The sequence below is a fragment of the Homo sapiens genome, chromosome 1 (assembly GCF_000001405.40).
Source record: "Homo sapiens chromosome 1, GRCh38.p14 Primary Assembly".
Classification (NCBI taxonomy): Eukaryota; Metazoa; Chordata; class Mammalia; order Primates; family Hominidae; genus Homo; species Homo sapiens.
In genome coordinates this window covers 231,294,676-232,395,745 of record NC_000001.11, presented here as the reverse complement: position 1 = coordinate 232,395,745, position 1,101,070 = coordinate 231,294,676, and the positions used below count along the sequence as shown (strand labels likewise).

Here is a 1,101,070-nt window from a genome sequence, read left to right as displayed (position 1 = left end):
CTGAATGGAAAGCCATTCCATCTTCCGAAGGCATGACGACAAAACCAGAAGACATTTCTTGAAAACACAGTTCTCAGTCTATACTAGCAAAGGAATGAATAGTCTCTCTCAAGTCCATCTCCAAAGGGCCATGTCAAAAAACAGGGCCAAAATGATTTGGGTCTGTTAAGCTCTTTCAAACATGTTTCCAGTCAACAACCAACCAACTACGTGCTCCCATAGTACATGTAGTTTTGAACAACTTGGTGTCCTGGTGAACACTGTTACAAAATGTACCCCTTAAAAACTAAACATATTGACTTGCTATGACTTACTGGATACAAACCAAATATTTTGTGGAATATATCTGCTAAAAAAATTATTTTAGAATAAGCAGGTTTTTCTAACCATATGGAGTGAACTATTATGTATTAAGGCCATTTTAGTATGTGACAAAGTTATTTAGGCTTTTATCCTGCTATTCTCTATAGCTAGGAGAAGGCTTATGATTAGAAACCTAAGTTACAGTTGAGGGGACTGATAGTACAGTTTTGCCTTTGCTGCTGACAATTATCTTTTGAGTCTGTTCTGGGAGTCCACTAAACTGCAGAATTTGATCACCTATTATTTTTAGCCTTCAAAGTCATGAAGCCATAAAACATAGCTTCTTATTGGCACATCCAAAAATAAAAAAGATAACTATAAAAACATTAATAATAAAGACCTGTAATGATGATAATAGACGAGTGCTTGAATAGGAAAATCACCTGCTCCTTGTATAAAATAATTGGCCTGAGAAACCTAGATCTGTGGTTTAGAGAAAGAATTGGCATACAATTTAGACTGATCAACAAATGAATTCTCTAGTTGTGGAGAAGCTGTGAACATAACCTCTTTAAGAGTTAATTCTACTGTTTTCTACTGGATGGAACGATTGTGTCACAAGAAACAAGCCACCATCTGAGGCAGAGCCACCCTCTTGACCATGACAATCACTGCCCCACCAAGAAATACATTTGTGTGAATCTTTCTAAGAGACAAAGGCCCACTACTTTCAGGTCAAACTCTGGGGATCATTAAATAGCCTCAGATTCCCTGAAATCACACCAGTGTTTATTCTTTAGAATTTCCAAGTTGAGTATGGGGCTGGGAAGAAGTAATAAAGATTTTTGCACACACTTTTCTCCGTTGAATTACTGGTTAGTAAGAAACAATTTCAGTTCATTTGAGTGTCTGTGGATTTTGTGCTTAACACATTTAAAACCACTTCCCTAGCTCTAGTGTAAGCAAGTCAGGCATACTACTCACTCCCAAAAAAGAAAATAGAACTAAATGGGTTCTATTTAACACCAGTTAGGGGCAGGTAGGAGGAAACTGTATTTATGACCAACAGGAGAGAAAATGGTAAGAGACCTGCCAAGACCCAAGGAATGCATTTGATTTCTGACCTATAAATTAAACCAAATTAAACCAAAGAGCAAGTTTCCTGACTTTCAGTAATAGGAATTAGGCAGAAACAAGTACAAAGGAAGTATCTCCTCATGTATTTTATAAAAGGTTTAAATGGGCATCACCCCCAAATGTCACACTCTTGCATTTTGACACACGAGATTTGGGGACCTTTAAGTTGCTTTTAAAAAACACAAAAACATAAATCCTGCAAGTCCTCTCTAGTTCATGTTAATACCAAAAAGTGTACTGCCCTCTTAAATCCTTACAATGTTTTGATTAAATTTTAGCATCTGCAGACTCTTAAAAACATTTATCTTTGTTTTTCATCTCTTAATATCAGGGATCTGCCTAAAATTTGCAGAGCAGCCTGTTTTTTAAGTAGAACAAATGAAAAATAATGAGCCCCCTTGACATGCAAAAATACCCTTTGGCTGCAAAGCTGGAGCTGAGTTAGTGAAAAAACAAAATGAAGGGTAAGACTTCCAGTGTCCTGGCCATCAGTACCCATCAATCAGGCTATTAGGCAGTGGTGTTGGAAGACTTGTAATAAAGAGCTGCTCTCCCAGCCTTACTGTGACCCAGTGAAAGCCATGAGGAAGGCTGTGTGCAGGAGAGGGCTTCAGAGTGGTAGCATTTCAGTAAATTGCCTCAACTAAATCAGTGCTGGCTGTAAATACACATCTGCAGATGGAGACTTCAGGCCCTGGCAGAGTCTCCTCCATCGCTGTGTATGAAACAAGCTGGGACTGGGCGTCTGGGCCCTTGCCCCTCTTCCCCACGACCATAATCATTGATGCCAAACCAAGCGGATCTTGTGGAATGCTCCATTAAATTAGAGTAATTAAACATGGCAGTCGTGTGCTGCTCTAGGATCTGATTAAACACCTTGTAGAACCCCATCTGGGCTGAGGGCTTGCCAAACAGCAGGCTACAGCCCACAGTCCCCACTTCCATGAATATAAAATTCCCAGAATGGGCATTCTGTGTCATTTTAAATTAAATACTTAAGAACGCAAATAGCACTACTCAGGAGAGGAAGTGCACGGAAGTCAGTGGGTTTAACCCCTCAACTCCTACTTGGTCATTTTTCATTGTTACTCTTGAACTGTAAGGCTGTTGCTCTGCCAGCATCATCTTAAAACTATTTGACTTCAGATGATCGTGAAGGGGGAGGAGGGGAGGGAGTAGAGAGAGCCCTGGTAGTGACCCAGTTAATGACACTGGCTTCTGTAGACTACACTGTTTATGTGAATTCCAAGGTAGATGGGAGCTTCGAAACCAAGTTTTTCTCCCTAATTTAACAGGTTCTTGTTCTGTTCTTTCAAAGCAAGAGCCACCTAAGTGATTTGTCCTGAAATGTAAAATTGAGATTTTCTGGGAGTCTTGGCTACTGTCATTGTTTACTGTCCCATTGGGTAGGGATTATTCTTGTCAGTGACACTGATTTCCAAGAGAAAAATTGTATTAAGATCCAAAAATGTAGCTGTATAAGGAAAGGTTCTGAAGGAATCCCACCTTCACTTGTCCAAATAAACAATTTTTTTTTATTTTAATTTCAATAGGTTTTAGTGAGCAGGTGGTTTTTGGATACATGGATAAGTTCTTTAGTGGTGATTTCTGAGAGTTTGGTGCATCCATCACCCGAGCAGTGTACATTGCATGAATGTGTAGTCTTTTATCCTCCACCCTTCCCCTTGAGTGTCCCCAGAGTCCATTAGATTATTCTTACGCTTTTGCCTCCTCACAGCTTAGCTCCCACTTATAAATGAGAACATATGATATTTGGTTTTCCATTCCTAAGTTACTTCACTTAGAATAATGACCTCCAACTTCATCCAAGTCACTGTAAAGGCCATTTTGTTCCATTTCATGGCTGAGTAGTAGTCCATGGTGTATATATATAACACATTTTCTTTATCCACTCGTTGGCTGATGGACATTTAGGTTGGTTCCATAATATTTTTGCAGTTGTGAATTGTGCTTAGATGCGTGAAGTGGTTCTGCCATAAAAATGCATTACATTAACGGATGTGAACATCAAACTTGTGTATTTATAGACACACATTTTATTTATAAAAGTAGCTGCCAATACATACAGAATAGTCCAACAGAATATCTTTAATATTTCTGTTGGAAAATTTGACTTGCCCTGCCCTGCCAAAATAACTCTTCGTTCTTTATTTTATTTATTTATTTATGTATTTATTTATTTATTTATTTATTTATTTATTTTTCGAGACAGAGCCTCGCTCTGTTGGCCAGGCTGGAGTTCAGTGGCACAGTCTGGGCTTACTGCAACCTCCACCTCCCAGGATCAAGCAATTCTTCTGCCTCAGCCTCCCAAGTAGCTGGGAATACAGGTGCCTGCCACTACGCCCAGCTAAATTTTCTTTTGTATTTTTGGTACAGACGGGGTTTCACCATGTTGGCCAGGCTGGTCTCGAACTCCTGACCTCAGGTGATCTGCCTGCTTCAGCTTTCCAAAGTGCTGGGATTACAGGGGTGAGCCACCACGCCCGGCCTAACTGTTGGTTCTTATAGAAACCTGTTGCCTTTATTCTTCCCTGAGACTTCATCTTGCATGGCCTTGTTCCCTCCTGAATTATGGCTTGTGATGAATTGTATTTTAAATGAAAAGGATAGGGATGTGGTAAGTGTTAGCAAGGATGTGGAGAAATTGTAACCCTGGTGCACTGTTGGTGAGAATGTAAAATGGTGCAGCTGCTATAGAAAATATATTGATTCCTCAAAAAATTAAGCTTAGAATTGACCATATGATCCAGCAATTCCACCTCTGGGTATGAACCCAAGAGAATTTAGGAAAGAGGTATTTGTACACCTGTGTTGTGGCAGCATCATTCTCAATAGCCTAAATGTGGAAGCAACCCTGATGTCCATCAGTAGATGAATAAACAAAATACGGTCTATCTATACAATGGAATATTATTCAGTCTTAAAATAGAAGGAAAATCTGACACGTGCTACAGTGTGGATGAACTTTGAGGATGTTATGCTCAGTGAAATGATCCAGTCACAAAAGGACAAATACTGGATGACTCCACTTATATGAGGTAGTACAGTAGTTAGATTCATAGAGACAGGTAACAGAATGGTGGTCACCAGCAGGTAGGGGGAGAAGGAATGGGCAGTTGTTTTGTGGGTCCAGAGTTTCAGTTTGGGAAGATGAAAAGAGTTCTGGAAATGGATGGTGGGGAGAGTTGCAGAACAATGTGAATGCACTTCATACCACTGAATTGTACTACTCTAAATGGTTAAGATGGTAAATTGTATGTATGTCTATTTCATCACAATTAAAAGTAAATAATTTTATTTTAAAAAGATAGGAATGCGGCCTGAATGAGTGAGTTTGTGAGGACTTGGAGTCGATAAGCACAGGGAAACAAGGAAGCTTAATCTCACAAAAAACAAAGACCTGTTGGAACAAGTGCAGGAAAATATAGAAACACCACTGAAGTGCTCTCTGGATGTTAAAGAGCAGACAGACTTTGATCAATTGCCATCTATTCAGAGAGAGGAGACGTCAGTCCATGGAGCTCTGCTCTGGGGGCCTGCAGGAGGATCAACAGGGGAAAAGAAGACCTCTCTCTGAAGAGTGATTAATTTGGTAATTAATGTGTAGAAAAGGAAGAATGACTGAAGTGTTTGCTCCAGGCCCTAAATTTTAACATTTAGCTCTGCAGTGGGAGCATCTGGTAGGACACTGAGGTTGGATGAGCTAAAGAATGAGATCAGACACCAGGACAGCAGGAGAAGAGATTAAATATGAATAGCTTCAGGGGTGCTTGAGGATTGGGAAGCTTGGACACAGTGGGGAAGAAAGTGCTTGGAAAGAAGAAAAGACAAAGGCCATTATGAGAAGTCCTGGTACCCACTGGAAGAAAGAAGAACCACAGAGTTGGAGGAGACCAATCCCTTCACTTTATAGAAGACTAAGTTCTAGATATACGGTTGAAGAGGTGAGATCAAATCTATAACATGGTCCCCGATAGTTATTTTTTGGTTGAATCAAAGGAAGTATTGTATTTGTGAATAGAGGACACTGTTTGCAATTTGGATAAGGATATCTGCACTCAAGATTTTATTAATCTCAGTCAAGTCAGAACAATCAAGACCTACAAGTGAAAATAAGAAAGCATCATTGAATACTTTTAAGAGGAGGAATTATTGAGGAAAACCTAACTTTTGCCATTAACCCAACTTTATTGGACCTGCCTACAGCCTGGCTCCCATAGTAATATCTCCCCTGGTCATCGAACACCAGAGCATACGCAAGGTACAAGTGTAGAACAGGTGAGACTTAAGACTCCCCGTGGCCCCATGTGACCATTTCAGAGGTGCTGGGACATTGCCCACCTTTCTGGCCTTCAGAAGGGAGAAATATCCAGGTCAGCATGCATGCAGCTGACTGCCCAGTGAGAAGGCAGATCAAATTTGTGCTTATGGAGGACACTGGATCTGGGCTCAGTTACTCCCATTCAGCCTCTTGGAACTTCATGTTGACTTGCCCAACTCCTGTGCACCTTTACCTGGAAAGGTCACGTTTAACCAGTGCCATGAGCACTTTTCAAAAGGCTAATTGAGTCGCCTTTCTGTGCCTTCACAGAATGTCTGTGAGCTCATGCTAGCCTATGCTTGCTATTAGGGAACCAGGAAGTGTGCGTTGGTGCTTTTTTTTTTTTTTGGAGATGGAGTCTCACTCTGTCCAGTGGTGTTATCTCAGCTCAATGCAACCTCCACCTCCCGGGTTCAAGCAATTCTCCTGCCTCAGGCTCCCTAGTAGCTGGGATTACAGGCATTCACCACCACGCCCGGCTAGTTTTTGTAGTTTTCGTAGAGACGGGGTTTCACCATGTTGGCCAGGCTGGTCTCGAACTCTTGACCTCAGGTGATCCACCCTCCTCAGCCTCCCAAAGTGTTGGGATTATAGGCATGAGCCACAGCGCCCTGGCCAGTGCCTTTTTTTTTTTTTTTTTTTTTAAGAGACAGGGTCTCAACTTGTCACCAAGGCTGGAGTGCAGTGGCACAATCATAGCTCACTGCAGCCTTGGACTTCTGGGCTCAGGCCATCCTCCTCCCTCAGCCTCCCAAGTAGCTGGGGCTACAGGCACGCACCACCATACCAGACTAATGTTTAAATTATTTTGTAGAAATGTGGTTTCATTATGTTGCCTAGGCTGGTCTTGAACTCCTGGGCTCAAAAGATACTCTTGCCTTGGCTTTCTAAAGCTCTGGGATTATGGGCATGAGCCGCCATGCCCAGGTGATTGGGACCCTTGAGTGCTATAGAGACAGTGGATGTGCACTTCCTACAAAGCTGCCTCCTTTCAGCTGGCCAGCCTTGGCAGAAAGGGAGGATGGACTGAGTGCTCACTGATCCCCGCTGACCCCGCTGCTGAGGCCATGAATCTGTTTTGAAGTGAGGAGGTAAACTGTCTTAGACGGCTCCTGAACAGGGTCTAGAACCCCACAGATCCTTGCTGTCCTTTGCCAAGTGTCCCGATGTTGAGGTTAGGAGAAGGGACAGGGTCCGGCTGGAGAGAAAGAAGACTGAGAAGGAGTCTATGCTTGCTACAGATGCCCTGTGCCCATTTTCCATTTGCATGGTGGCCGTGAGCAGCCACATGGCTGCAGCCTAAGCTTTTCAGGAGTGACCATTGGGCCTATAATTTATTGTCAATTACGTGAAAATCCTAGAAGGAAAATCTGCTGTCAGGACTTTATTTTTCCTTACTCAGCAGAATTGGGATATCTAAGATCATCTTTGAAGATTCTTTTTCTCTAAGAAGAGATCATTTACAAACAGTATTCTCAAGTACTATTTTAGAACTCACCAGAGCTTTGTCCCATAACTGACATTTGTTGGTTATATTACACTGCAATGTAACTCCTAGCCCCAAATTATAACGCTCACTTCCTTCCCCTCCTCCTCTTTCTCCCCAGAGACTATGGTGAATACCTGTTATGGGGCAGACACTGTGCAGGGCATTGGGAATACAGCATGAGACAGCCTCTAAGGAGGCGGTAGTGGGTGAAGGAGAAGACTTTATCAACAGGGGCATCACCATTTGTCTTGGAGTGCAAAGTAACACAAGCAGCAGGGGAGCAGCAAGTGGGTATGGAGAGGGGCTGCAGAGAGGAAGGAGTACCAGAGCCGGGTACTAAAAGGCAAACATGCCTGTGTCTTTTATTTTTATTTATTTACTTTTGAGACAGAGTCTCACTCTGTCACCAGGCTGGAGTGCAGTGGCACCATCTCGGCTCACTGTAACCTCGGCCTCCTGGGTTCAAGCAATTCTCGTTCCTCAGCCTCCCAAGTAGCTAGGACTACAGGCACGCACCACCATGCCCAGCTAATTTTTGTATTTTTAGTACAGACTGGGTTTCACCATGTTGGTCAGGCTGGTCTCAAATTCCTGACCTCAGGCGATCTGTCTGCCTCGGCCTCCCAAAGTGCTGAGATTACAGGCGTGAGCCACCGCGCCCGGCCATATGCCTGTGTCTTAACTCTACAGCTTATCTAGTCTTCATCTTCACTACAGCCATGTTGCTAAGATGTAAAAGGACCAGGACCTCTTTCCAGGTGTGATAGGAAAGAAATGAAGAGGTGTTGATACCATCTAACTCTGTGGTTGCCAGGAATCAAAGGAATGTAATACAGGTAATAACTTAGAAAAAGCATTTTTGTTTTCTGCCGAAGTGCACAAAGGCAATGGACTAATACAACTGTTGAAATCCACAAGTGCCTGGTTTCCAGCACTGGTGGAAACCACTGGCCAAGCAGATGGTCCGGAGTCAGCTCATGTGTGTGTCTGCTGGGGCATGCTGGGCATCATCAGCAGAAACCCAGTGTGACTGTGGAAGGCAGGCTAGACACGAGTTTAAGCTGAGAACCCCAAGGCATGGCAAAGTGCACCTGGGCAGGTGGATCCAACTTGGGCTGCCCCCTGTGTGTCTGCAGCCCCTGCCCTGCCGGGTCATAAAGGCCAGGTCAGATGAGAAGAGCTGGACCTTTGAGGGGGGCACAGGACAGACTCCAGATGGCCAGCCCTTGCTCTGCCCCTAGAAAAGCCAGGGCCTCAGAAGAGACCCGGCTTCCGGGACCTTGCTAACCTCAGCTAGGCAGACAGCTAGAGCATCCTCAGAGCCCTGAAAAGAGGCACAGAGGAGCCCAACATGGGGACCAAATCCTTTTAAAGGATGCTAGCCCATCTCTTTTCCCAGTGTAAATGCCCACAGAAGAAACATTTTCCCCTCTCCAAGTTTCAAATTTTTCAACCTGGCAAATAAAAGCAATCTGTGGGCCTGTGCCTGATTTATGCAGGTGTCTGTAAAGGGTTTCCCTGGCCGCTGTTTTCTGTTTGCCCCGCATCCTGCACCACACTCAGTCACATTCACACCCAGGAAGCCTGAGCCAGCCAGGGTGACCTAATATCCCACAGGGGTTCCCAGCCGGATGTGTTCAGCCATCTTCCACAGAGTCACTTCTGCTAGAAGGAGCTGAAAGTGCTGGCCCTGCTGAGAGTCCATGCTCACCTGAGTAGTAGAAGGGATATCACGAGCAACTGAGAGTTTCCTGGCATGGGCTCCCGGTTCTTTTCACCCCTCCAAGTGGGATCTACCATTAGCTAGGCTGGGCCCTAACAGTGCACTGTTTTGAGGTTGATTGGCCAGACTTTGGAAGGTAAGACAGGAACAGTGATCTGGAGAGGGCTGAGCCTTGAGCAGGCGTTGCTGCTTTGACAGCTGACAGTGATCCCATGATCCCTTCCCAGAGAATGTGCTGTGTGGCCGAGTGAAAAGCTGCACTTGGCTCCAGGGACAGGTGTGACCTCAGTCCTGTCAGACTGCGGAACCCCAGGTCGTGACCTTCCTTCCTCTCCTCACTCAGGGTGGCATCTCCTGTGCCACATACGGTCTTAGTCTGCACCATGGACGTTCGAAACACCAGAGCACTGGCAAATGTCGCCGGGGCCCTGGGCCCTAGGGATGCAGGCATCTCTCCAAGGGAGCTTCTCTCACACTTGGAAGTAGGCACCGAATGTGTGATGTCCTCTGTGGCTCCCTCTCCACCCACTCATTTCCACACTGTCTACACCTGCTGTCTACATTGCCTGCATACCCACCTGAGGCACCCAGTAACCAGCCTCTATTTCTACCACTCACCTAAGCCTGAGGGTTCTGATGAGGGCCACCAGAAGCCTACCAGCTGCTAAAACAAATAGACATGGAATTTCAATAAAAATAGAGCGCAAGGGCCAGGTGCCGTGGCTCACGCCTGTAATCCCAGCACGATGGGAGGCTGAGGCAGGCGGATCACGAGATCAGGAGATCGAGATCATCCTGGCCAACATGGTGAAACCCTGTCTCTACTAAAAATACAAAAAAAATTAGCTGGGCTTGGTGGCACGTGCCTGTAATCCCAGCTACTCGGGAGGCTGAGACAGGAGAATTGCTTGAACCAGGGAGTCAGAGGTTGCAGTGAGCCGAGATCGCACCACTGCACTTCAGCCTGGGTGACAGAGTAAGACTCCATCTCAAAAAAAAAAAAAAAAAAAATAGAGTGCAATAGCTTTCACTATACATCTCCATGCACTGGCACATGGTACTGATGAAGTTGAATTTTTCAGATCTTCTCCTTGCCCTCCCACGGCATTGGCAGGGTGACATAGTCCCTCCTGGAAACGTGGTGCCCCCCCATCCCAGGACACTTGGCCGTGCGTGGCTCTGCCCACTCTTGCCTGCCGCCTTCCCTGCACCTCTCCTTTGGCCACTCTGCCGAAGTTGGCCTCTCTCTGTGTTTGTGGCCTCCCACAGTCTCTGCGTGGGGAGTGCTCATTCCTGCCCAGGGCCCTGCTAGTCCCAGCTCTTTGCCCTAACTCTCCCACAGCCCTGCGGGAAGTGCAGATGGGCTGACTCACCACCTCCTGAGAAGAGCTCTGTACTGCACAGGCAGAACACCCAACACTGCATCCTCAGCAGCGAGAGTTGCAGATACAACTTAAATGCTACCAATCAGTCCCCACGCAATGCAATTCGGAGCTCAGTCATGTGGGCAAAAGGTAGCAGTGCAGGAAGTATCCACTGGTTGCTGTAGGTGTGGCAGGCAGGATGCTGGACCCCATGGTCCCTGAATCATAGCTAAGGGTGGAGACGCTGGAGCCAGTGGTCAGGTGGGCTGCGTGACTCCAGCTCCCTGACTGGGGTACCCTGCACCTCCTTTTCTACACTGGCTCTGTGGACTTGCTCCAGGAGTCACTCCTGCAGCCTGCTCCTAAGGTTTTGAAGCCACTTGTACAAACCACCGTCTGCTGGCAAGAGTTGGCATGCTTCTCTTCCCTCTGTCGTGGAAATTTTGTATTACCTGGACCACTGTCTCTACTTCAGTGTCCCAGTTCATGCTCATTATTTCAAAACCAGAATTCTCCTCTTCTGTGTCAGACAGTATGCTTCCAGTAGCAATTAACAGACACTCAGTTCAAATAAATTTGAATTCTAAGGGGGATTTTTGGCTTACAGAACAGGAACTGGAGATCAGCAGGCTTCAGAGCTGGTTTCCTCTGGTAGGATAATCATGCCCCCAAAGCCCTGGTTTCTGCCACTTATCTGTTGTGTCTTCGATGACCTCAGCCTCATCCTCAGGCTGGCTCTCTGCCTGCTCCCAGGATGGCTATCCAGGATGGGCCTCCTTTCTTCTCCACCTCCAGAGAGAGAGAGAAGAGAGAAGAGAAAAAAAAAAAGACAGAGAAGGAGAGAGAAAACACAGAGACAGAAAGACAGAGAGGTGGGGGTGGGGAGAGAGAGGGGAGGAGAGAGAAGAAGGGAGAGGGAGGAGAGACAGAGAGAAAAGGACAGGAAGAGATAACAGAGCATGAGAATGAGCCCATGTTTCTGCTTCAAGAGTCAAGCAGAAGTCCTAAGGTCTTCTCTGATTGCGCCGACTTAGACCACACCCTCATGAGCTCATCACAGCAGGCAAGGATGGAGGATTCACTTAAGACTCTCAGAGGCCCCCTTGAAACTTAGACCTGGAGTCAGCTTCCCCAAAGCACAGGGAGCATAGTGGACAAGGTGACTACCCAGACTAGAATGTGAGGACTGTTCTGAAGGGTAGAAGAGAATCCGTGCTAAGTAGGAGAGAATCAGTGCTTGGAGGAGAGAATCTGTGCTAGGTAGGACACTGCCCGGGACTGAAGGCTTCTTCTCCCCACCCCCAAATTCGTACATTAAGGCCCTAATGTAGTGGCATTTGGAGGCAGGGCCTTTGGGAGGCAATTGTGTTTGGATGAGGTCGTGGGACTGGATCCCTCGTGATGGGAGTGGTTCCCCATAAAGGGATGAAGAGCCAAGGGCTTGCTCTCTATGCCATATAAGGACGCAGTAAGAAGATGCCCTCTGTAAACCAGGAAGTGCACCCCCACCCGACACCAGATCTGCTGCACCTTGACTTGGGATGTCCAGCCCCCAGAACTGTGAGCAATAAATGTGTGTTGCTTAAGCCACTCGGGCTTTGGCACATTTGTGACAGCAGCTCAACCAGACAGACCAAGACAGAAACCCAGCAATATCCTCCACCCACTTCCAAAACGGTTCATGTTCTGCGTTCTCATTCCATAGCGGTGGGTGACAGCCATCTACCAGGTGCCCTGCCCAGGAATCTCTGAGTCAGCCTAGGTTACGGCCTCTCCCTCACTGTCTGCGTCGAGTTCATTGCCAAGATACACTGTTGGTGGTGGTGGTGCTCTCACTTCCCAAATACCATGAAATTGTGTCCTCCAGCTTTCATCCTTTCTTTCAAGCCCTCACCAGTGCCCACCTGAACACAGCACCCAACTCCTGAGTGGTCTCCTGAACTATCCATTCCCCCAACCCAGCCACCCCCATACCACGCTTCCGGCACCAGGGCGCTGTGACACATCCTTCCTTCCTTGCCAAGCTCCTGATTAAAATGCTTCTGGAGGCCGGGCGTGGTGGCTCACACCTGTAATCCCAGCACTTTGGGAAGCCAAGGCAGGTGGATCATTTGAGGTCAGAAGTTTGAGACCAGCCTGACCAACATGGTGAAACCCCATCTCTACTAAAATACAAAAATTAGCCAGCCATGATGACGGACACCTGTAATCTGAGCTACTTGGGAGGCTGAGGCAGGAGAATCACTTGAACCCAGGAGGCGGGGGTTACAGTGAGCCGAGATTGTACCACTGCACTCCAGCCTGGGCAATAGAGTGAGACTCCCTCTCAAAAATAAATAATAAATAAATAAAACGGCTTCTGGTGCTATCCTCTGCCTCAAAATAAAGCCCAGCCATGCCTTCCTCCTATAGCTCAGCACCATCTCCTCTGTGCTACCTCCCTCCTCACACACCCACTGGCTTCCCAAACACATGAGCCATTTGACACGTAGCACATTTGTGTGGCTGAGGGAAGAGGCTCCGGATCCTCTGAGCTGGACGAAGGGTTGCACACTAAACTCTGGGGCAGTGGCCATGTCCCAGCCCTTTCCCTGGTGATTCATTCCCACTTTTTCTGTTGGTGTGAAATAGAATCATAGAAACCCAATCCAGTACTCCACAAAATTAAAATTTTTAAGACTCCCAATTCATTACATGCCTAACTATAAAGGCAAAGTTATAAAGCTAGAAGAAAGCTTTAAAACTATAAAACTGGGAGAAAATGCAGAAGAATATCTTTAGAGTCTTGATGAGGAAAATCTTTATTAAAAAAAGTCCAAAAAAAACACAAGAAAAATGATGTCACTGGCTTTACTAAAGATTTCTGTTCAGTAACTAGCAACAGAGACTGGATGAACAGACAGGAGAAAACATATCCATTTTCTTTTTCTTTTTCTTTTCTTTTTTTTTTTTTTTTTTTGTGGACCGAGTCTTACTGTGTCGCCCAGGCTGGAGTGCAGTGGTGCGATCTCAGCTCACTGCAACCTCTGCCTCCCGGGTTCAAGTGATTCTCCTGCCTCAGCTTCCCAAGTAGCTGGGACTACAGATGCATGCCACCACGCCTGGCTAATTTTTTGTATTTTTAGTAGAGATGGGGTTTCACTGTGTTAGCCAGGATGGTCTCAATCTCCTGACCTCGTGATCCACCCACCTCATCCTCCCAAAGTGCTGGGATTCCAGGCGCTTTCTATACCTGACAAAAGCCTGGTATTCAGAAACCATAAAGAACTTTTGTAAATCACACAGAAAAAGAAGATTAATACAATAGAAAAATAGGCGATGCATACGAGCAGGCCTGTCACAGAGGGAGAAGCTCAAAGGCTAATGAGCATATGAAGAGATTCTCAACCTCACCAGCAATGAGAGCAGTACAGATTAAAATATCAGAGAAATACAAATTCCCCGCACCAGTTGGCCGGAGCTAGAATGCTGGAGAAAAAGCAATTGGTGGTGAGGATGTGGGAGGAATGGGAGCTCGTTGGTGTGTGGACTAGTGCAGCCATTTGGAAAGCAGCCAGGCAGTGTTAAGTGAAATTCAGGAGAGAAATATCATATTACACATCTTTGCATATCTATATATATGTATATGTGTGTATATCAAAAGAAATATGCACCTCTGTGCACAAAGGAGCATGTCTCAGGATATTCATCATGGCGCTGCTTCTGCTGGGTGGCCGAGGTGTCCTCACTAGAGGGACAGTCAATGTGAGCTCTTAACAGCACCAGATTTCTTGCAGCAATCGGAAGCCAGAAACTCTGTCTGCAGAGAGCCAATGATTACGCCTCAAAAACATACTGTTAAGTGCGAAAGTGAGTAAAAGGAAGAGATTGATATTGTAATGCTATGTTGACATTATTTGAAACAACAAACCACAAAAGAACAAAGCATATTTTCTGTAAATATAAATATGTATAAATTCATACATGAGGGGATGGATGATAGCCACCTCATGAATGTGGCAAAGTGCCGAAGGGTGGGTGGGGTGGGGTGTGTGGGGTGGAGGGTTAGAACTAAAGAGGAGAAAAGTAAAATAAAAGAAGGCAAAAGAAGGGCTTTTCATGGGTCTAAGTTTGCTTTGAATGTAGGAGTGTGGTCAAGTCAATGCTGTGCACCTGAGGTCCATTAAAAGAGAAAGAAAGGAAAGAAGTTCAGCCTGAAAGATTCCATGCATTTTTATGGACTCAGATCAAAGCATTGTTTATCTACTCTGTCTCCCCTACTCCCTCGTCTTCCACTGCTGCTGATAATCCAGGAGATATTACAAGTAAGAGTTGTGCTTGATTCTGGCCCATGATGGGTGCCTCCCCGCTCCACCGTGGCTGAGCTCAGGCAGTTGGTGTAGAACCTTCTTACCCACTACTTGAAGGAGTTTAGCCCTTTGCCTCTCTACCAACCTCCATTCAGAAAGCAAAATCAGGGTCTCGACTTGAAATGATCATCTTGAAAGAAGCCATTGGCCAATGTTCACTGCAGTGTTTCTGCTCCCTGAAGCATCTCCCAGGCAACTTCTGGAGACAGGACTAAATCTGGGAAGGAAGCGTGTCTGTGCTTTCCACTAGGCACCAGGTCAGTCACCAGGGTTGGCTGGCTGCTGCTCTGAGTGCATAGTTTGACTATAACCATTTTGTTAAAAGAGAATAAGATGAAGTGGCAAGGCCAGCTTTGTTGGTCAAGGTCCCCAAGGCCGTGCTCACCAGGGCCAGCTGCATAATTTGTAGCCCAGTGTGAAGTGAAAATTCAGGGCTCCTTGCTCAAAAAGCAGAAAATGAGTGCTGTTATAGATACTACGATACAGATCATTTCCTCTCTCCCTCTGTCTCTCTCTTTTTCTCTTTACTTGCCATGGTGGTTTTTTTTTAATTGGCTATTAAATAGCCAATTAAGACATTAGAAGACATTAAAATCTTCTTCATGGAGACAGGGATGTCGCCCTGTGGGCACAGATCATCTCAGGCTCCTGTGGACCCCATCCTGCTACTAGGAGGGGGCGCCCTTCTCCCAGCCATCACATTGACGTACCATCCCTGAGCTGGGGCAAGGCAGGAACTCTCCCCTTCCCATAGGACCAGAACTCCAGTTCATGGTTCCTCCCAAGGGATGACACCTGTGGGCCAAGACCAAGATCACTTTCTGGATAAGGGGTAAACCAGAAGCTTCCCTGTGCTGGGTCACCAGCAGCTACCATCTTGAACTGGGGACAGACACCTCCATGTCCTGGGCCAAGGTATATGGAACATGTCTGCCAGCCTTTCCTGTCCCCACACCTGCCTCAGGCCCCCACTGGGCAGGAAGATGGCCAAGGTTGCTGGGAGAGAGGGGAAAAGGGAAGCCAAATGGGACATGGTGCCAGGGAACAGGGGAGCCAGCACCAGAGGAGGCATCCCAGGGAGGCAGCAGCAGAAGGACCACAGGGGGCCAAGCAAGCCCCTGTGCATGCTGCACGGTTCCATGAGCTTTCACTCACAAAACACAGGTCCTAAACGACAATCATTACGAATTGCAGGCCTGCAACCACACGGCATGAAACCCCTGTGCTGTTGCAGTGGTTACATGGCCAAAAGGCTGACCCTGCTGTTTACCATGACAGATCCACTTTCTCCTCCAGGAAGGAACTGTGAATCTCACCACAATGCCCTGGGTGCCTGCCTCTCCCTCTATGTGCCAACTAATAAATATTTGGAACTTTTGCAAGCCAATTGTTGTCCTATTGATGGCTCGAAATTGGCCGTTTCTTCTTCCCTTCAAAGTGGTTCCCTTTCAAGGTCTTGTTCATCCACCTAAAGACATGGCTGGCCCCTGGGACAGATGAATGTGGCCAAGTCTGAAAAAGGGAACAATCTTCCAAAAGCAAGGCTGAGAGGGGCAAACGGAGCCCAACTCTCCAAGGTCCCAGCCCCTACAAGAGTGCAGCTGTCCCTAGGAGCCTCCCACATTGCAGAGTCAGCCTGGGCAGCTGGGAGATGGAATGACCATCCCCTTGGTACTATCTGGTTTGTCCTGTGCGTCCCTCCTGGCTGTACATTGTCTCCTACAACCCTCCCCGCTACCCCCTCTCCCCAGTGCTCATTCCCAGGCTGGGAGTTGACTTCCTTGTTGTCAGAGTCTCCACGGAGCTCTGAGGGGTCGTGAGAGTGGCCACTGCATAAAGAGGGAGGAGCGGGGAGAGGAGGTGGCAAAGCTCCATGGGTCCGGCCACTTAGCAACTAGGTCTTGGGCTCGATAAAATGGCTTGGCAACAAGCTGATGATTTCTTCCAGTTTAATTTTGTGAGCTAAAACCCTGACTCAGATTTCCTTCTCAACTGCCCTCCCCAGCTCACGTATGAGACCAGTTGCTATTTGTTCTGTAAAAGAACACCCTGGGTAACGTTTGAAACGATGGGAAATGCCTCAAGGAATAACAACTGCACAGATACTGTCGCCCCTCCCTACCAGGCCCTGGCTGGGAGTAAATGCCGGCTCCTGGGAGCACTCAGGTAGGCTGCCTTCCCTGGGAAGCCCAGCAGGGCCTCTGGAAAAGTGGTTCCCACAGACAGCCCCCTGCCTGGTCCCTGAAGGAGCTGGGCCTCACCCTTGGGCCTGGAGCCCAACAGAGGAGTCAAAGACAGCCCTGCTATTCCTTTGAGAAGCAAAAAGGAATCTTCTCGACATAAGCTGCTTTGACTTTGCAGTTCTCAGGTTTCAGAGGCTGTGCAGGCCAAGTGTACCTGACTCGGGTTAGCAGGAGCAGCGGGCCCTCAGGTGAGGCCTCAGGCTCCCTGATGTGTCCCCCCGTCCTCCTCACAGGCTGGCTGTGTGGTTTGACAAGACAGCAGAGGCTGTGGAAAGGAAGGGACAGGGAGCTTGTGCACGCTCTTCCTTCCACCAGCCAGCTCCGGGCAGAGCCAGTGCCCCAGGCACCTTTCCAAGGCAACTGTGCAAACATATTCACTTCAGATCAACCTTCTGTCTGCAAAATCCAGCCTGTAAACTGGCCCTGCACCCTACAAGAGGCACGGGGATTTGCTGCTTGTTTTTACTCATGGGTCTTGTAAGTTCTCCCTTTAGTGAAGGGAGAACTTCCAGAGACCGTCATGCTTGATCACACATTGGCCAGCACTCATAAAACTGTATCATGTTTACTTAAACTATTTTTTTTTTTTTTTTGAGACAGGGTCTCACTCTGTCACCCAGGCTGGAGTGCAGTGGAACCATCATAGCTCACTGCAGCCTTGAACTCCTGGACTCAAGCAATCCTCCCCCCGGGTATCCCAAAGGGCTGGGACTACAAATGTGAGTCACCACGCCCTGCGCAAGCTATTCTTCTTTGCATGAATCCATAAGCAATCTTATTTTAAGGGGAGGGATTGTATCTTATTGACCACTGTATCTACAGTGCTTAGAATATGCTAGATGCTCAGTCAAGGTTTGTTGTGAACTAAAATAATAATGCTATTATTTTAGCATTATTATTTTAATAATAATAAGGAAAATAATAATAAGGGAAAGAGGAAAAAAGAGAAATATGTGGACTTTAGTGTAAAAACTATTTTGAGTCGAATTCTGCTATGTGTCTTTAGACAAATTGCTTAACCTTTCAGAGCTACTGGCCCTTCATTGGTAAAGTTTATATAATCATATAAAATTCATGATGTTCTGCTGAGGATGAAATTAGAGACTGTATTTCAAATGTCTGGCCAGTTGTAAGAGCTCATTGGGTATAATTTCCCAGCAGGCTCATAGCTTTTATTTGAGTCTCTTAGGATCATTGTGTTAACATTGTCGGGGCGGTGGGCGGGAAAGGAAGGCTGACTCACTCCTTTTCCATTTGGCAATGAAGATCAGTGAAAGCTCAGTGAAGCCAAAGGTCACAGAAAAATGGTGTGATTAGAACACAATATCCATTGTATTCTAAGTGCCTAGGCCTGGGCTGGGTATTCTGGAGAATACAGAGGTAAACCAACTTGTGAACTGACCTTCTCTGTTGGTTTCTACTTTGCTGCACTAGTGGGTTTGCGCCTCTATGACCCCAGGCTTGGCTCTGATCCTCACTCCGGATCTTGCTCCTGATCTCTGGAGTGGTAGAAATAATCCAGCCCACACGTTTTAACTTGAATGGATTTCTGTAAGTGACTGCATCTCTTTGATCTGAGGCTCCTGTCTGCAAGGTAGGTATAGTCATAATAATTTCACCCATTGGCCAGGGCTGATGTTGGATTAGGTCACCTCCAACACCACCTTGGACTCCCTCACTAGGTGTTGTGCTGGTGTGTGAACATTATAACCAAAGACGTGGCATCCCCCGTCTATGGGCTCCCCTCCTGGTCTCCACCCCAGCTCCGTTTCCTGTTCACCATTTTTGGCTCTGATCTATGACCTCTGCTAGCAAAGCAGCACATTTCTAATTTGGCAGGGGCTGCTGTTCGTGTCCTTTTCTCTGCCCAGGACAAGAACGATGTAATTGGAACCACCAATGGCAGACACAGAAAGAAAACAGGATTGACAAGCTGGCACCATGTGAGCCCATGAGAGCCAAACCATGGCAAGGGGATTGCAGAGAGTCAGATTCTCCACTGAGCCCTGCCCCGGCAGGAAGGCAAGCTCCAGTCAAGGGTGGAACAAGGTGACGCCCACGTTCAGCCATAGGAAGCTCGCACATCTCCTGCCACCAGCCACGACAGCCCCCGTCCTGCACAGGCAGGCCCGAATCTTGGGAAACACAATGGCTGCCGCCATCACAGTTATAGATATTCACAGGTCTCAGAGAAGGTGAGATTCACGGAATTCACATCCCAGCTCTACCATCTACTGGTGTGTACTATGGGCCCCAGTTTCCACATCACTAACCTGGGATCATAATTGCCTGATTCATAGAATCCCTATGAGAATTAAAAAAGAATGTATTTGAAATGCTTAGTTTTGTACCCTGTACAAGCAGAGTAAGTAATAAATGGTAGCTGTTACTCTTACCCCAGCTGTGGCTGATGACATTAACATAATAATTTTTTTCTTTTTTTTTGAGACGGAGTCTCGCTCTGTCGCCCAGGCTGGAGTGCAATGGCACGATCTTGGATCACTGCAACCTCTGTCTCCCAGGTTCAAGCAGTTCTCTGCCTCAGCCTCCCAAGTAGCTGGGATTACAGGCACCTGCCACCAACACCCGGCTAATTTTTATATTTTTAGTAGAGACGGGATTTCACCTCTTGGCCAGGCTGGTCTTGAACTCCTGACCTCGTGATCCACCTGCCTCGGCCTCCCAAAGTGCTGGGATGAGAGATGTGAGCCACCACACCCGGCCAACATAAGAAATCGTACTCACATGTTCCCTGTGGCAGAGACTACTGGTTGTCCACATCAACAACCATTCTCTCCTTCCTCCTAAGTGACAGAGCCCTAATTGGACTTGGTGGACAAGGTGCTCAGCTAAAAGATTATCTCCAACGTTCTCTTGTTGTTAGTTGTGGCCAATGAGACATAAATAGAAAGAGTGGACCACCTGGGAGAAGAGGGTACCTTTGTTCTTGCCACTCCTCCTGCTGCCCAGGGCACCCTGCTGATGGCCAGAGCTGCGGTGACTTCCCTGGAAGATGGGAACGAGGGTCGCAAGCTCTGGATAGAAGAGGAGTCTGGGGGCTGGTGGATTTCCTGGAACCATGATTGCTCTGCACTTCTGGCCACGATAATTGCTTTTTTACATGGGGGAGAAAGAAGTCTTATTGTGTTATTTAAGCTTATCTGAGATTTTCTGTCTTGTACAGCCCAAATGCAATCCTAGCTGACACGATAACGGATATTTAGCAGGGAGTGGAGAGCCCAGGGAAGAATACTGTGATGCTGATGGGGAATATTGATGGTAAGTGCTAAAAACAAGACTTGCCTCCTTGTGGTAGGACTGGCCCCATGGAAGATACCCGTGTTTCATGTTTTTACATCATCAGACTCCCAGTTTGCAGATAGTGGCACGTGGTGACACCTCCTCACTGTGTGATCCAGGGGCCTTCCCTGATGTGGTCCTGGATGTTTCTGTACTGATGGCCTCACTCCCCTGGCTGCTTGGCTCTGTACTGGGATTTTCATCTCAGGTAATTGCATACTTCTTGCTTAAGATTCTCACCTCCAAATTTGGATTTCCTTGGGAAAGTAAAGTAGTTTCTGGGGAACCAGCCTGGGAGCCCATATTTTATAACAGTGTTCTTAGGGAAAACTGTATTTTGAGCTACAAAATACCTAAAAACCACCTTGTAGAACTGGATCTGTGAGATGACAAAGGCTAAAATAATCTTCATATTGCACTGTGCTAATGTTGGCCCTCTCTTTAGATAATGGGGCTGTGTATATAAAAAATGTGTCTGTCAGAGGTTCTTGAAGACACACAGCCTCCCCGGGATAGGCTCCAAATCCACAGTGGCTGGAGATGGAGATTTTATTCCAGTGTCTCTCTCTTGTACCCTCAGAAAGCCATACTTGGGGAGAGTGATGAGGATTTACTCCCTGGGACAGTGGGAATCGGTGTGATTCTGCGACATCTTCACCTAAGAAACCATACATTGCAATCAGTTTCCCAATTTTTCTTTCTTAGGATGTGTGAAACCAGCCTGAAGACAGTTCTTGTAAAAATGTCCTTGAAACCATGAAATTGGCGCAAGACCGATCAGAACTGAGATAGGAAAGTCACTCAAAGAACTCGAAAGCCTACCAGGCCAGAAAGGGTGGTCTACGACTTAATTGGTTGTATCAACCCATGTAAGCAAGGACTATGTCCTTCAGAAATGGATGAACGAGAATGGAAAGCTGGAGGAAGGAGAGACAGTCACACATGGGCAGTGCTCATCAGGAAGGGCTCTGCTTGGCAACAGTGCGTCTGATCCACCTGTCAGGTATATCCTTATTTTGAAGGTGAGACTTCCTGGGATTTTGGAGACTGATGCTAAACTCTGAGCTCCAAGAAAGCAGGAACAATGTATCTAACTTGTTCACAGGGCCTCATGCAATGTAGGTATTTGATGAGTGTTTGTGGAATGAACTCATTGACTCTTTTAACATTCAAATCTTTCATATATGCATATAAATACAGAAGTTATGTATTGTATGAATCCCTTGTGTCTTTTTATTCTGTATTTTTGATGCTTTGACATCTGGGGTTCTTGCTGATCCTGGAGGGACTGCCCCTTTTAGGGTTCGTCAATTTCTGGGGATAGATAACAACTCACCCACAATCATGCCTTTCAAATACAAACCAACCCATCCAGAGCCCACACTCCCAACCACCCCCTCTGTGGGGCTCTCACACTGTGGACCACTATCCCCTACCCTAATCATCCCAGGGCCAGGTACCAGACAACCAGGAACAGCTCCTACAACCCAGAGTCCTGAAATATTCAAACTAGCCCATCCTAAGCCAGCTTACGTTGTCTTACCCTCTCCTTCCCTTGGAAACAACAATAAAGGCTCCCGCTCACACTTCCCTCCTTCCTGCTCTGCTTTCGGACCGACCCTGGTGCTTCCCGCTTGGCCCTGCGTGCTGTGTTTCCTGTTTCTAAGGACCTGTGAGTATGAACTTTTTCCTTCATGACAGTCATTTCCATTTCTGTGTGTCTCACCATCCCTAAGTAAAACAAATCCCAGGTTCCCTTAAAACATAGCTCTCTGTTCTCTAGTTCCATTCCCTCCAAAAGGCATTTCCGTATTTAGCTCCCCATATAGCTTGCCCACAGGGAGGGAAAGTGTCAGGCCGATGTGAACATCTGGTCCACCTGACAGTTAAATTTCTCATTCTAAAAAAAAAAGAAAAGAAAAAGAAAACACCGTTCTTATTTTCTAGTGAGTTTTGCTAGGGTGAGTCAACATCACCAGTCCAAAGGGCTTTTGGTCCCTGAAGCAGCAAGATGGGGGCCAGACTTCAGATGGTGGTCAACTGGCCCATTCACCAGCCCAATAGCACTTTGAGGGGACTAGTCTGCATGACTGCCTGCCTGCCCCTGTCCTCTCTGCCTGGATGTGGCCTTTCCTCTACACCAGGGTTTGGATCTGATTGATGCACAGAAGCCAGTTCCTGCTGTTTCCTCTGTATGTCCAGAGCTGTGTGTGCCTGAGACACAGGCAGACGCCCAGGCACCCAGGGAGAAGCCAGCCTGGGAACCAGACTCTTGCACCTGGAAGTTGCTCCAGCTGACATTTCCAAATGAAAGTCTGACTAGCAGGAAAAACCTCAGACACGCAGATGTCCCCAGAACAGTCACTCTTTCCAGAGAAGAGCAATGAAAGGACTTAGAAATCCAGAGCCAGAACGGAAGCTGACCACGGCTCTCCACTGGCCCCTGTGTCGCGGAAGGCCCTTTTGTCTTCCAGCAACAACATCAAGGCCAACCCTGGGCCAGAGGCAACGTGCGATCTCCCCAGGTGACTGGAAAGCTTCTCCCCCAGGCTGTGCAGCACAAACTGGAGACTCAAAACAGAAGCTACTTTGTCTCTGCGATGAGTCAATGCTGTCGTCAGTGGGGCGCAGTAATGGAGTCACTGGGTAAAGTCATGGAGCGTCGAAGGACAGGGTGCCCCCTGCAGAAAGTCTAGGGGGAGGGAGCCATCCGCCCTGTACCAACTGACACCCCAGCCCACCTCCTGTCCCGCCCCGGCCTCCACCTGCAGTCACACTTCTGCCCCGATGTCCACCCTTACTAGCAGGTGGTCTTGGAAGCCCCCTTCTGAGTTCCACTGTCCCTGTGAAGCTGGCCTACGGCCCAGCCCCCATGCCCCCCGCCGCGGCTGTAGGTTCACTTGCAGCAGCCTGGGTGCACCTAAACAAAGATCTGCGGCCATTTGGAGAAGCTGCTCATCCCACAGAGAGGCCTGTCAGAGCTTGGATAAAGACGAGTCAAAAGTTTCCATAGGCCAGGGACCTTCAGACCAATCAATTAAAAGGGGTAAACGGGGGCACCGAGGAGCGGGGGCCTGAGAGAATTTGACAGCTCATCTAAATCTTGGCAGTCAGTCAAAACTAGCATCACAAAGGAAAAATAGATGCTCAAGTCGAGACCAAACATCTGAGAATCAACTGCATCCAAATCACCTTCAGTCATTGTGAGTGCAGACTCCCCAGCGCACCCCAGGTGGCTGACTCCAAGCATCCCGCGGGTGACGAAAAGGTGGGAATCTGCAGGTTGAACCAACTCCAGGGTGTTCTTAGACCCTCAAGATTGGCTGCTGAACAGAGGGAAGCTCATTTTTGGGCTTTGATGAAGTGAAAGGAGGGGCTGGGGTGTACAAGGTAAGTGATCTGGAATTCAGAAGGCTTGAACTCATGCCTGCCTCTGTCCTGTCCTGTTTTTGTCCTTTCTGCTCTGCCTCCAAGGGCTTTGGGTTCCTCGGCCAACAGGCGCATGCTCTGAGGACCGCCCCTCGCCCTGGGCTTCTGCTCCACTGCGGCTCTGAGCAGATGGTTTCTGGTCAACTATTTTTGCAAGTGTCATGTACTATTTATTATCAGAGCAATGCTTGCACGCATCATAATTCCTAGATTGGGCCCTAATTGTAAGTGTGTCCTGCTGAAGCTATCACACAACGACCACATACTCCCTCGATAGGCTCATCAACTTGCTCATGTGGAGAGATTACAACAAACAAAAAGATGAGCAGGGAGGAAAGTATAATCAAATTGTCGTGTCAGGGTGAAAAATGATGGCTGAGTTGTGACACTGTCTCGATTTCAAAAAACACCAAAGATACACGTATTTATTCAAGATCCTTTCTTCACAAAATGTTGGTTTGTGTTTTGATGATCACATTTCCCTGGTTACAAAAGAGCAAAGAACTAGACTTGCTATGAGAGTCTTGATAGAAGACAGTTTGCTTTTGAGGAATTAGATAATGGATGCCCAGAAGATTCTATTTAGAATGACAGTTGTGCGTCACATAACGTTTTGGTCAGTGATGGACCCCGTATATGATGATGGTTCTATAAGATTGTAATACCATATTTTTACTGTACCTTACCTATGTTTAGATACACAAATACCATTGTGCTACAATTGCCTGCAGTATTCCGTACAGTAATGTGCTGCAAAGATGTGTAGCTTAGGAGCAATAGGCTGTACCACACAGCCTAGGTGTGCATCAGCTTATACCATCTTGGCTTGGGCAAGTACACTCTATGATGCTCACACAGTAACAGAATCACTTAATGATACATCTCTCAGAATATATTCTTGTCATTAAGTGATGCGTGACTGTGCTCCAGACGTTGGCCTTCAGCATTTTCCCCATTTAGAGTCCTGACGTCTCCATTTGGATGTCTGTGAGTCGTTTACGTACTGGATGGCACACTGAAGTCACTACCTTTCTCCAGTGCTATGGCTCTCCATTTCCATAAATATGTCTTGCAAAGAATCACCTCTCATACTCCCTTCCATATAATCACAGAGTCTTCTAATTCTGCCTAAAATAGACTTAAAATGTGTCAGTTTCTTTCCAAATCTGCTGCCCAACTTTCCCACTCTAGTCCAAATTGCCACGGTCTGTCTTTTGGAGTTTAAAGGTACTTCCTACCTGGTTTCTCCCCATTCACTCTTCCTTTCCCCTGACCTACTGTCTATAGAGCAGACGGAGTAATTTATTTTATTTTTATTTTTTTTAAGACAGCATCTCACTCTGTTGCCCAGGCTGGAGTGAAGTGGCACGATCTTGGCTCACTGCAACCTCCACCCCCGGGTTCAGGTGGTTTTCTTGCCTCAGCCTCCCCCAATAGCTGGGATTACAGGTGTGGATCACCATACCTGGCTAACCGTTTTTTTTGTATTTTGTTTGGTAGAGACGGGCTTTCTCCATGTTGCCCAGGCTGGTCTTGAACTCTTAGCTCAAGTGATCCTTTCGCCTTGGCCTCCCAAAGTGCCAGAATTAAAGGTGTGAGCCACCACACCCAGCAGAGTAATCTTTTAAAAATAAAAACATGGTAATGTCACTGGCCTGCTTTAAATCTTTAAATGTCTCTCCTTTGTTCTTCGGGTCATGCTCTGATGCTGTGATTGCAACCTCCTCGCCCTCTGCAATCTGCGCTGCTCACTAAACCCACAGCCAGGCTGGTGTCCTCTTTGTTTCTCAACCTGGTCAGAGGCCCTCCTGCCTCCTGGACTTGCGGGTGCTCCTTGCTCTGATGATGTAGCGTCACTGCCCACTTGGACTGATCTCTCGTGCTCCTGTCCTCCAGCTTCTGTGTCACTTCCCAAGAAGAGACATTCCTCATCACCCAGGCCAGGCTGGTCTGCTACAATCACATAGCTCCCTGTATTTTCTCCCACAGCACTTTCATCACGGTGATAATCACTGTGTGACTATTTTTATAATATCCCATTAAGCCACAAGGTCCCTGAGGACAGAGACTATGCCTCTTGTCACACTGAAGGCCCAGTGTTGAGTGTAGTACTTACTATTTTGTAAACATGAAACAAATATTTATTGAATAAATGAATGCGCAAGTTAAGGAATCCCAGTTCAGCAACGAAATCAACAGTCAACCCAGTGACTCATAGAGTGAGAATAAAGAGTGGAAGAGCTGTCTGGACAGAAGCAGCATTTTCCTTTGCTGATTTCACACCATCTGTGGAAATAGAACTTTCAGAAATATGCCCCCTGCCGAGTCTTCCCAGAGTTGACGGTTGTGTCTTCTAGAATGAAAGGCTGGTGGACATAGAGGGGCAGGGTTCAGAACCAACACCAAGAAGAACCATCATCTGCTCAGAGCTGTCCAGCATTGGGATTTGCCGCAGCAGGGAGCCTCCTCTCTGGAACGCTGAAGCAGAGGCTGAATAACAGGTGTGACTCTTGCAGGGGAGGCCACATTGTTGAACAGCCCTTCCTACTCTTGCGATGCTGCCCTGCTGTGCAATCCAGCCCTTTTGGAATGATGGCCATTCCTCCCACTGTCATCTCCTTCCCCTGGAATCCATGCCCAGCCTCGCCTGCAGCTCTTGCTGCTGTCTCTCTTCTGGTTTTCTTTCTGTTAAAGATGAAGAGCAAACCATCAGAACTAGGAAACCACCTCCTAGGCTGGTCTGACACAACTGGACATTTGTCTTTCTAGTTTATCATTTGGATATCGAAAGATGAGGTTGTTAGAGAACAGTGCATATTTGAAATAAAGGTCATTTTGGACTTTTGAACGCAGAGGAAGCCAGCTGAGTGAGACAGAGAGAGAGATGTATGGATGGACAGACAGAAGGCAGGAAGAGGTAAAAATGAGAGGGAAGCTAGCTGAGTGAGAGAGAAAGAGACAGAGACAGAGAGAGATGTATAGATGGATGGACAGACAGGAGGCAGGAAGAAGTAAACATGAGGAAGTGAAGGACATAACATTTGGACCTTGAGAAGTAGTAAGAGGGGTATGTGTGTGTGTTAGAGAGAGAGAGAGAGACAGAGAGACAGAAAGAGAGAAGAAAGAGGAGGAGCAAGAGGAAGGGGAAAGGAGAGGGGAAAGTCCCAATTCCCAGCTTTCATGTTCCAGTTTTATTCTCTGTGTGGCTATAACTATAATTATATTACTGTTATATATATTATATATTATTATATAATATAAATATGACATATATAAATATGGTATATATAATATGAAATATATAATGCAAAACATAATTATAATATAAAATATAAATATATAATACAAAATATATTAATATTATATATAATACAATATATTATATATTGTATTATATATTATATACAATACAAAATATATTATATATTGTATTATATATAATATATAATAAAATATATTATCTATAATACATAATAAAATATATTATATATAATACAAAATATATTATATAATGTATTATATATTATATGTAATAAAATATATATAATACAATATATTATATATTGTATTATATAATATATAATACAATATATATTATTATTATATTATATTATTATTATATATTATAATATATTATTATATATTGTATTATATATAATATATAATACAATATAATACATTATAATACATTGTATTATAATACAATATATTATATATTGTATTATATATAATATATAATAAAATATATTATATAGTATTATATATAATATATAATACAATATATTATATAGTATTATATATAATATATAATACAATATATAATATATTGTATTATATAATATATAATACAATATATTATATATTGTATTATATATTATATAATACAAAATATATTGTAATATATATAATACAAAATATATTATATATAATAGAAAATATATTGTATATTATATATAATACAAAATATATATAATAGAAAATATATTGTATATTATGTATAATACAAAATATTATATATAATAGAAAATATGTATAAGTAATTTATACATATTATAAAAGATATATTATTAAAATAATATATATCATTTATATATAAATGGTATATATTTATAGATGAATTTTTTTTTTACTGCAAATTGTTGGAAATTATAGCTTGAGAGATTTTCTGCTGTTTTACATCAACATTTCCTAACGAAGATTGTGTACATTTTGGGCCCAGTTTTTCTGAGTCTTACGTAGATTTCTGCTGACGCCATAGCTGCAACCCAAACTGGAAGAAGATATCCTACCATGCTTAGCCATAAATTTAAATAACTGAACAGTTTATTCACCAGAGCACGACTATCCAGGGTCTGTTTCCTAAGACACAGCAAACACTCTGACGGCCATCCTGGGTTCTCTGCTAACTCACCTGTTCTCCTAAACAGCAAAGGGTCAAAGGACAGGTGGGGAAACCACGGAGCACCTTGCATTCCTCTGCCCCTGTTTTCCTCTCTGCAAGTCCCTTGTGTATTCAGTTTTGCAGTCAGTCTAGCTAAGGAGACTCTGAGTCAGCACTCTCTTCAGCCTTCAAGCACCGCATTGTTGGCCATCTCCTGATTCATGCCATCAAACCCAAGCTTTGCTTTTGACACCAAGATAAGCTTAGTGTAATATGATCATGTCATTGGTTAAAGAAACAGAGCTAAACACCTGTGCATTTTAGCAGAATGGATGTGGCTTCAAGTCTGAAAGTCGACTATCTTGCAGGGTGGTGTTGTCTGCCTCTGCAGTGATGAAAGCAGATGGAGGCAGTAGCTACTGACGGTTACAGAGTCATAGATGCGGAGAGCTGGAAAGGAACTTAGAATTAATCTACACTGTGTCCTTTATCATTTTAAGCATCAATTAAAATTTATGAAATCATACATAGAAACCTACTCATTGAAAAACACCAAACAGCTGTAGAATAAGAGGAACTTTCCATCTTTCATCACATGCCCCATAGTAATGGTGTCTGTGGATCATCATCTATATTTATATACAAGTCTTATATAAATGGGATCTTTCCATGTTTATTATTTTGAGACTTATTTTTTATTCCTTAAGAATAGATCTTGGAGGTCTTTCTATGTCAGTGTGTATTATTTTAACAATTGCATACGATTGCATGGTAGGACTGTCCTGCAGTTCAGGTGATAATCTCCCAGGAACAGACTTTTTGGGGTTTTCCCAGTTTCTTACTATTACAAACAGTGCTTCCATAAATAATGTTTACTTAAATTTTTGTGCACCTGTGCAGGTATTTTTTAAGGTTAGTTTCCTGAATTGGAACTGCAAAGATCATATGAATATAAAATTACATAAACACTGCCAAATTTTGTTTTTTGTCTTTTTTTTTTTTTTTTTTTTTGAGACGGAGTCTTGCTCTGTCGCCCAGGCTGGAGTGCAGTGGCACCATCTCGGCTCACTGCAAGCTCCGCCTCCCGGGTTCACGCCATTCTTCTGCCTCAGCCTCCCGAGTAGCTGGGACTAGAGGCCCCTGCCACCACGCCCGGCTAATTCTTTGTATTTTTAGTAGAGACGGGGTTTCACCATGTTAGCCAGGATAGTCTCAATCTCCTGATCTCGTGATCTGCCCACCTTGGCCTCCCAAAGTGCTGGGATTACAGGCATGAGCCACCATGCCTGGCCGACACTGCCAAATTTTGATCCCAAAAGGATATACCAATTTATCTTCTACCAACATCGAATGAGAGTGAATGTCTTTTCCTGCCAACATTAGATGTTTACAATGTTTTTAATTTTTGTTAATCAAGTAGATAAAAAAGAAATTATATTGCTTATATTGAATTTCCATTAGTATATTTTCAAGTGTTTATTGGCCATATGAATTTCTTTATCTGTTACTTGTTCATATCTTTTTCCCTTAAAAAGCATATGCAAAATCAATAATAAAATTGATTATTTTTTAACTTTTGGTCTTGTAAGAACTCCTTCTGTAGTTTGTGCATTAAGAATTTTTTCTGTATGTTATGAATATATGTTATATAACAGATATAATACATATTTCTTATATATTTCTAATATATAAGACTATATTTTTATAGTCTTGCTCATTTTTAAACTTTATAACATTTTTGTCGTAAATTGTTTTGATTTTCAGGTAAACACAATTGTCTACCACTTCCTTTAGAACATTTAGGTCTTACTTCTTGTTTAGAAAGAACTTCTGCATGCCAAAGTTATAAGATTATTTGCTTATTTTTATAAAACTTATATTATTTTGCCCATTTACATCTTAGGCCAATTTGGAATTTGTTTTTATATATATGTGAGCAGAGTATCTAACTTTATTCTTCTTTCACAGATGAGTAGCCAACTTTTCTGTCACAATGTGTTGAACTAATCGATGAAATAATTTCATAACTTTTCTGCTGATTGGAAATGCGAATTTTACCACATACTGAATTAATATGTTTCTTCTCTCTCTTTTGATGCATGGATTCATTGTCCTATTTGGCTAATCTGGACTATGAATATTCTGGGATTTTTCCTTGTTATTTCTTCTTTTATTATAGTTTTATGGAGATATAATTCACATGTCATACACTCCGTCCATCTAAAAGGTATAATTCAATGGTTTGTATTATATTCACAGATTTGTGCAACCATCAACATATTCAATTTTAGGACATTTCATCACCCCCGAAAGAAACCCTGTACCCAATAGCTATCATACTCATTCTCCATTTCTCCCCAGGCTCACAGGTTCTAGGCAATAACTATTCTCCTTTTTTTCTCTATGGATTTCCTATTCTGGATATATCATAAAAATGGAATCATACACTCTATGGTTCTTTATGAGCGGGTTCTTTCATTTAGCATATGTTCAAGGTTCAGGCCTGCTATAGATACTCCCTTTTTTCTTTTTGTAAACATCATTTATTTTTATTGTCATCTAATATTGCATTTTATGGATATACCATATTCTAACTTAGCCATACCTCAGTTGATGAACATTTGGGTAGTTTCCAGCTTTTGACTACTATGAATAATGCTGCTGTGAGCATTCATGTACTTGTGGACATGTATTTTTACTTCTCTTGGATATATATGCCTATGAGTGGAATTTCTGGGTTATATGGTAACTCTATGTTTAACCTCATTTTGAGGAACTGCCAGACTGGTTTTCACAGCAGCTGCACCATTTTACAATCCTACCAGTACTGTATGAGGGTTTTGATTTTGTCACATCCTGGCCAACATTTGTTATTGTCTTTTTTTATTATAGCCATCTTAGTGAGTGTAAAATGGCATTTCATAGTGGTTTTTATTTGCGCATGACTGATGGCTCTGAGTTATCTTTTTATATGCTGATTGAGTAAATGAGATGTATGCATCAGATGAAAGAGTTCAAACACTTGGGTTGTGGAGATGCATGACACAGAAGCGTGGGTTCCCTGATGACTTTCATACCTGCTTAACTGCAGCAGCATTTACTTGTCATGGAGGAATAAGGCAGGCCTATTTTTAGTCTTCACAACATACTTGTGGACCTTTCGCTTATACTCTTGTAACCTAAATATTTGAAAACACTGACTTAAATATTTTGACTCTCTCTCTTTTTTTTGAGACTGAGCCTTGTTCTGTTGCCAAGGCTGGAGTGCAGTGGTACAATCATAGCCCACTGCAGCCTCAAACTCCTGGGCTCAAGTGATCCTCCCACCTCAGCCTCTTGAGTAGCTAGCACTATAGGCACCCACGCCATGTCCAGCCTTGTTTTTTTTTTTTTTTTTTTTTTTTTTTTTTTTGTAGAGACAGGGGTCTCACTATGTTGCACAGGCTGATCTCAAACTCCTGGCCTCAAGAGATCCACCTACCTTGGTCTCCCAAAGTGCTAGGATTACAGGTATGAACCACTGCACCTGGCCTCAACTCATTTTTTTTGCCATTGCCTACATTTCAGTTAATAGATAAATACTAAAATCCCAGTTTTGTTGAAGTGACTTGCCCAACATATTGAATTTTCAAGAAGGATACCACCAATGTTAGAATCTTTCTCTCTTTTTAAAAAATAATATCTTAAGTTCCCAGATACTTTTATAAGATAGTTAAATTTCTCCAGTCTAACAAACCTCAGATAAGTGGTTTGATGGGTTTGAAGCTACTTCGTTTTTTGTTTTTTATTTTGAGACGGAGTCTCACACTGTTACACCCGCTGGTGTGTAGTGGCGCGATCTCAGCTTGCTGCAACATCTGCCTCCCAGGTTCAAGCAATTCTCCTGCCTCAGCCTCTCAAGTAGCTGGGATTATAGATGCCCGCCACCATGCCTGCTAATTTTTTGTATATTTAGAAGAAATGGGGTTTCACTATCGTGGCCAGTCTGTTCTCAAACTCCTGACCTCATGATCCGCCCGCCTTGGCCTCCCAAAGTGCTGGGATTACAGGTGTGAGCCACCATGCCCGGCCTGAAGCTACTTTTTAAGGATAAACATTGAAAATAACTTAATGAAGGAAGTGCCATTCTCTAAAGTTAAGTTTCAGGTATATGTATAAACTATTCATTTATGTTGTTAAATGTCCTTCACCCGTGGGCTTTGTTTCCCTTACTTTCTCTTAAAATATGATTTGCAACTATGAGTATAGCTATTAAGTGTTACTTCCCTTTCATCTTTTTCTTGTTCTCTTAAACAAACATTTTGTATGCAGGGCAAGGAACTTGGTGCTGAGTTCTGAGAGTGCCAAGTGTCGGAGGCTTGGTGGGCATTAAGGCAGATGTCTCCCTAGGACTTTAATGAGGGTTGTTTCTTTATCTGCTGGAGCAGATTCCCTGTGCTATGTGGTACTGAGGCACCTGATGAATGCAATGATGAATTTCTACCGCCTCAGATTGCTGAGTTTGGAAAATCTCTTTGACATAGTAAAAGTTGCTAAGCATCTCACCCAGCTGTGGCCATTTTTTGCTCCTGAACAATACAGTGGGACATTATTCATCCCTTAGAAAAAGGCTATTAAAACATCCCACAAGACAGTAAATTACATGGAGCAGGTGTCTCTAAGAGAAGACTAAATATCCCACAGCCAAATATGATGAGCTGGTACTAACCCCTGTTTCTAGGAAGCCTAATTTATTTCTTGTCTCTTAATTAAAATGAGGCTTTAGGCAAAAATGTTATTGTAGTGGCTGGGTCTAATGACAATATAAAATATATTACTCTTGCTTTATCTGCTGAGTTTGATTGGAATAATTTTAGTAATTATATATCAAATTCTTCTCACGGTCTTAGCTATTGGATAGTTTTTAAAAAGTATATTACCTCCAAGATTTAGAAACATAGAGACTAAGAAAGGCTAGGGGGAATTTTCTATAGTAGGATGGCTTGCTGAAGAGAGTAAACCAGGCTTAGGCATCTCTCCTGGTTCAGCCTGAAATATTCCTCTATATCTGCTTATCATATTTGTCTTCTGGACAGGATGGTCTTCACAGGGAGGCCTGTCTGCTTTTTGTGACCCTGGCAGACATTGCTAATCAATCACAGATTTCTCTCATTGTAAAATCCTTCTCCACATTAGGCCCCAGAGAGTCACTGTGAATTGGTCAAAGTTGTCATGCTTCCTGAAACTAATTTGCTTTTTTGGGTATATGTTTTATTGATGAAATGATTCTATGTCTAAAAAAAATTAAAACTGTTGATCTACTAAAATTCCTTAATTTTAGGCATAAAAATGGAAGCTCAGACTTGTCCCAGAACACAGCACAAGTTTATGGCAGAATCAAAATTAGAATCATTTGTCTTTTGTCTGCCAGAAGAATATAATATTCTTTCTTTCTCTTGTCTTTATTCTCAGCACATCTCTGCATCTGTCTACAAACATTTGTCTCTTTTGAATGATCCAGTCCACATACGGAATGGTATCACTTCTAAGTAAATGGTCTATTTGGCAGATAGCAGTAATTAGTGAACCTAATGATTGTGCTTCTCTTTGTAGTTCTACCAGTTTAGCTACCTTTGTTAGCACACACCTTGTACCCACCTGACAAGAGGAAGATGGGGAATGGGGAATTGGAAAGGAAGAGGGAGCAACCTCACTGAATATGGTATGCCAAGCAGTGAACATATGTCGCGTCATCACACTCTGACAATAACCCACAAAGGAGACCAATATCCCATTATAACAGAAGCAGAAAAGAAACAACCCTTATGTTACTTTACCAATAGGAACCTTCTCTAGATTTGACCCCAAATGATATTATTCCAAAGCCTATGCTTTTGAAAACTTAAGAAATGTACAGATTTATTTTGAGAAAAACAACCTTCCATAATTCTTGAGCATACTCCATGAATCTCCTAGATTCTGTGGAGCCAAGTTGGTAAAATACCACATTAGAAGTGAAGTGCTACCAGTTGGAGGAGCAAAATAGCAAAGTAGTTAAGAGCTACTTACTCTGAAGCAAGACTGCCTGGTTGGGTTCTGACTCCAGCATGTTCCAGCTTTGTAAAATGAAGCATGACACTTGATGTCTCTGTGCCTGCTTCCTCATCTATAAAATACATATGCTAATAGAATCTACCTTGTAGGGTTCCTGTGAAGATAAAATGAGTACATGCATTAAAAAATATGTAGACTGGTATCGCCTGGTGTAGAGTTAAACAAATCGGTATGTTGTGCTAGTATAGAAACTGTAAACCAAATGAAAACACAGAAACCAGGCTGTAGTTAGGAACTGATGATCTCAGAATATACATATATTTTTATAGTATTAGCAAAATGGTAATACAAATTTAAAAGAATGCATTTGTAAACATTCTGATCCCTGGGAATCTATCCATCCAGGCTAAATTGAGAAATATTGCACTCTAGTACTTCCTGCAAAGAACGGTTATCTGTTAAAATATTGAGTGAGCCTTGGCTCCTACTATTAATAGAGAGGCTTGTATAATTCACACCCTCTTGTTTATAAATGTGAGAAAATTCTAAAGAGACATGGTTAAGCCAAGGAGACTATTTTAGTTCACCACAATCAAACATGTATAACTTTAATTAGTGGATTGATTATGAATTATTGCCTATTTGCAGACATGAGCTCAAGCTCAGTATTGACATAAATTCAGAGCCTGAGGGAAAAATATGGATTTCAGGCCACAGATGCTTGTTTTGGAGTTAGAAGCAGAGCCCAGATTCCTTGTCTTTCATTGCAGTCCTGGATCCCAAATTCTTTTCTATGCAAACTTTCAAGTTCTTTGTCACCTAAGAGATATGGGTACTTTTAAGTTATACCAGCCATATAACTTAAATCCAATCAAAAGCAGAAAGCATTTTACCCCCCTTGGAACAATTGATGCTTATAGATCAAAGAAAAAGAAGTAACAGGCAGGCGAACAAGCACTAAATTATCCAGCAAACAGCGTCCTTTGCCTCCTTTCCGGTGATCAGCTCTCCTGGTTCAGACTTTTTGTACTGAAGTGCACTTGCATCCAGGAGGCAGCTGGAGAGCACTGGGAATTTTCTCAGGAACAAGTAGCTTGTTGATGAAGGAGAGCAAAGCTGGAGAAAATGCTAGGCAGACAATAGAGAGCCAGAATAAGTGAGATGGGAAGGAAAGCTTCCCATCATTTCCTTCTGATCAATCCAATCACCGAGCCGGAGGTCATGAAGTAGAAAGATCCCCAGGAAACCGAACAGTACAATTACCAAATGATAAGATGTGATTCAGAAAGCTAATATCTTCCCTAAAGGCTAAGGCCAAATGACTTGTTTGAAACAGCCAGGAAGGAAGGGTATTGCTCTTCGTGTCTTCCTTTTCAAGTCCATGGTTATTTGCCTTTTCTCGCTGCCTTATGAGGGCGCTTGTTAAAAATTCAGGAACAATGCCAGATACCAAGGTAGACAGATCTGGAGTATATGACAAATAAAGTAATCTAGCACTATTATTAACAGCAGGTATGTTGCTCCTAGGCTATTTTATGGCTCATTTTGAATGCATTATCTCCATCCGAAAAAGGTAAATGTGATTCTTATGTCTAGGGCAGTTCCAAGAGTCTACAATGAATGGGGTTCCTCTGACAAAGCAATCAACTTTTCCATGGTTGGCAGGTGAGTAAATTGGGTTTTACTAGGAGTTATTAAATATGGGTTTTGGTTGATTTACTACCTGCTGGGTTTCCATGGAAGTTGAGTATATAATACACCAGGCCAACAACATTAATCTTTTGTCCTTAATTCATTGCCGTTTTCAACGTGAAGACGGGCGCAGCAGTACGGACGTTACAGGAAAGCCATTGCTAGCTCTGCTCCTTTAACATGTGTAAAAACATCTGTGGGTGACAGGCAGCACCCCAGCTCCTGGGGTCGTGACAGAGGCTCTCAGGACTCCTTCCTATTGAGATGCACAGTGGTCTAGGTGTTCCCCAGGCAGGAACCTGTGGAATCTTTGGCTTTTCCTTGACCTAGCCCAGCTTGACCCCTCTCTGGACTTTTGCATTCCTGTCCCTCAGCAAGTCGCTGCTGAACTGATGGAGCTCCCGTTGTCTTGATAAGAGGGCACCATTCCTGCGTGGAGGGAGGTTTACATGGCTGCTCCTTCTCCTGATAAGGACACCGAGCCTCCCTTTCTTTCTGTGGCTCTGCTGCCCTAAATCTCTCCTTCCCTTTGCAAAGTGACCAGTGCCAAGAAGGAGGATAAACCTACAGCAGGTGACCCACCCACTCCTAAGGATCACAGTGGGATTCCCAGTCTGCCTCTTAGCTCTTAAGTCTGCTGCAGTTTCCACAGGAAGCCCTAGCTTCTCTGGCCATCCCTTCTCAGGACCACTGTCCCATTGTGGCTAGGTCGATTCTCCAATCTGATTCAAGCTCCCAGGCTTCTGACATCCAAAGCCTGTGCTCTGGAAATCATGGTCACCACCAGCACCTCCTCCCCCAACATCAGCTCCTGCTGGATGGTCCCTTCATTCTCCCACTGTGAAGCAGACCTGGCCCTTCCTGGGGACCCTGTTTCTGCTACATGTTTCAAGTTGGCTGTTCTCCACAGCCTTTCTACTATGCCTGGCTATCGTTGTGTGTGTGTGTGTGTGTGTGTGTGTGTGTGTGTGTGTGTGCGCGTTTGAGGGCGGGGGATCTTTGCTATTTATTAGCATTGGTTCTCTCTCCTCCATAAAACACCCCAGCTCCCCTACTCCCAGTTGTAATCATTTATAGACTCTTTGCCTCATTCATCAAAGGTTTGAGCACTGACTCACTGTCATCATTCCTGGCAATTTCAAAGCCACATACACACTTAATCTAACATCCTCATCCTTGCCAGTGACCTTGTCCTTCATCCCACCCCAGCCACCCCCTCCACTGCCCTTAACCACAGCAACTCCAAAATACTCATTTCAAACACTCTGCTTTCTGACTGCTACCTCGTATCTATCCAGGTCACTCCCTCTCATGGCCTGAATCTAACAATTCTTTGCCCATTAGGACCACCAATCAGTACCCCTACCACCTTGAATCCCCATCATTTTCTCACTTTCCTTTTTTCTCAGCCTACAGTCCATCCCTTTAGTCACTCCTGTACATACAGCCTCAACAATCGTGTCTTTCTATCATAGAATCCTTGAAAAAAAAAAACAGTTAAATTCAGGTGTACTGAGTCTGCATCTGAGTGGTTGACTAGGCCAGAGTGAAAGAATAACTGGATAAACTGGGATCAACTCAAGTTTATGGCCAGACATCAAGATGGGTCCCTCAGGACTGTTGAGCAACCCAGCCCCCAGTCAATTCATTTTCTCACTCCCTGGGACCTTCTGTTCTCTCCTTCAACCTCTAACACCTTGTTCCCACCTTTATTCTCAGCCAATGATCTTGCTTCCTATTTTACTGAGAATGTAGACACAACTGGAAGAAAATGTCACTCTACAGCCACATCCACCAATTTACCTGTCTCTGATGGTGTACCCTGCCTGGTGGACAGCTGTGCCTGCCCCTCATGAAGCCAGACCCTGAGCTTGTGCACTGGTTCCTGTCCCCTCTGGCCTGTTCTTTGCTTATGCAATCAACTCTTTTCTCTCCTGCATCAAAGCTCTCCCACCTGCTGTCTCATTCCCATCAGCAGACAATCACTATCCTTTCTCCCATCTTTAAAAAGAGCTCCTTTCCAGCAACTGCCCCCACTGAATCACTCTGGAGAAATTCTCTATATTCACTGTTCTCTCATTCTCTTTGGAACCCACTTGTATGAGGTTGTTGTCCCCACCAGTGCTCTGAAGTTATGACCAACGTTACCAACAATCTTCACACATGCAAATCCCATAGTTGAGTCTCGAGTCTTTTTCTTTTCTGATTTTTTTTTACTTGGTTTCTGGAACATTCCACCTTCTTGGTTTTCTTCTACTTTACCTACTTCCTCACAGCATCATTTTTCTGGATTCCTCTCCCTTTCCTGACCTCGGAATGTTGGAGTGTCCCCAAGTTCTGTCCTTGGGGCTCTTCTCGTCTCCACTTACATAAAACTTTCATCAGAACCATAAATTCCGAATGTGTGACCCCACCTCTTCATGAACTTCTGACGAACACTTAAGCTGTGTCTAGTAGGCATCTTTACACACTCAATAGAAATTATTTGATTCCCCAACCCCCTGGCTTCAGCAACTATTCTTCCTCCCCTGTTCTTCATCTCAGGAAACTGCCATAGCGTCTTCCCAGTTAAACAACAACAATAAAAGTCCCTGATTAAGGTGACTGTGTATCCCAGTTTACAATGTCAGTCTTTAACCATCCCCTTTAACTGCCAAAAATCTTGGTTTGCATAATAAATTATAGAGCCATGCTTCCCTGGTTCTTTTTTGCTTCTATCAATATTCCCTGTTGAGTCCTCACTCTAAATATATTCCGAATTTACCCACGCCTCACCACCTCCACTGCAGCCACCCCGGTTGGGCCACAATCATCTTAAGTCTTGACTGCTGCTGTGAATGACTAACTGGTTTGTCTCATTTAATTTTGCTCTTAGTGGTTTATTTCCTACACAGAAGCCAAAGTGATCTTTCTAAGAGTCTGCTCATGGCATTCTCCCTGTTCAAATCTTCCAGTGCCTTCCCACTGCCATGAGAATGAAAACAGATATGGCCCAGCCACCTTTGACTTCATTTATCACTCTCTTGTTCGCCACTTCCAGCCCCACATGCTGTAACTATAATAGGTTCGTTGCCCAGTGCACATAGCGGGTCAATACACTGAGACACTGGGTTGCAGCAGAGGAAGAGATTTAATGGTAGGACCACCAAACGAGGAGACAAGAAGAAACCTCAAATTTGTCTCCTCCAGGAATTTGGGCTTAGGGTTTTTACAAGTTTTCGAGTGGACCAAAGTATGGAGATTGTTGATTGGTCAAAAAGTGCAGGGTGAAGTCATGGGAAAAGCAGATGAAGAAACTGTATTCTCGTGCTGATTCAGTTCCCCTGTGAAAGTCTTTAAACGGGTAGTTGCCAGGTGTTCTGCTGAAATTCAGGATCTGCTTAAGCAATTCTTAAACAAAAACCTTCTAATTCTAATGCCAGGAATTTTATCCATAGGAAAAATGGGGATTTGAATGGTCAATATCTAATGCTTTATGACTTTTAGTTACAAGAAAATGGTTAAAGTGCAGCCTGATTAATGCTTCATTTTAACTCTATTTCTGTCCAGAATTCTTGTTAACGCTGTGAAGACGGCTTCAATGCCTCTTAGCTGTTCCCAACCCACATTGTCTCACCTAGGGTTTTCTGCTTTTGCTGTTCCTTCTGCCTAGAAGGCTTTCCCCCAACAATCAGCATGGCCTGGATGCTCACCTTGTTCTGGTCTCTGCTTACATTTTGTTTTGCAGAGATTGTTGCCAGGTCCTTCTCCACTGCCTTACCTGGCTTTGCTTTTACTCTGATAATTTGCTGTTACCCGTCATTGTATCGTGTTTGTGTCTCTTCCACTGGCAAACATGCCCCATGCCAACTTTGTCTCTTTTGTCTGACACTAGTTTATTAGACCCTGGAACAGTAACAAGCATAGGGTAGGGCTACTAGAATAAATATTTTCCAGTAAATATCTATCTATTCAAAAAAATGAATGACTGGTTGAAGGGATGAAGCAGATCTCTTTTATTTGATTGGTTTCAATAATCTCTGTGCCAAGCAGTTTACTCTCATATTTAGTCCTTTTAAAAACAGTGTGGCTACTGCTATCCTCCGGATTTTACAGACAAAGGAATGCAAGTGCAGAGAAGACAAGGACCTTGCCCAAGGTCACCTGACTGGTAAATGGCTGAGATGTTTTTGATTCCAGACAAGCTAAGTCCAGAGGCCAAGTTCATCACCATAATGCTATACAGCCGTCCTAATGTTATCAGGTCACAAATTTAAGACACTATGGATTTTCACAAGGGAGAGAGTCTGGTGGTTTCTTGTAAATGGTGACTTTGTTTAGTTTCTGTCTTCTCCATGGAAGGTACACCTCCTGAGAGTACAGTCTTTGCTGGATGTGTTTGTTGACTAGGACTAAGCCCTGGCTTGCCTCAGCTCCTACTTCCCTAACCATCGCAATGCCACTCAACACCTGCAGATATAGCCTCTCCCTGACCCTGGCCCAATGAGAGCCCCACGCAGGGCACTGCAGAACACGAGCCATGGCCTTTTCTTCTGTTCATCCTTCTTGGCAGTGCCTTTGAACACTGAGCAGCCAGCTTGGCCTCCCTGCTCCAGACCACTGTGAGTAGCTCGTTAGCTTATCTGGTCCTTCTGCCTGGGCCACTGGCTTAAGTGTCTGTCTTCTAGTCATGTGCTCAGTGTCTGGTCCAATCTCACAACCGTTCTGAGAATAGAATACCCACATCTGCACACCAATCCATCAGCCAAATGATCTAACTTCCTCACCCAAATCTAGTGGTGCCCTTGCTTCCTTTTCTCCCTGGGCTGACACTTGCTCCACTGTCTCTAATTCTGAGGTCTGTGCTAACTGAAAGCTTTCCAAAATTCTGTCCTCCTGGAAAGCATTCTGGACCATAGACCTCATCCTGGATTGGGCCTGAGTTATTGTGATCGTTATAACAACATTCTTGTTGTTGTTATTATTATAGCAGCCAATTTTGTGAAGCACTTTCCATACAGTATTTCCAATAATTTTCACAGTTACTCTGTGAGATGGGTACTGTTATCATTCCCATTTTATTGAGGAGAAATCTGGAATTTAGGGACATAAGTAAGGTTAAACCCCAGGTCACCCACTTGGCATGCGGCAGAGGTGCGATTCGAACCCAGGTAGCCTGGTTTCCAAAGACACTTCCCTACTCCCAAACACCCGTTGCAGGGTGCTGGACTGAGGATTCCCCTACTAAGACAGGATGATTTGCCCCAGCCACCTGAGGGGTTCTCGGGAAGTCTGGTCCAATGCTAGCTCAGCTTTGGTTTGTGCTTGCATTCACCTGTTTCAGGTAGGAGTAAGGGAGCTTCCAACCTGGATCCCAGGCCACTTACACAGCCTGTGTCCCCTGCGCCTGGATGGACTGCCTAGCCCTGGACCACTATTGCCTCATCTTTGATTCCCACATAGTGCTCAATGCATAGAAGGTGCTGGAGAAATCCGGCTAAATGAATCACCATTGGCTTGTTAAGAGCATGCCATTGGAGGGAAAATTATTTATTATAAAACAAACCTGAAAAGGGAAAGGAAAGACTGAGTGCTGGAAGTGAGAAACAAGATTGGAGATCAGGGAGATCGAGTTGGAAGAATATCCATAGGAAGGAGAAGAAAAGCATCAAGAAGCTCCATAAATCACAGCAGCAGTATTTTTACCTACATTGTCCTTCTTTATTTTACGTCCCTGGCACCAAACAATTTATCATTCCCATTTCATGCTAAGTGCTACAAAAATAGCAATTGGCCCAACATTTGAATGGGAGATAGCAGTTTCAAAATAATAGCAAAACGTGAAACTCTCTGAATTCTGGAATTTTCTGTAGTGTCCTCTCCACCCCCACCACCAATTGCAGGTGTCTTTGCCCTGCATGGACACAAAAAGGCCAAGGGTAACAGACCTGGGAGGGAGGGGGAACCTTTTCCTGATATTTAGTGGCGAAGCTGAATGTGGGTTAATCTCACTCTTACATTCCTCTATTTCTGCCCTGCACAAGGCATTCTAGCCAGAAAACCCAAGATCACCTTCCGCTTCTATTGTAGGGTGTAGGGGGTGTTGAGAGGGTAGGTGGCAGGTGTTTGGTATTGGTGGGCAGCCCAGAGCTGAGCTGTAACACTTCCAAAGCTAGCAAGGGGGGCGGGAGAGGAGGGGGAAAGGAAGAGGAGAGGGTTTGATGCTTTCACAAAGCCTTAAAGGCAAAAATACTTAGACAAGAAAGCTTTTTAAAGCAATGACTATATAGCTCTCCCCCATTCCAGGTCTTTTCAGAACTCATTGAGTGATTAGAGTTTTAACTCATTATTTAGAAATAAATACTTGGAAACCACTCTCCAGAGTAGATACTTTAAAATCCACCTCCCCACCCTCAGACTCTTATTTATATTTGAAAGGAAGGATTACTTTTTCCTTTGAAAAGTAAACTTTTCTGTCAGCAAATAATTACAGCCAGCACATTTCCAGTGGATGAGATTTGGGAAGCCCCTCATTCCTTCCCGTTTGCTTGTGGCCATCCAGCAAGGACTGAACCAAAGAGTCCCAGCCCCGTTCAATCAGTCATACTTATCATCAATTTCCCAGCATTTAATGTGTCCCAGAGATTATGCAAAGAGATTTATATGTAGAATCCCACTTAAAGCTCTTGCTTTTAAGGATGAAGAAATTGAGGCTAAGACACATGGCTGGAATCCAAACTGAAGATGGTCAGATGCTAAAGTGCATCTCATGAATCATCAACATCAATGGAAGACCACACCACTAGGATGGAAGAGAAGTGGGACATCCAACACAGCGGAGGAGCCCACTCCATTCAGTGGTTTGGAGCATTTCCAGGCTGCTCCTCTCAGCAGTGGGGCCAAAGACAAACCTCTGACGGTCGTTCAGCTTGCTCTTTCTCTGGCCAGCTCAGTGGCTGCAAAAGTAGACAGAAGGCAGAGCGAAAGCACTGAGCCGTCCATCCACTGGGACAATGCTGGGCTCCCCTTTAACAGGAAGGGCTGCCATGGTCCTCTTGGAGTCTGCCCCTCCCAGGCCCAGCAAACTCATTTGCTGTTACACAGGGGCCATGCTGAAGTTTACATTTGCACTGACTCCCCAGCCTCATGCTCTACAAGTGGGGAGAAAAATGATACCTCAGGCAGGAGATTTCGCTTATCTCTTTTCTCCCTAAGTCTTCTGCTCAAAATAGCAGGTCTGTGATGTTCTAGAAGGTGATTGCCATCATGCCTGCTGCAAGCGCATGGGCAGTGTTGATAAGGGTATCTTGCCTCTGACCTCAATCTTATTCACCAGTTCCTATCTCACCAGGGAAACTGATTGCTGTCTGAGCCTTTTATCAGGCAGCAGGTAGGAAGGACATCTGTGAAAGAAAGAGGAGGTGTCAAAGGATGGTGTCCCCAGGGAGCCAACATGACTAGAGGCGAATGCCACATGTTTTAAATCCGGAGGCCCAGGCTCACATCCCTCTGTTTTCCCGCAAAGCTCTAGCCATGCCTTCCAGTCCTAGGCCTACTGTCCGCCACCTCCTTGCTGCCGCTCTGGGCCTGCCTTCCTGAGCCCTTGGATGCTCCCAGTTTATTTGCAAGGATGTTCTTTCCTTCTTCCAGGGCTTCAGGATGTGCTTTGCTCTGTCCTTCAGGCATAACTACGGTAGACTGTCTTGGAGAGTGGCTATCCTCCCTGATCCATATTTCTAAGAACTATGCATCAGCCACTTCCCTTGCTGCCATATTATTAAGTGCACAGACACTGCCCTTACTCCTCCACAGCCGGTTGGGCAAGGATGATCTCCTGACACACTCCAGAGGGCCTCTCTGGGGCCATTCTCCAACTGTGCTCTCTAAACAGGGAAGGAATCTGCAAGGCCAAGAGAACTGCCTGGAGGACCCTGAGCCAGCTCCCACCAGCACCACCCTGAAGAATTCCCTGCTCAAATGTCCCTGAGTCCACTTTTATGGCTTGCGTGGACCTCATGCTCAGGAATGTCTTACTGGCCAGGCTCTGCTGCCTGCGTGCTCACCTCCAGGTGTGAGAGGAGCTAAGGGTGGCTGCTTTGGGGGCGTAGACACAGCCTGGCCATGAGGGCAGGGGGGTTCACGTGGGGGCATGGGAGCACACTCGTGAGGCAGAAAGAGCCAAGTGTGGGAAGAGAACTGGGGCTGGTGACCAGGGGATGGGAAGGATGAAATTCTAAATTTGAACCTGATCTTCCAAGTCATTTTAAAATTAGGACTTAACTCACATACCATAAAATTTACCCTTTTGAAGTGTTCAATTCAATACTTTTTAGTATATTCACAAGATTGCACAATTATAATGACTATCTAATTCCATAATACTTCATCACCATCCCCCTAAAAAAATAACCCATACCAATTAGTACTCACCCTCCTGGCAATCTTTCCATCTTTATAGAGTTGCTCATTCTGGACATTTCATACAAATGGAGTTATACAATACGTCATATTTTGGGTCTGGTTTCTTTCACTCAGCATAATGTTTTTAAGATTCATTCATGTTGTAACATGTATCAATACTTCAATAGTGGCTGAATAATATTCCACTGTACCACATTTTCGTTATCCACTCATTCATTGATGGACATTTGGGTTATTCACACTTTTTGGTAATTACGAACAATGCTACTATGAATGTTCACTAGTTTTTAGGTGAACACATGTCTTCAGTTGTCTTGGTACATACCTAGGAGTGGAATGGCTGGGTCGTGGTAATTCTAAGTTTAACTTTTGAGGAACTGCTAGACTCTTTTCCACTGTGACTGTGCCATACTTTTCATTCCTACCAGCAGTGCGTTAGGCGTCCGGTTTCTCTACATCCTGGCCAACACTGGTTATTGTCTGTCATTTTGATTGAAACTATCCTACTGGATATGCAATGGTATCTCACTGTGGTTTTGTTTGCATTTCCTTAATGACCAATGACGCTGAGCACTTTTTCATGTGCTTTTCGGTAATTTGAATATTTTCTTTGTAGAAGTATCTATTCCAATCCTTTGCCCATTTAAAAAACTGGGTTATGTTTTAATTGTTGAGTTGTGGGTGTTCTGTATATATTCTGGATACTAGATTCTTCCCTAGTATATGATTTGCAAATATTTTCTCCCATTCTGTGAGGTGTCTTTTCACTTTTTTGATGGTGTCCTTTGAAACACAAAAGTTTTTAATTCTGACAGTGTCCAATTTACCTATTTTTTTTCTTTTGTTGTTTGTGCTTTTGGTATCACATCTGAGAAACCATTGCCTGATCTAAGGTCATGCCTATGTTTTCCTCTAAGGCCAGGCCATCTTGAAAGAAAAATTGTCAAATAGGGAAAAAACTTATTTAATATTTCAGTTTGTTAACTGAATTAAAAAATTATAAACATTTTTACATATGGTGTATGGCCCTCCATTACATGGTCTCAGGCCTTGTAAAATTCACAGTGGATCTTGACGTTGAGTAGCAGAAATGACATGACCTCCTGAAGTGATGGATGTGTTAATGTTGCTCTCTGTCTGCCTGTTTCTCATACGTCCTGTCTTTGCATTTATTTTGTAGGAAATTTCTCACCCATATGTGACTGAGCCCTGGCAGATAGTGTCTTCTCCTAACCATCATCATGTCTTCTAAGTTTTATAATACTATTTAAATTTTAAGACCAAATGTATTGAATCCCACTTACTATTTATATTTTAACACAGATGGCCCTAATTTTGACATGAGCTCAACGACTCCTTTTTAGATCAATACATAATCCTTAAGGCATCCACTCAGGAGAAAATACAAAGAAGTCATAATTATGGTGTTGTCTTGGATGCCTGCTACCTGGAGAACTTTGGAACTTCAGAGTAAGGTCCAGAGTAGTGAGTAGGCCAAGTTGCAGAGAGGTAAACTGAGTCACAGGGCAGAAAACTGACTGTGTTGGAAGGACGTAGGTAGCAAGAGTTAGACCTGTAATAGAGTCAGAGTTAGAGCTGCCAGCCTAGTGCCAGCTCCTTCTGAGCTAAGAGAGAGCCTTTCCCATGCTACAGGGCCTTTCCCGGTGCCACAGCGGCTTCACGTCTTGTTCCTGTGCCTCGAACCCTGCCCCATGCTCCTACTGTCTCCTGTCTTAGCCAAGCCCCAGCTGCTGCTTCCTCTAAGGAGTTGCTACCTGCTTCTCGCCGGGCTTCACATACTTATCTCTCTCTCTCTCCGTGTCTCTTTTTAAAAATCAATAATCACGTAAAGTCAGGGAAACTCCAGACAATCTTCTATGGACTGCTTTTTGCCCAGATGAGAGTGGTTGGGTGACGACAGGTGCCTGAAATTCTCAATTCCCGTTTCAGTCCACTTCCTACTGAACAGGTGTCAAGGTCACAGCACCTTGCTGCCCCTTGGTACTAACCCCATTTCCTGTTGTCTGAAAAGGCAGGAATTAGATGGGCATAATGACAGAGCTGCTCATTGTAAAACATTGACCAATGCTGGAGGCAGCCTAATTCTATCAAATTCCTCATAAGCTGAATTGTCAGAATTGAGGAGTTAAAGCCCAGTTTCTGTTCTTCCTTAACGGGGGTCTTCACAATATACATTGTTTGTGCACAGTATTTAGATATAAATGAGGACTGGATAAGCATAACCATGGATTTTAATTCAGCTGATTTTGGCCTTTGGAAGTAACTACTCAGTTTTAACATCTAGAGTGACTATCAGATGAAGATGAAGAAGGAATCAGCGTTCTAAGAATTGTCCCCCAACTCCAGTCAATTATTCAATTGTAAAGGATTTATTGCTAGGGAATGCCAAGCATAATCCAGAGGAAACACAGGCAAAATTTACACAGCCTGGTCAGTATGACCAGTGCTGGCCTTGGGGGACTCCCAACCCAGAAGCCAATTTATAAGCTGGGTGCTCAGAGGAACCTCTCCCTGCTAGCTGAAGAGTTAAAAGTCGGGAGACATGCAAGACCCCCAGTGTACTGTGGAAGAAGTGGCTTCAGTGACCTGAAGCCTTAATTGAAGTCAGAAGATGTCTCTCCTCAACCCAGCCCGCCCTGCAGCAGGTGGTCCTATCACTGCCTTTCTCCACTCGCACAACAGACCCTTTATTTCATGGTAGACAAAGGTCTGGGAATGGGAGCAGCAGTACCAGATTATAAACCATACATTTTCCAGTGCTAAGTAGCTCAGACTTGGGACTCTCAGGAGTCTGGCTGTAGAGTGCTATAGTCTATGAACAAGTTAATTTTTTTCCCATTTAAGCACAGAAAAAAAACATCTTTTCTGATTGTTGTTTAGTTCAATGTGACAGTTCAAACTTTGACCTTCCAAGTATAGATTTCTTTCTACTTCTTTCCTAGGGGTATTACCATTAAACTAGTACTAAGGCACAGCTCGGGGAGCACAAAGCCACTGTTTAAAGGCAGGAGTCCAGAAGTGCAGGGAATGGACATCTTTCATAGGACCACAACATAGAGATTGACACTGGGCACATAAGACTGTACATTGAACATGTTTGTCTAGTAGCCATTGCCAAGACGTCCCAGCTGAAGTGCCCTTTATTATTATTTATTTATTGTAGAGACGGGGTCTTGCTATATTGCCCAAGCTGGTCTTGAACTCCTGACCTCCAGCAATCCTCCCATCACAGCCTCCCAATGCACTGAGATTATAAGCGTGAGCCACCACACCTGGTCAGCAAGTGTCCTTTACAATTTACAAAGCCCTGGGTGGGGCCAGGCATGGTGCCTTACACCTGTAATCCCAGTACTTTGGGAGGCTGAGGTGGGTGGATCACCTGAGGTCAGGAGTTCAAGACCAGGCTGGCCAACATGGTGAAACCCTGTGTCTACCAAAAATACAAAAATTAGCCGGGCATGGTGGGATTAGGTAGGCGCCTGTAATCCCAACTACTTGGGAGACTGAAGCACAAGAATCACTTGAACCCGGGAGGCAAAGGTTGCAGTGAGCCGAGATTGCACCACTGTATTCCAGCCTGGACCACAGAGTGAGACTGTCTCAAAACAACAACAACAACAACAAAACCTGGGTGGGATATGTATTATCTGTCCACCCACCATCTTCTGGGATATCGTCCCCCTTCAACTGCACCATGTGTTTCCTATAGGAGCAGCCATACTTTACAGGTCCTGTCCCCTTAGCCACAGGTGGTTGGGCAAGAATTGGTCACATAAACACAGATGGACTAGTAGGATGTCTTCCCTAAGGTTTTTGGGAGCAGAGCCAGTTCTCTCTGTTGGTAGAACGGGATATGAAAGTTGGGAGTTGTCACAGGCTTTGGACTCTGACACGTGGAAGAAGTCAGTCTCCAGAAAAAGGCTAAAACCTCCAAGCAGAGAGGTAAGAAAAGAGAAACTTCTTTGCAGCATGCAATTTGCCGGTTCTGGGACCTGTTGAAAATAACTAAATTATATTTTGTATTATTCCCCCATGTGAAGGGGCACACCGTCTTCCTTCGAATAGTTTTTATGAGATCCTCTAGCATCCTTATACAAGATCCCCCATTGCGCCTAAACGTGGGAGCCCTGTTTTTTTTGAAACCAAAATAGCTTTGATTGTATTACACACATTATCTCGCATGAATCTCCTAACAATCCTGTGAGGCAGACATTATTACCCCAATTTTGGAAATAATAAGAATGAGGCCCAGAGAGGTTAAGTAGTCTCTTCCAAAGTCATGTAGCTTTTGAAGGCAAAATCAGAACCCCACCCCAGTCTTGACTGACAGGCCCTAGGTGGAAAGAAATTCTTCTGCTTCCAGCTGTGTCATGAGAAGACCCACAGACTACAGTCTGCACTGCTCTGCTCTGTCCTTGGTTCTCTAAGCTGTGACAGCCAAGCAGGCTTGGACTGGAATGCCTTTGAGAGCGGAGCAATTATAACAAGGAAGGTGTATTCCCTTAGCATGCTTCCCTATCAGCCTCATTTGCAGAATGTTCTCTCCAGCCCCTGACACTACTGCTTAGACTTTAATTCATCAGCTCAGCTGCAGATGGTGTCATCCTCTGGGACTTTGCTGGTTATTAACTATCACCAGCATTCTCACCCCAGAGCAGGCTCCAGCTGACTTGGATTTTGGGTGAATTATACACTATCCATCCACTACCTCTTTCCCAGGCAAGATCCTTTTCAAGACCCCAACTATGCAGGCTCTTCCCTGTGTCCAGATACCCTGACCGGGTGTTTCCAACTCAGCCAGAAGTTCTCAGTTTTGTATTCTACTCTGAAGATGCTGCAGGAGTTTTTCAAAGGATGACCAAAGCTCCAGCTGCATGGGCACAGCTGGCTGGCCCCTTCCACCTGTCTCCTGCCTCTCCTCACCCCACAGGGAGCCACAGTCACCTAAGCAGCCATAGAACAACACAGCATTGCTCTCACCATGGCCCCGCAGTAATTAAAAAGAAACACTCAGGTTAGGTGGCAAAGCCTAACCCCGCAGGCAACAAGGCCATTAAAAAGCCCGCAGCCTATCCTTGGTTCAGTTTCCTCTTTCCCCTTTCTTTCTACCTGGGAATCCAGCTTGAGACCTAAAGGCAAGGGCTGGCCAGCTTCATTATTCATGGCCCTTCCTCGCCAGCAAATTAGGACTGATGTGGCTGAGGTTGGGACATGGAAATCAGGATTTCATATGGATCCTTTTCCTCTTTTACTAAACTCTACGTGGGGTGAACAGGGATTAAAAACATTCAAGCAAAGATGGTAATTTCATTTTTTAAAAGAGGAATTCCTATGTAGTTACATCTTCTCAGCTCTCCTTTTTCCACAGGGCACCTGCTCCTCCCTGACCTTCCACATATCAATCTTGGTGAAGGGTGACACCTGAGCAGCCAGCCTCGGTTTTACAAGTGTGTGCTCCGGGGCTCTAGAGATCCAAAGCAAGTTAGCCAGAAAGGCAACTGGAGAAACCATGTCCCTCAGTCAACGGCTTTTGTCCATTCATAGATGTGTCTATGTCTATGTCTCTCTGCCTTCAAATATAAAATGTCCCAGTGAAGAGCCCTGTGTTAAATGACTCAGACCTAAGACTCCCACTGGGTCTATTACATCCAATCCAACAGTGAGATAATTGTCCTTGTTTTGAATACGGCATCAGATTTTTCCACAGAGTCGTGTAGTTGAATGTGTCTGGACAAATGATAATTGTCCATCAAAGAGCAATATTCTTATTCTCTAGCTCTACTCGAAGGGGACAAAATGGAATGGCCAGCTGGTGCCAAAATACAGCTTACAATTACCAAGCCATGCTGCCTCGCAACAGGAAGTCCAGAAGACGGGACATCATATTTGATGATGACATTAGGAGTAAGGACATCATTCACAACTTAAAGGATCTACAGGCTATCCAAGAACCAAAGGCTTAGGTTCTTAAGCCAAGTAAATAAAGAATACTTGCATCTGAACACCCTCAAAGATCCCACTAAGCTCTCTAGTCTTCAGAGATCTGATACACCCTCAAAACTTCCAGTTTTAAACATTCCTAGAAGAATGATTAGACCCAAAATTTCTAAATTACGTGACATTGTTTGGCTCTGTGTCCCCACCCAAATCTCATGTTGAATTGTAATTTCCAGTGTTGGAGGTGGGGCCTGGTGGGAGGTGATTGGATTACGTGGGTGGTTTCTAATGGTTTATCACCATCCCCCTAGTGCTCTCTCATGATAGAGTTCTCATGAGATCTGGTTGTTTGAAAGCGTGTAGCACCTCCTGCCACTGTCTCCTGTCGGCCATGTGAGGATGTGCTTGCTTTTCCTTTACATTCCATCATGACTGTAAGTTTCCTGAGGCCTCCCAAGAAGGAGATGCCTGTACAGCCCACAGAACCATGAGCTGATTAAACCTCTTTTCTTTATAAATTACTCAGTCTCAGGTATGTCTTCATAGCAGTCTTAGAATGGACTAATACAGTATGGATGTCCTTTTATTGACCTAGATGATGCACAATCAAACTTCAGCTGTGGGCACTATGACTCATGCCTGCAATCCCAGCTACTGAGCAGGCCGATGTAGGAGGATTGCTTGAGCCTAAAATTTATAAAAAATAAAACAAAAGACAAACAAAAAGCCCTCAGTTGCATAGAAATATGAAACAGGGAGGTTAGGCAGGTGGTTTGTTATAAGAAGTCAACCAAGAATCAGAAGGAGCAATAATAATACTAGTTAAATTGATTGAGTACTTACTTTATGCAGTGCCTTGCATTTTACTGAGTATTTTTATTTTTATTTTTTATTTTATTTTACTTTAAGTTCTAGGGTACATGTGCACAACATGCAGGATTGTTACATATGTATACATGTGCCACGTTGGTGTGCTGCACCCATTAACTCATCATTTACACTAGGTATATCTCCTAATGCTATCCCTCTCCCCTCCCCCCACCCCACCACAGGCCCCGGTGTGTGATGTTCCCCTTCCTGTGTCCAAGTGTTCTCATTGTTCAGTTCCCATCTATGAGTAAGAGCATGTGGTGTTTGGTTTTTTGTCCTTGCAATAGCTTGCTCAGAATGATGGTTTCCAGCTTCATCCATGTCCCTACAAAGGACATGAACTTATCCTTTTTTATGGCTGCATAGTATTCCATGGTGTATATGTACCACATTTTCTTAATCCCGTCTATCATTGATGGACATTTGGGTTGGTTCCAAGTCTTTGCTATTGTGAATAGTGCCACAATAAACATACGTGTGCATGTGTCTTTATAGTAGCATGATTTATAATCCTTTGGGTATATACCCAGTAATGGGATGGCTGGGTCAAATGGTATTTCTAGTTCCAGATCCTTGAGGAATCACCACACTCTCTTCCACAATGGTTGAACTAGTTTACAATCCCACCAACAGTGTAAAAGTGTTCCTATTTCTCCACATCCTCTCCAGCACCTGTTGTTTCCTGACTTTTTAATTATCACCATTCTAACTGGTGTGAGACGGTATCTCATTGTGGTTTTGATTTGCATTTCTCTGATGGCCAGTGATGATAAGCATTTTTTCATGTGTCTGTTGGCTGCATAAATGTCTTCTTTTGAGAAGTGTCTGTTCATATCCTTTGCCCACTTTTTGATGGGTTGTTTGTTTTTTTCTTGTAAATTTGTTTGAGTTCTTTGTAGATTCTGGATATTAGCCCTTTGTCAGATGAGTAGATTGCAAATATTTTTTCCCTTTCTGTAGGTTACCTGTTCACTCTGATGATAGTTTCTTTTGCTGTGTAGAAGCTCTTTAGTTTAATTAGATCCCATTCTCAATTTTGGCTTTTGTTGCCATTGCTTTTGGTGTTTTAGACGTGAAGTCCTTGCCCATGCCTATGTCCTGAATGCTATTGCCTAGATTTTCTTCTAGAGTTTGTATGGTTTTAGGTCTAATATTTAAGTCTTTAATCCATCTTGAATTAATTTTTGTATAAGGTGTAAGGAAGGGATCCAGTTTCAGCTTTCTACATATGGCTAGCCAGTTTTCCCAGCGCCATTTATTAAATAGGGAATCCTTTCCCCATTTCTTGTTTTTGTCAGGTTTGTCAAAGATCAGATGGTTGAAGATGTGTGGTATTATTTCTGAGGGCTCTGTTCTGTTCCATTGGTCTATATCTCTGTTTTGGTACCAGTACCATGTTGTTTTGGTTACTATAACCTTGTATTATGGTTTGAAGTCAGGTAGCGTGATGCCTCCAGCTTTGTTCTTTTGGCTTAGGATTGTCTTGGCAATGCAGGCTCTTTTTTGGTTCCATATAAACTTGAAAGTAGTTTTCTCCAGTTCTGTGAAGAAAGTCATCGGTAGCTTGATGGGGATGGCATTGAATCTATAAATTACCTTGGGCAGTATGGCCATTTTCATGATATTGATTCTTCCTATCCATGAGCATGGAATGTTCTTCTATTTGTTTGTGTCCTCTTTTATTTCGTTGAGCAGTGGTTTGTAGTTCTCCTTGACTACATGATTATCTCAATAGATGCAGAAAAGGCCTTTGACAAAATTCAACAGCCCTTCATGCTGAAAACTCTCAATAAATTAGGTATTGATAGGATGTATCTCAAAATAATAAGAGCTATTTATGACAAACCCACAGCCAATATCATACTGAATGGGCAAAAACTGGAAGCATTCCCTTTGAAAACTGGCACAAGACAGGGATGCCCTCTCTCACCACTCCTATTCAACATAGTGTTGGAAGTCTGGCCAGGGCAATCAGGCAGGAGAAGGAAATAAAGAGTACTCAGTTAAGAAAAGTGGAAGTCAAATTGTCCCTGTTTGCAGATGACATGATTGTATATCTAGAAAACCCCATCATCTCAGCCCAAAATCTCCTTAAGCTGATAAGCAACTTCAGCAAAGTCTCAGGATACAAAATCAGTGTGCAAAAATCACAAGCATTCTTATACACCAACAACAGACAAACAGAGAGCCAAATCATGAGTGAACTCCCATTCACAATTGCTTCAAAGAGAATGAAATACCTAGGAATTCAATTTACTGAGTATTTTACATGTAGAATTAATGTAACACACTCTGTAACTCTATGTGGTTACGTAGCATTATCATCCCCATATTTCAGATGAGACACTGATGAGGAATCTGAAATGGGATTTGTTCTGTAGAGGAGGAAATTCTCAAGGTTGAGTTTCAGTTAAGTATTGAAATCAATGATGGTAAGTATTAAATTATATGCAATGTCAACTGATTCTTGAGTCAAGACTAGATACTCTGGGAGTTTCAAAGATGAAGCAGACAGAAACTTTGCCTTCAAGAATGTAATTGCCTTCAATTACAACTGGCCCCGCCTGTAATCCCAGCACTTTGGGAAGCCGAGGTGGGCAGATCATGAGGTCAGGAGATAGAGACCATCCTGGCTAACACGGTGAAACCCCGTCTCTACTAAAAATACAAAAAATTAGCCAGGCATAGTGGCGGGCTCCTGTAGTCCCAGCTACTCAGGAGGCTGAGGCAGGAGAATGGCCTGAACCCAGGAGGCGGAGCTTGCAGTGAGCCAAGATCGCGCCACTGTACTCCAGCCTGGGTGACAGAGCGAGACTCCGTCTCAAAAAAAAAAAAAAAAAAAAGAATGTACAACTCTGGTATTCACTTTGCCTACAGACCATTTGTATAGACAAGACCTGTAGATGATTTCTATTAACTCAAAAAGAATTCAGATAGATATTTGTCCAGGGCTTTCTCAGTGTCCCTTCTCAGTTGTATATGTTCAAATGGACAAAAAATAAGTCAAAGCCTGCAGGGCTGCCCATAATGAAGTGCAAGAATGAGCAACGCAGAGCATAGGTGTTCATGGAGTCGATAGCAGCATGTCTGTAGACCAGAGAAGCCAAGGAATGTATGCAAGTGGAGGCTAGCCTTTCCTTGGGCCCTGAAAAACGGGCAGAAGGTGAAGAGCAGATATGCCAGGAAAAGGGGAAAGAAATATCATAAAAAGATGCAAGGAGGTGGGAATGAAACTGACCAACTGTATGGAGGGACTGAGGGTGTAGCTGGAGGTAGGGCTAGTCAGGCAGGCTGGGACTGAAGAGGGATTAACCATGCCATTTCCCAGAATGCTGACTTCTAAATTCCTCTAGAAATAAATTTGAAGGAGTAAGGCAGCTGGTCATAGTGAGGAGTTGATCAGGCAGGCCCTGTCTCATAACAGTGTCCTGTTGGCACATTCGCTTCCAGGGCTGGGGCTGTGATACATGCAAGATGAGACCAATACCAGTTCCCTTCATCTTTGCAAGAAAAAGCTGATCCCTTCAAGAGATGGCTTGGAAATCTCTTGGTTCTTGGAAAGAGACTTAGTTGGATGATATAATTTAAGGTGAGAAGATAGTCTGGAAAAACAAAGCAACAAACCAATCCTAATAACCAATGCCCACACAGTTGTTTCAAAACAATTACACAAAACTGGAAGTCAGCTGGACACGGTGGCTCACACCTGTAAATCCAAGCACTTTGGGAGGCTGAAGCAGGAGGATTGCTTGAACCCAGAAGTTTGAGACCAGGCTAGGCAACAAAGCAAGACATGTCTCTACACAAAATTAAAAATAAAAACAAAAAACCCAAACTGCAAGTCTCCTAGTTATTTTGAATTTTGATGATCACTTCACCTGCTCACAACAGCTGCCTCACTGATGGCTTGGTATCCAATATATCCTTCCTGCTTTGTATCTGCTATATACTTCCCGGCATTGAGCAGGCTTTGATCTCTAACTCAAGCATGCCCTGACCTCTAACAGAGATAGGCACATGCATGAGAGTAGCCTCCATCACACAGGCCATTTCTCTGACTCGTCACTGTGTTGCTTAACACTGCCAAGTGCTAAAGGAAGCCACTGAGTGCTCAGGACACTTCCCAGGCAAAAGCTACATTCTCTTATCCTATGTCACACACACTCAAGGAGGGGCAGGCTTCCTTGAGAACTCTGTGTGTCCCGGACAATCAGGTGGGCAGGGGCAGGGATTGGATGAGGAAAGGGATGGAAAGCCAAGCGCAATAGTTATGTCCCATTCCACTGGAGAAAGAAGGGTGTCTCATGGCTTCAGGGGAAGGCCTGGAGCAGAGGTGGTCAAAGCATGCTGCTTTTACAAATGACCCAAATGGTATCCATATCCCACTGATTCTCCTCAAATTCTGGAACTCATGAGGCACAGTTAGCGGGGAATGGTTGATGGGTCTGGAGACAACTTCTTAATGTAATCTAGATGAAGATACTCTGAAGAATGGATATACAGCAGCTGGGTACACAGGAAACACCAGTCACTTTTGGTTTTGAGAAGAATTTCATGTGAATATTATCAATAAATAAGTATATTTGATTTAGGGGGAGTTTGTAGAGCTTCACAGACATTGTCTCATAGAATGATTCACAACCTGCATCAAAGAAATTTGCACCAAGCTGGTATTTTGACTCATAGTTAGAAATGCTGAGCTTAAATAATTCAAGGAGAAATTTGTGAAAAATTGAAGGGAAAATCTCACACTTTCTGTCTGTCTGCATAGTTCAATTGTCTAGATTAGTATTTTTTAAGTTTTAAATCCCATAAACTTACTCTCTTTTATATATAAATACATGCATATATATGCATAAACACAGATATTTGCCTACACCTAGATTTCATGGGTTTTCCTGGGGCCTGTGCCTTTTGTTAGAAGTGTCTCTTTCAGGCTGTCTGTCATTTCATGATACAGAATGGTGTGGAAGAACTGATGGTATATAGAACAACCTGTTTCAAATATCTCCTTAAAGATTATGTGCAAGTGCAGTTTTTAAAAAATCAAATCATATTTTCAATTGACTTCTAGATTTATCTACTTTGAGCTGGCTTTCCTAAAGATATATACTACATCTTAATGACCATTTGATAAGTTCTAATTTCTATATGCTGGAATAATCTAAGAGTGAGGTCATATCTGTACACTGAGCTAAAATAGTCTGATGGCTCGCTCTGCCCCAAGTCTCATGGCTCTCCTTACTTACTCTGGTGGTCTAATGACTCTTCCTGCACCTAGCCTGATAGCTCTCTTTACCCCTGTCCCTAGCCCCCTAGTCTGATGGTTCTCCTTGCCCCTAGTCTGATGGCTCTATGCCTCTTCCCCAAATGCTTAACAGCTTCACATTTTCCTCTCTCTTGAACACCACTCGGAGCTGGGGAGGAGAACAAACAAGCTAGGGCACCAGAAGGCTGATGCTCAGACTGAGCTATTCCTTCTGGATGAGTGGGTTCTCAAGGGAACAGCTGTTAACTGGCTATAGACCCAAGTCTATGGGGCCAGCATGACCAATGTCCCCCTTCTACCTCACACAAAAAGCAGGACATGAATAGAGGGCCGGTCTTGCCAGGTGAGGCTTCACCTGTACTCTCAGCTGTGCCAATTCCAGCTCCTTCAGCTGTGCAGGACACGAGGACTCTGGGGGCCATGGTGTGGCTTGGCTCAAAAACATGAGACACACACATGGACTCTGTGAACCAAGGCTTCTTTCTGTGTGATACTGGCTGTAAAGGTCTGTTCCCTTCAAAAGGAGAAACACTGGGGATACATTCTACTTTATGTTACAAAATCAGTAACATGGGCAGTCATCATAGGGTGCATATAACATGACAGGGTTTCTCCATAACTGTTCCTGCATGTTTCCTTTCCCTATTGAAATGTATTTATCTCTTGCCTTTTTCTTCCAATAGGATTTGAGACGGCATTCCTGGACTTAGTATCTTAAAAGACATCATGATAAAATAGAAATCTTACTTCCCCAGCCTGACACCTCGTGCAGATGACCAATGCCCTCTCCTCTGGAGAATCTCAGATGCAGCATCTTAGACACAGTGTGTGCTTTCAGTGGCTTATGATAAAGACCTGGATGTGCTGGGGTATAAAGCCTCTTGTCTGGAAACTTTTCTGAGAGTAGTTAAAACCTACCTGCTAACCTCACCCCTGCAACAAGTTGCTGAGCTCCTTTGGGCAGGATACTGCCCTTGGTGTGGGGACACCATGATGACTGGGCAATGTCAGAATGTCAGATTGAATTCTCTGCCAGTGGTTGGAGGGAAAGACAGGGATGGTTCTGCAGCACAGCTTGGTCTGTGTCATGTGATGTCAGGGCCATATAAAGAGGCAGTGTGTGGCGCAGGTGAGGAATGCTCATTCCAGACTCACTATGCCTGTGTTGGCGCTCATCTCGCCACCAGTGACCAGCTGCGGGCTCCATGGCACCATCCAACGTCCTTGCACTTTACTCCCCACATCGGTAAAACTGGGGCAGAGGGGCAGTGGGGAGCAGTTAATAACAATACATACTGCACGATGTTGCTGTGATGATTCAATGAAATAAATCACGTAAACCGATTCATGAGCGTTTAATAAGCCATCTACCAGTATTTCTAACTGACGTGCTAGGTTGTAAGGTCTCTTTGTAAGAAACAATGTATGGTACAAAGATAGGGTGCTGGGACTGTATTCCCTATGTACATAACTCCATAATTAGTTCTTTTCTAATCTATAATTCTTGTTGTGCACCCTGAATTTCACATTTGGGGAATGTCAAAATACTCCCAACAATTTATCCCAGTTTCTGAGCTCAGGGTGGGTGGTGTTTTAGTTTGTTTTCTGATGCTTATAAAAGAATAGTTTAAACTGGGTAATTTATACAGGGAAGAAACTCATTTGCTACAATTATGGAGGGTGAGAGGTCCAGGGTCAAGGGTCAAGGGGTTGCATCTGGTGAGAACCTTCTTGCTAGTGGGGATCCTGTGGCATTCTGAGGTGGCACGGGCATCACATGTGAGGGAGCTGAGCATGTTGGTTTGGGTCTTTCTTCCTTTTCTTATAAAGCCACTGGTCCCACTCCCATGATAACTCAGTAATCCATTAACCCATTAATCTATTCATGTGGAAACAGGGCTCATGACCCAATCACCTTGTAAAGACCTCACCTCTCAATAGTCATTGAGGATTAAATTTCAACATGGGTTTTGGAGGGGACAAATGTTCAAATCATAGCAGGTGGAAAGTGAGGTGGCTCCATCTGCCTCTTGGACCTTGCTTCCTCTTGCTCTTTCTATAACATACCAGATGAACACCTTATGGTGCCAACCATCACCACCACACAACAGCAACAAAAATCCCTCATGCAAAAATCCATGAGATTAGTAGACTTCAGCAAGGCTTGGGGGCTGGGTCCACATTGCAGTGCTCAGCTCGCTGGCATCTTACTGGCTCACACTTTATCTCTCTCTCACCTCTGTTCCTCTCCCCACCCTCTCATGCTGTTCCTAGCTCTCCAACTTCTACTTGCTATATTATGCAGAATAGTCTTTCTTGGAAGAATTCTCCTGATTTTCTGTCTCCCCAGCTGAATCTGAAGCCCCCGAAGGACACAGGAGTGGATTTTATAATCATGCTGGATAGTGAAGGAGTGAAGGACATGTCATACAAAAATATGCCGGATTGATGATTTAGAGCTGAAAACATTGGAGAAATTTCGTTTCAGAAAGGGTCAGCTGACTTGTCTTTTCCTGCGTTCAGTAAGCATAAAGATTTCTCCTGGTCGGGTGGTGGGAGCGGGGGCCATTGCCATATTAGCATGTGAAAATAGCCCTTAGCACCAGAGACTGGGAAGTGGGGGCTGCAAAGGACCTGAATGAACAAATATTACACAGTAACCCTTATCTCCCATCTGTTTTACACTCCTCCACCTGCCCCTGTATCTCTCCTAATGACTCTCCTAGAAAATTTACTGCCCTAGCCCGATTTTCTTTGTCCTGTCACTTCTTGAAATTGTCATTATTTGTCTAAAGAGTCCAAAAGCATCTGGCTTTGGCCACTTCTTCAGACTTCACTCTCCTCTGAAGATCTCCATGCACATGGAAAACTCATGCAATTTGTATGTTTTTCTCTTGTTAATCTGCCTGGTGTCAATTTGGTTTCTAGATCCAGCCAAAGAGCCCTCATAAGAGCTTAAGGAGGTTGGAGGGGATCTCTGCCTCCCCTGCAATAGCACCTAGTGCCCCAACAAGTTGGCTGTGCTCTCAGTATGCACCCTTGTTGAACAAAGGGTTCCCCTCTTTAAAGTCCTGCACACAAAAATAACTCTGGCCACCATGAGTACCCTTTTGGGAGTTTATAATCAAATACAGCACTTCTAATTAGTTCTAGTGTGGTCTAATTGATCCCACTGACCCAAATGTCTTGTTAAATATTATTGCCAAATAAAAAAGCACAAATTGCCACCGCCTACTCATCTAGGGACATCATAATGTTAGCTCAGTCCCTCCACTGGCTCAGAGGACTTGGAGAAGCTATGTGCTCTTATCACACTTGAGATGCAATAGAAGCGAAGTGCAGGCTTTTCTCTGGTCTCTAAGCAGGCTGCTTGCCTTCTCTGTGGTTCTGGTTTCAGTCCCTCTGCCTTGTGGGTAGAGTTGTCAATCACTGACCACCCCCAGGCCTGCTGGGGAGAAGGGGCCTCCCACAGCATCTGCTGAACAGTTGGCCGAGGCAGCCATGTCTCAGGACCCCTCCCTTCTTCCAATGCTGGCTTGGCCGGGGCTTTGCCCCTGACTGGGTGCCAATACTGTGGCACAGTGACATGCAGAGGCAGCCTCTTGGAAATGTGAGTAAGACACACCCAGCAAAGGAGGAGAGGGAGCTTGTCAGCTGTGGGAGCAAAAGCTGAGAATTTTGAAATGGACAGAGAACAGGAAAGCCCAGGGAGAATGGTACACCAGGCAGTCATGGGGCCTGCAACCATCCAGGAGCAGAAAGAGCCTGTCTGGTGACAGAGCCGCAGGAGAGCTTATTCATGAAAGCCCAGTGCCCCCAGAGAGGAGGAAACCAGAAAAGGAATGATTTGGGGCCTAGCCCCCTTTTGACCTTCTGGTAAACCCCTTTGTCAATAGGTAAGCGGAAATGATTTCTCTGAGAAGTCTCCACAAGAAAGGAGACAGCGCCTCTTCCTGCTCTACCACATCTGATGTCCTCACCCCAACAACGTTCAACAGGGGAGCTTCATAACCCCACCTGACAAGGAGGGGCTGGCCCTCAGGGAGGTTAGGTGTCTCGCCCATAGCTACAGTGGCGATGCCAGCACCCCGGTTTTACTGAACCACACTGCCTCTGTGACATCACCAAACTTCCTCCATTTCAGCCTCCCAACTTTAGGCCATCCCTCTCTCCACGCAAAGAGACAGACCAGGAAGGACTGACAAGACTACCAGCAATGTCCTCAGGCCAGGGCGGCCACACGAGAAAAGACTTGCCCTCCTTCTATCCTTTGGGCTTAGGTGGGCAGAGCAGGGCAGGGTTCCTGCTGCCCTTTTGCCAGGCAAGTCAAGCACGTTACAGGTGAAGCGCTCCTCCCCACTGAGCTTGGCTCAAAGTCAAACGGAAACACTCATCCTTCTTTACAGCTCATGCTCAAAGGCCCCGAGGCCCAAAAACACGTGGCTCATCCTTCCCAAGGTGGGTGGATTTCAGAGAAGCCAGCACCAAGCCCGGGGCAAATGTGTGTGTGTGGCTCTGGCGGGGAGGATTGGGATGGAGAAGGTGGAGTCAGAGCTTCAGGCCAGAGGGCAGGGCGGCTCAGCCACTGTGGGACAGGCAGGCGAAGACCGGAGGAGGAAGGGGAGGGCAGGGGAAGGGGGAGACATGAGGGAGAAAAAGAGAAGAAGGAGGGAAGGAGAGAAGAAGAAGGAGAGCCAGAAGATGAGGGAGGGGAAGGGAGGAAGATGGTAGAGAAGGGTAAGGGGAGGACAGAAGAAGGAGGGGGAGGGGAAAGGGATGGGAGAGCATGATGGGGAGAAAGAGGAGAAGGGAAGAGGGAGAGAAGAAAAGGGGGAGGGGAGGGGCAAAAGGGAGGAGGAAGGAGGAGGAAGGAGAAGAGACACTGAGGAAAGGTAGGAAAAGGGAGGAAGATGTGAGCCAAGTCACAATGGACATTGGGCAGTGGCATACCTTGGGGAGAACACATTTGGAACTGCCTGGCCTCTGTCATGATGTCATTACTCCTCATCTTGTCACTTTTAATTCTCTTAGGAGGAAACACACACTCTGTTAGGAACGCACACCAACTCTCCAAGGGAAAGTGACGGATGGGCCAGGGAGACCTCAGTTTAAGGGCTCAGTGGGAAACAGACCATTCTTGTCTCCAATCCCTCCATGGTCTTTCTGCTTTGGCTGGGTAAGGCAGGATCTTTGCTAGGCGTGTCTGTCAGTGATTAGGTCTTGAAAAGCTTATAGTCTTTTCTTTCACCTTGACCTACAAAGCATGAATCGAGATAAATCTAACATTTCCTCCCTTTTCACCACTCTCCCATTTTTTCCATCTTAACAAACCGGAGGAGGATTGTGGTTCTTTTCCAGAACAGCTTAATGCCACACCAACCCTGCACATTTAAATGTGTAACGCTTCCTCTATCATTTGCATCTTAATGTTCCAAACCAACAATCATGAAGCCTTGTGTGAAAAAATAAAGAAGGATTTAGAGAAATTTGGGCTAATTCTAAACCTTGATGAATTATACCTAACTATAGAAGCTTCGTGATGAGACTTTAAAAAAAAAAAAAACACTGAAATCAATTTACCGCTGAAAAAGGTGCCAGATGGGAATTAAACCAAATACTGGCATTTTCTTTAGCCACAGTTTAGAAATTACAGACAAAAAAGAAAAGAAAAGAAAAGTCGGCCTCATCTATTTCCCTGTGTCTCATCTCCATAGCTGGATGCTTCATGCTCCTTTTGTGAACATCACTCAAGTCAATTCCTTCATCCACTCACTGAGCACCTGCTGTGCGTGAGGCAGGTTCAGGGTCCCCTGGAGAGCTGGGGACATGTGTACCACATCCAGTCCTTGGTGCTGACTCTGCAGTCAAGGGCACTGCCTGCCACCGTAAAGTTGTCCCAGGTGCTGGCACCACGCTCGGTCAGCACTGCCTTGTCTAACTGGCACCTCCGCACTCCCTGGGAACTGCAGCTGCTCTGCAGGGGCTGAAGTTTGCTGGACTCCCCTGTCTCTGTCAGGCCCCTTTGGCTCCCACACTTGAGCCCCTGCATACAGACAGCAACACGAAGAGGAGAAAGATGTGCTCCCTAGGATCACTGTGGACTGCCATGCACTGTGGGCACTGGAGGACTCTGGGGAGTTCACGGCGAAAGCAGGGAGAATGCCACGCTCCCCTTTGTGCCACTCTCAGCAAGGTTAGTCCTGAAGGTGCTACTTGTGCCTTAGTAGAGTTTTCTGTGGGGGTGGGGAGGCATAGAGAGGACAGCACTTTCCAGCACTTTTTGTTATTAACTCTCCAGCTCTCAGACCCTGGGCCAGGGATGAAATCCAAGTAGCCATTCCTTGTTCTCAGAATTCTTTTTTTTTTTTTTTTTTTAATTGATCATTCTTGGGTGTTTCTCGCAGAGGGGGATTTGGCAGGGTCACAGGACAATAGTGGAGGGAAGGTCAGCAGATAAACAAGTGAACAAAGGACCTCTGGTTTTCCTAGGCAGAGGACCCTGCGGCCTTCCACAGTGTTTATGTCCCTGGGTACTTGAGATTAGGGAGTGGCGATGACTCTTAACGAGCATGCTGCCTTCAAGTATCTGTTTAACAAAGCACATCTTGCACCGCCCTTAATCCATTCAACCCTGAGTGGATACAGCACATGTTTCAGAGAGCACAGGGTTGGGGGTAAGGTCACAGATCAACAGGATCCCAAGGCAGAAGAATTTTTCTTAGTACAGAACAAAATGAAAAGTCTCCCATGTCTACCTCTTTCTACACAGACACGGCAACCATCCGATTTCTCAATCTTTTCCCCACCTTTCCCCCCTTTCTATTCCACAAAACCGCCATTGTCATCATAGCCCGTTCTCAATGAGCTGTTGGGTACACCTCCCGGACGGGGCGGCTGGCCGGGCAGAGGGGCTCCTCACTTCCCAGTAGGGGCGGCCGGGCAGAGGCGCCCCTCACCTCCTGAACGGGGCGGCTGACCCCCCGACCTCCCTCCTGGACGGGGCGGCTGGCCGGGCAGAGGGGCTCCTCACTTCCCAGTAGGGGCGGCCGGGCAGAGGTGCCTCTCACCTCCCGGACGGGGGGCTGATCCCCCCACCTCCCTCCCGGACGGGGCGGCTGGCCGGGCGGGGGGCTGACCCCCCCACCTCCCTCCCGGACGGGGCGGCTGGCCGGGCGGGGGGCTGACCCCCCCACCTCCCTCCCGGACGGGGCGGCTGGCCGGGCAGAGGGGCTCCTCACTTCCCAGTAGGGGCGGCCGGGCAGAGGTGCCTCTCACCTCCCGGACGGGGCGGCTGGCCGGGCGGGGGGCTGATCCCCCCACCTCCCTCCCGGACGGGGCGGCTGGCCGGGTGGGGGGCTGACCCCCCCGCCTCCCTCCCAGACGAGGTGGCTGCCGGGCAGAGACGCTCCTCACTTCCCAGACGGGGTGGCTGCTGGGTGGAGGGGCTCCTCACTTCTCAGACCAGGCGGCTGCCAGGCAGAGACGCTCCTCACATCCCGGACGGGGCAGCAGGGCAGAGGCGCTCCCCACATCTCAGACGATGGGCGGCCAGGCAGAGACGCTCCTCACTTCCTAGATGGGATGGCGGCCGGGAAGAGGCTCTCCTCACTTCCTAGATGGGATGGTGGCCGGGCAGAGACGCTCCTCACTTCCTAGATGGGATGGCGGCCGGGCAGAGACGCTCCTCACTTTCCAGACTGGGCAGCCAGGCAGAGGCGCTCCTCACATCCCAGACAGGGTGGCGGGGCAGAGGTGCTCCCCACATCTCAGACGATGGGCGGCCGGGCAGAGACGCTCCTCACTTCCTAGATGGGATGGCGGCCGGGAAGAGGCGCTCCTCGCTTCCTAGATGGGATGGCGGCCAGGCAGAGACGCTCGTCACTTCCCTGACTGGGCAGCCAGGCAGAGGGGCTCCTCACATTCCAGACGATGGGCGGCCAGGCAGAGACGCTCCTCACTTCCCAGACGGGGTGGCGGCCGGGCAGAGGCTGCAATCTCGGCACTTTGGGAGGCCAAGGCAGGCGGCTGGGAGGTGGAGGTTGTAGCGAGCCGAGATCACGCCACTGCACTCCAGCCTGGGCGCCATTGAGCACTGAGTGAACGAGACTCCGTCTGCAATCCCGGCACCTCGGGAGGCCGAGGCTGGCGGATCACTCGCAGTTAGGAGCTGGAGACCGGCCAGGCCAACACAGCGAAACCCCGTCTCCACCAAAAAAATACGAAAACAATTCTTCTTCCCTCCTTGAAGTAAAGGTTCCTTACGGAGTCAAGCTCATTGAGTCTGAGTCTCCCCTTAAAATAAGCTTTATTTTCTGAAGGTCCTCAGTCCCAGATAGATAGACAACTGACAACTCTGTCCCACTGCACAATTCAGCAATTTCAAGGTTTGCCTAGTGAGGAGAACATATTTGAGTCCCCAACCCCCAGCCCTGAATGTTGATATGGTCTGTGGGTCCTACATCGGACCTACATAGGGGGTGTGGCTCCTCAGTGGAGAGTCACAAGTGATCCATCAGCACATTAAGATCACTGCGGGCCGGGCGCGGTGTCGCACACCTGTAATCACAGCACTTTGGGAGGCCGAGGTGGGCGGATCATGAGGTCAGGAGATCAAGACCATCCTGGCTAACATGGTGAAACCCCATCTCTACTAAAAATACAAAAAATTAGCCGGGCATGGTGGCGGGCACCTGTAGTCTCAGCTACTCAGGAGGTTGAGGCAGGAGAATCACTTGAACCTGGGAGGCGGAGGTTGCAGTGAGCCAAGATGGTGCCACTGTATTCCGTCTCAAAAAAAAAAAAAAAAAAAATCACTGCGGATCCATCCGGATCAACCTCTCCTCCAAACACGGGAAACAGGTCTCTGTCCTTCAACCTTGTATTTGATGACTGATTTTTTTTTTTTTTTTTGAACTGCTTTGAAACCAGATCCTGGACATATCTATGTCCATGGCCACCTGGCAGTACGCTTGTTTCAATTTTCACATGAATGAATGGAAGCACAGACATGTTAAATAATGCAGGCAAGCTCCACGACAGGCAAACTGGTGGCAGACACCCAGGCGGGACAAATCCCCGTTACTTGCTATTGTCTGTCCTCCAAGCTAAGTTGCTAGATTGAGCAAAAAGAAAAACAATACAGCACACCCAGTTAAACTGGAATTTCAGGTAAATAACGGTTAGTTTTGGTATAAGTGTGTCCCAAATATTGCATAGGATATACTTAAGGTGACACTAAAAATTGTTGTTTTTCTGAAATTCCGGTTTAACAGGGCATCCTGTGTCACCCGTGGCGACCCTATCGCCCAAGGGCAAGTCTCATCCTGCCCTCTCTTAATAAAATGAGTTTTACTTTTGCACATGACGAATCCAGTGTAATTTAGAGAAGTAATACTGACCTTTATAACTGGAGAAAGATAATCCACATAGTTTTTATACTGACATGCTACATCTTCTCTTTGACTCTTTTTTACTTCTGAATGTATGTTTTGGTCTCTTTCCTGCCCTTCCCCCACCCAAATCTCTCCTAGGCTTAGCAAGAGATTAACTTGATTCTTCCCCACCCAGATGTATTATTGCTAAATTGTCCTCCCCGTTTCTCTGTATTCCATGAGATGAAACATTAACTTTCGCAAGAACTAATCTTCATTGTCAGAAAGAAGCAAAATCGACATATCCAGCTCTTTAAGTCAGAGTGTTATTCAGCGCATGAAGCTGTGGCTTGGGAACAGTGGATTATTCTTCTGGCCAAGCACCCCTAGACCCAGATGTGCCAATGAGAGCCTGCTATGGACTGGAACACAGAGACTAGCAATGCAGGCTAAAGTGATGGGATTAGGGAGACACCACACCCGGCATAAGCTATTAATAACTAGGCATACGCCCTGGAATGAAAAAGCACCCATACAAAGCTGAGCTAAGCGTAGCTCACTCCTTCAGCACGTCTCTCAGTGGCCAAATGGGAGCTGGATGCTTATCTAGAAACAGGAGTGTCCCAGCAAGTTACAGTCCAAATGTCTTTTCACATGTACCTGCTTCCACTCCCTAAGTGGCACATCCCACCGATGCACAGAAGCCAGAAGGTTGTCTCTGCAGTTTCTTGTCATTGAAGTAGTCGAAGTAGTAGGGCCACCAGAAAACTGGACAATCAAGTTACACAACGTATCTTTCTCACCTGGGATTCCCTGGGAGAATTAAGCCCCGATGCCCTCAGGTATCTAGTGTATTAATGTCTCTCCTAGGTCTCTAGAGTAGCACTAGCCATGGAGTATTCTAGGAATACTGAAAAAACATAACCACTCAAATAATTTTCTGTAGGAGCTTAATTCTCTGCCAGAACCCCTGGCAGGTGGAGAAAGGCTGAGAGAGGCTGCTAGGACCTCTGCCATGGTTACTGAGGTCTTGCCTGTTTCTACCCAGCACCTATGATGGCCCTGAGCTCCCAGAAAAATGGCAGGTGAATGGCAGCTGACAAATTCCTCAAGAGCAGGCAGAGGTAGTCAATGCCACAGAGAGACTTCACTTGGGCTATTCTTCAACCTGTGTCCAGGCTTAAACCACGCAATCACTTCCTCTTTTAGTATCTAGTGCTATCTGAAATTATCTCAGCCTTTGCCACAAATAGCCACAGACAGCCCCCTTTAAAAATGGCATCCTAGGATTTGCAGGCCAGCCGATGCTGAAGAAATCTCAGAGCTCTTTGCATATCTCTCCCAAGCTAGACACATCTTAGGCCTAATAAGGTTAATAGCCTTATGTCTATTTGTGACCACAGGAATGAAAAGAAGGTCATGTCCCTCGAGATCAGGGAAGAGAGCATTTCCCAGGCCTTTGGTGCGGAGTCTGTGAGGCTTGCTAATCTGGGCTCCAGCTTGGTCTCACAGTCTGGAGATAACTGTCTGCATTAGACTGGCTCAGCTGAGTCTCATTTGGTACCTTATGACTTAAAAAAAAACAAAGCCAAACCCTCCTGTGATCTCTGGCTATGAATCTGCAGAAGTGGAGTATAATAAAGAGAAAAGAGGTGAGAAAAGACCCTCGTGTTTGTCCCACTTACTGAGGTCAGGGTTCAGGCCATCCCCCTTCCATTACCTATCGGAGATCCCCATGGACTTCATGGTGATGTTTAGGTTGGGTTGAAAATTACTAACAAAACTCTTCTGCGAGTGGCCCAAGCTTAGCAGTGAGACATGCACATCTTAAAGGAGCTGCAGGTACTTGCCTAGAGAACGTGTGAGACCCAGCCCTGGGTCTTGCCTGTTAAAGCTGTAGGCAGAGCAGGCAGCCCCCTCACTGCCTAGGAGTGGGCTCTCCGATGTGTCTGCAATATATATTTACAACATGTTTCTAGGCTGTGGAGCAATCAGCTCTGACCTGATTAGAGGCCCCTGGTGCACACTTCTGCAGGTCATTGTAATTCCACTGAGCCCCAGAGATGGGCTCTGTTGGTAGCACCTGCGCTAGATTGTTTCTGAAGGTTATAGGGCCACAACGTCTTAACAATGTGTACAACTCCAGACAGCAGGTGTGACTGGAGCAGCTAATCACAAGCACTGTGATTTTTAAAAAATGTATACTGAGGTTCCCGGAAACTCACCAGGAGCGATGAGTCTGGGCACGCTGAATGGGGTCGGTCATGGCCGGCACTAGAGCTGTGCATTGAGCAGATGTTTGGGGAACAATAAGGAGGGAGGAGGTGGGTGGGAGAAGCACACTTGTGTTTTATTTTCTTTCTTGATGATAAATTTGTACACTTATATTGTCCAAAAAACTCCCAAATAGAACTATGACTTATTTTTCACAATTGACAGAGTCAAGTTCATCTTTCTGACAGTTGAAAGTGTTTTCTCTTTGGAAATTGGAGAAGGCCAGTGCCCAGGGGAATGTATGCCTGGCAGTCTAACTGGAAGCATGGAGCATAATTGGGTGGGGAAAGCCTCTCTCCCCAGAAGCAAAGCCAGCTTTGAGTGATGAATGGGGTGGGGGCCTTTTGTGGCCAGGCAGACTCCATTATTCCAGAAAGCTGGGAAGACTGCCCTCCCCCAGCCAAATATTTCCCTTAGTATTTATTTGGTGGAGACTGCAATTTCATCATTAATAATGCATTCCTGTGTGCTAGCCATCATCCCCTGTTCAGGGGGATCCTCTGTAACATGCACATCCTTCTGGGAGGCATACATTTCTGCACTGACAGTGAACAGTTCTGTCTGAATTACCATCTTCAGGTTCTTTTTTTTTAGAGAGCATTTTGAGAATAAAACTAGAGGCCCGGTGCGGTAGCTCACGCCTGTAATCCCAGCACTTTGGGAGGCCGAGACGGGTGGATCACAAGGTCGGGAGATCGAGACCGTCCTGGTTAACATGGTGAAACCCCATCTCTACTAAAAATATAAAAATTTAGCTGGGCGTGGTGGTGGGCGCCTGTAGTCCCAGCTACTTGGGAGGCTGAGGTAGGAGAATGGTGTGAAACCGGGAGGCGGAGTGTGCAGTGAGCCGAGACAGAGCCACTGCACTCCAGCCTGGGCGACAGAGCGAGACTCCATTTCAAAAAAAAAAAAAGAGAGAGAGAGAGAATAAAAGTAGAAAAATGAGGATTGCTACAGATATTCTTTAACCTCATCACCCAGTGTGTGAGTCTGGTAGGTCATGCTGCCTTGTTGCCTTAGTTAACTACCCCTTCTTTGTTTGTGCTATATGTGCATATCCATGCACATGCTCAAACATACATGTTAACATGTTTACGTGCATTCTTGTCTTGTGAGCAAACGTATTAGGTAGAAAAAAAGGGGGATAATGGCGTTTTATGGTAATGTCCATTTTATAGTGATTTCTAGGATACCTTCTGCTGTGAGTTGCATTGTGTCTTCCAATAAATATATGTTGGACTTCTCACCCCGGGTATCTCAGAAAGTGACCTTATTTGAAGATAGGGTCATTGCAGATGTAATTAGTTAAGATAAGGTCATGCTGCAGTAGGGTGGGCCCCTAATCCAATATGACTAATGTTCTTATAAAAAGGAGGCATTTGAAAACAGAGACTCACGCACAGAACACTGTGTGTGAACATTAACCCAGCCATCTACAAGTCAAGGAGAGAGGCCTGGAACAGACCCTTTCCTCACAGCCCTCAGAAGGAGCCAACTCTATCAACACCTTGATCTTGGACTTCTGGCCTCCAGAGCTGCGAGACAATAAGTTTCTGTAGTGTAAGCCACCCAGTTGGTGGTACTTTGTTATGGGAAATCCTCCAAGCCTTAAATAGCTCCATGGCTTCCACAGAACAGAGTTTTTCTATGAAAGCTAAGCAATGCTGAAATTTAGTTTAAAATTTCCAAAAGGAATATTGCTAAAAAGGTTTTTAAAAAGTAAAGAAATAAAGAAAATGTAAGCAAATAACACTTGTTACAGAGGACAGGTGCTTTATAGTAGAAAGATGACTGGCCTTAGAGGTGGAAGACATAGGTTTGAGTCTTAGTTCTGCCTCTTACTGCTGAGGTGACTTTGTAAAAGCCACTTGGAGTTTCTTCTCTTTTTCTTCCTTTCTCCTTCCTCCTCCTCTTCTTCTTCTTCTTCTTTTTTTTTTTTTTTTATCTTATAAACAATCAAAATTTACTTCTTACAACTGTGGAGGCTGGAAAGTTGAAGATCAAGGCACCAGCAGATTAAGTGCCTGGCAAGGGTCTTCTTTCTCATAGATAGTGTCTTCTCACTGTGTCCTCTCATGGTAGAAGGGCCACCTGGAGTTTCTAAACTTTATTTTTTAAAATTTTGTAAAATATTTTGTAAACCATTTCAACAGCCAGACTTATAAAATGTAAAGGTCTTAAATGTATAATAAAATTGTCATGTATTAAGTAAATGCAAGGTGTTATTGCCGTCATCTTACCACAACTGAAGGTGAGAGTTTGGCTTGAGTGCTCAGGACTTTCACGTTCTCTTCCTGTCCATCACTGACGTGAATGGCTGAATAAGCTCCTCAGTCCCCTTGAGTCAGGTGGCTTCACACTGGGTGTTCTAGATTCTCTGTTTTTTCTAGAATTCTAGCTCCAAGTCTCAAGATGGCTTAGGTTATTTTCAAGAAAGAAGAAATTCATTTGACCCTGGCTCTGTAGAGTGCAGCTTACGGGGGACTCTTCTTTCTCCAAATACTATCTGGTAAGCTTATTCCAGAGTTATTGTTTTGCAAAAATGTAATTATTTCAAGGCTACACTTTGAAATCCCATGAACAGAGAGTAGAAATAAAATGCATATGGTAAGAGGAGGATTTTTTTTCTTTGAGGCTGTATGTATGAGGAAGGGTATGACCCAGTGAAATACGACAGTTATTTGCTCTGTCTTTATTCCTTCCAGTAAACAAATGGCTTTAGGTCCTCACACCCCTAAAGAGCAGCCTTTCATGGGTAACTAGGAGGAGGGAAGATGAATTGAAATTGCAACAGAAAAACTTACCCTACTAGACAAGTCACATACAAGAGGAGGTGTCCCAAGAGGACATGAGGAATATAGTCTCTGAGCAGCTGCTTGCCTTTCTGAATTTTGTTCTGTCCTGCACAAAATTCACTTGAATGTGTCTTCTCCGACATCTGATTAGCTTGGTACCTAAGTGCCTTCCCCAACTAAGAGTCCACTTAGCAGTGCAATTGAATGGCCAGGAAATGAAAAAGAAATATGTCATGCAGAGGCTCATAATTTGTCTCTCTTCTACCTCCAGGCACAGAGCTCTTGAATCTTAAGGCTGTCAGAGGCCTTAAAGATCCTCTGTGGCACTCTTAGTAGAGGAAGAAATACCCTTGACATCTTTGCTTATAATTTCCTAGTTTCTCCTTAGACTCCTGTGTATGGGAGACACTGCTTTATGAACCGTGTTCAATATTTAGGATGCTTTTTCTTGTTTTGTTGAAAAGTTTGTATTCATATGGAAAATAAATCTGCTCCTAGTTTTGTTCTTTAGAGCCATAAGAATAAGAAAAATCCCAACTTGTTCTGGGCAGCTCTTTACATACTGGAACATTACTTTTATGTCCATCTCAAGTATTTCTCTTCTCCATACAAAACATCTCTTGTATTTTCTATTATTCTCTCGTCAAGATTAGGAGTGTTTCTCACCACCCTAAGCAGTATTCTGCACACATTTAGGGCATTTAGGAGGGACATTTTCCAACAAGCTTCTTAAAGTCCTCTACCCAGAGTTGAATATTGTGCTTCTGATATGGACAGAACAGAGGGGAGAACAGAATATGGTGAGCATGTGACATCCTGATATTTACAGGACAATTAATTCTGGACACTGGATCTTCATAAGCTCAGTTGCCCTTGGGAACCTGGTGCTTCTTTTCTTCCATCCCTGTCTCTGGGTGGCCAATGAGCCCCACATTGGCATCAGTGCAGGCAGGAACCTCACTGAGTTTTCCCTTGGGAAGAGTATTAACTATGGTCTCACACTGATCTTCTTGCCCACTCTAACCTAATGGTTACCCCCACAAACATACTGGACATTTCTTCCAAATCTAAGTGCATTGTATCAGTGTTGACCTGTCCAAAGAGATGGATTTTCTAGATGAGACTGGGATTTTGGAATGGGACAGGATGCATGAACATTAGCCTTGCTGCCCACTGACTCGACGATAATCTAGACCTACATGATCTTCCAGCCTCTGGAAGCAAAGGCTTGGTTTACCCTTAGCCAGAACCTTTTGCTGAGAGCTTTTCACCAACATGCTGCAGAAATAAGAGGGAGAGTTCCCACTTGTCCCAGCCATAAAGAAGACAGCTCCAAATGGCCACCCAGAGATGGGGATGGAAGAAAAGAAGCACCAGGTTCCCAAGGGCAACTGAGGTTATGAAGATCCAGTGTCCAGAATTAATTGTACTGTAAATATCAAGATGTCACACGCTCACCATCATCAGGAAGCTTGAATGAACTCATTGCATTTTTTGAAGTGTCTCTTTCTCTCTGTTCCTTAGACCTTTCTCAATCTCCATTCAACAAAGATCTGATGAAGTATTTCAGTATTTATGAAAAATAGGCTTCCTTTGGGGAGGATACAATTCAGCAGCGAATCTAACCAGCTGTACTACTAATTATATGTTTACTTGGTACACATCACTGCATTTTGCAGGGACAGTTTACTCACCTATACCATAAAATAAGTAATAATTTTTTAGCTTTCTTCTAGTTCTTATATCCTATGCATATACTCAAGCCGCAAGGTTTGAATTTCTGAAGGCCAAACTCACAAAGACCTTGAAAGTCTCTCTCCCATGGTAGCTGCTTCAATGTAGGGAGGGATCTGTTCTCTGCCCAGTTTTCCCTGTCACCAGCCTTAGCAATTTTAACTGGAGAAGGTTTTTTATTTTTTTGAGACGGAGTCTTGCTCTGTCGCCCAGGCTGGAGTGCAATGGCACGATCTTGGCTCACTGCAACCTCCACCTCCCAGGTTCAAGTGATTCTCCTGCCTCAGCCTCCCTAGCAGCTGGGATTACAGAGAAGTTAGTAACACAGCACGACCTTCCACATCCTCAGTGTTAAGGTTAGGTCCTGCTGGTCATGTTGGCCTACTGATGGTCCCTAGTCACTTTTGGGATTTGCTGTGGAGTCAGGATATGAAATTCTGCCTTAGGTATTTATTGTTCTTACTCTTTCAATACATACAGACCATAAACAGGCCTATCATGTGAGTGGAAATGTATGTATGCTTTCTCTTCTGAATGTGGCCAGGTTTTTCACAGAGGTGACTGAAAGTTACAACATGACCATTCTGCGTTAGTTCTCAGGTGAGCACAGATCCTTAACACAGTGTTTGCTGAAAAGGAACACTGCCAGGTGATGTTTTAATGCAAATTCCCATTTATTTACAGGATATCAGGCAAGCAGTGAACCAAGGAGATCAAACAAGCCCTGGCTTTCTCTGTTCTCAGCATGGCCTGCCTGCTTCTGCTCCTTATGTCTCCCATTTGCAACTTGCTCTAAGTCAACACAGATTCTGCAAACAATCATTCCATAATTTTCTTATCTGATTCTTCCAGTGCTTTCTTTGTGACTCAAGGACTGTCTGCAAGGACAAGTGCAGGTGAAGGGTGGAGTCTCTGGGACAGGTGTGGCTGAGTGGCCATGCAAGATGAGGTATGAGTTCTGCTATTGGCACAATGACCCGGGTTGTGTCGAGCCAGCCACTAGGGCCTCCCACCAACCAGCTGCTCACAGGGTCTTCCATATGAACATCACGTATGTGGTGGTGCTGTGGCACACGAAGGTCCACAGGAGACCATCACTTGGTACTTCACACTGCAGAAATCCTAAAGCTTTCAGAAGAAGCATATAGAACAGAATTCTCAGATCGTCAGACTCGAAGCCATTTAAAATTATATAGTTGAACCTTGAGCAATGCGGGGCTTAGAGGCGCCAACTTCTCACACAGTCAAAAATTTACATATAACTTTTTACTCCCCAAAAACTTAACTACTAATAACCTTCTGTTGACTGGAAGCCTTACTGATAACATAGTCAAGAGTCAATTAACACATATTTTGTATGTTGTATATATTATATACTGTGAAAAAGGAAAATCCGGTTAAGAAAATCATAAAGAAGGAAAATGTATTTCCTATTCCTATTTTGTATGTTGTATATATTATATGATGCAAAAAAGGAAAATGCTATTAAGAAAATCATAAAGAAGAGAAAATGTATTTCCTATTCATTAAGTGGAAGTGGATCATCATAAAGGTCTTTGTCCTCATTGTCTCCATGTTGAGTAGGCTGAGGAGGAGGAGGTGGAAGAGGAGGGGTCTGTCTTGCTGTTTCAAGGGCAGCAGAGGCAGAAGAAAACCCACGTAGAAGTGGACCCGTGCCATTCAAACCTGTGTTATTCATGTGTCAGCTGTACTTCTATTAGGTTTCCTTGACCATTTTGAAAGCATTATAATTCTGTCAAAATAGACTAGCTGCAAATGGTAAACTATTAACAAAAGCCATGCTACTTAGACCACCAACCTCAGAATCTCCTGGCAAGCTTATAAAACAGCAGATTCTCGATTCCAATTTCAGACCTTCTGAATAAGAACTTTTAAGGTCACGGCACAGCAATCTCAATTAGAGTCAAGCTCCCCAGGTGATTCTTATAGACATCAGAGTTTGAGAGCCATTAAAGCAGCATATTTGACTCCATCTCCTGACCCTTCTGAATAATAAAAGAATTTAGTGTATGTTGAATGCAAAGAACTTGTGAATAAAAAAAGCTTTTTACACAGATGAATAACAACAATCATTCTGGAGGAATCCCCAAAAGGAGGATAAAGTGGCCTTGTGAAAATATTGATGATTGTATTGATTCCTTCAAAATCAACCTTTGGCTGAGAAAGACTTCACTAGTCCTTCTCTTTGGATTTTTCCAACAGCTTGATTAAGCCAGCCCCACTCATCTAAAACTGAGGTCTCCACGAGCATGGGGTTTTGGGGTACAGGTGAGGGTTGGGGTTCTGGGGCTGGAGGAGGGGGCACATGCACATGGGTGTGGCAGCCAGCAGGTAGGGTGTGGCCCAGAGAAGGTGGCGACATGAACTTCCAGATCTAGAAGCTAAAGCTACTCCCATCCCAACTGGAAAGTGGAGACAGAAGACCATGGTGGGGAAGGAGGAACTGTCCACCTGGAACACAATTCTGCTCAGACCTTGGCCACAGCCATTGCTTACATACTCTGCTGCCAAGCCCAAGGGGTCGACCAGATTAGGAGTCCGATAGGAACTTGACCTTTTAGGGGCTCAAAGATTATTTCTGTCAGATGGCTTTCTCAGAGGGAAAAGAACCCCAAGAACCACTCCCTGATCTCATGTCTCATTGATTCCACCAGTCAATCACAATGGAATCTGAAGTTTGTCTAAGGACAAAGAGTCAGCACTTTATCCTTATAAAAAGTTATAAAAAGACAGCTATAGACAGCTATGCTGCCAAAGCCCCAGGCACATGAAGGTAATTCAACAACCCATTAAATTTATTATGGTACTGGGAGGTGACAAAATTGCCTTTAGGGCCAAAGTCTGATAAAGAAGAACAGAGCTCTGTTTTAGGTCTGAAATTATACACGGTGTCAGCACATTGACAGGAGCCTGGGAAGTAAGAGGTTGCTTTGAAATTCAGAATGCTGAGTAACTCAACCTATTCAGACCTTTCTACTTTATCATCTCTCTCTCTCTCTCTCTCTCTCTCTCTCTCTCTCTCTCTTTTCCAAGCCAGGTTCTGAATGACTTAAATAGCTGGGTTGGGATTACAAAGGATTTTAGCTGTGGTTTTGTGTGTATTTGTATGCATGCATGTGTATGTATTTATGCGTGCATGTGTGTGTATTTATATGTGTGCATGTGTGTGTGTTTGTGTGTGTGTGTGTGCATGTTTGTGTGCCCCTTAAATCTGGTGCTTTCATTTTTTATGGTCTGTTTTACAAGAGAGAAATTGCCCATTGCTGTGCCAAGAGCGGTCTTTGAAACAGCAGTGAGAAGTCAGAAGAGCTGGGAAAAGGATGTTTGGCTTAATCAGTTTCGGAACCAAGTCCAGTCTGAATACTTATCAATTTCTAAGCCACTGTTTTCCCAGAGTCTGAGCCATGACCCCTCTCTCCCCACATCATTTTGTGGAGCAGGTTGTCAGAGGGAGGGATCAGACAGGGTATGCCCTTTCTGGGAGACTCCTGCTTCCTACCACACTTCACTGTCCTCAGCTGGAAGGAGGCCTTTCTCAACCCTTCTTGGCCTGGAAGCCTCTGTACTGAGAGGTTCAGGAAATCCAGGCAATGATTGATGGTTTGTTCGTGTCAGCAGAGCATAGGAAAAGCTTCTTTTCAGATAGGAGATTAAGCTCTTTTCATTTTGGGATCAAAAGCAAGAAGAAAGAGATGCATTTCATATGCAATCTGAGTTCTTTTAAAGAGTAACACCCTCCTCTCACCTTCCTCTACCCTCACTGTGTTGGAGTGGCACCAGGAGTCTGCGCTTCTGCCAGCTGCAATTTCTCCTTGTACCCGCTGGAAGCCAACCAGGATGGCTGCCGGCCTGGTCCTGCCGAGTCCTGTCCCTTGTTGATGGGCTCCAGGGAGCAATTGGCCCTGGGCCTGGCAGCCCACCTGACCTCCCTGCATTATCCGCTGTCTGTCACTTGTCATCGGGTGAGTCTGGTTGCAATCAATTCACGCAGGCTCCTGTGGGAACACGTCTGGTAACTTATCATGTTGCAGCCTGTCAAAAGTCTGACATGCTTGGGGCAAACGTTTGCTTTGTGCAACTGCTATTTCAAGGGTGTGTGATGTCGCCATCTCAACAGCGTATGTGCCCAGAGACAACAGCACTGAGAGAAAGCATGGTTTCAGGAATCCCAGGATCTGTTATTAGAAGAATGACCATTGTTAGGTAAATAACTCAGGGCACATGGTATGAACATTTGAGAAGGAGGGATCGCCTAGGGTTTCATGTCAGGTCTGGGGTGGGGGAAAGTTTATGCCGCTTTCTTTTCTTTGCGTTAGATTCCTGAATTCATTTCCTCAAAGCTTCTCCCTCCATGAATCTAGAAAGATTTCATGGACAATCTGCCATCAGGCTGAAATGATAACAAAACCTGGATTAGCACACCATTTCCCTAATAGAGTCACATAAACTCTTTTTAAAATTATTATTTCCAAGTCTGTGGCTATATTTTCTAGTCAATTGCCATTATAAATAATTTACCAAGTACAAAGGAGCATTCTGTATTGCCTGATTTATTTTAAATCCATGGCCTAAGGAAACAGAAGAGACCTTTGCTCCCTCTCCATCAGATCAGCTGGCATAAAACAATGTGTGTGCTTGGGATTTAGGTGATATTTTTTCCCTTGCATGCAAACATTGAATACTTTGGCTGAAAGAAAGCAAAACCTTTACAAAGCCCTTGGTGTTTGGATGGTGAGAGACTTGTGGCCCAGGCACCCTGGAGAGCAATGGGCAGCCAGCATCAACTACTAGACATTTGGTAACCAATCTCAGACCAAGAGCACCCAGCCAACCCAATGGCTGACTGCAAAACTGCCCAGTGAACCCATAGACTTGGGAATAATAATAAAAAACTTAAGTTCCTACATTTTGGGGTGGTTTGTTACACAGCAAAAACTAACTGATACATCCTCCAATGACTTAGTTTATATCAATCTAGAGGCCTTTGTCGGTCCTTATTTGCCTCAATGTTTCTGTCTGATTTGAGGTCATCCGTTCTGCTGAAAATCTTTAAAATGGATGCTTGTGGGGTGTTCCAGAGTGGTCTTACTTATAACAAGAGTTATCTTAAGTGACTCCTTGGAGATCTTCATTTACCTAGGCATCTCTATTGATGTGAAAGTAAAGAACCTGTTAATCTCTGTTAATCAGGAAAATGGTGTTAGAATGTGGTTTCTCCATCTACTCTTTGGTTGTCTGGCTAAACCTTGCTACCAGCAATGAGCCAGCTAGGGTAGAAAAAGCCTGGCCAATTGAAGGTTAATAATTGGGAAGTAGGTCCTAGCTACCTACCTATAGCAATCACAGAGTTCATCAGAGAAGCAGAATCAATAGGATGTATGTGTGCATATTTCTATATTATTTTGATTTTTAAATACACATAAACACACACACACTCATAGAAAGAGAGAAAGAGAGAATGATTGACAGAGATTGTGGAGGCCGGCAAGTCCAAAATCTTCAGGGTAGATCTGAAGGCCGGAGACCTAGGGAAGAGTTGATGTTGCAGTTCCAGTCCAAAGGCTGGCAAAATTCCTGGGGGGAAGTGAGTCTTTTTTCCATTAAGACCTTCAACTGATTGGATTAGGTCCATCCACATTATGGAGGGTAACTGCTTTACTCAAAGTCTACTGATTTAGTGTTAATCACATCTAAAAAATACCTTCACAGTAACACATAGATAATGATTGACCAGATACCACCAGATAATGATTGACCAGGTACCAACTAGGGCTAGCCAAGTTGACACATAAAATTAACCATCACACTACTGTTGTTGCTGATTAGATGACTAGACTTTCTTATTCTTAAGAAAGTCACTATTGTTTCTAACCCAGTAGTCATTGTCCAGGACTCAGTAGCTAGATATAGCAGACTGTGAAATGGTTCTGATCTGGGCAGATGTGCTTTGTGACTAATGAATCATGCAAAACATTTATCATATTTGCTTCCCTCTTTATTTCTCACTGATTGATCCTGGATGGGTGAGAAGTTTTCTCTATCAGAAAAGTCATCTAAATCAATAAAAATTTACAGAAACCACAAGCATTGTCATGATAGTGTCAGGGATTGCAAAGATGTCTTGAGGGTCCAGTTTCTTTTTAAATTATAGTCAGAATTACAGTGATGCCACCAAGAAAGAATAAATGTGTCAGAGATAGAAAATGTGATTTCACAATCCTTTGTTTACAGGTTTTAAAAGTCTTTGTCAGTTATGCAAAAAGCCTCTAAAAGTAGGACTAAAAACATGGGACACAAAGACTGGAACAAAACAAATGAATGTGGTTAATAACAGATATGTGGGCTCTCAAGGATATTAACATACATAAAAATTCATCATGAGAAATAATTACATTCCCTATTGTGGCCCACCCTCTAATTCTCCTGGGCCCTGAAAAATAATGGGAAGGTTAACACATTTCTCACATTTCTAAGCATGTTATTATTTCTTGCTTACACAAAAATTGCATAAAAGCAATTATTTGGAATCTGGGAGTAGATGACATATACTAGACTCAGATAAAAGCTTAACCAAAATAGAAAAGCAATCTGGCATTGCTGACAATATTGTCACAAAAATATTACATCTTATGAAGGGAATTTCTCAGAATTCAATAACAACATGTTTAACAGCTAAATGGAGTCATTTGCATACTGTGGCAAAGTAAAAATACAATAATCTCATTTTTTGCTGTCTAATAGGATTTCCTAGGGCTAGATGGCTGGGAAGCATAGTCCGATCCTTGCAGTCTGCCCTTTGCTTTTTGTTCACCCTCTGGGCTTTATCTTCTCCACCAATTCTTTTTCACCCTTTCTGCTCTACCTTTATTCTCATTATTCTTCTTCTTCTTTTTTTGTTTTAGAGACAGAGTCTTGCTCTGTCATCCAGGCTGGACTGGAGTGCAGTGGCGCAATTATAGCTCACTGCAACCTCCCCTCCCAGGTTCAACAATTCTCCTGCCTCAGCCTCCCGAGTAGCTAGGACTACAGGCACACACCACCATGCCTGGCTAATTTTTTGTATTTTAGTAGAGACAGGGTTTCACTGTGTTGCCCAGGCTGGTCTGGAACTCCTGAGCTCAGGCAATCCACCCACCTTGGCCTCCCAAACTGCTAGGATCACAGGCGTGAGCCACCAGGCCCGGCCTTCATTATTCTTTTTTATCCTGCACTCTTTTCCTTTACTCCTTTCCATTATTTTCTTATTCACTAAAAGAGATTCCAACTGACTGCCATTAACCTATTCCTAAGTATTAGCAGAGGAAATGAATGATCATTTCTCATTGTTTTCCTTGTTAGACCTTCTTTTTTTTTTTTTTTTTTCTGAGTCGGAGTCTCACTCTGTTGTCCAGGCTGTAGTGCAGTGGTGCAATCTCAGCTCACTGCAACCTCCAACTCCTGGATTCAAGTGATTCTCCTGCCTCAGCCTCCTGAGTAGCTGGGACTACAGGCACGTGCCATAATGCTCGGCTAATTTTTGTAGTTTTAGTAGAGATGGTCTTTCACTGTGTTAGCCAGGATGGTCTCGATCTCCTGATCTCATGATCCTCCCGCCTCGGCCTCCCAAAGTGCTGGGATTGTTACACCTTCTTTTACCTGCAAGTCTGCCATTATTATTGTTGTCATTTCCCTGGTTACCTCTTTCTAGGCCAGGTCAAGACAAACGGTGGACTGGGCCATTTCCTAGGAGGTACAGAAACATCCCACCAAATTCCAGAAAAAAAGAGGATAGTACAATTACTGAAGTTTTGTGTGTGTTCGTGTGTGTGTGTGTGTGTGCACATATGAATTTTGGTTATTATTTCCTCTTATTTTGCCTGCATTATTTGGATAAAGGCTTTAAATCATCAGGACCAGAATGGCATGGTGGTTGAGAAACAGGGATCTGACATTAGCTTATCTGGGTTCAACTTCATGCTCTCCCATGTTTTAGTTTGAGCCCATAAAAACTTACTTGATTTTTCTGCTCTTCAGTTTCCTTATCTATGGAGTCAGAATAATTATAGAACAGAATTTACAGTACTGCTGGGAAGATTCAATAAGATAGTGAACTGAAAACATTAACACATTGCCTTGTACATAGTGGACATGGCAAAGGTGACTCTCACTCCACAAATCCAGGTGTATGCGAAATAGCACATTTCTTTATTTGTGAATAAATTAGCCTCTCAGTAGTTTGTAATTCCATCTCACATACTCTATTTGGGACATAAAGTCCCTCAGGGTCTTTTTAAGGTTCTGAGCCCACATGATGAGCCAATGCGCTGATGGTGGCCCCTGGTCATTACCATCTGCTCAGCCAAGTAACTGCTGGTGGAGCCATTGTCCTTCCCACCCTCTGCTCTCAAGTTCAGGTTCCTTTTTGAATATAGAATCTTGGGAGAAGCCAGGAACCACTGTCCTTATGATCCCATTTTTGCCAATTCTTTCTTTGAGGTGTCACCCCCTGGAAGGCAGAAGGTGGGCATATCATTGTTCTGTCATCCACATGCCTCACTCCTCTCTAGTCTTGGGAAATCTCTCTCTCTTTTTTATTAAAATCAGGATCAAGCACCTCTCTGCCTCCTGCTTCTTCCAAGTCCTGGTTCTCTTCTATTGCTCTGCCAATCTTGTTTTCTCCTCTGAGCTTAGCCTATTGAAAACAAGATGAAGACATCTTGCAAGCATAGTGAGCCCTCCAGCCTGCCACAGACCACCCATGAAGCAATAAAGCATTGAGCTTTCTTCCTGTTTAAGTGGCTGGGGAGGGCAGAAAGACCCCAGTAGTAGTGAGAGGTGAAGCCGGATGGGCTTCTGGGTCAGGTGGGGACTTGCAGAACTTTTCTGTCTAGCTAAAGGATTGTAAACACATCAATCAGTGCTCTGTAAAAATGGACCAATCAGCGCTCTGTAAAATGGACCAATCAGCAAGATGTGGGTGGGGCCAAATAAGGGAATAAAAGCTGGCCACCCCTGGCCAGCTGTGGCAACCCACTCGGGTCGACTTCTGTGCTGTGGAAGGTTTGTTCTTTTGCTCTTCACAATAAATCTTGCTGCTGCTCACTTTTTGGGTCTGCACTACCTTTATGAGCTGTAATACTGCCAAGACCTGCGGCTTCACTCCTGAAGTCAGCGAGACCACGAACCCACCCGGAGAAACAAACAACTCCGGATGTGCCACCTTTAAGAGCTGTAACACTCACTGTGAAGGTCTGCGGCTTCATTCCTGACGTCAGAGAGACCGTGAACCCACCAGAAGGAAGAAACGTCGGACACATTTGAATATCTGAAGGAACAAACTCTAGACACACCATCTTTAAGAACTGTAACACTCACCGCGAGGGTCTGCAGCTTCATTTTTAAGTCAGCGAGACCAAGAACCCACAGGAAGGAACCAATTATGGACACAGTAGTAGTACAGCAGAAAGAAAAAGAGAAAATATCTGGAGAAACCCCAGAAATTAATTTCTAAATGTTATCAAGCTACATAAGCATTATTCAGATATTAGGGTTTTTTTTTTTTTAACACCTTGCTGAAACTGTGCTTGGCCTGATTAGTACTTTTCTCTTGGCATTATATTACATACCTTCAGTCTTTGTTTTATGTTGCTATAACGGAATGCGTGAGACTGGGTAATTTATAAAGAAAGAGGTTCATTTGGCTCTAGATTCTGGAGGCTGGGAAGTGCAAGATCAGACAGCTGCATCTGGTCCACTTCTGGTGAGGGTCTTGTATAGCATCACAATGTGGCAGAGAGGCAAAACAGGAAGTGTACATGTAAAAAGGACAAAACATGAGGCATGACCTCGCTTTATAAAAAACCTGCTCTCTGGAGAACTAACCTGGTCTTGTGAGAAAGACATTAATTCTTCTTACTGGCCTAATCACTTCTTGAAGGCCTCACCTCCCAATGTGGTTACATTGACAATTAAATTTTAACTTAAGTTTTGGAGGGGACAAACCACATTCGAACCATAACACTTTCCTTCTTAAAACATCATTTTCTTTGCTATGACTCAGCCATCTTCTAGTTACCTCCTATATCCCTGGGTGCTACTTCTGTTTATTTCATGGAATCTTCTACAATCTGTGTCATAGTGTACCTTGGGGTTCCACATTCTGCTCTGGGTTCTCTTCTCACCCTACTCATTTCCCTGGGAAATTGTACCTACACCTGTTATTGATATTTTGATGACTTCCATATCTGTTCTTCAGCTCTGTGGTACATTGCAAAGCCTGGCCAGAAATATTTGTTGCTCCTCCTGTCAAGCGGTGGAGTTGATTTCTCCAACCATTGAGTCTGGCTGCCTTTGGGACTTGCTTTGGAGAACAAAATGCAGAAGTGATGCTGTGCCAGTCCTGAGCTTGGACCTCAAGATATTTTGCACACATATGCTTTTGATCTTGGAACCCCTTATCCTAGCCCAGTAAACTGGGCTGAACTGATGATCAAAGACGCCTCCTTCACCGTGTCTACAAGGCCCTCTGAAAACACCTGGTCCTCTGGCGATCCATCAGTTAACTGGTAAGTTCATAAACTAGCTTAGCCCAGATTAGCCAGCCTGGTCCAGATCCACAGAAACACCTAGATGACTTGAAGTTAAGAGCAATAATAAAACATGCTGTTTTTAAAACACTGACTTCTGGGGTGGCTTGTCACACAACAAATGTTAATTCGTACAGGCTCAAACATATCTTCTGAGCTCCCTGTCTTACAAAGGCAGTGGCCCCGGACATCTCCACCCACTCGTCCTAAATTCAACATGCCCAAAACTGACTTCAACATTCTTCCTCATCCCCAGTCCATATCCACTTCCAAGCAGAGCTGATTCTTCTTTTGTCTTTTTTTTTTTTTTTTTTTTGTTATCTTGGCAAACTGTCGTCTACTTAGAAACCTGGGCAGCATCCCTACCCCCAATTCCTTTCCCCCCATATTCAACCCATCACTAAGAGCAGTCAGTCCCACTTTTGAATAGCTCTCCTACTTATCTACTTCTCTCTACCTCCACTTTGTGTGTGTGTGTGTGTGTGTGTGTGTGTGGTATAGAATATTATCACCTCTAGCCTGGTTTTCTCAAGCCTCCAAAGTCATTTTCCTACCTGCATGCTTGCCTTAACTTCCATTTTTTATTTCCATGAGCTTCTGCTGGACTCACAGCCTTGACTTTAATCCTCATATAATTGGGAAACATTAAATATTCTTGAATGTTAACATGTCAGTACCAGGGCTCTGCTTCAAGAGAACTGGTCTGGGAGTTGTACTGAGCATGCCTTATGGGGAAACTTTGGATGTAAGAAGAGAAATTAAGAAGGCCTTTCATACATCCAGCGAGAAAAGATGGATCTCAAACAAGACTGGTGGTAATGAGAACTTTCAGTGTTTTTTGAAGGAAAGTTTTAGGAGGATGAGATGGATACCAAGAAGAACTTCAGGAGTATATTATTCAGGCTCTGTTCTGAGCAGGTGTCAAGGGAGGGAAAGGGCCCGTGATCTCAAGCCTGGCTCACAGATATGAGTGAAAGCATTGTTTGAATAATAAAGTATGGAGGAGAAGGAGGTTTATGGAGCAAAGAAATGGTCACAAGACAACTAGGAGACACGGTGCTGGAGAGGTGGTTTGGGGTCAGCCCTTCTGTACGTGCATGGCAGCTAGTTGCTCAAGCGCATTGCTCAGCTTTTTCCTTCTGCATCTCTGTATGTGCCATTTCTTCTACCCAGCTTCCTGATCTATTTATTAAAACAATACTTCCAAGATCTTTCTCACGTGTCTCTCTTCTGGTTGCTTATTTACATAATGAATGTTGATTGCGTGATCACTATATGTCAGCTCTAGGGCTACTGTAGTAAACTGAGCTCTCCCAACGATCCCTGCATCTCTCGTTAAGTATCCTCTATCATAACCCTGTATTATGAAACTCAACCCTGTGTGACATTCAGCTCTACAGCCAATGATAGTAGATCAGAATTACAAGTTTGGCAAACTCTCCCAGTACACTAGATCTTAAGTTCATCTTTGTATTTCCTAGAGCATGCAGTAAATATACAATAAATATTGGATGAATTAATGAATCATGCTATAAAATATTAAAATAGGTCTGGAATGATAACATTTTATTAAAATGATTACACTATTTTCAATGTTAAGACCTAGAGATAAAGTAGAATGGAGAGTCTCTGAAGTTCATTAGCAAATGAAAAGAACCAGTCAAAATTTCATTAGAGGAAACAGACATGCATAGTGACATAGATCACCTTGCCCTGATTTTCCTTGTGAAAGTTCATTGATATTTTATGGTAGTAATTTGTTGTAGTGAGAGGTTTAACTTTCCTGCCCCAAATAGTTACATGTGATGTGATTTGAGGGATGCACCCTGATGCCCCCACCTCCTTATCTACCCACTGGCAGACGTTTGAGATTTCACTGTCTCCAAGACTCCATCCTCTCAGTGTAAGGCTTTGATCTGTGCTAAATGACAATATGCATAGGCGGGGCCACAAGGTGACAATGAAGGGAAAGGCTTGGAAGAAACCATCTGAGTTCATCATGAAATTCAACACGCAGTCTCTGGGCGTTGAAGTGAGTCTTTTTGTAGGTGGCTGAGATGCCTGGAGCAGAGATGGGCGATAGAAGATGAAATGTCTTGATAATAGAAAAAGAAATTGCTAAAAATTGTCACTCAACTCTCCTATTTCTCCTTGTTTTTCTATGCCCATCTCTCATTCTTCCTTTCCCCAGATTTTTCTTATGAAAATAATATATAATCAGGCCTTGCAGTTGTCATTTTTTTTTTTTTTTTTTTTTTTTTTTTTTTTTTTTTTTTTGAGACGGAGTCTTGCTCTGTCACCAGGCTGGAGAGCAGTGGTGCAATCTCTGCTCATTGCAACCTCCGACTTCCAGGTTCAAGTGATTCTCCTGCCTCAGTCTCCCCAGTAACTGGGATTACAGGCACACACCATCACGCCCAGCTAATTTTTGTGTTTTTAGTAGAGACAGGGTTTCACCATGTTGGCCAGGATGGTCTCGATCTCCTGACCTCGTGATCCACCCATCTCGGCCTCCCAAAGTGCTGGGATTACAGGCATGAGCCACCGTGTTCGGCCACAGTTGTCATTTTAAGAGACTGATTATTGTGTAAATAAGGACTCATAAAAATATATTCATCTTGGTCTTATTTTTTGCATTTGTTTTGTTAATATAGACATTAAAAAATTGACAAAGCCTTGTTTCTGTGGCCCATTCACCAGATAGTGGTTTTATCATAAAGAACATTTTATTGTAATTGTATTCCTTGTATCAACCTATTTTAGCAAAGCTCATAGTGTTATGTGCCTCCATAGTGAATAAAAAACACATGCTCCACAAAATTCAGTCTTTGAAGAATATCTAAATAACACTAAGGGTCTTATTTACATATGACTTAAGAAAGTAATAACTGTTTAGAATGTGGGCAGAATGAGGGCAGGAATTTCTATTTTTGCCCTCTTTGTATCTTCTGTGTTTAGAACAGTTCCTGGTAGAGTAAAAGTACTCAATGAATATTTTTTAAATGAATGAATGAATGGTCTAGCTTTTATGGGGTAGCCTCATGAAAAATACTCTGTGTTGTGTGCACTGATGCAGAAGCCCGAGCTCTGGTGTTAAATCTCACTTCTGCTACTTACTCCGCTGTGGGCCCTGGCATGAGGCCCTTGGTCTCTCTAAAATTCACTATATTCATTTAACGAATGACTCTTGTGTTAGATCATAAACTCTGTGAAGCTAGAGACTGGACCTGACTTGTTTCCCACTGATTTGTTCCCTACCTAACACTGCCTAGCATAACACCTGGAATACAGAAAGGGAGAAAGTAAATTATCTCTTGAGAGAATTAACTCATTTTGGTCATCTTAGTAATGTTTTATGAGGACTAAATGAGAATAGCTAAATGTAAGTGTTTTAGAACCGTATGATGAATTTAGATGAAAAGGGAGGATCTTGTATCAAACTACCTTTCTTGTAGACAACAGTGATAAATGTTTGGAAAACCTTTTAAAATAGTTATTGGAAGGCATTGGAGAGCAAACAAAAGCAGTCAAAAGCTGGAGGGGATGTCATATTTGAAAGGAGGAATTGCAGGTGAGGAGGAGGAGGGGAAACAGTCCCGAAAGGTGGAGGCATTTGGAGGACACCACACGCTAAGAGGAGGCCAGTGTGGTGGGAAAGGGGAGGGAAGCTGAGATATGAGACTGTGTAGGCCAAGAGGAGTTTCCCAGTCTTTATCCCAGGTGCCAAGGAAAGCCACCAAGACGTTTAAGCAGCTGTGAATGGCAGTAGGGGTGTTTCCTGTTTTGAAAATATCTCCTGGCTGCAGCTTGGAAAAGTGCTCTGATGCAGGGTTTGTTGAGCCAGCTGATTGAGCAGCCTACACAGCGGGATGTATCTTGCCTTCCTTCTCTATCGCTGCATGACACATTACCATACAATAACACTCACTGCTCTCTCACAGTTTCCATAGGTTAGAAGTCTGAGCACAGCATAGCTGGGTTCTCTACTTGGGTGTCTCCAGGCTGAAGTCAATGTGTTGGCCAGGCTGTATTCTCATCTGGAGCTCAGTTCATCTTCTAAGCTTATTCAGGTTGTTGGAAGAGTTCGGTTCCTTGTAGTTGTAGGACTGAGGTCCCTGCTTTCTTGCTGACTATTGGCCAGGACTTGCTCTCAGCTCCTAGAGGCCACCCTCAGCTCCCAGCCACATAGCCTTCTCAAAACATGACAGCTGACTTTTTCAAAGTTAGCTGGAGAATCTTTCCCTAGTCTGCTAGGAAAGAATCTTAGAGAAGGTGATGTATTTTCCTAGGTCTAGACCAAGGGGAGGGGAGTACACAGAGGGTGAACAGCAGGGTGTGGAAAGCCTGAGAACCACCCTAGAATCTGTCTGCCATCATTTCAACATGGTATACGTTTAACTATTTCCAGCGCCCAGATCTGCCTTAGGGGTGAGACCACTGATAATGAAACCCTTTGGTACCCTGTTCTTTTCAGTAAGCCCTTTGGATGGAGTCCTGTACAGGTTACCTGCAGCCAAGCAGATGTCCTTCTTTCTTAGTGGTACATTTCCCTGTAGAGTAATGAGCTATGACCACATGGGTTGGTTTTTTTGGGGGGAAGGCAGCATTCATGACAATAGTTTACTTTATACAATTGGCTCCTCATCACTTTGGCAAAATTTAACCTTTAGTTTGCAAAGAAGCCACTCTAGCTGAACATAGGGGATTAAAATACTTGTTTTTGAATTTGTGTATATGGATAAAGTTCTAAAAAATACAATGCTGTGCCAAAAATGGCGGTACTTGAAAAAGTTACAATAGCTGGCCTCTGTTTTTATAATGTAATTTCAACTGGATTTCCTTTGGCCAGCCTGAGTATGTTTTAGCTTACTTAAACTCAGATTGCTCTGCATTTTCTCCCAAAGAGATGTCCCTGCTGCAGTCTTCCTGGCGTTCTATTTGATTAAGACACTTTCGAGGTTGCTGTTCCTTTGACTTTTACTGATGTGAGAGCAATTAAAAGAAAATTGACTGACTCACCTTCCACCTCATCTTTCTTTGACTTGTTTGCTTCTATTTTCCATTCCATTTATTATTAATAGAGTGCTTATTTTCATAGCTTCTGCATATTTCACAAAACCAAATAAACAGCTCTTCCTCTTGGAAGAGGGGAAGGGTGCCGGTTGCCATTAAACCAGTGGTCACTCACTTCCCAGCTGGTTATGCATCCCCCTTGTCCTTTGGGACTTGATCCGGGAGGAAGCCAAGAGTAGTGTGAGGGGGAGGAATCAGAGGAACAGAAGGAGGTGACACAGGAGAGGGAAAAGCTGCCAGCCAAGCCTGGGCATGGAAGGGGATTGGGTGGGAGAGGGGGTCTCCTTTAGTCATTCAAGCAGAGCACCCCAAACAACCCTGACAATGGTGCAATGTTCAAGGTTACAACTCTCCCTTGGTTAGCTCTGGGGGATTAACTCCAATCTCCTGGGAACTCTCAATTTGCAAGCTTTTTTTTTTTTTTTTTTTTTTTTTTTTTTTTTTTTTTCAAAAGAAGGGCCTGGCAACAGGGCTTCCTTTGACATAGGAGAACTGGAAATGTTTCTTTTTTCCTCTAAGTTGTAAGGAACAAAAGGGAACAACATCATTAACTATACACTACCTAGACATGCCCAAATCGTGTATGTTTGTGAATTTTCAGTAATGCCTGTTGCCTTCCCCACTCCCCACTCACCCCATTGCTGTCTTCCAAACACATAATGCGGCCCGAAACATTTGAAAGACAAAGCTGCAGTGGTGTATGTTGACCCTGGCCCTTGATGCCTCCACAGAGTTCTCTGAAGTAAACATGTGAGCTGAGAAGCCTTCTTCCATGGGCTATAAATCTCTGTAAGTGCTGCTGGTTCTAGTCTCCGGTCTCTGCTGGAAGCCACAGCTGCGGGGGAGACACTTCCCAACTTTCACTGCTTGGGAAGGGTCAGAGATCCCCCCTGGAGCTGCCTCTTCCCTGTGACCCTGACAAATGGCAAATGGCACTTTCTCTAGGCAGCAACCTGCCTCCAACTTTCTCACCAATACCTGGAGACTTCCTTCCTCAGGCTGACAGCCAAGTGGCCCGCCGGACCCGCCTGGCTGCCAAGTGGGAGCAAACACAGGATGTTATTTCTGTTCTTAGAAGACCAGGTTCACACACCACAGCCAGGAGTGTGGGAAGGGAGAGGAAGGGCCTCCTCTCTGGCATCCAGTGCTGGCCCCAGTGGAAGTACTGTTTTCGTAGTGGGAATGAATGGGTTGGTCTGAGGCCCTGGGCTCCTACCCAGTCCTCTAAAGAAGAGAAGGCAGCCCTAGGGCATTTGCCAGACCTCAGGGAAGTGCTCGCTTAGTCCACAGGGAGGTGCTGAGGCTCAGCTTGCTTGGGGCCAGATCCACCCAAATATCCCAAGGCAAGCAAATCCTCAACAATCTTAAAATATAAACCCATAAATAAAGTTCTATTGGCAGCCTGCTCCATTAAAAATAAAAATACTCTGGGAATGACTTTTCAAGGCAAATGCTGGAAAAAGAGCTTCTAAAGGAACAGAGCAGAGGGGAGAATCAGGCAGTGCCTAGCTCTAGACCTGGCTGCAGGCTTAACTCCGTGCGTCTCAGATTTACGCTGCCCAGTTTGATGTCTTCTGGAAGCAGGAAACAAGTTGGAAGGGTGCTGGGCTTGGGAGTCAAAGGTGGATTGTGGGAAAGTCAGTTTATTTCATTTTATTTTTTTCAAATTTTATTTTAGATTCAGGGGGTACATGTACAGGTTGTTAGGAAAGTATATTGCTTGACGCTGAGGTGTGAAGTACAATTGAACCCCTCACATAGGTAGTGAGCATAATACCAGATAGGTAGGTTTTTCACCCTTGACACCCTCCTTCTCTCCCCTCTAGGAGTCCCCAGTATCTATTGTTGCCATCTTTATATCCACGTGTACCCAATGTTTAGCTCCCACTTATAAGTGAGAACATGTGGTATTTGGTTTTCTATGTCTGCATTAATTCGCTTAGGTTAATGGCCTCCAGCTGTATCCATGTTGCTGCAAAGGACATGATTTTATTCTTTTTATGGCTATGTACTATTCCATGGTACTATTCCACGATTTCTTTATGCAATCCAACACTGATGGGCACTTGCTATTCGTCTTTGCTATTGTGAATAGTGCTGCAATGAACATATGGATGCGTGTGTCTTTTTAGTAGAACAATTTATTGGGAAAGTGAGTTTAATCTTTTGTTCAACAAGCATGTATTCAGCACTTCTGTACGCTGTCATAAAGAAGGAATATAAAAATAAAGATAATAGGATCCCTGCCCCATGTGGCCCACATTCTAGGCGGTAGAAAATAAATAGGTAAACAAATGAGACACTTTAGAGCAATGAGTCTCATGGAGAGCTTAAAGAGAGCAGGCCCCGTGGCAGAGAGCCAATCTGAGCAAGGGAACTTTAAGCATATACCTGGGCTTTAAGAGGAAGTCAGCCACAGGAAAAAGGAGTGACACATTCAAACACTCGAGCTGGAAACCAAGGGCTCACTAGGTGAAGACTCAATTTCCTCACCTGTACAGGATATCACTGAGGCTCTCATAAAGAGTGAAAGTACATTTTGTGCTGCCTTGCTAATGTCTAAGAACTTGCTCAATGGCACAGCTCCCATTCCAGGGCTAAATTCTGGTGGTGCTTGATTTCCACAACAAGAACTCACACAATGGTCTAATTCCCCCTTTGAACCGCTCCTAGCCAAGTCTTCCAGTTCTCTGTTTTTCCCACCTTGTTAGCTTAAGAGACTTCACATGTGCCTGCCAATAGCTTCTGTACCTGATATTGTTCTCTTGAGCTCCCTTGAACCCAAAGCATAAAGAGAAAGGTGTGTGTGCACACGTTCTTGACCACACATACTTCTCTGTGTATTAACCCAGGTTTAATTTATGTCATGTGCATATACCAATGTGCAGAACATCTTTGAGAGTCTCTTCTATAAACACCCATGGAATTATTTACTTTGGTCTCAGTTCCTTTTTTGCAGCAGATTACCACCTAAGAGATCCAGGCTGTGTGTTGGTCATGCCTACATTTAAGAATTTCCAGAGATGGCTTCCCCAGCAGTCTTGGTTGCTGCCCTCCTAGGACCAATTTACCTTCTAGGCAAGATGCTCTTCCTTCCATTGGAGCCCCCTCTTCCTGCAACTCATTTTCTCATCCCCATTTCTTGTCCTCCCTGGAGATAGAGAGCAAATGGACAGCTCCTCTTCATAAGAGTCCTTGGTGGAATCCATGACTAGGTTGCCCTTGAGATGCTTTTTTTCCAAACTAAACAGCTCTATTCACCTTTGTCTTCCCCCAGGGGACTCTAAAGAACAGCACAGCCAAGCAGAAAGGAACAGCAGGAAGAGGCCCCTGCAGCGATCAGAGATGGATAGCAAACAGGGCAACCCCCACCAAAATGCCAGCAGCCCCAGGCTCTACAGCCCCACACTGGGCCATCTCCTCACACAGGCTCGGCCTCTGAAACCAGCAACATCCAGAACAGCAGTAGCATTTGTCTAGCTTTGCCTCTGGGTCAGGCACTTCCATGTCATTCTCACAACAGCACTGTGCAATAGACATCATGATCCCCATTTTGCAGATGAGGGAACTGAAGTTGGGATAGGGAAGATGACTTTCCCAGGGCACCTGGTACAGCTGAAATTTGAACTCAGATCTGATTCTAAAGTCAGCTCCACAACTGAACAATTTAAAGCAATGGTTGGCCATCTGCTATTTGGAAAGAGTCTTTTCCTTCTAGGTTCTGTATGTTGAGCAACTTTTGATAAGGAAGAAGATGTCAATACTAGAAGCTTAAATATAATGGGAAAGAACTCCGGAATAAGGATAAGAGATGCCATTCATGGAGGATCTTGCTGGGACCAAGAACTTTATCTGCATTATCTCATTAATACTCATGATGTCCCTACAAGGTAGACATTGCTATCCCCATTTTAAAGATTAAAAAAATCAAGGCTTCCATTAGTGAAGTAACTTGACAAGTTCAAGGGCTTCCATTCCTGCTCTGGAGGGTCCTGCCTCCAAAACTCTCAGTCACTACCCTTAATGCATGAAAGGTCATTTCAGATGGAAATGTATCACTCGAGACACACTTTGTCATCATAGTCCAAATGACACATACCTAGTCTGTAAAGATTTGCTGATCATGCATTAGCCTTTAATGCCACATGTACAAAGAGAAAAATTAGCATGAACAGACAGCGCTAGTTACAAATAAAAGGATCATGAGTCACCATACTTCTCAATCTCTGATACTCCCTGAATGATAAAATACAAGTCTTGTAGTGAACCTAGGAAGTTTGTCATTTTACCTTGTCATGATATACTACAGCAAAAATGTGCCAGACCAGGGAGCAGATCTGACTAGAGTCCCGGCTTTGACACCGACTAACCGTGTGAACACAGCTAAGTTGTATCACTTTGCCAAACACTGGTTTCTTCTTGGATAAGACTGATGTAGTAATTATTACATCACGCTATTAAATGTGTCATATTATTGCCTAATAATAATAATTTCTATCTTGGTATGAATGCCCACTGCTTTACTCTTCTGAGGAGATAAGTCAGAGATTATTATAAAGATCAGGTCATTTCTATCTTGGTAGGAATGACCACTGCTTTCCTCTTCTGAGGAGATAAGTCAGAGATGATTATAAAGATCAGGTGATGTCATATATGTGAAAACATCTTATAAGCTCTTATAAGAGGCATGATTATGAGGATGGTGATGAAACTGTCATAGCCATTGTCTCACCATTGTCACTCCAAGCCGACTTCCCTGAGAAGCTGTGAAATTGAGGCCCCAGCAGGGGCCAGACAAGAGCCCCAGACAGCAGCTGTCTCAAAGAACAGAGCCTCAAATGGGACTTGCTGACTGCAATTCTAAACCTATTTCCCTTTGAAGTTAAGTGTATGTTCTTTTCAGGTAAACACTGTATGAACAATTTAGGATGGTTTCTAATGCATCTACCCTCGGTCAAAATCAGGTAATAATGAAAAATGTATTCCACTTGTGGCTTGGCCCCATTTCTGTTTTTCCTGTTTCCTCTCCCTTCCTCCCCCATACTTGCCTTCCACATGTTGGTCCATCTGTTCTAGGTAGGGTGAGCCTGCTAGTCAGAGAGCATGTTTTTTTCAGCTTTCTGGCACATATGCATGGAACCATCAGAGAATGGAGAAATAACCAGGCCCAGATCATGTTGCAAGAAACACAAGTGACACTGCAGTCCATGAACTCACCTATGGTGTGTGACGTTCTGCTTCTCACACTGAGCATGGATGGAGGGCTGGGTGCTGGGCGTGTGCACACCTGCTATGGGAGCATTCATAGCCCCTGAGGCCAGAGAGACCTGGGTTACAATCCTGACCCTCTGCAAATTAGCTTTGGGATATAGCTACGTAATTTCCTTGGCTTCTGTTTCCTTCTTTCTGTGTGATGAAACCTGGCTTTTCCAATTGTTCAGATAATTTAGTGAGATAACAAATGCAAAGTGCCTGGCAGTAATTGTTCTGAATGGGTACTTCCCTCCTCTAAACCCTCTACATGAAGCTGCCCTTGGTAGAAATGCGCACTGCTTTCCTCTTCTGAGGAGGTAAGTCATGTACGGTCTTCATTCAGGTCTTCGACATACCTGCCACTATAAGAACACAGCAGATTGGGTCATCATACAACGTAGATATGTATCAAAACATCAGTTTGTACCTCATTAATACGTACAATTACAATGTGTTCATTAGATATATATGTATAAAAAGACAGCTGAAAAATATTAGGTTACAAATTTCTTTTGGCTGTTTGCATCATTTGACTGTGAATAATATTGCTGGCATGTGGCACATTACAATTGCTGAATGAACAAAACATGGTTGTAGACTGTAGAGAAAAAGCATTTCCATAAAGGGAATAAATGTATACTTGACTCTCTGGATGGGGAAAGAGGTGCCTGGAAGGAGGCTAACCAAAGTGCCATCACTGGATATGAGATGCTGTTTAGTGTACTTGTTTGAATTTTTAATAATAAACTTATATAATTGTTAACAATAACAAAGGAATGAGTGGTAGAGATTGAATATGGGCATTTGCAGAGACCTGCACAGCAAGCGTTGGTTTTGACGTTGATCTGAAAGTGATTTTTCTACCTTCCCCATAAGTCTCCTCTATGACTAATGTGGAGGAACACACCTTATCATCAGGGCTTGGCAGACACAGAAGGACAACTCTCAGAAGGTGTGTGAGCCTGCTGGGGAGCAGGGTGGTTACAGGTCGACCGTTGCGTGGTTCATGGCAATGAAAAAATACTGTGCTGCCACCACATTAAACCAGATGAAAGGGTGGATTGCCATCCTTCCAGTTCTACAGCGTCGTCAAGGACTTTGCAGAAGGCGTGAATCAGATCATTATTACCCTCTTTTCCCCTTTAATTTATCCTTATTGATGTTATAAGACAAAGTTGTTGGCAGGGCAGTTTCTTAATTCATTTTTGATTTTATTTTTTATTTGAAGTTTAATATTTTAATATTTTTTATTTTAATCCCTCATAAGCATTCCAACCCTTTCTTGCTCCCTGGCTGCCCCATCCCTACAGGAATGAATTTAATTCCAAGCACTAGTACCTGCCAAATCCAGGTTGTAGGCAGCTTTCCCTCTTGGGACCTTTGATGGGGGGACTGCAGTAAGGTGACCTGGTGCAGTTTCACTTTTTTTTCCTCCTTGACGTTTTTCCAACACAAGGTTCTCTGTCCACCTTGGCTTTATTTTGCCATGTAGTGCCTCACGGGAGCTCAGGTCCTGCCCTCAGGCCCTTTCCTTGGGGAAGCATAGACCTAGGAAGCAGGTAGGAAAGGGAGGAGTTTTTCCTCTGATTGATCACCAGTCTTTTCTTTCTTCTCTTTTTCTTTTTAAGACTAAGCCACAGCCATGCTATGTGAAATGTGGGCAATTCTATAAGCCACAGCTATGCTACGTGAAATATGAGCAGTTCTATAAGCCACAGCCATGCTCTGTGAAATTTGGACAGTTTTATAAGCAGCTACGCTACTATGCTTGACTTCTTGAGATTTTGCAACCAGTTGCAAAGGAAGGACTATCCTCTCCCAGGTGGCAGAAGAAAAACATTCTCATGAAAGTACAGAGATCACTCAATCTTTTTCTCTAATATGATCATTTTTCCTCATTTCTGTGACAGCTAAATTATCCTTTTGACTAAAGGAAACATAGCATCAATATGTTTCATTGATTATAATTTAAATCTGTCTAAAGGACTAGCTGGAGGAAGAGGCAGTCTTTTGCAGTCCTTAAACTTCAGCAGAAGCCACAGAATTAAACTATTTAAAGCTTACTTGTTCAAGCATTTTTCAAATAATTATTTTAAAATTTCAGAAAGAAAAAGGTATGCCCTTTTATGGAATCTATTTTTTAGGGCACATATAACATGTGGGTCAAATACCCCCTGGAGGCCATACTGTTAGGTTGGGTGCTGTTCTCTGTTATTTCTTGGGCAAATTACTTGACCTCACTATGACTCAGTTTCTTAACCTGTAAAATGAGATAATAATATTACCTACCTCACAGGTTATTGTGAAAATCAAATGTAAAGCATGTTAAAACTCTGCCTGGCACACAGTAAATGGTAAGTGCTCTATAAGGGTTCGTGATTATTGTTATTATAATTATGGAAGATAACCAAGAGAGAAAATAGCTCTAATAAAAAAGTTCACTGAACTTTTTTGCATCAACTGGAAAGATCTTTATAACATACCACTAAAAAAAGTTAGTTATGAGAAACTTGGCTTTTAGTGCCCCAAAAGCTCCTGCTGAAGGACAAGAGAAGAAGAAAGAAGGGTAAGTGTAGCGATGTTGTTTAACATTTTTCCAGTTAGGAAGAAGACAAGGGGACCCAGGAGTCTAGGGCTGTAGAGGCCTAGAGTTTCATGGAAAATGACATTGGCCAGGTTATGATTTCAGGGAAGTGCACCCAGGACATTAACCAACACACACATCAAATATGAGCACTGTATCCTGGCAATAGAAACAAAGGCTCTTTACTTGAAAAAGCCAACAAGCAAGTGATTTGGGCCTAAGATCCGCAAGACTAAGTAGTAGTTCTCCAAACTTGCTACCTGGCTCTCCTGTTGTTCAAATTCTTCATATTGTTGCTGATTTTCTGTGTACTTATTAAATCAGTTATTGAAAGAGGGGCAATAAAGTTTCAACCATAATTCTGAATTTGTCTATTTCTCTTTGTAATTCTCCGAGAAGTTTTTGCTTTATGTGTCATATATTTGGGTATTTTGTAGTTATGTTATTAGGTGTGTATGTTTTTAGGACTGCTATGCAATGTTGGAGATTTTCCTCTTTATCTTATGAAATGACTTCTTTATCCTTGGTGTTATTCTTTACCATGAAATCTACTTTGATAATAATAATATAGACACTCCAGTTTTCTTTTGATTTGTGGGAACAAGGTATATATTTTTCCATTTATTTGCATTTAATGTATTTGTGTCTTTATATGTATTTGTGGAGTACTTGCTCCATCTAAAGCATTATTCTTGGGCTTGGGACAATAATTGTAAAGTGGGGAATGACATGGAAAAATTTTCACTTTAGAATGATTATTCCAGCAGCAGATCAGAGAGGGGAATGGGAAGGGACAATATTAGGAGGATTAGGACCCAGTGGAGACTGGTATAATAATTTAGGCTGGAGATCACTGCGGCCTGAACTAAACTACCCACAGTAGGAGAGAAAGAAATTGATGGGTTATATTTAGGTGGTAGAATCATCATAATTCTGTGACTGAACGGAAGTGGGAGGTAAAGGAACAAGGCATCAGAGTTGAAGATAGTGATGCCTTTACTGAGATAAGGGACATTAGAGAGAGAACTGTTCAGTTTGAGACAGCTAATGAGACATCTAAGCAGAAATTTCAAGTACATGGTTAATAGTTTTGAAATCAGCAGAGAAGACTGAGCTAGAGACTTGGGAAACTTTCCCTCAAATACAGTAATTGAAAAAGTGGCAATGACTAAAACCATCCAGGGAGAATGTGCTGTCTAATCAGTGAGGGGAAGAGGAGATGAAAAGAGATGGGATGAGGAAGGAAGAGGACTTAGGTCAGAAATAGAAATAATAAGTGACAAAATTATATTTATAGATATAATGCAAAACAGGATGGAAAGAAGTTCAGAGTTTATATTAGTAACAATTAATACCAAGTAAAACTCAGATAAGTTAACATAGGTTCTCTAAAACCAATTTTACTAGTACCTCTTATATCCACATACTGTCATTGATCATTAGAGTTTTGTTTGTTTTATGTGGATATTTAATAAGGTGAGAATTGAGACATTACCCATGGCAGGGTGCATCAATGTCATATACCTGAGATATGTGCCTTGATTGGCTCTATGACTCAGGCTCAATATTCACTGAATATTAATGCCCTAAAATATGGAAGAAGAATAATTTCCAATATTCTTACCTACTCTTAGAAAGGACTTTTCTCTACTGTATGAACTTGTTTGACTCCTACCTTCTATGGAAGTCACCATTGCCATAGGCATGTTCCGCAGCTGCAGCCCAGCCAAGGCTGCACAACTCGCTTTCCATCTCTCAAAACCCCCAACAATGGGTCCTAAAGTTTCCTGAATTTTAGAGGATTCAGGCATCCTTTACTGGACGCAATGAGGCCAATACAATGGGAAGCCAACAGACTGTTTTCCAGATTGTATAATTCTAAAAAAAAAAAAAAAAAGTTTGGTAAGTTCATGCTACTTGAACTCAACAGTGAGATGCTACTTGACTGGCAACCCTATCTATTTTCCTCTGGATGAGTCTGGTCTGAGTAACAAAAGCTTATTACAAATTTCGTGTTTCATTGCCTTTCCTTGTCTAGGGCAACAGTTGGATAGATATATCAAAATTGTCTCTGTCTTTCTCATCTCTATCAGTAGGAAGATGGACAAGCATGTTGCAGAATAAGTAGTTATCTCAGAGTTAGCTTTTCAGTTCACATACAATACGCAATCTCTCTCACCTCATTTCTCTTGTTCTATACACAATTATTTTCTTTGAACAACCTTAAAAGTTAGGAGGGGCAGGTTATTACTATTATCCCTATTTACAGATTGAAAACTGAGGCCCAGTGTGAAATAGGAAATAGGAATAGATTGGGGGTCAGAGCAGAAAAATGTGACGTTGGACATGTCAAATTTGAAGTGCCTTTCCTGATGAAGACACCAAATAGGCAACTAAACATACGGACGTGAAACTCAAGATATAGACTGGCATTGAAGATACAGATTTGGGAATCATCAGCTTTTCAGAGTAGTGAAGCAGAAAGATACGAACATGCAAGTGTGAAATGAAGCAATTTACTACACTTGTGTTTTCATCTAAAGCAGAGGTAGGAAACTTGTGGCCTGTAGACCAAATTCATCACACAGACATGATTTTAAAAGGAGTGATACTGGAATCGTGTTTTAAAAACCGAGAAACATCAGATAGAAACCCAATTTTCAGCACTTGTTTTGAAAGCAGAAGCTCTGGCATCATAGGCCATGTTCTCACGTCTCAATATTATGAAGGAGTTGAGTCACTTTTGCCACCTTTAGACAGAACATTCTCTTTTCTTTTGCCACAGTCCCAACCACTTCTTATTGTATTACTGGCCTGCATCACTACTTTGTCTTTCTGTCCTGCAAGTTTTTGCGTTTGTGACCATCATCCACAGCCCCATTTAGTCAGATTGGTCCAATTCTGGCAGTTTAAGTTCTTTCTTAAGGTACATCCCAAAACTTAGCAGCTCCGTAAACCTTCTCCAGCAATCTGAGCCCGGAGAAATGACTCCAATCATTTAGCCTCCTTATCTGGTACTTAGAAACACCGTCTTAGGATGTTGATGATCTTCTTTGGATAGCCTATTTCCCTACCTAGTCTCAAAGCCATTTGCGAATGGCATACAGTGACTGCATTTCAGCTTGTCCAGCATTAGCATAGAGCTCTGCATAGAACTGATATTCAAAAAGTGCTGTGTGGTAAATAATTGAACAAGTGCCTGCAATTCAGTTTATAAAGCTCCTTACATTCATTTTCTCCTCAAAGAGTCCAAGGTGACCCAGCTCCTAACAAGACAGCCAATACTCCAGCCAGGTTTTTAGAGTTCTTTGAGGTCCTGACAGCTCTCAGCCTCACTCTGTGGATCCCCTAGAAGTGTGATAGTCATTTGTGAGCCATGACAGAGTTGAAGGTAGGACAGTCTGACTATTGGGTGTCAGGGTAACATCAGGAATAAACTTACTGGAGGTGGCAGAGATCACTCCTGATTCTCCTGAAAAAGGCAACAATTCAATTCAATTCAATAACATATTACTTGGGGCTGAACATGTTCTGGAGACTATGCTAGACCCTAGAGTTATAGAAACGAAGAAAAGAGAGCAGAGGCAGCTCTGACTACAGGGAGCTTCAGGGTGGGAAAGAGGCCCTGGAGAACTAATCATAGCATCAGGAATATTAGAATTATCATATGCAAACTTTATTGACCATGTAGCAATCACATTTAACACAATAAAAGTCAAGCTCTAACATGTATGTTAGAAATGGAAAAACATATTTTAAGGCTGTTGAGGTCTAAAAAGTAGAACTTCTGGAAAGTTTTCAATAAATTTAAAATGTAATGGATATGTATAACAACATATTAAACCCAGATGAAGAGACAGTTGGTATACTGAAAGACAAAACAAATTAACCAGAATGAAGCACACAAACATAAGAGATTTATAAAATGAGAAGCTCAGAGATGTGGAGAATAGACCAAGAAGGTCTACCATATATAGAATCAAGGTTTCGGAAAAAGAGGAGACAGACAATGAGGCAAAGGCAATATTTATAAAAATAATGCCTGAGGATGTTCTAGAACTGATTAAAGATGCCAGTCCACAGATTGAAGTAGACTAATTCTATGTATGACAAATAATAATAAATCCAGTTTTAGACCCATTTTGTTGAAATTGCAGAAACTGAAAATATAGAAGATCTTAAAAGCAGCCAAAAAAATCCACACCCAAAATCATTATCTTCAAAGGAGTGAGAGACTAATACCTGATTTATCAATGACTTCTTAACAGTTGCAATGAGAGCCGGAAGGCAATAGAAATAATGTCTTCAATTAGCTGCAAGAAAACAACGCGCATCTTATAATTCTATACAGAAAATATACTGTTCAATGGGGAAAGAACTCCCTATTCAATAAATGGTGCCGGGATACCTGGCTAGCCATATGCAGAAGAAGGAAACTGGACCCATATCTTTCACCATATACAAACATTAACTCAAGATGGATTAAAGATTTAAATGTAAGACCTCAAACTATAAGGATGTTAAAAAAAAAAAAAAGCTAGAAAACACCATTCTGGACGTTGGCCTTGCTAAAGAATTTATGACTAAGTTCTCGAAAGTAATTGCAATGAAAACAAAAATTGAAAAGTGGAGCCTATTTAAACTAAAAAGTGTCTGCACAGCAAAAGAAACTATCAACAGAGTAAACAGCCTACAGAATAGGAGAAAATATTCACAAACTATACATCTGATAAAGGTCTAATACTCAGAATCTGTAAGAAACTTAAATAGATAAACAAGCCAAAAACAACCCCATTAAAAAGTGGGCAAAGGACATGAACAGGTATTCTTCAAAAGAAGACATGTAAGTGGCCAAAAAAACATGAAAAAATGCTCAATATCACTAATCATTTGAAAAGTGCAAATTAAAACCACAACGACATACAATCTTACACCAGTCAGAATGGCTACTGTTAAAGAGTAAAGGTTGGGCACAGTAGATCACATCTGTAATCCCAGCACTCTGGGAGGCTGAGTCAGGCAGATGACTTGAGGTCAGGAGTTCAAGACCAGCCTGGCCAACATGGTGAAACCCTGTCTCTACTAAAAATACCAAATTAGCCAGGCATTGTGGTGCATGCCTGTAATCCCAGCTACTCGGGAGGCTGAGGCAGGAGAATCAATCACTTGAACCAGGAGGTGGAGGTTGCAGTGAGCCGAGATTACGTCACTGCACTGCAGCCTGGAAAACAGAGTGAGACTCTATCTCCAAAAAAAAAATAAAAAGTCAAAAACAGTGAAAAACAACAGACGTTGGTGAGGCTGTGGAAAAAAAGGGAATGAGTATACACTCCTGGTGGGAATGAGATTCGTTCAGTCACTGTGGAAAGCAGTTTGGAGATTTCTCAAAGAACTTAAAACAGAACTACCATATGACCCTGCAATCCTACTACTGGGTATATACCCAAAGAAAAATAGCTCATTCTACCAAAAAGAACACATGCATTCATATGTTCATGGCAGCGTTATTCACAATAGCAAAGACATTGAATCAACCCACATGCTCATCTGCAGTGGATTCAATAAAAAAAAAATATGGAACATATACATCACAGAATACTATGCAGCCATAAAAAGAATGGCATCATGTTCTTTGGAGCAACATGGATGCAGCTAGATGCCATTATCCTAAGTGAATTAACTGAGAAACAGAAAACCAAATACTGCATGTTCTCACTTATAAGTGGGAGCTAAATATTGGGTCTCATGGACATGAAGATGGCAACCACAGATACTGGGGGCAACTATAGGGGAAAGGCAGGGAGGGGGGCAATGTTGAAAAACTAACTGTTGGGTACCATGCTCATTATCTGGGTGACAGAATAATTCGTATCCCAAACCTCAGCATGACACAGTATACCCATGTAACAAACCTGCATATGTACCCCTTGAATCTAAAATGAAAGTTGAAATTATTTTTAAAATATATCAAAAATGAGGGCAAGATAAAGACAGATAAACTAAAAGTTTTCCACCAATAGACATTTACTAAATAAAATTCTAAAAGATGTATACCAAACAGGAAATTCGAAATATAAGAAGGAATGACAGGCAAAGAAAATTGTAAATATAGGTGTAATCAAAAAGGAATGAGGCGGGGACAAGAGGGGCAGGAAAATATTCACTGAGGAACCAATGGTGGTTCTTAGAACAGGAAGATGGTAGAGTCTTCTCATTTGGTAACAAGTCAGGAGGGAAGTGGTTTATAGGTGGCAGTTGGTAAACTGGCCTAGGCATATCCCAAGGAAGATAACCAATCAACTGAGAAGAAAGTTACCTTTCAAGCCACGATGTGGTTTTTTTTGTTTGTTTGTTTTAGGTAGCTCTCTGCATTGTTTTTCAAGAATTATTCTGTCATACTTCATAGACTTTAGCCATTTTGCTTTAGGAGAGGTGGGCCAAAGCACCTGGGTGTGGGTTGTGAGAGGAGAAGTTGGCTGAATTATCTGCAGAATTGGCTTAGTACTCCTCTTCATTTTACAAGTAAAAAAAATCATGTCTTTTGTCAGACCCTGTTCTTTAGGATGCCACAGCCCATAGCCCGCAGCTGGCGGCCTCTGACAAAGAAATGAAGGAAGCTCATGACCAGTCTTGTATTGCCAGCAAGGAGGGCATGAAGAAAGTGTCACGGAGCATTTGCCTTTGTGTTGCAATGGTTGTTGTTGGCAACATCCCTGAGTTGTACCCACATTTCATCTGTTTGAGCTCGTATTGGGAGATCAGAGAAGAGCTACAAGGAAGGTAAAGGATTTGCATCTGTTAACAAACCTTGGGCTTGTCCTTGGATTGGTTTCTAGCTACTCTTCTCCAGCTGAGGTTGAGTCATCGGAAGACGCTCAGTTCTGACCCAGTGGCTCCTCAAGGAATGGCACCAGCGCTGAGAGAGGATAGGTTTTTCTCTTGCCAGACTTTTGTGATGGTTTTGTTTTGAATAACACGGTCTCCAACTGATGGATCTCTTAAGTCTATTGATACAAAAAGTACCTCCTTGTAAATGTTTTTCAGTGACAGGAAAGATAATAATGAACCCAAGAAGCATAGAAGGAGAGTGTTGGCAAGAGGAAAGGGAATGGCTGCAGGAGAACAGAGGTGAGTAGCCTTTAAGAGAAGCTTAGATTAAATTAATTAGGAGTGCCAGAGGGGAACAGTTTAAGAGTGAAGGAAGTCATTCTGTTTGGGAGAATAGAAGAAGAAAGAAAAACAAGCTTGGTGAGAGGCTGTTTGAAGTTAAAGAAGTTAGTTCGTTTCAAACTGGATATTTGCCAAGAGCCCTACAGAAGATTTTCTCAAGTCTGAAGGAGGCAATTTCCCACTTTCTGTTTAGAAGAGTTCTTTGCTTAGTAGCTGTTGTACTTGTAAATTCATTTAATCTCTGCCTCTTCTTACCAACTGCCTGATCTCACATACTGGGGCTGCCATAGTCTCCCAAAAGTTCTTTCACATTTATGCTCTAACCATGATATTTACTCAGAGAATCAAATTTGTTCCAAGGCGTTTTCTTAAAACACCCCAGAGGAAAATGTTTTATGTAAGAGAAAGCAATGAGATGGATTGATGTTTGTATTTTAATTTTTTTGTATAGTTTATTTATTTTAGAAGCAAATGCATTTTTTGGGACATCGAAGAAAAATGGTGGATGGGATAAAATTGGCCTTTTTCTGAATGCCTGGTCTATGGTATTTGAGCTAACAAATTTACCCTGAAGCCAAACTTCTCTGAATTTCTAAGGCTCCATATGAGCTCATCTATTAGGAAAATAACATAAGAAATAATGTGAAGACAATGAGCCCATATTTATTTGGCTTTCCTCCAATAAAACTACAATCAATTTGAAGGAAAATATTGTAAAAGAAAAGGGAGGTGGCTGAGTTGGCAGCACACCAAGATGCATAGCCAAGATGTGTTGAAACCGAGGTTGTCACAAAGAACAGTAAAAAGAACCATGAACTGAATTTTAAACCAAGAGCAAATCATTCTCTAATTTGGTTCTTTTAGGTCAAAGTTAGATATTATTCTGCCTGCTTACCTTGTGATTAGGTCAAATGGCCTAATGAGTTCTAAACTGCATGAAAAGGATGAGGCTCTAAGTTTGAGTTTCCGGGAGATATTTCTTAAGTCATTTTGAAGTCCATGAATGAGTTAGGAGTGAGCTTTGCATCCTCAGATCTCAGACACTCCAGCTTAGAGGCTGTGGGGGTGCATCAATCCTGCAGAGTTGCCTAAACCACTGTGAGCTCCCAGCCTTCTTCCATCTTCCTTCTCAGCTGGACAGGGCTCTCCCACAAAACCTACAGCCCACAGCTGCTATTGGCAATGCAAGGTTGATGATTGCTGTACACCAGTGACGTCTTTGCTGTCTTCACCGGCATGTGATGTGTTCCCAGACTTCTGGCTTGGCTTTGGCTATTATCATTGGCTTCCCTCTTTGCTGCTGAATTGCTAATTTAAAACCAAACCAAATCGGACAAGCTCTTATAACATTCTTTTCTGCTGATTACACAAAATAGGAAATAGAATTAATATTTCAAGTCCCATCTATTTTTACATATATAAATATTTGCTTTTAGTTCTTATCAAGTGCTAGGCACTATACTGAGTAGACTGTGCTATGCCCTATATGCTTCTATCTAGACTATTGCTTATGTATTAATTCAGCCAATATTTATTGAACACCTTCTGTGTGCCACATACTATTTTAGGCATTAGGGATATATCAATGAACAACAAAAGAAGCCAACAGACTAAGTTTTTGCACTCAAAAAGCTTATGTTTGACAAAAATAAGAGAGCAATAAGTGAATATATGTCAGGTGGCCAAATGTTCATGAACAGATGAATAGGTAAAGTAAATGTGATATACATACATATCACATTTGAGTGTGATATATATATACACACACACACACACACACACACACACAAAAGGAGTACTATTCAGCCATAAAAAAGTAAGAAATCCTGTCATTTGCAGCAACATGGATGAGCCTAGAGGACATTATATTAAGCAAAATAAGTCAGGCATGGAAAAATAAATGCATGTTCTCATGCATATGTGGGAGAAAAAAATAAGCTCATAGAAGTAGAGAGTAGAATTGAGGTCATTTGAGGTTGGAAAGGGTAGGAGGGAGGGAGGATAGGAGAGGTTGGTTAATGGCTGCAAAATTATGCCTAGATGGAGGAATGCTTCTAGTGTACTGTAGCACTGTAAGGCTAATATGGTTAACAATAATTTAGTGTACATTTTCAAAAAAAGCTAGAGGAGAGGATTTTGAATGTTCACAACACAGAGAAATGATCAATGTTCAAGGTGATGAATATGCTAATTACTAATTACTTGGATCTAAACATTGCACATTGCATGCATGTATCAAAATATCTCTTTGCGTCCCATAAATATGTACAATTATTACATGCCAAGTAAAAATAAAAGGAAAAAACATGTCCGGTGGCAATAAATGATAAGGAAAATAGTGGGTAAAGAGAGTGGAGAGTAATGGGACTTTAGGGGAAGCCTCTCTGGGAGAGCACAGTTGAGAAAAGATAGCTGAGCAGAAACTTGAAAGAGGTGAAGGAACAAGTGTCACAGGTATCTGTGGGAAGAGCCTTCCTGGCAGAGCAACAGGAAGCAAAGAGGCTATGGAGGTGGATTTCTGCTTGCCATGTTTAATGATGCCCAGAGTGGTCAGTGTGGCCGGGAGCAGTGGGAGCAGGGAGAGGAGAGGGGAAGATGTAACCAAAGAGACCTCTCTTTAGGGCCCTGCAAGGATGTTGGCTTGAGCTTACTGGGTCAGAGGGGAGCTGTGATGTGGGTCAGTGTTAGGAGGGTCACTGTGGCTGCCGTGTGGGGAACAGAGCCCAGAGGGGCATTATGGGGAGCAGAGAGCCTGCTAGAAGGCATTTGCAATGTCTATTTGTTCCATACGAATACTCCACAGCATTGTGCTAAGAATTGCAGGGTTGGAATAAGAAGCATGAGGCAGGATGACTGGTGCTATCTCCTGCTTTCTTCCACTTGCCTATGGTTATGCTGATACTTCTCTCTGAACCTGTTTTCTCACAAGGAGGCAGAATAACCTAGTGATTAAGAATACAGGTGTTTTAGTTTAACTGAGGCCCATTCGTCTATTTTTGGTTGTGTTGCCCGTGCTTTTGAGGTCTCAGTTATAAACTCTTTGCCTAAACCAAAGCCTAGAAGCATTTTACTTGCGTTTTCTTCCAGGATTGTTATAGTTTCAGGTCTTATACTTAAGTCTTTAATCCATTTTAAGGTGATTTTTGTATATGCTGAGGGATAGGGGTCCAGTTGCATTATTCTATATGAACCATCTAATTTTCCCAATACCATTTATTTAAAAGAGTGTCCTTTCCCCAGTGTTGGCTTTGTCAAACATCAGTTGGCTGAAAACATGTGGCTTTATTTCTGGGTTTTCTATTCTATTCTATTGATCTATATGTCTACTTTTATACCAGTACCATAACGTTTTGATAATATAATTTGAAGTCAGATAAGTGATGCTTCCAGCTTTGTGTGTTACTCGGGTGATGGGTTAAAATAGTACATATGTCAGGCCGGGCGCGGTAGCTCACGCCTGTAATCCCAGCACTTTGGGAGGTTGTGGCAGGTGGATCACAAGGTCAGGAGTTCAAGACCAGCCTGGACAAGATGGTGAAACCCCGTCTCTACTAAAAATACAAAAATTAGCCAGGCGTGGTGGTGGACACCTGTAATCCCAGCTACTCAGGACGCTGAGGCAGGAGAATGGCTTGAACCCAGGAGGCAGAGGTTGCAGTGAGCCAAGATCATGCCATTGCACTCCAGCCTGGGTGACAGAGCAAGACTCCAGCTCAAAAATAATAATATTAATTAATTAAATTTAAAAATTTAAAAAATAGTACATATGTCATAGAGTTGTAAGGGATTAAGTGTAGTCATTCATGTGCAGTGCTTATCAGAATGCCAGGCACACAGAGTTGATTGGAGAATTACAGAAGGTAGAACATGGGAATGTTCTCCGTAAATAGTAGATGTCATGAAAATGTTAGTTGTTAGGATATGCATCAATGTGTGCGAAGTTTGAGAGTATGTGCTGTGAGGGGTTCCAGCACAGGTTCATTCTGCAGAGGAAGTTTAGGGGCACATTTTGCACATATCATGACATTAGGCCCAACATTGCACAGTCATTTCCCATTAGACAATGGGATGGGGGCCAATCACATGGGTGTGAAGGCTGGCCTTGACCTTTCACAGATGGACCTTGCCAGACAGAGCTTGGGTGGGGTGAGTGTGAGTGTCTGTGCATAGCCTGCTCCTCCTTTAGAAAGAGAGGGCTTGTTTCCCAGCAGGAGGTGCATCCTCCATGCACCCCCTTGCATTTTCCTTGTGTGCTTTTCCCACCCTCGTTGGAGCTGGCATTATGCCAGTGGAATGCCAAAGACCAAGGTCCTGAAAGATTGCATATTATGACTTAAGAGGCTATGACACTGAGGACATTCTCTTGCTCAATCTTTCTCACACCATGGAGATGCTGAATAAGATGATTACACAAATATTTTCCAAGTTAAAATTGGATTTGAGGCTTCATGGGACTCATGCGCCAAGTGCAGCCTGTCCTCTTTCTCATCACTTCACAGTCCCAAGTCATTCTCAGCAATTTAAGTAAACACCTAAATGTCATCCCAAGGAGAATTGCTCAAGAATTTTTATTAGTTTGGATGAATTCTTCCTTCCTTCCTTTCTCTCTCTTGTTTTAACTTCTTCAAAATTTAATACACATTCTCTGTCCTGGTTTAGTCTTTCCACTTTCCACTGGGCAATAACAGAAAACAGCTTGCATTGTACACTTTGTTTAAAAAATTGTTTCCAATGAAGCACCAGGAGGGAACATTAGGAGTCTGAGGTCCAATGACTGCAGTTGGCTTATCAGGCCAGTTGCACAAGTCAGCTCCAGTCTCTGGACCTCGGTTTCCTGATCTGCAAATGGAATCAGAGTTATAGTCTCCCAGCTTCACCCTCAGAGAAAGCATAAAACATGGGTTTAAAAAATTACCCTTCGGCCGGGCGCGGTGGCTCACGCCTGTAATCCCAGCACTTTGGGAGGCCGAGGCGGGTGGATCATGAGGTCAGGAGATCGAGACCATCCTGGCTAACAAGGTGAAACCCCGTCTCTACTAAAAATACAAAAAAAATTAGCCGGGCGCGGTGGCGGGCGCCTGTAGTCCCAGCTACTCGGGAGGCTGAGGCAGGAGAATGGCGTGAACCCGGGAAGCGGAGCTTGCAGTGAGCCGAGATTGCGCCACTGCAGTCCGCAGTCCCACCTGGGCGACAGAGCGAGACTCCGTCTCAAAAAAAAAAAAAAAAAAAAAAAAAAAAATTACCCTTCATCGAGTGTTTGGAGGTTAGGACTGCAGAAATGCATCAACTGACATCATCTTCTTTGAGAACTTTAGGAGATTTAATGATATCTAATTCAACCTTACTAAATGCTTGCAAGGTACATGAACAATAGTGTTACACAGTGAGAGATCACCAGCTTGATTTATTTATATATAAAATATATTATTGTAATTATAATACATTAATATTAACATATTATGAATATATTATATACTAATGTATTACTAATTATATACTAATGTATGATGTAATATATAACAATATATTAATATAACAGACATTAATCTACATAGCATTATATACTATATATTAAAATTATATATAAAAATATAAATATATAATACATAATATATATACATTAATATAGTGTAATATATTGTTAATGATATAATTAACATATATTTCTTATGTTAATATAATTAGCATACATTATATTTTATATGTTAATAATATATAATTATAATATATATAATATTTTAGAGATAGGTCTTGCTCCATCACCCAGGTTGGAGTGCAGTGGTGCAAGCATAGCTTACTGTAGCCTCAACCTCCTTGGCTCAAGCAGTCCTGCTTCAGCCTCCCAAGTAGCTAGGACTCAAGGCACATGCCACCACGGCCAGATCATTGATTTACATTTTGAAATACAGAAACATGCTCTTGCAGCACAGAGCAGTAGTGGGCTCCTCCTACAGTGACCCATATTTCTTCCTGAAACTTGAGCAAAGCTGGGTGGAAATGGTGCAGAATGAATGCTAGAATGTTTCCATTCTTGTTTTCCCTATGATGTTATATATTTTAGGGTCCTGTTTTTCTATCAATTTACTGTTGGTTCTCTTCTTCCCTCATGAACCAGCTTTCTTAAGGTTCCCCCATGCTCACAGTTCTAACTCTTCAGACATTCATTTAACCAGTTTATTGAGGACTAAATAAAACTTTGTCCTGCGCAAAGATAAAGAGAAGTTAAATATGGTGTTAAAACATTCATTTGGGATAGATTCATAGACTGCTAGAGCTGGAGGAAGCAGCAGATTAGCAATTTAAACTCAAAGTCACATAAATGGTTAGTGACAGATCTCGGGCCAGATCATGGCCTTTGATGTCCAGCCTCCTCCTCTTGCTGTTACCCAGGATGTCATTTGCACGCATCCATTGAAAGTGACATACAGGTTTTTGGCTATGCTGTGCCCAATCTGACATCCCGAGCAGGCAGCCAGGGTGGAATTGGTCATTTGGTGTTAAGAATTGAGCAGGTGGCGAGAGAAGAGCAGGGCACATTTCAGCATGAGGAGATGGGTAATGGAGGTAGAACCTGAGCCAAACCAAGCTGGGACTCTGTCAATCAGGAGGCCAAGCTATACAGCTCACATCTGGGGTAAGGGAACATTGACATGGGCACACAAAGTGCCCACAAGCAAAGTGCAAACATTTCCCAAAGTACTGCTGGTACAATATTCACTGATCAGAGAACATGCTCTTCAACTGTGTTAGCAGGAGGAAACTATGGGAAAATTGAAGATGAATGGCACACAGTCTCATCTGCACTCTCCACACACACTAGGAGATCCTCTTCCTCTTAGTTTCCACCTCCATTTACTAAGCCACATGCGTACACAAGACTCACCCAATCCCATTCCCTTTGGGTAGCTCTGACCAACTTACCTGGTCCAATAAATTGCCCTCCTCCTCTGCACTTGGATTTGTAGTTTCTATGTCCTTTTCACATTTTGAACACCTCCACTATACATACTTCTGTTATAGAGTTTATCCCTTTAAACTTGCATAATAGTTTTATTTTTTAATTTCATGTACGTGTCTTCCCTCTGTCCTAGACTGTAGACTTACCGGAAGCAGACATACTAAGATAGAAAAATACAGGTTTGGGGTTAGGTTTGAGCTGTGCCACTTTCTCCCTGAGTGAGCTTAGACAAGTCGCTTCCTCCCTCTGGTCCAGTGTCCTTATGTTGAAAGTGCAGACGATGATTCCCATGGTGAAGGATGTAGAGAGGATTAAGTGACATGGAACGTGTAAAGCATTTAGCAAGTGCTTGGCACACATCAGGCAACTTCTAGGCAGAAGCTCTTGTCATTCACCTTGGTTTTCCCTGCAGCACCATGTGAGTGTCCCTCACACAGTAACTACTCAGGAAGTGCTGGCTAATTGAGAGGGGTGCTCCATCAGTAATAGCGATATGGTGCCGCAGTGGCTGAAGGGTGTGGGACAACTGAGTACCAGGAGGGCGAAGCAGAGCTTTCTCCTGACCGTGAGTTCCAGGAGCTGCCTATGTGACACTGAAGCAGTCTGGGGATGAGTCCCCACTCACCTGCTAAGGAAGTCGAACTTCTTTCCTAACAATTGCCTGATAGCAGGTGGGTGGCTGAGCTGTGACAAAGTAATTAATGAGACCCACCAACAACAAGACCTTTCTCTGGGACCTCCTGACAGACCTGGTGACTCCTTTGGCCCAAGACAAAGGGTGTTAGTTTTTTTGGCTACTGCGTGTGCCTGGATGAAGCCTGTGACCAGACGCCATGTCAGCTTCAAGAGCTAGCAGCTGACTAGCCAAGTCAGACCCAGGTGCACCAGGCAGTGTAACAGTCTGGATCCTTTCCGAGCAGTAGCCTCAAATCTAAATGTAGAGTCAGGTATAAATCCACCGTTCTCATCATGCTTGGCTTTGTCTAAGGAGAACACTTCACGTCCCTGCCTTGGCCAGGCAGTGGTAGGGCCAACAGACCATGTGTTTAGGATGAAGGTATAGGATTAAAAAATCCAAAGCAGAAAACTTGAAAAGAAGGGAATTTACATAAAAATAATTGGAGAGTTACTAGCTTATGCTTGCATGTAGGTTCTGTACAATTCCTGGGGGAAAGGGAAAGTAGTTTAAGCCACATTCAAGCAGATCTATATCTTGTTGTGAACCTAAACTTTCTAGAGGTTTTCAAGTGATCCCCTGCCATTAGGGCCAGTGTGTGGCTCTGAGTGTTTAGAAGAGCATAAATATGTCGAAGGCAAGACATTCATTCCCCTGGTGTCCCCATGAAGCTGAGTGCATGGCCAGGGAGCATACTAGCAGCCACTAGACTGTGCAGAACTGATGGCTTGCCTGGCAGTGGGAGCTGTGTCAGGGTCCTTCCTTTGTCTCAGGACAGCTGAACTTTTCGTGCCCTGAGATGAGGCTGGCCTGCAAAGGCCTGTGGCAAAGACATGTAGCCGGATGGGATACCATATGCAAACAGGAAGACGGTTTATAAGCCCCAAGGGACACTGAGGCTTCTGGGTCTGGTTCTAGGCATAGGGCCAGCATGTATAATGACCAACTCTAAGACTGTCTTAGATGGTCATAAAATGCCTTGCACAGACCTCAGACTAAATTAAGACAAATCTGATAGAGAAGGAAAACAGGTTGAAACTCGAGAGGCAAATAAAATGCCTCTGCCTGGAAATTTTCCTTGAATCCTGCTCCAAATGTATTTGAGAGTATTTTTCAGACACAAGCCTTGCCCAGTAGCCTCCACAATGCCTGTGGGCCCTCCACAGTGCAGTAGGGGCACATCTGGGGCTGCAGGGGAAGCCTTTGGCAACATCCATTAGGGACCTAGAAGTGAAATGCACCTGTTTCTAGTCATTCAAGTCAAATGGCAAGATGATCTTTTTGTTGATCCTAGAAGTCACATCCCTGGGTCCAATTTGGGTTTCCACTCTGTCTCCACAATTTCTGCTCATGCTGGAACACACACTGCCATCCCAGGCAGACCAGTTCATGGGAGTGTCTGTGTGCTCCTAGCACTAACACCAACCCATCTCCTCCCACCCCAAAAACGCAAGAAGTGTGATGACACAGGTTTATTTTTGGTGTAACGTTGACTATGCTTTTCAGTATAACACAATGATTATTGACAAAGAGAATCACCAAATTCTAGTTTTTGATCTGGAAACTGATATATTCATCTCATTTCTCCAAAAATGATCTGCTCCTTCCAGCGAACGCCTTGAGCTCTCTCTGCTACCCAAAGCATTATGTCAACATATTTACAGAAATCATTGTTGATTTTTTTCCTGATAAATAGTTTTATGTTAACAAAATGTTCTTTCTCTTTTATTTAACAAACATGGTCTGGAGGTGGGAAGAGAGGTAGGGGACGGAAGACATAATAGAAAAGTCTTGCAGGGGAAAGACATTCTCAGCATGAGCAATATAGAACATTAGAACCCCAGGAATTGCATCCGTTTCCATCACCGTTTCATCTCCAGCATCTACAATAGTGCCCAGCACATAGAAAGTCCTCAGTAAGCATTGTTGAATGAAGGATAGATCACTCAGTTAAGACAGATTCAGACAAACCAACCCAGCATGGAGCAAAGCATGTTGCCGGAAATGGTTCATCCACTGGTTATTAAGCCTGGCAAATCATCAGCATTCCCCAGGAGCATTAGAAAAATACAGATTTGCCATTATACCCTGGACCAACTATAAAATAATCCAGGGTGGTGCCCAGGATTCTGAATTTTTCTGAAGCCTCACACAGGATTCTTAGGTCAACAGTGCCTGGACTGGCTTTTGAGAACCACCAATATACCTTCTAACAACATTTGCCAAGAGCATTTGTGGTTTTTCTTCTCCCCACTAAAAAAAACTCATGTATACACATGCCACACAAAGAATTCAAAACCAAAAGATCCACAAGTGATGATATAGACATAGTTCTGCAATGTCATAAGTATTTTACTGGGTGGGGTTGGCCTGTCCCCTGGCAAGTCCAGGGAACAGGCTCACAGAGGCACATTCCGATTTTCTGGTTTGAGAAGAAGAAAGGGTTAGTTCAAGCTAATCATTGTTTTAAAATATATCAAGTTAAACTAAAGGGTTGAGAGGAAGACAATCTATGTTAAAGGGACTAGAGAATTCCATCAGCTAATACCATCATGTAGAGCCAAAGTGCAAGACTCAGGGTCTGGTGGCTGGGCAGTTACCCACATAAAGAAGGCTATGTGCAAATATGCAGACATTTTATAATATCTCCTGCATGGGAGGCCAAGCCACTGAAGTAGCACCAGGGGCTGGCATACCCTCCAAAGGAGGTGATAACTGCTGGCTGGGAAGAGGCAGTACCTGCCTTTTCCAAAGCCAGCGTGGAGTGAAGCTGTGAACTAATGCTAGAGATAACCTGGGGAGACTTGAATGAAAATCATGGGAGGCCCATTAACAAGGAAAGACTCTAAAGACATGGAAGGTTTGGTCTAGAGAAGGCAAAGGTGTATGTGGCTGTTCATGGACAGTTCTGGTTATAATCCCTACAGGAGAATCCAGTAAAAGTTAGTCTTAGAAAGTGTCCTTTGGATTTTGAATTTTTTTTTTTTTTTTTTTTTTTTTGAGACAGAATCTCACTCTGTCGTCTAGGCTGGAGTGCAGTGGCATGATCTCAGCTCACTGCAACCTCTACCTCTGCCTCCTGGGTTCAAATGAATCTCCTGCCTCAACCTACCTAGTAGCTGGGATTACAGGCGTGTGCTACCAAGCCCGGCTAATTTTTTGTATTTTTAGAGGAGACGGGGTTTCACCATGTTGGCCAGACTGGTGGATCTTGAATTCTTGATGTGTCTCTGAGTCTTATTGCCGAGCATTTCCAAGACTTACTAGATCACCCTGGAAATTATCAGTACCCAGACACTTGGTACTGTTTTTGCCCCCAAACAAAAATTAGCCCAGTACTAAATCATTATTCCCTTTCAGCAAAATGTTTATTTGCAAGAAGATTTTGTTTTATTTATTATTTCTCATCATCATGCAGAAGAAAAGAGTGACCTGCAAGCCAACAGAGAAACAAATTAATTTTGCTTTCCCCCTTCTCCCCGTCCTTTGCTCACTGCAATGCCATTGGACCCACTGTCTTTCCTCACCTTTCAGGTTTCCAATTTTAAAATGACCTCTCTCAAGGAGGCTCCTTTCATTTCATCCCTCAGATGGGAATCAAAGAAATCCTTCGAGGGTCGCTGGGGTGTAGACGACGGGAAATGGCCCACCGTGGAGGCATTTATCATCTCTCTTTCTGTCCTCTTTTCTGCAGGAGGGCACTTCTTGTAAAACCAAGTTATGAATAATGGATGCAAAGTGAAGCCTGCATTTTGGTCTTATTAGCATGCACCTTGTCAGAAACTGCCTTCCCAGAGCTGTGAATCCACTCTCCCTCGCTCTGCGGTCCCAGGTACTGCTATCCTGCAGCCGCTTTGTGTTCATTTTGCATTCTTTCTCCCTGTCTCTCGCTGCCCCCAGCCAGCTTCCATTGTTGCTGCTTTCCAGGTTCCTGCATTCTGGTGTCATTACCTGTGGGAAGTCTTTCCTTTTGTCTAGAGGTTTTTTTTCCTTTCATTTTTCTTTTCTCATTATTATCCTTGAAAGGATTTTAATCTGCCCTGGTGATACAAAATTTCTCTCTTTTTTTTTGGTTCAGAAAGTGTTTAATAGTGCAAATTCCCAAGACTTTTCTCTATCATGTTTTTTTTTTTGTTTAGTTGTTTCATTTGTTTCTAATTCCTTTCTCTTTCTTTTCAAACTCTCCCTACTGGGGTTTAGACATTTGAGTCATCTTCCTATTCACATTGGTTTTCTTTAGTCAGTCACATGGCTTCTAATCAATAGACCTTTTTCTGTAATAAAACATAAGCCTTATTCAGTTCTTGAAAGAAATGCCCTAACCTGAACATTCAGTCAAACTCGCAATTAAATTTAACTAAGACATTTCACAGGCTGACATCTTTTACCTCTAGGATTTAGAAGAACCAGATTCCAATGCCAGCTACACTTCTAATTAGCTATGTCACCAGGTGCAAATAAATCAGACTTTGCAGACCTCGGTCTTTTTATCTGAGAAATGACAAGGCCGCATACAATAATTGCTATGCTCCCTTACTATTTAAAACTGATTCACTTCTAAGTTTCATTCTTGTTGGAAATATATCATCATCTTTCCCAGCTATTTCTCTTTCTCTGGTGTTAGATACATTATTTCATTTCCATCTTCATACAGTTCAATAACTCAGCCCGTGGTTATACTCTTCATGAGATTCCAATTCTGCCCTTACCTTTGTCATATTACTGACTCTTTCTTCTAGTACACACATAACACACTGTGTTTGTGTCGACTCTGACTTCAGCTAGGCAGAACAAACGAACACAGAACCCACTGAAAGATGCTTTAAGAGATGTGCAGGCTTTGAGGAACTGCAGGCTTTAAAGAAATGCTTATGTAAGGCATTTGTTCATTCAACTTTGCTCAAACCAAAACAGCCCATATTTACAGTGCTCTCAGCTCTCTTTCAAATTGTGTTGGTTATTAGTCCTAAATAGTATCTAAAGCCAGATTAACCACTCAAGCAATCAGTCTGATGGATGTTTCCCTACATTAATTCACATACATAGACATTTAATGTTCTCCCCACAATTTCCCATGTTTCCTCCTGTTTAGTCACCATGACAATCATGTCGGAGAGCTTCGCAGCAGGTTAGACCATCCTCATTTTACAGAGGAAGAAAACTGGAGCTCAGAGAGGGCAGGGGACCTGCCTGAGTCCCTCAGAGAATTGTAAGGAAGATCTAGCTCTCCTAACACCAAGCTGCCACTGAAGAAATCAGTCTGGTTCTTGTTTGTTTTTGTCGTTTTTTGAACTTGCATAGAAGTAGAGCCAGGCCCACTCTTGTTATCCCACAAATGGGCTTGCTGCCTGACATGTAAAGAAGCCAATACTATGGCACTGGATTTTGAGAAAAGAAAGGCTTTATTGTGAGGTCAGCAAGGACACAGGAGGTGCAATGAGAGTGTCTCCCCGATTCGGGGACTAGAGCAAGTTTTAAGGAGTTGGAAGGCAAGGGAAAGGATTTAGGAATGTTGGCTTGGTAGGGTCTGATGGGAGGGCTTCAAATTTGACTATTTATGGTAAGGTATGTTGAAACAGAATATAGCCCCAGATTTTCCCGGTTAATGGACCCTTCACTTCTGAAAAAGTTTTGACATTCAGGTTCTCCTTATGTCCCAGTCTTCTTGGTTCTGTGGGGAAGGAATCATTGGTTCCAGGTGTTGTTGGAGGTCAAGTCTTTTTCTATTACACATGCCTAGGCTACATGACTTGTGGTAACTTGACATTCTGTTATCAACACAGTAGGCCCAGTGTGGGCTGGTCCTGCAATTACAGTCCCTTCTAGCAAAATCTCAGCACAAAGGCTCACTACCAGGATGATGCAGCAGGAAAACACCCCCTCCTTCCCCTCCTTTCTCTCCAAAGCCTGCAGAGAGCGTTGTCACAGCTTGCCTCCAGCCATCAGGCTCTGAGGAGAGGACAATATGCTAGAAATAGCAGATCCCACCAATTTCCAATCTCTGCTACTACAAGACATGAAGAACTAACTATCCCAGCAGGGGCCAGGCCTCAGGGCCATGCAGCGTACACTGGGCCCCAAGCATGAGTGCCTCCTTCCATTTGCTGCCTAGGCACCTTGCTCTCCTGTCTTCGCTGTCCCCTGTCTCGACCCTGCTCTCTTCCCTCCCTGCTCAGGACTTTTTCCACTGCAAAGAGAATACAGTTCACACAAGAGAGCACAGCTTCCCTGTAATCCTAAAATTCCTTTCTTGAGCATGAACAGGCCCCCTACTTAGTTTTTACCCAAAGAATTTTACCCAGTGGACCTCTGATCGATGGCTTACCTTAATCTCCTTTCCCATGGGTAGATGTCTGGGACCCTTGCTGTAGACACTGACCTACTCAATCTTTGTTTGATGAAAAAATACATGGGCATATACACAATGTTTAGAGCCACTTCATTCATGATAATCCCAAACTGAAAATAACCCAAATGTCCATCCAAAAGAGAATGGATAGATGAATTGTAGTACATTCATGTGACAGAATTTGAAAAGAAGAAACCATTGCTATGGCTTAAATATTTGCTCCCTCAAAAACTCATGTTGAAATTTAATCCCCAATGTGACAATATTAAGAGGGAGCGCCTTTAGGAGGTGACTGGATCATGAAGGCCCTGCTCTCATAAATGAATTAATCCACTCATGAATTAATGCATTAATGGGCTAGGCTAATGGGTTATCATGGGAGGGAAAGCGGTGGCCTTATAAGAAGAAGAATAGAGACCTGAGTTAGCACATTAGCACACTTGACCCCTACACCCTGCCCAGCCTTGGAACTCTTCAGACAGTCCCCACCAGCAAGAAGGCTGTCACTAGATACAACCCCTCAACATTGGACTTTTCAGCATCCATAACTGTAAGAAATAAATTCTTTTTCTTTATAAATTACTCAGTTTCAGTTATTCTGTTATAAGCAACAGGAAGCAGACTAAGACATCATTGAAACAGACAATTTTTGAGATCTACTCATGTTGATATCACAAATAGATCTCAAAAAATATCGTATTGAGCCAAAGAAGCCAGATCCATGAGCACATACTGAATGAATGCTTTTGTATGCACTACATTTATAGGAAGTTCAATGACAGGGCAAAAAAATCTGTGGTAGTAAAAATCAGCACTGTAGGGGGGGTGCGTTTTGACTAGAAGATGGGCCTTCCAGTGAGGATGGAAATTTTTTTGGGATGGTGGTCTCATGGGTATAAGCAACTGTCAAAACTTACCAATCTATACATTTAAAATCTGTGTGTAAATTTCATTTATGGCACATAAATTATGCTTAACTTTGGAATATTTTTTAAAATGATATCTGGTCAAACTATTGCACAAATGTCATAAATGTCTCTTCCACCAGGCCTTTTGTCACCTTGAGTTGAGCTTAGCTAACCCAGAGCTGAGCTAAGTGTCCCCTTTCTCTGGGCTCTCATTTGCACCATAGCTACAATTTGCATTTACATGTGACATTGACATTTGCCATAAATCAAACTCTTTGTGAGGGCTGGGTCTGGGCCTGGCATCTTCCAGATCCAAAGGGCCCCCAAAATTCTCATCTTGCTCTTTGAGCACAAGGAGGAATTCTGTGAGGAAACCAAGTTCTGTGTAGCTGAAGGTAAGGTAAGGCCCTCATTGTGAGTTAAGACTTCCCCAGTGGGACCTGTTGGGATTTTCTACACTGGGTAACTTGGAAAGGGATCAGGACAATGTTCAGGATTAGGTCCAAGGAAGGATGGTGAAGTGATGGTGAGGAGAACCTCACCACTTAGCTACAAATATGAGGAGGTGTAACTGATGACTTCTCCCCTTCCCCATTGCTGCAAAAAAGAAAAAGACAAAGAGCAAGAAAAATTTGAAAGAATTTTGGGGGTCAAAGGCACATGTTTCTCCGTACATACTGGTCTAAATGAATTACATTGCATTGCTTGAGTATACCAAGGCATGAGTCTATTAACCACTCAAGGGAAAGACAGTAGGCTAGACTCTGCTGGGAGCAAAGTATCAGGTGGATCTCTCAGCACAGCAAGATGTGGTCCAAAAGTCCAAGGTTGATGCAGTCACCAGGGGAGAATGCTGACTTTGCAGAGACAAAGGAAGCACAAAGGGCAGGCAGCCGACTCAGGAGATCCATAGTTTCTAAGCTGCAGGGGAAAGCAAGTCAGGAGAAAAAGTAGAGAGGATACAAAGAAAAGGACTGGGACTCAACAGCTACAGCCCAGGTAAGTTTTGACCAGAGCTATGAGGTGTGGCTCATTCTGTCCTGGTTGCCTGAGCCTCTGCCCTGATCTCCCCTGGATAGGGAGGAAGCAGGCAGGGAAAGAGAGTCTGGGGTGGAAAAATGGTGGACTGCTGAGAAAAATCCCTTCCACTGTGAAATTTACAATCTGGTTGTAAAGGCAAATTTTAGGTAAGATGAGATTGAGAAATCATGAAGAAATACAGGATTAGCAACTAAGTGATGGAGACGGAAAATGAGTGCTAGAATCAAGTCACTTCAGTCCAGAATCACAGGCTGGACCATCTGCAGGGAGCAGACAGGTTTCATAAACCAGGGACTCAAGTTGCATTCTTTCATCACATGCAGTAGGGTATGCAGATTAAACAGCCAGGAGGAGTCCGTACTTCCTTAAAGAAATATAGGCTGTCTCCCATTTTGCTTTGTCAAAACCCCATCCTCTTAGTCCACTTTTTTTCCCTTGCTTTTGGTAGAATTATGGCCCCTGAGACATAACCACCATAACAACGAAAAGTACAGGGCATGTGAAAGATAAAGGGGAATTGGTGCCCTGCCTTGGGGAGGTGGGAGAGGTAAGAGACAGCAGGAGTCACCCTCCAGGGATGTACCCATTGGAAGGGGTGGCCCCTGGGGAACACCTGCTGATTTTGGCAGTATTATCCTATGTCTCTGTTTTTGAAGAGATCTCTGAAATCCAGATTCTATGTGAAATCTCTAACTTTGTAAATATGGGCTTTTATTTTTCTTGTCACTGTAAGCCACATAGAACATATTGTTGGTCATCAGTTTGACCTGTTTGAGACAGTCAATCTAACTTCAGTTAAGGTATAAAATCTATATTCCAATCAGAGTGATGAGGCTCAGGACATGCTACCCCCAAAATATGGCTCCTTGATATACTGAATATTTTAAGTTGAGGAAATTAGAGATATAGCATATGCAGGAAGGACTCTCTGAATTTCCCCACCGTTCTTCCACAAAGCAGGTCAGAAAACCCAGGAAGAATGTTCTGATCTTCCCCTGAAGCACGTCATAAGACTCTCATATGAAAGGTGCCCTCCCGTCTCCAGGAGGAAAGGGGTATCTTTATCTCTGAAGATGAAGGGACACAGAGTATCTGAACAAACAGGCCTTGTTAAGTTTCCCCCAGTTAACTACTCTTACCTTGTACTCTACGCTTGTATTAGTCGGTTTTCACACTGCTATAAGGAACTACCTGAGACTGGGTAATTTATGAAGATAAGAGGTTTAATTGACTCACAGTTCCACAGGCTTTACAGAAAGCATGGTTAGAAAAGCTCAGGAAATTTACAATCACGGCAGAAGGTGAAGGGGAAGCAAGCATGTCTTTGCCACGGTGGAGTAGGAGAGAGCGACAGGGGGAGAAGTACTACACTTTTAAATGATCAGATGCCGTGAGAACTCACTCAGTATCTCAAGAACAGCACGGGGGAAGTCCACCCCCATAATCCAATCACCTCCCACCAGGTCCCCCCTTTGACACGTGGGGACTACAATTCGACATGTGATTTGGGTGGGGACACAGAGCCAAACCACACCAATGCTCTACTGAATTTCTCCATGACTGCTCATGCTTCATCAAACCTATTAGTAAAAACATGCAGGTTTAACTGTTTCTTTGAGTCTTTATTTCCTTATGAAGGCTCTTGTGTCATGTGAAACTCACATTAAATAAATCTGTTTGCTTTTGTTTTGTCAATCTGTCTTTTGTTATAGGGCCCCAGCCATGAACTTGGAAGGGTAAAAGGAATATATATATTTTTCCTCCCCTGCAGCAGTATTGCCTTAAAAAGAAGAAACATATAATGTAACTGAATACAAGCTGGCGGCTGTCCTGCTTCTTATAGTCTTGGTGTAGAAACACAAAACCTACTAGTCTACGTCCAGTGGCATTCCAACACCCTCCATTAGACGTCTGCACATTCTTGGAGATGGGAAGAGGAGATGATTTCTTCTCAGTGTGCTCAATAAATGTTAGATACATGAAGGAACATGTCAAGTGTAATGAGAAACTGTCTCCAAAGCAACAATAACAGCAAGAGAATCACTTCCTTCAAGGATTCATAAATTTCTAGAGTATTTTGACAGGAGGGAAAGGGTCGTATCACACAGCATTCATATTCACACCATCTCTTCAACTAGTCTTGCTAAATTCTCTCACACTCCCCTCCCCCAGCCCCATCCTTTGCTCCTCCTTTCTTGTATAATAGCCTCTATTGCAAAAGCTTTGCTGTCTCAATGCAACTGCTATCAGCAGCCTTGCTACCAATCAACATGCCGTCCTGATGTGGTCTGGGGAGTCTTTACCAAGGAATTTTCTTGTGTAAAGACAGTTTCCTTCCCAAGAGGAATTCTGAGGCCAGCTATTTAGATAGTAAACACTTTGCCAACTCTTTACAAAAAAAAAAAAATTAACTGCTAACATTGTTACAGCTTTTGTTCTTTCCCATTTTGATCCTCTTCCCAGTGAAGTAGGTTGAGTCAACATGTAAAAAGATAAGCTCCAGATAGAAAACATAAGTAATCAGACAACTTATGTAAGGACGGGCAACTTGTAAATGGGGCAGCTAAGCCAAGAGTTGGCAAACTTTTGAGGGGGACACTTAGTCAGCGTTCACAACTAATGGGTGTAATGGGTGGAGGTCTGTCACCATGTGCCAACCTGGACCCACACATTAACAACGGGGAGACCACAAGAAAAGCTGGCCCTGGACCATCAGGTAGATGCCTCCCAGGTGCCCAGGAGCCTGGCAAGGAAGTCCCTTGACTAAGATGATCCTTTGCCTCCCTGGTGTTTGATGTTAATGGTGGAATTTACACTGTTACTTGGGCCCTGTGTCTACTTTTTCCCCAAGATGTCTTAGTTTCCTAGGGCTGCTGTAATAAACTACTACAAACTGGGAGCTTAAAACACCTCAGATTTATTCTCTCACAGTTCTGGAGGCCAGAAGTCTGAAAGCAGGGTGTGGGCAGGACCACCGTCCCTCTGAAGGCTCTGGGGTAGGTCCTCTTCCTAGTTCCTGGTGGTTGCCAGCCATCCTTAGTATTCCTTGGCAATCAGTGTCTCCATTGTGACATGGCCTTCTGTCTCCTCTCTGTCTCGAAATCCTCTCTCCTTAGAAGGACATGAGCCATTGGATTTCGGGCCCACTCTAATACAGTATGACCTCATGTTAACTAATTACATCTGTAAAGACCCCATTCCCAAACAAGGTCATCTTCTGAGGTTCTGGGTAGACACACAATTGGGTGACACCGTTTAACCCAGTAAAGCGGTTATTTCTATGCTTATGTACATCTGCTGAAACTGCCAATGGCACATTCAGAAGTCTCTGGAATCTGCATTTTAGCGAGGAATTCTTCTTTTAGGATTGGTTTTCCTAAATAACATTCAAGAGCCTGAGTCTACTGACTCTCTGGGCATTAAGCCAGACTTATATCCTTAAGGCTTAACAATGGTTTGAATTACTAGTTCCAAACACTTACATTTGGGTTAGGAAAAAAAATCGTCTTAATCAGCAACACTGAGACAAGTTTATTAACCTCGATATTAGATTCACATTTTTATCGGTGGTTCTGAAGTAGTCTGGAAGGCCAGAAGACAGCCCTCCCTCTCACTCCTATCAAAAGTCCTCAACAACTTTGTTTACATTTTATTTTTACTACAAAGGCAGAAAGGAGGAAATAATGTGTGCTAACCACATGTCACTAACCACACACTTAATGAAATGATTTTACTCTATGGGCTTTATGTTCCATACACATATGTTATGGCATGAAGAGATCATGAGAAAAATGCTTATGAATAAGCACTTGCTAAGCTTCCTTCCTCAGGATCCATAAAGTAAAATCATTATTTAAATATAAAAGATGGAGAAACACGACTTTAGCACCTGTAATCGCCAGGTGGCTCCCACCCGCCCCTGCTCCGTGGTCCTCCGTCCGTGACTCTGCTTTTCCTCCTCCCCTCTTTACCTTTACGTTATTCCTCCTTTCCCATGCCTCCCTATCTCAGAATCTAAAGAGATGAAGCCAGGAGCTTCTCTGTCATTGCACCTGAGTCTTCTATGCCTCTCCTGAGACATTCCTCACTAGATATCAGGGTCCAGATGTTGGATTGAGCTCAGCCTGCAACCTCTCTTCTTCCCCAACACATACTTTTAAAGATCTCAAATGTATTTATAAGCACATAGCCAGCACAAAAACAAGAAAAGGAAATGGGAAATCTCTATAGACAAGAATTGATGCAATCTCTCTACACCACAGGGGTGGAGAAAACCAGCAAGGATAAGTGGACTCCTGACCCACATTCCTCCGACGGGCCAGGTCCAGAGCCAGGCCAAGCAGGTGGGGCAGGGGACAGGGGACAGGGTCTCCATACCATGGTGGGGTCCGGGGTTAGAACCCAGCCGCCCACCCAGGGCTGCGGCGTGGCTGCAAGCTGCAGCCATGTGGCTGAGGCTGGGGCGTTGTTTCCTATATATTATAGGAGCCCAGAATCTTGCTTCCACCAGGTCCCAGGCTGAAACCACAATTACATCATCCCAACAGCAGTCTCGCATCCCACATGAGCAAGGGAGAGGCCCTCTGAGAAGGCCCAGCAGCAGGACGACAGGCTGCAAGCACGAGCACTCAACTCACCCCTGAAAGAACTGTTTTCCTATCCTTATGGAAACAAAGGGGGAAATAGCATCCATTAAACACGAATTCACGGTTGGAGAAAAAAAAATTAGAAATTTTGGAATTGAAGAATACGGTTATTGAAACAAAAGCTCAATAGATTTGTCGAGTATTAGTCTGGGTATAGTTCAAGACTGAATTCATGAAATGGAAGATAAAACTGAAAAAAATCTTCCAGAATGGATCACAAAGAAAAAGTATTATAAAAAGTTAAGGGACAGGGAGGATTAATCTAGAAATTTCCATAATTATTCAATGAGTTCTAGATATGGAAAATAGAGAGGGTTCTTGGGGGACAATGTTTGAAAAGTAAGAATTTTGCAAGAAAAAAAAAAGAGGCCTGAGTCCTTAGATAGAAAAAATATCTCCCAAAGTGGCAAGCAGAATGAATTTTTTAAAAATCCACATTTAGACACATGTTTGTAAAAGTTTGTAACATATAAGGTAAAGAGAAAATCCAAAAAGCTGAGAGAGAGAGAGAGACAGAGAGAGATAGAGAGAGAGAGAGAGAGATCTACTCACATACACATGGATACAGACCTTATAAAATTTCCTGCAGACATGTATATTTAAAAAGTAAACAATTCCTTTGTGTCAAAGTTGGATCTTTTCAGGAAAACACTTTGAAAACACTTTGCAATTTTAACTACTATCTCTCTCAGTTTCTGGGTCTTGTGGACATAAGGGGCCAACAGCCAATTCCAGCACTTCTTTGCTTCTCTGTGAATTGATTGCTTCTATGTCAAAACTCCTTCCTTTTCCCAACAGCCTCAGGAAACATGACATTGGCCTTCCTGGGGTCTCAACACTAAAGGACACCTTTTGAAACTGAGCAAATAAATAAATATTCCTTGAATTGCTTTTTTATTAAAAACAGCATTTCCCCCTCAAAAGTTCCAAAGACCTTTCTCTTTTCTACCATAAAGAGATCCTTGGATATGTTTCTGAAGAAAACTTTTCCAAACAAAATTTTTGGAAAGTTTTCCTTTCACTTTTTTTCTTGCTATTTTCTATATAGCAGAATGTAGCATGAGCTCTGTAAACAATTTAAGTCCATTTAAATTGAAGTCCATTTAAGTAAATATTTAAGATGTCATTTTTCTTTTATGGTTCTCTGATCTTTTGTCCTAATAATTACAGCTAAAATACTGTATCAAAGAGGAAGTTTTCAAAGGGTAAATCAGACCTAATATTCTAACTACAATACTGAGGAACTTGAAAACCTTTCAAGGAAACATGCTTTTCTATGGGGGTATTTTTTTCATCTAGTGATGGAATAAATAAGGAATGGAATCCCCAAAAAAGCCATGTAAAAGAAGGGTTTGCAGGTGCAATATTCAAGTGACTCAGCAAAGCAAGAGCTTCCTAAGTTAAGCTGTCTAGAGTATCCCTTCCTTGGCTGTACCTTCCTTCTTGGGATCTACTTGATGAAAGCGTGGATGAGTGATGTTGACCTTGGGGAAGTCACTCTGGTAAGAACCAGGGATCCATCACAGACATCTTCCCCAGTCACCTCGCATCGTCCATGCCCTCCTCCTAGCTGAAGCTTAGGTAGTGTTAGTTTATTCCCTCAGGTTGCAGACATGGCTGGCAGACTTGCTGGACAGCTCTGCAGAGTATTTTTGTGACAGGTGAGGGGTCTATTCATGCCTGGAGGGGACTCCTTCCATGGAAAGAGAGCACTAGGAACACAAATATGACTCAGTTGCCAGAGTCAACAGATAATTTCAGGTGTAATCCCATGCATGTCCTACATTAGGCCCTCAACAAATACTTTTTATTTAATTAATTGTTAATTCATATTAATTATTAACTAATAATTTATTAGACTACATAGTATTAATTAAATACTGTTATTTAATTTGTAAATGTTGGGTCAAGAACCAGAGAGCAGGAAGCTCCAAGTCAAGCTGAAGAGCATATTTGTGCAATAATAATAGTGTCTGAAAGTCATAAAGGTAGCAAAGCAATCCTGCAGTGGGGTAGAGGTTCTCCCCCATTTTACCGGAGATGACTGCCTCGCTCCCACATTGAGGGTGCCAGAGGATGGATGCTCCCTGTGGAGGAGCTTCAGCTGGGCATACCTTTGACAGCGGGCTTCTGATGGCCTTCAGCTTCCAACAGCAGTGGAAGTGCAGGAGTCTTCATGGGCACGAGAAGTCTTAGCAGTAGGGGTCACTATAAGGGCCTGGGGCAGAAGAAAGTTTGGTGGGTATGACCACTGTCACCTGGAGGTGAGATGGCTGTGACTATAGGCAGACAGGACACACTTGTGGGGACTCCCAGACCCAGCAGCACTGGGAGGGGTGGACATGTATCCACCAGGGTTCAGGTGCATGAAACTGAAAATATTCTAGCTACTTTCAGCAAAAAAAGGATTCAATAACAGGAATTAGGAATTTGCAGAATCTTTGGGAGAGCCTGTGAGTAGGATAACTCTCAGGACAGCAATAAACTGGCCCACTGGAGAACAGTCTACCTCTGCTAAGCAGCTCCCGAGTGGTGGAGCTCAAGAACACACATCCGGCAGGCACAGAACCACACTTGCTTCTCAGCACCACTGAAGCTAGTGGCTGGACCCTGGATGCTGAGTCAGGCAGCCCAGCATCATCTCCAGGACAGTAGCTCCAGGAGCTGCAGCTAAAGCCACAGGCAGTAGCCCCTGCCACACTTCCATCTTCCAAATCATGCAAGTTCGTCATAAACAAACCATCCAGCACCCTAGCTGCAAGACAGTCTTAAAAGGCATTTAAAAAAATCTTTCCAGCCCTGTCACACAAGAAGTCACCAAGAAAATAAGGTGGAATGGAATAATGGAATATAAATGCCAATTCCCCATCTCCACCCTGTGACTGAGGTGCTGGGTTTGGAAGTCGTTTCTGAGTCATGAAGTAGCATCAGGAAAATGCTGGAGGTCCTGAAGTAGTGAATGGAGGCATAACTAGGAAAATCTGACTTGTCACTATTACTGTGATTGATTTTTTAAAATGTCTAGATTGTGTGGGATATGGAAAAATGGAGATGGTACCTATTTCACAGGATTATTTTGAAGATTTATTAAGACAAAATAAAAGAAAAAGCCTGTGTATATTGTAAATTATACAATGATAGTAATTTTAGGTGAAAAAAAACAAAAACAAACATAAGTCTTTCCACTAATGAGTCAGAAATAAATCCTGTTGAACAAAGTCTAAACAGGATCCCCTCACAGAAGGTTTACATAACAGTTAGTCGTTGGTGTTTAGTATGATAAACATCCTGCTCATGGGAAAAGGTGAGTCCATTCCTCCAACTGCCACCATCCCAAGGAGATTTCATTAACCTTTAGCAAAATCTCTGACCTACAGCCCCAATCTGCTGGTTCATCTGAGAGTTGGCACCTGGCATCCTCATCTACCATAACCTGGAGATTTACAAGAAGTCCTCCAATGGTACCCAGGGGAGAATGTGTCCTGGGCCTCCCCACAAGGCTTGGCAGCACCTTCTCCAAGTTTGTCCCTGCCTTAGCAGCTCCTGCTTGTGGGGCTGGCACTGTGCTGTTCTTTCTGCCTCCACCTCAGCCAAAAGCAACGTCTAGCTGTCGGAGTAGTCTCACGATTCCTGCAGACAGAGGGGCTTAATTACGCAATTCATTAATGTAAGGAACCACTGTCTCAGTTTTAGGAAAGCTTTGAGAACAGATCTAAAAGCTGACCTTGGGGCTGGGTGTGGTAGCTCATGCCTGTAATCCTAGCAGTTGGGGAGGCCAGGGTGGGAGGATCACTGGAGTCTTGGAGTTCAAGACCAGCCTGGGCAACACAGGGAGACCCCATTTCTTTACATAAATAAATAAGTAAATAAAATAAAAACTGACCTTGGAATTAATCTTTAACATAACTTTTATATATTAGCCAATGTGATCAAAGAAAGGAAGGCATGAGAGAGGGGAGAGGAAGGAAGGAAGGATAGAAGGAAGGAGGAAGAGAGAGAAAGAGCATAAGAGAGAAGGGAAGATAAAAAGGCAGAAAGGCAAAGAGAAAGAATGAAAGGGAGAAAGAAATAAAGAAGGCAATGAAAGGAAAGGAGGAGAGGAGAAGAGAGGAAAGGGAGAGAAAAGGAGTTCTATGCAAATTTTGTACTTTTTATTTAAAGAAAAATCAACCCCAAGTGGCAATATAAGAGCAAGCCTGTTTGGACAGATTTAGGCTAGATTTACCATAGGGAGCTCTACCTGACACATCCTGACTCAAAGCCATTGTATTTTCCATCAGTCACAGCTCAATTTCCCTCCAGTTCTGTCTCAGAAAACCCAGAGCTGAAATGGGAGGAAATTGCACTGCTCTTACTGCACAGTGTCAATAAAAACAGCAAAGAGGGTGAAGACACGCACTCCAGATCAAAGTCCCATTAGTGCTGATGCTGCAGGACCTGGGGACCAAACAGGATCTCCACCATGAGCCATTTTTCTTATGGGAACCCAGTCTGCCTCAGTCGATTTTTAAAAATATCCCTCAGAGTTCATATGAAAAATGTGAACTGGCTAGTGGGGGATAAGTTCCTAGAGGCTGGTTTGTGAGCATAGGGAAGAGACTGTAGAGCGAAATAATGTCTGCTTCATCTAGGAGTCACTGGAAATCCCGTTGGGTTTAGCACTGTGCACAGAACCAGGGGCTGAGTCCAGGCCTGGGTTTTTGTGAAGGTGCTTTCCCATGTGGTAAACAGAGCTTTGCTTACCTTATTCACTTCCTTAAGGAGAGCAGGAAGCATTTCAGTCATAGTTTATAGCACAGATGCAATGTATTTGTCATTTCAATGAATTACACTCTCCTTCACTGCGAGTTTCCCATCCATGCCTTCACTGCAGCATAGATGCTATTGGCCTTAATTCTATCATGCAACCAAAGCTGGTATGGTGGTATCCAGGGTTACCATGATTTAGGATTTCACAGAGCAGCCAGGAGAGCCAGGATTTGGGGTCAAAAGCAAGTGCCAGTTCTCTTTCCCTGAGCCTCAGTTTCCTCAGCTGTAAAGTGGGAAAGTCAGAAAAACAATCTCACCAAGTTGTTAAGAAGTGAGCTAGTGTTCAGGAAATATCTTAAATAGTAAAGCGACATAGTTACTATTGTTAAACTGCTGCCAAAAAGAGCTAAAGTCACCCAACTAAACCTTTCAGTGATTGTGAGAATCCAACACCCAACTCATAAAATTGTCACTATAATGATATTATTGAAATTTAAGAATTTCAAAGATAACATCATGATATTAAGACGAATATGTTATAGAGTCAAAAGATAGCCACTTCCCTCCCTTCACTATTTAACTCTGAGTCAATCCTTTTGGCAAGTTGGTATTACTCCGTGAAATGGTCATGACTGCTACAACAGGTTTATAATGCAGTGGTATGTGCCTTGTCTTAGCTGTTTTAACGGAAGGCTAAGACTAAATGCTAAGAGTGTAGTTTGGAAAGCTCTGCATGATTTTGTTTCTTGGTTCCTCTTTATTTTGACACCTAAGCCTCTGCAATTTAATTCTTTTGACCCCTAACCCCTTAGTGGCATCTCCCAAGATCAACACAGCCCTCGTCATCCTTGTAAGAGCACCCAAGAGCTCTTCCCCAGAGGTCCACAAAATCAATGCCTGGTTTCTCCAATGCTGCAGTCATCTTCCTGATCCGTGTTTTTTTGAGCATCTTCTCCTAGTTCCTTGCACCTTCTCTCCAAGCAGTGCAAATGAGTGTCAGATAAGAATCAGGGGAGACAGGCCTCTGATGGATGGTAGATGATGAGGGAAAGAGGTGCTCACCCACCAGCATTCCCGCCTACCCACTGCACCCACCGACCTCGGCTTTCCTGGAGGCAGTGAATGTTACCCACAGCACAGAGGTCACCAAGGGGCTAGGCAAGCAAATGGGATTTTAAATATGAGCACTTCTTGCCTCAGCTCTGCTGGAGAATTTTCTGCCTTATTTTCTTTTCTTCTGGAGATAAACAAAACAGGAAATCAAACTCAAAAATGCATGAGGCATTTATTCAGGCAAACAAAGGATCCAATTTTAAATATCCCTCACGCTAAATTCTTTCTCTCATTCATACAGGCAGATCAAACCTTAGAGACAAATGCAATTTCTGTGGGAGTGATTATGCCTCCCTGGCTTCCTGAGCCTTGCTCAGTCTGAAACAGTGCCCTTTCCAAGCGCCCATGAATTTCATCACTAGATACTTATTAGATATTCCCTGTGGCCTCCACTTCACAGATGGAGAAAGTGGGCTTCCAGGAAGTATGATTACTTACCCTAAAGGACACCCAGCTGGGCTGAGAGCTCTGGAGGCCACTGAATGCTTGCATGAGTTGTGCCCAACCTGGCTTTAAGAATCAGAGGGTCCTTTACAACTTTGAAAATATTTTCAGTCAGTGTGCATCATCTTCATTGCTTATGAAATGCCTGTATATAGTCTAAGCACTGCCAGGGTAGTAAAGAAGATGAAATTGGATCTTTTAAGTGCTTACCATCTTGTTAAGGAATCAGCGGGATAACTTTCTTCAAATCCTTTCAATATCCTCTTGTGTTAATCAAGGTTGCCAGAATGAAACCCATTCTAGGTAGAAAGCAAAGCAGAAAGAAAGCTTATCTATTAAAGAAATATTAGGAAACTCAGAATCTCCAGAGATTCAAGCAGGGAGTTCTCACAGCCTGGAGGCCCCGTGGCCTCTGAAATCATGGTATCTCTCTGCCATATTCTACCTCTTTTGCCAGAAAATGACATCTTTTCAGCGTCTGCTTCCTCTCTTAAGTGAGTAACTGATGAGCCAAGTTTAAGTCTTGTGGCTTCACATTAGGTGACAAGAAGGCTGAGAAGGAGTTCATTCTTATCAAAGTTCTAGCTTTTACCTACAGAAAGCTTCATTCTAATGTTTCCCAAACACAGGAAAACTGTTAAAGAGTCTGGCATCCGAAAAATGGCAAATATTTGCCAGTCCACGACAGTCATGCCAGCCGATACCCTCATAATTTCGTACTTAGTTTTATGTAGTATGCTAACTCTTTTTCCTCTTTTCTAACTCTTCTCTCTCCATTCCTTACTCTACATAATTTCTAGATCGATTTTTCTAAAATGCAGCTCTCCAGTCCTTCAACGACTCCCTATTAAAATGCCAATATTTCCAGCAGGAGCTAAGCATTAAACAATTAACCTCAGTTTAGTCTATGGAATTAATCTGGGGAGCAGGCATCACTCCCAAGAGAATGGAACATAGCCTAGGTGAATTTTACAAGGCATGGAAAAAGACCCAGAGGAAGGCAGAGCCCCTGAAGCAGGGGGGGCCAGGCCAATGGAAGGAATGGGGTGGCAGAGACAGCACTAAAAGAACACTTGTTTGTCCTTGAGCACATCCTTGGTACTGAGATGGGCTCCTGGAACACAGGGGAAGGAGACACAGTCCCCTGGGAATTGGAGCCTGAAAGCCTCCTAGAACTTAGCTTTATGCTTGGCTCATTTTGACAACAATGGAGCCCAGGAAGAAGAAATCTTGTTTTTACCATCCAGAAGAAGAGGGGGTATAAAAGGAAGGAGCTTCATCAGGAGGGGGTATTCACACTGATACCTATTTAGCCTGATTTCCAGTGATTTAGGTCAAACACCTTTCTGCAGAGATGGAGAAAAAATGGGTAAAGAAATGTAGCACCGGCCATCTCTGAGTGGGGAGGTTCTGTGCTTCCCTTTAATGACCATGTAGGATCTAGAGCATAGTGTAAATAACTCTTCAGTGGATTTTCTTCATCCAGCATTTGCCAGGAGAGAAGCTGTGGCTGGTAAGCACTGTCAGCCTTTATGTATCTTGGTTTCCTGTGTCTAATATGGTGACCAGAGTATGTTTTCAAACCTTCCATTCACTTTCTTGGCCCTGAGAATTCTGTGTTCTGAGGGCTGGCAACATGAGAGTATTCGTGCTGTGTTATTCCCTTTAGGAAGGATGAGGAGGGGCAAACCTGTGACTCCATAAGCACATGGAGAGGCAGAACTGGACTGGCTGCCCTGTGGTCAGGCCCTGAGCTTTATGGTCCTTCTTGGCATTGGTGACCAGAACAGCGGCTTTCCTATGGCTTCAACGGGAAAGGAGAAGATGATTCTTCAGCCTGGTCTGGACAGACAGCCCCCATTTCGATGCTCCTTAGCTAGAGGCAGGGTGGGATAAGAACAATTTTTTGGAAGCTCAGCCTGTCTTCTTCATTTGGGCATTCATTCATTCATCAAGCCTATCTTCACCAAACACCCCTATCTGTCAGGCAGAGCAATAAATAAGGGAGATGCAAAGGTACTTAAGTTCATGGAAGGAGAGAGGACAATGACCCTTGGGCGAGGTGTGTACTGGTGATTAAAGAATAAAGTTACCAGATGGGCGCGGTGGCTCATGCCTGTAATTCTAGCACTTTGGGAGGTTGATGCAGTAGGATTGCTTGAAGCCATTAGTTTGAGATTAGCCTGGGCAACAGGCTAATCTCAAACTGAATTCAGGAAATTTTTTCAATCACTGGAAATCAGACATTAATGGAATTAATCTGGGGAGCAGGCATCACTCCCAAGAGAATGGAACATAGGCTAGGTGAATTTTACAAGGCATGGGAAAGGGCCTTGTAAATCAAACATTTCTCTACCCATTTTTTTTCTTCATTTCTGCAAAAATGTGCTTGATCTAAATCACTGGAAATCAGACTAAACAGCTATCAGTGTAGAGCCTCCAGAGCCTTCTGATGAAGCTCCTTCCTTTTATACTCAGGACCCTTTACTGGATGGTAAAATATGTATATATATATATATGCACATAAGCGCATGGAGAGGCAGAACTGCACTGGCTGAGCATTCATGAGTATGCTGAACAGCAGAGCTGAGGCAAGAAGTGCTCATATTAAAAATCCCATTTGCTTGCCTAGCCCCTTGGTGACCTCCGTGCTGTGGGTAACATTCACTGCCTCCAGGAAAGCCAAGGTTGGTGGGTGCAGTGGGTGGGCGGGAATGCTGGCAGGTGAGCACTTCTTTCCCTCATCATACCATTTTTTCCTCCATTTCTGCAAAATGTGTTTGACCTAAATCACTGGAAATCAGACTAAATAGGCATCAGTGTAGAGCCTCCGGAGCCTCCTGATGAAGCTTCTTCCTTTTATACTCAGGCCCCTTTACTGGATAGTAATATGTATTATATAATATTTTATATTATATAATATAATAATATATATTATATAATATTATATACTATTATATAATATAATATATATTATTATATATTTATATATTATATAATATTATATAATATTATATAATATTATTATATATTATATAATTATATATTATTATATAATATTATTATATATTATATAATGTAATATATAATTATATAATATTATTATATATTATATAATGTAATATATAATTATATAATATTATTATATATTATATAATATAATATATAATATATAATATAATATTATTATATAATATAACAACATAATATAATCTAATAACATAATATAATATATATAACAACATAATATAACATAATATATAATAATATATATATCATATATGTATATATATATATCATATATATATTGTTTTTTCTTCCTGTGCTACAATGTTGTCACAATGAACCAGGCATAGCTTTGGGGTAGCAGACAAAGGACAGTGGCACCAGCATATAGCTACAAAAAAATTAAAAATTATCCAGACATGGTGGCATGTACCTCTAGTTCCAGCTACTCAGGAGGCTGAGGTAGGAGGCTCACTTGAACCCAGAAATGGGAGGTAACAGTGAGGCATGATAGTGCCACCGCACTCCAGCCTTGGTGATAGAGCAAGACCTTGTCTCTAAAAAAAGAAAAGTAAAGAAAGAACCCAGAATGGAAACCTCCTTCCTTTCCCCCAAATAATTCTGAAGGTTCTTCTCCTTCCAAATGCCCACATCTCACCAATGCCCACATCTCACCAATATGCACACTCTCCCGCACACTTGCAGATCCTCTTGTCTGCCATGGGGCTCAGAATTAGATAGGGGTAAAAAGCCGGTGAGGGGAGAGAAGGGAGGGAGCAGAAAAGCCAGGAGAGAAAGACGCTCCGCAAAATATAGGACTCAAAACCCTTCAGCGGGAGGAGGGGAAGCCCTGGTGCCTCCCCTGCTGGCTTCCCCTCTCTCATGCTTAGAATTTGCTTCCTTCCAGGTTCAGAACCAGGACCTTCTGCCTTGGCCTCCTACCTGCATGAGTGGCTGGCCACTCTTAGCATCCACTGCCCACCCTCTGTGGCCACAGGTAAGTGTGTACATGTTCCCTGCTGCCCCAAAGCTGGGAGTTGCTTCATGTGCAGGACTAGAACAGGGACCAGCACACAACAGATTCCTATTTAATGTGCTATCTGGGGCTCTTCAGAAACTCCCCCCTTGTGAAGCTGTTAGCACAGCCTGGGATTTTATATCAGGAGAATAAACCAGGAAAGAACACAGACAGAGAATTCTTCAGTCACCACCAGAGAATGCTCTCTAGTGAACCAAAAAACTTGTCCTCAGCTCAGGACACACGAATTCAGGGCTCGCACCTGAGGCTTCTAAAGCAGGTCTACCCCAGACCCTTGATCCTCCCTGGTGCTTTTGAGGAAAACTGGGAGAAACCCTGGCCAGGACTCTCAGCTGCCAACTGCCTGATTCTCGTGAGTGAAGTAGTAATGAGAGCAGTAATCCACAAATATGACACCTGGCTGTGAGGGAGAAGCAAAGGCTGTCTGCTCGGTAGAAAATGCCCCCATTTCCCGATTCTAGACCTGGCCCAGCCTTGGCTCCCTTACCTTGTCAATAAAGCGGCTTCATTTCCTGTCTTATTCTGGCTGCTGGGAGAAGACCTTCTGGAGTCATTTACCTATTGGGTCCCTTCTCCGAGAACTCAGTCCCCGCGCAGGTGCAGTTGGCACGCGCTCTGTCTCAGCCCTGAGCCCTAAGGCACTGGATGTCTTGGATAGACAAGAAGTACGGGTTATTTGGGGTAGACAGGAAGTGTGAGTGAGTTGGGTAAGCAGGCTGGGGGAGGGTGGGAAAAAAGGTGTCATATTTGTGGATTACTGCTCTCATCCATAAAAGAAACCCCCTGCCTTATATTCTATGGTGAAATTGCAACAAAAATACCTGTGACTCCAAACGTGCGCAGTTTTTTCTCCTTTCCTTCTCTGCACCTTCCTCAGACACAGTTTACCTGTGACTTCCACTTTGTGATCTCATAGACTTCAGAGATTTCCACACAAGCCACATATCTTACAGTTCAAAATCCTGATCATACATAGCTTCAACTCACATTTTTTTCTCCTAGACTTGAAGTGTTCACAGCATCAGTTTCTATCTTATGTAGGAAAAAAAAACCTGTCCCATAAAAGCAATATCAGGCTAGTGAGGGAACGAGAAATATATAAACATATGTCTCTCACTCCCTCACTCCAAAATCAATACACATATTTTTTTAAAAAAAAAGCACTTCTATATTTGAGATATTTTCAGCTTTCTTTCATTGTCTTAAACATCTGTTAGGTTGTCTTTCTGCAGACAGTCGCTAAATAATATGGTTTATTTTGGGTAACTGATTATAGGAAACCATCCCATATAGCCACAAAATAACATTTTTAATCACATCTTCTTTTCAACTTTAAAGAACCAAATGATTTCCTTATCTTGACATGATTTATCATTTGAGCATAAGCCCGGGACCTAGGAGGATATTATCTATAGCTCCTTCACATGAAAGGTTCTTATCAAGCAAGCAAAGTTTACAATCACAGCCAGAGAATAGAAGAAAAACAAATGGTATGGTCAATAGTTCTCTATGGCAGATTTTTTTCAGACGGTCTTATCTAGTGAACCTCTTTCCAAAAAGCTCACAGACGATGTGATTTTCCATTAACTGCAGAGATAGGGTAGGTGATGTGGATAATATTTTGAATTTTTCTCTTTTCACTGGCTATCAGCTAAGACTCCTATTTTATTTCTTTTTGGGCATTAGTTGGGGTTTTTCCCTCATGAGCTCAAAGCCTTTGTTGCTAAAGATTTTCTCTCACGACAGATTGTTTTGATCAGAAGCTTAAAAACCATAAGGAAAAGACCACTTCTCTCCATTCTCTCGTGCTCTCTTGGGATTGGGTAACTTGTGTGGCCCAGTTGGAGGTGCCTCCCCAGGTTCACTTTGCTACCAAAAAAATCCCCAGCACCTCCTTCCCCAATCATTTTTTTTCCTTTGAGATGGGTGTCTTGCTGTTGCCCAGGCTGGTCTCAAGCGCCTGGGCTTAAGTGATCCTCCTGCCTCAAACTCCAAAGTAGCTGGGATTACAGGGACGGACGCGGCAGCCTTACCCAATCTCATTGATGGCTGTTCTTGCTTCCTACTTACTTCACTTCAGGTGACTAACCATCCTGGTTGCCCAGGACTGATGGTTTCCTGGGACATAGGACCCTTAGTGCTGGGAAAGTCCCAGGTGCCACAAAAGGGTGGTAATGCTGAAACTCTGTCCTTCAACCTGAAGGATGTTATGCCAAGTGGACTGAGCCAGGCACAGAAATGTAAAATACTGCATGATCTCATTGATGTGTGGAATCTAAAAAAGCTGACTACACAGGGCATGGTTACCAGGGGTGGGAGGTGGGAGAAAGGTAGAGATGTTAGTTCAGGGGTACAAAGTTGCAGTTATGTAGGATGAGTAATTCTAGAAATCTAATGTGTGGCAGGAAGACTATAGTTACTAATACTGTATTGTATACTGCAGATTTGCAAAGAGAGTAGATTTTTAAGTGCTCTCACTGGGCACCGCCCCCCATCCCCCCGCCCCACACAGGTAACAGTGAGATGATTATTAACTAGCTTGATATGAGTAATCATTCCTATATACATGTATATATATACACATCATGTTCTTTATTACGTATACATAAACATGTTGTACACTTTAAAGAAATACAATTTTATTTAAAAATAAAATAAAAATATAATAAAATTGCATCCTTTCTTAACCTTTCAAGGACATCACTTCACCAAAATTCTAATTTTAGGATGTATCCTAATTCATGTCTTCCCCTTTCTAGTGCACTTTTATTTTTAGTATAGAAACATGCTCTTAGTTCTCACATTCAAAATCAGTAATAAACCAAACTAAGTTCCCTGATCAGCCACATACCATGCCCCTACTCCCCTCTGCAGCCAAACACCTGGAAAGGGAAGCCTCTCCTTGTCTCCAGCTCGTTTCAAGCCCCTGTGTCTCAACCCACTGCAATCAGCCATCACCCCACCATGCTGCCAACACTGGCCCCATGGAAGTCACCAAAACTGCAGGCAGATAAATCCATCCTTCTCAGTCTTCCTCCCACTTGGCCATCGGTGGTGATGGGACTGATGGGGTGACCACTCCCTCTTCTTTGCTACACTTTCCTCAGTTGGCTTTTAAGACACCACCCTCCTGTTCCTTACCCCTGCTCCTTGGCCGCGTCTTCAGTGGGCTTCATTATCCCTCTTCATCTCCCTGATGCCTAAAGTTGAGGGACCCTAGAGCTCAACTCTGGCTCCTCACCAACATTGGCCTGAACCATTTTGTCTGAATTATCATCATAATGATCCTATCTGGTCTCCCTGAATCTACCCTTCTCCCTCCCCTCACCACAGTGGCTTCTCAACTCAGCAGCCAGAATTATTGTAATGAAAATGTCAGATCCCATTATTCCTCTGCTGAAAACCCTCAGAGGCCTCCCCTACTCACTCACTCAGAGGAAAGCCAAAGGCCTTGCAGGATATGCTCTGCTCCCTTTTTCTCTGACCTCCACTGCTTCCCCAGCCCCCTCACTCACTAGGCTCCACCACCCTGGCCACCTTGCTGCTCCTTGGAAAGGCCAGGCACCTCCTACATGCCTAGGAGGGTTGCTATGAGGATGGGGTTGCAGAGGGTAGAGCAGATGATCCACAGCTGAATTCAACTACATCAGAGAACATGCATCTTTGCAACAAGGGAATGGGGAGAAGGGCTAAGGAAACGGTATAAGGACTTGGTATGCCCGTTGTGGGTCTGCCTTGCCCTCACAACTATTCCTAGACCTTCCAGCTGGGCCTGATAAGTGGGAGGCGGTGGGGAGAATTTGGAGGGTGAGGGAAGGGAGATGCCATGGATTTCGCTCCCTCCCACTCTGCCTTGGGTAGCTTTTCTGCCAGCAGCTGCCTCTCCTGTGGTTCTGGCTCTTGGTGAACCAGCCCACATGGACCCAGCTCATGTTTGGTGACCTTGACTCCTGGGCTCCAGTAACACTGCCTCCTCCTTTTGTTTTTCTAGCCTAGGAGTGGCCGTGGCTTCCTGAGGTGGCTAATACCTGAGGAACCCCATCTCTGTTGGCTTTCCAACTCCTCCATCACCTGTGTTACCAATTCCCCGAATTAAATTATTTGTTTTAAATACTTAACATAGATTCTCTTCCTGGATGGGCCTTGGCTAACGCCCTTGACTCTTGGGAATATGTGGGCTGCCAGAGGGTGGTCAGCTGCGATCCAAACAGCTCAGCCCACACGGTTGGTACTTGGCTCAGGTCAGTTCATGTTTCTTAATGGCTCAGTGTCCAGGGGAGACATCTGAGAATAAACACTCACAGCTCCAGATTGAAATGAGCTTACAGTTTAGATGGGAAACTGTTTTTATGAAAAGAGCAAACAACAATTCAAGGCAATGTGAGACTAAATGCCAAATGCCTGGTAAAGACAATTTGTGCTGAGACTAATTCTCCACAGCTTAGGTTCTGTGTCACACATGGATTTTCTACCTGTCCACGTATGAGTCACTCTAAAGTGATAAAAATTCATGGAAAGGCAAAGGCTCAATTACAGAATATTTGTTAAGTTATTACTTTCAATATATAAATTCCGACACTGATGAAAGCTAACTAGTGTGCTCTTTGGAAGAAACATGCCCCTGTTTGCAACCTCTCTGACAAAGGTCATTTAAAATCACTTCCAGTGGGTGCATGTAACTCACTCAAAGCATAGGTGGGCTTCAAGTAGGCGACTGTGATGTATTCGTGACTTATCAGGCTGGTAGGAAAAGACAACAGTGAAGACTCTTCTCTTGCAATTTCCTGAGCTTCTTTTCACAGCATATGTTTTTATAACAAGAGAAATATTCACAAACCAGTGTTCACACTGCAGACATTTCCCTACTTTGAACCATTTCCTTGCCTCCTTTCAATAATAGTGGAGCCCAGGCCTACCTTTATAACTACTTCAAGTGACAAAGTTTTCTTTCTCTTTAACTCCTTTAATCATTCAACAAATGTTGTTGAGCACCTAATTTGGTTTAGAAATTAGTCTAGGTACTAGACACACAACGGTGAAACAATAAGGTGCAATCTTTTCCCCGTGGAACTGACACAGAAGCATTATAGAAATTTTCTCTAAATGGAGGCATACTCTACCTGGGAGTAAGGCTCGCAGAACACGGTCCACTGAAAGTAGCTGGATTTTTCTTTGCATTGGAAAATAAGTTTGACATAATTCAATATCATCTATTTTGTGACTTCAGTGTCAAGAAATTCAGGAAGAAATTTAGTTTTATTTTTTCTTGATAAAAAAATTTTTTAAATGAAATAAAAATAAATTTAGTTTTATTTGCATCTGAAGAACTTTTATTAACTTTTAAATTGAGGTACAACATACATATAGAAAAGTTTACAAGTCATAAATTCAGAGATTGATGAATTATTACAAAGTAAACACACCTCTGTAACCACTTCCCAAATCAATAGAGTGAACATTACTGAACCCCACAGAGCTCCTGCTCCCCTTCCCAAATCACCCTATATCCCCTACCTCTCCTGACCTCTAAAACAATAGATTCCTTGTCTGTCTTCGAACTTGGTATAAATGGAATCATATGGTATGCATTTTCCAACTTCTTTTGCTCAACATATTTGTAATATTCATCCAAATTGTTGCATGAAATGATTCATCCATTTTAGTTGCTGTTTAGTATTCTGTTCTACGAATGTATCTGAATTTATTTATCAATTCTACTGTTAATAGATATTGACGTTGCTTCCAGTTTTTAGTGATTATACATTGTGCTGTTATGAATATTTTTATACATATTTTTGGTGTACATGTGTACACATTTCTCACAAGGGTATATTTAGCAGTGAAACTGCTGGAATAAAGTGTACATGTATAATAAAATGTAGTGTAAAATGTCATTTACTAAAATGGCTGTGCCAATATATACCAATATGTACCAATATGCACCCAGGTTTATATAAGAGGACCCATTGCTCCATATCCTTGCCAATTCTGAATATTTTCAGACATTTAAATTTTGGCCCTTCTAGTAAGTGTGATGGTTACTCATCATGGTTTAAATATCCCTGAATTCTAATGAGGTTGAGCCCCTTTTCATGTTTAGTGGTCATTAGAATATCGTTTTTTGAAGTGCCAGTTCAAATGTCCTGCCCATTTTGCTATTGGGTGTCTGATATTTTTCTTATTGATTTGTATGTTTTTTGCATACTCTGGGACATAGCTCTTTTCAGATGTATGTATTGCGTCTATCTTCCCACTTATGGCTTAATGTTTAAAATTTCCTTAATGGTGTTATTTGATGAACTGTTTTTAATTTTTATGTAGTCAAATTTATCTGACAAATAAGTTGTTAAAGTGGAAATAATTATGAGACAGATGATTTTATAATAAAAGTGTTCAACAAACACATAAACATCAATTCTAAATATATTGCGGCTAACAACACAGTTTCAAAATATATAAACCAAAAATGTCCAGAACTGAAGATATTTCAAAATCTATAATCTTTTATTAGTAGTAATAGACTGGATGAAGACATAAAACCTTACTCTACACTGCTTATAAGAGGCACAACTGAAATATTAAGACACTGAAAGTTTAAAAAATGGAAGGATGAAAAAGGTATATGATTTAAACATTAATCCAAAGGAGGTTGGTGTTGGAATGTTGAATCAGCCTAGCAACTCAAAGGGAAAATCCAATTTGTCATGATGCATTATCTTTTTACAAATAAGTGTATTCAACTTGCTAAAATTTTGTTACAATTTTTTGTATCTGTGTTTGTGGTAGACATTTGTCTACAGTTTATTTTCCTGTCATTATTTTGTCAGGATTTGGTAAAAGGATAATTCTAGCCTCACAAAATGAGTTAGTGTTTTTTCCTCTTCAATTTTCTGAAATAACTTGTGCTATTGGTATCTCTTCTTTTTAAATGTTTGGTAGAATTTGCCAGTGAAGCCATCTGGGTCTGGCGTTTTGTTTGTGGGGAGGTTTTAACTCATAATTCAGTTTCTTTAATAGGCGTAGGGATATTCAGGCTATCTATTTCTTCTTGAATGAGCGTTGGTAGTTTGTGTCTTTTATAAAGTTTGTCTACCTTATCTAAATTGTCAAATTTATTGACATAAGTTTTTTCATATTTTATCATTTTAATGTCTGTTATATGGGCTGTCATGTTATTCTCTTTCCTTCCCGATATTGGTAATTTGTGTCTTCTCTGTCTCTCTCTGTTATTTTTCCTTATCAGTTAGGCTAGAAATGTTTCAATTTTATTTATCTTTTTTAAAGAACCAGCTTTTATATTCATTGATTCTTTTCTCTATTATTTTCTGTTGTTTTTTTTTTTTTGTTTGTTTGTTTGTTTTTTTGGTGAGACGGAGTTTCGCTCTTGTTGCCCAGGCTGGAGTGCAGTGGCACAATGTCCGCTCGCTGCAGCCTCTGCTTCCTGGGTTCAAGCGATTCTCCTGCCTTAGCCCGCTGAGTAGCTCGGATTACAGAGGCGCGCCACCACGCCCGGCTAATTTTTGTATTTTTAGTACAGACAGGGTTTCATCATGTTGGCCAGGCTGGTCGCGAAGTCCTGACCTCATGATACGCCCACCTTGGCCTCCCAGAGTGCTGGGATTACAGGTGTGAGCCACCACGCCCGGCCTTTTTGTTAATTCTTACTGACTTCTGCCTTTGTTCAGTTTATTACTGGAAGTCAAGAATTATGTTATTTTTCTGTTTGTTCAGAAACTTAGCTCTTAAGACTTCTTATAGATCATGCGAAACATAAAACTTGGTGCAAAGTCTCAATACCATAAACTGAAAAATGAACGTTTCAATTAATTAAGGAAATGAGTAACTCTTCATAACATTTAATACCTTATTTCACTTGATCTTTTCCTGTGACTATAAACTTAGTGATCTTAGGTCTAGTCAATTTAAAACATACGTATCACTTTTTAAACTCTCAGAAACCTTAAAAATTAATATAATTTCCCTATTTTACAGATAAGAAAGCTAAAAATCAGAATGAGAGGTTTCTAATCATGCATTACAAAGCAGAAGATTGACTCGGAAGTCAGTGCTCTTAAATCCTATATTTTATCACCTCCAAAGTAAAGTCATTTGGGTCTTGGATAGTCCAAACAACAAACTTAAAAACTCTACTCTTCCTTTCAAGTTATGGCCCACTATAGACACAACTTATTTGCTTTATCTTTGACGACCAAACATCTCTAATTCCAATTTATTTTATTGCTATTTTGCCCTTGCAACCCATTTGAGTTCCTTCTTACATGACATTTTAGCATTTTTTTAAATGTTGGGTCTTTTAGGTTGGTTTTGCTCTTTATTAGACTTGTACAGTTTTGCTGATTGACTAGTGATTTCGTTTATCATTTAACCTACAATTAATCTTTTTTTCTTTGGTGATATTTATTCCTTTGCCCTGTTTTTTAAACTGCTTTCAATTTTCAGATGTTTTGTTAGATCTATTTAGAGCTTCATCACCATGGCAATATGTATTTTTCTTAAAACACTGCAAACAAATATAGTAGGAGTGCACCCTTTTAATCTTTACCAGTTACTGTGAGATTGTTGTGTAAGCTAATTTACACATTTGTAAATACGTTACTTTCAGGAAGAAAACTGAGACACAGCTCAGGAAAAGCCTGCTGAATTTCTATTGTAAGCATTACTTCACACAGTTGTATTAGTCCGTTTTCACCCTGCTTTTAAAGACCTACCCCAGACTGGGCAATTTACAAAAGAAAGAGGTTTATTGGACTTAACAGTTCCACATGGGTGGGGAGGCCTCACAATCATGGCGGAAGGCAAGGAGGAGCAAGTCACATCTCAAGCAGATGGCAGCAGGCAAAAAATGAGCTTGCTCACCGAGACTCCCATTTTTAAAACCATCAGATCTTGTAAGACCCATTCACTATCACGAGAACAGCACGGGAAAGACCCGCCCCGTGATTCAATCACCTCTCACGGGGCCCCTCCCACAACACGTGGAAATTATGGGAGCTGCAAGATGAGGTTTAGATGGGGACACAGAGTCAAACTATATCAACAGTATAAAGATGAAAAGACAACAAAAATATCTTCATACTTCCTTATCCCCTCATTGCAATAAAACCCTTAACTGGAAGAAACGGTCCACTTTTTTTCCTCTTCCTCCTACACTTCCCACTTATTGTCACCTTGTAATATTCAGAGAGCACTTGAATTAAGGATCTGGATAAGGAGATGCTTTCGGGTAATCATTAGCCCACGTACCCGTAACTTATACTTAAAGAGGGGATGGCATTTGTAAAGTGCTTTTCTAATGCAGTATTATTGTTAAAGGCAAGGGTGGACTCTGTTTTATTTTGACATGGCATGTCTTGAAATAAATATCAATTCAATATGAAAAAAAGACATTTAGAAAATTATAACCTAAATTTTCTTATTTTGATTTATTTATTTTCAGTTGCTATCTGCCCTCTGTAGAAATGTAAAAGCATCTAGGTGAGAACTTACCAAATGTGATAATTCCTTAGCTTTAATGAATCTGGGCTCAGAATCTACTGCTGTGCATAATCAGTCATTTTCCCTTTTGGACAAATTATCTCAGTGCTTTGAGCTCACTCCCCTCATCTGTGAGAGGGACACAGGGAAGCCTGTCGGAGTTCCTTTGAGGGTGAAATAAAAGAGTCTCCATGAATTCATGTGGAGATGCTCTATAAACATTTGTCTTTTCTTTCAAGAACAGTCGTTCTTCTCTTTTCTATAAACATATCAACCTTTTCCCTTCTCCGAGATATGTCATTACGTTTTCTTTTTACTCTTCACCTGGTAGTCACTTGAAGCTATTTCTAGAAAATATGTAGGCACATCTTTTTTTTTGTATGTATCAAACTATGTAAAAATGATTATCAATTCCATTTTAACAAATCTTTGAAAATTATTTGGGCCAGTTAAAGTATTATTTATTGATAAATTTCTCTGTTGGTTTACTTTTGAACTTTGAAGTGAACTACATTATGATATAGATATATCTACTAATAGAATATTCTATTTTTCTTTATCCAACTTTCTCCATGGGCTGTGAACAAAATATATAATCAGTTTTAGAATACAATGTGTCAGTAACTTTCACAACGGCTGCAGTCTTTTATTTGTTTTTCAATCTCCATGTAGCAGCAGCTGTAGGGCAGGAGATGCAGGATATTTTAGTTCTTTATTGTATTTTCCCTACTGTTCATTATCTTATATTTTCTTTATATTTGATAAACATGTGGCTTGAAAATATTTACCTCAAATCAAAGATGATAATCTGATGTGTATGCATTGGGGGATTTAGATTTCCTAACCCCTCATGAACATATGAACATGTGAACTATTTCTGTTGATTATTTTTCTTTGTGGATAATATATAAGTTTGATGGCCTCTCTACATCCAGGTCTGCCTGAAGAAATGGGACTTGGAAGGAAGAGGACAAAGGCATCTGAGAAATGTAGAAACAGCATGAAATCCAGGGATTTAACCTCTTAAGCTACCAAATACATTCCCAGTTCCTAAGAGAGAAATCCATAAGCCTTTTAGCTGCTTGGAAGCCCATGGGGCACAGCCTGATGTTGCCTTGTCCCAGCCTTGTCCTCGGCTCCACTCTGTACTAATCCCTGTCATCTCCTCTCCCTTGCAGGCGATTCTGCTAATCTGAGCCATCTGTGCATCTTGATCACAAGGAAGATACCACCCTAAGCCTCCAAGGCCAGTTGGCCAAACAGAGATTTGGCCACTCCTCCAGGAAGAGGTTTCTCACTATGTCAGACGCATCTCTGTCAGAAGCCCTTGCAAACAGTCAAACCATTTTGTACTATCATTTCTGATACGCAGCTCAAGAGGCACCATGGGTACAATCACATCTGACATAATATAGCTGCTAGAACACTTGGCCTGGCAGTTTTAGAAAGGGACTTTCATGATTAAAACACTCTTTCTCAGGGCAGCATCTGCGATGCCACCTACATCTTTTGCCTGAGGGATTCCCAGAGGGTCAATATCACCTCCTTTTCCCTTCTTTTGCTAACTCAGTGAAGAAAGAGCAAAGATGAGTGAGTCAGAGCTTGGGATAAATTATTACACATATGTCTGTGCATGTTTGCATCTGAGAATAAATGAAAGAAAAATTAACCTGTTGTTTCGCTGTGAAAGTTATATTATTAATTGGTTCCCTACAATGTGTTTTAGCTAAAAAGTAATAACTCATCATTAGGGTGCTGCCCAAGGGTATTACGCTACCATGGAAACAGCCCGTAAGAAAAGACAATCTTTCATTTTCCCTCAGAGGTACCATTTCATTAGATGTTGTAATAGAACATTCAACATTTGGACAGGTAAGGAAATATATGTGCTCAATGTATACTTACATGTGCATACATATATACGTATATGTAAGTATACATTGTATGCTGTGTGTTATTATACACACACACACACACACACACCATTAACTGGTAGACTGTCCCTATTAAAGCATCTTCCCTCAGATGCAGTTATCCAAGTAAACTCCTCTGGTTCTTATCTCCCAATAGCAAAGAAGCCATCACATCACGGGTTCCCGCTGCAGGATGTCAGCAGATCAGAGGCTGGGAGGGGCCTGCGTCTTCTGAATTCCCTTCCATTTTAAGTCAGAAGGAACCTACATCTACAGGCTTCCTGGGTGTGGAGCCCGAGTTAATCATTTCAGTGCAGTGCTTGGCGCAGCTCTATGAGGGCGCCGTTCCAGGTTCTGAAGATTCACCAGGTATTGAATAAGAAACAGGTATTGAATAAGAACATGATCGTCAAAGAAGTCATTTCCGAGAGCCTTGTGTGGGATGAAGGAGATCAGCAGGGTGACAGGATAGAGTGTCAGCAGTGAGAGGGGGCAGGGAAGGAGATTAAGTGGTCAGAGAAAATCTCTCTGAAGAGAGAGTATTTGAACAGAGACTAAAGGAAGACAGAGAGCCAGAAGTCCTGAAAATTCTCTGAGGAAGATTATTTCAGCAGAGGAAAGTGAAAGGGTGAAGGTTACCTCTGAAAAAAAATAAATAATCTCTTTTTCCCAGAAAACAGTCAGCCAATGTGGCTAGAGAGAGGTGAGTGGGAGAAAGGGAAGGAAGCATGTGGTCTGGCCTTGTGGGGCCCCATGGCCTGTGGTCAGCAGCTTGGATTTGTTCTAAATGCAATAGGAAGCTATTGGAGGGTATTAAACAGAAGAAAAACTGGTCTGATCTGATTTGTTAAAAGACTACATCAATCTGTGGAAGCCCCTGTGTTTGGGGCTCATTTTGAAGCGTCCTCCCTTGACATCCTTACGTGTTTGTTCCTCTCCTTAAGGCCTGGTCATACCAAGCAGTCATCATGTCCTAGACAGAGAAACCTAGGTCACCTTTAGCATCAAAAAGCACCCCTCATATCCATGGTTTGTTATGTTTTCAAAATAACGAAGCAGTAATGCATGAAGTTGATATGTTACAAAAGAGTTCAACCTCAGCCTTTTCTTTTTTTTTATTTTGCACTTAAAAAAATACTTAATGCTACAATTACCCATGCTTTTTTGATCATTGTGCACTTTTTAATTAAGAAAGTATATCAAACATAAAAAGACATTGGGTCAAAACAGCTAAGCAATCTGTGCTTACTTGGGATGGAAACAATTTTAATTGATGCAATTTGCAGCCATTTAAATATTTCATATTTGGTTATTAACACTGCAGGGAAAGTGGGCACTTCATGCTGACAGACCAATGGAAAGAGAATTGCTGGTTTTGTAATTTTCACTTGCTCAGGTCTAATTTGGCTTGGGGTTCGCTGAGAGTTGTGTAGGTCAGGTGAACGCTAGGTCCTCAAAAGACAGAGGTCAGAGGACTGGAAAGTGATATTTCATATTTGAACCTGGTCATTAGCACTAGAAAGGCAATGTAGCTGTGATTTTGTAAAAGCTGTTTCTTCCTTAATACTGTGTGAAAAATCTTTCAAATAAGTACTGTAGCTTAGCGCCGAGATTTTATGATGCCTGCTGCAGGAGATGTGGGTGAATGCACTCAATCAGCTGTTTAATTAGACGGCCCTGGCTAGCAAAGAGATTGCCTGTTGAGTTAAGCATTTCCTGATTTTATTCCTTGTCTCCAGCTCACAGTGGAGTCTGTGGTGCTTTCTGATTTACATCGGTCTGAATTCCTCCTTTGGGGACTGGACGAAAAAGGTAGAGGAGGAATAAAACAGGGAGTATAGAAATGAATTGCTCATTCACCTGTTGACATCCACTATGGACAACATTTTTTTAAAAAAATTAAACAAGAATAGGAAAGACTCTAGTTCATAGTAGGAGGAGCATCCTGGGAGCTAAGGTATTCCTTCTATCACAGACAGTTCCAGAGGGACTGTGGAGCCCTTTGGGGCAATTTGACCAAGTGTCTGTTTCATCTGCACACAAAAGTTAAAGAACAGGGAACTGGATGAGACCATACAGACCTCTTTTAAGGACATTTTCCAAAAAAAACCATTGTGTGGAAAAAATTCTGTCAAGCCTGCAAAAGTTGTTAGATCTCTATGCCCATCTATCTCTCTTTTCCAACACCGACTTATTAGGAAGAGAAACAAAAGCAGCTGCCAGGAGCTGAAGCAAACAGAAGCTTCCCTATAAACATGAGTTCTCATAAAAGCACAAATGAAATGAATGAAATGGAGGGCAGAGGCAGGGAGTTTCATTTTTCATTAGACTCTCGTCATGTGAGTGCTTTTTTTTCCACAAGTGTCCTCGTCATTGGACTCTCAAAGACCTAACATCTAGTTAGTTCTAACCACATCTGTTCAGAGCAGAGAGAAGGTCCCAACACATTTAGGCCACTGCTGATGGCTTCTGACTGGAATCCCAATGGACTTGGATTTGAATGTTGCTTGAGTGCAGTACGTTGTGTGGAAATGATATTTTCAATGTCTTTCTTCCAAATCCAGTGGTTGAAGGCTTTAGGGGAAAAATCAGGAGAAATGCTTTGGGTTCTTACCACTATCTAGTAGAAGACAATAGTTACATCTTGAATGCATATCAAAAGGGTGCTCTTTCAAAGATCAGCTATGGCACTTGTATAAGATACCTTTAGTGCCATACATAATATGAGACCGGCTCTGAGGACACAAAGTTTGTCAGAATATATGGCTAGGAGGAATTTTGTACAAATCTATTGCTACATCTGGATTTCCTTTGAAAATGAATATTTAAAGGTTATAGTTTACTTAAGATTTTTTGCTTGATATCTTGTTTAATTAAAGCCTCAAGAAATTTACTTTTGCTTTTTAATAGGAGACTTTTAACTACTTTTTCTCACACATGTAATTTCTTGCCTGTTATTTTTCCATTCCTATTTAGGAAACATATGGAAGTCTAGTTTTTTTCTAAAAGTGAAATCTGCAGAACTGAGGTCATTTTTTGGAACTACCTGGAGTGAATGCAAAAATTGTGAGATGCTCTGGGGAAACTGTCTAGATGTATCAAGTGTGACTGTTAGGGAACATCTGGCCTCATGAAGCCAACACACCCACACCCACAATTTATTCAGAAACTAATTATTACCCTACATAATCTTAAAAATGCTTATGTGGGATAAAAGTTTGGACTCAAGTCTTGTAATTTTATAAGATCATCTATAGAAGAACCAGAACATTCAATGATGGCCCAATATCTAATCCCAAAGGATGATTTTTGGATAAAGAACCCTCACTAAGGCTAGAGTCACTCAATGAACACTTATGCAGAACAATATATCACTTCAAAGTCATGGTGAGCTTGCAAATAAATTGTTAAATGTTTCTGGAATGTCCATATCACCTGGCCACTGCAGAACCAAAGTGTGGCTACATCAATTAGTATCTGGGTTTGTCAAGACCGGCCATTGCTAAAGCTGGTTTCCAGGTCATCCTCATCTTCCAATTTAATTAAGTTAAGTATAACTTAATTCAGCAGAATTGTAGTAGGTGCATGTAACTATGCTAGTAGAGACTATGGGATGCAATGCAGGGATGGTCCCTGCATTGGGTGACTTTAAGAGAGATGGAACATAGTAGACATGAAGGGAAATGGAAGGACTCTAAACTAAAAGAAGGCAGGCTAAGTATGCATTTTCTCATTTTATCCATATGAGTTGCCTCATGAGTTGTGACACTGTGTCACCTCCTTTCTACAAACAAACAAAAAAGAGGTACAGAGAATTTAACTCTCCCAAAGGTCTGTAGCTACGAAGTATCCAAGATGATTCAAATCTGGGTGGATCTAATTCAAAGCTTGTGCTCACCATGACTGCTACTTGACAGTCACTGAGCTACCCACCCTAACAGGGTCTGAATGGGGGAAGGTAGCCTCTGAGCAAGTCCGGGTCAGGCCAGGGCTATGAGTTGATAGTTTAGAAAGCTGGTATTCCTCAGGAAAGGTGATGGTATTCCTTGGTAACAAATTAACCTCCAAATCTCAAAAACTAGAACAACCAGGGTCTATTTCTTGCTCACACAAAGTAAGGCACATGTCAGGTGACTCTCCAGGGTATGTTTTCACGTTGCAGCTCTACCATCTCAACAGGTAGCCTCCACCACTAATGTGGTAGGGAAGAGAAGGGGCATAGAATACTCAGATCCATTTTTAATTTCCTCTGAAGGGAGATGACTCCCCTCACTTCTACTCAGGGTTTGTTGGCTTGATGCTATGGTTTGGATATCCCCTCCAAAATACATGTCAAAACATAATCCCCTTTGTGGCAATATTGAGGGAATGAGCCTTTAAGAAGTAATGGGGTCATAAGGGATCTGCATTTATGAATGGATTAACCCATTCATAGATTAATGGTTTGATAGGTTAATGAATTAATGGGTTATCATGGGAGTGGGACTGGTGCCTTTATAAGAAGAGGAAGAGAGACCTGAGCTGGCACATTAGCACAGTGCTCTCACCATGCAATGCCCTGTGCTGCTTCAGGACTCTTCAGAGTCCCCACTGGCAAGAAGTCTCTCACCTGATTCAATCCCTCGACCTTAGACCTCTCAGCCTCCAGAACTGTAAGAAATAAATTTGTTTCCTTTATAAATTACCCAGTTTCAGGTACTCCGTTATAAGCAACAAAAAACAGAATAAGACATCTGACTAATCACATGTTCCCAACATGACTGCGAAGAGTGTCTGGAAGTCTTCTTGTGTGCCTAGATGGAAAGAACCAGAGGTAGTTAGCAGAAGTAAGTGTGCTCCTTCCTGCTTAGCCCAGAACCACCTGAGGGCTAGGAGACACCAGCGGTTGCTTCTCTTTTCTGGGTTATTGATATACCCTGACTATTGCCAAAAAAAAAAAAACTTACTCTTGATGTCTTGCACCAAATGGATATCAGTCAAGTAAAACTGAAAATTGACCCAATAATCTAAATAATAAAGACCAATAATTTTATTCTCTCACTGAAACAAAGAATTGAAGCAAAGTAATAAATCCTTCAATTCCCTGGATTACTACTTAAATTATACACTTATCTTCACTAGTGTAGATCTGGCCTCTCCATATGCCAAAGGATAGTTTACCTCTTCAACTAACCCTCCTGGAACACCTGCTACTGTGTCAAATGCTGGAAACAAAGCTGAATCAGTCGGTACTTTTGGTTCTTTTTGTCAAGAAGAGAAGTTAAAATGAATATACAAATAGCTATAAAAAGGAAGAATATGAGAAGCTCTAGGAGGTCAAATAAAAGAATGGGTGTACAAAACATGCTATTCCAGGCCACATGCCCACAGCTGATTGGAGCAGGAACAGAGACCTAATCCAGAAATTAACTTATGGCCAGGCTAGAAAGGATGGGCAGGACCAATGTGAATTCACTCTTGGCAGTTGAAATTAGAAAACCCAGAGACTGAGTTAATAAAAGGACAAGTTCTGTTGGAGCTGCAGTCATCACTATAGTCCAGCAAGCTGAAGTTAGAAGCCTGGGAGCAAAGGACAGCACAGAAGCTGATAGAGAAGCAGATGCTACAAGAGAGAGATCATGCTTCTCTGTGTCATTCAGCAAACCCTTCCTGGCACTGGTTCCCAGGGGACCAGCTGCCCTGAAGTTTGTGTTCATGGAAGAACATGTCATACAAGTTACAAGCACAGTTCTGGAGACCCTAGTTCATATTTCAGTTTGGCACAACATAGCTGTGCAATGGTGTAAGATATTTAACCTGTCTAAGCCTCTGTCTTCTCAATTGGAAAATGTAGAACACAATTCATACGTTTGTTGCAAAGATGAAAAGAAATAATATATGGAACATAGAAAGCACTAAAGTGCTATTATCAGTGTTACTATTATTTCCATGAGCTCTCACCTCCACAGTCCATGTGTGCCTTTGTAATAACCTACTCTCTCTATTTTTCCTCCTGAAAGAACTGAATGAGTCTTTGTTTCTCATGACACAAAGGTTCCAAATAAGCCTTTTGGTTTTATGTAAAATAGTTTCTGAGAGGGCAAGATTTGAGGCAGATCTGGGATTTTCCTTAAGTCTGAACAATACATTGATAGATTATCTGAAAGATTTCTTCTAGTTCTAACATTTTATGATGCTCAACAAAACTCAGTTAGTGCTTGTTATTTCTGTAGAGTATTCAAAAAATACTTTTTAACAGGGACATATTGAAGACCCAGAAATGTAAAAGTGGTTGTTTATGGATCACCTTCTCATGTACTCATTACTGCACCAAATTACACAGCACTCCATAAGGTAGGCTTGGAAGATATTACTCTCACATCATTCTTCAGATGAGAAAATAGAGCTCACACAGTGCATGTGACTTATCACAGGCTAAAAAGTGGCAAACCATTGGCTCAAAAATCCTGGTTTTCTGACACCTGTATCCATGCTCTTTCTGCTGTTTCCTGCTCTCCTGCTTCCTCTGCCCCAAAACCAGAGTGTTGTATGAGGTTCTCCAGGGCATGGGAATGCAGAAAGAGAGGGGCTGTGGGTGGAAGAGTGGGGCAGGAGGAGGCATACAGGCCTTGGGATGACAACAGTGGACACTAATAATGGGAATTTAATCCACATTTATGAGGCAGGGCGGGTGAGCCTCAAAAGTGGGGCCTAACTTGGGAGGGTTCTTGGCTTCACTCAGGAAAGAATTCAACAGCAAGCTGACAGTGGAGGAAAGTAGGTTTATTGAAGCAGCAGTGTACAGCAGAGTGGCTGCTTTTTCAGGAGCAAGGCTAACCCATAGGCTGTTGGGTAGCTGTATTTATACCCACTTTTTAATTGCAAGGAAATTAAGGAGCAAGTTATCCAGAAACCTTTAGAAAATAGGTGTTAACTTCTGGTGTTGCCATGGCATTTGTAAACTGTCATGGCGCTGGTGGGAGTGTCTTTATTTTTTATTTTTGTGGGTACATAGTGTATATATTTAAGGGGTAAATGAGATACTTTGATACAGACATGCGATGTGTAATAATTACATCATTGTAAATGAGGTATCCATCCCCTCAAACATGTATCCTTTGTGTTACAAACTAATTATACTCTTTATTTTAAAATGTACAATTAAGTTATTATTGACTATAAGGCGGGGGGTAGTGGCTCATCCCTGTAATTCTAGAACTTTGGGAGGCCAAGGCAGGTGGATCTCTTGAGCTCAGGGGTTTTGAGACTAGCTTGGGTAATGGCAAAGCCCTGTCTCTACAAAAAATAAAAATAAAAAACTAGCCAAGTGTGATGGTGTACACCTGTAGTCCCAGCTATTTGGGAGGATCACCTGAGCCCAGAGAGGTCGAGGCTGCGGTGAGCCATGATTGCACCACTGTATTCCAGCCTGGGTGACAGAGTGAGACCCATCTCAAAAAAAAAAATAAAAAATAAAAATAAAAATTATTATTGACTATATATAGTCAGTCTGTTGTGCTATCAAGTACTTGGTCTTATTCGTTCTTTCTGATTACTTTTTATACCCATTTACGATCCCCACTTGTCCCCCAAGCCCTCCACTACCCTTCCAAGCCTTTGGTAAACATCCTTCTACTCTCTACCTCCATGAGTTCAATTGTTCTAATTTTTGACTCCCCCAAATAAGTGAGAACATGCGAAGTTTGCATTTCTACACCTGGCTTATTTTACTTAATGACCTCCAGTTCCATCCATGCTGTTGCAAATAACAGGATCTCATTCTTTTTATGGCCAAATAGTACTGTGTTGTGTATACGGACAACATTTTCTTATCTATTCATCCACTGATGGACACTTAGGTTGCTTCCATATCTTGGCTATTGTGAACAGGGCTGCAACAATCATAGGAGTTCAGATATCTCTTTTATATACTGGTTTCCTTTCTTTTGGGTCTATACCTAGCAGTGGGATTGCTGGATCATATAGTAGCTCTATTTTTAGCTTTTTGAGGAAACTCCAAACTGTTCTCCATAGTGGTTGTACTAATTTACATTCCCACCAACAGTGTACGAGGCTTCCCTTTTCTCCACATCCTCACCAGTATTTGCTTTTGTCTGTCTTTTGGATTTAAGAGATTTTAACTGAAGTGACATGATGTCTCATTATAGTTTTGATGTGCATTTCTCTGATGATCAATGATGTTGACCACCTTTTCATATGCCTGTTTGCCATTTGTGTGTCTTCTTTTAAGAAATGTCTATTCAGATCTTTTGCCCATTTTTAAACATATTTTAGATTTTTTTCCTATAAAGTTGTTTGAACTCCTTATATATTCTGGTCAGATGGGTAGTTTGAAAATATTTTCTCCCATTCTGTGGGTTGTCTCTTCACTTTGTTGATTGTTTACTTTGTCATGCAGAAGCTTTTTAACTTGATGTAATCCCATTTGTCCATTTTTGCTTTGGTTGCCTGTGCTTGTGGGATATTAGTCAAATTTTTGCCCAGACCAATGTCCCAGAGAGTTTCACCAATGTTTTCTTGTAGTAGTTTCACAGTTTGAGGTCGTAAATATAAGTCTTTAACCTACTTTGATTTGATTTATGTATTTGGCAAGAGATAGGAAATAGGAGTCTAGTTTCATTCTGTGTATGGATATCCCATTTTCCCAGCACCATTTATTGAAGAGACTCCTCAGTGTATGTTCTTGGCACCTTTGTTGAAAATGAGTTCACTGTTGGTGTATGGACTTGTTTCTGGGTTCTCTACTCTGTTCCATTGGTCTGTGTGTCTATTTTCATTCCAGCACCATGCTGTTTTGTTACTATAGCTCTGTAGTATGATTTGAAGCCAGGTAATATGAGTGTGAGTGCCGATGAGCAGTGAGGGCAACCAGAGGTTACCTTCAGTGCCATATGCTGGTTCTAGCCAGTTTCCTTATTTCATCCTGTTGGGACCAGGAAATAAGTCCTGCCAGTCTGCTACCTCACTATGAAGGGCCACATGGAAGATGGCAACCATCTTTTCATCTTTCCTTCTTTTGGTTCTCCTTTAACCACAGCAGGAAGGCCTGTTCAACTGTTCCAAGAAATGGTAGCCAGAGAATGGCAGAGAAAGTGAGGAGGGGATACAAGTGGCGATTGTGATCAGCAACTAGGGTGTTAGGAAAAAAACCACAGCAAAAAGGGGATTCGGCTATGGTGTGCTGGTAAACTCCCTCACATTACCTGACTTCAGATCATACTACAGAACTATAGCAACAAAACAGCATGGTACTGGCATAAAACCAGACATATAGACCAATGGAATATGTTTAACTGGCTATCCCACACCAAACACACACACCAAGAGATGTAGTATTTGCCAGTTTCTGTGGTGTAAATACTCCCAGCAAGGGACAAGCTACCAACCTGATTTTCCTGACTGTGCGGTTGTACAACCAGGAAAATTTGTACAGTTGTCCAGTTGCATACCATTTCAGTATTTCCATCTTATAGACAAGAGATGTAGATAAAGACTAAGCATAGATAATAGTAAAATGTAGCACAATGATTAGGAAATTAAGAATTTTGAGCATTTATTAATTTTGTTAAGTATATTTTATTTAATTGTAAGTTTGCATGATTCAATTTTTCATAAAGGCAGTGTTGAACAACAGGCTCACAAAATTTCTGAAAATTTAGAAATACGCTCCTGAGAGCTGGTAAAAGCTGTCTCAGCACACCAGTAGAGTTAGCTGTATGCCTTCAGCCCAAAAATGAGAGGCACATAGCGTATATTCCATTCCCCCTTCCTCTCCAGCCTGTGGGGGGTTAATGAAGTGGCAGTTATGATGACCTGACCCTCTCCTCCCCCAACATGTCCAGGCTACCCTCCTCTGCCCTCCTGAGTCATTATTGAAGGAGGAGGGCAGTTTTTTATTGATCTCTTCCTTCACCTTCAGAGTAAGCTCTGTGATCCAGTATTGAGTACAGCTTCTATAAACACTCGTACCGTGTGTTTATTGTGACACCTGGAATATCATGAAGGCAGCTCCTATTAGACACTGAATGCTAAGATAAACAACCAGTCTTGTCTAGTTGGAACCAAGCAGACCTCGTGAATATAGTCTTATAAATTTTACAACACCCGTGAAATATTGCTCTTGAAGTAGGAACATTACAGAGATGGTTAAACCAGACCCCTAATTCCCTCGAGGACTATTTTTATAGCTATTAATCTCGTATCAGGCACAATTTACAGCCATAATAGCTATTTCTTTGCTGGCATATATGTACATAAACAAACCAGTATGAAAGAGAAGATACAATTAAAGCAATGGATTTCTATGTGCACTTCGGATAGAGAACATAGATGACTCACTTCTCTCAAAAATGATTCTTTTGTATAATTTTGACTTCATTAAATTCTGCAAAGAGAATTTTGAAAACAGCAATCACAAATTCCCCAAAGCCCGAAGTAACTGATACCACAATAAAGAGAGAAAGCATCACACTGGAATGGCTAAGATAAATGTCTGAGAATCCCTTTAAATGCCGGAAGTCATAGCCCACCAGTACTTGTCTGTGGGGACCGGGGGGATTTATGTACTGAAGCTAAATAAAACATAAAACATTATGGTGTATATTTTCTAGCATCTAGACTGTTTGCCCCATATAAAAGTTTATTGATACCTTCAGGGATTCAGATAAATGTTGCAAATTCTCAAGTTCTACTGCTTGTGCTGCAGATACACTTTATTTCAAAGTTACAAGTTTTTTGCAGTATTTGTTTATTGGGTCATAGACTCTCCTATTTCTATTTGGGGACATATGAATATTTCCACAAGCTTCTATATGAGCCAGGTTACATTGAGACCATCATTTAAAAAAATAAGATGTTGTAGTGTCTAGCACCAAGCTTGCAAATACTGACTCTTTAATACGAGTTTCTAGGAGAGAGGAGGGGCCAATGGACAGAATTGGACCTATAGTAGTTCTAGAGAAGACTGGTTAAATGGATTTCTTAGTTTTTATCCATATTTATTCACCCAGAGTCAGGGCTTTTTCTGCTTTGATTACAAATGTAACATCTAAGACCATAGCCACAGAGGCCATGTCTGTGCGTGGATTCATTCTGGAACCATTGGTTCCTTCCAGAAGAAATCATTGCTTCCTTCCAGAAGAAATCATTGCTTCCGTGTTGAGCCATGCTAGAGCTGGTGTATATTTTGAAAGGGAATCAATGAGCTGAGCAGGAGAAACCTTTCTGTTTCCAATCCCCCTGTCTGAACTGTGGCAGTACAGACTGAAGGGGAGGGGGAGGTACTTAGATACTGAGGCGCTTCAGCCTTGCGCATACACCTCCTTCTTTCCTCCTGCCTCTCAACACAGCACAGGTGTCACCTCCGTCTCTCATCTCCAAGATTTCTCCCTCTTCAAAAATCTCATAACATGGTGCCACTAGGATACCCAGTTTATAGACTGATTTCTTAAAGCTGTATATTTTTATCCTGGTGTCTGTTTGCAGAATACCATCAAGTTCAGCCACTCACTAACTGTGTGACTTTGAGCAAGTTTCTTAACCTCTCTGAGCCTTGGTTTTCATTATAAAATGGGGCTGAGAAAACACCTTGGAGGAGTTTTGTGAGGATGACATAGACAATTGGTGTCAAGTGCACAGTGACTGCCATGTGGCTTTCTTTTCATAAAGGTAGTTGTTAAAATAACTGCTGTAATTTTTAACACATTTAAATAGACCTTCATAAACGTGAATTTGCTTGTGAAATCAGTCCCCAGACTAATAGATTATTAGCACCCCAGAAGCCCTTTCCTATCCTTTCTAGCCACTAACTACCTCTCTCCCAAGGAAAACCACTTATGTGATTTCAACATCATGGATTAGTTTTTGAACTGTATGAAAATAAAATCAAATTGCTTGCATGCTGTCTTTCTTCCACTCAGCATTATGTTTGTGAGAGGCGTCCATGCTGTTGCATGCAGTTGTAGTTAGTTCTTTGTCATTGCCGTATAATATTTTATGTTATAATATGCAATTTATCCTTTCTAACTCTACAGGTGTTTGGATTGCATTCAGCTCCTGGGAATTACACCATTCTGCCATGAATACCCTTGTGTATGCATTCTAGGAAACCCGTGTGGTGCATTCTGAGAGGACAGATGGCTGGGTCACTGGGCACACTCTGCCCGAGTAGATGTTCTGTCAACACTTGCCATCAGGAAACATGCCCCACTTCTCATGCCTGAAGCACACCCAGAAGTTATATTGAGCAATTATTTATAAATTGATCCTGATACTGAAAAAAAGGCACATTTGAAAAGCAAAGAGAGAAGCATTTGTAAATTATTTTACCAGAAAATAAAAGTTTTTCTTAATAATAAAATACATTATTTACTCTGGAGCCATTTTAGATGATGATGTAGATTAGAGGTTGGCAAACTATGGCCCTTGGGCCAAAGGTGGCATGCGGGCTGTTTTGTAAATAAAGTTTTATTAGAACACAGACACAACCATTCGTTACACAGTATCTGTGGCTGCATTTACACTACTGTGACAGAGTTGTGTAGTTGCAAGACCATGGGACCCACAAAGTCTAAATTATTTGCTATCCGGCTATTTAAAGAAAAAGTTTGCTGAAACTTGATATAAGAATATTTAAAAAGGTATGAGAAAGATAATTCTGAGCTCTTCCATGCCCTGGGCAATGTCCTCAATTCCATGCATGCTCCTTTATTCTTCACTACAAGGCAGGTACTCACTTTGCTCTCATTTCTCAGTGATTATCTCTAGGTGGTGAGAAATTGTTACTTCGTCCAAAGATTTTATAAATGATCATATATCTTTGACATCATAAAAAAATAAACAAGACCAAAAAAAGTTACAGAAAAAACATATAAAATATGGCAGTTAGACAAAAGGGAGCTGGCCAGCCAAGAAAGTCCGGAAAAATGACAACGAGAGAGGCTCCTGCTGGCAAGGGGCCTCTATCCTTGCTCAGGGGAGAGAGGCCTGGTCCAAGCCACTCTGCAGCTGGCATGCCCTACAGGAAGAGCGGAAAGTCAGGTAGTCATAGATGAGTGACTTCTGCGTGGAGAGTCATCCAAATCCCTTCTGCTCCTCAGACAATAAAAGATCCTAGTTTTAATTTAGTTTCCCCTGTAAATTTGCCTGCAGGGGTAGAATAAACTGAACAGCAAACATCAGAATCCAATCTGCTTGATGGTTTTATTTCTCAATATGGATGAATAAATTGACACTTTGTTTTCTACCAAATCATTGTATATTCTAAATAAGTGCTTTTGTTCTTGTTTAATAGTCAGTGGGACTGGGGCCAACACAGGACATACAGAATGCATATTTCCTTTCCTCTGGTCTAAGCCCTTCACGCGCGCGTGCGTGTGTGTGTGTGCATGTGTGTACTTGTATGCTTAAGAAATGAGATGTTGTTATCATAACTTTATATATAAAACCTGCTATGTACTCTTTTGCCTCCTTTTCTATTGAATCTAAATCTTAAACAATCAGCTTATGTAAAATTTACCTTCTATATTAGGCAGGGTTCTCTAGAGAAACACAATCAATAGGAGATTATCTATGATTGATGATCAATCAATCAATCTATCTATCTGGTTATAGAATACATGTAGATAAAAAATGGCATTCATTATAAGTTATTGGCTCATGAGTTTATGTGGCTGAGAAGTTCCAAGATCTATAGTCGCAAGCCAAATCTCCAGGAAAGCTGATAGGATACTCCCAGTCTGAGTCCAAAGGCCTGAGAGCCAGGAAAGTGGATGGTGTAAGTTCCAGTCTGAAAGCCAGCAGGCTCAAGACCCAAGAAGTGCCAGTGTTTTAAACTAAGTTCAAAGGCTGAAAAAGACCAGTATCCCAGCTCAATCAATTAGACAGGAGGAATTCTCTCTTACTTAGCTGTTTTGTTCTATTCTGGTCTTCAACTTATTGATGGGACCCACCCACATTAGGGAGGGCAATCTGCTTTACTCAGTCTACTGAATCAAATGCTAATCTCATCCAGAAACACCCTCATAGACACATGGGAATAATGGTCAGCCCAATGTCTGGGCACCCCGTGGTCCAGTCAAGTTGATGCATAAAATTAGCCATTATGCCTCTCTAAATTGTACTGTAGCCAGAATATATACTTACTCCAATTGACCACTTCCATTTTGACTGATTAGGCAGGAGTGACAGCCTCAATTTTGTAGTTGGGTTTGTATTCTAAATCTAGGCTGTGGTGATATCACATAACCCTTTTGCCTCTGGAATGTCTTAGATAAATTTTTGCACAGAAAAGAAAAAACAAAAGTTTACTGTTTCTCAAAGCTTATTAGTGAAAATACCTTCTATACTTTTCTGAGGAGGAACATGTGAGCCCAGACATTGACAGGCAACTTCTCGGTCATGCAAATAACTCAGGTCCTTGAGATGGCGTCTTAGGCAGGTTTCCTAGAAGCAGGACCTGAGACAAGGATTCAGGTGCATGTGACTTATTGAGCTTGTGGTATCTGGGGAAGGGATGGGGAAGTAAGATAGGACCGAGGAGGAGGGTGATGGTCTAAATATTCGTGTCCTTCTAAAATTCACATGTTAAAAAAGTAATTGCCAGAGTGATGGTAGCAGGAGGTGGGGCCATCGGAAATGAGATTAGTGCCCTCATAAAATAGCCCCAAGCAAGCTTGTCCACTTCTTCCACCATATGAGGACACAGAGAAGGCACCACCTATGATAAAGTGGGCCCTTACCAGACACTGAGTATGCCAGTACCTTGATCTTGGCTCTCCAAGCCTCCAGACTGTGAGCAATGAATTTCTGTTGTTTATAAACCCCCCAGCCTATGACATTTTATTATAGCAGCCAGAATAGACTATGACAAGGAGTTAAGGAAAGATATAGTCTCAGCAGGAGACTACCAACAGCCTGATCCTACAGGAAGCTCTGGAGCAAGAATTGCACCATAAAATTGGTTCTACTTTGACTAGGGAGATTGGTCTTTTGGAACCTGCTCCTCCATCAGCCTGTCATTCCCTAAAGATGAATGAGGGTGGAATGTAGGAAGGTGTAATCTCCTGGGCTAGGGGTTCCCATTTTTCCATGGCCATTCTTTAGAGAAGGGACAGCTTTCAGCCATTAGCAGGCAACACTCACAGCATTTGAGGGATGGGTGACAGCCAGGAAAGGGATCTGGATGAAGCAGAAATAGCTTCCCCTGCACAGGGGGGAAATGTAACCTATCTGAGCGATTGTGGGTCAGAGTCTCTCTGATAACATCTTGGAGGTCGTATCTTCACTGTCAGGCCTCTGAGCCCAAGACAAGCCATCGCATCCCCTGTGACTTGCACGTATATGCCCAGATGGCCTGAAGTAACTGAAGAATCACAAAAGAAGTGAAAATGCCCTGCCCCACCTTAACTGATGACATTCCAACACAAAAGAAGTGTAAATGGCTGGTCCTTGCCTTAAGTGATGACATTACCTTGTGAAAGTCCTTTTCCTGGCTCATCCTGGCTCAAAAACCACCCTCACTGAGCACCTTGCGACCCCCACTCCTGCCCGCCAGAGAACAAACCCCCTTTGACTGTAATTTTCCTTTACCTACCCAAATCCTATAAAACAGCCCCATCCTTATCTCCCTTCGCTGACTCTCTTTTTGGACTCAGCCTGCCTGCACCCAGGTGAAATAAACAGCCATGTTGCTCACACAAAGCCTGTTTGGTGTCTCTTCACACGGACGCGCATGAAATTTGGTGCTGTGACTCGGATCGGGGGACCTCCCTTGGGAGATCAGTCCCCTGTCCTCCTGTTCTTTGCTCCATGAGAAAGATCCACCTATGACCTCAGGTCCTCAGACCGATCAGCCCAAGGAACATCTCACCAATTTTAAATCAGGTAAGCGGCCTCTTCTTACTCTCTTCTCCAACCTTTCTCATTGTCCCTCAACCACTTTCTCCTTTCCACTCTTCAATCTCTCCCTTCTCTTAATTTCAATTCCTTTCATTTTCTGGGAGAGACAAAGGAGACACGTTTTATCCGTGGACTCAAAACTCTGGTGCCGGTCACGGACTGGGAAGGCAGCCTTCCCTTGGTGTTTAATCATTGCAGGGACGCCTCTCTGATTATACACCCACGTTTCAAGGGTGTCAGACCACTCAGGGAAGCCTGTCTTGGTCCTTCACCCTTAGCTGCAAGTCCCGCTTTTCCGGGAAAGGGGCAAGTACCTCAACCCCTTCTCTCCTTGTCTCTACCCCTTCTCTGCTTTTCTGGGAGAGGGGCAAGTATCCCTCAACCCCTTCTCCTTCACCCTTAGTGGCAAGTCCTGCTTTTCTATGGAGCAAGAACCCCCAATCCCTTATTTCCATGCCCCAACCTCTTATCTCTGTGCCCCAATCCCTTATTTCCACGCCCCAACCTCTTATCTCTGTGCCCTAATCCCTTATTTCTGTGCCCCAACCTCTTATATCTCTGCGCCCCAATCCCTTATTTCCACGCCCCGACCTCTTATCTCTGCGCCCCAACCCCTTTTCCCACTTTTCTGGAAGGTAAGAACCCCCAAACCCCTTCCCTCCATTTCTCTACTCTCTCTTTTCTCTAGGCTTGCTTCCTTCACTATGGGCAACATTCCACCCTCCATTCCTCCTTCTACTCCCTTGGCCTCTGTTCTCAAAAACTTAAAACCTCTTCAACTCACACCTGACCTAAAACCTAAATGCCTTATTTTTTTCTGCAATGCCACTTGACCCCAATACAAACTTGACAGTAGTTCCAAATAGCCAGAAAATGGCACTTTGAATTTTTCCATCCTGCAAAATCTAAATAATTCTTGTCATAAAATAGGCAAACGGTCTGAGGTGCCTGATGTCCAGGCATTCTTTTACACATCAGTCCCTTCCTAGTCTCTGTGCCCAGTGCAACTTGTCCCAAACCTTCCTTCTTTCCCTCCCACCTGTCTCCTCAGTACCAACCCCAAGCATCGCTGAGTCTTTCTAATCTCCCTTTTCTACAGACCTATCTGACCTGTCCCTTCCTCCCCAGGCTGCTCCTCTCCAGGCCGAGCTAGGTCCCAATTCTTCCTCAGCCTCCGCTCCTCCACCCTATAATCTTTTTATCACCTCCCCTCCTCACACCTGCTCCGGCTTACAGTTTCGTTCCGTGACTAGCCCTCCCCCACCTGCCCAGCAATTTACTCTTAAAAAGGTGGCTAGAGCTAAAGGCATAGTCAAGGTTAATGCTCCTTTTTCTTTATCCCAAATCAGATAGCGTTTAGGCTCTTTTTCATCAAATATAAAAACCTAGCCCAGTTCATGGCTCGTTTGGCAGCAACCCTGAGACACTTTACAGCCCTGGACCCTAAAAGGTCAAAAGGCCGTCTTATTCTCAATATACATTTTATTACCCAATCTGCTCCCGACATTAAATAAAACTCCAAAAATTAGAATCTGGCCCTCAAACCCCACAACAGGACTTAATTAACCCACCTTCAAGGTGTACAATAATAGAAAATGTTGCAATTCCTTGCCTCCACTGTGAGACAAACCCCAGCCACATCTCCAGCACACAAGAACTTCCAAACGCCTGAACCGCAGCGGCCAGGCGTTCCTTCAGAACCTCCTCCCACAGGAGCTTGCTACAAGTGCCAGAAATCTGGCCACTGGGCCAAGGAATGCCCGCAGCCCAGGATTCCTCCTAAGCCGCGTCCCATCTATGTGGGACCCCACTGAAAATCGGACTGTTCAACTCACCTGGCAGCCACTCCCAGAGCCCCGGGAACTCTGGCCCAGGGCTCTCTGACTGACTCCTCCTCTTGTATCCCTTAACCCACAAGTATAAGATACCTCTACTCCCTCCTTGGTGACCGATCATGCACCCCTTACCATCTCATTAAAACCTAATCACCCTTACCCCACTCAACGCCAATATCCCATCCCGCAGCACGCTTTAAAAAGATTAAAGCCTGTTATCGCTTGCCTGCTACAGCATGGCCTTTTAAAGCCTATAAACTCTCCTTACAATTCCCCCATTTTACCTGTCCTAAAACCAGACAAGCCTTACAAGTTAGTTCAGGATCTGCACCTTATCAACCAAATTGTTTTGCCTATCCACCCCGTGGTGCCAAACCCATATACTCTCCTATCCTCAATACCTCCCTCCACAGCCCATTATTCTGTTCTGGATCTCAAACATGCTTTCTTTACTATTCCTTTGCACCCTTCATCCCAGCCTCTCTTTGCTTTCACTTAGACTGACCCTGACACCCATCAAGCTCAGCAAATTACCTAGGCTGTACTGCCGCAAAGCTTCACAGACAGCCCCCATTACTTCAATCAAGCCCAAATTTCTTCCTCATCTGTTACCTATCTCGGCATAATTCTCATAAAAACACACGTGCTCTCCCTGCCAATCGTGTCCGACTGATCTCTCAAACCCCAGCACCTTCTACAAAACAACAACTCCTTTCCTTCCTAGGCATGGTTAGGGCGGTCAGAATTCTTACACAAGAGCCGGGACCACACCCTGTAGCCTTTCTGTCCAAACAACTTGAACTTACTGTTTTAGCCTAGCCCTCATGTCTGCGTGCAGCGGCTGCCGCTGCTTTAATACTTTTAGAGGCCCTCAAAATCACAAACTATGCTCAACTCACTCTCTACAGTTCTCATAACTTCCAAAATCTATTTTCTTCCTCACACCTGACACATATACTTTCTGCTTCCCGGCTCCTTCAGCTGTGCTCACTCTTTGTTGAGTCTCCCACAATTACCGTTGTTCCTGGCCCAGACTTCAATCTGGCCTCCCACATTATTCCTGATACCACACCTGACCCCCATGACTGTATCTCTCTGATCCACCTGACATTCACCCCATTTCCCCAAATTTCCTTCTTTCCTGTTCCTCACCCTGATCACGCTTGATTTATTGCTGGCGGTTCCACCAGGCCTAATCGCCACTCACCAGCAAAGGCAGGTTATACTATAGTACAAGCCACTAGCCCGCCTCTTAGAACCTCTCATTTCCTTTCCATCGTGGAAATCTATCCTCAAGGAAATAACTTCTCAGTGTTCCATCTGCTATTCTACTACTCCTCAGGGATTCTTCAGGCCCCCTCCCTTCCCTACACATCAAGCTCGAGGATTTGCCCCCACCCTGGACTGGCAGATTAGCTTTACTCAATATGCCCTGAGTCAGATAACTAAAATACCTCTTAGTCTAGGTAGATACTTTCACTGGATAGGTAGAGGCCTTTCCTACAGGGTCTGAGAAGGCCACAGCAGTCATTTCTTCCCTTCTGTCAGACATAATTCCTCAGTTTAGCCTTCCCACCTCAATACAGTCTGATAACAGACGAGCCTTTATTAGTCAAATCAGCCAAGCAGTTTTTCAGGCTCTTAGTATTCAGTGAAACCTTTATATCCCTTACGGTCCTCCATCTTCAAGAAAAGTAGAACGGACTAAAGGTCTTTTAAAAACACACCTCACCAAGCTCAGCCACCAACTTAAAAAGGACTAGACAATACTTTTACCACTTTCCCTTCTCAGAATTCAGGCCTGTCCTCGGAATGCTACAGGGTACAGCCCATTTAAGCTCCTGTATAGTTGCTCCTTTTTATTAGGCCCCAGTCTCATTCCAGACACCAGACCAACTTAGACTGTGCCCCAAAAAACTTGTCATCCCTACTATCTTCTATCTAGTCATACTCTCCTATTCACCGTTCTCAACTACTCATACATGCCCTGCTCTTGTTTACACTGCCGGTTTACACTGTGTTTCCAAGCCGTCACAGCTGATATCTCCTGGTGCTATCCCCAGACTGCCACTCTTAACTCTTGAAGTAAATAAATAATCTTTGCTGGCAGGACTATGCTGAATCTCTTTAGGCACTCTCTAATCAGATATCCTGAGTCGTCCCAATTCTTAGACCTTTTATACCTATTTTTCTCCTTCTGTTATTCCATTTAGTTTCTCAATTCATCCAAAACCTTATCCAGGCCATCGCCAATCATTCTATACGACAAATGTTTCTTCTAACATCCCCACAATATCACCCCTTACCACAAGACCTCCCTTCAGCTTAATCTCTCCCACTCTAGGTTCCCACGCCGCCCCTAATCCCGCTTGAAGCAGCCCTGAGAAACATCGCCCATTCTCTCTCCATACCACCCCCCAAAAATTTTCGCCACCCCAACACTTCAACACTATTTTGTTTTATTCTTCTTATAAATATAAGAAGGCAGGAATGTCAGGCCTCTGAGCCCAAGACAAGCCATCGCATCCCCTGTGACTTGCACGTATACGCCCAGATGGCCTGAAGTAACTGAAGAATCACAAAAGAAGTGAAAAGGCCCTGCCCCGCCTTAACTGATGACATTCCACCATTGTGATTTGTTCCTGCCCCACCTTAACTGCGTGATTAACCCTGTGAATCTCCTTCTCCTGGCTCAGAAGCTCCCCCACTGAGCACCTTGTGACCCCCGCCCCTGCCCACCAGAGAACAACCCCCTTTGACTGTAATTTTCCTTTACCTACCCAAATCCTATAAAACAGCCCCACCCTTATCTCCCTTCACTGACTCTCTTTTTGGACTCAGCCCGCCTGCACCCAGGTGAAATAAACAGCCATGTTGCTCACACAAAGCCTGTTTGGTGGTCTCTTCACACGGACGCGCATGAAATTCACATATTGTGTTAATCCATTCTTACACTGCTATAAAGAAACCACCTGAGACTGGGTAGTTTAGAAACAAAGGAGATTTGATTGACTCACAGTTCCACATGGCTGGGAAGGCCTCAGGAAACTTACAATCACAGCAGAAGGGGAAGCAGGCACCTTCTTCACAAGGCAGAAGGAGAGAGAGTATGTGCAAAGGAGGAATCGTCAAACACTTATAAAACCATCAAATCTCGTGAGAACTCACTCACTATCACGAGAACAGCAAGAGGGAGCTGCCCCCATGATCCAATCACCTCCCACTAGGTCCCTCCCTTGACACATGGGGAATATGGGGATTAAAGTTTGATATAAGATTTGGGTGGAGACACAGAGCCAAACCACATCACACACTATCATACATTACAAAATAAAGAACAACAACAAAAAAAGTGTTTGGTTTTTAGAATAACTGGAATCTGGATTGTATGTTTATAATTTAAAAAAAAAGTCTTTCAGGAAAGATGTGTGTGTGTGTGTGTGTGTGTGTGTGTGTGTGTAGTGAAAAAAAAATCCTTTCCTCTGCCATATTTAAATTTACTATTATAAAATAAAATGTGTCCCTTGTCAACGTGAGAATTGTAGACATGAGAATTAAAATTGTATCCTAAATCCATTTGGGCATTGATGGCATGTAGGAATTCATTATGAGAACTAACTCTCAATCCACAGTATAAATATAAAGACTCACCCATGGGTAAGTCTGCAATTACATGAGACTCATCTATTTTCTAGGAATTTCATTAATGATATTAACGAAAAATATCAACTTTGGCACTATGTTTGCATTAAAATTTCCTCTTTCTGAACTTGTCTTTGAGCATCATAATTATAAATATGTAGATCTGGTGCTGCCTGATCCATTAGGCATACAGCATGTGGTTATTTAAATAGAAATTAAATAATTAATTATTAATTATTCAAAATGAAATAAAATTAAGAATTGAGATACTCGATCACATAAAACACAATTTCAGTGCTTAGTATTTCTCTGTATCTTGTGACTACCTGATTTATGTGCACTGCAGAAAATTTTTATATTTATGTTCACTGCAGAAAATTCTATTGTTTAATGTTTATACAGACATTCAGAAACCTGAAATGAATAGTCTTTTAAAAGTATAAAATATTTGTAAATAATTGTGCTTCAAATTTCTTATCTTACACATTTTTAGAGTTATCATTGCCATCATTATCGTTGTTAGATTTTTTTTTTTAATGACAGCTATGTAAATAGAAAGGATATGTACTTTGGAGCTGAGTAGCCCTGGGTTCAAATTTACCTACTATCCATCAATTGGGTAAGTCAATTAATATTGCTGAGTCTCAGTTTCCCCTACTGTAAAATGGGGAGAATACTTTGAAATTACTTTGAAAAAGCTTCATGGAAATTAGATACATTAGTGCCTCTAAAAAATCCAGCCTGATGTTTGGCACTTGGTAGTGACCTTATGATAATTATTATGGTTTTCTTTCTTAAAAAAAAAAAAGTTTGCTCTCTGCAGGCATGTTTTCATGAAATTTCTAGCTTACAGCATTAGAATTTCCCCCATTCATTTTGATATATTTGTTAATTATCCCATTTGCACGTGCCTGAAATCATTTTTAAGTTATGTTATTCTCTGGTTTCTCTTCAGACCATATGAATCTTTCGCCTTATAACTGTTTTGACAGTGGCAAATGAGTTGATTTCCTTCTTCATTCTCCTCTTTTTGGTTAAGCTTCTAAGATACGTTACTGAAAAGGAATTAGAAGAAATTAAACTAAACCTAGATTTCAGTATTCAATATGAAAGACAGAGTGGTTATAAATCTGGACCAAAGCCTATTGCTACTGTAGTTAAGAGACTAATCTCTCTCTGCGAAGATCCTTGAGAATCATTTATAGAAGAGCCTTTTGAGATGCTTTGAAACATCAGAAGGAAACTCATCCAAAAATGAGTTGGCTCAGGAGTGCCAATTAGTCCTGCATTTGATCTGTAGCAGATGACAGGCATTTCAGCCTGAAGAGCTACACACAGACCGCTGGGGGTAAGCCCTCTTCCCATCCGGAAAGTTGCCTAAGCCCCACTGAAAGGGCTGATGTTGAGTTCCAGGTTCTGCCTCCTTTGACCAAAACTCACTGAAGGACAATTCCTTAACTCTTAAAGATCCTGTGAGGGTAAGCATAGTTATGAAGAAGACAAAAGGCAGGTCCAACAATACAGCTTTTGGGCAGCTGGCCAGGAATTTAAAAGCTGCGATTTAAATAACTAAACAAAATTCTCCTGGGAGACCAGGAAGCTTAGAAAATACCCGGTCTCACTCTCCATTGACAAAACAGCAAATGTAGACCATGCCATTCCAAGTAAGGCAATTCCAGTCACTTCTGGGTTTTATTTATTTTTAATGTATTAATCTGGGTTTGTCCAGACAGCTGCCTTAGCCCCCAGTTTTGAATTTAAAAATCTACCCATGGATCCTCCAATCCACAACGACCCGATCCTGAATACCTCAAGGAGAAGAGACACGTACAGTCACCATAATTTTTATCCTTTATCTTAAAGAACTTATATTGGTGGATGAATTAGATGACAAATTTGAATAATATATTACTAATTTTTATTATTAATTATTAATATACTATTCACTATATATTATTCAATTATACATCTTTTATCTATTTCTATATATGTACACATATGCATATGTGTGTATTATTTTCTGGACAGTGGGTGTTTTTAGCTTTCATGGACAGTGATTTCCTTTCAGAAGTAGAAAATGCATATTTGGGATTTTCAGGTGGGGAATGCAATGTTCTGTCTCCAAAGCTGGTCCCTAGAGACAGGGAAACCCCCCCCCACAGGCCCTCCCTAACAAGAAAATGACCTCCCACTGAATATAATTTGCAGAGAAGCAGCTAAGCCTGAGCAGCAGGTACAGAGTGGTTCCCAGGCTGCTGCTGCTGTTGCTGATTACAAAAAAAAAAAAAAAAAAAAAAAAAAACACCAAACCATGCCTCTGCACAGATGTGTGACAGCTTTGGAAAGGAGTGCAGCTCCTGCCCACCTGCTGTGCTCCATTTCAGAACGGGGCTTTCATTTAAAAGTCAAAGCCTGGTTAGCTTTTTACCTGTGAACCTTATTGCATCAATTGCCACCCAGATTGCAAGTGTTTTGGTTGCGGGGAGAGAGGAGCCAGGAGAGGCCTCTCCCTTCTCTTCAATGAGGAGAGCTCACCGCTTCAGAATGGCAGGGCAGTCACAGCCCAAGGGCACTTTCTTAAACTGCTCAGCACCCCAGGCTCATAAACAAAAGCCTCTCGGCTAAACCACACAGACAGGAAGCGGAGCCATCATCCCTGCATTTGGCTCTGAGACAAATGACTCAATAAGGGACTCAAGCTATTAGAAAATCACTTGGGCTTAAATGAAAATTCAAATGAGAGAAATGAGGGCGAGATGTTAAAAATGGGTTTTAAAATGAAAAAAACAACTGGGGACCGAGAGAATGAAATAACAGACACAAAGCCCAAAGAGAAACCATATCAAACTGAGGACAGTAGAAATTTGGAGTCGCTGTCCTGGGCATGGTGATATTCGTGTTACAGAACCAATCCGGCATCCACTCGCCCGGTGCAATGAAACCAGGCGCTCACACGGAGGTTTCTGCCGTGATAGGAAGGCATTTACTGTAGGGCATCAAGCAAGGAGAATCAGGGCAGCTCAGGCTTATAGACCCAAACTCCCTAATGGCTTGCAGGTAAGGGTTTTTAAAGGAGGGGTAAATTTCAGGAGAGCTGACACTATTGGCAAAATGATCAATCAACACATTAAAGTTACGCATTGGTTTTGGACTAAAAGTGCGGATATCTTGAAGCACCGGCTTGCAAGGCAGAGGTAGATTTAAAGATCTTCTGATTTGCAATTGATTAAGGAAGAGAAGCTTTGTTTGAAAATTGTGGGTCAGTAGAAAAATGTTAGGGTAGTGACTGTCTCCAAGCCCCTTAGGAAGAACCTTAGAACAAAGAGCCATAGTTAAAGTTTAGTCTTCACTTCCCCCTCATCTGGGGTCTAAGTGCCAGTGGATCAGTCCTGTGGGGGTCCCAGCCTCTGAAAGACAACTCGGGGACATATGTTAAGATGTTATCTTTAATTTCCATAGGGAGAGCAAACATCTCTGGGACTCTAACTTCTTTAGCTATTGTTTTAGGCTACTTTTACCTTCTTGTTTAACAGGTTACTTATTTACTTCTCAGGGCTAGCTAGGTGCCTGGAATTTCCCGGGAAGGAACTCAGGATTTTCCTTTATTTCCATGCTTGGGGTCTGTAGGCCCCTAAAAGAGGGGGTCCCTCCTCTGTCTCACCCAGAGGTTTACAGGGATTGATTGGGTGATACAATTTGCTGGAGAGGGTCAGAGAAAACAAGATTATACTCAAAACAGTTGTATCACCACCTTAGTTATTATTCTCTCTCGTATAAATTATGAACATAGACTGCATTTCCCTGCCTCTAATCTGTCTCTCTCCTCTCTTTTCTTCCTTCTCTCCTACCTTTCTGCCTTCCATCTACTCACTCATAATCCATTCAAAAATATTATTGAGCATCTACTACATATCAGGCATTTTTCTAGACCCTGGAGAAACAGTATTGATTGAAACTCATGGAGCTTACATTTTAGCAGGGGAGACAGACACACACAAGGTAAAGAAATAAACTACATAACATGTAAGGTGATGATAAGTAAAAGGGAGGAGGATGGAATGCAGGATGAGGCAGATTCTAGACAAATAAAAAAAAACAGTGCCCTTTTCCTGCAGGATATAGTTTGGCCTTCATGCTCAGTCAAAGCACCCTTCCTCTAGGGAATGCAATCCACACTTGGACATTCCTTGGCAAGTGGAGCAAGGGCTCCATTCAGAACCTGCTTGCTCCTTGGATCAGGTGCCATGATGCTCTGCAGCCCAGCTATGAAGTGGGGAGTTCATGTGTGTGCCTGTGTGTGTGTGTGTGTGTGTGTGTGTGTGATGCAAAGCTCTATTTACTCCAATACTGATGGCACAGTGTTCAAAAGACCAAAAAACAAACCTGGAGCCAGCAAACAAGACATAAGATTTATTGAGGACTTATACACAGGGTCATCCAGAGGTGGTGGGCTGGACAGGAAAACTGCTACTGTTTATAAAAAGCATGCAGTTTATATAGCATTTTCACTTATCAACCTCTGCCTAGCAGCCTCCATTTCAACCAAAACAAAGGGCCTTGATCCGCTGTACAGCCTGCATTCCAAGGGATGGGCCAGGGGCTAGGATGTTCTTCATAGATAAGGAGTGAATCTCTAGGTTGGCCACTCTTGGATTTCGTAGCTTGGAACTACAAACACACATACGTCTCAGATCAGAGGGTCATTCTTAGGATATGCTTAAGTTATTGCTGTTCAGTGCTTCTGCCATACAGTGTGATTTTACGGAAAGCGGCCAGGGCAGTCCTCCCTAGGGAGGTGACACTTGAGTGAGGACCTGAAGGAGGGAGGTAGCAGTGCTGTGATAGGTGAGGGAAGAGCAGGAAGGGCAAGTGCAACAATATGAGGAGAGAGCCTGGCGATGGGTTGCAGAAAGGGCAGGGGGTCAGGTGGCTATGTGAGCGTGACCAGTGTGGAGGGAGCGAGGAGAGGGCAGTGGGGGGACAGGGTTAAGGGAGGTTGCACAGGGATTAAGGCTGTAGAAAAAACATTAGCCTTCATGACCACAAGGGAGGCATCCTCAGAGGCCTTGGCAATCACACCTAACACATTTTGTCAGGATCTCTCTGGCTGCTGATTTGAGGCTCGGTTAAAGTGGGGCAAAGGTGAATGCATGAGGCCCAGTTAGAAGGCTACTGCATCATCCAAGCAAGAGATGCCCAGTATGGGTCTTATCTAATTCATCTGCAGTCAGCATAATCTTTCTGAAGCCCAGTTTGATATGTTTCTTCTTAGTAAAGAATCCTTCAGTGGCTCCCCAGTGCCCATACAATTGTCAACTGAAAAATGATGAGGTTCATAAATTTAGAAAAGGGAGCTTTATTTCTCATAAAGGGTTGCAGCCTGCAGGTGGCCATTCTGGCAGACTGGGAAATGTAGCCTCTGGCCAGAAGCCAGAAGCCAGAAGCCAGAAATAGGCACTCTGAGGGAGGGGCAAAGGGAAAAAAAAATTATGTTGAATGGAGTGGTCAAATATACATATTCAATAGGCTATGGGAGGGATCATGAATATTCATGAAAAGAGAAACATGCACATGTGCAGTGGAGCTTCAGGCCCCTTCATTCGTCCTATGTACAAATAATGGTGGCGTTAGCATGACCTGGGGTTGAAGGTGTCAGCCCTCTGACATCAAAAGGTAAAGCAGAGGATGTGAAATTCTCTGTAGATTGGTCATAACCACTGGGTGGCTGATGGGCTCTTATTTATTTATTTGTTTATTTTTTTTCAGATAGGTATCACTATGTTGCCCAGGCTGGAGTGCAGTTGCTTTTCACAGGCACGTTCCACTACTAATCAGCACAGGAATTTTTACCTGCTCCATTTCTGACCTGGGCCAGTTCACCCCTCCTTATGCAACCTGGTGGCCCCATACTCCCAGGCGGTCACGATATCGATGACAAACTTAGTGCAAACACCCAATTGGTATAGCACACTACAGCCCAGAACTCCTGGGCTCAAGGGATCCTCCAGTCTCAGCCTTCTGAGTAGCTGAGTCTCTTATGAGGCATAAAAGGAGGGGAAGTGTTAGACAGTTTGTTGGTATCAGTGGTGGATTTGAAAGGGCTGGTATCTGCTCAGCCTTTAGGGACGGAAGTCTATTTGTGGTTAGCAAAGGAGCAGGTATAACTAGGTCTGTCTGATCTCCCATCCCATCATGGCTGAGAAGCCAGTTTTCAAGGTTGCTCTGTGGTCCCCTTGACCAAGAGATGGTCCTTTCAGTAGGTTGGGGGGCTTAGCATTTAATTTTATTTCTCAAAACGAATTTCCTTGTATTGGATAATGGACTAACCCTAACCAGGCCTTCCTCTTTTCCAGCATCATAGCCAGGCAACTCCTCTCTCTAGCTCCTGTTTGACACCCTACTCTTCTGAACTCTAGCTACAGAATTTCAAGCTGATGCTCCAAATACCTCCTCTGGGCTGCACTTGGAGTCTCAGGTGACAGATCAGTTCTATAGAGGCAGGGCCTGGGGCCTGGCTTTGGAAGATCTTCAGGAAACACCTGTGGAGCTTCCAAATTGGTGAACACATTAAGGTATTGGGAGGTGTCATGCACCCAGAGAGGCATGGGAACTCCATGCCTCTTCCCTACACCTTGCCCTATGCATCTCTTCCACCTGGCTGTTTCTGAATTGTATCCTTTGTAATAAACCAAATCAAATGATGATTCAGAGTGCATATGCAAGCCTCATAAAACACTTGGAAGAAAACAGGATTTTAGCATAGCACCTCACTTTGCACATTAAAAATGGAAAAATACGATAGAAGAGGTGTGCCAGGCTCTATCTCTGACTCAGCACCTATGGCCAGAAGGATCAGATGTCTGGCATGTGCTCTGCGTTACTTCATGTTCATTGCTCTTGAGAATGCACCATTGCTTCTTAGGAAGTAAAGAGAACACAGCCTCTGGGAGGGAAGCTATGATTCACCAGGTGTGCATGGTGTAACTTCATTGGGTGGCGCAAGGGCTCTCCACTGTTGGAACACTCTTGGCTTCTGATGACAACTTTCTTTACTGGGAATTTTGCCCACTAATTTATAGGTATGAAATACCAAAAAAAAAAAAAAAGAGAGAAAAATTAGAATCTATGTAGATAAAAAACTATGTTATATAATTTCATGTTTTTCTTAAAATACAATGTAAAGAAAATTTTATCTGGTGTTTTACGTAGCATTTATTCTGCCTAATTCTTCTAATCAACAGAGAAAGTGAGGAAGAAGAAATGAAACAAAAGAAGCAAACTGGGGGCAGGGAGACTCACTATGCACCCGTGTTTCAAGCTCTTTATGGACCTGATGTCATGTAATCTTGCAACAACTTTGTGGTGTGGGTATTCTTACCCACTTTTGCCCATTTAGGACATTAAGAACAAGACCTACCTAAAACCTACCTAAAATCACATGGTAAATGGCAGCTTGAAATTTTACTAGGATGGCTGGCTTCAAAACTTGTGACAGTTCCACTCTACTGAACTGTCTTTGAAAAAGAGAGAAACACCTATGATGGTGAAGGAAGAAATATGCAGGCTGGAGAAGGGGAGAGGCAGAGCAGGGGTGAAGGGAAATGCAGGCTGGGGAAAGGGAAGGAAGCACGATGCTCAGAGCAGCTGGAAGATGACTGGCTGTGTTTGGGGCACCACAGCATCTGTTGCAATTGGCCTAAATGGCCATTTTTTTCTTTGAATTGGTCACCAACAATGAAAAATCAAGGAATTTTTGTGTGTGTGTGTGTGTGAAATCTGAATTGCTAACATCTTTTGAAAGCTCAGAGAGGAGGCCAAGCTGAGCCTGCTTTCCACATGGTGACACTTAGCTGGAGCTGAGGGTTAGCTGTCTCCTCTGCCCAGGCCTTGGCTGGGAAGTTTCCTGAAGCATCTCTGACAGAGTTAGGCTGACCCAGAACACCCACCATGGCCCAGCTGTGTGTGCCTTCATGCCCTATGTCTTTTTAAACTCTGCCCCAGCATTCTTGACTATTCTTTAAGACCCTAGGAACCTATTCAAAGGCTGCCTACTCTGTAGAGCCTTCTAGTACAGCCCAGACAACTTACTCATTACTTTGGAAACCGTTCTAGTACAGTGTGTAAGCTCCTTGAAGGCAGGGCTGTATCTGGGTCCCCTTTCTTTTCTTCTTTTTTTTTCTTTTCTTTTTTCTTTTCTTTTTTCTTTTCTTTTTTTTTTTTTTTTTTTTTTTTTTTTTTTTTTTGATAGAGACAGTGTCTCACTTAGGCTGGTCTTAAATTCCTGGTCTCAAGGGATTCCCTCACCTCGGCCTCCCAGAGTGCTGGGATTACAGGCACGAGTCACCACACCCAGCCTGGTTCCTATTTCTATATGAGCTTCTAGCACAATATCTGGCTCACAGCTGGGAAACCATAACCATTTAGATGAAATGGACTTATGTTAGATCAATAAAAACTTTGCAGAGTTACAAAATCTAGAGTATCTCATTGAAGAGAGACTCAAACCGCTAGACCTTTTCAAGACTGAGCACTACCAGCAGGGCCCTTGGAGCTCATTCTGCGTCTGTCTGCCTGGCATTCCCACAGAGAGGTTAGGGTGGCATGTCCCCATCACACAGCCGGTGTGGAAGCCAATGAGTTCAAACAAAACGTGGCATGCCCAGGTGGATTGGAAACACTTCCTCAGCAAGCCGCCCAGTTTTGATCCATGTTTAAATTTATTTTTTGCTACAACTCAGTACACACACTGTTAACTCTAACATCTGTCAGGGAGGGCTTGTGTGAATGGGCCCCAAGCAGAAGGGAATGGAGTGTATGGAGATAAACTTGTTGGGAGGGTGAAGAGGGAAGGCTTCGCAATGTGGCCAGAGCCATCGCCAGAGGACATTACTCCGGCAACAGGCATGAGTGAGAAAAGGGGAACAGTGAGTGCCAGAGACGGGCCCAGGGAGAAGGTTTACTGGACCGATGGCAAGACCAGGCCCGCTTTGACAAAGACCATGAGCCCCTGTTAATTGCAGTACTGATGGAGCTGTAACTGCTGCGAACCAGGTCTATACTTTTGTAATCCCTTTAGGTGGGCCCACACTTTTAGTATTCAAAAGTAGACTGCAAACAGAAAACAATTGATGAGTGTTTGGAGTGTCATAGCCACCCTGTAGATACTCATTTGTAGTTTGCTGTTAGCAAACCATCTCTATATATGTAACTTAATTTGTTCTCATGGCAGCTGCCCAATCAGTTAGAGCAAGTACAGTAATGTGATTTGCTCAAGGTCACATGCTAGTATGCAGTTGGGTTTGAACCAACGTCTTATGAACCCAGGATCAGAGCTCCTTGCACAGTGTGAGGAGGAGAGGGTCCTGCCTCACCAGGGTGGACCCCAGGCTGTCAGCCCCAGCACCCTGGGAGGAGCTGGGGTGAGCCACCCCACATCCCACCTTCTACTGTGCTGCTTGGTCTCTACTAACAGTTGGCACTAGGCTGGTGCCAGCTGGCTGGCCATTCGTCCGGCTCCACCATCTGGCATTATGCCCTCCCTGTGCACCATCCTCTCTTCTGCCTGGGTGACTGTGCCTGCTGCTCCTGTCTGGCAGGACCTGAGTGGCAGAGGGTTGACTGTGGGGTCCTGGGCGTTGGCTTCCGGCGATGGCCTCATCCTCCTGGAAGTCTGTCTGCCTCAGCCTTTGGCCCAAGGCTCCACACCCCAGCCATTGATGAAATGTGCTCCTGCTGCCCAGAGAGGAAATGTCTAGGACTCTAGTCCTGCCTGGTTGGCAGTATTCCCTCCTGAAAACCTTCCTTGCCTGTACTTTGTGCTATTCTGGAGTTCATTTAGAACAGCAGGACTGTATTAGCAGAGAGGGAAGGAACAGAAGAGCCGGTCACATAAAAGAAGCCCCTGTCCACACACAGTTTGACCTTTGTATGTCCAAATCTCAAAGTGGGCTAAAGGGTCTGTTTGTTCCTTGCCCCATGGAAATTCTGTAACTCAGGCCTTTCCTAGGTTCCCTGACAACTCCATGGTTATACGATTGGGATAGTTAGGAAAGAAGATTTAGGGCCACTGTGAGCAAAAAAAGAAGAGGTGTCTGCCATGATGGAGCATCCAGTTTCCTGGAGCAATGGATGCACTCAAATAAACACACAAGAATATGTAAATCTGCATACTCACTGGGTGACCTTCAGCAATGTTCTGGACCTTTCTGTGCCTCAGTTTCTTCATCTGTAAAGTGGGGGCACTTTGCTGGATGGTTGTGAGGGTTTATATGCATTATGCAAAGCACTTAGGACTGTGCCGGCACATAGTAATTCCTCAATAAGTATTAGCTATCATTAAACCAGGCAAGTGCCCTCAAAGAGAAGTGAATGGGGCCATCCTGGCTTATAAAAGAAGGATTTGACTTAATCATTTGGGAGACAAAAGTAGCCTTCCATGAAGGGGCTTGGACTGAAATGTGAGGAAGTAGATTTTAACTTTGATGAACAAATCTGAGGAGCACATTCCTGGCAGTGGAAACGGTGTGTGCAGAGTGGTAACAGTATTGGCGGAAGGATAGTCTAGGTACAGTCTGTGGCAGAGAGGAGATGGCGGCAGAAGTGCAGACATTATAGTTAGTGGTCAGATCATATTGAGCCTTGAGAGCCACGTTAAAGAATTTTGGGAAATCACTGGATGATATTTATTTTTTGTGATGTAACAAATTACCCCAAAACTTAGCAGCTTCAAACAACAAATACTTATTATCTCATGCCATTTCTGAGGGTTAGGAATTCAGGTATGGCTTAGCTGGGTGGTTCTAGCTCAGGGTCCCACAAGAGGTTTCAATCATTGCACCGGGGGCTCCCATTGTTTGAGGCTTGACTGGGGATGAAGATCTGCTTCCAGAATCACTCAGGAGGTCTCTGTTCCTCTTTGTGGGCCTCTCTGCACAGCCACTCAGCATAGAACCGCTGTAAGCCCCAGAGAAGCTATATCCCCCAGAGCAAGTAAGAAGAGGGAGTGTGAGCCAGCCCAACAGGAAAGGGCTTTTATAACCTCATCTTGGCAGTGACATTCCATTATTTCTACCAAAATCTATGGGAAACACAGACCTACTCTGATACAATGTGGGAGGGGATTACCAAGGGTGTGGATACCAAGAGACAAGAGCATTGGGGGTCATCTTAGAGGCTGGTGGGAGGGAAATAATCAGATTTGCCTTTGACTATCTCCCTCCTGCTATAGTGAAGATGGGGTGGACAGGGCCTTGATACACACAGGGAGAGCAGCTGGGAGACAATTGTAGCTCAGGGTATCTGGTGGTGGTGGGCACAGAGAGAGCTGGATGGATTCGAGAGATATTTAACATTAACATGACAGAACCTAGGGACAATTAGATGTGGATTGAGGGAGGCAGGGAGGACGTAGCAACATAGATCTCTAGCTTGTGTAACTGGATGGATGTAAGTGCTGTAATAAGTAAAGGAACATTGGAGGAAACCTGGTTTCATTTGTTTTACTGGAAGAAGATCATATGTTTAATTTTGGACATATTGAGTTTGGGATGACTAGGAGGCTTCTGATAATAGGCACTGGATATGTGTGTCTAGAGCTCATAGGACCCACCTGCTTTGGAAACCTAAAGGTATGAGTCACAGAGATACTGGCCCACAGTTAGTACTTGAAACCATCTAGCAATAGTGACCATCCAGAAAGAGTTTATTGAGTGGAAAAGGGTGCCTAGGACAAAACCCTAAGGAAAGCCAACATTTAATGGCTAGTGAAAGACTTTAGCTATGGATAGAGAGAATTTTGGTCAATTACAAAAGGTCTCCAGAGTAACTAGCTTATAGCATATTAACAGACACCATCCAAAGAGTCAACTAGTCAACTGGGGCAACCAAGAAGCCACTTGATGCCAGGTCTTTTCTTTTCTTTTCTTTTTTTTTTTTTTTTTTTTTTTTTTGAGAGGGAGTCTCACTCTGCTGCCCAGGCTGGAGTGCAGTGGTGCGATCTTGGCTCACTGCAACCTCCGCCTCCCGGGTTCAAGCAATTCTCCTGCCTCAGCCTCCTGAGTAGCTGGGATTACAGGCAGGTGCCACCACACTGGCTAATTTTTGTATTTTTAGTAGAGACGGGGTTTCACCATATTGGCCAGTCTGGTCTCGAACTTCTGACCTCTTGATCCGCCCACCTCAGCCTCCCAAAGTGCTGGGATTACAGGCGTGAGCCACTGCACCCAGCCGATGCCAGCTCTTTAAGGGTGACAGTAATCTCTGCCATTACCCCCAGGGAGGTGATGTTGCCTTGACTTTACCACTTTGACCAGGGGGTTGGACACTTTCAAAGGATTCTATTTGACCTTCCCCACTACAATAGCAGTGATGCCACTGGAAGCAAAATGGAGGTTAGGCAAATACAAAGTATTCCTATTGCAATTATTGAATCAGGAATCAGTCAAATGACTACCAGGAGGATCTGCACAATCAGTGGACCTACTGTGAGACTGATCTGAGCCAGAACTCCATTTATTAGCGGCCCCCATATGTCCTGGCTCTCAACTGGGGCAGGAGCATGGTGATGCATCAGGTCCCTGGACATCAGCGCTAACTTAATTCCAGTGTCCAACAGTCTTAGATATGCTTGGCTCTTCCCCTTTTCTCAATGTATGGTTTCCAGAAGAAATGAACATAGGTAACTTTACAGAAGCACCAAGAGAGTCATTACTATACACACTGTTATGGTGTTGCAGGGTCATTTCCCCTAGAATGAATGAAATGCAGGTATGAAAACTGGCTCCAGTCCAGAAATGGGGTAAGCGATCATGACTTTGTGTGGAAGCTTTCCTCCATGTCCTGATTATCCATTCATTATTTCTTTTAAATATATAGATTGAGAAAAACCTTTGTTGTCTACTCACCTAAATTTCCTCTGGGGACAAGGTTCTATTAATCACCGTCATACTCAAGTTGGGCCAGCCCCCTTGGCTGATGCTCCAGACTTACTGCTTGTTATTAGAATTGTGCCTTGCTTCTGATGGTGAAGCACTGCCACTTAGCCTTTATTGTTTGGGGATCCTGTCACTCACATTGATGTCAGTGAGCCCAGTTTTCTGACAGCATCTTTCTTCAGTTGGCCCTGGCCTACAGAAGAGGAGAAGCAATACTGAATTTCTTGATGATGCTTGTGACCCTCTCACCAGTACATTCCTTCTTCCTTTGGTAAATGTAGGCTCTTCCAGGCTCTCCCACAGTCCACAGTCATCTAGAGGGTTTTCTGGCCTTATATAGTCTGGCATGCCCACTTCTTTGATCACTCCTTCTATCACCTGGCATTGGCAATTCTAGCATTTCCTCTTAGCATGAGCCATCACTTTTTCCATAGTTCTAGGAGCCACCCTGATGGTCTGTTAGAACTATCTCCTGGGGTCCAAGATAGAGTATTAATCTCTGTCTGGATTAAGGCAGTGTGCCCTCATACTGATAAACTCTCTCTAATCAATTTTATGGTCTGCTCCCCTGGATTCAGAACCTTCAGAATCCCATCCATTACTTACTGCACTGGTTCCAGCTGGCACATGTTGACTATGCCCTATAGCTACTTCAGAAAAGAATCCTTCCCTTCCGAAGCAAGACTGGCATTCCTTGATGGACTGTGTTGCTACTTAACCCTAGTTATCGTTCTGGCGGCCAGGAGGGGAGGTAAGATCTTGAGAGGGGTATTTGTTGCTCTGCAAGGCCGAGTCCTCTGCATCATCTTCAGAGAAGTGGGCTACTTCTGTTGGTCCAATCATTCAGGGGAACTGGGGGATTCAAGATTTTTGAGTGCATCAACCAAGATGTCCCCTTCCCATATCTCAGGACCCAATCTCTCCCCAGAAGTGCCCTATTTTTGGTATAGTAGACCTGTCCATTGAGAGTTATACTTTCTCTGGAACTTGCTATTTTCTTTTTTAAAAGATTTTTAAATAACTGATACTTAATATTTGTACATATTTATGGGGTACATGTGATATTTTGATACATGCATAGAATGTGTAATGATCATATCAGGGTAATTAAGATATCCATCTCCTCAATCATTTATCATGTCTTTGTTTTGGGAACATTTCAAATCTTCTCTTCTAGCTTTTTTTTTGACATATACAATATATTTTTGTTAACTATAGTCACCCTATCAAACAAACACTAGAACTTATCCTTTCCATCTAACTGTATGCTTGCACCCATTAACAAACCTCAATTCATCGCCCCCGTCCCATCCCCTGACACAAACAACTCTTCCCACACACTGGTGTCTATCATTCTACCCTCTACTTCCATGAGATCAATTTTTTAGCTCCGATATATGAGAGAAAATATGGGATATTTGTCTTTCTGTGCCCGGCTTATTTCACTTAACATAATAACCTCCAGAAACTTGCTATTTTCATGATTAAAATTTAGACCTGGTTCTCAGCTGTTTGTGCCCTCTACCTACAGGAGATAACAGTCTCTTTCCAGCCTACCAAGAAGGACTTCTGGCTTTTATTCCTAGCGTTTAATTGATTAATCACTGTTTGCCTTTTATTATCTTTCCCCAAATCTTTAATTCCCCTAAACAACAGACATCCAATTCAATTGTTCCTATAATTACTCTCTCTTCCCATATTTTTTGAACATGTAAAACATTACACTAATGAATGCATTTTCTTCTGCTGATGTATTATTTGTTAACCCCCAAAGAATGTTTTAACAATTGCACTGCTTGGTTGGGCCAGGGACTCTCCATGCTGGATTTAGCACCTGTGATGAGGCCCTCACTGCCAGCTGGCCATAGGGTGACCCAGCTCCTGCCTCTGCTTTCTTAGATCGCTGACCTTGCTGCCATTTGCATTCTTCCTAGAAGTAGAGTCTGAGATGGAGATTAGTGTATAATCAGTTTATTGAGGAGGTCCCTTAGGCTCAAGGCTTGTGGAAAAAGTGAAGGAAGCAGGACTGGACAGAGAGAGAAGTTGTTCTGTGATGAGACCCAGGTGTTCTGAGATACAAAACAGACTTTACCAAGCCCTATGGGGATTTCCGAAGCTGGGCTGTCTCTTCAGAAATGTCCTGAGTTGGGTTGAGTTGGGACCTTTATATCCTTACACTGACCACTTGTTGAAGGTAGGCTTCTTTGAGAAGAGAACATGGCCTTGAGAAAGGTGGTTCTGAACTTTGGCAGAGGGCAATTTCTAAAGATAGCTGATATCTGAAGAATTTCATCTGGTAACACTCCCAGCAGCTAAGAGGTAAGTCCTTCATTGCTGAATGGAGATCTCAGTGTACAGCAGCAAGCACCCCCTGGCTACCAACATGAGGTGTTTGCAAGAGGTTTCACAGACAGAAGATACGTCACTATTCTCCTGTATTAGTTGCTAAGCAAGAATGTAGGCACTGGCAACTGGTAGATGTGGGGATTGCCAGTGGCTCCCGGGGGTTCCCTGAAAATTATTCGCTTGTGCTGCAGTTAGCTAAGATCATCTAGGATGGCCTCTTATGACCACTCCACTTTTGGATTCACTGAAAGCCCCCAGGGGCCTTCTCAATCTTCAATCTTCCAACATATCCAATGGTTATATGAACCTCTAAGTCCTCATATTAAGTTCCTCCTAGTGAAAATACCTAAAATGGTTTCTATTTTTCCAAACTAACACTTACTGGTACAGTTGTATCATCAAGAGTTATACCCCAAAGTAAGAACATGGGAGCACTTCTCAATAATCTCCAGTAATGACTTCTCAATAATCTCCAGTAATGACTTCTCAATAATCTCCAGTAAGAACATGGGAGCACTTCTCAATAGTCTCCAGTAATCAGTTAATAGAGGTCTTACAAATACTGCCCATTTATTTTTGATGCAGTGATAGGTATTGAATGCTAGGCTCAGCTAGCTAAAAATGCATTTAGAAATTTTAAAGAGATAATTATATAGAAGTGTTGACCATAGGTGAACAATGCTTAGATGGTGAGGGGAAGGTTACTAGTATCAGATAATTCAAAACTTGTGAGTTTGCATGGCTATACCGGCTTCCAGCAATCACTGAGGTTTGAAATTGGCCCTGAAAGGAAAACAGCTGAGAGAGACAAAAAAAGTTTAAACATCTTCAAATGTAGCACATGGACCACTCATTATCTGACAACTGCCTGCCTCCTCAAACTTTTTTCCTTGTGCTCCTTTGTCTCAACTTTATGTTCCAGCAATTCCAAGCTGCTTGCAGTGCTTCTGCATATGTCAAACTTTCTCCCATCTGTTTTTTTTTTTTTTTCGCCCAAGCTGTCACCTTTGCCATAACAAACCTCTCCTCTATTCACTCTTTAAAACTTAGTTTGGATATCAGTAAAAATGACAGAATAAGATCTTCTGAAAATCTCATCCTTTATAAAAGCAATGAGAATACTGGCAAAAAATGGTAGGAATTCCCACTTCCAGAACTCTGGAACTTAACAAAACACTTGCAGCAACCCAGGGAACATTTCTCAAGAAAAAGAGCTGAATCTCAGTAAGAACAGTGAGCTTTGTGTTGCTCTAATTTGCCCTATTCCTTATTATCCTCCCTCCCCAGCTGCACAATAATTTTGAAAACAAAAGCTCTCAATCAGGTGAAAAACAGGAGCCTGGCAGCCACTGGAGGGGACAAAATAGGGTCAGTCTAAACATTAAGTAGCTTGTCAGCCAAAGAGACTGGGGATTTAGGCAGGGACCAGACCCTAAAAGACTTTACGTGTCCCAGTATAGACTTTTCATCTTATCCTGAAAGTAATGGGGAGTCCTGCAAAGATTTTCAGCCTCAAAACTCCATTCCCAGATAATTGCTATTATTTGACCTGTTTTGGTGGTTCCTTAGGAAGCTGTTTTTGACGCAATTCAGAGTTTTTTCCAGTTTCTTTTCTTTCCTTTCTGCAGAAAGGAAGTTTATTGGGGAGCATCCTTAATTTGGATGAATATAGGGGACTATGTTCACAGGAATGAGAAATGTGGTGAGGTAGGAATTTAATTTTGTTTTTTTGTTTTGTTTTTTTTGAGACAGAGTCTCACTTTGTCGCCTAGGCTGGAGTGCGGTGGTGCAATCTTGGCTCACTACAATCTCCACCTTCTGGGTTCAAGCGGTTCTCTTGCCTCAGCCTCCCAGGTAGCTGGGATTACAGGCACCTGCCACCAAACCCGGCTAATTTTTTTATTTTATTTTATTTCTTTATTTTTTTTTTCTTGAGTAGAGATGGGGTTTTACCATGTTGGCCACGCTGGTCTCAAACTCCTGACCTCAAGTGATCTCCCCACCTCAGCCTCCCAAAGTGCAGGGATTACAGACACAAGCCAGCACACCTCTGCTGGGATTTACTCTTAATGCATTCACAACAAAGGCCTCAGCTAATCCTCAGGGACCTGGAGGACCCTTCAGAGTTGTCCTGCCTTAAGGCCCAATGCCAATTCTTCATACCAAGTGCCAGTTCTTTATATCCTCCTCATCAAGCAGTCATTGGATGCTCACTGTCCCTTGGGAGAAGACCCGACCTCCTCCATCTAACAGCAGCTCAGCCAACAAATGAGTGCCTCAGCCCTAGAGGCAGAGCTGGGCAGTGCACCCCAGCATTCAGCATCCTGCTGGGTTCCCATGTGGCTTGGCCCATGCTGCTCTCTCAGTGAGTGACCCCCTGAGAGGAGGGAGGAAGAGAGGCAACCTATGAGGGCAGACAATTGTGATTGCTACCTTGAGTCTTCTCCCTGCTAAGTGTATGGCTTGGATCGGAATTTATCTTCTTTAGGCCTGTTTCTCCACCCATGGCAAATGATATTCCTACTTAAACACTGAACACGTCGCTGGTATTCTGAGATAACCTGGAAATGGGGGTCAAAGTTGGATGGACTACTTCCAGGAAGGAAATCCAGTGCCTATGATTGCTGGGAAGGCCAACCACACTGTGCTTCTCCTCCTAACCTCCCCAGGACCTCCCACATTTCTTGTTTTTTTTTTTTGTTTGTTTTTTTGTTTTTTCCATTTTTCTTTTCTTGTCTTTTTGTTTGTTTTTGTGGGTTTTTGTTGGTTTGTTTGTTTTTGAGACAGGGTCTTGCTCTGCCCTGGCTGGAGTGCATTGGCATGAAGTGCACTGGCATGATCTCAGCTAACTGTAACCTCCGCCTCCCGGGCTCAAGTGATTCTCCTGCCTCAGACTCCCGAGTATCTGGGATTACAGGTGCCCACCACCACACCTGGCTAATTTTTTGTATTTTTGGTAGAGACAGGGTTTCGCCATGTTGGCCAGGCTGGTCTCAAACTGGATCTCCCACATTTCTGCTGCAAAAGTAGAAATAAGGTCTAGTAGCCTCTTCAGAGTACTGAGAAGTTGGTCTAATTTGTTTTGAGTTCCCTGGACCCTGATTAGCATTTTGCATCAGGCAGACATTCATTTTGTTCTGTTTTTCTTTCTGACTTTGGCCAATGAGAACTCTTAATGAAAGAAAATTATGTCATTCTTTATCCTGGTATCAAACTGTACATGCATTAGTGACTTGGTAAAAAGAAAAAAAATGAGTCAATAGTCTGCAGTAAATCACTATAAGTGTCATGGAGAAATCTAAGAATCAGAGACATACAGAATCTTGAGTGATGTGATTCAAACCCCTACATTCAAACAAATGGATTCCCAAAGTCTGGAGGGAGAAAACTTATCAGAATCTCAGGGGGAAGGTGAGGCTCATGTAGTTTGAAAAAGTCTATCCACTTTCTACCCGTAGGAAAATTTTGTACAAAATTATTGTCTCTTGGGGATATGCAGAAAATAGTGTGAGAGAGTGTTTTAGGGGACAAAGGTTAAAAATAAGTTTTAGAAGTAGCTTTGGGAACAAATGGCAGTATGATAATGTTACTCATGAGAAGTTTTATCTCTATCAGCTATTTGGCCATAAAATTACACAATGGATCATTACAATGCCTTTAAGTGAAGGAATGCAGCCACCCGCTGCTACAAAAGAAAATTCCAAAAACAGTGAGCATAATACTAAGGAGTTTTCTCAAAACTAAGGATGACAAAATGAAAATGGGCTCTGAAGTACATTTGAGTTTTCATCTTAAATTAAAATCACCTAGATTTTTTGACAATTCCCATTGGCCCTCGACATACCACTGAAGGAGGTGAATCACTGTCATCTCTAATGATGCCCAAACTTTACAGCTGATGACCAAGGAATAGAATAAATAGCTCCATTCAGAAGGACAGATTCCCCTCAGGTGGGTAAAAAGATGGCATCGTTCCTAAGACCATCATCTGAAGTTCTCTGACTCAATTACAGTCTCACTCTGAATCAGTTGCGGTGACTGACAGTGCCCAACGATGCCAGTACTCACATTCCAAGCTGCACGGTAAAGAGAAACTGCAGATGAAAGCACATTTACTCACATTTCCAGCAGCAGGATTTCTCAAGGTTTGTCAGCTTTGAATATAAATGCAGAATATTTCCTTGGTGTCAGCAGCAGCTCCAGACTGGATTTCAGGAGCAATTAATAGTCCACAGATTAACCCTTTACTTGCAGACAGGAACATGAAAATAATTCCCATTGTTGTGTATTTACTCAGTGTGGGTTATGGGGGGAAGAAATATAAGCATACACACACACACACATACATCTATAATATATACATATAGGTACACTCACATGAATTTCATTACTATCTCTTAATGAAACGTATCGTTTTGTACCTACAAAAATATTTCTTGCTAATTTTTTGACAAGCTACCTGAATAGATTTTATGTTGTCAAATGCACATTAACATCACTGGAACCAAGTTTAATTCCTTAGTTTTTCTTTCCAGAAGCTGGGCTGATATTTAACAGGCTGTCTCATGACCTAGAACAGGAGTCCACATCCTCAGCTTGCAGGCCAAGTCCAGCCCATCACTTGTTCTTGTATGGCCTGTGTACACTTTTAAGTGATTGAAGAAAAATCAAAGAACAGCAATAGTTTGTGACTCTTGAAAATTGTATGACATCCAAATTTTAGGTTCCACAAAAAAGTTTTATTGGCACACAGCTACACCTTTTTTTTTTTTTTTTTTTTTTTTGAGATGGGGTCTCACTCTGTCACCCAGGCTGGAGTGCAGTGGCATGAACATGGCTCACTGCAGCCTCGACCTCCCGGGCTCAAGAGATCCTCCTGCTGCAGCCTGCCAAGTAGCTGGTACTACAGGCGTGCACCACCATGCCCAGCTAATTTTTGTATTTTTTTTGTAGAGATGGGGTTTTGCCATGTTGCCCAGGCTGGCCTTGAACTCCTAGGCTCAAGCGATCCACCCAACTCAGCCTCCCAAAGTGCTGGGATTACAGATATGAGACATTGTGCCCGTCCCCACTATTGATTTATGGATTGTCTATGGCTGATTTCTTCCTGAAAGGGCAGAGTTGAGCAGTTGCAACAGAGATCATACAGCCCAGGAAGCCTAAAATATTTACTCTCTGGTTCTTTACAGAAAAAGTTTGCCAACTTCAGGACTAGAGCTAGTTGTTCTGGGGCCTCTTTGGGTTGGTTACTGCCCTGCTTAAGATAAGAGTAAACAGATGGTCCCCGACTTAGAATCATTCAACTTATGATTTTTCAACTTTATGATGGTGCAAAAATGAAACTCACTCAGTAGAAATGATACTTTGAATTTAAAATTTTGAGCATTTCCCTAGTGATATGCAGTATAATACTCTCTTGCAATGTTGGGCAGCAACAGTGAGCCACAGGTCCCCATCATCCATGCTATCACAAGGGCAAACAACTGATACTCTACAGTGTACTGTGTTCCCGTGTTTTTTGGACTATTGTGTTTTTAATTTTCGCATCCCATCATGTCTGCAAAACATCCATCTATATCTGGGGAGAAGAAAAAGCAGAAGCAATTACTCTTGAGCCAAAACTCCAAATAATTGCCCAGTTTGGAGACAGCAAGCCAGCAATGGCCATCTTACGTGAGTTAGGACTTTAGAAAGCCACGACCATCTTAAGGAATAACAAGCAAATTTGTGATGCAGTGGAACCATCAGCATCAGTCAAATCTACTGTTACCACAAAGAAAAGAGCTGGGCTGATTGACGATTTGGAAAAATTACTTGTCACGTGAGTGGAAGACCAGATACAGACGCACATACTGCTTAGCCTACCGATGATCCAGTCTAAGGCAAGAACTCTTTTCAATACACTAAAAGAGCATTCCTATGATCTTTCCCATATGCAAATGCTTATAGCAAGTCATGGGCAGGTTCCAGCACTTCAAAAGGCATCATAATTTTCATAATGTGAAGTTCAGCCGTGAGGCAGCAACTGCCAATACTGAAGGTCCTTAAGTATTTAAGAACAAGCTCCATAGGATAATTGTGGATGAGAAATGTTTGCCAGAATAAATATTTAATGTCAATAAAATGAGCTTGCTCTGGAAGCGTATGCTGGTGCATATGTATATTAACAGGCCAAGACAATGCCAGGATTCAAGGCATTCAAATACCCTGGAATGCTGCTTTTGGGTCAAAATGTTGCAGGGTTCAAATTAAAGCCTTCCTAATCTGCCACTTAGGGAACTCCAGAGCATTTGAGAATGTGAACAAGCATCCATTTCCTGTTTATTACTGCCATCACAAGAAAGCCTGGATGACATCAGCATTGTTTAAAGACTGGGGTTTGAAGTGTTTTATTCTGCAGGCAAGAGAGTATTGTAGGCAAAGCAACATCTCATTCAAGATTGCTCTGATCTTAGACAATGCTCCAGGTCCTCCATAGCTTATCCGGTGACATCCATCTTGATGTAAAGGTTGTATATTTGCCACCTCTGAACATAGCCGCACTCATTCAACCCATGGACCAAGGCACAATAGCTGTGTTCTAAGCATGCTACTTACAACCAATATTTGCAAAGGCTGTTAAAGAGACTGAATCTGACCGAACGCTCTGAGAGTTTTGGAAAGGTTTTAACATTCTAAATACTGCATGAAACATTGCTCCAGCATGAGAAGCCATCACACAACAATGCATGAATGGCATTTGGAGGAAAGTTTTGAAGACGTGTGTAAACGCATTCAAAGGCTTTAACAAAGATTCTGCTCTTGATGAAATAGTAACTAACAATATTAGTGCTTGGGGAACAGCCAGAATTGGAGGCTGATGAAGAGGATATTCGTGAGCTTGTCAGTGATGAAGAGGATATTCGTGAGCTTGTCAGCATTGGGACTGAAGAGCTTCCCAAGGAGAAACTGATCAGACTGAGGAAGAAAGAAAGAATGAAATTGAGGCAGAGGAAAAGTAAGTTACACCTGACGCACCAAGAAAGTTTACAGCAAAGAAACTGGTGGAGGCATTGGCTACTCTCAGCAGTGGCTTATGAATGGTAGAAGAAATGGACGTCCATTACCAGAGATTCTCAAGTGCTGACAGGCAGATGCAGGATGCTCTTGCTTGCTATAGAGAAACATATAAAGAAAAGAAGAAACGAACTGCACAGTTAAAACTTATCTTCCTGAAGAGCTCTATGCTTGCCAAACCATCAACAAGTGTCAATGCCCCACTGTCTTCTAGCAGCTATTCTCAAGCCTCAGCATGAGAGAGAGAAATGTGATGACCCTGTAACTGTAGCATCCCCATTATCCAGCAATTAATTTTAGTTCAATGCATAAAACCCTCTTCACACCCAGTGTGCTTTAGGCTGTGTACATTAATGGTGAGTACCCAAACAACGATTTTGTTTTTCATTTTTCTGTACAGTATTCAATAAATTACATGAGATATTCAATACTTATATTTATAAAACAGGCTTCGTGATAGATGATTTTACCCAACTATAGGCTAATGTATGTGTTCTGAGCACATTTAAGGTACACTAAGCTAATCTATGACATTTGGTAGGTTAGGTGTATTAAATGCATTTTTGACTTATGATATTTTTTATGAGGGATTCCTTGGCATATAACTCCATCATAAGTTGAGGAATGTCTATATCGCTTTGCAAAGTTCTTGCAGAGGAGTACCTGGGACTATACCTCTATTAACACAATCCAGATCTACTTTTCATCATATAATCCCCATTGATAAATAAATAGCACTTTGTTATAATCACATTTGACCACACTATTTATTTTATAATGAAAAGTATTAAATTCTATTCGAAAGGAAATTCGCATCATATAAAATCTTTTTTGGGGACAGTCAGTTTTGTATGCAATAGGTTTGTTTAAATAAGATTATAACTATTATCAACAGAAAAAGTTTTTAGAATTGTTATAAGTTATCTTCTAATTGCAAGCTAGTTGTAGAAAACAAAACAAGAAGCAATGCTATTGATTCTCTTTAAATGTAAAATGTTGTTGGATTCAACTGGCACTGAATAGCTTAAGATATTGGGTGGAGTAGTAATGAATTCACCACTTCTGCTCAGGAAGGGCACAAAACCCAAAATGGGCCAGGTGCGGTGGCTCGTGCCTGCAATCCCAGCAGTCTGAGAGGCCAAGGTAGGAGGATCACTTGAGCCCAGGAGTTTGAGGCCAGCCTGGTAACAGAGTGAGGCCCCATAATGAAATAATTTAAAAAAAAATTAGCTGGGCGTGGTGGCATGTGCCTGTAGTCTCAGCTTACTCGGAAGACTGAGGTGGGAAGGTCATTTGAGCCTGGGAAGTCTTGAGCCTGCAGTGGGCCATAATCGTGCCACTGCAGTCCAGCCTGGGTGACAGAGCAAGACCCTGTCTCAACAAAACAAAAATAAAACAAAACAAATCTCTAAATGACAAAATTATACTGCATATTATTCTTCAGTCTAATTCTGAATGTTTGATGGGAAGGAGATCATTGATCATTGTGGAAGAAGGAGGGGCAGAGACCCTCAACTAGAGCAATGAATGATCAAAGAGTAAATATATGAGCTCTTTATTTTAATGCTTTGAAAAAAAATTCTCACTTAAATATGATCGATTGGTATTTTTAATTAAACTTTTGTTTTGATATAATTGTAGAAAGACATATAGTCATAAGAAATAATACAGAGAGACCACACGTCTCCTTCACTCAATTTCCCAATGGGAATATTTTTCAAAACTATAGTATAATATTTCAATGAGGATATTGACATTAATACAATTAGCTGATCTTATTTAGGTTTTCCCAGTTTTATTTATACCTGTCAGGGGTGGTGTTTTGTTGGGTGTGTGTGTGTGTGTGTGTGTGTGTGTGTGTGTGTGTGTGTGTGTATTTGCTTCTATGCAATGTTTACTTCTAGGTTCATGTACACACCAAGACCTGTAAGATATACAACAGTTTCATAAGGATCCTTCCCATTTCCATTTCAGAATCACACCAACATTTCTCCCACCCCATCATCCATATCCCTATCCCATGACAACCACTAACTAATCTGTTCTCCATTTCTAAAATTTTGTCATTTCAAAAGTATTGTACAAATGACATCATGCAGTATGAAACCTTGTGGGATTGGCCTTTAACACTAAGCATAATTCCCTGAAGATTCATCCAGGATGTTGTGTGTCAATAACTCTTTCTTATTTTATTGCAGATTAGTATTGTGTAATATGGATTTTTGAACATTGGATAAGCCTTGCATATATAGAATAAATCTTACTTGGTCATTGTTCATGATTGGATTCAATCTGCTAATATATTTTGTTGTGGATTTTTGCATCAGATTCATGAAAGACATTGTTTTCTCATGAGAGTTTTTATTCTTTGTACTTCATTTGTCTGGTTTTAGTATCAGGTTAATACTAGCCCCTTAAAAGGAGTTGAGAAATGTTCTGTTCTTTTTCTTTTGTGTGTGTGTGTGTGTGTGCGTGCGTGTGTGTTAGCTGGGACTGCAGGCATGTGCCACCACAGCTGGCTGATTTTTGTATTTTTTGTAGAGACAGGGTTTCGCCATGTTGCCCAGGCTGATCTCAAACTCCTAGGCTCAAGGAATCCACCCACCTCAGCCTCCCAAAATGCTGAGATTACAGGTGTGAGCCACTGCACCCAGCCTTATTCTCCCCTCTTCTATTTTGTGGAAGAGATTGTGTCACATGGGCATTAATTCTTCTTTATTCTTCTACAGAATATTTGGTTAAGATTCTCTAATGAAGCCATCTGGGCTGGAGATTTCTTTTTCAGGAAATTTTAAATTAAAACTTCAGTTTCTTTAATGGTTATGTAACTATTCAGATTATCTATTTTATCTTGGTTGAGTTTGGTACTAGAGTTTTGTTTAAGGAACAGGTTAATTTATTCGAAGTTGCTGTATACATGAGTGTAAACTTGTTTTTTTCACTCGTGATGTTCTCTTATTACACTCACAATGGCTGCAAGATCTGTAGTGACATTCCCTGTTTTATTCCTGATATTGATAATATATGCCTTCTCTTTTTTTAGTTTTTGTCAGAGGTTTACTCTTTTACTTATTTGTTTTTTATTTTTGTCAAGAGGTTTACTAATTTTATTGATTCTTTTTTTAAAAAACCAACTTCTTGTTTCATTGCATTCCCCTCTTGTTTTCCTGTTTTGCATTACAGTAACTTTTTGCTATTTTTGCTATTTCCTTCCTTCTGTTTGCTTTGAGTTTATTTTGGTCTGTTTTTTTCAAGTTTCTTGAGGTAAGAATTTAAATTATTGGTTGGAGACTTCTCCTCCTTTCTAACACTAATTTGCACTTTAATGCTACGAATTCCCCTCTCTGCACTGCTTTAGATGCATCCCGTAAGTTTGATGTTTTTAAATATTTTTATTTAATTTTATATATTTGTTATTTCCTTTGAGATTTTTTGTTTGGCCTAAGAATCACTAGAAGCATGTTGTTTAATTAGCACCTGTTTAAATATTTTCTGTTATCTTTCTCTTACTGATTTCTGGTTTGATTCCACTATGATCAGAGAACAAACTCATGTTTTAAATTATTTTAAATTTGTTGAAGTTTGTGTAGTGGCCCAGGATATGAACTAGTTTGGTGAATGTTCTATAGAAAATTGAAAAAAAAGTATATTCTGTTATTGCTGGATAGAGTGTTCTATCCACGCGATTTAGGTTCAGTTGGTTGATTGTGGTGTTTAGATCTCCTACATCTTTATTGATATTTTGACTAGTCATTTCATTACTTTCCAAGAGGGCAGGGTTAAAATCCCCAAGTATTACTGTGGATTTATCTATTTCTCCTTTCAGCTCTGTCAGTTTTTGCCTCTCGTAGTTAGAAAATCTATGTTTGGGGCATACACCTTTAGAATTATTACGTCTTCCTGGTGGATTGATTCTTTAATGATTTAGTAATGTCCTTCCTTTTCTCAAGTAAGTTTTCTTTAAAATCCAATTTATCTGATATTAATACAGGATCTCCTGCTTTTTAGGAAAATTTAATGTTTGCATGCTATATCTTTTTCCATCCTTTTACTTTTGATCTATCTATATTATTGAAGTTGAAATAAGTTTCTGTGAACAGCATATATTTGAGACATGTTTTTAAAATTTTCTCTCAATCTCTGTCTTTTGGTTGATATATTTAGAGCATTTACTTTCAAGGTAATTATTGATAGAATTGCCATTTTATTATTTATTTTTCATATGTTTTCTCTAGGCCTCATTTTTCTGTTTGTCTTTTATTGCCTTCATGTGGATTACTTGCATATTTTTTAAGATTACATTTTAATTCATGCATAGTTTTTTTTTTTTTTTTGTCTATTTCTGTGTGGTTGCTCCTAATGCTTGCTCTGGTTATCATAATATACATATGAAACTTACCATAGTCTACTGGTATCAACATTTTACCATTTTTAGTGAAGTTTGAACTTCACTGCTATTTAAATTCTTTTACCTTTCCCATTCTTAAGTATCATTGTTTTTAGCATCCAATGGTGTTATAATTTTTGCTTCAGTCACCACATATGATTTTAAAAAGTCATCAGGAAAAGAATTGTCTGTTGTATGTACCTGTACTTGTGCTCCTTTCATTGTTCTTTCTTCCTTCCTCACGCTCTAAGCTTCCTTCTTTTATTGTTTCCATCTGATTGAAGGACTTTCTTCAGCCATTGCTTAAGGGTAGGTCAATGAGCAGCAAATTCCTTAAGTTTTCTTTCATCTGAGAATTTATTTCCCCTTCATTCCTGAAGGATAATTTTATCAGATATAGAATTTGTAATTACAGTTCTTTTCTTTTAACACTTGAAAAAAAATGTTGCATTCTTTCTTCTGATCTCTGTGGTTTTAGATGAAAAATCCACTGTCATTTGAATTGGTGTTCTTCTGTAGGTAGTATATCATTTTTCTCTGTCTGCTTTCATAATGGTGGAAGGAACATAGAGTTGGATCAGGCTGAATTTATTGATGTGGGCCCACTAAGTAGGGACTCTACTTTTAATGTTGCAGTTTGAGGACTTAAAAAAGTTCTAATAGTTTATTTGCTGGGTTAGCTGAAATACAGATTAAAAGATGGCCCACTGTGAGTGAGCTGGAAATGCCTGATCTCCCTTGGTTTAATGTAGAGGAAGGGATCCAAAGGCTTAGGGAGATTGGGATGGTGTGGTGGATTAGCCACTTTAGACCTACTTATCCCCGCTGGGAGGGTCCAGAAGATATACCCTTGACCAATGCCTTGTGAAACAAATTTGTGAAGGCAGCACCTGCATCTTTCACGAGCCCTGTAATTGCTTTTCTCTGTATGTCAGATCTAACAGTGGGAACCACAGTCACTCAACTGCAAAATTTAAATACAATGGGAATAATTGGACCCCGAGGTGGCAGGGGCCAAGTGGCGGCACTCAGCGTCAAAGGCAAGGTGGGTGTAGCTACAGTAATGGACAGCAGAAGCAAAGCGGCAATCAGAATACTCTGACTCGTGTAGAGCTCTGGCATTGACTAATAAATCATGGTGTTCCTAGAAGTGAAATTGATAGGAAGCCCACTGCATTCCTACTTAATTTATGCAAGCAGAAAACTTCTAGGTCGAATGGACAAGAGACTAATTTGAATTATAAAAACAGAGAATCAAGGCCCCGCAATCAATTTCCAGACTTGAGCCAGTTTACAGACCCAGAATCCCTTGAATAAAGGGAAAGCTGGGTCCCCTTGAGGAACAAGGAGACCTCCAGCCTTTTACCAGGATAACTATTCACTGGGCAAAGGGAAATGATCTGACATTTTGGGGCCTACTGGACACTGGCTCTCAGCTGACATTGATTCCAGGGGACCCAACACATCACTGTGGTCCCCCAGTTAAAGTAGGGGCTTATAGAGGTCAGATAATTAATGGAGTTTTAGCTCAGGTCCACCTTACAGTGGGTCCAGTGGGTCCCCAGACTCATCCTGTGGTTGTTTCCCCAGTGCCAGAATGCATAATTGTCATAGACATACTTAGGAGCTGGCAGAACCCCCACATTGGGTCCCTGACAGGTAGGCTGAGGGCTATTATGGTGGGAAAGGCCAAATGGAAGCCATTAGAGCTTCCTCTACCTAGAAAAATGGTAAATCAAAAACAATATCACATCCCTGGAGGGACTGTGGAGATTAGTGCCACCATCAAGGACTTGAAGGATGCAGGGGTGGTGATTCCCACCACAACCCCATTCAACTCCCCCATTTGGCCTATGCAGAAGACTGATGGATCTTGGAGAATGACAGTGGATTATCGTAAGCTTAACCAAGTGGTGACTCCAATTGCAGCTGCTGTACCAGATGTAGTTTCATTGCTTGAGCAAATTAATACATCTCCTGGTACCTGGTATGCAGCCATTGACTTGGCAAATGACTTTTTTTCCTTTCCTGTTCATAAGGCCCACCAGAAGCAGTTTGCCTTCAGCTGGCAAGGCCTGCAATATACCTTTATTGTCCTACCTCAAGGATATATCAACTCTCCAGGTTTCTGTCATCATCTTATTAGAAGAGACCTTGATTGCTTTTTGTTTCCATGAGATATCACACTGGTGCATTACGTTGATGACATTATGCTCATTGGGTCCAGTGAGCAAGAAGTAGCAAACACACTGGACTTATTGGTGAGAGATTTGTATGCCAGAGGTTGGGAAATAAACCTGACTAAAATTCAGGGACCTTCTACCTCAGTAAAATTTCTAGAGTTCCAGTGTTGTGGGGCCTCTCGAGATATTCCTTCTAAGGTGAATGATAAGTTGCCACATTTGGCCCCTCCTACAACCAAGAAAGAGGCACAATGCCTAGTAACCCTATTTGGATTTTGGAGGCAACACATTCCTCATTTGGGTGTGTTACTTCAGCCCATTTATCAAGTGACCTGAAAGGCTCCAGTTTTGAGTGGGGTCCAGAAGAGAAGGCTCTGCAACAGGTTCAAGCTGCTGTGCAAGCTGTTCTGTCACTTGGGCCATATGACCCAGCAGATCTAATGGTGCTTGAGGTGTCAGTGGCAGATAGGGATGCTGTTTGGGGCCTTTGGCAGGCTCCCATAAGTGAATCAAAGTGGATGCCGTTAGGATTTTGGAACAAGGCCCTGCTATCTTCTGCAGATAACTACTCTCCTTTTGAGAGACAGCTCTTGGCCTGTTACTGGGCTTTGGTGGAAACTGAACGTTTGACTATGGGTATCAAGTCACCATGCAACCTGAACTGCCTGTCATTAACTGGGAGCTTTCTGGCCCATCTAGCCATAAAGTGGGTCATGTGCAGCAGCATTCCATCATCAAATGGAAGTGGTATATACGTGATCAGGCTCGAGCAGGTCCTGAAGGCACAAGTAAATTACATGAGGAAGTGGCTCAAATGCCCATGATCTCCACTCCTGTCACCTTGCCTTCTCTTCCCCAGCCTCATGAGGAGTTCCCTATGATCAGTTTATAGAGGAAAAGAAGACTAGGGCCTGGTTCACAGATGGTTCTATACAATAGGCAGCGACCACCCAAAAGTGGACAGCTGCAACACTACAGCCCCTTTCTAGGACATTACTGAAGGACAGCAGTGAAGGGAAATCTTCCCAGTAGGCAGAATTTTGAGCAGTGCACCTGGTTGTGCACTTTGCATGGCAGGAGAAATGGGTAGATGTGCAATTATATGCTGATTCATGGGCTGTAGTCAATAGTTTGGCTGGATGGTCAGGGACTTAGAAGAGTGTGATTGGAAAATTGGTGACAAAGAAATTTGGGGAAGAAGTATGTGGATGGATCTCTTTGAGTGGTCAAAAACTGTGAAGATATTTGTATCCCATGTGAGTGCTCACCAACGGGTGACCTCAGCAGAGGAGGATTTTAATAATCAAGTGGATAGGATGACCGTTCTGTGGACACCACTCAGCCTCTTTCCCCAGTCACCCCTGTCATTGCCCAACGGGCCCAAGAACAAAGTGGCCATGGTGGCAGGGATGCAGGTTTCATGTGGGCTCAGCAACATGGACTTCCACTCACCAAGGCTGACCTGGCTATGGCCACTGCTGAGTGTCCAAATTGCCAGCAGCAGAAATAAAGGGCCAGCAGCCCTTGATATGGCATTATTCCTCGAGGTGATCAGCCAGCTACCTGGTGGCAGGTTGATTATATTGGACCTCTTCCATCATGGAAAGGCCAGAGGTTTCTCCTCACTGGAATAGACACTTACTCCAGATATGGGCTTGCCTATCCTGCTTGCAATGCTTCTGTCAGGACTACCATCTATGGACTAACAAAATGCATTATCCACTGTCATGGTATTCCACACAGCACTGCCTCTGACCAAGGCATTCACTTTACAGCTAAAGAAGTGTGGCAGTGGGCTCATGCTCATGGAATTAACTGGTCTTACCATGTTCCCCATCATCCTGAAGCAGCTGGATTGACAGAATGGTGGAATGGCCTTTTGAAGCCACAATTACAACATCAACTAGGTGATAATACTTTGCAGGGCTTTGGCAAAGTTCTCAGAAGGCTGTGTATGCTCTGAATCAACGTCCAATATATGGTATTGTTTCTCCCGTAGCCAGGATTCATGACTCCAGGAATCAAGGAGTGGAAGTGCAAGTTGCACCCTCACCATCACCCCTAGTGATTCACTACCAAAGTTTTTGCTTCCTGTTCCCACAACAGTACATTCTGCTGGCCTAGAGGTCTTAGTTCCAGAGGGAGGAACTCTGCCACTAGGAGACACAACAGCAATTCTATTACACTGAAAGTTAAGATTGCCACCTGGACACTTTGGACTCCTCCTACCTTTAAGTCAACAGGCTAAGAAGGGAGTTATAGTGTTGGCTGGGGTGATTGACCCAGACTATCACGATGAAATCAGTGTGCTACTCCACAATGGAGGTAAGGAAGAGTATACATGGAATTCAGGAAATCCATTAGGGCATCTCTTAGTATTACCATGCCCTGTGATTATGGGAAACTACAACAGCCAAATCCTGGCAGAACTGCAAATGGCCCAGACCCCTCAGGAATTAAGGTTTGGGTCACTCCACCAGGAAAAAACCACGACCTGCTGAGGTGCTTGCTGAAGACAAAGGGAATACAGAATGGGTAGTAGAAGAAGGTAGTCATCAATACCAGCTACAACCACGTGACCAGCTACAGAAATGGGGATTTTAATTGTCATGAGTATTTCCTCCTTCTTTTGCTAAAAACATGTTTGTGCACGTATACAATTGTACTATGAAAATATATTTCCTTTTTCTTTATCATGTGGAAACATCAATAAACATCAATAAAACATAAGATTTATTGACTTCATATCAGGATTTAAGTACTGTTAACCTTGTGTAACAGATTTGGGTTGGGGATCAGTGCATTTCTGGTTGTACGAAGGATAGTTGTATTATGTTAGGTGTAATTATGACCTTATTATTGTCTTTATTTGAAGATCATGTATGATCTCAGGAGATGCGTATGGGTTCAAGTTGACAAGGGGTGGACTTGTGATGGTGAATACTGGGTGTCAACTTGATTGGATTGAAGGATACAAAGTATTGATCGTGGGTGTGTCTGTGAGGGTGTTGCCAAAAGAGATAAACATTTGAGTCAGTGGGCTGGGGAAGGCAGATCCACCCTTAATCTGGTGGGCAGTCTAATCAGTTGCCAGGGAATATAAAGCAGGCAGAAAAACATGAAAAGGGGAGACTGGCCTAGCCTGCCAGCCTACATCTTTTTCCCATGCTGGATGCTTCCTGCCCTTGAACATCAGACCTCAAGTTCTTCAGTTTTGGGACTCAGACTCTCTCTCCTTGCTCCTCAGCTTGCAGACAGCCTATTGTGGGAACATTGTGATAGTGTAAGTTAATACTTAATATTAATACTAAATACTTAATAAACTCATATATATATTTATATGGAATACAGGATATATATATATATATACACACACACATATATATATATATATATATATATATACACATATATATATATATCCTATTAGTTCTGTCCCTCTACAGAACCCTAATACGTCTCCTGTAGGTAAATTTTAAAGTAAATTATAAAAATCAATGGACTCTCATCTCTCTAAGATGTTTTACTTATGAGTCTTTCCGACATTTAGAAAATATACGAGATTATACTTGCATCATTTCCACTTCGCTCATGGGATCATTCAAATTCTCTCCTTTCCTCTCTTTGTTTGCCCAAAGTCCCTATCTAAGTGTTTCTAAATGTTTACATCACCCTCTTCCACAAGTGCTTGCTTCCTTTACCTCACAACTCTTCCTGAAGTATGACCCACTGCTTACAAATGTTTATGTGCAATATGATCTTTGGGCACAAAGGCACTATACTATACACCAGAGAAATGCTGAGTTAACCTGTTGGGCTGAACAAGGAGACATGGAGAACTGTTTTGTCTTTAAGCCCTCCTGTGGAATGCATTCTTGTTTTATTTCAGAGGCCTTTTAAACAAAATCACACTCTTTGGAGGAAAAGAATTCCTCCATGTTCATTTTATTTCACACCATCTCATATGTTGCCGATGTTCTATTTAACTTTTAAGATATTGTTCTTAAGAAGGTAGCTAACACTTAATATTCATCTACTGCATGACAGGTATTTTAGGAATGAATAAAAATTTCTGGACTTCATTACTGCGTGCCATGATGCCAGCACTGTGTTAGCCATTTTAAACATATAGCTTCACATTTATAACAGCTCTCAACATTGCATGATAGAATCCATATTTTACAGGTGAGAAACCATATAAGTAACTTGTCCAAGGTCATTGGCTTATCAGGGCAGCACTGGAAGATTGAGTACACGTCTCTAACTCTGACCGTATTCTTTTTCCATACAACCTATTAATTATTAAATGATTTTCCAACTGGATTTAAGGCTCTTAAAGACAGAAATCATTTTATCTATCTTACGTCATTGGAAAGAAATTACATCTCCAGATTCTCCACCACAGCCTGGAGAGGAAAGAGGTGCCTAGTGTGAAAATAATCATTCTATTTCAAGCAGTCATCTCTAAGCCTGAGCTGAATGGAGTCCTTGAGTATAAAGAGAAGCTCTGAGCCGAGTATAGGGCAGGGACTGCTGAAAGCTAGGCATACGAAGGAGGGCTCTGAGGACTGGAGATGGCAGAGAGGGCTGGCCACCTGATGGGTAGACAAAGCTATTTTAGGCTATAGAGGTCTGATATTTAATCATCAGTTGCTAATGTTGCTTCCAGGTAAGTTCACTGCATACACAAAGACATCAGATGAGGGTTTTGAGTAATTCAAGAAAAGACTATGAGTCCCATATTTTTATCAACACTAGGGTAGAAATAAAGACCTAAATGACACAAAGTGGATGGCAAGTATTCTGTTAAGATAGGCTGCTGGGGCCAAAGGCATCAGAGAAGGCAAAATCCTTGGGAAACCACAGAAATCTTAGGGAGGCAACCAACTCTCCATGGGGCTTGGATGAGGGCTTTGAGCTGATCTTACCAGAATCTCAGAAACAGGCTTCATACGATCCCAGTCACATCTGCATCCCTCATAATGCTTGTGCATACTGTATTTGTTGAAATGGCCTCCTCCAACTTGCAGGTCAACATCCCTACCGGGCCCCTGGAGTTTTGAAAAGTTGATTTTTCCTTAATAAATAATATTATTGACACTTAAAAAAAAAGGCAATTTCTCAACCAGGGAACTCCCTGGAAAAAATTGAGTCCTAATGCACAACCTAAGGCATTCACAGTATGTAATAAGTTAACCTCTCTGCATCTAGAAGATTCTGGCTATGTAGCAGTTTTGGGAGAACTGAGGGAGTGGGCAGGCAACTCATCTGTGTTCTGTGCCTCCAAGTCTAAGGTCTTTCCAACAGGATGACAGCCCTAGAGCTCCTCCAGCCATGCAAATCCATGTGATTTGCATAGTTTCTTTTCCTTTGAGGCCTTCACTGGTGCTCCATTGCATTTCCCATCCTTACTTGACCCAGCTCCTGACTCCACCCAAGATGAGGAGCGTGTTGGTAAATTCTGTCTCCTAAGTGCTTCCATTTAGGGGTTGTGGCAATATTTGCACACAGGCAGAATATTGCTTCACAGGCAGCAATGTGAAGCAAAGGCCTTGGTCATGGTCTTATTTCTCTGAATATAGTCCCTAACTTTACTTTCTTTCACATTGCTACAGGGAGATGATATGGCAAATGTTGCACCTAGGGACTTGTTGGTTCATATTGTTGACTCAAAACATGCCCATGCTGTTTTCTCTTAGGTACCTCATTAGCCTACCCCATGGCTCTTTTAAGACTTTTAAAATCTTTGATTGGTGAACATTAGGACTGATTCCAAGAATAATACCATTTATTTCTGCCACGTTTTGGGCAATCTGGAGATGTCTCTGGACGGTCAAAGGGTTTCTTTCCCCACAGAGTCTCTCCTTAGCCCGTTTGAAAACACTAAATTTTCTTGATAGTTGAATGAAAAGGGAAACAGAATAACAGACCCTTAAGGCCCTTAAGGGAGGGAATATGGGGAGGTCCTGGATCTGGAGGCCTTATTCATAACTGCAATCATATTATTCCTCAATTCTGCATTGAGCTCTCACCCTGCCCACACCTAACTATCCTGTATCATGGAAGGGTATATACATTGAAGGAGTTCAGGAAATGCCACCCCAAGATATGACACTTCAGTATGCTGCTTACTTTGAAGTGAGGGCACTTGGGGGAATATTAGCAGATGCAGGCAGTGGCTTCCCTGAGCTCCCCTTACCTGCCTAAAGATGATCCTGCAAAAGGAGCTCAATTGTCATGAATCCTTTCCCTAGGAATCTTCTCAAACAGAGAAGATTAATTCAGATCACAGAAGAGAAAGATTGGAGGTTGACACCATGCCCAGACAGACCAATCACCTAATCTTGTGAAGGCTGCTCAGAGACAACTTTTATTACCTGAAAGTCTTCTTATCTGCATAGCAAGTCAACCTTTGTTCACTATACATTTCCTCCCCTAACCCTTCCATAACTTGAGTCACCACCCCCACTCCATAAGCCCTAAGCCCCAATCCCCTAGTCCTTTCTGTATCTCAGGAAGCTGCATAAGCCCCAGTCATCTGACCCTCTTTAAGTCTCTTATTTGTGAGAATCCCATAAGTATGTACGTAATTAAATATGTTTTTTTCTCCTGTTCATCTGTCTCATGTCAATTTAATTCGTAGCCCAGCCAAGGAACATAGAGGGGTGGAAGAAAGTCATTTTTCATTTCCCTGCAACATAGTATAATCAAGAGTGGCTGGCCAAATGCTATCTGCTTTCAGAGGAAAATACTTTATAAGATTTTTATCAGTGATTGTGGGTCAAGTTTAAATAACTTGACATTTTCCAAAAGGAAAACAAACACAAAGCAAAACAGCCTTCCAGAACTAGTTGGCCTTGAACTACCCACCTACACAGCCCATCCCAGTCTCTAAGGCAGAGTGCAGCTCCCTGCCCTGCAAGAATGCACCATACATACATGTACACACAGGCACATGGATCGACCTTTTCTGCCTATGTTTTTGTGTCCTTAGCCAAGATAGCCACCTGCCCTGGTATGCATGCTGTGTGACTCATAGACAGAGGATAAGGCATGGATGAAGCTGTGGAAGTTTGAACCAGGAACAGAAACAGTCAAGGAAGAGACTTTTGTTTTTATATAAAGGGTCTTGAAAAGCATTTTGGGAGAATGCCAAACCAAAATGCTTCCCAAAAACAATCTGGGAAGAAGCTGTCCAAAGACAGCCTATGTTTTCCCATTTCACCTTTCTCTCTGTACCAGCTCTTTCTTCAGCAGTATGAGTGGCACCGTTTCTGGAGATAGACAGACAGGATCTGCTATTTACATACCTTGTAAACATCAGTAAGTAAGTTACATAACCTCTTTTTACCTTGTGTCCCCACCTCTGGAAGGGACTTAATAATAGAACTTGCCTTACAGTGAGGGGTAATCCAGGTGAAGCCCGTTGAACAGGAATTGGCAGAGTTTATTACATTTCAGCTATTGCATTAGTATCATTTCAAATGTTAGCCTCTCCAGAACTCTTCCTGACCTAGGAACCACTGTGCTAACCACCCCCTTCTCTTCTTACTGGGTCTCCACAATGGTGAGAATCCCATGGAGAGAAAGTTAGGAAATATCGCAAAGCAATAGAATGGACTGCTGGTTGCTAGCATTATTATTTACCCAATCTGTTTCCTTTCACCATCTCCTCTGTGTGCTTCCAGGTTAATGCTACAGTAATTACCTGTCTTTCCTACCATCTCAGCATTCCATACCGAAATGGAAAAAGTTTCCTTGTCCCCCTCCAGGGCATGCGATGGAGATGCGGCTCGCTTCTTCAGTGCCCCACTGCTCAAAACCCCTAGGGAAAGCAGGTAGAGTAGGTGGGCAGATCATGGGGAGTGTGGGCTCCGACACCATCGCAGCGTCTAGGGTGAATGTTTACAGATCCTGAAGCCCCAGTGGGCATGTTACAGTGTGCCCTTTTACTTTCACCATCTGTAGGCAGCTTGGTTTAATCAGCTCAATTCGACCCCTCTGCCTTATCACAAGGACAGAGGGCTTTCTATATCCCGGCTTCTTGCCTTGGTGTACTTGGATCACACTTGGGCTTGGAGGATGGGTGCAAAATGTTTTATTGAGTGATGGTAGCTCTCAGTGAGGTGGAAGGGGAAGCCAGAAGGGGGATGGAGTGGGAAGGTGGTGGTTTCACCCTGGAGTCGGGCAGCCTAGCAGCGGGGCTCTCATCTGACCGCCCTGGCCAAACTCCATGTTGTTCCACTGGTCCATGGCCTGACGGCATCTGCCAGTGCCTGTCGGTGTGCTCTTCTGCCAGTGTGTTCCTCTCGATGTCCAGCTGCTTGTGTCTCTGCCCTCTAGGGTCTCAGGGTTTTTCTAGGCACAGGATGGGGGCATGGTGGGCCAAGGGGGTCTTGGAAAATGCAACATTTGGACAGGAAAACAGAAATGCCTGTCCTCACCTAGGTCTGTGGTCACAGGCCTGGGGGTGGAGCCCTCTCCTCCCATCACTTCCCTGCCCCTCTACCATATCAATACTATCTGAATTTATCATCCCAGCCCACATAAAGCATTCTCATTGGTGCCTTTACTATAAGATGGTATTCCCATAAAGTGGGTGTTCTCAGCAGCCCAAAGAGAGGATCTGGTCAGAAGGGAATCTCACTGACAACCAGTTTCAGAGTGCCTCTCCCTGGTGACGGTTAAGAGCGAGCTCCTCTTATGACTGAGGGTGACTTCTCTATCCTCTCTGCAGTTCCCTGGAATAAGGAGTATTGGCATGAGGAAATTTCTAGATAAGCATTTTTCCTGCTGTCTCTTTAAGAGCTGTAGAGCTTCCTGGGCATCATGCCGATTGCCCCCATCCTGCCTTCTTTAACCAGATCTCTGCTCTTACCTCCTTCACTGCACATCTGTGGGAGGGATCTGGGATAGATGTTGTATTGAAGCTAAAAGAAAAAGGCAAAAGTAGGGGGAAGTAATAATAAAAAAAAAACCATTGAGTCTAATCACAGTAAGTTTTTGTTTTGAAACTATCTGAATGTAGAGTGAGGAAATAGTGAGGAGGTGTACAACTCATTGTGACTCTAGGCAAATATATTTGATGCTTCTGCTGTTTATACCTGAAGGGAGTAACTGATGCAGTGCAATTGGAGATCACTAACCTAGATGAAATAAAGGAATCTAACAATTTGACCCAGATTTAATAGCAACTTTAATCCTTGCTGCAATGTACCCTGAGAAGCTTTCAGTGACTCCCTGCTGCCCACTCAACTAAGTTGAAGATTTTAGTTTATCCCAGGCCTTCATCCTCTCTCCTTGAACTGTTTTGCAGTTCTTAGCTCTCATGATTCCCCTTACATATATAGTTTCCAGAAGCCAAACTGGAACGTCACTAATTTTCTGGAGTCTGTGTTTCTAATCCTCATCCCACACAGGACCACCACCTCAGTATTTTGCCTCATGATGTCCTCTCTGCCTTGAATAACTTCACTCACCATCACTCCATTTTGAAATCTGGCTTATTTTTTTTTTTAAATAGACCTCATTTTTTAGAGCAGTTTTAGGTTCACAGCGAAACGAGATGGTGCAGGGACCCCACTTAGAGCCCTCCAGATCCCCCAGGCATGAAAATAAAGGAAAAATCTTTAGTCCTCTCAAGGGAAATTCAAGGCACCTAGCTTGGAATTAAATTCCAGACACCTAGACTTGGAAAATAAGTGAATAACCCACTAAGCATGAAGGTATTGAATAATAAGCTTAATACCCGCTCAAGTAAGTTAGTCACAAGATGTTTGGTTCCCTATAGAAGCTAAAGACAACATCTTAACATATGTTTCAGAGTTGTTTTTCAGAAACCAGGACCCCCCACCAGATGGAAAATACTGACTGCCGTCACATAGATCTCAAATAAAGGGGAACTGAGGACTGAACTCTGACAGTTGTTCTTTGTTTTAAATTTCTTCCTGGGGGGCCTGGAGAGAGTCACACCCCCAGGCCAGACCTTAACATTCCTTTCTGCTGACCCCAAGATTTTAGACAAAGCCTCGCCTCCTTAACCAATTGCAAATCAAAGAATCTCTGAATCCACCTATGACCTGCAATCCCCTGCTTCAAGATATCGTGCCTTCTTAGACCAAGCCAATATATAGTTTTCATGTATAGATTTATGATTTTGCCTGTAACTTCTGCTTTCCTGAAATACATTCCTCCCTTTAAAAACCCTTGCTTATAAGCCATTGGGGATGTTGGATCTTAAGCATTTGCTGCCTGATTCTCCTTGCTTGGCATTCTGCAATAAATGCCTCAGTTTCTCTCACTGCAAATCCAGGTGTCAATGTTTAGCTTTTTCTGCATGCTGGGCAAGCAGACCCAAGTTTAGCTTGGTAACGAAAATCGAGTGGAAACTACAGGGAATTCCCATGTATACCCAGTCCCCACACACTGCACAGCCTTCGCTACTATCAACATCCTCCACCAGAGTGGTCCATTTGCTGTAATTCATTAGCCTACCTTGACACACCATCACCCACAGTCCACAGGTTTCATGAGGGTTCACTCTTGTTGTACATTTTATGGGCTATAATGACATGTATCCAATGCTACAGTATCATACAGAATATTTCACTGCCCTGAAACTAACTTATTTTTCAAGATCGAAAACAAAGCCTTCCTTCTTTAATTCAGCTTTTATTTAATAAGCCTTTAGTGAGTGCTGACTCTGCTGTGGGCACTAGAGACACAAAGCTGAACAAGACCCAGACTCTGACCTTAGGATATAATAATAGAGCAGGAAAGAGAGACAAAAGTGTGATACAGTAACTGTGTATACAGTATACTATGACACCTTGGGTCCAAGAGAACATTAGTTGGAACAAATATTCCCTTAACAATTTCCAAGTATTTTTACTCTTTTATACACACTATAACTTTTGATCCATAATTTCATTTGCCTCTTGTACTTCCTGTCCAGAAAGGGAATGATGTTTCAGATAAATCACCAGCGCCAGTTCCTAGGCTGATCTCCCAATATCAGTGAATAAATTAGTCTTTTGAAATCAAAAGCGTTGGACTGCTAAATCCTGTATCTTCCGAATTGAGACACTAGTCTTGGAATTCAGTGGTCCTACCAATAAGCCTGGAGTTCCAGGGGGGCACCTCAATCAAGGTACAACACTCCCTTGAGGCCTTTCTTCCAGCTATAAATATGTAAGGAAGCCTGTGAAGTTTACTGCCACTACAAATTCCCTAGGGGACATATGTTTATGCAATCAATATGCAGATAAGTGGAAAATGAAGGTTCTCCATCAACATGGAGTATTGTAGAACCAGTTATCAGGGACACCTTCTGTGATGAAGCTGAAAAAACATCTGACTTTACCAACAAGGTAGAGAGGGCTTGTTAGCTACTTAGCTTGGAGTTTAAAGGAAGGTAGTTTCATTAGTCTTCAGGCTTGCTTCTCAGATCTCTGCATGAATCACAGTTCCGACAGAGCAAATTCCAGTAATTTCATTTCAGAGTGAGTCCCTGCCTTGCTCAAGTCCCTTCTCAACCTGCTTAATTGCCACCCCCTGGCAAAAGTGCCGCAGCCTGCTGCCACTTTCCTCACACTTCATGAAATCAAAGTTAAATTGATGGCCCTTTAACATTCTTGGTGTTCACTGCAGAAAATATATACCTCCAAAAGAAAACATCTTATAGCATGGCAAAAAATATTATCTCCCCTACTAAAGACCCGAATTACTGAAACGCTGTGGCCTAAAGGGGAGATTTTGGTGAACTGATGTAAATGTCATGCTTTGAGAATAATCACACCCGAGGCTGTAGCTTTATTAAATTTTCCTACTGAACTTTGATCTGTAAAGTATTCTGGTGAAAGTCCTGGAATTTTGGACCCTAGTAACCAACTTAAGATGGGTTTGTTTTATAGACTTGGAAGAAGAGCTTCTTCTAGGGGGGTTCTTCATTACGGACAGGGTCTCGCTTTTGTCTCACAGTTCCATCATGCAGTCATGGCAATCACACAGTCAGAGAGTGCTCCATGTAACAGTCTTTAAATGACAGTCTAGCTATTGGCCAAACCAACTATGCACCTAGTAGACATACAGCCTAGCACATGCAAAGGATATTCTGGAGTGTACAGTGAAGGGAAGCAGTGCTTGCAGAGAGCATGCCACCGGCTGCCCAGTATCAGGCAAGACATGAGAAGCATAGAGAAACCCAGGCACCACCTTTGACTCCAAATCTGACAGTCCAGATAGTAGAAGCTTCACTAAAATCTTGAGTAAATATTAACTCTGATTAAGGATCCCTAGTAAAAATGGCTACTCTCTTGCTTGTTAGGAAAGTGTGGATTCCACATTAGAGGAGGTGGGCTCAGAATCGAGCTGAAATTGAGGAAGATGTTGCAGTGTTATGAATGGAGGTGAAAGAGATTATAGAAACCTTATGGGAATGCATGCAGACCAGACTGGGTAGTAAAGAAGATGATGAGAAAATTAACTAGAATGGAGAGAGAGCCACAATAATCATAAAGAATGCTTATACGGGATAGTACTTGCTATGGGCCAGGCACTGTTCCAAGAACCTTATACATATTTAATTCATTTAATCCTCACAGCACCCTCATAAGTATATGCCAAACATACGCTCCTTTTCAGGTGGGGAAACTGAGGTCAGAGGTACTAAGTGACTTCCCTGAGGTCAGACAGGTGATAAGTAGCAGAGTTGGGATTTGAAACCACCCCACTGGTGTGAATGCTCTCAGCACCCACGTTACACTGCTTCCCAGGGGACCAAGAGCAGAGAGGCACAAAGAGGCTGTCAGAGTGGATGGCAGAACAGCATCCAGATGGCGCATGCGACCCCAGAGGGGCTGAGAGCAGGGAAGCAGCAGAAGCATTCCAATTGCTTAGTCACCCTAGGGGGACTCAGGAGGACAGTGCCTCAGGATGTTTTCTAAGAGCCCAGGCTGATCCAAAGAGTAGGAAAGGAAAGATTCCAGGATACAATCTAAGATTTGTGGGGAAATAGCCACCAGTCTCCCTATTTCTACTCATTCCTCTCTGCTTCTCACCCCCATGTTTTCTTTTCTTCACAAAGCCTTATATTTTGCTTAAATAGCAGGGGTACTAGTTTTCTAACCAAGAGCCCTGACTCATATTTCAATCCAGTTTAGAAGCTAAGTGAGAAACAATTATACCCCTGGGAGATTTTTATTTTTTATTTTAAATTATTTATTTTTTCTGGAGACAGGGTCTCACTCGGCTGCTCAGGCTAGCGTGCAGAGGTGCAATCATAGCTCACTGCAACCTTCATCTCCTGGACTCAAGTGTCCTGTTGTCTTAGCCTTTCAAGTAGCTAGGAGTACAGGCACACTACCACGTCTGACTAATGTGTGTGTGTTTTTTGTTTTTTGTTTCTTGTTTTTTCTTGTAGAAGCAGAGTGGCTTGGCCTTGAACTCGTGAGCTCAAATGATCCTTCTTCCTCGGTCTCCCAAAGTGCTGGGATTACAGGCATGAGCCAATGATCCTGGCCTCCAGTTGCCTTTAAATCTGTTGGAACTAGGCCTTAGACAAGCCTGGTGAAGAGGGACTGAGACCTAGAAACTCAATAGCCCTTTGCCAGGAGCAAGTTGGAACAGTCCCAAGGTGGACTGGGTGGGGAAACATGGTAGAAAGCAAGGCCAGGTGGGTAGAGGGTGGCTCTAGAGACTGGCTACTGCACAGGGGGCAATCCAGGCAGGTGGTGAGAAACTGGGAACCCCAAAGGTGATATCACGTCACCTAGGCAGGGCATGGTGACAGGGGCACCCAGCAGACAGCAGGATTCGATGTCTACAAAATTTGTCTACAAAAGCAGACTCTCTGTCCCCAGGGAGAAGTTTTTTGAAGATAGGAAAGTAGAGTCTCAGCCTTGGGAAAACTAAAGAATGGGCAGATTATCAAGAAGGAAACTCAAGCCTAGGAATCAAGGCAGGGGCCACTTACCAGACCCTGACTTAAGATGGGGGGTTTGTCATGAAAACAACACTGGAGCTCTGTTGGTTAAACTGAGATTCTAGTGAGGATGGGTGAAATGAAGCCGGTTGGATCACCTGCGTGGCTGAACTGATGTTGCAGGTGACCCCGGCCGCAGCTGGAAAAGGGGTGTTTAGGAGCAGCATCCCAGGTAAGTGGATTCCAGCGACCCTTCCAAGACACACTCAGCACATCACACAGCCCCCGCCCAGGAATGCAGCTGCAGCTGACCCAAAACCCAGAAATGTCCACTGGCTGCCTATGACCTCTAGACTCAAGGGGTAGGTGCAGAATCAAAGGCTTCCCTGCCGTGGAAGGAGCCCAGAGATTGTGGGCGTGAACTCCCTTGGCTGTAGTTGGGGTGTGGTGGGTGCAGGGGTCATTTCCTTCCAGATGCTTCTTCTGCGATCTGAGAATTGGAGGAACTGTAAACCTGAACTTCAAACAAATAAACTGGATTTTTGAACTGGTGCCTTTTTTTAGCCTTATTTTTAGGGACAACAGGGAAGATGCACAGGTGGACTCGATCTGCTTCTCAAAGTGGGGCCATGGGGCACCTGATCAAAATCAATTGGACGACGACAGGTTAGGGACCTGGACTCGACTGAACTGGAAGCTCTGAGGGTGAGGCCTAGGAAGCAGCATTTAACACCCACGCTGCAGGGGACCCTAAGCCCACTCAGGACAGAGAAGCTTGGCTTAGGGAGTAGGCACATCCCAGGCCACCACCCTGGTGTGGTTCCCCTTTCATCTGTTCCTCAGTCCAGGCAATGGAAATGCAGGGCATCTCCGCCACTGGGAGTGACCCCACGCCTGGGGTGAGTATTTTGGATTGGTGATTCCACTTTAGCTGCCAAATGTGAGCAATCCCAGAGAGCCTGTGAAGTTCCCTCTGCAAACCGCATCTGAGGAAGCAAAAGGAATCAAATTATCCCCACTTGGCTCTGCATTAAATGGAGCTCAAAATATTTCCCCCAGATCCACCTGTTTAAGGGAGAAGCATATAAATTCAGGCTATTGTTGTCACTTCCACCCACTTCCCAGTTTATATCCCTTTCTGGGGCGCTGCCATCACAGATGTTGGAGACACGTAGAATGTCACAAAAACAGGAATGCTGATGTCAACTGATGAAAGGGAAGTGATTCTGTTATTTCCTCATTCTTTAGGAACTGAAGCGGGCATTGAGAGAAAGCATGTGCATGGGTGTGTGTCACGCCTCGTGTCCCAGCCTCTCGCCGCATGCTTGGCATGTGGGAAGAGTCAGTGAATGCGTGCTGGGTTAAGGTAGGAGGAAAGCTATGTGTCACCTGGGGCTCCGGAATCCCACACTGGCCTCCTGCATTGGCAGGGTATAGGGTGTCTCAGTCCAGAATCACCTGGCACAAGAACCGTTCTTCCTAGCTCAGGGCAAAGTGGATTTCTTGGAGGCTACAAGGGTAGCTCAAAGAACCCAACGACAGGGCATGCAGCAGGCCCCACGTGGGACCACAACTGGGGTCTGGAGAGTCAAGGACAGGGGTCTGTTAAGCCACTTGATTCAGGGCTGCTGAGCTCATCTCTGCATCTCTGCCCCCATCTGCCTTATGTGTGTGTGTCTGTCTCTCTGTAGACACAATGTCCTCATTTCTCTATGGAAGATCCAACATGGCTGCCCACCTCCCACCCGTCTCTGTGTTAAATCCCTTCATATTTCAAGACCCCAGAGGAAATTACGTGAGTCTCTTGGTTCAAATTCCACAAAAGAGGATGAGAGAGGCCCATCTTAGTGGGGGTGGGGGGAACTCAGTGTCCAACCTGGATTCAATCAACTCTGGGTTGGGGCAGGCTCCCTCTTCCCTCTGTCTATCTGTCTGCAGAAGACTCCCTGAAAAGGGGTCTGGCAGGTTCTGTAAGAAGGGGATGAGCAGTCAGAGGGAGACACCTACCTGAGAAAGTGAATAGCTTCTCTTGGGCACTCACATATGACTGTGATGCTCAATAGAGCCTACACCAGTCCTGGCTGTCACTGGCATCTCTTCATAGAGGAGAGGCAGTCAGTCTCACACATGTTAGAACATGTGTTGCTCTGTAGAATTGAACATAATATCATATTACTCTTTCCTCCCCATCACTCTCTCCTCCCTGCAGCCTAGCCCTCCCTGTTGGATTGTGCTAGCCACCCAGAAACCTGGGCATGGTCAGAAGTAGGGCTTGCACCCTCTTTTCAATCCCTCAACATAGCTTTAGGACAAAGGTTTATGTGCCATCCTCTTTTTGGCTGAGACTCTGCTATATTTTGTTACAAAGAAACAGAACAGTGTTGTAAAACTGCGAGTGGTGCCCTTCCCAAAGTGACCATCCATGGCGAGTGCTTGCTTCTGCTAATTTCAGCACCGGACCTGCTCCCATGGCTGAAGTCCACACACACTGGAGCCCACTGAGCCGGATGAGAGTCAGGAATGAATGGAGGTCGGGTTCCATTGTACTCTCCCCTGTGCAGAACCTGTCATGGCCATTTGGTTTGTGCTCCGCAGCCTCGGTGTTTCAATATTTTATGAATGACACCTTCCAAGACTTGCTGGCCCACTCTGAGACCGCCTGCCTCCCTGACATCCTGATGTACTCTCAGGAAGAGGCTCTGCACATGGAGAAGCCCAGATGGTATTGGCTCCCCTCCACTATCTCCAATGCCTTGGCAAGCTAGACAAATGCAGGTTTCTGACCTCATGAAAGGAGGGTTATTAGGGTATTTTATCTCTCTGTGGAACATTTGCGTGCTGCCACCCGCCCGATCCCGCGCCCCTCCTTCGGTCAATGATGACCTCCACTGAGAGCATTCTGACTGTCAGCACCTGACCTCCAAGGCTTCCTGGAGCTCACGGGCCCTTGATGAAGCATTCACTCCCTTTCACTTTTCAGCCATTATGGACATTTCTATAAAAGAAACATGCCTTCTAGTGGTCATCTGAATCTTACAAAGCCTTTGCAACCATAAGGCTTGAGAACCGCCCAGCCTCTTGTGATGAAGCCAATGCAATGGACAAAATGTAGGATCAGTGTTTCCCCTGCCTTCCCAAATCCCCTGAGTTCTCTCTAGAGCAGGGCTGCCCGCCCTTGGAAAAGACCCTGGCCATTGAAGTACATGTGGTCCTGGCATCTGAGTACAATCCAGAGAGGGGTCCAGAGCCTACTTCCAAAGGGAGCGTGCCCACTCCAGGGGTGCACAGACAGCCCCAAGGGCAAGGGAAGAAACGTTAGAAAGTGACTAGCTTTTTCCCTATCTTCCTGCTCTACTGACATTGAATGTACATAGTGAGAGTTGCATATGTATAAAATGAATTTTTAAATTTTGCTCTTTTTGTCTCTGATGGAGAGCAAGATCCAGAGCATTTGGAGACCAGTGATTCAGAGCAGAATTCTGGAAGCAGAGTTTGCTGTGAGTCTCAGCTCTGCTGCTCTGTAATTGTGTGGCTCCGGGCAAGGGGCTTATTCCCTCTACATCCTCATTTTCTCATTGACAGAGTGAACTTGGCAGAAGACCCTCGCTCGTGAGACTGCTGCGGGGATGACACGAGATGGTACAGTGTGAGCTCAGTGCCTGGAACCCTGGAAGCCCTGGATAAACGTCAGCTGCTGTTATCACTGTTACTGTCAAGTCAATTCCACGTCAAACAGCAGAAGCTGAAGCCCTCGGGATGGCTCCCAAGCTCTGCTGGAGTCTATATGTGGAACTTCTTCACCCATTTCCAGTTCCTACTCCAGGGTCCTTGAGTTAGCATGGACAATCCAGTGAACAGGTACCTTTCTAGGAAGACCGCCCCATCTATGTTTCGATCCAAAACAAACAAACAAACAAACAAACAAAGAAAAAACCCCAAAAAACAAAAATAAACAGACATTGTCTGCTGGCCACACCTCAATGGACCTCCTGTCTGGTCCTGTCTGGTCCCACCTGGAAGTGGGGTTGGTATGAAGTTTCAGCATAATGTCCCACAGCTTGGATGCTGACCCCAGAGGGGAACCCACAGACTCAGAATAGTTATCCTGTGTCCACTCCTTGGGCCAGCCCACATTCGCCCCATTACAATAGCATTAGGTGCGAAAACAGACACGCAGGCTCTATGGGCAGGGGGAGCCCCTCATATATGAGACCTGCATTGGCAGGTTGTGCACCTGATTGGCCTGGGTGTTCCTCTGGAGTTGGGCAGATCTGAGTTTATCTCCAGTCTTCCCACTCCCTGGCTGGCTCGTCAAACTTATTCCATTTCTCTGTGCTAGTTGGGATAATTCTGCCTGCTGTAACAAATGAACTTCAAAATCTTGGTAGCTTGGCATAATAGAAGTTTACTTTTTATCTGCATTTTCATTTTAATCCAAATGCTCCTGGTTGGAGGACAGCTTCCCTCTACACCCTGATTTGGGGAACCAGTCTCTCTGGTCTTGTGGCCCCACCACCCATGAGGGCCTCTGCATCCTCAGCATCCAGCGAAGAGATGAGGTGAGAGAAAGTGGAGAAGGATGCAAGGAAAGCTGGGAAGCGTAGTCCTTGGACAGGCAGCTGCTTGTCAGAGCAACTGAGAACTCTCTTCTAGAAAGTGGGGACAAATTCTGGTGGAAAGTAACCTAGCTGCCACACTTTGTAGGCCACAGTGTCTTCATCAGTAAACTGGGGATGATGACAATGAATGGGGATCCTGCAAAAAAGGTAAGCTGCTGTTGTTAATTAGGATTTAGACCTTGCTATCATCATTTGCTGAAGTTGAAAGCAAGGCTGCACCTTGAAAATGGATCCAGATTCCTTTGGGGGCTGATTTCTGGATCTTCAGCAGAAATTCAGGTGCACAGCCTTGGTCTGAGCCCAGAGATCAGTTCACCTGGCTGTTCTATTCTCCCACTGTTTCCCACCAGGATGTGCCTCACGCATTTGCTCCACACTGAACCCCCACACTTCCCCTTCCCAGCATCTTCATCTTTTCTGGCGCTGCAGCCCAAGGACCTGAGCCCTGGCCTCGGTCATGTATGTGCTGCTGCAATATCCCCAGCCCTCCTGGCTTTGCCTCTAACTGGCCTGGATACAGCTCTGCCCTCAGGAACAGACCCTGTAGGACACAGGCAGCCAGTTCATTGAGGTGTTTGAATTCAGTAGGAATTCAAATGTGACTTTTTTTTTGTTCTTATTCACTCCCTTCAACTATGCCCTTTCCCATCACTGAATGACATTTGGGGCAGATTTTATAACATTCCACTCACTTTCAGTAACTGAAACAGCCAAGGCCCATTTCAAGTATCTATTTATTTCACATCCATTCGAATGACAAATTCCCCTCCCTCCCCCACCCTCCCACGGGCCAGGCTGTAGCCAGGAAGCCTTGGTACAAAGAGCAAAAGAGGTTGCTCTCCTCTCCTACCCACCTCTCTCTTCCAGGTCCCTCCTTCCTTCCAATTTGCTTGGGAACAAAGGATTTGAAAAAGGACTGTTCTCCCTTGTATATCTGGCTGCCTCCACCCTGTCTCTGGCCAGGACAGCTTGCCTGAGGGTTGGGGGGCAGGTGCTGGCCAGCTTATGGAGCACACAAGGAAGATCCACGTTACCTCCCCCACTTCCAAACCCCTCTGCTCCCACCCTCGGCATTGCCCCCACAGCCTGTTGCTCCTGGGGTCCTCGCTCCCACAGCAGCCTTCTCCAAAGGCACACTGGTGAGTCAGCCAAACCAGCAACCTCTGCAGCAGCCACGTGGCCCACACTTGGCCATGCCCATCTGTGGGAGCACCGGCGGTCCCAGCCATGCCTCCTTTCTCTGCTCTGCCTTTTGCCTCACATCTCCTCTCCACCTGCTCAAACAGCAAGTCTGTTTGAGCAACAGACCTTCATCCTGCTAAGGAAATGCCTATCTCTTCTGGCCAGCAGCCTTTCCCTGGGAGGAGTTCCCTGTTTACCCTCCCTTGCTGGGGAGAAGGCAGAGCATCGCAGGGGACTTGGCCTCACAAAGGACACAGTGAGATGAGTCCTTCAGGGCAGGGCTGCCAGGAAACAGCCATAGCTTTGCTGGAAGAGGGACAGGAGACAATGACAATTGATCGAAGCCTCCAGCCCCTCCTGGGAGAGTTTGGCTGTTTCTTTGGCCTTGTCCTGATCTTTCCTGGACTCACCTCTGTCATCCAGCTGGATTTGCAGTGCTGGCTCAAATTGCTACTTGAAACCAGGGCCAGACCAGGCATGTGGGCACCTCTGGCGAGCTTGTAACTTGACATGCCATCAAAATAAGGCACTTTAAATGTTTGCACAATGAAAACTTACTAGGGCCAGACAGAAATGACAAACAGATTTCCTTTATTATTCCTTTTCATTGGCCAAGCAATTCATGTCCAAAAAAATTTTTAAATCAAAATATCTAGTAAAACATGCTCCATTATTTTCAATAATTCTCCTTCTCTTAAGATATCTTTCCTGTAGTTTCTTAAAGGAGGTAACTCTTAGGAGGCATATCCAATAATTTGAAATATAAACAACAAAACTCATTCTTAATTCATAGCACCACATTGTACTTTGTTTCCAAAATTTCTACTGGCCTCAGCTGTCAGCTTTTAGCATATGTAAATGCACGTGAACACAACTAATGCTCAGAGAAGGATGGAAATTCTACCTAAGTGAGAAAAACGAATGGACTCTTCTTCCTTCCTTCCTTCCTTCTTCCTTTCTTCCTTCTTTCCTTTCTTCCTTCCTTCCTTCCTTCTTCCCTCCCTCCCTCCCTCCCTTTTCTCTTTCTTTCTCTCTCTGTTGTTTTATCTGCTTGTTTTGTTTGTTTGTTTACGTACTCCAGGTCTTACCCACCAAGGTCAGAGTAACAGTCATTTATACCCACACAGTAAGGTGAGGAAGGGTTTGGGGGACCTGAGTTAGCCAGGTAGATATTGGTGACAGTTTTGTGCCATCAGACAGCTGCCCAGCAGGCACATCCCCTTCTTTATCTGTTTTAGAAGAATCTTCCTCCCTTTCCTTCCACTCTGGCTCCCACCCTCACCCATGACTCTTCCTCTTCACTCTAATTCTTGGACAACTGTGCACAGTCTGGGCATGTCTCCTATGATGAGTTCCTGAACGCATTCTTGCTACTTCAACAGCTATAAAGTGTGTGTTTGGGAAGCAGGAATGTTGGATACCTGGATTCAAACTCGCCCAGCCTGAATCCAGGCTCAGCTTCCTCCTAGCTGTGTGGCCTTGACAAGGCATGTAACCTCCCTGCACCTAGGCTCAGTCAGCTGTGTGGCAGGCAATCATTCCCTGGCAAAATTATCCTGAGGATCCCAGTTAGCACAGGCACAGTGCCTGGCACTTAGGAGGCTTGTAGTGTAATCACTTGACAGATTTTTCCTGCCCACTGCACAGAAAGAAAAAGTTCACTGAGAATGTGGTATTGCCGTCAAGAAAGAGTTTATTTAATCCAAGGCCAGCCATGTGGATGAACAGGAGTTATCACTCAAATCAGTTTCCCCGAAGGCTCAGATGTTAAGGTGTTTCAAGGATAGTTTGGTGGGCAGGGGACTAGGGAATGGATGCTTCTGACTGGCTGGGAATGCAATCATAGGGGTGTGGAAAACAGCCTTCATGTGCTGAGTCTGCCTCTGGATGGGGGCCACAGAACTGGTTGACTCATGAGTCAACTCAATGAATACAGGTAGGACCAGTCAGTTGTCAGAATGCAAAGGTCTGAAAAACATCTCAAAAGATCAATCTTAGGTTCTACAATACTAATGTGATCTATAGGAGCAGACCTCTGGCCACATGACTCCTGAGCAATAAGGGTTTATAGAAACTATGCCTACGTTTTAGCAGAATTCAGGCCTCTCCCATAATTCTAGTCTTGTGACCTTTTTTTCATCTTACATAGGCGATTTTGGCTCCCAAACAAGGGCGGGAGCAGCTTTAGGGAAGGACTATTTTCACCTTTGCTTCAAAATTAAATTATAAACTAAATTCCTCCATGGTTGGATCGGCTTATGCCCAGGAATGAGTGAAGACAGGCAGTGTGTGAGGCTGGAAGCAAGATGGAGTCAGCCATGCTACAGTTCTCTCACTGACATCATCTTTGCAGAGGCAGTTTCAGCAACACATGGGTATCACTCTTCTTATGAGTTCTGTGGTAGCCTTCTTTGAAAAGAATATCAAAGTTCCTCTCTGTTTATGTAACAATCTCAGGCTCGTAGGCCTATGATTGCAAGACATCAGTTCTTTTTTTCCACCTTCAGTAGTTATTGTCTCAGAAAAGTCATGTCAATCCCTTTAGGTGGAATGAATAATAAAATGATTTCTAGTTGGTGTGAAACATGGATAGGGACCCAGTGCTGCGCACAACCCCCAGAGCCCCATCTCCTGCCCTGATGACATCATGCCAAACACACCAAAGGAGAAGGGAGACAGGTTTGTTGGAACCCCACACTCAGGATGCACACACAATGGTTAACCCTTTACCAGCTGTTGGATCTTGGGCAAATCACCCAAACCTGTACACCTCATGTCATCATCTTTATTGCCAGCTTTTGTGAGGATTAAATGAGGTGATGGATCTGGAGTGCTCAGCCCATGTCTAGCTGGAAAGGTCCCCAGGGCCCACACAGGTTGCTCTGATGCTCTGGAGCAAACCACAGCTCTCCCCAGGCTTTTGAAAGAGGAGCTGTATTAGTCAATTGTCATGCTGCTGATAAAGACATACCCGAGACTGGGTAATTTATGAAGAAAAAGAGGTTTAAAGGACTCACAGTTCCACGTGGCTGGGGAGGCCTCACAATCATGGTGGAAGGCAAAAGGCACATCTTACCTGCCAGCAGGAAGATAGAATGAGAACCAAGCGAAGGGGTTTCCCCTTATAAAACCATCAGATCACGTGAGACTTACTCAGTACCAGGAGAAGATATGGGTGAAACCACCCGTACGATTCGATTATCTCGCACTGGGTTCCTTCCACAACACGTGGCAATTACGGGAGTCACAATTTAAGATGAGATTTGGGTGGGGACACAGCCAAACCATATCAGGAGCAAAAGGAAGCTTTCCTTGGGGCCAGTCCTGAAACTGAGGGGGATGGAGAGCAGTGGAAGTACAGGACTGGAGGAGATGGTGGCCCATTCATACTCCCAAGAGGGTGAGAGGCCTTGGGTGGAAGGAGGAGGACCAGCTGCCGGGGGAAGCCCCCTTCTCGACTCTGGGGGACAAAGGCTGAGGACACCTGTTTTTCTCTGACAATCTGTAATGCAAGAAACATTGCTCCTGCTACATCATCCCCCTCACTGCTAATTTTAATCTTTCCCAACTCCCCATTTTCTCTTTTGTAATCATTTCAGTGTGTGAATTCCCTCTCTTTTCCACCTCCCACCAAATCTGCCCTATTGCTGATACTTCAATTGTATCTTTCAACTTAGGCTGTTGAATAAATTGAGTCAACTATTTTTTGTTGTTGTTTTTAGAGACAGGGTCTTGCTCTGTTGCCCAGGCTGGAGTGCAGTGGTGTCATCATAACTTACTGCAGCCTCAACCTCCCAGGCTCAAACCATACTGCTGCTAAGACTAGAGGTATTGCCCACCACACCCAGCTAATTTTTAAAGGTTTTTGTAGAGATGGGGTCTCACTATGTTGGCCAGGCTGGTCTAGAACTCCTGGCTTCAAGTGATCCTCCTACCTCGGCCTCCCAAAGTGCTGGGATTACAGGCTTGAGCTCACAGTGTCCAGCCAACAGCCCACTATTTGACCAGGGTTATTTCCTAGGGGGTAGGAGGGGTAACAGAAGACACCGTTATTTTTTAAGAAGCATTGGAGGAGGCTCAGAGCCCCCAAGCAGTGTCATTGTGAGCTGGCCAGTCTCTTCTGAGAAGCAATCAAGCTCAGCTCCTTCTAAGATAGTAATCGTGGCAGGGTAAAGATATCCCAAAGGAGGAGCACATTCTGGGAGGGCAGACCTGGGCAGTGTGCTTACGGAAAGTTATGACCAGACACTTAGGGGACCAGAACAAGATGCTGGATGCCCGGGAGCAGGAGATGCTTTGAGAGGGACAAGGGAAAAGGCTGATGATAGATTTTATCGACACTTCTCTCCATTTTGTCTTGATTTTGCCTTAGGGACCCCGAAGTTAAATTGGGTCTTTGTAACAGTTGTGGCTTCTGTATCTTTATAGATGGTGGGAAAGAAAGGGGCCAGAGAACACAAGAGACAAGCACCCCCGCTGTTAAGGCCTCTTCGTTCCAGGGTTGGAAGGAAGACGCTCCACAGCGATCTTCAGGGCAGAGTCACCCTGCTGTTCTGACATCCATCAAGCCGGGCCTGACTTCTCAAGATTGCTGGCTGTCCCAAGAGAGCAGGTGGCATAGGCAGTATCCACAGGTCCAACTCTCTCCCAGGAGAAGAGATTCGAAGCAGGGATCTGCCACCTTTCTGACAAGCAAAGGAAGCAACCAAAGCCTGCAAGGAAGACCAAACTGTCTACTAGAATAATTAAGGTCAGAAAGATCACAATTCCACCAAGGAGAGAAAACATAAAGACCCTTGAAATACCTGCTGTGATTTGGGAAATGATTTTGTGTAGATTTTCTAGTAGGAAAATCCATGCTGAGATGTAGAGAGAAGAGAATTATGAACAGAAAAAAAACATGTGTGACTCGCAAGGTAGTGGCAAAGATAATTCTAGTAAACAGGGTTAAAATAATAGAAGAGCTTTTGACTAATACACCCGGGGAAAAGAGATACTGAAGTGAAAACGGGTCCACAAATAAATCAGGCTGGGCATGAAATTAATGATGGGTCTGAAATGGCCGAGATATTGAACTCATTCTTCAAACCTGTCTTCCGCAATAGAAATGAAAAGAAAAATACAGACAATGAGGAAGCGATAGAAACCTTCTGAAAATAACTCCTGGCACAAGCAGAAGCACGACCCCTCGGAACATCTAAGTGCCACCCTGAACAGGTGTAGACATGCCCCTTGGGGGATATGAGGAATTGATTAGGATCTACTGTACATTTAGAATAGTGTCTGAAAACGGCATCATGGAGCTATTATTGTTATTTTAAATAAATAAAGTTAGAGATGGTTCTGAAAGAAGATGCCCAGTATTTTTGGTGGAAACATTAAAAGGAGAGAAAAGGAGGGGGTCAAAAGAAATAGTGATCCCACTTGTTCAGTTTGATATCAATTACTGGGGAAGATCAGGACACACGCAGTGAGGGTCGTGTCAATGCTGAAAAGGCTAAACAATCATTGTATTTATTTGAATCAACTTTTTAAAAGCCACTTTTTAAAAGTGGCTTCATCTCCCCTTCCCCTGCCAAAAAGACCAAACTAGTGAAGACAAATGCTGGTAACTATATCTGTTTGCATTTTAAGTGTATCTCTATCTGAACAATTCACAGAACAGTGTGATCAGAAGGATCCCGTAACAGTTTCTGCATCCATGCCATTAAAGGTATACCCACCATTGACAGCCACTGCCGAGGACCTGGACCTGTTCCAAGTCAGGGATTTGCATAGCTTCTGTTTCCTGCCTCCTTTTGGTTCCCGCTTTTCTCCTCTTTACGCAAGCGCATGTGTTGTTCTGCTTTATCCAACCATTCCCTCCCACACCTTTCCCTTCCTCAGGTCTCCCCTTCATATCCCTGCCCAGCACTCTGGGATGAGCCTTTCTCCCATCTTACCCTCTTAGGGCCAAGCTTGCTATGGAATGCAAACTGAATTATGCTAAACAGTGAATGGGGTAATGTGCCAGTGTTAGCAAGGCTCTGACGTGATAAAGTCTTAATCTAGAGAAATAATTCATGGTGGTAGTTCAGAGTCTATGGCAAGGTAACGGAGATGGTTTAGGAACTGTGAGCCTGTTGATAAGCTCTTAAGTCACATTAGAGACAGTTGCTTATGAGTTGGGTTGATCCTACCCAGATGATAGCATTACTTAGGGCTCGACCCAGGGCAAGGGTTGTGGCATTCTAGCCAAGGGCCACATGTACATATATTAGGAACACAAAGAAGTCTGACTTAATATCTCTATTAAATCCTACTGTATATTGCAATGATCTCATTACTGATCTTACAAGGGGAGGAGGTGGCAGTGAGATAATCTCATTTGTATAAATCCCTACATATTATCACTAAAAATTACTGGGTGAGGTAATACATTTATTTGGTTATACATTATGGAATTAATTTTGCTAAAACATAATTGGGTGTGCATGTAAAACTATATACACACTGGAGGTTATTTACTGATGAAAATTATTATATGTAATAGATGTACTCTTGAAAGGTTGTTGATAAATATAAATGTGGCCAAGCATAGTGGCTCATGCCTGTAATCCCAGCACTTTGGGAGGCTGAGGCAGGAGGATCTCTTGAGGTTCAGGAGTTACACCAGACCAGCTTGGGCAACATAGCAAGACCTTGTCTCTACAAAAAATGTGAAAAAATCAGCCAGGTGTGGTGGCACATGTCTGTAGTCCTAGCTACTCGGGAGGCTGAGGTGGTAGGATTGCTTGAGCCCAGGAGTTTGAGGCTGCAGTGAGCTATGATTGCACCAATATACTTCAGCCTGAGTAACAGAGTGAGACCCTGTCTCTAAAAGTAAAAAAAAAAAAAAAAAAAAAAAAAAAAAAAAAAAAAAAAAAAAAGATAAATGTAAATGTTAATAAATAAATAAATAAATAAATATACACGGATACCATTTTTAAATGCACAAAGGGATACTGCTATTTAAAGAAAGCCTGTAATGACACCTATTGAAAAATGAGAGCTCTTTATGAAATGATTAATCATCTCTGAATTTTGAATCTTTAGTCTATCTGTTATCTTTGATAAAGTTTACTTGATCATGCAAATTGTGTACTTTATACGCACGAGTAATATGTAATATTACTTATGCATATGTAATAGCCACATATACTAAATCCAGCATTTTTTATTCCTGTTGCAACCTGGAGCCATGAACAACCCAAGTCCTACTGAGGCCAGTGTACTTAGCCCATCAACCTTCCATAGGCAGGATGCTCCCCATGGGCCCATGTCATGCCAACATAGCTATATTGCTCCCCATGGTAGCACCTTCCAAAGAAATAGCACCTTCTGGAAACTGAATCTTTTTGTTACATTTCCTTCTCTACAAATTGTGTTTCTTATTTTGCTTCTGATATTGTCTGGGACCAGGGAGACTTGAGCAGACCTGTTTCACGTGGAAATGTTGCTGGTTCAGCTTGGTTGAAAAAAGGGAGGACTGTAACCTCCGACTGCAATTTCCTGCCCAGCTTCCTGAGCAGCAGCTTTCAGACTCTTTTAGCCTGGTTATTTATTATCTGGGCTGACTGTATCTGTAGGTCATTGATCGTTACTATATTCTGATGCTGTCTTTATGAGCAAGTCCAAGAACTTCTAGTCTTAAAAATGTGAGAAAATTACATCTGTAATTTCTGGACCGGCTATAACTACCATATAAGAAAGTGTTTTAGGAACGCTTTTAACATAGAACTCAGATGTTTAATTTAGAGAAAATACTATGTGACAATCACGAAGTCAGCAGAGGAAAAGAGAGAAATCGCTGGTTCCATTCTTAGATAGTTCCTTTTTTGTTTCTCTTTTGACTTAATGCTAATATCCTGGCAACACTCTTCAGCTTTTCTCTGGACCTAGTCTCTGGGCCCTTGAGAGATATTTTCTTCCTACTAAGTTAAATTACTTCCCCTGCATGTTATTTCTTGTGGGCTTCTATGAAAAACCACCCTCAACGATGTTGGCCATTGTCGCGAATGTCTTCTGACTCTTTCTCACCTACTTACATATGCCCTCCATGCTGGTCATCACGACTTCTAAAACCCTACATCTTAATAGTGGCCAATGGTATGAAACCAAGGAAGCTTTTGTATAATATACCCTGACCACGATTCAGAAAATATATTCACAATTTTTTTTTTTTTTTTTCTGAGACAGAGTCTCACTCTGTCACCCAGGCTGGAGTGCACTGGCATGATCTCGGCTCACTGCAACCTCCGCCTCCAGGGTTCAAGTGATTCTCCTGCCTCAGCCTCCCAACTAGCTGGGACTACAGGTGCCCGCCACCATGCCAGGCTAATTTTTTTATTTTTGGTAGAGACGGGGTTTCACCCCATTGGCCAGGCTGGTCTCGAACTGCTGACCTTGTGATCCGCCAGCTTCGGCCTCCCAAAGTGCTTGGATTACAGGCGTGAACCACTGTGCCCAGCCTATTCACAATATTTATAAGCAAAGAAGCTCGACATTACACCAAAAATGGGAGTGTCAGAGACACACTCAAGCAAAGAGACATGTAGCTCCCTGGACTCACATGCATGTACTATGATGTCAGCTTGCTCTGCACCGCTGTCTGCAGTGACACCAGATGACACTTACCAATGGCCCCCTCCAGCTGACTCTCTTAAACCACCACTGGAAACATGCCTGGGATTACATGCTCCTCAGAGCAGAAAGAAAAATTTTCACCTTCTCATTTGCACATCTACGAAGATTCCCCAAGGGCTTCTAATATAATGTTCCGAGTAAGAGGGTAGAAAAGCTAATTGGATTTCTGTTCATAAATTGTTGAGCTGGTGCATTTATTTGTATGATAAAGTAAAATGTTAATGATATTCAACATGTATGGCATGTAATGAATTTATAAATCATCTCATTTATATTTCATAAGCATTGAATTTTGATCCTTTCTTCCCAACTGTCTCTCCTTGATCTAAAAGATCTATAATGTAATCATGGAGGAGAATCCTAGTATTGCCACTGTAGTTTCCCTTTTTAGATACATGTATTGATTATATTCTAATGCATATTGCCTTCTTTATATGAGCAATTCTCATTAAGTAGGAGTATTTGGTCATAAGAGTGGCACTCAGATGTTTACACAGCATCTCCTGCTGGTTCAGCTAGGTTCCTGTACCAAAGAGACAATTCAGGATATGGATTATGATAGGGATTCAGAAAGAACGCTGAACTAAGAGGTAAGAGTCTAGGTATGAATTGTGGCTCTACCAATAATTACATCTGTAGCTCTGAACTAAGTCATCTTAGTTTCCCCATCTGCTAAATGAGGGGCAGGAATTTATAGTCTCCAAGATCTCTTAAAGCTCTAACATTCTCTGTTCCTATGACATAGAAGTTCTGATAGTAGGGTAAATGAAGAAAGTAGTGGAAAAAATGTCATCGACTTCCTTTTAGGGGAGAAGGAAGAACTGAGTAAGAGAGCCATCTGGCCAAAGTGGGAACATCTTGGGGACAAGCTAAATCAACAAGATTCACAAATCGGGGGGAAAATACAATTCTTACCAAGGGGAGCGAAGGTTTTGATGAGAAAGTCAACAGTAAGCAACAAACCAAAACTGGCAGTACAAGAGCAAATGGGCTATTGGTCAGTAGCTGAGAGACTCATAGCAGATGGCGTCAAGCTTGAGAAATGATGCCTGGAGTATGGATCACAGCAGAGATTGTGGATGATGGGTGTATCCTGGGGCTCCCCCTTTAAGCAGCTCCAGGTTGGTTATCTGGGCATGGACATCACTTCTCAACAGAATTGCAGGTGCTGTCCAGTAATATCTTATTTTTTGAAATCTAAAATGACAGTGTCAACCAGGGCTTTCAGGGAATGTTTTCAGGCAGAATTTCAGCATGGGTAGCTGACTGCATCAGTTTGCTTGTATCACTTGGTCCTCGGTGATGAAAGCCATATATTTAGCAATTAGTCTTTTGAGGGCAAAATGAATTTTTCAATAAATGATGCTAAGATTTGGGAGAGAAAGCCTAAGCATTTGGGGAAAAATTAGATTCCCTACTTTATATCACGTACCAATATAAATTCCAAGAGAATTAAATGTTTCTGTGAAAAAAAAAAATAGCGAACTGAAAGAAAATCTTATTCCTAGAGGCAAAGTTTAATATCTTTAATATACAAAACCTGCCTATAAATAGATTAATAAAATAAGAATTCCGTAGTGGAAAAAGGAATACAAAACAGAAACAAGTAACTCATAAATGAAGACATAAAACTGACCAGTAAATGGATGAAAACATGTTGAAGCTCATAAAGAAATCAAAGAAAATGCAAATAGAAACATATGAAATACCACTTTAACGCATCAAAGATTTTATTTTAAATGGTACTTGATGTTGGTGAAGATTTGAGGGAAGAATGAATCCACTCTGCATGCATTGCTCTTTGGGACTCAGGGCTGCTGGGTCCCTCAATGGGCTTTCAGCTACTACATTTCACAGGTTTGCTTTAAGAGAGATGTGGCCAGGCAACTGAGTTTTGGCCAAAGGGATGTGAGTAGAAGTGAAGCCCACCACTCTAGGCCTGCCCATACATGCCAGGCATGGGACCCTCTGCGCCTCCTTCTCTGTTGGTTGATCAGTGGCAGAGGACCCAGAAGAGGACCGCAAGGCCCTACGAAGCCATGATAGAAAAAGTTTGAATAGAGCAAGCCCCCCTCACCACTCTATTACCAATTTGTTCTTCATGAACAAGAAATAAAATTCTTTTGTGTTAAACCACTGAAAGTGGAGGTTTATCTGTTATGTCAGCTGCGAGCACTGCCGTCAGAGGTTTTCAAAAATTGATGGCTTAAAGTGAGGTGCTGCCATAAAAAACACTTAAATATGTGACAGTAGCTTAGTGGTTGGGTGACAGGTGTGTGGGGAAATAGATCGAGCAGGCTGGATGGCTAGAAAGCCCTGTTAAGTCATGGCAAATAAGTGGCAAACCTGTTACCTTGAATGTCTTAGAAGGGAGACCCCCTCAAGGCCTCCTAAGCCCATAGCTCCAGGAAAAGTGGTGGTAGGAGCTAAAGTGATCAACTAAATCTACAGATGCCTTTAATAAGGTAATACAAATGTCATCCAAAAGACCACCAGGATGGCTTAATAGTAGAAAGAGGAGCTTTATCGGCCATATCAGTTCACAAGCTGGGAAGACAGAATCTCTGGTATGAACTGGAGGTGCTCTCTCTTTTAGGAGGGGAGGGGCAGGTTGGTTTTTATGCCTCACAGGGTCTGTATTACACAATACCGTCATACATATTCAGCAGGTTTGGGGGAAAAGCTATATATATTTATGAGCGGAGCCAAGCTGATGCACAATAGGTAAACATAAATGTAATATACATCCCATGTTCACTTTGGGGCAGGGTTTTAGCATTAAAATGAAGTGGAATTTGGCTCCTTTACATCAAGAGTTGAACTGTAGGACACAAAGACTGTGCAGCCTCTATAAGCTGCTGAAACAGGCATGAAGTCTGCAGGTGCTTATCAGAAAAGAGTGTTTGTAAGGCCAGTCCCCTGCCAAGAGTTGTAGTGGCCTGGGTTGTAAAGCTGGGTTAGGAGGGATCTGATAACTCCTGTTGTTAGGGAATGTATTGAGAGTGTGGTTTTTCTTGTAGTCATAGAAATTTAGAAATACGCCATACCAGCCGGGCCCTGAACCCTTGACCTGCAGGTAACTTTTGTCTTCTAAACCATGGCATCCATCTTAGTTGATAAGGTGGTATTCACTGTGGTCTCTCAGATCACACAAGAGAGATGACCTCTGACAACAACTGACTGTTTTTTCTTTTTAGAGGAGATAGAAAAAATGAGAAAGTCCACAAATAAAAGACCTCAAAGGTGGAAAAATTGAGGACTTCAGGACCCCAAATAACAATTGTTAAGACTGGAAAGGTCTAGTCAACCTTCTCAGTTAAACAAAGTGATTTGGCTCGTGTCAAAGGCCTTTTTTTTTTTTTTTTTTTTAAAGTTGCTCATAGACAGTCACCATCAACTTGCAAGAGGGAAGCTGTGGTGAGGATGCACAGGGAAAAGGCAGGCATGAGGGTCCTGCCTCAGGGAGCCCCTCCGTGAGGCTGCCACGTGTGGGACCAGCTGGAAGAAGACCATCAGAAGCTATTAAATATTCAAGGGAACTATTCTGCCTTGGAAACAAAAAGACCATAGAGGCCTTTCATCTGTTGAGATTAAAACAATACTTGTGTCTCCAAATTTGTGTGAGCAGCAAGTAGATTATAAGAGTTAGGGAGTTCCTGGCCGGGCACAGTGGCTCACGCCTGTAATCCCAGGACTTTGGGAGGCTGAGGCAGGCAGATCACAGGTCAGGAGACAGAGACCATCCTGGCCAACATGGTGAAACCCCGTCTCTACTAAAAATATACAAAAATTAGCTGGGTGTGGTTGGTGCGCACCTGTATTTCCAGCTATTCGGGAGGCTGAGGCAGGAGAATCACTTGAATCCGGGAGGCTGAGGTTGCAGTGAGCCGAGATCTCACCACTGCATTCCAGCCTGGGTGACAGAGCAAGACTCCATCTCAAAAAAAAAAAAAAAAAAAAAAGTTGGGGAGTTCCCTGTATTAATCACGTTTGGTTTTTTTTTTGTTTTTGTGGATTTTTTTTGAGACAAAGCCTCACTCTTGTCCCCTAGACTGGAATGCAATGGCACGATCACTGCAACCTCCACCTCCCGGGTTCAAGTAATTCTCCTGCGTCAGCCTCTGAAGTAGCTGGGATTACAGGCACCTGCGACCACACCCAGCTAATTTTTGTATTTTTAGTAGAGACGGGGTTTCGCCATGTTGGCCAGGCTGGTCTTGAACTCCTGACCTCAGGTGATCTACCCACCTTGGCCTCCCAAAGTGCTGGTATTACAGGCATGAGCCACCATGCCTGGCCTTAATAATGTTTTATTATTTTCTGTATTTTGATGCTTTAACAACTTTGGGCTTTGCTGACTCTGGAGGGACCGCCCCTCCCAGGTTAACCAATTCAGAGAGAGAGAGAGAGAGAGAGAGAGAGACTGAGTGTACCTTTCATATGCAAAGCAATCAATCCAGAGCTCATACTCCCAACCACTTCCCCTACAGGGTTCTCACACTCTAGGGCACTATCCTCGTGCCTTGGCCAGATGCCAGACAAGTAAGGCCGGCCCTTATGCACCAGAGTCCACTGAAATCATTCAAACTAGCCAATCCTAAGCCTGCTTACCTTACCTTGCCAGTTTCTTCCTGCGGAAATCAAAATAAAAGCTCTTCCCCACAGTTCCCCACCTCCCTCTGTCTCCTGACTGACCCTGTTGTTTCCATATATCTCCATCCCCCACCCTGCATGGTACCCCCCCGCCGCCTCTCAGGAACTGAATAACACACTGTTTTTTCAATGGTAACCATTTTGTGATATGTTGGCCTTACTATACTTTATTTTTTAAAACATTAATGCACTCTATTTTAAAACAACCCCACGTAACACAAACTCATCATTACCTATTTCAGATGTTGCCATGAAGAAAAATAGACACAGGAATTCCTTCCATTGAACAGAATCTGCTCTAATCAAGGAATTTTTCTTGCTCCCAGGTTAGGAAGACCATCTAGCACAATTTCAAAATCGCTATGAACAAGTAGCTGCCCGGTTTCCCATTCTTCCCTCTTCTGAATGGGAATGTTATTGTTATTTTATGTCTGACCCACAATTGTATATTGGGAAGGGTGGAGGCAGATAACCTGTGTTTTAAATTCGTAGGCTGTTGGATGATGAGAAGCAGCATAGGGGCCTGACAGAGAGGAGTGCTGATTATCCAGAGATCATGAACTTCCGTGATTGGGTGGGGGTCTTTTTTGTCGTTGCCCATGGGGAGGTTAAATTTTTTCCAAGTGGAAAAGGAAAGTGAATAACAGTGATCAGAAGAGTGGACCATGGCCTAGGCTACTAAGTTCTTTCCAAGATCTTACGGGTTCACGGCTTATCTGTATGTCCCAGTCTCTACTGGCAATAGGCATGACCACATGCTGGAGTTCAGGCAGGGGGATGAGGTTGAAAAGACGCATACAACTTTTAGCCCTAACCTGGCATCCTCACTCTCTTCCTCCTAAGTGGCAACTATTAATACATGCAAAGAAGGATTCTGGATGGGCCCTGGAGATGAAGAACTGCAGGTGAAAGAAGCCTGGGTCCCTGAATGACTACCTGGAACAGAGCCCTCTCTACTGCCAATTAAACCTTATGTGAGTGAAAATATAATTTTTTTCAATGTATATACATTTTTTAATCTTTTAAATGTTTTTATTTCAATAGCCTTAGGGGTGCATGTGTTTTTTGGTTACATGGATGAATTATATAGTTGTAAAGTTTGGGATTTTAGTATACCTGTGACCCAAGTAGTGCACATTGTACCCCAACAGGTAGTTTTTCATGCCTCTCTCCTCTCCCACCCTCCCCACTCTGAGTCTCCAATGTCCATTATACCACTCTGTCTGCCTTTGTGTACCCATAGCTTAGCTCCTACTTATAAGTGAGAACATGTGGTATTTGCTTTTCCATTCCTGAGTTACTTTACCTAGAATAATGTCCTCTAATTCCATTCAAGTTGCTGCAAAAGACATTATTTTGTTCTTTTTCATGGCTGCGTAGTATTTTATGGTATATATATATATAGATATATATATATATTCACACACACACACACACACACACACACACATCTTTTTAATCCACTAATCAATTGATATGCACATAGGTTGGTTCCATATCTTTGCAATTATGAATTGTGCTGCAATAAACACATGGGTGCAAGAGTCTTTTTGATATAATAATTTTTTTCCTTGGGGTAAATACCCACTAGTGGGATTGCTAGATAGAATGGTAGATCTACTTTTAGGCGAAAACATTATTTCCCATTAGTGTTGTGACACATGACATTCCTGATGAGGAGAATCTGGAAATACACTAGTTTTATTAGTCTACTCAGGCTGCCAGAACAAAATACCACAGACTTCAACAATAGAGATTTATTTTCTCACAGTTTGGAGGCTGTGAAGTCTGAGATCAGGATGCCAGCATGCTTGGGTTCTAGTGAGGGCACCCTCCTGGCTTGCAGATGGCAACCTTTTTCCTGCATCCTCGCTTATTGAAGAGAGAACTCTGGTGTCTGTTCCTCTTCGTATAAGGGCACAAGCCCTATTGGAGTAGGACCTCACCCTTCTGACCTCACTTAAACTTTACCACTTCCTCACAGGCCCTATCTCTAAATTCAGTCACATTCTAGAAAGGGCTTCAACATAGGAATTTGGGAGAAACACATCCAGTTCATGACACCACAAGACTTACCACTGATACATTATTTGATTCACTGAGCAGTGGTTGAGAACACAAGCTCCAAAGCTCATCCTACCACATATTAGCTGTGTGACCTTGACCAAGTTACTCAATCTACTTTGTGCCTGTTTCCTCACTTATACAATAGGTATTCTAATAGCACATATTTCAAAAAGTTATCATGAAGATTAAGTGAATTGATATTTGTAAAGCTTTTGGAACAGGGCTAGACTTCAAGGTACTATATTAAGCATTAGCTTTTATTTGAATTAGCAGTTCCACTTCTAGTATTATCTTAAAGTAATAATTATAGAGTTATTTACTTACTCAACAAACATTGAGGGAGCGCTGACAGACATTCCGCTAGTCACTAAGTAAACAGTAGTGAAAGAGTGGTGTGACCAAAGATTTGTAAATAAGAATCTCATTGCCATATTGTTTGAGACAAGAAAAACTGGAAACAACTTGGATGTCCCCAAATAAGAAATTAGTTAAATAAATTATGCTGTATCTATACAGCAGAATAAAATGTTGACACTAAAGGGATAAAACAGGAAAAGCTTCTAAATGCATAACTACATGGAGAGAGAGTCACAGTATAAATGTCTGCCTCAGGGCCATTTATTTGCTGTTCTTCCTGCCTAGAAAAGCTGACACATAGTAACTGCTCAATAAATAATTGTTGAATGAATGACCTAACTGAAAAAGATAAGTCGTAAAGTAATATGTACTATATAATTCTATTTCCCAAATACATACAGAGAAGAGAGACTTCAGAGTTTATACCAAAATATTATAATGACTACGATTGGTCAATAAGATTGTGGATGACTTCTACTTTATCTTTTTTGCTTATCTAGATTTTCTACATTGCATGTAACAACCATGTTTATTTTTATTAAAAGGGCAATTTATTTTTAAAAAGGCAGTTTATTTTGAAATGGGAGTTTATGTACAAAGAATTAAATATAGTTCACTAAGTAAAAATATTAATACAGGCCCCAGAATTATGATATAACAATGTGACATTTATCAAATGCTGACCATGTGCCAGCCACTGTTTTAAGTGCTTTGTGTACATTATTTACATAACCACAATCTTATATGGTAGTTGCAACAAATATGCAGTAGAACCTGACAGCAGCCACCTTGGGATAACTTGTTCTCCCCAGAACTATGCCAATTTGATCTTAGTTCATGGTCCAACAATTTTAAAAATTGTGGCAATATGTACATAACATAAAATCTACCATTTCAATGATTTTTAAGTATACAGTTCATTGGCATTAAGTACATTCACTTTGTGGGGCAAACATCACTGCCGTCCATCTCCAAAACTTTTATATCATTCCAAACAGAAACTCTATACTCATTAAACAATAACTCCCCATTCCCTTAAACTTCCTACCCCCCACACAGCCCCTGGAAACCACGATTCCACTTTCTATCTTTATGAATTTGCCTATTCTTGGTACTTCAAATAAGTGGGATCATACAATACTTGTTCTTTTACATCTGGCTTATTCACTTAGCATAACATCTTTCAGGTTCATCCATGTGCCAGAATCTCCCTCCTTTTTAAGGCTGAATGATGTGGCTTAGCTGTGTCCCCACCCAAATCTCATCTTGAATTGTGGTTCCCATAATCCCCACGTGTCATGGGAGGGACCCGGTGGGAGGTAATTGAATCTCATGCTGCTGCTGTTCTCATGATAGTGAGTGAGTTCTCAAAATATCTGATGGTTTTATAAGGGGCTTTTCCCCCTTTTGCTCGGCACTTCTTGCTGCTGCCATGCAAAGAAGGACGTGTTTGCTTCCCCTTCCACCATGATTGTAAGTTTCCTGAGGCCTCCCCAGCCATGCTAAACTGTGAGTCAATTAAACCTCTTTCCTTTATAAATTACCCAGTCTTGGGTATGTCTTTATTAGCAACATGAGAATGGACTGATACACTGAATAGTATTTCTTTGCATGTATAGAACACATTTTGTTTATCCATTCACCTGTCAGTGGACACTTGGGCTGCTTCCACCTTTTGGCTATTGTGAATAATGCTGCTGTGAATATCGGTATACAGATATCTCTTCAAGTTCCTGCTTTTGATTCCTTTGAATACATGCCCAGAAATTGAATTGCAGAATCACATAGAAATGCTGTTGAACTTTTTGAGGAACTGCCATACTGTTTTCCACAGTGGCTGTGCCAAAGCCCCGGAACTCAGAGGAAGCCAGTCTGGTGCCACTTTCCTTAATACCTCTCTTTCTTCCCTATCTCAACACTCCTTGTTTTAACTCTTTAGCACCCTACTGCTTCCCATCACTCTTGGAGAGGGTGGTAGAGGAGAGAGGAGGACACAGTGTGAAGCAGTTGCGGGAGCTCAATGCCAAATTTCAGGTAAGACATTTTTATGATCACTTTCTTCCTGCATAAAGGCGGCAAGACTCTTTGGGCACCTGAATTGTTGAAAATGATGGTCAGGTTGAGATTCCACTATGGAATCTCATTTTTATTTGTGGATCATATTTGTGAAACAATGGAAACAATTGTTGGGGATTCATATGGTTTGGATATTTGTCCCTTCCAAATCACATGTTGAAATGTGACCCACAGTGTTAGAGGTGGGGCCTGGTGGGAGGTTTGTGGGTCATGGGGGTGGATCCCTCATGAATAGCGTGGTGCCCTCTCTGTGGTTATGAGTTCACACAAGATCTGGTTGTTAAAAGAGCCTGGCACCTTCCCCCTCTCTCTCTGTCTCCCTCTCTTGCCACATGACATGCCTATTTCCCCTTTGTCTTCTGCCATGAGTAAAAGCTTCTGAGGCCTCACCAGAAGCAAATGCTGGTGCTTTGCTTGTACAGTCTGCAGAAATGTGGGCCAAATGAACTTCTTTTCTTTATAAATTACCCAGCCTCTGGTATTCGTTTATAGCAATGCAAAACAAATGATGGGGATGATGAAAAAGTTCTGGAGATGGGTAGTGGTCACAGTTGTACAACAGTGTGAATGTACTTAATGCCACTGAACTATGCACTTCAAAATGATGAAAATGCTAGATTTTGTTATGTATATATTATCACAATTAAATATGTATGCATATACAACCATATAGCATCCCCTGGGAAAAATCACAACTTCAGTTTTCTTCTCTATAAAATACCTTTTCTTTCTGATGCTCAGAACGGTAAGTTGATTACTCCAGATATACACATGCTTAGATAAGAATAAAACATTATGCAAAAGTATTTTGGTTTTGGTGAAATACTCTTTTTAGCAAGCAATAGTGTCTCACTGTTGGGATAATATTCCTGACCACAGATTTTATCCATCGGGGGACAACTGGGGTGGTGACAAAACCCAAGGCTCCTTCCATCTGACATCCACTGGCTACGGGAAATCCAGTGTGTTACAAATGTTTTTCTTTCCTTTTAGTAGGAGGATTGCCTCTCTCCATTGCACACGACCAGATGATGCCTTAAAAGAGTAAACTCCTGAGAAAACCCTTCTAAAGCAACTGAATTAGAAAAACAACAACGATGGGCTGGGCGCGGTAGCTCACGCCTATAATCCCAGCACTTTGGGAGGCCGAGGGGGGCGGATCACGAGGTCAGGAGATCGAGACCATCCTGGCTAACACGGTGAAACCCCGTCTCTACTAAAAATACAAAAAATTAGCCAGGTGTGGTGGCACGTGCCTGTAGTCCCAGATACTCGGGAGGCTGAGGCAGGAGAACGGCGTGAACCCGGGAGGCAGAGCTTGCAGTGAGCCGAGATCACACCACTGCACTCCCACCTGGGTGACAGAGCGAGACTCCGTCTCAAAAAAAAAAAAAAGAAAAAGAAAAACAACAACAATGGAACTGGGAACCTAAAGGACAATTCTGTCTGCTTTTTAGCTAATTGGAGGCAGGTTTCCTGTATGATCCCTGTGTCCCTTCGCCTTTCTTCACTTCTCCTGAGAGATGAAGTTACACTGCCTCCCAGGGATTGGCCATCCCAGTCCTGCAAGAGGCCAGGCATCCTTTCCTCACTGCAGGGGACTGATGAGCTCACACAACGTTAGGGGAGGAGCATCCCAATGACCTCAACAGATGAACCTGGGAGATTTCCCACGGACTGCCCAGCACCGGCCCTGAAGGAGCATAGCTTGGTTTGTAATTTCTCTTACAGATGTTTATTTCTCCGATTTACTGAGATTGATTTTTGGAATGTGCGGCTGCCTGAACTGTGCACACTTTCAGAGCTCGATGTAAACCATATACACCCTGCCTAATCCATCACCTCAGATTTACATTAACAAGGAGGCAAGCCAGGCAGTAGCAGCCGCCCTCTATCCTCCGTCCTTTTATGCCATTGTTATGATTTTATGCCTCTGCAATAAGTTACACACCCACCTTTTCCCTCACCCCCTATTCAGCTTTGTTTGCACTCCAGGCACAGAAAAAGAGAAAAAACTGCGGTAGATGGAAGCTAAGGCCCTGCAAACCAGTCATTCCTAGTTATCCGCTTTTAATACATCCCTCCTTTGCTGTCAATTTCCACTGATTCTCCATTTTCGTAGATGACAATGTCCTAATGACAGAACCTGGACTTGAGGAGCATATTAGTCTGTTTTCACCCTGCTGGTAAAGACATACCTGAGACTGGGCAGGTTACAAAAGAAAGAGGTTTATTGTACTTACAGGTCCACGTGTCTGGGGAGGCCTCAAAATCATGGTGGAAGGTGGCATGGTGGCTGCAAGAGAGAATGAAAGCCAAGTGAAACGGGTTTCCCCTTATCAAACCATCAGATCTTGTGAGAGTTATTCACTACCATGAGAACAGTATGGAGAACTGCCCCCATGATTCAATTGTCTCCTGCTGGGTCCCTCCCACAACACGTGGGAATTATGGGAGTACAGTTTAAGATGAGATTTGGATGGGGACACAGAGCCAAACCATATCAAGAGACTACTTTAATTTGCATTTTCAGCTGGATCCCACCCCCCCTCCTATTTGACTTGACCATGAGGTTCTACAGCAGAGGGCCCTGTCTTTCTCATCACTGTGCACGTAGCACATAACACATGCCAGTTGAACAGTTGTTGGGAAAATAAATGAAGCGCCCATCATCTCAGATTTAGTATCTAGTGAATCTGAAGAGGGCCTGGAAGGAGATGTCCCTGCAATGGTGAGCAGAGACTTAAGAAATCAGAGTGCTTGAACTCCCTTTCCAGTTGTATTAAATGGAGTGCCCTGTGATCCTTCATGCTGGCCAGTGAGAAGAGAAGGTCTGGCTTTTGCCTGTGGATGTTTCCTTCCCAGAAGCTCATAAGCTCTTGCCAATCTTATTAAACTCAGCCGTAAGCTTCTCAGTAATGATGGCTCCCAATTTTGCAGGTGGTCTTGCTACAGGCAGGCAGGCAGCAGACGAGGCTGTGCACTGAGATCCCATTTCATTTGCTCCAGCTCCTTTCTGAGCTGGAGAAAATGAACACGTGTGTCATCGCTATTTATGTTTTATAAATGCGAATATCACAGTATATCATACAAGATGTAAAACAAATGCACTTACCTGTGATAATGCATGCATTTAATTTAGATGCTAAATACAAATGAATAATGTAATAAACAAGGTGCTGAATGATTAAAATGAACCCTTAATTTCTCACAATTGTTCAAGAAGGAAATTACCGGAAAATATTAATGCTTTTCATAATGATCACTTCACTGCAGGTAAGCAGAAAGCCACTATTTCCTCCTAGGTTATCATTTGTCCCAATTCAATACAATCAATTCAAAGACCCTAGTGTCACTTAAAAACCATTCTTTCTTTAACTTTCATTTTAGGTTCAGGGGTACACATGCGGGTTTGTTATACAGGCAAATTGCATGTCATGGAGACTTTGTATACAGATTATATCGCCACTAGTTAATAAGCATAGTAACTGATAGGTAGTTTTTCGATCTTCACCCTCCTCCCCAACTCCACCCTCAAGTAGGCCCCAGCGTCTGTTTCTCCCTTCTTTGTGTTCATATGTACCCAATGTCTAGCTCCCACTGATAAGTGAGAACATGTGTTATTTGGTTTTCTGTTCCTGAGTTACTTCACTTAGGATAATGGCCTCTAGCTCCTCCATGTTGCAAAGAACATAATCTCTTTCTTTTTTATGGCTGCGTAGTATTCCATAGTGTATATGTACCACATTTTCTTTATCCAGTCTATCATTGATGGGCATTTAGGTTGATTCCATGTCTTTGATATCATGAATAGTGCTGCAATGAACATATGCATGCATGTGTCTTTAGGGTAGAATAATTTATGTTCCTTTAGGTATATACCCAATAATGAGATTACTGACTTGAATGGTAATTCTGCTTTGAGTTCTTTGAGAAATGGCCAGACTGTTTTCCACAATGGCTAAACTCATTTACATTCCCACCAGCAGTGTATAAGCATTCCGTTTTCTCTGCAACCTCACCAGCATCTGTTCTTTTTTGACTTTTTGATAATAGCCATTCTGACTAGTGTGAGACGGTATCTCACTGTGGTTTTGATTTGTATATCTCTAATGATTAGTGAAGTTGAGCACTTTTATATGCCTGTTGGCAACATATATGTCATCTTTTGAAAAGTGTTCATATCCTTTGCCCATTTTTTAATTGGGGTTTTTTGTTTTTTGTTTGTTAATTTGTTTAAATTCATTATAGATTCTGGATATTAGGCCTTTGTCAGATGCATAGTTTGTGAATATTTTCTCCTGTTCTGTAGGTTGTCTGTTTACTCTGTTGATAGTTTTCATGGCTGTGCAGAAGCTCTTTAGTTTAATTAAGTTCCCTTTGTCAATTTTTGTTTTTGTTGCTGTTGCTTTTGTCATGAAATATTTGCCAGGTCATATGTTCCAAATGGTATTTCCTAGGTTATTTTCCAAGGTTCTTAGAGTTTTAGGTAAAAAAAACTATTTTTCTACATAAATTTTTAGTATACAGACAATATTTTTACATTTTCATGTGGATTCATGGAGTTTTAGAATTAGAAATAACCAGAATGGCCATATAGTTCAATAGCTATCACAGGTGAGGAAACAGAAGACAAGGCAGTTAACAGTTTTCATAGCAGCATTTGTATATATTAAGGAAAAAATGTTTAGAGAACTGATTTTCTTTCCTGGTGCATATGTCACAGAAAATTTTGGCAATCATAAATGAAAATATTTTCTCTGGTTTAATCAACCTTTAGCCAAAAGTTATCTTTAATATGGTACCACACAGGACTTCTTTCTTACTTGCCTTTCCCAGACCAATTTCTTCACACAAAGTTACCAGATTGGATCTCTCTTTGACACCCTCAAACAGTCAAGGACTAAGGCTGGGTGCGGTGGTTTACACCTATAATCCCAAAGCTTGAGGAGGCCAAGGCAGGAGGACTACTTGAGCCCAGGAGTTGGCAGCTGCAGTAAGCTATGATCACACCACTGCAATCCAACTATCAAAAATAAAAATAAAGGACTAAGTCTGGGACTTAGTCAAGGACCAGGACTTCATGGAAAGTATTCCTCAGGGAAAGGAGATCAGCAGTGATAAGAAACTGTAGCGTGCTTTCCAACTTCTTCACGTCTCGTGCCACATAGACTGCTCTATGCGACACACCAGTGTATGCTGACAAGGCTGCTACTGATGGGGAGCAGCTGATTCTGCGACTTCAGCTGCTCCAGGGCCCACCTGGCAGTCCCAAGAGCTCAGCACATCTGTGCCTGTTCCTGAAACACCATTTGGATAGCTTGGGCCTATAGGAGACACAGATGGAGCCCCAGCAAGTGAGGCCCAGTCTGAGGGATCACCCCAAGACAAAGTCACTGAGGCATGTGTGGTATGAATTTATTTCCTGTTTCCTGTGTGTCTACATTTAGCTATCAGAAATTGAATTAAGGCTTAAGCGTAATCTTTACTTAACCAGAGCTGAGCAGTTAAACTCATTGCGAGGTCGTGTCCAGAACACCATTCTGAGGCTGACTAGATTTAAATATTTCATTATTTATAGCGACCTTGGGTATGTAGGAATTACAGCCAGGTGAAGGCACAAAAATTAACCCTGTAGGAGAAAAGTTGGACAAGCAGCCACCACAGAAAGGTTGATTTCATTCCCCTCTTGATTCCTTTGGTCAGATATATCTCTAAACACTTTCTCAGTTGAGTCTAGACAAAAGAGACCAAAGGTATTGCAGATTTCATTTGACGTATCCTAAAAGAAGTAGAATATTGAAAATACCCAGCATGATGCATTGTTCCTCATAGGCACTCTATAAATAAAAATTTCCTGCCTTTCTTTTTGTCTGCCTCTTTACATAGATTTTTTTTTTAATACTTTCAGTTCTGGGATACATGTGCAGAACGTGCAGGTTTGTTACATAGGTATACACATGCCATGGTGGTTTGCCACACCCATTAACCCATCATCTACATTAGGTATGTCTCCTAATGCTATCCCTCCCCTAGTCCTCCCATTCCCCAGCAGGCCCCGGTGTGTGATGTTCCCCTCCCTGTGTCCATGTGTTCTCATTGTTCAACTCCCACCTGTGAGTGAGAGCATGTGGTGTTTGATTTTCTGTTCCTGTGTTAGTTTGCTGAGAATGATGGTTTCCAGCTTCATCCATGTCCCTGCAAAGGACATGAACTTATCCTTTTTTACAGCTGCATAGTATTCCATGGTGTATATGTGCCACATTTTCTCTATCCAGTCTATCGTTGATGGGCATTTGGGTTGATTCCAAGTCTTTGCTATTGTGAATAGTGCTGCAATAAATACACGTGTGCATGTGTCTTTATAGTAGAATGATTTATAATCCTTTGGGTATATACCCCATAATGGGATTGCTGGGTCAAATGATATATCTGGTTCTAAACCCTTAAGGAATTGCTACACTGTCTTCCACAATGGTTGAACTAATTTACACTCCCACCAACAGTGTAAAAATGTTCCTATTTCTCCACGTCCTCTCCAGCATCTGTTGCTTCCTGACTTTTTAATGATTGTCTTTCCAACTGGCATGAGATGGTATCTCATTGTGGTTTTGATTTGCATTTCTCTAATGACCAGTGATGATACGCTTTTTTTCATATGTTTGTTGACCACATAGATGGCTTCTTTGGGGAAGTGTCTGTTCATATCCTTCACCCTCTTTTTTATGGGTTTTTTTTTTCTTGTAAATGTGCTTAATTTCCTTATAGATTCTGGATATTAGCCCTTTGTCAGATGGATAGATTGCAAAAATTTTCTCCCATTCTGTAGGTTGCCTGTTCACTCTGATGATAGTTTCTTTTGCTGTGCAGAAGCTCTTTAGTTTAGTTAGATCCCATTTGTCAATTTTGGCTTTTGTTGCCATTGCTTGTGATGTTTTAGTTATGAAGTCTTTGCCCATGCCTATGTCCTGAATGGTAAAGCCTAGGTTTTCTTCTAGGGTTTTTATGGTTTTAGGTCTTAGGTTTAAGTCTTTAATCCATCTTGAATTAATTTTTGTATAAGGTGTAAGGAAGGGGTCCAATTTCAGTTTTCTGCATAAGGCTAGCCAGTTTTCCCAACACCATTTATTAAATAGGGAATTCTTTCCCCAGGCTGATCTTTGACAAACCTGATAGATTTTTTTGTTTGTTTGTTTGTTTTTCAAAAAAATGTATCCTTGTCTTAGGGTCCTCAATGTATCAGGAAGTGTATAGCAGCAAAATAGGTCAGATCAGTCAAGTAGAAAAAATAGTACATAAAATATTTTAAAACTTGTTGAGAGTTTGCTACCATGATAGTCACTATTCAAGGTACTGTGCATGCTGCTGCAAATATGGTCATGCAATACAGAATCACATGTTAAATCAAAGACAGACCACATATGTGATGGTGGTCCGATAAGATTATAATGGAGTTGAAAAATTCCTGTCACCTAGTGGCACTGTAAATTTTGTAATCTCACAGTGTAATTACTTTACTGTTTTCATAGATTTACTGTAGCCTAAGTGTTTATGAAGTCTATAGTCATGTACAGTAATGTCCTAGGCCTTGCTGAACCTGATTCTGCAGGGTGATGAGCTACAAAATTCTTCCCCCACAGAGGAGCCCTCAATAATCCAGTAGACTAGATGAATGTAAGTGAGTCTCTTTTCCCAGAGATTCTAGTGCTTTCCCAGTTGGTTTATGAATAAAGCAGCCATAGAGGCAGAGACAGAGGTTATACATGGGCTCTAATACCGAACTGAATTTCTCCAACTCTTCTCTAGGTACTACCCAGCAGAAATAAAATTGAGCCCCAAATGCACCACCATAGCACATAAGGACTATCAGCGAACCTGGAGGCAGGTTGTTATTTTTATTTCTCATGGAAAAGCCACATTTTCTAGATTTAAGTTCGTGTTATCTTTCTGCCATGCTTCTGCAAGGAACGCAGTCCCTGCAGTTATTATTCACCATGATACCATCTTAACCAACATTGCTTTTATTCAAGAAAGTGGTTTTACAGTGAGCAAATTAAGGCAATGGGCTGATATGAAGTGTGTTTTAAAATATAGGATTTATTATTATTCAGGTGTGGTGAGGCCAACAGCTCAAGAGATGTTAGCCATTGAAAGCATAGCTTGTTACAATTCCTAAGGCGTGGGAGCCATGCCATGGCATTGGGGTGGGGGGCACACCAGGAAGCACCAGATTCAGCCAGGAGGCAGAGGGGAAAATGTGCAAGAGCCCTTATTTCTACACAGAGGGATAGCGAAGGCAGGGCAAGCAGGCTTAGGCTTGGCTAGTGTGAATAATTTCAGTGGGCTCTAAGGCATAGGGGCTATCCCTAGTTGTCTGGTACTTGGCTTTGGGGTAATTAGGGAAGGTGCATAGTAGACCAGAGTGTGAGAGCCAGCTAAAGGAGGCATGGGGGTGTACACTTTGGACTGGTTAATCTGCACATGAAAGGCATGCTCCCCTCTATCTCTGGGGCTAGTCAGGATGGTCCTTGACTATCTAGGAATTGGTTAATCCTGGGAGGGGCAGTCCCTCCACAGCCAGCAAGGCCTCAGATGCCAATAAATCAGAATACAGAGGATAAAAGACATGATTAATACAGATGGGATTCTCTGCTCCCAGCATGCATCCCTTTGCTCAGAAAGCCTTGGAGAAAACATAAAATGATTGTATTGAAAACTCAGTAAGACTTCTTTCACAAGGAAACACCTTGCAAATGTGGAGTGCTGTCCTCCAGGATGTACTGTATGCTCTTTACTGCTGTTTCTTTTACAACCACTATACATTGTTCAAGAACAAAGGGGTGAAAGTGGAAGTGTCTTCTTGCACTATTACAACTAATGATCCATTTGCAATGTTCGCTTCTTATTCCCATGAATTTAGACACTCTTGGTATCTTTTAATAAACATTGCTTTCTGCTAAAACTAGTTAGAATAGATATCTTTCTACAACTAAGAGCCTGATTCCATTTAGACTGACCCTCACAGTAACCATATGAAGAAGGCTGTATTGTCACTGCTGTCATTTTACTGATGGAGAAATGGACGCACGGAATAGTCCAAGGCCCCCAAGCTAGTCAGCTGAAAGGCAGGACTTAAATTTAGGTTATTTAATTCCAAAGCCCTATTATCATCCTCTGTGCTATGTAATATCCAAGGATCTAGCAGACCAGGAGTAGAGGATGAGGGGGAAGAAAAGTAAGTGTAGACGCAGGTAAAAAAGATCCTCAGAGAATTTTAAATGATTTATCTGTGTAGCCAAAACTGTAAGTGACGGACATTTGGTTCAAACACAAATTTATGGATTCAATTTCTGTATTCTTTTCACTACACCATATGTAAATTACTAGCTGTGTTTATATGAAATTAAGAGCTTATGAAGATGAGGAATTTTAGAACTGTTGGATGAACCGGCTATCTTTGACTATGCTGGAAGGCTTAATGAATGAAAATGACAAGCTCAAGGTTTTAAATTCTTAGTTTAAGACATGGTTTAAGTAAAAGAATCTAAGATATTCACTCTCCATGTGTGTGCCAGCTTGTAATTAACTTATTGAAAATATGATTCAACCACATTTAGGAATATTAAATATGATTAAATTTAGATATGTTTCTTATAGGGATTACATGAGATTAAGTTATCCTATGGGGACTATTATAAAGATTTGTCTAAATATTTAGAGTACTTATACTTAACATATATGGATCGACTCATACCACTGTAAGTAAGTATATATATGTAAATGTGAGGTTTGTTTCAACCAAAACTTCAGAAGATGAAGAGTATAATTTTCCATCTCAGCTCCTTGTATCACATTTAAGCCTATATCCCATCTGTTCTAATATGTTCAATGATTTCTCAAAGTTTTTGGTCCACAGTTGGGACTTTTAAAATGTATTCTAGCATTATGATGTTTCACTTTTGAAACCCAACATTGTGTCATTTATTAAGGTGAACCTTAAGATGGTGGGAAGGTGGATGAGCTCCATCCGTCATCTTATATTAGAAACATCATAACCAGCCGTCAAGAAGGTGTTTTTCCCTGGAATATAAATATTTTATTATTAAAATGTCATGGCTCCTGAGAATATGAATAAATATGTTATTTAAAAGCATACCCAATTATTTATCTACATCAGTTTAGACTCATGGATTCTCATATTATTGTGGGTTATATTAATAATTTATTATTATTATTTATTTTTCTCAAATTTTCACAGATTTGGCCATGAGGAGTCCTTTCAAATTGGGTCTACATACCTTTGATATGTTCCCATCATTTTTTTGAGATCTTCCTTACTTTCTGGCACCTCAAAATGTTCAGGTTTGTCTGGTACTTTCCTTGCCCCAGACCTGGAATCAGAACGCAATAGAAATTTTAGGTAATAGATGATGTGCTTATTGATATTGGGGTGTGATTGCTTCCAGGCCCTCTCAGTCAATGAAACCAGGAGTACATCTGTGATTCCATACTGATATAAATATATAATTGTATAAATAAATAAATGGGGGAAAAAGAAAGCTTTTTGGTAGATTTTTAACTACAAAATGTAAAAGATATGATGGAAATAGAAAATTACCATTTGGCAAACACCATACAGATCATTATTTCAGTAGAGTCTAAAATTAGCGGACAAAAGTATTAAGCATAATGAGAAACAGAATAGTCACATAGTCTCAATGTATCTCCTCACAAGACACTTATTAATTACAAAGAGAAAAATAATCTATTTACAGTGAAGGAAGCTGGCAGACACACAACTTAACCAAGTGATCAAAGTCCCCATCACCAGAAATGGGATGGGCAAATGGGCTGTGTGCTCCTTGTGTGATGCACTGACAAGTACATAGCAGGACTCTGGGATGTGTCTAGCAGAAGTTCATACATCGTCTGAATCTAATCACAAGGAAGCATCAGGCAAACCCAAACTGAGAAATAGTATCCACAAGAACTAGCCAGTATTCTTGAAAAATGTCACGATCATGACAGACAAAGGAAGATGGAGAGACTATTCCAGATTAACGGGGACCAGGGAAACATGACAACTAAATGCCACGTGTGATTGTGAATCAGATCCCAGATTAGGAAAAGGGCTTCATAGGACAATGGGTGAAATCTGAGGAAGGTCTGCAGATTAGATAATAGGATTGAGTCAGTCTTAACTTCCTGATTTTTGAAAGTTTTCCTGTCATTTGGGAAACCTGGGTGAAGGCTATACCAAAAATTCATTTAGTATTTTGACAACCATTTTCTAAATCAAAAATCATTTTAAATGAAGAGGTAAAATATTAGAAACATTTTCTAAAAGCATACCCAGAAACAGTTATGTGAAAGGAACCAAATGCCTAGCCATGAAATATTGCTGGCTGCCTGTTAGGGTAGCTGCTCTCAGAAAGACCAGGAGAGCGCCCGGTCTTTCTGAACTAAGGCGGGTTATGACTAACCCTTCTCTTACCTGAGGCTACACTTATTAGCAGCAAAAGGGCAATGACCACAGCAGCCTCTGGAGGCTGGCCCTTCTAGAAGACCAGGTAGGGGAAGGTTCTTATACATCCCGAGTGTACCCTAAAGGATAATTGCATTAGAAAATGGAGTACTTTTTGGCCAGGTGCAGTGGTGGCTCACACCAGTAATCCCAGCACTTTGGGAGGCCAAGGCGGGTGGATCCCCTGAGGTCAGGAGGTCAAGACCAGCCTCGCCAACATGGCAAAACCCCATCTCTACTAAAAATACAAAACTTAGCTGGGTGTGGTGGCAGATGCCTGTAATCCCAGCTATTAGGGAGGCTGAGGCAGGAGAATCGCTTGAACCTGAGAGGCAGAGGTTGCAGTGAGCTGAGATGGTGCCATTGCACTACAGCCTGGGTGACGGAGAAAGACTCTGTCTCAAAAAAAAAAAAAAAGAAAAGAAAGAAGGAAAGAAAACAGAGTACTTTTTAATTTAAAATATATATTTAAAAGATGTGTGCTAAAAACATTTTTGCTACCATCTTCAGCTACCAAAAAAACCACTTGTGACATTATATATTTCAAGGTTATATTGAAATGCACAATTAATGCAGCTATTTTGATGAGCTATCAGTTGTTTGTTTTTCTTTTTTGCAACTTGGATGCTATGGTCTGAATACTTGGTAATATCTGAACTAAGGAATATTTGGATTTCAGGCACTGGTTAAATTTACATTATGAACAATAAGCGCTCTTCTCAGCATGAGAAAATGTTTTCTGAATTCAGGCACTTGTAATAACACGCAAAATTAGTGAAACAGCAATATGTATATTAAATTCTTGAGTGGAAATGACTTTAATGACTCATACTTTACTCATGACATTGAGCACGGAACTTGACTCATAAAAGGTTCCCTAACAGATTTTTAAATGATTTAATATTTGTTTATCCTCAAAGTTTATTTGTTTTAGAATATTTGCCTATGCATTGTCTTTTTTTGCACGGCATGGAGGAATATCTTCTTTGGTTTGCGTGTCCTCTTTGGAATAAATAACTAACTCATCTCCAGTACTAGCTTATTTTTAAATCTAAGAGTTCATTATCTTCACTTTCGATAGTCTTTCATTGTTGCAATCTCCATAAAGGGGCCCATGGCAAAGCTCCTATTGCTCTGGCCTCTTCTTGAACCCTCGTGGGTGGGACTAGGGTTCCAGACATTCCCTCCTTCTCCAGTATGTCTAAACATACTCAGAATATCATTTTTTATCTTATAAAAAAGAAGCCCTCTGCTATGCTGAGTATACTTAACGAGGTCTGCAGGGCAAATGTTAATCTATAGGATATACACAGGATGTTTAGAATACGTTTGTATATTATAAACCATATAGCCAATATACCATGTGTATTCACTCATGCACATATACACTCTGCATGCAATTCTGTGTGTTTCTAGGCATATAGCTAAGAATGAAGTGGTTGAAGCTTGCATGGAGGAGGTGGAGACCTTGCTAAAATCATGATGTGTTAGCTAATAAATATAAGTAAAATCTCTGACCACCCACAAATGCTTCAGTTAGAAGAAATGTGCATAATACATTTAAGTGACTGATACATTTTAAATGTTGGAGATTGGCACTGTCCAGGGTAGTGGAAAGAATGTTCGACTTAAATTTAAAATATACAAATCCTAATCCTAGCTCGACCACCTGTTACAGAGTCATCTAACTTTTCTAAGTCTCAGGGGTTTTTTATTTATAAAATGAAGTAAATATGCCTATCTTCCAAATACGAGCAGATTAAACAGAAAATGAATGTGGCCACTTTTTGTAAATATTAAATTGCTTCATTCAGGTATTCCTCAAATATGTATTGAGTGCCTCTGCATTAAATGCTGGGGACACAGCCATAAATAGGTCAGATATTGTCCTGCTCTGATGGACTCTCCCTTCTGATGGAAGACAGACATTCAACAATTCATTACACAATGTATAGTTTAATTGGCTCTGAAGCCTTTATCAAAGGGACCTATCCTGGCTCAGTCTGGGGAGTCAAAGAAAGCTTTCTTGTGTTGGTGTATGCTGAGCTGAGTAAGAATTACAGATGGCAGCGGGAGGAGAGAAGAAAACATACCAAGCAAAGGAAGCAGCATGTCTAGGGGCTCAGTATCTTGCCCACTGTGGTGCTAACAACAGTAATGCATTTATGTCTAATGCAATGGGAAGTCATTGAGTGTTAGTAGCTTTTTAGTAGCTTTCATTTTTTTAAAGCAGTTCTAGGTTCACAACAAATGACAGCAGAAAGTACAGAGAGTTTTCATATACCCCCTAATGTCCTCCATTAGCCTTCTTGACCATTGACATCCTGCACCAGAGTGGAACATTTGTTACACAGTCAATGAACCAGCATTGACACATCATCGTCACCCAATACCCATAGTTTCCATTAGGGCTCACTCTTGGTGTCGTATGTTCTATGCGTTTTGTACATTCTATGCAGAGGACATATATCTATCATTGTAGTATCATAAAGAGTTGTTTTACCACCCTAACAGTGATTTTGATAAAGGGAGAAACATGTTCAAAATTGCCTTTCAGCAGGATCTCCAGTGGCAGCATGGTAAATGAACTGAAGGTGTCCAAGAGTGAATGTAGGAAGTTGATCTAGACTAGAGAAACTTTAGAAATTTGGGTTAAAATCCTTGAAGGTCCATGGAGAGATGAGCTCAAGACAAATGAGGGGAGGAGACCAGAGCAGAGCCCATCATGGGACAGCAGGAAGTAGCCACAGGGAGAAGGTAACTGGGAGTTCCTACACAGAGGTCACTCTCACTCTAACCAGAAATTCAATAAGCCCCCTGTCCCTGAGAGTTCAAACAAAGCTCATTGTTCACATGGCTTCTTTATGAGAATAGCCTTGTGTCCACTCACTGAAATGTCCATGACTTCGTCATGCCTATAAGGACTTAACATGTTTAATATTATCAGCTTCCCATGAGCATGTCCTCGTGTTTATTTTCTGAGACACATGATAAGACAGAGATCGGAAAGTGCCTCAGCTTTTCTTAGCTTGACTTTTCCACCTCATTCCCCAGGTCAAAAAAAACTGTCCTTAAGAGTGAGGTTTTTCTTCTTTGCAGTTTAGCTTCCTGAGAAAGCAAGGAGGTGTTGCAAGGTCCTACACAAAAGAAGGCAGTCACATTTAGCCAAGGAGAAAGAGAGGGAATACAATTCCAAGTTCGGAAACATTTTCATGTTGAATTTGAGATTTTGTAAGAAAAATTCAAAGTTAGGCAGTTGATGTGTGGCAAAAACTGCAAAACTTTATAGCTAATATGCAAAAGTTGGCTTTTGGAGGGAGTCATTTGCTTGACAAGTACTACTGAGTACCTACAAATGTAAACTAGACAGACCCTTTCAATTTACCTTTTATCAGCTTTCCTAAACTCGAACAAATGTCAAAGGGCCCTTCTTTCTTCCTTCTTTCCCTCCTTCCTTTCTTCCCTTCTTCCTTCACTTCCTCCTTCTTTACTTTCTTCTTTCTTCATCCCTTCATTCTTTTCCTTCTTCCCTCTTTTCTTTCTTCCTTCCTTTCTTCCCTCCCTTCCTTCCTTCTTTCCTCTCGCCCTTCTTCCCTTCTTTTCTTCCTTTTTTCTCTTTCCATCTTTCTCTCTTTCCTTAAGTTTATTCAAAAGTATGGTGTTTTAATGTTTTCTCCTACTTGAAAACATTCAACTGCTATGTTCTCAACCAAACTATTCCAAAAATTACCTAAAAAAGATCAAGTAGAGAGGTCAAGAGGTGAGGTATAGAGTCTTGAGGGAATTCTTCATGTGAATGAGTTTTATTCATTTCCCTGACTTTATCGCTTCATTCTCAGTTGCCCCATTGGCCACTAAAGACCTTTAGCCCTTCCTTTCACTTCTTCAATTGGAGAGATTTGGAAGGGAGGTGGGGACATTTTTAAATAGAGAAGACATAAAAGGAGGAGAAAATATTTGAAAACGCTTGCTTTAAAAAATGTATAGGACACTGACTACAAATAGATTCTGGGGCTCAAATGCTTAGATTCAAAATCCTGCCTCCTCCAACGGTCAGCTGTGTGATTTGAGGCAGATTGTTCAATTTCTCTGTGCCTCTGTTTATTCATCAGTAAAAACAAGATGCTTTGACAGGTTACTTGTCTGGTTAGCAGGACAGTTCTGGGCACATGGTAAATAGAACCTTCCATCACCACTGCTGGAGAAGTGGGGCTCACCACTTTAGTGAACTGATCAAAGTAGCAAAGGGTAAAATCAGAGCAAGGAGATACGTCTTCTCCCTCCAAATGCAGTGCTCTCCCCCCACCATTCCCAGCTTCTGCCTAAGTGGAATCCCCCCAAGAGTGAAGTTCGTATTCAGAATTCTGAATATCTCCCTAGAGTACTTAGCCACAGATGCATATTTCAATTTCTCTTTGGGTCACCTTTTCCTTATTGTATTTTACATGTTTGCATTCAAAATTGAAATGTGTTTTCTACCTAAGTTCCCGTCAGTTAAAAATATCATGCAGTACATCCCACTGTGGAGAAGAAATGTATCTAGTTCATATAGTCAGAGAAATATGTGGTTAAAGTCTTTGAATGGCTGTGTAAGCAGAGTGTCTACTCATTAGATGAGCATATACATCCTTTTGTAACTCCTTTTTATTAATAACTCATTCATTAAGCACTGGTTCCAGCAATCTAGAAGAATTACTTTTTAGTTTGCATCTTAGAGAAAATATGAGAGGGAAAGAAGAAACCATGGTAATGTGCCAATGACTGCAAACATAGTGGGACACTGGACCACCCTGATGCAGTCACCCAAGGTTCAGGTTCTGGGGGAAGCATAACAAGACACTCCACCAGCCTCCAAAGAAACAATTCATACAATCAACCTAACCTCACATTTATCTTGTCTTGACGGTTATTGAGTCATTAATCTTCCCAGTGTCAAGGCATTGTCATCACTGAACCCAACTAAATGAGTATCCATGCAATAAATAGAGTAGAGTACACATGGGTGAGAAAAACCTTGGCAGCAATAAGGACAGCATCACCTAATGAATTACCAGGAAATGTTGAGTAAAACCAGTGGGCAGAAGAGGAGAAGCAGGAAGCGGTGGTGCCAGGATCTCATGACTGCTCCCCACCCCATCATCTTTCTTGAACCAAAGCTACAACATGGCAAGGAGAATCTGTGCTAGATTAACCAGAGGCAGAGCCAGCAATGTTTACAGCAAATCAGGGGTGAACACACATGCGCAGGTATGCACACACACCCACTGAGTCAATATTCTTGGGATAAAATTTGATGCAGGATATTAAAAAAACATTAAAGTCATCAAAAAGTCAGAATTTTGATCAATTTATTACACTATATTTTAATTACAATTGGGAGGAGAGGGTGTTCTGCCAACTTCTTTTCTTTTTTTTTTTCTTTTTTTTTGAGTCGGAGTCTCGCTCTGTTGCCCAGGCTGGAGTGCAGTGGCGTGATTTCAGCTTACTGCAACCTCCGCCTCCAGGGTTCAAGTGATTCTCCTGCCTCAGCTTCCTGAGTAGATGGGATTACAGGTGCGCCCACCACGCCCAGCTAATTTTTGTATTTTTAGTAGAGACAGGGTTTCACCATGTTGGTCAGGCTGGTCTTGAACTCCTGACCTCAGGTGATCTGCCTGCCTCAGCCTCCCAAAGTGCTGGGATTACAGGCGTGAGGCACCGCGCCCAGCCTTCCCAACTTATTTTCTATGTGTGAGACCTAGAGGCTTCTTCTGGCCCTAAAGAGAATGAAAAGAACACGGAATCAACAGAATGGCAGAGCAAATTGTTGGTGAATACTTGGGAGGGTATTATGACCCTAAAACGATAGTTATCAAGGCCCTGAGTGTGCTACGTCCTAATATGGCATCACATCTAACGGAAGGATCCCCGTCAGATCACATTCTGGGTAATATTTAATATTATGGACTGGATGCTCTAAAGACTTGACATCAAGGCCAGGTTGTCCCATCCACGCCTTCCAGGCCCCAAAAAGCTGCTCTCTGGCCTACAGGTGTTCAGCCTGTCAGCTGTACTTCCTTATCCTGCCTCCACCCAGGGGCTGCGTGTACTTCAGGGCACATGAGTCTGAAGCAGTCGACTCCCAACTTTTCTGAATGTGAAGCCCTATTAGTTAAAAACTTTTGAGCATGTGTTCCTTATGTATTGTTACAAATTAATATATTACATTATACACATTTGCTCAAAAGCAGAAAATTTAACAGAATGAGACATTACTTATTTTCTGTGTAGTTCCTATACACAGAAAATAAGTTGGCAGACCATCCTCTCCTCTCATCTATAATTAAAATACAGTGTAATAAATTGGAAAAATTTCTCACTTTTTTGATGATTTTGATATTATTTTTATAATATCCTGCAAAGATGAACCACTGTAGCTTTCCTGCCTTCTGGGTTATATTCCCTGCCTGCAGGCAGAGACTGTGGAAGCCATGGCTTTTGTGAGTGCCACTGGGCTGGACCTGGGCTCTGCTGGGGCTCCTATTGTGCTGGGTGGTCTGAAGTCTGGCCCCTGAATTCTAGGATAGGAAGAACAGCTGGGGGAGTTTAGGAATGAGGGGTGGGCCCAAAGGGGTGCCGAATGACTCAAGGCAGATGCATTTAACCAGGTCCGGTATTATCATAGATTTATTTGTTTTGGGAGGAGAAATACAAAATTTTTGGAAAAATATATCACATAACCAATGGAAATATTTGCAAACTGCTCTCTACGTCACATGAGTTGCTTCTGAAAAGTACTTTCGTTGTTACTGTTAACTTGTCACCTCCACATTGTACATGAATGTGTGTGTTCCTGTGTATATCTTTTCCTTCGTTTTCAAAAACATCCGTGTTCTAGTGACAAGAATGTCCTTATTAAATATTTTCCAAATTTGGCACACTTGTCTTTTTGTAAATGAAAAATTTCTAATTCATCCTTAAACTTTATAACTGTACTTTATTTGCCCTGAGATAACTTAGGAGCCTCTAAGAGGCACAAATTATTTGTATGATCATTCCTTCACCTCATTACAAAATGTGACAATCATCCTATATTCTTAGACAGATGATATCTGCAGGGCTACTGACAAAGACTCTCTTCTTGACCAAATTCTAGTCAGGCTCCACTGAGCCCCCTTCTCCACTAGGCCTCATCCTTGGCCTATAAAGGCTTGAACAAACACAAACACAGTTTCTAGCAGCTCAAGGCCACATCCTTAGCATGCCCCTAATCTCCTTAAAGTGCCTGCCTGAGAAATGCAGGGCTGCCCAAGGAATTTACTGTTTGTTTCAGCCAAAACCTGAAGATAAGTACCCTGTCTCCCAGCCTCCAGAAGGGCAGCGCTTTGAGAAGGAGCACTTAGAAAATCCAGATAGTTTCCACATGGACCAAGCTTCCTCCCTCCCGCCTTTGATGATTTTTCACTTCCCTGACTCTCCTGAGTCCCCACTCACACCTCTCCTCATTCCCTTATTCTTCCTTTAAAATGCCTAGTCACTGCTGCACAAATCAAAGTGCTGATTGAAGTCTCTTCTTACCACTTTAACTAGTGCCTGGCTTTGTTTATTTTTGACACTGTTTAAGCCAGAAATAGGTTAACTGCCCCACGTCACAACACAGGGGGCATAAAACAAACATGGGAGGTTGGCACCATCAATCCTATTGCCATGGGATGGGTCTGGATGGGTTCATTTCTTCACGGAATTCACAGGGAAAGACAATTGCCCAACACAGTCTGAGTCAAGACAGCAGTATCAGTCTGCACATTACCTGTCAGTACAACTTATTTTCCTGCTTGTTTTCATTAGATCAAAAAATACATGTAGATTCACCTTCTAGCATTTTCATGTACTTCCAGTGGGCCATACTGCATACACCCCACATTCGGAACCAGGGATCTGAAGAGCAAAGTTATGTAAGGAAAGCGCAATTGGAATTCATGCCCCACAGTCCACACCCCGTAGGAGACGGATTCCACATGGGGTGATTCAGACTTTACCCTGGTTAGCCCTGGCCCAAAAATGCCAGGCTCTTGCATGTGCGGGGCATCATCTGTACAGATGGTATTCCCATCTGACAAGCAGGGCTTTCTTGGATCCACGGGCACTGTGCCCAGTAGATGAAAAATGTGAGCAGCACAGATTCAAGCCACTCTTGTCTTCTTAAAATAAGCAATTCATTTTTTAGGGAGCTATTTTTAATAGCATTAGTTACTTGGCAGCTGTTTCCAAAATGGCTTCCACAATTCTAAGAAGCTGTGATTCATCCTTTGGCCTGGCAGTGTCCTGGGTACATGGAAATTCCAGGGGGAGTTATAAATGCCACTTTTCATGCTTGGAGCTCACAAAGTCCTCTGTGAAGCCAAAAGTGAGATTCGGCAAATTCCATGACAATGAGAAACAAGAACCAGTATTCAGTTGATTGTTGGTCAAACACTCCTGTGTTACCCAGTGTGGGAATCACACACATTAGCAACTGGAAGCCACTGAGGTCTCTCAGTCTGTTCCCTGTAGTCTGGATGGGATCCTTTCTTCATGGTTGTTTTCTGGATTATACTTATTTCCACATTGGCTTGCATTACTTTTTTCTGTTTTTTATTTTTACTCTATATTATTTTACAAAATAGTGAAGTATGCATAAAATTTTTTGGTTTTTAAATGTTCTAATTATTTTTATTTGCTTTTCACATTTAGTAAAAATAAAAAATCTCAAATAATACGAAAGTATGGAAAATGAAAAGTAAAAGACCCCAACTCACAACCCCTTCTTCATTTGGCAGAATTAATCACTATTTTGGTTTGTCTTACTTCACTATTTATATATGAATTTATTATACCATATTTAAGATAGATTAGGTAACTATCATTACCATTTTGTTAGATATGCTGCCAGCATTTTCCAAGTAAATGCAAGCATACACATATATTTTTGTATTTACTATTTTTATTTAGATTTTTCTGTTTTCACTGGGATGATGCTATGTATACTGATCATCATTTCCTGTTTTGCATGTTTTATTTTGCACTTCTTTTTACATTGGCACAATTGCCTTTATAATTGTTGCACGGCACTTCTTTTATGGAATCATCATAATTTATTTAATTGCTCCATATGAATGGGAATTCAGCTTGCTCCAGGTTTTTACTATGACAGTGTGGTGCACCCAACATCCTCACACTTAACAATCTTAGTAAATTGGTCAATTTCTAGACATGAGATCTTTAATATGTTAATTATAAATTGACTAAATAGAATGCAGTTGCATTTGGAGAAAATTTCACCTTAACAGTGCCACCAATCATCATTGCTGTCAGAATTGAGAATTCTTTTAATGTATTTTTAAGTTTTTTAAGTTGCAGCAAAATGCACATAACACAGAATTAGCCTTCTTAAACATTTTAAAGTGTATAGTTCAGTGGCTTTAGTATTATACATTCTTATGGTTTTGCAAGCACCAGCATCATCCATCCACAGAATTCTTTTTATCTTCCCAAACTGAAACTCTGTTCCTATTTTTTTGTTTTGTTTTTCTTGTTTTGTTGTTTTGTTTTGGTTTTGGTTTTTTTTCATGACAGAGTTTCTCTCTTGTTGCCCATCCTGGAGTGCAATGGCGCGATCTCGGGTCACTAAAACCTCTGCCTCCCGGGTTCAGGTGATTCTCCTGCCTCAGCTTCGAGTAGCTGGGATTACAGGCATGCACCACCATGCCCAGCTAATTTTTGCATTTTTAGTAGAGACAGGGTTTCACCATGTTGGTCAGGCTGGTCTCGAACTCCTGACCTCAGGTGATCCACCCACCCCAGCCCTCCCAATGTTCCTGTTAACACTAACTCCCTCTTCCCCCTCTCCACAGCCCCTGGTGACCACTATTCTACTTTCTGTCTCTATGGATTTGATTCTTTAGGAGCCTCATAGGAGTGGGACCATATAGTGTCTGTCTCTTCATGATTGGCTAATTTTACTTAGCATGATGTCCTCAGGGTTCATCCATGGTGTAGCATGTATTAGAATTTCCTTCCTTTTCAAGGCTGAATAATATTCCATTGTATAGATATACCACATTTTATTTATCCATTCATCCATAGAAAAACACTTGTTTAATATATTTTAATATTCACTTAGTTGCAAATTTTCTGATCCTTCAATTGTCTAATTTAAAATCAGGAAATTTGAGGAAAACACACATATATGAGTCCATCATAACTCTAAGGTCCCACTGCATGACTTTATAGGTGAAGAGGCACTGATGGTCTGCCCTCCTCCTCTGCAAGTACCTCTGGAAATCTTTGTACAGGCGATGCCATCACCACCCTTCTCAGCAAAGCCAGAGGGCTCAGCCTGCAGCCCAGCCCCTCGTGGCAGGTGCAGCCCTGCTGCTCATCGGAGGGATGCATCGTAGGCATTGTTAACACACAAGAGGAGGTCACTGAAGAATGTGATTGTTCTGCCATTGTGTTTTTGTACGGTTCTTTTTTCTCATGAAACTTCATGGAGAAATTTAAGAAATGTAATCAAAGTATCTGCACTTAAGTTTAGAGCCCATTGCATGTCTTTGTGAGAGTCTGTGGGTTTCTGCTACCACATGACTTAGACGGGTTAGATTTGGGGAGCTCACTTTGTCAAAATTTCCCTGGCATTTTGTCTGAAGAACCTAAGTTAATTTTCTTTTTAATGAAACTTTCCTCCAAAATACTTATAAAACACAGAATCTTGATTTATTCTCAATTACTGCCCCAAAACTACCAATTTCATCTCATGACAAGACTAGTAAAAGGCAAAAAGTGAGATGGAAAACAAATTACAAATGTATTCTGGCTGCTGGGTGATGAAAACCAATACATGTAATTTTAAAATAAAGCAAGGACAATTATTTTTCAATAATTTCAATAGAATTAATAGAATAGGAAAGGAGTCCTGTTTACATTGTTTTTGTTGTTCTTGAAGCTCTGGCTTTCCTACAGACATGGCCTCAATAATCTTTCAACAGCACCCTGACGTAGACAAGGTGCACAGGGTGGGAGAACAACCGGGCTTTGGGTAGCACCTGGTCTAGAGTCGATAATACGGGACTTATTAAAAAATAATTTTTAGGCAAATAGTAAGGGTAAAGGTTCTCAGTGGAAATTTTCCTATGAGAAACAACCCTCAAACCATTTATTTTCTAGGCTTAAAGAGCCAGGCCAGCAAGCTTTAATATGCAAATGCAGGCGACTAAAAGCTAGGTCCACCCAACATGGCCAAAATGGCAATTCCCTCAGTCTTCTCCTTGTCACCACCTGTGCCAAGTGTCATGGCCGCCTCCAAATAACACCACCTTGTGTTCGGAACATCATGACAACCCGCATTTGCATATTAAAGGAATAAGGTGGGAAGCCCAGGTTTTTCTCTGGCTATGTAAATAACACACCTGGTCAAACCAATCCCCTGGGCGCTATGCAAGCCAAACACCACCTCCTCTAGCATCCCAATATTAGCGACCACTTTTCTGCAGCACAGGGGGTTTCTCTTTGCTCAAATCCCCACTCCCTCTGTCTCTGTACAGGGGAGCTGTTTTCTTCTTTCTTGCCTACTAAATTCTCTGCTCCTTAAAATCACTCCATGTGTGTCCGTGTCATTTTATCTTAATCGGCGCAATACCAAAAACCCTAGTGTTCCTCCAGTCATCGAAGCCGTATCATTGGCAGGCACTAGATAATTGGTTGCTGGAGAGAAGAGTGAAACACACAACAAGTCATATTACAAACCATAAAAGTTACTTATCCCACCGTTCTCTACGAATCTTTATATTTAAAGCCACAGGCTTTCATACATATGTATTTTGCCAAAACAGAACACTTGGGGTAGTTACAATATTTGATTAAAACCAGTTTATAAAAAGTGTTTATAGAAATGAGCCTCCTGTCAGGAGATCCAGACCATCCTGGCTAACACGGTGAAACCCTGTCTCTACTAAAAATACAAAAAAAAAAAAAAAAAAAAAAATTAGCTGGGCGTGGTGGCGGGCGCCTGTAGTCCCAGCTACTCGGGAGGCTGAGGCAGGACAATGGCGTGAACCTGGGAGGCAGAGCTTGCAGTGAGCCGAGATCACGCCACTGCACTCCAGCCTGGGCGACAAAGTGGGACTCCGTCTCAAAAAAAAAAAAAAAAAAAAAAAACAAAGAACAAAAAACAAAAAAAGAAATGAACCTCCTAGGGCGTTAACAACATTACTTGTTGTAGTTTACATACAACTTTTTCCAGAAACAGAGCTAGTGTCAACAGTGATACACAATTGCATCACATTTGCTCACAGAAGAGTTCCTGTTTCATTTTGTTTTGTTTCTAGTTGCCATTTTAGTCCCTTATTATAACGTTTTCCCAGAAAAGATGATAGCCCTTCTTTCAGGGAAATAAACAAAGTGTAATATGTTTTAAAAGGTACAGGCCAAAGGAAATTAAGAACTTCCTGGATGAAATTAGGAAGGATTTATTTAAAAACATGGGTAGAAAATAAATCCAGAAATTCTGAGGAAAATGGTTTTTAAGGTGCACAGGTGTCCTGGGGTTGGCTAGCGTGAGGTAGGCAGAAAGAAGACAAAATTACTAAATGTGAATCTGCCCGATGCCACAAATCAAACACGGATCAGCCAATCCCCGCCCCTGCTCAGTGCGTCTGCACACAGGTGCACATACACAGTCCCTATGTGACTTTGGATATTGGCCACGGCTTTCCAAAGTAGCCCCAGAAACATTATCCCCAAAACTCAGAATTGAAGCAGGAGTTGGGGGAAGGGACAGGGGCAGGATGCAGAGAAGTGTGCCTGGGATTCTGTAAACCTGCTCCTAAGCCAAGTGCCCAAAACAGAAGAGCTTTGCGGAACACCAATTTAGTAGAATTTTCCTCCCTCCAGTCCCTCTGTGGCAATTCAGAGATGGCCCAGCTGGCTGATCTTTGGTGGTTATGGAATGGTCACAAAAACAATGACAGAAAAGAGAAATAGGAAAGGCCAGCTTCTGTATCTATTTCATTTTGCCTACATTTTAAGGCAACTAAATTTTTTTTGAGTAGCTGAACATCTAAAGGCAATTACGAAAAGTTGACTCATAGTCTTATTTTTTATATACATCGTAGATGGATCAGGCATTAAGGCAAAAATAAGAAATGAAATAATGACATTAAACAAGCAGGTATTCTTTTGTCTCTATAGTGGCAATCTTTGGGGAACCATGAGCCACAAAGAAAGCAGGTGCTGTACCACTGAGAACGCTGGGCAGAAGGGCTGTGAGCAGACGCAGTGTCCACTGGGAGGTCATTGGAGGGGAGGTGCTTTCCTTCAATCCTGGGTCCTTCACTGCAGGAGTTTTAACTTTGGACTCTCTCCAGTTCTTCCAGTGTGAAGACTTCAGCTACATCTCAGCAAGAAGGAAAAGTGTTTGTTCACATACAACCCACAGTGTGCTGCACTTGCTTCTGTTTGGATGTAAGTTTTGCTCCCTCTTGTCTTCCTTAGACCCTGCTTAAGTTTGCACTCCCCGGGAGATGGAGAAACAACAGAATGCAAGGAAAGGTCTTCTCCCTTCCAGGCCAGCATGAGGAAAAACAAACACGGTGGCCCAAGTGATCAAATTATAATGATTAGACACTGCTCTCAATAGGGAGGGCTGAAAATAGCAGGTTTGGGAGGTAAGAGCTCATTCAAGAGAGAGCATAGCATGGCATCCCCAGTGACAGTGACTATGGTGCAGTTCCTTGGAGGGAAACAAGCTAATCTAGGCTGCTGGCACAGTAGGTCAATTTCTGCCTGGTGCCTCCTCTTTTCCCCTAGATAATGGAAAATTTGACTTTCATTCAATGCACCAGGGATACAGCGCAGCACTCAGGGCTTCTGCACTTCTTGCCCCCTTATAGGAGTTAGGTTTAGCCAAGCAGGAGGGAAGTAAGGCTTGGCTGTGCTGGGCCTTTCAGAACTGGACTCCTCAAGATAGCAGCACTCACCGGGGCAGGAGCTACAAGCCCTCTATGTTGACTGACCCTCCTCCAGGACAAGGTGAATTTGGAATTCTGGAATTTGGAAAATTGGCCCGGTGTAGGTGCTCAGGAACCCAGTAAGGACAACAGAGACCTTCTAAATGGTGATAAAGTTTTCTTAACTTTTCCTTTCAGGATTTTATTTGCATCTCAGAATATTGTATTAGACATGTCTTTCATTTCCTGTATTTTGATGCTTTGACTTCTGGGGGCTTGCTGACCCTGGAGGGACTGTCCCTCCCTCGCCTCCATCCCAGGGCTAGGTAATTCCTAGAGACAGCAACCAACTTTCCCATATGCAAACCAACCAATCCAGAGCCCGTATCCACACCACCTCCTCTAGCTGGCTCTCACACTCAGGGCCACTGTCCTCCATCCTAATTGCCCCAAGACCAGATACAAACAATGAGGGGCAGCCATTATGGCCCAGAACTTGCTAAAATTACTCAAACCCATTGTAAACTCATAGCCCTGCCTCGCCTGCTCCTTCCTGCATAAACCACAATAAAAGCTCTTGCCCACAACTCTCCCCTCTCCCTCTGCCTCCTGCCAACCCCAGTGCTTTCCCGTGTGCCCCTACCATGGCACGGCATACTTCCTCACCCCTCATCTCAATTCCCCACCCCAGCCCCAGGTCCCGTGTCCAGGAACTGTGAGTAATAAACATCTTTTCCATGGTAAGCATGGCCTTATTCTGCATATCAAATTTTCTACTAACACCCTATATTTTCTTAATAGCCCAGGTAGACAGATTTATCAATACCCATTGCAGATGTTGTCATGAAGAAATAATGGACACATGCATTCCTTCTAATGAACAGAATCTGGTCTAATCAAGGAACCTTCTCTATTTCCAGAGTAAGGACTCTTTAGAATGCCTGCCTAGTGGGATTTCAAAGTTGCTATGAAAAGTGGCTGCTTGGTTACTAACTTTTCAATGGCAGTCATCAGTCATTGCCTGATCTGTTGGCCTTAATATACTATAGTCTCAAACAAATTTCAGCCAAAGAGTGTCGCTGAAGACCACTGCAGGGATTCTACAAGAGCTGGATCTGATCTCAGTGTGTCTTAGTTTAAAATCTAGGTCTCCAGATGTCCAACACTGAGTGAAGAAAAACAAGAAATAAACAGGGCCCAGCACTCAGAAGGGGCCCAGGGTGAACAGGTCATGCACATCAGGACCCAGTGCTGTGGGAGGTACTGTTGTTCTGCTGTAGGACCCATGTTTTATTCATGGTGTCCAACCTGCTCTAAACAGCCCTGGGCTCCCCACAAAAAAATTACAAAAAACATTTTTAAAATTATTATTTTCAAATTTCCTTCTATAGGTTTGTTTTTTGGTTAATTATGGTTGCTTTGGGTGTCTTTAAGTAAACTTGGGTGCTCCCATGGTGTTCGCCATGGCTTTCTTACTGTGATCTTCAGATTTGCAAAACCAGCCCTGTCGAGGATTTTCTTTTCTTCTTTTTTAATTCAGTTCTCCTTTCCTTTCTCTTTTTTCTTTCTTTTTTAAATAATAATAAATTTTTATTAGATAGCATAATTAGCAAAAGTATTGTGTAGCAATATGCAAGTAATTAAATGTGTTCACTCTTGTAGAAACTGGGACTTCTTGGTTAATATTTGCCTGCAGATCCATTTATCTTCCACAACACTGGAGATGTAATGTTTCTTTCTTGGGCTGGTATTCGAGATCTTGAGGTGTGCTTTTTCTGTCTGTAGCTTCCCAGCTACCTGAGCTTTAGAGCAGCTGGGGGAATTGTCCTCAGCACTTAGTGTCTCCAGTTCCCATCCCTAGGTACTGCAATCTCTTTTTCAGTTAATTAATTTATTTTTAATTGTCAAATAAAAATTGTATGTATTTATCATAGAATCAATGGATGATTGGATAAGGAAAATGTGACATATATACACAGCGGAATATTATTCAATCTTAAAAAAACCAAAATCCTCCTTTCTTTCCAACATTTTTTTTAATTTTGAAAACTAAACATTTTAAAAAGTATAAAAATCCTAAAATAAATACATGTGTGTCCACTTCCCAGATTAGAAATTATTGTTTGTCATGTTTACACTTTTTTAAATAAAAAAAATGAAACATTTCCAAGTAAAACTGTTACTGGTGGAGGATGGCCAGGTTCTTACCATTTTGAACAAAAAATTGAACAAAACGCACAAACAAAGCAAGGAAGAAATGAAGCAACAAGAGCAGAGATTTACTGAAAACGAAAGCACACTCCACAGGGTGGGAGAAGCCCAAGCAAGTGGCTCAAGGGCCTGGTTAGTTACAGAATTTTCTGGGGTTGAAATACCCTCTAGAGGTTTCCCACTGGTTATTTGGTGTATGCCATATGTAAATGAAGAGGATGAAGTGAGGTTACAGAGTTCTTTACACCTATGCAAATGAAGAGGATGTTTCTTGTCATAGCTGAAGTAGAGTTACAAAGTTATTTACTTGGTCTTAGAAAGTCAGGGTCTTTCCCATTGATTTAGTTCTAGGAAGGCCTGGGGTTCCCTGTCCCCAGACCCTATTCTCCTGCCTCAAAACTGCATATGCCTTTGTCTGCTATGCCCAGGTCTGTCACCCTCTTTTTTTCTGAAAACTATTTACTCTTACCAACTTGATATATGTTCTAGTTCACTTTTTGTAACTCTGCATTACATATACATAAATCCATAAGCAAGATAAGTATTATTGTGCTTTAAATTTTATATAGATGGTTTCATGCTATAAACAGTATTCTGTACTTTGCTTAATTTTTTAGATGTATCTGTCTACATCACTGTATGAATGTACCACATTTATTCAGCCAGTCCTCTTCTGATTCTGCAATGAATACTCCTGCATGTGCCTCTCAGGCAGACATACTAGCGTTTTCTTGAGTACATTCACAGAACTAGAGTTTTCTGGGCCTGAAATTATGCATGTTTTAAATTTAAGTAAACACTGTCAACTTGCCCTCCAAATGGGTTATGCCCATTGTTTTTTTCTCCAAGAAATTGCTGCAAGGTACATATCTATTTGAAGAAGACTGTTAGGTAGGCCTCCAACATTTTTAGAAAAGAGAGGGAAGCAAATATTTTTGGTAAATGTCCAAAGTTTTATTAAAATACTGACAGAAAACATTAACCAGTTATTACGACTACCTTTTATTATGTAAACTTACAAGATATAGTGCCCTGTAAGGTTTGAGGTGTAGGATATCTGTGTCATTGCCTCCAACTCTTACCCATAACCACTTCGCCGGTTTAGCTTTCCATCTTTTCTAATGGAAAATCCTTACTTTTCCATTCTCTGTCAAATCTAGCAGTCACAGGACCTGATTCTTGTAACTATACACAACTGTTTAGTAGAGATTCCCTTCTGGAAGCTTCTGTAAAAACCCCATTGTATAGCTGTGACCACATTGGCCACTCTGGGCTTTGAGACATCATACCTTTATGGCTCTCACTGTGTGGCTTGTTTAACTCTTCATCCATGCCCTTAAATCGCCCTTTGAGGCTTTCTGCCTTATTCCTACCTATCGTCATGCTTAAGGCAACCATGAAGAAAACAAAGGTAGTATTTCTTTTAAAAGTATAGCAATCCTAAAATGCTCTTTTTCCAATCAGAAAAGAAGTACCTAATGGGATTTTTACCTATTGATCACTTAGTCATCACTCACTGAGCCAAAAATATAGGGACATTTAAAATATATATATATATATGTGAGTTACTTTTGGGTTCCAACATTTTAGAAATTGTAACTGCTCTCTAATGTAATTCTCCTAACTCTTAAATTGGATATCTTTCCATTGTAGTGGAAGATTTTAAAATTCATTCAAAGTGAACAAATATATATAATTTTAAAATAGTTTTTAATATTAAAAAATCTTAACAGATTATAATTTCTTCAAATTTTAAGTTTATTTTACACTTTGTATTCATTAAATAACTGACAAGACTCTCAGAAGAAAGCCCCAGAAAAAAATGAGTACTTTTGGAATCCTTCAAGTGCCTACAACTTATTAGATGGTTCTGAATGAAAAAAATAAACTGTTCCTTTTTTCTTCTCTCATACCACAACAATCAATACAGAGGACAAGTGAACAATCAATGACTGAGTGGATACCAGCTGGGTGTCCTCCAATTCAATTCTGATGCAATCTACCTAAAAACAGCATCAGATCCCACAGGTTGAAGATTTATTCAACAAGCCTGTCTCTCTTCCAGTGCAATTGCAAACCCAAGGTTGTTTTGCCTGTGCTTCTGACAGACCAGCTATAAATCCCAGGATTTCTTATTTGGATTCAATTAATTTGCTAGTGCAGCTTACAGAACTCAGGGAAACGCTTGCTTATGTTGACCAGTTCGTTATTATAAAGGGTGTTACAAAGGGTACAGATGAAGAGATGCACAGGGCAAGAGATGCATGGGGGAAGGAGCACAGAGCTTCCATGCCCTTCCTGGGTGCACCACCCTCCAGAAACCTTGTGTTCAACTATATGAGAGCCCTCTGAACCCTGTCCTTTCAGGTTTTTATGGAGGCTTCATTTCATAGGTATGATTGATTAAAACATTGGCTATTGGTGATCAATTTAATGTTCAGCCCCTCTCCCCTCTCTGGAGGTTGGGAGTAAAGCTGAAAATCTCAATCCTATAATCATGCCTTGGCTTTTTTTTTGTGAACAGACCCCATCCTGAAGCTGCCCAGGGGCTGTCAGCCATCAGTCAACTCATTAGCATACAAAAAGACACTTATCACTTTGGAGATTCCAAGAATTTTAGGAGTTGTATGCCAGGAGATGGGGACAAAGACCAAATATATATATTTCACAGTATGATACATGGGAAATCTGTTAAGCATTCTAAAAGATGAATTTTCTTTCTATGTAAAAAAAAATCACATTTTTAAAAAGTAGCTTATGGTGTCTAGAAAATTCTTAATTATCCAGGGAGCACAGATATAAATCTGTGTATAGAAAATCACAGACGTAGTGCTCTGCTGAAACAGTGCCATCTGTGGTTTGCCTGGCCTGCCCTCAGGTCCCTGGAGAGGAATTGGCTATAAACTGCACATTGCAGACACTGGGTGCCATAGCTGGTCTGGTATGATTTCCACAATGTCTTCTCTCTGCTTCTTCCTATTTGGACTTCTTTGTGTCTGATATGCTGTGATCATTATGTATTCCACAGGACCTTTGCTTGGTGTTCTGGTGATACACATAGCTATATGTATACAGTCTAGCAGCCTCAAAAGTGTGGTGAAAAATGCTGTGGGTATGCTACACCATGGCCCAGAAAGGGCATCCCCAAAGCAATAGTATTGGTTCTTCTAACTTCTGGCCCCCAAAAGAAATAGGTATAATATTTGGAGTGAATCAGACTCAATGACATTTTTGGTATATATGTCTTCATCAATTAGATCCAACCAGAGAGCTTATATTAAAAAGCAGGATATTTATAACATGGTCCAGAAGCCTTTGATCTATAGGTCTCTATCTTTATATATATGTATGTTTGTTTTTTAATACCTTCACAATAAAGTGACCAACTGTCCTGGTTTGCCTGGGACTGAAGAGTTTCCTAGTGATGCAGGATTGTTTTGCTTCTTAGCTCAGCTAGGTGTGGGTTCTTGTCTCATGGCCAGGAAGAATTAGGCATGCAGACATCAAAGAGTGAGTGGAGTAGAATTTACCAAGCAAATGGAAAGCTCTCAGCAAAAAAAGGGGATGCAGGCAGGCAAGTGCCCCCCTCACGGTTTAATACCTGGGCTTAAGGCACGAATTCCTGGCGGCTCCACCCCATCCTTCTAGTGAACATGCAGGCCCTTAGACTAAACTTCTCTATATTGATTTAATTCCCTTACTGTGCATGTGTTCAGGAATTCAACTTTCCACTGCAGGCATGTTTAGGCAAGCACCCTGTGCAAGTTTCCTTATCTGAACAAAACATCTGATGTAAGCACTTGTGGGGCGGGTAAGAGGTTCTCTGGGGCCCCTTCCCTACTGTTTGCCTAAAGCAAGCTGGCTAACTCCTTTCACTAGGACATGGAATTTCCAATGTTTTTCTTATTGTTGTTTTTAAGAGAAAAGATTTCCCTATGTTGCCCAGACTGGCCTTAAACTCTTGGGCTCAAACTATCTTCCTGCCTCAGTTTCCCAAGTAACTGGGACTACAGTAGCACATCACCCCCCCCAGCTAGAATTTTATGTTTTAAAACTGTGAAAGTTCCAGGCAAACCAGGATGACTTGGTCACTCTATTTACGTGTTATAAATATGATTATGAAGTGTGACTACCCCCAAGAGAAGAAAAAGTTCAACCAGGAATAGATGGAGGGGAACAGCTGATTATGGAAGCTCAGGGGAACATTCAGCCGATGAGTGAGGTCAGCAGTCTGGATTTAAGGCCCGAAGCAAGGCCAGAAAGTGTGGGGCATGATCAGTCAAGATGGACAGAGAATGAGAGTCAAGGTCAGCCAAGAGCTGTGTGTGCCCAAGGTGTAGGCAAAAGAGTCCCAGCATTTTGAAGAGTCTCAAATAGCATTTTGAAGGTCAAACACTTCCACCTCAAGGCTTCTTTTTTGGTTTTTCTCTTTTTCTTCTCTCACCTATGGACATGCTCTCAAACGGCTTGGATAATTAAGCCAGGTGGGTTGACCTGGCACAGGAAGGTCACCTGGGCAATTATACTCCAGAGCTAGTCTCATGAAGGACATTATGCTGATTCACTCTTGGAAAATAAGAATTTAGGTCATTCCCTACCAGATTCTGTCTAATTTTTCAAGGTCCCAGAAATCTTGTAGTTGGGATAGTCATGGGCTGTAGCAACTGGTAATATCTTTCCTTTGCCTAACACTTTCAACTTCTCAAAGTACTTCACATCTATTTCTACCTACTATTTGCTCTATAGCTCCTAGAAGTGCATAGAGAATTATTACTAGCTCCCTTTTGTAGATGAAGACAAAAAAGGCAGAGATAATGATAAGCATTATTAAAATCTCAGGGCTATAAACAAAAGAGCCGGCCTGGAATCTGTGTTTTCTAATTCCCAGTTCTCTCCTAAATTAGGGCTATATACTTCGTAAAATTACAAATAATATTTTTTTATCAGAAAAAAACTAGAGATGATCTAATGCAATGATTTTAAATGTTTAACATAGCAGAATCATATTGCAAATATATGCAAAATCCATCAATTCTCCCTTTATCCCCATGAACTGCTTCCTAATGCCTAATCTCCCTGGAACCCAGTTTGGAAGTCACTGATGAAGTCTATCCCATTCATTTTCTATACAAGGAAACAGCCAGAAAGACCTCACTGGGATGTGCCTCAGGTTACTCAGCTGGTTAAAGGAAGAACTAGAATCCTGCCCTAGGGTTCTCAATTTTTAGTTTATTATAAACTATCCATCATCGCTTGAGTTTTCTATAGTCTTTTACACCCAAGCAACTATCATAATCTGCATTTTGTTGTTTAAATTCTTTTATTCTCCTGGCTTCATTTGTGATTGCTTATTTTTTATAGCAATAAGTTGAAAATATAAATCAGAAAATTACTTCACAGTTCAGTATTTAGTTTGTTAGTGGAATTCTTTTCAAGCACTTAAAAAATCGTATGGGTAAGTTACCAGGGACATCATAAAATATTATAGTTTGCCTATCAGTATCAGCATGTGGAGCACAGAAAAATCTTATCAAGAGAAGTATCACAGAGTTACATCAGCAAAATGACAGAGGAGAGTAAACAGCTCCAAGCTCATGTCCCTCCAAAGAAACATAGAAAAACAAGCAGAATTGCCAGAACCAACTTACAGGACTCTCTAAAACAGTCAAAGCTTTACAGAACCAAGTGGAAGCTGAATCCAAACAACAGCAAAAAAAGGCAAGTTAAGAATGGTAGAAAAGTTTTGTGGCATTCTTTTATTTGCACTTGCCCCAACCCCTCCCCAACTGAGAAGAGGTCTTTAGGATGGCAGCCTGCATCCCCAGGGTGGGATGCTGATCCCTGGTTCCAGAGAGAACACAGCAAGACTTATGTGTAAATCATTCTGTTTGTCTGCTCTAACTTGTTGAGGGCTACCTGAAGAACTGATGCAAGGTGCTCATCTCTGTTTTGCCTAATGTGGAGCTTACTCAAGACAAAAAAGTGGCAGGCATTGCTCAAAATCAATGCAAGATAAATGAGAAACTCACAGCTGCCTTGAGCAAAATATTACAGTCAAGGTTTACAATAGAACACCTAAAGCCTGGGAGAAAAAATGACGATAGTTTCTTTTGGAAATTTGGGCATTCAAAAGCACCTGTGTATACTGGAAAATCTAGAAAGACACATGGATGCCCAAGGAAGAATGCATTCTCAGAAAACATCTGGGAAGACCCTAAACTTTCACTTTTTATCTCTAGACTCAGTGCAAGCAGGAAAGAAAGATTGAGGCAGGGTTGTAAAGAGCCTGACTAAGTGCTGAAGTGTTGAAGAAGGAGTACATTAACATAGAGTCATCCACAGAGATGGAAGAGGTGGGGTTTGGAGTTTTTTGTTTTATTTTATATTTTGACTTGTTTAATATTGTTAGCTCTTGATGTTCAAGGAAATCTGTATCAGAACAACAACTGAACACAAGGTAAAGGAATAGAAGTTTCAGGGACACACAATGAAGAATACACAGTCTTTGGAAAAACAGCCTAAAAGAGTCACTAAAGAAACAGATGTGTGTAGCCTTCAACAATCAAAAAGAGCACATCCTGGGGAAGGGGAATAATCTGTTTTCCAGAGTTAAACTATTGTAATATTCAAATGTCCGTGTTTCAACAAAAAAATTGTAAGGCATAAAAAGAAACAAAGAACTCTGGTTCATTTTCAAGAAAAAAACAAATTCACAGAAACAATCCCTGAAGAAGTGAAGTCATTAGCATTACTCTACAACAATCTTAAATCAACTGTTTTAATTATTTTCAAATAGCTATAGAAAACCACATAAGAACTAAAAAAAACTAGAAAAATATATGAGCAAAATGATGATATCAATAAAGATACAGAAATTAGAAAAAGGACCTATATAGAAATTTTAAAGCTGTAAAGTAAAATAATTGAAATAAAAAATGCAGTAGAGTTTTTCAACAGCAGATTAGAGCAAGCCAAAAAGAGACTAAGTGAACTTAAAGAGAGAACAATTAAAAGTATCCAGTCTAGGAGCAGAAAGAAAAAAAGAATGAAGAAAAGTAACCAGAACATAAGAACCTATGGGCCTCCATCAAGTGGACCAGCTATGCATTATGGAGTCCCAGAAGGAGAACAGAAAGAGAGATGGGGTAGAAAGAATATTTGAAAAAATAATGGCCAAAATCTTTGCTAAATTTGATTAATGACAAGAATTTACAGATTCAAGAAGCTCAACAAACTCCCATACAATAAACTCAAAGAGAATCCCACTGAAACATGTTACAATCAAACTGTCAAACCCATATACAGAATTTTGAATCAGCAAGAAAGAAATGACTCGTCATGCAGAAGACATCCTCAACAAGGATAATAGCTGATGACTCATCAGAAGGCATGGAGGCCACAAGGCAGTGGGATGACATACTTAAAGTGCTGACAAAAAAACTGTCAACTAAGGACTTTAAAACTATCTTCCAAAGGTGAAAATATTAGGATATATGCAGATTTTTTAAAGCTGAGAAAATTCGTTACCTGTAAACCTGCCCTTCAAGGAATGTTAAGGGCAGTCCTTCAGGATGAAACAGAAGGACACCAGGCAATAACCTGAAGCTATAAGAAGAAATAAATATCTACAATAAAGTTTACTAAATAGGTAAATATTAAAACCAGTGTTATTGCATTTTTTGTTTGTAACTACACTTTTTATTTCCTACATGATTTAAAGATAATTGCATGAAAATCATTGCAAATCTATGTTATCTGTATATATATATATCATACTACATAAAGATAATATGTATTATGAAAGGAAAAGAAATCTTGGGGCCCCCAAATCACTAAACTAAAGGGAAAAGTCAAGTGGGGAACTGCTTAGGGCAAATCTGCCTCCCGTTCTATTCAGTCACCCCTCTGCTCACTGAGGTAAATGCATATCTGATTATCTCATTTGGAGAGGCTAATCAGAAACTCAAAAGACTGTAACCATTTTTCTCTTATCTACCTATGACCTGGAAGCCCCCTCCCTGCTTCGAGTTGTCCTGCCATTGCCTCGGGTTTTCCCACCTTTCTGGACTGAACCAATCTACATCTTACACACATTTATTGAAGTCTCATGTCTCCCTAGAATGTATAAAACCAAGCTGTGCCCCTAATACCTTGGGCACATGTCATCAGGACCGCCTGAGGTTGTGTCATGGGCATACATCCTCAATCTTGGCAAAATAAACTTTCTAAATTAACTAAGACCTCTCTCAGATTTTCAGGGTTCACAGTATCTTTATATTTTATGTTAGGCACACAATATATGAAGATATAATTTGTAACAATAACAATAACATAAAAGGGGATAGAGCTGTATAGAAGAAGAGTTTTTGTTTGCTATTGAAGTTAAATAGGTGTCCGTTCTAACCATATCACTACAAACTTAAGATGGTAAATATAATCCCCCTGGCAATCCCTGAGACTGTGTTTAAAAAGTATACACAGAACTCAGCAAGCAGGGCATCAAAACGGTGTGAAAAAAAAAATCAACTAACCACAAAGGAGGCAGTAATGGAGAAAATGAGCATCACAACAGTAATAAAACATGCAGAAAACATATAGAAAAAGAGCAAAAGTAAGTTCTTCCTTAACTGCCTCAAAATTAAATGGATTAAAATCTCCAATCAAAAGGCAGAGTTTGAAAGAATAGATATTTTAAAAATGATCCAACTATATGCTGTCTCCAAATGACCCACTTTAGATCCAAACAGACACAAATAAATTTAAAGTGAAACGATAGAAAAATATATGCCATGCAAACAGTAACCAAAAGACAGCTGGAGCAGCTATAGGTATCAGGCAAAATAGACATCAGTCAAAAACTGTCAAAAAAGACACAGAAGGGCATTACATATTGATTAAAGGGTTAACTCATCAAAAAGATTTAACATTTATAAACAGATATGTACCAAACAACAGAGTCCCAAAATATATGAAGCTAACACCGACTAAAGTAAAGGGAGAAATAGATAATTCTATAATAACAGCTGGAAACTTGAATATACAACTTTCAATAATGGATAAAACATCTGGACAAAAGATCAGCAAGAAAATAGAGAGTATTAACAATTGTATAAACAACTAGAAACAGACATATATAGAATATCATATGCAACAACAGCAAAATACACATTCTTCTCAAGTGCACATAGAAAATTCTCTAGGATGGACCATGCATTAGGTACAAAACAAGTCTCAATAAATTTAAAAGAATTGAAATAATAAAAAGTATCTTCTTTGACCACAATGGAATAAAGATATAAATCAATAACAGAAAGAAAACTAGAAAATTCACAAATATGTGCAAGTTAAATGACACACTCTTAAGCAACAGGGGGTCATAGTTGAAATGACAAGGGAAATTAGAAAATACTTAGAAACAATTGAAAAGAGAAACACAACATACCAAAATGTATGGGATGCAGCAAAGGTAGTATTCAGAGGGAAATTTATAACAGGTAAACATCTACATTACAAAAGATGAAAAGTCTCAAATCAATAACCTAACTTTACACCTCAAGGAACTAGAAAAAGAAGAATAAGATAAACCTAAAACTAGCAAAGGAAGAAAATAATGAAGATTAGAGCAGAGATAAACGCAATAAAGAATAGAAAATCAATAGAATCAATGTAACTAAAAATTGATCTTAAAAACTGACAAATCTTTAGCTAGATTGACAACAAAGAAAGAGGACACAAATAAGTAAAATAAAAGTGGAAGACATTATTACTGACCTTACAGAAACAAAAAGAATTTAAACAAATACTATAAACAGTTATACGCCAGCAAATTAGATAATGTAAACGAAATGAACAAATTCCCAGAAAAAAACAAATTATCAAAACTGACTCAAGAAGAAATATAAAATCTGAGCAGAATTATAACAAATGAAAACACTGAATCAGTAATAAACCTCTCAACAAAGAACAGTTCAGGGACAGATGGCTTCACTGGGGATTCTACCAAGCATTTAAGGAAGAATGAACACCCATTCTTCTCAAACTCTTTCCAGAAATGAAAGAGAGGAGAACACTTCCTGATTCATTCCATGAGGCTAGCATTAACCTGATACCAAAGTCAGGTTTCTTGTGATGAAAAGAAATCACAAGAAAAGAAAATAACAAGAAAAAAAAAAAAAGAAAATTACAGATCAACATCCTTTGTAAAACAAAAGTACTAACAAATTGAATTCAGCAGCACATTAAATAGATTATGCACTACAACCAAGCGGTAGTTATTCCAGGAATGCAAGAGTGATTCAACACCACCACCAAAAACAATGACAACAGCAACAACAACAAAAGGAACAATGTAATACAACACATTAATAAAGGGAGGAAAAATGCTTGATCATCTCGATTGATGCAGAAAAAGACATTTGACAAAATCTGCTACCTTTCATCATAAAAACACTCAGAAAGCTAGAAACAGAAGGGAATTTCCCTATGAAAAACCTACAGATAATATCAGATTCTATGGTTAAAGACTGAAATCTTTCCCCTTAAGTTCAGGAACAAAACAAGAATGTCTGCTTTCACCACTGCTGTACAACATTGCACTAAAACCCCTACGCAGAGCAATTAAACATAAAAAAATAAAAGGCATCCAAATTAGAAAGAAAGAAGTAAAACTATTTTTTTCCTTAGACAGGTTCTTACTCTGTCACTCAGGCTGGAGTGCAGTGGCACAATCACAGCTCACTGCATCCTCAACCTCCCAGGCTCAAGTGATCCTCCCACTTTAACTTCCAGAGTAGCTGGGACCACAGGTGTGTGTCACCATGTTTCATGCGCGTCCGTGTGAAGAGACCACCAAACAGGCTTTGTGTGAGCAACATGGCTGTTTATTTCACCTGGGTGCAGGAGGGCTGAGTCCGAAAAGAGAGTCAGCGAAGGGAGATAAGGGTGGGGTCGTTTTATAGGATTTGGGTAGGTAAAGGAAAATTACAGTCAAAGGGGGTTTGTTCTCTGGCGGGCAGGAGTGGGGGTCGCAAGGTGCTCAGTGGGGGTGCTTTTTGAGCCAGGATGAGCCAGGAAAAGGACTTTCACAAGGTAATGTCATCACTTAAGGCAAGGACCAGCCATTTACACTTCTTTTGTGGTGCAATGTCATCAGTTAAGGTGGGGCAGGGCATATTCACTTCTTTTGTGATTCTTCAGTTACTTCAGGCCATCTGGGCATATATGTGCAAGTCACAGGGGATGCGATGGCTTGACTTGGGCTCAGAGGCCTGACATTCCTGCCTTCTTATATTAATAAGAAAAATAAAACAAAATAGTGTTGAAGTGTTGGGGCGGCGAAAATTTTTGGGGGGTGGTATGGAGAGAGAATGGGCAATGTTTCTCAGGGCTGCTTCAAGCGGGATTAGGGGCGGCGTGGGAACCTAGAGTGGGAGAGATTAAGCTGAAGGGAGGTCTTGTGGTAAGGGGTGATATTGTGGGGATGTTAGAAGAAATGTTTGTCGTATAGAATGATTGGTGATGGCCTGGATACGGTTTTGTATGAATTGAAAAACTAAATGGAATAACAGAAGGAGAAAAACAGGTATAAAAGGTCTAAGAATTGGGAGGACCTAGGACATCTGATTAGAGAGTGCCTAAGGAGATTCAGCATAGTCCTGCCAGCAAAGATTATTTATTTACTTCAAGAGTTAAGAGTGGCAGTTTGGGGATAGCACCAGGAGATATCAGCTGTGACGGCTTGGAAAAACAGTGTAAACCGGCAGTGTAAACAAGAGCAGGGCATGTATGAGTACTTGAGAACGGTGAATAGGAGTATTATGACTAGACAGAAAATAGTAGGGATGACAAGTTTTTTTTTGGGCGGGGGGGCACAGTCTAAGTTGGTCTGGTGTCCGGAATGAGACTGGGGCCTAATAAAAAGGAGCGTCCATACAGGAGCTCAAATGGGCTGTACCCTGTAGCATTCCCAGGACAGGCCTGAATTCTGAGAAGGGAAAGTGGTAAAAGTATTGTCCAGTCCTTTTTAAGTTGGTGGCTGAGCTTGGTGAGGTATGTTTTTAAAAGACCTTTAGTCCGTTCTACTTTTCTTGAAGACGGAGGACCGTAAGGGATATAAAGGTTTCACTGAATACTAAGAGCCTGAAAACCTGCTTGGCTGATTTGACTAATAAAGGCTCATCTGTTATCAGACTGTATAGAGGTGGGAAGGCTAAACTGAGGAATTATGCCTGACAGAAGGGAAGAAATGACTCCGGTGGCCTTCTCAGACCCTGTAGGAAAGGCCTTTACTTATTCAGTGAAAGTGTCTATTTAGACTAAGAGGTATTTTAGTTTTCTGACTCGGGCCTGTTGAGTAAAGCTAATCCGCCAGTCCTGGGTGGGGACAAATCCTCAAGCTTGATGTGTAGGGAAGGGAGGGGGCCTGAAGAATCCCTGAGGAGTAGTAGAATAGCAGATGGAACACTGAGAAGTTATTTCCTTGAGGATAGATTTCCACGATGGAAAGGAAATGAGAGGTTCTAAGAGGCGGGCTAGTGGCTTGTACTATAGTATAACCTGCCTTTGCTGGTGTGTGGCGATTAGGCCTGGTGGAACCGCCAGCAATAAATCAAGCGTGATCAGGGTGAGGAACAGGAAAGAAGGAAATTTGCGGAAATGGGGTGAATGTCAGGTGGATCAGAGAGATACAGTCATGGGGGTCAGGTGTGGTATCAGGAATAATGTGGGAGGCCAGATTGAAGTCTGGGCCAGGAACAACGGTAATTGTGGGAGACTCAACAAAGAGTGAGCACAGCTGAAGGAGCCGGGGAGCAGAAAGTATATGCGTCAGGTATGAGGAAGAAAATAGATTTTGGAAGTTATGAGAACTGTAGAGAGTGAGTTGAGCATAGTTTGTGATTCTGAGGGCCTCTAAAATATTAAAGCAGTGGCAGCCGCTGCACGCAGACATGAGCGCTAGGCTAAAACAGTAAGGTCAAGTTGTTTGGACAGAAAGGCTACAGGGTGTGGTCCCGGCTCTTGTGTAAGAATTCTGACTGCACTAACCATGCCTAGGAAGGAAAGGAGTTGTTGTTTTGTAGAAGGTGCTGGGGTTTGAGAGATCAGTCGGACACGATTGGCAGGGAGAGCACGTGTGTTTTTATGAGAATTATGCCGAGATAGGTAACAGATGAGGAAGAAATTTGGGCTTGATTGAAGTAATGGGGGCTGTCTGTGAAGCTTTGCGGCAGTACAGCCCAGGTAATTTGCTGAGCTTGATGGGTGTCAGGGTCAGTCCAAGTGAAAGCAAAGAGAGGCTGGGATGAAGGGTGCAAAGGAATAGTAAAGAAAGCATGTTTGAGATCTAGAACAGAATAATGGGTTGTAGAGGCAGGTATTGAGGATAGGAGAGTATATGGATTTGGCACCACAGGGTGGATAGGCAAAACAATTTGGTTGATAAGGCGCAGATCCTGAACTAACTTGTAAGGCTTGTCTGGTTTTAGGACAGGTAAAATGGGGGAATTGTAAGGAGAGTTTATAGGCTTTAAAAGGCCATGCTGTAGCAGGCAAGCGATAACAGGCTTTAATCTTTTTAAAGCGTGCTGCGGGATGGGATATTGGCGTTGAGTGGGGTAAGGGTGATTAGGTTTTAATGAGATGGTAAGGGGTGCATGATCGGTCACCAAGGAGGGAGTAGAGGTATCTTATACTTGTGGGTTAAGGTGGGGGGATACAAGAGGAGGACGCAAAGGAGGCTTTGGATTGGGAAGAAGGGCGGCAATGAGATTCAGCTGTAGTCCAGGAATAGTCAGGGAAGCAGATAATTTAGTTAAAGTGTCTCAGCCTAATAAGGGAACTGGGCAGGTGGGGATAACTAAAAAGGAGTGCTTAAAAGAGTATCGTCTAAGTTGGCACCAGAGTTGGGAAGTTTTAAGAGGTTTAGAAGCCTGGCTGTCAATATCTACAACAGTTATGGAGGCAAGGGAAACAGGCCCTTGAAAAGAAGGTAATGTGGAGTGGGTAGCCTCCGTATTGATTAAGAAAGGGACGGGCTTACCTTCTACTGTGAGAGTTACCCGAAGCTCAGCGTCCGTGATGGTCTAGGGGGCTTCCGAGGCGATCGGGCAGTGTCAGTCTTCAGCCGCTAAGCTGAGAAGATCTGGGAAGGAGTCAGTCAGAGAGCCTTGGGCCGGAGTTCCAGGGGCTCTGGGAGTGGCTGCCAGGTGAGTTGAACAGTCCGATTTTCAGTGGGGTCCCACACAGATGGGACGCGGCTTAGGAGGAATCCCGGGCTGCGGGCATTCCTTGGCCCGGTGGCCAGATTTCCGGCACGTGTAGCAAGCTCCTGGGGGAGGAGGTTCTGGAGGAACGCCTGGCTGCTGCGGTTCAGGCGTTTGGAAGTTCTTGTGTGCTGGAGATGTGGCTGGGGTTTGTCTCACAGAGGAGGCAAGGAATTGCAACTTTTTTCTGTTATTGTACACCTTGAAGGTGAGGTTAATTAAGTCCTGTTGTGGGGTTTGAGGGCCAGATTCCAATTTTTGGAGTTTTATTTAATGTCGGAAGCAGATTGGGTAATAAAACGTATATTGAGAATAAGACAGCCTTTTGACCTTTTAGGGTCCAGGGCTGTAAAGCGTCTCAGGGTTGCTGCCAAACAAGTCATGAACTGGGCTGGATTTTTATATTTGATGAAAAAGAGCCTAAACGCTATCTGATTTGGGATAAAGAAAAAGGAGCATTCACCTTGATTATGACTTTGGCTCCAGCCACCTTTTTAAGAGTAAATTGCTGGGCAGGTGGGGGAGGGCTAGTCACGGAACGAAACTGTAAGCCAGACCGGGTGTGAGGAGGGGAGGCGATAAAAAGATTATAGGGTGGAGGAGTGGAGGCCGAGGAATAATTGGGACCTAGCTTGGCCTGGTGAGGAGCAGGCTGGGGAGGAAGGGAGAGGTCAGATAGGTCTGTAGAAAAGGAAGATTAGAAAGACTCAGCGATGCTTGGGGTTGGTACTGAGGGGACAGGTGGGAGGGAAAGAAGGAAGATTTGGGACAAGTTGCACTGGGCACAGAGACTAGGAAGGGACTGATGTGTAAAAGAATGCCTGGATGTCAGGCACCTCAGACCGTTTGCCTATTTTACGACAAGAAGTATTTGGATTTTGCAGGATGGAAAAATTCGAAGTGCCATTTTCTGGCTATTTGGAACTACTGTCAAGTTTGTATTGGGGTCAAGCAGCATTGCAGTAGAAAATAAGGCATTTAGGTTTGAGGTCAGGTGTGAGTTGAAGAGGTTTTAAGTTTTTGAGAACACAGGCCAAGGGAGTAGAAGGAGGAATGGAGGGTGGAAGGTTGCCTATAGTGAAGGAAGCAAGCCTGGAGAAAAGAGAGAGTAGAGAAATGAAGGGAAGTTTGGGGGTTCTTACCTTCCAGAAAAGTGGGAAAAGGGGTTGGGGCACAGAGATAAGAGGTCGGGGTGTGGAAATAAGGGATGGGGTGCAGAAATAAGGGGTCAGAGCACAGAAATAAGGGGTCGGGGCACGGAAATAAGGGATTGGGGCGCAGAGATATAAGAGGTTGGGGCACGGAAATAAGGGATTGGGGCACAGAGATACGAGATTGGGGTACTTGCCCCTCCTCTAGAAAAGCAGGACTTGCCACTAAGGGTGAAGGAGAAGGGGTTGAGGGGTACTTGCCCCTCCCCCAGAAAAGCAGAGAAGGGGTAGAGACAAGGAGAGAAGGGGTTGGGGTACTTGCCCCTTTCCCAGAAAAGCGGGACTTGCCGCTAAGGGTGAAGGACCAAGGTGGGCGTCCCTGCATGGTCTGACACCTTTGAAATGTGGGTGAATGATCAGAGAGGCGTCCCTGCAATGATGAAACACCAAGGGAAGTCTGCCTTCCCAGTCCGTGACCAGCGCCGAGTTTTGAGTCCATGGTTAAAATGTGTCTCCTTTGTCTCTCCCAGAAAATGAAAGGAATTAAAATTAAGAGAAGGGAGAGATTGAAGAGTAGAAAGGAGAAAGTGGTTGAGGGACAGTGAGAGAGGTTGGAGAAGAGAGTAAGAAGAGGCCGCTTACCTGATTTAAAATTGGTGAGATGTTCCTTGGGCTGGTCGGTCTGAGGACCTGGGGTCGTAGGTGGATCTTTCTCATGGAGCAAAGAACAGGAGGACAGGGGATTGACCTCCCAAGGGAGGTCCCCCGATCCAAGTCACAGCACCAAATTTCATGCGCGTCCGTGTGAAGAGACCACCAAACAGGCTTTGTGTGAGCAACATGGCTGTTTATTTCACCTGGGTGCAAGCGGGCTCAGTCCGAAAAGAGAGTCAGCGAAGGGAGATAAGGGTGGGGCTGTTTTATAGGATTTGGGTAGGTAAAGGAAAATTACAGTCAAAGGGGGTTTGTTCTCTAGCGGGCAGGAGTGGGGGTCGCAAGGTGCTCAGTGGGGGAGCTTTTTGAGCCAGGATGAGCCAGGAAAAGGACTTTCACAAGGTAATGTCATCACTTAAGGCAAGGACCAGCCATTTACACTTCTTTTGTGGTGCAATGTCATCAGTTAAGGTGGGGCAGGGCATATTCACTTCTTTTGTGATTCTTCAGTTACTTCAGGCCATCTGGGCATATATGTGCAAGTCACAGGGGATGCGATGGCTTGGCTTGGGCTCAGAGGCCTGACACCATGCCTGGCTAATTTCTTTCCCTTTTCTTTTTCGTAAAGACATTGTGTATGTTGTCCAGGCTGGTCTCAAACTTCTGGGCTCAAGCGATCCTCCCACCTCGACTTCCCAAAGTGCTAGGATTCCATGCATGAGCCACTGTGCCAGCCTAATAAGTAAAACTATTTCTACACACAGATTACATTATTCTACACATATGAAATTTCCAAAATAATCCACTGAAAAAGCTACTGATGCTAATGAATGAATTCACTTATTAGCTGAAAGCTGAAAGGCACCACATCAACACACAAAAATCAGTAGTTTCTGTATAACAGTAATGAACTAGCTAATAAAGAAATTACAAAAGAAATCTATTTACAATAGCATCAAAAGAATACAATACCTAGGAATAAATTTATCCAAGGAAGTGAAAGACTCATACATTGCAAACTAGAAAACATTACTTTAAAAAAAATCAAAGAAGACCAAAATAAATGAAAATATTCCTATGATCATGGAAGACAATATTTTTAGGACATCAGTACTACCCAAAGCAATCTATAGAGTGAGTGTAATCCCTATCAAAATTAGAACTTCTCTTTTTTGCAGAAATGGAAAAGCTGAGCCTCAAATCCATATGGAATTTCAAGGCTTGGAATAGCCAAAAAAATTTTGAAAAAGAACAAAGCTGAAGGATTTATATTTCCTAATTATACAACTTTCTATAAAGCTACAGTAATCAAAAGTGTGGTATGGACATAATGATAAACATATAGACAAAATGAATATAATTGAGAGCCCCAAAATATTCATTTATCTATGGCCAATTGATTTTCAACAAGGATGCCAAAACCATTCAATGGGGAAAAGGTTGTTTCTTCAACAAATGGTGCTTAGACCATCACACATGTGAAAGAATGAACTTGAACTTCTTCACACCATGTGCAAATCTTAACTCAAAATGAGTCAATGATCTAAATATAAGAGCTAAAATCACAAAAATCTTAGAAGACAACATAGGGTTAAGTCTTTGTAACCTTCGATTTGGCAATCGATTCTTAAGTATAATACCCAAAGCACAAGCTACAAAGGTGTTGGACTTTATAAAAATAAACAATTGTGTGCATATGTGGGCATAATCAAGAAAGTACAAAGACATCGTACAGAATGGGAGAAAATATTTGCAAATTACAGATCTCATATGAATTCAATATTGAGAGTGTATAAAGAACTCTACAACTCAAGAGCAAAAAGAAAACCCCATTGAAAAATAGGCAATGGATTTAAATACACATTTTTCTCAAGAAGACGTACAAATGGCCCATAAGTACAGTAAAAAATACTCAACCTCATTAGTCATTAGAAGAAATGCAAATCAAAACCACAATGAGGTACCACTCAACACTAACTAGAATTGCTAAAATCAAACACCTGTAATCCCAGCACTTTGGGAGGCCGAGGTGGGCGGATCACCTGAGGTTGAGAGTTCAGGATCAGCCTGACCAACATGGAGAAACCCTGTCTCTACTAAAAATACAAAAATTAGCCAGGCATGGTGGTGCATGCCTGTAATCCCAGCTACTCAGGAGGCTGAGGCAGGAGAATCGCTTGAACCCAAGAGGTAAAGGTTGCAGTGAGCCAAGATAGCGCCATTGCACTCCAGCCTGGGCAACAAGAGCGAAACTCTGCCTCTCTCTCTCTCTGTCTCTGTGTATATATATACATACACCCCTAAAGAATTGAAAACAGGTACTCAAACAAGTACATATACACATCTGTTCATGACAGCACTATTCACAATAGCCAAAAAGTGGAAACAGCTCAAATGTTCATCAAGAGATGAATAAAGAAATTGTGGTATATACATACAGTGAAATATTATTTGTCCATAAAATAAAACAAAGTACTGTACATGCTACCACATGGATGAACCTTGAAAACATGCTAAGCAAAAGTAGCCGGACAGAAGAGGTCATGTATTCTATGAGTTTATTCATATGAAATATCCAAAATAGATAAACCCAAGGAGATAAAGTGCAGGCTGGTGGTTGCTAGGGATGAGACAGGAAGGAATTGGGAGAAACTGCTTATTATTTATGGGTTTTACTTTGGAGTTATGGACATATTTGGAACTAAATAGAGATTGTGGCTGCAAAACATTGTGAATACATAAAATGCCACTGAATTGCTCACTTTAAAATGGCTAATTTTGTATGAATGTCACCTGAAAAAATTATTTTTTAAAAAAGAAAAATGCCACTCTTCTCAATAGCTTATTTTAAAATTAGCTGAACTTTTGTTTCTATCCAATCTGCAAAAAGAAATCAATAATTTCACATTTAGCTGGCTAATGTTAATATCATCTATTAGCCAATGTGGGCATTATCCGGTTGCATTTGGGTAATATATTTTTCTTCACGTCATTAGGGACCTCGGTTAATAATTCTGATCACCAGATAACCCTAATTGTAGCTAAATCTGACAGCAGATGCCACAGCATATCTTTTCTTTGTTCCATAATTGGTTAGCTCTGGGTTAGGCACAGAGTAAGCATAATCTGGGAATATGTCTTAAAATAATTATCTAAAACCAGGACAATGCATTAACCATGTGCCTTTTCATTTCTGGTAAGTGTCGTTTGTGAGCTTAGTGTTTCAACCGCTTGTATGTTCTCTATAAATTTCATGGCATAAAAGTATATGTTTACTACATGTTATCAAAGGAGAGATACTCTGACTTTATTGCAACTATTATAACCAAAAAAAAAAAATCACAGAATGAGCTATGTGGGGAACCTTGATAGGTAAATTGATGCTCAAGCCTTTGGCATCTTGTCACCTGAGCCTGAACCCATGACCTACTCTGTTGTGTGCATTGAGAGTTGAGTTAATGCCATTGGCAAGCAAGGCATTGAATTAGATAATCTCAAATGATAACTCTTTAATCTCATTATGAAACAACTGGTCTTGTCTAATTGTTTCCCTATTAAATGTCATAATCAGATTCAAGATGGTGAAAAAATACTGACTTGGTAGCAGGATGCTAAGTCTAAATTGTATTATTAATAAACTGCAAGTATTACATCAGGAGTCAAAAGGGTAGAGTTTACTCAGAAGGTGGCAATGAACAAAAATGCTCAGCAAATTGCTTGAGCTTCTCAACTGGTGTTGGAATATCTGGTAGTAGATAATAATAACAATAATAATTGGTTATTAAATTCTTACAGAGTAGTGGACCCTGGATTAAATGATTTATCTAGACTGATTTCATTTTTATAAGGAGAGAAATAAAAAGGTTAAAGATCTTATTTTTATTTGGCAGATCCATGATTCAAATCCAAGTTTCTGTGACTCTACAGTCTTTAAATGCTTATGTAACACCATGTTCCAGATCCTCTCAAACCATAACTTGGAATACTCTAAGTCTCCAGAGAGATCAGGCATGCAATGGAGTGAGACTGTCTTTCTTGCTAACTTCAATTTGATTTAATGAAAGATAGGAACTAAACAGGTAATTTATACAACTAGCTAGAACTTTTAAAACATAGACATGCATTGCTTAATGATGGGGATACATTGTGAGAAAAGCATCCTTAGGTGATTTAGTGGTTGTGAAAACATCACAGAGCGTACTTAGACACACCTAGAGGGTATAGCTCACTCCACATCTAGGCTATATGGTACAGTCTATTGCTCCTAGGCTACAAATCTGTAAAAGTGTGCCTATACTCAATACTGTAGGTAACTGTATCACAGTAGTAAGTAATTTTCTATCTAAACGTATATAAACATAGAAAAGGTATACAATAAGTATAAAAAATAAAATAGGTATACAAAATAAAAAATGGTCACCTGTATAGGGCACTTACAATGAATGGAGTTTGCCGGGCTGGAAGTTGCTCTGGGTGAGTCAGTGAGTGGGTAGTGAGTGAATGTGAAGGTCTAGGACATTACTATACACTACTGTAGACTTTATAAACACTGTACACTTAGGTTACACTACATTTACTTAAAAAATAAAGCAATTGCACTACAAGGTTGCAATAGCTACATCACTAGGCAATGGGAAATTTTCAGCTCAATTATTATCTTATGGGACCACCTGTATATGTGGCTCATCATTGACCGAAACATTATGCGGCACATGACCGTATCTCTGAGATTTCTCACCAGGCTTCTGACAAGTTACGGATAAAGAAGAAAACAAAATCCCTCACTTATATTGGTAATGTGCCTCATGTCCACCAAATGTTTGTTTTTTAAATGTCGATGGGCCGCATTTTTATGCCACAACCTGCCAGTTTGGGATATACATTAATTATATCTTTGGCTCTACAATACCTCAGTGGGTTGGAAGAAAAGAGGCTCACTTTAGTTTTGGGTTTTTTTTTTTCTTTTATAATTTCAATGTTTAGAATCAGGGAGTACGTGGGCAGGTTTGCTACAAGAGTATATTGCATGACACTGAGGTTTGGGGTACTAATGATCCTGTCACCCAGGTAGTGAGCATAGTACCCAGTAGGTGGTTTTTAGATCCTTACCTCCCTCATTTTCTCCCCGCCTTAGTAGTCCTCAGTGTCTGTTGTTCTTGTCTTTATGTTCATGTGTACCCAGTGCCTAGCTCCAACTAATAAGTGAGAACATGCAGTATTTGGTTTACTCTTTCTGCCTGTATTTGCTTAGGATAATGGTCTCCACCTGCATCCATGTTGCCACAAAGGACATGATTTCATTCTTTTTATGGCTGCATAGTATTCCATGGTGTATATGTACCATATTTTATTTTATACCCAAAGGAAAATAAATTGCTCTACCAAAAAGACACATGTGCTCATAGGTTCATCACAGCACTAGTCACAACAGCCAAGTCATGGAATCAACCTAGATACAGCCTAAGAGCATCTTATTCCCTGGCCCAATTCATGCCAGAAAAAGAACAACTTTAAATTAACATATGACTCCAGCATTTCTGCTATGAAAGCCATTGAGTGGGGGATCTAATTCTCAATTCACTTCAACTCAATTCTAATAAAATCAAACTCAGTAAATATTCACTCTGTGCCTACTACAGCTTGGCATCACCTGGGACAGATGTAATAAGAATAAGGTCCCTGTTCTCAAAGAACTCACAGACAAGTATTGAAGTCAGTTGAGTCAACATGAATATCACTCTGGTAGACAGGGGCTGAGACAGAGGCAGAATGTACCAAGGGAAGAGTGGTTGTTGATCCAACCAGGAAAAACGGAGGGATTTCCAGAGAAGGTCCTCAATGAGCTGAGTTTTGCAGGGTAAGTCTTATCTTGAATGGATAAGAAGACTGTCAAAGGGAACAGCATGTGCAAACTCGAAAAAGGAGCAAGTCAGGCCATAAGCATTCTCAATTCTTTTGCCTCCATCATAGTCACCTAGTCTGGAGTGGCCTTTTAGCAGAATAGTTGGCCCAGGGGCAAGTGATATGACATAGCAGGGCTGTTCAGGAAACCATAAGTAGTTCTAGAAAAGGAGTCTAGCCACACAGTCCTAACCCATCCCTGCACCTTCAATTTTGATTCATCTACCTCCCCTGCATCTGTGTCTCTACCTACCCACAATTCCTCCTTGGCTGAATTTATCCACCACCATTCATATCTACCCGTGGTTTAGAAAAGGACTAATAAAGAACCAGGGCTCACAATGTGGGACTGGAGAAATTGAGAAAAGCTTTACATTCTATTTTTTCTGACTAAACTAAGATAAAAAGTCTTTCCCAGCAAGATACTATTATTATTCTTGGACAGTTCTCTATTTTTAAGATTTGGGCCAGATTATGCTTCTTGCTTTGGAGTTAGGTCAGCAAAGATCATTCTCCTTCCCAGCCCACTTTATTTTAAAAATCTCCATCTGTATTGAATTTGAACTTGAGCAGGGTCTGTTTCTGAGATTATCTTGTCACAGTTGACAATGCTCTAGTGCCCTCTCCCTTGATGTTGGTTGGTTTATAGGGTTTATTGCCAGGTTTAAAAGCTAACTTTCTGGCCTTTCATCTTTGTATGTTCTTATAACAGAAACTCAGAGCAAAAAGGGGTTTTAAAAAAAGGTCCCAGAGAGGGGAAAAAATAGATGAACAGACTATTCATCTAAATATGCTTAGTCTGATATCAAATAAATATATATTTTAGGGGAAAGAATTACAGTATAAACAGAAACATCTCAACCATCTGTCCAAAGTTCTTCCAATATAATTACATCACACTGTGGCTAATGGCTGGTTGTTGATCCAGATATTTGAAGGAGAGGGTAATACCCTCCTGGGATCTCACAGCCATCCACGGCTTCCTGCCTCATTACCACTTACCAGTTTTTTATCGACAATTAGGATTAGTGAAGAATCCAAAGCTTTCACTGGGAGAAACAGTCTCTGATTTAGTAAGTTAAATTAGCAACTGAGAATGCCTCAAACCTCAGCCTGCATGGTTTAAAGATTTCTTTCTTAAGATAATAGTAAATAAATTCAACCAAAAAAGTGCCCAGGGAAAACGTTGGAGAAAAATCTTCCATGATGACAAATATTAATCATCAAACTCAAGTGTTTATGTACTTCAAGCCTCAGTCAGCCTCCTCCAGTTATTAATATTCAAATGTCCTTTCCCTCTAGTCTGCATGCAAGAAGAAAGCATTCAAGTTTCAGACTTTTATCGATGAGTTAAGACAAGAAGATGGCAGACTCTTTTGTTTTTTCCCCTGGAAGTGAAATCTACTTTGTCTATTCACCTTCCGGAGTTTCTGGTGGTATATATATTCCTTCTGTAGAGTCGCTGAGCTGAACACCCTCCAGAAACTCAAAAAAGAGGCAAGTCAGGCCCTAAGCTCTCCCAGTTCCTCTGCCTCCATTATAATCCCCCAGTCTAGCCTGGCCTCTTAGCAGAACAGTTGAGTTTATTTATTTGATCATCTTCACCTCTTTCTTGACAGCTGACTTATCTGAAGCGTTCCTCCTAGGTGATATTTCTTCTACTGGGTCAACAAAAAGCAAGGGGCAGAATTTCAGCCACTTCCAAAGCCCCATAACCCAAATCATTAGGTCTCCCCGAGTCTGTTTATGTTCCCCCTTTTATAAACACAGACGCAGCATGGTAGCGGTGTGGAGGTGATGACAAAGGCTTTCCTTTCTCACCTCCTGCTAGGTTTTTGGCACTTTATCCCTAGCATTCTGCAGCCGACTGCATGGATTCACAGCTGGGAACTGGGAATACAAATCGCTCAGAGAGCTGAGAGGTGAAAGGGCAGCTAGAGTCTCCACAGGGCTCCCAGAATCCCACTTCCCATTCCCCTTATTCCGCTCCCCTCCCCCCAGGGTTGTCACCAACATTAGCCGCTACTGGTAACTGTAGCAGCTCAGGGTCAGCGTTTGCCGCCCCCATGCCAGGCCACTGAGTCAGTGAGGACTGCAGATTGGGGGTGGGGGCCACACTGATCTACTATGCAGAGGCACACTTGTGAGCGGACCGGCTACAGGCGAGGGAGAGGAGTATTGACATTCTCCCCTTAGGAGGGGAAAGGGAATGGTCTTGAGGTCTGCAGGGAGAGATCACAGCTGCAGGGCCCAGTGAGTTCCCTTACTCAAGCTAAGTCAGCGGTGTTCAGGCGCTGTTCAAGTCTTACCCAGCCCTGGTGCCAAGCTATTTCTGATGTTGCATTTCTTGAGGCTAGACTTGAACAGTAAGCATCATTCCTCCAGCCCATGTGGGGTCCAGATGTATATGGCTGAAGGGGAATTCTTTTTACTGCTTCTAGAGGCTCTGGGTGGATAGAAAAATTACTCCACATTCCAGTGTGTTATTTATATGCATTCTTCAGCACTCCATGATAACACGACAAGCGCCCTGAGAATTGGGAATGGAGATTGTAAAGGAGTTGAGCTGACTCAAGTAAAACAGTGAAGAAAAAAGAAAGACTGGAAACAAATTTGGAGGACTCGACAGAAGGGAGACAAAGAGAAGTAGAAAAGAACTGAGGGCTGGATTTGGGAAGACCCTTGGTTTAGTCAGCTGTTTGTATCATCATCATTAATGGGCAGCATCCATTCAATGGAAGACAGGTAGGAAAATAGTTTAATTGACTTGAGAGAACTCAGGCAGCCTGTAACCATGACCATCAGTCATCTTTCCCTGATGTCGACAATGGTAACAACAGTAACAGTATTAGAGGAATAACACATTTTCCTAGAACTCCCACTTTCAAAGATTCTTTTCTCACTCATTTCTATAGACTTTCATGGGCACTATTTCATTTGCCATCTTCAGTTCTCCATCCCCACCCCAGGGCTCAGAAAGAAGGCTGGGCTTATGGAAAAGGCAAGGGCTGAGAAACAGACAGATCTTGATTCAGATCTCCACTGTGTGACCTTAGACAAATTACTAAATTCTGACTATCTTCAGGTTTCTCATCTGTGAAATGGAAGGAAACAATGTGCACTCACATTTGGTTGGGTGGCTTAAAAGAAGCATGCATTAGCATTCAACATATGGTAGCTATTGGCTTCAAACCCATTTTACACACCAGGAAGTTTATCTAACATCACCCACAACTCTGTACTCCAAGCCAAAATGGCTTACTGAAGTCTGTTGCCTCCCAGCCTGCAAATTAAAATAAAATAGGATCCAAGGAGCATTGCAGCATAATAGAATGCATGACGACATGGAGTGAAGACACCTTGATTTGTCCTAGCCCTTCAAGTGCTTACAGAATTGAGATAATTTATATGAAGCACTTAACATAGTGTCTGGTATATCAAAAACACAATATCTAAGTGTCCTTTCTCTCTTGCTCCACATTCAGTTGGATAGGAAATCTCATTGGCTCTACCACCTAGATATATTCTCTTACATATGTGCATGTGCATGTATGTGTGTGTGAGGCATGGGAATGAGTTATGCCAATATGGGTGGGAGGAGACAACTTATATATACATATATTCTACTCCTTTCCCCAACTCCCACTGCTACTGTCTGATCTAAGACACACCATTTCTGGCCTGAATGATTGACTATAGCCTCTTAACCAGGCTCCCTATTTGTTCTCTACGTTCTGCTGTCTGTACTTAGCAGCCAGGGTAATATTTTAAAACATAATTCAAACCATGCCATGCCTCTGCCTTGAGCATTCCAAGGGCTCCTGACTTCATTCAGAGCAAAAGCAAAAATCCTTAAAATGGCCTACAAAGTCCAGCCTAATGTGGCCTCCCCGCCTCCCAGCCTTACTTCTCTGAGCTCTGACACACCTCTCACTACCCTCCCCCAACTTACTCTACTGTCCCCAACCCTGGGGCCTCCACAGCCAAACCTGGTGTGGGCTGGCTTCTCTCCCTGCTGTCCCTTCCTACTCATATCCGCCTGACTCATTCCCACACTTCCTTGACATCTTTGCTCAAATGTCACCGTATTTAAAATTGTATCTGCTCTGGCTCCCAGCTCTCCTGGTTCCCCTTAGCCTGCTCTCTTTTTCCCACTGCATCACCACTAACCTACCAGGTAAGTGACTTATTAATGGTGTACATTGTCTCCCTGCCGAGGTGTAAGCTCCATGATGGCAGAGATTTTTTTGTCTGCATGTTCGTAGCTATATCCTAAGTAACCCAACCAGTGTCAGCCCACAGTAGGGACTCAACTGGTATTTGCTGAATAAATTAATAAGTGGTCATCATCTTTAGAGAGAAAATCTCAACCTCTAAGAGTCTGCAACTCTCCTTTTTCTTTGTTTTACAAATAGGGTGGGGAGGAAAAGAAAAAGTATGATCATGATCTGAAAATTTCTTTCAGCTCTGGAAGTCAATTTAAATTTACTAAAGCATGAATTTATTCATTCATCAAAGGAATATTTATTGAACATTTACTAAATGCTGAGAATACTAAAAAAGTGAATGCAATAGATTCCCTAATATTCCTAATTTTGTGAGAGAAGTAGACTTGTAAACCAATAAGTGAAGGATACTTAGACAGGTGTTACAGAGTGAAATGAGTGTGGATTCAGAGAAAAGTCTCTAACTTTTCTGGAGTGACGAGTGAGAGTTGGAAGGCTGAGGACAGAGGCAGAGGAAAAATGCATTTAAGAAGACTTCGTGGAGATTTATCAGTTGAGGCTGGAAAGATGGATAAGAATTTGTAGGTTGAGGAAGAGGGATGATATTCCAGGCAAAGGCATGAGGTTCCTGAAGTGGTAGGGTGGGGCGGGGTGGGAATGGTAGGCTTAGGGTAGAGAGGGAACTGAGGCTTTACTCTGCCACTCATGGGAGCCTCTGGTTTGATATTAAGTAGGGCAATTATATAATCATACATACATTTCTAATACATCACTACGATGTGAAAAATTGGAGGTGGGGGGAATAAAATGGAAGGCGACAGCAATGCTATGGTCGTCTCATGTCAGGGTCTTGAGCCTAGGGCTCAAGAGTCAAATACTTCGTAAAGGTCACATTCTAAATATATTATTACTTTGTAATCTGCTTTTCCTTCAGTTAGTATAAACATCTTTTCATGTCCATCTATATAGAGATGGACATGAAAAGATGTTTATACTAATCTGTATATGCAGATAATATATGCTAATCTATATATACAGATAGCATATACAGATAGTATATGCTATCTGTATATACAGATAGTACATACTAATACTGTACAGATTAGTATGTACTATCTGTATATACAGATATAGATGGACCTGAAAAAATGCTTATACTAACTGAAAGAAAAGCAATTACCCTTAATGACTGCACTATATTCCATTCTCCAGTGTATCTAATGTATTTAACAGGCCCCTTATTGCATATGAAGATATCTTATGAGTTTTTAGCATCTATGTCTACATTCATTGCTTTGATTATACCTATATTAGAGTGCAGTCTAAAATAGCCTTAAATAACTTTGACAGATAGTAACTTAGAAATCACTCTTTATGGTAGACAGCATCTCCATTTGATGGATGTGAAAACTAAGCTTTAATGGAATAATTCCCTTGCCTAAAGTCACAGAGCTACTGGTGACCCACCGTGATTTCAACCCAACATATGTGTGGCCTTTGAAGCTCAGCTTATTGGATTAACATTTTGCATAAATACTCATGGAATCCTGTGTCTGGAAAATACTTTATAGTTGTATAATCCATTCTCCCTCTAAGGTTTTATAAGGTGGGCAAAGCTCTAACTGAGGATTTAGACCTTTTGTATTTTGACCTTCTTAGTAAACCAGTTTTAACCTAAATTAGGAAGCCAGTGACCAGCCCCAAGCACAGTCACTCCTAACCCTCAGGTAGATGGGTGCCTTCACAAGGAAACATACTCTATCAGCACCCTGACCCCAGAGGCCCTGATCTTCTGTCCCAGGAATATGTGTGCAGGTGGGATCTTAGCAAGCACACGCTATGAGCTGAACCATTGCTTGCAAGTGTCTTCATCAGGCACTGTGCCTGGTACACACAATTATACACAGCACTTGTCCACCCCTCTTTTCACCCACAAAGTGCTGCAGATGAATATTCCATCTGATCGCAGCAGAAATCATGAATTTGAAGTCTGCAGCTAGATGACATCATACCCTGAAATGGGAGGAAGAAAATGTCAATTTTCATCTACTAAATGTCAAGCAACCAGCTTGACTGATTGTTTTTACTGACTTGACCAAATCGATAGGTTGTTAAGTCATCGTGTTGACACTGATTAAATCAATACAGTTTGATTTGGAAGGAAGAAGCTGATAACAACCGCAAACATTTAAGCAGTGACCATTCAAATGCTTACTGTGGTGTACCCTGCCGTCTTTGTGCATCATCAGAATTCCTGTCCATTCTCACATTAACCCTGTGAGGTGGGCACTCTTACTATGAATATCTCCATCTCACACAAGAGGAAACTGAGTTTGAGAAAAGTTATACATCTTGCCCAAGATCATCCAGGTAGTGAACAGGCCAGAACTTGAGCCAAGGACTTAGCTATTATGCTCTACTGCTATTGCTAATCGCTTGAAAAATGCTGCAGGACCCAGCTCTTGGCGGAGTTGGATGGCTCCACTGCAGCCTCCTGCTCTGCAGGTGAAGGGCAGCAATGGGGCCAAAGTCTTCCGTGGGCCCCCTATCAATAGTGAGCAAATAATCAGCCAGACCACTCTTGCTGTGCTGTCTCAGGGTTTTCTTTTGTTACCTAGTGATAAAAGAGTGTCCTGGAAGTTGCACACAAAGCTAGAGTGAGTTTCTTCATTTGGATTTTTATGCTTCGATGCTTTGAGGTTGGGGGTGGGGAACAATAGAGCTTAAGCCTGGAAAAACTCACTCTGTTGTGTGCCTCACGTGCACAGCTCTGGCCGACGTGTGTGTTTATAGATATTTATTTCCTTGCCTGTGTTGGAATCATTTGAGCCCCCTGTGCTTTGAACTTGAAAGGATCTTCAAAGGGTGACATCCCCTCAGAAGTCTGGACACAAAGCTGCTTTCTGCCTGCTCTTCCTCTGGTTGCTGAGCATCACAGTGGGTTTAGGTGGATTATCTTTTCTCTCCCCGACTGTGGCCTAACCGTTCTTACAGCTCCGGAATGTCTTAGTGTTCAGTACCTGTCGTGGATCAAACTGTCCTTAGGTCTGGTATGCTTCAAGCAGAAAGAAAGAAGAATGTTGAGTGCTTTAAAAACTTTCGTTTACCTCTTTCTTGCTTATGATTTTTATTTCAACAAGCAAACATATAGTACTTCTGAAAAGCCAGTTCCTGTTTAGCATCTAGGATGGCCATTTTGATACTTGTCTGTCTTCTGTCTCCCACAAAGATACACTGGCAGAAGAAGAGACAGGGGAACCACTGTAAAGAAACTTAGGGGGGTCTGGGCACGGTGGCTTATGCCTGTAATACCAACACTTTGGGAGGCTGAGGTGGGTGGGTCACCTGAGGTTCGGAGTTTGAGACCAGCCTGACCAACGTGGAGAAACCCTGTCTCTATTAAAAATACAAAAAATTAGCCAGGTGTGGTGGTGCATGTCTGTAATCCCAGCTACTCGGGAGGCTGAGGTAGGAGAGTCGCTTGAACCTGGGAGGTGGAGGTTACAGTGAGCCAAGATTGCACCATTGCACTCTAGTCTGGGCAACAAGAGCAAAACTCTGTCTCAAAAAAAAAAGAAAAAGAGAGAAGAAAGAAGAAACAACAAACTTAGGGGGACAAGCAATTTGTAACTCAAAAAAGGAGTTCTAATCCTATTTCTGCTCAGTAGGAACTCCAGTGACAGGTAGAGGGCCACAACATATGATGATAAGGACAATCATCTGAAGCCTTGGATGACTGCCCTACTTTGGAGGAAGCCTGCTTTGGAGTATTGCAATGAATGAATGAATGAGCAACCCACCCTGCTTTGCAGGAAACATCGCAATGGGACACACTCTGCAGCCAGACCCAAGGCCACGGCCAGAAACAAGAAAGGGTACACAATTTGTGGAGTGTGGCTGTGAGCGGAGGTGAGCTGCAGCAAGAATGGTAACGAACCAGGAGACAAAAGACCCGGATTTTGCTTGTTACTCAGCAGTCCCCGCATCGGCTAAATGCAACTGCAAAGCAAGATCATTCAAAGACTATTAAGAACTTGAGAGCTGAAATCTCAAAAAATAGAGGAATCAAAATTACCAGTGTGGGAAAAATCAAAATTTTGTTAGACCTCTTCATGCTTATTTTATGATTTTGCATTGCATTTGTGTTTATTTGTGCACTGGGGAGTTGAGTGTTAGTAGTTGGCATGCAAACTTTTTGATGCCTAGGACTTCTAAAGGTCGGTCTCACCTGGACTTTATCCTAGAAACTTCCATCTTCCATCTAATTCTTGGCAAGTCTGAGGCCCAGTTTTCTTCTTTGATGTTGGACAAGGTTTGATGGAGTGAGGGGTATGACATGGGGATCAGATGAGGTTTAAACTTAAAAAATCTGGGATCTCAACTAATTTTGACTCTTACATGCTTCCTCCAAGAAAGAGAGATTGCTGATATACACAATATATGGATTGGTTAAAAGAAGAGCCATATTTCAGAAGACTAGCCTGATTGAAAAAGTCTTCTGAAATCAGAAAACCATTTTAACTGCAGGCAGAGGAGGCTTTGTTGGCACTTGGAGTCTACAAAGTGTGAAAAGAGAATAGGTGGGTTTAACCTTAGGAACTATTCCCAGAGATCTCTTAATACTTCTTGTTAGAGATGTGGGAAGGATTGTTTTAAGTATTTCCAGTGAGAACGTCATTGCAATTTCAGGTCTGGAAAACAAAGGAATACTTGAAAAAAAATGCAGATCCACAATTGATTTTTGCAAGCTTTGGTGTTCTCATACCTGGAGGCAAGACCTATAGGAAATGGATCTTCCAGTGCTTCATGCACCATGTAGGAGAGCCAGGCCTCTGTTTCATATTAGATCACTGATGCAGAACCATGATGTAGAGGTGTGTTCTCCTTCTCATTGGGCTTTCTTTTGTGTATTTTATGTAAAGACTCTGTTAAGACCTCGACTCCTTAAAATAGGATTTCCAGTATCTTCCACCCAAGAGAAAGAAATTTATGCCAATCCTTTTCTGCCTGGCTAGTTAACCCTGGGTAAAATCACTCCACCTATACACACTTGTGAAACTAGCCAAGGGGTCCCCGCAGCAGTCAAGAACCCAGAAAGAGCTTGGTAAATTTTGGCTCTCATTTTATTGTTATTTAAGAAGTTAACTAGAATAAAGTAAAGCTATAACAGTTGTCACCACTTGCCATAAAATACCCTTCACTATACACATACAATCTCAGTGGCAACAACACCACAGCCTTTCTAGGCTTGCTGTCTTTACTTAGTGTCTCTTTCCAAAATGAATGCTGGGTTTTGCACAGTTTATTTACCTATTTCATAAATACAAATTCCATAGTCCCACAGATATAATTACCTTCTTCATTCGAGGTGTCTTGTGTTTTTTCAGATGGCCTCAAAGAAACATGCATGATGCTTGGTATGTAACAAAGACTAGCTGAGATGAAGAATTATTTAGAGCTGGCAGGGAGAAAAAATTTTGCTAGAGTTCATGATGAATAATTCTGGTAAATGCTCCCAAAGCTAATTAGAACTTAATTAGATACCATCGCACATTATTTGCTGATGGTTTCATGTGTTTATTCATCTTTTCCTTACTGCTTTTTAAGTTCCATGAGCATGGGCCAGGTGCAGTGGCTCATGCCTGTAATCCCAGCACTTTGGGAGGCTGAGGCAGTGGATCACGAGGTCAGGAGATCGAGACCATCTTGGCTAACACAGTGAAACTCCGTCTCTACTAAAACTACAAAAAATTAGCCGGGGGTGGTGGCGGGCGCCTGTAGTCCCAGCTATTCGGGAGGCTGAGGCAAGAGAATGGCATGAATCCAGGAGGCATAGCTTGCAGTGAACCGAGATGATGCCGCTGCACTCCAGCCTGGGCGACAGAGCGAGACTCCATCTCAAAAATAAATAAATACATAAAAATTAAAATTAAAAAAATAAAAAAATAAGTTCCATGAGAGTAGACATTTTTCACACATATTTAGGTCCACCTTACCTACTACATCTATGCAACATATATATAATTACATAGTAAATAGTTAAGAATAAAGCCCTTTACCCCAGTGTCCTAGACTTACCACAAAAAGGCTTGTATTAGGCTGTTCCTGCATTGCTATAAAAGAATACCAAAGGCTGGCTAATTTATAAAGAAAAGAAGTTTAATTGGCTCATGGTTCTGCAGGCTGTACCAGCATGACTTCAGCATCTGCTTCTGGTGAGAGCCCCAGGAGCCTTTTGGTCATGGCAGAAGGCAAAACGGGAGCAGGCACAGCACACAGTGAGAGCAGAAGCAAGAGAGTAAATGGGAAAACCCGCACACTTTTAAACAACCAGATGCCTCGTGAACTCAGAGCAAGAACTCACTTATTCCTAAAGGGACGGTGCTAAACCGTGCATGAAGTGTCCACCCCCATGATCCAATCACCTCTCACCAGGCCCCACCTCCAACACTGGATATTACATTTCTTTTTTTTTTTTTTTTTTTTTTTTGAGACAAAGTTTTGCTCTTGTTGCCCAGATTGGAGTGCAATGGCGCTATCTATCTCAGCTCACTGCAACCTCCACCTCCTGGGTTCAAGTGATTCTCCTGCCTCAGTCTCCTGAGTAGCTGGGATTACAGGCATACGCTACCATGCCCCACTAATGTTGTATTTTTAGTAGAGACAGGGTTTTTCTATGTTGGTCAGTCTGGTCTCGAACTCCCAACCTCAGGTGATCCACCCACCTCAGCCTCCCAAAGTGCTGGGATTACAGGCGTGAGCCACCGTGCCCGGCCTGGAGATTACATTTTAACATGAGATTTGGAGGGGACAAATAGCCAAACTATATCAATGTCTTATAGCATCCTAGTAACTTAGAAAAGACCCCTTTGAATTAACCAGCTTACCTAAAAGAATGCAATTGACCTTTGTGCTCACACACAGGTAGAAAAGTCTGCGAGTAACCCATCTGAACACTGCAGCACCTGACAGCTGCATTTTCCTTGAGGTCCTAACTTTTGTTACAGCTCTGTTTGGAATAATTGTGGATGTGTTATGGCAAAATATCAAGTGAAGGAACCAGAAAAATGAGAGAAATCAGAACTCAGAGGGCGTAAACACACACATACTATTGTTCAATGCACTTGGCTTTAGAGCTGCAGTCTGAACATAAAGCCAAGGGACAAATTCTCTTCTACAGTGAAACTTTCATCAGAAGGTCCCAGCAAGACACTTAAGTTACTTTTGCAATGCTCTCATGCCAAAACTAAGGGTATAAATTGAACAATTGATGTCTTTCATAATGGAGAGTTTTAAAACAGTGCTAGTGCATTCTAAGCAGTATGTTTTTATCCTCACAGGAGTTCCACAAAGTAGGTTTTCTTATTCTGCTGTCTAGTTCATGCTGAGCTGCATTCACACTGAAGTGCAGGATGCTGCTTCACTTGCCCAGGGGTCACAGGATTAGCAGGTGGAGGGACAAAGATCCAACCTTTGTCTGTGCACCTTCAATCATCTTTCCAAATCTTTTCTAGCCTCTTCTCTTCTACCTTCCCTCACTCACTTATCATGGATCCACCAAGCAGCTTCCTTAAGTGGAGGTAGAAGGAGGCATACCACCTGCTCCCATATGGGACATTCCGATTTCATCTTCATCTACATAACAACGTTTTTCCAACTCTGCAGTGCAAAATGTATTTTAAAGTTATTTCTTGGAATAATTATCTTATCTGAAAGTCAATCCACTCCTCTTTTACTTGGGATTGGTCTACAAAAAGTAAGATATTTTCTTCAAGGCTTTTTGCTCTTTTCTGCATGTGATGGTGCAGATTCTGGAGGGAATGGTACCACCAAGAATGCTGTCAGATGTTGCGGGAAGTCAGGGACCCCAAAAGCAGGGACTGGATAGAGCCGTGGGAGAGGAACATAAATTGTGAAGATTTCATGGACATTTATCAGTTCCCAAAATTAATACTTTTATAATTTCTCATGCCTGTATGTACTGCAATCTCTGAACATAAATTGTGAAGATTTCATGGACACTTATCAGTTCCCAAAATTAATACTCTTATAAATTCTTATTCCTTTCTTTACTTTAATCTCTTAATCCTGTTATCTTCGTAAGCTGAGAATGTACGTCACCTCAGGGCCACTATTGTACAAATTGATTGCAAAACGTGTGTTTGAACAATAAGAAATCAGTGCACCTTGAAAACGAACAGAATAACAGCGATTTTAGGGAACAAGGGAAGACAACCAAAAGTCTGACTGCCTGCGGAGTCGGGCAGAATAGAGCCATATTTTTCTTCTTGCAGAGAGCCTATAAACGGATGTGGAAGTAGGAGAGATATCACTAAATTCTTCTCCTAGCAAGGAATATTAAATATTAAGACCCTTAATTACATTCCTGGGGAAAAGAATTACATTCCTGGGGGAAAGTCTATAAACGGCCGCTCTGGGAGTGTCTGTCTTACGCAGTTGAGATAAAGACTGAAATACGCCCTGGTCTCCTGCAGTATCCTCAGGCTTATTAGGGTGGGGAAAAAATCCCACCCTGGTGAATTTGAGGTCAGACTAGTTCTCCGCTCTCAAACCCTGTTTTCTGTTGTTTAAGATGTTTATCAAGACAATACGTGCACAGCTGAACATAGACCCTCATCAGTAATTCTAATTTTGCCCTTGCCTTGTGATCTTGCTTTGCCCTTTGACTTGTGATCTTTATTGGCCTCAGAAGCATGTGAACTTTGTTCTCCTTTTTTGCCCTTTGAAGCATGTAATCTTTGTGACCTACTCCCTGTTCGTACATCCCCTCCCCTTTTGAAATCCCTAATAAAAACTTGCTGGTGTTGCCGCTCAGGGGGGCATCATGGACCTACCAATATGGGTGTTACCCCTGGTGGCCCAATTCCGCAGTAAAATTCCTCTCTTTGTACTCTTTCTCTTTATTTCTCAGACTGGCAGACACTTAGGGAAAACAGAAAGAACCTGTGTTGAAATATTGGTGGCTGGTTCCCCCGATAGTCAGGGTGACCTAATCAGTTTCCCAAGGAAGACAGTAGACATCTGTGTCAGGGGCTGAATGTACCTGGGTCCCTCTTAACCCTGTTCCCTTGACATTTAGGGAACTAGCAAGAATGAATGGATGTCCTCATCACTCCTCCGGGTTTTGGAGTGAAAGATGGGCAGCATCGCTCTTTGAAGATCGCAAAGCTCCTAATCCAGATGCTAATTCCCCTCTCCATCTGCACGTCCCTTGTGGTTCACAGTGTTCTTAGCTCTACAACCTAAGACAGTGAGGGGTCCTCAGTGACCCTTGAAGAGCTCGACAACACTGGCTTGAAATTCCCAAAGCCCTCTCCAAGTGTTCTTCAAATTCTCCAGCAGCTTTTCTTCTCATGGCTACGCTGGACTGTTTCCAAGCACATTGCCGCACTAGGCGTATTTTGGGCTCAGACCAGGAACCAAAACTCCTGCTCAGTCTCCATAAGTAAGACTTATCTCTGACAGCACCCAAGGCAGCCAGGTGCTGAGTTGAACAAATGAAGTTTGAGAGGAAGATGGGCTTACCTCTCAGCTACAGCACTTCAGAGGAAGCCTGCTCAGTGCCATCCCGTCACTTGTGATTCGCCCCTTATCCAGCCTCCATCACCCTGCATCTGCAAGCTCCCCTTTTCCCATCTCTCCTTCTTTCCTCCACTCAGGTCCATTTTTTTTGATTGATTGATTTTTTACAAATAAACTTAATTTTTTTTTTTGAGATGGAGTCTTGCTCTGTCATCTGGGCTGAAGTGTAGTGGCACAATCTCAGATTGCTGCAACCTCCACCTCCCAGGTTCAAGTGATTCTCGTGCCTCAGTCTTTCAAGCAGCTGGGATCAGAGGTGTGCACCACCGTACCTGGCTAATTTTTTGTATTTTTAGTAGAGATGGAGTTTCACCATGTTGGCCAGGCTGGTCTTGAACTCCTGACCTCAGGTAATCTGCCCGCTTCAGCCTCCCAAAGTGCTGGGATTACAGGCATGAGCCACCACACTCAGCCAAACATAAACTTTGTTTTTTAAGGGTGGCTTACACTGCCCAACACAGCAAAATTAAGCAGAAAGTATAGAGATTTCCCATGTACCTCATATCCCCCCTCCCCTGCCCTACACACAACCTCTCCCATTATCAACATCTCAACCAGAGTGGTCCATTTGTTACAGTGGATACACCTATGCTGACACATCATCATCACCCAAAATTCATAGTGAACCCAGTTTACATTAGGGTTCACTCTTGTTGCTGTACATTCATTAGGTTTGGACAAATGTATAATGACCTGTATCTACCATTATAGAATCACACAATCATTGCACTGCTCTAAAAATAGTAGTGCTCTGCCTATTCATTTCTTCCTCCCCACAACTTTGACAACCCCTGCTCTTTTGATCCTCTCCACAGTTTTGCTTTTCCCAGGGTGTTAAATAGTTAGAATCTCACAGCATATTGCCTTTTCAGATTGGCCTCTTTCAGTAAATGCTATGCAATGATGCTTCTTCCATCTCTTTTTGTGGCTTGATAGCTCATTTCTTTTTATTGCTAGATAATATTTTATTTATCTGGGTGGACTGCAGCTTATCCATTTGCATACAGCAGGCCATCTTGGTTGCTTCTAAGTTTGGCAATTACAAATAAACCTGCTGTAAACATCCCTGGTGTTCAGTTCCTTTTAATAGCAAAATATCAAATCACTCCCCCTTTCTTCTGCAGAGCCCCTTCCTTTCTCCTCTAGTGATTTGGAGCCTGCTGACATAGCCATTCTCAGGGTCTTACCCATCTTGTGGGCTTTTCTGTGAATGCTTTCAAAGATGCTTTTCCCCAAAGAGGATACCAAAGGCAGCCATTTAGATCATTCTTTTTTTCACTATGTGACACAGATGCACTAATTCTTACAATATCACCCTTGTGCCTGACTTATAAATGAGGAAATGCATCTCCACAGAGCTTGAGAAAAGGCCAACATGCAGAATGGTAGATGCTGCAGGTCGGGGGCCTGGTACACATACTCTTGGAGCTCACTCTGTCCAGGTCCCCTTAGGTCCTGTCTGTGGCTGCAGCCCCCAAAGCCCTGCTTCTACCAGCTTTGCTACCACGAGCCGTACCTGTAACTTTAGAGAGTCCACATTGGGTGCTAGAGCAGCCTTCCCCCGCATGCCCTTTATGTCTTCCTTCCTCCCCCAGGGCAGCCAGTAGATGTTTTGTGGGTGGTACAAAAGCCCAGCTCCCTTGCCTTGAGGCAGGACAAGCTCTGAGATGTCATTTGCCCTCCAGAGCTCCCCACGAACTCAGGCCGAGCCTGATGCTTCACCAGAAAGCTCACCTGTGCTTGGCCTCTTCCTCCTTCCTGATCTGTACCCCTCACTCTCAAACAGGTTTCCCCTGGGAGAACTTCTTCAATAAAGTGTTCTCATCATCCTAAAGCCTTGCCTCAGAGTCTGCTTCTGGGCGAACCCAACCTCAGGCGGAATGAGGTTCACCTTTCTCTTAGGCCTGTGAGGAAGGGGTATGGCCTGGGAGTGCTGCATCCTTGGGAAGAGCCCTTGGCTTTCAGGCCCCTGAGGTTATGACACTGTCCACAGGCCTGCCACATGCACAAGGCTGCTGTCAGCATTTCTCTTGCTTCATTCTTCGGAAGGACAGGAATGCCAGATGACTGAAGACCACAAGATATTCAAGAAGTCAAGACCACAAGAGGACCAAAACAAACAAATAGGGGGAAAAAGGACATTGGAATAAATGAGTTAATGGAAGGCTCAGAAAGTAACCAAAATAAGTGTAATTCCCAGGGATTATATAAGTTACTGTATCCACAAATGACAAAGAAATGCAATCAGAAGGTGAAAAGGTTTTAGAATTTAACAAATATGAGTGCCAAAATAGGAACAATTTAGTATGAGGATTGGAAGGCAAAGTCAAAGTCATCTCCCAGAATGTAAACCCAAATTATCAAGAGATGGGACAAATAAGCGATTAAGAGATGTGGGCCAGGCATGGTGGCTCATGCCTGTAATCCCAGCACTTTGGGAGGCCAAGGCAGATGGATCATGAGGTCAAGAATTTGAGACCAGCCTGGCCAACACAGTGAAACCCTGTCTCTACTAAAAATACAAAATATTAGCTAGGCACGGTGGCAGGTGCCTGTAATCCCAGCTACTCAGGAGACTGAGGCAGGAGATTTGCTTGAACCCAGGAGGTGGAGGTTGCAGTGAGCCGAGATTGCGCCACTGTACTCCAGCCCAGAGGACAGTGCGAGACTCCGTCTCGAAAAATATGTGAAGATGGCCCAAGACCCCGCTATTAAAAGCTATTAAAAGCCAAGGGTTGATGAGTGGACACAAAAGTGCAGCTAGATAAGAGAAATAAGTCCTACTGCCCCATAACACTCTAGGGTGGCTCTCACAAACAACGTCTATTATATATTTTCAAATAGCTAAAAGAGCAGATTTTGAATGTTCCCAACACAAAGAAACAATAAATGTTTGAGGTGATGGATATGCTAATTACTCTGATTGGCTTATTACACATTGTATACATTGTATACATGTATTGAAATATCGGCTGGGTGCGGTGGCTCACGCCTGTAATCCTAGCACTTTGGGAGGCCAAGGTGGGTGGATCACCTGAGGTCAGAAGTTCAAGACCAGCCTGGCCAACATGGTGAAACCCTGTCTCTACTAAAAATACAAAAATTAGCTGGGCATGGTGGTGCATGCCTGCAATCCCAGCTACTTGGGAGGCTGAGGCAGAAGAATCACTTGAACCTGGGAGGCAGAGTTTGCAGCAAGCCAAGATGGTGCCACGGCGTTCCAGCCTGGGCAACACAGACAGACTCCATCACACACACACAAAAAAAAAAGAGAAAAGAAATATCACATGTACCCTGTAAATATGTACAATTATTGTGTGTCAGTTTAAAATAATGACATTAAAAAAAAAAAGTCCCAGGAAGAGATTGCCAAGAAAACAAATACTTTATCAAGAAAATGACATAAGAAAAACCCCTAAACTCATGAAAGACACAAATCTCTCAACGGAAAGTCATATAAATGAAAAATCCCCACGTCTAGAAACATCATATGACATCCCAGGACACAAGGGATAAAGATATGATCATAAAAGCCTTGAGAAAGAGAAAAAGGGAGGAAAAAAATAGTTCTATACTTACAGAGAAATGAGAATCCAACTGACATTTGCTAAAAGATGTTGGACGGAATCAAAATGGCATCAAAAACTGAGGAAAACAATGATGACAAACTGTCTAAGAAAGATAAGGTCTAAATATCACATGGTTTTCAGCAAATCATGAAGAGTAGGAAAAGGTCCTTTTTAGCATCCTGTGGCATAGAATGTTGACAATGGAAATGCCGAGGTGTGCACGTAAAATCGTGCAAACAATTTCAGAAAGCAACTGCCATGCAGAAAGCCATACCAAGGTTCCAAGATAAAGTCTCTGTCACAAGAAGACTCCAGGAGGATGGAGAGAAGGAGGCTGTTATTGCAAGTCACTTATTATACTGCAATTTCCTTACACAGGCACATGGTCAAGTTTTAAAAATCTCTTTGTAACTATACTGCAGGGAATTAAGAGTAGTATGTATTTCATGCCTGACAGTGCTAGAGTGAAAGGCAGCTTTCTCTCTCTCCCCTAGGTTCAACTATTTGGGATCAATGTTAGAGAAGGTCCACTGCCCTCCCTGAGGCCTCCCTGATCCTGAAAGAGTTAGAGGTCAGAAGAGGAGAGTGCATTTAGGCTAGAAATTAGCAGCATACTATCACTCTGTATCCCTGTAAGGACATTTTTTTCCCATTGCCAGCCATGAAAATATAGGTTTTCATGTTTTTTAAAAAATTATTTATGCAACCAGACTTTGTTGAGTAGCTATTATGCACCAGTAGTGTTAGTAGGCATGAGAGGTTAAATACTGAACAAGACAAAATTCCTGCCCTTTTGTAGATTAAAGAAGAAAAATACTACAATTATCCCAAGGATATGGAAAAAGTATTAAATACAATTCAAAACTCATTCATTTATTGTAAAAATTCCTTGCAAACTAAAAGTGGAAGGGAACTGTCTTACCATGATAAATTATATCCATCAAAAACCTATGAAAACATCATGCAGAACAGTCAGACTTAGAGGTCGGGAAGACAGAGACCGCCCCCACATCACCGCTTTGATTCAGCACTGCCCTTGGAGGTTCCAAACGTACAGTTAGAAAAGAAACAAGGGGTAAAAGAAAGAAAAAGAAAAATATGTCCTTATTTTCAGTTAAAATGTTATCATAGATAATAAGAGAAACATTAGGCAATTTATCCAGATTAATATGAGAGTTTAGCAATATGGTTAAATGCAGAGTTTGATGTTACGCAGTAGGGAACGCGGAAACTGACCTAAACATACACTGAAATATGATACAGGGATAAAAGTAGCATTATAACTTATAGGTGAAGAATACATTTTATAATAAAGATGCTGTGATAATTGATTATCCATGTGGACTAAAATAAATTTAGATATCCTGTCTCACACCACAAAATCCTAAATATATTAAAGACCAAATACGAAACATATAACTTTAAGCTTTTGAAGAAAATATAGGGGAATATTCTGTCACTTCTAAGTAAAAAAAGTGTTTCTTAAACAAAATGGAAAAGACTGACATATTTGATTGCTTTAAAATTTTAAATGTCCTTATATTAAAAATCATTGTAAAGCATTATAAGCCAAAGCTTGTAATGAAGTTTTCTCACACAACTGGCAAAAGATTAGTACTTAAGATATATAAATACAGATATAAATATACCCATATATAAGATATACACATAAAAATTTAAATACATAAGGTATGTAATTATAGTATTTCAGAAGTATATAAAATTCATTTTAGATATATATGTATGTATGTATAGGTACACACAATGGGAAATGAACAAACCTAATAGAAAAAAAGGGCAGAACAAATATTTCACAATGAGAAAGCTCGAATGCCAACGAGGATTTGGAAAATTGAAAATTCTCATGCAAGTAGACCTGTAAGTTTGCTCCAACATTGGAGAGTAATTTAGCAATACCTAGTAAAGTTGAAATATGAATATTCTTCAACCTAGCAGTTCCACTTTTATGTATATGAGCTAGATAAATGCTTGCACATATGTACAAGGATATGCACAAAACTGTTTATAGAAAAGCATTTGGAAAATTCTAAATGGCCATTCCCTCTTCATAGATTGCATAACTAAATTCTCAGATATGCCTATAGTGGAATACTATACAGCGATACAAATGCATAAAGAGAAACTGAAGCTGTAAACATGGATAACTCCAAAAAGAGAATGTTGAGTGTAAGAAGCTAGTTGCAAAATGTCAAACATTGTATATAACATTTATATAGAGTTCAAAATAAAGCAAAATGATCTATATTATTATTATTATTATTATTATTATTATTTTGAGACAGAGTTTTGCTCTTGTTGCCCAGGCTGGAGTGCAATGGTTTTATCTTGGCTCACTGCAACCTCCGCCTCCCAGGTTCAAGAAATTCTCCTGCCTCAGCTGCCCAAGTAGCTGGGATTACAGGCACCCGCCACCACGCCCAGTTAAGTTTTGTATTTTTAGTAGAGATGGGGTTTCACCATGTTGACCAGGCTGGTCTCAAACTCCTGACCTCAGATCTGCCGCCGCGGCCTCTCAAAGTGCTGGGATTACGAGCGTGAGCCACCACACCCGGCCTAAATTATTTTTGATACTTATATGTAATAATAGTATAAAAGCTGTGTGGAAATGCAAGTAGCAAAGTCAGTTACCTCTGGGAAGAAAGACAGGGGCATGTTCAAGGCCCTTGAGACTTCTGCCAATATTACCATTGATGCCCCTCCACCTTTCACTAAAATTCTTTTCAGGATCCTTTAATCCTTCATTGACAGTCTCCTCAAGGCTGCCTGGTCCCAAAGCCAATGCTACAATGTTTTAGCTTTTTTTTGGCCATGGTAGCACCCCAGTCCTGGTACCAAAATCAGTCCCAGTTACTGTTGCCATATAACAAGCCACCCCAAAACCTAGTGGCATACAGCAATCCCTTTATTATGCCCGTAGTTTCTGTGGGTCAGGAATTCAGCTACTGCACTGCACTCCACAATGTCTTGTGCCTCAGCTGGGAAGGGCTTGAAGGCTATGAATGAATCAATGGCTGGAGGCTGAAGTTCTCTGGAGGAGTCTTCACTCCTGTCTGGCAGTTGATGCGAGCTGTTGCGTGGGACCTCAGCTATTGGCTGGAGCAGGTTCACACGGCCTCTCCACGTGGCCTGGACATCACAGCATGGCAGCTTCAGAGTAGCTGGACCTCTTACTATGACAGAACACTACAAAGACATGGGCCTCAAAAGAACCGCGTAGATTCTCAATAAATATTTGCTTAGTTGATAACTCTCATTAAGATATTTCATCTGCTTTTTCTTTGAACAAAGTGACATTATTTTATTGAGTTTACCTTTAAAGATTTGATTTCTCTGGATCAAGAGCTCACCGTTCATGACTTTGAGAGAGGGGCTGGCCAGGAAGCAACCTAACATAGTAACAATCCAAAAACGTGTAATGTCTTCAGGGAGAAACAGTGTTAAATAGTTAAAATGATATATGGCAAAGGATTGTGAAATTTATTTCAATTTTCTTTCAATAATAACAATAACTCAGGTATAAAATGCTATGAAGTAAAAGTCCTCTAAGAACCTACTATAATGAAAAGTAAAAATGTATCGTAATTAAGAGTTTGCATAGAGTTTCAAAAACATTTGTTCTCCAAATGGATGGATATTTTTCTTAAACTTGTATGAATATTATGTGCTTCATAAAGCTTTGCTTTTGCTTAGCATTTTAACGAGGATCTCGCTAGAATTATTTCATATCCAGACATAGCAACTGGTGCAGAACCACAGCAAGGCAATGTCCTACAAGAGAAATGAAGATGATTATTACAGTGTAGCGCTAGTCTATTATTTCATATCCTACTTTCTATATGATCAAGGAATGCTAGGTTCTTAGTGGCAGTCTAAGGCTTTGACAGAAGATTTTTTTAAAGGAAAAATGGAAAATATGAAGCGAACTGTAAAACAGCATGAAATGAAAAGTTGGCAGGAAAGAGAGAATCTGAGGGAGGAACAGAATAAAATAAAAGAATGGAGAAAAAGATGAAGGGAGAGTGAAGGGAAAGAGAGAGAAAGAAAAAAGCAGGTAATTGAAACATGATTATAAAGGGGTCAAATTGTTTCTGGCAATGTTTGAAGGGAGAAACATCTGTCTCCATGTGCCAGAATGTACTTTTCAGATTCTGCCGTCTGTATTAAAATTAAAACATGACTGCATGTCATTGCGATGCCCCATCAGAAATATTCTTTGGAGATAACAGTTTATTGGACTAGAGAATCCCACTAATCCTCTCACAACCAAAAAAGCATCTGGTGAAAAATAGCCTCAAAAGACATTCAGAACAATCTGATATTTCTACATAAGCTCCATGAAAAGGGAGTCTTTCAATTAGTGACAGGAATTACATTTGTGTTACTGCAGATTGTATTCACAGTGTGGAAGTGATTACAATGTAGTATATGTCCCTGAAAGCCAAATGATCTGCTCTTTTTAGTTTCTGGTATCAGAAAAAAATAGCAAAACTGTCCAACAGATAATCCCCAAATCATGACGCGTAATAAATCTGCCTGCTGAAAAATCTTTAAGAAAACTTCCTCTGGAGGGGAAGGAGGAACGTGGGAGGTAAAACCACATGTGCAGAGTCGCTGATATCAAAATCGTAATATTGCTTCCAGCTCAAATTTCATATTTTATCATTGTTAAAATACAGAAATGAGACAATGCCGTGAAGGCATCTTTACCGAACTTGAATTTTTAATGCAGCATCGCCTGTGAACCAGACTGAAAGATAACAGCTGGAAGCTGGTACGTTCTGGGCAATTGTTATTTTTGAAAAATAGTGGAAGCAATAAGACATCAAAATGGTCTTTTAAATTCCGTCTTCAGCATGAAGCTTCTACCCTGAAGAGGGGGAATATAAAACTCCAACTGACTTTGTTGATTAATGGAAATTTATAATCATACTCCATCACCCCTAGGAAGAATGGGCCCGGCTTTGCGGATAGCAAAAGGGAAACTCAGTTAACCAAATGGGGAAGTTTCCTGCTACTTATCTCGCTGGGGAGGTAATGTGGGGGGAAACGGGGTGTTGGTTTATGGATATAAAATATGAGTACCCACCCTTTAAGGATTCAATCTCTGGTACTTCCTGACACAGATTTGGGGTTGGGTAGGGAAAATGGAACAGGACGCTGTACCTTATTTGACCTCTCTGTTTTGTTTTGTTTTTTGAGATGGTGTCTCGCTCTGTCACCCAGGCTGGAGTACATTGGCATAATCTCGGCTCACTGCCACCTCTGCCTCCCGGGTTCAAGCGATTCTCCTGCCTCAGCCTCCTGAGTAGCTGGGATTACAGGCACGCGCCACCATGCCCGGCTAATTTTTGTATTTTTAATAGAGACAGGGTTTCACCATGTTGGTCAGCCTGGTCTCGAACTCCTAACTTCAGATGATCTGCCCGCTTTGGCCTCCCAAAGTGCTGGGATTACTGGTGTAAGCCACTATGCCTGGCATCTGGATCTTCTCATGAATCAAATCTTTACCATGAAGCCTCATAGTTAATTCTTATGCTTCCTCTTAAAACAGTTCTTGGGGCTGGGCACAGTGGCTCACGCCTGTAATCCCAACACTTTGGGAGGCCAAGGTGCATGGATCACCTGAGGTCAGGAGCTCGAAACCAGCCTGGCCAACATGGCAAAACCCCGTCTCTACTAAAAATACAAAAATTAGGAGGGGCACATTGGCTCACGCCAGTAATCCTAGCACTTTGGGAGGCCATGGCGGACAGATTGTCCAAGCTCAGGAGTTCAAAACCAGCCTGGGCAACATGGTGAAACCCCATCTCTACTAAAAATACAAAAAAATTAGGTGTGGCAGCGTGCACCTGTAGTCCCAGCTACTCGGGAGGCTGAGGCAGGATTGCTTGAACCCGGGAGGTGGAGATTGCAGTGAGCCGAGATTGCTCCACTGCACTCCAGCCTGGGCGACACAGCGAGACACCATCTCCAAAAACAAAAAAAAACAAAAAAACACGAAAATTAGCCAGGCATGGTGGCACGTGCCTGTAGTCTCAGCTACTTGGGAGGCTGAGGCAGGAGAATTGCTTGAACCCAGGAGGCAGAGGTTGCAGTGAGCTGAGATGGCACCAGTGCACTCCATCCTGAGTGACAAAGCGAGACTCTGTCTCAAAAAAAAAAAAAAAGAAAAACAGTCCTTGGGCTGGGTGTAGTAGCTCACACCTGTAACCCCCACACTTGGGAGGTTGAGGCGAGAGGATCACTTGATACCAGGAGTTCAGGACTAGCCTGGGCAGTATACAAGTGAGACCCTGTCTGTACAAAAATATATTTAAAAAAATTAACTGGGCATGGTGGTATGCACTTGTATTACTGCAGCTACTTGGGAGGCTGAGGCGGGAGGATCACTTGAGCCCAGGAGTTCTAGGCTGCAATGAGCTATGGAGTGCCACTGCACTCCAGCCTGGGCAACAGAATGAGACTGTCTTGCAATATATATATATATATATTTTTTCTAAACGTATTTAGAGTAAGTCTACAATTGTATCCATGTGAATTTGCAAGTCTCACACTTCAAAGAAAAGAATAAAAATATATTTTCTGCCTTACAAACCCTGTCCTCTTCACCACTACTCTTGTCCCTCTCTCAGACACACCTCAAACCTGAAGCGTCCCTTAAAGTCCTCTCCTCTAACTTTCACACCATTCACCATTTTGTTGGGGGTTGCCTGAAGTAGTACCCGCTGTGTCTCTTAAATGTTTTTGCGCACACCTTGGCACCTGCTGAGGCTGAACTAGAGCTGAAGGGACTTGAGTTTGGAATTAGAACCTCCTCGCTGAAAAGGTCAACAAACATTAAAAGTGGCTGTGGTGTACCCTTCTCTAGAGATTTTGGGAAAAAAGACCATTTTTTTTTTCTGGGGAATAGCATGAATTATAATCCAGCCCCAAATATGGGAAATGCTGTTAAGGTCTCTTCTACCATTTTATTTCTACCCTCAATGACTTACCCAGGAGTACATAAAAACAAATCTGAGGCTGCCCAGGGCTCTGTTGCCAAGTCTGAGGACTAAGCACTTTGATTTGTCTAGGAAGTAATGAATTCCCACTGTCTTGAAATTAAGACTAGGCCAGGTGCAGTGGCTTACACCTGTAATCCCAGCACTTTGGAGGCCATATTGGGAGGGTTGCTTGAGCCCAGGAGTTTAAATGTTTTTGCTGCACCAGCTTGGGCAAAACAGGGAAACACCTAACTCTACAAAAATAAAGAAATAAAAAAATCAGCTGGGTGTGGTGGCATGTGCCTGTAGACCCAGCTACTTGGGAGGCTGTGCCAGGAGATTGCTTGAGCCCAGCAGGTTGAGGCTGCAGTGAGCCATGGTCAAGCCACTGTACTCCAGCCTGGGTGACAGAGTGAGACCAAGCCTCAAAAACACAATGAAATTAAGAGGATTCTCATGTGCTGTGAATTGTACTACAACAAACTGTACCTTTTAATAACAGAAGATCTGCAGGCTTGGTGTGTTTTGAAAGAGAAGAAAGGTAGAAGATGAGGTTGGAGACGGGCTTGGGGCTAGATTATGAGGACTATGGAAGGGACTTTGAACTTGAAGCAAGGAAAGCAGTCCAAAAATAAAAGTCCAGGTGGGAAATATTTTGGCTTGGACTAAGGTTCCTGCCAGAAGATGAAGAGAAGAGGCGCATTTGAGATAGTTTTTGAAGTTAGAGCATTCCTGAACTGCTGGTGGATTGGATATTGGACATGGGATATGGGAAGTGAGGGAGAAGAAGGAATCAAGCATGGCTCTAGGATTCTGGATTAGGTAACAGTGTGGATGTGTGTACCAGAGACAAATGGAGAAATAGGTGTGCTGTGAGTGTGTGTGCAAACATGTATGTGTGTTGGGGTTAGATTGACAAATCTAATGACATGTCAAGTATGTGATGGGGTGTGGGAAATGCCACCCCAAAATGTGGTGCCTTGGAAATTGAGAAAACAGCAGAAGCTGGAAGTCCCTCTGATCTTCTCTCACTCCTTTCTCCCTTGAAGTGGGACACATAGGAACTAACATTCTCCTTACCCCTTCTTCCTTAAAGCAGACCATCAAACCTAGGAAGGTGACTCTGATCTCCTCCTTTCCTCTGAATACCCTCATGTGTCAGGTATCCTGTTCTATCCCCAGAGGAAAGGAATGTCACGCAGGAACCCCAGGAAGAAACTGAACAAATAGGCCTTCCTAAGTTCCCCCCTTTAGATCATACTTTTTTTCTCCAGTCATACTTCTGCACCACTGTCCATAAAAATACATGGATCTTCCCATTCCTTTGGTTCTTCATTTCTGAGGGTACTCTTGCCACATAAAACTAATAAAATAAATTTATTATATGCTCTTCTCTTTTTAACCTGTCTTCTGTTATAGGGGTCTCAGCCATTACTCTCATATTGGGTGAGGAAAAGATACACTTTTTCTCCCCTACTTATGTAATTGTATTTTCTGACCTGAATATAAAGGAAGAAATTTAGGCTGCAGGTGAAGATAGGAATAGACTCTGCTTATCTATAATACCTGAAATCTAAGGTATTGATGACATTGTCCAAACGGAGACTAAGGAGAGAGAAGAAAAGGAGTAGCGAGCTGGGTCAGATCTAAAAGAAAATATATGAGCGATGGAAGCAGAATAGAAGACCCCATATGATATTAAGAAGTGGTCAGAGTGGGAGAAAGAAAGTCAGGAGAATGTGGGCTTGCAGGTGAAGGTAAGAGAGTGTTGAGAAGGAGAGGTGATCAGGAATGAGGGTACTGGGAGAGTCCAGAGAAGTAATAAGGAACCCAGTGAGAACTGCTGCAAAGAAGTGCAGTGAGGAGTGCCCTGGGCTTCAGTGGAGTTAGGACAGTGTTAGCGTGAAGGGGCAGAGATGATGCTATCTGGAGGGAAATGTTTAAAAGCGTAACTGCAGGCCTGGACACAGTCAAGGGGAGACGAACACGTGTTGACTGAGTTCGAGGAGATTCCTTTCAGAAGCACAGCTGGAGCTGAGCCTTGAGTGATGTTTAGGATTTCACTTAGCTGAGGGGGAGAAGAGAGATTTTACACATGGGGAATGAACGTGAACAAAAGACTGGACCTACAATTCCAGCATAGTAGGCACAAGCCATACGTAACACCGGGTTCTAGATGTATGCCTAATTCAAATGGAGATGCACCCTCAGCGCAAAATACACACCAAATGTCAAGGACTTAATATGAAAAAAAGATTGTATAATATCTCATTTGTAATTTTATGTGATTACATCATCTTGAAAAGGTAATCTATTGGATATGCTGGGTTATATAAAACAGATTATTATAATTAATTTTATCATTTTCTTTTTTTTACTTTTTAAGTGTGACTATTAGAAAATTTAAAATTACATTCACAGCTTGTCGCCTGTTTCTATCAGACAGTGCTGGCCAGAGATGGAATGAGATTGCGTGACACAAGGACCACCAGAGGAGAGTGTGTGCTCTGGCATAAAAGAAGATGAGTTTGGATCATTTCAGTGGAGTCTAAGTGGAGAGAATTTCCAAATGCAAGCAAAGAAATGCCAGGAGACGGCTGTTGGAAGTTCCTAAGCAGGAAAAGGGCTCTAATCTATGGGAAATTCAGGCATAGGGGAGTCTGTGTTTTTAAATAATGAGAAAACTACCCCTTCAAAACCAACCTAAGAAGTCTTCTGTGGAGGGGTGGCCTCTAAGAATAAGCAAGCAGAATGCAGGGGTCCCACGAGCCTTCCTTCTATTCAGTTTCTTTGTCTTCTAGCACTTTAGTCAGCAGACAATCCAGAGCTTGATGTCAGAGGCTGGGGCCTGGAGTTGAACAGTGAACTCACTAGAAGAGAAAGGAGAGCTAAGTCTGTTGGTCAACTCTTGTGAGCATGGCCTGGCAGGAGGTGCCTTATGTCATGGAGTGAGATGGTCAGGCACAAGGACTTGGGAGTCAAGCAGCCTGGGACAAAATCCCAGTTGCCTCTCTTACCTACTGTGTGACTTGAAGTAAGTCAGAGAGCCTCTCTCGGCTTGGTTTTCTCTTTTGTTTAAGGCCTTGAATACTGCACATAGGGCTGCAGTGAGTTCTAATGAGGTCATATAAGGGAAATACATAGCCGGGTATGTATGTACACAGGCACACTGTGACTCTCAGTTAACATTCATTGTTATCATGGTTGTATCCGTTTAACAGCTCTGCAAGTGGAGGTGTTGAGATACCCATTTTATAGGTGAGGGTGCCGGACAAGGGCTATAATCAGAGCATCTTGATTTCAGGCTCTCCTCAGTAGCACCATGGACAGATCACAGGTCGCTATGAAGTTTAACCTGTGCTCACAACACATTGGGCCAGCTTGGGAGTGACAGCGGGCTGGTCCGTCCCTTCCAGGGTAGATAGCTCCCGAGAAAGAATTGCACTTCCAAAAGAGACTTCCTTGCTTCTGAGAATGTCCTCTCCCCACCTCTCCACTCCTCTCTCTCTTCTCTCTCCCTGAAGGCCTAGAACCTAGTTTCTTAAAAACTGGTAATATGTAGATTGTGCCTTTTTGTTCCTTCATTACTTTGTACTTCACATCTCATGAGTCAGCACAAAGCTTTTCAGTGCATCAGGAGATGTTTATGTTACTCCCTCTCTATGGGAGATTAGGGACAAAGAAGGCAAGAGACTGGCCTTTTTGTGCATTTCTTAAGACACTCCTTCTAACCAGAACCTCTGCAGACAGTGTGAGGCTCCCCATCTTTAAACCTGTGTGGTAACATTTGAGAGAAAGCAGTTTTTTTTAGTGTAGAAGAATAAGTATGGCAGTGAGAGTGGAGGCAGTGTGTAAGAAGAGAGAATGACCAAGGGCAATGTAAGTGTGAACAAACCTGCTAGCAGGTGAGTTCCTGCTTTGTGGGCAGTCCCTGAGGCTCTGAGAATGACCTACTAAAGAGAGCCAGACCTGTGGGAGACCCGGTTTTCAAAGACACAGTGTGCAAGAGGGGTTGAAGTCACTGAAAAACCTCTCACCCAAATCTTTATCTCTCCCCACTTGCATTGTATCTGAAATCTCAGCATTACAGCTTTGTTTTTACAGGTAAGGTTTTATTGTTACTTATGAAGATTTGTTAAAAAGCATCAAACTGCCAGGCACGGTGGCTCACGCCTGTAATCCCAGCACTTTGGGAGGCCATAGTGGGCGGATCATAAGGTCAGGAGATAGAGACCGTCCTGGCTAACAAGGTGAAACCCCGTCTCTACTAAAAAAATACAAAAAAATTAGCCGGGAGTGGTGGCGGGCGCCTGTAAGTCCCAGCTACGCGGGAGGCTGAGGCAGGAGAATGGCGTGAACCCGGGAGGCGGAGCTTGCAGTGAGCCGAGATCGCGCCACTGCACTCCAGCCTGGGCGACAGAGCGAGACTCCGTCTCAAAAAAAAAAAAAAAAAAAGCATCAAACTGTCCACACTAGCAGATAAAAGAGGGCCAGCTTAGTGATGTTGCTTATATAAAGTATGACACATCCCTCCCATGGCACATGCCTTAAAGATAGTGATGATGGAGATCTCTGTTGACATGGAAAGATGTTCAGGATATATTGTTTAAAAAAAGGTATGGAAGCAAGATTCCACTTTTGCTTAGGAAAAGTCTTCAAATACACAGATGTACATGAGATGTAATTCAATTTACTATTGAATTATAGATTTTTTCTTTTTGCTTATCTGTATCTTCCAATTTTTATATTAAGAACAAAGATTTATTCTGTGCTTTAAAATATTTTAAATGCAAGCCATCTTACTTACAAGTTACTTACTTACGAGTTACTTAGTAGGCATTAATTAATAAATAAATTATCCTATTGAGTTCTTGTTTAATTGGCATAGAGTTTCAGCTTTCCAAGATGAAAGAACTTTACAATATTCACTGTACAACAACATGAATGTACTTGACATTTCTGACTTGTACACTTAAATATGGTTAAAATTGTAATTTTTGTTTGTTTGTTTGTTTGTTTGAGACGGAGTTTCACTCTCTTTGCCCAGGCTGGAGTGCAATGGCGCGATCTCAGTTCACCGCAACCTCCGCCTCCCAGGTTCAAGCGATTCTCCTGCTTCAGCCTCCTGAGTAGCTAGGATAACAGGCAGGCACCACCAAGCCCGGCTAATTTTGTATTTTTAGTAGAGACAGGGTTTCTCCATGTTGGTCAGGCTGGTCTCAAACTCCCGACCTCAGGTGATCCACCCACCTCGGCCTCCCAAAGTGCTGGGATTGCAGGGGTGAGCCACCATGCCTGGCTGATAAATTTTATGTTATGTGTTTTCTACCACAATTAAATATTTTTTAAACCTACAAAAATGGGGAATAAAGACAGCGGAGAGGAGTATAACAGGGCCAGCAGTGGATTAAAGGCACCCCATTCTCCCAGCACATCTGCAGAAAAATCTTGGCCATGATTCTTATTTTTTAAAACTGGTTTATTGAATGGTTTAAACATCATGGGCTTTATTTTTCTTAAACCATTGACTTTTTACATTTTTTTTTATTATACTTTAAGTACTAGGGAACATGTACACAATGTGCAGGTTTGTTACGTATGTATACATGTGCCATGTTGGTGTGCTGCACCCATTAACTCATCATTTACATTAGGTATATCACCTAATGATATCCCTCCCCCCTACCCCCACCCCAGGACAGGCCCCAGTGTGTGATGTTCCCCACCCTGTGTCCATGTGATCTCATTGTTCAATTCCCACCTATGAGTGAGAATATGCGGTGTTTGGTTTTTTGTTCTTGTGATAGTTTACTGAGAATGATGATTTCCAATTTCATCCATGTCCCTACAAAGGACATGAACTCATCATTTTTTATGGCTGCATAGTATTCCATGGTGTATATGTGCCACATTTTCTTAATCCAGTCTATCATTGTTGGACATTTGGGTTGGTTCCAAGTCTTTGCTATTGTGAATAATGCCGCAATAAACATACGTGTGCATGTGTCTTTATAGCAGCATGATTTATAGTCCTTTGGGTATATACCCAGTAATGGGATGGCTGGGTCAAATGGTATTTCCAGTTCTAGATCCCTGAGGAATCGCCACACTGACTTCCACAATGGTTGAACTAGTTTACAGTCCCACCAACAGTGTAAAAGTGTTCCTATTTCTCCACATCCTCTCCAGCACCTGTTGTTTCCTGACTTTTTAATGATCGCCATTCTAATTGGTGTGAGATGGTATCTCATTGTGGTTTTGATTTGCATTTCTCTGATGGCCAGTGATGATGAGCATTTTTTCATGTATCTGTTGGTTGCATAAATGTCTTCTTTTGAGAAGTTTCTGTTCCTATCCTTCACGCACTTTTTGACGGGGTTGTTTGATTTTTTTCTTGTAAATTTGTTTAAGTTCTTTGTGGATTCTGGATATTAGCCCTTTGTCAGATGGGTAGATTTTAAAACTTTTCTCCCATTCTGTAGATTGCCTGTTCACTCTGATGGTAGTTTCTTTTGCTGTGCAGAAGCTCTTTAGTTTAATTAGATCCCATTTGTCAATTTTGGCTTTTGTTGCCATTGCTTTTGGTGTTTTAGTCATGAAGTCCTTGCCCATGCCTATGTCCTAAATGGTATTGCCTAGGTTTTCTTCTAGGGTTTTTATGGTTTTAGGTCTAACATTTAAGTCTTTAATCCATCTTGAATTAATTTTTGTATAAGGTGTAAGGAAGGGATTCAGTTTTAGCTTTCTACGTATGGCTAGCCAGTTTTCCCAGCATCATTTATTAAATAGGGAATCCTTTCCCCATTTCTTGTTTTTGTCAGGTTTGTCAAGATCAGATGGTTGTAGATGTGTGGTATTATTTCTGAGGGCTCTGTTCTGTTCCTTTGGTCTATGTCTCTGTTTTGGTACCAGTACCACACTGTTTTGGTTACTGTAGCCTTGTAGTATAGTTTGAAGTCAGGTAGCATGATGCCTCCAGCTTTGTTCTTTTGGCTTAGGATTGTCTTGGCAATGTGGGCTCTTTTTTGGTTCCATATGAACTTTAAAGTAGTTTTTTCCAGTTCTGTGAAGAGAGTCATTGGTAGCTTGATGGGGATGGCACTGAATCTATAAATTACCTTGGGCAATATGGCCATTTTCATGATATTGATTCTTCCTATCCATGTGCATGGAATGTTCTTCATTTGTTTGTGTCCTCTTTTATTTCGTTGAGCAGTGGTTTGTAGTTCTCCTTGAAGAGGTCCTTCACATCCCTTGTAAGTTGGATACCTAGGTATTTTATTCTTTTTGAAGCAATTGTGAATGGGAGTTCACTCATGATTTGGCTGTCTGTTTGTCTGTTATTGGTGTGGATAGAAATGCTTGTGATTTTTGCACATTGATTTTGTATCCTGAGACTTTGGTGAAGTTGCGTATCAGCTTAAGGAGATTTTGGGCTGAGACAATGGGGTTTTCTGAATATACAGTCCTATCATCTGCAAACAGGGACAATTTGACTTCCTCTTTTCCTAATTGAATATCCTATATTTCTTTCTCCTGCCTGATTGCCCTGGCCAGAACTTCCAACACTATGTTGAATAGGAGTGGTGAGAGAGGGCATCCCTGTCATGTGCCAGTTTTCAAAGGGAATGCTTCCAGTTTTTGCCCATTCAGTATGATATTGGCTGTGGGTTTGTCATAAATAGCTCTTATTATTTTGAGATATGATCCATCAATACCTAGTTTATTGAGAACTTGTAGCATGAAGAGCTGTTGAATTTTGTCAAAGGCCTCTTCTGCATCTATTGAGATAATCATGTGATTTTTGTCTTTGGTTCTGTTTATATGATGGATTAGGTTTATTGATTTGTGTATGTTGAACCAGCCTTGCATCCCAGGGATGAAGCCCACTTGATCATGGTGGATAACCTTTTTGATGTGCTGCTGGATTCGGTTTGCCAGTATTTTATTGAGGATTTTCACATCGATGTTCATCTCAGGGATATTGGTCTAAAATTCTCTTTTTTGTGTGTGTCTCTGCCAGGCTTTGGTATCAGGATGATGCTGTCCTCATAAAATGAGTTAGGGAGGATTCCCTCTTTTTCTATTGATTGGAATAGTTTCAGAAGGAATAGTACCAGCTCCTCTTTGTACTCCTCGTAAAATTCGGCTGTGAATCCATCTGGTCCTGGACTTGTTTTGGTTGGTAGGCTGTTAATTATTGCCTCAATTTCAGAGCCTGTTATTGGTCTATTCAGGGATTCAACTTCTTCCTGGTTTAGTCTTCGGAAGGTGTATGTGTCCAGGAATTTATCCATTTCTTCCAGATTTTCTAGTCTATTTGTGTAGAGGTGTTTATAGTATTCTCTGATGGTAGTCTGTATTTCTGTGGGATCGGTGGTGATATCCCCATTATCATTTTTTATTGTGTCTATTTGATTCTTCTCTCTTCTTCTTTATTAGTCTTGCTAGCAGTCTATCAGTTTTATTGATCTTTTCAAAAAACCAGCTCCTGGATTCATTGATTTTTTTGAAGATTTCCTTCAGTTCTGCTCTGATCTTAGTTATTTCTTGCCTTCTGCTAGCTTTTGAATGTGTTTGCTCTTGCTTCTCTAGTTCTTTTAATTGTGATGTTAGGGTGTCGATTTTAGATCTTTCCTGTTTTCTCTTGTGGGCATTTAGTGCTATAAATTTCCCTCTACACACTGCTTTAAATATGTACCAGAGATTCTGGTATGTTGTGTCTTTGTTGTCATTGGTTTCAAAGAACATCTTTATTTCTGCCTTCATTTCGTTATGTACCCAGTAGTCATTCAGGAGCAGGTTGCTCAGTGTCCATGTATTTCAGCAGAATTGAGTGAGTTTCTTAATCCTGAGCTCTAATTTGATTGCACTGTGTGGTCTGATAGACAGTTTGTTATAATTTCTGTTCTTTTACATTGCTGAGGAGTGCTTTACTTCCAACTATGTGGTCAATTTTGGAATAAGTGCAATGTGGTGCTGAGAAGAATGTATATTCTGTTGATTTGGGGTGGAGAGTTCTATAGATGTCTATTAGGTCCGCTTGGTGCAGAGCTGAGTTCAAGTCCTGGATATCCTTCTTAACTTTCTGCCTCATTGATCTGTCTAATGTTGACAGTGGGGTGTTAAAGTCTCCCATTTTTATTGTGTGGGAGTCTAAGTCTCTTTGTAGGTCTCTAAGGACTTGCTTTATGAATCTGGGTGCTTCTGTATTGGGTGCATATATATTCAGGATAGTTAGCTCTTCTTGTTGAATTGATCCCTTTACCATTATGTAATGGCTTTCTTTGTCTCTTTTGATCTTTGTTGGTTTAAAGTCTGTTTTATCAGAGACTAGGATTGCAACCTCTGCTTTTTTTTGTTTTCCATTTGCTTGGTAGATCTTCCTCTATCCCTTTATTTTGAGCCTATGTGTGTCTCTGCCCATGAGATGGGTTTCCTGAATACAGCACACTGATGGATCTTGACTCTTTATCCAATTTGCCAGTCTGTGTCTTTTAATTGGAGCACTTAGCCCATTTACATTTAAGGTTAATATTGTTATGTGTCAATTTGATTCTGTCATTATGATGTTAGCTGGTTATTTTGCTCGTTAGTTGATGCAGTTTCTTCCTAGCATTGATGGTCTTTACAATTTGGCATGTTTTTGCAGTGGCTGGTACCAGTTGTTACTTTCCATGTTTAGTACTTCCTTCAGGAGCTCTTGTAAGGCAGGCCTGGTGGTGACAAAACCTCTGAACATTTGCTTGTCTGTAAAGGATTTTATTTCTTCTTCACTTATGAAGCTTAGTTTGGCTGGATATGAAATTCTGGGTTGAAAATTCTTTTCTTTAAGAATGTTGAATATTGGATCTTGGCCATAATTCTGAGTTGAGCTAATCTTAATAGTTAGGCAATGAGCCACCTCATCAGAGTTACAGTGGGTTCCTGCATTTTGGCAAAATTTACTTAGATCGACAACTAATACCAACTTACAAACTTTCCTCCACAGTCTGCATTGCTCTCTAAATGGCAAAGCTGTTTAACTTATGCTAGAGAAAATTTGATTTGGTGTATTAATGTTCATCTGCTTCATTGATTGTTCAGCCTTCTTTCTCTAGAGCCACTTTTCTTCCTGGAGCTTTGTAATATTACCCATCATCATACACACTTTGTTAATAAGCAATATTCTCCTGAGCCATTATTAGAAACAATAGTATGAAATGAGTAAATAATTCCAAAATTATACTAAAAATCCAGAGCAACTGGTAGTGCAGAACCATGTGTATTTACATGGAAAGTAAATCACACAGCAGTATGTGAGTATGGGGAGATGAATGTTCTTGTTTAAATCAGGTGTTACTGAATTGCTAACACTTCTGTGTTACTAACTTGCTAACACTTCAGTGATCACGTGATCCCACAAATGGATTCCCTCCAGCACCACCTTACATTGAGGCTTCCACACCCCATTTTTCTCTTAGTCTCTGGCTGGTTTTAACTCTTCTCTAAACCTATTGGTTAAGCCTTTAGAACTTTCTTTTGATATGCTTCCCTTTGCCCTATCCTCCCATTTCAAATCCTGAGTAAGAAGAAAACAAATAAATAAACACAACGACTACAAAATAGCTCTGTAGATAAGTTTGACTGGTCCCTGATGAGCTCACATTCAACAGTACACCTGAACTCCATCCAGCAATTATCATTCTCAAAGGCTCCTAAGCCTTAATAAGCCATCCTCAAAACTCCACATGATTTGTCCTTATTAATGAAATTTTAAAATTCTTCCTTTCTGTTTACTTACCTGGCAATGTTTCTGAAAATTCAGAGCCCTGGCTGTTCAACATTCTTTTCAGTGTTGAACCAGATGCTCACTAAACTCCATCTCATCTTCTGTAACTTAAAATTTATAGGAAAAAAAAAAGTGTTCATCTAATAAGATACTTTGGGAGGCCGAGGCGGGTGGATCATCTGAGGTCAGGAGTTCGAGACCAGCCTGGCCAACATGGTGAAACCCCATCTTTACTAAAAATACAAAAAATCAGCCAGGCTTGGTGGTGGGCACCTGTAATCCCAGCTACTTGGGAGGCTCAGGCAGTAGAATCGCTTGAATCCAGGAGGCAAATGTTGCAGTGAGCCAAGATTGCACCATTGTACTCCAGCCTGGGCAACAAGAGCAAAACTCAGTCTCAAAAAAAAAAAAAAAAAAAAGAAGATACTTGAAATTAGATGGAAAAAAAAGTCTTCCAAATCCTACCAACCTTAACAAAGTTACTTTAGTTTGTATACATCTTGGGATATTTTGCTTGCTTCCTTGCTTTTTTCCTTTCTTTTTTTTTTTTGAGATGGAGTCTTGCTCTGTCACCCAGGCTGGAATGCAGTGGTGCAATCTCGGTTCACTGTAACCTCCACCTCCCGGGTTCAAGGGATTCTCCTGCTTCAGCCTCTCAAGTAGCTGGATTACAGGCATGCACCATCACACCTGGATAATTTTGTATTTTTTAGTAGAGACGGGGTTTCACCATATTGATCAGGCTGGTCTCAAACTCCTGACCTCAGGTGATCCACTCATCTTGGCCTCCCAAAGTGCTGGGATTACAGGCTTGAGCCACCGCACCTGTTTAACTTATGCTACAGAAAATTTGATTTGGTGTATTAATGTTGATCTGCTTCATTGATTATTCAGCCTTCTTTCTCTAGAGCCACTTTTCTTCCTGGAGCTGGCTGATATTTTTCCTATGTAGATTTTTTATAACTATAATCAGAGTGTACAAATAATTTAATATGTCTCTTTTTATTTAATACTATATGAACATTTCTCATGTTGTATCAAAGTTTGTGAAATATAACACGTAATGACCAATGTATTATTTCATTAAGTGAGTTAACTGTAATTTACATAACTACGCCTATATTTCAATTATTTGGGTGACTCCTAACTTTCATTTGCTACTATAATAACTTGGTACATGCATATTTTTTCTACATTAGATAATTTGAGTAAGATGCATTCTTAGAAATAATATTTTTTTGGCTGGGCACAGTGGCTCTTGCCTGCAATCCCAGCACTTTGGGAGCCCTAGGCAGAAGGATAGCTTGAGATCAGGAGTTCAAGACAAGCCTGGGCAACATAGCAAAACGTTTCCCCCTGAGCCAACGTCTACAGAAAATTTAAAAATTATCCAGGCTTGGAGGTGGGTGCCTGTAGTCCTAATTACTTGGGAGGCTGAGGCAGGAGGATCACTTGAGCCCAAGACTTCAAGGTTGCAGTGAGATGTGATCATGCCACTACACTCCAGCCTGGGCAACAAGGGACACCCTGTCTGTAAAAGAATGAAAACTAAAAATAATAATATTTGGGGGACAATAAGAGACGCTTATTTTTGTAGCTTTTGATAGACCTTACAAAACTTTTCTAAAATGATTGTACTGTAAGCCATGAGTAACTAATATGAGTTTATCCCCCCGTCATTTATAAATTTACAACTGAAAAAATATGAAATGCCATTTTTAGACCTTAGACAACAGGCAGCATAGGTCTGTGATTCCTAATAGAAGGGGCCAATTGAGGTGAGCCTCACAATCACTCCAATCTCACTTTCTGGATGGTAGTGAATAGGAAACAAAGCTTGAACAGAGCATAGTGATTTCACTGAACTGAGAAGACAGGTATTGGAATCTGGAGTACTGAAGCAGCTAGAATTTGCAGAGGAGGGTAAAAGAGAGAAGAGAGCTGTGGGAAGACTGAACTCTAGAAAACTGTACAGGAATATTCCTAAAGCTTTGGTTAACTACTAAGTATTCATGTACAGAGCAAGAAACTACTAGTTCTAGCAAGTAACAACCTTTTGAGATCGAACCACTAAAGAGAGAATATCTACTTGGAAGCTGTGAAATGAACATCTGCTAGATTTTGCACAAGCAGGGAGACATGCAAGACCTCCAGCCAGAGTGTAGATACCTCCTTGAATGCCGTGAGCATTCAATAGAGACTCCAGCAAAATCATATCATAGGAGTAAATTAATCTAGCTCTAGGGAAAAAGTTGTTTTAGACCCACCCTAACAAAGTTTTAAAAGCACTCCTTAATAGGATAAAATTTATCTCCAAGAGTAAATTAACAGTCTGCCAGAACGAAAGTTGACACTTATTAAGGATAACAAAAAAAATCTAGACACCAAACAACAGAGCATTTATAATGCCCAGCATATTACAAAAACACTGTCAGATATGTACAGAAACAATTAAAGGTGAAAAATAAGAAGAAAAACATGTGTTAATAAAAAATTATCCTGAAATGACAGAAGTGTTTAAATTAATAGATAATATTATAATTATGATAAAGGATTATTACAAATACAATAAAGGATTTAAATGAAAATGTAAAAATAATAAGAGAATAAATAGGACTCAGGAGAGAAATGAGACCCATAAAAATAGAAATTTTAGAACTGAATAATACAACATTTAAAATAAAAATTTATTTCATGGGCTTAATGGCAGATTAAACACAGCAGAAGGAAGGAACAGTGAATTTGAACTCAGGGTTAGGAAAACTATCCAAACTAAAGCAAAACTAAAGCATTTATTTTTTTAAATGCTGGTTAAACAATGAAGAGGGACTAATTAAACTGTAGGAAAATAGTAATAAGATTAAAATATATGCAATTGGAGTACTAAAAGAAGAAATAGACATGGGAGAGAAAAATATTTGAAGATGTTATGATCAAATATTTCCTAATTTAGATGAAAGATTCAAGAATATCAACAAAACTCAAGCAAGATAAACATTGAAAACCACACCAAAGCACATCATTCTCAAACTGCTAAAAACCAATCACGAAAATTAAATATTAAAAGCAACTAGAAGAAAAAAGATGCATTAAACTCACTTGAGACACAATAAGAATGGTTGCTAACTTATCAGAAACAGGGCAAGTCAAAAGATGATGCAATGATATTTAAATTGCTGTAAGGAAAAAAACTTTCAATCTAGAAATCCAGCAAAAACATCCTTCAAAAATGAAGGTCACCAGACCAAGATGTAGTAAATGCACTTCTTCCTACTCTTCCCACCAAGTTCTTGTAGAACCCAAACCAAGCAAAAAACCCACCACCACTAATAACAAAAACTCTGAATATCACATATAAAACAAATCTGAGAAGACTTTGAAAGGTGGAGAGAAGAAAACAGACCAGCATGAGATCTCAGACCCTAAATAATGACATGGTAGTGAGTCCTTGGTTTCCTCCCCCACTTATATATCCTATATCAGGTGCTGAAGAAGTAGGTAATGTGAAAACATAAAACTAGAAAAGACAAAAAGGAGCCTCAAGAAAAATCTGCTGTGTCTAGCCAAAGGACCAAGAAAGGGGGAACATAGGAAAACAGAAAACCTTTAGACAAAAATTGCACTACCGCAGCCTCCTACCCCTGCTGGAGTGCTCTCAGAATGGACTGAGTGAGGAGCCAGTAATTTCATTTCTATCAGCAGTAATCAAACACCCCCATACCTGCTATCACTGGGGAATATTATAGGGATTCTGAACCCTCAGTCTGCAGTAACGAAGTGCCCCCTCACCATCCTTGCCTGGAGTAATGTTAGAAGAGGCCATATGGGAAGCCAGAACTTTCACCACCATCCAGAATGTTCCTGAACAACCACCCTTATGTAACTGACATTAAGAAACACTGCATCCAGCAACTGTAGAAAACAGTCTTTCCAAGCGTATGTGAAACATACATGAAGATTGACCATATGCTGAGCCATAAAATAAGTCTGACCATGCCTAAAAAGATTGAAATTAATCTTCCTCAATCAAAAAATTAAATAAGAAATCAGTAACAAAAAGAACTCCAGAAAAATCCCCAAGTATTTGGAAATTAAGCAACACACTTCTAAACAACAAATAGATCAAAGAAAAAATTAAAAGGTAATTAGAGAATATTTTGAACTTAATAGCACATATCAAAATTTATAGATTGCAGTTGGAGGGAAATTTATAGCTCTAAATGCTTATATTAGAAAAGACGAAGGAATTTAAACCATAGGTTTAAACTGTAAATTTAAAATCCATTTTTAGAGGCAAGAAGAAGAGCAAATTAAATCAATGTAAGTGGAAAAATGGAAATTAAAAAGAAATCAGTGAAATAGAAAACACAAGATCAATAGAGAAAAGTAACAAAACCAAAGTTATTTCTATGGAATTGTTAATGCAGTGATTAGTAATCTCTTAGTTAGAAAGAGAAAAAAACAGAGAAAACCTAACACTGGAGGTTCCAGATTTAGAAAACAACTACTCCTAGACCTAAGAAATGAGATAGACAGCAACACAATAATAGTGGGGGACTTAAATACTCTACTGACAGCACTAGACAGGCCATCAAGACAGAAAGTCAACAAAGAAACAATGGATATAAACTATACCCTAGAATAAACAGACATATATATTTACAGAACATTCATCCCAACAACTGCAGAATATACATTCTTCTCATCAGCACATGGAACATTCTCCAAGATAGACCATATGATAGGCCACAAATCTCCATAAATCTAAGAAAATCAAAATAATATCAAATATCTTCTCAGACCACAGTGAAATAAAACTGGAAATAACTTCAAAAAATCCTCAAAACTCTACAAATACATGGAAATTAAATAATCTGCTCTTGAGTGATCTTTGGGTCAACGATGAAATCAAAATGGGAATTTAAAAATTCTTTGAACTGAACAATAATAGTGACACAACCTATAAACCTCTGGGATACAGCAAAAGCAATACTAAGAGGAAAGTTCATAGCATTAAATGCCTACATCAAAAAGTCAGAAAGAGCACAAATAAACACCTTAATGTCACACCTCAAGGAACTAGAGAAACAAGATCTAAACCCAAACCCAGTAGAAGAAAAGAAATAACAAAGATCAGAGCAAAACTAAATGAAATGGAAACCAAAAAAATAAAAATACAAAAAATAAATGAAACAAAAAGCAGGTTCTTTGAAAAGATAAACAAAATTGATAGACCATTAGTGAGATTAACCAACAAGAGAGATCTGAATAAACTCAATTAGAAATGAAACTGGATATACTACAACCAATACCATAGAAATACAAAAGAGTGGCTGGGCGTGGTGGCTTATGCCTGTAATCCCAGCACTCAGGGAGGCCAAGGCGGGGGGGATCACCTGAGGTCAGGAGTTCGAGACCAGCCTGACCAACATGGAGAAACCCTGTCTCTACTAAAAATACAAAAAATTAGCCTGGCGTTGTAGCACGTGCCTGTAATCCCAGCTACTTGGGAGGCTGAGGCAAGAAAATGGCTTGAACCCGCGAGGCAGAGGTTGCAGTGAGCCGAGATGGCACCATTGCACTCCAGCCTGGGCAACAACAGCAAAACTCCATTTCAAAAAAAAAAAAAGAAATACAAAACAGCATTTAAGGCTACTATGAACACCCTTACATGCACAAACTAGAAAATCTAGAGGAGATGGATAAATTCCTGTAAATATAACAACCCTCTAGGTTAAACTGGGAAGAAATAGAAACCGTGAACAGATCAATAACAAGCAGTGAGATTGAATCAGTAATAAAAAAAAATTGCCTCCTGGCTAACACAGTGAAACCCCGTCTCTACTAAAAATACAAAAAATTAGCCGGGCGAGGTGGTGGGTGCCTGTAGTCCCAGCTACTAGGGAGGCTGAGGCAGAGAATGGCGTGTACCCGGGAGGCAGAGCTTGCAGTGAGCCAAGATGGCGCCACTGCACTCCAGCTTGGGCGACAGCGAGACTCCGTCTCAAAAAAAAAAAAAATTGCCAACAAAACAGTCCAGGACCAGATGGATTGACAGCTGAATTCTATCAGACATTCAAAGGAGAATTGATACTAATCCTACTGAAACTATTCCAAAAGATAAAGAAGGAATCCTTCCTAAATCATTCTATGACGCTAGTATCACCCTAATACCAAAACTAGGAAATAACATAACAAAACAGAAAACTGCAGGCCAATATTCCTGATGAGCATTAATAAAAAAAAATCCTCAACAAAATACTAGTTAACCGAATCCAATATTATATAAAAAAGATAACATATCATGATCAAGTGGGTTTCATACCAGGGATGCAGGGATGGTTATGCAAGTCAACAAATGTGATACATCACATAAACAGAATTAATTAACAAAAACCCATAGAATCATCTCAATAGACAGAAAAAGCATTTTATAAAATCCAGCATCCCTTTATGATAAAAACCCTCAGTGAAATAGGCATATAAGGGACTTACCTCAAAGTAATAAAAGCCATATATGACAAACCCACACCCAACAAGGGGAAAAGTTGAATGCATTCCCCTGAGAACTGAAACAAGACAAGGATGCCCATTTTCACCACTTCTATTCAACATAGTACTGGAAGTCCTAGCCAGAGCAATCAGACCAGACAAGAGAAAGAAAGAAACGGCATCTCAATTAGAAAAGAGGAAGTCAAACTGTTGCTTTTTGGTGATTATATGACCATATACCCAGAAAACCCTAAAGATTTATCCAAAAAGCTCTTAGATCTGATAAACTAATTCAGTAAGGTCTCAGGATACAAAATCAAGGTACACAAGTCAGTAGCACTGCTATACACCAACAATGACCAAGTTGAAAATCAAATGAGGCACTCAATCTCTTTTATAACAGCTGCAAAAACAAAATAAAACAAAAAACACTTAGGAATATAGCTTAACAAAAGAGGTGAAAGATCTCTACAAGAAAAACTACAAAACACTGCTGAAAGAAAACATAGAGTACGCAAACAAATGTAAACACATTCCATGCTCATGGGTAGAATCAATATTGTGAAAATGACCATACTGCCCAATGCAATCTACAGATTCAATGCAATTCCCATCAAAAATCATCATTCTTCACAGAACTAGAAAAAATAATCCTAAAATTCATCTAGAACCAAAAAAAAAATCCTGCATAGCCAAAGCAATACTAAGCAAAATGAACAGATCTGGAGGCATCATATTACTAGACTTCAAAGTATACTATAAGGTTATACTTACCAAAACAGCATGGTACTAGCATAAAAATAGGCAAGTAGAGCAAAGGAACAAAATAGAGAATCCAAGAATAAAGCCAAATACTTACAACCAACTGATCTTTGACAATGCATATAAAAACATAAATTGGGGAAAGGACATCCTACTCAATAAACGGTGCTGAGAAAACTAGCAAGCCACATGTAGAAGAATGAAACTGGATTCTCATCTCTCACCTTATACAAAAATCAACGCAAGATAGATCAAAGACTTGAATCTAAAACCTGAAACCATAAAAATTCTAGAAAATAACATCAGAAAAACTCTTCTAGACATTGACTTAGGCTAAGAGTTCATGACCAAGAACTCAAAAGCAAATGCAACAAAAACAAAAATAAATAAATAAATGGGACTTAATTAAACTAAAAAGGTTCTGCCTAGGAAATGAAATAATCAGCAGAGTAAACAGACAGGTGGGAGAAAATATTTGTAAATGACGCATCTGACAAAGGACTAATATCCAGAATCTACAAAGAACTCAAACAAATCAGCAAGAAAAAACAAACAAACAAACAATCCCCGCCGGGTGCGGTGGTCGGTGGCTCATGCCTGTAACCCCAGCACTTTGGGAGGCCAAAGCAGGCAGATCACTTGAAGTCTGGGGTTTGAGACCAGCCTGGCCAACCTAGTGAAACCCCATCTCTACTAAAAATACAAAAATTATCTGGGTGTGGTGGTTCATGCCTGTAGTCCTAGCTACTCAGGAGGCTGAGGTGGGAGAATCACTTGAATCTGGTAGGCAGAGGTGGCAGTGAGCCGAGATCATGCCACTACACTCCAGCCTGGGTGATAGAGACCCAGTCTCAAAAAAAATAAAAATATAATATAATAAAAAGAATACCATCAAAAAGTGGGCAAATGACATGAATAGACAATTCTATTTTTCTATGAAAAGATGCTCAACATCACTAATTATCAGGGAAATGCAAATTAAAACCACAATGCAACACCACCTTACTCCTGCAAGAAAGGCCATAATTTAAAAATCAAAAAACAATAGATGTTGGTGTGGATGTGATGAAAAGGGAACACTTTTATACTTCCGGTGGGAATGTAAACTAGTACAACCACTATGGAAAACAGTATGGAGACTTCTTAAACAACTAAAAGTAGAACTACCATTCGATCCAGCAATCCCACTACTGGGTATCTACCCAAAGGAAAAGAAGTCATTATATGAAAAATACACATGTGCACAGTTCCCAGTTGCAAAGATATGGAACCAACTTAAGTCCTCATCAACCAACGAGTGGATAAAGAAGATGTAGTATATATATTATGGAATGCTACTCAGCCATAAAAAGAAATGAAATAATGTCTTTTGCAGCAACTTGGATAGAGTTGGAGGCCATTATTCTAAATAAAGTAACTCAGGGATGGAAAACTAAATATTGTGTGTTCTCATACATACAGTGTGTATGATAATGTTCTCTGTTATAAGTGGGAGTTAAGATATGAGGCTGCAAAGGCATAAGAATAATATAATGGACTTTGAGGACTCAAGGGGGAAGCTTGTGAGGGGGCTGAGAGATAAAAGACTACATATTGGGCAGAGTGCACAGAGCTTGGGTAACAGATACACTAAAATCTCAGAAATCACCACTAAAAAACTTATCCATGTAACCAAAAACCACCTGTACCCCAAAAACTGTTGAAATAAAAATGAACTTTTTTTAAAAAAGGAATGTTCTGTATCTTGATAGGGGGTGGATACAGGGAGTATGTGGTTTGTCAGAAATCACTGAGACTTGTACATGTCACTGTATGTAAATTAAACCCCAATAAAATAATCAAGCTACAAAAAAGGAAATTCAAACTCTCCTTCCACAAAAAACAAACATCAAAATAATGATTTACCAAATTATTAGGTATTTTACAAATTAAGAAAATTTGCAAGCACTTAATAGATGTAAGTAATATTTTTATTTTATAAATAAATATTATAAATCAACAAAAGCAAATTCTCTCCAAGAAAAAAATAAGTAGAAGCTATGAAAATCAATTTATAAAAAAAATGATATCCTTTTGGTAACTGTCTCAAAGTCACACAATTACTTTGTTGAAGAACAAGAACTCAAATTTAGATTTCCTGATTCCTTTTCTGTTACACCGAGAGAACAGAGATTGTATCAACAAATGCTGAAAACACTTAAGGGCATGATATTCTCAGAATTATAATAATAATAATTCTCTCCAAATAGATGACATGGTTATCAATAGAATGTTCTTCTATTTTTAAATTAATAAAATTCAAATAATTCTAAAGTAAGACAATTCTGGGAGAAAATTTTAAAAATTGACAGAAGACAGTAAGTTACAAATACATTACAATGCAGTTATAATTAAAGTGTACTGGTGCAAGAATAGACAAATAACTTATTAGGGCAGAATACATACTTTTTTTGTATAGAACTTTTAAAAGGAAAGAGAATATTAGTTAATTAATTACATTGAGATAAGCAAGTAATTTGGGAAAAATCAATTTAACGTCTCACTACACTATGCGCTAGTATAAAGTTTTGATATAAATATTTAAAAGTGAAGAAAATAGTATCAAATATAAGTGAAATATTTGAGATTAACATTCTGGACACAGAAGGAATTGAAAACAATCTTTAAGGAAATGAGACAGATGGAGAAATTTTGATTTGTTAGGTTATGATGAACTTCTACTGATTGCTGATAAATTCAAAGGTGAAAACAAGAGGCACATTTTGCTGTGGAAAAGTTTATTTTTAAGTAAGATTCTAATTTCAATTGAAGTATAATATTTATACAGAAAGATGCACAAATCTTAGGTATGCAGTCATTAATCCCTACTCAAAAGTAACCTAACCTATATTCCAACTTCTAATACCACATATTAGGTTTGACTATTTTCAAGCTTTATATACAGGCAATCACATGGTATATATTATTTTGTGCCTTACTTAGTTCCATCAACACTATGTAAAATTCTTTCATGTTATTATATGCAGCAGTAATTCATTTTCATGGCTGTATAGCATTCATTCTGCTGTTTGCCATTTTGATCTATTAAAGTAATGCTTACAAAAACGTTGTACATGTCTTTTGGCACACATATGCACAAATGTCTATTGGTATACACTTATGATAGAATTGTTGGTTTATAAGGAACATATATTATGATGTGTCTAGGTAGATACACCAAACAGCATATGACCCCACTGTTCTATATTCTATACTTGGTACTCCCTCCACCTCTTTTAGCCATTCAGAAATGGAGGAATGGGAGGTATTATACTATCATATTGTGATTTTATATTCCATTTCTTCAATTAATTATGATGTTGAGCTATTTGGTACCATATTTTGTGAAGTAGCCATTAAAGTTTTTGGCCCATTTTTAAATTGAGTTGCCTTTTTCTTAATGATTTGAGGAGTTTTAAAAAATATTTCGAATGTGAGTTCTTTGTCATTTACATATACTATAGATATCTTTTTTTCAGTGGATTTCTCATTTCACTTCCTTTCTTTTTTTTTTTCTTTTTGGGCAGTCTCACTCTATCACACAGGCTGGAGTGCAGTGGCATCATCTCAGCTCAATGCAACCTCCATCTGTTGGGTTCAAGTGATTGTCATGACTCAGCCTCCTGAGAAGCTGGGATTACAGGCACATGCCACCAGATCTGTCTAATTTTTGTATTTTTAGTACAGATGGGGTTTCACCATGTTGGCCAGGCTGGTCTCAAACTCCAGATGTCAGGTTATCTGCCCGCCCTGGCTTCCCAAAGTGCTGAGATTACAGGCATGAGCCACTGCGCCCAGCCTTCATTTCACTTTCTTATTACTGTCATTTTATTAACAGATGTTCTAAATTTTAACAAGTCCAATTTGTCAGTCCTTTACACTTTGCATATTTAGATCCACATTCCACCTGGAATTTAATTTTTTTTGTATGGTGTGAGGTAGGATTCAAGTTGAGTTATTTCAAATACAGTTATTCATTCAGCACAGCCACATTTATTGAAAAGAATTTTCTTCCTCCCTGCATTGCAGGAACATCTTTGTTGTAAATAAGTGACCATATATGTACAGCTTTTTTTCTGTTCTTTTTGCTTACTTACTGTCTTTGCCCAACACTATGCTATTTTAATTACTGTACCATTATAATAAATTTTGATATCTGATAGTGTAAATTCTACCTCAATATTATTTTTTATCTTCTTAGCTTTTTAAATTGCTATATACATATGTGTGTGTGTGAGAGAGAAAGTGAGCCAGAGAGAAAGTGAGAATCACTTTTAAACTTTTACCCCCAAAAAACCCACCTTCTAGGTTTTTTACTATGATGGCATTGAATCTATAGGTAAATTGTAGGAGAAATTACATCTTAAAATACCGAGCCTTCCACTTTATGAAAATCGTATATCCTTCTGCTTCCTGCTTATTTATGTCTTCTTTGATTCCTCTCCATAAAGGTAGTTTTATTTTCAGTATAAAGTTCTTGCATGTCTTTAAATACATGTATTTTAAAGATATTTGATTATTTTGTGCTATTTTGAATTCTACCATTTAACTTTTAATTTCTTTAAGTTGCTGGTGTATAGAAATACAAGTGATTTTTGGATATTTGTGTATTCAGTAATATTGTAAAATTCACCTATTAATTATATGTTTTACCTGCATAGATTTTTTTTTATTTTCTATGTGCAGAATCATTGTTTTTTGTGCATAAAACAGTTTTATTTATTTATTTCCTATGTTATACCTTTATTTCATTCTTTTGTCTTATTATATTGGCTAGATTCTACTATAATAGCGGATAAAAGGGGAGATAGTGGACATTCTTGTCTCTTTCCTGATCTTAAGAGAAAAGCCCTCATTATTTCACCATTAAGAACTTTACTGCAGGCTATCAAATTTTTAAAGTATGCTTTTCATCATTCTTGAGGATAACAGAGATTCTGAACCCTCATATTGTCATCTTTCAAATAATGATGAAAAATTACAAAATTATTTAGATAGGTGGTATTAACTCACAGATTTGTTTTGTACACTATCCATTATCCAAAACTTCCCCTTTTTAACTTTTTTATTTGGATTTTTTCCCTTTAGCTATTGCTTCATAATACTTAACATTATAGATTTTGAATATAGATAAATAAAAAACATAACTGAAATCTATCTACTTGGAATTGAAGATTTAGCCAAAGTAGTTGGTTGGAAACCATCAAAATGAGTTTAGTGGAATAGCATTAGATGTCATTTCTTCATAATATTCCCCATTTCTCTGCATTTCTGTGAAAATTCTGTCAACGGTTAAAAGTTCCGAAGGCCTAGCATTGTTCAGTGTCTCTATTTTTCTGAAACATAAATTAATCATCTGGTATGAAAAAAATCACTAAGGAGGGAACACTATTGTGGTGGAGGAAAAATTGACAGTTGAAGAAGAGGAAGATAATTTGGAATTCAAGAATCAAAAAACTCTGGCTACAGTCAGAAAAATAACTTCATAAAAATTTAACTTTGAATTGTCAATTATTTCAGAATTGGAAATAACTTTTTTAGCCTGGTATATATAGCAGATGCCAATAAATGTTTCATTCCCAGAGAGCTAAAAAAATATTTTAAGTCACTATTTACACCACACACTCTATATCTATAGTAGCTAACACAATGACTTTTGTTTCTTTCCTTATCACTGGCATGCGATTGACCGGCTTAAGTCTAATAAACATCTCGCTGAGGCTGAAGACTTCACACTTCAATGCTCTTTGTATCAACTTAATTAGTCTTCTTACCACTAGAACCATCACTTTCATGTACCCATTTTTTACTCACTTTATAAATGAGAAACGGCAAAATGCAAAAAAATAAAAAATAAAAATAAAAAAATTGCATAAGCCGAGACAATCAGCAAAGATGACAAAGGTGCCCAAATGGAGCCACTGGCTGGCAGACACCATGCCCACAGCACCACAGCACCAAGGGGTCCCGTTTTCTGCTAACGTGTCCTGGGACTGGCAGAGTCAGTCGGTGTTCTAAAGATTGTTTAGAACTTGACTGTGCAATATTTGAAGTCCTTTTGTAATTACATGCTACCTTTTACCCTCCTCATTTGAAGTATATACAGATAGGAGAGGCAGGGGAAGCAGTAGCCCAGGGTGAAAAAAGAAGTAATCAGTAAGAAAGAACATAGAAACCAGTAAGAAAGAGGTAGAGCTAGGAAAGTACCAGTGAACTGAGGAAGGAGGCCTTCCTCTGTGATTTAAAGCAGGGAGGATTTCGGCTTTAGCAAACTGAACCTAAATAGGTGTAGATATATAGATGTACATATAAATATAATTATGTACTTATGTTCACATACATGAGTGTATACATACACACATACATGGGGGATGGGGAGAGAAACAGTTGAGTTTTTCCATAGCTTCTTCATAACTCTGTGTCCAAAATATTAAGTATTCCTGCATAACAGGAATTCAAGTGTGTTTTTAAAAATATCCCCCAACTTTTTCTCTGAATTTTAGGTACAATGAACAGGTATTACTCACGAGGTCAGGAGCTCGAAACCAGTCTGGCCAACACGGTGAAACCCCTTCTCTACTAAAAACACAAAAATTAGCCTGGCGTGTTGGCATGCACCTGTAATCCCAGCTACTCGGGAGGCTGAGGCAGGAGAATCACTTGAACCCAGGGGCTGAGGTTGCAGTGAGCCGAGATCGTGCCATTGCACTCCAGCCCCGGTAACAATATGAGACTCTGTCTCGAAAAAAAAAGATTTAAATAGAATTATAAAATCATTCATGAAAAATAAATATAAGTAGGGAGTGTGTTATGTTTTCAAGTAGGAAGACCGTGTTGGGGTGGAGAGATCTTCTCTACCTACACAAATACCCCACAGGAGTCTCTGCTGAAGCTCATGGGCCACAGAGAAGCCTGATTCTCAGGAAGTGCCGATTGCTCCAAGTCAGTACATTATTTAACTTATTCATTTTGAATCAAGTTATATCTGGCTCTAAGTCTGTATTGCATATTGTTTTAATTTTTCTGTATATTATGTCTTGACATGTTGAAAAACTTTATGGAGGAGAGAGACAGCCCTCCCTGAGCCAGCTAATTGTCAGAGCCTAATCCAGCTCCAAACAAGCCTCTGATATGCAAACTAACCAACACACCTCCTCTATCCTGCCCTTGCTCCGCAGGAGGCAATATTCCTCTGCCCTAATCATCCCAGGGCCAGGTGCCAGGCAACTCCCTAGTGTGCCACCCCTATAGCTTAGGGCCCTGTGAAATTCTGCAAAGCAGCCAATCCTAAACTGTTCACCCACCTTGCCTTTTCTCTCCCCGAAAACTCCAGCGAAGGCTCTGACCTAAACTTTCCCCTCAGTCTTGCCTTCTTCCTCCTGACCATCCTAGCGTCTTCCCCATGTGGCTCTGCCTGGCATGGTGTACTTCCTGTCTCTAGAACTGTGAGTATCATGAACTTGTTTTCCTGAGCCTCTCCAGTGTCTCCTCTTGTGACCACAGCTGGCTGACCGTCTCATAAGAGAACACAAAAGGCCAAACACAGTGGCTCATGCCTATAATCCCAACTCTTTGGGAGGTTGAGCAATGAAGAACACTTGAGGCCAGGAGTTTGAGATAAGCCTGGGCAACATAGCAAGACCCTGTCTCTACCAAAAAAAAAAAAAAATTAGGCAGGCGTGGTGGCATGTCTGTAGTCCCAGCTACTGGGGTAGCTGAGGCAGGAAGATTGCTTGAGCTCATGAGTTTGAGGCTACCGTGAGCAATGATTATATCACTGCACTCCAGCCTGGGTAATAGAGCGAGACTGTGTCTCTAAAAAAATAAATACATTGAATAAATAAATACTTTTTAAATAAAAATTACAAAACAAAACCCTCATTTGTCAAATTTGGTAAAAGATTCAATCTCGACTACTTTTTGGGGACCCCTCCCTACTTCCTGCCCCCTTGGGATTTCATGAAAGCCTCCCGGCTAACACAGCCAAGGAAACTAGAGAAGGGCTTCTGCTCTTCAGGCCTCAGAGGCCGCGCTGCCAATGCTCAGGTTCTTGGGCATGTGAAGTTGCGAGAGCGACACCTGCTAATGCCCCCCTCCCCACTCTCCACTTCCAGACTCTGCCACGGGGACATCACTGACTCCTGGCACCCACCACAACCATCCCACCTTGAAGCCCTGCCATCTCCAGGTTCAGAGATCTTCCACCTTCTCCAAGAGAAACTGGAAATCATAGTTTCTGGGAAAATCTCCTCAATATCTTAAAGTTGGCCACCAGTTAAACATCTTATGTGCAATGTGGCTGTCTACATGGCCAGGGGTTGAGTTGGCTTGAACTCAGCCCCCAGTGGCCTGGCAATGCTTCCCGTGAGGGTGTTGTGGCAATTCCACATTCTCTCTTTTCTGCTAATAAGCTGACCCAGCAAAAGCAACAGCACTACTGTTAATTTTTCAGTAACTCATCCTGTTGTGAAAGAAGTATGGGTGCTAACTGCATGTGTTTGAGGTGCCAGGGAACACCAGTCATTATTTCTAAAATGGGAATAATAAAGCCCTTGCCTTCCCGACTTTACAAGGTTGTTGAGAGGTCAAATGAGTTGGGATGCTACAATGCTCTAGACGAATGCATATATCGTAAAGAAGTTGGGTAGTACCAGGTGGAAGAAGAGAACAGACAGGGAGTACAGGGAGAGCCGCTGGGACTATTGTTGCTCAGAGCCACTCTTGTTTCCTTTACATTTATGATACCTGTTTGCAACAGTAAGCACTGCCATTCTATGTAGCCAAACGGGAAAAGGACAGTCTTTTTCCATGTCATGTAGCTTCAGAATTGCCCCTGTACATAAATGGGATGCATTACCTGGAAAGAACCAAACAGTTCTACGTATCAGCATCATGCTTTATAAATGACAATACACTCATGCCTAATATCCTCTTTTCACTATGGAAGGTCAGGCAGCCATAGTGTGTTTGTCCATTTTGCATTGCTATAAAAGAATGCAATTATAGTAATTGCATTAAATGATGCTGAGTAACTTAAGAAAAGAGGTTTATTTGGCTCATAGTTCTGCAGGCTGTACTAGCATGGCACTCACATCTGCTCAGCTTCTCATGAGGCCTCAGGAAGCTTGCAGTCATGGCAGAAGGTGAGTGGGGAGCTGTCATGTCACCTGGGGAGAGAGGGAGCAACAGGAGAGAGGAGGAGGTGCCAGGCTCTTTTTAAACAATCAGCTCTTACGTGAACTAACAGAGTGGGAGCTCACTCATTACCATGAGGACAGCAACGACATATTCATGAGGGATCTGCCCCCAGACTCAAATGCCTCCCACTGCGCCCACCTCAAACACTGGAGGTCACGTTTCAACATGAGATATGGAGAGTCACATTCAAACCATGTTACCAGGTGTGTCCATTCTAGAGTAGAATGCACAGAAGCAGAGACATGTGGCTGATCACAGAGGAGAGAGGACCTTGTATCTGTGGCTTAGCCCTCTGGTGCTCAGACAGATAAATGGAACAGAACTAGAGAAATTAATAAAAGAAATTCAGGATATCATATGCACAGAGGCTTTACTGGCCGTAGTACCACTTTGTGTTTCCTGTTCTTCTTTGTTGTTCTGCTATCATTATTTATTCATGATAACAGGGAATTAGATTGTGTCCTTCAGGGGCAGCCCAACAGATGTGAAATGCAGCAAATGCGAGGGTGTGTGTGTGTAAATGTACCTGAAATGGGTATGGGGACATATAAAAGCTTCACAAATCACAAGACTACCTTATATGTTTTATAAAACTTTAACATGTGCAAAGCGCTTTTTTATGTGTTCTTTCATAAATTATGCATGTTGATGAACATCATAATTCTGTGGGATTGGGCAAGGGGGGAAAGCCCAAGGTGTCTAGGGTTTCACATTGCAAGCACTACCTGGAAGAGTCTGCTCTTTCTGGAAAAGGCCATCAGACCCAAAGAGGACTCTTCTCTGTGCTGCTTCTACTAATCTATTCTAGATCTGTCCCTTCCCCTGAGAAGTGCTGCTGAGGATGAATGGGCCTGTCCGAGGGTCTAAGAAGGACAAACAGGGCAGGCTGGAGGAAGCCACTGACATTGCAAGAGGCACAGATAATGCTGCTTTGGACAACTGCCCAGAGTGGTGCAATCAGCCGGGGCCAAGGGGCCTCTTGCACCAACTGACGTGAATGGCACCTGTTGGAAATTTGCCAACTGTGCATAAACATGCTTCATGCAAACCAGGCTGGCTGGAACCACTTTACGCCCTCCTCTTCCTCCTCTTCCCCTCACCCTGCTTCCACAAACACACCCGGACACACACCGACTTACACACATGCAAACACATTCAGGCCCTGTGTCCTCCCAAAGCATCACCTGGCATGGACAGCTGGCTAGCTCTCAGGAGGGAGAGTCAGAATAGAACAGAGCAGATGCTAGCCATAGGAAAATGCTGAAGGAGAAACACAGGGCATGCTGAGCCACGGCAGGAAGAAGGAAAGGTGCTTTAGAAACTGCAGTAGCAATCGTGAAGTAGTACCTGAATCTGCATTGCATACCAGCTTTCAGCCAGAGATCTCAGAGAGCTTTACTAGCATCATTAGAGAGGTTAGCATTTCCATTTTGGATGTGGGAATGCACCAAGGGAAAACGGCTGGATCCATCTGACCAAGGGCGAGGAGAAATCCTTATGGGTAAAGAGCCCAAGGTTGTTTCTCCATTAGACTGGTTCAGCTGGTTGAGAATCCAGGCTGCACAGTGACCTCAAACATCCCTACCCTGGGCACTCTCAGTGACCCCAGGTTGCAGGGCTTTCCTTTCCATTAATAATGGATCACATGCCACAGAAGGGAGGTCTCTAGTCAAGGGTTTTGTCCTTGGTCCCGTCCTGCTAAATATTTTAAACAATTTTTTTGTGAAAATAAAACCAACCTGATTATCAAATTTGCAGCTGCCAAAAGTTAGGGGAGATGACTCATTTCTTGGATAATGGAATTGCTTTGCAAAAAAACCTCTAACAAGCTGGAATGATCGACCTGAACTAACTTGATAAAATTTAAAAGGAATCAATGGAAAGTCCTAAACTCAGGTTTAGAAAGTCAGCTGCGCTGACACATGACATAGAAAACTAATAATAGCAATCTTTTTGAAAAAGACTTGACATGTTTAGTTGACTCTACAGTTTAGAGAAAAACTTCTAAGAAAGCTAATGCAACCGAAGACACGTTCATAGACATATAGGGTCATGTAGTCATAGAATATTATTACTGAAGGTGACATTAGAAGTCATCATTGCATGATGGAGCAGAAGTCCTTCAAGGTTAAATATAAGACTAGATAGAAAGGATATAACATGGGTTCTATCTTGAGCACCAACTCTAATCAATGGCAAATTGCTGCCTGGAGAACCGCTTTTGAGAAGGATTCTGAGTTCTTATCTGGGCTCAGCAGAAAGAAGGGCTGTGAGAACTGAGTGATTCTGTTGTGGTGTAGAGAGGGAGTCCCAGGGCTACAAACGTAGGAATAGAGAGCTCCATGGGCCTGCCTGCTCAGCCCCATGGAGCTCTCTATTCCAGTGTGTCCTGTTGCAAGCACCTGCAACTTCTGCCTAGGCACTTTCTCTTGATCTGCACATGGGGGAGGCTGGGAGTGCTGTGAAGTAAATCCCTCTGACAGATGAGAGTGGGAAGATAAATATCCCTAACATCCTCGCCCCTTAGAGGGAAAAATTCTCAGGTGTGCTCTGCAGCCTCTCCCACAGTTCACCAGCAAGTTAAGTCTCAGTTGCCCATGGCAGTCACCATTGGATGCCTTTCCAGTCTGTCTCACCTCCCCAGTCCTCCACAGATGCTTCCAGGAATCACCTCCCAAATAAACCACTCACACCTAAATCTTTGTCTCAGGATCAGTTTCTGGGGACACTCACCCAACACAGCTTCTTGTTTGTCATTCTTGATAAAACAAAGAAAACAATAATCAACCCAACACTAGCTGGGCAACATGATCAAGTATAGTGTGAAGCACTAGATCACTGAGAACCTGAGGAGAGAAATCAGGATTATGAAGGGTCTGGTGTCTCTCAGCCAATAAAGAAGAACTCACAGAAAAGGGTGATGATTCTGGGAAGCAGAGAGGGCAGAGGGCAGGAGGCAGTGCTTCAGCTACGTAGAGGCAGTTGAGCATTGAGGTTATCAACACTGAGTTTGGTTTCACAACCCTGAGTATACAGCTCAGAGGTGCCACCTACTAGATATGTAATCTTAGATATGTTTTTTTACCTTTTTAAAACTTCTCTAAACCTTTGTGTCCTTATCTGTAATATAGACATTGTAATCATGTCTACCTCTTGGTGTGACTTTTGTGAATTAAATGTGATAATGCCTGACTCATAGTAAGTACAAAATAAACACTAGCTACATAAGACAAGCAAGACTTCTTTTTAAGCTCTTGAAGGCGTTGTTAGAGCCAGTGTTTCAATATTAAAGGCAATCAGATTCACATTTAAATTAATCAGATCATTATTTTTAAATCATACTGATAATGTGTGTTGTCTGGCAATGAAACTGGCTTCCTTGTGAATGGCCAGGAGGAGGCGAGAGTTGGCTGTGGGTGGGTTTGGGATAGATGCCCCCCTCCCTTGCCCTACTGCCTTCTCCAGCCTCTTTCCCCAGCCTTCTTCCTTACCTCCCCCATTTCCCACCCAAGGCCCTAGACTGTTTAAAATCTCCAGGGACTCCTTTGTTTGCTTTCCTTATAAACATATTCCCGGCAAATCCGTATCTCAAGAGGCTAATTTGGTGCCATCTGGAAAGAGCACTTTCGTCTTCCCCAGCACTTCACCTCCAAGATGCATTTGTACCGAGCCCCAAGGCAAGTGGCTGGGCAGCACAGCTTCGGAGGAACATATGGTGGAGGGAAGCCACCCACGGGGATCCTGGAGAGGAGCTGAAAGCGGACTTCCTCTCTTCACTGATTGAGGTTGTGAACAAAAGGTTCATGAAGACTCCTGCAGCAGGATTGAATAAAACCAGTGTCAGGTGGTCACCCTAGAGCAGGACCCAGCCCATCAGGACGGGGAAGCTCACACTGGCTAGATTTAATTTAAAGTAGACAAGAAACTACCTTCCTTCCTAATCCTCATCCATGCCCCCTCCTCTATGCAGTCTACTTTCACTGTCTCTCCACACTCCACATTGCTACAGGGCCATTTTATTATTACACTCTTTAGAGAGAGGACACACACAACAAACTGTTACTTTATGAGAATATCTAAAACATGAAAAAGGTATTAGCGCTAGATCATACACAAAATACTCCCACCAACATCAAAATTAACAAAGGATTATTGGCATACCATGATGTCAATTCCTCTACACATTTAAGGTTATTACTTATTTTAAAATCACTATATTTGAAAGTAATTTGCAGTTTAGAATTTATCACTTCACAAGAATTCCTGAGTCGGCCCAATGATATTAGATAAAACACAGTCAAACGTAAGGGCATTACTTCCACGCTTCCATTGCTGAAGTAATTTTTTTCCATTTAACAAGCGTTGATTGATTGTCTACATGCCGGACATTGTTTTACGCGCTGGGGATTCAACCTTAAAAAAGACAAAGTCGGCCGAGCACGGTGGCTCACGCCTGTAATCCCAGCACTTTGGGAGGCCGAGGTGGGCGGATCACGAGGTCAAGATCGAGACCATCCTGGTCAATATGGTGAAACCCCATCTCTACTAAAAAACACAAAAATTAGCCGGGCATGGTGACACACGCCTGTAGTCCCAGCTACTCGGGAGGCTGAGGCAGGAGAATCACTTGAACCCAGGAGGCGGAGGTTGCAGTGAGCCGAGATTGCACCACTGCCCCTAGAGCAAAACTCCGTCTCAAAAAAAAAAGACAAAGTCTTTACCCTATGGGGAAATTATTTCAAACATTAAAAAATAATAAATAAAATTCACTGTGGAATGCAATTCCCTAATGATATATTTGCAATGATTCGGGTGGAAACTCTCATAGTCAGAGTACCAACTAGGCCTGCAGAACTCCAAATGCACTAGTCCCAAGTGGCTGCCTTGTCCATTATGTACATTGTTAACTCATAATTAAGGAGAAACAACATGTAGGGAGAATGTGTGAATCCATGCTTTGAGGCCATGTAAGGAAAAGAATAGAGACCACAGAGGTAGTGCACCAAGTCATAATACCCTGGAACTCAAGGATGTGTCTTAATTATTTTTATGTTTCCTGCCCCTAGCATACCATAGGAGCTCAACAAGTATTTATTAAACTGAAAAACCTAACATATAGGGCTGGCATTACAGCCAATTTTGTTTTATCCTTGGCCTTTACTGTTGAATACTGTTTAATTCACTGGTTTGCTCAAATTCCCTTGATGGTGCTTGTGCATGAACAATGCTTACCTGCAGTGAGGCATTCTCTTTTCCCTAGCTTTGTTCTTCCTCATTTTATCCTTTTAAAACTTATTTTTAATTGCAAGATAAGCCAGGGCTATTGCAGAAAAATCAGCAAAACTCAGCATAAAGAAGAAGAAGAAAAAATTCTCTTCTTTTCCCTGCCACCTGGCAATAATCAGTATAAACATTTTGGTAAGTCTACTTCTATATCTTTTGTGATGTATAATTGGAGGAAGAAAAAAATACACATCCCCTTACCAAGTGCCATGGTCAATTTACAGGGATGAATGGGGGACTATATCCCACTGGGAGTTTATCTGGCCCTGGGCCATTTCTGTTTGGCCAGATCTACCTACTGCCCAAAGTTGACCACTGAAAGTCGACGGCTGTGTTGTTGAAAAAGGCACAATGTTAAAGGCTGTTTCCTGTGGTTCAGGGGAGCTTGGGCTGAGCCTGAAAGCAGGAGGCTGAACAAGGCAGAACTGCCATTCTCCCTCATGAGTGTTATCTCCATTACAGGCAGGGAACTTCTGGAAATTATGTTGCATCAAAGAAAATATTTTTGTAATTACTGTGGATTTGAATTGTGAACTCTGTGATGCAAGCCAGCATGTTTTATCCAGTAGATGTCCATTGGAGGGTCACAGAAAGAATCAAGTTGCATAGGTACACCTCAGTGCAGGTGAGAGAGCTCACAGGGTTGGAGGGGGAGGTGGTCAGTGCTGAACTTGAAGTGACAAAGCCCAGCTACTTTAGTGAAGATCCCACCACCTCTATTTACCTCCAGTGATGGTATCTTCACTGAATTGTTTAGAATTGGAGACTAGAGTGGATTACTGAGCTAGGCAGTAGAAGAAAGTAGGGTCCTAATCCTACGAGGTGGCAGGATTTTTCCAAAAGAAAAATATAATTTTTATTACTTAAGATAGAGGAAAGTGGATCTCTTTCCAAGAAAAAAAAAAAAGAGGGCAGATTTCAATACAGGAGGCAAGACTGTGAAAGCGCCCCCATACAAATTTTAACTTCTTGTTTTTCTTCTCTCTTGGACTCCAAGAATAGTCATATTTAGCACCCAGGATAACTTATAGCTACAATCATTCCCTTTCATTTTTTTTAACCTTACAGTCACTCAGGTACAGAGTCACAGGACTTAATGAAGGGGCAGTGAATGAAAATGTGTCCTCCCACATCACCCCTTTGCCGAGGCCAGGGCAGGGTGGCAGTGTATGCAGAGTTGGTCTCTACTCCCAGAGTTCCAGTGATCTCAGATCTTTCTATCCAAGAATACAGTATGACTTTCCATCTGTTTAATTTGGTCCTCATGTCTTCTAGGAGTGTTTCCAAGTTTTCCTTATATAGTTATTAGACATTTCTTGTTAAAATCATATCTAAGTATTTTATACATCTTTTTGTTATTGTAGATGAGGTCTTTGTTTTCATTATATCTTCTAATTGGTTATTATTTCTGTGTATAAAGACTATTAGATTTCTATATGTTAAATTGTTGGCTAATACTTCAAATACGATATGAAATAGTAGTGACTTTATTGCTCCTGACCTTAGCAGGAATGTCTCCAGTGTCTCTCCATCAAATAAGATGCTAGTCTGGGGGCTAACATGGACAGATATTCAGATACTTTTATATTTTTTTATTTAAGAAATATCTGACTTCTATTTTTTTCAGGGTTTTGAATCATAAATGGGTGTCAATTTTGTCAAATATTTTTTCAGCATCTACAGCTACATCATATAGTTTTTTTTCCCTCTCAGATCTAATAATATGTTGAATTACATTAATGAATTTACTGATATTTAACCAGCTTTGCATTTCTGGAATAAGTTCCACTTGGTCATAATATATTATTCTGTATTATTGGAACTAGTCTATTGTCATAATTTTTCTGGAAGCAAACAGTAAGAAGTGTTTTACTATGCGAATTTATCCATCACATTAAAATAAATGAAAAGAAAAAGGAATTAAATGATATGCAATATATTTTTCTCCTTTTATATGCTTGTCCTTAATAATTTTCTAAAGATTACCTCTATGGCTCTTGGATAATTTCAGCTAGCCCTTTGAGCAAACTTATATATAAATGATTGGGTTTTGGAGATTTGAGCACATTTAATTAATCTGAGCAATCTCTAACTGTATTCTTCCCTCACTCAGTATGTGTGGTTTGCAGAATGTTGCTTTTGACATTAATTAGGTTGCTGATATCCAAGGGGGTCTTTGAAAACTCCTGTATTTTCAGTCCCAAAAGTCTGTTTCCTCTTCAGTTAAGAGGAGTCTTTCCTTTTAATCTTGTCCTGAGTCTAATGCACGAAGTGACATATTTCTATTTTTTTGTCTTTTGGGAAACACCTTTCACTTTTCAATTTTGCTGTTATTGTACTTGTTCCTTGGTTAGTTTGTTTCCTTCATTTCCTGTTATTTTTTGATACATTACTGCAATCAATTATTTTCTGTTTCCAAATATTTACTTCCCACTTTTCTTTCTCTTTTTCTTTTCTTTTTGACAGAATCTCACTCTGTCGCCCAGGCTGGAGTACAGTGGGGTGATCTCAGCTCATTCCAACCTCCGTCTCCCAGGCTCAGTTGATTCTTGTGCCCTTAGCCTCCCAAGTAGCTGAGACTGCAGGTGTGTTCCACCACACCCAGCTAATTTTTTTGTGGGTTTGTTTTGTTTTGTTTTGTTTTTGTAGTTTTAGCAGAGACAGGATTTCACCACGTTGGCCAGTCTGGTCTCAAACTCCTGACCTCAAGTGATCCACCTGCCTCGGCCTCCCAAAGTGCTGGGATTAAAGGCGTGAGCCACCATGCCTGGCCACTTCCCACTTTTCTATACTGCCCACTGTTATAGGACTTGTGTACCTCCAATGAGGAGTGTCCATCCTGTTCCATTGATGTTGGCCCTGAGATGTACTTTGACCAGTGGAATGCAAGCAGAGATGCTATATGTCATGTCTGAGCAGAAATGTTGAGCTGTTACAAGTTTCATAATTCATACAGCCCCAAAATGGTTCTAACAGCTTGGGAAGCCTTTTGTTTTTCTCTAATGTTACCACTGTAATGCAAAGCATTTTTGGAGCTCCTCTTTTGGAGTTCACTTCAGAACCATTTTTGAAAACCTTTAATAGCTTCATATCTATTTGTTGAAGGCATATGTATTCATTGAAAACAACCTAAAGTCAACCACAGCCAAGTACATTTTAATGGGTAAGAGCATGAGCTTGGACTAGGGAAGCTCTGTATTCAAAGCATGGTTGTACTATTTAATTTCTGTGGCAATTTATTCAGGATAATCACCTAAAAATGGGAGCAATAACAGTGATAAATATTTTTGGCCACCAGCTTTCATTTCCAATCTCTTCTAACATCTTCCCCATATCACAGGAAAGAACATTTCCCAGCTTACCTTGTCTCCAGGCTTCTTGGAAATGGAATGAGAGGCTCTGATGTGAAATTCGGACAGGGAGACTGAACCCATATTAGCTTGCTGGTGGTGTACAGTAGTGCAGAGATGTGTGGAGCCCAGGCATTACGAGGCTGCACTGTGACCTCAAGGCACTCCCCTTAAACCCACTCACCTTTGTGCTGTAGGTTGATTATGACCATTGGTGAAGGCTTCTTGTAATTTCCTAACATGAGCAGTAGCAGCAATTTCCTGATTCCTCAGGCCACATGGTGAACCTGAAAGTTAGTGGTGGCCTTTCTTAACATTTTGTTCTCTAGTCTTTCTCAATTGGAAATTCCTTATATTAAATCACAATCTGTTTAGAACACTTAACAAGGTTTCCATTTTTCTGACTGATTACTTTTGTCATAGGATTGCTGCCATAAGACTGTCACAGAATTAAATAAAGTAATACATTTAAAATGCTTAAGACAGGGTCTGAAAATATTGCATAGCTATTATTACTATTAGGAAGGTGATCAATATGAACAATATACCCTCAAGTCAAAAAAGGAGGTGACCATCTAGATGAGATTGGTACTCACAGGTGGTATGAAAATTGGATCTGAAGACAATTTCAGAAGAGGAATTAGGCTCCCTAAAATAAGGCTGCCATCACCTGAAAACTCTAAAAAGAAAGATAGTTATTTAAGTGGATGTTTTGATATATTGGTTCTTAAATAATATATTAATTTTTATTTATTTTTGGAGTATTTTGCTCAGGTTTCCCATCTATGCAAGGGAATGTGAAGGTTGTGAACCAGAGGAAGAGAAGCACCTCCTACCTCCTCCTCCTCTGTCTCCTCCTTTTCCTCCTCCTCCTCCGGAAACCCCAGACACAAGGAAGAACTGAATCGACCAACACCTTCTTGTATTTCCATGAATTTTTCCTTAGGTCCAACAACACCAGACAAAAATCCAACATCACTGACATTTTAGGAAGGGACTTACCTTATTCACATTCCAGGTGGGTCTTCAGGCTTCCTAGACAACAAGGATAGATATATGAGAAATCAGACTGCAGCAAAAGTACTGGGTGTCTAGGTTGAAGATTGGAAGTGCTTAAAGGGAGAGAAAATAATGTAGAAAGAAGGAGGATCCTAAATATAAATGTTCAGGAAGTTGCAGCCTTGTCAAAGATGGACTTTGTTGCCAAGTACCAATTAAACAATTCACAAATTAACAGTGTAATGCTCATCAGCTCACACTGCTTCAAGGACTGCCTATGAGAATTCCATCATGTTAAACACGAGCTACTTCTGTTGATGTCTTCTTTCTGTGTCTATCTAAACAGTGAATAATAATAGAAGGAGAAAAGGATTAGCTTGAGCATTAGCTAAAAGTTGCTCTATTTTTATCACAGGACACCAAGAAAAGGGAAGAAAGATGTTTCTATTTCCTGTTAACATTACTTGGTTTGATATCTGGACTGAGGGAATCCAACATATCCTCCTTCTGCGTAGTGATCCATAAGTTTAAGTCTTCTCACCCATAGAAGGGAGATATTAGTAAGTACCTTGGAGGGCTGTTGTTAGGATTAAGTTGATTTGTGCAAATCATTTGAAAGCTTACTGACCCTTGATCAAAACTCCTCCCAAAGGTGGTTAATTCTTGCTGCCTCCCATGACTGCCTCTCCTGTCCTGTGTCCACAGAGTCAGGCTTCAGTCCCACGTGTGCTGGAGCTGCTGGCAAGAACCTATTGCGGCATCTCTTCCCATTTTTGGGTTCAGTGATGTCATGTTGTTAGCTTGAAACCAGCTCTTTGGGAATATTTATTTCATGGAAATTGGCAAATGCTATAAATCAGGATTTTGTTTTTGTGTTTTGGAGAGCCAGATTACCAGCACCCTAACCCCTGCTTTGTCCCACTTTCCCACTGATTCTGCTCCTACCAAAGTCATTGATGACCTATGTTTAGCTGAGGTCAGTAGTCAGTACATTATCTCATCTTATTCAAGCTCCCTGAAGCATCTAACCTGGTCGATCACTGCTCTTTCTTTGAAGGTTTTCTTCTCTAGAACTCTACAAACCCACTTGGTTTTCCTCTTACCTTGTCAATTTTGCCTTTTCAAGGTCATTTGTTGGATTTGCCTCCCCTACAGACTTCTAAATGTTAGAGTGGCCATAGCTGTGTTCATTGGCTTTCTCTCTCTGTTAAATACTCTTCTATCCTTATTTGGTCTTACATAGTTCTGTGACTTTAATCTATATATATAATCTATAAAACTCCCCAGATCTATTTATTTATTTTTGAGACAGGTTCTTGCTCTGTCACTCAGCCTAGAGTACAGTGGCACAATCATAACTCATTGTGGTCTCAAACTTCTGGGGTCCAGTGATCCTCCCACTTCAGCCTCCCAAGTAGCTGGGACTACAGGCATGCATCACCGTGCCCAGGTATTTCTTTTTTTTTTTTTCTTTTCTATTATTATTATTTTTTTTTTTTAGAGACGGAATCTCGCTATGTTGCTCAGTCTGGTCTCAAATTTCTGGCTGCAAGCAGTTCTTTCATTTTGACCTGCAAAAGTGCTGGGGTTATAGGCGTGAGCCACCACGCCCAGCCGCAATTCAATTTAAACTCATACTGCCTACTCAGCATCTCTGTTTGCATGTCTAATCAATGTCTCACACTCAACATGGCCAAACTACAGATACTCCCCCTCACTCCCACCTGCCCCCCACAACCTCTGCACAAGTATCTTCTCTTCACTAAAACCTTCTCCGTCTCAGCCAATAGTTTTGCCATTTGCCCACTTCCTCAGGCCAAACACCTAGGGCTCTTACTTGATTGTCTTCCCACACACTCTTAACAAATGAGCATAATTTATATGGGTAAAGACCAAGATTCAAGGCTATGGTTCACAGCTATGAACAAAGGTCCCTGTGAAAACAGATGGAAAGTTAGGAATGCAGAGTCATCCAGAGCAATTGAAAGGAGGTATTCGGCTTGGTGCAGTGATTCACGCCTGTAATCCCAGCACTTTGGAAGGCTGAGGGAGATGGATAATGAGGTCAGGAGATCAAGGCCATCCTGGCTAACATGGTGAAACCCAGTCTCTACTAAAAATACAAAAAAAATTAGCTGGGCGTGGTGGCATGCACCTGTAGTCCCAGCTACTCAGGAGGCTGAGGCAGGAGAATCGCTTCAACCAGGGAGGCAGAGGTTGAAGTGAGCCGAGATGGCACCACTGCACTCCAGCCTAGGTGACAAAGCAAGACTCTGTCTCAAAAAAAAAAAAAAAAGAAAAAGAAAAACAGAAAGGAGGTATTCAAGATGAATCTGAAAGTATAGTTTGATGACAGATAATAATTGTTCTGTAATAAAACAAGTATTCTTTAGCCAATAGAAAAATCACTGGAGGTTTTTGAGCCTGATCTGATCATTGGTTTAGAAAGATAACTTTGGCCATGAATTTAGATTAACAGAAATTTAGAGACAGGGAAACCAATTAGAAACTTACCATGATTGCTCAAGTAAGAGAAGATAAGAATCTGAACTACAGATTAGACAGAATGAGAGATAAAAACTTCAACTGCTAAAGGCACTAGGACTTGACTGATTGAATATGAGATGAGGAAGAAGAAACAAAAGGTAATCGAGAGGGTTCCAATTAGTATCTCCTGGAAAACGGAAATGCCGAGAACCGAGGTAAGGAACAGATGAATGGTAGGCAGATTGTGAGGAAAAAAAAACAAAAATGAGGTTGGTTTTAGACATAATGTGCTTGAGATGTCTATGAGGCAGTGAGATGGAACAGAGACTCCTCTTAGGGGCCTGCTGGGCACGCCCCACCAAGCTTGGAAATAAAGGAAAATCTTGAGTTCCTTCATGGGAAATTCAAGGCACCTTATCCTTGAGAAGTAAGTGAGCAACCTGAGAAATAAGAAGGTAGTAGTAGCTTAAAACAATCGCCAAGAAAGTTAGTCGCAAAATATTTGGTTCCCTATAGAAACTAAAAATAGCATCTTAACATGTCCTTGAGTTGTTTTTCAGAAACCTGGACCCCCACCACATGAAAGATGTGGCCTGCTGGCACAGAGACTTCAGATGAGGGAAACTGGGTTCTTCCTGAGGGGCCTGGAGGAGGTTACACCCAGGAGCCAGACCTAACGCATCTTCCTACTGACCCCAAATTTTTAAGCAAAGCTTTTCTTCCTTAACCAATTGCAATTCATAAAATAGTTAAATCCACCTATAGCCTGTGGATCCCTACTCTGAGGTATCCTTTCTTTTTAGGTCAAACCAATGTATACCCTCCATATATTGATTTACAACTTTGCTCACAATCTCTGCCTCCCTGTCCTTAAAAATTCTTATTCATGGCCGGGTGCGGTGGCTCACGTCTGTAATCCCAGCACTTTGGGAGGCTGAGGCAGGTGGATCATGAGATCAGGAGTTCGAGACCAGCCTGGCCAACATGGTGAAACCCCATCTCTGCTAAAAATACAAAAATTAGCCTCGCGTGGTGGTGGGTGCCTGTAATCCCAGCTACTTGGGAGGCTGAGGCAGGAGAATCACTTGAACCTGGGAACTGGAGGTTGCAGTGAGCCGAGATCACACCACTGAACTCCACAGCCTGGGCAACAAGAGCAAAACTCTGTCAAAAAAACAAACAAACAAACAAACAAACAAACAAAAAACTCTTATTCATAAGCCATCTGGGAGTTGGAGTCTTAAGCATGAGCTATCTGATTCTCCTCACCTGATGTTCTGCAATAAATGCCTCATGTTGTCTCCCTGCAAATCCCAATGTCAGTGTTTGACTTTGCTGCCCCAGGTGGTTCAGTTCAGTAACAGTCGTGATGGAAATGTCCAGCAGAATCAAAGCTCAGAAAAGAGGGCATAACTGGAGAATGATTAGAGGGTACGGAACCATACACAACTTTGAATTTGGGGTTCAATTCAGTACCTAACATGTGGTGAGTGTCCAATCAATATTGTCAATGAATATTATATCTTTGGGAATAATCACTGTGGAGATGTTGTAAAACTTGTTAAAGCAGATTAAATTGCCCATGAGAGAAGAGATCTAGGACAGAGACTTGGAGTATCCATCTTTTAAGCACAAGAAAGAGTAATCATGCAGAAAGATGGATGTAGGATAAGACTATTGGGAATGGAGTGTCACGGAACCCAAGAGAGAAAGGAGGTTCAATAAGGAAGAGATTAGTTTCCACACTGCACACTTGTACTAAAATGTAGAATGGAATGAGGGCAGATAAAATGCTGTTGGATTTGGCAGATCATGTGTGAAAAGAATTTTAATGAAGTGGTGGGAACAGAAACCATACCATGGAGGCTATGGAGTGAGTATGTGATACAAGAGCCCAATGGTGCAGTCATGCCTGAGAGTACTGGGTCCTTGTGAAATATCACAGATGTCTCCATAGTCAAGTTTCATAGTTCTGTGGTAGTGGTATAGACAATAATGAATCTTTCAGCCCTTCTGTCCACGCATATAACCCTCTTGTCATGGGCATGTGGAAAATGCCCATCATGACAGTTGTGTCCAGCTGTCTGTCATGTTTCAAAACCAAACCATACATTTTACCCCAATAACTTTGTGTGGCTGACATGGGGGCATCACATGTCTGCCTCAGGCAATGTCTGGGGAAGAAAGCTTTCATTCTGACTGCCTTTGTTAATGTTTTTCGTAATTTGGAAAGTCTTTCAGTAATTCAAGAAAATCCTTTCCTTCCTCTACAGGAGAGAGGGATCTCATTATGACTGAGAAAAAAATATCAAGGAAGAGTGAGTAATATTTTCTTGATAGCAAAACAAAGTGACAAATAGGGTGTAGGCAGGTTGAGAGCGATTATAGCAATCTTCTTAGTGGCTAAGATTTCCCATGACCATCATGAATGAATAATGGTTCTACAAGGAAGAGATTTAACAAGAGAGGGAAAGGGGGAGTAGGGAGAGGGTGGGGCTGGGGAGAGCACCTAAATGATTTAATGTTGGTCCCTACCCTCCCCCACTGAATCAGTTTTTAATTCCCCATGTGGCTACTCAAATTAATCTCCCCCAGTGACACTTGCTTGAGATCAATCCTTCCCCTGCCAGGGCCATTTTTCACATGTATCTCTTAGCTTGGGGGTTTCTAGACCACAGAGTCAGTAAATTTGACCCCAAGCCTGTCTGAGAGAAGGCTATCAATTCTTAGGGCAGACTTTTTTCTCCTCCCAAACCTAAAATTTGGGCTGAGATTTTACTAAGGTTGAAACCTTATGGAAGGAAAGGGTGCCCTGCCTGCCTTTGGAACTTTGTACTGGATACCTGGCATAGGGCTGACTCTGAGGACAAGGACCAGGCCTAAGACCCCGACACTGCCTTGTCCCAGAGCCTCCTGCCTGCTAGTGGGACATAAGGAGTGCATTGGAATACAAAAGAAACAAGTTCACCATGACTTTGCAGACTCGCTGAGAATCTCCCTCGCAGCCTCCTCATTATCAGGAAGGACTCAAATCTTCCCAGGCACAAAATATCCAGATGCCTTTACTCAGGTCAAATCTCAAGGCAGGCATCTCCCTGGTAATTGCCAGCTCCTCAAGCCAGGAAGAGATGCCTTTCTACGCTTGTCCTTAAAAGTCAAAACTCTGCCTAGCAAGACAACCCTTTAATGCATGCCTTCTGCATTTCTCAACTTCCCTCATGGGAAACTAATAAATCAGAGATGGTTTTCTGTGCATTGTGTGGTACACGCCATTACATAAAGACCTTGTTAATTTTTTTTTTTTTTCTCACAGGTTGCAACATGTCATTTGCCTCCCTCTGGCCTCATTGTTATTTTCTCATTCTCTCCTCCCATATTTTGTAAGAGTGCATTGATTTATTGCCATTTTCATTTTTTAAAACATCTTCCTCCTACCTCAACAAGCATTTTTGCCCAAAGCGAGTATTAACAACTTCCCTCCAGTTCTCCTTGTGTTCCTCTGTCGAGTGTTCTTATTCATTGCATTTGTGAAAAAAGGAATTCTCTGGGCCAGCACAAAGCATCTGCTGCTTCTATCCAGGCAAAGAAAGATGGTGGCATGGGGTTTTTATTTACTGAAGGCTGGGACGAACGCAGAGCTAAGTGTGCATTCCTGGTGCTCCTGGCTTTGTAGTTGTTACAGATGCTGTTGTCCTGCTAGGAGCAGAAGCCCTTCACAGAATGCAGAAATCAATGCCTGCGCCTCAGCCTTGCTCTTACGGGTTAGTAAATGAAAAGGGTGTTTTAGAAGCACTATGAACTCACCCTGAAGTTCTCAAGTAATCAGGAACTGCCACTCTCCCCTTCTCTTCTACAAAGGAAATGCAAATACATGAGGTAAGAAAAAGACATCTAAATAATAAAAGCCCCAAGTGGAAAATATTGGTAAAAATTAGGGAAAAGTTATTAAAGTTAGGTAGAGGCAAAAGAGAATGGCAAATCAAGGGGGTTCATATTGAAATGCACCTTTGGGGAATTCACGAGGGACTGGAATCTGCTTTACCACATTGCTTACGGGCGGATGATGTGAAACAGGCAGGGGCCAGGCAGTGGAAGGAGGACTGTGGCTAAGGCCATCCCAAGCAAGCTCTGGCTGTGTGCAATTCCCCAGATTGGGGAGGTTGCTCTAGACAAACCCTTGGGTGTTTTTGAATATTTACCCACAGCTTTGCTGAGCTGAGCAGATTAAATAGAAGTTACCCAAAGCACTTTGCATCTCAAGCATTCAAGTTCTCCCAAGTGTCTGGGACCATTGTGAAGTTTGGGGAAGGTGGGTCTACAGAACCAGAAATTGAAAATACTCCTTTTTATATTAAGAAATCTACCTGAATTACCAGGTACCTCTTGAGAGTCACTTTTTTAGGTTGAGTACAGTGTTCTCGCTTGACTGGGTTGCATCCTGCTTCAGATTGGTTCTGTTCACTCCGTATAGCAGAAATTTTTAAAAAATTTTGAAGTACGTATGTATATGTTGCTTTTTTTAAAAAAAGATTTTCATATGTATTGGCTCTTTTGAGTTTTTCCACAACCCTGAAAGACAGGCTTCATTTTGCAGGATCAACAAGGTAAGTGATCAGCTTAAAAAATCACACAAGTGCTAAGTAGAAGACAACTTCAGTCCAGACCTCTAGTCTTTAAATCCTGGATTCTTCATGACTCTACACTTTTTATCTGTAGACAAAATAGGAGGAGCACAGACCAACGAGAGCAGTATCGAAGGAGATCAATACGATATAGCTGTAGGATCGACATTGCTCATCGTAAATGTTAAGAATTGTCCAACAGTGACTCACCTGATGTGGTTATTGTGGATATATTCATGATGAGCAGGAACACCACGAAATCAATTAAACCAGTCAATATCTGGTTGAGAATTCTCCCTGCAGGGGAATGGGCCATTGCTGGGCTGATCTTTGTCTTCAATTCTGTTCCTAATGCTAATTTCATCTCAACTATACCACTCTTTCTTATCTTTCAGTAGTTTCACTCCTGGGAATCTCTTCACAGGACATAATTTAAAGGAAAGGAAAAGCTACACACATGAAGTTATCACAGCAGCATTACCTGTAACAACAAAACATCGGAAGGATTTAATGTCCAATTATGTGGGAATAGCTAAGCTATGGTATATCAATTTGATAGAATATTATGCAGCAATAAAACAATGATTATGATTATATAGCAAAATGGAAAATACCGTAATATTAAACACAAAAGAAGAATAAAAATGTGCTGGCTACAGTTTGTTGAAAATATAGTTTTGTACAAACAAGGGCTGGAAAAGTGAGAATAGTGGGCTATGCATGAATCTTTAAAAATGATTATTTTACATTTTCTTATCACAAATAAAAATCAAATGAGGAATAATTTTTAAAAACCTGTTGCTCAACATTAATTAAACTGCTGTGTGTGTGTCTGTGTGTAGTTTAATGATTTATTGCATGGATTTAAAACCAAGCGTCCCTGGAGTCGACACTCAAAATTTTCATTGCTTGCTGGATAATTTTCTCTAAGCCTTTTAACCTCTGTAGCTTGAATTCATTCATTTATAGGAAGGGCAATTTTTATAGTAGGAGTTCAATGTTTCTTGAGTGAATAAATAAATAAACAATGGGAAAAGGTCTCATCCCTGTAGGAAAGGCTTTGTTTCCAATGAACTCAAGAAGCTGTTTTGTCCTATTGTAAAGATGAGGGAGGTCAACTGGGCTGTTCTTCATGCTGGAGTTTGTGGTTGTGTCTTTTCCACAGTGGAAAAGTGTATGTGATATGTACATTTAAAAGCACACCTAAAATTGGATAAAACAATGAGGGCATAAGTAGTTCCTGAGGGACAATGAAGGGCAGAATGTGACTCCATTTCCCAAGTCTCCATTCTGCCCACACAATCAATCACCTATCAGGTCTCTTTGATCCAGGGCTCAAAGGAAGGAGACTTGATGTTATTCCCTAACCCAGAAGGGAGAGAACGTGGGTTCCAGAGAGTGCTGAATTTTCAGTACTACACCCCCAGATGTAGTTGTTCAAGAAAATGGCCAGAACAAAATCAATCTCTTGTCTTTAAAGTGATAAAAGTTTCAATGATAATGATTCATTTCTGTATTAGTCCGTTTTCATACTGCCATAAAGAACTGCCTGAGACTGGGTAATTTATAAAGGAAAGAGTTTTAAATGAATCACAGTTCAGCATGGCTGGGGAGGCCTCAGGAAACTTACAATAATGGCGGAAGGCAAAGGGGAAGCAAGGCACCTTCTTCAAAAGGCGGCAGGAAGGAGAAGTGCTGAGTGAAGGGGGAAGAGCCCCTTATAAAACCATCAAATGTTATCAGAACTCACTCACTATCATGAGAACAGCACTGGGGAAACTGCCCCCATGAATCAATTACCTCCACCTGGTCTTTCCCTTGACACACGGAGATTATGGGGGTTATGAGGATTGTAATTCAAGATAAGATTTGGGTGGGGACACAAAGCTTAACCATATCAATTTCCTTCTCAACTTAAAATCATCTGATCACATTATGTCATAGTTCATACTTGCCTTTTTATCACCAATATCAGGTGCATACCCTAGCACAGTGCTGGGCACACAGTAGGTAAATAAATAGCAGATGAATCCTGCATAAGCCGCAAGGAGACCTGGGCAACCATTCAACAGCCTGTGTGCCCTGCCCTACTTGAGGGCCTACTCTCAGGCTCATTAATTATGACTTTTTTCTTAAAGAAATGATTTTATTTTTGAATAGGTAAATATATGCACACGGTACCAAATGTTTAAAAGAATAGTATAGAGCAGAAAAGTAAGTCTCCTTCCCATTTTTTTTCCACTAAGTCGCCTGGATCCCTTTCCAGTGATAGCTCTGCAGAGACAAGCACATATGTACACAAAGATTTTTTTTTAGCAACTGTAAAGCATTCCATAGTGTGAATGTACAATAATTTATTTAACCAGTCTCCAACTGATGCAAATGAAAATGTCGGTTGTTCTCATTTTTGTCCTTACAAACAATGCTACAAATGTACACCTGCAATTCTGCACACATGTACCTCTGCAGTTTAAGTGTCTAGACCCAGAACGGCTAAAAGGATGAATGGGAGAATGCATATGGGGGCTAACTAGACATCTATTGTCCCATTTGGGATCAGGAAATATTTATAAATTGACTGATGGAAATTTTTAAATTTATGATGCCTTCCTATCCAAAAGCTTAATGTGTCTTTCCATGTATTCAATTCTTGTCTCATGTCCTTCATCTTAAAATTTCCTTCATCTAAGGCTTATGCATTTCTTATATAAATATATTCTTAGCCATTTTCTCTTGCTTTTTGTTGCTATTGAAAATGGGGTCTTTTCTTATACTCAGTCTTCCAATTATTGTCTGCATATATGAAGCCTGTTGATTTTGATTGTGTTAATTGTGTAAACGTTTTTCTGTTGATTCTTTTGGGTTTTCAGCTTACAATAACATCATCTGTGAATATTAAAGCTTTATTTTTTCTTTTCCAAATTGTAACCCTTCTATATTTTTCTTGCCTAACTAAATTAGCCAGCATCTCCAGTAAAATATTTTCAGTGGTATTGTGGGTATCTTTGTCTTGTTCCCAACTCTAGTGGTAATGTTAGTTTCAATTTCCTTAATCTAGGAGTCTGGGAATAGAATATTTCATGATTTTCTGATTTGCTGATATCTGAAAGTAAACACGTGCAATTCTAAAGCATGACTTTATTATAAATGTTTCGTGTGATGTAACTGTACAATTAATCATCCTGTAACAGAAAGATGAGATGAATAAACCTGATACATTTTTCTATCATCCATACTTCAAAGGACAAAAAATCATCAAGATGCACCATGCCTTGGATATCAGCTTTTATTTTGTATAACAAAAAGTAACCTTAATGAAGCAATAAATTACATGACAAAATTCAAAGATTAGATAAGGTGAGGATATTAAAAGTAAAAGTATTGAATTACATATACAAGAAGGCATTGACCAGTAAATGCATGGTTGCTTTTCTCCACAACACAGAATTCATAATATTGGAACACTTCTGAAAAACACCAATTGGATGAGGATCTTCAAGAAAGTCAGCCCAGTGTCAGGCTGTGAGTGGTTTTCCTGGGATGACTGGGGAATGGTTAGATCAGGATGATGGTGGGGTGAATAGGTTTGTTGATGCCTGTCTGAGCCTAGACTTCACAGTGAGGCTCCCCTGGCAGTGTGGGAAGCCTCGTTTGCCCCAGGCTCAGTTTCTTTGACTCCCTAACCAAGATTTCCACAGTGGCCATGAGTTCTTAGCCAGGTGAACAAGTAAGTTCCATGGCTCAAAATCTCAAAAGGACATTAAAGGAACTTTAGGAAGAGCACTAGTTAAGAGCATGCTGCCTGTCTCTGACTGTTAGGTTCACTATTACTTCACATTTTACCAGCTCTGTGCCTTAGAAAAAGGGAATTAGTCCTCTTAAGGCTCAGTTGCATCATCTACAAACACCTTCCTTATAAGGTTGATATGGGGATTATAGGATATGACTGTAAAGGGCTTAGCATGGCAAGGGCTTAGCATGGTACCAACCGTTACATGTTTCTGGGGTGGGGAAACCAGCCTTACTGCAGGGAAAGACAAGTTTCCAATAGTATATACTAATTTGGAGAAGGATCAATTCAGTTTTGAAATTTCAGAAAGTTGGCCGGGTGCGGTGGCTCACACCTGTAATCTCAGCACTTTGGGAAGCCGAGGTGGGGGTGGATCGCCTGAGGTCAGGAGTTTGAGACCCTCCTAGCCAACATGGTGAAGCCCTGTCTCTACTAAAAATACAAAAATCATCAGGGCCCGGTGGCAAATGCCTGTAACCCCAGCTACTTGGGAGGCTGAGGCAGTAGAATAGCTTGAACCTGGGAGGTAGAGGTTGCAGTGAGCCGAGATTGCGGGGCCACTGCACTCCAACTTGGGTGACAGAGAGAGACTCCATCTCAAAAAAAAAAATGAAATTTCAGAAAGTTGGATGGAACTGGGACTATTACTGATAGCATGTCCTAACTCAGGCCAGTGAAAGAAAAATGGGTGACCATTTGAAAGCCAGCATTCCAGCAAGGCAGACAGTATAATATCACACTTACATTCTCATAAAACATCCCAGTCAAATCAGATTCTAACTCATCATTTCCAGTATGTGCTTTTGCTTGTGGTCTTGGCTATCGCCAACATAAATTTCCATTGTTGTTGTTTTGATGCTTTTAAATCTAAGCCCTAACCTCTCTTGGATATTTTTATGTTCCCCTGACAAAAACTGCTGTATAGTATGATTGAGGATACACAGTCCTGTGTCTCCCAGGGTCAAAGTGGCTTAAGACAGTGGGCTTGTCCTGAGAAGGTTGTGTAGCCAGAAGAAGCACGCTGGCCCTTAGCGGACTTTCTGAATGATACTCTAAGACCAAGCAAAGACAACAGATGAGTTATGGCTTGTGGTTAAAACATGACTCACCTGCCCAAATACTTCAAAATTTGCAGCAGGGAAATGAACACACTATCTACTAGAGGTACCAAAGAACCCTTATTTCGGGTTCAAACAATTCAAGGCAGTTATTAACTTGCAGAATTTTCAAATACATCATGACCTCACAGAATTATTTCATGATGGTGTCTGAGTAATACAAAACACTTGGGCTAGTGACGGTTAAGATGTCTTGTGTCTGGGAGGCTTTTTGAAAAGACATATGTCGAAGTAGGAATTTGTTATTGGCAATGTGGCCAATCCTGACTCTTCCCAAGTTTTGCTTCACTGGAATTAACTCAAGGATTCCAAGTGCCATGTGACCAGTTCATAATTTTCTTTAGACACAATTATAAATAATTCAGGAATTTGGTTCATCATTGAAAATGAAGTCCAGGAACAAGCTAATTATACTTATTATTAAAATATGTAGAGTGTATTTTGCTCGAGATAAAGCCATAGGGAACACAATCAGCACATTCACATATTGTGCTTTTGCTTTGTTTCCTGGACCCCAGCCAATTGCTGGCTTAAGCATGGCCATCTCCTTGACTGAGGACAGAAGTGCTGCACAGCATGGAAGGCTGAGCAAAGCACCAGATGCCTTCTGGAAACGCCAGTGTGACTTCAGGAAATGACAAAAATGGTCTCATATCCGTGGATCCTAGTGAAGGCAGGAACCTCACTATCCCTAAACACATAAATGAGAACAGAAGCACAAACAGAACAACCACTGGATTAAATTTACCAATCTGTGGCAGGTAGTTATTAAGCTCAACACTCTGCAAAAGTGTGAGTGTGGTTTCTAAAGTGATGTAAATCAGAGTTTGGACTGGGACTTCCTCAGAGAATGCAGTGCTGTACAATACTAGATCTATGGGATATGAATAGGAGTTACATGAAAAAAATTCACGATCCATTAAACTTGGAAAGTTTGAGGTTAGATAAAATCAAGTGAGTTTCCTTACTATAAGTTCTCTCTCAGACTAATATGCTAATGTGCATTGTGGTTCTCCAAGCAGATATTATGGTATGGTGTATTTACCAAAGGTACTTGACCAGAGAGGGTACTCCTTTGTTTAGAGAGCTTCTCTTGGGGCCACCTTCCTCAGTGCACTTTGGGAAGTGCTGCCTAATTGAAATCAGCCTGTTTTGCAGCTGTCTCAATAGGAGTCCCAGCTGGGCCAAAGAAGCAGCCCAGCAGGAGCCTGAAATGCCCTTGCATTACTGAGTACTGCACTGATTTACTGAGTACTACATTGCCTATATAAGTACTCAGTACTTATAGTACTGAGTACTAGCTGCCCTGTGTTACTGAGTACTATGCTGTCCTACTGAGCACTACACTGTGTTACTAAGCAATTCACTGCCTTACTGAGCACTGCACTGCCTTATTGAGCACTGCACTGTGTTACTGAGCATTGCATTGCTTTACTGAGTACCATACTGCCTTACTGAGTACTGTACTGTATTACTGAGTACTGCACTGTGTTACTGAGTACTGCACTGCCTTACTGAGTACTGCACTGTTACTGAGTACTGCACTGTTACTGAGTACTGCACTGTGTTACTGAGTACCGCACTGAGTATTGCACTGCCTGAGTACTGTGCTGCATTCCTGAGTACTGCACTGCCTAACTGAGTACTGTATTGTATTACTGAGTACTTCACTGCCTTACTGAATACTGTACTGTATTACTGAGTACTTCACTGTTACTGAGTACTACACTGTTACTGAGTATTGCACTGCCTTACTGAGCACTGCACTGTCTTACTGAGTACTGCACTGCCTGAGTACTGTATTGTGTTACTGAGTACTGCACTGCCTTACTGAGTACTGCACTGCTTTCCTAAATGCTGCACTGCCTGGCATTGAGTGAAACAGGTTCCACGGGAAAATGGAACAGGCTCAAACATTTTATACAGGTCCCCTGATCCATCCACAGCCTCACTGTGGGTAAATTTCAGAATGTCCTGATGAAACAGAGACTCTCAGGGATCCTTTCTTCAGATGCAATCATTGCCACAAAAGGAAAATTGAAAGGTGGCATATCACTGGGAGGTTGTTGTCTTACCAAAATATCTTTTGGAAATTGCATATTAATTTTTCTAAGATAATATTAGATCACAGGAGAAGTAAGGTGAAAAGCTGTTAACTCCAGACTCTGAGGTTAATTAGCTCTCTTAGATTGTGCACCTGTAGGAACGTGTAACAGGTATGATGACAGAGTCTTATGCTTGGTTTCCTTTTTATAGAATCTTGAATCAGGAAATATTTTCGTTGCAGCAGAAGGCAAATGGCACAGGAAAAAGAGACATTTTTCCAGAATTCACCCCAACTTCTCTCTAATGGGGGCTGAGATGAAACTATTCTCAAATCCTGTGGAAGACATTCCCAAGAATGACATGGAAAAGAAATTTTTGAGTGACATTTAGAAGGAAATTCAGCAAATCAGTCTCTCTCTCCATATTCCAAATTGCAGACTCCTCAGTTTCACACTGATGAGAATGAACATGAACCACCTTTCCACTGAAAGACCTCAAGGCTCTGTATCTCCGTAATTGATTCAGGCATCTTAGCTATGGCGGGGGAGGGAAGAGCAGCCCCCCGGGTCCAAACATGGTGGCCCACCTCCCTCCCCCATCCCGTCACTCCTCAGGCTTGTGCTTCGTGGACACCAGCTGTCATGCAGGAAGCTGCAGCTTCTCTTTCTCCCGCCTCCTTTGCTGGCTGGAGCTGCAGGATCATGGCCTGCAGAGTTTCCTTCACCATCTGGAGCTCCCTCCTGAGAGACTGTGGGCACATTGTTAAGGAGCACATTCGAAGGTGATCGTGGCCCTCTGCGGCCTCCGAGGGATCGAAGAGCGTGTGAGCCTGCTGGAAGCAGATGGGTACTGACACCTAATTGCAGTTTAAAGTTCTTTCCAATTGTATGAATTAAATATTAATATAAACTTTACACTTTTATATTTTAGAATGACCGCAATTTCTACAATGCCTGAGGTATTGACTCTCTCAAGTCAGGTCTTAAAAAGGAAATGGAAGAGTCAGCTCTTAGCAGAGACAGATGGTCAACTCAGATGCTCAATGATATGCAGTTGGCGTGACCATAACTCCGGCTAAGCCCCAAGTTGGGGTGGGGCAACTGTCAGATGCAAATACTCTTGACAGTGGAAAGGGTAGAATGCTTGAAATCAAAATCTCCTTGAGAAATACAGGATTTGGGGTTGCCATAAGTAGGGAGAGGCATACTGGAGCAGACTCAGTTATTAACATGGTCTCTGTTCACCATTAACCAGCCTTGTCACCCTATGCAAACCAGTTAAAGCCTCAGTTTTCTCTTGAAATGATGACTTTGAAACCTCTCCAGGCTCTAACCTGCTGTTATCTGTTAGTATATTCCCAGGAACTAGGAAGGGCACTCAAGACTTGATAGAGTCCATCAAAGGGCAAAGAGAGCTTGCTTTTTCTGGGTTGGTTGGTTGGTTCTTTTCTTTTCTTAAGCTGTTGGGCTCTTAGTTTTCTAACCTATAAAGTTATTTCTCACATGGAGAAAACAATCATAGAGAACTTAGCAAACAGTAATAGATAAGGCTGTAGTTCTCTTAAGAAACGGGTTCTCGTCTGGGTGTTCAAGCAGGGGAATGTTTAACCAACAGTGGTTTTTCTGTCCATACGTCATCCAGTTCATCCTTTCCCTTTTTACTTGTAGTCAGAACAACTCTAAGGCAAATGCAGGGTGAGCGTTGGGTTTAACAAGCAAATTGATCCACTTTCATCCAACAGGGACCAAGGGAGAAAGTAGAAATATGTTGACACCACCTAAATATGCTGAAGTCATCACATGAAGCCAGACCACTACAACAGTACTAGATCAGACATGGAGGGAATGGGGAGCTTTGGGAAAGGGAGTCTGACTGTTTACAGACCACCTACACTACAATGTGGTTTTCCCAAAGTGCAATGTCAATGCAACAAAAAGAGAAAAAGACACCCTTACGAACCACTGTGGAAAGCTTTCCCTTTCTTTTTTCTTTTTTTGAGACAGAGTTTTGCACTTGTAGCCCAGGCTGGAGTGCAGTGGTGCGATCTCGGCTCACTGCAACCTCCGTCTCCGGGATTCAAGTGATTCTCCTGCCTCAGCCTCCCAAATAGCTGGGATTATAGGTGTGTGCCACCATGCTAATTTTTGTATTTTTAGTAGAAATGGGGTTTCACCATGTTGGCCACATTGGTCTTGAACCCCTGACCTCAGGCAGTCTGCCTGCCTTGGCCTCCCAAAGTGCTGGGATTACAGGCATGAGCCACCATGCCCAGCCTCCTTTCTTTTTTGAACAAGGAACTCCAGAGGATCCTGGGAATGATGGAAATGAATCTCTTCTAAGCAAACGTGCTGAACCACCCTGAAAAGTTCTGGCAGTTTTTCACCCTCTTGAAGCTTCCCCAGACTCTATCATTTGCGTAATTTACATGCATTTACTGCTAGGGTTCTCTCCTTGCATTTGAACTTGAGGAAAATGGGAGTTGGGTAGGAGGGTGATCAGGGGAGGAAAGAATCCAATATTTACCTTTCTTTCTTTTTTTTTTTTAAGAGGCTTTGGTTGCTTCCATTTCTTACATAGTTCCGCTAATCTTTATTGAAAACATATACCACTTTATACAAGCAAAAGCATAAGTGGTCCCAGACTGAATACCAAACTGGAATTTAATCACAAAGTCATGCCACATCTGTGAAGAGCAGGCATGGAGCTTAAGCAGTTTATGAATCCTGACCAACTCCTGAGATTTAATTACCTTTGACATGCAGCCTGGGACTACATGCCACTATTTGTAATGTGCTAAATGATGACAAAGGTTTTTAGAGAGAGAACTTGAACCAAAATGTGATGTTTCTTTAAAAACTGATAAATCTTCTGGAACTGGCAGAACCCACTGAAAAGGTTAAAAATAAGGAGTGAGAAGTTACAAAAGCAAAGGATGAAGTTAGTCTATAACTAAATTAACACATCAGCCGCTCATACAACAATCGCTAACACAGAAGGTGTCAGAAAACCAGCATTTGAGGAGATAACTCCCTAGCTATGGTAAGCTCAGCAAATCAATCAATGCTTAATTATTCTACTTGTAAAATACTGAATCTTGTACCTTCCTCATAGGGTTAGGGTTCAAAGAAATATTTTTTCCTTGTGAGAGTATAGTGTCTTTTGTGAGTCATCATGAGATTTAAGGTTTATTTCTTAATATAACAGATGTAACAAATACCTTAGGCTCTGTCAAAGCAGGGTTAGACACCAGAAATCCTAGAAACCTCATTTAATGAGCCTGTAGGGGTAATAATCATCAAAATAATAATTAAAATCACATTTTATTTGCAAAGTACTTCTCTCTAACCAACCTGCCTGTAGGATCCCTTACAAAATGTGAGTTACAAAGCATTTTGGATGTACTGAAATGGAAAAGTCCCCAGAAAAAAAAATGCAGAATGGGGTGGGGGAAAGCATATTGTAGAATAATTTATATGGAATGATCCTAATTTTGCAAACAAGACTATTGAGATAAGCCATTTATAGCTCTAGAAAAAGGCTTCAGGAGGACAAAGTAGTGACCTCTAGGTAGAGGCACTGGGAGGGAAACAGCTTTATTTTCCATACTTCTGTGATATTCACAATGGAAATGCATTGCTTTCATATTTAAATCAATATGTTTATAAAATAAACCACTGGAAACATTTCCCTGTTAAGCAGTTGGGAGAAATGAAAGTGCAGAGAGAGATCCTCTTTCTTTCTTTCACTCATTCAAACATTCAAATGTTTCCTGAGTTTCTACTGTGTGTTAACAAATGTTATGGACACAGCAGCACAGGAGTGAATCAAAGTCACTGCCATCATAGATGGCATAAATACCTATGAGTGCAGCAGAAAGTAAACAGGCGCCATGTTGGTAGTTATGTCCAGCTGTGCTGTGTTCACAGTGAGATGGGAGGAGCCGTGGGAGGACCTGGAGCAGAGGGGTGACATCGTCAGTTTGGCTGCTGTGCTGAGAATGGATTAAAGAGGATAAGGGCGGAAGCACAGAGTGACCAGTTAGGAGACCACTGCAATAGTTCAGGCAAGAAACAATCATGGCTTGAACAGGGCAGTGGCAGTGGAGGTAGGAGAGGTGGCTAGATTCTGGATGTGTTTTGCAGATACAACCAAGAGCATATATATGGTGACAGACTGGATGTGGGATATGGAAAATGGAAAAGGCATTAAGAAGGACTCCCTGATTTTTTATCTGAGCAAATAATTAGAAAAACACATCTGTATTTTATTGAGAAGAAGAGGACTAGGAATGAGCGTTTGGTGTTTTTGGTAGAGGAGGGAGGGAATTGGATTTTAGACAGGGTAAGTTGGACAAGCTTATTAGCCAAGAGAAGATGCTGAGTAGAAAACAGATATAAGTCTGGCATTCATATTGAACCATAAATTAAAAAAAAGTGTTTTACAACATTTTCTCACTGACTTACAGAAAAATAAACTATCTCATTTGATACATCTAAGCAAGATCTTAAGGCTAAGTAGTAGCTATAATCAGATTTTCTGATCACTAATCCAATAAGCTCATAGTTGAAGCCCATTGAAACACTTGACCTTGACCTTAATTGTTGTCAAAGAGCTGAAAAACAATTGGAATTTTAGGCAAATAGAAATTTTAGGCAAATTCCAAAACTATTGACAATTTAGGCAAATTCCAAAACTAGAATAGAGGTGCTAACTGCACCTAATTGCAAGAATAGGCCTCAAAAAAGCAGAATAATTCTTATGAAGCCTGTGCCTTAGGGACCTGAGTAGCTAAGTATCTGCCCCCCATAACAGATATGCCACCAAGTACCTGTGGTATCTAAGAAAATTAGCAGATTCATTATAACAACGTCGCAGGGATGAACATCCTAACATCTTTAAAACACCTTTGGAACCCAAGGCCATTCTGTACCTCCTTGGAATAGACTATCCACATGGTAGGTAAGCATGTAACTTGTTAAAATGTCTGTGTTTGCAATTAGCAAAGGAGTAAGACAGCAGGACAGGTGCATTCAGGAATAGATGATAAGGCAATATTGTCATTTGGGGTACCATTTGCAAAAGATCCTGGAATTCTTTAGATGGAGTCTTCTGTTTTTATAAGAAAACAATTGAGTGTTTTACTGTTAATGAAGTGTCCAAGTAAGCATTTCAATGGCTTAGTCAAATTTAGGTCTTCGGTTCATCTGACCTAGTTTGATTCAAAAAGAAACAATAGAACAAGTTGAGCATCCCAAATCCCCAAATCCAAAATCTGAAATGCTCCAGAATCCAAAACCTTCTGAGCACTGACGTGATGTTCAAAGGAAATGCTCATTGGAACATTTCAGATTTGGGATTTTTGGATTTGGTATGCTCCACTGGTAAGTATAATGCAAATATTCCACAATCTGAAAAAAAGCAGAACTTCAAAACACTTCTAGTCCCAAGCATTTCAGATAAGGGACTCTCTTATCCTTTGAAAGTGCTACTCTTTTGCTACATTATTTCTTCTTACCACCATTCCTTCCTGGGTAGCCACTACAGCCCATAGTGCTGGAGAATTTGGTACTGGAGATCCTCATGGAAAAGCCATGAGGATCACAGTCTTTCAAGAGCAAAGAGGAAAACCTTGACTATACCCAAGATTGATTCAAAGGATTTGATGCTTGTACACAGAAACTCTGTGTTGCCTACCTTGTGCCAAGCCCACCTCGTGCTCAGCCAGCAGCAGGACAGCCCTGTGTCTACGCCCTTGCCCTCCCCCACCCACTGTGGGGCTCCAACTCTTCCCCGTCCCACTCCAAAGCCAAGTGAGAGCCTAAGGAAAGAACTGTGACTACTATATCTGCACCAGCCCATCACACACAAAGCTTTAGATACTGTCATCTTAGGCTCTGGGTTTTCTTTCTTTCCTTTCCTTTTCTTTCTTTCCTTTCCTTTCCTTTCTTTCTTTCCTTCCCTTTTGCTCCCTTCCCTTCTCCCTTCCCTTCTCCTTTCCCTTTTCCCTTCTCCTTTCCCTTGTCTCTTCTCCCTTCCCTTCTTCCCTTCTCTTCCTTTCCCTTCTCCTTTCCCTCTCCCTTCCCTTTCCTTTTCTTTCCTCTTTTCCTTTTCCTTTCCTTTTCTCTCCTTCCCTCTCTCCTTCCTTCCTTCCTCTTTTCTTTCTTTTTCTTTCTTTATCTTTCTTTCTCCTTCCTTCCTTCCTCTCTTTCTCTCTCTCTTTCTCCCTTCCTTCCTTCCTCTCTCTCTGTCTCTCCTTTCTCCCTTCCTTCCTTCCTGTTCTCTCTCTCTCTCTCCTCTCTCCCTCCTTCCTTCCTTCCTTCCCTCCCTCCTTCTTTGGCAGTGTCTTACTTTGTTGCCCAGGCTGGAGTGTAGTAGTGTGCAGTCTCAGCTCACTGCGACCTCCACCTCCTGGGTTCAAGCAATTCTCACGCCTCTGGAGTAGCTGGGACTACAGGTGTGCACCATCACGCCCAGTTAATTTTTGTATTTTTAATAGAGACAGGGTTTTGCCATGTTGCCTAGGCTGGTCTCAAACTCCTGGTCTCAAACAATCCATCCACCTCAGCCTCCCAAAGTGCCGGGATTAAGATGTAAGCCACCGCACCTGGCCAGGCTCTGGATTTTCTTATCTATAAACTACATGAGTGGAGCTCCATGATCCTCATGATCCCTCTTCCAGCCCCTCAGCTCTAGAAGTGGAAAACATCTCCAAGGAGGCAGGACAGTCTCCCAAAACTCTCGTTACCTTTGTCTGTTCACGCTAAAATTTGGAAAGTTGAACTAAACAAGGGTCCTACGGAGCTGTGGTATTTGTGCACAAACCTGGATGTATTTAGAGCATGCCCTCAAGCACCACCAAAACTAAACAATTGGGCACCATGCACTCCAAATAACCAGAGAAACAGAATTCCATAAGGGCTTCCCAGACATGGATGTAAATACAACCACAAATAGAATCAGAGTGTCTCTACCTCGTCTATGACTGAGGGCCAGGCAGAACTGCCCTGAGGGCTTTGAAATATGCCAAAAATGTACATATCACAGGTGTACTTCTTTTCCTTTGAAAGTGTGTTGTAGAAATTGAAGGAGGAAGAAAATGAGAAAATTCCTGCTTAAAAATCCACCTTAATTTGGAAGGCTTTTGGTTACAATATTTTGAGCGTGGAGGAGACCTTGCACACAGTCAAAATGTTTTTCAAAACATACTGCTAATTAGGACCCCAGATGACTGTGAAAATGCACTAGAGACTCACACTAATGCTCCTGGAAGTCCCGACTTGACTGGCCGTGAAGTCACACCTCCTGTCCCCTTCTCAGGCACTAGGCGTGAGCCACCTCTCCACCACCAGCTCTCCCAATTAATGGTGCAGACTGTTTTCAGACACTCGCTGCCACAGTAGCTGATGGGTTTGTGTTGTTCTTTGGTCATGCTACATGTAATTTGGTGAGCCTGTCAGGACGATGAAGAGGCAAAGGCTCTTTCCTCTCCCTCCTTGGATTGGTCAATCAGTGTCTTCTTAATAAAAGTAGGAGACACCCATGAGGCTGCCCATAACTCGGATATTAAATCAGGAGGCCACAAGGACCTATTTGGAAACTCAGTCCCACTGCCCACCCCTAACCTCTGTTGATGCCACACTAATAGCCCTTATGTACACACATGGTTTATGCAAAAACTGAGTGTTTTCCACACAAAGAATAAACATCCATGGTAGCATCTGTGGCTTGAATCTTTCAGACGTGGACGTCCAATGTGGGCTTACATTAATCACATTCCAATGTGGACTTAGATTAATTGGGTACCTCACATGCACAGTAGGCTCTGGCAGCATGCTTAATGGAATCAAACAAAACACTGCACTCACTGTGCAATCCTTCTGTATTGTTGACAACAAGCTGTTTCTTTCAGCCACACTCAGCATTGTATCTTTGATCAAACATGGAAATACAAACCAGTCAGAGTTTGGCTGGAGGATTCTGGCAGCCTCTCTGAATCTCTAGATAAGCTCTAATTTGAAACAACGGCTTTGGTTTGTGTAGGGGAGCCTCCGTAGAGCCTTGTAAACATGTCTTTCTATCTTAGGGCATAATGTTCCACTCAAATTTAAGTGCTGCTTTGTATGAATTCAAAGACACCTTCTGTGTATTTATTCTCAATCAGTGACAGAAGACTGGGATTCGAAGAAAAGTCTGGGTTGAAATCCATATCGTGGTGTAGATTTTATTGGAGGGAGGGAGAGAGCTGACTTCAGTACCTAAACCAGTGCTTCTCCGCTTATCACAACAGAGATCAGTGAAATTCTCAAAAAACATAACATCAGTGAAATACTTTTATTATAGCTTAAAAATTTAAAGTAATTGTGTGTTCCATGGAACAGACCTGTCCATTTACTTATAGGCAATGGCTGCTTTCTGATGGGCCTAATAGGACCATGGGGCTTGTGGCTGAAAAGTTCTGCTACTCATCAGAAATGACCTTGTGTCAGCCAAGTTGTTCCCAAGCCTTGTTTTTTTCGACTGTCAAGTAGGGATAATAATCCCTATCCATTTATAGAAGTTTTATTATAATTAAATGACTTTTCATCTAAGCCACTGTGGAGTTACTGATTGATTCCTTCAAGCATTTATTACAAAATAGTTGAATCAATCTACCTTGAAACTTTTTGTGTATAAATGGGATGTTCTTGGAGCTTGTGACTAATATACTAAGAACTGTGAGACAAATGGACTTGGATAACACTTTTCTACCTAAAATCATGCACTTACCCATGGCTATATTAAATGTACATTATGAATATAGCCTTATTTAACCCCCATAAAAACCTTAGAGGTGTATGTTATCCTGACATTACAGATGGGAACCCTAATGCTTAAAGAGGCATTATCACTTGTCCATGATCCCGCTGCTATTAAATCTGGCTTGGATCAGCTGTGGAAAAACTAAAAGGATCTTGTTTAAATACTGCTTAACCCCTTGTTTTTCAGGGGTCTTTACTAGAGCTGCCTCCCCAGCTCTAGTAAAAATAAGATCCAATTCCCCAGAATCAAACTAACCTTTTAGAAAATTTCACAATAAGAGACCAGTACAGAACCCTGACTGCAGCCCTCAGAACTGCTACCTGAAGACAGAGGTACAACCCACTTAGGAACTGCCCATCTGCTGAGCTGGGGAACGGGAACCCCTTCATATCCATTGACTCTCTGCAGCGGACTCCTCCTCTGTGCCCCATCACCTGCCCATTTGCTGGAAGCCATACCCCCTTACACGTGCTCAAAGATTTGTGATCCCATGAACATGGAATAAATAAAAACGCCATCCTTATTCTATGTTTGTATGCTTCTTTGGGAAACTTTCTGATAATAGCTTAAATACAAGATTTTTAAGAGGCAGGAAATTATGAAGAACAGAATATCTGCTTTTCAAAATCTACCTAAAGCAATGTGAAAATCATTGCAGATTAAGTTGAAGAAATTTTCTGCCCAGCTTAATAAACAAGGTCAAAAATGTAAAGTTATAACAAGGAAGGAAGTGTAGCATTGGCTCTATCATTAAATCACAGATCTGAGTATTTATGACTAAGATTAATCCTTGGCCATTCAAAGCTACTTATACACACACACACACACACACACACACACACACACACAGCCCATAAAGTATGGTAAAAACTGGAATTCTAAAAAGTAAGACAGCAATGACAAGCAAAGACCAAAATAGCTAAATTTGCCACAAACGCATCTAATAAAAGACATTCTACTGAATAGAAAGATGAATGAATAGGGAAGTGTTTTTAGCTAGAGAAGTGTCAACTTGTGATTAAATAACTGAAAGGATATAGGGCTGCATATCCCTTCATCCACTGGGTACCCACCCATTTGCTCTCAGCAGAACTAACCAGTGACAAACTGCGTCCACAGATCAACACAGAATGGAGTGCTTCATACGGATGCATACCTAAGCCAGTATGTTCTCAGGCCATCTTGCTCACTAGCAGCTAGTTTTGATGAAGGTGTTTGTAGGTGTGACACCAAGGATATTAAGTCTGGTGCAAGAAATTCTATCACCGGGAAGCAGAAAGGACTAAATTGAGTTCAACCATGTGTATATGGTTAGAAGTTGAAAGGAAATAATCTAAAGTCCTGTTTGCTTTGTTACTGTACTGCCCATTACTAGGTAGAGTTGCTAGATAAAGAAATTCAGAGGTGGATTTAGGACGCTTGGTATTGAAAAAGCTCGTAGGAAAACGAGCCAGTCAACTGTTTTCCTTCACCAGGGCCACACAGAGCTGGATTTACACTCACTTGAAACTGCATTTTCTTTGGCTTCCTCGTGTGCATGTCTGAACTTAATTGTTAGTGGTTGGATTTAGCAATTAAAAATACTGAATTGCGGCCGGATGCGGTGGCCCAAGCCTGTAATCCCAGCACTTTGGGAGGCCAAGGCGGGCGGATCACTTGAGGTCAGGAGTTCTAGACCAGCCTGGCAAACATGGCAAAACCCTCTCTCTACTAAAAATACAAAAAAATTAGCTGGGCGTGCTGGCGGGCACCTGTAATCCCAGCTACTCAGGAGGCTGAGGCAGGAGAACCGTTTGAACCCAGGAGGTGGAGGCTGCAGTGAGCTGAGATCACACCATTGCACTCCAGCCAAGGCATCAAAAAAAAAAAAAAAAAAAAAAGAAAAAAGAAAAAAAATACTGAATTGCTTACTGAAAACTAGAGCGAAAACATTTCATACCTGATAATCTCAGAGATCTGAGGTGCTCTGTGCTATAAATAACGGCAGCATCTATTTGTTGCCATCTTCTGAGGCATGAAAAACTACCCTTTAAAGACTCTCTTTTATAAAATAACTTTGCCTTGCTTCATCTGCAAGATGAAAAGGATATGAATGAGATCTTCATCATGACTGTGGATTGCTGTGTGAAGTTGATCTTCCAAGTACAATAGCTTCTTGCCTATGTCTTCACACTTTTCTCCAAGTTCTGCAGAAAGGATGTAAGATTCCTGGCGAGAGGGGGAAAACAAGATCACTTGTTAGTGCCGTGGACACAGACAGAACACAAAGGGAAGCTTCCTGGAAAGAGCTCTCCCAGTTTCTGCACCTCAGTCAGAATTGTGCTAGGGCCTGTGTCTCCCCTGGGTATCAAACTTGAGAAGTTGTGAACTGATTTCAAGTTATGACCAAAGAATGAGCTTTGTCTATGCAGTTCCACAGGCCACCTCCCTTGTCTGGTCATTTCAAAGTGCTGCTTCCAGTATGTCAAGTCCCGAAGTGGATTTATCAAACAGAAACCCTGAATCTTCCAGCTGTATCAATGGGCAAATTCAAAATTTAATAGGGATTCTAAAAAAAGTGGGGAGAGGGGTCACAGGAGCAACTGGGCTAACCTGTAAGGACAAAGGGAATATTCCTTTAAGGACACAGGAATTGACTAGGGCACTGAACATTTGTTTACACACTGACCACAGTCCCTGAATGCTAGAATTTAAGTGCCATGAGGTGTATACTGCATATAGAGCCGCCGCTACCACCACCATACATGGGAGCTTAAGCCGCATAAGAGCAGGATGATGCAGCACTTTGGGAGGCCGAAGCGGGCGGATCACGAGGTCAGGAGATCAAGACCATCCTGGCTAACACGGTGAAACCCTGTCTTTACTAAGAATACAAAAAATTAGCCGGGCGTAGTGGCGGGCGCCTGTAGTCCCAGCTACTTGGGAGGCTGAGGCAGGAGAATGGCGTGAACCCAGGAGGCGGAGCTTGCAGTGAGCCGAGATTGCACCACTGCACTCCAGCCTGGGCGACAGAGCGAGACTCCGTCTCAAAAAAAAAAAAAAAAAGAGCAGGATGATGATGTCTTTTTGCTGCTATCCCTAGAGCCCCTGGCATAGTATCTGGCACATGACAGGCACGTAGTATTGATCGATTTGATGAATGAACAATTAAGTCTTAGAGCTCCTTCCTTCTCTCACTTTTTCCCTTCAAACTTATTTCTATGAGCCAGAAAAGGGCCTTCTTTATGTCACTTTCCTGCACGAAACCACCACAGAGCAGAGTCTAAACTCTGTCTTCATAGGACCTCGCACAAAGCCCATGGTTCAGCTGTATCCCCTCAACTCTCCTAAAGGCAAGCTAAGCTTTGCCAATAGGACTAACCCCGTTGCCCTCTCTCATGCTGTTCTTTTTGCCCATGCATTCTTCCCCACTCTTCTCTGAAACCCAGCCTTTCCTTCAAAGGCCCCAAATAATAATTTCACCTTGTAGTGCAACCATTCTGATAAGTTCTGTGTCCACTCAAGTGAGGTAAGGGCCATGGGTTAGTCATTCATCCCAGGGCCCAAAGTTGAATGCTGGGCATGTAGAAGGCCACAGACTTGTAAAGGAAAACAATAAACAAGGTTAAGAAAATGAGAACAGAAGATAGAGATTCTTAGAATAAAGCAGGGGGAGAAGCAAGAAATGAGCTCAGAATTAAAACTTAAATGTAAAGATAATATTTCCTTAACTAAGAGTGAAAAGCTTAGAAGATACACTAAAAAATTTTTGCAGACCAGACGCAGTGGCTCGCAGCTGTAATCCCAGCACTTTGGGAGGCTGAGGCGGGTGGATCATGAGGTCAGGAGTTCAAGACCAGCCTGGCCAACATGGTTAAACCCCCTCTCTAAAAAAATACAAAAATTAGCTGGGCGTGGTGGTGGGCGCCTGTAATCCCAGCCACTCAGGAGGCTGAGGCAGAAGAATCGCTTGAACCCGGGAGGCGGAGATTGCAGTGATCTGAGATCATGCCACTGCACTCCAGCCTGGACAACAGAGCAAGACGCTGTCTCAAAAAAAAAAAAATTGCATAAGGGAAACTATTAAGATACGTATTCATCTTAAACTACAAGTTTACTACAAAAGATACAATGAATACCCAACAATAACAACAAAATGCCCAGGTGCGGTAATAGTCACTGTTAAAAAGTCTGGAGATTATGCATTATATAATATTATAATCAGATTCCACAAATAACAATTAAATCCAAGTATATAATTTGATTTTTGCTATATTAGCTTTAAAATTTACATGCCAATGGCCAACTACCTTAGAATAAAATAGTGCTAATGGGAACTGCAAATAACTTGTAAATATTGGAGAAGTCTAGTATACTGAAGAATGAGCTACAAGCTACAGAATGACTATACGCATTTACTGCAAGTAAGTGTATATAGAAAAGAAATCTAGTGGCAATAACATACAATTGTGGGGACATATGGACACAATTAAAGGAACTTTAGTGTGAAGCACCCTTGAAGGTTTACTCAAAATTGACCATAACAGTGGTGAGAAGACAGCAAATACATAAAAATCACAGATAAATATATATATATATACACACATACACATATATACATATATATGTGTGTGTATATATATATATATTTTTACTGACCCTAAAATAATCAAAGATATGAAATTGAGGGTAGGAGATTACACAGAAGTGTAGACACTGGATAATGAGCAACACCGTCATCACACATGAAATAAATGAGACACTAAGAAAAAGAACATCTGGGAAAAAATGATTGACAGTCATGAAACCACAAATCATACAGGAAGGAGAAACATACAGTGTTAGCAGGAAAATATATATGACTGAAAACACACTTAAAGAGAGAAAAAGCATAGACTCAGAACAGAAAACCAAGGAATTTAAAACACCCTTAAACGAAATCAAATGACTCAATCTTCATCTTACGGCTACAACAAATATGAAATCAGAGCTAAATTAAACAAATTTAAAATACAGTTTTACATTTCTCCCCCAAACATATAATTCCTGCCTGTTTTCCTTTTTAAATTACGTGCAGATTGATAGTAATGGCATAAATTTTGGAAAGCAATTTCAGACCACATAACAAGCGCTTTAAATTGTTCATATCTTAAGACCCAATAATTTCCTTTCCTGGAATCTATCAAAAAGAAATAATTTGTTCATTTAAATTGAAATAACTTTTATTAAGCCCTTGTAATAAGCATGGAAGAATGCCTATCACATATATCAAATAGAAATAAAAGATTTTTCATGCAAAGATGATGGCATTAAAAGTATAGGAAAGAGGAAATAATTGTCAAACAATAAAGGGAATAGTTAAATAAGTTCTGGTACAGCAGATTTGTATTTAGCCATTAAAGTCATTTTTAATAAAAGAGCATTTAATGATGATGAAATAACTCAAATAGGCAAAGCATCAAAATATTTATAATTATTATTTGTGGGGCAGTATTATGGGAAATTTTTATTTTCTTCTTTATACTTTCCTGAACCTTTAACATCCCTAAAATTTGGAAAAAAAGTTATCAAAAACCCTAATTCAAACCATAATGAAAAAGGAAGAAAATTTACCTGAAATTTTTTTTAGTTTTTTTAGAGATTAAAAAACAAACAATGTAGCATAAGGGAACAAATTCAGAGAGCTCAAGTCACCATGTTTGCTAAGAGAAGATCTGTCTGGCATTCTTTCGTGGGGCTGTTTTTCCAAGGCACAAGTTACAGGATCTCTCTCAGGCTTGTGCAGGAACCTCTACTTGTTGGTCTGACAGCTTCTGATTCTGAACTGAGAGGATACTGAATGTGAACTGGGTAGATATGACTTAAGAGATGTATTATTTTACTATAATGCTCTCACTTGGAATCTTGAGAATAGAATTAGTTTAGACCTAAACTGAGAATTGACAGCTGATGAGAGGGTAGATTAATATATTTCTATCAATCTGGTAAAAAATTCTGTTCTGTCCAAAGAAATCTGTCTGTCCAGAGAGAGCAGGGTGGGATCAGAACCATGGGTATTGGCTGGGTGCGGTGGCTCACGCCTGTAATCCCAGCACTTTGGGAGGCCGAGGCAGGTGGATCACAAGGTCAAGAGATCGAGACCATCCTGGCCAACATGGTAAAACCCTGTCTCTGCTAATAATACAAAAATTAGCTGGGTGTGGTGGTGCAGGCCTGTAGTCCCGGCTACTCAGGAGGCTGAGGCAGGAGAATTGCTTGACCCCAGGAGGCGGAGGTTGCAGTAAGCCAAGATCGCACCACTGCACTCCGGCCTGGCAACAGAGGAGACTCCATCTCAAAAAAAAAAAAAAAAGAACCATGGGTATCAGCTGTGCAAAGTTGCCCAGGTCCTGCCTCTTAGTCCATAAATGAGGGACTAGGCAAAACTTCCTTGGCCATTTCCATGCCATGCCCAGGTATGGCAGAGTGTAGGTGTGGTCATAGCAACACACTTTTCTGGAATATTGCCTCTCCACCATCAAAAAACAGAGTTTATTACTTCTCCTGTTAAACCTGGATGGCCCTTGAAATTCCTTCAATGTATGGAACATAGTGAAGGTGACACTGCCTGACTTGCAAAGTCAGGTCATAAAAGGTGACATGTCTTTTCAGATCACCCACCCTGGAACCCAGTCTCCATGTTGTGAGGAAGCCCCAGCTACATGGACGGGCTGTTTGTAGATGTCTGGATGAGAGCCTCAGCTAAAGCCCTAGTCAACAGCCAGACTTGGGAAGGACTGAACCTTCAGATGGTCCCAGCCCCTGTCTTCAAGTCATTCAGCTAACACCCAGACATTGTGGAGCAGAGACACCCTCCTCACTGTGCCCCACCCCAATTTCTGATCTACAGATCCACGAATATCATAAATAGTTCTTTTAAATCACTAAGTTTGTGTTGATTTTGATGCAGCCATAGTAGGTAAAACAGGGGCCTTACATGGGTTGTCCCTACACAGAACCTCGCATGAGTGGATAAAACTATTGCAAAATGCTAGCAGGTAGTGCATCTTCACTGGTACCTAGTTAGGGAGTTGACTGACTAGATTTTTGAAGCTCACTAAAGTGCTAATGCCCAGACTTCTCTCAGGGAGGGGAACTCCTACCCATGCAGGGCACTATGGCCATTAGGCTGGGAAGTGCAACAAAGACATTACAACAAGTGACCACTGCCACTGGTCAGTAATCCCAGATCCCTGGCTCCTAGTTCAATGTGTAAGTTATTGAACAGTACAGGCACATATTCTGAGGGTTGTGTGTGTGTGTGTGTGTGTGTGTGTGTGTGTGTGTGTGTATAGAACAAGTACAGTAAAAATTTCCTAGAAAATTCCGCAGGAAGACATACCACAGTGAGTCCAACATATCTGAGTGCAATACGACCCACAGGGCCTCACTTTCTTCCACCTTTGGGAGAAGTGGCTCTTTCTTCAGGGGACACTTAGCAGAGCAAGGTGCTCAAATCATGAGAGGCAGGTAAGAAATATACAGATTCCTGTCTCCCGGACCCTCACACTGGCCTTGGGGCACACCCATTGCCTAGACTGAAGGACAACATTGCTGTCTATTTAAATGATCATGTCCTCCTGGTATGTGATGTTTATATGTTACGGTCACACAGGATGGCATAGTCTCTGCAGGAAGCATCAGGTGTATTTCACTACTTCTAGTTTTTCCCTTGCTTGGAAAGCACCTTGCTGGAGGATGTTCTCTCAAACCAGTGGGCTTTAGGCCTTATTCTGCAGAGATCCCCTGGTAGGAGGAAAAGGGTTTTTACTGTCAACTCTACCTCAATTTCTAATTTTATCTGTTTTATTTGCTAAGCCTTCATAGAAAGCTACATAAATAAATAAGTAAATAAAGGGAGCTGTTGAAGAGAGTTTGTTTGCTTCTTTTAAAATAAAAGAAACTTTTTTTTTCAAAGAAGGTGTCTCAGTGAAAGCTTTGGAAGCACTGACATTTCTGTTTAAGCCAAAATAGTGAGTTGTAAGCCAGGTGTATTAATCAGGAGGCTCTGCCTTGGGTTATAACTGCAAGAGAAATGGAGCTTCCTTATCTTAACACCATCTTGTTTCCCAGGACAGCAAATGCATTTACAAAGATCTGCCTCCTTCAGGGCTACTAAGAATGTCGGAAACCTTCCCTGAGAATCTTAATACCTAGAAGCAGAGAATGCTGCTGGATTTGGTAGGGGTCTTAGGAACCATCCTCAAGGTTCAATTCCTTCTTTTACATACAAGAAAAGAGGCTTGAAGAATCCTTTTATTTTTTATTTATTTATTTATTTTTTGAGACAGTTTCACTCTTGTTGCCCAGGCTGGAGTGCAATGGCGTGATCTCGGCTCACTGCGACCTCTGCCTCCTGGGTTCAAGTGATTCTCCTGCCTCAGCCTCCCGAGTAGCTGGGATTACAGGCATGCACCACCATGCCAGGCTAATTTTTGTATTTTTAGTAGAGGCAGGGTTTCTCCATGTTGGTCAGGCTGGTCTCGAACTCCCGATCTCAGGTGATCTGCCTGCCTTGGCCCCCCAAAGTGCTGGGATTACAGGTGTGAGCCACCGCACCTGGCCAAAGAGTCATGTAACTTGGGCAAAGTGGTGATGGAAAGAAATCAGAGAAGCAAACAGCCAGCACCTGTAGACATGGTGTTCTCTTCCCTTCTACTCTCAGAACTCTGCAAAGTCTCAATTCCTGGAGGGTTCAGTCTTATTAAAGGGATATGCTCCCTCCAGGACTCAGAGGCATAATGAGTGGAGGTGACAATGATAACAGCCATGACAATCTGGAATGCAATGATGGGCACAGGACCTCTCATCCACAAGTCCATAAAATATCAGGCTGGAAGCAGAGAAAAGCAAGCGGGCACATGGGAAAGGCGGCGAGAATGTCTCCTTTCCAAATAAGAACATGAGTATCCAGTCCCATCTCTCCCATCACCTCAGCGGATTCCAAATAAACATATTCTGAACCATGTCCACAATTTCACACACTGAGTGTCTCTCTGTGTGCAATTTGTAACTTTTGCTCCCATTTGTACTTTAAATCAAATGTGACAAAAAAGAGAAAGCCTGCAAGACTGATACTTGATAATTAAAAATACCACCCACTACAAAGCCACTGGGATTCCTAGCAGAAATGGAGTTCTGTAGGATTTGCAATTCTGAACGGATCATTTAAAGTACAGGTTGCTCGGCATTTCAAAGTGTCTTTGAAGACTCTCCAGTAATTTGTCTTGTCAGGCGGTCCTTTCAGCAATTCAAATTATTATTTTTTTCCTTTCTGAACATCCGTCCCATCATTTAACCCTAGGAATAATTGTTTTCCCTGTGGGTCAGAATGAAAAGCAGTTATAACAGGTAAATGGTCTGATTGCTACACCTAACACCCCCTCTTTTCAAAACTCTGCAGATTCCACTTCTTCCAGGAACGCTTCAATCCCGAATCTCCAACCCTGCCTACTTCTGGGTAGGAGGAGTTCCTCCCTGTGTGTGTAACCGCCTGTCTCCCTCACCAGATGATGAGGTCCTGGCCCTGCCTCCGTCGTCCTACCTTGCTCATAAAAGGTGCTCAGTAATGCTTATTGAAGTAATGAATGGAGACTCCTGTATCTTATGAGAACTTGGAAGAAGCTATGCTGTTTTTCAGACTACACTTCCAAGAGATCATTTCACCCAAGTATAAAGAGCCAGGAAGGAAAACCAACAAGAAGAACCTTTCTGGATGCTGAGCACATGCCTTTGCCTCAGTGCAGCCAAGAACAGCCTTATCTGGGATAATTTTCTTGCCACAGGGACAGCCATGGGGTCCTGGGGCTCTCCACAGTACTGCTGTACACACATGGCTTTTATTGGCCTCCAATAAAGCCCTACCATCTTCCCTGCTGTCCCTCCACACGGGTATGATTCAGTAGCACCGACTCAGCCAGGCAATATTTCAAATATAATTTGCTTAACTCACCTCATGATCAAAACCCGTAGGCCTGAATGTTTGGGCAGAAATTTTCAGCTGTGTTGAATTAGAGCTGATGTCAAATTTCTGTCCTGCTCACCCAACTCAGGGAGCATGATTTAAAAACAGAAAATAGGATTTCCTTTGTTGGGCAGGATTTTCCCATTAAAGTGACTTTCAAAAAACATTTTTCTATAAAAGTGTATACCCAGAAAAGCATTCAGTTGCTAGCCTGAGCAGATGTCTAAACCACATGCCCCAGTAGAAGAACAGTCACAAATTCCATGACCAGGGTCTCCAAGGACATTTTTACTCAGTTATAGTTCCCATAAACAAGGCTTAAGTCTTTCCCTATGACATGTGGAAGATACCAACATTTAAAATTTTAGAACTGGAGCTTATATTCAAAGGGTAGGGAATATATTATGAAATAATAATGGTTGTTTTGATAAGAGAAAGTATCTGGTAACAATATCTCATCAGGCTGTATCTAGAGTGATGAGGAAATCATATTTATTATTTCTATTCTGAATAGAAAATACCTTTGGAAAAGGAAACTGTTTAAGTTAAATTGCTAGGTAGGCAGGTACTACTGTGGCTGCCAATTCTACTTAGGAAAAGCTTCCACACCTAACAGAGCATACATTTGCAGAAATGTTATCATCAATGGAGATTTGCCACAAATTTGAGCAGACGGGTTACACCTTGGGTTGAGTCACTGGATCAAGATGATTTAAATAGTCTATTTCTTAAAATGCTGTCAAGAGTTATTCTAAAGGGAGGGGCTATGTGAAGTCTGTAAGAGTGTGAAGAAATAGAATAAGAAAAATCTCCAAACTGAAGTAACAAGTACTGCTAGGATTCTAAGATTAATCTGAGAAAACAGGCAGTTACCCTTTAGGTCTCTCTTTCAGACATTGTGCTGGGGGCTGTGCAGAGAAGTCATCAGTTACTTCCACCCTTGCTAGGGATCAGTGGTGCAGGGGAGGGGTTAGTACCTGTAGCTCTAGCATGAACCTCCACCTTGGATACGGTACTCTTTGCCGTGACTCAACTGCTTACCCAGATCCTTATTTCCTTCGGCTGTGTAATAAGGCATCAGCAATACCTATCCACAAAAGTACATTTGCCTATCCACAAAAATATTTAATTCCTGCAGTGAAAGTCACAGGCTACACAGTAAAAAAAAAAAAAAAAAAAAGGACAGGTGTTCCCTTATGGCCATCAAGCCAACTGTTTACATATTTTACATATTTTGGGGCTATAGCAGTATTTAAGTTTTTTAAAAAAATTTAAAACATAAAATTGAACACAGCACACATACATGCTTACAAGCCAAAAACGCTACTTGAGCCTCATAATGGTTGTTACATTGTCAAGTCTCACTCCTTCTCCTCTGGCTTGAGGTAAACCAGATGTGATTACCCCCATCCATGAGCTTAGCTGATGCATCAAACTATTTCCTTAGTTTAGTATTAAAATCACTGCCTTAAATATGTTCCTTTGGGCTGTTTTCCAAAATACATGCTTGGTAAATACATTTCAGGAATGCGATATGGTTTTGTCTTTCTTTTTAAAATATTATCTACAAAAAGAATATTTACTTCAAACAAATGCCTGCCCACAACACAAAGAATATATTTCACATGTATTTGACATAGATTTTATGGTGTTTGTCTTTTCATATAAATGCCGAGTTCTACAGTCGTGTAAATGCCAATAAGCAGAGAGGCAAAATTGAGACATTAAGGGTATATCTTTATTACTCTATCTGATACGAGTATTCATCCACATATTCAAATTATACGGTTACTCCCTGAGTAACTGCGTATTTCTTTTAAAAGCATCCAGATGTCGTCAGTGGTAAAGAAAGCATCTGAAATATTTAGATCTCTTTAGGTCAGAGCAAGCAATGAATTGTCTTCAAGTATCTGCATGCTTGTTTTGAAGGTGGCTCGGAGAAACAAGCTCTAAATAAAAGTAATTAACAGAACCAAACAAATTGTTAGAAGAAGAAATTGCTTGCTAATTGGCATATGTTAATTGGCCTGTGGTTTCTAGTTTACTTGAAGGGCAACCTTTGAAAAGCTACAGTTTATATTACACGATCATGCAAGAGGATGTGAACTGCTTTTCTTTAAGCACACTGAGTTTGATAGTCAAATCTGAATAAAACCAGACTTCATTAGAACCCTCTGAGAAAATAATCCATTTGAATCCAAAATGAGATTCATGGCACCGGCTAGTACCTAGATACAGTCCCTTTAATAAAAGGATTCAGATTCTGGGGATAGGGACATCCAACCCTAAGGCCCTTTTGTATAAGAAAATAAAAATGAAAAGTGGTTTGAGGGATTCCTTTTAAGGGAATGTGTTCTTTGAGCTAAGAAATATTGAACTGTAAAGGGAAACTATGAAGACAGAATCAAATCCCAAACTCCATCCATGTTCACTTTATAGTAAAACAAATTTGAACTCTAAGTGTTTCACTGTAAACTGTGCAACTATTAAGACTACCATAGTTACTGTTTTTAAATGTCAGCGTTTAATCCTGGTTCTGGATGTCACCCCTTCCAAGTGAGAGCTTGCTTCCCACCCTAAAGTCTCAGGCACCCCTGTAGTTTGCTGGAAAGAGATAGAGATGCTATGGTTGGTGGTATCTACTCTTTCCCTCAAAAGGCACTCAGACAAAGAAGAGCAAAGGACCACTCTTCTTTTCTCTCACTATTACCCAAGCTTGTTGGCCTGAGGTTCCTAATCATATGAGCAAAATAAGATCTGCTCTGCCATAATCAATGGTTCCAGGAAATACCTGGGGGCCGGGTGGAGGAGGGGGTGTGGAATGACCAATGGCTGGCAAAGCAGAAACACCAGCATATTCAGAATGGAAGGCATTAAACGATTCACTGAAAAAGGCAGTGCAGTAAGTCTTGGGTAGAGGTAAGATAATTTCACACAGGAGCTTCATGGAACTCCAGTGTTCATCTCCTGCCTGCTCCTAGTTAGGAAGGGCAGGAATAGCTCACGACCAGCTTATGGGGGGACCGGAAGCTCCTGGGGAGTGGAAGCTCTTGACTTTAACTGCCCTGGCTGCCCAGTGGTGGGGAAATCAAATGCACTGTAGCTGTGATGAGGGGGCAGGGTGCTATCTGATTTTCCACATTACAAAAATTCTCAGCTACTCCCAGGACACCACTGAGGATTCATTGGATAACACCTCCTCTGTTACAAACGCAGAAAATGAGTCCTTGCCATTCAGGCAGACGCCATCCTGCTATCGATCCCTCAGACTGCACCAGTGAATGACAAGGAATTTCCAAGGTGAACGGCGTCACCAAGAGCCCTGAGGTTGTTTTCCTCAGAAGCGCTGAACTATTTTTAATTAGTGGAAAAAGGGCCACCGTGAGGCCCTGGAGCATGGAGCAAGGTTCCACCATATTCCGAAAGAAGGAGAAGCCAGCAGATCAGAGGAGTCCCCTTCCTTCCCTTGGGCAGGTGAAGGAGGCTGACAAGCTGATGACAGTAATTAACTGAGAGAACAAGCAGGAGCCAGCTCACTGAACAGAAGAAACACCTCTCTTAGCCACCTGCCAGCTTGTCCCTGGACTCTGCTTTCTCTCTCAAATTCAGTGGCCAGGGCCAGGCCAGGGGCAGGGTCCTGGTAAGCCTGCGCAGTTCTGTTTCTATTGGTCAAGTTGCATTTGTTTCTTCACTTCTGTAGGCCAGTTATATTTAAATATCCTAATTATACAATCTAAATAAATACTATGTAGAGCGATGAAATATTAATGTGAAAACAAGTGCTTGTTTCCATAAAAAGCAAGCTGGAAACCTTGGAAAGATTCAATAACATTTAAGAGAGAGGGGGAGGCTGAGAATTGTTTTGCAAGTGCTCTTAACGTTTCCAGCCCACTTTAAAGACACCAAAAGTGGAAACTGTTAATGATGCATGATAGGTGAGGTTTACACAACGAGGGTCATGTGAAAAGCCAATCAGCAGGCTCTACAAACAGAAATACTTGGTCCTATATCGAATGAATAGCAAATGAGAGGGCATGTTTTCAGCTAGAAACAAAAAGGTTTAAAATACGCATGCATCATCTTTTATGACTCTCTGTCTTTTCTGACTTTTTAATTAACCAACCAATTACCAACCCTGGTTGCATCCTGGTTGCTTCTACTGCTCTGCTCTTGGGAAAGATGGCTGGGTTTGCAAAACTTCAAAATGTAGTGGAGATAGAAGTTTTCTTCATGTCCTAGCTCTTTGCTTTCTCCCCAAAGACATTAAACAAAAAGAGCAAAACCAGCTGATGGGTAAGTGAACATTTTTCCCTTGTCAGTTCTTTTCAAAAGTGGGAGAGATATCAAGAGATCACACATTTAGGGATGTGCTCCTTGGAGAGTCAAAGTGAGTTTCCAGCTGTCCCAGGGCCAGTAAGTGTCAGAGAAGAGAAAGAATCAGATCTGCACCCATTATGGCTGAAGAGGAAGCACTTTTGCCCAATAAAGACATTTCTAGATATAGAAATCAGTTTAAGACAAGGAGGACAAACATCTTCATTGTGGATCACCTTTTCCAGCTTTTTTTATGTGAAATTGAGTAAAAAGGAATGGAGATATTTATGTTGTGGCTCACAGTATGATACCCCTAAGTGTGACACTTTGGTATGCCTGAGTACTTTGAACCAAAGGAGATTGGAAGGCCTCAGAAGCAAGATCTCTCTGCCTTCTCTTGCCCTCCCCTCTCACACTCCTTTTTCTCCCTGGATGCAAGCCATAGAAACCAGAATTCCTCTTCCTCAAAGCCAGTCTTAGAAACTAGGACTCCTCTCCCTCAAAGCAAACATAAAACCTAGAAAGGTCACTCTCTTCCTTCTCCCTTGAAGGCCCTCCATTTAGAGGAGTCCGGCCCCATACCCAAGAGGAATAAATACTATGCAGAGCGTCCAAGAAGAATCTGAACAGACAGGGCTTGCTGGTCCGCTCACCCCCCAGTCTATAACCATTAGATCATACCCATTTTGTCCAATCACATTCCTTCATAGCTGACTATTCTGCATTAAATCTGAGCATAAAAATAGTTTTTCCTGGGTCTTTGGGTCTTCATTTCTGAAGCCTCCTGTGCCATGTAAAACTCTGATTAAATAAATGTGTTATGTTTTTCTCGTTAACTTGTTTTTGTTATAGGAGTGTTAGCCCTTAATGATGGCTGAGGAAAGGTATCACACCTTTCCACCCGTAAACTTAAAATGCTTTTTGAAGACCTCAATCTGAACAAATGAGGCTACCTGGTTGCGTTGTGTCTTATTGCTAATTCCGTTCACTGCAGCTGTGTTCACACACTGGCTACTCACATACTGCACGCAATGACTCAACATTGCCAGGTCCTCTTTTGGCCTCTTTGGTGAGAGCTACTGGCTCAGAAAGGAAGCAGCTGGGATGAGAAGTCTGGGAGAGTGGTACTGTCCAGGGAGCCCATTATGTAGAAAAAGCAATGGAAACAGAAAGCACCCCGCAGGCTAGGTTGCAGACAGGAAAGAAAAAAATTACGCAGGTATTATGGCCAGAACAGCCCGTACAAAAGAGCCACTTCACAGCGGAGGAAGCCTGGCTCACTGATTTCCCTGGCTCCTGTCTGGCCCCCATTCAATTTCTGTAACATCTACGAACCAGGGCCAACAGCAGCTGATAGTTTCCAGAGTCCTCAGAAAGGCTTGGAGGAGAGCTGTCATGAAACTGGAAAAGAAAAGGGCTCTTACAATTCGAGGAAGTTCATGCTAAGATTGGCACTGAGCCCTGTTGCTGACTTCCTCTGTAACAAAGTCCAAAGCAAATTGCTTCACCTTAATGGGCCCAGCTGTAAAATGGGGGAATGGTGCTCAGCAGCCTGGCAAGGACCGTAGACCCAGGAAGGTGTCGATCAACGACAAAGCCCTTGTGATAACAAAGTATCACCAGAATGCACATCACCACGTTGGCCAGATAAGCACGGGAAAGGCTTTGAAAACTCATCTTCCTGTGGACCTCTATAAGAAGTCAGTAATTTTTCATGGAAGATTTGGGTCAAAAAGAAATTGACTGCCTTCAGGGCATCAAGCTTCAGTAGAGAAACCAGTATAGGATGGTCAGACCCAGCACGGAGTTCTAAAGCAAAACCAACCCAGAGCTGCAAAGCGAATAGACATTTTAGCCACAGGATAAATGCAAAGTACCCAGACTTCAATGGCTCCCGGAAAACACAGGCAGGAAAACAAAAGCACCTTCCTAATGAGGCCCTTGTTATCATTTCCCCATACCTTCTGTAGTCTAAAATCCTGGACCCGAATACAAACGGGAGTTTTCCTTCGTTAAACCTTTCTCTGACTGGGTATCTTCCACTAACTCATTGCTCATGTCTACTTCTTGACAAAAAGTGAGTATATTATACATGTAAAGGAAAATGTAACAATCTCAAGCACCCCCAAACTCCTTATGCAAAAGGGAAAGTTAAGCCTGGAGACTGAGTCATACAAACAAATAGCTGTTGCTAGCATTATGCATGCAAAAAGCATTTTAGAGATGCTTGTGACTGCCAGAAAGAGTGATAGAAACAAAAGTTAACACAAATTAGCCTCTACTAGGTATGCGTCTCTCACTTCGTGATGCATCCTTTTATTTAAATCTTCATCACAGCTTCATGAGATAGTTTTCATTATCCTCTTATGTCGTGGTGGTGTTTTTCTTAACAGATGTGGAGATGCGGCCTGTAAGAGGCCTAACTGAGGATCACGGCAGACTCAGACTCAAGCCTTGTGCTCTTTCCAGCAGGCCACACTGCGTTTTGATAGCCCTGAGACAAAAGCACTGACTCAAACATCTATAGCCCGGTTTTTAAATAGGTAGACATTTAAAAAAACTTTTTAAAATAATTGTTATAAAGTCATACACAGTAAAATTCACTCTTTCTGATGTAAAATTATGGATTTAGACATACACACAGTCACGTAACTACCACCACAATCAAGAGAGAGAATACTTCTATCAACCGCCCCCAACTTCCACGCACCAAATTCCTTCCTGTTGCTCTTGTAATGAGTCCCTTCCCCTTTCCTGGCAACAATTTATCTGTTTTCTGGCCCCATAATTTTGCCGTTCTCAGAAAACATTGTCTTAAAATCCATGGCACTCATGAATTCAGAGAACGGCTGCCCTCTCTGTGAAAATAAATCCAGCACTGCGATACAGGAACAGGGAAATGATACTGAAAGCCAGCAAAAGCTGTAAGGTCCCCTCTAAAGCACCCACTCACCCCCAAGAAAGCAACAAATAAATGTAGGACATCCTCAGCATTTCAATTGGTGGAGAGGATCTGGGAGGCTTTCTGGGGGACCCCTGGAGCACCCAAACAGCAGCCACCACAGGACCTAGGATAAGGCTCCACTCTTTTTTCATCCTTGACCCCAAGCTTCCTATTTTTCAACAAATATAGCTCTGTGTTCTTATAGCCAGATAGTGAAATTGACAGGTGCTTATAATGCTATGCAGGAAAACGAATCCTCCTATGCCTGGGAAAGTCTGTCCCCAGAGAACCTGGAGGGCTCAGGGCTCAGTGGGCAGGGCAGAGAAGGAGGGAGAAAGGGAGGGAGAGAGTGATGGGGTTCAGAATACACTACCCCAAAATATGGCACCTTGGCATTTGAGGAACAGCAGAAGCAGGAAAGTCTCTCTGACCTTCTGCAGCCATTCTTTCCTGAAGCAGGCCATAAATAATTATCTGACCTTCCTCTAAAGTAGATTATAACACCCTCATCTTTAAAGTGTACAACCTATACCCAAAGGAAAGGAGTATCCTTATCTCTGAAGACACAGGGATGCAGCGAAGAATCCGAGCAAACAGGCCTTGCTAAGCTCCCCCCAGTTTATTGCCATTAAATCATACTCCTTTTGTCCAATTATACTTCTCCACATCTGTCTGCTATTCTTCAAACTTAAGCATAAAAATACACTGGTTTCTGTTGCTTTGGGTCTTCATTTTTGCAGGCTCCTGTGTCATGTAAATTTTATATTAAGCACATTTGTACATTTTTCTCTTGTTACTCTGTCTGTATAGGTGCCTCAGCTGAGAACCTTTAGATGGGTAAAGGAAAGATATTCATTTTTCTCCGCTACAGGAGAAAGGGATCTCTGCTGAATCAGTCCTGGCCTCCAGCAGAATCAATGACCCAGGGACTCCATCACATACCTGGCATGGCTTCTGACTGCCCCACACCGAGCTCCTCCTGGTAGCTCACTTTGGAAAGCCAGACACACCTTCAAAGACTCATTCCCAGAGCCTGCAGTTTCTTCCACCCAGGAATAAACCCTTGCTTAGGTGGCACTTCCCTCCACCCCAGAATATTCTTTCAAGCCATCCACTTGCAGCAGGTGGTAACTTTTCAACACCTCTACCCAGAGCATTGGAGACCAGGCTTTGCTGGAGGATTCCACCTGTAGCACCTGGGTTAACAAACGAGTTCAGATGTCTATAAATTAACGTAGAGCCTGTGACTGGGCCAGCAAGGATGCAGAGTGACAGTGGTTGCTTTCTTATAAGACCATGGAATCCAAATATAGGATCAAGGATCGATTTTCTAAGCAGTCCAGAGGCAGTGACTAAGAACACAAATGTCTGCTCTCTGAAGGCCATGGTCCTGCAGATGGGATGTGAGACTGGCAGGGCTGGCCTGGGGAGGTGGCAATTTCCCCACCCACCAGTGGTGAGTCCTGGCAAAGACCCAGGGAGGAAGCACAGCTAACATCTAACATCAACCATGAGACTTGAAAGCCATGTGTCAAGTTCCTCCAGCCTCTCCATGCTATTTCCTTTCCACACTCACAACACCTGTGAACCTGGGCCAACAAAGAGCTCTGAAGACTCAGGTCATGGCACTGAAATCAGGAAAAACTTCCTAGGGCCTTTTTATGGAAAAGACTCTTGTTAGGGTGGGAGGAGGAAAGTGAGGAGTGGAAGGGGAAGGGAGAGAGGAAAGAGGGGAGAGAAAAAGAAAGTTAAATAAAACCATATTTTAATTTGTAATACATATATCTCAGGCCAAACTTTAGTTGTGTTTATGAAAGAAGAACATTATAAACATTCATTATGATCTGGTTTTGGTAAAAACAATTAATGGGATAAATACATATATTTGAATGTTTCATTCAAATAAATAATAATATATTGTAATATATAGATTCTAAATATATAAACATCATATATGACATACAATACATAATGTATAGTATATATGTTAAATATCATGTATGGCATATATAATCTATAGTGAATATAATAACTATATTATATATGACATATATAATGTATGCTATATATGGTAATTCTATATTAGACTGCATATTCTAATTCTAGCCACTAAATTAGAATGAAAATGGAACTAAATATGCCAAAAGTTGGGTTTTTTTGCTCTTCTATATTTCAAACTTCTACAAAAATTCTACTTTATTTTGTAATCATATTCAAGAGTTATTGAAACTTTTAAAAGTTTATATGCTCAATGGGAAGCCTTCCCAATATTTATTGTTCCCATTTGGAGCATGGTCCCAAAGCACCCCTTAGAATAAGGGTCCCCTCTGGAGGCCATGTGAAAAGGACAGACCTCTTTCTGTTCACCTCCAGCACAGTGCAGAGAGGGGATGAGGTGAGTCTTCCATTCTTCCAATACCTTCAAAGGGGTCTTCCTTTTATCCTCGGAGTGGAGCCTGGGGGGAATAGGAGGAGCAGCTCCCTCTAAGTCATCCATCTGCCTCTCATCTTCTACAGACAGGCTTCCCCTGGCTTCCTGGAGCTGTAGGCTCTGGATAAGCAATCGACAAGCTTCCAAGTCAGCTTCCCACACTTTCCCAAGCAGTGGACACTTGCAGCTGAGACAGAGAGGAAACAAAGGCATAAAAATGAACTCAGTGATGTTTCATCATACCAAGTCGATAGCTTGTCTACCTGGCTAAAAGTCAGCTGGTCATCTTATACTTGATGACTTAATTTCACAGTGATAAATTATTTCAACTAGAAGATTCATCAGAGGGACCAAATTTGCACACCATCAAGTCACCATGAAATGTGCTGGTCCTTAGCTGCTTGGTCTGCAAAGGCATCCAAAATCCTATGTATTTTTCCAGACTCAGCAGCCCAATACAACACAGTTTCTGCTCATATATGTGTTACCAGCCCTACTGACTTGCTTTGAATCCTCAGACCTGTCCAACTCTTCCAGGCTAGATCAACTCTCTCTGTCCATTCTCCATCAACACACATATAACCAGGCCTTCATCTGACTAAATCATATTATCTTCAGAACTCGGCTTAAATAACCTTTTTGGGAGAAACATTCCCTGCCTTCCAACTGGAAAATATGATGGATCTCTTAGCATTTTTTACTTTTATTTCAGAGTATTTATGACAATTCTAATTATTTATGTGATTATTGTTTTCTTTTCCCTGAGGGCAGAGCTTGTAACTATGTTGTTCTCCACTCTATTGCTAGACTCTATTGTATTAGTCTGTTTTCATTCTGCTAAAAAGAACTGCCCAAGACTCGTTAATTTACAAAGGAAAGAGGTTTAATTGACTCACAGTTCAGTGTGGCTGGGGAGGCCTCAAGAAACTGACAATCATGGCAGAAGGTGAAGGGGAAGCAAGGCACCTTCTTCACATGGTGGCAGGAAGGAGAAGTGCAGAACGCAGGGGGAAAGAGCCCTTTATAAAGCCACCAGATCTCATGAGAACTCACTATCCTGGGAACAGCACTGGGGAAACTGCCCCCATGATTCAATTACCTACACCTGGTCTCTCCCTTAACATTTGGGGATTATGGGGATTACAATTCAAGATGAAATTTGGGTGGGGACACAAAGCCTAACCATATCATTTCACCCCAGCCCCTCTCAAATCTCAAGTCCCTTTCAAATTTCAAAACCAATCATGCTTTTCCAACAGTACCCCAAAGTTTTAATCCATTCCAGCATTAGCCCAAAATTCCAAGTCCAAAATCTAATCTGAGACAAAGTAAGTCTCTTCCACCTAGGAGCCTGTAAAATCAAAAGCAAGTTAGTTACTTCCAAGATACATTAGGGGTACAGGCATTGGATAAATGCTCCATCCCAAATGGGAGAAACTGGCCAAAACAAAGGGGCTACAGGCCCCACGCAACTCCAAATTCCAGCTGGGCAGTCAAATCTTAAAGATCTGAAATGATCTCCTTTGACTCCATGTCTCAGAACCAGGTCATGCTGATGCAAGAGATGGGTTCCTATGGTCTTGGACAGCTCCACCCCTATGGCTTTGCAGGGTACAGTCCCCCTCCTGGCTGCTTTCACGGGCTAGCACTGAGTGTCTGCAGCTTTTCCAGGTGCATGGTGCAAGCTATCAGTGGATCTACCATTCTGGGGTCTGAAGGTTGGTGGCCCTCTTCTCACAGCTCCACTAGGCAGTGCCCCAGTGGGGACTCAGTGTGGGGGCTCTGACCCCACATTTCCCTTCCACACTGCTCTAGCAGAGGTTCTCCATGAGTGCTCCACCCCTGCAGCAAACTTCTGCCTGGAAATCCAGGCGTTTCCATACATCCTCTGAAATCTAGGCAGAGGTTCCCAAACCTCAATTCTTGACTTCTGTGCACTCACAGGTCCAACACCACATGTAAGCCTCCAAGGCTTGGGGCTTGGACCCTCTGAAGCAACAGGCTGAGCTGTACGTTGGCCCCTTTTAGCCATGTGTGGGACAGAGGGCACCAAGTCCTGAGACTGCACAAAGCTGCAAGGCCCTGGGCACAGCCTACAAAACCATATTTTCCTCCTAGGTCTCCAGGCCTGTAATGGGAGGGGCTGCCATGAAGACCTCTGACATGCCCTAGAGACATTTTCTCCATTGTCTTGGGGATTAACATTTGGTTGCTTGTTACTTATGCAAATTTCTGCAGCCAGCTTGAATTTCTCCTCAGAAAATGGAATTTTCTTTTCTACTGTATCATCAGGCTGTGAATTTTCTAAAATTTTATGCCCTGCTTCCCTTTTAAACATAAGTTCCAATTACACATCATCTCTTCATGAATGCATAAAAATGCACTGCTTTAAGAGCACCCAAGTCTCGTCTTGAATGCTTTGCTGCTTAGACATTTCTTCCACTAGATACCCTAAATCACCTCTCTCAAGTTCAAAGTTCCCGAGATCTCTAGGGCTGGGGCAAAATGCTGCCCATCTCTTTGCTAAAACATAACAAGAGTCCCCTTTGCTCCAGTTCCCAACAAGTTCCTCATCTCCATCTGATACCACCTCAGCCTGGACTTCATTATCCATATCACTATCAGCATTTTGGTCAAAGCCATTCAACAAGTCTCTAGGAAGTTACAAACTTTCCCACATCTTCCTGTCTTCTTCTGAGCCCTCCAAACAGTTCCAACCTCTGCCTGTTACCCGGTTCCAAGTCTCTTTCACATTTTTGGGTCTTTATGGCATCTTCAACATGGATCATGAACTCAAATATATAGCATGCCCAGCACGCAATGTAAATGTGTGGAGCAGGGAAGGGATGATATAAACCATGACAACTAATATTCAGCCTCAGTGGTAGAAGATAATAGAAAGGAGTGACTGTGGCTAGTTGGGAGTACATATCCCTGTATATGGAGCACATCAACAACTCATCAGCTCAGGCACACTGAAACTATGAGGAATGTAAATTCAATGTTGACAAAATTTTGACTTTTTTTTGGAAAACCAAAATCAGGAATTTTCAATGAAAATATATATTTTCTCCCATCCAGACAGCTTCATGCTAGATATTTTCTACAGACCTATCTTCCATTTAATAACCCTTCCTTCTACTGTCTCGAATCTGCTGTTCAATCCACTATTGTGTTCTAAGTTTCAGATACTTTTAATTTGATTTTCTTTTATATATTCCAGTTCTCTGTCAAAATTCTCCATCATGTTCCCTATTTTTTTGGACATATTAATTAACATTCTCTCAAAGCCCATGTCCATAAATGATGAGATCGGAAGGATAAAGAAGGAATTAGGCAGAAGTAATATTAGAAGAGATTATCAGCTAAGAATATCATGTATTGACAAAGAACATCAAACCACACATTTAGGAAACACTACAACTCAAAATAGGAAAAGATCAAAGAAAACACATACCTAGGCCCATCATAATGAAACTTCTAAAATCAAAGACAGAACAAAACTCTTAAAAGCAGTGAGAGAAAAGAAAGGCACATTAACTTCAAAGGAACAAAAATATGGATGACAGAAGTGGTGAAAGCTAGGAGACAATAAAACATCTTTAAAATGCTGAAAGAAATTAACTGGCAATCTAGAACTATGCAATTATTTGAATTTTCTTCAAAAATAAAAGTAAAATAGGCTAGGCATGGTGGCTCATAATGTGAGAGGCATAATGGGACTTCTTGTGTACAAGAAGTATTTTATTTCTTGATGGTGAGGATTCCATGAGTGAAAAATCATCAAGCAGTACATTCATGATGTATGTATTTTATGTCTATGCCAATATAAAATAACAAAAAGAGAAAGAAAATATAATAAGAAAAGGAGGAAAGGAGGAAGGGAGGAGGGAGGGAGGGAGGGAGAGAGGGAAGGAAGGAAGGAAGGATGGAGGGAGGGAGTGAGGGAGGGAGAGAGGGAAGGAAGGAAGGAAAGAAGAGAAGAAGGATGGAAGGAAGGGAAGAAGGAAGGAAGGAAGGAAGGAAAGGAAGAAGGATGGAAGGAAGGGAAGAAGGAAGGAAGGAAAGAAGGAAGGAAGGAAGGAAGGGAGGGAGGGAGGGAGGCAGGGAGGGAGGGAGGGAGAGATGGAGCGAGGGAGGGAGGGAATAGATTTTCTGAGCGATGCACTGGAGCAGGAGTGCAGGAATGGGGTCTGGTCCATACTAGAAACAACAGTCCTCAGTTGGGGGCACTTTGGTATTTTTCATTTTCCTAATTTTAGCCAATCTAATAGGTAAAAGGTGGGATCTCGTTTGAAGTTGTATTTCTCCACTATTCTGTGAATTATCTTTTCATATTCATTGCCTATTTGCTTCTTTCTCGGGTTCCCTATCATTTTCCCAAGGGTTTTGTTGAAGGAGACATTTTATTACCACTTCAGTATCTTTAACTTTTACATTCTATTCAAGTTTTCCATTTATTCTTCTGCCATTTTAATATTTTATATCCTTTATATAAATTAATCCTTTTTTAATGAATTTCAAATGTATTGTTACATGTTTGTTCATATTTTTAAAAAGTATTTAAAAAATTACTTGTTCGTAGATCTCCTTTTCAGTATGTGTTTTACTTATTCTTTTTCTGATTTATCTTATTCAGTCTTATCAAAGGTTTGCTATCTTATTACTCCTTTCAAAGAACTAATTTTTCCTTTGTTAATCTTCATATTGATCTTTGTTCACTATTTCATTGATTTGTTCTTATCTTATATTTCCATTTTCCCCATTTCTTTGGATTTATTATCTTACTTTTTATTAGCTTCTGTAAACACTTAACTCATTTGTTTTCTTTTTCATATTTTCCTCTTTTGAAATTTTAATGTTATAATAAGCATATTTAAAGCTCTTAATTTTTGTCTGAGTAATATTTTAACCATGTCCAATATATGTTTATTTAAATTTTTAATTATTAAATATTTTAAATATACAGAAAAATATGGAAAATAATTTAACAAACACTTGTGGGCCTATCACAAAATCTATCAATTTGAAATATTTTTCTGTAATTGCATTATATATATTTTTAGAATTTACAGCATTGTTGTCCAGCAGATTTGACAGACAGCCTTTTCATTATCTTTCCTAATGGTTCCCTTGTTAATTCAAGGGCTGTATAGTGATATGTTTTTTCGTTTCTAAATAGAATAAATTTTTTTCACCTCCCTTTTTGTTAGATTAATATCTAATTTTATTGCATACTGGTTGAGAATTAACTCTATAAAATTATCTGAGGGTTCTCCTATCACCTAGTACTTCATTGATTTTTGTAAATTTTCCATATATGTCCAAAAAGAATGAGCATTGTGTTCACTGAATGGAAAGTGAAGGCATATTATGTTATTAAAATCTTTATATATTTGTTTTTCTTGTTGTTTGCTTCATCTATGAGTTTCTGAAATGAGTGTTTTAAATTTCCAACTATAATTCTTGATTCTTCTATTTCCTCCCATAGTTTTATTGGTTGTTTTATGAGTCTCAGATTATGATGTTAGATACCTAGGGGTTCCAATCATTAAATTTTCTAACTGCTTCTTTTCTGTATGTGACAATTTTCATTGTTGATGATATTTTAGCCTTAAAGCCTAAATTGTCTGATACTAAAATTGTTATTCCAACACTCTTTTAATTCAAATTTACCCAGCTTATCTTTTTACCATTCTATGTTTTCAGTTTATTTGCATATTTTTAAAATGACTCCAACATAAAACATTTGCTGAATTGTATAAAACCCATTCTAAGATTTTATCTTTGGATTGCTGGTTTTAACCCATGTACTCTCATTACTGTGTAATTATTGGTGTTTTCTCATTGATTTTAGCCAAGTCTTTCAATTAAAAAAATTCCCTTCTTTTTTTCTATTTTTCTTTTTCTTTTTATTAAATTCACATACAATTGTAAGAAAGAGTATAGAGAGATCTCATGTACCTTTACCCAGTTCTTCATAATGGTAACACTTTGCAAAACAGTAGTGCAATATCATGCCAGAGTATTGACATTGATAAAATCCACTGATCTTCGTCAGAGTTCCCCTTGTGTGTGTGTTTTCATAGTTTTATGTGATTTTATCACTTATGTAAGTTCAGGTACCCCTTACCACATTCAAGATACAGAACAATTCAATTATCACATGAATCTCCATGTTCTCTTTTATAACCACACCTGCCTACGTCCCATGCCTCCCCCTCTCTAGTCCCTGGAGACCACTAAGTCTGTTACTACTTTTTAAAATGTTGTCATTTCAAAAACGTTGTATAAACAGAATCATAAAGTAGATACCTTAAGGGATTGGCTTTTGTGTGTGTGTGTGTGTGTGTGTGTGTGTGTGTGTGTGTGTGTGCTCAGCATAATTCCCTGGAGATTCGTGTATCAATTGTTTATTCCTTTTCAACTGCTGAGTAGTATTCCATGCTAGGTATGTACCACAGTGTGTTTAACCATTCACCCACAGAAAGACATCTCGGATACTCCTAGTGTGGGGATATTATGAATAAAAGATGCTATGAACATCTGTGCATAGGTGTTTGTGTGAAATTAAATTTTCATTTTTCTGAAATGATTGTCCAACAGCACAATTGCTGGGTTGTATCATAGTTACATGTTTAGTTTTATAAGAAACTGCCAAACTGTTTTTCAGAGTGGCCAACCATTTGCATTCTTATCAAAAATGCATGAGTGATCTTGTTTCTCTGCATCCTCACCAATATTTGGTGTTATAATTTTTTTTTGTTTTTGCCATTCTGAGAGGTGTGTAATGTTATCTCATTGCAGCTTCAATTTCCATTACCCTCATTTCTAATGATGTTGACTATCTTTTCACGTGCTTCTTTGCCATCCATATAGCCTCTTCAGTGAGGTGTATTTTATGTCTTTTGCTTCTTTTCTACTCAATATTTTTTAGTGTTGGGTTTTGAGACTTTGTACATTGTACATACTAATACTTTGTCAGATATATATGGTTACAAACATGTCTCCCAGTCACTAGTTTGTCTTTTCATCTTCTTCACATGAATCTTTACAGAGCAAAAGGTTTTACTTCAAAGAGGTTCAGTTTATCAATGTTTCCTTTTACTTGATTGTGCTTCTAATGTCGAGTCTTGGAAATCTTTGCCTTGCCTTAGGTCTCAAAGACTGACTCCTTTTTTTTTCCTAAAAGTTTTATAGTTTTATATTTTACAATTAGGTCCTTGATCCATTTTAAGTTAATTTTTGCATGAAGTATGAGACTTAGTTTGAGTTCATCTTTTTCCCTATGAATGTTCAATAGCTCCAGCTCCATTTGTTAAAAATTCTATTGTTCCTTCACTGAATTACTTTTATACCTTCGCCAAAAATCATTTGAGCATATTTTTATGGACCTATTTTTAGGGTTTCATCTCAATTTATTTATAATATGTTGGATTATATCTCTTTGTATATTTTGCATAATAATTGCTCTGTGTATTACAATATGCTGGTGGCATCACCATCAACTGGCACCAATATTTTACTACTTTAAGTATGCAAATAAACCTCCCTTCCATTTCAATCTCTACCTTCTGCACTTTAAAATATTATTGCCTGGTGTGGTGGCTCACGTGTGTAATCCCAGCACTTTGGGAGGGTGAGGCAGGTGGATCACCTGAGGTCAGGAGTTGGAGACCAGCCTGACCAATATGGTGAAACCCCATCTCTACTAAAAATGCAAAAATTAGCTGGACACAGTGGCACATGCTTGTAGTTCCAGCTACTCAGGAGGCTGAGACAGGGGAATCACTTGAACCTGGGAATTGGAGGTTGCGGTGAACCAAGATCACGCCACTGCACTCCAGCCTGGGTGAGAGTGAGACTCTATCTCAAAAATAAAATAAAATAAAATACTATTGTCTTAAGTATCAGATGACATTAAAATTTTTGTCTCAATCACCATAATACAATACATAAAACACATGAGGTAAAGGATATTCTACTGTGTTTCTACTCTTTTTATTCTATATTCCTTTCTGTACCTCCCAGAGAATTTCATCTAGCTAATCTTTAATCTGCTAACAACAAATACACGGTAGTTTTCTTCATCTGGGAATATATTTATTTCCTTTTCATTCTTAAAGGATAATTTTGCTGGATGTAGGATTGTAGGTTGACAGTTCTTTTCTATTATCATTTGATAATTGTGCCACTTCTTTCTGGCTTCCATAGTTTCAGATGATAAATTCACTGTTATTGAAATTTTGTTTCCCTATAGGTAGTAAATCTCTCTGGGTGTTCTCAAGGATTTTTCCTTGTCTTTAGTTTTCAGAAATTCAATTCTTATGTGTCTTAGTGTGGATTTATTTTTATTTATTCTCCTGGGGATTTGTGTAGCTTCTTGAATCTGTAGGATTATGGCTTTCACCAAATTTGGGGAGCTTTTAGCCATTGTTTCTTCAAATATTCTTTAGCCTCACTCTCCTTTTCTCCTTTTAGAATCCAGTGATATAAATGGTGGATCTTTTGCTATGTCCCACAGAGCCCAGAGGCTCTGTTCATTTTTTTCAGTCCATTGTTTCTTGTTCAGATTGGGTAAATTCTATTAATCTGTTCTCAATTTCACTGAATCTATTCTCCATCACCTTCACTCTACAATTGAGCCTATGCAGTGAGATTTTTATTTCTGTTTTTGTATTTTTAGTTCTATAATTTACATTTGGTTTTTAAAAAAATTTCTATATCTTTGCTGACCTTTTCTAATTTTTTCATTTGTTGTAATAGTTTAATGAAGCATTTTCATGATGACCATACACAATTCTTGTCACATAATTCCAACATCTGATTCATCTCCCCGCTGGTATCGGTTGATTCTCTTTCCTCATCCAAGCTGTGATATCCTTGGTTTTTGTTATGATGAATGGTTCCTAATTATATCTTGGGCATGTGGGTCATTATGTTAAAAAACGTTGAGTTCCATTTAATTTTTTTATTTTATGAGGGAATTCTGTTTAGCTTTATCATGCAGGTCCCGTCCTACTTTTCTATATGTGGTTCCAATGGAATTTTTATTTTTGAAGCCATTGCAGTGTGGTTCCTTTCATTTGTTTGCCTTCGAGTTTTGTTTTGGAGTTGGTTGTTTTGTTGTTGTTGTTGTTGTTGTTGTTGTTGTTGTTTTTCTGCTTGATTCATCTGGCTCTAGGAGAACTTCCACTGGTCCCTGATGGTGCTAGCTGAAGGGGCAGAAGGCAGAAGGGGCCTCCCCCCAGGTCAGGTAACTGAATGTCTCTTGGTGCGGGTGTAAAGTCTCAGACTCTGGAGGACAAGAAGACTTCCCTGGCTGGGTACCTACTGTGGCAGAATTCCCCTTGCCCCTGGTGGGGCAGGGAGGGGAGAGGAGAACACTTCCCAGGCTGGGCATCTGTTGTGGCAGGGTCCCTCTTGCCAGGGGCTCCTGGCTAACCAGGTGTCTCTGGGAGGGGAAGGGAGTTGGAGGCCAGGAGGGAAGGAGAGCTCTCCCCTGGCTGCTTATTGTTAGCAGGGCTCCAAATCCAGGGCAGGAATAAACCTAGCTGAGCTGCCTTTGGTTGCTTGGTTGGAGGTCAGGAAATCCAGGTCTAGGTCATCTTTTTTCATGAAGTAGGTATGTAGGAAGCCCTGAAGCTATGTTTTCTCTCTAGTCCTGCAGTCCCAAGGCAGATTTCTGTCCTCTCACGGTCTTTCAGAGTTCTCATTTGATTAGCTCTTGCATTATTTTCAGGATTTAGAATTGCATTTAGTGGGAAGAAGCAGAGAGAAATGGTCCATGCCTTTTTTCCCAGACCAGGAATCCTCCCTTACTTTTTAAACATTTTATTTTTTTTCTCTTTTCCTACTTTCCATTGGGTGGATCAAATCTTCTTCTATTGGTCTAAAAATTATACATTATATTTTTGTCTTCTGGTAGTTTCCTTTGTATCTGTAAGATCATATTTATGTTTTTCCATATAAATTTGCTGAGCTTTTCAATTTCTACATCTTCCTCGCAAACAAGAAGAAAAGTGCTTTAATGTATTTTCACCTCACTCTCATTCTACCCCATCCCACCGCTGAAGCAATAAATTGATATATATATTTTGAGGCTATATTTTAGTTCCAGATTTTTATTAAAATATATTTTTGTTGTTTGTTCTATTTGTAAGTTCTGTATGTCATCAACAGTAAAAAATTTGCTAAGCTTTATTTGCATACTCTGTGACACCACTCATACTGTCCTCCTAGACTTTTCATCTTCTTGAAATACTTCCTCTAAGAATATTCCCAAGAAGCTTGTGCATGATAAATCTTTTAAGTATTTCCAGGTCTCATAGTCCCATTTAAATAATGGTTTTATTTAATATTCTTGGTTCCACATTTTGAAAATATTACTTGATAGCCTCTTGTATTATGTGTTCTATTGAGAAGTCTGAGGTCGATCTAGTTCTCATCCTTTAATAATTGACCTGCTCTTAGAATGTTCTCTCTATCATTGTTTTACATAAATGTTATTACAACCTATTGAGGTATGCCCATCACCTTTTTTTCTATCCTGTTTTGCACTCTACTAAGCCCATTGGTCGGAAGTTTTATACCTTTTCCTTTTTCTGGGCGGTTCTCAATCTTTCTCTCATATGTTTCCTTCCATTTTTCTATTGATTGTTTTCCTTCCTTCTGGGATTCTTTTTATATGAATGTTGATCTTCATATTGCTATTCTTCATATTGTTTCATTTATCTTTTAAGTTTTCCCTCTCTCTGACTATTGCTGGTGTCCTCTGAGAATTTCTGAGATCTTCTGGCTCGCCAATTGGCTTTTCAGCTGAATCCACTTGGCATTCAATGCATTTACTGAAACTTAAAATAATTAAACTTTGCATTCTTTGATTTTCCATTTGACTCCTTTTTAGGGCTTCATGTTTTATGTCATGTTTCCAACATCCTTCCTTATCTTTGGGGAATATTTGATATGTGTGTTGAACACCTTGTATGTCTACTTCAATAACCATGCTTCATCAGGTTTTAGCCATTCCATTTATTACCGTTCTTTTTTAACAGTTGTCCTCCAAAGCAGTCTTGTTTATTTTCCAAATGAGTTCTTATTTCCTTAGGCATATTTACTACTTAGGCTGGTCTTGGGTCTTTGGAGAAGTGGATACTGCCAAGGCCCTCACTTGTGCAGGTCCCAGTGGGTTCAGGTGGTAGGAGGGTGCAGGGAAAAGAGCCTCTGGGGGAATCATCTGTGCTCCCAGAAATATAGTCTCCCTCAATTGTAATTACCTACCCCTTGGGGAACAGGGAGGATGGAGATGCTGAAATCCTGGCCATCTGCTTGACCCCCTCCCAGGCAGTGCTCCTCTGCTACTGCTTGTCTAGCCTCAAAACCCCGAGCCTCACTGCCAGCAGGGGTTTGTTTCTTGAAGCACCTAGGTAGGATTGGCCTTCCTCAGCAATGTGAAGGAGGAAGAAAAGGTCATGTCTGAAAAGCCCCCTCCACGCTGTCATCTGTTTTCTCCCCACACGTGGGCCAAATCACCTTCAGTTACCTGAGGAGTTCTCTGTTATTTTTTATTATGAACTTGACAGATCCATCAACATTGCTCTGGCTTCTACGGTGTGAGCGAGGCTGGATTCAAAGGAAAGAGCCAGCAGCCTAGCTTATAACTTTCCTAAGAAAGGTTTGCTGCTTCTGTAAATAATTTTCTGCAGTATAATGACTGGAATACTGTAACTTTGTGTCTATTTGCTATTTGATGGGACAGAGTATGTGCACCCTGAGTGAGGGTAGTCCCCAAACTTCTCTTAGAATGCACACGTCAAAGTTTGGAAGCCAGTTTGAGGGGATGCTATGCTGAGTGCTGAGGAAAATATGTAGTGGTAAAATTACAGTGTAATTTCATAATACATAATAATTTCATCAAGCTTTGGATTTTTAAGATACCTGCTTATTGATCTGTTTGTGCTAAAGAGAGTAGTGGTTGATTTTGAAGTCTTCAGAAGCTTTGCTATTTCTGCCCAGGGAAAACAATTAGATCATTAGTAATAATTATTGAAGAGAAGGACTCACAGCTACTTGAACTGTGCAAGATCTTTGGTGATGTTTTCACAACCAGTAATGAGGCAGCTAGCAGATACAATTTCAGTGTTTGGGGGTAAGTTCTTGAGAACAGAATTGATATTCACCATTCCTGTGATTCCTGCCAGTTGGAAGTAAAATGGGGTCTAGGAGATCATCTGAGTGTGGCTTGAATCCTCCTGAGACCCAGGCATGTTAGTGTTTTTCTATGGGGTTTTCTATGGGGAATGGTGCTCTGGGAGAGGGTAGGCAGTGAGTTTGTAGGTTTCTATCCATTTTAGGAGAGTAAATACTGAGTTCTGACACAGATGCCTAGAGTTTCAGCTCTTATAACCAAACTCTCTTTCCTGATTTATTAATATGTTCACTTAAAGGGCATTAGTATTTTACTCCATTTCTTGGAAGCTTTGAAAATAACCAGGTCCTTAAAACCAAAAAAACCCTAGAAGAGAACCTAGGCATTACCATTCAGGACACAGGCATGGGCAAGGACTTCATGTCCAAAACACCAAAAGCAATGGCAACAAAAGACAAAATTGACAAATGGGATCTAATTAAACTAAAGAGCTTCTGCACAGCAAAAGAAGCTACCATCAGAGTGAACAGGCAACCTACAAAATGGGAGAAAATTTTCGCAACCTACTCATCTGACAAATGGCTAATATCCAGAATCTACAATGAACACAAACAAATTTACAAGAAAAAAACAAACAACCCCATCAAAAAGTGGACGAAGGATATGAACAGACACTTCTCAAAAGAAGACATTTATGCAGCCAAAAGACACATGAAAAAACGCTCATCATCACTGGCCATCAGAGAAATGCAAATCAAAACCACGATGAGATACCATCTCACACCAGTTAGAATGGCAATCATTAAAAAGTCAGGGAAAAACAGGTACTGGAGAGGATGTGGAGAAATAGGAACACTTTTACACTGTTGGTGGGACTGTAAACTAGTTCAACCATTGTGGAAGTCAGTGTGGCGATTCCTCAGGGATCTAGAACTGGAAATACCATTTGACCCAGCCATCCCATTACTGGGTATATACCCAAAGGACTATAAATCATGCTGCTATAAAGACACATGCACACGTATGTTTATTGCGGCACTATTCACAATAGCAAAGACTTGGAACCAACCCAAATGTCCAACAATGATAGACTGGATTAAGAAAATGTGGCACATATACACCATGGAATACTATGCAGCCATAAAAAATGATGAGTTCATGTCCTTTGTAGGGACATGGATGAAATTGGAAATCACCATTCTCAGTAAACTATTGCAAGGACAAAAAACCAAACACCGCATGTTCTCACTCATAGGTGGGAATTGAACAATGAGAACACATGGACACAGGAAGGGGAACATCACACTCTGGGGACTGTTGTGGGGTGGGGATAGGGGGGAGGGATAGCATTAGGAGATATACCTAATGCTAAATGACGAGTTAATGGGTGCAGCACACCAGCATGGCACATGTATACATATGTAACTAACCTGCACATTGTGCACATGTATCCTAAAACTTAAAGTATAATAATAATAAAATAAAATAAATAAAAAAAGAAAAAAAGAAAATAACCAGGTCTTTTTATATGATGGTGTAAAATATCTGATATGTGAATGGCCAATAGTACTAAATTTTCCACTGCAAACTGATGAAGGTAGAATAGTCCTCATGTGTCTGTAGGCATGTTTTTCCCTGGGCAACTTAACCTCCAATTCAGAAAAAAAAAATGTTGTTATTAGACATGTTTAAATTTTATTCCTTTGTCTTCTATTTTCTAAGAAAGAAAAAGTAATACTATTTTCCACTGAACTTTTGGAAATTTTAGTCTTCTTCTCCAATGCCATTTCATAATATGAAAGGAAGAAATGTAATATAAGAAAGAGTATTTAACGAGGAACATGTAGAGGTCATTGTTGGTTGAAACTACCCTCTCTTTCTTGTCTTGCCCTTCCTAATAGAATTTAGTTTATATTCAGGTCTCCCTTAGAACACAATGGATAGCAACCCCTCCCTGGATTGTTAGTTAGAAGGTGATGAGATTAAGGCAATTAACCGATGACAATCCCCTTCATAGTTATAGGAAATATAAATTAGGTAAAACCATTCTTTCCAAAACTCAACCTGCCAGACAACAAGGGACATTTTGCAGAAAGGCAGTGCAGCTACTCATCATCATCCTCATCATCCTCATCCCCATCCCCACTCCCAGCACCACCATCATCACCATTGTTAATAATTTTTGGTCAGGTGCTGTTCTAAGGGTTGTACATATATTACTTCATTTAGTCTTCAAGACAACCTCATGAGGTAAGATGGTATTGCTACATTGTAGTGTTTTAAAAACATAACCTTTACTCTTTTGACATTCCTATAATAAAGAGCTGGTATCTATATCCTCCTCTCTTGAATCTGGGCTGACCTTGGTGCCTTCCTTGGAGTAATCAATAGAACAGAGAGGGAGTAATGCCATCTAACTTCCAAGGCAAGGTAGGGAAAGGCCCTGTAGCTTCCACCTGGTTCTTCTGGGACACTTGCTCTGAGACAAGCCAGCTGTCATGCAAGGAGTCTATCTAGCCCAAGACTGTCATGCTGGAGGGACTACATGCCTGGTCAGTGGCCCCCTCTGGGATCCCAGCTGACAGCTGTTGCCATTGCCAGCCACACCAGTGAGCCATTGTGCACGTTCAGCCCTGGTGCAGGCCCGTGCAGAGAAATGCCCAGGCAAGACCTTCCCAAATTTATGACTCACCAAACTGTGAGCAAAGTACAAGGACTGTTTTAGGACAGGTCTCTATTTCACAGGTGAAGAAACTAAGATATAATCAGAAATCAAAGATCTATTCTCATCATTAGTGTAACATACTTCCCTTTCCTGTTGTGGATAAGCCAACCAGCCTCAGATTTTAAAGTGCTTTCCAACTTTGCAGCCTATTTAAAATTCGAATAACAATTTATTTTCCTGTATCACTCCGTAGTATACCAGGGTGAAGAGAGAAAGAGAACACCACCAGCAATAATTAAATTGATAATTATATGAAGCATGAATTGAAGTTTTAAGACACAGAATCAAAGTTATCAGGGCTCCCCATCAAACAAGCCCTTCTTCTTAATTTCTCCATTTTTTTTCATGGTTTCCTTATACCTGCCATCATCCTGGCCTGTTTGTTTTCTGTGGCCCCTTGAGAGCAGGGATCCTGTCTCGTGCCAACTCCTCAACTCCTCTAGTCCAAGCGCCCAGAGCAGTGCTGACATAAAGCAAGAACTCAATGCATGTTAAGAGAGTGAACCAAATGAAGGCTAGAAATCTTGGTCATTTTTAAACTTGTTATTTTCCTCAGCCCCAGTACCCTCTTACAGATTATAAACTGAGAATATTGTTCAGGTCTGCTTTTCCCCATTTCCAGTACTACTCCACATTAAGCATTTTATTTCTTTACTCCAGGAAAACTACAATTAGTGATGGGCCTTTCTGCCTTCAAATATTTCATACTTCCAATCTATCCCATCTAGTATTGCTCCAAAAACGTGAATGCCTCTTATTCCTTTTCAAATGGAGAGTAAAATTCTCAGAGGCCTTTCCCAAGATGCCCTCAGCCCTACTCTGGACTCATTCATTGCACCCCTGTGAGTTCTCCACACACCTGCAAAGTGGACCTCTCACTCTTCCCAGAACAAATGCACAGGTTTCTAATTACAGATGCATACTTCTTATGCCCTTTCTCTAAAATCCACACCCATTGAAATCCAACCATTTCATCAAGGCCCATCTCAAGGCTCATGTCACTTTAATATAAAATTCTTCCCTGACCTCACAACCATATGTGATGTCCTTTCTCTGAACCACATGGCATTTTGTAGTACTCTCAAGAGAGTTGTTACATTCTGCCTTGATCTCTGGGTTTTGTCTACAGACGCCCTCTTCTACTGTATGTAATTAATCAGGTTTGGGAATATTTCGTATTCATTTTTTAAAACCCTATGAAGCCTATAGACTAGCAAGATGTCATCCACTATAAGAACTCAATAACTAATGAACTGAATGAACACTCAGGGAAGCTACATTCAAAGGACTCCTACAATGAGAAGCACAAAAAAATTAAGTTTAAAAATATCCATTCTAGTAAAGATTAATAGGGTAAAATCCTTTTTTATAAGTGATCCCAATGGATTCGCTGCATTAAAAACTAAAATCTCAGGGTAAGTCTCAACATGCCACTCTATTTGGCCAGTCTAGTATTGGCTTCTAAGCTGCCCAATAGCTAAATGAAAATTTTTACATTATTTGACTGACTCGAAGTGGGGAAAAACTTTCTAAGCAAACACAAACCTGAAATCCAAAAGTGAAAAACAGTGAAAAATTTAGACCCATATCAATTTAAACTCTTATGTGGCAAACGTGCCATAAATGAAAGTCAAAATACAAATGACATATTAGAAAAAAATATTTCTAACACGTTGCATGGTCTATGAGTTAGATTTATTAACCAGCAAAGAGTTTTGAAAGTCAAGAAGTAAAAAAGCAAATATCCCAAAAGAAAATAAGCAAAAAAGGCAGAGGAAGAAAAAAAACCAGCCAATCAACACGTGATTTGCATCCAATATAAAGATGCACAGATTCGGAGACAAAGGTCTGAGAGTTGTATAGTTTGCTGTTTTAAAGGTGAGGGATACGTCAGCTGCCTTTTTTAGGAAAGTAATTCAGCAATATTGGTCAAAATTTAAAATGCACATGTCCTTTTCACTAGCTATTCCTCTTCTAGGCATTTACTCTACAGGAATATTCAGACAAGGTAAAAGAGACATATAAAAAAGGATGATCATTGCAGCATGAGAAATAACTGGAAACAACCAAATGGAGAAAATTGGAATCAGCCACACTTATTGTTACATATCATACAGCCATTTTTACCTCTTAAAGTTGAAAGACCTCCAAGAAAAATTAAGCAAAAACGGCAAGGCACAGAACAAAATTCTGTTATGATTCCATTTGAATTTTCTAAAACTAACTAAAGGACATATATGTCCATACATGAGGGAGATATTTCTGGAAGGATGCACTTAAAACTGCTAACAGCTTCCTCAGGGTTGGAGGACAGCAAAGGGGCTTTTCCTTTACATTTTACCCCTTTCTGTTGTGTTTTTGTTGATGTTCAAATAAACCACACACACCCTATAATAATAAAAAAAAAGTAACATACTTTGTCCACTTATTTTTCCTTTTGTAATTCTGCCAAAGCATGCACAGTCCTTAACTTTGGTGCTAAACATTCCCTCTTTGCATAGATATCCCTGTGATGGTTTGTGGGGCCCCCCGTTTTGATCAGTGCAAGCTCAACGTCAGGGAGAAGGGCTTCCTAGTAAGTGCCCTTCAGAAGTACAAGAGCTCCATTGAGTCTTGAGAACTATAGGATAAATGGAAACACATGCCACACTAAGGGCAGCCAAGGAATTTTAAAGGGAAGCAGGAGCAAGACAAGGAGAGAGCACTCCTCGTAAATTGCCTCTCAGCTTATCCCCTGAATACATTCCAGCAGCTCAACCCAGAAAGAATAGGCGCTGGCCAGACATTGCACTATAGGTAAAATGCGTTATTCTTCCTACTTCTCAGAACATACGGCTTCCCGAAGAGGGCTCGCTAATAAATGCCAAGAGTGGAATGGAAATAGATCTGCTAACAAGCTCTCACCCAAAATATTTTATCTGACAAATGTGTAGGTCAAAGAGTTAGAGAGACAATAATTATGTGCAGCTAAGTGGACACATATATCTGGCTGTTGGAGAAAGAAAACATAGAAATGTCCCCAAACTATTCTGTGTTCTAGAGAAGACAATGAATAAGCCATGCTGCTTGGCACACAGGTGCCGCCTGGCGAGGCTGATGGCTTACCATGAGAACTGCAGGACATACAGGCAGGACTGGTGTCAGGTGAAGGCCTTAGGGATGCTCTCCCTCGTATCTGGTATTCCCTACCCACAAACCAAAGAAGGGGATGATGTTACCTCCAAACACAGTAACTGCAGTTCAGGAGACGTCTATGACAAAGTTAGGAGCAGGAGAAGGGAAATGTCCCAGCAATGGTCAGCCTCTGTTTCTGATGTTGAAAAAGGAGCAGAGCTAGTGGCCTGCAGCCTCATCAGGGTGTGTCTGCAGGGGAAGCAGAGTCATTTCCAGTGCCCAAACCCAAAAGATGTAAGCCATGCCTACTTCTGGCAAAGAAAGCCCACACGTGACTCCTTTAAGAATGGCAGCCCACAAGTGCGAGACGGAAAGGCGAGAGGGAAGTAATCTGGGCTTTGTCTGACCTCACAGGCTGTCAGACTGTCACCCCAAGTACACAGAAGCAGTGAGGAATTTGACAACAGTATGAAGAGCAGTGCCAACAATCACATATGTTTCCTATCCAAGCAGCCCTATCACCCCCGATCTCCTACCACCACAGGGTTCCTACAGCATAAACACCTTTAGCTGTGGAGGGTGGTGCCTGGGTGGGGTGGGGGATGAGCAGGGGGACTCTTGGCCGGAAGGAGATGTCTTCAGGCCACCTGTGCTTCTGCTTGCCTTCCCCGTGTCTTTCCAAGACCTTTAGTGGTGGCCAGGACTCTCTGATCTATAACAGGGTGTCAGGCCTTCTCTGAGACTGATGGTAATGCCTTGTGCCTGTAGTGATCTGGTTTCCATGAACTGTGAGATAACAGAACCACCAGACAATACTAAGAAATATCCATTTCTCTTTTTCCCCATAACTCAGTGGCCCTAAGTATTACACAGACACATAGTGATGTGAGGATGGACATGGCTCATTGATGAAGTGGAAAGAGTTGGAAAGACTGCAGAACCAGTAGGGGAGGAGAAAACAGTGCCTCTTGAGTCCTAGACAAGGCAGTGCTGCAAGTTTTATCCCAGAAGCACAGGGAGATGCCCTCTGCCTGGAAGTGTAGTGTAGAAGCCAGACTGCATAGGTTCAAAGCCCAGCTCCACCGCTTGCAGTCGCACAGCGTTAGGTAAGATACTGAACTCGGTGCGCATGTGTTTCCTCATCCATAATGGAAGGATTGTTGGACTGTGGAGAGAACTGCACAGGTACTTGATATAAAGCACTTAGACCTGTGCACGCCCTACAGCAAGCAGGGTCTAAGTGCTAGCTCTTATTCCTGCCAGGTCTCTCACTTCTGCTCATATGCCTGTCTCATCTCGATCTTCCCAACTCTGTAGTTTCTCACAATAAGCAATTCTATAGCTCTTATCTCAGGCAATGTCTGCTTTATCCCTTAAAAGCCAGCTCTCTTTGATGCTCTCCCTCACTCCTCTTGGAAAAGCTAGTTATTCTTTCCTTCGTAGCAAAATAGCATTCTGTACCTGTATTTTGACATGAAGCATTTATTTTAATCATCCATGTACATGCGCTTCCCTACCAGAGCAAGGACTCTTCAAGGTCAGGGCATGCCTATGATAAGCAAATCCGCCAGTAAGTGAACAGATTTCTTAAAGGGTTTTCTTTAGCCTGCATTGCGTTATCTTTATGCCATCACCAAAGATTAGAAGAAATCAAAGCACAGACCAGAACACAGAAGTGAACTTCCAGCAGGACCTGCAGCATGGGTGGACCGTCAGCTGAAACAGCAGGAAGACCTATTTTCTCCATCTCATCTGTTTATGAGCCTGACCTGGGTAGGAAAGAATCTTGATAGATATGTTTCAGCTAACTGATATTACTTCATGGTCATTCTAAAATGTTTGTACCCACCAGTCCCTAAACTGGGGAAGGAGAAAGCAAAAGACCAGAGTAGCCAGGCAAGGAAAATGATAGCAAGGACTGGTTAATGAGAGCCACATGGATGAAAGGGACTGCTGAGGCTGACATGGGACACCCCAGAGGCTGGTGCTGCTTACATAGACAAGGTCTGGGCATGAAGGTGAAGACCTGGTCAATGTGACAATCAAGGAGCAGTATGGGTCAGCATTGTTCGGGGCACATGGCACTTGGGGGCTCCCTCAGGCATGCTCTCTGCTTCCAATGAATGGAAGTGTCATTGAAGTCCACGGAACTTGCACCATTGAAATTATATACAAATTGTGTGTGTAGGTACATTTTTATGGGAAGAGGTTCCACAGATTTTATGGGATTCTGTCTTAGTCTGTTCCAGTTGCTATAATAAAAATGCCATAAACTGGGTGGCTTATAAACAAAAGAAATTTATTTCTCACAGTTCTGAAGGGTGGGGAGTCCAAGATCAAGGGGACAGCAAATTTGATGTCTGGTAAGTTCCCAATTTCTTGCAGGTGGTGCCTTCTTGCTGTATCCTAACACGGTGAAAGGAATATGGGAGCCCCCTGGGCCCTCTTTTATACAGGCGCTAATCAGCACTCGTGAGGGCTCCACCCTCGTGACCTAATCACCACCAAAGGTGCCACTTCTTAACATCATTGCACTGGGGATTAGGTCCAAATATATGAATTTGAGGGAGACATAAACATTCAGATCATAGTAGATTTTTAAAAAGATTTGTGACTTAAAAAATAATTAACGTGCCTATGAATCACTTGGGGAATATTATTAAAAGGCAGGTGCTGATTTGTAGGTTGGGGAAGTGCCTGAGATTCTGCATTTTTAAATACACCCATGTGATGTCAATGTTGTCGGTCTGCAGTCCACACTTGGAGTAGCAAGGACCAAGTTGCGGTTCTTTTTTATTTGAGACAGGGTCTCACTCTGTCGCCCAGGCTGGAGTGCAGTGGCGCGATCTCGGCTCGCTGTAACCTCTGCCTCCCAGGTTCAAGTGATTCTCTTGCCTCAGCCTCCTGAGTAGCTGGGACTACAGGCACACGTCACCACACCCGGCTAATTTTGGTATTTTTAGTAGGGACGGGGTTTCACCATATTGGTCAGGCTGCTCTTGAACTCCTGACCTCAAATCCACCTGCTCCAGCCTCCTAAAGTGCTGGGATTACAGGTGTAAGCCACCATACCAGGCCCAAGTTGAGGTTCTTATAAACTAAAATTGACAGCTTCTGGATTGCCAAGTCACATGCACTCATATAATTTAGATGCAAATTGATCTGAATTTTAATACATGTGGTAACATACACGTCACAAAACAAGCTCAGACAGGTATTACTGGCACTTTCTTAGATCCCTTTGAAGTTTAAGACCAGCTCATTGCTAATACCAAAGAACTAGGAAGACTGCTTTAGTCCATGGCCTTCCATCCCAGCTGAGAAAAAGATACCTGGAGTCCCAGGTACCTGGGTCCTTCTTGTTTGTTCAGAAGGAAATCCAGCAAAGAAATATTTTTTTCTTGTCTGGCTTTCATCTATCACCTCTGGAAAACTATTTAGAAAAGCAAGAATGGTCAATAAACTCATTTTGTTCATAGAGAATTTGTATGGTGCTGATTATTTATGCATATAAAAGATCAGATTAGGCCTTTACAGGCAAATTGCAGACTTGGAGACTGCTGGCAGCAAGTTCCATCGGCAAACACTGTCAATACAAAGTGCATCTTAACCCTATTGTCATGGCTCAGCTTTCAGCTGACGATGAAGGCAATGTGACTGAATAGTTCTAAGGCATTCAGGCTAAGCGAAAAAAATCTTTCAGGGGCAGGTAGAACCTAGAGCATCTCACAGCTGAATTCTGCATCAACAGTTCTATCCCCAGTACACAAAGTATCATAAAGGCTGCAATCTAAATTGAAGTCTAAAAATAGCACAATAAAATTATTTTCTTCTTTCACTCCACCAGAGAGCAAACAGGCTGACATCAATATCTGCAGGGCACAACCGACTTCTCAGAGTTGACGTAGGGAGAACGATTGCACAACCGCCCTTTCTCATGAACAGACCGACTGTCCCAGAAAATAAGGACGAGAAAGTAATTACCCTGTTGCCAAAAACCAATAATGGCTATTTGATTATGATTATTAATGGGGGGAAAAGGAGACAGACCTTAGAGCAGCAACCAACCACTAAGTGAATCAGTATAAGGTTCCAGGAGGGGGATTAATTTTTGTTTTCTTTTCATCTCTCAGCCAGTCATTTGAATGAGACACCAAACTTTAAGCATGGCCCGCCACATCCTTATCAGTATTCAATCCCACTGCACTGTGGTCACATTATCTTCACTGGATACACCAAGTGAAGTGACAGGCTCCTTGCTGTGGGGGATTGTTTTCCTTTGACTCTAAATGTGAAACAGATGAAGCAGGGTAACTGACATGTCAGATTTAGGAAACTCATTTTCAAGGCAGCAGAAAGACATTTTGTAGCAAATATTTACTTCTCTGTTTGTTTCCTACTGATATTGAACATACATGATCTAATCTGAAAGATGCAGGATTTACAATCTCTGTGAACAAAGGGATGTTACGGCTCATTCTAAAGAAAACAACTCCATCAATTCCTTCAGCCCCTGGTGAAAACACTACTGTAGCTTGAAGTAACATTTGTCATAAAAGAATAAAAGGGACCATGAGGAACGTAAGTAGAGATAAGAGTGCAATTTCTCTGACTTCATATTGCTCCCTAAAAATCAGTTCCCCTACACTGCCTTATGCATCCATTGAATTCCCAATAGAATATCTGCCTCTAAGTCCACATAAACATGGCAGCTTCATCCAAAGATGACCATTCCCAACTTGAGATCCCCAGACAGGAGAAGCTGGGGACAGGGAGGGGTGAATTAGAAGATGCTGGATGAGGGGACCGATGTGTATCACCCTCTCTGTGCGTGGCAGGGTACGAGGCACTTTTTATGCATTCTTTCATTCTAGTGTACAATTTCACTGTGAAGTATTACTATTATGATCTCAACTTTACAGATCAGGACACAGGCTGAAGAGCATCTGGTATTTGCTCAGAGTTACCTAGCTAGCTGGTTGATGGATCCAAGAGTGAGTCCCATCCTGATGACAAGACTCATGATCTGATGGCACCAGATTTTCACGCATTTTATGAGAAAGATTTCAAAGTCTCCTTTTCTACCTGGGAAACACAATCTCCTATTCTACACTGAAACCAAACATAGCACTTAGGAACTCATGTGATGAGTCATTTTGGTGTCAAATACACAGCAGGGGACCCATAAAGTCACCCTTACCTGATAATTTTTTGTGGTAGGTCTTGCTCATTTTTGTGAAAATACAGAAACACTTTACTGGAGATGACAGAAACAACAATAGTAGTTACAAATGGCTAACAGACATAACAGATATTCATTATTATGTGCAAAACTGAACATCTCCCTGTGCTACTGGTTACAAACAAAGGCTTCAATTGAAAACTATTTCAAAATTCTGTGTACCCACACGCATACACACAAATATGTCATGACACACTTTCTGACATCTAATCCTTATTATTCTTCCCAGAACTCTAATCTTTAGCCTTTTCAATACTCCTCATCCTGCTGCTACGAATGGCAGGAAAACGTTAACTGAGCATGTGCCAGTAATGGTGAAAACATGCTTTTCATACCATTCAGTCTGCATAATAACACACTGAAGGGGGTACTACTTTATTTTCTTTCTTTTTTTTTTTTTTTTTTTGGTGGGTGGGGGGATGGAGTTTCACTCTTGTTGCCCAGGTTGGAGTGCAATGGCACAATCTCAGCTCACTACAACCTCCGCCTTCCAGGTTCAAGCAATTCTCCTACCTCAGCCTCCCAAGTAGCTGGGATTACAGGCATGCACCACCATGCCTGGCTAATATTTTTTTTGTATTTTTAGTAGAGATGGGGTTTCACCATGTTGGCCAGGCTGGTCTCGAACTTCTGACCTCAGGTGACCCACCCACCTTGGCCTCCCAAAGTGCTGGGATTACAAGCGTGAGCCACCATGGCCGGCCTACTTTATTTTCTTGTATAGACAGAGAAATTGAAATTTAGAGAGATTAAATAATTTGACCAAGATCATGAAACTAGAAAATATTGAGGAGGCCAGAATTAGGTACTCTAACCCCAAAATCTACGTTCTTGACCCCGTGCTAAGCTTTTTCCTCAAACCCCGTTCAGTTCATGTCCTTGCCAACCCCTTACTTGTGTCGGCCCCTAATCTACATCTCCCTTTCCTCAGCTGTCTTGGCCAGTTCTTCATCCAACTCAAATGCTATACTTTCTTGGTACCTTCCCTTGACTTCCCCCTTGGGCAGAACTAGTTCTTCCTCCATATATTATTCCTTTAGCTCTTCATGTATGTCTGTAGTAATGTCCTTATCATGTCCCAGCCATGAGACAACAAGCTCCTTAAGGGAAGGCCAGATGCCTTACTCATCCTTGTACCCCTGGTCCCCAGCCTGAGGTCTGGTGCATGGTAAAAGCTCCATATAGAATTTCCTAAAAGCCCATCACTGGTTCCATGTTTCGTTTTGTACCCTGCCACCCACGCCCCCCATCCACTAGGGATGAGGAACATTTTATCAAGATCTTCTGAGTGACATCTCTTCAAATCCATAATAATATTTTTGAACTTTCCCCCTCTTTTCTGTTTTTGTCAAGCTGAAGAAGCCTGAAATCCATCAAACTATACTCAAAATATTATTTTCTAATTACCTCAATCATCCAATTTCTCTACTTTCCTTTGAAAGGTGTTGTATTCTCCACGTTTTATTTTAATTTGTACTTCCTGGTAAACTTGTACTTTACTTTAAAAGTAACTAAAATTTCTAAATTCATAAAATCTGTAAAATAGAGGTGGCTGATTTAATTACAGAAGGACTGACTGCAAAGTTATTTTAAGTATTTATCTTTCCTGATACATTTATCTGTCTGTTCAAAGATCAGTAATGACTTTATGGAGTCTGGGGGCAGATTTGGAGTTAGACTGACTGCTCATGTTTGAATCCTGGCCCCATGCCGCACTAGCATGTGATTGTGGACAAGCGATTTAACCTCCCTCAGCCTCAGTTTTCTTGTCTGTAAAGTGGGAATAATAAAATTATCTATTTCATTGGAATTGGAAGAAAAAATTAGTTAAAATGTCAAGCACTAACCACAACCAGCATCTAAATGAATACAATCATCAACACGACTGCGAGGCCCTCAGAGATCAGAGCCATTGCTACTTCTCTATGCCAGTTTATTGCCTCTCAGCTCCAAATGTACATTGACTGCTCAGCAAAAATTTAGCTGATCCCTTTAGGTATTTTCTTTGCTAGCTGACACAGTATTAAGTTTTGTCAGTAGAGGGAGCTAGAAAGGCCTTGCAGGAGGAAAGGGTCCCACCCCACCTCCACCCCCTCCCCCCAACCCCCAACCCTTCCCCCCAACCCCCCAACCCCCTCTCCCCTACTGCCCCACCCACTACCTCCCTCCCTGCCACTCCTCTACCTCCCCCCACCCCCACCCCCACCCCACCCCCGGGCCCATATCAGTGTGTTCTCAGCCAGCTCCTGAAACGCAGATGGCTTCTCTAGACCCTGCTCCTACAACATGCACAGGCCTCTAGCACCCAGCCTCTGAAGCACGCGTTGTTTCCTCTGCACCCAGCTCCTGTGATACAGTGGCTTCTCCAGCACTCAGCTTCTGCACCCCCTGACTCCTGCAAGCATACAGCTTCCCCAGAATTCAGCTTCTACTGTCTGGGCAGCTTCCCCAGCATCTGGATGCCAGCATTTCCCAGAAGCCCTTTTCGTAGCAGATTGCCACTGGTGAAACAACTCCCTATGAACAGCTTTCCTTGGCATCATGGAGGGTGATGAAGAACTTTCAGAAAGTTCTTCCAGAAGGCACTTCCAGCAGGTTACACTGCTGCAGCATGACACTGACTTCTTGGCTATCCAGTTTGCCATGGTCATGCTGTCTCTAACCAGGTCTGGTCTTATCTTGGGGGCAGGAAACCCTGTATCTCAGTCCTATGGGTGGTAGCTGCTTCATATATCTGCTGCTCTTACATTTTTTAGACTTGTCTTTACTTCCTACTGGTGAATCCCTCATGACTCCAGTTCTCTGTTAAAATTAATAATTATTTGTATTAGACCATCCCTGTTTAAATTACTAGGTGGTTTCTGTGTCCTGATCTGTCCTTGACTGAAACACACTTTGGCCTCACCTCCTTGCTCTTACGATGTACCCTCCCATGCCCTCAGCTTTCATTTTGTTCTTCACACGCTCCAAGGCTGTTCTTATCTTTGCGTATTTGTTTTTTTCTGCCTGCAATGACCTGAAATGTCACCAGATCTTCACATGGCTGACACCTGAGTGTTTCCCCTAAGTCGCTTTCCAGAAGCTCCAGTCTAAAGTAGTACTGTCCAGTCCCTGCAGCCTCAATCACCAGCTAGCACATAAGCCTATTTTATTTTCTTTGTAGCACCATGACTATCTGAGTTATCTTGTTCTTTTATCTGCCACTCTGCTTAATGAAATGTAAGCTTCAAGAGAGCGAAGATGGTGTTTCTTTTGTTTATTGGTACCAGAGCTCCAGGGAATAGAATAGTTGCTAAATGTAAAAGTAAATAATGATGTAAAGATAAGAAGAAATAAAGGGGAGAAGGAAGGAAGAGAGGAAGGGAAGGAAGAAAAGAAAGAGGGAAGGAGAAAGGTAAGGAGGAAGGCAGAGAGGGAGGGAGGGAGGAATTCACTATATCATCCCCCTCCCATTCTAATCTAGTTCCCAACCCTAATGCTGCTGATTTAATCAATACTTTGCATTGCCCATTCTCACAATCACCGACGCTTAAAATCCTGGAATCACTACTCTGTTATTTCCCACATTCAGTCACTAAGACTCATTAATTAAAGAAAAAATTGGCCTTACTTCTCCTCTCTCTTCTCTAATAGTATCATCATTCTGGTCAGCTTTCCATGGAATCATGACTTTATTATCATAATAGGTTCCTTTCTGGTCTCTCTAATTTCACATTCCTTTTCCTTTTTAATCTACTCTTAATAGTGTTGCCAACCGTCTTTCTAACACACTGCTTTTCATCAAACCTCTCCCCACTTCTCTACATACCAACTGCTACTTGTTTCATCACACTTAAAATAATCTGTCTACCTTCTAACACTCTCTTATGTGGCCAAAGGCCACCTAACAACCTTCACCGACCGTCAAACCACAATAACCCTTTCTGTCTGGTCAGACTGGTTCTCCCCAGCCCCATGAACAAGTCATGCCATCCTTGTTCTGCGGCCTTCACTCATAAGCATCTCTGTCCCTCCTACTATTCTGGATAGGGACAGTTCAAACTCTACCCCACAGAACCTTCATGGACAACCACAGGCTCACTGGTCAGCTCCTCTTAACTCCTATAGTCCAAAAAACCTCTGGAATTATTTTTCATTAATGTATGTTTTCATTTCTTCATCTTATCAAAGGAAATATGTAAGCTCCATCATTCTCTGTGGCTTCAAGTAGAATGCTGAACAAGCAGGGGAAAATGATAAATGAGAAACCATTGTTAGCCCCCAGTTGAGGATCAGTATGAACTCTAAAACCCAGGGGATCTGCATGGTGATTAGCTAAGATTCTGTTCTACTAGAGCAGTCTACGACAGTCTTCTGTCCAAAGTCACAGTTTCCCTCATTATTCACATATTAAATCTGATATGATACATTTTGCATGCCACTGGTATAGACAACTTATTTTAGAAAAGAAACAGCAATGAAACTTTTTATAAAGATTTTTGTTCTTTTAAACAGCCTCAGGCCAGGCACAGTGGCTCATACCTGTAATCCCAACACTTTGGGAGGCCTAGGCAGAAGGATCACTTTAGCTCAGGAGTTCAAGGCCAGTCTCAACAACATTGCAAGACCCCATCTCTACAAAAAATTTTAAAATTAGCCAGACATGGTGGTGTGTGCTTGTGGACCTAGACTTGGAGGCTAAGGTAAGATAATTAATCGAGCCCAGGAGGTTGAGGCTGCAGTGAGCTGTGATCGTGCCACTGCACTCCCACCTGGGTGACAGAGCAAGACCCTATCTCAAAAATTTAACCTAATATAAAAGGCGATTTTCCCTTCTATCTTCATCTTTTGTACTTTGCATATTTTTCTTCTCTTGAAATTGTTGAGTAAAAGGCTTTCTTTGGGTTGAGAAGATCTCCATGTTTCCTCACACTTCCACCCCTCAAAAAAAGGACCCCAGGAAAGTAAGAACAAGATATCTTTTAGCTAAATGGTGTCAGTCCCCATCAGTTCAAAGCTTCAGGGCTCTTGAGCAAAGAGAAATTAGTGTTTTAAACTATCATATAACAAAAAGTTAGAAACCAACCAAATGCCCTTCAATGAAATATGGTAAGCAAGTTATAGTATGTGCACTTACTGGAACATCAATTACTATTAAAACCATGTTTATAATTATCACATAGTAACATAGAAAAATATTTTTTTGGCAAACCATCTGGCTGAAAATAAAGCAGTATGTCCAAAATCAGTGCATACAATTAATTATGACTGTTGTTTGTTTTGGGGGATTTTGGGGTGGTATACTGGAATTATAATGAGTAAAACATTAATATCATCACAGTGTGAGTCACAAACACACCCCTGAAAAATCTAAAATCTAAAGAGGATTCTGGTTTCCCATTTTTGCAGGACTGACCCTTTTCTGATAGAACGACTGATAGGTCTACAGTAAGAAAGTAAATAATGGTCTATTTCCCAAGCCTAGGGAGTTTTACTTTCAAAAGTTGTGGCGCCAGATGCAGAACAGTGTGTTTAGTCCCACACCTTTTGCCTAACCGGGGATTATGAATATCTATGGCTAAATTATTAAAAAGCAGTAGAAGGATAAAAATTGAATTAAAATGGTTCTCTATAGATGGAAGGTAGAAGAGAGAATAAAAGTCAGGTTGGAGACAGAATAAGAGTCATACTTCTCTGAATGCATCTTGTTTTATACACTTGACTTTGAACCATAAGGTTAGTGTTACATATGCTTAAAAATAGCAATCACTAAGTAGAAAGCAAAATAAAACTAATAAGCCCATAAGCTTATTGGTGCATTGAGCTAACTATGCATCGAGTTGGTGGTTTAATTACACTAAGGGGAATTAATTACAGTGGTTTTAAAACTCTGCGATTTAACTGTACATCTCTAGTAGAATTTATCTTAAGAACAAAAGAAACTGTAGTTAAATCTTAAGTTGTTTTTATAGTATTAATAACATCACTATTATTCTTATAAAACTATATGTATCTATATATTATACTCCTAATATACTATTACATGTGTATTTGCATTAGTATATTTTATATATATATCAGTATACTATTACATATAGAGAGGATATATTATTTCATATATAGAGAGAAATATGTACATACATATGCTTTTATATATATATATATGTCATTATACTGAGGATATTTGGAACCAAAATTTTCAGCATAAGAGAAAATAAATACAAATATAATATAACATAAATTAAGTAAAACCATGTAATATTAACTTTGAGTTGAAAATAACAGTATAAACCGGTGATATCAGTTCTTTTGGTACACAATTTTCTAGATTCGACTAATGATAAGGCCAAGTAGCTCTGAGCATCTACAGCAGTGGTCCCCAACCTTTTTGGCACTGGGGACTGGTTTCATAAAAGATTATTTTTCCACAGATCAAGGGGGTTAGGGATGGTTTCGGGGTGATTCAAACGCATTACATTTATTGTGCATTTTATTTCTATTATATTATAATATTTAATAAAACAATTATACAACTCACCATAATGTAGAATCAGTGGGAGCCCTGAACTTGTTTTCCTGCAACTAGATGGTCCCATCTGGGGGTGATGGGAGACAGTGACAGATCGTCAGGCATTAGATTCTCATAAGGAGCAAACAACCTGGATCACCGGCATGTGCAGTTACAATAGGGTTCAGGCTCCTAGGAGAATATAATGCCACCACTGATCTGACAGGAGGCGGAGCTCAGGCAGTAATATGAGCAATGGGGATTGGCTGCAAATACAGAAAAAGCTTCGCTTACTCACCTGCTGTTCACCTCCTGCTGTGCAGCCCGGTTCTCAACAGGCCGCGGACTGGTACTGGTCCATGGCCCGGGGGTTGGAGACCCCTGATCTACAGGATTTAGAGTATGGTCTCTAAATACCGTTTCCTACTAAAAGAAACACGGGCTTTTTTGGAGTAAACACTGATTTGATATTTGGGACAGTAAATATACAAGATGAGTCTAAAACATTTTGTTACATCAGAAAACAATGAAGTTTCTAGGTTAATGTCAAAAGAGTCTGTAGCCAATCTGAAGGGGCTCTCATTGGCTAAAGATGGGGCAATTTGAAAAAGAATAACTTCTGCAAAGAACTGAAATATCACGAATATACGAAACCGTGACTTCCTACTAATGCACATACATTCATACACAAACACTTTTTCATCCTTGTAGGATGCTAGAAAACCAGTTACTATTCTGCAAATGGATGCATTAGGAGAAAGAATTAGACATTTCTCCTGTCTTTCTTTCATAAATTGTACCTCAAGATAATCAAATAGAGGAAAGTTTATTTTTTTATATAAGAATTCTGGCTAAAAATGAAAACTGAATGACAGAATTAGATTATGACTATGTCGTAACCCCCCCTCATGAAGTAATGAATCTAAGCCATAATCACCAATGTAGGTAAAAAGCTGATGGGGAATTTGATACAAGAAGGATGGAGTGCTCAACACCTCAACTCAGCAACCAACCTTAACATCACAGGAGGGAGACAACAGACATTGGCTTCCCCGTGTGGTACAATAGAAAGTCATACTATTGATGAAGCATTCTTGGCCATAAAATCAAATTCTCGGCCATAAATATGACCAAGTCTCAAGACCTAACTACCAGTTTATGGAAAATACAGGAAAAAAAAAACCACATGTGAATGACCACAGGAACACATTTGCCAAATTCCGTAGGACAAACAATCTAGTTCTCTCAACATTACAAAGAAGGAAGTAAAGGAAAAGGAAAGGGAACTGACAGATTAAAAGAGACCTAAGAAACATTTCTCAATTTGAATAAACCATTTGTTAAAATAAAATTATGAGACAATTAGGTAAAACTGAAACACTGACTAAATAGCTGATGATATTAAAGAATTCTTATTAATGTTTTTAGGTATGATAATGGTATTGCAGTTATTTTTTAAGTCTTTATCTTCTGGGAAGCATGCACTGACATATTTATGGATTAAATAAAATGTCTGAGATTTGTTTCAAAATATTCCTGTTGGTGCTAGGGTGCGGGTGGTAGATTCATGGCTCCCCAGATATGTCCATGTTCTAATCCCGGGAACCTATGAATTTTATCTTACATGCCAAAGAGTATTTTGCAGATGTGAGTAAATTAAAGATCTTGAGATGGAGATGATCCTGGATTATCTGGTGGATCTGATGTAATCACAAGGTTCTTATAAGAGGGAAGCAGAAGAGTGAGAATCAGTGTCAAAGGAGACAGTGATGCAATGAAGAAGCAGAGACTGGAGTGAGGCACTTTGAAGATGGAGGAAGGGGCCACAAGCCAAGGAGTGCAGGTGGCCACTAGGAGATGAAAAAGGCAAGCAAATGGATTCTCCCCTGGAGCCTTCAGAGAGAACCAGCCCTGTGGACACCTTGACTTTATCCAGTGGACTTGATTATGGATTTCTGGTTTCCACAACTAGAAGAGAATAGCTTTGTGTTGTTTCAAGTCATGAAGTTTGTGACAATTTGTTACAGCAGCAAAAGAAAACTAATAAGGTAGGAAAGCAGGTGGGAGGATAGCTGAAACTAGTTTGGCCACGTATTGAAATTTGTTGAATTTATAAGGTGCATACATGGGGCTCATTATAATTTCTCTAGTTTTGTATATGTTTGGAAATTTCCACAGTAATCATTTTTTTAAGTCTTGCTAAAGGAACTCCTGTTGGACCTTTGGCAAGGTGCTGAATCTCTCTGAGTCCCAGTTGCCTTACATATTCTTGTTAATAATAGCGCTCACCCCTCATTGGGTTGTTGGGAGGCATACAGCACATAATCTCTTTAAAGTATATAGCAGATTATCCGATGCACAGATATCTTGATGAAGGTTAGTTATTGATACTATCACTGCCTGTCATTTTCAGACATTTCCAACAAACATTTGAAAAATGTCTGAATCAGTCTCTCTACCATGATCATTGCAATCCTCTAAAAGGTATTTGTGCCATAAGTATTAAATATTCCATTTTTAAAAGCTCTTGTTTCTGTTTGATTGTTTTGATGGTTTCCCCAGAGAGTGAACAACTTTAGCGTCAAAGGTATGGAGTTAAGCCCAATACGGGGGTTATAAAAGCTCTATCCCAGGAAAGTAAGTGGCTGGCCTCTCAGCTTCCAAAGATTCCATAGTCTTTTTCCCCAGGATGAGTGTCTATGCTCCTTGTTTGTTCTTCAACATGCAACTAAGAATCAGAACTCTTATTATCCTATGTGAACTGGAAAGAGATCTTCCTTTTTCTGTCCCAAAGTGACATCATCCTCTGAAGCAGCCACAAGAAAGGTCACCCCGGCTTTTTCAGGAACACATTAGCGGTGACTGTTCTGTGCCCCATTCCTTCACAGAAGCACTGCATTTTCTGCTCAGTGGTGGCAACAGGATCCCTAGCGGGGCTTAAAGTGAGATTCACGGCTGACACCCAGAGGCTATGAAATAATCAGCATTTTCAAAAACATCCCTTTTCCTGTATACTGTTCTCAAGTTAATGTTAGGCCCTGGAGTCATGCTGGAGCTGGAGATGGGATTCACAGACCCATTAATGAACACTTTGCACCAAAATAGTTAGGTCCCTTGCTCCTGGCACCTGTCCTGGTGAGAAAGGGAAGCACAGTTGCCCGCTGCCTGGCCTCACCTCCTGCCTCAGAAGTCAGAGAACTTAGGAAGAAAGTGCAGTGAGCCATGTAGATGCTTCATAAGTAAACTAATGAGCATAGGCTAAAATATTTCATTTTCTATTTGAATAAATGTATGCGGTACAAGGGCAATTTTGTTACATGCATAGATTGCCTAGTGGTTAAGTCAGGGCTCTAGGGTACCCATCACCCAAATTATGTACATTGTACCCATAAGTAATTTTTCATCATCCACCCCCTCTCACTCTCTCACCTTTCCAAATCTCCATCGTCTATCATTCCTCTCTCTACGTCCATGTGAACACATTTTTTAACACCCACTTAGGAGTGAGAACACACGATATTTGATGTTCTGTGTCTGGCTTGTTTCACTTCGGATAATGACTTCCAATTCTATCCATGTTGCTGCAAATGACAAGATCTCATTCTTTCATTCTTTTTATGCATTTGTATTTTATGCATTTTATGTATTTCATTGTGTATATATGCCAAATTCTCTTTATCCAATCACCCACTGATTCCATATCTTTGCTGTTGGAAATAGTGCTGTGATAAACATACAAGTGCAGGCTTTTGATACATTGATTTCTTTTCCTTTGGGTAGATTTCCAGTAGTGGGATTGCTGGATCAAATGGAGGTTCTATTTTTAGTTCTTTGAGAAATCCCCATACTGTTTTCCACAGAGGTTGTACTAATTTAAATTTCCACCGGCAGTGTATAAGGGTCTTCTTTTCTCTACAATACATCTTCATCAAAATCTGTTATTTTTTGTCTTTTAGATAATAGCCATTCTGACTGGGGTACAATGATATCTCATTGTGCTTTTAATGTGCATTTCTCTGATGATTAGTAAGTTGAGCCCTTTTTCATATACCTGTTGTCCATGTGTATGTCTTCTTTTGCAAAATGTTTTCTCATATTAAAACATTTCTTTGTTTTTTGTTGTTGTTGTTGTTGTTATTGTTGTTTTGTTGTCTTTTGAAATTGAGTCTCTCTCTGTTGCTAGGCCTGGAGTGCAGTGGTGCGATCTCAGCTCACTGCAACCTTGCCTCCCAGGTTCAAGCAATCCTCCTGTCTCAGCCTCCCGAGTAGCTGGGACTACAGGCATGTGCCACCACGCCCAGCTAATTTTTTGTATTTTTAGTGGAGACGGGGTTTCACCATGTTAGCCAGGATGGTCTTGATCTCTTGACCTCGTGATCTGCCAGCCTCAGCCTCCCAAAGTGCTGGGATTACAGGCGTGAGCCACCACACCCGGCCTAAAATATTTCTTAAATTCCTCCATAGGATTTTGAATTTCTTGAAGAAAATTACTATATAGATTGGTATTATTGATTCCTTTTATTATAATACTAAGCTAGACTTAAAGAAACTGGCAGAAAAAGCACTGGTTAGCAAATCATAAAGTTGACAAAATTAAGTGTGGGTATAAGAATTTAAATTCATGCTTCCGCCCTTCTGCTAATTATCTCCAGGTTTTTCTAGGGATTCTTATTACGGAAGTTAAGCAAACGGAAGCATCCACTAAAGTGCAGATAAACCAACTTTCTCTCTTAAAATCTATGTGAAAAGATCTGCTTATGAGGTGGCTGATGAAACCACATCTCTTGCCAGATTTTTACTAGGCTTATTTTCACATTTTTTGAGGACCTGCACATAGGCTTGCATTTATTTTCCTGACTTAAGAAAAAAAGACCAGTAAAATGGTCCGATTAAGGAATAATGTTAATTTTTAAAGGTTGTTGGGTTTATTTTAAATGATATCATATTTCGGCATATTTGTTATTGTTGTTGTTTTCAGTCAAGCTCAAACTCTGAGGTGATGCTGAGCTAAACATCCAGGGAGAGACTCACACCTCCCACTCTTGAGACCACGGGAAGGCCAGCCCCGCACCCGCACATGCTGCCCTCCCCATTCTAGTCCCAGACACCCCAATCATGGTTCTCTCCTGCTGCTTTGACTCACTTGACCCTGTTTAGTGTGTGAGCTTTGGAGATGGTGACTTGAGGAGTATGGCTGCAAGAAATACCATGTTGCAAACATAAACATGTACCTCTTTAAGAAAAAAAAAAATCCCCGTCAACTCAGAACCACAAAAACAGCCACAGCTCTTCAGAGAAAGATGACACATTAGTTTGGAGTGGGTGTGAGGAGGGTACTCCGTATCATAACTTGCCTGCCAATGCTTAAACAGCTGGCTTTTCTAGCTTTTCACTTTTGAGCCCTGAAAATAGAGTACTATCTAGATGGTCTCCTTGCTATTACTATTAATACGACTATTTATTTAAAAAGGATGTCCCACTCCCAATTAGAATTTTACAATCTTTGTTTGTAAATTTAAAAAAATGCTAGCTCCACTGTTTGGGCATGCGGAGGGAAACCTATTATAGGCCTAGGAAAAATGCATGTGATCACACAGTGAATACAGATCTGAATGCAGGACTGCCACGGACAAGACAAAACAACTGATGCTTCGGTGGGTTGTTGTTGATGATGTTTATCAACCGCATTGTCGAAGATGCTTGTTCTTATGTTTTGAAACCAGATCAACAGCATTCATGATCCAAGTGATGTGGTCAATTTGAAGGACATGGGAAAAGGCTTCCCTGCCTGAAGTTACTCTTGGACCAGTAAGCCCTGTCCCTCAACTTGCTGCTTCGAGACCTTTGCATGAGGTTGTAGCCATCTTCTAAATGTGTATTTATTCTTCCTTTAAAGAACAAGACATTGGCGGCCGGGTGCGGTGGCTCACGCCTATAATCCCAGCACTTTGGGAGGCCAAGGCAGGCTGATCACGAGGTCAGGAGTTCGAGACCAGCCTGGCCAATATGGTGAAACCCCATCTCTACTTAAAAATACAAAGATTAGCCAGGCGTGGTGGCGCACGCCTGTAGTCCCAGCTACTCAGGAGTCTGAGGCAGGAGAATTGCTTGAACCCAGGAGGCAGAGGTTGCAGTGAGCTGAGATTACACCACTGCACTCCAGCCTGGATAACAGAGTGAGACTCCATCTCAAAAAAAAAAAAAAAAGAACAAGACATTGGCATACTAGTATACTAGTCTTACAATTCTCAAAATTACAATTGACTGGAATCCATCAAATGAGGCGATGGGGTCAGGTTGTAGAGGAAAGAGGAGACGCAGCCCAATATTACGGGTTTCACAGAGGGCCCGTGTACCCTATAGGTACCATATGGTCACCACTCTCAGTAACAGCTTATTTGCTTTTTCCTAAACCTTATAACCAGTTTCATTTGTTTCTTACTCTTGAGTTCAGGTAGTGCTAGTTCATCATAGACTGGCATAGCAACAGGCTAAGACATCAACTGCCATTTTCTTTATCTGCCTCTAAAATCCTATGTCGTGAGGTCTAGTGGCTGTGATTAACAGTCAGAGCTGGAGATTTATGCATGGAATCTGAAGCCAAATGAGCAGTCAATTTGTTTTCAGGAGTCTGTCTCTTGAGATTTGTATCTCTGGATATTGTCCCACTGAATTCTTCTTAGAGAAGAATCCTTCTTCCTAGGTAGACTAACATAGCTGGAGATGAGAAGCCAAGCTCTCATCATCACAGCTGCTATATAATGCCCTAAACACTCACCACCTGGGAAACAAAGATGGGGCCATATTCATTCCGAAATCATACAGTTACACTTGACTAAACTCTTCCAGTTGAAAGGCTTCATAGTCACTTACAGATCTAAGGAACCAGATGAAACATACTCCAGGTGAGCCCCTGCCCCTCTGGCAGGCAGAAGGGCAAGACATCTTACAGAAGCACATCTCTCCTTCATGCTCCAATAAGCCACACAAATGAGCACACTTATGCCAAAGCAACCCTCTAGAACAATTTCCATTTGGTAACTACTAGAGTTGACAAATGCCATCAACAAAACAAAAGTAAATTCTACTGAGCAGCAATAAATCAAGAAAATTCTAGAGACAGACAGTCAATTAAAAGAGACAGGCTTCAGTTCATTTGCAAAGTGAGACCGGGCAGCGTAATTACCGCTCTGCACTGGTGGAACGCCTCCATTGCAAAACCACAGCTGATAACCAGCATGTTCGTTATTTTCCCATTTACAGAATAATAAAGGAAATAACTCAGTCAAATGACTTCGTGTAATTGTCACAAGTCATCCTGTTGGTGATTCTCTTCTTTTTCTTAGTCCGCTAAATCATTGTATGATTTCTACTGGGGAATTTTTTTCTTAAAGAAGCACAACTGAAAGTCCCTGCTTTTGTGATGAATGGGAGCTACAGAATTATCTTCTGAGGCTTAGCATACAATACGATCACATAAAATTCTCTCAGCTCGAGAAACTTCATCTTTACATCAGCAGCAACAGAAGGAAAAAAAAATGTTTTCCGCCTGAGGCAGTTGTGATAAGGGATTTAGAACCCATCCTGGTGTCAGCATCCAGATATAATGGGATACAGCCCAGCACCTAAAGTGTCTGCAGCTCGCTCCCTTGTAACTAATGTTCTCACAGCTGTTGTATGACTCAGGGTGGCTGGAGAGGAAGGGGAAGAGGGAAAAAGGAGCAAAATGAATCATAGAAAATGTTGCATGTAATATTTTGTCTAACCTACATTTGCCACGGCTGCTGCAGAACTGTCAGTAAAGTGAGATAAGGACATTGAGCAAGTCTCAAAAATGACTGCATGCTAGAACTGAGCATCTGAGAAATTCCATGAGGGGTTTTACTTTTATTAATCATGTGTCTGAAGCTAACAGGTTCATACCATGTTAGCAAATTAAACTATCATACAATCTTGACGACGCTTCCTCGAATCATTAAAAAGTCTTCTCATTTAATTAATGACAAATTTGTTATCTACCTACTGGGGTTTCCATTGATACAGCAATTAATTTTTCTTTAAGATTTCCTAACTCCTAGCCAAATGCATCAAAAACACTCAAGCTATAATGGTTTATCTTGAGTTTAAAAAAACCATCTAAGATTGAACATTCACCATTAATTAATTAAACTGTCTTTTTAAAACTGTAACAGGTGCCATGAAATGTGCACACTGTGAAGCACATTGACATATCTGGGGATAATGGGTGCACAGGCTCATAGAGCACCATGGATATAACCTACACAAGACACTGCCTTCCTTAGCTCAGTCTCTTCCTTAGCTCAGGCCACGTAAAAATCACAGCTGAATGTCTTTCTGCCAACTTAAAGAAAGAGGAACCCTCTTTTCTCAGTCACTGGGCACCTTGCCAAGTCTCAGACCTTCTTAAATATTGGTTGATTTCTCAATTGATCTCAGTGGGCAGAGTGATCTTATCATTGCTTTACAGCAGAGAAACTTTGGGTTGAATTGCGCAAACCACAGTGGAACCTGTTTAATGAACCCTTTTCTTTTAAGTGATAATCAATCTCCTGTCTATTTTCTATTCTATTAGTGAAAGTCATGGTCATCTTTTTCTTCAGGCTATCTTTCAAAAACACCACCGCATTTGATTAAGTGTTGAATTATCAATGGCAAAGAAAATGATGACAGGCAACTAAGACCCCATGGATTCCATCCTTGTAGTGCTACCCAGATTCTTCCCATGCAGCTAAGTCCTGGGAAGAGGGCCCTCACCAGACAAGCCCACAGGGCTTCACTTCTAATCTTCCTTCTTCTTCTTTTCTGTCCATGCCATTCTCTAGGGCAATATTTTTGCTTTCTCCAAGGAAAACACCAGAAAGAAAGAAACAAGTCATCATGATCAGTGGCCATCAGAGAAATGCAAATCAAAACCACAATGAGATACCATCTCATACCAGTTAGAATGGCGATCATTAAAAAGTCAGGAAACAACAGGTGCTGGAGAAGGTATGGAGAAATAGGAACACTTTTACACTGTTGGTGGGACTGTAAACTAGTTCAACCATTGTGGAAGACAGTGTGGCAATTCCTCAGGGATCTAGAACTAGAAATACCATTTGACCCAGCCATCTCATTACTGGGTATATACCCAAAGGATTATAAATCTTGCTGCTATAAAGACACATGCACACGTATGTTTATTGCAGCACTATTCACAATAGCAAAGACTTGGGACCAACCCAAACGTCCATCAATGGTAGACTGGATTAAGAAAATGTGGCACATATACACTATGGAATACTATGCAGCCATAAAAAAGGATGAGCTCATGTCCTTTGTAGGCACATGGATGAAGCTGGAAACCATCATTCTCAGCAAACTATCGCAAAGACGAAAAACCAAACATGGTATGTTCTCACTCATGGGTGGGAATTGAACAATGAGAACACTTGGACACAGGAAGGGGAACATCACACACCGGGGCCTGTCATGGGGTGGGGGGAGAGGGGAGGGATAGCATTAGGAGATATACCTAATGTAAATGACGAGTTAATGGGTGCAGCACACCAACATGGCACTGGTATACATATGTAACAAACCTGCAAGTTGTGCACACGTACCCTAGAACTTAAAGTATAATAAAAAAAAAAAAAAGAAAGAAAGAAAGAAACAAGTATATTGGAGTATCTTCACCCCAAAATGCTGTCTCTGAGGTCAAGACGATTTTCTTTTGAGCTCCACTGAGGGTCAAGAGGAGGGGCCTTGGAGCTCCCCAAATCTCAGAAGTGATGGGAAATCCTCCCCAGCACCTGAGCTCTGGAGCCTGGGAACTTTGAGCTCTGTCAATCTCAAAAACTCCAGAACAAGCCAGATCCATTCTGAGAGCAGCAGTGTGCTCTAGGATCCCTGCCACTTGACTGTAGGAACCACTGAAGGCTCTAAATCTTCTGTCACAGCCATTAGCAAGAACTCAATTACCTCATTTCTTTTTCTTCCCACCCTCTGCAGCAGGTGCTAACAGCTGGCCAAAGGGCAGACAGCAAAAAAAAAAAAAAAAAAAAAAAAACCGCTGAGTGTTTGGATAATCAGGAGGTTTGGCAGATCCTTAATGGAGGGTATTAGCTACAAGCAAACATCTCTCTGCTCCCCACAATTTCACCAGGAAGATAAGGTATTCTCTTCTGTTTTTATAAAATAAAACTTGTTTTTTAATGTAGAGTTTCTTGGTTTCATAATTTCCATGGTGCCATAATTCCTACTAGTACATACTAGTGATCATTGATTAATCCCTTATTATATATAAGAAATAGTTTTTATCTTATTCTACTGTTATCCCATTGTTATGACAGAAAATCAAGTCTTTAAGAGCTGCATTAACCTGGTAAAGGCCCACAGCTCAGAAATGGCCACCCTTGAATCTAGACTATCTGATTCCAGAGCTGGTACTTGAAAATAACAATCCTCAGGAGAGGGGTTACTCATGAGGCCCCTTCATGAGCCCCTCCCTAGATGAAGCTTCCAGATCGACCACAGGGAGTTGGCGGTGGACAACACTGCTGCCAACCTCAGGGGTCTTCATTACATAGGGAAACAGAAACAGGTTTTTGTGTGTGTGTGAGAGGGCTTTTTGTTTTTGTTTTTGCTTTTTTTTTTTTTTTTTTGAGACGGAGTCTCGCTCTGTCGCCCAGGCTGGAGTGCAGTGGCGGGATCTCGGCTCACTGCAAGCTCCGCCTCCCGGGTTCACGCCATTCTCCTGCCTCAGCCTCCCTTGTTTTTGCTTTAAAAGTGATGCCTCAAGAGGAAGGACACCTTTTATATTAATTACTGTGACTGGTACGTCTGCTCAGGGTACCGAGAAGGGAAGAGTTGCCTCCGCCTCCCATGTTGTGGTCCAGATGTGAAGAGGCCAGTTCCAATTCGGGGTTGGCGGCTTCTTTTCTTGTTTTGAAGGAAAGGCTTTCCTAACACAGGGAGCTGGAATTCTAGAAGATGGAACTCTGCTTTCTCTCTCCGAAGAACTGCATGCAGATTTTTTGAATTGATCTGAGTACTCTGGAAACTAAATTCCATCACAAGTGAACATTTCCTGGGAAAGTTATTTCTGAGTTAAAATTCATTACATGGGTTCTTATAGAATGGAAAGTATTATAATGACCAATAGGCCAATGCAGAAAAGTTAATTATAAATTATATCATTTACATTTTACATTGTAAAGTGTTACTTAGTTTTATATACATATCAGTTAATACTTAATTGAGTGTCTAGAATAGTGAACTACTATGGTGTTGAGTCTAATCCCCATCAAAGTGTTACTAATGTTTTTCCTACCTTTGTTTTCCTTCCTTTTTTACTCTTTTTAATTCACGCCATTTTGTTATATTTTATGCAGTTTTTCTCTGCGTATGTTTAGCTTATGCATTATTATTTTAAGCATACTTAAGATTTTTCTGATGAGATAAGGTAAAAGTTAAATGCAAAAATCAATGATTATCAAATTAATGATTTCACTTAACTTTGTAGAATTAAGCGCTTTATATTTTCTTACAGTTTGCATTTCAAACTGATAAGGTAATGTAAATCATTGTTTCTCTTGTAAAATTGGTCAAAATAGTCAAATAGCTTCAAAGTTCAAAAGTGTATAAATCCGACAGTGAATATTTTATGGAGACTGCTATGGTTTAATATTAGAACATAAGTAAATGAATATTTTTTCAACACTCTCTAATTTAAACTGTGTGCACTCATCAGTAAGAAAATTATGAAACTCCAATATTTGTTTCACAAGTGGTATACATGTATTACTACATACATATAAAACATTTTTGAAGATAAAATATAAATGGATGAAATTGAAGCATAAAATAGAAATTATAATATGTTCTTCCCACACTCCAGTAAACTGTTTTGTGTGCACCTGTTTTGGAAACAATTGCTCCAATTTTTGACCCCGGTTCCCGTCTTCATTAGATTGAGAGCAGTTGGCAGTTTACAGTCTCTTTTGGCCATGACACACAGGCTCTGGGAGCCTTGGGTGAGGGAACAGACCTTGGTCTTTCAGGTGCTGCTCACCCTGCTGGCCACCTCTGGACATTCATTAGCAGGGTGAGTTCACCTGGCTATCATTCCACATCAGGCTGTCCTATTGAAATTTTAATAATTAAAAAGTAAACATTAGTTTTTAAAAAGAGAACTGGATCATCTTTGTAAAAATACATCAATCTCTAAATTTCAAAGCAAATTTCAGATAAGACCATTGAGTTCTTGACAGTTCCTTCTAAAGCTAAGAAGGGCCTCCAAGGAGGTATCCAACTACTTTCTTCTATGTTCAAAACAGAGTTAAAAGATTTTTTGTTTGTCTTTTCTGATGATAAAAGTGTGATGCACACTGGAAGCAAACACTTGAGGAACACACTAGAGGACAAGGACACAAACATCAGCTATAATCCACTAAGTGCTCGAGAGTTTGTGGTAAAGGTTCACTAGAGGACAAGGACGCAAGCATCACTTATAATCTACCAAGTGCTCAAGAGTTCGTGGTAAAGGTTTTATGTTGAACTTCAGGAAAAAAAGTAGAGTTAGAATGAAGAGATTCTAGAAAGAAGAGAAATGTTCACATTAGTCATGCATACAAGAGATTCCATCAGTTAAATGGAACCACTACACCCATCCTCAGGGGGAGGGCTTGGCCCACTTGGTCCAGAGACATGAGTTTGCCATCAGGCAATAATGAATTCCTCCTGTACAATGGTTAGAGATATAAGATCCATTTCAACAGGAACCCATCTATAAAGTAAAGCCTTCTGAATATTTCATTTGACCCTTTAAAAAAGATAACAGATAATATGTAATAATTGAGAAAATAAAAACTAAAGCAAGGTTTGGCCATAAGAGAAAACAAGCTAGGAGAAAATCACACTTAACTACTCACCTCTGGAAACAATAACCCTGAAGGAGTGAGAGTAAGTGGGTCAAGCTCTTTAAGAGTCGTTTTTTTCTATTCTATTATATACCACTAAGATTTGATGGCAAGACAAATGGATTTGGGCACTGTATCTTCTCAGGTTGCCTTGACTTTCTGAATGTAATAGTTGAGAATATAGTGTCAAGATAATCAAGTTGCAAATAAATTTCCAAGGAGGAACAAGATAAAATTGCGATTTATCCATTCATTCTTGCATTAAATACAATTTGTCTGTTGACTACATGCCAAACAGCACGACAACCACTTAGAATACAAGGAAAGTAAGGCATGGAAACCTTAGAATACCACTTGGAATATAAGAAAAGTAAAGGCTCCATCTACAAGGAGCTCACAGTCTAATAGAATTAGACAGACTGAGTGAATGCAACACATTCGTGTACATGGCTACCACTATGGGTACCATGCAGGAAATAGCAGGAGGCCAGAAAGGCTTTATAGAGAAGGACAATTGTGCTGAGTCATAAGGATGAGTGTGAGCACAGGGGCTAGGTCGGGGAGGGCTCTGCAAAGGTGCTGCTGTGGAGCACAGTTAATGTAGGGAAATGGGCTAGAATGGAGCATCAGTCACCTGGTGCAGATGAGGATTACAGAGATGAGGTTGGACCAGTAGCCTGGAACCACCTCATGAAGAGCCCAAGGGGCAGAGAGGAGGAGGACATAACAAGGACTGTGGAATTTATGCTGGATGCGAAAGGAGCCTAACAGGATGGTAATAAAGTCATTCTGGCTGTGGGAGAAGAGCAGACTAAACTGTTGTGAGCCAGGAGGGAAGAGAGGCTGTTAGGAGATTATTTAATGGGCCAAGTTGCAGGTAGTAGTGATGGGAATGCAGAGGAAAGCCTCTATGGAATGACCAGGTACTGACCGCAGTCACCCTCCTGGATATTTGGCTATGGATAAGGAGAAGGAGGGATATTCCTAAAACAGGTGGAAATTGGAAAAAAAATCCACAAATGGAATCTCTCCTTTGTAGAAGGAGGAACAGGAATACATGCATCTAACTTATAACTCAGATGATTACAAGGCAAACCCTTATTTAAACATACACTAAAAGTCCTCATGTAATATTTGTCCACTTTTTGCTTTGAGTTATGCAAGATGTGCTTTTGAACCACTGCCAGCATCAGATACTTCCTCACTTTCTAACTCACTTGATATACTTGATAGAGAATAGATCTTGAGTCCACCTGAGTTTGCCTCAATATCTGGGTCTTCAGGTCTCTGTATACTTTGAAAGAGTAACAAAGATAGTGCTATCATTTGAATTTGTCCCCAAAATGGTGACTAGCCAGATTTAGGTTTCTTAGCTCTGATCTTTAAGTATATGCTCTCCAGCATTCTAATGGAAAAGGAGCAATCCATTCTGTTCTCAGCTGCTTCCTCTCTAAAATCCTGTAAGACCAAGAAACGCTGAACAGTGGGAACAGGTAAAGATTTTCATCTTCTTTAATGGATAACTTGAGATGTTAATCAAGCAGTCACTAAGATGCACCACTGTGTCAGGTGTTAAAACTGTTTTCCTATTGTAAAATGTTGATCCTCTTGGAAAGGAACTGTGAAGGTGACAGATTATCAGTGGAGCCCACAGAGTGTCTGAAAACAACCATAACTACTGGGCTCTGTCACAGAGAGCCTGATGGTCACCAGGCTTTTGCAGCATCCACTCTGGCCTCCTGTTCTGAAGTGGGAATAGAATTGCCTACTGCCAGAGGGGTTGCAGACTCCTAGCTGCTTTTTCTCCTCCCTGTTCCATTGTTTACACCATACCAGTTCACACAAATCTGACCCAGGCCTCATAATAGCTTGAAATAGCATGAAAAGAGCCCTCCAGGCTACAGGAAGGGCCAGCTACTATCACGGTCATTTGAGACTGTGGCAGGATCCTAGGTAGCTAAGGTATGTGAGTCAAGAGGCCAGGGGCAAGGTGGCTTTGCAACGTCAGCATGGCTGGAGAGGCAGAGAAAGAGGCTGGAGATGACAAAAGATGAGCCTAGGATGTTTACAAATTATTTGCATTAATTCACATATTTATTCAATCATTCATTCAATACATGTTTATTGGGAACCCCTGTACCATCCAGCACTGGCAAATCACTGAGAATACAGTCCTGAACAAGGCAGACTTAATCTTATTAAGGGAGGAGACCACCTCTCATGTTGTCTTATGCCCAATTTCTGCCACCAAAGAAAGAAGAAGTAAAAACTAAAAGGCAGAAATGAAATCCACAAGCAGACAGCCCGGTGCCACACCCTGGGCCTGGCAGTTAAAGATCGACCCCTGACCTAATCGGTTATGTTATCTATAGATTTCAGACATTGTATAGAAAAGCACTGTGAAAATCCCTGTCCTGTTCTGTTCCATTCTAATTACCAGTGCATGCAGCCCCCAGTCACGTACCCTCTGCTTGCTCACATGGATCATGACCCTCTCACGCAGACCCCCTTAAAGTTGTGAGCCCTTAAAAGGGACAGGAATTGCTCACTCGGGGAGCTCAGTTGTTGGAGACGTGAGTCTTGCCGAAGCTCCTAGCCGAATAAAGCTTTTCCTTCTTTAACTCAGCGTCTGAGGAGTTTTGTCTGCGGCTTGTCCTGCTACATTATAATACCTGTCAAGGAGCACTTGGAAAGTGAGAATAAATCATTGCAAGCACATTACTCAGTCTTGGTTAGTCAGGGAAGGTTGCACAGAGGAGAAATCTAAACCTTGAAGGCTGAATGGGAAGGCCTGGTGAGGGTGAGGGGTGGGCTGGGAGAGGCCCACCAGGGCACATGCAGAGGGGTGGGGGAGCAAACTATGCCTGTGTGTCAAGGGCAAGGAGACCAGCCACAGCATCTGACCCTTCTGAAGATGACTTCAAATCCCTAAATATTGGGTTAACTATATGAAATTGTCATTTTTCTAGGTCAAAAATGGTGAAATATCAGCAATTTCACATGATTCAATCGAATATTTCTCTGGATGATACTCCTTAACCATGTCCCCTTCTAAATTAGTTTCTTTCCAGAAAAAAAAAAATGCAATGGCATTGGGAAGCATAAGGGAACAAGTATCAGCTACAATAGGGTGATGATGGGGTAGTGATGGGTGATAATCAAGTACATGCAGAGGCCACATGGAAGAATGCCATGAACCATGGTAAGGCATTTAGGCTTTATGCTTAGGACATCGGGCAGCCTTGTGCAATGACCAGATTGGTATTTTAAGATGCTTACTCAAAACCACCTGGAGAAGGTGGTAAGAGGGCAACAGTGGAACAGCAAAGCAGGAAAAGTTGCTATTATGATCAGAAGAGGGGCCCACAATGTCAGTGTGATAAAGGTAGGCAGGCTTGTGAGATGCTAAAGAGGCAAGACTGACAAGACTGGGAACTGAGTGAGAAAGGAGGCTGGTGAGCCAGCATGAGCCCATGGTGCCCGCCCACCCAGGCAGCCAGGTGGGTGGTGGGCCGTGCATTGGGCTGGATGAACAGGAGGAGGAGCTGACATGGAGGGAGAGAGGATGAGTTCCAAGCATGACTGTTGAAATTATGTATATAGGTTTTCATCTACAATTCCTGGCTCATAACTCCCACATCCACTGTTATTTCTCCCCTAGGCAGTTCATAAAAACTAAAAATATACCCTAATCTCCCCCTGCCTTTCTGTCTTGGAGCTGACCATAAAGAAATTCTCAGCTTTTATACCGGCACCTTGATGTTTTTGTTACTGTAGCCTTACAGTTTAGCCCGAAGTTGGGTAACGTGTTGCCTCCAGCTTTGTTCTTTTTGCTCAGGATTGTTTTGGATATTCAGGCTCTTTTATGGTTCCATCAGCCTTGGGAAAGAATATATGCCCACATCCTCAAAAGCAGTTGCAACAAAAACACAAATTGACAAGTGGGACCTAATCAAACTAAACCATTTCTGCACAGAAAAAGAAATTATCAACAGAGTAAACAGACAACCTACAGAATGGGAGAAAATATTCCCAAACTATGCATCTAACAAAGGTCTAATATCCAGAATCCATAAGGAACTTAAACAATTTGACAAAGAAAAAACAAATAACTCTATTAAAAAGTGGGCAAAAGATATGAACAGGTACTTCTCAAAAGAAGACATACAAGCAGCCAACAGAAATACAAAAAAAGTTTAACATCATTAATCATCAGAGAAATGTAAATCAAAACCATAATGAGATACCATCTCACATTAGTCAGAATGGCTATTATTAAAAAGCCAAAAAACAACAGATGCTGGAGAGGTTGTGAAGAAAAGGGAACACTTATACATTGTTGGTGGTAATGTAAATTAGTTCAGTCACTGTAGAAGCAGTTGGCAGATTTCCCAAAGAACTTAAAACAGAACTGCCATTCAACCCAGCAATCCCATTACTGGGTATATATCCAAAAGAGAATAAACCATTCTACCAAAAAGACACATGCTCTCGTATGTTCATCACAGCACTATTCACAATAGCAAAGTCATGGAACCAACCTAGATGCCCATCAATGGTGAAATGGATAAAGAAAACATGGTACATTTATACCACAGAGTACTATGCAGTCATATAAAGAATAAAATCATGTCCTTTGCAGAAACATGGATGTAGCTGGAGGCCATTATTCTAAGCAAATTAATGTAGGAACGAAAAACCAAACACTGCATGTTCTCACTTGCAAGTGGGAGCTAAACACTGGGTACTCATGGATATAAAGATGGGAACAATAGATACTGGAGACTGACAGAGGAGGAAGGGAAGCAAGGGTTGAAAACTAATTCCAGGGGTACTGTGCTTACTACTTGAGTGACAGGATCAATCATACCCCAAACCTCAGCATCGCACGATACATCCATATAACAAACCTATACATATACCCCCTGAATCTAAAATAAAAGTTGAACTTATGAAAAAGAAAGAAGGAAAGAAATTCTCTGACCTACCTTATCTGACTGTAGGTCATAGACCCTCATTTCAGAAGGAGTCCTGTCCCACACCTGAAGGAAGAAACGCTGCACAGAGAAGCTGGGGAATCTGAACACACAGGCCCTGTGGGGTTTTCCCACTCAGTCTATTTGTGGTAGGTCACAGTTTCTGTCCAATCACATTGCTACATGGTTGTCCATACTTCAGTCACACCTATCCAGTGATGTCCCCACAAAAGGCCCAAGAGGAGAGGGTACAGAGAGCTTCCAGATAGCTGAATATGTGGAGGTTCCTTGAAGATGGTGTGCCCAAGGAGGGCATGAAAGCTTGGTGCCCCTTTCCCATACCTCACCCTATGCATCTCTTCTTCTGTATCCTATGTAACCTCCTTTATAATAAACCAGTAAATATAAGTGTTTTTCTGAATTTCATGAACCAGTCTAACAAATTAATCAAACCCAAGGAGGGGATCATGGGAATCCCAATTTCTAGTTGGTTGGTCAGAAGCCCAGGCAAAACAACCTGGGCTTGCCATTGGCATTGTAAGTGGGGCAGTCTTGTGGGACTGAGCCCTCAACCTGTGGCATCTGATGCTGTCTCCAGGTAGCTGGTGTCGGAAATGAGTTAGAGGACACCCAGCTGGTATCTGCAGCAGAACTGATTGCTTACTTTTTGGTGGGGAGAAACCCTCATGTATTTCATCACAGAAGCCTTCTGTGTTGATTATTGCATTGTGTGAGAACAGAGGAAAAGCAGTTTGTGTTTTTCCACTCATAAGTGTCCAATCAGTTCTAATGATATAAAGAAGGAGGTGGCCGGGCACGATGGTGCACACCCGTAATCCCAGCACTTTGGGAGGCCAAGGCCGTGGATCACCGGAGGTCAGGAGTTTGTGACCAGCCTGACTAACATGGTGAAACTCCATCTCCACTAAATATAAAAAAATGAGCCGGGCATGGTGGCACTGCCTGTAATCCAAGCTACTTGGGAAGCTGAGACAGGAGAATCGCTAGTACCTGGGAGGCAGAGGTTGCAGTGAGCTAAGATAGCGCCATTGCACTACAGCATGGGCAATGAGCGAAACTTCATCTCAAAATAAATAAATAAATAAATAAATAAGAAGAAGGTAAAGGAAACTAATGCGTGCCTACTACCAATCACATGAATGCTTTACATATGGTATTTAAATTCACACACCAGCTGGGGAGGTAGGTACCTTTCCTCCAGTTATATAGCTAAAAAAACAAAACAAAACAAACTGAACAGAAAGTGAGCACTTACCTAAGGTTAGGCAGTTTTTATGTGGGAGAGCTGCAATTTAAATGGGTGTCTCTTTACCAATACCCACGTGCTTATGGCTACCACTGGCTGCCTGATAACCTAATGTAACTTACGGTGTGTGCTGTGCTGATGGCTAAAACAATGGCAGCTGCAGTTGAGATCAAGAAGGATGTGCCAGAAATCTGCCCCGAACACATGCGAGAGGAGGAAGGCCAGACTCAGAGCGGAGCATCTGACCCAGGTGCAAGCTCTCCTCATTCTGCTCACCTCTGCTAACCACCTGTGTCATAGATTCTTCCCAAGTCTAGGAGCATGGGAAGCAGGGAAAGATCAATCAGGAGGTTATAGGACGGCTTTCCAAGGATGAGAATAAATCCTGTAGTGCCTTGCTTACCCTGAAGAGTAGGGCTCTGCAAGGCAGGCCCTCTCAACATCTCTTAATGGAAAAGCAGCATTTTAGCTCAAGACAGCGTCCTAGCAGACAAAGGCTTAAGGCATAGCCTATCTAAAGAGTTACTTAACAAATTCCAAAATAATAGCAAAATGGTCTCCATAAAACTAAATGACTTCCAGGGAAGAAAGCGCATATTCCACTCTAGTACTTGTTGCCTTAATTAGGAACAGATTCTGATGACTGGGATTTATTTTCCTAAGCACACATCCACAAAAGCCAGAAACATCTTGTCATGCTGCAGCATCCCTGACATTTCTCAAAGATGAATTCCTAATTGGGTTTTAAAAAAAGCAACCAGAAATTTTCATGCTGGTTTTGATTCAGGATTCAAAACAGAACCTAAGACGTGCATTTCTATATTATTCCAAACCATGTATAAACCGCCTTAAAATCCTTAAGACCCCCCTCAAACACTAAAGTTTAAAAAAGGGAAAAACAGACTAAGGAATGAATTCTGAATTTAATATAGTAAAGAAGATTCTTCTCTTATGGAACATGAAAACTCTCCTGTGATCTCTCCAAGACACTTTTAAACATCTTAATCTACTTACTTTTTAAAAGACAAGATGAGGGCTGGCACCTGCTCTTTCACTGATGGGGTTCAAAAGGCTTTTTTGTGTCTTTCTTTGTTAATTTATTAGAGAAACTGGCCAGCCTTTTTCATCGATTTAACTAAATTCTGTTATAATAAAGAATCTAGATGTGCTACGGAGTCTGAAATACAGAAATTATTATCCTTACCTGCACAGTTTATTCTTAAGTGTTTCCATGTACTTCATAGTATTTTCCTTCACACTTGTTTCTGGGGGAAAAAAAGGAAATCCAAAGTTAATGCAACTGCAGTCACAATTGAATAAAAACCATTCAACTAAAAGCTCAAAGCCAAAGGATTGAGGTCAAGCCACTAGTAATCGTAACATTCTATGTTTGGAAAACACTCAAATCCACTGGAGTGGCTGCCTGAAGTCATGAGTTGGGGAGGATTCCGGGGCTCTGAGTGTCTCTGCAGGAGAAAGTCAGAGGCTGGAGCAATAGCGCTGAGCCAGCCTTGCTGTAGTCTTTAAAAAGCAGCTCACTGATAGTCTATCACTGGATGACATGTGCTCTATCTCTTACCTTTCCCAACTGATAGCCATTGGCTCGGTTGTCCAATACAGGGAAAGAGAACCTGACAGTGTAATGATTCCCATCCTACAGATGAACCAGAAGAGCCACACTAGGGGTAGAGGAGGATTGTGGAACCTTTCATTGAGAAATAAACATAAACATGGGATTCTGCCAGTAACTAGAAATCAACTGCTCAACATCCAATGAGTGATGAGATCAGCTACTCTTTGAGATAAACTCAGCGCTTCCTAATTACCAAATGTTGAAGGAATGAATGATTGCTATGGTTCAGCAGATCAAAGAGGCACTTTACGGATAAAAGAGATTTGATATACTTTGAACAAGTTCTCCCCTTTTGCTCATCCGAGGAATGAAGGTGCCTTCCTCTCAAGATAATAACTAACAGACGTGCACACCAAGTGCCTGGAAGAACACCTGCAGCCAAGGGGTTTCTAGCAAATGGTGGCTGGAATTATCAATGGTGCTGCCATGTCTATTACTAGTATTATTATTGTTATTGTGGGTTTTATCATTGTTTTTATTACAACCTTTATTCTGAAGGGTTATTTATGCTGAAGGGCTCATGTACTCTAAAGTTGGAGAATGTGGAAACACAGAAGCCAGGCTGCCCAGATTCATGCTACTGGAGTGTCTGGGGATTCTTAGACTTCTATTTCAGTCAACGTGTATGTGTAAGGTGAGGGACTGTGGAACTGGAAAAAGTACCCTGCCATTCCTCATAAAGAAACTAAATATTTAGATGGAAATTAAAACAATTAAACATTCTGGTTCATTAGTCCATAAAAGATAAAAAGAGACATTTACACAATGAAAACAACTGTTTAAGTTGGTATCTTTTTTTATTGACTTATGCTGGTCTAACACACAAACTTAGTTGTGCTAGCTGGAGCAATTATTGCAAATTCCAAATGCCCAAACCAGAAACGCCCTCTCTGTTTCACATCCCATACATATTTATGTGCCACACACTGTTCTAGGCATGTGAGATAGCTCAGTGGACAGAAGAGGTAAAGATTCCTGCTTCTGTAGTGCTTCCATTCTGGCAGCAAGGGATGCTAAAGAATAAACATAAAAATTCCATAAAACATTAGAAGGTGGTAATGACAATAAGGATTTAAGGGGAAAAAAAAAGACAGCAAGTGAAAAGGGGCTGTAGAGTGGTCAGGGAAGGCATCACTGGGGAAATGACACTCCATAAAAGTTTGCGGAGGGAGGGAAGAGGGCATCAACAGGCATCTTGTGAATGGAGTAGGCAGTCTGAAGGCCCCAGGGCAGAAGCACATCTGCATGCTCTAGCAAGTGTGGCCGGAGCCAAATGTTCCATAGGGAGAAAAGATGAAGGCAGAGAAACAACCCAGGTCCAATCAAGCGGGCCACTGTGGTAGACTATAGTCTCAAAATGGCCACAGCAATATTTCTGGTACCACATACTCTTCCAGAACCTTGCCACTCCCTATCAAGAGGTAAAGACTATTTCCCTCTTCTTGAATGTGGACAGGCTGTGACTGCTCCAACCCACTGAGTATGATGGAAGGGATTCTATAACTCTTCTGAGGCTAGAGTCCAGTTTCTGCGTGGCTCTCTGTCCTGGGAACCCAGCCACCATTTTGTGAGGAAGCCCAAGCCACATGGAGAGGCCCTGTGTAGGTGTTTAAGCTGAAAACCTGGGTGATGGTCTTAGAATACATCCAGCACCAACCTCCAGATACCTGAGTGAATGAGCTTTCAGGTGGTTAGTGCCTCTGAGTCTGAGGGACCCAGACATCGCAGGATGGAGACAAGTCCCCCCCACTATACCCTGTCTGAATTCCTGACTCACAGAATTTTGCACATAATTAATGGTGATGTTAAGTCATTAAGTTTGGGGATGTTTTGTTGCACAGCTGTAGTAACTAGAAAGCCACTATCAGGATTTTGAGTGTTCTGAGTGGAATGGAAAAACACTGTAGAAGAAAAAAATGAGATTGACCTACAGCAACTATGTTGAGAATACACCATAAGGGAGGATGGGGTGGAAGCAGAAAGACATGGAGGAGGTTAGTGCAATCGTCCAGGAAAAGATGATGGAGATGTGGAGGAGGAAAAGTAGAATATTTTTTCTCACCCATCACCAGGGTCATGGCTGACACCCCTATAACAAAAGACAGGTTAACAAGAGAAAGGCATGACAAATTTATGTGACCAAAGTTTTATGTGATATAGGAGCCTTCAGAGATGAAGACCCCAAGACCCAGAGAAAACTGTCTATTTTTGTGCTTAGGTTCAATGAAGCATATGAAAAATGGACAGCTGTGTAGAAACGTGATTGGACAAAAACATGATCTAATGGTGATAAACTGGAGCTCAGCATGGCTGTTTGTTCAGAATCTCCTTGGCCTCTGTGTAGCATTCCTTCCCTCCACATTGGGGGGCAGGGCAACTGTCACATAAGGGTCTTATGCTCACCTTTCAGGGAAGGTAAGCAAGAGAGTCCTTTAAGATCAGCTCACACAGAAAGACAGCAGATGGTCAGAGTACCCTTTCTGCTTCTGCTGTTTTCTCAGTTTCCAAGGTGCTGTACTTTGTAGTATCATATTCTATGTCCCAATAGGGACTTAAACTAGTGCATTAGCAGGAGTTAGTGATAAGTGGGCAGATTTTAGATATATTTTAAAGGTAGAGACAATAGCTTTCCTGGTGGGTCAAATGCCAGGTGTAAGAAAAAGAAAAGTTGGCTGGGTGCGGTAGCTCACACCTGTAATCCCAGCACTTTGGGAGGCTGAGGTGGGCGGATCACCTGAGGTCTGGAGTTCAAGACCAGCCTGGCCAACATGGTGAAACCCCGTCTCTACTAAAAATAGAAAAATTGGCTGGGCGTGGTGGTGGGTGCCTGTAATCCCACCTAGTTGGGAGGCTGAGACAGAAGAATCCCTTGAACGTGGGAGGCGGAGGTTGCAGTGAGCCGAGATCGTGCCACTGCACTCCAGCCTGGGCAACAAAAAGCAAAACTCTGTTTCCAAAAAAAAAAAAAAAAAAGTCAAGAATGACTACAGATTTTTACCCTAAGCCACCAGAAAAAAAACAGAAATTGCCATCAACTGAGATGGGAAGAATGAGAAGTGAAATGGGTTTGGGGAGACAAGAATTTGGCTTTGGATTTGTTAAATTTCAGAAGTTTTTAGAAATTCAGTGGAGATGTCAAGTGTGAGGTTGGATATCTGAGTCTGGAGTTTGGGAAAGTTCTGGAACAGAGACATTTGGGATTGGCGTTTGAAGCAATGAGACTGGACAGTATCACTAAGGAAGTGGGAGTAACTTAAGAAGCCCTTGCTGATCGTACGCAACGCGCCATTTATATTGTGATAGCACCTTCTATCCGATGGACAAAAATGGACACACCACCTGAAGAAAAGAAAGCCATATTCTTATGTTTAAAAAGAATCTAGATGTCTATCAAGTTAATCACTTTGTTAAGAAACTGAATGCTAAGTATTTGCCTCATCTCAGTGTCTGAAGCACCAGTTGGTGACACGCTGGACCTGCACAAGAACTTCCAGGCAAAGCCATGGGCTTTTCTTCTTGCCTGGAGGCTGCCATCTAAGGAGAATGCTATGTTGAACTATTACTTTCTTTGGACCCAACTTATCTCCCAGCCAGACAGCCTAAAAGTACCTTGCATGTATTCACTAAGTTGACTCACAACCTTCAAGACAGGCCAAGACTGTAGACAGGGAGTTTAGATTTTAAACTTCCGAATCAATACAGCCACAGACACGCTGACGGAGAATAGAGCTCACCTTTTCCTCTCTTCTTACTCCCCTCCTCTTCCTTTCTTCCCTACCATTTTAGGTCCAGTAGAGCAGGGACCTATGAGAATGGCAATGGTAGTAAGGCAAGGTTCCAAGAAGCAAAGAGGGCGCTCAAAGAAATGCTGAATACAAAATGAAATGCTACGAAACAAACAAGACCAGAGGACTGCAGACCCCCTTCCTGATCAGGAAGAAGCAGGAACACATTCACTGTTTCTGTTTATTAAGGGAATCTGATATTCAGGTTCAGGCCATGATAACAGAGTGGAATTCATACAATTAGTTTGATGAATCCAATTAAACAAAAACTTGGATTAACAGATTGATAATTAAATGCCATAAATCAGTGAAAACAGTAGAGTGCATGAAACACACATCATGCTACAGGAGTTCAATCTGGGTCCTCCTTCATGCAAGACCATATACTTGGCACTAATTAAATAGAAAAAGGACACGGCTTCCAGGGACACAGAGATAGCTGTGGGACCAGCCTCTTTAACACTGATTTCTCACTGGAGTGCACAGCAACATTTTCCATAAATATTCATCATAACCAATAATCCAAAAATATCCCTATGAGTCTGATGGGAAAAAAAATAACCAAGCTACCCAGCAACAGCTTTTTCAGTGTAAACACGGAAGTTGGAAGGTAGAAGAATGTCAACACGGAAGGTAGGAGAATGTTAAGTGGGAGGAAGTCCAACGAGGTTTCAATGAATTGTATCCCTTGCATAAGGGGACAGCAGTATTTGACATGAAAATAGCATGGGAAATGAGTAACACCCAGGCAGACTTGCTATCAGATTGAATGGACCAGTGATTTGAAGAAACTCCAGCCCCACCACCCTCAATTAATAAGGAAGGCATCCTCAGACGGGATCAGTACGATACGATCTCACCTTTGAAAATGGAAGCCAAAGGGACCTCCCCAGTTTAGCATTAATGGCAAAGTTTGTCAAACATTAGCCACGTTATTGGAATTTTCTAAATTAACATTAAGTACCAAGTGAGACCTGGCCTACATTTATGAAAATAAGTCATCAGATTTCAAAGATCAATATTCAAGAATCAATTTAGATAAAATTAACTCCCACTTAGTAAAATCTTTCAGAAGGAAGATGTGAAAGACAAAGGAGAAATTTTAGAACTCTGAGAAATTTTCAAATATCTAAGGTATTATGCTGTCTTCGAGTGAATGAAAGAACCTTTGTTCGGATAATTAAATCATGCATGAGGATGAAGAGGTAACATAATCCTGAAAAGACCCAGGAAAGTCAGCAATACAGGAAAATGGACTTGCAGCTGGAATGTCTTGGCAGGTAGGATGGCATAAGATTGTGTAAGTCCTTGAAAGATGGTAGATTCTTTCCATGAAGTCCTACGTGAGTGAAATTTCACACTGAAGGGCAAAATGGAAATATCAACCATGAACCCCTAAAACCTAGAGAGTTTTGTCTGCTCATACGCAAATGATATTGACTGTCACATTGGAGACCCACTGTGGGGACACGCGTGATATCAATTTAGCTACCATTTTACTGAGCACTTTCTTTTGCAAGACCTGTTTTAAACACCTTATTCTAAACATGAACTAAATAATAGTATCAGTGAAGCAGCTCTACCATTATCACCATTTTACAGTTGGTTAAATGGAGCAGCAGTAAGGTTCAAAGTCACACTGCCAGTAAGGGATAGTTCCAGAGCTCATTGTTACAAAACACATGACTTCAACTTCATATAACATGACAGCAGTTAGTGCACATGAGATGTGAAATCTCAGCACCAACAAAATGAAGCAGGTGTTCAAAGACACTAAATTCAGGGGAGGCCAAAGGCTGTGCTGTAAAAAGTCAGAGTTACAAAGAGTACTGACCATTGCAAAGACCAGCCATCAATAAATGAAAATCTCATTGTTTGTAAAATGTAGGGAAGAACATTACTAGTATATCAGCATAAAATAAATCTACATTGTGTAAAATAAGTTTATATATATATATACATATATATATATATATATATATAAACATATATATATGAGAGACAATAGGCCAAGGTGATTTCAAAGTAGGTTGCAATGAGAAAATGATTAACAACTTTCTAAAGCATATATCTACATTGGCTCTTTCTCCCCAGTGAGAGGTTAATTGTGTGATTTTACTAAAAGATTTTGATTTGCATGTATAAATTTATTTATTTGCAGCATTTCAAATATAGCATTCTGCTATCACCTATCTGTGGTAGTTCTAGTTTAGCTAGAACTCTCAAGAGAGGATTTCTGAGTTCAACAGAGTTCAGTCCTTCCCAGGCTTTTGACTACTCAATATAAATTCTCTAGATCCAGAGCCAAATAAATGCATCATTACCAAACTAGCAAGGGATTCATTTCTCATTGTCAGGGCATCGTTCAGTATGTTGTTGTTAATTCTCTGTCTCTTTTTCTCTGATGTTGATAAGATGTTTACAGAGAGAAGGAAAATTAACAGATATGAGTCCTACTGATTTAATAAGTGGTAACAGGGAAAGGGTTTCTCTTTGGAGTTATACCTGACTGTCATTCATACATTCATCTAATGTTTTTTCTTTTTCTTTCTTTTCTTTTCTTTTTTTTTTTTTTTTTTTTTTTGAGACATTGAGACAAGGTCTTGCTCTGTCACCCAGGCTAAAGTGCAGTGGCGTGATTATAGCTCACTACAGCCTTGAACTCCTGGGCTCAAGTGATCTTCCCACCTCAATCTCTTGAACAGCTGAGACTTGAATAGCTGAGTCAGGTGTGAGCCACTGTGCCCAGCTAATTTTTTTTTTAATTTTTTTGTAGAGATGAGGGTTCACTTTGTTGCCCAGGCTGATCTCGAACTCCTGGCCTCAAGCAGTCCTCTCACTTCCACTTCCCAAAGTACTGAGATTACAGGTGTGAGCCACCACACCCTGCCTCTAATGTTCCTTAAATGCCTAACACATGCCAGATTCCATGTTAGGCACTGGGGCCACAGAGGTGAATATCACGCTGCCCGTGGGCTTAAGAAAATCAGGCTTGGTAACAGAAAGAGTCACATCAATAGATGACTAATAAAAGCAACAAGTTAGATTCAATGATAAAAGCAGCAGTCATTCTCAGAGCGTCATGGAGGGAGATTTGGCCCAGCTTGAGGGGGTTTAAACATGACTCCCTGAGGAAGTGACTGAGTTAGAGATCTTAAAGGATTTTCCATGCTAGCTGATGCAGGAGGAGGCATGGATAATCCAAAACAGCAGTTGCACATAAAATAAGATTTGTGTTTTAGAATAGCAGGCATTTCATGTCATATCATTTTACCTTCCCAATTATTTCCAAATCATTTCCCTCCAAGCTTACATTATGATCACTAGATGGACTACATGATCCCACACCAAAGGAAGACAGAGTAGCTACAGGAAATCAGCCTGTCCAAAAGCACAGGCTCTGAGCTTCCATCACTGCCCTAATAGCCACATTTGAATGTGGAAGTAAGATTAACTCATTCTTCCAGCTTTTCACCTTTGAGTAACGCGAGTGAGAATGCTGAGTTATAGTAAGTAACTTCATGCTGGCAAAGGTACCCAAAGAACAGAGAGTGAGAAAGTGTTTTCAGAACTGGGACATCATCCTGTGACTCAGTTGTCCATGAAAAAAGTAAAATCAATTATTCTGAACTATGTTGATGCCTCCACTTCCACTGTTTTGTCCTGTGGGGTGGTGTGTGGCTGTTGCTTCCCAGTGAGTCACCACCCTCAGAGAGTTCTGCCCCATTGCCCTTGAACCCTGGAGCACATCTCAAAGACCTGTCTGTCTTGATACTTACATAGGTAGACACAGCTCCTTGCTTAGACAGGAAGGGAGAGTGGGCAGGATGAAGGAAAGGAGAAATGAGTAAGGAAGCTCCACCAGGTTTAAAAATGTTTGCTATGTGGCGAGTGCTTATAGTAGATAAAGCCCAGGTACCGATTTTACCTGCTGTGCCTGTCACTAGTTAATTGGGTATCATCTAATATGGTAATTCTCACTTTCCCAGTTCAGACCTGCTCCTACATGCAATCTCCTGACACCCTTGAAGCACACAGTCTAATAAATCCGCACAAGTCAATGACAAAAGAAAAACCAAATGCTTGCGGTATGGAAAGCAGGTCAGTAAAAAGCTAACACTATCAGTTCCAAGCAGGTTCACTTCACAGCCTCCCACTCACGTGCCTTTGTCAAATGCTTTTTCTAAATGGAAAGACAGGCTAACTTTTCTCAGCAATCCCTGCTGACAGCAGCAGGCATATTTGGGTTTGCTTTCTTGCTTTCTGGCGCATATAACTGAAAGAGTTGTGACCTGGAGATTAATTTACAGTATTTTTTAAATTGCTTAGAATGCCTATTTACTGTCTTACCTAGTAGTATGCAACTGAGAATATGCAGTCTCATTCTTTGATTCTTTCTCCTGTTATTTCCCTGAAATATGGGCATCACACACACACACACACACACACACACACACACACACACACACAGAATTTTTTTTCATTCTTTTTTATAGACAGAAGAAGGAAGAAAATTTGGGACTTTGTTTTAAAAGTGGAATACTATCTTCTTAAACAACTTGTGTTTAAAACAAGCCCCAATCCACACTTGATCTTCTTAAGCTAGGAAAAGTGAGCTCACACTGAGTGCTGGCAGGATGCTCCATGTGCATCATTATTTTGTTTAATTCTCACAATAACTCTCTAAATCCCTTTTGAGGATAAGGAGACTGGGGCTGGGAGAAGTTATTTCAAGGAGTAAATAAAAAATTCAGACCCACTTGGGTTTTATGCCAAAGGCTCTGTTTTTACAAATACACAATATTGTTGCCCAGTTGTGATGAAACATAATTTATGAATTTCACTGAGGGAATTTCGCAAAAGGAAAGAATTTACTTTTCCCTCTAAAGCAGAGGCTTTTCATATGCAACTGTTAAAAGACACACGAGCTTGTGGGTCTGATGGGTGGTCTGAGCTGTTGCTGTTGGGAGAGCTGCTGGGACACTAGCAGGAAGACGTAGTTTGTGCTCAGTGGCCAAGGATGGCGCCCCCGTAAGGCAGCCAGATCCGGACTACGCAGTGTTTTCCAGGCTGGAGGTGCCCTCCTCAACTGTCTTACAAAGTTCCCAAGCAGCCAGCCCAAATACTGCCTGCTCCTTATGCCAAATGGATTTGGCAGGAAAAAGGCCAAATTGGCCAAGCAGAGGCACAAAGTGAGGTCAGAACAACTTCCCATTTGAGGAAAGCCTTTTGTTGGCTATAAAGTTCCATTCATCACTCCAGGCCTTACTCCCACCTCAAAACACACACATGCTGTCCACATCCAGGCACCGGCCCTCACCCCCAAGTGGCCTCACTATGCCTGACTGGGCACCTTTTGCTTATAAACATAGTCTCATTAGAGGCCAAAGATGCTAAGACAACGTGCCCCGGCTAGTAAGACACACACAGAGGTCTCCTCTCCTTTAATATGCAGGTGATAGATACATGGGTGATGAACAAGTATGTGTAAAAAATTAACACAGGAAGGCCGGGCACGGTGGCTCACGCCTGTAATCCCAGCACTTTGTGAGGCCGAGGCAGGTGGAACACGAGGTCAGAAGATCGAGACCATCATGGCTAACATGGTGAAACCCCGTCTCTACTAAAAATACAAAAATTAGCTGGGCGTGGTGGCACGCACCTGTAATGCCAGCTACTCAGAAGGCTGAGGCAGGAGAATCGCTTGAACCCAGGAGGCGGAGGTTGCAGTGAGCCGAGATCGCACCACTGCACTCCAGCCTGGGCAACAGAGTTGAGACTCTGTCTCAAAAAAAAAAAAAAAAAAAAAAAAATTAACACAGGAAAAATACAAATGATTGAATATCTGCTTCAATCTAGAATAGCCCTTGGACCTGCCCAAGAGGGGCCCCTGCCCTGGGCATCATGATAGAGAACCCTCACTTCCAGATTCCTCCAGAATGCCCCTCTGCATGGTGAGGCAGTCACATGGCCAAAAGATTTGCCCCTTCAATTCTGGTTTGTGTTCTTGGTACCCAGAACACGGGAATTTCCTGCCCAAATGTCCCTGGGAGCACTTCTTTTTTTTTTAATTATACTTTAAGTTCTAGGGTACATGTGCAGAACATGCAGTTTTGTTACATAGATATACACGTGCCACGGTGTTTTGCTGCACCCAACAACCGGTCACCTACATCAGATATTTCTCCAAAAGCTATCCCTTCCCGAGCCCCCCACCACCCGACAGGCCCCGGTGTGTGATGTTCCCCTCCCTATGTCCATGTGTTCCCATTATTCAGCTCCCACTTATGAGTGAGAACATGTGGTGTTTGGTTTTCTGTTCTTGTGATAGTTTGCGGAGAATGGTGGTTTCGAGCTTCATCCATCTCCCTGCAAAGGACATGAACTTATCCTTTTTTATGGCTGCATAGTATTCCATGGTGTATATGTGCCACATTTTCTTTATCCAGTCTATTATTAATGGACATTTGGGTTGGTTCCAAGTCTTTGCTATTGTGAATAGTGCCACAATAAACATAAGTGTGCATGTGTCTTTATCATAGAATGATTATAGTACAATGATCCTTTGGGTATATGGGATTGCTGGGTCAAATGGTATTTCTAGTTCTAGATCCTTGAGGAATCGCTACACTGTCTTCCACAATGGTTGAATTAATTTACACTCCCACCAACAGTGTAAAAGCATCCCTATTTCCCCACTCCCTCTCCAGCATCTGTTGTTTCCTGACTTTTTAATGATCGCAATTCTAACTGGCATGAGATGGTATCTCATTGTGGTTTTGATTTGCATTTTTCTAGTGACCAGTGATGATGAGCATTTTTTTATACGTCTGTTTGTTACATAAATGTCTTCTTTTGAGAAGTGTCTGTTCATATCCTTTGCCCACTTTTTGATGGGGCTATTTGTTTTTTACTGGTAAATTTGTTTAAGTTCTTTGTAGATTCTGAATATTAGCCCTTTGTCAGATGGATAGATTGCAAAAATTTTCCCCCATTCTGTAGGTTGCCTGTTCATGCTGATGATAATTTCTTTTGCTGTGCAGAAGCTCTTTAGTTTAATTAGATCCCATTTGTCAATTTTGGCTTTTGTTGCCATTGCTTTTGGTGTTTTAGACATGAAGTCTTTGCCCACGCCTATGTCCTGAATGGTATTGCCCAGGTTTTCTTCTAGGATTTTTATGGTCCTAGGTCTTACGTTTAAGTCTCTGATCCATCTTGAGTTGATTTCTGTACAAGGTGTAAGGAAGGGGTCCAGTTTCAGTTTTCTGAATATGGCTGGTTAGTTTTCCCAACACCATTTGTTAAATAGGGAATCTTTTCCCCATTGCTTGTTTGTGTCAGGTTTGTCAAAGATCAGATGGTTGTAGATGGGTGGTGTTATTTCTGAGGCCCCTGTTCTGCTCCATTGGTCTATATATCTGTTTTGGTACCAGTACCATGCTGTTTTGGTTACTGTAAGCTTGTAGTATAGTTTGAAGTCAAGTAGCGTGATGCTTCCAGCTTCATTCTTCTTGCCCAGGATTGTCTTGGCTATGTGGGCTCTTTCTTTGGTTCTGTATGAACTTTAAAATAGTTTTTTCCAATTCTGTGAAGAAAGTCAGTGGTAGCTTGATGGGGATAGCATTGAATCTATAAATTACTTTGGGCAGTATGGTGACTTTGATGATATTGCTTCTTCCTATCCATGAGCATGGAATGTTTTTCCATTTGTTTGGTCCTCTCTTATTTCCTTGAGCAGTGGTTTGTAGTTTTCCTTGAAGAGGTCCTTCACAACCCTTGTAAGTTGTATTCCTAGGTATTTTATTCTCTTTGTAGCAATTATGAAAGGGAGTTCATTCAGGATTTGGGTCTCTGTTTGTCTGTTATTGGTGTATGGGAATGCTTGTGATTTTTGCACATTGATAACAGCAACTTTGCTGAAGTTGCTTTTCAGCTTAAGAAGATTTTGGGCTCAGACTACGGAGTTTTTTTAATATACAATCATGTCATCTGCAAACAGAGACAATTTGACTTCCTCTCTTCCTACTTGAATACATTTTATTTCTTTCTCTTGCCTGATTGCCCTGGCCAGAACTTCCAATACTATGTTGAATAGGAGTGGTGAGAGAGGGCATCCTTGTCTTGTGTTGGTTTTCAAAGGGAATGCTTTCAGTTTTTGCCCATTCAGTATAATATTGGCTGTGGGTTTGTCATAAAAAGCTCTTATTATTTTGAGATACATTCCATCGATACCTAGTTTATTGAGAGTTTTTAGCATGAAGGGGTGTTGAATTTTGTCGAAGGCCTTTTCTGCACCTATTGAGATAATAATGTGTTTTTTGTCATTGGTTCTGATTATGTGATGGATTATGTTTATTGATTTGCATATGTTGAAACAGCCTTGCAACCCAGGGATGAAGCTGACTTGATTGTGGTGGATAAGCTTTTTGATGTGCTGCTGGATTCGGTTTGCCAGTATTTTATTGAGGATTTTCACATCTATGTTCATCAGAAATATTGGCCTGAAATTTTCTTTTTTTGTGGTGTCTCTGCCAGGTTTTGGTATCAGGATGATGCTGGCCTCATAAAATGAGTTAGGGAGGATTCCCTCTTTTTCTCTTGTTTGGAATCATTTCAGAAGGAATGGTACCAGCTCCTCTTTGTACCTCTGGTAGAATTCGGCTGTGAATCCATCTGGTCCTGGACTTTTTTTGGTTGGTAGGCTATTAATTGCTGCCTCAATTTCATAACTTGTTATTAGTTTATTCAGGGATTCCACTCCTTCCTGGTTTAGACGGGAGGGTATACGTGTCCAAGAATTTATCCATTTCTTCCAGATTTTCTAGTTCATTTGCATAGAGGTGTTTATAGTATTCTCTGATGGTAGTTTGTATTTCTGTGGGATAGGTGGTGATATCCCCTTTATCATTTTTTATTGCGTCTCTTTGATTCTTCTCTCTATTCTTCTTTATTAGTCTGGCTAGTGGTCTATCTGTCTTGTTGATCTTTTCAAAAAACCAGCTCCTGGATTCATTGATTTTTTGAAAGGTTTTTCTTGTCTCTATCTCCTTCAGTTCTGCTCTCATCTTAGTTATTTCTTGTCTTCGGCTAGATTTTGAATTTGTTTCCTCTTGCTTCTCTAGTTCTTTTAATTTTGATGCTAGGGTGTCAATTTTAGATCTCTCCTGCTTTCTCCTGTGGACATTTAGTGCTATAAATTTCCCTCTACACACTGTTTTAAATGTGTCCCAGAGATTCTGCTTTGTTGTGTCTTTGTTCTCATTGGTTTCAAAGAACATCTTTATTTCTGCCTTCATTTCATTATGTACCCAGGAGTCATTCAGGAGCAGGCTGTTCAGTTTCCATGTAGTTGTGAGGTTTTGAGTGAGTTCCTTAATCTTGAGTTCTAATTTGATTGCACTGTGGTCTGAGAGACTATTTGTTATGATTTCCATTCTTTTGCATTTGCTGAGGAGTGTTTAACTTCCAATTATGTGGTCAATTTTAGAATAAGTGTGATGAGGTGCTGAGAAGAATGTATTTGGTATTTATGTGATGGATTAAGTTTGTGATGGGGTGGAGAGCTCTGTAGATGTCTATTAGGTCCGCTTAGTCCAGAGCTGAGTTCAAGTCCTGAATATCCTTGTTAATTTTCTGTCTCGTTGATCTTTCTAATATTGACAGTGGGGTGTTAAAATCTCCCACTATTATTGTGTGGGAGTCTAAGCCGCTTTGTAGGTCTCTAAGAACTTGCTTTTTGAATCTGGGTGCTCCTGTATTGGGTGCAGATATATTTAGGAGAGTTAGCTCTTCTTGCTGCATTGATCCCTTTACCATTATGTAATGCCCTTCTTTGTCTCTTTTGATCTTTGTTGGTTTAAAGTCTATTTTATCAGAGATTAGGATTGTAACTTCCGCTTCTTAAACTCAAGCAAGCCTCTTTGCCAGCTTAGGCTTCTGAGTGTGCACAGTATGGCCAGTCTGTGCTTTCCTAGGCCTGAGGGTGCAGGGGGCTTGCTGCGTTAAGGGTATGTGGAAGGAAAGTGAGTGGAAAGGGACTGTGGTGGGTGGGCTTCCCCAGGAAGCTGACCCTGAGGTAGAGTTTAACACCCTGGATGCTTATTAGGGAGTCTCTTCTGCTTACCACCTGTGAAAGTGCAGAGAAGAGGCAGGATTGCACGGAGCTGCAAAGCATATCTGACAAATGCCCCAGCCAACCCACAGGGAGCTCTGAAGCCAAGGAGCCCTTCTTCCGAGTTAGCACAAGGGACAAGGCTTTTATGCCTCTGCATTGATTGGATACCAGATCCAGATGCAACTTTGGACAAGGCCATTTTCTTTAGCCCCCACAAACCTGAAAGGCTGACAGCTGGGAGTAGCTGCAGAAACCTGACCCTTCCTTCCAGAAGAAGGATCTGGGCAGTGCATCCAAGCCCCCACCACAGAGCAGGTAGACAAAACTCAGACACACATGCTGGAGTGTCTGTGCACAAATCTGCAAGACAGTCATGGTGAGGGAAAACAGAGATGTGCAGAAAAATAGAGCTGGAGGCTGGGTTCAGTGGACCAGTGCTCTGGCACCTCTGCTTTCTGATATAGAGTCCAAGGAATTCAAGCATTCTAAACTCATACCTGGTCTCCTAATCATTAATCATTAAGAAGTCATATTTGTGGCTGGGTGTGGTGGTTCATGCCTATAATCCCAGGACTTTGGGAGGCCGAAGCAGGTGGATTACCTGAGGTCAGGAGTTCAACACCAGCCTGGTCAACATGCTGAAACCCCATCTCTACTAAAAATACAAAAATTATCCAGCTGTAGTGGCACATGTCCATAGTCCCAGCTACTCAGGAAGCTGAGGTAGGAGAATAGCTTGAACCCAGGACGTGGAGGTTGCAGTGAGCCAAGATTGCATCACTGCATTCCAGCTTCTGTGACACAGCGAGACCCTGTCTCAAAAAAAAAAAAAAAAAGTCATATTGTCAAGTCATGTTCTTCGTCAACAATCATGTTCTTTTTCATTTTCAGTATTTTATGATGCTTTGACATCTTGGGGCCTTGCTGACTCTAGAGGGACTGCTCCTCCCAGGGTCATTCCTAGAAAGAGTAAACAACTAACCTGTGAGCACACCCTTGCTAGGATAACCAAGAAATCCAGAACCCACACCCCCAACCACCTCCTGTACTAGGGTCTCACATGCTGGGCTACTATCCTTTGCCCCTGGCATCAGATAACTAGGGACACCCCCTATACTCCAGAGTCCACGGAAGTTATTCAAACTAGCTAATCCCAAGCCTGGTTGTCTTGCCTTTCCCATTCCTTCTCACAGAAACCGCAATACTCTTGCCCACATCTTCCCCCTCACTCTCTCTACCTCCTCACCAATGCTGGTGCATCGCCATGTGGCCTGGCATAGCATGGCATGTCCCAGCCCTTGGGAACTGTGAGTAACAAACTCTTTTCAATGGCAGCTGTCTCCTGATCTGTTGGCCTCATCATGCCTGAATAATACATTTTAAAGCATCAAGGTAGGACAATAGAACATGCTATATTTAGCCATTTACTAGACTGATTTATCTCTGAAAATATGCAGATATATAGTATAGGGGCCTTGGGCTGTATCACGGCCCCAGCCCCACATGTATTAGTGGTGAGGCTGCTTTTACCGATATCCACAGTTAATTCTAAAATGGACAAAGGAAGAGAAAAAGGCAAGCCTTCTTAGCTACGAGCATGACATTATGAAGGGGCTGAATTTCAACCTTTTCAAACTAGTCCACAGGGAACATAATCCTTGATCTCCCACAAACCCCAGCAGTCTGTGTTATAAGGCTCCCAGACAGCAATTTTCCTGGTAGAAGCAGGAAGGAGGCAATGCCCGGTGCTCAGCACAAGGACCTATGGGCGGCTGGGAGTGTCCCTGCTGGTACAACTCAGAGTATTCAACACAGTTTCCTGAAGCTAAAATGTGGCGCCTCTGGCCATGGCGTTTTCTTTTTTTTCTTTTTTATTTATTTTACTTTATTTTATTTTTGAGACAGTCTCACTCTGTTGCCCAGGCTGGAGTGCAGTGGTGCAATCTCGGCTCGCTGCAACCTCTGCCTCCCAGGTCCAAGCAATTCTCCTGCATGGGCCTTCTGAGTAGCTGGGACTACAGGCATGTGACACCACGCCAGGCTAATTTTTGTATTTTTAGTAGAGACGGGGTTTCACCATATTAGCCACGGTGGTCTCAAACTCTTGACCTCAAGTAAATCTGCCCGCCTTGGCCTCCCAAAGTGCTGGGATTACAGGCGGGAGCCACTGCCCCTGGCCTGGCCATGCCATTTTCTGTTTCCATGCAGCACAGCTGGGAAATAGAGAAGGTTGAATGCACAGCTCTGATGGAAACTATGACTGCTGTCTTCTACAGGGCCACCCAGCAGGTTCCCTCTTAGGGGAGGAGCCTACACCTCCCCTGCACCTTTTTATACTTGTCCTTCTTCCTGGAAGTAGATCCCAGAAAAACCTGCTTGATACCTGCACTGGCTTTCCCTGGATCTTGAATAAAATCCAAATCCTTCCCAAAACCTTCAGGTGGGGCATGGTCAGCCTTGCTTGTTTTTTCCCTCTTTCCCTCATCCCCTGGTTACCTCGTCCCCCGGCCCCCAGATCACACGTCTGGTTTTCTCATCTCCACTGCAGGAGCTCTTTCCCCATCCTCTGTCTGGCACGCTCTGCTCCCTCCCTGTGGGGGCAGCTTGCTTATCCTTTAAGCCTTGTCTTAAATGTTCCCGCCTTTGAGGGCACTTTCCCCTACAGTTCTTGGCTGGCTGCCACCCTGATAATTTGCTCTCTGATCCTTTACTGGTGCCTCTGCAGTCCTTTTAACAATTATATATTTTTTGTTTTTTATTTTTGTCTTTCCCATTAGAATTCGAGTTTCAGACCAGGCGCGGTGGCTCACGCCTGTAATCCCAGCACTTTGGGAGGCTGAGGCAGGCAGATCACGAGGTCAAGAGATCGAGACCATCCTGGCCAACATGGTGAAACCCCATCTCTACTAAAAATACAAAAATTAGCTGGGCATGGTGGCGTGCACCTGTAGTCCCAGCTACTCGGGAGGCTGAGGCAGGAGAATCGCTTGAACCCAGGAGGCAGAGGTTGCAGTGAGCTGAGATTGCGCCACTGCACTCCAGCCTGGTGACAGAGCAAGACTCCATCTAAAAAAAAAAAAAAAATTGAAGTTTCATGGGGAGAGCACCCCATGGTGGGCTCTCCATACACGTTTGTTGGATTATCTATGAGCTCTCCTACCTCGCTTTGCTGGCCTTGCTCCTGGAATCTCACTGTTGCTTTATAAAGCAGAAAAAGGAAGGTAGGAAAGCCTCTCGGGGATGGGCACAGGCAGTGGGAATGTGGGAGCCGGCTGAGTGTTATGAATTAGCAGAATAGGGGTCACTGGTGTCTTATATGTCCAAGCTTTGGTGTGAATACTCAGCACCTCCTGCCTGCAAGAAGCCCAAAAACTCTCATTGCAGGCATGCAGAGCAGCCCAATGTAGGGATATCTGTGCAATGTGAAGGCTGCCATACCAAATCCTAACCCAAGAACTCAGATTCAGGACTGTGGGTGAAGGGGAACCTCCCACCCACCCATCTGTTCACCTGCATGCCTATGAGAGGAGGTGTTTGTAAGCCAGCGTTCTGTGCACCCTGCGAATGCCCATGTCTTAATCTGCTCCCCACCTGCCATCTGATGGGTGTGGCAGAGCCGGAGGAACATGTCAGCTGGAAAGCAGAGGAAAGAATGTTAAAGCTCCCTGCTGTGATGCACCCGCAAGCTGGCCACAGCCAGCCTCTCATTGCAATCAAGAACGTCATGGAGCAGCAAATGTTGAAGGCAGAGTCTCAATTTCAGTCTTTGGCTTTAGAAATTGTATTTGGGGTAATGCTAATGTGAAAACTGCATGTATTAAAACAAAGTGCAATAACACGCAGCATCTCTAACAGCTTACAATGAGTGTCTTCTTTCCTTTCTCCCCCACCCCCTTCCTTCCTCTCAAATACACCCTAAAAGAGCACAGGGTCTAGGAGAATTTAAAAATAGACTCACATGGATTTCAAGTGGAGTAAACTAAATGAGTCCAATTTTCTATGCCTTTCATTTTAAATTATGTGCTGAATGTCGGGAAGCATAAGATGTAAGTGAGGAGAATACGACATTTAAAATCTAATTTTCAAAAATTGGGTCCTAAGGCAGAACAGTGAAAATGCATTTACACATATAATTGCGCCTGCAAATCAACACTGGCAGAACAAGTGTCCCCCTTGGCTCGGGAGAGTGCCTGGCCGGGGCTCACCAAGCCATGGGAAACCAATTCACTCACTCGGCAGGTATGTGCTGAGTCCCTGCTAGGTGCCAGCTGGTGCACTTGATGCCCAAGTGGATCGTACTCTCCAGCTCATGGCCTCAAGAACCGTGCAAACTGGTGAGAGAATTGCACAGGGAAAGCAGTCTTTACCACACACAGAGAGAGGGGAAGGACAGAGGACAAGATAGAATAGCAGTGAGCACCAGGAAAGGCACTTTCTCAGTGGAGGTGGAGGTGAGGGAGGTGTCCTGTCATGGAGGAGGGAAACAGCTGAGTTAAAATATTAAGAATAAGCGGAGAAACCCAGGCATGGTGGCCCATACCTGTAATCCCAGCACATTGGAAGGCTGAAGTGGGTGGATCACCTGAGGTCATGAGTTTGAGACCAGCCTGGCCAACATGGTGAAACCCCATCTCTACTAAAAATACAAAAATTAGCCAGGCACAGTGGCACGTGCCTGTGATTCCAGCTACTTGGGAGGCTGAGGCAGGAGAATTGCTTGAACCTGGGAGGCGGAGGTTGCGGTGAGCTGAGATCGCGCCACTGCACTCCAGCCTAGGTGACAGAGCAAGACTCCATCTCAAAAAAAAAAATAGAATAAGCAGAGAACAGGGCAGGTAGTAGGAAGGAATGCCAATGGTAAGGAGCTCATACTCAGGGGCTTGGAAGAAGAGGGAGGATGGGACATATTAGGGAAACTGAATGTCCGGGCTGATTGAAGATTAGCATGTAAGGAAGGCAAGAGAGGATGAGAGGGGAGTTTTGAGAAATAAAGATGGAGGCAGAAAACTGAGGGCATGACAAGAAACGTGTGTGAATCCCTGCAGGAGTGTGGATTTTCTCCCACAAACAAAGGGAAGCCATTCAAGGGCCCTACAAAGGAGAATGATACGGCCACTTTCTTAGTTCATTACAGATGGAGAAAGGTGGGTTGTTAGGAAAGGTATTTAGGAAATAGAATTGACAGGACTTCGTGTTAGGCTGGAGTCATTCATTTATTCATTTATTCGCTCAACAACTACTTATTGAGCAACTACTACATGCCAGGCACTATTCTAACAGCTAGAGCTATGACGGTGAAAAAACAGCATTAAATAAGTGGATATTTGTAAAAATGCTTAGAGCAGTTCCTGACACTTGGAAACCACTCTATTACTACTTATTAAATAGAATTAATACAATAAAACACATATGTGCTGACATTCCAAGAGGGAAGACAGCTAATAATAAGCAAAGTGGTAAGTAAACATACAATACACTGATGCTGATAAGCATAAAGGACGATTACGTGTAGGAGGGGGGCTGTCATCTTAAATTGGGTGGTCGGAGGCGACCCATTTGAGATGCTGACATTTCAACCAAGACCTGATGGAGTTGAGATTACACAATGAATAAAACAGAGAGGAAAGAATCCAGACTGACTCAAGGTTTCTGGTTTTGTCAGCTGGCAGAGTTTCTAACATGTAGGGTTAGATGTGTTTTTAACACAGCCAAGCAGAGTTGCCTAACAGAAGAAAGTCGTGAGGCTTTGGGATTCAGCAGAATGGGGAATAGGGACCGGCTGTCAGTTTATAGGATTAATTGAAGCTATTAGAATCATAAGACCATTGGTGGTGGGTGGATTGGTTTTATCGCTGTGGTACTGCATTGCCACACATTTAGCAGATTAAAACAACACGAATGATTGGTTTCATGGTTCTGTAGGTCAGAGGTCCAACACAGAAGGACTCGGCTGGCTCTCTGCTCAGTCTCACAGGTTGAAACCATGGTGAACGCAGGGCTATGTTCTCTTCTGGAGGCTCTGGGATTCAAGACATTTCTGAACTTGGTCAGGTTGTTGGCAGAATCCAGTTTCCTGTGGCCCTAGGCTGAGGTCCTCCTCTTCTTGTGTGCTGTCAGCTTCAGAGGCTGCCCACTTGCCCTGCCTCATGGGCCCCCCTTCACCTCCAAAGCCTGCAGTGGCATGTCATCCAGCACTTCTCACACTTCAAACCTCACTGTCACTCCCTCTGCCTCATGGCTCCTCCTGTGCCCAGCCTGAGAAAGTCTTCCACTTGTACGGGCTCATGTGATTAGATTGGGCCCATCTGGATAAACCAGGATGCTCTCCCCACCTTGGGATCCATAACCTTCCTCACTTCTGCAAAATCCCTTTAGCCTTGTAACATCCATCTTCACCGGGTTCTGGGGATAAGGGCATGGACATCCTTGGGAGGGTCATTATTCTGCCTACCACATCAGGCATGTGGAGGGAAAAGAAAACCCAGCTGGGGACAGAACCAAAAGAACAAAACCTTAAAATGACGGATGAGAAGGAAGGACCAGTAAAGAGAACAGAGATGGAGTGGTCAGGGAAGCCAAGAACCCCCGGGAGGAGATGTCTATAGAAGCCAATGAAGAATGAAGTGTTTCCAAAGCCATCAACTGGATCAGATGCTGCCAAGAAAGCTTGAAGAATTGAGTGGGATTTGCAATTAAAAAAAAAAAAGATTAGTTGTGATCTACAGCTGCTTTCATGCACACACGCAAACATACATGCATGTTTAGGAATCCCTCTTTCAGGTCATTTCCTACCAAGCTGCTGTGCTTCCCCACCCCATCGAAGCCGGGTCCCCTTCAGTCCCCAAGCCTCCACTGCCTTCTGAGATCTCCAAGTGCCCTGTCAGCTGCAGCCTGGACATCCCCCCATCCACCCGCCTCCACACAGGCCCAGCCAGCAGAGCCGCAGAGAAGAGACCATGTTCCGGTGCTGTAACCCTGGCCGGGGGCCAGGACCTTGTCAGTCAAATAGATGTGAGCCTGGTTTTGAAATAATCAGCCTGGCTTTATCCCACATGCATGCTGTCCCTCCTGTTGCATAAAATGAAAGCTCTGTGTGCAGAGGAAGCAGAGAATCAAGTCTTTTCCTACTAAATCCCCTGAGATCGATCCCCCTGATCTCTGAAAGCACTAAATGCCTATGGAAAATCTATTCTCCAACCCCCACAGTTTCCTGGTATTTGTTTTAAGTATTTAAAAAGCATTAGGCTTGACACCGGAATGGCTAATAAGTTAATGTCCTAGATATTTAGGAGGAGCTAGGTATAAAATTATTGGCTTAAAAGGATCCCAGAGAAACCATTTCTTCTAACAAGATCATAAAATGCACTTTCCCAGTGAGTCATATATAACTGGCTCAACTATATAATAAAATGGGGATACAGGTTTAATGGAAGACAGAACCTGTTCAACTGCAGATTAGAGTGTAATTTTTGTCTCACACTGCTGTGTGTTTGAAGGATTGTAGTATCTTTTTTTCTGATACTCTTTCTGTCATGAGACTCAGAGATAAGTGAGTAGTTTCTCGTTATCACAGGGACATGTTATAAATATGTCAGTTGGAGGGTGACTCCTTTGACCAAAAAGAAGAAATTATAGGAAGTTCAAGCTCAGTTTTTGATTGTACAGGTAATATCAGAAAGGCCTTTGTTGCTACCTTGGAATCTCATTAAGGTTTAAGAAGGAAGAGAGTTTCAAAGGATTGTGAAAATATATTTATTCTGCTTAAATATCTGAAAATAAGATGGATAAAACTCCTATGGGCTCCTTCTTAATTACAGGTATTGAGATTCAGAGACGAGACAAGAGACACAAAGGTAAAGAGCAGTGTCCTCAGCCACCATCATAAGCTGTCACCATGTGACAACAGTTCCCGGGATCTTTAGAGACAGGTTTGTCATCCTGTATGTAAACCTAGCCCTGCAACTCACTTCTCTGCCAGTTTTTCCTCTGTACTAGTTTAATTATGCAACTCTTCATGACATCTACCTTCCACAAATAAAAACATTCAAACCTCTTTCAAAATGAAGAATGCAATGCTGTTGTCTCACTATTTTTCACGGTGTGGGTAGAGAGAGTGCAGGGGTGTCAGACCTACCCTACCCTGTCACATGCCACCTCACCTGCAGGGAAGCAACGCTATATAACTGACCAGCCTAGAGCAGGGGCAGCAGAACTAGGAACTGGGGCTAGATGCTGGGAAAACTAGGTATTGGCTGGATGCTGGGAGAATATGGGCAGGATGAAAACGGTGAATCTATGAGAAAAAAAAGTGGAGTGGAAGGTGGCTGGGCCGAATGTCCAAGGTCAAGGCCAAAGAGGTGTAGATGACCCCAGGGCCGTGAACCAACCAGGGTCTGAGCCTGAGGAGTAGGAACCAGAATGTTGGGAGGTCAGCTCAGGGTGGTTCCTGGGGTCAGACTTTCACAAGCTCAGGACGTTTCCTGCAGCTGCCTCTCCCCAGCATGGACACACTTTCCTCTCTTTCAAAGGGGCAGCTGTCTAAACCTGGAATGGCCAGTTTCCTCCTGCAGTTTAATTACGTTGGGAAGAATACAGGAACCACTTAGGTGCTAGAGAGGAGGACGCAGTAAAAAGGTCTATCCACAACTGCAGTCATACCACATGCGCATGTAACTTCCATACGTTCAACCAGGTGCACTCTATGTGAATGTTTTGTGCAATAAAAATTCTGGAAAATTCTATTTTGCATGTGTGTTCTATTAAGTGTTGTCCATTGTGCACGTCCACATTTATATTACTGAAAAGACCCAAACACACAAAACCTTGTGTACTTTATGGGCAACTTAAGGAATTTTCAAGGGCAATTGTAAATGTGCTTAATTTATGCCTTAGGTGTTAGCTTTAGACGCCAAACCCTGTATAAGGTACGAGTCCCTCTACTCACCGAATTGGCTTTTTAAGCCCACCCCTTAACACCAGGATTACATAAGGATGCAATTGTTTAAAAATGTTTGCATGGCTTTCCTCATCAAAGGGTTTACACTGATTACGTTTCCTGAAATATCTATTGCTGAACAATTTTATATCACGCGTAGAGGACAATATGTACATTTGTAAGACATTCCCAACTTTCAGTGTAATCTTTCCTGCTTTGGAAATTTCAGTCTCTCAATTTTGAGAAGCACTCTAATAAAATTTAGTGCTTTCCTCCTTCCTCACCACGCCCCACGCCCCCAACACCCAATCTTTTGTGAATTTACTTCCTTTGTATATATGAGATTGTTGGAAAAAATCCGTGCTGAAAAATGCGGGGGACCCACCCCACCCAATGGTGTTTCCAAATGTCTTGTTTTCCCCTGTTAGATGTCACTTGCATATTAAACACTCACGACATGCCACAGTCCTCTGAGGCTTGGCTCAGTGCTCCCCAGAAAGTCCAGAGAGCAGACTGTATCATCCTGCTGTATTAAGATGTTCAGAAATCTCTTTAACACAATCCTTCGTTGTCCCATTTGGCAAGAGCTCCCTCTGAATGTGAGCACACAAGGGCTATGTCATTTATCTCTCTGGCTCAGTCCCAACCACAAGTTAATCCCTGCAGCGTGTTCAAACAAGAGCAGGAGGCTCTGAGATAAACCCTTTCTTCGGTTTTCACCAAACCGCTCTCTAAATCAACTCCAGTGGAGGAAGCACAATCCAGAATTAAGCTCTGCCCCTCAAATGAGGGGAGGACTGGGATGCCCTCCATCACCACCAGTAACCTTTGGGTTATCTCTTCAGAAATGGAAGTCAGGGTGTAACTATGAAATGGAACAATTTGTCCACCTGATCAAAATAAAGAATATGCATTTCCAATAATTTTATTAAACAGATCATTCACCTAAGAAACCTAACAATCATTGATTTAGCTGTTTTTCATCCAACTAGGTAACAATATATACGTTACATATCTTACAACTACAAAGGATTGCTATTTAAGAAAAATTAATACTAAAAGGATTTCACTTCCATAAGTTGCATATTTCTACTGTGATTTGCGTCACTTAAAAATGACTTGTTTCTTCACTTATCTGTGCTATGTTGTGTCCACTAAACCGCAGCACGGACCATTTAAGAGCAGCTGTTCTTGAGCTACAAGGACATTAACACACAGTCCCCACAGCATGGCCTCCACGCCCTGGATACACACGGAGGCTGAAGAGTAACTATTCCCATAAGATACAATGCTGAGGAGCTGAGACTTCCACACATTGTAAAGGAGTTTATTTCAATATTTAACTAACCAAAGTAGAAGTGGACGCTGGGTCAAAAGGAGAGGAAGGAGATGCAGACAGAGATGGCGACCCTGAAGCAAAGGGTGTGTCTAACGCTGCTGGGAAGCCCTCACAGCTATTGCTGCACGGTCACCCCCCTTTTCCTGCCTGGATTCTCCCTCCCTCTTCCCACTTTCTTCATTGTTGACTCCCTCTGCCCTTCCTTCCAGTGATATCATGGGAGAAATTTCAGCCTTGTCGAAGGTTGAAAAGGTGAGTGAATATTGGCTTCTCGGCTTCAGCCTCCTCTTCAAGGCCTATGTTCACAACAATAATTTTGCTGGAGCCCGGACCAGGAATCCTGCAGCAGAAATAGCCAGTCATGTTTCCAAGTAGTGCCGGTCTCAAGGGAGGCTCTTGGTGTCTCACCCTGACTCAGATTTGTGGAGGACAGGAGGCTGGGCCAATGACAGAACTCTGACCAATGAGGGAACTGCTCCATTTTGCCCCCAAACTTTCGGGTTGTAATTATACCCCTACTTAACTCATGACACCAACTCTTCCCCACCAATATGTTTGGAGAGACATATTTAATTTTAAAAGATGCCAGGTTAAAAGGAGGTTGGAAAATTTTTTTTCTGGAAATTCACCAATGTCCTTTTAAAAATCAGAGATATGATAGAATGTCACAATACTAGGGATGAGAACGAATGTTTTAAGAAGAGGTAGCAAGTGTGCCATAATCAAAATGGCAGATGCTTTACTCACACCACACCAGGCATGTGGAGGGAAAAGAAAACCTGGCTGGGGACAGAACCAAAAGAACAAAACCTTAAAACGACAGGATGAGAAGGTGCCTTAGAGGTGGTGATAAGTGGCTGGATTATTTATTTTGTGCAGGATAATTATTAGGCATATTATTATCACTAGATACTTGTTTCTACTTTCAAAGCAAAAACCCAAAGCTCCTCTTACAATTGAAAGGCTGTCAGTGTAGGTGGTTAAAAGCAAGGCTAGCTGAAGTTAATCTAGCATAGCCTGTGAACTCAGGCTAACCTAGGTTAACTTCACAACTTACCAGCACAGTCAACTGAGCTTGGGTAAGATAACTAGCATCTCTACACCTCATTTCCTCCTCTGAAAATTGGGACAATACTATTACTTCCCTCACAGAGTGTCTATAAGGAGTCAAGGAAATAATGGGTACTCGACAATGGTTAACTATTATCATCGCTGCTGTTGTCATTGTCATCATTTTTATCCTCAACACCATCACTATGGTGATGCTCGGGTGGTATAGGGCCATTAGCCTCCATTTCACATATGATTACATTGGATGTTTTTATTAGGAGTATAAATTGGGCTTCAGTTTGAAAGTAACTTCACAACTAATTGGCGCTCTCCAGGGTTGAGAATTAGAGGCAAAATACGATTTTTTTCACAGGCTGCCAGACCAAAAATTTTGAATTTTAGGATGCCAACTCTAGAGAAATAGTCAATGCATCTACTACAGGATACATTATTCAATTTTAAATGTCTTCACAGCCTCAGTCACCCACTGAGCTTAGAAGAGACATAAATGATTGGCTCCTGGAGAGGCAGTGGGAATGATGGAAAGAGGATGGCTACAAGTCACACAACCCCAGAAATGCCATGTACACTGACTAGAATGTGAATGGCACCCCTGGAGTAACACAGTACCCTTGAAGCAGAGTGAAAGAGCATAGCCTTTGAGGTCAAGCAAATTGAGATTCAAATCCAGCCCCTACCATGAACTCAGGCATGTTACTAAACCAAAGCTCCATTTCCTAATTTGTAAAATGGAAATAATAATCCCTATGTGTTAGGTTATCATGAGGATTAGAAATACTAAATATACAGGGTCCAGCAGTGTGTTCACAGGTCCTCAATAGGAGCTATTAATAGTACCATAGCTATTACTTCTATCATTCTATTGGTTCTAATATCAAATGTGGGACAAATATTGGTCTTAAACTAGATCAGTAGTCTCCAGGTATTTTTAAATAATGGCATTTCCCACTAGCACCTTTCCTCTTACCACTAAATCAGGTGGTGCTGATTATGCAGCCCTAAGAAAAGACAAGAGACTCATTGTCATTAGGTAGGTTATTTTGCAAGATTACATCTTCCCTGGTAGGGCTACTTCTCTCTGCATAACTCCAGAGGCTCCCATTCTTATGGTCCGCCACACCAAAGTCCTGACACTGAGTTAATGCTAGAGACTGTGCTTGCAATTTGGGACACTGCCACCAGGTGTCAGTACTGAGCAAAAAACACGTATGCAAATAGTCGGGCTCCCCACGGCCATGAGCTGGTGAAAAATATCACAGGTGGGACCAGGGGTTGGTGGCTCACACTTGTAAAACCAGCACTTTCAGAGGCCAAGACAGGAGGATTGCTTGAGGTCAGGAGTTCAAGACCACCCTGGGCAACACAGTGAGACCTTGTCTATAAAAAAAAAATTTTTTTTAATTATCTGGCATGGTAGCACACGCCTCTGGTCCCAAGTACTCAGGAAGCTGAGGCAGGAGGACCACTTGAGTCAAAGAGTTTAAGGCTGCAGTGAGTTATGACTATGCCACTCCACTCCAGCCTGGGTGATAGAGTGAGACCCTGTCTCAAAGACAAAAAAAAAAAAAAATCACAAGCAGTGTCAAAACTGAGCTATATGGTAGGTCCTCAAAGGATGATAGGGTCATCATGTGTCAGAACAGCACACATATTCTGTGCTCACACTTCTTAGCAGACTGGTTCATTCATTCACTCACTCATTCACTCAGTGAGTCCACAAATATTTATTGACCCTGCCAGGAACCAGTGAGTCAAGTTAAAATTTTATACGCAAACCCTCTCTAGGTCAGTATGTCATAAGTAAGTCCCTAGGGCATCTCCCGGTACATGGGCATGCCAACACAAATGCACCAGAACAGTAAGTTGCTGTGCAGACTCACCCATACATCCACCTAAGGTTAGAGAAATTCCTGCCAAGCCCAGGTCCAGGGTGAGTCAAGGGCTCTGAACACCACTGACTCAGAGAAGTCAAGCCTGGTGTAGCTTCTTTCGTATTAACGACCACCAGGAAATCAGGATGACCTTAAAGCACAGGTGGTCCTGCTCCCCTCTGGTCAACTAAGAACTACCTCCATCTCCTGGAGGTCCTTCCAGGACTAAACATGACCCCAGGACTTGGCCAGAGTGGGTCTTGAAGACAATGTCTAGTTTGGTAACAAACATATAGAAGTGGACCAAAAGCAGAATGACTAGAACAGAAGGACATGCCCAGCCTTGAGTGTATCAGTTGAGCTGCAGAAAAGGTCATGAATGGCTGCTTAAGTGCATGTAAGGAGCTAAGAGTCAATCCCAAATGGTAGCCTGGCTTCTGGGCCTCCACCCACACCTCTGCTCACAGATGGACCCCAGAAACTAGACTTGCATCTGGCTTGTAATCTTGTACATCTAGTCTCCAAGCCATCAGCTCTGCAGGTATTCTGTTTTCCTTTAGCCAAACAGCTGCAGCGAACTAGATAGCATTGAGTTTGCACCCATCTATGTTGATGGGTGCTTTGTCCTTGAGTATCTTGAAATGCTTCCCCAGCTGCCCCCTGCTCAGGAATATGAAGTCATAGATAATGGTTAGGATCTCAGATCAGTCACAAAACCCTTTTTAGAGGCTATGTGAGCCATATGGGGTAGAGGTTTGGAGGGCTGCTCCAGAGGCTCCCACTGCCTGGCTTGAATCCTGACTGTCACTTCCAGGCAGGAGACTGTGGGCAACAGACTTAACATCACTGTGCCAACATCATTTAATGCAAAGTGAAATTAAATAAAAATGATGGCAGCCACCTCTCACAGTTAGGGTAAAGATTAGATAAGTTTAATGTGTACAAAGCACTTAGAGCGATCCCTGGCACACGTAAACAAATGCACAGGAAATGTTAGGGTGAAAAGAACTCTGAGGCAGAAGCCCATCGACCCTCCCACTGCATCGGGCTACCCTGTGAACTCCGTGTGCGTCCCTGAGCCCACTAAACTTCCCTGACCTCACATCTCTCATCTGCACAACGCAAGGGTTAAAGGACAGGATCTCTAAGCGCCTTCCAATTCAAAAATCAAAGAAAAATAATAAGGGGAACATTTTCTGAAACTCTCTATTAAATAAATGCTTTTCTTTTTGAGTGATGCCTGTTAGTGAGAGCCTGGTTGATCCCAAAGCCCTTGCTTGTATCAGGTCCCAGGGGTTTTCGGGCCATCTCTCACTCCAGGCTTGATGTCCAGGGCTAACAGGGTCAATCCCACGCTACCTGCAGCTGGCACCATGGCCCCTGTGTCACCCAGGCTCCTAGTGTCATATTAGCAGCCAGGTTTGAGCAGCTCCTGCAATCCCTCACCCCTTAACTACTACAAAGCCTGGGGGACATCAGAAGTACAGCTCTCCTTCAACAACAACAATGGTGGAGTGTCCTCCTTTCAAACAACTTTTTCTTGTCAGTCTCAAAAGAAAACCAGGATTACCCTTCATTTGTTTCTTTCTTCCTATCTGGTTGTTAATCCTTCAAAAGCCCCTTTTCTGTCCCCTAAACTCCTTGAGCCACAGTGGGCTTCATGACCCAAATTAACTACAGAACAGTCTGCAAAAATCATCTGTTTGCTTGTCCAGAGCACCTTCCCCATAGCATTTTCCAAGAAAGGCTGATGACTTGCATATTTAAAGAGCAGGCTTGTCTGTGCTTGAAGCTGCGGCCGTGCTCTGAGGCAGCGCAGTGCCATGAGGGCTCATTAAGCCTGGGAAAAATAACAGCACAGCGGCAGACTAATAGACGACAGCATGAATGATTCAAGCCGTTTTCGGCGTCTCAGGGTTAAAAATACATTCCTTTGGCTGTGAGATTGTGTATTGTGAACAAGACTACTCAGGGACAGGATTTCCATATTTTGTCAGGAGTGGGGGAGGTGAGTAGGAGAGGAAGGATGAAAAGAACAATAATGCTACTTGAGGTTGCCTCCATGAAGAGCTAACTATCCTAAATATATCTGCACCCAATACAGGAGCACCCAGATTCATAAAGCAAGTTCTTAGAGACCTACAAAGAGACTTAGGCTCCCACACAACAATAGTGGGAGATTTTAACATCCCACCGTCAATATTAGACAGATCAACAAGACAGAAAATTAACAAGGATATTCAGGACTTCAACTCAGCTCTGGACCAAGCAGACGCAATAGACATCTACAGAACTCTCCACCCCAAATCCACAGAATATACATTCTTCTCAGCACCACATCGCACTTATTCTAAAATTGACCACATAATTGGAAGTAAAACACTCCTCAGCAAATGCAAAAGAACGGAAATCATAACAAACTGTCTCTCAGACCACAGTGCAATCAAATTAGAACTCAGGATTAAGAAACTCACTCAAAACCGCACAACTACATGGAAACTGAACAACCTGGTCCTGTATGATTACTGGGTAAATAACAAAATTAAGGCAGGAATAAATAAGTTCTTTGAAACCAATGAGAACAAAGTCACAACATTGTAGAATCCCTGGGACACAGCTGAAGCAGTGTTTAGAAGGAAATTTATAGCACTAAATGCCCACAGGACAAAGTGGGAAAGATCTCAAATCGACACCCTAACATCAAAATAAAAAGGACTAGAGAAGCAAGAGCAAATAAATTCAAAAGTTAGCAGAGGACGAGAAGTAAATAAGATCAGAGCAGAACTGAAGGAGATAAGAGACACGAAAAACCCTTCAAAAAAATCAATGAGTCCAGGAGCTGGTTTTTTGAAAAGATTAACAAAATAGATAGACCGCTAGCTAGACTAATAAAGAAGAAAAGAGAGAAGAATCAAGCTTGCACATTTCAAACGTAGGTGGGCACAGCCTTCCATACTGAGGATGCCTATGCAGAAAATAACCAAAAATCATCTCCTGCTGTCACTGCCCTTTCACTGACACTGCTTACTGAAAAGCCCCCCAACAGGACAAGAACATTATATTGAGAAACACTGTGTAGAACATTTGTTTAAATATCATGTCATCCCTATCTTTCTATGTGCCTTGCCTCTCCAGTTTTAATAGCTGAGAGCAGAAATCAAGTCTGATACTTTGTCCTTTTCTATGCCTTTCAGGGCCCTTCACTGAATGGGTGTTTGCTCTAAATTAATGGAATAAACACCAGAATGGGATGTTAGGGAGACTATAGAATAAATCTCTCAAGAAAAGTTTCCTAAATCAGAGTGCATGCTCACTTTGTAGGGTGGCTTGGATACAGGTCCACAGGAGAACTGCTGAAGGGAGTTCCTAGGTCCAAGTAGACAATGCACATCCCACCCTGGAATTGCAAAAGACAGAGTGGCCTGGCGGGGCAGCCCTCTGGAACTATAGCATCAACTTGTGGTGAGACAATGGCAAGGGGTCCAGCCAGGTATAGGTGTTGGGAGACACTTGAGCCTGCTCCGAAAAGGTCCTGATCAAGGGGGTCCAGCATTTGGAAACTAGTTCGTGGGCTCCTTGCCTATCTCCTTTGTTGCATAAAAATCCACGTGCCTAGCTCTCGTCGCATTTTATCAGGGCCCTTTACTTACTTGTGTGTCCTCTCCATCAATGACTTCCTTCGTATTCCAAGTACTTGGCATGGTTCCTGGCAAAGCATGGTTACCCATAAATAGAACACAATGAAGGGCAACCCAGGAGCAGGGAATGTTGGCAAGGTAGGCAGGTGGATGAGGGGTTTCAGGGAAGGATGGCTTTCACAAAGAGAGAACTACATGACACAGGAGAGTAATATGGAGTCCGCAATTCTTGAAGCATTGTACACATTACCAAGGCAGAATTTGATACCAGAACATGATAAAGGTCCAGCTACTCCAGCTACTCTGGGAAGAAATGAGGTCTTGGGAAGTTGAAGCATCAGGCTATGCAGAAATCTACAAATAACAAAAAATAACCTGATGATCCTGCTTTTTAGTGTTCTTAACCTAGAAATGTGTGAGAGTGCCTCATGCTTTGGGTCAGGATTGGTGTTAGGCTTGTAAGCCAATACATGGCTATAAATGGAAATTGCATGGCCACAGGGGTGGAAACCCAAACAGGGAATGAGAATGCTGAGCCTCTCCATCCTCTGTGACTCAAAGAAAAAGGGATTCGCCTTTCTAGTTGGAGAGCAACTAGTTGGAAGGACAATCCCTATACTATCACCATCCCCAAAGGCTTTGTGAGTGGGTTACAGAAAAGCACTGCAGCCAAAACTCTCACCACAGTGAAAGCCACGGTACCTAGAAAGCATCATTGGACTATCTGGAATTCTAAGTAAAAATTCCAGGAGGCCAATAGCCTTCTGAGAAAAATACATGAAGTGATGAAGACAATGCTTCCTCCCCTTGGGAAAATCTCATTCCTCAAATCTGGCCTTCCTTAAAGGAGGTCACAAAGGGAGCATGAGAAGTGAATTCACATTTGAGCCCTCTCTCCACCTAAGCTTTTAGTCCTTAGATTTAGTGGAGGAATAAATCTCTGCCCTTGCCTTTAAATTCAAGGAGCTTCCCTTCTCTTTTGTTCCCTGAGCTTGTCTTCTATTGCTTGTAAAAGTGCTATTACTGCCTCATCCTCCCTTTCAGGCTGATCTATTAATATCTGGACTCAAAGTAGCCACTGAAAATGTCAATTCATCCCTGTAGTGGATCAGGTACAGATATGACAGCCTGGGACCAGTCACCAAGTTTATAGAAATGGTGAGTCACAACAGCTACATCTCTAGATCCAAATGTCCTGTGCCTTAAGTACAGCAAGTTGTTCTGGTGAAAGAATGCACAATGAAGACAGGCTTCTGGGAAGAGCCTTTGTTCCTGCCATAACTGACGTTGCAATACTTGATCTGGCATTGTGAGTCTTCCTTTCCAGAATTTTGTATATTATACAAAATATTACACATGGATAACACACTAGTTTTTTTTACGTAAACCCACTTTTGATAGGGTTTTGAACTGTAGACACTCTATTGATCCCAAAGGTATTAATTTGCTTATTCCATAATAAGCTTTCTGTTCTCTTAAGTCTATCCACAAATGGGATATGTAGAAGAGCTTTTACTTTTTCACCAAGTTCATTTTCAGTACGTTAACTGAGAGCAACAATCTTGGGTTGAAAATATTCATAGAAATGGAATAACTAATTCTCTTCAGGAACACATAGTTCCATGCTGATAATCACCACAGTGGCAGCCAATTGCTAGCACTGAGTGTTTATTATGGGTGAGATATGGAATTAGTTGCCTAATGCTGCTATGACAAAGTATCGAAAACTGGGTGGCTTAAAACTACAGAAACTTACTCCGTCATTGTCCCAGCAGCCAGAAATCCAAAGTCAAGGTGTTAGTCCAGTGGGTTCCTTCTGAGGCTCTGAGGGAGAATCTTTTCCGTGCCTCTCTCCCAGCTTCTGGTGGTTGTCAGCAACCCGTAGCATGCCTTGGCTTGAGATGCCTCACTACTGTCTCCGCCTCCATCTTCATATGTCATTCCCCTCTGTGTGTCTGTGTCTCATATCTCCCACTCCTTTCTCATAAAAAATACTAATCATTGGATTTCAGGGCCCATCCTAAATCAAGGATGATCTTATCTCAAGATCCATAAATCTGCAAAGATCTTATAATCCAAGAATGGTCACATTCACAGGTATCAGGGGTTAGGATTTGGACTTATCATTGGTGGGGATACAATTTACCCCATTACAGGCTTAATAGGAGGCATGTTACATGTGTTGTCACCAGTGGAGGGGAAGCTCTGAGGTCATCTTGTCCCACACTTTCATGACCTGTGAACATCTGGGTAATATCCCTGGTAGCAGCCATTCAGCTGCACTTGACTCTCTGCAGTACAAGGGAACTCTGAATTCTGTGACAGAAGCCATTCCAGCCCCAGTCCACTCTAGTGGTTCTAAAACCTTCCTGAGTGCACAGCATCACCATGCAGGTGGTAGTTCTGTCATCATCGTCACCGTTTTTCAGATGAAGAAACGAAGGTTTGGAGTCAGATGTGACTTTCTAAGATCATGCAAGCAGTGAGCAAGCCTTGAAATCCTGTGTTCGGGTTGGGGCCCGTATTTTTAACTGTATGCCATTCTGATTTAGCAAGAAGAGGATAGGGGAGCAGCCAAAAGTTTCCAGATGAATTCTTCAGTCCCTCAGTAGCACCATAAACACGAACCTCTAAGTGCAGAATCACCTTGCCACACCCAGTGCAATTTTGCCCTCACCTTATCCATAAGACAAATGCTGGTGCTAGGTCAATAACTGGAACAAAAGAATCATTTAAAAAAAAAAAAAAAAAGGCCGGGCGCAGTGACTCACGCCTGTAATCCCAGCACTTTGGGAGGCCAAGGCAGGCAGATCACGAGGTCAGGAGATCGAGACCAGCCTGGCTAACATGGTGAAACCCCGTCTCTACTAAAAATACAAAAAATTAGCCAGGCATGGTGGCAGGCGCCTGTAATCCCAGCTACTCAGGAGGCTGAGGCAGGAGAATGGCGTGAACCCGGGAGGTGGAGGTTGCAGTGAGCAGAGATCATGCCACTGCACTCCAGCCTGGGCGACAGAGTGAGACTCCATCTCAAAAAAAAAAAAAAAATTGTTGCAAATGTCCATATGTTGCAACATCATGGGCAGTAACTTCACTCTTCAGAATAGCCAGAGAACTCCTATCTCTAAAGGAGAATCAGGATTCTCAGTATCACCGGATCTTTTCTTGCCTTGAATTGTTCACATGACCACATTATCCTCATTTCACCCACACAGATACATTCACACCCACCCCCAACACACTCTGCTGAACATCGCACAAAGGCTTCAATAGATTTTCCAGGAGAAATATTTTTGTCCCGTAACTATGGCACTCATATGTGCCTTCTTTGACAAGAAAGCCCCTTCCACTTCCGGTTCCAACATCATGAACAAACACACAGCCTCCTTTGTATGTACAGCTGTTCGTGCTCGGCCACAAAGGGCCCAGGAGCAATACATGGGGACTGTCCTCCCAAGAACAGATGGGACCCGCAAAGGAGGCAGGCTTTACCCTGTGCCTTTCTTTTCCAGGATGCATTCCTTTGATTGATGGTTGCCTGTATTCACTGGGGAAAAAGTTCATCTTTTTCACTTTAGATGTATTTATACGACAAGCTCTTTAAATTCTGTGATTCAATCATTACTGAGCTTTCAGGGAAAATATAGCGATGTTGAAATAAGCGACCCTTAAGCCCATAATACAGAAGAGAACAAGTAAAGGAACACAGCAGGACTTGTCAAATGAATGCAAATGAATGCTCCGTTGTACAACTTCAGAAACCGAGCACATAGCCCCTAAGCTCCCATCACGCCTCCTCTGGTGGAAACAATTCTCTGGCCCAAAAACGAAGCTGTTCAGAAGCAGAATTCTTGTTTCTGGTTCTCAGGCTACTCCAGTTGGCACCATTCTATGCCATATACAAAGGCGCCACAGGAGGATCTTGAAAGCCACAGCGCTAACTTTCAGCATCTCCTCTGCATGATGGAACACATGGAATCACACACATCCTAACAAAAACCAAGTCTCAGCAGAGACGTGTTCTTGGGAATAAGCCCTAGGAAACAGCGTCAGCGTGCCTTGTGCAGGGTGAGTCTGAAAGTGTGCAAGTGTTTGTGAGAGGTCTTTAGCGTGGAAGCCCATACTGGGTGAGGTAATATCCGCCTACGGCAATCAGTGACTAAGGATTCCTTTCTAGGCCCCAAGGCAAAATGTTGCAGAATAAAAAGAAAGAGAAGGCCAGTTTTTGAAACAAAATTTAAACTGGCAGCAGCCTCGAACACCTGGTAAATGGGTAAGCTGGAAGGGAGGGCACTGAGGGCAACTGGACAGGGCCCCAGGGAGCTCAAGTCCAAGATTTTACTACCTGCCAGGAGGGCTCAGCGAAAACGGATTTCTTTTTCTTTTTGTTTTTTTTTTTGGTTTTTTTTGTTTTGTTTTTGAGACAGAGTCTTGCTCTGTTGCGTAGGCTGGAGTGCAGTGGCGTGATCTTGACTCACTGCAACCTCTGCCTCCCCAGTTCAAACGATTCTCCTGCCTCAGCCTCCAGAGTAGCTGGGATTACAGACGCATGCCACCACACCCAGCTAACTTTTTTTTTGTGTGTGTGTTTTTAGTAGAGACGGGGTTTCACCATGTTAGCCAGGATGGTCTTAATGTCCTGACCTCATGATCTGCCCGCCTCGGCCTCCCACAGTGCTGGGATTGCAGGCGTGAGCCACCACGCCTGGCTCAGACTTCTTTTTTGAATCAGTATAGGTATGTTAAAACCATTTTGGCTGTTTTAAATGTATAAATATTGCATTTTCTCAAGTTGGGAGTTTGTGGCTTTAGTTCTCAGTGCCACTCAATGATGTTTAGAGGTTGAATTTTCTAAGTGAGGTGAAAACACAGAAGGTGCTCTGAGGAGCGCCTGCTGGAGAGCATCCTTCCTTCCTGGGGGAGCTGGGCTCAAAAGGCCAGCTGGAAGGGTATCTCACCTGGAACCCAGAGGGAGGGTGCACTCACCAGGACGTGTCCCCCTCCAGCCCTCCAGGGTTATCCTGGCTGGCCTGGAGGGCTGGGTGGGGTCACTCTCCTGCCTCAGTGATTCCCAAATGCATCACTGTGCACCCTGTGTTCCATCCAGAAGCACCACCCCACAGGCAGCCATCTAGCCAAGTGGTTAGGACAACTATTCCCACTGGAATCAGGATGTCCCAATGCCAAGCCCTGCTCTGCTGCTTGCCAGACATACCCCCTTGGATGAATGTACCTTATCTGTGCCTCACATTCTTCATCTGTGAAAGGGAATAATGTTAGGACAAGCTTCGTGGGCTCAGTGTGAGGATTAAATGCAACAATACAAGTAAAAACTGGAGACTAGTACCTGGAACACAGTAAGCAGTTCATACGTGTTAGCAACTATTGCTCTCTTTCTGCCATGAAAACTGCTCTGCAGCTCGACATCTAAGACAAGGTGCATGTCTGTCAGATGCTAGATATTTCATAGCAGGAGCTGTAAGTGCAATATTTCCTTTACCTCTCATGGTGATTCCATGGAGAAGGCATTCATGCTATTCTTTAGTCACGGATGAGGAAACTGAGACTGAAGGTATGTGACTTGCCCAAAGTGCATGGCAGAATCAGGATTCACCCAAATTCCCAAGCCTCAGGGACAGTTTTAGGTGGCCGCATTCTATTAACCTCAATCATGTAGAAATTATCCACTAACTGGCTTTCTCTGAGTGATAGAAAAAGCAAAAAGGCAGATGGTGATCAAAGGGTAAAAAGTTTCAGTTATGCAAGATGAATAAATTCTGGAGATCTATTGCAGAGCATGGTGACTCTATGTAATAACAATGTGTCATATACTTGAAAACTGCCCAAAGAGTAGATCTCAAGGGTTCTCATCACACTCCAAAAAAAAAAAAAAAAAAAGGTAACTAGTGAGGTGATAGACATGTTAGTTAGCTGGATTGTGGTAATCATTACACAACATATGCATACATCAAATCATCACATTTTATACTGTAAATACTTAAAATTTTTATTTGTCCAGCATACCTCAATAAAGCTGGGGAGAGGAGCAGAAAGGGCAAATAGAAATAATTTGAAATAGGACACAAGTAGCCAGTGAGGATCCCAACTTGTTTCTTTAAGTTGACTTTTTGAAGAATCCAATCATTTCACATATTATAAATATATTCATAATATAAAAGTATGATATCATAAAATTATAATCATAATATGATTTGCTCTGTAAGTGCTGTAATAAGCGTGAATTTACCAGAATAAAATGGAAAAGAGGCAGGTCAAAAGGAAGGGTCAGTATCTCTATCACCCTTCCCAAACTGAGAACAAATTGAAGCTGACTGACACATTTAGGGTATGTAGATGTTATGGTGCCCACATTTTTCCATGTGCTCTTCACTGTGCTGGAAGTCTTGGAAGTCATATGTAAGTTGCATGGGAAGGTATGACCACGGTCCTTGGAGCCCTGAGCCAGTGCCCAAGCAAAGAAAGCAGTCCAGCTGGCCGGGTGCAGTGGCTCACGCCTATAATCCCAGCACTTTGGGAGGCCGAGGCGGGCAGATCACGAGGTCAGGAGATTGAGACTACCCTGGCCCACATGGTGAAACCCCGTCTCTACTAAAATACAAAAAAAAAAAAAAATTAGCCAGGCTTGGTGGCGCATGCCTGTAGTCCCAGCTACTTGGGAGGCTGAGGCAGGGGAATCGCTTGAACCCAGGAGGTGGAGGCTGCAGTGAGCCGAGATCACGCCACTGCACTCCAGCCTGGGTGACAGAGTAAGACTCCATCTCAAAAAAAAAAAAAAAAAAATAGCAGTTCAGTCCTAGGGCAGTGGTTCTCAACCAGGTAGCATTACCCAATAAAATAAAACACAACTTGCCCAGTTAACTTGAACATCAGATAAACAATGAATAATTTTTTAGTATAAAAGTATGTACTAAAATTACATGGGACATATTTACACTAAAAAATTATTCCTATGCACCAGTGGTCATAGCAGCATCGTTCACAATAGCCAAATGCGGGAAGCAACCCAAATGTCCATCTATGGATGAACGGATGAAGGAGATGTGGTTCATTCACACAGTGGAATGTTATTCAGCCTTAAGAAGGAAGGAAGTTCTGACATGCGCTGCAACACAGACAAACCTTAAGGACGTTACACTAAGTGAAATAAGACAGACACAAAAGGGCAAATACTGTATGATTCTACTTACATGAGATACCCAGAAGAGTCAAATGCATAGAGCCAGAAAGGAGAACGGAGGTTGCCAGGGGCTGGGAGAGGGGAGGATGGGGACTTAGTGTTTAATGGGGACAGAGTTTCAGCTAGCAAAGATAAGAAAGTTCTGGAGATGAATGGTGATGATGTTTGCACAACAATGTGAATGTCCTTAATGACACTGACCACTTACAAATTTTAGCCACTTAAAAATGGCTAAAATGGTAAGTCTTATATTCTGTGCATTTTACCACAATAAAAACAATTTGTATGGTTTATCTGAAATTCAAATTTAACTAGGCACGCTGTGTTTTCATTTGTTAACTCTGGCAGCCCTATATCCCCAAGGGACATCTGGCAAGGTCTGGAGACATTTTTGATTGTCACAACTGAGAGTGGGGGAGGGGAGGCACTAGCATCTAGTACGTAGAGCCCTGGGTGCTGCTAAACCTCTTACGATGCGCGGGACACCCCCTACAGCAAAGAGGTGTCTGGTCTAAAACGTCAATAGTGTCAAGGCTGAGAAGCTCTGCCCGAGAGAGGCAACAGGGAAACCCTCACATGATTTTCCCTAAGACCAAAAAATTTTAATTTAAGCCACTGACTGCAAATGACAGATGTCAACAGGAAAACACAAGTATACAGATCTGATTTGTATCAAGGCACACCTGAAATTATTTGTAATCATTTTGCCTATTATTTTAATACACAAAATTCTGTGCATAAAACCATATTCTGTGTATAAACAAGTGTATTGTGAGACCACAATAGCTATTACACATAGCTAAAAATAGCAGCCCTAACAGAACTCATTTTGGCTGAGCCTGATACAGATTAAGAGCTTATCAGAAAAAAGGTCTTTCTGTCCAGTCTCAGCCTCAGTATACTCGGTGAGGCACTATAGCCACAAAAATAAAATTAGGAGATTAAACATGAATTTAAACCAAATCCCCACAGCAAAGTTCCCTGACCGGGCCAGAAAGACATACACTTAGACTGCTGTGACAAAAACATCCACAGGAAAGCCAGCGTGCCTGGGAGAAACTCAGCTACGCCCATTTGACCTGACATTCACTTACTAAACCTTTTAAGCATTGGAGGAAAAAGAAATCCACCCAAAACTTGAAAGCAAGCATGGTAAAGTCTTAAACCTGTTTTTGACTATTACAGCTGATAACACAAATGAATGGTGTTTCATTAATGCTGACTTAAGAATCAAAGTCAGAGTAGCAGCTTATTGTCAAAGCTGTTTTAAGAACAACAACAAAACAAGATTAGTGCCACTGAGCTGGTATAAATTATACTCGTGATCTGTCAAGAAAAATCAATCAGTGAGGACAAAACTGGTATTTTCTGCTTCTTAAAAACCATCAGGTTTCATCCATCAACGAAGACTTTGAGTGCAACCAAACAGGTAAAATATGAGGGAAAACAAATGATGGATGAGTTAAGCACTAGGACTGGAAAATTATAAATTCTTAAAATTGAGGAGCTTCATGGAAGGTTATACTTGGAAACTTCTTTACAGAAAAACTCTATTGCATAGGGAATGGAATGTAGCAAACACATACAGAGGAAAGGAAACCTAGAACCAAAATTAGGTCACAAAAGAATATTTGCAACTGTGGTTTCCGGAGGTGGGCGCTGGTGCACGAAGCCTTCCAGGTATGAAACTTTGCCTTTGTTTTCTTCTCACTTCCCTCACGTTCCTTCCTTCCCCCCATGTCTCTTCCTTCCTGCTGGGCTTGTTCTCACAGCCCTTGCAAGCATGCAAAGAGTCACTAAAAATACTGAGGAATCCTCAGAGCAAAAGAGATATTTTTCTCCTAACTGAGAGTACTACAAGATAATTGCAGGTGAAATACAAAGTTTAAAACCATCTTCAGATTTCACAAGTGTTGTATTCCAAAATAATGTTCTATAACCAGTTACTTGCAAATGCACATCTAACACAGACATGTTGTATGCACACAGGCACCGTGAGGGCTGCCATCTCATTTAATTGGAATGCAACCATCAACAAGGTCCTCCTACCTCAAACACAACCCACAACCAGGAACTAAATCTGAAAGGCTTCTTGGAGACCAACAAAGAGGTCAGAGAGTGTATGTATGAACGTTATTGATAGGCTACCATTCAGCTCTGAGTCTATCCTCTGTAATCTCACATGAAATTCCAAATCATCTTGGTTCTCTCATCTCTAAGATCCTAACAGATGAAAACAAACAAATTAAAGTAGGAAAAAGCTGAAACAGAGAGAAACACTGCTTGCTGGCACAAATATAGCTCATAGCCTGGAAGGAAGGGACAGGAGAGAAAAGGGAAAATGACGAAGAGCCGGCACAACCTAAAACACCACAGTCCCTGCGGCCTTCTAACTAAGGGGCCACAGCCACACACCACTCCACAGACCCTGAGGATATGACTGTGAGGACAAAGTCATGAACATGCATCAGATGTTCTAGTTCCAATGCTAATTTTTGCTGTTTTAGTGTTTGTAGTGTAACTACAAGCCATTTAGCCTCCCTCAACCTCAGCTTCTTCAATCATAAAATGAAGATAGTCAAGTTGCCTTTCCAGATCTCCACGTTGAATATGAAAGCAGTCTAAGAACTAAAGTGTGATAACATGTACAGGTGAAGAATGTTATTTAATTAATAATCAGTAGACGTACTATTTACCCTAAGTAATAAAGAAGAGGCTAGATTATAGTCCATGTCCAGAGGTTAGATTATGTCCTTTAAGGCGGGGAAGAACAGTGAGGGGCAGGCTCTCTGCCCATCTTGGGGTCAGCTGCCATGCTCGCCCCACTCCTGCCCCATCGCTGGCTTCCTCTAGCATGCAGTGTGCTGGAGGAGACAGCCCACAAGATCCAGAGCAGGAAGGAACTGTCAGTCCTGGCGCTCACTCGTTCTATGTAGCCTTGGAAAGTGAACATAGCTCTCCTAACTTCACTTTTCCTCATTATAAAAATGCCTGCCTATGTGATTCTTAATTGTACATTATTATATTTGGAGCCATTGATACTACATAAAGCATCTGAAGACTCTAAAACACTCCCCAAATATAAGAGTGATCGCTTCGCTTCATATTATTCAAGGCATAAGGCAATAGCACATACCTGGATTCTCTTTATGGAAAGTAAGATATAATGCATTCGGCGAGAATGAAATACACTCCTCAAATTTGATTGCATCTCGATAGAAGAGAATGCCTTTCAAACAATCTGAATTATTTAGTAATGCCGCAGGGAAAAGGTAGGAGGATTGTTCAGCAAGTATGTTAGAGAAATGAGTCCTTCAGGAAGTGGAAGGAGCATTGGAATCCTAATATTTCCAACACTTAAGGTTTTTAAAATTTTGTTTTTAATGGTTTAATGACAAGGTATCTGTATTTTAACATTATGATAATTCCTTACAAATTTTCCATTTCCATTTCTATGTCGTACCCCGAAAGAGGGTGTAGATGGCCCAACTAGTTACTAAGAAAGGGCATTTTGGAGACAATGGAATCCACATAAAAAGTAAATCCTATAAAGATGCCAACAGAGTTTATAACTGGAGAGGAGGAGCTCAAGGGACAAGATCCCAGCAGGGAAGGTTTCTAGGTGCACAGAAACTTACCTGCCCAAAGACCCATCCAAATGACAGTGCTTGGCCAGGTAGGTGTCACACAGGAATAAACTTGTCCAACAAAGTTTAGCCACTGGAGCCAAACTGAATTTATCTTCTCAAGGAGAATAAACTCATTGTGCACAGAATTTGCATTGCTAAGAAGAGCAATGGATTAAATAGAGCCCTGGCAACTCTTCGGAACTTTCTTTTTTTTTTTTTTTTTTTGAGACGGAGTCTCGCTCTGTCGCCCAGGCTGGAGTGCAGTGGCGGGATCTCGGCTCACTGCAAGCTCCGCCTCCCGGGTTCACGCCATTCTCCTGCCTCAGCCTCCCGAGTAGCTGGGACTACAGGCGCCCGCCACTACGCCCGGCTAATTTTTTTGTATTTTTAGTAGAGACGGGGTTTCACCGCTTTAGCCGGGATGGTCTCGATCTCCTGACCTCGTGATCCGCCCGCCTCGGCCTCCCAAAGTGCTGGGATTACAGCTCTTCGGAACTTTCTGAACACAATTTAGATTGTGGATATTTGAAGGAAAGAAAAAAAGTGTAATATCAAATAAGCCTCAGGTTAAATGCAATGTGCTTCTGTAGGTCACAGAAGGCAGGCTGCACTGTGCAAATACCGTAAGGGAAAAATGACAGAGATTTGAGACCTAAAAAGTAAGAATGCCTCTAAGAAATTCTGACCCGTTGATGCTACAAAGCCCCCCAAGTTGCAGAAGTCAGTTAGGTAACTTCCATTTACAAACTGTCTACTCTTTCTCACCTCAACTTTCTTAAAGGAAGTTAGTGAGACTTCCTTCACTGTGTATATTCTAAATTGTTTCGTGGAAAAGAGCTACTCTTCGTAATCCTGTAAAAGCAGCTGCTTTCAGCTGTATAATCCACCCCCTGCAAGAAATACCCTTGGGCTCCTGTAAATACAGATTCATGTCAGTCAGGTCCACTGAGATCCACGACCTTGTTATCCCCATGATCTCTGGCTGTGAAGGCTGAGCAGAGGACTGAGCCTGGCCAGAGCCTGCTGACACCCTCCAATATCCCTTCTCTTCTGCATCCACATAATAGTGGGGTTTTGTTTTTATTTTTGTTTTTGTTTTCTAAGATGGAGTTTCACTCTTGTTGTCCAGGCTGGAGTGCAACAGTGTGATCTCAGCTCACTGCAACATCCACCTCCCAGGTTCAAGCGATTCTCCTGCCTCAGCCTCCCAAGTAGCTGCGATTACAGGTGCCTGCCACCACGCCTGGCTATTTTTTTGTACTTTTAGTAGAGACGGGGTTTCACCATGTTGGCCAGGCTGGTCTCAAACCTCAGGTGATCCGCCCACCTCAGCCTCCCAAAGTGCTGGGATTATAGGCGTGAGCCACTGCGCCTGGCCCACAAGATAGTGTTTTGAGCCGAGCTTCCCAGAATACATCTGTTGGCCTCCTCTGCAGCTAGCCGTGGCCCTGGCCAAAGACCCATGAGTGGGAGTGTCATTGGGCAGCTTCTGGGGACCTTCCTTAAGGGACAACATTCAGATGTCCCTTATGCTTTGTCCCTGCTTTCATCCTGCCACCTAGAGTGTGATGTTTCCATAAGCCATGAAGTTGAAGCCACACAGGAAGTAGAAAGATAGAAGCTGCACAATCCCCTGAAACCATGAGGCACCAAGCCAATCCTGGACTGCCTATCTGTGCTTTCATATGAGAGAAAAAAAAACTCAGGTATATTTTAAACAAATATTATTTGGGGTTTTCTGTCAAAAGTAACCCAATGCTAACAACTATAACGTCAAAAACAAGTAGAAGAGATGGCTGGAGGCGCATAGTTGGTCAGCGTAACACATTTCCTCTTTAGGCAGAAGAATCTAAACAAAACAACCTCACTAGAAAGAACATAAATGCTTTTCAACTACCAACTCCTTGTTGCCTCACCTATTTCATTCTTTATTAGCCCTCTTCTGCAGCCAAGCTAGGCTCCTGACTGGTACAGGACAGTATACACAATTCTCACATTCCTGTCTTGACTATCATTTGCTCTCCACCAAAAGTAGCCTCTCATTTTGTCTTTGCCAATACATATTGATCACATCTTGCAAAATGTAGGACAGAAATGTCGTGGACTTACAGTGCAAGCTGTTTTTCTCCATTACTGTCCCACCCTGGGGGAAGCCATCCCTTTCCCTCCACATGATAAGTTGGAGATGACAAGCATTTGCTCGTGTCCCTGTATAATCACGGGGACGGATGTGCCACCCAAGCTGAGCCAGTCAGAGTCTCCCCTGAGACTGACAGACAGGAACTAAAAGAAAAATATTTCTTCCTGTGGTGGGGACAATAAGGCAAAGGATAAAAGTTGGAGGCCACCAAAAGCTACCTCAATGGCTATTTTCCTTCCCACATGGTGTGACCGGTTTGCAAAAGAAGCCGAGCAGAGCTGTGACAAGGATGACCAGTTAACCACCCAATAGATATTCTCTCCATCATAGCCAAGCTTTTATCCTACCCCGTGTACTTAGATAAAATTAAATAAATAAAAATAAAACAAAAACAACTAGATTTCAGCTCCGCTTGCAGACAGGGTTTCCAGGGGACACAACAGTATCCAATGGGATGTAAGTGTGAGCTACTGGTTGAGCTTCTGAGAAAGCTACTTACTAGAGAAATACATTCATCTCCTATGCACCTTTTCCTCGTGAATTCACTCTGCCTGGAACACAGATGTAATGTCACAGGTGGGGCAGCCGTATTGTAAACAGAAGGCGGCAAACTGTGCTAGGGATGGGCGGAGTGGAAAGATCAAAGGACCCAGGGTCTCAGGGACTCGCCATGCCAGCCCTGGGCTGTCTCCCTCCAGAACTCCTTCCTTGTTGCAAGAGAAAAATAAATCCTCAAATTGTTGAAGCCACTGGGTGGGGGCTTCTGTCACTTAGAGCTGTATGAAATTCCTAACTGATGCAGGATCTCTCACACGGAAACAGAATGTCACAAGTAACAGAACCAAGATGGAAAAATGGCTGAGGAGAGGAGATGGACACTCGGCATGTGGACAATAATGTTGCTGGCTGGAAATCTGGTTTCTTGCATGTTGGCAAAAATGTGAGGAAACGGTCACCTACTGCAACCCGGAAATACTACTTGTCAAAGGAAGCTGTGATACTGGGGAAATCAGAGGAAAGAGTCAGAGCATTGGCATCTGCAGTTCCTTCTTGACATGAAAATGAGAAGTAAACTCAGATGACTGCTGGCCAGGCTGCAGGCCCAGAACCAGGGCAAGGCACGAGAGGTCCCCAAGACACTTGTAAAGAGGCTATCACCCTCAGGTGCCTGTCCCGCATTTCCACAACCCTGAGAGTGACGCCTGCTTAAATGGTGCAGCCCAGGCACCTCGGCTGCCTCACCCTTATCCTGCTACAATCAGGGAAAGAAGGAAATGTACAGAAGGAAAGGAATACAGCCCTTCCAGGAGACGCCCTTGGCTTCACCAAAGCCTGCAATACAGGCTAGCTAGTCCCAAAATTTGAGGTCTTCATGGCTGAAAGTGTCAATTTCCACTCTACCCCAACATGAAGCATTTATAAGCATTAGCCATAATATGACAGCCTTATCAAGAAATAAAACTTGTGCCCCACCAGCCACTGGGGGCAAGCTAGATGGCAAAGATGGGATTACAGCTACTGTCCTGGCAGAGGGACAAAGCATGCGAGTAAAAACAAGATGCTTTTTTGGGAAGCTGAGGCTGGTGGATCTCTTGAGCTCAGGAGTTTGAGACTAGCCTGGGCAACACAGTGAAACCCCATCTCTATAAAAAATACTGTAAAAAATTAGCTGGGCATAGTGGTGTGTGCCTGTGGTCCCAGCTACTTGGGTGGCTGAGGAGGGAGGATCACTTGAGCCTGGGAGGTGGAGGCTGCAGTAAGCCAAGATGGAACCACTGCACTCAAGCTTGGGTGACAGCAAGATCCTATCAAAAGAAGAACAGAAAGAAAGGAAGAAAGACAGAAACGGGGGTGGAAGGAAGGAAGGAAGGAAAGAAGGAGGAGGAGGAGAAGAAGAAAAAGAAGAAGAAAGGAAGGAAGCAAGGAAAGAAAAAGAAAGAAAGAAAGAAAGAAAGAAAGAAAGAAAGAAAGAAAGAAAGAAAGAAAGAAAGAAAGAAGAGCAAGCTGCAGACTTAAATGTCCCTGTCTGACAGCTTTGAAGAGAGTGGTGGTTCTCCCAGCATGCAGTTTAAGATCTGAGAACAGACAGACTGCCTCCTCAAGTGGGTCCCTGACTGCCAAGTAGCCTAACTGGGAGGCACCTCCCAGTAGGGGCAGACTGACACCCCATATGGCCAGGTGCCCCTCTGAGACGAAGCTTCCAGAGGAAGAACCAGGCAGCAATATTTGCTGTTCTGCAATATTTGCTGTTCTGCAGCCTCTGCTGGTGATACCCAGGTAAACAGGGTCTGGAGTGGACCTCCAGCAAACTCCAACAGACCTGCAGCTGAGGGTCCTGACTGTTAGAAGGAAAACAAACAAACAGAAAGGACATCCACACCAAAACCCCATCTGTACATCACCATCATCAAAGACCAAAAGTAGATAAAACCACAAAGATGGGGAGAAACCAGAGCAGAAAAGCTGAAAATTCTAAAAATCAGAGTGTCTCTTCTCCTCCAAAGGAACACAGCTCCTTGCCAGCAATGGAACAAAGCTGGACGGAGAATGACTTTGACAAGTTGAGAGAAGAAGGCTTCAAACGATCGGTAATAATAAACTTCTCCGAGCTAAAGGAGGATGTTCGAACCCATTGCAAAGAAGCTAAAAACCTTGAAAAAACATTAGACGAATGGCTAACTAGAATAAACAGCATAGAAAAGACCTTAAATGACTTTATGGAGATGAAAAACATGGTACGAGAACTATGTGACACATGCACAAGTGTCAGTAGCTGATTCGATCAAGTGGAAGAAAGGGTATCAGTGATTGAAGATCAATGAATGAAATGAAGCGATAAGAGAAGTTTAGAGGAAAAGGAGTAAAAAGAAACAAACAAACCTCCAAGAAATATGGCACTATGTGAAAAGACCAAGTCTACGTCTGATTGGTGTACCTGAAAGTAATGGGGAGAAAGGAACCAAGTTGGAAAACACTCTGCAGGATATTATCCAGGAGAACATCCCCAACCTAGCAAGGCAGGCCAACATTCAAATGCAGGAAATACAGAGAACGCCACAAAGATAATCCTCAAGAAGAGCAACTCCAAGACACATAATTGTCAGATTCACCAAAGCTGAAATGAAGGAAAATATGTTAAGAGCAGCCAGAGAGAAAGGTCAGGTTACCCACAAAGGGAAGCCTCTCAGACTAACAGTGGATCGTTCGACAGAAACTCTACAAGCCAGAAGAGTGGGGGCCAATATTCAACATCCTTAAAGAAAAGAATTTTCAACCCAGAATTTCATATCCAGCCAAACTAAGCTACATAAGCAAAGGAGAAATAAAATTCTTTATAGACAAGCAAATGCTGAGAGATTTTGTCACCACCAGGCCTGCCCTAAAAGAGCTCCTGAAGGAAGCACTAAACATGGAAAGGAACAACCAGTACCAGCCACTGCAAAAACATGCCAAATTGTAAAGACCATCGAGGCTAGGAAGAAACTGCATCAACCAACGAGCAAAATAACCAGCAAACATCGTAATGACAGGATCAAATTGACATATAACAATATTAACCTTAAATGTAAATGGGCTAAATGCTCCAATTAAAAGACACAGACTGGCAAATTGGATAAAGAATCAAGACCCATCAGTGTGCTATATTCAGGAGACCCATCTCACATGCAGAGACACACATAGGCTCAAAATAAAGGGATGGAGGAAAATCTACCAAGCAAATGGAAAACAAAAGAAAGCAGGGGTTGCAATCCTAGTCTCTGATAAAACAGACTTTAAACCAACAAAGATCAAAAGAGACAAAGAAGGCCATTACTTAATGGTAAAGGGATCAATTCAACAAGAAGAGCTAACTATCCTAAATATATATGCACACAATACAAGAGCACCCAGATTCATAAAGCAAGTCCTTAGAGACCTACAAAAAGACTTAGATTCCCACACAATAATAATGGGAGACTTTAACACCCCACTGTCAATATTAGACAGATCAACCAGACAGAAAGTTAACAAGGATATCCAGGACTTAAACTCAGCTCCACACCAAGCAGACCTAATACACATCTACAGAACTCTCCACCCCAAATCAACAGAATATACATTCTTCTCAGCACCACATCGCACTTATTCCAAAATTGACCACATAGTTGGAAGTAAAGCACTCCTCAGAAAATGTAAAAGAACAGAAATCATAACAAACTGTCTCTCAGACCACAGTGCAATCAAACTAGAGCTCAGGATTAAGAAACTCACTCAAAACCGCTCAACTACATAGAAACTGAACAACCTGCCCCTGAATGACTACTGAGTACATAACGAAATGAAGGCAGAAATAAAGATGTTCTTTGAAACCAATGACAACAAAGACACAACATACCAGAATCTCTGGGACACATTTAAAGCAGTGTGTAGAGGGAAATTTATAGCACTACATGCCCACAAGAGAAAGCAGGAAAGCTCTAAAATTGACACCGTAACATCACAATTAAAAGAACTAGAGAAGCAAGAGCAAACACATTCAAAAGCTAGCAGAAGGCAAGAGATAACTAAGATCAGAGAAGAACTGAAGGAGATAGAGACAAAAAACCCTTCAAAAAATCAATGAATCCAAGAGCTGGTTTTTTGAAAAGATCAACAAAATTGATAGACCGCTAGCAAGACTAATAAAGAAGAAAAGAGAGAAGAATCAAATAGGTGCAATAAAAAATGATAAAGGGGATATCACCACCGATCCCACAGAAATACAGACTACCATCAGAGAATACTATAAACACCTCTATGCAAATAAACTAGAAAATCTAGAAGAAATGGATACATTCCTGGACACATACATCCTCCCAAGACTAAACCAGGAAGAAGTTGAATCCCTGAATAGACCAATAACAGGCTCTGAAATTGAGGCAATAATTAATAGCCTACCAATCAAAAAAAGTCCAGGACCAGACGGATTCACAGCCAAATTCTACGAGACGTACAAAGAGGAGCTGGTACCTACCATTCCTTCTGAAACTATTCCAATCAATAGAAAAAGAAGGAATCCTCCCTAACTCATTTTATGAGGCCAGCATCATCCTGATACCAAAGCCTGGCAGAGACACGACAAAAAAAAGAGAATTTTAGACTAATATCCCTGATGAACATCGACAAAAATATCCTCAATAAAATACTGGCAAACAGAATCCAGCAGCACATCAAAAAGCTTGTCCACTAGGATCAAGTGGGCTTCATCCCTGGGATGCAAAGCTGGTTCAACATGTGCAAATCAATAAACATAATCCAGCATATAAACAGAACCAAAGAGAAAAACCACGTGATTATCTCAATAGATGCAGAAAAGGCCTTCGACAAAATTCAACAGCCCTTCATGCTAAAAACTCTCAATAAACTTGATATTGATGGGATGTATCTCAAAATAATGAGAGCTATTTATGACAAACCCACAGCCAATATCATACTGAATGGGCAAAAACTGGAAGCATTCCCTTTGAAAACTGGCACAAGGCAGGGATGCCCTCTCTCACCACTCCTATTCAGCATAGTGTTGGAATTTCTGGCCAGGGCAATCAGGCAGGAGAAAGAAATATAGGGTATTCAACTAGGAAAAGAGGAAGTCAAATTGTCCCTTTTTACAGATCACATGATTTTATATTTAGAAAACCCCATCATCTCAGCCCAAAATCTGCTTAAGCTGATAAGCAACTTAACCAAAGTCTTAGGATACAAAATGAATGTGCAAAAATCACAAGCATTCCCATACACCAATAACAGACAAACAGAGAGCCAGATCATGAGTGAACTCCCATTCACAATTGCTACAAAGAGAATAAAATACCTAGGAATACAACTTACAAGGGATGTGAAGGACCTCTTCAAGGAGAACTACAAATCACTGCTCAACAAAATAAAAGAGGACACAAACAAATGGAAGAACATTCCATGCTCATGGATAGGAAGAATCAATATCGCGAAAATGGCCATACTGCCCAAGGTAATTTATAGATTCAATGCCATCCGCATCAAGCTACCAATGACTTTCTTCACAGAACTGGAAAAAACTACTTTAAAGTGCATATGGAACCAAAAAGGAGCCCACATTGCCAAGACAATCCTAAGCCAAAAGAACAAAGCTGGAGGCAACACACTACTTGACTTCAAATGATACTACAAGGCTACAGTAACAGCATGGTACTGATATCAAAACAGAGATATAGACCAATGGAACAGAACAGAGCCCTCAGAAATAATACCACACATCTACAACCATCTGATCTTTGACAAACCTGACAAAAACAAGAAATGGGGAAACGATTCCCTATTTAATAAATGGTGCTGGAAAAACTGGCTAGCCATATGTAGAAAGCTGAAACTGGATCCTTTCCTTACACCTTATACAAAAATTAATTCAAGATGAATTAAAGACTTAAATGTTAGACCTAAAACCATAAAAACCCTAGAAGAAAACCTAGGCAATACCATTCAGGACACAGGCATGGGCAAGGACTTCATGACTAAAACACCAAAAGCAACGGCAACAAAAGCCAAAGTTGACAAATGGGATCTAATTAAACTAAAGAGCTTCTACACAGCAAAAGAAACTACCATCAGAGTGAACAGGCAACGTACAGAATGGGAGAAAAGTTTAAAAATCTACCCATCTGACAAAAGGCTAATATCCAGAATCTACAAAGAACTTAAACAAATTTACAAGAAAAAGTCAAACAACCCCATCAAAAAGTGAGCAAAGGATATGAACAGACACTTCTCAAAAGAAGACATTTATGCAGCCAACAGACACATGAAAAAATGTTCATCATCACTGACCATCAGAGAAATGCAAATCAAAACCGCAATGAGATACCATCTCATACCAGTTAGAATGGCGATCATTAAAAAGTCAGGAAACAACAGGTACTGGAGAGGATGTGGAGAAATAGGAACACTTTTACACTGTTGGTGGGACTGTAAACTAGTTCAAGCATTGTGGAAGACAGTGTAGCGATTCCTCAAGGATCTAGAACTAGAAATACCATTTGACCCAGCCATCCCATTACTGGGTATATACCCAAAGGATTATAAATCATGCTACTATAAAGACACATGCACACGTATGTTTATTGTGGCACTATTCACAATAGCAGACTTGGAACCAACCCAAATATCCATCAATGATAGACTGGATTAAGCAAATGTGGCACATATACACTATGGAATACTATGCAGCCATAAAAAAGGATAAGTTCAGGAGCCCACATGTCCTTTGTAGGGAAATGGATGAAGCTGGAAACCATCATTCTCAGCAAACTATCACAAGGACAGAAAACCAAACACTGCATGTTCTCACTCGTAGGTGGGAATTGAACAATGAGAACACTTGGACACAGGATGGGGAACATCACACACTGGGGCCTGTTGTGGGGTGGGGGGAGTGGGGAGGGATAGCATTAGGAGATATATCTAATGTAAATGATGAGTTAATGGGTGCAGCACACCAACATGGCACATGTATACATATGTAACAAACCTGCACGTTGTGCACATGTACCCTAGAACTTAAAGTATAATAAAAGAAAGAGAAAGAAAGAAAGAAAGAAAGAAAGAAAGAAAGAAAGAGGAAGGAAGGAAGGAAGGAAGGAGAGAAGGAAGGAGGGAGGGAAGGAAGGAAGGGAGGGAGGGAAGGAAGGAAGGGAGGGAGGAGGGAGGGAAAGAAAGAGAGAGAGAGAAGAAAAAGAAAGAGAGAGAGAAAGAAAGAAAGAAAAGAAAGAAAAGAAAGAGAAAGAAAGAAAGCAAAGAAAGAAAAAGAAAGATTCTTTAGGCTTAAAAACCACATCGAGACAAAATTTGTAATGTAGTTATTCACTCATGGGATTGACTGGGAGGATATAAAACATAAGCCCCTTAATTTTTTTTTTCCTTTCTTCTTGTGCTTCCTTTTTTCTCCCCTAATACGTACGCAGCTCCTGTTTTACCTTCAGGGAGCCAAATATAATTACTAAACATGGTCACAATGTCTGCCAAAAAGCACGGTGGAGCAATAAGGGCAAGGCACCCTCTAACCTGAACGGCTTTAGAGAATCTACTTAATCTGTTACAAAGCTTTAGGAAGGACAGTGCCATCACAATCACCCAGCTGTAAATATCTAGCACACTGGCCTGACTTTTCTTTTTAGTTTAGTTTAGTTTTGTTTTTGTCCTTGCTTTCACACACAGCTGCCTTATCACTGGGAAACACCTATATTCACCCTGGACTTAATCCATATCCCTCGTGCATAAAGCACCCCCTGGGATATTTTAAGATCCCCAAACTCACACATGTGAGTGAATTCAGTAATAGTAGGGATGCTATCCTCAAGAACAGGCAAAAATATCAGGCATTGTACTTACGTCTCTCTCACTGATTCATGGATCAAAATCCATGCCCTTGACCGGGCATGGTGACTCATGCCTGTAATCCCAGCACTTTGGGAGGTCAAGGCAGGCAGATCACCTGAGGTCAGGAGTTCAAGACTAGCCTGACCAACATGGAGAGACCCCATCTCTACTAAAAATACAAAATTAGCCCGGCGTGGTAACGCATGTCTGTGGTCCCAGCTGCTTGGGAGGCTGAGGCAGGAGAATCACTTGAACCTGGGAGGCAGAGGTTGCGGTGAGCTGAGATCGTGCCATTACACTCCAGCCTGGGCAACAGAGTGAGACTCCATCTCAAAAAAAAAAAAAAAAAAAAAGCCATGACCTCAGCGAATTCATTTTAAACAATCACAGAGCAACAGAGAAGTTACAAATATAGTACAAAGAACTTTCTATTTCCTGGACCATTTGAGAGTTGTTGACCCGCTGTTCCTCCACCCTTGAATATCTTAGTGGATATTTCCTAAAAACGAGGGTATTTTCCTAAATAACCACAATATAACCATCAAAATCAGGAAATCAATAATGATAGACTACTACCATCGAATCCTCAGGCTTCATTGAAATGTTGCCAAATGTCCTGATAATGCCTTTTATAACAACAAAAGGGTCCCCCATGCCCCTCAGAATCACACATTGCACTCAGTTCCCATGTCTCTTAGTCGCTTTGAGTTGGGAACAGTTCTTTAGTCATTCCTTTATTATTTTTTAAATTAAGACAGGATCTGGCTCTGTTGCTCAGGCTGGAATGCAGTGACACAATCATGGCTCACTGCAACTTCATCATCCCAGGCTCAAGCAATCCTCCCACCTCAGCCTCCCAAGCAGCAGGAACTACAGGTGTGCATCACCACGCCAGGCTAATTAAAAAAAAAAATTTGTGGAGACGGGGGTCTCACTATCTTGCCCAGGCTGGTTTCGAACTCTCAGGCTCAAGCAATCCTCCCACCATGGCCTCCCAAAGTGCTAGGATAATAGGCATGAGCCACTGCGTACAGCCTGGCCATTCCTTGACTGTCTTGACCTTGGCACTTCTGAAGACCATAGGCCAGTTATTTTGTGGAATGCACCTCCATCTGAGTTTCCCTGGTATTTACTCATGATCAAACTCAGGTTTGCATTTTTGTTGGGAAATCCCAGATCTGATGTCATGGTGCTCTTGTAGCTTACTGTGGTGGCTAAGGACTTCGACTTGTCCCATTGCTGATGATAACGTTGATAATTTGATTAAGGTGCTCTCTGTCAGGCTTCTCCACTGTAAAGTTATTCTTTTCATCTTTGTATTTAATAAGTATTCTGAGGGGATGTAATTGGAACTATGTAAAAATTCCATTCCTCATCAAACCTTCAGTGTGTTTATTTGCATATGTGTGGACTCAAGATTTTTCTATCTTATTCACTGGGTTATCATCCACTAATATTATTATTATTTATTTTTATGCTCGATTTATGCCCTGTTTGGCAGTGGGAACCCAATCTGGCTGACTTTGGGATCCTTTTGCATGTCCCCCATTTTTTGATCTTTTCCTTGTTTTCCAGCATCAACAGGGCTCTAGCTCAGTCTGCAATTTCCCTGCTTGTATTCAGCAATTGCTCCAAAGAACTCTGGTTCCTCTTAGTGGAAATGAGTATTTAGAAGCCAAGAATTGGATTCTAGGGGTGTTCATTGTTCTTGGGATGTCATTGCTCCCAGACTCTCTCAGTGGGCAAAGCTGGGAGTAGACATATAAATGCATGTGTACATATACACACTGCCTTGATATTCCTGTATCTATCTGTGTATTTAGGTTCACAGCAATACTCCAGTTTTACTCTCATAACACAGGGTTCCTTCTAGTTTTGTCCCTTTCCTTATTTGTACCTCTCTTCTTCACTAGTGAGACACCAAACTTTCAGAAGGGACCCCACAGAAGTGACATTGCAGCTCCCCTCTCCAGCAGTGCTTACTTTGCTCTACCTGACCTAATATATTTAGGACTAAATTGCTAAATTGTTCAAGAAAGAAAAGGAAGAGAAGGGAGGGGACAGAAAAAAGGAAGAGAGAGAAGAGCTCCAATGAATTTTTGAGGGAAATGTAATGTTAGAGGAAGTCTGGCCTGGAACAACATGTAGCTGTTAATCCTAAAAATAATTTCTGGGCTGCCAAACCTGCACCCACAGGATGAGCAAAGCCTCCAACTCAATACCTACCTCAAAGGTGCCATAGATGAAGATAGATGAAGAACCAGGACAGAAGCATGGATCATTGAAGAGAGAGGACTGAGCTTCCAGGCTACTTAACCTTGAAATTCACTCCCTGCAGGGCCAGTGTCCTGGCTCCCATGCTGCCTGAACCACACCACCCCTTTCCTGCTCCAAAGCAGTAACTGCTTTTGCAGTTTCTTCTGTGCCCAGCCTGACTCTCTATAGTCTCTTGACTGCAGCAACAGAACAATCTTCTAAACACGAGTCAGATCACGTGACTCTTCTGTTAAAAACTCTGAAATGGTTTCCCATCTTAATCACCAAGTTTCTAACCTCCTATTATACTCAACCCCACATGATCTGTTGCCCTTTTCTTTGCTGTTCTCACTTTCCCAGCCCTCCTCTCTCCAAGTTTCACTTGAGCCTCCTAGCAGCTCCTCACAGATGCCCAACACACTGTGGCCTAAAGGCCTTGAGGCTCCCTCTGCCTGGAACATCCCTCCCCATAAATCCACACTGTTCGTCTGCTGCTTTTGCGGAGGCCTCTGCTCCAATGGCACCTTCTCAGAAAGGCCTTCTCTGACCACACAGCCTAGAATAGAGCCTCCCCACACAGGCAATCCTATGGCTTGAGGTTGATGTTTCTTCCTAGCACTTGTAATCACTCACACATGGTATATTTTTTCACATATTATATATTTATTGCTCATTTATTTGCCTGCCTTACTCCATGTAAATCTACAGTCTTATAGGCTCTTTGATTATAATGGGTTAAATTGTTGAAGTCCTAACTCCTAGTACGTGTGAGGGTGACCTTATCTGGAAATAAGGGAGGTCTTCACACATAACATTCATTAAGAGGAGGTCATACTGGATTAGGGGAGGCTCTAAATCTGATGACTGGTATCCACCTAAGAAGAAAAATGGGCCAGGCATCATGGCTCATGTCTGTAACCCCAGCACTTTAGGAGGCTGAGGTGGGAGGATCACTTGAGCCCAAGAGTTTGAGGCTACAGTGAGCTATGATTGCACCACTGCACTCCAGCCTAGGCAAGAGAGTATGACTCTGTCAAAAAAAAAAAAATGAGAGAGAGAAAAGGTGGAGGAGGAAGAGGAGGAGGAGGAAGAGAGAGGAGAAGGAGAAGAAGAAGAGATACAAAGACACAGTGATACACAGGGAGGGAACACACAATGGAGACAGAGATTGCTATGATATGTATACAGGCTCAGCATCCTTCATTCAAAATGCTTGCAACCAAAGTGTTTCAGATTTAAAATGCTCCAATGAGCACTTTATTTGAGCATCATGTTGGTGTTCAAAAAGTTTCAGACTTTGGAGCATTTCAGATCGCAGAGATTTAGACAGGGATACTCAACGTGTACATATCAAGGACTGACAAATCAAAGCCTACAACCTGGAGCTAGGACCGCTCTAACAACACCTCGATTTCAGACTTCTGCCCTCTAAAACTGTGAGAAAATACATTTCTCTTTGTAGTAATTTATCATGGCAGCCCCAGGACACTAAGATAATGAGTTTTGTTTTTTTTTTGAGACAGAATCTCACTCTGTCACCCAAGCTGGAGTGCAGTGGCGTGAATTTGGCTCACTGCAACCTCATTCTGCTGGGTTCAAGTGATTCTCCTGCCTCAGCCTCCCGAGTAGCTGGAACTACAAGCATGCACCACCACACCTGGCTAATTTTTGTATTTTTAGTAGAGATGGGGTTTCATCATGTTGGCCAGACTGATCTTGAACTCCTGACATCAGATGATCTGCCCACCTCGGCCTCCCATATAGTGATTATTATTTTTATAATAATAATTGTATATCCAACTACCTAGAATACTGCCTGTTACATAATATGCACAAAAACAAATAATTGTCATATGAATAAGTGAACAACTTTAAAAACCTATGCTATCACCCACTATGATCATCAACTTATCCAGGGCCACTGCTAGCCTCTGTGGTGCCCATACGTTGCATCTGTGCCAGTCAAGAGGCAGTGCCCCTCTTTAAGACACTTCACTTCTTTTTGTTAAAAAGTTGCCATAATGTACTGATTTTATGAGGACAAGACCTAATATGTATAATAAATATAATATGTTTAATAATTATGTATATGATAAATATAATAAATATTCAAAGTGACTGGTATCCCATGAAACGTGGGGCTCTTGTTCACTGTTCAACCTGAACAACCATACACAGTGGCCCTGATCCAGGTCCATAACAACTGATGCAAGCACTAAGGTTAGAATCAGAATTCAGGATAAGATACAAGGCAAAGGCAGCAAGAAGTCACACCCTCTCTTCTGACAGAGAGAGATTCTAGTCACTCTGAGAAACAAAATAAACAGGAGATAACCTATGAACAATATTAAAGCAATACACTGCATGATTAAATATATAATAATAAAGTACAGTTTGGAAAGTAAATGTGCCAGTGAACAAGAAAAAATGGGATCAGAAGATGATGGCATCATTGCATTTGGGTCAGAAGCAGAATAACTACCACACAATTTGTCAGTGTCTGCAGTGTGCCATACAAGCCTGATTTCATTAAAGGTGCACAGAGCTTCATGGGCCGAATGCTCCCAGTACGCTTCAATATCAGCATCCTCTCCAGTGAGAATTAATGAGATTTAGTGACATACCCCAATTAGGTAGCTAAGAAGAAGCAACCCTGAGATATGAACTTGGTTCTAATTGTTTGCAAAGCCTGCATTTGCCATGCACCATGCTGTCATCTAAGAGCAAATTTTAAGGAAATTATGGACAAGCAAAATTGGTGAAATTAGAATGTTCTAAAATTAAATTTACTCAATTTTCGTTTCTAAATAAGAATAATACCATTGCATAGCATTATGACATCTACTAATTATCCCCATACACTGTATCTAACCATATTCTGAAATTGACGTTTCTCTGATAGCCGTTTGAAGACAGGCCAGCCATTTGCAAGAGAATTGGCTCACTGCATGACTTAGTTCACCCCATTGGAAGCAATAACATTTGAGAACTATCTGCAGCAGTTACTGCCAATTGGTTTATTCAAACCCACTCCAGTCTACCATTCCACCCCCAAAACATGTTTTCTCTACACTAGAGACTTAAAGCAAAGGACTGCACTTCCCATATTGCCTTGCCATTGAGGTTCTGTATGTGGCTGACTTCTGCCCCACAACCAAACCCATGGCAGACTAGAAAGGTGGTAATGAGCACCCTGAGGCAGCAGCTAGAGTAGATTTTGTTGCATCTAAGAAAATACGCCTATTTTTCAAACCCTGTAATGTATACGCTTTGATGAATGAAACTAGTCTGAATATTATCATTAATTACTGTAGGCATTAGAAGACTACCAGTTGCCTTGTCTAACCTCCCTGTCCTTCTCTTACCCTAGGAGATCAGCAATAGCATTGAGGAGCTCTTTAAAAATGAACAAAATGCATCTGGCATACACAATTTTTCCCATGGCAGAAGAGTAAGTGATTCCTTGCAAAGCTTTCTGAAACAAGCCATTGATTCTCTTCCTAAGAAAGTAACAAAAGAATATGGCCTTATACCGAATATAACGGTTCACAAACCCATAATTCTTCACTTGGTCATATTACCAGGTGACCTTGGGCAAGTCATTTAGCAAACTAATGTCTCCAGGGAACTCTCTCAGTTTTGTTTTTGAAGGACAAAAACGAAAGGTTTTTCTACTAGTGAACCACGTAGGCCAATTAGGAGAATTATTTGAAGCCTTCCCTTAGATCTAGATGACTTTTTCTAACTGCACCCACTGCTTCTTGTGATAAAATTTATTTCTTGCAGAACAGCAGTGACTTAAAGCTCCACCGCAGTGGTATTTTTCCATGAACGGGGAATGTGCGCTAGCTTGCAGATGGACAAAGAGAATCTGAGCTAAGATTTTTTTAGGAGCTTCAGTGTCAGCTGATAATAGCGATCTCCTGTTGCGGGGCAAGGAGGAAGAAAAAGATTAAACTATAGTCCCTGCTGAAAGCAAACGTGAAAGGCAGCAGGGTGCAAGAGAAATTTACATCCCAAACACAGGCTAGACTATTCAGAAGACTGCATCTTAAGTTAATGCTATAATAAATAAAATAATTTTATTTGCATTGCACAGCTTCAGAAGCTTTTACTCTGGGAACAAAATCTCTATCCTAGATACACTGAAATCACTTATATAGTCTCATATAAATCAGAAGCTCCAATAAATCTAGTTGTATATATTATGTGTCTATTTTGGGAAGCAGGGGAGTAGAGAGGGGTATAAAATAACATAGAATGGAAAATCTCTGTATTTGATCACTGTGGACAAAACTATTTGTACCATATTAGCAAAAAGTACTTTTCTCTTTTATTGCAATTACTGGATTACACGACAGACTCGCCAGAAAACAATAATCAAATGCTCATGCTTAGAAACTAAAAATACACTGGGATGATTGGGACATTTTATCTCTAATTTCAGCACTAATGATGATTATTATTAAAATATATGTATAAAGAAATCAAACTTCAGGCTTTGATCGGGAAGGGAGCAAAGCTCTGAGTACTTATTGCTATAAATTTCATCCTCCATATTAATCAGATCATCCAAACCAGATGCAGCATTTTAATTAGGTAAAACTTACAGCCACATTGAAGGAAAGGCATAGATCAAAGCATAGACCAAGACCCTTTTGATGAGCCAAGGGGCCAATGTATAGAACCTGGAAGGAGGTCATGGCCCACACCCACCCAAAGGCAGTGGTTCTCAGAATGTGGTCCCCAGACCAGCAGCATCTGTGTCTCCTGGGAATGTCTTAGAAATGCACATTCTCAGGCCTTACCTGAGACTACTGAATCAGAAGCTCAGGGACCCAGCAGCCTGTGTTTCCAACAAGCCCACCAGGTGACTCTGACGCATACTATCATGTGACAGCTACTGTCCCAGAGCTCCAAATAGGGAACGGAAGGTGGAATTCTACCCTTTTCCTGACTTTTTGGAAACTAGTCTGAAAACCCTCAGGAGAGACAAGCAGACTGTAGCTAGCTGGTTGGGAAATCCACACTGAGTAGTCAGTGTTCTGAGGATTTCCTGGTAAGATCTGTCCTCCACTCTTTCCATCTCATCTAACTATTTGGTTTTCTTTTGGTTTGGTTTCTTTTTTTTTTGTTTTTTGTGGGGTTTTTTTTGTTTTGTTTCATTTTTTGTTTTGTTTTGTCTTTAGACAGTCTTGCTCTGTCACCCAGGCTGGAGTGCACTTGCATCATCTCGGCTCACTGCAACCTCTGCCTGCTGGGTTCAAGCGATTCTCATACCTCAGCCTCCTGAGTAGCTGGGATTACAGCCATACGCCACCACGCCCAGGTAATTTTTTGTATTTTTAGTAGAGATGGGACTTTACCATGTTGGCCAGGCTGGTCTCTAGCTCCTGGCCTCAAGTGTTCCACCTGCCTCAGCCTCCCAAAGTGCTGGGATTACAGGCATGAGCCACCACACCCGGCCTAGTTATTTGTGAATGTAGAACATTCAACAACTCTTTCCAACCTTACTTGTTGATTTTCAACCTCAATTCCCAAATTATATTTTGTTTTATGGTGTTCTGTTTACTTCAAAACTTTCCATGGTCAAGAAGTAAATGTCCAGGTTTTTCTCCTCTTGTCATCCCATTCAAGTTCAATTAAAGAAAATCTTCGGTCAATCAAAACATCCTTCCCTTCACTCACTCTGCCCAGCACAGATTTCAGCCCTTCCTGGGCAAGGGTCCTTCACCTTCCAGAGTCTGTCCAGCTGCATGGACTCCAGAACTGGCCCACCCCTGAGTTCCTTCTGAACATGAAAACAGTGACAAGAATATGCATTCTTCCTAGAATCAGTATGTTATATTTTTAGGGCCCAAGTACACAGACATTTGCACGGATGGGTTATTATGTGTAATTGTAAGAAATATTATTATAACCATTGTTAAACATTTGCTGGAGGTCAAGGTTATAAATGACCTAAAGTGAATATACATAGATTTAACTCTCTGCTCACACTCCTGTGTACATGTGATACTGCTTTGGTTCACTTGATTACATCTTGCTGTTTTGTCTAATGTGGCTGTATCTTTCTCCCTAGTTCTGTTATAAGTCTCTTGAGGGCAGCAACCACACCTCTCACTTCTCATGAAATGCAAATGTCCTTAAAATGAGATTCAATAAATACTTGCTCGTATATATTTAATCGAGGGCCACCTCTCCCCTGCCCCAGGAATGTGCCTCTATAACACTATTTTGGTGTTTTAGCACTTGAGTTTTGAAGCTAGATTTTCTCTGATTTTAAGAAAAAAACCTAAAATAAAACATCCCTAGCTTAAGCTAACCCAAAAAGAGCAAATGACAGACAAAGCTCTATCTGTTCTTGAACATGCCAGTGATCAAGTGTGAAGTAAACCAGGTGTTTCAATGCACCAGGAGGCCCTGTTACTACAACAGCACACGGTGACCAGCTCAAAATCAGATGGGAAACTTTGTGTCAGAGCACTGACAGCAGCCCAAAGCAACAGACTCTACAATAAATGGCTGTAAAATGCTGCCGCAAAGTTTTTCAGATGCCACAAATAGGCTGGAGGTTGTTAAAGGAAAAAAAAAAGATAAAGAAAAAGACGATTTAGTCTGCGCTGTATGTGTGAAAGAAATATTTTGGCCTTGTTCCATAAATGATAACTGAAATGCTCTCTGGACCGGTCAATTCATCAGGGGAAGATAAAACAACCTGCCACTGTAACCCAGAGAGGAGAAAAGTAAGGATAAAAAATCAAAAAGTTCCATTCATTTCAAGGAAAAGACACAGTGACAAAGAAGCTATATCAGGTTTGACTATTAATTCAAGACCTCTTCTTATTCTGGCAGAAGCGTACCCAAGTCAGTTCACCGAGGTTTGGCTGCAATATGTCCTCCCTCTGTTTCAAGTGCTCAGCCCTACAGCCTCTGTCTGTTGAAATCCCACTCATCCTTCAAGATGTACCTCCAATGTCACTTCCTTTCTGAAGTCTTACCATGCCCTGCCAGGCAAACTGAATCCCCACCTTCCCCTTCCAGCTCCTTCTTCACTCCTGCTGTGGTGTTGGCCCCGTGGGTTCACGTGTCTGATCATGTATGTTTCTAGATCCCGTAACAGTCAGTGATGCCAGAAGGGTGGGAACCATTGCTCAATTACCTTTGTTTTACTCACAGAATCTGACATGAGGCCAGTCACCTTGCACATCAGTATTCAAAAAAATCTTCTATGGAATTGTTAAACTCAATTATAGGCAGGACTTCACTTCCCAGCAGTGGCGCCTCTATTTGATGTATTTCACAGGTATAATATTTACTGAACGACATGGTGCCAGACACTATGTTGGTGCTTTAGATACAATCTTCCTCAATCTGCCACATTCTATGAGGAAACTGGTGCTCAGACAGTCTAAGAAAACATAGCCCTGAGATTTAAAGCAAGGGTCACCACAGAAGATATTTTGGGTCCCTGAGCCACTTATACAACATCTATAAGCCTCAAGTCTGGCTCTATGAAACTGGAATGATTATATTTTAGTGCTTTAGCCCACTTTCTAGAAGAGCATCAGAAAGATGAAACACCACAATTTTTAGAAGAAGGGAGAACAGTGAAAAGCATAAACTGAAATGGGAAAAAAAAGTTGCATTTGATATGTTTCTTTTTCAAAAGTGTCAGAATCGGCATATAATTTGTATCTCCTGAAGGAGTAGCTGTCAGTAGAAGCCATACCTAGAGTTCTGTCCTGACCTCTATGAAGAGACAGCTTTAAAATGGGCAGCTGTTTTATGCTGATTATTTAAATACCATACCCCTGTTGCAAAAGCCTGCCCCGGACCCCAAGTTCAGGGAAAATGTAGGGTATGTCAGGTTACTGCATCCAGGAGGCCACTCTCATGACCATTCCCTAAATCTTTCCCATTGAATGCGACCCCAGATCACACCACACCAGTAATTTCATGGAAAATGATGCAGTCGGCTATGAACAGCCATCATTGGTACGATGAAACTCATAGGAAGGGGGAATGTAGTGGTAGGAAAGTTGCCGTGACTCCACACCAGCCTTTTGGCCTCTGGAATCACATGACACCATTTCAGCCTGTATGATGCTAGAGAAACCCCAGAAAACAAGGAATTACTGAGCTACGACAATAAGCCATGAACTGTGACGTGTTCTAGACCAGGGAGCAGCATGAAGGGATGCGTATTTTAGAAGAATCACTGCATTGTAGGAAATGAATTTGGGGCAAAGGTGTACTGTAAGACAAGGATGAGAGGGCGAAAACCGGTTCTGAGGCAACTGCAGTAGTTCAGGTAGGTGAGGATGATGCCCAGGGAGAATAAGAAGATGGAAAACTTCCCAGTTATTTTATGAGACTGGTACAGCCTTGATTCCAAAACGGGGAAAGATAGTATGAAGAAACAAAATTACAGTTAATTCCATTTATTAATATGGATGCAAAAATGCTTTAAGAATTAGTAAAAAAAAAAATCTAGCACAGTGGTAAAGAATAATAGAGTTTATCCCAGGAAAGAAAACAATAATTTAATTTTTAAAACCTTATTGATCTGAATTTACAACATATGTGGAAGTAAAAGTATGACAACTGTAACACAAATGACAGGAGGGAAAAATGTAAGTATGCTGTTGTAAAATTATTTATCTCTCTCATATATATATATATACACACACACATATATATGAGGGAGATACATATATGGGGGAAATATACAAATATGTAGTGATATATAGTGTGTGAGTGACAGTATACATATAAAATATTTATGAGGCTTTATATTATAAAAATTTTAAATATATTATTCATTAGATATACTTACACATAAAGTGGAATAATATTGTTTGAAAGGAAACTATGACAAGTTAAAGATGCCTAGAATGAACCCTAAAGCAACCACTGAGGAAAATAAAACAAAGTGGGATAACAATAATTCAAAAAAGAGATAAAATAGAATACTAAAAAATACTCAGTTCTAAAGGAAGGCAGAAAAGAGCAAAAAAGAAAAAAAAAACAGATGGGACAAATAGAAAACCACTAGCAAGATAGTAGATTTAAAGTCAAACCTATTCATCATTATATTAAATATAAATTGATTAAATATTCCCATTAGTAGTCATGACAACTTTGAAGACAAAGGATGCTCAGTCCGTGTGTGTGTGTGTGGGTGTGTGTGTGTGCATGTGATAAGATGGGGAGAGGGAGAGCTGTCATACCACATATCAGAATGTCCTCTAATGCTATAGCAATTATAGTGTGGTATTAATTCAGAAAGAAACAAACAGATCAATGGAAGAGTATGGGGACTTATAAAAAGATGCACACACACACACACACACACACACACACACACAACAGATGACACACAAATCTGTAGAGGTCATGATGCTATTAGATACTGATTGATATGTAAAAAGACAAAATTATATCTCTGACACCAAACACATCAAAAATTCCAGATGGAAACTTTAAAAAATGTTTTTAAAAAGTAAAGCTACAGAACAAAACTTTTTAAATTAGAAGAAAATACAGAAAACATTCACATGATCCTGGGAGTAGGAAAGAACTTATTAAACAAGAAATAGAAAAAAAAGAAGGAAAAGATAAAGTCATCTTATTTAAAAGTTTTAAAATTTTTTGTATGACAAAAACACTGAGGGAAAAAAAGACAATCCAGAGTAGAATAGTAGAATATACAACATTTGTGTATCTGTAATATTTTCTTAATTAAAAAGAACAACACTAAAAATAAACTCATAGGTTCACTTGAATCAAATGTGGTAAAATGTTAGCATCTACTATACATGGGTGTCCACTATGTTTTTTTCTGTACCTTTCTATATTTCTGAAATATTTCATGTTAAAAGTTAAATATCAAGAGACAAATTAGACATTCATATGTTCATGGAGTGAAATCTCTGATCACTATTATATCTTTACTCTGGGACCATTTTAAAGTTTATATTAGAAGATCGTTGTTTCTTCCTGTCTCCAGCCAGTGTATGCAATACCACACCCAACACTTCTACTTCTCCCTTCTTTTCACTTCCCATACTTCCATACTCAAAACTACGAATTCCCAAACTAGTATACACATGCTGGTATACACGTTTGTGGTATGTGGTAAACTGCTCTATCCCTCATATCATTTCTAATAAGAAGATCCTTGGAAGCCACTGCAGGGCTTTCATGTCTTTGTGATATTTTTGAGGCCATTAATGACCATCAGTGGTAGATTGTATTCATTGTTCATAAGTCCTCCTTCTCTCCTTTCTCTTCAGTACAGGCAGAGTAAGCGTCATCTCCCCATGCCTCTGGATGTGACCAGGTGACTTGCATTTGCCAATGGAACACCAGTGGTCCTAACGTATGCCACGCCCACCCAGAGGCTTTATATGCCCTTGTATGATTGTCTTCCTATCTATCTTCCTTCCTCCAGTCTACCATGAGAATAGCATGCCCCGCAGGTAGCCCAGTCCCAGAATTACTCAAAGTAGATCTGACCCAACCCACAAACACATGGCAAAGCCACAAGATGACGCACAAGTCCATGAGCAAGAAATACATGCTTTCATATAAACAACTGAGATTTGGGGGCTGTTTGTTATACTACATTATCAAAGCAGGAGCTGACTAATATATAACCTTTTATTAAATTTCCAAGATAATTTTCTGTCCTATACTCTGTTATTTTATGCTGAGAATTTTAATAAGTGCCTGCTCAACTAAGATAGTCCTCTTTATATTGCATTTAAAGCTTTCTAGACTATCGAATTTTATTAACCGCACATATACACATGATCCAAGGTCTTTTAAACCTGGGTTCAAGTTTTTTTTTCAACCTTATCTCCTGCTATTAACTTCTCACAATGTACCCTCTGATTTTATTGTGATTTTAATTTTTAATATGCCACATTGTTTTTTGTTTTTGTTTTTGAGATGGTGGTCTTGCTGTGTCACCCAGGCAGGAGTGCAGTGACATGAACACAGCTAACTGCAGCTTCAACCACCTGAGCCTAAGCAATTCTCCTACCTCAACCTCCTGAGTAGCTGGAACTACAGGCACCAGCCACCATGCCTGGCTAATTTTTGTATTTTTTAGTAGAGATAGGGTTTCGCCATTTTGGCCAGGCTAGTCTTGAACTCCTGACCACAGGTGATCCACCTGAGTCGGCCTCCCAAAGTGCTTGGATTACAGGTATGAGCCACTATACCTGGCCTGCCACATTCTTAAACATTAACTTAATCAAGCTTCTCAGTCATTTGCATGAGATACTCCCTACTCTAGGAATCATCTTTCTCCCCGTTATTTATTTATTTATTTATCCATTAAGGCTCAAATCAAATATTATTTTTCTTCTATGTTTGTCTATCCTGATGCCCCTAGAAAGTGTACTCCATATCAGCAGACTTACCATTTTTTTTTTTATAATTGCCTGTTTTTATATTCATTTCCCCCACTGGATTCCATCAGAGTGAAGATCACGTCTCACTTGTTTTAGTACCTTATTTGTTTCCAATTAGTATCATCACCCTCCTCTCTAACATAGTTAATAATCTTTTCACAGGTGTTCTTTAGTCCTCACAGGAAACCAGTGAGCTTGTATCTTTACCTCTATTTTATTGGTGAGGACACCAAGGCACCACAGGGTTCAGCAGTTTACTCAAGGACACAGTTTATAAGTGAGGGAGCCATGAAGGCACTACTTGGACACCACACCCCACACCCTTGGCAGTCATACATGCTGTCTTCCACAAAACTGCTTGCTAAATGAATGGATCCACCAAGAATTCTCTGTGTTTCATGCTTAATGGGAAAAATCATTCCCAATAGAATCAATCTTCTTGAAGAATGAAATTACTGTTGTGGAATCATATACTGCTTCTTCTTCCTGACACCCACGTCCTCCACCTGTGGCATTAACATTATCCAACATTATGTGGCCATTCCCAGGTGTGTCAATAGTTTGTCAAGTATCAGCATTTTTCTCTTGGTAGAGCAATCAATGCCAGCAACTGTTCTAAGGTGGTGGGGGGGCAGGAGACTCTTTCAAGCAGGGACTTTCTCTTTGAGGTATTCGGAACCTCCAGCCAGAAATATTCTTGGCAATGGGGTCAAACAATTCACCTGATCGGCTGACTCAGGAAACACCTGTAAAGATACCTGTGAAACTTCTGTTGAACTGAGGATGGAGTCTGCATTGTAGAAAGGGGAAGGCCGCAGGTTATGGCTACTTCTCAAACATGGAATCTGTCCACAGATCCATCCAAGTCCATATGGATCTGTGGTGCTTTCTACCAGGAAGAAATAGTCTGGTGGGTATAATATCGTTTTTTAAATTATGTTATCTTGACCCAGCTCTCAGGCCCTGGCTAAAGGCCAATGGAACAGCAGGTGACGCCCACACCACCCAACAACTCCTCTTATTGGGATCTTACACTCAGGACCACTATCCCCTGCCCTAATCACCCCAGACCAGGTACCAAACAACTAGGGGCAGCCCCTACATCCCAGAGCCCACTGGAATTATTCAAACTACCCAGTCCTCAATGGGCTTGCTCTCTCTCAGCATTCCTTCCTGCAGAAACCACAATAAAGTCTCTTGACCTTATTTCCCTGCTCCGTCTGTCTCCTGACCCACCCTGGTGCTTCCTCACGTGGCATGACACAGGATCTGTGAGTAATTAACTATGTTTTCAGTGGCAATTACCTCCTGATCTATTGGTCTTACTCCACCTCAAATATCCTATTAACACTATATGTTAGACCAAGCTTGTCCAACCCAGAGGCTGTATGCAGCCCAGGATGGCTTTGAATGTGGCCCAATACAAATTCGTAAACTTTCTTAAAATATTATGAGATTTTTTTTTTGCAATTTTCTTTTTTAGCTCATCAGCTATTGTTAGTGTTAGTGTATTTTATGTGTGGCCCAAGACAATTCTCCTCCTTCAAGTGTGGCCCAGGGAAGCCGAAAGATTGGACACTCCTGTTGTAAACAGTAGAAGGCAGGGTTTAGCCTTCAGCCAGAGGACAAGGAAGCAGCAGTGTTGAGTAACTCAGTGGGAGCGTGTCTATCCCTCAGTTTCCTAAGGCTTCTGTGCAGCTATCAAACAGATGGTGAGAGACACATGTGCCACGCTTATTCCCACTCTTTGTCACGGGAGGAAAATGTGAGCATAGCATTAACTATTAAAAAAATTAAAAATGCTGAACACAGCACCCAAAGGAAGAGAACAGGAAACATAATCAGCATGGAGACAGAACACATTCTCAGGAGGAATGATCAGTAAGTAAGAGATGTATCTGAAATCACGAGGATATGGTATCATTTATTTATCCTTTTTATTGCAATTAAATATACATTACATAAAATTTACCACTTTAACCATTTTAAGTGTACAGTTTATTGGAATCAAGTATACCCACACACTACTGTGCAACCATCACCACCATCTATCTTCAGAACTTTGTCAACATCTCTAAAACCCAGCACCTATTACACTTAACTCCCCATTCCTCCCTCACCAGGGCTGGAGCCCCTGGCAATAAGCATTCTACTTTCTGTTTCTATGTATTTGACTATTCTAGCTATCTAAGTTAAATCATATATAGTGTCATTTTTAAGGAATTTCAAGTACTTATTATTCAAAAAATTTTAAAAACCAGTGATGTGCCTTTTCTGTTTGACCTTTATTTTTGCTTTACGAAAGTGGATTTGTGCTCGATCAATACTGCAGAGACAATTCCATATTTTACGTATGCTCAGTATATGATTTCATAGGATCTTTACTGACAAAGAAATTTCCATCCCTATATTTCAGCAGTCACTGTGTTTTTTGCTTACCCACGATCAGAGCCATAGAAGGCACAGATTACTCACACATACAGAGTGAAAATACGCAGTTTATATTAAAGCTCTGTGCAGCAGAGCAGCAACTACACAACTTATTGCACACCTTGAAAAATCCAGGAGAGAGGAAATAACATTTTTAGCAATTCAAAGAGAAAAACACTCTCTAAGCACATTCTGGAGTCTAGGAGAAGCCATTTCTCATAACAGCAGCCCCCAAACCCAAGAAGTACTAGAACAACAAATACAGAATAAACCACACCTCCCTTCGGTATTAACCAATTTAAGTCTTTTGAGCACAACCCAAATTATAGCTACATGTGACAGCAACATGGCTTTTCTAAAAGGCTTTTGTGAAGGTAATTTTTGAGAGGAGCTCCTGATATTTGTCACAATTGAAGTCATCAACTTCCGCTCACACAGTGTCGTCTATGACAGCCCCTACATGTTTTACAGAGAGAGAGAGAGAGAGAATAAGGGCAGTAGATGAGAAGATGAAAAAAAAAGAGGGGGAGAACTGTGTAGACTGAAGCATGTGTGGTAAGAAGAGCTCTAGATTGAGTGTCAGAAACTCAACATCTGAGATCCAGTGGGATCACTTCCACTGTGAGTGCAGCCAGGCCCCTTCACCTCTCAGGGTCTCCAGTCCCTCAACTGTAAAACTGGGAAGGGTGCTCCTAAAGAGTCCAGAAACAGATTAAATCTCTCCTTATCTAAAAGGAAAACTTGTAATCCAATCACCAAACATACTGTCTAGTTGCTTTCAATAAGCAGTGACGTTTGCTGTTTTATCACACCAGCGATGATTGGAAAATGATACTCTACATACAAAATACTTACTTCTCTGGCTTCAGTTTTCCTATCACTCGATCTTCCTCTCAATTTGATGTTTCTCTGAAGCCACAAATACTCTAAGTCTTGCCTAGGCTTCAGTCTTAGTCTTGGTGGCGTGTACCCCGCCTTATGGACAAAGGTGGCTTGTCCTGCCCATATGCTCATGTCATTCCATCTGGATATGGGGACAGTGAGGCTGGAATAGGCAAACAGCCATCTAGAGGCAGACCCAGAACTCTCAGTTCTTGCTGTCAACTCAGGTGCTTTCTGCCTAGAGACTCCTGAAGGACTCTACTTACTGAAATCCACAAAATCTACCATCTGAGAGTGTCTTCTTCTGCAGAAAGAGTGCTCAGAACACCAGGAAAATGGCCCCAGTGCCCCCAGGAGCCAAGGTGGAAACATGTCTCCCATTCAGAGATGCAGGGATGCTCAGCCTCCCTCAAAGGATCGCATATGGAGATGTGGGGCTACAGGACTGCAGCAAGCTGGCTTCATCGGGAATTCTATCTTTTAAACCAAAACTCAGGGGAAAGTGCCCAGGAAGAAGAAAGAAGCATCCTCTGGGCCCCTGAGCAGGAGAGTGGGTCACCCAAGGGCATGGGTGCTCAGCAGCAGCAGCCCTGTGGATGGGGGCACTGGGGTGGACACTCTTTTTTTTTTTTTTTTTTTTTTTGGAGACAGAGCCTCACTCTGTCGCCCAGGCTGGACTGCAGTGGCACGATCTTGGCTCACTGCAAGCTCCACCTCCCGGCTTCATGCCATTCTCCCACCTCAGCCACCGAGTAGCTGGGACTACAGGTGCCCGCCACCATGCCCGGCTAATTTTGTTTTTGTATTTTTAGTAGAGATGGGGTTTCACCGTGTTAGCCAGGAGCTCCTGACCTCATGATCCACCCCCCTCGGCCTCCCAAAGTGCTGGGATTACAGGTGTGAGCCACCGCACCTGGCCTGGGGTGGACACTCTTCTAAGCCTTCTAGGATCATCATCTTCTCATGAGACAGGGTTTTCCTGGCACCTCTCGTCTCCCTCCCCTTGCTCACTTGGCTTGCCTCCTCTGGTATTCAGACCACTCCTGCATCCATGGTACCTTCCTATCTGCTGATCATGCAAACAGCCTCCACCTGAGAGCCCAGGGCCAGCACGCCTTCCAGACGCCGTGCAGTTGCTCTTCTTGACTCATAAATCCATCCCTGTCCACTATCGCATAAGAACTCCCTCAGTACCCTTCCCAGATTGCATTCTGCTCCACTGCTTCCCCCACAAGTAACTATTTTTAGGGGATTATCACTCCCATCATGGATTTATCCTTTCCCTTCATATGTATGTGTCCTTAAGACATATGGAATGCTGCTTTGCATATTTTCAAACCAAATAATTGGTCTCATACTGTGGGCATTCTTCTGGAACTTGCTTTGCTCGCTGACATGATGAGATTTATAGGAGATTTATCCATGTTGGTGTGTGTAGCTGTAGCTCACTCACTTTCACAACGGTATAGTGTTTTGTTATTGTAATTCACGTATTCATAAAATAAATACTCCAAGAATAAAACAAGGAATAATTCACCTTTAAAGTTAAAGGGCCTAAAATTAGAATGAAGCAAATAGTAGTTGTCAATCCTTGCTTTATTTTCCCCACTTCCTTGAACCAATTTGATGTCAGGTAATTAGTTTAAATCCTCAGCAAATTCAGTTACGTTCATTTCTGGAGTGATAACTTACAAATAATCCCATGTTTTAAACAACAGAAACAAGTTTTTGTAGTAGAATACAGAAAACTGGACTAATGTCCAGGTCGTAACTGCCCAGTCCTGTAGACTTAATGGTATAACTCACAAGTTTGGGAGAAAAGTGTGGGGATAGGGATTATACATCCATCTAAAGGATATACCAGGATTCAGATATTCTACAAAAGGAACTCTTTACATGAATGGAGCAAATCCATCTGTCTATGATGAAATAGCCCAGTCTGGCACCTTATGTTCATCCTTCCACCTTCAAATGGAAAAGAACAAGTCAACGCTACATAACTCCTTGGTGCCAGGGAGAACAGAGGTTGGCAAGTGAAGAAGTCAAGGCACTAGGATAAACGGGAAAATGGGAGCCACAGAAGAAGCCAACACTTTGAAGACATGGCTGGTCCATCTGTCTTTAAGAGTTGCTTCAAGAAGGAACCAGCTGTCTGATATTGGAGAAAGCAGAATAATAACGTGCACTTAAAATAAAATTATACTAGCAAGTAGTCAGGTCTGGGCCAGGCACGGTGGCTCACGCCTGTAATCCCAGCACTTTGGGAGGCTGAGGTGGGTGGATCACGAGGTCAAGAGATCGAGACCATCCTGGCCAACATGGTGAAATTCTGCATCTACTAAAAATACAAAAATTAGCTGTGCATGGTGATGCACACCTATAGTCCCAGGTACTCGGGAGGCTGAGGCAGGAGAATCGCTTGAACTCGGGAGGTAGAGCTTACAGTGAGCTGAGATGGCGCCACTGCACTCCAGCCTAGGTGATAGAGCAAGACTCCATTTCAAAAAAAAAAAAAGGAAAGAAAAGAAAGAAAGAAAAGAAAGAAGGAAAGAAAGAAAGAAAGAAAGAAAGAAAGAAAGAAAGAAAGAAAGAAAGAAAGAAAGAAAGAAAGAAAGGAAGGAAGGAAGAAAGGAAGAAAGAGAAAGAAAGTCAGGTCTGTTCTGTTTTGCTTATTTCCAAATCATACCCAATGTCTTCCTCCTGTTTTATTGGCTTTTGGAGTTGAGCGCTGAGTATTTCAAATCATTTTGTAAAACTTACCACCAAGGGACAAAGTAACAAAACCTTAAGAAGAAGCACATATTGTTTGTATTCCATAAGACACATGTCTGTAGACACACGTGCAAACTGGACGGATTCAATTCAGCAATGGTATTTAGAGCCTGGGGGAAGGAGGAGTGAAAAAATGGCATTTCAGTTACCCACAATGTATGTCTTTCCTTATTCAAAACTCAGACACGTTTTTCTTTCATGGAAATTCTTTCCTTAACAACTAACCTCACCTGGAATTTATATCCACAGAAACTACCCAAGAGTTTTGAAGATTTACCACTAGCAAACCATAAAGAGGAAGCCATGTCAATATTATTTAATAAGTAAAATCACTATGCGGATATTACTCATTGCTATAGGGGAGTGCTATGGTTTCAATGTGTCCCCAAAGTTAATGTGTTGGAAATCTGATCCCCAATGTGGCAGTGTTAGGAGGTGGGGCCTAATGGGAGGTGTTTGGGTCATGGGGGCACCACCCTCTAGAATGGATTAACGCCGTTACTGTGGGAGGGGGTTCATTAGAAAAGGACAACTTGGCCCCCCCTTGCTTGCTTTCTCTTGCCCTCTCTGCCTTTCCACCTTCTGCCATGGCATGATGCAGCAAGAGGCCTTCTGTTGAGCCAGCCCTTGATCTTGAACTTCCCAGTCTCCAGAATGATGAGGAAATATGTTTCTGCTCTTTATAAATTACCAAATCTATGGTGTTCTGTTATGGCCACAGAAAACAAAGACAGAGACTAGGACAACTGAGTGGGAATCATTTGATCTTGCAGTCTTAGCTCCTGCTTTTAGCTCGAGCTCCACACAGTTCTTTCTCTTGCTACCACCTCTTTCTCTGCCTCCTCCCCTTTTCCCACTGCCACCATAGACACTATTAGAAAATTCCTCAGAGTCTCATTCATGAAATGCATATCCACAGGACTGACACACGGACTGGTTCAGAAGTGATCCAGAAAATAGTGAAACAAACCACAGACATAATCCCAGACTACCCACATAAATGCAGTAGCATGAGAAGGTACTTGAAAGAGGGGAGCCTGGATTTAATCCTATGATCTTCAGCTGAGGCTTTCATTGCCCGGCTGGGTTGCTTCGAACAGGCTACATCGGGCTTGAATATATGTATTCACATTTTCAGGCAGACAATAACTATCACCGGAGTATTGTGGGAACTCACTCCCCTATCACACTCCTTCCCTCACTCTTATCTCCATAGCTCAAAAATGCTAAAACTATAAACTATGATTCAGCGTTCAAAACTTCTGTGGTCCTGTCATAATAACAGAGGGTCAGACACTAGGGGCAAGACAGAAAATCCAATTAATCCTTCCCCCATGGGCAAACAACCTTATCAGATATTTTCCTTTAGCCCTAGCAGAAGTTTTGCATGAGAGATCCCACCTGTCATTTTTTCGTATGTTTCAGGACAAAATCTCTAAGGCAGCATTTTTATTTTAACTTGGAGGTAAGTTTTATTAAAAATGTCTGTTATGACCAGCTGGTGTCAAACCTCTGGTTTGCTAACTAGACATCAAATGAAGAGGCTGCCTTTCCCTCTGTTTCATGAAAATGAGCATGGTGAACTATTAATAACAACTTCTAAAGCCAGTTGGCCATGGATCAGGTGGAACACGGAAGGACAAAAAATCCTGGGGGAGAGAGAAGAGAGGAGGGGACAAAGGAAAGCCTCTCCTTATATATTCCAGCACTAAATGCATTCTTTCCCCCATCCCAGGTTAATTCCTCCTGTAAAACCGGATCACACAAAGACAGAACTCAGATTATATTCTGGTTTTCTTTTTTTTTTTTTCCATCTTTTATTTTAGGTTCGGAGGTCCATGTATGATTTGTTGTATGGGTAAATTTCATGTCATGAAGGTTTGGTGTAGAGGTTATTTCATCACCCAGGTAACAAGTATAGTGCCCAATGGGTGGTTTTTCAATCCTTACCCTCCTCCCACCCTCCAATCTCAAGTAGGCCCCAGCGTCTATTGTTCTTATACACCCGAAGGAAGATAAATTGTTTCATCATAAAGTCACATGCACGCGTATGTTCATTGCAGCACTATTCACAATAACAAAGACATGAAATCAACCTAAATGCCCATCCATGGGCAGACTGGATAAAGAAAATGTGGTACAAATACACCATGGTATACTACACAGCCACAAAAAAAGAAGGAAATCATTTCCTTTGTAGCAGCATGGATGGAGCTGGAAGCCATTATCCTAAGCAAATTAATGCAGTAACAGAAAACCAAATACTGCACGTTCTCGCTTATAAGTGGGAGCTAAACATTGAGTACACATGGATTTTCTGATTTTCCTGTTATTGTATTTGTTATATTAGCATAACAAATGTTATCAAATACCAACAATGAGTCAGATGCAAAATTGTCCAAAAAAGAGCTGGGTTCTCTCACACTCGGAGGTTGCCACTGCAGAGCAGGTACATCAGTCCCTGGGAACTGCACCATCACCCCGCACTGAGTGGCCGGGTCCCGAGTGTGGAATGCAGCTGCCCCACCCCAAAGGAGATGATTCTTATCTCTCAAAACTTAGATCTTGAATGTGAACTGCCATTCCCCTGCCACCCACCCTGGGCAAGGGACCCTCAGGATTTGTCATGTCAGACCACCAGGCATGTCATTTATTTAGCTGGCCATCTTTGGTTGGCATTCTGACACTTCCTCCACAGTAAGAAGCCCCTCTTACTTCTGAGGGGCTCTCAGGTGAGGCTGGCAGAATTCTAGAATTCACAAGCAAGGTGGCTAACCCTGAACGCATCATGTTTCTCCTGCACCTGATCCTTTTCCTCTATCCTACCCTCAGTCAATTGCACCATCCCCATGTAGTTAGAGAAGCCAGCAAGTGAGACTCATCCTGAAATCCTCATCCTTACCTTGAATTTCTCTCACCAGCTCTCACCAGGCCTCAGGCTCCCTGCCTGTGGCCTCACCTGCCTCTAACCTGCACCCACCTGCCCAGCACAAGTCTGACAATATGACCTCCCACCTTGCTGAGACCAATAGTGGCCCCTTGAGGCCTTCAGGAGAAAGCTCTTTGGCTTGGCACACAGACTCCTCATGTGGGACCCAGCACCTGGCAACTCGATGCCTCCTCTCTGACCTGCCCCACATGGCCACCCACTCACACCAACCTCATCACAAGTCCCTGTGCAACAGCTGGCACTGTTCCTTTCACTAGGCCAGCCCCTCTCCACACCACTACCACTTACCTATAGGAATGTGAGCTCCCGACGGCAAGGGGTTGCTGGGGGGAGGGTTGGGTTTTTTTTGTTCATTGCTGAATTTCCTACACCTAGAACATTTCTAGGTACTTATTAGCAGAAATCTAATTAATATTATAGAGAGAAAGAAGAATGAATGAATGAATGAATGGTTATTCAAGACCCAGATTAAGTATCATTTTTCTCTTGGGAGCATTTCTTGATTCCTCTTATTAATCTCAGCAACCAAATCTGTTGCCCTTCGCTTGCACATCTCTTTCTGCCCACATCAGCAGTGGGCGCCTGTCTCATGGCATCTGTCGCTCTGTGCTAAGGCAGCTCCCGTGTGTCTACAGCACTGAGTGACGAATGAGCCTCTTGGGAGCAGAACCGTCTTATGCTTGTGCTTGTGTTCTCTCCAACCCCCACCCATTCCTTCTTCTCCTACATATCTGATACCAACAACCAGGTGCCCAGCCCTGTATCCTGCGTGTCATAGACATCCCTACAGGCCCATCATTATGCACAGTGATGAACACATAATAGACTGTCCACACATTTCAGGCCATTCCACGTTCACACCTAGATAAGGAAACTTTTGCCCTAGCTAATCACAGCCTGACTTCCAAGGGCAGGTCCAAATGCACACCATCCATTTGGCTCTGTGCTGCAAACCTGACTAGGGACAGTGATTAAACCTTTCTGACCTAAAAACTTGAAAGCCTTTTCATTGCATAGACAGCAAATAAGGTACAAATTACAACATGCAGGTACAGTAGCATGATGCAACATGATACACATTATGTTTCATATCTAATACGTTTTGATTATTCAAACGACACCCAGAGGATTTATGTAAGGAGAAGTGAGACAAAGAGACCAATAAGCGCAGTGTGAAATAAACTGCTGAGGTGTGGGACAGAAAAATCAAACACATTTTCTCTGAAAGATTTCCAAATCTAATTCCTGTCAACTACGTTTCTCCTTTTTTGTGCCTGAATGAATGAGACAGGATTGAGGGGATTCTGGAGATCACCTCATTTGAGGTGACAGAAAACATCGCCGTGTTCCAGCTGAAAGAAGGATGCTTCTTTACCTGGCCGTTTCTCATGGCTCCAGGGAATATTTAGAGATTATCTCTTCCCTTGCTATAGGGACCCTGACTACCAGTGCTGCAAATAAATCAGCCTGAGATGGCAAGAATAGTGCATTCACCCAAAAGTTAGCCGTTAACAATCGCTATGCCCATATTTACTCTGTCTAGCTAATCTGTGCCCGCAAAGCCTGAAAGAAGAGCCAAGTCCTCCTGTGGCCGCTGTGCCCTGGGCCCACAGCAGGGAGGAGTGGAGATGGGCTGGCAAGCCTGGGCGCAGACCCTGAGTCTCTACCGACCAAGCATGTGACCTCAAGCAAGTTCCCTTATGCTCCCGCGTCTCAGATGCTCATCAATGAAGCAGAGTGGAAAATCAGACCTGTGCAGGCTGTTGTAAGGGCTAGCTGTGAACTTGCAAGGACATGGCACACAGTGAATGAGAGTGATGATTATTGTCATGTTCTTGCTTCAAAATTTCTGGGTGTTCAGAAGCCTCGTGTGATGAGAACATTTCACTGGCTCTGGAAACTTTGACTGATCGGCATAGTTTCCAGAATGAGACACGAAATGGGCACTAGTTAGAGTCACCTGCCCCAGTGCATGGTGAAGGAAGAGGAAGTGCTCGTCTTGAAGCGGGACCCTGGCTGGGAGTGTGGATGGGTTGAATTATGTGCCCCCCTCCATAAAAGGTCTGTTGGAGACCTTAACCCCTGGGACCTCAGAATGGGAACTTATTTGGGGATAGGGTCTTTACAGAGGTAATCAGAGTTCAAACAGGATCATTAGAGTGGGCCCTAATCCAATATGACTGGGTTCTAATAAAAAGGAGAAATTTGGACACTAATACAGATACAGAGGGAAGACCATGAGAAGAGACAGAGGGAGAAGACGGCCACCTACAAGCCAAGGAGAGAAGCCTGGAACAGATCCTTCCCTAGAGCTCTGCAATCTTGCCATCGCCTTGGTCTCAGACTTCTAACCTCCACGACAGTGCAACAATGCGTGTCTGTTCTTTAAGCCACCCGGTTTGTGGTCTTTGGTTATGGCAGCTCAAGCAGACCAATGCAGAGGCCCTGTTGCCAGGGAAAGTCCACTCTTGGTGACTGTGGTGCCCTGCAGCAGAGAACAAGGTATCTCTCTTCTCTTGCCCACAGCATGGTGTTGAAACCATCCCTATAAACTTTTTTTAAATAAAATTCGTCAGGGAAGAAAGAGAGGGGAGAAAGGAAAATAAACCCAGCTTGCAGCACACTCGGCGCTAATCATGAGGCCAGCCTGGGCTCCAACCCCTTCCTCAGAGTTGTTTGCTGCCTACTGTCTTGGAATCACATAGACCCTAGATCACAGTTCCCCTTAACTGCTCTATTGATAACACCTTGAACATCATGAAACGTTAAGTTTTTCCTATGAGATATTCCTTCAGGTCCTGCATTCTGAGGGAATGGCTGACTCAGCTGGTCTGAGGGATCCCTTAGGAGCTGACCCACCCAAGAATACAGTTTCCACATCCCGATGATTTCACCCCCCCCCCACCTTGCCTTGCTCTCCATGATCCCCTTAAAAACTCCAACCCAGAACAACTTGGGAAGATGGATTGGAGGGTCTCCTCCCCTCTCTACTTGGTGCCCACTGACCTTTAACTCTTTTTCTGCTGCAAATCCTGCTGTCTCCATGTAATGGGTCTATTACTGTGCAGTGGGCATACGAACCTGTCGGTCCTATAACAGTGTTATCATCTCTGCCCTACAAATAAACACATGCCTAAGAAGCTTTAACTTGAAATAAAATCAAGAGCAAAAATTTTTTAAATATTCAAACTTTAATTTGAATAACTGCTCTCAAACTAAGAAATAACAAAATGAGACATTCTTCTCACTACTCTCAACCCAGGTGACATTTCCTCATTGCCTTAGTCTGGTTTTTATTGCTATAACAGAATACCTGAAACTGAGTAATTTATAAAGAAAAGGAATTTATTTCCTACAGTTACAGAGATTGAAAAGTCCAAGGTCGAGGGGCAGCATCTGGTGAGAGCCTTCTTGCTGTTGGGGACACTGTAGAGTCTCAAGGTAGCACATGGTGAGAGGGCTGAGCATGCTAATATACTACATACAGGTCTCTCTTCCTATTATAAAACCACCAGTCCCGCTTACAGGATAACCCATTAGCTCATTATTTCATGAATAGATTAATCCACTCATAAAAGCAAAGCACTCATGATCCAACCACCTCTTATAGGCCCCAGCTCTCAATACTGCCACATTGGGGATTAAATTTCAACATGAGTTTTGGAAGGCACAAACATTCAAACCATAGTACTCACCCATATTGCTATAATGACTCTCCAGTTTGCATGTCCATTGGGACTTCACTCTGAGTCCAGACCTCTGTATCTAATTGCTTCCTTGATTCCCACTTGGACATAGCTAATGCACCTCAAATTATGTACTCTTAATGCACTAGAATTATGATCCACACCTCCCCATCTCTGATCCATCTCCAGAGTTCAAACACTACCATCTAACCAATCATAGACCACCCATCTGTTTCCTGCCTATGTCTTGAACAGGGTCATTCTTGTCACCTCTCCCCTCTCCTGCCCACCATGCCCCCCACCCAAAACATTCCCTGAGCCCATCAGCCATTTCCCCACCCATCTCTCCTGGGTCCATGTACTTCTTTCCATCCTGGCCTTTCCCTGTCTTCTGCTTGCCTGACCTACCATCACAGCCCCCACAGGTCCTTCCAGGCACTCCTGCCTCTTTAGCCCATTCTGCTCACAGGAGGCCATATGGTCTTTGAAAAGCACAGATCTGATCACATCACTGGCTATAGCAAACCTTTTAAGGGAGCTCTCATGCATTGCTGGTGGGAGTACAAATTGAAATGGCCACTTTGTAAAACTGCTTGGCAGGATCCATTAGTGCTGAACATATGTATACCTTAAGTCCCAGAAATTCCACTCTTAGAAAAACACCGAAGATCAGGTGAAATAGAATCAACAAGTAGCTCATAGTACAGTCTGAGCATCCCTAATCTCAAAATCTGAAACGTTCCAAAATTTGAAACTTTTTGAACACTGACATGACGCTCAAAGGAAATGCTAATTGGAGCATTTCACGTTTCAGATTTTCAGATTAGGAATGCTGAACAAGTAAGTATCATATAAATATTTCAAAATCTGAAAAAAAAAAAAATCGGAAACACTCCTGATCCCAAGCATTTCAGATAAGGGATACTCAACCTGTAGTACTGTTCCAAACAGCCAGACACTACCCAAATGTCCACAACAGCAAAACTGATAATTAAATCATGGTCTATTCACACAGTGATTTATGGCTATAAGTAGCAATCTGGATGAGTCTCATGTTGTTGAGTGAAAGAAGCCAGGCACAGAGAATAAATATGGTATGACTCCCTTTATATAAAGTTTCTAAATGGTCAAAATTAACCTAGTGTTGTTACCAGTCAGGATAGGGTTGCCTTTGGAACATGCTGAGGACTTGGAAGGGCTAAGGGTGACTTTTGGGGGGTTAATAATGTTCTGCTTGTTGATTTGGTACTGGTTGCTTGATGTGTTCACAATGAAATTCACCCAGCTCACCCCTATGGGTGCTTTCTTGCATGCATATTACACTCCAGTAAAAAAGGCATTTAAAAAAAATGACAATGACATTGACAACTTTCCATTGCCCTTTATATAAAGATGAAAGTCCTTCACTTGCTTCAAGAACCTGCTTAGTCTGGTTCCTGCCTGTGTCTTGAACCCAGGGCTACCCCTCTCAGCTCCCCATCTCTGCTGACCTCACTGGTCTTTTCTCCATCCCTTGAAGCCAGCAACCCCCTGCGGCCTTGCAGTCTTTGCACAGGTTGCTTGTTCAGAGGGTCTGGTGCTCTTTTCTCCCCATCTGTTACTATTGTCCCTCAGATCTGAACTTGTCACTTCCTCAGGGCGGTCTCTCTGTGCCCTGCCCCTAGCCTGGTCAGGTGCCCCATTTCACACTCTTGTACCTTCCTTCATGTCACTTGTCACAATTTATAATTGCCTGTCTGTGTCTTTGTTTTAAGTTTTCCTCTCCAACTAGACTATGGGCCATGCAGTCAGAGTGCCTATCTGTCTTGTTCATCACTGTATCTGCAGCACCGAGCCCAGCACCTGCCTGATAGAATATGCTTAATAAATATTAATAAAAGAATGAACTGTTTTAAGGTATCAGTGTCATTTCTTTGCATCAGACATTTCAAAAGACTATTTTCTGAAGTTAAGAAGTTTGATTCTTAATGTTTAATTCCTTTCTGCTGCAATTTGAGTTCATTTGTCTTCATCTTGCCCTCAGTGAATATGAATTGAGATACTTACCACTCAATTTCCATTTACCATGCACTCATTTTATATCTTTGAATTTAGCTATTAAGTCATTTTTTATTTTCATCTGTTCAGTCGAAATAAGCTGATTCCATGCACATCAGTCATGCATTCCTATTCTTCAGTTGTGTTTTTTGTTTTAAATGTAAATGCAACCATGCAAAGTTACATGGAGGAAAAAAACTGATCTGAACATATATGTTCCACCAATAGGCTGATAGTGGGCAGCTGTACCATACAGTCTCATAGAGTATACCTAAAATAACATTAATACCTAACATCCACTGAACACCAATGGGAAGAGGAACCAGAAATTCATGGTATTCAAGTATTGCGTTGAAAGCTGGTTAGTAAGAACCAGAAATAGGACTTGAATGCAAGCAGCCTAACTTGAGTACCTTAACCTTTACTTGGTGGGATTACATCAATACTTATTTTTTCCCTCTGCCAACAAGATAAAAATACAAAATTCTGAATGCGTGTATCTTGACTTTTCTTTAAACAGTAAAGGAGGTAAGTTATAGTCCCATTGTACATTGAATTTAGCCATTACACTTATGTTGATTCACTAGTACAACATGACCTTTTTCTCTTGGTGCTCAAAACCGTAACAGTGCTTGTCAATAACCTATGTCAGGAATATACAACAAAGATGTCTGTGAACATCCAGTAAATTTTCCTGGCTGTACAAGGTTGGTCTCTGCAGTAAGAAGGTGGGCTCATGTGAGCCACCCCTGAGAATGGTAGGTGTCACAGAGCTCTTGATAAGAAATGGGTCCTTATATTAAACTAAATCTTCCCCTTCTAATTTTTAGTTCTTTACTTGTTGGGGAGATTTCCTTGTGACTGCTGACTTGACCCACTGATCATGTAACCCCAGTCTGCTCTCCGCTCTCCCTCCAGAGTGGCCCTTTGGATGGCTATGATATCAGTACTCTTCTGTGGCTCCCATCAGGCCTGTCTCCACCCAGGTGGAACCATTTAGCAGTGGGCACCCTGTACACACCCTGCCCATTACCCTAAGCCTTTGCTTTACCATTAACAATGAGGGTGGGAAGCAAAGAAAGGTGGGAGGGACAAAGTAAATCCACACACCTGTCACTGAGGCAGCAGCAGAAAAGAATCAGTCATGATTACTCCAGCTGTAGCCTGCCCACCTCTGTTGTGGCTTCAGAGACAGCCTGCTATGGCCCCTGAAAACCATAAACCCTCTTGAAACTCATTTGCAGCACTGAATTCTAGGATTCAGGAATGCTAAAACGTGTGGAGTGTTCAGACACAAAGCTTTAAAACCCAGATTGCAACTATCACGGGTCAGTGGCAATTACACCATTTCTACAAAAGGCAAGCTTGCTCTGTAGGCTGCAGCCACTGTTGCTACATCTTGCTATGAACTTAAGATGTTAAAAGACATATGAGATGGGAAGGTGTATTAAGCCATCCTTGCATTGCTATAAAGAAATACATGAGGCTGGGTAATGTATTAAAAAGAGAGGTTTAATTGGTTTATTGTTCTGCAGGCTTTACAGTCAGCATGAGGCTGGCATCTCCTTGGTTTCTGGGGAGGCCTCAGGAAGCTTACATTCATGGCAGAAGGCAAAAAGAGGCCAGGCACATCACATGACAAAAGCAGGAGCAAGAGAGCAAGCGGGGAGGTGCCACACACTGTTAAATGACCAGATCTCATGAGAACTCACTATCGTGAGGACAGTACAATGCGGGGGATAGTGCTAAACTATTCATGAAGGATCCACCCTCATGATCCAACCACTTCCCCCCAGGTCCCTACCTCCAACACTGAAGATTACATTTCAACATGAGATTTGGGCAGGGACACACATCCCAAGTATATCAGAGGGGGTCCTTCAGAGTGTCCTTGCTGTATTTTGGGGCTCTCGGGCCTTTTCAGCCCACATTTATCAGTCATTTCCAAATAGAAACTAGTTCAAGAGCATTCCTAGGAAGCTGAGTTAATGGGCTACACCATGGCCCCATTAGCCAACGTGTCCTCGCCATTCACATACCTTCTGGTACAGTTTGCTTTATGCTTTTTCCCTCTTTTGTCCTCTTTATTTGTGGCCCCAATTCCCAAGCCAAACTGTGTGGGGGAATTGTGAATGATCTAAGTTGTCCATTATAGACCTTAGGAGAAAGTTGGAAGGAAGGAGAAGAGCAAAGCCAAGCCACACCTGCTGTCACCAGACAGGAGAGTGAAAATGACCATGGAGCCTTGTACTTGGTAATTCAGAGGGAGTACAGTTTAGTTCCTTCAAACTAATATGTTTAAGTAATGACAGACCTAGATGTGTTAGAGGGAAATTTATAGATCATCTCAACTCTTTTTCTCATTTACAGATGAGAAAACAGTGAGGTCAAGGCCAGGGAAGTGAGGTCAAGGCCAGGGAAGTGAATTGCCCAAGTACCCAAGGGGTGGTCAATACTGCTCATGATTTCAAACCTTGGTAGGCAGCTGGCCATCCTTACAGCAGCAGACATTGCCAGAGCGCCCAGGCAGCAGGATGAGGAGCCCCTGGCTGTCTAACACTCGGCTGACAAGTGGCCTTCACTCACCAGGGCCGGGGGCTGGTGGCTCATGTCCCCTTACTCAGCTGACAGGTGGCCTTCACTCACCAGGGCTGGGGGCTGGTGGCTCACATCCCCACAGGTTCAGCTGCAGAGTCTTCTCCTCTCCCCATCACTGACCATAGCATCCTGGATCATCTACTCCAAACATTACAGCTTAATAAAAATTCAGCTTGCCACAGACAGGGCAGATTTTACAAAGATAGAGATTGATTTTTCTATCAATGTTGATATCCATGGGTTGGACAAGTGAGAGGACAGCATAAGGTTGGCAGAGAACCAGATGGCCACATCCTGATGATGCTCTGCCTGGATCCTGAGGGCTTACGATGTCTCCACCCTAGTTTCTGATGGAGATTTTTTTCATGTCTTCATTGGTATCTCACTTAATGCTATGGTATTCTTTTTTTTTTTTTTTTTTTGAGACGGAGTCTCACTCTGTCACCCAGGCTAGAGCTGGAGTGTAGTGGCGCGATCTCGGCTCACTGCAAGCTCCGCCTCTCCAGTTCACGCCATTCTCCTGCCTCAGCCTCCCGAGTAGCTGGGATTACAGGCACCCGCCACCACGCCTGGCTAATTTTTTGTATTTTTGGTAGATACGGGGTTTCACCATGTTAACCAGGATGGTCTCGATCTCCTGACCTCGTGATCCGCCCACCTCGGCCTCCCAAAGTGCTGGGATTACAGGCGTGAGCCACCACGCCCAGCCTGGTATTCTTAATAATTCAGATGGTTAATACAGGGTTAAATTGTTTTATCGTTTTGAAGCACAGGACTATGAAAACAAGTGTTTTTGAATGGAAGGGACAAAAATCAATGAGAGTGAGTTAGGAAGTCTTTGGCCAGGCCATGTGTTTGAACATCACTATTTAAGAATATTGGCTGGGCGCGGTGGCTCACACCTATAATCTCAGCATTTTGAGAGGCCGAGGTGGGCAGATCAGGAGGTCAAGAGATCGAGACCACCCTGGCCAACATGGTGAAACCCCATCTTTACTAAAAAATAAAAATAAAATAGTTGGGCGTGGTGGTGTGCGCCTGTAGTCCCAGCTACTCGGGGGACTGAGGCAGGAGAATCGCTTGAACCCAGGAGGCAGAGGTTTCAGTGAGCCAAGAACGTGCCACTGCACTCCAGCCTGGTGACAGAGTGAGACTTTTTCTCAAAAATAAAAAATAAAAGATTATTTAAGGCCAGACACGGTAGCTCACACCTGTAATCCCAGCACTTTGGGAGGCCGACAGGCAGGTGGATCACCTAAGGTTAGGAGTTCAAGACAAGCCTGGCCAACATAGTGAAACTCCATCTCTACCAAAAATAAAAAAAATAGCTGGGCGTGGTGGTGCATGCCTGTAGTCCCAGCTACTCAGAGGCCGAGGCAGGAGAGTTGCTTGAACCTGGGAGGCAGAGGTTGCAGTGAGCCAAGATCACACCACTGCACTTCAGCATTCAGCCTGGGCAATAGAGAAAGACTCTGTCTCAAAAAAAAAAATTATTTAAGATGCCCTCTTCCAATGATAGAAGTCATAATTTGGGGATTCCAATTACATTTTCCACACAGAACCCCTCTGACAACTTTCTCTTCTTAGAGTCAGTCTCCCATGGCAGTGAAGATCCATGTGTTTTGCAGTTCCTTGGCTCTGCGGGAATGATCTAATTATGAGGTTGAACCCGTTTTCCTTGATAGCTGGAAATTTGTCATCTGCATTTTCCTTAAGGATATTCCTAACCTGCCTTCTCATTAGTAAACTTGTCCTTACAATTCCTAAACCCTCCCAACTCATTTCCTCCTGTGAGTGCACCACCAGATTTTATAAGTACTCTATTCACTTTGGTTTTCAAATCACTAATTGGTCCCTTGTAGAAGACCCAATGCTATGGAATGCAGGGGAGGGACACAGGAAGGGGCGCTAGTCAAAGGACATCATAGAAAGGGGCTGAAACACAAGTCTTTTGACTGCTATCAGGCTGAAGTCCGCTTTGCTTCTGATCTGCAGCCCTACTATAAATCGATGACCTCTTCTTGGCTTTGAAATGGAGATTAGTAGCCTTGCATGATCCTCTTGTGCCTCTCTTACCGGGGCACTAATGGGAAAGACTCCCAAATCTTTCATAGTGACTCAATATCAGATAATGGGTTTGTTCTTCCCAAGGTCTCCTTAACATGGCCACTTTACAGCGGAAGTTCTTGTCGGAAATCTGAGTGCAGAGTCGGTGCTTGTGAGATTAGGCCCTGGAGGTGAAGGCCCTTGCAGGGCTGCACAGAAAGGACATCAGGCCTCCCACCATCTTCTTCCACAGCAATGTCTTCTTCATGGAATAGACAAACTCCTGACGGATGCCTGGAATACATCTTTATATGCAGTAGTGGGAAGCTACATGCAACCAGAGATTATTTCAGAATGTAAAAGGAAAAATTAAAACTGAAAATGTATGTCAAAGCCAATTTCTTAAATAATTGCTTATCTGGGGTAAAAGGAACCTGCCTCTGAAATATGCACTTATCTTGAAAACAGGCAGGCACCCCAACAATAGATCATGTATGGAAAATGAGTTGGGTGGATGAGTAATTTAACGAGAATTTTCTTCAACTGGTTTCCAAAGCATTGTGAAGACTGTGTGCCTGTCATCTGGATTGGTTTAAAATAAAACTCAGTTGATTTTTTTTTTTTAAGAACAGATGGAAAGAGGGACACAAAGGCAAACAGTATGCAAACAACAGCAGAATTTCAAACAGGAGTGGGTAAAGAAATGGAAAATAAACAGAAGTCTAGGAAACAGCTACAACTTCAGCCCTAGAAAGGCATTTTCCAATCTATGATGTAGACACTTTAAAGCTGAATCATCTCTGTGACTCCATCTGCAGCCAAAGCATCAGACTGTGGGGTCTTTTAGGGACCTAGAGAGTGCAGGTATCACTAGATCAGGGTCAAACTTTCAGGAGCATTTGGTTTCATTAAATCAATAAAAGGAGTTAGGAGTAATAAGAAAGTTTTCAAGCAAATGGAGAGAAATAACCTTACAAAAGAACCACATGACACATACATTTTTTTTCATTACTAAGATGGGAGATTAAAAAAACAAAGAATGAAAGAAAGCCAATGTTGAAGAGACTGAAGTACTTACATAATTCAATAGGGTAAGTGATCAAGTACTAAAGTGAAAGTTCTCATTTTTGAGATATAGGTATTGATCTGCTCACACAATCACATCCCCACGCCTTGCATGCATCAGGCTGTCTTCACGCTGTTCACCGACTGAAGGCTTCCTGCCACTGCCCACAGAACTGTCCCAGTGCACGGCTGAGGGCCTCTGCCTGGCAGAGTCCCCAAGAGAAAGCCAGAGGAAGTCCAGGTGTCCACTGTGGTACAGAGATGGGACTCTCCAGTCTCTGAAGGTGAATCTAGCGCACACAGTCCATGGCTCTCCTTTGAATTATGACAGGTGAGACACAGACCAGAAAGAGTTGTTGGGAAATGTCACATGCAGGATCTGGCCAGGGTGCCACCAAGCTGCCCTGGAAACAATTCAGAGCTGGTCTCACCACCCCTGACCCCACATGCCACACATACCACACGCATGCACCCCAAAGGCAAATTCAAACATTATAGAGACCCAGAGACTGCTGGAAAATCACACTCTCCACAGTCAGGCACACATGAGAGGCCGCGATTTAGGGTGGCCTGACTTCCTTTAAGACAGAAGACAAAGAGGCGGAGATTAACACATGGTTGGCTAACTATGGTAGAACCTGCTAAGAGGGTTGTCTATATTTGAACTTCAGGAATAAAAGCCACCAGCTACAGATCGTTTGAATTCAACTGCACTTCCACATCAACGACACAATTCTAGTCAAAGAGAGAACCCACTTAGCACTATGGGCAGAAGAGCGTGTGGCTGTGTTCACTGTTGGTGCCATCCAAGGAAATGTATTAATTAAAGTAAGGATAATTGTGATTCTTCCCCAAACCACCTCCCTATCCTTCTCCCTCTGCCCAGAGTGGGTCCCCTTCCCCAGAACCTTCTATTCTCTCTTCCCACATTAGGTGCTGCCCTCGGAACCTGCCTACACTCTGAGGAGAGAATGGCGACTAATAGGCAATGCTCTGCAAAGTATATATGCATTTGTAGCCTAGTCCAAAAGGAGTCTGTGACTCTAGACTTTCCAGCACCAACCAACAAGAAAGGGAACATCACAAGGCCCTGGGCTCGCTGCATCAATGAGTGCAGTCAGCTTTGAAGCTCCTTTGAGAAGTGGAGACCCGCACACAGTATCTGCCCTATTCCACACAGGTCCAGCCCCCACCACATCCCCAACAGTGCACCCCCAATAGCTGTAAGAAGAAAAATGCGGGTACATATTACAAAACTGAGATTCCCATTTATTCTCAGAAAGTGCATTACTAGAGCAAAATTAAAGTCATGATCGTTTGAAAATCAGATAAGTTTGAAGAAAATATTTATTCTTTAAAATATAATCTAAATTACTTTTTAAATTAAGTCATTTCACCAGGCATATCTCAGTTTGTGGAGGAAATGACAACAGCATAATAATTTTGGAAGGAAAAACTAATGGCTAATCTCTAAAAACAGAGTTTGTAATAGGTTAATAGGCTGGCAATAGTGAAGATATGTCTATCATTCTCGTTTGTCCTCTTGACCATGTTTTGAGGGCTTTTTGGGGGGCTGTCAATCTCCCAAGCCCCAAACATGCCACAGTTCGTGCTGCACTGATCAAGCTGAAGCCTTATGGAAACTGATGGAGCCACAGATGGGCAGCACACCCTGCTCCAGCCGCCTTCCCACAACGAGCTCAGGATAACACCAACAGACAGCTCGGGCCGCTCAGAGACGTAGGTCACAGAAGCCAGCACACTCTGGCCAACTACTTAGCACAAGCTGCAAATCTATTACACCTGAGATCTTTGGATGCATTATAGGGAAAAGAGGGGAAGACAGGTATCTCTAATTAGAACCTTTTGCCTAGCTCATCTAAGAAAGGACTTTAAATTGTAGTGGTCCATCACTGTTTTATTAATTGGATGCCCATGGGGCTCCATGCACTTATCACACTGGCCCTTATCTTACCTTCTTACTAAATAGAGCACACTGGCCTTTGCCTCTTGGTGTCCTGCCTGGGAGTGATGTTCCCATATCAGGAGCTTCCCCTGATGATCCCAGGCAAAATGGTGGCCAAGTGTTCAAACCTCATCTTCTGAGCCTTCCTCACTCTCCCTTTCTTATATCCTGCCCCACCCTAAGAACTGACCTGTCTCTAGGACCCCCGTACTCTCAGATCTCCTATAACCACTGCTTACAGGCTCAAGTAGTGCCCCCAGAGGTAGTCCCTTTGCTAGCTTTTTCCTATTTAAAGTTCAGCTTTGTGTTCTGTTTTTCATACACGGGCTCTCCCCAGGTCTAAAGGATAGTAAGAATTTTATCTAGAAAAAAATATGACTGCTGAATAAGGCAAGACCCCTCTCAGGAACCAAGGCCCAAACAATTTCATCTCAAGATCATCACAAAGAGACTCTGCTATGGTTTAGATACTTGGCCCCTCCAAAGCTAAAGTTAAGATTTGCTCCCCAATGTTTAAGGTGGAGCCCAATGGGCAGTGTTTGAGGCATAGGTGCAGGTCACCCTTGAACAGATTAATACTCTCCCTCGGGGGTGAATGAATTCTCACTCTATTAGTTCCCCTAGAGAGCCTGGCACCTCCTCCTCTTTCTTGCTTCCTCTCTGGCCAGAGATCACATGGCCAGAGAGGAAGCAAGAGAGAGAGGCCCTCACCAGATGCAGATGCCAGTGTCATGCTTCTTGTACAGCCTGCAGAACCATGAACCAAATGAACTTCTTTTCTTTATAAATTCCCCAGCCACAATTATTCCATTATAGCAACACAAAATGGACTAAGACGCTATTCATTAAGTGGAAATGGATCATCATAAAGGTCTTCATCTTTGACATCTCTAACACAGGCCTGACTTATATTTTTGTTGAGGGCCATTTTTACTTTTTGCACTTCACACTCAAGACAACCAGCAAGTCTGTTCCTGAGTTAAGTGTCTGTAAAGACAAGACAGACTCCCCGGTGGTTGTATATCTTTCAGGCATATTCTTCTCCCAAACCCAACCATCTTCTTCCTTCACCACTTTTCATTCACTCATTCATTCATTCACTCATTCATTCAAGCAAGCTGATATGTTTGACATGCTGATATGTAGTCTGTGTCCCAGACTAAATGTCTTCAAGATCAGCACTCTCTATCAACCTTCTGAAGCTTCTCATTATGGGTCCAGCAACGTGGCTTCTTCCTCGCATTTAGGGCAGCAGGGTGGGGGACAGTACATACCCCTGCTCTTGTCCTGATTATTATTACCCCATGATTGCATTTCCCCATTGCTCCTCTCAAAAATGTATAACCGGTAACTCTTTTTTTTTTTTTTTCCTTTTTAGAGACAGGGTCTTACTCTGTCACACAAGCTGGAGTGCAGTGGCACAATGACAGCACACTGAAGCCTCAAACTCCTGAGCTTGAGCAATCCGCCTGCCTTAGCCTCCTGAGTGACCAGGACTATGGTTGCTTACCATCATGCCCAGCTAAATATATATATATATATATATATATATATATATATATATATATAAGAGATGGGGTCTTGCTATGTTGCCCAGCCTGGTCTTGAACTCCTAGCCTCAAGTGATCCCCACGTCAGCCTCCCAAAGTGTTGGGATTATGGATGTGAGCCACTGCGCCTGGTTTGCTGACTCTTTCTAAAGGCCCTAGATTTCATTTCATGTTATCATCTTCTTCACCTCTCTCACAAAGAGAAAAAAAATAAGGTTTGATTAGGCTGCCAGCTGTTTTGAGGATGCATAGTTAAAGGCTGGTCTAAGCACATCCCAGGACTGGAAACTTCCATGACAATGGCCTTGAAGCTCAGTATTGCCTAGCAAAACCACCGGCAAACCCTTGAGAAGGAATAAAGAAAGAGATGAAAAATAAAGGAAAACGATGAAAGAGGGAAAGAGGAGTTAAGGACAGAGTGGAAAAGGGGAGGGAAAATACGGACTAAGAGTGAAAACTGGAGACAAGATAGGAAAGCAGAATCTCTTCTGACCTAAAAAGGGGAGAACGGAGGGTTTGGGGCAGGTGCTACCGAGCACTCTCCTTTGCCCACCTGAGAATGCCAGCCACATGCATGTGACTTCTTCTCAAAAGCAGAAACAACTGTTTATTTTTTTATGCCTCTGAGTGGGAGTGTCCTTGAGGTTTTGTTTTTTCTTGTCCCCCAGCCAGCTAAGCAGGAGCTTTAAAACACACTCAATGCCAAAGCACACTTATTGCAATACAAATGGAAGATTAGCAGAGGAATGCTAAGGGGACAGTGGCAGCTTTTTTCTCTCCCTTGCGAATAGCCAGGTTTGAAGTGCTCTGCTCACCTTCTACAGATAGTCTTAACCAAGCTGATGATTCAGGCTTGGTGGATTAAAAAGACTGTGTCCTTTCATTAAGCCATACATAGTGCTCCAACTGTTTCCTAACCAGGGTTTCCAGTTCTTCAGTTTGTAATCATTTGCAAGGACTTAAAACTTTTCTTTCTAAACAAATCTAACTGTATGGGAAGATCTATCAACAACAGGAGAGGAAAACTGCTGACTTATGGGTAACACGACAATAACAAATGGGCCACAGGGCTGTGTGCCCAAGACTCATCTTTTTTTTTAAAGCTTGAAAATGAATTCCTCCTGTCTTGCACACTCAGGAGGGTTTACTAGCAGCCTAATTAATTAAGAGCATCTATGTATCTGATGGGGATGCTCCCATGGCTGGAACAGGCGCTCTCTGCTCCTCCTGGGTACCTCACTATTCCCTCTATTATTATTATTTTTTAAACACAGTTCCAAACCACTTTTTACAGCCTCCAGGGTCTAGCTACGGGAAACCTTCCACGAATCAGCCCCAGTTCTTCTATGCTGCCTATTCTCATCTGAAGCAAAAGAGGTACATCCGTTGCATGCTAAACAATTACTTTCTTTAAATCTTTCTCATTTCCGATCACATGGAATGGCAGTGTGATAGCTAACCAGACATGTGAATAAGTCATGGAAGATTTTTTTAAAGCAGATTTAAATAAAATATCCCTCATTATGGTGCTTAATTCCATCTACTGCTAAGAAGACAGCCATCTGGAGAATACCAGCAAGGTGGGTATTAAGGAGGCATGCGCACCCCATAACGTAACACTGAAGCAGAGGTTTGACGCCAGGCCTCAAGAAGACTGGTGATGCTATCAAGAAGGAATGTAATTGTGTTGATTTATGTGTTATTTTTATTCTGTATTTTAAAGGCATGAAGACTGGCTATCCCGAGGTGATAAATGAGGTCTTAGAAATGGCATCTTTCTTTTGAAGTTTGTCCCACGAAGTTGTACCCTCCTGCGGCAGAGGATGAGCAGACGGTAAGCTTTGCCACAGCGCCCTCTTGTGTTCAGAGAACCGCAATGACAACATTTCCTCGTATTAAGAAACTATCATGACTTTAATTACAGATTAATTATACCCTTTCGTCAAGGTTGAAAGAAGAATCCATACAAAGCACGACGACTAGAAAGTCGAAGACATGCTTTCTTTTCTTTTTTTCTTTTTATTGTGACATCATGTCTCTTCAATGCCCTTTCAATTAATAGTAGTTGAGCGCTGGGGGCTGAAGTCAGACTCTCTGGGTTCAAATCACAGTGCTGTGTCCTGCAGGCTGTCCTCAGGCAAGTTGCTGACTTCTCTGTGTCCAGGACTCTGCATCACAGTACTTATATCCTAAGGTAGTAGTGAACATTAAATATTAAGGACTTCGAAAGTGCCTGGAGCCTTGTAATAAGTGTTAGCTGTTGGTCATTATCATTGATGTTATTTTTTTTAATAAATCAAAGAATTGTTACATTTCTGCTTGAAGTGACTTCAGAGATAATTAAATCCAAGTTTTTCATTTTGTAGATGAGAAATCTCTGGTCCAAAGGAGCAAAGTGAACTGCCTACAGTTGCCTAATTAGTCAATGGCAGAGCTGAAACTGGAATTTAAATCTTCTGGTTCTCTAGGGCCCGGGTTTCTGTCTTTTCTGGAGAACAGCTCCCATAGGAAGCTCTTTTTGCTCTGCACGTGCAGGGGGTAGACTTGCAGGAACTTCATGCAGGGCCCTGGGGGGATGTGGGCCACTATGGGAAAGGCACTGAGCCACACACACACACCAGGCTCAGAGGTCTGGACACAGGAGTAATGAGTTGAGTAATCCCTGTCCTTTTTTGCCATGACAATGAGATCGATAATCCAAGACTTACAGAACTGGATGATGTGAACTATAGTCTGCCTAGAAATATTGGTCTTAACCACTTTCAGGAAGACTAAAATGACCACACACATATACAAAAAAGTCTAATGCTTGTAAATCTGTTTTTAGAGTACCAGATTCCTAAGCTGCCATATCTTCTGAGATAATATCCAACTCCAAAGCTGAGCTTCCAAGAGGGCCTTGTATGAATATGGAACTAAGAGGCACACTGGCTGCAGACCTGACTTCTCTCATGTACTGTTTCTGTTCATTTTCTTTTTAAAGAAAATATCGTATCACAAAAGGACAAATGTCATGTGATTCCACTTATATGAGGCACCTAAAGTAGTCAAATTCAGAGACAGAAAGTATAACAGAGGTTGCCAGAGGCTGGGGGAAGGGAGAATGAGAAGTTATTATTTAATGGGTGTGGCCAATATTGCCAAGGAAATAGACGTCAGTCTACAGATCAGTTAGTGTTTACATTTTCAAAATTCAACCTAATGTTTATTAGGCTAAAGATTATGTTATCTTGAATTAAGACTCATAATACAACAAAGGTTTAGCCTCCCATCCTGGGTGAACCTCTGGGATTTCTTAACCTCCTTTTGATTTTCTGGCATCACTGAAAGCCGACATATAAACAAACCAGTGTAACACAATCACTGCCCAATGTATTGGTGGTCTTTGGCAAACATGAAGAGTGGGCATTAACGAATGATACTAGACAGTTCTCTTCCCCTGCAAAGACATGTGGACTTCAAATAGGAAACATCAGCATACAGCAATTGTCAGACTCCCAGGTCAGCATGTTTGTTTGGAAAGAGCTCTAGAGTGAAGACCGAAAGACAGGGTTCTGGCTCCAGCTCACCTACACACTTGTCGGACCTCGGCAAATGGAGTGAGTTCTCTGGGCCTTTGCTTGCTCCTCTCTAAAACAGGGACTCAATAGGTGATCTCTAAAGTCCTTCCGTGATCATTCTGTGACCTGGGCCCAATACCGCTCCAGGTCTACCACAGCCGTGGTGTGGAGTGCTATTCATAACTACATAACTGAGAAACTTTCAAAGGAGATTTAATTGTACTAAGACTACCATGCAACCAAATAAAATAATTAGACTGCTACTTTCTCCTTCTGGAGTAATCTGATATTCAGGATGAGAGATTTAACATAGGATTTTATATATCAAAACAAAAATAAAATTGGAAGGAACAATATACAAGAATTTTTGTATAAGGAAGCCTTCTTAACATCTACCTTTCTTTTTAAACGGTCATCACGTCGTTCAGTACCAAAAAATGGTGTCCACCTCCTCAGATTTTTTTGTTGTTGTTGTTGTTTTATTTTGTTTTTGAGACGAGTCTCCCTGTCACCCAGGCTGGAGTGCAGTGGTGCGATCTTGGCTCACTGCAAGCTCTGCCTCCCGGGTTCATGTCATTCTCCTGCCTCAGCGTCCTGCGTAGCTGGGATTACAGGCGCCCACCACCACACCCAGCTAATTTTTTGTATTTTTAATAGAGACGGGGTTTCACTGTGTTAGCCAGGATGGTCTCAATCTCCTGACCTCGTGATCTGCCCACCTCGGCCTCCCAAAGTGCTGGGATTACAGGCGTGAGCCACTGCGCCCGGCCCACCCCCTCAGGTTTTCTAATGACACTACCAATATATAGAAAACAGAGGCAACGCTTATGAGCCTCTTATAACTGAATGAAAGATCAAGGTGCTTGTTATACAGACGACATATAGGGAAGCCTGATGTAGGAAAAAAAAATGAAAACTTCTAAAATTCCTTTCTGTTTTCATCTGAAAATTTGCCCTCAGAAATGAGAATAATGAAAAATTGCAAGTATCGTTTTATAAATGATGAGTTGCATGTGTTTTTATTGTTAATTTTGTGTGACGAAAACTGTTTCACTTCCAATGTTCATATACTGCTACCTGGCTATACTCTGCAAAAGGATTTATGAAAAAGATCTTCATAAAAAAAGTCTATAGTACCAGCCAGTACAGCCCTTTTGTGTGGAAAGGCACTAAACAGAACTCCCCAGTGCAAGAGCAAAGGGCATTTTTCTCTTCAGGCGACACAGTGATTTCCTCCAAGAAAAGAAGAATTGAATAACCGCTTTGATTCTGAGTTTCCGCTCATGGACTTCTGATCTACACTGGTCCTTTTCCTCCACATTGTTCCTGGAGAAACTGGCAGTAGACTAGACCTTGGCTCCAGCATCCTTTCATTCTTACGGAGATGAGAAACCAGGGACTCATTGCCCTACTTTCTTAAAAAGCCCAGGGCAAAGAAATGGATGAACTCACCTAGAGATTCTGATATTGGAAAGAAGTTGCAATCTGTCCCATGACAGTTTTATGAGAAGTTCAATCTACCCCAAGAGTCTGAAAGAACCCATATTGTGTTATTAAAAGCAATGGTTCGAATCTACCTGAATTCAACATAAAGCTATGCTTTTGTTAAAAGAATGTTTTAGGCCAGGCGCGGTGGCTCACGCATGTAATCCCAGCACTTTGGGAGGCCAAGGCAAGGAAATTGCTTGAGGCCAGGAGTTCAAGACCAGCCTGGCCAACATGGTGAAACCCCTTCTCTACTAAAAGTACAAAAATTAGCCAGGCATGGTGGCGGGTACCTGCAGTCCCAGCAACTGTGGAGGCTGAGGTGGGAAAATTGCTTAAACCTGGGAGGCAGAGACCGCAGTGAGCCAAGATCGCACCACAGCACTCCATCCCGGGCGACAGAGACCCTGTCTCAAAAAAAAAAAAAAAAAAAAAAAAAAAAAAAAGAACATTTTATAAACTATGTCAATCAAAACTAAATTCTTGTTAGTTCTATATTTTCATGGCAATGAGCCTGCAGACCCTGTGAAGGCATTACAAACTATGCACGTGCTGAAACTTGGAGCTTATCTGCAAGCTAATGAAGACATGTTGGTCTTTTATTATCCCTTTTATTACCAAAATGGGGTGACCGACTTTATTATACAAAAGCCATATAAGTCCTTTGCAGAGTCAGAGACTAACTCTGTCACTTATTTGCTATGAATGTGGGCATTTTTTACTTACATGAGCCTCGATTTCAACAAACTGAGAACAATGTCTACCTTCAAGGTGAGAAATAAACTAATATTCATAAAGTATTCCCAACTGTGCCTGACACACGAAATCTCCAGCAAACAGCAGCTGCTGCCAGCATCACATCATCACTCCATGGTGCAAGTCATTTTGAAATGATCACATGATTTGAAAATATTACCAAACTAAATGTCTTTCCAAGTGCAGCAAAGATATCCAGATGTTTCCTGGGTCACCTGAAGTCACCATTATTAACCCAATAAATGGCCAGAGACACTTAAATCCTCTCTAAGTGAAGAATGAAGAGGTCTTTCTAGTTCTGATTCTATAACATTAACTAAGGGTTGTCTGGATACCACCCTTAAGTAACAAAATATTACAAAGCAATCATACACCAGATACTTCATTTTAAGACAGAAATGGTGTCTGAAAACCAGAAGAAAAAAATTTACCAAGTTCTTTCATAAGCAGACTATTATTCTTATCCTCAAATAACTAAAAATTATCTGCTAAAACCATCGAAGTAGTCATTTCTTGAGTATACTTCTTTGGAGTCCAAATATGACACCACTAAGGGAATCCTCACAATGGGAAACAGTTGCCATGAGTGATGAGAACACCAAGAATGCTCAGCTCAGAGGCAGCATTCCGTCTCTGCTCTGCCTAATAATAGCTGCTGGAGCTACTTCCAGCCACTTAGGCCTCTGAGTCTCAGATGCCTCATGTATAACACCACCTACTCTACAGGGTTGTTTTGTAAATCAGAAATGAAATAAAACGATGATAAAGCTTTTTATCATCCGTAAAGTAATATAACTGTTGTCAGGTGTGGTGGGTGCTGGAGCCATCCTCCTGGTGAAAGCCAGTTGATAAACTTTCAAGAATTTTGTGAGCCACTTGTTAAACCAGAAATAGCTGGAAATCAGCCACAGTGGGAGATTTACACTATGGAAATGGCCAGACGTTGCCAATCAGGACTTTTTTTTCCTGGAGAACTGGTTCCTAAGCATTTAACAGCACACTATTGGTCCTAGTCGCTGTTGTAAATAGATATAAAGCTTCCTAGGCCTACAGATGAGTGAGCAAACATTAATGGGAAAGTAATCTACTATGAGGTAATATCTCAATCAGACTCTTAAAACATTCATTGAATGAGCAAAGCAAGAAATAAGAGAGCATACTAAGAGATGAAAATGGAAAACTATCACGTGACAGCAACCTCTTGTACATGCTGTGGTCTGACCTTGATATTGAATGGCATCATCAAATTGCATAATCACTAAGATCTACCAAAACATAAAGCAAGTTAAAAGCTAAATTTACTCAAGATATAGTGGCTACTGTAGTGAAATCAAAAAGAAATAAATACAAATAACTAAATAATAATTAGGCTCTGAGAAAAATTCAGTCAAGTATGTCCTTTCTGAGAAAAAACTTCCAAAACCACAACAACCAAAAAAAAAAAAAAAAAAAAAAAAACTTGTCAAAATCAATGACAGAGTCTGGGTGCGGTGGCTCACTCCTGTAATCTCAGCACGTTGGGAGGCCAAGGTGGGGGAGGATTGCTTGAGGCTAGGAGTTCAAGACTAGCCTGGTCAATGTAGCAAGACCCCATCTCTAATAAAAATAAATAAATAAATAATAAAAACAATGACAGAAAAGGCTTTTAACCTCAAAATGTAAGAAACACTCCACCCGAAGCACACTCTCAATCATGTCTCATTGCATCTTTGTTAGACAGATAACCAGTCCCACCCTGATGGATTTCAATTCATACAACGGCACCATCACAGAGCCCAGATGAAGCTCCTGTTTCTCATGTTCTTCAAGGACTTTCCTGTGCCGACATTCACAGGAACAGAACAAAACTAAGTTGAAGACTTTCTTTAGATAAAGGAAATAGAAAAACACAATACCATTTGAAGGCAAAAGTGCCCTTGCGGAAAAAAATTGATGAGGGACAGAATCATCTTCAACTGCTAGGTCCAAAAATGCAGTCTGCAATTCTGCCAAACTCATCCCACACAGGACTCTGCTGACACAGGTTACTGTATTGCAAGAGGATGAAACTGGCTTAGATTAGAAAGATTTGTCCCAATTCAAGGAATGAATCAGTGAGAGATAAAGGGTAGGGAAATGTGTCTCATTCAAGCCAAATTTCAGTTTTTGCAAGTGCAAAAAGATAACAAAAAATGAGAATTGTGGGGAATGGAAAATGCTTGATAGTGATAAGTCTGAAGATAGAAAAGAATAGACTCTGCAGCCGGCAAAAATATTATGACATGGAGCCAGGAGGGAAAAAATGTTGGCCCTTTATTTTCTTAAATTCTTTCCTGAAAACGTGGGCTTTTCATATCTGCTTAACCCTGAGAAGGCTCCAAACACACACATCGTAAGACATTACACAAAATATTTTTTGATATGTAGGTTTCTAATCCAAAAATCTGAAATTTGAAATACTTCAAAATTCACTATTTTCTGAGCACCAACATGATGCTCAAAGGAAATGCTGACAGGAGCATTTTGGATTTTGGATTTTGGATTTTGGGATTAGAGATGCTCAACAGGTAAATAAGCAAATATTCAAAAAAAAATCCTAGATCTAAAACAGTTCTTGTCCCAAGCATTTTAGATAAGGGATACTCAACCTGCATTATTATGTTGAATGTGTCTTTGGCTTAGAATATTGTCAGTTTTTCATAAACTAGAAAAATCAATCAGATGCCAAGATTCTTTAAAGTTTTATAGATTTCTGGAATAAAACCCTAAACTATTTAGAGTTAATTTACTTTGCAAATATGAAATTGTATGGAAGAAAAAGACATCACTCCATTTCTCAGTTTTTCACCCTTGATTTCCAATTTTCTGTGGTACAAGATCTCTACCTAAATCCACATTAAAGCATTACATTTAATCTCCTTCCATCACTAAGCCTTTTACAGAGTATGAAAACTGGAAGCCACCTTGCCATGGGAACCCACATTCTCTCTGATTGACAAACTTTGTACTGCTGGAACAATACATGGATGGGAAAGAGGAGCCCCAACGAAAAGCTCAGCTCATCAACCCTCCAAGTCCTCAGTTTTCGACTAACACAAAATCTGGCAGAAGAGCCCAGGCTTCCTTACTCTCTGGCACTCATGCTCTCCATCATCTACCCGTGCTTCTTGTTTTCTTAAGAAGAAAAACTCAGTCATAATGCAAAAGAAAAGAAAAAGTGGTTACATAGAAATCCACTTTCAGAAAAAGCCAGAAGAGATTTTGATGTAATAGCAACAAAAAATTTTGAAGTAGGCATCAAATGGATGTTACAGACTGATGTTTGTGCCCTCCCAAAATTCATTTGTTAAAATCCTAACCCCAAAGTGATGGTATTAAGATGTAGGGGTTTTGGGAGGTGATTAGGTCATGAGGTTAGAATCTCCGTGAATGGAATTAGTCCCCTTACAAAAGAGGCCCCAGAGAGCTCCCTCGCCCCTTCCAGAATGGGAGGACATATTGAAAAGGCACCATCTATGAACCTGGAAACAGGCCCTCACCAGACACCGAATCTACCACTGCCTCGATTCTGGACTTCCCAGCCTCCAGAACTGTGAGAGATACATTTCTGTTATTTATGAGCCACTCAGTCTATGGTACTTTGTTACAGCAGCCCAAATAGACTAAGATAATGGAGATAAATAGAAAAGAAATAGAGCAGGGTGGACAGACCTAGATCATCAATGAAGAAACAAGTGAAAATGTGTCAGATAGACATGGGGCACATTGCAAACTTTTTTTTGGTGGGGGGATTATACAGGAAACTAGGTATTGTTTTTAAGCTGAATTCTCAGAACCAGAAGTATGCTGGTTTCCAAAATAGGTTGATGAGATGCAGCTCCCACAGATGAGACCGTGAGCTCAGACACCATTCCCCAGAGCCAGCTGAGGATGAGTGGGCACTCAAGAGTTATAGGGTGTATTTTAAAATAGAAATTAGCTTCTGGATTTTGCAGACTTTTCCAGAATACCTCTGACCAATCAATAGCTTTCACAAGGGTGACCCTGAAATTCATCAACGTTTTACATTTCCAGACCCCATCTCTGAGGTTTCTACTTTCCCCAGATACTTGGAGAAACCTGGGAACAAGGCAGGAGTTATTAAAATACTAAGAAGGCCAGAAGCAGGAAGGTATGGAAACTTCTACAGCACTCCCCAGAGAAACGGAACATGAGGAAGAAACTTGGACTTTGCAACATCTTTTTTGAAAGTGAATAGAAAAAGGAAGACTACAGGAATCGACTCCAAATTGTAACCTTCAGCAGAACAACAGAAAAGGTTGTCTAACCCAGCGAGTGTGTGGAATAGTAAATAAGAAGGTTGAGAAAGAGTAGGGAGACAGAGGAAGACAGCATGCGACACAGACCAGAATGAAGACGAGCACCCTTGCCACCTCCAGAGACAGGCAGAGCTCATGACACAAGTTCAAAACAGGGCTCCCTCCTCTTAATAAGGCTTTCAAAAAAGATCCACAGGAAATTAACTGGTTTTATCCACATGGAAGACTGATAATCAGCCCCAAATGAATGATAAATTGACTAACCATTGGAATTACCTGGAGAACTCTGAAAAACATGCTGAGTCCAGGACCACCTTGGACCAAGGGCTCACCTGCTGGGGCAGGTGGCCCGGATGCTTAGCCAGGGAAGAGAGCCATGGCTATAAATAAGCCCTGACTTAATGTCTTGGAAGACAAGACAAGAAATTCAGTGAGGCTATATTTTATGGGGCAACTGAATTATTAATTGAGTTAGTAAAATCTGTTTTATTTTGCTTTTTTGGTGAAACAACTGAACTGACACAAGTGGTTGTTTGCTTGGATGCTTCTCCAGGCTCCATCCACAATTGTGTTTAGCCCGGCAAGCCACTGGAATGAATTTCCCAGCTGCAATTTAACCCGGGCCTATAGCGGCAAGAGTTAGCTGATGTTTTTCTCCCTATGCTCCAGTGCCTTCAGGGAAATTTGACTTCAAGGTGGGGTGGTGGCAGGCACTTAGGTTTCTCCTCTATAAACCTTTTAGAAAATGCTTGGAAATCACAGCCATAGAAACCAAGCAGCATTCTTGAATGCACTAAGCGGCCAGATTCCGGGTAGCCGGTCCACATTCTTTCTCAGTGTGGCCCGTCTAGTTCTGACAGTGAGAAGTCATGGCTGCATTTGGACTGTGCTGATTCCGGAAGAAAGTCAAACAGACTTCAGCTAACTTCAAGATTCTCTGTAACAAACAAACAAACAATTTTTTCAAGATTCTAATCATTCTAGGTTATTGTTTGCCTGTGTTAGTTATAAAATCCCAGCATCACAAAAAATACTTGACAAGGTCCATGGAGAATATCTAGTATAACCCTAATTTTTGCTGTGAGGAAACTGAGGCCCATGGTGTTTAAATGGCATGGCAGGGATCTGGGACAAACCCCACATGTCGTGATTCCCAGGCCAGTGGCGTCTTCACACACCTGGAGTGCCATCAATGACACTTATCCAGATAATCAATTATAAACATTTTAAATCAGTTAAATAGATCAGAGTTTTCCTGTGCTAGACAGGCTATCCATGTCAACACATGACTTCGAAATGTGTGAAAAAGTAAGAGTAGTACTTTAATTTCTGAAATAAATTTGTACTTGGGAAAGTGGGGCTGACATTGGAGCCTGTAGTTCTGGAGGGTCCCCTAGAGCCCTTGCCTTTCTGTTGTGACCAAAACTCACAGAGTGCCTTGACCGCTCTGTGACCCAGACAGCTGCAGGTTTTTCCCAGCAGGCTTGAACCCAAACCAGGGCCTTGAACATTCCCACACATTGATAAAGGTATCTAAGCTTTTGCCCAAAACACTGAAAGAAACTGGCCCTGGCCCTGAGCCAAATTCCTTAAACCCTCATGTAAACTCCATCCCCTGAGCACCTCGCTGTGGATGTTTCTAGGTGGAAGACCCCTTTTTTCATGCTGCCGCCGCAGGATTGCTGCAGCCCACTCTGCCTAAGTTCCCCTAATGAATGCTTTGGCCTGATCACTCCGGCTTTTACTGCTTCTTTCTTTGGAATCTCAGTAGGCCCCATCTTGGGAAAGTTTGGGGCACTCCTTTCTGGGGACTCCCCTGCCACCACCTTTGGGGTAATTCCAATGATAGGTTCAGCAGGATGAAACAAGGTCACAAAATGAAGCTTCAAGAGGATATGAAGGAAAATACCATGACTTCAGTTCCCCACTGAGCAGCACTGGGAACCATTATCATTGCAACCTGCTCACGCAGGGCAGGCAAGCTCCCTGGGCCGCAGCCACATAAAGAAATGGCAGGGGCAGGTTTTCAACTAGAAGGTCATGTGCCTGAGCACAAGAGAATTACCCTGGAGCAGGGACATGAGAGAGAATCAATGCATGGGAACTAACGGGGCTGCAGTCACTGAAAGCACCTGGAAGTAAGCTCATCCTTAAAATAAATATGACAGATTTCCACAATATCCACAATATCGTTTCAGCAACTTTGATTTCAAACAGCATTTCATTACCAACTGCATTTTAATGGGCACCCCGAGAACAGAGGGGAAGCAGAATAGGGGAAGGGGGAAAGGAGATGATTAACTGCTCTTATGCTCCTGGACCTGCCACCTTCTTCCTGCCTCTTCATTGCACAGTTTCTGCCCTGCATTTTACCATCCACATGCCACAGGATTCATTATGTTCCAATATACTGTGACACATAAATCTGCAATCCAACCGAGAGCTCATAAAGGTCACCATCCAAATTGGGCAACCCATCTCCCATCTGATCATTCTTGCAACTAATGAGCTGTTTAGGCTCACACAGCTTGACAAACATTTGTATGAGTTTATGTTTGCTGAAGCCTTCGGCATATGCACGTCAAGCCAAAAACAAAGGTAGAAGTGTCATCGCCAGATAGTCACCCAGAGAGTGGCAGCCACGACTTTCATGTTCAAAGTGCCATTTTAGGATCTGAGCTTAAACAGTACAGCAGCTGTTTGATTTGGATATCACATAAAATTAATGGCCTAACTAGCAATGAGAACCTTTTTTGGAATATGCACGTGAACATATTCAAGGAAGAAAGATGTGCCTAGGGTTTTTTCAGACTTTGAATCAAGTCCCAAAATAGAGACTTGCTTTTGTGGGCTGTGAAAATGGACCAACTGAAGAGAAAGAAGGGGAAACGTCACTTCCCTTTGGATATAATCACCCTTAAAGTCATTTCATGGAAAGGAAAATAAGCCATCCTTAGGAAGGAGAGAACATAAGGACTCTTGGTTTAAGGGCATGAGGAACATCTCAATTGCTCATCCTCAACCCCTGCCCTCCAATATTTGTGGTTTAGGCTTTATGTTGTAAATGCAAGAAAAGGGACTACTTCATGAAGAGAGTTCAAAAAGAGAAGTGGGATTTCAAGTTTGGGAAGGAGGATTGTTATTTGTGTGTTTGTCTTAATGGAAATTAAGTTTAACTGCTTGCATCAAATGGGGAACATTCTATCACTGTGGATGAAATAACTTGAGCTCATTTATGGAAAGTTATTTTTGTCTTTTTAATGTACTGTTTAATTGACAAAAATTGTATGTATTATATATATAACATGTTATTTTGAAATATACATATGTTATATAGAAAGTTATTTATGAGACACTCTTGTGATTCTTTACAGTACAGTGTAAAGTGAACAAAGACACTTAGAATAAGGTGTAAGTTTTCAAAAGTGTCATTCACAAATTTAAAGATTCACAAAGGACGCTGCATCAACATTGAAAACCAAAATTTTCTTCAACTTTTTAAACTTCTTTTATACTTCCACTAAATAAATTTCTTTCCTTACCTAGAATTTCTTATTTTTCATTTGATATTTCCTCACATTAAAGAATTATTGTAGGGGCCAGGCACAGTGGCTCATGTCTGTAATCCCAGCACTTTGGGAGGCTGAGGAAGGTGGATCACTTGAGGTCAGGAGTTTTAGACCAGTCTGGTCAACATGGTAAAACCCCATCTCTACTAAGAATACAAAATTAGCCAGGCATGGTGGCGGGCACCTGTAATCCCAGCTACTCCGGAGGCTGAGGCAGGAGAATTGCTTGAACTCGGGAGGCAGAGGTTGCAGTGAGCAAGATCGTACCACTGCACTCCAGACTGGGCGACAGAGTGAGACTCCATCTCAAAAAAAAAAAAAAAAAGAATTATTTTAGTTCCTTAGTTTCTTGTATCACATACCTCCAAGTACAGGGTGATACACTACACACCACATAGGAGAGACATAACTTTGAAGTCTAGGATACAAACTTGAATCTTTTCAGAACATAACAACTAGAGGAGGCCTTGCAAAGATTTAACAGCAGGAGGAGAGGCTGACAGCAGGAAGAGCACATGAGAATTCATAGTTATAGCTAAGTGTTTTATTAGAAGGTTTACATATACTGCTCTACCTTTTATATAAAAGAACTATATGGAAATGGATATTAGTAGGTATATTTGCCAGGAGTTTTTCACATATTACACATATTTAACAATTTAACAGGCATTTTACTTTTTAAAAGTTTTACAGTTCTATATATCACATCTATCATATTTCATATTATCACATATATCACTTCAGTTGTCCCTCAGAATGACTAGAATAGGATTTCATGCTCACTTTATAGATGAGGAATTTGAGGCTCAGAGAGAAAAAAATTAGAATGACTTACCCACAATCGCTTAGTAAGAGGTCAGCCGGGATTAAAACTCAGGCCCACCAGACAACAAAGCCCCAGCAGAAGCTAGCCTCATGTTGTTGATTTATGTATTTGTGAGTTGGTTATCAGCCCCAGGGTCATCGTGACCCAAGAATCCCCTTGGGCCGCCCTAGACTGACCACCCCACCCAGGTGGGTGAGCAGCTTGGCCCTTCGTCTAGGAGATTGCTACACTCATCTCAATCCTGTGCAGTAAACAACAGATTATTATTGTCAGTTTAGCTGCTAAAGGAGGTTGTTTAGGGTGGTATTTCCAGTCTCATTAGGGCCACTGGGACTCCCCAAACTTAAGTTCAACCACAAATTCAGGGATACAGGCACTGGAGATGCCAAGTCTGCAGCGAGCCAGGACAAGGCAGCTGCTGTATCTTGGCCCTGGGTCAACCCTGGAGCCTATCTGTAGCCTGTCTTCAGCCTAGTTGAGCCTACTGCTCTGTGTGGCAAGTTCCTCACCAGTCAGCCCTTAAAACAAGAAGCCAGTACCTTCCTCACCAGTCAGCCCTTAAAACAAGAAGCCAGTACCTGTTCCCATTCCACCCTCTCAGTTCGGAAGAACTTTAATGCTAGTACAGTCATGTACCACTTAACCACATTTTAATCAGCAATAGACCATGTATGTGATGGTGGTCCCCTAAGATTATAATGCCACATTTTTACTGTACCTTTTCTGTTTAGATATGTTCAGATACACAAATACTTACAGTGTGACAATTGCCTACAGTATTCAGGACAGTCACATCTGCACAGCTTTGTAGCCTAGGAGCAATAGGCTGCACCACGTAGCCTGGGTGTGGAGTAGTAGGGTGCACCATCTAGGTTTGTGTAAGTACACTCTATGACGTTCACACAATGGCAAAATTGCCTAACGATGCATTTCTCATAACGTATCCCCAACATTAAATGATGTAGGACTGTATTTGATTATTTTGTTTCTACAAATATTATTCTCTTCAGTCCTTTTTTAAAGGATAATGGTAGTTTATTAAGGTCTAAATACCTCCAGAAAGAATGCTAAAGGCAAATATCAGCAAAGATGTCTAGCAGGGCTTCAATGCATCCTCAAGCAGTGTTACTCTTAAAAGCAGAAAAGAGTAGAATGCATTTGGTTCTGTTTAAAAATCAGATCCAGAGGGCATTTCCTAACTGCAGTCTAATATTTTAGAGCTGCTATAAGGTCAAATATTGGGCCCAAATCCATAGCTATGTGGCATAAACCCTTGTAAATGACAAGATGAAATTTGTAAAGAAACAAGATGAAACAGTAAAGAAACTTCAACTTAGTTACAATTCTATTTCTTTTTCATGTTAAAAACAAAAATCCCTGACTTCTTTCTACTCAATATCATTTACAGTCTGACCAGTGCTTCTCCACCATCTCTCTCCCCAACTTCATCCCATATGGAAGATGGAATTGGCACCCATCTTCATTATTACAAAGCTGATGCATTTAGCCCTTGATAACAATGCCAGTTTAGGCAGAGAGGGAACCTCAATTGCAAAATAATTATGGCTGGTTGAAACTGTGAAGCCTGAGGAATCAGAGAATTAATTAGCCACTCCTGCCCTGACTTAAGACCAGGTGCGCATGTGCCCCAAATGTTGCTATATGAATGCTTTACAAAATATTAGGAAAGTTAATGATCCTGACTGTCTCTTGGGTTAAGAGTAATGTGTTTAAGAAAGATGCATAGAAAAGCTGCGTCTGATTTTACATCCTTCGTACCCTTGCTGTGCTCACCCCTGTGAGTAGTTCTCCTATATCACCTTTACTTAGCAATGCAAAGGGAAGTGAAACCAATGAATAGTTTTGGAGCATTCCACATCTAAAACCTGAGATAAATAAGCTCTGAAATAAAGATTCAGAATAATTGAATCAATGAGCGACTCCAAATGTCACCTTCAGATATTCTGAAATGAGATATTCCTCATCTATTACAGAGGAAAAGTAAAATCGATTGAAATTTGTTTTTGTCAGTCAGGCCTTTGGAGACGAGCCGACTGGTGTTTAATCCCATGCTACCCCTCGCTGGCTGTGTGATCTCGAGCAAGTTACCAAACCTTTCAAAGCCTCCATTCCACGACTGAAAAATAGGAAGAGCAACATCCCTCCCTCACAGTGCTGTTCCTGCTGTAGCAGTAGAAGGTCCTGGACAGGTCCCATACCTCACAGCAGCCAGACCTCCTCCTAAGCACCCTCTCCCATGAAGGAGAGTGTGTGAGCCCTTGGTAAACCTCTCACCTTGTGCACCAAAGCTGTCCAGGTTAACACTTTGCTCCCTCCTTTCCAAAGACAAGGTCCCAATTTTATATTCTAAGCCTTTTGTAAAACAGAGGTTCAGAAGAGTGGGGAACTCTGCCTCCTCAAATGCTCATTCTTCCGCCGGCCCATGAGTGCCGCATTCCCACTCAACTGGCCCACATGAAGACCAGCCAGCCTGGCTGCCCTTCTGTCCTCACTTCTCATGGCCCTTACATGTGAGATGCTCCATGACGACGCATCACGGCCAACTCCTCTCCCCATCTCTGTCTCCGCCACAGCCTTTGGCACCTGTAAAATGGGGACACCTGTGCTGGGGGAGCCCCAAGTCTTCTTTCAGGTCTGCACTTCCACGTGAGGTGTGAAATGATCTCATTTCCACCCCCTTCGGACAGGGGTGAATGTAGGCCTGAGCCTGGGTTTAGCTATGTGAGTGACTATATTCAGTTTCCTGCTGCTCAGGGCTGACTGTTTTATAGCAGGTTTTGCAGAATATTTATCGCCCCAACTCTGCGAGAGGATGCTCAGTAGGTACAGGTAATCATCTGTACATTCAGGTTCCTCAAGGACATAAGAGTTAGAGAAAGGCGGCGAATTACCCACTCAGAACAGTGCCGTGAATCTGAAAGTCAATAGCCACCCATATAACCACTGGATTGTTAGCACTTAAAGTTGCCTTCGAAAAACACAGTTAAAAAATATACTCAGAAGCTCTTGTCATCCACATGCCACAGATGTGTGAGGACATTTATGGTAACAACAACTAACATATGGATGAGAATGTACAGTAAGTGCAGGAGAAGCGCTCAGTAAGTGCTCGTCCTGTGGAAGGCAGGCCCCCTTTAGAAGTCAGGGCATACCGACCTCTCCAGGCACATGATCCTGGGAAGCACTGCTGCCCTTGCTATGACCTTCACACCCTGCCAGTGCTGGTTTCCCTGTAAGAGTGTCTGAGATGACTAGGTGACAGCAACAGCCTAAGGAAATCCAAAATTAAAACAATGAGCCATTTGTGTTCCCACTTCTACTGAAGGCTGGTTGAACAGATAGCAGAGAGCCAGAGCGTCGGACTTTCCCAAAAGCAAGAGATATCAGGGCAATTAAAAATAAAAAATGAACCAAAGACGTACCCTTTAAATAGAAGTGCCCCACTTTACCATATTTAAAACAATTCTGATAGAATATTATTTTGCTGCTTCATACAAGACAAGAGAAATCTCTTCTTTTCCACTTTTCTTCTTTTTCTTTTTCTTCTTTTTTTAGTGTATAGAGAACTCCAAAAACATTTCTTAACAGAGCAACAACTTAGGTTGCATTCGTACAGGATCGATATCTCTACAGTGTATTTTTTTACCTGTCACCATCCACACAATTATTTCAGAACATTCCCTGTCAGGTTCTACTTTGTGCTCCGCACAACTCGGGAAGATTTTCATCACCCCAAGGACATGTGAGAGAAATTCATGGTTTACTAGAAGGTTAAGCAACTCAGGCCCTAGCATTGTACAGACAGACATGTCTTTCAAAAGGCAACAGATTTACTTGATGGTCAACTCTGGCGTCATTGGTAACTCACTAAAGGCTGTCTGTCGTAGGATCCTACCTCACGCCTCCGTCTGTTCCCTGATTTAGTGATCAGTAACAGTAATGCCAATGGGGACACAATAAAGACAGCCAAGGGGAAGGCACCCCCATCATCCAGGGACCCCTCCACCCTCCTCTGTTCCTTGTCACATGCACCAATTATGCAGTCCTGCTCTTGGCACACTACCAGAGTTCTCCGTAGGTGGGGCCCAGCCCTCCCACAGGCATTTACTCTTTCACAAAAAAACAGCACAAATCAAGATTAATTAAGATAGAGAAATCTCAAGCAAGCAGAGATTTAGTGACACTTTGGACACCATGGTGAGTGCTATGGAAGCATTTTAATGTACAGAGTCTGTCTCATGCTTCCAAAGTTCTGTTCAAATCAAACCACTGAATGCAATAAGGATCGAAGACACTAGGGAACAAAATGAAAAATAAGACCCAGTCCTTGCTCTTAAAAATCTTACAGTCTATAGGAGAAACTGCATATGTGCTCATGAGAATATAAAATCAGTTCCTGAAGAGAAACCAACGTGTTATGGTGGTGAGAAGACAAAGGTTATATTGAGGATCAGAAAAGGTATCCGACTCTTTCACGAGCTTGTATAATAACTCACAATTCACAGTGAACTGTGTCATGCTTTGTCTTTGACCTAAAATCATACACTTGGAAAGAACCTAAAGGATCATTTGATAAGCAAAATGGTATGAGGGAAACACACGCACACATACACACACATATACACATGAAAACACAAACATACACTACACCACACACACACACCACCATCATCATCATCAGAGCCCTGCTATTGGCTCCTGGTTATTGACTTGGGGACCTTGGGCATGTTGTCTAACCTCTCTGAGCACTAGTTTCCTCTTCTGTAAAATGAGGATAGGCCAGGCACGGTGGCTCACGCCTGTAATCCCAGCACTTTGGGAGGCCGAGGTGGATGGATCACCTGAGGTAGGGAGTTCAAGACCAGCCTGACCAACAGGGAGAAACCCCGTCTCTACTAAAAATACACAATTAGCCGAGCGTGGTGGCGCATCCCTATGATCCCAGCTACTCGGGAGTCCAAGGCAGGAGAATCACTTGAACCTGGGAGGCAGAGGTTGCAGTGAGCCGAGATCAGGCCATTGCACTCCAGCCTAGGCAACAAGAGCAAAATTCTGTCTCAAAAAAAAAAAAAAATGAGGATAATAATTCCACCTTGCAGGATTGTTGTGATAAGTAAACGTAACACATATCAAGAAGCTCAGCAGGTACAAAGTGTTCAACAAATAATATCTCCTGATAATTGGACTAGGTTCCTCCAAAGTGAACTTCAAAAGACTGTCAGTTCTTGTCTTTTAAATATTCACTCATTTATTCGTTGTTTCACTGCAAACATTTACAGTAAGGCCTCTATGTGCAAGACACTGCAGAGTATGAATATAATGTAATCCCTGCATCATGGGATATGATCTAATGGCATAGTTTGATACTGCCCAAAACTTGATCCAAGACATCAGGCATAATATGCAAGGGACAGGGAAGAAAGGGGGCATTAACACCCATCTCCAATTCACCTATGCACAAAAACTGAAGATCACTGAGGTTAAGTAACTGGCTGAAAGTTGCATGTGTTATTTTTTGGACAAACTGAGAAGTGATCGGGGTCTTTTGATGACTAGTCAACTCACAAGATTATCTTTGACCAAGTAGATAGACCATCCTGGACACATCCTAGAGCCTTGCTACACAAAGGAGAGGTGAGAACAGCAGCAATACCATCACCTGGAAACTCATTAGAAATGCAGATTCTCAGGCTACCCAGGACCTCCTGAATCACACCTGGCATTTTAACTAGCTTTCCAGATGGTTCAGATGGATGTTGAAGTTTGAGAAGCACCACCCTAGAGGAACTTCAAAAGACTGTCAGTTCTTGTCATTTAAATATTCGCTCATTTATTCACTGTTTTTCACTCAGCAAACATTTATAGTAAGGCTTCTATGTGCAAACACTGCAGGGTATGAATACAGTATAATCCCTGCATCATGGGATGCAGTCTAGTGGCGCAGTTTGATGCTGCCCCAAACTTGATCCAAGACACCAAACCTGTTATGCAAGGGACAGGGAAGAAAGGCGGCATTGATACGCGTCTCCAAGTTCTCCAAGTCACTGTGTACAAAAATACCATCTGCTTGTTAAAACAATCAAAGTCACAGACAGGCCTGGAGTCAGACCAGCCCTGTTTCTCTCTTTGCCCAGGGAAGGGACCTCAGGCAAACTGCCTCCTTTTGATGAATCCCACCTAAAAAAATAAAGTCTTGGACTTCAGGAACATCCAGATTCTTCCCAGCAGCTCTCTTCATTTCTTCCTAACTCTTCTGGTTTTATTCATTCACTTGGCAAATATTTGAGTGACACTATCTGCTGGGGATTGCTTCAGTGCTGGGGACATTGGTGACAAGATAAATGAGGCCCTATCAGCCAGCAATAAGTACCACACTGAGCACTGAGACAGGGTAATGAGATCTGGCATTGCTGGGTGGCTGCTTTCCATTGGATGGTCAGGGAGGCTTCTTGGAGGAACAGGATTTAACTTGAGGCCAAAACGGCACAAGGGTAGAGCCATATAAAACTAAGGAGAAACCATTTTAGGATGAGGGAACAAACCCTGAAGGTGTGAACAAGCTCGGTGCATCTAGACATGTAAGGAAGGTTCCAGCATGTGAAGGAGCGAGGACGGAGAAGGGTCCGGTGAGGTCTTACAGCAACAGAGGGTCCAGCCACATGAGGCTGAGCAGCCAAGGTAACTTTCTGGATTATTTTCTGTGTGTGACCAGAAGAGTGCTAGGCAAGGATCTGATTTTAAATTCTCTTCTTATAAAATGAGGTATGGAATAGGCTGCTATGGACTGAACTGTGTCCTCCCCCAAAACTTATATGTTGAATCCCTAATCCCTGGTACTTCAGAATGTGACTTTTTGGAGACACGGTCTTTAGAGAGGTGATAACATTGAAACGAGGTCAAGAGGTTGAGCCCTAAACCAGTCTGATCGGCATCCCTATGAGGAGAGGAGATGAGGACACAGACACACACAAAGGGAAGGCCATGTGAGGGAGGACGCAGGGAGAAGACAGCCATCCGCAAGCCAAGCAGAGAGGCTTAGGGAGAGACCATTTGTGCTGACACCTTGATCTCGAACTTCCAGCCTTCAGAGTTGGGAGAAAATAAACATCTGTTGTCCAAGCCACTCAGTCTGTGGTTTTCTGTGGCAGTAGGCCTAGCAAACTAATGTAAATTTAAGAACAATGATCTTTATAATAACAGAGAAAACAGCAAATTCTCCTGTACTTCTCTAATTGGTACATGTTCTTATAAATGCTGGCTTAGCCTTTATAACTCTCTCCAAATCTTAAACTGGACTTAAAAGTCCTTCAAGCTAGTGATCTAAACTCTAGTTCTGCCCAATCCCAGAGTCTTTTTTCAACAGTTCCTGAACTAATCACAGGCAAATACCTGAGTTTCCTTATCACGTTATCCTGCCTGAGTTTCTTTCAGCTAAGAAACATAAAACAACAAAACTCATGCTGTTTCTTCTGGTTTCAGTTAAAAGCCTCCGCCACTTTAGTTACTATGTTGCCTTAAATTCTAAGATGCACTGTCTTTTTTGTTTTTCAACATTTAAAAAGTAAAGATGCGATTTGGAACTGGCGTGTCCCTGCACCGTGAGTGTCTACCTGCCTTTGTCAAACCCAGGATGCATCAGACAATCACTGGCATTGTAGAAGCAAGAGAATGCGACGATTTTCTGTTCCTTTTGAAAAGGTCGCTGAAAAGCTAGGACAGAGACTCTTTTTCCACCTTTAACTTTGGCAGTTATGTAGTGGCAGAAATTATAGAAAAAGTATAGCTCTCACTTAGGAAGGCCAGGGTCCAAATCCCTGGATGGCTATGAAGATGCTGCCCGCATTCCAAGGCAGACAGTGTCTTCGCAGTTGTCCCGTCCTGTGGGCCCCTCCATGGGCTTTGCCCTACTGCCTGGATCCTCCATCACTGGTTAGCAAGCTCTGCATGCCCAGCTCCTTCTGAAAGCTGCCTCCTCCTCTCTGCCCTAACAGTGACCTGGTCATCCCTGGAGGGTCTCATGGCATCTGCAGCCACTCGAGTGTGGATGCTCACTCCCCACCCCTACCCAAGCAGTCAGTGTCCTCCCACGTCCCTAACGTGGCTCTACCTTCAGGTATAATCTGTTGCTGCTTGAAGGCTCAGGGCATTCAGCTTCACCCCAAGCTGTCCTTCTCATTGCTCTCATCTGGGACATCCCCCTTCTCTGGGGGCCTTGATCCTGGACCTCCACCTCCTCCCCACCCCGAGCCCTGCCGCCATCCTTGCATCACCAGGCCGACACCTGGGCTTCTGGGTCCTTGGTCTCACCATCCCACCTCACTTCACCTTGGCTTCATCTGCACCCAAACTGAGCCACCAAGCTCCCAGCCACCTTGCCACTACTTTTCCCACACCCTAGTTATTTCTGCCCCTGTTCCACGACCACATCCAGCCACCCACCCCTCAACCTATCACTTTCCCTCCTTTACCAGCCTCCAGTGTAGACATAGCCATCCATCACTTCACTCACCTTCCTGCCACTCCGTTCGGCTCCCGAACCCAGTTGCCTTTCTCCTCTACCTGCCTGGAAACCCCCAGCCTGGCGTGCTCGCTGTTGCCATTCCCTCTCCCTGAAGCAGGCTGCTGAGCACAGCTGGGGAAAATGCATGATCTCAGGGACACTGTCCCCAGAAGTCACTGGGCCACCTTCCAAATGGGCACCAAATCCACCTGGCAATTCTGTGTTCCCCGTGCCAGGTCTCCCCACCTTCAAGGCACCACAGCAGACCTTTCCCCACTCTCCTCAAACCTCCCCCCGCCGGCCTTCCTCCCATTCACTCACTCACTTGCTCACTCATGTATTCATTCAAAAATGTTTGTGGAGACCACAGCCAAACCCGGTCCAGAGCTGGCACCAGGATGTGGCTCAGTCATTCATCACCCTTCTCTGCTTTCTCTTTGTAAACCAAAAACAAAATTCTAAGTTCCTCAACCATGTAAATGGACTTCCTGCCAGGCCAGAGAACTCTAAAATTTAACCAGAAAGACTGGCTCAGGCTATGACGGGAAGTAGGGTTGAACATGCCTCAATATAACCTCCGGTATTAACATCAACACAGACCTTACATCTGATAATAAATATTTACAATCTAGTCTCTCTGAAGCCTGCCACCTGGAGGCTTCAGCTGCATGAGAAAACTTTGGTCTGCACAACCCCTTATCGAAACCCAGACATTCCTTCTTATTGATAATAACTCTTCTTTTTCTTTTTTTTCTTTTTTTTTTTTTTTTGAGTCAGAGTCTTGCTCTGTCGCCCAGGCTGGAGTGCAATGGCACAGTTTCAGCTCACTGCAAGCTCCGCCTCCCAGGTTCATGCCATTCTCCTGCCTCAGCCTCCCGAGTAGCTGGGACTACAGGCGCCCACCACAATGTCCGGCTAATTTTTTTTGTATTTTTAGTAGAGACGGGGTTTCACGTGTTAGCCAGGATGGTCTTGATCTCCTGACCTCGTGATCCACCCCCGTCGGCCTCCCAAAATGCTGGGTATTGATAATAACTCTTTTGACCAATTGCCAATCAGAAAATTTTTAAACCTTCCTATAACCTGGAAGCCTCCCTGCCCGCCCAACTTGCTTCAAGTTGTCCTGCCTTTCTGGACCAAACCAATGTATTTCTTAAATGTATTTGATTGATGTCTCATGTCTCCCTAAAATGTATAAAACCAAGCTCCATGAAAACCCTAAACCACAGGGTTCAGAGAGCTTCTGGACTGGTGAGGCCATGGCAGTGCTGGGAGGTGGCGCACCTGGAGGGGGCATGGAAGCTCTGCGCCACCCCCATACCTTGTCCTATGCATCTCTTCCATGTGGCTGTTCCTGAGTTGTATCCTCTACAATAAACCTGTACACATAAGTAAAGTGTTTTCCTGAGTTCTGTGAGCCACTCTAGCAAATTATCAAATCTGAAAGGAAGAGGGGCTGTGAAAACCATGGGCTCTGCACACAAGTCAAACAGAGCTAAATGGAATTCCGGGACAACCAGTTGATATCCAAAGAGTTAGTGTGTCCCTAAAGGCAGGGGAACCCCACAAACAAAAACAATCCGTGCTCCTCACACACTCCTGCCGGTCCTCCCTCATCCCTGACCACAGTCTCTCATGCTTCTTTGTGGCTCCTTGTCCTCTGCCTGTCCCCTAAAGATTAATGTTCTTTAGGATACTCCTTTGCACCATCTTGTCTCTGCACTGGCTTTTCCCATGCACTCTCATCTATCTGCACGGCTCTAATTATAATCCATATGCTGAGAACAGCCAAAGCCCTGCCGTCAGTCAGCTCTCCTTCCTCAGCTTTGCAACCAGCTCTCCACTGAACATCTCCACCTGGATGTCACTCAGAAACTGCAAACTCAACTGGCTCAAAGGAGACATACAATCTCTTCCAAATCTGCTGTTCTTATGGCCTTGATTCTAATGAATACCCCCCACCGGTGGTCCAGGCCAGAAAGCTAAGCTTCTATCTTATCTCCTCCCTCATGACCACCTGCACCTCCTGCCTCTAAGCATCCACTCTCAAGTCCTGTTGGTTCTCACTGCTGAACAACTTTGTAACGTATCCCCTCCTCTTCGTTCTCACAGCTGCTCTCCTGTCACCTTCCTCTCTCCTGCCACTGGCCTCCCTGCAGGGGGATGGCCCTCGTGCCCAGTGTGGAGTGGATTCTCTCTCCATTCTGCAGCTGGACCCAGTGTGGCCTTTTTTTCATCCCCCCAATGCAAATCTTATCAGATCACTCCCTGCTTAAATCTGTCCAAGTGCCTCCTATTGCTCTTAGGACCATTTCCAAGCTCCTTAAGTGGTACACAAGCCCACCTGGCCCCTGCCTAATTCTGGAGCTGAAGCTCTCCCCACTCCTCCACCCCACTGAACAACGCAGCCCCACTAAACTTCTTGCGGTCCCCATAAGGAAGCTTTTCTCTATCACCTCTCATGCTTGTTCTTTCTTCTGCCTCAAATGGGCTTTCCATACTTTTCTCCATTTTAACTTTTACATATCCTGAGTAGCAGCTTAGATGTCATCTCTTCCAGAAATCTTTCCTGGCTTTTCATACCCCCCCATCATACACTTATCTGACTGTACTGCCGTTGTCTGTTTTCTGGTGGTGTCTCCCAGTGGGCTCTAGCATTCTAGAGGACCAGGATGGTACTGTTAGGCTCAGCACATGTAACCAGCTGCAGACACAGCCCGGCACGTAGTGGCTCACTATAAAAATTAGTTGAAAGCAAGGACAGATTTACCATGAATCTAATGGCACATAAGCCTCAGGGTCTCCCGCTGTCACAAGTCTCCTTCAAACCCTGTATCCAAATTTGAATCATAATCCTATATATTTTTTTCTTTAAATAAGACCCATACTCAAATTATGTAAGCTCCAGTCCTCACAAAACCTGGACCCACCATTGGTTACATAAATGAATGAGGGGGAAAGTGAGGCTCACAGAAGTGAAACAGCCACCCCATCTCATGTCCCTCTGATGTGGCACAAGAGGATCTGAATTCACGTGTCTGACACAGCTCACACTCCATCCAGTGTGCATAACAAGCAAATCAGCTCATCACTCCTAGCCTCAGCTTCCTCATTTAGGAAGGAATATGTTTGCTGCATGGGATGTCATAAGGAATAACTCAAATAATATCTCCAAAGTACCTACATAGGAGTTGGCAAATGAATGATTCTGAAATATCAGACTGTTGGATAAATAATACTTTGAAATACCATACTCCACAAGTCTCACTCAGTTCTCAAGTTCAATATCCATTGAAATGGAGTTCTAACTCAGCAAACCTTTACTAAGCCCCTATTCTATGCAAGGATTACAGGAACTGGGGGCAGAAAACTAATAGCCTCGAAAAGGCTGGGCGCAATGGCTCACGTAATCCCAGCACTTTGGGAGACTGAGGTGAGAGGACTGGTGAGAGGATTGCTTGAGACCAGAAGTTCAAGGCCAGCCTGGGCAACAGAGAGAGATCCTATCTCTACAAAAATAAATGTTTTAAAAATTAGCCAGGCATGGTGGTGCATGCCTGTAGTCCCAGATGCTTGGGAGCCTGACATGGGAGGATCAAAGCCCAGTAGTGTGAGGATGCAGTGAGTCATGGTTGCACCACTGGACTCCAGCCTGGGCAACAACACAAGACCCTCTCTTAAAAAAATAAAAATAAAAAACAACGAGAAAAACTGGCACAGAGGCTAGGGAAATAGATATTTAAACAAATAATTACAAAGTATGCAAAAAGAATTAAATATCTTCATCGTTTTTACTGTTTTCTAACCTTAACATTTTGCTCTTTTTGTGTGTGTGTCTAAGGAATTATCTCTTGCCCTCTTGTCTGAGGTTGACTATGTAGTTGATTAACAGTTATTAATAATTAACAATTCTACTCAGCCATAGAGCAGCCTTTGGTTACAACCTGAGTGATTTTTAAGGAGACTAAGTTAAAGCTGTGAATTGAACAAAAACTGAATAAGATTTTTATGGGTGTCACCACACAAACCCTCTAGGAAGGTAATAGTTCCTTGAAAAGAAGCCAAATTTAACTTAGCCAACAGTACAAGTTAAGAGGTCAGAAAATATTCAGTAGGCAACTCCCTCTCTGATACTAAGCATTTAGAACATTTGCACATTTGTAAAAGTTGCACCAGCATGATGCACAGAGCAACCACACTGACCAATGAGCTGGATAAACTGAGGTACAGCCTGTACAAGAGCCTGAGAAAGATCTACCACCCACTCTGTGACTCCTTGAGGGGTGACTCGCAATGCTGTGGAAATTCAGGGTCTGGGGAGTGTGCACACCTGGCTTGTGCCAGGCTTTGCCCCCTGGAAGGTATGTAGGTTTGGGCCAAACCTCACAAAGCCTCTGCTTAGTCAATAATAATAATAGTAGTAGATAATAATGCACTAATAGAGATCCAGGTTGAGTATCCCTTATCTGAAATGCTTAGGACCAAAAGTGTTGTGGATTTCAGATTTTTTTCAGCTTTTGGAAGATCTGCATAATTACCTGTGGAGAATCTCTAATTTGAAAATGCAAAATCCGAAATGCTTCTATGAGCTTTTCCTTTGAGCATCATGTCAGGCCTCAAAATTAGTTTCAGATTTTGGAGCATTCCAGATTTTGGATTTTCAGATTAGGAATGTTCGACCTGTAATAATAACATCAACCTCATAGAGAGGATTAATGAGATAAGACAGGTAAAGCACGTGGTAAATGAGCTATATGTCTTCAAGTTTTTAAAATTTTTTAAAAATTTACACGCAGTAAAATTCACTTGTTGTACAGTTCTATGGGCTGTAACTTGTAACCATCACCACAAACAGGATACAGAACAATCCCAAGGCCCCTAAAGAATTCCCTTGGGCTGAGGCGGAGCTTGCAGTGAGCTGAGATCGCGCCACTGCACTCCAGCCTGGGTGACAGAGCGAGACTCCGTCTCAAAAAACAACAACAACAAAAAAAAAAAAACAAATAAAAACAAAACCAAGAATTCCCTTGGGCTGTTAATTTCTAATCAGACCCTTCCCCAGCCCCTCTCCCAATTCCTAAACCCTGCCCTTAGAGGTCTCTTTTCCAGAGCATCGTATGAATAGGATGCTACAGCTGTAGCCTTTTGAGACCGGTTTCTTTCACTCAGTACAATGCATTTGAGATGCAGCCAGGTTGTTGTGTATATTGATAGTTTGTTCCTTATTACTGAGTCGTGTTCCACTATGTGAAGGTACCATAGTTTGTTATTCTATCCACTCAGTGAAGGACATTTGACTTGTTTTCAGTTTTAGGCAATTATGAATAAAGCTGCTATAAATATTCATTACAGTTTTGTGGGATATAAATTTTTATTTCTAGAGGATAAATAAGTACCCAGGAGTGGAATTGCCAGGTCACATGGCAAGTGTAATGTTTAACTCCATAAGCCACTGGCACTGTCTTCCAGATGGCTCTACTCTTACAACCCCACCTGCGATACTGACACATCCCACCAGAGATGTATGAGCAATTGGCCTGCTCCACCTTCTTGGCAGCACTTGGTGTTGTCAGTATTTTTTATCTTAGCTATAATAGGTGTGCAATGTTTGGGTTTTTTTGAGGTAGAACATTTATATGAGACTGTGTTTAATCATCGACTTTTGATATAGTTTAGATGTTTGCCCCCTCCAAATCTCATGTTGAAATGTGATTCCTCAATGTTGGAGGTGGGGCCTTGTGGGAGGTGCTGGTGTCATGGGGGCGAGTCCCTTATGCATGGCTTGGTGCCCTTTCTGTGGTAATGAGTTCACACAAGATCCGGTTGTTTAAAAAGAGCCTGGCACCTCCACCTCGCCTCTTGCTCCCTCTCTCGCCATGTGACACGCTGGCTGGCTCCCCTGCCCTTTCCACCATGATTGTAAGCTTCCTGAGGCCTTGCCAGAAGCAGATGGCAGCACTATATTTCATGTACAGCCTGCAGAACTATAAGCCAAATAAACTTATTTTCTTTACAAATTACCCTGTCTCAGGTATTCCTTGATAGCAATGCAAACAGACTAACACAACTGTAATACAAGAATGTTCAGGAGCAGTGGAGGATACAGAAACCAAGTTATTTTAATGGCTAGCCACGACCTTTCAGAAATCTTGAAAACCCCAGCCTGGTGAAAAGGTATCTCATGGTTTGGCTCTGTCCACTTCTCCAGCCTCATCTCCTATCATTCTCACTCTTACACCCTTCAGTCCAGCCAGATCAATAATCACATAAACTAATATTTATTGAGTCCTTATGATACGCTAGGGCACTAAGCCAAGATTGTTACATGTATTATTACTTTATCTACTCATGGTCCTAAGAGGTCAATATTAGTAGTAGTAGTATTTCTACTTTACGTGGGAGGAAACATACTCAGAGTGATTAGCAAACTTTCCCAAAGTTACACAGCTGCTAAGTGGTAGGGCTGGGATTGGATCCCTGTCTCCTAGATGTGCCACGTTCCTCCGACCTCTGAGTCTGTGCTCTCCTCTTCCCTAAAACAACACTATTTCTGCCCCTTCCATCCCCAAGCCACGGTGCATGCCCTGCCTCCTCTGTGAGGCTCTCCCTGGCTCCTCGAAGGCATCCTTGGTTGTCCTTATCTCTGCTGTCTTGATACCTATTGTTTATTGCTTCATTTCATCCTTCAACACATCGTGCCCTATTTGCTGTGTACATGTGCCTCCTCCACCAGTGACTGCAAAGCTCTCGAGGTCAGGAATCACATCTTGTCACCCTTCCACTCCCCAGTGCCTATTACAGTAGCTGGCACCTGAGAGGCGCTCAACATGTGTTGTAGGAGTTGAGGAACAGCTAAGGCTTCTGAATGAGAGGCCAGGCGGTGACAAGGGTCCACTGCCGCACAGGTGTTTTAAATATAAGCTCACAGTCCTACAAAATGCATCCATACAACGAGCAAAAATGTAGAAGCAAAAGAAGGGCCTTACACAAACTTACATGTAACTCTTGATATAGACTCTCAGATATCCATCCCTATCAATAACAAACAGAACGTGAGATATAATGCAAGATGACGACAGGGACATTCACCCAATGTTAACAGCTTTAGGCCAAAGGGCAAAAAACGAGAGTGGAAGAGAGAAGAAAGGAGTCCTTTTCTATATTCTTGCTACAGTTGTTCTCCTTCCTATTTACATAAGCATGGAGGGGGTTTTTTTCTCCGCTTATGTGTCACAGGGCTATTACAACTGTTTATTCCTCCCTTAGTCTATCACTCTCAATAAAGAGGATCATTTTTAATATTAAAAAATAACAAATTCATTTGCCTGGAAAGTTCCTTGAGGAACATGGAGTCATCCTTTCCTCTGGAAAACCTGAACACAAACCATTCCAGATAGATGGGTGCTTAAGCAACCGGAACACAGTTCAAACACAAAGTCCAGGAAGAGGCAGCTCTCTGCAGTGTCTGCATCCCATGAATATATGTTAAATTCATAGATTAATTTTTTAAATTAAAGCATCTGAATAGTACGAAATATTAACAGTCAAATGCTTCACGGGCCACATGTTCTTCTCCAGTATTCTCCCAAGTGAGAAATTTCAAAACTGTAGAGACCATGGCTGTGCATTAATGAATCCAGGACTTTTTATCTATCTTTCTTATCTATTGATAAATGTTTGCAAACTCTAAAGGCTTGAATACAGAAGTTTAGCCTGTCTTAGAGAAAAAATGCCTCTTAAAGAAAAAAAAGGCATAAATGAAAGGGCATTCATACAAAGAAGTATATTAATATTTCAATTGTGGCAACGAAATTTGCCATTCCCAAACCAGATTAGGAACTATTTTTTTCCAGCATCAGTTCCCATGACCCACATCCACAATGGCATGCTTCAGTTTCCCAGGAATTACCTGCTTTGATTCTAATGTAGGTTTATCCCTCTACAAGTTCCATAAGAAAACATTACTTGTGCCACCTCCTCACCTCCTCCCTTTCATTTCACCTTCGCCCCATCATTTCTTCAAGGTTCACATGTAGAGAGTTAAATACAATAACAGTTTCCATACTTTCATGCAGATAATAAGTTTTTCGAGTGAAGCAGAAAAAAAATATATAGATCAGAAATACACCAGTGTCTTAATGACAAATTTCTTTATTCAGTGCTTTGGGGACCTCATCATGTAATGCTTCATGGAAGAGGGTGACTTCATATAATTTAATCAATGAAAAGACAGAGGAGAATTTGCTTTAGAAACTTCTATGCCCATATATCATGTAAAGGCAAACAATAGGCTTGTTCCGTGTTTGGTAATTAGTTGTAAACAGCTACACTTTGGGATAAAAAATATCATGTCTCCCCTTGAATTTGCATACAAGTGCCTTAACACATTTCACGGTGACAGCCACGAGCTGGTTTATATACCTAATGGAGCCTGGCAAGACAGGATGACCTTTCTAATTGTCATTATGAGAAGCACAATTGCAAGTGACTTTGAAACATATGGTAAACTTCATTATGCTAAAATATAAAAGCTTCTACTTTGGGGCTCACGATTAATATTAATGTCAGACCTCCTGAGAAAAAAATGTACTCTAAATTTTATATTGTATAAAACCTTCTCAATACTAAAGAGAGCATTTATTTATAGTCTTCAGTCTTCTTCATAGATGCTATTAAATATTACATTAGATGTGGCAAAATAGAATGAATAATCCTGAAACATTAAGGGAAGGATAATGATTACCTTCCCAGCATCAGGTCAAGTGCCATGCAGAGTGGGAACAGAGAGACTGACTACAAATATGGGTCCAAGGAGGACAGAGGATGTGTGTACAGGAAAGTCAGTGGGGCCCGACTCAGATCACACGGGGAGGGGCGGGGCGGGGCTTAGCGCACTTTATCCAGAGCACGCGGACATCCTGGGAAGTTAAGGTGGTCAGAGGAGCTGTCCTGATTAGGCATGGAAGGAATGTAGGAAGTGAATGTGTGGATAGATAAGGGTAGGGGATAGTCCAAAGGTGGAGAGGAGAATGTGAAAGCCAATGGGAGCAGCCAAAAGCCGTGGGAAGACATAGTCGGGCTGGAGGGAGAATGACTCCCAACAGCTGCAACAGGTAGAAAGGTGCCTTCCTGAATCCGAAATCATAGAAATTTCTTATGATTTATGATTACACATCATCAATGGAAAAGGATATTTGCCTTAATATCAAATGCTGTATATCGTTTATGCAGAGAAGGGCAGGGAACTATTGCAAACCCATTTTTCATGCCCCTGATGACAGTTTCAAAGGTCATCCTATCTGGCATCCTTCCAGGACAGGGACGACCTTTCTCTACCATTTCTTTGAACCCCCTCCTTAAACTGCAGCTTCAAGGGCCACAGACACCATCAGGACACTATCCGTTCACCTATGAAATAACAGCACGCCTCTGGAAGGAAAAAAATAGTCCTGTAAGCAGGAGTTGTTTTTATAATGGATCAACTTAAGAAAATGGGAAATAATAAAGAAAAAAACAGCCAAAGACAGTGAAGTACAAAACATGAGATGCATCCTGAAGAAAAATAAGGTCTTGGGTAGGATACTGAGTACTTCTCTCAGTTTCTGTATTTTAACAGTGGAGAAAATGTAAAATAATAGCTTTCACAGATTTACTGAAAAAAGTGAAACTGGTTTATTAAGGTCTCAATTGCGGCAGTTCCCTGAATATCACATTTGTTTGAAAGGCCAGGTCCAATGCATATTAATACACAGAGTGGAAATAGAATGTTTTTACTCAGAAAGATCGGTCTATGTTGTTTAGTACATCATTTGCACCCTAATGCCTTAAGAAGTTTAAAATCCATTCTACGCCGTTATCTCAACATGATATTATTTTTTATACTTTGTTCTTGGTCCACTATTAATCATGATGAGGGGTTAATTTCACAAATACACACACACATACAAATAGGAAAAAATGATTGATAACCATATTATATAAAGAGAAGAAAACCACTAGGTGCCTCCTTCAAAATAAAACCAATAGACAAAGGACATAGACAACACACTGTCAGGCCTCTGAGCCCAAGCTAAGCCATCATATCCCCTGTGACCTGCAAGTACACATCCAGATGGCCAGTTCCTGCCTTAACTGATGACATTCCACCACAAAAGAAGTGAAAATGGCCTGTTCCTGCCTTAACTGATGACATTATCTGGTGAAATTCCTTCTCCTGGCTCATCCTGGCTCAAAAGCTCCCCTACTGAGCACCTTGTGACCCCCACTCCTGCCCGCCAAAGAACAACCCCCCTTTGACTGTAATTTTCCTTTATCTACCCAAATCTTATAAAACAGCGCCACCCCTATCTCCCTTCGCTGACTCTCTTTTCGGACTCAGCCCGCTTGCACCCAGGTGAAATAAACAGCCTTGTTGCTCACACAAAGCCTGTTTAGCGGTCTCTTCACACGGACGCGAGTGAAATTTGGTGCCGTGACTCAGATCGGGGGACCCCCCTTGGGAGATCAATCCCCTGTCCTCCTGCTCTTTGTTCTGTGAGAAAGATCCACCTATGACCTCTGGTCCTCAGAAAGGAACATCTCACCAATTTTAAATCTGGTAAGCGGCCTCTTTTTACTCTCTTCTCCAACCTCTCTCACTATCCCTCAACCTCTTTTTCCTTTCAATCTTGGCGCCACACTTCAATCTCTCCCTTCTCTTAATTTCAGTTCCTTTCCTTTTCTGGTAGAGATGAAGGAGACGCGTTTTATCTGTGGACCCAAAACTCTGGCGCTGTTCACGGACTCGGGAAGACAGTCTTCGCTTGGTGTTTAATCACACGGGGATGTCTGCATGATTATTCACCCACGTTTCAGAGGTGTCTGACCATGCAGGGACGCCTGCCTTGGTCCTTCACCGTTAGTGGCAAGTACAGCTTTTCTAGGGGGCAAGAACCCCCCATCCCTTCTCTCCGTGTCTCTACTCTCTCTTTTCTCTGGGCTTGCCTCCTTCACTATGGGCAAGCTTCTGCCCCCCATTGCCCCCTTCTTCTCCCTTAGCCTGTGTTCTTAAAAACCTAAAACCTATTCAACTTACACCTGACCTAAAACCTAAATGCCTTATTTTCTTCTGCGATGCCGCTTGACCCCAATGCAAACTCGACAGTGGTTCCAAATAGCCAGAAAACGGCACGTTCAATTTTTCCATCCTACAAGATCTAAATAATTCTTGTCATAAAATGGGCAAACGGTCTGAGATGCCTGACGTCCAGACATTCTTTTACACATCGGTCCCTCCCTAGTCTCTGTTCCCAGTACAACTCATCCCAAATCTTCCTTCTTTCCCTCCTGCCTGTCCCCTCAGTCCCAACCCCAAGCGTCGCTAAGTCTTTCTAATCTTCCTTTTCTACAGACCCATCTGACCTCTCCCCTCCTCACCAGGCCAAGCTAGGTCCAAATTCTTCCTCGGCCTCCACTCCTCCACCCTATAATCCTTTTATCACCTCTCCTCCTTACACCCGGTCTGGCTTACAGTTTCGTTCCATGACTAGCCCTCCCCCACCTGCCCAGCAATTTCCTCTTAAAAAGGTGGCTGGAGCTAAAGGCATAGTCAAGGTTAATGCTCCTTTTTCTTTATCCCAAATCAGATAGTGTTTAGGCTCTTTTTCAGCAACTATAAAAACCCAGCCCAGTTCATGGCTCGTTTGGCAGCAACCCTGAGACACTTTACAGCCCTGGACCCTAAAAGGTCAAAAGGCCGTCTTATTCTCAAAATACATTTTATTACCCAATCTGCTCTGGACATTAAATAAAACTCCAAAAATTAAATTCCAGCCCTCAAACCCCACAACAGGACTTCATTAACCGTGCCTTCAAGGTGTACAATAATAGAGTAGAGGCAGCCAAGTAGCAACATATTTCTGAGTTGCAATTCCTTGCCTCCACTGTGAGACAAACCCCAGCCACATCTCCAGCACACAAGAACTTCCAAATGCCTAAACCGCAGTGACCAGGAGTTCCTCCAGGCCTGCCTCCCCCAGGAGCTTGCTACAAGTGCCAGAAATCTGGCCACCAGGCCAAGGAATGCCCGCAGCCCAGGATTCCTCCTAAGCCGCGTCTCATCTGTGCGGGACTCCACTGAAAATCGGACTGTTCAACTCACCTGGCAGCCACTCCCAGAGCCCCTGGAACTCTGGCCCAAGGCTCTCTGACTGACTCCTTCCCAGATCTTCTCAGCTTAGCAGCTGAAGACTGACACTGCCAAATCGCCTTGGAAGCCCCCTAGACCATCATGGATGCCGAGATTTGGGTAACTCTCACAGTGGAGGGTAAGTCCTTCCCCTTCTTAATCAATATGGAGGCTACCCACTCCACATTACCTTCTTTTCAAGGGCCTGTTTCCCTTGCCTCCATAACTGTTGTAGATATTGACGGCCAGGCTTCTAAACCTCTTAAAACTCCCCAACTCTGGTGCCAACTTTGACAATACTCTTTTAAGCACTCCTTTTTAATTGTCCCCACCTGTCCAGTTCCCTTATTAGGCTGAGACACTTTAACTAAATTATCTGCTTCCCTGACTATTCCTGGACTACAGCTGAATCTCATTGCCGCCCTTCTTCCCAATCCAAAGCCTCCTTTGCGTCCTCCTCTTGTATCCCCCCACCTTAACCCACAAGTATAAGATACCTCTACTCCCTCCTTGGTGACCGATCATGCACCCCTTACCATCTCATTAAAACCTAATCACCCTTAGCCTGCTCAATGCCAATATCCCATCCCACAGCACTCTTTAAAATGATTAAAGCCTGTTATCACTCACCTGTTACAGCATGGCCTTTTAAAGCCTATAAACTCTCCTTATAATTCCCCCATTTTACCTGTCCTAGAACCAGACAAGCCTTACAGGTTAGTTCAGGATCTGCGCCTTATCAATGAAATTGTTTTGCCTATCCACCCTGTGGTGCCAAACCCATATACTCTCCTATCCTCAATACCTCCCTCCACAGCCCATTATTCTGTTCTGGATCTCAAACATGCTTTCTTTACTATCCCTTTGCACCCTTCATCCCAGCCTCTCTTCGCTTTCACTTAGACTGACCCTGACACCCATTAGGCTCAGCAAATTACCTGGGCTGTACTGCCACAGGGCTTCACAGACAGCCCCCATTACTTCAGTCAAGTCCAAATTTCATCCTCATCTGTTACCTATCTCGGCATAATTCTCATAAAAACACACATGCTCTCCCTGCTGATCATGTCTGACTAATCTCCCAAACCTCAATCCCTTACAAAACAACAACTCCTTTCCTTCCTAGGCATGGTTAGTGAGGTCAGAATTCTTACACAAGAGCCAGGACCGCACCCTGTAGCCTTTCTGTCCAAACAACTTGACCTTACTGTTTTAGCCTAGCCCTCATGTCTGCGTGCAGCGGCTGCCGCTGCTTTAATACTTTTAGAGGCCCTCAAAATCACAAACTATGCTCAACTCACTCTCTACAGTTCTCATAACTTCCAAAATCTATTTTCTTCCTCACACCTGAGGCATATACTTTCTGCTCCCTGGCTCCTTCAGCTGTGCTCACTCTTTGTTGAGTGTCCCACAATTACCACTGTTCCTGGCATGGACTTCAATCCAGCCTCCCACATTATTCTGGATACCACACCTGACCCTCATGACTGTATCTCTCTGATCCACCTAACATTCACCCCATTTCCCCATATTTCCTTCTTTCCTGTTCCTCACCCTGATCACATTTGGTTTATTGATGGCAGTTCCACCAGGCCTAATCGCCACTCACCAGCAAAGGCAGGCTATGCTATAGTAGCTTCCACATCTATCATCAAGGCTACCACTCTGCCCACCCCCCCCCACTACCTCTCAGAAAGCCGAACTAGTTGCCTTAACTCAAGCCCTCACTCTTGCAAAAGGACGACACGTCAATATTTATACTGACTCTAAATATGCCTTCCATATCATACACCACCATGTGGTCACATGGGCTGAAAGAGGTTTCCTCACTACGCAAGGGTCCTCCATCATTAATGCCTCTAATAAAAACTCTGCTCAAGGCGGCTTTACTTCCAAAGGAAGCTGGAGTCATTCACTGCAAAGGCCATCAAAAGGCGTCAGATCCCATTGCTCTAGGCAACGCTTATGCTGATAAGGTGGCTAGACAAGCAGCTAGCTCTCCAACTTCTGTCCCTCACGGCCAGTTTTTCTCCTTCACATCAGTCATTCCCACCTACTCCCCTGCTGAAACTTCCACCTATCAGTCTCTTCCCACACAAGGCAAATGGTTCTTAGACCAAGGAAAATATCTCCTTGCAGCCTCACAGTCCCATTCTATTCTGTTGTCATTTCATAACCTCTTCCACATAGGTTACAAGCTGCTACCCTGTCTCTTAGAATCTCTCATTTCCTTTCCATCCTGGAAATCTATCCTCCAGGAAATCACTTCTCAGTGTTCCATCTGCTATTCTACTACCCCTTGGGGATTGTTCAGGCCTCCTCCCTTCCCTACACATCAAGCCCGGGGATTTGCCCCTGCCCAGGACTGGCAAATTGACTTTACTCACATGCCCCAAGTCAGAAAATTAAAATACCTCTTAGCCTGGGTAGCCATTTCACTGGATGGGTAGAGGCCTTTCCTACAGGGTCCGAGAAGGCCACTGCAGTCATTTCTTCCCTTCTGTCAGACATAATTCCTCAGTTTAGCCTTCCCACCTCAATACAGTCTGATAACAGACGAGCCTTTATTAGTCAAATCAGCCAAGCAGTTTTTCAGGCTCTTAGTATTCAGTGAAACCTTTATATCCCTTACGGTCCTCCGTCTTCAGGAAAGGTAGAACAGACTAATGGTCTTTTAAAAACACACCTCACCAAGCTCAGCCACCAACTTAAAAAGGACTGGACAATACTTTTACCACTTTCCCTTCTCAGAATTCAGGCCTGTCCTCGGAATGCTACAGGGTACAGCCCATTTGAGCTCCTGTATGGACGCTCCTTTTTATTAGGCCCCAGTCTCATTCCAGACACCAGACCAACTTGGACTGTGCCCCAAAAAACTTGTCATCCCTACTATCTTCTGTCTAGTTATACTCCTATTCACCATTCTCAACTACTCATACATGCCCTGCTCTTGTTTACGCTGCCGGTTTACACTGTTTTTCCAAGCCATCACAGCTGATATCTCCTGGTGCTATCCCCAAACTGCCGCTCTTAACTTTTGAAGTAAATAAATAATCTTTGCTGGCAGGACTATGCTGAATCTCCTTAGGCACTCTCTAATTAGATGTCCTAGGTCCTCCCAATTCTTAGACCTTTAATACCTGTTTTTCTCCTTCTCTTATTCCATTTAGTTTTTCAATTCATACAAAACCATATCCAGGCCATCACCAATAATTCTAAATGACAAATGTTTCTTCTAACAACCGCACAATATCACCCTTTACCACAAAATCTTCCTTCAGCTTAATATCTCCCACTCTAGGTTCCCATGCCGCCCTAATCCCGCTCGAAGCAGCCCTGAGAAACATCGCCCATTATCTCTCCATACCACCTCCAAAACTTTTCACCATCCCAACACTTTACCACCATTTCATTTTATTTTTCTTATTAATATAAGAAGACAGGAATGTCAGGCCTCTGAGCCCAAGCTAAACTATCATATCCCCTGTGACCTGCACGTACACATCCAGATGGCCAGTTCCTGCCTTAACTGATGACATTCCACCACAAAAGAAGTGAAAATGGCCTGTTCCTGCCTTAACAGATGACATTATCTGGTGAAATTCCTTCTCCTGGCTCATCCTGGCTCAAAAGCTCCCCCACTGAGCACCTTGTGACCCCCCCACTCCTGCCCGCCAGAGAACAACCCCCCTTTGACTGTAATTTTCCTTTACCTACCCAAATCTTATAAAACAGCCCCACCCCTATCTCCCTTCGCTGACTCTCTTTTCAGACTCAGCCTGCCTGCACCCAGGTGAAATAAACAGCCTCGTTGCTCACACAAAGCCTGTTTGGTGTCTCTTCACACGGACGTGAGTGAAACACACAATGAAAAAAAGTAGGCCGGGCATGGTGGCTCACTCTGTAATCCCAACACTTTTGGAAGCCACGGCAGGTGGATCACTTGAGCCCAGGAGTTCGAGACCACTCTAGGCAACATGGCATAATCCCGTCTCTACCAAGCCAGGCCATGGTGGCACATGCCTGTACTTCCAGCTACTCGGAAGACTGAGATGGGAGGATTGCTTGAGCCCAGGAGGTGGAGGTTGCAGTGAGCCGAGATAATGCCACTGCACTCCAGCCTAGGTGACAGAGTGAGACCCTGTCTCAAAAAAAACTTATAAAGGCACAAAAAAACAAGTTGAATGTATTAGTCAAAGATATGCAAAAACAAGGCATGAATTAAATACCACTCTGTTATTATACTAATAATCTTTTAAAAAATAATGCTTATTATTAGAAAGGATGGATTGGTAGTATCAATTAAATTGCTATAACCTGCAAATCAATCTGCAGTATGTATGAAGCCATAAAAATGACTGCATTCTTTGGGTCATTAATCCCAATCTTGGCACTTTATCTTCAGAAAAAATTCATGAAATAATCATTAAACACCTCAGAATAAGGAGGTAGTTAAGTAAGTCACAGTATATTGATCCTTGGACTGTTATGTACATAAAAAATAATAAATTGGAATATTATAATGCAACCAGGGACACAGAAGTGTATAATGAAGAGTATGGCTCTGAAGTGAGACAGATGAGTCTCATTCCAGTTCTTTACTTCCCATATACAGAAACTTGAGCCACTCTGTTAATTCACTGAGCCTCAGTTTCACACATTGGTAGATTGGGAATGATAAATTTGTCTCAAACTACAGTTACGAGGATTAACTGGTGCCATGCTCTCACTATTGTCCTATAAGGTTAAGGACAGACAGAGGATGTAAAATTGCATCCTCTTTCTCAGTACAAGTGTGTAAAAAGCTTTCCTGTACTGCAAGCACAGAAGATAATGCAAAAAAATGCAACCAGGGGCTCTGTTATAGAAGTTGCATGATAAACATTTTTCATTCATTTCAAAAATTTTATTTTATGCTAAAGGTATTTTTTGAAATAAATTAAAATTTTATCCTAGAGTAACTCCAGACATTTCATCAGCTTTGACTTCAGAGAATTTCTCTATAATCTTTAGGGGAGAATCACTTCACTTCCAAAGGCTGACAGATTTGCAGGATTCCAGACCACGGGGGAATGTCCGTGTTTGGTGACCTTCTCAGGGCAGACATGAAGTTGGCATCCAGCCACTACTGTTACTCAGTCTCTGAAAACAGTGGAGTTGGGTGAAGGGTATACAAACACTTGCCAAATTCCAATGTATATGTCTCACCCAACAAGATTGGTACATACGAAGCAAAGTAGAATGCTGGATCCAATTCAGAGTTAAAAAGAAGCCCAAGATTTCAGTCACCCTGTCCAAACCAGACAGACCATGCAATCGTAATATAATTGTATTTGGTTCTTTCTTGGGGAAGGAAAATATCAGATTTGGGGAGACTGGAAATGTAAAGCAGTCATAGTAAACATAGGAAAAGAGAGATATTCATAATGGGTTAATACACCAAAAATTAAACATCATTTTGGCAAATAAAATTTGGTTATAATTAAACCAAAAAGCAAAGTGTGTCATCAGTTGTTAATGAGTTATTAAGACTCCAGAAAGCATAATGTCAAAAGAAAAATAAAACGACATTCTATGACTATGCAGGCTTGTGGAATATGAGCATACCTGCCTCATAAATTTTTGATGATGCCAAGTCAGTAAATCCTTAAGCAATTCTTGATGGTTTCTGTACCGGCCATAAATATTAAATTGCAGTGCATTCACTCAGGGTTGTCCACCCCTACAGTGATCCAGCCCTCCCCAGTTACAGAAAAGCCTCAATGGAAAGTGGATTAGACACAGTGGCCATCCCCAAGTCCAAAACATAACAGGACTAAGGGCCCAGGGCAGCAAACACTAGCTCCTCAAAGCAGTCAGGGCAGGAAAACATTCATCAGCATGCTCTCTCTCTTTTATAAGAGCTCAGAGAATCTGAAAAATCAAATTAGCAACAAGTGATGATCTCTCCAGTAAATACCATCTCTCTTGGGTTGTTAACATATGGCAGCTTCAAAGAAAAAGTACACAGCTAAAATGGCAGGAATGTGTACAGGAAGCCATAACTCATGATAATGCCAAGAAGGAAAACAAAATATTTCTTACCAAATTAATCACTGAAAAAACTGTGACCATATAATGAGTCATATTTAGCCAAGTAAAATTAAATTCTGCAAAACCTCACAAAATCAAATTTGGTTTATAAAGAATCAACCTTCATTCCTGAAAATCCTAAATTATATAATAGTTTAAATTTTTTTTATTTATGCTGGGCGCAGTGGCTCATGCCTGTAATCCCAGCCCTTTAGGGGGCCGAGGCAGGTGGATCATGAGGTCAGGAGTTCAAGACCAGCCTGGCCAGGATGGTGAAACCCCGTCTCTACTAAAAATACAAAAATTAGCCAGGCATGGTGGCGGGCGCCTGTAATCCCAGCTATTCGGGAGGCTGAGGCAAAGAATTGCCTGAACCCGGGAGGTGGAGGTTGCAGTGAGCCAAGATCGTGCCACTGCACTCCAGCCTTGGCAATAGACTGAGACTCTGTCTCAAAAAAAAAAAGTTGTTTTATTTAACTAAAGTTCAAAACTCACTCAAAAGAAGCCTAGAAAGATTGACATCACATGTTGCAAATTGAATTCCTTGTAATCAAAAGGATGACAAATTAGTAAATTCTTAAAAGCAAACAGGGCTTCTAACTACTTCTTTACCAGGAACTGAGTAATGTATCAATCTAATAACCAATGCATTTACTTATAGGAATACAAAGGAAAAGATTGCCATTTCAGCATTTTAGAACAGGAAGCAGAACTAGCAACAGTTATTTGAAAATATACAAAAAACTGGTTTGAAGTCAATGAATATGTATCCAATTAAATTGCTATAGTTCAACTTCTCTCTGATTTATGGTAGTATGCCAAGTTTCTCCTAGTCACCCTTCGAAAATAAAGAATTGAGGTTTTAATACAAAAGATATGAGTTTCATAGGGTGATAACCTATAGAACCTCCTACTACTGAGTTAAATTATCCATCTGCTATAGCAACATGGCAGATAGTGGATCATCATCTCAGGCACAAAATATAGGGAGGGTGCTTGAAAACTTCAAAAATGAAAAAAAAATACCCGTCTTTTCAGGATGTTCAACATCATCAATAGATGACTTTTTGTAGACTTTTGTTTTGTAATTATGAATCTATGAGTGTGGTATTTAGGTAGGGTGATGAGGTTGCGGGATGGATAGAGAGACTGACGTTAGGAATCAAATTCATAAAGAACATAAAGCAACGTCAAAGGTAAAATGGCAGGTAAGAGGGATTCAGATGGTGGCCTTGCCCCCTGAAGGCTCTGTGACAGGATCCTTCCTAAACCTCAGCTTCTTCATCGGTAAAACAGAGATTCCAGTGGAGCCAGTACCACAGTGGTCCAGAGGATGAGATGACTAAAGTATGTCAAGTCTTAGCACAGTGCTTAGTTCTCAAGTGCTTGAGAAACAAAAAGAAAGAGATAAGTCTTTGTTACTAAAAAGAGGGTGACTTCGTACAAGGGATCATTCCTTTTCTTCAAAGAAAACATTAAATCCACAATAGCTGTAGCTCATCTGTGCATACAGAAATCTGTGCCCAAGAAATACATACTGAATATACACAGTAAAGAGCAATGGAGGAAGAAATCTGCAAAGAACTTATATTTAAACCTCTAAGGATCTATATGAAAGATAATGTGAATAATAGAATTTGGTTTTATTAATTCCAGGCAAGTTCTAATGATCATGACAACATATTTTCAAATCATAGGAATGATACTAAAACATAAAGCATTAGGCTGAAGTTATGCAGTTAACTGAGGGTGGTACCACTCCTACCTGGGGGCATTGAAAAATGGGGGTGGGAAGAAGAGTTGGATGCAGGCAATGACCAGGGATGTGAAATGTTCTGCAATACATGATAGGGTCCCCATGCAAAAAATAATCCCCTCACCCAAAACATGGCAAACAGGCTCTTCTTTAAGATCATGAAGTTCCACTTACCATCACTCTTAGCTTAATCTTCAGGACATTATATGAGCGTGTGTGAGTACATGTGTCTACCAACATTATCAAAGCCCAGAGTCCATATGAAATGTACAAAGAGACTCTAATACGCACTGATTAGTAAGAATAATCTACAAAGCAGAAAATCTGGCAGATATTTAAGAGACACATGTACCCACCCTATTACATAGAGTCAAGTTTCTGCTCTAAATGAATTAGCATGTTAAAAAAAACTGCCTGTTGCAATTTGGTATGAAATATAATTGAAAACATCATTGTATTTCCACCCAGGGGGTAAGTGACTTACGTATTTTAAGGGAGTATAGAAACAAGTAGAGAGACAAGTGAAAAAAGATGTAACAATAGTAGGGACTTTTAAAAATATATATGGATAAAAGTGGGAAAAGGAGATCAAAAGTAGCTGAGAGCAAGAAAATAAATGAACAAAGTATAAATTGAATTGTGGAAATTCACATACAAGGGGCTAGAGTTAAAAGGGACCTCAGTAGCCACAGGGACTATCTAATTCATCTCTGGACCATGAGGGCCTGCCACAGCGCCTAGCATATCGTAAGTACTCAATAAATGCTTGTGGAAAGGATGGATGGATGGGTGGATGGATGGATGGATGGATGGATGGATGGATGGATAGAAATGCAACTTCAAGATCTGGTTCTACAGTATTACATATGAAGCAACTGAGACTCAGATAAAATTCAGTGAGTTGCTGAAGACTATTCACTCATTGAGCCTCACATTCTGATGCTATATATATCAGGTGCTATGCAGATGATTAGGGAAGGGCAGGACTGAGATTAAACTGACACCCCCTACATCCTAATCCAGGCTTTTTCCACTGTATGGCGATGCCTCCCAAAAGAATTATCACAGCGACTTAATAAAGGAGGGAGAAAGTTAGCTGCAAATTTCAAGCTTAGAAATTCACAGGCAAAAATGGCTGAAGGGAAATAATCACACTAATAGTGATGCAAGGATGTAACTGGAAAGGAAAAAATGGAGAGAAATTAAAAACACAAACAGATTTAGTCAGGGTCCTGATAAAGTGATAATGTAATCAATAAGGCAAATCAAAGATAAATGATTAGAGATTTAAAACCTCAGCCTATCAGAAAAACCTGAGGGAAAAGATTTTGAATTTTTTTTATTTCTTCCAAAAGATCCTATTTGACATTTTTTTTTAAATCTAAATGACCAAAGATTTCGAATTTGGAAAGGCAGACACATATCTATTTCCCATATAAACATCTACATTTCTTGCCACATAGCACCGCAACACTCATCTGGTTCCAAAGCAGACGGCTTGGCCCTCTGTTATCAAGAGCACTATCACCGTTCTGGCCCGGAGAGCTAAGTTTTCTTATACATAGGTCGTAGCCAAAGCTCAGAGGAAAGAAGTGACATTTGGTGAGTGTACAGGATATGTTCTCCAGCCACTTTTTAGGTGCTAAGTTACATCTTGAAATAATGTCAGAAATTGGAAGATGCCGTATTTAAACTTCACTAGCCCAAGCCCTAATTCACCTCGACAGTTTAATATCTTAATGTTTCTTAAAATTTGAGGACTCTTAGAATGACCCCTTTAAAAATCTGCTGAAAAACTGGATCTTTTTGTGGGAAAAACTGTCCATACCTACATATCTAAAATGTGTATGTGGTTTCAGTCTCTCCTGTGCACAGTCCCTCCTGCTTTGAAGGGATCCCCAACATGTTTTTTTCCTAGAGGTAGTTGGTCACAACCATCGGATAACATGCTTATCACCTGGGTGATAAAATATTCTGGACACCAAACCCCGATGACATGCAATTTACCTATATAAAGAACCTGCACATGTATTCCTGAACCTAAAATAAAAAGTTGTAAAAAATAATAATACAAGTAAAAGAGCTTTCTGCATGTGTTATAAATCTGTTCAGGAGGACTTTCCACTATGCTTTCAAGAGAAGTGTCTTGAAGAATTTAGCATCACTCTGAATTCCCAAAAAGCTCTGTGCTTTTCAAGGTGCTTTTGAGGAAGAAGGATGATGCTTCAACTGTCTTCTTTGCTGTGACTTCTAGGAAGTTCATTATCACATCATATTCTCAACCAAATAATTAACACTTGACATTGGCATTTTCTTCTGTCTTTGTTTTTAAATTTTATTGTTGTTTGCTAATTTTATTGTTTTTATCTTTGTTGTATGTATTGTCCCGGCTCTCCATTTCCTCCCTCTCCCTGCCAATAAAAGAGACCCATAGATTTTATTCTTTTGTTCTACTTTTTCATCAGTTTCTTCTACATATATCTGACATATATGGAAAAAAGAATTACTGCCTATATATGCAGAACTTGTAACTCACAGGATTTCTAAACTAAAAGACTTTTCTTAATAGGTGTGAAGTGAAATTCTGCAAGTAGCTGCATCTGGGAACTTCAGAGTTAAACCGATATCTCAGTATAATCTGTCACTGCTATAGTTTCTTTTCTTTGACCTCCAAACCTTATGTTGAAATTTGACCCCCAATGTTGAAGGTAGAGCCTAATGGGAGGTGTCTGGGTCTGGGGGCAGATCCCTCAAGAATAGCTTGGTCATCAATGAGTGAGTTCTCACTCTATTAGTTTCTGGGAGAGCTGGTTGTTAAAAAGAGTGTGTCATGTCCCTTCTCTCTCTTTTTGCTTCCTCTCTCACCAGTGATCTGCCTAGGCCAGCTCCCCTTCATCTTCTGCCATGAGTGGAAGCAGCCTGAGGCCCTCACCAGAAGCAGATGTTGGCACTATGCTTCTTAGACAGCCTGCAAAACTGTGAGCCAAAGAATTCCCTTTTCTTTATAAATGACCCAGCCTCAGGTATTCCTCTATAGCAACGCAGATGGACTAAGACACTCATGCTTCCTTTCATTAGCTATTTCAAGCTCAAAAATTGTGAGACTGTGCCAAGAATTAGGGCAGGATCTTGTCATTGCGAACTTACAACTTTTCTATCTAAAGCAAAAGGTCCTAATCCCAAACCATAATTGGAAAGGTGCCTCTACTCCAACCTCATTGCCCTTCAACTGCCCCTTCTCTGCCTCCCATTCCCCTCTTACTCACCGAAAGACAAATGAGTTTAGGCTGGGCACAGTTAGCCATCGTTCTCAGAAAAACAAAATCTTGCTGCTTGGTATTCTCACTTAGAATCCCTTCACTTAGCTTATGGATCACCCTACACAGATTCCTGACAGCTCACTGGGCCAGGGAACCAGCCAGATTTTTGAGCTACATCTGCAGTATCTTTTCTACTCAGGCAGCTGGCATAAGGTGGGAAAATTCATTAACATGCTAATGATGTCCTATTTAAAATTCTAGTCCTGATTATTCTGTGATTAAATCTCTCCCCTTGACGTCGGTTTCCTTTATAGCTGAGTTACAGTGCGAAATCAACAATATTAATAAAGTACAATACAGATTACCAATTTATACACAAGGGATGGTGAAAAACTGCTGCGTAAATCTGAGGGCTGTCCTTTTAACTTGAAAAGCAGTTGTAGGCCGGGCGCGGTGGCTCACGCTTGTAATTCCAGCACTTTGGGAGGCCTAAGCAGGTGGATCACCTGAGGTCAGGAGTTTGAGACCAGCCTGGCCAACATGGTGAAACCCCGTCACTACTAAAAAAATATAAAAATTAGCTGGCCTATAATCCCAGCTACCTGGGAGGCTGAGGCAGGAGAATCGCTTGAACCTGGGAGACGGAGGTTGCAGTGAGCAGAGATCGCACCATTACACTCCAGCCTGGGTGACAAGAGCAAAACTCTGTCTCAAAAAAAAAAAAAAAAGCAGATGTAGCAAACTGTAAAAGTTGCTGATTTTTTTCATTCCACCCTTCTTTAAATAAACACACACATTGGAATCCACAATAATTAAATGTTTATAGTTAATTTCCATAAATATTCAAGGCTTGGAAGATAGATTTAGCTTTTCCTTCTATTTCACTGCACTTAACATTGCTCCGAATTCAAATGTGTTATCCTGAAGTCTCAAGAACAGCTGACAGGAGTTAAAGCACACTTCTTTATCATCTCTTTATAGAGATTGTGTCTTGGCAACAAAAGCCAATGGATTCGGTGATGAGGTCTGTCTCCCTTTGCCCTTGAGTACCTTGGCATATTTCAGTTCCTTTTCTATCACCGTATTGTTCTATTACTGACACTCCAAACTGAATATCCAACTCAGACAACTCAAGCACCTTCCAAGAAAGACAAACTTATCACTACCCTCATTAATTTGGAAAATGAATAAAGAAGCAGAAGATTCAAGGTCCAGATCTGCAATCTAAAATGCAGGAAGAGAGGACTCATTCATGTGTCATTTTAACATCTGGCCCCAGTAAATGAACAAATATTGATGGTATAGTATATTTACTATTTTAAAAGACATCATGCTGGACACCAAAGCAGTACAGTGAAACCTAAGAACAATGTTCTGACCTCGGTGGACTCACAATCTAGCCAGAGACACAAGATACAATGATATTTTAAGTGATGCATGCAGCAAATTCATCTCAGGTGCATCATTAGAGATACACTTCACATCATTAAAAGGTCTCTGTACGAGAGACACTGCTAATTGTTCCCTAAGACTGCAAATCTCCCCTTTTGCTATGGAAACAGAATTCATCACTTTAGTGGGGCACATTGCTGCCCAGGGTAAGGACAGCTCCCAGCCCCTCTTGCAAGTAGCTGTTACCATATAACAAGGTTAAGGTCACAGGGATGTGGCCGTAGCAGAGATGTGTGCAGATTTCTAAAAGCGTACTTAAAGGGGATAGATGAGCTCTCTTCCTTCTTTGTTTTTTTTCTGACTGGACTTGGACATGCATGTGGCTGGGTCAGCCAGGTTGGACTGAATGGCACATGTTGTGGGGCAGAGAAGAACAAGATAGAAGAGTCTGGGTTCCTGACAAGCAGGGTGGCTTGATCATCCATGAGTTGCCTTTTTCCCCTGAACGCTGCATTCCACAACTATTGTTGGAAATCAAAATCTTTTTTTAAGAATACTACATATTGCTCATTTCTTAAATGGTTTCATTCTCTAAGGCTAAAAAGAGTCATGGTACATGCATGCATATGTGTATGTGCATAAGTACACTCTCCTTTGTACTTTCTCTACATTTAAACTTGAACACAGAGCTCCCTCTGAATTTTTAACCCTCAAAACACAAAAAAAGCTGAATATGGACTTTGCCCCAGTTTTATCACATTTTAATAAATAAAAGCTTCAATGTATTCAGGAATTCATTATTTATTTGTTTCCCACACTCTCAACCCTAGATTATTAATTTGGTTCACCTAAAGCCAACTCACCTCAAATTGGTTAAAAAAAATTAAGCACGTGTAAATCAATGTATAGGGAAAGGGTGGCTGATCCAGCAAAATCCAAGTGTAAAAACATAAAGAGAGGCTTCACAACAGTAATGAGCCATCTGCAATTTAGAATCATCCATGGTAACAATCTCTCATTCCATTTGTTTATGTTTTATTCATCATTGTGAAAATACTTAGTGAAGTGACGATGATGAGATTCAAAAATACTGCATGGTTCTTTTTTTAAAAAGAGATATTAATGGCTTTCAGGGGCTCAACTATTCAAATGAAAATATTGCTGGACTAAATTTGCTCAAATTTGTTCACTTCCTCTTCATTCTTGGATATAATATATTCTTCATTTTATGACAAAAAACTATGTGGTGAAAACATGAGAAATTCCGTAGTTTCCATCGTTTATACATTTAAAAAATCAATAGCAGAAACCTATTTCAAATGTACAATCCTCATTCCTATCATGACAGAGTAAACCAGGCTGCGGTGTCTTGGGTGAGCGTGTTGTCATTCCCTAGTACTACAGTTATTTAGCCTCAAACGTACTGTCTCTAGTTACATATACGGCAAAAACAAGGCTTGACCTTTAAGAATGAAAAGAAAAAAAGATAAGTACTGAGCTGTTAAGCCAACTTAAGGGTATTCATTACAAAGAAGACAGAATAACTACTGAACATACTCTTTGATTCTAATATCTCTATGAAGAAACCTCTCTCTACACAAATTGATAGACATTTTAAAAGAAAATTTATTCATCCCAAATTGATGCACTTAACTTCAGCTAGCTGATTTTATATTTCTCAATCTAGCTTATAAATACTACTCTTCATTTACTTCAATTTACGGAGTATTTACAAAAGCCCTATTTCAAATCTGGTTCCTATCAGCCCCGTTTTTTCTTATTTCTTCTTAAATAAGCATACTTTGTAAAATATAGCCATTTATTCATATATATATTTCTTTCATTTGTTTTAGTAAATGACATTTATTTAGGAACCATTTTTTAAGAAATAAGTTTTTACCATCTCAATTTGCACTGAACCAGCGTCTTCTGAGACCATCCCTCTGGGTGCAAATCTCAGAGTAAGCTCAGTTACTCCTAACGACTGGAAAAGGAAAGAACACAGGAACACTTGAACTCCTCTGACAAGCAGACACTTTGGCTAAGGCGGCATTCACATCTTCTACATCATCCTTCCTGGGGAAAGAAGCTCTCAGAAAAGTCCACACATAGAAGAGCCACTTTATGGTCTTCCCTCAATTTTCTCAGATCAGCCTGATTTAGTCTATGATTGTGCAGACAAGGAGACGGAGCCAAGGGACAAAAGGAAGATAATTGTCACACAAAGAAAATGCTCAAGACCTTGCCAAGGGAGAGACTGCTCTAAATAATAACAAGGCTATTAGCAAACACAGGTTGAGACAGGGAACAGAAAAAGAAAAGATGTCACATGTGAATATGAAAACAAAAGCTGACAAGTAATTCCATTCGGTTTGCCAAGGCACCTGCCAAAAATGTCCCCAAGGAAAAGGGCCATGTGCTCCATGACGCTCTTCACAGTGACGTTCACATAAGGCACAGAACATTCTGCCTGGCCACAAAACACAACAAATATCATCAATATCTTGCCGGGGAACAGTTGTGCACTACCTACCATAGGCAGTCTCCTGGTGCTCCACTTCTCTTCTCAGTCTGTTGTAATCTTCTTTAACACTTCCCAGCTTTTTGACATTCCTGGAACTCAACACCAACAGCTTGCTGAGGAGTCCCTCCAGCCCTTCTCTCTCTGATGTTAATGATCTAATCTCCTCGGTGAGGTCTTTAGCCGTCCAGAAATGGTTTCCTACAGCACGTTGTGGGAGAGAAGAAGGGAAAACAAGCTTTACAGCATCCACACACATGGAAGATCTAGCAGCAGCTAATGTACATTCACAGCATGGGCAAAGAAACTGCACTTTGAGATTATGTACAATTTCCTTAGCAGTCCTCTGGGGAAAGAACCTGGAAAAATATTGCTCTCCTTAAACTGGAAAAATCACCGTCTTTTTTATCACCTTATTCTTGTTATGTCCATTTTAGGAGTTCCATTGGTGAAGCCATCTCCCGTAAAGTATGATGACCCAAAAATGTCCCAGTGGAATCCAGAGAAACCACAATGTGTCACTCCATTCCAATAATATACAAATGTCAAAGAGATGACATATTATAGCAGTGTGGAAGGGGACTGGGCCATATAATCAGAGTTGACCTAAATTAAATTCCTCCCCTGTTACTCAAACTGTGTGACCTGGAGCAAGAAAATTAGCACATCTGGGGCAAATTTCTTATAAAATATAATTGCAATAACACCTGACTCATAGGTAGTTACAAGAATAAACAAGAAATTCTGTAAAGCACTGAGAAAAATATATGATAAATTAAATGTAGCAAGATTGCAGGATACAAGGTCAATGTACAAACATCAATCTTATGTCTAAATAACAAAAAACTAGAAGATGATTTTTTAAAAAATACAATTTACAAAATATTTTAAATCTCATAATACTGAGGGATACTTTCTTTAAATATGTGCAAGAGCTCTACAGTGAAAACTATTTTTCAAAAACTGCTGAGACAAATTAAAGACAAATAATTTAAAAGATACACTGTATACATACACTGGAAGTTCAATATTGGTAAGATTTCAATTTTCCCCACATTGATTCATTGATTTAATATAATTCCAATCAAAATGTTATGAGGTTCTTTTGTAGAAATTTATGTGCTTATTCTAAAACGTCTAAGAGTGAGCTGGGCATGGTGGCTCACACCTGTAATCCCAGCATTTTGGGAGGCCGAGGTGGTGGGTCCCTTGAGGTCAGGTGTTCAAGACCAGCCTGGCCAACATGGCGAAACCCTATCTCTACTAAAAATATAAAAATTAATCTGGCACAGTGGTAAGCACCTGTAATCCCAGCTACTCAAGAGGCTGAGGCAGGAGAATCACTTAAACCCAGGAGGTGTAGGTTGCAGCGAGCTGAGATCCTGCCACTGCACTCCAGCTTGAGCAACAGAGTGAGACTTCATATCTAAACAAATAAAATCTAGAAGAATGAGCCCATGAGTTTGAGGCTGTAGTGCACTATGATTGCACTTTTGAACAGGCACTACACTCTTGTCTGGGCAACATAGCAAGTCCCCACCTCAAAGAAGGAGAGGGAGAAAGAAGAAGAAGGAGGAGGAGGAGGTGAAAGAGGGAGGGAGGGAAGGAAGGAGAAGACGAAGAAGAATGAAGAAGAATAGGAAGAAAGAAGAAGAAGGAAGAGGAGGAGGAGGATGACCAAAGCAATCCTTAAAAAGTGAGTCTTGGTTTCAAGACTAATGCTAAAGCCACTATAAATCAAGGTAATATGGCATTGAATATACATAGACAAACAGATCGATGGAATAGAATAAACAGTCCAGGAGTGGATTAACACATATACAGCCAACCAAAGTGCCAAAGCAAGTCAATGAGGAAAAGAAAGTATTTTCAATAAATGGTGCTGGAACAACTAGCTATCTACATGGAAAAAATATTAACCTTGATTCATACCTCAAACCACACAAAAATTTAATTAAAGGTGGATCACAGGCCTACATGTAAAAGTTAAAACTATAAAGCTTCTACAAAAAAAAAATGAATATTTGATTGACTTTGGAGTAGGCAAGAACTTCAGATAAGATACAGAAAACACTATTTTAAAAAGGATAAATGGGCTTTATCAAAATTAAAAACTTCTCATCAAAAGACACAACTAAAAAATGAGACGACAAGTCACAGACTTGGAGAAAATCATTGCATTATGTTTAACTGACAAGGAATTGAATACTACAACTTGACAATTAAAACACAAATGGTGCCATTGAAAAATGGTCAAATGACTTAACAGGCATTTTACAAAGTAGACGCACAAATGGCTAATAAGCATATGAAAAAACATTTGACATCATTAATCATTAAGAAAAGAAAAATTAAAACCATAAATATTCCACTACAAGCCCACTCAAATGTTTCAAATTAACTCAACTAAAAATGTCAACATTCACAAGGGTATGGAGCAACTGGAACTCTCACGCATGTAAAATGGTCCCTTCAAGAAAAGTTCTGCCAGTTTCTCATAAAGTTCAATGTATACCTACCCTTTAATCCAACAATTCTACTTCCAGGCATTTACACAAAAGAAATGAAAACATGTCATCAAAAATATTTGCACTCAAATAAATGGTCACAGTGTCTTATGCCTGAGAGCCAGCCCCATACTGGAAGCAACCTAAATATCCATCAGCAGGAAGATGCAAAAATAATACTATAGCTATGCAATGAAAGACTACTCAGCAATAAAAAGAAACAAACTCGTCATACATGCAGCAACATGTATGTGTCTTTTTCTTTCTTTCTTTTTTTTTTTTTTGAGACAGAGTTTTGTTCTTGTTGCCCAGGCTGGAGTGCAGTGGTACGATCTCAGCTCACTGCAACCTCCACCTTCCAGTTTGAAACTATTCTCCTGCCTCAGCCTCCCAAGTAGCTAGGATTACAAGTGCCCACCACCACGCCCAGTTAATTTTTGTATTTTTTAGTAGAGCCGGGGTTTCACCATGTTGGCCAGACTGTTCTCAAACTCCTGACCTCGTGATCCACCCACCTCAGCCTTCCAAAGTGCTGGGATTACAGGCGTGAGCCACCGCGCCCAGCCAACATGTACATGTCTTTAGAAAAGATGCAAAAGAGTAGTGCCACATGATTCCATTAAGTTCTAGAACAGCCAAAATTAATCCATGGTAGAAGATATCAGAACAGAGGAGGGACGATGATGACTGGGACAAGATAGGGTGTTGTTTCTTGAGTGATGAGACTGTTCTATCTCTTGGTAGGGCTGTTCGTAACACAGGTGTCAAAATTCAAGAACTGTAAACACTTAAGACCTGTGCATTCCACTGAATATAAACCATACCTCAATTAAAAAGAGGAAAAATTAAGAAATTTTTAAGCATGAACATTGAACAATAAATAAATATATAACATTAATGAGTGTCCCATAAATTAGTTAGTGTTAATTAGAAAACCCCACTGTGTTTTCTCAGAATTTATAGTAACCATAATCACAATAATAGCTACAAACTTTCTCACCTTTAAATGTCATCACAACTTTAGGAAACAGGTTATATCTTATATTATTATTATTATTATTATTATTATTATTATTATTATTATTTTACATTTTAACATCTCTGAAACAGGGATGTGTCCTACAATCACCATCAGCCAGGAAGTGGTCAGGATGCAGTGGTTATAACTGGATTATTTTCCCTGGCCTGGCTGACCATCTGCAACCCCCTGGTGTTTCAATGTACAAACTATTTTAGGACCATCTGCGTACTGGCTGTTGCCTGAAAATCTTGTGTTGATGTGGATTTGTAAGACTGGGAAAGCACCAGCATTCAAAACTTGAAGAAAGGTGTTAGCAGTTTGGCAGACAATCCTACAGAAAACTCTTTATTCTTGGGGGAGAAAAAGTTGCCTCCCATCAACTTCAATGGTTCACAGGATGATGACGTGTGGGGAAACACAAACCTCGACAACATTGAGTCCAAATGTGTTTCGGAAGACTCAGAATGAAGAAGAAGATGCCAAGGAAAACCTTAACCAATTTATTTTCCTTTTTAATGAGTGATATGTGATTTTTCAAAAGCCTAAATACATCTAAAAGAGCTATATCAGTTAAGTATAAGATAAAAATTCTAAACCATAGAAAGCACTGTTACTGCTTAATTGACAGCAATTTTTCTTTCTTTGCAATGTATAAAATAATGGGTGCTTTTTATGTTCACTGAAATTCATATTGTTGTCTCCTTTTACAGCTGGGAAAGCGGAAATCTGGAGAACTAAAATATCTTGCTGAAGATCACAATGCAGTAAAGCATAGGGCAAGTTTCCAACTCGAACATCACCCCAGAACACTTCCTTTTAAACATAAATTATGTTGCTAACTTTTTTATTGTTACTTAGCAGGCAGATTTCAAACTGATACAAATGTTGAAAATGATACAAAATGTTTTCCCACCTTAAAGGCATTCTGAAACCTAGCACATAACATCTGTCACTGAAGTCCATAGTTTCCAATGCCATGATTGGATAAAGACCCTATTGAGACTCATGTGTTTGTCTCTCACTGCTTAAAACACTCATGTGTTTTAAGCAACATGACAAGCACAAAAGAGAACAAGTACTGCTCCTGCTCTCCAGGAAGTTACCATAAAATAAAGGGGATAAGGTGCCTTCCAAAGAAAAAACAAATACTAGGAGAGGTCAGAGGAGAAGAGAGATTATTCCAGAAGGAGAGACTGAGGCAGATTTCAGGAGGGAAGAATATAAGAGTCCCAAAAGAAGAAACAGGAACCCAGGTTAGAGAGCAATGGGCAAGGGGTAGGAGGTGAGACTAAACTCACAAGGAAGTTGCTTCAAAACAATAGTGCCCCAAATGCCAAGCTGATGGGTTGGACCCATTTAGGAAAAACCCACAAAGTCCACAGGAGAGCAGACTGCACTTCCATGAGCTTCAAGCTGTAAACAGTAACCTCAAATAAAACTTTTCCCGGATCGGTAATTTCCATCCTGAACAATGGCCAAGTCAAGGAAGCTGAGGATCGAGCCCCCTACCGCATGCCACAAAGAACCTCAAGGGACCCCATGCTCTGGGGAGCTCGCAGGAGGACCAGCACAGAGGTGTGACTGCGTTGGGGCAGGGTGGCCACATGTACAATGTTGTACCTTCCAATGTTCCTCCTTAGGCTGTGCTTATGAAGTCCCAACATGTCTTCTGGGCTGTGTTTTCAACCAAGAGAGTTAATAAAAAGTGGGATGGGCACCAACTATGCCTCCAGAGACATCAGGCAGAATATGCCACAGCGTGCCATGTCCTCCTGCAAACAGTCAGAAAGAAAAGATCTCTAAAAGCAGATTGGAAGAGACTATATATACAGAGCGAGTGCCGGTACAGAAGTTTTGCTGCAAATACACCCTCTAATCCCTTGCAACCCACTGCAAGCTCGAGAGACCAGTGCCCTTGGTAAAACATAGGAGAGATCATTAATTAAAGCCTAGGCCCTTTCTTTGATCCTGAGGGATAAGGCTTGGGAAAATGCACAGTGATAAAAGTGAACATTTTAAAAGAGCAGAGTGAGTGTGAATTCCCAAAGAGACCATTCATATCAAGACCCAAGCCATGAGAAAATGCTACAATGCCCTTGATCAATACTTTATAGGCATTTTGACCTCAGATCTAATCCCATGAGGCTTAGACCAAGACCTTGCTTGATGCAGACCTCTCTGACTGCTGAAATTGGTCAGGAGCTCAGTGATGAAAATTTGGAAAGTCAATGCTGATACCTGAAGAAAGTCCCATCAGAGATCTGTGACCTGAATCTTCATAACTTTCACAGGCCCTTTCTAAATGCCAAGGAGGATGTGTGTGGAGAAGAATATGCCACCTATGGCATCCCAATATGCCTGTGCCCGCCTGCTCTTCAACAAGGGAATGAAACCTGGGTATTCTCATAGGTTTTTTAAAGCACTTGTCCACATATTTTATTCCGCAAATAACACAATTTAAAATTCAGCTAGAATTTGCCATTTTCTGTCAGGGTTGTGCATTTCTTCCAGTCACCATGACTTCCTGAGATAGCCAAAACACAAAATTTAAATTGTGTTTAAATTAAATAAACACAATTTATGCTGAAGCTGACTTTACCCACTCTGTTCCAACATTACTTATCCTCAGCATCTCTGAATTCAAATATCAGCCAGGTGTGGTGGCTCATACCTGTAAGCCCAGCACTTTGGCAAGCCAAGATGGGAAGGTTGCTTGAGGAGTTGGAGACCAGCCTGGGCAACATAGCAAGACCCCCATCTCTACAAAAAAATTAAAAAATTAGCCAGGCATGGTGGTATGCACCTTTAGTCCTAGCTACTTGGGAGGCTGAGGTGAGAAGATCACTTGAGCCCAGGAGCTTGAGGTGGCAGTGAGTCATGATCATACCACTGCACTGTAGCCTGAGCAACAGAGCAAGACCCCATCCCTTAAAAAAAATACCTGCCCTCTGTACTTCATAGCACCTGGGGCATTTTGAACAGTTCTTCCTTCACCTGAGGTCATTATTTGAGAATCCAATTTTAGAGACTACAATGCTCTCATTACTTGGATTGTATCATTTAATCTTCCCAACAATCCAGGAAGGGGAGTCTCTTAATGATTGTCCTTGATTTCCAGTTAAAAAATCTAGACCCAGAGGTAACCTTGTGAAGGTCACAGAGTTTCAGAGTTCTAAGATCCCATGCGAGATTGCTGAACTTGAACTTGTTTCTTCTGATCTCATGTCAATAAGTGACTTAGTCAACACCTGGGTAGAAATCATCACTAAAGTGAGAAAGCACATGGTGAGGGGGATGAATCCTGTGCCCACATGGTCCCTTTCACCTGCCCAATCCTCAGGCCTCTCACCTGGGGTACCCCTCACACACATGGCACTTTCCTGAACTCATGGACATTTCAGTTTGTAACGATCCTCCTAAGATTATCTACTTTCACCTATCCACATTTGAACTATACTTCTTTAGTGGAAAAAAAGAAATAAAGCCAGTGCTGAGAATGATCAAACTCCAGAAATAGTAGACTGCTGTATAATTTGTCTTGCGTGACACCAGATCTTTCAAGGAACTGCAAGCTCAAGTGCACAGTTAAGCAAGATCAAGATCTACCTTTGTCTTTCAGAGCCTTCCCTTGGCGAGGTCAAGGATATCTGCTGTGAGCCTGGGCTGGCTGAACCAAAGGGCAATGGAGGCGGCCAAGAAGCCCCAGCCAACTGCTCCCCTCCCCAACCCCCTTCTCCCTGGAGGTCCCTTCAGCTAGAATTTGCCATTTTCTGTCAGGGTTGTGCATTTCTTCCAGTCACCATGACTTCCTGAGATAGCCAAAAGCATTTGCTGTGAGCAGAGCCCCATGGCTGGCTTTGCACATCAAACATTTCAGACAGCCATATATTTCATAGAATACAAGGGGAAGATAACACTGGACACACAGAACTTTCCAACAGCTTGAGAAAATGTGGTGCCTGGTGACTGACTAAATATACAATCGGACAACAGCCAGGCCATAGCAAAAGATGGAACTCTGATCCACAAGGTGCAGCAACTTTCCCAGAAAACAATACCCTTACCCACAAAAAGCAACCCCGGAAGCTGGCCTGCTCTAAATCAGACCTGCTGGAAGCCAAATTGCTCTCTAGTAACTATCCAGGAAGCTAAATAATAACTTCTGTAACAATTGACTCAAAATGTTCAGGACTGGATTAATAACTGATGGCTTCCCTAATTTTTGTCCCCGATTCCAACTTAGGACCCACCAGAGAAAGCCAAATATGGTCCCCTGACCAAGCACACAGGATGTTCGCTTCTAGTGAGCCGCCTCCAGCTTCCCCGCATTGATAACCTCCAATCAGGGCACACCTGAAGCCTTCGCCTTTTTCCACTATAAAGCTCTCCCACTCGTCTGCCCACCTTTGAGTCTCTGCCAAATTGCAAATGATGGTGTCTGACTCCCTTGCTGTAGCAAGCTCTGCATAATAGCTTGTGCTTATTCTCTTTGGGTAGGTCTTCATTTCTTTTCACACCAGATAGGCATCATCTTTGAAAACATCTTTACTGGGTCTCTTGTCTCCCTCCTGCAGCCACTGATCTAAATCACAGACTTTTTTAGAAAGAGGGAAAATAGTAAAGAAAGAAAGCGATTGAGTTGATGCTCCCAGCCACTGTCTGTACCCTGAATTTTGTTTTTCTGCCATATGTCAGGTGGCCTCTCCTGGACCATCGTCACTGTTTCTCCTGCTTCCCTGCAGCTGCAGACACAGGAGCACTGTGTAGGTCTGGCCTTGAGCACCCACCCACCCAGTACAGAGCCAGCCCCTGCTGTTCTGAATCAGTGCAGTGACCACTTAGAACACAGTGCCCATGCCTCTGTGATCTGAACTGCTCTTTCCAGTTCCATACAATGTTAAGAACCCACTTAAGAATGTTTTAATCATTCAGTAGTTTTTCGTGGTATATAATAAAAAAGTGATTTAAATACAATCTATTTTATTTTAGATTATATCATTAGGGGTTATTTTACAAAGTTACCTTTAAATACTATTGTAAATAAAATTAATAACAAATAAGCAAAATTCTTACTTTTCCTTGTTTGACAATTGACATGGTCAATTTAATTTCCTTTAAATTAATTATGCAAGAAAAGGATATTTCCTCAAGAAAATTTAAAATGATATATATTTCTTGGTTGGGTGCCAAATATTCATTCAGAAGAAGACGGAAATTTAAATCCTTGTTTCTAATTTAAGGAAAAAACTACTTTCATTATTGGATGTGTGAAATTCACCCATTTTGTGTTTATCTAGAAAATCTAGTTTATTGTCCAAATGTTCTTATTTTCCCCAAAAGCATCAGTTAGGAGAGAAGATTTCCAGCTGCCATTAAAATACAATTGTGTGCAATGAATACATTTTGGGTATAGATAGTTTTTATTCTCTATAAATGAAATGCCAAATTGGATAGAACCATCCTTTTTTTTTTTTTTTCAAAAAAAAAAGGCTTTTGGAGTATCAGAGACATCCTCTTATGTTATTTTAAAATAAATAATTATTTGAGCTGTTTGCTTCTTGGAAGCAGATAACAAGGGGGCAGGTGAGATAAAAAAAAAATATATCCAAACTGAGGTGAGACCAAAGATGGCCAATCTAAGAACCAGGCAGATGTCTCTGCCTGTCCTGGGAAGATTCCCTCACCAGGCTCCCTCACTGGCCAGAGGAGCCCACTTGTTGGGCTGCCAACTGGTTCCTATAAATTCTAAGGCAATTAGAATCATGTGGTGACTGTAACGGGAATGACACAGCTGCCCAGGCATTAGAAGGAAACCACACCCAATGGCTCAAGCCAGTGGCGAGAGATAAAAACTGAGAGACATCTCCCCTGACTAGCAGACTGGGCTCCCTGCTTCCCCATTGCTTCCTTTAAACAGGCCATTCACACATTTGCCTGAAAACTTACAGTGGCCCAGACCCTACTCCCTATACACACTGCCAGTTGCCATGTGCCTTGTTTCTCTCTCTCTGCATGATGCTTCATTCCTATCTGGAGTGGCCCAGGGACAAAGGACTGCCCTCCCGACTCTCTGTGCCCTCCCTGCCCAGGATCCGTAAATTACACTTTTTGAATTTGTTTCCTACTGTGGTGTATATTGCCTTTGCACCTTCCATCTGAAGACCAGGGGATGCCCCAGGCCAGGTTTTACCTGGGATGCCCAAGAGAGCACAAGGTTTGGCTCCCAGCGCCAGAGCAATGGGCAGGGGGGCATAAACTGAACACAGGAAAGGCAAGAGCCACAAAGACATATAAACAAGTTTCCCAGGCGAGGAGCCCCTGGTCACAGGTCAGACAACTAGGCATTGGGCCATCTACCAGGTAAAAGCAGCATCCTATGAAAGGCACGCAGTAAATACCATGTCCATCTCCCCTTCATTTCCCCTTAGGGCGGTTTGCTAGCTGTTCTGGGACTGGAACCTCAGTTTAGCTGGGGGCTCTCAGAACAGACAGCTAGATGAATTAAACAATGAAGTCTCTCAGCCTTAGGCACATCTTCCAGGACAAGGGGAAGGCCAGGGGAGAGTAACATCAGTGATCCTACAAGATGTGCTTCCAGGCCAAGGCCAGGTTGCAGTTGCAGCTACTTAGCCATGGTACACGGTGGGCCTGGAGCTTCTGGGTGTGCAAAGATGTGACTCAAGAGTCCATCTGCCAGCAGTGAGCAGGGCAGGCCAGCTCTCCTCTCACTGGTACGGTGGTTCCAGCCCTCACAGGACATTAAAACCACCTGGAAACTGTTTATGAAGGTTCCTATATTCAGGAAAAATCCCTAGAGATTCTGACCGAAGGAATTTGGTGCTGCCTGGGTACCAGTATTTTTAAATTTCCCCAGATGATCCTAACATGCAGTCTGAGTGAAAAACCCAAGTTTGACGGCTACAGGAATTTAGAGCTTCTCTAAAACATACAGGGAATAATACCAGGGCCATACATTGGAAGTCCTTCCATTGGGAATGCAAAGAAAAAAGAAAAAGATGGCCAACATCTACCATTTTAAAGGGATTCCAGCAAGCATATTATTAAATGCAGGGCTGCCTCTGGCATCTGGAAGCAGCTTGGGTGCCCTGGATATAATTCTCTTTTAAAAGTTTTTTTCACAGCTTTTATAGACCACTTAAAACTGGCCTTCATCTTGTGCCAAAATAGCAGGGCTGTGTTTGTTTAGCTTCAAGATTTTCAGGTCCAATTGATTAAAAAAGGTGAGTGAGAAGCCTGCCAACACACAGTGAGGCTGTCACCCAGGCAGCTGCTGCTGCTGGCTTCCAGCATCCAGAAGCTGGAACATCAGCCAGCTCCAATCACCTGACAGAGGATGGATCCTATGAGAAGGAGGACCGGGGCTTAAAACCAGACGTACCCACTGAAGTCAGGGCAGGAGATGAAAATCTTAACAAGTGAAGGAGGTATGAAAACAACAGATTCTAGGGATCAGCAACCAATGAATGAGGGTCCATTTTTTGAAAAACAAATACTTCTACTGGCTGTCTTTTGAGTGCCAGGCATTAAACAAAGTGGAAGAAAAAAATTGGAGGGTGACTCAACAGATGGACCAGATCAATAATGAGGGGTAATTTGAGCAGGACAAGGCTGGAGCTGGAAGTGCATGCAGGATGCCAGCATCAGAGCAGCCAGGCATCAGAGAGCCAGCCTTGACTACTCGCCGGGCCTCAGGGGCTGAGCCTTCGTCCCAGGACAAGGGAGTGGCCAGAGCTTGGCTGGCCCCGTTCCAGATGAGGACTGTGATACCAGTCAGGTCAACGAGCACCGATAGAGGTAGGGCCCAATATAGGACCGTGTCTCACAATGGTGCAGACCCGCAGTCCAACACACAGGAAGGATGCTTGTTGCTAAGTCTTAGACACGGGAACTGGAGGAGGGTTGAGGGCCCCCAGCAGTGGGAAGGCAGGCATGGCATGCAGACGGTGGACGCGGACTCAAGACACCAACTCTCATCACTACAGGTCCGTGGTTTGGAAAGTCCCAGCACCATTCCAGAGAAGGAAACAGGCCCAGGTTTCTGATGGGGATGGGTAGTAGCCACAGAGCACAAGTCAGCCGCACCCACCACACACTTGCTGTAGTGCCACACTCTCGGCCCTAGAGGGCACTGACGCTTTCCCTTCGCTCTGCCCCAGGGCCAGGGCCAAAGCCATCAAGTCCTGGGCAGAGGGCGGGAGCGTTCAGTGAGAGCAGCACAGAGGTTAAAGAGCTGCTCTTTTTTGAGATCTTCGCTCTCACTTCCTTTCCAGGCAGCCAGTTCAGCAAGGTGGGTCTGGGGCTGCCTCCTGGGAGAAGAGGCCTTTCACCCTCGAACCCTGCAGGACCTCAGTTTGTCCCAGGGCAAACCTCCTACATTGGGCAGTTAGGTCAGACCTGCTTCAGGCCTTGGAAGACTGTCTTCTCCTTGGCTTCTCTTACTGCACTGGATCCAGCCAGGACACTGATCAGACCTCCAGGGCCCAGGTTAACAATATGTGGCCCAGCTCTGGGAGAGAAGCCAGCAGGTCTCCCAGGCTTTTGAACTCGGAGCTGAAAACCAAACAAAAAAACGAATCCACCCCATTGACAAGTGGCCCAGCCTAGTTGGCCAGTCAGGAGACTGCACAGGCACTGAGGCCAAAGCTGCCTTGGATTAAGAGGTATGGATGCCACCGCTGCCCTTTTACTACAGGTACACTGGCCGGGAACCTGTAGCACTGAGTGACACCTGATCAGAGAGTCACCCACTGGCTGGGTCTCCCCCAACTCAGATGCATGGCTAACAATCACTAGCTAAGCATGTATTCACTCTGTGGAAAGCCACGTCACGTTCATATATTTATTATCTCATGTATTAATATACTGATGTACCACATTATTCTAATTTACTACCTCACTTAATTCTTACAACAACCTAATGTGATGGGCAATATTATTATTAGCTCCATTTTACAGATGAAGAAACAAGACCTGAAAAGGTTAAACAACTTGCCCAAGATCATCCAGCCAAGTCATGATAAAGCTGCACTTGAACACACACTTCTCAGATTCCAAAGCCCAAGTTTCTCTCTACTAACTGTATGGCCCCTGCACTCAAAAACTGAGAAATCTCTCTGCCCTGGTGAGTTTCTTCCTCTACGTCAGTATGCATAGAGCTCAGGGCTGTACTTTCCTTCACTAGTGATATGGTTTGGATCTGTGTCCCCATCCAAGTCTCATGTTGCAATGTAATCCTCAGTGCTGGAGGTGGGGCCCGGTGGAAGGTGATTGGATCATAGGGGCAGTTTCTCATTAATGATTTAGCACCAGTGGAAGGTGATTGGATCATAGGGGCAGTTTCTCATTAATGATTTAGCACCAGTGGAAGGTGATTGGATCATAGGGGCAGTTTCTCATTAATGATTTAGCACCATCCCTCTTGGTGATGCTGTTGCCATAGTGAGTTATCACAAGGTCCGGCTACTTAAAAGTGCGTGGCACCTCCCCCACCCCCCTCCTCCTGCTCTGGCCGTGTGAAGTGCTGGTTTCCCCTTCACCTTCCGCCATGATTGTAAGTTTCCTGAGGCCTCTCCAGAAGCCAAGCAGATGCTGCCATGCTTCCTGTACAATTTGCAGAATCATAAGCCAATTAAACCTCCTTTCTTTATAAATTACCCAGCCTCAGGTATTTCTTTACAGCAGTGTGAGAACGGACTGATATGTCTAGGAAGGACAGCAACAACAGAATCCACTTTTGCTATCGGCTTTAAACCAAACTATCCTCTGCTGAACAGGAAAATTGAAACAGAAATAGAGAATGGAAAAAAAGAGGTGACTAAAACACACTTAAGGTGTGTACAGTGAAAAGGGAGAGAAACAATGGGCTCTCTAAATTACTTTTCTTAATGTGTATTACACCACACTCAACTGGATATATTAATATCATCATGGTTCTTCCAAAAATCAATAATTACCTATCTGTAGTAGATTTCCTATACTAGCCTACTTTTCTTCCTTTTTTCATTTCTAACATCCTAGTTAATTCCATGACTCCCAAGGTGTTGCCACATCCATCCCTCTGTGTACAACATGGCCGGATTACGCTTCCTAAAGTCTGGTTTTAATCATGTCACTACTCCGCTAAAACATGGTAATGGCTCCCTAAAATGCTCTTATCCTTAGCCTACAATTCAGAGCTCTGTGTATCCTGGTCCTAACCAACTCTGAAGAGCTACCACAATACTAATCCTATACCTGGGCCAATCTAGACTACTCTTCCTCCTGAAGAAATAGCTGAGCTTTTCCTCCATATTCAGCCCAGGCATATCTAGCTCCATTCCACTGTGGCCAATGGGAGAACACAGCTATCAAAAAAGAAGAGACATTGAGCCAGGAGCTCATGCCTATAATCCCGTGACTCCAGAGGCTAAGGCTAAGGATGGCTTGAGCCTAGGAATTCAAGGCTGCAGTCAACTATGATCTTACCTCTGCACTCCAGCCTGGGTAACAGAGCAACACCTTGCCTCAAAAAAAAAAAAAAAGGAAGGGGGATCTTGTCCTGTTCTCTACTGCATCCTCAGTACCTAGAACCAGATCTGACACTTCCTAGATGCTCCATGATATTTTTCTTTTCAGTAAATAAATGGAACAGGCCATTTCCTCTGACTGAAAAGCTCTCTGTCCAGGTCTTCAGTTCTCAAAATCCTTCTGTCTCAATAAATACTGTGGCACTTTTTAGAGCATGGCACTGAAACTCTTTGACACACCTCTCATTGAGACTTGTTATAGTGGCCCTTCCCTTGAATCAGCACACCAGGAATGCTGGACCAATAAAACACAATGGAAGTAACACTGCAGTGGTTATAAAAATATGCCCACCAAATTCTTTAATACTCCTCCTTTGGGGTAAAACCTGTTTCCTTCCCCTTGCCTGTGGGCTGAACTGAACTTAGTGACTTGCTTCTAGTCACTAAGCAGAAGTGATGCTGTGTGACTTTGAAGGCTAAGTCCTAACAAGACACTGTGGCTTTTTTTTTTTTTTTTTTTTTTTTTTTTGAGACGGAGTCTTGCTCTGTCACCCAGGCTGGAGTGTAGTGGCGCGATATGGGCTCACCGCAAGCTCCGCCTCCCGGTTCATGCCATTCTCCTGCCTCCGCCTCCCGAGTAGATGGGACTACAGGCGCCCGCCATGACGCCTAGCTAATTTTTTGTATTTTTAGTAGAGACGGGGTTTCACCATGTTAGCCAGGATGGTCTTGATCTCCTGACCTCGTGATCCACCCACCTCGGCCTCCCAAAGTGCTGGGATTATAGGCGTGAGCCACCGCGCCTGGCATCTGTGGCTTCTGTCTTATTTGGTCTCTCTCCCTCAGATCACTGGCTCTGAGGAAATCAGCTGCTATGTTGCAAGAGGTCCTAGGGCACAGCTCTTGTGGCAAGGAACTGAAGCCGTCTGTTAACAACACATGCATGAGTTTGGAAGCAGATCTTTCAGCCCCAGCCAAGCCTTTAGACGACTGCAGCTCCAAAGTGTGTCTTAACAGCGACCTTATGAGACCCTGAGTCAGAGCCACCCAGCTAAGTCACTCTGGACTCCTGTCTCTCAGAGACTGTGAGAGATAAAGGTTTGTTGTTTCAAGCTATGAAGTTTGAGGAGCCACTTATTACACATTAATAGAGATGCATACCAGTGTCTGAATTCAGACCTTAAGAATAAGAAATTTCCATTTCCTTTCTCTTGGGACACTTGCTCTTGGAACCCAGCAGCCATGTTGTAAGGAAGCCAAGCTGCCTATAGAGAGGCCCACATAGAGAGCACTCAACAGCCAGACCATATGTATGCACCGTCTTGGGTGTGGATTCTCCCACCCCAGTTGAGCCACCCTAGCTGTCCCTGCCAAGCCCTGCCCAAATTGTATTTCCATGGGCAAAATAAATAACTGGTAATATTTTAAGTCACTACGTCTTAAAGTGACTTATTTTTTATTAGGCAGCAGTAGATAATGAAAATAGATTTTGGTATCTGGATATGGGATACTATTGTAACAAAATCCTAAAATCGAGGCATTGGTTTTGGGACTTGGTAGTAGGCAGAAGCCTCATGGGCCTCCGTGAAGGATAGAAAAAAGTAAGAAAAATATATCAGAAACTAGAAAAAAAAAGATCCTTGTAGTGGCAAAAAAGTCACTCAGTTACCAACTGAGGCAATATAAAAAAGAGTCCCTAATAATTGTAGTTAGACATCCAAGGAGATTTCCAGGCAGAATACAGAAGTGCCCACTGACCTCCTGTCAATGCCTGTGATGAAATGCAAGAGAAGAGAGATGAATTAAAGAATAAACTGTTACATGTAAAGGAGCTAGATCTGGCCAGGTTTGAAAATGAAACTAATTTGTTATTCCTACTCTCTGCAAATGGCAAATAGTTCTCAAATTAAGAAAGGACCTCAGGCCATAGATCAAAGTCAGGATGGATGTATTAGTCCTTTCTCACACTACTATAAAGATACCACCTGAGACTGGGTAATTTTTAAAGAAAATAGATTTAATTGACTCACAGTTCCCCATGGCTAGGAAGGCCTCAAGAAACTTACAATCATGGCGGAAGGCAAGGGGAAAGCAAGGCACCTTCTTCACAAGGTGGCAAGAAGAATGAATGCAGGAAGAACTACCAAACACTTGTTAAACCATCAGATCTCATGATAACTCACTCACTATCACGAAAACAGCATGGGGGAAACCGCCCTCATGATCCAAACACCTCCCACCAGGTCCCTCCCTTGAATGTGGGGATTACAATTTGAGATGAGATTTGGGTAGGGACACAGAGCCAAACCATATCAATCAGTCTATAAATCTAAGCGAATCATAGAAACTTGAAGAGAGACAAAAGACCCCCTAAGAATCTTAAGGACCTCCCTTAAGATCCTCTCCATTCAGGGCAGATCACAAGGTCAGGAGATTGAGACCATCCTGGCTAACACAGTGAAACCCCGTCTCTACTAAAAATACAAAAAATTAGCCGGGCGTGGTGGCGGGTGCCTGTAGTCCCAGCTACTTGGGAGGCTGAGGCAGGAAAATGGTATGAACCCAGGAGGCAGAGCTTGCAGTGAGCCGAGATCGCGCCATTGCACTCTAGCCTGGGCGACTGAACGAGACTCTGACTCAAAAAAAAAAAAAAACCAAGATCCTTTCCATTCAATAGGGCTTTTAAGAATCTTACCTAATGGAGTGAGGGTTTGCCCATTCTGAAGGTATTGAAACAGGAGAAAACAGAAATAGCATTATATGCAGGAGTTGCAAACAAATGTTGACCACCTTAACACTAGTATCACCTATGGGGACAGCCCATTGACTGAAAGGCCGGTCCACCAAAGAGCATACAGAGCAACCAGAAAATAGTGAGGTCAAAAGGTCAGTTACCAGGAGGGTTAATTCAGGTCATCCTTCAGCAGATCAGGCCTCACCAATTTTCTCAGCTGACCAAAGAGCTAAAACAGGAAACCTGCGCCATACGCAATATACCATCTTGGGCATTTTCCCTGGAGTCTGAAGAGAGATTGTTCACATTGGAGTGAGGCTATCTCTGCTGCCTGAATTATACATTTCTTCCCTTGGGCTTAACACAGACTCATCCACCGGTATTCCTGGGAAAGATATATTGATTAAGAAAGGCAAAAACCCTAACTCAGAAGCAAGACTGTGTTCAATCTTCTTTTTTTTTCTCTCAGCAAATGGGCCCATAATTTCAAGTAAATGGCATGTGAAGCTGTTAAGAGCCAAGCCCCACATTTGCGCTGCCATGTTCTACTGGTTGTAAATAATACGCGTGACTGCACCAGGGACCAAATTGCTCTTTAGCTGCCAACATTAGTTGTTTAATGATCTGAGGAGCAGAAGCTGCCAATTATTGTATTCCTTCTTAAAATACCATTTAAAACACATACATGTAATTATTATAACTTTTTGTTAAATTTTTATGATTCTTTTGAAGCTGATGAGCTCTGGGTCCATTCAACCTATAAAACTCAGAGAACTTTTTGAAGCTGTCATTACATAACTGGGTTAAAAATCCATATATAATACACCGAGAGAGGGCCTGGACTTTAGCCCCAGATCTGCCACTGCTTAGCTAATTGAGTGACCTTAACCAAAGGACACATCCCGCAGCCTCAACCTCCCCATCAGTCCATTCGGATCACGGTCTCTCTCCCATCTACCTAATATAGCAATTGTGAAAATAAAATAACAAATCCAGAGGAGTGTTTGAAAGCACTAATGATAGGATAAGATACTGTTTTCAGAGACTCTTGACTTCAAGCTACTAATTAATGGAAAAATCAATTCCTTAATAACTGCCAGAGTAAGAGGGAGCATAATCCTTTGAGGATTCGCCAAGTTTCTATGACTAGATTTTCAAACTGAGGACATTAATTTGTCTCATGTTACCATCCTTCCCTCTATAGAAAGGGTCTGATCACACCCAATAATCCTCATTCAGTATTTACAGATACACAATGCTACATACACATCTGCTAGAATCATATGGCACACAGAGTACATTTAGTCTCTAAACTCTTCAAGAAACAGGAACTAGAAATCCCAAATACGGTACTCACTTAAACACCTTGTGCTATATTATGTGCATATTAGTGAAACTTCCCAGAAAAGCTTTCAGATGTCTGAGAATGACATAATAACAGTGGAATGTTCATCGAGGACAAAACACGATGTGCTGGTAGCTGTCATTATTTTAGTTGGATAGCTTCAACGTCTCCTACACTGCCAGTTACCTGATATGGCATGCATTTTGGCTTCAAGCAAGGCTGGTAGTTGGGTTTCAATATCGTTAACTTTCTTCCTCAGGGTGCTGCAGAATTTCTCACTCATACACACCTAGGGGGAGAGAAATGACCAGGAATCATCATTTATTCAGCTAAAAATCAGAAGGCAGTGGAACAGCCAGGTCAGAGATTTCTGGGTTTGTAAGTAATTAAAAGGGGTGATGAAAAGTAATTGGAAGACAATGTTCAAAAAGCAAGCAATGGAAAAAGAAAGACAAAGAAGAGAGGGAGAAAGGGAGGAAGGGAAGAAGGGAGGAAGGGAGGAAGGGAAGGAGGGAAGGGGAAGGGGAAGGGAAGGGAAAGGAAGGGAAGGAAAGAGAAGGGAAAGAGGGAGGGAAATGTAGGAAGAAGAACAAAAATAAAGTGAGCAATGGCATATTCCAAGCATATGCCCATCATCACCCCACATCCAATTACAAAACTGATAGGAGCTAACAGAGAGCAACCACAAGGTAACATAATTGCATCACTCCTGCCTCCTGCCTTCTCCAGGCCTCTGCCGAATCCTCCTGTCTGCATCACTTTTGTAGTCCCAGGTGGTTTGGCTCACTCATACCCTTCCAGACTGCTCAGTCGCTGCCTGGGAGGAAAGGCCTTACTGATTACCCACCCAAAATAGCAACCTCCCTTGGCCCTCCCTCCGCTTGATGTTCTTCCACAGCTTCTTCTCAGATGATACACCATGTAATTCTATTCCTTTGTTTCCACATTGTCTCTCTGCCGGGATACGAGCTCTATGTGAGCAGGGATTTTGCTCTGTGCCTGGCACATAGTACGCAGTGAATAAAGATATGGCCATTGAGATGAAGGTCAAAGCTGCAAGCTAAATTTAATTACTAGTATTAATAGACACTGTTTAGGGAAACTTTGAAGGCAGATAGATACTTGCTGGCAAGTCAGATTTGAAAAATAGACAAGTAACTCTCAGTGAGGTTTGAGAGTTTTATCATGTATTTTCCCATGACATTCCAAACACATCCTACAGTTTTTTTCTTTGGTTTTTCAAAAATAGCAAAAATCTTAAATCTTAATTTCTTTTTCCAAATGTCTTTAGGTTATCTTTTATTTTGTTGGAGGCTAAAACATCACATTTTTTTCCTTTTTTGAACCCTTTCAACAGTCTCAAGACTTTTCATATGCCAATGTTATCTAGACTCAGATTAATGAGCTACCTAGAAAAATTTAATTTCCCAGAAGAATCTAAGGTTTGTGGGACACCATCAACTTTAAATGTTTTCTTATATCAGTTTGAATTGAGATTATTTTTGGAGTCAAAGCAGACCTCATCCATCCTGCCTAAAATACTCCACTCTTTCTCTCATGGACTTCCATATGTTCTATTCAGTGGCTGTAATTTTCCAACATCTTTTTTATAAAAATCATTCTCTGGATGAAGACGACAGTTTGGTAGCCTCTAAACCAAAGCATGCACTGGTGATGTTGGGCATCCGCATGTCCAAAGTAATTAATTCCGAGACCCTTTCAACAGTCTTGAGACTTTTCAGAGTTAAAAGGAAGATATCCCTTCCCCCAGCACCAAGTCTTAGTTTGGCTCAAACCAGATGACTGGCACATCCCATCCTATCTATTTAATAATGTCATCTGAGGTCTGAGGGCATTTCCATTAACTCTGTAATACCAGCCATAATTCTTATGTCTCATCCAGTCTATGTCCAATATTTCTGATTTTAGTGAACAGTATCTGTTAATCATAATTGAGTCAGTTTCTCCTTTGTTGAGCAAATCTATCTTTCAAGCTGTCAATATTAATACTAAACAACCTTTCTGAATCTTCTTATTAAATTGCAATGTTCATTCTTTCAGGCTCTGCTGGATGTAATCTAATATCTACCAATCTCCAGATATCCCATTTATTTCCAACTGTTTCTTCCATCTCATTTATCCCTTAATTACTTTTGGTTTGGGTAACCCATAAGAGTTTAAGAAATGTAATGAGTGCAAGGAAGGTTTCATTTCTTTCTGAGACAGGAGTCTAAAGAATATCAGGTAGGGGTGTGTGTGTATGTGTGTGTGTGTGTGTGTGTGGTGTGTCTAACACACTAGAGAAAGAAAGCTATGTCAAGCTGAGACCTTGGTCTCAGCTCATGGTCACTGGTCAATCTAGTTTAAAGTACAGAGAAAGGTGTTTTGTGTGACTGGACAGTTTTGTTTTAATTCTCTGTGGACTAATATAGGCCCCTGCCCACAACACACACACACATTCGTGTCTGTGCACACACACCTATCCACCTCTGCACACACACATACACATCCCCGGAAAACCTGTGTATCCTTTTTATTTACAAATAAAATTGGACACCAAGGAACTCATTATCAAATGGGGCTTTTATGTTTACATTTTAAAATCAAAGATGTGAGTTCCTTAATTTTATGGAAAAGCGAAGTAATTATAAAGTTTTATAAATGTATTAGAGAAGGTATGTGCAATGGTTGGAGATGTTTTTTTCCCCCCAGAATTCATAGGTTGAAAGTCTAACTCCCAAGGTGATGGCATTAGGAGGTGGGGCCTTTGGGAGGTGATCAGGTCATGAAGGTGGGGCCCCCATGAAGGGGATTAGTACCCTTATAAAGAAGCCCCAGAGACCCCGCCTTGCCCTCTTTCTTCCATGCAGGAATACAACAAGAAGTCAACCGTCTGCAGCCTGTAAGAGGGCCTCTCACCAGAACTTAGCCATGCTGGAACCCTAATCCCAGACTTCCAGGCTTCAAAGTGATGGGAATTAAATTTCTGTTGTTTATAAGCCACCTCGTCTACAGTACTTTGTTATAGCAACTCAAATGGAGTAGGACTGTATGCAAACAAAACAACCCATTTTTGATATTTGGGAAAATCTAAGATCTTTAATAGTAGTTGGAAATTTTCAGCAAATCCTAATATTGGGTGCGTATCAGTATATGTGTGTATCCACAATATACAGTGTCATACACACACCCATATAAGCACCATCTGCATTATATAATAGGCACACCTGTATCCTCAACGTTGGTGTACAGATGCATTCATATTACCCATACAGTATGTTCTGAAGATAGTCAATAAACTCAGACCCAAGACAGTCCTCCCATCTTTTAATTCTACATAGAAATCAGGACGCACCTGATAAACAGCAGAAAATGTAAGAGAGGCCAGGTGCGGTGGCTCTTGCCTGCAATCCCAATTTTGACACACTGAGGCAGGAGGATCGCTTGAGCTCAGAAGTTCAAGACCAGCCTGGGCAACCTAGCAAGACCTGGTCTCTACTGAAAATCAAACAAATTTAGCTGGGCAAGGTAGCATGTGTCTGTAGTCCCAGCTACTTGGGAGGCTGAGGCAGGAGGATTACCTGAGCCCGGGAGATCAAGGCTGAGTGAGCTATGATCATGCCATTACACTCCAGCCTGGGTGAAAGAACCTTTGGGTGAGCAGAGCAGAAGTCAAGCATTTCTGGGTCCCTGGCTCCGATGCTGTCTTACGGGCACCACTTGTTCCTAACAGGAAGCTCTCTTTGTACACAAGTTATAATTACCCATCAAACCTGCGGCTCTGTGACCTTTAGCAAAATCACTGGGTGTTGTTTTCAGAAATAAATTAGATACAGAAATGGAGAAAATGCACAGAGTAACTCCAGACATTTTTGCCAACATCACATCCCTGATTCTGGCTTAGCTGCGGTGATCCCTTGGCGTGTTTCCTGATCTAGGGTCCAAGACTTTCTTTCTCTGGGCACAGAGACCGGAAGAGAGTCCTTCCAGGCCAACAGGCTCTCAGCTGCGTTGCTCTCTGCTCAGCAAGCTGTCCTTTTTACATTTCGACCATGGTACAACCACCCCTCGTTCCCAGACCAACTGCAAATAATGAATGATTCATACCCAGTTCTCTGCCACAACATTTAGTCATAATTCACAGAGTAATTGATCCTGTTTCTCAGTCTGTCAATAACTTGGCCAGGTATAAATACATATGAGAAGGGCTTTTGTTTTGTAAACTGTGGTTATCCTAACTAATGAGGACATTGACTATTTAATTGACTGTGCTCTCAGGGAATAGTGAAGACGTATTCTGTCTGTACACAAACCAAGGTCTTGCTATGGCAGTATAAACGATGGATAAAGTAGGCAAAATGATTGTCAAGCCAACTGAAAAGCTTTAAAGAACAAAAAAACAGTCACCAACTGTTCTATTTGTGAGGAAACCAGACATTGCCCTCCTGGGAAGAAAAGTAATTAATTTCTCAAATTACTACCATCCTGAAAGCATTTTTTTTTTCTTTGAGATAGAGTCTCGCTCTGTCTCCCAGGCTGGAATGCAATGGTGCAATCTCGGCTCACTGCAACCTCAACCACCTGGGTTAAAGCAATTCTCCTACCTCAGCCTCCTGAGTAGCTGGGATTACAGGCACCCTCCACCACACCCAGCTAATTTTTGTATTTTCAGGAGAGACGGGGTTTCACAATGTTGGTCAGGCTGGTCTCAAACTTCTGACCTCAGGTGATCCACCCACCTCGGCCTCCCAAAGTGCTGGGATTACAGGCGTGAGCCACCGCACCAAGCCCCGAATGCATCTTTAAGCAAAGGCTTTCAATATGCATAGTGGCAGTCCTTTTTCAGTCCCTAAATTGACAGCTCCTTTTGTAGCAAAGGCCAAACCAGTCCATTTCTGGGGTGTCCACAAGTCAAGACCTCCACTATGACAGAAGCACTCTCTCCTGGCTCTTTTAACTCATCATTGGGCCTGCAAAATGGCTTGACAAAGTCTACATCTTTTTTTGCAGAAGCCAGGTATCCTAAGATCTAGATGTAAAATCAAGTCAAACGAAAACTTCATAGGCTTCTTTGGAAAATGGGAATATAAAGGTACTTACCTTAGTAGTGATTTCTTTAAGTGACAAGTTGAGGGATTTTATTCTTTCCTGGAGGCTGGAAGAATTAAAAAGAGGAGATTGGTCTTCTTGGTAACCACAATTCAATACCACTACAGTTAGGAACACTGCAAAAAGTGAACCTTCCACTGGTCTGATGGACGAAGAAGTGCAGGAGGAAAGATGATGCCAAATTGGCTCCATTTGACTACGGAATAAATATGGTGCTAGGAAACAGACCTTTCCTCCCTTATTATGCCTTACTAAAGCTAGTATTACAATTTTATCATGCCCAGAGTGTACATCTACTGATAACGGGAAGAACAGCCAAGGTGTGCTCCTGGCAGCAAAGGATTAAAATCTGCATTCCTATAACAACCTTCCCAGAAGGAAGGTCTACACTGAGTAGTGTCTCACCAGCAGGGAATCAAATAGTATCTATTTGGGTAGACAATGCAATTCAGCAAATATGTACCCAGAGCCCTCTGCATTCGGCATTGACATAGAGCATAAAGGAGAGACACATATTTAAAGTATGTCTGAGATAGCACCCCCTTAGCCTTCTCCTGCTTCTCTTTTCTCCATAGCACTTTTCATCTTGACATATTTATTTATTCATGTAATTTCTCTCTCTCCCACTGGAACTTAAGTTCCATGAAGGCAGCGACTGTCTGTTGTGTCCACTCCTGCATCCCCAGTGCTTAAAGAATTCCTGGAGCTTGTTAGTAAGCCCTCAGTCAATACCTGTAGAATGAATGAATCAATGCAATTAAGAGTCAGATCTTATTCTGAAGGTTGTTACCTAGTAGAGAAGAAACACAGGCATGCAATTCGCTATAATATAAAGCAAGAGGAAAAAATTACTATAAGGGGAATAGAAAATCAATACTAGGAGAAAACTGCTACATAAAAGCTGTCACCAGGCAGAATATTGTCTGCCTTGAGCAATGGAGAAAATAACTTGTGCAGCAATTTAGAACTAGGAGATTGGTGGGAAAGCTTACCAGAAGAGGTGAAAAGTGAACTGGGCCTCAAAGGGAAAAAAAAAAAGAGAATGAAATTCTAGCAAGAAGATAAATCTAACTGGACCAAATGGTTCTCACAGGTGAGTTGTGAAAGATAAACAGGGAAATGACTATTTCTGGTAGGAAAAGAGAGAGAAGGATGGGGTGGGGCCTATCTGTATCTATAATGTTTGCTTATTTAGTTAGTTAGGGGCCGGGCGTGGTGGCTCACGCCTGTAATTCCAGCACTTTGGGAGGCCTTGGGGGGTGGATCACCTGAAGTCAGGAGTTCGCGAGCAGCGTGGCCAACATGGTGAAACCCTGACTCCATCTCCAAAAAATAAAATAAAATAAATTTATTTAGTCAGGGAAAGAAAATCAAAGTAAATATGGGGTAAATTCTACTATTTGTTTAATCCTAGTAGTGGATAAATGAGTGTTGTATTTTTAAATATGTTTGAAATATTTACAATTAAAATATTTTTAAAGAAATATCAAGGGCAAGCTCTAGTCAGTATTAAATGCCAGACTAAGGAGTTTTGAGTTTTATCCCTCAAGCAATGAGAAATCATTCCGTTTTCTAGCAAGAGAGCAATATGAAAGAAGTGTTTTTGTTTTTTAGAAAAATAATTGGGCTGCACTATGAGAGATGATTTGGAGGAAGAAAGTCTGAATGTGACAAAACCAGACAGGCCTCTTCAGCAGTGTAAGCCCGTCATGGGGTCCATGGGCCCCGCAGAGTGATAGAGGTCAGAAAGGGGAGGGAAGAACAGGACTGGATTACGTGGATGCTCACAGCAGTGAGAACATCCATTCTAGAGTTTTCCACTCTTTCATGCATTCATGAACTCACTCATTCTTCAAATATCTATCTACTGGGCACCCAGCAAGCTAGGAACTTAGAGCATGAAGACATGGTTCCTGCCCTCAACCACTTACTGCTGCTAGAAATGCCAGAAAATGTAATAGATGCTAGAAGAGGAGTGATTACTTGATTAAATGATGACCTGCAAAAGGAAAGGTCAAGGTTTCTGGGGTATGTGTTGGGAGGGGAAGGGAAAGTGTGCAGGGTGTCAGGAAATCTCATACCAGAGGTTGCCAAGTATCGGAGCTAAGCTGCCAATTTGCTGATTTTTGTTTGTTTGTTCTTCAACTGTAAGAACTATATTTTGATGTTATCACATCCACCAATTTGTCACTTCTGAGTATAAGCAAACTCGTTTCAATTGTAAATACCTGGGAACTGGTGCAGGTCCGTACTAATCAGTCATTACCACTTTAGACCTACTTTCAACAGAGGAGGGTTTTCCAGTCCAGCTGAGATCAGCCCAAATGGAAGAAGTGAGGTTTGACAGAGGTGGGGCATGTGACACCAGACTCTTCAGAATTCAGGAGCTGCCATCTGACAAAAATTCGTGTACTCAGTGGGAACAGTGGAAAACAATGTTTGGAATCCTGCCTGGAGAATGCTAGACTCTGGCTGGCCAGGGATTGGATCTTTTGAGAGAACATAAGTCAGAGTGTCACACAGACATGGAGATTGGGGCAGATGAAACCACTTAGGGTGGTGAGAAGGACAGAGGGCATCCAACATGGACCCGTACTGGTTCTTCCTCTGATTCTAACAGCAGCACCAGCTTTGGGTGGCTAATGCCTGCTGCCCAAACTGAAAACCTTCCTTGGGCAGAAATGCACTTTCCCTTGCTGGGCTCGTTAGAGTCCATTCAACAAATACATTTTTAATAAATGGTTCAACACATCATTGAACCTATATGAGCATTTAATAGTATATTATAAGTAGGTGTTCCCAATCACACACAAAGACTAGCCCATGCATTAACAATTCAGATAGGTAGTAGATCCTCTTACTGATACTGAAATTTTAGCTGACCAAAACAGCAGTGCCTTTAGCTAATGCCCAACATATCACAAAAAAGGAGGTCAAGCACCATCTTTCCAGGGGTTGACACAGTTCACTTGTCTGGGCTGAGATCTGGCCCTATCCCAGAAAGAAAATCAGTCTCCTCTCAGATATCCATGTTAGAGGAAGGGGGCAGTGATGCAGATAATTAAATGCATTGTTTTATATTTAATTTGATTTATAATTAATTTATGCTATATTCCTTTTTGCAACAGATTTGCCTTCCCAATTACGTTTTGCTCAGGCTACTATTAACATTAGTTGTATCCCTGGGGTATATACAGAATAAAAGCAATTGTTGGGGGAGCAGACGATATGAGGAATCTATATACTATGCTAGTGGGTTTCAGGCTATTTATAGTAGAAGAATTCTCTCAAACCAAAGTTTACACAGCACTATAAAACATAATAAAGATAACAGGGAATCTGCTTTTATTGAAGTGGGGTGTCTGGCCTAGGGTACAAAGATGTCACATTAGTCCCCCAAACATACACACATGTTGCTGCTGCCATCACACTGTGGTCCCCAAACCGTAATTCCAGGAGCAGGACTACAAACCAAAAACCAGAAAATAAGACCAGTTCAATGCTGACAAGCAGGAGTTCCGTGTACTTTAATGAGTGAAACCAATCCCCACTTTTTAAAAAACTTGCATATTATTCATAACAAACAAGAATTATCCTCTCAGATGAAATTATGCCTTACCCTAGAAACACACAATTTGTCCAAACAAATTAGCGAACACATTTTCAGAAACACACCAGACCTAATTTACCCAAATGAGTATCTTCATTCAAAGTGGCTGCCCTGGAAATAATAGAATCCAACATTTATTGAACACTTACTATGTACCAGACACTCTCCCAAATTCTCTATGTAGATGAGCATTTTAAATTCTTATTATAACTCTATGAAGTAGAAACTCTAATTATCTACATTGTAAGACAAGAAAATTTCATCAAAGAGACTAAGAGAGGTTTAAGTAACTTTCCCAGGGGTAACCAGCTGGTAATTATGGGAGATTAAACAGTAACCCAGGCAGTCTAACTATCTGCTCTCCTAACTGTTGAACAATACTAACTACCGCTCCCAGAAGCTGTGTACCTATTTAAAATGAACTGTCATCCAGACAAATTTTTGGAATTCTATTTCAGAATTTTGTTCAATGTACAATATAATCAATATCATGATTTGTAAATACACATTATTCTTTACTCACAAACTGGTGTTCCAATCATATGACCAAATTTCACCCTCAACAAATGAAACCTTACAAAAATTGAGACTACTGACATGAATGTGCTGCACAGAACGCACATCAGCAGCAGATGAGCCTGGGGGGTGGCTGTGGCAAAAGAAAATTAAATGCAAAGGTGCCTGTCACCGGTTGAGTTGTGTCCCCCAAAATTCACAGGTTGGAGTCCGAATCCCCAGTACCTAAGAATGTGACGATGTTTGGAGATAGGGCTTTTCAATAGGTAATAAATTTAAAATAAAGTCATTAGGGTGAACCCCAATCCAATATGACTGGTATCATTATAAGGAGAGATGTGGAAGGCCAGGCGCGGTGGCTCACGCCTGTAATCCCAGCACTTTGGGAGGCCGAGGTGGGCAGATCACAAGGTCAGGAGATGGAGACCATCCTGGCTAACACGGTGAAACCCCGTCTCTACTAAAAATACAAAAAATTAGCCGAGCGTGGTGGCAGGCGCCTGTAGTCCCAGCTACTTGGGAGGCTGAGGCAGGAGAATGGCGTGAACCCGGGAGGCAGAGCTTGCAGTGAGCCGATATCATGCCACTGCACTCCAGCCTGGGCGACAGAGGGAGACTGTATCTTGAAAAAAAAAAGAAAAGAAAAGAAAAGAAGAGATGCGGAGACAGACACATGTGGAGGGAAGATCATCTGAAGACAAAAGAGAAGACAGCTGTCTGCAAGCCAAGGAGAGGAGCCTCAGAAGAAACCAACCCTGCTGACACCTTGATCTTAGACATTCAGCCTTCAGAATTGTGAGAAAATAAATTTCTGTTGTCTAAGCCACCCTGTCCATGGTACTTTATTACGACAGCCCTAGCAGACTCATGCATGTGGAATTTTCCATTTCTTGTGGTATGATGAGTTATAGGTATTATTAGGGCACCGCACACTGGTGCTTCACGATCCAGGTAAAAAGAGTTGCTACTCCATGTAGCAGCAGCAGCAGGTCCAACAGAAAACACGGCACTCTTTTGTTTTCTTCAGACTGACGGTTTCTTTTCAATCTGCCCAACTGGGAGACTGTGGGCTGCTACAATAAACGTGTGTAGAACATTACCATTCTTGTCTATAGTTTAGGAGCTAAGTATTATGAATGGTGGCTCTAAGAAAATGTTATGTGAGAATGTCTTTGATTTTTAAAAATGATTATTATGGATTTTTAAAAATCATTTTTAAAAATGATTACGGATTATGATTTTAAAATTATTATTTAAAAATGATTCATTAGAAATGAAAAAGGGCTCCCTTCAATACTCTTGCAATATCACAAACAGAATGCAACCACTGATGTCAAAAATATGAGTAATAAAAATTCAATCTTGGGGGACAGATTGCTTTTCAGCCGTAATTAGAAGGGCAAATGGAATTTAAGTCAATAACAGTCACTAATCTAGATAATACAAGCCAAGACTTGGTCAAGGGCCAGAATGAGACATTTATACAGGAGGAGACAGCCAGGCAATTTTGGTTCAATGACTTGGGAGTGAGAAACTATTCTAAAGATAACTGATCTGACCAAAGAACTGTCTCTACTTCTACCACTCTGCTCCAAGCCACGGGCACCTCTCCTCTGAAATGCTGCAATCGTCTCTGAACAGTTCTTCTGCGTTCACCCTCACTCCTCTACAGTCTGTTCTTGAGATGTAGCCAGGGTGAGCCTTCACAAGCATGTCAAATAAAATGCCACTACTCACTCCATCACACCTGAGTCGAGCCAAGTCTGCAAGGGCCTATATGGCCCATCTCTCATCTCGTCTCTTACCTCCTCTCCTACAGCTCCCTTCTTTGCTTACTCCACCCTGGCCACAGAGGCCTCCTGACAGCTCCTCAAATCTGCTGTGGCTGGTGCAGGGTCCACTGCCTTGACCTTCTGCCCCAGCACACATAATGGGCCAACCCCCTCCCACCTGCAAGTCTTTGCTCACCTCTGACCCTCTCAGTGAGGCTGGCCTGACTACTCCATTGACAGCTGTAAATTTCACATCCACTCGTCTTCCACCCCAATCCCCAGGTCATGTTCATTTTCTACTAACCTACATGTAACTTACTAATTTATTATGTTTGTTATTTATTTCTGCCTTTTACTACTAGAAAAAGAATTTCATGTGGGCAAGGATTTTTGGAGAAGTACTTGAAGTGTTTGGTACACAGTGTGTACCTAATCAGTATTTGATTAATGAACAATACTCACATTCTTGTCTTCTAAGAAATAAGTGGGGTGGGGTGGGGTGGGGTGGAAGCATCCTCACCTCTGCTAGAGGCACACTCAAACCACAGGATGGGGAGCGGCTCCATCTTTATCCCCATTTCCCACCACTGCCCCCTCAGGATCAGGGATTAAAGGCTGCAGCTGCTCTTGACTGTATGGCTGGGGTGAAGCTTTGCATGACAGAGAAAGAGGTTAAAAACTTGGAGTCAACTCATGAGATGTCCTCTCTTCTTTTTAAATTGCATCTCTCAGAAGTCTTACTCTCTGGTTTATCTCTGTTAGAGGGTTTCCTTTCATGGGCTATATTACGTGTTGAATTGTGTTCTCCACAAAATTCGTATGTTGATGTCCTGACCTCCATACCTCAGAATGTGACTGCAGTTGGAAATAGGGTTGTTGCAAATGTACTTTGAGTTAAGATCAACCATACTCCGACATGACTGGTGTCCTTATAAAAGGGGAAATGTGGATTCGGGGACATGCATAGAGGGAAGATGATATAAAAAGACACAGGGAGAAAATGATCATCTACAAGCCAAGGAGAGATACAGATCCTTCCCTAACAGTCCCCAGAAGGAAGCAACCCTGCTGACACCTTGATTCTTGGACTTTTTTTGTTTTTTCTGAGATGGAGTCTCACTCTGTCACCCAGGCTGGAGTGCAGTGGTGTGATCTCAGCTCACTGCAACCTCCACCTTCTGGGTTCAAGCGATTCTCCTGCCTCAGCCTCCCAAGTAGCTCAATTACAGGCCTGCGCCAGCACACCCAGCTAATTTTTTTGGTATTTTTAGTAGAAATGGGGTTTCACCATATTATCCAGACTGGTCTCAAACTCCTGACCTCAAGTGATCCACCCACCTCAGCCTTCCAGAGTGCTGGGATTACAGGCATGAGCCACTGCGCCCGGCTGATTCTTGGACTTCTGGACATGATGAATTTCTGTATTTAAGCCAGGTGGCTGTGGTGCTACTTTATTATGGCAGCAAACTAATACAGGCTGGCATGGGAAGGAAGACAATGTGGAGGGTCACTCATTCCTGCCTCTTAGAATGGCAAGAGCTAGAAGTCTGGAAGTGAGGTGTAGGCCTGGGCAAAGGGCACCAGTGGTCTCATCTGGGAGCCTGCCTCTAGCAAGTGCCAGATGAGTTCTCACTGCCAACATGCTGCCAAGATCAGAAGATGGCTCCAAAAATTCAGAGTGATTGTGCTTAGAGCATCTTGCTCATCTTTCTCAAAAACCTATAGCTATTGCTATAATGTCAATGTGTCCTCCAGAATTCACGTGTCGGAAACTTAATTCCCAAGGCAACCGTGTCGAGAGGCGGGACCTTTAAGAAATGATTAGGTTACCAGGAATCTGCCCTCATGAATGAATTGATATCATTACTGGGGGAGTGGGTTCCTGACAAAAGGGTGAGGTTGGTCCCCTCCCCTTCTCTGTCTCTCTCTTTCTCTCTCTGTCTCTCTCTCTCCAGCGCTCTCTCTAGCACACATGCTCTCACTCTCACTCTCTCTTTCCCTCTCTCTCTCTCTTGCCCTTCTGCTTCCTGCCATGGGATGATGCAGTAAGAAGGTCCTTGCCAGATGCAAGCCCCTCAACCTTGGACTTCCAAGCCTCCAGAAGTGTAAGAAATAAATCTCCTCTCTTTATAAATTACTCAGTCTGTAGTAACAAAATGGACTAAGACAGCTGCATTGGGCATCTATTTGGTTAGAGAATCCCATGCCCCAATCTAACAGCAACTAACAACTATTTACTTGGTTTCTCCAGATCCTGTCCCTTAGGGAGGCCTATCTCAAGAGCCTTAGAACATACTTAAATCCACACCCTCTCTTAGTAATACTTCCAATACTTGCTTTAGATCCAGGCAAAAGAACGCCTTCCTTGCTCTCTGCCACATTAGAGGGCTCTGTCCTGATCCTCCTTATCCTTGAGGGGAAGGGTAAATGGGGCGCCAAAGGTACATGCCACCCAAAGCTGGTTCAGGCAGCCAAAACGAGAAGTGCCTTCCTGAAGAGCCAGGAGGCTGCATCCTGCCAGGGCCTCTTCTCAGAGCACTGCTCCCAAGGGTGGACGCAGTGCAGTGGGCATACCTCTAGGCCCAAGCAGTAGTCGAGCACAGGCTACCTTGAAGGGTGTAGATATTACCTGGGCATACAGGCTAGGTCCCCATATAAAACCTACCATGGTGTGGGACAGGTGCAAGGGTAGGAAGACAAGGTGGGAAGTTCCATTTGACCCCTTACTCTGGGACACAATGTCAGGCAGGCCTGGATAGACCCCTTTAATATTATATCCTAAAGAAACCACCTCTCATTCCATACAATCTTTGGTAGTTTATTACCAGTTCCTCGTACCACCAGTAACCCAGCCATAACCACCTTAGCACCTGGCACTGGAGGCAAAGCCTTGGCTCTCAGCATTAGAGGCACATCCAAGGTGACAACAACACACCTGCCCCAAAGATGAGCCTTTGAAGAACAAACTCTGTTCCTGTTCTTATCTGGACCTCTGCAGAAAAAGAATATTAACGACACTTAGAGAATTACACCACTACCCCACTAACTTTCTGCAAGACTTTGAACAAGTCACTTTCATCTGGGGCTCCATCTTCTCAGTTGCAAAATGAGGAAGTTGGACTAAATTATTTCTAAAATCCTTCCAGGTCTACTATCCCATATTCTTTAACTGCTCTATCATTCAAAAATCTTTTACTAGCCTTTTTTATTTTTAGATATTTAGAGAATCTAAAAAACACAAAGGTTTTATAAAGTGCCAGATAACATTGATAATAGAGACAGAAATATACAGGAGACACATGTTGTTTTTCACTCTATAATAGAGTAATAGAGACAGAAATATACAGAATATATTAGATGAGACAGAAATATAATAGATAATAGAGATATATTAGATATTAGAAATATAAAATAGAGACAAATATACAGGAGATACATGTCATTTTTTACACTAAGTGAGGGATGTGTTTTTCAGCTAGGAAGCTAACTGTGCAAACGGCCTGCTCCCTGCAGACAGTTGTCCGCTCATCTTCCTGCCTGTGTATATGAGGCTTTATGCTGAAGTTCCACTTTAGCAAAAAGCTACAGGAGATGAGAAATTCAATTTTATCTCTGCACAGCCTTCTCTCTACCCTCTCCCTACATTCCCTATCCCATCCCCTGTTTCTTGTTTTGTAAAACTCAGTTTAAGAATGAGAGATTATTACTAAAGCAAACTACAAATGATGGAAAGAGCAAAATGACAGCTATCTTAGCACAGGCGCCACTTGGGCCTTTAATGAAAACACACTCACACAGCCAGGTATGGTGGATCACGTCTGTAACCCATGCACTTTGGGAGGCCAAGATGGGCAGATCACTTGAGCGCGGGAGTTCAAGACCAGCCTGGACAATATGGTGAAAACCCGTCTCTACCAAAATAATAATAATAATAATACAAAAATTAGCCAAGTATGGTGGCATGTGTCTGTGGTCCCAGCTACTCGAGAGGCTGAGGTGGGAGTATTCCTTGAGTGCAGGAGGCTGAGGCTACAGTGAGCTATGATCGCACCACTGCACTCCAGCCTGGGTGACAAAGCAAGACTTTGTCTCTAAATAAATAAATAAATAAATAAATAAATAAATAAATAAAATAACACACACACACACACACACACACACACACACAGACAAATCTGTTGACATTAACAACCTTGCCAATGACTGCTCAGTCCCCTCACCTTCTGTCAGAGGGCAAGTGGATAACAAAATGACTGTGGAAACAGCTTTAGGAAATTCATGTTTATCTACTTGGCCTTTTTCTTTCCTTAGACCCTTCTATCCTCACAGCTGATAATGTCACATGGCACCCATCGGACATTCATGGAGCACAGAGGCACAAACGCCATGAATTCCTCTAGACTTCAGATGATCTTGTAAAGGCACAACAGGGTACATAAATTCATCAGAAGCAAGCCATTCTACATGGCTATAAAAATGACTCAAGCTGGTTATCTGAGACCTTTACTTCTGGGAAAGCCAGTGTGGTGCAGTGGAGAGAGATCTGAGCTGAGAGGTAGGAGCACCAGGGCCTCTGCTTGCCATCCTTGCCACCTTTGGCAAAGCACATTATCTCTTTCCAGTTCGGTGGTGGCTGAAGCCAGAGAGTTTGCTGGACTCAAGCCAGACACTCACCTTCGTGCTCACCAACTAGCTCATCTTTTGAGGATCATGGGAGGAATAAAGTATAGAAAGACCATTTCATAAATCATGCAGACATATACCATACCTGGATTATAGTAAGAAAATATTTTAGAGTAATCTGACCAAAATCAGGCACATAAATTTTTAACAAGGGTGGAATAAATATATTTAGAGTTTTTCTCTCTGGCCAAGGCTAAGGACATTAAGTAAAAGAACCAAAGAAAACTAGGCCAGGGAAATACTTGAACGTTTAGTTATTTGACTCTTTCTCTGAATATACATCACATCATGACTCACATTCTCCCTATTTCTCTGAATTTCAAGGATACTGTGTCTTCCACTAGGATGCTACACTCTGATATTCTGAGTCCTTTTAGTAAAGTACAACTTCTCCAAATAACTCAGCAAACTGAAAATGAGGTGTCACTTTTTTTTTTTTTTTTTGAGACGGAGTCTCGCTCTGTCACCCAGGCTGGAGTGCAATGGTGCGATCTCGGTTTACTGCAACCTCTGCCTCCCGGGTTCAAGCGATTGTACTGCCTCAGCCTCCTGAGTAGCTGGGATTACAGGTGCGCACCACCATGCCCGGATAATTTTTGCATTTTTAGTAGAGACAGGGTTTCACCATGTTGGGACAGGCTGGTCTCAAACTCCTGACCTCGTGATCTGCCCACCTTGGCCTCCCAAAGTGTTGGGATTACAGGCGTGAGCCACTGTGCCCGGCCGATGTCACATTTTATAAGACCATGAACCCTTTTTAATAAGATGCACCCATGTAACTCATATCATAAGGGATAATGGAGGGAGAAAGGGAGAGAAAAAAATGAACGTAAGGATTTCTGATCTTTTCTTGGAAAAGATTTCCTGTGATCGAGGTGCTGATGCGAAGGCAGTGAGCAGAGGAAAGGAGTAAGCCCTAATAGTGAATTTGCTGAACTTTCCAAATTGGCACATATGAGTAAGGTAGCACACACACGCGTTCACACCCTCACCCCGTGCCATCTCTTGCAGGTCCCCAGGCTTACTGGGAAGCTCTGCCTGACATCACAACATCACAGCATGCATTGAAGTCCAGTTTCATCAAAAATCACAGCTTTATTTTTAACTGATGAACTTGGTATTTGGCTTATCCAAATACTCCAAGTATTAATTCAACCAGATCTTTCTCATTGCCTCAAACAATCTTATTCCAAACTGAAACTGTAATTCATGTGCCAAAAACATTTTGACTTACAGACATTTGTCTGTAGGAGATTTTGGTGGTTTAATAATGAAAAAATGAGAACAGGAATCAGAAATATGAACAGCCTTATGTTCAGATCATAATCATTCTCCTTTCTACCCCTTCCTCACAAGTTCTTTAATGATTCTTTTTTACAATAATAAGGAAATAAATTACCAGCCTCTTATTTTTGGAGACTGGTAATCAAGTCAGCTCCATATTTTCAACTATTCTCATAACCACGATGTATTTAAATGTCCAAACAAGATTTCAGTACTTGGGCTCTAGAGCTTTCCCCCACCCCCAAAAACTCAAGTGAGTTCAACCCATTAAATACAACAATTTGATCTAAGGGGAAAATGATACTACATCCAGGCTTATTCTGTTACGTGATCCAAAGGCAACTTCATATTTCCATTTCAATTACTACCCTCCCTTTATTCTGATTATTTAATAAGTAATGTCCAGTTGCTCCCATGGGAACAACTGAGTTTTTAAATAAATACCCAGAACTGCTTGCATTTATTTATTTATTTATATTTTTTGAGACAGTCTTGCTCTGTCACCCAGGCTGGAGTAGAGTGACACGATCTCCACTCACTGCAACCTCCACCTCCCATGTTCAAGTGACTCTCCCACCTCAGCCTCCCGAGTAGCTGGAACTACACAGACGTGCCACCACAGCCGGCTAATTTTTGTATTTTTTTTTGGTAGAGACGGGGTTTTGCCATGTTGGCCAGGTTGCTCTGAAACGCCTGACCTCAAGTGATCCTCCCACCTCGGCCTCCCAAAGTCCTGGGATTACAGACATGAGCCACTGTGCCCAGCCATTTGCATTTATATTTAATACTAATTTTTAAAATATATTCTTGCTTCTCCTAAATTTCTAAGTATTTATATTTTCCATAACTGTAAAGTTTGCCAAAAACGTTGTACTTTCTGCTGTGGGTTTATTCTTCTTTTCTGAATCATCTTTAATTAACTGGCGTCTGGCTAAGAATAAGCATATGCACAGCTCAAGTCTGCAGAGACAATTTTAACCTCACATTTCTCTCAAGCATCTCTCAAAATCTGTTGACAAAGCAACAGATCAGCCTGATTCCTAAAACTGGGGAATATTGTCGATTTCATTTCCTAAAATGTTTCTGTGGGTAAACTAAAGATGGACATACTTTATTGGATAAGAAAGGCAAAAATAGACCACTGGTGAACAAAATGAATTAACAGTAGGAAAAAAATCCAGTTGACTAAAGGAGAAATTGCATAAAGAATCCAAACACCAATATCAACATGACTCAAAGAGGAAGCTGAGGAAATTTGCCAAAGAGGAAGTACAAAATAGTAATGACAATGAAAGTCAAGATGAATGTTTAACAACGATCTCTATATAAGACACAGCACCCCCCACTGAAAGCAGCTACAGGAAATCTAGAGGTTCTGTCTGGCTTTGCTTTGGGTCATCTTAGCAGCCTAGCTATCAGCACAGGGTAGATTAATCACCCTTCCACAGCTCGAAAAAGGTGTGCTCTTAACTGATTAAATTCTCAGCAAGCAATGAGCTGGTATTTCCAACCTGGGGATATTCCCAGCAGTCACTGGAGAAGGGTCTATCTGAGCAGAGCTAAATTACCTTCTGCTGGAAGATTCCAAAACTTCTGCTCTTCTCCCAGAGTTTCAGCTCAAGGTCTGAAGAAGAGTTTAGCCTGACATACTAAATTAACATCTGAAAAGTTAAAGCAGGGAATAGTAACATACAACTTACAAAAAGGAAAGAATAAGAGAATTTGATAAAGGGAACAGAAGATTGCAAAAGACATGTAAATTACAGAGAAATTAAGTACAGAACGGTTCTCAAGGTGATAATAATGGAAACTAAAAGTTGAAATCGACTAGGAGAAAGACTTAAAATAGGTCACATGCTTTCATGTTTGTGAGAGTTGACTTGCAGCTGCAATATTAGAACTAGCTATGATCATTCTAAAATGACTATCTCTCATCTTTGATAATCCATGGGGCTCCAGTTGAAAATAATTAATCTAATGCCTAAATTATATAAAAGAGAAATGGATGAGTCTACAAATCACAAGCCTCCAAAGAGCTACCTAAACAATAATAATACTAAGAATAATAGACTCATGTTGTAAGCTTCTTAAAGAAAACAAGCCCAGAGAATTTGTAAAATATTAAAATACATTATAAAATACATATCCATTTTTTCACCCTCCTTTGTTCTGTTATTCAAAAATCATCGTAAATGTTACTGTAGCACAAAATAAAGTCTTTTTTTTTTTTCCTGAGGCTGCATTTCTTTTTTTTTTTTTTTTAATTATACTTTAAGTTTTAGGGTACATGTGCACATTGTGCAGGTTAGTTACATATATATACATGTGCCATGCTGGTGCGCTGAACCCACTAACCGTCATCTAGCATTAGGTATATCTCCAGATGCTATCCCTCCCCCCTCCCCCCACCCCACAACAGTCCCCAGAGTGTGATATTCCCCTTCCTGTGTCCATGTGATCTCATTGTTCAATTCCCACCTATGAGTGAGAATATGCGGTGTTTGGTTTTTTGTTCTTGTGATAGTTTACTGAGAATGATGATTTCCAATTTCATCCATGTCCCTACAAAGGACATGAACTCATCATTTTTTATGGCTGCATAGTATTCCATGGTGTATATGTGCCACATTTTCTTAATCCAGTCTATCATTGATGGACATCTGGGTTGGTTCCAAGTCTTTGCTATTGTGAATAATGCCGCAATAAACATACGTGTGCATGTGTCTTTATAGCAGCATGATTTATAGTCCTTTGGGTATATACCCAGTAATGGGATGGCTGGGTCAAATGGTATTTCCAGTTCTAGATCCCTGAGGAATCGCCACACTGACTTCCACAATGGTTGAACTAGTTTACAGTCCCACCAACAGTGTAAAAGTGTTCCTATTTCTCCACATCCTCTCCAGCACCTGTTGTTTCCTGACTTTTTAATGATTGCCATTCTAACTGGTGTGAGATGGTATCTCATTGTGGTTTTGATTTGCATTTCTCTGATGGCCAGTGATGGTGAGCATTTTTTCATGTGTTAATAAAGTCTTTTTTTACATCTGCAAGTAAAACAGAATTCCTCCCTTGAGTTTCTCAAATATAGCCTGTTAACTTAAAAATCACACAATTTATCAATTTAGAAAGGAGAGCTTTATTTCTTTTTTTTTTCATTCTTTCCTTTTCTTTTTTTTTTTTTTATTATACTTTAAGTTTTAGGGTACATGTGCACATTGTGCAGGTTAGTTACATATTTATACATGTGCCATGCTGGTGCACTGCACCCACTAACTCGTCATCTAGCATTAGGTATATCTCCCAATGCTATCCCTCGCCCCTCCCCCCAGCCCACAACAGTCCCCAGAGTGTGATATTCCCCTTCCTGTGTCCATGTGACCTCATTGTTCACTTCCCACCTATGAGTGAGAATATGGAGAGCTTTATTTCTTAAAAGGGGGTTACAGCCTGCAAGGTTGCCATTCTAACAGGCTGGGAAGCATAGCCTCCGGCAGAAGCCATTAGCAGGCACTTTAAGGGAGGGACAGGTAAGACAGGAATTTACACAGAATAGGTTGACCAAGGCCGGCAGGGTGGCTCACGCTTGTAATCCCAGCACTTTGGGAGACCGAGGCAGGTGGATCACGAGGTCAGGAGATTGAGACCATCCTGGCTAACACGGTGAAACCCCATCTCTACTAAAAATACAAAAAATTAGCCGGGCGTGGTGGCCGGTGCCTGTAGTCCCAGCTACTCCGGCGGCTGAGGCAGGAGAATGGCGTGAACCCGGGAAGTGGAGCTTGCAGTGAGCTGAGATGCACCACCGCACTGCAGCCTGGGCGACAGAGCGAGACTCCATCTTAAAAAAAAAAAAAAAAAAAAAAAAAAAAACAAGAATAGGTTGACCAAGTATACATATTCCACAGGTTATAGCAGGAGCTATGAATATTCATGAAGGTGGTCCTAATGCATGCATACTGAATAAGCATACATGTTATATACAACTTATGTTCACCTTAGGGTGGAGACTTAACATTTACATGTATTACAATTAGGCCCTCTATGTAAAAGGTCTTTTCAGAACACAAAGGCACTCAAGTGTCTCTAAATAGGCCAGAAGCAGTCCACAGTTGGTCTTTGTATCAGAAGAAAGTTACTGAAATCAGTCTCTTTTCTAATGAAAGCTGCAGTTACAGCTGGTGGAACAGAGAGTCAGTCAGTCAGCATCTGGCGGTGCAAGGACTGCCATGGTTTTAAGATAGCTCATCTCTAGGACAGTGCTCGTTTAGCCGCTAGAGAAAAAGAAAACCCAGGTGGCAGTCAGAAGGTAGTTTACTCTTTAGGTGCAGGGGTGTGAGACTTATCCCTGCCTGGCATGGCCTTAGGTCTTGTTTATAATTTGGTATCTTATTGCCACCGAGAGTCTGTTCCATCAGTTCTTATGATCTCGTTTTAGCATTGATGCTGCTCTGTTGTTATGTCTAAGCTACAAAAGGGAGGGATTATAACAAGGCAAATCCGACCTCCCGGCCCACTGGGGCTGGGAACTCAGTTTGTATGGAGTCTCTGGGGTCTCCTTGGCCAAGAGGGAATCCGTTCAGTGGTTGGGGGCTTAAGATTTTATTTTTAATTTACAACGCAATGAAAACTGGAAATGGGGGTCCTGTTTTATTGGGAACCTACATTTCCTGGTGAGCAGCATCTGTACCCAGCCAGATAAGGGGGATTTTCAAATCTCTTCCTTCTTTTCCAATCCTCTTCCTCCTTTACCAGATTATAGTCTGGTAAACTTTTCCACGTTGCCTGTAATGACGACTTTCCAGAAGAAAACGGGAGGATATACAATGGTGAGGCGAGGTCTAAGCTCTGAGCTGCAGCAGCAGTGCTTGGAAAGCAGGCTTTGCTCAGGTCCATGCTCTAGGGACCAGCCCTAAGGAAAGTGCCAGCTGGAGCACCGTGGCCTGTGGATGGTCACAGCCTGCCCAGGGAACTTTAAGGAGGAACTTAACATAGAGCTCCTAGGAATAGAATTATGAGGGGTTTTTAGGCAGCTTATTTTAACTTATTTCATAAAATACTAAAGTGCAAAGTATTGTAGAACCAGAAAAGACCTTCCACGCCACCCAGTTCAAACCCTCTTTTCACAGACAAGTAATACCAGTTCCTCTAGCCCTGGGGCGGGGCCTTGCTTTCCAGTTTCTCTTCCTCTCACATTTCTTTCTTTGGAACGTCTGACAGACCTCTCTGACTTGAGACAGTTGCCTGTTTGGTCTTCCCAGGCTGTCTATTTTTAGATACACCTTGGCTCCAATCCAATCAGGCAACACTAGGCACACAGAGACAACCATCCCTGGCCTGGAGGGACATCCATTCTCTTTTCCTTGGGCCCACAGACCCACGGCTCTGCTGGGCTGGACTTCTTTCCATTGCTGGACTAAGCACTCTGTCCAAGGCCTGGTCTCTCCCAGGCCATCAGTGTGAACCATCTCTGGATTCCCTCTGCATTAAAAATTCGCCAAAGACGTGAGGGCACTGCTTTTACGGCTGTGTGAACTTGGACCCTCAGCAGCCTCATCTGCAAAATGGGCATAAAAACAATATATTGCCCAACAAACCTTATAGGGTTATTGTAAGCAAGTATGACAGTTTGTAAATAACAGAGATATTAAAATTAGTGTATGAGTATCAACACCAGTCTAACTAAGAAGGACAGACAGGATAAATTTGAGTGGAGAGGGCACACCTGCAGGGAGGTCCTGAATGCTGCAGATGTCGCCTATGCAGGGAAGCCTCACTCCGGGCACCCATCTGGCCAGCATTGCTCACACACTTCTGTCTCACTGCATTTGCTGTCTTGGCAAATATTTTTCTGCCTCATGAATTCCTGAGAAAAGCAAGATGTCTACTTTACTTAAAAAGGGGAGTAGGGGGAAAAGAAAACCCTGTAATCCCAGTGACCCAGGAGGCTGAGGTGGAAAGATCACTTGAGGACAGGAGTTCAAGTCTAACCTGGCAACATAGCAAGACCCCCATCTCTATAAAAAATTAAAAAATTAGCCTGGCATGGTGACATGCACCTATAATCCTAGCACTTGGAAGGCTGAGGCAGGAGGATCACTTGAGCTCAGGAGTAAAATGCTGCAATGAGCCATGATCATACCACTGTACTCCAGCCTGTGGGACAGAGGGAAACCCCATCTCTAAAAAAGAGAGAAAAGTCCTTACCAAAAAAAAGAGGGGGAAAATCAGAATTTCCTAGAAAAATGCAAAGCTCTCCTCTTTCTCCAGATGATGTCTAATGCTCTCAGTCCCATAAAGCCATTGTCTTGGCAAACCAGTCAGGTAGAAGGCAAAGACAGAGGAGAGAGAAAGACAAAGCCCAGAAGTGGAGATTAAAGAACAACAATCTTCACGAATGGAAAAGCAGCTTGGAGACTGCTGATATGCTGCAGGGATATTCTCTGCAGTCTGTGCGTGACTCCAGTTTGGTGGCTGCCTCGCACTACCCCCGGGGCAAGAGCATTAATGGGACCCCTCCCACACAGCTGCTTCCACGCAACCCTCTTTGAGAATCTCTACCAGGATCCTAGATTCAGGATCAGTTTTCCAATTCAGGCCTTGCTGTTTCACTGTCTCCTCACTCTAATAAGATATGTTTCTGAGGGAAAAGAGGAACTATTGATTTTTTTTTCCCATTCAGTTGTGAGCTGGTGAATTACATTATTTCAAATCTCACTTGCAAGGAGGACTGACATCAGCAGGGACTGCATGTTGTGGACTGAGCACAGGTGTGATGAGGATGCCTGCAGCACCCTGCATAATCAGTGCCCCCCGCCAGGGAGCCCTGGGCAGTTTAGCTAGTGGCTGGGGGCATGGATACTGCAGAAGGCCTGGCTCCTCTCCACCCGCGAGCCTCCCCAGCCCAGCCCTGCCGCGAGGCTCCCAGACTCTCCAACCAAGGCCCAGCCAGCCCTCCTGTAACCAGGGGTTGAGTTTGTTTCACACTTTGTGCCAATGGTTTGCAAAAGATGTGACATGTTTCTTCCAAATGCACAACAAGCGACAATTCATCCATGAGCTGCCAGAACACATTTCACATGAAGCATGAAAAATCCGAGGAGCTGAGGAATGAAGAACTCAACCCCAGATGAATACAAGCCAGTCAAGCATTTCTAAAGAATGTTAGAAAGCATCCTAGGCAGCCCTCCACGTCATCACTGTGATTATTACTATAATTATTCCTCCCTCACTTTGCCGTTAGCCATATGCATGCTACATGAGGTCACAGGCTGCCCTCCCCTGGTTTTCCAGACACATAAAACCAACAAGAAGCCAGGGGAGGCTGAGCTAATGGTGCTAGACAGAGAGGAGCTGCAAATCACCATTCTCCTCAATTTACGCCAAATAAATAGATGGAACCTCATGCCCACATGGAGGGATGTGATCCACAGAAAATCTTGGACACTGTCACCTCCTCCCTGTGTCCCCCATCTTTTCCCTCTCCTCCCTCCCCCACCCCCACATCACAATCCCATTACAGAGAATGGGAATGCAGTCAGCAGGGGGTAGAACAAGAACCATGGGTTTCGTGTGGGAGAAGAACCAAGCTCACTGGGTAAAAGTGGTTCTTCTAAGACCCTCACATCAAAGGAAGACTTGCAGGAGAAAACAAGGCACTTGTTTTAAAGCAGGGGGGTTGAAATCCCAGGGATGAGAGAAATTCAAATGAACATATCTTTTAAGTGGTTCCTGTCCTTTCATGCACCCCTGCTCTGTCAGCTTCCATACTGTGGAGCTCCTCATTCTCCAGTGCTTAAAAAGGGTTCTCCTTTTGTTCACTGGAAGAAAACCATTTTTGTTGGCTCTACTCAAAAAGTGTCTATGATGTCTCTGGGATGGTAACACTTCATCTCCTCCTGCTAAGTTATTTGATCCAGAACACAGACATTGGAAAATTCAAATGGCTTCTTTGATTTCTGTTATCACACCCAAACCGAAAATCACTGGGTGTCCTTGACCCCAGCACATGCCCTCTACTTCCAGCCCATCTCTGACATTGGCCAGGGGGTTCCCAACAAGCCACAGTCAGAAACGATGGCCTCCATGTAAGCACGTAAGTCTCCACCAGTGATACATCCAGAAATGTCACATGCTATTAGGAAGTTTCTTTTCAAGTTGTTGGGTCGTTGTCCACGAAACAAAGCATATTGCAATTGCATGTTAGAAAGTTGAGTAAATTACAAACAGACAGCACCCTGAGTTTGTATCTGGCCTCTATGAAAATCCTTATAGATGATGATAACAGTCGTGATGTTGAGTGATCTGTTTCTCTAGGTTTTGTAACAATACTAGTCTCTGCAACTTCTCTTTATAAGACTTCAAGGTTTTCCTGTTTCACAATTTGTCTGGCTCTCTCCATCTGGCCTAAGAAGAGCCTATTCTCATGAACAATGAAGGCAGCTATTGATGTATGTAAGATGGGTTCATTTGGCTAAATATACCTACTGGATATTATCCCTAAGTCAGCATTTTCTAAAAGACAACCAATACTTCATAGCAAAAATTAGGTTAACAGGATCATGTCCAATTAGTTAAAAATACTAGACCAAGCAATCTCTCTGACCTGTTGAGCCAGCTGGTTCTACACTGGTTTCTTTCAAATGCTTCACTTCTGCAGATCCATGCTGCAGCCCATCAGCTTGGAAAAGACATATCTTCCTTCTCAAATGGAAAGCCCAAATATTGATGACGGGTTTCTCTAGTTGATGGTTACGGCAGGGAGCAGTCTGATGCCTCACCTCCCTACGGTGGAAGAAAGGAAGCTGACCAATCAAAGTGTGCACCTACACAGCCCACACTGCCCTCCAGATGCGGCGATACCTCCCTGCACCTCAAAGTAAATTAGACTGATGCCAAGGATCACCTCTTGAGAATCACCCAGATAATGAGGATGTCTCAGGGTGGCCACACTCCAGCCACACAAAACTCCAGCCAGTGCTGATGGCCTCTGCTCACCATGAGTGTTCCATGCTGCAGGCACCTGTATAACTTCCTTATCGCAGGAGAAAAAGGTCATGTTATTAACTAGTCATTAGATTGTCCAGGTTTTTTGTACCTTTTAACTGCTCTGGTTTATTCCTACCCTCCCATGAAACTCTTCGTCCTTACATTCCTTTTTTTTTTCTTTGAGTCAGGGTCTTGCTCTGTTGCCCTGGCTGGACTGCAGTGGCACAATCATAGTTCACTGTAATCTCGAACTCCAGGGCTTGAGCAACCTTCCTGCCTCAGCCTCCCGAGTAGCTAGGACTACAAGTACACTCAATCATGCCTGGCTAATTTTTTTTATTTTTATTTTTTTATTTTTGTAGAGATTAGGTGTCAAATTCCTGGACTCAAGCATTCTTCCCGCCTTGGCCTCCCAAAGTGCTGGGATTATAGGTGTGAGCCACTGTTCCCAGCCTCATCCTTACATTCCCAAGATCTCCTCCTACATGAAGCCTTCATGGTTTCTGAAAGTCCTTGAGATACCCAGGTTTTCCTATAGTCACCTCAGCACAAAAACGTGGCAGCCTGTTCTTGACCTGACCTCTGTAATCTCAGTGGGAATGTTCGGATTGGGGATGGTGGATTCTCCCAGAGGACCCCACAGACAGCAGTGCCCCATGTTCAAGATCATCCTCATATATAATTTCCCTAACAGCATCATAAAATCAGAGAGCCACAACTTTTGAAATGCCTTTCAAGAACCTATCCAATTGGCTGGGCGCAGTGGCTCACGCCTGTAATCTCAGCACTTTGGGAGGCCAAGGAGGGCAGATCATGAGGTCAGGAAATTAAGACCATCCTGGCTAACATGGTGAAACCCTGTCTCTACTAAAAATACAAAAAATTAGCTGGGTGTGCTGGCACAAGCCTGTAGTCCCAGCTACTCAGGAGGCTGAGGCAGGAAAATCGCTTGAACCTGGGAGGCGGAGGTTGCAGTGAGCCGAGATCGCACCACTGCACTCCAGCCTGGGTGACAGAGAGAGACTCTATCTCAAAACATACAAACAAACAAACAAACAAATAAAAACCTATCAAAGCACTAGATTACTCAGTAAAAGTCACACATTCATGCCTTCTCTGTGACTCATCCTGATTAAAAGGCAAACCAGAGGATACAGGTAGAAAACCAGACCAAGTCCTGGGCTCAGTTCTATCAGCCAACCACACTGTGGAGCTCCTAGTTTTAGATGAGGAAAGAGAATTAGTCATAGAAATAGCTTCCTTGGCTCTCTGGAAGGAAACCATCTTTTATTGATTCAGGCCCAAAGACAGCCATAGTTGTACACAAGATGGTCTCTTACTAGCTACATCATCAGGGAAACTTTCTGAGTTTTTGATTCCTCAGTTGCAAAATGAGAACATAACAGCCTACCCACCACACCAAGGCAATAGCTGAAGAATGGTTCTGAAAGTGCAGGTGGGAGAGAACAAGCTGTATTCAAGGGACCCGTTTCATTTGGATGAAAACCGGCAACAATCCAAATCTCTTCCCCCTCTCCATGGGCATGAGCCATGGAGAGTTCTGCCTGGAAATATTCGGGATAGAAGGGGAATGGGAGGAGATCTTAAGTAACTCCCTAGAATAGCATGTGCCGCTTGCTTTTATAGGCTGGATAGGATGTGATACATGTGGAAGACAGAACAGTCGTTCACTAAATACAGTAAGATATATTTGGACGGGTAGTTTGAAGGCCTTCAGAAGACTGAAATTTCCATTGTAAAGACGACGACTGGAAGCACAATAAAGTGCTTAGTACCATCCAGGCTCTGCTGAGAGTTTTCTATGTACTACCTCGGTTCATCCATGTGATAGCTCTATAAGGTAGAAATTATTATCAACACCCCTTTCCTCAAATCGGCCAATAATGAGTTGAGTGAGGAGTTAACCTTCAACTCCAGACAATCAGGTGGCAGAGTCCGTATTCTCAACCACTACAGGTGGTGAGTTGTAGGAAGTCTTTTCTTCAGCACAGTGGCCAAGCCGACCATTGCTCCCACTCCCGGCTCTACCCACGTAGCACTTGCAGTCCTTACTGCTCATCTACCCATTCGGGTGCCACTCACTTTTTTGTCCAACATGTGTAAGTGTGCGTTCTGTATGTCTCAGAAATGAGAGTATGAGCTCTTGAAGGGCAAGAAAGATTGGGTGCAATGGCTAAAACCTGTAATCCCAGCACTTCAGGACGCTAAGGCAGGAGGATCGCTTGAGCCCAGGAATTCAAGAGCAACCTGGGCAACATAGAAATACTTCACCTCTACAAAAAAATAAAAACAAAAAAATAGCCGGATGTGGTGACCCAAGCCTGTGGTCCCAGCTCCTCCAGAGGCTGAGGCAGGGAGGATCGCTTGAGCCCAGGAGTTCAAGAACAGCATGGGCAACATAGAGAGACACCATTTCTGCAAAAAACTTAAAAAAAAAAAAAAATAGCCAGATGTGGAGGCTCAAGCCTGTGATTCCAGCTACTCCAGATGCTGAGGCAGAAAGGATCACTTAAACCCAGGAATTTGAAGCTATAGTGAGCCATGATTGTGCCACTGTGCTCCAGCCTGGGCAACAAAGCAAGACCCTGTCTCTTAAAAATAAATAAATAAATAAAGGGCAAAAAGTAGATGTGTATCTTATAGACATTCCATGATACAGAATACAGGGATGATTCTCACTCCAGAGTAGAGTGGAGAAGACCGGGCTTCAGAATTAATGAACAGGAGTGTAAATATCAGTTTTCTCTCTTATTAATTAGGACTTTGGGCAAATTATAACCTTCTTAAACGTTTTTCCTCACCTGTAAAATGAATACAACAACCGAAGTAACTCATAGAGTCAGCTTATAACACTGCCTGGTACATGGTAAGCACCCAATACATTTTAGCTACCAGTAACAATCCATTCTTCCAGATGGGAACTTTGCCATTGGGTGTCCCTCTCTCAATAGCTTGCCTCTTCCCTTAGTGAGAGGCATAGTTCATCCAGATGATCGTCCTCAGCAAAAGTTGGCATTAGGATCTCTAACCAATTGAATTCCAACAGTTCTCAAAGGGAGAGAGGGTGTCCTGAGGGTGTTTGGAAATGGGGAGGGTGCATATTGGAATGGGGAGGGTCGCTGGCATTTAGTGGGTTAAGTGGCCAGGATGTGAAATAACTTGCAATGTTCAGGACTGCCCCACACCGTGAAGAATTTTCCCACCCAAAACACCAATGGTGCTTCCACTGAAAAATACAGACTGCTTGGGAAATGTTTAGAAATGAAAGACAGCAGACAAAATCATTCCAATGAACAGGTCAAAGAGGCGAGCGACCCAAAATCAGTTAGGAAATCAGCAGTACCTCCTTATGGTTTCCGGTGGCTCTGCATGGAAGGGAATCTGACCGGCTGAGGCCAGGGTGTCCTGCAAGGCCTTGCTGACCTCCTGCAGCTGACCCAGGGACAGCTGGCCCACCAGTGGGGTCAGGTCGCAGCCCTGCCACTGGAGTTGCTGCTCTTGCTCCTCTATTTCCCTTCTCAGCTGTTGATCTTTGGCTTCCAGCACAAACATCCTTGCTTGGAGAGCTTCGATTTCTTTCTGTAGAGAATGAGGAGACAAGATTTTATAAATTAACCCTGCTCATGGCAAACTGCTCTGAGGATAATGACTCGTTTAAATGAGAATTGGCCATATGCACCAGAACTACAAAACTCCCCTTCTGAGGCAGGCAGATTTTTGGAGGTTTGCTGAACTGGAAAAATCATGCCAGCTTTATATTTCTAATGAGTTGGCATAAGGAAAAACATTCCCTCCCAAGCATTAAATAACTATGGGGGGTGAGCCAAGAATTTGACTTGGAAGAACCCAGCAGATACATAAATGACTTACTTCATTTCGGATGGATGAGTTAGGACACAGGGCAGGGAGCCTCATGCACCTGAGGTCTGAGCTAAGCAGGTTACCCCAGCCACAGACCAAAACAAGAAATGCAACTGACCCTTTGTTAGTCTGTCCCCAAACACAAGAATTCAGAGTACAGAGAAAGGTAAAAAATGGCTTCTTAAGTCTACAGGACTGAGAGAAGAATGAGATGCTGCAGATGGTGCCATGCAGTCTAAAGTTCATGAAAATATAAATAAATGTTAATTTCTACGAATATAGCAAACTGAAATCCAAATAATCCATAAAATATCATTTAATATTAAGGTCAATTAACTAAACAAGCAGCAGGTAATGAATGCCCGTCATGTGCACAGTGTTATAGTAGATCATCGTCTCACTGCCCATATGATTCTGAATAAAAAATAAGACTCTTAATTAACATACTCCCATGTTTTGTGGGGATAAGAGTGCAACTCTAATCCTGGGTGTCTCCTAACCTCTTATTCACGTTCTCTCAGCCCCGAGGTGCATCACCTACAACTTCTACCTCCTGAACCCACTTCAAGTCTGGGAGTGGGGAGAAGAATTGGGAGTTACTAAAGAATGTCTACTACCAAGACATTCTAAGAAAAAAGTAATGCCTCAGTGTCCCCAATTGCTCCAAGATTACAGTATTACTGACAAAGTCTCTCAACTAACCTCTCTACCTCCACTTTTGACTTCCTCTACCCTATTCATTTCTTTTTCTTTTAGTTTTTTAACTGGTAAAACACACATAGCATAAAATTCACCATCTTGAGCATTTTTAAGTGTAGAGTTCAGTGGCATTAAGTACATTCACACTGTTGTACAACCATCACTGCCATCCATCCACAGAACTCTTTTCATCTTGCAAAACTGAGACTCTGTACCCATTGAAAACTAATTCCCCATTATCCTCTCTTCCTCCAAGTCCCTGGGAATCACCATTCTACTTTCTCTATGAATTTGACTCCTCTAGGTAACTCAGACAAGTGGAATCATACAGCATTTATCCTTTTGCAACCAGTGTATTTCACTTAGCATAATGTCCTCAAGGTTCAACCATGCTGTAGCGTGTGTCAGAATTTCCTTCCGAGACTAATATCTCATTACATGTACATACTCATTTTGTTTATCATTTATCTGTTGATGAGCACTTGAGTTGTTATCACCTTTTGGCTATTGTGTATAACGCTGCTATGAACATGGGTGTGTAAACATCTCTTTGAGTCTGTGCATTCAATTTTTTTGAGACAGATATATACCCAGAAGGGGGGGTGGCTGGACCACACAGTCAATCAATTTTTAATCTTTTAAGGAAGCTGCATACTGTTTTCCTATTGTCTTACATCCTATTCCTAATACAGGAGTCAAATTATTTACAATGTGGTCAGATCATGTCACTTCACTGCTTAACACCATCCAATGGTTCCCTGTTGCAATCTGAGAAAAGTCCACATCCTTACAAGGCCCCTTTATCTCTGACTTCCTCCCCAAATCCTCCCCCTCATTTACACTGCTCCAGCCACATGGGCCTCCAGCTGCCCTCTGAACACAGGAGGCCCACTCCCACTCTAAGCCTTCATGTTGGTATCCCCCTGCAGGATCCTCTTGCAGAAATTTCTGCAAGGCCTACTCCCTCTCCTCTTTGAACTGTTGGGTCCAATCTCACTTCTCAATGAGTAGACTCCATCCTCTTCCACATCATCTTAGTCTACTCTGTGAAGCTCTTATCACCCTATAACATACCAGTTGTCTAATAGAGGTTTTATTATGTTTATCACTTATTGTCTATCTCCCCATTCTCACCCCTAGTGGATCAAAAGCTCCCCAGGAATCTCAAGCACTTCAAACAGTATCTGGCACTTAGTGAACCCTTAATAAATGTCTGTTGAATAAATGAATATTCAAGTACCTTTCCCAGAGTGCTTCAAACACTAAGTGCCCAGGGCTAAAATTATTTTCTGTACACTCTGACTGTCTCAGGAATTGTGTAGACCTTTAATTGGCAAATGTTATTAAAAATCAAAAACCAGATTTCACATTTTCAGCTATCCAAACGTTATAATGATGCACATTGACTGTGTAAGTGCTCAGTTAATGGGGGAAATAATTTCAAATAAATTGCCCTGACTTTTTCCTCCCTTTGCCACCTTACTCTTGCAGTGACCTGGATGGGGCAAATTCAGATAACACGAATACTCTATGACCAGATCAGAGATGGGAAGCCTCCAGCCTAAGCCAGGATTTGAACTTGGGTGTTGAAGACCTATGCTCTTCCCATGAAGTCACGTTGCTTCTAATCAATGTGTCCTCATCGCTCCCCACTCATGCTTCACAGCTCCAGGCTCAAGCAGGCATGGACCCTGTTTCAAGATTCCCTGCCTCTGGGGTGCCCTGTCAACTTCCAGAGCTCTGGCTTTAACTCAGTGCTGCACCCAGATTTGTAGCCCCTCGATGATTCTTAGCCAACTTGCATCCTCTGTTCTGGGCCAACCTTGGGCTTCCAAGCAGCCGGCTAATCATTCCAGATGTGCCTGCCTTGCTCAGTCCGGACTTACAACTCTGTCTCTTAACAACTGCAGCTCACAGTCTACCATGATAGGAATTTCCATAAAGGATTTTCACAGCACAGATGTCTTTCTGCCTTTCAAAGGAAGCTTCTAAAGGTCAAAATGATAAGAAGTGGCAAATTGGCCTGGCAGACAAGAAAAGCATATTCAAAAGGTAATGAGGAATATCGAAAACAGGCACAAATGCTGCTGAGCTTTCAACCCTCGTTTGTAATGAGATTCCTACAAGCCTTCTAGTCATTCCCACCATCTCTCCTTTTTGTACTCCCCGGCTTGACAGCCAAGGCTCTAATTGCTACACTCAAGGAAAGCAAAGACCCACTTGGCTGCATTTGGCTTAAATGGATAAGAAAAATGCCAGCTTGGCACAGTGGCTCACGCCTGTAATCCCAGCACTTTGGAAGACTGAGGCAGGAGGATTCTTTGAGCCCAGGAGTTCAAGAGCAGCCTGAGCAACATACTAAGACCTGATATCTACTAAAAATAAAAAAATTTAGCCAGGCATGGGGTTCACACCTGTAGATCCAGCTACTTGGGAGGCTGAGGTGGGAGAATCACCCAGGAGCTCAAGGCTGCAATGAGCTATGATTGCACCACTGCCCTCCAACCTAGGCAACAGAGCAAGACCCTGTCTCAAAGAAAAGAAAAATGCCATCATATTTCTTGAAGATCTTTCACCTGCTCACCTGTAGCTGCTGCTTTTCCTGAAGAAGCCAGTCTCGTCTCGTGATGGACACGTGCAAGCTGTCCTGAGCAGTGGGTTCCAACAGCCTCGGCTCCATTCTCAGTGGGGTGTGGGTGTCATCTCCGCTGGCCCTTAAAACAACACATACCTATTGGTACAGGTATGCAGAAGCTGAAATCCTCATGTTGACAAGTATTTTAAGAGTAAGAAACTCCAGCAAGTGGCCCCCATCTGTTCTCATACTTAGGAGGGTACTTACCTGTTTTTAGGATGAGCTCCTTAATGTAAGTTTCTACCTGAATTACAATCTCTTGTGATTTTTGCTTTTTCCCCTTAGTCAGAATACTATTATGGGACCTGCACTGTCTGATAAGGTAGCCCCTGACCACATGTGACACATGGTTAGCCCAAATTAAAATGTGCTAAAAGTGTAAAACACACACCAGATTTTAAGGACTTAGTATGAAAATAAAGAGTACAAAATAACTCATTCGTAATATTTTTAAGTTCATTATATGTTGAGATAATATTTTGGATATATTGAATTAAATGTATTGTTAAAATTAATTTCACCTGTTTCTTATTAATTTTGGGGAAATATAACAAGATCTTTATTCAAATGATTAGGAGTATTGAATTCACACTCACTATTTCTGAAATTCACCAGTTCCCTTGCCTTTACGGCATCCACCCTTCCTCTGCTCATTTAGAATCTTCTGCTTTGCACTACTGTTTGAGTCACTAGTCAATGAGAAGGTTGTCACTGAGGGTTTCAGAAGATTTTCTCCCACAATCAGCTTTAATCACAGAGAAATACACTTCTTGCAGAGCCCACATCACATTTTTTTTTATTCCCAGCACTTATCACAGTGTTGAACTTAATAAAATTAGGCCAAGAGTTCTAGAAAATGCAACTGAGCTCCTGGCAGAATTTTCACTTGATTAACTTTCTTCTTAATTTTGTTTTTTTTTTTTTTTTTTTAGATAATGTCTTACTGCGACACCCAGGCTGGAAAGCAATGGTGCAATCTCGGCTCACTGTAACCTCAGCTTCCTGGGTTCAAGCAATTCTCCTGCCTCAGCCTCCCGAATAGCTGGGACTACAGGCGTGTGCCACCATGCCCAGCTAATTTTTGTATTTTTAGCAGAGACAGGGTTTCACCATGTTGGCCAGGCTGGTCTCGAATTCCTGACCTCAAGTGATCCTCCCTCCTCCGCTTCCCAAAGTGCTGGGATTACAGGTGTGAGTCATCGCACCTGGCCCTTAATCTTTTTTAATGTGCGTACTAGATCATTTAAAATTGTGTATATGGCTCACACTAGATTTTATTGGATAGCACTGCCTTGGACTATCCAAACAGGGCCAAATTCCAGAGCTGACCTTGATGGAGATTAAAAGGAGGGGTGACTGATTTGCAGATGCTTGGATGCGAGCTTCTCAGAAAAAATTTGCTAAAGACTGTCAAAACCACTTAAAATCTTTTAGGCTCCTTCTCTTATTCTTGCCGGAGTTGACATATTTGGTGACAGTGATGCTAGTGAAAATGTGGCACAGGTTTGGGCCTTATGTTGGTGAGCTGTCTTTAAAGGAGACTTGTTGGTATTTGTCACCAAAGAATGACAAATTCACCCTTAAAACAATCCATTTCTAATGGAATGCAGGTGGGCAGGAAAACAATTTACCCTAAGCAAAACTACGTCAACAATTCAAGGAAGCTATGTCCAAGAAAACACCATCAACTAAAACTAATAGGCGAACGACAAGTGGGGAAAAATATATTGCTACACATATGGCAGAAAAAGGGATAATATTGCTAATTTATAAAAAGTTATATCAAATTATGAAGGAAAAGACAAGTGCACCAACCAGAAATTCCAAAAAGATGGAATACAGCTGAGCGTGGTGATGCACACCTGTAGTTCCAGCTACCTGGGAGGCCAAGGCAGAGAACTGCTTGAGCCTAGGAATTTGAGACCAACCTGGGCAACATAGCAAGATCCCCCACCTCAGAAATAAATGAAGTGTTAAGGAAAATGATTATTATCCAAAGTTTTTTTTTTTTTTTTTTTTTTTTGTAGGGTGGACAAGGTCTAGCTCTGTTGCCCAGGCTGGAGTTCAGTGGCATGATATTGGCTCACTGCAACCTCTGCCTCCCAGGTTCAAGCGATTCTCCTGCCTCAGCCTCCAATGTAGCTGGGACTACAGGCACGCGCCACCACAGCCAGCTAATTTTTGTACTTTTAGTAGAGACGGGGTTTCACCTTGTTGGCCAGGATGGTCTCGATCTCCTGACCTGATGATCCGCCCACCTCGGCCTCCCAAAGTACTGGGATTACAGCCATGAGCCACCAAGCCCAGCCTCCAAAGATAGTTTTAAATGAAAATCCAAACAACATAAAACATCATCTTTCACCTAACAAACTGGCCTGGCAAAGGTTTTCCCAAACCATAAGTCTTTGGTGAGAGTAGGGAATAAGAATGAGACTTAAAATTAAATATAACTTGGGATTCTACATTCCCACATCCAAGTATTGATTGCATGTAAATAATCATAGTTTTACACAAAGATCGGCTACAAAAATCAGGTTTTTTTCTTAGTAGCCCAAGACTGAAAATACTCTAATCGTGCTCCAGCATCAGGACCTCTTAGCAATGCTAAGCAGCCACTAAAATTAGGTCACACAAGAAGATACACTGGCCTGGAAAATGTTCACTATTTATTGCTGTTTTTTCTAAAGCAGGTTTTATGGCAAAAAGTATGAAATGAACCATTGTAAAAATATTAATAACATGTACATAAAATAAAAGAAAAATATTCACCAAAATGCTATCAGCTCTTATCTCTGGGTGGTGGAATCATTTCTTTCCATTGATCTTTCTAAAGTTTCCATAGTGAGCATGTATCATTTTTACAACTGTAACATAAAATGTTTGCCAACACACACTAAGTAGCTGCACTTTTGATTTAAATATTTTAACATAGCCAATTAGTCTTGTAGCTCTTGAACATGTCTGTGTTTTAAATAAAGCTCATCAATAACATCACCTTCAAGGTCATCTTCCCCTGCAGAGGAGCAGACATCTGTGGCTCTGACACTTGGAGGCATAAACTCAGCATCCTAAAAAGGCCAAATTAAAGCTATCCCCTCCTTCCGTGGCATCTCCCACACAGCTAGATCTTGTCTGCCACCTTTGTACTTATTTCAGGGCTCAATGAGGAGAAGCGTGAAGCTGCATGTTCTTATTTATATATTAACACAGGGTCGCACTGCCTCCGCATTTCTTAGAAAAGAAAATGAGTAACTGATCCTAATATATGTTGTGCTATGTTTGTCTCCTTTTACTCCTACCCCATTTCATTCATTCATTCAGAAAAAGAAAAAACATTACTGAGCTTGCCTGGTATGTACTATGGATTGTGCTTGGCTCTGGGGACACAATGCTAAACAGTTCTTGGTTCTTCCATGGAGCAGGAGAGACAAATGCATCAACAGAAAAATTACAAAGCAATGAAGAAATGGGCAATTGCAAGGCATGGACCAATGATGGTAGACTTTAAAGCTGGGGGAGACTCTTCCCCCTTGCTGAGTCTTAACTTGACACTTACGAAATAAGTGAACCAACCAACCATGGTGCAATGAAGCAGGCTTCATACATTTAGAAACAATACTAGAAAATATGTCACCTCAGTTTTTGTAAGTTAGAAAACAGCAGTTACAGAAAAAGGAACCTTGCTTTTGTTCCTAAGTCTACCAAAAAGATCGGATTCTCTGAATAATCTTAAAGGTCACTTATTGTAACATATGACATAATTTAGAAATCTATTCTTTGTTTCATATGCTTAAAGGCAAATAGCAGCATCAAGAAAAATGTTTAAACTGATAATAATAAAATAAAGTACTATGAATCAAGAACGTACTGTTCACCAGACGTTATCTTTTGATCACATTCGCTTCTCATTACAGACCTAAGATGAAGATGCTATTATACCGGTTTTGCTGATGAGGAAACCGAGTCCCGGTGGGTCAGGGTCTAGCCCATGGCCATGCAGACAGCAGGAAGGAGAGTTTAGGAGTCAATGCGGATCAGGCTGAGTCCCAGGTTCCTGCTCTTTCCCAGATACCACACACCATTAGGTTCTCAGCAAGCCCAGGAACTTCCATCTCCCCTGCCTTCCAGTCACATCCACACACACCCATTGTTTGAGTCCTCTTGGTGGCTATCAGCAGGGCAGTGCAACGTGGAGAGTGCACAGCCTGTGGAGGCAGAGGCCACGCTTTGGGTCTTGGTTCTGCCTTTTTCACACCGTGTCACCGCACTTACCTAATCTCTCTGAACCTTACCTTCTTCATTTTTAAAATAAGAATGACAGTGATGATGATAACAAAAATGTTTTCCCTATGGAGCGAACTATGGGGAACAAATTGACTTGATAAATGACCACTGAGCATCTCCTGTATACAGACCCCACCCTCACACTGGGGCTGTTTGGGGATGGAGACAGAACGCCTCCATCCTCAAGAAGCTTGCTGTTGATCTCCCCAGGATCTCAATGTTTGTATCGGGAAAATGAACACTGTACTCATGTCCAAAGCACTCACTTTCTGATGAAAGATGTGGGCCAGGCATGGTAGCATAAGCCTGTCATCCCAGCACTTTGGGAGGCTGAGGCAGGAGGATCACTTGAGCCCAGGAGTTCTAGTCCAGCCTGGGCAAGACAGTGAGACCTTATCTCTACCAAAAAAAAAAAAAAAACAAAACAAAACTAAAAATTAGGCACAGTGGCACGTGCTTGTAGTCCCAGCTACTTGGGAGGCTGAAGTGGCAGGATCACTTGAGCCCAGGAGTTAGAGGCTGCAGTGAGCTATGATCATGCTGCTGCACCCCAGCCTAGGCAACAGGGCAATCAATACCACAAAGAAAGGAAAGGAAGGAAGGCAGGAAGGCAGGAAAGGCAGGCAGGCAGGCAAGGGAAGGGAAAAGAAAAGAAAAGGAAAGGAAAGGAAAGAAAATAAAGAAAAGAAAAGAAAAGAAAAGAAAAGAAAAGAAAAGAAGAGAAAAGAAAAGAAAAGAAAAGAAAGAAAAGAAGGAAGGAAGGGAAAGAAAGAAAGAAAAAGAAAGAAGGAAAGAAAGAAAGAAAAGAAAAAAGAAAAGAAAGGAAAGAAGAAAGAAAAAAGAAAAGAGAAAGAAAAAAAGATAAAATGTGTCTGAGGATATTTATATGCATCAGAAGAAATGTCTGGAAGAAAACCATCCTACTACTATCAGGTACTGATGTCGGTGGGAACGAAACGCACTTCCTCCTCTGGGCTGCAGAGTCTCAGCCTGTTTGCAGTTACTCGTTCCTGACTGTGAACCTGGAGGGAAGGGACTGAGCTCATCTCATGGTGAGGGCCCCAGTGCCCAGCACTTAGTAGGGGCTTGGCAAATATTTATAGAATGATTCAATGAGTCTGTGTCCTAGAAAATCCAGAAGCCGTTTATATTCACTTTTCTATTGCATTGGATCATTTCTTTGCACTAATTTATTCCCCAATTTGCTCTGCTTATGCTAATAGTACAAGTTTCTTGAATTTCCTAAATAGATACCATCTGGGTCGGGATGAGAGTCATTGAAGGAAATCAACACAGAATTGAAAATTAGCTACAGAGTAGCTACAGGTGGGTAACTGGGAATTCTCTATATTATCATTAATCACATTCATTACTTAATCCATAAGAAAATCCCCTGTGATTAACCAAAACTCTTCTGTCTGTCTCTCATATTCTTACTCCAGGTAGAGAAAGGGATCCACAGATGGCTGAGTGATGGCCCCAGGACACACTGTAGCTCAGTAATGAAGCAAGGGACAGGCTTCCGTCTTTCAAATCTTCTGTCCTCTGAGTCAGGCTTCCTCTGTGTTCTGCAATGTTGTCCCCTTTATATTTAATAATTCTCAAAGTGTAATCCCTGATGTCGCTGCAAATTAGCATCGCTGCTATAAACTAATCAGTATGCAAAATGAGCAAATCCCTCAGGGGCAAGAAATAAAAACATGCAGGGTAGAATGTTAGAACAGCACTCAGTGCCAATGGGGATTCAGGTGTCCAAGATCACACCCGGAACCCACAGTGTCATACAGGTCTCCATCGGCACCACCCCAGTACGGGAAAAATCTTGGCCTTTTCCATCAATAATTTAAAGGAGGATAAAATCCATTCATAAAATAAGATCCTACATCACAGAAAAAATTAGCTCCAAATTGCACAGGAAAAATGTTTTCATTCCATTGACAATTTTTACCATGTGACTGTTTGAATGCATATTTCAGGAATATTGAAAAAAGAATGAAGAAATCGTCTAGGTGTCTGTGGTTCCTGTGCCGGCTTGTTAAGGGGTGCACGCCTGTGATGAGCCTACATTGCCACCTCCTTCCCAGCCCAGCACTCAGGCCCCCTGGGCCCTCTAGTGCCCTTGGCATTGCTCGAGAGGCCACCTTCAGAAGGCTCTGCAAGTGAGAATGTTGACAGGGCAAGGAGAAGCCAGGAAATCCACCTGTGAGAAAATCCTGCACCGGAACTGCTAGTGACAGTGCTGTGGTTTACGCATCTTCACATGTAACACAGGAGGTCCTTCTCTGAGACCCCTAATGTTGTTAGAGTACCAGAAAAATTGCTTTGTGCCACTGCTGGAATCGCAGAATTTTAGTCTCAGAAAGGACCAAAACTAACAAGGCCGATGTTCTCATCATCACAGTTAGAAAAATGCGGTCCTGAGGGAGTGCCACCTTTCAGATGACTATTTCTGGCAACAAGAGTTGGGTATAACTCTTCTGATTAAGGTTGCTAATTGCTGCTCCCTACTGATGACTATCCTATCAAATTTATGTCATATGACTTGTGTGTCCCATCTCTCCCTCTTTGGGAAGATGGTGATAAAGAAGGGGTTTGGGCCAGTCATAGAACCAATGAAGTGCACTTTACACCTAGAAATAGCTTGCTCATTCAATAAACGATGCCCTAAATTACCAAGGCCATTCTGAGAGCACAAAAGAATGTTGTAAAATTGCCAGAGACAATACAGGTAACTTTATAATTCTTCCATATATATATGATTTGGGTCTAAAAAGTAAGGAGCATGGAGAAGTCACATTCCTCAGGAAACTGACTTTCATTGTTTTATACAGTCTTATCCCACTCATAGAAATGACCACCCGGCAAGAGAGGCACATGAATATTTATCTGGGTTCATAATAGTTATGCCTGATGCCACTGGCCTCAGGACAGACTTCAGTTGAGTTTGAACAAAGAGGATGATATGGAAGACCTTTATTTGGGAGCTTTTATTTATAATCCAATAGTTCCAAAACAAGTTCTGAGAAGTCCTCTGTGGCTCACAACTTAGTTTCCCCCCTTGTCCTTTCTCCCTTCTCTTATTGAGGCCATGACTAAGGGTCTGGAGTTGGTCTCCTGGGAGTGGGACACAGGGCATGCCACTGTCTCTTGTGGTTCCCCATCTCCTGATCTGATTTGGGGTTCAGAAATATATCCTGGTTTGTTGGTAATAACAAATATTTTTTTCTTTGCAATGAGATCTTGCTCTGTCAGCCAGGCTGGAGTGCAGTGGTGTAATCATAGCTTGCTACAGCCCCAAATTCCTGAGTTCAAGCAATCCTCCTGACTTAGCTTTCCAAGTAGATAGGACTACAGGTACGCACCACCGCATTTGGCTAGTTTTGTTTTTTTTTTTTTTTTTTTTTTTTTGTAGAGATGGGGGTCTCACTATGTTGCCCAGGCTTGTCTCAAACTCTTGGTCTCAAGCAATCCTCCTGCCTCAGCCTCCCAAAGAGCTGGGATTACAGGTGTGAGCCACCATGTCCAGCCAGTAATGATAATTTTCATGTTGTATCATAGCCATCTCATTTTATATCCTGGGTAAAATGTGTCTGTAACAGTTATTTTCTGGTCTCATACAGTGTATCTTGATTCCAATCTCAAGGGCTTAGAGCTGACCATCACTGAATTCTGTGACACTGAATGCTGTGTTAGTCCCTACATGACAACCAAAGGGAAATAAAGAATCACATGTTTCAAAGGCAATTGAGGAGCAATTGGCCAGAGGAAGAATGACTCTGCCCAAAAGCATCATGGTGCTGCACAACATTCATCTTCTCTGTTCCCATCTCAAAGGAAGCATGCTAGTGGGAAATATGTGGACAGGCAAACTGGGGCTCTGCCTTGATAAGCCCCACTGGAAAACCATGATAGATCTTTGTTTTAAACTTTGTTATATTTTGTTTGCTTGAGTTTGAGGTTATCCCCTGGGAAAAGGTCTTCGATAAAGGACATTTTGTGTGCGCATGCATACAAACACATACATGCACACACACAATTTCGGTTACAAATAGGACCAGTTTTCACGTACATATTGGTGAAGATCCAGTGGAAAAATGCACGGGGTGTATAGTTAGAGAAATGCAATGTATTCATGAGAAAATTATCTTCCAAATGTGTGATGATAGTAGGCCAACTCTCTCTCTTAGGAGAAAGGAAAAATAACTTTCCTTTGATTGGATGGAAGACACAGTAGGAACAGAAGCCTCTCTCTTCTCTTCTAATCCCTGTTGTCACAGGATATTGAGGTAGAAATTTCCTGTTGCTCCAGAGTTGGAAACTAAAGCTGAAGGACTTAGACCTAAACGCTCTGCATTCTGAATCTCTAATGATGGAGTGGGGCATCCTACCCCTGGGGCTGCTCAACCAGCACCTCTGCAATCAACCACCACTCTCAATACCCACCCACCTGTTGGCCATCTAGGAAATGGGTCTTCATGAGAGACGCGTTTTTCTCCCCTACCCCATGGTTTGCCTATCCAAACCTGGCCCACATGGGAGTAAACTCTTCTACTCAAACCCAGTGGGAAAAAAAAAATCCACTAGATTCACTCACAAAGATTGGGGGTGCCCTGCAAGAAGGAAGACTGACATCTAATTCTCTAATGTGGATATCTGTCTATATTTAGGTTCTCTTAACAGCAGAGCCTGAGACAGGGACCTGAGTACAGGTTGATTTTGAAGAAGTGATTCCCAAGAAACTAGAGTGAGAAAGAGGAAAATTCAATAAAAGGTTCACTGTGGAGCTGGTCACCACACGGACAAATGGAACCCATTGGCCAAAAGGTTCCTAGTAGTAGGAACCTCCTAGAAAAGAAAAAAAAAAACAGTGTGGAGCATGCCTCAGAACTGTTCCCTAAGAGGCTGGGTAGGCTGGGGCATTATCCACCCCCACCCCTCCTCACACAGGTTCCGAGAACACCTGTGCAGACAGGCCTGATAAACCTGTTGGGTGCCTGAGTGGAAAGCCGACTGTGAGCACGGTTCCCAGTTGTGGAGGGAATCGGAGGGAGGCCGAGGGATTGGGACACAGGGCACCCAAACTGTCCGCTGCAGCATTGTCTAAGGAACTCACTTCTGATGTGTTGCTGCCCCGTAAACCAGGGAAAAAGGAATTAGAGAGACCTAGCAGGGCAGAGAGGGTCTATTATAGGGTGGCCTGAGCATATACCATTTGTTGTGGCAAAGATACATGAACTTCCCACAGGAATCAAGAGGATATCACAAAAGTTATTCCTCCAACAAGCAAATCCACTGGGCCAGAGGACCCCACAGAAGAGGGGTCAAATGATTTGAGTACCGATATCTGCCCTCAGAGGAACCTAGTTAACCCCTGAAGATAGTTAAAGCTCTCTTGGCTGCTGGCAGGATCTGAACATAACCCAGGGTGCTCTTCTACACGAGTTCAGAGGATTAAACAGTGTTTCTCAAAAGCTGAATTAAATTGTGATTTTTAAGAACAAAGTGACAACAAAAATAATAAAACATAAAGGATCTGATTGTATCTGGATGTTTACAGCTTCTTAAATCTTATCCTAAACTAAATTTTATTAACCTGGGAACCAAAGACCCTCTAAGGAGTGAACGAATAACTCAGGAGATCTGTGAGTCTCCTGAAAATACACTCAATAGTTTTCATATATGTACATGTGTACACGTGGTTTTGCAATAGAGGAAGTCCATAGCTTTCATCAGCTTCTCAAAATAAATAAATACTTGATCCCAAAAAGGTTAGCAGGCACTTATTTGAGTTATTAATTAGTATTTAACATTGTTCATGTTGATACAACTATTTTATTTCTACAGGAAAAGCACCACTCATTCAAAAATATTATATATACCCCTTGACTCGGAGAGCCTGTGAGAGCGGTTTCTGTCCAGGCTCTGGGCTGTGTGAGCTTCAGCCTGCCACCATGGCCCCCTGGTGGTCACTGTGAAAACAGCAGTGGGTAGCTGGCACACTGAAAGGCAGGTTTTAAAAAAATTTTAGCAACTAGGTAATTGTGTTAATATGCATTAGAAAAATTTCAGAAAGTTAATTTCAACTCATTATTTTCTAGTTACGGTAATAATACATAAATAACTTTAGTTTAGAAACCAGTGATCTAATTTAACCCCCTCATTTTCTGATGAAGGGAGTGGAGTTTGGAGAGGTTCAATAACTACACCAAGCCATATACAGCTGGTTGGTGGAAGAGAAAGGACCAGAAATGACCTCCTATCCAAGGTTCTGTCAAGATTCTGTGCAACTCCTTCTTGCTGGCAATTTCAGAAGAAAAGCTGAAGGAGCATTTTCCTCTAGGGCAACTGAATCCCAATAAAGTGAAGTCAGTCTCTCTCTCTCTCTCTCTCTCTCTCTCTCTCTCTCTCTCTCTCTCTCGATATTCACATATACGTTTGTGAACCTATATATAGCTACATATGCATATGTGTCACATTCACACATTCAATGAATATAGAATACAGATTATGGGCCAGACACTATTCTAGTCTCTAGAAATAGAAAGATAAATATAATACAGTCTTGTCCTCAAGGAGCTTATCATCTGTCAGAGTAAACAGATATTCAAGAAAACAGATGTATTTAAGACCTAAGCAGAAGTGAAGTCATTCAAGGTATGCTGTCATTCAAGGGAGAGGCAGTGTGACTGATGAGCAGAGCTTTGCAAGGATATTTGTTTCACTAAGTCTGGAAGAATGGGAAATAGTTGGTAACAACAATGGGGCATGAGCAAGATCATAGAATCTAGAAACATTCAGAACATGGGGGTAACATATAATATTTCAGTAAGTGTCTATTGCAGATGCTGGTAATGTCTAGTTAAATGCTGGGCAGCTGGGCAGGGGCTGGATCGTGAAGACTTTTAATGTCATGCTAAGCAACATGAATTTTATCCTGCAAGCAATGGGGAGCCATTGAGCATAACATAATACTTCTATCATGGCCTTGTGGAAGATGAATGAGAGGTGGTAATAATGGAATCAGAAATACCAGCAAGGAGACCACTGCAATAATCCAGATTTAAAGTGTTAAAGACCAGAACTAAGGCACTGACGTGCAGGTGAGACAAGTGAGTGGAAATGAGAGAGACAGACAGTGGACACAACAGGACTTGGTGACCAATGACTGTGGGGAGGGATGGAAAGGGAGGATCCAGAGATGCCTCAGAGTCCTTGCTTGGGTAACTGGGTAAATGGCAGTGAAAGTCATTCAGACTGGGGATATAGGAGAAGGAACTGAATGGGGAGAACAACGGTAAATTTAGTTTAAAAGATAGCAAACTTAGTAAAAGGCAAGGATAAAGAGATAGTAATGTTAAGGATAAAAAGATACTAAATTAAGTAAAAATAAGGGAGATGCTCAATAGAAAACTGAATTGTGGATTGGAATTCTGGAGATAAATCAGGGCTAGAGATAGAAATTTGGGAAAAAATAGTATAGAAACAGTATCTGAAGACTCAGAGCATTTGAGACCACTGAGAAAGAAGATACAAAGTGAGAAGAGAGGAAAAGCTAGAACAGAAGACAGAAGAACAACAATATTAAAGAGAAAGGGGCTGGGCATGGTGGCTCATGCCTGTAATCCCAACACTTCAGGAGCCCAAGGTGGAAGAATTGCTTAACCCCAGGAGTTTGAGACCAGCCTGGCCAATAGAGTGAGACTCTGTCTCAAAAAAAAAAAATTAAGAAGAAAGGGAGAGAAGGAGCTCATAAGACATTAAGAAGAATGGCCAGAAATGTAGCAAGAAGACCAGGAAGGGTGAAATCATGAAAGCCAAGGGAAATGGGAGTTTTAAGAATGAATTTATTAAAAATTCTAGACACTGCCATGATACATAGCAGAATAAGAATTGAAAAATGTCTTTTAATTTAGCAAATAGAAAGTCATTGCTGACTTTGGTAGATATTTGAGGAGTGATAGAGACAGAAATCAGGTCACAGTGAGCTCAAAAAGTGAATGGAACATTCACTGGCATAGTATACAGACAACTCCTGTAAGGAAAAGGAAAGAGGATGATAGCTCATAAAGTAAGCCAACAGTTAATATTGGCTTGATAAATGTTTAATAAAGGCCTATACTTTTCTGGGGGCCTTATTAGGTCAAACCCCATAAAATGTTTGACAGGTTTCAAACAGTCAAATGTAAGAGATGTCCTTATGGTGTAACCTAATATAATTAAGAATGCATGACACTGGCTTTTAGTTAATCATATTCTATCAAAAACTTAGGCAAGACCAGAATAAAAGCATCACTCTCTGCTATGGTTTGGATCTGCGTCCCCACCCAAATCTCATGTTGAATTGTAATCCCCAATGTTGGAGGTGGGTCCTGGTGGGAGGTGATTAAATCATGGGGATGGATCTTTCATGAATGTTTAACACCATCCCCTGGTGTTCTCGTGATAGAGTTCTCACAAGGTCTGGATGTTTAAAAGTGAGTAATACCTCCCATTTCTCTCTCTCTTGCTGCTCCAGCCATGTGATATGCTAGCTCCCCCTTCACCTTCTGCCATGATTGTAAGTTTCCTAAGGCCTCCCCAGAAGCCAGAGCAGATGCCAGATCATGCTTCCTGTACATCCTGCAGAATAGTGAGCCAATTAAGCCTCTTTTCTTTATAAATTACCCAGTCTTGGGTATTTCTTTATAATAATGTGAAAATGGACTAATACAGAAAATTGGTACCAAGAAGTGGGGCATTGCTATAAAGTAAAGATACCTGAAAATGTGGAACTGGCTTTGGAATCGGGTAATGGGCTGAGGTTGGAAGAGTGTGGATGGCTCAGAAGAAGACACGAAGATGAGGAAAAGTTTGGAAATGCCTAGAAACTGATTGAATGGTTATGACCAAAATGCTGGTAGTGATATGAACAGTGAAAGCCAGGCTCATGAGGTCTCAGATGGAAATGAGAAACTTATTGGGAACTGGAGTAAAGGTCAATTTTGTTATTGCTTAGCAAAGAACTTGGCTGCATTGTGCCCCTGCCCTAGGGAATCTGTGGATCTTTGAACTTGAGATTAATGATTTAGGGTATCTGGTGGAAGACATTTCTAAGCAGCAAAGCATTCAAGATGTGGCCTGGCTGCTTCTAACAACCTATTCTCATATGCATGAGCAAATAAATGACCTAAAGTTTGAACTTATATTTAAAGAGGAAACAAAGCATAAAAGTTTGGAAAATTTGCAGCTTGGCCATGTGGTAGAAAAGAAAAGACCATTTTCGAGGGAGGAATTCAAGCAGGCTGCAAAAATTTGCATAAGTAAAAAGGAGCTGAGTGCTAATAGCCAAGACAATGGGGAAAAGGCCTCAGAGGCATTTCAGAGACCTTCATGGCAGCCCCTCCCCTCATAGGCTTGGAGGCCGAGGAGGACGGAATGGTTTCATGGGCCAGCCCCAGGGCCCCAGTGCTCTGCACAGCCTCAGGACACTGCTCCTCACACTGCTGTCAGTTTTTCCAACTCCAGACATGGCTCAAAGGGGTCCAGATACAGCTTGGACCACTGCTTCTGAGGGTGCAAGCCATAAGCCTTGGCAATTTCCACATGGTGTTAAGCCTGCAGGTGCACAGAGTGCAAGAGTTGAGGCTTGGGAGCCTCTGCCTAGGTTTCAGAGGATGTATGGAAAAGTTTGGTTGTCTAGGCAGAAGTCTGCTGCAGGGCAGGACCCCTCATGGAGAACCACTACTAGGGTAATATGGAGGGGGAATGTGGAGTTGGAACCCCACACAGAGTCCCCACTGGGGCACTGCCTAGTGGAGCTGTGAGAAGGGGGCCACCATCCTGCAGACCCTGGAATAGCAGATCCACTGGCAGCTTGCATCCTCAGCATGGAAAAGCTGCAGGTACTCAATGCCAGCCTGTGAGAGCAGCTGCAGCATCTGAACCCTGCAAAGCCACAAGGGCAGGGCTGCCCAAGGTTATGGGAGCCCACTCCTTGCACCAGTGTGCTCTGGATGTGAGACATGGAGTCAAAATGAGATTATTTTGGAGCTTTAAGATTTAATGACTGCCCTACTGCATTTCAATTTGCATGGGGCCTGTAGCCCCTTTCTTTTGACCAGTTTCTCTCTTTTGGAACAGGAGTATTAACCCAATGTCTATATCTTGGAAGTAACTGACTGGTTTTATATTTTACAGACTCTCACAGGCAGAAGGGACTAGCCTTGTCTCAGATGAGACTTTGGACTTTTGAGTTAATGCTGGAAATGAGTTAAGTCTTTGGGGGACTATTGGGAAGGGATGATTGTATTTTGCAATGTGAGAAAAACATGAGATTTGGGGAGAACATGGGTGGAATGATATGGTTTGGATCTGTGTCCCCACCCAAATCTCAAGTGAAATTGTAATCCCAAGTGTTGGAGGCAGGGCCTGGTGGAAGATGACTGCATCATGGGGGTGGATACTTCATGAATGGTTTAGCACCATCCTCTGGTGCTATTCTCATGATAGAGTTCTCATGAGATCTCGTTGTTTAAAAGTGTGTGGCACCTCCCTCTTTTCTCTCTCTCTCTTGTTCCTACTCTGGCAATGCAATGTGTGTGCTCCCCTTTCACCTTCCACCATGATTGTAAGTTTACTGAGGCCTCCCCAGAAGCTGAGCAGATGCTACCATCATGCTCCCTGTACAGCCTGTAGAACCATGAGACAATTAACTTCTTTCATTTATAAACTACTCAGTCTCAGTTATTTCTTTATAGCAATGTGAGAATGGACTAATACACTCTCCATCCAAATTGCAGGTATGGCTAAAGAGATAATAATATAGCAGCCTTTGCCAGCCCAGACTTAAAAGGCAGCACAGTGCACTGATTCAGGGCCAAGATGCAAGCCAGACAGTTGGGTTTGTGTCTCCCTCAGCACTCACCTGCTGGTGGATCTGCCTAAGTTTCTTAGCTTCTATTGGGCCTGGTTTCCTCATCCTAAAATTCAGGTATAGATGTAGATACAGATCTCTATACATGTAGATATCAATATATAAAATAATACTACCCCCTAGAATTGTCATGAACATTAAATGAGTTATTTTAATGAATGAATGAGCAAACTGTAGTCTATCCATACAATGGAGTATTATACAGCCTTGAAAGAAAGGAAATTCTGACACATGCTATCAGATGGATGAACATTGAAGACACTATACTATGAGAAATGTCAGTCACAAAAGAGCAAATATTGTATGATGTCACTTCTATGAGGTACACAGAGTAGTCAAATTCAGAGAAATGGAAATTAGAATGTGGTTGTCATGGACTGGAAGAGGGGAAGGGATGGGGATTTATTGCTTAATGGGTACAGAGTGTCAGTTGGGGAAGAGGGAAAAGTTCTGGAGATGAATGGTGGTGATGATTGCACAACATTATGATGTATTCAATACCACTGAACTGTATACTTAACAATGGCTTAATCACTTAATCACCATCACTTAAGATGGTGAATTTTATGTTATGTGTATTTTACCACAATTTTCAAAAATGGAAATAAATTAAATGAGTAACTTCTAAAGCATTTAGTAACTGTTATGAAAGTGTTTGTTAAATAAATAGAAACATAATAAATTAGCTAAATTTATTGTGCCTCAATCTTTGTGCCCTATTTTTACATGCTAAAATTTTCCCAAGACTGGAGTAGACGACAAGAAATAACCCCAAAGATAAAAGAATGAGAGAATTACAGAGAAAGTCAATTTGGGAGTGGCCTCATGTGTGAAAGAGGAACACGCAATGTTGCAATGATGTCTCAATGTCAGATTAGAAAAGAATGAAAATGGCGAGGTGAAATTCACTCTCTATTGAGGAGAACCATGAAAAAGTTCACTAAGCAAATAGTTATAAGGAAGCACCTACCAGGTGCCATTCACTCTGCTACATGCTACTGGCAAAACTGAAAGTAATTGGTCTCACTGTGCAGGCAGGCTTCAGGGAGGTATCAAGATAAACTAAATGTATAATGCCATGTACACTTAATAGGAATAGGCCAGAAAATCTTGTGATTGTCAGGACCAATTGGAAGTGGGAAATAAAGTGGAATTGTTGTGGCCATGTTGATAACTAAGTAGAACCAGACCTGAATTGTGATGAGGCTCATAGCATTCATAAAACACCTGTTCCCTCTCAGACCTTTACCTAGGGAGAAAGGGAACACAAAGGTAGATGGAGCAGTGGTTCTCAGCCTTTTTAAGCATGCCAATATCTGGGAGCCACCCTTGCCTCCCACACCTAGACATTCTGACTTAGCTTGCCTGGGGAGGAGCCTGGACATTGGTAGGTTTTAAATCTTTCTAAGTTATTCAAACATGCAGCCAGGACCACAAGCCACTGGATTAGAAGCAGCAACTGCTCTCTATATATTACTAATCTCAGAAGAGCCTTGGGTGACACAAATAGCAAATGTTGCTCAGGAGCTGGAGGGCAGAGTTAGGAGGAGGATGGATTTTCATCGCTCGGTCAGAGGGGACCATCTGTTTATCTTACAGGCTTAATATGATCACAGGACACCAAGCTGCCTCAACAAGAGGAAATTACCCCCACCTTCTTAGAAGGGTAGTTTCCCAAGAGATGCTTCAGACCTGGGATGCAGCTGCACTTGAGAAGGTTCTCTCTCTGTCAAGTGGCAGAAAAGTCTTCTTTCTAGAGATGCATGACCCACATGGGCCATCTCTCACTCTGGAAGAATCCCCACCTTCCCAACCAACAAAGGGCCCTTCCCAGGAAAGGCAGCCAAGGGTCTCTACAGCTAAGCTCCTCCCAGCTCTTCACTATGTGGGAGCTGAGAGGTAGGAAGAAACATGAGGGGAAAATGGTGACAATAACAAGTACTCACTGCTGAGTGGCCCCACGGCGCAAGGCAGCCTGGACTTGTGCTGCCAGGTGACCCAGGAAACTGCTAAGAGCTGGCTGCCTTGAAGGAAGTTGAAAGTGCAGGCTGATTTTCTCTTGTTCCAGGTCTTCTAATCTTTGTTGTAACGTCTCAGCTGGAAACCCAAAATGATGAGAGAGAGGAAAAAAGAACCATGAAATGCAAAATAGATAACCCCGGTGTCTCTTAGCTCCAGTTGTAGTGAACCTTTGCCTTAATGACATCATGACAAGGTTACTAGTTTCTAGGCCAGCACTTTCATCTCTCAGTTGGTACTTCTAAGAATCTTCTTTGCACCAACAAGATGGCTCTCCTATCTTTTATTCTTTTAACTCTCAAAGGTCATTGTTGACATAGTGATATGATGGTCATAATTATGGTCTTCACACAGAGGGATACTTAATATTAATTATTTTAAAAGCACAATGAGCATTTTGGGGAAAAAAACTATAATTTTGGTGAGTTTTATATAATTCCTTTTTTAAAAAAAATCAGTGCCCAAGTTTTGATTTTAACATTTCCTCAGAAATTGCACATCCAGATAGAGCCAGTCACAGTTACTAAAGCCATAGAAATGATGTTCGAATTCTACCATGCTATAGATGACTATATATCCACTTCTGTTGTAAAGTAGGGGTTCCATTATATTTTAATGACCTTAAGTCTACTAGCACAAGGTATAAATATAGAATCTGTGTAATACAATTTTTTCTTAAAAATAAAAATAAACTCCAGATCATTTGGAAGAGTGCTGTCAGCAGATGGTTGATTAGAGATGCCTGGCATTCTGCCTGCCCCCCTACCCCCACCAAAAAAAAGGACCAAGGCAATGAATAAACAGTAAGATTTGACTGGAGTGTTGAAGGGAGGGTGCTGGAGTACGGTGGGGGAGTGAAGATGCAACTGTGATGAATGGCAGTCCCGAAAGGCAGCATGCAGGCACTCAGCCTCTGCAGCCCTGTATCCCCTGCTCAGATTGAATCTGCCTAGAGTCAGGAGGGACTTCTTATTGCATGGAAAAGATAAACAGAAGGACCTCATCAACTCCTATTGACAGAGCAAACACCTACAGTCCTTGCAAAAGGAGAATCTCACAGTTCTTGCAAGCCCTGAGTCCAGTTTGGAGAGCTGCCAGGAATCTGCACAGCTGCATTGCTCCAGATTAGAAGCATAAGGTATGCACTCCCTACCCCTATCCCACACCCTCTGTTGAACCTTTAAAGAATAATTAATACCAATTCTTCTTAAACTATTCCAAAAAATTAAAAGGCAAGGAATTCCTCCTAACTCATTCTACAAGGTTAACATTACTCTGACACCAAAATGAGACAAGGACACAACAACAAAAGAAGCCAACATCTCTGATGAAGAGAGACACAAAAATTCTCAACAGAATATCAGCAAACAGAATCAAACAACACATCAAAAAGATAATATACCATGATCAAGTGGGATTTATCCCAGGAATGCAAAGTTGGTTCAAAATATGCAAATCAATAAACATCATACATCTCATCAATAGAATGAAGGGCAAAAATCATATGATCATCTCAATAGATGCAGAAAAAGCTTTTGATAAAATTCAACATCCCTTCATAATAAAAAAATTCTCAACAAATTAGGTATAGAAGGAAAGTACCTCAATGTAATAAATGGCATATCTGACAAACACACAGTGAACATCTTACTGAATGGGGAAATGCTGAAAGCTTTTCCTCTAATAAATGGAACAGCACAAGGATGCCCAACTGTCACCAGTCTTATTCAACATAGCACTGGAAGTCCTATCCAGAGCAATTAGATAAGAGAGAGAAATAAAAGACATTCAAATTGGAATGGCAGAAGTTAAATTGTCCCTATTTGCAGATGGCATGCTCTTATATCTAGAAAAACCTAAAGACTCTAGCAAAAAAACTCTTAGAACTGATAAATGAATTCAGTGAAGTTGCAGGATACAAAATTAATATACAAAAACCAGTGGCATTTCTATACATGGACAATAAACTAGCTGAAAAATAAATTAATAAGGAAATTTCATTTACAATAACTACAAAAATATTAAAATACCTAGAAATAAATTTAACCAAGAAAGTGAAAGATCTCTGCAAGGGAAACTATGAACCATTGATGAAAGAAATTGAAGAGGATACAAACAAATGAAAAGACAGCCCATACTGATGGATTGTAAGAATTAATATTGTTAAAATAACAGTGCAATCTCTATCAAAATACCAATGACATTTCTCACAGAAACAGAAAAAAAAATCCTAAAGTTTGTATGGAACTACAAAAGACCCCAAATAACCAAAGTAATCATAAGCGAAAAGAACAACACTGGAGGTATCACACTACCAGACCTCAAAATATACTACAAAGCTGTAGTAACCAAAACAACATGGTACTGGCATAAAATTAGATACACGGACCGATGGAACAGTATTGAGAATCCAGAAATTAATCCACATATATACTGTCAACTGATTTTTGGATTTTTGACAAAGGTTCCAAACACTAATCGGGGAAAAGAAGGTCTCTTCAATAAATGGTGTTGGGAAAACTGTATATCCATATGCAGAAGGATGAAAGTAGACCCCTGTCTCTCACCTTATATGAAAATCTAGTCTAAGTCAATCAAAGACCTAAATGTAAGACCAAAAATGATAAAATTATGAGAAGAAAACAGAGGACATGAGCCTGGGAAAACATTTTATGAATAAGATTTTAAAAGCACAGACAACAATAGCAAAACTAAACAAGTGAGATTTTATCAAATTAAAAATCTTCTGCACAGCAAAGAAAACAATCAACAAGGCCAGGCCCAATGGCTCACACCTGTAATCCCAGCACTTTGGGAGGCTAAACGAGGAGGATCACTTGAGCTCAGGAGTTTAAGACCAGCCTGGGAAACATGGTGAAACACCATCTCTACACAAAAATACAAAAATTAGCCAGGCATGGTGGTGTATGGCTGTAGTCCCAGCTACTCAGGAGGCTGAGGTGGGAGGATCACCTGAGTCTGGGGAAGTCGAGGCTGCAGTGATCTGTGATCATGCCACTGCATTCTAGTCTGGGGAATAGAGTGAGACCCTTTCTCAAAAAAATAAAAGATATAAACAATCAACAGAGTGAAAAGACAACCTACAGAATGGGAGAAAATGTTTGCAAACTACCCATCCAACAGGGGATTACTATCCAGAATATACAAGGAACTGAATCATCTCAACAAAAGAAATACAATCTAATTTAAAAATGGGCAAATAATCCGAACAGACATTTCTCAAAAGAAGGCATAAAAATGGCCAAAAATGTATTTTTAATGCTCAACATCACTGATCATCAGGTATATGCAAATCAAAATCACAATGAGGTATCATCTCACCCCAGTTAGGATAGCTATTATCAAAAAGACAAAAAAATAAAATAAACAGCAAATGCTTGTAAGGATGTGAAGAAAAAGGAACTCTTATACATTGTTGGTGGGAATGTAAACCAGTACAGCCACAATGGAGAACAGTATGGAAGTTCCTCAAGAAACTACAAATAGAACAATCATATGATCCAGCAATCCCACTACTGCACATTTATCCAAAAGAAAGGAAATCAGCATCTCAAAGAGACATCTACACCCCCATGTTCTTGCAGCATTATTCATATTAGTCAAGATATGGAATCAATCTAAGTGTCCAACAACAGATGAATGGATAAAGCAAATGTGGTATATATCCACAATGAAATACTATTCAGCCATTAAGAATGAAATCCTGTCATTCTTGGCAACATGAATGGAACTGAAAGACATTATGTTAAGTGAAATAAGCCAGGAACAGAAAGTTAAACATGTTTTCACTCATATGTGGAAGCTAAAATGAGTTTGCTTAAATCCGTTTTGCATTGCTATAAAGGAATACCTGAGGCTGGGTAATTTATAAAGAAAACAGATTTATTTAGCTCCTGGTTCTGCAGACTTTACAAGAAGCTTAGTGCCGGCATCTGCTTCCAGTGAGGGCCTCAGGGAGCTTACAATCATGGCAGAAGGCTAAGGGAGAGCAGGCACATCACGTGGCAAGAGAGGGAACAAGCAAGAAATGCCAGGCTCTTTTAACCAGCTCTCATGTGAACTAACAGAGTGAAAACTCACTCATTACCATGGGAAGAGAATCAAGCCATTCTCGAGGGATCCACCCCATGACCCAAACACCTCCCACCAGGCCCATCTCCAACACTGGGGATCACATTTCAACATGAAATTTGAAGGGGACAAACATCCAAACTGTATCAGGGTTGATGTCATAGAAGTAAGAGGTAGGATAGAGGATATTAGAGGCTGAGAAGGGTAGGGGGAAGTGAAGGATAGGGAGAGATTTGTTAAAAGTTACAGAATTACAGCTAGATAGGAGGAATAAGTTCTAGTGTTCTACAGCAATAGAGAATGACTATAGTTCACAATAGTATATTTTAGAGTTTCAAATAGTCAGAAGGATGTTGAATGTTCCCAACACAAAAAGATAATGAATGTTTAGGCTGAGCGCGGTGGCTCATACCTGTAATCCCAGCACTTTGGGAGGCCGAAGCAGGTGGATTGCTTGAGGTCAGGAGTTCAAGACCAGCTTGACCAACATAGTGAAACCCCGTCTCTACTAAAAATACAAAAATTAGCCAGGCATGGTGGTAGGCGCCTGTGATCCCAGCTACTCGGGAGGCTGAGGCAGGAGAATCACTTGAACTCAGGAGATGAAGGATGCAGTGAGCCGAGATCTTGCCACTGCACTCCAGCCTGGGCAACAGAGGAAAACTACGTCTCAAAAAAAAACAAGAAAATAAATGTTTGAGATGAAGGATATGCTAATTACCCCGATCTGATCACTATATATTATATGTACTGAAGCATCGCTATGTACCCCATAAATATGCACAATTATTATTTGCAAATTTTTTAAGTGGGGAAAAATCAATTGACAAAAAATAAAGATATTAAATTTTTTTATTTAAAAAAATTTTAATTACATATTGCATAATGCTCAAAGAATGCACATAAATAAAATGTTATACAAGTTATAAATATGTTGTGTTTATCAGTGGCTCATTATTAACGAGGATCTCTGGACTATTGATTTTCATTTCTTTTACATGGAAACATTGAGAGAAGGATTCTGTAGATACTCTTTAAACAATTGTTTATGAGTTTAACAGGTAGTGTTTTTTCCTAAGTTAGTTAATAAAAACTTCTCTGTCTATCTAAAAGAATAGATAGATAGATCACCCATGTTGGATCCATGGGTGAATTGAAATGTATTTCTAAAATGCAGGTAAGACTGATCTTTGTGTAGCTTTTTAATTGTTCTGTGATGAATAGGTCATGGAAAAATGAACTTTTGCTATTTGTTGGGATTCTCTCACTGGCCCTTATGTGGCAAGTTTTGGTTGTCTCTCACCCATTACATATATTCCACCTTTGTTTCTTATGGAAAAAAAACTATGCTTTCTGGCACCAAAAAAAAAAGTTGATTCCATTTTCTTTGCTAATAAAGTGTTGGTATCAAACTGTTAAAAAATTTTAAATAAACTGCAGAAATTGGAATCCATTCTAATGAGAACTTATCTTCAAAATCCAATGCCCAAAGAATTAGAAAGTTTCACATAAAACTATTTCTGCAGAAATGGAAGGACTGGGTTTTAAGATACCATTCATCAGAGCTTCCCTTCTGGTGGTCCTTGGCAGGCTAGTGCACTAAGACCTTGATCCTCTTCACCCTGGGGCAGTGGGTGGGCCCAAGGCAGCTCAACATCCCAAGCCATCACCTCGGGCCATGAGCACTTACTACTTAACCCCAGTGTGCAATACAAACATTATCCTTTTTTACGTCATAATGAGAAAATGTTTTAAGAGTCTCTACCCTAGATCACAAAGACTCCTTTATGTTCTTATGGCTCTATAAGCCATTTTCTAAGGAGGCCATTTCGATAAGACTCAAGTCTAAATTAAAACACATTTTTCAACAAGCTTGTCATTTTGAACAAAACCTTTTATCATACACCAGCAGAGAGTAACATGAGTCACAGCGTGCCTCTCAACCTAACTCTTTTCCTGCACTGGCCCATTCCCAAGGCACACACCTGGGTCCCAAAAAGGTAGAGGAAAGGGCAGAAAACTTGTGTCTCTGAGGCTGTTAAGTGAAAGACATTCACATAAACTTGTCATATGCATTGAAACCTATAGCCGGAAACTAAGCATTTACCAACAATTCATTCTAAGGATACTAGAAAAGGTCATCTGTCCAAGATCAAGTCCCAAGTAATTAGCAGATCTCTCAGTCTGTGCCACCTTCTTCAGAAGTTACTGCAGAAGCTAATTCAGACACCCCACTTAAAATACGCAGTAGAGTCTGGCCTGATAAGACCTTCTAGGATAATGCTGAAATGTACCCATTCCTTAACTGACACCAAGCGTTCAAATGTTTATATGATTTCTTTCTTAATACTTTATTTCTTGTTCTACAAAATCAAAACTTTGGTGAAACGCAATAAAGTTCTTGAATTATGTGTTCTAAAATAGCATCCTGATACAGTCATAATGTATGTAAAGATGCATCCAGATCTGTTCCATAGGGGTTAGGAGAAAACCTGAGTCTTCCCCACCTCTGCCACTTCTAGCTGTCTGACCTTCAAGTTACTTAACCTTTCTAAGCTTCAGTTTCCTGCTCTGTAAAAAATGGGGTTAATAATAGTATCTACATCATAAGGCCTTCTGAGGATTAACTGAGATAATCTATGCAAAGCAATTAGCATCATGCCTGGCATTTTGTATGTGTTCAAAAGGATTGTCTATTATTAGTAATATCATTAAGCACTGTCTTCAAATTCCAAAAAAAATTAAAAACCCAGTCTAGCCTCCCTCTGCTATCCACCATATTCTAAACTATACCCATCCACTGCCAGATGAAAAGTTCTCAGAGAGCGCAGGCTGATCCAACAAAATTAAACACTGGAAATGGTAAACTGGCTGCCAAAAATTACACTCACAGTGAATTCCAAAGAAAGATATAAGTTATCGCAGAAAATATCTGTGATTAGCTATGTTCCATGCTGCCACTCACCTTCAAAAGGGTAGGCATCAAAAGCTACTACTTTCTCTCTTTTTTTTTCTTTTTTAAGACAAAGTGTTGCTCTGTCACCTATGCTGGAATGCAGTGGCAGCCTCCAACTCCTGGGCTCAAGCGATCCTCCTGCCTCAGCCTCCCAAGTAGCTGGGACTACTGGCATGTGCCACCACACCTAGCTTTTTTTATTTTTATTTTTGTAGCTAAGGAGCCCTGTTATGTTGCCCAGGCTGATGTCAAACTCCTGGGCTCAAGCAATACTCCCACCTCAGCCTCCTAAGTAACTTGGACTACAGGTATGTGCCACCAGGCTCTGCTTTTTAAATTTTTTTTTTCAGAGATGGGGTTTTGTCATGTTGTCCAGGCTGATCACAAACTCCTGGCCTCAAGTGATCTTCCTGCCTCGGCCTCCCAAAGTGTTAGGATTGCAGGCGTGAGCCACCATGCTCAGCCCCAGTTATTTTTTATCTTATGATTAGAAAAGGGCATCAGGATGGTCACCAGCAATTGCATAGCTTCAGTGATGATCTCCAATTTCTAAATTATCTCCTACTCCAGCCTCTCTCACAGCTCTCAGCTACTGGGAGCTTCCACTTGCCCTGCCAGCACCACCTCTGGTTAGCATAAGGGTGCATCCTACCTCCATTCTGACAAAAGCTGGCTCTCTGGGTTCCCCGAATGACACCCCTATTCACTAATTGGATATTCCAGGCAGAGGGAGCTCCCAGAGAGTGCAAAAGCCATGAGGCAAATACACACTTTAATATGTAAGGAACACTCCTAGTAGGGTGAACCAAGGGGAAAGTAGTAGATGAGGGAGAGAGGGTATGAGAGTGGGCTTGATCTTCAGAGCCACATAGGCCATTGTAGCAGACTTTGGTGTTTACCCCAAGGGAGATGAGAGCCACTGAAGGGTTCTGAGCAGAGGACTGGCATGATCTAGCTCATGTTTAACAGGATCACCTGGCTGCTCTGTTGGGAACACATTGTAAAAGAGCAGAGCCCAGAGACCAGTCACAGGGTCATTGATGTTCCCCAGGCAAGACCTAAGGGTAGCCAGGACCTGGAAATGAAAGCGCAGGTGGTGAAAAGTGGTCGGATTTGAGATGTTCTCTGACAGATCGGACATAGGGAACCAGAAAAGCAAAGTTGCTGTGAGAGGAGCTGGGAGCAGGGTTCAGGAGAATCTGCTGTTCCCATTGCCAGAGTCATTCTTCCTCCACATCCAGCCCAGGCTAAGTCTACCTCATCCATCAGATCCCAGTATCTCCTCCGGTCCTGCCAACCCTGCAGGTAGGCTCCCTGCTCCACCAGCTCCCTAAGCACAGGCAGGTTCTCCTTGACAAGCCACCACACCCTCACCTCCACATGTTCAAGGCCTCATGCATCCACACAAGAGGCGCCATGACACAGTGTTGGTCATTGTATAGTGACCTGCACCTGGGATGCTGCCTGGCTCACAGCAAATTGTTCAAAAAATGAGTCTGATTACAATGAACTTTAGATTCCCTTGTTTTGTTTCTTGTTTTTTTATGTTTTTCATAAGCCACTTTAAATCCTTTTCATTAGCAACTAAATGAATATAAGACATAAATCTCATCAAGTCTTAAATCAAGTTCACTGCCTACCTACCTAGCAAGATGTTACTCTGCCTTGCAAGGGCACTATCCCATCCAGGCCTTCAGCTTCAGATCCTTTGCTTTGTCCCCTTCCTACATTTCACATCCTCGTGAGTCTCTCGTGGTATTTGACATATTCACATCTTCTCCATTTCTACTGTCCCCAGCCTAGCCCGAGTTGTCAGCACTTCTGCAAGGATGAATTACTCTCTGTCTGATCTCTCTCACTCCTTCCATGGTTTCCACACATCACCAACAGAGCGACCTTCCTAACACTCAGATGTGCACAAGCTGATAAACAAAATGCAAAAACATCTGCTAGAACCTGGCATTACTCCAAGCACTTTCATACATGTTACAGGTTGAGCATCTCTAATCCAAAAATCTGAAATTTGAAATGCCCCAAAGTCTGAAAGCTTTTGAGTGCTGACATGATGCCATAAGTAGAAAACTGCACATCTGACCTCATGTGACGGGTCATAGTCAAAATGCAGCCAAAATTTTGTTTCATGTGCAAAATTATTTTGAAATTTTGCATAGCGTTAACTTCAGACTATGTGTATAAGATGTACAAAAAACATAAATGAATTTCATGTATAGGCTTGGGTCCTATCCTGAAGATATCTCATTATATATGTGCAAATACTCTAAAACCCCCCAAAATATTGGAAATTTAAAACACTTCTGGTTCTAAGCATTTCATAGAAGAGGTACTCAACCTGTAATACAAAATCTTCTCAAAGGCCTGGAGGACTCCATGTGCGCTGCAGAACAAAGTCCAAACCTCTGCCCCTGGTATTCAGGACCATAAGTGAGCTCGCTCAGCCACCCTGTCTCTTCTCCATGCCAGCACTCTGCTCCTGAGTCATGTGGGGGAGGCATGACATTGGATAGAACACAGAATCACAACACTAAGGATCAGGGTACCCAGATCCGGGCAACGGCTTTGACACTAACTGTGCATATTCTATTTGACAAATCACTTACCCCACTTAAGTCCCAGAGCCTCATGTGCTAAATATGACCAATACCTCCACAAGATGTTTTTAAATCATGATTGTTACAAAACAACAAAAAGGTGCATCAGAGACCTCCTTGTCTATGTCGGTTGGTGATGCTATTACAGAGTACCATAGACTGGGTAGATTAAACAACAGAAATGTATTGCCCAGAGTTCTGGAGGCTGGAAGTCGAAGATCAAGCTGCCAGCATAGGTTCTGGTGAGAGCTGCCACGTTTCAGGCAGCTGCTTTTTCTCATGGCAGAAAGGGAACAAGCTACCTCTCTGGTTTCTTCGTATAAGGGCACTAATTCCATTCATGAAGCCTCCACCCTCATGACCTAATCACCTCCCAAACACTCCACCTCCTAATACCATCGCATTAGAATTAGGGTTTCAACACAGGAATTTAGGGAGCACAAGCATTCAGTCCATTTCACACCTCAATGGGGGAAGGAGGAAGCTTTACCCAGATTGGCAATCTTTGTCCATGTGATACAGATGATGTGGAAATGGTTCCTCTGGGAGAGGAGAGTGTTTGAAAATGATTGACAAGACTTTTTCACCTTTCAAATGCCATGTTTATTTATTATTTCATCTGTCACTCAATTAATAATGCTTTGGGTAAATCAACATTGCTAGACTGTTGGGCTACAAAGATCAACAAGTCACATTCCTGGCCCTTGAAGAACTCAGTGCCTGGGACTGGGGTCAAAATCATAAATGGGCCTTCTCGTCTCTTCCTGTGCAGAAAAGGTGGCAGTGAGCGGCCCCATTGGTAAGTTGGGAGCCTGTACAGGAGCACACAGGTGGTCCACTCACCAGCACCAAGGATGCAGGGGCTGCCACACAGAGGCATCTGGCAGCACACGTGGTGATGAGCCTGCCAGGGCCTGGGGATGAGGCACATTGAGGGGAACACAGCAACAGATGGGGAAGACAGCTGGGATAAATGGGAGATAGGTTACATGGAGAAATATGTAAACAAATGAAGGAGTTAAGGATATGAAGATAAAGAGGGCCAGATTCCTGATTATTGGAGAATGTTCATATAATCATGGAAAGGGGGAAGGGTAGAAAAGATTCTAATGACTTGCACTGGAATAGGAAACATTAGCATAAACTACTAGTTTTTAATATGCAAACTCACAGGTGAATATGGAAATAGCGAAGGAAGCATATGAGTGCATTTACACACATTTTCTATATTTACCTACTGAGAAGGCCTATAAGTAATGACACCTCAGTAGCCATGAGCACACCAAGCACACAGATCCTGATTTCTAAACTCCATCCATCCATACAAGGAACCAGAGCTCCTGGGAGAAATGGCTGAGGCCAGGGCTGAGGCAGGGGCAGTACAGATGTGTCTACAGCATCCTGTTGTACAAAAAAATTAAGAAGTATTCAAAGGCAGATGGGGACATGTCAATAGAACACAAGAGACACCTTGAAGAAGTTCCTCTGGTCCAAACCTGAGACACTTTGAGAATCAAAATAATAGTAATAAAGTACAGCCCATTGAATAGAATAGGAACCAACACATCCATGCTAATAGAATGCTGACTAATGGAAATGAATGATGAAATGGAGGTTTGATGGGGAGTAGGCATCAGAATAATCATAGACTATCATGCCCACAACATACTATTTAGATATCAAAGGAAACATGGGAACTTAGTGCTGGAGAAACCAGGCAGCCACAGAATGATGGGGTGATGAAGGTTACCATCCACAGTGGCGGGAGGGGTCCACACTGTGTGACACCTGATGTGAACGCACAGTATCATTTTCAAGAGGTTCTCATTAGGGTTGCATGACCTGAACCCGGTCATGAGGAAACATCCGAAAGACCCAGGCTGAAGGTCATCCAACAAAATGTAAGGTCTACACTCCTGAAAACTTTCAAGGACATGGAAGACAGAGAACGATTGAGTACTAACGAACTGCTCAAGCAGGAGGAAACTTAAGAGCTACAACAACTGCATGCAATGTGTGTTCCTGAGTCAGAAAGGAGAAAGGAGCATCACTGGGATGCTTGGTGAAATGGAATGGAGTCTGTAGACTGGAGAAGAGTGTTGTATTAATGCTGACTTCATGACTTGGAGGAAGCTGCAGGTTGGGTGCATGGGAGAGTGTCCTTGTTTGGGGGCATACACAATGGGGTACTTAGGAGTGACAGGGCATCATGATTCACACCTGTAATCCCAGCACTTGGAGAAGCCAAGGTGGGAGGATTGCTTGAGCTCAAGAGTTCAAGACCAGCCTGGGAACATGGCAAAACCCCATCTCTACAAAAAATTAGCCAGGTGCAGTGGCACATGCCTGTAGTCCCAGCTACTCAGGAGGCTGAGGTGGGAGGATGGCTTGAGCCCAGGAGGCAGAGGTTGCAGAGAGCCGATGTCATGCCACTGCACTCTAGCCGGGGCAACAGAGCAAGCCCTGACTCAAAAAATAAAAATAAAAATAAAACTGCAGCTTGCCCTCAAGTGGTCAGAAAAACGTTCTGATAACGGGCGTATGTATCCAGCTCAGGAAGGAGCCAGCTCAGGCATGAGAACGAGGGAGATATGTGAGCTCTTTGTAGCATACTTGTGACTTTTAAGTGCAGAATTATTTCAAAATATGTTGTTTTTTTAAAATATTAATACATATCCCCAGCACTACAAGTGCTGTATTTGTGACCTTTCTGTTCTAAGTCTCCTCATTTGTGTGAATCCTGTTGTGCCTTTAAGAAAACCTCCTCTCCTATTCTCCTTTCACTGTTTGGCCCAGTGGTCAAAAAAAACATAACTCACCTTTCTCTGACTTTTCTTTATTTTAAATCTCTGCAGTCTTTCTCTAGACATTGTTAATGTGATTTCAGTTTATAGCTCAAGGTTTAAGACCAGCATGCTGACAAGTGTACTGCACATAGCAGGTGCTGAATAAATGTGGTTGAACCCATCTGACTAAAAGAACAGCAATAATATTAGAAATATGACTTGCATTTTATAAGCATGGCTGAATAGTAGAAATAAAATAACTCAAAATTAACAAAGGAAGATATTCCTAAGCAGTAGGCAAAATAATGCATTGAAGAATATGTTCCAATTGATAATATAAATTCTATTTATGAAACAAACATGTTTTACTTGTAGGACCTCAGCAATAGAAATGTTAAGCATCATCTCATTCTATTCTGAAGCAAGTGGATGTTATTTTTTATGCTACTGCAACATATTTGCTAATGTTTAATTGAAGGTCAATGCTCATCTGTTATTCTTTAGCACATCAGTAATAAGTGACTCTTACTTGGGTGACAATGAGGAAACAGAATGAAAGAAAAGTGCTTTCTATATCTATGAATAAATAATCAAATAAGCATTTATAAGCAGCAAGAAATCTTCACACATAAAGACATCCTGCTAAATAGATTCGATTCCCACTTCCTTGTTGTGTCTGCAGGATGACAAAATATATAGTGTAGACCATATTCTTAGAGGCTGTGTAGCCATTCTAATTCTAAGGAGGTCTTTTAAAGCTACAAAGCAATCAATGTCTTCATAAGTCATTTTTCTTTGGTTTTTACATAATGGCCAATAAATGAAATTCACTGAGAGCTGAATATTCTAATTCCACATTACCATACACAAGATGTGTGGATGACCACTTTGCAGAGAATTAGACTGTAATAAAATGTATTTCAGACTAACCTGAGCACAGCTGAGCCAGTCTCAGACATTTCAGAACACTGGAGTTTGTTGAGTTTATTTTCATGAAAATCAGCCATGATTGGGGCACTGAAGACTTCAAGCATAATAATCATTTTTGAGCATCTGCTACATGCCCAGAGCTATATGTATATTCTTTCACAACACTTTGCAGAGTAAGAATACAAATGCAGAAAGTGAAATTCAGAAACTTTAAGTAATTTACCCAAGGCCTCACAGCAAGAAAATAGCAAAGGCAGAGTCTGAACTTGATCTTTTTCGGTGCTAACCTCTGGGCTTTTGCTATTACTTTTCCCAAGAGCCACTCCCAAAGCAGTACCTTCCCCTGTAGTTTCCTCCGTGACACAGGGGTCTTGCCTATCTGTTTGATCTGGGTCCCTGGATACTGGGGGATCCACAAGGCAGAAACACAGCCTCATTCAGCTCTGTCTTGCCAGTAAAAAGCTCAGTGTCAGGCATGCAACAGCCACTGGTGAATGCTGAATAAATAAATGAATGGGGCTGGGCACAGAGGCTCATGTCTATAATCCTAGCACTTTGAGAGGCCAAGGCAGGAGCATCACTTGAGCTCAGAAATTCAAGATCAGACTGGGCAACATAGCAAAACCCCATTTCTACAAAAAATACAAATAAGTAGCCAAGTGCAGTGACACACGCCTGTAGTCTCAGCTACTCAGGAGGCTGAGGTAGGAGGATGGCTTGAGCCCAGGAGGCAGAGGTTGCAGTGAGCCGATATCACATCACTGCACTCCAGCCTGGGCAACAGAGCCAGACCCCGACTCAAAAAAATCAAACTAAAATAAATGAATGAGTGTTACAGTTTGGATGAGGAATAAGATAAACATAGAAAATAGCAACAATTTTATGAGCACTGCTATGTGCCAAGCACATTGCTACATATCAATCATTTTATCCTCACAATGATCCCACGAGAGAGTGGTTACTCCCACTTTGGAAATGAAAGAAAGAAGCTTATAGAAAGTTCGAGAAAATTTTCAAAATTAGTCACACAGTTATGTGGATTCAGAAATAAAGCCAAGGTCTGTCTGACTCCAAAACCTATATTCTTAACCTCTGTGTTCTTTCTACAGGAAAGATTCTATCCTTTCACTGTGACATATCTGGAAATACAAATTTGCATGCTTTATACAAATGCAAACTATTCTATCAATTCATTTTCCACCACGTCCACCTCTTTCCCATAGGAAGTATTCAGTAGCCAACAGAAACAAACAAAAAAAACTCTCCAAAATGGAAACAGCCTCAGATCCAATTCTAGGGGAATGGTTAAGTAAATTATGGTATATCCACTCATAGAATGGTATGCAGTAAGTCAATGAACAATTAGGAAAACAGGAAATATTTTAATATTACAAGATAAATCAGGATACAAAATATGTAAATATTATCTGTACTTTTTATTAAAAGTATGTTTTTTAAAAAGTCCTGGGAAGAACTAAGAGTTTTGACAATCAATCAGTCAGTGTGATTTTGAGTGACTTTATTTCAATTTCTCTACTTACAAAGCCAGCTACAAAATTTGAGCTGTTTATTGTTTACAAAATTATTGTATTATTAAAATAACCTACAAGTTACTTATGCTACTCTTTGATTTCTGCATAAAAGTGGAGATTTGGTTTCCTCAAATTCTTAATGCTAAACAGCTTAGGGTAAGCTTGGTTTCCATAGCTCATAGATCTTTTCAGGGAACACCAAAGAGGATTTTTAGAAATGTTGTATTTTAAGCTTGCCCAATGTGTGGAAAGAAGACTGGGAAATCATTTTGTTGTGATATGAAAGGAAAAACAAACCTTTGGAGATGATACAAAAATTTTGGAAGACAAGCAATAATTTAACTGTGATATCTGCCCACTCAGCACTTAGCCTATTGCCTTGTTCTTGATACATATTTGTTGCTTTGCTGACACATTTCAGTGGGATATGTGGTTCTGAAGCAAGTGTTCTTCCCCAGCAAGAATTTGCCAAGTAAACCAGTTAAGTTGTGAATGACTAAAATAGAAAAAGTACTTACACCAGGTCTTGAGTGTGTCATATGACTGGCAAGCTCTAGCAAGCTTGTGTGTGTGTGCGCATGCGTGTGTGTGTGTGCGTGAGAGAGAGAGAGAGAGAGCACGTGATGCCAATAGGCCTTGCAAACATCCTTAAGTTGCAGTTTATAGACAACACAGAAAACACAAAATTTCTCAGGATCACAAGCTTCTGAAGAAAGAGCTTGATTATGGGCACCTCCAAAATACTCATTGCCCCACCACTTCAAACAGATTCACAATAAAGTGTTCTTTCACCAAATGTCAATCATCAAATGTGCCAGGGAAGTAAATGACCAACTGAATTTTTGCTACTTTTCATTAAACCCTCAGATTTTCAGAACTATACATTGTTTCTATAAGTATGTCTTCACAGATGCTATGGAAAAGTGAATCACTTATATATGTGGTCCAAGCTTATGGTTCAGACTCAGGGATGGAGGCATCTTCACTCACAACTGTCCAGGCAAGAGAAATGAGTTTGTCCACTTCTTTTTAAGTGCAATGGAAAGTGCTCACAAACATTCCCACCATCACCAACACCACCAATACGGCCACCACCACCACCAGTCAGGTCATCATCATCATCACCACTCCTACTACCCCCACCACCACTTCAGCCATCACCACCACCAATACTCCTACCACCAACACCACCACTTCTACCATCACCACCCCCCAACCATCACAACTGTCACCACCACCCCTACCATCACTACCATCATCACCATAACTCGTACCACCACCACCACTACTCATGGCACCACCACCACTCCCACAATCACCACCACCACCACTACCACCACTACTCATGGCACCACCACCACTCCCACAATCACCACCACCACCACTACCATTCCTACCATCACCACCACTACGACTTCTCCCACCACTACCACTACCACCATCACTCCCACCATCACCAGCACTGCCACAACCACCACCACTCCTACCATCATCACCACAACTACCACCATCACTCCCACCATCACCAGCACTGCCACAGCCACTACCACTCCTACCATCATCACCACTACAACTACCACCATCACTCTCACCATCACCAGCACTGCCACAGCCACTACCACTCCTACCATCACCACCACTTCTACAATCACCACCATCACCACCATTCCTACAACCACCACCACTTCTACAGTCACCAGTACTCCTACCATCACCACCACCACTCACTACCACTACCACCACTCCTACTGCAATCACCACCATTCCCACCATCACCACCACTCCTACCATCACCACCACTCTTGCCATCACCACCAACACTCCTACCATTACCACCACCTCTACCATCACCACCACTCCTACCTACCATCACCAACAACACTCCTACACTCTTCCTGAGCAAGAATTTGCCAAGTAAACATCACCACCACTCCTACCATCACCACCATCACTCCTACCACCACTATCACCACCACTCCTACCACTACCACCATCACCAACTCTACCCACTGCTTCTACCATTACCACCACTACCACTCCTACCACAACAACTACCACCACTCCTAACACTACCACCATTACCAACAACACTGCTACAACCACCACCACTCCTATCATCACCACCACCACTCCTATCACCACTACCACTGCTTCTACCATCACCACTACCACCACTGCCACTGTTCCCACTACCTACACCACCAACTCATCTCTCACACGTACTATCATCAGCACCACGACCACTGCTACTATCACCTCCGCTAGCACTCCAACCACTATCACCACTGTCACAATACTACTATCGTGGCTCCTACTTATTAGTAGAAAGAGCAAACTATCCAACTTTCTACCTGTTTATTAAGATATATGCATTGAAAGCACTTACTGGAGAAAGAGAAACATTCCTTAGATCATATCCAAGTAGCCATAATACAGAGAACCCAACGGAAATAGCAAAAGACAAAATGCCACTCAGCCACACAATGAAAAAGGTCAAAAAGGACACACATCGAAATATGAATGGTGGCTATGTCTACAAAGGATCTCTACAAAGGATATTTTTCTTTTATTTATACTGTATATCCCAATGCCTACATATTTTTACAATGATTATGCATTGTTTAAATAATTTTTTAATTTCCAGTTTCAGAAATGAAAGATAATTTCCAACTGGTATCTTGAGGCATTTCTAAGTAGAATTCTGTCTGGGATCGATTTGCATAAATTATGAAGCCAAACAGAGATGGGTCTGAATTCCTGCTGGGGCACTTCTTGTCTCTGTGACCTTTCTGATCAATACACTGGACACAAGGTTGTAAAAAAATTCATGATGCGATGTATGAGAAACCCTAGGCACATAGATAGCTAGTTATCATTATCTGTCAAGCCTTGCTATGCTATCAAACTCAACTGTAAAGTATGCACCCACCCACCTTTCTCATGTAGCCTTCAAGTCAATACAACCTTGGAGAGTCCTCATGACAGTGGAGGGCAAGAGAGGACTTTATGGCTGAGCAGGGGTCCAAGGTATTCACACTATAGGGTCAGGATTTAAGAGCATGAGTTCTGAAGAAGCTGTCTCAAGTCAAACCTTAATTTTACTCTTTACTAGTTGCAAGATGTTGAACAAGTCAGAACCTCTCTAAGACTCAGTCTCCTTGACAGTGAAAGAGACAGTGAAACTAGATCTACCTGGTGACTTTGTTGTAACTGTTGAGAGCAGAGCGTCTGGCTCAGGGTTTGCACAGTGCCAGGGAGAGCCATTGCCTTGGCTGTGAGGCAGGGGAAGAAATATTCCACTTAAAGACGCTTTATAAGTCAACTTGCTAAAATTATGCCCAAATGGAATATGTGCTAAGAAAGCAGCTTTTGGAAAAACTGAATAGACTATATCTCTTGGTGGCACTTCTCAGTTAATTTGGAAACTTTTGCAAAATTCACAGCTCTTTCAGTGCACAAAATTAACATAACCTTGATATATTAATAAAAATATAACAAAGTATTAAGAGTGATACAGAGGTAGGAGGTGGGGCTCAGACACCAGGCCTAATTGAGGACTGGTTAAAACAGGGAGGCAATGGAAGCACCTTTTCAAAGACAGGCCCAGCATGCCATGTTTACCATTGCCATGGCAACACCTGAGAGTTTCTGCCCCTTTCCATGGCAATGATCCAACAATGCAGAAGTTACCACCCTCTTCCTAGAAATTTTTGCATGAACTACCTCTTAATTTGCATGTAATTAAAAGTAGGTATAAATATTACTGCAGAACTGCCTTTAAGCTGCAGGAGCAATCACAGAACTATAACACTGCCACTTCAATAAAGCTGTTTTCTTCTACCACCATCTTTCCCTTGAATTCTTTCCTGGGCAAAGCCAAGAACCCTCCTGGGCTAAGCCCCAGTTTGGGGCTTGCCTTTCCTGAATCAATACTGCCTAAAAACTGGGCTACAACAGAATATCCTTTCAAGGTTCTTTCTTAATCCTTAAAATATTAAAGTGAAATTCAGGAACCCAAGCTTGGAACCTAGAACTTCCATTTTCCCATTTGGGGTTATACAGGGAAATGTGATAGATCATGCCTACACAAAAAACTGTGATTTTTTTTTTTTAGCCATTTAAAAATATGTAAACTCTGAAAGAGAAACTCTTATTTAAAATGTAATGGCAGGCTCTCCTGCATAAAAATAATTTTACACCATATTCTTCATTTTAATTGAATTTAGACATATATTCAGTCATCACCAAAATGGGTTAATTACTTAGGCTAGGACTAACTCACTTAGCAATCTAGGTGCACAGCTGATAAATGACCAATTCTGTGCACTGAAAACTGAAGTTTATTAGGTATAGTCTAACTAGGAGAGAAATTAAAAGAATAATTCTTTATAGCATATTATCATATCTTACCCCAGCCTACCAACAAGGCCATGGGAAATTTCTGGCAAGCTATCATCCAACTTATACATTCAGCCAGTTGTTATTGGGCCAATTCCATATTAACAGTAACTGTAGAAACTGCACTATTGAAAAACATTTTATTGGGTGCTATGTTCACTAACTACATTTGGGGTGACAGGATCAATAGAAGCCCAAACCTCAGCATCACACAACACATCCTTGTCACAAACCTGCACAACATGTATCCCCTGAATCTAAAGTTTAAAAATAAAAAATAAAAATAAAAGGTCAATGTGACTGGCTGCAGGAATGTGGAGAAAAAATAAAATCCAAATGGTCACTTTTTTAGTTTCTTTTTCATTGGCTTCTTTATCCTTCTCCATGTCTACAGTGGGTTTTGGACATTAGAAACACTATTGGCACTGAGGCTATTTTTGGAATCATACAAATGAATGAATTCAAATGCCATTCATTATTTATCTCTATTGGTTTTTGGTTGCAGTCAGTGTTCACTGTTAAACTGGACATGGCATTTAATTCATTCCTGTGAACAGATTTTTCATGAGTAATTTGCTCTGCTGGTGTTTTCACAAAAAATTAGCTGGATGTATCTGCTTGTCAGTGCTCAAAAACTACAGGCTCTCTCACCCTTTTAGTGGTAATTGCTGCAGCCTATAATCTTTTAAGACATAATTGTTTTTTTATAGAATATTTTGCAGCTCATTCATCTATAATAGAATTCAGAGTATCAGAGGAGCACCACTGAGCAACCACCATCATCATTATTTTTTAAAATATAATTCAAACCACAGTGATGTGTACATCCCTTTCTGGAATGGACAAATGGAACATACCAGTGTTAGGCCCAAAGCCAAGGGGGTTGTACAAAATTGGTCTCTGGCTAATGACATGGCAGCAGGAACAGCTTAAATTCTTTGAGTGATGTAAAGGTATCAAGATACAACAGCTAGTCAAAAAAAAAAAAAAACCCTAGAGGATTAAATAAAATATTTCCACTAGCCTGAGCTATTCCAATTTGGATGAAATCCAATCAGAAGGCATAAAGCGTGCTAGAATATTAGTTTCTTGGAACAAAGCAGAATGAAGCTATTTTCTTTTGGCTGAAGAGCAGCAATACAAATAAAACAGTGACCTTCAATTCAAAGGCAATGTTAATAGAGAGAAATCACAAAACTGCAGCCAGTGATAAGAATAACTAATAAAGAGCAATGCTTCTAGCACACTGTGAACCTGTGTATGTACTGGACTCCAATATGCCTCTATACGATTCCTCAGGGATCTAGAAGTAGAAATACCATTTGACCCAGCCATCCCATTACTGGGTATATACCCAAAGGATTATAAAACATGCTGCTATAAAGACATATGCACACGTATGTTTATTGCGGCACTATTCACAATAGCAAAGACTTGGAACCAACCCAAATGTCCAACAATGATAGACTGGATTAAGAAAATGAGGCACATATACACCATGGAATACTACGCAGCCATAAAAAAGGTTGAGTTTGTGTCCTTTGTAGGGACATGGATGAAGCTAGAAACCATCATTCTCAGCAAACTATCTCAAGGACAAAAAACCAAACACCACATGTTCTCACTCGTAGGTGGGAATTGAACAATGAGAACTCATAGACACAGGAAGGGGAACATCACACACCAGGCCTGTTTTGGGGTTGGGGGAGGGGGAGGGATAGCATGAGGAGATATACCTAATGTTAAATGACGAGTTAATGGGTGCAGCACACCAACATGGCACACGTATACATATGTAACAAACCTGCACGTTGTGCACATGTACCCTAAAACTTAAAGCATAATAAAAATATATATATATGCCTCTATAAATACTAAGGAGAAGCCGAAAGATACACTGTAGAAGGCTCTGCAGGACACATTTTAGAAGTACTTTCTCAAACTCCTCAGATGCCATGCAGATTTTAGAAGTAAAATTTCGTTAAATGGGAACATTTTCCAGAGCAAAAATGCAATAGTAACAGAATGCAGATGGAAGAAAGACCTCAGGTCCTTGGTAGAACAAACTAAGTTCACCATGTGGTTTCATATGTCAAGCAGTTACATCTTTGGCCGTTAGGCTCTTCACTGGTTAAGTGTATAACTCCAAGGATAGAGCTCCAAGACCTCTGAGCTACAAAATAATAGTTGGCAGCTCAATGACTCTTACTAGGTATTAAAGCCTAACTCCTGGACCCAGATGGGAACTCCTGGTAGGTGCTATCCAGGAGCATGAGGACTAAGCCAGAGGCCCCTGAAGACAGTGGGCGATTGTGCCTTGTTGGCGGCTGCCTCCCGAACATCTACCGCACTGTGTGCTGTAAAAGGCAGTTAGGATTTGTAAAATGAGAAGACAGTCTCACTTTAACAAGAGACATTCTCTTTAGACACTTTAAAAAACAAATCTTGGCTTTATAATGCTTTAAGCTAGCATCTTAAAGATTAACATCATAGATGGCACAACATGTGATCCTAAAGATAAACCTCTAAAGAGGAATAAAATGATCAAGTAAACACCAAAGGGATGCAGCGTGATTCCTCCATCTTTGTATGAAATCCTCTAGCATACGAAAAAAAAATCAAGTTTTAAAACTGATTTATCTGCTTAAGAGTCAGGAGACCCAGATTTTAGTCCTGGATTCATCCTAAACAATCTTATAATATAATTTTAGGGTTTTTTCTTACCACCCCCCTACCCCTCCTTTTTTTTTTAGACAGAGTCTCACTCTGTCACCAGGCTGGAGTGCGGTGGTACAATCATAGCTCACTGCAGCCCCGAACTCCTGGGCTCAAGCGATCCTCCGACCTCAGCCTCCCAAAGCACTGAGATTGCAAGGCATGACCCACCACCACACCAGGCCCTATTTAACCCCTCTAAGAGCCACTTTACTCATCTCACATATGAAAAATAACACTAGGCCAACTCATGCCACCAGATTATTGTAAAATGGTGAGAAAAGAATGCCTGTGAAGAGTTTTGAAAAACACAAGTAGAAGAGTTGTTACAAAAGTAAAAATGATTCCAAGAGATTGCTGTCATGGGTTTAATTGCTTCTTGATTCAGATTTAATTCTACTCAAGGGGCGTCTCTCTGAAACTCAGCCTATATTCAGTGAGTCCCAACACCCAGAGGATGGTCAAATAGAGGAGGAATTAATGGCCAGTCTTGCCCAGTGTTTACTTCTTCAAAATGTAAAATGTCCATCCCTGCCCCCTGTCCTAAACTCGCTCTCTGTCCTCCATTCACACATGTAGGACATGCAGCAGTCTCCCTTTAGGGCCCCAGGCATCAGTGGTTCTGAACCACCTGGAAGTCATTAAGCCCTCTGAGGAATACTGGGACATGTTGATATATGAAATTCTATCTTATACACTAGCAAAAATATCAGTAGCAGAAAATAAGAATCCATTATAGGTGTGCAATGTAAAATTAGAGTGAGAAGCACAGGTGTCCATGAAAAATAGAGAAAAAGCAAGCTATAACACGAGAGATGATAGTTTCTGAGTATTCCACGGATAATCATGTGCTATGTTCATCCATTTTATCATCTTGCAGACACCTGAAGACAAGCAGGAGCAGGCAGGGATGAGCTGGTGTTTTAAGAAAAGAATCAGAATATTGCTAATTACCAAGTACTGACTGCATTACTATGCCAGCCTTAATCCAAGGTTGATTCTATTAGCTTGAGAGCCCTCTCTTAATGAATAATCCTGAATAGTTACACCCCAGATTCTTGCAGGGAAGGGTAAAATCTCACTGCAGACCCTTATTTGTCCATCATAGGCTAAGAGAGAGATCATGGATGTGATTATGGATATGATATTTCTAGAAAGATGATGCAGTCCATCCGTCTCTCTTTTCCTGATATTCTAAAACCACTTCCTGAATTAAGACAGAGCAGTTAAGCAGCATGTCATGGAACCAGATCATGTGGCCACTTATAAAACTGCCTTTGCCCAAACACATTCTGGGGTGATACTATCAATTTATAAGAACTGGCCCCTGTTGTGTCAACTGCTTTTGAGAATATTGTCTTTTACATTATGTAGGGAGGGAATACAGCCCGTCTTCCCTGCCCTTAGGTATCCATGAGGAGGGGCTTTCCCTGTTGCCCCGCTGCTTTCACCTGTCCAGGGAGATAGACTGAATTTCCCCACTGGTAAACTGGGACCTAAGACTGAGCATGTGTAACTCAGTGCTTCCTCTCTCCCTCCTTGGTGGAGGCCAGGTGACCTTGGGCAGCACTCATTTGCTCTGCTCCTCCAGAAACTCAGGTTTACAAGGCCAGGCCTCAAAAAAAAGGTGCCTGCAGCTCATCACTGCCCACAGCTGCATGGGCAATTCTTGTTCTGGGGTTTGGTATTAGGAAGCCCACTGTTGCCATATACCCAAGCCACATTCCATAATGTTATGTTATCAGGAACGATGCTGATATTTAGATTTCCATCTTCTTCATGCCTTCATGTTATCTCTCACTTGGTTCATAACATGGAAAAGCAAAATGTTATTTTGGGGCTGTGCCTGTTATTAAGCTATTGTCTCTCCCCTCTAAACATATCTTTTTATCTTCTGTTTTGTGATGCTGAGGCTGGACCTCTGTAGACCAACCATGTTTCTGACTTTGCTGCCAGCTCCAAAGAGACTGCAAGGCTGGAGGAGGAAAGGGGATGTGCTCCTTCCTGTCTGCTCCCTGCTTTCAGCTTCTTGCTCCTATCTGCCACTCCCTAACAATGCTAGGCTACACCATTTCAGTGTGCAGTTTCTCCAGCACTCGTAGGACCAATCTCATTCCCTCAAAGACACCACCCCCGAGACCAGCCAGTGTCACCCTCTTGGGCATATGGACCCAGCCCAGAAGGGCCTTCAGCCAGCTCAGGCAGCACTAACTGAACTTTTCTCAGCAAACGGAAAATACCAACAATGCAGGACAGGCAAGCCCCCAAACTGGGGCTTATCCCAGGAAGGTTCTTGACTTCAACCAGGAAATAATTCAAGGGCGACCTGGTGGTGTTAGACAGCAATCATCTTAATGAAGCGTACTGCTCCTCGCAGAGCAGGGCTAACTCATAGGCAGCAATGCAGAGTCAGCAACATATGGGCTCTCGGAACTGTGTTTATTCCCACTTTCAATTACAGGCAAATTAAGGGGTGAGCTAGTGCAAATTGAGGGGTGGGTTATTTAGAACTTCCTAGGAAAGGGGCAGTAACTTCCGGTAGTTGCCATGGCATTTGTAAGCTGTCATGGGGCTGGTGGGATGTCTTATGCTAATGAGCAATAAGGGCAGTTAGGGATGGCTTTTGTCGCCATCTGCTGGTTTGCGTCAGTTTCTTCACTTGACCCTGTCTGGACCAGATCCTGTTTGGGTCAGGAGGCTTGTGAACACAAAATAAGTCTTGCCAGTTTCCTACCTCACCACCATTATTCCAGGATGTATTCTGTGCGTGCAGAACATGAGAATCACTAGAGCTGATCATCAAGAGGGACTTGAGCATCCCCACGAAGCCTGATCACTGGGGACGTCACTGTGGTTGCTGCACAGCGAGGGCTGACTCCCCCTCCCTGCTTCCACACCACCGTGACCCTCTCTGTGGTCACACAAAGCCATAACAGGCCACGAGGGAGTGACTCACTGATCCTGGAAACAGACAGTGACCCTGTAGGTCCCGGGGAATCTCTCCTATAGTGACATGGACAACAAAGAGCACTAATGGATGTAGACCAAATCCTGTAGAGAAAGCCAGCAGTACCTGGTTAAATGGGAACTGGCCTTTTCATTTGTAACAACAAAGCTATGCTACACACTTGGCTCTCAGAACCACCCTGACAACTACCCTAACCAAATGACAGTGACACTTGAGAATGTAAAATAACCACTGACAACCAAACGCCAAATGCCAAAATTTGAGTGGAGATAGGCCACAGTTAAGAATAAAAGACACAGGGCACCTCACTGTTTAAGGACAGACTCTGAAGCCAGGTCTCCTATTGAAGACTGCTTAAGATTAGGAATTCCAGGAAAAGTTTGCATCTGTGTCTATACACAGATGACTAAAGGAAGGAAGAAGAAAAGAGAGACTGCCTTTGGGGGAAGAGCTAGGCTCAAGGCTGTGACAACTCTTTACCTCCCCTCTCCTGCAGCACAGCGGTTATTGTACGCTGGTTCCCTCTCCTGGGTGAAGGGCTTCAAGACAATCACCTTGAAGTTTGGGGATGTCTACAAGAAGGGTAAACTGGTATCACACTTGGGGCGGTGTTTGCAGGGTTCTAGAACCCACAGGCCACTTCACTGCCATCTTTAAACATAGTAAGAAGTCCTCGGGAAGAAATCAGGGTGGAAGAGTCAGGATAAGGGAAAAGGCTCTTCTAGAGCCCCGCTGTTTCATGAAAAACCGGAACTTCTAGGTCCCCAAGGACCCACGCAGGCAGGCAGGGCCCCTGGGCATCCCAGGAGACAGCCCAGGGAAGCAGCCCTGCCCCCTTCCCCACACAGAGGATATGACAATTGAGCATGCAAAGCCAAATGAAGTACCAAGGCCATTGTTCAAAATACTGGTCCAATCTATTAGCAGGTGACAATATCCATTTAAAGGATGAAGACCAACATTCACTTTTAATGAACTAGAATAGAACAAATACAATATCAGAGTGGGCTGCATTTTTGTTCTATGTATATACAGGGTCATGGTGAGTTTCCTTCCTGGAGTCACCATCACAAACTGTGAAAGCCACTGACCTAGGGAATTAATTGTCCAGACATCGGCACTGGGCACAATAAACTTGCCAACAAATGCTCCTGGTTGTTTGGGTAAGAAGATGTAGCCCACCCCACAACCAACAAAAAAGAGGGAGGAAGAAGGGAGGGAGAGAATGAAACATCGGTTCTTGCCTTTCCTCACCCCAACAGTCCCAGTGGCTGCAGAAGTCTGTCTGCCAGGGAAGGGAAGGAGAGATGAATGGAAGACTGAATTTGAGAATAACACTAACAGTGGCTGACAGTGTCATAATCCAATTGATGAGACAAAAATCACCAGAGCAGACTGTTATAAGACAGAATAGGACCAATATTTTAAAATGTTTGCTCTGGACAGGCCATCAGAGAAGTCTGATATAACAGACATGCTATATGAAATTTAACCTTTGATGTAACCACAGGACTGCACAGAAAGAATAACGTTCACTTAAACCAGACCAGAAATAAGTTCTGCACAAAGAGTAAGGTCGTAGCCAGTGCACCTGATCTCACAGCAATAATTCTGGAAGCAAGGGAAGAAGATCATCGCCGTTCCACAGACCTGAGTTTACAGGTCTTCCTGCAGGAGCTTCCTGCCCAGATGTTCTGCCTGCAGTTATGGTTGACCCTTGAACAACACGGGTTTTAACATGTGAGTCTACTCATAGGCAGACTTTTTTTTCAATAAATACAGTCTGTATCAGGGGTTCCAGATCCTTAATCCAACATGAATCAAAAATACAGCATTCGCCAAGTGTAAAACCTGCAGATATGGAGGGCCGACTTTTCATATCCACTGAAAACAAGACTTGAGTACACGTGGATTTCTGTATCCACAGGCGTCCTGGAATTAATCCCCCATGGATATCAAGGGACAACTGTAGTACATATTGCCACCAAGGGGAAAATGATTCCTTCATAATTGTCCTAAAGGCCTCCGAAGTTTAATTCCCGTAACTGACATTAATCATAGCATATTTTTCCATTTGCTTTTGGGTGGTTTCTCCCCCCTACAAAAATCTAATTGTCCCAACACAGAACAATAGCGGTTTTTTCATGCCATGACAGGGGACTGGGAAACGCATGGGAGAAACGGTACAGTGGGCAGAAATGCCCACCTGGTTTTTTTCAAGCCCATGGCCAGCATCCAGACAGCTGCTATCCTGAAATAATGTTAAAAGGGAGAGGAATATGATGCTACCCTGATCATAAATGAGCGTATTCTTCCACGTGGGTCCTCTTTTTCTTTTCATGATGTCTAAAGAAGTCATGATCTACGCTGTGTGGATATCTATTTGTCTTGCTTTGTTTAAATTTGGGAAGTTTCATTAATAGGAGTTTGGTTCAGGATGTCGAGGCTTCCATGGTGGATCCAAAGCAATTGGTTCCAGCTGCCAAGAAGAAAATGAATACCTCTGAGTGGAATGGACACAGAATAACATCCTTGACTGGGACTAACAGTATTTGAAGCACTGTGATGTTTATGCTGGACACACTTGTTCGAGTGTGGATAAGTAGAAAGATCTATTTCATAGAGCAGTCCAGGCAGAGCTGTCCGCATTCTACAGAACCTCATTTGTATCAAATACCATGGTCATTCCAGGTTAAGCATCTCTAGCATACTGTGTTTTTTACTCAAAATTCAAGCTTCTATCAAACATGAAAAAGAAGCCCAGATTTGGGAGGAATCTCTTCCTTTCTCTCAACAATAGTTTCCAAATATCTGAGATACCATTTTTGAAAGTCCTTAAGGCAGTGCTTTTTTTTTTTTTTTTTTTGAGATGGAGTCTTGCTATGTCGCCAGGCTGGAGTGCAGTGGCGCGATCTTGGCTCACTGCAAGCTCCGCCTCCCAGGTTCATGCCATTCTCCTGCCTCAGCCTCCCGAGTAGCCGGGATTACAGGTGCCCGCCACCACACCCGGCTAATTTTTTGTATTTTTAGTAGAGATGGAGTTTCACCATGTTAGCCAGGATGGTCTCAATCTCCTGACCTCATGATCTGCCCGCCTCGACCTCCCAAAGTGCTGGGATTCCAGGCGTGAGCCACCGTGCCCAGCCAAGGCAGTGCTTTTCAAGAATTTTTGTTTACTTCTTGATTTTTTTTCATTGTTTGTTTTTCTTTTTCTTTTTTTTAGCAACAGAGCCCTTTTTGAGATGAAATCTTACTGGACTAATAACAGATGGAAACCAAAGTACTCTGGATGAAGCTTCCCTTTCAGCCTTCCCTAAGGCATCTCTGAGGCTCCTCAGAACACAATTTGAAAAGCACAGCCTTCTGGTGTTCTGAAGAGAATACATGGATCCAAAAAATGTTGAACAGCTGTAAATATCAGCAACCCCAGGTTGCCAAGTTTTTGTTGCTGCCCCAAGTCCATATGATATAAATGAACATTTCATTGTATAAGGTCTTTAAGAAAAATAAAAGATTTATATCTTTTGATACAGTTTTGATATATCTGATTTCATAAATATGCATCAAATATTAATCTCAGCCAGATTTACTTACTTGGAGCATGAAGCCAAATCCTCAACTGTGGTACTAAGGATTTTATTAGAATTCTAACTTTCCAGAGAGTATTTTTAAACATTTTCTTCTAATTTTTTCTCTCCTAAAAACTTTTTTTCTTTTTTTTTCTCATCTGTAGTGTGGAAAAGAATAAAAAGCAGATAACATTATCCACAATACTCCAACCAGGGACAGCCTGAATTAATATGTTGACATAGCTCCTTTCAATCAGCACAGTTTTTATATGTATTATTTCCTCTGTTTCTTTCATCAGCCCAGCAAGGTAGGTAGAGCTAATGTTATTGTACTCATTTGGCAGATGAGGACATCATTTCTCACATCAGGACAGACCTGGCTCTGGAAAAAAGCTGGGAAAAGTTCCAGAATGGCATGCCCATTTTCCATTGTCAATTTTCATGATCCGTATCCACAGTTGCTGTTCACCCCAAATGAAAATGTAACCCTTCCAGTGACTTCCTGCAGAGGTAAAGTAAATTACCTGTGGTTATTAATGCAGTCAATGTCAGAACTAGGTATGCAAAGTGAGATGACTGGTAGCAACTTCCTCCAACAAACCTGTAAACGAAACGACAACACGTTTCCTACCTGCTGCTCAGAACCACTTCTGCCCTGTGACTATCTGGGAGAAGGAACAAACTTAAGAACTTCACATTTTAGCCCTCATGCAGAAAGCCCCAAGGGAAAAAAATCACCCAGTGGTAGAAAACTAAAAGTAGTCAAGTTAGGGAACGGCAAAAATGAAGCATTAGAAAAGCTGAGAAGAGGCCGAGTGCAGCAGCTCACACCTGTAATCCCAGCACTTTGAGAGGCCGAAGTGGGAGGATCGCTTGAGGCCAGGCATTCAAGACCAGCCTGTGCAACATAGTGAGACCCCGTCTTTATAAAAAATTTTTAAAATTAGCCAAGTGTGGTGGCATGCACCTGTAATCCCAGCTTCTTGAGAGGCTGAGGCAGGAGGATCGCCTAAGCCCAGGAATTTGAGGCAGCAGTGAGCTATGATCATGCCACTGCACCCCAGCTGGACAACAAAGCGAGACCCTGTCTTAAAGAAAAAAAATTAAAAAGAGTAAAGAAGAAAACATCCTATGGTAAAAGCAAAGAGCAAAGAGGAGAGGAAGACAGCTTACAAAGACAGAAAAGTCAAAAGACTATAGTGGGGTACCTGCGAGTAACCAAGTCCTTGGCAATGAAAATTCATTATGAGCAAATCTCACCTCACAATAAACTCCTAGAGGAACTAATTACACTAAATGTTCTGGCCATGACTTAGGGAGTAGTCATCCCTAAGGCACCCTTGGGTATATGGAAGTTGCCACGCTCGGTAGCAAACAGGGGCTGCTTCAGTGTCTGTCTCCTGTCGGGTTAGTGTTCTATCAAGCCTGTCAATTGCAACTTATTTTGTGTTATGAGACAAGCTGGCACATTGTATAAAGGTCAAGTGGAAAACTGTCCCTTCTGCTACATCGCTGTCATCAGCTACTAAAGGTCATTCCACCCAATACATGGCTGTGACGGAAAATAACTTTGTTTGTCTACTGTGACATATGAAAAAGTCCTTCTGCTGTGAGCTTTTTGGTTTCTCTCTACTCTCAACAGGCATCAAATTAGGTGCGCTAAGGTTATCTAAGAAAATGATTATCTAAGAAAATAATCAGTTCGCAAATACATTTGAACAAAAAAACACAAAGAGATTAAAAAGCCTATCTCTAGCAGATCTAAAATACCTAAATATTTTACCAGTGAGTATAATTTAACAAACATTCATTCTGAATGATACATAACCCAAATATTTAGCATGCACCATCTCATTTAATTCTCCAAACAACCCTATTATCCCATTTTATAGATAGAAAAAATAAAGCTTAGAAAGAATAATTTGTCCAAGCTTATACAGCTAGCAAATGGCAGAATTGAACTTTGCAGTCAGGTTTTTAACAAGGTTGACCTGAAAAGCGCTAATGCTTTATAATTCTATTGTTAGTAGAATTATCAGCTATTAATAATGTAACAATGATAATAAGATGATAAGTGATAATAAGATGAATTCACTTGTTCATCCAACAACCACTTCTTGAGAGGCTACTTTGACCAAGCACTATGCTAAGTTCTGGGGATAAAGAGTAAAAATGAATAGGGTCTCTTTCTTTCCCTAGGAGGCTAACAGTTTAGCCAAGAGGACAGCCAATAGCTATGCTAAAACACAATATGTATGAGGATAGAGAATATACCAAGCACTCAAAAGAAGGGGCACTGAAACCAAGTCTTTTTTGTTTTTTTGGAGACAGGGTCTTGCTCTGTCACCCAGGCTGGAGTGCAGTGGTGTGATCATAGCTCACTGCAGCCTCGACCTCCTGGGCTTAAACAATCCTCCAGCCTCAGCCTCCCATGTAGCTGAGTCTATTGATGCACAGAACCATGTCTGGCTAAATTTTATAGACATGGGGTCCTGCTATTTGCCCAGGCTGGTCTACAACTCCTGGCCTCAAGTCCTTCCACCTCAGCCTTCTAAAAAGCTAGGATTGTGGCATGAGCCACACCATGACCAACCAGAAACCAAGTCTGGATGACCTAGTAGGAGAAGGAGGTGGTAAGTGCAGGCAGAGGTACTAAACAGTGGACAAGGCAGTATGCCTTCGGGAACTACCAAGGGACTAAAGAGAAAGTTGCAGCCAGGTGCGGTGGCTCATGCCTGTAATCTCAGCCCTTTGGGAGGCCGAGGCGGGCAGATGACCTGAGGTCAGGAGTTCGAGACCAGCCTGGCCAACATGGAGAAACCCCGTCTCTACTAAAAATAGAAAATTTGCCAGGTGTGGTGGCACATGCCTGTAATCCCAGCTACTCGGGAGGCTGAGGCAGGATAATCGCTTGAACCCGGGAGACGGAGTTTGTGGTGAGCCAAGATTGCACCATTGCACTCCAGCCTGGGCAACAAGAGCAAAACTGCAACTCAAAAAAAAAAAAAAAAAGAGAGAGAAAGTTGCTTGAAGTGGGGAAGGAATGGCAAGAAATGAAGTTAGAAAGCTAAGCAAGGGCCAGGGCAAGAAGCTGGTTATGGCAGGCCATATTTAACATTTGTCCTGATAGTGACATTAGTCACGCAGAGAGATGAAGTAGAAAAGCAATTGTAAATGAGTTTTAGAAAGAAGACTGGTTACAACATGAAGGATGATTGGAAAGGGATTGAAGGATGATCGAAGGATGCTTTGGAGGGGGATGAAAATAGAAACCAAGGACCCATTAAGAGGCGAGTGCGTGTGTCCAGACAACACTTACGAGATCAAAGGACAGAAGGAAGAGATACTTAAGAGATAAAATCGAAAAGGTGTAGTGGCTCATGTCCCGGGAGAGCTGAAAGTCCACAATGACCCACAGGCTTTTTTCTGCTTGACTTGCCATTCATTGTAATAGGGGATATGGCAAGAGGAGCTGGGCTGAGATATAACAAAGATCAGGAACTTCTAGAGGGATGGTGGGAAAAAGATAGTCTTTAGATCTTAGTTTGGACATTCTATACAATAGTATTGGAAAATAAAATGGTGCCATGAATTCAAGTCTTTTTTTTATTAATGAAGAGATTTGACTGTCAAGAAACAAATGGACAATGAAAGCAATTCTCGCACTATGACAAGCAGGCAAATGAAGTAAGGAGGTTGTGGAATTGTCTGATGCGTTCATACAACACATAGAATTATTGAATGGTGCTCAGTCTATGGGACCTGGAGACTTTTGGCAGTGAGAAGATTGCTGGAGTGATCTCTCTTCTTCACTGCTGCTTATTTTCCAACTCCACTCAGTCCCTACTCTGAATACATGACCCTTGCCACCTTGACCCACTTGATCTACCTTTCCTCATCAACAAGCAAAACTGAAATGGCCAATGCAGGACCCCACGCCTATGGCTCAGTGAGACAGAGTCAGCAGAGGGAGGCGGGCCTTGGCTTTTCTGACCAGTTCAAACTGTAGCAAGGCTCCAGACTCCAGATCATACACAATCAGCCTAGAGACCCCCAGCTACCACTACCAACACCAAAGCAGAAAAGACCAATCCCTCCTATAACTTTCTACCCACTCGTGAGATGCCCTTTGGTTCTGCCAAGGGCCTGCCTTCCTCCAACTGAAGACCTTGTTAACCTTCAAATATTTATATACCATAAAGGTTTTTATTTCCGAGACTTGCAGGAAACTTATTCACATTTCCCTAGAGAACTTTTTTTTAATGGGCCACAATTCATCTCCCAAAGACAGGACCTCTAGAGCAGCTGATGCATTCACACCATGCTTTGAAGCCCTCATTGACTTAGGAATAGGAGCTGGGCCAAGCAACAGGATGAGAGAACAGCCAAACACAAACTGCAGAGCTTGCTAAATCTGGAAGGAACCGCCACTCAAGATTTTCTTCTGGCATGCCTCTCTGCCATCCAGAACGTGTTGGTAGTGGATTTGATATTGATTTTTTATTAGACAGGATGCAAGATTTAATTAAGTGCCCAGACACTTTATAAAAACAAATTAGCTGTCCAGTCCATCACCCAGAGCAAGGAATTCCACGAAGGAGCACAGGCGCCATCTCGTTGCCATTATGCAAAGGAAATGGACTCCATGTTTGTAAATGACCATTTTAAATGGAAAGATTAAATGGTTACCTGAGAATTACACCTTAGCCTTCTCTGCCCATGAGGGTGAAGGCCACAAAACAGTAGAGACCCACAGAAACATAATCAGAAGAGAGAGAGCTTTCAACCTCTCTTTCTTCAGTCTTGTCTTTAGTATTCCATGTATGTCCCATTTTCCTCCTTCCCTTTCCATTTTTTTTCCTTCCACTCTTAAAAGCAGGATTGCCAGTTCTTTCAAAGCCCAAGCAGGGTTTCAATTTCATTTTCTCAATGTCATCCAATGTCATGCAACAAAGCATCAGGCAGAAAACGAGAGATTCTAGGTCATGAAATTTAGACTGCAGATAAAAAAAATAGTTTGCCATACGACAATGTGAAGAGTAGTCAAGCTTTAAATGCTTCTTTATAATTTGCATGTTTTAATATATATTGCTTTACTTCATTTCCAATTTTTTTTTTTTTTTTTTTTTTTTGCAGATTGAAAGAAATCAGGCTATGTGCAAATAAGCTTCTTATTGCCAAACAGAAAAGAAGCCAAATCATTGCATCTTATTTTCTGCACGCTATTGGCACTAACTGCTGGCAGGGAGATTTTTCAGAAGCATCCACACTTTACACAGTGTTTTCTAACATGTAGCACCCGGGGGTAGCGGGTAAGTGGTAGGTAGAAAAAGAAAAGGCAGCAAATAATTCTTCAATACCTCCAGGCACTGTGCAGGCATCTCACACACATCATTATCACATTTAACCTTCCACCCACACAGCAGGATAGGTATTATTATGCCTAGTTTATCCAGGAACAAGCCAGTGCTCAAGGACAGAAGACAAAACAAAAGTGTGCTGCGTGGCCACACTGACATTCTGGTCTCCTCACCCAGTCCCCCTCCATTCCCGGCTGAGCTGTCCTCATCCAGAGGTACAGAGACAGTTACTAAACATTTCACGGCTCTTTGTTTGGAAACTATACCTCAACTAACAATATACTAAAATTTAAAACTAAATATGTAAATAAATGCATTAAATTTTTCACAGCTCATGAAGGTGCTTTTAGTACTGACTATCCCAGGCTGATTAAGAGTTGATTATTTCTAAATGGCACTTCATGTAGACATAGAAGAGTTAATTCTGCCAACTGAATTCATCAATCAGTCAATTCAGTGAGAAAATGTGGTCCAATCAGTCCCAGAGTATATATATGTGATAACCTATTGATGGGTTGAACTTTTCCTGAGCCCAGCACATAAAGCTCCCGGAAAAACAGCCACAGTCAGAGACAATCAAAGGTTACTTTGGTCCCAGTAAAGATCAGACAAAAGTCTCTGGAAAATCTGTTGCAAGAGGCACCTTCAAGCTAACATGTAAGACCAGGTTTTGGGATGGAAATGACTGTATTGACCAAATGAATGAACTCTGTAAGGAGTGTTTTCATTTTAATCTTCTTTATGCATTTTTAACATCCCTCATTTTTAAATTCATATGCTGCTCTCAATCATTCCTAATTGCTTCGTGTGTGCATGTTTCACTAGGCAATAAGCATACTAGCTACTATTTTTATCTGCACTGCACCAGTTCCCCCATCTTCTCCTAACAGATGTACCCACCTCATCACAGAGACAGACAGGTAGCCAGGCTTGGCTAATTACAGTACCTCATCCCTTTGGTTATGGTCATTGGTCCAAGGAGTCAGCACCTAACCCAATCCTTTCCTGAAGGTTTTCATACTGGATCCAAGAGGGGAAGTCTCTTTTTCTTCTCTAGTCGTGTGTTGTTAATTCAAAAGTCTTCAATTGCCACATGGAATAAAGTGGTGTGATCATTTTAAAATATGCCCACAAGTTCTTTGACATTCTTCCATCAAAAAAATGGTCTAATTCTTCTCCCCTTGAAGATGGGACAACTTTGATGACTTGTTTCAAATGAATCCATGTGGTGGAAGTAACAACATAATTTCTTAAGATAGATTCATAAAAGATGATAGAGCTTCCTCCAGCATACTGTGTATGTGCATATGTGTGAAAGAGACTCCTCCATCTCCTTCTGTCTCTCTCTCTCTCTCTCTCCCTATATCTTTCTCTCTCTCTCAATCCCTATCTCTCTCTTTCTGTCTCTCTTCTCTGCCTGTCTCTCCTTGTCTCTTTCTCTATCTCTTTCTCTCTCTCTCCTCTCTCTCTGTTTCTCTCTCTTCTCTCTTTCTGTCTCTCTCCCCCATCTCCATCTCTCTGTCTCTTTCTCTCTGTCTCTGTTTCATACATATCTGTGAGTAGAATTGCTGAATCATATGGTGATTCTATGTTTCTCTTTTTGAAGAACCACCAAACTTTTATCCATAATCATTGCACAGTTTGGAGTTAAACTTTGTTTAAGGTGTGAGACAAGAGTCCAACTTTATTCTTTGGATGTGAAAATCCAGTTGCCCCAGCACCATCAGTTGAAAGAACTATTTTCTCCCATTGAATGGACATGGCACCCCTTGTCAAAAATCAACTGGACACAGATATATGGGTGTATTTCTGGGCTATTTTCCATTTTTCAGTGTAAACTCTATTTACATGTTTCAAGGTAAAATCTATTTTACATGTTTTAATGTAAAAGTCTTTCACTTCTTTGGTTATATTTATTTCCAAGTATTTTATTATTTTAAATGCTATTATAAATAGAATTATTTCTTATTTTCCATTTGGGATTGCTCATTCCAGGTAGATAAAAACATGACTGACTTTCACACCTAAAACTTTATAGAATTTGTTCATTAGCTCTAGCAGCTTTCTTGTGGATTCTTTAAGATTTTCTACATATAGGATAATGTCAATCGCAAATAGAGATAATTTTACTTGTTCCCTTCCATTATGATGCCTTTTATCTATTTTGCTCTGACTATAACTTGCAGTGCAATGTTGAATAACAACAGTGAAAGCAGATATATATATATCTCCTATATATATATATATCTCCTATATATATCTCTCCTATATATATATCTCCTATATATATATATCTCCTATATATATATCTCCTATATATATATCTCCTATATATATATCTCCTATATATATGTATATATCTCCTATATATATATATATATATATCTCCTATATATATATATATATATCTGCTTCATGATGTCCTAGAGGTCCCTTCAGTTCTCTTTACTTCTCTTCGTTACTTTTGCGTTCTGCTCTTTAAACTCAATAATTTCCATTGTAGTATCTTCAAGTCCACTGATTCTTTCTTCTGCCTGCTCAAATCTTCTGTCTAACCCTCTAGTAAATTCTTCATTTCAGCTTTCAGTTTCCAGCTTCAGAATTTCTGTTTGATCAATTTTTATAATTTCTATCACTTTATTTCTCATTTTGTTCATACACTGTTTTTCTGGTTTCCATTAGTTCTTTGTCCATGTTTTCTTTTAGTTCTTCGGACATCATTAAGACAATCATTTTAAAGTATTTGTCTAATAAATTTGATGGCTGGGCTTTCTCAGGGATAGTTTCTGTCCACTTATTTTGCCTCTTTGAATGGGCCATGTGTTCTCGTTTCCTTTGTATGCCTTGTGATATTTTGTTGAACATTGGGCACTTAAATATTATAATGTAAACTCTGGCTATCGGACTCTCACCCTTCCCCAGGGTTTGCTGTTTTTTATTTTTGATGGCTATAATAGTCCATTTGTAGATACTTTTCCAAACTTCCTTTCCCAGTCTTTGCAGATTGGCTCTGTGCTGGGGAACTCCTACAATACTTACCCAACCTTACACTTAACTCAAGGATCAGCCTGAAATGAAAGCTTAGGGTCTTCTCTCCTCTTTTCTGAGCATGCATCTTGCCCCAAGTATATGCATGGATTTCTACATTTTCCTGTATACATGGTGCTTTTGAATGTCCTAATTTCCCACAGAATCTCTTCCAGCTTTTGCACCTGGACTTTAGATGGTCTATTGTACACCTCAACCAGTAATCTTTTGCCCCAGGTTTTTGCAGTTTGTTAGCTCACTTTGAGCATTTGCAAGCAATGCCTGCCATTTTTCCAGCCTATGTTCTAAGTTAGGCTAAGCAGAGATACATGCCTATGTCAGTACTTAACGTAGCCCCCAGACAGGTTAGAACAGACATCCACAATAAGTAAGGTCTTCTCTAGTCCCTCTGTAATCAGGGACCAGGGTCCTACACTGGGAATGAAGGCTGTCATCATCAAGAGAACTGTCTTGCTAGAGAGAAGGCTGGGACAAGAGCAAATAAAAATGCTACAAAGTTTCCCACCATTTTCAAGTGGCCTTTTTCTTTATTCAGTGTTTGCTTGGTTGCTTAAACTTTTGCCTATTTTCCAGAGTTCTGATCATGTTTGTTCTAATGGTTTCTGTTTGTTTTTTGATGTTTCTGTGGGGAAACAAAGTTGGAGCTGCAAACTCTACCATTTTGCTAACGTAACTCTTTGACACTGCTTTAAGTTTTTTGGTGGTTATGCCGTATATAAATTGGATGTGGCTGCTATAACTAATTACCACAAACTTACAGGCTTAAAACAACATAAATTTATTCTCTCATAGTTTTAGAAGCCAGAAGTCTGAAATCAGTTTTACTGAGCTAAAATCAAGGTATTGACAGACTGTATTCCCTCCCAACATTCTTGGGGAAAATCCTGTCCTTGTCTCTTCCAGCTTCCAGTGGCTGCTGGAATTCCTTAGCTTGGAGCTACCACTCCAATCCCTGCCTCTGTGGTCACATCACCACCTCCTCTTCAATTGGTCCAATCTCCCACTGCGTCTCTCAGACATGATCTGATGTCATATAGGACCCACCTCAGATAATCTGGGATGATGCCCTCATCAAGGTCTCTAATTCAATCACATCTGCAGGGCCCCTTTTCCAAATATGGTAACATTTACAGGTTCCAAGGAGTAGGATGTGGGTATCTTTGGGGAGGGATGGGTATCATTCAGCCTACCACATGCAGCAATAAATAACTAAAACAAGAGGTTTGAAAGAATAAGCCACAATACAGAGAAAAAAGTGAAGAACATGTTAGTTCTGATCACTCTTGCCACCTCTGGTCACACCAGATCATAAGTCCTCTTTTCAGCTGGTACTAGGTTAATTTGTGTCTCTGCCTATTGAAATATGTCCTCATGGCCGGGTGTGGTGGCTCACGCCTGTAATCTCAGCACTTTGGGAAGCCAAGGTCGGTGGATCACGAGGTCAGGAGATTGAGACTGTCCTGGCTAACACGGTGAAACCCCGTCTCTATTAAAAATACCAAAAAAAAAAAAAATTAGCCAGGCATGGCAGCATGCACCTGTAGTCCCAGCTACTTGGGAGGCTGAGGCAGGAGAGTGGCATGAACCCGGGAGGCGGAGCTTGCAGTGAGCCAAGATCACGCCACCGCACTCCACCTGGGCAACAGAGCAAGACTCTGTCTCAAAAAAAAAAAAAAAAAAAAAGAAATATGTCCTCATACAAAAATAAACATCAATTCTAAAAAAAAAATCAATTCTAATGGTAGCTGAAGTTTCACATATTTGTACTATTTATGTTTTATTCCAACTAGGCTGTATACTCCTTGGTGGTGGGCTATTTTTTTATGCATAGTTTGTCCACCATGGCATGGTAAATCTGGCAGATATTCAGTAGATAGTTGTTTGTGTGAAGGGATACCATGATATACTGGCCTAAGAGCCAGGCTCTGCAATAAAACAAAATGTGAAAAACAGCTAAGTTCACTTGTGGGAAGAATCAACTTACTTGTGTCAAAAAGTCTGCTTTAAAAAAAAAAAAGTTTCAATCAAATGTCTACATATGACCACAATGACCACAGATAGTCAAACTAAATTATTCAAATTTTGTGGAAATACCTGAATGTGTTTAGTATTTAGCTCTGTCCTGAGCCCTTTAGGCTTCCTGTTTTGGGCTAAATTATATCCCCCTGCAATATTCATATGTTGGAGTTCTAACCCCCAGGACCTCAGAATTTAATTGTATTTGGAGACTGGACCTTTAAAGAGGTCCATTCAGTTTCAATGAGGTCACAAGGATGCATCCTATTCCAATATGACTGGTGTCCTTATAAAAAGAGATTAAGGCACCAATGCATACAGAGGGAAGACTGTGTGAAGACACAAGGAGAAAATAGCTGTCTACAAGCCAAAGAGACAGGCCTCAGAAGAGACCAACCCTACTGACAACTTGACATAGAATTCCAATCTCCAGAGCAGTGAGACAATAAGTTTCTATTGTTTAAGCCACACAGTCAGTAGTACTTTGCCATGGCAGTCCAAGCAGACTAAGACATCCTTCCTGTTAAGGATAAATCAACCATTTGCACCAAATGCATAGTTTGGACCTAAAATTGTTGTAATGGGAAGGTACATGTCAATTTGGGGGTTTGCATCTCATCATTAGCACATCCTTTTCATTTCTATTGAGTTGTTTGTTTGTTTGTTTGTTTTTGTTTTTGAGACAGGGTCTTGCTCTGTACCCAGGCAGGAGTGCAGTGCAGTGGCACAATCATAGCTCACTGCAGCCTCGGCCTCCCAAGCTAAAACAGTGTTCCCACCTCCACCTTCCGAGTAGCTGGGAACACAAGTGCATGACATTGTGCTTGGCTAATTGTTTTTGTCATTTTTTTGTAGAGATGGGACCTCACAGTGTTGCCGAGGCTGGTCTCAAACTCCTGGGCTCAAGCAATTCTCCTGCCTTAGCCTTTCAAAGTGCTAGGATTACAGGTGTGAGGCTCCAGATGATCGAAGTCACTGCCTCATCCTGTCTGACCACCTTCTATGGAGCAGCTGAGGTCTTAGGGCCAAGACCTACCTGGAATCCCAGGCAGCCTCCTAGCCACTCTAAGAGGGCAGAAGAAGCAGAAAACCTATGAGAGCAGCTTCAAAATCAGTCTTCTAAGCGCAAGAGAGACTTCCTGAACCACATTCTGCTTCATCAACCGGACTCTACAACATGAACAGCTTGTGTCTCTTACAGATTCTCATAGGCAGATGCATAAAACGTGAATAAGATGTGTCCACTGTTGGCACAACTTCCTGCTACAGCTCAGCTAGTAGGAAATCATGTACAAGTTTCAACTAAGAACCATTTAGGGAGAGGACATAGAGGAGAGAAAAAAAATTCTTTTGGCTTGGCTTGGTGTTTTGTATTCAGCATCACACCTAACCTTGAAGCTGTCAGAGTTTATCATGAATAATGCACCATGACAACATTCCACGTGATCCTTATAGGACAGACTGATGTCCTCATAGGCAGGGAAGGCAAAGCAGCATGGTCCCATTCCCAGAGAGAAACACACCACGACATGGCAGTTAGGAAGGAATGTTCATGCCACTGTGCTTCTACCTCCAGAGCTGCAGGGGTTCCAAGAAATCCTACCAAGACCTAAGAAAGAGCCAAGCGTGTACCCAGATGCAAAGCCAAGGAGAAAAGGCATCACCGTGAAATCACATTTTATGCTGTGAATGAGAGGGAAGTACATCAGGTGCCAATAAGCTTTCGCATCTGTGCACAAAGCTAAAATCTCAAGTAGGTGGCACTTGACTCACTGCATGCACCCTTAGAACCCATGAAAAATGCCAACACTTAGACCTGCAAACACAAATGGGCAATGCTCAAAGTCACTATTGGCTATGATCTCTACCTTTAACTTACAGAATTGTAAATTCTCCTGTAAACAGGAAGAGAAGCTAAGACAATGCAACCAAACTAAATAAATGACATTTTGTTCATATTCTCTTCCTATGGTATTTTTGTCTTAATGTATAGCCCATCTCCCAATTTTTAAGTTTTTACTTAAAGTAAGAGGAAGCAGATATACAAGCTTATGCTCTTCTGAGAACAATGCTGAAGATTAACACAAGAGCTAATTTCCTAATTAGCATTTGTTTTTTAGATAAAAATAGACTAATTTTTTAGATAAAATTGTGGAAAATTTTCCTGCTACCTCCAAGTGTAGAGCGCTCATCTGTTCCTTTCCTCACTGTCATGTAAATAAGAGCTTCCAGAAGTCAGAAACTTCCTAGCTAAGTTTTGTCCTCAACTGTCTACAAAGCTCAGTCTTCCACAGTGGGACACAAAATGCTCTAGACCCAGTAGGGATGGGAGACAAATTGACAGAGTGGCCAGAGCACACAGCTGGTCCTCCCTCTCAGCAGATTCCGTGACCTCAATTGAAAACCAATGATAGTGACAATTCTTCCCACAGTAATCACGTGATGTAATCAGGCAACGAATGAGAATGTGCCCACCATGGAACAGACCTGCAAAGGGGGTCGTATGCAGCCACCCAGAGAGCAGAGATCTCAAGAAATTTTATTTTTCACAAATGCCGATGTCCAAACATCTCTTCATCTATTGAGGAAATCCCAACATTGTTATGTATACGCACAGTGCTTACACACAAAGTCAACGTTGTTATAATGCACTTTCATGCAGTCAAATTTCTGATGTCCATGGAGTCAGGAAAAAGTCTGTCTCATTTCTCAGAGAGAGACCAGTTTGCCTTCTACATTTGTTTTCTCTGGGCCCTTGACAATTGGATGGTGCCTGCCAACATTAAACACAGATCTTCCCTACCTAGTACACGCAGACTCATACTAATCTCCGCGGAAATACCCTCAAAGAAACACCCAAAATAATGCTTTACCAGGTTTCAAGGTATTCCTTAATCCAATCAAGTTGACACTTAAAATTAAGTCCACAAGTCCACCCCTTGTCAGCTGGGCACCTATATGCATCTTCTTAAACCATACCTAATTTCCAAATAAAGACAATAAAAAGGTAATAGTTCCACCTACCATGATGCAACTAACATGACACAACTGAAAACTCACTAAATCCTTTCCCCACATTTGGTTTTCAGAATTCCAGCATGTGGGATTTTAATCTTTCAGGACTGTGATTTTTCAGGATTGCAGATGTTAGGGATTTTAGACTTTAGGGATTTAGACTTTAGGAATTTGGGGTTTTAGGGATTTAATTTTGGGAGATTTCAACATTCAGGATGATGGCATTCAGGATTGTGTCTTTTGATGTTATGATTGGCACCAGAGCAGCAGCTATCTAATAAAACAAACATATCATAAAAAGAGGAAACATAAAATGCATTTCTTTTACTTGGTTGCACTATCTTAGCTTCTTTTCTTGTTTGCAGGAGAATTTACAATTCTGTAAATTAAGGGCAGAGATCATAGCCAATGGTGACTTTGAGCATTTCCCATTTGTGTTTGCAGGTCTAAGTGTTGGCATTTTTCATAGGTGCTAAGGATGTAGTGAGTCTCATGACACATACTTGAGATTTGTGCTGTTGATTTGGGTTTTAATCAGCAGATTTTGTTAGTATACCAGGACAAGGTGATATAGCAAGCAGATCTCACAGCAAAGGAAGGGAAAGCTCTATAGAGCACAGACAAGAACACTCCAAAGTCCTGGTGTGCAGGCAGGGAGAGAAGTGCCTTGTTCAAGGGAGCTGCAGGTGGAAATTGCACTGGTGGTCATGTTTGCTTTTTTTCTGTGCAGACATTATAAAGTGACAGTTTTGCTGGACCTGTCTCTCTGAGCAGATTTCAATTGCAGTCCACTTTTTAAGTCAGAAAGCAAAATGATACAGGCTGCCAAGAAAAGCATTTATGTTCCATGGGCCCCCAGATGGCATCCACATCCCATTGATTCTGGCAGTCCTGAGGATATAAGAATGGCCGATTCTATTCAATCTTGTTTTCTTCTTTCTAGACTGGAATGAAACGCAGGGAAAAGGAAATCTCTGGGGTTGTGCTGTGTTCAGTCACATCAACGCTTATGTGGCAGGGATTCTGGTTCTAACTGCCAGGCTCCTGGAAGCCACTGAGACACCAAACCCTATGGGAGGTGTAAGGCAGGTTCCCTGTGAAGGAAAGGGGTATCTGGTTGGGTAATTTGCACACCATCAGTGACGAGAAACTGAGGATAGAGAAATCTTGCTCAAGACATAATTCAGACAAAGGGACATTATGGTAATTTAGACAAAAGACTCACCCTAGAGTGTTTTTATGCTTGGCCTCTGCCACCATCATTTTTCTTTCAATGTCTGTCATTGTATATAAATGTTTATTATACTAGAGTTCTGTCATAATGGATATGAGTTGAGACAAAGGATAGAGAAAGTAATATGATGCTGGCTACTTTTACTCCAAAAAGGAAATTCTAAACAAGCAGAGTGAAGCCAGCTGCTCTATATGTCACATTGATATAAGTCACTGAAATGCTGAGTTCCCAAAATTGTGTTCCTTCCTTTTCACAATCTCTCCTTGCTCACATCGGAAGTGGAAGTGAGCATGGTCACTGGTGGACATGGGACACGAGCAGCCAGGGGGATATTATGGAGCACAAACAGGTGCAGGAACAACTAGAACAGTAACCACATAGAAACTTGTTGCCCACGCCCACCTTTTCTCTGCCCCACCCATGTCAGAGCTGGAATCCTTATCTCCAGTACTGACCACAGTTCCTCTCTCTGCAGGACTCTGAGGTCTCAAACTTGCCCCTCACCTGACCATAAGCACGGGATAGGCATTAATGCAATGAATCTAATGAATCCTCTTGGAGAAGGACGCTATGTAAATGCTATTAATGAAAGCCTTATTCTTTTTCTCCCAAGCCCTCCCACCTTATGCAAGAATATAAGGAAATATTAACTTTACTTCCCTAGTGATGGAGAGATGTAATTAGAGCCTGAGAAGGTTTTCCCACAAGGCATTAGTGGGGAAATTTGCCAGCACTTTGATGAGATAAAACATGGAACTCTCTACTCTGTGCCAACTGCTTCTTTCTTTGGAACACAAAGTCATTTTTATGAGTGAAACTAGAAAGAAAGAAAGAGCAAAAGAAAAAAGCAGCAAAAACCAAGGGAGATAAGGTCACCCTCTCATTTCTTCTGGCAAACCTCTCAGATTCCGGCAGACCCCTTCCCCTGAGACAGAACAGGGCTGCACAGCTGCTCCTAACAGAGAAAAAGGAGCAAATTCAAGTAAAAACTATGAAAAAAAACTCAACAATTCTTAAAATGTTTAATAGTTACCCTCAATAAACTATATGAGAGAAGAAATTGTATTCAAATCTTATTTGAACAAATCTCATAACAAATTCACTACCTTTATGTCTTCCAAACTTTCCTAATGACTTAGTGATCAATTTAAAATAATTTACCAATCACTGACAAGTCCAAGTACTGAGCCCTTTTGTGATCCATTTCAAACCATAGTCAGCCGCAAGTCTCCTTTCAAGCCTAACTTTGGGATGGTGGCTCATGGTAACAGTGCCCTTTCTCCCTCTTCTCTTTGCCGGAATCCCCCGTCTGTTGCATCAAACCCATCCTTCAGGACCCATCTAAACTGCCTCCTCCTCCACTACTTTGATTCTTCACCCACCCCAAGATCTCTGGCAGAAGTCATTTGTCCCTTTTTGGGACTGTCTTTGTCTGCCTTTATTTTTTTTTTTTTAATGATTTTTTTTTTTTTTTTTTTTTTTTTGAGATGGAGTCTCGCTCCCACTGTTGCCCGGGCTGGAGTGCAATGGTGCAATCTCTGCTCACTGCAACCTCCGCCTCCCGGGTTCAAGCGATTCTCCTGCCTCAGCCTCCCGAGTAGCTGGGATTACAGGTGCCTGTTACCATGCCCGGCTAATTTTTTGTATTTTTAGTAGAGACGGGGTTTCACTATGTTGGCCAGGCTGGTCTCAAACTCCTGACCTCATGATCCACCCGCCTTGGTCTGTCTGTATTTTAAGGGACATATTATGTATAGCTTTATTATTCTTACTGTGTATTATCCAGTTTCCCCTCCTGGACTGCATACTCCTTGAGATGCAGATCTTGAGGACGGCATTCAGCATGCCTTAAACACGGCGTTGTTGTGATTTCTTATATGCCATTATTACTCTAAGTGTGGCTCACAGGCTCGCAGTATGCGCATCATTTGGGAGATCATTAGAAATGGAGTCTCCCACCCCACCCCAGTCCTACTTAATCAGAATCTGCTTTTTTTTTTTTTTTTTTTTTTTTTTGAGACGGAGTCTCGCTCTGTCGCCCAGGCTGGAGTGCAGTGGCGCCATCTCGGCTCACTGCAAGCTCCGCCCCCTGGGTTCACGCCATTCTCCTGCCTCAGCCTCCCGAGTAGCTGGGACTACAGGCGCCTGCCACCACGCCCGGCTAATTTTGTTTTTGTATTTTTAGTAGAGATGGGGTTTCACTGCGTTAGCCAGGATGGTATCGATCTCCTGACCTCGTGATCCACCCGCCTCGGACTCCCAAAGTGCTGGGATTATAGGCATGAGCCACCGCGCCCAGCCCAGAATCTGCATTTTAATCCATTACCAACCCAGGTTATTCACAGTACATTAAAGTCTGAGAAGTGCTGTTGTATACGATGGATACTTAATAGATATTTTTCACATAAGCCAATTTCTATGCAAAGATCTTTCCCTTCACCCACTCCCACCCCCCATCCTGGGCACTGCAGATGAGCTGAGAACTAAGCCCACCTTCAGGTGGCAAGAGTGCTTTCCCCTCATTCACTCTAGCTTGCCATCCATAGCCTCCATGCATTCAGAGGGCAAGTCATTTATTAATTAATTCCCTCACACCACATTTACTGAGGGCCTGCCTCCTATATGCCAGGCATTGTGCATATTCCACAAGAACATTTACCTCTCAACACACTGAATCGGGTCTGTGGGATTGGGAAGAAGACAAGGGGAGTGGCATGTAAATCGTGTGTCCTGTGCCTACCAGGATGCTTGTCTGCTGCACAGATTTCTGGTGGATCAGGAAGGACACAACCCATAGACTCAACCCCTCTTCCAGGGCTTGGCTGGCTGCTGCCCCCCAGGCCTAGTGCTCACTAGCATAAACTCTGCACCAGTGTTTTCTCAAGCCTCAGGACACACCCCAGTCACCAGGAAGGCTTGGGAAAACACAGAATGCTGAGCCCACCCTGAAACTTCTGATGTAGTAAGTAGTGAGGTACCAACAGGAACAGAAAAAGGCAGAAACACTAAAGAAGATGCCTGTATTCTTTGAGCTTCCCTGATGAGGTGTATCCTCTCAAACCCCATTCCCTTAGGTGTTGCGGAATGTTTGGAGAAAAGATTAAAGAAGTGAGGTCTCCATTTAATGAAGCCATTGAGAGAACCAAGTCTAGAAAGTTCACCAGGTCCTAAGCAGGAGCAGGGGACAAACTAGGGCCTGATTGGCCTACTTTTTCACTGCATTGTAAGCTTTATGTGTTACAGTGTCATTAAAGGTAGAGAGTCCAGGACTCAATTCATGGTAATAAAAATAAATCTGTGCAATAGTGGGCAGCTTCAAAACTAGCTGTAATTATCTCTCATAGATGAAATCCAGCAGGTGAGCCCTGGCCCAGGAATAGCTCATTTTCTCCCTGCCTACAGCTGTGCCCGGGCTGAAGCCACTGACGCTGGGCTTGAGGGGTGCCTTCCCCTGCCTCCGACTTGCCTCCTCTCTCAGGCAACTCATCCTCCACCCAGTGTTATTATGAAATCAAGTGGCCTGTAGAAGGAGGACTGGGAGAATGTCAAGAGTCCCTCCTCTGTCTCCAGTCCTTTCTCCCTTCCTCCCATGCCCCGTGACTTTCTAAACCCAACTGCAATGGATAGGTAATGAGAACATGCAACAGCATTTCCTAGAACAGGATTTTCTACCTCCTTTTGGAAATCACTTATCTTATTCCCATAGTGCCCTAATTCCAACAGTCTATGACACATACAATGAGAATGTCACATGGGCTAAATGCTGAAGACCCATGCCTTAAAGCTAACCAGCTTCCAGAAGAATCCTTAAACCTACATTCCATTTCCATACCAATCCTGGGTGTCCTAACTTGCTCAATAGCAGGAGTATCTATCAAGTTAGTAGGTGCCTAGGGGAATCTACATGTCATTTTCAGCCCTTTCTCTTTCCCACACCCAGCAGAAATGGGTGTGAGATCTTGCAATGAGCATCTAAAGTTTTCAGGATTGTTCCCAGGACAACCATACCTGAAAGCTTTCCTTTGACTCAGTCTACCCTGTGCCCATTCAACCCCCATGTCAGCCCTCATCTGCTTGCAGCCCAACTTCTATTTTGGTGCCTCATTTTAATTGGTTTTTTTGTTTTTTTGTTTGTTTGTTTTCCTGGCCTCAGATCAGTCCCTCTATCTCTGGTCTAATGTTGTAACTTCTTTTTCTCTTGGGTATTTTAGGCCATGTATGTGGAAATTTGATGCATGTGACCCCCTTTGGCACAGTCTGACATTTCTCAAATTCACCTCATTTCCTATCTCTGGTTCTGGAAATTATGAAGTCAGAGAGCCCCATGAAGGCTTAAGTTTACTGGCATCACAAGGGCAGATACCATGTCTGTCTTACTTTCCTATTGTCTCCCATATTCCCTAGCATATCATAGGTGTCAGACGAATATTTTTTATGAACAAGTGGATTATAGATACATCACACCATGGGCAGACAGGTGGCAAGCTAATATAATTTTTATTGTGTGAGTATGCTAAGTGTTTCTGGACAATTGATAAGGTTATATTTATAACCCAAAGGATTAATGTTCATGAAGTACTTTGAAATCTACAAAACAATAATGCTGTAAAAGAGTCAACTATTCCCTGGTAGAGATGATCAGAGGAACAGATTGTACAATTCTTTTGGGATTCAAAAGGTAGATATGAGTAAAGATGGAAAGAAAATTGGGACATGATGACAAAACAATCAATAAACAAATTAAAACTCACCTTTATCATAATCATCATTCTCAACTGCATCTTCCTGAAGTTTCTGAAGTTTTAATCTTAAGGATATTACCTATGTTGGTTTAAAGGGGAAAAAATAAAAAATTACAATAGAATTCAAGCAAACATTTTTGTGAAAACTAAGAACATTTAGAAACTGTTTCAAAACTGAACTTCTTCATTCTCTTTTTAAAAAAAAAACAAAAATGCACATTTTTTCAATGCCAGATGCATTAGTTTCTCCAAAAAAAATCTATGTAAAGAAAAAGTGTAATTTGAGCATAACATCCACATAAAAAGTTAAAATGTTATTTTATTTTAAACAAAAACATCACACTGTGCCCTCATCTGCATGAAGAAATGCATAATGAGAAGGAATACAAATTTCCTGACCAAATGGTCTCTGTTCTAAACCTCACATTTAAATTATGAAGGTAAACACACCAAAATTGGCAGAGAAACCAAGAGAAAAAGAGCATGAACTTAAGCTCAGCAGGCTGTCCTGAAGGCTTGAGTAAGAATGATGGCAAAGCTCTCACAAAACCCTTCTGAGAAGCCCTAAGGTTCAAATATTTTCCATTACAGAAAAGGGCAGTCTTATTTAACCCACATGGAGACTCAGTGATCCAGTTACTTCTCTGAGTGTTACCAATGGGTTGATTTAGCATCATTGATATGGTTTGGCTGTGTCCCCACCCAAATCTCATCTTGAATTGTAGCTCCCATAATTCCCGCATGTCGTGGGAGGTAATTGAATCATGGGGGTGGGTCTTTCCCATGCTGTTCTCATGATAATGAATATGTCTCATGAGATCTGATGGTTTTATAAAAGGGAGTTCCCCTGCACAAGCGCCCTCTTGCCTGCCACTGTGTAAGATGTGCCTTTCTCCTCCTTTGCCTTCCACCATGATTGTGAGGCTTCCCCAGCCATGTAGAACTGTGAGTCCGTTAAACCTCTTTTTCTTTATAAATTACCCAGACTTGGGTACGTCTTTATTAGCAGCATGAGAACTGACTAATACAATCATTGTTCTTCTCAACAGGAGACCCAAAGATTTACTGACAATGAATTCTTGGCCTACCAATGAATGGATTTGGGCTTGATCCCTGAAAAACATCTTCCTCCCATTCTTTGCCTGGCTCACACCTACATTTCCTTCAACCCCTAGCACAAGTGTCGTCTCCTCCAGTCTGTGTTAAATGTCCCTCCTCTATACCTCCATTGTGACCTGTACTTGCTTCTTCTATTCATAGACCCATTCAACAAATATTTACTGAGTGCCTCTTAGTTATCAGGCCCTGTTTGTATTGTGTTGATGTAACAAGGATACATCATAAAATGCTTAGCCCTCCAGACTTACATTCTAGGCAAAAACATAATACAGTCGGCCCTTGAACAACGGGGATTATGGGAACCAACCCCGGCCCTATACAGTTGAAAATCTGTGTATAACTTTTGACTTCCCCAAAACTTAACTACTAATAGTCTACTGTTGACCAGAGACCTTACCAAAAACATAAACAGTTGATTAACACATATTTTGTTTGTTATATGTATTATATATGCATTCTTACAATAAAAGTAAAGTGGAAAAAAGAAAATGTTATTTAAAAATCATTGAGAAAAAAATTCAGCATTGACTAGATGACGAAAAACATCATAAAAAACAGAAAATAAATTTCCTATTCATTAAGTGAAAGTGGATCATCTTCATCTTGAGTAGGCTGAGGAGGAGGAGGAAGAGAGGTTGTTCTTGCTGTCTCAGAGGTGGCAGAGGTGGAAGAGAATCTGCATATAAGTGACCCTTGCAGCTCAAACCCGTGTTGTTCAAGGGTCAACTGTAAGTTTTATGGCACCTTAGCAAGTGATTAATGCTATGAAAAAGGAAAAGGGAGAACCACGTTATGGGGATCAGGGATGCTGGTAGAGGGTAGAGGTTGCAATTTGAAATCTGATCTCCTTGAGATGGTGACATTTACACAAAGATTTAAAAGTGGTAAGGGAGTGAACCACGAGGCTGTCTGGGAGAAAAATATTCCCACAGAGGGAAGAGCCAGTACAAAGGCTCAGGCAGAAGTGTTTCTGGTAAGAAAGCAAGAAGTGAAAGTGAAATGAAAAGCAAGAGGGAGCAAGAATGCCACTGGATCTGGGGCAGATTGATGTAAGGGAAAACTGTAGAGAATGAGGTCACACAGGTAATGAGGACTGTGTCAAGAAGAGACATGAAGACCATTTAAAAGTTCTGATTTTACTCTGAAGTTCATGGGGCGCCACTGGAGAGTTTGGGGCAGAGGAGCACATGATCTGACTTATGTTTTAAACAGTTTCACTCTGGCTGCTGTTAGTAAGAGCAGAAGAAGGGAGGCCAGGTAAGAGGCTATGGGAACATTCAGGAAGGAGATGACAGGAGCTTGGATGATAGTGAGGATGGTGGCAATGGTGAAGATGGTGAGATGTGATCTGATTCCGGTTATATTCAGAAGACCGCTGGTTAAATATAGAGCCAACAGGATTTGCTAATACATCACAGGTGGGGTCTGAGGAAAATGCACCAGGATGATGCCAAGGTTTGTTTTGTTTTTTGTTTTTTGGGTTTTTTTTTCTGACCCACTGGAAGAATGGAGTACTTATTGCACCAGGTTATAGCCATCATTTTCCTTTGTTTGGTTTTATCTGTGCACATCATTCAACCTTGAGCATCTGGGGGGCAAGAACTATTTTGCATCCATGTATAGGATGCTAGTACTTACACTGACTTGATTTTCCACTGCTTTGGGCACATGGAAAGAGTACAAGTGCCTCTCTCCTTGTTCTGCTGAACAGGGTATGAGTGGCAGTGATGGGGTTACCTCTACGCTGAAGCATTTGATCGCTCTTGTAGGACTCCCTAACATTCTCTTCCTCAAGTCTGTGACTAAGGGGATCATATGTTCAGATGGTGCAGGCTGGGTTCTTGCCCCCCAAAAATCTCTGTGGAACATGAAGCATACGCAAAAAACACAATTTTGTTGTGTTGAGCCTCTAACGTAGTGCCTGTTACTAGCCTGTCCTAATACAATCTCCAAAGCCTAGGATAAGGCATTGTACTCGTTGTCATTGATAAATGCTTTCTGAATGAATGAAAGAATGAATGAATAATCATATTAACCCCTTTGTCTTTGAATTGTTCTATATTACAACTGCAAAGTTTACCAGTAACTTAGTCCTATATATTAGGGACAGAAGAAAGGCTGTGTGAATGGTTTGAGGGCCACATAAAGCTATAGCATTACCATCGCCACACCCAAATGATGGTATCATTAAACATTTATTAGAACAGAAGCTGAAGAAATGCAGGAAACAAGGTCAGGAAAAAAATTCATTTACAGCCAAAGCCCACCCCACGATGCCCACCTCGTCCAGTGATCTCTATAAGGCCCTGAATGGACTGCCCTGAGATATGTCTGAATACCCGTCTTTGCTGGAGGCACAGCCCCAGTGGCCATGTCTTGCACTGTGCCACAACCCTGCCTGTGGAACGTCCTATAATACTCTACAGGCAGAGTCCTTCATTTTTCACCAGTTTCCATGGCCTTAGGTGGAGCCTACCTTGCAGGGCCCACTCCACTTCCCCTCCTCTGCATGCCTGGTCACCAACTACCTTTATTACCATCTTCTCAGTCCCATGCAACCCCTGGAAATCTCGCTAAGCAGCGATTTCTAAACAGCATAAAATATTCACAGTCGATTCTCCTTATTCACAGTACTGTAGTTATGTTCTATAAAGTTTCTGTGAATACTGAATTAGGGAATAATGAAGCATTGCTCCTAAGAGAAATACAGGGTAGGTTCCTGTGAACCCCTGGTCACAACACCTTCCTCCATCGGTCAACACATGACCTTGTTCTATGTGTGTTTCTGTTTAAAAACATCTTATTTAATATGTATTATTGATCCATAAGCATTGTACTCTGGCCAACAGCACTCTAACTCATGCCTGAATAAAGTTTCTGGAGCACCTGTATCTTCTCCATCAGGCCCATCACAGCCTTCTCATGCTTAGGAGCACTAGATGACATTAGCACTATGCTTAGGGAGCTTTTGCAATGGTTAACTCACCAATAAAGAGCACAAAAATGTAAAAAAAGATGGCATTAAATAGACCACAAAAAGGATACTAGTTTGTAGTATGAGAGAGAAGGTAGAATGTCATCTGGTCTGAACTTGTTTGACCTAAGTAGAAAGCGTGTACATCAGGTGACCCAAATATTTTGCCACTCTGTGCAGGTTCAAAATTACCACCAGGCATGGTGGCTCATGCCTGTAATCCCAGTACCTTGGAGGCTGAGGCAGGAGGATCATTTGAGGCCAAGAGTTCAAGACCAGTTTGGGCAACGTGGCAAGACCCTCATCTCTACCCAAAAAAAAAAAAAAAAAAAAATTAGCCAGGCATGGTGGCATGCGCCTGTAGTCCCAGCCACTAGGGAGGCTGAGGCAAGAGAATCGCTTGAGCCCAGGAGTTCAAGGTTGCAGTGAGTTATGATCACACCACTGCACCCCAGCCTGGAAGACAGAGACCCCGTCTCTTAAAAAATAAAATAAAAATGAAAAATGACCATAAAAGTGCTGTGAGTACTGATTTTGGAGTTAACAACAAATTTTAGCAAGTAGACGAATTCACACATATAGAATCCACAAACACTGAGGATCAACCATCTTTTAGAAGAAGCTGAAACTTAAATTCCTGAGATTCTCATTTTTACTTAAGTAGAAGCGAGAGGAGGTTAAGGAATTAAAATATAATATCAATAAGGCCCCCAAACACTAGAAATCCTACTCTTTCAAAGGATCTTTTTGGAGATCCTTCACCGACCTTCTGCCCTGTCCCGAAGGCCTCAGCCGCAACCCCAGTGAGCAGTCTGGGGCCTCTGTGTAAGCACCATGGGAAAACAAGTCCCTGACCAGCCCACCTCATCACAGACAATTCCCACTGTCAAGAGGTTCTTCCTCCTATTGAGGCAAACTCTGCCTTCCTGTAAGTCCTATGCCCTGGACTGTGTTATTTCTGTCATTCCCACTACTCTGTTAATTCCGCTGTCACACAACAGATACTCAAGTACAGCCTAGCGTTACTTAATGACAGGGATGCATTCTGAGAAATGCATTATTAGGTGACTTCATCATTGTGTGAACATCGTAGAGTGTGCTTACACAAATCTGGATGGTGTAGCCCATTACACACCTAGGCTAGATGGAATAGTCTATTGCTCCTTGGCTACAAACCTGTGCAGCATGTGACTGTACTGAATACTGCAGACAAGTGTCACACAATGGTAAGGTATTGTTGTATCTAAACATATCTGAACATAGAAAGGGTACAACAAAAACACAGTACGATAATCTCACAGGACCACTGTCACATCATATATGTGATCCGTCATTGGCCAAAATGTCATTATGCAGTACATGAGTGTAATTGAAGAGAGTGTCATGTTTTTCCCTGCCCAGCTGTGGGACTGCCATAGACAACAATACTTACACTAAAGAAAAAGTGTGTCCAGATTCTACCATTTGAGATAAGATAGGAATTTAATTTGAGCTATGGACAGAAGGGAGAGCTTCATTTGCTTTTGACTCAAACTCTCTAAATTGGAGCTATTTCTCTAATGATGACAATGGTTAATTTCTGGGTACTTGCTAGATGCCAGGCCCTGTCTGAAGCACTTTGCACATATGATCACATTTAGTTTAATTAACTGGAGAAGAGAAACACCGCAGGAAGGTAGACCCTCTTGCAAAACCCAGGTGAAAGATAACAAGGATCTGAGCCAGGGCAGCGGCCATGGTGATGAGAGACAGATTAGCAGTAGGACTGAGAGGGCTTGGAGGCCAGCCAGATGTGGAACAAGGGAGAGGGAGGTGTGGAAGATGGTTGTGGTTTCTGGCCTAAGAAACTGGATAGATTCTATGCATTCAAATCAACCAATATTGGAGGCCCTTCAGAACGGGTTTCGGGGAAAGACAAGGGGCACTGGTTTAGGCAATGACTAACTGGAAGACTCCACACATCACCCAGAATACAAGCCTGCATCTGTGCTCTGACCTCACTCCCTCTCTGCATAATAAATCAGAGGGCTGGGCTGAGGTCCCTGAGGGCTGAAACAGGGCAAACAGGGACAGGGCTAGAAACATCAGACTATAGATAAAGAACAGATGGGAGATGCTCTTTCGGGGAATGAGCATGAACTTCTGCAGATTACTCCTCCCAAATGCCTGATGAGTGGGTGCTCCACTTCCCTACCCACATGAACATATCCACACACCACACGCAGAAACACATGAGTGCACACACACAAATACACTCGCACATGCATGCACACACACACATGAACACACAGCACAAACATGCACACACACACACGCACACACAGGCACACCTACATGCACACACATACACACACAAACACATATGCACACACACACCAGGATTAAAATACAGTCTGGCAACAGATGAGCCACAGAGCATCTCTACCTGGGCTTCTCTGGGAACTTTTGTGGGTAGAGGAACCCTACCTACTTCCGGCTATACCCACCTCTCAGATAACTGGATGGACAGCATCATCATAAGGCTGGGCCTTAGATGTCTCCAGTTTGTACTTATTTCCAAAGCAGCTACATTCTCATTTGAGCCTTAGAACAATCCTATGAGTTGGTGTTATCTCTAAATACGGAAACTGAGAGCCAAAGAGGTTCAATGACCAGAAGCGAAGTCTCCCGACCCTGTGGAAGGCAGCAGCCACTGCAGCAGGATGGAAGGGAATGAGTGAAGCGGATGAAGAGCAGGATCGCCCTGATAGAGGGCATCCCCATTTTTGTATCTCTCAAGTCCTTCCAAACATCACCCAGCTCAATCTCCCCTGCCCCCAGTTTCCTGTCTCAAAGCAGAGCTGGGCTGCATGAACCACGTCTCACCTAAGCCGGGGCCTGCAGAGGAGCCTGCGGCCCAATGGAGAGCAAATCTGAGCACCTAAGTGACAGAGAAGACAAAAAGGAGAGTAGATCTGTGTCCAATTCAAAGAGACAGAAGTGCAGCAACATCCTGTGCAGCCGGCTCCAAAAGGAGCTGCTGCAGCTTCCAGGAGGAAGTCAGTTGAGCCCAGAACCCCTCGTTTCCTGCCGTCTGCCCAGTGCTAATCTGAGCTCACGACAATCTCGGGCCACAGAGGTGGAAGAGACACTGACCTCCATCTGCCTCCGGTTTCTCAGCAGGCAGTCCCGCAGCACTGGCTCCCATTTCCTGAGCAGGGTGTCCCAAGAGTGGGCATCCCCTGAGCCGCTGCTCCCATCACCACCACAGCCAGCCAGTGAGGGATCCAGAGAACTGGAGGAGCCAGGGTCCATGTCTGGTAAAGAATGCATGTCACGCTCTGGCCTGGAGCTGTTCCTTGCGGCCTGGGCCAAGTCTGCAGAGACCCGTGTAGCCAAGAGACTGAAGGGCCGAGAGAGACATCGCGGGTCCTCGTGAGGCCCGTCCAAGCTGGCAGCTTTGGCTCCCATCTCCTGGGGGCTCTGGCAATGGGACTCAGCCTCTCTGGATGGTGGGCAGCCTTCTGCTTCTCCACGTTCCCCGGCAGAGCCAAGCGAGAGCCGAATAAAGCTAAAGCTTGAGGTAAAGGCACTGTGAGAGCCAGGAGGGGTTGGGGGGACCTCAGGGCCACAGCCAGGGCTGCAGCTGTTGCTACTCAACTCTGCTGATGGCAGAGAGCCTGCTGCCCGGACACGCCTTGCTCCATCGCTGCAGGCTGCCTCCCAGCTGGCGTCCAGGGTCTCAGAACTATCCATGGCTGCAAACTCTTGCTGCCACCCAGCACTCCCAGGGCCACACGGCCAGCTAAGCCTGTCAGGCAATCTGGTGCCACCTCTGAGCTGAATCCCAAAGTGCGCCGAGGTTCCTCTCACAGAGGTCACAGTAGGGGCTGCTGCACTCTTGGAAACAGGGCTCCGGACCAAGAGGCCTCTCGAGTCAAGGCCACACTGTCTGGCCCTGGACTCCGAGTGGTGGGACTCCTCGCCAGACACCCCTCCTGGGAACCGGAACAGTGTGCCCACTGCTGGGGAAAGGAACCCGATCCCAGGCCCTGTCGAGCTTCTCATGTAGCCCGGCCTCCGTGCCAGCCGCCGCCTCCGAAAGCACGCTGCAGGTGGTAAGCAATCCCGGCTGCCTGGGAAGAAAAGAAAAAACAGCACCATAAACATGCAGATCTTACTGGCCCAGCTGGAACTGCATCTGGAGAACATCCCTAGGTTTAAAGGTCATCTCTCAGTACACCTGTCAAAGATAGATGCTGGCTCAGTGGTCCCAGGGCCAATCCATTATGTAAATCCTGACAATCCTCAGGAAGTATTTGCCTGGAACATGTAGAAATCAACACAGCATCTCAGCTCCTCGGTTTAGCAGAGCAGCTGGCACTGCTGTACGCTATGCCAACAGGTCAGCATGAACACAACCTTGGCAGCTCCTGAACCCTCCAACATCTTGCCTGTTGGTCTTTTATGGCACCTCAGTACTCTCATCCTGGAGTGGGCCTGGAAAGCAAATGACGTGAAAGAGGAATGCCAGAGCATGCCTCTAAATGAGATCCAACTATTTACTCTAGCTATTCGTTGAACATGTGAATGTTCACTAGCGGAGCTATCCATGTCCCTGCAAGACTGATCTGTTGCTGCAGACCATGGATAGCTGGCTGTGCCGCAATGTATGGCCATCATCTCATCTCACTCAGTGGATGACAGGAGGCCTGCTTGATGTGTTCTCCAAACCAGCATTGCATTCCCTTCCCAGCTATGCTATAGGAATAGGAACAATAACAAATGCTGACTCCTCATTGACTGGTTCAAACCCTGATTGTACCACTTGCTGGTTGTGTGACCTTCCACAAGTTACTTAACCTCTCTGTGCCTCAGTTTCCCCATCAGTAAAGTGGTGATATTAACAGTAGCTCTCTCATAAGGTGGTTGTGAGCATTCAACTAAATGAGTTACTATTTGTAGACAGCTTAGAACAGTGCCTGGCACATATGATGATAAGAGTGATTAAAATGTTATTATTTTTAGATTGCATAGCACTTTGCTACTCATAATGTGTTTTAATTTACATTAATTTCATTCACTCCCGACCAAAACCATGTGAATCAATCCGACCCGAAACTATAGCTTTCCTTTTATATTAAAGGCAACTGAGATTCAGAGAACTTGACTTTCCAGAACCCCCTGCAAGTAGCCAAGTGACCAGGACAAAGTCTCTTGACTCTACTGGCCCACACAGAGCTCTCATCTCAGGACCCTGCCACATTGCAAATCAGGCATGAAAGTAAAACTAGGCAGCACTAGGCACAGCTGTAATCATACCATGGCCTATGGCGAGAAATGGAACAAACTTCACTCCAGGCCCACACATCCTGCTTTGCTTCCCAGAACAGACATGGGCTTGGAATCTTTGTCCTGTTAAGCCGAGATCACTAGGCATTAAGGATCCCACTGAGCTACGATCATGGCACATGCCATCTCCTAAAAGGGGTGGGGGTGGCATTGATAATCTCTGGGGAAATGAGCACAATGACCTCTAGCCCCCTATTTCCTGACTTGAGCATCTGAAGATAACAGAGCCCAAGACTTGCTCACACAGTGACTTGCTCTTGCCAATTGCGGGGAGCTCCAAAAGGGCTATTGCTGCCCGGGGTACAAAGAATTCCGGAAGCTTGCAAGGAAGGGAGGAATGGAAGCAGGGACCATGAGGTGGTGGTGGAAGAAGTCAGAGTAAAGAAAGGAAGGGAGGCATTTAACACTATAACCCTAGGAGATCGGTACTATTCCCATTTTACCAATAATACAGCTAAAGCTCAGAAAGCCTTACTTTGCCCCAGAACTCCCGGATCATGGTTTCCCAAAGCCCGGATTTGAACTGAGGCTTGTCTCGTTCCAAAGTGCATGCCCTTTCAATTCCCTTTGCCTACAAGTATATCAGCGTAAAATGCGTAAAATGACAGGAAGGCAGAAGAAACATTTCATTTTTTTCTTTCTTTCTTCAAGACAGAGGCCATGCAAGTTGAAGCCAGTAGAAAAGGATGTGATGAGATGTACAGAAGGAATCCGTCATCCGAGGATGTGAGGCTCCCTGCAGTGTCCGGGCCCGACCGGCAGGGGCAGCAGTCGGAACAGGGTGGCCAGGCGTTAGGAGGGGGCAGAGAGAGGCCCTCAGGCACACGCACTACTCATACCCCCTTGCAAAGCAGGCAAAACGTTCTCCAGAGAGCAAAGAATCCGAAAAGAAGTTAGAGAAAACACTGAATTCTGGCTTCAATTACCAAAGGAAAACAATTCAACAATTTCGTATCTTGAAAAATGAGTCCAGTGAAACCTATACTGTCTGTGGTTTAAAAAGACTTTTAACTATTTTTTGTATGTAAATACCAGTCATCCAGATAACCCTTCTGAAGTTAAAAGAAAAAGGCTAGGTAGAAAATAATTTGTTTGAAATTTCATTTCTTTTCCAAGGCCTGAGGGCACTTCAGCCTGAATAGCCTTTTCTTTTTTTCTTTATTCTTTCTGTTTTTTTTTTGAGACAGTCTCGCTCCTGTTGCCCAGGCTGGAGTGCAGTGGCACAATCTCACCCCACTGCAACCTCCACCTCCCAGGTTCAAGTGATTCTCCTGCCTCAGCCTCCCAAGTAGCTGGGATTGCGGGTGCCTGCCACCACGCCCAGCTAATTTTTGTATTTTTAGTAGAGAGGGGGTTTCACCATATTGGCCAGGCTGGTCTCGAACTCCTGATCTCAGGTGATCCCCCCGCCTAGGCCTCTCAAAGTGCTGGCATTACAGTTGTGAGCCACAGCCACCGCGCCCAGCCCCTGAGTAGCCTTTTCTAAAACCACTCAACCAAAGGTCCTGAAATCCTGCAAGCCAGGTTCCAGTTGCAGCACAGTGAGGTTACCCACTGTGAACCCTTGTTTCTACCGGGGCCCTGGGAAGCTGTGATGAGCCGGGGACCAGAAGCAACAAGCCCAGGAGGGCAAACATAAGAGAGGTGTTTACCAAAAGTGGGAATGAGATATGGGAACCACCTGGCTTCTGCACCCTGCTGAGGGCTCATGAAAACCATCCCCTGGCCACTGGCCTTCCCAGAAGGTGGCCTGAATAGCAAAGACTGTCACACACTATGAATCCTAACCCTCAGAGGGCAGAGGGCAGATCCGGAGGGCACTGCTGGAATCTGCTAGAAGAATTCCAGGAAACCCATATAAGGCAAGAATGAAATCTGTAGGAAAAACTCCCAGTTTCCCATAACGAAAGGCCATTTTTTCTCACTATTTTTTTCCTCTTTTTTATTTTTTGAGGAAACTTATGACATCCCCTGTGACCAGAATCAATTCTCACTTACATATCCAAGTCGTGCCATCACACCTTGCAGTTCAATAAGGATTAGGATGCATTCAGACCTTGAAGACAAATACTCCTTTCCTAGCACATAAGTGCAATCAGCTCCGGAAGGAGGTTCAAAAGGGCAGGAAGCAACATATGGCAAGGTGAAGAAAAAGCCCAAAGTGCAGGCAGGTTTTGAGACCCGGTTAGGAAACAAGCCGTGCCCTCTGTGCTCTGTGAAACCCAGAGATGCCTCGTTCCACCCATCTAGTCCAGGAACGAACGACTGAGCAGGGAAAGGGAGCCTGGCGCAGCTTTCTCTGCTGCTCGAGGACTCTTGTTCCGCAACAGATCAATTCTAGAGGGAAGCGCTGATGCCTTACTTCCTCTCTGAAGCACAGACCTGCTTGCCCTGGTAATATATGACCCCCATCTCCACCTTATTGAGCCCAACAAGCTCTGATTGGAGGGAAGTGAAAGCAGCTTAGAACAGACCCAGATGTCAATGGGTCTCTATACACAGTCCAAATAGGATGCCTGGAAATATATGTTTACCTAGCTTAGAAGGAAAATTGCGGCAAGCCAATATTAACCAGCCGGATCAGCAAGAATCCTGTCAGCCCTCCCTCTTATGTTCTCCCTTCATCTATCCAAATCCTTCTCAGCCTTCAGCTTCCAATCCCTCCCCCATCAGCTCCCTTCTCCTGATCACCCAGTCAACAGGGCTTCACCAATTGTCCATATCACTCATTCCCTCCATCACTCATTCCCCCCTAAGTATTGTTAACACCCAGCACTGTTAATTATTTTCTGTGGTGGATATGAATTGTTTCCAGTTTATACTACACAGAAGTTTCCTGAGGTCCTTATAATTCCTAAAACAATCCTAGTTTACAGTATATCAGAGAAGAAATTAAAATACACATTGGCCAGACAATATTCATTTTTAAATATGAAATCTTAAACATGCAGTTTAAGAAAACATGATACTCAGTTTTTTTCCTGGAGCAGTGGCTCATGCCTGTAATCCCAGCACTTTGGGAGGCGGAGGTGGGTGGATCACTTGAGGTCAGGAGTTCAAGACCAGCCTGGGCAACATGGCGAGGCCCCATCTCTACTAAAAATACAAAAATTAGCCTGGCGTGGTGGTGCACACCTGTAATCCCAGCTACTCGGGAGGCTGAGGCAGGAGAATCACTGGAACCTGGGAGACGGAGGTTGCAGTGAGCCGAGACCACACCACTGCACTCCAGTCTGGGTGACAGAGCAAGACTCTTGTCTCAAAAAAACAACAAAAAAAAAAGACACGTGGGCTTGGGCAGGTCACTTGGCTGCCCCGTACCCCAATAATTCTAAGGTCTCCTGAAGGGAAAATGCTGGGACCTCGAGAATGCTGCAGGGAATGCACCAAATAGCAAGAGAAGAACACGACTTTACAAAACATGACTTGCATATAAATTTATAGTGGAAGCATAAAGGAATATATTCTTTTCAGGGAAGGAATTTTAATCCCATCTGTCATGGTTGGGGTGTAAGATCTTAATACATTCAGGCTAACCAAATATTCAGAACCATAAAGAAACAATATATCCCTCTGGATTAATTTGTTTCCAAAGAATCAGAATCCAGTAATAGGCACTAAGCACAAACACTCTACTGAGCCAAAGTCCATCTTCCTTCAATAATTCAGAGAGCACTTAAGTCTTCTGAAGTGCCTTCAGGTCACTGTAATAAGCATCCAGTGAGCAAGGCAAGCTGGGGGTGGAATAAATCAACCTGTATTCTATTTCCAATTTAATCATGTAATCCATTTCCATAAAACAATTCCTTATTGAACACTAGATGATACATGGGGTACAGACATAAACAAGACACCATCCCTGCCCTCAAACTGCTTATGCTTTAGGAAGGGATGTCAGTCAGGCATATAAAAACTGTTACAGGAATTGAATGTACTCTTTCAATCATGGAGGAAGGAGAATTCAATTTGAAATTAAACTAATGGAGGAACCTGGTTAGCTCAGTTGGTTAATGGTTCTAAGGCCTCCCATGAGCTCCAAGTTATGTGCCACCCCATAAAACCACCTCATCGGATTAAAGGGAAGAAGGGTGCTGCATTTGGTGAAAAAGAAGTGAGGGCCGTCACAAACACATCTTTAATTTCTACCAGAAACAAAAGGTTTTTTGCCCTTTGAGAAAATGAATGCCACAAGTCAGTCCCGATGCAGACGCATTTTGTGAGTTAGTCAGTTTGAACTCAGAAGCACTAAGGAAGGACAGGGTTACATCCAGAGGCCTGATCCCACAGCTCTCCTATTAATAAGGTGGCACAGAAATACTAGAAATAGAGTAGCAAACCCACACGCCATTGTCCATGTTTGCAAACACAACACACACACACACACATTTGTACATACTCATACAAGCACCAGGGTAAGGAACAAAGAGAAGGTTCTAGAACTGACATAGAAGAGGAATTATCACACTCTTCTCTCTTTATTCCCAGAAATGTCAACAAAGACATACAAGTGTAAAATCTAATTAATCCTTACTTTGCTAACTGACCATTTCTGACATTTTAGAATGTATGTGGTTTTGGAATTGACCTCCCCTACCATTTCCTGAGGCTTCCATTGAATTTTCCCTATGATTTTTTTTTTTACTTTTCTTTAATTGTGGTAACATATACGTAACATAAAATTACCATTTTTACCGTGTTTCAATGTATCATTCAGTGGCATTAAGTACATTCACATTGTTGTACAATCATCACCATCATGCACCTGAAGAACTGTTTCACCTTCCCAAACTGAAACATGGTACCCATTGAATATTAACTCCCCATTTCCCCCTGCCCCAGTCCCTGGTAACCACCATTCTATTTTTATCTAGATTTATTCATTATTAATTCAACAACCTGGGCCTAAGCTTGGCCTAAAATTGGAAGTCCAACAGAAAGTGCATTTTCAACACCACCATCCATGTGCATGAAGGAACACTGTTGGGGGAGCACACATGCGTGATATAAAAATAATACAAATCTTATACGGTTTGGCTGTGTCCCCACCCAAATCTCATCTTGAATTGTACTCCTATAATTCCCATGTTGTGTGGGAGGGGACCTAGTGGGACATCAATGGAATGATGGGGGCAATTTCCCCCATACTGTTCTCATGGTAGTGAGTAAGTCTCATGAGATCTGATGGGTTTATCAAGGGCTTCTGCTTTTGCTTCTTCCTCATTTTCTCTTGCTGCCACCATGTAAGAAGTGTCTTTCACCTCCCGCCATGATTCTGAGGCCTCCCCAGCCATGTGGAACTGTAAGTCCAATTAAACCTCTTTTTCTTCCCAGTCTCAGGTATGTCATTATCAGCAGCATAAAAATGGACTAATACAGTAAATTGGTACCAGTAGAGTGGGGCATTCCTGAAAAGATACCCAAAAATGTGGAAGCAACTTTGGAACTGGGTAATAGGCAGAGGCTGGAACAGTCTGGAGGGCTCAGAAGAAGACAGGAAAATGTGAGAAAGTTTGGAACTCCCTAGAGACTTGTTGAATGGCTTTGACCAAAAGCCTGATAGTGATAGGAACAATAAGGTCCAGGCTGAGGTGGTCTCAGATGGAGATGAGGAACTTGTTGGGAACTGGAGCAAAGGTGACTCTTGTTATGTTTTAGCAAAGAGATGGGCAGCATTTTGCCCCTGCCCTAGAGATTTGTGGAACTTTGAACTTGAGAGGGATGATTTAGGGTATCTGGCGGAAGAAATTTCCAAGCAGCAAAGCCTTCAAGAGGTGACATGGGTGCTGTTAAAGGCATTCAGATATATAAGGGAAGCAGAACATAAAAGTTCAGAAAATTTGCAGCATAACAATGTGACAGAAAAGAAAAACCCATTTTCTGAGGAGAAATTCAAGCCAGCTGCAGGAATTTGCATAAGTAACAACAAGCCAAATGTTAAGCCCCAGGACAATGGGGAAGACATCTCCTCGGCATGTCAAAGGTCTTCACAACAGCCCCTCCCATCACAGGCCTGGAGGCCCAGGAGGAAAAAAAGGTTTTGTGGGCCGGGCCCAGGGTCCCCATGCTGTGTGCATGGGGACTTAGTACCCTGTGTCCCAGCTGCTCCAGCCATGGCTGAAAGGGGCCAACATAGAGCTCGGGCCGTGGCTTCAGAGGGTCCAAGCCCTAAGCCTTGGCAGCTTCCACTTGGTGTTGAGCCTGCAAGTGCACAGAAGTCAAGAACTGGGGTTTGGGAACCACCACCTAGATTTCAGAACACGTATGGAAACGGCTGGATGCCCAGGCAGAAGTTTGTTGCAGGTGCTGGGCACTCATGGAGAATCTCTGCTAGGGCAGAGGAAGGGAAATATGGGGTTGGAGCCCCCACAGAGTCCCTACTGGGGTACCGCCTAGTGGAGCTGTGAGAAGAGGGCCACCATCCTCCAGACCCCAGGATGGTAGATCCACCTACAGCTTGCACTATCCACCTGGAAAAGCTGCAGACACTCAGTGCCAACCTGTGAAAGCAGCTGGGAGGGAGGCTGTACCCTGCAAAGCGACAGGGGTGGAGCTGCCCCAGACCATGGGAACCCACCTCTTGGATCAGTGTGACCTGGATGTGAGATCTGGAGGTCATTTTGGAGTTTTAAAATTTGACTGCCCCACTGGATTTTGGACTTGCATGGGCCCTGTAACCCCTTTGTTTTGGCCAATTTCTCCTATTTGGAACAGCTGTATTTACCCAATACTGGTACCCCCATTGTATCTAGGAAGTAACTAACTTGCTTTTGATTTTACAGGCTCATGGGCAGATGGGAATTGCCTTGTCTCAGATGAGACTTTGGACTGTGGACTTTTGGGTTAGAAGTGCCTTTTGCCAGTCCGGGTGTGGTGGCTTATGCCTGTAATCCCAGCTCTTTGGGAGGCCGAGGCAGGCAGATCACGAGGTCAGGAGTTCGAGACCAGCCTGGCCAATATGGTGAAACTCTGTCTCTACTAAAAATACAAAAATTAGCTGGGCATGGTGGCAGGCGCCTACAGTCCCAGCTACTCGGGAGGCTGAGGCAGAAGAATCGCTTGAACCCAGGAGGCAGAGGTTGCAGTGAGCCAAGATCACGCCATTGCATTCCAGCCTGGGCAACAGAGCGAGACTCTGTCTCAAAAAAAAAATACAATAAGATAAAATAAAGAAGTGCCTTTCACCTCCTGCCATGATTTTGAGGCCTCCCCAGCCATGTGGAACTGTAAGTCTAATTAAGCCTCTTTTTCTTCCAAGTCTCGGGTATATCTTCATCAGCAGGATGAAAACTGACTAATATAAAATGTATACAAATATAAATCCAAATGTGTATATGTCTGTACACAAATATACATATGAAATATTTATAAACACATATACACAAAGAGAAAGGTAGACATCGATATGAAGATAGCGCAAGAGAGAGGGAGAGTTCTACGCAAGTGAAGCAGTCCTTCCCACTCCCTTTCAAAATCCACCAACCGAGCAGGTCAATCAAGGAATCGCCACAGAATCTTGCACTGGGCTTGCTGCCATCACATTCACCAACGGATACCATCCATCTCTTTGCCAGGCGGATTGTTTTCCCAGGCATGATTATTCACCAACTGCTCTTTCTTGGAGAGGCGAGCCACTCTACCCTGTTGGGGCATTTCAGTCATCTGGAAAGCTGAGTGGACTGCAGGTACAGACGCCAACAGGTCTGCAGGCCACCAGGAGTTCCACCAGAGGCAAAGCTCTGTCGCTGTTTTCCTGTCAGCCTCCTGATCACCCAAAGGCTAGAGATTTGACTCCTGGGTGGCATTCCCACAAACGCTACTTCCTTACAACAGCCTCACAGTCGGAAGGCATGAATCCTACACTGAATTGGCTTTTTATTTAATTGTCTACAGTCTCAGCCCAGAATCACTAAAACTGGAATGACTGTTCTGCTTGTAACAGTCTTTTAGCACAAGAGATAGATACGTGCTAAAAGTATAAACAAAAGCAAAAGAATGATAAACCAGTCTTAACAGGGAACAGGACGTGATGTGCAAGGGACCTCGAGGGTAATGTTCCATTTTTAAGCCTGCTGGTATTTACACAGGTGCCTACTGTATTATTCTCAAACAATACATAGGAAAAAATGCATGCAATTATATAGTAATTCAAGGGTAATGTTCCATTTCTTAAGTGGTGGTTACACAGGAACTGATTGTATTATTTTCAAACAGCACATGTAAAACCTATGTGTAATTATATATTAAACACATAATTATATATAAATACAGTTTTTATAACCGTGAAATATTTGATAATACTTTTTCAAGTTGGGTGCATATATGCCCCCGTAGTCCCAGCTACTCAGAAGACTGAGCTGGGAGGATCACTTGAGCCCAGGAGTTCAGGGCTGCAATGAGCTATGATTCCTCCTATGAATAGCCACTGCACTCCAGCCTGGGCAAGTTAGCAAAACCCCATCTCTAAAAATTAATTATTAATTTTTCAAAGTCATGGTCCCTGTCCTCAATGGAGCTCATGGCTCCCTGGGGAAGACAGACATGTCAACAAGCAGATGCAGACCAGGCTGTGAGCAACTCCACTGCAGGAGGCCAGGAAAGTAAACTGGAAGGCTGAGGCTTCCCAAGCCAAAAAGGAGGGTGAGGTCATTGCCGGTGGAGAGAACAGCAAGCACAGTGTGAAAGGCAGTGTTGAGTGCAGCCAGCTTGAAGAAGTTCAGAACCACTGGGACTTGGGTACAGACAGTGTGGCAGCTGTGGAGGAAGAGGCAGAAGACAGGATGGGAATAGGCCCAGGGTGGCTTCCAGGTGGGGACCGAGAGGACAGGGCCAAGGCAGGACCTGGGCCACAGAGAGGTGGAAACACATGCCATGCAAGTGGGAAAGCCAGGAGGGTTAAATGAGACCGCCTAAGAAGGTAAATCCTGAAAGAAGAAGAGGGCTTGCGAAAAAAGTGACCAGAAACCATCCAAGGAAACCACACTGGGATTCCAGGAGGGGTTGGTCACAGAGGGGGTGTTCACAGAAGGGTTGGTCACAGAATACAGGCAAATTACATGCATCCTAGATGTGCCCAGGAGGATAGCTTGATCCCGGGAAGGCAAGGCGGCAGTGAGCCACAGTCACGCCATTGCACTCCAGCCTGGGCAACAGAGCAAGACTCTGTCTCAAAAAAAAAAAAAAAAAATCATGGTGGTATCTTTTAAAAATTCTGAGGTTCAGATCACAACCAAGACTGATGAAATTACAACATCGAGGGATGGGCCTCCGGTATTGGTGCTTCTTGACACTATCCAGGTGATTCTAGGAGGCAGTCAGGACTGGAAGGCTTTGTTTTAAGGAAAAGTCCTATTTAACATCCTAGTACACTTGGGATTCAAATGCATCATAAACTTTAATGATGCTAGAGAGGTTGTTGCTTTGCAGAATACTCTCTCTCCCCCAATCTTTTTCTATTTCTTGAATGTGGTTTTAGCTACAAACTACTACAAGTAGAAAAAGTATGGTCTATATTTAAAATTTGTCCCCATGCCTCTGTTCTAAATCTTCTACCCTACATAGGATTTCCCCTTTCCATTAGACAATGAGAGTCCTGGGCCCCACAAGGAAGGTGACAGATGGCACCAGCGTCTCACTTTCTTCATCAGTAATGAGGAGAAACAGGCCACCCAGCAGTTTGACATCCAGCCCACTTCGTGTTTAAGGGTCAAAAACCATGCATGTGACATACAGTGTGGGATCCTGGATTGGATCGGGGAACAGGAAAAGGATACTGGTGAAATCTGAATAAGATCTGTAGTTTAGTTCATTGCACCAATATTCATTTTTGAGTCTTAATACATGCACCATGATTATATAAGCCCTTACCGTTAGAGGAAGCTGGGTGAAAGGAACTTTGTGCTGTCTTTGCAGCTTTGCGATAAATCTATAATTATTCTAAAATAGAAAGTTTATCTAAAAAAAACATGTATATGCACACAGTTTATGGACCTGGACTTAATAGCAGAAGATGAAATTCAGCTCTGCCTCTTATGAGTGAGCATGGTCAGGTGACTAACCTCTCTGTTGCTTCCATTATCTCATCTGTGAAATGGGACTCCACCCCTAGGATTGCTGGAAGGATAGATGAGATTATGACTTTAACCGTGCTATACCATGCCTGGCACAGAGTCACTGAAGGAAACCAAAATAAGCCACTCCAAACTATGCTGCTTTGGAATATTGATTATTTTGAGCTGAAGGCACTTGAAAAACAGCAAGTGCAGGGAAAGGTTTTCTCTAAACTCCCTTTATCTGCCCAAAACAGATGTGCCAAAGGGAACTCAGTTGTCATGAATTCCCTTCCTGGAAGTTTCATCAACCAGGGAAGACAGATTTGTATTGCAGGAGATGAAACTAGGAGTCGACACCACACCCAGACAAACTTTGTCACAAACTCTCCTATCTTCCATCTGCTGTTCTAACAGCACATTTCTAAAAATCACAACCTATATCCTCCTCCCCTTCCCCTATGAAAACAGTATATAAGCTCTCAAATCTCACCGCTCTTTGGGGTATTTACTATTTTTTCCTGTGATGCCCCCCATGCACATAATATTAAAAATTAATAAATGGGCTGGGCACAGTGGCTCATGCCTGTAATCCCAGCACTTTGAGAGGCCAAGAAAGGCGGATTACCTGAGGTCAGGAGTTCGAGACCAGCCTGGCCAACATGGTGAAACCCTGTCTTTACTAAAAGTACAAAAAATTAGCAGGGTATGATGGCAGAGGGCACTTGTAATCCTAGCTACTTGGGAGGCTGAGGCAGGAGAATCGCTTGAACCCAGGAGGCGGAGGTTGCAGTGAGCCAAGATCGTGCCATTGCACTCCAGCCTGGGCAACAAGAGTAAAACTCCTTCTAAAAAAAAAAAATAAATGTCTATGCCTATTCTCCTGTTAATCTATCTGTTGTCAATTTCATAGACCCAGCTAGGGAATCTAGGAGGGTAGAGGAGAGGTCACTTCCCCTCCATTGCCATTCAATAACTAGAGTTATTTTCAATTCATGAATAAAGATGAGGCAAAGGCACCTGGACCTGACCACCAGGGAGGTGGAGTTCAAGGCCAAGGTAAACCAGGGCAGCCTCAGCTCTGACCACAAGCTTTTTTTTGTACTGATGAAGTTCCCCAGGAGGCCAACGTGATTTACACACACACACACACACACAAACACACACGAGTGAGAGCCCAACACGGATCACATAGACACTCTATCTATGTTCTCCACTGACCAATACAGTCTCAACTCTCTGATCCAATTTTTCTCTCCTTGTTATGCCTGGATCTCTCTTTCCCAACTGAAGCAGGTGGCTGAGGAATTCAGTAGCAAAAGATTCATAAACCATGTGGAAGGGTATGCTTCAAATGCATCAAGCAGCCCCTCTCCATTGTGCTATTAATTCTCCTAAACGATTGTCTTTTTCTTTTAGTGTAAAGTGCTACTCCAAAATCTGATCACCATCTGAGCCCCCCTCAAGGGTGCTGCTAGCTACAGATGGGTGTCTCTAATGAATTTTTTAACTGCTGCCCTAATAAAATATGGATGAACCAGAAGGAGCCCTCTGTGTAGCTGTTATTTCAAAACAACTAAACAACTTAAGTTTCTGCTCTTATTTTTTTGCAGCAAAGAGCTGCAAACTCTCGTATCCACCCTAGCAAAAGACAGCTTCTTTCATGCTAGTCCATCTGTAAAGTTCACAGTTACCTTTTTAATGCCATATTTTATGCATGGGCTTATTTTCATGGCTTTCTAAATGCTCCATTTTGCATGCCAACTTAGATAAGTGTTTATTTTTAAAATGATCCCAAATTTTCAGTATTTCACACAGAAACAGCACACTGGAAGCTGGAGCATCTTTTAAGTAAGTTCTTACTTTGTGCTAAATGTTTATAATACTCAGATGTAAGCCCACATCAAAGCTTTGTGCCACTTTAAATGCCTGACCTTAAAAATAAAACCATTATAAAATTGCAAATGTTCTGCTCTATGGTCTTACTAAAAAACAAGGGGATATTCAGTATTTTTTTTCCACATGTTAGTATTGGAATGTAGTGCACTGGTATGAGGGAATTAAAAGAACAGCATAACACGACTCCTATGTTATAGTGATCCACATTCTCAATAAGCTGATGTTACAACAACCTGCTGCTATATGCACGGGGGCAGGTGCTGAGCATGACCTGTAACTTACCTGGGTCTGAGATATAAGAAAGCATTTATAATAAAATACAGTTGTCTTTTATCTATACTTGAGGACCCTTCTTTTATAAAATTTCTCTAGTCTCATTTCATATAGAGACACTATATATACTTTCCAAGTTTTGGTTTTTTGTTTGTTTGTTTTTTTGACAAGAGTCTCACTCTGTCACCCAGGCTGGAGTGCAGTGGCACGATCTCGGCTCACTACAGCCTCCGCCCCCTGTGTTCAAGCAATTCTCCTGACTCAGCCTCCCAAGTAGCTGGGATTACAGGCATGCACCACCATGCCCGGCTAACTTCTGTATTTTTAGTAGAGACGGGGTTTCCCCATGTTGGCCAGGCTGGTCTCAAACTCCTGACCTTAGGTAATCTATCCACCTCGGCCTCCCAAAGTGCTGGGATTACAGGCATGAACCACTGCGCCTGGCCTTGTAAGTTTTAAGAGGCCATGACTACATACAAAAAGCTCAATTCTGTCTGATGAATTCAAACAGCATTAGCATTTGGAGTTGATGATAACTAGACAGGGGCTGGACTGAAGTTAACCTTTGTGCTGCCTACAAATAAAGAGGCTGTTTAAACCAATTAATACCTTATGGAAGACGACAGTGGGAAAACTTAGGATGTTTAAGAGAGCAAACTGTTTTCAAGTACTCATTTACATTCAAACAGTGCACACTAATTACAAAGAATTCTCGTCTCTTCTTGCCTCTGTAATGCCTCTCCATTACAGAATCATCTTGAACAAAGCAATACATTTTACTGTTAAGAATAAGTCTCTGGGGATGCTTTAATGCTTAAATATCTGAAGTGTGCTTTAGTTATAACAATGTTTTCTCATTGTGGAAAGCAACTAAACATTTTTATTAAGTGCCTCTTAAAAGCTTTTGTATCCAAAGTGGCATATTTTATGATTTTTAAATTATTAAAATAAGGTGCTACTGTCTCTACCAATCACTCCTCTCAGATAGCTATCACTTAAACTCTCAGATCAGGGCCATCTGCCAGAGGAGGCAGGAAGCAGAGGTGCTGGCTGCTCCCCTGAGGGCTGGGATTCAGAATATGGCAATGAGCTGCTCTTAGATATCTCAGCCAGGCACAGACCAGCATGGAGCTAAGTGCCCGCCCGGTCAGAAACCAACCAATAGAAAATCACTCATGCAGTCCAAGACAGTGCTTGCCAGGGAAGTGAGTGTCCCTCAAGGACTGGAAGTCAAAGGCATCAAAGATGGGGAATCCCCCAACAGGCACAAACTGGCCAGGAAGCTGTGACATTGCCTGGCTCTCTAGAATTCAAGTCGCCCATGTGAACCCATCTTCATGATCCACTATCCATTAGAAAAGAAAACAAATGGCAGCATCCCAGGAATGACAAGACTATTAAGAGACAGAGCAACGTGGCCGGGCGCGGTGGCTCATGCCTGTAATCCCAGCACTTTGGGAGGCTGAGGCGGGTGGATCACGAGGTCAGGAGATCGAGACCATCCTGGCTAACACGGTGAAACCCTGTCTCTACTAAAAATACAAAAAAATAAAAAACAATTAGCCAGGCGTGGTGGCGGGCGCCTGTAGTCCCAGCTACTTGGGAGGCTGAGGCAGGAGAATGGCTTGAACTCGGGAGGCGGAAGTTGCAGTGAGCCGATCAGGCCACTGTACTCCAGCCTGGGCAACAGAGTGAGACTCCGTCTCAAGGAAAAAAAAGAGAGAGAGAGAGAGATAGAGCAACGTAGTCAAGAGAGTTCTGAATTTAGACTGGCCTTAAGCCTATCTCTACCCCTCTTTGACTTGCCCAAGTGTAACTTCTCCATGCCTGTTTTCTCATCTGGGGAAAAGTTCATTCTAATATCTTCCATGCATGGTAGTTGGAAAGATTGGAGAACATGAACTCATGCTCCCCTAGAGAGCCTGTGCTCTGAGGCCCTTGTCCACACTGCCTTCTCTCAGTCTATAGATGATCTTATGGCCGCTGACTTCAACCATAATAGTGGAAGCAAATGTCTCCGCCACACAGAGCTGCCCGCCTGCCGAGCAGACAGAAGAGTTCCTGCTGCTTCTCACCACACTTCCCTGGGTTCTGGTGGGTGTAAATAACACATTCGTCCTCTTTGACCTCCTGTTTACAATTCCATACTGACCATCCCCCTCTGTTAACAGTCTTTCTTCAGACGAGACCAATGTATGTATTAGATGTCCATTTTTTTATTTACGATCTCATTCCAGTCTTGCCTTCCTGAGATTACACTGCAGTCACTTTGGAGCATAGGATGTTTACAGACAAGCCCTGAGTTACTTCTGTAGATGACTAATCTCATCATTATGTATGAGGTTTACCAGTTTAATATTCACAGAGAGGGTCTTACAGCAAATCAAAGTGTTGTTTTTTGGTTGGTTTTTTTTTTCTTTGAGACACAGTCTTGCACTCCAGGCTGGAGTGCAATGGCACGCTCTTGGCTCACTGCAACCACCACCTCGCAGGTTCAAGCGATCCTCCTGTCAGCCTCCTGAGTAGCTGGGATTACAGGCATGTGCCACCATGTCTGGCTAATTTTTGCATTATTAGTAGAGACAGGGTTTCACCATATTGGTCAGGCTGGTCTCAAACTCCTGACCTCAGGCGATCCACCCGCCTTGGCCTCCCAAAGTGCTTGGATTACAGGCGTGAGCCACCGCACCTGGCATGAAGTGTTGGATTTTAATTCGGTCAGTTCCCACCTGGGTGATCCGTAACAAGTTACTTAGCCTCTCCAGGTCTCAGTTTGCTCATCTGTAAAATGGGGATAATCCCCATACCCTGAAAGGCTGTCGTAAGGATACAATAAAATCATGAAATGTTTGTTCTTTAAAAAACACATTTTAAATTTCTGGCAGGTGACGTTAAATGCTCAATAAATTTTAGTGTCTTTCCCCGAGTTGTTCTGAGCCCCCGAAGTCATTCCTTTATTCCGATAACATTTTGGAATTTTCCAGCACAGTCTTTAAAAAGAGAGAAGAGCTACGAATTTTCTCCCTTTTTCCTTCTTTGTGGGAGGAAAATCTGTTCATCAGTTAAAGTAATATTATTCAACAGTCTGCTTCAGACTTAGTTTTTTGGGGTTTTTGTTTTGTTTTGCTTTTCTGTTTTATCTTCCTAAGACAGTAAAATGCAGTAAAGAGAAAATAAATGGGTATGGGCGAATAGAAAAACAGAGAAGTCAATAGAAGTTTACAAACTATCAGGAAAATATCATCTAAGCTGTAGGCAACTTCTGACAAGTAAAAGAAACTCATGAAAATTTTAACAGATCTGTATTTTACCCTAGAGTTACAGAAACCTTCTACATGTGTGCGCCCTGACCAGACACTACTTTAACAATCTCTCCTTTTCCTTAAGGAAGAGGTTAAGGGGAAAAGTGACATTTCACACACTCTAAACACTCAAAATCAGTTTTTCCCCTGCTTCTTTGTTTACCTTCTCAGTCTCTGGACTAGCTTTCTAACCCCTGGCAACATCCAAAGGCCTATTTCTTTTTTAAAAGGGGTCTTTAATAGCTAAAACAAACTATAAAAGTCTGTTTTTCTCTAGAATGAGCTTTAAAACTGGAGTTAGCTCTTGCTGAGGGAATAGAGCTTTCTTGGTACACAGCTTATTTTGAAATAAATGAGGCAATCCTGGATAATAAATTGGCTTTAATTCACTTATTACACTGAAGGAATGTGAAAATGAGATTGGTAAATTGCTGCACTGGTCTTTGAGGAATTTGGGAGAATAGGAGACATGTCAACACACTAGAAAGACAAATACTGAATTTATTTTATTTAAACAGGAAATAAGAAATGGGGAAAAGACAATAGTATTTCTTAAGAACTCTACTGTGGGTCAGGCATGGTAAACTATGGGAGAGGTAGAGGTCATAAATGTCTGGATTTTACCAAAAGGATTTAAGACGCAGCCTCTCCTGATTTCCATGTGTAGAAGTGGAGGCTGGAGACACAGACCGGTGGGACAGGTAGGTGGATTCGTAGCTGGGAAATAACAGTTCCAGGCCAAATGACTCTAAATCCTAAATGGTCACAGGGAAGGTCCCACAGGGCTCTTTCCTTTGACCTGTCCTCTTCAACATAATGGATGATAGCATCGGGACCTAAAAATGTTCCAAAGGGTTGAGACTAATATACCACTGTTATGTATCAAAACAAAGCAGAAATAATTTAACTAAACAAAGAGAAAGGAGTATAATATACCAGCAGACGATGGGGGCGGTGGCCCATGCCTGTAATCCCAGCATTTTGGGAGGACAAGGCAGATGGATCATCAGGTCAGGAGTTTGAGACCGGCCTGACCAACACAGTGAAACCCTGTCTCTACTAAAAATACAAAAATTAGCTGGGTGTGGAGGCGCACGCCTGTAATCCCAGCTACTCAGGAGGCTGAGGCAGGAGAATTGCTTGAACCCGGGAGGCGGAGGTTGCAGTGACCCGAGATCACATCATTGCATTCCAGCCTGGGCGACAGTGGGAATTCTGTGTCAAAAAAAAAAAAAAAAGAAAAGAAAAAACAAATACAATATACCAGCAGACTAGAGCTATTTGGAACAGAAAAATGGAGCTCATGGAGGAAAAGATAAGATGTCACACATTGGACAAGGGAGTAAGAAGGACCTCGAAGACAAGAGAAGACAAAGACAGAGAAAGCCCTCATCCAGAGAGCCCCCAAGGGATAAGGGCAATGGCGCACATGGGCCTCCATGGCTGTCCCTCACAGCACCATCTTTAAGGATGCGGCCCAGTGGTACACTGGTACCTTCTAGGGTCTCTCAGCCACCTTGAGAGACCTACTAGCCCAGGAAATTTTGAGAGTAAATGTACATGTATGAGGGAGAAATGTACAAATAGCATCTCTATCTGATGATAAGGTGAACTAATTTCTTAGGGTCAAAAATCAACTTCCAACCGGTTCACAATAGATCCTCCTTCCTGCTTAGATCTTTGTCTCTGAGGTTGAGTGTTAACCACCACAAAGGCAACAGAGCTAAGCCACACTAAAATGTGCAATAGGGTAGGGCTGGGGAAGAGGCAGGGAGAGAGACCCCAGGACCCAGCAATCATCCCAAAGCAAAAAGATGTGTCATTCCGGCAGGATCCACCAAGACAGCGCTACACTTTGCGGGCGGGAGTAGCCTAAGGACCAATAAGCAGGACACACATGGATGTCTCTGAATCTGTATAAAGCCCATACTAGCCGTGTGCAGAGTATCAAGGGTCTCAGCTTTTCATTATCAATAACATCTTTTAAAGAGATATTTTCTTTTTACACACTTGCCGTTGGAAGTCTCTCATCAACTTTGTTTTAAATCCACCAATTCAGAGATTATGCTTGTGGGCACATTTTCAATCATACTGCTATTCTTGGGAAAGGACCAGACAGGATTAAAATCCTTCCCAGCCTCCAAAAGAGCCCCAGTGACAGCAAAGGTAAGTCTGGGCGGGCGTAGGAATGGGGTGAAAACAAAGGGACATCCGGAACACTACACAAATCCTCGCTCCTTCTAGGTGAGTTTTAAGGTTATCTGGGGAATTTTTTTCTGTCATCAGGCTGTGTTGTCATATTGGCTACAAGTTTATTTAACTTTGCTCTTAGGCAGAACTACATACACATGGCCACGAAGGCCATACAAAGCTGCTTTTCTTACAACTTCCTACAATGCTTAACCTAACAACAGGTACTCTGTGTACCCAACAAGTGCTTCAATGTACTGCAGAGAACTGCTTTGATGATGTGTGAGATCACCAAGCTGAGGCTGCACACCCGGGTCACACCTAGCCTGGTGATGAGACAAAAAGAAAATCAGTTATTTCTCTGCACTTCATATTTTCTTTGTATTCAAATTAGACAGGACATTAGAAAATACATTGTAAACTCCAAAGTGCCATAGAAATGAAATGTTTTACTAATGCTACTTTCTACAATTGATAGCATGGTCTTATCCCAATGGCTATGGATCAAATATTGTTATAGTAACAGCTCAGTGACTGCCCACATTATTCAATTCCCATTACTCTTCCTCCCAAAATTACAAAGCTTCAAAATGGCACATATAACAGATGTGACGCAGAAAAAAATCAGAGAGGGATTGGAAAAAAAAAAATCAAAAACTAGCTTGACAAATCTGACATAATCTGATGTCCATTTACGCATCATAAATTCACTGAGCACTTACTAAGTGCCAGACATATTCTAAGCTCTTAACATATTTTATGTCATTTAATCCTCGCCAAAACTGAATGAGGTAAGGATCATTATCACCTTATTTTTAAGATAAGATCACTGAGGTTTATAGGAGATAAGTAACACAGCTGGTTAGTGCTAGCTCCAGGACTAGATCCCAGGAAGTCTGGCCTCAGTCCTACCCTATTCTGCACACAATGGGCACTGGCTTTTTATACGAGAGTCTGGGATAAATGCACATGTCTTAGAGCATAGGACTAAACTCGTAAGGAGTCTATACCTCCTCTTTTCACAGTTGTCAATACTCAAACGTGAGCCCCAAAAGTATAATTACTCAATGATGTTTGTTGTTTATCTATGAGACACTCCAACCTTTCAGAATAACCAGCCTACTAAGAGCTCTAAGAGAAACACGACACAGTCGAAGTGTCCAAACATCACTGCCTTGAATTAGGTACAAAGATCTTCATGCTTCCCAGTTCTTCAAATCTTTCCAAGTTGAAAATGTGCTGTAGTCCGTTTGGTTTCAAGTAGAGCCTCCTAATGAAAGATCTTTTCTAGTGAATGGCATCAGACTTAATCTGACAGCCATTCAGAATTTACAGATTATGTGGAAGGAAAGAAATCTCTGGAGAAAGTGACCAGGTCAAACTAGAGTTAAAAATAGCCAAGAAGAAAGCCAGATGTGGTGGCGCCTACCTATAGTCCCAGCTACTCAAGAGGCTGAGGAGTAGCCCAGCCTCCTTGAGCCCAGGAGTTCAAGGGTATAGTGCATTATGATAAACCTATGAATAGCCACTGCACTCCAGCCTGGACAACAGAGAGAGACCCCAGTTTCTTAAAAAAAGAAAAGAAAAGAAAGAAATAGCCAAGGAAAGGATGCTGAGTGAGTCATTTTCCCACCTCCAGGGGACAGCACACCAGTAATGGAGTGGAAGATATGTTGGAGGAAGTAATAAAGCACTAAAACTGCGAGTTATTTAATTCTTTATAATGAAAACAGATTCAAGTTCAGATATTCAGTTGTCTTTCTTGAGTGGCAAAGGAAGGCACAGAATTAGAGCTGGCTTCAAGCCAAGAACCATTGCACCTGACCCTGGGGTAAGCCCCAGGGAGTCCCCCTGCACTCACCAGAGGTCACTCATCAACTCAGCTTCATGGACAGCTTGATCAGAAAAAAGAGGTTAGGAGCTTCTGCACCAAACTAGTTAGGCATGAGTGTGATCTGGGGGTCACGTGCATCAAAATCACCTGGGAGGTTTGTGGAAATGCAGATTTCTGGGCCTCTTCTCACCTCTCCCAAACCAAACCCCCAGGTCAGGGAGTTAAGGAACAACAGGTATCTTTCCCAAGTGCCCCAAGACATTAATTAGTACAATAATGCCAAGGCAGACAAGGTGGGTAAAGTATCTACAAGTACTTCTGAGATTGAAAAGGAAGCTGTCTGAAAGGCAGAAATTTTCAAAGGACATGTACAAAGATCCACAGAAGGGAAGCAACCAGGAGTAAGCCCAAGGGGGTCACAAAGCAATAAGAAAAATGTCAAGAAGACCAAAGGCCAGAATGAGCTCCACTTCCTGTAAATATACTAAGGACAGCACAAAGGTGTGCTTCAAACAAACACACAAACAAATGGAGCAGGACAAGAAAGTCAACCAGGCAGGGAAGTGCCCAGTATCTAGGGCACAGTGATAATAGATAAGAGAGAAGACAGGGCAGAATGACATAGCTCAAATTCTCAGCCTTCATCTCTATTAAAGAAAATGATCTTCAGATTGAAAAAGATAGTGGTAGCATAATTTAGGAGGAATTGAAGCCCAAGAGAGGTAAAAAGATAGAAAGAGAGTACCTAGCCATTTCAAATGAGTTCATGTCCCCAACTGAGGTCAAATCAGTCAGGATCTAGTACTAAAAGAACTGACAGACATGATGACAGAAATATACTCAATAGACCTTGAGAAATCATGGACTTACTGAAGATCAAAGATTGACAAGTATTCTCGTTTCAAGAAGAGAAAAAAAACAGAATCTAAGAAGCACAGACTAGCCAGCCAGTTATATATTCTGGATGCAATTCTAAATGAATAATTAAAACAATCCCGTTATGAGCAAAACAAATCAGGCAACCTCTGGCACAATATAATGGAATAAAGACAGTTAATGACACCTCTGTGAAACCCACTGAAATGAGCAAAGTGATTGAGAAATTGGGGAGGAAAGTTTATTGACAATGCATCTTATGATCACTTCAAGACACCTACTTTGTACCCAGCAGGGTTATAAGCATTTTACAAATATTAATTCATTTCATCTCATAGCAGTGCTATTACTAACCTCCTTCACAAATGAGGAAAACTGAGGAATCAAGAGGTTAAGTAGCTTGCCCAACCTCACATGGCTAGCAACTGGAAAAATTTTAATTAAAACCCAGGCAGTTTTCTCCATAACTATGCTCTTAACACTATATTGCTTCTTAAAACCATGAGAATACCTGCCAAATACTGTAAAATGTGGATAAAATTAATGGCAGATACTAAAACCAATACAACCTTCTCCAGTTCTTAAGGAGTGTTTTTCCAAGGTCCTTTACTCAGGAGAATGGAGAGTTCAAGCATGTGTTGAGCTGGGGAGAAGAAGGCAGCTATTGGCCAACTATTAATCTGAGCTATGGTAATGTTAATTTTTTTATGATAACCTAGGAAGATTTACCATAGGCCAACTGATGCCTGCCTGGGTGTTCTGCTCAGTTCATTCATAATATGAAGCCATCTCAGAAGCAGCAAGAGGCACAGTTACAGCTGAAAATAGAGTCAATGGTATGGAATATCAACTTGAGAAAATAGCAAAATGCAAAGGAAAAGGTAAAAAAAAAATAATGAAAAGGAAGATGATATATACACAAGGCAAACAAAAATATGGACAATTGATGTCCCTTGAGAAGAAAAAATAAATAGGAAACCAAACTAAACCTACAAATAAAAGATCACACAGCTCCTAAAAAACAAATTGAAATATTATGACCAACACCAAGATGTCCTGGTAAAATCACTGAAATCCAAAGAAAAAAGAATGAATCCTGACTGATTCTCTGAAAAAACTCAAGTCATGTACAAAGGGCAAAATTAAAGCTGGCTTCCAAGGCAATATTCAACGCCAAGTAACACTCCCTATACAGTTTGGATGGAGGTGGGGAGCAGGGCATACTCAAGAATTTTATACCCAGCCAGGTTGGCAGACATTATAAAGACAATAAAAAGTCATTATTTAACATGCATGGATTTGGATACTAAAACAACCATAGGCTTTCTTGATTAAAAACCTCTAGATGGTGAAATCCCAACAAGCAAGCAATAAATCATGACAATGGACTTGGGAATGGCAGGGCTCTTTTATGAAAGGACTACTGGGGAGTGCTGGATCCTTTATACAAAGCACCAAGGCTGAAAAATTGGTTTAAGTCTCAGAGTTGTTCCTCTTCATGGGAATCTTTCGTAAAAGTCACAAGATTTATATGATCTGAAGAGAAACCAGGATAAACACTGAACAGAATGTCAATGTTATAACAGTGACATAAAATAACAATATAACTAATGAAAAAACTAATATTTGACATTTGTATAGCACTTCCTCGTTTACCAAAGCCTTTTCCATACAATACCTCATTTCAACCAATTTTAGAGGTGGAACACCTTAAGGCTCAGAGAAGCAAGCTGCAAAGGCACTCTCACAGACTTTTCAACCCAATCTTGACAGTCTTTACACATGTACCACCTGTTGCACACATTTTGCTTATAACCCCTATTTTATTTTTGTGTTTTTTTAACTTTTAAGTTCAGGGGCATGTAGGTAAACTTGTGTCATGGAGGTGTGTTGTGCAAACTATTTCATCACCCAGGTATTAAGCCTAGTACCCATTAGTTATTTTTCCTAGTCTTCTTCCTCCTTCAACCCTCCAATTCTTCAATAGGCCCTAGTGTGCATTGTTCCCCTCTATATGTCCATGTGTTCTCACCATTTAGCTCCCACTTATAAGTGAGAACATGCGGTGTTTGGTTTTCTGTTTCTGTGTTAGTTTGCTAAGGATAATGGCCTCCCGCTCCATCCAGGTCCCTATCGCATTCTTTTTTATGGCTGCATAGTATTCCATGGTATATATGTACCACATTTTCTTTATCCAGTCTATCATTGATTGGCATTTAGATTGATTCCATATCTTTGCTGTTGTGACTAGTGCTGCAGTGAACATACACATGCATGTGTCTTTATAATAGAAAGATTTATATTCCTTTGGGTATATACCCCACAATAGAATTGTTGGGTCAAATGATATTCCTGTCTTTAGGTCTTTGAGGAATCACCACAGTGTCTTCCACAATGGCTGAACTAATTTACACTCCCACCGACAGCATATAAGCGTTTTTTTCTCCACAACCTCGCCAGTATCTGTTATTCTTTTACTTTTTAATAATATCCATTCTGACTGGTGTTAGATGGTATCTCACTGTGGTTTTGATTTACACCTCTCTCATGATCAGTGATGTGGAGCTTTTTTCATATGATTGTTGTCTGCATGTATGTCTTCTTTTGAAAAGTGTCTGTTCATGTCCTTTGCCCACTTTTTAATGGGGTTGTTTGTTTTTTTTCTTGTAAATTTGTTTAAGTTCCCTATAGATGCTGGATATTAGACCTTCGTTGGATGCAGTTTGTAAAAATTTTCTCCCATTCTGTAGGTTGTCTGTTTACTGTGTTGATAGTTTTTTCTGCTGTGCAAAAGCTCTTAAGTTTAATTAGATCCAATTTGTCAATTTTTGCTTTTGTTGCAATTGCTTTGGCATCTTCATCATGAAATCTTGGCCCATGTCTATGTCCTGAATGGTATTGCCTCAGTTATCTTCCAGGGTTTTTATAGTTTTGATAACCCCTATTTTGTACACCAACATAAAGACATCTAAGGACCTAAGTGTTCTCCTAACAATTCCCAGGCATCCCTATCACTGCAATTCTTCCATGTCATCCCTATTAACTCTCCTTTGCTCCCTGACTTCCCTTTCTCAACCAACTTGAGGAACTGCTCTCTGATATCAGAACAAGGGCTCCTTCTATAAAAATGATGAACAGGGAGCTTCCTCAAAAGAAAAACTGATAGACTCCAGTCACCATTGCAGGAGAACATCAAATAAGGAACATGTGAAGAAACTGGAAGGGTGAGACCTAAAGAAGGGAAGGCTGAAAGGACACATGAGCACTGACTTCAGATATGTCAAAGACTGCCATAGGAAATGGCAAATTGTGTGTTGTCTGTCACAGTGGGCAGTAATCTGATCCATGGCCCATCTCTCAAGCTCCGTGGAAAGCCATGTCCCAAACACCAGCCAGTCTCAAACCACTTCATGGTGCTTGTCAATTTAAAGGATACTTTTATTCTTTTTTGGTATCACTATCACTGGGATATGAAAATCACTCCCCATAATTAGAAGATAACCATACAAATATGGTTTGCTGTTGGCCAAAGATTTTGGGACAGAAGTCTGCTGAGCTCTGTCTTTATAACAAAGGGAAATGAGAGTTAGAGAAGGTTAAAGATGCACTAGCAGCAAATTGAGACTTTCACCTTAGCAGGAGAACGTGAGTCAATGGTACCCCATGCCATGTCCTTGTGACTCTGAAAATCATCTCTTGGACCACTGTGTTGCACATCCCACACCTGGACAGGAATGGCCGCTTGAGGTGAAAAATGTTCCCAAGCGATCTATAAAGTTATTCTAGTTTATACCCACAAGAAGGAAGACAGGAGTTCAACAGGAAAACACATGTTATAATATCTAAAGCTTAAGCTAGTAAGTACAGTATGCTGTACTATACAGCATAATGCCTATAGCTAACAAACACTGCATTGTATACTTAAAATTTGCCTAGGGTAGATTTTATGTTATATGCTTTCACCAAAAAAAATTAATCATAGTAATAATAAAGAAGAAACTTTGGGAGTTGAGGGACATGTTTAATGATTGGTTTCACAAGTGGGATTCACAGGTGGTTTTCACAAGTGTGTTGTACTTATCCTGAAACTTATCAAGATGTATGTATTAAGTATGCACAGCTTTTTTTTTTTTTTTGACAGAGTCTTGCTCTGTCACCCAGGCTGGAGTGCAATAGTGCAACCTCAGCTCACTGCAACCTCCATCTCCCAGGTTCAAGTAATTCTCCAGCCTTGACCTCCCAAGTAGCTTGCATTACAGGCACCCCCCACCACGCCCAGCTAAGTATGTACAGCTTTTTTTATGTCAATAAGACCTCAATAAAGTAGTTTTGAAAAAATAAGTAACATTGGCAACAATGGAAAAAGCATCTTTATAAATGCTAATAATATTTATTTTTTAATGTCCTACAAGTTACAAAGCACTTTCATTTACATCATTCCACCTAATCTGTTCAAAGTAGTAACTATTCTGTCCTTGAGATAATTCAACAGAAGCATCACGCAGGACAGACGATAGCTAAGGCCCTTTCCAACACCAACAATCTCAGAATGTGGGCTGCTTTACCACCTTGAATTTGAATTGCTAATTTTTAAAAGAAAGGGAATTTTAAATTAAAACTTTAACCCATGGTCAGTAAGAAGGCTGAATTGGATTTACTGAAGTAGAAAGCAATTTGATTTTAACTCAACAAAGATGAAGCACATCCAGGGGAAGTGAACACAGTAATCACTCTGGGTGTGTGTGTTAATATGACAACACATCATAGGAAAGAAAGCACTGCCCTGCAGCTTATCAGGAACAGGAGGGCTCAGGAAAGGTCACTGAAGGTAAGGAAGTATTTAAGCCCTGAGTCTGCAATTTAAAAAGAAGTAAACTCCAATGAAGTCAGACAGACTGTAAAGCTCAAGTGTGCAAATTAAACTTTTCTTCCTACCTCCCTTGGCAACCTTTGGACTGCCCCAGATTTATCCAAACTGAAAAGAATAAGACCTCTGTGGTCCTCTTGAGTACCTTAAAGTTAATGGAAATAATTTCACCAGTTCCTCCTTCTTTTAAGGGGTAGTAGATCCAAGCTGCTCTGTAAGGACTTCCTTCAGAATACAGGCTCCTGTCTGAAGGGCCAGGCTGTGCAAGGGGATCATAGCAGGGAAGCCAGCTGGTTTACTTGCTTTGAAGGTACCACATCTTAGCTACATTGTTTGAATATTCGCCTGGAAATACATAAACATTTAAACACAAATTCCAGGAAGCCCAGAGGGTTTGAGGCACTGCCATTTTGAATTTAAAGGGAAAGAACAAGGCCCTCTCTGAGAACTACTAATCACCTCAGCAGCTTCCTCCTCTGCAGCCAGTCCTGACCTCTCCTCTCCAGATTCTACATGTTGCCAGTCCTCCTCAGAGCCCATTACGATGGGGTGAAGATGAACGCCTTTTTCCTTCACTAAGAACCTTTCATTTTATCCTTCAAGCTGGCGAGGTCACAGAGGTGTCATGTATCGAAATGGCTGGGAGAGCCCATGCCACCTGAAGTGTATGTAGGGAGGGGTGGGCAGAGAGGCTGGGCAGCTGCCTGGCCTGTGTCTGTTGGCTTCTCTCAGCTTATTTTGCATCATACCATTATTTGTTAAAAGATAACAGTTCTATGTAATGATAAATTTAAAAATGAGATTAGGTATTTGCTAAGGGTTTCTTAGCTGACACTGATTGTCATATTTTATTTATGCGCCAGGGAGAAGTTCCCATGGCCCTTTAATTAGATTAGCTCTAGAATTTGCCATATTTCTCTCAGAATTCCATCTGTCTCTCCTTATTATCCTAGTCTTTAAATCTTTCCCTGGAGAGATTAATTCGTACTGTGCTTTTTTTTTTTTTTTTTTTTCCTGAGACAAAAGCTACATGACACAAGATGGCAGACATTCTACGAGATATAAGAACAGCTCATAATGGCTTTTGCTTTAATATGACATGAAAAGCTTGGGGTTGTAGTTATCAATAAACTCAACCTGAGTGAGCAGTGGATGTGATGTGGGTGCCAAAAAAAAATAAGCATTACCTTGATTGCATTGAAGAGATCTAACATTCGGATTAAGGGAGGTAAAGACCTACTGTTCCCTGTCCTACTAAGACCACATATGGACTATTCCTTTCCTTTCTAAGCACCACCTTTTAAGAGAAAAGAGCCAGAAAGGCAATTAGCATGGCATGGCCTTAAGTGGAAGTGAGAGCCCTTCCACACCCTCAGAGGGTGACGATGCAGCTGATGAAGTGCCGCTCTGAAAACAATCTGGATGGTGGCAGTGGGAAGGAGAGATGCAAAGGAAAAGAGGAAACTCTGTAGAACTAGTTCAGAAATCATCAGGAGGGTAAGGAAAGCAGAAAACCTATTGTACAGTTGACCCTTGAACAACATGGGAATTAGGCATCAATCACCTGCACAGTTAAAATTCACTGTAACTTTTGAATCTCCAAAATCTTACCTACTAATAGGCTATTGTTGACCAGAAGCCTTATTGATAACAGAAAAGGTCAATTAACACATATTCTGTATATGTATTATATTCTTACAATTAAGGTAAGCTAGGGAAAAGAAAATATTAAGAAAATCATAAGGAAGAGAAAATGTATTTACACTACTGTACTTTACTTATTGATATTGTAAGTTTACATTGTCTGCTTACAAGCTGAATCATCTGTCCGAAATGGTGGGCAACCACAGTGCAGATCTCAATTTATAGCACACATCAAGCAATTCAGCTTTTACTTGTAATGTCATGACTTTTCTCTGCTTTTTGGGAGCACTTCCAGCATCAGTAGTGGCACTTCGTATGAGTCCCGCTGTGTTACTCAAAGTTTATAGTATTGCTCCAAACACAAAAAAAAATGTGAGAACTGAAAGAGATAACTTTCATTGCAATATGCAATTTACTGGAGAGAGAAACTGCTCATGTGCAGACGGTTAGCATCACATGGCATTTTAAGTGGATACTTCCCACACTTGAGCTCACCACAATAGCAATGTAGGTGGCAATGCAGCGATTATTACCACAGTACCTTATGTATACAGTTAATTGTATGCAATTATGATTTAATACTGCATTTTTTATGTTGTTTCTATTTCTCTCCACTGCAAAGGATGCCATGTACACTCTGTTTGCATACGTTTTGATAAATTTTTACTTTTTAGAATAGATGTGTGTATCATTTTATGGTAGTAAATGATAAAATAGACTAGTATCTACATATATTTTATGCATTCATAACATAGCTTTTTCTTATTTTTTTTTTATATTTCTAGGATACATGGTTTGTCTGCGAGTTTTTTCAAGTTGCCACAAATCTCCAAAAATATTTCTAATATATTTACTAAAAAAAAAATTCATGTAGAAGTGGACTCACAGTTCAAACCTGTGTCGTTCGAGGGTCAACTGTATTAGTCTCCTATTGCTGCCATAACAAATTACTATAAATTTAGTGGCTTCAAGCAACACAAATCTATTATTTTACAGTTCTGGAGGTCAAAGTGAGTCTCACTGGGCTAAAATCAAGGTGTCAGTGAATTCCTTGGCTTTGGTCCCTTTCTCCATCTTCAAAAGCAGTTGAGCATCTTCAAATCTCTCTCTGACTTTGACTCCTGCCTCCCTCTTTCCTTTATGAGCACCCTATGATTACATTGGGTTCACATGGATAGCAAAGATAGTCTCTCCATCTAAAGATCCTTAACTTAATCTCATCTGCAAAGTCCCTTTTTGTCATGCAAGGTAAAATATTCATAGGTTCCAGGATTGGGATGCAGACATCTTTGGGGGGATATTATTCTGCCTACCACAACTATCATTAGATATGGGGGGATGTGGATAATGAAAGGCTTGAACTTAGATCTCAGGCAAGATTAAGTTCAAGAACTGAAAGGTAAATATTGTAGATGTTTAAAATAACAAGCAGTGGAGTCAGGGAGATCTAGGTTCAAACCTTGACTCTTTCATGTGTGAGTTGGGTAATTTTGGCAAATTACTTAATGTCTCTGGGTCTCAGTTTCCTCATCTGAAAAACAGGGATAAGCATAGCTTCTCCTTAGACTGTTGTGATGGTCAAGCTAGACATAGATAGACGGATGGATGGATGGATGGATGGATGGATGGATGGATGGATAGATAGATGGATAGATAGATAGATATGGCATTAGCACATGAAACTGAAGCTCACAAAATTAAACAGTTTGGCCATATCTGTCCAACTTAATACCTATGATGCTTCTATTAGCTAATCCTTAGGATTAAGATCAGTATTTGGGCCTAATTTAGGGAGACATCTGTTAATTCATTAAAAAAATAAGATTCTGCATCTATATAACAGTAATCATTGCCAGAAACTTAAAGGAGCATTAGCCCCCATGGAAATAAAGCTCTGGTTATGGAGGAGACCAAACAAATAGATTAAATATAGCTACATGTGTCAAATAAATAAGTATCAAATGTGATGTGCTAAATGAGTGGTATAGGTATATGCAACACGTGGAGGGTAAAGGATGCAAGTTGTTAATCTTAGCTCATACAAAAGGCTTCCTAGTGGGGATGGAGCTTGAAGGAAAGCATCAGATTTCAGGCAGGAGGGTGGAAAGTGATACAACCAAAGTGAGAATGTTCATTGCAAGTTGTAGGGGCAGTATAACTGAAGTAAGAATTCACATAAAGTACAAGGGACTTAAATGCCAGCAGGAAACAGGAAGTAACTGAAAACTGCAGATGTCCAGGATGTCCACATCAAAGTGATGTGGAAATCATGAGAGAGGCTGGACTAGCCCACATACTGCATTATTCAGGCATTTGATTGCAGAGTTGTCTATTACTCCCTTCATTTCTGTCAACATTTGCTTCGTATATTGTGGAGCTCTGATGTTTGGTGCATATATGTTTTGAATTGTTGTATCTTCTAGGTAAATTGACCCTTTTATCAACATATAATGTCCTTTTTTCTTGTAAAAATTTTTGACTTAAATTCTATTTTATGATATTAGTGTAGACACCAAAGCTCTCTTTTTGTTACTATTTACATCTTGTTCTATGCTTTCACTTTCAACCTTTAGATCTAAAGTGGGTCTCTCATAGCATGCAGTTAGATCATGTTTTTCTTTAATTCATTCTGCCAATCTATGCTTTTGACTGGACGTTTTTCGTTTGCTTGTTTGTTTCTTTTGTTTTGTTTTGTTTTGTTTAAGACAGAGTCTCGATTACTAATATGGAAGGACTTACTTTTGCCATTTTGCCTCCTTTATATCTTACAGTATTTTTGACCCTCATTTTCTCCATGACCAGTTTTCTTTGTGTTTTGTTGACCTTTTTTTTACAGAGGCACATTTTGATGCCTTTCTCATTTCCTTTTGTGTACATTCTATAGATATTTTCTTTGTGGCTACCATGGGAATTACATATAATATCCTATAGTTATAACAATCTATTTTGAATTTATACCAACTTAACTTAGGCATACAACAGCAACAGGCTGGAATCTGCCTGAGATAGGTCCGAGTTTCCAGGGAGAGGGGCAGCCACCATCTCTTTGGTCCAGTAGACTTGGCCTTTCCAGCCTGCCAGCTTTGGAGAATACAAATGGTCCAGATGAGGAAGGGCCCCCCACAATGCAGCACAGCTGCTTTGCCACACTGTGGCCAGATTGCTTCGTTAAGTGGGACCCCGATTCATTCCTCCTTACTGGGAGGGACCTCCCTGTGGGGGCTTCAGCCACGCCAACAAGGGTTCTATTAACAGAACTCTGACCTCTCCCTCGGATGCAGCTCCCAGGGGGAGAGGTGGCTGCCATCTCTGTGGTTCAGTGGACTCAACCATTCCAGCCTGCTGGCTTTGGAGAATGCAAACAGTCCAGATGAGGAAGGGTCTGCCACAATGCAGCACACCTCCTCAGACAAAAAGCAGCAAGACTCATCTTTAAATGGGTCCCTGATACCATTCCACCTGACTGGGTGAGACCTCCAAACAGGGGTCTCCAGCCACCTCTTACAGATATGTTCTGGCCAGCAACAGGTCAGTATCCCCCTGGCACAGAGCTTCCACAGGAAGGAGCTGGCAGCCATCTTTGCTGTTTTGCAGCCTTCACTGGTGATATCTCCAGGTACAGGAAAAACCAAGGCAACCAAGGTCTGGAGCAGACCCCCAGCAAACTGCAGCAGCCCTACGGTAGAGTGGCCTGACTATGAAAAGAAAAACAAACAGAAAACAACAACAACAAAAAGATCAACAAAAAGAATCCCACAAAACCCTATTGAAAGGCCAGCAACCTCAAAGATTGAAGGTAGATAAGCCCACAAAGATAAGCAAAGAATCAGTGCTGAAAACTCAAAAAGCCAGAGTGGCTCTTCTCCTCCAAATGACAGTAACACCTCTCCAGCAAGGGAACAGAACTGGGCTGAGGCTGAGATGACTGAACTGACAGAAGTAGACTTCAGAAGGTGGGTAATAACAAACTTCACTGAGTAAAAGGAGCATGTTGTAACCCAATGCAAAGAAGCTAAGAATCATGATAAAACAATACAGAAGCTGATAGCCAGAATAGCCAGTTTAGAGAGGAACATAACCAAGCTCATGGAGCTGAAAACACACAACACGAGAACCTCACAATGCAATCACAAGTATCAATAGCAGAATAGACCAAGTGGAGGAAAGAATTTCAGAGCTTAAAGACTATCTTTCTGAAATAAGACAGGCAGACAAGAATAGAGAAAAAAGAATGAAAAGGAATGAACAAAACCTCCAAGAAATATGGGATTCTATGAAGAGACCAAACCTCCAACTGATTGGGATACCTGAAAGGGACAGGGAGAATGGAACCAAGTTGGAAATCACACTTCAGGATATCATTCAAGAGAACTCACCCAACCTGGCAAGATAGGCCAATATTCAATTCAGGAAGTGCAGAGAACCCCAGTAGGATCCTCCATGAGAAGATCAACCCCCAGACACATAATCATCAGATTCTCCAGGTCGAAATGAAAAAAAAAAAGTGAAGGGCAGCCAGAAAGAAAGGCCAGGTCACCTACAACGGGAAGCCAATCAGACTAACTGAGGACCTCTCAATGGAAACCCTACAAGCCAGAAGAGATTGTGGGCCAATATTCTACAGTCTTAAAGAAAAGAATTTCCAACCCAAGATTTCATATCTGACCAAACTAAGGTTCATAAATGAAGGAGAAATAAGATCCTTTTCAGACAAGCAAAGGCTGAGAGAATTCATCACCACCAGGAAGCACTAAATATGGAAACGAAAAACTGTTACCAGCCACTACAAAAACACACTGAACTACACAGACCAGTGACACTATGAAGCAACTACATAAACAAGTCTGCAAAATAACCAGCTAGCATCATGATGACAGGATCAAATTCACATATAATAATACTAACCTTAAATATAAATGGGCTAGGCCAGGCACAGTGGCTCACACCTGTAATCCCAGCACTTTGGAAGCCTGAGGCAGGCAAATCACCTGAGGTCAAGAGTTCGAGACCAGCCTGGCCAACATGGTGAAACCCCATCTCTACTAAAAGATGGCAGGTGCCTGTAATCCCAGCTACTCGGGAGGCTGAGGCAGGAGAATCGCTTCACCCGGGAGGCAGAGGTTGCCGTGAGCTGGGACTGCACCATTGCACTCCAGCCTGGGTGACACAGAGTGAAATTCCATCTCAAAAAATATAAAATATATATATTTTTTTTTTGGGCTAAATGCCCCAATTAAAAGACACAGAATGGCAAGCTGGACAGAGCCAAGACCCACTGGTGTGCTGTCTTCAAGAGACCCATCTCACATGCAAGACATACACAGGTTCAAAATAAAAGGATGAAGGAAAATTTACCAAGCAAATGGAAAACAGAAAAAAGTAGGGGTTGCAATCCTAATTTCTGACAAAACAAGACTTTAAGCCAACAAAGATCAAAAAATATAAAGAAGGGCATTAATAATGGTAAAGAGTTCAATTCAACAAGAGCTAACTATCCTAAATATATATGCATCCAATATAGGAGCACCCAGATTCATAAAGCAAGTTCTTCAAGAATGACACACTTAGACTACTTAGACTCCCACACAATAATAGTGGGAGACTTTAACAACCCACTGACAATATTAGACAAATCAAGACAGAAAATTAATAAAGATAGTAAGGACCTGAACTCAGCCCTGGATCAAGTGGATCTGATAGATATCTACAGAATTCTCCACCACAAAACAGCAGAATATACATTCTCCTCATTGACATATGGCACTTACTCTAAAACTGATCACATAATTGGAAATAAAACACTCCTCAGCAAATGCAAAAGAGCTGAAATCATAACAGTCTCTCAGACCACAGCACCATCAAATTAGAACTCAAGATTAAGAAATTCACTCAAAACCACACAACTACATGGAAACTGAACAACCTGCTCCTGAATGACTCTTGGGTAAATAATGAAATTAAGGCAGAAATCAATAAGTACTTTGAAACTAATGAGAACAAAGAGACAATGTCCTAGAATCTCTGGGACACAGGTAAAGTGGTGTTAAGAGGGAAATTTAGAGCATTAAATGCCCACATCAAAAGCTAGAAAGATCTCAAGTTAACAACCTAACATCTCAACTAAAGAACTAGAGAACCAAGAGCAAACAAACTCCAAAGCTAGAAGACAAGAAATAACCAGGATGAGGGCATAATAAGTGAAGAAGACAGAGACACAAAAAACCCTTCAAAAAAATCAACAAATCCAGAAACTGGTTTTTTGAAAAAAATAATAAAATAGATCACTTGCTAGACTAACAAAGAGGAAAAGAGAGAAGAATCAAATAGATACAATAGAAAATGTTAAGGGAGATATCACCACTAACCCCACAGAAATACAAACAACCATCAGAAAATACTGTAAACACCTCTATGCACATAGACTAAAAAATCTAGAAGAAATGGATAAATTCCTAGACACATACACCCTCCCAAGACTGAACCAGGAAGAAATTGAATCTCTGAATAGACCAATAATGAGTTCTGAAATTGAGACAGTAATAAATAGCTTACCAACCAAAAAAAGCCCAGGAACAGACAGATTCACAGCTGAATTCTACCAGAGGTACAAAGAAAAAGGGGTATCATTTTGACTGAAATTATTCCAAAAAATTGAAAAGGAGGGACTCATCCCCAATTTATTCTATGAGGCCAGCATCATCCTGATACCAAAACCTGGCAGAGATACAACAAAAAAAAAGAAAACCTCAGGCCGATATCCTTAATGAACATCAATGCAAAAACCTTCAATAAAATACTGACAAACTGAATGCAGCAGCACATCAAAAAGCTTATCCACTAGAATCAAGTTGGCTTCATCTCCAGGATACAAAGTTGGTTCAACATATGCAAATCAATAAATGTGATTCATCACATAAACAGAACTAAAGACAAAAACCACATGATTATCTCAATATATGCAGAAAAGGCCTTCGATAAAATCTGGCATCCCTTCATGTTAAAAATTCTCAATAAACTAGGTATTGAAGGAACATACCTCAAAATAATAAGAGCCATATATGACAAACCCACAGCCAATATCATACTGACTGGGCAAAAGCTGGAAGCATTCCCCTTGAAAAACAGCCCAAAACAAGATGTCCTCTCTCGCCACTCCTATTCAACATAGTATTGGAAGTTCTGGCCAGGGCAATCAGATAAGAGAACAAAATAAAGGGTGTTCAAATAGGAAGAGAGGAAGTCAAATTATCTTTGTTTGCAGATGACATGATCCTATATCTAGAAAACCCCATCATCTCAGCCCAAAAGCTTTTTAAGCTGATAAGCAACTTCAGCAGTCTCAGGATACAAAATCAATGTGCAAAAATTGCTAGCATTCCTACACACCAACAACAGGCAATCAAAGAGCCAAATCATAAATGAACTCCCATTCACAATTACTACAAAAAGAATAAAATAACTAGGAATACAGCTAACAAGGGAAGTGAAGGACCTCTTCAAGGAGAACTACAAACCATTGCTCAAAGAAATCGTACAGGACACAAACAAATGGAGAAACATTCCATGCTCATGAACAGGAAGAATCAATATCATGAAAATAGCCATACTGCCCAAAGCAATTTATAGATTCAATGCTATTCCCATTAAACTACCATTGACATTCTTCACAGAATTAGAAAAAACTATTTTAAAATTCATGTGGAACCAACAAATCCCAAATGGCCAAGACAATCATAATCAAAAAGAACAAAGCTGGAGGCATCATGGCTACCCAACTTCAAACTATACTGCAAGGCTACAGTAACCAAAACAGCAGGGTATTGGTACAGGAACAGACACATAGACCAATGGAACAGAATACAGAACTCAGAAATAAGACCCAACACCTACAACCATCTGATCTTCAACAAACTAGACAAAAACAAGCAATGGGGAAAGGACTCCATATTTAATAAATGGTGCTGAGAGAGCTGGCTAGCCATATGCAGAAAATTGAAACTGGACCCATCCCTTACACCTTAAGCAAAAATCAATTCAAGATGGATTAAAGACTTAAGTGTAAAACCCAAAACTATAAAAATGCTGCAAGACAACCAAGGCAATACCATTCAGGACATAGGCATGGACAAAGATTTCATGATGAAAACACCAAAGCAACTGCAACAAAAGCAAAAACCTACAAATGGTATCTAATTAAACTAAAGAGCTTCTGCACAGCAAAAGAAACTATCATCAGACACTTTTCAAAAGAAGACATACATCCAGCCAACAAACATGACAAAACGCTCAACATAACTGATCATTAGAGAAATGCAAATAAAAACCACAATAAGATACGATCTAACACCAGTCAGAATGGCTGTTACTAAGATGTCAAAAAACAACAGATGCTGGTGAGGTTGTGGAGAAAAAGAAATGCTTTTACATTGTTGGTGGGAGTGTAAATTAGTTCAACCATTGTGGAAGACAGTGTAGTGATTCCTCAAAGACCTAGAGGCGTACCATTTGACTCATCAATCCCATTACGGGGTATACACCCCAAAAAATATAAATCATTGTGTTATAAAGATACATGCATGTGTATGTTCATTGCAGCATTTTTCACAATACCAAAGATATAAAATCAATCTAAATGCCCATCAATGATGGACTGGATAAATAAATGTGGTGCATATACACTATGGAATACTATGCAGCCATAAAAAGGAACAAGATCATGTCCTTTGCAGGGATATGGATGGAGTCGGAGTTGGAAGCCATTATCCTCCAGAAACTAACACAGGAACAGAAAACCAAAGAATGCATGCTCTCATCTATAAGTGGGAACTAAATGATGAAAATACATGGACACATAGAGGGGAACAGCACACACTGGGAACTATCAGTGGGCAGTGGGTGGGAGGGAGAGCATCAGGAAGAATAGCTAATTGATGCTGGGCTTAATACCTAGTTGATAGGATGATCTGTGCAGCAAACCACCATGGCACACGTTTACTTGTGTAACAAACCTGCACATCCTCCACATGTACCCATGAACTTAAAATAAAAGTTGAAGAAAAGAAAAAGAAAGAACGAACAATCCTAAAATTCATATAGAACCAAAAAAAGAGCACAGACAGCCAAAGTAATCCTGAGCAAAAAGAACAAATCTGGATGCATCACAATAACTGACTCCAAATTATACTGCAAGGCTATTGTAATCAGAATAGCATGGTATTGGTATAAAAGTAGATACATAGACAAATAGAATAGAATAGAGAACCCAGAAATAAAGCCAAATAGTTACAACCAACTGATCGTCAACAAAGCATATACAAACATAAATTGAAGAAAGGACATGCTATTCAATAAATGGTGCTGGGAAAACTAAATAGCAACATGTAGAAGAATGAAACTGGATCTCTATCTCTCACTATACACAAAAATCAACTCAAGATGGATTACAGACTTAAATCTAAGACTTGAAACCATAAAAATTCTAGAACAAAACCTAGGAAAAATTATTTTGGATAGTAGCCTAGGCAAAGAATTTATAACTAAGACCCCAAAAACAACCAACACAAAGATAAATAAATAAGACTTAAACTAAAATGCTCCACACAGCAAAAGAAATAATCATTAGAGTAAACACACAACTCACAGAATGGGAGAAAATATTTGCAAACTATGCATCCGACAACAGACTAATACCCAGAATCTACAAAGAACTCAAACAAATCAGCAAGGGGAAAAAATCCCTTTAAAAAGTGGGCAAATGACATGAATATACATTTCTCAAAATAACATATACAAATGGCCAAGAAACATACGAAAAACTGCTCACCATCACTAATCATCAGGGAATGCAAATTAAAACCACAATGAGAAACCACCTTATCCCAAACAGAATGGCCCTTTATTAAAAAGTCAAAAAACAAGAGATGTTGGCATGGATATGGTGAAAAGGAAAAGCTTATATACTTCTGGTGGTAACATAAATCAGTATAACCTCTATGGAAAACAGTATGGAGATTTCTCAAAGAACTAAAAGTAGATCTACCATTCAATCCAGCAATCCCACTACTGGACTAGGTACCCAAAGGAAAAGAAGTCATTACATCAAAAAGACACCTGCATGCATATGATTATCACAGCACAATTCACAATTGCAAAGCTATGGAACCAACCTAAGTGCCCATCAATCAATGAGTGGATGAAGAAAATGTGGTATATATACACCATGGAATACTAGTTAGCCATAAAAAAGAATGAAATAATGTATTTTACAGCAACTCAGATGGAACTGAATGCCATTATTCTAAGTGAACTAACTCAGGAGTGGAAAACCAAACACTGTACTTTCTCATTGGTAAATGGGAGCTAAGCTATGGATACACAAAGGCACACAAAGTGATATAATGGACTTTAGAGACTCAGAATAGGGGAGTGTGGGAGGGGCGACTTTAAAAGTTACATATTGGGCACAATGTACGCAACTTGGGTACACTAAAATTTCAGACTTCAGGACTATACCATTCATCCATGTAAGCAAAAACCACTTGTACTCCTAAAGCTATTAAAATACTTTTTTAAAAAAAGAATTTGTTGGTTTGCAAGCATAAAATGAAAGGGAATAGAGTCCAGATGTTTGTCCAGAAACTTCTGAGTGTAAAGCCTTGGAAGAAATGACTGCTTCTAAAGTCTGAGGAGTAAGAAACAAGATTGAAAAGGCTTTTGAGTGACACAGGTAAAAGATTCAGCCTTGTAGCAAAGAGCTAATTAAGAATTTTGCCTTCCCATCTGACCCTGAAGGCCTCAAGGAAGTCACCATCTCATTGACAGAAAAGGGTATTAGGGTGAGAAAGTAATATAATAATTCAAGCTTGGTAATAATATCTAGGAAAAAAACTTAGGGATTTGCTATTGGCATAAAAAACTTAAGGGAAGAAAACAGAACAGAAACAAGTAATCCAAGCACAGAAAGAAAAATACTGCATGATCTCAGTTACAGGTGTAATCTAAAAAAAGTCGGAAGTAGAGAATAGAATGGTGGTTAGCAGGGGCTGGGGCAAGGGTAGAAGTGGATGGGAAGATGTTAGTCAAAGTATACAAAGCTTCAGTTAGACAGAAGGAATAAGTTCTTAAGATTTATTCCACAGCATGGTGACTATAGTTAATAATAATGCAATATATTTCAAAATTGCTAAGAATTTCATACCACACACACACAAAAATTTCATACCACACACACACGTGAAATGATGGATATGTTAATTAGCTTGGTTTAATCATTTCATAGTGAATAAATATATGAAAGCTTCACATTGTACCCCATAAATATGTAAATTATTTGTCAAAAATAAAAGTAATTAATTTAAAAAAAAAACAGAATCCTATCAAATTTTTGACATAAATGTATGGCCAAAGAAACCATGAGCCTGGACTAAAAATAAAATTTTTTAAAGACGTTTGTCTATTTGAGCCTTGAAACAACAGCAGGGCACTAGAGGGCTGCAAAGCTGTGTACCCTCCTAAGATGGCGGACTCCCCTGCAATCACTTCAAACGTAGCCATTGAGAATAAAGTGCAAGAAGGAACTTGCCAGGACAGAGCTCGGACCATGGAGACCAACTGAGAAGAGATTGCCTTTTCTGGCAAAATCAAGGTCTAATCAAGAAAGTTCTCCCACCCTCTGGTTGAGAACCTCCACCTTGCCCACCCAACTGGATTCCATTGTTGCTTTGGGCCTGTGATGACTGTGCTGCCCGCTCTTTACTCTGTTCTAAATGGGAGCTTCTAATGTTACAATGCTTCCCTGCTTCATTGAAAATTGGGAGGCGCTAGGGAGGAGGCAAATAACTTTATTCTCTTCTAGTTCATAAGTCATCAAACCACAAGGATCCTCATTTAGATGTGATGGGGAAGACAGCACATCACCCAGAGATCCTGAACAGTGACTAAGCAAGGTGCCAGGGCTGGATGGGACTTAGGGTCCCTCACTCTGGGAGGGGTGTGTTCTGTGTGTGAGGGGAAAAGCAAAACAGGAATTTGGTAAACAGTAGGGGAAGCTCTGTTAGAGACTAGCTAGTATTCACCAAATGTATTTCCTTTCCTCCCACACACACAGATGAGTGGCATTTCCCAGCCTCCCTTGCAGTTTTGTATGGCCATGTGACATTCTGGCCAATGGAATGGGGGCAGAAGCAGTATCTGCCACTTCCAGTTCTGATCCATTAAAACCTCCTGTGACATCTTCTTCACTTTCTCTTCCACTATCAGCCAGCTAAGCAGCAAGGGCCAGGGCAACCTTGCAAACCACACGCTGGAGAGGGCCTGAGTCCCTGCATGGCCATGCAAGGCACAGCAGCCCCTCCACGCAAGCCTGGTACCTCAAGGTAACCATCAGCAAATGGAGAGAACCTAAACTTTACATAAGGAGAAATAAACTTCTGAGGTGTTAAGCCACTGAGATTTCAGAATATATGCTTTAGAACTAGCATCACCTTAAATACAAAAACTTAATACTGGCATGTTCTAAAGGTCAACAACTATGAACATTCCAATTTAATGTAACTGGATGAGTAAATTATGGTGTCAGCATGGAATACTGTGTAACCATTAGGCCGGGCACAGTGGCTCACACCTGTAATCCCTCCCTTTGGGAGGCCAAGGCGGGCAGATCACCGGATGTCAGGAGTTCAAGACCAGCCTGGCCAACATGGTGAAACCCCGTCTCTATTAAAAATACAAAAATTAGCCAGGTGTGGTGGCAGGCACCTGTAATCCTAGCTACTCAGGAGGCTGAGACAGAACAATCGCTTGAACCAGGTAGGTGGAGGTTGCAGTGAGCCAAAATCGTGCCACTGCACTCCAGCCTGGGCGACAGAGCGAGCCTCCATCTCAGAAAAAAAAGAAGAAAGAAATAACAGTGTAAAGTCATACTGGTTGACATGAAAACATATCTGTGCTATACTACTAAGTGGGAAAAAATTAGGTTGGAAAACAAGATGCAACATAATCCCATTTCGGTAAAGTTGTATGGCTCTGTGAACCTTCTAGAAGGATGTTCCCTAAATCATTAACAGTGAGGAATATGTGACTTCAGTGATCATTTCATCTTCTCCCATACATTTTTCAGGCTTGTTTGACTTTTTACAATGCCTATGTTTTTAAATATAAAAACAACAAGCTATGTTTGAGCAGTAAATGTGTTATTTTTCCTCCAGTTGACCCTGTAATGTCCATTTCCTTTAAGAAAGTTTTCCCATCAGTATTGAATATTCAATATTGAGTATCCTGAAAGCATTACTTCAAGCAAGTTGGAAAACCTATGGGTAAGAAAATAACATGATAATAACGATAATAACACAATAATAACAATATAACATGATAGTAACAATCTTATCTAGGCTCAGAGCACATGTGCACATTTCACAGTTATTCTCATTCATGTATAAGAAGTGACATGATGCATTCTGTTCCAAGATGGCCAAATAGGAACAGCTCTGGTCTGCAGCTCCCAGCATGATCGATGCAGAAGATGGTGATTTCTGCATTTCCAACTGAGGTACCTGTTTATCTCATTGGGACTGGTTGGAGAGTGGGTGCAGCCCACACAGGGTGAGCCGAAGCAGGGCGGGGCATTATCTCACCCAGGAAGCACAAGGGGTCAGGGGATTTCCCTTTCCTAGCCAAGGCAAGCTGTGACAGACTGTACCTGGAAAATTAGGACACTCTCACCCAAATACTGCGTTTTTCCAATGGTCTTAGCAAACAGCACACCAAGAGATTACATCCTGTGCCTGGCTCAGCAGGTCCCACACCCATGGAGCCTTGCTCACTGCTAGCTCAGCAGTCTGAGATCGACCTGCGAGGCAACAGCCTGGCAGAGGGAGGGGCATCTGCCATTGCTGAGGCTTGAGTAGGTAAACAAAGCGGCTGGAGAAGCTTGAACTGGGCGGAGCCCACCGCAGCTCTCCAAGGCCTGCTGCCTCTGTAGACCCCAGCTCTAGGGGCAGGGCATAGCTGAACAAAAGGCAGCAGAAACTTCTGCAGACTTAAACGTCCCTATCTGACAGCTCTGAAGAGAGCAGTGGTTCTCCCAGCATGGTGTTTGAGCTATGAGAACAGACAGACTGCCTCCTCAAGTGGCTCCCTGACCCCTGTGTAGCCTAACTGAGAGACACCTCCAAGTAGGGGCCGACTGACACCTCATACAGGCGGGCACCTCTCTGGGACAACGCCTCCAGAGGAAGGATCAGGCAGCAATATTTACTGTTCTGCAATATTTGCTGTTCTGCAGCCTCCACTGGTGATACCCAGGCAAACAGGGTCTGGAGTGGACCTCCAGCAAACTCCAACAGACCTGCAGCTGAGAGACCTGATTGTTAGAAGGAAAACTAACAAACAGAAAGGAATAGCATCAACATCAACAAAAAGGACATCCACACCAAAACCCCATCTGTAGGTCACCATCTTCAAAGACCAAAGGTAGATAAAACCACAAAGATGGGGAGAAACCAGAGCAGAAAAGCTGAAAATCCTAAAAACCAGAGCACCTCTTCTCCTCCAAAGGATCACAGCTCCTCGCCAGCAACAGAACAAAGCTGGACAGAGAATGACTTTGACGAGCTGACACAAGTAGACTTCAGAAGGTCAGTAATAACAAACTTCTCCGAGCTAAAGGAGGACATTTGAACCCATTGCTAGGAAGCTAAAACCCTTGAAAAAAAATTAGACAAATGGCTAACTAGAATAAACAGTGTAGAGAAGACCATAAATGAACTGATGAAGCTGAAAACCATGGCACAAGAACTACATGACGCATGCACAAGCTTCAATAGCTGATTTGACCAAGTGGAAGAAAGGGTATCAGCGACTGAAGATCAAATTAATGAAATAAGGCGAGAAGAGAAGTTTAGAGAAAAAAGAGTAAAAAGAAACAAATAAAGCCTCCAAGAAATATGAGACTATGTGAAAAGACCAAATCTACGTTTGACTGGTGTACCTGAAAGTGACGGGGAGAATGGAACCAAGTTGGAAAACACTCTGCAGGATACTATCCAGGAGAACTTCCCCAACCTAGCAAGGCAGGCCAACATTCAAATTCAGGAAATACAGAGAACACCACAAAGATACTCCTCAAGAAGAGCAACCCCAAGACATATAATTGTCAGATTCACCAAGGTTGAAATGAAGGAAAAAATGTTAAGTGCAGCCAGAGAGAAAGGTCGGGTTACCCACAAAGGGAAGTCTGATGACTAACAGTGGATATCTCAGCAGAAACTCTACAAGCCAGAAGAGAGTGGGGGCCAATATTCAATATTCTTAAAGAAATGAATTTTCAGCCCAGAATTTCATATCCAGCCAAACTAAGCTTCATAAGTGAAGGAGAAATAGAATCCTTTACAGACAAGCAAATGCTCAGAGATTTTGTTACCACTAGGTCTGCCTTACAAGAGCTCCTGAAGGAAGCACTAAACATGGAAAGGAACAACGGGTACCAGCCACTGCAAAAACATGCCAAACTGTAAAGACCATCAATGCTAGGAAGAAACTGCATCAACTAACAGGTAAAATAACCAGCTAACATCATAATGATGGGATCAAATTCACACATAACAATATTAACCTTAAATCTAAATAGGCTAAATGCCCCAATTAAAAGACACAGACTGGCAAATTGGACAAAGAGTCAAGACCCATCAGTGTGCTGTATTCAGGAGACCAATCTCACGTGCAGAGACACACATAGGCTCAAAATAAAGGGATGGAGGAAGATCTACCAAGCAAATGGAAAGCAAAAAAGAAAAAAGCAGGGGTTGCAATCCTGGTCTCTGATAAAACAGACTTTAAACCAGCAAAGATCAAAAGAGACAAAGAAGGCCATTACATAATGGCAAAGGGATCAATTCAACAAGAAGAGCTAACTATCCTAAATATATATGCACCCAACACAGGAGCACCCAGATTCATAAAGCAAGTCTTTAGAGATCTGCAAAGAGACTTAGACTCCCACACAATAATAATGGGAGACTTTTAACACCCCGCTGTCAATATTAGACAGATCAACAAGACAGAAGGTTAAAAGGATATCCAGGACTTCAACTCAGCTCTGCACCAAGCAGACCTAATAGACATCTACAGAACTCTCCACCCCAAATCAACAGAATATACATTCTTCTCAGCACCACATTGCACTTATTCCAAAACTGACCACATAATTGGAAGTAAAGCACTCCTCAGAAAATGTAAAAGAACAGAAATCATAACAAACTGTCTCTCAGACCACAGTGCAATCAAACTAGAACTCAGGATTAAGAAACTCACTCAAAACCGCACAACTACATGGAAACTGAACAACCTGCTCCTGAATGACTACTGGGTAAATAACAAAATGAAGGCAGAAATAAAGGTGTTCTTCGAAACTAATGCGAACAAAGACACAACATACCAGAATCTCTGGGACACATTTAAAGCAGTGTGTAGAGGGAAATTTACAGCACTAAATGTCCATAAGAGAAAGCAGGAAAGATCTAAAATTGACATCCTAACATCACAATTAAAAGAACTAGAGAAGCAAGAGCAAACACATTCAAAAGCTAGTAGAAGGCAAGAAATAACTAAGATCAGAGCAGAACTGAAGGAGATAGAGACAAAAAACCCTTCAAAAAATCAATGAATCCAAGAGCTGGTTTTTTGAAAAGATCAACAAAATTGATAGACCGCTAGCAAGACTAATAAAGAAGAAAAGAGAGAAGAATAAAACAGACGCAATAAAAAATGATAAAGGGGATATCACCACTGATCCCACAGAAATACAAACTACTATCAGAGAATGCTATAAATACCTCTACACAAATAAACTAGAAAAATCGAGGAGAAATGGATAAATTCCTGGACACATACACCCTCCCAAGACTAAACCAGGAAGAAGTTGAATCTCTGAATAGACCAATAACAGGATCTGAAATTGAGGCAATAATTAATAGCCTACCAACCAAAAAAAGTCCAGGACCAGATGGGTTCACAGCCGAATTCTACCAGAAGTACAAAGAGGAGCTGGTACCATTCCTTCTGAAACTATTCCAATCAATAGAAAAAGAGGGAATCCTCCCTAACTCATTTTATGAGGCCAGCATCATCCTGATACCAAAGCCTGGCAGAGACACAACAAAAAAGAGAATTTTAGACCAATATCCCTGATGAACGTCGATGCAAAAATCCTGAATAAAATACCGGCAAACCGAATCCAGCAGCACATCAAAAAGCTTATCCACCATGATCAGGTCAGCTTCATCCCTGGGATGCAAGGCTGGTTCAACATATGCAAGTCAATAAACGTAATCCATCACATAAACAGAACCAATGAAAAAAAACACATGATTATCTCAACAGATGCAGAAAAGGCCTTCAACAAAATTCAACAGCACTTCATGCTAAAAACTCAATAAACTAGGTATTGATGGAATGTATCTCAAAATAATAAGAGCTATTTATGACAAACCCATAGCCAATATCACACTGAATGAGCAAAAACTGGAAGCATTACCTTTGAAAACTGGCATAAGACAGGGATGCCCTCTCTCAGCACTCCTATTCAACATAGTGTTGGAAGTTCTGGCCAGGGCCATCAGACAAGAGAAAGAAATAAAGAGTATTCCATTAGGAAAAGAGGAAGTTAAATTGTCCCTGTTGGCAGATGATATGATTGTATATTTAGAAAACCCCATCATCTCAGCCCAAAATCTCCTTAAGCAGATAAGCAACTTCAGTAATGTCTCAGGATACAAAATCAATGTGCAAAAATCACAGGCATTCCTATACACCAATAACAGACAAACAGAGACCCAAATCATGAGCAAACTCCCATTCACAATTGCTACAAAGAGAATAAAACACCGAGGAATCCAACTTACAAGGGATGTAAAGAACCTCTTCAAGGAGAACTACAAACTACTGCTCAACGAAATAAAAGAGGACACAAACAAATGGAAGAACATTCCATGCTCATGGATAGGAAGAATCAATATCGTGAAAATGGCCATACTGCCCAAGGTAATTTATAGATTCAATGCCATCCCCATCAAGCTACCAATGACTTTCTTCACAGAATTGGAAAAAACTACTTTAAAGTTCATATGGAACCAAAAAAGAGCCTGCATTGCCAAAACAATCCTAAGCAAGAAGAACAAAGCTGGAGGCAACACACTACTTCAAACTATACTACAAGGCTACAGTAACCAAAACAGCATGGTGCTGGTACCAAAACAGAGAGATAGACCAATGGAACAGAACAGAGCCCTCAGAAATAACACCACACATCTACAACCATCTGATCTTTGACAAAGCTGACAAAAACAAGAAATGGGGAAAGGATTCCCTATTTAATAAATGGTGCTGAGAAAACTGGCTAGCCATATGTAGAAAGCTGAAACTGGATCCCCTCCTTACACCTTATACAAAAATTAATTCAAGATGAATTAAAGACTTAAATGTTAGACCTAAAACCATAAAAACCCTAGAAGAAAACCTAGGCAATACCTTTCAGGACATAGGCATGGGCAAGGACTTAATAACTGAAACACCAAAAGCAATGGCAACACAAGCCAAAATAGACAAATGGGATCTAATTAAACTAAAGAGCTTCTGCACAGCAACAGAAACTACCATCAGAGTGAACAGGCAACCTATAGAATGGGAGAAAATTTTTGCAATCTACCCATCTGACAAAGGGCTAATATCCAGAATCTACAAAGAACTTAAACAAATGTACAAGAAAAAACAAATAAACAAGCCCATCAAAAAGTGGGCAAAGGATATGAACAGAAACTTCTCAAAAGAAGACATTTATGCAGCCAACAGACACATGAAAAAATGCTCATCATCACTGGTCATCAGAGAAATGCAAATCAAAACCACAATGAGATACCATATCACATCAGTTAGAATGGTGATCATTAAAAAGTCAGGAAACAACAGATGCTGGAGAGGATATGGAGAAACAGGAATGCTTTTACACTGTTGGTGGGAGTGTAAACTAGTTCAACCATTGTGGAAGACAGTGCGGCGATTCATCAAGGATCTAGAACTAGAAATACCATTTGGCCCAGTGATCCCATTTGACCCAGCGATCTAAATTGCCCCAAAAATTTAGAATTGGGGCAATAGCAAAATTGCTATTTATATACCCAAAGGATTATAAATCATGCTACTAGAAAGACACATGCACGCTTATGTTTATATGCAGCACTATTCACAATAGCAAAAACTTGGAACCAACCCAAATGTCCGTCAATGATAGACTGGATTAAGAAAATGTGGCACATATACACCATGGAATACTATGCAGCCATAAAAAAGGATGAGTTCATGTCCTTTGTAGGGACATGGATGAAGCTGGAAACCATCATTCTCAGCAAACTATCGCAAGGACAAAAAATCAAACACCGCATGTTCTCACTCATAGGTGGGAATTGAACAATGAGAACACATGGACACAGGAAGGGGAGCATCACACACCAGGGACTGTTGTGGCATGGGGGGAGTGGGGAGGGATAGCATTAGGAGATATACCTAATGCTAAATGACGAGTTAATCAAAATAATAAATGATAACACTGTTATTGTAAAAAAAAAAAAAGAAAAGTACATATTCTGCTATTGTTGGATAGACTGTTCTGTAGATGTGTGTTAGGTCTAGTTAATTGTGTTGCTCAAATCTTCTATTTCCTTGTTTTTCTTCTCTGTAGTTCTAGAAATTGTTGAAAGTGAGTATTGTTATCTCTAAAAAAAAAAAAAGAAAAGAAAATGTGGCACATATACACCATGGAATACTACGCAGCCATAAAAAAGGATGAGTTCATGTCCTTTGCAAGGACATGGATGAAGCTGGAAACCATCATTCTCAGCAAACTATCGCAAGGACAGAAAACCGAACAGTGCATGTTCTCACTCATAGGTGGGAATTGAGCAATGAGAACACTTGGACACAGGACAGGGAACATCGCACACTGGGGCCTGTCGTGGGGTGCGGGGAGGGATAGCATTAGGAGAAATACCTAATGTAAATGACAAGTTAGTGGGTGCAGCAAACCAACATAGCACATGTATACCTATGTAACAAACCTGCATGTTGTGCACATGTACCCCAGACCTTAAAGTATAATAAATTTTTTAAAAGACAAAAAAAAAAAAGAAGTGACATGACATAAACTGCCTGGTCTCTGCCCTCCTAACCCTGGGACATCAGGCAGACCTTGAAAGCTGGATATTATCATTTGGGAGGCGAGGAGAGGGCAGTGCAATGAAGGTCCCTGCTCTAAAGGCCCTGGTTTGACTTGTACAAGGAAGCAGTAAGGTGCAGAAAGGAGCTTCAGTGGGAGCTATGGCCAGGCTTTGAAATCTTTCCCACACCAGCATGATGACCGGTGTGTCTACCACTGAGCTCCCTGCCTTCCAGTTAGCCAGGGTGAAAGAACAACCAATCCTCTTCTGACACAGATCTCTCTGTTATTAGGATCACAGAAAAGGTGGCCATGGTGACGATCCTGCCTTTGGGGTTTAGGTCATAGATGACTATACCTATGCTTAAATAGTTATCATAAAAATAGAGTTTTGAGCAGAAATGTGGATCCAGAAAATAGATTTTTAGAAAAATTAAACTACCAATAATGTCCACAGTGAACAGAAAGAGGCTGGTGGCTGAAAATCTATTTAAAGGCTACTGCGACAATCCTGCATGCATGATGAGGATGGAAAGAGAAAGGAAGAATTCAGTCACAGGATCCTAGGGCACAAACCCAGGCCCTAAGCACCCAACAGATTCAGAGAGTCCACGTGCTAAATGCAGGGAAACTAAGACCACTTCAAGTATCTCAAGCAGAAGAAATTTAATATAGGGAATTTGTTACAAAGATATAGAAAGAACTAGAAGAGAACAAAGGAGAAGGAGAGGACAGAAGTGAAAAGGAAAAGGGGGTCATAGCTAGACACCCATCATTAATGCTCCTAAACGATGTCCCTCAGCCTTCTCAATCTGCTGTACTGTTGAGGAGGTTGTGCCATTTGGCTCTGAAGCCACCAAGGAAGTGCTACATCAACTAAGATTGGAGCCCCAATAAGGGGGTTACCTGCAGGGTTGCTGATGTTCCAACTCACCCCTTCCTTACTATCACTACAGCAACTGCTTGCAATGGCCTCACAGTAAAACCCAGAATCAGGAAGTTTTTCTCTCCGTCTTACTGGTCTCCCACCAGTGCCTCCTATTAACAGAATTTAACAGCAAATGAGCTGGCGAGAAAGCCTGGGATATGTAGCTTTCCGGCTGCTAGCCCTAGCAGTAAAGAGCAAAGCACAGGAAGGTAAGTGAAAGGCCAGCCTACACTCTTACCCATTGTTAACAAATGTCCATTCTGAAGGATATGTACAGGGCAGTGGTGAGCAAGCAAGGTGATGGGCAGGGTGGGGGTTATAGTCCTTGCCTTCAAGGAAAATCCTAGTGAAAATGTAGAATTTGGGCAATAGCAAAATTGCTCCTCTGACTCTATGGCAATCAGATCATTGAAATTAAACAGAAATGACCAAGTTGGAGCCAGATAAAGCATGCCATGTGCCCTCTCCAGAATTCTCTGTCTGCTACACTAAAAATAACATCTTTCTCTTGTTGACAGAATTGCAGCTAGCACATATGGTACCATTGTGCAAATTTTTAAAAGGTATCTTCTGTGGGCTGGTAAAATATAAAAAGATGTCCTCTTAGGGAGGGTAAATTAGAAAAAGGTGGCACCTCTGAGCTGATGAATTAGAAAAAGGCTCGCCATCCTCAGCACCAGGGCTCCATTCACCCCTCGGCCAGTACCATTGTGTGGGACGTCACCTGCACAGCGGCAGGCTGCAGGCCACCTGTAATATGCTACCGTTTGCTAAGCCCTTTTATCTCTCATCTTACATGATCCTCACAATAGGCCCACAAAATAAGCATTATTACTTCCTATCTTACAGACGAAGAGAATTAAATAGCTTATTCCCAGTCATATGCTTAATAAGTGACACAAGAGCTGGCAGAGATGTGAAATCTAATAATAGCTCCTCAATAATAATATTGAGCGCCTACAGTGAGGCAGAAACTGTATGTACTTGAAACTCTACACATCTGACCGCAGTCAATTCTCTTAACAGTATGAGGTAGCTAGTATTCTCTGTATTTCACTGGCCAATTTTTGACTGCTAGGAGAACAAGGACATCAGCGTCCCGGGGAAGGCCCCCACACCGTGTATACAGTGTGTGTGCCCAGTCCCCAAGCCACCATGAATGGCATTCTTTCATTTATTTTATTTTATTTTTTTTTACTAGTTATTGCCTCACTCAAAGGAGGCCTAAACACAGTGAGATCTGAAGGGACAAGGAAACTGAATAGGAATATCTGAAGCTGGGATTTCCTGTGGGTTTTTCTATGAGTGAAACAAAAAGCTCCTTTGACTCTGGCTCTTTCGGGGTTCCAGGGAACAAGATGGCATTATCTCTGCACTGAAGGGCCTTTGACTCCCACACTCACTGCAGACAATGCTAAAAGAACACCCAAAGAATTAGCGAAATGGCCTGCCAAGTCCCCAACTTTACAGAAGCTCTCCCTTGGTGGAAATAGCTCACAAGTGACAGCTCTGAAAATTTACAGAGCCGGCAAGGTTTGGTGGGAAGGCAGTAGACCAAGTCCTCATCTTCTGCTGTTCCAGTGCATGCTCAGGTTGAGTACATTTTCATAACGGTTTTATTAAATAGATTTTCACTGTGACTATTTCCTCCCTGGAGCTAAAACACCTGAGAAGCCAAGGAAGAAGGAAAACTGTGTTTACAGAGAAAGGCAATGACAGACGCTCTGCTGAGCTGAACTTCTTTCAAGGTTAGAATGCCCTCTTTGGGTATGAAATTATACCAGCAAGAGCAGGGAATTTTCTGAGCCAGAAGAGATTCAGAAACACCAAAATCCACACAATGTCCTAATGGAGAATTGTATAGAGCTTACATTTCATACAGATGAAAATGTTATATAGGTAAAACCAAAATTCAATTGCACAGTGAAAAAAAAAAGATTTACTGGGCCTAGAACTGTAACTCCTGTAACAGAGCCTACCTATATGTGTTGTTACACAGCCTTCACTGTCCATGATACATTTGGTATCAATCATCCACACTGAATCATCTCATCGCCAGCAGCACTAGAGATACTCACGAGAGGTGACAGCGTGCTGGCAGTCCTCGCAGCCCGCGCTCGCTCTCGGCACCTCCTCTGCCTGGGCTCCCACTTTGGCGGCACTTGAGGAGCCCTTCCGCCCGCCGCTGCACTGTGGGAGCCCCTTTCTGGGTTGGCCAAGGCCGGAGCCGGCTCCCTCAGCTTGCAGGCAGGTGTGGAGGGAGAGGCGCGGGCGGGAACCGGGGGCTGCGCGCGGTGCTTGCGGGCCAGCGCGAGTTCCGGGTGAGCATGGGCTCCGCGGGTCCGCACTCGGAGTGGCCGGCCGGCCCCGCCGGCCCCGGGCAGTGAAGGGCTTAGCACCTGGGCCAGCAGCTGCTGTGTTCAATTTCTCGCAAGGCCTTGGCTGCCTTCCCGCGGGGCAGGGCTGGGGACCTGCAGCCCGCCATGCCTGAGCCTCCCCGCCCTTCGTGGGCTCCTGTGCAGCCCGAGCCTCCCCGACAAGCGCCGCCCCCTGCTCCACAGCGCCCAGTCCCATCGACCACCCAAGGCCTGAGGAGTGCAGGCACACGGCAGGGGACTGGCAGGCAGCTCCACCTGTAGCCCCGGTGCGGGATCCACTGGGTGAAGCCAGCTGGGCTCCTGAGTCTGGTGGGGCCTTGGAGAACCTTTATGTCTAGCTCAGGGATTGTAAAAACACCAGTCAGCACCCTGTGTCTAACTCAGGGTTTGTGAATGCACCAATGGACACTCTGTATCTAGCTAATCTGGTGGGGAGGTGGCGAACATTTGTGTCTAGCTCAGGGATTGTAAACGTACCAATCAGCGCCCTGTCAAAACAGACGACTGGGCTGTACCAATCAGCAGGATGTGGGTGGGGCCAGATAAGAGAATAAAAGCAGGCTGCAGGCGCCAGCAGCGGCAACCCTCTCCGGTCCCTTTGCACATTGTGGAAGCTTTGTTCTTTCGCTGTTTGCAACAAACCTTGCTGCTGCTCACTCTTTGGGTCCACACTGCCTTTATGAGCTGTAACAGTCACCACGAAGGTCTGCAGCTTCACTCCTGAAGCCAACGAGACCACGAACCTACAAGGAGGAACGAACGACTCCAGACGCGCCGCCTTAAGAGCTGTAACACTCACCGCGAAGGTCCGCAGCTTCACTCTTGAGCCAGCGAGACCACGAACCCACTAGAAAGAAGAAACTCCGAACACATCCGAACATCAGAAGGAACAAACTCCAGACACGCCGCCTTTAAGAACTGTAACACTCACCGCGAGGGTCCGCGGCTTCATTTTTGAAGTCAGTGAGACCAAGAACCCACCAATTCCGGACACACTCAGAGCCCAAGATAGCATCCTACCCAGCACAAGAATAGCTCACCTTGATTGTCATTGCTGGTTGGTATTTAATGGGGAACCTTGACAGTTCCAACCCTTTTCCTTCAGGCCTATCAGTGAAAGCAGTTGTCCAGTTCATCTTGTAAGACCAGCAGGGTCTCCAGAGCATGGACAGACTACAGGGTAGGTTATCATTTGTCCTAAGGCTGGAAAATGTGGCATCACAGGATTCATCCAAAAGGCAGCATTGGGAGAGTCTATACTAGTCAGCACTCCAAAGAGTGTAAGTCAACCAGGAGAATCCAGGGGTCAGACCAAGGATCAAAAACCAGGGAGGGGCACAGCGTGGTGGCTCATGCCTATAATCCCAGCCCTTTGGGAGACAGAGGCAGGAGGTTTTCTTGAGCCCAGCAGTTTGAGACCAGCCCGGGTAACATAGGGAGATCCTGTCTCTACAAAAAATAAATAAAAATAAAAATAGCCAGGCATTGTGACACACTCCTATAGTCCCAGCTACTTGCAGAGCAGAGATGGGAGGATCATTTGAGCCCAGCAAGTAGAGGCTGCAGTGAGCTGTGATCATGCCACTGCACTCCAGCATGGGCAACAGAGGGAGACCTTGTCTCAAAAAAAAAAAAAAAAAATACCAAGGAGGTCTGGTGAGCCCACAGTTTTGGAAGCTGAGTTTCGGAGGTACTCCCACTCAGAGCATACTGCTGTGTTGCTTTATGGAGAAGCCAGCCTGCACTTACACTCCGGGAATGTGCTGAAGCTGGGGGTAACAATACAACCCCATGATGTCTTGTGCTCATCTTCCCCAAGACACTCTTATGTTCATCTGTTCTTCCATTATGCAGCGCTATACCTGGTGGCTCAGAGACCAAAGGCAGCATATCAGCAGCCTGTCTCAAGAAACGGAGGCAGTACAATAGTAACTGAGGCTAAGAACTGGAAGTGGAGGAGGAGGGAGAGAGGGGAAGGGGAGGGAAAGTAGCAAAACAGCTATTAAGCACAAATCCATGATGCATCATCTCTAATTCCAAAATCCAAAATTCTCTGAGAACCTCAAGCCTTCTCTAATTCATCTGGCAGTAATCTGACCTGACTGAACTCACATGGTGGCAGAACCTCATGTGCACAGATGTGAAGCAATTTAGAGTCTTCATTTATCCTACTTAGTGGGAACAAGCATCTGTTTTGCTGTAGAAACACTAATGTGATTCAGATAACATTACATATCTGTAGAAACACTAACGTGAATCAGATAACATTAATCCACTTGGACCTGGATTAGGACAGGAGGGAGCCACAGATCACTGGACAAGCAATGAAGCCAACAGATTATAGGCAGGACTGGCTGCTGGGGACAATACAAGCAAGTTTATAGTAAAAGCAGTTCTATACACATAAATGATGACAGGTTGTGACAAACACTGATCACATTGGACCTTCACTACAACTGTGTAAATTGAGGGCTGATATTATCCCCATTTTCACAAGGGAGGACACTGAGATCTACAGACACTAGAGGACTTATGCAGGACCCTGAACCTCCTTCCCCATCCATGTCCTTTCCACCTGGCCACTCAGCCGGTTGTGGTTAACTATCACTTATCCACAACAATAGCAAGCAAGTTGAAGTATTCTGATCACAATTTAAGTGAGTTTGCCTTTGGAATGTACCTCCGTGCTTCTAGGAGAAGATGCACTTGTCCAGTGTTTCAGGAATGCACCATACTTCATGATAAATGATGAACGCAGGAGGTGTTGGGAGCACCACAGGTGTAAGGGTTGGCTAGGGGGATGCTGCAGTGCCCCATGCTTCATCAGTCCCCTAAATCCACTCCAAATTAAAATCATGATAATGTGCTTTGATATGGAGAATGGACATTTTTCTCTCACGAAATGTGTAGATGGAGGCTCCTTTAGAGATTTTTGCCACTTTTGGCATGTTGATCTTGAACACGCAATCTACATGAAAAGTGTGCTTGTGAGCCCAAGCAACATGAAGACAAGTGCCTTGTGCTCCTCTTTCTAACCCAACCGTTACCTAATCCTCTCCCTGTGATGTTTCAAGAGCCACTCCTGGTTGGGGGCAATTCTACCTACTCCTGCATGCCATGGTGGCTATATTACACATGCTGTTTTAAAGCAACCCAATTCAGTAAGTCTTTACTGTTACTATAAGTCTAACATGAATTATAAGAAGGCAAATGAGACAAGGTTTGTCCTCAAGAAATTTACCCCAGACTAATACAAAGACATACCCAAAACAGTGGATTTCTCTCCACTAAATTCCTGATGATTCACACTTTCCCTGCTCTGTGATGATTAATAGTTATTCATTTTAATCAAAGGCAGTCTCCTAATTTGGATGTTGTCTTTTAAAAAGGGTATTTTACTCATTAAAAAAGAGAATAACGAGTAAACACAGCAATAGGTAACAAATAGGCTGGTATAAAAATAGACACATAGATCAATGAAACAGAATAAAAAACCCAGAAATAAAGCCACATATTTACAACCAACTGATCTTTGACAACATTGACAAGAACATACACTGGGCAAAGGACACCCCTTTCAATAAATGATACTGGGGAAATTGGATGGCCATATGCAGAAGAATGAAACTGGACCCCTATACCTCATCATATACAAAACTAAATTCAACTAAAGATGAATTAAAGTCTTATAAATAAGACCCAAAACTATAAACATACTAGAAGAAAACTGAGGGAAAACTCTTCTGAACATTGGTCTATGCAAAGAATTCATGACTAAGACCTCAAAAGCACAGGCAACAACAACAACAACAAAAAAGCATAGGGAAATGGTACTTAGTTAAACTAAAAAGCTTCTGCAGAGCAAAGGAAATAATCAACAGACTTAAGAGACAACCTGCAGAATGTGAGAAAATATTTGCAAACTATGCATCCAACAATATCCAGAATATGCAAGGAACCCAAACAATTCAACAACAACAACAAAATAATTCCATTAAAAAGTGTGAAAAGGACATGAATAGACATTTTTCAAAAGAAGACATACAAATGGAAAACATGTTCAACATTACTACTAATCAAAGAAATGCAAATTGAAACCACAATGAGATGTCATCTTATGCCAGTCAGAATGGCCATTATTAAAAAGTCAAAAAATAACAGATATTGAAGAGAATGCAGTGAAAAGTGAAAAGGGAAATTTTAAACACTATTGGTGAGAATGTAAATTATTAAAATCTCTATGGAAAAAAGTATGGAGATTTCTCAAAGAACTAAAAATAAAACTACCATTTAATATAGCAATCCTACTATTGTGTATCTACCCAAAGGAAAATAAATCAATGTATCAGAAAAATACCTGGACTCACATGTTTATCACAGCAATATTCACAACAGCAAAGATATGGAATCAACCTAGATGTTCATCAACAGAGAACTGGATAAAGAAAATACGGTATACATACAAAAGGGAAAACTATTCAGCCATACAAAATGAACTCATGCCTTTTCCAACAACATCGATGGAACTGGAAACCGTTATCTTAAATGAAACAAGTCAGACACAGAAACACAAATATCACATGGTCTCACCTACAAGTGGGAGCTAAATCATGTCCACACGTGGATGTAGAAAGTGGAATAACAGACAATGGAGACTCAGAAGGGTGAGGATAGGAGGAGTGAAGGATGAGAAATTACTCAATGGGTACAATGTACATTATTTGGGTGATGGACATCCTAAAAGCCCCGACTTGACCATTAGGCAAACTATGCATGTAATGAAATTGCACTGTACCCCATAAATTTATATAAATAAAAAACTAATCATTTGACCGAGCAATCCCATTACTGGGTGTATACCCAAAGGCTTGTAAATCATTCTACTATAAAGATACATGCACACGTATGTTTACTGCAGCACTATGTACAATAGCAAAGACTTAGAACCAACCCAAATGCCCATCAATGATAGACCGGGTAAAGAAAATGTGGCACATATACACCAAGGAATACTATGCAACCATAAAAAAGGATGAGTTCATGTCCTTTGCAGGGACATGGATGAAGCTGGAAACCATCATTCTCAGCAAACTAACACAGGAACAGAAAACCAAACACCCCATGTTCTCACTCATAAGTGGGAATTGAACAATGAGAACACATGGACACAGGGAGGGGAACATCACATACCAGGGCCTGCTGGGGGGTAGGGGTCAAGGGGAGGGAGAGCATCAGGACAAATACCTAATGCATGTGGGGCTTAAAACCTAGATGACAAGTTGATAGGTGCAGCAAACCACCATGGCACATGTATACCTATGTAACAAACCTGCATGTTCTGCACATGTATCCCAGAACTTAAAGTAAAATTTAAAAAGCAGAATAAAATTTTAAAGGTAGTGTCAATATAAATTCATACCAAGATTAGCTGAAGGGAAAGTAACTCCCATAAGACATCTCATTTTGTTTCCACTGAGCCTGTTCTGACTCCTTGAAATGGCAGAAACAGGGGTAATAACAATATCTTTTATCATGTATTACCTTATGCTTTTCAAAAAAAGTTTCAAAAACACAATAAATATTTGAATAAATGCACTTAGATAATCCCAAATCAGAGTCAAGAAAATATATAAAAGTTAAATTCAAATGATAGAATTTGTCCATTTTTCCATTCAAATTACAATTTAAGTCAAGTAAAGAAAGACATACAAAAGCTGCATGATTAGGAGGGAGTGCAGCGCTCATCCTCCTGTCCCCAAGGCCGATTAGCCAGCTGGGTGAGAGATGAGATCATGAGTTCTGGGCCAATGAGTCACTGCCCTTCACCATTGCCCCCAGACACAAACAGCTGCAGGTCTCCCAAAGCGTGTGTCCACCCTACGGAGCTGCCACCCTACAGAGGAGAAAATGTGGGTGAAAGTAAGCAAAAGCAACATCACAACCATGAAATTAACTCAGTGTTCTACAAATGGAGAATTATATATCTCTTTCTGAATGAAGAGCAGCATATTTCATACACAGTGTGGAAATAAACATTGAGTAAATTGTTTTCAAAATTGTCATACCTAGGAGTAAACCCAGCAATAGGTAAATTATAAATTAAAGGAGCCCTTCTTTCTTCCTCCATCTATCCATCCATCTAGACTGTAAGGTATTTATTAGGCATCTACTGGTGCTAAATACTTCTTAATGATTTTAGTACACCCCGATGTGCCCAGTCCTTCTGATGAAACAATATCCGGAAACTTCATGAGAATGAATTCTCTTTTTTCCACGGGACTATAGGCTTCTCAATGGTGTAGACAACACTATCTATTTGAATTTACATATCAATTTACACATATATATACAAACATAAGTATATATATTTTTTATATTCAAGAGCTATCATAGTATCTGACTATATAGTGTATGCATCTCAATAAATATTTAAACTGAACTGAACTTCTGAAACTCCTGATTGGTTTCAAAAGATATAAAAATAATAGACTTGGTTAATCTATGCATTGGATTAATACATCCTAAATATAATTAAGAGTTTGGTCTAATCCAGTGAGAACAGAGTAAACCATAAGTGTACTACATAGATGAGGGAGTAAGGAGATAAACCAGAACTGAAACCTTGAGTTGAAGAAGTCTACATTGGAGTCAGAAAAACAGGTTATATCCATAACAAACTATAACAGAAGAAGGAGAGAGCAGACGATTCCAGAGAACCAGGGAAGGCTGAGAAGCATTATTGATTTGCTAGGTGGTAAATGAGGGATGACATTTTGATGCGTTCAGATTGGGAGCAAGAAAGACGGATTCTGTAATATTCTCGGTGGGCAGAATAATGTGCATAATAAAAAGGCCAGAGTGTCCGTTTTAAGTGTTTAAGGGCCAGTGTATGGAAAGCTTGAAAAGAGATGCTAAGAATTTGCTTGGGGGGAGATAATGAGTCTCTGAAAGCCCCTTCCACAGAGGAACAATAACCCAATCAGATCTGTGCTTTGTGAGGACTGTCCTGGCAGCAGTGTGCAGGCCTGATTGGAAGGAGTTACTCAACAGAGACATAATGACATAATCCAGTATCAGAACTGGGAAGACACAGGAAGGGCTGGAACACCTTCTGAAGAGGCATCCTAGGTGTGGCTGTTAAGCTCTAAGGCCTAAGAATACCAGGCTCCCTTAGTTCTCTCTAGACTGGATGGCCCTTGAGAACAATCTACATTTTTGGTTTTGGGGGAGTTTTTTCATTTTTTTTTTGAGACAGGGTCTTGCTATGTTGTCCAGGCTGGAGTGCAGTGGCTATTTGTAGGCACAAGCATAGCGCACTGCCACCTTGAACTCCTGGCCTCAAGCAATCCTCCCGCCCCAGCCTTCCAAGGAGCTGGGACTATAGGCATGCACCACCATGCCTGGCACTCTACATTTTTAAGTACCCTGCAATGTACAACACTGTACTGTGTATACAGTAGGTGCTAGTGTTTGTGAATGAATAAATAAACACAATGGAAGAAATTAATGGATAAGTTAATGTCTCTAGGAGATAATTCTATAAACTAAGGAACACAAAATGATTAATAGAGTCGAGGCAATTTAAGGCCCCCAAATCTACTGTTTAAATTGAATACAGATGCTCTATCCCCAAGGACAGTGTCTCACATTTCATTTTGCTTGGCCTGCAGCTATAACACAAGACGCTAGGGAAACATTAAGACTTGTACTGAAATACGCAAACTTTTTTTCTTCAGAAGATTTGTGATCCCAAAACAGCTCTTGCAACTCTAAGTTTCCAGTGTAGCAGAAATATTAGAACCCCGTTTTATCTCTGTATTTACTTTTTTTTTCACTTGACCATTGTAAAATAATCTTCCTTTTCCTATCAGTGTTGGAGTAAGATGAGGCATGCTTTCACTACAAATGCAAAACACGCACATTCTCCTGTGTTAAAAATAAAGTCCAATAATCAATCCACTCACAAACCAAGAGATGACAGGTACAGGCCAGGCGCGGTGGCTCACTCCTGTAATCCCAGCACTTTGAGAAGCCGAGGCAGGCGGATCACTTGAGTTTAGGAGCTCAAGACCAGCCTGGCCGACATGGTGAAACTCTGTCTCTACTAAAAATACAAAAATTAGCTGCACGTGGTGGGGCATGCCTGTAATCCCAGGTACTTGGGAGGCTGAGGCAGAAGAATTGCTTGAACCTGGGAGGCGGAGGTTGCAGTGAGCCAAGACTGCGCCACTGCACTCCAGCCTGGGCTACAGAGCAAGACTCCGTTTCAAAAAAAAAAAAAAAAAGATGACAGGTATGAAAAAGAAAAGTTAGGTAGGCGTACATGTCACAAAATGCAATTTCAACTCAGATTCCACATTCAGGACACAACTTACTCATTAAACTTTAGATATTTCACCTTTCAACCTGTGAAAGCGATTAGTCTCCATGCAAGGCCACCTGTCAAATGCACGTTTCTACTCCTGGTAGATTTGTTCATCTGGGCGAACATAATTGTGTTAATGATCAATATCAATCCTAGACATGTACAGCTCTGGGGAGTTAAAGTAGCTACGACATTCGGGCAGATGACTGCAAAGAAGCTATCTAGGCTTCCTGAAATGGAACCACCTGGGCAAGGGAAGGAAGCAAAATGTGGAAGCCCAATGAGCAGGGAATAGGAAATTTACACAGTAGCTCAAATCCTGCACAATCCCAATCCTGCAGGACAACGATCACAGCATCTTAGCACTGGAAGGGTTCCCATTCATCATCCAACGCAGCCCCCTCCCCAGTGCAGAACCCTCATGACAGTCACCCTAGAGTCATCCACACTGCCCTACATACTTCCAATGACAAAATGCTCTCTGCCTTTCGGGGTAGCCTATTCCATCAATGGATAACTATTTTTAGCAAGTTTTTAATTTAGTCAAAAAGTGATACCTTTCTAATGTGTGGCTGTCATGCTAATTCTAATTCTGAACCAAGTAGCCACTCAATAAACGTTGAATGAATAAATAATGAATTCATGAACAAATAGATTCTTAAGGATCCATTGACATTTAGTGTAACAATAGTAATTACTTGAAAATCTACGTGGTTTTTTGTTTGTTTGTTTTTTTGACGGAGTCTCTCTCTGTAGCCCAGGCTGGAGTGCAGTGACATGATCTTGGCTCACTGCAACCTCTGCCTCCCAGGTTCAAGCGATTCTCCAGCCTCAGCCTCCCAAGTAGCTGGGATTACAGGCACACGCCACCATGCTCAGCTGATTTTTGTATTTTAAGTAGAGATGGGTTTCTGCCATGTTGGCCAGGATGGTCTCGAACTCCTGACCTCAGGTCATCTGCCCACCTTGGCCTCCCAAACTGCTGGAATTACAGGCATGAGCCACTGCGCCTGGCTGAAAATCTAAGTTTTTAAGAGCCATCATAGCTCAAAAAAAAGGGATTCAGTTCAATTCATTTAATGTATCTTAAGCAGGGATGAATTATACAGAACTATGAAATGAAACACAACTTAATGAAAACAGTTCTAAGTAAAAGAAGAGGAGCCAGGTTCTAACAATCACTCTGCTGCTGTTTCTCACTTTTCTCACCTGTAAAAGAAGAAGGCCAGATTACATGATCTCTACTGCCACTTACAACATTCAATACTGTACAATAAATATATGATTTATCTTCAGAGATTGCCATTCCTCACCTCGAGGAGTTTACTGTCTTATTTGCATTTCTCTGAGAGTTCAAACTTTGAACTCTGAAAATAAACGGTAAATGTCCACCCATGACAGGCAAATGTTGTGGCTTAACAGGTAGAATTTTATCCACATTTTTTTATGATGAGCAAGCACAAGGCCACGTGGCTGGAAAATTAACCTGAAGTTGACATGAGAAAAATAATGTGGGGCTACTTATTTCAATCACAGTCATGCATCACTTATTGACAGGGACACTTTCTGAGAAATGTGTCATTAGGTCATTTTGTCATGCAAACACCATAGAGTGTACTCACAAAAACCTAGATGGTATAGGCTATGACACACCTAAGCTATATTGTATAGCTACTGTTCCTAGGCTACAAACCTGTGCAGCATGTTACTGTACTGAATACTGTAGGCAGCCGTAACACAATGGTAAGTACTTTTCCATCTAAACATATCTAAACATAGACAAGGTACAGTAAAAATACACTATAAAAGATGAAAAATGGTACACCTCTATAGGAGGCTTATCATGCATGGAGCTTGCAGGACTGGAAGTTGCTCTGGGTGAGTCAGTGAGTGAGTGGTGAGTGCACGTGAGGGTTGAGGACATAATTTCATGCTACTGTATTTATAAACGCTGTACACTTAGGCTATACTAAATTCATTTAAATTTTTTTCTCAACAATAAATTATCTTTAGCGTACCATAACTTTTTTTACTTTATATATAATAATTTTTAAATTTTTTTAATTTTTTGACTTTTTTATAAAAACACAGCTTAAAACACAAATACATTGTGCAGCTGTACAAAAATATTTTTTCTTTATATCCTTATTATCCTATAAGCTCCTATTTTTAATTTTTATTTTTTTACTTTTCAAACTTTTTGTTAAAAACTAAGACACAAACACACACACTAGCCTGGGCCTACCCAGGGTCAGGATCATCACTATCCCTGCCTTCCACCTCCACACCTTGTCCCGTTGGAAGGCCTTCAAGGCAAAAACACGCATGGAGCCATCATCTCCTATGACAACAATGCCTTCTTCTGATACCTCCTGAAGGACCTGCCTGAGGCGGGTTTACAGTTAACTTTTTTTTACTAAGTAGAAGTACACAAAATAACATTAAAATGTATAGTAAATACTAGGCATTAGGAAATTGACAGCCCAGTATAATCTTATGGGACCACTCTCACATATGTGACATTGACAAAACGTCATTATGCGAGGCATGACTGCACTTATTTTGAGACTATGTCTCTGCATACATAGTTCTCAGTAGCATCATTTGTTAAATAAGGATGCCGACATCTTACCTGCCAGAACACAAGGAGTTTAGCCAACTGGTGTTTTGAAGCTTCATCTGACAATAAGTTCTGTGATTCTGTTTATAAGTCTGTGACGAGTGACCCGAGTGACTGGAGGGAGCCCCATAATGTCTAGCATCCATTTCTGAGTCATGACAAAAAGCCAAAGGGGAAATGGGGCAGGGAAAGGAAGCAGATACAGGACCAGTAGTCATATAAGGGGCTGTGCACACCATGTGAGCCCCTGCCTACCTTCTACAGCTAAATGTCAGTATTTCATTCATTGCCCAGCCACAGTTCTCCCTTCCTGCTTCTACTTGGTGTGAACATTTGAAAGCTCATTGCAAAGTCTTCGCTCAAGAGAAACAGCTGGTGAACTCTGGTTTTGAAAGAAAAAATGGATTCTGAACGGCTAAAGCATCTGGAATTTTAAAAATTACATGATTGTTGCACAGAAGTCATTCGCTAAGGAATTTTTACCACAAAGTCATTAAAGTTAGGAACTAACAACGGAAGACTCCTCGAGGCTAAAAGTCTTATATTACTAAACGGTGCTGACTGAAAAATGGCTCTTCACCGGTGGTTCCAGCTGTGCCAGGAGGGGACCCTCCTCAACCCAGGGTGGCTGCCAAGGGAATCTCTGGAAACAGTGGGCTCTGCTTGGATTCATGAGAACACAGCATATAAACTCAATTACCATCATTATTATCAAAAGAATGATTCTGGCCAGGTGCAATGGTTCACATCTGTAATCCTGGTACTTTGGGAGGTCGAGGCAGAAGTTGCTTGAGGCTCAAGGTCAATCTGGCCAAAATAAGGAGACCCCATCTTTTTTAATTAAAAAAAGAAAAAAAAAGAATGATTCTAATTCTGGTCTAATGACCCTAACCTAAAATATTACCTTTTTTTGTACTCAGAAACTTTGTGTGCTGGTCTTTAAATCTTGTTTAAAGGGCCCGGCGCAGTGGCTCATGCCTGTAATCCCAGCACTTTGGGAGGCTGAGGCGGGCAGATTACAAGGTCAGGAGATCGAGACCATGCTGATCAACATGGTGAAACCCTGTCTGTATTAAAAATACAAAAATTAGCTGGATGTGGTGGTGGGCGCCTGTAATCCCACTACTCGAGAGGCTGAGGCAGGAGAATCGCTTGAACCCAGGAGGCAGAGGTTGCAGTGAGCCGAGATCGTGCCACTGCACTCCAGCCTGGCGACAGAACGAGACTCCGTCTCAAAAAATATATATATTGTTTAAAGGTCACCATTGTACCCTCTCTTTGCTCTGAAGGTCCTGCATCAAACTTTAACCAAAACCACAATAAAATTCAAATATCAACAATTTAGTCTCTAATCCTTCTCCAATCAAAATTTTTAGATTTTAAAAAAAGAAAAAGTTTTAATGAGCATAATAAATTGGCTTTGTTCTACATTAATGTCATAATGTTTGAGCAATTAGCAAGTACTATTTTTGTCATTTAACAAAAAACAATAATAGTTTGCCTCTCACTTTTGGATGGATGCATGCAGCATAGAAATGGGTTACAAGGACAGAGACACCAAGCTATTTGTCTACCTTGGTGAGATTACAGTATTTTTTAGTGTTCACTTACTTGTTTGTAGCTTTCTGTGCTTCCTGTAATGAGCATGCATTGCTTTTGGAAAAACAAAAACCAATAAGATAAACTTAATTTAGGAAACAAATAAACTAGGAATTGTTTCTGCAGCACAGAAACAGAGCATTCACGCTCCTCTCGGAAGTTTCTGCTTTCTTCTGGAGGCATCTTGGGTGAGCAATGAACTTCCTGCAGAAAAGTCCCGGGGCCCAGCCCTGCAAAGTAACCATGACACCCAACGCCTCGATTTCCGGTTACACCTCATGTGCTATCCTAAGGGTTCTGGCAAATGAGTGTTGAAACAAAACAAAACAATCCAGATACCACTTAGAGATTTGTGATGAGATCTTGCAACCTGTTCTTTCAATGTTTTAATAACTTTTCTGCAAATTGTCATCATTTGTTTTACAAGAAGATAGTTTAAAGTATATTTTATAAAATAAGTCTGAGGGAAATTAAAATTATGCCAAAGCCTCTTTTGCCAGGATTAACAGTTCACTCTTACATTTTGGGTCTATAGATATGCAGGATGGAGGTTGGGCCTGGTGGCTCATGCCTGTAATCCTAGCGCTTTGGGAGGCCAAAGTGGGAGGAATGATTGAAGCCAGGAGGTCGAGACCAGCCTGAGCAACATAGCAAGACTCCAACTCTAAAAAAAAAAATTAGCTGGGCATGGTGGCATGCGCCTGTAATCCCAACTACTCAAAAAGCTGGAACAGGAGGATCTCTTGAGCCCAGGAGTTCAAGGCTACAGTGAGCCATGATTGTGCCACTGCACTCCATCCTGGGTGACAGAGCAAGACTCTGTCTCCTAAAGAAAAAAAAATTACCTAAATTCTAATATAGGTCTGTTCTGAATCACAGCTCCACTCTATAAGTTCAGTTTGGCAAGCGGCCAAGAACACAGTTGTGAGTGGCACCCACACCAGGGTTCTAATCCTGGCTTTACACTTAAGAGCTCTGTGAGCTTGGGAACCAAGCAGGGTGACCCTGAACCTCAGCTTTGTCATAGGGAAATGAGGACTGTAATCCCAGTCCCATAAAGATGCAGGGAGGATTTCATCAAAGGAATTCATAATAAAATGTCTGGCACATTGTAAGTTCTAAAAACCTGCAGATGTTACCATTCCCTCCTAGTACTATCATGTCTTATATGTGCATAGTGACTCATACTCCACAAGGTGCTTTCAGATCTTTTGCCTCATTTAATCCTCAGGCAATGCGATCAGTACAAAAGGCAGTAATTACTACCCCCATTTTTCTTTTATCTTTTTTGTAAACAGATGAGAAAACAGGCTCAAAGTCAAAGAGCCCGAAAAGCGGGTATCTTGTCCACGGTTCTTTTTGCTCTGTGGCACAGAACTGAACCTCAGAGGACTTCATGTACCATGCCGAGCACAGGAGAACTACATGTGTTTTTAAATGCCCTACTATTCCTGCATTAATCAAATCAAACTGGTATTCTCACATTACTCCCAATTATTTAGATTTTGCCTAGGAAAAATAGCAACTAAGGTTTTTTGAGAGTGCACTGGGTATTTCAGGCATTGGGCGAGGTGCTTCACTTCCACCATCACAGTTAAACCGCATAACAACCCTATGAAGCAGGTACTGTCATAGTCTCCTGCATGTCCAGGATTGACATGCAGGCAGACTGTCTCCAAACCCCAGTTCCTATGGTCCTAGTGCTGTCCAATTCAAATTTGTCCAGTTGATGATAACACTTTGCAAATTGATTTCCCATACAACAAACCTAACGACACATGGAGGCCAGGCTATGAGTGTTCTCCTTTACATTTCAGGAGACTGAGGCTCTGAGAGGTTAAGCGACTGACCCAGCCCTGTCCTCACCCAGCAAGAACACAAGGCAGCACTCCCTAACTCCAAATCTCACTGTCTTTGGAAAACCTCACATTTTAAGAGTGAGAAGGTAGAAGTCCTGTCATTGTTGAAAAACAACCATCCACAATCATCACTAAGAGTTGACAGCGAGACCCGCGCTCCAGGCGGTGGAAACCGAGCAGTCTCCGGCTTGGGCCATCCCCGTTACTGTAGCCAAGTAGGAAGTGGGCGGTGACACTGATTTCAGAGCAGCCCCTAGGGAAGGCACAGGCACCAGTTCCTGGTCCCGCTCCCAGCCTCCTCCCTCCAGGTCCCCGAAGGGGTGGAACCCGAGATCCAGCTGGGTCTTGGGGTTAAGGCGGGCGGGACGTCCCCTGTCCCGAGGGGGCGCAGGCTGGGGCGCACCGCAACGAGAGTGCAGGCGGCGCAGGTGTCCCAGGACGGGGACGGATCCAAACCCCAAGCACGCCTCTGCAACCTTTCCCGGTCACCTGGACACGCAGCGGGGGCGCGGGTCAGACTCCTACAGTTTCGCAAACTGCGGGTCCCGGGGATCGCTGCACAGTCCTGGGTCAGGGACCTGGCCCGGCTCGGCGCTGGTGCCGGGCTGGCAGCCCAAGACTCGCTCTTCTCTCAACCTCGCACGCCTCGCGTCCTGCCTCAGTTTCCCTCACCTCGAAAGGGGTTGTTAACAGAGGCACGCCCTGACCTACGCGACTTCCTGGGGGCCAGAGCGCGCCCTCCTTGCCAGGACCCCCCCAGGACGTGCTAGGACTCTGTGGCAGCTCCCCTACCTGCGCGGTGGCTCACGCCGCCGCCGCCGGCGGCGGCTGGGGCGCCCTGAGGACCCCCGCCTGGCATGCGCCCCGCTGCCAGCTCCTCCCGCTCCGCCTGGGCTGCCTCCTGCTCCTTCCCCGAGGCCAGAGGCGGGGGGAAGGGAGCAGCGCGCTGGACGGGAAGTGGGGAGGGGGCTGGCGACGAAGGGGGCGGCTCCTTTCTTCTCCTCAGCGAGTCCGCTGTTTCCTTTCCAGCATTGGCCCCTGACGCGCGCGCGCGCGCGCACACACACACACACAGACATACACACACACGCTGCTGGAGCGGGCGGGGCCAGCGGCCCTCACAGCCTGTCTCCGGGATCTCAGGACCTCAGAAAGTTTGCTTTCACTCTGACTCATTTCTGGAAGAAACAAGAGGGGAAGTGCAGGAAGCCTCCAGGATGGGGTACAGGAGGGCGCCTTCCAGACGCATGATTTAAGAAGTGACCACACAGTGATGGAGAAGATGGAGGGATGTGAGGGGCTCATTTATACAAAGTGGGGGCGGGGGGGAGGAGTGGGGATAACTGATGACCCTGGAAAGAGATGAGTGGGAGCAGATGTTTAGAAATGAGATAGGATTCCAACTTCTAGCATCTTCCAGCAGCTCCGGGCTGGTTCCAGGACACAGAAGTCCATGCAAGCTCCTAGGCAACTGACTCCCCCCTTCACCCCTTCTCTTTGGTTCATTCAAGGAAGCTACTGGAGCACCCCCTAGGTAGCACCTGCTATAGGACAATGGGTACAAGGAAGGGCTACACATGAGCTCTTTGCCCTTAAGCAGCTCACCTCCAGGCTAGAAGGAGAGCACGTGCATAGAAAACGAAATCACAACATGAGATAGAATGTGCCATGTGCCAGAGGCTTGGCACAAAACCTCTTGCAATGGTTCAGGGATAGGAGGGAGAACTGTGAAGAAGAAGGGTTGGGGAGACGTTCTGCAGGAATGGGAAGGATCTCCTTAGAACGAGAGGAGTTAGAACTAGAGGAAGGCTGAGGTCCTTCAAAAGCTGAAGATCTTAAGACTGAAAGCACACAGTTGTACTTAAAATCAGTGTGTTTGCCCGGCATGGTAGTGCACTCCTGTAGTCCCAGCTACTCGGCAGGCTTAGGTGGGAGGATTGCTTGAGTCCAGGAGTTCAAGGCTTCAGTGAGCTATGATGGGGCCACTGCACTCCAGCCCAGGTGACAGAGAGAGACCCCCCACACCCCCACCACATCTCTAAAAATAAATAAATGTATGAATATCTAAGGCCAGGCACTTTGGGAGGCCAAGGTGGAAGTTCACTTGAGTCCAGAAGTTTGAGATCAGCCTGGGCAACATAATAAGAACCTCTTTTTTTTTTTTAACTTTTAAGTTCAGTTTGTTACATAGGTAAACTTGTGTCATGGGTGTTTGTTGTACAGAGTATTTTGTCACCCAGGTATTAAGCCTAGTGCTCATTAGTTGTTTTTCTTGATCCTCGCCCTTCTCCTACCCTCCGCCCTCCAAAAGGCACCAGTGTGTGCTGTTCCCCTCTATGCGTCCATGTGTTCTCATCATTTATCTCCCACTTATAAGTGAGAACATGCAGTGTTTGGTTTTCTGTTCTTGTGTTAGTTTGCTAAGAATAATGGCCTCCAGCTCCATCCATGTCCCTGCAAAAGACATGATCTCATTCTTTTTTATGGCTGCATAGTATTCTATGGTATATATGTACCATATTTTTTTATCCAGCCTATCATTGATGGGCATTTAGATTGATTCCATATATTTGCCGTTGTGAATAGTGCTGCAGTGAACATGTGTGTGCATGTGTCTTTATAATAGAATTATTTATATTCCTTTGGGTGTATACCCAGTCATACGATTGTTGGGTCAAACAATATTTCTGTCTTTGGGTCTTTGAGGAATCACCACACTGTCTTCCACAATAGCTGAACTAATTTACACTCCCACCAACAGTGTAAAAGTGTTCCTTTTTCTCCACAACTTCTCCAGCATCTGTTATTTTTTGACTTTTTAGTAATACCCATTCTGACCGGTGTTAGGTGGTATTTCATTGTGGTTTTGATTTGCATTTATCTGATAATCAGTGATGTTGAGCTTTTTTTATATGAATGTTGTCCACATATATGTCTTCTTTTGAAAAGTGTCTGTTCATGTCCCTTGCTCACTTTTTAATGGGGTTGTTTGGTTTTTTCTTGTAAATATAAGTTCCTTATAAGATGCTGGATATTAGATCTTTGTTAGATCACAGTTTGCAAAATTGTTTTCCCATTCTGTAGGTTGTCTGTTTACTCTGTTGATAGTTTCTTTTGCTGTTCAGAAGCTCTTTAGTTTAATTAGATCCCAGTTGTCAATTTTTGCTTTTGGCATCTTTGTCGTGAAATCTTTGCCCATGCCTATGTCCTGAATGGTATTGCCTAGGTTGTCTTGCAGGGATTTTATAGTTTTGGGTTTTACAATTAAGTCTTTAATACATCTTTAGTTAACTTTGTATAAACTGTAAGGTAGAGGTCCAGTTTCAATCTTCTGCATATGACTAGCCAGTTATCCCATCACCATTTAGGAAATTCTTTACCCATTGCTTGTCAAAACCCTTTCTATAAAGAAAAAAAAAATTAATTAGCCAGCACAGTGGCCTGTACCTGTAGTCCCAGCTACTTGGGAGGCTGAAGCAGGAGGATCACTCTAGCTCAGGAGGTCGAGGCTGCACTGAGCAGTGATTGCACCACTTCCCTCCAGCCTAATAGAGTGAGACCAGGCTAATAGAGTGAGACCCTGCCTAAAGAGAGAGAGAAACAGAGAGAGAGAAGCTTCAAATCCTGCCTGAATTTTTAGCCTAGCAGCCTGCCCTTCAAATTTCAAACTTGCTAGACCTTAAAATCAAGTGAGCCAATTCCTTAAAATAAATCTTTCTCTTCTTTCTCTCTTTTGCCTCTTTCTCTATCTTTTTCTTCTCTCTATCTCTTTCTCCTCTCTTTATCTCTCTCCGTTTCTCTCTTTCTCCTCTCTCTCTCTTTCTCTTCTGTCTTCTCTATCTATCTGTCTATCTATCTATCTGTCTTCCTGTCCTCCTCCCACTTGCTCACTCCTTTCTTTGGGTCCCCTTCATTAGTTTCTCCCCTTCTCCCCACCCCTTATCTTGGATCTCCCCAGAATTTAATCCATGGCTTGCTTCTCTTCTTGAGCATCCCTCATACTTGACCTTACTCATCCCTCTCATCCACTTCCAGGGTTTCAACCACCCGATGCAACCTCAATCAGAATCCCTGACTGCAACCTCTCTCCCAAACTCCAGATTCATATTTCCAACTTACAGATTCTGCTGGGTTCTCAAAGTTAATATCACCAAAATTATTCTCATAGTCCTCTCTAGCACATTCCCAAAACTGCTGCCCTTCCTGTATTAAATTTTCTTCAAGATAGCTTTACTCTCTTCTTCTCCTCCCAGCCAATCCTACATCCCCGCTCACCTTCGCCCTTTCATTCAGCCATTGGATCCTGTCCTTTCCACCTCAGAATTGTCTTTTGTATCCATTTCCTCCTGTCCATCCCTCACTAGCCCTAAATTAGACTGAGCTTCATTGTATTTCCAACTGCCCCCTCAACAGCACCACTTGGTTGTCTAAGAATCCATTCAAACCAACCAAATTGAAAACCATTCCCATTCTTTTCCCCTCAATTCTGTACTTCTAATTGTGTTCCATACCTCCACTACTGGTCCTACCAACCATCTCATTAGCCCTGTGGCATAGTCTGGAAGGCATCATACTATGTGGTTAGGAGGATACGCTCTGCACTCAGATAACGGCACTATATCCAAGCTCCACTACTTCTTAGCTGTGGACTTTGAGAAGTTATTTAACCCTCTGCTAAGTCTCAGTCTGCTCATCTGCAAAACAAAGGTAATGGTGGTACCATAGAAGGTTGCTGTGAGAGGGTCCGATATATGGTCTAGAGTGGGGCCCAGGCAATGGATTTTTTTAAGCCCTCCAGGTGATTCTAAAGCACAGTGAGGGTTGGGACCCCCTTCTGTAGTGGTAGTATGGACAGATTTGTGGTAGATGCAGAAAGACTGATTAGGAAACAGGTAGGAGTTCCAGGTAAGACACCATAAGCATTTGTAACAAGGATAGAGAAGATATGGCTGGCTGAGCGCGGTGGCTCACACCTGTAATCCCAGCACTTTGGGAAGCCAACACAAGTGGAACGCTTGAGTCTAGGAGTTCAAGACCAGTATGGGTGACATGGTGAAACCCTATCTCTACAAAAAAAAAATTAGCTGGGTATGGTAGCATGCACCTGTAGTTCCAGCTACTTGGGGGGCTGAGGCAGGAGGATCACTTGAGTCTGGGAGGTTGAGGCTGCAGTAAGCCATGTTCACGCCAATGCACTCCAGCCTAGATGACAAAGTAAGACCTTGTGTCAAAATGAGAGGAGAGAGAGTGAGAGAAAAAGGGAGAAAATGGGGCCATATTCAAGAGACACTTAGGAAGTAAAATTATATGAAACTTGGTAACTAGATGTTGAGGGTAATTGAGAGGAAAGCATCTAAGATGACTCCAGCTTTTAATTTAGTTGACTAGGCTAGGTGGATATGGTTCCCAAATATGTTTGTTCATTATAAGCACTTGGGGAAAATTTATATATTTTTTCCTAGCTGTTATGTATTATATATTCCTAGTCTTATCAAAGACCTGTGTGCAAGATTATTCTATTTTCACCTTGATTATTCTGGGAACTATGTTTTGCAGAATCACCTTCCCTGAATGGATCCCAGCTACACTTGGCCAAAAGAATAATATTTGGGAGGTGGCAGTGAGCAGTAGTCATTTTGTTCTAAGGTTACTGTTGGTTGGAGACAGTCAGAGACAGATGCAAAGGTGCTGGTGGTTTCCAGTTTGCCCTGTCTCTCCCTATTCCATGCCCAGGTCTCCTCCTCAACTACTAGCTCTATGGACCAATAGCAGCCCCAGGCTCCCTATGAGATGCTTGTCTGCACATTCACAGAGGAAGTAGACACAGAACCATCAACCTTCTGTAGATGTCTATACCAGCCCCTTTACAGTCCTCCTCCAACAGCTGTACATACATAGCTCCCAGATTTTCTGTAAGCCCCAACTCATTCACCCACACAGGGCTGGTTAAACACCTTTCTCAGATCCTTCATCTCCCTTTTTAGACTTCTGCTTCTCCAGCTTTTCTCACAATTGTGTGAGGTCTAATTCCTGTAATACATTCCTTATTCCACAATACTTATAGTGGTTCTCCTTCTCCAATTGATCCCTCACTGGTAAACCTCCCAACTCCAAATCTCTGGTGTGGGTACTATAGCAGTCTTCCTTTAGTTTTTTGACAGCTTTCTCATTCCAACACAATGCTGTATTAATTAGCACTCTTAATTGCAACTAACCAAAACCAATATACTCTAACTGAAGTAAAACAAATTTTGGTGAGGAAACAAGAGTCATTTCATGGAGTCTGAAGGCATAAGGAAGCTGGTCTTCTGGAAACACTAGAGCCAGCTCTGGAAAGCCAGAAGGACCCTGGAAGTCTTGCTCATCCCTACTTTTTTCTGCACATCTGCTTCCAGTTGCTTCCAAGTTTACCTGTTTGTAATCCAGCCACATGAAGAGCTCGACCCTCTTGGAGCCGATTCTGGATCTTTAGGAGCAAGATCCTAGTGAGCTCAGTAGGTCGGGGGTCCCTCTCTCAGGTCATCAAGTGTAACTGAAGAAGTGGACCCCATAGGAACACAAGACAAGCATAGCCCCCAGGAAACCAACCCTGAATGAGGGGCAAGTGGAGACCATCACTTTGGACAGCCATCCCCAAATGTGCCTACTTTAAATGTCATGGTGAAGATTAGACACCATGAATCCTGCTGCCTGCAAATAAACAAATGACATCTATAGTTTCCCTCTGCTTCTAAGTTCTGGCTGCTAAGACATGTAAAGGTTGTCCACAGAGAGGATAACAAAGAGCAAATGATGAAGGGATGATTGTTCTATCAATCTTTTAAATTTAAATTACTGGACAACTCTTTCTTGTGAATACTACCAAAGTCTTCATGAGATTGGAAATGGAGTAATGCCATGCTGACACAATCTGAGGTCATAGCCTAGAATCTTTGCATCACTAGCAGGATCAGCAGTTGCTCTGTTGCATTGAAATTATGCATATCTACAGATTACATTTACACAGTCAATGAACATGAAATACTAGAGGTATGAAATTGTAGCCAGAATCTAGGAGCTCAGAGGAAGTAAAATGTACAACTCTTTTGCCAGGTAACAAATACTATATGATTCCACTTATATGAAGTAACTAAGTAGTAAGATTCCTAGAAACAGAAAGTAAACTGATGGCTGCTGGGGACTGGGAAAGGGGAAAATGAAGAGGTGTAGTTTAAAGGATACAGAGTATCCTTTTTAAAAAGTTTTGTAAAATAAAAGGTTCTAAAGGGCGGGGCATGGTGGCTCATGCCTGAAATCCCAGCACTTTGGAAGGCCGAGGCGGGCAGATCACAAGGTCAAGAGATCAAGACTATCCTGGCCAACATGGTGAGACCCCGTCTCTACTAAAAGTACAAAAATTAGCTGGGCATGGTGGCACGCGCCTGTAGTCCCAGCTACTCGGGAGGCTGAAGCAGGGGAATTGCTTGAACCTGGGAGGCGGAGGTTGCAGTGAGCCGAGATCCCACCACTGCACTCCAGCCTGGTGACAGAGACAGACTCTGTCTCAAAAAAAAGCTCTAAATATCCATTGCACAACAGTGTGAATAAATTAATACGACTGACCTCTACACATAAGCGTGGTAAATATGATGGGTTTTTTTTTACCACATTTAAATGGAAATAAAATATTATCACTACCAAAAATTGTGTTTAAGAATATGGAAATCTCTTAGAAGTTTACTAATAATAACTCATGGACACTTACAACATGACAGACACTATTCTATACAATTTAAACTTGTTAAAGGTATTTCACCTTTACAATAACCTGGTTTCATATCCATTTCTAGACGAGGTAACTGAGGCACAGAAGGTTAGAACTTACTCAAAATCTCAAACACAGTAAGTGGCCGAGCAGGGATTTGGGCCCAGGAAATCTGGCTATAGAGCCCATATTCCTACCCACAATCATATACTGTTCTCTCACTAGAGAAAATGGCATTTTCTGATGCCTGAGTACAAACTGTCACTCTCCATTCATATAATGAGACTTATACTTAGCAAATAAGTATGCTGTGTTTTCATGCATAATATTCTCTCCCCCTTCCCTTAATTTTATTCCCAGAGGAAGATGAGACAGGAGAAGGGCTATGACAATCATGCTTTATATACAATCAATGTTCCTTTTCATCTCCCCTTCTAAATTGTAAGCTGTTTGAGGGCAAATGCCATGCCTTATTCATTTTTGCATCCTGTCTGCCCAGAGACTTGTTGGAATGAATGATCTAAATTAAGATTCTGACTCTTGACAGGCTGGTTGATTTATCTGTCAAGTGTCCTGCAAATTCTCTGAGTATGGCAATGATAGATACTGAAGAAAATTCCCATCAAGTTACATAACTAGAGTTAAATAGGAAATATTCTCATTGAGAACAATAACAATGCTCAAACAATTCTGGGAAATTTAATTGTTTAAAGGAGATCTTTTCTTTAAAGAAATGTGAATGAATTGGAGAAAAGAAATCAGTCTTAAACTCAGGAAATAACATTAGACAACATGAAGACTCTCATTTGTTAATGCCTGGAAATAGGAAGTTGGTTCAGTTTCAAATACCATCAGATAGTGGCCATGCCAAAGGATGTTATCCTAGTGTTAGGCTAAATATATAATGTAAATAACCTTCCTTTTGCAGTGCATATTGTCTTAAAGCCACAATAGTGAGATAATTCATGGGAAACTGGCAGAGAGGCTGCAGGCTCCCGCTCTAGACCTGTGATCCCGAGATGCCTGCAACTTGTGGTCATCTTTACCTCCCAGTGATTAGCCTCCGCTAGAGATGTGATACTCAAAATGCGTTTACATGGTCAAACAGCCAAAGCCATTAAGGAAGGGTACATTAATTTTACTCTGCCTAAAGACCTACCACTCAATGGTTTAAACCTGTTTCTGCCAGTTTACCACATGTAATATAGGAACAGCTAATCCCCCTGACTCAGAATCTCTCCAGTCAGAGATTTATTCACAATTCAATAGTTCACTGTGGGAGGACTGCTCCTCCCCTGGCTGCTCGGTTTTGAATAAGTAGACTTTGTTCTCTATCCGTGTCTACATTTACTCCAACTTCCACCGAGGAAGAGACACTCGCCCCCCTCTCACTGTTTATCACCTCGGCCATATCACCTATCATTCCTAGGTGATAGGCACCAGCCCTCTCTTTCCATCTTTCACATTGATTGTCACATGTGACCCTTGACACGTAACACTTTGTTACTCTCACAGCTCTCATATACAGGGGGACAACATGAGTGGCCATAATAATAGGTGGCAACCTTATTATCATTAGAAAGCTCAGCAATTTCAAGCCTCTTTTTCTGATTTTTAATCTTCTGGCCAACCTCTCTTCATTGGTTTTCTGACCCAATCCTCTCACAGCTGATTTTTATGTTGTCTGATCAGTATAAATTCCTGGCTTGTGTCTTCTTAATGAGAGAGAGGGGACCTCCCTGTCCCCCAAAACTGATGCACATTGCAACCATCAGAAGCTTTTAAATGCCCCAATTCAACAGCCATATTAGAAGATCTCAGGAGGCTCTGCAGGCAGTTTCAAAGACAGCGTCTGTAAGTGGACCACTGTCCAAAGTCAGGAGTTCATCTCATTAATGAAGTGCTTGACGTTAAGCCACTCACCTTTTTCCCATCTCGTCCATGTTCCTCATGTGTTACACAGTGAGTAAAGTAATCGTGTGCTTTAATCTTCTCTTGCAGATGCTGTTAATGGTGAGGTCTCTGTAAGGCTATTCCAGGGGAAGAAAGGTTCATGCCATTCAGCTAATTTGAAATTTGAATTCAAGAATTGATTAGGGGTTCTTTCTCCAATTAAATGTGTGTGTTTGGGGATACATCACTTAATTTTCTAGCTTCCTTCTTTGAAAACAAAGGGGAAACCAGATGAGTGGCTTTTAAACTTTTGTTTCATGGCTGGTTGCTAAAAATTTAAGAAAAAACAAGAAGGTGAGATATATAATGACACTAACATTTTATTTTGCCAAGTAAATTTACTTTTTTTTTTTTTTAAGATAGAGTTTTGCTCTTTTTTGCCCAGGCTGGAGTGCAATGGCTCAATCTCGGCTCACTGCAACCTCTACCTCCTGAGTTCAAGCAATTTTCCTGCTTCAGCCTCCCGAGTAGCTGGGACTACAGGCACACGCCACCATCCCCAGCTAATTTTGTATTTTTAGTAGAGACAGGGTTTCACCATGTTGGCCAGGCTGGTCTTGAACTCCTGACCTCGGGTGATCTGCCTGCCTGAGCCTCCCAAAGCGCTGGGATTACAGGCGTGAGCCACCGCACCCAGCCATACATTTCTTTAAAAAAAAAAAACTTCTACCAACTACCATCGCCACTATTTCATATAGAAAAGCCTTCTTTTAACCTCAAAAAAATAATACATATGTGATAGAAGCTAGGACAGTTCCTTAAAAACAGTGAATTTTGCTTTCTCAAAAGCTCATTTATCCTGGTTTTTCCTTTCTTTTTTATTTTGTCCTGGCTGGTGAAACTTCCATAGTAGGTAGAACCAGTCCCCAGCTGTGGTCTTAGGGACCAAGTAATGAGACAGCCCCTGAGCTGAGGAAGCCAGAGAACTTCTCTTTTCGGTGTGATGCAGAGTTTGCAAAAATAAGCTCATGAATATTATTAAGCTTTATGTTATGAGAATGTTTACCCGTTTTCAAGTATAAACCTGTTTGTAAGATTTTGAATTTCAGATTTGGCCTTTCAGAGGACAAAACTGGAACATAGGCATAAGAACTAAACTACCAGTAGCCACAGAGGCACTCACCAAATATTTCTGAGTTGCTGGCATCCAGACACATAGTGGGAATGCCTTCCCAACCTCTCTGAAGCTGAGGATGGCCATGTGACTGGCTTTGGTCAGGGAAATGTGAGCAGAGGAGATATGCTTCCCATCTGGGCGGAAGCTTTAGAAGCCAGTGCTTGATTCATCACTCTTTTTCTGCCTCTATAGTATAAAAGTCTTCAGATGGAGCTTCTGTCAGCCTTGATCCCAAGAGCCTCTGTGAGTAGGATCTTGCCTGTAAACTTCTATAAAACATAAAACATGAACAAGAGAAAAGGAAGCATACATTGAATTAAGCTACTGAGACGTAGGTATCTTTGTTGCCACCGGATAACCTATCTCATCTTGATTAGTCTACCAAAGTTCTCTCAGTTCTGAAAGCCTGTACATGAATGGCCACACGATGTCTCAGATCGTAAGTTGTGGAACTGGAGCTGCTTTCACCAACAATACTGTCGTCAACAGCACTCACGTTCTTCAATCATGCTGCCTCCCCCAAATCCTAACTAAAGTGGTTCTAATATTGAGCAAGGCATTATTCCAGAAATGAAATCCAAGGCTTGGCAATAGTCAGAGCACATGAGGGCAGGATCATGACAACATGGGGAAGAGAAGATTTCACATGGTAGAGCACTCCTTGGGGGATTTCCTTGCTCTAGGTTGGAATCAGAAGGTTAAAAGACTTCCAATCTGGTTTCAAAATGTTTTATGGGACTTAAAGAAATCTTAAAGGGGAAGAGGAGACTTTTCTTTCATTCATCAGGCATCTGGGACTATGGATACAATGGCTGGAGCTCTAGACGCCATCTTGAACCTTGAAGACAAAGCCACAGCTTAGTAATGGCAAAGCAGATAACTGGAATTAGTCTGGTTCCATGACAACTTTGTGGGGTTGCCATATCCCTGCTGGATTGCCTTCCTTTAGATTTCCTTTATGGGACAGAGAAAAATTGTTACCTTGTTTATGCCACCATTAGTTGTTTTTTCTTATATGAAGCCAAGCCTAAATCTAACATTATATACCATTTTTTTTTCATTATTTGAAAGATACTGTTTATCTCATTCTTTTAAAAATTTTTGGCTTTTTGGATTTTTACAATTTAAAATAATGTATATAATTTATTTTAAAAGAAATATGAGGGCTGGGCATGGTGGCTCATGCCTGTAATCTCAGCACTTTGGGAGGCCGAGGTGGGTGGATCACCTGAGGTCCAGAGTTCGAGACCAGCCTGGCCAACATAGTGAAACCCCGTCTCTACTAAAAATACAAAAATTAGCTGGACGTGGTGGCAGACACCTGTAATCCCAGCTACTAGGAAGGCTGTGGCAGGAGAATTGCTTGAACCCGCGAGGCGGAGGTTGCAGTGAGCCAAGATCGTGCCACTGCACTCCAGCCTGGCAACAAGAGCAAAACTCTGTCAAAAAAAAAAAGACAGAAAAGAAAAGAAAAGAAAAGAAAAGAAAAGAAAGAAAGAAAGAAAGAAAGAAAGAAAGAAAGAGAAAGAAAGAAAGAAAAGAAGAAAGAAAGAAAGAAAGAAAGAAAGAAAGAAAGAAAGAAAGAAAGAAAAGAAAGAATGTACTAAAGAGGCATATTCTTTTTATTAATGTGTGAACAGAGCATGGAGCCCACTGGTGTGAGGAACTGACCTTGGGGAGCCACCTGGATTCCAGGCTGCCCTCCTTCAGTGTCTGAGGCTCAGCTCTGATGCATAGGGGTGGGGAGGGTGGCTAAGGAATTTTTACTTTAATCATCTTGGTCAGGTTTTGAAGGCTTTTGTTACCTGACCCTCTCTTCACAATGGGTTGCCATCTCCAAGTCTTTGGCCTGAAACCTCTGAGAATATGATTACCACTTCCCTTCACCTTTTGCCTATTGAGAAAAGCAACCACTACTTCTTTTGCTCTGACTCCAGTCAGCTTTTTGCGCTTTCTCAAAGAACAAGAAGTCATTACATCTCAACTAGCCTTCTAAACAGCCAGAGTTTGAACTGAAGTGTATGTATATGTGGTACATAAGGAAACTTAGGGGTCTGAAAGTACATCATGAAAATCTTGAGGCAATATTGAACAACTTCCTTTTTCAATCTCCAGGGATCTATTTAGCCTCTGGGTTTTTAACCTTTCAATATATCATTTGATTGGTAGTTACCCGTTCCTGAGGCCACTCAGGTGAGGAGGCTCCAGCAAGGGTGTAGAAGAGGATGAGAATACATCCCTGAGGCCATGCTACAGCATGTGAGAACAGAGACTGAAGACCAGTGATGACCACTGGAAACAGTTTACAATTCCACTGTGTTAGTCAGTTCTCATGCTGCTAATAAAGACATGTCCGAGACTGGGTAATTTATAAAGGAAAGAGGCTTAATTGACTCATAGTTCAGCATGGCTATGGAGGCCTCAGGAAACTTATGATCGTGATGAAAGGGGATGCAAACATGTTCTTCTTCACATGGTGGCAGGAAAGAGAAGTGCAGAGTGAAGGTGGGAAAGCCCCTTATAAAACCATCAGATCTCGTGAGAACTCGCTATCATGAGAACAGCATGGAGGTAACTGCCCCCATGATTCAATTACCTCCCACCAGGTCCCTCCCACCACACATGGGGATTAATGCAACTACAATTCAAGATGAGATTTGGGTGGGCACACAGCCAAATCATGTCATCCACCAAAGATATTCCTTGCTCCCAGGTCATCTTCCACCACCCATCTGCCGAGCTTTGCTTAGTGATTGACAGCCGACTTTATCACCAGCCTGGTTCCCATGGATTTGGAAAGGTCAATCTGCAGCTGCCTACCCCTCTATCAAAACAACTGAATGTGAATTCTAAAGCCAAATAGACATTCAAAAAAGTTATCTGTGCAAAATTCTTTCCATTCAGGCATATATGGCAAGAACTGACTCTAATGACATAATGCATTTGAACAGTTTCATATGTAGCAACCCTCAATCATTGCTAGTTTCTATCTTCCCTTCCCCTATTCTGCTATTATTCATTTCACCTCCCCAACTGAGAAATAAGATGATTTAGTCGAAGTTTGCATGAAGTATTATAAAGAGGTTTTATCATCTTGTCAGGAAGGCATTTTTCTCCATTCATTCTTCAAAGGAAGTCATTCTCCCTAACAATCAAAATCATCTATTTTCTTTACCTGTCTTCCAGGAAATGACATTGAATGAGCTAACACTATTGGGGAACGAATAGCACCGACAGCCCTTGAGCCTCTTGCAAAAGCACTTGCCCAATGAAATGTGCACTCACCCACAGCTCCAGCTGCCCCTCCTGCACAAGGTCAATGCCAGAAGCTCATCTGACTGGTTTGCCCCCAGGGCCCTTGAAACAGCAAAGCTGCACACCGTGATCAAACCATAGCCCTTCCCAGGAGACGCTGACTAAAGCACTTCACTCATTGAGAAGATTTTGTCCTAATCCAGAGGCTTTCCACCTTCCTGCTCATGAAGAGCTGATTTGGAACATCCCATGATTTGCTACAGATGATGGTTCTAGAAGCGCTGCCTGAGCACACCAAGACTATGTGTTGATATTCTCATAGACATTAAATCCATGGTTTCATCTCTTTGGTTACTGTTGCCATCAACCAACCTATGCATTTAATTAGCACCTCCTGGATACACAAGCAGTGCTAGGCATTGCGGGGGATGCAAAAATTAGCTGGTTGCTTGGCGGCAAAGAGAAGGGAAAAGGGATGAATAGACAGACCGCAGGAGATTATTAGGGCAGTGAAATCATTCAGCAGGATACTGTAACAGTGGATACACGACATTATGCATTTGGCAAAACCCATTGAATGTATAACACAACGAGTGAACCCTAATGTAAACTATGGACCTCAGTTTATAGTAATGTATCAATATTGGCTCATCAGTTGTAAAAAATGTGCAACCCAATGCAAGATGTTAATAATAGAGGAAGCTGTGGAGAAGGGGAGGGAGTATACAGGAACTCTGTACTTTCTGTTCAGTTTTTCTGCAAACCTAAAACTGCTGTTAAAAATAGTCAACCCAGGAGGCGGAAGTTGTGGTGAGCCGAGATCGCACCATTGCACTCCAACCCAGGCAACAAGAGCAAAACTCCATCTCAAAAAATAAAGTCTACTGGTCGGACACGGGCACGGTGGTTCACGCCTGTAATCCCCGCAGTTTGGGAGGCCAAGGCAGAAGGATCACTTGTGTCCAGGAGACCAGCCTAGGCAATATAAAGAGACTCTGTCTCTATAAAAAGAAAAAATAAAGTCTATCAATTCAAAAAAATAACAGGCTACTTGAATAGATGAGACTGGCTCACACGTAACAGAGGACATGCAATAAGGCAGTAGGTAAGCAGGTCTGCAGTGACATGGTTCAGGATCCCAGGTGCAATTATTTCTTCCACTTCCTGTGATTCCTCACATTTTAAATTTTAAGGCAGTGAACTTCACAGCAATAAGGACCAACTAAGAATAAGCCTATGAAATTGGCTTGCACACCATCAGCACTGTATCTATCTAAATAAAGTCATAAATAAATAAATGTGTTCTTTTTAATCCTAACCTTGGAGAAATTGAGAAGAGAAAATGAAACACACATGAGACAGGTGATAAGGAGAACACACCTGCCAGTTTGAGAAGAGCCCTCAGCAGCATCGGCCATTTGGCAGTGGTGGCAAATGGAGTGAGCAGAGACTAAATATCTGCATTCCACTGGTGGCCATGATAGTAATAGAAAATGCGTAAGGCGAAAGTGTTCTCACAGGACCATACAGGGAAGTGAATCATCCTGGATCACACATGTCTGAGATCCTGAGCTTCACACCTTGGGTCAGATGTGTGTTGTCAGCTGAGAAACTGAGCTGCATTCTTGAGCATGAGCCAGACGCCTTGACAGATGGTAAGTACCTGCTCCTCCGGGCACCCATCATCTAAGCAGCCTGGCAGAAGGATCCCAGCTCCCTGTGCCCAGCTGGTAATCTTCTTATGTCCTGGGGCTTAAGGAGTGATAGCCCTTTGCAATTGTTCTTTCCAGGCAAAGCTTAAAGCTGAGAAGTCTGCTTTACACTTAATTGTTTATAGTAAGAAAGATGGATACGGATAGACAGACAAGCCAGGGATTGGAAAGGAAAACTGACAATATCTGACATTGCTTATTATTAGAGTTTCAAAGCATTTTCTCATCCATTTGCTCTTTTGATTATTACAACCAACATTTGGGAAAGCAGGAAGGAATCATTCCAATTTTATAATAAACCAAAGAAACTGAGATGCAGAGAGTTGCCCACAGCATGGCTAGTAACAGGCAGTGCATCCAACAGGACTGGATTGCCCAGCAAACTTTCTGCACCCAAATAAAATACAGGTTCTGCCTGCAGGGGTCTTGGCTCTTTGGGGAGTACACAGAGACACATTTTTTAAAGTTACTTAGAACTTCGGAGGAGGCAGAAAACCACTATGGGCTCAGGTGGTCTTTGTGAAAGAGGAGAGAAGACAGGGAGAGTCTCTCAGGCAAGAGGAAAATTGAGAGTCAAGCCACATGGCTTGTCTAAGAGAACCCCCAACCTGCAGCTGACAGCTCATCTTGGCGAGAATCCAGAGAAGGCGACTTCAGAGATGAAGGTGAAGGCCAGGTTGTGAAAGGCCTTTAATGCCAGGCTAACTAAGGGGTTGAGCTTTTTTCTCATCACCAAGAAGGGGCCATTAAAGATTCTGAAGCAGCGGGGAATCTGTACCAACTAGGCTTTCGGGGAAAGATGACTCTGAGGGAAAAGAGAGGCAGCAGGATGAGGAGCCCAGGTACGGGTTGGGAGGACTGGAAGTGGGAAGCAGGAGAGAGGTGGTGGGAAAGTGGAAGGGAGTTGGAGTGGAAGGAATTGAGAGGAAAGGACCACAGTGCAAGGCAGTATGAAGAAATAATGGCACCCCTAAAGTTAAGTTTGAGATTTGGGATGGATGTGGTTGGAAGTCCCTAGCAAGTCATAAGAGATGATGGGCTGATGGTCAGGAGAAAGGTCAAGAGACATTTATCTGTGTAGATATGATCATTGAAGTATTAGAAGGGATAAGAAGGTTGAATGGGAATGGAACACTGAAACTTGGGTCCTACTAACTTTAAGAAGTTGGATCAGAAAGGCAAGCAAGAAAAAGATGTAAGAGATGGGAAGAGAAGCAGAACAGAGGGAAGGCAGCACTCCCAAGAAGTCTTCCCAATCAGGCCCCTGGCTCCAGTTGTGCCCGTTCCCTTCTTTACACCAACTTCCTCCCTGTGTCTAAGCTGGGTTCATGTCCCAGGTCCTGCCACACTCCAGAAGTGTAGTATCAAGTTAGAGACTTAGAGACATCTGCGGAAGTTTACTAGTCTTGTGACAATCCAGAGCAAAGTCATGAAAACCAGACAAAAATAGTTTCAAAAAGGAGATGTGGGACTGGGCACTGTGGATTTGAGAGGTTGAGGCAGGAGGATTGCTTGAGGCCAAGAGTTCAAGAACAATCTGGACAATGTAGGAGACCCCATCTCTGCAAAAAATAAAAATAAAAACTAGCCTGGCTCAGTGGCATGTACCTGTGGTCTCAGCTACTCAGGAGGCTGAGATGGGAGAATTGCTCAAACCCAGAAGGTTAAGGCTTCAGTCAGCTGTGATCACGCCACTGCACTCCAGCCTGGCCAACAGAGCCAGACCCTGTCTCAAAAAAAAAGTGGGTGAGGGGGGAGATATTGGGCAATAAAAACTGCAAAGACAGAACAAGTAGGAAGGCAAAAGAGAAGAATTGCTTCAAGGGAGCTGTTTCAGGTAGAATTCCAGGAGCAGGCTGAAAAGGTGAAGGTGCTAAGGAGGATATGGATGGCACAGAAGCAAATGTTCAGCATACTCCCTACTCTTTCAAGAAGTTTTGCAGAGAAGGGAGGGAAAGTGTGGGGAGGAATTGTCAATGGAAAGCAAGAGAAAAAGAAGATTCTTTTTTTTTCTGAGACAGAGTTTTGCTCTTATCGCCCAGGCTGGAGTACAGTGGCGTGATCTCTGCTCACTGCAACCTCCGCCTCCTGGGTTCAAGAGATTCTCCTGCCTCAGCCTCCTGAGTAGCTGGGATTACAGGCGCCCACCACCATGTCCAGCTAATTTTTTTTTTTTTTGGTAGAGACGGGGTTTCACCATGTTGGCCAGGTTGGTCTCAAGCTCCTGACCTCAGGTGATTCCCCTGCCTCGGCCTCCCAAAGTGCTGGGATTACAGGCGTGAGCCACTGCACCCAGCCAAGAGAAGGTTCTTTCAGATACTGTAACATGGTTATAATTAGGCAGAGAGTCTCAGCCCTTCAGCTGATAAACAACTTCAGCAAAGTTTCAGGATACAAAATCAATGTACAAAAATCATTGGCATTCCTATAAACCAACAACAGTCAAGCTGAGAGCCAAATCAGAAAGGCAATCCCATTCACAATTGCCACAAAAAAAGAATAAAATACCTAGGTATACAGCTAACCAGGGAGGTGAGAGATCTCCAACACTGCTCAAAGAAATCAGAGAAGACACAAACAAATGGAAAAACATCCCATGCTCATGGATAGGAAAAATCAATATTATTAAAATGGCCATACAATCCAAAGCAACGTACAGATTCAATGCTATTCTTATCAAACTACCAATGACATTGTTCACAGAACTAGAAAAAAGAAACTACTTTAAAATTAATATGGGGTCAGGCGCAGTGCCCAATGCCTGTAATCCCAGCACTTTAGGAGGCTGAGGTGGGTGGATCACCTGAGGTCAGGAGTTCGAGACCAGCCTGGACAATATGGTGAAACCCCGTCTCTACTAAAATTACAAAAATTAGCCAGGTATGGTGGCATGCACCTGTAATCCCAGCTACTTGAGAGGCTGAGGCAGGAGAATCGCTTGAAACCAGGAGGCAGAAGTTGCAGTGAGCCAAGATTGTGACACTGCATTCCAGCCTGGGCAACAGAGTGAGACTCCAAAACAATAATAATATGGAACCAAAAAAGAGCCTGAATAGCCAAGGCAATCCTAAGCAAAAAGAACAAAGCCAGAGAAATTATGGTTCCTGACTTTGAACTATACTACAGGGTTACAGTAACCAAAACAGCATGGTACTGGTACAAAAACAGGCACATAGATCAATAGAACAAAATAGAGAGCCCAGAAATAATGCTGCATGCCTACAACCACCTGATCTTCAACAAACTAGACAAAGACAAGCAATGGGGAAAAGACTTCCTATTCAATAAATGGTGCTGGGATAACTGGCTAGCCACATGTAGAAGATTGAAGCTGGACCCCTTCCTTACACCATATACAAAATCAATTCACAATGGATTAAAGACTTAAATGTAAAACCCAAAACTATAAAAATCCCACAAGACAACCTAGGCAATACCCTTCGGGACATAAGAATGGGCAGAGAGGCTGGGCACGATGGCTCACGCCTGTAATCCCAACACTGTGGGAAGCTGAGGCAGGTGGATTGCCTGAGCTCAGGAGTTTGAGACCAGCCTGGGCAACATGGTGAAACCCCGTCTCTACTAAAATACAAAAAATTAGCTGGGTGTGGCAGTGTGCGCCTGTAGTCTGAGCTTCTCTGGAGGCTGAGGCAGGAGAATTGCTTGAACCCAGGAGGCGGAGGTTGCAGTGAGCCAAGATTGTGCCACTGCACTCCAGCCTGGGCGATAGAGCGAGACTTTGTCTGAAAAAAAAAAAAAAAAAAAAAAAAAAAAAAGAATGAGCAAAGATTTCATGACAAAGACACCAAAAGCAATCGCAACAAAGGCAAAAATTGACAAGTGGTATCTAATTAAACTTAAGAGCTTCTGCACAGCAAGAGAATCTACCAACAGAGTAAACAGACAACATACACAATGGGAAAAAATACTGGCAAACTATGCATCTGACAACGGTCTAATATCCAGCATCTATAAGGAACTTAAATTTGCAAGAGAAAAACAAACAACCCCGTTAAAAAGTGGGCAAAGGACATGAACAGACACTTTTCAAAAGAAAACATACATGCGGCCAACAAGCATATGAAAGAAAGCTCAATACCACTAATCATTAGAGAAATGCAAATTCAAACCACAGTGAGATACCACCTCACACCAGTTAGAATGGTTATTATTAAAAAGTCAGAAAATAACAGATGCTGCTAGGCTGCAGAGAAAAGGGAACATTTATACACTGTTGGTGGGAGTGTCAATTAGTTCAACCATTATGGAAAGAAGTATGGCGATTCCTCAAAGAGCTAAAAGCAGAACTACCATTTGACCCAGCAATCCCATTACTGGGTGTATACCCAGAGGAATATAAATCATTCTACCATAAAGACACATGCACGCGAATGTTCACTGCAACACTATTCACAATAGCAAATACATGGAATCAACCTGAATGACCATCAATGACAGATTGAATAAAGCAAATGTGGTACATACACACCGTGGAATACTAAGCAGCCGTAAAAACGAACAAGATCATGTCTTTTGCAGGAACATGGATGGAGCTAGAGGTCATTGTCCTTAGTAAAGTCACACAGGAACAGAAAACCAAATACCACATGTTGTCACTTATAAGCAGGAGCTAAATGACAAGAACTTATGAACACAAAGAAGGAAACAACAGACACTGGTGTCTACTTGAGGGTGGAGGGTGGGTGGGGGGAGAGGAGCAGAAAAGATAACTATTGGGTACTGGGCTTAATACCTGGGTGATCAAATAATCTGTACAACAAAACCCTGTGACATGAGTTTACCTATGTAACGAACTTTTACATGTAACCCTGAACCTAAAATAAAAGTTTAAAAAAAATGGAAAAGAGGGTAGTCATTACCGGGGTAGGCAGAGGGAGGAAAAAGCCCTTAAGAGAAAGATCAGCAAGCTAAGGAAGAGGAGGAGGTGTGCAGGCTGGGAGTTGAGCCCCACTGCCCTCCTCCTTTATAGGGCAGCAGCAGGATGCAGGAGAGATATCAGCCTCCCAAGCATCACTTCTCAGGAATGCAGTGGAGCTAGCCCTGCTAACTGCAATACTATGACAGGGATTCTGAAAGGGCATTCCTCTTATAATTAAATACCTAGGTACTGGGAGGCAAATAAAAATCATAATAAAAGCCAACAGTAATGAGTTTACCGGCCAGACACGGTGGTTTATATTTTAATCCCCGCATTTCAGGAAACCAAGATGAGGCGGGAGGATCGCTTGAGCCCAGGAGTTTGAGACAAGCCTGGGCAACATAACGAGACTCTGCCAAAAAATTAAAATCAACGAAACTAGCCAGGTATGGTGCCAGCACCTGTAGTCCCAGCTACTCGGGAGGCTGAGATGGGAGGATCACTTGAGCCCAGGAGTTCGAGGCTGCAGTGAGCTGTGATAGCACCACTGCACTCCTGCCTAGGAGACAGAGTGAGACCCTGTCTCGAAAAAATTTTTAAACATTTTTTAAAATTAAGAGCTTATCTATTGTCTGTTACCATTATGCCAAGGGCTTTACTTTGACCATTTTTTTCAGTTCTCAAAAGAATGCTACAGATTTAGTAGTGATGCAATTACCCCCATTTCACAAATGGGGAAACTGAAGCTTTAAAGAGGTTAAATACCATGCCTATGTCTAGGATGTAAGCAATGGAGCTGGACATCTTGGGGACTCCAGGACCTATGGTCCTAACCATGGTTCTTGGGATGGCTTACTGCCTCCCAGGGTGAGCTGGAGTAACTGGAGTGAGTGGACCCAGACAGGACAATTAAGCATTCCTAAAAGTGGAGCATTTAGTACGTGCAGTGTCTTGGTGCAGCATGAAGGCCAGAGAAGATGCAATGAGATAGATTAGTGTCAGGTCCTAGTTGACTGAATGGCATTTTGATCCAATATTTTAAAAATCCCTGGATTCTGTTATAGGGGCTCCTCACTTTAAGGAAATCTGATATTCAAAATCCAAACTGAAGTAGGAATAACAGCTTGTTCATTGAGCAGCTACTGTGCACCTTGGCATCACACCAGGAGTTTTCTAAACATGACCTCACAACTGCACAATTCTGCCAGGCGAAATTATTAGCCATATTCCCAAGCCAGGCACTATGAGCTGAGTTGTGACTTCCAAAATTCAAGTGCTGAAGCCCTAAGCCCCAGTGCTTCTGAATGTGACCGTATTTAGAAATAGGATCTTTAAGGAGGCAATTGGGTTAAAATGAGGTCATTAAGGGTGGACCCTAATCTAATATGATTGATATTCGTATACGAAGAGGAGATGAGGCCACAGACACAGGACACAGACACACCCTGAGGGGTGACCACGTGAGGGCACATCAAGACAGCAGCTGCCTGCAAACCAAGAGAAGCAGTCTCATAGGAAACCAACCCAGCCAACACGTTGATCTCAGACTTCCAGCCTCCAGAACTGTGAGACAATACATTTCTGCTGTTTAAGCCACAGTCTGTGGTACTTTGCTATGGCAGTCCTAGCAAACTAATGCACCAAGGAATCGAGTCTGAAAGTCTAGTTTTTGTCCAAAATCACGAAGACTGTGTCAGAGCTAAAAATGCAGTCTGTGCTACTGCAAAACTTACACAACAGAAGGGCCCTCTCCTGTACCAGAAGGTTTGCTCCAGGCTTCTGAGTATCAGCTACACTGTTTCATCAAAACACAATTCATTTGACAAAAGCCACTTGCCCTTCTGGCAAAAGAGATCTCAAGCAAAGAAAATTCTACTGATTTCACTCATGCCCCCTTGTAGATGGTGATGTTTCTATAATGAAGCATTTAAAGATTCTGATCCCATGTCAGAAAATCTGGATGGACTGTTATATATGAGAGAAAAACTACGTTTGCATATCGATCAATGAATGAAAACAACCTGAGAAATGGAAACCATTTGATTTGGTGAAGTAGGAGCAAATGAAGTAAATTTTTAAGTAATGTTTATTTCCCATGTTATATAAGGTTATCTGAAAAACAAACATTTAAAATTTTTCCTTTTAAACTTTTTTCACATTCATATTTAATACACCTTTTGCACTAATTGCCAGAAATTAACACCCCTCAAAACGTGTGTGTGTGTGTGTGTGTGTGTGTGTGTATGTATATTTTAGATTGAGTCTCACTTTGTCGCCCAGGCTGGAGTGCAGTGGCGAGATCTCTGCTCACTGCAACCTCTGCCTCCCCAGTTCAAGCAATTCTCCTGCTTCAGCCCCCCGAATAGCTGGGATTACAGGCGTGCACCACCATCCCTGGCTAATTTTTTGTATTTTTAGTAGAGATGGGGTTTCACCATGTTGGCCAGGCTGGTCTCGAACTCCTGACCTCAGGTGATCTGCCAGCCTTGGCCTCCCAAAGTGCTAGGATTACAGGCATGAGCCACCTTGCCCGGCTCTATTTATATATTAAAAAGACCTTTATAAATTTAAAAACTTAAAATATATATTATAAAAGTATCATACACATGTGACAATAAAAATTCAAATAGAATTTTAAAAATTCAAATAGGACTGAAGGGAACAAACTAAAATATAAGTGGTTGCCCAAGAACCATCTTTAAGCATCTCTGGGTTTTAGTTCTTGCAATGATTACTTCTCTTTGTGACACTGTGTTATTTTGATCTTGACATTTTTAAAGAAAACATGGATTGACAGATACAAATGTCTTTGCATATGTCAAAATACTTTTAAAAATAAATAAAGGGGAAAAGAGCCTCTCAGAAATGGCCACTAGGTGGTAGAAGTTGACTAAAAACTGCTTTATTCGGTAGAGCCATCTCGATTGCTGCCCGCGACTTTTTTCCTCTAGGGAGAAGGGATTTCTTCAGGGTCTTCTCCTGAGATATCCAACATCTCCTCCTCGAGCCCCTTTGCTTAGAATGCCCTGTAGCCATTTTAGACTGCACACAAATGGAGATAACACAAGCAACTTCTCACCTTCCAGAGGGCAGGACAAGATGAAGAAGGAAGATCTTCAAAAGTGAAAGGTTAAGAAAGACAAGTACACACCCATACACACACCAGTCCTACCAAGGCAATGGTGACAGCAGGAAGAGATGGCTGCTCTTCCTCCAGAGCAGCTGTGATGCAGACCCACCTGTCACCCAAGAAGGAGAAAAGTGAACAACAGCTTCTGCCCTAGTGGAGCCTGAATTAACTCATAAGTCGAAATCCCCAGAATCTCTTTGCGCTTTGGTCTGTGCTATTGTACTTAACACACGCTCAATAAAGACTTATTGATTTGACTTAATCTCAAAACCACATTTCTAAAGCACCAAAGGACTATCTTTTGATTCATTAGATGTTTCTTGAGCTCACACAAGTGCCTAAACAACAGGGGAAAAGGTCGTAAAGATAAATAAAATAAAAGCCTTCTGTATTTTTTTTTTTTTTTTTTTTTTTTTTTGAGACGGAGTCTCACTCTGTCACCCAAGCTGGAGTGCGGTGGCGCAATCTCGGCTCGCTGCAAGCTCCGCCTCCCGGGTTCACGCCATTCTCCTGCTTCAGCCTCCCGAGTAGCTGGGACTACAGGAGCCCGCCACCACGCCCGGCTAATTTTTTGTATTTTTAATAGAGACAGGGTTTCACCGTGTTAGCCAGGATGGTCTCGATCTCCTGACCTCCTGATCCGCCCGCCTCGGCCTCCCAAAGTGCTGGGATTACAGGCGTGAGTCACCACGCCCGGCCAGGCTTCTGTATATTTTTCTATATGGCCAAAATGTTTAATGATTCTAAAAACTGAGAACAAACACAAGCAAACAAGTCAAAGGAAGAAAATGTTTAAATAAGAAAAATAAATGGGCCGGGCGTGGTGGCTCACGCCTTTATCCCAGCACTTTGAGAGGCCGAGATGGTCGGACTGCTTGAGGTCAGGAGTGCTTGAGGAGGTCAGCCTGGCCAACATGGTGGAACCCCTGTCTCTACTAAAAATACAAAAATTAGCTGGGCATGATTAGCACCTGTAATCCCAGTTACTCAGGAGGCTGAGGCAGGAGAATCGCTTGCACCCGGGAGGCGGAGCCTGGGTGACAGAGCTAGACTTCGTCTCAAAAAAAAAAAAAGAAAAGAAAAGAAAAGAAAAATAAATATCAATAACCCCTTCACACAAGAATTTTATTCCTACAAATTTATCCTTAGAAAATATGTCAATAGAGGCAAAAACTACAAAAGTGAAACTATAAATCTAAATAGCCAATGATTAATAGTTAATTGTAACATTAGTTTACTAGATCATTATCTATCCTTACAATCATTTTGAAGACTATGAAAAAATGAGTCATGCATAATAAGTTTACAGGTTTTTTTAGACATGAATATAACTAAGTTCACTAAAAGGCAAGCAGACTAAGCAGAATAATGTGTCTTCATAACAGTATGCCGATAGTAAGATCCAGAAATTGACTGAAGCACTGTGTTTTCATAAGAAGTACTAAGGATTCAATCTCCCAGCCCATGGCCCACAAATGTGATATGGTTTCACGCCATGGTTATCTTTTGTTTATTATCTTTGTTCTACAGTTGCCATAGCAGTAAAATTTATTTTCAATAGAATTATTAAAGTTTTCTTTGCTAACTAAAGCTTATTTTTGTTTTGCAACCATTAGCAATGTAAATTTACTCCCAACTATGCCAAACACAATGTTTACATTTTGTATCAAATTTTAAGCCTGTAATAAAATGTAGGTATTTATAACCATATAAATGTCCTTCTTCTTGGGCAAGATGAGGGGTTTATTTACCATGGCAGGGTCCAGGTTCTTTTGGCAGTCGTGGGATAGACTATGCCATCCCAAGGATAAAATCAGCTATTTATGCCAATGTTTACATGGGAGAATGAGTGACACTTAAATTCATGCTCTTAAAAAAAAGAAAAAGTGATCCACTTCTGGATGTTATTTGCGTAGATTTTGGCAAGGAAAAACTGAGCTTCCTTGGGCTAGGTCCAGAACCTGCAATCCCAGGACCTCTGCGAAGACCTAAGGGCAGCAGAGGTTGATTAAGCCCAGCAGAGAGATCTATTTCCTGGCTGATTCACAGACATAGCCTTCTAAGTCCTACAAAGTCTCACAGTGTGCAGAGGAGGAAAAGGAGACAAGTTCTGTTGAGAAGAAAGCTAAGGGGTTCTCCATACCTTTCCCATTAGGCTGGAGGACTGACATTGACATCATTAGACCAGCAACTTTATGACCACTGAGTTCCCAAATCTTTAACTTCAGCCTATACATTTCCCCCTAAACGCTTTTTGCTCTAAAATCAAGAGAAATGTATATAATGTGTCTGATTCAGTGGTGCTTTCATATATATGCCATATGTATTATATATATTTCTCAAATATGTATGGGTACATACATTTGTGTACATATTATATATTCATATTTATATAAAAGCTATTTAACTGCTTTAAAAGGATGAGATAGCCCACCAGAAGTTTTGTGATTATGATAAGTGGAATTAAGTCAAACTTTGGTCTTTCAAAATAATAGACAATCAATAACCTGAAATTAATAACTTTTCATTTACACCTATACCAAAATAACATATTCATAAATATAATGAAAAAGACAAGAATGTATAAACTGTGTGTGTATATGTGTACATACGTGTGTGTTTGCATGCACACCCACTAAGAATATGTAAACTGGGTGGGAAATTAGTCTTATAAGAAAAAAATTTTTTAATTTGAAGGAAAATGTAAACTCAAAAAACAATACATATTATTATTATACATTCCCTCTGATAAAGCCTAGAAATCAGTTTAATAAAGGAATATATTGAAAGAGATGTTTAGTACAGTATTTTAAAGCTTGTTTAAGACAGCAAATTCTTTGCAAATGGGAATTAGAAGCTAGGTGCCTATTTCCAGGAAAGAGAGTTCTGTATTGAAAAAAACAAAGGACGTATGTGCAAATAAATAATCACTTCCATTAAATTGAGGGGTCAGAGACCAGCTTGGCAGCTGCAACAAAGAAAAATTTGTCATCAAAACTCTTTGGCCCTTCATTCCTAAAATAAATTTGGAGCTAATTAGCTTTCAAGACTTTTCCGGGTTTTTTTCCACAGTGACAAGACAAAGAAACAGACTTAAGATAAAAACCAGATGTCAAAGTTTACTGGTCATTTGTTCATGTACATTATATATTTATATGTCTATGTCACTGTTAAAGTTGCGGTTTGGCAAAGTTGCAAACACAGTAGGTGAAATAAACTTCGTGGGCCTTATTCTGATTGTGATTTGCCTTTCAGCGTGGAAGGTGCCATGTGCTAGCATGGCTGAATTCCTCCTGGTCTGAAATGCATTTTACTACTCTGTTAAATGTTGCTTAGTACAGCTGCCTTTGGCGGCTCTTACAATACAAAACAATTCTGTAAAGACTTCCAGAAATCACAGAGAGCATTTAAATTACATCAGCTCTTTTCCATCGGTATTAGATCTGCCTACGGTGATGACACTGTTTCCTGTCAAATGGTGAATCTGGGCTACTCAGTACTTGCTTGGAGAATACAAGAGGAAAATATAGCTATATTTTTCCCATACGGATATCAGTGAAAACCCAGGAAAAGGAGAAATGAAAAGATAAGCAGGACACATTCAAGTTTTTCAAGGACCTCTGTTTAATTTCTGCAGGATCCTGAACCCATGTCTATCTTTGCTTACTAAATAATAAATGTTAAGCTCCACGACAAGCAAATGCGTTTACAACAAGAGGTCTCTATGCAACTAAGAGCCATGGTCAGCAGCTGATTCAAGATCCCAAAATACTATACTAGAGAGGTCCTTGAGAAGGTGCCGGATGGAAGGAAAGGGTAGATAAAATGCATTTGAATAAATGAATTTACATTTGAATAAATATTTTTACTACAGGCTCTAGAACTTTCTTTACTTACGATTTTAAATGAGATGTGGCTGAAGGCACAATAGGACAATTCTCCTACTAAATGGTTTGTACCTCCAGGTTTCTATACAAATAGTTCTTCCCTCAAAAAACCGGCTAGGTTTCTGAGTGTTTCTCTGTTAGGGTAAATATGGTATACCATAGTGCTTGACTTACATTTCATGGAGTCATCTAGGACACAGAGTTTTTTTTACTTTTTGGTTGTTGTTGTTCAATTATCTGTCTCCTCATAGGATCTACTTTAGAGTTCCAAATCTACCAAGTATACAAATACGAAATTTGATCCTGTCAACTGGCATCCATTTTCCTTTTTTTTTTTTTTTTTTTTTTGAGACGGAGTCTCGCTCTGTCGCCCAGGCTGGAGTGCAGTGGCGCGATCTCGGCTCACTACAAGCACCCGCTGCTGGGTTCACACCATTCTCCTGTCTCAGCCTCCCGAGTAGCTGGGACTACAGGCGCCCGCCACCACGCCCGGCTAATTTTTTGTATTTTTAGTAGAGACGGGGTTTCACCGTGTTAGCCAGGATGGTCTCCATCTCCTGACCTCGTGATCTGCCCGCCTCGGCCTCCCGAAGTGCTGGGATTACAGGCATGAGCCACTGCTCCTGGCCCCATTTTCCTAACAGTTTTCATGGGAAAAGGCGTTATAATTTCCTTCTGTAGTTTCTCGAAATGTTATAGAGCACACTCACAGACAAGGCATTCTTGAGCATATACAAGACTTTAGACGAACTTTCCCACACACCAAATTTCTAGCTCATTTTTCTAAACTCAGAAGAAATAGAAAAATTGTTATATCTTTCATTGGACTGCTTTTTCTGTTACTGGGGTTTATTTGCAGTGATCACAGTTAGGGGTTGGTTGGTGAGATAGTTTGGATATTTGTCCCCACCCAAATCTCAGGTTGAAACAGTAATCCCCAATGTTGGAGGTGGGGCCTGCTAGGGGTATTTGGATCACGGGGGCAGATCCCTCATGAATGGCTTGGGCCATCACCTTGGTGATAAGTGAGCTCTCACTCAGTTCACACGTGATCTGGTTGCTTAAAATTGTGTGGCACCTCCCTACCCCAACTTGCTCCTGCTTTCACCGTGTGATGTACCTGCTCCCCTTCGCCTTCTGCCATGATTGAAAGCTTCCTGAGGACTCCCTAGACGCCAAGCAGGTGCTGGTGCCATGCTTCCTGTGCAGCCTGTAGAGCCGCAAGCCAATTAAACCTCTTTTCTTCATAAATTACCCAGTCTCAGGTATTTCTTTATTGCAATGCAAGAATGGCCTAATACAGTGGGTTTTTGGTGGGCAGGAAGGAAATGAATGACAGCTTCATTTCCAAATACAACAGTCCCCGCTTATCTGCAGTTTCACTGTCCATGGTTTTTAGTTTACCCTTGGTACAGTGCAACAAAGCATTCTGAGAGAGAAGGAGGCCGCATTCACATAACTTTTATTAAAGTATACTGCTATAATTCTATTTCATTATTAGCTATTGTTGTTCATTTCTTACTGTGCCTGACTTATAAATTAAACTTTATCATAGGTATGTAGAGGGAAAAACAGTATGTCTAGTGTTCAGTAGTATTTAAGGTTTCAGCCATCCATTGGGGTCTTGAAACATATCAATACCCCATGGATAAGGGAGGCTGCTATAGCTTCAGAGCAGACACTTCTTTTATGTCAATCCAGTGCACAATTACCCCTTTTCTCCAAGGTCTGTCCCCACACACCCACTAGCTGAGTTCCTGGCAGCCCTTCTATATTAAGAGACCTATGTCCCTAACCTAGCTGTTTCTTGGGGACTATGGAATTATGATCTCTGTGTTTGGCTGAAACTACAGTGATATAATCTTGGAAGAAAAGAATGAAGCAGATGAGGCCTGGGAATTCCTGATGGCTTCTTGCTTCCTGGGTCTTGGCCCTCAGGAATGCAGATATCCTTCACCAGCATCCTTCTAATAACTCCCTTTTTGAGTAAAATAATTCCACATGGTTTCTATGCGAACATTGACTAAGAAAGACTATATTTGTGCCAACATATTAAATGATTCATTTTGTAAGGACTATTTCATGTACAATGCAAATAAAGAAAGGAGGCTCAAATATTAATAGAAGAGTATTTAACAATTTTTAAAGGTATAAATGTAGAATTTATTCCTTCCACCCTCACTCCCCAAATAAATAGCCCAGTGCTGATATATTAATCTTCATAATAACATTGTCACATGGCAAGAGACATATTTCTTTCCCCCCACCACCCTCTGTTAAGAAGACTGAGACTCGGGGAGGGAAAGCATTAGGAAAAATAGCTAATGGATGCTGGGTTCAATACCTAGGTGATGGGTTGATCTGTGCAGCAAACCACCATGGCACACGTTTACCTATGTAACAACTCTACACATCCTGCACATGTACCCCAGAACTTAAAATAAAAATTTAAATTAAAAAAAAGAAGAGGCCGGGCGCAGGGGCTCACACCTGTAATCCCAGCACTTTGGGAGGCCAAGGCAGGTGGATCACGAGGCCAAGAGATCAAGACTATCCTGGCCAACATGGTGAAACCCCATCTCTACTAAAAATACAAAAATTAGCTGGGCATGGTGGCACACACCTGTAGTCCCAGCTCCTCAGGAGGCTGAGGCAGGAGAATTGCTTGAACCCAGGAGGTGGAGGTTGCAGTGAGCCAAGATCGTGCCACTGCACTCCAGCCTGGCAACAAAGTAAGACTCCGTCTCAAAAATAAATAAATAAATAAAATTAATTAATTAAAATAAAATAAAGAAGACCACAGACTAGAACCCACGATTGCTGACTCGGTCCAGATTATTTCCATACACAAGTTAAAGCATGTGGACCACAAAAATAAAAGTCTTTACAAAGACACTGGGGAAAAAAGTGTTCATATGTAGAAAAAAATAAAGATATTCTGGGGGGGAAAAGGGCTGGGAGTACAATTTGTATATTGACTAAACCAGTTTTGTAGCAAAGCCAATAACTGTCTTTTATTTGTTTGTTTGTTTTTGTTTATTCTCCTGTGGTGCCTTCAAAATATAATTATGGAGATAATTTCCTCTATCCCTGAATGGATACTTGGGCAAATCTCATGACTTCTGCATTCACTCTTAGATAATGGATGGTTCTACAGTGTTAAGATCATAAAATCAGCATTGGTTTAGTAACTTGTACAGGTTCAGTCCAAGATACTAACAAGCCATTCAGTCCTCATTCAGAGTCTTTCTCTTCTTGGCTAAGTGAGGTCTAAAGACTGCCTGCTTTGGAGAAGAAGGTGTGGGCGTCTTCTCCTCTTCTGCATTCTCCCACTAGCTGCTGTTTGGGGCCCTTCCTGGGGAGAGGCAATGGATTCTACTTAGCTGGGTGGCTCCCTGCACTCTGGGCTTGACACAGTGAAAGCAAACTCTTACTTCCACGAAGCAATTTCATGGGCTTTTGTTTTCTTTTTAATTACCCAATTGCTGAGGCCTCTCACCTAATTCTCAGGCTTTGAACAAAACATTCCACCCCCCAGGCTGCTTTTCCCCACTGTGCACTCCACATGGCTTCATGCTGCTGCAGACTCCACCCTTCCCAGTGGCTCCCCAGGCAGCACTCACAAACTGCTCTCGCCAGCTCTCCCGCGGAGGGGCCTACTCTGGGGGACAGGAAATATTGAGAGACCTTGGCCTTGATATTCCAGAGGTAACAGCACGCTCCTGACCTCACTGCTGGTTGGTGAACCTGCCTCTTAGCCCCTCCATTTCCTAAGGTGTCAACCCCATTCTGAATGTGCCCCAACTTCAGCAAACACAAATCAAGCTCATGGACAATCCTACTGAAGCCCTTTCCCCAGCCACGGGCGGAGTGGAGGAGAAGAGGAGAGTCTGGAGACAAATACGCCTCCTCTGACTATACTGGAATCCCCCTCTTTTTCATTACTTTGTATGTGGTATTACATACAACATAAAACTTAGCATTTTTACCATTTTCAAATGTATAGCTCGGTTGTATTAACTATATTCACACTGCTGTGCAACTATAACCGCCGAACAATCTCCAAAATTCTTTTAATCCTCCCACACTGAAACTCTGTACCCAGAGTTTCTAACATGAACTCCCCCACCCCCGACTCCCAGTCCCTGGCACCTACCATTTGAACTTCCTGTCTCTATGAATCTGACTTCTCTAGGAACCTCATGTAAGTGGAATCATACATTATTTCTTTTTATGACTGGCTTATTCTACTGAGTACAATATCCTCAAGGTTCATCCATGTTATAGCACGTGTCAGGATGGAATAATATTCCATTGTGTGGAGAGACCACACTTTGTTTTTTCATTCAACCATCAGTGGACACTTGAGATGCTTCTACCTTTCAGCTATTGTGAATAATGCTGCTCTGAACATGGGTGTACAAACATCTGTTCTCGTCTCCTTACCCCTGACCCTTTCTAAGTTTTGCCCACGTGGGGTTCAGTCTTAACACTCATTTTTGTATTTGTTGTCCATTACACATTAGTGTCTCAACTGATATCACACAAAAAGAAACACATCTAACATTCTGTTAGGTCAAGACCCAAAGATAACCTTAGGCTCTATTCAAAGTCCTCTAACTTTTTTTTTTTTTTTTTTTTGAGAGGGAGTCTCATTCTGTCTCCCAGGCTGGAGTGCAGTGGCACGATCTCAGCTCACTGCAACCTCCACCTCCCAGGTTCAGGCAATTCTTCTGCCTCAGCCTCCCAAGTACCTGGGACTACAGGCACGTGCCACCACGCCCGGCTAATTTTTGTATTATTAGTAGAGACAGGGTTTCACCATGGTGGCCAGGCTGGTCTCGAACTCCTGGCCTCGTGATCTGCCCCCCTTGCCCTCCCAAAGTGCTGGGATTACAGGCGTGAGCCACCGCGCCCAGCTGTAAAGTCCTCTAACTTTAAACACTGCACAGGTCTTAACCCTCTGGGGAGGTTTTCCTCTGGAGGCTCCTGTCTGCACTTCCTAGTTAAGGTTTTCGATATGGATTGGTCCCAGTCAGCTCCTCAAAAATACAACCAAATATTAACATAAAGTTACCATGTGACCCAGCAATTCCATTCCTTGATACACACCCAGAAGAAATGAAACTATGTCCACATAAAAACTTGTAGACAAACGTTTATAGCTAGCATAAAACTCATGACAGCTGAAAAGTGGACACAATCCAAATGTCTTTCCACTGATGAATGGATACTCAAAACTGGCATATCCATTCAGTGAAATACTATTTAGCCATAAAAACAATGAAGTACTGATACAGCTACAATATAAATGAACCTCATATTAAGTGAAGGGCCTACTCTGGGGGACAGGAAATATTGAGAGACCTTGGCCTTGATATTCCAGAGGTAACAACAGCACGTTCCTGACCCCACTGCTGGTTGGTGAACCTGCCTCTTAGCCCTTCCACTTCCTAAGGTGTCAACCCCATTCTGAATGTGCCCCAACTTCAGCAAACACAAATCAAGCCAAACACACAAAAGTGAAGGAGGCCAAACACACAAAAACATACATATTGTATGATTCCATTTATATAAAATGTTCAAAAAAGGCAAATCCATGGGGACAGGAAGTAGATTATTGGTTGCCTAAGGCTGAGGGGAGGGAATGGAGAGTGACAGCAAATGGACACACGGTTTCTTTCCGGGGTGAAGGAAATAAAGGTTCTAAACTTAGATTGTAGTGATGATTGCACAATTCTGTAAGTTTACTAAAAATCATTGAATTATACATCTAAAATGGGTGAATTTCATGATATATAAATTACAGCTGAAAAAACTTTTTTTAAAAAATATAACTCAAATATTTAACAAGTATAATTCATGACATCAAAATACAGTCAGTTACTGCATAGAATCAAAGGCAAGAACTTTCTTTTATTTATTTATTATTATACTTTAAGTTTTAGGGTACATGTGCACAATGTGCAGGTTAGTTACATATGTATACATGTGCCATGCTGGTGTGCTGCACCCACCAACTCGTCATCTAGCATTAGGTATATCTCCCAATGCTATCCCTCCCCCCTCCCCCCACCCCACAACAGACCCCAGAGTGTGATGTTCCCCTTCCTGTGTCCATGTGTTCTCATTGTTCAATTCCCACCTATGAGTGAGAATATGCGGTGTTTGGTTTTTTGTTCTTGCGATAGTTTACTGAGAATGATGATTTCCAATTTCATCCATGTCCCTACAAAGGACATGAACTCATCATTTTTTATGGCTGCATGGTATTCCATGGTGTATATGTGCCACATTTTCTTAATCCAGTCTATCACTGATGGACATTTGGGTTGGTTCCAAGTCTTTGCTATTGTGAATAATGCCACAGTAAACATACATGTGCATGTGTCTTTATAGCAGTGTGATTTATAGTCCTTTGGGTACATACCCAGTAATGGGATGGCTGGGTCAAATGGTATTTCTAGTGCTAGATCCCTGAGGAATTGCCACACTGACTTCCACAATGGTTGAACTAGTTTACAGTCCCAACAACAGTGTAAAAGTGTTCCTATTTCTCCACATCCTCTCCAGCACCTGTTGTTTCCTGACTTTCTAATGACTGCCATTCTAACTGGTGTGAGATGGTATCTCATTGTGGTTTTGATTTGCATTTCTCTGATGGCCAGTGATGGTGAGCATTTTTTCATGTGTTTTTTGGCTGCATAAGTGTCTTCTTTTGAGAAGTGTCTGTTCACGTCCTTCACAAAGGCAAGAACTTTCTATGACAAAATATTCACAGTGACTATCTCTAGCAATTTCACGATAACATTTTTTTCTGTTTCTTAAGTGTATTTTATAAACTTTCTGCATTTACTAGCTGGCTTTCCTGACAACAACCATGTGGTGGCGGCTGCTGTTGTTGTTGTTTTAAATAAAAAGCATGGGTAAATTGATGTATAAGCTTGCAGTGGGGAAGACCTTTCAAAATAAGACAGAAAAGCCAATAGCCTAAAGGTGCTCTGCCAAATTTGCTGTATGAAATGTTAAAAATGCTGCTGCAGCAAAAACCAAACCAAACAAAAACAAGAACTAAACACAAAGTTAAAACACAAGACAAATTGGAGAAAACATTTATAAAATACAATGAAAGACAAAAGCCTAATTTTCTTAATTTATCAAGCTCAGCCAAATCAGTAAATGCTGAACCCAATGGAAAAATCAGCAAAGAATATGAATAAGCAATTGACAGAAAAAGGAATATTAACTGTCATTTTACATATGAAAAGATGCTCAACCTTGTTCACTTTGTGGTGAGAGTATAAACTTCTATGCTTTTTTTTTTTTTTGAGACAGAGTTTTGCTCTTGTTGCCCAGGCTGGCGTGCAATGGTGAGATCTCTGCTCACTGCAACCTCTGCCTCCCAGGTTCAAGCGATTCTCCTGCCTCAGCCACCTGAGTAGCTAGGATTACAGGCATCCACCACCACGCCTGGCTAATTTTTGTATTTTTAGTAGAGACGGGGTTTCGCCATGTTGGCCAGGCTGGTCTTGAACTCCTGACCTCAGGTGATCTGCCCACCTTGGCCTCCCAAGGTGCTGGGATTACAGGCATGAGCCACCAAGCCCGGCCAAATGTGTATGATCTTTTTTAAGGGCAATTTGACAAACTGTACCAATACCTTTTTAAAGTGTAGTTCCACATTATGCAACTTGGCACTTCCACTCCTATGAAATTACCCTGTCGATTACACCAACAAAAATATTCCAAGACAGACATAAGCATACGTTCATTGCAATGTGGTTATAGCGAGAAAACTAAACCCTGAATATCCATGAGTAAGGAAGAAGCTAAATAAATTACGCTACCTTACAAATGGAATTCTATGCACTTTTAAGAAGTATTAATTACATCTAGATGTGCCAATGTATAAATATCTCTGAGAAATAGGAAGTGAAAAAAGAAAAAAGCAGCAGAATGAATATGGAAAAAAATCTATGTTCTACAAATTTTAAAAGATAGTATACACATACATATTTTTTTCCCAGACAGTAATGGTTATCTTTGAAATGAAGGACTGCTGGAAAGAAAGTCTGTCTACTTTTCATTTGGACTTTCCCGTGCTGTTTTGCACATTTTAAGGCTGTGCCTGTAATTTTTTAAATATCCACAAAGGCTAGCTAGGAGGTGGGATTATAAACCATTTCTGTTTTCTTATTTTTTACTTATCCATATTTAAAAATAACTTAATGGATTTGTTATTTCAACAGGTTATTCTTTTCTGCTTGACCTCGAGTTACAGAGATGCAGATGAAGTCAAAGAGGATACCAGATGCAGCCAGTCTGCTGGGGAGGCACGTACGTCTGAGTGGGCCCAGCACAGCTGTTCTCCAGGGCAAGGCTTGGCCATGGCAGCTGCCCCAGCGCCCGCATTCAGCCCAACCCACCAGGTCACCCCAGTCCAGTCCGTGGTGCTCAGATCCCCAAGCAATCACAGGTCAGAGGCGGAAAGAACTACGTGAATGTGTACAGTGATATTGGGCACATGCTCTGAAGGAAGGGAAACCGAAGAACGTCAAGGGGCAGCGTTCAGAGGAGGGGAAAGAATGCAGAGTCTGGGTGTGATCCCTACCTGGACTCTCTTAGAAGCTCCACTATCCTCTTCTCTAATGATCTGTCTTCCCATTCCAGAATTTCTTACCTTAACCTACTTAGCCTGAGTTAAATAAGCATCTGCATGCAGAAATAAATAAGTGAGGGAATTTGTACTTTTCTGCAATTAGCGTGCATTATTTTTCTCATCATAACAAATCTGTTTTTAGAAAACAATAAATGACGGATATAGGCCCACCTATACGAAGTTATGCCTTCTACTGGAGTCCATAGAGAACTTCAGTCAGATCTGCTTTCTCCCACCAGGTAACCCACATTCTCCACTTGGAAAGAAGGGCAGAAGAAAGCAGGGAGATTAAGGACATGACCAGTGATGGGGGACTTTGAGGACTGGCTGCACGTTTCTCCTGGAGAAGGGATGGGGTGGAGGGTAACTTACAAGCGGAGGGGGCGAGAGAAAGGGAAGGAAATAATACTGGTGTGTGCATGCTTTTGGGTCTAGTTAACTAGATTCTCCCAATTTCTCTTCCATCAATCTTTACAGTATTTGCTATGTATTTGCACTACTCACCTCCATCCTGCTGACTTTATCATTTTCTCACGCTGAATCACGATTTGTAAATTGAGGAAGGAAGCACGGATAAGTAGGGATGGTGCCACACTACCTCTCAGGCTGGGCGCTAGAGGGCAGAAGCTTCTAGGAAATCTTCACAGGCAGACCTTCACTTCTAAAAATGCCCAAGGATCTACAACACTGGTGAACCTGGAGAACATTATCTTAAGTGAAATAAGCCAGACCCAGAAAGACAAATACTGCATATCTCACTCGTGTGGAATCTAAATAAACGTCGAGCTCACCATAACACGGAGTAGTAGTATGGTGGTTACCATGGACTGGGGGATGTTGGTTACAGGGTACAAAACTTCAGTTATAAGGTGAATAAGGTCTGGAAACCTACTTTACAGCACGGTGACTATAGTTAATAATAATGTGTTGTGGAGTACTGTGGCATGCCTCTGTAATCCCCACTACTCAGGAGGCTGAGGTAGAGGATTGCTTGAGCCCAGGAGTTTGAAACCAGCCTGGCCAATGTAGTGACATCCTATCTCTTTAAAAAAGGGGAAAAAAATGTATACGTGAAATTTGCTAAGAAAATAGATCTTAAGCATTCACACCACACACAAACAAACATGACAGATATGTGACTAGTTTGATTGTGATAATCACTTCACAATGTACACATATATCAAAACATCACATTGTACACCTTAAATGTGTACAATTTTTTTGTTTTTTGAGACAAAGTCTCACTCTGTTGCCAGGCTGGAGTGCAGTGGCACAATCTCAGCTCACTGCTATCTTGACCTCCTGGGTTCAAGCGATTCTCCTGACTCAGCCTCCCAAGTAACAGGGACTACAGGCACACACCACCACGCCCAACTAATTTTTGTATTTTTAGTAGAGACGGGGTTTCACCATGTTAGCCAGGATGGTCTCGATCTCTTGACCTCGTGATCCACCCGCCTTGGCCTCCCAAAGTGACAATTTTTTTTTTTTTTGAGACAGAGTTTTTTTGCTCTTGTTGCCCAGGCTGGTGCGCAATGGCGTGATCTCAGCTCACTATAATCTCCGCCTCCCGGGTTCAGGCGATTGTCCAGCCTCAGCCTCCCCAAGTAGCTGGAATTACAGACATGCACCACCACACCCAGTTAAATTTGTATTTTTAGTAGAGATGAGGTTTCACCATGTTGTCAGGGTGGTCTTGAATTCCTGACCTCAGGTAATCCACCTGCCTTGGCCTCCCAAAGTGCTGGGATTACAGGCGTCAGCCACTGCGCCCGGCCAAATGTGTACAATTTTTATTTGTCAATCATACTTCAGTAAAGCCAGGGTTGGGGGGTGGAGATGATTGATGAAAGAGCCTCTGAATGCAAAAACGTTTAGGAATACCTTGACCAATTAGATTTGTTTGTATTTTCTTTTTTTAATCTGTGCACAAGAGTGACATAAAAATCAGAAAAAAATCAATGTCTAGCTAATTCTAAAACAGCTCTTTCAACATGTTTACAACAAAAATTCTAAGAGATATAAAGTATTTAGTGATTTTTTTTAAAATGCCCAACGAGGGAAACACTCATCAGCCAGTCGTGGCCGCCACTAGGGTCTAACAGTCTAAAACCATGTCGTCAAGTTGCTCGCTGTTCTATCAAAGTTCTGCCTTATGATGGGAAAAAAACAGTCTATGTGACATTCAATGTTGGCCTTGTTTGGCTTGTTTGCATGGGTTATCTTATGTAGACTTGATTTCCACAAGTGCTACCTCGGGGGTCTTGGCTCCCAACTCTCTGATGATTCTTTGGCTGTGTCCTTCTGAGCAACATTTGTTTCTCTACAGGATGAATGTTGTCGGTGTTAGCGCTGAGAACCAGAGTCTATTCAGGATGGAGGGTGTATACAAAGGAGGGGGAACTGGGGCACAAAGAGAGGAAACTGGTCCCCGTTCTTTAGTTTGCTCCCCATTCCGGCCTCGTTTTAACACAAAGGCAGGCGTTGTTGACAGATGTTGTAGGGGACACAGGGAGGTCTTCCACTTCCTGGTTTCAGATTGAACTCCACGTCACCTTTATCAAAATTTGTTGAACAGCCCCCTGAGCTTTTGACCTGATCCTCGCTCTCTTTGTTGTGAGTTGCCATCTGCAGGGTCTCTGCTCCTGGTTGTGACACCTCCTTAGTCGTCTTCTGGCATCTCTCCTATGGGCACCACTACTTGCCCACAGTGGCTGTCCTAACAATATCTCTCAACATTTTAATTGTCACCTTCTAGGTTAACCCCATTTAAAAAGAGGTTTTGTTTCGATCATGCCTCTGGGATGTAATAGCTCAAACCATAGAGTTCCCTTTGCACCTGCTACCAAATCATGTGGCTCCAGGAAATTCTGCGCTTTCCCACCATTTGCTGTTAATCAGTGAACTCCAAAGTTCCTACCACTCCTGGCTGGGGGATTCAAAACAAGCCCAAGGCAAGATTCTTACACACACTGAGAACAACAGAAGAGTAATTCAGAATGAGATTTTAGGACAATAATTTTTAAAGTTACTTTTTAAATAAAATAAACAACCATGCCCGTAAAGAAGGCCACTGTAGTATTATATTAGCTAAAAACTGCACAGAAATATAGACCATTAAATGACTGGGTCCTAGCCTTGGCGCGGTGGCTCAGGCCTGTAATCCCAGCATGTTGGGAGGCCAAGGCGGGTGGATCACGAGGTCAGGAGTTCGAGACCAACCTGGCCAACATAGTGAAACCCCATCTCTACTGAAAATACAAAAAATTAGCCAGGCGTGGTGGTGGGCGCCTATAATCCCAGCTACTTGGAAGGCTGAGGCAGGAGAATCTCTTGAACCCAGGAGACAGAGGTTGCAATGAGCCGAGATTGTGCCATTGCACTTCAGCCTGGGGCGACAGTACAACATTCCGTCTTGGAAAAAAAAAAAACAAACAAAGACTGGGTCTTCAGTTAAAAGTGATCCAAATATACCTCGGACATTCAGACACCGCACTAGAATGTAACCATCACTAGGTGATCATCAGTACAGATGATGGCTGGGCCCCCAGGTTAACCAACAGTGATTTAAGTTTCCATGAGACAAAGGTTAGCTGTGCTAACTGGTTTCCAAACAAGGTAAAAAAAATACCACACTAGGAACACGCTGTATCTCAAAGAGTAAAACGATATGTCAAACCTCTCCCTCTGCATTATAAATGCCATTTGCATTACAATGGTACTACACTGTAAAGAAATGTTCTACGAAGTTTGTTAGATGAACTACATGTGCTCTGTTTCAAATCACATACTAATAAAAGTGATCTAGGCCAGGTGCAGTGGCTCATGCCTATAATTCCAGCACTTTGGGAGGCCAAGGCAGGGGTATCGCTTGAGATCAGGAGTTCAAGACCAGCCTGGCCAACATGGCAAAACCCCATTTCTACTAAAAATACAAAAAAAATTAGTTGGGTGTGGTGGTGCATGCCTGTAGTCCCAGCTACTTGGGAGGCTGAGGCAGGAGAATCACTTGAACCCTGGAGGAAGAAGCTGCAGTGAGCTGAGATTGCACCACTGCACTCCAGCCTGGGTGATACAGCCAGACTCCTTCTCAAAAAAAAAAAAAAAAAAAAGTAATGTAGTTCTTTGATATATTTGCATAATTCCCTAACTAGACTACAGCTGATTCCCCTTAAGAAATGTCTGTAGGCTCTCTATGAAAAACAGAGTTTCTTTCTTTTTTTTTTTTTGAGACAGTCTCACTCTGTTGCTCAGGCTGGAGTGCAATGGCAGGATCACCGCTCACTGCAGCTGTGACCTCCTGGGCTGAAGTGATCCTCCCACCTCAGCCTCCCAAGTAGCTGGGACTATAGGTGCAAACCACCAGTCCTGGCTAATTCTTTAATTTTGTGTAGATTGGGGTCTCGCTAAGTTACCCAGGCTGGTCTCAAACTCCTGGGCTCAAGCGATCCTCCCACCTTGGCCTCCCAAAATATTGGGATTATAGGCATAAGACAACTCACCAGGCCTAAAAATTAGTTTTTTTTAAATCCAACTTCCTACGTAAATTGTGTTACTACTTTGTAGGATGCTTACTTTTTCTTGAAGGTGTTTGATTTCCCCCATGAACCTGTCAGCATCTTGAGAGAAGGGACAATGAGTTATTTTTTTCTAATTGTACAGCTCAGCATTTTGACTAAATGAACAGCAATGCGTCTGAGGGTTGGCCTCCCGTGCTGAGGTCTTGTCAGTGGCTACCAGAGGCTATGCAAGCCCCTGCTCCAGCCAAGTGCTTCCCCTTCTCTCTCCAAGTGGATCCTAGATTGGCTGAATTTATGGACCTGTTCCTGGCCTTCCCAGGGATGTAAGATCCCCAGGAAAAGGCCATGACCTGGCTCATCATCAAATCGATTTCTTGCTTCTGATATTCTACTTCCATTGCCTGAACCTTTGGCCAGATATTTTGCCCCTTTGACACCGGTGCTTGGAATTGTTTTGTGGCTTACTCCCTCTCTTCAACTCTTGCAGGATCTCTGTCCCCTGAACACTAGCATTAGGTTTTGAAATGTTCTTGTAATCCTTGTATTCACTTCTTTTATGGCATATTTCTGATTCTCTGATATCATGCTACCATCATTAACTCAGTGTCTCCCCTGGCTTTGTGATAGCCACACTTTCTCTCTTTCTTTCGTCTCTCTCTCTCTCTCTCTCTCCCTCTCTCTCATCCATTCTCACCCCCTGGGTTCTCAACCTGACTCTCAAACCCCATTTTGTCCTGACTCCAACAATGATACATAAACTTATGAACTTCAGTGCAGGCAGACAGGTACGTAGAAGAACTTTGGATTCATCAACATTTTAATGAAATCCTGCCTCTTGCTCTTTGGAGGTATAACCTAACCTGGATGCCCAAAGGTAGCCATAGTGAAGAAATGTAAGGCCCCTAATAAACATCTATCCAGCCTCTGTGCTTAGCACTATGGATTTTATAACGACAAACCACAGACTTTACAAATCTTACAATCTAGGTCGCGTGCGGTGGCTCACACCTGTAATCCCAGCACTTTGGGAGGCCTGAGGCAGAAGAATTGCTGGAACCTGGAAGTCCGAGGTTGCAGTGAGCTGAGATCGAGCCACTGCACTCCAGCCTGGGCAACAGAGCGAGACTCCGTCTCAAAAAAAAAAAAGAAAAAAAAATATTGGCCGGGCACAGTGGCTCTCGCCTGTAATCCCAGCACTTTGGGAGGCTGAGGCAGGCAGATCACGAGGTCAAGAGATTGAGACCATCCTGGTCAACATGGTGAAACCCTGTCTCTACTAAAATATAAAAAATTAGCCAGGCGTGGTGGCTTGCACCTGTAGTCCCAGCTACTCGGGAGGCTGACGCAGGAGAATCACTTGAACCCAGGAGGTGGAGGTTGCAGTGAGGAGAGACTGCCACTGCCCTCCCACCTGGTGACAGAGCAAGATTCCATCTAAAAAACAAAAAAAACTTACAATCCAGAAAGAGAAGAAAGGCAGAAAACCATATGCAATGTGAGACAGTTCATGAACAAAACACAAATCTAGCGAGAAGTTTCAGAAAAGGGAGTGTTATGGGTTGAACTGTGTCCCCTTCTCATTATTCATACACTGGAGTATGAACACCGAGTCCCAATCCCCAGTACCTAGAATGCGACTTAATTTGGAAACAGGGTAATTGCAGATGTAATTGGTTAAGATTAGGTCATTCTGAAGTAGGGTGAGCCCTAATCCAAAATGATTGCAGTCCATATGAAAACGGGAAGGAAAGAGTCACCCATGCAGGGAGAATACCATGCGATGATGAAGACAGAGATCAGAGATGGTTTCAAATGAGTTTCCATATCTCATTGATATTAATAACGTCATTCCTGTGCTTTAAGGACTAACACTAGGAAATGCAACCAGGGCAGTTCTGAGACAGATGTCACAAAGCATGGGTTCAAGGAAAGAGGTCATGTTGATCTAGCTTTTTTTGTTTTTTTTTTGAGACATAGTCTTGCTCCGTCACCCAGACTGGAGTGCAGTGGCGCGATCTCGGCTCACTGCAACCTCGCCTCCCAGGGTCAAGCGATTCTCCTGCCGCAGCCTCCTGAATAGCTGGGATTACAGGCATGTGCCCTACGTCCAGCTAATTTTTGTATTTTTAGTAGAGACGGGGTTTCACCACGTTGGTCAGGCTGGTCTCAAACTCCTGACCTTGTGATCCACCCACCTCGGCCTCCCAAAGTGCTGGGATTACAGGCATGAGCCACCCTGCCCAGCCGATCTAGCTTTTCAAAAGTGGCAAAGCCACTTACCTCCTCAGTGCCTCAGTTTTGTCTATAAAAAGATAGCATCATCCCTACATTTTTTTTACTCTCTCAAAAATGTGATGAGGGTAAATGAGATGAGATTAAAAGATGTTTATGATGTGGGGAAATAATTTAAAAACAGATAGATACAGGCTTTGAGCAATAGAAACGCATGTGTGTGTGTGTGTGTGTGTTGTCTATGGATACACATATACATATCCATAAGTACGTGTGTGCCATTAGATGGCAGCAGGAAGCTAATTCATAACAAAGTCAGCTTCAGCCAAGTTTTTCCCTTTATCAGACAGATTTCCTGTGACTTGGTCTCACTGACTCAGTCTCAACAGGATTCTCTGTGAGTGTCTCTTTGTCTTCTCTTTCTCCCTCTCTCTTTCCTCTCTTTCTACCCTTTCTTCCTCTCTCCCCAACTTAAAGGAAACACCTTTTATTAAATTATGAAAAACGCCAAATGTTCACAAAAGAAGAATAGTACAATGAGCCATCAACCCAACACACAAATTCAACAAATTCTGCCATACTTGCTTCAACTATCCATCCAACCTTCTCTCCTTCTCTCCCTCCCCACTGAATTTTAAAGCAAATATCAGACTTCATGGTTTTCCACCTATATACTTCAATATGCATATGTAAAAATTATGTCCACATCCATACATAATCATAATGCCATTGTGAAACTTAATAACATTAATGATAATTTCTTAGAATCTTATCATGTCTCTTTTCAGTGCTTTGAAGCAAGAATGATGGCCATATTTTACATAATTTATAATTTATGAAATAGAATATTTGAATAATAAACCAATTCCATTTTGAAGGCTTCTGATGTAGTACTCTGTTAAAAAAAAAAAAAAAACTACTTGAGAAAAGTATGGATTGACTATATTGGAAGTTGCAAGGCCTGAGGAATGTTTTCCCGTGATTTTAGTCCCTCTCATCAGTGTTCTATGCCTCAGTTCTGGTAACCCCAGAATGACGCTGTTACCTGACAGTATTCTAATGAAGATTAAAGAAATGACATCTGTTAATCTTATTAAGTTCGCTGAGGCAGGATGAGGCTGGGTGCTGGTAAATGGAGCAGATAAATGATGTGAGGCATCTACACTTTATTTTTCATGTTGAAAAGTCATCATAGAGAAACTTTCTCCTTTGGTGCACGTACTAATACTTCAGAGCACGTATGAACTACGGTAGGTAGGAAAGTCGCACCAGAGACTACCTCTTAGTAACCTTAGCAGAAAATTACAGCGCAATGCCTACAGCCCTGGGAAGAGACACATATAAATCCATTTCACACCATGTAGAGCTTACATAACTGAATCAGAATTTTTTAAAAAGGAATCTGGTTGATAATTGTTCCAGAAGAAATCAACTCAATTTTTCAGTAAATACCAAAAACATTCATAAGACCTAGGTATTCTACTGTCAGCAATTTATACTAAGGAAACAAACATAGATGGAGGCAAAGATGCAGTTTCAAGGACGTGTGTCAGTGTTGTTTATAAAAACAAACTTTTAAAAAATAACCCTTAAATATGCAACAACAGAGATGGGTGAATAAATTGCATTATAGAACCATGATGGGATACTTTGTAGCTATTAAAAATCACCTGGTAGGAATACACTGATTAACACGTAAATGTTTTGACAATATCTTTAGTGAAAAAAGTCATGTTATAAGATAGTACAGGCCGGGCATGGTGACTCACGCCTGTAATCCCAGCACTTTGGGAGGCCGAGGCAGATGGATCACCTGAGGTCAGGAGTTTGAGACTGGCCTGGCCAACATGGTGAAACCCCATCTCTACTAAAAATACAAAAATTAGCCAGGCATGGTGGTGCGTGCCTATAATCCCAGCTACTCAGGAGGCTGAGGCAGGAGAATCGCTTGAACCCAGGAGGCAGAGGTTGCAGTGAAGTGAGCCGAGATCATGCCACTGCCCTCCAGCCTGGGTGACAGAGCGAGACTCCATCTCAAAAATAATAATAATAAAATAATATAATATAGTATAAAAGGCATCAATTCCTCTTTAGTTTAGCTGTATTTATACATGTGCATATATACCTGTACACACACACACACAGAAATGAGATTAGAAAGACATGGAGTAAACATAATGCTAACAGTAGTTATCTCTGTAAGCAGAATTATAAAAGTTTTTTTTTTTTTGCCTCTAGGTTTTTCTATAATGTGCATATAAAAATTAAGCAAAAAATATTTTTCTTTCAAAAATTTGACTATCAGATCTGGCAACATGGAAAAATGACCTAAAGTACAATGCCACATACTATAAACACAAAGAAATAACAGATACAAGGAAAATAGAAAGAAAAGCAAATCCCTTAGCAACATGGAAGGAATACAGATTGGGATGCACGTTAATTAACAAAGCAGCTGCTCACAGTTGAAGGCAAGGTGGAGATGAGGTCAGTATTCCCTGATAACAAACCAGACAAAGATGAATACTAACACAAAAATCCTCAACAACATACTAGCAAACTGAATCCAGCACATAAAAAGGATTATACGTCATGACCAAGTGAAATTGATCCCAGTCATGTGATATTTGAATATCCCATGTCAAGAGAAGAAAGGACAAAAACTGTATGATCATTGCAACAGATGCAGAAGCACATGATAAAATCCAACAATCTTTCAGAACTGTAAATTATCTGGGTGATGGGGTGTGTGAAGATCATCTGTGTTATACTGTAATAGCTGCTAGAGTAATCTCACACACACCAATAAGGAACTGTCACCATAATTAAGGGCTAGTTACTGTTGTTAGTTGCACAATGATGAAGTTCTTTTGAAAATATTGGTTAGCCCACTTATATGTGAAAAATGCCCTTTCCACTTATACACAAGAAAAAAATATTCAGAAAGTTATTTTTGGCCTTGCTATGTCAAAAAGTCAAGTGTACAAAGATCTATGTGTTAAACCTAAAACTATAATTTTAAAAGTCTATTAAAAACAAAAATGTCATGCATTTTTATTATCAGTTATGCAGAGGCTTTAAAACTGTTGCAAGACCATACAGTATATATTAGCTTTTATACTGCCAATGCACAACTAACAGCTATAAAGTATTACTGATAAAAAATTAAGATTACCTAAGGAAAAAAACAGAAAATTATTTAGTGTGGCCATCTTACATGCTTAGGTCTCCTACACAAAGCTAAATATTCTAGCAGTGATGTAATGAAAAATTACATCTTACTGTTGATATATGTATGCTCTGGGACACAGATGTCATTTTGTTGTCACAGCACTACAGTGAAATACACAAAAAATGAAATTCATATAATGACTTAAATGTATTATATGTTAGAATTGACAACATAAACTAATTTTGCTTTGAAATGATGTATGCTTCAGTAAAATCATATTCAAATTAAAAAAAAATCCAACAGTCTTTCATGATAAAATGCTCAACTAACTAGGACCGGAAGGGAACTTCCTCAACCTGATAAAGGGTATCTATGAAAAACCCACAGATAACATCATAATTAAAAGACTAAAAGCTTTCTCCCTAAGATCAGGAACAAGACAAGGATGCCTGCTTTTGCCACTTCTGTTCAACATTGTACTGGAGGTTCTAGACAGAGCAATTAGGTTAGAGACAAAAATAAAAGGCATCAAGATTGGAAAGGAAGTAAAGCTATCTGTATTTGCAGATGACATGATTTTGTATGTAGTAAACCCTAAGGAATCTGCTTTAAAAAAAAAAAACTATTAGAATAGGCCAGGGGTGGTAGCTTACGCCTGTAATTCCAGGACTTTGGGAGGCCAAGGCAGGTGGATCACTTGAGGTCAGGAGTTCGAGACCAGCCTCGCCAAAATGGTGAAACTCTGTTTCTACTAAAAATACAAAAATAAGCTGGGTGTGGTGGCGTATGCCTGCAGTCCCAGCTACTTGGTGGGGCTGAGGCACGAGAATTGCTTGAATCAGGGAGGCGGAGGTTGCAGTGAGCCAAGATATCACCACTCCACTTCAGCCTGGGTAACGGAGTGAGACTCTGTCTCAAAAAAACACAAACAACAACAACAACAACAAAACTAGGCTGGGCACGGCGGCTCACGCCTGTAATCCCAGCACTTTGGGAGGCTGAGACTGGCAGATCACCTGAGGTTGGGAGTTCAAGACCAGCCTGACCAACATGGAGAAACCCCGTCTCTACTAAAAATACAAAAATTAGCCGGGCATGGTGGCACATGCCTGTAATCCCAGCTACTTGGGAGGCTGAGGCAGGAGAATCACTTGAACCTGGGAGGTGGAGGTTGCAGTGAGCCGAAATTGTGCCATTGCACTCCAGCCTGGGCAACAAGAGTGAGACTCCATCTCAAAAACAAACAAACAAACAAAAAACTATTAAAATAAACAAGAACACTGCCCATGAATGTTCACAGCATTATTCATAAGAGCCAAAAAAGTGGAAACAACCCAAATGTCCATCAACTGATGAATGAATAAAGAAAATGTGGTGTATCCATATGACAGAATATTACTCGGCAATAAAAAGAAATGAAGCACTGATACTCGCTGCAACATGGATGAACCTTGAAAACGTGCTAATTGAAAGAAGCATGCTAGTTGAAACATGCTCACTGAAAGAAACATGCTAGGCCGGGCACGGTGGCTCACGCCTGTAATCCCAGCACTTTGGGAGGCCGAGACGGGTGGATCACGAGGTCAGGAGATTGAGACCATCCTGGCTAACACGGTGAAACCCTGTCTCTACTAAAAAATAAAAAAACATTAGCCGGGCGCCGTGGTGGGCAGCTGTAGTCCCAGCTACTCGGAAGGCTGAGGCAGGAGAATGGCAGGAACCCAGTAATTGAAAGAATGGAATTTTATGATTCCATTACATGAAATGTCCATAACAGGCAAATATGTACATATAGAAAGTCGATTAGTTGTTGCCTAAGGCCACGGGGGTGGGGGGCGGTTAAGGGTAATTGAGAGTGGCAGGTAATGGATACTGGTGTCCAAATTTTGGTGGCATCAAAATTTCTCTATAAAAAGGACAACATACTCTCAACCATAGACCAGGAGAAGCTATCAGTAAAGAACTACAAAAAGGAGAGAAGGGGGAAAGAGCAGTTTGGAGAAAGACAATCTAATAGAAAAATGTCAAGAATATAAGGGCAAGTAATATATAGACAAAATCTGGGTGGCAAAAGTTTTCATTGTAAAGATATTCACTATTAGATTAAACCTCATTAAATTGCCAATACTTGATAGTTTTAGCTCACAAAAATGCGATCTCATATAGGTAAAATTAGTAGCAGTAGGAAAATTAAAAATTAAGCGATACTGTCAGCCAAATGTGGTGGCTCGAGTCCATAATTCCAACACTTTGGGAGGCCAAGGCGGGAGGATCACTTGACGTCACGAGTTCAAGACTAGCCTGGGCAACATGGTGAGACTTCATCTCTATAAAAAATAAGAAAATTAGCCAGGCACAGTGGCCTGTGCCTATAGTCCCAGCTACTAGGTAGGTAGAGGCAGGAGGATGGCTTGAGCCCAGGAGTCTGAGACTGCAGTGAGCTATGATCACACCACTGCGCTCCAGCCTGGGCAACAGAGCGAGACCCTGTTTCCCAAAAAAAAAAAAAAAACCATTAAAAATCCATTAGATTGACCATCAGGACTCACAAAATTATGTGGAAACATAAACTATTAGACAGTTGTAGAAGAAAGCTTAGATTGGTAAAAGCACTTTGGCAATATCTAATAAAGTGGAACATACGTATACCCCTAAGACCAAGCAACTTCACTCCTTCATAATCTTCCTAGAGAAATTCTTACATAGGTACACAAGGAGATAAGCCAAAGATATTGTATTACCCAGAGTTCTCCAGAGAAACAGAACCAGAACCAATAGAGAGAGAGAGAGAGAGAGAGAGAGAGAGAGTGTGTGTGTGTGTGTGTGTGTGTGTGTGTGTGTTTAATTATAAGGAATTGGCTCACAGGATTACAGAGGTTGAGAAGTCCCAAGATAGGCAGGTGGCAGGCTGGAGACCCAGGAGAACCATTGTTCAAGTCCAAAGGCCTGAGAACCAGAATAGCTGATGTTATTAATACTAAAAGCCACGAGGCTCCAGACCCAGGAGCTGATGTTTCAGTCTGAGTTTTTTTGTTTGTTTGTTTTTTGAGGCAGAGTTTTGCTCTTGTTGCCCAAGCTGGAGTACAATGGTGTGATCTTGGCTCACTGCAATTTCTGCCTCCCAGGTTCAGGTGATTCTCCTGCCTCAGCCTCCCAAAGTAGCTGGGATTACAGGTACCCGCCACCACGCCCAGCTATTTTTTGTATTTTTAGTAGAGATGGGGTTTCACCATGTTGGCCAGGCTGGTCTTGAATTCCTGACCTCAGGGGATCCACCTGCCTCAGCCTCCCAAAGTGTGGGGATTACAGGCATGAGCCACCACGCCCGGCCAGTCTGAGTCTTAAGGCCAGAAAAGACCAATGTCTCAAGCAGCCAGAGAAGAGGAGTTCCCTCTTACTTAGCTTTTGTGTTCTATTCGGGTCTTCGATTGATGAGCTGAGGTCCACCCACATTAGGAAGGGCAATCTGCTGTATTCAGTCTGCCAATCCAAATGCTAATCTCATCTGGGAACACCCTCACAGGCACACCCAGAGTAATGTTTGGTCAAAAGCTTGGGTGCCCGTAATCCAGTCAAGTGGACACATAAAATTAACCATCACAGATACTCACTTCAGTATTGTTTATAGTATCAAAAACTTGGGCCAGCCATGGTGGCTCACACCTGTAATCCTAGCACTTTGGGAGGCTGAGGCGGGTGGGTCATCTGAGGTCAGGAATTCAAGACCAGCCTGGCCAACATGGTGAAACCCCACCTCTACTAAAAATACCAAAAAAAAAAAAAAAAAAATTAGCCGAGCATGGTGGCAGGTGCCTGAAATCCCAGCTACTTGGGAGGCTGAAGCAGGAGAATCACTTGAACCCGGGGGACAGAGGTTGCAGTGAGTTGAGATCACACCACACCACTTCATTCCAGCCTGGGCGAAAGAGCGAGACTCTGTCTCAAAAAATAAATAAATAAATGAATAAATAAATAAATAAATAAATAACTTGGACATAATCTAATTGTCTATTTATTCTACAAATACTCACTAGGCACGCATATGCCAGGGACCATTCAACATGTTTGGGATACACCAGTGAGTAAAAAAGACAAACATTCCTCTCCTTGGCGAGGTTACATATTAATTAAAGAAGACAAACAATAAGCCTAATACATACGTATGGTACGTATTACTTACGTAATACAGGAAAGCTACTTTCCACAACTTCAAGGATACCATTCATATTATGTTCTATGTAAATGCCACCCTCTGCAAATACGTAAGGCAGTAGTGGGGTGGGGAGTGGGTGGCCAGTGACAATTTAAATTAGAAGATCAAAGTAGGCATTATTAAGTAGGTGACACAGCACAAACTTAAAAGAGATGAGGGAATTATTGTGCAGATATCTGGAGGAAAGAGCAAACCAGGTAGAAGAACCAGACTGTGTAAAGATCCAAAAGCTGGAGGCTGGTGAGACTGTGAAGAGAGCCAAGGGGAGAGGGTTACAATAAGATGAAGTGGAGCAAGGGGTAGATGATACAGTCATGTGGGCCACTGTAAGGACTTGTGGGCTTTTTAGTCTGAATGAATGAGCAGCCATTACAGAGGTTTAAACAGAGGAGCAAAGTGATCTGACTGCATGTTAAAGGGATCACTCTGGCTACACTTACGGGGAAGCAAGGATGGAAGCAGGAAGCCACTGCAGTAATTCAAGTGAGAAATGGTGATGGCTTGGGCCAGAATGATAACAACAGTGTTGGGTTCTAGATATATTTTGAATATAGAGCCTATAAAAATCCTGACAGATTGGATGTGGAATGAGAGTTAAAGAGAAGACTCAAGGATAACTCATATTATGCCTGATCACCTGGAAGGATGAAGTTGCCATCAACTGAGAAGCGTGTAACCCACGGAGCAGGGTTTTTAAAAATTTTTATTTATTTATTTTTGAGACGGAGTCTCGCTCTGTCACCCACACTGGAGTGCAGTGGTGGGATATTGGCTCACTGCAACCTCTGCCTCCTGGGTTCAAGCAATTCTCCTGCCTCAGCTTCCTGAGAAGTTGGGATTACAGGCATGCACCACCACATCCAGCTAATTTTTGTATTTTTAGTAGAGACAGGGTTTCACCATGTTGGCCAGGCTGGTCTCAAGCTCTCGACGTCAGGTGATCCACCCACCTCGGCCTCCCAAAGTGCTGGAATTACAGGCATGAGCCACTGTGCCCAGCCATGGAGCAGGTTTGAGGGGAGAAGACAAGCTGAGTTCTGAACATGTTTACTTTACAGGTATACTACACATTCATATGAAAATGCTGAATTGGGAATTAGGCATCTTGAGTTCTGAATTGGAAATTAGACAGGCATCTTGAAGAGATATCTGAGCTAGAGTTGTTCAGTGTATAGACAGTATTTTTTTTTAAATAGAGATGGGGCCTATGTTGCCTAGGCCAGATTACAATGGCTATTTACAGGCAAGATCATAGTGCACCACAGGCTCAAACTCCTGAGCTCAAGGGATCTTCCTGCCTCAACTTCCCAAGTAGCTGGGACTGCAGGTACACCACCACTCCCAACTAGATAGTATTTAAATCCATGAGACTGTATAAGACCACTAAGGGGTCTGATGTAGCTAGAGATGAGATTCAAGGATTGAGCCTTATTAGAAGGTTAAGGCCATGAGAAGGAACCAGTAAAGGAGACTGAGAAGCAGCTAGTGAGACAGGAGAAAGACCAAGAGTATGGTGTCTGGAAGCAACTGGAAAAGTGTCAAGGAGGAAGGAAGGGCCACCCATGTCAAATGCTGCTGACAGGTTGAATAAGATAAGGACAACAGCTTAAATACTGGACTACACAATAAAAGACATCTTGAGAAGAGCAGTTCTGATGAAATGTAAGAGACAAAAGTCTGAGCGAGTTCAAGAGAGAATGAGAGGAGAATCGGATTTGGAAAGTACATATATCTCAGGCTTTGTTGCAAAGGGGAGCAAGGAAATACAGAAGACAGTTGACAGTGAAAAGGGGAAGATAAAAGGGTTTTAAGATAGGCAAAATGAAAGTGTTTATATGCTAGCAGGGAGCTGCAATATAAAGAAAAAAAAATGATCATTCAGGATAGAAGTGAGAATTGCTACAGTAGTTCTTGAATAGGTAAGAGTAGGACCTAATTCACAAGTGGAGAGGTTGCCTTTAGAGAAAAGCACGAATACTGGTAGGCAAGAAGGCAGAGTCTGTGAGTGCAGGTGTTGGTAGGTCAGTAGATGTGATAAGATTGTGGAAATTCTCCCCCTTGTTACTTGGATTCTCTTAGCCATTAGCCAAAAGGGAGGGTGGGGAGGAGGAATGGGAGTTAGATGAAAGAGGAGACAATGTAAAATATGAAATAGTCATCAATGAGAGAGGAAGAATGAATAGACTAAGGAAACACAGAATTATGGTCAGGTAGTATTCGAGACCCACAAGAAATTCATGGTCATAAAGTTAAAATGGGGCCAGTCAGTGTGGTTGTCTATTTTTCCTTTATTTTCTTCAGTGTCAAAGGGGCAGGGAGTAGCTGGAGGATGGATTTAATCTGGGCTGTAGTTTTTCCAATGTGTATGATGAAGTAAGAGGGGAGTAAGGGAGTTGAAGACGTATGAAAGGAGTGGTAATGACTGCAATGGAATTGAAGCTAGGTTATAAAAGAGACTGCAGAGGGGTTAATGAGCAGATGAAAGGTAATAGGATCAACGGAGTTAAGGTCCCAATGGGGTCAAAGGACTGTTGAAGCTGGGATACTGGAAAGGGCTAAACTTGAAATATGAGAAGTGATAAACAGAATGGATGCATAAAATTGAGAATATGAATTGGTAATGTCAGGGTAATGGTAAGGTCTTGAGTATAATCATGAGAATGAGTAGCAGGAGCTACACTCATCAAGAAAGAAGAGTGTGGCCAGGCGCAGTGGCTCATGCCTGTAATCCCAGCACTTTGGGAGGTGGAAGCAGGTGGATCACTTGAGGTCAGGAGTTTGGGACCAGCTTGGCCAACATGGTGAAACCCCGTCTCTACTAAAAATAGAAAAATTAGCCATGAGCCATGGTGGCTCATGCCTGTAATCCCAGCTACTTGGGAGGCTGAGGCAGGAGAATTGCTTCAATCAAGGAGGCAGAAGTTGCAGTGGGACGGGATCATGCCACTGCACTCCAGCCTGGGCAACAGAAAGGAGGGAGAGTAGTCTGGGGTACATCAGATTACAGCAGAAGGGAAACTGATAAACTGGTCTTTCAGTTTATGTGAGTGCAAGTGATAAACCGATAAAATGATTTATCAATTAAATTGATAAATGGATTAACTAGAATTGTCAGCTAAAATGGATTAACTAGAATTACACACATTGATGCATATAAATCTCAAAAACACTAATATTGAATGAAAAAAATCAGTTGCAAAAAGATATGTACACTATTTATATGTAAATTTTAAAACCAAACAAAACATAAACTGTTAATGGGTAGACAGTTATACAGTAAAAACACGAAAATGTGTATCAGAAAAATATATATTTCAATTTCTAGTTGGTAGTTGCCTCTGGAGATGGCAGGGTTGGAGTCAGATTCCGTAACATTTTAATTCTTTAAAAATAGCCTGAAATAAATGTGGTTTTAAGAAGTTTAAAGCAACTAGTTGTGGATACTTAGGAAACAAAGTTTCCTGTGTATTCTCACTGTAAGCTCATGACCATGAATTTCTTGTGGGTCTCTTACAAGGCTTCATATGATCTAACTCAAGATCAGGAAGTGATTCCAGCAGCTATTCTCACTGTTTGCTAAAGTTTCTGGGCCGGGCGGGGTGGTTCACGCCTGTAATCCCAGCACTTTGGGAGGCCGAGGGGGTGGCTCACAAGGTCAAGAGATAGAGACTATCCTGGCTAACATGGTGAAACCTCACCTCTACTAAAAATATAAAAAATTGGCCAGGCGTGGTGGCACGCGCCTGTAGTCCCAGCTATTCGGGAGGCTGAGACAGGAGAATTGCTTGAACCAGGGAGGCAGAGGTTGCAATGAGCAGAGATCCCACCACTGCACTCCAGCAACAGAGCAAGACTCCATCTCAAAAAAAAAAAAAAAAGACAAAGTTTCTGGCTTCTCTGGTCTACCTTTCACAAACCTACATCTTTTTTCATCTCAAATCATCCTTAGAAAAGATTGAAACAAGATTAATAATAATAATACCAACATTATCTTTGGTTTTAAGCTCTTTACATCATAGAAAACCTAACAAATGTGCCACCTGTATTTTCAGGCTTGCTCACTGATTCCCTTTTGAAAGAAAGGGACCCAACAAACACTATTGTCAATTTGTATGTATTTTTCTAGAGATACTCTGTGCGTTTTAAAAACATACATATTTTTAATTTTTTTCACACAGTTGTGACATATACAAAATTTGATTTAGTTAAAATAGCTTGGATATCTTTTCATAACCATACATTTAGAGCTGTCTCATTTTTTTTTTTTGAGAAGGAGTTTTGCTCTTGTTGCCCAGGCTCGAGTGCAATGGCGTGATCTCAGCTCACTGCAACCTCCACCTCCCAGGTTCAAATGATTCTCCTGCCTCAACCACCCGAGAAGCTGGGATTACAGGTGCGTGCCACCACACCTGGCTGATTTTTGTATTTTTAGTAGAAACGGGGTTTCACTATGTTGGCCAGGCTGGTCTCAAACACCTGACCTCAGGTGATCCTCCCACCTTGGCCTCCCAAAGTGCTGGGTTTACAGGTGTGAGCCACCACGCCTGGCCTGTCTCATTCTTTTTAATGGCTTTACAGCATTTAATTTATAGTTATGCCATAAATTATCTAACTTGTTCTCCATGGAAGGATATTTATATTTCAGACTTTCTGATACTTGAAACAATGCTGTAATGAGTAGTTTTTGAATACATAAATTCACAAAGGTATGAATACACTTGGTAGATATTGCCAAAATCCCTCCATATAGATCAACATTGATTTCCACTTTTCACAGCAGCATGAGTGCCCATTTCTCCCAGGTCAACAGAGTGTTCTTGAGCTTCAAACTGTACCCCATCTGATAAAAGTGGTAATATAGTTTAAATCTGTATTTCTCTTATTATGAGAGAGATCAGCCATCTTTTCCTACGCTTAAGAACCATTTGTATTTTATATCTGAAAACTCTGTCAGCATTCAGTCAGGAAAACAGAAGGCACTCAAGTATTACACTCAGGAAAGGATTGAACCCAGGTGCTTCCAAAACACTGGAAGGGCTGGAGGAAAGGAAGGTCAGGGAAAGCTGCCAGTGAGTGCAGGAAATCAAGAAGTCGCAGGAATTGCAGGAAATCACAGCTGATGATCTCAGCTGCCTGCAGCACTGAAGCAGGTGATTAACAAAATGCAGAAGGTCCTGCAGAACCTCACGTATGCCGTCTGAACAAGCCTACATACGCCTGCCCGCTGGCTGAAGGAATAAGGGCTTGTTTCTCTTTTGCCTTCCAAATAGTACACGTGCCTCTCATTAGTAGAATGAAAATAAACCCTCTTAGCAAGAAAATCAAGGAAGTGTGGTTTCCAGGCTTCCAGCTCCTACAATAGAGTTTGGAAAGCAAGTCTGAAGTTGAGTATCAATGGCCAATGCCCAGCACAGTCCATCCTTTTGGTTACTTGGCACTCATACACTCCCTGCTAGCAAGGTTTAAACTTCCAAACATCACCTAATGTGACGTAATTGGGGCATGATAAACTTTTTGCTAAAGGAGACAGACAAAGTCCTGTCAGTTCCTATCTCCATCTCTGATATTTATTCCTTTTAGTGCAACACAACTCGCCTTTGCCATACTATAACTTGAAGGCTAAATTAAAAGGTTAACCAACACTAAACACCCTATATAAAAACAACAGAGCCGGGCATGGTGGCTCACGCCTGTAAACCCAGCACTTTGGGAGGCCGAGGCGGGCGAATCACCTGAGGTCGAGAGTTCAAGACCAGCCTGACTAACACAGAGAAACCTCGTCTCTACTAAAAATACAAAATTAGCTGGGCGTGGTGGCGCATGCCTGTAATCCCAGCTACTTGGGAGGCTGAGGCAGGAGAATCGCTTGAACCCGGGAGGCGGAGGTTGCAGTGAGCCGAGATCGCACCACTGCACTCCAGCCTGGACAACAAGAGTGAACTCCGTCTCAAAAAACAAAACAAAACAAAAACGAACAAACAAAAAAAAAACAGAGTAAAAAGGGAGGGAGGAAAAGACACAAATGGCCAATATATAAAATATACGTATTACAAAGCGAGGAGAAAATAAGCATTGTGGCTAATGTCCTTGTTTCTGCATCTACTCCTGAGGTGATAGTTGATATTTATGATTTCCTTCTACTACCCATCCTATGTTCCCTTTCTCTGTAGTCAAAACTTCAGTTAATTGAGGGTTTTATTTAACTGGTGGGTGACCCAAATCTTCATTCCTGAAGAGGCAGTGCCATTAGGATTCTGCCTGTTTGGTGTTGCTAGTCTTTTATCCATTTTACCTCCATACATGAAGTACTAAGAAGTGTCCCAGAGAAACTCCTGTGTGTGTGCATGTGTGTGTGTGATATCAGGTAGACAAAGGCAGCCTTAGAGGCTTTTGTGGGCATTATGGATATGGAAAAAAGTTTTGTATTTTGAGTTCTGTGTTTTTATGTCACCCAGATATTGTTCTGTCATGTTTCTTTCTTTTTTTTTTTTTATACTTTAAGTTTTACGTACATGTGCACATTGTGCAGGTTAGTTACATATGTATACATGTGCCATGCTGGTGTGCTGCACCCACTAACTCGTCATCTACCATTAGGTATATCTCCCAATGCTATCCCTCCCCCCTCCCCCCACCCCACCACAGTTCCCAGAGTGTGATATTCCCCTTCCTGTGACCATGTGATCTCATTGTTCAGTTCCCACCTATGAGAATATGCGGTGTTTGGTTTTTTGTTCTTGCGATAGTTTACTGAGAATGATGATTTCCAATTTCATCCATGTCCCTACAAAGGACATGAACTCATCATTTTTTATGGCTGCATAGTATTCCATGGTGTATATGTGCCACATTTTCTTAATCCAGTCTATCATTGTTGGACATTTGGGTTGGTTCGAAGTCTTTGCTATTGTGAATAATGCCTCTGTCATGTTTCTTAAAGCAACAGTTAGGATTTGGAAAATGCAACTGCTTATATTATTCAAAAGATCATTGACAATGGTTACAAACAAGACCTTCCCAGAAAAAAAGTAGACCAGTAAGGATGACTTTTATCTTAAAATCTGAAGATGATATAACTAAAAATTAACTATAGATAGTCCTTTTATTCTGCAAAGGCAAAAAAAAAATTTTTTTCTTGAGACATACAATTATATATAGATAGAAAATCAGAATATGTAATCTCTGAATTAAAATCAGTGTGACTCTATAAAATGAGAACTTTAGGGGAATGAGGTGCTACAACTATGGAACACTCGTTCAAGAGAACTTCATTCATTGTCTTAAAAACATACAAAAGAAAATCCAAATGCTACATAAATCCTGAGAACTGCTTCATCTAGTTAAAATCCTAATAGGTTTGGAAAGCCTTTGATGGTGCATGGGACCTTAAGAAATCATCTATGTGATGGCTAATACTGAATGTCAACTTGATTGGATTGAAGATTACAAAGTATTGATCTTGGGTGTGTCTGTGGGGGTGTTGCCAAAGGAGAGTAACATTTCAGTCAGTGGCTGGGAAAGGCAGACCCACCCTTAAATCTGGGTGGGCACCATCTAATCAGCTGCTAGCTCGGCTAGAATATAAGCAGGCAGAAAAATGTGAAAGGAGAGACTGGCCTAGCCTCCCAGCCTACATCTTTTCTGTTGTACTGGATGCTTCTCACCCTTGAACATTGGACTCCAAGTTCTTCAGTTTTGGAACACAGATTGGCTCTCCCTGCTCCTCATCCTGCAGACGGTCTATTGTGGGATCTTGTGATCGTGTGAGTTAATACTTAACTCTCTCTCTCTCTCTCTATATATATATATTCCATTAGTTCTGTCCTTCTAGAGAACCCTAACCCTAATACAATCTATACCAGGTGATTCTTAAGTCTTAAGTCAAAAATCCATTTCAGAAAGATATGAAAGCCATGAATGTTTCTCTATAGAGAAACACTCTAACGCTGGGGACGGTGGCTCACGCCTGTAATCCCAGCACTTTGGGAGGCTGAGGTGGGTGGATCACCTGAGGTCAGGAGTTCAAGACCAGCCTGCACAACATGGTGAAACCCCACCTCTACTAAAAATACAAAAACTAGCAGGGTGTAGTGGTGTGCGCCTGTAGTCCCAGCTACTCGGGAGGCTGAGACAAGGGTTCTTAATCTGGGTTCCAGCAACATAGTTTTAGAGCATCCATAGATGAATTTCAGAGGATCCATGAATCTCCTTACATTATATGCAAAATATAATCACATATGATTATGCATTATATATAATTGTGGGTATAGTCTATTGAATGAAGTATATTCCTGGGAGGCTGTGGCAAGAGGATCACTTGAGCTTGGGGGTCTGAGACCAGCCTGGGCAACATAGCAAGACCTTGTCTCTACAAAAAAGAAAAGAAGGCTGGGTGTGGTGACTCATACCTGTTATCCCAGCCCTTTGGGAGGCCGAGACGGGTGGATCACCTGAGGTCAGGAGCTCGAGACTAGCCTGACCAATATGGTGAAACCCCATCTCTACTAAAAATACAAAAACTAGCAGGGTGTAGTGGTGTGCACCTGTATTCCCAGCTACTAGGGAGGCTGAGACAGGAGGATTGCTTGAACCCAGAAGGCGGAGGTTGCAGTGAGCCGAGATCGCACCACTGCCCATTTTTACTTCTGTATGGTTGGTAGTAACGTTCCCTCGTTCATTCCTGATCTTAGTAATTTGAGTCTTTTTCTCTTCATCAGTTTAGCCAAAGGTTAATTTTGTTGATCTTCACGAAGAGTCAACTTTTGGTTTTGTTGCTATTCTCAATTATTTATTATTATTATTTTTGGATGGAGTCTCGCTCTGTCACCCAGGCTGGAGTGCAGTGGCTCACTGCAACCTCCGCCTCCTGGGTTCAAGAGATTCTCCTGCCTCAGCCTCCCAAGTAGCTAGGAATACAGGCACATGCCACCACACCCAACTAACTTTTGTATTTTTTAGTAGAGACAAGGTGTCGCCATGTTGGCCAGACTGGTCTCGAGCTCCTGACCTCAGGTGATCCACCGGCCTCGGCCTCCCAAGTGCTGGGATTACAGGTGTGAGCTGCCACACCCAGCCCTCAATTGTTTTTCTCTTCTGTATTTCGTATTTCTGCTAAAATCTTTATTACCTTTCTTCTGCTTCTTTTGTGGTTTACTTTGCCCTTCTTTTTCTAATTTCTTAAGGCTGAAGTTTAGCTTATTAATTTGAAACCTTCTTTAAATGCAGGCATTTAAAGCTATAAAGTTCTATCTCAACACAGCTCCACTGCATCCCATATGCTATTGTATATCAACTTTTTCTTTCCATTCACCCCCAAGTATTTTCTAATTTCCCTGTGATTTCATCTTTGATCCACTGGTTACTTAGGAGTACATTGTTTAACTTCCACCTATTAGTAAATTATACCACTTTCCTTCTATTGATTTATAGTTTCATTCCATTGTGGTAAGAGAACACATTTTGTATGATTTCAGTATTTTTAAGTTTATTGAGATGTTTTGTGGTCTGAAATTTTGCAAAGAATGTTTCATGTGCACTTGAGAAAAATATGCATTCTGCTGTTCAGTGGAGTGTTCTGTATATATGTCTGTTAAATCCAATTGGTCTACAGAGTGGTTCAAGTTCCTTACTGATCTTCTGTCATGGTGTCCTAGCCATTGGAAGTGGGGTACTGAAATCTACAATGATTACTGTTGAATTGTCTATTTCTCTCCACTTAAATTTTGCTTTATGTATTTTGGGGCTCTGTTAGAAATATGTGTGTACACGTATATACACACGTATATAATTGGTACGTATTCTTGATGGGTTGAGTGTTTTATTGTATGTTGTTTCTGGCAAAAAATAATTTTCTTGAAGTCTATTTTGTTGGATATTATTCATATAACCACTCTAGCTCTCTTTCGGTTATTGTTTGCATGGAGTATCTTTTTCCATCCTTTTACTTTCAATCTACTTGTGTGTCTGAATCTAAAGTAACTCTTATGTAGACATAAAGGGACTGAATTTTCAAATCTGTTCTGCCAATCTAATTTAAATATCATCTTTCTTTGAGACACCTTCAAAAAGCCCCAGCGCACTCAATGTGTACTTTAAAAATCACTGATGTAGGCTGCGCGCAGTGGCTCACGCCTGTAATCCCAGCACTTTGGGAGGCTGAAGTGAGAGGATCACTTGAGGTCAGGTGTTTGAGACCAACCTGGCCAACATGATGAAAATGCCATCTCTACTAAAAATAGAAAATTAGCCAGGCATGGTGGCATGTGCTTGTAATCCCAGCTACTCGGGAGGCTGAGGAAGGAAAATCGCTTGAACCCAGGAAGTGGAGGCTGAAGTGAGCCAAGATCATGCCACTGCACTCCAGTCTGGGCAATAGAGAGAGACTAAGTCTAAAAAAATAAAAAAATTCACTGATGTAATACATGCTGGAAATTATTTATGAAAGAACCCAATATTCTTTCAGAATTTTGTCAGTAACTTACCATGTGACCTAGAACCAGTTTCTTTTTCTATTAAAGATGAAAACTGTTACCACACATGATGCCATCATAGTAAGTATTTTTAAAAGTGAGACTCAGAGTTGGCGTAACACCCACAGTATTAGTATGACATGAACTGTGGAGATATATCAGTAGCAATGGCACCAACTCACCTGTAGTGAGTTGACTACAGGTGAGTTGCAAAACCAAAAAACCCACCATCACTAACACGAACAAACAAAAAAACAGAATTTACTAGGCATGTCCATGTTTTATTTTCTTTAGGTGTTTTTCTGGAAAATTACATTTTCAAGGAATCAGCCCTTACAAACAGAGCTAATCTTTCAAAAAATAAAACCCAGTATCTAGATTCTCAAAACTTACAAAACCAACTGGAAATGTCTGGTTGTCATGCTCAATTCAGTTTCACATCACAAGTAATCATCTATAACTATTTCAGTAGGCAAATTCCAATTCTAAATATTACTAACGATTACCATTGTTATTCTCAACTGTGTTGACAATTGTCTTATTGCTGAATTGTTCATAATACATCTTCTTTGGCAACTTTATTAACACCATGGGACAACTAAAGGTCTGGATTAACTTAGTATTTCAAAACTTCATTATAATTATTTAAAAGTAAATGCTAGACTTAAATTATTTAAATTTAAATGCTAGATTTAAATTATTTAATTTTAATAAAATTTAAATTTAAATGCTAGAATAGGAAAGCCTCCAAACATGCCTAATATAACAAAAACAAAAATTGCTAAATAATCACTACTAAAAGCATTTCCATTGTATGTACAAGTATATAACTCAACTTTACCAACAAAAATATTATAATTTAGCTCCAATTCTCTATCAGACCTACTGTGATTAAAAAAAAACAAAAAATAAATGGAGAAAGCAACATCTGGGCACCTGTCAAATTTTTATGGAAGGTTGTTTTATATAAATTTTAAATGGCTTAAAATCAGCCAGAATGCGAATTTTTCACTATAATACTTTATAAACTTGTACTTTCTTTTTTCTTTCTTTCTTTTTTTGAGATGGAGTCTTGCTCTGTTACCCAGGCTGGAGTGCAGTGGCGCAATCTCGGCTCACTGCAACCTCTGCCTCCCAGGTTCAAGCGAGTCTCCTGCCTCAGCCTCCCAAGTAGCTGGGATTACAGGCACATACCACCATATCCAGCTAATTTTTGTATTTCTAGTAGAGACGAGGTTTCGCCACGTTGGTCAGGCTGGTCTTGATCTCTTGACCTCGTGATCTGCCTACCTCGGCCTCCCAAAGTGCTGGGATTACAGGCGTGAGCCACCACGCCCAGCCTAAACTTGTACTTAAATTATATATTGATAGCTTATTCATTTTTAATTCTTGTTCCATGGAATAAGCCTATTTTTGAGGCTTGGCACGATATTAACAAGAAATTTAAACAGGACGCTCATGTCCAGAAGTTTAACTAAAAAATCTTTTCTATATATAATATAACTACCAACTTAAATTACAAATTGCTTCCACTAAAAATTATCACTCCAAACTTCAGAAAAAGTAAATTAAAATAGGTTATGGCAAAAGGTACACTCTGAAGCATGTTCACATTACAAAGATAAATGATAAAGGTTAACCAGCAAAAATTCAAAAAGGCATATATGCAAACATCTGTATGCAAACTTTCATGAATAAGATATAAGAAATGATTCATTTGGCTAATTTTATGTACAGCTTGTATACAATTTAAAACAAGTACAACTGAATATGTTTCTATGTAAAAGCCACAATAAAGTTAAATGAAATACTAAATAAGTCTTACAAATTGGTCTCTTAGGAGTTCTCAAAAGAATTAGTAACTGAGTAACGTTAGATTCTAAGAAATGCCCTCTTCTTGATCTATCATTTCTGTTTTAACTGAAAACACATCTGCCAACATATGTTTTGGAATTTCTGACCCTCTGACTTTCAAGGCATAACAAGCATTCTCCACTTTGGCCAAACTTTGTTTCAAGGTATACAGCTTCTTAGAAACCTCGTAAGGTCCAGTGTTGCCAATGAATGAAAACCCATCATAAACCTGACGTAAAAACTGGCTCACTTCAAAGGGGGTATCAATGTCCCCATTCCCCACACTGTTAATACACATCCGCATCAATTCTCCAGTTAAGTCAGCCACTCCCAGAAGGTAATCGACAGGTGTGACTCTCAGTCTCCAAGTACCAAACTGCTTATCCTGTGCATCAGAGGAGGGCTGGTAAAAAAACAAAACAAAACAAAAACACACACACACACACACAAGAAAGAACACTGTGAAAAAGAGTGAATATAGCATGTATCACATTTATTATAGAAGTACAAAATCAATAGCAAATCAGTCATACTAATTTTTTCTAAATAAAATAAATCTGTTTTGCTTAATAACCACTTGGGATGTTACAGGAGGAATGTGTGCCCTGGGTAGTGAAATGAACCAGATGACTTCAAGATACTTTTGAAATATATCATTATGAAACCAACTATTTCCAACTCCACTTGATGTACAAAATAAAAATATTCTTGAACAAGGCTTAATAACTTTATTGCACGACAATTACTTTCTTAAATGAAAAACCATACAGCCCTCCAAGTTTGTGATCCATTAATGTTTTCCTAAGAAGCTCAGTCTTTTTCTGGCTTCTTGTCTTTCCCTATTCAGCACTCACCATCACAATTTATTATTCTCTCACTGCATCCTCAATTCCCTTAGACTGCTATATTTTCTACTGCACCTACCCAGCAAAAACAGAATCCTCAATCAATACTAAAATATACTCATTAGTCCTTTATTCAGGTGGCTGAGTACCACTCACTGAGTTAAAAAAAAATGGTAATCACAACTGCAGAGTCTGTACCGCTACAAATTACTCTCCAATCCTTTTACTTATCATTAGATGGTTCTCTTTCCAGCCTCTTCAAACACAATTTCAAACCTTTCACCACTCTCCTCAGGGCTCTACTCAAATCCCAAACCTCTTCACTTTCAGTAGACAACCTTGCCCAATTTCAGTGACCTGGTCATTTGCCAGCTTACCTAGCACAATTTCTCACAACTGCCTTTATCCCTACCAAAAAAAAAAAAAAAAAAAATTTATATCCACACCCATCTTTACCTTCTATCCTCCAGTCTCAGATGATGAGTTGTCCCTCCTCTTGTTTGAGGTTAACTCTTCCAAATGACCTTGACCCATCTCCTCCCACCTCTTCCAGGACCTTGCTTCATAAGGTGTATGCCCTTGGGCAAGTTATTTCATCTCTCTAAACCTCAGTTTCCTCATCTGTAAAATGGGATAACAGTACCTACCTCAGAGGTTTATTTTAAGGGTTAAATGAGAACATTTACCAAGTTCTTGGCATAATGCCCAACACAAAGTAAATATTCAACAAATGCTAGCTGCTATCATGATATCATCATGAAATCTCTCTCCACATCAATTTCCCTCTACTGAATTCTTTCTGGTAGAGACGATGCCTAAATTGTTATTAAAAGACGGTATGTATAAAAGGGTAGGTGAAGTTGCAGTTACATCAAAGGACATTTTAGGTAGTGGGAACTACAAAGGCATACAGGTAAGAATTGTGCATTTGAGGAACTAATGAGATAATTCTTTTGAGTAAAGTTTAAAGGAAGTTACATAAATATAAGCTGAGACAAGGGAGACAGCTTTATTAAGATCACTCTTTGCTATGTATCTAATACTTGAATCCTAGCACTGTTTGGACTCTGCAGAGACCATTTGGTGCAACGTCCTCATCATTTAGCATGAGAAATGAGGTCCGAGAAACATCACAGGTAATATGACGTTGAGCTATGGGAATATGATAGCTAGTTAGTGGCACTAATGTTTCCATTCTATTTTTCTGCATGTTTGAAATTTTTCACAAAACTTTTTAAAATAAAAATTAAATAGTTTTGACAATATTCTCAACAGGCAAGTCAGAGCAAAATACCTTTCCCAATCAAATTCCCAGAAATTTCAGCACCAAGCATCTTTAGCACTAAAACTTATTTATGAACATAGTCTTATACAATTTGAAACATGTATATGAATATTATAGCCCCATAATCTTAAAATAATCTGGTACCTAAGTCCTGAAAACAGTACTTTGACTCTCAATTTTCTGGCCTTTTCCCCAATATTTTCATTTTGATACACAGAGAACTTTAAAGGAAAGTGTGGTAACTTCCCTAATATCACGTGAGAAGCAGGGTCAAATAGACCTACTTTACTTCTTTGTGTAATTCAGTCTACACTATATGAATAAAAAATATGAAGAAATTTTACTTCTCAAAATAAATTTCCTCCTTAATACACTTCATATAACTTAAAGTTAATACATGGCTTCCTTAAAGTAAGTTATACCTGTCATGCCAAATTAGTCTCATTTGTATTAATATTTTAGTTGATATTCAAGAAAATATTATTTCTACAGTGTCTTCCATCTCCTGCCTACCTATCCTTAATATATGGTGTTTTTAAAAATAATTTTTAAAAGAAAAAATAAAGAAAATTTTTAAAATAATTAAATATTTAATATTTAGTAAATTAAATTAATAATTTAATAATTTAATATTTAAACAATTATTTAAATAATATAAATTATTTTAAAATATTTAATTTTAAGTGTACTGGTATCTCAGAAAGTATCAAATAGTCAATACAGCTTACCTTACTGCCTGTTATATCTTGAAACCCAGAAGGAAAAAAATAGTATTTGTTTAAAAGTCAAACTGCAAAGTTTTTCTTAATTCAGAAAAGCTACATAAATTTCAGATATAAGCATTATGAATTGAGTAAATGATTAACAGCTCTCACTATATAAAAACTACTTTATAATGGCAAACTACTGAGCACTTCCGTGTCAGGTGCTGTATATAATGTATATTACGTGTCAGGTGCTGCTGTATATTGCCTAATTAATAACCTTTAAGTCAAATCCTTTAAAACAACCCTTTGAGGTAGGTACCTGATGCAAGGGATCCCTGTAGCACACTGTGAGAAGCGCTGGCAGAGTGGACAAGGGCACAGGCTTGGATTCAAAATACCTAACTTCAAATCTTAGCTCTGCCACACTTTTTAGTTGTGGCTTCTGGCAAGTTACTTAACCTCTCTAAAAGTCTGTTTCTTTCTCTGTAAAATGAGAGTAATAATGCTTACCACATATGGTTAATAAAAGGATTAAATAAGACAGTGCTTACAAAGGGCAAGTGAAAAATAGAGAGTAAAACCAAAAGAGGACTTACAGTAAGCACTCCATAATGCTTTAGGTAAAGAGCATTACTTTCCCAATATGCCCAGAGTTGTTCTTGTTCTATCCACTAACTGAAATATTTAAAAAGACCATTTCCTAGTTGAGACTCTACAAAACCATACTTTAGAAAGAACATTCCCATCTCAATCTTAGCATAAGCCAGTAAATCTACTAGAATCGTCATACTGTTACATAAATTATATAACAAATGTGAAATAAATTTTAAATTCTCACAGTTTTATTTTCTTTCCCATTGTCTTCAGTCGTAAATATCAATTGTTTATTAATTTCATCCATACTAATTAATGATCGTGTTTTGATGAAGTGTTGAAAAGAGACAGCTTCCACATATTCCTGTAGTCCTGAAAGCGTGACAAAGAAAATTACTAAGAATAAGCACTTAATTAGTAAGAATGTCATAATAAAAAAACTTCATATTGATCATCATCTAGTTCAAAAAAAAGCTTAATGGATGCCTACTACAATGCCAGTACTAGACTAGACACTTAGAATAGAAAGAATGGCCTGGGGACCAGGCGCGGTGGCTCACGCCTGTAATCCCAGCACTTTAAAAGGCCAAGGCGGGTGGATCACTTCAGGTCAGGAGATGGAGACCAGCCTGGCCAACACAGTAAAACCCCAACTCTACTAAAAATACAAAAATTAGCTGGACATGGTGGCGGGCGCCTGTAATCTCTGGGCCACTGTGCCCAGCCAGAAAAAAAATTTTTTTAAGAGTTTAAGTAATTAGGATTTAAGAAAAGCTTATTCTGGCCGGGCACGGTGGCTCACGCCTGTAATCCCAGCACTTTGGGAGGCTGAGGTGGGCGGATCACCTGAGGTCAGGAGTTTGAGACCATCCTGGCCAACATGGCGAAACCCCATCTCTACTAAAAATACAAAAAATATTAGCCGGGTGTGGTGGCAGGAGCCCGTAATCCCAGCTACTCGGGAGGCTGAGGCAGGAGAATCGCTTGAACCCAGGAGCCGAAGGTTGCAGTGAGCCAAGACCGCACCATTGCACTCCAGCCTGGGGGACAAGAGCGAGACTTCGTCTCAAAAAAAAAAAAAGGGGGGGGGGGGAGAAAAGAAAAGCCTATTCCATAATTTTGATAGGCTTTAATAAAAATTATATAAATTAATTTGTTTTATTTTGCTGGGTAACGAAGCAATGATTCAAACAAATGAGACATAAAATTAAGAATCATTTGGGCCGTTCACGATGGCTCACGCCTGTAATCCCAGCACTTTGGGAGGCCCAGGCGGGTGGATCACGAGGTCAGGAGATCCAGACCATCCTGGCTAACATGGTGAAACCACATTTCTACTAAAAATAAAAAAACTTAGCCGGGCGTGGTGGCGGGCGCCTGTAGTCCCAGCTACACAGGAGGCTGAGGCAGGAGAATGGCGTGAACCCGGGAAGCAGAGCTTGCAGTGAGCCAAGATCATGCCACTGCACTGCGGCCTAGGCGGCAGAGCGAGACTCGTCGCAAAAAAAAAAAAATAATAATAATAATAATAATAATTTGGATCTTTCTTAAAGTTTTAATAGGCAAAATCACTTTTAACTAATGTAGGTAAGTGTCAAAATACCGTTTATCTTTTCATAGTTCAAAATGGATCTAAGACTAGATAACTCCTTTCTGCTTTGGTAGTTTAAGAAAAAAAAAAGAGAGCTATGCAATACAATTTTGTACAAGACAGAAACAACCCTTGAATTGAAGAGTAAATTTTGGTAAAGATCAAAATGTAACTTAAATACTTTTAAAAATGTTTATATAAATGTAAAGGGCACAAGTGCAATTTTGTTACATGTCTACAGTACTATACTTTTCCAAGTGTTTTAAAACAACTACTTTCTGGCCGGGCGCCGGTGGCTCACACCTGTAATCCCAGCACTTTGGGAGGCCAAGGCCAGCGGGTCACGAGGTCAGGAGATCGAGACCATCCTGGCTAACATGGTGAAACCCCGTCTCTACTAAAAACACAAAAAATTAGCTGGGCATGGTGGCGGGTGCCTGTAGTCCCAGCTACTTTGGAGGCTGAGGCAGGAGAATGGCGTGAACCCGGGAGGTGGGGCTTGTAATGAGCCGAGATTGTGCCACTGCACTCCAGCCTGGGCAACAGAGCAAGATTCCATCTCAAAAACAACAACAACAACAACAACAACAAACTATATTCTATAGCCACAATTTTCAATATTATTTGATGTCTTAATCTGAAAGGTGATACAGGGAAAAAGCATTTCTTAATTATTATTGTTAGTTTAAGAAACTTTTTAAAGGTTTGTTGTAAAAATAGCAAGAGAATACATTTCTGATTATGCAAAGAAAACTCAGAACTTAAGAGGATATTTAAGTTCTCTAACATTTTTTATGACAGAGTCCTGCTACTCACAAGTCTCCCCCACCTGCCACTACACTTCTGGTATGGCAGCAACAGTGTTGGGGAGGCTAACAGCTGTAGTATCATCACATCAAATGCCAGGCAAAGGTCCAGGATACAAGGGAAAATGGGTGACCCTGGTTTTGATAGCACTAAGAGGAAACTTAACTAAATGAAAATATCCTGACTCATTCTGAGCTGCAAATGATGCCCAAATATAGGTCAGAAGGGACAATTTAACAAACCATAATGTTCTGAGAAATTAAACATTAACGAGGTTAAGTTTAACAAAACAGATGATGTCATTTATATTTATAATTAAAAATATTTTTAATTAAATGTTTAATTTTATGAATTTTTAGTTTTATGAATAGGTGACACCGCCCAGTTCCCCCCCAAAGAAAATCTCTATTTCTCATTTCCTTCTAAAGATACTTCATGCACACAAAAGCAAACAGCAAAACGTAAAGATGCATAATCACATCTCCATGCTCTAATGTGGTTAGCCTCTTATGAGCTAAACAAGAAGATATGCACAAAGATTTACATATAAGGATGTTTGTCACTACAGCAAAAAAAATTTTTTAAAGTTAAAAGACCAGTAATAGCTGTATCACTTGTCAATTTTTGTCTCTTAGTTCCATTATTTCAGAAGAAGGAGGTGGATACTTAAAGCATGTCTCCTATGCCAGCTGGCAATATATTAAGCTTTGTCAGTACAGGGTGCTAGGTGCTTAAAGAACTGTAAAGAGCTCTCTGCCTGGTTCTGCTGTGCCCCTCTTCACAGCCCTGAGTATGGGGCAGCCAGCACTTCAAGGTGGCCAACAGCATGTAGCACCTGCCTGGGGACAGCTTCTTTTGTACTCCAGAGAATGGCTTCCCAGTAAGCCACCTCCTTGGGCAGGGAATTCCTTTCCATGGCATTTCCCCATGGACAGCTTCCCAGAGAGTCCATCAGCACAACAGCTCAGCAAATGTCTCTGCCAGCCGATGGGACATGCCCACCCTCTCCAGCATGGTCTGGACCTCATCCTGTGAAGGGTGAGGGTTGGGTTCTGCCAAATTTAGTTCCTTGGGTGCTCTGCCTCCGCCCTAGGGGTAGTGGCTGCTCACTCTATCTGAGATTCCAGTACTCTTTAGAGTTCTCTTTTACTCTTATAATCCCCTATATGGTTAATAAGTCTGTATGTTGTATTTAACTTTCCCTGTTCATATTACCATCTAATTTCTGTTTCCTGTTTGGAGCCTGATGAATACAATAAGGAATTAGGAAAATAAATAATGGTATTACTTCTCCTTCAGCCCTACTACCTAGAGAAGGTGTTCCATTTTCTGTGGCTAGTCACTGTATTAGGTTCAGGATCAAGATTCAGTACCAGCTGGGAGCTTCACATGAATTCTCCCTTTAACATACTAGGTGTTCTCACTTTATGTTCTATACTGAATCTTACAGAAATACTGAAACACACTCAGATCTGTCCTATCCATGAACCCTATATTTCCTCTCAACTATTGCTCCATCTGTCTCCTCCTCCTCAGAGCTAAGTTTCTTGAAGTAGCTGGCTACATCATTTCCTCAATAACTTCATCTCACACTTCTCAACCTACTTCAATCTAGCTTGGGTACATCTCTAAAACAAAATAGTTCTTGCTAAGATTACCATAATAAATAAGACTAATGGACATTCTTTCCGTCTTCATCTCGGCAGCATTCAGCATTTTGTGCCACTTCCCCTCTTTGAACAAGTTTTCCTTTGATTCCTTTGACAGCATCATCTCCTGATTTCCCACTTTTCCACCTCTCTAGTCATGTCTTCTTAAGTCTCTGCCTCTATCAGTCCTAGGTTCCCTCCAGTTCATCTATACTTGGTTTCAAGTAACCTTGCTGCCCTTAAACTTCACATCTCTGGCCAACAGGCACTCACATCCAAATGAGTATCTGACATCCTTACCAAAGATACCTCAAAATCAACACTTCCAACAATGAACTCACTACCTTCCTTCCAAACCTGGTTCTCTCAAGTTTTGCCAATTCTAAGCATGTCCTGGTCTCCCCCCATCTATTCTTGACCTCTTCACATCCATTCTCACACTGCAGACTGTCTGCCTTTTTAATATGTTAACGACATCATTCCCCAGTTTAAAGCCCAAATAGCTTCCCATGGCGCTCAGAATACAGGGCAAAACCATTAACGTGGCTTATAAGACCATGCTTAATTTCACCCCCACTTACATTATCAGCCTCAATTCATGCTATAGTTAAGTCATAACTCACAAAGGCTTGCATTTCCAAGATGGGTACATAAACATATATCTGTATGCATGTTGAGCAAAAAATAGCACTGCTTTAAATGGTCAGAATCAAACACAACTGGCAAGGTGCCTGTCTTATACATGGCAATAGGTAGGTAGGGAGACAGTATAAAAAGTAGAACTATGTCAGTTGAAGGCAATACACACATATTTTCCTGAGCCTTGAATAATATTAAATTCAACAAACAGGATAAGCAGCCTTACATGGAAAGGGGGCTGTTATTCTCTCCATCTCGCCCAATGTAACACTGTCGATCCTATTTGTTAAATTTAGTATTATTTCATATGTAGCTGTTGATAAGACCACAAACACTTTAGCAACAACATACTACTAATATTCTGTATCATTCAGCAGTGCCTTGTTGCAGAAACAAATAGCATTTCTGTTTGGCTGCCATATAGTTTAGTTTCATTCAAGTACTTTTTTTTTCATATTTCAGTGGAAGAATAGTTCAAAATATTCCAAATTTTAAAAGTACCATCAAGATCATGGCATCTAGTACTTTTACAACTGAGGCCCAGGCCTGGCATTTAGTTGTACCTAGTTGATTTTACTAATTACAAATTATTTTTAAAAATAAATTCACTAAAACCATTTTCCATGTTTTGAATTGACTCACGGACAAAACAACTTTTTACAACTAATGAAGGTGAACAAACTTTTTTCTTCCATGGACAAATGCATGATATTTTACCATATCATTGTCTCCGTAATTGTCATCTTTGTTCAATAACATTCATTCAGAAGCAGGAGTAGTTTTAAAAATAGTACTTTGCTTTTTGATTGTCTATTGCTTTTCTTTCCCCTCTTCCATTGTGCAACTATGAAATTTAAAATTATTCATCTTTCATTATCCAAGGCTCTTTGGTTCCTCCCCTCAACTTAGCTCCATTTCTACTCTTGCATGTCCAAAAACTCCTTAAGGACTCTATTCTACAAATGGACATCTACCCTGGGACAAAATCCTTAATTATCACAGAGGACCTAGGAAAACAGGAATTTCAGTCTTTCCTTGAGCAGGAGCAAACTCTTAAGATGTGCTTTTACTCCAATCATCTCTGTAAGCCAAATACTGCAATACAGTAAGCAATATTTACTCCCAACAAAATGAATTATGGCATCTTGCTTAAAGAGCTGAAGTGGTTAGAATTCGTTTGATTTTTTTAAAAATTAGCAGTTTCATTTTTATTTTTTCTCCGTTTAATTGTGGTAAAACAAACATAACATTTACCAGCTTAGCCATTTTTAAGTGTACAGTTTAGCATATTAAATACATTCATAATGTTGTACAACCATTATTACCATTCATCTACAGAATTCTTGTATTAATCTTTCCAAAATGAAACTCTGGACCTAGCATTTCTTAATCTAACTCCCCATCCCTCCTCCCCTCAGCTCCTGCCAACCACCATTCTACTTTCTTGTCTCTATGATTTTGACTACTCTGGGTACCTCATGTAAGTAACAAATACAGTATTTGCCCTTTTGTGATTGGCTTATTTCACTTTGCATAATGTCTTCAAGCTTCATCCACGTTGTAACATATGTCAGAATTTCCTGTTTAAGGCTGAATAATATTCTATTGTATGCATATACCACACTTTGTTTATTCACTCATCTATAGAGAGACAACTGAGTCACTTCCACCTTTTGGCTTTTCTAAGTAATGCTGCTGTAAACATGACTATTCATACCTGTTCAAGTCGTGCTTTCAATTATTTAGGGGTATCACCCAGAAGCCCTCAACAAACTTTTTAAAAATAAAATAATAGTTTACTAAGTCTTGAATGTCTACTACATGTTAAGAGTATGGATCTGGAACTTTACATCCATCTTTTTAATGCTCACTATAACCTTATGTGACTATTACTATCCTTAATGAACAAATTGAGGCATAGAGAAGTTAAGAAATTCAGCCAAGTCACACAGTAAATAGTGAAAGTTTCTAGAATTCAAAAGCTCACACCCTTCCCATCTTACCTGCTTCTTGACAGTCATCTCCATATAAAACATACCCATTTTTCTCAACATTTTTCCACACTAAATTCCTGGTTCAGCTTTTCTCCATGTTTTGCTTAACCTTATTCTGTAGTCTTCCAAACACACTATATACTTTCATGATTCCATGTCATTCTGTGACTATGAAGCCTTCTCTCACATCTTTCTCTACCTACAACAATAGTTTAAATGTTTTAATACACCCCAATCAAGGCGGCACTCGTCTCTTCATTCTCACTATATAAAACTTGTACTTCAATTAAATGTTTCAGTCAGTTTTAGATTACAAACAGCTGTCTGATCACCTATTTTGCACCCTAGAACTCTGAGGGTGGGGACAATGCCCAGACGACTTTGCTCCTTGGCCCTCTCCCAAAGATAGCAACTCATATGTACAAGAGACTCAACTTTTTCCCGTAAATTCCTTCTAATAATCTGTTTCTCCTCACCAAGGTCTATGAAACTAAGTGCCTCAACAAAAAAAATATTTTAAAATTTGGTATTCAATTATTCAGAACTATCTAGTTGTACTTAAGTTAAAATACTTTCTAACAAGGTTAGTGTTCAAACTGATGAAGGGCAGAATTTGAGGTCCTGATTTATTTTTTAATAGGGAAAAGAGAGAATATGGAATAAGAGTCCTCAAAATTTATCTTTGGTGTCAATCTCTATTAAATATGGGTGAGTGTCAGTTATTTAATTTTCAAGTATATCTAGTCATTATATAAGTTGTCCTTGAAATGTGTTAACAAAAGTTACTTCAGAGATGAGGTGGCCATTTTTGCTCCATAGAAATTAGATTTCATGGGCCAGGCGTGGTGGCTCACGCCTGTAATCCCAGCACTTTGGGAGGCCAAAGTGGGTGGATCACCTGAGGTTGGGAGTTCGAGACCAGCCTGACCAACATGGAGAAACCTCGTCTCTACTAAAAATACAAAATTAGCCGGGTGTGGTGGCACATGCCTGTAATCCCAGCTACTCGGGAGGCTGAGGCAAAAGAATCGCTTGAACCTGGGAGGCAGAGGTTGTGGTGAGCCGAGATCTCGCCATTGCACTCCACCCTGGGCAACAAGAGCAAAACTCCATCTCAAAGAAAAAAAAAAAAAAAAAGGAAAGAAAGAAATTAGGTTTCATGCTATAATGTGGAGAAAGTTCAAGGACATCTGGCCCAAAACACTGAAAAGCATTTTTGGTCACATGTAGGTAAGAGGATGTTTAAACAAGTTATGTTTCAACCTGATAAAAAGGACATCCGCTATTTTCAGTGAATAATCCCCAAGGTGAAAATTTTCAACGTACTGCCATATTCCATCAAACAATGCCTTCCCCTTCTGTCTTAGCCTTGGATGAAATCCAATTAGAATTATTTACAGAATCAGCTGCCAGTAAGAGAGAAGTCTGTAGGTTGCTTTTATGTAAATTGTTATTTTTTTCCTTGTTCTCCCATTAGAACATATAACAGGGAAACCCAGTTAAAGGCTTCTGATTATTTTTACATATTCCTTTAATATTTAAGCAATATACATCCAGTCCAAATCTCCATCAAAAACTATATATAAAAGCAAACAGATATGACAAAGGTTTCATTATAAATTTGAACCTCACATGACTCAACTTTGTTTCTTGGTTTTTAATGCTTTTTCAGAAATTGTTTAACATATGATTCGGTAATTCCGCTCCTAGGTATATACACCCAAAAGAGCTGAAAGCATATATTCACACAAAGACTTGTAGGCAAATATTAACAGCAGTTATTATTCACAAAGGCCAAAAAGTATAAACAACCCAAAAGTCCACCAACTGATGATAGATTAACAAAATACAGTATATCCATAAAACAGACTATAATTCAGCTATTAAAAAGGAATGAAATACAGATACATGCTATGACATAGCTGAACTCTGAAAACATGCTCTAAGAAACCAGACGCAAGAGGCCATACATGGTTTGATTCAATTTATATGAGATATCCAGAATAGACAAATTACCATAGAGACAAAAGTAGATTAGTGGTGACCAGGGGCTAACCCTGGTATTAGGAGAACGGGGAATGGGGAATGACCGCTAATAGGTAGGAGGTTTCTTTTGAGCGTGATGAAATGTTCTGGTATTAGACAGTGATAAGTACATAACCTTGTGGAAACAGTAAAAACAAATGAATTATTCAATTTAAAATTTAATTATGTGGTATGTAATGTCTCAATTTTTAAAAACTGCACTTGTAACTATTTCTCTGGTACCACATGAATTTTTAAAACAAGTTAGCGTCACCAAATCAATCACTGAAATGTTAAAATGAAATCAGATTTATATTGGATTCACAGGCCACTCTGCTAAAAATCTACTTTCAAATACATGAAGTGCACACTGAAAATAAATATATCTATATGCCTCAGCTTTGTAAAGTATGTGTGCTTATACTACCAACAGTAAACTCTAAATAGAATTCCACTAATTTGGATTTTGTCTGAGTAGGGTTTTTTTGTTTGTTTTGGTTTTTTTTCTGAGACAACCTGGCTCTGTTGCCCAGGATGGAGTACAGTGGCACGATCTTGGCTCACTGCAACCTCTGCCACCTGGGTTCAAGTGATTCTCTCTCCTGCCTCAGCCTCCCGAGTAGCTGGGATTGTAAGTGCCTGCTGTCGCACCCAGCTAACTTTTGTAGACGGGGTTTCATCATGTTGTCTAGGCTGGTCTCGAACTCCCGACCTCAGGTGATTCGCCCACCTTGGCCTCCCAAAGTGCTGAGATTACAGGCGTAAGCCACCGCGCCTGGAATGGGTCTTTCTTTTTTTAAAAAGAGACATGATCTTGCTCTGTCACACAGGCTGGAGTGCAGTGGCACAATCGTGGCTCACTGCAGCCTCAAACTCCTTGGCTCAAGCGATCCTCATGCCTTAGCCTCCCCAGTAACTAGGACTACAGGAGCAAGCAACTATGCCTAGCTAATGGTGTTTTTATTTTTATTTATTTACTTTTTTTTTTTTTTTTTTACTTTTTTGTAGAGACAGGGTTTTGCTAAGTTGCACAGACTGGTCTCAAGTGATCCTCCCACCATGACCTCCCAAAGTGCTGGGATTACAGGTATGAGCTACCACTTCCAGCCCTAGGCAGGGTTTTTACATCAGCACTGAAGAACGAGTATTGAGCAAATTGGTACCACTGAGTTTTTATCCAAAATGAAAATAAATGTTAAAATTTAGTACAATATTATAGATTAATTTTGCTAAATTCAAGAAAGGTCAGGAATGAACATTTGTTAATGGTTATATGCCAAACAAAATAAATGCTTTCCATAAATGTATTTAATTTCCAAAAAATCCAGGAGGTAGCTATTAATGTTCTCATGCTAAAGGAAAGAAAGCTGAAATTCAAATAGGTTGTACACTTTGTTCCAAGGTTACAGCGATATGGAATATTAAAACATAAAAGCCCAGGTCTGATGGCAAAGTTGATCTCTTTCTACTTCACCTCACTGAGCAAGCCTTACCTCTTACAAGGAGACCTCACAGACTAGAAAAGTTAAGACCAATCTGGGGATCTTCTAAAACTGACTTTCCTAATACCAAAGGACCACATTCTCTTCTTATCTTGCTTAATCCTTATAATAGCCACTTAAATAACTCATCTGCACTTTCAACTACCTTGTCCCTTGGAGTCATATTCAAGATATTTTAACAGGAATATAAAGTACTATATAAATAAATATAAATCCCAAATTTTAAATATATTTTTATTTTCTTAATACACTAAACTATATTATAGAACTGCTTACCAAGTGATATAAAATATAACAAATTATTCCTCAAATCATTCCAATAATTCTCAAATCATTTCTTAATTTTTTAGATGCTGTTGGAAAGGGCTTTTGACTTCCCTTGTCTGAGCCATGATTTGATATGCAAAGTATCATCAAACTCTTCCTATGACCTCCTCCATTAAAATGACAGTTATCAGGCAACTGGGTTCCTGCCAATGTAGGGGATTCACACAGGCTTGCCCCCATTGTCAGCTTCCAATTCCCCCAACCATTCCTTTAGTCTCTGTTCCTCTCTCATCATACTCTCTCCTCCAACCAATAGGGGACGAAAGGAGTAGAAGAGGAAAAGGAAGGAAGGAAGAAGAAAAGAAAGAAAATCTGTGTTCTCACTTGCTGGGATGCCTGCTGTCCTGTGATGGTTATCAATAAGGCTCCCTTCCCCCAGACTCTTTCCCTTATGTGCAGAGACAGCCACTTCTCTTTCCACCAGGGGGCCATGCCTCAAATAAAGCAATGCTTCCTGAACCTACCTGAGATTATAAACGCAGCCTGAGAGAATATGCTCTGCATGAAATATCTGTTTATATCCCTGGTTCCCAGTAGAGTCATCAGACACTATTTGCTTCTCCCCTTAAGGCACCTCTTTTTGGGGGTTTACAAAAGAAGTCCACAGCTCAGCTGCACAACACAACACCCCCACCCACCCCTGGACTTAAAAGCAACTCCCCAGTCCCTCCACTCCAAAGTAACATTTGTAGCTCATCCTCTAGCTGCAGTGCACAAACCAAAAAGTATCTGTTATGGACTGAACTGGGCTGCCCCAAATATGCTGATTATATGTTGAAGCCCTAACCTCTAGTACCTGAGAATGTGAGTGTATTTGCAGACAAGGTCTTTAAAGAGGGGATTAAGTTAAAATTAGTCCATTGAGGTGTACTTTTATCGAATATGACTGGTGACATAAGGAAATATTAGGACACACAGGGACAACAGAGATGTGTGTGCACGTGTGCACAAGGCCATGTGAAGACCCAGGGAAAAGATAGCCATCTGCATGTCATGGAAAGAGGCCTCAGGGGACATCAAATTTGCCAACACCTCGATCTCAGACTTGAGGCCTCCAGAACTGCAAGACAATAAATTTCTGTTTAAGCCACCCAGTCTGTGGTATTTTATTATGACAGGCCTAGTAAACTAATATAGTATCTTGGAATCGGTGCACCTTTGGCTTCTGAGATAAACCACATGTGCTGAAATTTGTATTATTAATTTTACTACTCATCACAGTTGACAATATACTACTTACCAACAAACAAAGAAGGATGTATTTCTATTTTAACAACAAACATGGCCACAATAATGCAGCAGGCTGCTTATCTTTTCCTACTTCTCCCACTGTCATCCTACTGCCAAATAATGAGCACGACCCAAACCATGAATTAATCTAACTTTCTGCCTCATTCATTCCTATTGCTATACAGAAAGGATTATATTTATTGCTCAGGTAAACTTTCAAAAATGATTAACAGCAACTATTAAATATTCCTGGTTAAGTTCCCATCCCCATTACACTCACATTCATTCTTTTATTTTTATTTTTGGGCTGGGGGCGGGGACGGAGTCTCACTCTGTCTCCCAAGCTGGAGTGCAGTGGTGCAATCTCGGCTCATTGCAACCTCCGCCTCCTGGGTTCAAGCAATTCTCCTGCCTCAGGTGCACGCCACCATGTCCAGCTAATTTTTGTATTTTTAATAGACATGGGGTTTCATCACTTTGGTCAGGCTGGTCTCGAACTCCTGACCTTGTGATCCGCCCACCTCAGCCTCCCAAAGTGCTGGGATTACAGGCGTGAGCCATCAGAGTCATTCTTAAATCTCCAGTCTCCCATCAATTCCATACCATTTCCCCACCACATCCCCTTTTCTCAGCACATGACAGGAAAATGGAAGTGACTGAGCAAGAATTTTCTCAATTCCCTACCTCTATACCCATCTGTAACTACCCATCTGTAACTGCCCATCTGGGAAGAGGGAGCTGTCCTGTCATACAAGGCTTAAGCTCTGGATCCCATCCTCAGGTCTTGATTATTCAGGGATATTATTCGCTTAAATATTATATTGTATTTCCTTTAGTTAAGGTTCCCAGCCTTTGGTTTTATTCTCACTCTACACTCTCCTTAGACAATCTTATCCATGTCTTTAAAATTAACTACAATTTATAAGCTCATGACTCCAAGGCTGTAACTGCAGATGCATCCTGAGTTCTGTAGACCTACGTATCAAATTGCCTCCTAGGCAGCAACCTGTACGTCCTAAGATTTCCAATTAATTTTTCCAAAACCCATTCCACCTTCCTGTTTTCTCCTCTTAACAAATAACATTCCTATTCATCCAGTTGGCCAAACCAGAAACCTAAAGGCATCCCTAGACTATTCCCTTTCTGCTTTTTAAAAATAAACTGTCTTCTAAAAACATGCCCATTCCTCTCTATTCCCACTGCTAACACCAAACTTGAGGCCCTATTCATTTCACTCCAAGAAGGACCACTACAACTGCCTCACCTCTCTGCCTCTAGCTTCCCACTGAATAAAATATGATAATGGCAAAACAGAAAGCAGAGACTTGAAGGGAGGATGTCCTAGGTTCTAAAGCTAAGTCTCTTGCAAGCAGTGTGAACTGAGTTAAGTTTACTCATTTTACTGTGCTCCAATTTTCTCATCTGTAAAGTGCAGGCATCTGTTTACATAGTAGGGTTTATACAGAATAATGTTATCAGTGTCTGGTATAAGGGCCCTTTGTATCTGTTTACTAAATTAAACTATGAGAAGAATAAAATAAGAATTACTGCCATTAATTTTTGTTAGACAATATTTTATAATGTCTTTAAAGAAAGCAATGGTGGCCAGGCGCGGTGGCTCATGCCTGTAATCCCAGCACTTTGGGAGGCCAAGGCGGGCGGATCACGGAGATCAAGACCATCCTGGCTAACATGGTGAAACCCTGTCTCTACTAAAAATACAAAAAATTAGCCGGGCGTGGTAGCGGACGCCTGTAGTCCCAGCTACTCGGGAAGCTGAGGCAGGAGAATGGCATGAACCTGGGAGGCGGAGCTTGCAGCGAGCCAAGATCGTGCCACTGCACTCCAGCCTGGGCGACAAAGTGAGACTGTCTCAAAAAAAAAAAAAAAAAAAGAAAGCAATGGTTTTTTGTTCCTTGGATTTCTTTTCCCTTTTATTAGCTTACAATTGAAAGGGGCTGTTATTCTTCTAAAATGTTATCCTAAGTCAATATGTACTACAATTCTCAAATACTTTTTGGTTTGCTAAGAAGTAACAGCAAATTGGCTGGGCACGGTGGCTCAGGCCTGTAATCCCAGCACTTTGGGAGGCCAATGTGGGTGGATCAGTTGAGGTCAGGAGTTTGAGACCAGCCTGGTCAACATAGTGAAACCCCACCTCTACTAAAAATACAAAAATTAGCTGGGCATGGTGGCATTTGCCTATAGTCCCAGCTACTCGGGAAGCTGAGGCAGGAGAATGGCGTGAACCCAGGAGGCGGAGCTTGCAGTGAGCCGAGATCACGCCACTGCACTCCAGCCTGGGCGACAGAGTGAGACTCCATCTCAAAAAAAAAAAAAAAAAAAGAAAAAAAAAAGAAAAAGCCTTTAGCTTTAGATAAAACAGTTTAAAGCACTAGATACTAGCTATCAGAGATGGATAATAGTCTAGCAGAAAGTCTATCAGAGTAGATGAAACAAGTCGGATTCCAATTCCAATACTATCACTCACCTCATTTACAAAATTAGGTAGTAGAACTAAAAGTCTTCTCACCAGTTATAAAATCACTTTCAAACAGACAAATGAATGCTTTCAAACAAAAGAAAAATCTATTCAGAAAAAAATGTTAAATCAATCAACAGACATATACCTGAATTTTCTATTACACCAAAAGAACATCAAATTACCATATCAGGCAGAGAAAAATTAACTATTCATCAAACATATTTTGCTTTCCTTGGCACGCACAGAGACCGTATTTCCCATTCTTCCTTAAGGCTGGTGTGGCCATGTGACTAGCCAACAAAATGTGGGCAGAAGTGCTCCATGCCACTTCCAGGGCTGGTGCATAAAATCCTCAGGCGCCATCCCCCACTCCTCCCTTTTCCACAATCTGTCAGCTCTATGTTGATGCCCTGGCTCATCTTGGAAATCATGTACTGGTAACAGCAGAGCCCCAGAGAGCATGGATCTGTGAATAACTAAGTGGGCAGAGCACACTCAAACTACCACTACAAAGCCTGGTCTTCAAGAGAGAAAGATAACGATTTCTAGTTTGTTAAGTCACTGCAACGTCACAGTTTATTAATCTGTTTCTGCACTTAGCTTTACCTTAACTAACCAACATCTCTGGTACTTCTCTCTTAATCTCACTCATTAACAGATAAATTCAATTTTTAGCTATATTATTCCATCCACTACACTCTTCCTACTGTTACTCCAAAAGCTTACAGAGATTCACATCATAGTTCATTTTTCCAGTGGGCACTCACAATTTTGCCAATATGCTGAACCTACATCGAATTTCTCTGTACTGCTATAGTAGCTTTGGAACTTCCCTAAACATTAATATTGATCCTATTCCTGCTAGTATGTCTAAGAAATAGCTCCTGGAAACTTGCTTTCTTTCGGAAGAAACAAAAAACAGTAAAATATAAACTTGTGAAAGCAAATCATCAGATAAAGCATATGGCTGAACAACAACAAAAAGCCTTTTAAAATTAGTTTTGTTCTTCATTCTTTTCAACATTTGTATTTCGGGAGACTTATTAGGTGTCTGGGATATATAAAGTGAAAAACAGGAATGAAATCTTTGTAGAGATCTATAGAGTCTACATTCTAGTAAGGGAAAGAGAGATAATGAAGAAATATAATATATAAAGAGATTACACATTAGAAGTTGAGAAGTGCTATGAAAAAAGGGCCACAGTGTGTGCTGGGTTTATGAGGAAAACCTCAGTATTTGGGGTAAGCAAAATAAAGCCTTTGCTAGGAGTTAGGTTGTAAAGTTAAGAGGTAAATGAAATCCATGTGGGAAGAAACCAATGGTACCACGTGCTAGCTTATGACCCTGAGCATAACTTGTGAGCCTCAATCTCCCCGCCTGTGAAGTGGTAAAAATATCTATGATTTAGAGGTATTGCAAAAACCTATGAGATTGTGAATATAAAGAATAGTGGCTAAAAACATATCTTAACTGGCCCAAAACATCCACTTTACCCATCATTCACATTCTTGGATAAAAGAATTAAAACATTAATTAGGATATAAACTTAGTTTTGTGTACCGAAATGTCTCAAAAAATGACAATTCTTATCATTATCAGTGATATAAACTAAACTTAAGAAAAAAACATGTATTTCTTCTTTGAAATGGAGGACATTTCCCCCAAACTGTTAATTTTTCAACAAGAGGGAAAAAAAAAATGACAGGACACAAATTTTTTTTTAAAGACTTATTTCAAGCAGCTAATTATTTGTTCATTTGTTTAACCATCCCTTGGGACAATCTGTAATCTACTCTGATAAGAAATGTGTAGAAAACAGACCTGACGTTTTGTTGTTGTTCAATTATTAGGATACTCAATGTTTGAGCTCACACAAGTATCCCTTAGGGAAATGCTCTGCGTGCCATTAGCACTATTCTTAATGAGGAAAAGCACAGAACTCCTTTAGTTCATTGCCAGAATTGTTTTATCTTCAAGTCAAAAGAACAACTATTTGGAGTAATACCAAAACAAGCATTTAACAATTACAAGCAGCAAGCTATTCATAAGCATCATATTGTTAATGCTAATCCAATTATAAATAACCTTATTTTATCAAATAAAATATCTGTCAGCAAAATTTTCGGTCCTAGACACCTCTTTACTTGACTGCTTTATTCCTTAACTTTAAGAAAAAACATCTTTATTGCTTCAATTCAAAGAATCTCATTTTAAAGACTTTTTACAGAAAAGATACAGAAAATCCTTCATTATTTTAATCCATGAGTAAGTTATCTTCAAAGGAAACTTACAAATCATAAACGAAGGCCTAAAAGAGACCACTGTGCTTATAATAATCCTCAATGATACAGTGAAGTAGGAAAATCTGAAGATCTATCATTCCCATTTTCTTAATGTCCTATCTTTCCAAGAGTACAGCACTTCCTTCCTGCATTAGGAAATAATCTACTGAATATTTCCCTTTCACCTTTTTCTCTCCATTTCTCTGTTCTGTAAGACAATGTACAGCTTTCTAGGTTGCTTTTGGTATCATTATCTATATGGCCTTGGCCCTTATTTAAACTCTTTATCTTTATACTTCACTGATGCATGAGGACATACAAAATAGAACTACTGGGCCAAATACAGCAAATCTGAAATGTCCCATATGTCCCACAGATATTTGGGGAACTTGATGTTGTCACAATTAGTAGAGCCTAATCATGCACTAATAAGGAATTGAGAAGTCTAAACATGAAAAACTTTTTCACACATGAGGCACCAACATTTTGGGGAAAATATGTGAATTTTTATTAAAATACAAGTTTTAAGCAGACTGAAGTCCAAAGTGAGAACTACTGTGATCAGCTTTTATTACATTTATTAACTGTCATGAATTTTTGCAAGATAGGCATACTACATGATGATGTGATAGAAAAAATGATAAAGATTATGGAAGTTATTCAAACTCTTGCCTTTAGTCATTCAGGTTAATAGGATACTTAGGAAAAGCTGTAGAATTGGATTTCTGTTTAATACAGACATTTAGACTGTACTGCTGCTTCAGTTCAAGCACTTTCCAGAAACTAAGAGACCTAACTTGGTCCCCCACCACCACCAACACTACCACCCAGTAGCCCTCAAGATTACACACGCATACCTAACTTATGTATAGCAGGACTACTCTGTCTGAAATATTTTCCTGCTATGAATCTATCTGTAGTATGGTCACAGCTACTATTATAAAGATATTCTCATGTTTTCTGCCAAGCTTGATTTACCTTTTACTTCACCCTTCTTCCCACCAGTACTTCTGATCCTGTCTCCCACTCCAGCCAAATCTGTCACACTTTACAGGTTGTGCCACTTTACAACAAACTAAATTCATGAAGTCATCTTTATTGTGTGTGCTATTATTAAGAAATCAAATAAACCCCTGATATTAATAAATTATGATGGCAGACTGTATTTCATTTGGTAATATGTTATAATGACTCCTCACAGAACTGTTTTACACTTCAGTTTCCAACAATGCACCCTCAGTTTTAACTAATGTATGCTGGTACTTTCTCTTACCCATATTAGAAGACATATCAACATTTCTGAAAAAACAAGTGCTGAAATTATAAACGTTTAGGCTAAAACTGGGTATTCGTATTAAGCAGATACCAAATAAACTCATTTCCCAGTCTTCCTGCAAATCTTAGGGTACTGATATTGAGCATTCCTAATCCAAAAATCCTAAATCCGAAATGGTCCAAAATCCAAAACGTTTTGAGTGCTGACACGATGCTCAAAGGTCATGCTTAAAAGAAATGCTCATTGGAGCATTTCAGGTTCCTGGATTAGAGATGCTCAAGCAGTAAACTGTGAATATTTCAACACTCAAAATCTGAAACACTTCTGTTCCCAAGCATTTTGGATAAGGGATACTGAACCTGTATCTGAATTATCTAGTATCTGTCCTATCAATGAACCCACATTAGAAAAAGAAGAAAGAGGAAAGAACCAAGCACTTTATACATTTATTCAATTTATTTGAAAATAATGATAACCACCAAGATCCAGTATACCCTCAAAATTTTTTTTTTTTGAGACGGAGTCTTGTGCTGACGCCCAGGCTGGAGTGCAGTGGTGCGATCTCGGCTCACTGCAACCTCCACCTCCCGGGTTCAAGTGATTCTCCTGCCTCAGCCTCCGGAGTAGCTGGGATTACAGGCGCCCGCCAACGCACCTGGCTAAGTTTTGTATTTTTTAGTTGAGTCGGGGTTTCACCATCTTGGCCAGGCTGGTCTCGAACTCCTGACCTGGTGATCCACCCGCCTCGGCCTTCCAAAGTGCTGGGATTACAGGCGTGAGCCACCACTGAGATGTGCCCTGTCTGAACACATCCTACATACTCAAGAATAAAGTTCATCCTATTAAATCTGTGTTCTCAAATACTTTATTAAAATCAATCAATGACCATCACTACACTGTTAAAAAAAACATAAAGCCAACTTGCCTTTGGATTACTTCTATATTACTACAAAGTTGCAGTTCTTTAAAAGCCAGTATTATTATTTCATCAGGTGTCACTTAAAATTCATGCAACTCACATGTTAATCATGTAGCACACCATTTAAAATATATATTACCCTGAAACAAACCTAGACTTACCTGTAGTAATGGCTCGATGGAACTGATGCATATCTTCCCCTGATAGCTCTTGGGCTACCTGGAATATCTTTTGTCTGACACCATCCAATTTAATTTCTGATTCAGTCAATATATCTTCCATATCAGGAGCACTATGATCAAGATATTGGGAACTTTTAGAACATCAGATGCTTTAACAGTGAAAAACTAAAATAACCTAATTATCAACATAGGGCTAAATATTGTATGCATTCATATACTTCTAACTCAAAACTACTCAAAACTATTCATAGTATGGAGAACATGAAAATGTTATTAACACACTGTTAAGTGAAAAAAGTATACAAAAATTGTATGTTTACTATAAGAAAAATTTTGTTCATAAAAATATGATATATGGATAAATGTCTGCTTTCAGTAAGGGCAGAGTAACGTGGACTGGATTTATCCTCCCTCCTTAAACAACTAAAAAGAAAAAATAAATACAGAAAACAATGGTTACAGACACTGGACTACAGGCAGCATGGAGCAGTGATCCCTGGGGAAAGGGAGGAGAACAACATATACCCTCTGACTGCCCCATCTTATTGCCTGGAAAGCTTCCAAGTGACAGTACAGAGACAGGAAACTTAGGTGGAGCCTGGGAGTCAGCCTGAGTAGAAAAGGAGTTGGGAGTTTTGGGGGATCGAGACAGCTAAAATTTGCAGAGCAGAGTAACAATGAGGAGAAAGCTGTATAAACAGAGAGCTTCAGAGATTTATAGAAGCAACCTCCTCAAGTCTTCAGTTGAGTACTGATCAGTGCAGGCATGTGAGGAAACTACCTAAGGCTGGAAAAAGAATTGCCCAAAGTGAGCAGGCAGAACAATCCCCTTAGTTCACAGAGCCGGAAAGAATTGATTTATCATCAGCAGATTGACACTACAAAAAATATTAAAAGAAGTTCTTTAGGCAAAAGGAAAATGATACCAGATAAAAATCTGAATCTATACACAAAGGAATGAACATTTACAAAAATTGGTAAATGTGGATAAATATTTTTCTTATTTTTAAATCATACTGTTTAAAGTAAAAATCATAACATATTGTGGAAACAACAAAAGTAGAAATAACATGAATCACAACAGTAGCACAAAAGGCCAAGCTAGTAGAGGGGAAATGGAAAAGGAAGTATAAGATTTTTATACCATACGCGAAATGATAAGTAGTCCTTACTTTGCATGGTACTGTGTTAACTGAAACTTGGGCACATCAAAACTGTGACCTTCACTGGCAAAGTAACTGTTACCAAAAAATCATGCAAAGTGAAAAGATTCTTGTATGCACAAATTTTAGTAAACACAGTATTGTACAAAGTGAGAATAGTTGACAATAAGATATATATTATGAACCATAAAACAATCACTACAAAAACAAAACAAAAAAGGCATAGCTAATAAGCCTACAAATAAGATAAAATGGGATCATAAAAAATTATCCAAAATAAGGCAGGAAGGAGAGAAGAATAGATGGTAGATTTAATTATAACCATAGCAATAACTGCATTAAATGTAAACGGTCTAAACACCTGCACTAACAAGCAGAGATTTTCAGAATGGATTTTTAAAAAGCAAGAGAGACAAGAAATCCATGTTAAATATAAACACAAATAGATTAAAAATAAAAGGATGAAAAGATATACGTTCTAATAACAATCAAACGAAACAGGAGTAGCTATATTAACATCAAACTTTGGGCAAAGCCTATATCCAGGGATACCATCATAATGATAAAGGGTCAATTCATTAAATGCATAACAATCCTAAATATTAATGTACCAAATAAAAGAGCTTCAAGATACTTGAAGAAAAAACTGATAGGACTTCAAGGAGAAAGTCAAATCTACAATTATCGTCAAGAGAGGTCACCCTCTTTCTCTCTTAATAACTGATAGAGCGAGTGTACAGAAAATCATAAGGAAATAAGTGACGCGAACACCACTATCAGCCAATCTGACTTAATTACACCTAACAATAACAGAATACACACTCTTCAAGTGCACACACAACATTTACCAGATAGACCATATCCTGGGCCAAAATTAAGGCTCCATAAATTTAAAAGGATTCAAATTATAGAAAGTATGTTCTCTGACCACATGAAATTAAATTAGAAATCAGTATCAGAAAGTCGTCTGGAAAACTCCCAAAATATTTGGACACAAAATAACATACTTAAATTATTCTTGGGTCAAAGGTGAAATCAAAATGAAAATTAGCACCAATAAATTTCAAAACTTAGAGGAAATGGCAAATTCCTTGAAAGACACAAACTACTGAAGCTCACTGAAGAAGAGTTATCTATGTCTATTAAAATAATTTTGTAGTTAAAATACATGAGGTCCTCTCACAACAGTTTTTCAGCTGTACTGTGACTGGCTCATTTCTTTCATAAAGTTTTTTTTTTTTTTTTTTTTTTTTTGAGACAGAGTCCTATTCTGTCACCCAGGCTGGATTGCAGTGGCACAATTCTGAGTTCAAGCAACCTCCGCTTCCTGAGTTCAAGCAATTCTCCTGCCTCAGCCTCCCGAGTAGCTGGGATGCCACCAAGCCCGGCTAATTTTTATATTTTCAGTAGAGACAGGGTTTCGCCATGTTGGCCAGGCTGGTCTCAAACTCCTGACCTCAAGTGATCTGCCTGCCTTGGCCTCCCAAAGTGCTGGGATTACAGGCATGAGCCTCCACATCCAGCCTCTTTCATGAAGTATCTTTACTTTCCTGAAGTTTCTAATATTTCTAAAGTTTCTATTTTTTTCTTAAGTTTCTTATTTTTCTGAAGTCTATTATTTTCTCAGTTTACTAGTCAAAACTGTATGAACAGTATGATCACAACTATGATAAAAAACAGTGCACAAAATAAGAAATCTGCTAGTTGATAGAGGCTATCTTTGGGTACTACAGACTGATTTGTCTCATTAAGTAGCTTTACCTTTCTGCCATTCGTAATTTTTCTAAAGACTACCATTTTCTAAGTTTACTATAATGAGCATTTATTTTTTGGTGGAAAAATATTTAAAAGATGACTTCACACAGTAACGCAGATTTTTCTAAAATATTAAGGTCTCCTGTCATATTCCTATTACAGGTTGAGCATCCCTAATCTGAAAATCCGAAATCCAAAATGCTCCAAAATCCAAAACTTTCTTAGCAACAAGACACTCTAAGGAAATGCTCACAAGAGCACTTCAGATTTCAGATTTCCAGATAAGGGATGCTCAACCCATACATTATCTGCAAGTATTCCAAAATCCGAAATCCAAAACACTTCCAGTCCCAAGCATTTAGGATACTCAATCTGTATGTTTTTCTTTATATTATTGCTTTTGTTATTTATATTACTGCTGAATACTGATGGCAATTGTTTTAGAATTGTAATAAGTACTAAAAAAAAGTGTCCATAATTAATAAGAACAGTATTGCTTCTTTCGATAATACAAGCCTTATTATGTACAAGCTATCTAAGAATGATATGAGAAAACAAGCAAAAACTAATTTTACACAGTCAGGTAAGAAAAAGAAAATGTTAACAGTGCCATATTTCAATAAATCTATGTATGGCAAATTAGATTCCATTTAATGAAGTAAAAATTAAAATGTGAGAATTATCTTAAAAGTTTCATGTTACTGAACGGAATACTTCAGTATCTTTTTTTTTTTTTTTTTTGAGACAGGGTCTCATTCTGTCGCCCAGGCTGGGGTACAGTGGCACAATCATGGCTCACTGCAGCCTTGACCACCTGGGCTCAATCAATCCTCCTGCCTCAGTCTCCTGAGCAGCTGGGACTACACTTGCATACCACCATCTCCAGCTAGTTTTTTGTATTTTTTGTAGAGATGGGGTTTTGCCATGTTGCCCATACAGGTGTGAGCCACCATGCCCGGGCAATAATATCTTCAATAACGAAAAGCTAATAAATTATATGTGATCTTCCCTACATTCTTTCTGTGACATATAGTATAAAACCAATCACAGCTACCCTTCTGGAGACATCTGGAATTTGTAACAACAATCCGTCTTCAGAAGCTGGACTAAAACACGTAAGCTGGGGAGTTGTAGGGTAGATACTATTCTACCTCTCGTGAAACAGGCAAAGGAATCAGGTCAAATGAATTATGAAGCAAACAAAGAAGCAAAGATGGAAGATGGAGATCCTCAGCTGCTCATAAGATAGTGCTGAATCTTGGGAAGTTCTAATTTTTCTGAAGTCTGCTATTTTCTCAGTTTACTAGTCAAAACTGTATGAATAATATGATTACAACTGTAATAGAAAATAGTGCATAAAATAAGAAATCTGCTAGTTGATAGTGGCTTTTTTTATAATTAATTTCCCCGTTCTGCTTAGACTAGTTTAAGTTAGTTTCTTTTACTTGCAATCACGAAGTCTATCAAATATACAAAGCCTGCGTAGAAAAATAAAATAGTAAAGTCCTAGAGAAAAAAATGTAAACAAAAGTCACAAAACTGAAACAGGAACTTTCGAAAAAGAATTAAGTAGTCAACAGTATCATATGCTACAAAAATGTAAAATAAGAAAACAGAGACTTAATAATATGAAGGTAACAAGGGCATTTCAATAATTGTGAGGCAGAAAGCCAGACTGCCATGAGTTCAAAAATGAACGAGAAAATAGGTTATGCAGATTTTAACATTTATCTAATATTAAAATTTTCACGCATATCATCCAAATAAAGTTTAATGTAACAGGCTCTAACAATCAAAATATATCATATATTTTCACAGACAATAGCTATATCTTAATGAATAATCTTAACACAAAATCCCTAGCTGCTCTGAATTTTTCTTTCTTAAGTCCACCCAACCCCTACAGACTTTTCCTTTTTTTTTTTTTTTTTTGAGACAGGGTCTGGCTTAGTCGCCCAGGCTAGAGTGCGGTGGTGGGATCTTGGCACACTGCAGCCTCTGCCTCCCAGGCTCAAGCAAGCCTCCCACCTCAGCCTCCCAAGTAGCCGGGATGATAGGCATGCACCACCAATCCCACCTAATTTTTGTATTTTTAGTAGAGACAGGGTTTCACCATGTTGCCCAGGCTGGTCTCGACCTCCTGAGCTCAAGTGATCTGCCCGCCTTGGCCTCCCAAAGTGCTGAGATTACAGGCATGCGCCACCACACCCAGCTGAGACCTATTTTTATTAAAATATTAACTCTTAAGTTGTACCTACTGCTGATGTCTTCTAATCCTCACAAAGTCACAGAATATTCTAATAGCTAGTATCAAACTGTAATAAATTCTAAAGATGCTTACTCACCTTGTAATCCTATGGAGGAGAAAAATTGTCCTTTTACTTTCAACAGTTATATCCCGACTAAGTTTCACAAGTCTCTCATATTTGTCATGCCTTGCATCAAGTTCCTGCTGAAATGCTAAAAACACATTATGATCATAAGCATGTATATTCTATACTCAAAGCCTACCAAACAATATTTTTAAGATGTACGTCACATATGCTGGGTGCGGTGGCTCACGCCTGTAATCTCAGCACTTTGGGAGGCCACGGTAGGTGGATCATGAGGTCAAGAGATCAAGACCATCCTGGCCTAGACGGTGAAACCCCGTCTCTACTAAAAATAAAACAATTAGCTGGGCATGGTGGCATGTGCCTGTAGTCCCAGCTACTCGGGAGGCTGAGGCAGAAGAATCGCTTGAACCCCGGAGGCAGAGGTTGCAGTGAGTCGAGATCAAGTCACTGCACTCCAGCCTGGTGACAGAGCGAGACTCCGTCTCAAAAAAAAGAAAAAAAAAAAAAGATGTCACAATGTAAATGCAGACAATGACTGCAGTCACCTGACTTCATTCAGAAGTAGAACACGATGGTAATGACACTAATTCTCAAAACACAAAAAGGTGATTATAAACAATCTCTAGCATCTACTGACTCTAGTGTTAATTGTCAAATATCCTAGGTATACATCACTAACAGCGCTAAAGTAGCTCAAGAGGTCCAGTTAATGTTCCCAGATTTCTAAACCTTTAAAACTAAATATCTAATAATTTCTGTAAATGCCAACAACGCACAGCAGCTCACAAATTCCTGAATCCTTGAAGATTTTCTAAAAATCTGTCAATTGTAGTAAGGTAGCACGTGTATATTAAAATGAACATGAAACAACTTCTTAAAAGTGAGTGCCACAGTATGTGTATTGTATCTTAATTTTTTAAAAAGCTACCAAATTATATCACATTTAAATACTAAGTAAAAATCTAGTTAGCCCGTTTATTTTAGAAAGTACATAATCTCAAATTTACTGTTTTACCATGTAGTAATATTGCATACATAAGCATAATATACTTCAGAAATATTATTTTCAGAAAGATTAGTAAAGAAGAAAAAAGGAAAAATGACTGAAAATAGACAATCACTACATGAGTTAGTTTTGTTATAACTAGAGAACTAGATCATAAAGTAGTTCTGCAATCAATAGAAAGCTGTGGCAGAGTTCATCTGAAAATGATCAGTAAGAAACATCAAAATTTAATTAGGCTGGAAAAAAGTCAGCTGAAAATTGAGTTAGTCAGGATGTTAGAAATCTAGGAAGAGAACTGAAAGTAGGAGAAAATGAAGAAGAGTTCCTGAGATCGATGAAAGGCTGAACGCAGGCTGTGGTGTCCAATTCTTACATACTATCTTCGAAGACTCAACACTTCCACATAGAATTAATCTTCAACCTGTCAAATTGTTACGGACACAAATCTCCCATAACATAATATTACATTAAGAAAAGATTTCCTCCCCACTTTCATACATCCTTTTCCTTACAGAACAAAGCATTTTCACAATTCTAACATGTCTTGCCTTCAGGAAAATTTTCATACATTTGTCTCCTTAAATGTCAGCACTTTGATTCCTTATAGTTACTGTTTTCTCCTTACCTGTATTCGATCAGCACTTAATGCTGAATGGAATACTTTTGTTTCTATCTATTACATATAACTGCCAATCTGCTTACCTTTTATGCTAACTTAAGTTTCATCTACTCTGCTTAATTTGTTTTAGTCTCGAATATTGAGACTCAAAGAATTTTACCTTGGTAAACTTTTTACGGAAAGCCTAACTTGAGACTGCCAAACAAAAACAGTGTTTTAAGTTTTTTTAAAGAACAAGCTTTCATTATACCACTATCAGATGTTTCAGCCTCAAAATTTTTTCCTTACTAAAATTCTTAACAGTTAACAAAATAATTACTTTGTATTATTGTTTAAAAGACTACATCTAAAGTTTTGTGAATATACTTAGAGCAAAAGGTATTAAATAAATTTAACTGAAGAAAGACTGTTTACCTTTTCCAGAACACAAAGCTATACTTACAGAACGTTGTATATACCTAACATTTAATAAAACAGTACAACAACTGGGAGTCTACATAAAGATTACATTACCTATGGGAAAAATAACCCGCAGAATCTAGAATCTTTTCATAGTAAATTCATGCCTCTAACACATTAAACTGCCTCATGTCCTGCCCTTAGCTCATGAGCCAGGCAGACTATGTCTTCTTGCTAGTCCTGATTCTCTAAGCTTGTACCTTTCTTGATGCCTCTATTTTTGCTACTGCCTCTCATCATCTCACATTTCACTTTCATCATTCAGATATCATTCTGCTCAAGGACTGCTTAAGAATCACGTGCCTCCCTCCTCCCTTACTCTCCATTCCTTACCACGCTTCACTGATTTACATTTATCCTTCGCTAGCTAAAATTATATTATTTATTTGTAAATGCACTTGTTTCACCACTGTATCAGAGCATAGATCCATGTCTAGCAGCAGGTGTTCACAAAACATTTCCTGACTGAACTGCTTGTTGAAATCATAAGCAGTATAACATACTGGATAAGAGCATCTGTTGTAGTTTGAGATAAACGTACTAAGGGTATGCAATCTCCTGGGAACTAAGAAATTGTTGAAAAGGAACTGCAAATCCATGTGCCCAATAAGCACTGCCCCTAACATGGAATAATGTCTTATTATTTTGCTGCTATTACTTTTTCAAATGTATGCTAATGCAGTTGGAATAAAGTATAAATTACTCATAATAGTAATATAAGTTAATTTTATAAAGCACTGTTGAATCTGTCTCATCAGCTTCATTACTGTCATCCAAATCTAAGTTACCTTATTACTTTATTACCTCTAAGTTACCTTACAAATACCTTACTGTACCGGAACTACAAAATAGTCTCTTGTCTGGTCTGCGTCTGCCCACCTTGCCTTTCTGTAGCTGCCAGAGTGACATTTCTAAAATATACTTTAGTTTTTAAGACTCTCTAATGACTCTGCATTACGTTTAACAAACTCCAAACTCTTTATGAAGCCTTACATTACTTGGTCCCTTGCAATACCCCCAAAAAGAACAAATCAACAAACCATCATTTATGTAGTATTCCAGCCAGGGATGCATAACCTGAATCTAACCATGAGAAAATATTAATCAAATCTAAGTTGAGGAATATTCTATTAAATAAGACCTATATTCTTCAATCAATATCATTGTCAAGAAAGACAAAACTGGGAAACTGTTCCAGATCACAGAAAACTAAAAAGAGACATTACAATGTAATATGTGATCCTGTTCTAGATTACTGGACTAGAGAGAAAAAAAGCTGGAAGGAACCTTATTGAGACAATTGTCAAAATATGCACTGTAGATTAAAGTATTATGTCAGTGTTAAATCTCCTGAAATTAGTTAACAATACTAGAGTTATACAACAGAATAGTCTTCTTCCTAGGAAATATATTCTGAAGTATTAACAAGTAAAGGGGTATGATGCATGCAACTTGTTCTTAAATGGTTCAGAATATATGGTTAGACATATAAATTTACATATATAGAGAGAATAATAAAGCAAAAGTGGCAAAATGTTAAAAATTGGTCAATCTAAGTCAAGTCTATACAGAAATTCTCTGTACTATTTTTCCAACTGCATTAAGTCTTCTAGTTTTTTAAATAAATTTGAGATTACCTCAAAATAAATTTAAAAAGAGACAGTATTTCTTTACTCAGATGATTCAACAACAGTAGAATATTGATCTGATAACTCCTTTTAATGCAATTAACTCCAACTTTGATAGCAAAGTGGTTGCTCGGACATTAAAGATCCTGGGTTTGAGTTGAACAAACTATACTATCTCATGAAATTTTGTCTGGAAGCTAGTGCTTCTCATTAAAGACTTTCCGGGCCGGGCGCGATGGCTCACGCCTATAATCCCAGCTCTTTGGGAGGCTGAGGTGGGTGGATCACTTGAGGTCAAGAGTTCAAAACCAGCCTAGCCAATATATAGTGAAACCCCATGTCTACTAAAAATACAAAAATTAGCCGGGCATGGTGGCACAGGCCTGTCGTCCCAGCTACCTGGGAGGCTGAGGCAGGAGAATTGCTTGAACCTGGGAGGCGGAGGCAGGAGAATTGCTTGAACCTGGGAGGCGGAGGTTGCAGTGAGCTGAGACTGCACCACTGCACGCCAGTCTGGGTGACAGAGTGAGAGTCCATCTCAAAAAAAAAAAAAAAAGACTTCCCATGAAATCCCTTTTAAAATCTCCTCTGACAGACCTGTAAGCTTTTATGTCAAACTTTTCCAAAACACTTGGTAAATCTTATGAAAGGAAAAAAAAGGGAAATGATTTTAATTTTCTTAGAATACAAATGGCTAGAAAGCAAAAACAGTCTGTACCTAAAAGTACTGTCTCTATATGTAAGAAAGCAATAATTATTCAGTTTATGAAAATGAAGAGAATAAAATCATCTTATTTCTAAATTACATGGAAATCAAAAAGGCTCAACTAAAATATTTTCCTCTTTAAATATAGGTATGTATTAACTGGGTTTTACTACTTAGTCTCACAATGGGAATACTGTACAAGTTGTAAAAAATGAACTTAGTAAACAAGAGATTATCACAAAATGACACGTAACAAAGAGTTACATAAAGTTTTAAAAATTACTTTAACCACATATATTAATAATATAAACACCTCCAAAAAAAGAAACTTGGACCTTTTTTTTCAAGTTTATTAAAATTTTTTTCCCTGTTGTCTTCCTGCTTTTCCACCTTTACTGGGGTATAACTGACAATTAAAAATTATAAGGCCAGGCATGATTGATTATGCCTGTAACCCCAGCACTTTGGGAGGCCAAGGGGGACAGATCACTTGAGCCCAGGAGTTCGAGACCAGCAGGGGCAACACAGTGAGACCCTGCCTCTACAAAAAAATCTAAAAACTAGCCACGTGTGGTGGCACATGCCTGTAGTCCCAGCTACTTGGGAGGTTGAGGTGGGAGGATCACTTGAGCCCAAGAGGCTACGCTTGCAGTGAGCCAAGATCACGCCACTGCACACTTCAGCCTGGGCCAGGGTGAGGCGTTGTCTCCAAAAAAAAAAAAAAACCAAAACTGTGTGTGTGTGTGTGTGTGTGTGTGTGTGTGTGTGTGTGTGTGTGTGTGTGTGTTATTACCACTATTAAGCTAATTAACGTATCCATCACCTCAGTTAGTTTTTTTTTTTTCCTTTTTGAGTCAGGGTCTCTGTTGCCCAGCCTGGAGTGCAGTGGCCCAATCACAGCTCACTGCAGCCTCAAACTTCTGAGTTGAAGCAGTCCTCCTGCCCCAGCCCCTCCGGAGTAGCCAGGACTATAAGCATACTACAGGCGCATGCTGTCATGCCCAGCTAATTGTGGTAAAAACATTTAAGATCTACTTACTTAGCAAATTTCAAGTATAAACTTCCTGAATTTATCAAGCTCTGTACCTTGAAATACCCTTAAACCACTTAACTCTCTTAATAACGCCTTTATTTCCCAAGTCTTTTCACTCCACAGCCCCGCAAGCTGCCTGGCCTATAGGAAACACCCAATCATGTATATTGCACGAACTGAAAAAACAAGAACTTAAACTATTAACTAAATTAGTAGCTGACATGGATCTAAATATATCTAGTCTTTTATTACTGAGATAATAACTAGGCCAGGGTTAAGATAATCAATATGTATTCATTATTTATTATGGCTATATTAATGACCACTGTAAGTCAGACACTATGAACACAAAGTTAGATAAGGAACAATTCCTATCCTCAAGGAGCTCAGTCCTGTATGAGGGACAGAGATGTAAACAAATAAAATGTAATCATGCTATAACAAATATATGTAAAAAACTTATGAAAGCAGAAACCACGTTTCTTGTTCACTACTAATACATGCGAGAACATAGCAGATACTCAATAAATATTTCATGTTGGTCACCAAGTCGGCTTGAGAGAAAAATCAGAACGCATTCACAGGAAAGAGGCTACTTGAGCTAGGTCTTAAAGAAAATTGTAGTTCAGGCCAGGCGCAGTGGCTCACGCCTGTAATCCCAGCACTCTGAGAGGCCGAGACGGGCAGACTGCTTGAGCTCGGAGATCAAGACCAGCCTCCAGCAACATGGCGAAACCCTGTCTCTACAAAAAAATTTAAAAAAATTAGGCATGGTGACACACGCCTGTAGTCCCAGCTACTCAGGAGGCTGAGGTAGGAAAATGGCTTGAGCCCAGGAGGCAGAGGTTTTGCAGTGAGCCAAGATCGTGCCTAATTATTATCTCAGCCTGTGTGACAGAGACTCTGTCTCAAAAAAAAAAAAAAACCAAAAAACTGTAGTTCAGCAGACGGGTAATGAGGACACCACCTTAGAAGCAACTCCACCTTTTCTTTTTTTTGAGATGGAGTCTCATTCTGTCGCCGGGGCTGGAGTGCAAAGGCGCGATCTCGGCTCACTGCAACCTCCGCGTTCCGGGTTCAAGCGATTCTCCTGCCTCAGCCTCCCGAGTAGCTGGGATTACAGGCACCTCCCACTACGACCAACTAATTTTTCGTACTTTTTTTTTTTTTTTTTTGAGACGGAGCCTCGCTCTGTTGCCCAGGCTGGAGTGCAGTGGCACGATCTCGGCTCACTGCAAGCTCCGCCTCCTGGGTTCACGCCATTCTCCTGCCTCAGCCTCCCAAGTAGTGGGGACTACTGACGCCCGGCTAATTTTTTGTATTTTTAGTAGAGACGGGGTTTCACCGTGTACTTTATTAGAGTCAGGGTTTCACCATGTTGGCCAGGCTGGTCTCAAACTCATGGCCTCGTGATCCCCCCGCCTCGGCCTCCCAAAGTGCTGGGATTACAGGCGTGAGCCACCACACCCAGCCGCAACTCCACCTTCTGTATCAGTACGCTCTTTATTCAATTACGGCCAGCTGTCTTAAACTTCTGACGATCACAGTAGATACTGTGGTGGTTTTCAAATATATCCACAAATAACCTGAGACTCCTCCCTCCAAAGGGTGGGACATAACTTCCTTCCTCTTCAATGTGAGACAGTTTTTAAAACTGCCTCCCTTCTAACAAACACAATGTGACAAAAATGACAGTGTCTGATGTCTGAGATTAGGACATAGAGATTGTGGTTTCCTCCTTGCTCTCTTGCACTCTCTCTCTCTGAAGGAGGCCAGATGCCACACCAAAGGACATCCAAGCAGCACAAGAAGTTCATGTGGACAGGAACAGAGAGCTGGTTGCAGGCAAAAGGCCTAAACTATCAACAGCTGTAGATCCTTCAGCCCCAATCAAGGCTTCAGGTGATTGCAAATAGGAATCAACCAGCTAAGCCCTTCCCAGATTCCTTAATCACAGAAACGTAAGGTACAGGATAGTGGATAGACAGGGACAAAAGGAAGAGGATTTTGTTTTGTGTTTGTTTTGAATTGAGGAATAACTTGTCCAAGTTAATATGCTGAGAAAAGGGGACTGTGAAAATATGTGTATATAGATATGCGAGATTCACTAATAGATACAAGCTCCCACTCTGTGCTAAGTGTTACAGTTAAAACAAAGATACCGTCCCTGTCTTCAAGTCTAGTAGAGGAAACAAATACACACTAAATGAAAATATATTTTAGCATATAACAGATGAGTAAATATTATCAGGTACACAATTCTTGAGTATGTGACATGTCAAATATTAATTAATGTTTACTGTTTCTTGTGTTTAAGTCATGTTTACCTGATTACTAATATTTCTCTTAATGGGACATAAAAGTGAAGGCCTTTGTAATCCAGACTTTTAGGGTACATCTAGCGCCATCACAAAACCTCCAGCTAAAGTTTCACATTAAATTCTTAGGGACTGTTTTCTTGCGCATAACCATGGCTAAATAATTTTGTTCTCTCCCCTTCTTCAACTTACATTGCAGAGAACTTACATTTAAAGGCCAACATCACGGGTGAAGATGAATTAACATCCTTCCCTTCTCTTCTTTGGTTATGTGGGAAATTGTCATGCTTCCTTTTCCTGAACCCTCCTGATCCTTATATAGAGAAGAAAAAAAGAGAGGGATCTTCCATCACCAAGAGTTTGCAAAACACAACATAGACAAACCTACTCCTTGCTTTAAAACCAGATACCCACAGGGCCCTCGCCTTAGAGGCTTTCTCCGCAGACTGACAGAGACGCTGCCCAGGCCTTTCCAAGCAAATCATCCAAGTTTCCACCAACTGGTGCTATGATCTGGCATTACAGCAATTACTGAACTAGGATAAAATCACACCTCAAAAATTTAAGAAAAAAGGAGGTGTAAACAGGGCCGATCTGGCCGGGGAGAGAAACAGAGGGGCCGCCCCCGAGTCTACAAGGGACGAAGGCATCCTTCAAGGGTGAAAAGGGGAAAACTGCATAGAAAGACTGGAGAACCTCCCCCTCCGGATAAATAACGCCCCGTGTTGTTAAGGACGCCACCTTCTTTGTTGCTCATGTCGTCACAGCCTACGGTGAGACGAGCGGAGACTGAAGGACCTGGAGCAAGAGGAGTGCGCGAGGTACAGGCCGAGGGAACCTGGGAAAACAGCCTGCAGAAAAACGCTTTGCAGCCGGGCCGACTACAACGCAGTGGCCGGAAGTCTCCTCTCACGTACTTCCGGCCTGCGTCCGGAGGGGAGGGGAGGCCGTCGCCGCTGGCTCCGCCCACCGCGTGGTCCAAGGACCACCACCCGCCACCGCCGCGCGAGCGTACTATTGCGGCCGCCCTCTGCTGCGCCTGAAGAGAGAGGCGACTCTACAAGCCTCACAGCATGCACTGTTACTAAAAAGACGATGCGTCCTCCTGGACCTGAGATCTGTGTGATCGTGGGAAAGCGACGAAAAACGTACGTAATTTTTTTCTGAAGGCACCTTCGGGACACCTTACCCTTCCCTCAGGGGGGCCCAGCTTCGCGCGCGGTGCTGTGGGGGTTGTAGTTCCTCCGCCGGAGCGGGACCTCCGGTGCCCCGGGCCAGGGATGTGAGAAAGAAGCGAGCCCTCGAGTTTCCTCGGGGCATGTGGGAAGGTTTTTTTCAGGATCCAGGCAGAACCTTACAGAGCTGGGAGTTTTTTAACTTTCCATTCCTGGCAGTGACGCCAGGAGCTTTAAGTGATGGAAATATGCGAGTCAATCAGTGGATGGTGTTAGTACTGTTTTCTCTTATGAAGATCAAGCCTGCCCTTCGGGTCTACTTCCACCTTTTCCCCCTGCCCGTCTCCCACCGTCTCCCTCCTCTCCACTGGCTCTCAGAAGCCGGACAGCCTGTGTTCAACTTGCCTCCACGGAGTGGTTGTGTGACCTTGATGAAGCACGCAACTTCTCTGCCTCAGTTTCCTTATCTGTAACATAGGGATAGAATAGTACCCGCCTTGTAGGGTTATTTGAGGATGAAAGGAGTTAAGTCTCGTGAAAACGCTCTTTCACATATAACTGCTCAATTAAATATTAAATACCATACTCCTCTCCCACCAGGGCTCTCCCAAACAAAATGATAGACAGGTGAGTAATAGCAGCTGTGTTCCACTAAACTGTGGGCATTTCATTATGAGCAGGTGCTGCCACCATATCTAGACTTTGTGCCGCCCCTTAGCCCCAGTGCTTCTCAGCGCTGTGATCCGGTCCCATGTAAGCTTCCGTCAATGTTTGTTGAAGAATCATGTTCCTGGTGTCAGAATAGGTAACTAGATGGCAATTCAGCACCGTCTAGAGAGAAACTCAGGCCAAGGCTTCATAACTGGGGTGCCCTAGGCCTAGTACAGAAAACACAAGTACATTTTAAGCTTTCTCTAAATAACCTCTCTATTGTGGTCATGTGTTGAACACACAGTCTTTTCTCCTTGTTAATTTAGGAACAAAGGAACAGTAAATGGAGTAACTTGGCTAGAATATGGCAGTAACTACAAGGCATGTTCTGCTCTGGCACGAAGGTAACCACCACTCATACCTCTCCAGCCCTGTGAATACGTCAATTGACTAAGCAGATTCCTTGAGGATAAAGTAGGCTCCTGGGGACCTTGCTTGTTGGGCTACTTGCTTTGTGGATGTTAAACAGATAATTCTCATGAGTTTGAGTGACGTCTGATCTACCAGTATTCCCCCTACTCTGATTAGAAATGACTTGACCATGCCAAAAAGAATAAAAGACAGCTCTGATACAAATGTAGCCATTTTAATGTGACTCCCTCTAGATCCAAGGAAGCCAGTACTTACGAACATTTTCAGAGTCAATACTTACTGTACTGTACCATAGTCGAGGAAAAGGGTATTTTTCCTAACTCTCCTGGAGTAGCACATCCCAAGATCTCAACTTTCCAAAACCTGGATCAACTATATTTCTTTTCTTTCTCCAGCCACCACTCCCCTAGCCTGTTCAACTACAGCTATGTTACCTGAACTGCTTTCCACTCTTTCCCATAAATGTAATGATTAGAACACTAAGTTTCATAACCTGTAATGACTTCTGAAAGTATTTAAGGGAGGTGAATCCCAGGAGCACTTTCCCAGCACTTATTTGCATATGCATTTACCCCAGGCCTCCCCAGGTGTTCCAACTTGTAGCTACTCCTTTGTCAGGAAATAGATTTCAACTTCTGTAACAACCTGCATCCCTACCTGGTCTCCTTGTTTTATTGCTTCAGATGCAAACACATAGTTTTGGTACTTGGCAAAACAGTTTTTTGTTTGTTTTTTAAAGGAAGACAACCACCCCAAGTCAGGGAGAGGAAGGTAAAGATTTTTAGTAGGATCTTACCTCTGATGTTGTTTTTACTTGTTATTGTTGCTTTTTTTTTTTTTTTTTTTTGACACGGTTTCACTGTCACCCAGGCTGCAGTCCACGGCTCACTCACTACAGCCTCGACCTCCTCGGGCTCAAGTGATCCTCCCACCTCAGCCTCCCAGGTTGTTGGGACTACAGGCACATGCTACTATGCACGGCTAATTTTTTTTTTCTCTCCATTTTGTGGAGACGGGGTTTCGCCATGTTGCCCAGGCTGGTCTCAAACTCCTGGGCTCAAGTGATCCACCTGCCTAGGCCTCCCAAAGTGCTGGGATTACAGTGAGCCACTGTGCCTGGCCCCCTGTTGCATTCTAATTGCCTATATTTGACTCTGAATGAAGCACTAAGCCTTTCAATTGCATGGTGGTTATTCAGTTCATAAATCCTCTCATTGGTCACCATTAGATTAAGAGAAAAATCGCATATCAAAACTGGTTTGGGAGGCCAAGGCGCGCAGATCATTTGAGGTCAGGAGTTCGAGACCAGCCTGGCCAACATGGTGAAACAGTCTCTACTAAAAAATACAAAAATTATCTGGGTGTGGTGGCACGCACCTGTAATCCCCAGAGGCTAAGGCAGAAGAATCTCTTGAACCCAGGGCGGGAGTTTGCAGTAAGCCAAGATAGCGCCACTGACCTCCAGCCTGGGCCACAGAACAAGACTTCACCTCAAAACAAAAACAAAAACAAACAAAAAAAACTGGTTTTGGATATTGAAGGAAAATCATATAATCCAGTAAAGAGAAGATAATTAACAGATTATCTATTTCAGCATTTCCCTTATTTAGTTATTACATAAATAACTAAATCCTGGGGTAGAAGAGATCATGGGGAATTGTAAGAATCTGGAGTTTCTGTTTTTTAAAAGATAACCATAATATTTAAAAGATATCTGTGGGATCCAGAGTGGTATTGTGAAGTGTACACATTACCTTTATTGTGAATAAATTCAAAGATTTATTTTTCAAGCAATGCTAGGATGTAGTAGGAGAAAATGATGTTCCAGTTTTATAACACAAGAAAGAGAAGCTCATATTGAAGAAGTAAAGAGTGATGGGTAAAACCACAATGAGATATCACTTCAAATCCACTAGGATGACTAAATTTAAAAAGAAGACAGAAAATAATAATTGGTGAAGATATGAAGAAATTGGAACCCTGATCAATTGCTGGTAGGAATGTAAAATGGTCCAGCCACTATAGGAGACAATTTGGCAGTTCCTCAAAGAGTTGGACATAGAATTACCATATGACCCAGCAATTCCACTGTTAACTATATACCTTGAACACAAATGTTCATAGCAGCACTACTCACAATAACCAAAAAGTAGAAATAACCCAAATGTCTATCAGTAGATAAATGGATAAACAAAATGATATATCATTTGGCAATAAAAAGGAATGAAGTACTATTCATGCTGCAACATGGATGAAACTTAAAAACATTATGCAGAGTGAAAGGAGTCAGTCACAAAAGACCACTTATTATATGATTCCATTTATATAAAATGTCCAAAATAGGCAAATCTATAGATAGAAAGTAGATTCAAGGTTGCCTAGGGCTAGGGGCCATGTAACAGTGAGGTGGAGGGGTGATAGCTAAAGGATGTAGGGTTTCTTTGTGAGGAGACGGAAATGTTCTAAAATTGACTAGGGTGATGGTTTCACCTATTTGTGAATATACTAAAAATTATTGAATCAGTCAGTTTAAATGATGAGTTACATGTGAATTATACTTCAATGAAGCTATTAAAACAAATTTTTAAAAGTGTTGGGAAACATTCCTTTCAAGTCTTGTAAATATATTGTGTATATATATATATGTAAATTTACTATATACATGTAAATATATAGATAATTCAATGTTATTAGGAAAAAGCATTAAACAATATGGCTTAAGTTTATTTTTATTTTTATTTTTATTTATTTATTTTTTTGAGATGCAGTCTCGCTCTGTCACCCAGGCTGGAGTGCAATGGCACGATCTTGGCTCACTGCAACCTCTGCCTCCCAGGTTCAAGCGATTCTTCTGCCTCAGCCTCCTGAGTAGCTGGGATTACAGGTGTGTGCCACCATGCCCAGCTAATTTTTTTTTTTTTTTGTATTTTTAGTAGATATGGGGTTTCACCATGTTGGCCAGGCTGGTCTTGAACTCCTGACCTTGTGATCTGCCCACCTTAGCCTCCCAAAATGCTGAGATTACAGGTGTGAGCTACTGTGCCTGGCCGGCTTAAGTTTATTTTTAATACTCCATAACAAAAAAGTATGTAAAGTACTTTATAGGTTTGACAATATTTCAACAAATATTTCTGTGCCTGGTTTATGCCTGACAATGTGATTGGTGCCATACAGGATGCAAACATTTACTATCTCTACTTCTCCCATTCTTCTTGATCTAGCTCTAATCAGGCTTTCACCCCATCATTTCTCAGAAACTGCTCTTGTCAAAATCTAGGGATTTTGCAATGACTTCCGCATTGCAAAATCTGATCGTCAGTTCTAACTCCTCATCTCACTTGACCCTGAAGCAGCATTTAAAACAGTTGTCATTCCCTGTGTCTAGAAACCACATTCTCTTGACTCTCCTTCTATAATACCTCAGTAGCCACTTCTTCCCAGTCCTTTATAGTTTCTCCTTACCTCCCCAAACACTGAATTGCTGCAGAAGTCCTCCTCTCTTCTCTATTACACTTACTCCCTTGTTGATCCCATTCTTATGGTTTTAAATGCCATCTATAATCTAACAATTCCTGCACTTCATATATTCAGTTCAGAAAACTCATAAATCCAGTCCAAACTCATATCGAATTACCTATTTACTATATTCTCTTGAGTGTCTAACATGCTTCTCAAAATTAACGTGTCTAAAACTGAACATAGCCATCTTCCAATACCTACTTCTTCAGCAGTGTTCCCTATTTCAGTTAATTTCTATTCTTCCAGCAGGTCAGACTAAACACTAGAGTCATCTTTGACTCCTCTGTTTCCCATTCCATATTGGGCCACCCTCCCCCACAAATTCATGTTGAAGCCCAACCCTTAGTGTGACTATATGTGGAGACAGGGCTTTTAGGAGTTAAGTAAGGTTAAATGAGGTCATAAGAGTGGTGTTTTGATCCATTAGGATTGGATTGGTGGCTTTACAAGAAAATATCTCTTTCTCTGTCCATGCACCAAGGAAAGGCTACATCTCTTTCTCTGTCCGTGCACCAGGGAAAGGTTTTGATCCATTAGGATTGGTGGCCTCATAAGAAAAGATCTCTTTCTCTTTCCATACACCAAGGAAAGGCTATATGAAGACAGAGCAAGAAGGTAGTTATCTACAAGCCAGGAAGAGAGTCCTCACCAAAACACAACCATGCTGGTACCCTGATCTTCAACTTCCAGTCTTGAGCTGTTGAGAAAATAAACTTTTATTGTTTAAGCCACCTAGTCTATGGTATTTTGTTATGGCAGCCTGAGCAGACTAAGATACTTTTTATTACCAAAATCCTTTTGGATCTACCTTCAAAACATATTCATATTACAACCAGTCTCCCCAAATTCTGTTAGTACCTTAACTCAAGTTACTATCATCTGTCACTTGAAATAGAGCAATAGCCTCCTAACTATATACGGATGTCAATCCTCCTCATTGAGATGCAGTCCATTTTCTCCCTGAAACTGAGCAGGCCTTTTGACTTGCTTTGACCAATAGAATTTGAAGAAATGATGCTGAGCCAGTTCCAGGCCTACCCCTTAAGGAGACTTGACACTTTCTACTTTAGCTCTCTTGGAACTTTGAGCCACCACGTGAGGAGTCTGATTACCCATTCGCAAGTGATGCCTAAACAGCCCCTGTTCCTTCCAGACAACCCACCTGAGGCACCAGACACATGAGTGAAGCCATCTTGGACATCCCAGTCACAGCCAAACTCACTCCTGAGTGCATCTGCATGATGAACCCAGCAATCCCCACCATGGAGCAAAGGATCCATCCAGTCAACCCAAAGAATCGTGAAAAATAATAAATTGTTGTTTTAAAGTTCTTCAGTTTGGGAATAGCTTGTTATGCAACAATACATAATTAATACACTGGTCTCCCACTTTCAAGTTTGATTAACTTTCAGCTATTTTTCACATAGCAGGCAGAGTGATTCCATTAAAACATATATCAGATAATGTCACTGCACTAAGTAAACTCTACAAGGACTCTCATCTCCCTCAGAGTAAAGGTCACAGTTGTTACAAGGCCCTACGTAATGTGGCCCTCACCACCACTCCATTACCTTTTTCTTATCTACTATTTGCTAACTTTGCTTTGTCCTCTTTTCTGTTCTGAAACAGGCTAGGCATGGTCCTGCCTCAAGGCCTTTGCACCACCTACTCTGTCTGCTTGGATTGTTCTTCCCACAGATTTCTTGCTCCCTTCTTCCTTCATGAAGAAATGTCATGAAATGTCCTTCCTTCATGAAATGTCACCTTCTCATTTGAGGCCTTCTGTAGTACCCCAAAGAATGGTCCCCAAAGATGTCCACATCCTTATGCCCAGAACCTGTGAATGTGTTATCTTAATGGCAAAAGTGACTTTGCAAATGTGATTATATTTAAGGATCTTAAGGAGGAGATTATCCTGGATTATCCAGGAGGGCCCAATGTAATCACAAGGGCCCTTATAAGTGAAAGGGGGAGGCAACAGAGAGAAGGAGATGTCATAATGAAAACAGATCCAAGTGATGAGATTGCTGGCTGGGGTGGAGGTGGAGGGGGGTACAATCCAAGGAATGCAAGAAGCCTCTAAAAGCTAGGAAATGTCAGGACACAAATTCTCCCCTAGAACCTGAGGAAGAAACCCAGGTTTATGGACACTGATTTTAACCCAATAAGTCCCTTTTCTGACTGCTGACCTCCAAAACTGTAAGATAATAAATTTGTGTTATTTTAAGCCAACTGAGTTTGAGATAATTTAGTTATGGCAGCAATAGGAAACTAGCACACCTTCCTAGCCATCCTATCTAAAATGGCAACCCATGTCCTTCCTGGCACTTCCTATCTCCCTTCCATGTTTTTTTTAAATCATATATACAATATATTTTACTGTTTTACCTATTGTCTTTTCCACCAGAAAGTAAACTCCACGTAAATAAGGATTGTCTGTTTTATTCTTTGCAGTATCTCCACTGCCTAGGATAGCATCTGCACATACTGCACACTCAGTACACATTTGTCGAATGAGGTCAGGCGCGGTGGTTCACACCTGTAATCCCAGCACTTTGGGAGGCCAAGGCGGGTGGATCACCTTAGGTTAGGAGTTCGAGACCAGCCTGGCCAACATGGTGAAACCATGTCTCTACTAAAAATACAAAAAGTAGTTGGGCATGGTGGCATGTGCCTGTAATCCCAGCTACTTGGGAGGCTGTGGCAGGAGAGTCACTTGAATCTGGGAGGTGGAGGTTGCAGTGAGCCAAGATTGTGCCACTCCACTCCAGCCTGGGCAACAGAGTAAGACTCTGGCTCAAAAAAAAAAAAAAAGAAAGAAAGAAAAAAATACATATTTGTTGAATGAACAAGTGAATGAACAAATGTTATGCAAATATATTATCCCTATCTGTAGCTTGCCTTTTAATTTTGTTATAGTAACTTTGGTTGAAAGGAAGTTCTAAAATCTTTAATATAATCAAATGTATCAATCTTTTCAACTTGTATATTTTATGCCTTGTTTAATCAACTCTGTCTTATATCAAAATTATAAAAGTATTACCCTGTATTTTCTTATAAAAGTTTTGAATCTTTTCTTTTTCCACTTAGATCATTAATCAACTTGGAATTGGTGTTACATAGTGGTAAATGATTGTCCCAGGACCACATATTGAATATTTTATCATTTCTCCACTGATTTGTAACAACACAGTGGTTATATATCCTGTTTATACATGGGTCTGTCTCTAGGTTTCCGGTTCTGTTCCAGTGGTCTGTTTGCTTACCCTTCTACTAATAGCACATTGGCCTAATTACTATAACTTTATAATGTGGCTCAATCTCTGGAAAACCACATACCTCTCCCCTCCTCTTTCTACAATATTCTTATATTTTGCAACTGGCCTTTACTGTTTTGTATTATTTTTAACAATACCTTATATACCCACATATATTAGATGCTCTTAGCATCACTATTTATAGCATCTAAAAATTGGAAATTATTTAAATGTCCACCAATACATTAGTTAAATAAATTAGGTTATACTCACATAGTGGAATACGATACTGGCTTTCAAAAGAATGAGGTAAATTTACATATCTACATTAAAAGGTATTCAAGATATCAGAAAAAAGGGCAAGTTGCAAAACAATATTTAGAGTAAGAACCTATTCATGAATTTTTTTAATGTAATTTGTGTTACATGTAGAAAAAAATATGGGCAAGAATACATCAAAATGTTAACAGTGGTTATATCTGAGGATCAGGAATAGGAAGAACATTCGCTTTCTAAGGTATGTATTCCTATAATTCATGGATATGACAATAACCAAGTATTACTTTTACAATAGAATATATAGGTTTTAACTTTGGTTAAAGCAAATATATCTTTTTTTTTTTTTTTTTTGAGATGGAGTCTCGCTCTGTTGCCCAGGCTGGAGTGCAGTGGTGTGATCTCAGCTCACTGCAAGCTCTGCCTCCCAGGTTCAGGCCATTCTCCTGCCTCAGCCTCCCGTGTAGCTGGGACTACAGGCGCCCACCACCACGCCCGGCTAATTTTTTGTATTTTTTAGTAGAGACAGGGTTTCACCGTGTTAGCCAGGATGGTCTCGATCTCCTGACCTTGTGATCTGCCCGCCTCGGCCTCCCAAAGTGCTGGGATTACAGGTGTGAGTCACTGCCCCCGGCTGCAAATATATCTTAATGTTAAATGTGTATTTTTCTGATGATAAAATTATGAGAAATGTTATTTTCATTTTTGTTTTCCAAATTGTTTACAATAAGTATACATTATAATAAAGGTGGAAGCATTATTTAGAAAAATATTAACAATGTTTTTTAATATTGGGGTATGGTGATATTTTTCCTTCCTCTCTATAGAGCTCGAGTTTTCCATGACAAATTTATTGCTTAATATGCAAGTCTGCTTAGCATCCCTTCCTTGAATGAATCACCCCTTTCATACTCTCCTGGTAAATTGCCCTTCAATAGTCCTGGTATGGCTGCAATTTGAAGGAACTTCACCATTCCAAGCATAGGCTTTGCTGGTGAAGAAGTGATAGAACAAAGGAGAAGAGCATTCACGAAGGAACACTGGCTTGAGAACCTCATTTGTCCCTTTAGGGATCTTCAAACCACTAACCCAGTGGTTCTCAGCAAAAGGTGATTTTCCTCTCAGAAGATGTTTGGCAATGTCTGGGGACCTTTTTAGCTGTCATAACTGGGGAGTGGGACTAGGGTTGCTACTAATATCTAGTGAATAAAAGCCAAGGATACATTTTACAATGCACAGGACAACCTCCCACAAACAACAAAGAATTTTTCAGTCCAAAAATGTCAATAGCGTAGCAGCTAAGAAACTAAGAAACCCTGTGCGGGGCAGTGGGGGCTTCGCAGCAGGGAGACACCTGCTAACTGACCTTGGCTACCAAAAGGAAAGGAAACAGGATCGCTGTTTCACAATAGAAGCTGGGAGAAGTACAGCTGGATCACAAGAGATCCCCAGGGGTCCTTTGTTGTATACCATGTGCAGTGGTGAAAATTATCAGCTGACTATAGCAACCCATCACAGACAGAACCACTAAGGATTCAAGCCCCAAGAAATAAAGGTGTGCATTGCCTTATCAGGCAAAGAACTTCAACCAGCTTCAGTGTGAACGAAAGATAGGCAAAACAAGGAATAGGTGGTAGGAGAGGAAAATACCAGTTACAGCCTCAAGACCAGCTGTACAAAGAGCTATAGGCTCTACCTCTATTTCTTTGCCTGCTGCATCTTACATTAATATTTTTTTCCTTTTCTTTACTATGCAATTGTATCTGTGGTATAATGGTGGTTGTTACATTTGCTGTTTGTCCATAATTATGGAGAAAATATTGACTGTGAACTAGGGTAGAAATGAACTAAGAGGATCTTGAACTCTGGGAACAGTGGCTTGTGGTAACATTTGGGATATTTTTATTTCTGTTTCCATTGAGTGGTATAAAAATTCCCTTCAAAAGAGGAATTTTCTAAGAAGTTGAACCTCTCCAGGTGCCCAAGAGTAGATATCATAAACTTTGGATTGAACAGAAGACAAAAAGAAAAAGATATCTGCATGTAGATAACTGATAGATACAGAGAGTTAAGGACCTCACTGATGACTTTCATAGAAATTTTTAAATGCTAATGGAAACAGAGTCAGGTAGGAGCGTGTTAGCCTTTAAGGAAATTAGCAATGAGGAGTGGACTTTACTTCATAAATTTGTTTTGCCATTTTTGCGGGAGAGGGGGAGCCAACAGCTGCATTTTCAGAATAATCTCTATGTATAAAGTCACATGAATGGATTTCAAAAGTTGTAGTTGGGTAAACAGCATCTTCCTTTTATCAAAATTACTTTTTCCATTTAGATCAGTTCAAATCCCTGAATAAATTCCTTTTCTGATAAACTAGTTATAAAGGAGTGTATAGTTGCAATGAAAAACTCTTAATTGGTACAGAAAGTGTTATGAAGAAGAGTTTCAGGGCACAGATCCTCAAGGAAGTGATTATTGAGCTTAGTTGGATCTGAAGACACTGAGGATTCAAAGAGAGTGTTTCTCAGGTAGATTATAGCATATAGAGGCAAAAGAGTTATTGTTATTTCCTATGCCAACTGTAATGAAGTGCCTGAAGGAAGGTTTTGGGGGACAAGTGGCATGGTTCCTTAAGTGCTGCCAAACTTTAAAGAAAGATAATGACAGGCTTAAGATAAAAATTATTGGCTCCAAACAGAAAACCAAGGGCTGTCTTTAACTGCTAAGAGAACGTTTAGGTTACTAGCCTCAGAAATGAAGTAACAAAATCAAACTCAAAATTTGAACCTGTGGACTGTAAAATTGAAGAGTAAGTTGTATTTACAGCATCACCAGATCTCATTCAAAATTAGTGCAGTGATTGGGATAGATTGAAATACCCTGAGAATTGAAATGAGGAAAGAGGAGAATTTGGGTGACAGATTATTCCAAACTCCACTGCACATTCCTTGCAAGCTGGAATTTCCCAACCCACATATCTAGTGAGACTATTCTTGTTTTGCTTGAAGATCTTATCACGACCTTGCCTCAGACACTTACTTTGTAGGAGGTGGCCAAATTGTCTCATGCCCCATTTCTATCGCTACTAATTTGCCTTTGTATCTACAATTAGGGCCAATTGCATCAGGCACACGAAGGCCAATTATAAAGTCAAACTCTGAAGAAGAAGGCTCATAAAACAAAACAATTTTGTTTATTTATATGGCAAGAACCTGAAGAATATCAACGATAATGCATTCTTAGAGTGTTAGACGAGGGAAAGGGGAATCATTTAAGATCGAACACCTTTATCGAAAGGCGTTCAAGCAGATAGGAGTGATTTTAGTAGTTTATGTATTCTATTATCTAAAAACAGGACTCAATGGTAACCAAAAACAAAATGTAATAATGTTGCAAGAAATTTCTTTCTACTAAACACAGGAAGGAATATGGGAATGTTAGAATGGATTTATCAAATATGTCTACTCAGCCATCACTAACTATGTCCAGTAAGAGAACTCTTTTTAGTAGTCTGGGGGTACAAATAGTTGATTCTGCCATTGAAATGGGCTCTTTGGTTTCAATGGGGTTTATGGGATAATAACTTAAAAAGCAAGGTGGGCATGGTTATTATAATAGACAGCAGGGTAAGAATAATAATCAAAATGGTTCTAGATCACATAGATCCTAGGACCAAACTGCCCACTAAGTTCCTAGCAGATAGAGCCTCACGTAAGCCTCCTTGGTTGAACAACACTGTCCCTCATCTAATTCTCCTCCTGAATAAATTCAGGACTTAGAGATCTTTGAAGAAAAAGCATGGTAAGATACTCTTGAAGAAGACACCAGCAATAACATCACTAGTGCATTCTTTAAATTATCCTCCTAGGCTTCCACTTAGGGATTTGTGTTCATTTACCAGGGTTATTATGGCACAGACTAACTGGGATCCAGGAAGCTACTATGGTCAACTGGTAAGTGTGGGAGTTTATTGGGATTAGGTGATGAACAGGGTTGTTGTTTTGTTTTTTGTATGCCTCATGGTGCGCTCAATGGGACTCTTAGCCCATTATATTGTCACTTCCTGAATAAATAAATATATAGTTGGAATACAAGTCCTCAACAATTGGCAGAATTTTCACTTTGACCTTCTGATCTGTGAAATATATACTATAATTGTAGGAAGGACCAAGTGGAAATCTTTGAAGCTCTTCCTATCAAAAGGCAAAGCCAAAGCAATACTACATTCCTAGAGAAATGTGAGGCTATTACCATCATCAAAGACTTGTAAGAAACAGGAACGACTATTCTTAGCACATCCCTGTTTCACTTCCTTCTTTGGCCAGTGCAAAATGAGTCTTGGACAGTGAGAGTGTTAATTAGGCAGTGATTCCATTTGCAGGTGTTCTAGGTAGAGTCTCTTTTCGCAAGTAAATCAGCACAGCCCCCAGCATCTGAAATTATAGCCATTGATCTAACTGGTTCATTTTTCTTTCCATAAATAAGAAAAGAACATCAGAAGTAGTTTACTTTTACCTCACAGGGATACCAGAACATACTCATTTCTTATGTCGAGGCTGTCGGCTCAACAGCTTTGTGCAAGAATTCAGTCCACTTTGCTTTGGTCCACTTATCAAGAGAATCATGCTAACTTAAAGTAACATTTTTAAATGTCTTCAGATGTTCAGAGTTCCATCATTTGTAACAGCAAATCAAGAAATTGTCTAAATATCAACAATAAAGACATGATCAAAATCATGGTCTATGTGGTATAATATGAAAAAAAATTTACCAAGAACTTGAAACATATTGGCAAATTTTTATATTACTACACTAAGTGAATAAATGGTACAGTATAATCATACTTATGTTTTTTGCTATGCACAGAAAATGATATTAACAGTATAATCTGCTGGGTGCAGTGGCTCACACCTGTAATTTCAGCACTTTGAGAGGCTGATGCAGGAGGCCGCTTGAGCCCAGGAGTTCAAGACCAGCCTAAGCAACATAGTGAGACCCTGTCTCTACAAATAATTAAAAAATTAGTGGGGTGGTTGAGCTACTAGGGAGGCTGAGGTGAGAGGATTGCTTGAGCCTAGGAGGTTGAGGCTGCAGTGAGCCGAGATCATGCCACTGCACTCCAGCCTGGGTGACAGAGCAAGACTCCGTCTCAAAAAAATATATAAATAAATAAATAATAAAATCAATGATAAGGGTTCAAGCAATACATGCACACATATTGGTGAATGGAATCCAAATTCTACAACCATTTTGCAAAGTAATTTGTAAATATATGTCAAGAGCCTTAAAAAATTCATATATAAAACTACCATTTGACCTAGCAATCCCACTACTGAGCATCTACCCAAAGGAAAAGAAATCATTATATTAAATAAGGCCTGCATTCGTATGTTTATTGCAGCACTATTCATGATAGCAAAGTCACAGAATCAACCTAAGTGTCCATCAATGGTTGACTGGATAAAGGAAGTGTGGTACATATACACCACGGAATACTATGCAGCCAAAAAAAGAATAAAATCATGTCCTATTTAGCAACATGGATGCAGCTGGAGACCATCATCCTAAGTGAAGTAACTCAGAAACAGAAAATCAAATACTGCATGTTCTTATAAGTGGGAGCTACACAATGGGTACACATGGCCATAAAGATGGAAGTAATAGAAACTGGGGACTCCAAAGGTAGAAGGGTAGAAGGAGAGTGACAGTTTAAAATATTACCTGTTAGATACAATGTTCTCTGTTTGGATGATGGGTATACTAGAAGCCCAAACTTCACCATTACCCAATATATCCATGTAACAAATCTGCACATATACCCCCGAATCTAAAATTTTTAAAAGTTTGTTTTAATGTAATAAACCTAGACGTTCTGCACATGTACCCCAGAACTTAAAGTATATAAAAAAAGTTTGTTTTAATGTTCTTAATATTTGTTCCAACCATTTCACTCCCAGGAATCTCCCCTAAAATTATTGAGATGCAAATAAAGCTTTAGATACAGAAATATTCAATGAAGCATTACTTCTCTTAATCATACTTGAGAACAACTTAAAACTCTCAAATGTGGGAATAATTATATTAACTCATGACACCTGTATGAAATGAAATATTAATACAGGGTTTATGAGTTAATATAATTATTCAGATTTTGATAACATTTGAGAAGTTTGTGATATGCAAACTTATAAAGCAAGACGTAAGTTCACCTATGCCATGATATCAATCTATTAAATATGTGCATTTTATGGAAATACTGATTCAGAAACACAAGTCAGCATAATATATGGCCAAGGATTTTTCACTGAAATAGGAATAGTGAAAAACCTGAAACAAATGTCCATCAGTAGGATTATTTCAGCAAATTATGGTATATTCATTCAGTAGGATAATATAGGGCTGTTAAAAGAATGAGGTTAGAACTGTATGTACTAACATGGAGATGCTTTCAAGATAAGAGAGTTCAGTGGCATAAAAGTAAGATAGTATTTAATGTAAGAAAAATAGAATCCAATTTTCATTAAAATAGTAACAATATATGCATAAAAAGAAAGGATGGAAAAAAACTTTCAACAGTGATTCTTTCTGAGAGTCAGAATTATAGATGTTTGCTTTATATTGTATATATTTTTGCAGTGTAACCCAGCATGTATTATGGTTGTGATTAAAAATTTTTTTAATTTAATTCATTTTAAAAAATTGTTTGTGGAGACAGGGACTCGTTATATTGCACAGGCTGGTCTCAAACTCCTGGCCTCAAGTGATCCTCCCACCTAGGCCACCCAAAGTGTTGGGATTACAGGCGTAAGCCACTGCACCCAGCCAGAAAAAAACCTTTTAACTTTAAGATTTTTTTTTTTTTTTTTTGAGACGGAGTTTCACTCTTGTTGCCCAGGCTGGAGTGCAATGGCACGATCTTGGCTCACTGCAACCTCCATCTTCCGGGTTCAAGCGATTCTCCTGCCTCAGCCTCCCAAGTAGCTGGGATTACAGGCATGTGCCATCACACCCAGCTAATTTTTGTATTTTTAGTAGAGACAGGGTTTCACCATGTTGGTGAGGCTGGTCTCGAACTCCTGACCTCAGGTAATCCACCTGACTTGGCCTCCCAAAGTGCTGGGATTACAGGCGTGAGCCACTGTGCCTGGCCGACTTTTAAGATTTTTAATGAAGGCATGAATACCACCAAAATGTAAAGATTGTTTATATCTACATATTTACTGGCATTTTCAATTTTCTGTATACATTTGAATTGTTCCAAATTGTCTATGGCAGCTTTCCTAATCTATTGAGGAAACATTATTTAGAAAAATAATAACAGTGAATATCTTTCGTTAGTGGGACATGGTAGGTTCCTATCTTCCCCATTTTGTTTTTTTTTTATTTTTCCAAAAGTGCTTATATTAGAATGTATTATTAGATGTTATTATATTATTATATTATGTAATATGTTGTTTTGCCATGCCCAGTATTATTTCCTTTAGGCATTTGTTCTTCTCTATGCCATATAATCCTAAATCAATCTATTATCTCTCATGAAATTTGGCTTTAAAACAGACACACCCTAGGAGGAAAAATGATTGTAGCTGAGTCATTTGCTTGACTTCCCAAGGATAAAATCCCTGAAACTGCACTGGTTCCTGTTCTCCCCAAGGACTCATTGTTCATCATTAATTTTGATGCTGGTTGCTCGTCAGAACCTCAAATAAATTCTTTCTTATTACCTAAGTTAGAGTCCATTTCTATTGCTTGCTGCACAAGAACTTTAACTGATTCAGAAATTGTAACCACAAAGTGAATCACAGGGAACTATGGAGAACACAGAGTTGGTCATGAGGAAAAGATGAAAGCAAAAGAGAGTCCTGTTTTACATTCCAAGATGAGAAGATAGCAGCCCACACACAGTACACAATGGCAAAATGTCATTACCTGTGACCATCTAGGCCCATGTGACCTCTGCAAATGAAGTTCAATCACTTTGTAAAACATTTTGTCATTATCTGTTGAAGTTGAACCTGTGCATGTCTCATGACCTAGCAGTTTCACTCTTGGTACATTCACGCACCAAGAGTCTCATAAAAGAACATTCACAGCAACAGTACTTGGAGTAGCCAGAGACTAAAGAAAACTGAAATTTCTATTAACAATTTAAATATTTTTGTTTCTGTTTGTGAAATAGTTGCAAAAATCCTAAACAAAAACAATAGCAAAGCAAATACAACTTTGTCTAAAAGGATAATGAGCGCCTATAAATTTCTGTTTATTTCTGTAGTGAAAGCTTGGTTTAACATTTGCTGTATTAAACATCAAGACTTACTATAAAGTTAAAGTAATTTAAACAGTATAGGCTATGGACATACAATTTATGACAAGTCTTGATTTTTGCATTTGTCTTTACAAAAGAGAGTGTTGGCGGGCGCAGTGGCTAACTCCTGTAATCCCAGCACTTTGGGAGCCAAGGTGGGTAGAACGCTTGAGCTCAGGAGTTCAAGATCAGCTTGGGCAACATGGCAAAGCCTTGTTTCTACAAAAAATACAAAAATTAGCTGCGTGGTGTCTTCGGCCTATAGTTCCAGCTCCTGGGGGGCTGAGGTGGGAGCATGGCTTGAGTCAGGGAGGTTGAGGCTGCAGTGAGCCAAGATCATGCCACTGCACTCCAGCCTGGGTGACGGAAATGAAACCCTGTCTCCAAAAACAAAAAAGTGTCCCTTAATTTTTCTTTGTTCTCTTTTTTTTTTTGGATGTCTTTTTTCGAGTTTGGGTATCTTCATAAGAACAAATTGGGGAGTGGTTCTTCTTTCCATATCTTATTTCTCTGGATGAATTTGTGTAAAACTAACATTACTTCTTCCTGAAATGTCGGTGGAATTTATCACCAAAATAATTAGCCCATGAAGTGTGTGTGTGTGTGTGTGTGTGTATTCCTGTTAAACTGAACTGTTTTTCCTTTAACCATGAAATTCTTTTTCTTTAGTAACAGTTTTCACTTCATTATTTAAAAATTTTTTTTTATTGATTGATTAATTATTGATTTTGAGAAAGGATCTCACTCTGTTGGCCAGGTAAGGGATCCACCCGTCTTGGCCTCCCAAAGTGCTGGGATTAGAGGTATGAGCCACTGCACTCAGCCTACAACTGTCTTTTTATATTTCATTGGTTGGATCAAATTTTCTTTCTTATATTTCATTGGTTGGATCAAATTTTCTTCTGTTGGTTTAAGTGCTACCCTTTTGTTACTTTTTTTCTTATGATAATTGTCCTTTTCTTAACCCAACTGAATTGATTTCTTAGGCTTATCTGCATCTATATCTTCCACTCAGACAAGCACTTTAGCTTCTAACATTTCTTATAGATACAATTTTAACTGTGAGGTTTTAAAAAATGTTTTTCAAAAAATGTTTGCCCTTTTTTTATCAAATTATCAATTCATCCTCTATATTTTCGATCTGTTGCAGCATTCCCTTGAGTTTTTCTCATTTGACTGCTTCTCCAGTAATGTTTTTTTTTTTTTGAGACAGAGTCTCACTCTGTTGCCCAGGCTGGAGTGCAGTGGCACGATCTGGGCTCACTGTAACCTCCGCCTCCCAGGCTCAAGCGATTCTCCTGCCTCAGCCTCCTGAGTAGCTGGGACTAGGCGCACGCCACTACGCCCAGCTAATTTCTGTATTTTTTACTAGAGACGGGGTTTCACCATATTGGCCAGGTTGGTCATGAATTCCTGACCTCGTTATCTGCCTGCCTCGGCCTCCCAAAGTACTGGGATTACTAGGCGTAAGTCACCATGCCTGGCCTCCAGTAATATTTTTTAAATAACTTTTTGTGTGACAAACCTGTTGTATGCCCGAGACTATCTTTAATATTATTATTACACACATTTAAATGAGAGTTTGGCTGAATATAAAATTCTAGGCACAAAATGCTTCTTCAGCACTTCTATTACTTCATTATCTTCCTGTGTCCAACAATCCGATAAAATATGTGTCAATCTAATTATTGTTTCTTTGAAAAACAAGCTTTTAAATGTTGTATTCATCCTAGCTATTATTTTATTTATTTTTTTTTTTTTGAGACGGAGTCTCGCTCTGTCGCCCAGGCGGGAGTGCAGTGGCGCGATCTCGGCTCACTGCAAGCTCCGCCTCCCGGGTTCCCGCCATTCTCCTGCCTCAGCTGCCCAAGTAGCTGGGATTACAGGCACCCGCCACCACGCCCGGCTAATTTTTTGTATTTTTAGTAGAGACGGGGTTTCACCGTGTTAGCCAGGTATCTTAGCTATTCTTACATTTCATTGTGTTATGTCTAGGTATAGGTTTTTCCTTATCTCTCCTCTTTAGCCTTCTCTGAGCCCTTTAAATCTCGAGACTTCCATCTTTAATTTTGCAGAATTTACCACCATTAGCTTCAAATATTTTATCCCCTTAGTTTGTTTCTTTTCTCTTATTTTCCAGATGTTGGCACTTCTACACTTCATTTCACTTACCTTTATCTTCCTCTCCCTTCTATTTATCTTGCTTACTAATTCCTGCTTTGGCTGTATCCATCTGCTATTTGTTTCACAGAACCACGATATCTGTGTTTAAATCCTAGCTTCCCCTTGGGCAATTTACTTAACCTCTTTGTGCCTCAATTCTTTCATGTGAAAAGTACAAATAATAATAGTACCTTCCTTGGAGGATTGTCGTGGGAGCTAAATGTATTGGTACTGTATATGAATGCACATAGACCATTACCTGGTACATAGTAAATAATATATAAATGCTAGTTATTATTATTATCTATTGTGTTCTTTATTATATTGTTCACACCTATTATTTCTACTTGTTCTTTCTTTGACCTTTTGTACCAGCTTCATATTACTAATATCTTCCGTGAGGATATTTGTTGCTTATTTTTAAATTCAGAGCCTATCTGTACCAATAATTCTGCTTTCAAAATTCAAGTAGTGTATGCAATTCAGTTTTGTTGTTTTTCCAATTAGGAAGGGCCAAAGCCCAGGGCCTAGTTTGTGTTCCTCTTGGTGACTGTAAAGTAATAAAAGATGAGCCTCAGGGCAGAGAGCCCCAGGGATCAGGAAGGGGCTGGTCTCAGCCCTGCTTCTTGCCACCACACAGACAAACTCCTTTGATCAGGGATTTGCTCTTCGAGTAACAGACCCCGCACTGGGAAGAGACACTCTACTTAGAGTGTAATGCGCAAGTCTTGGTGGTTGGTGAGGGAGGGAGTGCAGGTGTGAGTGTTTGAGAAAGTCTGATCAGTTAGCTTCTGTTTTCATCAGTACCTCTCCTCACCCGCGCAGGCCTTCGAGGCTGCCCTAGTATTATCCTGAGATACCAGCTGGCCAGCGATTGCTTCCATGATGGTCTTCCCAGGGCAATGTGGGAGAGAAGCAGGGTTAGAATTTAAAAGCCGGTCCTTACGTTTATGCCTTTTCCTTCAGTGGCCCTTCACCCCAGGCCATTCTCCTCACCAGGCTGAGGCCTCCGCTGGCCATCCCCTTCCTCACACGAGATAATGAATCCTTTAGTCTGTACAGAGGTTTCTCATGATTTTTATGTTGAGTCATCAAATCCTTGCTTTGCTTTCATTTCTGACTTGGTGAGATGGAGCCAGCAGACTGCGCTAGTCACTTTCTTGTCAGGAGACAAATTTTCTAGGCCTTTTTCTCTTCTCCGGTTTCAAAAATAAACTAGATTGTCAAACATTGTGTTTTGGATGAAAGATACCTAGAAAGCTATAATTATTTAGAAGTTAAGTTTGTCTCTTAAAAGAGCACCATGGATTTATACTCTTTGAAATAGGGCTTCATAGAAAGACCAAGCACCTGTACCAACCCCCTAAATATAGGAGATGCCTTTTTTCTTTTTTGTTGTTTTTCTCTTTAAAGCATAGTGCTTGTACGTAACTTGGTAACTATATATTGACGTGATTTTGATCTATATTTAACTCTGTCATGAGATACTTTTAAAAGAACCGACTAAACCATCTGTAATGGAAAGTCTCTGCCATTCTTAATTTTAAATTGACGAAAGAGTCTAAGTGCAAGTTGTGATGAAGGGTGTGTGCAAGTGTAGAACAAATTCCTTCCGTGATTAGTCAAGCTACCTGACTTCAAACAAGTTTTATTTTTGTCTCTATTACTGTTAAACTGCATGGCCTATTTCTGCTGGGCTCAGAGCAGGTTTGATCAACGTGTTTGGCCAGGGTAAACCAATAAATCCCTAAATAAATCAACTTGTTTGGGCAAAACAAATGATTCTATTATGACATGAACCAAGCAGAAACTTCCCCTGCATCTTTTCTATGAATATGACAGTTTCATGTCCAAAGGTTCCACCCGCTACTGCATGGAGCAAAGCTGTTGTACCTGGCTCAGAGCACGTTGGAGCTGACACAAGTTTAGGAGTCTGTGTCATACTGTTGCTTTGACTCAGAATTGAGTGATGGATAGATTAATGTTACCTGGAGAACATCTGATCTTAATCTCAAATCTGCCTCTGGTTTTGGTGAGACTGTTGAGAGCTCTGAGAAAGAAAGCAGACGTGCTCTCCTATCTGGCATGTCAGAATAAATGAAATACCTTTAATTTTTAACAGCACTCTTTTGAAAGTGCCTAAATAAGCCTGTAAAAGTATGAGTTTCTGCCATACTTTGTGCAGCTTTCAAGTCTACTGAAAATGTAGTTTCTCATATCTGGTATTTCACAATGAGTTTTCTTGGTTCTCAGTGATTAACAGGTACCTGTATAACAAGAAAATCTATGGCTGTTACGGTTTACACATAGTCCCAGACATTCCATACTCAAATATAGATATTTGAAATGATCCCTAGCAGCCAAAGTATGTCCTGGTATTGGAGTAGGACATATTTAGAGGCAGCACTGTGGAGCAAAATGTGGAGCAAAATAGCATAGTTTCGGGAGTTAAATGAGCCTGTTTTTGAGGACTGACTGCCAGCGAGTTGAAGCTTATGCTTTCAAGCATATAATTTTATCTCTCTGGGCCTCATCTGTGTAATGATGCTAATTAAGTGAGATGATGTATGGAAAGTGTCTGATACATAGAGATGCTTAAATGATAGTTGCAACAAACCATTAAACTTACAACATTTACCTAATAAGCATTTATTTTAATGTGTTCTGATTTCCAGTAAAGAATGGAACACAAATTTTTCTCTCGCCTTTGAACATACATGTCAGTATATAGAAAATTTATGTTACAGATATGCATATTGAGTTAATATACATAAATATGCCACATACCTCCCACATAATTCTGAAAGTTAGAAATTGGAAAGGCAATGAGATGGCATTCCATTTCTTTTCACCAGGATTTAAATCATTCCAGATCCTTTGAATGACCATAATATCAATTGAATGTAAACTGAAGTATTATATAGCTACATATTCCTGAGTTATTACATTTACTCTTGGAATGCAATAAAATGTTGTGACATTCTTATTTCATCACTTTCATTCATGCCCTTAGCCTCAGCATTTTTTACTATAAATTTTAAATATTATATATAATAAATTATTTTAGAACTGTTTTAAAGATATTTACACAAGAAATAATACTTTAAATATATTAATAAAATTAGGATAATATCATGCCAAAGCTTGATAAAGGTAATTCTCACAATATTTCAGACTTTTTCATTATTATTATATCTGTTATGGTGATCTGTTATCAGTGATCTTTGATGTTACTACTGTAATTATTTTGGGGCATCACGAACAGCACCCATATAAGATGGCAAACTTAATTGATGAATGTGCTCTGTATGCTCTACCAATCAGCTGTGCCCCCATCTCTCTCTCCTCAGGCTTCCCTATCCCCTGAGATCTAACCTACAATAGCCTCTATGTGTCCAAGTGAACACAAGATTTGCACATCTCTCATAAAGCAAGTTCTTAGAGGCTACAAAGAGACTTGGATTCCCACACAATAAGTGGGAGACTTCAACACCCTACTGACCATATTAGACAGATCATCAAGGCAGATAATTATCAGAGATATTCAGGACCTGAAGCCAACACTCGACCAAATGGACCTAATAGACAGCTACAGGACTCTCCACCCCAAAAGAATGTGAGAATAATACACATTCTTCTCATCACAACATGGCACATACTCCAAAATCAGCCACACAACTGGACATAAAAAATACTCAGAAATTTTGAAAAAATAGAAACAACCACATTCTCAGACCACAGTGCAATAAAAATAGAAATCAATACTAAGAAAATCACACAAAACCATACAGTTACTTGGAAACTGAATCCATGAACAGACCAATAATGAGTTCAGAAATTGAGTTGCTAATAAAAAGCCTACAGCCAAAAAAAAAGCCCAGGACCAGATGGATTCACAGCCGAATTCTACCAGATGTATAAAGAAGGGCTGATACCATTCTTACTGAAACTGTTCTAAAAAATTGAGGAGCAGGGACTAATTCCCAGTTTTTCCTATGAGGCCAGCATCATTCTGATACCAAAACCTGGCAGAGACACAACAAAAAGAAAACGTCAGGCCAATACCTTTGATGAACATAGGTGCAAAATTTTGCAACAAAATACTAGCAAATTAAATCCAGCAGCACATCTCAAAGCTAATCCGCCATAGTCAAGTAGGCTCTATCCCTGGGATGCAAAGTTGGTTCAACATATGCTAATCAATAAGTGTGATTCATCACATAAACAGAACTAAAAACGAAAACCACATGATTATCTCAATAGATACAGCAAAAGTGTTTGATAAAATTCAACATCCCTTCCTGTGAAAAGCCCTCAACAAACTAGGCATTGAAGGAATATACCTCAAAATATTAAGAGCCATTTATAGCCACCCACAGCCAACACCATACTGAATGGGCAAAAGCTGGAAACATTCCCTTTGAAAGCTGGCATAAGACAAGGATGCCATCTCTCACACCACTCTTATTCAACGTAGTATTGGAAATCCTGGTGAGAGCAATCAGGCAAGAGAAAGAAAAGACATCCAAATAGGAAGAGAGGAAGTCAAATTATTACTGTTTATAGGCAATATGATTCTAGATCTAGAAAACCACATAACCTCTGTCCAAAAGCTCCTTGATCTGATAACTTTAGTAAAGTTTCAGGATACAAAATCAACATACAAAAATCAATAGCATTCCTATACACAAACAACATCCAAATCAACAGCCAAACCAGGAATGCAATCCCACCCACAATTACTACCAAAATAATAAAATACCTAGGAATACAGTTAACCAAGGAGATGAAACATCTCTACAATGAGAACTGCAAAACACTGCTCAAAGAAATCAGAGATGACACAAATGGAAAACCATTCTATGCTCATAGATAGGAAGAATCAATATCATTAAAATGGCCATACTGCCCAAAGCAATTTACAGATTACATGCTATTTCTGTCAAACTACCAATGGCATTTTTCACAGAATTAGAAAAAACTATTTTACAATTTATATGGAACCAAAAAGGAGCCCAAATAGCCAAGGCGATTCTAAACAAAAAGAACAAAACTGGAGGCATCACATTACCTGACTTCAAACTATACTACAGGGCTACAGTAACCCAAGTAGCATGGTACGGGTACAAAACAGACACATACACCAATAGAACAGAATAGAGAGCCCAGAAATAATGCCACACACCTACAACCGTCTGATCTTTGACAAAGTTAACAAAAACAAGCAATGGAGAAAGGACTCCCCATTCAAAAATGGTGCTGAGATAGCTGGCTAGCCATATGCAGAAGATTGAATCTGGACCCCTACTTTATACTACATATAAAAATCAACTCGGCTGGGTGCGGTGGCTCATGCCTGTAATCCCAGCACTTTGGGAGGCCGAGGCAGGCAGATCACAAGGTCAGGAGATCGAGACCATCCTGGCTAACACGGTGAAACCCCGTCTCTACTAAAAATACAAAAAAATTAGCCAGGTGGGTGGCAGGCGCCTGTAGTCCCAGCTACTTGGGAGGCAGAGGCAGGAGAATGGCGTGAACCCGGGAGGAGGAACTTGCAGTGAGCCGAGATCACACCACTGCACTCCAGCCTGGGCAACAGAGCAAGACTCTATCTCAAAAAAAAAAATAAAATAAAATAACTCAAGATGGATTAAAGACTTAAGTGTAAAACCATACAAACCCTGTAAGATAACCTAGAAAATACCATTCTGAACATAGGACTTGGCAAAGATTTTGTGACAAAGATGCCAAAGCAGTTGCAACAACAACAACAAAAATTGACAAATGGGGTCTAATTAAACTTAAAAGCTTCTACACAGCAAAAGAAATCAACAGAGTAAACAGTCAGCCTACAGAGTGGGAGAAAATATTGGCAAACTATGCATCCAACAAAGGTCTAATATCCAGAATCTATAAGGAAATTAAACAAATTTACAAGCAAAAAACAACCCCATTAAAAAGTGGGCAAAGGACATGAACACTTTTCCAAAGAAGACATACATGCGGCCAACAAGCATATGAAAAAATTCCCAGCATCACAAATCTTTAGAGAAATGCAAACCAAAATCACAATGAGATACCATTTCACAACAGTCAGAATAGCTATTATTAAAAAGTCAAAAAATAAATGCTGGTGAGGTTGTGGAGAAAGGGGAATGTTTATATTCGGCTGGTGGGAGTGTAAATTAGTTCAGCCATTGTGTAGAACAGTGTGGCAATTCCTCAAAGAACTAAAAATGGAATTACCATTTGACCTAGAAATCCCATTATTGGGTATATACTGCCATAAAGACACCTGCATGCATATGTTCATTGCAGCACTACGTACAATAGCAAAAACATAGAATCAACCTAAATGCCCATCAATGGCAGACTGGGTGAAGGAAATAGGGTACTGTATATACACCATGGAATACTATGCAGCCATAAAAAAGAATGAGATCATGTCCTTTGCAGCAACATGGATGGAGCTGGAGGCCATTATCCTAAGCAAACTGTATTAGTCCATTTTCATGCTGCTGATAAAGACATACCTGAGACTGGGTAATTTATAAAGAAAAAGAGGTTTAATGGACTCACAGTTCCACATGGCTGGAGAATCCTCACAGTCTTGGCAGAAGGTGAAAGGTACGTCTTACCTGGCAGCAGGCAAAGAGAGAATGAGAACCAAGTGAAAGGAGTTTCCCCTTATAAAACCATCAGATCTTGTGAGACTTATTCACTAGCACGAGAACAGTATGGGGGAAATCACCCCCATGATTCAATTATCTCCCACCAGCTCCCTCCCACAACAAGTGGGAATTATGGGAGCTACAATTCAAGATAAGATTTAGGCAGAGACACAGCCAAACCATATCACAAACTGACACAGGAACAGAAAACCAAATACGGAGTGTTCTCACTTTTAAATGGGAGCTAAACAGTGAGAACACATGGATACTAGGAGGGGAACAACAGACACACGGGCCTACTTGAAGGTGGAGGCTGGGAGGAAGGAAGGAATAAAAAAAAATCTGTTAGATACTATGCGTACTACCCAGATGATGAAGTTATCTGTACACCAAACCTCATGAAATGCAGTTTACCTGTATAACAAACCTGCACATGGACCTTTGAAACGAAAATAAAAGTTAAAAGAAAAATGGGCAAAAATATAACCAGACGGATCTCTGAAAAAAGAGATAAAAATTGACAATAAATCAATGACAGTGCACTCTCAATTACAGAAATGCAAATTAAAACAAAATACTATGTATACTTATCAGATAAGCAAAAAATATAAAGTTTGATAACACCCAGTGCTGTTAAGAGGAAGGGAAAATACACATTCATACATTACTGGTGAAGATATAAATGGCACATCCATTTTGGGGACAAACTATCACCATTTATTAACTTTTAAAATGTATTTTTGGCTTTATAGAAATGAACCGATGCCTGTGATTTGTAAAGCTCTCTGAAATGGAGCATTTGAACTCAAATTTATCAACCATGTGCCTTGTGTAATGAAACCTAATCTAGATATAAAGGCTGAGCCTTAGGATTTGATATAAACAAGGAAAAAAAAACACTGGCATATAGATAGGACTAAATCTATATACTTCAGTTTTTTTCTTTGAGGTAAAACCATAACTCCATGTAAGTACTTATATACATGATTCTGTCAGTTAAAAGAAAAATCCAAGTAAATGCTGCTTGGAGATGTAGAAACACCATAGAGTTCAGAGCCAGGCCAACCCATGAGCATATCTTATCTCTAGTGCTTACTTGCTATGGGACTTGGGTAAGACATTTTCATTAAGATTTGAAAGCCAGGCCTGGTGGCTCACGCCTGTAATCCTAGCACTTTGGGAGGCCAAGTCAGGAGGATCGTTTGAGCCCAGGAGTTTGACACCAGCCTGGGCAACATGGCAAAATCTTGTCCCTACAAAAAAATACAAAAATTAGCCAGGCATGGTTGCACACACCTGTGGTCTCAGCTACATGGGAGGCTGAGGTGGGGGGATCACTGGAGCCCAGGAGGAGGAGGTTGCAGTGAGTTGAGATCATGCCACTGCACTCCAGCCTGGGCAACAGAATGACACCTTGTCTCAAAAAAAATTTTTTTGGAAGTAAGTAGAGCAACCTCTGCTTCACAGAACTGTGGTAAGGACCAAAAGAGATAACACATAAAGGTTCTATGGTGTTACCTGACACATAGTATATAGTCAAAAAATACTAGCTACTAGTATTGTACTTTTAGCCCACTATCTTGGCTACTTACCCATTTAAAAATGCTGTTTTGTGCTTCATTTAATAGAGTTCTGGGGGAAAGGAGGCCATTTGAATTGAGTAGTTGTAATGCCTCTGCCATGATCTGAATGTTTGTATTTCTCCAAAATTCATAAGTTGAAACCTAATCTCTATGCAATAGAGTAAGAGGTGGAGCATTTGAGAGGTGACTAAGGTAATGAATGAGATTATTGCCCTTATAAAAGAGGCTTAATGGAGCCCTTTTGCCTTTCTGCCATGTGAGGACACATAGAAGGACCATCATTGAGGAACAGACCCTCACCAGACACCAAATCTTCAGGCATCTTGATCTTGAACATATCAGCCTCCAGAACTGTAAGCAATAAACTTCTGTTGTTTATAAATTACCCAGTCTAAGATATTTTGTTATAGCAGCCTGAATGGACTAAGATAGTCTCTCCTGTTGTAAACATCCACTTGCTGTTTGTTGTTTTTGTTTTAGTTCTTGCTATAAAGTTCTTACTTCATATCTTCAGTCAATACAAAGGTACTATTTCAGATCTCGCTCTTGTTTTATGATTACTGTAGGTCAGGACAGCCGTGTGCAAAAATATCTTGCATTTCATAATGGTTGAACTTCCTTGTAGAAGCCAAACTGACAAAAGGGGCAGCTAATCCCAAAGAATGTCACAGTTTGCTGATGTGGAATCTATCATTGGAACTAGTAACATCTATTCATAGCAGTCCCATGGGTGACATTACATTTGTGTTTGGGAGATTGCATAAGAAGAAGTCACTTACTGTTCTTCTGGAGCTGAGAAAACTCCAGGTCAAATTCAGCTTCAGTAAAATTTTCATTTATTCCAAAATATAATTGTACCTGCTTGAGATAATAGAATCTGACATACTAGAGCCAGGTATGAAGAGTGGAGATTTGAGTGGTGATATGGTTTGGCAATGTCCCCACCCAAATCTTATTTCAAAGTATAGTTCCCATAATCCCCCTATGTCGTGGGAGGGACCTGGTGGGGGGTAGTTGAATTACGGGGGCATTTACCCTCATGCTGTTCTCATGATCGTGGGTGAGTTCTCATGAGATCTGATTATTTTAGAAGGGGCTTTTCCCCATTTTGCTTGGCACTTCTTCCTGATGTCATGTCAAGAAGGACATACTTGCTTCCCCTTCTGCCATGATTGTAAGTTTCCTGAGGCCTCTCCAGCCATCCTGAACTGAGTCAATTAAACCTCTTTCCTTTATAAATTACCCAGTCTCAGGTATGTCTTTATTAGCAGCATGAGAATGGAGTAATACTGTAAATTGGTACCAGGGGTAGGATGCTGCTGTAAAGATACCCAAAAATGTGGAAGCAACTTTGGAATTGGCTGACAGGCAGAGGTTGGAACAGTTTGGAGGACTCAGAAGACAGGAAAATCTGGGACAGTTTGGAACTTCCTGAAGACTTGTTGAATGGCTTTGACCAAAGTGCTGATAGTGATATGGAAAACAAAGTGCAGGCTGAGGTGGTCTCAGATGGACACGGGGAACTTGTTGGGAACTGGGGCAAAGGTGACTCTTGTTATGCTTTAGCAAAGAGATTGGCAGCATTCGCCCCTGCTCTAGAGATCTGTGGAACTCTGAATTTGAGAGAGATGATTTAGGGTATCTGGCAGAAGAAATTTCTAAGTGGCAAAGTGTTTTGAACAAAGCAGAGCATAAACAAATCAGAGAAAACTGCTTTGACAAAGCAAAGCATAAAAGTTTGGAAAATCTGCAGCCTGACAATGAGATAGAAAAGAAAACCCCATTTTCTGGGGAGAAATTCAAGCTGGCTGCAGAAATTTGCATAAGTCATGAGGAATTGAATGTTCACCACCTAGACAATGGGGAAATTGTCTCCAAGGCATGTCAGAGACCTTTAGGGCAGCCTCTGCCATCACAGGCCTGGAGGCCTAGGAGGGAAAAATGGTTTCCTGGGCTGAATCCAGTGCCCCTCAGCTATGTGCAGCCTCAGGACTTGGTGCCCTGCATCCCAGCTGCTCCAGCCATTACCAATGTACAGCTCAGACCATTGTTTCAGAGGGTACAAGCCCCAAGCCTTGGCAGCTTCCACGTGGTGTTGGGCCTCCGTGTGCACAGAAGTCAAGAATTGAGGTTTGGGAACCTCCATCTAGATTTCAGAGGATGTATAGAAACACTTGGAAGTCCAAGCAGAAGTTCACTTCAGGGATGGAGCCCTCATGGAGAACCTCTGCTAAGGTACTGCAGACAGGAAATGTGGGGTTGTAGCCCCACGCAGAGCCCCCACTGGGGCACTACCTAGTGGATCTGTGAGAAGAGGGCCACCAGACTCCAGAATGATAGATCCACTGACAGCTTGCACTGTGTGCCTAGAAAAGCCACAGACACTCAATGCTAGCCATGAAAGCAGCTTGGAGGAGGGCTTTACCCTGCAAAGCCACAGGAGCAGAACTGCCCAAGGCCATGGGAGCCCACCTTTTGCATCAGCATAACCTAGATGTGAGACATGGAGTTAAAGGAGATCATTTTGGAACTTTAAGGTTTAATGACTGCCCTATTGGATTTTAGACTTGCATAGGGCCTGTAGCCCCTTTGTTTTGGCCAATTTCTGCCATCTGGAATGGGTGTATGTACCCAATGCCTGTGCGCGCATTGTATCTAAGAAGTAACTAACTTGCTTTTGTTTTTACAGGCTCATAGGCAGAAGGGACTTGCCTTGTCTCAGATGAGACTTGGACTTCATTTGGACTTGGACTTTTGGGTTAATGCTGGAAGCAGCTAAGACTTTGGAGGACGGTTGGAAAGCACGATTGTGTTTTTAAATGTGAAAACATGAGATTTGGGAGGGGCCAAGGCTGGAATGATATGGTTTGGCTGTGTCCCCACCCAATCTCATCATGAACTGTAGTTCCTATAATTGCCACATGCCATGGGAGGGACCCAGTGGGAAGTAATTGAATCATGGGGGCATTTACCCTCATTCTGTTCTCATGATAGTGAGTTCTCTTGAGATCTGATGGTTTTATAAGGGGCTTTTCCCCCTTTTCCTCAGCATGTCTCCCTCCTGCTGCTATGTGAAGAAAGACATGTTTGCTTCCCCTTCCACCATGATTGTGTTTCCTGATACCTCTCTAGCCATGCTGAACTGTGAGTCAATTAAGCCTCTTTTCTTTATAAATTACCCAGTCTTGGGTGTGTCTTTATTAGCAGTGTGAGAATGGACTAATACAAGTGGACTGGAAGACGACCTTAGTTTGGACCCATTCATTGAACATGAAGTGATGTTTATCCTTGGAATATGTTCATGTCCATTGATAATGTGGATATGTTGTATTATAGGGAAGAGTGAGAGCTAAATTATAAACATATATCTTGTGTTGATTATATAAAGTCATCTTACGTATAGAATATCTTGTAGGCCTAAAGCAGAAGAGAAAGTTAATTATTGCTGAGTTAATAAGCCAAAAGTTGCTCTGGAATAATTGGTATTAATCTATCTAAGAATCAGAAGGAGATGGTGAGGTCAGAGAGGCCAACATTAGGAGGATGCATCCAGCAGCTCTAGAGTAAATTGGTGAGTCATACAATGAACATCTTTTGTATGCATGGTATACTATATCTCATAGATTCTCTTTGCCACAAGTAAGAGAAATCTCAGACTGTCGTTAAGTGTGAACTTTGGAATTTAAGTGTGAAGGAAAGGTATTATTTCACAGAACAGGAAGTATAAATGTAGGACAGGTTCCAGGTGCATCATAAGGAAGCTCTGGCTCTATTTCATTGTTAATTCTTGGCTCTGCCCTGTGTATGCTAGCCTCATCCTCAGGCTGTCTCTCACCATTAACAAAAGGAGGGAAGAAAAGAGGGAAGGGAAAGGGAAGACAAGAAGAGGAACAGAGAGGAACAAGAACATTCCCATCAGTTTGATTAGACTAGTATAGGTTAGGTGCTCACTATTTGCATCAATATTATTGCCATGGAAATGCCATGTGCTGATTGGCTTAAATCTTATCCCTGAGTTAATTACTTGACAAGGGGACAGAATTAGTGTCATAGGCTTAGACCAGATAGAGCCTATCTCCTAATTTGGGTATGGAATCAGCTTCCCCTAATCACACAAGCTGCATATGAACTAAATTGGAGCTTTACTAGGAAGGATATGATGGGGGCTAGATGGGGAATAGATTCTAGGCAGGCAGCTTGCAGATTTTACTGCATATACTCATTAAGGAAACTTCTGACTATAAATCAAAATTAGAAAGTTTAGTCCATAGGGCATAAAGGGCTGATGATTTTGCTAGTTATATTTTTCATAAGTTACTATACTGTCATCTAGGTTTATATTATTATCTCTCAAGATCTCCACAGAACTGAACCATATCTTGATATGTTGGCAGAATGAAGTGTCTGAACCTGCAATGCTGGGGACCAACCATACCACAGAATATAATTATTTCACCAAGGCAACACTACAATTATGGGATTTTAGTTGACCTTTATTGATGACACCCTTGTCATATTTCATGCCTTTATCATTCATATTTTATTTTTCATCATTGACTATTTTATCTACTTTCGGTACATAATTGTTGGAGCATTCCAAGTCTGTATCTTGGGCTACTGCCTCAATTGAATACAAATACAAGCCCCCAGTGATTTCCCTTTCTCTCCATTTATTATGGTCCTTTAATTCTTATACATTTAAATATATTGCACATAAATGTGATTATCTGTCACACCCACTGGAAGAAAGTATGTGAGGGCAGAGGCTTTGTCTGTTTCATTCACCATTGAAACCGAGGGCCTAGAATAATGTCAGGTACATAGTTGACCTTCAATAAATTCCAGCCAGTCCTTGCTTTGTACGGTAGTGTGGGACCATAAAAATGACTGTGCAAGCTGAAACCAGACAAAACATTATTAATAACCAATGTGAAAAGTTACAATTTTTTTTTAGACAGGTTCTCGCTGTGTCACCCAGGCTGGAGTACAGTGGCACGATCTCAGATCACTGCAACCTCCACCTCCTGGGTTCAAGTGATTCTTGTGCCTCAGCCTCCTGAGTAGCTGGGATTACAGGCATGCACCACCACAGCCCAGCTAATGTTTTGCATTTTTAGTAGAGATGGGATTTCCCCATGTTGGCTAGGCTGGTCTTGAACTCCTGGCCTCAAGTGATCCTCCTGCCTTGGCCTCCCAAAGTGCTGGGATTACAGACATGAGCCACTGTGCCCAGCCAGAAAAGTTACAATTGTTCCATGATCATTACGATGTTTGTCAAAATATTAAAAACTCTCTAATGTCAGATATAAGTGCATAGCAAAGTTAAAGAATAGTGTAATATTTAGCATGTAATTTAAAAATTAGAAACATGAAAAAATAAAGTATTGTATTTCTTTATTAAAAGTATCAAGTGAGCCGGGCGCGGTGGCTCACGCCTGCAATCCCAGCACTTTGGGAGGCCGAGGCAGGCGGATCACGAGGTCAGGAGATCAAGACCATCCTGGCTAACACAGTGAAACCCCGTCTCTACTAAAAATACAAAAAATTAGCCGGGCGTAGTGGCGTGCGCCTGTAGTCCCAGCTACTGGGGAGGCTGAGGCAGGAGAATGGCGTGAACCCGGGAGGCGGAGCTTGCAGTGAGCCGAGATTGCGCCACTGCACTCCAGCCTGGGCGACAGAGCCAGACTCCGTCTCAAAAAAAAAAAAAAAAGTATCAAGTGGACTAGGCACAGTGGCTCACGCCTGTAATCCCAGCACTTTGGGAGGCCAAGGCAGGCACATCACTTGAGGTCAAGAGTTCAAGACCAGCCTGGCCAACACAGTGAAACCCCATCTCTACTAAAAATACAAAAAATTAGCCAGGCATGGTGATGCATGCCTGTAATCCCAGCTACTCGGGAGGCTAAGGTATGGGAATTTCTTGAACCCAGGAGACAGAGGTTGCAGTGATCGTACCACTGCACTCCAGCCTGGGTGACAGAGCGAGACTCCATCAAAAAAAAAAAAAAAAAGAAAAGAAAAAATCGAGTGGTTGGAACAGTGCTTGCCTTCTCATTGTGTAACTTTTATATGAAATGAGCATGTTTCTATGCCTTGGCAAATTGTCATATTCCTTTCTAAGTTTGGATCAGCTTCAATATTTTATCATCTGAACTTTCAACATGGTGGATTATGTCTGAGAGTCCCTTAGGGCCTTTGCTCTGTCGTCCAGGCTGGAGTCCAGTGGCATGATCCTAGTTCACTGCAGCCTTTTAACTCCTAGGCTCAAGCAATCCTCCTGCCTCAGCCTCCTGGGTAGCTGAGACTACAGGTGCATACCACTATCCCCAGCTAATTTTTAAATCATTTTGTAGAGACAGAGTCTTGCTATGTTGCCCAGGCTGGTCTCTAACTCCTGGCTTCAAGTAATCCTCCCTCCTCGGCCTCCCAAAGCACTGGGTTTACAGGAGTGAGCCACCACACTGCCCTTTGAGAGTTCCTTTAGTGTGAAGGTTTTTTTAAATGGTGTCCTGTCTTCTGGGATATCTTCATCCTTTCAGTCACAATCACTTTCTTCATTTAGTTAGTGAAGTTTGCATTCACTAACTGGCTATGGCAGCATATCTTAAGTCTCTCAAATGGTGGTAGTGTCAACATTCCCATGGTTAATTTTTTCTTCTGTAACTCTGTTTATGTGTAATTTGAATTTCACTTCCAATGTTATCACTTTTCTTTCTTTGTAGCACTTTTTTTCTTTCTTTTTTTCCCCCCAGAGTCTATCTTCTCAGAAAACTTTCTTGCACTTTTATCTTTAGCTATGTCCTCTTTCAATTATCCAATTTTGTAACATATCACGTGGGTCTATCATAAGACAAGGAGACAACATGACTACATGCTTTGTTGTCTGAGTGTGAACTGAATAGAAGATGCACAGGAACTGATAGGAACAGCCTCTGATAGACTTTGAAAACAGTGATGTGCATCTCTTATTTACTTAGTGATCTGAGGACTGAAGACCTAGCAGCAAAGTGTGCATTTTAAGCAATTACAGTTCATATATTAATACTATAGTAACTGAAATTTAAACCAGATTATTGAAGAACTGGTGTTATTTAAGCTAATAACTGGAATTTGTGCATATTGGAACTATGCAAAGGGAGGACTGCCTATAGTTTAATGAGTAAATGGTCTTAATTATTATTCATGAATAAGCAACCTCTTGATTGTAGAGAAATATGTAGATTATATTAAAAGATGTATAAATACAAAGTAAATATTAGAATAATATGGTGAGGAAATTGACATGATTTGGGTCTTCTGGAGCTTACATTTAATCAGAGGATTTGGGTAAATAGGTAGCCAGTCACAACGGGACATGAGAAGCCTGCATTAGGAAAAATATTGAAAGCTATGAAGGCATACAATAGGAACACTTAACTCTCCTTGTAATAAGCTGAGAAAAAAATTCCCTGGGGGAAGTAACAATCTTATCTGCGGTGTGGAGGAAACCAAATGAAGACAGCAGAGGTCAGAGTATTTCAGGCAGACATAAGGGCCCAGAGGTGGGAGGGAACTTGGTGATTTCACAGAACAGAAAGACATGTCTTACGTTCCATTCATAGAAAAGGGAGAAGGGAGTGGTGAAAGACGGGAAAACTATAAAGTCTATATCTAAGTGGGAGGATCACAGTGATAGGACTTCTATGAAAATAGGAAACCATCAAGTGCTTGAGAATGAATGGAGGTAACTTATATGTGATAAATTTATTTCCCTTACCAAGGTCAGGACACATATTTTTTTCTCCAAAACGTTTATCCTAACACACCATACTGAACAACTTACTAGCAGTTACCCCACTGGGACTTTACGTATTCTATCCATGAAAGGAAGTGACTCATACCAATTAACTTACGTAAAATTAAAAAATGTTACCATTTGCACAAAAACTTGTGGGGTTTTCCCCAAAAATATTAGAACTGGAAAGAAACTCTTTGTTCTTGGACAAAAATCTTACAGATAAATTTGGCCTTGAGGAAATCACCTAAATGTTCTGGTCATTTTTGAAACAAAGATGGTTGTTCTTTTCCAACCTCATAGTCACACATAATAAGAGTATTCTTATGATTTAAATTCCTTCGATGAAACAAGGAATTATTTTCTTAACATTTATATTATGGTTATAACCACCAGCTGTTGATAATGACTACATTTCTTATCTCCTTTCCTTCCTTAGTCTTTATTAAAATAAGTTTAATAGTAAAATGATAAAATATTAATAAAGGAATAAAAACTTATAGACATATAAAAATAAAGATCAGGAAAAAAGATGGTAACATACAAGATTTCAACTGATTTTCAGAATCTGCAAAGGGAAGTAAGCGTAACTGTTAGCATGGTAGAGAAAGACACTACTTATATGTACGGAGGAGGTAGTGAACAAGCTGAGAGTTCGTCGATGGCATCCTGCAAAATCACAGAAAGGGTTAAGACTTCAGGCAAAAGTGAAGGTCAGGTGTGGGGCTGAAAATAGGAGGATGGGTTGAAAGTGTGTGTGAAAGACCTGTCGGTTCCCTCCTTTTTACTACCCCCGGACATACCTACAACCATACAGAATTCCTAGGAGGGACACAGAAGGTTTATTCTCTTAGAAATCTTTGTTTGTTTGTTTGTTTGTTTGTTTGTTTGTTTGTTGAGACGGAGTCTCGCTCTGTCGCCAGGCTGGAGTGCAGTGGGGCGATGTCGGCTCACTGCAAGCTCCGCCTCCCGGTTCAAGCGATTCCCCTGCCTCAGCCTCAGATGGGACTACAGGCACACGCCACCACGCCCAGCTAATTTTTTTTGTATTTTTAGTAAAGACGGTGTTTCACCATGTTGGCCAGGATGGTCTCAATCTCTTGACCTTTAATCCGCCTGCCTCGGCCTCCCGAAGTGCTGGGATTACAGGCGTGAGCCACCGCGCCCGGCCGAGAAATCTTAATAGGAACAAATCAAGTCACACAGATGTCAGAATTGATAGTAGAAATACAGTAACAACACACTGAATTTCATTCTCGCCAGATTAGATTACAGTTTAGAGTCATGCTGAATTTAATGTAAAGACTATTAATTCCAATAAATATATAGGCCTACTATGTACACACAAAAATTTAAAATTAAAATCTTAATGGAAACATCTCTAGTGTTTTCTCATTAAATAAGATACTGACTAAAAGACTAGGCTATACATACTATATTGTGTTAAGAAAGTATGTCTCAATTCCTATTTTGAGCGTTTCTTTTTTAAAGTAACGAGTGGTTGTTGACTTTTGTCAAAGACCTTGTCAGCATTGATGGACATAATTATGAGTTTTTCCTTGGATTTTCTAATGTGACATATAGTTGTGACACTTTTATATGCCAATTTGAGTGGGCCACTGGGTGCCCAGATATTTGGTTAAATATAATTCTGGATGTGTCTGCAAAAGTGTTTCCATAAAATATTAGCATTTGAATTGGTAGGCTAAGTAAGTAAAGCTGATGGCCCTCTTCAGTGTGGGTGGGTGTCATCTAATCCGTTGAGAGCCTAAGCAAAACAAAATGGCTTAGAAAGGGAGAATTCACTCTCTCTGCCTGACTGCTTGAGCTGGAAAATTGGTCCCAGGCCTTCAAATTTGGGCTAGAACTTACAGCATAGATTCTCTTGGTTCTCAAGCCTTCAGGCTTAGCCTGGAACTATATCACTGGCTTTCCTCAGTTCCAGCTTGCAGATAGCCAATTATGGGGCTTCTCAGCCTCCACAATCATGGGAGCCAATAACCTATGAAAAATCTCTTTATATATACTGTCATGCATCACTTAATGCTGGGAATATGTTCTGAGAAATGCATTGTTAGGCAATTTTGTCATTGTGCAAACACCATATAGCATACGTACGCCAACCTAGATCGTATAGCCTACTACGCACCTAGGCTATATGGCATAACCTGTTACTCCTAGGCTACAAACCTGTACAACATGTTATTATACTGAATACTGTAGGCAACTGTAACACAAGGGTATTTGTGTATCTAAACATACCTAAACATAGAAAATGTATGGTAAAAATATCATTTATAGGCCGGGCGCGGTGGCTCACGCTTGTAATCCCAGCACTTTGGGAGGCCGAGGCGGGTGGATCACGAGGTCAGGAGATCGAGACCACGGTGAAACCCCGTCTCTACTAAAAATAAAAAAAAAATTAGCTGGGCGTGGTGGCGGGCGCCTGTAGTCCCAGCTACTCGGAGAGGCTGAGGCAGGAGAATGGCGTGAACCCGGGAGGCGGAGCTTGCAGTGAGCCGAGACTGCGCCACTGCACTCCAGCCTGGGTGACAGAGCGAGACTCCGTCTCAAAAAAAAAAAAAAAAAAAAATCATTTATAATCTTATGAGGCCAATGTTGTATGTAATCCATTGTTAATGGAAACATCATTATACAGCACATGACTATATAGATATATGTATTTTATTGGTTCTGCTTCTCTAGAAAACCCTAATACAATAGTATTAATGGAGTTTCTAATATCGAACCAAGTTTGCAGTCCCCAAATAAATCCCACTTAGCAATGGTGTACTATTTTCTTAGTGTGGTTTTAGATTCTATTTGCTAATAATTTACTTAACATTTTTTCATTGATATTCAAAAGTGACATAGATCGGTAGGGTTTTTTTTTCTTTGTACTGTCTTTGTCTGGTTTAGGTACTAACATTATTCCTATTTCATAAAAACAGTTTGGAAATTTTCTTTCATTTTCCATGCTCTGAAATAATTTATAAGCTGTTAGGACCTGGTCTTTCAAAACTTGGTAGAATTCACTCGTGAAAACATCTGGGCCTGGCGTTTTTTTTTTTGCAGGGTGATTTCTTAATAACTGTCTTCATTTCTTCTATGGAAATTGGTTAAATTTTGTAAACCTAACAGAGCTAATTTTGGTAAAATGTATTTCTGTAAGAAATTATGCACTTCATCCAGATTTTCCAATTTATTTGTCTAGAGGTCAGCAAAGTAGTCTCTTCTGACTTTTAAAATTTCTTTTGTTTGAAAGGTTATTTCGCCCTTTTCACTTCTTACTCTACATATTATACTTTCTTTGTTCTTCATCAATTTAGTTAGTAGTTTGCCTATTTTATTTCGTCCCCCAAAAAGCCAAGATTTCAATTTGTTAGAGCTACTGTTTTTCTATTCTTTATTTCACTAATCTCTGCTTTTATCTTTACTGTTTTCTTTTGTTTTAAACTGTTCTAATTGTTTGAACTATAAATTTAATTCATTATTTTTGTCCTTTCACTTTTAGAGAAAAGGTAGTGTAATTAATTTTTCTCTAAGTACTGTTTTAAATACATCCCATAGATTCTAATACGTAGTGTTTTTATTATCTATTATTTGTTTAAAATAATGTATTTCAGCCAGGCACGGTGGCTCATGCCTGTAATCCCAGCACTTTGGGAGGCCGAGGTGGGCCGATCACGAAGTCAGGAGATCGAGACCAGCCTGGCTAACACGGTGAAACCCCGTCTCTACTAAAAATACAAAAAAATTAGCCGGGCGTGGTGGCGGGCGCTTGTAGTCCCAGCTGCTGGGGAGGCTGAGGCAGGAGAATGGCGTGAACTGGGGAGGCAGAGCCAGCAGTGAGCTGAGATCGCACCACTCTACTCCAGCCTGGGCGACAGAGCGAGACTCCATCTCAAAAAAAAATAAGTAAATAAATGTATTTCAGCTTGTATTTCTCATTTCAGCCAAGAGTTATTTAATAAGAAGTTTTTTGTTTTTTTTTTACATTTCCAGGTCTACATTATCTAATATAGATATTGCTACCCCTGCTCCCTCTTTATTTCCATTTGCCTGGTATATGGTTTTTTCATCCTTTTATTCTCACCTACCCTTTCTGAATCTTTTTGTTTTAGGTGTGCCTGCTATCTACTATATAGCTGTGCTTTAGTTTTGTCAGACGAATTGAGAGTCTTTTGGTCTTAATAGGTGAATTAAACCTATTCACATTTATTGCTATGAGTGACATGTTTGGTATTAATCATAACATTTTATTATATTTTGTTATATTTCCTGTGTTTATGAGATTTGTATTCTTTACTATTTTATTTATGGTTTTCTAGAAAAGTTTATATTTTTATCTTAGTGGTTACCTTTGTATTTATATCTTTTTCAGTGCTCTTGGTCCCCCGTTTGTTAATTAACCTTTTGTTGTCTTGTTTATCAGGCTTGCTTTTTTTCCAGTATCTCTTAACATCCCCCTATTACTCCTCAAACAATGAGCTTTTTCTACTTTTCTTTCTCCCTCTTCTTATACTGCCTATTTTTAAGATATATTATTTCTACTTTATCATAATATATAACATTTGTATGCTAGTTTTCCATCCTCATCTCCACCTTTGTTTTAGTTTTATGTATAGTTATAGATTATTAAATGCTTACCATCAGTTCTTTTACTCAAGTTTCTCCTGCCATTACTGGTTGGATGAAAGTTCATTCTCTAATAAATTCCTCAAAAGGATTTATTGATACAGAATTCTCTACATTTTTGTATATTGAGACTGTTTCTCTATAGTCGTCACATTGAGGGGCAATTTAGCTGAAAATAAAGTTCTTAATTCACAATTTATTTGAGTGAGTGCCTTAAAAACTTGTTCCTCAGTTGTTTGACTTTGTATTGTTTTATGAAGTCTGATGCTAGTCTAATTTTCCTCTTTGCATATTTGATCTTGTTACCTGGAGATTTTAAGGACTTCATCTTTGGGTCTATGAATTTTACTAGGATGTGTCTCAGAGTTGATCATTCTGGATGAATTTTCTCATGTACCTAAGTGAGCTCTTTCAATTCATAGATTCAGCTTTTTATTTTTGGAAAGTTTTTTGGATTATAATTTTAAATATTAGTTCTGTTTCATTATTTTATTTGCTTTTTCAGGGACTTTGATAGTACAAATATTATTACTTGTTGCCTATCTTGAAGTTCCAGTTCCCTACTTTCTCTTTGATACTTTCTAAAGAAAAATTTGCCTTCTGCAAAACTGCACACAAAAAATAATAGACTTATGTGAAAAACAGGATTAAGTCAGGTTGCTAAAGACCAATGCAACTTTATAAATTAGAGCACTAACAAATGTACTTAAATAACAATTATAATGAAAATATCACAATTTAAAGGACACCTTAACTTTCTAAAAATAAAGACATTTTAAGTTGATACAAAAAAGTGAAGCTAGGGACATTTTATAAAATGGCTGGCTTATACTCTTCAAAAATGGCAGGGTCATAAAAGACAAAGGAAGGCTAAGGAGCTTATTCAGATTAGAGGAGACAAAAAACACACAACCAAGAAAAGCAAAAAGAGCTCTCATGCCACAAAAAGACATGGACGAAACCTAAATGCACATTGCATAGGCCAGTCTAAAAAGGCTCTATGGGAGAGAAAGATGTATAAGTGGAGTACGGGGTATTTTCAGGGAGTGAAATTGTTCTGTAATAGTGGATACTTGTCCTTATACCTTTGTCAAAACCCACTGAATATACAACGCAAAGAGTGTATTGTAAACTCTGGACTTTAATTAACAGCAATGTGTCAATATTGGCTCATCAATTGTAACAAATGTGCCACACCAATGCCAGATGTTAATAATAGGACAAACTATGGAGGGGAGACAGGAGAGAGGTATTTGGGAACTCTCTGTTCTTTCTACTCTATTAATTAAAAAAAAAAAAAAAAAAAAAAAAGACCTAACAGCTAAATGCAACATGTAATCCTGGACCAGGAAATACATTTTTTCCTTTGCTGTAAAGGACATTATTGGGACAATCTATTAAATTTGAATAAGGGCTACAGATTAAATAATAATATTGTATTAAAATATGTATAATTATCAATGTATTTTTTCTGATTTTGATCATTTTACTGTAGTTATATAAGAGAATGTTCTTGTTTTTAGGAAATACACAATTAAGGATTAGGGATTAATGGATGTTATGTATGTAAATCATCCAAATAACTCAGAAAAAAACCAATATAGACAGATAAAGATAAAGCAATTGTGGTAACCTGTTAACATTTAGGGAACCTGGGTGAAGAGTACATTAGAACTTTTTGTACTGTTATTGAAACTTTTCTGTCAGCCTGTAATTATTTTAAAAGAAGTTGAAAATTAAATCAGCTTAATAGAAGAGAATATAAGGAAAGTTTGCTGTTGCTGAGTTATGAAGACCAGGTAAAAATGCACAAAAGTCAGGGAAACAATGTAGTAAGCAATTGCAAGACAGACCATATGGTGGGACTCAGCCCAGAGGAAGCGTGTGGGGTAAGCATGCATGGCTGACTCATCTGTGTTCATGGACTTTGCATTCAGCTGCTATTATACAGTGACACACAATGTTAATCTGTAAGGAGAAAACTTAAATATGAACCAATGCCACTTCTGTGTTCATGGATAACATATCCTTGTTTACCAATTGCATATGGGCTAATTAGCCTTGCAGAAACAGATATGTAGCATTGAGACTGTATTTGTATTCCCATTTTGCAGATCCCAAACTAAGGCTTAGAGGGGATGAGAAACTTTACCCAAGCCATATTGTTGCTAAGCAGCCAAGGTGGTTGTGGAAGAGATGACAATGTTCACCGTAGACTCATGCTTGCTTCCGTAGTGTGGAGCTATTGCTGAGAAGGGGTTCGCTCTCCAGAAACTGCATAAGCCAGGCTCCTTTGCATCTCAGGGAAGCCCTGTGACTAAGTTCTGTCTAATAGCATACAAAGAAGTGATGCACACCTCGGCTAGAACTGGCCCACAAAAATACCTTCACGATTTCCCAGGTGTTCTCTCTCTTGTAATCTACTAGCTGAATGGAGAGAACACCAAGGACCTAGAGGAGGGTGGGAGCCACAATGTCCTAGGGGTATGAGTCCTTGAATGACCACATGGAAAGCCACCTAACCAAGAACATTATACTCTGAAAATTTGAGATTTTTTTTTTTCTTTTGAGATGGAGTGTCACTCTGTTGCCCAGGCTGGAGTGCAATGGCACGATCTTGGCTCACTGCAACCTCCGCCTCCTGGGTTCAAGCGATTCTCCTCCTGCCTCAGCCTCTCGAGTAGCTGGGATTACAGACATCCGCCACCACGCCTGGCTAATTTTTGTATTTTTAGTAGAGACAGGGTTTCACCATGTTGGCCAGGCTGGTCTTGAACTCCTGACCTCAGGTAATCTGCCATCCCCAGCCTCCTAAAGTGCTGGGATTACAGGCGTGACCCACCACAGCCAGCCTGAGATTTATTTTCAATAGCGCTAACATTAACAAATAAAATACACTGGTGCTGGTCCTTGAAGCTGTGTCAGACTAACTCAAAGAGCCATATTTCCAGCAGCAATCCTATACTGTCTCCAACAATAAAAGCCCAAAGTAAAAATTTATGAAAAAAAAAAAGTGTCTGATTCACTGGGACAATAAGAATGTACAGAATCAGGTTTCACATTTTACTTAATTGTACTCTCCCTGGAAGCCTGAATGTCTGTGTGTCTCCACAACGCATGTGTGCCATTCCATATATCCTGGAAGTGGGAACTCTAAGTCCTTCAGCTTACCTAAGAAATGACTTTGTCCAAGATCCTCCTGTTCACATTTGATCCTATGGTCACAGGCTCAAGCCTAACTCCTAGACTCCAGTTTCACAGCATCAGCCCCGAACATCCTGGGCAGGAACTCACTAGGGAGGATGCTCTGAGAACCTCAAGCTGTCTCTCCCATGTCACTCAACCCCTCCCAGCAGCCACCTAGGTAATAACTGGTTGGCAATTCTTATTTAATCACATTTCTTAAGCCACCCTCCTGAGCCAGTCTCTGAAAACCTGCCCTTTCAGATGCCATAACATGGATTGTTTTATTACAAAAGTAAGCCTGTTCGATGCATTTTACCCAGTCAGCTGTGGTTAAGAGGTTTAACTTTTGTAGATGCCTTGAATCATTAAAAACGACATCATCTCAGGCTTTGAGCCAAAGTACCGTAAAACCCAAATCTTCATAATGAGAATTACTATAACATTGTCGGCAGATCAAACTTCTCTATAGTTTGCTTGTTCATAAAGCTGCATTAGCTCTTTAGCAAGCAAGACACGTACATCCCTATTCTCCAGTGAAATAATAACAACACATATCTCATAAGGCTCAGTACAAAAATAAAAATAATGGCAATAATTGTTAACAGTTATTGAGTGCTCTCAATAATAACATTTCAAGAATTAGAAGCCACAAAGAGTAGTGGGAAAGGTCCCAACCATGAGTCAAACCTTCTGCAATCTAATCTCTATTTTACTTTAAACAGCAATGTGACCTTGGGCAAATCACGTAAGCTTCAAATTCCACATCTGTAAAATGAGAATATATAAGCTGCCTTTAATATAAGGTTGCTGTGGAAGATCAAATGAGAGATTCTGGTAAGTTGTAAAGCATACCATTTTGGCCTGGGGCCTACACAGAGGTAATCTTTTGATGGTTGTGCCCTTTGTTGTTCATGGCACGTTACGGATTAGAAAATATTTGACTAAACAAATAAAATAATTTCTGAACAGTTTTGAAAGTTGACAACTTCCATGCTCTTTTTGAAATGCCTGATTTTTCTTTTGCTGTGATAGCATAGCATAGTCAGGACCAGCTATATAATTTGCAGAACCCAGTGCAAAATGGAAATGCAGAGCCCTGTGTTCAAAAAATATTCAAAAGCTTAAGATGGCAGCAGCCACAAAGCATTAAGCTAAGTGCAGAGCCCTTCTAAGCATAGAGCCCTGTGTGACTGTACAGGTCACATGCCTGTGGGTCTGACCCTGAGCATAGGTAAGCAAACAGGTTTGGGAGCTAAATCACTTGGGTTCAAATCCCAGGTCTCCCACTTATTACTTCTGCAAGTTACTTAACCATTGTCTGCCTCAGTTTCCACATCTGCTAAAAGAGGGTAATTAGAGTACTCTTCTCAAAAGATTAGTGTGAGGTTGAAAAACTATTTTCATAAAATGCTTAAAATTGCCACATGGAGAGCACTCAATAACTGCTAACAATTATTGCCATTATATTTACTTTTGTACTGAGCCTTATACATGTTATTATTATTTCACTGGAGAATAGGGATGTATGTGTCCTGCTCACTAATATGCTCCAGGGCCTAGTACAGAAGCTGGTGCTTTGATTGTATTAAACCACTGAAAATTTGAGGTTGATCTGCAATAGCAACTCACATTGCTTTATTACACTGGTACTGGTACTTGAATCTGTGTCAGGTGGACTTAAAAGTTCATTCCGTAATTCATATACTATCCCCTTTCCAGCATTAAAAATCTAAAGTGGAAGGTTATGGAAAAAAGTGTATCAGTGTCACTTGGGCAAAAAGATTATGTATAGCAACAAGTTTCATATTTAACTTAACTGTACTCTCCCTGGAAGACTTGAACTGTGTGTATACATGCATGTCTGCCTTTCTCTGTTTCCTGGGATTAGGAGCTCTAAATGCTAAGAAAAGAAAAAGTGGCTTCACTCAAGACACTCCTGTACACAGTAAACATCTCCCCACCCTCAATTCTGTTAAGTAAATGAATGAATAAGTAAATGAATTATCATTTTACTCATGAGGAAAATAAGGTTTAGAAGGGTTTAATAACTTGCTTAAATTGACATAACTAATAAGTGGTCAAGCCAAGATTTCTAAAAATTTGTAATCTTTTACTCTTTTACTGCTTTCCAAACATATTCTCTCCCATCAGTTGCTTCTTCAACAGGCAGAGTCTTTGTTGAACTATAGCAAAAGTATAATTCAGGGCATGGAGGTAAGTCCAGTTTCTAGCCTTTTTCTTCCCCACCCAACCACACTTAGCTCCATCTGATTATCATCAGATATGGAACTTAGACATTCATTTTGGAACATGATTCAAAAAAATAAAAAAACACCGTGTATTGCTTGCTCTGGTTTGGAGAACTCAATTGTTGGAGTAAGTCAGTCTGACTGCCTGATGCAAATAATGGTTTTAAAGTAATCACTTTAATAATGAATAAAATCATAGTTTTGGAAAGAGGTGACACAATGTGTACAAGTCACCATCCCAGTGGAATTTTCCACAAGGAAAAGATCTATTTACACTTTATTTACTTAATGCATGTTCTGGAAACTTCTCTGACCCTGTAACAAAGATGGCAGTTCTCACAGCTTTGGTCATCATGTTATCAGTCTAACATAATGATAGCTACACCATATTTAGAGAATTGGAATTCTGCTGTGATGCTTCTCAGTAATTTTATAAGCAGAGAAAATATGCAAATATCTAGTATGATAAAATTTGACAGTATAATAAAATTTGTTGGCCAGGCTCAGTGGCTCGAACTTGTAATCTCAACACTTTGGGAGGCCTAAGTGGGGGATCTCTTGAACCCAGGAGTTTGAGATGAGCCTGGGCAGGATAGTGAAAATATATAAAGATAAAGTAATAAAATTTGTCCTAAATTTAATCCTGTGTAGTATTACTTTTTTTTTTTTTTTTTTTTTTTAGATGGAGCCTTGCTCTGTCACCCAGGCTGGAGTGCAATGGCGCAATCTCGCCTCACTGCAACCTCCACCTCCCAGTTTCAAGCAATTCTCCAGTCTCAGCCTCTGACTAACTGGGATTGCAGGTACGTGCCACCATGCTTGGCTAATTTTTTGTTTTTTAATAGTAACAGGGTTTCACCATGTTGGCCAGGCTGGTCTCAAACTCCTGATCTCAAGTGATCCACCCGCCTCGGCCTCCCAAAGTTCTGGGATTACAGGTGTGAGCCACCGCACACAGCCCCTGTGGGATTACTTCTAATGGAAAATCTGACAGTGTTAGCCATCAGCAAGCCAATAGATTCTGATGGAATTGTAGGTGGGGAAATGATCTGATATTAGAGAATGGATGTTGTTAATAGCTTTACCCATCAAAACAATGTTGATGCATCTATTTTGGCAACAAAGTGAATCTATCTTATTATATCATGTGACAGCAAGGGATTGACAGTACTCACCACCACCTTCAGAAAGTTTTAGAGATAGATTCAGAATATTAGATTTCTGTTAACTACTTAAATAGCTGTGAAATCATACCTGCTTGGAAAACATAGTAAAGATAAGGTAAACTTTACTCTGAAGGGTTTTTTTCTTTTAAAATACACAGAAAATATTTTATAATTTATCTTCTATGAAGACATCATATATTTTATTGGTGAGAAAAGAATCATAGATGGTCATTTGTGATATGTCCAATGTTATTGTCAAATTAGTTCTGAAGAAAAGGTAGAGAAGAACCCAATATTCTTTTTTGGTTGTTTGATTTGCAATCCATAGACCACACTGATCTATGAGATAGTATTAAGCAATTAAAAGAATATATGACTTTTCTACATCAAAATTTGAAACTTCTGTGCATCAAAGGACACAATCAACAGAGTGAAGAGGAAACTTACAGAATGGGAGAAAATATTTGTAAATCATGTATCTCATAAGGATTAATATCCAGGCTATGTAAAGAACTACATCTCAACAACAAAAACACAAACAGCTTGATTAAAAAATGGGCAAAGGACTTGAACCAACATTTATTTAAAGAAGATATATAAATGACAGTAAGTACATGAAAAGATATTATCACTAATCATTAGGGAAATGCAAATCAAAACCACAATGAGATACCACTTCACACCCATTAGGATGGCTACTATCTACCACCAACCCCCCCAGCCAAAAAAAAAAAAAAACCCAGAAAATAACAAGGGTAGGCAAGGTTATGGAAAAAATGGAACCCTTGTGTACTGTTGATGGGAATGTAAATGGTATAACCAATAGCAAAGGCATGGAATCAACCCAGGTGCTCATTAACATGGGTTGGATAAAGAAAATGTACACATACACTGTGGAATACTATGTAGCCAGAAAAAAAACCAAAATAATGTCTTCTGCAGCAACATAGATGCAACTGGAGGCCATTATCCTAAGCAAACTAACACAGAAACAGAAAACCAAATATCACGTGTTCTCACTTATAAATAGAAGCTAAACATTGGGTAAACACAGACATACAGATGGGAACAATAGATACTGGAGACTACTAGAGGGAGGAGGATAAGGACTGAAAAACTACTTACTGGGTACTATGCCTACTGGGTGATAGGTTCTATTGTATCCGAAACCTCAGCAGCACTCAATATACCTTTGTAACAAACATGCACATGTACTTCCTGAGTCTAAAAGTTGGAAAAATAAAATTAAAAATTAAAAGTAAAAGGGTGTAGCCACTGTAGCAAACACTATGGCAGTTCCACAAAAAATTAAAAATGTAGTATATGATTTAACAATTTTACTTCTGAGTATATACCCAAAGGGACTGAAAGCAGAGTCCCAAACAGATATTTGTACATCATGTTTATAGCAGCATTATTCACAATAGCCAAGGTGGAAGCAACCCACATATTCAACAAATGAATGTGTGAACAAAATGTGGTATATACATACAATAGAATATTATTCAGTCTTAAAAAGGAAGGACCAGGCACTGTGGCTCACACCTATAATCCCTTTGAGAGACCGAGGTGGGCAGATCACGAGGTTAGGAGATTGAGACCATCCTGGCTAACACGGTGAAACCCCGTCTCTACTAAAAATACAAAAAAATTAACCGGGTGTTGCATCGGGTGCCTGTAGTCCCAGTTATTTGGGAGGCTGAGGCCGGAGAATCGCTTGAACCCGGGAGGCAGAGATTGCAGTGAGCCGAGATCGAGCCACTGCACTCCAGCCTGGTGACAGAGTGAGACTGCATCTAAAAAAGTTTAAAAAAATTAAAAAAAAATTAATTCTTACACATGCTACAACATGGATAAACCTTGAGGACGTCATGCTACCTGAAGCAGGCCAGTCATAAAAGGGCAAATATTGTATGTTTCCCTTTATATAAGGTACCTCCAGTAGGATGGGAGCTAGAGGGAGAAGGGAATGGAGGTGAATGAGTACAGAATTTCAGTTTTGCTTAATGTAAAGAGTTCAGGCTGTAGTGCAGTGGCACAATTATGGCTCACTGCAGCCTCAGCCTCCTGGGCTCAAGTTATCTTCCTGCCTTAGCCTCCCAAGTGGCTGGAGTTACAGGGGTGCACCGCCACACCCAGCTATTTTTTTCTTCTTTTAGAGATGGGATCTCACCATGTTACCCAGGCTGGTCTCAAACTCCTGGTATATATATAAAATGGTATAACCAATAGCAAAGGCATGGAATCAACCCAGGTGCCCATTAACAGTGGATTGGATAAAGAAAATGTGGTACATATACACTGTGGAATACTATGCAGCCAGAAAAAAGAACAAAATCACGTCTTCTTTTAAGTGATCCTAAGTGATCCTCCCACCTTGGCCTCCCAAAGTGCTAGGATTACAGATGCAAGACCACACCCAGCCCAAGTGTTAGATTTGAGGTATAATTCAGAAGTAAAGTTGGGAGAATATACTTCTAGATCAAGTGCAATGAGTAATAGGTTATTAACCTAAACAACTAGAAAAATAGAGTTGCATTTTACAATACGGGAAAGAAAGGAGAGGGACAAGTTTGAGAGAGGTAGAATGAATTTTATTTGAACGTGCTAAATTTGAAGTGCCTGCCAGGTTTCTAAATGGAAATGTAGAGTTGCACATTGAATATGGGAGACTGAAGTTCTCTGGAGAGATCCCAGCTAAAGACACAATTGTGGGAGGTGGCATTATATAGATGTCATTTAAAGCCATGGAACTAGGAAGAGATCATTTAGGCAATAAGGGTTAGTAAAGAACAGAAGAGGCAGGCAGGCTGGCTGCTTGCTGCTGGGTGAGAAGGCAATTTTCTATTATAGACACAGATTTCTACAACGCCCAGATCAGAAATATACTTGTAAATTTTGTGAATGTTGTAAATATACCAAGGATCATTGAGTTGAATTTGTTAACAAATCTGTCATGCCAGTTGATTTATTTCTATAATTATAACATTTAAGTGAAGATTAGAAAAACTAATTGATATAAATTTAAAATTAAGACCTGTTTCTTTGAAAACAAATTTGAAAGTGTTACATATACTCAAGAATGGCAAATTGCTAAAAAAAAAAATCTGTAAAATTAAGTTTGAATATGACAGTAGGACAACAATAAGAGGTTAGGAAAAAATGAAAATATGAATAAATTCTGCATGCAAAATGCTTTGCTTCACAGTGTCTTTTATTTCTTGTTGTAGTTTAAAGAACTTAAACTGGAAATAAAAAATGAATTATGAATGCAGTTTTGTACAAGAAAGATGACATAGGACTCTAACCAGTCAGTCTATATTCAAAAGAAAGGCCTTGGCCTTACGTCAATATCTGAAATGTTGGTATATCCACTGCTTTTCTGGCATGAAAAGAAAGCCAATAGCAAACTGTTGAGGATTGTCACCCACGCCCCCTTCCTACTTGCCTTAATTTGCAAGATAGTGAAGAGCAAAATTCAGGACAATGTTAACGCTACTTAAAAATCCAGCATCTGGTCCTGTCACATTGGCTCACTCCCGCAATCCCAGGACTTTGGGAGGCCTAGGCGGGCAGATCGCTTGAGCCCAGGAGTTTGCGGCCAGCCTGTCTAACAGGGTGAAAGTCTGTCTCCACCAAAAAAAAAAAAAAAAAATTCAAAAATTAGCCAGTCATGGCGGTATGCGCCTATGGGAGGCTGAGGCAGAAGAATCACTTGAACTCGGGAGGTGGAGGTTGCAGTGAGCCGAGATGTGCCATTGCACTCCAGCCTGAATGACAGAGCAAAAGAGCAAGACGCTGCCTCAAAAAAAAAAGAAAATAAAAGAAAAGAAAAAAATCCAGCATCTTGTTAGAGGAGAGGAGACCTGGGAATATACAGGTGGAAAAAGTCAGATAGAAAGTGTCTCCTCTGAGGAGCCAGGCTGCCTAACACAGTGATATGCCCGGGCTGCCCTCAGGAATTTGTGAGCTATGGGCAGGGTTAAATGCCTGCATTTGAACATTCAGAAAAAGACCAATCAAAGCAAATGTGTGCTTTGTCATTTGCAAGTGGATTTATATCATTTACTTTGGTTTGTCTTTGAATCAATTTTTTAAATACAGGCTAATCAGAGGGAATTTATATTTATAATTTTAATTAGCCTGAATCTCAGCAAATCTACAATTTCAAAAATGCAGAATACCATGTTTTGTCATCTAATATAAACAGGTTTCTCCGAAGAACCTCATTGGAAATCCCCAAGATGTTAATTTACACTCGTGATTTTACTATAAAACCCTACTATCACCTACTGAGGGCTATTTGGGGAACCACATTTGGCAAAGCTCCAAGAACACTAACAAACATTCGCAAAATTCCCTCATGTTTCTTTTGTTATTATAATTATTTATTGTGAGAAGACACACGTAATACAAAATATACCATTTTAACTTTTTGTTTTTTTGAGACGGAGTCTCGCTGTCACCAGCCTCCTGGCTTCAAGCAATTCTCCTGCCTCAGCCTCCCGAGTAGCTGGGATTACAGGCGCCTGCCACCATGCCCAGGTAATTTTTGTATTTTTAGTAAAGACAGGGTTTCACCATGTTGGCCAGGCTGGTCTCAAAACTCCTGACTTCAGGTGATCCGCCTGCCTCGGCCTCCCAAAGTGCTGGGATTATAGGCATGAGCCACCGCGCCCAGCCTGTTTTAACGATTTTTAAGTGTACAGTTCAGGGGTGTTAAGTATATTCACATTGTTGTGTAATCCATCTCTGGAACTTTTGTATACTCTTTAAACAATTCCATATTTTCCCCTCTCCCCAGTCCCTGGCAATCACCATTCTACTTTCTGTCTGTAGGAATTTGACTACTCTAATATATATATATATATATATATATATGTACAATTTTGTAGAGATGAAGTTTTGCCATGTTGCCCGGGCCAGTCTTGAACTCCTGGACTCAAGCAATCCACCCACCTTGGCCTCCCAAAGTGCTGGGATTACAGGCGTGAGCTACCATGCCCGGCCTCTATCTCATATAAGTGGAATTATGCAGCATTTATCCTTTTGTGGCTGTCGTATTTCACTTAGCATTCATGTAGTAGCATGTGACAAGATTTCCTTCCTTTGTAAGGCTGAATAATATTCTCTGGCATGTATATACCACATTTTGTTTACCCATTCATCCATTGACGGACACTTGGGTTTCTTCCACCTTATCTGTGTTATGAATAAAGCTGCTATGAACATGAGTGTACAAATATCTCTTCAAGACCCTGCTTATTTTGGGTATACATGTTACCATAATTTGTATATAAGTTTTATAATTTTAAAACTCTTCTCATTATTATCTTCTATATTAATTTGTACAATTCGAATGATGGAGCTGTAAGGGAGCATACAGATAATCTGGCCCAACTCTCTCATTTTTTCAGATGAAGAAATTCACACCCAGCAGGCTTTAGTGGATATGGTCTCACAATTAGTTTGTGGCAGGATTGAGACTAGAACCCAAGCCTCTAAACTAATCCAGAGTTTTCTAGAATACAGGCCTTCCCTGTGGCCACCTGATATTAATATTCACCCTCACTTCTGCTTGAATCTAAAAGGCAATCAATCTTGTATTCTCCCACCTACCATCTTACTTGACAAAGTAAGTCCATATTTTGAAAAACTGGATGAAGTTTTAGTGTCTGTGCCTAAATGAATAACTTTTAGCTCTGCAAGATAATTAACTGGCAACTAGCAATGTGTAGGTACGTGCCTCCTAAAACTGGCTTTAGCATCAAAACCAAGACTCCCCAAATAAGATATGCTATAACAAAGTTTTTTGACTGTTGTTATTTGTCATGGCAAATGCTCACAGAGGAATAATTAAATTCTAAACTCACACTAGGTGCCAGGCAGAGGTATACCGGAGCTGGCTCATACCAGCCTGCAAGAGGTGATTGCGCCCATCTCTTCCCAATTCCAAGTTCAGTGACATCACATGGGTAGCTTGAAAGAATGTTAGGAGAATTTACACCATGGAAACTGGCAAACGCTGCAAACACTGCCTCCCACCATCACAGACAGCCAGTTATTAAGCATTTATCAGCACATTATGTTGCCAGGGACTGTGCTCAGAGTTATTGGGGGGAGAGGCAGTAGCAGTGTTATGTAGTCAAGCTTATAACTGATAAACTGTAGTCATTTGGAAAAACAGAAGCAACGCAGAGGAGATGGGAGTGAACCAAGAACATAGTAACCACCCTGAACCTCCTCAACAAACCCCAGAGGGACATGTCCCCAGAGGAGATGCAGAAGCACGGGGAGGAGGGTCCACTCTGTGCTCCGCAGTCAGTCAAGAACAACACTGAAGTGCTCACCAACTACTGACAACAACAAGCTGCTGGGCTGCGAAGGCCTTGAGTAGACACTGCAACATGGTGCTGGAGAATGTGAAGGAGATGTGTACTGAGGTCCCCAAGGGGGGCAACGGTGGCAAGGGCAAGAAGAAGTCCAAGCCAGCCAACAAAGACCACTTCATCTCCAAGCTCTTCCTGTGCAGGGACTCAGTCATCACCAACAAGTGGGGGCCACCTCCCCATTGACAGAACTCACTCCCTCATCCTATGAAGACCTACCCTTTGTTATGGGGATAATAAAGCCCTGTGCTTTTTTTTTTCTAGTAGTAAAAACAAAACATAACAACAACAATAAAACTTTAGTCATTTGGTCATATTAGGGAAGTCATTTATTATTCTGTTTCTTCAGAAATAAAAAACAGATAACAAAAATATTATCTATTTCTAGGGATGTTGTATTTAACTATTAATAACTTGTTAAGCAAGTATCCAAAAAGAGACCTAATCTATATATTATACTTACCTGGTTTGTCATATCCAATTTGCATGAAATATAAGACTCTTCAAAAAAGAAGGAGCCAATGTGTGTGGCATATGGAGATTAGGAAACTTACTCTGAGGAGAAAAGAATTTACATACCTGGGGCACAGACTGATTACTGAGGGGAGGGATATTTTGAGGTATGATTTTGCCAACCCACTTAAGTACCTTTCTGTAAAGCCCCAGATAAATTATAAGGAATTTTAAGAATATGGCTTTTGGCCGGGCACAGTGGCTCATGCCTGTAATCCCAGCACTTTGGGAGGTCGAGGAGGGCTGATCACGAGGTCAGGAGATCGAGACCATCCTGGCTAACATGGTGAAACCCCGTCTCTACTAAAAATACAAAAAATTAGCCAGGTGTGGTGGCACACGCCTATAGTCCCAGTTACTCAGGAGGCTGAGGCAGGAGAATTGCTTGAACTGGGAGACGGAGGTTGCAGTGGGCCAAGATCATACCACTGCACCCAGCCTGGGCGACAGAATGAGACTCCGTCTCAAAAAAAAAAAAAAAAGAACGTGGCTTTTTCAGAGTCTAATAAAGTCATTATAATCCAGGTGAAGAAGAGATCCCAGTGGAAATTGTGGTAGGAGTCACAAGGTCATCTCAGTGGGCAGACTAAGGTAAGTCTCTGAGATGGAAGAAGGAACAAGAAATTGAGCACTTCTTGGGGGGTAAAACACCAAGAAAACTCAAATGTAGACAATTAGAACTTGCAAGTTACCTGGGCCAACCCAGATAAGAAAAGACAGTTTCTAGACTGGTTGCTGGATCCCAGTGACCCTGCTGGATATGGAATCCGACCCAAACATTATATTATCAGTGAAGTTATTACCTACACCCTATGTTTCCCCCAAGAGGGATGGTTTAGGAAACAAAGGCTTATAATGATTAAAAGAGTCAGAAAATGACAGTCTTCTCACCAGATATGCCACATTTGATGTCCACACATGCAAAAACGTAAGTGTTCTTTCTCCTTACTCTTAAGTCCTGTTGATTATCTTTTGCAACATCTCTTACAGTGCCAGGAATATAGTTGCCCCTACCTACTGATTATTTAACAAATAAATCAATGAATCCCTTTGATATGGTTTGAATCTGTGTCCCTGCCCAAATCTCATGTTGAATTATTATCCCCAATGTGGGAGGTAAGGCCCTTTGGGAGGTGATTTGATCATGGAGGCGGATTCGCAAGAATCGTTTAGCACCATTCCCTTGATGCTGTCCTTGCAATAGTGAGTGAATTTTTAGGAGATCTTGTTGTTTAAAAGTGTGTAGCACTTCCCCCACCCCCGGCTCCTGCTTCAGTCATGTAAGACTCCTCACTCCCCTTTTGCCTTCTGCCATGATTGGGAGTTCTCTGAGGCCTCCCCAGTAGCAGAAGCCACTATACTTCTTGTACAGCCTGCAGAACCATGAGCCAATTAAACCTCTTTTCTTTATAAATTACCCAGTCTCAGGTATTTCTTAATAGCAACGTGAGAATGAACTAATACACCCTTCTTTCCATTTCCACCACCAATACCCAAAGTCAAGAATAAATGAACATATATTTAGTACCTGTGATGTCCAGTTAAGAGCCAAAAAGACAGCAATAGGGTTCCTCTCTTCAAGGAATTTAAGGTCAATAAAAGGAACTGAACATACCATAGCAATAGCCTTGTAACTGGTTTCTACTTCTTCCATCTCTCGCTACTCTAACCCATGCCGTTTGTGCTAGTAGTTTCACTGTCCTGAAATACGCCTTTGATCGCATTACCCAGCCAATTGTCTCTATAATGCTTTGATGTTGGTAATAGATAGTCCAAACTCCTCAGGCTAGCTTTGAAGTCACTGGTCCAGGAAAATTCCCATTGAAGCTCCTTAGTATTGCCCACAACTCATGATGTCCCTTTTCTATCTCAACTAATTGTACCATTGTTCATTAAACACACCCTGTACTTCTATCCCTTGAAAATATACCTTTCCCCTACAAATGACCCCCCCATTCATTTTTCATATCCAAATCCTTTCTGCCTTTTAAAATCCTGTTCACATTCAACCTTATTCAGAAAATCTTGTCTCTACCTCATAAGTGAGTCTCATTTATTTATTCAACAACATATGTTAATTGAGTCTTTACTGGTTGCAAAGGAGCAAAGGACTATATTCAGTGCTAAAGATGCATGCATTCCCTTCTTGGGACTTTTATTATCTTCTTTATCCATAGCATTCCTTTAACAATAATTGTCTGCTTCCCTATAGCATCAGTTTTACTGTTTTAAGAGAGAAATTGAGTCTTTCTTATTAGATCCTGTACAGTATCTTACATGTAATATATTCTTAAATTATTATTGGCTTGATGTGAAATAGAAATTCTGGTCCTGTTTAATCTTGTCTTCACCCAACGAATGTCTGTAAACTCATGAAGAGCCTAATGAAATGATTGAAACTTCCCAAAAGTTAAAGAATGTTACTTATTTCTACAATTCAAGGAAATTTATTTGTAATGTCTATGGAAAGAATTGATATCTGCTCTTTTCCCAAAGTGAACAATCCATTCTTTAGTGTGAAAAAGTCTACCCTTGTCTTCACAGTGGCCAGCATAAAGTGCTTAAAGCACTGGATTTTAGCACCTACTATCATTATTACATGTTGCCTTGTGGCTTGTGAGCCCTGTATTCTAAAAGTCATGTTTAAAAAAGAGTGTGGTTTATTTATTTTCATAGTTTAGTTATTTGCTTAGAAGATGAATATATTATAAAACTTTTAAAGTGTAAGTATACATGTGTAGTGGGTCTGTAAATTTCATTCACACTACAACTCACATATGCAAAGAAAATGTTTAATTTTCTCTGTAACTGATTTGATCTTCTTCACTAGCCTCTATTGCCTGGGTAGTGTGACATAAACCTTAAGTTTTTGCCTAATGCTGTTGTTAACTGATACAATAACTTAAATAGTAAATGTTCATTTTTATAGATAAAAATAATCAGTATCAGATTTCCTCTCTATCCTTTCCTTGCTTCTCTCCAAGACAGGAAAATGTGTGGCTGGCTGTGGCCTTGTGGCCACAAAGGAAAACTTCCTCAGAAACTACAGTGTCCTTGTACTCTTTCCTCTGACTTCCACAATAACGACCACATCCTCCAGGGTACAGCTTGCCTTTACAGCATCCTGGGGTCTGCAGTCAGTGTAATTTGTAGCTGGGTATCTCTCAGCTGGGTCAGAGGCTAGTAGAGCTCCCTGCATAATTTGGCCTCACTAATATTGAAGATTCTTCTGCATTTTTATTCTGTGTTCCTTTATATTCTGGCCCAGGTGGCCGCTTCTCAGCTGTTATAACTGCTTTTTACATATTAGGCCCCTGTTTCAGGACCACCAGTTCTCAACTCAGCTACTTGCCATGTCCTCTCTTAGGGGCTTGTAGGAACTTCTCAGTCCTTCCCAAGGCATCCAGAAACAAAGAGTAGCTTAAAAAGTTTAAAAACTGCCTTTTATCTGTCTCTAAACTGATCCACCAATTTTAATCTGCTGTGGCCTTGACCAGCTTAGGTGGAAGAAGGGATATTAGAACCCATTATCTCCCTACCTTCTCCTTTCCTTTTTTCCACAATACCCAAGACGGAAAGGCCACTTCTACTTTCCCCTTTCTTTTTTTTATTATTTTTATTTTTATTTTTTATTTATTTATTTATTTTTTTTTTTATTATTATACTTTAAGTTTTAGGGTACATGTGCACAATGTGCAGGTTAGTTACATATGTATACATGTGACATGCTGGTGCGCTGCACCCACTAACTCGTCATCTAGCATTAGGTATATCTCCCAATGCTATCCCTCCCCCCTCCCCCCACCCCACAACAGTCCCCAGAGTGTGATGTTCCCCTTCCTCTGTCCACGTGTTCTCATTGTTCAATTCCCACCTATGAGTGAGAATATGCGGTGTTTGGTTTTTTGTTCTTGCGATAGTTTACTGAGAATGATGATTCACTGGCCATCAGAGAAATGCAAATCAAAACCACAATGAGATACCATCTCACACCAGTTAGAATGGCAATCATTAAAAAGTCAGGAAACAACAGGTGCTGGAGAGGATGTGGAGAAATAGGAACACTTTTACACTGTTGGTGGGACTGTAAACTAGTTCAACCATTGTGGAAGTCAGTGTGGCGATTCCTCAGGGATCTAGAACTAGAAATACGATTTGACCCAGCCATCCCATTACTGGGTATATACCCAAAGGACTATAAATCATGCTGCTATAAAGACACATGCACACGTATGTTTATTGTGGCACTATTCACAATAGCAAAGACTTGGAACCAACCCAAATGTCCATCAATGATAGACTGGATTAAGAAAATGTGGCACATATACACCATGGAATACTATGCAGCCATAAAAAATGATGAGTTCATGTCCTTTGTAGGGACATGGATGAAATTGGAAATCATCATTCTACTTTCCCCTTTCTAAGACTCTATGGTGTCTTTTTCTGAGCCCTAGATCTAGATACGCCAAGGGGGAGATGAAAGCATTTGAAAAATCCTCTATCTTGATAAAGCCTGTCCTGCAAGATTATTGCCTTTGTGTAAAATATCATCTTAAATGTCACAAGCCGAATATTAACTCTCTGTTTTCCTTTTGCATTCCTCTGTAACGGTTCTAATTGCCATTCCCTAACTTCATGTCTTGAGCTGACTAAGGAGAAGTTCACGAAGGCAGAAAAGTAAGAGAAAGCATATTAATATGTTCCAAGGTATTATTCCTATTAATGGTGGTATTGATATTGTAAGTTAAAATAGTATAAGTAATATTATAAATATTTTATTGTAAATAAAATACTGGTAAGATAGAGTCCTAACTCTGGGGTGGATGACATAAATGGCAGAAAACATTTTATTTACTAATCTGCACATATTGCAGGGTTTCACGTGAGGGAATGCAACCTGGCTAAATACTACTCTGAAAAGTTGAGAGATAAAACGGTGAATCCTGAAAGTCCCACTGGTGTTATCCTAGATCAGTTATTTTTAATAGTCCAAAATATGGCTATTATTAGGAATAAATAAGTCCAAAAAGGGCAAAATAAGATACTACAGAACTTAGTAAAAAAAAAGTCCATTGCTCATGCCTGTAATTCCAGCACTTTGGAAGGCCAAGGCAGGCAGATCACGAGGTCAGGAGATCGAGACCATCCTGGCTAACATGGTGAAACCCCATCTCTACTAAAAATACAAAAAATTAGCCGGGTGTGGTGTCATGTGCCTATAGTCCCAGCTACTCAGGAGGCTGAGGCAGGAGAATTACTTGAACCTGGCAGGCAGAGATTGCAGTGAGCCGAGATGGTGCCATTGCACTCCAGCCTAGGTGACAGAGCAAGGCTCTGTCTCAAAAGAAAAAAAAAATTAATTTACAATGTGTAATTCATTTTCACTTTCTTGTAAGTTGATTTTCATTTTGTGGATGATCTGAGTCAAGCCAGTGCCCTTTTCCTGATTACGCCTTTCTCATCATCCAGGCTATTATTATCCGTGCTCTCCTATCTCTGGGTTATGGTTTCTAACCTTAGAATATTGAAAGTAAGACAAAGTCAAGTCTATGGTTTTAGTGAGACACAAAGAAAAACTAGTTTGTATGATAGAGAAAGGGAGTAGGGAAGATGTCTGCCAACATTTCAAAATTAGATATCAACTATGTAATATTGTTTCCTTAATTTTTCAAAATAGATACCAACCATTTAATATTGGTTCATTAATTTATCCATTCTTTATTCAACAAACATTTTTAAACATCTGTCATTTTACTAAGCACAGTGCTAGGTCCTAGGCAAACACAGATGAATAAAAAGCAAAGAACTCACAGTCTAGTGGGAAAGGCCAATTTATAAACTAAGTTTATGAATAAAATAACTAATACTAAAACTAATATATTACTAATATTAAGATTATTCTGGTGATATGCATGATGGCTAGGCATGTTGAAATGTACATTTATTATTTTCAAACATGTGAGGTCATTGATCTATTAAGATACCTGCAAGGGCTCACAATCTATTTAAATGCATCAGCTCCATGGCAAGGATTCTTCACCATATTACGATCATGGACTTCTTTGATAATTGGTAAATGTTATGGAGTCTCTCCCAAGAAAAATAAAAATATGCTCATTTATGTGTGGCCTTTTAGGGAATTTATGGACCCTCTGAAATCCATACATGAGTCCCTGATTACATTTCATGTTCTATTATTTTTACTCCTAGAAAACACGTTTTTAATAGACTTTTGCAAATGGAGCATCTGTTTTATTTGTCCACTACTCATCCTCCTCCAGAAGCAGGAAGGGAGGACGCTTAGTGGACAAATAAAACAGATGCCTTATATAATGCTTTATACTTTAAAAGCATGCATATAAAATTGATAAAATCCACAGTGTGCTTTTTTAGCATCATTATGAATATTTTTGTTCAGAGAAGCTTTGATAAACTGTATTAAAAAGCACTTACTTCCTGCCACCTCAAGGTATGTTACTGAATTTTAACAAGAATTCAGTTCTCATTATGCACTGTCATGCATGAGTAGGGATTTAAAATTTTTTTTGATTGTCTATAGAAATATTGGAAACCAACTAAATTCTAATAGAAGAATGATTAACCTATTCAATGAAATATTTGGCAACCATTAAAAATGACTATTAGCAAGAGTTTATAATAACATAGGAAAGTGTTTGTTTTGATGTTAAGTGAAAAAAAAGGAGGCTGCAGACTTCCTTTTCCTGTTAGGATGTAGAAAGTCACAAGAGACCATCGTTCTCATCCTAACACCAAAAGCAAGACAGATAAGCTATAAAATAATATTTTTAAAACTTCCCAGAGAACTGAGGATGCAAATAAACCTAAATAAGCGAAACTTCAGAAGGCAACAAGTGTTCACAGAAGAGAAAGAGTTCATGTCTTCTCTTATTCCTGATGTAATGGCAGGAAAAAGAGGACTCTGCCTTACCTGGTGGACAAAGAGAAGCCAACCAAAACTTTAACAAATATAATAGCCATATGTGGTTGGACATAACAGATCGGAATTCAAAGGATCCCCAGCCACATAGCAAGTGTGTACCCACCCACAAACTCTTTCATTAACTTTTCACAGGATGCTCGAGGATAGCATACATGTGACTGGGCAGGATAGCACGGAGACAGATACCTTTTCAGGTGTGCAAAGCATCTTCTAAGTGCAATGCAGCTGCCCTTGGAATGAGGGAGGCAGAGGAGGAGAGCTCAGAGAAGTCCAACCTAAATACCTGTAGCTTTCAGTTCCAAATGCTTGGGGAGGAGAAAAAGTGCTGACAGAAATCTTGCTCAAGCAATCTAGGTTTTCAGAGAGTGGAAAGAACTGTCCTCCAAAGACTGCAGGACAGTAAAACAGGTATCTCCTGAGGTATAGAAAGCTGGGGGTAGTACTGGAGAGCAAAGAGAACTCCTCAATAACCACAAAAGCTGACAGCCAAGCTGTAAAGGAGAAAATCACCCGTCACTTAAAGAACTGAAAACCATGAGGTCAGGAGATCAAGACCAGCCTGACAAACATGGTGAAACCCTGTTTCTACTAAAAATACAAAAAAATAAGCAGGGGTGGTGGCATGTGCCTGCAATCCCAGCTACTCAGGAGGCTGAGGCAGGAGAATTGCTTGAACCCGGAAGGCGGAGGTTACAGTGAGCTGAGATCGTACCATTGCACTTCAGCCTGGGTGACAGAGTGAGACTCTGTCTCAAAAAACAAACAAACAAACAAACAAAAAACTGATAACCCAGCTGTAAAGTACAAAAAGATCTCTGGAAACTTGCCATTGCTCAGACCTCAAGCCCTGCGGAAAAGAAAATCCTAATTCTACCATCAAAACATTTAGAGACAATAGTGAACTAAAGATATAACAAATCATCTTTTGTTTGACAATGATTATTATCAAACTAAAGATGCAACAAAGCCCTGATTCAGCTCAACTACTGGACAGATTGATCCAGTCCCCAGCTCTAGTGGCCTGACATAAGGAAGGACATTCACTTTTCTAGAGAAAAATATTATTTACTTCATTCTTTACTATTTTTTATACATATCATCCTGTATGCAATCAGAGAGAAGAATGAGAAACCAACTAAATGTCTAACAATGAAAGAATGATCAAATGAAATATTTTGCAATTATTAAAAATGATGATTAGCAAGAGTATATAATAATATGGAAAAGCATTTGTTTTGATGATAAATGGAAAAAGGAAGCTACAGACTTCTTCCTGTTAGGATGCAGAAAGTCAAGAGATTAATAAAAAATCACAAGACACACAGAGGCAAGAAAATGTTTGGGAGGCCAAGGCAGGAAGATTACTTGAGGCCAGGAGTTCAAGACCAGCCTGGGCAACATGGTGAGACTCCATCTCTACAAAAAATTTAAAAATTAGCTGGGCACGGCTGGGTGCGGTGGCTCACGCCTGTAATCCCAGCACTTTGGGAGGCCGAGGCGGGAGGATCACAAGGTCAGGAGATCAAGACCATCCTGGATAACATGGTGAAACCCTGTCTGTACTAAAAATACAAAAAATTAGCCGGGCATGGTGGTGGGCGCCTGTAGTCCCAACTACTCAGGAGGCTGAGGCAGGAGAATGATGTGAACCAGGAGGTGGAGCTTGCAGTGAGCCAAGATCACACCACTGCACTCCAGCCTGGGCGACAGAGTGAAACTCCGTTTCAAAAAAAAAAAAAAAATTAGCTGGGCACGATGGTGCATGCCTACAATCCCAGCTACTGAGGAGGCTGAGGCAGGAGGATCACTTGGGGCTGGGAGGTTGAGGCTGCAGTGAGCCGTGATCATGCCACTGCACTACAGCCTGGGTGACAGACCAAGACCCTGTCTCAAAAAAAATAAAATGAAATAAAATAAATAAAAAACAGGAAAAGAAAAGAAAATGTAACTGATGGAAAAATAAGAAAGAAAACACCCAATAGAAACAGACTCAGGAATGGCCCTGACATTAGAATGTTGGACAATAACTTTAAAATAACTATTTAAAAATGCTAAGCAATCTAGTAGAAAAAGGTGGACAACATGCAAGCAAAGAAGAGAAATTTGGCATAGACATTGAATCTATTTTTTTACAAAGGAACCAAATGGAAAAATTAGAAATAAAAAATATGATATCAGAAGAGAAGAATTTATTAGATGAACTTAAAAGCAAACAGGACACAGCAAGGGAAAAAAGAATCAATGAATTTAAATACAGGAAATAGAAAGTATTCAAGTGAGGAAAATGAAGAGATAATGACTGAGTAGGCTCTAAAAATTAACGAAAGACATCAACTCATAAATCCAAGAAGCTGAGCAAACCCCAAAGAAAAATATCTGGGCACATCATAATCAAAGAGCTGAAAAACAAAGATAAAGAGTAAATTTAAAAAGCAGTTAGAAAGAGAGAGAGAGAGAGAGAGAGAGAGGAAAAGACATACTAAATACAGGTTTGGTTATCTAACACATCATCATTGGGGGCTAGGTAAAGGGTACCTGGGACCTCTGTACCATTTTTGCAACTACTATGTGAATCATTCTTTCTTTTCTATAAGAAATGGCTGGTGTTTGCAGCTAAGTACATTTTTTTCTTTTTTTCAGCTTGTGTCTACTTATAGTAGTTCAAAGATCCAAAGGCCACCTTTCATTTTATAATGTCTCTGTACCTCTTAATCCAAGCTGAGTATGTTTTCAGCAGTGCAATTCTCGAAAAATATGGTAGGTTTCCTAAGAATCTTATTGGGGTTTGATTCATTCAACAAAAGCCACACTCACAAATAAGAATAAAAATAAGCCCTTTCTATGTTGGGCTCCCTGTAAGGTTGCTGTGGGACAACTTAAAGATTTTTAAAAGCCCCATTGTTTAATTCAGAGGATCTTCAAGAAATGCTTTTAAGATTTTAATAGAGACTTTTGTCTACTTGCAAAGGTCTGTGATGTACCCTTCAAATCTTTTCAAGATCTTAAAGAGTTGTACAGTCACACTCTTGCCTTTCTCTCTAGACCGTATTTTCTTGAAAGTGAACTTGATTTGATCTCTGTCTAAAAGCCATTTCTTAATTTTTAACATTGTTTTTCATGTGAAGAGCCTGAAAATAAAAAACAGCATTGTGTTGACACCTAGGAAGTTCTGGATTTTTAATATATTTTCCATTGTAGTAAAGAAACATGTACTATAAAATTTACCCTCCCAACAATTTCCAAGTATAATATTGTCAGCTGGATGCTCTGTGTCATACAAACCTCCCCATCTTGCATGGCTGAGACTCTTTATATGCCAAATAACAACTCCTCACCTCCATCTTCCACCAGCCTCTGGCAACTACCATTCTACTTTCTGTTTCTATAATTTTGACTACTTTAGATACCTCATATAAGTGAGTCATGCAGTATTTTTTGTGACTGATTTCACATATGTCTACTTTGTAACATGACAGAATTTCCTTCCTTTTTAAGACTGAATAATATTCTATTGTATGCATACACTGCATTTTGTTTTACCCATTCATCTGTCAGCGGGCATTTAGGTTGCTTCTACCTCCTGGCTATTGTGAATAATGCTGCAATGAACATGAGTGGACAAATATCTCTTTGAGATCCTGTTTGTAGTTCTTTTGGATATATATCCAGAACTGAAATTGCTGGATTATATAGTACTTCTATTTTTAATTTTGCTGATTGTTAATATATACCAATTATTTATTTTGCTTGTCTCTATCTGTACCTTATGATAAGTAGCTTAAAGAAACTAGGTGACACTTTTGATGTCTGTCTGGAAATCCCCTTAGCTGGATCCATCAGTTCAGTGATACATTATCTATTTTTCATGTTTCCACAGGTAATGACTCTACCAAACTTACCATCACTATATAACAACAATCTCCTTTCATCCAACTTTGTGTAAACCAAAAATAAAATTTTAAGGCCCTCCAACCATCCAAATGGATCCCCCCTCTCAGCCAAGGGCATTCCAATGTTAACCTGAAAACACTAGTTCAGGCCATGATGGGAAGGGGGAGCTGGACACGCCTCATTATACCCTCCTTTCTTTTGGAATTGCTGATGGAACAGACTCTTTAAGTCTGATAAGAAACATTTACATCTATTCTCTCTGAAGCCTGCTACCTGGAAGCTTCATCTGCATGATAAAACCTAGGTCTCCACAGCCTCTTTTTGCAACCCAGACATTTCTTTCTATTGATAATAACTCTTTCACAAATTGCCAATCAGAAAGATTTTAAATCTCTCTATGACCTGGAAGTCCCTGCTTTGAGCTGTCCCACCTTTCCAGACTGAACCAATGTATATTTTACATGTATTGATTGATGTCTCACGTCTCCCTAAAATGTACAAAACCAAGCTGTACTCAGACCACCTTGGACACATGTCATCAGGACATCCTGAGGCTGTGTCACAAGTGTGTCCTTGACTTTGGCAAAATAAACATTTTTTTTGACAGAGATCTGTCTCAGACACTTTTGGGTTCATGTTCCAGGAACATTTGTCTCACTTTTCTTTAAGCCCTTACCAATAGCCCCCTTGAGGGCCATTAGACTTCAGCTAACAGTATTCTCAAGGTGCTTCTAACTTCCTCCCACTGCTTGCTCCCATGTTTTATGTGGCAGCACCCCATTTGCAGTTACCAAAATCTGCTCCAGTCTATATCCTGCATAATTAATCACCCCAAATCTTAATGGCTTAAAAAAAAACCCGGCAATTATCATTTTATTGCTTTTTCTCATGATTGGAGAGCTTTGATTGAACTCAGGTGGTTCTTGCTCAGGATTTCTCACGCAGTCAGACTGGGGCTACAGTTGCCTTGAAACCTTCCTTACTCACATACATGGTTGATGCCGCCTTCCAGCTGGGACCTCACCTGGCCTATTAGCTGTAACACTTACATATGGCCTGAGGTCGTCACTTACTCATGTAACTAAAATTCAACGGCATTCATCTCAAAAGAAAAAGAGTGCTAGATGAAAACAGTATTGCCTTGTAGGACTTTAGCTCAGAAATCTTAAACGTGTTGGGCTGGATTTGGCTCCCAAGTAATTGTTTAAACTTTACCTTGTCTTTATTACCTCTACCTTCATTGGGAATATTTTTATATTTTTCAGTTTTATATGATACCTTATACTTTATAGGATATCTTATACTTTATAGGATACCTTATACTTATACTTACTTCTAACATCTGTATAAATTATAGTCTTTTCAAAATCTTATCCCATTTCTTTACATAATGTTTATACTTGGTTTCAGCATGACAAACAGATATTTCACCATGTTTTGGCTGACTTCTTCAAGCCCATGGATCTTTAACCCAGTCCCTTCTTCAGAGATATTTGTATTTTTGTTTATTGGTTTCTTTAAGTATTTATTCCTAATATTCCATTTTAAAAAAATTTGTTTGTCCTCCAGAATGTCAACAAAACTCCCAGACTTTCAAATATTCTGGAGTCCAAAATTTTCTTAATTGCATTTCTGGGATGGATGTCTTTAAAGAACAGAAATTCTTGTCCAGGGTTATTTCCTACATTATTGGCTAGACTTTCTGGATCAAATTTAACTTTGGCCCTATGGCATGTAGCATGACTTTAATCAGGAAGAATATCGAGGACGAATATGCTTCTTGAACTGTCCGGTAGTCCATTTATCAACACAAGATCTCTTTATTGTAAGCATGATTTCATGGAATTACTTTTAACCCCTGTAGAGGAAGAGTGTTCAGGTTATATTTAAGTTTCTCCAAGTTCGTTAATTTTCTCTATCTGTGAATTTCTTCCAGTCCTCATAACATGCTTAGTAGAATTCTATGGTAGGCTTCTCTGTGATAGGCTGAAGATTTTTGTTTTGTTTTCAATGGAGTACTCATTTTGTTCTCTATTAAAACCCTTCGATTTAATTAATCTCTCCCTCTCTCACTTTCTCTCTTTCTTCCAGGTAGAAAAAAAATAAAAGGAATCCAGACAGAACAAAGAATGAAACTATGGACACAGGCATGAGAGAAATGCACTTATTTGTGGCAGTACTATTGCAGAGATAATGGGAGAGGTGGTAAGAGCTGAGACTGGAAAAGCAGAGTGGAGCCAGTGTGCAGAGGATCCAATATGGCACCCTAAGGAGTCTGACTTCATCCTGCAGTGGTGAATGGGAAATCATCTAAGTTTATTATTATTCGTAAGCACAGGGGCAGTGTACAATTTCTGCGTTGAGAAAGGAGAATTCTGAAATGGTAGTTTTGAATGGTGGATTTAAAGTGGGAGATTGATTTGAGCCTTTAACATTGCAGTTTAAAAACAAACAGAATTTTAAAAAGCAAGTGGGAGATAGATATTGAAAGCAGGAAGACCATTCAGGAGATAGCCACAATAGTCTAGAGAGAGATGGGGAAGGTCAGTTGTATGTCAGACCAAGCAGCATGTTTGAAACACTGAAGAAAAAAGCTCCAGTGATCCACGTATGAGTGGCCTGACCTACGGAGTATCGAGGAGAAGGAGAGGAAGGCAATAGAAAGAACTAGACATGGGTTGAACTCTTGGTAGCCTGACTAGTGCCTGACTGTTCTTCAAGACTCTCTCCTGAATAGATTTGACCTTTTGGACCTTCTAGGGCCCTTTTCATCACTTGTTACCAGCCATTGCTACCTCCTGGAGCCCCCTTTAATCTGGAGCCCCCTTTGATCACTTGTTACCAGCCATTGCTACCACCCTGCACCATTGCAAAGTGGAATGTACGTGACTCTTCTCAAAGCCCCTAGAACTATATACACACATCATTGTAGCACTTCTTATATGACACGTACTGTGATCACTTGTTAGCCTCACATGTTCTGGCCCTTGCCTACTTCTTTGATACCATTTTTTTTATCCCTTTCCTGCATATTGTGTATTTTCCAATCTGTCACTTTAATAAGAAATCTACATGTTTTATGTGGTGTGATGAGCTCAAGGATTATTAGAGCTGAAAGGAATTGTGGGTTTTCAACTATCTACATATATACTGAAGTCTCAGGTGATCATCAGCATTTTCAACAATAAGGCATTTTAAAATTAAGGCATGTACATTCTTAAGGACATAATGCTATTGTGCCTTTAAAAGACTACAATATAGTGTAAATATAACTTTTTTTTTTTTTTTGGTGATGGAGTCTCGTACTGTCGCCCAGGCTGGAGTGCAGTGGCACCATCTCGGATCACTGCAAGCTCCGCCTCCCGGGTTCATGTCATTCTCCTGCCTCAGCCTCCTGAGTAGCTGGGACTACAGGCGCCTGCCACCACGCCCAGCTAATTTTTTTTATTTTTAGTAGAGATGGGGTTTCACCGTAGCCAGGATGGTCTTGATCTTCTGACCTTGTGATCCGCCCGCCTCGGCCTCCCAAAGTGCTGGGATTACAGGCATGAGCCACTGTGCTTGGCCAAATATAACTTTTATATGCACTGGAAAACAAAAAAAATTGTGTGACTTGCTATATTGTGATATTCACTTTATTGTAGTGGTATGGAACTGAACCTGCAATATCTCTGAGGTATGCCTATATACATATACTCACACTATATAAAAATATTTATGTAAAAAATATATATCTATATAAACACACACATACATATCACCCACCTTGGGAATGTACACAGCTCCATGGTAGGCAAAATGCAAGCATCTCTGCTTTGTGTTAGATATAGCTACAAAAGAAATGGCTGCAGATTAAACATTACATGGTGTACTGAGGCTCTTTAACAAATGACTTGTGATTAACTGTAAGGGAAATCTCAATCACCAACCACAACCACAACCACAGTTCCTTTGCAGCACAAATTGCGGCTACCCTCAAGAAATGACTTGCATTTTAACTCCCTTCCCCTGCCTCTTCTGTTATTCTAACACTTCAAGGAAATTCACAAGTCACGATTGGGTATTCTTTTTATGAGGACTCCCTATCAGCAGACAAACATGTTTTTTCTCCCATCTTCCAAGCAATCCCTGGCTCCACTCCACTACCCCTTCAGTTATTGTCCTATTTCTGTCCTCTTGAGTAAAAATCCTATACTCATTGTCTCCAATTCTCTCCTTTCTGTCTCTCTCTTTTTTAAAAGTTTATTTTATTCTTAATTGACAGAATCTAATTTTATCTATTTGTGGGGTACAATATGACATTTTGATAAGTGTATTTATTGTGGAATGATCAGATCAGGCAAATTTGCATATCCATCACCTCAAATATTTATCCTTTTTTTGTGGTGAGAACATTTAAACTCCTCTCTTGTAGCTGTTTTAAAATGTACAGTACATTATTATTAACTGTAGTCATGCTGTGCAGAACACCACAATGTATTCCTCCTATCTAACTGGATTACGTTATACTGATTTGACCAACGTTTCCCCTTTCCCCATTCATTCCCCCTGCCCCATTTTCTGCAGCTTCTGGTAGCCACCATTCTACTCTGTACTTCCATGAGTTTAGCTTTTTTAGATTCCATATATAAGTGAGACCATAAGGTATTTGTCTGTCTGTGTCTGGATTATTTTATGTAACATAATATGCTTTTGGTTTATCCATGCTGTCTCAAACAACAGAATTTCCTGTTTTTTTTTAATGGCTGAATAGAATTCCATTGTGTATATATACCACATTTAAAAAATGTATTCATCCATTGATGTACACTTAGGATATTTCTATATCTTAGTGACTGTTAATATAGCTATATAATGCTCGTATGTAGCTCATATATAGATCATGAGAGTGCAGGCATCTCTTTAACATACTGATTTAAGTTCCTCTGGGTATATACACAGTAGTGAGACTGCTGGATCATATAGTAGTTCTGAGATTTTTCAAGGAAGTTTCATACTGTTTTCCAAAATGGCTGTCCTGATTTATATTCCCATCAACAGTGTACAAAGATTCCCTTTTCTCCACATCCTTGCCAACACTTGTTATCTTTCATCTATTTTATTTATTTTATTTTATTTTATTTATTTTATTTTATTTTATTTTATTTATTTTATTTTATGTAGAGACAGGTTCTCGTTATGTTGCCCAGGCTGGTCTTGAACTCCTGGGCTCAAGAGATCCTTCCACCTCAGCCTCCCATAGTGCTGGGATTACAGGAATGAGCCACTGCACCTGGCCTCACTCTGGCTTTAATTTGCATTTCTCCAGTGATAAGAGATGTTGAGCATTTTTTGATATATCTGTTGGCCATAGGTGTGTCTTCTGTTGAGGAATGTATATTCAACTATTTGCCCATGTGTTAATTGCATTATTTGTTTTTCGTTACTGAGTAACTTATGTTTCTTGTATATTTTGCATATTAGACCTTTATCTGATGTATTATTTGAAAATAGTTTTCTCCCAATCTGTGAATTCTCTCTTTACTCTAAATCGTTTTCTTTGCTGTGCAGAGACTTTTTAGTTGTAAGCAATCCCACTTGTCTATTTTGTTGCCTGTGTTTGTAGGGTCATACGCAAGATCCCTCTTTCCAGACCAATGTCATGAAGCGTTTCCTCTATGTTTTCTTCTAGTAGTTTTATGGTTTCAGGCCTCATGTTTTCTAAGTCTTTTGTTTTGTTTTGTTTTGTTTTGTTTTGTTTTGTTTTGTTTTGTTTTGAGACAGAGTCTCACTCTGGAGTGTAATGGCACCATCTCAGCTTACTGAAACCTCTGCCTCCCGAGTTTAAGCAATTCTCCTTCCTCAGCCTCTCAAGTAGCTGGGAATACAGGCATGTGCCACCATGCACGGCTAATTTTTGTATTTTTAATAGAGATGAGATTTCACCATGTTGGCCTGACTAGTCTCAAGCTCCTGACCTCAAGTGACCCTCCTGCCTCAGCCTCCCAAAGTGCTAGAATTACAGGCATGAGCCACTGTGTCCTACCTCTTATTTTTAAGTCTTTAATCCATTTTGAGTTGGTTCTTGTATAAAGGATAAAGGTACATATTCATTCTTCTATATGTGGATATCCAGTTTTCTCAACACCATTTATTGAAAAGACTGTCTTTCCCCTATTGTGTGTTCTTAGCACCTTTGTCAAAAAAATCAGTTGAACATAGATGTGTGGGTTTATTTCTAAGCTCCGTATTCTATTCCATCAGTCAATGTGCTTGGTTTTTTTGTTTGTTGGTTTTTTTTTGTTTTTTTGAGATGGAGTTTCACTCTGTCGCCCAAGCTGGAGTGCAGTGGTGCCATCTTGGCTCACTGCAACCTCCACCTCCTGGGTCCAGGCAATTCTCCTGCCTCAGCCTTAGCTGGGATTACAGGCGAGCACCACCACACCCAGCTAATGTATATATATATATATATTTAGCAGAGGCAGGGTTTCACCATGTTGGCCAGGCTGGTCTCAAACTCCTGACCTCAAGTGATCTGCCTGCCTTGGCCTCACAAAGTGCTGGGGTTGTAGGCATGAGCCACCACACCTGACATATGTGTCTGTTTTCATACCAGTACCATGCTGTTTTGATTACTATAGCTTTGTAATATATTTTGAAATCCAGTAGTGTGATGCCTTCAGCTTTGTTCTTTTTGGTCAAGATTGCTTTGACTATTCAGAGTCTTTTGTGAGTACATATGCATTTTAGGAATATTTTTTCTATTTCTGTGAAGAATGACATTGGAATTTTGACAGAGATTGCATTGAATCTGTAGATCACTTTGGGTAGTATGGACATTTTCACAAAATTAATTCTTCCAATTCATGAACATAGAATATCTTCATTTATTTGTGTCTACTTCAATTTCTTTCATCAATGTTTTGTAGTTTTCAGCACACGGATCTTTCACTTCCTTGGTTCAGTTTACTCAGTTTACTCTTTTTTTTTTTTTGAGACAGAGTCTTGCTCTGTCACTGGGCTGGAGTGCAGTGGCGTGATCTCAGCTCACTGCAACCTCCGCCTCTCGGGTTCAAATGATTCTCCTGCCTCAGCCTCCCCAGTAGCTAGGACTACAGGTGTGCAACACCATGCCCAGCTAATTTTTGTATTTTTAGTAGAGACCAGGTTTCACCATGTTGGCCAGGATGGTCTCAATCTCCTGACCTCGTGATCCGCCCACCTCGGCCTCCCAAAGTGCTGGGATTATAGGCGGGAGCCACCATGCCCAGCCCAGTTTACTCTTAAGTATTTAATTTTAATGGTTTTTTTGTTTGTTTGTTTGAGACAGAGTCTCACTCTGTCACCCAGGCTGGAGTGTAGTGACTCAAATCTTGGCTCACTGCAACCTCTGCCTCCTGGGTTCAGGCAATTCTCATGTCTCAGCCTCCTGAGTAGCTGGGACTATAGACACATGCCACCAGGCCCAGCTAATTTTTGTATTTTTAATAAAGATTAGGAATTTGCCATGTTCACCAGGCTGGTCTCAAACTCCTGACTTCAAGTGATCTGCCTACCTCAGTCTCCTAAAGGGCTGGGATTACAGGCATGAGCCACCATGCCTGGCCTTATGTTAATTTTTGATGCTCTTGTAAATAGGAATGTTTTCTTAGTTTCTTTTTCAGTTCGTTGTAAGTACATAGAAACACTGTTGCTTTTTGTAAGTTGATTTTGAATCTTGCAAACTTATTACATTTTTTTATTAGTCTCAGTTTTTTTGTGGCATCTAGGATTTTCTATATATAGGATTGTTGTTGCAGCAAACAGACATAATTTTGCTTCCTTCTTTTTTTTTTTTTTTTTGCTTCCTTTCCTATTTTGATCTCTTTTATTTTTCTTGCCTAGTTGCTCTGGCTAGGACTTCCAACAATATGTTGAACAGAAGTGGTGAGAGTGAGCATGCTTTTCTGGTTCCTGATATTAGAGGAAAGACTTACAATTTTTCACCAATGAGTATTATGTTAGCTGCGGGCTTGTCACATGTGGCTTGTTATATATGGCCTCTATTTTACTGAGGGCCATTTCTTCTGTACCTAATTTGTTGAGAATTTTTATGACAAAAGGATGTTGAATTTTGTCAGATGCTTTTTCTTTTTTTTTGAGACAGGGTCTCACTCTGTCAACCAGGTTGGAGTGCATTGGCATGATCACAGCTCATTATAGCCTTGACCTCCCAGGCTCAAGCAGTCCTCCCACCACAGCCTCTCAAACGGGACTACAAGCATGTGCCACTATGCCCTGCTAACTTTTTTATTTTTTGTACAGACAGGGTCTCACCACGTTGCTTAGGCTGGTCTAGAACACCTGGGCTCAAGTGCTCCTCCCACCTTGGTCTTCCAATGTTTTGGGATTACAGGTATGAGCCACCATGCCTGACCAGATGCTTTTTCTGCATCTATTGAGATTGTCATATGGTTTTTATCCTTCATTCTGTTAATATGGTGAATCACTTTTATTGATTTGCATTTGTTGAACCAAACCTGAATGCCAGGGATAAATCCCCCTTGATCATTGTGAATGATCCTTTCAGTGTACTGGGGAATATGGTTTGCTGTTATGTTGTTGATAATTTTTCTATCTATGTTTATCATTGATATTGGCCTGTAGTTTTATTTTCTCATAGTCTCTTTGTCTGGCTTTGGCATTAGGTTAAAGCTGGCCTCATAAAATGAATTTGGAAGTATTCCTTACTCTTCAGCTCTCTGGAAGAATTTGAGAAGAATTGCTATTCTTCTTTAAATGCCTGGTAGAATTCAGCCTTGAAGCTATCCCGTCATGGGTTTTTCTTTAATGGGAGACTTTTAATTACTAATTCTATCTCCTTACTCATTGGTTTGTTCAGATTTCCAATTTCTTTTTTTTTTTTTTTGAGATGGAGTCTCGCTCTGTCATTCAGGCTGGAGTACAGTGGTGTGATCTCGGATTACTGCAACCTCCGCCTCCCAGGTTCAAGCGATTCTCCTGCTGCAGCCTTTTGAGTAGCTAGGACTAGAGGTGCATGCCACCATGCCTAGCTAATTTTTGTGTTTTTAGTAGAGACAGGGTTTCACCATGTTGGCCAGGCTGGTCTCGAACTCCTGACCTCAAGTGATCTGCCCACCTCGACTTCCCAAAGTGCTGGGATTACAGGTGTGAGCCACAGCGCCTGGCCCAGATTTCCAATTTCTTCATGATTCGATCTAGGTAGGTTTTATGTTTCCAGGAGTTTATACATTCTTTTAGACTGTCCATTTTGTTGGCATATAGTTGTTCACAGTAGTCTCTTATGAACCTTTATATTTCTATGTTAACAGTTCTAATGCCTCCTCTTTTATTTCCGATTTTGTTTATTTGAATCATTCTTCTTTTTTCTTGGTTAATCTAGCTAAGGATTTGTCAGTTTTATTAGGATTTCAAAAAGTGAGCCCTTAGTTTTGTTGATTTTTTTTTCTATTGTTTTCTCAGTCTATACTTCATTTATTTCTGCTCTGATCTTTGTTATTTCCCTCCTTCTGCTAACTTTTGGCTTAGTTAGTTATTTTTCTAATTCCTGGAAGTATAATATTAGGTTGTTTACTTGCTATCTTTATTCTTTTTCCATATATGCATTTATTGTTATAAACATCCCTCTTAGAACTGCTTTTACCACACCCCATAAGTTTTGGTATGTTGTATTTCCATTTTCATTTGTCTTGTGATTTTTTTTACTTCCTAACAGTCATTCAAGAGCATATTGTTTAATTTTCTTTTTTTTTTTTTTTTTTTTTTAGTATTTATTGATCATTCTTGGGTGTTTCTCGGAGAGGGGGATTTGGCAGGGTCATAGGACAACAGTGGAGGGAAGGTCAGCAGATAAACATGTGAACAAGGGTCTCTGGTTTTCCTAGGCAGAGGACCCTGCGGCCTTCCGCAGTGTTTGTGTCCCTGGGTACTTGAGATTAGGGAGTGGTGATGACTCTTAACGAGCATGCTGCCTTCAAGCATCTGTTTCACAAAGCACATCTTGCACCGCCCTTAATCCATTTAACCCTGAGTGGACACAGCACATGTTTCAGAGAGCACGGGGTTGGGGGTAAGGTCACAGATTAACAGCATCCCAAGGCAGAAGAATTTTTCTTAGTACAGAACAAAATGGAGTCTCCTGTGTCTACTTCTTTCTACACAGACACAGTAACAATCTGATCTCTCTTTCTTTTCCCCACATTTCCCCCTTTTCTATTCGACAAAACCGCCATCGTCATCATGGCCCGTTCTCAATGAGCTGTTGGGTACACCTTCCAGACGGGGTGGCAGCCGGGCAGAGGGGCTTCTCACTTCCCAGACGGGGCGGCCGGGCAGAGGGGCCCCCAGACCTCCCAGACGGGGCGGCTGGCCGGGCGGAGGCGCCCCCCACCTCCTGGACGGGGCGGCTGCTGGGCAGAGATGCTCCTCACTTCCCAGACGGGGCAGCTGCCGGGCGGTGGGGCTCCTCACTTCTCAGACGGGGCAGCCGGGCAGAGACGCTCCTCACCTCCCATACGGGGTGGCGGTCGGGCAGAGACACTCCTCAGTTCCCAGACGGGGTCGTGGCCGGGCAGAGGCGCGCCTCACATCCCAGACAGGGCGGCGGGGCAGAGGTGCTCCCCACATCTCAGACAATGGGCGGCCGGCAGAGACGCTCCTCACTTCCTAGACGGGATGGCAGCCGGGAAGAGGCGCTCCTCACTTCCCAGACTGGGTGGCTGGGCAGAGGGGCTCCTCACATCCCAGACGATGGGCGGCCAGGCAGAGACGCTCCTCACTTCCCAGACGGGGTGGCGGCCGGGCAGAGGCTGCAATTTCGGCACTTTGGGAGGCCAAGGCAGGCAGCTGGGAGGTGGAGGTTGTAGCGAGCCGAGATCACGCCACTGCACTCCAGCCTGGGCAACATTGAGCACTGAGTGAGCGAGACTCCGTCTGCAATCCCGGCACCTCAGGAGGCCGAGGCGGGAAGATCACTCGCGGTCAGGAGGTGGAGACCAGCCTGGCCAACACGGCGAGACCCCGTCTCCACCAAAAAATACAAAAACTAGTCAGGCATGGCGGTGCGCACCTGCAATCCCAGGCACTCGGCAGGCTGAGGCAGGAGAATCAGGCAGGGAGGTTGCAGTGAGCCGAGATGGCGGCAGTACAGTCCAGCCTCGGCTCCGCATTAGAGGGAGACCGTGGAAAGTGGGAGAGGGAGGGGGAGGGGGAGGGGGAGAGGGAGAGGGAGAGCCATATTTAATTTTCATACACTTGTTCATTTTTTCTGATTCCTCCTATTACTGATTTCTAGTTTCGTATCATTACAGTCAGAAAAGATACTTGATATAATTTAGATGTTCTTAGATGTGTTAAGATTTGTTTTGTGACCTAACATATGATCTACCCCAGAGAATGTTCTGTGTGCACTTGAAAAAAACTGTTTTCTCTTTTGCTGTTGTGTGGAATATTCTGTATATGCCTGTCAGGTCCATTTGGTCTAAAGTGTAGTTGAAGGCCAATGTTTTCTTATTTATTGTCTGTCTGGGTGATCTGTCCACTATTGAAAGTGAGATATTAAAATCCCCTACTGTGTTTGTTTTGCAGTCTATATCTCCCTTTCATTCTCTTAATGTTTGCTTTATATATTTAGGTGTTCTGATGTTAGGTGCAAATATATATTATAATTTTTGTATCCTCTTGATGAATTGACCCATTTATCACTATATAATATCTTTCTTTGTCTCCTTTTTTTGAGATGGAGTCTCGCTCTGTTGCCAGGTTGGAGTGCAGTGGCATAATCTTGGCTCACTGCAACCTCCACCTCCCAGGTTCAAGCGATTCTCCTGCCTCAGCCACCTGAGTAGCTGGGACTACAGATGCGTGCCACCACGCCCAGCTAATTTTTGTATTTTTAGTAGAGACAGGGTTTTATCATGTTGGCCAGGATGGTCTCAATCTCTTGACCTTGTGATCCGCCTGCCTTGGCCTCCCAAAGTGCTGGGATTATGGGCGTGAGCCACCGTGCCCGGCCCTTCTTTGTCTCTTTTTACCATTTTTGGCCTAAAATATATTTAGACTGAAATATAGCTACCTTTGCTCTCTTTTTGTTTTCATTTTCATGGAATATCTTTTTTTTTTTTAAATCCTTCACATGCAGTTTATGGGTGTCCTTTAAGGTAAAATGAGTCTCTTGTAGGCAGCGTGTAGTTGAGCCTTTTTTTCCATTGAGCCACTCTATGACTTATATGGGGGAATGCTCTGGCTAGGACTTCCAGTACTATGTTGAATAGAAGTGGCAAAAGTGGACATCCTTGTCTTGTTCCAGTTCTCAAGGGGAATGCTTTATGCTTTCAACTTTACACACACACACACACACACACACACACACACACACACACACACACTACATTTTCTTTATCCACTTGTTGATTGATGGGTACTTAGGCTGGTTCCATATTTTTGCAGTTGTGAATTGTGCTGCTATAAACATGCATATGCAAGTGTCTTTTTCATATAATGACTTCCTTTCCTCTGGGTAGATACCCAGTAGTGGGATTGCTGGATCAAATGGTAGTTCTACTTTTCGTTCTTTAAGAAATCTTCATACTCTTTTCCATAGTGGTTGTGCTAGTTTAAATTCCCACCAGCAGTGTAAAAGTGTTCCCTTTTTACCACATCTACACCAACATCTATTATTTTTTGATATTTTAATTATGACCATTCTTGCAGAGTAAAGTGGTATTGCATTGTGGTTTTGATTTGCATTTCCATTATAATTAGTGATGTTGAGCATTTTTTCATATGTTTATTGACCATTTGTATATCTTCTTTTGAGAATTGTCTATTCTTGTCCGTAGCCCACTTCTTTATTGGATTGTTTTGTTTTATTCTTGCTGATTTGTTTGAGTTCCTTGCAGATTCTGGATATTAGTTCTTTGTCGGATGTATAGATTGTGAAGATTTTCTCCCACTCTGTGGGTTGTCTGTTTAATCTGCTGATTATTTCTTTTGCTGTACAGAAGCTTTTTAGTTTAATTAAGTCCCATCTATTTATCCTTGTTGCATTTGCTTTTGGGTTCCTGGTCATGAACTCTTTGCCTAAGCCAATGTCTAGAAGAGTTCTTCCAATGTTATCTTCTAGATTTTTTTTATGGTTTCAGGCCATAAAAGATTTAAGTCTTTGATCCATCTTGAGTTGATTTTTGTATAAGGTGAGAGAAGAGGATCCAGTTTCATTTTCTACATAGGGCTTGCCAATTATCCCAGCACCATTTGTTGAAGAGGGTGTCCTTTCTTTTTGTTTGCTTTGTCAAAGAACAGTTGGCTGTAAGTATTTGGCTTTATTTCTGGTTTCTCTATTCTGTTCCAATTGTCTATGTGCCTGTTTTTATACCAGTACCATGCTGTTTTGGTAACTATAGGCTTGTAGTGTAGTTTGAAGTTGGGTAGTGTGATGCCTCCAGATTTTTTCTTTTTGCTTAGTCTTGCTTTGGCTATGCAGGCTCTTTTTTTGTTCCATATAAATTTTAGGATTTTTTTCTAGTTTTGTGAAGAATGGTAATTGTATTTTAATGGGAATTGCAATGAATCTATAGATTGCTTTTGGCAGTATGGTCATTTTGACAATATTAATTCTACCCATCTATGAGTATGAGATGTGTTTCCATTTGTTTGCATTGTCCATGATTTCTTTCAGCAGTGTTTTGTAGTTTTCTTTGTAGAGATCTTTCACCTCCTTGTTTAGGTATATTCCTAAGTATTTTAATTTTTTTGCAACTGTTGTAAAAGGAGTTGAGTTTTTTATTTGATTCTCCACTTGGTCACTGTTGGTGTATAGCAGTGCTACTGATTTGTGTACATTGATTTTGTATCCTGAAACTACTGAATTTATTTATCAGATCTAGGAGATTTTTTTGGATGAGTCTAGGGTTTGCTAGGTATACAATGATAGCAACACCAAACAGCAACCGTTTGACTTACTTTTTACCGATTTGGATGCTCTTTCTCTCTTTTGTCTGATTGCTCTGGCTAGGACTTCCAGTACTGTGTTGAACAGAAGTGGCAAAAGTGGGCATCCTTGTCTTGTTCCAGTTCTCAGGGGGAATGCTTTCAACTTTTCCCTATTCAGTATAATGTTGGCTGTGGGTTTGTCATAGATGGTTTTTATTACCTTAAGGTATGTCCCTTCTATGCTGATTTTGCTGAGGGTTTTAATCACAAAGGGATGCTGGATTTTGTCAAATGCTTTTTATGCATCTATTGACATGATCATGTGATTTTTGTTTTTAATTCTTTTCATGTAGTGTATCACATTTATTGACTTGTGTATGTTAAACCAACCCTGCATCCCTGTATCAAACCTACTTGATCATGGTGGATTATGTTTTTGATATGCTGTTGGATTTGGTTAGCCAGTATTTTGTTGAGGATTTTTGTATCCACGTTCATCAGGGATATTGGTCTGTAGTTTTCTTTTTTGGTTATGTCCTTTCCTGATTTTGGTATTAGGGTGATACTGGCTTCATAGAATGATTTAGGGAGAATCCCCTCTTTCGCTATTTTTTGGAATAGTTTCAGTAAGATTGGTCTTAATTCTTCTTTGAATGTCTTATAGAATTCAGCTGTAAATATGCCTGGTCTTAGACTTTGTTTTGTTGGGAATTATTTTTTTATTACTATTTCAATCTCACTACTTGTTATTGGTCTGTTCAGAGTTTCTATTTCTTCCTGGTTTAATCTAGGAGGGTTGTATATTTCCAAGAATTTATCTATCTCCTCTACGTTTTCTAGTGCGTGTGCATAAAGGTGTACATTGTAGCCTTGAATGATCTTTTTTGTTTCTGTGGTATCAGTTATAATAACTCCCATTTTATTTCTAATTAAGCTTATCTGGATCTTCTCTCTTTTCCTGGTTAATCTAGCTAGTTGTGTATTGATTTTGTTTATCATTTCAAACCACCTTTTTGTTTCATGTATCTTTTGTATTGTTTTTCTGTTTTCATTTCATTTAGTTTTGCTCTGATGTTTGTTATTTCTTTTCTTCTGCTGGATTTGGGTTTGATTTGTTCTTGTTTCTCTAGTTCCTTGAGGTTTGACCTGAGATTGTCTGTTTGTGCTCTTTAAGACTTTTTGATCTAGGCATTTAATACTATGAACCTTCCTCTTAGCACCACTTTTGCTGTGTCTCAGAAGTTTTGATAGGTTGTGTCACTATTATCATTTGGTTCACAGAATTTTTAAATTTTCATCTTGATTTCATTGTTGACCCAAAGATCATTCAGGAGCAAATTATTTAGTGTCCATGCATTTGCATAGTTCTGTGGTTCCCTTTTGGAGTTAATTTCCAATTTTATTTCACTGTGGTCTGAGAGAGTATTTGATGTAATTTTGATATTCTTGAATTTACTGAGACTTGTTTTAAGGCCTAGTATATCATCTGTCTTGCAGAAGGTTACATATGCTGATGAAAAGAATGTATGTTCTACAATTGTTAGGTAGAATGTTCTGTAAATATCTGTTAGGACCATTTGTTCTAAGGTATGATTTAAGTCCATTGTTTCTTTGTTGACTTTCTGTCTTAATGACCTGTCTAGTGCTGTCAGCAGAGTATTAAAGTCCCCCACTATTATTGTGTTGCTGTCTATCTCATTTCTTAGGTCTAGTAATAATTGTTTTACAAATTTGGGAGCTCTAGTGTTAGGTGCATATATATTTAGGATTGTGGTATTTTCCTATTGGACAAAGCCTTTCATCATTATATAATGTCTCTGTTTGTATTTTTTTAACAGTTATTGCTTTAAAGTCTGTTTTGTCTCATATAAGAATAGCTACTCCTGCTAACTTTGGGTTCTATTTACATGGAGTATCTTTTTTCCACACTTTACCTTAAGTTTATGTGAGTCCTTATGTGGTAGGTGAGTCTCTAGAAGACAGCAGGTACTTGGTTGGTGGATTTTTATCCATTCTGCCATTCTGTATCTTTTAAGTGGAGCATTTAGGCCATCTACATTCAATATTAATATTGAGATGTGAGGTACTATTCTATTCATCATGCTGGTTGTTGCCTGAATACCTTGTTGTTGTTGTTTTTCTTTGTGTTATTTATTTGTTTATTTAGAGACAGAGTCTTGCTTTGTCACCAAGGCTGGAGCGCAGTGGCACGATCTCAGCTCAGTGCAGCCTCCGCCTTTTGGGTTCAAGTAATTCTTGTGCCTCAGCCTCCAGTGTAGCTGGGACTAGAGGCATGCACCACCACATCTGGCTAATTTTTGTATTTTTAGTAGAGACAGGGTTTTATCATGTTGGCCAGGCTGGTCTTGAACTCCTGGCTTCAAGCCATCTATCCACCTTTGCCTCTCAAAGTGCTGGGATTATAGGCATGAGCCACCACACCCAGACTGTGTTATTTTTATTTTTATTTTTTGAGACAGAGTTTTGCTCTTGTTGCCCAGGTTGGAGTGCAATGGTGCAATCTCGGCTCACCACAACCTCTGCCTCCCGGGTTCAAGGGATTCTCCTGCCTCAGCCTCCCAAGTAGCTGAGATTACAGTTATGCGCCACCACACCTGGCTAATTTTGTATTTTTAGTAGAGACAGGCTTTCACCATGTTGGCCAGGTTAATCTCGAACTCCTGACCTCAGGTGATCCACCCGCCTAGGCCTCCCAAATTGCTGGGATTATAGGCATGAGCCACTGTGCCCAGCCCTAGCCTGTGTTATTGTTTTACAAGCCCTGTTAGATTTATGCTTTAAGGAGGTTCTATTTTGGTGTATTTTGAGGTTTTGTTTTAAGATTTAGAACTCCAGCTGGGCACAGTGGCTCACATCTCTAATCCCAGCACTTTGGGAGGCTGAAGCAGGTGGATCATGAGGTCAGGAGATCGAGACCATTCTGGCTAACAGGTGAAACCCCGTCTCTACTAAAAATACAAAAAATTAGCCAGGCGTGGTGGCACGCACCTGTGGTCCTAGCTACTCAGGAGGCTGAGACAGGAGAATCACTTGAACCCAGGAGGCGGAGGTTGCAGTGAGCCGAGATCACCCCACTGCACGCCAGCCTGGGTGACAGAGCAAGACTCCGTCTCCAAAAAAAAAACAGGATTTAGAACTCCTTTTCACATTTTAGTGCTGGTTTGCTAGTAGTGAATTATCTTAGCATTTATTTGTGTGAAAAATATTTTATCTCTCCTTCATTTATGAAACTTTGTTTCCATGATACAAAATTTTGATTGATAATTATTTTGCCTAAGGAGGCTAAAGATAGGACCCTAATTCCTTCTGGTTGGCAGGGTTTCTACTGAGAAATCTTCTGTTAATCTGATAGGTTTTCCTTTGTAGGTTATCTGATGCTTTTGCCTCATAGCTTTTAAGATCCTTTCCTTCATCTTAACTTTAGATAACCTGATGACTGTGTGCCTAGTTGATGATCTTTTTGCAATGAATTCCCGGGTGTTCTTTGAGCTTCTTGTATTTGGATTTCTTTATCTCTAGCAAGACCAAGGAAGTTTGCCTCTATTATTCCCTCAAATACATTTTTTCAAACTTTTAGATTTCTCTTTCTCAGAAACACCAATTATTCTTAGATTTGGTCATTTAACATAATCCCAAATGTCTTGGCATCTTTGTTCATTTTTTTAAATTCTTTTTTCTTTGTCTTTGTTGAATTGGGTTAATTCGAAAGCCTTGTCTTCGAGCTCTGAAGTTCTTTCTTCTACTTGTTTGATGCTATTATTGAATTATTCCAGTGTATTTTGCATTTCTCTGAGTGTGTCTTTCATTTCCAAAAGTTGTGATTTTTTTTAGTTTATGCTATCTCTTTCTCTAGGGACTTTTTCCTCTATATCCTTTTTTTTTTTTTTAATTTTTTTAAGTTGTTATTCACCTTTCTCTGGTACTTCCCTGAGTAGCTTAATAATGTTCTGAACTCTTTATCTGGCAATTCAGAGATTTCTTCTTGGTTTGGATCCGTTGCTAGAAAGCTAGTGTGATCTTCTGGGAGCATTATAGAACCCTGTTTTGTCATATTACCAGAATTTTTTGGTTCCTTCTCATTTGGGTAGTCTGTTTCAGTGGAAAGATCTGGAACTCAAGGGCTGCTGTTCAGATTCTTTTGTGCCATGGGGTGATCCCTTGATGTGGTGCTCTCTCCCTTCCCTAGGGATGGGGCTTCCTGAGAGCCAGACTGCAGTGATTTTTATCAATGTCCTTCTGGGTCTAGCCACCCAATGCGGCTACAGTGGGCTGGTGCTGGGGATGTCTGCAGAGTCCTGTGATGTGATCCGTCTTCAGGTCTCCCAGCCATGGATACTAGCACCTGCTCCAGTGGAGGTGGCAGGGGAGTGAAGTGGATTCTGTGGGAGTTCTTGGTAATAGTTTTGTTTAGTGTGCTACTTTTCTCAAATGCTGGTTTTGCTAGCAGTAAAGTTGTCATGTGGACAGACTCCAGACCTCTCGTTAGCCAGCGTCTTGCAGGTGGTGGAATTAGCTGTTGTTTTTCCCTTCTTTGGAGCAGGGTTGTTCTGTTACGAGTTGCTGTAATGGCTTGAGTTGGTTGGCCTCTAGCCAGGAGGTGGCACTTGTTTTTTTTTTTTTTTTTTGAGATGGAGTCTCATTTACTCTATCGCCCATGCTAGAGTACAGTGATGCAATCTCGGCTCACTGCAACCACCACCTTCCAGGTTCAAGCGATTCTCCTGCCTCAGCCTCCTGAGTAGCTGGGATTACAGGTGTGCTCCACCACACCCAGCTAATTTTTGTATTTTTAGTAGAGATGGAGTTTCACCATGTTGGCCAGGCTGGTCTCAAACTTCTGACCTCAAGCCATCTGCCCACCGTGGCCTCCCAAAGTGCTGGGATTACAGGAGTGAGCCACCATGCTTTGCCTGTGGTGGTGCTTTTAAGAGTGCACCAGTTGCAGTAGTAGAAGGGGAATATAAGCTTGCCCTTCATTGACCAGGATGAATACTTGGGTTTCTCAGGTGGCAGGTGGGGCCATAGAGCTTTCAAGAGTTTACGTTTTTGTCTTTGGCTACCACGGCAGGTAGAGAAAAACCATCAGGTGGGGGCACGGTTAGGTGGGTCTGAGTTCAGACTATCCTTGGGTGGGGTTTGCTGCAGCCACCGTAGGGGATGACGGGGTGGTTCTAAGGCCAATGGAGTTATGTTCCCAGGGGGATTATGGCTACCTCTGCTGCCATGATTTGGTCACCATGGAAGTGGGGGAAAGCTGGCAGTGACAGGCCTCACCCAGCTCCCATGTAGCCAGCAAAGCCAGTCTCACTCCTTCTATTTCCTACCAACAGCACTGAATGTATATTCGGACAGCTGGGAGCAAGATGGAGATCTTGCCCCAGGCTACCAGCCTCCCTGCTGAGAAAACCAGCAGGGCTCTCAGGCCTTGATCCTCCCCACCTGCTGCACCTTCAGCTGCAGCTTCTGCACTCCCATTCACCATCCCTCACCCGGGATGCTACTCAGGAAAATTTGTGCTCAAAATTATTACAAAGTTTGGCTAGGAACTTCCTTTACTCTGTGTCACCTCCCCAATTCCACTGGCTGCCTTCCCCAAGAACCCTTGTGAGATAAGGCCAGGAATAGCTTCCCTGGGCTCAAGTTGGGGACCAAGAGTGCCTACAGGGCTCTTCCCACTGCCTCTTCTACTTTTATATTTCACTCAGCTCCCTATATCTGTTTCTGCTTTAGGTAAGTTTAAATCCTTCTCCTGTGATCTGACTTTTCAGGTTCCCCAGTGGGGATGTGTGTTCAGAGGCACTTTTCCCCTTCTTACACTTTGAAAACTCATAGTTCTTTGGCTGGCTCATGGAGTTTGCAGCGGCAAGCTGCCTCTTTCAAAAGGTCTGTGAATTCTTTCAGTTTTCCTGATATGTTCCTGCAATGGTTCTTGGAGCAAAAGTTCACAATGTGAGTCTCCACACACTGTTCTGTCTGTCCAAATGGGAGTTGCACATTAGTCCTGTCTCCTATCAGCCATTTTTTCCAATAACACTTTAATCATACAACAAACTCTACGCTTCTACTCCCCCTCCTCCCACATAAAATGTGAGCTGATGTCAAAATTTACATTTTAAAAATAATATTTATTCTTAAGAAGTTATCGTAGCTCTAGTTGTTATAGTGATTTTGCTTTTTAACCTTTACACTATATATATAATTGGTTTATTGTTAGAGTATTAGAGTGTTTTGAATTTGACAATATATTTACTTTTACCCGTGAATTTTATATTCTCATGTGTTTTCATGTTACTAATCAGCATTTTTTTCTTCAGCTTGAAGAACTCCTTTTAGCATTTCTTATAAGGCAGGTATAGTGGTGATAAACTACTTTTGTTTGTCTTAGAAAATCCTTACCGCCTCTTCATTTATGAAAGACAGTGTTGTGGAGTATAATATCCTTGGCTGACAATTGTTTTATTTCAGGATTTTAAAAATTGGCTTTCTCACGTTGACTGGAATTTTGAGTATATCATTCCACTCCCTTCTGGTCTGCAGAGTTTCTGCTGAAAAATCTACTTATAACTTTATGGTGGTTCCCATGTATGTAACAATTTGTTTTTCCTTTGTTGGCTTTCAGAACTCTGTCTTTAACATTGGACAATTTGATTATGATGTGTTTCATGGGTCTCTTTAGTTCATCTTATTATTCAATATCCTTTGGGCTTTGTAAATCTGGATTTCTATTTCATTCCCTAGGCTTGGGAAGTTTTCTGCCATTATTTTTTTATATATATATTTTTTGTATCTTTCTCTTTTCTCCTTCTTGTACACTGATAATGCATAAGTTGTTACATGTGATGGTGTTCCATAAGTGTATCAAATTATCCCCATTCTTTTTCATTCTCTTTTATTTTTTCTTCTCAGATTGTATGATTTCCGGAGATCTGTCTTTGAGTACACTGATCCTTTCTTCTGGTTTATCTAGTCTGCTGTTGAATCCCTCTATTGAATGTTTTAGTTTAGTTATGTTATTCTTTTGCTTTATAATTTATATTTGGTAGTTTTTAAACTTTCTTTTTATTGACATTCTCAGTTTGTTCTTACATTGTTCTCCTGACCTTGGTTAGCAACTTTACGACCATCATTTTGAATTCTCTGTTGGGTAAATCACATATCTCCACTTCACTCATATCAGTTTCTAGAAATTGACCTTGTTCTTTTATTTGAAATATATTTTCCTATGTCTTCATTTTCCTTCACTGTCTGTGGTGATTTATGTACATCAGATAAGACAACCACCTCTCCCAGTCTCGTCAGACTGGTCTCATACAGGAGAAAGATCTCAACAATGTATCCTGCCAGAGATTTTAAGGTCCTTCTCCAATCTCAAAAACAGACTGCTATATCTCCTTTTTGTGGCCCACTGGAGCTTAGAATGTGTTATGTCCTGTCAGTACCCTCATGAATAGTATGGTAGGAGCAAGACTCTTTAGACATAGCTGAAAAGCTTAGCTTGTTGGATGTGTGTTGCAGTTCCTTCTATCTTCATGGTGAAGTTGAGCAAAGATGTTTATCTCCCACTATTCCTGTACTAAGCCAGAAAGAGAATCTTTGTACTCACATTCAGGCTGCACCCTCTGATCCTGGGGAGAAAGTTGCTGGAAGTGGACCCATCATGTGTCCACCTCTTTGTTTTCTGTGGTCTATACTCTCACTTGGTTTCTTATCAACTCTCATAACCTAAAATACCATCTATATCCAGATGACTCCTGCTGTGGTTTGGATGTACCCTCCAGAAAGCAGGTGTTGGAAATTTAATCCCCAATGCAACAGTGTTGGGAGGTGGGGCCCAGTGAGAGGTGGTTAAGTCATAAGAGCTCCACTCTCATGAATGGATTAATGCTCATTATAAAAGGACTTGAGGCTGTGAGTTCAATGGCTTGCTCTCTCTTGCATGCTTCCTTGTCATGTGATGGCTTCTGCTATGTTGTGACTCAGCAAGAAGATCCTCACCAGATGTGGTTCCTTGATCTTGGATGTCACAGCCTCCAAAACCTTGAGCAAAATAAATTTATTTTCTTTATAAATTACCCAGTCTGCGGTATTCTGTTATGACTGCACAAAATGGAGGAAGACAGTGCTCAAGTTTATATCTGTAGCCTGGACCTCTCCCCTAAATTTCAGACCTGTATATGCAATTGTTTGCTTGACTTCAACATTTAGATCGATAATATACATTTCAAATTTTTCAAGTCTGAAACTGATCTCTTGATAACCACCCTCCTCAAACATATCTCCAGCAGTCTTCTCAATCTCAGTTAATAGTAACTCCATTCATCTAGTTACTCAGGTAAAACGAATAAACAAACAAAAGCCCTTGGTGTATTCTGACTTGTAGTTCTCTTTCTCTCTCTCTCTCTCTCCCTTTCACCTCCTTCCATCTGTTTCTGTCTCACCCCACAGCTGATTTGTTAGCAAATGCTGTCATTTCCATCTTCAAAATAATTGGGCCACTTCTCACCAATCTCATTGGTACTGCCATGGTCCAGTCCACCACTGTCTTTTGCCCAAATTATTAGAGTAGGCTTGTAGATATGTTCCCCTTGTCTGCCCATGTTACCTACAGTGTATTCTCAACCGAGCAACCAGTGTTCCTGTTAAAATGTAAGTCAGATCATGTCACTCCTCTGTTGAAAACCCTCCAATGACTTTTCATCTCATTCCGAGTAAAAGCCAAACTTCCTTCTAATAGCCACAAAATCCTATGTGGCCTGGCTGCTTGTTACTTACCTCTATGACCTGAGTTCTTGAAGTCTCTCCCTTGTTTTGTTGACTGTAGCTACATTGGCCTTCTCATTGTCCCTTGAATCACCAGGTATGACTGTACCAAAGAGCAGTCTTTGGTATCTGGCCTTCCCTCTGCCTGGGATGCTTCACCCACACACACCTGTATGGCAAGCTCCTCACTGGCTTTGATCTCTATTCAGAAGTCATCTTCCCATTGGAGCCTTCCCTGGTCACTCTATTTAACAGACGGTTCTTAACTCTGTTTAAGAGTGTTCAATCTTCCTAACTATTATTCATTTTCATTGCTTCATTTTTCTTGCTAGCCATTATCATTTTCTAATATGCTCTAACTTACTTTTGTTATTAGCTGTTTTTCTCACTGAATGCTTCATGTAAGTGAGGATTATTTTTCTGTTTTGTTCACCATTGTGTCCCCAGTGACTAGAACAGTGTCTCACACATCGTAGGCACTAAAAAAATGTGTGAAATAAATGAAAGAATGAGTGAATAAAATTTTTAAAAACATTTGATATATATTCAAAGCTAATGTCCATTAGCAAGTAGACCCGCAAGAATGGAATTATAAAAATAATTATATTTATATTTGTCAAAACAATGACTATCCCACCTTTGATTCCAGATCTATTTGATAATTACACTTAAGGGTGAAAGTTAAATTATAATTAATTGCTTTATGTCCTACCTAGCAAACCCTCAAAATTATAGCATTAGGATATTAATATTATCTCTGAAACTGTAATGCTATTTTATTTGCTTCTTCACATAAGTTAAACATAAGGATGCTTAGCATGTCAGAAAACAATTTTGTTTGATGAAGTTGGTCTTTCTCTTTCTGTTTAAAATTTACTTAATATAAAACAGTACTTAATATAAAATGACATTATATTTATACATAATTTAATTTTTATACAGATTATTTTTATAAAATATTTCTAAAATGGAATCATTTCACTGTTACACTGTTACTCATGGGTTAGTTAAGAACCATTTGAGAAAACTTTATATTTCCACTTTCCTATGAAATGCTTGAAGTATCCATGAAACATAACTTATTGGAGAGTATGGGAAATGTCATACAGATCTCAATGTCACAAATATTCCTAAAGAGTTGAAATATTTTGGTTAGAAAATATTTTTCAAAATCCAATTTAAAAAATTGATTTTCTGAAATGTATGCAACATAAGTGGCCAAGAAAACTCTTTTTAAAATTTTCATTTTAAACACCTGAAGAAGTAAGTCTTTTCTCTATAGCAACGAAGTTCTCATCATTTTTATATTGTTAACTACAATCAGATCATTGGTATTAATTTTCCTGTTCCTTTGTTTGCATCTTTATTTTGAACTCTGGTTGAAATTCATTTAGTACAAAAAAGAATTTAATTTTCATTGAGGCTGTTTCAGGCACTGTATGACTGCAAGAATAGAAAAGAAGTGATCCAGAGCTCCAGCTACTGCAAAAGAATGGACTTTGTTGGAAACCCAATGAAGAAAGCATCCAATGCTATTAACTCTATTAACTTTTTTTTAGAGACAAGTTCTTACTCTTTCACACAGCCTGCAGTGCAGTGTCACAGTGACAGCTCAAACTCCTGAGCTCAAGTAATCCTCCCACCTCAGCCTCCCAAGTAGCTGGGACCACAAGTGCATGCCACCACACCTGGCTATGGGGTCTTGCCATGTTGATCAGGCTGGGCTTGAACTCTTGGGCTCAAGCAATCCTCCTGCCTCAGCCTCCCAAAATGCTAGGATTACAGGCATGAGCTAAGTGCCCAGCTAATGTGATTAATCATTTTCTTAATCTTTCCTAGGTCATTGCTGGTGATTCCTAAAATTTAGTACTAATAATATTTACTTTAATTTTGGCATTACTATTGTGAAAGCCCCCTTTACATAATTACACTGACTCATTTAAGAGTCAAGAGCTCAAAAATATATTTAGAGGCCATTATCTGCAAAAGATATCTTCTTTTGGCTTCTGGGAATGTCATGTGTCTTAGTGAGTTTTTGCTGAGCATTAAGTGGGACCCACCTTTAAAGTTAGTTTCAACATCAGTTTTGGAGGAGACAAATATTCAAACCATAGGACCATGCATTAGCAAAATCTGACCAAGAGAAAAGAGTTGTTATAGATGCTATGCAAGCATTTAAAGATCTGAGGAGTCCAAATTATTCTGCCAGCAAGAAAGAAGAGGGTCATTCAAAGGTCCAGTGGCAAAGGAAGTTGCAGATTCATGCATTCAAACATGCAAACTACATCCTTCTATTATGTTCACATAAAATGGTCATGGTGATGCTGGAGACTCTTCTCCAGCTAATGTATGGAGAAGAGTCTCTAGAAGAGTGGTGGATTTGACTTTATCTGTATGCTTTGATGCTATGCCCTCTATAATATATACAAGCATTTTATAAATTGATTTGAAAAATGTAGAGAAAGACATTTCACTTGGTTATAGAGAAAGGAAAATTAATATGGGGAATTTGAAAAGGAAAAATTTTTTGCTTGTGGTGAGCAAAAAATTGGAAACAACTTACAATAATATACAGAGGAATGGTCTACAGCTATTTACAACCATATTGTGCCAAATGACATATGGCTTCTTAGCATTCAAATGGAGTTAGTCGTGTTTGATTTGAAATTCATCAGGAAATTTATTTTTTGCTTTGCTCTTGTCTCAGTTAATTTAAACCATAAGATTTGAAATAGACTGTAGGAGAAAGAAATCAGTTGTTCCAGGATTCACCAACCTGAACACCAAGAATTTTGATTTCTTGCTATATCAAGACAAGACTAAGGTTAGGTGATATGGTCACCAGACCCAACATTCTATAGAAGCATTTAATGATCACCAAAAGAGGCAAATATTTAGTCATGAATAGACTATTTTTATCCTTTTATTTTGAAATAATTACCAAGTTCCAGAAAATTTGCAAGAATAATAAAGAGAATTTCTCTATATCCTTTACCTAAGTTAACTAATTTAAACTTGTTTTATCACTCTCTACATATCTATATCTTATCTATATTCATATTATTGTTTGTTTTCTGAACCATTTGAGACTAGATCTCATGCATCATGCCCCTTTACCTTTTAGTGCTTCAGTGTCTATTTGCAAGGATATTCTTTTATATAACCATGGTACACTTGTTAAAATCAGGAAATTACAATACTTTTATCAAATCGGAAGTCCTATTCCAGCTGGGCATGGTGGTTTATGCCTTTAATCCCAGCACTTTGGGAGGCCAAGGCAGGAGGCTTGCTTGAGCCCAGGAGTTCGAGACCAGCTTGGGCAACGTAGCAAGAACCCATATCTACAAAAAAATACAAAAATTAGCCATGATGGTGGTGTATGCCTGTAATTCCAGCTACTCAGGAGGCTGGGGAGAGAGGATCGCCTGAGCCCACGAGTTCAAGGTTGCAGTGAGATATTAATACACCACTGCACTCCAGCCTGAGTGACAGAGTGAGAACCTGTCTCAAAACAAAAACAAAAACAGAAGTCCACATTCCATTTTCATCAAATGTCTGTATGTCTTTATAGTATAGTCATCCCTTGGTATCCACAGGGGATTGGCTCCAGGACCTCTGCAGAAACCAAAATCCATGGATGCTCAAGTTCCTTATATAAAATGGCATAGTATTTGCATATAATTTATGCACCTCCTCCTGTACACTTTAAATAATTTCTAGGTTATGTATAATACCTATTATAATGTAAATGCTATATAAATAGTTGTTATGCTGTATTTTTAAATTTTTCTATTATTTTTATTGTTGTATTTTAGTTATTTTTCCAAAATATTTTCAATCCATAGTTGGTTTAATCCACAAATGGGAAACCTACCAATAGAGAGAGCCAATTGTATTTTCCTCCCCTTTAGTATAGGATCCAGTTCAGCATGACATACTGCATTTAGTTGTCATGTCTTTTTTAAAAACAAATTATTTACTTATTTTCATTATTTTTAAATTAACACATAATTGTACATATTTATGGGGTATGGTGTGATTTTTTTTTTTTTTTGAGACAGAGACTCACTTTGTTGCCCAGCCTGGAGTGTAGTGAGGCGATCTCGGCTCACTGCAAGCTCTGCCTTCTGGGTTCAAGTGATTCTTGTGCCTCAACCTCCAGAGTAGCTGGGATTACAGGCACCGGCCACCATGCCCCGATAATTTTTTTTGTATTTTTTAGTGGGGACTGGATTTCACTGTGTTGGCCAGGCTGGTCTTGAACTCCTGACCTCAAGTGATCCATCCGCCAGTCTCGGCCTCCCAAAATGCTAGGATTACAAGTGTGAGCCACCACACCTGGCCCAGCGTGATATTTTGATTTGTATGTACAATGTGTAATGATCAAATCAGAGCAATTAGCAAATTTATCACCTTAAACATTTGTAATTCCTTTCTGTTAGAAACATTCAAAATCCTCTCTTCCAGCTATTTTTAAATATACAATAAATTATTGTATAATAATGTTAACTATAGTCACCCTACAGTGCTTTATAGAACACTCAAACTTATTCCTCCTATCTAGCTGTAATTTTGTATCTATTAACCAACTTCTCCCACCCACCTCCCCTCTACACTTCTCAGCCTCTAGTAATCACTATCCTCCCCTCTATGTCTACGGCATCAACTTTTTTAGCTTCCACATATGGGTGATAGCATGTGGCATTTATCTTTCTGTGCCTGGCTTATTTCGCTTAACATAATGTTCTCCAGCCTCATCCATGTTTCCTTGAATGACAGGATTCACTTTTTTATGGCTGAATAATATTCTACTATGTACATGATGTATATACATTTATATATACATATTTTCTTTATCCACTCATCTGTTGATGGACACTTAGGTTGATTCTTTATCTTAGCTATTGTGAACAGTGCTGCAATAAACATGGGAGTGCAGCTATCTCTTCAACATACTGATTTCCTTTGCTTTTAATATATACTAAGTAGTGGGATTGCTGGGTCATATGGTAGTTCTATTTTTAGTTTTTTGAGGAAACTCCATACTGTTTTCCATAGTGGTTGTACTAATTTACATTCCAACCAATAGTGGAATGTATAAGAGTTTCCCCCTTCTTCACATTCTTGCCAACATCTGTTTTTGTTTTTTTTTGTTTTTTTGTCTTTGTTGATGATAGCCAGACAGCCATTCTAACTGGAATGAGATGATACCTCATTGTGATTTTGATTTGCATTTCCCTGATGATTAGTGATGTTGAGTATGTTCTCATATACTTGTTGGCCATTTGTGTATTTTCAGAGATGTCTATTCAGATCATTTGCCAATTTTAAAATATAATTATTTGGGTTTCTTTGCTATTGAGTTGAATTCCTTGTGTATTCTGGATATTAATCCTTTATCAGATGAACAGTTTCTTCTATTCTATGACAAATACTTTTTTCCCATCCTGCAGGTTGTCTGTTTACTCTATTGAGTATATCCTTTGCCGTGCTGAAGCCTTTAAGTTTGTTATGATCCCATTTGTCCATTTTTGCTTTTGCTGACATTTGTGCTTTTGAGGTCTTATCCATAAAATCTTTGCCCAGACCGTTGTCCTGAAGCATTTCACTTTGTTTTCTTCTAGTAGTTTCATAGTTTCAGGTATTACATTTAAGTTTTAATCCATTTTGAGTTGATTTTTATATATGGTGGGAGATAGGAGTCTAGTTTCTTCATTCTTCTACATATGGATATCCAGTTTTCCCAGTACCATTTACTGGAGAGACTGTCCTTTCCCCAGCCAATGTTATTGGCACCTTTGTTGTGAATCAGTTGGCTGTACATATGTGGATTTATTTCTGGGTTCTCTATTCTATTTCATTAGTCTATGTGTTTGATTTAATGCTAGTATGCTGTTTTGGTTGCTATAGCTTTGTAGTATATCGTGAAGTCAAATAGTGTGATTTATCTAGCTTTTTCTGTTTGTTCAGGATTGCTTTGCCAGTTTGGGCTTTTTTGGTTTCATATGAATTTTAGAATTGTTTTTCCTATTTCTATGAAAAATATCATTAGTATTTAATATGGATTGCATCGAATGTGTAGATTACTTTGGGTGGTATGTTATGTCTCTTTATTCTTCTTTAATGTGGAACAGTTCCTCAGCCTTTGTCTTTCATGACATTGACATTTTTGAAGAATATATTTCAGTTATTTTATAGGATGTTCTTCACTTCATGTTTGTCTAATGTTTCCTCATGATTAGATTCAAATTCAGGTTATGCATTCTCTGCCCCAAATACCACATAAGTAGTGTCCTTCTCAGGATATCACACTTGGGAGACACATGATATAAATTGGCCCTTGGTTAGTAATATTAATTTTGATGACCTAGTCAAGATATTGTCTTGTTTCTGCACTGTATAGTTACTATTTTCCACTGTGCAACTAAGTGGAAGACACTTTAAGACCTCATCAAAGTAGACGTATCATTCGTTGACAATTCTTGCCCAAACCAGAATGGAATCTATCCAGCCCCACCACTCACTCCAAATTAACAATTAGAATTTTAAGTACAGGCCTTCTTTTATATATTTATTTATTTATTTTTGAGACAGAGTTTTGCTCCATTGCCCAGGCTGGAGTGCAGTGGTGCAATCTTGGCTCACTGAAACCTCCGCCTCCCGGGTTCAAGTGATTCTCCTGCCTCACCCTCCGGAGTAGCTGGGATTACAGACACATGCCACCACACCCGGCTAATTTTTGTATTTTTAGTAGAGATATGGTTTCACCACGTTGGCCAGGCTGCTCTCAAACTCCTGACCTCAAGTGATCTACCCGCCTCAGCCTCCCAAAGTGTTGGGATGACAGGCGTGAGCCACCGTGCCTGGCCCTTTTATTTACTTAATCATTAGTATAGACTCATGGATTTAACTGAACTTAATACATTATATATTATTACCATCCTTATTTATTGTGATGCTCAAATTTTCCCAGACTTGGATGATGAGAGCCCCTTTGAGCTGACTTCTGTGTATATTCATGGATAGACTGGAATGGGAGCCATAATTTTTTTTGTTTGAACACTTTATTACTTTCTGGCCCAAGATGCTCCATGCTCATCTGTGCCTGGAATTAGTCATTTCTTCTGTGCCCCAAACCTGGGATTAGTCATTTCTTCAAGGACCCTGCATCCTTTTAGTGGGCAAAGGTATCTGGGAAACCAAAATCTATTAATTGATACTGTGTGCTGGTTCCAACTGAGTGTCATTATTTCTAGTTCCTTTCAACTGACAGAGCTAGGAAATCATCAGTTTATACTGATAATTCCAATTACAAATATATTAAACAACTTGGTACTGTCCCACAGGTCACTTTTTTTCTTTTCAGTCTTTTTCCCTCTTGAATGCTTCTGCTTGAAAGCTTTCTAAAAAATATTTTTTATTTTATTTTATTTATTTTTTGAGACAGAATCTCACTCTGTCGCCCAGGCTGGAGTGCAGTGGCATGATCACAGCTCACTACAGCCTTGACCTCCTGGGCTCAGACAAACCTCCCATCTCAGCCCCCTAAGTAGGTGGTACTACAGGTGTGCACCACCATTTTTCTTTTTTATTTATTATTATTATTTTGAGATAGAGCTTCGCTTTTGTTGCTTAGGGTGGAGTGCAATGGCACGATCTCAGCTTACTGCAACCTCCGCCTCCCGGGTTCAAGCGATTCTCCTGCCTCAGGCTCCCATGTAGCTGAGATTACAGGCATGCGCCACCATGTCAGGCTAATTTTGTATTTTTAGTAGAGACAGGGTTTCTCCATGTTGGTAAGGCTGGTCTCAAACTCCCGACCTCATGATCTGCCCACCTTGGCCTCCCAAAGTGCTGGGATTACAGGCGTGAGCCACCCTGCCCGGCCCATGCTCAGCATTTTTTGTACCTTTTGTAGAGATGGGGATTCGCCATGTTGCCAGACTATTCTCAAACTCCTGGGCTCAAGCAATCTGCTTGCCTTGGTCTCCCAAAGTGCTGGGATTACAGGTATGAGCCACCACGCCTGGCGCTAAAGGCATTTCTGTTGCTATATATTCAGGTTCATGATCTTTACTTTTATAATGTTTAACATGCTAATAATTCTGTGCAGTGAAATGTTTCATTTCAGATACTGTCTTTTTCAGCTCTGAAATTTCCATTTGGCTTTTTCTTTTTATATCTTCCATTTCTCAACTCATTGCGCCTACATTTTCCTTTACATCCTTCAGCATATTTATAAAAGATATTTTAGGCCAGGTGCAGTGGCTCACGCCTGTAATCCTAGCACTTTGGGAGGCTGAGGCAGGCGGATCATGAGGTCAGGAGTTCGAGACCAGCCTGGCTAACACGGTGAAACCCCATCTCTACTAAAAATACAAAAAATTAGCTTGGTGTGACACCTGTAATCCCAGCTACTGGAGAGGCTGAGGCAGGAGAATCGCTTGAACCCAGAGACAGAGGTTGCAGTGAGCCGAGATAGTGCCACTGCACTCCATCCTGGGTGGCAGAGCAAGACTCTGTCTCAAAAAAAAAAACAACATATTTTAAAGGATTTAGCTACTAATTCCATACTTTCTGGGTCTGTTGCAAGTGGACCAATTTTTCTTTGCTTATGGATCACATTTTTCTGCTTCTGTGCATGTTTAGTAATTTTTAATTGGATATTGAAAATTGTGAATTTTTTTTGTTGAGTGCCAGATTTTGTTGTCTTTCCTTAAAGAGAGCTGGATTTATTCTGGTAGGGAGTTGTATCTTTTTTTGAAGCTTCAAATAGCTTTGTATGTTGCTCTGGATTTGTTCCATTGTTTCATTTATCTTCTTCAGGAGACTTCAATTATATGTATATTGTATTCTGTGTGGATGCCTGTTTTCCATTCCCATCACATTCTGTCTGATCCATTTTTTTTTTCTTTCTTTCTTTCTTTTTTTTTTTTTTGAGACAGTCTCGCTATGTCACCCAGGCTGGAGTGCAATGGTGCCATCTAGGCTCCTGGCAACCTCCGCCTCCCAGTTTCAAGTGATCCTCCTACCTCAGCCTCCCAAGTAGCTGGGATTACAGGCATGCACCACCACCTGGCTAATTTTTGTACTTTTAGTGGAGATAGGGTTTCACCATGTTGGCCAGGCTGGTCTCAAACTCCTGACCTCAAGTGATTTTCCCACCTCAGCCTCCCAAATTGCTGGGATTACAGGTGTGAGCCACCATGCCTGGCCTGGGAGGAGACTTTAATCAGTTAAGTATTGTCTTTGAATGTATGATTCTAAGTGGTTTTTAAAATTTATTTTTACTTGCTTGTCTGACTATCCTTGCAAATAGATACTGAAGTATTAGGGCATAAAAGGGCATGATGCATGCAACCTACTCTGAAATGGTTCAGAAAAAATAAACAATAATATGAATATAGATAAGATATATATATGTAGAGGGAATGATAAAACAGGTTTAAATTAGTAAACTTAAGTAAGGGATATAGAGAAGTTCTCTTTATAATTCTTGCAAATTTTCTGGAACTTTGCGATTCTTTCAAAATAAAAGTGAGGCAGGAGAATAGTGCCTGGAGGCAAGGAACCTAAGGTTGTTTCATACCGACTTCCTAAAACTAAATAGAAAGGAAACCCCTCCCTTTGACCTTTTCTGCCTAGCAGATGGGAAATTGGCTGTCTGTAACAAATCAGACTGATTGCTGGTAGAGTCTTCATTTGCAACTTTGTAACTTCACCCTAGCCTCTGATTGCAACCAATCAGATGTTTGCACAGGAGTGTGACCTTTGTTACTTCACTCCAGCCTCTGGTTGGCTGCTTTCTGCAACCAATCAGACTGATTGCGGGCCACCACTTCATTTACGTGAAGCGAGCATGAAGTGGCCAATGGGAAACTTCTAGGGGGTATTTGGACCCAAGAAGATTCGGTATCTGGGCCCTCAAGCCACTGCTTGGGTCCACTCCCACAGTGTGGAGTGTACTTTTGTTTTCAATAAACCCCTGCTTTCATTCTTTTGTTGCTTCATTCTTTCTTTGCTTTGCTCGGCATTTTGTCCAATTCTTTGTTCAAAACACCAAGAACCTGGACAACTTGCAGTCATGGCCCACTACTGGTGACAAAAGCTTAAAAATAGTCTATTCATGACTAAATGCAGAAACCATAACTTGCCTCTTTTGATAATCATCAAATGCTTCTGTAGAACTTAATGATGAGGAACTTATGGGGAGGTGGAGCAAAGGTCATTCTTGCTAGGCTTTAGCAAAGAGACTGTTGGCATTTGCCCCTGCCCAAGAGATCTGTGGAACTTCGAACTTGAGAGAGATGATTTAGGGTATCTGGTGGAAGAAATGTCTAAGAAGCAAGGTGTTCAAGGTATGACCTGGCTTTTTCTGAAAGTGTGCAGTCATCTGTGTTCACAAAAAGGTGATCTGAAATTGGAACTTATGTTTAAAAGGGAAGTAGAGCATAAAAGTTTGGAAAACTTGCAGCCTGACCATGCCATAGAAAAGAAAAACCCATTTTCTGGGGAGAAATTCAAGCCTTCAGCTGCAGAAATTTGCATAAGTAAAGAGAAGCCAAATGTTACTAGCCAAAACAATGGGGAAAATGTCTCCAGAGCATTTTAGAGACCTTCAAGGCAGGCCCTCCCATTACAGGCCTGGAGACCTAGGAGGGAAAAATAGTTTCCTGGGTAGGATCCATGGTCCTGCTTCTCTGTGCAGCCTCGGTGAGAGGTGACAGTGTGCTGGCAGCCCTCACAGCCCTCGCTCGCTCTCGGCGCTTCCTCAGCCTTGGCACCCACTCTAGCCACGCTTCAGGAGCCCTTAAGCCCGCTGCTGCACTGTGGGAGCCCCTTTCTGGGCTGGCCAAGGCCGGAGCCGGCTCCCTCAGCTTGCGGGGAGGTGTGGAGGGAGAGGCGCAGGTGGGAACCAGGGCTGCGCGTGGTGCTTGCGGGCCAGCACGCGTTCCGGGTGGGTGTGGGCTCAGTGGGCCCCGCATTTGGAGTGGCTGGCTGGCCCCGCCGGCCTGGGCAGTGAGGGGCTTAGCACCTGGGCCAGCAGCTGCTGTGCTCAATTTCTCCCCGGGCCTTAGCTGCCTTCCCGCTGGGCAGGGCTCAGGACCTGCAGCCCGCCATGCCTGAGCCTCTCCCCAACTCCATGGGCTCCTGCGCGGCTGGAGCCTCTCTGAGGAGCCCCACCCCCTGCTCCAAGGGCGCCCAGTCCCATCAGCCACCCAAGGGCTGAGTGCGGGTGCATGGCGCGGGACTGGCAGGCAGCTCCACCTGCGGCCCCAGTGCGGGATCCACTGGGTGAAGCCAGCTGGACTCCTGAGTCTGGTGGGGACTTGGAGAACCTTTATGTCTAGCTAAGGGATTGTAAATACACCAATCGGCACTCTGTATCTAGCTCAAGGTTTGTAAACACACCAATCAGCACCCTGGGTCTAGCTCAGGGTTTGTGAATGCACCAATTGACACTCTCTATCTAGCTACTCTGGTGGGGACTTGGAGAACTTTTGTGTTGACACTCTGTACCTAGCTAATCTAGTGGGGACATGGAGAACTTTTGTGTCTAGCTCAGGGATTCTAAATGCACCAATTAGCACCCTGTAAAATGGACCAATCAGCTCTCTGTAAGACCAATCAGCTCTCTGTAAAATGGACCAATCAGCAGGATATGGGTGGGGCCAGATAAGGGAATAAAAGCAGGCTGCCTGAGCCAGCAGTAGCAACTCGCTCTGGTTGCCTTCCATGCTGTGGAAGCTTTGTTCTTTCGCTCTTTGCAATAAATCTTGCTGCTGCTCACTCTTTGGGTCCACACTGCCTTTATGAGATGTAACACTCACTGCGAAGATCTGCAGCTTCACTCCTGAAGCCAGCGAGACCACGAACCCACCAGGAGGAACAAACAACTCCAGACATGCCGCCTTAAAAGCTGTAACACTCACTGCGAAGGTCTGCAGCTTCACTCCTGAACCAGCGAGACCACGAACCCACCAGAAGGAAGAAACTCCGAACACATCCGAATATCAGAAGGAACAAACTCCGGACATGCCGCCTTTAAGAACTGTAACACTCACTGCGAGGGTCTGCAGCTTCATTCTTGAAATCAGTGAGACCAAGAACCCACCAATTCCGGACACATCAGGACATGGTGCCCTGCATCCCAAGTGCTCCAGCTCCAGCTGTGGCTAAAAGAGGACAAGATACAGCTTGGGTCACTGCTTCAGAAGGTGCAAGCCCCAAGCCTTGGTGGCTTTCACATGGTGTTGGGCTTGTGGGTATGCAGAAGACAAGAGCTGAGCTTTGGAAGCCTTGACCTAGGTTTCAGAGGATGTATGGAAATGCATGGATGTCTAGCAGAAGTCTGCTGCAGGGGCAGAGACCTCATGGAGAACTTCTACTAGGAAAACACGGAGTGGAAATGTGAGGTTGTAGTTCCCACAGAGTCCCCACTGGGGCACTGCCTATTGGAGCTGTAAGAAGTGGGCTGGCCCAGTGTGGTGGCTCATGCCTGTATTCCCAGCACTTTGGGAGGCCAAGGCGGGAAGATGAACTGAGGTCAGGAGTTTGAGACCAGCCTGGCCAACATGGCAAAACCACAGCTCTACTAAAAATAGAAAAATTAGCTGGGCATGGTGGTGGGTGCCTGTAATCCCACCTACTCTGGAGGCTGAGGCAGGGAGAATTGCTTGAACCTGGAAGGTAGAGGTTGCAGTGAGCCAATATCATGCCATTGCACTCCAGCATGGGCAACAGAGTGAGACTCCATCTCAAAAAAAAAAAAAAACCAACCAGCCACTGTCCTCCAGATCCATGGAGAAGCTGCAGGCACTCAACGCCAGCCCAGGAAAGCAGCCCTAGGGGCTGTACCCTGCAGAACCACAGGGGCAGAGCTGCCCAAGGACTTGGGAGCCAACCTTTGCATCACTGTGCCCTGGATGTGAGACATGGAGTCAAAGGAGATTATTTTGGAGCTTTAAGATTTAATGAGTGCCCTGCTGGGTTTTGGACTTGCATGGGGCCTGTGGAGCCCCTTTGTTTTGGCCAATTTATACGATTTGGAGCAGGAATATTTACCCAATGCCTGTATCCCCATTACATCTTGGAAGTAACTACTTGCTTTTGATTTTACAGGCTCATAGGCAGAAGGGACTTGCTTTGTCTCAGACTTTGGACTTGCACTTTTGAGTTAATGCTGGAATGAGTTAAGACTTTCGGGGACTGTTGGGAAGGCATGATTGGTTTTGAAATGTGAAAAAGACATGAGATTTGAGAGAGGCCAGGGGTGGAATGATATGGTTTGCCTCTGTGTCCCTACCCAAATCTCATCTTGAATTGTAATCCACATGTGTCAAGGGAGGGGCCCGGTGGGAGGTGACTGGACCATGGGGGCAGTTTCCCCCATGCAGTTCTCATGATAGTGAGTGAGTTCTCACGAGATCTGATTGTTTAAAAGTGTTTGGCAGTTCCTTCCACCTCCTTCTGCCATATAAGATGTGCCTTACTTCCCCTTTGCCTTCCACCATGATTGTATGTTTCCTGAGGCCTCCCTAACCATACGGAACTGTGAGTCAGTTAAACCTCTTTTGTTTATAAGTTGCCCATTCTCAGGTAGTTTATTTCTTTCTTTATCATTATTATTATTTTTTTTTGAGACAGAGTCTTGCTCTGTTGCCCAGGCTGGAGTGCAGTGGCATGATCTCAGCTTACTGCAACCTCTGCCTCCTGGGTTCAAGCAATTCTCCTGCCTCAACCTCCCGAGTAGTTGGGATTACAGGCACCCACCACCACGCCCAGCTAAATTTTTGTATTTCTAGTAGAGACGGGGTTTTACCACGTTGGTCAAGCTGGTCTCGAACTCCTGACCTCAGTGATCTGCCTGCCTCGGCCTCCCAAAGTGGGTAGTTTCTCTATTGCAGTGTGAAAATGGACTAATACACAGAGAAAAGAATTAGATGACTTTAAAACACAGTATTTTGGCCATCCATTCTTAATGGGATATATTATGTAGACAAAAAGAATGCCATAAAATATCAAACTGCATTCAGTAATTAGTCTTATTGGTAGTAGCAACATTGGTATTGTATCGTGAAACTATCGTAATTATTTTTTAGAATATAGCAGATAAGCAATTATGTAAATGTCATTAGGAAACAAAATTTTTAGTGCAGGTTGAGCATCCCTCATCCAGAAATTCAAAATCCGAAATGCTCCAAAATGTGGAACTTTTTGAGGCCAACATGACACCTCAAGTGGAAGATTCTACATCTAACCTCATGTGATGAGTTGTAATCAAAACACAGGCAAAACGGTTTCATGTGCAAAATTATTGAAAATATTGTATAAAATTACTTTCAGGTTTTGTGTATAAGGTATATATGAAACATAAATGAATTTTGTGTTTAGATTTTGGTTGCATCCCCAAGATATTGCTTTACGTATGTGCAAATATTCCAAAATCTGAAAATATCTGAAACACATCTGGTTCCAGGCATTTTGGATAAAGGCTGCTCAACCTGTCAAGAAAAAAAAATTACAAATATAAAATCAAAGAAATTAAGTTAAAACTCTGTAATCTTACATTTGAATTGGAAATATCAGTATGAATTCAAGATTTTTTTCTCTTGAAAAAATTATCGATTTTCCAGCTCTATTAGAAAGACTTAGAAGTAATGACAGCCCAGTGGCAATGAGTACTCCTGATTATGGTTTCTGACTGCCATTTCCTACTTAAAGGAACTGAGGCTCTTTGGAGGAATGACTGATTCCATGTCAGGGGCAGAAAATGCACAAGATAAGTTTGGGCCATTTTGTGCCAGAAAGCAAGAAAACTATCAAAGATTAATGTGACCACATCTACAATACATAGGAACCAACTCAAATAATTTCTCACTGGCCAAAAGTGGGACGATTTGAGCATCAAAAAGAATAATTAATGCACTTCAAATATATGAAAATACATATATTCATGATCATTTTTTTAAAAAAGCTCATTAGAAGTTGCTAGAGCACTAACTCATTATTTTGAAAATTGATAAATGAAAAGAAACGTGGACCCTATCTTTCATCTACAAACTATATTTCAGGATAACCAAAGAGTTAATGAAAAATGTTATGGTAGAATTCCAGCTAATAAATTTAGGAGGAATGTTAGAATTAGAAATTCATTATTTTGCAACGTCTAATGAAATACTGGATTGAGTCACAATTAATGGATGCTAAAATAATCAGGTGATGTTTGATGAAAAACGTAATGTAGGAATCAGGCTGACACCACCTCAACCCATGAGCAATATTTCGTCATTAAAATGCAAGTATCAGACATATGTGCCTCATGATGTGATGTAATAGGAAATACACGGCAACTACCACAAAGTATGCTTACCTAAAATATAGAACCTCAATCTAATAAAAATCCTAAATCTACCTATTTGCAGAAATAGGAGTAATATCACAAGGAAGTAATCAGCTAAATCTAGAATATGGGACATTCCGTAGTACAAATGGCCTAGTTTCTACAGTAAATCTATAGTATGAAGGGTGAGATGCTGGTAAAATTGAGTAAAAGGGACTTAAGAAATATGACAATTTGTGATGGTATTAGGTGGGGCGGGGTGGAGGAAGAAACAACTAAGTGCAATGTATGGACTTGTTTAGATCTTGAATTGAATAAAGCAACTGTAAACAGAATCTTTGATATAATCGAAAAAAATTTAATACTTGGAGGATGATGGATAGTATTGAGATTTTTCTTAATTTTGTGTGATAATGGCATGGTGGATATGATTTTTGAAAGTTCTTATCAGATGTGCATATTGAAGTTGGGATATGCTTTATAATACTTTAGCAAAAAAAGTGGGGGACATAGTAGGGAGGAGGGTAGGGAAGAATTGTCTATCAACAAATGTTGATAATTGTTGAAGCTGATAACTGTTGAACTCATTAGGGCTGAGGTTGATTATACTATTATCTCTCTTTTTGCATATGTTTAACTTTTCCCACAAGAAAATGTTACAGGAAAAATTATTTAGCTTTCTCCAACCTGGGTTGGTATAAGTCACTGATTGTGACTATCCCAAAAGTTGGTTCAACATTAAGGTAATGTTTGTTAGGAAAAAAAATTAGATCGACACGTTATTTAGTATCCCAGGTTTTTGAGCATTTATTTAAAAAATTCGCTATAATGAGAGATGATTATAAATTTTTGTTATATTTCTGAGATGATCAATTTTAACAGGATTGGTGGTAATTTTTCAATCATAAACTGATAAAGTTTGATGACTGATAAATCGCCCCAATATATAGCAAATCTATTCAATTATTTTGTTTTCATAAGGGAACAACCTTGGTGGAAAGTACAGCTGTCTCCATGTACAAGGAGAAGCACATAGCTCACGTGTGCATCTGGCAGAACCCCCAGTACAGAGACAAGCAGGTGCTGTTTTCCAATGACACCTACTTGTGTGTGTCCTAATACTATAGTTAGAAAATGGCTCAGATTTTTGAGTTGCTTTTCCCAGAACTCAAAGATTGTCTTCCTGTTTATCTTGGTGGAATGCCTATGCTATACTTGTGATTTTTCTGTTCTCTGTAACCTATTAAAACAAGATTGTCACAGATGGGGAAACAAGAGGTCATTAGTTAACAATCAGATGTTCGATTTCTTGAGCAGAAAAGATACTCTGTTGTGTTTTTAAAAACATTTTTAAAGGAGAAATAGGGCTACTCCTTGGAAGGCAGATTGTTGTTCAGTGGGCTTTCCTCAAGAGTCAACACAGTCGTTTCTAAATTCATTTCCTCCTTCAATTCTGTTCTTGTAGTTAACATAAGCTTTGCCTCTTTTAGTTCTTGTCAGTTCACAGTGGCTACTTCTTTATAGCTTAACTAAATACTGCCAGAAGAGCAAAGGGAAGCCAAATAGGTGGTCAATTAGCTTTGTCTAAGTTGGTATGATATGGAGAGGAAAGCACTGTTACTTTAATTCATTCTTCAGTTTCTAGAACAGTTGCTTTTGATTAGGTTAGGGGCAGAAAAACATTTGTAATAATTAATGGCTTTGAGAGACACAAGGCTTTGTTTGCCCCAGAGTATTAGTTAACCCACCTAGTGCTCCTAATCATACAATATTAAGGATTGGGAGGGACATTCATTGCCTCACTCTCTATTTGTTTCACCTTCTGTAAAATTGGTAGAATAATAGTACCCACTTCATAGCATTGTATGATGATTAAATTGGTTAATATTTTTAAAATGCTTAGAACACAGATTGGGCACATAACAGCAAGCACCACATGTGTTTATAAGATAAATTCCTTTGTGTTGCCTTCCGTTAAAGTTTAAATAAGTAAATAAATAAATAAATACTTGCATGACATTTTGAAGTCTCTCTATAACATCTGAGTAAGTGGCGGCTGCGACAATGCTACTGGAGTTCCAGAATCGTGTTGGTGACAAGATTGTTCACCAGCATATGGTGTGGTGAAAACTCACTAATTTGGAATTAGTTCAGATTATTAAGCCTGAATAGGTGAAAATCCTGAAATCAAGGATCTTTGGAACTATTTGAAATCAGTATTTTATATTTTCCTGTTGTATTCATTAAAGTGTTGCAAGTGTTCTATTTGATGGATTAAGTATATTTAGGATATACATGTTCAATTTGTGATTTTGTATACTTAATTGGAACAAGAAAGCTAATAAAGGTTTTGATATGGACATCTATTCTTTTAAGTAAACTTCAATGAAAATATATGAGTAGAGCATATAGAGATGTAAATAATTTGTGGACACACCACAGACTGAAATAGCAAATTTAAAAGAAATTGTTGGAAGAATCAAGTGTTTGTGGAATGAGTCCTCCTAGTAAAGTTCCTGCTCTTGTGAATAATTAAGCCTCATGTATAATTACTATAGCAAAAGGAAGCCTAAGAAGTATTAGACTCTACTTGTATTTAAATTACATTTTACATAATTTATGTGTATGAAAAATGTTTTAAATGCTTATTTTCGTAAGCCATGAGATAGCTCCTTTATATTTTAAGAATTTCTGAATTAATTTGCTTGGATTTTATTAGTGCAAATGGCAGAGCTAGCAATTCCTTTTTCTGTGTTCCCATTCCATCCTATTCATCCCTCTTTTAGGAAACTCTGAACTCTGGATTGTCCTTGTTTACATACCTGCCTCCTGCATTGGACTATGTGTCTCTGAGTGTAGTATGACTAATTCATTTGTTTGTCAAGGACTCTCAATGCATTTGTTGAACAGCCTAATTAGTAATGTCTGCAACAATGACATTTTACTGTATTTAATAAAGCTCTGGGAAAGTAGGATACACATAAGACAGGTCTAGGTCTAAATTCTTTACAGAAACTTGGATTTTTAGTTCGGTTTGAAATTTGAAGATGTGAGTATATTTATCTCAGTTTCCCAAAGGACAAGCTAATTGGAATTATCATCCTCTTTCACTTGATTGGATCCCCAGAATGCCATTTACGCATGCAGCAGGATTTTATAACAGTTTTAAATTCTGTATATTTGATGAAGAGGTTTTATATTTTTGGATTCAAGCCTCTTTTTAAACTTCTACAATATGGTTTACAATAATTCCTTATATCCTGCTTTTGAAATACATATTACAACTTTTTAAGTTTGGAAGGCTATATTTCAAGGACTGAAGTTACAGTATACTCAAGTGATACACAAGCCTAGCACCCCACTTTCCACATAGTGTTCGATAAAGATTGATAAACTCGAAATCACAGACCTTTTAATTCTTAAGACAAATAGCAGCAGAAAGAAACATCTTTGGCTTATTTCTGGTAAGGTTTTTATGCTCTGTAAAACAAAGAATTGTATTCATCCGCGCAGCACAGATTCTATTAAAAATAAATGTGAGAGTCGTTAATGTAGTACTGCTCATTTACCATCAAAATTCACTTTTCAGGAATAATCCCATCAGTTTAAATTGGATATTGGAATGAGCATTGATTACATTTAACTTGGTAGCCCAAAATTTCTTCATGGGGTTTTGAACTCGGCGGGATTTCAAAGGTTTTAAAAATGAGTTTTTGATTTTTTTTAAAACCCTCAAATTTCATTACCTTTAAACTAGGTCGAAACGGGGCGCAAGAGATTGGATTAACACCATAGTAATACTTATTTTGTTCTTAACCATTTCAGGGCTTCTTGAAATAGAGGCTGTATGGTGTAATGGAAAAAACAGCCTTGGAATCTGGGAGCCTGATTCCTGGATTCAGTCCCAGTTTTGCGTGACCTTGGGCAAGTTACTTTACTTCTCTGAATTTCCGTTTCCTCCTCTGCAAAATGAGGATCGCAATAGCCACCTTGCAACCTTGACTGGAGCGAGCCTCGCACACCCCGCGCCGGCCTGGAGGAAGAGCAGCCATGATTACGCCGCCTTCGCTCCGCTACCCGCTTGCGGCTGGCGCCCTCCTCCAGCAGGTGTAGGCGCTGCCGCGCTGCCCCACGCCTTTCCGCCGCTCGCGGGCCTGCGCCTCGGCGTCCCCGAGGAGGCCGCTGCGGGCTGAGGTAGCGCACCGGCCTCTCGGCGTCCCAGTCCGGTCCCGGGCGGAGGGAAAGCGGGCGACCCACCTCCGAGGCAGAAGCCGAGGCCCGGCCCCGCCGAGTGCGGAGGAGCGCAGGCAGCCCCCGCCCCTCGGCCCTCCCCCCGGCCCTCCCGGCCCTCCCTCCGCCCCCTCCGCCCTCGCGCGCCGCCCGCCCGGGTCGCCGCGGGGCCGTGGTGTACGTGCAGAGCGCGCAGAGCGAGTGGCGCCCGTATGCCCTGCGCTCCTCCACAGCCTGGGCCGGGCCGCCCGGGACGCTGAGGCGGCGGCGGCGGCCGAGGGGGCCGGTCTTGCGCTCCCCAGGCCCGCGCGCCTGAGCCCAGGTTGCCATTCGCCGCACAGGCCCTATTCTCTCAGCCCTCGGCGGCGATGAGGCGCTGAGGCGGCTGCCGGCGCTGCGCCGGAGCTTAGGACTCGGAAGCGGCCGGGCCGAGGGCGTGGGGTGCCGGCCTCCCTGAGGCGAGGGTAGCGGGTGCATGGCGCAGTAACGGCCCCTATCTCTCTCCCCGCTCCCCAGCCTCGGGCGAGGCCGTCCGGCCGCTACCCCTCCTGCTCGGCCGCCGCAGTCGCCGTCGCCGCCGCCGCCGCCGCCATGGCCAATGACAGCGGCGGGCCCGGCGGGCCGAGCCCGAGCGAGCGAGACCGGCAGTACTGCGAGCTGTGCGGGAAGATGGAGAACCTGCTGCGCTGCAGCCGCTGCCGCAGCTCCTTCTACTGCTGCAAGGAGCACCAGCGTCAGGACTGGAAGAAGCACAAGCTCGTGTGCCAGGGCAGCGAGGGCGCCCTCGGCCACGGAGTGGGCCCACACCAGCATTCCGGCCCCGCGCCGCCGGCTGCAGTGCCGCCGCCCAGGGCCGGGGCCCGGGAGCCCAGGAAGGCAGCGGCGCGCCGGGACAACGCCTCCGGGGACGCGGCCAAGGGAAAAGTAAAGGCCAAGCCCCCGGCCGACCCAGCGGCGGCCGCGTCGCCGTGTCGTGCGGCCGCCGGCGGCCAGGGCTCGGCGGTGGCTGCCGAAGCCGAGCCCGGCAAGGAGGAGCCGCCGGCCCGCTCATCGCTGTTCCAGGAGAAGGCGAACCTGTACCCCCCAAGCAACACGCCCGGGGATGCGCTGAGCCCCGGCGGCGGCCTGCGGCCCAACGGGCAGACGAAGCCCCTGCCGGCGCTGAAGCTGGCGCTCGAGTACATCGTGCCGTGCATGAACAAGCACGGCATCTGTGTGGTGGACGACTTCCTCGGCAAGGAGACCGGACAGCAGATCGGCGACGAGGTGCGCGCCCTGCACGACACCGGGAAGTTCACGGACGGGCAGCTGGTCAGCCAGAAGAGTGACTCGTCCAAGGACATCCGAGGCGATAAGATCACCTGGATCGAGGGCAAGGAGCCCGGCTGCGAAACCATTGGGCTGCTCATGAGCAGCATGGACGACCTGATACGCCACTGTAACGGGAAGCTGGGCAGCTACAAAATCAATGGCCGGACGAAAGTAAGTGTGTGCTGCGGGTTTGTGCTGGACAGGCCCTTCTCGGCGGGCAGCCCCTGCCTGCGACTGAAACTGCCTAGGCTGAGAAGCAGCATTCCTCTATATAGAAGGGACTCGCTCTTTCTTGTGTAGCTCCCCGTAAGGAAGACGGACAGAATTTGTAGTAGCTGTTTATCTAGTTAGCCCCTTTGTATCCACTGTTTTCCACTTACTGCCCGTTCACAAACTTCTCCGGCTAATTGCATGGTTTTTTGACTCAACGTAGGCGCTTTAACTTTCCTATTTTCTTTTTTCCATTCCACTATTGGTCACAATTCAAACCTTAGTGGCGTTTTAGCCACCCAGTGAAGGGGTGTTAGAGTACCACCCAAAGCAAGTCCTGGTTCTGCATCTGCCTTGTGTTTGCATAAGCTGTTAAATTTCCTATGGTGTCTGAACCACTCATCACATTTCGATTGAGAGTCAAACGCTGTGTTCAGTTAGGAATTTGCCGGCTGACCGCAAAAAGGTACATTTAAAATAAGCATTTAGTCGAAAGACTCTGTATTCAGGAAGAGCTTGGCTACTCCCCTCCCCCTGTTATAGCTCTTATCCCTCACCCTGTTCCTACTGTTTTGAAACCCGTTACAAAAAGGGGAAAGAAGTATTTCCGTCTTCAGGCCTCTCAGTGTAGGTAGGCTACATTTTTAGCACCAGTTTCCTTTATTTGCTTTGTTAATGTAATCCTTCTGTTGAAAACTGTTTTGTAACTTCCTGGAAAACAAAACAAAACAAAACAACAACACGGAATTGGCGCAGGAGGGCTCGTTTTATCCTCCCAATTTGGTGAGATCTTTTTGTTTTCTCTTTACTATTGCGGTTTTTCCTCCACAGATTTCTTCACTTCTTACCTAGTCTATTCCCTCTTTCCTCCCTCATGATAAACAGTAGACTCTTTCGTCCTTAACCAACTCTCTTGCAGCTCTTTTTCATTTTACTTCTCAGATCTTGATCTTTTCTTTGTGGCTGCTCCCAGGCCACCCTCCTCCACCATCAGTCTCTGATTTTGTGGGTTTTGAGAGATTGACCTGGGAGAGCATCACAGTTGCATGTTTGTACACACACGCTGACTCTAACTAGTGGTTTTTCTGTATGTGTGTGTCAGATCATCTACTTTGACAGTCATTACATGTGATTCTCAGGCTGCCCGAAAGACTGAACATAGGCAGTGAGAAAGTTATAAACGTGAACATTTTGTGGGGAAAAATACAATGTGGAGTCTAATTTACCTATTGCCACTTCATTGCTGGATGAAGGCACAAGTCTTAATTTCTTGTAGTCTTAAAAAGGAACAGTTGAATAATATTAAACTGGAAGGAAAAGGGGGATCTGATGAAATTTCAGCGTTGGTCTTTCACTAGATTTTCATTGATAAAATTTTTAAGAAAGTTGTCAGGGCACAACTTTAAGAAATTGTCACATCTGAACATAAAGTCCTGAGCTCCAGAGCAGGAAAGAAATTAGTTTGAGACAATAGGGCTGTGAAGACTGACCAAAGTATATAGTTGGGACATAAGCTTAAATTGGATTCTTGAAGAAGATGATGTCCCAAATCTTTCTTGATCTGCTTTCCTTAGTTAATTTAGCTTTCCAAGTTAAGCTGAGACCTCTTTTCTCTTTTGTCTTCCTGCTTTCACCTGTCCTTAGAGAAGGGACAGCAGACAGCCTGGCTCTTAGAGCAAATGCTTCTCATAGAGATGCTATTAGGAAATAGGTACCTCCTTCCTCAAGAGTTCTAGTTGTTGGGGTTTTAAGTCACGTAACTGTACATATTAGCAGGTAATAAGGGACAGGATGAAGGAGGGATGACCTTTAAACTCTTTGGATTTGATCTGCTTATATTAATTTTAGGGACGCAACTTCAGGATCTATAAATGATATTCAGGAATTCCTTTCATTGTACTTCTTGGCTGAAAGAGGTTTTGGTAATCGTGTTTGAACATGTAATTTATTCCTAAAAAACAAGGGTGTTTGCTTTGTGGAAATGAGAAGGCAATCAAAATAACCACCCACCGTATATTGAGCAACCAACCACAGTGTGTTAGGCATCATATTAGGATCAATACAGATACAATCAGAGTATTTTTTTTTTTTTTTTTGGAGACAGGGTCTTGCTTTGTTGCCCTGGCTGGAGTACAAGGGTGTAAGCATGGCCCACTGCAGCTTCCACCTCCTGGACTCAAGCTATCCTGCCATCTCAGCTTCCGAGTAGCTGGGACTGTAGGCACACACCACCATACTTGGCCAAATGAAAAAAAATTTTTTTTGTAGAGTCAGGGTCTTGCTGATCATTTGATCTCGAACTCCTCGGCTCAGGGGATCCTCCTGCCTTGTCCTCCCAAAGTACTGTGGTTACAGACTTGAACCACCTCACCTGGCCACAATAATCTTAATTCTGTGAAGTGAGTAGTGTTATTCCTAATTTACATTTGAGGGATTTTCAGCTCAGACTTGGCAGAGGTCTACCACTTACTATAACCCTGGCTGGTGTTCAAACTTAAGTCATTCAGATATCAAACCCATGCTCTTTTTTAACTACGCTAGTTATAGGTAGAACATTAAATGAGATGTAGATTATTTAGCACACTGCTGGAACTGCAATTTGATACATATATTTTGTTGAAAGTGGGTGAATAGCACTAGCTTTATATGTGAGTAATCATACTCTATGGTTGGGCTGTGTAAAACTTTTTATTAGGTGACTGTACAATGTTTATTTCAGATAGTGGCTTAAAAGCCACTTTTGTATTTATCCACCTGAATTATGCGCCTGTCAGTATACTGTTAACAGATGTCAGAATATGGTTTTTTTATGTGATTGCAGAGGGAGACTTCAATTCAGAATTTTATCCTTCATAACATTATAGTGATTTTAAAAGTTATATGCAGCAAATGTGTAGTATTTTTCTCATTTCAACTTTCACAGCAGTAGGCAGGTGGTTGTATCCCTTTTTTTATAGATTAGAAAAGTGGGACTCAGGAAAAGTTAGTTCACTTGTTGGAAATTCTGCAGCATATTAGGACTTAAATTCAGGTTTTCTGACTAAGAATCTGATGTTCTTTTTTATTTACATCATGTATATTGCATGCTCTTTATGTCAGGGCATGGTAATCAGATGATACATGATAGTCTGTGGCCCATTCAGTGTAGGCTTTGTTTTCCCCTGAATTTCTACTTCAAACATGCTTATCTGGCCGCTGTTTATGCAACTACTTTAAAAAAGGAACCATAAGGGAAAAATGAAGTCATACAGGAGAAAAACAGAAATGTAATTGTAGCCACTGATACAACCAAGCTCCTGTTTCCACTTTCTCTGGTCTTTTTGGGATTTTCTCCTTTTTGCCGTTACCCTGCCCTTTGATCCTATGTCCTTGCTTATGCTTGTTTTCATCAAGAAGAGTCTCAATGATATGCAGTAGAAAGAAACCATGGTCTGCTGTTTTGTGAAGAGTAGTGTGCCTTGACTTGGGGGTACAGGAGGAAGAGGAATGCAGAGGAGTGAGGATCATGGGAAAATGTTGAACTTTTCTGTTGGAGTTTCTTCGCCACTATGAAGGAAAACATTTTCCCATTAAAATAGAAATACTAGAATCATATACATAACATTTTTGGAATTTAATCCAAAACTTCATCTGTTCCGTTAAAACATACATAAAGAAAAGGAGTAATAAAATAGGTTGGGACTAATAAGCAGCAGATTATATTACTAAGATTTTTCACTATTACTGTAGTTAATTAGTTAGGTCTGGCTGATTATGGCTTTTAGAGCAAAGAATAGGATGAGGAAAATGCAGCTGTTTTATTATCACTAACAGAGATGTGGTGAACAATCCTCTTAGATGTTAAAAACGAAACTGACCCAGGAAGAGAGCCCTCATCAGTACCAGACCATGCTGGCATCCTGATCTCAGACTTTCAGCTTGTAGAACTGTGAGAAAATAAACTTATGTTATTTAAACCTAAATACATAAGTACACCTTTATCTCCTTTTTCCATTCTCTTTGTATGCTTGGGATCCAGGATACACAAATTGAAGTTACTTGTTTAATGATTTTATAACTATGTCAGAATTTAAGTTAAAAGTGAGTTACTCTGTATGTAGAAAGGCTGAAAATAGTACAACTGCAGTAATTCTGTCAGCTATAAGGGACGTGTGGACTGAGAGGGTAGTCTTAATAGATTGTGATCAACTATATGTGAAAACATTTTGTGTAGTGAGTTGATGTGTAGTTTACATGTAAACTAACTCCTTTAGTTCGAAAGGAATTTTATTTTACGTTAAAAGATTATTTTAGGCTGGGCTTTAGTGGCTCACGCCTATAATCCCAGCATTTTGAGGGGCTGAGGCAGGAGGATCGCTTGAGCCCAGGAGTTCAAGACTGGCTTGGGCAAATGGTGAGACTTTGTCTCTAAAAAAATTAAAAAATTAGCCAGGCATGGTGGTGCGAGCCCATGGTCTCAGGTGGGATGATTGCTTGAGCCCAGGTGATAGAACAAAACCCTATCTCAAAAAAAAAAAAAAAATTTTTTTTTTGTATGTATGTAACTCTTTACTTATCTACTACCTAATAATCCACAAAAATACCCACAAATCCTTAATTACGTGGAGGAGGAGGAGATGATAATAGAGATCATTTTAACTTTGAAAGATAATGGATTCCGGGCCAGATGTGGTAACTCACCCCTGTAATTCCCAACACTCTGGGAGGCTGAGGTGGGACGATAGCTTGAGTCCAGGAATTCAAGACCAGCCTGGGCAACATGGCAATACCTCATCTCTATTAAAAAAAAAATTATTAAGAAAGAAAGGGGCCAGGTGCGGTGGCTCACGCCTGTTACCCCAGCACTTTGGGAGGCTGAGGCGGGTGGATCACAAGGTCGAGGGATTGAGACCATCCTGGCCAACCAACATGGTGAAACCCTGTCTTTACTAAAAATACAAAAATAAGCTGGGTGTAGTGTTGCATGCCTTTTAGTCCCAGCTACTTGGGAGGCTGAGGTAGGAGAATCGCTTGAACCCGGCAGGCAGAGATTGCAGTGAGCCGGGATTGTGCCACTGCACTCCAGCCCGGGCGACAGAGCGAGACTCCGTCTCAAAAAAAAAAAAAAGAAAGATAATGGATTTGGTTCTGCCATTAGATCTGGGTTGGATCCTGGGTCTGCTATGGTTTCTGTATCCTTAGTCCAGTTTCTTAATTTCTTGAGTCGTCAGTTGCTCCGTTTATAAAATGGTGTTCAGTGATACCTGTGTTTTTAGCTTCTCAGGCTTGTTGTGAGGTGAACATATAATGTTTCATGTAAAGCACCTTTTAGATGGTAAAGCGCTATGCAGAACTGTTCTTAACTATTACTTCTCCCATTTAAAAAATTTGCTATCTTTCTGATTCTTTTAAGAATTCTGTGCTTTCCCTGTCTCATTCCCCTCCGATAAACTGGAGAAAAAAGGGCTTAGAATGATCACCCATTTTTTTACCTAACCACTTTTCCTGCATTTACACATTTTTTTTTAAAAGAGAAGAAATAACATTTTTTTAAGAGAAAAAAGTCCCAGAGAGATTAACTTCTTCAAGGTCATAGAGCTGGTGACAAAATCAACAGACCTTTGATTTAGTTCATTCATATCTGTAACTTTATACATATTTCTACTTAACTAATTTTGGCATATTTTACGCTTTTTTTTTTTTTTTTTTAAAGGACAGGGCCTAACATGCCCAGGCTGGAGTGCAGTGGTGCAATTATGGCTTACTGCAGCCTCCAGCTCCTGGGCTCAAACAATCCTCCCACTTGAGTCTCCGTAGTAGCTGGGACTACAGGCATGTGTCACCACACCTGGATAATTTCTTAAATTTTTTTGTAGAGACGGGATCTCGTTATGTTGTCTAGGCTGGTCTAGAACTGTTGGCCTCAAATGATCCTCCTGCCTTGGTCTCCCAAAGTGCTGGCTCATGCCTGTAATCCTAGCACTTTGGGAGGCCAGGGTGGGCGGATTTGCTTGAGCCCAGGAGTTCCAGACCAGGGGGCAACGTGGTGAAACCCATCTCTAAAAACAATACAAAAATTAACCAGGCATGGTGGCACATGTCTGTAGTCCCAGCTTCTTGAGGGGCTGAGGTGGGAGGATCGCTTGAGCCTGGGAGGTAGAGGTTGCAGTGAGCTGTGATTGCACCACTGCACTTCATCCAGCCTGGGTGACAGCGAGAGCCTGTCTCAAAAAAAAAAAAAAAAAAGTGCTGGGATTACAGGTATGAGCCATCGCACTGGGCCTCTGCCATTTTTGAGAATATGCTTGAACATTCGAGACTTTCTTCTCCCTTTTGCTTCTGTCATTCTACATGTTGGCTTATCTGACATTCTAGTTTAAATTTTTCTCCTACCTAATTTTCTTAAATGTTCTTTATCCATCTGTCTTTCCTCTGATACTATTTAAAGCCGTTTGCCCTGAAGTAGGCCTACCCTCTCTTGTTTCTTTAGTAGGAGCTGTCTTCCCACTCTGTGTTTCTGAGTGACAGTTTACTCCTGTTTTCCTTTCCCTTTTCTCTCCCATCAGGCTTGAAATCTTTGTTCTTCTTCCATGTTTTCTGAAGCCTGTGCCTTTCTGATATGCCTTTGGATTGATGTTGTCAGCTTAGTTGTTTTTGTTTAATTTTTCACTTTAGGCCTTTAAAGCTACCCCAACTATTTCAGTCTCCCTTTTATTCTAGCACATTCTTGGGCAGTTTCTTTTTCTTAGATTTTACTTCTGTGCTTACATTCCACCTTCTTTTCCACTGTGCCCTCGTTTCCACACTTGGAACATTGTCTGTGACTACATGATGGCATTCAGATAATTTACTAAGTCCATTTTCAGAGCTTGTCTTTGCCTTTTATTTCAGCTAAATCTCTTCTAAAAAAAAATTGATATAGATGGTTAACCAAAATCTTCTCTTACAACAGTTTATTTCATGCCTTATTTCGTAGTCAAAACTCAACTTTTCTGCCACCTTTGTACTTCATAATCACATTTTTCCATAACCAATTCAGAATTAGTTTCATTTCTGAAGAGCTTGGACAGTGTCTGTTGACTTGAGATCCCCATAAAGTTTTCATGAGTTTGGAATTCTCTTTTTTCTTATTCAGTGTTCCAGGTCCCATTTCTTTACCAAAGCAAAATACGTGTACTCTTTACCCTTTGTTATATTTTCTGAGTCCTGTTTTGATACTATTTTCACTCATTTGTTCATTCAACAAATGTTGAGTACCCTGCACATACAGGCCCTGTTCTAGGAGCTAGGGTGTCCTGAATAACAACAAAAAGCCCCCCTTCTCATGGACCTTATCTTCTAGTTGGAGGAAGTGTGGGGTGGGGAGGGACAGTCAATAAACAGATGTACAAGTAATACATGGCACGTTAGGTGGTAAATATTAAGATGGAGAATAAGATAAGGACAGAGTGACTAGGGAGTACTCTTTTAGATAAGATTGGTAAAATAAGGTGACATTTAAATAGTGACTTGAATGAAGTGGGAAATTAGTTATGTGGATATGTGGAAGAGGAGCATTTTCAGGAATGGTATTAAATAGCAAATACAGAGGCCCTAACTTGAAATGTGTTTGGTGTGTTCAGAAAACAGCAAGCACGGCACTTTGGGAGGTCGAGGTGGGCGGATCACTTGAGGTCAGGAGTTCGAGACCAGCCTGGCCAACATGGTGAAACCTCACCTCTACTAAAAATACAAAAATTAGCCAGGCGTGATGACATCCGCCTGTAGTCCCAGCTACTCTGGAGGCTGAGGCAGGAGAATTACTTGAACCCAGGAGGTGGAGCTTGCAGTGAGCCAAGATGATGCCACCGCACTCCAACCTGGGCAGCAGCGTGAGACTCTGTCTCAAAAAAAGAAACAGAAAACAGCAAGGAAACCACTGTGGTTTTAGTGGAAGGAGTAAAGGATATGTGATTGATGTAGTAGGATAGGAAATGAGATCAGTTTGTGTAGGATATATTCTGGATATATTTTGAAAGTAGAATCAAATGAGATTTGCTGATACATTAGATGTGGGGTATGAAAGAATGGAAGAGTCATGAATGACTTAAAGGGTTTTGGCTTGAGCGATTGGAAGGAAATTATTGTTTTATTTTGACCTAAGTCTTCTGCTTTTCTTCTCTTGCCCCCACTTTTTCAGTGTTGCCATTTATGATAGCTTGCTGACACTTACTTCCCAGCCAAGCAACAAGAAAAAAGTTATATGTTCTATATTTTCACATTCCTTCAAATTGGCTGTGCTAGCTACTACTACTGTTGACCTTCTAGCCCCATCCTTTCTTCTCTAGAGGTTTTAAGGTTTCTCTGTGCAGTATGCTTGTATCAGCTCTACCAGTGGAACCGCCTTCAGGAATTATTGCAGGAAACCTTGCAACACTTTTAGTGTTGTCTATAAGTATGTCTGTGCTTCCTTGCATGAACCACTCATTCAAGATGGCTTGTGAATCCACGTAAAAAGAAATATACGAAGTTTGAACTTTAGGGGAACATTAGAGAAAATTGAATGGTTCAACATAAGGGAAGCATAGATTTAGATTCAATGTCAAAATGAAGTCAGAAATAAAACATCTTCATTTAAACCTACTGTTGAAAATAAAACTGTTACAGAAAATTGGGAAGAATGGAATTACCGTAAAATATCAAAAATAGTTCCACTGACTTATCAATACATGACTGTATGATACACATGACTATATGATAGCTTCCTAAAGTAGTGAAGAAGAAGAAAGTTACTGATAGCTTAGGGACTGTATTGGATGATCTGTGAAGATATCAGTGTTGTATGAGCCTTTCATCCCTTTGATGTGGAGCCTGGCATTGGAATTGCAAATAAAAGTACCAAATATAAAATAATACTGGTACTATTAAAATTAGAATATACTATCCAGGCCTTTTTTTTTTTTTTTTTTTTTTTTTTTTTTTTTTTTTTGAGATGGAGTCTCACTCTGTCACCCAGGCTGTAGTGCAATGGCGTGGTCTTGGTTCACTGCAACCTCTGCCTGCAACCTCTGCCTTCTGGGTTCAAGTGATTCTCCTCCCTCAGCCTCCTGAGTAGCTGGGACTACAGGTGCCCACCACCACACCTGGCTAATTTTTTTGTATGTTTAGTAGAGACAGGGTTTCATTATGTTGGCCGGGCTGATCTTGAACTCCTGACCTCGTGATCCGCCCACCTAGGCCTCCCAAAGTGCTGGGATTACAGGCATGAGCCACTGTGCCCGGCCTACTATCCAGGACTTTTGAGCATAGGAAGCCTTGCTTTTGATTCTAAAGTGAGAGAGGGTCACAAAAGTATGGGTAAACATTAGATTGTCAGGTATGAAATAATTTTTAAAAATTAAAACCAGAAACATGAAACATGAACTCCAGAACCCAGGAAGCTGTAATCTCATCTCAATTCAGTTTAAGGCTAATTTTTATGTAATAACACCTTAATAGGAAATGTCAAATCTAAGAAGTAAATTGAAAAGGACTAATCATAAGTTTGGGGAATAAAAAGATTGACCATTGTGTTTGTCTGTTTTCACACTGCTGTGAAGACCTGAGACTGGGTAATTTATAAAGAAAAGCAGTTTAATTGACTCACAGTTCCACATGGCTGGGGAGGCCTCAGGAAACTTACAATTATGGCAGAAGGCAAAAGGGAAGCAAGGCATGTCTTACGTGACAGAAGGAGGCGGGGAGAATTGTCAAACACTTTTAACATAAGATCTCATGAGAACTCACTATCATGAGAACAGCATGAGGGAAACTGTCACCATGATCCAGTCACCTCCCACCAGGTCCCTCCCCTGACAATGGGGATTATAATTCAATATGAGATTTGGGTGAGGAGACAGAGCCAAACCATATTAACCATCTCTCTGAATTTTTTCTTATTAATATTGATATTTCCAATTTTCCTCTATAAATGGTGACTAGGAGCTTGGCTTCTATAGTTTTGTTATATAATTACCCTTTAATTCTATCTCAAGGCATATTTTACCTGTGTGATGTCTTCTACCAATTTCTGTTAGGTCTACTCTGAAATGGATGCCTTGAAAATTGCTTTTTAGCTAAAAAATTTAGTGATTCCCCGCCCCCCACCCCTTAGACCAGATATTTTTACTGCTGCAATAGCTCTATTAACCACCCCACCTTTAAAATCTTTGGCTACCCATTTACTAGCCTGGGTCTTATCCTTTCAGTTGTTTTTTCTTATATTTTTCAGTTTTCTTTTTTTCCTCAACTTACAATGGTAGTTTTTTTTCCTAAAGTTCAGTTCACTTTCTGTTCATGACTGTCAGAAGATGTGTATGTAGAAGGAACTTGAACATCTATATTTCTAGATTTTTCTTCTTAGTTTGTAGTAGTCATTTATTGCTACATAACAGATTACTCCAAAGTTTAGCAGCTTAAAACAACACACATTTGTTATGTCATACTTTCTGTAGACAAGGAATTGGGCACAGTCTAGCTACATCTTCTGCCTCACTATTTCTCACAGGCTGCAGTCAGGACATTGGTCAGGGTGTGTGGTCTCCTTCTAAGGCTTGAATGGGGAGGGATCTGCTTCTAGCCTCACTCAGTGGTTATTGGCACCATTAAGTTCTTGGCAGGTTGTTGGACTGAGGGCTTCAGTTTCTTGCCACGTGGGCTTCCCTAACATGACAGCTTTCTTCAATAAAGTATGCAAGCCAAAAAGGCAATAGTGTCTGCTGGCAAGACTGAAGTCCCAGTCTTGTAATCTGATGATGGAAGTGACATCCCATCACTTGTGCTGTATTCTTTTGCAAGAAGCAAGTCATTAGGTGACTTTCCATTCCATATGTGTGAGGAATCATACAAGAATATAAATACCAGTTCTTACGTCAGTTCTTCCTTGGCAGTGTCTGCCCCTTAAATGTTACTATTCTTTATGATCTGTGGTTTGTCTTCTCTTTTTTTCCCTCTAGTCTACACTTTTTTTCCCCCTGGGTTATCTTATGCGCTCATGGAAGCACAAGTTCTTAAACTAGTTTGCCTGTGTTGAAGCTCTTCTGCTACTTAATTGCTCTCTGATTTTAGACACATTTTCTAACCTAAAGCATTAATTTCCTCATCAGTATGATAGGAGTTAATAACAGTACTTAATCCAATAGGTCTATTTGAGGACAGGTGAGAAAATAAAGAAATACTCAACAGATAATCAGTGCTCAATTAGTATTAGCTGTAACTGTAACAAATAATAGTAATAACAACAATCATGACTTCAGCTATTAGGATTTGTTAAAGATTCCTTCGTCTGTCTCTTACTTTGGCATCTGTAGAGGACTGACAGACATTTCTACCTGAATTTTCTGGAAGTATTGCAAACTCAATGTGATTAAGACTGAAGTTTCCTCTTGTTGGAAGGAATGAGGATTGGTAAGCCTGTCTGATGGGGGAGATGGAGGAACAGATTTAAAATTGATCCTGTGAACTTCATTTAGTTATTCAACAGCTATTTACTGAGTGTCTGATCTGTGTTAGGCACTGAAGGTACCACAGTGCCCAGGTCAAAGTAATTCTCTCTGCCTTTCTGGAGTCTTAACTGTGTGAGGGAAATACAATGTTGAACCTGTAATTCCCAGTGCTATGTTTATGAGATGGAAGTACAGGATCCTATTGGGATCACACAAGAGGAGACCTAACTTGGTCTGCAGGCCAGGAGAGGTTTTTTTTTGTTTTTTTTTTTTTTTAAGAAATTAGGCTAAGACTTCTAAAGGTTAAGTTGGAGTTAAGTCTATTGAAAGTCTCCAAGTCTGGAAACAGCATGATGTTTTAGAAGAACATACTTTCCTTTATCAGTTTGAAAATTTTGCTTATTTAAAACTAATTTCCTATTAGTCTCTTGTTCCTCATTCCCATTTACACTCTTCATTGCTGTCCTGGATTATTACAAAAGCCTGTTTGTTTGTTTTTTTTCTTTTTGTATCTTTCTAGTTCATTCTGTCCATTGCTACTTTTTTATAAAGAACATTTCACTACCATATACTTTCTGTTCCAGCCACAGGAACCTGTTTGCAGGTCCCTGAACCTACCTTCATTTTCTAGTGCTGTGCATTTCCTCATTTCTTTCGTTTGGAAAGTGGTGAGAAGGTCCTCTAACTTGCTTCTTGCCCTCATTTCTCTAAGCAGAGCTACAACTTTGTCCTGTCTGTTCCTCTGGCACTTCCCATCACCGTGATAGCATACTTCACTGTGGCTGGTTTCCATTCCCATTTCCTCTACTATAGTGAGCCACTTGAGGCGAGAACCCTTGTATTTCCAACATTGGTGTACTCAGCATCTTGCGTCGAGGACTCAGTAAGTATTATATTTGAATTCCCACTGCACCGCTCTAATTAGAATTTTAAAAATCACTTTCTATCTGGATTGTTACACACTTTTTTTCCCCTTAATTCATTTTTCTCCATGTACTACCCATATGCATCCTATATAAATTTACCAACACTCATAAAAATCTTACTCAGAAATCTTCAGAGGTTTGCTAAGGATACAATTTGATTCTTACACATTTAATGCTCACCAGCTGCTTAGGCCCACACCATTTATCCACCCTGATTTGCTACTGCTCTTTGAAATACAACCAGTGTTTCAGCCAGACTGTTTTCCTGCTTCTGCTCCCCTTCTCCTCCTCCCAGCACATCTGTGAATTCTTTGACTGGTTTACCACTCCCACACTCCTCCCCAGCAATGCAGATCTTCTACACCCTTTAGGATCTAAGCTAAGTCTGCTTCCCAGATATCCTCCCGAACTCTGAATGTCCTTTGATCTCTCTTTTCTCAAAAACCTTTTATACCTTTTATTCCCAAATTATCTTCTCTAGAAATCTGTAAGGGCAGGGGAAGGAAAGGTTTTATACTATTCTGTCTTCGGCAGAGGACTTTTATTATTGCTTGTTACGTACAGTATTAGTCATATCTTGCTAACACTCAGTGAACTGCCCTCAGCTGATCCTCTGCCCTGTACCTCACCTCTGCTTTACCACCTTTCCATCCGATTTCTAAAACTGTAGTGGGACTTTTTAAAAAGTGTGTGAGAGTTTTAATCCTGTTGTGGTAAACTCGCCTTTCTTTGCTTGCTATACTGTTTCTAGTCCCTATTTTCCAGATAAAAATAGCCCAGGTCAGCATGGCTTGCACTATTTTTAACTCCAGGTACTAGGAGAAAGGTTTGCTCTAAAGGTGAAATGAAGTTTTATGACGTTGCTTAGGCCAAAAGTCAGTTGATGAGGTTATGAACTGCAATAGAACTTTACACATCCATGAATCTAATGGAGAGGGCCTGCATATCTTATGTCCCTCACCCCTACCAATGGTGTGTGAATCCTTCAAAACAAAACAGCATAATAGACATAATGTTGAAAGTGACTTCTTTATATACCCTTTTTATAAGACCTAGAAGAAAAAAGCTTGTAGCTAGAAAGCAGATGCAAAGTTCAACATTGATACCACGTTGATGTGCAGAGTAAAATTTTCAAGAGCAAAATTTTAAGCTTCTAAAATTATCATGGATTTGATTTGGTTTTCGAACTGTAATTTACTCAAAATGTCAATTACGTGGAAGGAGGTTTAAGAGTTGTATTTAACAAAAGAGGGCATGAGTTAATTAAGTTGAGAAATATTTCTTTTATGATGAGAAAACCTTTTGGCCTTAACCACATTTCTAGATTCAAGGATTTAATCAACGTGGGAGAAGCAGTTGCTTTAACTAGATTAAAAGAGGGCCATGGTGGAGTGTAGATAAATAGAAATCTGGCAGTGTAAAGGTCATTTGAATCTGGTTTTCTCACACATTCAAACATTTTTATCCTTAAAACAAAAATGGCAGTTTGACCTGCCAGTTTTGCTTAGTTTTGATGCTTAAAATGTATTTTTATTCTCTGATTACAGAGTTGGTAAGGAAAGTAGCCTAAGAAATATTTACCACAGATGATTTATGTGCAAAGAGTGGTTGTAGTTTTGGGTGGTTACAACCCAAAGTATTTTGGAATAAAATGTCTTGAATAAAGAAATTTTGGGCTAAAGGTCATGTGTGATAATAAAATAACACCCTTTTCCGATAGCTTAGAAGTTTTTTCCAAGGCGGTCATATAAGCTAGCGTCTCACAACTTTGTTTTGCTGCTGGACCCCTTTCAGAATCTAGTGGGAGCGGTGCACTTTCTCACACTCAAAATGAACATAGTACACACAATGTTCTGCTTGTAATAAAGCCCCTCCATAGACCCTATGTTAAAAACCCCGTTAGAGTTCCAAAAAACCATACCAAAACTAAACATTTTTAAGCATTTCATATCACGTTATGGTAGAATAAGGTTTCTGTGTGTGTTCAGTTCTTGCTCCCTCCCTGCCTTTAGAACTATGGTTTGAGTTTCTTTTCCCCCATAAATAATGGTATGTATATCCTATGGACTTCTGGAAGATATATGCCTTATACAGTCTGGCTATAGAACAAAACAAAGTTAACCGGTATATACCAGGATGGAAACTACCATATAGTGATAATGTCTTCTCTGGAGGGCATACCTCTCCAGACACATTTGCTAGGTTAATTCTTGCTTTAGAATTCTAGATGTGCAGTTGTACCATAAAAGACTGAGAGTCTTTATCACTAATAATTAACACTGGCTTATGATTCTCTTTTTCCTCTTGTCCTTTTAACCCTGTCCTGTCCCCTGCTCCCACTGCCTCTGTTCTCGTTTGTTTTGCATTTTTGTTTTTCCTTGTAACTGGCATTTCAGTAGTATTAACCTGAAATTTTTTTTTTTTTTGAGACGGAGTCTCTCTGGCTCTGTCGCCCAGGCTGGACTGCAGTGGTGCAATCTTGGCTCACTGCAAGTTCCGCCTCCCGGGTTCATGCCATTCTCCTGCCTCAGCCTACCTGAATTAAAAAAAAAAAAAAAAAAAGCCTTAGTAATAGTAGTGCTCCGCGGCTGGGGAATTGGGTGGGGGTGGGGGGTGGGGGGTGCTTACTAACTAAAATGAAACTAGAATTCATACTAGTTTTTTTATATTAAAATAGTTTCTATAATGGTTAGATCTGAAACATCTCTGGATAGTTTTGGTAGAAAGTATCTGCAGAATATGGAAGAATAATTTGTTCGTATTGACAATTTTCAGGAACTATGCTTTGATGTTGCATAGTAGCTGTAAGCTTTTTCTTTAATGTGTGCCTACTCTAGAGATTCTTGGTGTTTCTTCCTCTTAGAATTGTCTGGGGAAAGGGAGAACAGTAGTGTGGGGTGGGGAAGATGTTTGTGGACAGAAGCCAGGAATGGGAATAGGACCTGCTAGTATTGCCTTGGATTCTTGTCATCTGGCTCTCTACTACTGAGCAAGGCACTCAACAACTCTGCCAGTCTCTCCATCTATGAAATGGGAGTAATGCTGACCTAATTAACAGAAGAGTTGTTGAGTAGATGATTATTTGTAAAAGACTTTTTAAAAAAGTAGTTATATTGGCTGGGCATGGTGGCTCACACCTGTAATCCCAGCGCTTTGGGAGGCTGAGGTGGGCGGATCACGAGGTCAGGAGATCGAGACCATCCTGGCTAACATGGTAAAACCCTGTCTCTACTAAAAATACAAAAAAAGCCGGGCATGGTGGCGGGCACCTGTAGCCTGTAGTCCCAGCTACTCAGGAGACTGAGGCAGGAGAATGGCGTGAACCCGGGAGGCGGAGCTTGCAGTGAGGCCAGATAGCGCCACCGCACTCCAGCCTGGGCGACAGAACAAGACTCCGTCTCAAAAAAATAATAAATATAAATAAAATAAAAAGTAGTTTTATTTCTCAGCAGTGCCTTTTCAGATTAGGACTTGGTCTTAGTTGCCCTTAACTCTGTTCTTGGTGTTGGTTAACATTGTCATCAGAAGTTCAGATTCAATTTTAGATTCAGAATTCTTGACTTGGTTTTACTGGGATGTCAGAACCTTATTTTTAATTAAAGCGAATCTATTGTTGCTTAGGCAGTTGGCACATAGATTTGGCACTGTGAGAAAGGAAATAGTGTTCAGTTGATAAGGGCATCTTGAACTGAATTTCAGATAGTTGTGTTACTTAATGGGTAATGAAATAACTCCAGCTGAGGAACACCTTGATTAAAAAATCTTTCTCTCCTCATGCCTTCTCCGTTAGCAGATTGAAGTCAAGTGGCAATATTTTATTTATAATCATGAATTTAATTATTTAAGCTATATTAAAAAAATTGAAACCCTTAGATGTTAATTAATTTTAAAAACTAGTGATGGATGCAGGTAAGCTAGAATGATTGGATCAAATCTCACACACAAATGAGTTTATTCTTTAAAAAAAAATTTTTTTTTTAGAGACGGGGTCTTGCTATGTTGCCCAGGATGGTCTTGAACTCATGACCTCAAGCAATCCTCCTGCCTCACCCTCCTGAATAGCTGGGATTACAGGCATGAGCCACTGTGCCTGGCCTTATTTTACAGGTCTTACTGACGTAAGCCCATATTTGATTTGTTTTACAGTTTGTTGATATTGCTTAGTATTTCTTTTATTTACTGTATAGTCTATAACTTAATAGGTAGCAGTAAAAACAAAATAATAAAAGTTATTTATTTTCCTCCTAAAATAATGGGGGGTATTTATGGCTTATTTACCCTTAATAATGTCTTTTAAGTGGCCATTATAAAATATGTAGAATTACTTTGGTGTCTGTGCTGTCAAATTTGGCTCATGTAGTAATTGTGCTCGTAGTAAAAAGTGTATTTTAAGCAGCCTGTGTTGTCCTTAAGAAATTTCATGTAGGTTCCACACTTTTTTCTAAAATTAATTATTCTTAACATTTTTAACAGTCAAAACTTGAAACCATTAAGATGTGAACTGCTGTATGTATTATAATAGGGAGTAGCTTTTTTAGTGTTGACATTGTATAAAATTAGTTATTTACAAAGATAGTAAAGCTTATTGTTTGAAAATAAGGAATTGAGGAAATGAAGTTAAACAACATGTATTCATACCTATGTTTTTCTTATAGAAATATATAATATCTAGGTATGTAGAAATGTAAACACTTTGAATTATACAATACTTTGAATAATTTAATAACAATATAGCTTAAATACTTGTAGTGTTATCTTTTCAGTTTGGGAATTGCATATATATTTTAACTGTAAAAATCTTTTTTTTTTTTTTTTTTTTTTTTTGAGATGGAGTCTGGCTCTGTTGACCATGCTGGAGTGCAGTGGCTCACTGCAACCTCCACCTCTTCCCAGGTTCAAGCGATTCTCCTGCCTCAGCCTCCCAAGTAGCTGAGTGCCAAGTACAGGCACGCACCACTGGGCCTGGCTAATTTTTGTATTTTTAGTAGAGACAGGGTTTCGCCATGTTAGCCAGGCTGGTCTTGAACTCCCAACCTCAGGTGATCCACCTCCCTTGGCCTCTGAAAGTTCTGGGATAGCAAGCATGAGCCACTGCACCCAGCCTGTAAAAATCTTACATGTCATGGGAAAGAGGCTGCTGCTTTGTTTATGACTTTATATAGTTTCTGATTATAAAAATAATACAGTGCTCCAAAGTAGATGAAGCAAAATCTGATAGAAATGAAAGGCACAATCAACAAATTACAATTATAGCTGGAAATTTCAATACTTCTTTCTCAGTAATTCTTAAATAGGAAATCAACAAGGATATAAAAGATTCTAACACTATCAACCAATTTGACCTGATTGACATCTGTAGAATATTCCTTGCATTAACAGCATAAAATACGTTATTTGCAAGTACATATGAGACATTTACCAAGGTACAACAGGTGCTAGGCCATAAAGCAGGTCTTAATAACTTAAGGATTGAAATCATACAGAGTATATTCTCTAACCACTATGAAATTAAATTAGAAATCAGTAATAAAATGAAATTTTGAAAATCTCATATGTGGAAATTAAACAGCGAATTTCTAAATAACCTATGGGTCAAAGAAGAAATAGATGTAGAGCAATGGTACAGGGTGAAGAGTTCAGAAATAGACCTACACTAACAATATCAATTGATTTTTTTTTTTTAATAAAGATACTAAGGAAATTCAGTACTGGCTAGGTTTTTGTTCTTTTTTTTTTCTTCTGTAAATGGTTTTGGAATACATGGCTATCTATGTGGAAAAAATAAACCTTGACCCTTATGTCCCACCATTTATAAAAATTAATTCAAAATGGATCACTGACCTAAATGTAAGACCTAGGCTGTGTGCAGTGGCTCATGCTTGTAATCCCAGAACTTTGGGAGGCCGAGGCCGGCAGATCACTTGAGGTCAGGGGTTCCAGACCAGCCTGGCCAACATGGTGAAACCCTGTCTCTACTAAAAATACAAAAATTAGTTGGATGTGGTGGCGTGCACCTGTAATCCCAGCTACTCGGGAGGGTGAAGCAGGAGAATGGCTTGAACCTGGGAGGCAGAGGTTGCAATGAGCTGAGATCGCACCACTGCACTTCAGTCTCAGTGACAGAGTGAGACTCCATCTCAAAAAAAAAAAAAAAGTAAGACCTAAATCCATAAAACTTTAAAAGAAAACATCAGAGAAAAATCCTTGTGACCTCAAGATAAGCAAATATTTTTTAGGACATAAAAAAGATGAGCCATAAAAGAAAAACACTGATAAATTAGACCATGTCAACATTAAAACGTTTTGCTTATCCAAAGATACCATTAAGAAAATGAAAAGACAAACCCTTTTGAGAGAAAATATTTACAAGCATATTCAACAGAAGACTTGTATCAGAATGTCTAAAGAATGTATTAATAAGAAGAAGAGAAACAACCCAAAAGAAAAATAGGCAGAAAAATTGAACAGCTTTTTCACAAAAGAAGATACAGGAATGGCCAAGTGCATGAAAAGATTCTCAACATCATTGGTTACCAGAAAAATTAAAAATTAAAACCACAATGAGATGCCACTATACATACACTAGAATGGCTAAAATTAAATATATTGATGATACCAAGTTTTGGCAAGGACATGGAACATGTGCAATCCTCATACATTCATTACTTGTGGAAATACAAAATGGTACAGCCACTTTGGAAAACGGGTTAGCCATTTCTCATAAAGTTAAGTATAAATTTATCATATGACCCAGGAATTCCACTCCTAAGTATCTATCAAGAGAAGTGAAAACACGTTCATACAAAGACTTGAATATTTTTATTCATTATCACCAAAAATAGGAAACAACCCAAATGTCCATCATCTGGTGAGTAAACAGAGTGTGCTTCATCATACAATGAGATACTATTTAGCAGTAAAATGAAGTGAACTAGTCTTTTATGCAGCAACTTCAGATGAATCTCAGAAACATCATGCTGAGTTAAAAATTGTAACATAAATTATTTAGCTCTTCATGGTTGAAGTTTGTACTATTTGTAATTTTTTTCTGTCACAAATAATCTGATGCCAACAATGCATTAGATATTCTTAAAGATGTATCTCTGTACATTTTAACAAGGTTTTTGTAAGAAAAATTTCTAGACTATAATTGCTGGGCTAGTGAACATTTTTATTTGCTTATATTGCCAACATTTATTGAATGCTTATTGTGTACCAAGCACTATTAGGTGCTCTTTCTACCCAGATTACCTCATTTAATTATCATAGCAACCATATGAGGTGCAGGTCATTACTATTTTCCTCATTCTATAATTGAGGTAACTGAGGCACAGAGAGATTTAAAAACTTGTTCCAAATCACACAGCTAGAAAGTTAGGTAAACCAGGATAGTTTGATTCTAGAGCTTAACTTCCTAGCTAAGACATGTGAAGTTAAGTTTCTATGCATCTTTTGAGGGGTGTTGTATTTATTTTCAGGTCTCCTACTTGATCTCACTGTATGCATTACAGAAATTTCTTGTTTATTTATTTGTTTATTTTGAGATAGGGTCTCACTCTGTTGCCCAGGCTGGAGTGCAGAGGCTCGATCTCTTAGCTCATTGCAACTTCCACCTTCTGGGCTGAAATGATCCTCCCATCTCAGCTCCTGAGTAGCTGTGAATCCAGATGTGCACCAGCATGCCTGGCTAATTTTTGTATTATTTGTAGAGATGGGGTTTCACCATGTTGCCCAGGCTGGTCTTGAACTCCTGACCTCAAGCAATCTACCCGCCTCAGCTTCCCAAAGTGCTGGGATTACAGGCGTGAGCCACCAGACATGGCCTCTCAATTTTAAAAGGTTAGGATGAGCCAAATATTTATTAAATGAGTCTTTCCCTTATTGAAGTAATTTCAGAAATGCACCATTGGAATGTTGTTTAATTTCAACAGGTACAAACTCACACTCAAGGAAAAACCCAGCCATTCACTCAAAGGAACATTATTTTGATAGTATTCAGATATCGTATACAAATCTTTTGAGCAGGTTAGTTTTTTCATGTAAATCATAACATATGGTATTGGTCAAGTAGTAAAGTTCATATTAACCTTAAACATTTACTAAGATACTGTTTTCAAGTAACTCAGGCAATGTATGCAGAGGGTGTCATAGTTTCTGTAAGTATATAAGTTTTGGATCAAGATCACATTAATGCCAGGGCCCCACTACAGATCTTCTGAATCAGAGATTCTGAATCTGAGGTGAAGACTCATAGCTCCTTAAAATTCCATGGAGAAAATATATATATACCTACTATTTTCCCACGAAAATAAAAAATTTAAAGACAATTTCCTGGAGATTCTAATTCACATTTGGGTCTGAGAATTCTTGTGTAGGGCATACTCTCCATTGTTAAAGGATACTAAAAAGTTACATCCTATATCTCAGATACCCAAAGGACATTTATTAAGTCTTATATACACCTCTCACAACCTATAAGCTTGCAAAGCAAAAAGGCCTTCTAATACCCCAAATTGGTTTATATTTTCTTGATAGTTTTAACCCTATAGATTAATATTCTCTTACCTTTTTCCCCAAGGCTTCTAAAAGTAGATGATACTATCTGTCTTTATGTGATAGTTGCTTGTTTGTTAACTTCTTTATGACATGTGCCTTCAAGTGATGTTCTAAAACTAAACTTTTGAAAGTTGTTATTCCCCTTGTAAAAGGGTCTGCCCTTTTCCCTCTCCTGTGTTTTTCTCCTTAACCATTTCGTAGTGCCCACAGGTAGCGTGGTATATATTGGTCAAGAATGTAGGATGCAAAGGGGGGTTGCCTAGATTTAAAACCCAGCTCTGCCATTGGCTGGTTGTATGATGCTAGCAAGTTATCTGCCTTCTCATATTTATTTCATGGGATAGTAATAGTACTTATGTCATGATTATTGAGAGAAGTAAATGAGCTAATATATGTAAAGCACTGTACCTGGCACATAGCCATTAAAATTACCACCTGCTTCTACTCGCCTCTCCCCTGTTGGCTTTATTCTCCTCTGTTGGCTTACATGATACTGTACTGCCATGGCTTTCTGTGATCTCTTGAACCATTCCTTCTTTGCTGGTTTCCTTTCTTCTCACTAACTATAAATAGTATTTCTCTCTGGTTTTGGTGTCAACATTCTTCTCTATATGTAATAAGGATTATAGGCCTGTCAGGTAGACTGGGGTTTGAATTCTACCCCTGCCACATATTAGCTGTATGACCTTGGAATTTTAAATTTCCTCAATCCTTTCCAAACTTAGATTTCTAATCTGTAAAATAGGGGTAATTCCTTTATAGCAGGATTGTTGGGAGGATTAGAGATAATATAAAGTGCCCAGTATAGGGTCTGAAACACTGTAGTTGCTGAGTAATGGGATCTGCTGCTCCTGCTGTCTTTTCTAGCTTATTGATCTCATCCACTTCTGTATCTTCAGATACCGTCACTGAACTGTTGATGCCTAACTCTATTTCTCTAGTTAGATTTCCTTCTTGCACTGTTAAGGTGTATTTCAAACTGCCATTAAATGTTTTCTGTATGTCTTATTGGCATTTTAGAGTTTTCACACTTAATATCAGACTAATCCTACCCTATTATCTTCCTTCTGAAACCTGCTGTTTATCATGTGTTCCATATTTTTACTCATGTTCTTGATCTCCTTTTAGGCATGGTACCTTAGCATTGAATTGATTCATTCATTGTCTTTGAGTCTGTTTCTGGTTCCTCTCTGCGTTCTCACACCAAGGCTCAAATATCCATCTTTTGCTTCAGTTCTCACTACTATAGTTAAACCCTCACTTTATCGTGTGTGTATTTTTTCCCCCAGTAGCCGTGAATGTCATCTCCCTACCTCCATTATTCTTTGTTTTCCCCAATCTGTTCTTTACATTCATCTTTCTCTCTTATCAGATCCATCTTCCCAGAGTGGATATTAGGAGATTCTTTACCCCAAAGAGTCAAATAGTAGATAGTTTGGGCTTTGTGAGCCTTGCCGTCCTTGTTGCAACTGTTTAACTCTGCTGTTGTAACAGGAAAGCAGCCATAGAAATACGTGACCACGTAAGTGTGACTGTGTTCCAATAAAACTTTATTTACAAAAATGGGTGGTGGTCTGGGCATGGTGGTATGCACCTATAGTCCCAGCTACTTGGGAGGCTGAGGCAGAAGAATTGCTTTATCCCAGGAGTTCAAAGCCAGCCTGGACAACATAATGTGACCCCCATCTCTTTAAAAAAAAGAAAAAGATGTTGGACTAGACTTGGCCCACAGGCCATAGTTTGCTGACCCTTCCCTTCCTACCTTTCTTTCTTTCTTTCCTTTTAAATTACCATTCCTTCTAGTATTTCTTGAACTAATTATCTTTTTGAGATATTGACTGCAAGGTAGAATGAACTTTTAGCTCCCTATTTTCCTACTGTCATCTAAAATATTTCGGTTTTAAGTGTTTTGGTTCTCATCATTTGGAGAAGTACAAATTATGCAATTACAAAGATTCCAGAAATAATTCTCATAGCATTTGCCCTGAATAGTAGTTCCTGACTCTTTCTTAGATGCTACTAGGTGCATGTGTTATCAATACAGTCCTATATACTGTGGTTCTTTGGGGAGGTAGCTTTAGGTCTGATGGGCTTATCAGTTTCTTCAGAACCTGCTTTGACCTCTGTGTAGTAGTATTCCATTTCATCTGTCTTATCTCAGCCTTTCAGATTTCACTGACTGATGAAGGAACATTTCTATTTGGCCCCTGTATATTTCTCCTTAGGGTTTAGGTGCATTCTGTATCAGCTTTGTGGACACTTTCCTTATGTGCCCTTGGAGATCTTCTTGCAACATTCTAATTTATTAAGTTAAATATTTTTGAATACCTTCTGTAGAACTGTGCTGAAGACATAAAGACAAAACACAGTTCTAGCCTTAACAATCCTCATGTTTTGATGCAGGGGTCAGGTGACTCCCAAAGGGCCAGATCATAAATATTTTAGGCTGTGGGCTACATGGTCTCTGTTGCAACTACTCAACTCTGCTATTGTAATTTGAAAGTAGCCATAGACAGTAGATTGAGCTTGACTGTGTTCCAGTAAAATTTTATTTACAAAAATCAGTGGTAGGCCATATTTGGCCTGCAGGCTATAGTTTGTCAATCCCTGGTCTAGTGGCATTGTGCCAAGGGATATTTGAAGCCACAGGTAACCAGTGTGTCTTCCTTGAACGTAATTTTACTCAGTTATTGTGGAGAAAAAGTTAAGTAGTTTGATTTATATTGATTTAAAACATTCTTTTAATAACATAAGTGGCCACCCAAGGAATAGAATATAAAATCAAGATGACTATTTAAAATGAAACAGCCTTGCAAGAAATGTCTTGTTTGTAGCGAACCTCTTAGATCTGTAACTACAAACTCTTCTGCCATTTGTTGGATAAGCTTGAGAAGCACTGCTAGGCATTGGGAGCTATGGAAGGATTTAGAGGAGGGCAGTGACATCAGATTTTAATTTTAGAAAACTAACTTGAATGGAGTGTGGAGAATAGTTTGGAGAAGGGCATGGCAATTCTGGAGGGAGGGAGATAGATAAGAAGACTGTTAACAGGAATTGAAGCAAAAGATAAGAGCTTCTTTTAAGATGTAGGTATTGGAGGTAGAGAGAGTTATACAGATTAGAGACATAGCAAGAAGGTTTGATTTGATTGATTGTGTAGGGCAAGGGAAATGGAGAAGGATGAGTCAAGGATGATAGTTCTAAGTTTCCGTAGGGAGACTGGTTGAACAAGGATGCCACTCAGTAAAGGAAATAATACATGAAGAAGAGTAATGTGAAGGCCAGGGAAGACAGACAAATAAATTGCTTTGGAACTGTTAAGTTTGCTTTGCTTGTGGACATCCAGATGGAAATTGGTTTTATATGACTTAAGGCTCTGGAGAGCAACCTCGACTTACTGGGGTGGGCATGAGATTGAATGTAATTCTCCAGAGGAAAAGTTGTCTATAGCAAGGGTATTTGCTCATGACAGAAGCCAATGAGGGGCCGGGCTCGGTGGCTCACACCTGTAATCCCAGCACTTTGGGAGGCTGAGGGAGGTGGATCTCAAGGCCAAAAGATCGAGACCATCCTGGCCAACATGGTGAAACCCCGTCTCTACTAAAAGTACAAAAATTAGCTGGGCTTGGTGGCGCGTGCCTGTGGTCCCAGCTGCTTGGGAGGCTGAGGCAGGAGAATCGCTTGAACCTAGGAGGCAGAGGTTGCAGTGAGCCGAGATCCTGCCACTGCATTCCAGCCTGGCAACAGAGCGAGACTCCCCAATCTCAAAAAAGAAAAAAAAAAAAAGAAGCCAGTGAGGAAAAAACAAAAACTGCCTGGGTCAGTAGAGGAAGGGGGTGGGGATGTGTATTGAAAGAAAAGGAAGAAAACCAGAAGACGGGGGTGTTTTAGAGACCAAGAAATAATAGAGGTTCAAGAAGATGAATAGTACCAAACACTATAGAGAGGGTTAATTAGGATTGGAACTAAAAGACATTTATTGCCTTTTTTTTTTTTCTTTTTAAAGGAGTGGGGTAATTTGGGACTTTTCCTGGGGTAATTTCACTGGAGTTGTGGGAGCAAAGTCAGAAAGCGGTGCGTTGGGTGTGAGTGGTATGTGAGAAAACGTAAGCAGGGACCTTAGACCAGCACTTCTGGTCTACATTAATGTGTCTATGAGTCACTGGGAGATCACTTGGAGATCTTGTTAAAGTGGAGATTCTGAATCAGTAGGTCTGGCATGGATGCCCAGATTCTACATTTCCAACAACCTCCCAAGCAATGGGGATGCTGCCGTTCTGACAGCCACCTGAACTCAGTATCCCAAATTGTTCATCGATGTATCCCAGAGCACTGTAGCTAACTTGCAAGGGTGCCATGGAATATTTTTAAATTTCAAGGGAAATACACTGGCGTCATTAGATTGCTGTATTAGATCACTGCATTCCTTTCAGTGATGTCATACCTTTGGGAAGCTGGATTTTCAGTGCTTGCTCTGATAAAAAGCAAGTACTGCCTGAAAATCAGTGTGGAACAGGAAATGAGGCTGTCAGTGTTCAATCTGAGTCCAGAGTTTGAAAAGTATGCAGTGCCCAACAGGCATCCAGTTTTTAGAACTTAAAATACTTACTAAGTGGTTTGGCTCTTACTGCTTAACGGAGGCAACTACAGTTGTTAGATACTTCTTTTGGCCGAGGTTTACCCTGCAAGATCACTGAGACACTAAAGATTCTTTGAGCCAAGAAAGTTTGGAACCGTTGACATAGGACTTCTTCATAGAAACTTGTCTGTGGAGCCAAAGAGAGCCTAGATGATTGGGCGGTAGCTAAAAGAGGAACAAAGGAGCATTTATTTTAAAATAAAAGAGACAGATATGTTGTATGTTGGGGGAGGGAGCAGCTGATAAAGAAGCAACAAATGTTGACTTAGAGTAAAAGATCTCTGAGGAGGTGAGAAAGGATGGAATCTGTTTTCTCTAAATATTGCTCCCAAACCAACACTGGTTTGTTGGAAGACATGAAGAACGTTATTCCCCACTCCAGACCTCCTGAATCAGAATATGCATTTTAACACTATCCCTAGGTGATTTGTATGCATATTAAAATTTCAGAGGCACTATAGGAGGCAGGATTGGCCTTATATAGGAGAAAGAATGTCTCTTCCTTTTATTTATTCCATCACTATATTGTGTACTTTCCCGCATCCTAGCCATTCTGATTGAGGGAAATGAGATGACAAGGGTTATTTATTTAGATAAATTTAGAAATCTGGGGGTGAAAAGTTGAGGAAGTTTTTGCTTGTTTGCCTTAATTATCTCAGGTAAGTACATAGAAAATATCTCCATCTAGTGAATAAGAAAATTGGGACTGGCCAGGCGTGGTGGCTTATGCATGTAATCCCAGCACTTGGGGAGGCTGAGGCAGGTGGATTATGAGGTCAGGAAATCGAGACCATCCTGGCTAACACGGTGAAACCCCGTCTCTACTAAAAATACAAAAAAAAAAAAAAAAATTAGTCGGGCGTGGTGGCGGGCGCCTGTAGTCCCAGCTACTCGGGAGGCTGAGGCAGGAGAATGGCGTGAACCTGGGAGGTGGAGCTTGCAGTGAGCCGAGATTGCGCCACTGCACTCCAACCTGGGCAACAGAGCGAGACTCCGTCTCAAAAAAAAAAAAAAGGAAAATTGGGACTAAAATAATGGCTGAGAGAGGTGAGCAATGGAGATTTGAAATAACCATTTTGAGGAACATCAACAAACCTGACCAGAAATACAGAAATTGCCAAGGAGTTCTGAAGGTCCAGGTGAGGTCAGAGACAACTTTTAGTGGTGTCAATCTGCATAATTATAACTTTTTCCAGTGGTGCTAGTAGCTTGGGTGTGGGAACTGCAATAAATTGGATTAGTCTACGTTTGTTGATTTGCAGCTTGAGGTTAATGAAAAAATAAGCTAGCAAAAATCTATCCTGAATATGAAAAGAAATGAAGCCACAAGGAGGATGAGATGAGAAAAAGGAGTAGAAGGATTGGAGTTCTCCTTGCAAGCCAATGAAAAGGCTACATATCCTGAAGTTGGAAGAATCCTGCCCTTGTTTTTATCCACAGGGAGAGGAAAATTCTTTCCTGTCAGGCTGCAGATATTTAACAGGGCTTTGTGACTGATTAGATAACAGGAAAGAAGTTTCAGTCTAGGATGACTCCTACTGTTCTGATATTAAAACCTACTGGGAACATAGTTAATAATTGATGATAAATTGGCCTCCAGTGAGCATTTTTTTTTCTGAAAGGGAAAGGCAGAGGGTGTGATGAGGAAGCATGGAGGCAGGATGAGATTTGGAAATGTTGAATTTGAGGTTGGATAGGAGAGTATGTAGGTAAAGATGGCTGTTTATACCACTGGAAACAGGGACATGGAATATAAGAGGTCAGATACAAAGATCAGCTTGGGATTCAGTGATATAATAATAGCCTCTATTGATTGTTCATTGTTATGAAGAAGACTGAGCAGTTTATATTGTCATTTATCCTCTCATCAACCCTTTGAGGCAGGTATTAAGCCATTTTACAGATGAAGAAGTAGGATTAGACACATGCCCAGGGCCACGCAGCTAGTAATTGTTAGAAACAAGATTAGGAACTAGATCTCTCCGATTCCAAATCCATGCCCTTCTAAGCTCTACTATATTTTAGGTCACCAGCTTCTGGCTCTTGATTGATACCTGACGTGTTATAGAGCTTCTCAGATGCAAATAACCGAAACAAAACAAAAATCTTTCAAATGAGCTTAAGCAAACCAGAACAAAATGTATTGGTCCTTACCTATGGGTCTGCTGATTGACTGGCAGAGTTGGAACCAAGGGCTCAAACAATATTATCAAAACTTGATCTCTCAGCTTTTCTTTTCTATATTAGTTATTCTCTTGTAAGCTCCCTGATATGACAACAAGATGGCCCTAATAGTTTCAGCATTACATCATGGAGATACATACAGAAAGAGAGCTGCTCTTTACCAAGGGCTTTGACAAAAATCCTGGAGTTGCCTCTGATTGGCTTAGGCCCTTTGCCCATTTCTGAACCAACTTCTGGCCAGGCTTGAGCCACATGTCCACCCTGGAGGGTAGAGAGTGAACCTCACCTAGGGGTGAGAACTGAGGACTACAGGTCAGGCTTTCCCAAGTAAATGAGGCACCTGGAAAGAGAAGAAGGGGAATGGATGCCAGGCAAACAAAAGCTGCTTGTCCACACGTGGACAGGGATGAAAAATCTCACCTGTGACTGCTTGAGGATGAAGATAAAGATTATGAGACTGTCAGTAATGATGAAAATAAGTGACATTTGTTAGATGCTTACTAGGTACCAGGTGCTATGCTAGTCTTTTACATGTATTCTATTGTTTATCCTCACCATAGGTTTTTGAAGTGTATACTGTCATTATTTCCAAATACAGCTAGGAAGTGGTAGAGCTGAGATTTGAATTCAGGCTGGACAGCTCCATACCTCACCCTCTCTATTACCACCATAACATTTTACTTGTAATTTTCTCATTGTAGTTTTCACATTTTGTCTAGTTACACTGGTTGACAGCATATAGTGAATCAGACAGACCTGGGCCACCAATTTTTCTACATAGTATGCTTAATAAATAATTGTTAATATGACTTAAATAGCATTTACTTTAAGTATTATAGTGGAAAATTTTTAAAATTAAGTTCTTAGTTTTTCTCTTAAAATGTTTTGTGCTTTATTTATTTTTATTTTATTTTATTTTATTTTTTGAGACAGAGTCTCGCTCTGTCGCCCAGGCTGGAGTGCAGTGGCGCGATCTCGGCTAACTGCAAGCTCCACCTCCCAGGTTCACGCCATTCTCCTGCCTCAGCCTCCCAAGTAGCTGGGACTACAGGCGCCCACCACCACATCCGGCTAATTTTTTGTATTTTTAGTAGAGACGGAGTTTCACCATGTTAGCCAGGATGGTCTTGATCTCCTGACCTCGTGATCCGCCCGCCTAGGCCTCCCAAAGCGCTGGGATTACAGGCGTGAGCCACCGCGCCCAGCCTGTGCTTTATATTTTAATCTTATAAGTGGCTTTTTATGTTTAGCCACTCTGGTCCTAGAACTCTTTTGTTTTTTTAAACTTCTTATACCATACTTGAATATGTAAAATTCTAGTTGGATTATTTCATTTTTAGTATATCTGTAGAGATTATGGAAATATTTTTGTTAATCTTTGTTTAGTCTTTGTAATAATAGTTTCAAAATCTTATCTAGTATTTCTATAAACGCTTTTTTATAAAAAGCTAATAGTGTGTTTTTAAGGCTTGTATTTTCAAAATAATTTATTCTGAGGTTGTCCTGTTTACTTATTCAAATTGGTTATTCACAAAAATAAAAAGATAGTCTCATGTGCTCTTATTTTTAAGATGCGTATTTTAAGCATTAAAACCATATGTTTTGTAACAGAGTTTGAGTTTTTAGACTAATAAAAGTTACCGAGTACCATTTTATTTTGGTTTTCATGATTTGGGGCTCTGCGGTGCCAATTATATTTTTTTAATCCTGTCTGAAATGTCTGATCTGTGTCGTCATAAAGGAAGCAGTGCAGGATTGGAAATCAGGAGACCCCTTTTTGTCCTTTGGGATTCCCCTCTCTAAAGAGTTTGGGCCAGACCTTTATGATCTTTTCCACTTTTAAAATTCTAGTGTTTTTATTTTAAATCTCTGCTAGATCAGAAGCACTGCCTTATGGATGTATAGTCTTAGAGCTAGATTGGAAGATAGCATAGTCCAGGTTCCTTATTTTAAAGATATACCAGCTGGGCATGGTGGCTCACACCTGTAATCCCAGGACTTGGGGAGGCCAAGATGGGAGGATCACTTGAGCCCATGAGTTTGAGACCAGCCTGGGCAACAGAATGAGTTCCCTGTCTCACACACACACACACACACACACACACACACACACACACACAAAAAAAAAACAGAATGAGTTCCCTGTCTCACACACACACGCGTCGGTCGTGGTGAATCAGTTCCTGTCTACACGCACACTAGCCGGGCATGGTGGCTTGCGTCTGTAGTCCCAGCTACTCAGGAGACTGGGGCAGGAGTATTGCTTGAGCTCAGGAGTTTGACGTTGCGGTGAGCTATGATCACGCCACTGATCTCCAGCCTGGGGGACAGAGACCTTGTCTCTTAAAAAAAAAAAAAATTAATAATAGTAAAGATAATCCAGGCCCAAATGATAGCGTCTAAGATCTCACCATCATTTAGAAGTAGTGGAGCAAGGACAGGCATTTCTGCCTGTGCTGCCTTATGCTCTTCTTTCCTCAAAACGGTATTAGCAACTTGAAGACAGACAACATTCATTTATTTGATTAAAGGAACATTTATTGAATCGCTTCAATCTATCAGGCATTTTACTAGGCATGTGGTTAGCTGCAAAGATGTGTACATGAGGGAATGTGCATATATGGAGGCCCAAAACTGGAATATAGAGTCCAACAACCTTGGGTTCACAGTCTATCTGACCACTTAGGAGCATGACCTCAGTTAAGTTAGCCATTCTAAGCCGCATTTCTTTGTCTACAAAATGAGAATAATAGTAGTAGACATTTACACAGTTGTGGTGAGGATTGAGACTATAAAGATTAAACTTAGCATAGTACGTGGCACATAGTAGACTCTCTTAGAGTTTATGAAAGAAGGAAGGAATTAAGACTTATGGAACATTTTCCTGTATTGTCTTATTTGATTCATACCCCTGTGAGGTAGATAGTGATACCCTAATTTTTCAAGTGAGGAAACAGCGCTGAAGGCTTGGGACTTCCCCAAGGTCCACAGCCATTAGTCATACCTACCATACACATTATTTTTAAAAAGTGCACCAGACACTGTTTTAAGCATTTTTATGTACTAGTTTATTAGCTTTGCATGTGGTATACTATTGTTATTTTCACTTAACAGACAAGGGTAGTTAGGTACAGAGAAGTTGAATAATTTGCCCAAAGTAACACAGTCAGTAAGTGGCAGAGTCGTGTGCTTCATGTGCAGGAAATCTGGCTTCAGAGTCCCACTGTTCTTTTGTTGTTGTTGTTGTTTGTTTGTTTGTTTGTTTTCAGAGAGCATCTTGCTGTATTGCCAGGCTGGAGTACAGTGGCGCTATCTCAGTTCACTGCAACCTCTGCCTCCCGGGTTCAAGTGATCCTCCTGCCTCAGCCTCCCAAGTAGCTGGGGCTACAGGCGCTTGCCACCACACCCAGCTGATTTTTTGTATTTGTAGTAGAGATGGGGTTTCACCATGTTGGGCAGGATGGTCTCAATCTCTTGACCTCGTGACCCGCCTGCCTCGGCCCCCCAAAGTGCTGGGATTACAGGCGTGAGCCACCGCACCCGGTCAGAGCCCCACTGTTCTTAATCTTTGTGTTCTTCCTTTTACTTCATGCTCTCTTTTGTGAAGGTGAAAAGCAGTTTTACAAACTAGAAGGTGCTACATAAGATGTGGTATATTTATCTGACTTGGTCCCTGTACTCCAGAGATTACAGTCCATGAGGAATGTGTCTTCTCCAGGCTAAACCTACTCATTTATTGCCACTGTTACTCGCTGGATATTGCTGTCACTATTTTGGCCACTTTTCTTTAAAAAAAAATTTTTTTTCATTTTGTCAACGTTCGCCCTCTAATGTGTCCCCAGAAATGGATACAAGCTTCAAAGATCTCTATTCTGCCAAGCTGTCTTACCCTCATTTTATAGTTTACTCTGCAAGATGAGAATAAAACCTGCCTTCCAGGGATTGTAAAGATTAAGTGAAAGAATAAATGTAAAGTTATTAACACATAGTAATTTGTCAGTAAATGCTGCTGGTTATTACTTCTGTATAGTATGGTTGATTTTTGCCATTTTGAAAGTAGGATTTATTTTTAACTTTATTAGAATTCATCATGTTGATTCAATTGAGATCACATTGAATCTTCTTTCTTTTATTTGTGATATTGGCTACTTTTCCCAGCTTTGTATGAGCTGTATATTTTCCTATTGAGAAAGGTTACATTAATAAGATTCCTTTATTTGTGTGACTCAAAATCATTGATAAAAATATAGACTAGCTAGGCTGGGCGCGGTGGCTCACGCCTGTAATCCTAGCATTTTGGGAGGCTGAGGTGGGCAGATCGCCTGAGGTTGGGAGTTTGAGACCAGTCTGGCCAACATGGTGAAATCCTGTCTCTATTAAAAATATAAAAATTAGCTGGGCGTGGTGGTGGGCGCCTGTAGTCCCAGCTGCTTGGGAGGCTGAGGCAGGAGAATCGCTTGAACTCAGGAGGCGGAGGTTGAAGTGAGCTGAGATCACGCCATTGCACTTCAGCCTGGGCGACAGAGAGAGACGCCGTCTCAAAACAACAACAACAACAACAAAAAACCAAAAAATTAGGTAGGCATGGTGGTGCATGCCTGTAATCCCAGCTACTTGGGAGGCTGCGGCAGGGGAATTGTTTGAACCAGGGAGGTAGAGGTTGCAGTAGCCAAGATCACGCCACTGCCCTCCAGCCTGGGCGACAGAGTGAGACTGAGACAGACAGAGAGCGAGACAGAGACAGACACTAGCTACAGGCTAGAGATAGTAGAACCTCCTGGCAGGCTGGCAGAGAGGCCTGGATGTAGGATTCATAGAGAAACTAACTATTAATGTTAGTTTGCCCAGCTCACATTTCACCGTCTTATCAACCACATATGTGAGAATATTTTTCAAGATTTTAAAAAATGTATCTAGTTGGTTCTTCCCTCTTAATTTTCTTACAGTTCTCTCAATTTAATTACAAATGTGAGGCCTCCATCCTCTGTCCTTAGACTTCTTGCAACATTCTCTTTAAATTAGTCATATCCTTTAGCAGTGGTACTCAATTTTTGTTTTATGGCCCATCAATCACTTTGCTTAGAGTCACTGGGTTCTAACACCCTCTACAACCAAAATAAACTTCCTCTTTTGTCAACAAGACATTTAGATGTAATAGTGTATAGCAATCTGTAAAGATCTGCCTACAGTAGATTTACATACAATGATATTGATCAGATGAGCAGGGTAGATCACTTAACAGGTTCAGCAAACATTGTGACATAAAGATTAAGCCTGGGCCACCAGAAAACTGTGGATCAAAGAAACAGGTGACTGAAGAATAGGTGAGAGGCAGAAGAGTGGTATAGATGGATGTTCTGGTGGGTGGTGGGAACAAGCATTTGAGAGAGAGATTGGATATTGGTAGTTACTGACAGTATGCCTGACAGATATTGATGGGATGTAAGGATATAGAGAACTTGACTTCTTAATAGTTGTTATGAAAATCTTGTACTCAGTCTGTTTTTCTAAACCACTCACTAGGTATACTTAAACATCCTTAAAAATAAGTTGCGGCCGGGTGTGGTGGCTCACGCCTATAATCCCAGCACTTTGGGAGGCCGAGGCGGGCAGATCATGAGGTCAGGAGATCGAGACCATCCTGGCTAACACGGCGAAACCCCGTCTCTACTAAAAATACAAAAAATTAGCCGGACGTGGTGGCAGGCACCTGTAGTCCCAGCTACTCGGGAGGCTGAGGCAGGAGAATGGCATGAACCCGGGAGGTGGAGCTTGCAGTGAGCCGAGATCAAGCCACTGCACTCCAGCCTGGGCGACAGAGCGAGACGCCGTCACAAAAAAAAAAAAAAAAATTAAAAAAATAGGTTGCATCTAGGGCCAAAATAAAAACACATGGTACTGAATGAAAACCATCTGTAGGCATAATTTAGTATTCTGTCTTTATTTAATTAGGGGGGTGTGTGTGTGTGTGTGTGTATACATATATAGCATGCCGGTGTTATTTTGACATCTCATGCAAATGGCAAGTTGTCAAACTTCAATTTTTTTTTTTTTGACTAGCCACAGGGGCTCACACCTGTAGTCTCAGTGCTTTGGGAGGCTGAGGCAGGAGGATTGCGTGAGGCCAGGAGTTTGAGACCACCCTGGGCAACATAGCGAGACCTCATCTGTACAAAACATTTTAAAAAATTAGCTGGGTGTGATGGTGCACACCTGTAGAGCTGTTCAGGAGGCTGAGGCAGGAGGATTACTCCCACTCAGGAGTTTGAGGTTGTAGTGAGCTATGATCCAAGCCACTGCGCCCTAGCCTAAGTGACAGAATGAGACCTTGTGTCTAAAATATATGTATATATATTTTTACAAGCTAGCAGTACTTCTATCAATCTTTAGCAATGGATGGTAAAACCCACCTTCTGTTTTAAAATTGTATTAAAGATGTTTATGTTACTCTTCTTTATCTGTCTAATCTATCATCTCTGTTCTCTCAAGGTAAATCATTAATTGATTTATTCAGTAGATATTTGAGTGCCTGTGTTTGGCACTAGGAGTACAAGAATAAATAAGAGCTGGTTCATCCTCTGTTGGAGTCTACAGTCTGGTTGGGGAAACCCAGAAAAAAAAATGAGTGTGTTTAGGTGTGGCAATATATAAATAATTAAGTAACTTTTCTAAGAATGATGTGAAAAAACAAATAACATTAAACTAATTCAAAGTGATAAAAGTAGAATGAGGTTAATGTTAGATGAAACAGACTCATCATTATTTTCTAAGACTGGATCTTGTCCTTACATTAACCACACTCTCCCGCAGTGGTATGGATGCAAAGATTAAACACTTCAGCTCTTAAAACAAGACTAGATAAAATTATTTGTAAAATGGAGATAGTCATTTCTCTGAATACCTCATGGAGTTGTTGCAGAATTGAAATGAGATAATTATTTGTAAATGCTGTGAACTAGAGTTCTATACAAATAGAACTTGTACTCTGATGAAAGTTGTGACTTGAATCTTTGTCCATCATGCCACAAAAAAACTTTTCAGAAGTGTTTGGTTATCTGCCTACAAAGGGAGTTACGCTATTATTGAAAAAAAAAACCAGCCGGGCATGGTGGTTCGTGCCTGTAATTCCAGCACTTTGGGAGGCCAAGGCAGGCAGATCACTTGAGTCCAGAAGTCCGAGGCCAGCTGGGCAACATAGTAAGTAAGACCCTGTCTCTATAAAAAATTTAAAAATTAGCTAGTCTACTCAGGAGGCTGAGGCAGGAGCCCAGGAGGCTGAGGCTGCATTGAGCCATGATCACGCCACTGCACTCCAGCAACAGAGCAAGACCGTGTCTCAGGAAAACAAAAATAGAAAAAGAAAAAAATCAGCTCCTTTTTATTGCAGTTACTGAATTCTTAAGAGCCTGATTTACATGTTTTCTGGCCAGTCTTAGCAACTTACTGCTTTATAGCTGTACTACAAAAATGGTGCCACTCAGTCACCTACCGAAGTGAATGAAAACCTCTAGTCTGAATGTGTCACTTCTTTGTTTAAACCTCTTCAGTGGCTCCCTGTTACCCACTAAAACCCAAGTTCATCATTGGGGCTTACTAAGCTTTTGGGAAGGGGCCAGAGCTATGTCCAGCCTTACCTGTCACATTCCTTGACTCACACGTCAGGTTCACCCTTGTTTGCAGTTTACACAGCATGTGTCTACACACACACCATGACCTTTTCTCTTCCTGGAATATGCCCCCTCTCCTTCCTTACCTGGCTAATTCATACTCTTTCAAAACTCATTTTTCAGATAGTCCTTCCTGATCCCAACCTTCTCCCCAGTGAAGTAGTCAGCGCATGGACTGGTCATTTTAATTGTCATCTGTGTTGGAATGATCAGTTTTCCTCTCTGTTCTACTCACACTTCCTAGCACTATGCCTTACACATACCCTAACTGAACATGTTCAAAACTGAACTCCTGATCTCTCCCATTGTCCAGACTCAGGCTGCACCATATGCTGTCTTCATCTGTTTATGGTAATTACATTTTCCCTATTGCTTAAACCAAAACCTTAGAGTCATCTTCTTTTATATCTCATACCAGTCTTTCTGGACATCTTGCTTTATTCTGCCTTTAAGATAGTATGAGTATCCCAGCACTTCTTACCACCTCCATTGCTACCACTGTGGTCCAAGTGATCGTTGTACCACACCTGATTTATGCGGTAGCCTTCTAACTACTCTTCTGCCTTCCACTCTTGCCAGCCTTCAGTCTATTTTGCACATCAGGACTTGGCAGACTTTTTATGTCAAGGGCCAGATGGTAAAAAATTTAGGTTTTGTGGCCTGCACGGTCTCTGTCATAGCTGCTAGACCGGAGTTGGGGCACAAAAGCAGCCATAGAGAATATGTAATTGAATGAATGTGGTTGCATTCCAATACAGCTTTACTTATAAAAACAGGCAGTGGGCTGTGGTCTGCCAGCCCCTGCTCTACATGGCAACCAGACTACCCAGTGCCTTCCGGTGACTTAATCTTTATAGTGTTCTCTAAAACCCTCCATGATGTGCGTCCCCAACCCCTTACCTGTCTGACTTCATCTTACGCTGTTGTCTGCTTTCCTCCCTCCTCTCCAGTCACACTGACCCTCTTTTTCCTCAGATATGCCAGGCCCATTGCCACCTGATTCTTTGCACCATTTATTCCTTCTGCCTGGAACATTCATTTCTTCTTAAATGTCAACTTCTCAGTCAGGCCTACCTGACCAACCACCCTATAAATAATTACATTCTAGCATTATATTCCCTATTGCGTGTTTTTTTTTTTCTTCGTAATGCTTGTCTTCTGCCATTTCTTATATTATGCTATATATTGACTTAATTTTTTCTCTTTCTTTTCCTGCTAGAATAAATGTTCCCTGAAGGCAGTAACTTTGTATCTTTTCTATTAAGTAGTGTATCCCCAAGATCTAGAACAGTGCCTGACGTATAGTAGGTGCTCAGAAAATATTTGTTGAATGAACACATAGTGTATATTTTTAGGGTTTAATTTTTTTTAAATGAGTTCTTTCTCTCTCGCCAGCACCATATCCTTTCTGTTTCACACTCTTACTGTTGCTCTAAGCTGCCCTGTCCTTTCCATTCTCACTCCCCTTTATTCTGACTCTCATCTATTAGCAGTGTGTCCATAACCTTTTATTTCGTGGCATCTGGGCCATCCTCTACAAGTAGATTGAGTGATGTTTGTAAAATGGAAAAATGATTTTATTATTCAAAACTCTTTATTTTTGATTTTTTGCCAATTACAATGAAGTGCTTGTTTAAAGTACAGGATCTCTTATGAAGGAATAATTGTCAAGAAAAAAAAGTACGGGATCTCAGGCCTCATGCCATACCTGATAAGTCATAATTTCAAGCAGAGGGCATAAGAATCATCATAATTTAGGAAGTAACCCAAGCGATTCTTACTGAACACAGTTGGCCAACACTGGCCTGTAAGGTAAAGTTCCCCAGTGAGTCAGTGAGAGCCTTTTTGAGCTGCCCCTGCCTGTCTGTCCTGCCCCATCCCTATTGCTCCACACTGCACTTCATCTTCCAACAGTTTTTCTATTTGCATTTCTCTCAAGGCACCATATTGATTCTGTTTTTGCAAATATTCTTTTCCCTGTACAGAACAGAATCTTCTACTCTGGAAAACTTCTATTTTTGTCTTTCAAAATTCTGCACGTTTGTCACTTTCTCTATAAAGTCTTTTCTGATCCCCATTCCCGTGACAAAGTTAATTATGTCTTTGCTGTCTGGGTACTTTGTGTAAGTAAGACTCTGTTCTGGTGTTTATTACACTGTACTGTGTGCCTTTGCATAACTGTTTGCCTGTTGTGACCTGACCTGAGCCAGTAGTTGTTTACGGGTATTAGGTTTTTATTGAGAGGTACTGCTGTTCTTTGGAGGCTACAGTTAAATGAGTGTTACAAATCTCTTCCCCCAGAACCGAGCTTCTAAATGGCATGTTACTGTGAAAGCAAAACTCACACTGAGTTCTGCCACACACAAAAAAAATTTATTAGGAAGCAAGCACAAAAATACTGTTTTATTAGGTGGATAAAATTCCTACTCTCTATGCTTTTAGAACATCTGACAAGCACCTTTTTTTTTTTTTTTTTTTTTTTTTTTTTGAGACAGAGTTTCGCTCTGTTGCCCAGGCTGGAATGCAGTGGTGCGATGTCGGCTCACTGCACCCTCCACCTCCCAGGTTCAAGCGATTCTCCTGCCTCAGCCTCCCGAGTAGCTGGGATTACAGGCGTGTGCCACCCCACCTGGGTGATTTTTGTATTTTTAGTAAAGATGGGGTTTCACCATGTTGGCCAGGCTGGTCTCAAACTTCTGACCTCAGATGATCCACCTGCCTCGGCCTCCCAAGGTGCTGGGATTACCGGCTTGAGCCACCATGCCCGGCCTGCCAAGCACCTTTTATGGAAGGTTTATTTAAGGCAAAAATGCTAGTGTGCTTTTAGGATTCAGCTGAACCTAATTGGAATCAAATAACAGAATTCCTTTATGGGGAACTAACAGAACCAGCAGGAGTCATAAGGCTCAGGGTACAGTCCCTAATAGTAGGCCATTAGATTAACTAGATTCATGTATATGTTCATGTAAGAGCAGTGGTCCCTATACAGTGTGTAGCCATAACACCTTTCTTGAGTACCATTCTTCTCTAATACTGTCATAATTTCTAATATCCACTATGTTAATTACTAAATTCTCTGGCTTTGAGATGAGATAAGGCTTCTTGAGTTGTCTCACTGGAGTAGGGTTTTTGATTACAAGCTTTCCTCATTTACTGATGATTATTTATATCCAGTCTTGGGCTTGCATGTTAACTAAGTGCTCCAGGATGAATGTCAGGAACCTCTCACTCATGTCCTCTAGTCCATTAAAACAAATAATAATTACACTGTTTGTGCCAAAATAACTTAAGGAATTTAAATCGTAACTCTTCTAGACCCTGGAATTGAAACAGATGTTTTACTTTTAATCTCTGTATCCTCATGCCTAGTGCAGTACCTGCTCAGTGAGCCTCAAGAAGTGCCAGAATGTATGTTTGTAATGTCAAGCAGCTAAGTGTTTTGTTCTGTTTGTATTTTTGTTTTTAATGCCGAATTGCAGACTCTTCCAACGAATTATATTAATAATATAGCAAGTTTGCCATAGCTGTCAGAATATCTGTCTTAACAGTGATACTTCCTTGCATGGGCTAGAATGAGGTTGTATAATTCCCTGGGTGGGGATCAAGCTGAGACCTGCTCAGGATCCCCAGTCTCCTTGTGGAGAGAGGTTGCTCTGTCTTCCTCATGAAGTTTGCAGTGGGAGTGGTGTGTGTGATATAAATACAGAGCCCTGCTTGGGAATCTAAGAAAGAGTTGTGCAGTGCTGGTAAGATTATAGCTGAGGTTAACAAATTGTAGATCTCTGTTCTGACAGCAGAGCTAGACAGCTCAAAATATAATGTGTTTCACCAGATGAATTTCTTATTTGTAAAGCATAACTTTATCAATTCTTCACTAAAAGGGAAATGAAAGCTCAGAGAGTACTAAGGCATCATGACATATCTCTAGATTATACTGTCGGGAGCATCATACTTAAGTTGATTTTTAAGTGTATATTTAAGTTTTTTTAATCATGGGCTAGAATTAGAGCCTAATAAGGAAAGTAGTTTGGTGTTAGATTATTAAACAATTCATAATTCTTGGGCCACTTGGAGAGTGATTTGGATCAATGCTATTTCTTCTTCAATAATCTTTCATTGTTTTTCTGTATTTTTCATATTTCTATGAACATGGGAAGAATCTTGGATTTTTAAAAACTTTACATTGATAATTAATATAATTATATTCTGCCTTCCTGTACCGATAATAAAAACTTTGTATTAACATACTCTTCCACACAAGCAGAGTAAAAAGGTTGAAATTGTTGTTGTGTCATATGACAGCGGTTAACAACCAAAGAGCTCTTAAAAATCAGTAGGGGGCCAGGTGTGGTGGCTCACACCTGTAATCCCAGTACTTTGTGAGGCCAGAGTGGGAGGATCACTTGAGACCAGAAGTTCAAGACCAGCCTGAACAACGTAGTGAGAGCCCATCTCTAGAAAACATTAAAAAATTAGCCAGGTGTGGTAGCGTGTACCTGTACTCCCAGCTACTTGGGAGGATTGCTTGATCCCAGATGTTCAAAGTTGCAGTGAACCATGATCACGCCACTGCACTCCAGCCTGGGTGACAGAGTGAGACCCTGTCTCTAAAATAATAATAATAACTCAGTAGGGAAAAGATTAACCCAGTAGAAAAGTGGATAAAGGATATGAGCAAGCAGTTGAAGAATTAAATGGCCAATAAAATATGAAAAATGCTGACTTAAAAATATAAGATGTAATTAAAACATTAGTAAGATAAATGTTACCTATCAAATTGAGCTGTTTTCAAAGATTAAAACTTACTATGCTGGGTTGGCAAATGGTTAAAAAGATGTGTGCACTCATACAAAGCCAGTAGGAATATAAGCTCATGCAATAATTCTGGAGAACATTTCAGCAATCAGAAAGCTTTAAGACCTAATAATTTCACTTATAGTAATTTAATTTTAGGAAAATATCAAGGATTTACAAAGATTAAGCTCCAAAACTATTGTTGATCACAATATTATTATAATAGCATTTTTCTAATTTTTAAGGAAACTATATGCCCTTATATGTCTTTTTAAAATATATATATACCTATCATTTACACTTAGAAATGAATTAGTCAAAAAATTAGTCAGAAATCATTTATAATAAGTCAGCTTTTGACCACTGAGTTGTTTACTGTGATCAAGAAAGCAGCAAGGCTTAAGGAGTTCTTATTCTTTTTTTTTTTTTTTTTTTTGAGACGGAGTCTCGCTCTGTCGCCCAGGCTTGAGTGCAGTGGCGCGATCTCCGCTCACTGCAAGCTCCGCCTCCCGGGTTCACGCCATTCAAGGAGTTCTTATTCTAAATGACTTTATTTCATGACAATCTGTTCTCTGTTCTCTTCTCTCTGTACTCCCTTGGCAATCTGTGGCAGGCACACGGCTTCAGCTATCCCATGCGAAGATGGCTCCTAAATTTACATTTCCAGTCATGACTTTTTTTTGGAGTTCCACACAAGTTTCCAACTGCCCTTTGAACATCCCCACCTGGATGGCCTTCCAGCATGACCTGTTTTCTTCCGTATTTGAACTAGATTTTTGTAGACCCCCAAGGTAGTGATAGTGATGTGTATGTGTGCTTTGGAAGTGGGCAGGGAAGAGACTTAAAAAGATTTAACTGTAGAACTGAAAAATACCATGTGCAGTACAGCAGGTTCTTGAATAACATTATTCTGTTCAGTGTCGTTTTGTTATAATGTTGATGAGGGATAAAGAATCAATTCCTGGCCGAGGCCAATGTCTGTGTGGAGCATGCAAGTTCTCCCCATGTCTGCGAAGTTTTCTTCAGGTGCTCCAGTTTCCTCCCACATCCCAATGTGTGCATCTTTGGGATGTGGACTGACGTATCTGTTATCTTAGTGTGAGTGAATATGGGTGTGTGTGAGTGCACCTTGCAGTAGAATGGCGTCCTGCCCAAGGCTGGCTCCCATCTCGTGCTTTGAGCTCCCAGGATAGGCCCCAGCCACCTGCAACCCTAAAACTGGACTAATGGCATAAATAATTACCTTGTTTTTATTAATCTTTCTTAAATGTGTATATAGCTCACATTTATTTCAAGGTTTACCATTAGAAGTGTTTTGGTCTTTATTTAGAAGTTTGGCAATGTTTTATGACCACAAATATGCTGTAGAAACTTAAGTTGGTTTCATTATACATTGTTTCACATAAAGTTTCCAAGAACCTATCGAGGCTATTAGTGAGGACTTACTGTACATCTTGACATGGGAGAATTGGGCATTAGGCATGAGCATGTGCCACTGCAGCAGGTGGTGGGCCGCTTACGAGTCTGGATTACCAATTTCATCTGAACTCTTGGGTGGACTATATACATGCCTTACTGGAGCAAGGAATTGAAGAAGAATACAGAAGGAAGTTGTTTTTCTCTGCCTCAGTTCATATCCTGCCTCTGCCATTTAGAGTCTCTGACCTTCGGCAATTTTTTTCTTTTCACTCCAGTTTAGTTTTCTGGTCTCTAAAATGGGGGGAGAAATTGTGCCTACCTAAGGTTTGCTGTAAAGAATGACCGAGGTAATCCATGCCTGGCCTATAAGTGATTAGTAAATGTTAGCTGTCAGCCTCTACAAAAGGCATAGTGCTATGTCAAAGCATAGTGCTTTGATAATATAGTTTAATAGGATAAATTTTCAGATAGTAAACCTTTTCCCTTCATTCAGGGTAAAAATAATAGTTCTGTAACCCATCAAAGTTTAGTTCTCTAAGCTTTGTATCCCTGTTTTAAAATAATTCAGCTCAAAAAAGAAAAATAAGTTTCCTGGTTCAGCTTCATATTGAAGCCTTCTAATGCTAGAAATAAATGTCTCTAGATTCCTCAGAGGCATTGCGGACCTCTTCCTTCCTTTTATTCTCAGAGTGAAAAACAAATTTATGCTGTTTCCTATCTTAAGAACATTCTCAATCAGCCAGGCACGGTGTCTCACGCCTGTAGTCCTAGCACTTTGGGAGGCCGAGGCAGGCAGATTGCTTGAGCCCAGGAGGGGAAGACCAGCGTGGGCAACGTCGTGAGACCTTGTCTCTGAAAACGTAAAAAAGAACATCCTTAATCATATATATTTTCATATCAGAAAAGAAAAAAATAGTATTGTTTTGTTTTGTTTATGTATAAATAGGTTTTTCTCGATGGGAAATTGAAACATTTAAAGTTGGTGTCTCTATAAGGTGGCAAATTAGGAATTTACCTCAGAATTATATAGTGGTGGATTGCATTGTTTCTTTTTCAGGCTTTCTGGTTTATAGGGTTATGTTGGTATTTTTCGTGTTATTCTTTTTACAATTATAATCATGAACTGCTGCCTTTCCTGGGGCTGGTATTGGCAAGTTAATTGGGTTGGCAGATCCATGCAGGCCCTGTGGAGCACTCATCCCCTCTCCCTTCTTCCTTTCTCCTCATTTTTCAGTATTCCTGTCACCAGAGCAGAGCACAAGGGACCTAGGGAATGCCAGATAAGACTAAAGTGGTAATGGCCACTTTTAAATAATACATTTAGATGGTGATAATTGAGCTATACTGGGAATTATAGAACTTAACACAATTACATTAAATTTATTAAAACTTTTCTTCAAAACGTGAGATTTAAAACTTTTCTTTACTCTGCCTTTTATTTTTTCAAAGAATCCTCACTTGGAATTCAAATACTGTATAGGAAACAGCTAAGCACTGCCTCTAGTTTAAGGTTGGGGTTAAAACCTGCTTGTTTGGCCTCTTCTCATATCACTTCATTCCCAATTAGTCCCCTACCCCTAGATACCTCCCTAGGGCTCCAGGGCTCTAAGGAAAGAGTTTAGAAGTGAATAATACAAACAGATCCCCGGTTGGGGGATAATCCTGGTGCCCTCAGTTTTGTTCTATTCTGGGATGTCTGGCTCATTTTGACAGTTATCGATAAACTCCTCTCCTACCCGATGCTTGTAATTAAAACTGCTCTTTCACCTAGTGTTTCCATTTTCATGTACAGTGACTCCATTCATTTACTTACCTAGGCTGAAAACCCCGTAGTCATTCTTGACTCTTCTTACTCTCCACTCATTAGCAAATCATGTTGGTTTTCTGCCTTCAGAATACACCCCACTTTGCTACTCTGGGCTCAGCCTCTTTGGTTTCTTGCCCGGAAACTTTAATAGCTAACTTAGTCTTCTCTTTTCACTCTTTGCTTCCTGCAGTCTAGTACAGTGGTTAATTCCATGGGTTCTGGAACCAGATTCCCTGTCATGTGACTTTGCGAATACTAATTAGCCTTTCTAAACCTCAGTTTAGAGGAATGAGGATGAGAACAGTGATACTGTTTACCTCACATGGTTGTGTCAGACAACTTGTTATGCACAAATTACTTAGATAGGACATGGCAAACAGTAAATGTCCCATAAATGTTAGGTGGTAAGAGATATTGAGGTTGTTGTGGTTGTTTTTATTCATACAGACTTGAAACTGATATTCTCAAAACATTAGTCAGATACATTCTCTGTTGGCTTCCTGGCCCTTCTTAGCACAATATCCAAAGGCCTTCCTGTGGCTTACCAAGCCCTGCAGCTCTAGGTTACCTGGTTCCTCTCTGATCACATTGGCCCGTGCTCGCTGTGTTCCAGCCACACTGGCCTGCTGCTCTTTCCTGCCTTGTTCAGCCTTTGAGCACTCATTTTCCCTCTGCCACATTGCTCTCTCTTCAGAGATTTGCCCAACTTGCCGCTCCCTTCATTTAAGTCTAAACCCAAATGTCAACCACTGTTCAAGAATATCATGTCATCTTTCTCTATATACCTAATTTTTTTCATATCTTAAGAAAATACAACTTTTCACTACCTAACATTACATTATATATCTGTTTATTGGCTAATTATGCTGTTAGACCAGATTTCATAGTACAATAGTCCCCTCTTATCTGAGGGCAATACCTTCCGAGACCAAGTGGATGCCTGAAACTGTGGATAGTACCAAATCCTAATATACTATATTTTTTCCTGTACATACATACCTATAATAAAGCTTAATTTATAAAGTAAGAGATTAACAACAACAGTAAAATAGGACAATTATAACAGTATGCCAGCATCGCTACTCTTGCACTTTGGAGCTGTTATTAAATAAAATAAGGTTTCCTTGAACACAAGTACCACGACGATTGCTCTGATGACCTAGAAGGCTACTAAATGACTAATGGGTGGATAGCATCTACAGTGTGGATATGCTGGACAAAGGGATGATTCATCCCAGGCAAAACGGGGCAGGACTGCAAGGTATTTCAGTGCACTACTCAGAATGGTGTGCAATTTATAAACTGTTTATTTCTGGAATTTTCTATTAAATTTTTTGGACTAAGTTGACCAAAGGTAACTGAAATCACAGAAAGCAAAACTTCTTATAAGGAGGGACTATGTAAATGAGTGCAAGGGACCTTTTCTCTTTGGTTCATCGTTTTAGCCCCAGTGCCTTTCATATACATAGTCGATGTTCAAGAGGTATTTGTTAAATGGATATATGGGATGTGATGGGGTGAGTGACTGACAAATATTTTCCCCTTCCTTCTTTACACAAGAGATGCTGAAGTTACCAGATAGTTGGAAAGGCCCAAATTAACTTTTTTGAGATGTAGAGTTCAGGTTTCCCCCTTCTTTCCCATGAATAACAATATATTGTGTAATTCATCATAATTACTTCAGTTAACCACAAATGGAGTAATTGCATTGTTAAATTAGTACCCTCTTACAGTTACTATTCAAGGTAAACTTCTTTCCTGGGTAGCTAGTGACAAGAAAATCATTTGGGCTCATCATTTATTGAGCACTTAAACCCACTAAGCCCATGCCACACTCCTGGTTGTTACCAACCTCCAGTGCTGAAAGAAGGAACTTGTTAAGTCTGTCTGGAATCAGGAAAAACAGAGACATATATAATGTTCTCCAAAAATTCTGCTGCTTATAAAGAGCAGTGAATTCAGAGTGTCTAGGGAAACAGGATTTTTAAATAAGGATTTAGGTTTAAGATGCCTCTTAGTTTCTTAGGGATGGGAAGTGAGTTTTAAAAATTAGCATTTTTCTTTTAATATGATAGTAGAACAATTCGGTTACTGTTTGATAACTTTATACTAATTCATTGACTTTATTATATGAAGAAATAAAGGACTTCAAGAATAGCTCATAACAAACCGGGTGGCGTGGTGGCTCAAGCCTGTAATTCCAGCACTTTGGGAGGCTGAGGCAGGAGGATCACTTGAGGTCAGGAGTTTAAGACCAGCTTGGCCAACATGGTGAAACCCTGTATCTACTAAAAATACAAAAATTAGCCGGGCCTGGCAGCATGCACCTGTAATCCCAGCTACTCGGGAGGCCGAGGCAGGAGAATCGCTTGAACCTGGAAGGTGGAGGCAGTGAGCTGAGATCGTGCCACTGCACTCTAGCCTGGTCAACAGAGCAAGACTCTGTAAAAAAACAAACAAAAACAAGAATAGCTCATAACCTTGAACGTCTTTGTTTGTTTTCTTCATAATTCCTGAGAATTTTTTAAAAAATACCATTACCAATTTCAGTTAATTATCATGTACACCTAGAATATGGAAGTTATTTTGTGCTTTTTATTTTGGGCCTCTTTTCTACCTTTAAGCTTAACATCCAACAGTCTTCTGAACCATATCTTGTTATAATCTGAGCAAATAATTTTCTTTCTGATTGAAAGAGGGTAAACATAAGCTAATTTGTTTAGTCCTTTTTTTAAAAAAAAATCACTGACACTAAATGAGTTAATGTTTGGAGTTTAGTTGACCTCCTAAATTATCCCTATTACAACATAGTAAGACACCATATCTACAAAAAATACAAAAATTAACCAGCCTGGTGACACGTGCTTATAGTCCTAGCTACTTAGGAGGCTGAGGTGGGAGAATCACCTGAGCCCAGGAGGTTGAGGCCGCAGTGAGCCATGATTGCATCACTGCACTCGAACCTGAGCAACAGAGCCAGACCCTGTCTCAAAAAAAAAAAAAATTGGTACCATTCAGAGACAGTGTCAGATGGGGTGTTGACTGGGTTGGTTCACCTATCAGATGGTAAAGTAGGTGTTCTGAGGTGAGCTCAAGGAAGATTGAAATCTCCCATGGAGCAGGACAAAAACGTACTTGATCTTGATTATCTGTATTTATAAAGATTGTCAAAGTAGGACCAAGAAATTTTTCTGATCTTTGGAGTTATCACTGTGAAGCAGAATTCACCAGTCCTTGTTCATCAACCTATCTTGTGTTCCCTATAAATGTTAATGTAGAATAGCCTTATCTTATCTACAAAATATTATTTTTATTAGAAGAATCTAAGTGTAAATCAGTAGCCAAAAATCAGAGATCTGATTTATTAGCTGTTCTCTCTTTTTATTTATACATGGACTTTAATAATCATTATTATCATTATTACAGGCCATGGTTGCTTGTTATCCGGGCAATGGAACGGGTTATGTACGTCATGTTGATAATCCAAATGGAGATGGAAGATGTGTGACATGTATATATTATCTTAATAAAGACTGGGATGCCAAGGTATGCAACTTAATTGAGCATTTATTTTTTTCTTACAGGTGTCTTTTTCTCAAAAGCATTAAGTTTCATACTTCTGATAAGACTGTCACAGACACAGTTAAAAATTTTCCTCTTAAATTTGTTTCAGTCTCAGGTATTAGGAGTGGATTTTTGTAAAATGAAACAAATACTACTCTATGTTATACAACATGATACCTGTAGTTAACAACGTAGTGTTGTGCACTTAAAAATTTAAGAGGGTAGACTCCATGTTCAGTGTTCTAAACACACACACATACACACACACACACACACACACACACGCACACACGAGGTTAGGGGAAGGGAAACGGAACTTTGAGAGGTGATGGATATGTTTATTACCTTGGTTGTGGTGTGTCATGAGGGTGTGCGTATATATCCAAACTCATCAAATTGTAAATGTTAAAGATATGCATTTTTGTATATCAGTTATACCTCAAAACCATATAAAAAAGTACTGATATATCTTAAAAAGTGGATTCATTTATTTTCAGATGTTAGAGCACTTATCTAAAATCTAACTTTTTTAGAAAGGTGACCTTTATTAAAATATTTTCCTTTTAATAGTTTTTAGAAAAACATTTCTGAGAACAGTTGTTTTATAATGGCTTTTGGGGGAGATTATCTATGGATAATTGTTAAGGATTATTTGCTATGTTATTCTTGGCATTTTTGTAAAAATATTATATGGCATTGAGTTGTTTAATTGAATATTGGAGGCAGGATTCAGTCTTTCCCTGATTATTAAAAAACTGGAAGTTTATCAGTACTGACAAGCCCTGTAAAACCAATTAGAATGTACAATATATTTAATCTCTCTTGTTTTAAATATATATTTCCTTAATATTAGCCTGAGTCTCATTAAATTTAAATGATTTTTAAAAAATATGTCATATATTACTACACTAGAGACTGTACAGACTAATTTTTTGGTTGATTTTTTAAAATCTTAAGTATAACATTCAAATAGAAAAGTGGCTTGTATAGTTCAGTGGATTTTCACAAAGTGAACATACCTGTGTAGCCAGGGTGCCTTTTTTTGTTGTTTTTAAGTCAAATAACCTTTAAAAAACCTCTTTCTCTGCATCCCCCAAAACACACAAATGGAAACTGCCTGAGTCTTAAATGTGCAAAAACCTAATCCTGCCCTAAAAAGTGTTTTAAGTTTAGAATATGCTCACAGTGCTTCACTAATCTTTCTAAAACACACTGATTTAAAGAGTTTTCTCTGCCCTAGTCCAGGTTCAAAATGGAGCTGACCTTTCTGCTGAGTATATATTGAGGCATGTCAACAAGCATGGTTTTTCTGTTACAGCTTTCAAAGTTTGAAGTAGAGAAATAAATTTTGTAATTGAATTTGAGCCCAAGGCACAAAACAGATGGGTGTAACTTTAGTTAAAATTTAAAAATTGACTTTTTTTCAGATTTTGTGAATAGCTAGAAAGCTAGAACTGTGTTTCATCAGCTTCTAACTTCTAGATTTTGTTAGGCTTTTTCTAGGCTGATCTTATAATTTCTATAATACTTAGTCAGGGTCATTAATGTGTAGGTTTTAAATTAGGACATAGGCAGAGAAACGTCCCTAGTGTTTTTGTGTGTAGAATAGAAATTTTCCATGCTAGATTGCACTGAATATGTAGTGTGTCAGTTGTTCTGGATGCTAGGGATGTAGCAGAAACGGAATTAGCCCTGGCAGAGCTTAGGATCTATTGGAGGATACAGATCAGAAAGATTGACAGTTACAGATAGTTATGCAAAGTGTCAAGACAGATTGCTATGGAGCACACAGGAGGGCCACCTAATTCAGAGGAGGAAGAGTGGAAGTGTCAAGTAGCCATTTCACTTAAAACATTTTCAGCAGGTCACCTGTGGTACTCCCAATGACTTGAGTCAAAGGGAAGGGAGCAGGAAAAAAGGAAAGAAGACATGTTCTCAGTTTGGAGGTTCTTTAGATGTTTGCATAGTAGCCTGGGGAATCACTCTGAACAACACTGGAACCTGAGGAAGGTTGGCAAGGGTATCAAAGTAGCTAGAATTTAACTTACCTGACAGTGAGCCTGATAAACCTTTTCTTTAACTATAGATTCTAGGTTTAGGCTCAAACGCCATGTTGTCCTGACCAGGTGTTAGAGTTTCTTTAAATTTTAAGAGTCTACCTGCTTAGGAGTGTAGTTATTCAAGAGTAAGGAGCTACTTGGTTGGTTGGGTTTTGCCTATCCCCAGATCGTAAACCCCGCAAGGACAAAGTCTGTCTGCATTATTCCCTACTCTGCACCCAGAGCCCACCACAGTTCCCAGTGCGATTTGATGCCTAGTTGGTGTTTAGGTAAATAATAATCCTTTATGGGTAGAATCAAGTTTCACAAGCAGGTAGTCATCTGTGCATCAGGCCCAGTCTGGAAAGGGAGAGCCACAGGTTCTAATGAACTATATGCTGATGGTGATGGTGACGACGACAATAATGATGGTCATAATAAATGATGACACTTTCTACTGATATACTGAATTATTTAAGTAAGAGGTATTTGTGACTATCCTATTGTTTATTGAATTTTAAAGTATGGTAAACTATTTGACATAATTTATTTCTAATAATAATTTTGTCAAAATTTCTTGAAATCTATCTATTTGAAGGGTGGGTTAAGCAAATCATTAACATACAAAAATAAACGTTTAGTAGTTTTAAAAGCTTTCAAGCATCATTTTAAGACTTTTAAATTCAGATAACATTCTTGTGTTTCATCAGATATTTATAAAAATCCCTAAAATGGCTGGGGACAGTGGCTCACACCTGTAATACCAGCACTTTGGGAGGCCGAGGTGGGCAGATCACCTGAGGTCAGGAGTTCGAGTCCAGCCTGGCCAACATGGTGAAAACCCATCTCTACTAAAAATGCAAAAATTAGCTGGACATGGTGGCGCATGCCTGTAATCCCAGCTACTCGCGATGCTGAGACAGGAGAATTGCTTGAACCTAGGAGGCGGAGGTTGCAGTGAGCTGAGATTGTGCCACTGCACTCCAGCCTGGGTGACAGCGAGACTCCATCTCAATAAATAAATAAATATCCCTAAAATAAGAACTAAATTTGTCCTTGCATCAGTGCATATACTTTTAAAATTGCAGCTCATCTTCATACTTTATTGAGACGTATTTGTGAATAATCCAATTAAGACATTGAAATTGTCTCTTTTTTTCCCCCTAAATTTAATCTTGTAGCATTTTTGGTTACTCCTGCTTACATATTTGGCTCTTTTCCTAGGTAAGTGGAGGTATACTTCGAATTTTTCCAGAAGGCAAAGCCCAGTTTGCTGACATTGAACCCAAATTTGATAGACTGCTGTTTTTCTGGTCTGACCGTCGCAACCCTCATGAAGTACAACCAGCATATGCTACAAGGTAGTATTCCTTTTCAGAAAAAATTGGTTTAGAGTATGGTAGGACAGGAGGGAATCTGTAGAGTAAACGTGAAAGCTTTCTAATGAGTATTTTCCTGCCAGGTACTTTTCACAGTCATTTTAATTTGAATAATTGTATAAGATTTATGTTGCACAGTCATCTGAATTCAAATAATTATATAAGACTCATTAACAGTTAGTACTAAATGTGTCTTTCTTTGCACAGCCACTCTGAAGAAAGGGAAGCACAGGCCTTCCCATCTTTCTAGCACTCTCTCCGTGCTTTGTGCATCTCTTAACTACTATCCATGCTTTGATTTTTGTAAGAGTATTTTACTTGGGAGAGAGAAAGATCAAGAAGGAAAAGGGTTTTTTAAAAGGTGGTGAGGGACAACATAGGAAAATGGATACAGAGTAGAAAAATCAGAGGTAACCAGAGAGTAGAAGTGAAGAGAAAAACAGAAGAAAGAAAAGTAGAGAACAGGTTACCATGTGTGGGAGTTAATGTTAGAAAAATGATCCTATTAGCTTTACAAATAATGAGCATCTGTTTCATTATACTTTTTCTACAAGGTATTTGCAACCTATTATATTTAGTGCTTTATTTCAAATGCTTTTTTAAAAACCATTTATCCTGACTCAATTAAAATGCTCTGGCTGTGAAAACAAGATATTGTAGACATTATCATGAAAGTAAATATTTGTAGAAAAATAGCACATTAAAAAAAAATACTTATTTTTTATTATGGAAAGGTCTTGGAACATTCTGATAGTGAGCTTCCGGCATTCATTTGCTGTATCTGGCTTAGGAGATGCTAGGGTGGCAAGAAGAGGCACAGGCTTAGATGCGCTGGGTGGAGAGTTGGCTTTAGTAATGATGGTTGACTCTAACGACTTGATTATCAGCTGTGCCTTTTTTCTTCCTGCCTTCTGAGGTGTGTTGCCTGCATCCTAATTCACGTACTGAGTAGCAAGCTAAGCAGGTTGTAGCTGGAGATTGTAAGAAATCCTGAATGGAAACCAAAGAAAGACTGTCACATCACATGATGTGCCCTTTTCAATCCCATGTCTCTTCCCAGTGGCATCCCAGTGCTGTCTCTGCCCCCTGCTGCTTCTGTAAAGATTTTCTGACACAGTAACTGCCTCATAGACCTTCCTTTTTATGAAATCCTGAGTTTGGTTTGGTTACGTCCTTTTTAGATGAATAAATAACAGATACTTGGGAGTTTATAGTAAATAAATGCCAGATGGCATGGAGGCTAAGTGCTACAGGAGTTGAGGAACGAAGGTGGTGCTACATTGGAGAGACGGGCAAGTGCGCTTTGAAGGGAGAGGCTCAGCTGGCCTAGGTGAGGAGAGGCAAGGGGTGCAGTCGTGTTAGTAAAGTTCTGGGGGAAAAGGCGTAGTTGTTCAAGTTAAGGCATGGAAAATCATGCGACGAAAAGGATTCTTGAAGTAGAATCCTATTCTGATCTTATCTAGAATGGGTGATAAGGCTGGAAAGTTAGAATGACATAAGGTAAGTTGTTGATCCAGATATTAGAATTCTGATTGCTAAGTGACTAAAAGTTTAGGGCATGGGCAAAAGATACATAAAATTATGTATCTGAGCCCTTTCCTATTTCCAAGGCCACCCAAAAGTAGAAGAAGCCACATGGTAAGAAAGGTAGTGGAACTCTGGAAAGAGCAGAGTCTGGTCTGGAAGTCAGGAGACCTCCTTAGACCTCAGCTCTGTGATTCACCAGTGGTGGGGTCTGTAAACGTCAGGCTCCCAGTTGTCCAAACTCCCAGACTCTTTACTTCAAAATACATTATGTGATTTTTCATTCTGTCATATTACTGGCTGTATGTCTGATAAATGTTGCCTTTTCCCCTGTGTCCACTGGCCACAATCCACAATATATTTGAACTAATTGCTATATTCTGCCCAGGAACTGGTGATTTGTAGCGTACTTTCACTTCCTATAGCGTTTATACATTTTCCCCATTATTTGTATCAGAAAGTATGTCTTTTGTAGTATTTAATAAACTAGAGATGCCTCACTTATTGGTGGAATGAAATATTCTAAGTCAGATTTTCAGAAAAATGAAGTTTAGACAAAGTTTAAACACAAAACACAGTATAATTGCTTTGATTAAAATCCTTAAAAATTCTTAGCATAATTTAACTGTCAAGGTTATAATTGTAAACATCCATCATTACTCTTTGCTATAATGTAGTGATGTCCCCAGAGACTGTTGAAACTGTTAGCCTGCAATGCCCTGAGTCCTTTTATCTGTTTCTTTTCTGTTCTTTTAGTACTTGTGCTATTGATAATGTGCTTTTTCTGTAACAGCCATTCTTTTACCCTTTTATTGTCTCTCTTTTTTTTTAGAGGGAGGCTCACTCTGTCACCTAGGCTGGAGTGCAGTGGCATGATCTCGGCTCACTGCAACCTCCGCCTCCCCGGGTTCAAGCGATTCTCCTGCCTCTCAGCCTCCTGAGTAGCTAGGGCTACAGGCATGTGCCACCATGCACGGCTAATTTTTTTTTTCTTTTTTTTAGTAGAGATGGGGTTTCACCCTATTGGCCAGGTTGGTCTCGAAGTCCTGACTTCATGATCCACCCACTTCGGCCTCCCGAAGTGCTGGGATTACAGGCGTGAGCCACTGTGCCCGGCCTATTGTCTCTTTCTGATCTGCAGTTCCCTTGCAAAAAATAAGTAGTTGAAATAAGTATTAAGAAAGTCACAAAAACTCATCAACTTCAGACATCAATTTTAGTCTCCCCTGGTTACTGTATAAATAAGCTGTTAAATTTATCCTTTGATATCATTCCAGTTTAGGCATAATTTTGGCATTACAAGTTTTAATATACCATTGCAGCAAAATACCACTTTTTCCCCGCAGTGTGATCATTCTTATCCTATTCTAAATTTTCTTTTAGGTACGCAATAACTGTTTGGTATTTTGATGCAGATGAGAGAGCACGAGCTAAAGTAAAATATCTAACAGGTAAACGTCATTTGGGGCCAGGATATATTGGTACAGAAATACCCTGCAATCAGGTGATGCTTTCAGGAAACTCAAGCATAGTCTTTGTTAACACCATGAATACTTACTTTTTGTTTTTTATCAGATTTCTTATTTGCCTCATTTTTTAAGAAGACATAAGTCATCTTCACTGTTATCTTTAACCAAAAAAATTGTCAAAGGATGTGGAAAATTTGAGGCAAAGAAGTCTGAGTAAATTATTCACATACAAACTGAGTTTTCTGTGATTATCCTTTTCAGTCAAAGGCCACTTAACTCTAGGTAACGGCCATATGGTTTCCTCTCATTCACTCCTTAAATTAATACCCTTTCCTTTTCAAATGGATGTGCTCTAAACAGTACTCTAGGTCTTCCATGTTAAATGTAGACATGAAGAAAATTAATACAAAGAATTATGAATTCAAATGCCAAAATCAGTAAATGACACAGACATGTAGATTCCATATCTGCTAATGGTGTACATAGGTCAGCACTCTTGTACTGAACCTGAAGATCCTTTAATTATGCCAGTTCCCCTTCTCTTCCACTTATGGACTGCCTCTCCAAGAGCAGGGGGTCTGTTTCCCATCTGATGGACCACTTACCTTCTTTTCTTTAACTCTACTTTCTATCTCCAAAAATCCACTGAGTATTCACATTACTGATTAGCTGTGTTTTCCAGAGCCATTGCTAATCGCACGTCGACCTTACATAAAAATGGAATATTCATGCATTTTCTATGTATTTTTAAAGCCATTATTTGTGGCACAAGCTCAGTGTGCTTTCAGAGACACTGAACACTCTGTTGAAGAAACTCAAATGGCTTTTAAAATAAAAAGACAAAATCATTATCTCTGTGTAGAGGATGGTTTTATCCTTGAAGGTTTACTATTTGAAACCTCATCACAATAGAATGCTGAGGGAAGTTTTTGGAAGTACAAGCGTGATAGTTCTCAGATGATGTTTGCAAAGTTGAAATATTGTCCATACTCTTAGGAATTCAGTGGAATGCAGTAGCAGAAGCTCTCTGGTGCTTAGTGAATGAATGAAAATTTTTTTTTTTTTTACCTTGCAGGTGAAAAAGGTGTGAGGGTTGAACTCAATAAACCTTCAGATTCGGTCGGTAAAGACGTCTTCTAGAGCCTTTGATCCAGCAATACCCCACTTCACCTACAATATTGTTAACTATTTGTTAACTTGTGAATACGAATAAATGGGATAAAGAAAAATAGACAACCAGTTCGCATTTTAATAAGGAAACAGAAACAACTTTTTGTGTTGCATCAAACAGAAGATTTTGACTGCTGTGACTTTGTACTGCATGATCAACTTCAAATCTGTGATTGCTTACAGGAGGAAGATAAGCTACTAATTGAAAATGGTTTTTACATCTGGATATGAAATAAGTGCCCTGTGTAGAATTTTTTTCATTCTTATATTTTGCCAGATCTGTTATCTAGCTGAGTTCATTTCATCTCTCCCTTTTTTATATCAAGTTTGAATTTGGGATAATTTTTCTATATTAGGTACAATTTATCTAAACTGAATTGAGAAAAAATTACAGTATTATTCCTCAAAATAACATCAATCTATTTTTGTAAACCTGTTCATACTATTAAATTTTGCCCTAAAAGACCTCTTAATAATGATTGTTGCCAGTGACTGATGATTAATTTTATTTTACTTAAAATAAGAAAAGGAGCACTTTAATTACAACTGAAAAATCAGATTGTTTTGTAGTCCTTCCTTACACTAATTTGAACTGTTAAAGATTGCTGCTTTTTTTTTGACATTGTCAATAACGAAACCTAATTGTAAAACAGTCACCATTTACTACCAATAACTTTTAGTTAATGTTTTACAAGGAAAAAGACACAAGAAGAGTTTAAATTTTTTTGTTTTGTTTTGTTTTTTTGAGACAGTCTTGCTCTGTTACCCAGGCTGGAGGGGAGTGGTGCATTCTTGGCTCACTGCAACCTCCGCCTCCCAGGTTCAAGCAATCCTCCCACCTCAGCCTCCCAACTAGCTGGGACTGCAGGCACACACCACCATGCCTGACTAATTTTTGTATGTTTAGTAGAGACGGGGTTTTGCCATGTTGCCTAGGCTGGGGTTTAAGTTAAATTTTTTAAAAAACTAAAGTGACTGGCACTAAGTGAACTTGAGATTATCCTCAGCTTCAAGTTCCTAAGATAAGGGCTTTCTTAAGCTTTCAGGTGTATGTATCCTCTAGATGTAGACAATAATGTCCCATTTCTAAGTCTTTTCCTTTTGCTTCTCCTTAAATTGATTGTACTTCCAAATTTGCTGTTATGTTTTTTTCCTAATACTGTGATCTATCTGATCTGCAGACAAGAACCTTGTCTCTGTTGAAGAGCATCAAGGGGAGATTATGTACACATTGAAACTGAAGTGTGGTGTTACTGACGGAATGTGCAGTAACTCCTCAGATATCTGTTAAGGCATTTCCCAGATGTGATGCCAGCCTTCTTACCTGTACTGAAAGATGCTTAGCTTAGAAAAAAACAAAACAGATGCAAAATCAGATAATTTTATTTTGTTTCATGGGTTTTCTTATTTACTTTTTAAACAAGGAAGGAATATTAGAAAATCACACAAGGCCTCACATACATGTTATTTAAAGAATGAATTGGGACGGATGTCTTAGACTTCACTTTCCTAGGCTTTTTAGCAAAACCTAAAGGGTGGTATCCATATTTTGCGTGAATTATGGGTGTAAGACCTTGCCCACTTAGGTTTTCTATCTCTGTCCTTGATCTTCTTTGCCAAAATGTGAGTATACAGAAATTTTCTGTATATTTCAACTTAAGACATTTTTAGCATCTGTATAGTTTGTATTCAATTTGAGACCTTTTCTATGGGAAGCTCAGTAATTTTTATTAAAAGATTGCCATTGCTATTCATGTAAAACATGGAAAAAAATTGTGTAGTGAAGCCAACAGTGGACTTAGGATGGGATTGAATGTTCAGTATAGTGATCTCACTTAGGAGAATTTGCAGGAGAAAGTGATAGTTTATTGTTTTTTCCTCGCCCATATTCAGTTTTGTTCTACTTCCTCCCCTTCCTTCCAGATGATAACATCACATCTCTACAGTAAGTGCCTCTGCCAGCCCAACCCAGGAGCGCAAGTTGTCTTTGCCATCTGGTCTATAGTACAGTGCGCGGCGTTAGGCCACAACTCAAAAGCATTATCTTTTTTAGGGTTAGTAGAAATTGTTTTATGTTGATGGGAGGTTTGTTTGATTGTCAAAATGTACAGCCACAGCCTTTTAATTTGGGAGCCCCTGTTGTCATTCAAATGTGTACCTCTACAGTTGTAAAAAGTATTAGATTCTACTATCTGTGGGTTGTGCTTGCCAGACAGGTCTTAAATTGTATATTTTTTGGAAAAGTTTATATACTCTCTTAGGAATCATTGTGAAAAGATCAAGAAATCAGGATGGCCATTTATTTAATATCCATTCATTTCATGTTAGTGGGACTATTAACTTGTCACCAAGCAGGACTCTATTTCAAACAAAATTTAAAACTGTTTGTGGCCTATATGTGTTTAATCCTGGTTAAAGATAAAGCTTCATAATGCTGTTTTTATTCAACACATTAACCAGCTGTAAAACACAGACCTTTATCAAGAGTAGGCAAAGATTTTCAGGATTCATATACAGATAGACTATAAAGTCATGTAATTTGAAAAGCAGTGTTTCATTATGAAAGAGCTCTCAAGTTGCTTGTAAAGCTAATCTAATTAAAAAGATGTATAAATGTTGTTGAAACATTATGGTGGTTATTTCCAGCTGTCTTTTTTGTTTTTCAATCCTTTATCATACATTGGCTTTCCGAATGATCCCTTTCATCAGATAAAGCTTTTCTGGCTTAGTCTAGGACATTTGTTATAACTTTTTGTAAATGATAATGAAGGAAAGAGAACAGTAAACATAGGAGTTCAACAATTTTAGAAACATCCCTGGGGTCATTGGACTGTCTGTGGGATCCATGAAGTCTGTTTGGATTCTCAGCACTTGAATTCTTGCCCTTTTAGTAGGATTTTTAAAATTATTTTAACATTCATAGCTGTTGACAGATCTGTATCACCCCTCTGCTGCAAAAGGAAGTGGGGTTAGGCATTTATCTCTAATTGTCATAGATGTACCATTGTGTATATGCAAGAAGGTTTAATTTGTGTGGTCATAACTAAAATATGAGAGCTCTTATTAAGGTGAGATCAAAATACCTGTTTATATATCTGTTATTTAAAGAAAAATTTTCCACAGTGTTTTGTTATTTTCCAGCGTTTCTTAGAACATTTGGGAATTACACTAAAATATAGCTGGGTGGATTGAAGTAAAGGGCAAATGAGTTTGAGATGAAGTTTGAGATGTGCTTTTTTATATACAAAAAGCACATCTTCCACCTTAAACAGTTGTATGAGACCTAAATGAAATACAGTGTGCAAAGTACCTTACAATGCATGGAACAAAGTAGGCCTTCAACGAGGATTATTGCCCTTTCCTTTAACAATATGATAGCATAATTGCAGAGAGAGAAAATTGGGGCAATGAGCTTTGAATAGCTAACGGTTTTATCAGTTGTAAATGTGAATCATTTGGAAGCAGGAGTGTTGTCTTATTAATGACAGGTCTTATTTTATAGCTTAGATTTAAATTAAGTCACTGGTGCAAGGCACTTCATCAGATTATTTTCCCAAAGTGCAAAAGTGCATGTGATCCAAGAAAGAGAGCTGTATTTGGGTATGAACTGCAATGATACATATTTATGTCATATCTAATAACATAATTGTATGTTGGATTTTTTCAATTAGTTTATAAATATTCAGAAGTAACTAGTCTCCATTGCTTCAAAAGATAATTGTTTAGACTTCTCAGGTCATGAATTTATCCCTCAGATTATGTTTTTGGTTTGAATTTTATCTGAACCATGGCGATGCTCAAGTATGTACCATGGGACCAATGGGACCAATGAGATGTGTGAAGGGCATGGCCTCATGAGCTGGAAATAGTTTCATAAGTAGAACACACTAAATGTCAGCCACTTCACAAGATGGGGAGAGCCTAAACAGCTGCAAGTAGCTAAAGCTCTTTTTATTGAATAATTACTAAACAGTTGTCAAAAATTATTGATAATTTTTGCTCTGAACAAGATGTCATTGGGGTCAGAAAGTTACTAGATAGGGCCTTCATTGAGATTAGGATGTTTTCTGCCAAAATTATTCCAAATGTCTTCTACAAAATACCTTTACATTTTTTTTCCCTAGTACATGCAAAGTGTAGGCAAAGCAAATTTTGTCTCCATTTGTAATTAAAACAGGATCAGAGAAGTGACTTGCTCACAGTCACAAAGCTTGTAAGTGGTAGAGAGCCAGGAATTGAGTGTGAGCTTTCCTTGTTTAGTTTTGTTCGAGTGGCTAAATCAACTTGTCTGTGGTTGTTAAGAAAAACAGTAGTCCCAGCTGGTCACGGTGCTCAGCCTGTAATCCCAGCACTTTGGGAGGCCAAGGCGGGCAGATCACTTGAGGCAGGAGTTCGAGACCAGCCTGGCCAACATGGTGAAACACAGTCTCTACCAAAAATACAAAAATTAGCTGGGTGTGGTGACACACACCTGTAGTCCCAGCTACTCAGGAGGCTGAGGCAGGAGAATCACTTGAACCTGGGAGGCAGAGGTTGCGGTGAGTCTTTGCCATTGCACTCCAGCCTGGGCAACAGAATGAGACTCTGTCTCAAAAAAAAAAAAAAAAAAAAAGTATTGCCTTTAAAAATTCTTAATTAAAAAAAAAAAAGTAGTCCCTCACATTCTTCCCCTGAGAAAACAAGTGTCAACTGTTTTAAATGATTCTTTGGATATCTCCCCACCCATTAGTTTAAATAATATAATTGGATTGCTGCCTCTTGATTTTTTTCAGTGTTAGGCATTTTCTCCTAACTTCTCCACACGGCAGATCTCTCTCCAAGGTTCCTCCACCATCTCTACCACACATAGGCAAGCAGACATCCATCTCCCCTGGTCTTCCTTCTGTTCCTATGCTGTAACCGAGATCAGGTTCGTGTTCCTGTTATGGCTGTGCTAGTCAAAGCTGAGACATACAGGAAATCATGTTGACTTGACTTTTCTTCCACAACTTACTTTTTCCCTTAATGTCTTGATTTTTCGTTTGTTCCCTGTGGCTTCTAACTTGCACCAATCTGGACTGGTTGCTCTTAACGCCTGGGGCACAGCTGTCTTTCTTGGGTCTCCCTTCACCTGTGTTCTAGAGATTTCCTTCACCACTCTTCGGTCAGCTCTCCTGTTTCCTGGATCCCATGTCTTCATCTTTCTTGGTTTACTGAATGGAGCATGCCCTCTAATACTTCCTGTAGAAATGTATGGATGGTAAATTTTCTGAGACCAATATCTTTGTTTTACCACCACATTTCATTGGTAACTTTGGAAATCATGTTCCAGAATTTTGAAAGCATTGCCTCACTGGTTCTAGGTTCCAGTGTGTAGATACTGAGAAATCTGAAGCCATTCTTATTTCTGATTCTTTATATGTAATCTTTTTCTTTGTGGAAGCTCATAGAATATTCTTATCCCCAGGGCGCCATAGTTTTATAGTGTGCTTTAATGTGTGCCACTTGTCAACCTCTGTGCTAGGAATGCAGACTGTAAAATCACCCCACCATTTTGGGACATTTAAATTTTCTCCATCCATTCTCTGTTCTCTCTTTCTGGCACTCCTTTGTCCAGGCAGGACCTCTACTGGTTTGAACCTATTTTCTTCTCTAGTTACTGTGTATCTGTCTTGACTGGGGACATCTGTTTTCCCATTCTTCTGGTGAGTATATGGTGTCTGTTGTCAGGTTCCTAAATTTCAGGAGCTCTTTTTTGTTCTCGAATTTAAGAAAATATATGTAATAATCTCTTAATTGATACAGTATTTAACTTTTTTCTGTTTCAATTTTTTTTCTTTCATGCTAGAAGTTTTCCTTAAATGTCTGGTACCTCTTGCTTGTGTGTTTACATTTAAGAGGAAGGTACTTGAGTTTCTGGTTTTCCAAGGAATATTGGCTGCTTCCTAAATCTAAAGCTCTATCGTAGTCTTCCAAAAACCATAAAGACAAAAGACAGCAGTCACCATAATCTGTGCCTGCAGCATATCTATGAGACAGAAAAAAAATCCAACTTTGTCTTTTTTTTTTTTTTTTTTTTTTGAGACAAGGTCTTGCTCTGCCACCCAGGCTGGAGTGCAGTGGCATGATCGGGACTCACTGCAGCCTCGACTTCCCAGGCTCAGGCGATCTTCCCACCTCAGCCTCCCGAGTAGCTGGGACTACAGGCACCTGTCACCATGCCTGGGTAATTTTTTTTACTTTGTGTAGAGACGAGGTCTCCCTATGTTGCCCAGGCTGGTCTTGAACTCCTGGGCTTAAACGATCCTGTCCCCCTCAGTCTCCCAAAGTTGCTAGGATTACAGGATTGAGCCACCACGCTTGGCCAAAAAACTTCAATTTACGTGGAGGCAGAGAAAAGCACATCTGACACTAGAGCCAGCGTCAGAACCCTCGTGAGGGCTGAGAGTCAGGTGGAAACTAGAGGGTAAAGACGTGGGGCAGCAGGGTCCTAGAGTGGCAGTAGAAAGGAAAAGACAGACCAGGTATGGTGGCTCGCACATGTACTGCCAGCACTTAACTGGTACCATTTAACTCTATCAACAGAACATTCCTGAATCAAGGAACTCGGCCACACAAACCCCTTGTCCCTGCCTGCAGAGAACCAACTGGTTTTGCAAGACAAGGAAAATAAAACCTTTTAATATGAGCAGAAAAAGGAAGATAACATCCATAAAAACTACTAGAAGAAAAAATGAGAATCAATTACAGCTGATGAAAATTCTCAACCACAGGCAGAAGAAAACTACCAATATCTAGTATGAATTAAATAGGCCTTTGCAGAAATAAAAATTAACGTGAAATTAGAAATTTAAATCTCAAAACAAAAATGGACCAAAGGGGGGGAAAAAACAGAGGAAGCTGAGAAAAGTTGAAGTAACTCAGCAAAGAAATTGAAAAAGATGAATTAATTTAAGCTACAAGGTGACCAAGTGGAAATATAATGAAGGGCATTGCAAAAAAGGTAGGGAAGCAGCCAAGAACAGAACAGTTACGAAGGGTTAGAAAGTATGACACACACACGTGCTCCCTTGTGGTATAGTTGCACAATGAAATCCCGTACATCAGTGAGACCAATCTACAAACCCAACAATTCGGGTGACTCACGTCATGTGGAGAAGCTGGGCTCCAGCCTCTGCACATGGATCCCATGAAGGTGGCTGTTTGGTGTTAACAACAAACTTATGTGGGTCCATATAAAAATAAAGCCACTTAGACGTGTGTAGGTATGCATATGTATACACACAAATTTTATATATATATATATATATATATATATATATATATATATATATATATATATATATAATTTATTTATTTATTTTTTGGAGACAGGGTCTTGCTCTGTCGCCCAGGCTGGAGTGCAGTGACGCGATCTCGGCTCACTGCAACCTCCACCTCGTAGGTTCAAACAATTCTCGTGCCTCAGCCACCCGAGTACCTGGGATTACAGGCGCCCACCACCACGCCCGGCTAATTTTTGTATTTTTAGTAGAAACGGAGTTTCACCATGTTGCCCAGGCTGGTCTCAAACTCCTGGCCTCAAGGGACCCACCCGCCTCGGCCTTCCAAAGACCTGGGATTACAGGTGTGAGCCACCGTGCCCAGCCAATATTTACCTACTGAATTATTTTAAAGGCGTACAAATACATATATGAGTACTATGAGAAATCTTTTGTTTAAAAAAAAAAATACCCTCCCAGTTTTCATGCAAATCCAGGTTATCATATATTTAGTTTACCAGGAATGCTTACAACCTGGAAATGATTTAGGTCTCAAGAGTATTCTAGCTTGAAAATATACCTATAACTTTGATTCTTCAGAAGTATAGAGAAGAGTCAGTGTTCAGGTGTTTTTTTTTGCAAAGGTGTATAACCATGGAACATGAGAATACCCAGCCCTAACATTCACTTAACACCAAGAATCCAAAAGCTGCCTGTTGGCTCTTTCAGACCTCTCAGGTAGAGGCAAAAAGACATAGTTTAGAGTACTATAAGAAACAGTACAAAAGTACAGGTCTTGCCTTGTCTAGAAGATAGATAGCCGGTTGAGCATGATCTTGTTTTGCCCTGTCTGGGTACCAGTTTCTTTCTTGCAGGAGACTACTATGTTACATGTTTAGAGTGAAAGGTGAAATGCTTGAAAACAGGTTTAGGGAGACTAAAGTGTTCTGTAGATCAGTCCTTGTTTGAACAAGCACACATTCTTGGCCTGCCGTGTCCCCTCACAGAACTTGAGATCATAACTTGTTCTTTCCTATCTATGAATCAACTGGTAATTAGTGTTCCAGTTGTCGCAAGTTTCTTTTATCCACTTGGCTTGGCTCAGCCAGAAGTTTGGCTTACCAAGAGCACCACCTAGTGTTCACTAAGCAAGATGGTAAATCTTGGTAAATTTAGCACCAGTACTGAAGAAAACAAATGGCACCTTGCTTCTGTACTACAGTCCAGAGTCATTTAAGATTCTACTCTTCATTTCGAAAGATATGTGATGATGAAATATGTAATCATTATAACTTCTAACATTCTAATGGGATACTAGGAAAAAGCCAGAGCTAATCTGCACATTGCATTCTGTTCTAATTTCAACTCCTTAGTCACTTTAATTTATAATTGTCATATGAAGAGTTTCACTTCTGTTGGTGAATATGCCGATAGTCAACAACTACAACAAATTGCTAAAAAGTCCACAGTAGCCTTAAGGACAAAAAAAAAATTGAGACGAAGAATAAAAGGAAACCATTGGATCACGATTAATGCAATACCAGGATAAAAAACTTAAAACACAACATAAAAAGAGCTGACACTGCACGCACCCAGAAAGGGTCCAGCTAGGTGCTAGTTTTGCAGGTACATCAGTTGTTTCACTTTGACGTTCGTATTTTAAAGTCCTGTAAGCTTTAAAAGTATGATCTCAGAGCTATCAGACAATGGGACAGTATGAAGTTTTGTCATAGTATTTTCCTTTCCACTTTAGAATTCCCAGTTAGGATATGCATATGCATATCCATAGTCTACAAAAAGCAAAACAAAATTTTCTTTTTTTTTTTTTTTTTTGAGACGGAGTCTAGCTCTGTCGCCAGGCTGGAGTGCAATGGCATAATCTCGGCTCACTGCAACCTCCGCCTCCTGGGTTCAAGCAATTCTCCTGCCTCAGCCTCCTGAGTAGCTAATTTTTTTATTTTTAGTAGAGATGGGGTTTCACCATGTGGGCCAGGATGGTCTCGATCTCTTGATCTCGTGATCTGCCCGCCTCGGCCTCCCAAAGTGCTGGGATTACAGGCGTGAGCCTCCATGCCCAGCTTTTTGTTGTTGTTGTTGTTGTTGTTTGAGACAGAGTCTCACTCTGTCACTCAGGTTGGAGTGCAGTGGTGCAGTCTCAGCTCACTGCAACCTCTGCCTCCTGGGTTCAAACGATTCTCCTGCCTCAGCCTCCTGAGTAACTGGGATTACAGGTGCATGCCACCACACCTGGCTAATTTTTGTATTTTTAGTAAAGACGGGGTTTCACCATGTTGGCCAGGCTGGTCTCAAACTTCCGATCTCACGTAATCCACCCACCTCAGCCTCCCAAAGTACTGGGATTACAGGCGTGAGCCACCATGCCCAGTGCAATTTTTTTTTTTTTTTGGCACAGTTTCGCTCTTTTTGCCCAGGCTGGAGTGCAATGGCACAATCTCGGCTCACTGCAACCTCCGCTACCCAGCTTCAAGCGATTCTTCTGTCTCAGCCTCCCGAGTAGCTGGAATTACAGGCACTTGCCACCACGCCCGGCTAATTTTTTGTATTTTTAGTAGAGACGGGGTTTCACCACGTTGGCCAGGATGGTCTCGATCTCTTGACCTCGTGATCCGCCCACCTCGGCCTCCCAAAGTGCTGGGATTACAGGCGTAAGCCACCACGCCCGGCTGCCCAGCACAATTTTCTAAAGTAAAAATTAAGGCTAGGTAACATATAACACTGACCTTAAAATAAACACTGTTTTCGCAGGGCATGGTGGCTCACGCCTGTAATCCCAGCACTTTGGGAGACCGAGGGCAGACAGATCACTTGAGGTTAGGAGTTTGAGACCAGTCTGGCCAACAAGGTGAAACCCCCATCTCTACTAAAAATACAAAAATTAGCCAGGTGTGGTGGCGCTCGCCTTTAATCCCAGCTACTTGGGAGGCTGAGGCAGGAGAATTGCTTGAACCCCGGAGGCGGAGGTTGCAGTGAGCCGAGATTGTGCCACTGCACTCCAGCCTGGGCCACAGAGCAAGATTCCATCTCAAAAAACAAAACAAAAACCCAAAACCCACCGTTTTATAAAAACAGAATCTAGACCCCATGTCCCCACAGCAGGGGGATAGCATTTAAGGATTGAGCCAGAATTACCAGCTCTGCTTCTAAGTTGGGAAGTTGGCTTTAAAAGGGAAAATCTAAACAGAAACAAAACTATGTCTCTATTATGAATGACATATTTGGGGGAATATCAGAATTTTTAGGGTGCAAATTTTCTCAAGTGTTTAACAGATGTAGTAAGGCTTATTTCAAATTGAGTTCCATTTTCTCAACTATTTCCATCATTCCCTAGAACCTGAAACCAACTCCTGACTTTACTACCTGTTTCTCAAAAAATTGTCTCTTCCTCTCCCTCCCTGCCACTACCCTTCCCCCTCTTATCTATGCTGTCCCCAGAAAAATCCATTGGAAACACTTCTCAACATGTCCTCGACTGGCTTATAAGCCTTTCCAAGCCCCACCTTAATTAAGAGATGCTTATTAGCAGGTATCACACAAACCAGACATAAAGTGAGGAACATGAGATCCCTGGCCTCAAACTTGTACTACTTAGCTAGATCTGTCCTATCTGCCATCTCTCCTTTGGCCATTTTGCCCCTCACATTTTACTCTATTCACTTGGAATAGCATTCAGTTCCCTCGGAACATGACTTTGTGTTCCTTCTTCCCTTTGAAAGGTTCTTCCCCACCCTTCTTTAACCAGGCTAACTCGACTCACTCTACATGATTCAACTTTGGATGTTGTCTCCTCCAAGAAACATCCCCCGAAGTCCTGGGCAGAGCTAATTTTTCTTCCTACAGTTTACCCACAGCACCCAGCAAAAACCCTTGTCATAGCACTTAGCAAACTCTAAGGAGATTAATGTGCATTTGTCTTACTCCCCAACTATGCTGTAAAGCTCCTTGAGGACATGGACCATCTCAGCTACTTCACAGCCCCAGAACCTTGTGTGGTTTTGGCTCAGGAAGCATTTAATTACACATAATTTGTTACATTCATTTAGAGAAATGATCCTCTATGAAAATATAACTATATATTGAACATAATATACATTTTAATACCTATTTATAAGTATTTATTAAAATGTTTTAATGCTTTAAGGAATATCAAAATTTGTGAACAGCCAACCAGTCTAAAACGAAAAGGGCTGCTAACAGTGTTATGAATGGTGAACAACTAAAACTCTCATACATTGCTGGTAGGAGTGTAAACTGGCAGAATTTACTAAAGCTAAACAGAAATATACCCCGTGACTCAGCAATTCCATTCCTGTATATATACCCAACAGAAAAGATAAGAATGTTCTTAGCAGCATTATGCTTAACAGCCCCAAACTGGAAATAATTCAAATGTCCATTAACATTAGAATGGATGAATAAATTCTAGTATATTCATACAAATGCAAGAGCAATGAAAATGAACTCCTGCTATACATAGGAACAAAGATACTACATTATAAAATTAAAAAATAATCTGCGACGATGGGGTGAAAACAGTGGGGACCTCTGGAGGTGGTGAGGGTCATGGGTATCAACTGGGAACAGACACCTATAGGAAGCCTTCTGTGGCAATGGAAGTGTTCTCTAACTTGATCCGGGTGGTAGTTACACAGGTGAACACTGTAAAAGTTTACCCAGCTGTGCACTTAAGATTTGTGCACCTGTATTACAACAAAGTGAAGGAAAATTGCAACAAGAAAAAAGAAAACTTGTGAACAACTGTGTTAGGGCTATGCCAACAGCATGTACAGCCACAAGACAAAAAGCAAACTGATAAAAGTCTCTTTGTCCTTTCCCTATAACATGGAAAATATTTTTTTTAAAAAAGATTACTTAAAATGCACAAATGGTATTCCTTTTATTATAATGTTTTAAACTTGGCTTAAAGTTCAAAATACTATTTCCAGATAACTTTCCACTGTTACATCAACTAGGCAACTTTGTTATGTTTATGTTATATGTATCAGTTACTTATCAGCACAGAATTTTAACCACTCTGCTAAATTTTGAGAAAACAGCTAAACTCAATATAAAATTTGGCCTACAGAATTATAGTGGCTATTTGTTACTAAAAATATTCCAAAAGAAATTTACTTATTTTACTATATTCCATATTCTTTAACTTAAAATCTGCTGCCACTGTTTAGTAAAAGTGGGACAAATAAAATTCTTTAAAATATAGAAAATACAGTTCCTGTTAAGATTTTGCAAACAAAAAAATTAATAAATAATACAATTTGAGTACTCTAAAACAATATACTTTGTAGTCTAGATTGTGGTTTTGGTCAGTATGTCTGACACTATGAAGATTTACATCAGTTCAGGGAATGAGTTCTAATACTATTAATAAATAGTCAATATAACCAAACACCTGACAGGATTCCCCATATGAATATTTTTAGGAAAGTATACAAATAAAAAGATTAACAGGTTTTTAAAATCCTTAAGAGCAAGAAAGAACAAAAGTATCTAAAACTTATACACGACAGGCAGAACCTGGGTTACAGTATACCTAAGGCAAGAGTGAATGTAGCACCCTGAGACACAAAACATCTTAAAATTACAATCTTATATGCGTATATATAAAATAGGACACTTTCTATTGGTTATGTGAACTAGATTATAACCTACAAATCTTAGTATTAACCAGAACTTCCTGACTGGCTGACATAGCACATTAGTGAGATAATACAGGTGGTACTTGAGACTTTGAAACCTTTTTCAAAGACTTTCTTCGCTTTTGACTTTGATGCTGTCACCTTCAAGGCACCAGTCCAAGTGCTCATTAATCTGAGACTCCAGAACTTCATTCTGACAAACTGGGCAATTAACCATTTTGCTCTGACTGGATGAACTGCTGGAATTCTGAGCTGTGGTTGTACTATACTTTGGATCATTACCACTGCTTTTTATTTGCTCTTTCTTGATAAAAAAATTGTCAAAAACAGTCTTATCTTCTAGCCTAGGTCGTTTATTTGGGAATGTATCTTCAGACCCACTCACATCCTGGGATGGCATCACAGATGCTGATTCCGTTACTTTTGAAGAATTTCTTAGGGATATCTTAGAAGATGAAACCCTTCTCTGAGAACTAGAAGAGACTGAGTTTTTAGGGATGTTGCCAACTGTTACACTTATCCTTGGAGATCCATTCACACCTCTGAAAGCCTTTTGGTTGGCAAATGATACTCTAGGAAAGTAGTTGCTTAGAACATTTTGGTGACTGTTACTAACAGCAGGGGAGACCAGATGAGAATTTTTACTTGAACCATTCTGTTCAAATTTCACCTTGATTTTAGAATTAGGTCTTACAGCATTTGCTGAATGGTTTTGATTTAAAAGATCTTGGGTTTTATTAATGGCATGTGAAGTGATCAGTTTCCCAGGTGAAGGTAAATTGCTTGTTTCTCCTAGAACATATCCTTTCCCACTAAAAGGGATTACTAGCTGGGCCTCACCTCTGTTGGGTTTATCTGCCAAAAAAGCAAAGAAGATTGTTATGTAAGTGCCTCAACTCAAAAGAAATACAGTAACAAACATTAAACTAATGTACAGTTTTCTCAAAATGAAGAACTAGTATTTTATTCCATCTTACATCCATACAATCCTATTAATGGGAGGAGGGCAATCTTCAGAATTCAGGAGTTCTGATATTGAGAGAATATAAAGGATAAAAAAAAATTCTCTCATATTTAAATAAAGAATCTTATCATGCCAAAGACCAACAACAAGGCAACATTTACCTTGAAAATTGCTTAGTGTCCTTTATGTGTAATTCCAGGAGGGAAAATCTGCTGCCTCATTCTTATCTTTCCTTCTACTCACGAAAATGAAGATACGGTCTTTCCATATCAATTCATCTATAGCTCTTTCACTCAATAATTAAAGATTTGGGAAATATAACCTATGTTCTTGGGTCAACAACTTCCCAAGGGAAGAAGCATCTTCAGTAACTCTGAACTTCACAGGAAAAGGGTAAATCTTGAAGATGAAGTACTGGCAAATATATGTCATATCCTTTTCCCATTCTTTGAATGAACATACATACATCAATAGAGTCACTTGGATAGAATCCAGCTGATAGGAAGGGGTGTAGTTAGGACGTATATTCCGGGCATTGTTACTTGAATTATTGTTTTTATTTTGACAATCTTTTTGCCTTCTGTTTCCTAATAACTCAGTGAGTCAAGATAGGGAAAGGAACTTTACCTCAAATATTATCAGAGATTGAATTTTGTTTCTTTGAATAAAAAGAAACTGAAAAAAGTTAATAAAAATAAAAATATCCATGGAAACTATTCCTACTTTTACTTACTTCTGTACAGAGCAAAGTCTGTTTTCCTACCATCATTTCATGGACAGTGGGATTTTTTCCTTAAGTCTACACTTGAAGACTTCTACACCAGAAACGATCCTTAAGTTTATCTTAATACCAGTTCTCTGAAGGACAGTATTGTCTTTACATCATAGCTATGGTCACATAAAAATCAGAAGAATATACACGAAGGTACCTTTATTCTCTGCGGCCAATACTGGTTCCTTTCCTAGTTTTGCCTTTCCTTTGCCTTTTTTTGAGTAATTCTCTGGTTCCTTGATTTTTATGTAAGTGCCTCCACAGGTTTTCTGGTGCTCAGCCCACCAATAGTCATGAGCAGAGGGTTCCCTGTTAGTAGCTCGTTTGACATAGCCGTAATACGGTGGCCTGTGCTGGCACGGCCCATTGCAGCGCCACCAGTGTCGCCGATACTCATCCACCTCATCGTGAAAAGTATGGTATACCTGAGTGGAGACAGAATTTTTAGTATTCAATAAGCAAGTTAACAACTGCAAGAAAACAATTTACATAAGCAGTCTTTTTTTTTTTTTTTTTTTTTTTTAATTTTTGAAACTTTCCCAGAGCTTTCTGAAAAGTTCTATTTTAGGAGAGAAAGCAACTATATTTAGTTTCTGTTCAAAAGTTGATTTTAATGGGAAACAGCAGCAGTTAATACTTCATAAACTGTGTAAAGATAGATGCACATGGGATTAGAGGACAAAAAAATCTTTTAAAAACAAAACCACAGAAAATCTTCATGAACACTAAAAGTTTCAGAAATCAAATTTGTAAATGATCAAAAATTAGGATAAAGATAAGATTTTATGTAATACCATACTAAAATAAGAATCATTCCCACTGCTAAATTGAAGTTTTCCCTATAAGTAAAAATAGCAAAGGGTTCTAAAGGACTACATTACTCCCTATAAATGCCTGACTGACGCTAACAACACAAGTATCTTACCCAGTGAAGCTTCTGCTAAGCTCACTCTCCACATTCTCCAAGTTCTGTGCTTATGTCTCTGTAATAAGCCTTATGAGGTACCATTTTATCTGTTTATAAATATTTCTATTACCAGACTGAAAAGTTCTCCAGGATCTGAATGTTTTAATTTTTTGTGTCCCTAGTGGCTAATATAGTGCTTTTGGCACCAAGAAGGTGCTCAGTCAGAAAAGCATCATTCATTGAGTCAAATAAAATTCTCTGAAGTGTGCTTTTCAGGCCTTAAGTAGGATGCCTTCTTTTTCACCCTCTAGACAAAAATCCTATTTGGAACCCAAGCAGAAAACAGGTAAGGGAAAAGACCTGACTGAAAAGAGGGTCAGCCCTCCCAGCATGGTGGCACTGAAGACTATAGAGCACCATTTGAAATGACTCCTAAATGACTATGGGCACCTTATTCTTCTGCCTTCTCAGTGGAACTCTCTGTGTAAGAGTGAGAAGCATCTGTATGTAAGATTTTGGTGTTTTACCAAAGACATTTAGCTTTCTAATAAATTCCCCTTGTGGGAAAGAATGCTAAGCTTTCTATAACTCTATAGATAGTTTTAAACTCACTATCGCTCCATCCTAAGCAAAAAATTTCTACTTGGTAAGCATGCAAAGAATGCACATTATATTAAATGCAGAAGGGACTGAAGGACATAGGTTTTAAGGCAAAGAAGCACGGGAAACCACGCACTCTATTATGTTCAGAACTCTTAATTCATTACCCAAAAAGAGAGACAAATGGATCTGTTTTGTTTGTTTGTTCTGTGACATGGACTTGCTCTGTTTGCCCAGGCTGGAGTGAGGTGGCATGAACCTGGCTCACTGCAACCTCCGCCTCCCAGGCTCAAGTGATCCTTCCACCTCTGCCTCTCGAGTAGCCGCGAATACAGGCGTGAGCTACCACGATTAGCTAATTTTTGAATTTTTTTTGTGGAAACAAGGTCTCACTAAATTGCCCAGGCTGATCTCAAACACCTGGGCTCAAGTTACCCTCCCACTTCGGCCTCCCAAAGTGCTGGGATTACAGGCGTGAGCCACCACACCCAGCCTGGATCTGTTCTGCTTCCAATTCCTGTAACTCCTAACGCTTGGGAATGTGACTTTTAACAATGTAGTCACTAAAATAAAATTACTCTACAATGTAGATACCCTGCAGAGTTCCTTATAACAGGATGTAACCTGTAAAAGCAAGGAGTGTTCACTCCTTACAACCTCTCCTAAATAAAAACACACAGATATCTAAGATAAAAGAACAGATACTCTTCCAGCTGAACAATGGGACGTATACAAGGGCTTTGCTTAAAGTATAAGTTCTGGTTAAGAAACTTAATGTATTTTATACAAGCAAGTCTATAATTCTCTTGCTAACCCGGATTTTATGTCTGATTTTTTTAAAAACTGCAAGACACTTTCCTAATGTTGAAGTAACTGTGTCTAATAATGAAATGAAGTCTTTAGAAAATTAAAACTGATAGCTAGAAAATAGTAATACATGGAGAGGCCAGGCATGGTAGCTCATGTCTATAATCCCACCACTTTGGGAGGCTGAGATGGGAGGATCACTTGAACCCATGAGTTCAAGACCAGCCTGGGCAACATGGTGAGACCCTGTCTCTAAAAAAAAAAATTTTTTTTTAAATTAGCTTGACATGGTGGCACACATCTGTAGCCCCAGCTACTCAGGAGGCTGAGGTGGGAGGATCACTTAAGCCCAGGAGGTTGAATCTGCAGTGGGCTATGAATGCACCACTGCATCCAGCCTGGGCAACAGAGCAAGACCCTATCTTAAATAAATAAATAAACAAAACATGGCGGTTGAGCACTGTTCATTTTCTATCACAGTGGATTTTGTTGCCTTTTAAAGGAAGGAAATACCCAAACATAAGAAAGAATTTAATCTATCCTATTAATATTCAATTCAGTACATTATACACCTTATACAGATGTACTATAAAGATGGGCAAGACCTACCCTGCGTTCAAAAGTATGAAAGTAGCATAAAAAATTGTAATAGCTTAAATATCTGCTGAGGATTCAAAAGAGGGAGAAATGAGATGCCACTGGAACGATGAAAAGCATTCGGACACAAAACAGAGCAGTGGCACGCCTCAGGGAAGCTACACCTGAGGAAAGGCAGGGAGGTCAAAAGTGCAGTTAAAGAGACAGGACACAGGCAGCAGAGTTGGAGGCAGTAAAAAAGGAACAAGGTTATTTAATAAAATGAATACAATAAAACTAATATTTAATTAGTGTCAGATTGGGCTAAAATGTTTTGATGTGCTTTCTCCTTTAATCCTTTCTCCTCACAAGGATCCAACAGATAGGTATTGTTACTACTCTCATTTGCCATGGGTATAAAATGAGGCATAGGAAAGTTAATAATTGGTGGAGCCAGGATTTGAATCCAAGCAGCCTGACGCCTCCAGCTTTTTGAACCTGAGGCTTTGCTATCTCCTACAATGCTATACAGAGATATGAATCAAAGAAGAATTCTGATGAGGGAATGACATCTGCAATGGTAGCAGGATACAGGATGGACTAAAAAAGACAATAATAAGGAAACAAAGTTAAGAGATCATGATGATTCCAGAAGTGACGTACTGCAGGCCTGAATTACCTGTGTGTAAAATGTTGACTCAGAAGAGGTCAGAGGCCTCAGGGATATCACTGGCTCTGCTGCCATTCCACCATGTAGTCCCAGACAAGCCAATTTGCTTCTCTAGGCCTCTCGTTCGCTGTGGAAAATCCTCAAAGATACTTGTTTCTACCTAGTTCTCTACTTTTAATTAAATCTCAGGAGTTATTGAATAAACAACTACTAAACATCATAAATAGATATGGCTTTCTATACCGTTATATTGGCTCCAGTCAGGCTGTTGATGCGATGCATATGTTTACAAAATTCTGGACCATGCCCTTCTCGGTCTTTGTCGTTATTAGTGACAAATAAATAGGCATGTATCATTTCATGCAGGAGGGTCTGGAACATAAAATATTCAAATTAGTTTTAGAGTCTGTATGACACTTTGGAAAATATAAATTTTCTTATTCTATCTGGTGTCTAACCTTTTCTGTATCACAGGCTTCCTTCAGAACTGATAAAACTCATTCTAGGCCGGGTGCAGTGGCTCACACCTGTAATCCCAACACTTTGGGAGGCAAAGGTGGGAGGGTCACTTGAGCCCAGGGGTTGGAGACCAACCTGGGCAACATGGCGAAACCCTGTCTCTACAAAAAAATACAAAAATTAGCCAGGTGTGGTGGTGCATGCCTGTAATCCCAGCTACACTCAGGAGGCTGAGGTGGGAGGATCCTCTGAGCCTGGGGAGGTTGACGCTGCAGTGAGCTGTGATTGTGCCACTGCACTCCAGCCTGGGGGACAGAATGAGACACTGTCTCACAAAAACAAAACAACAACAACAAAAAACCCACCTCATTCTATAAAAATTATATAAGCACTCATTCACAAAATATTGCATATGAGTTGAGCATCCCAACTCTGAAAATCCAAAATGCTCCAAAATCAGAAACTCTTGAGCAATGACATGACACTCAAAAGGAAATGCTCATTGGAGCATTGCGGATTTTCAGATTTGGGATGCTCCACCTGTAAGAATAACACAAATATTCCAAAATCCAAATAAATCTGAAATCCAAGACACTTCTAGTCCCAGGCATTTCAGAGAAGGGGTACTCAAATTTGTGTAACATCTAAAGCTCTGAAAATCACAGGTTAAGAACTCCCTGTTCTAGGAAGACCTTTTTGACTATATATCAAAATCCAGAAAAATCAATGAATTCAACTACATAAAAACTTTAAAATTCTTTTTTTTTTGAGACAGGGTCTTACTCTGTTGCCCAGGCTGGAGTGCAGTGGCTCAATCTCTCCTCACTGCAAGCTCTGCCTCCTCGGTCCAAGTGATTCTCGTGCCTCAGCCTCCTGAGTAGCTGGCACTACAGGTGTGCACCACCATGCCTGGCTAATTTTTGTATTTTAGTAGAGATGGGGTTTGGCCATATTGGCAAGGATGGTCTTAAACTCCTGACCTCAAGCAATCTGCCCGCCTCAGCCTCCCAAAGTGCTGGGATTATAGGCGTCAGCCACTGCACCCAGACAAAACTTTAAAATTCTATAGGAAAAAAACACCAAGTAAAAAGACAAACTCAGAAAAATATATGTATAACTCTTATCACAGGCTATTCCTAATATACAAGGAGCTCCTAATGTCAACAGGGAATGACAACCCAATTTCAAAATGGGCAAAGACCATGGAGTTCACAGAAGAAGTATAAATGACCCACAAACAAATGAAAAAACGCCCAACTTCCGGATCACGAGGTCAGGACATTGAGACCATCCTGCTCAACATGGTGAAACCCTGTCTCTACTAAAATACAAAAAAAAAAAAAAAAAATTTTGGCTGGGCATAGTTGCGCCCGCCTGTAGTCCGAGCAGTATACTCAGGAGGCTGAGGCAGGGGAATTGCTTGAACCTGGGAGGCAGAGGTTGCAGTGAGCCGAGAATGCACCACTGCACTCCAGCCTGATGACAGACCAAGACTCCATCTCAAAAAAAAAAAAAAAAAAAAAAAAGAAAAGAAAAGAAAAAATGCCCAACTTTATTTATAAAAAGAGAAATGCGAATTAATACTACACTAGGATGGTCAGGCGTGGTGGCTCATGTCTGTAATCCCAGCACTTTGGGAGGCTGAGGTGGGAGGATTGCTCGAGGCCAGGAGTTCAAAACCAGCCTGGTCAACATAGTGAGACCTTGTCTCTACAAAAAAATAAAAATAAAAATAAAACAATTAGCTTGTGCATCTGTAGTCCTAGCTACTCAGGAGGCGGAGATGGGAGGATCACTTGAGGCCATGAATTCAAGGTTGCAGTGAGCTATGATTACCTCCAGCCTGGACAACCCAGCAAGACCCTGTCTCAAAAAACAAAAAACCCCCACAAAAACCCAACACTACACTAGGATGTTATTTATTGCTTATCAAGATTGGTAAAACTCCTAAAGTTTGACACCATTAGTAAAGCTAAGGGAAAATAAACATTCCTATATACTGCTGGTGGGAGTGCAATTCTCCTATGGAAAATTTGGTAGCATCTAACAAAATTACAAATGCATTTGTCTTCTGAGAGAGCAATACCTAGACTAGCATGCAAGGTCATATGCACAAGGTGTATTCACTGTGACACTGCTTATAACAGCAAAAGATTAGAAATAACTCCAGTGTTTTATACATCCATATAATGGAATTCTATGCAGCCACAAAAAAGAATGAGAAGGATCTACATGAAATGGTTTGGAGAAAGCTATAGAGCGTATTAATGAAAAAGACAGGGGGCTGGGCACAGTGGCTCATGCCTGTAATCCCCGCACTTTGGGAGGCCGAGGCAGGTGGATCACCTGAGGTCAGGAGTTCAAGACCAGCCTGGCCCACATGGTAAAACCCCGTCTCTACTAAACACACAAAAATTAGCCAGGCATGGTGGCGGGCGCCTGTAATCCCAGCTACTCGGGAGGCTGAGGCAGAGGCAGGAGAATCACCTGAACCTGGGAGGCAGAGGTTGCAGTGAGCCGAGATCATGCCATTGCACTCCAGCCTGGGCAACAAAAAAAAAAGAAAGAAACAAAGAAAGAAAGAAAGAAAAGAAAAGAAAAGAAAAAGAAAAAGACAAAGTACAGAAGAATGTACATAGTATTTTGTGTAAGAAAAATTTTGTATGGTGGGGAGGAGGAATAAAAATGAATAGAAATATTTGCAAAACAGAAAAATGAAAAGAAACTAACAGCTCCTACAGCAAGTAAGGAGTTCAAGATAGAGGAGGACACTGAACAAGACATCTTTGTGTATAGCTTTCTACAGCTTTTGGGTTTTGATTCAGAAATCATGAAAACTTGAAACAAACACTAAAACCTACTGCTCATTCCACACCAAAGATGCACAAGTTTCTGTGCAAAATTAACAAAAGCATTTAAGATTGCTGGGGTTTTTGCTCTAAAAAATATAAATAATTTTTTTAAGCAAAAATCAGAAAGATCTTCAAAGACATACCTTTTTCATGATCCTCCATAATTTTTTTAAAAAACAATTTCCATCAGAAGAACTAGACTGTCATTAATGAATTTTAGTCTTATAAAATTATGCTGAACAGAAAAATGAGAGAATCAAACATTTTAACTTGGTCATTCATATATCCCTCTAAAAATTATCAACTGTATCTCTTAAAAGGAACTTTATTTATTTATCTTATTATTTCTCAGAGATGGGGTCTCACTTTTTCACCCAGACTGGAGTGCAGTGGCATGATTATATTTCACTGCAGCCTCAAATTCCTGGCATCAAGGGATCCCTCTATCTCATCCTCCTGAGCAGCTGGGATTACAGGCGCATGTCACCACACCTGGCTAATTTTTTTTCAATTTTTTGTAGAGACAAGGTCTCACCATCTTACCCAGACAGGTCAACTCCTGGGCTCAAGCAATCCATCTATCTGATTACGTGCATGAGCCACTGTACCCAGCCAGAACTTTATTTTTCAAGTAAATGCCGCTCAACGAAGAAGACTCAAATTCAAGAAAGGTACTGCAAAAGTTTCTCAATGTTCTAAATTAGAGCAATGATAAAGATCTATTCTCATAAAGGAGAAACAAATTTAGGTTCCTGATTTTTGGTTCAATTTAATTAAACATTAAAAAACATCTTGAAAATGGTACTGAACTTTTTAAATATCTATCATTTTCCATATTTAGTCTTAATTCAAGGATCTATACACAACACAGTCCCAAAATACCTCTGTTTTCCATGACTGTTCTATCGGGTTAAAATGAACTACCTCTAGTCCTAAATATGCCCCCAGTTGTCTGAACTCACTTTTGTTCACATTATTCCCATGCTTTCTGCCAAGAGTAGCCTCCTGTCCTATCTCTGCTTGTCAAAAGTACAATTCGTCCTTTAATGCTCACCTCTCCATGTTTTAATCGCAGGAGTGATGAGTTGAATGGTAAAGGGGACAGAACAAGAGCCTTAGAGTCAGGGAAACTGGAACCTAAACCCACAATCACAGCATGAGACCTGGGACAGGCTCCAAGTGGCTCCTCATCCCTAAAATGGGATATCCTCATTTTGCATGGCTGTGGTAAAGACGACGTTTAGTCCAAAGTCTGACACACAATAGGTGCTCAATAGTGAGCAGCAGGAGTGGTGATGGTAGTAACAAAATGTACAGTTATAAAGCTTTTCTTGACCTCCTCAACCAGATAAAGTCTGTTCCTTTTCTGAACCCCCTTCTCTATGATTTAGGTAACTACAGTTGTGCCTCACTTGGCAGGGATATGTTCTGAAAAATCCATTGTTAGGCAATTTTGTCATTGTGCAAACATCTTAAGAGTGTACTTACACAAACCTAAATGGTATAGCCTATGTAATATATATATATATATACACACACCTAGGCTATAGAGTATATATACCTAGGCTATAGAGTATATATACCTAGGCTATAGGGTATATATACCTAGGCTATAGAGTATATATACCTAGGCTATAGAGTGTATATACCTAGGCTATAGAGTATATATACCTAGGCTATAGAGTATAGCCTGCCGCTCCTAGGCAACGAACCTGCACAGGATGTTACTGTACTGAATGCTGTAGGCAAGTGCAACATAATGGTAAGTATTTGTGCAACTAAATATAAAGAAGAAAAAAGGTACAATAAAAATATAGTCTTGGCCAGGTGTGGTGGCTCACGCCTGTAATCCCAGCACTTTGGGAGGCTGAGTCGGGCGGATCACGAGGTCAGGAGATTGAGACCATCCTGGCTAACATGATGAAACCCCGTCTCTAGTAAAAAAAATACAAAAAATTGGCCTGGCATGGTGGCGGGTGCCTGTAGTCCCAGCTATGTGGGAGGCTGACGCAGGAGAATGGCCTGAACCCGGGAGGCGGAGCTTGCAGTGAGTGGAGATGCGCCACTGTACTCCAGCCTGGGCAACAGAGCGAGACTCCATCTCAAAAAAAAAATAAATAAATATAGTCCTGGCCGGGCATGGTGGCTCATACCTGTAATCCCATTCACTTTGGGAGGCTGAGGCAGAAGGATCACCTGGGGTCAGGAGTTTGAGACCAGCCAACATGGTGAAACCCCGCCTCTACTAAAAATACAAAAATCAGCCAGGCGTGGTGGCGCACACCTTTAATCGCAGCTACTTGGGAGGCTGAGGTAGGAGGATCCCTTGAACCAGGGAGGCGGAGGCTGCAGTGAGCCGAGATCATATCATTGCACTCCAGCCTGGGCAACAAGAGCAAAACTCCATCTCAAAAAACAAAAAATAAAAATAAATAAATAAATAAAAATATGGTCTTATAATCTTATGGGACCACTGTTATATATGGGGCCTGTCATTGACGAAAATGTCATTTTGTAACTTTCTGCCAACAGGAAATGCTCACTTGATACTATTATACATTCCCCATTCTCTTCTCACCCACTACTTAAAAACATTTTTTTCTCATGTGTTTATGTAATCATTTACCCAATACATATTCATTAAGCAACTCTTCCAGTTAGGGCTCCTTCTAAGGCTGATTTGGTTAATCATGCTGTTCAACTTTTTAAAATGTGTATTATTTTTTTCCGCTTATTCATTGGGTTACTAAGAAGGTTGTGTTAACATTCTTCAAGTATGAGTCTGGGTGTCTTGGCTGACACCTGTAATCCCAGCACTTTGGGAGGCTGAGGCGGGAGGATTGCTTGGGCCTGGGAGGTTGAGGCTGTAGTGAGACAGGGTCTTGCTCTGTCACCCCAGGCTGTAGTGCTGTGGTGTGATCTCGGCTCACTGTAACCTCCACCTCCCGAGTTCATGCGATTCTTGTGCGTCAGCCTCCTGAGTAGCTGGTACTACAGGCTGTGTCACCACACGCAGCTAATTTTTGTATTTTTAGTAGAGACGGGGTTTCACCATGTTGGTCAGGCTGGTCTCAAACTCCTGGCCTCAAGTGATCCGCCTGTCTCAGCTTCCCAAAGTGCTGGGATTATGGGCGTGAGCCACCGCACCCAGCCTGATTGTATATTCTTTTTGCTTCTGCTAATTTATGCCTCATAAAATTTAAAGTTATGTTATTACTTTTGGAGAGATTATGTATTGTTGCTTAATAGATTATTTTATTATTATAAAATATCCCACTTTTCCTCTAGTAAAACTTCTTCCCTTGAAGTCTTTAGTCTGATACTAATACTGGTTGAACATCCCTAATTTGACAATCCAAAATCTGAAATGCTCCAAAATCTAAAACTTTTTGAGCACTTACAAGATGATTAAAGGTTAAGTTCTAAGGAAATGCTCACTAAAGCCATTTCAGATTTGGGACTTTTGGATTAGGGAAGCTCAACCAGTAAGTATAATGCAAATATTCCAAAGTAAAAAAAAAAAAAATCTGAAACACTTCTGGTCCCACTTTGGATAATGAGTACTCAACCTTATAGCCACAATAGTTTTCTGCTTTTAAGTGTTTGGATGATTACTTTTCCTCATCCTTTTAAACTTAAAATAAGTGTGTCTTTACTGTAAGCATGTCTCTTTTAATCTAGCATGCCATTCCATGTATTTAATGGAGTGTTTAGTCCACTTACATTTAACTGATATTTTGTTTACACCTACCTTTCTCTTTATCATCTGAGCTCTGTTCTTTTTCATTAATCAAGTATTTCTACTGTACCACTTTACATTTAGTAGCTACTTTTTAAACAAACTGTGGTAAAAAAAATTAACAAAATTCCCCAACTTACCCATTTTTATGTGTACAGTTCAGTGTTGAGTATATTCACACTGTTATGTAATCCATTGCCTTTTATTATCCTTAAAAACAGCATCTCTCATCTCCAAGCATGTTTTAACATGCTTCCCACCCCATGCTCAGAAACTACCACTGTGCTCTTTTGTACAGATAATTCTTTCTTTTTTTTTTTGAGACAGAGTTTCGCTCTTGTTGCCCAGGCTGGAATGCAATGGTACGGTCTCGGCTCACTGCAACCTCCGCCTCCCGGGTTCAAGAGATCCTCCTGCCTCAGCTCCCACTGCTCCATTCTGCTAGCAGAAGTAAGTACCAGCTCTAAATGTGAAGCGTGCCCTCACACTGGTTTGTGCTGCCAGCTCAGCTAGGTGTCCTGAGAGCACAGCAGTGTTGCAGCCCAACTGAGGAGAATCAAAATTTGTGTTTCTCAACAGGAACATGTGGATCCTGTTTTCTCTGTTTCTAAATAAGTAACTTAAGCCAGTTACTTAACCTCTCTGAACCTTAATTTCTTTACTCATAAAAATGAAAACAGCAACACATGAACATAAACAGGGCTGTTGTAAAATCAAAACAGATAATATACCTAGAAGGCTTTTATTTTTTTGAGACAGAGTCTTGCTCTGTCACCCAGGCTGGAGTGCAGTGGCGCGATCTCGGCTCATTGCAAGCTCCGCCTCCTCAGTTCATGCCATTCTCCTGCCTCAGCCTCCCGAGTAGCTGGGACTACAGGCGCCGGCCACCACGCCCGGCTAATTTTCTGTATTTTTTTTTTTGTAGAGACGGGGTTTCACCGTGTTGGCTAGGATGTTTTTGATCTTCTGACCTCGTGATCCGCCCGCCTCGGCCTCCCAAAGTGTCGGGATTACAGGCGTGAGCCAGCGTGCCCGGCCCCTAGAAGCCTTTTTTTTGTTTTTTTTTTTTTTACTATGAAGCACTATAAAAAACATAAGGTGTTCATTATTGTTTGCCCCATAATTCAAGCTTTCACTGAGGGCAAAGTGACTTTTTTTAACGATACATACAGGCGAATTCACAGCAGTCTAAATCATTGACAAGTATTTGTAAATTACTGCGCTAGGAAGCAAGTTTACACGAAAAATACCTCTACAAGATCCTTTCTTGGCCTCAACTTCAAAAGGGGTTCGCTGAGACGGATGGAACACATTCCACCCTTCCCTTCATAGCTGCATATCCCAGCACACCTAGAAAACAATCACCATAAAAATGTGTTACATTGGCCAAATATGCCCAAGTCCTTACACATTCTTGGGCAGTTCACACTAACTCAGTTGGCAGATGGCTTTCATGAAAGTATACCCCCCTTGGTTAGCAGATACTTGCATTTCACCTAATTAATTAGTTACAACCCCCGCGGGCGCCTCCCGCGATGGCTCCGATCCCCGCCGGGCAAGGAAGGAAAGCAGCGTGCTCTCACCACCCTGCTTGAGAAGGTGGAAGGCTGCAGGCACCTGCTAGAGACGCCAGGACCGTACCTGGTGTACAACGGGGACCTAGTGGAATACGATGCGGACCACATGGCCCAACTGCAGCTCCCCTTGCCCTAGCTAGGCTGCAACAGCTCAAAGGCAATCCTATTCTGCTACTCCCAGTCTCCTTCCGACAAGTTACAGTTCGGTGTTATTAACAAGCAGATATCTCCAGTAGCATATCTCCAAAATCATAACAGACGCCTGTATAAAGGAAATTGGTACTTTAAACACAATTTAATATCATATCTTAATTTGTTTGACAGTAGGTTGTTTTCTATCAACTCAAAAACAAGCATGCTGGGATACAACTGTATCTTAAACTTAACCCTGTTCACGTGCAGGAGTAGATTATTATTTCAAATAGGGATTTCTGAAATTTAGCGTGTAGAAAAAGAATCGTTTTAAAAGCATCACTGAAGATCCCCAATGCAACACACGAGCTAACTAAAGTGGGTTTCCTAACGGGAATAGAGGAGGAGAACACACATCCTTTGGCAGTTACTCTGCGTCCTCAGCACTTTCTTAGGTGCAGATTTGGTTGCTTCTCCCTTCTGGGTCCTACAGCACTATCATAAGGCAAATCAGGAACTTGTTATTTTCAAGTGAAGTGAGATTCAAATAAAAATCTCTTTTTTGTTACGGCCCTGAGTCCAACCGTGGCGGTGTGGTCTACACAGCTTTCTTATTGTTCGAGTGGGAGAAAAGGTAAGGAAGACAGAAACACGCCGAGGCAGGAATTGCCAGGTCCAAAACCAGACTCCCCTCATTTAACGCCCCCTGGGACCGTCGGACTAGAGAAAGGAGAGAAAACCAGGGCCGGGGGCTGCAGGAAAGCTGCCAGTCCCGCCTCTTTCCCCAGCGGGGCTCGGAACTCACAGGGTCATTCGCACGCTCCACTTCACCTCGACGGCCTCCAGCTGGCCCCAGAAGAATTGGTCGTTAAACTGAACAAACAGTGCCTGCAAGTCCGGTGTGGGGTCCACCAACTCCCACGACGCGTCCACTAGCGACAGGGACTCCTGGGCATGATCGCGCTCCGCCTCCTGCAAGTTCCACTCCTCCTGAAGCCGCAGTGCCAACATCAAGTCATCATCCATCGTTGCCAGGATCACAGGCGGGGTCCGCCGGCGTCAGGCTGGCTCCCCAGTTACGCCGCGACCCCAAGCCGCCTAGCCGAGGACCAGGACTAGCTCCTAGGAGATGCCGGCTCTCGAGACGGCCCGTCAATCCCGCGAGAGTTCGCGGAAACGCGCTTGAGAACGAGAACGGAGCTTACCCCAAACGCCGAAGCCAAGATTCTAGGGCTTTAAAAAAAGCAGTCAGCATGACACCTCCTAGTGGGCGCAGAACCTGGGCTCACAGGGCTCGGGCCCTACGAAGCTTTCAGGAAGCTAGTTTCAGCCTTTACTCTTTGCCGGTTATTTCAAACCTCAACGTCACGCTCGGTTCATGCGCAGTACCGAAATTTCTCTCGGCCTCTCCCTCCCCTCACTTCCGCAATAGCTCATCTTGCGCATGCGCTTTAACCGATGGCATTGCTGCGCAGGCGCAATGTCTGCGCTCGGCCCACTTGCGCAGGCGCAGTGTCTGACGCTCAGACCCGGCGCAGGCGTACTCGTCTCGTTCCCATTCCTGCTTCCTCAGCCCAGGAGCTCGGTTGGCCTTGGGTGGGTCTAGACAGCCGCGGCGGCTGCGGCGCCGATAGTGACAGTGAGTGCGTGAGACCCGGAGAGAAATGGCGATGGCGATGTCGGACAGTGGGGCGAGCCGCCTGCGTCGGCAGCTGGAGTCAGGGGGTTTTGAGGCGCGGCTGTACGTGAAGCAGCTCTCGCAGCAGTCGGATGGGGACCGGGACCTCCAGGAGCACCGGCAGCGCATCCAGGCGCTGGCGGAGGAGACGGCGCAGAACCTGAAGCGCAACGTCTACCAGAACTACCGGCAGTTCATAGAGACGGCCCGCGAGATCTCCTACCTGGAGAGCGAGATGTACCAGCTCAGCCATTTGCTGACCGAGCAGAAAAGCAGCCTGGAGAGCATCCCGCTTACGTTGCTGCCTGCCGCTGCTGCCGCCGGAGCCGCCGCCGCCTCTGGAGGGGAGGAGGGAGTCGGTGGGGCGGGGGGCCGAGACCACCTCCGAGGCCAGGCCGGCTTTTTCTCCACCCCCGGGGGTGCCTCCCGCGACGGCTCCGGTCCAGGCGAGGAAGGAAAGCAGCGCACTCTCACCACCCTGCTTGAGAAGGTGGAAGGCTGCAGGCATCTGCTGGAGACGCCGGGACAGTACTTGGTGTACAATGGGGACCTAGTGGAATACGATGCGGACCACATGGCCCAACTGCAGCGGGTGCACGGCTTTCTCATGAACGATTGCTTGTTGGTGGCTACCTGGCTGCCTCAGCGGCGTGGGATGTATCGCTACAACGCTCTCTATTCCCTAGATGGTTTGGCCGTAGTCAATGTCAAGGACAACCCGCCCATGAAGGACATGTTCAAGCTGCTTATGTTCCCCGAGAGCCGTATTTTCCAGGCCGAAAATGCTAAAATCAAACGAGAGTGGCTGGAAGTGCTGGAGGACACCAAGAGGGCCCTCAGTGAGAAAAGGCGAAGGGAGCAGGAGGAGGCAGCGGCCCCTCGAGGGCCACCCCAAGTGACTTCCAAGGCCACTAACCCATTTGAGGATGACGAAGAAGAAGAACCAGCTGTTCCTGAGGTAGAGGAAGAGAAGGTGGACCTCTCCATGGAATGGATCCAGGAGTTACCTGAAGACCTGGATGTCTGCATTGCGCAGAGAGACTTTGAAGGGGCGGTTGACCTGCTGGATAAATTGAACCATTACCTGGAAGATAAACCTAGCCCACCTCCTGTAAAAGAACTAAGGGCCAAAGTGGAGGAGCGAGTTCGACAGCTCACTGAGGTGCTAGTTTTCGAACTCTCCCCAGATCGTTCCCTGAGAGGTGGTCCGAAGGCTACTCGCAGAGCAGTTTCGCAACTGATCCGGCTGGGCCAGTGCACGAAGGCCTGTGAGCTATTTTTGAGAAACAGGGCAGCCGCTGTTCATACTGCAATTCGTCAGCTTCGCATCGAAGGTGCCACTTTACTCTATATTCATAAGCTGTGCCATGTCTTCTTTACCAGCCTTCTCGAGACTGCAAGAGAATTTGAGATCGATTTTGCAGGCACTGACAGCGGCTGCTACTCTGCCTTTGTGGTCTGGGCAAGATCAGCCATGGGCATGTTCGTGGATGCTTTTAGCAAGCAGGTGTTTGATAGTAAGGAGAGCCTCTCTACAGCAGCTGAGTGTGTAAAAGTGGCTAAGGAGCATTGCCAGCAACTGGGTGATATCGGACTGGATCTCACCTTCATCATCCATGCCCTTCTGGTGAAAGACATCCAAGGGGCCTTGCACAGTTACAAAGAAATCATCATTGAAGCCACTAAACATCGCAACTCTGAAGAGATGTGGAGGAGGATGAACTTGATGACGCCAGAAGCCCTGGGTAAGCTCAAAGAAGAGATGAAAAGTTGTGGGGTAAGTAACTTTGAGCAGTACACAGGGGATGACTGCTGGGTGAACCTAAGTTACACAGTGGTTGCTTTCACCAAACAGACCATGGGCTTCTTGGAAGAGGCCCTGAAGCTGTATTTCCCAGAGCTGCACATGGTACTTTTGGAGAGCCTGGTGGAAATCATTTTGGTTGCTGTTCAGCATGTGGATTATAGTCTTCGATGTGAGCAGGATCCAGAGAAGAAAGCTTTTATCAGACAGAATGCATCCTTTTTATATGAAACAGTCCTCCCTGTGGTGGAGAAAAGGTTTGAAGAAGGTGTGGGGAAACCTGCCAAGCAACTCCAAGATCTGAGGAATGCATCTAGACTTATTCGTGTGAATCCTGAAAGTACAACATCAGTGGTCTAATGCTTGGGTCTGTTTATATGTGTATATATGCAGAGAGAGAGCTTATATATTATTTATATTTATATTAAGTTGTATTAGCATACTCTATAGTTTCAAACACAACTTGAAAATTAAAAGTGCCCTCTTAAAAATACAAAAATCAAAAAGAGGAAAATAAGTTAAATTAAGCCCAAGTAACAAAAATACTGGAATTATTAAAACGTATAGTATGCTAGCTATCCTTTTAAATTATGCTAATTCTCTTCTTCTGAAATTATGGTCACACTATATACTATAGCATTTCGGTTTTATCCTTTGATAAAACTTTTCTTTTTTCTTTTTTTTTTTTGAGACAGGGTCTCACCCCGTCGCACAGGCTGGAGTGCAGTGGCAAAGTCTCGACTCACTGCAGCCTTGACCTCCCGGGCCCAGGTAGTCCTCCCACCTCAGCCTCCCATGTAGCAGGAACCACAGGCAGGCACCACCATACCCAGCTAATTTTTGTATTTTTTGTAGAGATGGGGTTTCGCCATGTTGCCCAGGCTAGTCTTTTCTTTCTTCTTTTTTTTTTTCCCCACAGTATATATTATACAGCAGTCATAATATCTATAAATACATAGAGTTTATGTTGTGAAGTTTCCCAGTTCACTGAAATGTTAGGTTTCCTAAAGGGTACAGTGCCGTATAAAACAACCTGCCTCATATATTTCTCCTCAAAACGTTGGACTATTTGGGAAAAGGAAAAGAGTTGGGAAAATTGGTTTTAAGGTAAGTTTTAGTCAAAAGAATTCTTTCTTGAAACTAGCTGGTTTGTGGATTCAGATACTCTGATCCTTACAGAATCCAAGAGGAAGCTTTCATAAAAACAATTCAGCAAATATTTCCAATATAATTTGAATGGCTAATTTTCAGTTGCTAATTAATTAGCAGCTTTGTAATACTTGATTTGGGAGCATTTACTTGGAAATCCTAAGGACTATAATAAAAGTTTTCAACATATTTCTAAATTGTGTGAGTTTCCAGCTGTAGCTTTTGTCTTTGTCACATTTTAAAAAATAATAAGCAAGACACATTGGGGACACTGGCAGCAGTTGCCAGGTTTTAGCTGCCACCGCTTCAGTATGAGATATAGCTGTCCCATCTTCCCCCATTCAGGGTAGGAGATATAGTGACCCAGACTTCATGCAAATGGAAAAAAAGTTTTAACTGAAATATTTATTTAGATTTCAGGGTCTAGATGGATGGGAAAGTAGAAAAACATATGCAAATCTCAGTGTTCTCACTATGACCACTCTGAGCAGAGATTTGGTTTTGTTTCCTTTTGTAACAAAGTGAAAACAGGTGAGACAATGTGCCCAAAACAAAGGGAAGAAGAGAACCTTCTGTGACTCCTAAAATGTTCCATGCTGCATTTTTGTTTCATTTTTTATTTTTCCTTGCTTTGTTTTTAAACATGAATATAATGCTTACTTCAAATTGTTTAGTAAAACAAAATAACTAAAGAAATGTGAGCTTCCCAAGGTTTCTAAACTATCGCTGTTGTATATTCTATAGCGTTCCTTATTCTTTGAGGGAAACTGTGCTTGCTGTGATCCATTTTGTCTCTAGCTTCTAGTTGTGATTCTTGTCCATAAGCACCAAATTTGATGCCCATGATTTCAAAAGGTCATTTCTTTTATCTGAATGAAAATGGTGGTACTAAGACTGTGAAAATTATGTGAAACCTAAAGTAGTTGCCAAAGTGGCTCAGGGTTGTAAAATTCATTGACTTAATTATTCATGTGCCAGATCAACCCCTTTATTTTCTCTTTAGCTGTGCATATTTAAAATATTGGAAAGTATCAGATTTACAGATTTTCTTTGACTAATTTTTTTCACATAACTTTAGGATTTTCGAAAGTTGTAACCATAACTGGATATCTTAGCTGAGCAAAGGCGGTTATAATTTGTCTTTTTAAGATCACTGGAAATTGATAAAATTTTGTGATAATTATGATTATTCTGTGCCATTTACAGTTTCTAATACTATACTGTATGAAATATGTATAAATATATGATGCTGAGTCTGTGGAATGATACTTCTGAAATCAAAATTCCTCATAAGGCATGAAGTTGTAAAAACTTGAATGTGTATAGTTAGATATTTAAATGGTTGCTTCTTCATAGAATTGTCTGCTTTTTAAAACTGGAAGTACAGGATTTTCTTCAGGTAAAATCTGTGTGTTCCAATTACAGTTGTAGCTGAAGGAAGTATGCTTTGGTGAGTCAATTAGTATGGGAACTTGACTAAAGACCCCCAGTGTTGTAACGTACCTTTGTACCCAGACAAAACAATTATGTTACATTCCTCAAAGTGGCATGGGCTTTCTTCTCTAATTCTTCTGTTTTATTAGACCCAAGACAAGTTCTAAAAATTGAATGCAATGAGAGATTGTCCAGAAATGTAATATATACTAAAATATACCACTTAAGCATTGATTGCCTTTTCTTGTTTGCTTCAAGAATATAAAACTTGTTACTTGAGCTTGGAATCATGGGCTTGATTGAATTAATTACTCTTGGGGAAAAAAGACACCTTGTGGCATTAAGTCTTGCTTTGGTTAAAGCCTTATTTCACATAATTGCTAAAAACTCATTTTTGTTTAATATACTACCTATAGTTTAATTATCGGCACTTGTATTTTGTAACTTGATATCTTACCTAGGATTGGGAATTTGGGACATGACATGTACTATAAAAGTCAGTCTATGTACATACTGCTTATTGATGTGCTGTGATATGAGGGAATCTGAAATGTTTCATAAAAATAAAGCTTAAAAATTGTCTTACACTGGATAAAAGTGATATTAAGATATTATATCTATTGCTCTTCTTTAGTTGGTATTCAATATTTTTATATTCTTGTTACTGAAATATTCTTTGAAGACCCTAGTTTTTTGTTTTATTTATGTGGGGAGGATACTTAGGAAGCTGTTTGCTAAATTAAGTAAGTGTTCTGCTTACCGTCAGAATTGTGAATAAATCAGATCTCAATTTTTTAAAATTCCCTCGAATGGAAAATTTCAGAGGTACAAAATGTGAATTTATTATAAAAAAGTAGATTTTATACCATCTGCACATCTCTAAATAAAGAAAATAAAATGTAGGCCACAAGACCTAGGAACTAAATGACAAGGCTTGGCCTTTTTTTTTTTTTTTGAGACAGAGTCTTCCCATATCGCCCAAGCTGGAGTGCAGTGGCGTGATCTCTGCTCGCTACAATCTCTGCCTCCTGGGTTCAAGCCATTCTCCTGTCTCAGCCTCCTGAGTAGCTGGGATTACAGGGGCCCGCCACCATGCCCGGCTAATTTTTTTATTTTTAGTAGAGATGGGGTTTCAACATGTTGGCCAGGCTGGTCTCGAACTCCTGATCTCAGGTGATCCACCCGCCTCGGCCTCCCAAAGTGCTGAGATTACAGGCGTGAGCCACCATGCCCGGCCAGGCTTGCCCTTTTGAAAGTAATATGTATATCCTGAGGAAACTATCACATATTTAAAAGTATTGAATGCTATGCTTCATATTGACTGTAATGTGGGAGTGCAGAAGAATTTTAATAATTTTAAACATACTTCGTCCTCTTAAGATGCTTAGAAATTGGAAAAAGTCAACAAATATAAGTGAGAGAATAATCAAATGCACAGCTGTGTACAGTGGAAATACCAAGAAGGAAGAGAGCAGTGTACTTTTAAGGAGTTTAGAAAGTTCTCATGGAATTGTTGGCATTTGAGCGGGTCCTTGAAGAATGGACAAGACTTAAATGTGCAAAGAAAATGGAAGAGTAGGACCTGAGCCCAAGGCACAGAAGTGGGAATGTGGGTGTCATATGAAGAGACCTTCCTGGATGAATTGCAGAGTTTGGAAAAGCGTAAATAAGCCACATTTGCCTACAAAGCAAGCTTCAATCCATATGCAATGTGCAGAAGAGTTAAAGTAAAAAATAAAAGTCCTCATCCCCCCAACAATCCCATTCACTAGAGGTAACTACTAGTAAGAATTTCATGTACATATTTTTCCAGAAATTGTATCATACTCTGCATACAGTTCTGCATCTTGATTTTAGTCACTTAGCAGTTCAGTGTTTTAAGACATCTCGTATCAGTACCTCTTGCTGTACCCCACTGGGTTTTTCTTCTGTGATTGGGTAGTTGTCAATCACAGTGAATGAATATATCATAATTTTGCATTTTCCAATTACTTGGTTGGCTTCAAGTTTTGTTGATTACAAAAAAAAAATTCTGAAAACCTATGCACATCCTCCTATTCGCTTATGCGAATATATCTATGGGATGTATTTTTAGAAATTGCTCTGCCAAATTACATTTTAAATTTAAGCATTACCAGTTGCTCATCAGGAGGGTTATATCATTTTTAAGTTCTCTCCAACAGTATAGGAAAATACCTGTTTACATGAATGCTTATAAACCTGTATTCATTCACTGTTTAATTAAGAGTAGCCTTGCCAAGCACAGTGGCTCAAGTCTGTAATCCCAACACTTTGGCAGGCTAAGGAGAGTGGATTGCTTAAGCCCAGGAGTTCGAGACCAGCCTGAATAGCATAGGTAGACCCCCGTCTTTACAAAAAATAGAAAAATTAGCCGGGCGTGGTGGCGCACACCTGTAAGTCCCAGCTACTCGGGAGGCTGAGGCAGGAGGATTGCTTGAGCCCAGGAGGTTGAGGCTGTAGTGAGCCATGACAGCACCACTGCACTCTAGCCTGGGGGACAGAGCGAGACCCTGTCTCAAAAAAAAGTCATCTTATTAGTAATAATATTCATTGTTACTAATCTTCTCTGTGAAAAAATAGCTTCTAGGTTGTTCTCATTTTTGTTTGTTGGTTGGTTTGTTTTTTGAGCCAGGATCTCACTGTATCGCCCAGGCTGGAGTGCGATGGTGCTATCATGCCTCATTGTAGCCTCAACCTCCCTGGCCTGGCCCAAGGGATCCTCCTGCCTGGCTAATTTTTAAATTTTTCTATACATACAGGGCAGAGGTTGTGGGGGGTGGTGTTCACTTTGTTGCCCAGGTTGATCTTGAACTCCTGGGCTCAAGCAATCTTCCCACCTCGGCCTCCCAAAGTGCTTCCATTATAGGCATGAGCCACCATGCCCAGCTTCTAGTTTTGTATGTAATTATGAGTGAGGTTGAACAACTTTCTTTTTCTATTAAGCTTCCTGTTTATATCTTTTGCCACTTTTCTCTTAGATTATATTTGTATTGTGATTTTGTGGGAGTTTATTGTATATTTAGGAAATTAACCCTTCATGTGTACTGCTGTAGTTTTTCTCAGTTTGTCATTTGTTTGTATAGCCGTTTATTTATTTTCATAGTATGGTAAATTTTAACCCGTTATGAAGCCAGATTTATTTGGGTTTTTTTCTTTATGACTTCTGTTTTCGGTTAGGCTTAAGAAGGCCTTACCCACTCTCAGATTCTAAAAATATGTTTTTCTTCTAGTAATTTATTATATTTTAATATTTGAAATTTGCTTCATCTATTATTCATTTTAAAGTAAGTGGTGATGGCCGGGCACAGTGGGTCACGCCAGTAATCCCAGCACTTTGGGAGGCGGAGGCGGGCGGATCACCTGAGGCCAGGCTGGCCAACATGGTGAAACCCCATCTCTACAAAAGTACAAAAATTAGCTGGGCATGATGGCGGGTGCCTGTAATCCCAGCTACTTGGGAGGCTGAGGCGGAGGCTGCAGCAAGCCGAGATCGTGCCATTGCACTCCAGCCTGGGCGAGACAGTGAGACTCCATCTCAAAAAAAAAATGTAAGTGATGATGTCAGAATGCAATTTCCCCACAAATAATTAGCAAATTTTCACAACAATTTTGAATCATCCTTTTCCCCCACTGATTTGAAATGCCACTGATATTTCTATTTCTGTTCAGTACCAAGCTATTTTGGTTAACTGTAGTTTCGAAATTTAATAACTGGTAGGGCTGGTCTCATTCTTCTGTCTCAGGTTTTTCCAAAGTACTCTCATCCCTTGGTCTGTGGGGAACCGGTCCTAGGACCTCTCTCATATACCAAAATCCACAGACGCTCAAGTCCCTGGTATAAAATGGTATAGAATTCACATATAACCTATGCACATCCTCCTGTATGTTTTAAATCATCTCTAGATTACTTAGATGAGACTATCTAATACTATGTAAATAGTTATACTGTATTGTTTAGGAAATAATGACATTTTTAAAAGTCTGTACATGTTCAGTACAGACACAGTCTTTTTGAAGTATTTTTTATCCCTCCTTTGTTGAATCCATGGATGCAGAACCCATGGATATGAAGGGCTGACTATATTCTCACAGTTATATTCAAGTTGTATTTTGAATGATTTTATGACAATCTTTTACCAAAGGGCCAACTGTATTCTCATGTTTATTATTCAAGTTGTATGACAATTTCATATCAGCCCCCCAGAGAGTTGGCATTTGGATTGAAATCATACTGAGTCTCTAGATTAATTTAGGGAGAAGTGACATCTTTATAATTTTGAATCTTCCTATCCATGTATATGCGAGTGTTTTGTATTTCAGTGGCATTTTCAAATTTTCTTCAGGTAGGTCTCTTAGTGTTTATTCCAAAGCATGTCATCTGTTAATGCTTTTGTGAATGAAATGTTTACCTCCATTATGTTTTCTGATTGTACATAGGAAACATCCTGATTTGAATTACAAATATTGTAACCAGTGCCTTATCTAATTATTTTATGAATTTTAATAGTTTTCTGGTTGTTCTTTGGAGTTTTCAAGTGCACAATTATATAAATTGCAAATAAAGATCATTTTACCTCTTCTCATTTTCATACATCTTATATAGTTCTCTTAATAGTCTACGTTAAGTTAAACATCCAAAACTATGTTATATAATATTTTTTTGCTCGGTATTCCTGGGAACATTTTTCCTATTTTGCCTTGAAACATGATGCTGGCTTTTGATCATCGTGTAAAGGAAAAGGTCATCTATTCCAGTTAACTGAGATTTGTGGGTTTCATCTCTTTAGTTCAGGAATGCATATTGAATTGTCAAGTGACTCTCAGCGCTTATTGAGCAAATCATTATTTTTCTCTTCCACCATATTAATGTGGTGTTTAAAACAGTTTTAACACTGAATCACAGTTACACTCTATGAGTTAGTTTTATTTGGTTGTAATATATTATTAATATATTGCCCAATTCCAATGAATATTTCATTAGGATTTTTGCATTGATATTATCAGTATTGGTCTGTGGTTGTGTGTGCACTACATTTGTCAGGCTTTTATCATTCACCAAAAGACTTGTTTTAAAGGTATGTGGAGCATAATAATAATGCTGAAATGGTAAGACACATTCCCATTTATTTTGATTCCTAAACAATCAGAATGAAAAAATACAGTATGGTACAGGTGACTTGTATCACTTCAAACCATAATTAGCCACTCTAAGCTTCGGGACAGTGTAAGTTCTTCCCAAAAAGAGATAAACAGGCATTCTATTGAATCTCATCCCCGTTTCAGACTATATCAGTGCTTGTATGGGATGTGGAAGATGTTTTTGTATGTCACGTGTATTCTGTATTTATTGAGATATGTGTTATACACACAGAGAATATTTGCATTTTTTGTATTCCCAGCAGCTTCCCTAGAGCAGTGTTGGGCATAGCACAATTGATAAACGCTAATTGAATTAATACCATTAGATGTATTGCTTTAATAACTAATGACAGTTCTCATTTATTGGTGCTTAGCTTGCACCAGACGCTTTACACACATTATCTCATTTAATCCTCACACTAACCATGGAAAATAGGTGATGCTATGCCCATTTAAAGATAAGGAAAGAGGCTGGGCATGGTGGCACACGCCTGTAATCCCAGCACTCACGGAGGCCAAGATGGGCAGATCACTTGAGGTTAGGAGTTCAAGACCAGGCTGGCCAACATGGTGAAACCCCATCTCTACTGAAAATACAAAAATTAGCCAGGTGAGGTGGCAGGTGCCTGTAATCCCAGCTACTCAGGAGGCTGAGCCATGAGAATCACCCGAACCCAGGGGAGGAGGCTGCAGTGAGACAATATCTCGCCACTGCATTCCAGCCTGGGCGACAGAGTGAGACTCTATCTCTAAATAAATAAATAAAAATAAAGATAAGAGACTCAGAGGGATTGCTATTTGGCCACGGTGTCTTGCTGCTGAGTGGCAGAGCCAGTATTCAAGACCACGACCCTGTTCAACTCCAAAGCCCATGTTCTTTTCACTCTGTCTTTAAACAATTATGTATAAGCACCATATTTCATATCAGTGCTTCTAAGTAAATATCCGGAGAACATTTTCTTGATGTTCTCAATTAGTAGGAATCAGAATCTTTGTCATGAAAAACTATGACAAATAATCTGTGAGCCCTCACTGGAGGGATCATTTGTCAATGACGATGATGCTCCTAGCAGTGGTGCATGTTTATCAGATTATTTTATTTAATCTTCATGTCAACGCTACCAAGGAATTGAAGTTTTGTGAAGGTAAATAAATTGCAAGCAATCCACTTGCAAAGGGTCGCCTAAGTAAGTACCCAAGCAACATCTGAACTCAGACAGCCTTCCTCTAAGGCTAGTATTATTAGGCACTGAATTATATTATTGGATTATAATATTATAATGTTGACACCTCATTAGTACAGATTGATCTTTATTTCAAAGTCATATCAATCCACAATTTTAGGTACCCTGTTAAAAGTACAGGTACTGTATTACCACATTTTAGAGAGTATTTTTTGTGGTTTTCCTTAAAAAAAAAAATAAAGTAGCCAAGTTGAAGTTTATGAGAGAATTAAAACCAAATTATCTCCACTAATACCAATCAGTACATCACTGAATTCTGAGCAATCGGGAATACTAAGTAGATTCTCAAACGTGCAGAAACTTCACTGGGCATTAAGACAGGAATAACTTAGCTCCTGCAATAGGTGGGTGAAATTCCTAAAAACTGAGTGTGAGTGACATTTAAATAGGAAAGCTGCAGGAAAAGAGCATGTTTTTTTTTCTCATGTCGTATTTGATCAGTTGGCCTAATAAGTTGGCTTAGTTTCAAATCTATTAGTTTACCTTGCTAAACACATTAAACAAAGTTGTACAAGTCAAGCCAGTCTTGGTAAGTCTCTTAAAGTTATCTGTGTACATATTCTCATTGCTGGTAGGAATTTTGTAATTTTGAATTCTGTAAACTGGCACACCTCTTGTGGATGGCAATTGGTAATATTCATTAAAGTTACAAAATGTACAAAATTGTAGTTCTTTGACCCAGAAATCCACTTCTGGGAATTTATCCTGCAAATACATTTGTGTACTTCATACATGAAATGTGTTCATTAAACAAATGTGTATGATTTATGAAGATGTTTTATTGCAACATTTTTTCTTTTTAATTAAATAGTTTTAATTGGGAAGCCTCCTGAGCCAAAGTAGGCTCACAGACTTTGTGCAGCATTTTTTGTCACAGCAAAAGATTGGAAATTACCCAAAGGTGTATCCATAGGAGATTTATTTAATAAACTTTGGTGCATGCATACAATGTAATACTATGCAGCTTAAAAATGAATGTGCCCTGTATGTACTGATGTGGCAAGATCTCTAAAATATGTTGTTAAATGGCAAGCAAGGTGCACAACAATAGTATAGTATGTTACTTTAGGAGTAGAAAAGGAGAAAATAAGATTGTAAGTAATATTTGTTTATACTTACATACAAATTCTGAACAGGTATCAGCAGGTAGAACTGAGTAGATGGGGAGAGGGATGGAAAAATGTGAATTTTCATTTAGAAAATGCTTGAATATATCACCCTTTAAAAACATGAAATAATAAATACACGTGGTGTCTTAAAAATAAGACTTACTCTTTCCATTTTGTAATGTGTCTTTCTGCCACTTTTTTTCTATATGTATGTGTTAATTTGGAGAATACATATTTTTAAAGATTTTTTATTTGGAAAAATTTCAACATATAAAAAGGAACATAATGATATAATAAATCCCTATATACCCATTACCGAGCTTCAACAATTCTCAGTATTTTGTCATTATTATTTCAACTATACCTAACAACTCTCCACCCCATCCCCACTGGGGTTATTTTTTGCAATTTTTTTGGAACATAAACTTTACACACATTGAAATGAACACATCTTAGCTCTCCAATTTTGAAAAAGGGATCTACTCCATGTAACAACACCCAGTCACTATATAGGACATTTTCATCTCTCCAAATAGTGATGGTGTTACTGTTCTGTATATGTCTGTTCTAGTTATTATATAAAACTTTTTCCCCTGGCTTCTCTTTTGGAAAAAAGAAATCATGTTTTCATTCATAATTGTGAGTTGTAACACTTAGGCAGAGACCCTGAGCTATATCAAAGGAAATGTTAGTCACATTTCTGCAATTCTAGAGTTCCAGCCCTTGCTATGTGGTGTTAAGCTGGGAAAGGTGCTATGGGAATTTGGGTGTGGTGGAGGCTCTGTTCTTTCTTCAGAAGCTCCTAACTTGTGTCACAAGATGAAACCTCTAAGATTGCACTGTCAACATGGAAGCCACGTGCAATTTTAAAAATTTTAAGTTAATTATCAATTAAATGGAAAGTTTAAATGCAGCTCCTCAGTTACACTAGTCCCATTTCAAGTGCCCAGTAGCCACCTGTGGCTAGTGACTACCATACTGCACAGCACAGATTTAGAACATTGCCATCGCCAAAAAACATTTCACTGGATGGCTTACCTAGGTTGCGAAGGAAGATGGGACCTCAAAGAGGCGGAAAGTGAAGTTTGCAAGGTGCAGAACTGTAATCATGAAAAATGTTGAATGTTTTACCTTTGCCTCAAGAGTACTGTTCCACCGCTGTCATTTTCTCTCCTTTTAAAAGAATCATTTCTCACTTCATGGTTTATTTTCTTTTTACCTACAGTTTCATTCACTTTTTTATTGTTCCAGTGTTTCATTCTCTTATTCTCTTCTTTCTCTTGCTGTTTCTTTTTTCATTTAATATGATTTATTGATTAGCAAGAGAATTTTGCTTCTGGTTATGGTGGCCTAGGCATTTCTGACCAATCCTTCCCTGAGAACAATTAGAACTACTTTACACATTATATATGCAAAGAATATATCTGAAGGCTGCAGTAGAATAAAAAATATATCTGGTCTTTTTTCTTGGTTTCTGGCATAGAACTTCAAAAAACCTTGGCATTTCCTGAATGATGTTTTTGTTATGCTAATAAGGTGACTCCTATTTGGGCCCCTAGATATCTTCAGGATTGGGGCTGGTCACCAGAAAATTGACCATATAATCATGGAAGTGGAATGTTAATTTCCTGCCCCGCTTCCCCCCACCACCACAGAAGAGATGGAGAAACTGTAGGTTGAATTTTATCACTTGCCTAATGATTTAATCAAGCATGCCAATGTAATGAAACCTCAATAAGAACTGTACATCGAGGATTGGGTCGCTTCCTGGTTGGTGAACATATTGATGTACTGGGAGGATGGCACACCTGGACTCCACAGGGACAGTCTCCTGTTTCCCCCACCCCCTCCAGATCTTACCCTATGCATGCTCCACTTGATTGTTCCTGAGTTGTATCTTTTACAATAAAAGCTGTAGCTATAAATATAGCACTTTCCTGTGTTCTTTGAGTCATTCTAGGAAATTATCAAACCTTGGAGAGGGAGAGGGAGTGTCATGGGAAGCCCCAAATTTATACCCTGATGGGCAAAAGTGTACGTGGCTTTGGGACACCCCAGGACTTGTGACCTGCATCTGAAGTGGGGGCAGTCTTATGGGATTGAAACCCTTAACCTGTGGGGTCTTGTTCCCCATGGCAAATCCATATGAGTCTGCAGCAACCTCAATTCTTGCCTCCTCAGACAAAAAGAAGTTGACTGCGGGACATAAGGCAGGAGGAGAGACTGAGGCCAGTTTTAGAGCAGGAGTGAACGTTTATTAAAATGCTTTAGAGCAGGAAGGGAAGTAAAGTATGCTTGGAAAAGGGCCAAAGACACGACTTGAGAGATCAAGAGCACCGTCTGACCTTTTGACTTGGGGTTTTATTCATTGGCATGCTTCCTGGGTCTTGCGTCCCTTCTCCCGATTGTTCCCTTGGAGTGGGCTGCCTGCATGTGCAGTGGCCTCTAGCACTGGGGAGGTGAGCATGCGCAGTGTGTTCACTGGGGCTGTATACATGCTCCCTTGAGGCATTCTTCCCTTACCAGTGGGATGCCCCTAGAAGGTCATATACCAGTTAAACTCTGCCATTTTTCCTTTTCGGGTGCATGCTTGAGCCAACCTGCCCTACCCCTGAGATCTTATCGGGAAGCTGCTGATCAGTTTCAGGTGTTTGTGTCTAGTGGTAGACACCTGTTCCCTGGGGCCAACTGCAACCAATTATTATTTTAGAGAGACATCAAGGGAATTTGGGATTGCTAGTGCCTCTGGTGGTCTACCTCACCACTGCACTCCAACCTGGGTGACAAAATGAGATGTTGTCTTTAAAAATAAAATTAAATTTAAAAAAGAAAATAATAAAAACAAAAACATATAAGTCAGGAGAGAAGTACATAAAATTCAAGTGATTTAAGTTCTTGCATTGCCTGTGAAGAGGTAAACTACTTATTTATACTCTAATAAGTCAAGGTTCACATTGTAATCTCTAGGGGAATTACTAACAGAATGTTTGTTTGAAACAAAGTCTCACTCCGTCACCCAGGCTGGAGTGCAGTGGCGCCATCTTGGCTCACTGCAACCTCCACCTCAGGGCTTCAAGCAATTCTCCTGCCTCAGCCTCCTGAGTAGCCGGGATTACAGGCATGCGCCACCATTCCTGGCACATTTTTGTATTTTTAGTAGAGATGGGGTTTCACCATGTTGTCCAAGTTGGTCTTGAACTCCTGACCTCAAGTGATCTGCCCACCTCAGCCTCTCAAAGTACTGGGATTACAGGCATGAACCACCACTCTAGCCAATTTTTTTTTTTAATGTTTAACTACAGATATAGCAGTGTTCATGCACCATTATTTGTAATACCCAAAAGGTAGAAACAACTTGTGTCCATTAACAGATGAATGGAGAAACAAAATGTAGTTTTGTTTCATAAAAAACATAAAAAGACATACAATAAAACATGAATAAACATTAAAAACATAATGCTAACAGAAGTAAACCAGGCCAGGTGCAGTGGCTCACGCCTGTAATCCCAGCACTTTGGGAGGCCAAGGTGGGAGGATCACTTGAGGTCAGGAGTTCTAGACCAGCCTGACCAACATAGCGAAACTCCATCTCTACTAAAAATACAAAAAAATTAGCTGGGCATGATGGTGGGCACCTGTAATCCCAGCTACTCAGGAGGGCGAGGCAGCAGAATCACTTGAACCTGGGAGGCATAGGTTGCGGTGAGCAACATTGCACTCCAGCCTGGGCAGCAGAGTGAGACTCCATCTCAAAAAAAAAAACAACAACAAAAAAAACAAAACGTAAACCAAACACAAAAGCACAAATATTGTGTGATTCCACTTATATGAAATTTCTACAATAGGCAAATCCATACAGACAGAAAGTAGATTAAAAGTTAGCAGGGGATGGCCAGGCACGGTGGCTCACACCTGTAATCCCAGCACTTTGGGAGGCCGAGGCAGGCGGATCACGAGGTCAGGAGACCGAGACCATCCTGGCTAACACGGTGAAACCACGTCTCTACTAAAAATACAAAAAAAATTAGCCGGGCGTGGTGGCGGGCACTTGTAGTCCCAGCTACTCGGGAGGCTGAGGCAGGAGAACAGCGTGAACCCGGGAGGCAGAGCTTGCAGTGAGCCGAGATCCCGTCACTGCACTCCAGCCTGGGCTACAGAGCAAGACTTCGTCTCAAAAAAAAAAAAAAAAAGTTAGCAGGGGGACGGGGGAAGTTAGCTAGATGGGAAGTTATTGTTTAATTGTTACAGAGTTTCTGTTGGGATGATGAAAAAGTTTTGAAAGTAGATAATGGTGATGGTTGTACAACACCGTGAATGTAATTAATGTCACAATTTAAAAATGCGTAAAATGGAAAATTTTATGTATATTTTACCACAATCGAAAAAAATTGGGCTGAGCACAGTGGCTCATACCTGTAATCCTAGCACTTTGGGAGGCTGGGGTGGGTGGATTGCTTGAGCTCAGGAGTTCGCGACCTGCCTGGGCAACATGGTGAAACCCCGTCTCTAATTAAAAATATATATATATTAATAGTGTAAAATAACAAAACCTGTTGATTGTATACTTTAAACAGGTTGCAGCCATTAAAAAAAGATGAAATCATGTCCTTTGCAGCAACATGGATGCAGCTGGAAGCCATTATCCTAAGCAAATTAATGCAGGAACAGAAAATCACATACTGTATGTTCTCACTTATAAGTGGCAGCTAAACACTGGGTACTCATGGACAGAAAGATGGCAGCAACAGACACTGGGGACTACTAGAGGGGGAAGGATGGGAGGAGCCAAGCACTGAAAAACTAGCTATTGGGTACTATACTTACTACCTGGGTGACAAGAGCAATCATACCCCAGACCTCAGCATCATGAAATATACCCAGGTAACAAACCTACACATGGACCCCATGAATCTAAAATAAAAGTTGAAATTATTAAAAAGGCAAAAATAAAAAAATAAAATCCAGGTAATTGTAAGTATATAAATTATATCTTAATAAAGCTGTTAAAAATGTTTAATTAATCAGTTAATAGATGGGGGAAAATGAAACAGTAAAAATTATCCAGTCAATCCCAAAGTAAAAATGAAATGAGACAGGCCGGGTGCAGTGGCTCATGCCTGTAATCCAAACACTTTGGGAGGCCGAGGCAGGCGGATCACAAGGTCAGGAGTTCCAGACTAGCCTGGCCAACATGGTGAAACCCTGTTTCTACTAAAAAATACAAAAATTAGCCGGGCGGGGTGGCGGGCACCTGTAATCCCAGCTACTCAGGAGACTGAGGCAAGAGAATTGCTTGAAACTGGAAGGTGGAGGTCACAGTCAGCCGAGATCACACCACTGCACTCCAGCCTGGGCAAAAGAGGGAAACTCCGTCTCAAAAAAAAAAAAAAAAGAAATGAGACAAAACTAAACATAAAAGGGGTAGAACAAATCAAAGTAAATAGTAAGATGGAAAATTTAAACCTGAACATATTATTAATTATGTTAAATATAAATGGATCAAGATCCCTAAATGAAATATACAGGTTTTTGAACTGGATAACAACATAAATAACAGTCATATGCTGCTTATGAGCATAACATCTTGAACACAAAGCTATATAAAGAATAAAACTTTACAAATGGAAAAAGATATACTATGCAAACACCAATCAAAAGAAAGCTAGTATAGCCATAATGATATCAAATAAAGATGGATGTTAAGGCAAAAAGCGTAACTTGGAATTATGTGAATCAGCTGGGCATGGCAGCACACACCTGTAGTCCCAGCTACTTGGGAGGCTGAAGTGTGAGGATTGCTTGAGCCCAGAAGTTTTTGAGGCCAGCCTGCACAACACAGTGAGACCCCCATCTGTAAAACAAACAAAATATATTTTAACTAAAAATGGTCCACAACTCTAAAAGAAACAGACAAATTCACAAGAATAATGGGACATTTTAATACTCCTTTTCAGTAATTGTTAGAACAAGCAGTCAAAAAATGAGTAGGGATATGGAATTGTGCTGTACAAGCCACCATGCCTGGCTAAGTTTTAAAAAATTTTTGTAGAGACAGGGTCTTACCATGTTGCCCAGGCTGGTCTCGAATTTCTGGGCTCAAGCAATCCTCCTGCCTCAGCCTCCCAAAGTGCTAGGATTACAGGCATGTGCCACTGTGCCCAATCTTCAAAAAGTTTTGAAATATTAAAAGGTTTATAAAGTACAACAGTTACAGTAAGCTAAGGTGAATTTATTAATGAAGAAAATTTTTAAAATAAATTGAGCATAGTCTAAGCAAACAGTGTCTCTAAGGTCTCCCATAGTGCACAGTAGCGTCCTAGGCCTTCACATTCACTCACCACTCACTCGCTGACACCCAGAGCAACTTCCAGTACTGAAAGCTCCATTCATGCTAAACGCTCTATATAGGTGATGATTTTTCATCTTTTATACCATATTTTCACTGTTATCTTTTCTATGTTGAGATATGTTTAGATACAGTTACCCTTGTGTTACAGCTGCCTGCAGTCCTCAGGACAGTCCCTAGGATTGTAGGGACTGTGCAGGATTGTAGCCTAGGAGTGACGGGCTGTACCACGTAGCCCGAGTGTGCAGTAGGCCACAGCATCTAGGTGTGCGTAATTACTCTCTATGATGTTCCCACTACCACGAAATCGCCTAGCAATGCACTTCTCAGAATGTATCCCCGTTGGTAATCAATATGTGACTGTACTTCGGACAAACATAAATACCCCAAACTAATACTACAAAGTAATCCCACTTCCAGGCTCAAAGCCTGCGGGATATGCAGGCTTTTCTGTTGCTCCCACCTATATCTAGAACTGGCAAGAGAAGGAGAGACAAGCCCGCCTGGCCAGGCACAGCCTGAAGCCCAAGTTTATTGGGAATAAAGTTATTTGTATTCCCATCCACTTGCCTCTTGTGTCTACTTCCCAATCAGTTCCAAATGTAAGGAAGGAGCAGGGCCTGGTTAAATATCATCAACCCCAGCCTTAGCTTCTGTCATGGCTGGGGACACTGCCCCAAGACCAGTACGGAGGCCGGGGGCTTCCCCCGGTCATTAGTCACAGGAACAGATGAGAAGCTGCTGAGTTGTCCCTCTTGCCCATCCCAGCAGCACCTTCAGATTCCACGGGTCTCTGTGCTAAGCTATGGAGGCTATAGCTTCTGAGCCCATCTGTGTTTGTGGCTCATTGACCTTTTGCAAGATTGCACCCCTCTGGGGTTTTGCTCTCCCTCTGCCCTGAAGAGAACTTCCTTACTAGATTGGGAAGGCTTCACGCCCTCCTGCTCCCTCTGCCTCCTCCTGCAAATCCTACCCTGGCTTGGGCTTCAATCATTGAAAACAAAAGTCTGAGAGGGAAACATTTTGCTGGTGATTTCTTGCTTGCTGCCCCGCTGCCAACTTTTGAGACAAAAAAACAAAGCTTGTTTGAACTGTGAAAAAAGGTAAAGAAAAATGTAAGAAGAAAAATAACACAAACATCAGGAAATACTATTCATCTACACATGTAATAGGTATACAGCTGACTTTTGAACAATGCCGGGGTTGTGGGCACTCACCACTCATGCACTCGAAAATCCACCTTTAACTTTCAACTCCCGAAAAATTTCCCTACGGATAGTGTGGCCATAATTGGTGGGTTCTTGGCCTCTGACTTCAAGAATGAAGCCGCGGACCCACGGACCCTCGCGGTGAAAGTTACTGCTCTTAAAGTCGGCGCGTTGGGAGTTGTTCATCCCTCCCCATAGGTTCGTGGTCTCGCTGACTTGAAGAGTGAAGCTGCAGACCTTCCCGGTGAGTGTCCACAGCTCACAAACGCCACGCAGACCCAAAGAGTGAACTGCAGCACGATTTGCTGCAAACACCGAAAGAACAAAGCCGCCACAACGTGGAAGGAAACCCCAGCAGTTTACCTCTGCTGGCCAGGGTGGCCTGCGTTTATTCCCTTATCTGGCCCCGCCCACATCCTACTGATTGGTCCATTTTACAGAGAGCTGATTGGTCCATCTTACAGAGAGTTGATTGGTCCATTTTGACAGAGCGCTGATTGGTGCATTTACAAACCTTTAGCTAGACACAGAATGCTGATTGGTGCGTTTACAATCCTTTAGCTAAACAGAAAAGTTCTCCAAGTCCCCACCTCTCCTAGAAGCCCAGCCGGCTTCACTTCTCACTGGCACTTGCCACGGGACTTTGTGGCACCTAGCCTGGGCACTCTGGCAGCCCAGAGGGAGCTCATCCCCAAGTCAAGCCCAGCAGGCGCCGGCTGGCCGCGCCCAGTGCGGGGTCCCCCAAGCCCGCGCCCATCCAGAACCCGTGCCGGCCCGCGGGCGCCGCGTGCAGCCCCAGCTCCCGCAGGCGCCTCTCCCTCCACACCTCCCCGGAAGCAGAGGGAGCCGGCTCCGGCCTCGGCCAGCCCCAGAGACGGGTCCCCACAGCTCAGCGACGGGCTGAAGGGCTCCTCGAGCGTGGCCAGAGCGGACTCCGAGGCCGAGGAGGCGCCGAGAGCGAGCGAGGGCTGCTGGCAGGTTGTCACCTCTCAATAGCCTGCTGTTGACCAGAAGCCTTACCAATAACATAAACAGCTAATTATCACATATTTTGTATGTTATATGTATATATGTTATAAGAATACAGTATGTATAAGAATATGAATACATATATGTATACATCATGCATAAGAATACATACTGTATTATAATAAACTAGAGAAAAGAAAATATTACTAAGAAAATCATAAGAAAAGAAAATGCATTTCCTATTCATTAAGTGGAAGTGGATCATCCTAAAGGTCTTCATCCTCCTCATCCTCACATTGAGTAGCTGAGGAGTAGGAGGAAGAACAGGAGGTGGAGGAGGAGGAGTTGGTCTTGCTGTCTCAGGGGTGGCAGAGGTGGAAGAGATGGAGGGGATGGAAAGGGAGGCAGGAGAGACTTACTGAAAAAAGTTCGAGTATAAGTGGACCCATGCAGCTCAAACCTATGTTGCTCACTGGTCAATTGTGTATAATGGGCCTCACCAGGATTTTAAATAAAGAGAGAAACAGAAAAAAAGGAGAAAGAGAAAAATATGTGTGAGAGAGAAGATAGACAATGGACTTCAGTGAAAAACAAAAATGGCTGGGCACGGTGGCTCACGCCTGTAATCCCAGCACTTTGGGTGGCCGAGGCGGGCGGATCACCAGGTCAAGAGATCAAGACCTTCCTGACCAACATGGTGAAACCCTGTCTCTACTAAAAATGTATAAATTAGCCAGGCATGGTGGCGTGTGCCTGTAATCCCAGCTACTCGGGAGGCTGAGGCAGGAGAATCGCTTGAACCTAGGAGGCGGAGGTTGCAGTGAGCCGAGATCACGCCACTGCACTCCAGCCTGGCGACAGAGTGAGACTCCGTCTCAAAAAACAAAACAAACAAAAATGTGTAGTCGCAGCTTGAACCTCTAGCAGCCTCATTACGAGAACCTTAGAGCTGTATCCCAGGGCTGTTCCCTTTCTAGTAGGTTGCAGGGCAGCTCACGTGACCCTTGGATAGCTGCTGTTGCTCTTTTTTTTTTTTTTTTTTTTTTGGTAGAGATGGGTCTCACTATGTTGCCCAGGCTGGTCCCAAACTCCTGGACTTAAAGGATCCTCCAGCCTCAGTCTCTCAAAGTGCTGGGATTACAGGCTGAGCGCCTGCGCCTGCGCCTGGCCACTGTTTTTGCTCTTGGTAGCCACCTCTATTTCCTGGGCCCATCGGCGGCCCATCCCCCTGTGGTTTTCTGGCTCAAGACCAGACTCCCTCCAGCCCTCCCTGGGCTCTGCTTTCTCCCTTCCCCTCTTTGCCGGTTGAGCGTCGCTGGCGCCACCCAGTGGCCCCCATGACCCCTGCTTCAGTGCCACGGAAGGCCCAGAAGGCTCATTGCTACCAGTCCCCGTCTCAAGTACCAGAGTGACATGATGGACCCCTTACTGAGCTTGACCACCTACCCTGTCTCCTTTCATTCTCATTGCAGCCCAAGACACGGGGTTTTGCATCCATTTGGCAGATAGGAACACAGAGGCATCAAGCTGTGATAAGACTTTGCTTACAGTCAGAAAGGTAGCCGGCACTGGGGCTGGGCTTCCAGCCCTTCCTCTGACCCAGCTGCACACATGGTCCTTACGAAGAGGATGGCAGCACTTTGCTTGTTGTTTTATTTGCATAACTCTCTGAACCCAAGCTTAGACATAACCAAGCAACACATTCTATACTATACATTTGCTATTCCCAAAGACACAGCTTAATTCCAAATAAGTGATCAACTAAGATAATTTTCTAAATGTATTACAGACTTAAATCTTAAGACATCAAACTATGAAACTACTGCAAGAAAACACTGGGAAACCCATCTAGGCCATTGGTCTGAGCAAAGAATTATTGAGTAAGCAGAAGCAATCAAAGCAAAAAATGGACAAATGGAGTCACATCAAGGTAAAAAGAGACTAAGGTGGGAGGATCACCTGAACCCAAGACTTCAAGGTTGCAGTGAGCTATGATTGTGTCACTGTACTCCAGCCTGGGTGACAGAGAGAGACCCTGTCTCTTGTGTGCAAGTGCCACAAAGAAGTTGATGTAACCACTGATCCAGGTTCCCTTGGTAAAGGTGAACTTGAAATTTAGGTTTCCTGAAGTTAAGGCCCATGGAAATATTTTCCTATACAGGAAAAAAAAAATCAATCAAAGAAGAAAGGTGTAAAAGTAAAGTATCAGCCAAGAAGGATGGCCAGCCTTTGCCATGTTGTTGTCCCTGCAGTTCATGGGCAGGGTGAGGAAAACCTCCCTCCACAGTAACTGATATGATCAGCTCTTTCAGATTCCCGGGAAGTATGCATGAGGCCTAATTAATTTACTTTTAAAAATATAAAACTCATTAAACAATAGCACTTCGTCTGAATTTGTGCTAATTATACTTCAATGAGATTATTGTTATACCATGTTGAAGATGATTTTCCAACTGAAAGTATTATGTGAATGAGATTATAGGAATCATGCTTTACCTTCTTAGGAACAAACGAAAAACTATTTAAAAAATTGTTAAACTTTCATATATATTGCTAATTATAAGGATGATAACTCATCTGAAAGCACTAGAAATACTACAAGCTAGAAACATTAGAAGTACTTTGAGTTACAGAATTGACACCAAACTATAATCAATTAAGAATAATTATTATAGATCTAATGCTTTTTTAAAACCAAACATTCATTTTGAATTTGAACATGTGATTTTCAGTGACCATTGAATCTATCTGCTTTGCTTCTTTCAGTTCACCATCCACTGCTGCAAACGTTGCGATTATACTGATGATTGGTACAGGTATAAAAGGAATTTCAAAAACCCCTACGTTGATTTACACGAAAGTTTAGAAAATGTGCTCAACAGTGAAGCTTTCTTCCATATTCTGGAAAACTGGTTCCATTTTGGAATATCCAAACCATCTCCACTCAGGCCACACTGCCTTGCACAAGAGAGGTGCTTCATAAATATTTATGGTGACAAGACCCAAAATGTTGAGCCCATGAGCCCTAGGTGGTTTTTATCTTAAAAACCTAGTGTAAAATGGGTTAACCTGGGAGGGCTGTCTTACTGAGGAGCGCTAAACTAAGGAGAAACCTCAAATCACTCTATATTTGACCCAAACACCTTAAATGGCTTCCCAGTGTATTCTAGGGCACTTGCTTCTCAAATCTTCAACAGCAAAGGAGTCACTTGGGATTCCTGCCTAGTGTAGATTCTGATGCTGCAGCTCTGGGATAGGGCTATGATTTTGCTTTTTGACAAGCTCCTAGTTGATGCTGATTCTTATGGTCTCCTAGTCTGCAGACCCTGCATTTTGAGTAGCAAGGCTGCAGAAAATAAGTGGCCTAGGCTGAATGTGGGGCACCCCGTTCCATGGCCAAGCCTGCTTGCCAGGATTCACCCCACCTCTGGATAGCTCTTCCCCATCTGTTATTTTCTTTTCACCTGGAGAAAAAACCCCGCTCCATGGATCTGAGGGTGTGGCACGTGGGATTTTCTGTAGCAAGCTCCAAGTTAGACCCCTACAGTGGTGGCACCCACCTGCAGTCTTAGCCACTACGAAGGGAACTTACATCTACAGGGACAAGACCCACCTCAATGAACAGGTATGTTTAACCACAAAGTCTTCAACATTTATTATACATTTCCACTGCCGTTACCTTGTTAAAGGACTCATTATTGGTTGTTATATACACGTGAAGAGTCAAAAATGGCTCAAGGTAGATAATGTTGTACAGAATCAGGAGCCCTTGGAGGCGCAGTGTTTCTTCACCTAAACTATCCAGTCCCAGAGGAGAAAGAGGAGAAAGCTCATGTACCAGTTAATATGGGTTGCAGAGTGAACCACAGTATCTTTAACTTTTCAAAATGGAAGACATTGAACATCATGTTGGCAACATGGTCTGTTAAAATACGATGATAACTGGCTGGGCGTGGTGGCTCACACTTGTAATCACAGCACTATGGGACGCCGAAGCAGGCGGGATCACTTGAGGTCAGGAGTTCAAGACCGGCATGGGCAACATGGTGAAACTCTGTCTCTACTGAAAATACGAATATTAGCAGGGCGTGGTGTTCGGTGCCTGTGGGCACAGCTACTCAGGAGGCTGAGGCAGGAGAATTGCTTGAACCCAGAAGGTGGAGGTTGCAGTGAGTCAAGATCGTGCCACTGCACTACAGCCTGGGTGACAGAGTGAGACTCCCTCTCAAAAAAGAAAAAAAAATGAAGATAATTAAGTGTTACAGGCTTTGTATTGGACTGTGCAGGTACATGTGCTCACGCACATACCCACAAATTAAACCTTAGTGGGCAAGGCGCAGTGGCCTACACCTATAATCCCAGGGCTTTCAGAAGCCGAGGCTGGTGGATTGCCTCTAGAGCTCAAGACCAGCCTGGGCAAGATGGTGAAACCCTGTCTCTACCAAAAAACACAAAAAGTAGCCAGGTGTGGTTGTGCACGCCTGTAGTCCCGGCTACCATCAGCCCTCCAGGCTCCTTATGCAGTTCAGAGACATGTGTTTGGAGGTAAGAAAGGCACGGACACCTGGTTTCAGGTGAATTTAAAAGGGAGCTATTCTGAAAGTCTCCATCTCGCAGGAGCTTCTTTCAGTGTGGCCAGGGCCCGCTAGGCTCTCACTGTCCTTTCCTCCATCTCCTCCCAGCCTCCCTGCACTTGCTGTCCTCCAGCCACTCCTTGCCATTTCTCCTCGAAGGCACGCTTCTGCCTCAGGGCCTTTGCACTTACTGTCTTGCCCCACAAATAGCCCTGTTGCTCACTCCCTCATATCCTCTGGTCTCTGCTCAGATGCTGCCCTATCAGAGAGACTCTCCTGACACAGCCACTCTCCCTCTTCTTTTTCTTTCAGGGCAGGGGCCCCTCCTGGCATCTTGCACATTTTAGCATTTGTTTCCTGTCTCTCCTCACTAGAATGCAAGCTGCAAGGGAACTGTATCCCTCGCGCCTGGTAAGTGCACAATGACCACTTTTTCAAGGACCACATTTCCATAATATTAAAATGTATTATGAAAGGGAACAGCAGTGACTTTTCCTGTAATCTGCACTGGCCACGTGTTGCATGAGCATGTGCCTCTACGTGTGTAATTGAGTCTCTCTGTGCCTCGCTTTCCTCATCTGTTAAGTGGGAATTACAATAGTATCACCCCCACAAAGTTATGGAAATTAAATCACAGGTGGGGATTGTGCCTGGCAGGCAGCAAACACTCGGTGAGTGTTAGCTATCTGATATTAACTATTATTTTGCTATGGAGATGGGTGGGGACCATATAAAAATGCAAAGCTTCAAAAGTTGACAACAACCCTCTCACTTGGGGGTCACACCTAATGTGTCATAAGATGGGCTTTGGATCTTCCAGATCTGAGCCGCCTTTGGGAGGGTGCCCTGAGGGGAAGCTAGGCACTCCTGCTCAGCATGATTGGCAAGGTCCTTATGCCAGTGCTAGTGCCCAGAAGGTGCAGGCAGTTCCAGCTGTTGCCACACATGGTGTCTAGACGACTGACCTATCAGGGCAGTGTCTGGGGTACCAGGGGTTGCAAGAGAACCAGCTTTTAAAAACATGCATTGACGATAAAATAGCAAGTAAAGACTAAAGTCTTCAGAACCCTTGTCTCAGAAGATTCTAGGCTAGATCCGAAGGTTCTGAAATAATGACTCAAGATTTGTCTTGCTTTAACTCATCCTGTTTCCATTTTCTTTACCAACTAGAAGTGATTTACCATGTAAGTACTTTTTCACTACTGTCTAAACTGATGCAGGTAACTAATATATCCTGAAACAATAAGTCACATGTGTATTACTTTAAAATAAAAGCAAAGATTCCTTTCTTATTTTTGTAATTAATAACATTCTTACGTGTCTGACCAGACTCCCCTTGAGAATTGCTCTCAGAACTACAGTCCTGTGGTAAATGAAAACACAGGACAGGAGATGCACACACTGAAAAAAGGATAAAATGATCATTTACAAATCAGATGTTTTTTGTAAAACAGATCCAAACTATCCAGATTTCTTTACATCGTCAATTTTCCTTGAGTCCACAACTAGCCTATTTCACATCAAAAGAGTCTGTTCTTCTTTGGAAATGTGTAAGAGACTTAAATTGTTTGAATTTGAGCTCAATTCAAGTCTGTCTTTAACATTTATGTATGTATATATCTATGTATGTATGAGACGGAGTCTACCTCTGTCACCCAGGCTGGAGTGCAGTGGCACGATCTTGGCTCACTGCAACTTCCGCCTCCTGGCTTCAAGAGATTCTCCTGCCTCAGCCTCCCCGAGTAGCTGGGACTACAGGCGGGTGCCTCCACGCCCAGCTAAATCTATTTGTATTTTTAGTAGAGACGGGGTTTCACCATGTTGGCCAGGCTGGTTTCGAACTCTTGACTTCAGGTGATCTGCCTGCCTCGGCCTCCCAAAGTGCTGGGATTACCGGCGTGAGCCACTGCGCCCGGCCTTTAATACTGATTTCATTTGGTGCCACCCAAGTCCTACCCAGCCTTGACTTGGCCCTGTTCCACAAGTCTTAGCCCTGTGCCTGCACATCTAGAAGGTTCACATGCACAAGTTCAATGATACAACAGGGCAGAAAGCTGCAGTGGGAATGCCATTTCTCCATTTCTCCATGACGGGGTAACGGGTTGGGGTTACCCCATCCCTAACCACCCCAGGCCCCACTGCCCACTCCCAGCCTCCTTTCCACCCTGAGAGCTCAGGGAGGGCATCTAACCTACTCCCCAATCTGTGAGTAGGACCTCCACTTCCAGAAGCACCCGGGATTTCTCCTAGCTAACCTCACAGATGCTCCCTTGGTATACTGCTGCCCAGCACAAGTTCATGGCCTCACTCCCACACCTCCCAGTTTCCCTGACATGACCCCACTCTCAACTCAGGCTCAGGATTAAGTAAGGAAATATAAGGACAATATTACCACTATTTTCAAATCTTTCCCTCCCTCTACATAACTATAAACAAACAGAACCAAAGGTCAGCAGAAGATACATGGAAGAAGAAAAGATTTGCGAATAACAATGAGAACAGCGATATTCGCAGCTAATAGCGGCTTTTAAAAAAGAGATGGGAGAGCCAAGCGCAGTGGCTCATGCCTGTAATCCCAGCACTTTGGGAGGCCGAGGCAGGCAGATCACCTGAGATCAGGAGCTCAAGACCAGCCTGACCAACATGGCGAAACCCCGTCTCTACTAAAAATACAAAAATTAGCTGGGCATGGTGGTGCACGCCTGTAATCCCAGCCACTTGGGAGGCTGAGGCAGAGAATCGCTTGAAGGCAGAGGCTGCAGTAAGCAAAGACCGTACCATTGCACTCCAGCCTGGGAGACAGAGTGAAACTCCATCTCAAAAAACAAGAACAAAAAAAGAGAGATAGGGTCTCATTATGTTGCCCAGGCTGGACTCGAACACCTGGGCTCAAGCAATCCTCCCTCCTCAGCATCCCAAGTAACTGGGAATATTGGCAGAAACCACTCCATGAGGGTATAGCAGATTTTTTTGATCACCCACTATGTGCTAGGCACTGATTATATATTTATCCTTTTACATATATTTACTGGTTTACATATAAGTAATTTCACATGTATTTGTATGTGTGTATATAGATGTATAGTTACACGTCACATTATCTCAATAATGTCAGTTTGGCTCACCTAACCAGTTGAAGGTTTTAAGACCAAAAACTGAGGTTTCCGGAACAAGGAATTCTGCTTTAAGACATCGGCATCAAGTTTTGAGACATGCTAGCCCCACCCAATCACATAGACTAATTCTTTGAAACAGATCTTTCATACATATTACATATCTCTCACTGGCTCTGTTTCTTTGGAGAACCCGGATAGACACAGGATACGATTAGATGGGCAAGACTAGGTAGGCAGGGGCAGGAAGTTAACCTAAGCTGTGGAAAGCCACTTTTGTTTGTTTTTCAAGACAAGGTATCTCTCTGTTGCCCAGGCTGGAGTACAGTGGCCTAATCAGGTCACTGCTGCCTCAAACTCTTGGGCTGAAGAAATTCTCCTGCCTCAGCCTCCCGAGTAGTTAAGACTACCATGGTGGCTGGGTGTGGTGGCTCACGCCTGTAATCCCAGCATTTTGGGAGGTTGAGGCAGGTGGATTACCTGAGGTCAGGAGTTCGAGACCAACCTAGCCAACATAGTGAAACCTCATCTCTACTAAAAATACAAAAATTAGCTGGGCGTGGTGGCACACGCCTGTAATCCCAGCTACTCGGGAGGCTGAGGCAAAAGAATTGTTTGAGCCCAGGAGAAGGAGGTTGCAGTGAGCCAAGATTAAAAAAAAAAAAAAAGACTACCACGGCTGCCTAATTTTTCTAATTTTACCCTTTGTGGACACTGGGTCTCACTATGTTGCCCAGGCTGCTCTTCAACCGCTGGCCTCAAGTGATCCTCCTGCCTTGGCCTCCCAGAGTGCTGGAATTACAAGTGTAAGTCTCTGCTCCTGGCCTTAAGGCTGATAAGCCAGCTGGGTAAAAGCAAGTGGGTAGTAGCAGACAGACAAGGCTAGGTGGATAAGACCAGGGAGATGACGCAGGGAGGGTAAAGCCATGGGGATTAAGCCAACTAGACTGAGGCTGGGGTAAGGCCATTGGGTTAAAATTAAATGGCTGAGGCCACAGGGATAAGGGTAGAAAATTAAGGCCAACTGCATAAGGCCATAAGATTATGACCAGGTGAGTAATGCCAGGAGGTTAATAAGACCAGGTGGCTTAGCCCAGGAAAGTAAGGCCAGGGGGAGGCCAGGGGTGTAGGCAAAGGGGACAAGGCCAAAGAATTACAGCCAGATTGGTAGACAAGGTGGGTAAGGCCGTGAGGTTAAGACCAGCTAAGTAACACTAGGTAATTTACATCTGGTTATTTAAGGACAAGAGGTTAGGGTCAGGTGTGCAAAGCCAGGAGGCTAAGGCAAAGGGCACAGGCCATGAGATTAATGCTGGGCGTTCAAGGCCAGGCTGTAAAGGTCTGGAGGTGGGCCAGGTAAGGTAAGGGTAAGAAGAGAAGGCAAAGGAGCTAAGGCCAAGTGGGTACGACCAAGTGGGTATGGGCAGGTGGGTAAGGCCAGTTAGTTAAGGCCAGGAAAGTAAGGCTGCTGGGTGGGTAAGGATAGGGGAATGCCAGAGGCCTACACCAAGAATGATAAGCACCATGGGTTAAGGGCTACGGGGGATGGCCAGGGCGGCAGCACATGACATTATAGCCATGTAGTTATGGGCAGGGAGATGAATCCAGGTGGGTAACACTAGAATGTTATGGCCAGGCATGAAGGCCAGCGGTTAAGGCATGACGGGTTAGACTACTTGGGAAATCTAGGAGGGTGATCCTCATTTGTACAGACATGACATCAAGGCCAGTAGCAACTGGTCAAGTAGATAAGGCTGGTGGGGTTAGGGAAGGCCAGGGGCATAAAGTAAGTTGGGTAATGCAAGATGGGTAAGGCCAAGATGGGTAAGATGGGTAAGGTCACAGAGTACGAACATGAGATTAAAGCAAGGTGAGTATGGGCTCACAGATAAGGCCTGGCTGGTAACACCAGGTGGTCAAGCCACATACGTAAGGCCATGTGGGTAAGCCAGGTGAGTAAAACCAGAATTTAAATCCAGGAGCATAAAAGTAAGAAATTAAACACCAGCTGGCTAAGGCCAGCAGGATAAGGCCAGAAAATTAAGACCAGGTGGGTAAGTCAACTGACAACAGCCAATAGGCTAACACCAGGTGGGTCAGACAGTTAAGGTAAGGAGGTTAAAACGTCAAGCTAAGTCCAGTAGCCCACGTCCAGATAATAATGTCCAAGGGATAACCCTAGGGGCTAATGCTACAGGGTCAGGACAGGACCACAAGGCTAGGAGATTGAGCCCAAGTGGATAAGCCAAGAGGGCAGGCCAGAGGTATAAGCAATGTGTGGAAGGCCAGTAGATTAAAAATAGGTCAGTATGGCCAGGAGGTTAATAAGGTGAGGTGTGTAAGTTCAGTTAAGTAAGGCATGGGGTAGGTACAGGGAGAAATGCCGTCAGGGTGAGGCCATGAGTGTAAGGCCAGGAAGCCATGGCCAGGAGTTCAGGCCATGAGGTTACTGCCACATGGGAAGGCCAGGGACATAAGGACAGGTGGGTAGTGACAGGAAATTAAGCCTAGGTGGGTAAGGCCAGGTGTGTTAGCTAGGTATGTAAGCAAAGTGGGTTGAGGCCAGAAGACTAATAAGACCAGTTGGGTAGGTCAGGGGGTAAGACCTGTGGGTTAAGGCTAGAAGTGTAAGGCCAGTGACAAAATACTAGGTATGTATGTCAAGAAGATTACGCCCAGGTGGATAAGGCCAGGTAGATAAGGCCAGGTGGGTAAGATTGGGTGGTTAAGGCCAATAGATTAAGGTTAGGTGAATAAAAAATAGTGACTAACTCAGGTGGATATGTCAGGTGGGGAGGGCCTTTAGGTTAAGACCGGGTAAAATGAGGGAGCTCGTAAGTCCAGGCATAGAGAACCGAGTGGGTAAAGCCAGAAGCTTAAGGCCAGGTGGGTACGGGCTAGGGGTAAAGAGTAGAAAGGTCGGCCGGGCGCGGTGGCTCACGCCTGTAATCCTAGCACTTTGGCAGGCCGAGGCAGGCAGATCACCTGAGATCGGGAGTTGGGGACCAGCCTGACCAACATGGAGAAACTCCGTCTCTACTAAAAATACAAAATTAGCTGGGTGTGGTGGCGCATGCCTGTAATCCCAGCTACTCGGGAGGCTGAGGCAGGAGAATCGCTTGAAACTGGGGGTGGAGGTTGTGGTGAGCTGAGATCGTGCCATTGCACTCCAGCGTGGGCGACAAGAGTGAAACTCCATCTCACACACACACACACACACACACACACACACACAAAGAGAGTAGGAAAGTAAGGCAGAAGGTGGTGGTGGGGGATTCAGAGATGTAGTCAAGGGCAGGGGCATAAGGCCTGATACGTGAGATCAAGAGGTTATGGGCAGATGGCTAAGCCCATTTACTTCAGGCCAGGAAGTTGAGACCAAGGTGGATAAGGCCATAATATTAATAACGGCAAGTTGGCTAACTCAGAAGGTAAAGTCCAGGCGGTAAGTCCAGGTTGATAAGTCCAGGTTGGTAAATCCAGGTGGACATATCCATGTAGGTAAGACAAAAAAGGTAAAGCCATGAAGCTGAGGCCCTGGGGTTTAGCGCAGTATAAAGTCACAGGGGTAGACCATTACATTAAGGACAGATGGATAAAACCAGGTTAGGCCAGGACATTAGTAATATGTGAGGCCACGAGGTTGATGAAGCCAATAATTGAAAGCCAGGTGGTAAAAAACAAGATGATAGTATCTGATGAGTAAGGCCTGGAGATTGACAAGGCAGAAACATAAAGACCCAGTGCTAAAGCCAGAGTTCAATGCAAGGATATTAACATCAAAAGGTTAATGCAGGAAGCAAGCCCGGGTCCCTAATGATAGCTGTGTGAAGCTAGGTAGCTAGCACTAGGTGTGTACGTCTTCATGGTGAAGGCTAGGAGGTCACATCCAGGACATTAACGGAAAGATGGAAAGGCCAGTTTTGTAAATCCAGGTAAGTAGGGACAGGTGCATAAAGACAGGAATATAAAAATAGATGGGTAAGGCCAAGGAAGTAAGGCCAGGGGGCTAAGGACTAGTAGCTAAGGCCATGTAGATAAGGCCATGTGGTAAGAACAATAGGTAAAAGCCAGTAAACTAAGGCCAGCGGTAAGTCCAGAGGATAATGATACCAGCTTGAGGCCAGTAGCACTAGAACAGAAAAGACCAGAGAGTGAGATGAATTATGAATGGCAACTGGAAGGTTTTGAAGGTAAGATCAGTTGGGTACTACTGGTTGGTTAAGACACGATCTTAACACCAGTGGGGTATGGACAGGTGGGTAAGGCAGGTGCATAAGGCCAGGGAATTCATACTGAATGCAAAAGGCCAGGAGGTTTATAAGGCAGGTGGTTAAATATAAGTTGGCAAAACCATAAGGTTAAGACTGGGTCAGGAAGCCAAGTGATTGAAAAGCCTGGGTGGGTAATGCCAGTAAGTTAAGGCCTCCCTAAATATGGGTAGGTAGATAGCTCCACCTGGGTAATAGTAAGAGGTTAAAGCTAGGCAGGTTAGTTCAGGAGGTTAAAGCCATGTGAGTTAGAACAAAAGGTTAAGGCCAGGTGGGAATGCCAGGTTAGTAAGCTATATCGGTCATCTAGGTGGGTAAGGCCATAAAGTTAAGGCCAGGTGGGTAAGTCCAGGTGGCTAATGGGGGGTGTCTAAGTCTGGGGGATGGGGTGAGGGAGCAGTGGTAAATCTGGGGAATAAGGGCAAGGGGGGATAAGTCCAGGGAAGTAAACCTAGGGAGGTAAATCCAGTGGTTTAAGTCCTGGTAGATAAAACCAGAAGGCTAAGGACAGTTGTGTAAACCAAGTGTGAAGGCCATGTGGGTCATGTATGGTTGTTGAGACTAGATGGGAAAGCTGGGTGGCTAATCCAGGTTGTTAGGGCCATGAGGTTAAGGCCCATAGGTTTAGGCCAGGTGAGAAAGGCTAATGGAGCATGGCCAGGGCTGTAAAACAAGGTGGGCAAGGACAGGGAGTAACGGCAGTGGAGTAAGGCCTCATGGGCAAGATCACGTGGGTCTTGACCAGAGATCAAGGCCAGCAAATTGAAGCTAGATGGGTAAGAACAGGTGGATAATGGCGAGCGGGAAGTTCTGGCCAGGTGTGTAGGGGCAGAACTTTTAGGCCATGAAATTAAGACTCGGTGAGTATGGCCAGGAGGTTAATAAAGCCAGATAGATAATGCCAGGTTTGTAATAGCATGAGGATAAGATGAGTGATGAAGCCAAAGAGCTTAATAAGTTCTGCTGAGTGCAGTCAGGTTGTTAAAACCAGGTGTTTAAGCCAGGCGTGGTGGCTCACACCTATAATCGCAGCACTTCGGGAGGCCGAGGCAGGTGGATCACCTGAGGTCGGGAGTTTGAGACCAGCCTGACCAACATGAAGAAACCCCATCTCTACTAAAGATACAAAATTAGCCAGGCATGATGGCACATGCGTAAATCCCAGCTACTTGGGAGGCTGATGCAGGAGAATCGTTTGAACCCGGGAGGCGGAGGTTGTGGGGAGGCAGAGGTTGTGGTGAGCCGAGATTGCCCCATTGCACTCCAGCCTGGGCAACAAGAGCGAAACTCCATCTCAAAACAAAAAACAACAAAAAACAAAAAAACACAAGTGTTTAAATCCCGCTGAATAAAAGACCCACGCTCGGAAATCAACGGAAGAAACACCCTGTAGGATTAAGGGCAAGTCGCCAAATCAGACAAATGATGACCCAAGGCTAATGCTAGGTAGGTAAGACAGTGTGGGGAAAGTGAGGAGGTGAAGACCAGCTGAATAAAACCAGTTGGTCAATACTAGAAGGGTATAAGGCCAGCAGATTAACCCATGCTGGCTGAGGCCAAGCAGGTGAAGAGGGCAGATGAGTATGGCCCTAAGCTTAATAAGGTCAGGTGGGGAAGGCCTAGTGGGTAAGGCCAGGTAAATAAGGCCATGTGGGAATGCCACCAGGTGAAGGCCAGGAAAGGAAAGCCAAGGTTTGGGACAGAGGATATGACACCAGGTTAAGACCAGTAGGGCTGGGGCAATTGAGGAAGGAAGAATCGAACATTGAGACTAATTGTTAAGGCAAATTAATGGGTAAGGTAAGGCTTAGGTAAGTGGGTAAGGCTGAGGAGGTAAGATCAGTTGGGTGATTCAGATTGGTAAGGACAGGACATTAATGCCAGTAGGGTAAGGTCAGGTGAGTATGCTAGGTACATAAGGCCAGGAGATTCATACTGGATGAGTAAGGCCAGGAGGTTCATAAGGGAGGTGGGTAAATCTCAGTTAGCAAAACCATGAGGTTAAGATGGTTAGGAAGCTAAACAATTGAAAAGGCTGGGTGGCTAAAGCCAGTAAGTTAAGGCCTCCCTGAATAGAGCTAGGTGGCTAACTCCACCTGGATAATGCTAAGAGGTTAAAGCTAGGCAGATTAGGCCAGGAGGTTAAGGCCATGAGAGTAAAAACAAAAGCTTAAAACAAGGCAGGAAGGCCAGGTTGGTAAGCTATGTTGGTCATCCAGGTTGGTAAGGCCATGAAATTAAGGCCAGGTGGGTAATGCAAGGTGTCAAAATGTGGGGATGAGGTCATGCAGTTGGGGGTAAATCTAGGGAGTAAAAGCAGGGGGATAAGACCAGGAAAGTAAACCTAGGGAGGTAAATCCAGGGGGTTAAGTCCTGGTAGGTAAAACCAGAAGGCTAAGGACAGTTGTGTTAACCAAGTGTGGAGCCCATGTGGGTCATGTATGGTTGGTAAGACGAGGTGGGAAAACTACGTGGCTAATCCAAGTTTTTAGGGCCATGAGGTTAAGGCCCATAGGGTTAGGCCAGGTGGGGAAGGCTAATGGGATCTGACCAGGGATGTAAAATGTGGTGGATAAAGCCAGGGAGTAAGTTAGGCAGCTGAGTATGGCCTCATGGGCAAGATCAGGCGGGATGGGTCTTGACCAGAGATTGAGGCCAGGAAATTAAATCCAGGTGGGTAAGAACAGGTGAATAATGGTGAGCGGGAAGTTATGGCCAAGCGGGTAAGGGAAGGACTTTTTGGCCAGGAAATTAAGACTTGGTGAGTATGGCCAGGAGGTTAATAAAGACAGATAATGCCAGGTTTGTAATACCACGAGGATAAGATAAAATGATGAAGCCAAGGAGCTTAATAAGTTCTGCCGAGTGCAGTCAGGTTGTTAAAACCAGGTGTTTAAAACCAGCCAAATAAAAAGACTTTTCTCAGGCCGGGAAATCGATGGGGGAAACACCCAGTAGGATTAAGGGCAATTCTCCTAGCCAGACAAACGATGACCCAAGGCTAATGCTAGTTGTGTAAGACAGTGTGGGAAGGCGAGGAGGTGAAGGCCAACTGAATAAAACCAGGTAGTCAACACCAGAAGGGTATGAGGCCAACAGATTAAGTCATGATGGCTGAGGCCAAGTGGGTGAAGAGAGCAGGTGAGTATGGCCCTAAAGTTAATAAGGTCAGGTGGGGAAGGCCTAGTGGGTAAGGCCAGATAAATAAGGCCACATGGGAAGGTCAATAGGTGAGGTCCGGGAAAGTAAGGTCATGGGTCAGGACTAGGCATAATGCCACCAGGTTAAGGCCAGTAGGGCTGTGAGATGTGAGCAAGACCAGAAGTTGGGACTAATTGTGAAGGCCAAATGGGTAAGGCTGGGTAGATAAAATCAGTTGGGTGATTCGGGTTGGTAAGGACATGAAGTTAAGGCCAGTAGGGTAAGGCCAGGTGGGTAAACCAGGTGCATAAGGCCAGCAGATTAATGCTGAATGAGTAAGGTCAGGAGGTTAATAATGCAGGTGGGTAAATTTATTTTGGCAAAACCATGATGTTAACACTGGGTCAGGAAGCCAAGCGATTGAAAAAGCCAGATGGGTAAAGCCAGTAAAATTAAGGCCATCAAGTACAGCTAGGTGGATAACTCCAACTGGGTAAGGCTGAGAAGTTAATGCTAGGCAGATTAGGCTAGGAGGTTGAGGCCATGTGACTAAGAATGAAAGGCTAAGACCAGGTGAGAAGGCCAGGTTGGTAAGCTATTGAGGCCATGAGGTTAAGGCCAGATGGGGAAGTCCAAGTGGGAAATGTAAGGTGTGTTAAGTCCAGGTGGGGGGGGAAATCTTGGTAATAAGGGCAGGGAAATAAGTCCAGGGGAGGAAACCTAGGGAGGTAAATTAGAAAAATAAGACTGGGGACTAAGCCCTGGTAAATAAAACTAGAAGGTTAAGGACAGCTGTGTAAACTAAGCATGAAACCCATGATGAGTAAGACTAGGTAGGAAAACTAGGTAGGTAATCCAGGTTGCTGAGACTATAAGGTTAAGGCCCATAGGTTTAGGCCAGGTGTGGAAAGCTAATGGGTTCTGGCAAGGGTGAGAAAATGAAGTAGGTAAGGCCAGGGAGTAAAGAAAGGGTAGTAAGGTGCCATGGGCAAGACCAGGTAGGTCTTGACAGCAGACTGAGGCCAGCGAATTAAAGCCAGGTGGGTAAGAACAGGTGGATAATGGCGAGAAGTTATGGCCAGGTAGATAAGGTCAAGACCATTAGTCAGGCCAGGAAATTAAGCCTGGGTCAGTAAGGCCAGGAGTTTCATAGGGCCACATGGATGAAGGTTGTTTAATAATGCCATGAGGGTAAGGTAATTAAGGCAACGAGGTTAATACAGTCTGGTGAGTAAGGCCAGATCATTAAAACCAGGCACTTAAATTTAGCCAAAGAAAAGACTATTTGGGTAACCCCAGGCTGGTAAATCAAAGGATAAATTCCCAGTAGGATTAATGCCAAGTTGCCAAGCCAGCTAAATAATGACAGGAAACTAATACTAGGTGGGCAAGACAGTGCAGGGAAGGCAAGGAGGTGAAGGCCAGCTGAATAAAACCATGTAGTCAACACCAGATGGGTATGAGGCCAGCAGATTAAGTCATATTATGCTGGCTTAGGCCAGGCAGGTGAATATGGCAGGTGAGTCTGGCTGTCAGGTTGATCATGTCAGTTGTAGAAGGCCTACTGGGTGAGGCCAGTAGTTGAACAAGGCCAAGTGGGTAAGGCCAAGAAAATACAGCCAATAGGTGAAGGCCAGGAAAGTAAAGTCAGGGGCTGGGACAGCAGACAATGACACTAGATTAAGACCAGTAGGGCTGAGACAGCTAAGTAGGACCAGAAGGTTGAGACTAATTGTGAAGGCCAATTGGTTAAGGCCGAGTAGGTAAGATCAGTTGGATAACTCTGGTTGGTAAGGACATGATGTTAAAGCCAGTAGGGTAAGGCCAGGTGGGTAAGCCAGGTGCATAAGGCCAGGGGATTAATACTGAATGAGTGAGGCCAGGAGGTTCATAAGGCAGGTGGGTAAATCTAAGTTGGCAAAACCATGAGGCTTAGGCCGGGTCAGGAAGCCAAGCTATTTAAAAGGCCAGATGGGTAAGGCCAGTAAGTTAAGGCCTCCCTGAATACAACTAGGTGGCTGAGTTTAAGTGGGTAAAGCTAAGAGTTTAAAGCTAGGCACCTTACGCCAGAAGGTTAAGGCCATGTGAGTGAGAATGGAACATTAAGGCCAGGGAGGAAGGCCAGGGAGGTAAGCTAAGTCGGTAATCTTGGATGGTAAGGCCATGAGGTTAAGACCAGTCTAATCCAGATGGGTAATGCAAAGTGTCTACATCCAGGGGGGCAGATATCTGAGGAGTAAGTAAAGGGGCCTAAGTCTAGGGGAGTGAACCTAGGGAGGTAAATCCAGGGGGTTAAGTCCCGGTAGATATAACTAGAAGGTTAAGAACAGTTGTGTAAACCAAGTATGAAGGCCACGTGGGTCATGTATGCTCAGTAAGACCAGGTGGGAAAACTAGTTGCTTACTCCAGGTTGTTAAGTACACAAGGATAAGGCCAATAGGGTTAGCCCAGGAGGCTAAGAATACTGGGGTCTGGCCATTCCAGTAAAATGAGGTGGGTGAGGCCAGGGAGTATCAGCAGGGGAGTAAGGCCTCATCAGTAAGATCAGGTGGGTACTGACGGGCATTGAGGACAGCCAGGTAGTTAAGAATAGGTGGAAAATGGTGGGAAGTTATGGCCAGGTGGATAAGGATAGGTCTCTTAGGCCAGGACATTAAGACTGGGTGAGCATGTCCATGAGTATTTAGTAAGGCCAGATGGGTAAAGCCAGATTCATAATACCATGAGGATAAGATAAGGCAATGAGATTAATAAAGTCTGGTGAGTACAACCAGGTTATTAAAACCAGGTGTTAAAATCCAGCTGAATAAGAAACCATTTGGTTAACACCAGGCCAGTAAATCAACAGGGAAACACCCAGGCCTTAGGATGAAGCCCAAGTTGGTAAGCCAGGTAAATAATGACACTGGGTGGAGAAGACACTGAGGGGAAGGGAAGAAGTGATGGCCAGCTTAATACAGCTATCTGGTTAACACCTTATGGATATAAGGCCAGCAGATTAAGTCATGCTTGGTGAGGCCAGGCAGGTGACTAAGGCAGGTGAGCATGGCTATAAGTTTAATTAGCCTAGGTGGTGGTTATGGCCTAGTGAATAAAGCCAGGAGGTTAATAAGGCCAAGTGGTTAAGGCCATGTGGTAAGGCCAATAGGTGAAGGCTAGGAAAGTATAGCCGGGGTAGCCAGAGGATAATGACACGATGTTAAAGCACGTAGGGCTAGGACAGGTGAGTAAGATCAGAAGGTTGAGACTAATTATGAAGACCAGCTGGGTCAGTCTGGGTTGGTAAGACCAATTGGCTAATTCTGGTAGGTAAAGCCATGACATTAACACCAGTAGGGTAAGGCCAGGTGGGTAAGCCAAGTGTGTAAGACCTGGGGATTAACACTGAGTAAGTAAGGCCGGGAGGTTAACAAGGCAGGTGGGTAAATCTAGGTTAAGACCAAGTCCGGAAGCCAAGTAATTTAAAAGGCCAGGTGGATTAGGCCAGCAGTTTAAGGCCTACTGGATAAAGCTAGGTGGTAACTCCAATTATGTAATGCTAAGAAGTTAAAGCTAGGTAGTTCAGGCAAGGGGATGAAGGCCATGTGACTAAGAATGGAAGTTTAACACTAGGTGGCAAGTCCAGGTAGAAAATCTAAGTTGGTTATCCAGGTTGGTAAGGCCGTGAGGTTAGGACCAGTTGGGTAAGTCCAAATGGGTAATGCAAGGTGTCTCAGTCACAGGAGGACACGAGGGGAAATCTAGGGAATAAGGGTAGGGCTCAGTTTAGGGGAATACACCTAGAAAGGTAAATCCAGGGGCCTTATGCCAAGGGGGTAAGACCAGGTATATAAAACCAGAAAGTTAAGGACCACCGTGTAAACCAATTGTGAAGGCCATGTGGGTTATATATGGTCAGTAAGACCAGATGGCAACACTCGGTGGCTACTCCAGGTTTTAAGACCATGCGGTTAATGCAAATAGGGTTAGGCCAGGTGGGGAAGGCTAACAGGTTCTGGCCAGGGTGGTAAAATGAGGTGGGTAAGGCCAGGTATGTCAGTCCAGAAAATTAAGATTGAGTGAGTAAGGCTAGGCGATTATTTAAGTCCAAATGGATTAAGCCAGATTGGTAATACCATGAGGATAAGGTGATTAAGACAGTAAGGTTAATATGGTCTGGTGAGGAAGGGCAGGTTTTTGAAACCACGTTGTTTAAATCCAGATGAATTAAAAAAACTATTTAGTTAACACCAGGCTGGTAAATCAATAAGGAAACCCCCAGGAGGATTAAGGCCAAGTCTGCAAGCTACCTCAATTATGACAGGAGGCTAATACCACATGGGTAAGACACTGAGGGTAAGGTGAGGAGCTGAAAGCCAGCTGGATAAAGCTAGCTAGTTAACACAAGATGAGTATAACACCAGCAAATTAAGTCATGCTTGGTGACGCCAGGCAGATGAATATGGGTATAAGTCTAGTAAGGCCAGGTGGCTAACACCTAGCAGGTAAATCCAGGAGGCTTAAATGGTCAAGTGCATAAAGTCAGCTGGATAAGGCCATGTGGTCAGGCCAAAAGGTGAAGGCTAGGAAAGTATGGCCTGGGGCAAGGACAGAGGATAATGCCACTAGATTAAGGCCGGTAGAGCCAGGACAGGTGACTCAGACCAGAAGGTTGAGACAAATTCTGAAGGCCAGCAGAGTAAGGTTGAGTAGGCAAAATCAGCTCAGTAATTCTGGTTGGTAAAACCATGAGGTTAATACCAATAGGGTCAGTTGTATAAGTCAGGTGCATAACGTCACAGGAGTAATACTGGATGAGTAAGGCCAGGAGGTTAACGAGGCAGGTGGGTAGATCTAGGTTAAGACCAAGGTGATGTAAGACCAAGTCAGGATGCCAAGGAATTTAAAAGTCCAGGTGATTAGCACTATCCGATTGGAGTTGTCAACCCACCTTTAATCAGTAGGCCTCAACCCAGTGGCCTACTGATTAAAGGTGGATTGATAACTCCAATTGGGTAGTGCTAAGAGGTTAAAGCTAGGCAGTTTAGGCCAGGAAGATGTCCATGTGACTAAGAATGGAAGGATAAGGCCAGGCGGGAAGGGCAGGTTGGTAAGCTCAGTTGGTGATCCAGGTTGGTAAAGCCATGAGTTTAAGGCCAGTTGGTTAACTCCAGATGGGTTAAGAAAGGTGTCTAAGACTGGGCAGGGGAAATCTAGAGAATAATGGAAGGGGGATAAGTCCAGAGGAATCAACCTAGAGAGATAAATCCAGTGGGGTAAGGCCTAGGGGCTAAGGCCTGTAGGTAAAACCAGAAGGTTAAGGACATTTGGGTCAATTAAGTATAAAGGCCATGTGGGTCATGTATGGTCAGTAAGACTAAGTGGGGAAACTAGGTGGCTAATCCAGGTTGTTAGGGCCATGAGGTTAAGGCCCATAGGGGAAGGCCAGGTGAGGAAGGCTAGTGGGGTCTGCCCCGTGCAGTAAAATGAGGCGGGTAAGGCCAGGGTGTAAGGCCTCATGGGTAAGATCAGTTGGATACTGACCAGAGAATGAGGCCAGCAAATTAAATAACTGGTTATAAACAGGTGGTTAAAGGCAGGAGGTTATGGCCAGGTTGGTAAGCCCGGTTCTTTTAGGCCAGAAAATTAAGACTGGGTAAGGCCAGGAGTTTCATAAGGCCAGGTGGATAAAGCCAGATTAGTAATACTATGAGGACAAGATAAGGTGATTAAGGCCATCAAGTTAAGTAACATCTGGTGAGTAAGTCCAGGTTGTTAAAATTGGTGTTTAAATCCAGCTGAATAAAAAACTATTTGGTTAACACATCAGGCTGGTAAATCAATGGGGAAACTTCTGGGAGGATCAAGGCCAAGTCTGTAAGCCAGCTAAATGACAAGAGGCTAATTATACATGAGTGGGACAGAGAGGGTGCTGTTTGGAGGTGAAGCCCCGCTGAGTAAAGGTACATGGTTAACACCAGATGGGTATAAGTCCTGAAGATTAAGTCATGCTAGGTGAGGCCAGGTGGGTGAGTATGGTCATATGTTTAATAAGGCCACGTGAGTAAGGCCTAGTGTGTTGGGCCGGAAGGTGAATAATGCCAAGTGGTTAAGGCCAGGTAGATAAGGCCAGGAAGTGAAGGCCAGCTCTATAAAGTTACGTGGTGAACATCAGGTGTGTAAGTTGAAGAGGTTAAGGTAGGTGGGTAACATTCCATTTGTAAGGACAGGGGATTAAGGCCAAAAGATTAAGGCCACATGGGTAAGGCCAGAGGTTAAGGCCAGGAATCTATAGCCGCCTACGTAAGACTAGAATGTGAAAGGACAGCTGTGAAGGCTCTGTGTATAAGGCTGGGAGGGTCAAACCAGATGGTTAAAATCAGGTGAATAGTATCAGCTGTTTGAGGCCGAGTAGGGATGTCTGAGAAGTTAAGGCCAGGTGGGCAATGCCAGGAAGTTAATGTCAGTGGGCATGTCCCCGAAGTTGAGTTTTGGGCCAGGTCTGAGCCATACCTGGGTTCCACGTTCAATAACTGTAGTATCCCTCGCTTATCTGCAGTTTTGCTTTTCATGGTTTCAGTCTCACATGCCTGAGTGTCTCCAAAAATATTCAATGGAAAATTCCAGAAGTAAACAATTCATAACTTTGAAATTGCAGGCAATTCTGAGTAGCATAATGAAATCTTACACCATTCCTAGCTCTCCTGCTCTGTGCTGCCAGGGACATCAGTTATCCATTTGTCCAGCATTACTGGACAAAGATTGATGTGTTTGAGTAACCTTTATTTAGTTTAATAATGGCCCCGGGCCAGGGACGATGGCGCTAGCCTGTATTCCCAGCATTTTAGGGGGCGAAAATGAGCCTAGGATCACTTGGAACATAGGAGTTTGAGACCATCCTGAGCAACATAATGTGAGCCCATCTCTACAAAAAATTGTTTTTAAAAATTAGCCAGGCCAGGTGCGGTAGCTCACACCTACAATCCCAGCACTATGGGAGGCTGAGGCGGGTGGATCACAAGGTCAGAAGTTCAAGACTAGCCTGGCCAATATGGTGAAACCCCGTCTCTACTAAAAAATACAAAAATTAGCCAGGCGTGGTGGTACGCACCTGTAGTCGCAGCTACTCAGGAGGCTGAGGCAGGAGAATTGCTTGAAGCCGGGAGGCAGAGGTTGCGGTGAGCCGAGATCGCACCACTGCACTCCAACCTGGGCAACAGAGTGAAGCTCTGTCTCAAAAAAAATAATTAGCCAGGCATGGTGGAGCATGCCTCTGGCCCCAGCTACCTTGAGGCTCAGGTGGGAATATTGCTTGAGCCTGGGAGATCAAGGCTGCAGTGGGCCATGATTATGCCACTGCATTCCGGCCTGAGAGACAGAATGAGATCCTGCCTCATAAATAAATAAATAAATAATGCCCCAAAGCAAATGAGTAGTGACCCTGGCGTATTGTCCTAATTGTTCTACATTACTCTTGTTGATCTGTCACTGTACTTAATTTTGTAATTAACCTTGAACATAGGTACGTATGTATAGAAAAAAAGCAGTATATAT

The 1,101,070-nt window shown here is 41.6% G+C and overlaps 5 protein-coding genes, 14 long non-coding RNA genes and 3 pseudogenes across 58 annotated transcripts, besides 51 other annotated features; 9 read left to right on the top strand and 13 right to left on the bottom strand.

The window, feature by feature from the left end:
• Positions 15,774-16,275: an enhancer, noted in NCBI's record as "H3K4me1 hESC enhancer chr1:232515217-232515718 (GRCh37/hg19 assembly coordinates)". NCBI's record gives its function as "activates a minimal SCP1, AML or CMV promoter by ChIP-STARR-seq in naive H9 embryonic stem cells {active_cell/tissue: H9 hESC(naive)}" and the evidence as "EXISTENCE:reporter gene assay evidence [ECO:0000049][PMID:30033119]".
• On the top strand, positions 17,636-21,168 carry LOC105373198 (uncharacterized). Its single transcript, XR_949274.2, has 6 exons — positions 17,636-17,672; positions 18,388-18,547; positions 18,825-19,148; positions 20,138-20,232; positions 20,318-20,461; positions 20,959-21,168. It is a non-coding gene; the product is annotated as an uncharacterized LOC105373198 (long non-coding RNA).
• A 4,637-nt stretch (positions 21,169-25,805) lies between these two features.
• LOC105373196 (uncharacterized) lies at positions 25,806-34,244 on the bottom strand. The gene is made up of 3 exons (XR_949273.2): positions 34,112-34,244; positions 28,375-28,513; positions 25,806-26,367 (listed from the first exon to the last, which is right to left on the bottom strand). It is a non-coding gene; the product is annotated as an uncharacterized LOC105373196 (long non-coding RNA).
• Positions 62,582-63,562: an enhancer, noted in NCBI's record as "NANOG-H3K27ac hESC enhancer chr1:232467930-232468910 (GRCh37/hg19 assembly coordinates)". NCBI's record gives its function as "activates a minimal SCP1, AML or CMV promoter by ChIP-STARR-seq in primed H9 embryonic stem cells {active_cell/tissue: H9 hESC(primed)}" and the evidence as "EXISTENCE:reporter gene assay evidence [ECO:0000049][PMID:30033119]".
• On the top strand, positions 81,819-94,144 carry LOC101929902 (uncharacterized). Its single transcript, XR_001738524.2, has 3 exons — positions 81,819-82,219; positions 82,715-83,024; positions 91,396-94,144. It is a non-coding gene; the product is annotated as an uncharacterized LOC101929902 (long non-coding RNA).
• A 32,620-nt stretch (positions 94,145-126,764) lies between these two features.
• Positions 126,765-134,714, bottom strand: LOC124904550 (uncharacterized). Its single transcript, XR_007066942.1, has 2 exons — positions 134,542-134,714; positions 126,765-130,308 (listed from the first exon to the last, which is right to left on the bottom strand). It is a non-coding gene; the product is annotated as an uncharacterized LOC124904550 (long non-coding RNA).
• Positions 142,487-143,096: an enhancer, noted in NCBI's record as "OCT4-NANOG hESC enhancer chr1:232388396-232389005 (GRCh37/hg19 assembly coordinates)". NCBI's record gives its function as "activates a minimal SCP1, AML or CMV promoter by ChIP-STARR-seq in naive and primed H9 embryonic stem cells {active_cell/tissue: H9 hESC(naive and primed)}" and the evidence as "EXISTENCE:reporter gene assay evidence [ECO:0000049][PMID:30033119]".
• Positions 160,515-161,087: an enhancer, noted in NCBI's record as "OCT4-NANOG-H3K27ac hESC enhancer chr1:232370405-232370977 (GRCh37/hg19 assembly coordinates)". NCBI's record gives its function as "activates a minimal SCP1, AML or CMV promoter by ChIP-STARR-seq in primed H9 embryonic stem cells {active_cell/tissue: H9 hESC(primed)}" and the evidence as "EXISTENCE:reporter gene assay evidence [ECO:0000049][PMID:30033119]".
• Positions 161,088-161,660: an enhancer, noted in NCBI's record as "OCT4-NANOG-H3K27ac hESC enhancer chr1:232369832-232370404 (GRCh37/hg19 assembly coordinates)". NCBI's record gives its function as "activates a minimal SCP1, AML or CMV promoter by ChIP-STARR-seq in naive H9 embryonic stem cells {active_cell/tissue: H9 hESC(naive)}" and the evidence as "EXISTENCE:reporter gene assay evidence [ECO:0000049][PMID:30033119]".
• Positions 172,601-172,880, bottom strand: RN7SL299P (RNA, 7SL, cytoplasmic 299, pseudogene; annotated as a pseudogene).
• Positions 214,875-215,505: an enhancer, noted in NCBI's record as "H3K27ac-H3K4me1 hESC enhancer chr1:232315987-232316617 (GRCh37/hg19 assembly coordinates)". NCBI's record gives its function as "activates a minimal SCP1, AML or CMV promoter by ChIP-STARR-seq in primed H9 embryonic stem cells {active_cell/tissue: H9 hESC(primed)}" and the evidence as "EXISTENCE:reporter gene assay evidence [ECO:0000049][PMID:30033119]".
• Positions 228,301-228,876: an enhancer, noted in NCBI's record as "OCT4-NANOG hESC enhancer chr1:232302616-232303191 (GRCh37/hg19 assembly coordinates)". NCBI's record gives its function as "activates a minimal SCP1, AML or CMV promoter by ChIP-STARR-seq in primed H9 embryonic stem cells {active_cell/tissue: H9 hESC(primed)}" and the evidence as "EXISTENCE:reporter gene assay evidence [ECO:0000049][PMID:30033119]".
• Positions 262,666-263,227: an enhancer, noted in NCBI's record as "NANOG hESC enhancer chr1:232268265-232268826 (GRCh37/hg19 assembly coordinates)". NCBI's record gives its function as "activates a minimal SCP1, AML or CMV promoter by ChIP-STARR-seq in naive H9 embryonic stem cells {active_cell/tissue: H9 hESC(naive)}" and the evidence as "EXISTENCE:reporter gene assay evidence [ECO:0000049][PMID:30033119]".
• Positions 271,428-272,081: an enhancer, noted in NCBI's record as "OCT4-NANOG-H3K27ac hESC enhancer chr1:232259411-232260064 (GRCh37/hg19 assembly coordinates)". NCBI's record gives its function as "activates a minimal SCP1, AML or CMV promoter by ChIP-STARR-seq in naive and primed H9 embryonic stem cells {active_cell/tissue: H9 hESC(naive and primed)}" and the evidence as "EXISTENCE:reporter gene assay evidence [ECO:0000049][PMID:30033119]".
• Positions 272,082-272,735: an enhancer, noted in NCBI's record as "OCT4-NANOG-H3K27ac hESC enhancer chr1:232258757-232259410 (GRCh37/hg19 assembly coordinates)". NCBI's record gives its function as "activates a minimal SCP1, AML or CMV promoter by ChIP-STARR-seq in naive and primed H9 embryonic stem cells {active_cell/tissue: H9 hESC(naive and primed)}" and the evidence as "EXISTENCE:reporter gene assay evidence [ECO:0000049][PMID:30033119]".
• Positions 272,736-273,389: an enhancer, noted in NCBI's record as "H3K27ac hESC enhancer chr1:232258103-232258756 (GRCh37/hg19 assembly coordinates)". NCBI's record gives its function as "activates a minimal SCP1, AML or CMV promoter by ChIP-STARR-seq in naive H9 embryonic stem cells {active_cell/tissue: H9 hESC(naive)}" and the evidence as "EXISTENCE:reporter gene assay evidence [ECO:0000049][PMID:30033119]".
• Positions 277,144-277,949: an enhancer, noted in NCBI's record as "OCT4-NANOG-H3K27ac-H3K4me1 hESC enhancer chr1:232253543-232254348 (GRCh37/hg19 assembly coordinates)". NCBI's record gives its function as "activates a minimal SCP1, AML or CMV promoter by ChIP-STARR-seq in naive and primed H9 embryonic stem cells {active_cell/tissue: H9 hESC(naive and primed)}" and the evidence as "EXISTENCE:reporter gene assay evidence [ECO:0000049][PMID:30033119]".
• Positions 303,821-336,918, bottom strand: LOC105373171 (uncharacterized). The gene is made up of 3 exons (XR_949271.3): positions 334,157-336,918; positions 310,051-310,217; positions 303,821-304,132 (listed from the first exon to the last, which is right to left on the bottom strand). It is a non-coding gene; the product is annotated as an uncharacterized LOC105373171 (long non-coding RNA).
• Positions 310,616-310,816: a silencer, noted in NCBI's record as "peak768 fragment used in MPRA reporter construct". NCBI's record gives its function as "represses an SCP1 promoter by STARR-seq MPRAs in K562 erythroleukemia cells {active_cell/tissue: K562}" and the evidence as "EXISTENCE:reporter gene assay evidence [ECO:0000049][PMID:32103011]".
• An 83-nt stretch (positions 336,919-337,001) lies between the features above and the next one.
• LOC105373172 (uncharacterized) lies at positions 337,002-353,105 on the bottom strand. The gene is made up of 5 exons (XR_001738523.3): positions 350,533-353,105; positions 344,245-344,277; positions 343,839-343,921; positions 343,427-343,529; positions 337,002-338,422 (listed from the first exon to the last, which is right to left on the bottom strand). It is a non-coding gene; the product is annotated as an uncharacterized LOC105373172 (long non-coding RNA).
• Positions 350,158-350,659: an enhancer, noted in NCBI's record as "NANOG hESC enhancer chr1:232180833-232181334 (GRCh37/hg19 assembly coordinates)". NCBI's record gives its function as "activates a minimal SCP1, AML or CMV promoter by ChIP-STARR-seq in primed H9 embryonic stem cells {active_cell/tissue: H9 hESC(primed)}" and the evidence as "EXISTENCE:reporter gene assay evidence [ECO:0000049][PMID:30033119]".
• Positions 350,158-351,729: a biological region, named in NCBI's record as "CDK7 strongly-dependent group 2 enhancer GRCh37_chr1:232179763-232180962".
• Positions 350,530-351,729: an enhancer, noted in NCBI's record as "CDK7 strongly-dependent group 2 enhancer chr1:232179763-232180962 (GRCh37/hg19 assembly coordinates)". NCBI's record gives its function as "activates an origin of replication core promoter dependent on BRD2, BRD4, P300/CBP, MED14 and CDK7 cofactors, with strong dependence on CDK7, by STARR-seq in HCT116 cells {active_cell/tissue: HCT116}" and the evidence as "EXISTENCE:reporter gene assay evidence [ECO:0000049][PMID:35650434]".
• DISC1 (DISC1 scaffold protein) lies at positions 354,474-768,956 on the bottom strand. Of its 23 annotated transcripts, NM_001164537.2 has the most exons (14): positions 768,812-768,956; positions 700,941-701,920; positions 693,722-693,791; positions 650,247-650,342; positions 645,670-645,820; positions 628,477-628,606; positions 624,676-624,911; positions 600,450-600,504; positions 595,536-595,638; positions 577,229-577,417; positions 436,858-436,918; positions 386,697-386,961; positions 369,194-369,311; positions 354,474-359,054 (listed from the first exon to the last, which is right to left on the bottom strand). In NM_001164537.2, the coding sequence occupies exons 1-14, from the start codon at positions 768,876-768,878 to the stop codon at positions 358,915-358,917; spliced, it is 2,661 nt and encodes an 886-aa protein (NP_001158009.1). In that variant the 5' UTR covers positions 768,879-768,956; the 3' UTR covers positions 354,474-358,914. The 23 variants fall into 23 exon arrangements, with proteins under 23 accessions (NP_001158009.1, NP_061132.2, NP_001012975.1 ...); NM_018662.3 differs by lacking the exon at positions 650,247-650,342; NM_001012957.2 differs by lacking the exon at positions 650,247-650,342 and having other exon boundaries at positions 386,763-386,961.
• On the bottom strand, positions 354,474-867,093 carry TSNAX-DISC1 (TSNAX-DISC1 readthrough (NMD candidate)). Of its 8 annotated transcripts, NR_028393.1 has the most exons (16): positions 866,920-867,093; positions 866,387-866,491; positions 858,419-858,533; positions 853,135-853,265; positions 778,840-779,102; positions 700,941-701,920; positions 693,722-693,791; positions 645,670-645,820; positions 628,477-628,606; positions 624,676-624,911; positions 595,536-595,638; positions 577,229-577,417; positions 436,858-436,918; positions 386,697-386,961; positions 369,194-369,311; positions 354,474-359,054 (listed from the first exon to the last, which is right to left on the bottom strand). It is a non-coding gene; the product is annotated as a TSNAX-DISC1 readthrough (NMD candidate) (long non-coding RNA). The 8 variants fall into 8 exon arrangements; NR_028394.1 differs by lacking the exons at positions 354,474-359,054; positions 369,194-369,311; positions 386,697-386,961; positions 436,858-436,918 and adding exons at positions 600,450-600,504; positions 834,491-834,618 and having other exon boundaries at positions 576,502-577,417; NR_028395.1 differs by lacking the exons at positions 354,474-359,054; positions 369,194-369,311; positions 386,697-386,961; positions 436,858-436,918; positions 595,536-595,638 and adding exons at positions 600,450-600,504; positions 834,491-834,618 and having other exon boundaries at positions 576,502-577,417.
• Positions 357,192-357,738: an enhancer, noted in NCBI's record as "NANOG hESC enhancer chr1:232173754-232174300 (GRCh37/hg19 assembly coordinates)". NCBI's record gives its function as "activates a minimal SCP1, AML or CMV promoter by ChIP-STARR-seq in primed H9 embryonic stem cells {active_cell/tissue: H9 hESC(primed)}" and the evidence as "EXISTENCE:reporter gene assay evidence [ECO:0000049][PMID:30033119]".
• LOC124904549 (uncharacterized) lies at positions 360,870-369,180 on the bottom strand. The gene is made up of 2 exons (XR_007066941.1): positions 362,163-369,180; positions 360,870-361,581 (listed from the first exon to the last, which is right to left on the bottom strand). It is a non-coding gene; the product is annotated as an uncharacterized LOC124904549 (long non-coding RNA).
• On the bottom strand, positions 450,541-469,912 carry DISC1-IT1 (DISC1 intronic transcript 1). Its single transcript, NR_126441.1, has 4 exons — positions 469,796-469,912; positions 454,696-454,818; positions 451,787-451,997; positions 450,541-450,823 (listed from the first exon to the last, which is right to left on the bottom strand). It is a non-coding gene; the product is annotated as a DISC1 intronic transcript 1 (long non-coding RNA).
• Positions 526,069-526,118: a silencer, noted in NCBI's record as "silent region_1956". NCBI's record gives its function as "represses an Ori minimal core promoter by ATAC-STARR-seq in GM12878 lymphoblastoid cells {active_cell/tissue: GM12878}" and the evidence as "EXISTENCE:reporter gene assay evidence [ECO:0000049][PMID:35858748]".
• On the top strand, positions 548,043-590,171 carry LOC105373170 (uncharacterized). Of its 4 annotated transcripts, XR_949268.4 has the most exons (4): positions 548,043-548,227; positions 572,912-573,021; positions 581,455-590,028; positions 590,081-590,171. It is a non-coding gene; the product is annotated as an uncharacterized LOC105373170 (long non-coding RNA). The 4 variants fall into 4 exon arrangements; XR_007066940.1 differs by lacking the exon at positions 590,081-590,171 and having other exon boundaries at positions 572,912-573,066; positions 581,455-586,143; XR_949269.3 differs by lacking the exons at positions 572,912-573,021; positions 590,081-590,171 and having other exon boundaries at positions 581,455-586,143.
• Positions 563,877-564,387: an enhancer, noted in NCBI's record as "NANOG hESC enhancer chr1:231967105-231967615 (GRCh37/hg19 assembly coordinates)". NCBI's record gives its function as "activates a minimal SCP1, AML or CMV promoter by ChIP-STARR-seq in primed H9 embryonic stem cells {active_cell/tissue: H9 hESC(primed)}" and the evidence as "EXISTENCE:reporter gene assay evidence [ECO:0000049][PMID:30033119]".
• Positions 577,229-581,120, top strand: DISC2 (disrupted in schizophrenia 2). Its single transcript, NR_002227.2, has one exon. It is a non-coding gene; the product is annotated as a disrupted in schizophrenia 2 (long non-coding RNA).
• Positions 646,717-646,917: a silencer, noted in NCBI's record as "peak767 fragment used in MPRA reporter construct". NCBI's record gives its function as "represses an SCP1 promoter by STARR-seq MPRAs in K562 erythroleukemia cells {active_cell/tissue: K562}" and the evidence as "EXISTENCE:reporter gene assay evidence [ECO:0000049][PMID:32103011]".
• Positions 701,090-701,272: a silencer, noted in NCBI's record as "fragment chr1:231830220-231830402 (GRCh37/hg19 assembly coordinates)". NCBI's record gives its function as "represses an EF-1alpha promoter that drives an FKBP-Casp9 reporter gene in an ReSE screen in K562 erythroleukemia cells {active_cell/tissue: K562}" and the evidence as "EXISTENCE:reporter gene assay evidence [ECO:0000049][PMID:32094911]".
• RNU5A-5P (RNA, U5A small nuclear 5, pseudogene) lies at positions 724,996-725,111 on the bottom strand (annotated as a pseudogene).
• Positions 743,437-743,937: an enhancer, noted in NCBI's record as "H3K4me1 hESC enhancer chr1:231787555-231788055 (GRCh37/hg19 assembly coordinates)". NCBI's record gives its function as "activates a minimal SCP1, AML or CMV promoter by ChIP-STARR-seq in naive H9 embryonic stem cells {active_cell/tissue: H9 hESC(naive)}" and the evidence as "EXISTENCE:reporter gene assay evidence [ECO:0000049][PMID:30033119]".
• Positions 743,938-744,438: an enhancer, noted in NCBI's record as "H3K4me1 hESC enhancer chr1:231787054-231787554 (GRCh37/hg19 assembly coordinates)". NCBI's record gives its function as "activates a minimal SCP1, AML or CMV promoter by ChIP-STARR-seq in naive H9 embryonic stem cells {active_cell/tissue: H9 hESC(naive)}" and the evidence as "EXISTENCE:reporter gene assay evidence [ECO:0000049][PMID:30033119]".
• Positions 767,237-767,437: a silencer, noted in NCBI's record as "peak765 fragment used in MPRA reporter construct". NCBI's record gives its function as "represses an SCP1 promoter by STARR-seq MPRAs in K562 erythroleukemia cells {active_cell/tissue: K562}" and the evidence as "EXISTENCE:reporter gene assay evidence [ECO:0000049][PMID:32103011]".
• Positions 768,411-768,470: a silencer, noted in NCBI's record as "silent region_1955". NCBI's record gives its function as "represses an Ori minimal core promoter by ATAC-STARR-seq in GM12878 lymphoblastoid cells {active_cell/tissue: GM12878}" and the evidence as "EXISTENCE:reporter gene assay evidence [ECO:0000049][PMID:35858748]".
• Positions 768,801-769,060: a silencer, noted in NCBI's record as "silent region_1954". NCBI's record gives its function as "represses an Ori minimal core promoter by ATAC-STARR-seq in GM12878 lymphoblastoid cells {active_cell/tissue: GM12878}" and the evidence as "EXISTENCE:reporter gene assay evidence [ECO:0000049][PMID:35858748]".
• Positions 777,597-777,797: a silencer, noted in NCBI's record as "peak764 fragment used in MPRA reporter construct". NCBI's record gives its function as "represses an SCP1 promoter by STARR-seq MPRAs in K562 erythroleukemia cells {active_cell/tissue: K562}" and the evidence as "EXISTENCE:reporter gene assay evidence [ECO:0000049][PMID:32103011]".
• Positions 782,626-782,795: an enhancer, noted in NCBI's record as "active region_2731". NCBI's record gives its function as "activates an Ori minimal core promoter by ATAC-STARR-seq in GM12878 lymphoblastoid cells {active_cell/tissue: GM12878}" and the evidence as "EXISTENCE:reporter gene assay evidence [ECO:0000049][PMID:35858748]".
• On the top strand, positions 783,656-804,454 carry LINC00582 (long intergenic non-protein coding RNA 582). Its single transcript, NR_034037.1, has 2 exons — positions 783,656-783,743; positions 803,946-804,454. It is a non-coding gene; the product is annotated as a long intergenic non-protein coding RNA 582 (long non-coding RNA).
• TSNAX (translin associated factor X) lies at positions 829,222-867,077 on the bottom strand. The gene is made up of 6 exons (NM_005999.3): positions 866,920-867,077; positions 866,387-866,491; positions 858,419-858,533; positions 853,135-853,265; positions 834,491-834,618; positions 829,222-831,218 (listed from the first exon to the last, which is right to left on the bottom strand). The coding sequence occupies exons 1-6, from the start codon at positions 866,933-866,935 to the stop codon at positions 830,841-830,843; spliced, it is 873 nt and encodes a 290-aa protein (NP_005990.1). The 5' UTR covers positions 866,936-867,077; the 3' UTR covers positions 829,222-830,840.
• Positions 866,321-867,520: an enhancer, noted in NCBI's record as "MED14-independent group 3 enhancer chr1:231663972-231665171 (GRCh37/hg19 assembly coordinates)". NCBI's record gives its function as "activates an origin of replication core promoter dependent on BRD2, BRD4, P300/CBP and CDK7 cofactors, and independent of MED14, by STARR-seq in HCT116 cells {active_cell/tissue: HCT116}" and the evidence as "EXISTENCE:reporter gene assay evidence [ECO:0000049][PMID:35650434]".
• Positions 866,321-867,810: a biological region, named in NCBI's record as "MED14-independent group 3 enhancer GRCh37_chr1:231663972-231665171".
• Positions 866,989-867,810: an enhancer, noted in NCBI's record as "NANOG-H3K27ac-H3K4me1 hESC enhancer chr1:231663682-231664503 (GRCh37/hg19 assembly coordinates)". NCBI's record gives its function as "activates a minimal SCP1, AML or CMV promoter by ChIP-STARR-seq in naive H9 embryonic stem cells {active_cell/tissue: H9 hESC(naive)}" and the evidence as "EXISTENCE:reporter gene assay evidence [ECO:0000049][PMID:30033119]".
• TSNAX-DT (TSNAX divergent transcript) lies at positions 867,190-875,012 on the top strand. The gene is made up of 3 exons (NR_173106.1): positions 867,190-867,326; positions 868,331-868,408; positions 873,109-875,012. It is a non-coding gene; the product is annotated as a TSNAX divergent transcript (long non-coding RNA).
• Positions 869,489-869,783: a silencer, noted in NCBI's record as "tiled region #8140; K562 Repressive non-DNase unmatched - State 23:Low". NCBI's record gives its function as "represses a minimal TATA promoter and a strong SV40 promoter by Sharpr-MPRA in K562 cells {active_cell/tissue: K562}" and the evidence as "EXISTENCE:reporter gene assay evidence [ECO:0000049][PMID:27701403]".
• Positions 882,869-884,068: an enhancer, noted in NCBI's record as "CDK7 strongly-dependent group 2 enhancer chr1:231647424-231648623 (GRCh37/hg19 assembly coordinates)". NCBI's record gives its function as "activates an origin of replication core promoter dependent on BRD2, BRD4, P300/CBP, MED14 and CDK7 cofactors, with strong dependence on CDK7, by STARR-seq in HCT116 cells {active_cell/tissue: HCT116}" and the evidence as "EXISTENCE:reporter gene assay evidence [ECO:0000049][PMID:35650434]".
• Positions 883,468-883,557: a silencer, noted in NCBI's record as "silent region_1953". NCBI's record gives its function as "represses an Ori minimal core promoter by ATAC-STARR-seq in GM12878 lymphoblastoid cells {active_cell/tissue: GM12878}" and the evidence as "EXISTENCE:reporter gene assay evidence [ECO:0000049][PMID:35858748]".
• Positions 896,358-896,530: a silencer, noted in NCBI's record as "fragment chr1:231634962-231635134 (GRCh37/hg19 assembly coordinates)". NCBI's record gives its function as "represses an EF-1alpha promoter that drives an FKBP-Casp9 reporter gene in an ReSE screen in HepG2 liver carcinoma cells {active_cell/tissue: HepG2}" and the evidence as "EXISTENCE:reporter gene assay evidence [ECO:0000049][PMID:32094911]".
• Positions 916,425-916,926: an enhancer, noted in NCBI's record as "NANOG hESC enhancer chr1:231614566-231615067 (GRCh37/hg19 assembly coordinates)". NCBI's record gives its function as "activates a minimal SCP1, AML or CMV promoter by ChIP-STARR-seq in naive H9 embryonic stem cells {active_cell/tissue: H9 hESC(naive)}" and the evidence as "EXISTENCE:reporter gene assay evidence [ECO:0000049][PMID:30033119]".
• On the top strand, positions 919,221-919,984 carry SNRPD2P2 (small nuclear ribonucleoprotein D2 pseudogene 2; annotated as a pseudogene). Its single transcript, NR_033826.1, has one exon. The product of NR_033826.1 is annotated as a small nuclear ribonucleoprotein D2 pseudogene 2 (transcript).
• Positions 972,994-973,318: a silencer, noted in NCBI's record as "fragment chr1:231558174-231558498 (GRCh37/hg19 assembly coordinates)". NCBI's record gives its function as "represses an EF-1alpha promoter that drives an FKBP-Casp9 reporter gene in an ReSE screen in HepG2 liver carcinoma cells {active_cell/tissue: HepG2}" and the evidence as "EXISTENCE:reporter gene assay evidence [ECO:0000049][PMID:32094911]".
• Positions 972,994-974,253: a biological region, named in NCBI's record as "ReSE screen-validated silencer GRCh37_chr1:231558174-231558498".
• Positions 973,074-974,253: a silencer, noted in NCBI's record as "silent region_1952". NCBI's record gives its function as "represses an Ori minimal core promoter by ATAC-STARR-seq in GM12878 lymphoblastoid cells {active_cell/tissue: GM12878}" and the evidence as "EXISTENCE:reporter gene assay evidence [ECO:0000049][PMID:35858748]".
• Positions 973,459-1,031,990, top strand: EGLN1 (egl-9 family hypoxia inducible factor 1). Of its 4 annotated transcripts, NM_022051.3 has the most exons (5): positions 973,459-974,748; positions 1,021,647-1,021,766; positions 1,025,048-1,025,184; positions 1,028,110-1,028,177; positions 1,029,271-1,031,990. In NM_022051.3, the coding sequence occupies exons 1-5, from the start codon at positions 973,858-973,860 to the stop codon at positions 1,029,333-1,029,335; spliced, it is 1,281 nt and encodes a 426-aa protein (NP_071334.1). In that variant the 5' UTR covers positions 973,459-973,857; the 3' UTR covers positions 1,029,336-1,031,990. The 4 variants fall into 4 exon arrangements, with proteins under 4 accessions (NP_071334.1, NP_001364190.1, NP_001364189.1 ...); NM_001377261.1 differs by lacking the exon at positions 1,025,048-1,025,184; NM_001377260.1 differs by lacking the exon at positions 1,028,110-1,028,177.
• Positions 974,634-974,903: an enhancer, noted in NCBI's record as "active region_2730". NCBI's record gives its function as "activates an Ori minimal core promoter by ATAC-STARR-seq in GM12878 lymphoblastoid cells {active_cell/tissue: GM12878}" and the evidence as "EXISTENCE:reporter gene assay evidence [ECO:0000049][PMID:35858748]".
• Positions 992,875-993,078: a silencer, noted in NCBI's record as "fragment chr1:231538414-231538617 (GRCh37/hg19 assembly coordinates)". NCBI's record gives its function as "represses an EF-1alpha promoter that drives an FKBP-Casp9 reporter gene in an ReSE screen in HepG2 liver carcinoma cells {active_cell/tissue: HepG2}" and the evidence as "EXISTENCE:reporter gene assay evidence [ECO:0000049][PMID:32094911]".
• Positions 1,001,629-1,001,923: a silencer, noted in NCBI's record as "tiled region #11665; HepG2 Repressive DNase matched - State 19:H4K20". NCBI's record gives its function as "represses a minimal TATA promoter and a strong SV40 promoter by Sharpr-MPRA in HepG2 cells {active_cell/tissue: HepG2}" and the evidence as "EXISTENCE:reporter gene assay evidence [ECO:0000049][PMID:27701403]".
• Positions 1,018,578-1,018,637: an enhancer, noted in NCBI's record as "active region_2729". NCBI's record gives its function as "activates an Ori minimal core promoter by ATAC-STARR-seq in GM12878 lymphoblastoid cells {active_cell/tissue: GM12878}" and the evidence as "EXISTENCE:reporter gene assay evidence [ECO:0000049][PMID:35858748]".
• LOC107985360 (uncharacterized) lies at positions 1,025,903-1,038,456 on the bottom strand. Its single transcript, XR_001738520.3, has 2 exons — positions 1,034,359-1,038,456; positions 1,025,903-1,026,192 (listed from the first exon to the last, which is right to left on the bottom strand). It is a non-coding gene; the product is annotated as an uncharacterized LOC107985360 (long non-coding RNA).
• On the bottom strand, positions 1,040,723-1,057,453 carry SPRTN (SprT-like N-terminal domain). 4 transcript variants are annotated; one of them, NM_032018.7, is made up of 5 exons: positions 1,057,142-1,057,453; positions 1,055,878-1,055,977; positions 1,047,821-1,047,949; positions 1,044,175-1,044,442; positions 1,040,723-1,043,136 (listed from the first exon to the last, which is right to left on the bottom strand). In NM_032018.7, the coding sequence occupies exons 1-5, from the start codon at positions 1,057,360-1,057,362 to the stop codon at positions 1,042,385-1,042,387; spliced, it is 1,470 nt and encodes a 489-aa protein (NP_114407.3). In that variant the 5' UTR covers positions 1,057,363-1,057,453; the 3' UTR covers positions 1,040,723-1,042,384. The 4 variants fall into 4 exon arrangements, with proteins under 4 accessions (NP_114407.3, NP_001010984.1, XP_006711881.1 ...); NM_001010984.4 differs by having other exon boundaries at positions 1,040,723-1,044,442; XM_006711818.4 differs by lacking the exon at positions 1,047,821-1,047,949.
• Positions 1,055,967-1,056,841: an enhancer, noted in NCBI's record as "NANOG-H3K27ac-H3K4me1 hESC enhancer chr1:231474651-231475525 (GRCh37/hg19 assembly coordinates)". NCBI's record gives its function as "activates a minimal SCP1, AML or CMV promoter by ChIP-STARR-seq in naive H9 embryonic stem cells {active_cell/tissue: H9 hESC(naive)}" and the evidence as "EXISTENCE:reporter gene assay evidence [ECO:0000049][PMID:30033119]".
• Positions 1,056,169-1,056,218: a silencer, noted in NCBI's record as "silent region_1951". NCBI's record gives its function as "represses an Ori minimal core promoter by ATAC-STARR-seq in GM12878 lymphoblastoid cells {active_cell/tissue: GM12878}" and the evidence as "EXISTENCE:reporter gene assay evidence [ECO:0000049][PMID:35858748]".
• Positions 1,056,842-1,057,716: an enhancer, noted in NCBI's record as "OCT4-NANOG-H3K27ac-H3K4me1 hESC enhancer chr1:231473776-231474650 (GRCh37/hg19 assembly coordinates)". NCBI's record gives its function as "activates a minimal SCP1, AML or CMV promoter by ChIP-STARR-seq in naive H9 embryonic stem cells {active_cell/tissue: H9 hESC(naive)}" and the evidence as "EXISTENCE:reporter gene assay evidence [ECO:0000049][PMID:30033119]".
• Positions 1,057,240-1,057,439: an enhancer, noted in NCBI's record as "active region_2728". NCBI's record gives its function as "activates an Ori minimal core promoter by ATAC-STARR-seq in GM12878 lymphoblastoid cells {active_cell/tissue: GM12878}" and the evidence as "EXISTENCE:reporter gene assay evidence [ECO:0000049][PMID:35858748]".
• Positions 1,057,717-1,058,592: an enhancer, noted in NCBI's record as "OCT4-NANOG-H3K27ac-H3K4me1 hESC enhancer chr1:231472900-231473775 (GRCh37/hg19 assembly coordinates)". NCBI's record gives its function as "activates a minimal SCP1, AML or CMV promoter by ChIP-STARR-seq in primed H9 embryonic stem cells {active_cell/tissue: H9 hESC(primed)}" and the evidence as "EXISTENCE:reporter gene assay evidence [ECO:0000049][PMID:30033119]".
• On the top strand, positions 1,057,894-1,062,993 carry EXOC8 (exocyst complex component 8). The gene has a single exon (NM_175876.5). The coding sequence runs from the start codon at positions 1,058,001-1,058,003 to the stop codon at positions 1,060,176-1,060,178; it is 2,178 nt and encodes a 725-aa protein (NP_787072.2). The 5' UTR covers positions 1,057,894-1,058,000; the 3' UTR covers positions 1,060,179-1,062,993.
• Positions 1,058,020-1,058,079: an enhancer, noted in NCBI's record as "active region_2727". NCBI's record gives its function as "activates an Ori minimal core promoter by ATAC-STARR-seq in GM12878 lymphoblastoid cells {active_cell/tissue: GM12878}" and the evidence as "EXISTENCE:reporter gene assay evidence [ECO:0000049][PMID:35858748]".
• Positions 1,058,120-1,058,169: an enhancer, noted in NCBI's record as "active region_2726". NCBI's record gives its function as "activates an Ori minimal core promoter by ATAC-STARR-seq in GM12878 lymphoblastoid cells {active_cell/tissue: GM12878}" and the evidence as "EXISTENCE:reporter gene assay evidence [ECO:0000049][PMID:35858748]".
• Positions 1,058,290-1,058,459: a silencer, noted in NCBI's record as "silent region_1950". NCBI's record gives its function as "represses an Ori minimal core promoter by ATAC-STARR-seq in GM12878 lymphoblastoid cells {active_cell/tissue: GM12878}" and the evidence as "EXISTENCE:reporter gene assay evidence [ECO:0000049][PMID:35858748]".

Bases quoted from the DNA above. Each gene is read 5' to 3' on its own strand.
- EGLN1 (NM_022051.3), top strand. From the start codon at position 973,858: ATGGCCAATGACAGCGGCGGGCCCGGCGGGCCGAGCCCGAGCGAGCGA. The intron at 1,021,767-1,025,047 runs GTATGCAACTTA...CTCTTTTCCTAG, and splicing joins ATAAAGACTGGGATGCCAAG to GTAAGTGGAGGTATACTTCG. The intron at 1,025,185-1,028,109 runs GTAGTATTCCTT...ATTTTCTTTTAG, and splicing joins CAACCAGCATATGCTACAAG to GTACGCAATAACTGTTTGGT.
- TSNAX (NM_005999.3), bottom strand. The intron at 853,266-858,418 runs GTGAGTAAGCAT...TCTTGATCATAG, and splicing joins CTCCTCCATAGGATTACAAG to TGCTCCTGATATGGAAGATA. The intron at 831,219-834,490 runs GTGAGAATTTAA...TTTTTTTACCAG, and splicing joins ATGGGAAAGAAAATAAAACT to CCCTCCTCTGATGCACAGGA.
- DISC1 (NM_001164537.2), bottom strand. From the start codon at position 768,878: ATGCCAGGCGGGGGTCCTCAGGGCGCCCCAGCCGCCGCCGGCGGCGGC. The intron at 701,921-768,811 runs GTAGGGGAGCTG...TTTTCTTCCCAG, and splicing joins CGGCGTGAGCCACCGCGCAG to GCAGCCGGGATTGCTTACCA. The intron at 693,792-700,940 runs GTCAGTGTCTCT...AAACCAACATAG, and splicing joins GAAACCGGAGGCAGATGGAG to GTAATATCCTTAAGATTAAA.
- SPRTN (NM_032018.7), bottom strand. From the start codon at position 1,057,362: ATGGATGATGACTTGATGTTGGCACTGCGGCTTCAGGAGGAGTGGAAC. The intron at 1,044,443-1,047,820 runs GTATAGAAAGCC...GTCTCCACTCAG, and splicing joins TGACTGGAGCCAATATAACG to GTATACCATACTTTTCACGA. The intron at 1,043,137-1,044,174 runs GTACCTTCGTGT...CTTTTTTGGCAG, and splicing joins ATTGGCCGCAGAGAATAAAG to ATAAACCCAACAGAGGTGAG.
- EXOC8 (NM_175876.5), top strand. From the start codon at position 1,058,001: ATGGCGATGGCGATGTCGGACAGTGGGGCGAGCCGCCTGCGTCGGCAG.